At 45.1% G+C, this 1,153,433-nt stretch overlaps 1 protein-coding gene across 7 annotated transcripts; it reads left to right on the top strand.

The window, feature by feature from the left end:
• Nucleotides 1-54,288: 54,288 nt before the first annotated feature.
• LOC147747711 (coagulation factor XIII B chain-like) lies at nt 54,289-879,661 on the top strand. Of its 7 annotated transcripts, none has more exons than XM_086955018.1 (17): nt 54,289-54,390; nt 236,512-236,715; nt 251,157-251,333; nt 290,010-290,189; nt 319,205-319,366; nt 322,323-322,382; nt 325,627-325,806; nt 385,602-385,784; nt 389,718-389,888; nt 393,850-394,026; nt 468,467-468,649; nt 472,389-472,592; nt 538,131-538,316; nt 640,150-640,332; nt 751,972-752,172; nt 802,469-802,665; nt 879,323-879,661. In XM_086955018.1, the coding sequence occupies exons 1-17, from the start codon at nt 54,333-54,335 to the stop codon at nt 879,332-879,334; spliced, it is 2,718 nt and encodes a 905-aa protein (XP_086811144.1). In that variant the 5' UTR covers nt 54,289-54,332; the 3' UTR covers nt 879,335-879,661. The 7 variants fall into 7 exon arrangements, with proteins under 7 accessions (XP_086811144.1, XP_086811136.1, XP_086811169.1 ...); XM_086955010.1 differs by lacking the exon at nt 54,289-54,390 and adding an exon at nt 96,719-96,815; XM_086955043.1 differs by lacking the exons at nt 54,289-54,390; nt 751,972-752,172 and adding an exon at nt 96,719-96,815.
• The last annotated feature ends 273,772 nt before the right edge of the window (nt 879,662-1,153,433 follow it).

Genomic DNA, 1,153,433 nt, shown 5'->3' on the forward strand with positions numbered 1-1,153,433 from the left:
AATTAGCCTTGACCCTTCTCATGAAAACAGTTCAGCCCAAACTGCAAAGTCAGGTCCTCCCTGAGCCAGAATGCAAACAACCAAAGACCAATTTTTCCCTCATTATAGGCTCATCAGCCAGGTATAGCATGATTCTAATGGCACAGTGAGCACAGGACTCAGGCCTGAACATAACCGTCACACTTAGGGCATCAAAAAACAAAGTGATGGATGGAATGTTTGAATTAATATCATCCACTGGCAATTACTCAGGCTGCATTCCAATCCATAATTTTTCACCCAACATCCCACTTCAGTTTGGACTCACTCATATGCAAATCAGCCTTGACTCTGCTCCTCAATGGAGCAGTCCAGCCCGACTGCTAGGCCAGGTTACCCCTGAACCAAAATGCAAGCAACATGGACCAGGTTTATCCTTATAATGGGCTCATTAGCCAGTGTTATGTTTCTGAGTTAGGCCCATGTATCAAAGCTGCACATTTTCTTACATTGTCCTCTTTTCTGCAGTATAACATTATTGTTGTGACCTTTTGCACATAATTGCGTGTGTGACAATGTTGGATTAGTTTCTCTGAAACAATATTTATTTACACATCCGGCTTAGCAGAACATTATCACAATGCCTCGAACATCAAGCACAAGGCCTTTACGCACGATGTACAAATGATGTTCCATCTTCATCCACGGGGCGATAGGGCTATATGCAGATCCATAACATTGCTAATCTATACGTACATTGCCAGGATGCTTTTTCTTAAAAAATAAATAAGCATCTCAGGGGATTAGCAGAGGAGGCACTTCAGCTGAAAATGGGGGTCCCTGCATGCTGAGACTTCACCACGCATCAGTCTGACATCTCCATGAGGGGTGTCTAATTCATGACCTGTACATGGACCTACATTCTTTCCTGCCAGGTAATGGGGTTGGTTCATCCCTTGGGGGGATTCTTGGCTCTACACCTACACACACTCTAGGTACTCATAGAGTAGGGATTGCAGAGCAGGAGTGCGTCTTATTTCTACCTTGAATTATGTGCCTGCATATATACACTATCTTAGCATCATGGTGGACCTGTATCTGCCATTAACTCTTTTGGTGCTTTTAATCACTGTCATCTACATCTATCCACTAATTATCGCAGCACATGTATTCTATGAAAGAATAACTTTGGTTCAATAAATATATTGAAAAACGAACAAGAGTGCACAAGTGACTTGGTGAAAGTGTTCTAAGTCTGTTACTATGATCCCTAGGGGATCAGGGTTGTCATGTTCAGTGGTTGCCAGAAACACTTTGCTCCCTGTGCAGGGAGGGGGACTAATGGGGGCACTGTGAACTAGCTGATCTCTAGGCCAAAATATTCAGAGGGGGTGTCCGGAATCAGTCTAGGCCCCTCACTCAAAGCTTATGCTGTCCAACAAACATGCGGAACCTACGGAATAGTGGAAACTACACGACATGGCACCGCCAACGTTGGTCGGGTTCTTATTTTACGGTCTACCTGAGTAGTTCAATCGTGCTTTCTCAGAGACTCCTACTTAACTCCAAACGGGAGACGTCCGAGGTAGTAGGGATTTCTGCCACAGCTGAGTAGGTGTACCCTATGTATTGGCTGTTGGTTATTCAAGCTTGTAGGATGAAAAATTCCCACATTGTGCGAACCCTACACTATCTCCATAAATTAATATACTAATTTCCTTTTCTTCAAACAATGTCAGAAAACAGAGAGAACGTTGAGAAAGGAGCTTTAATAATAGTAGAGAATTGTAGACATGCAGTTACTTTGAAATTATTACATTAAGGTCTCCCAGCTACGGGTGGAGACGTTACCTTCATGGCTTAGGCACACAAAGCATTCAGAACAGAGGTATTCTATTCCTGGGTTAAATTCCCAGTTGCATATGCTCGTACACAATTGCTTCACACCTGTATTGAAAATGAACCACCCGATGAATACACTCCATATGTGAAACTAAAAATGACTCTCTCTTCCTGAAAGCATATAAATGAGTTTGAAGGTGCCCTCTCACACACTACAGAAAATGTGAGAATAGGGCCGCTCAGTAAAGAAGGAGCGACTTGGCCGGTCTTAGCATCATATGAAGCACATCCAAACACTGCAAATGAAACTGCAGCAGACATGCGTACACTATACAGAGATTTAGTAAACATCTACAGAATCTTACAGAGTTCATTATGCAAACACTCACATTTAAACAGATTGCTAAGCCTGCACAACCACAATTGGCTACTATGGGTATCAACCCACAAACACTGAATCCCATAATGGGAAAGATTCCTACCAGTTGGGAGCAAATTCCATTCTGAATAGCACAAACAATTAGCCTGCTTGAAGCAGTTTTTTCCCCATACGGGCATGCAGGAGAAACACAGAATATTGACTATTTGCTTGAACATGGGAATGGCTCCCCCGGTGGAAGACTGTGTCACTTGGGGTACAGTCTCCGCTGCAGTTTACACTAGCACACATGGTACCTCTTCTCTGGCTGTGTTACCTGAGGTATTGAAAAGAGCTACAGAATGAGTACGGCGCAGCACCTGCCCAGGACTTGAGAATGAAACTGATGGGCAATTTTGCAGCAGTATCAGCCATTATGTTAAGTAACATAAAGGGGAGGCAGCAGCATTGGCTATACACCAACGCCTGAGGAAGTTAACTCCTGCACAGCAGGAGCGGGAATTTCCTAAAATTGTCAAAGAAACCTATGCTACGCTAGGTAAGGATAATTTGGGAGCCAGAACTGGAAAATCACAAGTTAAGAGTAATTCTGAAAAGGATAACTCTAAGCAAGCACTTGATTTGTTAAAAATTAAAACAAGACACAATCCCTTGGTGGGTCTCCTTAATAGGAAACCACTGAGAAGTAATATAATTTTAGAAACCATGATTACATTAGCAAGACCGACAGGTATTAGGATACTGATACACGTTCCTCTCAGGAGTCAACCGATACACATTCAGAGAGAGGTGGACGGTCAGAGCGCAGACCAGATGAATACGTGAAATTGAAGAAGGAATCACAATGCTCATCAGATTAAAAAAGAAGAAAAACAAAAGACTAATAAACCTCAATTCAAAAAGAAGAAGTTAGCTGGGATTAAAATAAGGCATGCCCAGGTTACAGAGGACCGTGCTTCTGAAAAGGGAATAGGCAGTGACAATGCTGAACAGGGCAGTAGATGTCTTGATAGCTCACTGGAATCTGTTGGACTATCTGGTGGCAGTAGCGCCTAATGAACATATCACCGTGAAAACACCTGATACAAGGGTAAGTGTCCCCCATCGTTTATACGAAATACCGCTCCAGTGTGATGGGGACATACCTAGGAACATCAAGGCTCTCTTTTGGGAGAACAAGACATATGGTTATGATATTCTTTTGACGGAAAAGAATTAGCCACCTGAATTTATAATGAAGTGCCCAAACGGGGAAACAGTAATTTTACCAGCGTTTTCGAGCCTCGTTCCATAATCAGTAAAAAATTATTAAGCCAAGGACTGCAACTTAGATCTAGCTCATGCACTATTCAGCAATCATTTTGGATGGGATGAGGAGTCACCTCATCATGATATCCCATTAAAGTCAACTCCTCAACCCCGAAGACAGTACCCAATAAAACATGACGTTAAAACACAAGTTAGGATAATTCTAGAACAACTTGAATAACAGGGTGTAATAGAAAATTGCACCTCATCAATGAATAACCCTTTGTTTCCTGTAATGTAATCTGACAATTCATACCGTCTAATATTAGACTACAGACATTTAAACACATCTACTCACAGTACAAAATGAACACAGTGACGCACTAATAAACAACATTTTGTGGAAAAAATACAAAACACAACTAGATATCTCAAATTGATTTTTCTGCCAAAATATAGCTCCTGAAAGTATATATTTGACTTCATTTTCAGTGCTAGGTACACAGAAGGAGTGTTGTAAAGGAATAGCTGTGGGCTGTTTTCATCCAGAGTGATGGTTACTTCACACTTTTGATGAGGAGGCGTTATCCTATGTATATGATATATACCTGACGGGTGATGAATCAATGGACTGAGTAGACCAGTGTTTCCCAAACTGTGGTCCGCGGACCCCCAGGGGTCCCTGACACATTCCCAGGGGGTCCGCAGGCAGCAATTTTAAAAGCTCTGCAAAGTATCTTGTATAATTAGCAGTTTTCAAAGAGCAATAAAAGTGTCAAGATGACGCCAGTGATTAATGTCCCTGCTGGAGAGAGATGAGAGTTTTGTCCAGTGGCAGCTTTGACTTATCTAAGTAGCACAGAAGGTTAGTATGCCCACTGCAAAAAACGTGTACCATGCATTAAAAAAAATAATATTTTATATGCATAGGTCAGTGGGTTACTGCTTTCGTCACAAAGATTCTTTTGTTACTGTGCAGTTTTTAAGTGACAAATGTAATCAAGCACAGGGACCTATAAACTGTCATTAAACAGCTACGTGCAAACTGCAAGGTACAGGTTAGTCACATGTTTTTTTCCTATCTTTCATTATCCTGATGCTGCTAAAAAGGTTTATTTGGCTGGAAATACATTGTTATTGTTAAAGTCAATGTTAACCACTGTGTTATGTTCTGAATCCTGAGTTTGTGCTTCTCCAGACCAAGCACTCTTTAAAAATGCCTACCAGTATGAATGACATGTGAATTCTACACCTTGTGGTCCCCTTTGCCTTATGTAACATTTTCTATACACTGACTTACAGGTATGATTCACTGTCTCTATATGTGTGTGATGTAAAGTGCTCTGACATACTACAATGGTATGAGAGATGCTATAAAAATGAAATACATGTGACAGAGGGGCAATGGAGAGATGAGAAGCACTCTTGGAGAGTGATAGTGGGGGAATCATTGAAGAACCCCCAGAAAGATTGTTGTATTCTGGTGCATAGTCAGGTCTTCATTTACTATTCTTTAAAAGCTAATACAATTCAATATATAATGATAAATGTGTTGTAGAATGCACCATTGTTTGATAAATTTTTTTGGGGTGGAGAGCCTCCCAATGTCCCCTTTGTAGTGGTCAGGCTCACTCACTGCACTTGAGGTGCACCTTCTGGGGACTGGTCTGAAATTATTTGCCAGGGCTGCTTTCGATTTCCTGCCAGGAGTAGGAGCCTCGTACTGTGAAATAAAACCAACCATTGAAAAGTTAGTCACGGAGATGCAGCACCAACCTTCCCATTAACTTTTTTCGTTTTCTTGCAAATTCTTTCAATATAAAAATACAACAAAAGTGGCGGAGAGTGTCGTTAGTCTCCTTGGCTTAACAACACACTCCGCCACTTCAGAAACGCAGCGATGCACCATATTTACAAGAATATGGTGCAGCCCTGTGTTTCCACTGCGTTGGCTCTACACTTAACAGGGGAAAATTGTTTATCTACACAGGAAGGCCCCCCTTCCTGCATATAAACAATCTTGAAATGTCGTTTTTGTCACTTCCATGTGTGCTGCTTGATGCAGCACACATGGAAGTTACAGAATGTGTTTTTTTTTTTAATATTGTTGATGTGCAGGAAGGGTCACCTTCCTGACCATAAGCAATCCAAGGCGTTTTGCAAAAACGAGGTGAAATAAAGCATTTCTACTTGTTTTACCTGGCCTTAATTTTTGCGCTGCCTCCCATTTATGCTGCCCTTGTAAATAGGGGGCAGCATCAAAATCAATGGATGGTGCAGAGAAAACGCCCACCGCAACACCCACTGCCCACCCCTTTCACGCTAAGCATTGGGTGAATGGGGGTCTTATTTACAAGACACCGTTAAGCCACGTTAAGTGGCTTAATCATGCCTTGTAAATAAGGCGAAGACCCTATCACCACAGGAACATCGCAAAAAGTAACATTCCCATGGTGATAGGGACTTGTAAAAATGCCCCTAAAATCCTTAGTAATTTGAGCATTTGTTTTGTGTGCACACGTGTGTTCATTTTTTTCGAATTTCTGTTTTAATGTTTGAAATTTAAATCTTTCAAATTGCTTGGGGGTCCCCAGCTTCCAGTAGTGACTTAATGGGGGTCCTCAAGAGTCAAAAGTTTTGGAACCACTGGAGTAGACCGTATAATTCTGGGGTTTGCTCACCTAGGCTACAAATCTAATTTAAAAAATCAAAAATTGCCCTTCTCAATGTCCTGTTTTTAGGATGTGAGCTGTAAAGTGAAGGCAAAAAGCCTAAGAGACACATTTTTTTAAAAGAATTGTGCATTACTCCAACCTCCAAAGACTCTGAAAAAACTACAGTCCATTTTTGGATTTTAAATTTTGGCACAACATACATTTTGGAATACTTAGAACGTGTAAAACCATTCTACGATTTGATTACACCTAACTTCAATAACACATTGTACACAGGAACATACAAACATTTTACGTTCAGTACAAGCTGACGTGATAACTTGTAAACATTTACACACATGTGTAAATAAAACCAACCTGGTGATCCAGTTAGGTGCTGGACCAACCAGGTACACATACATCACATCCAACTAAGGTGATACGGTGGGGGGCGTGGCCAAGCAACATGGCCGACAGGACGTGAGCTCCACCAGCTCCGTCCCAAAGACCCGCTAATCCTGCTCAAATATCCTGCCTGGGCTGTCCAAGTCTGTGAATTCAATACCGGAACCCCTCCTGACTCGATTGAGACCCCTGGGCTGGAGGAGCGGATCGGAGATCTGCCGTGAGCAGAGGCGACAGCGCTGTCGGCGTTTGCGGCGCCGCCTTAGACTACGAGAGACCCGGTCTGGGCCTGTGACGAAGGGTCGGCTGCGGGCGACCCGCCCAGAAGTGATGCGCGAAAGGTCCTGAGATGGACGACTTCTGAGCGGACCCCTACGACCTGCACTGCACCACTGGGGTGTTTCTAGAGCTGGCGGTCGGCGCCCGCGGGGTCCCGAAGGTGCCCACTGACCGGAGCATGGAGATTGAAGTGCCCCCACAGCAGAGTTCCAGGCAAGAGCTAACCCTCCCGGTGAGCGGCGGACTGACCCCGGGACACTGGGGGTCCTGCAAGACCCACACACAACTGTGAGTGCTCGGGCCCTGATCCCTCCTGAAGCCACATACTGAGTGCGGCGCCTCCTGCACTATTGGGGCACCCAGCCTCCTTTCTTCCTTGGCCGAGACATGTGGGGCCTGCAGCCTTGCTCTCCCCCCGCCCGCACTGAAGTTTGACTTGTATCCCCCCCGCTGGGCGTTACCGGTGATCCAGCTCCCGGGTGGGGACGTGAGGCAGGGCGCCTTGAGAGTGGCGACGCCATTGACGTCCGGCCAGCGACCGTCCGCCATCTTTACCTGCATATTTGGACGCTTCCTGAGTGGTGCTCTCGATCTCTACGAGAGGGGGGATCTCTGATACAGCCTGTGCTGCGGCTGGGTGCTCGTCTGAGGAGCTGCCCCTGGGGTCCTGGTGACCAGACTATTGCCAGCTGGAGGTGGGGGTCTCCTTGGAGTGGCGTAATGAGAGGGTCGGCCGACACTTCCTTGCACTGTTAACAGGCGCCGGACTTTGGCCACTGCTGGGCTTTCCCCGTTGCATAGGGGTGGGGAATCCACTGCCGCCATACCGACCTTGCTGTGGGGTCGCCTGACTCGCCCTGGGCGCTGCCCATAAACTGACTGTTGTGAACCTTATCCTTACCTTGTCACTACCTGCTCTTGGACTAGGCCTCTCCGCTCTTGCCTTCTTGGACCGGCAGGGCCTTGAGGGGGCCCTTTGGCAGGCACTGGTTTAGTGCATTATCTGCCTTACATGATGGCGGCTCGAGGCGGTCGGTCCTCGAAGGGCTCCCATCCCAATACTATTACGCAATATACTACCCCACGCCTGCCGTCACAGAGGATCACGCGTCAGATGGGGCCCGAAGCCCGGCGGAGCCATCTAGGGCCGAACTCTTGAAAGCTATTCAGGGTTCCCACTCTGCCCTGGAGCGACAGATAGAGACTGTTTCCACAGACGTGAACCCCCCCAGAACCGATCTCCGCAAAGTGGCAGACAAAGTCTCGGATGCGGAGGGCAATATTACGCAGTTGCAGGGTGAGGTGGCCTCCTTACAAAAATCAGTTGCACAACTCACGTCTACTACCCGCGCATTGGAGAGACTGGTCGAGGACGCAGAGGGGAGGGCCCGTCGGAGCAACATAAGGGTCCTGGGAGTGCCGGAACAATTGGAGGCGGGAAACCCTGGTGCTTCCTTGAAACTTGGATCCGCACACACCTGTGCCCATCTGGTTTGTCCAATGTGTTCGTTGTGGAACTGGCGCATAGAGCCCTTGTGCCCCCTTCGCGGCCAGGTGAAGCTCCTAGAGCCCTCATCGCAAAGACCCTGAACTATAAAGACCGTGACTGTATTTTAAGGGCTGCGAGGGAGTCGGGGTCCCTTATGATTGAAAACAGCTGTGTGTCAATATACCCTGACTACACCCAACAAGTGCAGGAACAGAGGAAATCCTACTTGGGAGTCAAACAAAAACTCTGTGCAATGAAACTTCAATATATGCTTTTATATCCGGCCAAACTTAAGGTGCTCTCCCAGGGCCATGCCCACTTCTTTGAGACACCAGCGGAGGTGTGGGAGTGGCTTGAGATCAGAGGAGATGACCTCCCCCGGGGAAGCGGGGTGGCCCGCGTGAAACTTGGAGGACCAGACCACAGAAGAAACACCGAGGTAGGAGAATGCACCGTTCTAGATCTCGTGGATCTCCTGAACCTCGACCTACAGTGGGGGCGGATGGAGCTATCCATATGGAAACATCACCGGTGAGAGCGGGACCGAGTTCGACTGAAGCCCCTGCCCCTGGTGAAATCCTGGTGCTGGACACTTTGCAGGAAACACCTCTAGATACGGACTGCTACAGCCCCGGTGGTCCCGGAGACGGCCCTCACTGAGACAAGGTTGGAATGAACTATTGACTTGTGTTGATTATCTCTGTTTGTGTGGATACTCTCCGTGTGGGGGACCTCATATTGACGCGCTGCTGGGTTACCCTGGCTCTTTCCTGCCATTGAGGGTTTTGGATAATGGAGCATAATAGAACACTTGTGCCCTTGTGGCCTAGGGTGCGGGGGAGGAGGGTGGGGCTGACTTTTGTCTTGAGTAACTTCTTGCCGGAACTGCTAATGGGGGGGAGAAGACATGCCCAGGTGCTGTCCTAAAATTGCTGGGTCTTTTCGGGGAGCTGGGAGGGAGGGTGGGTGGGGTTGACTTGTTGTGTGTGAGTGAGTGTTGAATGAGTTGTATGGGGTGGCTGTGTACGTCCTGGCAGGGGAAGGGCGGGGTGGCGTTTTTCTTTGTTGCTATCCTCTTGCTCGTGGGTGGGGGGGGGAACCTGTTTTTGCGAAAGTTCCGTGTTTTGGGGTTGTTGGGGGGTGGGTTGGAGTTTATGGAGAAGGTATTTCTGGCATCATATGTACATTGAAACCGATTTGTGGGCGGCTTACTGACGGAGCTACCCTAACAGATTCAACTACTGTGTGTGCCGAGAAGCGGCGGGTCATGTTGTATCTATGCTATGGCCCGACTGGGCGTAATCATTGGTCATGGGTTTTACATTTTTAACGTGGAATGTGCGTGGTTTGGGTACTTGCACCAAGAGAGACAGAGTCCTCACCTTCCTTAAACGACATGGGGTCTTGATCGCTTGCCTGCAAGAGACCCATCTAGATGATGACGGCGAGCAGCGGCTGTCCAGGAAGTGGAGGGGCCAGATTTTTAATTCCTCCTTCTCCACATATGCTAGGGGGGTCCTCATCTGGGTGGCCCCAGGGATTCCTTGCGCGGTTCAGTATATTGAAGCGGATGTGGACAGAAGGTACCTGTTGGTGTGACTTAGATTAGATGACAAGGAGCTCATGCTCCTTAATACCTATGCCCCAAACACTGATGAGCCGGCTTTTTTCTCTCGAGTCCAAGATCTTGTGGCTTCGGGTTTGGATGCACCCCTCCTTTGGTTTGGGGATTTCAATTGCGTACTGCACCCTGAATTGGATCGTCATCCACCCAGATCGGGCACTAAGCCCTGTATGACGGCCCATCTACGGGAAGTGATGCACAATCTTGGGGCTATGAAGCTTTACACATGTTACACCCCAACACATGGTACCCATAGCAGATTAGACCGCGTTCTTGCGGCTAACCTCACCCCGTCTCTGACCTTGACGGTTACTCATCAAGCCCGATACCTATCAGACCATGCCACAGTGACATGCATGGTGCAGTGGCCTGATCGAGCTGCGCGTCCGCGCATGTGGAGAATGCCCGCTGACCTCCTCCAGGATCGGGTGGGCAGAGACCGCGTAGCGGAGTCACTGTCGGACTATTTGGAACTCAACTGGGGGGGAAATTAGCTACCCTACTCTACTAAATGGGACGCCTTGAAGGCAGTTGTGCATGGCGTGTGCAGGGTCCTCACGTATGGGATCCGGAAACAGTTGTTGTCTGAATTACAGGATGCAGAAGCTGCGCTTCAACGCACCCAATCTTGTTCTGATCCAGACACAGCAGATCAGCGAACGGAGAATGATGCCTTAGTGTCGATTCATGACATACTTACCCGACTTGACAAGTTTACGTTGGGCCAATATAGGCAACGTCTTCACCGCAAAGGGGATAAATCTGGCCGCTTATTGGCCTGGATTCTTCGCCGAGAGTTCGCACCTGAAAGGATAGTTGCCTTACGCGACTCAAGTGGAACTGTGGTCCACTTGGAATCCGATATCCTCGAGGTTCTCCGGTGCCATCTGCAAGCCGTATATGAAGCTGACCCATCCATTACGGAAGATGCCTATCACTCGTACCTTGAAGACCTAGACCTCCAGACTCTATCGGAGGCGGCGGTGAAAGAACTGGATGCGCAACTCACACTGGGTGAGATTAATGCAGCGATAGCCGCCCTCCCCCTTGCGAAGACCCCTGTTGGGGACGGATACCCAGCCGAATTCTATTATTGCTTCGGGCACGTTCTGGCTCCCCTCCTGTTGCAGGTTTACAATGAGGCTCTGCATACTGGCGCCCTTCCGCCCACCATGAACCAAGGAGAGGTGTGCATGATTTTTAAGCCGGGAGGTGATGGTATCGATCTCGCGGCGTACCCCCCATCACCTTGATTAATACGGATGCCAAAATCCTTACTAAGGTCTTGGCCACTCGCCTTGCCCCACACATGACTCGACTGATCCACTCCGACCAGTGCGGATTTATCCCGGGTCGTAACACGGCGATGAATTTGCGCCGCCTGAATCATGTCCTGCATGAAGTTCATGGTAGAGAGGTTCCCCAGGTGTTGGTCTCAGTTGATTTGGCTAAAGCCTTTGACATGGTGCATTGGGGATATTTAATGCAGGTGCTTCAAAAAATGGGGTTCGGGCCGGGATTTTGCAATTGGATCCGGGTGCTCTACGGGGTGCCCCGAGCCAGGGTGCGATTGAGATCAGCCCACTCAGAGGAGTGGACATTGGAGAGAGGCACCCGTCAGGGTTGTCCTCTGTCCCCTCTCCTGTTTGCCCTTGCGATTGAGCCCCTAGCCATCGCCGCCCGCATGGAGCTACAGCAATGGGGGATAGTGGTGGGTGCAACTACCAATGTAGTCTCCCTCTACGCAGATGATGCGCTTTTCTATCTGACCTCCCCCTCTGAGGCCCTCCCCGTCTTATTGCGGCTCCTAGACCACTTTGGTGCAGCCTCTGGGTTGCGTGTTAATCTCACCAAATCTCTGGTTTTCCCGCTGACGGGCTGTGCTCCGGACCCAGGCACAGACATGCCCTATTCGGGCTTCCGTTGTGAGCGATTAATGTTCAGATACCTTGGCATCCAGGTGGCTACATCTGACGAGACTCTGCTGACCCACAATGTCGACAGAATACTCACAGCCCTCCACAAAGCTGTTACCTTTTGGAACACGCTTCCTCTTTCCCTCATGGGGCGATTGGCGATTGCCAAAATGGTGATGCTCCCTAGGATCCTATATATCTTGCAGAACACCCTATGTCCTATGCCACCCCGAGTGTTTCGGACGTTGAACCGCTCCTCACCTCCCTACTTTGGGCAGGTGGACGCAGCAGAGTAGCTTTACGCACGGTGACGCGGAGTTGGGATGAAGGTGGCCTCGAGGCCCCGAGATTTGACCTGTATTATTACGCAGCACAGCTTCTCCCAGCCGCTAGGTGGTTCGCTGACGATGAGAATTGGGAACTGGCACTGCTGGCTGGTACAACTAATGAAAAGGCCCTACAGGAGGCCCTGATGCAGGGTTGCGGCACCGATCACGCTCTACCGTATGTGGTGCGCCACACAGCCGAAATCTGGCAGCGGTTCGTCGAAAGGGTGTTGAAGCGCGCACCGTTCATAGGGAGCTCCCACTTTGGATCTTGGCCCCGATACTTCGGTTGGAGGAGAATATGTCCTACAGGGAGTGGCGCTCTGGCGGGTGCGAGACTCTTGCGGACCTCTACCCGGACGACTCCTTCGTGTCCTTTGAACGCGCCTTGGAGTCCTTTGACCTAAACGAAGGACAGTACCTCCACTACGGAGCCCTCCAAGACGTGGCCAGAACAACGTGGCCCCAATACCCAGAGGCACCTCCACTTACCAACACCCTAGACATCATTTTATCCTGTGGGAGAGGCAGGCGCTTGATCTCCCTTCTCTACTCGGCCATGCGCCGGGACTCGACCCCCCCATTGGCACCGGCTTGGGCGGCGTGGGAGGCAGATTTAAGGGTGGAGCTGGAACCGGACCAAGGAAACGGATCGGGCTTTTGACCCGTAAGGTCTCCTGCAACGCACGTTTTAAACTTATACATTTTAATTTTGTCCACCGAACTTATATGACACCTGTCTCCCTGCATCGCATATCGCCGGACAGACGACATAATTTCCCTAGATGTGGGGCGCAGAGGGCGGGTTTCCTACACTTGGCGTGGGACTGCCCCCTGGTATAGGACTTTTGGCGGAAAGTGGTGGCCCATGTTGCTCGGGCCACGCAAATTAAGCTTCTTTTAGAGCCACTCCACTGTCTCCTAGCGCTGGTGCCGAAGCCCAGAAAGAAGAAGTTGTCTTATAAATTCCTGCAACTCTTGCTAGTTCTGGCACGGAGACGCGTGGCTATTACGTGGATGGGTCAAAGGGCGCCTGAGATTTCCCTGTGGCTGAAAGATGCAAGAGAATGGACCTTAGCGGATGAGACACACATGCCACGCACTTGCAGGGATAGGAAGCTACAGAATGATTTGCTGGCTTGGAGGGTGCTGTGCATGGAGGGGCTAGCAGAGGATGATTCGGATGCCACAAGTGCTGAATTGTTCTCCCCTGCTGATTCGGAGTCTGACTATGCTGGGGGGGGGTGGATGCGGGGGATTCGGGTCCGGTGTAGAGACCCTACGTAGCCACACTGCTATTCCTTGATATATATATCTATATATAGCTGTGACTCCCATAAGCCTATACAGCAATATAATGCCTGTGCCTCAATTGACCCTCACATAAATGTCCTACTATGTTCGGATCTGTGCTACTGATGCCATTTATGGGGTAATTGGTTGTTGTTAAACTGTTATGTGAAATGTGAATACAACATAATGATACTAGCGAATACAGTTTTAATTTCATATCTTTAGCGCACAAAGGCAAATTTTCCTTATCTTTTTTTCTTAAATGCTCCGCTCCTACGCCGCCCAGCCTCCGGGATGTGGGCTATATTTGGCTGTGTATGTTCCCTGAAACATCATGTTACCACCTTTTACATATAAGCGGTCCTGATGATTATGTACTTTGTGCCTCTTTTATATTTTTGCAATAAAAACATATTAAAAAAAAAAGGTGATACGGTACCCATTGTATACAAATCACATTTGTACACAAACACTGAAATGCTTTAAGCACCTACTGAAAAAAGCTCACGGCAGTACAGACTGCTGTAGTGAGAGAGAGAAAGAGAGAGAGAGAGAGAGAGAGCACTAGCTTTGCGAAAATGCATAATTGTGGTTACCCTTGTACCGGCCTTATAATCTGTTAAAAAAGTGGGCTTTTTAAATGCTAAAGCATTACAACCACAATGGATGAAATGGGCTAACTCTCTCTCAGCAACAGACGTAGACTACAGATTTGATTCTACATTACAAACACAAGCATTTCTGCAATATGAAAAAGAACATCCTCGGCCACATGAAATATTGCCTCTAAACAAATATGATGACATCATCTACACTGATGAGACTGCTCAGCCTGCCAAAGAGACAAGACACCAATGTTCTGCAGCATGCACAATTGTAAAGCGGGGTATGCATGTTAGAGAATTCCATCCAGGAAAAGACTTGCATGCAGTCCCTTGGGGACTGCAGAGCGCAGCTGGCCTAACTCAAAGCCTTGATACTGGCTCTACAACATAAGGATCATTGATTCCCCACACTTATAGTGTGTGATTTCTATTATTGTGTCCAGTCATATAATAAATACCTTCACTATTGGGGCCAGAATAGATTTCGAGATTCCAAGGGTTGCACAATCAAGCACAAGTTGCTTTGGAAACAGGTGGCAAAGCTGAAAGAATGCTTGCTATGGGCACATGTAATTCACACATTGAGTCATCAATGTGCTGGCTTTTATGTTGAAGGGAATTCCATGGCTGATGAAGCCGCTAAGGCAACAGTTTGCACTGCTGCCACTGCTGCAATCACTCGTTCTTGCATGAGAATAGACAGAGAAATTATGGTAACTGTCAATGCTGCGCGCAAAGACACTCACCTGCTGAAAGGTTTTCCACTCAAGTACTCCTACAAGTTGGATGCACAAAATATACTGTATGCTCAGATTCCAGAAGTGGGGGATGGAGTTAACCAAACACTGATCGCAAATTGGGGTTAATACTAACAGCACATGAGGGGAAGAGTTTCAGCACATGCAGGGATTACTGCTACAGTTTTGTTACTAAAGCAGTGCTATGTGGCCAGATTTTACTAAACAGACCAAGGACTTTGTCCTCAAATGTGACATCTGCCAGCATATGAAGGGCTCCACCGTAGCACATCCCCCACATACACCCTATAGCTTGTGTCTATTTAGATCATTGAGGCCCCTCACAATCAGATGGGGCATACAATTACATCTTAGTTACAGTAGATTCATGCTCCAGATTCCTGTGGGTATGGCCAAAGCTGTCGGTTGACACCCGAACTGTTCTCAAGGATTAGCAAGTCTTTATCTGGACATACGCAATTGACATGCTACATTACGGCCAGGGTCGGTGTTTAGCTCTTGGGCTTACAAAGAAGGCATGGGAAGTTTGGGTGTGACCGTGTGGTACACCTCCCGCAACCATCCTGAGGGTAATCTGGTAGTTGAGAGGAAAAACCATGCTTTAAAGCAATCCTTAACAGCAAGGTTACTAAGTTCAGGTCACAGTTGTGTCCATCCTCTACATGGGGTCCAGCGAGCACTCAACAACATGCCAAGAAAATCCGTGGGTGGTCGTACTCCATATGAAATCTTATTTGGGGTGAGAATGTGCATCACAGACCTCGATAATGTCAGCACAGTGGCAGCAGACACACCGTTTGACATCAATGAACGTTAGTCTGTTTTACAGGAACTCAATGAATGCCTGGACACACAAGGTAATGTCCAAGTAAAATGCACTGCCACTGGAGAAGTGAAGGTTGTTCCGGCAAGACTCGCTTGGGGCCTGAAGACTGGGAATCTGGTCAGGGAGAAAATTGTAGACGAAAAATAATATGGGCCTTCTTGTAAATGTCCTGGCTGTTGAAGGTACCAGAACTGTACCCCTTCCACCCCTTGTCTCTAATGATCTGATTGAACCATACTATGTGGACGTTTCTCAACAGTAGGTCACATGGACTCCTGAGTAGCCACTGCACTCCTCTCGCTACCCTTCAGTAAGTTCAGATGGAAGGTTTAATAACTAAAGAAGATTCCCCTCTCCAACAAGAAGCAGTAAACAACAATGAAGTACTTCTTCTTCCTGTTGTAACAGCTACAAATGTACAGTCAACTAGTACAGAAACACAAATTTCAATTTGAAATATTTACGGCATCTACGTGAATATGCCAAAGAGTGAATCATCTCCCAGCTCTTCAAAACCTGCAGAGCTGGCAAAAATAGACCGCGTTAGGCTATTTCATGGACTGTGACGACTTCTCATCGAATTCAACGGAACCTGAAATACCATTCTGACGCCTCTTCCTTTCAAGCTACAAGTGTGTGCTCTCTTTCTTTCAAGCTACAAGTGCATGCTCTCTATCCTTAGCTGAAAAAGAAATACTTTGTTACTCCCTTGTTATATTTCTGGATTACAGTCGGACTACTATTTCTAGTCCTCTGGATTGTTTTGGTGACTGTTTTTTTCCTGCTTCTGTAAGGAACTGCATTTTGGAAAACTATCCACTGTATCTTTGAAATGTCTGATAGAAAGGGAATAGTGCACCTTTATTTTAATATATTGGCTCTGGAATGGTTAGCACCTTTCAGACCATTTTCTGAGTTATACTATCTTTCAAACACTCCGTGTTCAGAAGCGTTATTGGAGGTCTCCTGCTTGTCCTGCTACTTGTGGTGGGAAGTTTGACTTTAATTTTTCCACTCCCCAATGGATGTCCCAGTTCCAACCGGGATGGAGACAGCACTGCTTGTGCTGCAATTCTGGGAGCCTATGATACACTCCTTCAGCACGCCTTGGCTTCGAGAACTGAATGAGCACCGTTTCTTATCGTTCAGGCCTGTGTGGCTTCACTGCGTACAACTTGTATTTTGCTGCCTGCTGTGCAGTCATAAATGCTCAATGGATTTCTGTTTTGGATCGTAATTAGTTGCGACATTGGACATCTAAATATTAATGTTCCCCTCAGAGGTCCATGGGCATAGATGTCCCCAGCATATTCCATTGCTGATAAATGCATTCTTCGAGCCACCCTGGGATGCTTTAGCTCCTAGTGAATTGGATACCAGCTCTGTGGAACCCTTAAAGGAAATAGTCCCTCTAACTGCGGCTGCTGTGGGAATTGTACAGAACCACCTTTGCTCCCTAAACCTGCTTCGAGGTATGCCTCTGTGAACGTTGTCTGTGGTTGCCAGCAACAGCAATGTTGCGACTACCTCTTGGAACACATAAACAATTGGCTTTTCTGTTTGGTTGGAAATATTCGGCCTGTTTTGTAACAAGACAAACCAACATATTATTTTCTGATTTTTATTTTAGGGACCATGGCTTTCTGAGTGCTTGTGTTGCAAACAGTATAATGACTTTTAAATTGCTTCTTAAGAGTACTTTAAAGGGGAAGCTTGCTTTTCGGTGATTTTAAAAGTGGTTTTGGAACTTTTTATAATTTGATTTTTATATAGCCTGCTGCTTTTTTAAGATAGCTATTTAGGTCGACCCTTTAGTATGACGATTGGGTGTTATGTGCCAGAGTTAGGCTCATGTAACAAAGTTGCACATTTTCTTACATTGTCCTCTTTTGTGCACAATGACATTATTTATGTGACCTTTTGCACATATTCACTTACGTGACAATGTTGGATTCGTTTTTCTACTTTTGTTTACACATCTGGCTTTGCACAACATTATCACAATGCCTCGTACAAGGCCCTCACGCACAATGCACAAATGTTGTTTTATCTTCATCCACGGGGCGGCAGGGATATCTGCATATCCATAACATTGCAAATCTATTCATACATTGTAAGGATGCGTTTTATTATTAAAAATAATCATTTTAGGGGATTAGCTGAGGAGGCACTTCAGCTGACCATGAGGGTCCCTGCATTCTGAGACTTCACCACGCAGCGGTCTGACATCTCCGTGAGAGGTGTCCGATTCGTGACCAGGATTGGGTCCTACATTATTTCCTGCCAGGTAATGGGGTTGGATCATCCCTTGGGGAGATTCTTGGCTCTACACCTACACACACTCTAGGTACACATATAATAGGGATTGCATAATAGCAGTACGCCTGATTACTACCTTATATGATATGCCTGCATAAATACACTGTCTAAGCACCATGGTGGAACTGTTTCTGCTATTTACTCTTTTGGTGCTTGTAATCACTTTCATTTGCTTCTGTCTACCGAGAAGTAGACAGGGACATTAACATTCACTAGCTACAATGCCCCAGAATCGGGACTTGAGCTCACAAAGTACCTCAAACACTAATATCGATCCACTAGCGGGAAGAGTTAGTGTGATGGAAACCCCTCAGACGGAGCAAGCTCAAGTCAGCAAAAACGGAGCACTGGGGAAACTCAAGGAGAAGAGAGGAAACATCCCTAAGCATAACAGAATATGCGGTGATCTCACTGGGATAACCAATACAAATCTTACTAGAGAGACACCCTCGGCACAACCCACCAACACCCCTGATAGTTCAAACTCTGTTAGGATCAGAACACATCAAACCAATAGTGATCTCTTAAATTTCAGTGCGCAATCTCATAAAACTTACAAAGCCATGCTTGACGCCATTAAAGATATGAAAAACCTACTGTGTCTGTCTGAAAAATGGATGGCAAAAATGGAGGTGTTTCAATCTTCCACCCCCGAAACACATGTTATGAACCCATGCCTACCATTCAAAATAAACTAGAAGAAAACAATAATATTCAAACTATCGTAACGAAAACCTGTAGAAACTCTCAAGCTAATACTAGAGAGATCAATGCCAACAATCTCAGGAAAGTGGCGTTAACGCCCGAAAAATCTCTCCCACCCTTGAGCACGGAGCAGAAGCATTTTCGCTGTTCTCTACTTAACTGTCGATCGGCAAATAAACATGCGGCAGACATAGCTGATCTCATTATTAACCATACAATTGACATAATCATTCTAACGGAAACATGGCTTTCTGACTCTTCATCGCCCTACCTAGACCTACTTGTCCCCCCTAACTACCAGATTTTGAGGCAGGACAGAATCATCAGAAAGGGTGGTGGTATAGCGTGCATACATAAATCTGACATTTCCATCACAAAAATACAGGCTGAGCATTTAGAGTCTTGTGAATATCTAGGTATGTCTTTAAGAGCAGCAAATAACCAGAACTATAAAATACATGCATTATACCACCCCCCGGGTACTAAGGCCAAATTCATAGACCAGTTGATAGAAATTATTACTTCTAACTCTAATCTGCAGACGAGCGATATATTCTTAGGAGACTTCAACATACATTGGGAAGATCTCGATGACATTCAATTAACCCTGTTAAAATCCTTCCTGGACAGCCAATCCTTAGTCTAAAGTTGCCATCTCCCCACCCACAATAAAGGATCTATTCTAGATTGGATCTTAGCTAAAGAGAAATCTATTGAAAACATTTCAATCACACCCTGCGACTGGTCGGACCACCACATAATTACCTTTGAAATTCCGCTCAGAAAATCTAAATCATCTACACAAGCTATTAAACCCAAAAAGTGGTATAGGGACACCAGAGGAATTAATATGGAAAATTTAGCGGCACGATGCAATACTGATCTGCAGCCACCCATGAGCACGACGTCAGCGACCTCACGCTACACTACAACGAAACAATGTCCAGCATCATTGAGGACATAGCCCAGCTAACCTTACTGAGACAATCCAGGAAAGCGTATAATAAAAGCATTATTAAATCTAAAAAAGAATTCTTCAGGAAAGAACTGGATAATGCAATAAATAGACCAAGGAAACTCTTCGATCTACTTAAAGATCAATCAAACAAGGTGGCCAGTCACTGCCAAAACTAACTTAAACAGCGAAGACTTCTCGATCTTCTTTACAAACAAAGCCAACTCATTGGAGTGGGAACTCAAAAAAGCGGCGGAAGACATTGAAGTGGAGAAGGACGGGGAGATAAGGTGATGGATGAACTAAATTCAGCCGATCCTAAAAACAATGCCAGATGGTCATATTTTACACAGGTCAGCGAATTAGACATTTCAAAGATCATGGCGACATCGAAACCTAACAATCATTACAACGATCCCCTTCCGGCGAAATGCTGGTCATCAATAAATCACGTGCTTATCCCGGCTTGGTCTAAGATCATCAATGCCTCGTTATCTCAAGGTCAAATACCGGCCTGCTTAAAAACAGGACAAGTCATCCCACTCCTAAAAAAAACGACTGAGAACCCCTTAGATGCGAACAATTTTAGACCGGTAACTAATATTCCAATGTTGGCTAAAATTCTGGAAAAATGTGTCCAACATGAATTGAGCCTACACATCTCAGAATTCAAGCGCCTAAACGACTGCCATTGCGGTTTCCGCCCAAATCACAGAACAGAAACTGCGATTTTGTACATAGTAGATGACGCTTTACTGGCCCTGGACCAGAATGAAACATGCCTCCTAATCTTATTGGACCTGTCATCAGCTTTTGGCACGGTGAACCATGCTTATATACTTGATCGACTGAAAAACAGGATGGGATTTGAGGGTACAGTGCTATCCTGGTTCAGCTCCTTTCAGGAGAATAGATCGCAAAAAGTAATGGTCAACCAAACCCTCTCAAACGCAACTGACAATACTATAGGAGTTCCTCAAGGATCCACGCTGTCTCCATCACTCTTCAATCTATACGTAGAACCTCTTACGGAAATACTTCAAAAAGCTAACATTGCTTATCATATGTATGCTGATGACACTCAGCTGTACATTAAGGTGGCGTCGACTGATGATTTAAAGACAATGAATCTTGCTCTAACAAGAACCACCTAAAACTAAATCCTCAAAAAACTGAATTCCTCCTGATTACTCCAAAAAAAAGCAAAACATTGATTGCTGAATGGTCCAACCTCATCACTGCACTAAAGTGCACTCCAAAGATTGTGGAATCAACTAAATCTCTGGGTATAACTCTGGACAAAAACCTTAATATGTCTGTACATATCAACACAATGGCAAAAAACGCCAGGTTCCACTTAAGCTACTTACGAAAACTAAAACCTTTCCTAAACAAAGCAGACCTCAAAACAGCAGTTCAGGCACTGGTCATCTCAAGGATTGAATACGGTTGCACAACCCTAGCCGGGCTGCCAAAGATCTCAACAGCATCATTGAAAGCATGTCTTAATGCAGCCACAAGACTCAGGACACAAGACTGGGCGCGCGCCAAGCCCGCGCCCAGCGCCAGACCCCCTGGCCCCCGTACCACCCGCCCCACCCGCATTACATACGCCGCCTCCACCCTCCTAGCCCTAAACCCCGGCAGACAGCCCAACTGCCCCCAAGCCGCTCCTGGACAAACCCATGGACCCTTTACATGCAACTCCTGCAAGTATGACGGCACCAAAACCAACTCCTCATCCACCAACACCAAACAGAGACCTGACACCAACCACCTAAAATGCATCCTGCTCAACACCCGCTCGGTCCACAGACACGCCATTGACCTTTGGAATCTACTAGACACTATCTCTCCGGACGTCGCCTTCCTAACAGAAACATGGATGAACGCCTCCTCAGCCCCAGACATCACCATTGCCATCCCGGAAGGCTACAAAATCATCCAAAAAGACCGCACCTACCAAACAGGAGGAGGCATCGCCATCGTCCATAAGAATTCCATTCGCATCTCAATCAGCTCAGACCACACTCAGAGGCACACTCCTCTACAGGCCACCAGGACCCCGGGCACAATTCAGTGAAGACATCACTGACTTTATCACCCCACACGCCCTCCCCTCTGAGGAATACATTCTATTGGGAGACCTCAATTTTCACCTGGAAAAGAGCAACAACAGCAACGCCACAACCCTTCTGGACAATCTCGCCAACCTCGGACTCAAACAACCTGTCAATACCCCCACTCACCACGCAGGTCACACACTCGACCCTATCTTCACCTCCAGCAAACATATCTCCTTCAGTCACACCTCATTTCTCCATTGGACGGATCACAGCTGCGTTCACTTGTCTACAAAAAGACCACAGCCCACAACCATCCTCAACCTACTCTGCGAAGAAACTGGAACAAATCACCATCGACCAGATCTCCTCATCGCTTCTTCAAAACCCCCCTGCCCACTCCTCGAACCCCAACCAAGCAGCCATTAACCTCACCCATTGGCTAACCAACAGCGCCGACAACCTAGCACCTTTGAAGAAACGTCAAATCAAACTAGGCAGCAAAAACGCCCCCTGGTTCAACGATGATCTTAAGAATTCCAAGAAACTCTGTCGCTCCCTTGAGAAGGCCTGGAAAAAAGACCCAAACACCAGCACCAGGGACGCCTTCAAAAACGCCACCCGCATACACCACCAACTGATCCGGACTGCCAAGAAAGCCACACTCAAAGACCGACTAGACAACAACGCCCACAACAGCAAAGAATTATTCAACATCGTCAAAGAGTTTACCAACCCCGCTGCCAACTCCAACGACATCACCCCATCTCAAACCCTTTGCGACTCCCTAGCTTCGTTCTTCCACAACAAAATCGCAGACAAAATTGCAGACATCCACAACAGCTTCGACAACCAACCCGGAGACTAACCAACACAAACTTCTGCTGCACCTTCACCCCCCTTGTACATCCTTAACGACTGGAACCCAATCTCCACTGAGGACACCATCCGCCTGATGAACTCCATCCACTCTGGATCACCTACCGACCCATGCCCTCACCACATCTTCAACAAAGCGGACTCCATCATAGCACCACACCTCCGAGACGTCATCAACTGCTCCCTCAACTCCGCCACCTTCCCGGAAAGCTGGAAACACGCCGAACTCAGCGCCCTTCTGAAAAAACCCACAGCTGACCCCACCGAACTCAAAAACTACTGCCCCATCTCGCTCCTTCCATTCCCGGCCAAAGTCATCGAGAAAGCTGTCAACAACCAGCTCGCCGCCTTCCTCGAAACCAACAAATCCCTCGACTCCTCACAGTCCGGCTTCCGAGCCAAACACAGCACGAGACCGCCCTCATCGCAGCAACAGACGACATTCGAACTCTACTGGACAATGGTGACACAGTCGCCCTCATCCTCTTCGACCTCTCCGCAGCCGTCGACACAGTCTGTCACAGCACCCTGTTACAACACCTCAGAAACATCAGAATACAAGGAAAAGCACTGGAATGGATCACCTCGTTCCTTACTAGCAGAACTCAGAGAGTCCGCCTCCCACCATTCAAGTCAGAGGCCACTGAAGTCATTTGTGTCGTACCACAAGGATCTTCACTCAGCCCCACCCTCTTCAACGTATACATGAGCCCCCTCATGGCCATCGCACGCCAACACAACCTCAACATCATCTCCTACGCTGATGACACTCAACTGATCCTCTCACTCACCAAAGACCGCAACACCGCCAAAACCAACCTTCATGAAGGGATGAAAGAAGTAGCTGAGTGGATGAAGCATAGCCGTCTGAAACTGAACTCAGACAAAACAGAAGTCCTTATCTTAGGCACCTCCCCCTCCGCCTGGGACAACTCTTGGTGGCCAGAGGCCCTTGGAAAAGCACCCATCCCGACGGACCACGCACGTAACCTGGGCGTCATCCTGGACTCTTCACTCTCGATGACCAGACAAGTCAACGCCGTTTCATCCTCTTGTTTCAACATTCTTTGAATGCTCAAAAAAACATTTCGCTGGATCCCCACCGAAACTAGAAAAACGGTCGCCCACGCATTGGTTACAAGCCGCCTGGACTACGGAAACACCCTATACGCTGGAACCACCGCAAAACTCCAGAAAAAACTCCAACGCATCCAGAATGCATCAGCCAGACTCATACTAGACATCCCGCGTAAAGACCACATTTCTGATCACCTGAAAAACCTCCACTGGCTTCCCATCAATAAGAGGATAACATTCCGCCTCCTAACTCACGCACACAAAGCACTCTACGAACTTGGACCCGAATGCCTCAACACACGACTTTCCTTCTACACCCCCTCCCACCAGCTACGCTCTTCCAACCAAGCCCTTGCTGCTGTCCCTCGCATCAACAAATCCACCATGGGAGGAAGATCCTTCTCATACCTGGCGGCTAAAACCTGGAACTCACTTCCCATTCACCTTCGCCTCACTCAGAACCACCTAGCATTCAGAAAGCAACTTAAAACCTGGATATTCGACAAGTAATTCATCACCCTTCCTCAAGCGCCTTGAGACCCTCTGGGTATGTAGCGCGCTATATAAATTACCGACTTGACTTGACTTGATAGCGGGATCCAAAAAAGTTGACCATATCTCTCCACACTTGAAAGCTCTCAACTGGCTTCTGTTTGAAGCATGTATCCAGTTCAAGCTGGCATGCATCACCCACAAAGCAATACATATCAAATCTCCAGTATACCTCGCCAAGAAACTCACGCTGTCGGGAGGGCCACGTTCCTCTAGGAGCAATGCGGAGCTACTACTGAAACCGGCGCGCTTCCGTAAGAAAAGAACGTATGACCGAGCATTCTCAGGGGCTGCACCGAGAATTTGGAACACCCTCCCCCCGAACTTGAGAAGAATTCCAACCATCGCAAAATTTAAAAAGGAAGCAAAATTTTTTTATATAAGGAAATTTCTCCCTTAAATCCTTAAAACTGTACTTCAAGTATTTCATTCTGCAGGGCTGGCAGAATTTTCACACAAGCAGCCATTGTACTAAGTTTGGAATGTTATACTAGTTTTTATCTCCTTTAAGTTCTAAAGACTTTATGGAAATCTATCTGTGAACTTTCGGATGGTGATATCTTTCTGTGAATTTTTAATGGTTCTGCCATTTCGGAATTGCTTATATCACAATCACCAATGGCTAGTAATATGTAAAAATGTTGTTTTATATGCTACTGTAAAGCGCTCTGATACCCTGTGCAGAGTCATGTTCGCACTATAGAAAACAATAAGAATAAATAAATAAATTATTGCAGCACATTTATTCTATGCAAGAATAACACTGGTTCAATTGATATACTGAAAAACGTACAATTATTTATTTTCTCTGAGTAGAAGAGTGCACGAGTGACTGAGCAAAAGGGTTGTAGATCTGTTTACATGACCCCTGGAGGATCAGGGTTGTCAGGCTTAATGTTTACAGGAAATCAATTGCACACTGTTTGGGTAGGGGGGTTATGGTGGCCCTGTGAGCTAGCTGGTCTCCAGGCCAACATATACTGCTAGGTTGCCCGGAATCAGCCTAGGAACCTCACCCAAATTTTATGTTGTCCAAAAAACACGCACACTCTACAGATTAGTAGCCAGGTATAGCTGTTGTAAATGAAATTCTGCCCAGTCCTAATTGTATCCCAATGTTTCCCTATGGAACAGCTAACGCTGCTACAGTGAAAATAGTCTTTTGAATCTTTTCACTGTAAAGTTGTTTAATATTAAACCTTTAATTGTCCTACTTTTAAATACCCTGCCTAGTGGGCAGGTAAGATGAATGTAGACATAACTTATTAATATTTAAATGGAGGAGTTAGGCCTACTTAAAAGGGGTTATTTTAATAGGTTACATTTGCAGTTAACACCTATACAACCAGGCTACGGGTTGCAGGCTTGTAGTCAAGTTTACATTGTCACTGTAGTACAAGACCTAATGAGTCCACTTGTGACATTTAACTTACAGGCCCACTGTAAACTAATGTACCATATACAATGGTCTTGGATGTATGACTGTACAACGCATCACGTTACAACGCGTTCCTTTACGACGCAGTTTTAACAACGCAAGACGTTACAACGACTTGCGTTGGGGGGGCGCTGGTAGTGAATAGTTTAATTTACTATTCAAACTCCAGTCCCCATGGATAGTAGGGAAGGAGTTGGATATTAAATAAAACTATTTACTATCCTGGAGCACCCCCCAGCGCAATTCGTTGTTACAACTTGCGTTGTAAAAGTTGCGTCGTAAGGGAACTGCGGTGTAACATCCGCGTTGTAAAGGATGTTTCCCTTCTAATGCGGTACTGCTTGTTTCAAAGGCTATTACATTACCAACATATTAAATTTGGTGATTATACCATGGCACATGACACCGCCCTCAACCCTCTGAAGTAACAGCCATTACATTCCTTCAAAACAAAATCAGTTGGAATCACACCTTTTGGTTTTGGATTGACCTAAGACTCTGTACGACACGAGGAAGTGCGTACAACAAGTTAATTAGCTCCAGTGTCTAGTCGATAAGACACGCCGGCAGACACATTCAGCCCGGCTAGGCGTCGACAAAGCCAAGACCGGGCATCCCCGATTCATTTACAACGTCTATCTGAACATTTGGACAATACCACAACACCCCTCCCATGAGACACCATTTACAGGATTGAAAAGAAGTCTTTTGGTCCTGAGGAGAACACCACAATAGGGGGTTCGAAACGTGTCGACCTCTTATGGCCTATTGTCACTATTAAAGAGTTGAAGGACTGTGTTAGGAAATTACAGGAGTGATTCCAACTGATTTTGTTTTTATTATATACATTTTATGAATAAGTAAGTAGGGTTCACAAATGTGTATAATGAAGCACTTTTGTTGACAAAGGGCCATACCTCAGAGGTATAGCTTGTATGGATGTGAATGTGAGTTGAATGCTTGGAGTGAGTAAGGGATGTGGTGTGAATTTGTATAGATATTGTTAGAACTGGCTATTTCTGGTAGGCTAAGGCTGACGCCAAATCCAGGCAGAAACCACCATTCTAGGCAGGGCAAGGAAGTCACACGCCAAGATAACCCCTGCTCACCCCCTTGGTAGCTTGGCACAAGCAGTAAGGCTAAACTCGGAGGCAATGTGTAAAGCATTTGCGCCAGCACACAACAGCAACAACATACTAGGCACACCACAAAAGGAACTCCACACAAGGTTATATAAAAATAACTTCTGTATTGTCAAAACATATCATATAGAATCACACATGTACATTGTGCCAACTGGCACGGGCAATATTCACAAGGGATTATTTACAAGACAGGGCCACATGGGCCACTGTCAGATTCAGATATAGCACTTTTAGAATAAGGAATAATAAACATAAAATGGTAATCAAAAAAGATCACAACCAGTATCCACTGGTAACAGGAACCAGGACCTTACTAGGACCACCTGTACTAAAAATAACCACCTAAGAATAAAATACATTTAGGGGTAAACACAAAAACGCATTACCCATGATGCATGAAACACATTCAGAGGAGTAATAAAGAGAAACACATGATGCCCAAAACATTCAGAGGTGTTAAGAATAAAGCACATGATGCAATAAAACATTCAGCGGTGCCAGAGCAACACAATAGCGCAAAAATCACATGATGTCTAAAAACATTCAGAGGTGCAGGAATAACACATGATGCAAGAAATCACATTCAGAGGTGCAATAACCATACAATTGTGCAAAAACTCCCATAAGCCACCACCAGTGGCAGTCCCTAGGCCAACTGGCCTTGTTGGGGCTAAGACGCCCTGAGTCTCAATGTCAGGGTGCGCTGCCATGCAGCGCCAGTCTCAAGCACAAGCCTAAACGTGGCAGGTGCCCACTACTTGCTGGGCACCTGGAATCATCCCAAAACCTAAACGGTGCAGCTGCCCACTAATTGCTGGGCAGCTGGGGAACTTAAAAACTGCGCCAGGGCCCTCACTGGCCCGTAGGCGCAAACTGCGCCAAGCTGGAGCCACACAGGCTCTGGACACCATACATGGCCTAATCGTTGGAGCCACAGAGGCTCTAAAACACTGGTCAAACGTTGGAGCCACACAGGCTCTAAAAACAACTGTGCCCCCTTTATCCTCGGGGCTCTACACAAAGAACTGCCCCCTCAGAGCCTTCTCAAGGCTCTACAACGTTGGGGCGACCCACTGCCAATCGGGGCCGCCCTGACTGTGCCTTTTAACACAAAATAGCCCTCGAGCCTCGCTGGGCTCGTAAATCGAAAATAGCCCCCTAGAGCCTCTCTGGGCTCACACACGTTGGGGCGACCCACTGCCAACTGGGGCCGCCCTTGAAGCCCTCATGGCTTTGCACTGGCAATAGGCGCGGGCTCGCGCCACTGGGGGGGGGCGGACACCGACAATGTGTCCCGGCGCCCCTCCCTTCTCCTCTGCCCCACTCTGCCCGGCCCCAGCCCAGACTCACCGGGATTCCGATGCGGGATGCCAGCCTTCACTCTCTCTCCGGGGCCCCCTCGGCACACGGGAGCCCCAGCAGCAGGCGACGCTTTCTCCCCTCTGCACCGGAGCGGCGGGGCGGGACTTCCGGTCTTTGCCGTGCGGTGGGGGCGGGCACCGGCAATGTGCCCCGCGCCCCCTCCGCCATTCTTCAACTCCTCCGGGGCCCCCTCCAGCACACGGGAGCCCGGACGACCAGGCCGCCATGCTCCTTTGCCTCTTCACACACGGCGCAGCAGCTCCTCATCAGTGGGCCATTCTGGTCGCGGCTCGGGCGGCAAGTCTCCACACTCGTCACGCAGCTTCCAGGAGTCAGCCAACCACAGCGCGGCTCCTGGACCAGGCCCCCTTCTAAGGAACAATCAGAGCACGGCTCTCCTCGGGGCTCGGCCAATCAGGTCGCGGCCCCTTCGTAGTTCTCCCCACGGCTTCTGGTCACCTTCAGGCCCCCGGGCCGCAGCGGTGACAACACGGGCAATGCCGGGTGGACACCGGCCTAAGAACAATCACTAAATCGAGGTGGGCAGTCGTAAATAATTAAATAAATACGGGCAAGAAACCTCAGTGCGTCCAGCGCTACAAACGGAAATAATGCGCTCCTAAGCGCTAGAAAGTCCAGATAAAAGCGCTCTCAAGCGTTTGGGGGAAAATAACGCGCTCCAAAGCGCTAGAAACCAGGCAGAGCGTTCCCAGGTGCTCAGGGGGAAGCACAGCGCTTCCTGCAGGAAAATGTAGCTTCTCCATGCTGAAAAAAGGCCCAAAGATTCCCAGGGGTATACCCAAGTCCCCCCCATCAGCCCAAGCAAGGCAGAGGGGTCCACCAGGAGTCCAGGAAAGTCCATCAGAGGTCCAGGGGCTGGACAGGGCCCAGGGATTCCCCTGAGCCCCAGCAGCAGCATGCCCCTGGCAGATTCAAGTTAGAAACAAGAACATTTTGGAAGGGGACACAGCCCCTTCTTATACAGTGAAAAGTCTTTGAAGTCTTTGAAGTCTCAGTGTGAGAACCAGCTAGACTGGTTTAGAGGGAAGTCCCTTCAGTATCAGGGACAGAGGTGACAGTCGCCCAGCGGGGGGGGGGGGGGGGGTGGAGCCAGCATTGTGGTTTGGCAGGCACAGCCCTTTACTATCAGATGCCATCTCCTCCCACTTTCCTGGCAGCAAATGCTGCCTTTCATCCATGGGCTGACTCAGACAACCTCCTGGGCTCTCCAGCCCCTGCCACCCTCAAACCAGACAGTCAATCCACAAGCAGGCCCAGGCACTTCTGGACCAGGCTCACCAGCCAATCACACGCCAGACACAAATTACACAAATATACCAACTTCAAAAAGTGGCACTTCTAGACTAGACACAGTCGTGCCCCATATACCATTTCGCAGCATTCAGTCTCACGAGTTCTCTCATACCAAACTCGCCCCTGCACTCCCCACACATCAGGAACTACCATGGGCATACATATTCCCCATTCATTCCTATGGGAGGGCAGGTCACTCACCACACATACACAGAGAGCTCAAGCACTTTACACTGTACCACAGTGAAAAAGTGCGCAGAGGCCTAAAACCACCAACACCAGGTCACAGAAACAGGCTAGGAAAAAGCAAAAAGTCTAGGGGTGAACCTGCCTAAAGGGCCGGGTCCAACAGATATTGTGTGTCATTGTAAAAATTGTATTGATTTGTATATATTTTGTATATGCACAAAAAAATCTTTTTGAGAAATAATGAAAAATAATCGGACTAGTGACTTTAAATGACTAAAATAAACTAGTGACGTAAGTTAAAACGGACTGGTATGTTTTATTCTTAGCAGCTCTTTGTATAAAAGGAACTAATTAGAGTCCAGCACTGGAAGTTGTGTTGTTGATTACACACTTACATCTGGGCATTTTTAATCTACATGATTAACACACCGTAACCTCTGCCGACCCCCAATATCGGCATTGCACTACACGGCGCACACCAAAACCGCACGAGTGCATGTTTCCAAAACCGCCTCCTTATTCGACACTGCAGTTGTTAGTTTTACTCCAATGTCGTTCTCATTTAAACTGCACTGCACTATAGCATAGTCGAATTCTCAACCACATTACCGCCGGGTACTACGTTCAGCCACCAGAGTGTATTTATTTTAAAGGCTTTATATAGTGCTGGCTAGACCCGGAGGTATCAGAGAGCTTTACATGAGCATCAGATCATAGTTACAGGTTACATCATTACAAAGGTTACACAGTTATTGGAGCATGGCAACATAGTTACATGAAAGGTCGAGATAAACAATAAGCACAAATACGAAGGGAAAAAGCAGGCAGGGGGAAAGATTCAGGGAAAGGGGAAGGAGCTTGGGAAGTAGACAGGTAATAAAGGCAGGAAAGAGAAGGGTAGGGTGAAGGACACCGCATGGAAAGAGGAGGGGAAGGGTGGCAGGGACACAAACCGGTAGATGAGTCAAAGCAACGTCCAAAGTCCAGTAAGCAGTGATCTCAGGGAAAGTGGTATCACTTCCCTATCTCAGTTGCGGGAGGCTCCCTTTACGTAGTGGACTCTCTCTGAGTGGTCTCTGAGACTCCAAGGCCTACATACTGGATCCTTCCCCAAAAAGGGGATAGGGAGTGCTTTGGCAAGGGGTGCCATACGCCATACCATACCTCAGCTGTGAGTGGCTCCCTTAGCACAGCGAACTCTCTCAGCGGGTTCGCTGAGACTCCAGAGTATAAATATTGGATCTTTCCCCAACAAGGGGAGAAGGAGTGCTTAGTCAAATGGCACGAAAGACAGGGGGCTAGGCAGACTAGCAAGTAAGATGAGAGATTCAGGGGAGAGAGGATAGGAGCTAGGGAGGTAGACAAAGAGAGAAAGAGTACCAAAGGGGAACAAATATAATTAATTAGTTAATTATATAGCGCTTGCTAGACCCAAAGGAATCAGAGCGCCTTACACGAGGAATAATAATGTTGCAATTTACATCAGTAAAAAATATACATAAGTATCAAGAAAAGTATTTAAAGAACATAGCGGACAAGGTTAATGGAGCAAGAAAGGGTAAGGGGATAGGGTAAAGGGGTAGGAGGAAGATAGGACGTAGAGACGAGGGGAAACTCTGCCCAAGGTCTGGCTGGGCAGGTGACATCAGGGGGGCAGTCCACAACCCATCTCCTCTTTAGCTATATGGTAGCTCCTCCGGGCATCCGCCAAATCGCTAGGTCTCCACAGTCTGGGGTAAGTTCCGCCGGTTCCAAGTCCTGATGTATAGGCAGGTTAGGGGATAGGTTCAAGGTCTGGTCAATGACCAATTGATGTCCCCGGGAAGTAAAACAAAGTGTGGGAGGCCATTATGGGAGCTATCTTGGGGACAGGCAGGGGACTGTACTGTACACTGGTACACTGGTGGCCATCCTAAGGTCAGGCAACTGGCAGTTAAAGTCAATATCCAGGACAGGGGCCACCAGAGAATAACAAATACAGCGTGCACACACCATCACATGCACAGACATGCCCAAGCACACACAAATGTGAGCAAACACTCTCTTATGCGCACTGACGCACACACCCAAGCACATAAACAGAAAACATCCAAGAACACAAGCACACATAAAATCCCATGCTCTAATACAAAAACACCCAAATACATGCACACGCAAACATCATCACATGCCCAAGCACACACAAATGCACTCACACCATCATACACGCTGACACGCACACACAAAGCACACATACAGAAACTATCAAAATTACATGCTCCAGAACAAAAATACCCAAGGACGTACACACAAATACATGCAGACACACACACACACCATCACACGAACGGAAATGCACAAGCACACACAAAAGTGCGCACACAATCTCATACGCGAACAGACGGCGCATACAAGTACGCATACAGAAACATCCACACGCACGAGCACACATACAATCCCATGCTCTAATACAAATACACTCAAATACATACACACACCATCACTTGCACAGACATAAGCACACATACAGAAACATCTGCTCGCACAAACACAAGCACACATAGAATCACATGCTCTAATACAAAAAACACCTAAATACATGTCCACACCATCACACGCACAGACATGCACAAGCACACAGAAATGTGAACATAGTCTTTCATACACGCACAGTCGCACACACACATGTGCGTATGTCAGTGTGCGTGTCAGCCCTACACTTATTACTTCCTGTCCCTGCATTCAAGCTTGCCCAGTAGTATTATTTAACCTATGTTATACGTTAAACCAATGTCGTTCTCATTTAAGCTTCTATGAACTATAACATTTATGCATGGTACTACGTTCTACCGGGTGGGTGTGCATGTCAGCTCCTCCACTTATCACTTCCTGAAACGGCATTCAAGCTTGCCCCAGTAACATCATTTAAACAATGTTACACGTTAAACCAACCCTCAGCACTTGCAATTGTATATTACTGTATGGCTTACTGACAGTTGACAAAAGGTCCTAAAACATACAACTTTGTACTCCTTAGAAATCCACAGCCCGGGTCCACCATAATTCTACCGCCTGGTGCCATTCGAAGCTCACATAGCCAGGATTCAGTCTGGTCTACCTTGGGTGAGTTTCCCACTCCTCTCTCCTATGCGTTTTTCTTTTTAACTTAGCAACCAACACGCCTAGCACCCGTCTTTAATTCACATGCTGTCATTCCCCCCCGGGCCCCCGTCCTGTCCTGATGAAGATTCTACGCGTCCACCCAATGGAGCACACTATGGGTTGAAACGTCAACGACTACACAAGGCCCAGATTGACTAAGGCTCTGCATATCAAAAGAAGCACTATTAGCTAACAGAGCAAATGGTTCTACATAATTGTCTGGCCTATATAAAAAAAATCCCCCCAATGTACATACGTTTTGCCCACTCAGTATACATTACACACCTGTTGAGCACTGAGCACATGTCACAAGATCACTATTTATGTGTAAATATTTCACCCAATGTTGACAGCCTTGATCTACTATGTATGTAAATGTATATGAATGATTTAATACTGACAAAACATAAATAGTAGACACTGATATTAACCTCATCGCTGCTAATGGAATTCCCTTCCTGTGCTGCCCCTCATTGAAATGGGTGTGGTTGTGACGGAACCATTCCGTCATCAGCATAGCCCAACCGTGACTGATGACGGAATGGTTCCGTCACAAGCATCGAAGGGGTTAAGTTATGTTTTCATTATTTGTAAAAATCTTTTATGCTGGCAGTTGAGATACTGATTTGAGAAATCAAAATTAGATTACGCATGTGACATTAAGTGCGCTGAAAAGTAACCAACTTGAACCTGACAGAACAACCTTTGTTTACTATGATGGGAAAAAAGCAGAAGTAAAATGTGAAACCTTTTCTTTGAGTCCTGAGGCACTCTAGTGCTTAATTTGATCCGGTGGTTGCACGCAAGGGCCACTCACACTCCTTTTTGGGCCCAGGGCTCATTAGGCATCATTTAATTTTGACCTAGAACCAGTAGCAGCTGCTACTGTGCAGTAGTGGTGAGAGGGAGGAGTAAGAATAAAAAGAAAAGGAGTAAAGAAAAAAAATAATACCTTCCCTGTGGGCGCTTTCCTCTGTCCTTATCCTCTTCAGCCAGGGAATGGGATGCTGAGCATGTTCTCCTTCGGGCTGTACAACACAGCCCAGTGGAGAACATGCCAAGTGCGCATGACGGGTTGACCGGCCTGAGATGGCCTGCCAAACCCTCATGTGCACTAAGCAGAGTGCCAACACTCCTTCCCCTGCTCTGAGGGAAGCACTGCCCAGCCCTGCCCCTCCTGCACTGGCTTTACATAGCCAATAATTGAACGTAAAATGTTAATAACAATGTTATTATCATTTTATTTTTCTTGTGAGGCAACGCTCCTCCGTCTTAGCGGAGCAGCCGCCATTGCCCAGAGAAAGATAGAGAAAGGTAGGACAGGAGGAAAGAAGGTGGAAGAGAAAGATGGAAAAATAGTGGCAAAGGGAAAAAGGGATGATAAAGAACCTGCAAGACTGGGATAAATGAGCAGGGGGTGTCTCGTGGTAGGTAAAAGAAGAATGAGGTGGAATCTTGAGTAGGCAGCCATGCTCGTTGGCAACCCTGAAGTTCAGCAGCACCAGTGGTGGTTGTAGGAGAAAACCTTTTTTGCACCCACACTAATCCTTATATGAACTATATGAGGCCGCGGGTGGGCACTCAGCAGTATCTATCATGGATAAATATATTTACCATTGGAGTTTCAGGTCTTAAGTCCATTTCACTATATTTAGTCTCTCTAAAGGTGGCAATACCAGCTTCCAATGCTTACTATAGGAGGTAGTAAAAGAGTATAAAAGAGTTTAAAATTGTATACGGTATGACACAGTAATAAGACTACATATGTTCCATTTGCAGTCGAATGACATAAAAAAAAGCATGAGTTAGAGAAATGATTATGGAATAAAACCCCCAAAAATGTACCATGTGACTCATAATCCCCCCTGGATCCTATCAAACATCCTCAGATGTGGATTTGCACACAAATTGTTTCCAAATGTGCAAAGTATTCCTGCACATGTAAAATGTCTCAGTTTGTGCATGGGGTCTCTGCTTGTGCAACTTTGCCAGTGAAGGTGGAAAGTTTGCCACCCATTCTATTATATCCTCCATCTAACTATTTGCACTCTCTTCTTGTCCACCTCGTCTCACCCTCCATTAGATTCTCTAACTTCTCTTGCTTTTATGCTCCCTGCTTTTAGCTCTCCCTTTCTCTCACTTTCTTCCTGTCCCTCAGTTGCCTCCTTGCTATGACTGTATGCCTATGTTTTTAAGTCTTGGGTAGTTTTTCTAATGAGCTCAGTGAGTGTTTTTTCTCATAAATGGGAGTAAGAAGTTCAGGGGGTGAGGAGGGTCTAATGTAATAAAAGTGAAATTAAAAGAAATCAATTTATGGCAAATCAAAGTTTATTTTAGATAAGTGTGGCCATGTCACATAAAGCAAGCACTAGGAGTGTTAAGTTAAGATGGGTGTGTAAGTAGTTGCAGGACTGGAGCAGTACTACAGTATCACCTTAGACAGCAGTAACTGATTGCTTTTCAGAGAACTTTGAAGGCATGTGCTGCTTTTGGCTGGAAGTGTCAAAACCAACAATAGATGGATGGAATGCAGAACTATTTCATACATTCACCCCAGTACAGAGATCTGGGCCTAAATCCATAATTGTTTTGCTCGCCATGCCATTCCAGTTTGAACCCAGCCATATGCAAATCATTCTTGACCCTGTGCCTCATGGGAACAGTCCAGCCCAATTGCCAAGCCAGGTCCTCCCTGGACTGGACACAAGCATCCTAGGACCGGTTTCGGGGTTTCACCCCTCTTCAGCCTGGATAGCTTGATTCCAGTGGCATGGAGAGCACAGGACCTGGGACCCACGTCTGTGCAAAGTCTGGTTTCGGGGTTTCACCTCTCTTCAGCCATGATTGCTTGATTCCAGTGGCATGGAGAGAAAGGGACCTGGGAACCATGTCTGGGCATACTCTGGCAGCAAAAACAACAATTGATGTACAGAATGCAGAACAATGTCATACATTCACCCCAATACAGAGATCTGGGCCTAAATCCATTGTTGTTTTGCTCACCATGCCATAATAGTTTTAACCCAGCCATATGCAAATCAGTCTTGACCCTGTGCCTCATGGGAACAGTCCAGCTCGAACTCCCAAGCCAGGTCTTCCCTGGACTGAAAACAAGCTTCCTAGGACCAGTTTTTGGGTTTCACCCCTCTTCAGCCAGGATAGCTTGATTCCAGTGTCATGGAGAGCACGGGACCTACGTCTGGGCATACCCGTCCCACTCGGGGTGACAAATGCAAAAACAACAGTTGATGTACAGAATGCAGAACAATGTCATACATTCACCCCAATACAGAGATCTGGGCCTAGATCCATTGTTGTTTTGCTCCCCATGCCATAACAGTTTTAACCCAGCCATATGCAAATCAGTCTTGACCCTGTGCCTCATGGGAACAGTCCAGCCCGAACTGCCAAGCCAGGTCTTCCCTGGACTGAAAAAAGCATCCTAGGACCAGTTTCTGGGTTTCACTCCTCTTCAGACAGGTTAGCTTGACTCCAGTGGTGTGGAGAGCACGGGACTCATGTCTGGGCATACCCATCCCACTAGGGGTGACAAATGCAACAAGCACTGGCGTTGCCAATAGGTCTCGCAGTAGGAAAGTTGGAGCTATTGGTTTTGTAAATGAAAAAGCCCTTTATGTTTTTAAAATGAAAAAGAAATAAAAGGCATTGTTATTTGCAATTGTAATGGCTCCAACTTTCCTACTGCGAGACCTATTGGCAACGTGAGTGGTGTTGCGTGTGTGAGTGGCGTTGCGTGAGTGAGTGGCGTTGCGTGTGTGAGTGGCGTTGCGTGTGTGAGTGGCATTGCGTGTGTGAGTGGCGTTGCATGTGTGAGTGGCGTTGCGTGTGTGAGTGGCGTTGCGTTTGTGAGTGGCGTTGCGTGTGTGAGTGGCGTTGCGTGTGTGAGTGACGTAGCGTGTGTGAGTGGCGTAGCGTGTGTGAGTGGCGTAGCGTGTGTGAGTGGCGTTGCGTGGGTGAGTGGCGTTGCGTGGGTGAGTGGCGTTGCGTGTGTGAGTGGTGTTGCGTGGGTGAGTGGGGTTGCGTGGATGAGTGGGGTTGCGTGGATGAGTGGGGTTGCGTGGATGAGTGGGGTTGCGTGGATGAGTGGGGTTGCTTGGGTGAGTGGCGTTGCGTGGGTGAGTGTGGTGTTGCGTGGGTGATAGTGGGCTTGCGTGGGTGATTTCCCTTTTAATTAATATTTATTTTTTTAATCATGGTGAGCTGGCCACAGACATGTAGCCCCTAAGCACCGACCATACCCTTGTATATAACCCCCAGCAATTAAGGTTGTTGCAGGGTTAGAAACAACTCATGCAGCATAAACACAGGCAGGGCAAAACAGTCGTTTCACAGCAGAATCGGCAGCCTGACAACCGTAGCAAGGCACAGGGTTTGGGGGACTGGCAAGCAATGAAGAGACAGGAAACAAATGAAATGGGGGAGGGGGGGCAGGAACGATTGGAAAGCTCGCAGAGGAGGAGAGATAAAAGCTGCAAATGCAGTAATAGAGTGATAGATAGCAAATACAACTTTGCTCAGGGTACTTTATCAATATGCGAGGAACATCTTTATTGTTGTAAAAATAAACCAGTATCTTAAGTCAATGTTGGGTATGTGAGACAATGGAAACAAATTCAGCTGGCACACCGAATGGTAAATTGATTTTTTTTTTTATGTGGAAAATGCACAAAATAATTTAGGCAGTAGTTTGGGACGGAAAGGTAACAAACCGGTAGTGAAGTGAATATTACAGTACATTTACTTGTGATTAAATTGTCGTATGAAAATGGATTAAAAAAGGGAGATAAACGGAGACAATACTTTACATGCAACTAGCCTTTGGAGTGAAAGAAGGTCGTTTCAGCGGTACAACACAGAGAAGAAGGGCAATAAAAATGGCAATTTTAGTTTTTAATTAAAAAAAAATCACTTCATATCATAAGCAACTAAAGTTCGAACATTTTTAATTAAAAGAATAGAAAAAAAGCCATAGGGAATTCAAAATATCAGTGAGGTGATTTTAACTTTTCCAACAACTGTAGTCCGTGAACATGTGAATGTAGGTAACAAAAAAAGACAGGAGGAAAATAAAACGAAGCAAATTTACATTAACAAAGCCAATATATGTGGCTTTTGTGTAGTGCACACACATAGGGGCACATATGCTGATACAAACGTACAGAGAGCATGCACACAGGCCAACTAAACACAAGTAAGCCCTTGCATGTATGCCAGCATATTATTACCACACATGCGTCAAGCACGAGGAGTGAAAGAAAAAGATAACCAAGAGCAGCACGAGGCACACAAGGCTATGGAGCGGCAGACAACAAGATGGCGTGCACCAAGGGATGCGTGGTGAAGAGCATAATAAAATGTCCATGGGGAGTACGGGGCGATGCGTGTCAGGAGTGCACTGGATTCTGCGCTACTACATGTGTGGCGGATACGGGGTGTAATTTATCACTTGAGCAAGCGAGTGAAACACATATCTGTCGTAAGCTGCAGACGAAAGGTCAGATAAAGAATGGCAGGATATTTTGCCCCTTTCAGTCCTCCACTGACCCGGACCCCACTGCCCATTAAGCAGTTTAATTATTTTCACACTTCGACTGCTGCCGTTTCAGGGAAAGAAAAGATCTTCTATTGATGCTCTTTTCAGTGCGCTGCTGCGTGTGTGAACGTTTTTATTTCGCGCAATGGGGCCAGGATTTCATACCAACTGTTAAGGCAACCATAGTCAAACCGATGTCAAGCAGGATTACTCTGATGAGCTAAACGTGATCGCAAATCTGCACGAAACAGAGATGCTTCTTGTTCAATCCCAAATTCAACTCACTGATTTCCCGAGCAATTTAAAAAAAAAACGCGGTCTTCCTGGCGCCACAACCTCTGGCAGAACAAGCAAAAGCCGGATGGGGGCGGGAGAGCCTGGTGGGGAGATGCGCGGAGGGAAGACGGATGGGGGTGGGAGAGCCTGGTGGGGGGGCGGGACATCTCATGACAGCTTTGTTAATTAATGTTCTGTTGTTACTGTGAGAGCTAGACGTTCTAGTCCGATCAGTTGGCCGTGATCTGGCGAGGAGAAAGGTCACGCTCGACTATGAAGCACAATAAAGTTATCTACTTAAAAATCCATGAGTTTCAGGATAGCAATCAGGACAAAAAAGTAAAGACGAAGAGTGGCGAGAGACGGCTGACAACCACGTAAGATTTAGGAGAGTCTGTCTGCGCCTTCGTGGTATATCAAACAAAGTGCAGAGCAGTGGATAATTTAAGCTCAAAGTAATGCGAGTAATACAGCATGAGGAAGGTGAAAGGCAGCGACGCGACAAGCAAAAGCCGGAATGGGGGCGGGAATGCTAGCGAGGGGAGGCAGGCAGATTAGGAGGGAAGCCGGATGGTGGCGGGAGAGCCTGGGAATGCGAGAGGCTGGGCTTGCAAGAGGCTGGGCTGCAATCAGGACAAAAAAGTAAAGACGAAGAGTGGCGAGAGACGGCTGACAACCACGTAAGATTTAGGAGGGAGGCAACGACGAGAAAGGAGGCATGGTTTAGACAGGGCGGAACTGAAGTGCTGGCGGGCAGAAAGGACGGCCATGCGAGGTGGGAGGAGATTGAGGCGTCCGCAGCTCTAGTGTGGCAGGCAGATGGCGGAGGGAAGCTGGATGGGGGCGGGAGAGCCTGGGGCGGGAATGCGAGCGAGGGGAGGCAGATTAGGAGGGAAGCCGGATGGGGGCGGGAGACTGGTGGGGGGGCGTGCCTGTGGGAGGGTGATTGAGAAATGTTGCGGCGGATTAGGAGGAAAGCCTGATGGGGGCGGGAGAGCCTGGTGGGGGGGGCGTGCCTGTGGGAGGGTGATTGAGAAATGTTGCGGCGGATTAGGAGGGAAGCCTGATGGGGGCAGGAGAGCCTGGTGGAGGGGCGTGCCTGTGGGAGGGTGATTGAGAAATGTTGCCGATGCGCGTGCATGTTTAATCACGTGGTTCACGTGAACTGCATGAAAACCGCGGGGCTGAAAGCCCTTTGGTTTCATGATGTTTTCGCCACTTGAATTCTCGCTCCGCTCGATGCGCTTGCGCACCGCACATCTATAGGTCGCGAGACCTAAACAACAGTTGATGGACAGAATGCAGAACATTGTAGAAGCATTTTTAAACATATCTAAAGAGGATAATAGAACATAAGCCAATAACATACACAAAGCAACATAAAAAAATTAAAATGTAACCTGGTGCATCGCAACAAAGAGTCTAAATAAAATACAATTACAGCTTTACACAACACAACCTCATTGCAATAATGCAGCACAAGAACACAGCAATACAAAATAGAACGACTCAGTGGCACAACAAAATATCAAACAACAGACGTGCACAATTGTTCAGCCTACATTACCATATCCGGAATACTATTTCATACCACAGTGCTAAGATGGTGTTTGGAACAAGTGCTGCTTTAAAAATACCACAAAGGACAAGAAATGGCGACAGTGAGAAATGTGTTGTGCTCCGGCTCACGGTATTTGTTTACTTCTTCAAACTCAGACGCTGCTGACTAGATTTGGTGGACAATGGGTCTTTATTCATTGACTACTCGATTGGCCTTGAATAGGCGGAGGGGCGGCACAACGCAGGAATGCGGGGTCCAGCTGCTCGGGCCGCCCACTAAGTAAAGTTTGCATGACCTCTGCCCGCGGATGTTGCAACTGCGGGGAATGAGATTTTGATACCTTTTCTGATCACCTAGATACCTATCTCATTCACTCAATTTGGATCGATTATTATCTGTCATTGAGTAAAAGGCAAACCCCACATAGGTTAAATCAACCCCATAGACTGACGCAACTCTGAAGAACCACTTACGACTGATAAAGTTTAAAAAGTTTAATATAAAATCAAAATCAACTGCATATACAATCCTCTCAGGATAAGATTCAACAAATATACAGGAACTAAAAGGAACAATGGGGCTGATTCACAGAACTAACTTAAGACAAAATCCTAAACTTACTACTTTTGGTATTCACAGAAGTTAGGATTTTGTCTTAAGACAGACTTAAGACAGACTTAAGACAGAATCCTAACTTAAGTCTGTCTTAAGTCTGTCTTAAGACAAAATCCTAACTTCTGTGAATACCAAAAGTAGTAAGTTTAGGATTTTGTCTTAAGTTAGTTCTGTGAATCGGGCCCATAAATTCCCTAAAGAATCTGAGTCTACAAAAGAATACAATCAAAATCAATTCTAGAATCAGCAAATTGAAAAGCATAGACACGAAGTGGCTCTGTTGCGTCATCTACAAAAAGAGAATAAACAAGTTAAATCTGTCCCTACTCTATGCTAGGTGACATCCCTACTAGCAAGTCCTTTTACCCTAAAAAGGTGTCAGCAGTTTGTCTTCCAAAGAAGTTCAAACTCTCTTAGCCTCTAATGGTAACCTATGTCGAGAAGCAGTACCCTCTCTGCCTACCCATCCGCTCTCTAAGGGTCCTCGGCCTACTGCTCTCTTGCGCTCTGCTCTCTTGCTTTGTCTTCAGGCCATCTGCTCTGAGCTCTTGCGCTGCTCTTCTCCCCAGGGTGCTGTCCCTAAATACACAATCACAGTATAGGTGGAACGCCCCTTTGACGCCCACCACGTACACATTCACATGATCTCATTCTAGTTCTTTCCATAGCTTCGTCTCTTCGCGTCGTCTGTTAAGTTGACCTTGCTTCTCAGGCGCCATCTTCATCTTCGTGCTGGTGACTTCATTGACATTCCAGTTGACACTTTCAGAGCAAAGTCTATCACCTCAACAGAACTCTATTCATTACAGTTGTGATTATAACCTCCTTTGGTCCTGCGAACGGTCACTTAAAACAAGACTCCAAATTCCAAGCGTCTCTTATCTCAATAGGCCATAAACTTCGTCCAGCATTGTCACTCTAAATTTAACAAGACCTTTGACTCCTGGCTCGCAAGTACAGATCAAAGCTATTCCTATTCCTGTGAGCCCACTAAATTACATGCAGTGAACTACACTCCTGCGAACCCTTGGTCAGTTAGGTTAAAATCACATATGACCACACTATGCTAACATTCCTACAAACTCTTCTACACAGTATGACTTTTAACACACATATATATTTGAATTAACAAATCATTTGATTATACTTGAATCCATGTTACATAAAATACAACGTTATACTCTCGTTCTTATGCAGTGCTATATAGTCTGCACATTTCTTCACTTTACATTTCATCTCTTTCTCCGTTTTATAATTATATACGTACATCTATTCAGCACGTTCTACTGTTCTTTAAGCATTTCTACACATTTTCTATATTAGCCCAACCTATATGTATACGGGCCTTCTAAGTCTAAAGCATTTCTAGTGTAAATACAAATACATTTCCTATTACATTGGTTACATCGGCTAACTTTACACTACAAGTGCTACTTCACGTTACAAGTTCTACATTTATGCGATATGCTTGTAAATATGGTACAGATATACTTTTCATTCAAATTGCGCTCTCTCAGTTCCCCCCTTTGATGACCTCTAGGGGTCATCACTAACACCTCAATTTGAATGACACCTTACACAGAACTAGTTACAAGATTCCCTCTTTTTATCGTCTCGAGAGCTCTCAAACTTTTATACTGTTGATCTTGTAAAGCAGCTAATCTCCTCTCTTGCTCTCTCATGGACCTTTGTAACCGGTTCGTCCTATACCATTTGTACAGTTTCACTAACCCCAACAATGTGATTATGCAAATCAATATTATTAAGACAGGTTTCAATATATACCACACAACGCTTTTACCTAGATTGGCAAACCAATCTCCAACTTTTCCCATTCCATGACCTACTTTTTCTTCGATTTCTTGATGTATCTCTGTAATGTTCTGTATGACTTTGTCAAGTGGTTTTGAATTGTCTGGAATGTAAGTACAACATTCTTGGACCTTCAAAGCCTTGCAGACTCCGCCCTCTTTTGCTAGCAGAACATCTAAAGCAAGACGGTTCTGAAGAACCATTGCTCTAATCGACTGCATCTCTCCTTCTACTAGCATCAATGACCTTGCAGTACTTGCAGACAATCTATCCACCACTGTAGCTAGTCTCCTGATCTTAACATCATTAAGTATTAAACCTAAAAGAGGAAACATTGCTCCAAATATGTCTCCAACTACTTCAGCATCTCCTACTTCCCTTTTCGCTCTTATCGAAGCCTTTCCTTCTATAATTTCTAAATCCTTTGCATGATATATTTTGGGGAAGACAATTGCCAAGTAACACGAACCATACCAATTGTCAGGCAGTTTTACATAGGCATTTCTTCCACATACAAAATATACATTAGGAATCGCTTGCATCTCTTTCATAAAATCTTTCGTATAATACTCTAACCTAAAAGCATGTTCACAATTTACTTCACCTACAAATACACTCTCATAATATGTCTTGCTTCGAGTTAAACATAACTTTCCTTTCTGCGTTCTATCCAAAGCTATTGGACCATTGCTACCCTTCTTCTTGTGTGCTTTTTCTTCTTCGGTCCAATCAGTTTTCCACTGTCCTGACATTTTTAGAATCTTCTGCCTCCTGTATCTGTCATCTACTTGTCCAATGAATTTCTTCTCTACCTCTGACACCTTGCAAGTCAGATTATTTCTGCGTGCATATGAAGTATCTAATGTATCCCAAGGAAGAAAGAATTTTGCCAATCTATCTTCCTTTTTATAGTAGTCCCACTTATTCATTTGTTTATAATTCGGGACTTCAGGCAGTACCGAATCATAATTTGAAAAGTAGTACTCGAACCCTTCTCTACCATAAAATATACTGAGCAATAAACTACATGTTATCCCATAAGTCAGTGGGAGATGATGATATCTGATACCTTCATCTACGGAAGCCGGCAATTGCATACAAACATAACAATCCTTGGCTTCCATGGCATCGATATACTCATACAATAGTTTGGCATATGCGTTTGACCTAAAATTTCCCTGCGACTCGTCTATGTGTAACCTACGAGCTTCTTTTGCCAATAACGCCTTTTCACGGCTTACATTGCTCTCCTCCTTCTTTCCAACGAGAGCAGGTTTCAAAGTCGTTACAGGCTTTACATCTGTTGTCTCCTTCACGCTTGTATGTCCTACTATGTATGATATGGTAACTACTGTAATGATAAGAAAAATTACTACTGCTATTAGTGTACCTATTATGCATTTGGCTTTTCGGTTTGGGTTGCCATTCTCCATGTTATCAAACAATGTAGCTCTTTCTTTCTCGTGTAAAAGTTTTCTTTTTCAAGTCTTTATTTGCTTTGTTTGATTTCTCAGTCTATGAAGCGCTCTTAATCAACAAAAAGTCTCTTTTTTTCACAACAATGTCTTTTTATCTTTAGCAACAGACAACCCTAACCCTTCTCCTTCCTCTAAATGTAATCCCTAATTTTATTCTTCTTTCCACTCGGCGCTAGGTTATCTTCTTCTTTATAGCTTAAACACAAAAGTCTTTAGGCATCTACAATGATTCTCGTACTTGCAGCTCTAATAACATATTCCAATAGTTCCAAACGAATGACTTTCTCTTCTTGTGCTGGTATTTGATGACCAAAAATCGGAAACTCTAATCGATTTAGCACTAGGTCTTTGATCCGACTTAGGTAAAGGGGAATGGGAAGTGTGAAAGTCAGTAACCCCTCAGTCTCGATTCTAGGCGTCAACATCCATATCTCCACCGCCACAATCGGATCGAGATTGATCACCTGCACTTCTCTCACTCTCCCAGATCTCTGTCCCCAAAACATCTGCTAGATAAGTCCACTCTGGGGTGGCGTATCTTCTGCAGGGCACACGTACCCTCCTTGATCTTCTCGGACTCTCAGAGCCTGAGTCCGTAGCTTCTTCGTCTTGATCTGAATCTTCAGAGATCGGGACAAGGGTGCTCTCTGGATTTGCTCTCAAGGTTGACCTTCTCCTTCTTTCCGGCCAACTAGCTTCTCCATTCCTTGTCCTCCTGCTCCTTGTTCTTGGACTCGTCTCTTGATCACTTATAGCTTGTTCGATGTCTGACTCGAACTCCCAGCTACTTTCCTCTTCTGAGACAGCTTCGGTCTCACTGGTGTCTTGACCGTCATCAGCCTGCTCCGACACAGGTTCAGCCTCTTCAATCACCTCTACAGCTTGACTTTCCCTCTCTGTGGCTTCTCCGCTTTCTGCTGGATTTTCATCCGAGAGAGGAGCTGTTTCTTCCAGAGGTGTTGGAACTCTTCGGGTGTGTGAGGCGTGTATCCAGTTGGGCAAGCCTCCACACTTTACTGCAGTGTTCGTAACTAGTATGACTTAGAATGGTCCACGCCAGCGCACGTCTAGACAGTTCTTCCTGACATGCTTCTTCACCAGGACCCAGTCCCCAGGACACAGGTCATGGCACAGGTCTTGTGCTGATGGAACCTCTGCAGCCTGGACCTGGAGGGACACAGAATGAATGGCATCAGATAGTCCCTTGCAGTAGTCCAAGATCAAATCGTCTGTGATGTTCAACAATGCTGCAGTCGGAACCGATGGCAGTCTCATAGCTCTCCCCATTAGCACCTCGTGTGGAGAGAGACCTGTTCTTCTATCTGGTGTGCTACGTATGCTCATAAGAACCAATGGAAGTGCATCAGGCCAACTCAGGGATGTCGATGAACAAACTTTGGCAAGTCTGGACTTTATTGTGCTGTTGATTTGTTCTACAATCCCCGAAGCTTCTGGTCGATAACTACAATGGAGCTTCTGGTCTATGCTCAAGGCTGAACATAGCATCTTCACTATTTCGCTGTTGAAATGAGTTCCTCTGTCTGATTCCAAAGAGGCTGGCACCCCAAACCTCGGTATCAACTCTCTAAGTAACAATTTTGCTACTGTAAGTGTATCGCACCTACGTGTAGGATAAGCTTCAACCCATCTGGAAAATATACAGACAATCACTAAGACGTATCTGAGTCGATTGCACTTAGGCATTTCAATAAAATCCAGCTGCATCCTATTCAAAGGCCCCCCAGACCTCCCTATGTGACTCAATGTGACTGGTGTTCTTTTCCCTACGTTTAGTTGCTGACAGATCGCACAACGCTGACATACTGCTTCTGCCGCTACTCTAAACTTCGGATTATACCACGTTTGTCTGAATACTCTCACCATAGCATCTCTACCTATGTGTGCTGGTCCATGCAATCTCCTTGCCATTGGACTAACAAGTTCGTTTGGTAAAACTGCTCTCCCATCTGCAGAAATCCAAAAATTCATCTCACTTTTGGTACAACCTGCTGTTTCCCATGCTTTTTTCTCAAAATCAGGCGCATTCTCCTGGACACACTTCAGTTCATCCCACGTGTCTACAGTGTCTAACAACATAGTCAAATCAGTTCTTTCCTGTATTCCCCCCACTTCTACATTGGTGTGAGAATACCCCTGTTCTGCACAATAACGTGCTACCTCATCTGCGTATCTGTTACCTTGCGACACAAAATCTGTATTCTTTGTGTGCGCGGCGCATTTGACAACTGCAATAGCTGTTGGTCCTTGTAATGCTTTTAACAATAATCTCATGAATTCTCCATTCCTAATAGGAGAACCCGAGGAGGTCATGTAACCTCTTTGAGACCACAACTGCCCATAGTCGTGAACTACCCCGAAACCATACTGGCTATCGGTGTATATGGTGACTCGAATTTTGTTGCCTGCCAGACAGGCACGGGTCAAAGCAATGATTTCAGCTACCTGAGCGGAATGCACTCCTTCCAGGCAGGCGGCTTCCACTACTCCGGTAATTGTACAAACTGCATATGCTGCTCTCAGCTGACCGACATCGTCTCTTACGCATGAACCATCAACAAAGAAAATTTCATCGGGGTCAGTCAATGGCTCATCTACGATATCTGGTCTCGGTTTGGTGCATAGTTCAGTCACATCAAGGCAGTCATGATCTGTACAAATTTCATCATCAATATCATTTGGAAGTGGCATCAAAGTAGCAGGATTCAAAACAGAGCATCTCTTTAGGGTCACATTCTCAGCAGCCAATATGACTTGCTCATAGCGTGTGAGCCTGCTATTCGTCAGATGCTGAGTCTTGGTCCTGGTCATTAACAATTCCACAGAATGCGGTACGTACACCACTAACTGATGTCCCATAACCACATTTTCACACCTTTCAATGCTGACACCCGTTGCAGCAACGGATTTGAGACATCCGGGCAACGCTGCGGCTACTGGATCTAATGTAGCCAAAAAATACGCAACTGGCCTACGCGCATTTCCGTGTATCTGGGCCAAAACTGCTAAAGCGCAACCTTCCCTTTCGCAGCAGTAAAGCAAAAATGGTTTCTCGTAGTCAGGCATTCCCAAAGCCGGGGCACGACACAAGTCCTCCCTCAGCTGTAAAAATGCCATCAAACAATCTTTGTCCCATGGTACCGGATCACTCACCCCCTTGTGCGTCAGTTTTAGTAAAGGTTTTGCCTTCAGTGAAAAGTTGGCTATCCACTGTCGACAATAACCAACCATGCCTAGAAACATCCTGACTTCTCTTTGTGTTTTAGGCGCATTCATTTTCATGATCGCCTCTATTCTGTCTGGAGACACCTTCCGTTTTCCCTTTTCAATCCTGTGGCCCAAGTATTGCACTTCGGTCAGACAATACTGCAATTTACTTGGAGACACCTTGTGTCCGTTCTCGGCCAAGTGATTTAATAAGGTGATGGTGTCTGTTTTGCAAGCTTCCTCAGTTTCTGATGCCTCAAGTAGGTCGTCTATGTACTGGACCAGAACCGAGTTCATGGGCAGTACTAGACTTTCAAGATTTTTCTTCAGCAGCTGGTTAAAAATCGATGGGCTTTCTGTATACCCCTGGGGGATACGACACCATGTTAAAACGCGATTTTCCAGCTTAAAAGCGAACAGATACTGGCTCTCCTCATCTAAAGGAATCGAAAAGAAAGCCTGGCACAAATCTATCACTGTGAACCATTCAGCTTGGAACGGTATCTGGAACAATATCACTGATGGATTCGGTACCACTGGACAACATGAAACAACGATATTATTAATCTTTCGAAGGTCCTGCACTATTCTGTATTTCCCACTAGGCTTCTGCAAACCCATAATCGGGGAGTTACATGGACTTCCCACGATCTCCCTCAGTATTCCCTGTTTAATCATGGATTCGATCACAGGCTTTATTCCTGCAATCGTCTCCGGTGTCAACTTATATTGTGGTGTTCTTGGATACTCGGCATTGGGCTTTACCATGATCTTTACCGGTTCTACCCCTTTGATCAGTCCTATTTCTTCTCCAGTAAAATCCCACACCTCAGCTGACACAGTCTCCTTCAAATCCTGTGGAAGCTCCTCCACCGTTAGGGTAGGGTATAGCTCTACACATCCCTGCGAGTTTACAACCTTAAAATCGGCATCATCATCGTTAGTCTGCACTTCTACTCCTTCAGGTGTGCAATATATGGTGCAGTTTAGTTTGCACAACAGATCTCTTCCTAGCAGACACACAGGGCTAGAATCACAGATCACAAACTGATGTTCATCACTGTAATTCCCTATCTTCACTGACACTGGTTCTGTCAGAGGATTCGTCATTCTCCTATTTGCGACTCCTACCACCTGGATCGTTTCTCCTGACATTGGCAGACCTGGGACTACCGCCGATCTCAAAGTGGATCGAGTGGCCCCCGTATCCACCAAAAAGGTCGTAGGACATCCAGCTACTTCAGCTTCTACGTATGGTCCTCTCTGATCTACCTCCAGGGCTGCTCCTAGAGTACAATCTTCTTCCCTATTCACTCGTTGTCCCGTAAGAGGATCAACGTAGTAGCATTCTTCTCTACCTATGAACAGTGGCAGTTGTCTATAGGTTTTCCCTCCATTAGCAATTCGAGGCGGTTGAGGGAACTGAGCTCGAGGAGTCTGAGTCCCCCCTTTGATAAACTTTCCCTTCGGGACCGCTGTTCCCTTTACCATGCTGGTTTGAACCTCATCCTCCTCCTGTTCTAATTCCCCCGTCTCGACATTATAGGGACACGCGCGTCTCCAGTGTCCTACCTCGTTACACTGATGGCACCTCGTTGTCTTTTTCAGTGTCCCGATATCTATCCTCGGTCTCGGTCTTTCCTCCTCATCTCTGCTCTGATTATTCTGTTTCTTTCCTAGGGTTCCTGTTCCCTGTTGCCGCTGTCCACCCTTTCCAGCTGATTGCATCTGCACCAGCATCAGCTTCTCTTTAAGTTTCTTTGCTTTCGAATCTATCTCATCGCTACAGTACCTCGCATACCTCAGAATCTCATCTAAAGGTTTGTTTTGCCAACAGATCAAATGCTGTTGAATCATTAAGCTTATGTCTGGTCGCAATCCTAGGACAAACTTTGACACAAACTGTCCTATGTCTTTGGGATCCATCACGTCCAATCCACTATACTGTTTGAATGCTTTCAGCAATCTCTCATAGAACTCGTGAACGGTCTCTTTAGGTTCCTGAGTGGTTCGATCTATCTTAACCCAGTCTATGTCCTGCAACGGCACCTTCTCTTTTAACCATGCAATTACCCTCTCGTACTTTTCCATGACTCTCTCTGATGGACCATTCGTCCTGGCATCCCTATCGGGTTCACAAATGGGCCATTCGACACTAAGTTTGCATGCCGTCCACAAATCTCCGGGTACTACAATATCAAACAGGGTGTTCAAGTCGACCCACAGCACCTTAGAGATCTTCACGAACCTCTCTACCTGTTTGTACCACTCGACGGGATTCTCCCTTAGCTTTGGAAAGGAATTGGTAAATGCCGCTAAATCCCCCCTACTCCAGGGCACATGCACGTAGCTTCCGTTCGCGATTTCTCGCAAAGGGAAAGCTTCCATTCGCATTAGCTCTCCATCCGGGGACCTCGTAAGTGTACTCCTTCTGACGGATCCCCTCTTGGACCATCTTTCCTCCCATTTATCCAAATTCCTCCACAATCTAATACTCAGGATCAGTTCCTTGATGTGGATTTTCAGCCCAATCGTCCTACGCTCATCTAGATCCTGATCCGTGCAATTTAGCCTATGGTTACCCTGTAAAGCTTTAGTTTGTGAAAGGTCTATCATATACCTGTTTGCCAACTCAGATAATTTTTCATGAACTGACCTCGCTTTCCGAGTAACGTCCTTAGACATAAACAGTATTTCATCCTGTTCATACAGCTCTATCCTTTCCATTGGCAATGTGCCGTCTATTATTTCCTCCAAGTCTGATTTTAAACTCATTACGTCGAGCCGTTTCGCTTTTATCTCAGCTCTCAGTACCTCACTCCTAGGCGGTTCTTTTACATCCCTCTCACCCCCACTACGAGTCCTACGTCTGGGCACAGGTGAGTTATGAGGCATCCTTCTTGCTTCTCTTTGTTCCCACCTCTCTAGATCCCAAGCTTTCCCATCTTCCCTTGGGGTATGGTGGAACAATGATCTATTCCCCATCACTGCATCCTGTCTTTTCGGTTCTGTCTCTTTAGAGGCGAGATAGGATCCTCCGTTCTGTTCTATATCACTGCAACTCCCTTGCTGTCTGGTGTCGCTCAATAAACGATAAGATCCTTCACGGTCCTCCATGTTCCCGCGATCTCGTCCGTGATCACCGGATGTATGGCGAGACCCTTCGCGACTCCCTATATTCTCGTGATTCCAATGTCGCACATTTTCGCCCGGGCATGGTGAGTGCACCTGAAACTATCTCAGTACTCCTGTGTCTTTCGTTCCCCCTCACTAAGGATGAGGCGAGGCACTCCCCCACACCCTGTACTCTTGTCTTCACACATTTGTCTACTGCCACTGATGATATGGCAAGTATCTCCTTTACTTCCTTGACTCCCTCCCTCCCACTCCGGACTGCTTTCGCCAGCTCCGCAGTGAGAGAGGATCCTGTTATCCTGATCTCTCCATTCTGTTTCTGTTTCTATTCTTTTATTCTGAGTTTCTACGGCAGCATCCCATTCTTTCAAGTACTCCCTTAATTCCTTAAAGGATTTCGGTTTCGGTCCCCTCAAATCCATCTGTCCTCTCTGACCCCCCTGTTCTATCCAGGGACCCGTTGCTGAATCCAATGGGGTACTCCGACTCTTTGGTGCTAGCAACTGCCTTTGGGAATTGATCGTATTATTCCTACTTTCCATCTCTGCCCTTTCCCTGTCCCACCGTGCCTGTTCCTCCTGCTGAGCTCCCTCTGGGTTGTAGATTGACACTATAGGACCTATGGTAACCGGTACTTGTTGAGCATCCGGCAATTGGTACGACCTTGCATGCTCCGTTTCTGGCACCTTCTGGACCACAAACCTTCCTACTACTCTCTGTACGGGACTAGATTGAGGTACTTCCTCACCTTTCTTGGGGTCCCACTCTGATGTGGGGAGCGGTTTATATTCCCCCCACCTAGCCCCGTCCCCTTGCTGTAGTTCGGGACTTTCGGCTTCTCTGTTGTACGGAGGTGGTCTATCTAACAATAGCCTCTCTATCAGATCCTCATCCGACTCGCTATCCTCATCTTCTTCTAGAGGTTTCTTTTCTCCCGTAGCCTCAAGCATTGGGTACAGTTTGTCTGCTTCTATCTTTTGCACCCTCCACTTTTTAGCTTCATCGTCCCATTTAGCATCCTGCACTGCTCTTACTGATCGTCTCACTCTTTCTTGGCGTCTATTCAAGCTCTTATCATGTGCCGCTCTAAACCATGCATTGAGGGCTTCGAACTGTGTTGGCCTCGGTAGAGGTCTCGTTGCGAGCATTACCGCTTTCAGTTGGTTCAATACTTCTACCCTAAACGTCCCGTATCTCGGGAACGTCAGTTCCTCATTTCCTTCTGTTAGCTTACTCCACTCGGAGATCCATAGTATTGAGTGTAAGCCTACATTCACAGCCATATAATAAGCTGGTGTGCCTTCTGGTGGGGCTTCTTCCCCTGCATACGAGTTTCCTCTATCTCTCTTAAAGATCGCCCTTAAACGTTTAAAACACTTCATTTTCAAGAATCTACGATTTTCCTTAATTACTCTTCCTTATTTACTTCCCGATGACAACCACCAATCCCTGCGCGGCTCTCGCTGACCAGCCTATCCCAGCGCGGTTCTACACCAACCGGCCAATCCCAGCGCGGCTCTACGCTGACGTCACTCGTCCCCTCTGCAGCAGTTCCCCTCCTTTCTCAGCTTGTCTCGCGGTCTTGCATGCGTCTCATTCATACACCGAAAAATGACTACTTCCGTCCAAGCGATCACTTTTCTTGACTGTACGTCCACAGTCTAACTGTAATTGTCACCTCAACTGACGAAACGTCTTCCTCTCACTTCGGACGCTCGCCTTAACTGATAGGTTACTTACACACAGTAAACGTACGACCAGCGTCCGTTACCCATACACTCACTCTTACACTCCCCCTATCATCGGTCCTGCGGGCGATCAATGGTACCTCATGACCCCCTTTACAATGGTAGACAATTACTCTGGGTGTTCGATACACCCGAACCACTTAAGCCCTTCTCTGGACATAAGATTTTATCCGGTTGCGCGCGCTCACAACCTTCCCTCAATCACACTACAGGCATTCAACTCCGCTTGACATTACAACACAGGTACAACATAAAACACCGCAATCTGGCAACGCATGACCCTTATACTCACTCTCGACCGACTCTGCTGCTTTTCTCTCGCACCGTCAGCACCTTCTTCGGCAGGGATTCTTCTTCTGGTCGTCGATGACTAGGGACCTTGGGGTAATCTAGACCTGACCTAGGTTGCCTTCCTCAAGAAGAAAACCATCTTTCTCTGCTACCAACTGCGGGGAATGAGATTTTGATACCTTTTCTGATCACCTAGATACCTATCTCATTCACTCAATTTGGATCGATTATTATCTGTCATTGAGTAAAAGGCAAACCCCACATAGGTTAATAAATCAACCCCATAGACTGACGCAACTCTGAAGAACCACTTACGACTGATAAAGTTTAAAAAGTTTAATATAAAATCAAAATCAACTGCATATACAATCCTCTCAGGATAAGATTCAACAAATATACAGGAACTAAAAGGAACATAAATTCCCTAAAGAATCTGAGTCTACAAAAGAATACAATCAAAATCAATTCTAGAATCAGCAAATTGAAAAGCATAGACACGAAGTGGCTCTGTTGCGTCATCTACAAAAAGAGAATAAACAAGTTAAATCTGTCCCTACTCTATGCTAGGTGACATCCCTACTAGCAAGTCCTTTTACCCTAAAAAGGTGTCAGCAGTTTGACTTCCAAAGAAGTTCAAACTCTCTTAGCCTCTAATGGTAACCTATGTAGAGAAGCAGTACCCTCTCTGCCTACCCATCCGCTCTCTAAGGGTCCTCGGCCTACTGCTCTCTTGCGCTCTGCTCTCTTGCTTTGTCTTCAGGCCATCTGCTCTGAGCTCTTGCGCTGCTCTTCTCCCCAGGGTGCTGTCCCTAAATACACAATCACAGTATAGGTGGAACGCCCCTTTGACGCCCACCACGTACACATTCACATGATCTCATTCTAGTTCTTTCCATAGCTTCGTCTCTTCGCGTCGTCTGTTAAGTTGACCTTGCTTCTCAGGCGCCATCTTCATCTTCGTGCGGGTGACTTCATTGACATTCCAGTTGACACTTTCAGAGCAAAGTCTATCACCTCAACAGAACTCTATTCATTACAGTTGTGATTATAACCTCCTTTGGTCCTGCGAACGGTCACTTAAAACAAGACTCCAAATTCCAAGCGTCTCTTATCTCAATAGGCCATAAACTTCGTCCAGTATTGTCACTCTAAATTTAACAAGACCTTTGACTCTTGGCTCGCAAGTACAGATCAAAGCTATTCCTATTCCTGTGAGCCCACTAAATTACATGCAGTGAACTACACTCCTGCGAACCCTTGGTCAGTTAGGTTAAAATCACATATGACCACACTATGCTAACATTCCTACAAACTCTTCTACACAGTATGACTTTTAACACACATATATATTTGAATTAACAAATCATTTGATTATACTTGAATCCATGTTACATAAAATACAACGTTATACTCTCGTTCTTATGCAGTGCTATATAGTCTGCACATTTCTTCACTTTACATTTCATCTCTTTCTCCGTTTTATAATTATATACGTACATCTATTCAGCACGTTCTACTGTTCTTTAAGCATTTCTACACATTTTCTATATTAGCCCAACCTATATGTATACGGGCCTTCTAAGTCTAAAGCATTTCTAGTGTAAATACAAATACATTTCCTATTACATTGGTTACATCGGCTAACTTTACACTACAAGTGCTACTTCACGTTACAAGTTCTACATTTATGCGAAATGCTTGTAAATATGGTACAGATATACTTTTCATTCAAATTGCGCTCTCTCACAACTGAATTTCCCTGAACTGCAGCACGTTGCACCGCTGAATAAAACCAATACCAGGCGGTATTTAAACCCACTTTCGACAAAGCGCAGAGGAAGCTGGAAGGACCGGGCGAGTCTGATCGGCTGCAGCATGAAGGCGCTGGGGTGCTCCGTCCTGCTGGTACTGTGGGCCTGCTGCGGGGCTGAAGGTAAGATGCTGCCGGACTGGGCAGAGTATGGGCGGGAGTGCTGCACACAGGGCCGGGCATCTTCGAACATATGGCCGAGATACCCGCCACCCCCTCTCAACACAATCCCCAAAGGAGGGAAACCGGAAACAGTTCTTGAGTTTTTTGGAAGTGGGATGGAGTGACCATCCCGGCCGTATTTATTAAAACAAAAAATTAAAACATTAAACGTTTCATGTTATGTACAATTTCATTACCATATTGCGATGTTTGGCTAACCTTAACAGATTCTCTAATACAGAGGTTCTCCTAGCCGAACTAGCATCCTACAAAACATTTCTTGACATATTGAAATTGTACAACCTAACGTTTAAGGGCCAACGGCAAGGTCATAACCGGTGTCAAGATCCCTAACCAGACTTACCCCTCCCACTTGGGCTGGGCGACAGCACGGAGGCGTACCTCAAGTGCAACTATTACCAATTTCCCTTGACTTGACGGGGGCACCTAAAGACTCGACGCCAGTTAAAGGTCGTTCGAATACTCGTGTGAGGTATCTAGAAGGTACCGTAGACCTTATCCCAACCCCACACAACTTACCGCATCTGCCGCCGCAGATGTCACTGGCCCCGGGAAATTCCCCAGGAGGGGGCTGTAACCCCTCCTACAAAGGAAGGGGCCTTGACCGCCTTTCCTTTACTTCCGGCGACCCATCCTTAGAAGGGACCGCCTCCCCATTGAGGGGCCAATGGCCACCTCTCCCGAGCGCTCCCATCCGTGTTGGGTGACGCCCACTCATAGGGATCTACTAATTAGTGCTCACCGATCATGACCTTACCGCCTACCAAATAAATACGACAGTGCTAACTAAAACTCAGAATACATTGGCCACTATGACCGAAAGGGCATGCATAAAATTCAACACTAAATCTGAATCTCTTTAATGGTGAAACGTACTCAAACAGACCATTCTTTATTAACTCAATATCAACATGATACTCCAACCTGGAAACGAGAACACAAGCAAAATTAATCAACTTTATTACAAACAACTGGCTGTCTTCAGGGGCTGGTGGGTGGGTCAAAATTGGCTCTTCGTTCTGTCCCGAGCTCACGTGCAGCGAGGAGGTGCAGCTTCAGAGCACAAGAACAAGAGGATGTCTTCTGGTCTTGCGTCCCTTTTATCCGTCTTCAGGGCGGGCGTATACCCGCCCCTGCCTGCCCCGAGGGCGTGGCTGGCTGCGTCAGTGTCTAGGCCAGCCCACTCTAGGGCGGGAACAGGCGCGCCCCGGCTACGCCGCTTCGGGCATACCAGCCGAGACGCGCCTCCCGCCCAAAAATGGCTTCCCGGGGGGATCGAGGCACTCAGCCATACGTTCGGGGGGACCAAGTTGGTCGCCCCTTTCCATATGGCCGAGATACCCGCCACCCCCTCTCAACACAATCCCCAAAGGAGGGAAACCGGAAACAGTTCTTGAGTTTTTTGGAAGTGGGATGGAGTGACCATCCCGGCCGTATTTATTAAAACAAAAAATTAAAACATTAAACGTTTCATGTTATGTACAATTTCATTACCATATTGCGATGTTTGGCTAACCTTAACAGATTCTCTAATACAGAGGTTCTCCTAGCCGAACTAGCATCCTACAAAACATTTCTTGACATATTGAAATTGTACAACCTAACGTTTAAGGGCCAACGGCAAGGTCATAACCGGTGTCAAGATCCCTAACCAGACTTACCCCTCCCACTTGGGCTGGGCGACAGCACGGAGGCGTACCTCAAGTGCAACTATTACCAATTTCCCTTGACTTGACGGGGGCACCTAAAGACTCGACGCCAGTTAAAGGTCGTTCGAATACTCGTGTGAGGTATCTAGAAGGTACCGTAGACCTTATCCCAACCCCACACAACTTACCGCATCTGCCGCCGCAGATGTCACTGGCCCCGGGAAATTCCCCAGGAGGGGGCTGTAACCCCTCCTACAAAGGAAGGGGCCTTGACCGCCTTTCCTTTACTTCCGGCGACCCATCCTTAGAAGGGACCGCCTCCCCATTGAGGGGCCAATGGCCACCTCTCCCGAGCGCTCCCATCCGTGTTGGGTGACGCCCACTCATAGGGATCTACTAATTAGTGCTCACCGATCATGACCTTACCGCCACAGGCCCGGATAGTTGACCGGCTATCCGGGCCCCCCACAAAACTCCTAGCTAAAGGTCATGTTTCAACGTTTTGAACCATGCTAAGAAGTCTCCTATGAGTAACTCATTTCCCACCCGAGACAAATGCACGCCATCCCCTAGATACATACTGTCATCATTAATACAACCGTGCGAGATAGAATGCAATGTCCTGGAACGAAACAACCTACTCACTTTGTTATTAAGTTTTCTAACAGAATGGTTCAAAGCAGGGATCGAAACAGCCCCCCGCCACACTTTTCGTGGGATCATATGAGACCACGCAATCATGCACCCCGGAACTTTCCTCGCCAACCAACTTACAGTGGAAAGCATTGCCTCCAGGAGAAGTCGTCTACCGGTGGTGACCAAATCATTGCCCCCTAAATGTACTATGACTATAGACGGCGGTGACCTCGTCCGCCCTAACAAACCCTCAAAGAATGCCTGAAACTGGTCAATACAGAGACCGCCCCTTCCGTAGAAGGACATTCTGTACCCGTATTCCCCAGCTGCGTGAATCATGTCACCTGCTTCGAATACGTCTGCGGCACGCCTCACGTATGAGTGGCCCACGACCCACACCTCCTTTCTCACAGCCGGTGATGTCTGACCGCTGGCCTGGTGTTGGGTCGACTGCATAGTCCGCCCCGCCTCGAAGGCTTGCGTAACTGAAAACCAAACAAAAGACAAGAAGCGTGAGTACATTATTACAGCTTCACAACATGTGCAACCGCACATACCTCTTATAACAATTGGAGGACCAACGCCCCACTCGTTTTACTTGTTCCACATTAAGACCCCTGGCTGTAGCTTCAGTGGCAGCCCCTATCCGAAAGGAATGGGTCCCAAACTCACCCGGGTCCAAGCCCGCTGCGGTAATTGACATCGCGAGCACCCGCTGAAACTGAAACTTCGTCAGTGGGGTGGCGTCCGCGTGTCTCAACAATGACCCTCCCCATGATGCCACCCTTCGTGCTAGGTAATCTTCTAAACACTTCACCGGACACATGGAGGACCCTGGAATCCTGCGAATGACTATGCAGTCTCCCACCCCACCTTGATCGGTTTTTGACTTGACAAAGGATACAGTCATCGTCTCACCCCAGATCTGAACGTGTTCCCGGCACAAACCCCCCACCACATCCTGTTTGTTCCTTGCCACCAGCTCACTTATCCTCATCGCCCCGTGAAATGCAAGCGTAAAAGCAGCTCGGAACAAACAGGCCTCGAACTGAGACGAGCATGTGGCGTGGAGTGTGGCCAGCAACTGGGCCAACCTATCCAGACCTATCGGGCGCCTCTCATCTACTCTGCGACCCTCAAGGCGTTGCCACCCACGTAGCGCTTTCTGTACCACGAAAGACGCTGTCGGGTCCCGGATATTATGGGCCCTGGCAACAAAGGAAATGGCAGCACGATGCCTCTGGGCTGTAGCCACCGACTTCCCAGCCCTACGCAAGGACATCAGAAAATGTACTACCCAATCCTCGTGCCCCCAAAGCCCCCCTCTCTCAGTCCCCAAAAAGGCTAAATAGGCCCGAAACGCCCCTTCGTATGCCTTCCTCGTTCTTGGTGCTAGACTCTCTCCCACGAGGTAACGAAGTTCGGGGCACCGAGAGACCAGAGAGCTTCGGGAAAGGGTGCCGGCTCTGGGTCCGCCGAGGGAAGGAAACCCGAGAAAGCCTGTATTTGAAAACGAGACAGTGCATCAGCCGCCTGATTCATCACCCCTGGGACATGTTTCGCTCTGAATACCACGTTCAGTTGCATACATAGTAAGACAATTTCTTTAAGCAGCCTTAAAATCATTTTACAACGTGCTGCCTGACTATTGATGCATTCTACAACGGTCATATTGTCAGACCAAGATATGACAGAGTGATTTTTGAATCCATCGGGCCAGGTTCTGAGGGCCACCAAAATGGGAAACAGTTCAAGGAAAGCAATATTACTCGTCAGCCCCTCTTCATGCCACCATGTTGGCCACCTTTGTGCCGACCATTTTGTGCCGAAGATGACGCCAAAGCCCATGCTTCCCGCTGAATCTGCCATAGACCAAGCTCTTTAGAGGACAAGGCTGGTTTGTTCCAGACGACTCGACCATTGAAATCCGCCAAAAATGCTAACCAAATACGCATATCTTGGCGGACCTCAGCCGATAGTCTTGTGCGATGATGACCCTCCTTTAGGCCGACCATCGCCTGGGCAATCGAACGGGAAAAGGGGCGGGCCATTGGGATCACCCTTAGGGCAAAATTCAACTTCCCCACCAATTGCTGCAATTGATGCAGCGTAACTTTAGATGCAGTAATACACATTTGCAGGGCTGCCCTGAATTTCGACACTTTGGCAGCTGGTAAACGAAAACAACCCTCACTAGAGTCCAACTCGATCCCGAGAAACTCGAGGCAAGTCGTGGGACCCACAGTTTTACCTGGTGCCAATGGCACGCCAAATTGATTCATTAAAACACAAAATTCAGTCAAGGCCCGGGCACATTCATCATCCCCAGCGGCCCCAAGGAACAGAAAGTCATCGAGGTAATGCATCACATTTCGAAAACCCGTTTTCTTCGTGTAAACCCATTGTAGAAAACTACTGAATTTCTCGAAATATGCACAAGATATAGAGCACCCCATCGGCATACACCTATCCATGTAATACGAACCTTGAAACATGAATCCCAAAAGACGTTGGTCCTCCGGGTATACCGGGAGCAAACGGAACGCTGACTCGATATCTGATTTCGCCATCAGCGTCCCGGGCCCCAGGCGATTCAAAATGGCTACGGCCTCATCGAATGATGCGTACCGCACCGAACATATCTCTGGATCAATTGCGTCGTTTACAGAAAGGCCATGAGGAGCTGATAAATTGTGAATCAATCGAAACTCACCTGGGTCCTTCTTGGGGACCACCCCTAAAGGAGAACAAACAAAATTCTGTACCGGGGGAACACTAAACGGGCCGGCAACCCGACCTCGGGTAACCTCTTTCCGGATCTTATCCTGTACTACAGTCGTATGCTGCAAGACGGAAAGCTGGTTTTTGCACGTCCCGACACCCTGAAAGTCCCCCACCGGGATGCGGAAACCATATGAAAAACCGTTTCGTAGCACCCCAGCAGAAGTACGATCTGGGTATTCGCTGAGCCAGGGAATCATCGCCAGGGTATCAATCGGGGTTGGTAAAGGCGCCCCTCGGACTATATTAGACCTGTTTGGCGCCTCCTCTACCCCCATTTTCACCCGATTTGGCTCTGCACGAGGACTCAGGATGGGGTGCCCCACAACCACTACATTCGTGTTTGAATTTACAAGATCCCGGGGGCCTAGTACATTTACTTTTGTTGAAATTGAAACAGAAACCCCTCTTCCCTGTATTGCTGGCGGGTCTCGGATAATCGTCTGTACCCGTACCCGACCGAAAGGGCATCCCCCCGTTTTGGCGGGAGGACTCACCAACAGTACTCCCCACCAACGGCACTTTCAACATCCCCGACTCTTTCATTTTATTCCATGTCAAAGAATCGTAACAGTCCCAGGTTAAACTTTTGTTATGCTCCATCGCTTTCCTGAAAAGGTTGTCATAACAGAACCATTGGTTACCTTGGTGCGATGTCGAGTACCCCATAATTCGTGACTGATATACTGGAAATTCAGGGAGCAATTCAGGCCTACGTTCCCCCAAAATTGACGTAAAAACTCCCCAAGCATTACCCCAGTTGCCAATATTCTCATTCACTTTAAAGGCGGCCATTTTTGCGCGCCAAACACTCGGATGCATCAGATCCTTTTGACCCTTAACAGTTTCGACCTCATAATGATCAACGAGCAGGGAGAAAATGTTTACGTATTCCCCCGCCCAAATCTTTTCCTTTATTGCCAAAGGAACATGTTGCCCCAATTTTTCTCTACGAGAGGGTGTTGACTCATCCCTTGCGATCGGCAATGGCCGCTTACCTGCACCGGACGCTACTTCCGCCCCTCGTGGCTTGTCTATCACCGCATCCGGCGCGGGCACCTTGGCTGTATCACGTTTCTCGCGCAACTGTTTCATGAGTGCTTGCGCTTCGGCAGCCGTGGCGCCCTCGCTACTGTCCCCCAACCACGCTGCTAACTGTGCCGCCAACTCGGGAGGCATATCCTCAGCGGATGTCGGGGTGACTACGACCGGAATCGGATTCCCTTCCTGCGGTACCGGGGCCGGTACCGGGGCTGGCGGCTCGAGCGGGGAACAGGGAACCGGGACGTCTCCCCCGACCGGCCCCCTTCTCGGCCTCTTAGGTCTCCCTCCGGCCGGTGGACGCCCTGATCCCTCCCCACCGTCTCGCCCCGCCAACTGCTTTTTTATCTCGGACATTTCCTTCATGAGAACCCGAACCATCTGGTCAGTCGACATTCTCTTCGCGCCTTTCTTGGGCATTTTTCAAACGAAGTATCTAGAAGACAAAAAGAAAGATTAAAACGCTCAAAATTGGCTCTTCGTTCTGTCCCGAGCTCACGTGCAGCGAGGAGGTGCAGCTTCAGAGCACAAGAACAAGAGGATGTCTTCTGGTCTTGCGTCCCTTTTATCCGTCTTCAGGGCGGGCGTATACCCGCCCCTGCCTGCCCCGAGGGCGTGGCTGGCTGCGTCAGTGTCTAGGCCAGCCCACTCTAGGGCGGGAACAGGCGCGCCCCGGCTACGCCGCTTCGGGCATACCAGCCGAGACGCGCCTCCCGCCCAAAAATGGCTTCCCGGGGGGATCGAGGCACTCAGCCATACGTTCGGGGGGACCAAGTTGGTCGCCCCTTTCCATAAGACGAGGCACATCTGTAAGACAGAGTGTAAAGACAGAGCCGGGGACTGGGCAGAGTCTACTGTAGAAGGCAGGGAGACGGGAGAAGATGAACCCGCGGGTCTCGTTTCTCGTGGTCTTCGTTCTTTAGCTACAAATAAAGCTGACTTCACTCTGTCCAAACAGGGAGGCGCCCTTGTGATCCTCGACAGGCCTGTCGGAATGCCGTCCAAGGATCCAGGGTCTAATCTAATGTATGAAGTGGATTTCATTCACCAATGAACATATATTTATCATTCTTTATAAGAAACATTGGCAGAGATTTTAGCTTCAAATAAATAATGTGATTTTGCTATCGGTGCCAAATAAGTCCATTGTTTGCTACTTGCGAAAGTAGCGTTGGCCTGAATGTGCTGAATTGCATCACACATTACGTTTTCAACAAGTAAGGGGCACACAGGGATCAAAATCTACTCGTGACGATTTGACTGAAATGCTCCGGGTGCGGTAAACGGAGTGAATTCGCTGCCTGATCTCACCGGCGCTTAGTTTGCAATAAATAAATATTAAGCGCCGGGACCCCAAAGTAACTCTGCAACTACCACAACTAGCGCCTCGGTATGTATTCAAGTCATACGCAAGTGGTAGAAACTGACCCTTAAAGATGGTGACCTCCAGACAAAGCCTCCATCCATCCATACCGGGACACTACTGTGGACAGAGGCACCTCCCTTGATAAACTTTCATCAGTCAATATTTAAATTCAGTTGGGCATCCTTCAAGCAAGGAATAACTGGTAGGTAAAAATAAATGAAGCTATCTACTGCCCAGAAGCAAGAGCAGTTTCACATTATAAACATATTACAAATTGGTGAAAAGAAAGAACAACCAGTTTGAAAGACAAGAGTTTCGAATTACTAACAAATTGTGTTGAGGTATCTGGAATCTTTCCAACATCTACACCATGTATGCCTCCGTTCAGTTAGGTGGGGTCAGTAACTGGAGTCAAGACTATGAAACCTTGACGAGAATTCACGTCCAGCTCATCTATTGTGATAAAATGCAGCACTTACTGTATTTGCAGAGGGGTCCAGGCTGCATGCTGGGATCCTTCCCATTTGACCCAAAGTGACACCAGGAAGCAAGATAAAAAAAACAAGAGTGCATGAACGGAACTAATCCTATCCAGATGGCATTAAAGATTCGTTGTCGACTGCCTCTATCAGTGACTATTAATTCTATGCTCTACGTACAAGCTGTCCACTTCCCTGCCCAATGGTTGATGAGATAAAACCAGTTTTTGCATCATACTGTTTGTTATCCAAGCCATTCTGAATCCGTTGGTATTTAGAGAACGGATTAGCTTCCTGATTTTATTACAGCTCTCCAACTCCTTCCCACACAAGCCCTATTGTTTGATACTTACATGGGAGAGTCACCATTCCACTGTTTCCCTCCTCGTGGCAATGCAGAGCATTTAATCATGTTTCAGTTTTAAAGGCCCTGGATCTGCAGAATTTACTAGACAAATCAATTTTTTCACAATTTTGTCGTGCTTTTCAATGTTTTGCATTTCAAAACGCCATTTCCAGAGGATACCAGCTCAGCCCACTACAAAAGTGCAAGCACTTTCAGGAGAGGGTATAGTAAGTGCATAAAATAAAGGGCAGTAATCTATAAACACCAAAAGAATGTGTGGTCACTCTTAGATGGGTATCACTAAAGGGGCTCCGCTTTCCCCTCACAGAGTATACATAGCCTTTTCTGTTAACGTGTTTTTTTCTCTTCTTTTTAATAAACTGTGAATCATTCAGTTCAGTTCAGTTAATCTTTATTTCGGTTTGACAAACCATAAAAGAGACACATTAACAAATTACATATCACAATAAAAACATTTCATAAAGTAATCCTTCAAAAAAGTACGCTAGACCTGTGCATACATTTTAGAATTATGTTTCTAATCAAAGACCTTTGTTAATCTTAAAAAATAAATAATATAAAAACTATTTTTAAAAGTTTTAAAATCATAAGGATATTAAGCATTTAGCACTGAGGAGGTACACCAAATTCCATTAAAAAAATACAGTCGACCTGTCGCAGGGATCCTGCTTTCACACAGAACTGTGCATAGAGACTTGGAACCTCAGTGAATTAGGGAGTGCCAAAACTCACCTTAGTACCCAAAATACCCTACCAGACTAGCAATCAGTGTCTCATTATTTCTTACAAACTCCCAATGTTTAGACAACCCAGAACATGGACTTAGAACACCTCAGTTAACGGGGAACACATGAACACTCTTTCGTTATACTATCATACCAGTTCAAAACGAGGAGTGAATGAAGACACGTGCAGGTTTGAAATGTTTATTTCTAATGCAGTGTTCTCAAGTGCAGTATCTTAGGTAATACAAGCAAACATATTATAAGAAACAAAGTAATCAGCATAGTTACTAGTCCATAAAATACAAAGGGAGAAAGCATGTTAAAATGCTAGAAGAAAGAAGGCCAAATGGCACCTAAGTCTTACCCTCCCTTGCTATTATATTATATTATATCTAATGAAGGTCTCTTTGGGTTTTAGAAGGGCGGCCCCATACTAAGGATCCTAGTGGAAAGGGATCACATCATCTTCCACCAGCTCTCTGCATGCGAAGAATTATCAAGTGTGTGAGCATGCTCTGTGCAGTGCAATATTAAACGCGCCTAAAGCCAGAGTTGGCCGCATATATGTTATGTCTAGAACGTGCGAAGATCAGACCTCACAACAACCACTGTGTTGAAATAACCTTGAAGGCCTCGGCACTCACTGTACAGACATAGCTTACCAAGCAAAGCTGATACAATAGCGAAACATATTATTCTCGTGTGAGGCAAAATATTCTACTAGGCTCAAAGCTCTAATAACAATATGTACCCCTACAATCCCTCTCTTGTTAGATACAGGCACACGTCCAATCTGTGAACAAGCAAAATTGCGTCCCTTGCTTCTCTGGTCTCGGATATGGAATGTCCCTGAACTCTGTAGCTATGCTGATGCCCTAAGAGATCTTCTGTCGCTTCCAGGTTGTAATAAGGTACCCTGGTTGAGGGAAGTCAAACTCCTGCTCTACGAGCTGGGTCTGGGAGATGCCGGGGTCAACAAAACTGCACCTCCCAAACAGCTACTTAAGAAGGTGTATTGGCTCTGGGTAGATAATAAGCGAATGTCCAACCCCAACCACTGTAAATCTGTTGTCCAGTTCTTGCTAGTTAAGGAGTTACCTTATAGGGAACCCTTTCTGGACCAAATTCATAAGTCTGGAGACAGATCGCTGTATTTTAAGTTTAGGGTGGGTGTGCTCCCTTTAGGATTGTTCACTTCCTCTTGGAACCCCCCGCTCCAAACGCTCCCTTATTGCCCGTTCTGTGTCACAAAGGTTGAATCTGTCGCCCACTTTCTGTTTGAGTGTAAAACTTATGCAGCGCCAAGATCGAAATGGCTAAAGCCCCTGTGTAAGACTTTGGGAACAAGGTCACATGTTGAAGCCCTACGTATATTGCGCTCAGATGCACGCCCGTTTTTTGCATGTTGCATGGCGAAATTCTTAGGTTGGGCTTGGCGCTTAAGAACCTCAAGGTTGTTGCTGCTCCAGTAAAGTGTCCCTTGGTAAAACTGAATTTCAAGTTGGTGTATATATGGAAAAAGTTTATTTGCACACTTGTTTTATTGCTTTTATTCTTCGAATCTTAAAGTATTATATTGTATATTCTGTACTGTTTTTATTGATGTTGTACTACTTTTTATGATACGCACTGTATCGAAATAAAGTTATATACCAATAACAATATGTGCCCTGGTCAGAAGCAGCAGAAAGTTAAAATGGCGTTTAAACTCCTAATAAGATCATGCTAACTTAACACAGTGTGAAGGCAAAGCATATCTATATGAAAGACCAAGCTTACTTCCTGTTCTTAAAATTGCTATTGGTGCAAAACAATATATATATGCCCTATACAATGTTCTAAATGCTTTTCCTTTTAATACCAAATGGCAAATATAATAAAGCTAATTATGTTCTTCATGTACGGAGTAAAGTGCAAGTGCAGAGAACCAGTGTGGTTTTGGGATAGGAAGTTAAAATTTCAAGCCTTCTTTTCTTCTTAATAAACTCACTACAAACAGGTACCTACTAACACTAAAAACCACAGTTTGAGATGTGTCTGTATTTAATATTCTTTCTGCCTTATAACAGGAACTCCTACCCAACAATCAGCAAATGGGTTGGGTCCACTTATTACTATATTTCTTATAGGCTGGGCAGAAAAACAATATATGTACATCGTTTTCTTTAGCACGCGCATGGCATAATACACAGCACTCTAAACCTTCATCCCCTTGTTTCTGGACCCATTTTGATGTATTTGACTCTGTCTGTAATATACCGTATCGGAATTTCAAATATAAAGATTTTTCTGCACCTCTTCCAAAAGGGGCTCAAATCCCCAGGTTGACCTCATCGAGAGGAACTGTATTGTTGAAGTACCAGTGGCTGAATTATCATAATTGTCTAGAATGTAGGCCCAAAAAGTTATCTTAAGTACTGTCTTTGAAGCCATAGACAGTCCAGTAAGTTCCCCCCAAAAATACTTAAGGCCTAATTTATTAAACCAGTCATGGACGTGCTTCAGCCATGGCAACCGTCCCCCATTTTTTAACCTTAGAATCTCCTCCAGCCCTTCCTTATAGTGGACGAGCTCTACAGTTCATCACAGTCGCACCCAGAACATTAGCGGTCGTAAAATTGCCTGGCAATCTATGACGCGCATATTTAGGTCCAGTACAAGAGGTATGAGCGGTGTACGCACTGGAAGGCATAACAGTTTTCTAAAAAACGTATTTTCTCCCACCACAAACGTATTACTGCTTGTAGGTCCCCATAATTCTGCCCCATATGGGGATGCCAATTGTGCATTATACTTGTATACCCCAAGGGCAGGGTGCTTTAGAGAAATTGCTCTCATGTTTCTTTACTATTGGTAGAGCATTTTAGAGTAAGATAGATTGACTTTTTTCCAATTGCGGTTTCGAAGTCATTTTGGTATTCAAAGTAATACCTAAATAATTAAAACTCTGCACATACTCTATTTTCTGATTCTTAACAGTTAAACTCCTTTTAAAAGTCTTGTGTGGATTAATTTCAATGTATCTTATTTGTTAGACAGACCCTCCGGCTTATCGCGATTTCGCGATTGGCGAAAAAAAATCCCGAAATCGGCCGATCCGTGCAAATGCCGCGATATTTACAAAAACGGCCGCGAAATCCGCCGTTTTTGTAGCCAGTCAGCAGCAACGTCTCCTTTCCATCTCGCATCTGAAGACCTCGGGCTACAGTTACCTGGTCCAACCCCGGTTTAGCGGTTGTCCAGAGTGCATTTATCTTTAGAACGTGTAGCCTTTGATTGTTTAGCCCTTTCGATGCTGATGACGAGCTGGGCTCGTCATGGTGCACGGTGGTCGTGTGCTGATGACGAGCCCAGCTCGTCATGAGCCCCACCCTCGGGGGAAGCGCTGGCGCTCCCCCCGAGGTTCTCTGATCTTCGTTGTTTTGCTCGGGGCGGCAGCGGAAGAGCTTCCGCTGCCGCCCCCGCCCCCCCCCCCTGGGAATCCCTGATGACGTCAGCGCGCACAGCGCGCGCTGACATCATCAGGGATTCCCTGCGCTCGGGAAGCCATTTGCTTCCTGCGCGCCAAGGAGAAAGGTGAGTTTCTCGTGTCCGGCGGGGGTTTGGGGCCGCAAAGAGGCATCAGGGGAGAGGAAAGAGATTTTCCTTTCCCCTGAAGTCTCTTTGCAGGGCATTTCTGCCTCACGATCGCGCACAGCGTCGCGATCGTGCGGCGGAAATGCCCCCACTAGCACCAGGGATTGTAAATTTAGCTTTTCGGAAGCGACCCCTTGGGCAAGGGTCACTTCCAGGTGGGCAGACATTTTCTCGACGATTTTCTGCCCCCCCTGGGGGCAAATCGGCCCGTTATTTCGGCCGTTTTGCCCCCAGGGGGGGCAGAAATAAACCACTGGCACCAGGGATTATTTGTTTTGGCAATGTTTGTTTTTGGAAGCGACCCCTTGGGTAAGGGTCGCTTCCTGGGGGCCATTATTTTGTCGTTTATTTTCTGTCCCCCCTGGGGGCAAATCGGCCCGTTTTTTTTGCCGTTTTGCCCCCAGGGGGGTCCGAAAATGCCCACTAGCACCAGGGATCGTGAAATTAGCTTTTAGGAAGCGACCCCTTGGGCAAGGGTCGCTTCCAGGTGGGCAGCCATTTTATTTTCGATTTTCTGCTGACCCTGGGGGCAAATCGGGCCGTTATTTCGGCCGTTTTGCCCCCGGGGGGGGCAGAAATAAACCACTGGCACCAGGGATTTTTTATTAGTGCATGTTTGTTTTGGGAAGCGACCCCTTGGGTAAGGGTCGCCTCCAGGGGGCCTTGATTTTGTTGTTTATTTTCTGTCCCCCCCCCCTTGGGACAAATAGGGCCTTTTTTTGCGGTTTTGCCCCCGGGGGGGGGGGGGGCAGAAAATGCCCACTAGCACCAGGGATCTTGAAATTAGCTTTTAGGAAGCGACCCCTTGGGCAAGGGTCGCTTCCAGGTGGGCTGTGATAATATTTTTGTTTTTCTGCCCCCCCGGGGGGCAAATCAGCCCATTTTTTTAGTTGCTTTGCCCCCAGGTGGGGGCAGAAATTCCCCACTGGCACCAGGGAACTGTTTTGAGGCAATGTATATGTTTTGGAGGCGACCCCTTGGGCAAGGGTCTCTTCCTGGTGGCAAGTAATTGTTTTTGAATTTCTGCCCCCCCTTGGGGCAAATCGGAGTGGTGTTTGCCTGGCGGTGTGTGTAGTGGTGCTTGGCTGGATGGTGTGCGTGGAGTGGTACTTGGCTGTATGTGCACGGAGTGCTGCTTGGCTGGCGGTGTGTGTGGAGTGGCGCATGGCTGGATGGTGTGCGTGGAGCGGTACTTGGCTGTCTGTGCACGGAGTGGTGCTTTGCTTGCGGTGTGCGTGGAGTGGCGCTTTGCTTGCGGTGTGCGTGGAGTGGTGCTTGGCTGGCGGTGTGCGTGGAGTGGCGCTTGCGGTGTGCGTGGAGTGGTGCTTGGCTGGTGGTGTGCGTGGAGTGGTACTTGGCTGTCTGTGCGTGGAGTGGTGCTTGGCTGGCGGTGTGTGTGGACTGGTGCTTGGCTGGCGGTGTGCGTGGAGTGGTGCTTGGCTTGCGGTGTGGTGCTTGGCTGGCGGTGTGTGTGGAGTGGCGCTTGGCTGGATGGTGTGCGTGGAGTGGCGCTTGGCTGGATGGTGTGCGTGGAGTGGCGCTTGGCTGGATGGTGTGCGTGGAGTGGTGCTTGGCTTGCGGTGTGCGTGGAGTGGTGCTTGGCTTGCGGTGTGCGTGGAGTGGCGCTTGGCTTGCGGTGTGCGTGGAGTGGCGCTTGGCTTGCGGTGTGCGTGGAGTGGCGCTTGGCTTGCGGTGTGCGTGGAGTGGCGCTTGGCTGGCGGTGTGGTGCTTGGCTGGCGGTGTGGTGCTTGGCTGGCGGTGTGTGTGGAGTGGCGCATGGCTGGATGGTGTGCGTGGAGTAGTACTTGGCTGTCTGTGCACGGAGTGGTGCTTGGCTGGTTGTGTGTGTGGAGTGGACCTTGGCTGGATGGTGTGCGTGGAGTGGCGCTTGGCTGGATGGTGTGCGTGGAGTGGCGCTTGGCTGGATGGTGTGCGTGGAGTGGTGCTTGGCTTGCGGTGTGCGTGGAGTGGTGCTTGGCTTGCGGTGTGCGTGGAGTGGCGCTTGGCTTGCGGTGTGCGTGGAGTGGCGCTTGGCTTGCGGTGTGCGTGGAGTGGCGCTTGGCTGGCGGTGTGGTGCTTAGCTGGTGGTGTGCTGCTTGGCTGGCGGTGTGTGTGGAGTGGCGCATGGCTGGATGGTGTGCGTGGAGTAGTACTTGGCTGTCTGTGCACGGAGTGGTGCTTGGCTGGTGGTGTGTGTGGAGTGGCGCTTGGCTGGATGGTGTGCGTGGAGTGGCGCTTGGCTGGATGGTGTGCGTGGAGTGGCGCTTGGCTGGATGGTGTGCGTGGAGTGGTGCTTGGCTTGCGGTGTGCGTGGAGTGGCGCTGTGCTTGCGGTGTGCGTGGAGTGGTGCTTGGCTTGCGGTGTGCGTGGAGTGGTGCTTGGCTTGCGGTTTGCATGGAGTGGCGCTTGGCTTGCGGTGTGCGTGGAGTGGTGCTTGGTTAGCGGTGTGGTGCTTGGCTGGCGGTGTGTGTGGAGTGGCGCATGGCTGGATGGTGTGCGTGGAGTAGTACTTGGCTGTCTGTGCACGGAGTGGTGCTTGGCTGGTGGTGTGTGTGGAGTGGCGCTTGGCTGGATGGTGTGCGTGGAGTGGCGCTTGGCTGGATGGTGTGCGTGGAGTGGCGCTTGGCTGGATGGTGTGCGTGGAGTGGTGCTTGGCTTGCGGTGTGCGTGGAGTGGCGCTTGGCTTGCGGTGTGCGTGGAGTGGCGCTGTGCTTGCGGTGTGCGTGGAGTGGTGCTTGGCTTGCGGTGTGCGTGGAGTGGTGCTTGGCTTGCGGTGTGCATGGAGTGGCGCTTGGCTTGCGGTGTGCGTGGAGTGGCGCTTGGCTAGCGGTGTGGTGCTTGGCTGGCGGTGTGTGTGGAGTGGCGCATGGCTGGATGGTGTGCGTGGAGTAGTACTTGGCTGTCTGTGCACGGAGTGGTGCTTGGCTGGCAGTGTGTGTGCAGTGGCGCTTGGCTGGATGGTGTGCGTGGAGTGGTACTTGGCTGTCTGTGCATGGAGTGGTACTTGGCTGTCTGTGCATGGAGTGGTGTTTGGCTGGCGGTGTGCGTGGAGTGGCGCTTGGCTGGATGGTGTGCGTGGAGTGGTTCGTGGCTGTCTGTGCACGGAGTGCTGCTTGTCTGGCGGTGTGTGTGGAGTGGTGCTTGGCTGGCGGTATGCGTGGAGTGGCGCTTGGCTTGCGGTGTGGTGCTTGGCTGGCGGTGTGTGTGGAGTGGCGCATGGCTGGATGGTGTGCGTGGAGTAGTACTTGGCTGTCTGTGCACGGAGTGGTGCTTGGCTGGTGGTGTGTGTGGAGTGGCGCTTGGCTGGATGGTGTGCGTGGAGTGGTGCTTGGCTTGCGGTGTGCGTGGAGTGGCGCTTGGCTTGCGGTGTGCGTGGAGTGGCGCTTGGCTTGCGGTGTGCGTGGAGTGGTGCTTGGCTTGCGTTGTGCATGGAGTGGCGCTTGGCTTGCGGTGTGGTGCTTGGCTGGCGGTGTGTGTGGAGTGGCGCATGGCTGGATGGTGTGCGTGGAGTAGTACTTGGCTGTCTGTGCACGGAGTGGTGCTTGGCTGGATGGTGTGCGTGGAGTGGCGCTTGGCTGGATTGTGTGCGTGGAGTGGCGCTTGGCTGGATGGTGTGCGTGGAGTGGCGCTTGGCTTGCGGTGTGCGTGGAGTGGCGCTTTGCTTGCGGTGTGCGTGGAGTGGTGCTTGGCTTGCGGTGTTCGTGGAGTGGTGTTTGGCTGGCAGTGTGCATGGTCTGTCGCTTGGATGGTGGTGTGGGTGGACTGGCGCTCGGCTGGCGGTGTGTGAGTACCTACTTTCTGTTGGTCACTACACACACTGCTAGTTGAGTGACACTCTACTCAGTCATCATTTTGTGTAGTTGCTGTGGCAGATATTTGGGTGTGTGAAAGTGATGGGCCCTTGAATGGCGCTGTCTGCTGGTGTGAGTGTTGTAATGTGATGGGTCTGCGGCTGGTGGTGTGAATGTTTTGTATGTGTCACACGTACGAAAGGTGTATGAATGTCCTTACTGCCCCCGTGTGATGGGGGTACTGGTAGGAGCAGAAGACCGACTGGCACCAAAGGGGTTAGGCAGTAAAATAAATTCAAAAAATTAACCAGTGTCTTGATGTTAAACCTCATCTAATCCCAATTGGTCTTTGCCCTATTTGATGGCCCCTCTGTGCAAATGTAAATTTGGGGGGCAAATTTGTGTGTGGTTTTTTCAATTGTTATATTGTTTGTGAAATGTGGTAGTAATTTTTTTATCTTCTCCATTTTTGCCTTGTTCCAGGCTTTTGCTGTTTGGATTGTTGTAGGTTGCGGGTCCGTTACTGTTGGTTTTGCAGCTTGTGTAGTTGCTTGTGCTTGGTAAGTGAATGTATTTTGTACTACTTTCCCTTGTTTTTTGTCTTTTTGAAAAAGGTTGTACTTATATCACTTTGTGTGGCTCTGTTTCTTTTTTTCTTCAGCATTAGTGTTTTATGTGCACTTTGATTTCTAATTTGTTTTTTTTCTTTTCTTTCTAGTGGGATATCATTTCTTTTTGCTGTGTCTCAGCAGAATAGGTGCTGGTGAGTGTAGCTGTATTTGGTAAGAGTGAAATTGTTTTGGATTGTATTGATCTTTGTGTGAAAGCCTTACCTTGTTTACTTCTTACTTTGCACAGTGTAGGTTGTTGTTCACTTGTGTGTGCTGTCTTTCTTTGTAAGGATAATGGCTAGTCGCAGGATTACTGCTCAGCAGGTTCTTAGTTTGCTTTTTGAGTCTTCCTCTGACCATGGTTCAGAGACTGACTCTGATTCGGATTTGGAGGTTGGTGGAGAAGATTCAGGCAGTGAGTTTTCTCTTTGCCTGCATTCATCATCATCGGATGAAGAATCTTCTTCTAGTGCTGATGAAGTGTCTATGGTAGCGGAGGACATTGTTGCGCCGGTAGTGGACCAAGAGGCAGCTGTGCTACTTCCTAGGGCTGCAAGGTATCCTTTCTTTTTACGTCGGCATGAGGCAGGTGGGCTACAGCCTGCGCCCAAAAGGCTTCACATTGCTGTGGTGCGCCAAGCGGCATCTGGTGCTGTTAGGCCTCCTATTGTTGTAGAGCGGCAAGGTGCATCAGGGTCTGATTTGTTTTCCGGTGGTGTAGTGCAGCAAGAAGCTTCTCAGGCTGCTGGGCTTCCCGTTGGTGAAGTGCTGCAAGAGGCATCTGGGGCTGGTAGGCTTCCCATTGTTGTAGAGCAGCAAGATGCATCTGGACCTGCTTTGTTTCCCGGTGGTGAGGTGCAGCAAGAGTCTTCTGGGGATGCTATGTTTTCTGTTGGTGATGTGCAGCCAGAAGTATCTGTGGATGTTAGGCTTCCCGTACGTGTACAGCAACAAGTGGCTTCTGGTCTGCAGGCTGAGGTGGCTGCTCCCCCCGTTCATGGGGATGGCCTCTGGGTTCCCACTGGCATGGTGCAGCCGGCATTGCCAGAGTTCACTGGTGTTCCTGGGTGTAGAGTGAATACTGAGAATTTTCAGCCAATAAATTTTTTTCAGTTGTTTATGGACGATGTGTTTTTGCAAAATATTGTTGACCAAACCAATTTGTATGCAGAACAGTTTTTGAGGGACAATAGTGCCAGGCTTAAGCCCCATTCTAGAGCTACTCTGTGGACTCCCACAAATGTTGAAGAGATGAAGAAGTTTTTGGGTTTAACTTTTTTGATGGGCTTGCTAAGGAAGCCATCAATGTCTTCATAGTGGTCCACTAGTCCCTTGATGACAACAGCTATATATCCAGCAGTCATAAGTCGTCATCGGTTTTTGCTTCTTCTTCGGATGATGCATTTTGTTGATAATGGTTTAGCCTTGGCACGCGATCACCCTGATTGTGACCGTCTGTTTAAAATTCGGCCTGTCCTTGATCACTTTGTTGATCGTTTTTCTGAGATCTTTGCTCCTGGAAAAGAAATTGCAGTGGATGAGTCTTTGCTATTGTTCAAGGGCCGCTTGGTTTTTAGGCAGTACATTCCTAGTAAGAGGGCACGCTATGGAATCAAACTGTATATGTTGTGTGACAGTGAGACTGGATATGTCTACAATTTCAGGGTGTACACTGGTAAGGAGTCCAGCATTAACCCTCCTGGTTGTCCTTCCACTTTTGGAGTGACTGAGAAGATTGTATGGGAACTAGGTAGAGGATTATTTCACAAAGGCCACCATTTGTATGTAGATAACTTCTACACTGGTGTGCGGTTGTTCAAGGAGTTGGCCAAAGTGGGCACTGTTGCTTGTGGCACAATGCGCAGTAACCGGAAAGGTTTCCCAAAGGAACTTGTTTGCAAAAGGCTTGTGAGGGGACAGTCTACTGCATTGCGATGTGGGGAGCTTCTGGCTGTGAAGTTTTCAGACAAGAGAGATGTGTACATGCTGACTACTATCCATGACGAAAGTACTGTACCTCTGCCTGTTTGGGGTCAGGTTGCTGAAGTGCGCAAACCTGTGTGCATTCTAGATTACAATAAGTACATGGGTGGTGTTGACCGAGTAGATCAGAGGTTGGAACCTTATGATGCTATTCGAAAGGCTTACGTTTGGTACAAGAAATTGGCTATTCATCTTTTCCATTTGGCATCCTTCAATGCTTTTGTTGTGTTCCAGAAGTCTTGTCCTGAGTCGAAGATGCCTTTTGTTAAGTTTCAGGAGTCTGTAATAGCCAGCCTTGTACTAGTGGAGCAGGCAAGTGTTCCTAGATTTGGAGTGGTGGAGGAGGTGGCTAGATTGAAAGATCGCCACTTTGCTGAATTCATTCCTCCCACTACCGCAAAAGACTTTCCGACTAGAAGATGCAGAGTCTGTTGGCGTAGAGGCGTGCGGAAGGAGTCTCGTATGTACTGCCCTGACTGTCCTTCTAAGCCTGGATTGTGTCTGTCAGCTTGTTTTAAATCATACCACACGAAAAAGAAGTATTGGGAGTTTTAATGAGCTGTGAATTGAATTGCCTGGTCTGTATTCTGTAAAAAAATTTGGTTTGTTTCAAGGTTTGGCTTTAGTGCAATGTGTTTGGTTTTAGAATTTGTGTAAGTTGATTTGTAGGTATTTCCATTTGTTTAGTGTTTTTTTGAAAAGAATAATTCTAAATGTGATTGTGGTGTGTGCAGGCTGGCGCTTGGATGGCGGTGTGCGTGGACTGGCGCTTGGCTGGAGGTGTGTGTGGATTGGTGCCTCCCTGGCAGAGTGCATGGTTTGGTGTTTTGCGGGTGGTGTGTGTGGATTTTTGTTTGGCAGGCGGAGTGCATGGTTAGGTGCTTGGCTGGCAGTGTGAGTGTATGGTGCTTGGCTGGTGGAGTGCAAGGAATGGTGTTTGGTTGGCGGTGTGTGTGGAGTGGCGCTTGGCTGGATGGTGTGCGTGGAGTGGCGCTTGGCTGGATGGTGTGTGTGGAGTGGTGCTTGGCTTGCGGTGTGCGCGGAGTGGTGCTTGGCTTGCGGTGTGGTGCTTGGCTGGCGGTGTGTGTGGAGTGGCGCATAGCTGGATGGTGTGCATGGAGTGGTACTTGGCTGTCTGTGCATGGAGTACTGCTTGGCTGGCGGTGTGTGTCGAGTGGTGTTTGGCTGGCGGTGTGTGTGGAGTGGCGCTTGGCTGGATGGTGAGCGTGGAGTGGTACTTGGCTGTCTGTGCACGGAGTGGTGCTTGGCTGGCGGTGTGCGTGGAGTGGCGCTTTGCTTGCGGTGTGCTTGGAGTGGTTCTTGGCTGGTGGTGTGCGTGGAGTGGTACTTGGCTGGCGGTGTGCGTGGTGTGGTACTTGGCTGTCTGTGTGCGCTGAGTGATGTTTGGCTGGCTGTGTGCATGGTTTGGTGCTTGGATGGTGGTGTGGGTGGTCTGGCGCTCGGCTGGCGGTGTGTGAGTACTAACTTTCTGTTGGTCACTACATACACTGCTAGTTGAGTGACACTCTACGCAGTCCATCATTTTGTGTAGTTGCTGTGGCAGATATATGGGCGTGTGAAAGTGATGGGCCCTTGAATGGCGCTGTCTGCTGGTGTGAGTGTTGTAATGTGATGGGTCCGCGGCTGGCGGCGTGAATGTTTTGTATGTGTCACACGTACGAAAGGTGTATGAATGGCCTGTAAAGAGGTTGGTGCCTTGACGTGGCTTTACAGCTCACGAGCTGTGAGTCAGTGGTTCAGTTTATCATACTTTCAATTATACGCAGTGTATTTCATTTTTGTGAAATTACTTGCAAATAAAATTGTATGTACTGAATCATCACTCATCCTCGTGCCAAATCCAACCAGTATGTGTGTGTGTTTGCGGTTTAGATGGCTGTCCAGTAATATTTGTTTTTGTTTTCCCTTTTAGAAGTAGGGTGTACCTTGTCCCTTTTTGTGAATGTTGTAATGTGTTGCTTTTCCTTCCGGATGGTGTCAATGGTCTGGTGTGTAACAGGTATGAAAGGTGCGTGAATGGCCTGTAAAACGGTTGGTGCCTTGTCGTGGCTTTACAGCTCACGAGTTGGGAGTCACTGGTTTGGTTTTTATGCATTTATTTATTGACAGAGCATTTCATTTTTTGAAATATCTTGTTAATAAAATTTTATGTACTGAACCATCACTCGCCCTCGTGCCAAATCCAACCTGTATGTGTGTGTCTTTGAGGAATAGTTAGCCGTGCTTGAATGTTTGACTTTTGAGTAACTCTGTTACGGTGTACATTATAGCTATAAATAACTTACTAAATTTAGATTTTATTGTTAAACCATGGAAGTATATGGTCATGTCTTTCTGGTGAATTTTATTGATTTTTTTCCACAATCTCCTGCAAACTTGAAATTGTCGGTCAAAATTTCCTTGAATCACACGCTCTCAAATTGAAAACTTAATTCACCACCGTACAATTTGGACCGTTTCCTTTTGCAGCCACTATGCCTACCCACGCAAGTGAGGTACCATTTTTATCGGGAGACCTGGGGGAAGGCTGGGTGGGAGGAACTTTGTGTGAGCCCAGTGACGCCACGCTTTCCCACGCAAAAAAAGTATGTAAACACTGATTTTTCCAGCAAAAATTGAGGTTTGCAAGGGATTCTGGGTAAAGGAATGTTGGAGGAGCCACGCAAGCCATACCTCCTTGGAAGCCCCTGGGTGTCTACTTTTCAGAAATGTGTGGGTTTAGTAGGTTTCCCTACATGGCCGTCTCACACGGGGCCAAAAACCCAGGTAACCTCTCTTTCAAAAGCTGGTGGTATTCAATGTCAATACCACCAGCTTTTGCAAGAGGGGTTACCTGGGTTTTTGGCCCCGTGCGAGGCGGCCATGTAGGGAAACCTACCAAACCCACACATTTCTGACAAGTAGACACCCGGGGGCTTCCAAGGAGGTATGGCTTGCGTGGATCCTCCAACGTTCCTATACCCAGAATCCCTTGCAAACCTCAATTTTTGCTGGAAAAATCATTTTTTACACACTTTTTTTGCGTGGGAAAGCGTGGCGTCACTGGGCTCACACAAATTTCCTCCCACCCTGCGTTCCCCCAGGTCTCCCGATAAAAATGGTACCTCACTTGCGTGGGTAGGCATAGTGGCGGCAACAGGAAAAGGTCCAAATCGTACGGTGGAGACATTACAATAACCAATAGCAAGATTACCTTCTTTTTTTAGGGGGGGGGGACTGAGTTATTGGACCGGGGCTCGGCGGGCATCTTTGGTAACTACCAAACCCAAACATTTCTGAAAACTAGACACCCGGGGGAGTCTGGGGAGGTATGGCATGCGTGGGTCCCCCAATGTTTTCCTACCCAGAAATCCCTGCAAACCATAAATTTAGGTTAAAAAAACAGTTTTCCATACATTTTTAGCGTGGGATCGCCGTGTCGGCACAAATGTCCTACCACCCTGCGTTCCCCTTGTTCTCCCGAGTAAAATGATACCTCACTTGTGTGGGTGGGCCAAAGGCCTGTGACTAAGGCAGGGGGGCTTAATTTGCAACACTGAAATACTACTTTTTTCAACATTCATTTTTGGCCTGTTCTGCTTTGGGGCACCCACACAAGTGAGGTATCCTTTTACTCGGGAGAACAGGGGGAGCGCTGGGTGGTAGGACATTTTTGCCGGCACGGTGATCCCGCGCAAAAAAGTTTGGAAAAGTGATTATTTTACCTAATTTTAAGGTTTGCAAGGTGGTCTGGGTAGGAAAACGTTCGGGGACCCACGCATGCCATACCTCCCTGGACTCCCCCGGGGGTCTACTTTTCAGATCTGTTTGGGTTTGGTACTTTCCAAAGAATACCACCGAGCCCCGGGCCAAAAACTCAGGTGCCCCCCCCCAAAAATGAAGGTTGTTTAGCAATTTGGTATTGTAAATTCACCACCGTACAATTTGAACCATTTCCTTTCGCAGCCACTATGCCTACCCACGCAAGTGAGGTACCATTTTTATCGGGAGACCTGGGGGAACGCTGGGTGGGAGGAAATTTGTGTGAGCCCAGTGACGTCACGCTTTCCCACGCAAAAAAAGTGTGTAAAAACTGATTTTTCCAGCAAAAATTGTGGTTTGCAAGGGATTCTGGGTAAAGGAACGTTGGAGGATCCACGCAAGCCATACCTCCTTAGAAGCCCCTGGGTGTCTACTTTTCAGAAATGTGTGGGTTTAGTAGGTTTCCCTACATGGCCGTCTCGCACAGGGCCAAAAACCCAGGTAACCTCTCTTTCAAAAGCTGGTGGTATTCAATGTCAATACCACCAGCTTTTGCAAGAGGGGTTACCTGGGTTTTTGGCCCCGTGCGAGGCGGCCATGTAGGGAAACCTACCAAACCCACACATTTCTGACAAGTAGACACCCGGGGGCTTCCAAGGAGGTATGGCTTGCGTGGATCCTCCAACGTTCCTTTACCCAGAATCCCTTGCAAACCTCAATTTTTGCTGGAAAAATCATTTTTTACACACTTTTTTTGCGTGGGAAAGCGTGGCGTCACTGGGCTCACACAAATTTCCTCCCACCCTGCGTTCCCCCAGGTCTCCCGATAACAATGGTACCTCACTTGCGTGGGTAGGCATAGTGGCGGCAACAGGAAAAGGTCCAAATCGTACAGTGGAGACATTACAATAACCAATAGCAAGATTACCTTCTTTTTTTAGGGGGGGGGGGACTGAGTTATTGGACCGGGGCTCGGCGGGCATCTTTGGTAACTACCAAACCCAAACATTTCTGAAAACTAGACACCCGGGGGAGTCTGGGGAGGTATGGCATGCATGGGTCCCCCAATGTTTTCCTACCCAGAAATCCCTGCAAACCATAAATTTAGGTTAAAAAAACAGTTTTCCATACATTTTTGCGTGGGATCGCCGTGTCGGCACAAATGTCCTACCACCCTGCGTTCCCCTTGTTCTCCCGAGTAAAAAGATACCTCACTTGTGTGGGTGGGCCAAAGGCCTGTGACTAAGGCAGGGGGGCTTAATTTGCAACACTGAAATACTACTTTTTTCAACATTCATTTTTGGCCTGTTCTGCTTTGGGGCACCCACACAAGTGAGGTATCCTTTTACTCGGGAGAACAGGGGGAGCGCTGGGTGGTAGGACATTTTTGCCGGCACGGTGATCCCACGCAAAAAAGTTTGGAAAAGTGATTATTTTACCTAATTTTAAGGTTTGCAAGGTGGTCTGGGTAGGAAAACGTTCGGGGACCCACGCATGCCATACCTCCCTGGACTCCCCCGGGGGTCTACTTTTCAGATCTGTTTGGGTTTGGTACTTTCCAAAGAATACCACCGAGCCCCGGGCCAAAAACTCAGGTCCCCCCCCCAAAAATGAAGGTTGTTTAGCAATTTGGTATTGTAAATTCACCACCGTACAATTTGAACCATTTCCTTTCGCAGCCACTATGCCTACCCACGCAAGTGAGGTACCATTTTTATCGGGAGACCTGGGGGAACGCTGGGTGGGAGGAAATTTGTGTGAGCCCAGTGACGCCACGCTTTCCCACGCAAAAAAAGTGTGTAAAAAATGATTTTTCCAGCAAAAATTGTGGTTTGCAAGGGATTCTGGGTAAAGGAACGTTGGAGGATCCACGCAAGCCATACCTCCTTGGAAGCCCCTGGGTGTCTACTTTTCAGAAATGTGTGGGTTTAGTAGGTTTCCCTACATGGCCGTCTCGCACGGGGCCAAAAACCCAGGTAACCTCTTTTTCAAAAGCTGGTGGTATTCAATGTCAATACCACCAGCTTTTGCAAGAGGGGTTACCTGGGTTTTTGGCCCCGTGCGAGGCGGCCATGTAGGGAAACCTACCAAACCCACACATTTCTGACAAGTAGACACCCGGGGGCTTCCAAGGAGGTATGGCTTGCGTGGATCCTCCAACGTTCCTTTACCCAGAATCCCTTGCAAACCTCAATTTTTGCTGGAAAAATCATTTTTTACACACTTTTTTTGCGTGGGAAAGCGTGGCGTCACTGGGCTCACACAAATTTCCTCCCACCCTCCGTTCCCCCAGGTCTCCCGATAAAAATGGTACCTCACTTGCGTGGGTAGGCATAGTGGCGGCAACAGGAAAAGGTCCAAATCGTACGGTGGAGACATTACAATAACCAATAGCAAGATTACCTTCTTTTTTTAGGGGGGGGGGACTGAGTTATTGGACCGGGGCTCGGCGGGCATCTTTGGTAACTACCAAACCCAAACATTTCTGAAAACTAGACACCCGGGGGAGTCTGGGGAGGTATGGCATGCGTGGGTCCCCCAATGTTTTCCTACCCAGAAATCCCTGCAAACCATAAATTTAGGTTAAAAAAACAGTTTTCCATACATTTTTGCGTGGGATCGCCGTGTCGGCACAAATGTCCTACCACCCTGCGTTCCCCTTGTTCTCCCGAGTAAAATGATACCTCACTTGTGTGGGTGGGCCAAAGGCCTGTGACTAAGGCAGGGGGGCTTAATTTGCAACACTGAAATACTACTTTTTTCATCATTCATTTTTGGCCTGTTCTGCTTTGGGGCACCCACACAAGTGAGGTATCCTTTTACTCGGGAGAACAGGGGGAGCGCTGGGTGGTAGGACATTTTTGCCGGCACGGTGATCCCACGCAAAAAAGTTTGGAAAAGTGATTATTTTACCTAATTTTAAGGTTTGCAAGGTGGTCTGGGTAGGAAAACGTTTGGGGACCCACGCATGCCATACCTCCCTGGACTCCCCCCGGGGTCTACTTTTCAGATCTGTTTGGGTTTGGTACTTTCCAAAGAATACCACCGAGCCCCGGGCCAAAAACTCAGGTGCCCCCCCCCAAAAATGAAGGTTGTTTAGCAATTTGGTATTGTAAATTCACCACCGTACAATTTGAACCATTTCCTTTCGCAGCCACTATGCCTACCCACGCAAGTGAGGTACCATTTTTATCGGGAGACCTGGGGGAACGCTGGGTGGGAGGAAATTTGTGTGAGCCCAGTGACGCCACGCTTTCCCACGCAAAATAATTGTGTAAAAACTGATTTTTCCAGCAAAAATTGTGGTTTGCAAGGGATTCTGGGTAAAGGAACGTTGGAGGATCCACGCAAGCCATACCTCCTTGGAAGCCCCTGGGTGTCTACTTTTCAGAAATGTGTGGGTTTAGTAGGTTTCCCTACATGGCCGTCTCGCACGGGGCCAAAAACCCAGGTAACCTCTCTTTCAAAAGCTGGTGGTATTCAATGTCAATACCACCAGCTTTTGCAAGAGGGGTTACCTGGGTTTTTGGCCCCGTGCGAGGCGGCCATGTAGGGAAACCTACCAAACCCACACATTTCTGACAAGTAGACACCCGGGGGCTTCCAAGGAGGTATGGCTTGCGTGGATCCTCCAACGTTCCTTTACCCAGAATCCCTTGCAAACCTCAATTTTTGCTGGAAAAATCATTTTTTACACACTTTTTTTGCGTGGGAAAGCGTGGCGTCACTGGGCTCACACAAATTTCCTCCCACCCTGCGTTCCCCCAGGTCTCCCGATAAAAATGGTACCTCACTTGCGTGGGTAGGCATAGTGGCGGCAACAGGAAAAGGTCCAAATCGTACGGTGGAGACATTACAATAACCAATAGCAAGATTACCTTCTTTTTTTAGGGGGGGGGGGACTGAGTTATTGGACCGGGGCTCAGCGGGCATCTTTGGTAACTACCAAACCCAAACATTTCTGAAAACTAGACACCCGGGGGAGTCTGGGGAGGTATGGCATGCGTGGGTCCCCCAATGTTTTCCTACCCAGAAATCCCTGCAAACCATAAATTTAGGTTAAAAAAACAGTTTTCCATACATTTTTGCTTGGGATCGCTGTGTCGGCACAAATGTCCTACCACCCTGCGTTCCCCTTGTTCTCCCGAGTAAAATGATACCTCACTTGTGTGGGTGGGCCAAAGGCCTGTGACTAAGGCAGGGGGGCTTAATTTGCAACACTGAAATACTACTTTTTTCAACATTCATTTTTGGCCTGTTCTGCTTTGGGGCACCCACACAAGTGAGGTATCCTTTTACTCGGGAGAACAGGGGGAGCGCTGGGTGGTAGGACATTTTTGCCGGCACGGTGATCCCACGCAAAAAAGTTTGGAAAAGTGATTATTTTACCTAATTTTAAGGTTTGCAAGGTGGTCTGGGTAGGAAAACGTTCGGGGACCCACGCATGCCATACCTCCCTGGACTCCCCCGGGGGTCTACTTTTCAGATCTGTTTGGGTTTGGTACTTTCCAAAGAATACCACCGAGCCCCGGGCCAAAAACTCAGGTGCCCCCCCCCCAAAAATGAAGGTTGTTTAGCAATTTGGTATTGTAAATTCACCACCGTACAATTTGAACCATTTCCTTTCACAGCCACTATGCCTACCCACGCAAGTGAGGTACCATTTTTCTCGGGAGACCTGGGGGAACGCTGGGTGGGTGGAAATTTGTTGATCCACGCAGATTCCGGAACTTTCCACCACAGAAATGTGAGGAAAATGTGTTTTTTTTCCAATTTCTTAGCTTTGCAAGGGATTCTGGGTAAGAGAACCTGGGGGTAGGCAGTCGAGTCACCCCTTCCTGAATTCCCCTGGGTGTCTACTTTTCAAAAATATATAGGTTTGCTAGGTTTCCCTAGGTGCCGGCAGAGCTAGGGTTAAAAAAAAAAAGGTAGTCTCTTTGCCCAAAAAGGCCACAATTTCACAGAAAAATTGAGTTGTGACCACGTTGCGTTTTGCGCTGTTTCCTGTCGCAGCCACTATGCCTACCCACGCAAGTGAGATACCATTTTTCTCGGGAGACCTGGGGGAACGCTGGGTGGGTGGAAATTTGTTGATCCACGGAGATTCCTGAACTTTCCACCACAGAAATGTGAGGAAAATGTGTTTGTTTTTCCAATTTCTTAGCTTTGCAAGGGATTCTGGGTAAGAGAACCTGGGGGTAGGCAGTCGAGTCACCCCATCCTGAATTCCCCTGGGTGTCTACTTTTCAAAAATATATAGGTTTGCTAGGTTTCCCTGGGTGCCGGCAGAGCTAGGGTTCAAAAACAAAAGGTAGTCTCTTTGCCCAAAAAGGCCACAATTTCACAGAAAAATTGAGTTGTGACCACGTTGCGTTTTGCGCTGTTTCCTGTCGCAGCCACTATGCCTACCCACGCAAGTGAGATACTATTTTTCTCGGGAGACCTGGGGGAACGCTGGGTGGGTGGAAATTTGTTGATCCACGCAGATTCCGGAACTTTCCACCACAGAAATGTGAGGAAAATGTGTTTTTTTTCCAATTTCTTAGCTTTGCAAGGGATTCTGGGTAAGAGAACCTGGGGGTAGGCAGTCGAGTCACCCCATCCTGAATTCCCCTGGGTGTCTACTTTTCAAAAATATATAGGTTTGCTAGGTTTCCCTGGGTGCCGGCAGAGCTAGGGTTCAAAAACAAAAGGTAGTCTCTTTGCCCAAAAAGGCCACAATTTCACAGAAAAATTGAGTTGTGACCACGTTGCGTTTTGCGCTGTTTCCTGTCGCAGCCACTATGCCTACCCACGCAAGTGAGATACCATTTTTCTCGGGAGACCTGGGGAAACGCTGGGTGGGTGGAAATTTGTTGATCCACGCAGATTCCGGAACTTTCCACCACAGAAATGTGAGGAAAATGTGTTTTTTTTCCAATTTCTTAGCTTTGCAAGGGATTCTGGGTAAGAGAACCTGGGGGTAGGCAGTCGAGTCACCCCATCCTGAATTCCCCTGGGTGTCTACTTTTCAAAAATATATAGGTTTGCTAGGTTTCCCTAGGTGCCGGCAGAGCTAGGGTTCAAAAACAAAAGGTAGTCTCTTTGCCCAAAAAGGCCACAATTTCACAGAAAAATTGAGTTGTGACCATGTTGCGTTTTGCGCTGTTTCCTGTCGCAGCCACTATGCCTACCCACGCAAGTGAGATACCATTTTTCTCGGGAGACCTGGGGGAACGCTGGGTGGGTGGAAATTTGTTGATCCACGAGGATTCCGGAACTTTCCACCACAGAAATGTGAGGAAAATGCGTTTTTTTTTCCAATTTCTTAGCTTTGCAAGGGATTCTGGGTAAGAGAACCTGGGGGTAGGCAGTCGAGGCACCCCATCCTAAATTCCCCTGGGTGTCTACTTTTCAGAAATATATAGGTTTGCTAGGTTTCCCTGGGTGCCGGCAGAGCTAGGGTTCAAAAACAAAAGGTAGTCTCTTTGCCCAAAAAGGCCACAATTTCACAGAAAAATTGAGTTGTGACCACGTTGCGTTTTGCGCTGTTTCCTGTCGCAGCCACTATGCCTACCCACGCAAGTGAGATACCATTTTTCTCGGGGGACCTGGGGGAACGCTGGGTGGGTGGAAATTTGTTGATCCACGCAGATTCCGGAACTTTCCACCACAGAAATGTGAGGAAAATGTGTTTTTTTTTCCGATTTCTTAGCTTTGCAAGGGATTCTGGGTAAGAGAACCTGGGGGTAGGCAGTCGAGTCACCCCATCCTGAATTCCCCTGGTTGTCTACTTTTCAAAAATCTATAAGTTTGCTAGGTTTCCCTGGGTGCCGGCAGAGCTAGGGTTCAAAAACAAAAGGTAGTCTCTTTGCCCAAAAAGGCCACAATTTCACAGAAAAATTGAGTTGTGACCACGTTGCGTTTTGCGCTGTTTCCTGTCGCAGCCACTATGCCTACCCACGCAAGTGAGATACCATTTTTCTCGGGAGACCTGGGGGAACGCTGGGTGGGGGGAAATTTGTTGATCCACGCAGATTCCGGAACTTTCCACCACAGAAATGTGAGGAAAATGTGTTTTTTTTCCAATTTCTTAGCTTTGCAAGGGATTCTGGGTAAAAGAACCTGGGGGTAGGCAGTCGAGTCACCCCATCCTGAATTCCCCTGGGTGTCTACTTTTCAAAAATATATAGGTTTGCTAGGTTTCCCTGGGTGCCGGCAGAGCTAGGGTTCAAAAACAAAAGGTAGTCTCTTTGCCCAAAAAGGCCACAATTTCACAGAAAAATTGAGTTGTGACCACGTTGCGTTTTGCGCTGTTTCCTGTCGCAGCCACTATGCCTACCCACGCAAGTGAGATACCATTTTTCTCGGGAGACCTGGGGGAACGCTGGGTGGGTGGAAATCTGGTGATCCACGCAGATTCCAGAACTTTCCACCACAGAAATGTGAGGAAAATGTGGTTTTTTTTCCAATTTCTTAGCTTTGCAAGGGATTCTGGGTAAGAGAACCTGGGGGTAGGCAGTCGAGTCACCCCATCCTGAATTCCCCTGGGTGTCTACTTTTCAAAAATATATAGGTTTGCTAGGTTTCCCTCGGTGCCGGCAGAGCTAGGGTTCAAAAACAAAAGATAGTCTCTTTGCCCAAAAAGGCCACAATTTCACAGAAAAATTGAGTTGTGACCACGTTGCGTTTTGCGCTGTTTCCTGTCGCAGCCACTATGCCTACCCACGCAAGTGAGATACCATTTTTCTCGGGAGACCTGGGGGAACGCTGGGTGGGTGGAAATTTGTTGATCCACGCAGATTCCGGAACTTTCCACCACAGAAATGTGAGGAAAATGTGTTTTTTTTCCAATTTCTTAGCTTTGCAAGGGATTCTGGGTAAGAGAACCTGGGGGTAGGCAATCGAGTCACCCCATCCTGAATTCCCCTGGGTGTCTACTTTTCAAAAATATATAGGTTTGCTAGGTTTCCCTGGGTGCCGGCAGAGCTAGGGTTCAAAAACAAAAGATAGTCTCTTTGCCCAAAAAGGCCACAATTTCACAGAAAAATTGAGTTGTGACCACGTTGCGTTTTGCGCTGTTTCCTGTCGCAGCCACTATGCCTACCCACGCAAGTGAGATACCATTTTTCTCGGGAGACCTGGGGGAACGCTGGGTGGGTGGAAATTTGTTGATCCACGCAGATTCCGGAACTTTCCACCACAGAAATGTGAGGAAAATGTGTTTTTTTTTCCAATTTCTTAGCTTTGCAAGGGATTCTGGGTAAGAGAACCTGGGGGTAGGCAGTCGAGTCACCCCATCCTGAATTCCCCTGGGTGTCTACTTTTTAAAAATATATAGGTTTGCTAGGTTTCCCTGGGTGCCGGCAGAGCTAGGGTTCAAAAACAAAAGGTAGTCTCTTTGCCCAAAAAGGCCACAATTTCACAGAAAAATTGAGTTGTGACCACGTTGCGTTTTGCGCTGTTTCCTGTCGCAGCCACTATGCCTACCCACGCAAGTGAGATACCATTTTTCTCAGGAGACCTGGGGGAACGCTGGGTGGGTGGAAATTTGTTGATCCACGCAGATTCCGGAACTTTCCACCTCAGAAATGTGAGGAAAATGTGTTTATTTTCCAATTTCTTAGCTTTGCAAGGGATTCTGGGTAAGAGAACCTGGGGGTAGGCAGTCGAGTCACCCCATCCTGAATTCCCCTGGGTGTCTACTTTTCAAAAATATATAGGTTTGCTAGGTTTCCCTGGGTGCCGGCAGAGCTAGGGTTCAAAAACAAAAGGTAGTCTCTTTGCCCAAAAAGGCCACAATTTCACGGAAAAATTGAGTTGTGACCACGTTGCGTTTTGCGCTGTTTCCTGTCGCAGCCACTATGCCTACCCACGCAAGTGAGATACCATTTTTCTCGGGAGATCTGGGGGAACGCTGGGTGGGAGGAAATCTGGTGATCCACGCAGATTCCAGAACTTTCCACCACAGAAATGTGAGGAAAATGTGTTTTTTTTTCCAATTTCTTAGCTTTGCAAGGGATTCTGGGTAAGAGAACCTGGGGGTAGGCAGTCGAGTCACCCCATCCTGAATTCCCCTGGGTGTCTAGTTTTCAAAAATGTATAGGTTTGCTAGGTTTCCCTATGTGCTGGCAGAGCTAGGACTCAAAAACAAAAGGTAGTCTCTTTGTCCAAATAGCACAAGATTTCACTGGGAAATTGAGGTGCAACCGCGTTGCGTTTTGCGCTGTTTCGTGTTGCAGCCACTATGCCTACCCACGCAAGTGAGGTATCATTTTTCTCAGGAGACCTGGGGGAAGGCTGGGTTGGTGGAAATTTGTTAATCCACGCAGATTCCAGAACTTTCCACCACAGAAATGTGAGGAAAATGTGTTTTTTTTGTCATAATTTTAGCTTTGCAAGGGATTCTGGGTAACAAAACCTGGGGGTAGGCAGACGAGTCACCCCATCCTGAATTCCCCTGGGTGTCTAGTTTTCAAAAATGTATAGGTTTGCTAGGTTTCCCTATGTGCTGGCAGAGCTAGGATTCAAAAACAAAAGGTAGTCTCTTTGTCCAAATAGCACAAGATTTCACTGGGAAATTGAAGTGCAACCACGTTGCATTTTGAGCTGTTTCGTGTCGCAGCCACTATGCCTACCCACGCAAGTGAGGTACCATTTTTCTCGGGAGACCTGGGGGAACGCTGGGTGGGTAGAAGTTTGTTGATCCACGCAGATTCCAGAACTTTACACTACAGAAATGTGAGGAAAATGTGTTTTTTTTGTCAAATTCTAAACTGTGCAAGGGATTCTGGGTAACAAAGCCTGGTGGTAGGCAGTCGAGTCACCCCATCCTGAATTCCCCAGGGTGTCTACTTTCCAAAAATGTATAGGTTTGCTAGGTTTCCCTAGGTGCCGGCAGAGCTAGGGTGCAAAAACTACAGGTAGGCACTTTGCCATAAAAGGGTCAATTTGTAACTGCAAAATTGAGGTGTGACCACGTTGCATTTTGCGCCGTTTCCTATCGCAGGCACAAGGCCGACCCACACAAGTGAGGTACCGTTTTTATCGGGAGACTTCGGGTAATTCAGATTTGTAAATCAACTGTTATTACCAAATGAGCTTTCTAGCATTTCTCCCTTTCAATGACAGACATTGTGTAAAATAAAATGTTTTTGAAAAATGACCAATAATTCTCAAGCTAGTATGGGTATTCCCAATTTTGAAAATGTGCAATTATATACTGTTTCTGAACTCTATATTTTGTACCCAAATCAGAAATACATAGGTGTCTTTCATACAGATTTTTCCATGTATACATTTTCTAAGACAAAGTGCTCTATACCCAGTAAAAGAAAAAAAACCATTGCAAGTTGCTGCTCAGTTTTTGGATCTGGGTTCGTTGGGTTCTTGGTGAAACTACAAGTCCTATATATCCCCACAACCAGGAAGGTCTAACGGATGTAACAGTATATTGCTTTCCAAGAGCTGTCAAGATTAGAAAAAGTTATAGGTGAAAACGTTGAGACAAAAGGCTGTTTTTTTCAACAAATTTTCTATTATTCCAAGATTTAACTGTTACTTTCGATAAAGAATCCTTCATGGATTTAGACAAATGACCCCTTTCTGAATTCAGAATTTTGTTTACTTTCCGAAAATGTACAGCTTTCTAGGATCCATTATTGCTTTCAAACTCTTTTCTACCATTAATTGGAAGGAGGTGGAAAGCTCTAAAAATAGCAAAAATAGGCTATGTCCCAGAAAAATGCCAAAACTGTGTGAAAAATGTTGGTTCCCTGACAAAAGACTGTCATTCCCTGAAAGCTGAGAAAACGGAGATTGCAGCCCCACAAACCCTTTTTTGATACCATTTTCAGGGAAAAACCCAGAGGCTTTCATTTGCAGCCCGTTTTTCCCATTTTTCTGAAAAAAACAAAAAAAATCACTATATTTTGGTTAATTTCTGGGACCCCTCCAAGGGAATCCACAAACCCTGGGCGCCTTTGGAATCCACATGATGTTGGAAGAAAAGGACGCAAATTTGGCGTGGATAGCTTATGTGGTCAAAAAGTTAGAGGGGCCTAAGCGCGCACTACCCCAAATAGCCAAAAAAGGGCTCAGCACAGGAGGGGAAAAGGCCCAGCAGCGAAGGGGTTAACGCATCCTTGGGCACTCCATACAAACCGGATGCATGAAATGGGCGTTTGATGTGTTGGATCCGGTGAGGTTTTTTTCCAGTTTAGGCCCCGCGCACTCTACGGCTATCATCAGGGTGAGGTCACAGGAGGAGAGGCCCTCGGCCTGAAAACTCGAGGGCCCCGCTAATCCCCTCATTACGGCTCCCGTAATCCACCGTGACAATGAAATGTTGATGGCCCTTTTCTGGGAGGGGCTACGGGGCTCTCTCGGCAGGAGGCGAACCTCGCCGTGGCAGGAATCTGTCCTCGCGGACTAGAGACTGCTCCAGCCCGGTGACTGCTGGAAGATGGAGGAAGGAGCGTCTGAAGGGGGAGACGGAGAGAGAGGGGGGTGCTAGAGGAGTAACAGAGAGAATAGAAACTTGAGGAAGGAACATCTGAAGGGGGGAACGGAGAGAGAGAAAAGAAAGAAAGAGAGGGAGGGAGGAAGAGAGACAGGGAGAGGGCGAGAGGGAGGAAGAGAGAGAGAGAGGGAGAACGGGGGGAGGGAGGGCTACAGGAGGACAGAAAGGGAGTGTGGAGAGGAGCTGGAGGAGTAACAGAGAGAATAGAAACTAGAGGAAGGAACATCTGAAGGGGGAACGGAGAGAGAGAGAAGAGAAAGAAAGACAGACAGGGAGGGACGAAGAGACAGGGCGAGAGGGAGGAGGGGGAAGAGAGAGAATAGAAACTAGAGGAAGGAACATCTGAATGGGGAACGGAGAGAGAAAGAGAAGAGAAAGAAAGAGAGACAGGGAGGAAGGAAGAGAGACAGGGAGAGGGAGAGAGAGAGAGAGAGGGAGGAGGGAGGAAGAGAGAGGGAGAGTGAGAGAGTGAAAGGGGGAGGGGGGTCTGCAGGAGGAAAGAAAGGGAGAGGAGCTGGAGGAATAACCAAGTGCACGTTAACACCACAATAATTTTTTCAGATCAAGTTAATCGATATTAGAAACCATTAAGATATTGTTTTCTCTGCAAACAGCTCTACAAATTCTTCTTCAGCTTTCATTTTCGAACGCTAAGCTGCCAGCTGTCTCTTCTGCCCTGTGAGTTGTCACTTTAGACCTACTTCACTCTACAGCAGCACTCAGTCACTTGCCACACCTTACACCTGAGAGATTGCGCAGCTTCATGCTGGTATTTCTTAAGTCCACTAACCATTGCTTTTTCATGCACTTTACAGCTTTGATACCCAGGCTTTGAGAGGTCTACTCCTACACAGGAACCTAGACTTGTGACCACTGATAGTGTAAGATAGTGTCAGTTTTTTTTGTCGGTTACCCATGCCGTTTTCTCCAACGGCAGTGTAAAGTGTTATAGAAGTCAAAACTTTCTTTAACGTTATCAGTGTCTTTCCCAAGCTACGCCAGGGAGGAGCACTGTCCTTGCTTGCTACCAAAAATGGACCAGCGGCTTGAGACTATTTATGATCCCTTTTCTGCAGTTGCGGGGGGGGCGGGGGCTGCTCCCAACCGTGAGTACGTTTGTTAGCCAGACCCTCCAGCTTATCGCGATTTCGCGATTTGCTGAAAAAGCGCAAAATCGGCCGATCCGTGCAAATGCCGTGCAAACGCCTGCAAGGAACACGGCACAACTCACAGCAAGAAGGGAGAGAATGCTTTTCGAGGGAAACAAAGTGTCTACATTGTAATTAAACCAAATATGCATAGCTTCATGTTGTTAAACAACTAAAAAAGCTAAGATATCTGTGTTGTAGGAAAAATGGACAAATAAAAAGCCGCAAAATTGACGCTAAATTTCCATATTTGTGCCGCTAAATTTCCATTTTTGTGCCGCTAAATTTGCGAATCCATGCCGCTATAACCTGGGGGGTCTGGTTAGAGCTTATTTCCAGACCCTTAGATTCACAGTATGCCCCAAAGGTGTTTATTAAACATTGTTGACCTTTGGGCATTTGGAAAATTAAAATAGTATTGTCCGCAAATAAGAGCGCAGGGACTGGCACCCCCCCTAACTTGGGAGAATCATGTTCGCAGCGCAATAAGTATTCAGGAATTTCATTTACATATAGTGAAAAAAGGGTGGGTGCCAGCACACATCCCTGCCTTACGCTCCTGTTCACCTGAATTTGTTCAGTAAGTTCTCCCCTTGGACCCCATCTAACCCTTGCAAAATTATGTTCATGAAGTAGTATTATTTGCAAGAGTATTTCTCCCGGTACCACTTGATTTTTTAGAGATTGCCAAAGGAGATTTCTAGGGATGAGGTTGAAGGCAGCCTTCAGGTCCACGAAGGCAACATGCAGATGTCCCTTTTTAAATATTGTTTATTTCCAACTCATGCAGAGGAATCTAAAGACCTGGTCAAATGTGCTGGTTTTGGCTCTAAAGCCCGCCTGAAACTTTGATAAAATGTTGTTCTCCTCAATCCAATCATTTAATTTATTTAAAATTTGCCAACCATATATTTTCTGTAAAACATCTATTAAGCTAATCGTCCAAAAATGCGTAGGGTCTTGGCGATTACCTTTTTTAAAAATAGTTGTAATTTCAGCCCATTTCCATGATTCTGGAATAGATGCCTCTGCAGCGCCTGAATTACATAAAAGATTGATATAAGGGTCCCAAACTTCTTTGTCATGTTTCCATAGATCTCCTGGTATCTTATTTGGTCCCGGTGCCTTCCCCTGTTTTACCGCATCTATTGCAGCCAATGTTTCATCCAAGCTAAAGTGTAGAGGTGCTATGGGCGAGCCTGTTACATAATCTTGTGGGTTGAATTCTGCCTCGCTCTTGGATGCTGCATATAGGCTAGAAAATTGGCTTACCCATGTTTTAGCATCTAGAAAGATGCCCTTGCTACATCTCCCTGTTTTGTTACTTTTAGATATCAGTCGCCAAAAGCCCGACTGATCTTTGGCCTTGGCTGCCCTAATTAGTTCAGTCCAGATATTGTCCTCCCAGTATTTTTTTAGTTTGGGCTAGTAGCTTCTTGTACTTACTTCTTTTCTCCCTTAAAACCTCTACATTGTTTGCTTTTGTAGCCAGGATAAGTTATTTTTTTGCCTCCCTACAGTGTTTATTATACCAGGGGTTATCCGGATTAGTCTCATCTGTTGTTCCCTTGTTACAGTCTTTGGGAATCCTACTATATATGGGTATCAGAGCTTCTACCAGTATGTGATGCATTTATATAATTGGGATCTCTGAGGCCAATAGATTAGCATAGGTGGTGGTAATCTCCACAAAAATATCGTAAATCTGCTTCATAGCCACCTCATCTCTCCCTATAGAGGGCCATTTTAGCACTCTGCGGTTATTATTAATTAGAGGCTTAATGATACTACCATTGATATCTCTACTTTTCAAAGATAATGGATGGAAGAAATGTGCCACAAGTGTCAGACATAGGGTAAAATGGTCGTTCCCAGATCTATCATTGATTGTCAAATAATCTACAATTGGCCACAGGCCAGTAGATACAAATATGTAGTCTATATATCTCTTAGAGTTACTCCTAATAAACGTGGCAGCATTCGGGGTATCAGAGGGCAGTCGACCATTACAATCCCGAAGTACATGTCCCGAAACAAGTCTTTGCAATTGTGTAACAGCACATGTGCAAGGTACGGTCGATCTACTTTCCAACATGGGAATATTGTTGGCCATGTCTTCTTCCTTGAAAATATTCTCAAGTCCTGCCGCTGGTTCAAATTTGCAGTTAAAATCACCCCCCACAATTACCATTGCCCAATTGAGCATACAAGTTGGTCTTACTGTTCAATAACCACAGATTCATTACTCACTGGGCTGGGTCTGTTATAGATATTTATAATGTACAATTCATTTTTATCTGGTGTTATGATCTTTACTCCTGCTATATCCTGAGTTAGAAAATATACCTGGCTTATATCAATGCCTAAAGTAACTTTTACCCAAATAACGAGACCACCTGAGGGCCTCCCTCTAACCGAAGGAGTAGCAGCTACACTATATGTTTTAAATCTCACTTTATGAGGTGAGCCCATGTTTCTTGTAATAAAATAATCTTGCTTTGCCTGATGTATTCCTGCCACACTGCATCCCCTTGGTTTCTTTTCAGCCCTGCAATGTTCCAGGAATTGTGTCTTATCTCTGTTTGATTTTCCTCCATACTTTGCTTATTAGATACTCCTTCCATTTTATTTGTAGCTCCTTTGGCTTCCTGAGAGTCACCAACAGGATTAAAATTATAGCTAAAGTTGAAAATATCTCTTCCATTGTTCTAGAGTGGATAAGTAGTCTAAGGTATTACCTCATCCTCATCAGAAATGAGTGCTAGTGGCACGTCTAAAAAAATCACTTACTGTAGCTTTCTCCCATTTACTTTCTAAGCAAGTTACATCCTGATGGCTGGCCCTCCTATAAATTCTTCCTGCATCCTCATTTAAGGTACCTCAGTCAATGCCTACGTTGGCATCCTCTACAGCAGAATTAACAGTTTCGCCATCATCAAGAACAATAGGTACCAGAACTTGTACACTATCCACAGGAACCATTTCTTGTTGTAGTGTGGGTAGTTGTCAGCCCTCGGCATCTAGATCTGATAGTCACAAACCTATTGAATATGGAAATTGGGGTTGGTTTGCTCACAAAAGGCCTAGTTGGAGGTTTATAGAAGTATCCCAAGGGGAGTGCACTGATGCTAGTATATAAGCTACAGGATGGCTCACAGTGATTTAGTAGAGAGCGAACCATCTGTGGCCTACGGAAGTTTATTACAATGCAATCGCCATTTATATCCTTAAATGATTGTCCCACCCATCCCACTCTACGAACCATTAAAGTCTCTTTTATTTCCGAAGGGTGAAACCTTTTGTGTTTTATTAACCAGGCTGTAACTTTATTACGCAAATCAACCCACGTCTCTCTTTGCTCCTCCCTAAGGACAGGACACAAGCCAAGATTAAGACATAAGGGCATGAGGCAGGGGGTAAGCGCAACACATCTACATTAGGTCTCAAGCGGTTGCTAGTTAGATCGACTCTTTTATAATTATTTGAGGTACTTGAGGTACTTGGTACAGTTCCTAAAGTTAGACGTTTAGTATTATTTTGTGTACCCACACATTTCAGGCCTTTGTGTACATTTTGCATTATTCCTTCTGTACCAATATGAGTGGAATTAAACATATGGTTTTCTTTGGTTTTTCCATCTGGATCTACAGGGAGATTCCTATCCACTGTTACTCTCAGCTCTTTCCTTTCTACTTCATTCAACTGATTGCCTAATATTTCACTACTTAGGTTTTTCATAGCAATATCCACTTGATCCAATTTTTTCCCATATAAGGACCAAGTGACACCAGGAAGCAAGATAAAAAAACAAGAGTGCATGAACGGAGCTAATCCTATCCAGATGGCATTAAAGATTTGTTGTCCACTCCCTCTATCAGTGACTGATAATTCTTTGCTCTACGTTCAAGCTGTCCATACTTCCCTGCCCAAGGTTTGATGAGATAAAACCATTGTTTGCATCATACTGTCTGTTATCAAAGCCATTCTGAATCCGTTGGTATTTAGAGAACGGATTAGCTTCCTGATTTTATTACAGCTCTCCAACTCCTTCCCACACAAGCGCTATTGTTTAATACTTAGATGGGAGAGTCACCATTCCACTGTTTCCCTCCTCGCGGCAATGCAGAGCATTTATCACGTGGCAGTTTCAAAGGCCCTGGATCTTGCAACATTTAATAGACAAATCATTATTTCACATTTTGCCTGCTTTTCAATGTTTTGCATCTCAAAACGCCATCTCCAGAGGATACCAGCTCAGCCCACTACACAAGCGCAAGCACTTGCACGAGAGGGTATAAGTAAGTGCATAAAATAAAGGGCAGTAATCTATAAACACTAAAATAATGTGTGCTCACTCTAAGTTGGGTATCGCTAACGGGGCTCCTGCTTTCCCCTCACAGAGTATACATAGCCTTTTCTGTTGACATGTTTTCTTTTCTTCTTTTTAATAAACTGTGAATCATTCAGTACTATTTGCCTTCCTGTGTGTTTACTGGGTCTATTTCATTTTATTGATCAGTCAGTCTCTAATTTTGAATGAAATATATCTTGTGATGTGCCTGATAACTGATTTACACATTTATAACCTGTGAATATAATATCATTCAAAACAACCCCAAGGATAATATTGGAAGTAACCGCCACATGAATGCTATGTCAGGACCCAGAGGCGAGGTTGAGGCTCCTCCCTCCTCCCCCAACTCTCTCTAGCAACCCCACAACAATAAGCCCACCAAACACAAACCACAACTCCTATAAGACCCCGGGAAAAAAAGACAAAAATGGACTCTCCAATCACAACTCCCCAAATCAACACAAAAACCGGCACAGGCATTCCATCCCCCTCCCTCTTCGCTGCTCCACCAGCATGGAGGTGAGTGCCTTTCATTCTTCATTCTTTATAATCGTTGACCGTATTTTTCTTGTGTGAGTGGGAACGATCAAACCCGCTGAATAGCATCGATAAGCGTGTGCTTTACTGTCTTGATTTATCCTGAGTGTGTTTGTCACAAAGTTTTTCGTTCCCATGAAGTCATAGCGAGCAGCCCGGTTTCTCATATGCGTTGGGGTCAGCTGACCGCAAGGGGGCCGCATATTTCCTGTTTAGCATGCAGCACACCTCGACCCCCTGGAGGCCAGGGCTCGTCAGTTTCTCTCTTTGAGTGAGTTGAAGTGTTTCCGCCACAGTGTTAATTACGGACAAAGACTATAAAATAAACAATATGGCAGCATTTAGTTTTAGTTTTTTCAACTAAGAGATCCACCACCTGGCGAGTGACACCTTCCCAAGCGGGTAAGAACAGCCTCCTCGATGCATAATATATTGGGTAAAGTCCCAGGCTGCTTTTTGGGCCCAAATAAACATGGGAGCCTGTCCCACAAGACTCTAATTAATACACTTTCTGAAAGTGAGTCATTTGTTGGGTTTTACATGGCCAATATTGACTCCTTATACCACACTGTCCTTATGGAAGAGTGTGAGGACACAGAGGAGTATATGGAGGAGGAGGGTGTCACTTACCTCCCCATTGATGAACAATTTTGCCAGGTAATGAATGAGTCAATATTCCAGGTGGTCTTGCAGGTGGTAGCCCCTTGGAGAAGAAGATTATGCAGCTGCAGGTGCAGTGCTGAAGACCCCTCCAACAGAGGGAAGATATTTTGGGGCCCCAAGCCCCGTACTTCCAGGTGAGTTGGCTGTGCCCACAGCAGATAAACGAAAGTGTGCAGACGATCAGGGGGTAGATCTCCACACCTTAAAAAGGGGTCCATGGACTCCCAACCCTTGCAACCTGACCCTCAGGCCCCTGATATGTGATGGGGTGACCTCTTCCCGCCCCACCCACAGATCTGGGAGATTGAAATCCCAATACTTCTGATGGGGTTGGGGACCTTAGCAGACCCTGGCAGCCGTCCTCCAACCCTGGTCTGGGCAATGACTCATTGTGAGATAATAAAGGCCTCCCTGACTCAAACCAGCTCGATCCTGATGACCTCTTACATTCGCCCTCAGCAGAATGATATCTAAGGTGACATCCAAGGTAGCTGCCTACATGGAGGGCGGGCTGAGAAAGCCCATAGACAAGGAGGTGAGGAGCTGCTTGCAGGCAGAGTGCCCCATGCCAACCGTGGAAGGCAAGGTAGCCCTCACACTCGAAATTGACCCAGACAACTTACACAAAGCAGCATAACAACGCAATTAGAAAATAACCAGGTGCATCGCAACAAATAGTCTAAATAAAGCACAACAACTGCAGCTGCACAAAAAACACTTTGAAATAAATATAAAGCAGCACAAGAACACAGCAACACAAACAAAGTATGCGTTACTTCCTCAACAAAATACCACAGGGCAAATATGCAGAATTGTTTGTCATCCATTAGCATCTCCAGAATATTGTTTTCATACTACAGTGTTAAAGGGTGTTTGGAGCAAGTGCTGCTTTAAAAATACCACAAATACCAGAAAGGACATGAAATGGCGCCAGTCAGAAATGTTTTGTGCTCCGGCTCACAGTATTTGTTTAATCCTTCAAGCACAGAGGGCTGACTAGATTCGGTGGAGCAGGCATCTTTAATGATTGAATAATCGATTGGCCTTGAATAGGCGGAGGGGCGGCACACCGCAGGAATGCGGGGTCCAGCTGTTCGAGCCGCCTACTCAGTAAAGTTTGCATGACCTCTGCCCGCGGATGTTGCAACTGAATTCCCCTGAACTGCAGCACCTTGGCTTGCATTGCGGATTAAAACCAATGCCAGGCGGTATTTAAAACCACTTTTGACAAAGCGCCGAGGAAGCTGGAAGGACCGGGCGAGTCTGATCGGCTGCAGCATGAAGGCGCTGGGGTGCTCCGTCCTGCTGGTACTGTGGGCCTGCTGCAGTGCTCAAGGTAAGATGCTGCCGTACTGGGCAGACTCAGATTATGGGCGGGAGTGCTGCACACAGGGCCTGGCATCTTCGAACAAAAGCCGAGGCACATCTGTGTAAGACACTTTGTAAAGACAGAGCCGGGGATTGGGCAGCGTCTACTGTAGAAGGCAGGGAGATGGGAGAAGATGAACCTGCGGTTCTCGTTTCTCGTGGTCTTCGTTCTTTAGCTACAAAAAAGCTGATTTCACCCTGTCTAAACAGAGCGGCTCCCTCTGATCCTCGCCAGCGCTGTCGGAATGCAGTCTAAACATCCAGGGTCTAAAGTATGAAGCAGATTTTTCATCGGTGAACACAGATAATTATGTACAAGAAACGTCGGCTGAGATTTAATCTTCAAATAAAATAAGTTATTTTGCTATGGGTGCTGATAGAGCGCGGACTCACCTGCTCAACATACTCACCAGGGCCCATATATCTATATATACATTAAACAGGTAAACCTACACACAATCAATTGGGGTTTTTACCATTTGGATTTTAAAACATTTTTCTTACCAATCCAAGTCACTGATACCTATAGTCCTAAAGGATCAAGGGAGTTAAAGAGAAAATAGGTAGCAATAATAACATTTAGCATTTCATAAATAACCACAAACTCGGGAAAAGTTTAAAATCTTTATCTAAGTAAAATGTTTATAAAAGGTATAAACATGAACTCAAATTAACTTCTTCTTCTATTTCAGAATAATGCAGATTTAAAAAAAAATAAACATTGCAAAATGAACTGGAGAGAAAATGTCATTAAGCATTTAAAACAGAGGGTGGGTAAGAAAAGGGAAAACAGTACAATGACAAACCCACACTTATAGCTACCTAGAACGGTGTGATGACCAACCCCGGCCACGTGCTGAGTTAAGAATAAGAATCCCAAAGTACAGGTGCCAGCAGGAAAGAACAGGTGCAAGCCAGAATCAGGACAGGTTACGGACTAAATTGGATCAGGACAGGACCATCACAGGCTAAGACTTGCACCACAGTTAAAGTTCAAAACTTCATCGTTGTAAACCCTCTCTGCAGCTAACAGTCGAACCTCGATCTCCTTCCCAAAACCCGGATTGGGTTATCGAATCTCCTTCCCAAAACCCTGATTGGGTTATCGAATCTTCTGACAGAGTGCTTCACCAGCAACTCTGCTCCCGATCACCTATTGAGTGCGTTGGGTCAGTGACAGGTCAGCTATTTGGACAAGTCGGACAATCTAACTAGCTAAGCCTACCCTAGTTATACTTTTTTTCAGGTCAGTGTACCACCCCCAAATGTTGCAAATGTGTGAATCTCACAATTCTTTTGGACAAGAACGAGGAGTAGCCATCTCACCATATTTTTCTTGAAGCAACTTGTCAATCATGTATTCAAGTTGTTCCCTCCCATAACTTTATCTACCCATGTACTTTTATTCCACCTGGTAGTGAAATGTAACAATAAACATAATTAAAACTTTGTTCAATATAGCTTCCTCTAGCAAGGCGAGGAATTCAGTCTTCTCCGCCATCCATGTCTGATTTGGCTTGAGTTCAAGGCTACATCTTCAGTGGCTTCAGGACTTTTGTCGCACAGGCACTGTTTCTCCAAAGATGGAGTGCAGCAAAGCATTTAGGCCAGGGGTCTCCAACCGGTCGATCGCGAGCTACCGGTAGCTCGTCAACAACCGACCAGTAGCTCGCATCCTGATGCCCGCTTTTGTACTCTATCATTGTTATTATGTTTATTTTTAGGCTTTTTTGGCCTCTTTTTCGTGCTAGTAAAGTGGGTGACGTCAGCCCGTCAGCCCGGCGTGATTAAATCAAGCTGAGATTCTCTGCCCTGCTTCCGCCTCAAAGGTACCACGTGGCCTGACACAGCGTGCATCATTGCAATAACTAAACAAGCTCCAATCCTGAGTGACCATCACCCGGCAGGGCCCACATGAGATTCAGAGGGGCGGCCTTTCCGTTTATTTCTGACAAGGCATGCCTACCTTTCATGACCACACAGGGTGCGTACGTAGACACTGGTGGCAGCAGCTTAAGTTTGTTGTTCCGGGTGCCAGCAGCTGCTAGGGTTAAATGTCACCTTTCAGCCACGTGGGACAGAGTAAGCTGTGCTCTTTGGTGCTGCATAGATTAGGCGTCGGAAGAGGATTTAGTCCTCCTGGGGCCACCCTGGCAGACAGTAGTTTCAGCCTGGTGGAAATAGGCGGGAAAAAAGACCTTAACCCTCATTAAAAGACTCCGCTACAGCCACCGTAAACCAGCACTGCAGGCAGCATACAATCTGCGCACTCCCCTGAGCCCCAGGCCATGTCAAGAGAAACGTCTCTGCAGTTTCTGCCTAGCGTGAAGCCATCGGCAGACTACCAGCATTGACTACTGCCACAGAGGGATGACTGATACCTGCAGTTAGCAGTGTCCTGGAATGATTTCACTCGACTTGCACATGCCCCCTTCTGAGAGAGAGCCTCTGCCCCTGCCGTAAACGCAAGCAAGCAGAGCAGCACAGCAAGCACCGGGAGTAAGACAAAGTTACTTGTAAGCCTACAAACAATCATCTGGGTGCACTTTGTGGGGAACTAAATGGGGATGTGAGATGTTTAGTTCATGTAATGACAAGTCTTGGGACAGGTCGTTTGAAATACCTTGACCGTAAGTGCAGCCTACATGTGTAATCCTTTCTGAGTTAGGCTTGACCTGCGGACAAATATAGAATTGTCTACTATTGCACAGAGAGGCATATTGATCTATAAAACGTCGTATAATTAGGATCAGCTAGCACACAGATAAAACAAATCATCTGTCAAATATGGCAAGCCTTCTCTTGAAACGTATTAGACAAAATAGTTGTGTTTAATAACAGGACTAAAGAGAGTTTCTCCACCTTCATTTGTCCTATATATATATATATTTTTTTTTTAAAGAAAATAATAGAACATGCCCTTCTACTAATGTTTACAGGACAATGCTTTTTGTGCGGTTAGTTTGTCTGACCATGACCAAACTACTTTACTGTGACAATAAATAAAAAATATACTTTCCTCTTTCAAGGCCGAGCAAATAATTGAAGTTATTTGACATGCAGGTAGGTCATGTTTGCACGATTTTTCGAGGCCTGCTCTGTTCTAAGGTCAGACACTGGCTCGGGACCTTCCATTTCAGGGGTTTTACATCAGTTAAGGTTTTTGCCTGAACGTTTCCTGTCTCAGAAGTGGGTAATGTGTGATAAATATTTGTTTGCCTGGATATTACTCCTTAGTTTTAACCATAATAGTGTAATTCACAGTCACTCATTGGAAATTAAATGTCACACATACACATACGAAAAACATAGAAATGTCACACATAAGCAACCTGAAAACTTGGCAGCTGTGGCCACAAACATAATTTTACATTTTTTTTCATTACATTTTAGTGAAATGATGAGAGAAATGCAAAATAACTTCCTGGCTTTGTTTTGTGCCTAGGGACAACATGCAAGGCGTACCTTAGTAAATAAAAAAATCACTGTAAAACGCTGCTTTAATTTAATGAAATAATGGGAGGAATTTCAAATGAAGTGTTCATTTGATGGCATAATGAACATAAGGCTCTTAAGTCTTAACACATCACTTTAAAATTCATCCCATTTGCAAACAGTACCTACCCCCTGTAGTGGCTATATTTTCTGCAGCCAATGACCAGTGAAAGTTGAGACATGAGCCATGCTTAGGCGTATGACCCCTTCCTTGCACAGATTTTAAACGTTTGTAAATAATTACACAAAGTCATACAGAAATGGAATCTTTAAAAAAATACCTACTTGTATTTCTCCAACAAGGAGCAACATTTCATCAGACCATCAAATCATATCACAGCATTGAGAGGCATTTTTAGGAGTGATAGTTTTTAAACATGAAACAGTCATGGACTCCCACCGTCACTTATGACAATGCTATATTAATGAACTAAGAGGGAAGTCATGTGTACCATATATGTGCCAGAGCTTATTACTGCATGGAGCTCCTTTATAGTCTGTCAGGGGAGAGTTTTGTGCAGTGCACACCCTGAACTCAAGCATTTCAAGGTGCCGTCATGTGTAATTATAAAGAAAAACAAGACCTGATGTAATAATTGTCGGGCACTGAAGTACTTACCTACATAGTCAGAAAGCTACGTCATGTAGGGTGTGTAGTTGGAATGGTGTTGTAATTCTTTTGTGGGACGTATTTCCTGTCAGGGGTGATGACCACCGATGTGCATTTACCGTGTTATGGGATGGAACCGTTTGTTGGATGACAAGGCATGAGAGACAGATGTGCAATTTATTGTTTTTTAGTATTCTGGTAGCTTTACACAGCTCCGCAGGACCCTATACTTTCTTATGACTGTAGTCTACTTATCTGGTGACTGCAGATGCCAGGATCACACAGTTTGTTGAAGAGAAAAGCCTGGATTATTGTTATGTTTTCTGGTTTCATGTCGTGCATTGCATACAGTACACTAAATGGATAGTTCTATCTCTGTAGTGGCCCTTTAGTCAAATAGGCTGGGCGTGGGGGAACTTTGGCAACAATTCGCGAGTTGCTCTGCCTTTAGTAGCTCACAATTATTTTCACTGTTTAGAAGTAGCTCTCACTACGGAAAAGGTTGGAGACCCCTGATTTAGGCCCATTATTTCGTTACATGTAAAAATAGAAAAGAAACAGCTTTAGAGTCACAGAATAAATGAATGCACGGTATACCACTTCTTTCTACTCTATTCCTATTATTTTATTTAAACTATTGCGTTAAAAGTTAGGCAAAAACAAACAGCTTAGCAAAGCAGCGATGCAAGCTTCTTGCACGTTAGGACACATAACAGCCATCTTAGTTCTATTGTGCAGAAGCAAAAGTTTTCCCACCAAGCATGTCACGTGAGCATGACAGACGCATGCTCTGTAGAAAATCCTGCGTAGCAGCAGCCATTTTAGTGCAAGCATATTATAGTTAGTAAAACACATTGGCAAGCTTCCCCTAGATGCCTAATCTGTTGTGTAATGCAATATTAATAAGACAAAACATGTTAGTTAGTACATTAATATTATTTTCGAGAAGGCTGAGTACAAGCAAGTCACTTTACGTGTGAAACCTTGCTCCATCAATCCCCTCTTTGATGATATTTTATATATCATCACTAATTATTGAAACAGATGCCAACTTTTACACTTCACCCAACTCAATTTCCTCAAACTTTCTGTTAATATTCTTCTGATTTTTCATGTGAAGATCTTTCACTTTTTTGTACAAATGTCCATTATACTCTTCTAATTCAATTTTGTTAATATTTCTTTTCTTTCCTCTCTTATTCTCTGTATATGTATTTTTCTGCTTACGACATTTGCAACAAGTTATTATCCCTAAAATCGTTAGGGCTATTCCCACCATGGGAATCAGTATTTTACCTACAAAACTTTTCCCTACGTTAGAAACCAACTTGTAGAAATTGAAGAAATTGATGTACATGAACAGCACTCATTTCCCTTCTTCTCCCACTCCTCTCCCTGTGAGCACCATGAATACCATAAACTATTGGCCGTATCACTCTGCCAGTAAGAGCCCATACCTATATGCATATGCACAGCCATACTAGGCACCATGGCCTTTTTTCCCATTGGAATCCCCGGCTTCCCTCCTGCGCGTATCTTACACCCCCTCTCTCATGCATAGACCATGAACCCCTCTCCCTCTGCGCGACCCTGCTACGAAAGGCAACCCTCCTGCTTGACCCACACAAAACCCCCCATTCCCTCTTGAGGAGGCATCCTTCGCCTTAGCTGACATATCCCTCCCCAGCTGCACCTGACTGCCCCCGCTCTCTCATGTACGGGTCATAAGATCTCTCTCTCTCTCTCTATGTGACTCTGTCCCTGTGTCCACCCTGGCTACCCCTCCCTTCTCCTCACATGGGCAAGTCGTAAACCTTCTTCTTCTGCAAGGCCCTGTCCTTGAGAGTCACGGCCGCGCCTGACCAACACCTCCTTTCCTTCCATGAATACCCCTCTGTTGACGAGCCTTCCCTCCGCGCTCGATTGTCCACGCGGCATGAATACCACTCCTTTGATGACCCCTTCCCCCGAGTCCGGCTGACCACACATGTCCGAGGCCATCGCCTGAGCCAGGAGATACCATTTACTGCCCTTATTGTATGAAGTCACCCCCCCTTCAAGGGATCCACTATTGATCCTGGCCACCCCACCCCCCTGGCTATGATTAGGCGCGCACATCCTAAACTGTTGATGAGACACTCAGCTGCGTGATTGCCCTCCCCTCTTATCAGCAGGTCAAGGGTCCCTATTGTGAACACATGTGGGGTGGGATTGACACGAGGATTATAGGGTTATCTTTCCTTCGTTTCACAATGCTGTGACTGTAATGCCAAGTGTTTTGTAAGGTATAAAAGGTTGAGTCTCAGCTCACTTGTTAGAGCACCTCCCGATGACACCTTGTTTCGTGTCTGAAATGACTGGCTCTCCTCATGAGAATTAAACTCTGTTCTTGATTCCTGCATCCAGCGCCCGTCTCTTTATTTGATAACTATTCAGAATGGGAACTAAGAGGCGTCTTGCGCCAGCAGCCTGGGCATCGATAGCAATGCGGGCTCGTTTTCTACAATTGGCGTCCCAACGCGGGGTCCATCAGTGACATAAGGTTCGGTAAGAGAGATCCAGACGAAGAAGCGAACATCTAAAATAATCGGAGTATACCTGCCTTGAGAGGGCCCTAGCCCGGCTGCCGATCAAAAGAACTTCGCCAATTCTGAACGGACCTCTCTTGAGTGACCTACTGTCCTGACTGGAATCCCACAGGACTGCTGCGGTAAAATCATGGAGTAAGAGAACGATCGGGCGCTGGAGGGAGGAAGGCGAAGAACTGCCCACACGGTCCGGTCCGGGTAAGGTCGCGTAAATGCGACAAATTGTGAAATAATTGTTTTGGATAATACTAGTATTACGCTTTGTTGAAACCCTCTGGAGATTCGCTGTCTGCAAACGGAGAAAACAACAGGCTCTCTCTTTGCAAGCAGTGAAGGATAGGTAACGCAGACTTTTGTCCCCATTGTAATCCGTCGTGCCTATCTTCCTCCCCCACTGTTTCCCGAACTGTCGTTCGTGGATTATTGTCTGGAGATTCTTTGTCTGCAAACAGGGAAGAACAAGGTCTCGCTTTGCAGGTAGAGAAAGAGTGGGCAACGATAACTTTTCGTGCCCACTTATTCTCCCCACTGGATTTTTTGATTGGCCGATTATTCGGTATTGGTTCGTTTGAGGTATTCACCGCCGCCAAACAACGGAGAATAGAAATATTCTGCCTAGTCTTTGCCCGCCGTGATAAGATAGGTAATGCAGACTTTTGTCCCCGTTGTAATCCGTCATGCCTATCTTCTCCCCATTGGTTGGTAGCCTGTTTAGCCCGGACCGCTTATTAGAGTCGAACCATCCAGCTCCACTGGAGGGCACATCTAATAAGGACCTGTTCATTAAAGTGTGGACTAGTCGCTATAGCTTATAATAGGTTATGGCATAAAAATAAAAAGAAAAGGAGTTGAGCGAAATCAGTAGGCCACTGAGGAGTTATCAACTTCGCTAAAAATAAAATAAGAAACGTTAGAAATAACCCGTAATAAGAAACATAAAAATGGCGAGGGAAGACAAGCTTGACACCAAGGCAAGCCACGAGGTAACTAGGTTCCGTTGCCTATTCCTGCCCTAAACATGTCTGCCTCATTGCCCACCACGCCCAAATAACGGTCACACGAAATAGAAACAAATTCAATAGGTACCTACCCCCATTTCCGGAAGCTCCCGAAATGCCGCAGGTCCGCGGATACGCCCATCCGGTAGGCGAGGCCTCGAGGCATGCGGGGCTCGCCTGGACGCAGTCGGAAGGGGAGGCTGTGGGGCGGACGGCCCAGAAAACGGTGATGGCCTCTCCTTCTCTCCTCTTCTGCTGCCCTGCGGGCCACAGGGGGGTGGGAGCTGTCTTGCTTCAGCCACCGACCACCCCCCCCCTCCTCTGTCTCTCGCCTGGACCGGCCCACGAAGAAGGCCGAAGCCACAAACAAGAGCGGCGGCGCTTGCAAGTAGTCCCGCCACATGTCAAACGCCTGGATAGTTACAGGTAGTCCCGCCACATTTCAAATTCCTGGAGAGTTGAAGGTAGTCCCACCACATGTCCACGCCTGGAAGTTACAGGTAGTCCCGCCACATGTCAAGAGAGGGGGGGGGGCTGTCTTGCTTCAGCCACCGACCACCCCCCCCCCCCATCTTCAATAGCCGGCACAGCCAATATCGAAACGGCGGAGCCGAGGATCGGCGAGGGGTCGCTGGAAGGGGGAGGTGGCGCGAACGAGCCTCCCCCACCTCCCTCCAGGTGGAGGCTTCCAGCGACACCCCAACGCTCTTACTTAAAGAGGGTCCACATCAAAAAGCGGTCTTTTGCCCGGGGCGGGCACACGCTCCATACCGTCTCTCCTCGACCTTGAAGATTCTATAAGAGCCGGGGGGCCCCCGACCCCTCTGCATGGGTGCCCCCGTCCCCCCCTCATTGGGACCCGCGACATCGACACTCCTGCTGGCGCCAGCCTCGGATTGGAAATGGCTAAAATGCAGCCACGGCACAGATTTGTTCAGTTCCGGAGGAACACCAGAATGACCCGGTAGGAAAATTGTTGCCGCCCTCCCCACTCTTTGACTAATGGTCCATATTTGTTAGACTGTTAACCACATAGCACAAAACTTTTTGAACTGCCAACGGAAGGTTCTGGGCCAACCATGCGAGACTAGAGACATTCTGACTGTGCTGGAACTCGCCTGACCCCACCCAAAATGGCGCCGACACAAAATGAGACGTTTTGAATAAACTTTGTTGCACCCTGATTGCGCAAGCTTTTTGCCCCGAGATATATATAACGTTTTGGATAATGAAAGTAGATATGAAGGATATTGAGTATGTGCTTGGACAATGAATTGACTTAGGGTGGGTACTGATTATGAGTTGGAAAATGAATTGGTGTAATTTAGGTAATGAATGAACATTGGATAATGAATTTATGAATTTATTAAAGATGAATTACTGACATGCATCATGTTTGCTCTGTAGGGGAGTTTGATACGATTTTATTGCACTGCCGCACTTTATGCAATGAACTGCCATCAACTTCTTTCTTCCTATGTACAGTTCCAATCTGCTCCGTGGCTGGTCCACGGGATTGTAGGCCTGTATTTGCACCTCGACACTTTTTATTAAAAGTATTTTGAAAAAGAAAGCATGGTTGTAGCAGTTGCATTAATGAGTTTTGGATGTCTTACTACTGTGAGCGAAGAATAAGTATGATGAAAGATGTAGATCAAAAGGATCAGATATTTAGCAGCTACATTATGTATCACAGGCAACCAGAAAAGTGTTTTAAGACACCCTTAAAACGACACCACAGAAATGCCACCTGACCGTCACCCCCGTACCCGACAAAGAGGGTTACGACCGAGTAACTCATGTAGATAGGCAGATCGTCAATGATTATCTATCTGACATTACTGGTCCCTCTGGGCTTAAACGCCGTGATGGTAAAGAAATGCACTACGTGGAGATAGGTCGAGTATGTGGTAGGTAAAAACCTTTCCGGATTACTGCATGCTGATGAGGTTTGAATATTGCCCCCCACCCCTTCTTTCTCCTCCCTTCTGCAGGTCACGTCGGAACCTTGGCTGATGTATGGAAGGACGATGACCGAACCGCCAATGAGAAGGGGAAGAAGGGAATATGAGCATGGTCCTTATGACAAATAAAAGTTTTTAAAAGACGTAGACTTAAACATGACTGTTCCTCCTTAGAACATAGCAACTGGGAGGATGGACTGACATAGACACTGGACAGGTACTGAATGACGAAAAATTGACTAGAAATGACGCGTTAAATATTGTAACTGGACGTTTGACTAGGTAGGGAAAGGACAAAGAAAAATATACGGGTAAGGGTTACCACGGCACCACCCGTCTGGGAAGTTAGAAATGTTGCTGATGTTCAAAATGCACTGCCCCCCTTTCTCACACTCTTATAGGTGTAGCCAAGCTGTCCGACTGTTCTCCCGATCAATACTTGCCGTTGCCTCAGCCTGGAGAACTTCCCACCAAAGGAAGGAACTGAAAAATGGTTTAAAATCCAACCATGGGTAAATAGCGCGGCCAGGTTAATTTCTGACCGACCAACTGAGGTGTAAGTATTGGCAATTGGGAACGCTCGCGGACATAACAAGCGAGAAGGAAAAGGAGGGAAGGGTAGAAGGAGCTAAGCACATAGATAAATAGGATAGTAAAAGATACGTAGGATATAATATGGATTTTGTTGGCCACCTGTTGTTTCCCGTCTTGTCGTAAATGTCTTATATATGTGTAATGCATGTGCCGTCTTCCCTGTCTGAGTTTGTGTGTGTGTAATGTACGGATTTATGTCTTCCCTCCGTCTGTATTTGCGTGTTACCTGACCTTTGCTGTTCTGTGTTGTGAGCGCACTAAATGACCTATTTTCGTACACGTCTCTCTCTCTCTCTCCCTCTCTCTCTCTCTCTCACCACCCCCTTTATCTCTCTCTCTCTCTCTACATGTCATACGTGTACCGAATGGCTCGTTTAGATTGCGGGCGACTCTCACTCTCTATGAGAGTCTCCCTATTTTCTCTCCCTCTTTTTGATAAAATTGTGCCCCACCGGCACCAGTCTGATTTGATACATATTGAACGCGAAGGTGTTCAGCGAAATTGACCGAAACTAAAATGATTGTATCTCGCCATATTACTGCCTCTCCTTTCTGCAAAATGAATGAACTTGAATTGGCTGAGAAGGAAAGGACAGGTAAGACGACTAAAGTCCCCCAAATCTGGCCATTTATAGGAGAACTGTATGTCAATGGCACCTTATGTCTGTTCTTCAGAGACGAACGCCAACGTCTAGATTGACCCCCAATGCCCAGATTGCCCCACCCCCTTTTTGCACCCAAGCGCGAGCGCCCGAAGCATCCCCGCCCCATTTGATAGACCCCAGCTGCTGTCCCGGATATAAACATGATGACCATGAGTAGCTGTTGACCCTCGAGAAAACCTTGTTTTGCCTGACTCTCGATGATGGCACCCCCGCCCTGTTTGAAAAGGTTAGCCAGTCCTGAAGGGAAATGCTCCGTAATGTTGAATATGATGTAATGCACAGTTGATGGGAATCTCATTTATCCTCACTTGAGTTATAAATAGAACGATGGATAGACCTGCCATAAACTCAGTAGGAATGCTGACACAGGCACTGCTTGGTAATGGACCTCTGACTGTGACCAGTGAGCGTATCTCCCAAATGCGTAGAATTGAGGGAGGAATTCACATGCGTAGATATCTTCTTCTGCCATTTCTCTAAAACCTTGTCTTGTACCTATTCAAAGATTCACGATCACCGAAGGAGATGGGTCAGATGTGACGTACAGCCTGACTGCAGATCTTGGGACACGTATGACCTTGACCAAAAGTGGAGCTGCAGAGCAACAAGATACGGGACGAGACCGCAATTTCAACGTGGAAAATGAAAAATGACGGGCCGCCTTGAAGCCCTCCGACTGCTAACCCACGTGTGCCTGGAGTCTCCGTCCCCCTTCTTTGGGCCCGATTGATGGGCCTGCCTGCTTGTTATCCTTTGCTCCCTTGGTCCCTTTTGTGCGTCTCAGGAACTCTGACCCAACTCCGCTCTCTCTCTCTCCTATCGACTATTTGAACCACCCTCACCCTCTTCTCCACGTGACTTTTTGCCAAAGGAAAGAACTGCATTCATATGGGAATAGGGTGTTGCCACGGAAAATATAGGTGCCGAGCATAAGGCGCCGCCAAACGGATTGTTTAGGGAACAGGACTGTGGTCTAACAGCCGAGGACTGACCGCACCCTGCAACGCGTAAGGATAGAACAGAGCTGGACCTATAGCTCCACCGCCGGTGCTCAACAGCGCCAACGAAAGTACTCGGACTAGAGCCTACCAGTGATGGCTCGCTGATAAAAAGACACTGTGACGAAGAAATCTTGTATATTGAACTGAATTCCGCTCTCAACTACCTGGTCAAAAACTGTTCATTGGTCACATTTTAAGTTAGAAAGATTTATGCTATGTAGTGCGTTTAATTGTCAGGAACACAACGAAATGCAATTTCCTATGTGCTGTATTCTGCCCATCACCTCAACTGTCTGTGATTGTACGCCAAATGCTAGTATCGACAAAATGCTAATTCATCAACGATGCTTGTCTGCCTGTAACCCCATCAATTACAAAAATGACTGCTGTAATGTAAAAGGGGCGACTGTAGAAATTGAAGAAATTGATGTACATGAACAGCACTCATTTCCCTTCTTCTCCCACTCCTCTCCCTGTGAGCACCATGAATACCATAAACTATTGGCCGTATCACTCTGCCAGTAAGAGCCCATACCTATATGCATATGCACAGCCATACTAGGCACCATGGCCTTTTTTCCCATTGGAATCCCCGGCTTCCCTCCTGCGCGTATCTTACACCCCCTCTCTCATGCATAGACCATGAACCCCTCTCCCTCTGCGCGACCCTGCTACGAAAGGCAACCCTCCTGCTTGACCCACACAAAACCCCCCATTCCCTCTTGAGGAGGCATCCTTCGCCTTAGCTGACATATCCCTCCCCAGCTGCACCTGACTGCCCCCGCTCTCTCATGTACGGGTCATAAGATCTCTCTCTCTCTCTCTATGTGACTCTGTCCCTGTGTCCACCCTGGCTACCCCTCCCTTCTCCTCACATGGGCAAGTCGTAAACCTTCTTCTTCTGCAAGGCCCTGTCCTTGAGAGTCACGGCCGCGCCTGACCAACACCTCCTTTCCTTCCATGAATACCCCTCTGTTGACGAGCCTTCCCTCCGCGCTCGATTGTCCACGCGGCATGAATACCACTCCTTTGATGACCCCTTCCCCCGAGTCCGGCTGACCACACATGTCCGAGGCCATCGCCTGAGCCAGGAGATACCATTTACTGCCCTTATTGTATGAAGTCACCCCCCCTTCAAGGGATCCACTATTGATCCTGGCCACCCCACCCCCCTGGCTATGATTAGGCGCGCACATCCTAAACTGTTGATGAGACACTCAGCTGCGTGATTGCCCTCCCCTCTTATCAGCAGGTCAAGGGTCCCTATTGTGAACACATGTGGGGTGGGATTGACACGAGGATTATAGGGTTATCTTTCCTTCGTTTCACAATGCTGTGACTGTAATGCCAAGTGTTTTGTAAGGTATAAAAGGTTGAGTCTCAGCTCACTTGTTAGAGCACCTCCCGATGACACCTTGTTTCGTGTCTGAAATGACTGGCTCTCCTCATGAGAATTAAACTCTGTTCTTGATTCCTGCATCCAGCGCCCGTCTCTTTATTTGATAACTATTCAGAATGGGAACTAAGAGGCGTCTTGCGCCAGCAGCCTGGGCATCGATAGCAATGCGGGCTCGTTTTCTACAAACTACCTATAGAGAAGAGACCATCCGTTAGTCTCTTCCATGCACTATCAACCTCCAGTGATTTGAGTTCCTTTTCTAAATATGTAATATTCCTTATATACCCTTTAAGTTCTACACTTTTGTCAGGCCTGTAAGTACAACAATGTTGCGCCCTTAACATTCTGCAGACTCCGCCCTCTTTTGCCAAAAATGTATCAAGAGCAAGTCGATTTTGTAAAACCATTGATCTTACCGCAACGAATTCAGTATTGATCATTAAAAATCCACCATTAGTGTCAGTCGATAAGCGATCCACCACTGTTGACAATTTGCAAATTCTTTGAGTATTTAAAACCACTCCCACTGAAAGTATCAATGCACTAAATATATCATCTACAATTTCTGCTAAACTAGCTCTTTTACTACGTATTAGTCAATTAGTGTCTTCATTGCTTCCAATAATTCTATTTACATGATGTACCTTTGGGAATACTATTCCAAAATAGCAACTCCCATACCAATGATCAGGTAATTTGTAATATGCTTTGTTCCCACAGATCTAATAAATTCCAGGAAACACCGGTTCAGTTCCATCTTTGAAACCCCAACCCCCAATTACTTTATAATTGTGTTCGCATTCACTAGAACCAATGAATATATTGTTATAATAACTTGTTCTCTCCCTGTGGAGACAGAGTTTCCCTTTCTTTTCAAATTCCAGCAACAAAGCAGCATGAGTTTTGCCATTCAAGGTGTATTCTTTATTTTCTGCACATTTAGGTATCTTTTGTTTCTGTTCTGTAGCTTTTCTTAGGAAATCCTCTCTCCTTTTCTCAACTAAATTAAAAAATTTCTTCTCTTCTTCATGTAAAATGCATGTTAAATTATTCTTGTGTGCTTCAGCTATATCTATTGTACCTATTGTTAGAAAATATTCTCCCCTATAACAAGCTATGTTACCTTTACTATGTACAGGATTTAGGTTACTATGAATAGGAAGTTCAGAGAAAATCACATTTAAATTAGAATAATAATATTGTAAAGGTCCTTTTTTTAAAATAAACTAGCTAAAATACTGCATGACATACCATAAGTCAGGGGCAAATGATGATAAGTGATGCCTTTTGCTACAGACAATGGTAGATTCATACATACGTAGCAATCGCTTATTTCCATTGCCTCTACATAATGTACTAACAAAGTTACGAATACATTCAAATGTGTTCTATTTCTAATTTTATCATAATGTAATCCTTCCTCATCTGATGCTTCTAATTCTACTCTTTGCTGCCTAAAATGCTCTATTCTTCCATGTATATCTAACTTTTCAGGTACATCTACTTTCTCATGAATGTTAGTTGCATTCTTCTCACCTTTACTCATTAGATAAGGAATAGCTACTGTCAGTCCTAACCATACCATGCGTACTATTACTACACTACATGTGCATATTCTACAGCATGTTTTTAAGCAATTTCTTTTCGGTTTATCATTAACAGTATGATCAGCCATTTTTTGATTAAGGAGACTTAGCCCTCTTTGAGACTATTTCACAGAATTTCAACCTGTGAAAATGTTCAAGTTGGTCTTACTTCTTCGTCTGTTGGTTCATCAATTAATTACATCAATTAATTTGTCATCATCTTTATCACTCAGTTCTAATTTGTCAAGATCTTCAAGAATGACATAAGTCCATTCAGGGCCTCTGAACTTATTATTCAGTCTTTTCAAACACAGACTTTTTCTTTTCGGTTGTTCTGTGGAAAGCCCAGTTTGACTTGATATTTTGTTTACTTGCTCTGGTTCTTCATTTATTGATTTAAGACAAAATTTTAGTTTCTTGACAAAACCAGGCCAATTATCTTCCTTTCTGAGTCTTTTAGCTGGCAATGTGCTTTGTTTTTCTTCAATTGCTCTTTTATTTTCGTTCAGTTATGGCACAGTTTGTATATCTTCGTCATCTGTATCCCTCTCTATCTGACTTGGCCCAGGTCTTGCTTCTGTTTCCTCTGCCTGGATGCTAATCTGACCTTGTTCAGGTGTGTGCTGCAATTGACTTTGATTTATTTTGTTTTCTTTTTCCTGAACACGTTTATCTACATCTATCTGGTCCTGCTCAGGTATCTCGATCTCTTGCTCTTCTTCTTCCTGAGCCTTCACCCTTTTACATATTTGTCCCTCCTCAGACTCTGGAACTGTGACAGGTATCTGGAATGTCTGAGCATATTGATCTTTCCTCATCTGTTCCTCCTCAGAATACTTTTGGCTTTGATTTCTGTAATCTGAGTACGTTCTTCTATTCCTGACTCATCCTCACTATCACTCTGTCTATCTAAGTAGGTTTGGCTTCTGGTTCTCACTGCAGAAATGTCAATTACTGGAATCGATTCATCCTGACTGGTGCTCGGTTGTTTATCATCAACTACTTCGGAATCACTTTCTCGAAACCCCTCAGCTGTACAACCTTCAGCTTCAGTTTCATCAGGTTCAGCCACTTTTTTAGTATGGCTCGCATGGATCCAATTCGGAATTCCTTTGCATTTTACTGCTGTAGTGGTGACCAATATCACTTGTTTTGGCCTTCCCCACCTTGGAGCTAGGCAAGATTCTCATGTATGTTCTTTTATTACAACCCAGTCCCCTGGAATCAGATCGTGTGCTGGAGTTGTTTACCTGGTGAAAGCCTCTTCTCCAACCTGGTGAGAGATAAAACGCACTTGGTCAGCCAGTTCTTTGCAGTACTCTAGTACTAAGTCATCAGATATATTTATCAACTTATGTCCTGGCACCCATGCCTGCCTCATTGTTCTTCCCATGAATAATTCATGAGGACTCAAGCCTGTTTTTCTGTCTGGAATGCTTCTGAGTCCCATCAGAACAAGAGGTGAAGCATCTGGCCATTCTAATAGAGTTGATTCATAAATCTTTCCCAATCTTGATTTGATTGTGCCATTCAGTTGTTCTACCACTCCAGAAGCCTCTGGGCGGTATGCACAGTGCAGCTTTTGCTCAATTTTAAATGCTTCACAGATTAGACCAATTATTTCATTATTAAAATGTCTTCCTCGGTCTGATTCAATCTTTACTGGAAAAACCAAAATGAGGTATAAGCTCTCTAACTAGTAGTTTTGCTACTGTGATGCTATTATTCCTACGTGTAGGGTAAGCTTCCACCCATTTTGAAAATAGGCAGACAATGACAAGAACGTACTTCATTACTCTGCAAGGGGGTAACTGAATTAAATCAATCTAAAGTTGAATACAAGGACCTTCTGACTTTCCAATCTTTCCTCACAACACTACAGTTCTTTTCCCAGGATTCATTTGTTGGCAGACCAAACACCTATGGCCAGTGATTTAAATGGGAAAAAATAAGTGCAGGTACTCATTAAAATGAGTGGGAGGTGTGGCAAATGGGCGGGGCTAAGGGCGGGGCCAAGGGCAAGATACGATGATACATAATGATTTCTGTACCAGTTGCAGCAGATATCAAAAAGCATGAGAAATGCGTTTATGTAGACAAACCAGGTTAACTCATTACACAAAATTAAAACCAAACAGGATGATATGTTAACATTCCCTTGTTTTGTAATATTTGCTGCTTCTTAATGCCATATGTTATTTGATGTTGTTTGCCACAATGCTGTATATACTCAAGTGTGCGCACACACAGAGAGCAATTCAAGCAGACATGTACACAAAAGCAATCCACCCATGCCCCTTAAAATATCTCCTGAGAGTGTCCTGATTTTCTCCCTCTTTCTCTCACAGAAAAAGAGGCATACATAGGCCGGCAAGCACACAGACATATCAATGTCATGTCATGTCATGTCAGAAGTTCTTATATAGCGCAACTTATCACCGTAAGGTCTCAAGGCGCTTACAGCACAAAAACGATTGATCACATGTGATGCTAGAGAATGGGGAGGGAACTATTTGGGAAAAAGCCAGGTTTTTAGGGTTTTGCGTAAAAGTTTGTGTTCAGTGATGGATGAAAGATGGGGGGTAGCTTGTTCCAGAACAGAGGGGCAAGATAGGAGAAGGAGCGCTGACCGTATCTGGAGGTCCGGGCATGAGGTTGAATCAAGAATGATTTGCTGCTAGATCTTAAAGTTCTTTTAGGGGCATACCAGTTGAGTTTTCTTTTAAGGTATTTAGGCCCATTATTGTGCAGAGTATTATGTGTTATGCTCAAGATCTTGAAATGGCTTCTCTGGCGAATGGGGAGCCAATGGAGCTTTTTCAAACAGGGTGCAGAGGATGTTCTGGGAGGCAGATCGAGGACTAATCTGGCCGCTGCATTCTGGAGGGTCTGCAGTTTTCCAGTCTGTGAAAAATCCCTGGGTATACACTATCGAAGAAGTTCACTCTATTTTCATACCTTATCCGTCTAGGTGTTCATACACTCTTGCTCCCACCAACACAACCCAATCAATCACGGTGATGGTAAATGGTCAATTTCCACACTAAAATTGAACGTTCACAGTCTCTTTAATAAAAAAACATAAAACGATCTATACACATAAACAAATTAAAATTTCAAAGAATAATCTTTGAACATATACATTAAAAAAACAGATATTCAAAACAATTCAATATAGACATTGGACAAGCACAACTTCATTTATCTAAATTAATATATCAAAGTTATAAACATGTTAAAAACAAATATAGCAAACAGAGATACTGTACAATCACAAGAAAAAACCCCTACACAATGTGGCCTTTAAGTTCCTTCGCCACTCTAATTTCTAGATCCAATGGTCTTTACTTGATTCGCACGTGGTATAGTCAATAGTACCCTAAATGTGTTAGTATCTATTGCTTCCCAGACCTTACTTGGATTCTACACACAAAAAAAGCAATGCGTCGACGCGTTTCGGTGCTGTGGACACTTGATACTGTAGCACCTTCTTCAGGACTGCCGTTTCTTTGGGGTCACCGGCTTCAAGGATTACTACTTAACACCCTCTCTGTAAATACATAGGGAGAAAAGCAAGGTATCACTACTGTAGAATAATTCGTGACACAATTATTAATCTAACAAATCTTATTACTTTTACTTGATGGGTTGGTATCATGATCTAGTCTCAAATACCCTTATATCAGGTTGTTTCCATCAACTTTTTCCAAATCTTTAACCGTCCCCTCTTTCAAATGACTTCTCCTGGGTCATCAGTATAATACACATATGGGATCTTATAGGACATGGGGACCCTCCTTCCCCCATGTACACATGGTTACAATCTCGTTATCCTCTGTTTGATTAAAGGATCACTTATACATCCGTACTAAAGATTGTTTCACACATTGTTCGATTGTTATCCCTCCGTTTCTTTTTTAGTGTGGAAATAGAAAAAACTTTGGGGACCTCACTCAAACACAGTCTTATAACCTTAGGTCATACCCCGCATGCATGTCTCTTTCTTCCCCCACAAACGTATTCTTACCCTGTGGGTATAGGTGGATATCCCCTGCAGGTGTTTATCTGGTCTACCACTCCAATTCGTGGCTTCTCGTGTGAGGTGAAATCCTTCCTAATGTAGGGACACAAGGCACTATCAGTCCCTGCATACGATTTAACCAAAATATTCTAGGGACTACAGTAGGGAAGTCAATTACCTCTTCACTGGTATATGGCTGAAGTAAAAGGGACCTCTCCACTTCTTTGTAGATCTATAGAGACCCTTCCACTCTTCTTATTGGACTGTATATGTCCCTATTCAAGAAAAAGAAATCACTGTTAAAGTATTCCAGATAATCGTGCCCTTTCCATATATCCGGACGGTTGTATTCTATTTAATCTCTTACCTTAAAAAGTCAGTAAAATTATTTCTGGACGGGCATATGTCCGCATAGTTCCGTTGATCAGCTTGATATATTCTGTCGGAACAAACATATATATACATATATGTATTTGTATACTTTTTAATAGGGCAAATACCTATCTCTCTCTATTTGTTTTAAGCCCCCTTTATCTCTTTCCATCAGTATGGGTTTGTCTATCTTTTTATATTTTTTTTTTTTAAAAATTTCCCTCACTGTCCGTTCTTTGTGTAGTTGTATCTGTTTCTTGTTGTTTTACACCCCTCTTCCCCTATGTATTGGTTGGTCTTTAATACATGGGTCCCCATTTTGGGCCACTTCATATCTCCTTACTTAGGGGTGGCGTGGCTAATACTAGTTAGTATATTTCTCCCACTTCCTGGCTCTATGGTAATGCTAGATCTAGGTATTGGTCACTAGATTATCTGAATAAACATACAGTGTTTACTTTTAAGGGGTTACTATTTATTAAAGTCTTCCTTCCCCTATCTCCCGAGATTCTCCCCCCCCTAGCTCTATGATGGTGCTGGATCTGGGCATTGGTCACTAGATTATCTGGGTAACCATATCGTATTTGTTTACAAGTGGGTACTATTTGTTACATTCTTCTTCCCCCTATCTTCGGAGGTTCTCCCCCCCTGGAGGCTCAAATTTCTACAAAGTATTTCTACTGCTTCAAAGGACGTCTTATTCCTGTGCATGACAAACTGGGTAGCCCGATTCCCTATTTAAGGATTTAGTTCCCCTGTTCTCACCTCGTGTATTCGGCGTTCGCGTTTCAGCCTCGTCCTCCTTCCGTCAGCGTCGTACGGTGGAACGCGCTGTATTTAAGCCTGATTTGATTAATGCAATTGCTTACAGCTGAGGCGCGCGCCTGCGCATTATCATTATGGGCCTAACACCTTTCGGCGCGCCATCTTTGAATGGAATTGTTTGTGATGGACGCTATGGCTTCATGCATTCATCGTTGCCCCAGCTCCGTTTTTAGTTATTCAGTGCATTCCGTATTACTCATAAATTACCTGTCTCTTCCCTATCGGTGGTCTGTTATAATTTAGGACTACTAGGTCCCTACGCCCGTTTTCGCAATATTTCGTTCTCTAATCTTATTGGGTTATTTTTCTTAACTATTCACGAGCGGAATATTAAGGATGAGTTTGGGACATTCTCGCTTTTCTTTATAGTCCCCATTCACCTATCAGTGTTTCTTCTTCGAACAACTCCCACCATGTTTATATGTTGAAGTAGGTATTTCAGAATGACTAATCTAGGCACGTGTGGTTGTTTTAATCATAGGGTTATATTTTTCATCGGTCTTCTCTATGTTAACTCTATGTTGTCTGAGTCAAGCATTTTCCCACATTTTCTACATCTCGGATATCATCCTAAACATATATTATAAAAGTTCCTACACAATGTTTCTTGTTACTGATCTCCCTTCACTTTACGCTTTCCTTACCTTACTTATATAAGGGTTTCCCACTCTTCCCTAGAGTTCAGACCGCATCTAATAGTGTCAAATTTAATCATGAACCATTGTTCTTGTTGTTTCGTCCTTTTTCTGATGTCTCCTAGTCTGGTTTGTTCCCTAATTCTCTCTAAAATGACCCATCTCAGATCCTTTTCTTTATGTCCATGTTCTTTCCAGTGAGCCACTAGTGGCGCATTTTCCTTGTTGTTCTTAATTGCTGATTTATGTTCTCCTATTCTTAACCTGAGCTCTCTACCTGTCTCTCCTATGTATCCCTGGTTACAAGGACATAGGATCAGGTATATTACATTCTTAGTTCTGCAATTATTCAGAGTAGTAATATCTTGTATGGCTCCATTGTGTTCCACCTTCTTGGTGACTATGCATAGTTCACATATGCAGCAGTTGCCGCATTTGTGATTTCCCACCGCTTTGGTTCCTGTTAGGGTGGTTTGGCTTTCTATTATGTCATCCCTGTAGGTGTGTACTAGGCTGGACCTCAGGTTTTTATTCTTCCTGTATGCATATAGGGGACGTTCTATTTTAATTTCAGCTCCATCATTCAAGATCTTCCAATATGATTTATTATGTTTTTTATCTGGTTGGCCACCGCTGAGTATTAGATCACCATCACTATTTTCTCATGAGTCTCCTTCTTATTCTTTTTGGTTAGCAGGCAGTCCCTATCATATTAACGGGCTCTCTTTAGGGAATGGTCAATCAATTTTTTTGGGTAACCTCTCTCTTGAAATTTGTGCTTCATTTCTTTGGCATGTTTATAGAAGTCATCTATTGTAGTACAATTTCTCCTCAGACGGAGAAATTCCCCGAAAGGTATTGAGTACTTTTGGCTCCTGGGGTGGTAACTTCTATAATGCAACACTGTGTTGCGGTCTGACTCCTTTTTATATAGTTCCACCTTTAGTTGTTTGTCCACTCTGACTATGCTGATGCCTAAGAAATTTACTCTGTTCCTGCTGTATGCTGCCGTAAATCTTAGGTTCACGTCCCCTAAGTTCAACCATGTAAGGAAATCATTTAGGAGCTCCGCCGTCCCAGACCATATAAAAAAGATGTCATCTATGAAGCGAGCCCAACTTCGGATGTTCTCATAGTATGGGCTGACTTCATTGTAAATGTGTTTGTTTTCAAACACACTTACATAGATACAGGCCAGGCTCGGCGCACAGGTCGCGCCCATGCTAGTCCCTTTACGTTGGATATAGAGATCCTTTTTGAACAGAAAAATATTATTAAGGAGCACCATGGAGACACATTATACTATAAACTCCTTGTTGCCTCCCACAGTTTCATTCTCCTCCAACAGGGTTTTTATCACCTCAATGGTGTCTTGTTGAGGTATGTTGGTATAGAGTGACTCTACATCGAGGGTCACCATGATTTCATTTGCTTCATCAAATTCCATTCCTTCTATCTTAGCTATCATATCAGAGGTATCCCTGATATATGATTTTTGCTTCTCCACTAAAGGTTTCAAGAACCTTTCAGCGTATTTGCTCAGTGGTTCTAATAGGGAGTCGATGGACGCCACTATGGGTCTTAGTGGGGGATTATCTAGGCTTTTATGGACTTTTGGAAGTCCATAAAACGCCAGAGTCTTTGGGTTCATGTTGTTGAGGAACTTCCATTCCTCTTCAGTTATGTTCCCATTGGTCCATGTTTGCTGTAACAATGTTTCCACATCTCTCTTTAATATGTTAAGTCTAGTCTGGGGCACTCTTGTATAGTGTAGTTCATTGGATAAAAGAGCCATCACTTTTTGGTCATAATCATCTGTGTCGAAGACTACCACCCCTCCACCCTTATCCGCGGGTTTAATTGTTATACGCGTATCTTTGGAGAGGGAGTCAATTGCATCTCTTTGGGCTTTGGTGATATTATGTTCCTAGAAATGTTTTTTATTCAGCAGAATTCCTACTTCTAGTTTCACCATAGATTCAAAAATCTCGAGATTTGTGTCCACCATTCCCAAACTTGGGGTGAATGTGGACTTTGTCCTTAAGCCAGAGTCTTGGGGTACTTCCCTAACTGGTCTATTCTCGAAGAAACGACGAAGGCGAATCTTTCGAAAAAATGCTCTCAGGTCTTTCTCTAATTGGAATTTGTTAATACCAGCTGTGGGCACAAAATTAAAACCCATCCCTAGGACTTGTTGTTCAGTATTTGTCAAGGTTCTATGGGACAGGTTTATGATAGGTGTTCTTTCTACCGCCAGTACACCTTGTTCCTGGTTCGCTTGTATTCTTGAGGGGCCTGGTTCTGTTGGTATTCCTGATTCTGCTCTCTTGGGGCTGGTCTCCTCGTATATTGGCCTCTCCCTCTGCCTTGGAAGCCTCCCCGAGCTCTCTGAGGGCGCTGATCTAAAAAATCTTTCTCATACTCCCTATTAGGGCCTGTGTAGTCTTCATCCTCTCTGGTATCGGCTTCCTCTTCCCCACTGCTTTCTGATGTGCCAGAAAAATTTAAATGGCTTGGTCTCCTTGACTGAAACCTAACTCTAGGACCTACACTCCTGTTTTGTTGTGGTCTCTCAGTATAATAGTCTTTTTTGAGAAAAGGGTATACTACTTCCTGATTAAATTTATTTATGTCTTTCCTGAGATTCTGTGTCTTGCGGTTTGTTAAATATTCACAGTACCCATTCATGTCTTGGTTGATCTCTTCTATTTTCTTTTTTGCCTCTTCGACCACATTGCTCTCTAATAGACTTTTTTCTAATTCTTCCATCTCTTGCATCTCTATCAGGATGGTGCTCTGTGCTGTTTCAATTATCAAGAGCATTAGGTCTCTACTACACCTATTACAAATAAAGGTCCAGGTTTCCAAAAATTTGGGATTGTCGATAAAAAGCCGTGGTTCATTACGTATCTGGAGCCCAACAGGTATTGTCCCCGCTCTCACGTATTGTGTCATGAACTCTGCATGTAGTTCGGTTCTAATAATTTTCTTTTTAAGGTTGACTAACTGATTCCATTTTTCACCACCATTGGGGACTACTGTTATGTTGCTACCCCTTTTGTTGGAACTGAGTATTTTATTCAATTGTGCAGTTTTGCCAGCAGATCCTCATTGAGTGCAGCGTACAGGGCATTGCCATAATCAAGATGGCTAATGATCAACCCTGTACCAGAGGTTTCCTAGTTTCTATAGGGAGCCACCTGAAGATCCTCCTGAGGCTGCGCATGATTCCATAGCAGGTACTTGTCACTTTGGTAATGTGATTCTTCATGGACAAGGCACAGTCGATTATGATGCCCAAATTCCGTACTGCAGATTTAGGGGAGGGACATACTCTCAATTCCGATGGCCCCACTCTTGTGTCCAGCATTTCTCTGCTTTGCCGAACAAGATGATTTCGGTTTTATTTGCGTTCAATTGGAGTTTGTTTTTACACATCCAGCTGCTTATCTCAATCATGCATTTCTTAAAATGGGAACGGATGTCAGCGTGATCTGTACCGCATGTGATAAGCAGCTGGGTGTCGTCAGCGTACGACACGGTTTCAAAGCCGTATGAGGTAATGATTTTCGCCAGTGGTGTTAAATACAAGTTACACAGCAGGGGGCTAAGAATAGACCCCTGGGGTATCCCCACTGTTACCGGACGGCTACTAGAGACCAAAGTGTCGACTCGGACGGTGGTGTGGCGGTCTGTCAGATAATTTTCAATCCAATCGAGGGCCCTTCCTCTGGTACCTATCTCCCACAAACGATGTTTCAAAATGTTGTGGGAGATGGTATCAAATGCCGCGGATAGATCCAAGAGGATAAGGATGGCTGATTCGCCTTTATCCACTGCTAGCCTGATGTTATCCACAATTTCAATGACCGCAGTCTCCATGCTGTGTCCAGCACGGAAACCGGATTGAGAGGGATCCAAGACCCAATGCAACTGTGTAAAGGCAGCGAGCCGTTTATTGACTAGATGCTCCAACACTTTCCCCAAAAAAGGGCAGTAAGGAGATAGCCCGGTAATGGGCTTGCAGCATAGGATCATTAGAGATTTTCTTTAAGATCGGCTTTACTTGTGCATGTTTCCACTCAGATGGCACAATGGCCTGCTCAAGTGAATTGTTAAAGATAACAGTCAGGGAACTGGCCAGAAGTGGCGTGATTTTAGTGCAGCGGCGTGGAGGGAAAGGGTCCATAGGGGAGCCGGATTTTATTTTGCTTAAACCCTCCAAGGTTTCAGTGACTGTTATCGGATCAAATTCCGTCAGACAGGTAATGTCATTAGATTCGGCCAAGGGGGGAGGTAATGTAAAACTATTATTTTGCTGAGGATGGTCTAGGTCAGTGTTAGAAAAGGAGGAGTAGATTACTTTGATTTTATTATCAAAGAACTCAGACATAGACTCTACCCAGTCTTGAGTGGGGCTAAAAGAGGACTGTTCGGCCCGAAGAGAAGTAAATTCTTTTACTATTTGATATAGTTCTTTGCTGGAATTGGCCGAATTGTTTATACGCGAGGTTAAATACACTTTCTTAGCCATTTTGATGTGTTTTATATAGCATGAATACAGTAATGTATATTTTACTCTGTCCTCTTCCGTTTTTGTTCTACGCTAATTACGTCAGCTACTCGGCTTGCTTGCTTATCTGTTTTTAGGGTAATTGTAAACCACGGGTATATATCTACACTACTATTATAAAGAAAGAACTTTGAACCTTTGAGGCGGGTAAACTCGGGAACCACAGCGCCAATCCACACACCCGATACATCGTTGTAATCGTCAGGGTGTGCAGATGGACATAGGCTATATAAACGTAATAAATATACGTTATTTAAAAAATGTACCGAAAAAAAAGTAGTCCCTTGAAAGAAGCGCCGGCCGCGACTTGCGTGCCCGACGTGAGGAGCGCGGGGTAGAGCGGCGTCCAGGAGCGCGAGGAGGACCGGCGGACATGGCGCGGGGAGGAGCGGTGAGGAGCGGCGGACAGGCGGGGAGGAGCGGTGAGCGGCGGATGAGGTAGGTTATTTATTTATTTATTTAGAAGCGGTGAGCGGCGAGAAAAATGAAGCAAAAATAAAAATCGTGAGCAAGAGGAAGCAAACGGAGCATTACAAAAGTGAGCCAAACGGTGCATTACAGGAGGAAAAAGTTACGTGTGCAGGTTACAAAAGCGTACATCGTGAGAAAGAGGAAGCAAACGGAGCATTACAAAAGTGAGCCAAACGGTGCATTACAGGATGAAAAAGTTATGTGTGCAGGTTACAAAAGCATAGAAAGTAAACATAGAGGTATAGGAGGAAAAAGTGACGTGTGCAGGTAGCAAGAGGAAGCAAACGGAGTATTAAAAAAGTGAGCCAAACGGTGCATTACAGGAGGAAAAAGTTACGTGTGCAAGTTACAAAAGCGTAGAAAGTAAACATAGAGGTATAGGAGGAAAAAGTGACGTGTGCAGGTAGCAAGAGGAGGCAAACGGAGCATTAAAAAAGTGAGCCAAACGGTGCATTACAGGAGGGAAAAGTTACGTGTGCAGGTTACAAATACGTACAAAGTAAACATAGAGGTATAATACTGCAATATATGGAGGAAGGCTCCGGGGGACCCACGGACAACGTCGGGGCGGGCGGGGGCCCTGAAGCCTAATTGCTCCCGAACAACGTCGGGACGGGCTGCTAGTGTATGTATAAACTAATATTAAAGTTAAATAAGAAAGGCACAGGATTTTTGAATGTACACAAATTTGTGTTGAAATACTATTTCAAAGGCCATTCATGGTTTCAGAACTCAACAAATATCTGGCATTTTTATGTGAAAAAAGTGGTAATCCTAACTTCACCTGTCACCTCACTTCTATACATTCATCCCTCCACCTTCCTTCTATGTTCATCTTAACTTACCCTCAACCAAATCCATTTGCCAGTTGTCATGGAGCTCATTCCTGGACTGGACTGCTGCAGCGCTCCCTGCTGTACATTTCTCTATGGGAAGGGCCAGTACTTAATTTGTAAAAAAAAAAAAAAAAGTGCCAGGGCTCAAAGTTTTTTCTCAGAACCTCGTTTCCGGTGCTGCCGAATGCGAGGTTCACATTTGTTTTATCTACCACCAGAAATTCTCCCTCTTTATCTCCGTTTTGCAGGTACCTTTCCCGCCTACTTTTTCCCTTTGTCTCTATTTTCCAGTTGTTACCTTCTTGCACCTTTACCCATTTTTACCTTTCTCTCTCGTTCTGACCCAATCCCTCAAAATAAGTGCTACTGAGCATCAGTTTCAAACACCAGCTCAAATTAAGCTCAGATAATTTTTAAAAGAGGACTGCAGTTTTGCTGTATCCTCCTAAATCATCTTCCCAGCTGCTTTGACTTTTACCCTTTTCGTCCAAAGGCCTGCACCCTGCCCGAGCCTCTAATTGGGGAAAGTTATTGCTAGGGGCTGGCTAGTGACTCGGCTGGGGCAAGGCAAGCTTGGAAACAGCAAGCCCAGGATGAGGAAGGAACGCAACAAACAAACGAAAATGTGTACATTATGCTAGCCTGTGTGCTTAGCGCCTAGCAATAAAATATTGCACAGAGGCATAGGGCTGTGTCTGCCCAGCTTAGCCGGGAGTAAGGCGGGCCCCACAGTTCTTCTCACCCCTCAGACCCTGCCTGTGTCACGACAGAAATGTGCATAGTGCGTGAGGGTAGGTAGGCAAATAAATATCATTGTGCCTTCTTTTTTTCAATTATAAATAGTGACTTAACTTTGGACCTCTTGTTTCCTTCGCCGTCTTGTACAGTGGTGACCTGCCATTGCATATATCTAATTCCTGGGACAGCCTCGTGGGCACTTTGTTGCCGGAGCTGGGCTGGGTGGTACTGCAGGGATGCACTTCACTGTGAATCTGCCAGTGAATGCCTATTTCTGCCTCCTCCTGTACCGGGCCTTGTTGAACATGCTCGGCTACACAGAAAGAGAGAAGCTGTAACTAATTATTGTCAACTTAGCTGCGGTGACAAATACGCGCATGTTTTTTTTTACATTTCAAAATCAAGACACGCCCAGAGAGACAGCGTTCTAGGCCTACTACCACCACAAATCCTATCTCTTTACATCCATGGAGCCAGTACCCAGGTCAGTCATGTTGTTATGCAAAGGCAGGGAATTGTTATGGAGGGGGACACAAAGGAAAGCACCCTCTGTGCTGAACAAAATGATGAAAAAAAACCGGCTTTGGGGAAGGTAGAGGATTGCGTGTCGCTGCAGCTCACCTTAGTACGGCCGGTGCATTTCCCAAAATGGGACAGGATTACTAAATGGCAGCCCCAGCTCATTTCACACGCTTAACGGAGGAAGGGGTTGGGGGGTCATTAACACTTTAAGCTTATAGTCTTTGCGCACCTGATCAACAGTGCAAGGTCTGTCTAGACACTGTCCTGCAGATCACAGCATGACACAAGGCAAGCCCTCTCAGACACCTGCAGTCTGGGGCCATTCAAGTGAACGACTTTGCAAAATGCCACTGAGGGGCTCACTGTCTTGCAAGCTCCTCTGAAGAAGAGGGGCATCTGCCTTGAGCTGGAGGACGTACCTAACCGGAGCCTGCTGTGCTCTCAATGAGGGTACTCTCCCTGACCTAAGAAAAGTGCCGGTACTGAGGGCCAGAAAATTCGGAAGTGCCGGTACTCAATACCGGTGAGTACCAGCCCATTTAAAGCACTGCCTATGGCAAAGACTCTCTGCAATGTTTCTGAACTTCGCATTGAACCGAGTTTGTCTAAATAGCCTTATCATAGCGTCTCGCCCTAGATGAGAATCACCATGATACATCCTAGCCAAAGGAGCAAGCATACAGTTTGGCAGCACAGGCCTTCCATCAAGGTAAACAATGACACCATCTCCAGCCCTTCTCTGACATCCTATTTTTGCCCATTCTTCCTTTTCTTCCTGCTCTGCATCATTTCTTCCCACGTTTTCACTTTCCCAAGCAACATAAGTTGGCAGCTTTTTCTTTTTGGTTCAATCTTCGTGTTTATTGCCATTTTATTTTTGGCACAATATTGAACTAGTTGGTCAGCATATCGGTTACCTGCTGTCACTTTGTCGTTGCCAGATTAATGAGCAGCACACTTGACCACAGCTACAGTTTCTGGTAATTGAATTGCTTTTAGCAAATCTTTAACAAAAGTTCAATTTTTAATAGGAGTACCTATTGAAGTTAGAAACTCTCTCTCTGCATCCAGAGTTGGCCAAAATCATGCACAATCCCATAGCAATATTGGCTATCAGTATAAATAGTCACTTTCAGACATTTCCCAAATTTACAAGCTTTTGTCAATGCAATTAATTCAGCTACTTGTGCAGATTTTATTCTAGGTAAATATGATGCTTCAATTGGACCCCATAGAGTGCAAACTGCATAAGCAGCACTCAAACCTCCTTCCTCATGTCGCATACATGAACCATCTACAAATAGCTCATGTTCTGAATTTATTAGTGGCTCTTCTCTTATGTCTGGGCGTGGTTTAGTACAGTATTCTGTAAGATCAATGCAATTATGTTCAATTTCATTTTTGACTTTTGCAAAGTGTGATTCAGGCAACAATGTTGCTGGGTTCAGAATATTACATCTAGCAATTGTCAAATTTCTGCACCTATAAGAATTCATTCATACTAAGTCAGCCGACTAGGTGTTAGGTACTGAGTTTTAGTCCTGGTCAGTAAAATCACAACTGCATGTGGGACGTACACTGTTACTTGATGTCCCATGATAATGGACTCACTTTGCTCAAGACTCGCGCAAGTTGCTGCCACTGCTTTCAGACATCCTGGCAACGCTGCTGCCACTGGATCCAGAGTAGAAGAAAAATATGCAGCAGGTCGTCTCATCAGACCATGAGTCTGAGTTAGAACTGAAAGTGCACAATTGTCTTGTGTATCACAAAACAATGCAAAATCTTTTGAATAGTCAGGCATCCCTAATGCTGGAGCTGAACACAGACAGTCTCGTAATTTTAGGAAAGATGACATGCTTTCATCATCCCATTCTACTGGGTCTTTTGCTCTTTCCCTTGTCATTTGTATCAATGGTTTTGCTAGGACTGCAAATCCTATAATCCTTTGCCTGCAATAACCTACAACTCCAAGAAACATTCTGATTTCTTTCTGCGTTTGAGGTGAATTCATGTTTTGAATTTTCCTGATTCTTTCAGAAGTAACCCTTCCGACACCTCTCTCTATCTAGTGCCCCAGATATGTCACTGATGTGGTACAATACTGCAATTTCTCAGGTGATACTTTGTGTCCTCCTTTACCTAAACGATTCAATAGAGCAATTGTATCAGTAACACAGTCTTTTCAATTCTTAGATGCCACCAACAGGTCATCTATATATTGCACCAGGACTGATTGTCCGGGCAATATCAGAGATTCAAGAAATTTTTTCAAGATCTGATTAAAGATCGATGGACTTTCTGTGTACCCCTGAGGGACGCCATTCCAAACGTAGATATCGTCGTCAAATTCGAACGAAAAAAGATACTTACTATCTGGGTGTAATGGTATGGAGAAAAATGCATGGCAAAGGTCAATTACAGTGAACCAGCCTGCTGTCCATGATATTTGATACAGAATCACCGCAGGGTTTGGCACAACTGGACAACATGGAACGACAATTTTATTAATTTTGCGGAGGTCCTGTAAGACCCTGTATTTTCCGCTTAGTTTCTTGATGCCAATTATGGTTGAATTTCATGGACTGCTCATTTTTCCTGCAAAATTCCTGCTTCCACCAAACGTTTTATTTGTAATGCAACTCCTGTTTTTATTTCTGGGCTCATTCTGTACTGTCGAATATTTGGATAAACTGCACTTTCTTTTACTGTCACTTTTACTGGGTCAACATTTGCGATTAATCCTACATCTTTTCCTGTGAAATCCCACACTTTAGGATCTACCGTATGTTGAAATTCTTTTGGCAAGTCTTCTATGGTAAACTTTTGTTTTTCAGTTTCTTGTTTTGCTAACATAATTTTATGAATTCCATCTTCATCTGGGGTTTGAATTTCAACACCATTTGGTGTACAAAAGATGTTACAATTCATTTTGCACAACTAATCCTTAACTAATAGATTTACAGGACTGGAGTCACATAAAACAAATTTGTGCATTTCTTTAAAATTGCCTATTTTGACTTTGATTGGTTCTGTAACTCGGGTTCTAATTTGTTTATTAGAAACTCCTACTACTTGGATTGCTTCTCCCGAGAGGGGTAGGTTTGGAACGTCTGCTGTTCTCACAGTAGAACGGGTAGTCAGGTCCATACATTGAAGGAAAGGTTGAAGGAAATGTATGAGAGGTAACATCATTTCCTTCAACTTTTCCTTCAATGTATGGACCTGAATGATCTACCTGCAAGGATGCGCCAAGTACGGACTCCTCGTCCTCCCCCCTCAGGCACCATCAGAAAATGTCTTCATCAAAGTATGAATCACTCAAAAGAAATTGGGGTGTCTCTGTGTCCCTTTTACCACTTCCTTCCCAACTTGTGGTATCTACACTGTATGCTGGTTGACTCCCAGGGTTTGGCATAGCCGCCAAAGGTAACTGATTTTGTATTACCTGTTGTTGCTGCTTTTTCGATACCTCATTCTGCGTCTGTGATTCCAAATTGTTAGTTTGTACATTGCTATTTATTACAGCCTTATACTCGTTCTTCCAATGCCCCAACTTTCCGCACCCATGACAAGGATATTTCTTTTTAGCTTCCTCTCGATTATATTTTCCTCTAGGTTTATTACCATTTCCATCTCCTTGGATCTGAATATTTTACAATTGTAGTTCTAGTTGCTCTGCTAATTTTACCTGTCCCACATTACTTTTTCTTCTAAATTCTTTTGTTTATTGTCCAATTCATCTTCACTATATGTTGCATATTTCAGTATTTCATCTACAGGTTTGGCCTGCCAGCAGATTTTATGATCTTTAATCCATTGCGAAATTTCTGGTTTTCGTCCAGACACAAACTGATAGATAAAATGCGTCATATCTTTGGTGTCAATGTTTTTTAGACCACAATACTGTTTAAAAACTTGTGAAAGGCGTTCATAATATGCATGCACAGATTCAGCTTTATTCTGAGTAGTTCTGTCTATTCTAGACCAAGCTGTCTCTTTTGGAGGTACTTTCCCTTTTAAGTACAGTATTACCTGATTATATTTCCTCATCACCTCATCTGATGGTGCTCCTGTTTTTGGGTCTCAGGGATATTCATAATTTGGCCAGTTTACTGCAATTTTGCATTCTGTCCATAAATCAACAGGAACAACAATGTCGAATAACCCATCTAGATCTTTAATAACACCTTTTAGACTTTCACAAATCTTTCGACCTGCCTATACCATTCTACAGGTTTCTCTCTGAGTTTTGGGAATTCATTTGTAAATGACAAAATATCTTGTCGGGACCATGGGATGTGTACATAACCTCCACCTGGTACTTTTCTCATTGGACACAACCTTTCCACTTTTTTTGTTTCTTTTAGCATATATTCTGATACAGTGTTTTTCCCTTGAGCTTCTTCCTTTTTCTTCAACCATCTAGCTTTCCATCTGTCTATATCACCCCATTTTTGCAACAATGATAACAATTCTTTAACCCCTTGGATGCGTCGGACGGCCGTCCGTCCGACGTTACGGTGGGTCCACCTTTTATTTCGCCCGCACCGCGGAGGAATTTCCGCCGCGGTTAAAGGGTTACTCTGTAATTTACGACCTGACACATTCATATTTTCTAAATCTCTGTCAGAAAATTCAGCTGGATATCGTTTCTGTAACACTTTTGATTTACCAATGTCAATCCCCATTTCACTTGCCAAACTCGTTAATTTTTCATGAAATGTTTTTGTATTTCGGGTGATACTTCGACATATAAACAACAATTCATCTTCATTTAATGCATTCAATCGATCTAATCCCACATTCACAGCAATCATTTCTTCTAATTCAACTCTTAATTTAAAAATATCCAATGTTTTTGACTGTGATTTTGGTTTCTCTATTTCTCTGGACCATCTTTCAATTTCCTCTGGAGTAACTACAGTTGCACTTCTCGTACCTGAAGAGGTTTCTCTTTGCACTTCTCTGGTATTTACAGGTGTAGTTTTCCTAGCTGAGCTACTTACTGGTTCTCTTGTAGGCAAATCTATCAAAGAAATTTCTGATCCACATTCACTTGCGTGGTCATCCACTATTAATGTTTCTTTCCTTGGCTGCACTACAGGTGTAGTTAAAACAGGAGGTCTGGGACTGGTCTGTTTAACTCCATATAAAGGAACAACTGGACCTATAGTCACTGGAATTGTTAAGGCTTCAGGACTGATATTTAACTTTGTAATTTTCTGAATTACCTCATTCCTTTGCTTAATTATTGCTTCTCATTCCTTTTCCTGTAATACTTTTCTAATGATGCCTTATGTAACACTTGTTGGACTGAAGGTGGCTTTAAGAACGGAGTATTAGGATTTGTCTGATTATGCTCTTCATTATAAGGTGGCGGATTTTTCATTAATAAATACCCCAAGTAATCATCTTCTGGATCAGCACTTGTCATTACATTTTTAGTTTTCTCTGTACTTTTGTTTGTTCTTCTAATGCTCGGATAGGATATAACTCTTCCACTAGCATAGACTGTCTCCATTGTTTCATCTGCTTATCTCTCGTCTCTTTAGGAAATTTAGGACAAAATGTACTTGTACTTTTATCAATTCTGAATCTGTCTCGCTCAAAAGCCTCTGTTTCCCATTCCTACAATGCCTCATATTGGGTTAACCTAGGTCTTGGATCTTATTCATTCATGCGTGCTCTTAAATTGTACAAAACTCTACCATTAAAGGTACCATTTTCTGGAAATGCCAAAATTCCATCATCTTTTGTGTATTCTATCCAGTTTTCTAACCATATACAAGTATGGTAGCCCCTTTCAACCATCATGTGTGAGGCAGGCGTATTCGGTGGTGGAATAATAATCCCATCTCTGGTTTTTATAGGCTTATCTTTTTTAAAGAAATGTTTAACATTCTTGACAAATTACATTTTTCTTTTATCTCCGTTCATGATATTAGGTCTCCCTCTTATCATCTGTTCTTTAGCAAAACCTAGATATTTTCTAACTGGTCTATTTCCTATGAATCCTGGATCTAAATGCCACATATATTTTATGCCGCTTTACTTCGTAATGACACTGTTTGTTTACGAAAAACCTTCAATACCAAAGCATTTCTTATTTTCAATAACCAATCAATGATTTAATTTCAAATATATTCAACCAATGGTTGCGCGGCTTTTCTCGTGAGACGAGTTCTCACCCCTGCTTTACCTCAGCTACACACCCGCTGTATCAACCAATACCAGCGCGGCTATGAGTGACGTCAGCGCAGCTCCGCGACTGACTCCCTCATTTGCAAGGTAATACGAGAGTTTACTTCGATTCACTTTTAAATGTTCATTTTATTAATCTACAATGTAAAAACATTCGCCACTGTGTTCGAGTAACTAATTCAAAAGAAAAGAATGATTTAAATTCACTGAGAGTAACTCCCTTCCGTTTACTCTTCATTCACTACAAGTAGATCCCTTCCGCCTACCTTTCACGCAAGCATCGGTGAACCTGTTACTCCCTTGAGCTTACCCTTTCTAGGTTATGCAAGGCCAAAGTTTCATCAACGAACCCCTTTGCTGTCAATCAAGCTCAGAAGAACCTGCTACTCCTTCAGTGTGACCCTTTCAAGTAATATCACACCAAAGTTTTACTAGCAAACTCTTTGCTATCAATTATTCACACATTTATACAGAAAAGTCCCTAAAACAGTGCTTCCGGTTTTACCTAACCATGCACTTACTTCCTCAGACAAGTGACCTCACTACAGAATGGCTTCCATTTACCACCTGTCTTTTTTGCCCCCGGCGGTTAATGCATAACGCCAATAATTCAATAACTAATAATCAATATATTACTAACTACCTATCTGCACTAACCCCTAACCTTGCCTCTGCTACCAAAATAACTGATAGAGCGCGGGCTCACCTGCTCAACATACTCACCTGGGCCTATATATCTATATATACTTTAAACAGGTAAACCTAAACACAATCAATTGGGGTTTTTACCATTTGCATTTTATACCATTTATCTTACCAATCCAAGTCACTGATACCTATAGTCCTAAAGGATCAGGGGAGTTAAAGAGAAAATAGGTAGCAATAATAACATTTAGCATTTCAGAAATAACCACAAACTCGGGAAAAGTTTAAAATCTTTATCTAAGTAAAATTTTTACAAAAGTTATAAACATGAACTCAAATTAACTTCTTATTCTATTTTAGAATAATGCAGATTTAAAAAAAATAAACATTGCAAAATGAACTGGAGAGAAAATGTCGTTAAGCATTTAAAACAGAGGGTGGGTAAGAAAAGGGAAAACAGTACAATGACAAACCCACACTTATAGTTACCTAGAACGGTGTGATGACCAACCCTGGCCACGAGCTGAGTCAAGAATAAGAATCCCAAGGTACAGGTGTTAGCAGGAAAGAACAGGTGCAAGCCAGAATCAGGACAGGTTACAGACCAAATTGGATGAGGACAAGACCACCACAGGCTAAGACTTGCACCACAGTTAAAGTTCAAAACGCCAGCGTTGTAAACCCTCTCTGCAGCTGACAGTCAAAGCCCGATTGGGTAATTGATCTCCTTCCCAAAACCCCGATTGGGTTATCGAATCTCCTTCCCAAAACCCAGATTGGGTTATCGGATCTTCTGGCAGAGTGCTTCACCAGCAACTCTGCTCCCGATCATCTAATGAGTGCGTTAGGTCAGTGACAGGTCAGCTATTCGGACATGTGGGACAATCTAACTAGCTAAGCCTACCCTAGTTATACTATTTTTCAGGTCAGTGTACCACCACCAAATGTTGCAAATGTGTGAATAAAGAAAAACCAAAGGTGGTGATGGACGGAGCGTTGACAATACAAACACTCACCCCCAGTCAACTGATCTGGGTTTAATCCATCACTGTTCTTTAGCTCACTCCGCCACCCCAGTTCAGACATGGCCATATGCAAATCAGTCTGACCCTGTGCCTCATGGGAACAGTCAAGCCAGAACTGCCAAGCCATGTCTTCCCTGGACCGGAATCAAGCTTCCCAGGACCGGTTTCTGGCATTGCAGCCGTCTTCAGCCGGGCTTGCTTGACTTTGACTCCAGTGGCAAAGTGAGCAAGGGACTCACGTCTGAGCATACCCTGCCAGCTTAGGGCGAACAAAAAAAAACAAAGGTGGTGATGGACGGAGCGTTGACAATACAAACACTCACCCCCAGTCAACTGATCTGGGTTTAATCCATCAAAAAAGGAATCCCACAATTTTATTGGACAAGAACGAGGAGTAGCCATCACACCATATTTTTCTTGAAGCAACTTGTCAATCATGTATTCAAGTTGTTTCCTCCCATAACTTTATCCACTCATGTACTTTTATTCCGCCCGGTAGTGAAATGTAACAATAAACATATTTAACATTTTGTTCAATTCAGCTTTCTCTAGCAAGGCAAGGAGTTTACTCTTCTCCACCATCCATGTCTGATTTGGCTTGTGTTCAAGGCTACAGCTTCAGTGGCTTCAGGACTTCTGTCGCACAGGCGCAGTTTCTCCAAAGATGGAGTTCAGCAAAGCATTTAGGCCCATTATTTCGTTACATGTAAAAATAGAAAAGAAACAGTTTTAGAGTCACAGAATAAATGAATGCACTGTATACCACTTCTTTCTCCTCTATTCCCATTATTTTATTTAAACTATTGCATTAAATGTTAAGCAAAAACAAACAGCTTAGCAAAGCAGCGATGCAAGCTTCTTGCACGTTAGGACACCTAACAGCCATCTTAGTTCTATTGCGCAGAGATAAAAGTTTTCCCACCAAGCATGTCACGTGAGCATGACAGACGCATGCGCAGTAGAAAATCCGGCGTAGCAGTAGCCATTTTAGTGCAAGCGGGTTTAGTTAGTAAAAACACATTGGCAAGCTTCCTCTAGATGCCTAATATGTCATGTAATGCAATATTAATAAGAGAAAACATGTTAGTTAGTACATTAATATTATTTTCAAGAGGGTTGAGTACAAGCAAGTCACTTTACGTGTGAAACCATGTTCCATCAGTGCCAAATAAGTAATTCATTTGCTACTTGTGAAAGTAGCGTTGGCCTGAATGTTGTGAATTCCATCAAATATTACGTTTTCTACAAGTAACTGGCACACAGGGATCAGAATCGCCTCGTGACAGTCTGGCTTAAATGACTGTGGTGATCTGAGGGTACTCGGTGCCTGGTCTCACCCGCGCTGAGCTTGCAATAAATAAATAAATATTAAGCGCTGAGGCCCTCAAATATTTCTGAGGAGCTTGCCAATCTCCACATGAGCTGCCGAGCACCAAGACTGCATAGTTTTGACTCCACCTCATGGGTCTGACGCCCTATAATCAGGGCACAAGTCCTAAAAAAAAGAACTGGGGGGACTGACTGACCTATTTTGACAGTATGCAAGTGACATCACGGTGCGCGACAGCACAGCGCACAACATCACGGCACAAAACATCACGGCACACAACATCGCACATGGCATCACAGGTATTGACGTCATAGAAAGTGGCATTACAAGCCACAACTTTACAGGAAGTGACATCACAAGAAGTGACATCAGATCTAAAGCCCTCACATATATGTTTAACAGGTCTATCATGTGTACGTTTGAGCACATTGTGAGGATAATAGCAGAGAGGTATGGAAGATGACATGTGACTTCTACACCTTGCAATCCCCCAGTTTTATGTAACACATCCTGTATATAATTTACAAACGTATATAATGTATTGTACATGTGATATCAAAAAACAAACAAAAAAGGGAGGAGAGAGGTTTCTAAAGGATAGAATCTACCTCCTGTTAGACTATTTATAAACAATGGGATTCTATCTTCTATATCGTAGTTTTTCTTAATTTTTTATTGTTTTGTTGATAAGTGAAAAAAACAGGCTCTTTTCTAAAGATGTTCAGAGATAAGCACTATGTGTTTTTAAAATACCCCTCACACACCATGAATCCCATAGTGTCATGCTTCATCATAGAGGTCTTCCCGTCCCTCTACGGGGCGGGGCGTGCTGCGACCTACGACTATGTGGGAGCACTTTTTTGTTATGAAAAGACAAACCCCCAGATGCATGAAGAACCCATTTTGCTATTCCTTAATAGCGAAAAATAACGATTCGCTATTAAGGAATAGTAAAATGCAATGCATGAAGAAATCACAAAAAAAATAGCGATTTCTTAAAATTCCTTAATTGCTAGTCGCAATTAAGGAATACCTCTCCATTCATTCCTATGGGCCTATAGGCCCATAGGAATGAATGGAAAGACATTCTCAATTTGCGAATCGCAATTAGCGAATCGCAAATTGAGAATGCATTTTCAAGGGTGCAGCGGTGTCCAAGGGACACCCTGTTGCACCCCTGAAACTGATCTGTGCACATATGTTGAGCACACACATGCCCTTAGGGCATGTGTGTGCGCAACATGAAACTTTGAAAAATATACTTTAGTGCATTTTTCAAAGTTTTTGCAAATTACCATGAAGTTCAACTTCATGGTAATTTGCGAGCCCTATTAGCGAAATCGCTATTTTTTAAACTTCAATGCATTGCATTTAAAGAATCTCAATTTGAGATTCCTTAAATGCAAGTAATCGCAATTTTGCGATTTCTTAATTTGCGATTTTTGCATTTGGGATGATGCATCCCAAATGCAAAAATACCGGTCGCAAAGGGGCAGATTCTGAGAATCTGCCCCTTTGCGAGCGGATTTGACCTTGATGCATCTATGCCTATGTGTGTGGTGAATTTTGTGAGAGTGATAGGGAAAGTGAGGATGCTAAAAAAGTTTAAAATGTCCTGGCTAGTAGAAAAAAATACACTGTATTCAGTTCCCTAGCTGGAAACCTTAAAAAGGGGAAAGAGATAAGTGGGGGTAATTCTTACTCCCTACTTCGTCGACATGTTGCGAACGCAGTCTCCACTGCGTTTCTCATCAGGACCTTAATACAATACCTACTACACTCTACACGATTGAGGTGGATATATAGTATGCCTAATATCGCACAGAAACTGACCGCAAAAATAGGCTGGCCAGTACTAACCGCAAAATTGTTCTGGCCAGTATTTAGTAACTGGGGTTAAATAGCCCCTCAAAAAATAACAAAATGGTACCTGTGGAGAAAGAAAGGAAAGAGACAAAAAAACACATAAATATACAAGCAAATGGTTGTGTTCTGTTTAGCACATCATCATAGTATGGATACTTTCCGCAACATCCTAATCAAAAGCAATTTTCTTAGTGATATATTTTCTTAGTGATATATTTTTCTTTGTCTTGGCCGTCAATACCACCATTTTATAGTTAAGGAGCACTCTCCTTATTTGAACAGACTGTAACACGAACATCAAACACTTGAGAGCAGGCCGACATGCATTCACACTCGCACTCACAATTTTATGGTACTTCTTGTGTCATATAGAATCCTAAAGTACAAGATTTGGGTTTAAAATTAAAATTAAATTGGATACATACACTTTTTCTCTAGTTGTTATGCCACATGAGCGAGCAGCAGGGAAAAAAGGGGGTTCCTTTTACGAATTAATATTTTTCATTCTAGAATGAAAATAGAAATAAAACATGGCATGTGAAGTTGTTTTTAAAAGGACTTATTTACTGTGGGCATTCTGCCGGGGCCTTAGAGACTTCGGCAAGAGTCTGACTTATGTGATAGCAGGCAAACCCTCGCCTGCACCATACCTCTGTGCTGCTCCGTGGGTGATTTTTGGCATACTGAGGATCCGCTATTTATCCCCCATTTAATTGACTTTGCCGCCTCATTAGTTACTTGAAATGCAAAGCACCTGTGTACTGCCTCACCCGGAAGTGTATTCCCTTCAGGAAACTAGTCGCAAGTAGGAGAGATGGGCGTTCCCTACTCCTTGATTGACTGGTCTTCTAGGTCTTTGCCTGCAGTTAACAATCTCAGCCTATCAACTAGACCGGAAACAAAAATGGCCGCTCCCGATGGAATCATTGTTTGTGCCTATCTAACTCACTTCCTGTCGTTATACAAAGAAATCCAAAAGCGATTTGTTTTGCATGTTTTTTATAAAAAAGAAAGAAGAAGAAGATTGTTATCATTGCACAAAAAACCTCGTGCAGCGTTTCACCACAGCTGCACGTTTTTGCGCAGCTCTTCGATGTTTTTTGAACTTTGACACATGCAATTGTTAACGCAGCAGAGGACCTCGTCCTATATGTCTATATTGCTGCTTTTCTTACACTGTCGCTCTTTTACTCTTTTGTACACACCTCTCTGATGGTTCGAAATTGAGCGCTTACCTTCTCCACACAAAACCGATAGCGTTTATATATTTTTGGTTTAAAAAGGCAGAAGTTATTTTGTGTAAGTAAGAGGTCTTTTGCACATTTACAAAGTCTTTTCTATGCTGCTTTTTCCGTTGTGAAGGGCTCCCTAGCATGGATTTTTTTGGCAGATTTGTGCTCATGATCAGTTTGTGGGTGCAACCATGCATATGATGATCTTTATTCTTGGAGTCATAGTAGTTTTTTAGTATTCTTTCAACTTATTCCAAAGGTTACTGCACTTATTAAAAAATAGGTCTTGCACAACATTTGATTTTCTGGCAAACTTTATTTCTTCTGTGGTTATTGCTTGTTGGCGTACCTGTAAATGCGTTTAGGCCATAAGATCTTTCTTTGTCATCCGATCATTATGTGTATTCATTTGATAAGAACGCAGGCAGACAAAGATGTGAACATTTCCGGCACATGGATTGGTCCTGAGTTGGTGAAGACCAGATGTTCGTTTCAGTTGTTGAGGTATAGAACTTGACGATTGTATATGCAAAGCTTGGACATTGCCCCGCATACTTACAGCTGACTCCATGGAATCCCGTCATTGAGACCCTTCTCATTTGTCCTGAGTCGGTGTACCCATCGTTGTTCCTTTTCAAAAAGGTTCTTTTCGTTGGCCACTTGCTCTATCACTGTCCAAAAAATATCACTGGGATTGTGTCCTTTTTCCAGGAAGTGTGCCAACATTTTGGTTGTACTTCTTTTACATTTTATGTTACTTTTGTGCTGGCCTATTCTCAATTTGACTGCTCGGGTGGTCATGCCAATATACTCCCAAAGACACGGGCATCTGATTAAATATACCACACTGGTGGAGTTACATGTGGTAAGCTTCCTCTGCTCCCATGAACTTCCATTTTGGAATTTGATTTCTTTACTCTTGGCTGGCAGGGGGCAGACCTTGCATTTCCCGCAGGGATGATGGCCTTGCACATTGTTCATCGCAGTAGATAGATTGTGTGTTGTGGTCTTTCTTGGTCTCGTGTGCACCACCGGGTCTCTAATACTTTTGCCTTTACAGTGGGAAAATATAGGTTTTGGCAGTTGCAGTCCACCACTGTTAAGAATTTTCCAATGTTTGTTTACAATCTTGATTACTTCATTTAGATCCGGTGTTATAGGTTGTTATGCAAAACGGACGCTTTTTTTCCTGTTTTGGGATAGTTGGTTCTAGCAGACTCTCCCTGCAGTTGTTACGTGCTCTTTTGTATGCTTTTTCCACTATTGTTGTGGGGTACTGTCGCATCTGAAGTTTTTCTTTCAGTTGATGGGACTGTGTTTTGAAATCTGCTATTTCTGTGCAGTTTCTTCAGAGGCGCAAACATTGTCCGTAGGGAAGGTTATCCCTAAAATGTTTAGGGTGGAAACTCTGGTGCATGAGGAGACAATTTTTTGATGTGCTTTTGAAATGTGTTTGATGTTCGTGTTACAGTCTGTTCAACTACGGAGAGTGCTCCTTAAATATAAAATGGCGGTATTTACGGCCAAGACAAAGAAAAATATATCACTAAGAAAATATATCACTAAGAAAATTGCTTTTTGATTAAGATGTTGCGGAAAGTATCCACACTATGATGATGTGCTAAACAGAACACAACCATTTGGTTGTATATTTATGTGTTTTTCTGTCTCTTTCCTTTCTTCCTCCACAGGTACCAATTTGGTATTTTTTGAGGGGCTATTTAACCCCAGTTACTAAATACTGGCCAGCACAATTTTTCGGTCAGTACTGGCCAGCCTATTTTTGGGGTCAGTTTCCGTGCGATATTAGGTATACTATATATCCACCTCAATCGTGTAGAGTGTAGTAGGGATCGTATTAAGGTCCTGATGAGAAACGCAGTGGGGACTGCGTTCGAAACATGTCGACCAAGTAGGGAGTAAGAATTCCCCCCACTTATCTCTTTCCCCTTTTTAAAGTTTCCAGCTAGGGAACTGAATAAAGTGTATTTTTTCTACTAGCCAGGAAATGTTTAACTTTTTTAGCATCCTTACTTTTCCTATCCCTCTCACAAAATTCACCACACACATAGTCTTTTCATAACAAAAAAGTGCTCCCACGTAGTCTTAGGTCGCAGCACGCCCGCCCCGTAGAGGGATGGGAAGACCCCTATGATGAAGCATGACACTATGGGATTCATAGTGTGTGAGGGGTATTTTAAAAACACGTAGTGCTTCTCTCTGAACATCTTTAGAGAAGAGCCTGTTTTTTTCACTTATCAACAAAACAAGTAAAAATTAAGAAAAACAACGATATAGAAGATAGAATCCCATTGTTTATAAATTATATATATGATATCCATGTGTGGATGTAAAGCGCTCTGACACCCTGTATTGGTATGAGTAGGGTGTAATGTTGGCGGGTACGGCCTACCTCGTGTGCTTAAATTATCAGTTTCAGTTTCATTGATCTTTATTCGGATATGCACTATCCATAAAAGCACAAACATTTCTCACATAATTAATCATAAGAGCATTTTCATTGATCCATAATATAAATTTAAAAAGTTTAAAACACAGAACCAAATATAAGACAATTCAGTGAAACATTGCAAAATTGTCACACATATGTTCAATAGCAGCTTCATATGTTAAAGTGCAAGGTGCAAATGTTTCAGAAAATAGCAGCAGGAATGGAATGGACAATTATTAAGTCTCATTAAAAAACCTTCCGCTTCTATTAAAACATACGTAAAAAATTAAACCGTATAAAACGGCTTAATAAATCATCACATGGTTATTACCAATATTACAAATAGCAGCATCGTGCGAGAAAGTGCCAATGTGCAAAGTGCAAACAGGACTTAGAAAATAGCAGCAAGAGAAGACAAACTTATCAAGTTCCATGCATAATACTCTATGCGTTCGGATATCACTCGTAACACATATTTCCCTATTTAAATATAAAATCAGGAAGTGCACATAGTGCATCCTAGCCCAACATTCAAGAATTCATGGAAGAACGTGAGCGGATATCCATTTTTAGAAAAGAGCAAACTGGAAATGTTAAATCCTCACCATTGAGCTGAAGAATAGTTTTATATGCAACCTTAAAATCCGTTATTCCATTAGCCCTGAAAAATGGGATCAATAGCTGCATACTGTACTTTTGATAAAAAGTGCAGAAGAACAGGTTGCAAAAGGGCAAACCAATTCCTCAATGTTAGGTTGATTACCTATGGGGAAGCACAACAAGTATTTTATTGAGCCAGATCTAAGGCGAAAAAGCAGACTTCGCTACCAACGAGTGATATCTCTTAAGAGATAACTAGCTGGCAGACAAGAGGAGGATCCACCGTCTTCTGTCATTAATATGTAATGTGCCACGGATACTTTAGTCTGCTGCTGTGCATATCTTATGTCCCCATAATATTTATATAAGGCTACACGGACAGTCTTTTTTATCAATTGCATCTAATTGGTCTGGTTTATGGACGATATGACCAAGATTAACTCTCATTAGATTTGCCTGTACTTCTGCGAGCCACGGTATGTCTCCTCCCTTATCGCATTTTGAACAATCGACTATGATCTCCCTTATTAACGAGGCTGCCGGGTTTTGCCAAACCTTCAGCCAAAACATGGCAGGGCGGGACCTAATATAATCCTCTAAGTAAGATAATTTTAACTCATTATGGCAGGCAAAAGTAGATGATGAGATTGGTAACCCCAAAATTCTCCTGCAAAATCTATTTTCTTCGACTTGGGCGCTTTTCAACTTTATAAACCCCAAATTACAGCCCTGTAAGTCATGATTGGTACACATTGTGTCCTATAAATTTTAAGTAGGGACAGTACTACCTCAATTATTTTTGGTTGAGGAAGATTTAAAATCGAATTACCTGCTTTTAAAAATTTGGTCCGACCATATTCCAAATGGGATACCCAGGATCCATTATCTGAGAATTGTAAACCCAAGTACGGAAAAGTGTGAGTGCGTAACAGAGTATCTGAGCCCAAAGTAACGACATTAATACGGCATTTTTTAGGGCCACAGCACATTAAAAAAGATTTCTTAAAATTCGTGCAAAGATTCAGGCCGTTCATAAAAACAACGAAACCCCCAACTAGTGTACGCAGAGCGTTGGGTGTGCGTCCCATTAAAACAGCATCGTCTGCATATAATGGGGCAGGCAGTTTGTTACCGTTTATTATTGGGACATCTGTGGCTAGGCCAGACAACACATTATGTAACTCATTAACATATAAAATGAACAAAAGTGGGGCTAAAACGCAACCTTGTCTGACCCCTCTTACGACAACTATCTCCCCTGAAACTGCCCCGTCCGCACTTATTCTCACCCGAGCCCTTAAATCCCTCTGTAAATATGCTAAAAAATGCACGATGTCCATCCAGCCCGTAGTCTAAAAGGCATTGCCAGAGCCAAGATCTGTTAACAAAATCGAATGCGGAGGTGAGATCCATAAATGCTAGGTAAAGGGGACAGTGTCGTGCAATGGTATATTTTTCTATCATTAAATTAAGATTGAGACACTGTTCCACCGTCCCAAGATGACTTCGGAAACCCAGCTGACATCTATTTAATATGTTTTCCTCCTCAGCCCAAGTTCTGATTTTTTTAGATAAGACCCTCCCCAATATCTTGAGTGTGTTGTCAATTAGAGAGATTGGTCTTTAACAACTTGGGTTGGATCTATCTCCCTTTTTGAAAATGGGAACAATTACAGATGTAGACCATGTATTGGGGATTTTAGTTGTTGTCAAATTATTAAAAACATTGAGTAGCAAATGGGCCCAAGATTTTGGCCTAGATTTTATAAGGTCCATTGGAAGCCCGTCCGGACCCGGGGCTTTATTGCTCAGACTTTGGTTAATTGCATCCTTAACTTCCAATAAAGATATTTGGATTCGAGCAGCAGCGAGGTTATCAGGGGTATCTTCGCACTGAGGTGTAACAGCATATATTTTTGAAAAGTGGGCTAACCACACTTCACTCGTTATATTGCAGCTTAACGGGGTGAGTGTATTGCCCAACAATCTCAGTGACTTGGCTGCTGTCCAAAAACCATTTGTATTATTAATCTTTGCAGCACAGGTCAGATTACTCCAGTGCTCTTTTAAAATCTCATCTTGCCTCTGCTTTACTGTTCTTTTATAAATATACCTTAGTGATCTAATATGGTTGGAGTCCCTGTGGGAGGCTGATAGGGCAGCTCTGAGTTCTCTGTTTGCCCTAGAGCAGGTGCTATTAAACCACCTAGGGTCGGCATTAAATGCAACTACAGCTCTCGAAATCAGTTTTTAATGCCTGCACATAGTAGGACAAAAGCAGAAAATACCTCTGGGTTAGGATTATCCAGTGTGAGACTAGTCTCACAAAGTGATGGATAAGTTTTTACCATCTTTTGGAACACCCTGAGGCAGTCCATGCCTTTCCATTTAATTCTTTAGTTATCTGTGGAAGATTCTAGGTTGTCGGCCCCTGGCTCTTTTCTAGGGTCTGGTCTAAGGGCAGCCCTGAATGAGACTAAGATTGAATTGTGGTCCCCAAAGGTGGATGACTTAGCCTCGGCTGCAACTAAATGGTCTTCTAATATTGAGGATATAAAAATGTAGTCTATAGTTGAGGCACGACCGAGACCTCTATAAGTGGGTATTAGACTATCCTCATTATTTATAGCTGCAATGTCCATGACATTTAAAAGACTGCTGTTTGATAGATGATCTATTAATTTATACTCACTTTTGCACGGGTTGACTGAAATGTATTGGGTGGGGGTCAGAGTATTTCCCCCTGCAATCTTCGCGTTAAAATCGCCCCTCAAACATATCCCTACCAGTCTTTGTTTCCCCAAATAATTAAACATATTTGAGATAAAGTTAAAAAGGTTAACAAAATTCAGATTAGCCATGGATAAAAAATCATTGTTATAAAAATGAATAAAGCAAATCGAAACCCCCGTGTATATATCAAAGCTTGAAAGTTGGCATTATTGGTGGGAATTGGTTTTATACTGCCACCCGATGCGATGCTGACCCATATTGATAGACCACCTGAGGGTCTGCCTTGCTTAGGGTGGGGTGAAATAATATTAAAACATTCATATCCTTCAAGGTATAACTGTTTGGTTGCTCAAGTCTCCTGGAACATAAGAATGTTGTGTTTATTTACCATATTGACCCATTCATCGATATTTACTTAGAAGCCAATCCGGCCACATTCCAGCTCAACACATGTAATAGTGAGTCAGTCATGTAGCTTTGAACGGTTGTTTGCAGGGATAGTTTCAACCTCAAGACTGTTATTTACTGGGATAATCTCCATAGGTGCCAGAGGGGCTAGTTCAATCGATTGAGATTTAAATGAAGGTCAATCAAGGGTATTGAGATCGGAAAGGGCAGAGAACCTATTTACAAACGGGTATACGGGGCTGAATAGTGGTTGCTACTCAGGTGGTGGTCTATAAAAGAAGCCAAGGGGTAAAGCCCATATGTTTGTGGGTAGGGGGCAGTTAATCTTCCTTGTGGCCAATATTGGTCTAACAAAGATTGGTTGATGGAAATTAATAACGATACAATCGCCCGGATATTTTTTTCCGCCGATCCAACCTAACCAACCCTTTGTACCATTAACATATCATTTATGTCATACCTCCTGTACCCTTTGTGTTTAGCCAACCAATCCACACTTTTGTTTCGAAATTCATCCCAGGACTCAGATTTACTCTTCTCTAATGGGGAAACCCGCGTGAGAATCAGGACATACGGACAAGCCGCCGGGGGTAGACTTAAAACATCCTTTTTCAACTCGGCATACCCACTAATATTAATGCCAACAGCGCGGGTGCAAGTGTGGAGACTGCGTGGACACCAGTTTGAGTAATATGATATGATAAAACTGTAGGAGTTCTATTTTGGGTGTTAACGGAATCAAGGCGTGGTTTTGGGAGGGTAGGATCTCTGGTTTTACTATTAGTATCACAAAAGGCAGGGGGCTGCTTAGAAGTTATGGACAATTGTTGCTAACTCTGAGCTGATTTTTTGTGGAGACTACCCTGTTGGGATGGCTGTTTGGATTCCTTGCTGGGTTAGTTTACCCTGGTGGTTAAGGACAGTCTAAGCGCTTCCATAGGTTTGCAAAATTTTTATCAACGAGCATTTTACCTCGGTCATACAATGTGTCTATAATAATGTCAATAGCAGTGTCCCTCCAGTGTAAAGTTAGAAAAGGGAATCTGGTTAGATTCCGTCTGAGTATGTGCAGAATTATTTAAAATTTCCAATGAAACTGAGTCAGTCGGGTTGCTGCTGGGTGTTAAGTACGCTGGGGCTTTGGGGCCCTGAATCCATGTATTTAGCGGGGTGCGTTGGGAGTTCAAGCGTGGACGTTGTTTCTGTTTGTAGCAACCCGGTTTGGCTGTCTTCCTTTTCCTTTTTGCTCCACAGACTTCTGGATTCAGGGATATGTCTGTAATTGCTGATACTAAAATGTCAATTGGGCAGCCCCCGGATACAGGGTCTACTGTTGCCCCTATGTGTCCAGTTTCCTCAGCCCTCTCAGCGTCCAGTGTGTTTTCTCCAATTAATGGCTGTGGGCCATGATCAGCCTCACTATGTATCACTAGTTGGGGATCACTTACATCGGTGCTCTCATTTTGTAAGGCAGAATGAGGTTTTGTTAAGCCCGGGGACAGGCGCCTTTCAGTTAATTAAATCTCAGTGCTGACTATGCTCATCGCCCTCTCCAGGGTGGTATCAATAGACGTGGTATTACGCAATGCAGGAGTGGGGTTTCGTTTGCCCATGATGTTATTTTCCCCGGACATAAGATGAGTATAAAGCCCCACTCACCACTGCAGGAACCAGCTGATTAATGATGACATCAGAGGGGTGGCCCAGCCCAGCCTCTGACGGTCCCGGACGGGCACAGATGTGCATATACGGGCAGAGATGGGCACAGAGAGGCCCGCCCTTGGCTCGGGCTTTGCACGGCGCTGCCCGCGCACATCGCGCAACTTGGAAGCTCTGTATGCCTTATAAGCGCCTCCTGGCGCATGCTGGACGCGGAGGCGGCGTGCGCGCTGTGCGCGCTGCTGGTGCTGCTGGGTATTGTGGTCCAGGGAATGGCGGCAGTGGCTGCAAGATGCCGAAAGACTCAGTGGTGGTTGCTGGCAGGTAAGTGTCCCCAATTTCAAACTGGGCGCTTAAATTATCACACAGAGTCGTTATTGAAGTGGTGGTCAGCCAACTGAGACCACGCTTGGAGCCCCGGGCTTTCATTATCACTTGCACATTCTTCTGGCGTATGCCTGACAATACCACTTGCACTATGCACATGGGGGTCCCGGCAACTCCTCACAATGCAATAAGAGGTGGTGGTCTCACCCAAAGCTTTGGCAATACTACGTAGAACTATACAAGAAAAATAGTGGCGCTTAAATTATTTCAACGCCTCTTCAGGTGTAGTAAGCTCTATGTAAATACAATTTGCTGTGTTTACTGGGAAAGACCAACACAACATGCTTACAGTGCATGCATATCCCCTGAACAGGTACTGGATAAAGTGAAAACAAAGTGAAAAACTGCCTCTCTTAAGTAGGTGTGGAGTGCTAACCTTTGTTTTCCCTCCGCTTTATTTGCATCAGGTGTGAGGCTCCTGACTGCTCCCAGCCAAGAGACTCATTAAAGGAGGCCTGGTGACCCCTCAGAACTGGCCTTTGTTATGGGCTCAGCAGGAGTCTAAAATAAGAAAGCCCTGTTCCAGCCTGCATGGTGTTGCTTGTTGCAGATAGATAGCAGACAATGTGGACGAATTCAGCATATTATTCAGTGGGGCACAACTTCTTGGCAGGGTTGATGGCGTTCACCCTGTGAAAATAGTGGGTGGACGTCGTCCACCCACGTGCATCCCCGTCTCGAGACCTGCCTATAATGTATCTTTGTCCCAGCTTTTCAGGTTCCTTTTTTCATCCAAGCTTTTCCGAGTGTCATTGTTTTCTTATCTTACTCTTCCTCAGTTTCTCTCTATTCTGCCTCTCTCTCTTTGCAGCTTTGGATCAAAGTCTGATGTTAAAAGAAAGTGATGGTGCCCAGGCCTGTAACCCCCTGGAATAAATTAAGGACCAGTTATAAGGAAATGCAGAATGTCTTTCCAATACATCTCCACTGTGGCGGGTCACCATTGTTTTTAGGTCGAGCCTATAGCGGCAGCGCGCATGCTCTGCTCGCTTTGCGAGGCATGCAGTATTCAGTATGAAGTGAAAGCTCCGGCCCCTCTCCCCCCATCTTTTGCGTTGGCTTGTGCCTTTATCCTTCCTAAATTCTGCCTTTTGATACATTATGAGGCTTGTTAGTCCCTCCTTAGTACGGTCATTTCGTCATTCAATTTTTCCCATGGCTACTGGCCCCTTTATTTGGTTGTAACACCGGACCAGTTCTATTTTCTTTATTAAGTTTCTTCTATCTCAAGCACAATGACGTGCTTTGTTTACATTGAGCGGCCATTCCCGCTTTCACTTTCGAGGCAGCAGGGACAATCGTGGCCGCTCGTTTGCAATGCCTATAGCATTGCAAATATTTTTGTCTGTGCGTTTTCTTTTTCTGCTAATGAAAGCTGAGCAGTGTGGTCAGATCCAGCGGACCAGATACATTGGAGTGAGCGAGGGGGAGCATGCCCTGGTGCGTGTAGCAAAACATGGATCCCCAATAAATGCAGGCTGCAGCAGCAGGCTTTGATGGTAATACTTCCAGGTTGAGGAGCGTTGTGAGGCTCAGGCCATTGATTGGTGCAAGGGCTGATCGCACCAGTTGTGCTGCAGATGTATGTGCTTTCACCGGTATTCCTGCCTATACCCAAACCCCTAGACACGCATGGCTACAGGACACAGCAGGGAATCCGCACATGAAAGATAGTTTCTTTTTATTTCTACTGCCAAATTAGCATGTAGGTTTAGCATTCCCGCATTCTAATATCAGGCAGAAAATCACAACATTTGAAGGGCTAGAGGGTGTGTGCTCTGTCACTACACTCAGCAGATGTATGCTTGGCTGACTTTTTACATTTATGAATTTCACCTTATGTTTACCGAAATAGGTCCATTAAAGGTACAGATGAAGGGAGCGTGGCTTGATAGCCAATGATGGCGGACGCGTGAGCTGAGAGCTCCACGCCAGCCGTGCCGTTTCTTCTTTTTATTGTGGTGTCCGCCAGCCCGGGGGCATGCTGCTGTGTGCCTGACTGGCTGAAGTTAACTGGACCCTGGTTGCACTGCCGGGAGAGCCGAGAGTGGAGGAGGATCAGACAGGGCTGTGTGCGCAGCTGATGAGGCCGTGGCAAAATGGCGGCTTACCGGCCTGAGGCAGTTCGATCTGGACTGTTCACATGGGGCACAGGGTCAAGACTGATTTGCATATGGCTGGGTCAAAACTGGGGTGGCATAGTGGGCAAAAGAACGATGGGTTTAACCCAGATCTTTTGATTGGATGAGAATGTTTGCATTGTCAGCAATCCATCCATCATTTGTTTGCTGTAACACTTTTCGCCCTAAGTGGGCTGGGTATGCCCAGATGTGGGTCCCTTGCTCACTGTGCCACTGGATTCAAGCTAGCCTGGCTGAAGAAGAGTGACATGCCCTGAAACCGGTCCCAGGATGCTTGTTTCCGGTCCAGGGAGGACCTGGCCAGTCAATTCGGTCTGGACTGTTCCCATGGGGCACAGGGTCAAGAATGATTTGCATATGGCTGGGTCCACGCTGGGGTGGCATAATGGGCAAAAGAACAATGGATTTACCCAGATCTTTTGACTGGGGGAGAATGCTTGTATTGTCAGCATCCCGTCCATCATTTGTTTGCTGTAATGCCTGAGACACCCTTGCAGTCGCAACAAAGGAGTGGACCTGTGGTTGGAGCCTAGAGCTCTGACTGGCGGTCCCCGGGGAAAGGAGTGGCACCAGTGTCTTGTGGCCCTGCTGGGGGCTGGCACTGAGCGGCAGCGCAGACGTGGGATTGCCCCGACCGGGTTCTCGGAGTGGTGTGCCGCATCGTTAATGTCTGGTGGAAGCGAGGCCCTGCAGGCGTTGGGCTGCTGTTGTAGCCAAGCGGAGCGGTGGAGAGTGCTCACTTGAAATGCGGGGCTGTGGCTAGACTCCCCCCCCCAGGTATTGCACAACTGGGGGTGTGGAGCGGGGCATCGTTTGAGAGGCAGGTCCGGTAGCAGTGCCCTGGAGGTGAGCAGCAACCTGGAGGCTCTCTGCCTGCGATGGGCGTTGGCAGACCTGGATGGGGTGCAACTGTGGGTGCGCCCTGCAGGTGATGGACTGAGGACTGTGGTGTGCTGTTGGTGGCCTGAAACTCAGGGTGCAGCCGCGAAGCGCATTGGCACTCTGCTTGCTGGGCTGTAGAGGGCTGCGCCACCGCAGGGCCTGGGACTGAACCCGAGAGTGCTTGGCTGTAACCGGAGGCCCCCTGCAGTGTTTGGCTCCTCGTAGTGGAGTGTGTCTGCAACAGCATTGGCCCGGTTTGGGAATCTGGTGAGGGCTGAGTGATTGTTGATGGCCCTGGAATCTGAGAGGCCCACAGCCGATAGCCGATTGGCGCACATGTTGTTTGAGTTGCAGGAAGAGTGCTCTCCGCCCGGTGGGGAACTGTGTCTGGGCTGGGGAGTGCGAAGTAATCCGAGTTTTTGTAACTGGGTGTGGTGCCTGGCTATTTCTCTGGATTGTGACCCTGGTGGGGTGTCGCGGCAGAGGCGCAGTAGCACTGTGGGGCCTCGTTGTCTCTGGCACTGTATTGAAACAAACCTTGTGGGACCGGGTCCTGTGGGCTTGTTCTGGATAATACGAGGGAAGACAAAGGAATAAGTCATGAGAGCAGTGAGCTAGTAGTTTTGGGGGCACTCTACATGGGGTGAGGTGCTTCAGCGCGGTTCAGGGACAAGGCAGCCACGCTGTAGGAACTTTGTGTCTTTGCACTGAGGTGGTGGGTGGCTGGCATTCTGGCAGCTGCCCCCAACCGCCTACAGAGGGGCGCACCAGATCCTTCTTTGAATATTCCACCCTGCTGCCGATGGGGAAGCCTAGAGGAAAACAGACTGTGCCTCCCCCAGACTAGGAGGATATGACACCGGACCAGGTGCACAAGGAGTCGGAAGGTGAGCCCTCTGATACTAAGGCAACGCTGCACCAAGACTGTCAGTGGGTTTTGGTCTATTGAGGGCGGAGCATGCAAAGCTGGCGGACTGGGTCAAGCAGACCGAATCCTCCCTGGCGGTCAGTACCCAGGCACACCAGGCCTTGTCTAATCAGATGGGGGAATTGTCTAACTGGGTTGCTGTTCTGGAGCGACAACATGAGGATGCAGAAGGGTTGAACCAAAGGAATAATGTAAAAATCCTGGGTTTGCCAGAAGGGGTGGAAGGTATCGACATAATCCAGTAACCTGGAGGGATGGCTCCCCGAGGTGGTTACGCCGGAGGGCCTGTCATGGTTCTAGACCTTGGAGAGGGCGCACCGTGTTCCGGCCAGGCCGCCGGCCCCTGGGAGGCCCCCACACCCTGTGGTGGCTAGACTGCTCCATTTCAAAGACTGCTATTGCAGAAAGCGTATATGGAGGGACCATATGTGGTAAACAAGAGCAGTGTGTCCTTGTTCCCTGACTACACATTGGAGGTTCAGAGATGCCGCACCTCCTTCCTTGAGGTCAAAAGGGCATTGCGCGACAAAAGAGATCCAGTACTCCTTGATGTTCCCGGCCCGACTGTGAATGGTACTGGACGGAAAGACCCACTTTTATGAGGACCCTAAGGCCACTTGCGAGTGGCTGTAAGCCTAGAAGACGGAAGGTCGCCCCAGGACACTTTCGAAGGTGGCTCAGCCTGCGGCCAGGGAGTCTGGAAAGAGGTTGCGGAAACATCAGCGGTGAGGGAGCTTGAACAAACCGAGACAATCACAGACTGAAAAAGAAAAAGCGGAGGCATTACATGCCGTGGCAGTTATGATGCAAGGTCGGTGCTCGTTGTCGTACGGAGGCACGGGTTCGAAGAAAGGGACTGATGAATCAGACTCTGATGCATCCCGCAGTGACAGTGTTAAGTTACCGGTTGTGACTCCGAGCACAGCTGATGATATTATCTAAACAGTGTGAAGCTGTTTCAGGCCACCATGTGGCTTCTCTTGCACCTTTCTCCTTTCTTGTATTGCCTCTTCCCCCCTCTCCCTCTGTTTATGCTCCTGTACCTGCTTCCTTTGCTTGGGGCTTTGAAGTGGATGGTGAAAGAGGTCAGGTGCGCTCCTGGATGTGGGCTGGACCGGCCTATCACGGCTGACACATCATGGGTGAATATTGATGTGCATGTTGGGCGCCCGTGGTGACTGCCATGCTCCCCTTAGGTCCTAGCTTAGCATTTTTCAGCTTTGGGCCTCCTCTTGTTCTAGACTGTCCTGAGGTCGGGGAGTTGTCCCGTTCAAGACATTTGTTTATGTTCTCTGCTTGCAGGGGGGTAGTGCAAAGACTGGAGTGCTGACAATTAGTGGTGCGATGGGGGTGGGTGTGGGGATGCGAGACCATTCTAACCATTGCATACTCCATTCAAATTCATTACCTGAAACATACTGGAAACTCATTTAACAGGGGGTGAGGTGGCTAACCTGTGCAGGAGATAGAGGTGTTTAATTTTTGCCACCACTTACTCTGCCTTTGCTAGGGGCGTATTGATATGGGTGAGGCCTGGGGTCCCCTTAGAACACACTTGCACTAAGGTAGACAGTGAAGGCAGGTATATTCTGGTGACAGGGAGGTTGGCTGAGAAGGAGGTGATGATTGGGAGTGCATATGCGCCAAATGTAGAACAGCTGGTGTTCCACGCCTCGCGTTCCACTCAGTTGGCTGATTACGTAGGGTGACTCACTGTCATTGGTGGTGATTTTAACTGTGTGGCGGATACTGGGGTGGACAGATCCCACCCACCACTACTGGGGTCTCCGACACACAGGGTTGCAGCGGGGTGCCGGAACTGTATTAGTCACTGGGGCCTGGAGGATGTTGGGAGGCTACAACATGCAGCGGACAAGGAATACTCATACTTCTCCCCCATGCATCAAGTCCACACTCGATTCGACACCTTCTTATGCACGCCAAGCTTCAGTGCCTCGGTCACACACACAGAGTACCAGGGTAGGACCTTATCAGATCATAGTCCCCTGTTGCTGATGTATCAGCCCATTGGGAGGCGGCCTCCGATTCCGTTATGGAGACTGAACCCGCTGGTGTTGGAGGACGCGCCCTTACAGGACTCTTTGAAGTCCCTGTTGGGACGTAATACTCGTTTAATGCTGGGTCCGCATCCTCTGTTTTGGTGGAATAGGAGGTATTTAAGGTGGTGGTGCATGGCCACTGCCTCTGGCAATCAATCAGTGCGCAGCGGGAAATTAAGCAAGAATTGTTAGATATGGAATTGAAAAATTTGATGACTGGACAATGATCAGGGATTGGAGACCACTGCTGCTGAGCACCTGCGGGAGGCTTACGCCAGCTACAACGAGGTGTTAGGAAGATTGCGGTGCCATAGATACCGTGAGTATCTTGACAGGGTGCAGAGGGAGGAGGGCAAGGCCAGATTACTCATAGCGTGGTTAATTAGATTACACAGGTTCAGACAGACGCTGGTGTGTTGATTCACGACCAAGATGCTGGTAACACCCAGTTTAGCATCTTTTACGAGACATTATATTCCAGTCCCTGGCCACTCCCTCGCTCAGACATTCTGGAATTTCTGTAGGCACCGCCATTGAAGTCCCTGGATGAGCAGGAGGACCTGGGGAGCCCAGTGACTTTACATGAGGTTAGTGCAGCTATCGCAGCCATGGCAAAGGGGAAGACACCGGTTCCGGATGGACTTCCGGTAGAGTTTTATGTGGCCTACATTGATCAATTGGCCCACAGATTGGTGACCCTATATGCGGATACCCACAGTGCGTTGGTGATACCTCTCCCCAAGTCTAAGGAGGCTAACACTCCAGTGACAGAGTCCAGATCACTCTCAATGCTTAATCTCGATTTCAGGGTCCTCAGCAAAATACTGGCGGTCCGGTTGCTCCTGCATATGCATTCCATTATCCATACAGATCAGAACAGCTTTATCCCCTCCCGTAACACCTTCTATAATTTGCGCAGGCTGCATTATGTTCTGTTTCATGAAGGGTTAAGATCCCTGCCCTCGGTGGCGATGCTGTCAATAGACCTGGAGAAGACCTTTGACACAGTTGATTGGGAGTATCTCTTTGAGACTATGATGCGCCTGGGCCTTGGAGAGAGGTGGGTGAAACAGAATCAACTGTTATATGCTTCACCAACTGCAAGGGTCAAGATCGGGAAAACGGTATCCTCTCAGTATCGCATACAGCGGGGGACTCGAGAGGGGTGCCCTCTTAACCCCTGTTGTTTGCACTGGCGATTGAGCCCCTTGCAGAGTCGATTCGTCAAGGTGGTACAGGGCTAGACATAACATTAGATGAGCGGATACATACGATTTTGTTGTATGCATTGCTGATGATTTGTTAGTATACATGCAGGTGGCGGGGCCTGGTACAGCAACAGCGCCTACACTTCTGGAGCGCTTTGAGGTGCTGTCAAGCTTGAAGGTTAAAAAGAGAAAGACTTACTTGTTTCCTTTGGGAGGCCCGACACCGCAGCCAGCTTGTCTCCTGGCTGACATCAATGTGGCATCCCCCACATTAAAATATCTGGGGATTCATATCTTTTATTCTCTAGAAGACCTGAGAAGTGGGAACTTGGATAGGGCACTGCAGTATCTTAGGGCTTGCGTGCAATTCTGGCGCTCCTTGCAGTTACCTGTCATGGCAAGAGTCTCTTTACTAAAGATGGTCATGCTGCCGAGGTTGCTGTACTTTTTTGTTAATTTGCCGACCCTAATGCCTCGGGGATGGTTCATTCCTCTGAATGCTCTGGTGAGGGACCTGATCTGGAGAGATGACAGATGCCGGGTTTCACTGCAGACTTAACAACATCCGATGGAGCAAGGAGACTTGGGGTGCCAGATTTCGAATGCTGGCTACCCAGCTGGAATGGCTAGCGCTGTGGATGGAGGGTGTAAATGCGGAGGGGACGTGGCTAATGGAACCAGATGGTGATCCTGCTTTTTTGTTGGCCAAATTGTTGTGGCCCGCAACTAGTGTCCCTTACAAGTCAGTGTTGCAGCTCACAGCCATACACACATGGAAACGCTGCATGAGTAAGCTGGGTGGGGCCCGATGGTATGCTTCCCCACTTCCCTTGGTCACGATACCCCATGAAGACCCACTGATGGTGTTCACAGCGGACAGCTGCTGGTGTGAACCGAGGCAGGTTTAGACTCAGTGGGTGATTGTTACCAGGATGGCTCTCTGTTCCCTTTTGCAGACCTCATGGATGGCTATGACCTCTCCCTCTCCCGCGACCGGTTCCTGCAATATGAATTGTAGGTTCATACTTTTGGACAGTTATGGGATGGAGAGCGGGATGAGCCTGCGACTCACCCGGTGCTGCACATATTGAATACATTGGGTATGACAGGGCACCAAGTGCCATGGCACCATGAAGCATTGGTTACCGCATTGGTTACCGCAGCCACAGGCCCAAAGACGGGTCTTAGGAGTAAATGGGAAAAAGCGATTGAAAGGGAATTTACGAATGGTGAATAGGGTAAGGTATTGATAACACTGACTCAATTATACGCAATCAACTATATACACATGGTATATATGACGCCTCAGGTGCACTTATGTGGATGCTGGCTTCATCCATATGACATGGAGTTGTGGTGTAGTGTGTCTGCACTCGGAGGGAGTCCTGGCCAAGATTAGGGATGCATTTGGGAGGGACCTGGGTCTGTCCATAGAGGCCTGTCTGTGGGGGCTCTTCCAACGTCCTCCAAAGGGGAAATAAGAGAATCGGTTTATAGACCTGGTCTTGGGCCTGGCTAAGAGGAGGATTGCACTGGTGTGGAAATCTGCTATGGGACCGCAGGTGACTAGCTGGAACAGTGAGGTTATTAGCTGGGCAGAAGCAGAGGCTAGAGCCTTGGGCTGGGAGGAGGTGAGGGGCATCAGGAGACAGCCGATGGCAGATTCATGTAAAGAAGTGCTGGTGAACTGGGAGTACCCGGCACAGGTACGCAGTACCGAGGGGGAGGCAGTGAGTGATAGCGAATGATTCAGGCATGTTTGTACGGGTGGGCTAAGCTGGAGTGGCTTTGATGGCGCATGGCCCCGCCATCCAGTGAGAATGGATGGATGACACATGAGGTTGAGTGGCCGTGGGCGGTGGGTTTGGGCCCAGAGCCGGTGGAGTGGGGGTTACCCCCTCCCTCCATCCCGCTCCCCCCCCCCCACGAGCCACACAAGTGAGGAACGGCATACATGGCATAACTATTAATGTCATGACTCCCCCAACAAACATAATTGCACTCTTGTCCCCTCTTAGCATGCAGAGTTTCTTTGGTTCCTTATTACATGTTTGTTTTTTTGGGTAATTTTTCATGCTATTGGATTATGTGTTTAAGTTCGTAAAGTTCAAGTTCGGAAATTTGTATAGCGCACTACTCACCCAGAGGGTCTCAAGGCGCTTGTGGGAGGGGGGGGTACATTACTTGTCGAATATCCAACTTTTGAGTTGCTTTCTGAAGGAGAGGTGGTTCTGTGTAAGGCAGAGGTGGTTGGGGAGAGAATTCCAGGTTTAGGCCTCATTGGTTGTGTGTACAATCGCTGGAGACACTGCTCGATCCAGATACGGAACTGGGGTTTCCCCCTGAGGCAGGGCGAGGAAATAGAGTTAAGCAAAGGCCCAGCTAGTCATTTACTGGGGCGGCGAGGTTGTGGCGCTCGAGGATGAGTAGTCACCAGGTTCCAATATGGGTTCAATGCTGATGCGCCCTACCCAGGATTATAATTGAAGTGTATATTACCCTGCCTATTGTACTGATTGAGTCATATACTGAAACTGTGATGGTGCAAATGTTTTACAGTATTATTGTGGAAACAAAAAATATAAAATGTTAATAAAGATATGTTTAAAAAATAGGTACAGATGAAGATTCTTGAACAGGCAGTGGTCAACTGTTTTTGTACTGTTATTAACTATTTATTGCCAGATTGTGTTGATTGTTTTGTGTTGCCAGTGAAAGGGATGACAGTAGAAAGAATCCCCCACACCCTACATTTATCAACTTTCAGGTAGGCTTCAAAGTGAAGCGTGGAGTGTTTGGTACAAGTATCTGCATTTACATCCATAGCATACAGAAATTCCTTGTTTTTTAACACTTTTAATCCGATGTATAAAAAGATGAAAATCATGTTTATAATAATTCTGTTCTGTATATGTGGACTTGTGTTCCTATATTGGTGTTTGTGTTATACTGCCAATTCCCTGAAAGAGTATGAATTTTTTTATGCATTCTGTGTGGTGCCACGCATCTCGTGTGGGAGCTCACGTTGTAGCTGTCACAAAGCTTCACAGACTGTATGACATCAACATGTATTTGCAAAATAGAATGTATATTGCCCGCCCACAACAAATGTTGTATGCTCTTTGCCTCTGCTAGTTTATGGCTATTGCTCTGTCTGTGATTACTGCTCTTTGTGACAGCCAGTTGCCCACTGAAATGACACCCTGCGGCCAACATATGAAATGAGAATGGCCTGCTGTTAAGAATAGAAAAGGGAGACAATCTTGACCAGAGGCCTTCTGGGAATGGAGGCCATCGTCCAGGGACGTGTCGAGCCGGCTTCATGCTGATTGCCTCTTAAAACATGACTGAGTTGGGGGTTTTGAACGATATCTGCAAGGTCTAATATACCATCTTTTTTTTAGCGGCCACAGCACTGTCAGGGTGGTCTTATACACATTGCATAATGATGGATGAAGATGCTTCAGTTAATCTTACAGACTGGAACATCATATGGCTAGCAATCCCTTCCACTGTATTTGGCAGCTGTGTCATTACAGAAGATAGCCAACCACATGCAAAATCTTTGTCCCACCATGAGGTTACTGGTGCTCCCTTTCAGTTGGGGTACGGGTTGCAATTGAAACTGGACAGGTTCTTTTGGCTAGGGCCCACAACTCATTTGTATGTATTTGATCTATTTCTGAAATGGTGTATCCAAGCTAAAATGATTGAATAGAATACTATTCAAAACTGTTCCCCAAGTTTATGAGTGAATTTTCATAATTGTGAAATTAACCCCTTCGGTGCTCATGAGCACCAGTGCTCCTGTGCTCATGACGGAACAATTCCATCATGAGGACAGAGGGACGAAATCACTCAGCTGTAAACAGCAGAGGGATTTCCATTTTTTGGGGGGCCTGAGGAGGTGGGGAAGAGCTTCCTCTACCTCCTGAGGCCCTTTCCTGGTTTTCAATGTAATGACGATCTCACGCATGGCGCCCTATCTTCTTTACATTGAAAACTAAACTGAAACTTAGTTTCAGTTTTAGTGTTTCAGTGCTCGTGGGGTTATCTCAGCCCCCCAAGCACCGAAACACTTGGGAGAGGTATCATTAGAAAGGGGAGAATCTCCCCTTCCCTAGTGGATCCCTGGTTGGGTATCACCCCAGGAGGGCGATCCCCAATCAGGGATCCACCCTCTAGCACCAGGGAGGGGCAAGGGCCTTTGCTCCCTTCATTTTGTTTTGGGCACAACAGTCTTTCTGCCCCCCCCCTGGTGGGAAGATGGAGGCAGTAGCCCCCAAACTGCCCCCGGGGGCAGAAAGCTCACTAGACACCATTGATTTTTTTATTGACTTTGGGGTGAGGGCTGCCCAAAAATGGCATGACAATGCCCCCCCCCCCCCCCCAGAGAAATGTCAGTCTTTCTGCCCCACCAGGGGGACAGAAAGCCCACTAGAAACCAGGGATTTCTTTTTATTGATGTTGGGGTGGGGGCTGCCCCAAATAGGCATGAGAATGCCCCAACCCCCAGTGAAATTCCAATCTTTCTGCACCCCTGGGGGGCAGAAAGCCCATTAGAAACCAGGGATTTTTTTTATTGATGTTGGGGTGGGGGCTGCCCAAGATGGGCAGGCCAATGCCCCCACCCCCCCCAAAAAATGCAACAGTCTTTCTGCTCCCCCGGGGCAGATGGGGGCAAAAGCCCCTGATCTGCCTCCGGTGACAGGGCAGTATGCCCACTAGGCACCGGGGATTTTTTCTTAATAATGTAGGGGTGGTGTCTGTACAGAATGGGCATGATAATGCCCCCACCCCAAAAACAATTACCACAGTCTTTCTGCCCCTCCCCGGAGGCATATTGGGGCACAGGTCCCTTATATACCCTCCGGGGGCACAGAAACCCCACTAGGCTTCAGGATTTATTTTAAATTCAGGGGTGAGGTCAACCCAGAATGGGCATGCCAATGCCCACATCTCCCTAAAAAAATGCCAGTCTTTCTGCCCCCCTTGGGGGCATATCAGGGCAACCCCTCCACCCCCCGATTTCCCCCACGGGCAAGCTCACTAGGCACAGACTTGTTTTTAGAAATGTGCCTACCTGTGGATTTTGGGCCCTAGGCCAGCCGGCACATAGGGAAACCTAGCAAACCTGTACATTTTTTAATTTAGACACCAAAGGGAATCCTGGATGGGGTTACTTGTGTGCCTGTTACCCGGTTCTGTTACCTAGAATCCCTTGCAAACCTCAAACCTAGTTAAAAAAACACATTTTCCTCACATTTCTGTGATAAAAAGTTTTGGGATCTGTGTTGATCCACAAAATTCCACCCACCCGCATTGGCCAAAGTCTACTGAGAAAAATGGTACCTCACTGGTGTGGGTAGGCCTTGTGCCCACGACAGGAAACGGTCCAAAACGCAACATGGACACACCACATTTTCTCTGTGAAAACGGACTCTTTTTTTGCAAAGTGCCTAGCTGCAGATTTTTAACCCTAGCTCTGCCAGCACCTAGGGAAAACTAGCAATCATATACATTTATTAAAACTAGACACCCAGGGGAATCCAGGATGGGGTGACTTGTTTGTCTCTAACCAGGTTCTGTTACCCAGAATCGCTTTCAAACCTCAAACTTTGTAAAAAACAAACAAACATTTTTCTCAGATTTTTGTGGTGAAAAGTTCTGGAATCTGCATGGCTCCACAAAATTTCACGCGCCCTGCATTCCCCAAAGTCTTTAGGGAAAAATGGTACCTCACTTGTGTGCGTAGGCTTAGTGCCCATGACAGGAAACTGCACAAACGCAACGTGGACACACCACATTTTCATAGTGAATACTTACCCTTTTTTTGCAAAGTGCCTAGCTGCTGATTTTGAACCCTAGCTCTGCCGACATCTAGGGAAACCAAGCAAACCTATACATTTTTTAAAACTAGACACCCAGGGAAATCCAGGATTGAATTGACTGGCTCTCACCAGGTTCTATTACCCAGAATCCCTTGCAAACCTCAAAATGGTAAAAAAAGAAATCCTCACATTTCTGTGGTGGAAAGTTCTGGAATCTGTGTGGATTCACAAAATTCCACCCACTCCGCATTCCCCAAAGTCTTCCAAGAAAAATGGTACCTCACATGTGTGGGTAGGCCTAGTGCTCGCAACAGGAAACAGACAAAAACGCAACGTGGACACACCACATTTTACGGTGAAAACTGACACTATTCTAGCTGTAGATTTTGAAATCATAGCTCTGCCGACACCTAAGGAAACATAGCAAATCTAAACATTTTTGCAAACTAGACACCCAGAAGAATCCAGGATGGGGTGACTTGTCTGGCTCTCACCAGGGGGCATATTATCAAGGGATTTATCTCCGCTTTTTTGGCTTTAAAAGCCAAGAAAGCGGAGATAAAATTATCTCCCTATCAGCAACAGGGTGCTAACACGCAAATTCGCATGTTAGCACCCTTTTTCTCTACGATTCCCCTTGCATCTCTAATGAGATGCAAAGGGGGCGTTCCAGAGAAAAATAATAGGAGAAATATTGTTAAGTGACATTTCTCCTATTATCAAAGATTTCGCTAACCCTGTTAGTGGTAAAAAAAAGCAGCGCTAACCGCGGTTAGCACAGCTTTTTTTACACCTGGTATTTTCCTGACTTAGCCATGATATCCTGTGGAAGGTGGATATCATGGCTAAGTTTGTGAGCCCCTATCATCAAGCTAGCGCCAAACTTCGAGAGATTATCGCTGGTTTTCCAGCGATAATCTCTCAATTGGCAGTTAGTGTGAGGATTTTTATCACTTCTGAGATAAACCTTGATAATAGCAAGTTATCTCTGCGATACTTTCCGGCGATGCTTAGCGTTAAAAAATTTGTTGCTAAGCATCGTTAGCGATAAATATCGCTAAACGTTGGTAATATGCCCCCAGGTTCTGTTACCCAGAATCCCTGGCAAACCTCAAACTTTGTAAAAAAAAAACACATTTTCCTCACATTTCTGTGGTGGAAAGTTCTGCAATCTGCGTTGATCCACAAAATTCCCCCCGCACCGCATTCCCCAACGTCTTCTGAGAAAAATGGTACCTCACTTGTGTGGGTAAGCCTAGTGTCGGCGAAAAAAAACGCCCAAAAACGCAACGTAGACACACCACATTTTACACTGAAAACTGACACTATTCTTGCTGTAGATTTTGAATCCTAGCTCTGCCGGCATCTAGGGAAACCTAGCAAACCCATACATTTTTGAAAAATAAACACCCAGGGGAATCCAGAATGGAGTGACTTGTCTGGATCTCACCAGGTCCTGTTACCCAGAATCCCTGACAAACCTCAACATTTGTAAAAAAATAAAGCACATTTTCCTCACATTTCCGTGGTGGAAAGTTCTGGAATCTGCGCGGATCCACAAATTTCCTTCTACACAGCATTTCCCCAAGGCTCCCGATAAAAATGGTACCTCACTCGCGTGGGTGGGCCAGGGTCCCTGCAACAGGCAAGGGCACACAACCTATTGAATCGTCATCAAAATTACCTATTGCAAAACAACCTGGTTTTGCAAGGGGGTCCCATGAGATTTTGGCCCCGGGCTCGGCGGCCATCTAGGGAAACCTAGGGCCACCTAGGGAAACCTATCAAACCCACACATTTCTGAAAACTAGATACTAGATACCCGAGGGAGATCTCTGTGTAACTTCTTTAACTTCTTTAAATCTTGAATGACCAACTCATTAGGAACATCTATTGCATCCTTGGGGACCATGGTCAGAAATACAGAGTGGGTGGGCTTGTTGTATACATTAAAACCCTGTTCTCTCAGTAAAACATCATCCAACCCCTCATACTCTCCACCCCTTTCCAAACTGACCATGTCCCTTAGAATTTCAAAATCGGAAATCTGTAATGTTGTTGGAACATTCAAGTTTCTCACATCTCGCTGTTCACCAGGCCTGTCTGTTGCATAATATTTGGCCAATCTTAGTTTACGTACACATTCAAAACAATCTATACAGGTTTGTACATAGTCGATGTCCTTAGGGGCACAGTAAGAAAGACCTCAGGAAAATGTTTTTAATTCTTCAGCATTTAATGTTAGATCAGAAAGATTGATGATACTAATATTGCTGTCCATTATCTGTTCTTCTTGCTGGTGACTTTCTTTGCCGTCTGTTCTACATGTTCTCCGTGACCTGCAGGCTTTCCTCTTTCTCTTCCTCCCCCTCGGAATGGATTTTTTGTCCACATATAGGCCTCAAATTTGTACTTCTGTCCCACCGCAAAAAACGCAACTCATCTTCTACAGTGGGAATGCTACTGGGCTGCCATGTCTCATCGTTTTCGATTTCTTACTCTGAACTGAGATCTGATTTCGACTCCACAATCTGCTGATTCACATTACTTTTGGGGCCTGTGGCCATCTTCTGTTGCCTGATATTTTCAAATCGTTTGGAGAAAGTAAAAGTCTTGCCACTCTGGTAGTCCAGCTTGTCCCTTCTGAACTTTGTTGCTTCACGATCTGTAATAATCTATTCACATTTTTTAATCCTCTCTTGCATTTTGCCCTGTAATTTCTTGATGTTCACTTGATCTGGCAATATGTTTCTTTGAGAATGGCCTCCCTCTCTATGTCGGCATATTTATTTAAAATAGCCTACATGCACTTAGAGGAATCAGCATTATTCAGGGCCCACTCTCGCAGCATATCTGGGTTGGGATGCTAATACCTAGGTGCAATTAATATGCTAAGGCTCCTCGGGTCTCTTCCCACTATATATATATATATATATAAGTTCAAAGGAGTCCGCCTGTTACACCGTCAACCTGCCAATGACTCGTTGGTGGCAGCCGTGGCGGAAGAAGCCACGAATATCAATGAAATTCCAAATCCCAATCAGGAAGGAGGCGGCACGCCAATTCAAGCAACGGTATGTTTATTGGAACAGTAACAACGCGTTTTAGCTGGAACGACCTTTGTAGAGTTACTAAACAAACACTTGTATTGGACGCCATTAAATGCCGCTTACGTGGTAATGGAAATGAAAAAAATCCTGCATTGCATTGGAGGCTTATAGTCATAAAACATGAAATAATATATCCATATCAACCTTAAAATAACTGTGCAACTGTATATAGGATTAGCATCAAACTAGTAGCACGAACAACATGTTGGTTAAATGAAAATTAACAGCGTAGTATTGGCACTTACAGGAGCTGTACATAAACATAAAGAAAAGACCATACCCAATGGTTTCCAGTCGCATTAAGATACAGTTGCATAGAAATATACTGCAGAAATTTGCCAAAAAATGAGACACCCTGTAATTGCAAATACTGTGTGCATACATGGAAAATCAATTGATCATTGATCAACATATTGAACTTAATTCATTTCTTTTTTAAAAAAAGTTTTTTAATTAAATGTTTTTATTGATTTTTCACAAAAGCAGCATCTTAGCAAAGCAGCAAAAGAAAGAGAATTCAAGACCCCCCCACCCTCCCCCCACCCCTCACAGCCAATAAAAGCCAGTGGCACAGGTACAAAGAAACATAAACAAAAGACCAAAATAGAGAATACAGTAACAGAAGAATATACCTAAAAGAGGTATTGTAGGTTTCTAGTGACCCTACTATGTCTCTTGGTCCCCTTGCCCTTGTTGATCAATCCATTTGGAGAATGCCCCCCAAACTTCAAGCCCAGTCCTCCTTTTCCTTCGTCCTTTCTTGGCGTATACAGATTTTTCTAGATGGTATGTAGCAACTAATCTAGCCAACCATTGTGCGAAGGAGGGAGACTCAGAATCTAGCCATCCGGAGGAAACACATATCCTCCAAACTGCCATTGCAATAAAAATCAACCCTTCCTCATTTACTCTTGAAGAGTCAGATTGTGTTCCCAAAAGAATGGTCGTAGGATTTAGGAGGATTGGTTGATTTGTTATTTCACCCAGTAAGTTCTGTATTCTGAGTAGGGTGGAGTGAATAGTTGGGCATGTTGCAAATATATGTATAGAATCCGCCCCTACCTCAGAGCAACGTGGGCATAATGTTCCTCTCCCAGATCCCCACTTGATGATTTTACTAGGTGTCACATAAAGAAAAAATATAGTTTTAAAATGTTGTGCCTGTAATTTGGCAAAAATTAGGATTTGTTTTGATAACCGCAAAGAATTGTAAAAAACACTTTGAGAGGAATCAAGTTTGGTATGCCATTTGGTAGCAATAGATTCTAAGTCGTCTGGGGTTTCCTTGTTTAATATTTGATAAATACTTCCAATGCGAGCAGTGGTGATATTCCGGAGAGCATTCATAAGCTCAACCTCAGCAAATCCGTTGGCTCCTCCCACTTTCCTAGAGAGGTAGTCATAAATGGCCATGTATTTAAATTGATCTTGACTTTTTAGTTTGAATCTAGTCTGTAAAGTCGAAAAGGATTCGATCCCCCTGGCTGTTATAAGATCCCCTAATTTTATTATCCCTGCTCTGTACCATTCAGACAGGTAGGATGAACTAAATATAGCAGGTAAATTGTTGTTGTTAGTTATAGGGGAGTAAAAGTTAAATCTACTGATTCCAAAGATTCTCCGGACATGGCGAAAAACTTTATAAGAGTTCATTAGCGTCTTAAATTTAACGCGATTGTAGTATACATAGGTTGTTTCACGGATTAAGCAGCTCCAGTGTTGTTCCCCTAACAAGGACCAAAAGGGTGAGGGTAAAGACGGTTCAGCTCCAAAAGTGGATTCTCTTATTAGAACTGAGCTATATTGTAGGACTGCTGCCCAATAGTATAAGGTGATGTTAGGAAAAGCCCATCCCCCTCTGTCTTTCGGTAACGTGAGATGTTTTAGTGCACGTCTGGGCTGAGCGTATGCCCAAATAAATTGGGTAAAGATTTGTTGAAATTTGAGTAGATCTTTTTTACTGAACTCAAGGGGAATACAGCGAAAAAAATAAAGTAGCTTAGGGAAATAAGTCATTTTGATGACGTTGCACCTGCCGACCAGCATTAGATGTAAATTATCAATTTGTTTTAATGCCTTCTTTGTCTGGACAGCAAGGGGTGCCAGATTGACTGTGACTATTTCCTCCAGCCTAGATGAAACCAGTACGCCCAGCTATTTGGCCTTTGGCACCACTCTGTCGTCAGTCCAGGTGATTTTGTTGTTTACTAGTATCTGCGTTTTGTTCTTGTTTAGGGCATACCCAGATAATCTCCCAAACTTGTAGGCCTCGCTTTCTAGCGCCCGTGTGGAATTGGCGGGGAGTGGAGTAGTAATGGCGAGATCATCAGCGTAAGCCAAGATTTTACAGCTGTTTTGGAAATATATTACTGGAGAGATGTTATGATTTTTCTCTATTTGCTTGATAAGGGGGTCTAGGTAGAGAGCGAACAGTAACAGGGAGCAGGGGCAGCCCTGCCTGGTGCCTCGTGAGATTTTAAAGGGCTCCGTCAGTTGTCCGCTTATGGTGACACTAGCAGTTGGATTGTGATAAAGTGCTTGTGTCGCCTGAATGAACCTGCCCCCAAACCCCATACTGTCCATTACCCTCCAAAGGAATCGCCATGAGACCCGGTCAAAGGCCTTTTCGGGATCGAGTAATATAAGTGACATCGGGTCTCCGGCTTCTTGGGCAGCATCAAACAGAGTAATAGCTCTCCTGACATGACTTGGGTATGAAACCATGTTGCCATTCTGAGACAAGGGATTCCACTACTCGGGATATTCTAGAGGCTAATACCTTGGAAAATATTTTGAAATCGCAGTTGATAAGAGTTATTGGTCTATAAGAACTCATGTCTAGTAGAGATTTATCCTTTTTTGGAAAAATTGAGATTCTAGCACTGGACCAGGAGGCTGGGGGAGAGACTCCGCTGAAGATGGATGTAATTACCTCTGTAAATATGACCTTGATTTGATTGGCAAAGATTGTAAAAAATTCAACGGGAATGCCGTCAGGGCCAGAAGCCTTCCCATCAGGGAGACTGTTGAGGGCATCCAAGATTTCTTCCCATGTAGGGGTAAGGTCCAAAAGTTGGCTATCTTCTAAGCTAAGCTGGCTTAGTTCGATCTCGCTGAGATATTCAAGGATCTCTCTATCTAGGGCATCGGCCATGAAGCAGCTTTCTTCCTTATATAGCTTAGCAAAAAACTCCTGGAACTCATGCCGAATAAAACTAGGATCAGTAACCTCTGTACCTGAAGAAAGTCTGATTTTATGGATTTCACTGGAGGTAGTTTGTTGTCTCATCCTAACAGCTAAATGATGCCCAATGCTGTCACTACACTCATATGTCTTCCCCCTTGCCGCTGCCCACATAGCCGCAATTTTTCCATAAACACCGCCCCAATTTCCGCCCTGGCCAGAACTGCTTCTTGCTGGACTGGCTGACAATCTAACCCTGCATGGATTGCTTGGGTTAGCTTTATTTCTATTTTTCTTAATTTTTCTTGGAGATCCTTGACCTGATTTTTTTCCGCTCTATTTTTTTGGACGGAGAACCTGAGGGTCTCGCCTCTGATCCCTGCCTTTAAGGTGTCCCAGACTGTCATTTGGGAAGCGGAACCAATATTTATCTCCAGGAACTCCTGAATCCATCCTTGCATGTGATTAACATAACTAGAGTTGTACAGTAGAGCTTTCTCAAAGCTCATCTGGAAGCCTCTCTAGATTTCCCAAGTTCCCTTATGGTGAGAATAAGAGGATTATGATCGGACATAAAACGGGGTGCAATATCTATAGTAAAGCTGGTGGCCAATGATGCAGAAACAAAAAAATAGTCCAGTCTAACCAGTACTTGATGCGGGCCGAGTAAAAAGTGTACCCAGGTAGTGAAGGGTTTTTACTCGCCCAGCTATCTATCAGTCCATGAGTCTGTACAAGGTTAGTTAGGGCTTGAAAGACTTGGGGCTTTCTTCCTTTGTATCTCCAGGTTGTATTGGTATCCCAATTGCCAGGTAGGTGTATATTAAAGTCCCCACATAGCACTATCGGGGTGGGCCAGTGTGCTAATTCACTGGAGACTTGATTCATGACCCCAGGATCGTCAGCATTACTCCCATATAATGAGCAGAGGGTGAAAGAAATATTATTAGGGATTTGAATCTGAGTGATGGCCCACCTCCCTAGTGAATCTGATTTGGAACGTGGATTACTGATAGCAAATCTTCTGTCAGTTAAAATTCCTACTCCCTTTGTTTTGGCTCCTTGTGTGGTAGCACCCACTACTTTAAACCCTAATGTGTTTAGTAGGTGTATTTGGGACTGTTCTACATGGGTTTCCTGTAAACATATGATGTTTCCCCCAAGTGTTCGCAAACCCATGGCCACCTTTTGTCTCTTTGACGCATCATTCAAGCCACAAACGTTGACTGAGACAATTCGTAATGGTTCTAACCTAGCCATCTAAAGGGTATACCAATGCCCGTCTGGATTCCATGAGAAAAAAAAGAAACACAACTAACCAAAAAGTTTCATGTGTATGTGTGTGTGTAGTTAGTACCTGTGTGTGCCTCCTGTAACCCTGCCCACCCCTCCCCCGAACCCCCCCCCCCACCCCCTCCTTGTGTGAGCAATCAGGCAAAGCCTGAGTGATGGTGGTCAATCATAAGCCACAGCCACTGGCCACGCCAGCCGCCTAAAAAATAAGAGTGCTTGACAGTAGTCATGTGATCGGCCATTGGACCTGCCTTTCATGCTCTCCGTGCCCTTGTATCTTCCGTGTTTTAATCAAGTGTTTAACTTAAATGAGTAGGTGCATAATTTATTTCGAGTTACAATCTTCCCCCTGTTCCTTTCACCCCCCTTTTCCCCACCAGAGGAATCAAAGTTCTAAGAGGAAGTAAAAAGAAAAAAAAGAGAAAAAAGGAAGGGGAAGTCAAGAGATAGTGTACCCAAAGGGTATATGCATAAACAGTAGAGACTATGTCTATCAGTGATTTTTCTTCCCCTCTAAAAAAAAAAAGAAAAAAAAGAGATAACATCAGATTAGCAGCAGAGGAGCCAATCAAATCATTTTGTCTCTTTATGTCCTTTCTTGAGTTTAATCTCTTCCAAATACTCTTTGGCTTTAATTTCGGATGTAAAGACCTTGGTAATACCATGCAGGATAACCTTCAGCCTAGCCGGCTTCATGAGATACACCTCCGCACCTAGTTGTCGTAAGGGAGAAATCAGCTGCCGCAGATGCCATCTGCGCTCGACAGTCTGGTGGCAAAAGTCCGGTTTGGAGAAAAAGGTAATTCCATGAGCCCCTTTTTTTTAATTGCGACGAGCCTTGTCATACACCAGTTGCCTCAGGAGAAAGTTGCCAAAGTATACAAGGAAGACCCGAGGCTGACCTTCAGTTACATTGCCATTATTGTATTGCCTTTTAAAAAAAAAGGGAAACCTGTGAGCTCGCTGCACTTCGCGATCCCAATCCCATTCAGAATGTTCTGGGAAAGAGTCTTGCAGTAACTTGACAATGAACTGTCTGGGGTCTTCCCCGTCCTTTCCTTCTGGAATCCCCAGCAGGCGCAGGTTATTCTGGCATTGCCGGTTTTCATTTTCTTCCATTTTCACCATAAGATCCATAAGGCAAGCAGAGTTGGAGTCAGTGGCCTGTTTGGTTGCCACTGCTTCGGTTTCCAGATGTTCAGTCCTAGCCTCGACCATGCCCACTCACTTGCTGATATCTGTACAAGTCTTATTCAGCCGTCTGATACCACCCTGTAATTTTTTTGCTGCATTTTTAGCTGCCCGATTTTCACCTCTCACCTCCTCCTGGAAGTCTTTAATTGAGGTTAGTATGGCGGTAAGTGAGGGCTCCATTGTCTCATTAACTTTGGTTTGTAGCCTTCCTGGGCTGCGCCTCTGTGATTGTGATTGTGATTGGGTCGGTTCATCTTCTTCTAGATGATAGGACATCTGCAAGTCGAATAGTCCCATTTAAGCTGGCTCCTCCGTTTGGTCTTATTCCTTAATTTTTTAGGGCGGACGACCGTGCCAGTGTTATCACGGGAGGCCTCACTTTCCTCTTCGCTAGCGCTGTTAGTGATGTCTTCGTCTTCTTCTTTCGTCTCCCCTTCCCCTGATGAACTCGGGGTACTGTCTGAAACCGAGTAAAAGGCCTCCTGACCAATTTCTGGAGTCCAAGGGGCAGTGGTACCAGGAGGAACTTCCAAGTTTTGGATGGCTGCTTCCGTCTTTGTGGGGAGATCCCTGGTATTGAGGTTCTCAATAGGTGTACATAGAGTATTACCAATATTTCCTTCATCTGATTCTAGGTGTTCACCCTCGATGGGAAGTGGGGTTAGGAGAGGGTTGGGGGCTTAGAGGAGTTAAGTGTATGGTCATATTCTTGAGTTGGGATATGTAGTAAGAGAGAAGGTTCCGCTAAGCTGTGCTGGTTGACTGACAGGCTGGGGAGGGCATCTAGGCTAGGGGGGCTTTACTGGCATCCAGACTGTCAGCAGGGGTTTTACTGATGTTGCCATTAGCACTGTCCTGCTGAGAAGAGTCATCAGCTATATTGAGACATTGTGTGTTCTTTGTGCATCTTTTTGCAATGGCAGCCTGGTTTTTAGCCACTAAAAAGATTTTAGCTGGAAGAGGGTGTGTTAAGCTAGCATCTTTACTGTCTTTGATGTCTTTGTTAAAAGCCCCTGCCCCTGTCTGACCAGTGGTTTTTTTTTGCCCTGCTAGCCCCACTGACCTGTTTAGGCTTGGTCTTGCCGGTGTCGTCTCCCGCTGAGTGATCCTTCCCTGCGATGAGTGGCTTTGCCTTTAGACCTTTCTTGTTTCCATGGTAGCTCATTCTTTTTGCTCTGCTGCCCTCGTCAAATCTGGGTCTATCCAATGTACTGCGCAGCCCCCAGAGTCCGTACAACATTATCAGCACCGTGTTCACCAGTGGCAGAAAACTGAGACCTTGAAGGTGCACTGCCTGCAATTCAACACGGCGCCTCTCCGTCCGTTTTGCAAAACGCTCACTGGGTGTCTGTCCCTCGCGTCAATCGCGTCCGCTTCACATAGAAACCACGTGCAGTGAAAGTACTTTTAAATTGACCGCCGAGAAAAACAGGAAGTCCGCGGGGCAATCCTCTTTTCTAAAACATCTCTCCACTGCCCTGAAAAGTGCCCCGAGCGTCATTGTAGCTCCGAGCACGTCCCGCTGCGTCCTCCGCTGCCTCGAAACTCTATGCGCCTGGGATCCCAGCATCACTGATGCATGCGCAGGACAGGTAGCTGATCACCTCAGGGTCCGGTGGCTGGCGTGGCGGCCGCGAGCACAGGCTCACACTGACTCCATCTTGCCGAACTTAATTCATTTCAGTGTATATGCTGCGATATACGACTGCTGAAATCATTGGCTGGGATGTACAAATAATACAATATGGCTTTCAGACCACCCAACCGAAAACACTTTATGATAAGCATACATCTGATTTTTACACATAAATATAGACGGAAAACTATTTTTCCTTTGTCTGTATTTATATTTAGAAACCGCAATATACTAGTAAATTCTGCCGCGCTGCCGTGCTTCATTCCAGAGTTGCCACGCCCCTGTTCCTTTCCTTGCTGCTCCAGTCCTTCTTTTGAAATTGTCATCTCCAGGGCGCCGCCGCTTGAGTGAGCTTAGCTCCAGCCTGTCGCCATGTCGCAAGGTAAGTGTACGTCTGTGGCCTCAGGTGACAGATTAATGGCGGCCTCACAGCGACCCAGGACACTACCCCTCAAATGCCACTCTTGACACTGTCTGTTGCGCTGCTGCCTCGGGCTCTGGCTCCGGCCCCCCACCCCGTCATGTATTTGTTTGTTTAGAACAGCAATGAACGTTCATTGATGTGATGGATTAGGATAACTGCAACTCAGGGATTGGGCATTATAAAAGGTGTGCTTTCTAATAGTTAAGATGATACATTTAATAGTTGTGTTCATCTGGTCCTTAAAATGATGCTCAGTCCACAATCTGCCTGATTTGTTCACCGTTACTACCAGATTATTAACGTGCATGGCTATTAATGCATCCTCAGGCACTGGGCGTCCAGAGTTCGGGAATTGCACAGCGCCGTGTTGCCATGGAAATACCAGATAGCAGGATTAAGAAAAGAGAATTCCATGACCATTAATTCACCAGGGTGAACAAATGATCAGATGTTTCCGAGGGGAGGTGCTGGTTGATATTTGTAGAGCTTTTGTTCTGTTCGTTAAAAGTCCAAAGGCCTTGTTTGTTGGTATATTGGTTGTGCAACACACCTGTGAACCGACACTTCATGTGGGATATTGTCCCACCAAAAAGGGGCTTAAAAGCTCGAAATTACATCAGTGAATAGTAAGCACCATTGAACGCTGGTTGCTACCGGCAGTACTATTGTCTTTTTTAATGTCAGACAATTTGCCCACAGAAGAAAGGAATGCATGGTCACAACCAATACAAGGTTTTCGAAAGGCAAAGGGTAGCCATAGCCAGATAGTTGCAGTGCAAGCTTCAGTAACACAGACAAAACAAATACAGCAGCGCTTTTACCCTCAAACCCCCCCAAAACTTCCCTCTTTCATTTAATCACATGGCAATTATATTCACTGTTTGAAGCCATGTCTGAAGTGTGGTATAAATGAATGAATAGTTGGATGGTCAGTCGATCCATGGTGAATACACAGTTGAGAAACGGTCAGCTCTTGTGTCTGTGTACAAGCAGTTGCACGTGTGTTTTTTGGGACTGAAATAAATGTGAAAAAATACTAGCTGTAGCGTCGGTCTTTTGTTTGTGGCAAAAATAAATGCGGATGAATACAGAAAAAATGCCCCAAAAATAAATATGGATCAATACAGATGGATGTGGCAAAAAAATATATGCCATAAAACCGGGAGCCCTAATAATAAAGCATGATTTGTGGACAGCAGATTCTGCGATAATTAATTGAATACCACAGTATATCCCCACCGAGGATGAATTTATCGCATATTGCCACAATATAAGATGGACATATTGCACCATAATAACACATGCCACTACATGATGTTCTGTACCAATTCATGAAATATGAACAGTGGAATTTAGATAAAACATAACATGCCATTGCTTTTCTACAGCAGAGTGCTGCAATCAATATTTAACATGTGCATCAAGTAAGCATATGTAAGCCGTTCAAACACCGTGTGTTTGGGATGATCGTATAAGTGTGACCTAAGTGACACTGTAAATAGATGATAAAAAGGTTGTCAATATATTTTAACCATAACGGTATATGGCTAGTAAAGTCAGCATTGGCATCTGTCTAGACCACCTGCTCCTTCAATCAGCCTAGGAACAAGTTTACCAGGCTGGGGGGCGATGCAGGTGCCCATGGCAGTACTAGTTTTCTGGCGCTATACCACCTTGTCAAACAAATTTTTTTTTTCTCGATTAGGCAGATATTTCATCATCAGTTACAACATTTCGGTATGGTCATAAAAGTCAATTGGCCTTCAATCCAAATAGTATACGCATGCTTCTACTTCTTGATCCTGGTGGATACACATATACAATGAACAAACGTCCAATGTTATTAGTGAGCAACCCTTCTGCCATTCAATATCATGGATACTCTTGAGGAAATCGGTGCTGTCTTGACAGCATGACCTGAGATCCTTGACATATGGTGCCAAGTGGAAACATCCTTTACAACGCAACTTTTACCACGCAGTGCCTTTACGACGCAACTTTTACAACGCAAACCATTACAACGCATTGCGCTGGGGGGCGCTCTAGGATAGCGAATAGGTTTAATTTACTATCCAACACCTTCCCTACTATCCACGGGGACAGGAGTTGGAATAGTAAATTAAACTATTCACTATCCAGCGCCCCAAAGCACTATGCGTTGTAAAGGCATGCGTTGTAAAAACCGCGTTGTAAAGGCATGCGTGGTAAAAGCATGCGTTGTAACGTCATACATCCGGTGCCAAGAGGTAATCCAACAAAATAGAAGAATTTTCAAGAAGGTTCCCCATTCAAGGAGAAAATTGGTCTCCCGGTGGTTTAGTTGCGTGTTTGTGCACCTTGGGTAGAAGGTATAGACAAGGAACACAAGGATTGTTATTCTTGAGAAATCTGAGTTCATCATCATCCAAAAGATCTGCATTCCACCAGTTATTGAGCATCTCATGGTATCTAGTGATGGTATTTTCATATCTTTGCCATCTAATACTTTCATAGCAACTTTCTCATTGCTTCAGTTTCATAGTCCATTGTGTCCATTAAGAAGACGTCCTCACCCTTATCAGAGGGTTTTAGAACTATGGAGGAATCCATAAGCAATTCATGCAAAGCAGTTTGTTGATTCCTGGTTAAATTGTCTCTTATATTGTAATTCTGATGTCCTCTTAGACATACCAGTTCATGGATCATAACTGAGTGGAATGCCTCAATTTTGTCCAGTGTTATCAAAATGGGGGTGGGGTTACATCCAACTAGAGGGCCTGTTAGGACGTGGTAAACTTACAAAAGGACAGAATTACCAGGCCATCAGTTTCTGAGCTGCTATTTATTTCAGCAGACTAGGAGGCAACGCAACTTGTCACTGTCCCCGGCTGTACACTTTAGCATTATTCACTGACATTTCTATATAATACTTTTACACTTTGAGATATGCCATACAAAAAGATACACTGCTCATAAAACAGTGCAATTTTACCAAAAATCAAAATCGTGATCATTAGAATTGAAAAAACAAAACATGAAATTCCATTATTCATCAATGAAAGCAATTCCTGCAGTATATAACATTTTTTGCAATTACACCAGTCTATAACATTTTTCTAAAGTTGTCTCACTATGCCCTAAATGTGGCTTCTTAAAGACCAGCTGCCCTTGGGGAAAAGAAAATCCTATACATCTCTGTGGGGATATATCTGTATGTGCACTACCCTCTACAGAGTTGAACTGTAATGAATGTCCCTCATGGGTGTTAAAAGGAAGGGTCAACGCGTTTCCAATCCCCTGTCTGCTCTGGGGATTTTCGTCAGGGCTTTGAACCACGGTGTAATCTGTGAAAATTAGGAAAGTAAAGGTGTTTTATATATTTGAGTCCCTATTCCTCTTGCTCTAAATTTGTATTTGCATGATATGTTTCTAATGTACCTGTATGTCCAAGGAGTTAGAATCTGTGGATTGTTTGGCGTGGGCTGTGTCATCTTGGCGTTATGACCTAAGTCGTAGCATATGCAAAACATAACATTTCTAATTTGTCGCTTTATTTTACTTTAGGAGAGTGTCCCATTTTTATGTTTGGAAGGTCTGACGTGGGTCCGCTTGTATTCAGATTATTATTTTGTCAGCGCAGGCTGCTAGACGATCAATGTTGTCATGTGGCATATTTGGATTATACTGTGATTTTATTTTCAGGCCACTTCTACATGTTGAATTCACCACAAGTCCTAGGTCAGTAAGTATATTACCCACATCATTGATCTCCTGTATATTGTTCTCCAATTCATCGATACTTATGATAGAATGTGCATCTTCCACTGAGAACATTACCATGGGATTTGTAGCTTGTTGGCTACAGAGTGGTATGCAGTTCCTAAAAAGGGGACAAGAGAATGGGTAGGTCTTTCTTCTTGATGCCCTCACACACCCCGAATAATGTCATGCTTCATCATTGGGCTCGGCTCCTCGTCGATCTGGCGCTGCAATGCCCGACAGGCTCCCATAAATTAGGCACTTTGGCGGAGATCTTTTGAAGAAGCTGTGGGGTGCTTGCGGGTAAGAGGGCAAGGACAGTGAAGGGAGCCCAGTGACGACGGGCACTGGGTGTATTATATAGCTGAACACCCTCGGCCTTTATTACCGCTACAATGGTGGTGTGAGACCTGCAACGGCTCCTGCAGCGGGAGAGTGGCCTCCAAGTCAGGACCCCCACCAGATTGAGGGGTCCTGCTGGAGAACTGTAGCCCTCAGGGCCCGGCACTGGACAGAGCACCAGGTACGGAGGAAGGTGGAGGGGCACCCCAACACGAGTGGGGACACTGGGAGCACTTACAAGCAGCCTGGTGCCTGACCTTAAAATGGCGGAGGTCAGGTGCCATTTCACAGCCACTTGAAGAGCCCTGGCCTGTGGCCCTGTAGCCCGCATGCTGCCTCTGCCTCAGAAGCCCTCTTAATGTGAACAAGGGGTTCTTGGGCCCACCACCATCCAATAAGCAAGCTCTCCTAAGGCAAGGCTCCGGTGGCAGGGAGCTCTTTGCACCGGAGCGGAAGGAGTGTGGATCCCGGAGCGGGAGAACCCCCTGGGGCCCTGGGTTGCATTGAGGCCCAGGCGAAAACACCCCCTCAGGCATTACTTGACAGCAGAGTTGAGAGAAGAAGCACACAGAAAGGAGCTGTTTTCATGCGATGAGGGGCTACCAGACTGATCGGATGGGATCCCTGGCCCTGTGAGGTGGGTTTCTGGTGTAGAGCAACCGTGGTGGCAGCTGGCGACCCCCAGGCAGTGATCCCCCAGCTGACGGACCCGAGCAATTCTCTGCTCCTCCAAAAAGGTGTTCTCTGGACCCGTTGGAGGCTCGCGCCTACGTTGTTCACACATCTTCCTCCCCAGGAAGGTCTCTCATCCTAAGAAGGGGCCGCGGGGCTGGGGTGATGGGGCGAGTCCAGGTTCCCCCCGGAGTGTTTTTTTTTTCTCTTTCCTGATGAGGAGATACCCCGACCATGCGGAGGGCGTTGGTCCCTATGCCACCCAAAAAAAATCAACCAACAAAGTTCTCCAGCTTCTTAAAAGGCCTGTGTTTTCCACATTGATGATATTTCGCTGCCCTAGGAACTCCTGTATATAGCACGGGCCCCCTTTCTTCACACTACGTTTATAAAGAAAACATGAAATACGTTATACATCAGCCCTATTTCTGGAAGTAAATTACCACCCAGTAAACCGATTAGCAAGGATCTACACAATTGACCTGTACTGCTAAGGGTCTGGGCCTAATCACAAAGAATGTTAAACACCAAGTATAAACTAGTAAACCCCATCCTGAATTACAGAATAAGAATAGTTGGAATGTTACATTCATTAGTTCCACTCATGCTTGTAAAAAATCTGCTATGACAGACTGATGGAATTCAGAAACTTTGGGCAGTATTATAGATTTTTCAGGAAGAGACTCCCATAAAGGTAGTGGAACACCCACACTTTTGTGTGTAATCACTTGCCTCTTAACAGTTAGTGGAAATACACAAATATGCTCCTGTCAAGTGCAGGAGTAAGAGGTTTTCCGAGGTGAGAAATTGTTGTGAACATTATAGTGTTAAATGTGGGTACAAGAGAATCTAATTTCCACTGCTCGAAGCACTTTCCCAAATGGGAAAATCAATACTAAAATGTGCTAACGCTATACTTTAGATTGATAAAGTGGAAGTATAATCTTGAGCAGTACTTTGAGGTTGCTGAGCTGATCACAAATAATCCTTGTAAAGATGGAAATCTGGAACATATTTCCAACTAATTACCTTGGTTGGAGTTGGTCCATTGAGAAGGAGGTCATTAGTTTATAACTATGATTCATCCATTCATTCACCTGGCTTCACTCTCTCTAATACAAGATGTGTTATAGTTTTTTGGGTTGGCAGAGGTATGCACACTGTCCAGGAACCACACACCTTGTCAGGGAAAGTCACAACACGCATTAAATTATCCTGTGCTCATCGTCTAGTAAAAGTCAAGATATGATTGGAAAAATGTCAAAATAGCACTTTGAAGCAATAATCGCTTAAATGGGTTATCTGGTCGCACTACACCAGGGGAAAGTCAAACGTTCAGATCGACTGATATGGAGCATAGGCCAGATACAGGGACCCACTTGGGCCCAGCGAACCAAAGTACCTTGAGGACATGCATCGTTGTTTAGCCACGCATTAGATGAGATGGGCCAATTTTCTCAATGCAACCACAGTAATTCAGTGGTTCTGAGTGCGCGCACTGGTTCCAGATGTGATGCACAGCTGGCACTCCCGCAGGAGAAAATGATTGTTCCCAGTGCTATGCGCTGGAAACCCTCCCTGCAATGACGAGGATGCACTGGTTCCGACTCATGCAAAGGTGAAGATGCAAAGGTTCCGATGAGGATGCGTGGGTTCTGGATGAAGAAGCAGCTTAGGCCTCACTTCCAAGGGCGCAGGACTGGGGTGGCACCACTTAGCAAGGCAGACTCACAGCTTGCAGAGTTCAGGTGCTGATGCAGGTCGTTCAAGCCTAATATCCCTGAGATTTGGAACAGGGGGCAAGAAAGAAAGCCTTTGAAGTCACTCTGGGTTCAAGTAATGCAAGTCCAGCCCTTCTCACCCAGGCAGGAGAACAGCAGGGCAGCTCAGCAGGGCAAAAGCATGAAAAGGCAGAGTCCAGCAAAGCAGCAGAGTGGCAGTCCTTTCAGTAGCACTGCAGTTCTTCTTCCTGACAGAGCATTCAAAGGTCCAGAAATGTGCTGATTTGGTTGTGCCAGAGGATGAGTACTTATACGCGGTGCCTTTGAAATGGGGGGGACTTCAAAGAATGCTTTGAAGTATAAAGAGGCATCCCCTTCGTGCCCTGGCTCCAGACACAATACAAGGTGGTAATCATCATTCATTTAGTCTTTATTTCGATCAGTATAGATCATAAAAGTATACAACAATTTGGCACAGTTAAAAGAGATGTACAGTATAAGGGAATATAAAAACAATACAGTTAATCTATTGCAAAACAGTTAAAATACAATAAATGTTAAAATCATCCAAAGCAGTTCATTATCCTATGACTGGCTGAATGTAGCGTTTGCGGGTGTGCCACATTGCTGTTAAAAATGTTGCCACTGCAAACACAATTGGTGGAGATAGTTCTACCTTTAGTATTCTATAGGCTGGGAGATAATGCCTGAAGCCAAGGTTTTTGAGGAGTGGGACAAGCCGGTATTTCCTAGATCTATGATAGGCTCTACAGAATAATATGATATGCAGGTCATTTTCTCGGGGATAGGAGCATGCTGGGCACTGTGTTGTGGACTGGGGTTTTGCCCAGTGGTCCGTGAATGCCCCAAGAGGGAGTGTTCCATATCACCACTGCATAAATAATTTCCTAGTAAGGACAGGGCTAATTCCATCGAGAACAAGCTCTAGGTGGTAAGAGTCTTTGGTTTTAATAAACAAATCGGTTAAAGACCCCTCACGTGTACTCTCAGTTGAGACAGATAATTTGTGCTCATAGAAAACCCTGGAAAGACTTTTACGTGGGATCCTACAGCATGCCTCTCCAGGATCGGACCACAATTCCGGTGTACCCAATGTCTCACAAGTTTGTCTGATATATCTCAACCATGGAATTTGTGCAGCATTGGGTAGACATAAGATCTCTTCAAGCTCATCCCTATAATTAGATAGTTCTGGCTGGGTCCAGATTTTACGCCAAAACATTAAAGGTTTGAGACCCAGCTCTTCTGTGATAGGTCTGAGACCCAGGTCTAATCTCAGCGGGAGTAGTGGAGTACTAGATGGTAGGGATACCAATTGCCTGATAAAGTTGTTCTCGCCAGTCTGCAAATTCAGGACGGTAGTATGACCCCATAATTCTCCACCGTAGGTGACTGCCCCTTTTGCCTGCATTTTATAGATTTGGAGGAGGGGGCCAAGGGGCTTGTAGGTCGACCCTCGTGCCATCCTGCAGATACCACCCGTTAGCTGGACCAGTTTCATGTTCGCCTTAGTTCTGTGCGAGTCCCATGTCATGTTCTGGTTGATGGTTACCCCCAGGTATTCAAAGGTGAAGACCCTCTCGAGTCTTTGGGGCCCTATGGTGGGATTCGGGCGAGTTGAGGGTGGAGGGTTGAGAATCATGTATTTGGTTTTTAGGGCATTGATCTCCAACCCGCGTTCAACACAAAAGGTCGAGAACCCGTCCAGGACCCGTTGAATACCCATAGGAGACTTGGACAGCAGCAGGGTATCATCCGCAAACATGATAGTGGGCACCCGATTGCCATTGAGCTTAGGAGCATCAATGTCATTGATCTTATTCAGGTGGTCGATTACCCCGTTGACAAAGAGGCAGAACAGGGTCGGCGCAAGCACACAACCCTGTCTTACCCCTCTGCCAACGGGGAATCCTCCCGAGAGTGCCCCCCCCTCTGCCGCACCTGACCCTGGCAAAGTTCCCCTGGTGTAATCTTATCAAAATTGACAAAATGTCAACCGGGATCCCTAGCTCCGCTAAGACGGACCATAGTTTGTCTCTTGGGACTAGATCGAAGGCTGCTCGCAAGTCCACGAAAACCGTGTACAAGCTGCCGCCCTCTCACAGTCTTCCAGAATAGCATATTCAAACGGAAGATCTGATCCGTGGTTGAAACCCCCTTTCTGAAAACAGCCTGATAGTGACTCAGGATGGCAAATTCCTCAATTCAATTTTGGAGGCGATCGAGTATCAGTCTGCCGAATAACTTCTGAGAGACATCGATAAGACTGATAGGTCTGTAGTTGGCTGGGAGCAGAGGCGATCCCTTCTTGTATATTGGGACAATCTCTGCGCCCAGCCAAGTACTTGGCACCTCCATGCCCCTCAGGATTGCGTTAAATATCGTCATTAAATATGGTGCCCATACATCAGGTTCCTGCTTGAATAAGTCGCCTGGTAGACCATCCAGGCCGGGTGCCTTGCCTGATGCCAGCCCTGCAATCGCTACTCTTACATCCAAATCTGTAAAGGGATGCACTTCAGAAAAAATGCTGGGAATCGAAGGGGAATTAAATGCGGCCCGTCAACTGCCCTATACAGGGACTGGAAGTGGTCTTGCCAAACCTTAGGAGCGATCTTGGGTTCTATTGCCGGGGCTAACTCCTCAGACCCTGTGTTCACAATTCGCCAGAATTTGCGGGAATCCCTGGCAGATAAGGAAGTTGTGAGGTTTTCCCATTTTTCCAACTCCCATTCCCTCTTGGCATGGGCAATCAGACACTTGTAAGCCTTTCTCCTAGCCCGATCTCCTCTCTATCCTTGATTTCCTTGATCGAGATTAACAAATCAGATTTTGCCTTGCGGCATGCTGCGTTATACCAGGAGAGGCGAATGGGACGACCATTACCACTTTTAACAGTCGAGAAAAGAACTTCGGAGACAGACTTAATTAGGTCCTCATGCAACAGCCGCAGCTTAGTATTTGCACCCTGAATGCTGGGTTGTTCCGTAATTGCACAAGCCTTTTCAAGTACAGGAACAACCCGGGCATATAGCTCTCCTAACTTCTCTGGGCTGCTAGCCAGTTTCTCCCACCTTACTCTATGTCTATTGTTGCTTAATACAAGCCCTTGCGCAGGGGCCTCTGCCTCTGCCCCCTAATATCTAGGCCAGGGTGGGAGTATTCCAGTTCCAGTGCATTATGGTCGCTATCCTCCCTAGCGGTCACCCGGAAGTCAGTAATGGGCGACCACAGAGCAAGTGGAACTAGGATATAATCGAGTCTTGACTCCCTACCCACCCTATTATACGTGCATTTGGGGGGAATGTCAGAATTTGTGCGTCCATTGCAGGCCCCCACACCGTATTTCAGGGTTAAGGATGTAATCTGGACAGCCAGGGGGGTCCATGCTCTAGGGGCGGGCGCTGCCGATGGAGGTACTAGCCATAGTGCATCCTCCTCCTGAGACAGTCCATCCAATAAACCTGAAAGCGGTTCAAAGTGACAATTCAGGTCCCCTCCTATCAGGAAGGGAGTACCTTCCGGAATTTCATTTAGGGCTACCGAGAGCTCCTCAATGGTGTGTGACTCTTGTGTTATGCCCACCGGCCTAGAATAAACATTTACCAACAAGAGTCTGCTCGAGTTCACTCCACTCCAGCAAGACTCCCAGGATGTCCTCTGTGGGTAGGGGAAATGAGGTTGCCCTGCAGCCCAAGTCAGTGGCCACCCATGTTGCTAGTCCGCCCGAGGGGTGCCCCCTGCCCCCCCACTTAGGTGGTTTAGAAAATGCTGCAAATCCTATGTGGGAGACATCCTCTCTCGCCCATGAATCTTGAAACATGCATATGTCTTTACCCTCAACAAATAAACTCCAGTCCGGACAGTTCAATTTATTCCCCAGACCTGCCACATTCCAAGATATAATCTTTAGGAAGGGACGGTTTGGGCTCAGGATTAGAGAAGGAGAAAAGTCAATATTGGATTGGGTCATCACTGGTGTGTTGTTATCGGGAATTTTCCTCTGGGCAACTATGGCACCGTTCGCAGTGGGTGGACTCCCGACAAGGGTTTTATAAGCTTCTCCACTGATATGTGGCTCCTTATGATGGGCCTTCCCCCTGGAGTTAGGGATGCATTGTGTGGGAGGAGAGACCCTATGTTCACCTGTGACCTCCCCCCTCCCATACCCACTCTGTCAATCTACCATGTCCAGGGTGCTGAACCTGTTATAAGTTGGAAAATAAACAGGTTGCTGAGGTCTAGGAAGGAAAAGGTCTCCTCTTTGTCTTTCACCCCACCTTCCCTCCCTCCTATGAACTGTTTCCCATCCCTCCTCTACTTGCACGTGTCCTGTTGGTGGGTAGAAGAATGATAGGGGTAGGGACTGGATGGAAGTCCCTTGGTCGGGATACGACCAACCACATATATGTGAGACTGTCATAGGGTCCCTAAAATTAATTAGGACACAATCTCCATTGATTGATTTCCTGGTGTTGCCTAACCATGGGACTCTCCTTACCATGAGGACCTCACTAGATATTCCTTGCGGGAGAGGTCTATTACTTGAAAGCCAGTTCACCAACTTATTTTTTAGGGCTGCGACAGGTTCTTTGATAAATGATTTTAGCTCAGGGACGCCAGCCAAAATGACTGTATATGGGCTCGCCTCCGGCGGTAGATTCACTGGCCTGTGTATTTTGGTATTACCCTGCATGCCCTGTGCAACTACAGCTGTCTTCTCAGGAGGACTGGCATTTGCAGCACGATTAATCTCTTGTGGGTTTTGAGTGAGAGATATTGGCTGTTGGGTTTGTGTAGGCTTAGTGGCTGGACCAGCTTCCTTTGCTAGAGGCGCTGGTGTAGCCTTCTTATTTCTAATCTCCGCCCCACCTTTAGGAGCTTTAATGTCTTTTTTAAGGGTGTCAGCTAAAAGCACCGTTGCTTTTTCGATGATCGCTAAACTAGCTTCAATCTTAGATTGGCGTAGTTCAAGTGGGTTTAACATTGACCTCAGAAGAACGCCTATGTCAGAGAGTGTAATGTCCTCATCCCCTACAGTGAGACTGTGGCGGGGGGGGTCTGTTCAAGCGTATGAGTAGGTAATAACATGTTTATGTGCGTGATGGTGGGTCCCTTGCTAGTTAATCCTGGTTTATTACCCTCCGCCATTGGATTATGCTTCGCAGCCTTAGCCTTTCGCCCCCCAGTGTTGTGTGCACCTCTTTTTCTTTTTGGAATAGCTCCTTCCCTTTCCCCCTGGGTTGGATGGCTAGTTCCATCAGAAGTGCCATCTGTGTGGGCCATAGTGGCTATAGCAGTAGTTGATGGTAGGGAGGGCTGCAGTAGGGGTAAGAGGCTTAGCTCTTCTGGGGCACTAATATCAATATTGATGTTGTGAACAGTAGAGTTTTAGATCAGGTAAGTCAAGCATGCCACATGCCCCCTGACTCCCATTGTCTGTCAATTCACAATCCAGTCTCTTTTCTGGGGTGATGACGTGCACTAAGGGACCCATAGAGGATCTCCTTACCCAATCTATTTCTTGTGATATGCGCCTCTCGAGGATGGTAATTTCATCGATAAGAGAGCCCGCTTTTGCAAAGTAAGTATCAAGAGTACCTTTTGCCGCACCTGTGGCTAGCGTGGTCTTGCTCCTTGTTTCTCTTGCAGCCATCGTCAGAGGGTCAGGAGACATGAGAGATGGAAATAGTGTAAAATCCTAATGCAAACTCCAAGGGGGGTAGCCCAGTCCCGGTCTCTGCCGGTCTCGAGCGGCCTCAAACGGCCCGCCCTTTGCCCGGGCTTCGCCCCGTGCTCCGTCCCACGAGCGTCCCGCGTCGGTGAATAAGTGGCCTAGTATTAATCCTCCAAGGCAAGAGGGCGTAGCCGCTGCGGGAAGAGGCTGCAGGTGTGTCCAGTCCTTGCCTCGCAGTCCCGCAGCGGTGTGGGTGGGATCAGCGGCACGCCCGTGGAGCGGGGGCCGCGATTGCCGAAGTCCGCTGAAAATGCCACAGCAGCGATGACAGACAGCCCAAGAGGTCCCGGTCCGGTCGCGGTGAGTAAGCAGGCAATGAGTGGCTTTGTGTGGGGTAGGACGCAGCCCTTTCAGATGTGTCAGCTCCTCCCTCCCATCCGACTCAAGATAGCCCATCTGTATGCATATGAGCACTAAGGCCCGCCTACCCTTCCTTTGCGTGTGGCTGTATAAAGGGAATTCAGCAAGCCAGCTGTCGCCACCCCATACATGCATTCCAGAGACAGGTATAAGGCACCAAATGGCTAAAGTACGTAAATGCCAACTTTCTAAAAGTGCGAAAAGAACAATTGATGGACAGAATGCAGAACAATGTCATACATTCCCCCCAGTTCAGAGGTATGGACCTACATGTTTTATGCGCACCATACCATTCCAGTTTGAACCCAGCCATATGCAAATCAATCTTGACCCTGCACCCAATGGGAACAGTCCAGCCCGAACTGCCAAGCCAGGTACTCCCTGGGCTGGAAGCAAGCATCCTAGGACTGGTTTCGGGGTTTCACCCTTCATCATTCAGGATAGATTGACTCCAGTGGCATGGAGAGCATGGGAACTATGTCTGGGCATACCCGTCCCACTTGGGGTGACAAATGCAAAACGAACAATTGATGGACAGAATGCAGAACAATCTCATACATTCACCCCAGTGCAGAGATCTGGGCCTTAAACCATTGATTTTTTGCTCACCGTGCCAGTTCAGTTTGAACCTAGTCAAATGTAAATCATTCTTGACCCTGCGCCCAATGGGAAAGGATTGATTTGTTCTGCATTCCGTCCATCAATTGTGTGTCTTTTGCTTTATCACCCTAAGTGCACTGGGTCTGCCCAGACTTGGGTCCCGGGTTCACTGTGCCACTGGATTCAAGCTATCCTGGCTGATGGGGGTCGAAACCACGAAACAGGTCCTAGGATGCTTGTTTCCAGGCCAAGGAGGACCTGACTTGGCAGTCTGGACTGGACTGTTCCCATGAGGGACAGGGTTAAGACTGATTTACATATGGCCTGGTCTATACTGGGGTGGCATAGTGAGCAAACGAATGATGGATTTAAACCAGATCTCTTAACTAGGGGTGAATGTTTTGGTTTGTTCTACATTCCGTCCATCAATTATGTGTCTTTTGCTTTCTCACCCTAAGTGCACCGGGTATGCCTAGACACAGGTCCCGGGCTCACTGTGCCACTGCATTCAAGCTATCCTGGCTGATGTGGGGTGAAACCCCGAAACCAGTCCTAGGATGCTTGTTTCCGGTCCAGGGAGGACCTGGCTTGGCAGATCGGCCTGGACTGTTCCCATAAGCACGGGGTTAACACAGATTTACATATGGCCAGGTCTAAACTTGGGTGGCATGGTGAGCAAAAGAATGATGGATTTCACCCAGATCTCTTGACTGGGGTGAATGTTTTGATTTGTTCTGCATTCCGTTCATTAATTGTGTGTCTTTAACTTTCTAAAAACGGTATTTGCTAAACTGTAATTTAAAATCCAACTTCACCATAAGTTAAGATTTTAAATTGTGAAGTCAGTGACACTAAACTTGAAAAGTCCATCTCTTTACAATTGGGAATTACACTGAAAAGATGTAATAAGTTCCTCCCAATGTTATCCTATGGGAGGGATAGACCTGTAAAACGAAATTGGGGGTTTTCACTACCAGGAGATGTAAAACTTAAATGTACATGACCTGCCGTTTAAACACATGGCACCCTGCCCTGCGGGTAGATAGTGCCTACTTCAAAAGTGACTTATATGTATTAAAAGGGAAGGCTTAGGACTCGCAAGAGGGTTACTTTTCCAGATTGAAGTAGCAATTTAAAACTGCACATACAGGCTCTGCAGTGGGAGGATTGAGCCATGGTTAGAGGCATACTTGGATCACTGATAGAATATCAGTGCTAAAAACACAGATGTAAAAAATATAGAGAAAAAATATAGAATGCAAAACTATCGACTCCCTATACTTAAACAGGTAAGTACAACAATACAGAATAAAAAATATCGAAGTTCAAAATATGATTGTAAAAAATATTTGTTTAAAAATATAAATAAAATTAAATAATGTGTATTAAATATATAAAATATTAATATTATCTTTAACACAATTAATTAAATTGAATATACATTTTGACTAACTATAACAAATAAACTTAATTAAAAAATATAGACATGCAAACATAATAATTCATACATGTACACATATTTACTTAAAATAATATATTAACTGTTATCTTTATTTAATTTATAAACTTTTACATTATGTAAAAATAAAACATATACGTATATCAATAATTTAAAATAAAAAAAATGTATAATTAATTAAAACATGAAACTATTAAAAAAAATTAAACATACATTTCGCAATACAACAGTAGGGAAAATGGTGGATAGCGAAATAATTACATTTGCTATTCCAACTCCAGTGAGTGCAACACTAGGAAAAGTGTAGGATTGCGGTGGGGTAAAAATTACTATTCCCACTCCAAAGAGTGCAACATTAGGGAAAGTGTTGGATCGCGGAGGGGTAAAATGTACTATTCCCACTCTAGTGAGTGCAACAGTGGGAAAAATGTTGGATAGCGGAGGGGTAAAAATTACTATTTCCACTCCAGTGAGTGCAACAGTAGGGGAAGTGTTGGTTAGCAGAGAGCACCAATTACTATTCCCTCTCCAAAGAGTGCAACAGTAGGGAAAGTGTTAGATAGCGGAGGGGTAAACATTACTATTACCACTCCAGTGATTGCAACAGTAAGGAAAGTGGTGGGTAGTGAAGGGGTAACAATTACTATTCCCACTAGAAAGAGTGCAACAGTAGGGAAAGTGTTGGATAGGGGAGGGGCCAAAATTACTATTCTCACTCCAGTGAGCGTAACAGTAGGGAAAGTGCTAGATTGCAGAGGGGTAAAATAACTATTCCCACTCTAGTGAGTGCAACAGTAGGGAAAGTGTTGGATAGCAGACAAACAAAAATTGGTAATAAACAATTGATTTTTTTTTTATTAATCTTAAAAATAAATAAACAATATTTTTAAAATATACAATTAAATGTATTAAACATAAAAATAACACATATTATAAAGTTAATTACATATAACAAAAGGTACAAATATTATATGATACATTAATAAATACATTTAAAAACTTTATTTATTCAAAAGGAGCAAATATTAACAAATAAACAAATTATTTAAAACATAAATGTATTTATTTTATTTCCTAAACTATAAAGCCATATCAATAAAAAAAGAATTCAACAGTTTTATTTAAATATATTGCCATAATTAACATATTTAATAATACATTTAAAAATATTATTAATAAAAAAGATATTAAACAATCAATCAGTACACATTCTTTAAAACTATAATATCCACAACACATACTTAAAATTAATTACACAATTACCATAATTAATTACTAAATAATTAATTTAAATGAATTAACACTAATTAATACTTCATTAAAAAAATGACTTCCCACCCTTCCCACCATTAACAGCTATAAACACCAGGGCCAGACTGGCCATAGCGGGCACCGGGCGTTTCCCCAGTAGGCCGCTAGTGTGGGGGCGGGTTTTGGGCACCTGGGGGGCATTTTTGTTTCCGTTTTGTTAAACAAATATTAATAAATAAAGATTATTCAATACATTTTATAATACTTCCCATCCTATTCCCCTATAAACCCACAACCCGCTACGGAACTTGGAAAGCAAATTTAAATACAAAAAGTGTAATTACTACTAAAAATAATCAATACGTTTTATATAAATAAATTACTTTCCACCTTATTCCCCTATAAGCCCACAACTCACTATGGAACTAAAAACGCAAAATTCAAATAAAAAAAAATGATTAACTTCTAAAATCTTAACACATATAATAAAATTTCTTATACAAAAAAACAAACATCACACACATATAAAATATATACTAAAATACAAAACATTAATAAAAAATCAATCTTTTTAACGACTATATTTTTGCAAATGATATTAAACACTTCGTTATTACTTATGTAAAATCAATATTCTTGACAAGGAAAATGTGTCTGTCGATATTCCTGACCCATGATATTCTCTGCATCAGGCTACTTAAGTAGGTGCCACAATCGATGCTTCAGGCCCACTAGCAGCATTTCATTTAAAGGCCTCGGGCACATGTGGTGCATTTTACTAGGGTCTTATAAGCAAATTAAATGTGCCAATTGGGAGTAGGCCAATGTGTCATGTTTTAGTGGGTAGAACACAAACACTTTAGCACTGGTGAGCAGTGGTAAATGTGCAGAGTCCTAAAACCAGCAACAATAAGGTCAGAAAAAGAGGAGAAGGAAGGCAAACGTTTTGGGATGACCATTCAGAAAGGGTCATTTTACAACAAGGTGTATTATCTGTTACCTGGGCCAGTACTTTCAGGGTATGGCTGAAGTGGTTCTAAATAAAACCAGACCTACAATAATAGAGTGGGTCCATTACAATATCAGAGCAGAAGGAGAATTTAGGGATGTATAGGAGAGGAACGGCTGGATGAAAGAATTTTGGTTGGAGCATGTTACTCCTGTTAATACATGACCCTTTGTATTGGTGCTGTAGATCACCAGTCAAGACCAATGCTTAGCTAAATATTTGGTTATTTATTTCAACACTGCACATAGTGTTTTTAAATATGGGCAAATTAAGAAGGCTTGTGGGGTAAATTGGAATGCAACACACTCAAGATCTCCCTGTTCACTGTCCTTGTCTAAATTCCTTTGTTAAACAGCCCAATTTGATTCCTCTGCAAAGTCTAATCCAGATAATTAAAACCCAGTCATAGTTCCCTTATTCACAGACCTCCTGTTTTCACAACTACATCACAACCTCTTTCATGCCCTTCCTACTGGTCTTCTTTTTGTCCCTGGACCTTCTATGCCTCCCGGTCTTGGTCCTCCTTTTTCATAGGTTGCTCTAGTCTTCCTAGCTGTTCCGAATCATTCTGATTTTCCTCTATCCTTTAACTCCCTGGTCCTCCCTCCCTGCTCCTTCCTGTTACTTTCACATCTATCACAGATGAGGTTTGCAGAAGGTTCTGGAGCACTCTACAGGACTACACTTGAAAGTTGTCATGAACTTATTTATGTTACTTTCTCATCATGGCCTTTCATTGTATCGGTCCTTCCTGGTCCTACTGATCCTGGTTCCTTTTGACCTGATGGTCCTGCTCCAACTTGCGCTGTTGTAAATGAATCTAGGACTCTATTTAAATATTCCCGATTTATGCCCTGATGTGGTTATGTCAAACCATATCCTTATAAAGGCATAAGAATCATACCCATATTAAGTCATAGCCAATGCAGTCCAAATACGGAAAGGCTACTCCCATAGACTCCTAGAACGCACAACGTGTTCTTAAACAAACCAAGCCTCCAGCAGCCCAGGAATTCCCCCTGCTTCTGTATTGATTTGTCCTAGAACTCCTGGAGTCCTAAAAGAACTGCGAGTTCTTAGTGACGTCTTATGTCCAACCTTACGTCAAACTCGGCACCTTTCAGGTATAAATATACCAGCATTTGCCCTAGCAAAACACACGGTGGTTTGGAGCAGATCGGCTATCTACTTGCCCGACGCCCTGCTGTAGCGAGTGCCGAAGGAAGCCGACCCTCCCATTGACGCACTGATACAGACGCTGTCTTTTCTCCAGCAGAGAAATCCAGCTCCAGTGTTTCCCGGTCACCCTTGCGGGTTTCTGGGAGATCGAGTCCTGAGAGAGAGATACAAGACCTCCTTCATTCTATAACCAAGGTACGGAGCTGATTAGACCCTTAGAGAATTCTTGATTCAGATTCTTGGCAGAAACTATCTTACCTTAAACTGCAGCTCACTTACTCCTTCCCACGTACTAGGCTTAGGTTAGGTACACCGGGGTAGGCGTATCTTAGAAGCACCAGTTGAGTATGTTTAGTCATGATTTTATCTATGTATGTATTTTATCTATTTTAAACACTGCATGGCTTAGAAACCATACCATGCTTTTACAGTATTATTTCATAATACTCCTTTTACTTTACACACTTTACTTAATAACACGTATTGCAATTGTGGCAACTCACTTCTCTTGCATGAGAAAGAAGACTGTTCATTAAATAACCTCTTTTATTGAAAACGCCTGTCTCTCTATTTCTCTGCGCTTCTAGTGAAACTAAGCATGCACGATTGACTGAGTAAAATAGTTATCTCTGGAGGTATACTCCTTATTCTGGAGGGAGCAAAGTTGTCATGTTTACGCTGTTGTCAGAAACTAATCCCTTCTTGTGCACTCGAGAAAGTTTCTAGTGACCTCTGAGCTAGCTGGCATTCATAATTAAGTCTAACATATTCAATAGAGACCTAGTCGACCTAAGTCCTACGTCTAAACTATTGTTTATTTTATTCCAATGCGCAGAGCCTATTGGGAATATAGGAACTACACTACATGGTGCCCAACGTTTGGTAAGGCAATAATTTAACGCTAGATACTAGAGTAACTCAGTCGTGCTTTTCACACAGACTCCTTTTTCCCGTTAAAAACTCGAATAGACGTCTGGAGTGGGTGAAAGGTTAATATCCGCTAAAAACTTAGTAGGAAGAGATTCCTATGTATTAGTTTTTGGTTTAGTCAACATTGAAGGATACAGTGTTCCAAAATATTGTGCACCTAATCTTTGTCTCCTTGAAACTTGCTCTGCAAAAACCTTTCAGTCATGAATATGACGGAAAGTGATGACGAAAGGGAGAGAGCTAGAATAGCAGCTCAACTTCTAGCAGAGGACACAAGTCTCCAACAAGATGACCCGGATGCTATAATCATCCCGGTAAATGTAAGGAAAACCATAACTATAAAACTTATAGAAAATGGAGTATCACCAAGAGGTGGTACAGTCATATTTGTGGTAGAGGCCCATGAATATCGGCAGACAGAGGTCTTCTATTCATGGATAAATATTCCAGCAGCAAATGCAGTGACACACGAGTTACACTACTACAAAATAGAGGAACCTCCAACGGAATACGTTCCTTTCGAGGACGTTGAAATTCCACTAACATACCAAGAGCATCAGCTCTGGTTTAATGGTGCCCTAAAACATCAAAATCACATTACCAGGGTCGGTCCACTAGGTAGACCAGGAGCCACATGGCCGGTTCTAGCCGGCTATACACCACATCCTGACATTGAAAAAATGTTAAGCGGAGAACTTTTAGTTCAGCTAAAACAACTAATTAAGATACATAGGCAATTGGTCCAATATGTCATGTGGACTCTAACAGTTCAACCAGCAATAAGAATTGTACAGCACACCCCTCCCCAGGGGAACACAAATAAAATTACACCACAGACTATACAATCAGTCATTGGCAAATTACCCGCAAAACGGGAACAAATTACGTTCTGGTTAGATCAAAAAATTACTCAGATAGAGGCAGTATTTCCTGATACAACACCTAATGAAAAACACAGAATTCTGACAATCTGCCTACAGATGGGGATCGCACCACATGTGGAGGACTGTGACACTTGGGAACAGTCTTTGCTTCAATATACACAAAAACACATGGTGTTCCGTCTATGATGGTTATACCAGACATATTAAGACAGATTCAAAATGAATACGGTCCAGAGCCTGCTTTAAATCTAGGTATGAAATTACTAAAAGACTTTAAGCAAGTCTCGGCTATACTATTAGCCAACATAAAAGGAGAAGCAGCATCTGTGGCGATCCGCCAAAAATTGAAAGAAACACATATAGCAGAACAACCTTTTGAACTTGCCAGAATAATTGAAAAATCCTATGAAGAATTTGGTGGAGATAGTTTGGGTGGGAAACCACTAAAACCACAACTAACTGAAGATCCTGAAATATGGCTGAGATACCCGCCACCCCCTCTCAACACAATCCCCAAGAATTGGGAAACCGGAAACAGTTCTTGAACTTTTGGAAGGCGGGAAGGGAGTGACCCTTCCCGGCCGTATTTATTAAAAATATGAAACAAAATTAAAACATTAAAATAACAGTTTCATATTATGTACAATTTCATTTCCACATTACGATGTTTGGCTAACCTTAACAGATCTCTAATACAAAGGTTCTCCTAGCCGAACTAACATCCTACAAAACATTTGACTTGAAATTGTACATCCTAACGTTAAGGGCCAACGGCAAGGTCGTAACCGGTGTCAGATCCCTAAACCAGAAATACCCCCCTCACTTGTGAGAGGAACGACCGCACAGAGGCGTACCTCAAGTGCATCTACCAATTTCCCTTTGTACTTGACGGGGGCCCCAATAAACTCGACGCCATTTAACGGTCGTTCGAGGACTCGTGTGAGGTGTCTAAAAGGTAGCGTAAACCCCCTCCCGCACCCCACACAACTTACCCATCTGCCGTCGCAGATGTCCTGGCCCCGGGAAATTCCCCAGGAGGGGCAGTAGCCCCTCCTATCCAGGAAGGGGCCTTGACCACCTTTCCTTTCCTTCCGGCGGCCTCTCCTTAGACAGGACCGCCTCCCCGTTGAGGGGCCAATTGGCCACCTCCCCCGAGCGCTCCCATTCGTAATGGGTGACGCCCCCTCATAGGGATCTTCGAATTACTGCTCACCGATCATGACCTTACCGCCCGACCAAAATAAATACGACAATTCTACCTAAGTTACTAAGATTACAAAGCAAACATCATTTATTACCAAGCGTAACTACTGATCAATCCTTGTTCCAAATTACTTTATTTGCAAAACATACTGAAAATAACCAATCTTTATTGCATCGTAAGAAATTTCACGACAATCATCACAACCTGTAAGAAAACAGAGAAAACAAAAAGATACTATATCAACTGTATTCACAATGAATCGCTGTCCTCAGGGGCTGGTGGGTGGGTCAAAATTGCTCTTCGTTCCGTCTCGAGCTCACGTGCAGCGGGGAGGTGCAGCTTCAGAGCACAGGAACAAGAGGATGCTTTCTTGGCTTCCGCTCCTTTTATCCGTCTTCAGGGTGGGCGAAAACCCGCCCCCGCCTGCCTCCGAGGGCGTGGCCGGCCGCGTCGGTGTCTAGGCCAGCCCACTCTAGGGCGGGAAAAAGGCGCGCCCCGGCTACGCCGCTTCGGATATACCAGCCAAGACTCGCCTCCCGCCCAAGATGGCTTCCCGGGGGGATCGTGGTACTCCACCATACGTTCGGGGGGACCGAATGGTCGCCCCTTTCCATATGGCTGAGATACCCGCCACCCCCTCTCAACACAATCCCCAAGAATTGGGAAACCGGAAACAGTTCTTGAACTTTTGGAAGGCGGGAAGGGAGTGACCCTTCCCGGCCGTATTTATTAAAAATATGAAACAAAATTAAAACATTAAAATAACAATTTCATATTATGTACAATTTCATTTCCACATTACGATGTTTGGCTAACCTTAACAGATCTCTAATACAAAGGTTCTCCTAGCCGAACTAACATCCTACAAAACATTTGACTTGAAATTGTACCTCCTAATGTTAAGGGCCAACGGCAAGGTCGTAACCGGTGTCAGATCCCTAAACCAGAAATACCCCCCTCACTTGTGAGAGGAGCGACCGCACAGAGGCGTACCTCAAGTGCATCTACCAATTTCCCTTTGTACTTGACGGGGGCCCCAATAAACTCGACGCCATTTGCCGGTCGTTCGAGGACTCGTGTGAGGTGTCTAAAAGGTAGCGTAAACCCCCTCCCGCACCCCACACAACTTACCCATCTGCCGTCGCAGATGTCCTGGCCCCGGGAAATTCCCCAGGAGGGGCAGTAGCCCCTCCTATCCAGGAAGGGGCCTTGACCACCTTTCCTTTCCTTCCGGCGGCCTCTCCTTAGACAGGACCGCCTCCCCGTTGAGGGGCCAATCGGCCACCTCCCCCGAGCGCTCCCATCCGTAATGGGTGACGCCCCCTCATAGGGATCTTCAAATTACTGCTCACCGATCATGACCTTACCGCCACAGGCCGGATAGTTGACCGGCTATCCGGACCCCCCACAAAATACTCCTACCTAAAGGTCATGCTGTAAACCCCTCAACCAGGCTATGAAGTCTCCTATGAGTAACTCGTTCCCCACCCGGGACAAATGAACACCGTCCCCCAAATACATACTGTCCCCTTTGATACAGCCATGCGAAACAGAATGCAGTGTATTTGAACGAAACAATCTACTCACTTTGTTATTTATCTTTCTTACTGAATGATTCAATGCAGTAACCGAAATAGCCCCCCGCCACACTTTCCGTGGGATCATATGGGACCATGCAATCGTGCACCCTGGAACTCTTATTGCCAACCAACTTACTGTGGAAAGCATTGCCTCGAGAAGAAGTCGTCTACCAGTGGCCACCAGATCGTTACCCCCAAGATGGACTATGATTATAGACGGCGGTGACCTCGTCCGCTCTAACAAACCCTCAAAAAAGATTTGAAACTGGTCAATACAGAGCCCGCCCTTTCCGTAGAAGGACACCCTGTACCCGTATTCCCCAGCCATGTGACTCATATCACCTGCTTTGAATACGTCCGCGGCACGCCTCACATATGAGTGGCCCACGACCCACACCTCCTTATTCGCAGACGGTGATTTCTGACCGCTGGTCCCCAGGAGTCGGGTCGACTGTACAGTCCGCCCCGCTTCGTAAGCTTGCGTAACTGAAAATCAAACAGAGACAAGAAGCGTGAGTATATCATTACAGCTTCACAACATGTGCAACCGCACATACCTTTTATAACAATTAGAGGACCAACGCCCCACACGTTTCACTTGCTCCACACTCAGACCCCTGGCTGTAGCCTCAGTAGCAGCCCCTATCCGAAAGGAATGGGTCCCGAACTCACCGGGGTTCAAGCCCGCGGCCGAAACCGACATCGCAAGCACCCTCCGGAACTGAAACCTCGTCAGTGGGGTGGCGTCAGCGTGTCTCAACAAGGTCCCCCCCCATGCTGCCACCCTCTGCGCTAAATATTCCTCTACGCACGCAACAGGGCACATGGAAGACCCGGGGATCCTCTGAATGATTACGCAGTCCCCGATTGCACCCTGATCGGATTTGGACCTAACAAACGAGACCGTCATCGTCTCCTCCCTGACCTGAATGTGTTCCCGGCACAGTCCCCCCATCGTATCTCGCTTGTTCTTTGCCACTAATTCGCTTACCCGCATAGCCCCATGGAATGCTAGTGCAAATGCGGCTCGGAACAACACTGCTTCGTACTGGGATGAACACGTTGCCGGAAGTACGGACAATAACAGGGTCAACCTATCCAGACCTATCGGGTGCCTATCGTCTACTCTGCGACCCTCAAGGCGTTGCCACCTACGTAGCGCTTTCTGCACAACGAAAGACGCTGTCGGGTCCTGGATCCCATGAGCCTTTGCCATAAAGGAAATGGCGGCCCGATGCCTCTGGGCCGTAGCTACTGACTTGCCTGCCTGATGTAAAGAGAGCAGGAATCTCACTACAAACTCTTCCTGACCCCAAAGCTCCCCCCCGGCAGTACCCAAAAAGGCCCAATAGGAACGGAACGCCCCTTCATATGCCTTCCTCGTCCTGGGTGCTAAACTCTCTCCCACGAGGTTTTGTAGTTCGGGGCACCGAGAGACCAGAGAGCTTCGGGAAAGGGTGCCGCCACCGGGTCCGCTGTGGGCAGAAAACCCCAGAAGGCCTGCATACGGAAACGAGAAAGCGCATCAGCCGCTTGGTTCATCACCCCCGGCACGTGTCGCGCCCTAAACAGTACATTCAGTTGCATGCATAACAACACAATTTCCTTGAGCAGTCTCAGAATCAATTTGCATCGTGCTGCCTGACTATTGATACACTCAACCACGGTCATGTTATCAGACCAGAACACCACAGAGTGATCCCTAAACCCTTCAGGCCATGTTTTCAAAGCCACCAGAATAGGGAACAGTTCGAGAAAAGCAATGTTACTCGTCAACCCGCACTCATGCCACCATGACGGCCATTTTTGAGCCGACCATTGTGTACCCAATATGGCGCCAAAACCCACACTCCCCGCCGAATCTATCCAAAGCCCCAACTCCTCGGAAGACACCGCTGGTTTGTTCCAGACAATTCGACCATTGAAATCCACCAGGAATGCAATCCAAATGCGCATGTCCTGGCGAACCTCTGCCGAGAGTCTCGTGCGATGATGTCCTTCCTTCAAGCCGACCATGGATTGTGCAATCGAGCGGGAAAAGGGGCGCGCCATCGGCATCACTCTTAGGGCAAAATTCAACTGACCCACCACCTGTTGCAATTGATGCAGGTTTACTTTCGTTGCACGAATACACGTCTCAAGGGATAACCTGAATTTTAACACTTTTTCCTTGGGTAATCGAAAACAACCTTCCACCGAGTCGAGCTCGATCCCCAGAAACCCGATCAAGGTCGAGGGACCCAAAGTCTTACCTGGCGCCAATGGCACACCGAATTGATTCATTAGGACACAAAATTCATGTAAAGCCTGTCCACACTCAGAATCCCCGGCTGCCCCCAAAAACAGAAAGTCATCGAGATAGTGCATAACATGTTGAAAACCTGTCTTCCTTGTGAATACCCACTGCAGAAAACAACTGAACTTCTCGAAATAGGCACATGAAATCGAGCATCCCATTGGCATACATCTATCCATGTAATAGCGACCCTGAAACTGAAAACCAAGGAGACGCTGATCGTCTGGGTGTACCGGGAGCAACCGGAACGCTGACTCGATGTCCTATTTTGCCATCAGCGTCCCGGGCCCCAGGCGATTCAACATGGCAACGGCCTCATCGAAAGATGCGTACCGCACCGAACACACTTCCGGGTCTATCGCGTCATTCACGGAAAGACCACGTGGGGCTGACAAATTATGTATCAGCCGAAACTCACCCGGGTCCTTCTTGGGGACCACCCCTAGAGGAGAACAAACAAAGTTAGCAACCGGTGGCAAATCGAATGGACCGGCGACACGACCTCGAGTCACCTCTTTCTCAATCTTTACCTGCACCACCGCCGTGTGCTGTAAGACCGACATTTGATTCTTACAATTTGGTACCCCCTGAAAATCCCCCACTGGGATGCGGAAACCATATGAAAAGCCGTTTCGTAACACCCCAGCGGAAGCATGATCCGGGTATTCGCTGAGCCAAGGAATCATTGCCATGGTATCAATCGGGGTCGGTAAAGGCGCCCCTCGGACTATATTAGACCTGTTTGGCGCCTCCCTTACCACCGTTATCACCCGTTTTGGCTCTGCACATGGACTCAGGATGGGATGGCTGCCCGCACCCCCCACACTCATGTCTGAATTTGCATGACCCCTGGGGCCTAGTACATTTTCTTCTGTTAAAATTCCAACAGATCCCCCTTTTACCTGTGTTGCCACTCGGCTTCGAGTGGTACTCGTTACCTGCACCCGTCCGAAAGGGTGTCCCAGAGTTTTGGCGGGAAGATTCCCCCCCGTTACTCCCTACCAATGGCACCTTCAACATCCCTGTACTCTCCATTTTTTGCCATGACACGGAGTCGTAACAATCCCAAGTCAACAATGGGTTGTGTTCTTTAGCTTTTCTAAACAGATTGTCATAGCAGAACCACTGATTGCCCCCATATGCCACAGAATACTCCATAATACGCGACTGACAAATGGGTAACTCGGTCAACAACTCGGGCCTGCGCTCACCCATGATGGAAGTAAAAATGCCCCACGCTCTGCCCCAAGTACCAATGGTTTCGTCGACCTTAAAGGCGGCCATTTTTGCGCGCCAAACACTCGGATGCATGAGCTCCTTTTGACTCTTCACATGCTCAATCTCGTAATGGTCGGTAAGCAATGAAAACATGTTTACATATTTATCCGCCCAAATCAATTCCTTAATTTCTTGTGGGACGTGCTGGGCAATCTTCTCCCTTCGAGAAGGTACAGACCCCTCCCCCGCAATCGGCAAGGGCCGCTTACCTGAAGTAGACCCCGCGCTTGTCGCCGAACTTGGGCCTGCTGTACTTCCAGCCGCCGGAACCTGCGGGGGAACAGAAGATGTTGCCTTCGCAGCCTCCCTAGATTCCCGTAATTGCCTCATTACTGCCCGGGCGTCGTCAGCCGTGGCGCCCTCGCTATCGTTTCCCAACCACGCTGCCAATTGTGCCGCTAACTCGGGGGGCATATCCTCCCTGTTCACGGGGGTGACCACCACAGGGATTGGATTCCCCTCTTTCGGCACCGGGATTGGCTCCTCTCGTGGGGTTTCGGGAACCGGGGTCTCTCCCCCAAGTGCTCCCCTTCTGGGCCTCTTGCTTTTTCCACCGGGGATTGTTCCCTGCAAAGGCCGTTTCGGTCCTCCCTCCCCGTCCTTAGCCTCCACCTTTTTCTTCAGATCGGCTATCTCCTTCATGAGCATGCGGAGCATCTCCTCGGTACCGACCCGCTTTCCGACTCTCTTGGGCATTCTCAGACGGGATATCTGTAAGACAAAAGAAAGATTACAACGCTCAAAATTGCTCTTCGTTCCGTCTCGAGCTCACGTGCAGCGGGGAGGTGCAGCTTCAGAGCACAGGAACAAGAGGATGCTTTCTTGGCTTCCGCTCCTTTTATCCGTCTTCAGGGTGGGCGAAAACCCGCCCCCGCCTGCCTCCGAGGGCGTGGCCGGCCGCGTCGGTGTCTAGGCCAGCCCACTCTAGGGCGGGAAAAAGGCGCGCCCCGGCTACGCCGTTCCGGGCATACCAGCCGAGACTCGCCTCCCGCCCAAGATGGCTTCCCGGGGGGATCGTGGTACTCCACCATACGTTCGGGGGGACCGAATGGTCGCCCCTTTCCAAGAGCTTTATTAAGAATAATCTCATTACTCCAAAAAGAAGTGGGAGGGTAATAAACAAACCACTCCCAGAGAAAAACAGTTTCAGTCCAGAGGAAGGTCTCCCCAATGGAGAAATAAATCTCCTGGACGAGGGGACAGGTCTCCACAACGGGAGCCCTCTGAAAAAAGATACAACCTTAGAAATAGGGATAATTTAAGAAAACCTGACAGATATCAAGATAATGATACACGTCCCTCTCGATCTTTTCAGACTTCCGCACAGAAATCGGAAAGAAGAGGACGGTCAGAACATAAAGAAGAGCCCGTCAAGTCCAAAGACAAGGAACCTGCTCATCAAAGTAAAAAATTACAATTTCCCAAAAAGAAGGTAGCCAGTATTAAAATAAAACATGCCAAGGATTCTGAGGTCACACCTCAAGAACGGAGAATGGGCCCAGACAATACTAGACAGCGCAGCAGAAGTGACCATAGCTCGCAAGATCCTGATGAATCTTCTGGAGACAGTGGACACGAATGTATACATTCAGGTGGAAACTGTAGCCACCAGAGTTAGTCTACCCCATAAATTATATGAAATAACATTACGTATAGAAGGGGACAAAACTAGGAAAATAAGAGGTCTCTTTTGGGAGAATCTATCTAAAGGCTATGATATCCTGCTAGCAGAGAAAGACTGGCCACCAGAATGTGTCAGGGAGTGCCCACATGGCGAAGAAATGATTATGCCTGCCTTCTCAAATCACATTCCAATTCATAAAAAATACATGTGTGCAAGAAAATGGGCAGAGGCCCAAGCCCCTGCATTATATAAAAATCATGTAGGATGGGATGAGAATTCTCCTCACCATAAAATTCAGTTAAAAAATCAACCTACTGCTCAGAGACAGTATCCTGTTAAGCAAGAAGCTAAAAAACAAGTCAGGGAGATCTTAGATCAACTTGAATACCAGGGGGTGATTGAAACATGGACCTCACAAATGAACAACCCTTTGTTTCCTGTCTCCAAACCGGACAATTCATATCATCTAGTTTTGGACTACAGACACCTAAACTCTTGTTGCAAAACATTGCAGTACAAAACTCACACAGTGCAGCACTAATGAATAACATTGTGCGCAAAAAATATAAAACAACATTAGATATTTCAAATGGTTTCTTCTGTCAAAACATTGCACCAGAAAGCAGGTACTTGACCGCTTTCTCCAGTAGGGGGGGCCCAAGGGCAATTCTGTCGTCTCCCCCAGGGATTCAAGAACAGCCCAGGATTATTTTCAGCCAGGGTAACAGAATTACTACAAATGTATGATGATGAGGCATTATCTTATGTCAATGACATCTATCTTACAGACGATGACCTGGAGACACACTTGAAAAGAGTGAACACCATTATACTTGGGTTCGCATCTGAAGGGTACTAATTCAACTTTAAAAAGTCACTAATTGTCTACCTCACTGTCCTATTTTTAGGATATGAGTTATCAAGTGAAGGCAAAAGCCTAGCAGACAACTTCTTAGAGAGGTGTGCAGTACTCCAAGCTCCAAAAATGCTGAAAAGCTTACAATCAATTCTAGGTTTCCTGAATTTTGGAAGAACTTATATTCTAAACTACGCAGAGAGGGTTAAACCCCTCTACGAATTATTAAAACCTGATTTCAAAACAATTAATTGGACTCAGAAACACACAAAAATTTTACGATTAATACAAACAGACATGTTAACTAAAACAAAACTGCAAACACGCGCAAACGAACGCAACCTTGTAATCCGAGTCAAACCAGGAAGATGCGGATTTACGTACCTGACCTCTAATGAGGGAGAAACAGTACCAATAGCTTATAAATCACACTTGTACACACAAGCTGAAATAAAATTCAGTTTTACTGAAAAAATTCTGTCTGCAGTCCAAACTGCTGTAGCTAAAGAAAGCCCTCGCACAAGGTAAACTTATAATAATCGTTACACCGGTATCTGCCCTAGAGGCAGTAACAAAAGCCAGCATTCTGAAAGCTAAAGCTTTACATCCGAGATGGATACAATGGGTTAATTCTCTTGCTGCATCAGACGTAGTATACGAATTTGATCCTAACTTAAAAACGCAAGAATTTCTCCAATACGAATATGAATGTCCTCTGCCGACTGAAATTTTGCCTCTTGAACACTACGGCTGTATAATATATACAGACGGTTCAGCACAACCCACAGTTGGGGGTAAACAATCTTATAGTGCTGCGTGCGCGATTGTTAAAGGTCGCTGGCACGAAGGTAAATTCAGACCTATGGTCACTAAAACACAATCACTCGGGGACTGTACAGCTCAGCGAGCTGAACTGCAGGCTTTCAAGATGGCGCTTGAAAATAATGATCGCGAATTCCCCACACTAATAGTGTGCGATTCGTATTACTGCGTCCAGTCTTACAATCAATACTTGCAGAACTGGGTTCAAAACGGTTTCAAAGATGCAAAAGGTGGCACAATCAAGCATAAAAAACTATGGGAACAAGTAGTTCTTTTACAGAAAAAACTACGAAAGACTCACGTGATACACACGCAGAGTCTTCGACGTGATGGCGTTCACGTTGCAGGGAATTCATTGGCTAACAGAGCCAGAACTACAGCTGTTCAACCGGCTTCCATAGCTACAAAAAGCGTTCTAAAAAACAAATAGATGGAGAAACGATGCTGGCAGTAAAAGCCTCATTAAAAGGCGACTATGCAGCCTTACCTCTCAACTATCCACTCAACAATACATACATAATTGATGCGAACTCCGTTCCTTTTGCTCGAATCCCTGGAGTGGGGGACAGAGTAATTCCAAACACAAACCGGAGGGCTTACTTGATTCAAGAAGCACACATGGGAATGGGTCTGAGGCACTAAGAGATCTTGAAATCTCTAATAAATTTACAATCACAATACTGGTGGACGGGGATGAGCTTGCAAATTTATAACTTTGCAAATGTATTGTCAGGACCACAATAGAGATCGCAGTTGTGAACCGGACCATATACCAGCCCAGACACCTCTATTAGACAGCATTAGGCTATCTACACGCAGACATTCACACGGAAAAATGCGATCCCATAAATATTAAGACGAGATTCATTTGGATGTGGCCCCAGCGCTCGGCTGACGCCAGAACTGTTATAAAAGATTTGCGAGTCTTTATCGGCACATACGCAATTGGCATGCTACATTCTGTCCAGGGTCCTGCGTTTAACTCTAGAGCTTACAAGGAGGCCATGGCCATCTTGGGCATTGCATTGCGGTACTCTAGTCCATTCCATCCCGAGGGAAATGCGGTAGTGGAAAGAAAAAAACGTGACGTAAAGCAATCTATAACAGCGAGGGTATTAGGTTCGGGTGATGGGTGGGTCAAACATCTAATAAGTGTCCAACGTAATTTTAATAATCTGCCAAGACATTCTCTGGGTGGAGTTACTCCGTATGAACTTTTGTGTGGTACTAGAATGATAATCGAAGACCTCGATAGTCATACTTCAGTGGTGGAACAAAAAACCTTTGATATCAAGGATCGTTTGGCTGTTTTACAGGACTTAAATGAAACAGGAAGAAGTCTAGGTAACACAAAGCTAAAGCCAATGGCCACTGAAGAAAAACCACCTGTCCCAGCAATACCTGTCTGGATTCCAAAGATTGGGGATCTGGTCAGAGAAAAGATCGCGGTGAAGAAGGAATTTGGGCCTTCTTACAGAAAAGCAGTACCTGTCTTAGCTATCAGCGGAACAAGATCAGTAGTACTACCGCCCCTTGCTGGTAAAAAGGAGAACAGAGTTGTATCAATCGACCTGGTAAAACCACAATCATGTGGCCAATAATAAGTAGTAGGCCCAGTGGACTCCCAAGAAGTAGCAAAAGACCAAACCTTGCTACAATTAAAGAGGTTTAAACTGAGAGACTAATCACATTTGATAAACCTGCAGTGAATAATAAAGGACTATGCAACAAAGCCATGGAACTTGTGCCTCTTGAAACCCAAATTGCAACAGTTCGTCAAGAAAAACCAAATTACAATGATGTAGCCTCTGACTATACAAATCCAAAGATTAATGAAAATCCGGAAGCAATCCCAACAATTGACAGAACTGCATCTGGCTACTTCATCAATTTCGATGACTTTTCTGAAGATCCAAGTGAACATGAAGAAAAGCCAGCAAATAAAACTTTCAAAGAAAAAATAACTGAACTCTTTCATCAACTTGAAGAAACATATCTGATTTCACCATGGATTGAATTGTGGATTGTGTTAGGTGTACTTTTCCTCCTACTCTGGCTCATTTTGATTTTAAGCTTGGGAAGAATGATTGATGGAAAATACAGTACAATGGATACAGCAAGTCAGAACATCAACTTGGTTCTAAAGCCTCACAGATCTTCTCACATTGAAAAACGAGAACTATCATCAGTAAACATCACAACCGTTCCTGTAACTGTTGGTGTAGCATGGGACGCTACTGAATACGACATCTATGGCCCGGTTGAACTATTGAAATATCTACATCAGTTCAAGGTTTCATTAAGTGACTTTGTATCACCTAGTACTTTCTCTGATGATTGGGACTTTGAAAATATTAATAATATGATGTCAGATTTAGAAATGTCAGCAAAATTTACAGAACATGATTATTTAGAAGGTTCATCAGATTATGAAGAAATGTATTGCTTTAATCATTATGGGCATCACTATTTGCATAAGGATCACTGAAATAATATCGAGGGACAAAATATCGACTTGCCAAAATATCGTGGACAAAACATCGACAGTCAAAATATCGAGTTTGTATCTACAAACAGGTAAGTACAAAAATATCGAGTACAAAATATCGTTAACAATAATATAGATGTAAAAAATATTGACTTTATTAAAAACAGTGTTAAATTAAATTAATATTAAATTTTAATTACTAAAATATACTGAAAAATACTTAAATTAAATTATAATAATTAAATAATAAATGAAAATAATAAAAATATTTTTTTACAATCTTATTTGTTGACCCTGAACCCTAAAATATACCCCTTTACCCAAAAACCCCAAACTGACCCTGAACCCTAAAAATACCCCTTTACCCAAAAACTAAAAACTGACCCTGAACCCTAAAAATGCCCCTTTACCCAAAAACTGAAAACTGACCCTGAACCCTAAAAATACTCCTTTACCCAAAATGTATCAATATTATTTAATTACCAAATAATTATTAATTAACAATAACAATAAAGTAAATATATTAGCACATTAGCTGTAATTATTTTAATAATTAATATTATTTTTTCCCAATTAATTACTTAACAATAACACAAAATTATATATATTAAAATGTACTCTAATTAATGTAATTAACTAATTACAATTAATTAATTACCAATTAATTACTAATACAAAAAATGTACAAAATTATATTAATTAATTAACTAATTATTATTAATTAATTATCAATTAATTATTAATTATAAATATTTACAAACATATATTAATTAATTAATTATTATTAAATTACTTCCCACCCTATTCCCCTATAAACCCACAACCCGCTACAGAATTACATTACGCAATTATTAAAAAAACTAAATTCATTTAATAAAATATTTTATAACATTAATACACACTTTTCACACATATTATTACATAAAAATACACTATAAAATATTATATATTATTAGAAATTCGATATTTTTGCTATCTATATTTTATACAGTCGATATTACTTCACTTACCTGAAAAACGATATTTTTGTAGTCGATATTATGTCCAGTCGATATTTTGTCCAGTCTATATTTAAAACTCGATATTATGTACAGTCAATATTTTGGAGTCGATATTTTGTCTGTGCACCATTTGCATAAATCTGCTAATCCTAGAAATGTTTTTGCTTATAATCAATGGGAACATTGACCATCACCGCCAAAAGGCAGCTCGAAAACATTTTAGGAGAAATTCCCATACTTCTCAGGGTTTAATATTACTGATCCAGAAACGTTTTATTTTAAAATTATGAAGAAGACAGGAATGAAAAACATGTTGACAAATACTAAATTAATATATTCTACAGAATGTTATGAAAAAATGTCTACATTTGGTTTTGAATTTTGGAAAAACAACATTAAGACAAAAACTGTCTGGGGTACAAAAGACTGGCAGGTACAAGGTTTAGAATCATTATTCAGAGCCTGCATGATCCCAGAACAGATAATGTTCCTGAATGACACCATTCAACAAACAACCTGTCTTGGCCTAGCCATGATAAAGGACTTAAACAAACCGTCTATACCAAAGCCCATGCCTGATAGTAATAGCACTACAGATGTGGAGATAGACTTATCCCATATTTTACACCAAAAAAGAACTAATCCTGATTGGAGAAAATGGTGATCTGGTCCACAGACACTAATAACTGTCAAGATAGATTCCTGAACAACAAACAGGGGTTCAAACAGAACAGGCCAGACCCAAGATATTCCCAGAGACAACATCCAGGGATAATACCAACATACAGTGTAGGAAAACTATGCCTCGAATGGGTACAGATATCCACACTACCTGAAATTAAGCAACACTTGACGTTACCTAAAGAAGGTGCTGACTTGCGAGATTTCTTAATGGGACCTCACAAACAGCGTCAAAAACGTTTCATATACGCCGACATATACGATGCTTACAACGAAGCTTGGAAAGTAACGCAAATTGAAACTGCTGAAAAAATTCGAGAAATTGATTGTATTCATTTAGAAAAATCACTGTCTGTAGTGGACAATGGGTTAATGACTCTGTCCTCCAGAATGTATTCACTGGACAGCATTGTATCATCTGCTATTGATATAATAGAACAGGATATGCTAATGTTACAACATGGCCAGTCCCAATTACGTTCCATTGTACAGTTAGGCTGGACGTTACAAAACCTCCGTTCAGGCTACGTGCCATGGTGTCTAATCAACACAACGTCATTATTTTCTATCTTTAACCTTACTGATAAACAAATTTCTTTGGCACAAAAAGGAGCAGACTATACGGTGCTGAGCATTGAAAAACTAGAACGATTGCCATTGACAGTCTCTGAAAGACTTGTCATTGAATGGATAATACATGGCACAATTACAATTCTGATAACAACTTTTCAGTTTCAATATTGCCAAAAGCACATACCAGGGGCCTGTATGAAAGGTTGGGTAAAGGATACATCAAGTCAACCTGGAAATTACCTTACACACATAGATGTTGGAGTGGGGGGGGGGGAAAGAAGTATATCTTAGTGGTAACAACTGTAAAAATTCACTGAGCGGTACACTTCTGTGTCAAGGAATTAACTTGCATGGAGCCTGCGAAGGTTCATCAAAAAACTTTTCATGTCACCTGCACGGCACCCCTGCTACACAAATAGAGCTTTTTTTCAGACAACTTTCCAACGGCAGTTACGTTATAATAAGTGACCGCAGCTGTTGTGGCATGGTGCCAGGAAGGGCATATCTCGTCAGTGTAACTTCCAGGGTCACTTGCTGTATGCAAGTATTGTATCCAAACAGCAAACCAGACAAGGAGGCAACGATATGGCCTTCTCTGAACATCTCTTATATTTGAATTGATACTTTAAGCAGAATGAAATCCATTCTTTTACAAACAACTGTGCCTTTAACCTCGTCTAGAGAAATGTATGATCTACAAGTTGCAAGGACAGCAGTAGAGATACATACATTATTATCGACAAATTTCCCCGTGCATTAAACATGTCTGATACCAGTGGCATCGCACATGTATTTAAGACAGTTTTTTCGGGACTATTAGCACCCTTTGAAGCAGTTCTGAGCATCTTCCCGAATATCATGCACTCTGTGTTCGGCGGCCTACCTCTCATCTTGGGACTCGTAGCAGGAATCTTATTTTTGTTCCTTCTGCTCCGATATGGCAAGTTCAGTCACAAACAAATGGAAGAAACGCTCCTAGCGATTAGATACCGAGACCGGATAACTAAAGTACTCGGCTTGGCTCGGCTAAGAGATCTGAATACTACTTGGTCTCTTACATTCAGACCAATCTGGCAAGATTGCATCCTACCTGTTCTATGATGCCTGCTCTGCGGAGAAGAATGTGTGTTGGACATCTGTCTCACACTACCATCATTAGTACCTATGGATATCGATACTTTGCTTGGTTCGGTAACGGCTCATGCAACATGTTGTCCCCAGCGGCTACCTATTCTGATGACGGCATTCGTTGAGACCTAACCATTACGATTAGGTGGCGGTGAGGTATGAGATGAAAGCGGCACACAGGTACAACCTTCTGTGACCATTGCTGATCTAAACACCGATGACGGCAATGCTTCTCATATATGCACTATTTCTGACATGGTCCAACTTTCACCTACTGTTGTAGACGAATTCTTTGCTAGCCTATCTGAGTTAATGTTTTCTCCTAACAACGAGAATAACTTTTGAAAACACGAGCACACAGCGTTCCCTGAACTCTGAATTCGGCCTTTAGTTTTGATAAACAGAACTTCAAAAAAACTATTGGAACTATTTTTCGCGGAAAGCGAAATTCTTTTCCCGTTACCAAAATATTTACAATTTTTTTGGCACATGATACTCTGCTTAAAGTAGAACTGTTCTTAGAGAAGAAGATTTTTATTTTTGAAAGCTCTAGAGACAATATTTTGACTTAGCCCCTAGCACATGTACAGTCTTGTATAAATATGTGATGAAATGGTCTCGACCTTCTCTTCTGTATTAAGAGCCATTTCATAAATGTAAATTTCGTGATTCATTCAGTCGCCATTTCAATGTCCAATATATGCATTATCTGAATGATACCACTGCTTGAAAACGTACAGTATAATACTCATTTTTCGTGTATATACCATTTCGAATGCATTTTTATGTATTTTGGGGTGGGATGGAAAACACATGCATAGTTATGTTTAAAATTGCTTAGTATTTAGTAAATATGGACATTATACGTGGAGTGGGTGTTGTAAACAAATGTAGAACCCTATTTAAATATTCCCGATTTATGCCCTTATGTGGTTGTATCAAATCATATCCTTATAAAGGCATAAGAATCATACCCATATTAAGTCATAGCCAATGCAGTCCAAATACGGCAAGGCTACTCCCATAGACTACTAGAAAGCACAACGTGTTCTTAAACAAACCAAGCCTCCAGCAGCCCGGGAATTCCCCCTGCTTCTGTATTGATTTGTCCAAGAACTCCTGGAGTCCTGAAAGAACTGCGAGTTCTTAGTGACGTCTTATGTCCAACCTTACGTCAAACTCGGCACCTTCCAGGTATAAATATACCAGCATCTGCCCTAGCAAAACACACAGTGGTTTTTTAGCAGATCGACTATCTACTTGCCCGACGCCCTGCTGTAGCGAGTGCCGAAGGAAGCAGACCCTCCCATTGACGCACTGAGAGAGACGCTGTCTTTTCTCCTGCCGAGAAATCCAGCTCCAGTGTTTCCCGGTCACCCTTGCGGGTTTCTGGGAGATCGAGTCCTGAGAGAGAGATACAAGACCTCCTTCATTCTATAACCAAGGTACGGAGCTGATTAGACCCTTAGAGAATTCTTGATTCAGATTCTTGGCAGAAACTATCCTAACTTAAACTGCTGCTCACTTACTCCCTCCCACATACTAGGCTTAGGTTAGGTACACCGGGGTAGGCGTATCTTAGAAGCACCAGTTAAGTACGTTTAGTCATGATTTTATCTATGTATATATATCTATTTTAAACACCATATGGCTTAGAAACCATACCATGCTTTTACAGTATTATTTCATAATACTCCTTTTACTGTACGCACTTTACTTTATAACAAGTATTGCAATTGTGGCAACTCACTTCTCTTGCATGAGAAAGAAGACTGTTCAATAAATAACCTCTTTTATTGAAAACGCCAGTCTCTCTATTTCTCTGCGCTTCTGGTGAAACTAAGCATGCACAATTGACTGAGTAAAATAGTTATCTATTGTTTCCGCGACTCTGGAGGTATACTCCTTATTCTGGAGGGAGCAAAGTTGTCATGTTTATGCGGTTGTCAGAAACTAATCCCTTCTTGTGTACTTGAGAAAGTTTCTAGAGACCTCTGAGCTAGCTGGCATTCATAATTAAGTCCAACATATTCAATAGAGACCTAGTCGACCTAAGTCCTACGTCTAAACTATCGTTTATGCTATTCCAATGCGTAGAGCCTATTGGGAATATAGGAACTACACTACAGCGCTTCTTGTCCTAGTCCTCTTGAGTTTCTTACTCCTAGTCCTACTTGTTTGGGTCATCCTGATCATCCTTGCCATTTTCTTTGTCCTCTTAGTCCACATGGTACTGCATCTACTGATCCTGGTCTTCGCTATTGGGTCCTCTTGGGCACGGTCATCTTAGCCCTGGTCTAGTTCCCTTGATCCTCTTGGCCCTTTTTATCCTGGTCCTCTTAATCTTCGTCGCCCTGGTCCTACTACTGCAGGTCATGGTCCTCCTGCTCTTTCTGGTACTGCTCATCTTGATCCCCTTAGTTCTTGTCTCCATGGGCCTCCTAGTTCATGTGTCTGGTATCACTTATACTTCTAGGACCTAATCTCCTAGACCACTTAATCTAGTCATTCTAGATCTTCTTTCCCACCTAATCTAGTTAATCAAATCCTGATCATTCAAGCTCATCTAATCTAGTTCACTGGATCCTCTTCATTATGGTTCCTGGTCCTAATGTTCTGACTGCACCTGCTCTTGATCTCACTATTTTTCCGTAATCTAGTCATGATGCTATTGGCCCGTTCCTTTAAGTCCTCCTGCTCCTGTTCAGGTTCTGCTCTAACTTCTTCTCTTAGTTCTTAGTCCTGATTTTCCTTGTTCTGGTCATCCCATTCCACCCGTTCCTCCAGTTCCTCCTCATCACCAATCTGGTCCTAGCCACCCAGCTTGGTTGTCCTGACTCCTTTAATCCTCCACAATTCCACTTGCTTGGGTCCTCCTTTATTTTCCTGATCCTCCCAGTTCTTTTCCTCTTTCTGATTTTGTGTCCTCTAGTTGTGAACCTCTTCATTATGGTCCCCCTTGTTCAGGTCCTATTTGACTAGACCATCTTGACCCTTCCAGACCCACTTCTCCTGGTCCTTCTGTTCTGGCCATCCTGATTCTCTTCACCATGTTCATATGATGACTGATATCCAGTTCTGAAGTATACACAAAAGTGATGGGGGAATACTTGGGAGAATACTTGAATTAATCTCTTGTAATTACTTGAGGCCACATTCTAGTCCATCATTATTTGCACAATATGTGATGCCACCTCAATTTGGACATATGCAAATCATTTTGGACCCTGCTCCATTGGGAACAGTGCAGCGCAAAATGCCAGGTCAGATCCTTCCTGACCCAGAACACAAGTAACCCAGCACAGGTTTCACCCTATATATGGTTCATCAGCCAGGTATAGCTTGGTTCTAGTGGCACAGTGTGCATGGGACCCATGGCTGGGCATACCCATTTCACTTAAGGAGATGTACTAAAGTATATAATAAATGATGGGTGGAATGTTTGAATTAATCTCCTTGATCTGAATTCTATGGGTTTTGTCCTAGAGACCCTGTTTCTCCATTCCCATTTTCTCCTGGTACTGTTCATCTTGGATCTGCTCCACCTGGATCTGCTACTTCTGGCCCTGACCGCTTAGTCCCCAGGGCCCTGGTTAGTGCTCTCAGGCTCTCATAGCTCTCCTTCCACTGTTCCAAGGCACCCTGGTCTTCATGCCACTGGTCCTTTTAATCCTTTTGGCCTAGAACCTCTGGGTCACTGTTTCAAAATCATACCCTTGTCCTGGTACTGCAAGCCCTGTTTCTCCTTTTCCAGTCCCTCATTGATATTGTTTTGTTGCTGAGACAAAGCTATCAAGGTACGAAATGAGGCCCCAGTACAGCCAGGGTACAGCCCATTCAAACAAGCATTGGCATAGCCAATAGGTCTCGCCTTTGGGACCTTATAAGTGTTTAGTTATCCAGCACAATATCCTTGGTGCAGCAACATCAACTGTTGCATGAATAAACACTTATAAGGTCCCGAAGGCGAGACCTATTGGCTATGCCAATGCTTGTTTTTAATCTCTTCACTATGCAGAAGTCAAATGAATTACATATCTCTCTCTCTCTCTCTCTCTCTCACTGAAGTGTATGTGATGAGGAAAATCAGTAAGATGTACAATTTCCCCTGCAACATCATACAAAATATTCAAAGCAATATATTTACAGGTAGGTTTGTTTTCAAATGTGTGACAACTGGCAAATTTCCTGTAAATGGATAGCGATCCCCTTTTGTTTTCAGTCTCCAAGGGAGAGAACGACATTGGAGAGATTGAGCCAACTGAAACTAATTGAGGTTAAACATTTTATGGAGGTGTGGAGGGTTTTCGGACTGGGCGATACCACTGAAGTCTATGTGAGGTATTTCCCTTTTCTGAAGGGTTAAGCGGAGACCAAGGACAGTGACACTCTGAAAATGTGAGCTGATAGGCAGCTTTAAGCACGTCACGTTTACGTACCTATCTGTTTGCATACATTGGGAGTATTGCCATAAAAACTTGGGAGAGTGTGTACGTTTCTCCCCTCAGTTAAAATAAGCGAAGGACATCTATGAAGAGCAGGGGCTGAGCTTAAATGTGTGCTTGTGTCTTTAACTCTCTTAACGTGGCTGATGATCTGCCCGCTGGTCAATGTAAACGGAAACAGCAGCTTGATGTGAGCAACATGGAGAGAGGCACATTCCTATTGGGAAATTAGTTCGCGTTTCCCTTTTTGTTTCAAATGGGAAATGTTCCTCTTCTCTCCCTTCCACTAAAATTACTGACATGTGAGAAATGTGCAGGCATGTTGGTCTGCAGCTCCTTGAAACTAAAACAGCAACGAATGGCATAGCACATACTTGCAAAGGCCCCTCCGCACTTTCTCCCTCTTATTAGATATCAATCAATCAATCAATCAATCACTAGATTTGAAAAGCGCGCTACTTACCCACAAGGGTTTCAAGGCGCTGGAGAGGGGGGGGTGATGCTGCTACTGGTCGAAAAGCCAGGTCTTGGGGTGTCTCCTGCAGGTCAGTAGGTGTTCGGTTTGTCATAGGTAGAGGGGGAGGGTGTTCCATGTCTTGGTGGCGCAGTGGGAGAAGGATCAGCCTCCGGAGGTGGTTGTGCAGATGCGCTTTACCGTTGCCAGGGCGTGGTCAGCGGAGCGGAGTATCCTGTTGGGTACGTAGAATGAGAGTCTGCTGTTGAGGTAGGCTGGGCCGGTTTTGTGGAGTGCCTTGTGTGCGTGGATCAGGAGTTTGAAGGAGATCTTTCTGTCGACGGGGAGCCAGTGTAGGTTCCTCAGGTGGGGGTGATGTGGTCGCGGCGTGGGATGTCGAGGATCAGGCGTGTAGAGGCGTTCTGGATTCTTTGTTGTCTGTTGATGAGCTTGGACGAGGCTCCGGCGTAGAGGGTGTTTCCGTAGTCGAGTCTGCTACTGACGAGGGCCTGGGTGACTGTTTTCCTCGTGTTTGTCGGGATCCATCTGTAGATCTTACAGAGCATGTGGGGGGTGTTGAAGCAGGTGGAGGAGACTGCGTTGATTTGTTTGGTCATGGTGAGTTTCGAGTCGAGGATGATTCCCAGGTTGCGTGCGTGGTCAGTAGTGGCCGGGGGGGTCCCCAGTGATGCTGGCCACCAGGAGTCGTCCCATGCTGAGGGGTTGGGCCCGAGAATGAGGATCTCCATCTTGTCTGGGTTCAGCTTAAGTCGGTTTTCCTTCATCCAGTCGGCGACGGCCTTCATTCCCTGGTGGAGGTGGGATTTGGCAGTGAGTGGGTCCTTGGTTAGGGAGAGGATCAGCTGCTTGTCGTCGGCGTAGGAGATTATGTTGAGGTTGTGCTGTCGGGCGACGCATGCTAGTGGTGCCATGATATTGTTTTAATCAGCTAAGTGAATCCTAAATACTGGCATCATAATAAAAATTATCAAAAAAATGGAAAACAGTCATAGGACTAAGCTCAATTCAGGGACACCCTCCACTTTGGGAGACAGATGCAGTAACATAAAGCATTTGGGCAACAGAAAGCAAGGGCTGGAGAGGGTTTGAATACTCCCTGCCATTGGAGACATAGTTCCTAATGCAAGGAAGAAGGGAAACAAGCGCGGCAGGCTGCTGGCAGCAGGGGGAGGCGCGCTCAGCAGCAGGGGGGAAGAGTGGGGGCCTGCGCGATTTACTTGCAGGAGCAATATTTGCTACCATATGGCGGCACTCGCTCCCGCAAGTGAATCTCCACATTTGCACGTGTTGCCATTGAAGGCAATGGAACACATGCACGTCTTTGACTGAAAAGCCATGGCAGTAGGAAAAGGTATTTTTGCCTATGCAGCGCATGGGTGCTGCATAGGCGAGACCTAAAAACTGCTTGGCATGTCAATTGTGAAACTAAAATTCCCTATATATATAGAATGGGTGAATAAAATGCCAGTGTGACAGAACAAGCCACTCATGACAAGGTGCTACTAGGTATCTATACCAGAAACACACTCTGCTAGGTGAATACTGTGAACAGGTATTTTTTATATAAGAATAGACACATCCCAAGCGAGTTACCCCGATTTATACTTACCTGTCACCTGCTTTCACATCCTCTATCCTACAGAGCCTCCATTACTGTGTCTCCACAAAATTTACCTCCTATAAGTGCTCTAAAGTACCCTGCCCCCTTGAAGCAATTGCCTTATGTAGGTGTCTCCTTCCTTCTTGGCCCAGACACCACCTGCCTACATTTCCTGTTTAGGACTGCACCTTGGTTGCTGCTTTGTTGCCAGTTCTGATATATTAAGAAAAAACAGCCGCCCTTAAAAATAAGACAAACACAAAGCACAGAGTATTTTATAATAAGTCTAGCCCTCAAAAATCATCAAAAAGAAAAACATGAAGATTAAGTTTATATAACATGTATTAAAACATTCTCATTACTCTTTTCAAACTTAACTTTATAGGGTAATATACAGCCAGCCAAATGTTTCAAGGCTGCAACACAAAACATGAGTGCCATAACCTGCAGGAGAAGTTTGATTTATATTTGTATTTTATTTTTGTAGTTTTATATTGCGCAAACTTGGCCCAAGGGTATCAGATCACTTTACAGAGTTTGCACAACCGTTTACAATGAATGAGCAAGAGAGTAGGCATACAGGGTAATGAGGGTTGTTGTCCGTAGGTTCTTTCCGCCAGCCTAGTTGTTGTCTCCTTCTGTTGAGGTCTTTATTGAACCAGGATCTGGAAGGGATACTTCCTGCTTTCTTGAGTTTGATATTTTTTTTCATCTGTTTTCCGGACGAGTTCTTGACCGTTATGCTGGTGGGACCAGTAGAAGCCAAGAGGGGTAATTAGGTGAGCCCATCACCTGTGATCTTCTATACCAGCCAGGTTGTTTAATTCTTCACTAATTACATCTACTAGTAGTTTTGGACCCGTGGAGAACAGCTCTTTTAGTCTTGTCTCCTTCAATAACTTTTAAAGTCCTCTGTTCCACTTTATCATCTTTGGCCCCATGAATTGTCATAATTCAATGAGACTTTTTAATACAGAACAGTTCAGTTTGTTTCCGTACGGAGTTCTGGCTCTTCATAGAATTTGATACAAACCAATTGGGATGTGGCTCCGCACTCAATGATTTTTAAGACCAATGTTTAGAGTTTGTATTGCTGTTAACAATGTGGTAGGACAAACTACAAAGACACCATTTGTTATCTTCGAAAACAAAAACAGAAGAGCAAAAAACTGTATTTGTTTCAAAATTATCCACAAGGAGCTATAACATCAAAAAAGCAATAATCAAACACTGGCCACTGCTGGCATTGGAAGAAGATTTTAAAGGCACTTTTTCAAAACCACCTATATTTGCATATGAGAGAACCAAAAACATTAAGGAACTCATCAAAAATCCTAAGAAGGAAGACAAAGGGAAGTTCAAAGGTACACTGCCTTGTCACAACTGCGGGAACTGTTCAGCTTTCATCAAAGGTAGTATTATCAATCACCCTACTAAAGGAACACCAGTTAAACTAAAAGTGTCAGGAACCTGTGACAGCACCAATGTGATATATATGTTGAGATGTCCTTGTGGATTATCCTACATGGGTAAAACCCAAAGAAAAATAAAAACCAGACTTGTTGAACACAAGAGTAACATTAGGTTGAAAAACCTCAAATCAACAGTGGCAACACATTTCAATGAATCCAATCTCAATCCGTCGCAATTAAAATTTTGCATACTGGAGATAGTAACCACCCAACCAGGGAGAGACAACAATAACTATTTGTTGAGAAGGGAGACATTTTGGATACATTTTTTATGCACCCTTCATCCTAAGGGACAAAATGAACGGATGGAATTTAGTTGCTATCTATGAATTTATCATAAGCATACAATTCTGTGAATTATCCTTGGTTTGTGATGATGTTTGATGACATGTATAGCATTGAGTTAATTTTGTAAAGTTCACTTTCACATCCCCTAGACTAATCAGAAATGTACACTTAGCCATAGAGGTTTAAAGTGTTGACATTTGTTTGATTGATCTGACTAACGTGATTTTTCATGTTTACACACGCACACGGTAATTGACATTGCGGGCGAAATTGCAGGCAGCCTAGTACACTGCTTATAGAAGTACACGGCGAGTAGAATAAATTAAGCAAACTGAGTCCGTTTTTAGTGTTTACTCGTTTACACACCTTGTGATCAGACCTAGAAGGGTATAGAGAGTTACGGAGATAGAGCGACGCACGCCGTAATCCATTGAGCGAAAGGACTTTGTAGCGGTTGTTTTGAACACACACACGGTAAGACAGTGCTACATTTAGTTAGAACGTCCTATCGAGCTTGAAAACCTCATGTAGGTTTAAGTTGATAATTACACGGAGATTGTGTTTATTGTTTATTATTTACAGTAACGAGTAAAAGAAACCGAAGGAATTATCCTAGAACGCCTTATCGAGCTTTAAAACCTAATGCAGGCTCAAGTTGGTAATCACACGGCGAGTGTGTGCACTGGTTACAATAACCAGAGACATCCCCACAGTTATCCAACAGGAGAATTACACCCAACAGGATGGACTCCACATTGCAAAGGTAAACCAGGGCATCATCTGGATACAGCATGATGATATCAAGTAAGAGTAGCTCCCCTGAATCCCCCATTTCAAAGTTAGCAGGCCAACAGCTCCCTTGCTCGGGCAATGTTTAGTGAGGAGAGCGGGACCCTGGTCTAATGCCTCTCTGGGCCACAAAGCTGTCTTAGATCAGTTGACCGGTCCTTACCTTCATTCCTATTTTCAGATTACAGATAGCCTAGATAGCCTAGATCGAACCCCAGGTGTTCTAAGGTACGGAATAGGAAGTCCCAGCTTAGGGTGTCAAACCTTTTTGATGTCAAATGACAGCCACCTGGCCAAAGGCCTTGGCGGAAGTGCCGTGTAGAAGGTACAATAGGTGACAGATGTTCATGAAAGAACTGCATCTCGGTATCAATCAAGCCTGGTTGACATGTACAAGAGTACTAATGACAGGGAGCAGGTTCACTAGTACTCTGCCTGGTATCTTACAGTTGAGGTTCAGTAGTGAGAGAGGGCAGTAGAAGCGAACGTCTAGTGGGTCTTTGCCAGGTTTAGTCAGGACTACTATGGGTGCTTCTCAGAGTGAGTCAGGGGGGCACCTTGTTGTTGTAGCCTCATTGAACATTTCCAGCAGTTATTGAGTAGTTTGAGTGGAAATACTAAAATAATACTCAATCAGTAGCCCATCTGTTCCTGGTGTTTTATTCGGTGCAATTTGGGAATTAACTGCAGATGTCTTCTCCAACTGCAGGGATTGATCCACCTTGGCCCACTGCAGATGGCTCAGATTGAACAGTGCGAAACAAAAGGGGATGATGGACGGAGCATTTGAGCAAATCAAACACTCACTCCCAGTCAACTGATCTGGGTTTAATCCATCACCATTCTTTAGCTCACTCAGCCACCCCAGTTCAGATATGGCCATATGCAAATCGGTCTGACCCTGTTCCTCATGGGAACAGTCCAGCCCGAACTGCCAAGCCATGTCTTCCCTGGACCGGAAACAAGCATCCTGGGACCGGTTTCGGATTCATAATCCTCATCAGCCAGGCTATCTTGAATCCAGTGGCCAAGAGAGCAAGGGACTCACGTCTGTGCATACCCTGCCAACTTAGGGCGAACAAAGAGAAACAAAAGCTAGTGTGTACATAGTCAGTATTCAAGGATACTCTCATCAATCTACATCATTTTGGCAATATCCTGTTGTAGCATAATCGCCACATTGGTGTCATCGACTGATTGGTTGGGGATGAGAACTTTGACACAATGTGCACAACAAGCTGGGAGGCAGTGTATACAGGGGAATATCCTTTGTGTCAACAAACCATTTGGTTCGGGCAGGAACGTACATCTGTGTTGCGGCTGAACAATTTTATGATACGTAGACGGTGCAACATATACAGGGGGAGGAAGGAAAGAAAGGTAACATCTGCCTGGCCATCCCCTCAGAAGCCAAACATGAGCTTGTGACCCACAGACAAAGTAAACAGTATGAGGCAGGACTAGAGGCAGACTATTAGTTGTATTCAGCCACTTGGTAAAATGTCATGTACTCTCGCCCACCTTGATCTTCCCGGCCCGTAGACACAAAAACTAGCTGCTGTATTAACCGCTGTTACAGAAATCAGCTTAATTCAGTAATATTTCGAATTCGGAAGGCTTGAAAGTATTCAGAGGTGTTAAACCATTAGAAGTCAGCCACTTCCATCAAAAACCAAACATTGTTCCTCACTCTTCGGTATGTGTTCAAACAAGACTTTGAGGATAGTGCGCCTGTCCTGCTGGTCCTATGGGAGTAAACCCTTGGTAGAAACGTACATATTCATGTGCCATGCAAGAATCAGTAGATGTCATATCTAAAGCAGAAAGATGGAATTGAAGATGTACCAGTCAAAACAATTGAAACCAACCCTTGCAGCTGCCAATATATGACAATGGCAAGTACAACAAATTGTCACTCCTATGATTAACTGAAGGGAGTGACCCACAAACCCAACAATTAGTTGTATTGGAGACATTATGAGTTTGGCGCAACATTTGTACGCATACTTTATCTGCATATGAAAATCTATGCTCTTTGCGTAGAGCTAAAGTAAAAAGGATGTGCTCAGGAGCAGTGGGTGTGGCACCAACCAAGGAATGTACAGGATACTTTTCCTCCAGAAACCTGGGGGCATATCTCGAGGACGGCGATATATAAACGCAAAGCACGCTTAGTGCTTTGTTATTTATCACCGTCTATCTCTGGAATTTCCTGCCCTGGTAGCGCGTTATTAAGAACGCGTTACTCCAGGGTGATAAAAAATTCCAGGGCTAGCGGGAAATCGCCGTTTTGCAGGGAACATCGCTGGTTTTCCAGCGATGTTCCCTGCAAAACAGCAATAACCTTGCTGATACGACCCACAGGGTCGTATCAGCATAATCCACCCCAATGTCAGGGATAGGTAAGTCTGCATTTTAGCAGACGTTAGTTTATGGAGAAAATAGCGTTTTTTCCCCAAAACTAACGTGTGCTAAAATCCTGTGGTCTGCCTTGTAAATATCGCGATGTGAATATCAGCAATATTTGCAAGGTAGTCCATCCAGGGTACGCCCAGTGATACCCTCTTTGCATCTCATTAGAGATGCAAAGGGAGGCGTTGGGAAAAAGGGTGCTAACATGCGATTAGGCATGTTAGCACCCTCTTGTAAATAGGGCAATAGGTTTATCTCCACTTTTTTGGCTTAAAAAGCCAAAAAAGCGGAGATAAAGCCCTTGTAAATATGCCCCCAAGATATTCAAAGTACAGTTATTAATGCAATCATAACTATTTATGCGAAAACTATTTTACTCTTTGTGGAACAACCCAGCGCTACACGCAGTGTTGGAAATGGCTGCTCCACCTCATTAATAGGCCAACCAAATGGATGTATTATGAAGCAAGAAAAGGAATGCTATTAAACTGATAGCAAAGGCAAGTGTTCCCATTGCCCGTCTGAGCCTCACTGGTAGGCTCCTATTGTTCATCAACGTTGGCATTCTTGTGCACTGGCGGTGGAGCTTGCTCAGTCCTACCTCTCGATGAATCCTACTTTGCTCAGAATAATGTACCTCCCCCGTGGGAGCATGTTCGATCTATCCTGTCCAATGTCAGAACAGTGCACCAATCTCACCTCACCCTAAACTAGCAACACTGGTACTATAGCAAAGTACAGCTTAACTTGCACAGTCCATCCCTGAATAGTCTGACTTCTCCTTTGGTGCACTATTCTCCAGCCGAGGGTGCAAATTGTACCTGGTGACTCCAGGCAAAGAGGGTTCTGCAAACAGAGACACTTTGAAGACTCGAATTGCTTGATGGGCCACTGCATTTAGTAGAACATTCTCCACAGCGGTTTGCATCCGTATTCTCCAGGCCGAATGCTGTGTCCGCGTCCCTCTGGTGTAACGGCAGGGACTTGCGGACCTGTTGGTGAATAGAACACACATTTTCAGTTAACTGGCAAAAGTAATCAAAAACAAATACCCTTAGCATGAATATGGGCTGAGCCATGGTCCACCATGACTACAGAGTGAACATATGCATCAGGCGACATTTTCTGCTTCCCTGACTTAACAATCCAACATCCCTCATCAATCAATTGTGCTGTACTGTCTTGTCACATTGCTACCTCTACTGCGGCCTCACTCTTTGTTTCCTCATAAATGAGCACATCTTCAAACATAGTGACTGCAGGGACCCATTCAGAGGGGCCAGCTACAATCATTATTTTAATTTTCGTAATGGCTTTTTCTTAGCTTTCGGATCTGCAAAAACATTTCCTCTACTCACATCATCAGTAACTTTCCAATAGATGCTGCATTGTACTATTACCAATATCGAAGGGCGTGTCAAAGCAGAAAAAAGCCTCCATCTAAGGTGCTTGCAACTCTAAAGCCGTATGGAGCTCACGTTAAGGGAACGAGCTCTGCAGCTCAGGCCGATGGATAGGGAACTTGTGATGTTTCAACTACTGTAGACAGCATAGTAATAGCATGCACAGCAGTTGTAGTGCCATCTGGTAATTTAAAGCAAGAGCCATCAACATATAGTTCCCCTTGGGGGTCAGATAAGGGAACATCAATCTGGTCTACCTGTCCTTTCGTCACTTATTTTATCTGGAAGCTCATTATTCAGAGAAGGGAGGGGTAGTAACGTTGGTGGGTTCAGAGTGGCACAGCATTTAATCGTAGAGCATATGAAGGGGGGTGGGAGGACCCTTTCTCTCGTCACAGCGCAGTTTTGACCCCTTTGCATCCTGGTAAATGCATGCAGTTCATTCGCACTTTCATATCGTTGTTGTTTCTCACCATCGTTGGTTCTGGTAGTGCAGATATCTCTAGACACTAGTGTTTCTGGGTAACGCCCGTAGTCAGTAGAGAGCATGTTGTAATTTAGAAGCATGGAAAAGTCTTGGGGGGTTGCTGTGAAGGTGCCCAAGTCGTCGCAGGTTCATGTACCTCTCCAAGGCACACAGGTGCTACACCGGAGAGCTCGTCAGCTCGAAGCAATAAGCATATGAAGGGGGGTGGGAGCACCCTGTCTCTCGTCACAGCGCAGTTTTGACCCCTTTCCATCCTGGTAAATGCAGTTCATTCACACTTTCATATCGTTGTTGTTTCTCACCATTGTTGGTTCTGGTAGTGCAGATATCTCTAGACACTAGTGTTTCTGGGTAACGCCCGTCGTCAGTAGAGAGCATGTTGTAATTTAGAAGCATGGAAAAGTCTTTGGGGGTTGCTGTGAAGGTGCCCAGGTCGTCGCAGGTTCATGTACCTCTCCAAGGCACACAGGTGCTACACCGGAGAGCTCGTCAGCTCGAAGCAATAAGCATATGAAGGGGGGTGGGAGCACCCTGTCTCTCGTCACAGCGCAGTTTTGACCCCTTTGCATCCTGGTAAATGCAGTTCATTCGCACTTTCATATCGTTGTTGTTTCTCACCATTGTTGGTTCTGGTAGTGCAGATATCTCTAGACACTAGTGTTTCTGGGTAACGCCCGTCGTCAGTAGAGAGCATGTTGTAATTTAGAAGCATGGAAAAGTCTTTGGGGGTTGCTGTGAAGGTGCCCAAGTCGTCGCAGGTTCATGTACCTCTCCAAGGCACACAGGTGCTACACCGGAGAGCTCGTCAGCTCGAAGCAATAAGCATATGAAGGGGGGTTGGAGCACCCTGTCTCTCGTCACAGCGCAGTTTTGACCCCTTTGCATCCTGGTAAATGCAGTTCATTCACACTTTCATATCGTTGTTGTTTCTCACCATTGTTGGTTCTGGTAGTGCAGATATCTCTAGACACTAGTGTTTCTGGGTAACGCCCATCGTCAGTAGGGAGCATGTTGTAATTTAGAAGCATGGAAAAGTCTTTGGGGGTTGCTGTGAAGGTGCCCAAGTCGTCGCAGGTTCATGTACCTCTCCAAGGCACACAGGTGCTACACCGGAGAGCTCGTTAGCTCGAAGCAATAAGCATATGAAGGGGGGTGGGAGCACCCTGTCTCTCGTCACAGCGCAGTTTTGACCCCTTTGCATCCTGGTAAATGCAGTTCATTCGCACTTTCATATCGTTGTTGTTTCTCATCATTGTTGGTTCTGGTAGTGCAGATATCTCTAGACACTAGTGTTTCTGGGTAACGCCCGTCGTCAGTAGAGAGCATGTTGTAATTTAGAAGCATGGAAAAGTCTTTGGGGGTTGCTGTGAAGGTGCCCAAGTCGTCGCAGGTTCGTGTACCTCTCCAAGGCACACAGGTGCTACACCGGAGAGCTCGTCAGCTCGAAGCAATAAGCATACGAAGGGGGGTGGGAGCACCCTGTCTCTCGTCACAGCGCAGTTTTGACCCCTTTGCATCCTGGTAAATGCAGTTCATTCGCACTTTCATATCGTTGTTGTTTCTCACCATTGTTGGTTCTGGTAGTGCAGATATCTCTAGACACTAGTGTTTCTGGGTAACGCCCGTCGTCAGTAGAGAGCATGTTGTAATTTAGAAGCATGGAAAAGTCTTTGGGGGTTGCTGTGAAGGTGCCCAAGTCGTCGCAGGTTCATGTACCTCTCCAAGGCACACAGGTGCTACACCGGAGAGCTCGTCAGCTCGAAGCAATAAGCATACGAAGGGGGGTGGGAGCACCCTGTCTCTCGTCACAGCGCAGTTTTGACCCCTTTGCATCCTGGTAAATGCAGTTCATTCGCCTTTTCATATCGTTGTTGTTTCTCACCATTGTTGGTTCTGGTAGTGCAGATATCTCTAGACACTAGTGTTTCTGGGTAACGCCCGTCGTCAGTAGAGAGCATGTTGTAATTTAGAAGCATGGAAAAGTCTTTGGGGGTTGCTGTGAAGGTGCCCAAGTCGTCGCAGTTTCATGTACCTCTCCAAGGCACACAGGTGCTACACCGGAGAGCTCGTCAGCTCGAAGCAATAAGCATATGAAGGGGGTGGGAGCACCCTGTCTCTCGTCACAGCGCAGTTTTGACCCCTTTGCATCCTGGTAAATGCAGTTCATTCGCACTTTCATATCGTTGTTTTTTCTCACCATTGTTGGTTTTGGTAGTGCAGATATCTCTAGACACTAGTGTTTCTGGGTAACGCCCGTCGTCAGTAGAGAGCATGTTGTAATTTAGAAGCATGGAAAAGTCTTTGGGGGTTGCTGTGAAGGTGCCCAAGTCGTCGCAGGTTCATGTATCTCACCAAGGCACACAGGTGCTACACCGGAGAGCTCGTCAGCTCGAAGTAATAAGCATATGAAGGGGGGTGGGAGCACCCTGTCTCTCGTCACAGCGCAGTTTTGACCCCTTTGCATCCTGGTAAATGCAGTTCATTCGCACTTTCATATCGTTGTTGTTTCTCACGATTGTTGGTTCTGGTGGTGCAGATTCCTCTAGACACTAGTGTTTCTGGGTAACGCCCATCGTCAGTAGAGAGCATGTTGTAATTTAGAAGCATGGAAAAGTCTTTGGGGGTTGCTGTGAAGGTGCCCAAGTCGTCGCAGGTTCATGTACCTCTCCAAGGCACACAGGTGCTACACCGGAGAGCTCGTCAGCTCGAAGCAATAAGCATATGAAGGGGGGTGGGAGCACAATGCCTCTCGTCACAGCGCAGTTTTGACCCCTTTGCATCCTGGTAAATGCAGTTCATTCGCACTTTCATATCGTTGTTGTTTCTCACCATTGTTGGTTCTGGTAGTGCAGATATCTCTAGACACTAGTGTTTCTGGGTAACGCCCGTCGTCAGTAGAGAGCATGTTGTAATTTAGAATCATGGAAAAGTCTTTGGGGGTTGCTGTGAAGGTGCCCAAGCCGTCGCAGGTTCATGTACCTCTCCAAGGCACACAGGTGCTACACCGGAGAGCTCGTCAGCTCGAAGCAATAAGCATATGAAGGGGGGTGGGAGCACCCTGTCTCTCGTCACAGCGCAGTTTTGACCCCTTTGCATCCTGGTAAATGCAGTTCATTCGCACTTTCATATCGTTGTTGTTTCTCACCATTGTTGGTTCTGGTAGTGCAGATATCTCTAGACACTAGTGTTTCTGGGTAACGCCCGTCGTCAGTAGAGAGCATGTTGTAATTTAGAAGCATGGAAAAGTCTTTGGGGGTTGCTGTGAAGGTGCCCAAGTCGTCGCAGGTTCATGTACCTCTCCAAGGCACACAGGTGCTACACCGGAGAGCTCGTCAGCTCGAAGCAATAAGCATATGAAGGGGGGTGGGAGCACCCTGTCTCTCGTCACAGCGCAGTTTTGACCCCTTTGCATCCTGGTAAATGCAGTTCATTCGCACTTTCATATCGTTGTTGTTTCTCACCATTGTTGGTTCTGGTAGTGCAGATATCTCTAGACACTAGTGTTTCTGGGTAACGCCCGTCGTCAGTAGAGAGCATGTTGTAATTTAGAAGCATGGAAAAGTCTTTGGGGGTTGCTGTGAAGGTGCCCAAGTCGTCGCAGGTTCATGTACCTCTCCAAGGCACACAGGTGCTACACCGGAGAGCTCGTCAGCTCGAAGCAATAAGCATATGAAGGGGGGTGGGAGCACCCTGTCTCTCGTCACAGCGCAGTTTTGACCCCTTTGCATCCTGGTAAATGCAGTTCATTCGCACTTTCATATCGTTGTTGTTTCTCACCATTGTTGGTTCTGGTAGTGCAGATATCTCTAGACACTAGTGTTTCTGGGTAACGCCTGTCGTCAGTAGAGAGCATGTTGGAATTTAGAAGCATGGAAAAGTCTTTGGGGGTTGCTGTGAAGGTGCCCAAGTCGTCGCAGGTTCATGTACCTCTCCAAGGCACACAGGTGCTACACCGGAGAGCTTGTCAGCTCGAAGAAATAAGCATATGAAGGGGGGTGGGAGCACCCTGTCTCTCGTCACAGCGCAGTTTTGACCCCTTTGCATCCTGGTAAATGCAGTTCATTCGCACTTTCATATTGTTGTTGTTTCTCACCATTGTTGGTTCTGGTAGTGCAGATATCTCTAGACACTAGTGTTTCTGGGTAACGCCCGTCGTCAGTAGAGAGCATGTTGTAATTTAGAAGCATGGAAAAGTCTTTGGGGGTTGCTGTGAAGGTGCCAAAGTCGTCGCAGGTTCATGTACCTCTCCAAGGCACACAGGTGCTACACCGGAGAGCTCGTCAGCTCGATGCAATAAGCATATGAAGGGGGGTGGGAGCACCCTGTCTCTCGTCACAGCGCAGTTTTGACCCCTTTGCATCCTGGTAAATGCAGTTCATTCGCACTTTCATATCGTTGTTGTTTCTCACCATTGTTGGTTCTGGTAGTGCAGATATCTCTAGACACTAGTGTTTCTGGGTAACGCCCATCGTCAGTAGAGAGCATGTTGTAATTTAGAAGCATGGAAAAGTCTTTGGGGGTTGCTGTGAAGGTGCCCAAGTCGTCGCAGGTTCATGTACCTCTCCAAGGCACACAGGTGCTACACCGGAGAGCTCGTCAGCTCGAAGCAATAAGCATATGAAGGGGGTGGGAGCACCCTGTCTCTCGTCACAGCGCAGTTTTGACCCCTTTGCATCCTGGTAAATGCAGTTCATTCGCACTTTCATATCGTTGTTTTTTCTCACCATTGTTGGTTTTGGTAGTGCAGATATCTCTAGACACTAGTGTTTCTGGGTAACGCCCGTCGTCAGTAGAGAGCATGTTGTAATTTAGAAGCATGGAAAAGTCTTTGGGGGTTGCTGTGAAGGTGCCCAAGTCGTCGCAGGTTCATGTATCTCTCCAAGGCACACAGGTGCTACACCGGAGAGCTCGTCAGCTCGAAGTAATAAGCATATGAAGGGGGGTGGGAGCACCCTGTCTCTCGTCACAGCGCAGTTTTGACCCCTTTGCATCCTGGTAAATGCAGTTCATTCGCACTTTCATATCGTTGTTTTTTCTCACCATTGTTGGTTCTGGTAGTGCAGATATCTCTAGACACTAGTGTTTCTGGGTAACGCCCGTCGTCAGTAGAGAGCATGTTGTAATTTAGAAGCATGGAAAAGTCTTTGGGGGTTGCTGTGAAGGTGCCCAAGTCGTCGCAGGTTCATGTACCTCTCCAAAGCACACAGGTGCTACACCGGAGAGCTCGTGAGCTCGAAGCAATAAGCATATGAAGGGGGATGGGAGCACCCTGTCTCTCGTCACAGCGCAGTTTTGACCCCTTTGCATCCTGGTAAATGCAGTTCATTCGCACTTCCATATCGTTGTTGTTTCTCACTATTGTTGGTTCTGGTGGTGCAGATTCCTCTAGACACTAGTGTTTCTGGGTAACGCCCATCGTCAGTAGAGAGCATGTTGTAATTTAGAAGCATGGAAAAGTCTTTGGGGGTTGCTGTGAAGGTGCCCAAGTCGTCGCAGGTTCATGTACCTCTCCAAGGCACACAGGTGCTACACCGGAGAGCTCGTCAGCTCGAAGCAATAAGCATATGAAGGGGGGTGGGAGCACCCTGTCTCTCGTCACAGCGCAGTTTTGACCCCTTTGCATCCTGGTAAATGCAGTTCATTCGCACTTTCATATCGTTGTTGTTTCTCACCATTGTTGGTTCTGGTAGTGCAGATATCTCTAGACACTAGTGTTTCTGGGTAACGCCCGTCGTCAGTAGAGAGCATGTTGTAATTTAGAATCATGGAAAAGTCTTTGGGGGTTGCTGTGAAGGTGCCCAAGTCGTCGCAGGTTCATGTACCTCTCCAAGGCACACAGGTGCTACACCGGAGAGCTCGTCAGCTCGAAGCAATAAGCATATGAAGGGGGGTGGGAGCACCCTGTCTCTCGTCACAGCGCAGTTTTGACCCCTTTGCATCCTGGTAAATGCAGTTCATTCGCACTTTCATATCGTTGTTGTTTCTCACCATTGTTGGTTCTGGTAGTGCAGATATCTCTAGACACTAGTGTTTCTGGGTAACGCCCGTCGTCAGTAGAGAGCATGTTGTAATTTAGAAGCATGGAAAAGTCTTTGGGGGTTGCTGTGAAGGTGCCCAAGTCGTCGCAGGTTCATGTACCTCTCCAAGGCACACAGGTGCTACACCGGAGAGCTCGTCAGCTCGAAGCAATAAGCATATGAAGGGGGGTGGGAGCACCCTGTCTCTCGTCACAGCGCAGTTTTGACCCCTTTGCATCCTGGTAAATGCAGTTCATTCGCACTTTCATATCGTTGTTGTTTCTCACCATTGTTGGTTCTGGTAGTGCAGATATCTCTAGACACTAGTGTTTCTGGGTAACGCCCGTCGTCAGTAGAGAGCATGTTGTAATTTAGAAGCATGGAAAAGTCTTTGGGGGTTGCTGTGAAGGTGCCCAAGTCGTCGCAGGTTCATGTACCTCTCCAAGGCACACAGGTGCTACACCGGAGAGCTCGTCAGCTCGAAGCAATAAGCATATGAAGGGGGGTGGGAGCACCCTGTCTCTCGTCACAGCGCAGTTTTGACCCCTTTGCATCCTGGTAAATGCAGTTCATTCGCACTTTCATATCGTTGTTGTTTCTCACCATTGTTGGTTCTGGTAGTGCAGATATCTCTAGACACTAGTGTTTCTGGGTAACGCCTGTCGTCAGTAGAGAGCATGTTGGAATTTAGAAGCATGGAAATGTCTTTGGGGGTTGCTGTGAAGGTGCCCAAGTCGTCGCAGGTTCATGTACCTCTCCAAGGCACACAGGTGCTACACCGGAGAGCTTGTCAGCTCGAAGAAATAAGCATATGAAGGGGGGTGGGAGCACCCTGTCTCTCGTCACAGCGCAGTTTTGACCCCTTTGCATCCTGGTAAATGCAGTTCATTCGCACTTTCATATTGTTGTTGTTTCTCACCATTGTTGGTTCTGGTAGTGCAGATATCTCTAGACACTAGTGTTTCTGGGTAACGCCCGTCGTCAGTAGAGAGCATGTTGTAATTTAGAAGCATGGAAAAGTCTTTGGGGGTTGCTGTGAAGGTGCCAAAGTCGTCGCAGGTTCATGTACCTCTCCAAGGCACACAGGTGCTACACCGGAGAGCTCGTCAGCTCGATGCAATAAGCATATGAAGGGGGGTGGGAGCACCCTGTCTCTCGTCACAGCGCAGTTTTGACCCCTTTGCATCCTGGTAAATGCAGTTCATTCGCACTTTCATATCGTTGTTGTTTCTCACCATTGTTGGTTCTGGTAGTGCAGATATCTCTAGACACTAGTGTTTCTGGGTAACGCCCATCGTCAGTAGAGAGCATGTTGTAATTTAGAAGCATGGAAAAGTCTTTGGGGGTTGCTGTGAAGGTGCCCAAGTCGTCGCATGTTCATGTACCTCTCCAAGGCACACAGGTGCTACACCGGAGAGCTCGTCAGCTCGAAGCAATAAGCATATGAAGGGGGGTGGGAGCACCCTGTCTCTCGTCACAGCGCAGTTTTGACCCCTTTGCATCCTGGTAAATGCAGTTCATTCGCACTTTCATATCGTTGTTGTTTCTCACCATTGTTGGTTCTGGTAGTTAGCGTTAGCGTTAGCTCATAACCTGTCGGATGTGCACTGGTAAGGCGCTGCGTCTTTATCTTATTCAAAAGTGTATCCACAGCATGGAGTACCGTGACTGTGAAGTCAGTATCAAGTACGAGTCCAGCCGATAGTCTTATCGAGACAGCCACTGGTGTGACCACTCTTAAACAGCTTGGGAGGGCTCACACTGAAGTGTTTAGCATAGCCTAGAAATAAGCATACAGTTGTTGCTTATCTCCATATTTTTATCTTAAAACTGAAAGCTCGCAAACACCCATCTCATGTGCATACAATACAAAGCTTTTAGCATACCAAGCACTAAAGCTAAGCAAAGCGCAGTTTTAATTCCTCATAAGGCTGCTGAGGGGGAGTGGCCAAGATGGTGAGTGGGTAAGACATGTTTCTCTGGTCTCCACGCTCCCGGTTGCCCAATCCAGCCCAAACCAGCATGGTAAGCCCCCAGAGGGGTGTATTTATGGGGGGAGGCAAGCGCTTCGATACCGACTTCGCATGAGATGAACTGGATGCCCGGTGCTAGAGCCTGCTACTAGGAGCGCCTGGGCCCTGGGACAACGAGAGGCCGGAGAGAGAAAATGGCGGGCAGGCTTGGCAGAGACCCCTCAGGCCAACCACTGAGACGGAACTCCCCGGTGGTTGACAGTAACTCCAGTAAATCAAAACGGGAGCACCTCTTGGAGCAGCAGGAGGAAAGCAACAGGTATGCAGCGGAGGAAAGAGCATGGGCAGGGCTGGATTCCTAGGCACATACGAGAGCAAGAGAGGCTGGCGATATCAAGCGAGGCTGGTGCAAAGAAAAGGAGGCTGGGCCCCATGGCACCCAGCATGGCTGATTCCTGGAGTGGTGCGCCTCAGCAGAGAGAAGGGACATCGGTGAGATGAAGCGCTGCCGCACCGGTCCGCAGAGCCTCACCCAACATGTTCTGTTGGCGTGGAGAGGGGTGGCTGGGCCGGAGAGAAGGAAGGCCGGGTCCCCGGGGATGGAATGCAGGAGGAGGGAGGCGAACTGAAGTGGACTCCTGCCTACAGCACGTGTCGTGGCAAATGTTCATACCTGCTAATGTAGGGGCATCTGTAGGATGGTTAGAAAAATACTGCGCAACCCTTTTTATAAAAAACAAGGTAGTTGCCAGAACACACCCTTGTCGTACACCCTTGGAGATGGGGATCCTGTCCGTAACATTCCCCTGTGTACCCCAGCAAACCTGTGCATATTTAGAATTGTGTTATGTAACTAAAATAGCCAGTAATTCCAGTGGCATCCCCATATTCACTTTTCAGGCTGGAGGAAATAGTTGGCACGGACTCTAAGTGTGCAGGGGGAGTCTAGCTAGATTGAGAGATTGGCTCATCAGTAGGATATGTAGGGAGAGAGATGACAATGCAATACTGCTATGAGATGGTTGTGGTTCTAGTGATAACCTGTGTTCAGTAAGTTGAATCTGGTGAATTAACGCTGATTCGGCCCTAGTGAGAAAAACTCTGAGTGTACCCACAACCCCAGAGTCCACTCCCACCTTACGTTTACTCATTTTACAAAGCCTCAACGACTGTTAGAATAACAAAAAAAGGGTCAACAGGCACTGACAGCTTACAGGTCAAATGTTAGTGGGGTGGCCCAGCCCAGACTCCTCCAGTCTCTGATGGGCTCAGACGGCCCCGCCCTTGTTCTGGGCTTTCCCAGGCGCGACCCTCACGTGTCCCGTGCCGCGGGGGTCGAGGCAGCGCTTTCTGGCGCGATGATGACGATGACGACTCCCCCTGCAGCAGCTGCTGGTAATCTGGGCAGTTAGGGCATGTGGCACCCTGGGACTCCGAGTCCCACCAGGGTGATGCGGGGAGTAGTTCAGCCTCCAGTGACCAGTGAAGCAGCGAGATGCCCCAGCACACACATGAACTCTCACTCAGGAAAACAAGAAAATGAAAGCAAGCAGAAAGCGTGTCCTACGGGGGTCGAGGCAGCGCTTTATAGCGCGATGATGATGACGCCTCTCCCTGCGGCAGCTGCTGGTAATCTCTGCAGTTAGGGCAAGTTGCACAGTGGGACTCTGAGTCCCACCAGGGCGATGCGGCGAGTAGTTCAGCCTCCAGTGACCAGTGAAGCAGCGAGAAGCCCCAGGACACACACGAACTCTGGCTCAGGAGAACAAGAAAGGTAAAGCAAGCTGAAAGCGGGTCCTCAAGACAATCCAATTACTTGGGGTGGCATCCCATTATAGAAGGGTCAAGAATGATTTGCAATTGCTGGGTCTAAACTAAAATGGCATGGTGTGCATAATATCAATTGACTGGGAAGCAGCCCCAAGCAATTACCAGTCACTGAACATATTTGAAGCTTCCATCCATCACTGTTTTATAGTTTCCAGTGCTAATGGCACTTGCTTTCCCTCTTCCTCTGGGGGACAGTTAAATGTGGAATTTTTAGGGGTCTTGAAGAAGAGAGTTCCCTTGCACTTTGGTAGACCAGTACTGACTGCAGCTGCCCTAAGAAGGTCTGCGCCATGCTGCCCATCAGACAGGTGTACTGCCTGTGACTAGTAGGCCGTAGGATCTGGGAAGTACAGTTAGGTGGTGTAGTCTGCCTTGAAGGCTCTAGGGTGCTGCTGCTAAAAGCCACCAGGCCAGGCTACCAGGAGACAGGGGAAAGGTGACAGGTTCCTCTTCTCTTTCTCATTGGAGCAAGAGAAACCTAAATTAGAAAAAGAAAATGAAACATTTTAGATGCCGGGAGGAATAAAATTAATACTCTTTGTGGCTGAAACTCACCAACACAAGGTGTAGAACAAACCAAACCCCATTTGAATTGGGCCAAATGGTCAGAGAAATATGTTTTCGATTCTACCGCTTGCCAGGCTCTATCTAGGCTGCCAGGCCAAAGTCAGGTTTACCACATTTTGCAATTTATTTAAAATTCACTCAAGAATAAATCTGAGACCAATTTAGAAAAAAAGTTGTATTTTCATATACATTTTGATACCAAGAACTTCATTATCAAGTAAGTAAGTAAGTACTTTTTTAAAATATCTGTTTTGTCAGGTGAGTAAAATGTTCACTTAAATGCGTCTTCATGCAGCAATGCTTTCCTATGGGAGAAAAGGCATATCTTGCAGATAGTAATCCATGTTTATTTTCTGGCATTCTCCTTTGGGACTTAGGGTTGTACAGGGCCAAGATCCTGCTGTGGGGCTTCCTGGTGCAGAGGTGCTGGTCGGGTTGGTAGCTGTATGTGCTATGCCAGTAAAGAAATGGGGGCACCTGGAAACAGACTGCAATGGGGGACTTGGGCATAGGTCAGAGAGCTTCCAACGAGGGGCGCAGGTCAAAAGGGTCTTGGGGACAAAGCAGAACAGCCGCTTTGCCGGTAGTCGGGCTGGGGCACTCAGGTGCAGAGTAGAAAGGTTTGCTGGGCTCTGTGTATCCTAGAGACTTCCAGTCGCGGTCTCTCCAGTTGAGGGGGAACATAACAGGACTGCTAGGCCACTCTGGAAGTGGGTCTCAATAGTGCGGATTTCCCTCAATGGCTGCTTTGACTCGGAGTCATTGGAGTCCTGACTGGACTCTCATGGTCTTACCTTGTTCCAAGGGGTCTAGTACCCCGGTGTTGGTCCTGTGCCCATCCTGTTGGTCTTGGTGTCCTCTCATTTGGTGGGGGACAGAGCTGACCTTCAGAAGCACAGGAACCTCAAGGGGGGCTGCTGCTTCAGGCAGGCCATGTAGTGGCATCTTGGTAGAACAGACTTTGCGTTTTGATGCCTGCGGACTGCATGAGATTTGCTGGCAATTTATGAAGTGCTAGCAGCCCACTAGAGTTCTTTGCAGGAATTCAGCTACAGGACAAGTCACTGGGCTGCTATTATCAAGACTTAGGGCCTGATTTAGATTTCAGTCAACAGGTTACTCCATCGCAACAGTGACGGATAGCCCGTCCACTGAAATATAAATTACATTGGTTATAATGGGATTTATATTTTGGTGGAAGGGATATTTGTCACCATTGCGAGAAAGTTACTTGTCTCTCAAAATCTAAGTCAGGCCCTTAGTGCAGCAGGTAGAGTTTGGCTCCAAAAGTCCAGAGCAGTCTTCAGTGCTCACCTTTTCTTTTTCTCTTCTTCCTGATTCATCGAAACCTAAATTACTGGCATCAGGGGTGCCCCTAAATACTCAATTTAGGTGCCTTAAGTGGAGTGATATGTAGTAGCCAATAGGCTATTTACCTTTAGGGTGACTACACTCTCTCTATGACCACTTCCTTACCCAGGGAGCCTAATGCCACCAAAAATCAAGATGGTGTCATTCTAATGTTGGTGTTCACATCAGGCAGCATACCTTATGGGTGGAACTGATCTGACGCCTCCTGGTGCCAAATGGGCCCAGGGCAGGAGATTGGCATTTCCCCTGTCTTGGGAAGCCAGGGTCACATATCAAAGGTGGCAGAGGCCTTTGGAGTTTCCTGCCTTGATATGATGATTACTTACCCATCCTGTTCTGGAGGAGGGGACAACACCTGCACCCAGAGCAAGCATTGTTTCTGCCATCAGAAAGCGCAGGCTCTCACCTGACCGAAACCTGGCTGTGGTGGCAGGTTGGACTACATCAGTCGGCCAGAGCACCAGTAGTCTGTAGTTTTCAGGGGGCACCTCTAAGGTGCCCGCTGGCTGCATGTATTTATATATCTATCTTTGGAATCAGTGTGGGCTTATTAATCCGAGATGTTTGATACCAAGTACCTCTAGTTTCTGTGAAGCCATCATGTGGCTGGGGAAGTCGTTTTCACCAGTGTCCAGCACATGTATTTAAAATAGCTTCCCTGTTCACTTGCAACACCTAATAATCAACTTAGAAATCACAGAGGCAAATCTGTTCACGCAGCTATGTCCACACACGTAGTATAGTGCACCCTGCCTTAGGGTTGTAAGGCCTGCTGTAGGGGTGACTTACATATACTGCATGCAGTGTGTGCAAGCATGACACACAGGAAGTGTGGCATGTCGTATTTTAATTATTATGCTTATTACCATCATTTATATTATTATTAGTATTAACAAAAATAATAATAATAATTGTATTATTTTCATTAGCGTTGTTATAATAATTGTTCTTGTTGTTATTCACGTTTTTGTTAGGATACAAATTCAAAGCCAGACCCCATATCAAGCAATTTTTAATGTTTTATAAGTGTAGGTAGGCAGTTTAAAGACTAGCCTTTATTGAATTACATGACAGCATTGGCATGGCTCACAAGTTGCCCATTGGCTGTATAAGGGCACTGCACAGGTTCTGCACTTTCTCCTGATGACCAAGAGAATTTATATTCTTTGCTAATTGTAGAATATAAGAACATTCAAGTATTACACCAAGACACGCAGCTTGCAAGGCAGTCCGCTTGTGTTGCGTGAGGGGTCTGTTAGGGTGGAACAATACACGCTGTAGCCCTTGGGGACCTTCTTTAGTGCCTCATGCCCTAGGAACCTGGGTATCACTTCCTAGGGACTTACAGGTGGTGCTAAAGGTATTGCCTATTGGGGCAAACATTTGTGCAGTTTAGGGAATGAGATCTGGCAGAAACCCAGTGCACTTTCTGTCAAAATTTCATCAAATACAAGCCAAAAGGTGAGGGTTACCATATCAAAAAGGTCCAAAAACAGTGGGTGTGAATGGACAGCACCATTATGGAGCTAAGTGGTTATATTGATTCCCACTGTAGCAAAGCAAGAAATAAATTAGCAGGAATAAAACAACACTGTGGAGAAAGAGACGATCTAATTGGACATTGCAGTGTGAGGCCAATTCTGCAGGAAAACTCAAGGAAGAGAAGGGCACTTGTTGGGATTACGGGATGCACCTCGGAGGGAGGCCTACACAAGTGCTAGGAGTGAAGGGATGCTGTTGGAGGAAGTAGCAATCAATCAATCAATCAATCAATCAATCAGAGTACTTGTAAAGCGTGCTACTTACCAGTGAGGTTCTGAAGGCGCTATAGGGAGGGGGGGGGGGGGGCTGCTATTGCTCGAAGAGCCAGGTCTTGAGGAGTCTTCTGAAGGCGAGTTGGTCTTGGGTCTGCCGTATGTGGGTAGGGAGGGTGTTCCAGGTCTTGGTGACAAGGTAGGAGAAGGATCTGCCGCCAGAGGTCATTCATTGGATGCGGGGGACAGCGGCGAGGGCAAGGCTGGCAGAGCGGAGCGGAGCTGGCGGGTGGGGGTGTAGAAGCTGAGTTTGCTGTTCAGGTAGGCTGGTCCGGCGTTGTGGAGTGCTTTGTGTGCGTGAGAGAGGAGTTTGAAGGTGATCCTCTTGTCGTCGGGGAGCCAGTGTAGGTCTCTGTGGCTGCGGCGGGGGACGTTGACGATCAGTCGGGCGGAGGCGTTTTGGATGCGTTGTAGTCGTCGTAGGTGTTTGGCTGGGATTCCTGCATAGAGTGCGTTGCCGTAGTCCAGTCTTGTGCTGACGAGGGCCTGTGTCACCGTTCTTCTTGTTTAGGTCGGGATCCACTTGTAGATCCTGCGGAGCATGGGGAGGGTGTTGTAGCAGGTGGAGGAGACGGCGTTGACATGCTTAGACATGGAGAGGGAGGAGTTGAGGATGAATCCTAGGTTGCGTGCATGGTCAGTGGGTGTCAGTGCTGTTCCCAGTGTGGTCGGCCACCAGGAGTCATCCAAGGCTGAGGGGGTGGGTCCGAGGATGAGGACATCTGTCTTGCCCGAGTTCAGCTTCAGACGGCTGCTCCTCATCCAGTCGGCAAATGCCTTCATTCCCTCGTGGAGGTTGGTTTTGGCGGTGTGTGGATCCTTGGTGAGAGAGAGGATGAGCTGGGTGTCGTCGGCGTAGGAGGTGATGTTGAGGTTGTGATGGCGGGCCACTTGTGTGAGGGGGGCCTTGTAGACGTTGAACAGCATCGGGCTAAAAGATGAGCCCTGGGGGGATGCCGCAGATGATGTCGGTGGCTTCGGATCAAAAGGGTGGGAGGCGGAAGCTCTGGGTTCTGCCGGAGAGGAAGGATGTGGTCCAGTCAAGGGCCTTCTCTTGGATTCCGGCTTCTAGGAGGCGTGTCTTTAGAGTGCGATGGCACACTGTGTCGAAGGCGGCTGACATGTTCAGGAGGATTAGAGCTGATGTTTCGCCGTTGTCTAGTTGGCGCCTGATGTCGTCTGTGGCGGCGATGAGGGCTGTCTCGGTGCTGTGGTTTCGTCTGAATCCGGACTGGGACAGGCTCAAGATGTTGTTGTCTTCCAGGTGGCGGGCCAATTGCATGTTGACGATTTTCTCGATGACCTTTGCCGGGAACGGGAGCAGGGAGATGGGCTGGAAGTTCTTGAGGTTCTTGGGGTCCGCCTTGGGCTTCTTGAGGAGGACGTTGATTTCGGCGTGCTTCCAGCTTTCTGGGAATGTCCCTGTTTCGAAGGAGATGTTGATGACCTTCCGTAGTTGGGGTGCGATGGCTGCATCTGCTTTGTTGAATACGTGGTGTGGGCATGGGTCTGACAGAGATCCTAAGTGGATGGAGTTCATGACCTTGCGTTTTTCGTTGTCGTTGATGTTGGACCAGGAGGTCAGGCGGTTGGCGCTGGTAGTGTTCACAAGGAAGGTGGAGTCTGGCGTAGTCAGGGTGGTCGTGGTGTTGAAGCTGTCGTGGATGTCAGCGATCTTGCGGTGGAAGAAGATGGCTAGTGAGTCGCACAGTTCTTGTGAGGGTGGGATGTTGTTGGCGTTGGTGCTGGGGTTGGAGAGTTCCTTTACGATGCTGAAGAGCTCCTTGCTGTCATGTGCGTTGTTATCCAAGCGGTCTTTGAAGGAGGATCTCTTGGCTAATCTGATGAGGTGGTGATGTCTGCGGGTGGCGTCCTTGTGGGCTGCGTGGTTGTCCGGTGTGGGTTAATGGAGCCATATCTTCTCCAGTTTCCGGCATGCACGTTTGGAGGTCTGGAGCTCGTCAGTGAACCAGGTGGCTCTCTTGCTGGCGTGGCTGTTGGAGGGTTTCTTGAGTGGGGCGAGGGTGTTGGCGCAGTCGTCGATCCACTGTCTGAGGTTGCAGGCTGTGGCATCTGGGTTGGTGGGGTCGGCGGGTGGGTTCTGGGCAAGGGTGGTGATCAGCTGGTCTGCAGTGACTTTGCTCCAGCAGCGGCGAGGCAGCTGTTGGGTGCGGTGGTTCGTGGTTGGTTTCTTGAATGTGAAATGGATGCAGCGGTGGTCGGTCCAGTGGAGTTCGGTGGTGTGGTCGATGGCGACGTGGGTGCCTGTGGAGAAGACGGGGTCCAGCGTGCGGGCAGCGGCGTGGGTGGGTGCGGTAACGAGTTGTCTGAGGCCAAGGTTGGCGAGGTTGTCGGTCAGGGTGGCGAAATTTGGCGTCGTTGTTGTTCTCGAGGTGGAAGTTCAGGTCCCCGAGGAGGATGTAGTCCATAGAGGGGAGTGCGTGGGTGCTGGCGAGGTCGGCGATGGAGTCGCTGAACTGAGCCCAGGGTCCGGGGGGTCTGTAGATGAGTGTTCCTCTGAGGGTGGTGTTGGGGTCGGTGTGGATCCGGAAGTGGAGGTGTTCGACAGTATTTAGGGTGTCATCTGCGTTTGTGGCGACCTTGAGGGTGGACTTGTGGACGATGGCTATTCCTCCTCCGATTCCGTTGGCGCGATCCCTGCGGATGATCTTGTAGCCGTCCGGGATGGCTATGGCGATGTTGGGCACTGAGGAGTCGTTCCACCAGGTCTCAGTCAGGAAGGCCACGTCTGGGGCGAAGGTGTTGAGCAGATCCCAGAGCTCGAAGGTGTGTTTTCCGGCTGAGCGGGTGTTAAGGAGTATGCAGCGGAGGTGGTTGGGTCCAGTCCTTGGAGGTTTGGTGGCTCTGTCGCAGGTGAAGCTGCAGGTGCGGCAGGAGAAGGGTCCATGGGTCCGTTTCGGGGCGGACTGGAAGCAGGTGTGGTTTCAGCCGGCGTTGAGTGTGTGGAGGGTGCTGGCATCATAGTGGAGTCTGGTGTCGTGGTGTTTGCGGGGTCCAGGGGTTCTGGCGCAGGGCGCGGTCCATGCGCGGACGGGCGCAAATGGGCTTGCCTTAGGCGTGCCAGCGGCACACCCGCTGCGCTCGTCCACTGTGCGACTGTGCAGCGTCCGGCATATATGGGGAGGTGGGAGGGAGGAGGAGCTGGGAGGCGGGAGCAGTGAGTGGGCAGGGGGCAGGGCCGCAGGGGGCACTGCGGCAGAGAAACAGTGGTGCAGAAAGCAAAATGGGGCACAAGGGGGGGAAACGAGTAGCACAGAGCAGAAAACGAGGCACGAAGAGGGGGAAACAGTGGTACAGAAGGCAAAATGAGGCACAAGGGGGGGAAACGAGTGGCGCAGAGCAGAAAATGAGGCACAAAGAGGGGGAAACAGTGGTACAGAAGGCAAAATGGGGCACAAGGGGGGGAACGAGTGGCACAGAGCAGAAAACGAGGCGCAAGAGGGGGAGACAGTGGCACAGAAAGCTAAAAGGACAGAGGGCACTTACCAGCGGCAGTGGCAGCAGCAGCAGGGGCACACAGTCGGAGCTGCGTGGAGGGGGAGCGACCTACCAGGAGGGTCAGGGGTCCAGGGCCACAGTATAAAAGAAGTAAATACAAGAGGCTGCAGAGGAAGCAGAGCTAATGAATCACTGCAGGAAGAGTACCATGCAGAAGTGACAACAGAGAAATTGAATGAGGTACCAGAAAAAAGAACGGAAAAGGGATCAGGACTGTCGATGCGCAGTAGGGAGGCAGGAGTAATGAAGGAAATGTTGGTATTTTATGTATTTCCCTATACTGGTAGTGTCCTAAATGCTCCTCTACTCCCTTGATATTTACTTGACGTAGTAATGTTCTGTGGGATTGTATATTCTGTCACTGTCAGTTTGTTAATTTCTCTCAGTACTGAGCGGGGAAACCTCTCTACTCTAAGGGGCGGGGAGTATATTTATTTACTTATGTCATGAGAAAAGAAGGATAGTTTTGTGCAAGCAAACCTGTACAATACAATGCAGAACAGTGCAGGGGCAGCGGTGAGAGGAAGCCGAGCATATGAGAAACTTAAGGGAGGGTGCAGGGCTAATGAAAATGTGATTTCAATGCACCATGAAGTTAGCATGCACCAGTGCAGACTCACGCGTTTGATCCCTGAAATGCTTTTAAATGGAAGAACAGCCATGCTCACGGGATTATGAAGAATATATGACAACACTGATGCAATAGTTTACCCCATCTGACGGTACGCACACAAACAAAGCAAAACAAAAAGAAATATATCACAAGAGAAGTAGGTCAGGTCTTTCATTGAAGCTGGAGACGGTGAATGATGTCTTCAATGGAGCTATGGATCTCCTAGACAAAGCTGACAACAAGGAATAAACTGTACTGTGCCCTACACTGCATTGACGTATGAACCTTTGATATATGGTATCCTCTGGAATTTCCACGTCATATGGCACACACAACTTGGATATAATGTCTAACTGAGCTTCTCATTGCAATGGCATTTTGAATTTGGCATGACTGAGTGACCCTCAGTATCTTTACAGTGGTGGTCATTTCTTGCCATTTTACCCATCGCATCCATTTGAGTTGCGGATTCTTATTTGCACTGTGGGTTGGGCCACTGATCCTGAAAATAATGATGCAACCATTACATATATATTTTAGAGATGCCTTCTTCAATAAGATTTTGAATGAATTCCCATTAACTTCATACTTCTTGTAGGATCCCTCGTTCTGACACCAAAATCTGGTGAATTGTTGCCAGTGGCGCAATCAGAACATAGAGTTTTGGTCAAAAATACTTCTTCAGTGAAATGGTTAAAATCGAAGAGAAGAGTCACGTGGTAATTAATTATCTTGCACACTTCTCGTAAACATTCCAAGGTGGAGGCATTAATGATGAAGTTATATTTTAATATCAGGAACCAGGCTTAAATAATATGCTTTTTTTCTAGGTAAAGCTTGTGATAATCCAGAAATAGAAAACGGACAACTAAGCTCCTGGTATTATAGGAACTTTCCAAATCGGTATTTTCCGATGACAAAAGGAAGGCAAATAGATTATGAGTGCGATGGAGGCTATGCAACTGAATCAGGATATGGATCTGGAAGAATCACATGTTCTGACGAAGGATGGACCCCTGCACCAAGATGCCGCCGTGAGTAATTTATAAACTCTAAAGGCCAACTCAGAGCTAATGACGATTATTATTATTATTATTATTATTATTACTATTATTATTATCATCATTTTTTGTTGTTTTTGTTATTCACAGTTTTCTCAGGATACAAATTCAAAGCCAGACCCCACATCAGGCTACTTTTAAATTATATGACCGCATTGGCATGGCTCACGAGTTAACCATTGGCTCTATAAGGGCACTGCACAGGTTCTGTACTTTCTAATGAGGACCAAGAGAAGTTCTACCCTTTCCTAATTGTAGAATATAAGAACACTCCAGTATTAAACAGCAGCAGCAACTGGCACTGGAATAGAGCAGTACACTGGAAGCCTAAAATCATCACATCAACAAGGTATCTGATAACCCATATATACACAAATATAAGAGGAAGTAAATGCAGGTTAGGAGCTTTTGGTAGGGCTAGCTGCCTGTGATGGGTTTGGGTTCATGACCTGGCCAGAGGCCCGGCCCTGAGGACAACTCCCGGCTCAGTCTGGGTTTAAACGGCTGAAGCGGGGGCTTGGCCACAGGACCTGGATTGGTGTGTTTAGTGGACATTTCCCCCTGTGGTGGCGTTGGGTGTAGGGTCTGGTGTTCAATCCCAGTAGTCAACACACAAAGCACACGGCCGAAGGCCTTGTGCAGTAGGGGTTGTCTGCATATGAAGTGTTGGCTGCAGGGCCTGACCTTCTGCTTCCTCAAAGCTGAATTTTCTCTGCTCTTTTCTGACATTGCATACTTGCTACACTCATACAAAGTGTGTAAGTACAGTTTGTATTTGAAGGGTTCGTTCCCAATAAAAAACATATGCAACGGAAAAGACAAACACCCTTACATTATGGTGAGAACCTGTCTCCATTTGTGCATGGAAACTAAATGTTCATCAGCTTTTGGGGGGAACAATGCAATTTCTTACTAGATACAGCACTTTTTAGTGGCAATAGATCACAACAAATAGAATTGTTTTGCTGTATTGCTCTTACTAATAACATTATGAAAACCTAGTGACATACATGACAAACAACATAACGACTAGCTTCTATTTTTAACCAGTAAATGTAGTTCTAAACAGAACCTTGGCCTTTTGTGGTTAAAAAAAAATATTTGTATATATTTTTCTTATCCTGAGAAAGAACAAAAACAAGTTCTTACCTTGGATTTAAAAAAAAAAACTTTTTACATGTATCCTGATGGGCGAGCACCATGTTTTATCTTAGTAACGCTTTGTTCACCTACACAAAGAATTTCTCCACACACTGCACAGTCCCTTCCTATGGTGGCAATTATGGGGCAGGTGTGGGCCTGTAATAATTCTGTGGGCAGACATCTAAAGGGGCGAAAAGGTGTCACTGACAAACCCCCTCAGACATCTCCATGCAAGTGGATGCAGACACTCACTTTGCCTGCCTGCACAGAGAAAGAAGGCTGCTCCATATTTCACTGATACACCATGGCAGAAACAGAAACCCGTACTAAGGCAGTTTTTCAAAACTTTGAGCTGGCCAAAAAATAAAAGTGCCCAGGAGGGTATGTCCACTATGTGTGACTAGGTGCTCCATAGACGAAAATGTGGACAATATTTCATAGGAACCAGTGGCACGTGAAAGCACTTGAAGGCCATTCATCTCAAAACCATAACTTGTGCTGAGATGCACAAGAGTTGAGCAGCTAAAAGACAACAGACTGCTCCATAGGAAGTGCTCTTTCTACAATAGGAGGAAAGTGATGAGAAAATGTAGCATTTTCCAAAGTACATCAGGCACAGCCTCAAAGTAGAAGCCTCTGGGGAAACTAATGCAAGAATATTTCCAAGTGCATGGAAAGTCATCTGCACACAGAATACAAACACCTGTAGAACACACAAAAGACATAAAAAATAAGGTTTTAAAAGTTTTGAGATAATTTCCAACTGTAATAAATACAAAGAAAAAAACAAAAAGTTTGAAAAACATACCAAACTATACAACAAAACTAAATCAAAGCATTCATTCAATCGCTTCTGCACACAAAGAAAGATTGTGCTGATCAGGATGGTTGATTTCTCAGAGTTTGGCACGGTGTCTAGTCAAAGACCAGGTCTTCTTCCCAATCCTGTATTGCATATTGCCATGTGCCATTTGCAGAGGTTCTCCCCATCGGAAGAATGAGTTACCCATTCTGAATGTAGAATATGATTTTAAAAAACGCAGCAATTTCCTAACAAAACAAAGGTTAAAGTGATGTTCTAGATCAGGGTTTTCCAAACCGGCCCTGGAGGGCCGGATCCATGGCAGATTTTTAAAATAACTACATTTATCTAAATGGGGATATGCACAAAATCTGGCATGGATCCGAGCCTCCAGGACCGGTTTGAAGAACCCTGTTCTAGGTGCTCTTCCCCTGGCCGCAATGCTCATGCCCGTCTGCAGGGCAGTTGCTGCTGAGCGCAGCTGCATCGGCCCGTACGCTTCTTGAATTAAAGTGAGGCAGCGCTGAAGCAGCTGAGAGAGGAGGGGGGTGGGGGGTCTGAGCGCCACGGAATGGTCCCCGAGTGCTGTGGTCCTTTTTGTAGCTGTCTATTTCTCCCCCTGAAGACCGCAGGTCACTGTCCTGCCTTTGTACCGCCGTCACTGCATTCAGCTTACATGGAGAGCCTGGTGAGTTAGAGGCGTGCGGCAGGACAGCGACTGGTGAGTCAGTGGCTGTGTTGGATGGAGGGTGATTTGCTGGGCCTCCCCTCAGGCAAAGAGAGGCCTGAAAGAGCACATCTCTCTTTTCATGCCACCCTCCCTCTCTCCGACTCCCAGAGATGGAGTCAGTGGTGCTAAACACGTTTCATGGCATGCAGAGGTCACTTCGGAAGACTCCTGAAGACTTCGCTGTTACCATAGTTGTTGGTGACTGGTAGAAAATCTTGGAATTAGCCCCATGCTCTTTGCTCCTTGCTGGGCAGGCCTGTGGTTCTGGTCTGCAGCCTGTGGGTGGTGGTTGTGTCTTCCTGCTTTTGCCAAGGGATGGATGTAAGTGACAAAATCCTTCCCGCTGATGCAAACACAGCTTCCCCAAGCCTCTAGCAATCCAGCTAGCTACAACTAGTGCCAAGAGCCACCGGACATTGACATGACATTGATATGTTGATTTTTCATCATTGAACTCCTTGAATTTCAGTTTTTGAGGTTGCTACCTGGTGGGTTCTGAATCGCCTTGAGATCATCCAGAGCTGCCAGGACTTGCGGTCACCGAAGGGGCCTGTGGTCTGTGTGCCCGAGGTCTCTAACCATCACAACCTCCTTAGCCCTTCCCTCCTTTAATAACCCAAAAAGCTCTCTACCAGCCCAACCCTTCTTACCAGAGCCAACCCAGAGTCATCATCATCATAAAACTTTATTCGGTTTTACAGAGTGAAAACCATAAAAGTCACAGTAAATATACACATCTCATAAAAGAAGTACATCAAAAAGTTTACAATTCATAGCCATAAAACAAGACAAGTTGCAGATAAAATATGGCGGGTACAATTTTTTTTATTTCTAAGCTAAAAGTAGAGAACACACACAAGGGACATACCTTAAGACTATGGGTGCCTCCTCCCACTAAAATAGCTGCTATTCCAGAGAGGGCCTGGTTCTCACCAAAGATTTCAGATAGCCTATAATAAAACATATGCAGTCTGATTTCAACAGCTGCAGATACAAAAGTGCTGGGCGGACCTGATAAAAATTGAGCCTCTTTAAAAGGTGGAGTAAAAAAATGTCTCTGCGGTACTTCATAGAATTTGCAGAGGAACATAAAGTGTAGCAGGTCCTGTGGAGACAAGTTGTCGCAGCCACAGGGTGCTTACACCTGTCCTCTGTTACACCCTTTCGGAACAGCAATTAAAAGATGGAAAAAGTTAAAACAAAACCTGGACAATAAAAAACGCTCGTAGGTGCTCAGTGTTCCCAAAAGGTAAAGCTCAGTCAGTGGATGGGTTTTTAGGGTCAGAAATTTATGGACACTTGGTTTACATGATTCCTGTTCATCTCTTTCTAGCTTTCTGGTACAGATAAATGCTTTTTTGACCAGTTCCACATTACTTTTTTGTTATAGTTGAAGGTTTTAGAAAGAGTTCAGGGCGACCTATCTCTGTAAAGCGACCTCTGACATACTTCCGCCATGGAATTCTGGACATGTGTTCCAGGGTCATGCAATCTGCTATGATCTGCTGGGTAAGCTTTATCTCCTTGTTTGGCCAACACTTGAGACAAAACACCAAGGGATGCAAGGCAAGAGTATCGCATAAAAAAGGAGCCCCTAGTTCTTCGTGGGCTATCAGGTTCGATAAACTGATTGGCATTCCCAGCAGGTGCTTTAAAAAGTTGTTCTCAGCCACCTGCAGCGCATCTGCTGTGGTCTACCCCCAAACTTTGCTACCTTAAAATGCAGTTGACAGACCCTTTGCCTCATAAATTTTCAGCATGGCTGCAATTGGGTGCTTGCCCATCTTTGCAGCAAAGCTGAAAATAACGGCAGTTATTCGATTGAGCTCCCCCTTTTTCTTTTGAATGAGCGGCTCCAACTTCAAACGATCATCCAACAGTACCCCCAGATATGAGAAAACTGGTGTTATGGGGACCTTTGCAGGACCTACGGAGAAGGAGTACTTTTTCCTGGGACGAGCCCCTACCGGCGAGACATAAGATTTTGCATTATTGATTGTTAGATCACTGGATCCCATGAAGTTCGGGAATGCATCTAATAGAGATTGGAGCCTTCTGGCAGTTCTCGCTATCAGGACAGCGTCATCTGCAAATAGGAGGACGGGAAGACCACGGCGACCGACATGCGGAAATTCGGCCCCGTGGCTACCAGGGCTCCTTCAAGATCGTTAATATATAGGTTAAACAGGAAGGGTGCCAAAATGCAACCCTGCCTCACCTCTCTTACAATATTAAATTCCTTGGAAACCTGAAGATCCTGCGCGTATCTAATGTTTGCCCTGGTGTCCCTATGCAGATCCATTAGAAAGTCCAGGATAGGGGCCTCCACCCCCATGGCCCTCATGGACTGCCACAATCTGACCCGATTTACACGGTCAAACACCGAGGATAGGTCCATGTCGGCCATGTAGATCGTACCTGGGCGGGCCATCGTGTACTTGCCAAGGATCAAATAAAGATTTAAACATTGGGCCACCATAAACCTCCCTGCACGAAACCCGTATTGAGTGTCAGCGATGATATTGTGCTCCTCTGCCCATGATGATAATCTTTGCAATAGTACCCCTCCCACCACCTTAACTACAGAGTCAATGAGAGAAATGGGTCGGTAGCAGTGCGTGCTACTTCGGTCCCCCTTTTTGAAAACTGGCACGATGGTAGAGATAGCCCAGGTTTCAGGGCTACCATCCCTGGCCGCTGCATTCAATACAGCCACCAGGATCGCCGCCCAGAAGAATGGATCCGATTTGTAAAGATCCGGCACAATTCCATCCTGGCCGGGAGCCTTATTACTAGTTAGGCCCGCAATGCCCAACTCTACCTCTGTTACCTCAAAGACCAGATGGTCGGTGTTAATGGCCCGGGGTGACTGATCGTGGGGACCCGGGGAACCCTTAAACTTGGATTGAAAGTGGGCCACCCATTCCTCTTCCGTAATGTGGGAGCCTAGGGTGTTGCTTGGATCATCAGAGAACAGGGGTCTGTTGACAATGCCCCAAAACCGTGTACCAGACCTTAATGTACTAGGCTCGAGCAACTCCTTCCATGGCTCCTCCTGCAGAGCTCTCTTGCGGGTAGCTAGGGCCTGCTTGTATCCCTTGCGACATACCCCTATATATATGGCGGGTTTCTCGGAACAACTTGCAAGGCCTAAGTTAACTTGTGTGCTGCCTGGGAGCAGGAGGAATCAAACCATCTTGGGTGCGAATTAGATGCCTTGTATGCCAGAGCCCTCAAAAGTTCCCCTGCTATGCGTGAGATGGTGCTTAAAGCACTAAGAACATCCCTTGGTGAACTCTCCGGTTGGACACAAAGGGCAAGTTCAACTACACATGAGCCTTACACCTCCCTAAAGAAGTCATCAGGGTCAATCTGGGACCATTTAAGACGGCACCCACCGTCTGTAGGTCTCGTAGTTCTGGTACCCTTTCCCTAGATTTACTGGGTAGAAAAACACCACAGAAGTGTACACAAAGGGGATTCTGATAGCTAACACCACTATCCTGGATGGTAAACCTCTGAAAAAGGGATTGAGAGGAGGTAGAGATTAAGATGTGATCTATAAAAGACCCGGTACCTCTTCCTTTAAAAGTGGGGATCCGGGTTTTACAATTTGAAGCAAAAAGGGACGTTAGTGACAGTAGGTCAAATTTGTTTACTAAGTTATTTAGGTCCTCCCCCTGAGTTGAGTGCTCAAAGCGAAACTCCCTCATTCTGTGACATCCCATGTCGGACATATTAGTAATCTTAGGGTCGCCATAGGGGTGGGTATTAAAATCTCCCAGCACCATCAAGGGGTGTGAGCTAAGGTCACTTAGCTTCCTTAGATAGTGGCTCAGCTGTATGATGTTACCTTCTCCCTTTCTGCTATTAGATGTGTTGTAAAAATTGATAAGGGTCATTATGTTATTCCCCTTCTTGAGTGTGATGGCCTGTAGGCCCTGGCCAGAAAATGGACGAGTCTGTACCTGGCATTCAACAGTCAAGGAGATATAGATGGCGAAACCTCCCTTAGCTCTACCACTTGTTGACGGAGAGGCAGGGACAAAATAAGTTTTAAAACCCTCCAGGAACAAGTTACAGTCCACTAACCAGATCTCTTGAAGGCAAACTACTAAGAATTGCCTAACAAACTGTTGCCATAAGGGGTCATGGAACTTGTCTGCCAAGCCTGCTATATTCTATGATAGAACATTATTGTCCACGTCAGTGGATGTCACTGCTGTTTGAGATGAAGAAAGGTGAACCATTTGTCATGTCTCTATCTCAATTGTCGGAGTTAAGAGGGCCCCTCAACTAGAGGCTAAGAGGGCCCTCAACTACAGGCTCATCAAGGTTAATTAGCCAATCGCAATCCTCCAACACCGATAGCATAAAAAATCTATTGGCTAATTCTAGGGTAGGAGCCGCGACAGAGACAGAGCGAGGCCCCCATTGGCGACTTGTACTGTACAATAATTGTGGGTACCCATGGTTGTTGCCTACAGGGTTTTCATAACGCTGTCTAGGTTTTGAGAGTTCCCTATCCTTATTCCCTGATATGTGCCCATGAGATTCAGCTCTGTAAAAAAAACAATGGAAGTGTCAGTATTATGGACCCATGAAATGACTGACCAGCACAAATAATACCTGACAGGATTCTTTCGGCTACAGAGGCCCTATTAAAGTTAACTATAACGCACACACCCCTCCTGTCTTTTTAGAGCTGCCTATCCATTCCACTGGATGTACCATGATAATACTACGTTCCACACCAGGACCAGCGGGGGTATTAGTTGTTAACCAGTGGAGTACCTTGTTCTTTAGATTGTTATAAACCTCGTGTATACCTGGGCGAAGAGGTGGGACATTCCCCAAGACCACTACATAAGGTGTGGATTCTGGGGGGAGATGAATAGTGATAGGACGTTGGCAGGCCTTCCCTGGTGGCGCAACAGGGCCGACGACTGACTTACAGTTGTTTGAGGGTCCCACCTATGCAAAGGAACCACCAGTGGTATGCTGAGAGTCTGACCACCCCATTGGCCGTTTGTTTCCCCATGAGCTGACTGCACCACATGTCTCTGTATATGCTGCTGGTCTTCATATGTTTTGGTAGGGTTTTTAGGCATGCCCGAGCTAAAATTGGCTGCTGATTCTGGTTCAAGGATCTCACTTGTAGCCCTACTATGTATACGAATGTCAGTTTGAGCCCCCCTGGCAAGACTTTTCTCAATTACTGTCAACCTCTCCAACATAGGACTACATTTTGTGTCCAACAAGGTAGTCATTATGTCTTGGAAGACCTTGGTAGTCAGCGTGTCTAAATTTGTAGTTTTCGATTTGGGCACCAAAGGTTTATTGGAGGGCTTAGTGGCCGGTGTCAGCTTTGATCTTTTTGCTTTACCCCCAGTGGTTTGAATTTTCCGTTTTATGCTCCCCTGATTGTTAAACCCCCTCTGAACAGTAGGTTGACTATACTGGAAGAGCGAGTGGGTTGTCATAGGATGCAAAGTGTTAGTACTGACCGTCCCTTGAGATGGAACAATACTTCCTCTTCTTTCAATTATGACAACTGGGGACAGAGACCTGTGCGGGGTCGAGGAGGGAGCTGGGGGGAGCTTCATTTGCAGATGGTAACCCTTCTGGGATAAAGGAGACTGCGGACGACCCCTGACAGATGTCAGAGCAGGTGGGAGGGGATTCAACCAGGGGCACACTAGATCTAAGTGTTGGTAGGTGCAGACGGTTGGAGGGTGACCTAGAAAGGCGCGCTGTTCACAAGTTTGATCTCTTTGTCAATAACCACAGCACCTCTCTGCAGGAAGGAGTCCATTGTGGTAACAGTGGTAGATGAGCTAACCGCCAGTTTAACCCCAGCAGTCCCCGTCTGAACCTTTCGCCTCCCCATAACTTTTAAGTGTCTTCAGTAATACCACTACTAAGTTAAACCAGACACAAGCAGTAATAAATGAGTGATAGAATTAAACAGCGTGTATACAACTGCAGAACAGGGAAATATCCATTGTTCTTATTGTGTCGTGTTATAGGTCCAGCGCTTAGTCCAGGGCAACTTCCTTCCTGTCAAGAAATTTGAATACCAGTGCCTATATTAAGCATCTGGGCAGTGACAATAAGGTGGTTGGTGGTACAAGGTACAGGGATTTAATGGCCAGCTGTCCAGATATTGACCAATGAATTAAAAGACAGCAGCCAAGGGAGAGGCCCGGCCTCTGTCGGTCTCGGACGGGCTCAAATGGACCCACCCTTTGTCCGGGCTGCGTCCCGTGTGTGCCGAGCCGCGGTGGGAGAGGCTGCACTATAAGTGCGTTAGCCATGCCCCCCCCCACTTGCAGCAGCTGCAGGAAGGAACGGTGCACTCTGGGGATTGCAATCCACCCCAGAGTGTGTCTGGCAGGTGCGGGTAGCGCTGAGGAAGCGGCGTGGCAGGCAGCAAGATCACTTTGAATATCAATTATAGGGTGTAGAAAGAAACTGGTGCCAGGTGCATTGAAGGTGGAGGTGAGACCCAACCAAACAGAAGCCACTTCAAAAAATGAACAAAAGTAAAATTAATGAGTCCGCTCTTCAACTTGCAGAGCATTGGATGCTCCTCAATAGTATAGTCAGAGACATACATCTGCCTTCTGGTGAGTTTGATATGGTACGTTCCCAAGAGCCAACAGATAAGTAGTACTATCCCAACTCGAGCGTTAGTAATTGTTAGTCCTGTAACAGATTGCTCCCAATAAAGTTTTCAATACAAAAAATAACAAAAATAGTAAAACAATTAAGTCCACAAAATTCCAGTGTCCAGTGTAAGTAAACACTAGGAAGAAAGTTTCTTGAGCTGCCGACTCTTATCCAAGCTCAATAAGCAAAATTAACAACAAGGGTGGGCATTTCTGATGTAAACACGGACTCCCACTGAGAGGCAGCCTGAGCAATCCTTGGAGACCGCGCGTCTCAAAGCAGAGACAGGAGTCCGGCTTGCGGCTTGGAGGTGGCGGGAGCTACCGTGCAATCAGCGCGTCCTCACTCGTGCCTCAAACAGTCAACACAGCTCCTACATGCCCTCGGAGGGTTTTCCATGTCGGCAGGGGGCTCCGTCCTGTCCGTTGCTGGGAGAATTCCCAACCCAGAGTCAAGCCTGAGCCAAAACCATGATTTCCCTACCTACATTGCTGTACTTGATACTTGATGTACTTCCTGCTGTACTTCGTGCTCTTACGCCCTTCGCTAACCCTGCTACATCTTGCTGTGCCCTCCAGCATCTACAGTATTTCTTTGTATCTTCAGTATCTCCATGTTACAGGAGGGGGCCTGGTCTAACTTAACGATTCCCTGCCACACGTGTCTGCGTGGGGAAGTGAAAAGCTCTGAACAGTGAGGAAGCAGGCCACAGACTTCTATCATGGATTGGTTTCTACAGAGAGCAGTGGGTCTAATTAGTAAGGAAATCGACCTGGTGGAGTTCTGGTTATCCTTTTTGTCCCCTCTATCATTACCAACCTTTGGATCCCAGGCCACCCCCAGCAATATCGCTGGGGAACTTTGTGGTTTCCCCAACATCAAGGTCACACCTAACCACCGGGACTTGGCCAACTATGTGGGAGACAAAAGTGCCACCAGAGGACCAAAATGGTCTCCCAGCGTGGTCAGGTGACTTCCCTTTACACTGTCTGAGCCCTGTGCTAGTTAATAGAGCTGCATGCAAAAGGAAGAGGGTAGCTAATCACTCCAAGGCAAAGAGACTGTGTCCTCTGGCCCACATGGTGGAGAGTGTAGCCAAAGACAAGGCTCCAGCCAAGACATCTGAAGGGCTCAAGGACTTGTTTGATAGATTTTCAGTACTACTGTCAGAAAAGCTAGAGCCCATCTGCGAGCGGCTGGAGGTGATTGAGTCAGAAATCAGTAACCTGAAGAAGGCAGTGTTTCTGACACCCTCAATACCCGAACCAGACACATTGCCCCCCACTACTATGGTTGATTATTTCCTCTTGTCCCCCAATGGTGGTATAGAGGAGGTGCTTCCTGCAGCCGTTGCAGCTTCTGATGCCAGGGCTACCAGGGATAGCTGTCCCATTAGCAAACCAATAGGAAGAGAGTTTTCCCAAATGGAGACCACGTCTGAGCTAAAGAGAGGGTGTGGGGGAGCGAGAGGGGAGCCACGCACAAATTGTGACTCAGGTCAAGGCCACAAGTTTAACTCATTGAATCTGCCCCCAGATGCATACCCATACTGATCAATGTACGTAGCATAGTTAAGGGGACTGAGGAACCCTTTTCCCAATTAAAAAATAAAGCACTTCACTGGCTGTGATCTCATGCGGGCTTCTCTCCTTTAGATGCCTAGCAAATATTGATGATTAATGGAGTGGACTGGGTCTGGCCCCTGCTGAAATCCTATAGAGGTGATTGCATTGGTGTTAGCTTCAGGGTCCCTTCCATTGTCTGCAATCTCCTTAATAGCTGCAAACACCAAAAGTGGGCTGTTTCAAAGATCTCCCTCCTGCCACTGGGTTTCTTTTATTGCCATCTGAAGGGTAAATCTGGGTTTGCCCCGAGGCGTGCCTTAGCTGGCCATCAAAGTTGTTAACAGTGGGGGGGAGACTGGGGCCATAGAAAAGATCCTGTCACAATAGAATGTCCATCCTCTCTAGCAGAGATTGATAGATGCCACATCAGACAGGGCATATTAGTGTTGGAATAACGGGACAAGAATGCACTAGCAACAGTTCTAGAACCCCGTGCTCCCTGACCCGGAGCATGATTCTTTGAATGACGTCTTAAGGAATAATCCAGGTACAGGTAACATGCCATCAATTTCTAGCACAAAAAATGACCCTTGTGAGGCACTATTGACACCACTTTGCAGCACTCTTCCCCTCCACCTCCGCAGTCCCTACTACTAAGCTGGAACATTGCACGAATCTAAGGTATACTAGGGGACCCTGATGGGGCACTTTTTTGATGGCCATGACATATGTCTATTTAAGGAGAAATGGGCATTCACCAAGTGAACAGCTGTGGTTACAATGGTTATAGCGTCCCAGTTAATAAGTCTAATGCTAGGCGCCCTTGTGATGGATTACTAGTATTGGTTGTCTCCACCATAGACTATGCTGTCACACCCCTTCATGTGGACTCCCCTGATGTCCACAGGATAATCCTTTCCCGCCCCAACTCCCAGGCCCTGATGACAATTAACATCTGTGATTGGATTAGTAGTTGTAAGCAGGAATTGAAAATCTCCAACAATTGGATAGTTTTCTATGTGACCATTATAACACCCACCATTTGATCAAAACAGGGGACTTCAACCTCACATTTGAGCCAAACAATCTGGCAAGTGAACTGTCTAGAGATGAAAACACTATTTGTGGTATTTCGTACCTTGTGTACTCCGCTGGAAGACACCTTTCCAGAGCTGCACTCCAGGTCGTGGATCTCACCCTGTCACATGGAATTCGGTCATGCAATGGGTGGTCTCCTTCCGACAAACTGATTGCACCTACATTTAGAGCAGGCCCATACACTAGCGGAGTCAACTACATTTTCTTGGATGTAAGGCATTGAAGCAAGTTAGATTACATGATGGTGGTGGAGGTAGAGGAGAGCAACCACAATCCCTTGGTATTAAGATCAAAAGAAGCTATGACCCTACCCTGCCCTGTAGCCACTGAGCAAGCTCCAATGCAGCGCACAGCCACTAACAACAGGAGAAATGTGATACAGGAAAGAGTGGGACTCTCACCCGAGGGAGTCAGGGCAATCTAAGCACCCATATGGATTACATTTATACCAACTGGGGGGGAATTGAGGTGATATTAGCGGAGCACAATATGGTATTTGACAAGTTGAGGAACCTCCTCACCAAGGAGGCTATGGGGGTTGCCTAAACACAATGCAGACTAAGGATAATTCAATGGCCAGTGTAAAAAACTAAAGGCAAACCTGCTCAAATCTTTAAAAGAGGGGGATATGCAGGCTATATGAGCAAACAGGGCCATTTATCGTGCCACCCTCAAAGTTGCAAAAGGAGCTTAAGAAGATGGCATTTGGTCTGACCTACTGGACGCCGCCATAGCGAATGACCAGAGGAAATTCTGGGCACTGGTCAGTAAGAGCGTGGGAGGACAGGCAGCCCCGTTGAAACATCTATTCTACCCTGTGACTAGAGTTGCCCATTTTGTGAGTTTGCACTCCCCTACCCGCTTCCCTGAGCCTGGGCCTGCATGTATGGGCTTCCACAATGTTATGCCACAATCCATTCCCCCAGTAAGTTTTACCATGGAGCAACCCATGCAACCTTCAAGCCAGAGAAAGCTCCACTGACATCTTCAAAGCAGACCTATATTAACATGGTATCCAACGCCATCGCGATGGACGGATGCTCCCTCAATTGTGGAAATAGGAAGAGATTGAGTTTATCTTTAAAAAAGGGGATCCCAGTCTGCCTTCCAACTACCGCCCTATCAGCCTGATTGACAATTTGCTAAACATTTTTGCAAACAGGTGCTAAGGCAGTTGTATTGGTGTGAGGAAAACCACATTGTCTCAGGACTACAAACAGGCTTCAGGTATAAGATCAGTGCAGTTGACCAGTCCTTTGGCTTTCTCCGGGTAAAGTGGAAAACGGTGGACCTGGCTGCAGTGTGATCGATGGGGCAGATTCACAAAACTAACTTATGAAAAAATCCTAAACTTACTACTTTTGGTATTCAAAGAAGGCATTTAGTAGTAGTAAAGTCAGGATTTTGTCTTAAGATTGACTTAAGACAAACTTAAGACAAACTTAAGACAAACTTAAGACAGAATTAAGACACACTTAAGACAGACTTTAGACAAACTTAAGACAGACTTAAGACAAACTAAAGATAGACTTAAGACAGACTTAAGACAACATTCTAACTTAAGTCTGTATTAAGTCTGTCTTAAGTTTGGATCAAGTCTGTCTTAAGTCTGTCTTAGGTCTATCTTAAGTTTGTCTTAAGTCAAACTTAAGACAAAATCCTAACTTTACTACTACTAAATGCCTTCTGTGAATACCAAAAGTAGTAAGTTTAGGATTTTGTCTTAGGTTAGTTCTGTGAATCGGGCCTTCTATGTGACAATTTTAGTAGAAACACTTCACATTTATTCTGCTAGAAGGGCAAGGGTCATACCATTACTGCAAAGTGTGTTTTACAAAGAAACTTGAATGAATGTTTTCTATAGACTGGGAATCGGTAAAGACTTTAAGATGGAGCAGAAGTCGCACAACAGAGCTCTGCTTCTCTTGAAGGCAGCACAGGATGCAGTCAGGTGCCCCTAACTACCTGTTTGGTGTATTCAAACTCTATATATCAACAGCACAACAGTTGCAAGCAAGTGAACACAGTGCAAAGGAAGATACTTCTAAAGAGTCACTGAGGATTTGACTTCCAAGTCAGACTATGGTAGGAAGATGTTGGCGAATTTATCTGCAACTTTTGCCACATTCCTCGTAGGTAAAGGTTGTTTTCCTATTGGTGTAGCCACTATGAGGAGGGCTGGTAAGAGAACCCGTCCTGCAGATTATGGCGGTATTCATTTTAGTATTGTTGATACTGATCCGTTTCTGTCAGAACCAATATCCTCCTGCAAGTAGCCATGGTCCAACCCATTAATGTTAGAAGCGTTGAAGTTCATACAGTGAAACATTATATTTATTCAAAACATATGTTTATTCAACATTAATATTAGCAATAATAGACATGGCTTAACATCTTTTTTTAGGTGTGTGTGAGCGGCCCTACTTTAACAATATGGATGTGTATTTTAATAAACAACATTATACAGAGGGACAAACTGTATACTTCCGCTGCTACCCTGGTTTTTTCACTCAGGAAGGACAAGAGGATGGAACAGTGGAGTGTCTTTCAAATGGACGGTTTTCTCAAGCGACGTGCATTCGTGAGTAATGTATATTTCATTAATTGCTTTTGAGTGGTGGAAATGGTAATTGGATTCCTAGATATCAGCACAAACTCCCTCTTTGCGTGCTTCTAACATGGTTAAGATTTGAATGAGGGCCCATAAGTGCATTCTTCAACCTTCACCTTTAATATCATCTGGGACCACCTACGAAGGGCCCTACTGGATTACCCAACAGAAGTTCTTAAGTCCATTAGAAAGCTTCCCCTTGGAAAAGCCACGGGTTACCAGGTGACCTATTTGGGTCAGAACCAGAAATATGGGGTCCTTATTTATGGGTAATATTCAATGCCATTATGAGAGGCATGGTGATACAGGAAACTTGGCCTGCAGAAATATTCCCAGTATTTAACAAGCATTTACAATGCAATAGGTCTCGCAGCATTAAAGTTTCAGTTACTGGCATTGTAAATGACAATGCTTTGCATTAATTTTTTTGTTTAATTTGCTATTGGTATATAAACATTGTTTGTGAATGGTTAGCTGATGCTTATGCTAAGCAAAGTTGGAAGTAATATAGAGTGCTTGTCTTGCTTGTTATAAGCATGCTGATTTAAAGCGCTCTGATACCTACGGGTAAAGTTTGCGCTTTATAAAAGTGAAAAATAATAAATAAATTTAAAAAAGCCTACCTGTACCAGGTCCATTCGATGCCACATATCTTTGGGTCCCTGTACTTATTAACTGCACCCGGTTTGTGGGAAACCTCCATGGCAGGAACAACGTGTTGCGGGGTAGACACGGGCAATGTAGCCACTGTCCTGTGGCTGCACCGCGGGGTAACAGTGTAGGGGCAGGAAGGCAGGCAGTTGGTAGTGCTGTGCCATAGCAGTGTAGTTCTCTGTGTATGCTGGGCATGGGGGTTGCTATTGGCTGACAAGAAGTGGTGAGGAGGTGCTGGTTCGGTGTGCCTGCTTCCTGATCTTGGGCAGGCGACAGGTAAAAACAAGCAAGGGCAGTGCTGTGTTGTTGCTGAGTGATGATGTGGTTGGGCTGAGTGATGTGGTGGTGTATTCGAGTGAAGTGGTGGTGTATTAGAGCGATGTGGTGGTGTCCCAGAGTGATGTGGTGGTTTCCCAGAGTGATGTGGTGGGGTCCCAGAGTGATGTGGTGGGGTCCCAGAGTGATGTGGAGGTGTCCCAGAGTGATGTGGTGGTGTCCCCGAGTGATGTGGCATGTGTCCCCGAGTGATGTGGCGGTGTCCCCCGAGTGATGTGGTGGTGCCCCCGAGTGATGTGGTGGTGCCCCCGAGTGATGTGGTGGTGCCCCCGAGTGATGTGGTGTTGCCCCCGAGTGATGTGGTGGTGCCCCCGAGTGATGTGTTGGTGTCCCTGAGTTATGTGGTGGCGTCCCCGAGTGATGTGGTGGTGTCCCCGAGTGATGTGGTGGTGTCCCAGATTGATGTGGTAGTGTCCCAGAGTGATGTGGTGGTGTCCCAGAGTGATGTGGTGTTGTCCCCGAGTGATGTGGTGGTGTCCCTGAGAGATGCGGTGGTGTCCGAGTGATATGATGGTGTTCCTGAGTGATACAGTGGTGTCCCTGAGTGATACAGTGGTGTCCCTGAGTGATGTGGTGGTACCCCTGAGTGGTGTCTCTGAGTGATGTGGTGGTGTGCCTGAGTGATGCGGTGGTGTTCCTGAGTGATGTGGTGGGTGAGGGTGTGAAGGTGAGTGAGGGTGAGAGGGTTGTGAGGGTGAGGGGTGTGAGGCTGTAAGGGCGAGTGAGGGTGTGTGAGGGTGAGTGAGCGTGTGTGAGGGTGAGGGAGGGTGAGGGTGATGGGGTGAGGGTGTGTGAGGGTGAGGGGTGTGAGGGTGAGGGGGTGTGAGGGTGAGGAGGTGTGGGTGAGGGTGAGTGATAGAGGGTGAGGGTGTGTGAGGGTGAGGGTGTATGAGGGTGAGGAGGTGTTAGTGAGGGTGAGTGAGGGTGGGTGAGGGTGGGTGAGGGTGTGACGGTGAGTGAGGGTGTGAGGGTGAGTGGGGGTGTGTGAGGGTGAGAGGGTGTGTGAGGGTGAGGAGGTGTGAGGGTCCGAAGTAAATGGTGGCAGGGCAGACATCAAAAGATAGAGAGAAGAGACTGCGTGGTGACTGCGTTAGTCAGTTTCAGAATCAGGAGGGGCAGAGCCAGCACAGTCTACGAGGGATCCGGGGAATTGGGTCAGGAGAAGAGGTGCGGCGTCGACAAAGTGCGAGGTGAGGTGGGGGAGGGGGTGGGCTGTAGTATAGTGGGTATAGGAGAGAACGGGTGGGCGAAGGGCACGGGGCAGCAGGTGGGGTGGCTGGGGCTGGGGTGCGAAAAAGGAGGCAGAATGAGAGGGGGTAGTTGGACAATGCAAGTAAATGTTAAGAGTGGGTGGGATAGCAAGCATCGATGGCGGAAGAGAGAGGACAGTTGTTAGTCACTACTCCCCACAATATCAGCCGACCATTGACACTGCAGGGGCGGCGAAGGATGGGGGGAGCGGCTGGGGTCTTTGGTTTTCTGGCTTTCAGGCTCGAGACTGGTGGGGGTTAGGCATGGGCTAGTGTGGGGTTGTTTTCTGGGTGGCCTAAGGGTCAAGGTGAGGAGGGAAGCATGCGGGCAAATGCAAGGCTCTTTGCGGCTGGAATGGCGGTGCTGTCTGAGGGGCTGGAGGTGTTGTGCCGCACACAGGCAAGTACATCGTGGAGTTTGCTAGTGATTGTGACAAAGGTATAGGATACAGGGGAGGACAAGGCGGCGTCTTGCTGGACAGTGTCGTGCGTCAGAATGGGGATAGACGGGCACTCGGGAGGACTTGGCCACAGGAATGGGCATTTGGGAAAGGGTGGCAGGGTGTAAATTGTGGGGGCTTAGGAGAGTCTTGTGGATGCGTGGTGGGGGTCGGGAGCATATGGGGCTTGGCATGACATAGGGGAGGGGTGTTCAGTGGGGTTTGCAAGTGGGAGTGTATACAGAACTGCCGACGCGAGGGTGATGGGTGCGGGTGCGCCGGTTGCCCTCAACAATAAGGGTATGAAAATATTTAAAGCGACACTGAGAGTCCGAGGTCAGGGTGACCAGGAGTAGGGAGGGGTGTGCTCTGTCACGGGTTGGGTTGCGCCTGGTGCGGGGGCTCAAGGAAATAAGGGAGTGGATGGTGATGCGGGCCAGGTCGTGCAAGCTGGCAATGCAGGTTGGGCACGCTGGACACGGGGGGAGTCAAGTTTGCTGGAGATGCGTGGAGAGGTGAGCATCCGTCGGCGGGGGCGGCTTTCGAATTGGTGGGGGCTCTGTTTTCGGAGGGAAGGCTCGGCAGGTGACAAAAGGTGGATGGGTGTAGGGCGGGCGCCGATGCAGCGGCAAAAGTGCGGTTTCAATGGATTGAGAAGGTTATGGGCAGAGGGCAATTCCACCACTTAAATAGGATCAACGTGTTAGTGCCGATTAAGATAGGGAACGAGGTCAATGCACAGGGTAACAGTTTCATGCATAATTCTAGGAGGTCGATGGACGAAGAAAGGTAGCTTTCTTGGTCAGTACGGTGGAGTGACTATGGGAGGCGCGAGAACGTCCCTCAGCGAGCGAAACTGAAAGCGTGTTGAGAGCGCACGAGACGACGTGAGCATGCACATCGGCTGTCCCGGCGCAAGCTGAGGATCGCCGGAGAAGTTACCTGCTCTGAGGCTCCGAGGCTGAATTGGAGGTTGAACTGTCCTTGAGCCTGGCCTGCTCCTAAGGCAGCACGGACAGCGTGACGGTGGCCGCCTGGGCTGAGAAGTACACCGAGCACCCTGTGAGCTCTGGGGACACACTGCAGGGCATCACGCTGTTGCATGGCGGAACTACGGTAAGGAATGCGGGGAGAGAGTAGCTGTTGGCAGATGGCGCATGGTTGTCTGACACTGGAGGGAGTGCAAGGAGAGCTGGGGATTCAGGAGTTGAGTGTGTGTGTGTATGTGTGCTTGTGTGTGTGCGTGTGTGTGTCTCTCTGTGTGTGTGTGCAGGTGCGTGTGTCTCTCTGTGTGTGCTTTCAAGAGAGACAGGAGATGGTGAACGCACGCGCGACCTGATCCGATCCCGGCGTGCTGCGCGTGACCATCTCTTGTCTCCTTGGAAGCAGAGTGGACGGCTATAGGTCTCGCGGCTAGAGCGCGCTTCGCGCGCTTCGCGCGCTTCTCGCGCATCGCGTGCTTTTCGCCAGGGCGAGACCTAAGAAGGGTTCACCCCTCTTGCCTACCAATTACAGGCCGATCATTTTGATCAATGTTACCCAGAAACTATTTGCTAGGATTCTCCTCGACCCCATGCTTGTGTGGATGGAGGAGTTTGAAATTCTGAGTCCATTTCAAGCAGGTTTCAGAAACAACATCTCTACCATCGACCAAATCTTCAGACTCTAAGTTCTATATTGGAAAACAGTGCTATTCGAGGGTGATCTAATTTTTGTAGATCCGAAGATGGCCTTTGAGTTGGTCCCTAGAGAAAAACTGTTAGCTGTTCTTAAAGATCTGGGAATTACTGCCTACCTCTTGAGCCTGCTAATGAGAGTGCACAAGGGTAATTTCGCCCAAGTAAGATTTGGGAAGTTTGGTGAGCTAACCCCCACTTCCCTGTAAATAGAAGAGTAAGACAGGGGTGCATGCTTGCACCTACCCTGTTTTGTCTTTTTATTAATGCTCTGGTTGCCCACCTTAACGAGGTCGAGAACAACAATGCCCCAAAGCTGGCATGTACCAAGGTACCAGCAATTATGTTTGCGGACGACACATTGTTACTCTCTAAGTTGCCCATTGGCATCCAGTGGGTTCTTGACAGTTTTGCCATCTTCTGCAAAAACAGGGGGCTGGAAATAGATACCCTAAAGCTAAATTTATAGTCTTCAACCCAGCCATAACATACCACCCAAATTCCTCCTTAAACTGCACTTTGCTTGAGTGTGTGTCAGTTTTTGATTACCTAAGTGTCACACTGTCAGAAACATTTGAATGTGGCCCGGAGATTGCCAAAGCAAGCCTGAATTTAGCCCAGATTGTGGTGGGAATCGCAATAGTATATAGAAACTCCTCTTAGAAACCAGTTGGCCCAATAGTGGAGAAATAAAAGGTCCAAGCAAGGGGTGCTGCATTGCATGGGGCTGAATTATGGGGTCATCGTCCCTCTGATAGACTGACCAAAACAGAGAATAACTTTATTAGGCAAATGCTAGGTCTCCCTAATAGTACCCCTGTCTTTCCTTTATGCATGGACTTAGAAATTAGACCAATAGCGGATGAGACTGGACTTAGGCCACTAACATTCTCGCATAGACTGTGGGTGACACCGGAATTAGCAGCCTACCAAAAACAATTAAAGGAGTTACTGAATTTCCAGGGTCTGGACAAAATACCTTGGCTCATGTATATTAAGGACCTATGTTGCAGATTCAGTAAATCTAGCTTATGGAGTAAAATTGAAGAATCGTGCCCCACAACATCACGTCTAGAACATGTCAAAGCCTACAGGTTGTCCAAGCGAGCAGATGTCCAGGGGATGCGGTCTTAGGACATTTGACAGCTGACTTCCTAAGGATTCAAGATGATTATTAGACTGAGCCATTTCTGGATGATATCCAGCCCTTCTCTGCAAAGAAGCTATACATCCAGTTCAGACTGGGGTCTTTGCCGCTTCGTGCTTTTACTCATAAATGGACAAAAACAACTCCCCTTGAGTGCCCAGCTTGTAGTTGTGGGGTTGAGTCAGAGCTCCATGTCTTCTTTTTCTGTCCTGGCTATAAGCCAACCAGATAGCATTGGCTCATCACACTCTGCCGGAACCTAGGGTTCAAGCACTGTGCGGAGGCGTTTAGAGTCCTGAAACATGACCCCCACCCACCCATTGTCTTTGCCGTGTTCCGTTTTCTTAATTCAATGTAGCATACCCGTAGGAGTTTGATTAACTTGGCTCCTCAGTGTTAAAAAAAGCTTATGGTGTATGTAGCCTCTCTCTTTTTTAACTTTTCAAACTTTTTAAAAATGTTTTTCCATGTTTTAACAATCAAGAATAGCGATGAATTTTAAATATGTATTGATAACACTCTATATATAGTGTTTATAGCCCTAATGGCTCTTTACAGGGTAACTGATAGGGTTGCTGGATGAGGTTGGGTTGAAGGGCTGGACCCCATGTTTCTCCCATCCTGTGTCCATTTTGAAGTATTTTAATGTTGCTAAGTTTGCAAAACTCATCTGTATGTTTTTCTTGTATTTCTTTTATTTTATGTGTTTTTATCTGTGCAAACCATATTTTACTTTGTACTTTTATATGGTCTACATCGACCGAAATAAAGTTTGCTGGAATGGCATGGAATTTTTAACCTCAGTGTGATGCTGAATGGTTGTGCTCTCTATGGAAAAATCATTTGCTGGGTGTTATCTCCTGCACTCCGTTTGTTATATGCCCAGGTTAGGCCCAAGTAAAAAGCTGCTCATTTTCTTAGATTGTTCTAAAAACAGTTACATTTCTGCTGCGACCGTTCGCACACTTTTGCATGTGTGACAATGTTGGATTTGTTTCTCTGAAACTACTTCTGTTTATACATCCAGCTTTGTACAACATTATCACGATGCTTCCAACACCATGTACAAGGCCCTTTGATGCAGTATCTACAAATGTCGTTCTATCTTCACCCACAGGGCTACAGAGCTATCCACATATCCTTAACATTGCTAAGCTACACGCACATCGGCAGGCAGCTTTCTATTATAAATAATGAGCATCCCAAAAGATTAGCAGAAGAGGCATTTCAGCTGACACCAAGGGTCCCTGAATGCTGAGACTTCAACGCACAGCAGTCTGACATCTTCGTAAAGGGTATCCAGTTTGTGACCTACTGAGTCCTTCATTCTCTCCTGCCAGGGAATGGGGTTGGAGAGTCCCTTGGAGGACTCCTTATGAACTCCTGTTTGGTATGAAAATGTGGGCACCAGTCCTTGATAATGTCAGCGCAGTGGCAGCAGAAACACCATTTGGCATCAATGAACATTTGGATGTTTTACAGAAACTCAATGAATTCCTGGGCACTCAAAGCAACATCCAAGTATAACGCACTGCCGCTGGAGAAGTGAAGGTTGTACCAGCAAGAAATGCCTTGGTCCCGAAGATTGGGGACCTGGCCAGAGAAAGAATTTTGGACAAAAACGAATTTGGGCCATCTTACAGAGTGCCTGTACCTGTCCTGGCTGTCGAAGTACCAGAACTATCCTTTTTCCACCCATTGTCGGTCACAGATACAAAAGGTTTGTCTCCATTGATCTGATCAAACCATATTATGTGGCCGATTGTCAACAGTAGGCCGCGTGGGCTCCTGGGTAGCTGCTGAACTCCTTTTGCTACCGTCCAGGAAGTTCAGATTTAATAACGACAGAAGATTCCACTCTCCAAAGAGAAACTGTTCACAACAATGAGATATTACTCTGTACAACTGTACAGATGACAAGTACAGAACTGTCAATTTGAAAAATTTAAGACATCTATGTGAATATGCCACAAATCGAGTCATCTTGCAATTTTACAAAACCTGCTGAGCTGCCAAAAATAGACCAGACGGCATCTGGCTATTTCTTGCATTATGACGACTTCTTATTGGATTCAAGTGAACTTGAGCCGCCAGCACCACCAACTCTCCCTTTCAAACTACAAGTGTATGCAATCTATCTTTGACTGAAAAAGACATACTTTGTTGCTCCTTGGTTACATCTCTGGATTACAATTTGATTACTTTCCTGGTCCTCTGGATTGGTTTGGTAACTGTCTTTTTCCTACTTCTGATTGGACACTATCTACCAGAATGCTATCCAGTTCAACTTGTAAACTTGGTTCTGAAACTACATGCATCATCGCACCGTGAACTAAGGAACCTGTCCCTGGTCAACACAGCATATCCAGTTCTGGGAGGAATAGTGTGGGATAGGGTATCGCATGATGTGTATGGTTCTACTAAACTTTTACAAATACCATATTTGTTTAAGATTTCCTTAAATTATATCATTGTTACATCATAGGGTCTCTAGTTGGCAATGGTATTCACCTCTGACCAAATAGGGACCCTTACTTCTAAGTCAGGATAAGGGGATTACACTCCTAGATAACCCCTGCTCACCCCCTTGGTAGCTTGGCACGAGCAGACAGGCTTATCTCAGAGGCAGTGTGTTAAGCATTTGTGAATATACACAGTAATGCAGTGAAAACAGTACAGATGGACACAACACATGTTTTATAAAAATAAGTATTCTTTATATAGACTTCACACAAGACCACAAATGACAAAAATCCACAATACTGTACTTGAAGTTGACTTAAAGATGATTAAAGTTGCTTAGTTCAAGTTGATGATAAATGCTTCAAAGTTCTCAACAAAGTACCTGGATGCGTAACGCAAAATGAACAAGAGGCTAGCCAAAGGGGAGATGCGTTGGTTCCGTGATCTGGGGAAAGGATGCATCGTGCCTCGATGCTTGCGCAGAGTAGGGGATGCGATTCAGAAAAGGGGGTGGTGATGAACAGAGTGTCTGAATTAAGCAGACCACTCTTACCCAGTCCAAAGATCAGGGCTTGATCCATCACAGTTATTTATCTCACTGCACCATCCCAGCTCAGAACCTGGCTATATGCAAATCAGTCTGTCCCTGGCCCAGTGCATCATGGGAACAGGGCAGACTAAACTACCAAGCCAATTCTTCACCAGAAAGGAGACAAGCTACCGGGGACCGGTTTCTGGCATTTCAGCCGTCTTCGGCCAGGCTTCCTTGAATCCTGATGGTGCAGCGAGAAAGGGACTCATGTCTGAGCATTTCAGCCGCCTTCGGCCCGGCTTGCTTGAATCCTGATGGTGCAGTGAGAAAGGGACTCATGTCTGAGTATACCCTGCCACACCTATAGTGGCCAAAAACGATTCAGAAAAGGGGGTGGTGATGAACAGAGTGTCTGAATTAAGCAGACCACTCTTACCCAGTCCAAAGATCAGGGCTTGATCCATCACCGTTATTTATCTCACTGCACCATCCCAGCTCAGAACCTGGCTATATGCAAATCAGTCTGTCCCTGGCCCAGTGCATCATGGGAACAGGGCAGACTAAACTACCAAGCCAATTCTTCACCAGAAAGGAGACAAGCTACCGGGGACCGGTTTCTGGCATTTCAGCCGTCTTCGGCCCGGCTTGCTTGAATCCTGATGGTGCAGTGAGAAAGGGACTCATGTCTGAGTATACCCTGCCACACCTATAGTGGCCAAAAACGATTCAGAAAAGGGGGTGGTGATGAACAGAGTGTCTGAATTAAGCAGACCACTCTTACCCAGTCCAAAGATCAGGGCTTGATCCATCATTGTTATTTATCTCACTGCACCATCCCAGCTCAGAAAATGGCTATATGCAAATCAGTCTGTCCTTGGCCCAGTGCATCATGGGAACAGGGCAGACTAAACTACCAAGCCAATTCTTCACCAGAAAGGAGACAAGCTACCGGGGACCGGTTTCTGGCATTTCAGCCGTCTTCGGCCCGGCTTGCTTGAATCCTGATGGTGCAGTGAGAAAGTGACTCATGTCTGAGTATACCCTGCCACACCTATAGTGGCCAAAAACGATTCAGAAAAGGGGGTGGTGATGAACAGAGTGTCTGAATTAAGCAGACCACTCTTACCCAGTCCAAAGATCAGGGCTTGATCCATCACCGTTATTTATCTCACTGCACCATCCCAGCTCAGAACCTGGCTATATGTAAATCAGTCTGTCCCTGGTCCAGTGCATCATGGGAACAGGGCAGACTAAACTACCAAGCCAATTCTTCACCAGAAAGGAGACAAGCTACCGGGGACCGGTTTTTGGCATTTCAGCCGTCTTCGGCCCGGCTTGCTTGAATCCTGATGGTGCAGTGAGAAAGGGACTCATGTCTGAGTATACCCTGCCACACCTATAGTGGCCAAAAACGATTCAGAAAAGGGGGTGGTGATGAACAGAGTGTCTGAATTAAGCAGACCGCTCTTACCCAGTCCAAAGATCAGGGCTTGATCCATCACCGTTATTTATCTCACTGCACCATCCCAGCTCAGAACCTGGCTATATGCAAATCAGTCTGTCCCTGGCCCAGTGCATCATGGGAACAGGGCAGACTAAACTACCAAGCCAATTCTTCACCAGAAAGGAGACAAGCTACCGGGGACCGGTTTCTGGCATTTCAGCCGTCTTCGGTCCGGCTTGCTTGAATCCTGATGGTGCAGTGAGTAAGGGACTCATGTCTGAGTATACCCTGCCACACCTATAGTGGCCAAAAACGATTCAGAAAAGGGGTGGTGATGAACAGAGTGTCTGAATTAAGCAGACCACTCTTTCCCAGTCCAAAGATAAGGGCTTGATCCATCACCGTTATTTATCTCACTGCACCATCCCAGCTCAGAACCTGGCTATATGCAAATCAGTCTGTCCCTGGCCCAGTGCATCATGGGAACAGGGCAGACTAAACTACCAAGCCAATTCTTCACCAGAAAGGAGACAAGCTACCGGGGACCGGTTTCTGGCAATTCAGCCGTCTTCGGCCCGGCTTGCTTGAATCCTGATGGTGCAGTGAGTAGGGGATGCGTTGTGATCCTTACCGGTGCGGGGATGATGCGTGGGTTCTCGGCTTGCGGTGCGGCTGCGATGCGTAAGATGGCGCCTCGATGCGATGCGACAATCCTGGTGCGATGCGGTAGGATGGTGCCCTTGATGCGATGATGCAAGGATGATGCGAAGACGCCCTGGCAGCCTTGCGACGACTCTGTACTTTAGAGCCGCGACAGGCCCTGCGACACGCTTCTCCGGCGATGCGATGGTGACTCTCTCGATGGCGTCACGCTTTTCCGGTGATGCGACAGCAGGCAGCTTCGATGGAGACACGCTTTCTGGGAGATGCGGCGGCGGCACTCTTCTCCGGCGATTCGACGATCTCAGCTGCGGCGGTGACACGCTTCTTCTCGTTGCGTCGCACTTCCAGCTCCCAGCGAACCGCAGGCTTCTGCAGTTAGAATTCCCAGCAAGGAAATTCAGGGGGAAGCTGGAGATGAAGTCTTTTGTCCCTGAGACTTTAGCAGGAGGCAAGAACAAGTACAAGCCGTTGGAGAATATTCTGAAGATGATGAAAGTCCTTAAAAAGTTCCTTTCCTTGCCAATAAAGAAACCACTGCAGGCCAACCCAGCAAACAGCACACTGGCAGAGGGGCAGTCCAAACTCCTGCAGCTTCCTTGGTTCTTCTCCTTGGCAAAGGTTTGTTTAGTTCCCAGAAGTGATCTAAAGTTCTTGGGTCCGAGTCCCAATATTTATACCCTAAAATCCTTTGTTCTCTGAGGAAGAGAGAACTCTGCCTAGTCCAAACCAGTTGCTGAGCACTTTGTTTACAGGACTCCTTCTTTCCTTTCACAGTGCATGCCAGAAACATCAGATGCCCCACAGGAGGTGGCACCAGCATTCTGGAGGGAAAGCGCAGTCCTGGAGCATTTTGTTGACGTGATTCCTTATCTTCTTTCGCAGGGCAGAGACATTAGCCGCACCCCAGGAGGTGGAGCCAGCATTGTGGAGGGAAGGCCCAGCCCTATTCAGGTCCCAGGTGCAACTCCTCTCTCCCATCTAGATGCAGATCTCCCTATTCACCACTGGGCTGACTCATCCTGTCTCTTGAAATCCCCCAGCCCTGTCACTCAAACTCCAGACAAGGAATACACAACCTAGCAGAGGCAGGCTTTGGATAGTTAGGCAAGAAAATACCTACTTTCTAAAAGTGGTATTTTCAAACAAAGAATGTTAAAATCCAACTTAAATAAAAGATGCATTTTATTGTTCTGAGTTCAGGCATAGTAAATTCGAATTTCTACCATGTTCCCTGAGTCAGTTAGGATTATAAGATGTAATAATCTAACTGCCCATTCTGGCCTATGGAGAACAGGTAGCCTGACAATAGTGGAAAACGAAAATGGCTGTAATTCACTATTAGGACATGCTACACACACCAGGGCATGTCCTACCTTATACTTACAATGCACCCTGCCCTTGGGCCTACCATAGGGGTGTCTGATATGAAGCTAAGGGATGGTTTAGAGACTGGCAATTGGGTGCACTGGCCAGGTCGACATGGCAGTCACAGACTGCACACAGGCCTTGCAATGGCAAGCCTGAGACACACTTTACAAGCTGCTTCTGTGGGTGGCACAACCAGTGCTGCAAGCCCACCAGCAGCATTTTATTTACAAGCCCTGGGCACACATGGTGCACTGTACTAGGGTCTGACAAGTAAATCAAGTGACCCAATCATGGAATCACTAATCAATACATCAATTTAACATAGGGAGCACTTGCACTGTGGCACTGAATGGCAGTGGCACAGTGCCCAAAGCATATAACCAGCAAAAACATATCAAAAACAGAGGAGGCAATCCGCCAAAATGGAAGGGAGACTCACTCCAATGATGCCAGGTCTAACACGTGTCCCCTCCAGCTGAAATGTGGGAAGAACTACCCTTCCCCTTGGGAGATCTCTTCACTAAGGACAAAAAATCTGGACATACCATCAGCGTTGGCGTGTTCTGTACTAGGGCAGTGTTCCACCGTAAAGTCCATACCCTGTAGGGAAATGGACCACCTCAACAACATTGGGTTCTCACCCCTCATCTGCATTAACCATCTGAGGGGCCTGTGGTCAGTCTGAACCAGGAAGTGAGTCCCAAACAAATATGGTCTCAACTTCTTCAGTGCCCAGACCACAGCAAATGCCTCACGCTCAATTGCACTCCATTTCTGTTCCCGTGGAAGTAACCTCCTACTGATGAAGGCTACAGGTTGGTCTAGGCCCTCTTCATTAATCTGTGATAGAACAGCCCCCACACCATGCTCTGAAGCGTCTCTCTGAACAATGAATTATTTTGAGAAGTTGGGTGCCTGACGCACGGGTGCTGTGCAGATGGCAGTCTTCAGGGCGTCAAAAGCCTTCTGACCTGACAGGTGTCAGTCCAGTTCACCTTCTTGGGCTGCTTCCTGGAAGTCATCTCAGTCAAGGGTGCAACAATGTTGCCATACCCCTTGACAAACCTCCTGTAGTACCCCGTTGAGACCTAAAAAGGCTCTCACCTGTGTCTGAGCCTTTGGGGGTTTCCATGCCAGGATGTTATCAATCTTGGGTTGCAGTGGCGCTACCTGTCCGCTCCCTACTTGGTGACCTAAGTACACCACGGAACCCTGCCCAATCTGGCACTTACTTGCCTTGATTGCGAGGCCTGCCTTGTGCAGTGCCATCAACACTTCCCAGGGGTGGTGCAGATGTTCTTCCCAACTGGCGCTGAACACTGCAATTTCATCCAGGTAGGCGGCACTGAAATCCTCCAGTCCAGCCAACACCTGGTTGACCAACCTCTGAAAGGTGGCAGGGGCATTGTTCATCCCAAAAGGCATCGCCCAGAATTGGTAGTGCCCATCTGGTGTGGAGAACGCTGACCTCTCATTGGCCACATCAGTCAAGGCGATCTGCCAGTATCCAGACGTTAAATCAAACGTGCTGAGGTTCCGTGCAACCCTTAACCGATCAATGAGCTCATCAGCTCTGGGGATGAGGTGTGCGTCAGTCCTGGTGACTGCATTGAGTCCTCGGTAGTCCACACAGAACCGGAGTTCAGGTGTGGCACCAGGCACGGCAGCCTTTGGGTCCAAAACCACTAGGCTGACCCACGGAATGTTGGAGGACTTAATCACCCCTAAAGCAAACATCTTGGAGTCTTCCTCCTTGATGTAAGCTCTGACCTTGTCAGTCACTCTGTAAGCCTTGTGCTTCACAGGAGGACTGTCCCCGGTGTCCACATCATGGACACACCACTCAGTGATACCAGGAATCAAGGAAAATAGATCAGAGAACTGCCCCAACAGTTGGCGACAATCTTGCTGCTGATCAGGGGTCAGGGTGGCAAAGAGGCTGACTCCATCCACTGACCCATCTTGCTCTGTTGAAGACAGGAGGTCCGGAGGAGGCTCGGTCTCCTCTTCCATTCCATCATTTGTCGCTAAGCGCATGCCCACTTCGGACCTTTCTAAATGGGCCTGCAGGCGGTTAACATGTAGGACCCGCAAAGGGTTCCTTGGAGACCGCAAGTTCACCTAGTAGGTGACATCACCCTTGCGCTTCACCTCCTCAAATGGACCGGTCCACCTGTCCTGGAGCGTACAAGGCTCTACAGGGGCCATGCCCCAAACTTTCTGTCCAGGCTGAAGCTCAATCAGAGTGGCATTCTGATCGTACCACTGCTTCATGTCCTCCTGGCTGGCTCCAGATGCGCCTGAGCGAGATCTCTGAATCGCTGAGTCTGGTTCCTGTAGGCCAGCATGTAACTGTATACATCCTGGGGAGGTTTCCTGGGAAATTTCTCCCAGCCTTCCTTGACCAGACTCAAAGGTCCTCTTACTGGGTGTCCATACAACAGTTCAAAGGGACTGAATCCTAGGGATTTTTGTGGCACCTCACGGTAAGCAAACAGAAGGCATGGCAAGAGGACGTCCCACTTACGCCTCATTAGTTCTTCAATACTCATGATCATGCCTTTAAAGTTCCGGTTGAATCTTTCAACCAGCCCATTACCTTGTGGGTGGTAAGGAGTGGTGAACTTGTAGGTAACACCACACTCCTTCCACAGAGACTTCATATACGTGGAAATGAAGATTGTACCTCGGTCAGACACCACCTCTCAGGGGAACCCCATACATGAGAAAATCCCCATCAGTGCACGTCCCACCACGGGGGCCATCACTGTCCTGAGCGGAATGGCTTCCGGGTACCGGGTAGCATGGTCTACCAAGACCAGGATAAACCTGGTGCCCATGGCTGTCTTGGGGTCCAGTTGCCCCACAATGTCAATGCCTACCCGTTCAAAGGGGGTACTTACTACAGGGAAAGGTTGGAGAGGAGCCTTGTGCTTCCTTCCACTTTTCCCACTTGCCTGGCAAGTTTGACAAGTCCTACAATGAGTATCTGAACTCTTCCGCATCTGGGGCCAATAAAAGTTTGAGACAAGCCTTTCAAAGGTTTTGGTCTGCCCCAGATGACCAGCTAAAGGAACATCATGAGCCAACCCCAGTAGGAAGGCTCAGAAGCGCTGGGGTACCACCAGCACACGGGCTGACCCAGGCTCAGCAACCTTAGGCTCGCTGTACAGGAGGTCATTCTCCCAGTAGATCCAATGTGATCCAGACTGATCACTTGATGCCTGGTTTGTGGCCTGCTGTCTCAAACCCACAAGAAAAGGGCACTTCTTCTGCTCTGCACAAAATTCCTCCCTGGGGGGTCCTCCTTCTTGCTGCCAATGGGTCAGCTCAGGTAGGTCCCCCATTTCAGCAATTTGCTCCTCTGTAGTTTCCAGGGCATCCCCCTCAAGGTCTGCCTCCTCCTGGACCATGGGAACAATGGGGGCTGGTTTCCCGCGCCCCCTACCTCTTCTCTTTAAGGCAGGTTCCTGGGCCATATTTTCAGGTTCCAGGATCTCTTGGTAGGAAAGGTAGTTGAGAGTAAAAATTATATACAACATAATATTTCAAAAAACCAAAGAGAGGCACTTAACTCCTTAGCTCAAGACACCCTTATCACTATAAAGCCAGCAGATAAGGGAGGGGGGTAGTGGTGTTTAACACCAGTGATTATGAGCAGAGAGCTCTATCCCTCTTATCTAATGCTGAACATTATACAAGGGTACCCAATTGCAGACTAGCAGCTCTAAAAAGAGAAGTAACTTCCTTTCTAATTAATGCCAGAAATGAGGGCACAATCAGTGAAGAAGAGTTTAAATTTTTAAAAAATGACAACCCGAAAACACCTGCATTCTACGGACTCCCTAAAGTCCATAAGAGCATGGAGGATCCACCTTTAAGACCTATAGTGGCCTCCATTGATTCTCTTCTTGAGCCTCTAAGTATATATGCGGACAAATTTTTAAAACCGTTAGTTCAGGTGCAAAAATCTTACATTAAAGACACAACTGATATGATAACAAAAGTAGAGGGACTTAGTTTCAACAAAGATGCAGAATATATGGTAACTTTAGATGTAGAGTCCCTCTACACAAATATACCACAACAAGCTACAATAAATGTCATTAGAACACTGCTGGAAGAGAACGAAATAGTAGGAGCAGACAAGGACTTCATAGTCCAATGTGTGTCAATGGTACTATTAAATAACATCTTTCTCTTCAAAAAAGACCTTTACATTCAACGCAAAGGGACCAGCATGGGCGCAACTTGCGCACCGAGCTTAGCATGCATTTATGTGAGTATCTTCGAGGAAAGACACATATATAATGAGATATGTCCTTTCTACGAAAATATCAAAAACTGGGTAAGATTTATCGATGATATTTTTTTCATTTGGTCTGGACCTGAACAAGTTTTAAAAGAGTTTTTATGTTGGCTTAATTTAGGAGATGAAAATTTAAAGTTCACAGCATCATACAGCAACAGTAAGGTAGATTTTTTAGACATTAGTATTAAGGTAGACAATAATCAGTTGGCGGTAGAACTGTATAAAAAGAAAACAGACCGTAATACGGTCTTACATTATAACAGCTACCACCCGAAAAGCCAGAAGGATAATATCCCCTTTGGTGAGTTTCTCCGCCTCAGGAGGAACTGTACCTCTGTTGAGGACTTTTACAAACATGCTGAAATGACCAAACGAAAGTTCTTGGATAGGGGATATCCTAAGAAACTTGTTAACCATTCACTAAAAAGAGCAAGATATTACAACAGAGAAAGTCTACTAGACAAAAAAGAAAAAAACAAAACGATGGACAAAATAGTTATGGTGAGTCAATTTTCCGGAATTGCAAACCAAATAAAAAATATAATTAACCATAACTGGAAAATTTTAAATGAAGGAATGGAAACCAAACTTCCGAGACCCCTTTACGCCTATAGAAAGAATAAAAATTTACGGTCCACTCTAGTACACACCTACAGAGAGGACATAACTGGAGGACAAAAAACCTTGACAGGAAAAAAGGCCATTGGAAACCACAAATGTGGCTCCTGCAGTGTATGCGACTCCTGTGTAGTGACAAAAGAAATATCCTTAAATGGAGTCACACACAGGATAAACACACTCAACAACTGCAGAAGTAAAAATCTGATATACCTAATCCTATGCCCATGTGTTCTGGGCTACATAGGAGAGACAGGTAGAGAGCTGAGGACCCGAATAGGAGAACACAAATCAGCGATCAGACTTAGCAAAGAAAATGCCCCTTTGGTGCACCACTGGAAGGAAAAAGGGCACACTGAGACAGAGTTAAAATGGATAATTCTAGAGAAAATAAAAGAACAAACAAGACTAGGTAACAGCACAAAAAAACGAAAACACCAAGAACAGTGGCACATGATGAAGTTTGACACTGTAAAGAGGGGGTTAAACACCAGAGAGGATTGGGATAGCCTTATTTAAGAAACACATCGGGAAGGGAAATCGTTGTGAACATTAACAATGGTCACCGCATTATTTTGGAGTTCATAAAAAATGTAACAATGTATAAAGCCCTAAATATAAATAGACACAAGAGATATCAGATAGGGGAAACTTAAGATATATAATACTTCATATTAGTAACATCAACATGCCCTCCAAGCGTCCCTAGAAAACTAACACTGAACAGAAGGTTGAATCTGAGGGGATGACTGTATTTTTAAAGAAAGGGCACTCCTTCGCTGCCTTTCGATTAATATATCCAGTTTTGTCGGATAGTATTTACACCCTTTAACAATGGCGCCGGTTTACGAGAGATAAATACATAAATACACGCATGCGCGACAATTCCTGCATTCTGAGGTGAATATAATCGTCTATTTACACCTCTTAATAATGGCGCCCAGGTCCGCCAGGAAACTACATGTTTCTACGCATGCGCGTCGAATCACGAGGGGAAGGGAAAAAAAACAGCTGTAAACAATTATTCGTAATGGCGTTTTTTTTCCACATATATACAGCTACGCCATAGCCTCACTTTAGCAGAGAGGCATTAGAGTACTGGACGTACCCGTGGCTGCGTGTCCCAGCACAAAACCAAAGGTAAGCGGAAAGAACTGACGCTGTTTGTTTTGCCGGTCTGTTTTGCCGTTTTCGTTCGCATGGCGTTCAAGACAGGTCCCTTTGCCCTGTATACTTTTTTCACGAGGCGCGTAATAAAGCGTCTGTTTAGTCGTAAAGGGGCATTCGTCTGTAAAATAGGAGGACGGTCTGTTAACAGGAGATACGAGGGTTATTATTAATTGAAACCCCTAAACGAACGTTAGTACAAATATACTGAAGAGCTTTAATAAAATAACGGTAGATGCGCCACCGCTGATATCAAGGGGTATTTCTCAAGACTTAACCCTTTGAAAATACCAGGCACTCCACATAGCCTAACCCACTTAAAATACGTGGAGTACAACACGAGCAAATGCCAGAAAAATGAGTGAGTAATAGAATGTCACTAGTAGATAGAATTAAATAGTGAAACTTACCCAGAATACCGGCTGTCTAATAAGGGGGCAATAGGTATTAATGGTTGGTATATTCCACACATAGTCTAAATTACTTAAAAAAATAAATACAATAAATTAGAACTAAAACCTAAAAACTAATCAAGGGTAACATTTAAACATTTGGGTTACAAATTGCAATTTGCTCCCCATGCAGATTAAACTAACGCTACAACATATCCCGTTACCATTATCCAGAGTGGAATGGGAGTGAAATAAAGGAAAGTAAACCACGGGAAGGAGGAAATCCCTGACTTTTGAAGGTATGTATACACCTATGGGGTGTCCATGGGGCAGAAATAACTATAGGGCATATTTACTCTAAAGTAAATGTCGTTATTATCATATATAGGGGCTCCAGTGGACTAAGCAGTACAAGGAATACCTGCTAGTCCTATGATCCAGAAGGCCTCAACCAGCGCCAACATTTTAGATAACGTTTCATCGAGAAGCAAGGCTAAGCCTAATTCCTTAAGGTAATAGGAAGACTGTATCCCTTTAGCCAGAAATGTTTCCATATTATGAGGGATTTATTCAAAGGAACACATAGAATCCCCGTAGTGATAACACTATCCCATGTGTATTTTCCATCAGATTTTACTCCACAAAGAGAAGATCAAGCATAATATCCAACACTTCGTGGATACGACTCTCATATTAGTCATATGAGCCTTACTAGACAAGGTCAGTAATTATGGTGTGAATGGTGAGATTTAGTTCATCTATGAAAAACTGGTCACAAACTAGGTTATAACGGAGGTTGTAACACAAAAGCTAGAAACCAACCTTATAGGCAAGTCTTGCTTTACGGGAAGGGTTGAAAATAAATGGAAGGTAATGGTAGATTTTTATAGACTTAAAGTGTCTGTTAGAATGGTGTAGATACGGTAGGAATAGAACTCTAGATGCTATAAATGTACTCAAATGAGACAATACCAATGTACTGATTAATCCTTTTCTACACACAGGAAGGATACCATATTTTAAACCCCTAGCCATCTTGAATTGTCCTGAAGAAGGTGTACCAATATCCAAGGGCAATACACCGAAACGCGTCGACGCATTTCTTGTTCTATAGAATTCAAGCCCAGGAAATTCCTAATATCAGACGTACTGTCACATAGGATATGTATGAATATGTAAACAGGGCTTTATGAATCTTATGATCAGTAACAGACATATGTACTCTGCTTACATTAGGGGTTTCAATTTCTGTTTTGGTTCATAGGAAACATCTCTTGTCTTAGGTTAATATATTGTTTCCACTTATGTCTGAATATGTTGACACTTTGGCATTTGTAAAAAATTGTTTCTTTCCCTGCCTCATCTGTATATGTTTATGAATATTTTTTAATGTTGCTTTTTATTGTGTGCACAAATTGATTTTATTTATGAATTGTATTGTGTAATGAATTTTTTCTATATGTATGTTTTTAATAAAAGTCTGTGAACGGTATAAAATAGTTTCTGACCAGTCACTTAGAACAGGGAGTGTGAGTGAATGTAAGAGTTTTCCAGGGATTATCTTTAGACTTTTCAGTGTCCAGGATCTCTTGAACACCCTTAGCTGCCATAGACCAAGTGGTCACACACGCCCACTCAGGCAGATTCAACATCTCTAAATGAGCCTTCTTCTCCACCTTAGCCCAAGGGGAGCTTTCCAAATCATTGCCTAACAAAAAATCAACAGGCATGGCTGGTACAGCGACTTGAAGAGTACCAGAGATCCCCCCCCCCACTCAAAGGGAACTTGAGCCACTTTGCAATCGCTCTCTGTGTTGTCAGCGACAACAACTGGGAAGAATGCATTGAAGACCACCTGCTCTTCAGACACCAAGTGACACTTGACAGCTGTCACACTGGCTCCGGTGTCTCTAGGAGCCTCCGCTCTATGGCCATTAATGGTCACCCACTGCCTGTACTTTTTAGTGTTATCAGGCAGCTGAGTTTTTGGGACCATCTCAAAGTCTTCTAATGAGACAAGGGACATTTCTGTGGGACCCCACCCACCTTGGGCACCATTCTCCTCCCCACCTAGGGCTACACTGGCCATCTGACGGGGGGTGCATGGGTTGGCACATACTGACCCTTTTGGGGACACTGTGGATCATACCAACGGTGTCCCACCTGCTTACACTGAAAGCAGGTAACAGGCCCCCTATGAACAGGTTTACCTGTTGGGGGTTCTGCTTTCTTCTCAGGGGGAGGCTGGGAACCCTTACCTTGGTTCTCTTGGGAATTACTTTAGGGCCCTTTCTGGAACTCCCTCTGTTTACCCTTGTCCCCCACTCTTCTGCTGGGGATCCTGCCCACCTTTGGCGGAGTCTCCCACAAGACCCTTGTGAAGCCTGGTATTGACCCAGCGGTCCGCTTCCTCAGCATGCTTCCTAGGGTTAGTCAACTTGCTATCAATAAAGTGCTGGTGTAGCTCTGGAAAACAATTAACAGACAAGTGCTCCCTTGGAGTCAAATCATAGAGCGCTTGAAAACTATCCACTTGGCTACCCCTCACCCAACCATCCATAGCTCTGCAAAAGTAAGATACATATTCTACCCAAGTGGTTCCCTCCAGCTTCTTGCAATTCCTGAACCTCTGTTTATAGAGTTCTGGGGTCAAACCATATCTTCTCATCAGGGCTTCCTTCATGTGGACATAAGACATCCTATTCTCACTGGGTAGGTCTAACAAAGTATCCCTCCCCTCACTCACAAAGCGGCCCCACAACCCCGCTCCCCAATCCTTCTCAGGGACCCGGTGGGCCAACATTGCTATTTCATAGGCTGCAAACTACTGCCCAATATCTTCTTGCTTATGGAAATATTTGATGACATCCTTGGGAATATATACCCTGCCTTCTGAAGGCACAGATGGTGCGCTGCCACCAGAGGGATTGATCTCTAAGCCCTTTGCCTTGATCTCTAACTCCCTCAACATCCTCTCATGTTCCATTCTCATACTCTCTCTCTCCAAGGACAATCTTTTATTCTCTGCTTCCCTCTGACTCTCCATCTTCAGCTAAGCCATCTCCAGCTTGTGTGCCCTATTTCGCTCCCTGTCTTCCTGCTCTCTGTGGGACATGTCTTAGGGAGAGATGCTGCTGCAAGGTGGGGACTGTACCCCTCCCCTGGCTAGAAACACTGGCCTATCCATTTGCCCATCTGCATCCCCAACTGGCTCCACCACAACATCAGGGGCATTTCTTTCTTCTACCCAGGCCCTCAGCACCTTTTGGTAGTCATCCTTTTTAGAAATGCCAGGTGTAGCAACTTTCAATTTCTTGCAGAGATGCTTGAGCTGTTTCAAAGTGTAGGTTTCCAACTGCTCTTCCTCATAGTCAAGATCCATAGATGCAACAGATGCTGGTCTACTCATGGTGCAAAAACAACAGTTGATGGACCGAATGCAGAACAATGTCATACATTCACCCCAGTACAGAGATCTGGGCCTAAATCCATCGTTTTTTTTGCACTCCACACCACCCCAGTTCAGACATGGCCATATGCAAATCAGCTTTGACCCTGTGCCTCATGGGAACAGTCCAGCCTGAACTCCAAGCCATGTCTTTCCTGGACCGGAATCAAGCATCCTAGGACCGGTTTCTGGCTATCAGCCGTCTTCAGCCAGGATAGCTTGACTCCAGTGGTGTGGAGAGCATGGGACTCACGTCTGAGCATACCCATCCCACTCGGGGTGACAAATACAAAAACAACAGTTGATGGACAGAATGCAGAACAATGTCATACATTCACCCCAGTACAGAGATCTGGGCCTAAATCCATCGTTTTTTGCCCTCCACACCACCCCAGTTCAGACATGGCCATATGCAAATCAGCCTTAACCCTGTGCCTCATGGGAACAGTCCAGCCTTAACTGCCAAGCCATGTCTTTCCTGGACTGGAATCACGCATCCTAGGACCTGTCTACTCATGGTAATAAGAATTGGGAGTTTTCAGGAAAAAATAACAGTCCAAGGAAAAGATTCTACCCCAAAAAAAGTATGTGGTTGCGTTTGGTCTGCACTCACTAGTAGTGTACACCAATTACTGTATATGAATCACAAATGCTGGTCCAAATCCTCACCACTGACCACCAGTGTTAGATCTGGGGGTCTCTAGTTGGCAATGGTATTCACCGCTGAGCAAATAGGGACCCTTACTTCTAAGTCAGGATAAGGGGATTAAACTCTTTGATAACCCCTGCTCACCCCCTTGGTAGCTTGGCACGAGCAGACAGGCTTATCTCAGATGTAGTGTGTTAAGCATTTGTGAATATACATAGTAATATAGTGAAAACATAACATGTGTATTTGTAAAGCGCACGTTCACCCTTGGGTATCTTGGCGCGGAATAACAGATGTTTATTGTTACCCAACTCAATGGCACTCATTTTATCGACCTCAGTTGGATGAAAGGCTGAGTGGACGTGCCGGGATTTGAACTTGTGACCATGAGGTCGAACACAGGCCCCTGCAGTGGACGCATTAGTCCACTGAGCCACCAGACCCAGCTAAAACACTACAGATGGACACAACACAGGTTTTATAAAAATAAGTATTCTTTATATAGACTTAACACGAGACCACAAACAACAAAAATCCACAATACTGTACTTAAAGTTGACTTAAAGATGATTTAATTTGCTTAGTTCAAGTTGATGATAAATCGGACAAAGTTTTCAACAAAGTACCTGGATACGTAACGCAAAATGAACAAAAGGCTCGCAGAAGGGGAGATGCGTCGGGTCCGTGATCCGGGGTAAAGGATGCGTTTTGCCTCAATGCATGCGCAGAGTAGAGGATGCGCCGTGATCCTTACCGGTGCGGGGATGATGCGTAGATTCTCGGCTTGCGGTCCGGTTGCGATGCGCAAGATGGTTCCTCGATGCGATGCAACAATCCTGGTGCGATGTGTGAAGATGGCGCCCTTGATGCGATGATGCGACGATGATGCGAAGACACCCTGGCAGCCTTGCGACGACTCTGTACTTTGGAACCGCGACAGGCCCTTGGACACGCTTCTCCGGTGATGCGATGGCGACTCTCTCGATGACGTCACGCTTCTCCGGTGATGCGATGGCAGGCAGCTTCGATGGAGACACAATTTCTGGGAGATGCAGCAGCGGCACGCTTTTCCGGCGATGCGACGATCTCAGATGTGGCGGCGACATGCTTCTTCTCGGTGCGTCACGCTCCCAGCGTCCCGCAGGCTTCTGCAGTTAGAATTCCTAGCAAGGAAATTAAGGGGAGAGCTGGAGATTAAGTCTTTTGTCCCTGAGACTTCAGCAGGAGGCAAGCACAAGTTCAAGCCCTTGGAGAATATTCTGAAGATGATGAAAGTCCTCAAAAAGTTCCTTCTCCTTTCCTTGGTAATAAAGAAACCATTGCAGGCCAACCCAGCAAACAGCACACTGGCAGAGGGGCAGTCCAAACTCCTGCAGCTTCCTTGGTTCTTCTCCTTGGCAAAGGTTTGTTTAGTTCCCAGAAGTGATCCAAAGTTCTTATGTCCGAGTCCCAAAATTTATACCCTTAAACCCTTTGTTCTCTGAAGGCAGAGAGGCCTCTGCCTAGTCCAAACCAGTTCATGAGCACTTTGTTTACAGGATCCTTCTTTCCTTTCACAGTGCAGGGCAGAAACATCAGACGCCCCACAGGAGGTGGAGCCAGCATTGTGGAGGAAAAAAACTGCCCTGGAGCACTTTGTTGACATGATTCCTTCTCTTCTTTCACAGTGCAGGGCAGAGACATCAGCCGCACCCCAGGAGGTGGAGCCAGCATTGTGGAGGGAAGGCCCAGCCCTATTCAGGTCCCAGGTGCAACTCCTCCCTCCCATCTAGATGCAGATCTCCCTATTCACCACTGGGCTGACTCATCCTGTCTCTTGGAATCCCCCAGCCCGGTCACTCAAACTCCAGACAAGGAATACACAACCTAGCAGAGGCAGGCTTTGGATAGTTAGGCAAGAAAATACCTACTTTCTAACTGTGGTATTTTCAAACACAGAATGTTAAAACCAACTTTACTAATAGATGTATTTTATCATTCTGAGTTAAGGCATACTAAATTCGAATTTCTACCATGTTCCCTGAGTCAGTTCGGATTATAAAATGGAATAACTGCCCATTCTGGCCTATGGAGAACAAGTAGACTTGCATTAGTTGAAAACGAGAATGGCAGTAGTTCACTATTAGGACATGCTACACACACCAGGGCATGCCCTACCTTATACTTACAATGCACCATGCCCTTGGGCCTACCAAAGGGGTGTCTGATATGAAGCAAAGGGAAGGTTTAGAGACTGGCAAGTGGGTGCACTGGCCAAGTCGACATGGCAGTCACAGACTGCACACAGGCCTTGCAATTGCAAGCCTGAGACACACTTTAAAAGCTGCATCTATGGGCGGCACAACCAGTGCTGCAAGTCCACTAGCAGCATTTGATTTACAAGCCCTGGGCACACATGGTGCACTGCACTAGTATCTGACAAGTAAATCAAAACACCCAATCATGGAATCACTAATCAATACATCAATTTAACATAGGGAGCACTTGCACTGTGGCACTGAATAGCAGTGGCACAGTGCCCAAAGCATATAACCAGCAAAACATATCAAAAACAGAGGAGGCAATCCGTCAAAATGGAAGGAAGACTCACGCCAATGATGCCAGGTCTAACAATCATCATCTCTAGTACTTTCTTTGACGATTGGGGCATTGAAACTGTGCACAATTTGCTTGTAGATCTAGAGCAATCTGCTGCATTTTCTAATGATTCATTGTTTGATGGTACATCTAATTTTGGTGATATGTTATGCTATCAAAATAGTGGTCACCATTTGTTACACAAAAATAGTGTTCTGCATTCTGTTTATGATTACACTCAATGGGAATATTGACCAACACCACCAACGTAGCTCAAACATTTGCACAAAAGTTTTCCTATGTTTCTGGGTTTGACATATCAGACCCAGCCTCTTAGTCAAGTCAAGTCAAGTCAGGTAATTTATATAGCGCACTACATACCCAGAGGGTCTCAAGGCGCTTAGGAAGGGGAGGAGGATTACTTGTCGAATATCCACGTTTTAAGTTGCTTTCTGAATGCTAGGTGGTTCTGGGTAAGGCGAAGGTCAGCGGGGAGTGAGTTCCATGTTTTGGCAGCCAGGTATGAGAAGGATCTGCCTCCCATGGTGGTCTTGTTGATGCGAAGTACAGTGGCGAGGGCTTGGCTGTAAGAACGTAGTTGGCGGGGGGGGTGTAGAAGGACAGTCGTGAGTTGAGGCATTCTGGTCCGATGTCGTAGAGTGATTTGTGTGCGTGGGTTAGCAGTCGGAAAGTGATTCTCTTATTGACGGGTAGCCAGTGGAGGTCTTTGAGGTGACCAGAGATATGTTCGTTGCGCGGGATGTCTAATATGATCCTGGCTGAGGCGTTTTGGATTCGTTGGAGTTTCTTCTGGAGTTTAACGGTAGTACCTGCGTAGAGGGTGTTTCCGTAGTCCAGTCGGCTCGTGACCAGAGCATGGGTGACTGTTTTTCTGGTTTCGGTGGGGATCCAGCGAAATGTTTTTTTGAGCATGTGAAGAACGTTGAAGCAGGATGAGGAGACGGCGCTGACTTGTCTGTTCATTGAGAGTGAAGAATCCAGGATGACGCCTAGGTTCCGTGCGTGGTCTGTCGGGATGGGTGCTTTTCCAAGGGCTTCCGGCCACCAAGAGTCGTCCCATGCAGAGGGGGATGTACCTAAGATGAGGACTTCTGTTTTGTCTGAGTTCAGTTTCAGACGGCTTTGTTTCATCCATTCGGCAACTTCTTTCATTCCTTCGTGTAGGTTAGTTTTGGCGGTGCTGGGGTCATTGGTGAGAGAAAGGATTAGTTGAGTGTCATCCGCGTAAGAGATGATGTTGAGGTTGTGTTGGCGGGCGATGGCCGCGAGGGGGCTCATGTATACGTTGAAGAGGGTGGGGCTGAGTGAGGATCCTTGTGGTACTCCACAGATGACTTCAGTGGCCTCGGACTTGAATGGTGGAAGGCGGACTCTCTGGGTTCTTCCGGTGAGGAACGAGGTGATCCATTCAAGTGCTTTTCCTTGTATTCCGATGTTATTGAGGCGTTGTAAAAGGGTGCTGTGGCAGACTGTGTCGAATGCTGCAGAGAGGTCGAGGAGGATGAGGGCGACTGTGTCTCCATTGTCCAGTTGAGTTCGAATGTCGTCTGTTGCTGCGATGAGGGCGGTCTCAGTGCTGTGTTTTGCTCGGAAGCCAGATTGTGAGGAGTCGAGGGATTTGTTGGCTTCGAGGAAAGTGGCGAGCTGGTTGTTGACAGCTTTCTCGATGACTTTGGCCGGGAATGGAAGGAGCGAAATGGGGCGGTAATTTTTGAGTTCGGTGGGGTCCGCTGTGGGTTTTTTCAGAAGGGCGGTGAGTTCGGCGTGTTTCCAGTCTTCCGGAAAGGTGGCGGAGTTGAAGGAGCAGTTGATGACGTCTCGGAGGTGCGGTGCTATGACGGAGTCTGCTTTGTTGAAGATGTGGTGAGGACATGGGTCTGTGGGGGATCCTGAGTGGATGGAATTCATCAGGCGGATTGTGTCCTCAGTGGAGATTGGGTTCCAGTCGTTGAGGGTGTTCACGGGGGGAGAATGTTCAGCAAATGGTTGAGTGGGTTGGTCTCCGGGTTGGTTGTCGAAGCTGTTGTGGATGTCTGCAATCTTGTTGAGGAAGAATGAGGCTAGGGAGTCGCAGAGGGCTTGAGAGGGGGTGATGTCGTTGGAGTTGGCCGAGGGATTTGAAAATTCCTTGACGATGTTGAAAAGTTCCTTGCTGTTGTGGGCGTTGTTGTCGAGTCGATCCTTGAATGCTGCTTTCTTGGCGTTACGGATTAGTTGGTGGTGAGTGCGGGAGGCGTTTTTGAAGACGTCCTTGGTGCTAGTGGTTGGGTCTTTTTTCCAGGCCTTTTCAAGGGAGCGGCAGAGTTTCTTGGACTTCTTAAGATCATCGTTGAACCATGAGGCCTTCTTGCTGCCAGGTTTGCTTTGACGTTTTTTCAGTGGTGCTAAGGTCTCGGCGGTGTTGGATAACCATAGGGTGAGGTTGGCGGCGGCTTGGTTTGGGTTAGAAGACTGGGCTGGGGTGTTGAGAAGGAGCGATGCGGAGATCTGGTCGGTGGTGATTTTGTTCCAGTTTCTTTGCAGAGTTGGTTGGCGGTGGTTGGTGGGTTTTGGCTTGTTGTAGGTGAAGTGAACGCAGCTGTGGTCAGTCCAGAGGAGATCCGTAGTGTGGCTGAAGGAGACATGATTGCTGGAGGTGAAGATGGGGTCGAGTGTGTGACCTGCGATGTGGGTGGGGGAAGTGACTAGTTGTTTAAGTCCGAGGTTGGCGAGGTTGTCCAAGAGGGTGGTGGTGTTGCGGTCGTTGATCTTTTCAAGGTGAAAGTTGAGGTCTCCCAGAAGGATGTAGTCTTTGGAGGGGAGCGCGTGTGGAGTGATGAAGTCCGTGATGTCTTCACTGAATTTTGCGCGGGGACCTGGTGGTCTGTAGAGGAGGGTGCCTCTGAGTGTGGTCTTGGGGTCAATGTGGATTTGGAAGTGAAGGTGTTCGGAGTTGGCGAGGTTGGCGTCAGAGCTGGTTGAGATGCGGATTGATTTCTTATGGACGATAGCGATTCCTCCTCCTGTGTGGCCGGAACGGTCCTTGCGTGTGATCTTATAGCCTTCCGGGATGGCAATGGTGATGTCTGGGGCGGAGGAAGCGTTCATCCATGTTTCTGTTAGGAAGGCGACGTCTGGGGAGATGGTGTCTAGTAGGTTCCATAGGTCAATGGCGTGTCTGTGGACCGATAGGGTGTTGAGAAGGATGCATTGTAGGTGGTTGGGGTCGGGAGTCTGTGGAGTGGTCGTAGCGAAGTAGTTGTCGGTGCCGCTGAATTTGCAGGAGTAGCAGGAGAAAGGTCCATGGGTGTGTCCAGGAGCTGCTTGGACGCAGTTTGGGGCGCGACCGGAGTTAAGGGCTAGGAGGGTTGCGGCATCGTAGGTAATGCGGGAGGGCTGGGAGGGACGGGGGCCAGGGGGTATGGCGCTGGGCGCGGTCCAGGCGCGGACGGGCGTAGACGGGCTTACCTTTGGCGCACCTTCGGCGTGGCCGTAGCGCGTGGACGCTGCGCGTGGGGACATTGGCCATAAATGGTGAGAGGAGGGGGCGGAGCGTGGGAGGGTCAGCAGGGAGGCGGGGTCTGGGAGGAGACACGGGTGAAAACAACCAACAAGTTGAAATGGCCGCCTAGAGTGAAATCGAAAGTGGGGCACAGCCGAAGCTTCACTTAAACAATCTAGTTACTAAGTAACAAAGGAGACGCTTCGCCTACAAACACAATCGCCGCTTTAGACAATAGATTAAATATCTAATGTAGCAATGCGCGCTCTAACGCTAACAAGCGCTCAAACTTGGTGAAATAATTTCGGAAATGAAATGCGGGCAAAAACGATACCAGGCGCAGAGACACGATGCATGCGCTGTAGCAGGACGACAGTCAGCTGGAATTCTGGCAGGCAAGGCAGGCAGCTAGCACAGGGCTTCTGTGGAGCGAGAGGACCTACTACCATAGGGTTGCACCTATACTTGCAAAGAAAAATATACTAACAAACACCAAGCTGATATACTCTGCTTCCTTTATCTCCCAACTGTTGGTACAGGATTTCGACTTCTGGAAAGACACCATAGACACAAAATCTGTCTGGGGACGAAAGCATGGACGGTTCAGGGAATTGAGGCCTTATTCAGAGCATGCCTCATACCACCTTAGATAATTTTCCTGAATAAAACAGAGAAACAGACTTCCTATCTTGGAATAGCCAAGATGAAGTATTTAAACACAACTTAGATTCCCTCTTTTATACACTTTTAGGGTCGGCAACAACTAACATGATACAGTGAGGATGCACTTGATACGGAATGGTTCTTACAATTCATCAGACCCAATTGGGGTAATGGGGTTGGATCATCCTTTCCGGGGATTCTTGGCTCTACATCTACACACACTGTAGGTCCACATAGACTTGGGTTCTGCATAGTAGGAGTGCATGTGATTACTGCCTAGTTAATATGCCTGCATATATACACTGTTTTAGCACCATGGCAGTAGTATATCTACTGTTTACGCTTTTGGTGCTTGTAATCCCTTTCATCTGCTACTGTTAACTGATTATCGCAGCACATTTTTCTAAACAAGAATAATGTTGGTTCAATAAATATATTGAAAATGTCCCACTGTGTATTCTGTGTATATTTCTCTGAGAGCAAAGAGCACGAGTGACTAAGCAAAAGGTCTTGATCTGTTTCCACGATCCCTGAGCGGTCAAGGTTATCATGTTCCATAGTAGCTAGAACCCATTCGCTCTATGGAAAGGTTAGGGTGCTAGTGATGGCAGTGTAAGCTAGCTAGTCTCAAGGCCAACATATCATGCTGGGGTGCCGGAAATCAGTCTATGCACTTCACCCAAATGCTTATGTTGTCCAACAAACACACACATCCTAAAGATTAGTATGAACTGCTCAACACTTTGTTGTGTAAGCATGAAAGACAGCCTGGCATACTCACTGACAAAATGTGGTTACTAGTACCAGAATTGCACACTGTGGATCAGTAGATGGGAGGCATTTTAAGCTATCATTCACTACAGTGTGCACAATCGTGGGGCATAGAATTTTAAACTTCAGTGTAATGCGGAATGCTTGTGCTCTTGCTGTGGTAAAGTTTTTGTTCTAATCTTTGTCTCTTGTACACTTTTTATGTGTATGTGCCAAAAGGAAAGTCTGGCATGCTCACAGTTGGAAAGTGGGTTATTAGTAGTGGCAAATGTGCATCCACCACTGACAATAAGGCCATTAACATGTTCTAAGGCTCAGTACATGTCTCAAAAAATATTCCCATGCTCAACCCTTGGTAGCTTGGCTGCGAGCAGGCAGGCTTAACTTAGGAGACAAGTATGTTCAGCATTTAAAAACACATATTCAGTAAATATTTAAGACACAACACTCAATAAAAATCCCACATCAATGTATAAAAATAGGAAATACTTTTATCTTTAAAATGACACCAAAATGACAAAAAAATCAATGTAGGGAACCAGAGATATGTGTTTTTCCAGGTTTAGCACTATGTAGCACTAAGAAACTAATAGCTCCATTCTGGGACATCTGACCGCGCTTGACCGGAACAAAGACAAGGTTTCAGGCTGACCGCAAGGGAGCCCTGTCCAGAAACCCCTTGCTGTAGGTCTCGGTTGAGATTTTACCTTTGGACTTAAAAACGTTTCTGAAACTTTTTCTGCCGGGTCTCTTGATGTTTTTCGCCAGTCCGGGTATGGTGAGGGTTCGCCGGCTTGCTTCTCAGGGAGCTCTCTATCAAACACTGGGAGTCAGACCTCTAGAACCTTTCAGCGGTATGAACCAGCAGGGCTCGCTGTTGAAGGTTGCCGTCTTGGCTCTCACGGTTAAGCTGGTTCCCTTATGGGCTTTTTTCCAAAGTTCCTCCAAACTTCTGGAACTTCTTCCTGAAGTTCCACTTGAGGGTCCAAAGTGTCCAAAACACAATCCAAGGGTCTTGAAGCTCCAAGATTCTTCTTGAAAGGTTGGGACCACAATTCCCACAATGCACCTGGACATCAGGACGGGAGTGATTAGGTGTCTCAGTGAATGTATGGGTGAGTGACTGGTTATGTGAATGTCTGTATCTGTCAGTTGGTGTTTAAGTGGCTGTATGGGTGTGTGAGTGGGTACATGAGTTTCTGCATGGGTGAGTGAATAGTTGTCTGAGTACCTATGGGTGTCTGAGTGTCTGTGTGGATGGGTGATGAGTGAGTGGGTTATCAGTGGCTGTATGGGTTGGTGAGTACATGTGTGTGGGGCTGTATGCATGAGTGAGTGTGTGTATGACTGTGTCAGCGAGTGAGTGCATGTGTCAGTGGTATATGGGTGAGCAACTGCATATGTAAAAGGCAGTATAGGTGAGTGATGGGGTATATGCATGACTGTATGTGTGAGTGAGTGAATGTGAGAGTGGCTGAATGGGTGAGTGTGTGCTTGTGTAAGTGACACTTTAGTATCCGTATGAGTAAGTGAGTGAGTGTGTGCTTAACTGTATGGGTGAGTAAGTGGCTGTGTGATTGACTGTATGGGTTAGTGAGTAGCTCTATGGGTGACTGACTCAGTGTGTGAGTGGCTGTATGGGTATATGAGTGGATATGTCAGTGGCTATATTAGTGAGTTTATGAGTGGCTGTATTGGTGAGTGAGTGGATGTGTTTGTTGATCTAGGAATCAGTAAGTGGCTGTGTAAGTACCGGTATGGGTGTGTGAATGGCAGTGTGGTAGCTTGAGTGGAAGTATGAAAGGTTATATGGGGTGTGAGTGGGTGCAGCAGAGATTATGTGGATGATGTCTTCATTGATGTCATCAGTGATGTCATAAGTGATATCACCGACCATGTCATGAGTGATGTAATATGTGAAGTTATAAGCAGTGCATTACAGGGACGTGAGTTATAGTCAGCTCACTACCTATAACAGCTGAATTTCACAGTTTTTTTTATGAGTGAAATCTGAGCCTAAGTATAACGTGAGTATAATGAGACGTGGCCGCCGAAGACCTCTTACCAATCATGCTTTGTGGGACTTATTTGAGATAACAGGAGGGGTAGCTGGTCCCCAATGACTTCCTTGGGGGCCAACTACCCCTCCTGTTATGGCTAGTAAGTCCCACCCAGCAGAATTGCTGAGACCTGGTAGGAGGCCACACCCACTTTTCCACCACTCAGCAAATGCGCCTTCTGGCACACTACTAGTTGGGGAAGAAGTTCCCTTTGGCTCTTGAGGGTCCTTGGGGGCCAACTATCCCTCTTGTTGCCTCCAGTAGGACCCACACAGCTATATTGCTGAGAGGTTGTCAGAGGCCACGCCCCTTTCTCCTCCACTCTGCAAACATGTCTCCTGGTGCATTGCTGCTAGGGGGAAGAAGTACACTTTAGTTCTGAGGCTCTCAGGAGCTAAGGGACCTCATCCCCCTACCAGCAGTGCACCAAGAGGCACATTTGCAGAGTGGTGGAGAAAAGGGCTTGGCTTCCGACCAGCTCCTAGCAATCCCACTATGTGGGGCATACTGGAGGTAACAGGAGGCCTTGTTGGCCACTAAGGACCCTCAGTAGCCAATGGGTCTTCATACCCAACCAGCAGGTGCAAGAATGCGCGTTTGTTGAGTGGTGGAGAAAGGGGTCGGGGTCTCCGGCAAGTTGCAGCTTTTTCTCCTTACATTTTATGAAGCGGGCCATGTGGCCTCCTTTCCCTAGTCCCATTAAAAAAATAATAATAAAAAAACAAAGAGAGGTGGGAACGCGCCCCCTCTCCTGGCAAATTTTGGCCCCAGCGACCCCATTCCCCGGGGCTCAGCCTGTAGTGTGGGTGCCCTTGTCCCTCCCAGGGCACCCGCATTTTCAATGTTGGGGACCGTGGAAGACTGTGAAGGCCCCCACGGTACTTGCATGCTCCTGGCCTCCTTCGGGAGCCAGCATTACTTTGAGATCCAGAGAACTGCTAACTTGACAGCTTGACAACCTGCAGGGAAAAAGACACATGCTTCACTTTCAGCAAGCAAGAGCCTTTTCTGCTCCCGCTTGCTGAAACCGGAGCAGGTTTGCGCTCCCAACAAGCCATAGCAAACAGCAATTTCCCAGGCGTGGGCACCGCGGGACATTGCTGGAACCAGCTATAATTATGTTTGGCTCCATGCATGCCTCCAAGCTAGACACTCTAATCCGAAAAGATGATTTTATATACAGTTGAAGGGTTATCAGCCCATTCCTTTTTTCAGGCTGTACATTAAAAAAGATGGGGGAGGGAAAATCTTGTGCATATAACCCGACAATGTAAAGTACATCATGAGATAACCAATCATAATCTTGTAAACCATACAACATGTCCCATAGACTGTGCTTGTCCCATTATAATAAACAAATAACACATCCTAAAAGGGATAACATAATCATACTGGTATACAAATGTAACCAAAACCATTATGGAATTGTTTCCTGAACATAATTATACATTATGATAAGGCCAAGCGGTGTGGCCATGGGACCTTGGCGTTGGTTATTGAGTCGAGTCACACCAGGCCAGTAGCGGCCACTCGTATTGGGAACTGATGGGCCGGGAGGAGGGGGTACACAACAACAAAATTATAAATAAACAAAATTGGCCTTACCTGCACCTGTCGGCCACCGTCTTGATCCCCATCCTCACATCCTTGTCAGGAGCCTGCTGCACACTGCGCAGGCTCCCAGCTCCCAATCCCAGCGCTGCTCACATGCTGGGAATGCTATTCCCAGCTTGTGAGCAGCACTGGGATTGCTGCACTTTAGATTCAGAAACGCAGTGTCACTTCTGAAGTGAGTCTCTCCTGTTTCCTAGTGCCAGAGATGACCTGGCTCCTTAAACAGATTTAAGTTCCCAGACTTTAAGTGCCGGCTCCCTATTTCCAAAAATTGAGTTGGGGGAGATATTTTTGAATATTTAATGCTAACAGTGGCGCTGCTTTCCTGTGCATCACCAGTGTTTTGCAGCGTTGCTGCATCTTTCCTTTTACACGTACTTCTGTCCTTACCCATAGGCAACACAGAAACAACGGACCACCAGGCAGTGTGGAATTCAGCAGGTAGATTTATTATCCCTTTTTAAATCAGCATGACGCGTTTCGGGTAGCAAGTACCCTTGATCACATGACGAGTCAGCAGTACAAACCAAATATATATAGTCAATCATCCATGGCGTGGGTTTGTCTCTGCGATGTTGAAATGTTATCAATATGCAGATGTGTATCTTGGTCCTTCATCCTTCATTCAAGAGACCAAAACCTTGCCTTATTAGCTGTCTGTTGAGCTCCTGGTTCTGACACGCCCATGACGCCATGAGCGTGCAACGTTGAGTCATGTGACTTACTATAATAAAGAGGGGCCCCGCACGCACGTACGCAGTCAGACGCGCAGACGGAGAGCCAAGAAGTTATTCCCAGTGTCCGTCTCAGTTATTTCTAGGGCCACGTGTTAGGCCTAGTAGAACCTAGATACCCCGGAGTGTAGGCCCCAAGTTGAGACCCCTAAGGCTGCCACTACCCACATCAACAACACAACACTGTCCACCAATGACATCATTTCCAACTTATCTCGGTACCTGAACAATAGAAAGACAGTGTATTATGAACGTAGACATATACATATATAGTGCTTACAGAAATTGTACAAATTATCCTTTCCAACTATATACTTTTTTCACAATGACTGCTTTGTGCAGACAGATATATGTTGATGTAATGTGTTCTATGTGTTCTCTTTCATACGTCATACTAGTTTGAAAGGATCATGTTTAGGACTGTGCAGCACCACCATGACTGATCACATTCTGCAGGGGGGACGGTACATCAATGTGTGTGCTTATATATATACAAGGTTCTAAATAGAACTAAATAATTCCTATGCTAACCTCAACGATAACAATCACTTTTCAATGATGAAAAAATGGAAAGTCTCATATTCCACAAATCCAGCACATGTAATACTTCTCTTTCAAGCCAGTAGTGCGCACCCAAATTGATGTTTTATCTTTTTAGGAAGGCGAGGTTCTCCACACCTTGCTTGTGTATACCCACAATTGGGTGTGTTGATGTCACATTTTTTCTGAGTTCCATTATTGACATAAATCTGCGTTCTAACTATAATAGTGGCTGGCTCAATCAGTAAAGCTGTGTACAGAACTTTGAGTGTCTTCTCAACATAAGTTCGAAAACATTTCATGTCACTCTAACACTTTGCTGTCATGTTGTGTCACTTCTTTGTACAGTACCCTTTTAATTTTAGAAAAACTTTATCGGCCATTAGGAATGTGAAGAAAATCAGCTAATCTAGGAATACTTAACATTAGTTGGGTAAATCAGCCCAAAGATGAAAGACTGGATTGCAACAGCCACCGAGACTTGTATAGTGCATTGGTTGAGCAAAGGTCTTGTTGAGGGTTTGTGCATGCACAGGCTGTTTTACAAAAAAAGCTGCTAGTTTGGCATTTCCCTATTTGTGTGCAATGCATAGTGTTTAGAGAAATATCAGTTTCAGAGCTGGGATTCAATTTAAATATTATAGGACTGAAAAGATATGAACCCATAGGAAGTACTAGACAACAATCACCGTTATATTTCAGGTAGCTTTAGAAACTTTGGGGTCGGCCCCTGCTGGTCCTGATCGAACCCTCTGTTAAAGAGCACACATTCCTTAGAGTTACCCTGTTCCCCTTCCCATGGGTACTCAGTCAGCCTACGTTTTCAATGCATTTGAGCACGTTCAGTTCTGATTTTATAATTGGATAAAGATAACTACAAGGTATTGAGTGCAGTGACAAAACAAGCATTGACATAGGCAATAGGTCTCGTCTTTGGGACCTTATAAGTGTTTATCCATGCAACAGTTGATGTTGTTGCACCAAGGATATTGTGCTGCATAACTAAATACTCATAAGGTCCCAAAGGCGAGACCTATTGGTAATGCCAATGCTTGTTGACTTTGATGCAGCAATGCCTAGAAAAAACGTCTCCAGGTTAGTCACCTTTGTTTTACGTTTGTCTTTATGAACTGATAGATTAGGTAAATATTTAGAATAAAATAGCAATTTTGCAGTCAGTGTCCAGTTTGGCTTTGGTGAAACAATACCTTTAAAAGTTTAATTGATGCATTCTACATGATTCAAAATGATGGAATCACATTGGGCGAGTCGTCCCACCAGAGGATGCAAATACAAAGTTGCCCTCCTTGCAAGCTCCTTACATATTAATTCTGCTAGAACTCCTCTTTTTACATGTTTGTGGTGAATGCTAGGCTCTAGAGGGTTATATGGGCTCCCCCTCTCTTTTTATGAATAACGCATTGAAATCATCCCTGACCCCTAAATTAGAATAATAAATTAGCAACTGTACCACTGCATCTGCTGATCTACCAGCGGGTGATGAAAAATGATATAGGGTTAAAAAATATTAGCCTGAGTAGATCTTTAAGCTTGTCCATAGGATTATGCTTGTCATGTTGCCAATTGGATGGAAGTATTTCAAACATTTTTGCACGGTTTTCTGTATATTATTTAAAGAGGATAAAAAGAAAGAGTCAGGGCGATCAGTACAAAAAAGAATCCACGAAATAGTGAAGATTCTCTGTCTGCACACCCAGTAAGCTAACTTTGCTAAAGATATTCCTCTTATCATATCTCCTTGATCCCTAAGCCCCATCTGATTCCACTATTATTCAATATAAATTGCGTAACTTCAACCACTGTTCGTTCTGTAAGTAGAGTGAAATACACTGTCTTGTATTTACCCCCACATATGCCTTATCTCATCATCTTCCCAAGTTTCTGTAGCTATCATGCAGCTGACTTGCCGTGGGCACTCCACTCAGCTCCCGACACCATGTTTGGGAGAGTTACAGCCTGATTCATCATGCTGAATTGCGCTCGCAAAGGTCCAGAATCTGAGAATCTGGCCCTTTGCGAGTGCGATTTTTGCATTTGGGATTCATCATCCCAAATGCAAAAATCGGTAATAGCGATTTCGCTATTTTGCGAGGAATTACATTTAAGGAATCTCTATTTGAGATTCCTTAAATGCAATTCATCATCCATTAGAAAATTGCGAATTTGCAATTTTGGCCCGCTATTTACCGCGAGGTCAAACCTTGTGGTAAATAGCGAAAACTTAGAAAAATTCTTTTAAAAGCATTTTTCTAAGTTGCATGTTGCACACGCACATGTCCTTTGGACATGTGTGTGCGCGACACCTGTTTAAATTTGCATTTAAGGGGTGCTACAGGGTGTCCTTCGGACACCCCTGGCACCCTTTAAATCGCTATCTTATTTGCGATTAGCTAATTGCTAATCGCAAATAAGGAATACTCCCCATTCATTCCTATGGGCCTTTTGGCCCATAGGAATGAATGGGGAGTTATTCCTTATTTGCGATTAGCAATTTGCTAATCGCAAATAAGGAATTTGTAGGAATTGCATTTTTTTTTGCGATTCTTACATGAATCCCGTTTTGCGAGCCTGTAATAGCGATTCCTTATGAATCGCTATTAAAGACTCGCAAAACGGGTCTTTCATGAATCAGGCTGATTGTTACATGACTTGCAGGTAAAGGCAAGTGTAGTGTCTATAAAATGTTCACCAGCATGTTCTGAAAAATACTACATGGGAACTGACTGCATCGGAATTTTGAGGGCCAAAAACTGCCAAAATTTGATAGACAAATTTCCATCAGCATTGAAGGATGTCGGTGAATTTTGCATCAATATGTTTCTACATCCCAGTGGTTCCATCTATTGCAGAACTGCAGTTGCGCAGTTAGACAACGCATACATGTGGTTGATTTCAATCCACTGCCTTGGTGGAGTGTAAAGGTAAGTCAAAACGCAAATGTTGTGACATCTGGATGAAGGATATTGGAAGGGGATGTTTGAGTTGTAATTTGGGGTATTTTGCAATTATCACTCTCAGCCATAATGCTCAATTGCACTTTCTTAGGGTCAAAGACACTAGGATGAAGGTAACCGAGATAATTGGAGTGTTTATTTACCTGTGTTATGTGGAATTAGTAGATGGCTGTTAATAGCCTTATTGCCACCTTCTATTGGACATTAACAACTGTAAAAGGCCCTTCCCCTCGTGCTCCTGCATATGTTTGTGGGTTCGTCAATCAACAGTAACTAAAACCCTCTGCAGTTATATTTGCCATTCAGTGTCCTCAGCAGAGAACAGTACTACGTAATTCACTATTCCACATGCTATATTTTTTATCAACATATGGAATGTTAAACCTCTATTTATCCAAATACCAATAATACATAACAACTCTATACTTAAGAAGATTTTTTACCATTGTGGTGTAAGGGATGAGAAAATATGAATTTCTTTTGATTAACTATGTTTATTTAGTCGTTAAGTATTACTTAGATTTGATGAAGATAAATAATTCAGTTGGTTTATAAATGTCTGTACATGAATGACATAGTGTAAAGATAGCAGCGTATTTTTATAATTCTCATGATAAAATGATAACCATTTCAATATGCTTATTACTACAGGAATGTGCAAATTAACGCTGACTGGCGCTATTAAGAGCCACAAGCCCAAAAAGCAGTTTTTCAATGTCGAAGATACAGTTCAATATGAATGTAATGATGGATATCACAGCTACCAAAGCAACATTGTGGACACAGCGGAATGTACAACAAAAGGATGGCAATTTATGCCACAGTGCAAAGGTATGTTGCCTTGCTTACATCGCTGAACTTCAGATCACTTAATTTCCATGGGCCAAGGGAGTCCACCTCTGGTCCATTAAGGTCAAAGCTCTGCCAAACATTGTGTTAATCCATGTGGAATTCATTTAGAATCCATGCTTCCTATTCACAAAGGCAGTTCTAATGCAAAATGTATTTACACACTCTTTCATGGCTTTATGAATTGTCCTCAAAATATCTGAAATGGGAATAAATTGTGAATAATCGTGATCTAATTATTCAAATTAGTAGAAATAGAGAGGACTGTGCCTCCCTTGCACTCTTACTGAGCAGGAGTTGGACGTTTTGGGGATGATACATAAGACCTTAAGTGTACATAAGAGTACCTCTACAGTGCGACTTCCCATACTCCTGAATGATTTTGTGAGATTAATCTTACTGTAACTATTGATGGTCAACATGCCAATCTTCTCTATTGACTACCTAATGCTTATGATTGTTATATTGTAGCAGCCAATAAAGCAGCTTCTGTAAGCCTAGAGTAATTAATTCAGTGAGTAATTTATTATGTTAGATTGATCAAAACCCTTGCATATACATAACACATATAAATAACTTAATTTACAAGATTAAAATTTGATAAAAGTCCTTGTGCAATCCATCTTAGAAGTTGGTGCGGTTTAAAAAAACCCACAGGAGAGTGTCTCCGGTTCCAGGTTTTCCTTTCTTCGTACAGTGGTGTCATTTGATTTCAAGGGGGACCTTCAATGGTGCCAGAATTATTTATTCTATTATTTATTTGTGCAAATTACCACTGTGCAAGATAGGCCCTCTTTCCTTACGTTTTGTTGTCCTGCTCGGCTGCCTTGGCTCTGCTGTGTATTTGTGTGTGCATTCTCTTCTCTACTATGTTGAGAAACTTTTGTGAAGTGACAGATCTAATGCATGGAATCAGATTTGAAGCAGGCCGGCACCTTCTCTGCAGATGTGAATCCCAGCTTGGTTGTAGATGGGTCGAAGAAGTAAACGTTGTTCTTTTGTTAGACTTGTGCTAATGCAGATTATGTGTACAAGAACTTCCGGTCCATGAAAGCATAGTCATCAGGTGTTGTCTCCAGGCTTCCTCTTCCAGGGTGGAAGGTGAGGTAGGATTAGCATTATACCCAGCTGATATTTAAAGTATTTTTTTTCAGTGCGATGTTGAATCCTGCAATCAGGTACGATTGTGGTTTGGCTGCAACATAGTCGTTCAGTACGAGCTAGCCATGTGCCCTTTTTGTAAGGGTGGTCTTATTTTCTGCAGTTAACATGAATCTGATGGTGTTAGAGACCACTTTCTTAAAGCTAGTATGGGTCGGTGAGGATTCCCATGCAATTTCTAACCCTAATTGGTTTAGGGAGTCTCTGAGGTATATTCCGGCTGGTGAGGACCCTTTTTGTGACAATTCAGCCCAGAGATGACAATTTAATGTGTTTTGCTCTGCTCCTCTGATCTTATGCCAGCATTTTATAAAAGCGCCCCCTCTAGCTGTTTCTGGAGCCCAATAGCCTTATTTGCTCAGGCTAGGCATTGTTTGGAATGTGAAAGATCGTTCTGTATGACCTGGTGATTATTTTTTCCACGGTGATTGCATCTCTTCCTCGCATTACCTCACTCCTGTATGTCATCGTCAGAATGAGTTTCGTTTGGATGACCCCAAGTAGGGGTATCAGTGAAGGTCCGGCATGTGCTTTTTTAGAGTCTTCATGAAAAAAGTTAGTGTTGCCTTTCCATCTTAGTGCTTTTTTTTAGGGTTGAAGGAACCTTTGTTGTCTTGCAGAACTCATAGGTATTTTTTATTCCTAGTTCTATTCGTTGTTTATCCAGGAACCATATAGGTCATGTCTTCTTGGAAAGATTTATTGCCATTGTTTTTGTTTTCTTATATTGATCTTAAGTGCATTCTCCTGTGAATATTCCTGTGTTGCATTGAGTAGTGTTGTAGACCAATTGGTATTTGGCTTACTAACACTTGGTTGTCGGCATAAAGAAGGTTGGAGATAGTCGTCTTACTGAGCTTGGGGGCATGTGAATTGTACTTGTCCAGCTGAATAGCATGGGAGCAGGGACGCACCCTTGTTTTAGCCCTTTGGTGGTGGTGATGCGCCTTGATAGGTGTGACCCCATCCCCAGTTTGAATTTTACCCATGACTCTGTGGTAGGAATATGAGTTGCTATAGAAGGGCTGGTGGTATGCCCCAATTTTACAGGTTCCGTCACAGTCCTACTTGATCGATGTTGTCAAAGGCCAAGCTGTAGTTGATGAAGCACAGGAATAACGGTTGCCTGGCTTGTTTTGTAGTGTCAATCAAGTGGGTTAGGCCATGATGTTGGTAACTGTTCCCATGTTTTTGCAGAAGACAGTCTGGTTTAATGGTATAATGGATGAGGCGGAGACCCAAGATTTCAGTTCTCCCAGGATTAATCCTGCGTAATATTTGGCATCATTGTTCAGTAGTTTTTCACATTGGCCTTGTCATTCTGCTTGTAAATTGGTGACATTATTGATCCTTTCTATGATTCTGAAATTATTCAGCTCACCATGATCTGGTGTATTTTGGTTCCATTTGTAGCTGCTTGTTAAGAAATGTCTACCAGAGTTGTATATATCAATTATTTGTGCTAATAAATGTAATGTACTTAAATGGCAAATGTAATAAATCTGTGTTTGAAGGTCTTAGGTCAGAGAGGTTGTATTTTGTCCCAGCTATATCACATGGGATCTTTCACTGCTAGTGTTCTGAAGCACAAGTAATGGAGGCATCTCAAATGGGAACTAAATGTTGTATTTTGAACTTGACTCTCAGGGTAATGCGGCAAAACATTCCAAGTCTTACTCTGCTGTCTAGCCATTATTTCTTTTGTAAAAAGTAAAATACTCCATTACATCCACTACTAAAGGCTAAACACTATTTAAAAAAATACATCTACCCAATAGTAGGTTGAAATGCCAATGGTGACACCTTTTACAGGGTCTCAACCAATCAAGGACACACACTTATTAAAGGCCTCACAGGTCGGGTAATCCCTAAGTGTACTGAATACCCATGCACTGATGATACCTTTAGCAGTTTGCACACAATATCCTCTGTGAGCATACTCTTACAGAAGAGAGGCGTTGCTCAAAATTCAGGTCTTGCTTTTGTATCGCAAAACACACAAAATGATGGACGGAAGGTTGCACAATGGCAAAACATTCACCCCCAGTCACAGATCTGGGTTTAATCCATCGTTATTTTGCTCACCAAGCCACCCCAGTTCAGACATGGCCATATGCAAATCAGTCTTGATCCTGTGCCTCATGGAAACAGTCCAGCCCGAACTGACAAGCCATGTCTTTCATGGACCGGAATCAAGCATCCTAGGACCGGTTTCTGGCTATCAGCCGTCTTCAGCAAGGATAGCTTGACTCCAGTGGCCTAGTGAGCAAGGGACCCACGTCTGGTCATACCCTTCCCACATAGGGTGAACAGCAAAACACACAAGATGATGGACGGAATGTTGCACAATGGCAAAATATTCACCCCCAGTCACAGATCTGGGTTTAATCCCTCATTATTTTGCTCACCAAGCCACCCCAGTTCAATCAATCAATCAATCAATCAACAGAATTTGTAGAGCGCACTATTCACCCGTGAGGATCTCAAAGCGCTGAGGGGGGGGGGGGTGTGTTTCTACTGCTCGAACAGCCAGGTCTTGAGTTGTTTCCTGAAGTGAGAGATGGTCCAGGGTCAGCCGTAGGTGAGTGGGGAGGGAGTTCCATGTCTTGGCTGCCAGGTAGGATAAGGAACGTCCTCCGACAGTGGACTTCCGAACTCGTGGGACGGAGGCGAGGGCGAGGTTGGCGGAACGGAGCTGGCGGGTGGGTGTGTAGAATGTGAGGCGGCTGTTGAGGTACTTCGGGCCCGAGTCATGGAGAGCCTAGTGTGCGTGGGTGAGGAGTCTGAACGTGATCCTCTTGTTGACGGGAAGCCAGTGCAGGTCTTTCAGGTGGGCAGAGATGTGGCTGCGGCAAGGGATGTCGAGGATGAGTCGTGCTGAGGCGTTCTGAATGCGCTGGAGTCTTTTCTGGAGTTTGGCTGTGGTTCCAGGGTAGAGGGTGTTCCCGTAGTCCAGACGGCTGGTGACGAGGGCCTGGGTGACAGTCTTCCTGGTTTCGGTGGGGATCCATCGGAAGATCTTTCGGAGCATGCGCAGGGTGTTGAAGCAGGATGACGAGACGGTGTTCACTTGCTTGGTCATCGTGAGGGAGGAGTCCAGGATGAAGCCCAGGTTGCGTGTGTGGTCCGTTGGTTTGGGTGCGATGACCAGGGCAGGGGGCCACCAGGAGTCGTCCCAGGCCGAGGGAGATGGTCTGAGGATGAGGACTTCCGTCTTGTCGGAGTTCAGTTTTAGACGGCTGATCTTCATCCATTCTGCGACGTCTTTCATTCCTTCCTGGAGGTTGGCTTTGGCGGTGGCGGGGTCGTTGGTGAGGGAGAGGATCAGCTGGGTGTCGTCGGCGTAGGAGATGATGTTGAGGTTGTGTTGGTGAGCGATGGCTGCGAGAGGGCTCATGTAGACGTTGAAGAGGGTGGGGCTGAGTGAGGATCCTTGCGGGATGCCACAGATTACTTCGGTGGCCGCGGATCGGAACGGGGGAGGCGGACTCTCTGGTTTCTTCCGGCGAGGAACGAGATGATCCACTCCAGTGCCGCTCCTTGGACCCCGGTGCTGCTGAGGCGCTGTATCAGCGTGCAGTAGCATACGGTGTCGAAGGCTGCTGAGAGGTCTAGGAGGATGAGGGCAGCGGTTTCCCCGTTGTCGAGCAGGGACCTGATGTCGTCGGTAGCTGCGATGAGAGCGGTCTCGGTGCTGTGGTTTGCTCGGAAGCCGGACTGTGAGGGGTCGAGGGATCCGTTGGTCTCGAGGAAGGCGGAGAGTTGTCTGTTGACGGTCCTCTTGATGACTTTGGCTGGAAAGGGGAGGAGCGAGATGGGGCGGAAGTTCTTGAGGTCCGTGGGGTCCGCAGTGGGTTTTTTCAGGAGGGCGCTCAGCTCGGCATGTTTCCAGCTTTCCGGGAAGGTGGCAGTTGCGAAGGAGCTGTTGATGATGTTCTGGAGTTGAGGTGCGATGATGGAGTCGGCTTTGTTGAAGATGTGATGTGGGCAGGGGTCGGTAGGGGAGCCGGAGTGGATGGTGTTCATCAGGCGGGTGGTGTCTTCGGCGCTGACAGCAGTCCAGGACCGGAGGGTGGTGGTGGGGGGCGCTGGTTCATTCGTAGGGTGCGTGGTCTGTGCGCCGAAGCTGTTTTGTATGTCGGCGATCTTGCGGTGAAAGAACGAGGCGAGTGAGTCGCAGAGATCTTGCGAGGGTGTGATGTCGTTGTTGCAGGCGCTGGGATTGGAGAGCTCTTTAACGATGCTGAAGAGTTCCTTGCTGTTGTGGGTGTTGTTGTCCAGACGTTCTTTGAATGTTGTCCTCTTGGTGGTGCGGATCAACTGGTGGTGTTTGCGGGTGGCGTTCTTGAGGGCTGTCATGTTTTCTGCTGTCTGGTCGTGGCGCCAGGCTTTCTCGAGGGTTCGGCAGGTTTTCTTGGAGTTGTTGAGGTCGTTGGTGAACCACAAGGCTTTCCTGCTGCCGGGTCTGCTGGGAATAGTCATCAGTGGTGCGAGGTTGTCGGCGCAGTTGGTGAGCCACTGTGTGCCACTGTGTGAGGTTCCAGTGGCCAGTTCAGACATGGCCATATGCAAATCAGTCTTGACCCTGTGCCTCATGGGAACAGTCTAGCCCGAACTGCCAAGCCATGTCTTTCCTGGACCGGAATCAAGCATCCTAGAACCGGTTTCTGGCTATCAGCCATCTTTAGCAAGGATAGCTTGACTCTAGTGGCCTAGTGAGCAAGGGACACACGTCTGGGCATACCCTTCCCACATAGGGTGAACAGCAAAAAACAAAAGATGATGGACGGAATGTTGCACAATGGCAAAACATTCACCCCCAGTCACAGACTTGCCTTTGTATCACCACAATCGTTAAATGCAAATTATAGAGACAAACAAAATACACATCAAACTTTCAAGGTACTATTTATTTATTTATTCACCAAATGGTATCCTGGCACTGGCCATAATGGTTAAAGGTGGTACATGAGAAAAAGAGGGAAGGACCATGAGAAAAGACAGATCAGAGCTCCAAGGACAGGGACGACTCAGTACCAGTTACTTTGGAAAAGGCCAGGTCTTGAGTGCCTTTCTAAACTTTAACAAGTCAGTTGTAGTTCTTAGGAAAAGAGGAAGTGAATTCTAGAGCTTAGTGGCCCAGACGATAAAAGTCCTGGCTCTTAGCCTGCATTTGCTAAACTTGGACTCACAAAACAGATTACAGATGTGGACAAAGATATCTGTTAGGGATATATCTTCTTATTCTCTTTTGCGAGGAGACAGGGCCCATCTCATAAAAGGCTTTATAGGCCAGGCAAAGAGATTTAAACTGGATTATTTGCTTAAGTGGCAGCCAGTGTAGCTTCTTTAAGGCAAAGGATGCAGAGGCTCTCCGAGGTCTGTTTAAAGCAAGTTTAGCGGCTGCATTTTGCACCCTTGCCAGACGATGCAGTAGGTAATCAGGTGCATCCAAAAGAAAAGCATTGCAGTAGTCTAAACAACTAAAAACAATGCTTCGGACATCCACATGTCTAGAACAAGATGGAAGCAACAGGAGGATCTTCCAAAAGGTTTTCAAGAGCGCAAAGCAAGTTGCAGCCATTTTATTTACATGACTTTCCACACAGTTTGTCGTCAAAGGTGACTCCCAGATTCCGAAATTTGTTAACAGGAGCAACAGGCCCCTTAAGTGTTCCAGGTCAGAAATTTGGGGATAAAACCTCTGGGATTGTACAGGCAATGCAGAAGGGTATCTCTGTCCTATCCTCATTAACTTTCAATGAGTTTAGCATGAGCTGCTGAATAATGTCGGTCATGCACTCATTACAGGCCAAAGAAACAATAAGCTGAGTGTCATCAACGTAGTTAATCAAAGCCACTTTATGAGACTTAATAAGTCTAATTATTGGGCCATGTAGATGTCAAATACAACTGGGCTGATGGCAGAGCCCTGTGGTACACCCTGATTAGTGGCCCTGATCTGGGAACAATAATTAGGTAGAGCGACTACTTGACTTCCATTCTGAAGGAACGAGCACAACCATTGCAAAGCAGTTCCACACACTCCAAATGACTCCAACCAAGCTAGAAGGGTGACATGACACACAGTGTCGAATGTGGCCGAGATGTCCAATAAGATCAGTGTCGCGGACTGCCCTTCATCAGCTCGCATCCGTAGCTCGTCCATTGCAGTAATCCAAGCTGATTCAGTGCCATGGCCAGGCCTAAATCTGAATTTTTCTTTCTTCCAGTAGCTGGTATTTTCTATATATTGGACTAAGAACCTGCTAACATCACGTTCTACAATTTTCACCGGAAATGGAAAAAGAGAAATTGGTCTGTAGTTATTCATGACAGCTGGATCAAGAGATGGCTTTTTCAAGATAAGTGTGACTATGGCATTTTTCCATGCAAGTGGCAATGTGCCCGAATGCAGAGATTAACAGGGGACAAAAAGTTTGTGCATATTCCTTCCAGATTTCAACTGGGAGGACATCCACGGGTGAGCCTGACGAAATAGTCCTGGCTATAGAATTAAAGCCTTTCACGGACAAAGGGTTAAAGCCATCTAATTTGCCCATTGCTGATTGGACACCACGTTAGGTGGCAGTACATATGAACTGTTCCTCTGTTCTACTGTTCTTCTATCACCTGTCAATAACAGAAAGAATATACGCAGTGATTTGCTAGCAGCAGTGTATGCATCAATAAAGTTTTTTATTACGAACATTATCTGATGATGGGGTGTTCCAAAACCTGGTAACAAAGATGCATGCACCACAGAGCCTTTAACTACAAAAGTAAACTCAAGCACATTGTTTGCGCCTAACTTATAGAGAGACAATGGATTTACCCTATTATCACTGCTGAAACATCTATCCAACTGGCAAAAGTGCACAGAAAAAATCTCTAATGATTCTCTCTCTTACGCTAATGATTAGTTTTATTAAAGATAAGTTGGTGCAGAACATTCTAAAAGTCAATGCTCTGTGGAAATCCCCACCACCCATATCATCAGCTCTCATGCAAAAATTTGAATCACTGGTAATCAAAATCGTTCATGTGGCGTTTCAACCAGATTTAAGTATATTATTGAATTGGTTCTGATCTATATAATGCATCAGGGGGTTTTACCCTGGAAGATTCAGACCTTCTCATAGCAGGGTTCTTCTGGCTGCCTGCTGTGCCAGACAGAGATGGGGATCTGCACTACAGGAGGACCGGACAGGCCATTCTGCCATTTCCTCAGTTGGATGAAGGTAGAGAGGCTGCTTTGAGACACGAAGGTCTGTCACAATGAAACCATGCCTAATGGTCCCTTTCTAGTTACAGACTCTTGCAGTGTGGCCCAGTTTGAACATTCTTGCAAAGGCTAAGTAATGTTGGTTTCTGCCCCGCCTTGCACAGGTGCGGGAACGTGCTATCTCATTGATTGAATGTAGTGTTTTATTCACACTGAGTTAAAAAAAAGATATATAAATAAAGAATTTATGTGGGTCATGATCCGAGAGAGCAGACACATATTCAATAGAGGCATTCAGTTGGGCTTCTGGCTTCACCGTTCTGTATCATTTCAGTCTTTAAAGCAAGAACAAATCCATCCCTCTTTACCAGTTCACCAGTAGTCAAATTTATCAAGGAACCAATTCTGTGGGGTTATGACGATGTAAGGTTGTGAATTTCAAAAGTCACAAATTTAAACAAGCATTGAAAATGCAATAGGTCCCGCCTTTGATTAAGTTAAAGCCATTTCCTTGGCTAATGGTATTGTATAGCACAGCAAATGGCGTTCACTTAATGAAAGGTGAGACCTATTGCATTTTTTTATGCCAACCTTTTATCCTGAATTTTGACTTCTTGTCCAGTATTTTTGTCCTGAATTTTGACCCTTTGTCCTGAATTTTACACTCACCGTCCTGAATCTGCACCCATGCCAGTTGGTCACCCAACAGGAGGAATGGCTGCTTTAAGAATGGCTGATCCTCTTCTACAATGGCACAGATGAGCAAAAGAATGATGGCGTGAAATACTACACTGAAGCTACCAGTGATTCAGTATAATTCGAGCATTCTCTCCCTCTCAGTGAGCCAGCCTGGGCCATGTGCCAGGAAGTGGGCACCGTAGCTCGCTTTGCTATGAGAACTCAAGCTGTCTTCATTGGTGAGGTCCAAGAAAGCCAAAACACGCTCAGGGTCTTGTTCCCCCTATGAAGAGGTACGGGCCAGGCTGCTCCTCTCGGAGGTAGGCCATGATGGTCAATTGGTCGGTCCTTTACTGGAGTGCCAGCCACAACAGGCGCACATGCTCAGATTCGTGTCCATTTTATATTACTGTGAGAAGTTGGCCTGGTATATAATGCTCACTAGTTCTAGTGATCACTTTGTACCATGCCAAGCAACCCTTATGATGATGGTTGTAATTCAACCTTGTAGACCAGTTATCCTAGTGGTAACGTGGACAAAGCAGTCTTAGGCTAAACTCTGAAAGGCATGTGAAGCCAGCTGTTATACCATACACAACCCCCTTGAATACCAAATGAAAGGGACACCACACAGATATATATTGAAAATATATATTGATTTATTAACTATAAAATCCCCTGGACTCTTTATGAGCACAGAAGCACAAGCGTTAAATCACAAGACAGTTTAAAATACACAAAAGTTGCACAATATGGATGAGCCCTAGGGGCCACCTAAACCATATACTAAATAAGTGGTATAAGGGATACCAGGAGGATAGTGAAGAGGCCTAGGGCCTTGGGAATCGCTGGAGCTATTTGAGACTGGAGTTGACTAAGTCGGGAAAGGCCCACGGGACTCGGGTGCAGTGTTCAAAGTGCACGCACTTCTCAATACAAAGTCTATGGTGCGTAAAAAGCACAAAGTTAGAAAGTTAGGAACCTTCCGAGTGACCTACGGAGCTGAAACTTAAAACACAGGCCCTTGGGATGTGTACCAGTGCAGGAGCACCGGCGGAGCTGAGTTACCTCACCCACAGGAAGCGGGTGCACAGGGTCGAAGATGTGTCGGGTTTCGTCACGCTGGTCGATGGTGCTTGGAGCAGGAGATGCTGCAGGCGGCTCGATGAGAAGAGTTCCGGTGGATCCAAGGGTGGATCTGTAGATGTGAAGACCTGAAAGCAGAGGGGACAGTGTTCAAAGTCACTAGCCAGTGACTGCCGTGGAACCAGAGTGGAACCAGGTGATGTCGGGTGCGAACAGGCGTTGTCGGGTAGCTTCTTTCTGCAGCCACGTGGATACCCGGGGTCGAGGACGTCCAGGAGTCGGTCACGAGCTGTCCCACGTAGGCTTCTCGCTGTTGGCGGTGTCGGCGACCTGATCGGAGCAAACAGGCCTTGGCAAATGCAAGCCACGCAGAAGTTGAAAGATGCTGTTCACTCGGACCAGCAAGGTCAGAGCGGGTGCTCCTTTTCACAGGAGCTTGGGTAGGTCTGGAGCAACCAGACCTGCTGTTTAAATCTTCGGGTTCGTCGCCAAGATGGCCGCTGGCCGCGTGGCTAGTGGCCGGGATGGCGCGTCGAGTGGCACAATGCAAAAGGGCCCCACGCAGATCGTGGAGATGCTGGAGGGCTGATCTTCGGTGCAAGGGCTGCTCGGTGGTGGGGGTTCTCAATCCCCAAAGCACAACGTCGAGGATGCCTCAGAAGCTGCGCAGTCAGCTTTTCGGGTGTCTTTCAAGAGGTCCGGTCCCACGTCACTCGGTGCCTCCACGGGTCCCTTCTTTGCAGGGACTGTGGATCGGGCTCTGAGAGGTCTGGGAGTCTGGTTCTTGTCGGGCTCTGGGCTCGGTCTCCGGCGGGAGGCGGCGGCAAAGCAGACGTCGAGTTGCTGGTTGGTGCCTGTGTTCACAGGGTGGTCACTCCTTGGCCACAAGGGAGATTCTTCTTCAGTCTTCTGTGCAGCAGAATGTCGAAGTCCAGTCTTCTTCTTAGTTTTAAGTTGATTTCGGGATGATCTGCTGTGCAATGGCACTGCTCCCCCTCTTATTCCAATCTAGGGGGTGGATCACCTACTAGGTCCCTCCTCTGGGAGGAACCAGGAAGGGGGGCGGTTACACCCCCTTTCCTTTGTCCAGCTCCGCGCCAGGACTGGGGCTGGAAGGCCCCAGAACCGGTTTGGGCTGGCCTATGCACGGGGACACCTTGTGTGCCCCGGGCATGTCTGATTCTATTCAGCCCTGTCCTACCCAATACACAAAATCCTGTCTGGGGTGGTGCTCGCACCTCCCAAGGCAGGAAACCCTTTGTCCAGGCCACCATCTGCCGAGTTTCGGTCAGCAGCAGGAGGCCAGACTTGTGTCTGTGGTGGCAGCGTCCATTTTGTGAAGCTGAGGCTCTGTTTAACTTTAACCGGGGTTAAGGCTACACACATGTCGTGTCCCTCTAGAAGGGTGGAATGCTATCCCCGTCGCCAGAATTGGCGAGGGGATAGTATTCCAATTCGTATGACACCTTACTCGACATGTTTTGATAAAGCCAAACCAAAGATAGCATTTAACCGCTAGGATTATAATGCACTTAAGAGTATATGGTATGGCAATATCCCGGAACAGCTTAGGGAGTTGTTCCCGACAGCTGCAGACAGGCTCAGCTCATGCTAGAGCACCATCTCACATATTTCCAAGCACTCTGCCTCCAGGATTGATGAGGCCTTCCATAGGAGTGGCTGATAGGAACATATGTGTCCAGTTTAGGGTTAGGCACAGACATACTGTACCTAAGTAAGAGGTGGTTACACCGACTTACCCCAGCTGAGTGATCAGCCAGTTGTGTCAATTATGGAGGCCAGGCCAGGGGTGGCATAATACATGCTGCAGCCCCTGGTAGGCCTTGGATACACCTATGCCCTGGGCACCTAGGGTGCACTTATACAGGGGCTCATAAGGTGAACCAGTTCCAATTCGTAATGCACCTAGAGTGCATTGGCAGTAATTTAGAGAGAGAACAGCAGGCTGTGGGTCTGATTAGCAGGCCCACAGCCACATTAAGTCAGAAACCAGTGAAGCAAAAAGCAAAAATTTGGGGTGACCATAGGATAGCAGACCCTACTCTCCTACATAACCCCCCCCCAAACGCAGGGACATTAGACTAACCTTGACCAGTTGTGTCTTCATGTTCTAAGTGGAAGTACCTGGAGAGACCATCTGCGTTGCCATGGTCAGTCCCTGGGCGGTGCTCCACTGTAAAGTCCATCCCCTGTAGGGAAATGGACCACCTGAGTAGTTTGGGGTTTTCACCCTTCATCTGATTAAGCCATAGGAGGGGCTTATGGTCGGTCTGAATCTTGAAGTGAGTACCAAATAAGTATGGCCTCAACTTCTTCAGGGCCCACACCACAGCAAAGGCCTCCCTCTCTATAGCTGACCAACGTTTCTCTCTGGGGGTCAGCCTTCTGCTAATGAAAGCAATGGGCTGGTCCTGGCCATCTACATTAAGCTGTGAAAGCACTGCTCCCACTCCCAACTCAGAAGCATCTGTTTGGACAATGAACTCTCTTGAGTAGTCAGGACTCTTCAGGATAGGTGCAGAGCACATGGCCTTCTTCAGGTCATCAAATGCCTTTTGACAGATTTCTGTCCACTGAACCTTTTTGGGCATCTTCTTGGATGTCAGATCATTAAGAGGAGTCACAATGGACCCATAGTTCTTAACAAACTTCCTGTAGTACCCAGTCAGGCCCAAGAAAGCTCTGACCTGAGTCTGGGTAGTTGGAGGGGACCAGTCCTTGATGGTCTGGATCTTACTCTCCAGTGGTTGAACTTGGCCTCCACCTACAAGGTGGCCCAGGTATACAACCTTGCTCTGCCCTATCTGGCACTTTGTTGCCTTGATAGTGAGGCCTGCCTTCTGCAGAGCCTCAAGCACTTCCTTCAGGTGGATCAGGTGATCCTCCCAGGTGGAGCTAAAGACAGCAATATCGTCCAGATAAGCTGCACAAAAGTCATCCAACCCAGTGAGGACTTGGTTCACCAACCTTTGGAAGGTGGCAGGTGCATTTTTCAAACCAAAGGGCATCACCACAAACTGATAATGCCCACTAGGGGTAGAAAATGCTGTTTTGGCTTTAGACTCCTCAGCTAACCTGATTTGCCAGTAGCCAGCTGTCAAGTCAAATGTGCTCAAATATTTGGCAGAAGCCAACTTGTCAATGAGCTCATCTGCCCTTGGAATAGGGTGTGCATCTGTCCTGGTGACAGCATTGAGTCCTCTGTAATCCACACAGAACCTCATCTCTCTCTTGCCATCTTTGGTGTGAGGTTTGGGGACCAGAACCACTGGGCTAGCCCAGGGGCTCTCTGAAGGCTCAATGACACCTAATTCCAGCATCTTTTGCACCTCAGTCTTTATACAGTCCCTGACGTGGTCAGGTTGCCTGTAAATCTTGCTCTTTACAGGAAGACTGTCACCAGTGTCCACCACATGTGTACACCAGTTAGTCTGACTGGGTGTCAAGGAGAACATATGCCTGTATGCCTGTAGAACTTGTCTGCAGTCATGTTGCTGATGTTCAGTGAGGCTGCCACCTAAGGCCACACCATCAACTGAGCCATCCTCAGGGTTCTGAGTGAGCAGGTCTGGGAGAGGGTCACTCTCTTCCTCCTGTCCCTCATCTGTAGCCATGAGCAAGCCCATGTCTGCCCTGCTGACATATGCCTTCAATCTGTTCACATGGAGCACCCTGTGGGGGCTCCTGGGAGTTCCTAGGTCCACCAAGTAGGTAACCTCTCCCTTCTTTTCCAGAATTGTATGGGGTCCAGACCATTTGTCTTGGAGTGCTGCTGGGGCCACTGGCTCCAACACCCATACCTTCTGTCCAGGCTGAAATTCAACAAGGACAGCCTTTTGGTCATGCCAAGCTTTTTGTAATTCTTGGCTAGCCTCAAGGTTTTTAGATGCCTTTTCCATGTACTCTGCCATCCTGGAGCGGAGACCAAGTACATAGTCCACTATGTCCTGTTTAGGCTTTTTGAGAGGTAACTCCCATCCTTCCTTTACAAGACACAGGGGTCCTCTTACAGGGTGCCCAAACAACAATTCAAAGGGGCTGAAGCCAACCCCCTTTTGAGGGACCTCTCTGTAAGCGAACAAAAGGCAGGGCAGAAGGATGTCCCATCTTCGCCTGAGCTTTTCAGGTAATCCTTTAATCATGCCCTTTAGGGTCTTGTTAAATCTCTCAACAAGCCCATTGCATTGTGGGTGATAAGGAGTGGTGAACTTGTAGTTTACACCACATTCCTTCCACATAGCTGTCAAATATCCAGACATGAAGTTGGTACCTCTATCTGATATTACCTCCTTAGGAAACCCCACTCTGGAGAAAACTCCAAGTAGGGCCCTGGCCACAACAGGAGCTGTTGTGGTCCTAAGGGGAATTGCCTCTGGGTACCTGGTGGCATGATCCACTACCACCAGTATGAATCTGTGCCCAGATGCTGTAGGGGGATCCATTGGACCAACAATATCAATCCCCACTCTCTCAAAGGGAACCCCCACCACAGGTAGTGGTATCAGGGGGGCCTTTGTTGTTCCACCTGCTTTACCACTGGCTTGGCAGGTTTCACAGGAGCGACAAAACTCCTTGGTGTCTTCAGACATGTGAGGCCAGTGAAAGTGAGGGACAAGCCTGTCCCAAGTCTTGTTCTGGCCTAGGTGTCCTGCTAAAGGAATATCATGGGCCAAGGTGAGTAGGAAGCCCCTAAATTGCAGAGGTATAACCAACCTCCTGGTAGCACCAGGCTTGGGGTCTCTAGCCTCTGAATAAAGGAGTCCATCGTCCCAATATACTTTATGGGCACCTTGAGCATTCCCAGCAGCCTCAGCAGCAGCCTGCTGTCTGAGGGGTTCAAGAGAAGGACAGGTTAACTGAGCCTGCCCCAAGTCTGCCCTAGAAGGTCCCCCTGTCCCCAGAAACTCAACCTGATCAGGTTCAAGTTCTTCAGGGACAGTTCCTTCAGGGGTCTCAAGGTCAGTTTCCTGTGAAGTCTGATCCTCACTTGTAGGCAGTTGGGAAGGCACAGCCTTAACCCTCCTGTTCTTCTTCTTGGGAGGTACTTGGTCCATTGTTCCAGGATCCAAGACCTGAGGTTCAGAGAGGCACTTTTTGGCCTGTGACCTGGTCACAGCAAGGACATGTGATGATATCCCTAACATCTCTGCATGAGTCCTGTACTCAACTTCTGACCATAGAGAGTTCTCCAGGTCATTGCCCAACAAACATTCTACTGGGAGATCAGCACTAACCACAACTTTCTTTAGGCCAGTTACCCCTCCCCAGGAAAAGTTAACAAGTGCCACACTATGTGTAGTAGTGACATTGCTGGCATTGGTCACCAGGTAATCATCGCCTGGCATGTATTGTCCAGGGTCCACAAAGTTAGGTGTCACCATAGTGACACTGGCACATGTGTCCCTGTAAGCTTGAGCCACTTTGTTGTTAATCAAAGGCGTCTGTCTGTATTTGCCCAGATTACTGGGACTTATGTCAGGGACCAAATCCAGGTCCCCTTCACAAACCAAAACAGCCTGTGTAAGAGTTCTGACTAGGTCAGAATCTCCTCCAGTTCCCAAAGTGATTCCCACTAAACCCTTGGCTTGAGGACCAGCACTGCTAACTGTACTAGTGGGTGCAGGTGCCTTAGGGGCTGCAGTGCTGGGGGCTCCACCCTTTTTACACTCACTTGTCCAGTGAGAGGTGTTCTTACAAGTTTTACACCAGGGTTTCTTCTGACCTTCTTTCTTCTTCTTCTTGGAAGTTTGGGACCCACCCTCTGTCTCAGTTTGGGGCCCTGTTGAAGACTTCTGGTCTTTAGTTTTCTGCTCCCCACCCTTCTGGTCTGTTTTCTTCTGGTCACCACCCTGGTTCTGGTTCTGGTTCTTTTGCTTAACTCTGGTTCTTACCCATTTATCTGCCCTCTTTCCCAATTCTTGGGGAGAGGTCAAATCTGAGTCAACCAAATGTTGATGCAACTGCTGGTTCTGACAATTATTTAAAATTTGTTCTCTCATCAGCAAATTATACAATCCTTCATAGTCTGTAACCTTGCTTCCCAGCAACCATCCCTCCAGAGCCTTAGTGGCACACTCAACAAATTCAGACCAGTCCTGAGTCTGTGTCTTCTGGGTATCTCTGAACATTAACCTGTACTGTTCAGTGGTTAAGCCTAACCCATCAATCAGAGCACTCTTCAGGACCAGGTAGTTTCTAGAATCCCCATCACTAACTGTGAGGAGTCTGTCTCGGCCTCTACCTTCAAAGGAGAGCCACAAGATTGCTGCCCACTGCTCCTGAGGGATCTGCTGTACTCTGCAGGCTCTCTCCATTGCAGTAATCCATTTATGGATGTCATCCCCAGCTTTGTAGGGGGGCACAATCTTACTCAGGTTTCTATTATCAAAAGACCTGTCTTTATCCTTGTGGATATTGCTGCCACCAGTGGGTTCTATTACCCCACTCTCTCTAGGCTGTCTTGCTCTAGCAAGTTTCTCCTTAGCCAGGGCAACCTCTAACTCTTGCCTCTGGATCCTAAGCTCAGCCTCTCTCATCTTGGCCTCATGTTCCCTTCTCTGAGGGCTAGTCATCTCCTTTCTGGAGTGACCATGAGAGCCTCTAGAGACATGGGAGGTATTGGATTCACCTGAGTGATGCCTCCTCCTCCTATGGCTCTGGTTAAGTCCACCTGAGGGTCTGAATGGGTTGTTACCTGATTCATTCCCAAGTTGACTTAAGTTAGCCTGGTTCAGTCTACTGACCAGCACCTGACTATCTCTGTCATCATCTGACTCACTGCTTTCTACCTCCTCCTCCTCTTCTTCTTCCTCTTCCTCTACATCTACTTGAGGAGCTCCAGTGGTGGAGGCTTCCTCATCTACTAGGATGATAGGGGCAGGGGTGTCTACAGTGTCATCCTCTGAAGGATGGCCTCCTTCAGCATCCCCTGTGGGGTTTGCCTTAGAGGGCTTTAGAGTCTCAGACTGGTCTAAGAGCTCTCTTAGGTGGTCTGTAGTAGGGGAAGGCCCTGTCTTCAGACCCCTTAAGACACAAAGCTGTCTTAATTCCTTAAAGGAAAAAATAGCAAATTTGGATGGTGCCCTTGGAGGGTCACTCTCAACAGGAGTAAGTCCACTGGACCCCTCTGCTCCAGACATTGCTCTAGTGTGGGTGGATGTGTTGCAATCTACCTACACTGGTGTTTACCTACTAAACCTATCTAGTAGTTGTAGCTAGGGTGTGCTACTCCCTTTGCTCTACAACAACTAAGTTCAGTAGAACTTAAGTATACTAGTCTTGTTTTATATGTACCTAGCAGGTACCTGTATGATCTTTCAAATGATAATCTCAAAGATTGTAATGGTAAAACAACAGCAAGCTCAGATCCCAATCCGCTGCTCACCAATGTGAGAAGTTGGCCTGGTATATAATGCTCACTAGTTCTAGTGATCACTTTGTACCATGCCAAGCAACCCTTATGATGATGGTTGTAATTCAACCTTGTAGACCAGTTATCCTAGTGGTAACGTGGACAAAGCAGTCTTAGGCTAAACTCTGAAAGGCATGTGAAGCCAGCTGTTATACCATACACAACCCCCTTGAATACCAAATGAAAGGGACACCACACAGATATATATTGAAAATATATATTGATTTATTAACTATAAAATCCCCTGGACTCTTTATGAGCACAGAAGCACAAGCGTTAAATCACAAGACAGTTTAAAATACACAAAAGTTGCACAATATGGATGAGCCCTAGGGGCCACCTAAACCATATACTAAATAAGTGGTATAAGGGATACCAGGAGGATAGTGAAGAGGCCTAGGGCCTTGGGAATCGCTGGAGCTATTCGAGACTGGAGTTGACTAAGTCGGGAAAGGCCCACGGGACTCGGGTGCAGTGTTCAAAGTGCACGCACTTCTCAATACAAAGTCTATGGTGCGTAAAAAGCACAAAGTTAGAAAGTTAGGAACCTTCCGAGTGACCTACGGAGCTGAAACTTAAAACACAGGCCCTTGGGATGTGTACCAGTGCAGGAGCACCGGCGGAGCTGAGTTACCTCACCCACAGGAAGCGGGTGCACAGGGTCGAAGATGTGTCGGGTTTCGTCACGCTGGTCGATGGTGCTTGGAGCAGGAGATGCTGCAGGCGGCTCGATGAGAAGAGTTCCGGTGGATCCAAGGGTGGATCTGTAGATGTGAAGACCTGAAAGCAGAGGGGACAGTGTTCAAAGTCACTAGCCAGTGACTGCCGTGGAACCAGAGTGGAACCAGGTGATGTCGGGTGCGAACAGGCGTTGTCGGGTAGCTTCTTTCTGCAGCCACGTGGATACCCGGGGTCGAGGACGTCCAGGAGTCGGTCACGAGCTGTCCCACGTAGGCTTCTCGCTGTTGGCGGTGTCGGCGACCTGATCGGAGCAAACAGGCCTTGGCAAATGCAAGCCACGCAGAAGTTGAAAGATGCTGTTCACTCGGACCAGCAAGGTCAGAGCGGGTGCTCCTTTTCACAGGAGCTTGGGTAGGTCTGGAGCAACCAGACCTGCTGTTTAAATCTTCGGGTTCGTCGCCAAGATGGCCGCTGGCCGCGTGGCTAGTGGCCGGGATGGCGCGTCGAGTGGCACAATGCAAAAGGGCCCCACGCAGATCGTGGAGATGCTGGAGGGCTGATCTTCGGTGCAAGGGCTGCTCGGTGGTGGGGGTTCTCAATCCCCAAAGCACAACGTCGAGGATGCCTCAGAAGCTGCGCAGTCAGCTTTTCGGGTGTCTTTCAAGAGGTCCGGTCCCACGTCACTCGGTGCCTCCACGGGTCCCTTCTTTGCAGGGACTGTGGATCGGGCTCTGAGAGGTCTGGGAGTCTGGTTCTTGTCGGGCTCTGGGCTCGGTCTCCGGCGGGAGGCGGCGGCAAAGCAGACGTCGAGTTGCTGGTTGGTGCCTGTGTTCACAGGGTGGTCACTCCTTGGCCACAAGGGAGATTCTTCTTCAGTCTTCTGTGCAGCAGAATGTCGAAGTCCAGTCTTCTTCTTAGTTTTAAGTTGATTTCGGGATGATCTGCTGTGCAATGGCACTGCTCCCCCTCTTATTCCAATCTAGGGGGTGGATCACCTACTAGGTCCCTCCTCTGGGAGGAACCAGGAAGGGGGGCGGTTACACCCCCTTTCCTTTGTCCAGCTCCGCGCCAGGACTGGGGCTGGAAGGCCCCAGAACCGGTTTGGGCTGGCCTATGCACGGGGACACCTTGTGTGCCCCGGGCATGTCTGATTCTATTCAGCCCTGTCCTACCCAATGCACAAAATCCTGTCTGGGGTGGTGCTCGCACCTCCCAAGGCAGGAAACCCTTTGTCCAGGCCACCATCTGCCGAGTTTCGGTCAGCAGCAGGAGGCCAGACTTGTGTCTGTGGTGGCAGCGTCCATTTTGTGAAGCTGAGGCTCTGTTTAACTTTAACCGGGGTTAAGGCTACACACATGTCGTGTCCCTCTAGAAGGGTGGAATGCTATCCCCGTCGCCAGAATTGGCGAGGGGATAGTATTCCAATTCGTATGACACCTTACTCGACATGTTTTGATAAAGCCAAACCAAAGATAGCATTTAACCGCGAGGATTATAATGCACTTAAGAGTATATGGTATGGCAATATCCCGGAACAGCTTAGGGAGTTGTTCCCGACAGCTGCAGACAGGCTCAGCTCATGCTAGAGCACCATCTCACATATTTCCAAGCACTCTGCCTCCAGGATTGATGAGGCCTTCCATAGGAGTGGCTGATAGGAACATATGTGTCCAGTTTAGGGTTAGGCACAGACATACTGTACCTAAGTAAGAGGTGGTTACACCGACTTACCCCAGCTGAGTGATCAGCCAGTTGTGTCAATTATGGAGGCCAGGCCAGGGGTGGCATAATACATGCTGCAGCCCCTGGTAGGCCTTGGATACACCTATGCCCTGGGCACCTAGGGTGCACTTATACAGGGGCTCATAAGGTGAACCAGTTCCAATTCGTAATGCACCTAGAGTGCATTGGCAGTAATTTAGAGAGAGAACAGCAGGCTGTGGGTCTGATTAGCAGGCCCACAGCCACATTAAGTCAGAAACCAGTGAAGCAAAAAGCAAAAATTTGGGGTGACCATAGGATAGCAGACCCTACTCTCCTACAATTACCTACAACAAAGTCAGGGCTATTGGCTTAGTCAATAGGTGTTAGTTGCATAAGATAAATAAGCAGCAACTACGGCTTGTATATAATATTGAAAAAGCTTCCCCTTAAAGCCCTGGTGACGCCACAATGATGCTGCTCACGAGTTTCAAAAAGAGAAGGAAAATCCAGTTAGAAAATTATTCTCCTTAAAGGATTTCCCTTCCGCTGCAACTCACCTGGCATGACGTCATGCCGTAACTTCTCCACTAGTGAGAAGTTAGCAGTGTGAGCACACGCACATCGGAGTGCCTGCTGTCACCGCAGTCCGGGAAATAAGGGACCGCCTGTGCCAGGGCACAAAAAAGAGCCCGATAGAGACCCGTTTTGAGGGCCCCTTTAAAAAACTCCTGGTGCTCAGCACCAGTGAGACCCGGCCCATTTAAAGCTCTAGCTAGGCCTATGCATCTTCATTCTGTACTATGGTCAGTCATACATTGATTTCATTCTAGTCTCGCACACTATAAAAAGAAATGTCAGTAGTATGGCCATAGATATAAGTATCTTTAGCGATCATAATCCTCTGACACTCACACTAAAGGGGTTGGTTTTTAAAAATGCAGCAGTTAGAACTGACATTATAGAAAGGGCAACGGACCAGGGAAGGAGGATTAAGTGGGCTAAGATTGACGGAAATCAATTTTATAGAAAGTTAATAGCAGAGGGACTAAATGCCATCAACATCTGTCTTGACCCTCATGTAACTGGAGACTCAGTGGTAAGTGCATTTGAGGAAATTGCACGCCACATGGACAATCTATTAAAATCTTCCAAGGCCAGCAAAACATGTAACATCCAGCGTTGGTTTGATCAAGCTTGCTCGAGGGCGCACAAAAACCTCAAACTTTCTCTCCAATCGAAGCCAAGGGATAAAGCCAAAATAGCACAGCTCAGGATTGAATACAAAAAGGCAGTGAAGTGTCGAAAAAAAACCCTACAAATCCAAGCCTAGGAAGATTTAAGGGAGGCAGCAGAAAGGCGAGACAGCTCGGGTTTCTGGAAGGTAATCAACACCCCATGCTTCCAGGACCCAGGAGCACAGAAAATATTAAATACCATCTTACCCCAACAATGGCAGACTCACTTTCAGAGCCTCTATAACTACACTGGACCACTTACCCAGCGCGAAGGATCAAGGCAAAGACCCAACACAAAACTGGACTTTTGTCTGGAAGAGGTAAAATCGGCAATAATTGGTCTTAGCAAGAACAAAGCTCCAGGTCCCGATGGCATACCCCCTGATCTGTATCTGAGCAACATCGATCTCTGGGCCCCACTGCTCACAAGGGTACTGAACGAGGCCGTGGTGGCAGGGCTGCCTCGTTCCTGGTCAACAGCAACCATAGTCCCAATTTACAAGAAAGGGAATCGAGATGACCCACAGTGTTATCGACCAATATCCCTCATAGATGTAACGGCAAAGGTTCTGGGCCGTGTCATCTTACATCGCTTGCAGGAATGGGCAGAGGAGCACCAGATTTTGACAGACATTCAATATGGCTTCAGGGAGGGCAGATCCACCACAGACCAATGCTTGAACCTGTACCTCCTGACAGCAAAATATACCATTGCTAGCAGGGGGTCAATATATATGGGGTTCATGGACCTTTCTGCGGCCTTTGACCGGGTGAATAGAGAAAAACTTTGGGCCCTGTTAACAAATCTAGGAGTGGATCAATCCCTGGTAGACGTCCTAAAAAACTTACATTGGAATACATCTGCAAGTGTAAAATACAACCAAGAAGGAAGTAGGACTGATTCTTTTCTATGTACAAGTGGAGTTAGGCAGGGTTGTATTTTAGCACCCTTCCTATTTTCCATATACATTAATCTCCTGGACAAAGAACTCTTGAAACTACAAGTAGATTCACCCCAAATTGGCCATCGAGCGGTGCCAGTATTACTCTATGCCGACGACGCGGTACTGTTAGCCAGAACTCCATTGGGCCTACAAAAATTGATTGATGGCTTTGTCAACTTTATGGCCAACCTTGATCTGTCAACAAACCTGGAAAAATCTTATATCATGTCCACAGGAGTAAAGGGAAAAGGGACTTTTACTTATAAGATTGGTTCACATAAAATCGACCAGGTCAAGATCTTCTCATATCTTGGTGTATTATTTGACGATCAATGGACCTTTAATAATCTGGCACAGAAACATGCAACGAAGCTGGCGTCATCGGCAGGGGCCATCATGGCCTACGGGATAAGGCTGGGCAGATGGTCACCAGAGCAAATCCTTAATTAGTACAGGTCAATATGTTGTGCTAAGGTCACCTATGGAGCAGAAGTATGGGGTTTCATGGATAAGAAATTGCTTCAGATCCAGGTAGAAGAAAATAAATTCTTTAGAAGAATTCTGAAACTGCCGCAAAGCACCCCGGCCTACATCATCCATAAGGAATTGGGAGAACCTTTTATTGAGGACCGGATAAAAATCAAACCCCTCCTGGCTTGGGTTAAAATTTGGGTCAACCCAGAAGCGGGTTTGACTAGATTGATTATAAAAGATTGCCTACAACGTGACAAAGGGGACCTGATACCATGGCTGAAGTATATAAAAGACTCCATGGCGGCAATTGGATGCATAAACTTTTTTACCGACCCAGATTCCTTGACTGCAAAGGACAAGACAATCCTAAAGAAACTTTATTCAGAGTGGTCTCTTACCACTAGGGCTGAGAAGGAAAGATGTAAGCCCACTATTGCAACTTATTGCCAATTGACTGAAAAGCAAGGAATGGAACCGTACTTGAGAGTCATGTATAATGTCCAGGACCGTTATTACATGACGCGTTTTAGATTGAATATGCTTCATCACTTACTAGCCGTCCCCTCTGGTTTCACTCTTACAGTTGGGGAGAAGGGTACCTGCGGCTGCGACACTAGGTCTCCGCAGGATACCCTTCACTTCGTTTTGTTATGCCCCTTTTATTCGGTCCCAAGACGTAAATTTTTAGTAAAGCTTTAAAAAGAAACTAAACTCAGACGAGCAAAATTGGCCCTTAAATTCTTGCAGGAAGCCGCAGATGCTTATACATTATTGTGTACTGTAAGTTTTATTCGATTGGCATTGAGGCTAAGAAATACTAGAGAGATAATGGACTGCAATACTACATAACCAAGCACTTTAATAACCCCCTTTCCACGCTTTATGAACTGTGTATTTTTTTTAACTACATTTTTTAACTTACGTGTATTTAAATTGTGTTTTTATGTACCTTTTAAAATGTGTGCTTTTATGGTGTCTTTTTAAGTACCGAATAAAGTCTTTGAAATACTGAAAAACTGGTGATTTATATGCCAATAAAAATGTTTAACATAAAAAAAAACAATTAAAAATCAGGGCCATCCTGCAGGAGGAAAGGTCATGGGGTCTTTCATGATTGGGTAATGGCCGCCCACCCAACAGTGAAACCAGAAACCAGCAGCCCACCAAGGAAAGGAGGAAGTGGCAGAATGGCGCGTCTGACCCTGAATGCTGCAATCATAAAAACAAAAAACGTTGAATATTCAAATACCACCTGCTCAAATATTAGTGCGCTCAAATAGCGCTGCGACAAGACAAATACGGCTGCAGGCGTGAGCGGGTCAGCAGTCTAGTCAGCTGCACCTGTGTGCAACCACACCCTTGGCATCGGGTCTGCCTAATTGGGTCTGGCTGGGAGAACAGGCACGTGTTGGGTAGCGCTGACTCAGAAATACCCAACAAACAATATATAATCTAATGTGGCCAGTGCACCAGACCTGAAAAACACAAACAACTTTTGGGGTGTGCGGTGTAGGCAGGAAGAAATGTACGATTGTGTGTTGTTAGTAATGCAAACATTTACCCTTCCCACTGGACACATCCCTGTGTGTATCGCTTCTTAACATGCAGACGTTGCAAAGTGTTTTAAAGCAGTTTATAACCACGATGGTGCAGCCACTGGAGGTGCCTCTCCACTCACAAAACACCAGGCGGGTGACCCTCAACAACAAAAGGAGCACTCATCTCGTACTCAGGGCTCTAATGCACCAGGACAAAGCAGCCATGTCAGACAGATGTTACCTCGTGGAATGTAACGTGCAGGTGCTGTAAGGCATCCCTGTCAAGAAGTGCTGAACAGCAGACCTGTTGAGAAGTGCTGGTACTGTTCCATTAAAAGTGCGGTAGCCTCAAGCATGGTCTCATAAAAATAAAATAGAAGCCCTACTGAGAAGTGCTAATACTGTTCCAGTGAAAGTGCTGTAGACCCTCCCCCCAACCACCCTCCCCCCACCCACATACTACTAATATCTCTCATTCCAAGGACAGAAGTAGTGCTGAGAAATACTGGTACTGTCCACTTAAAAATATGAAAGCCCTGCTGAGAAGTGCTGGTACTGTCCCATTCAATTCATAAACAATATGATTCTACCCTGTATAATAAATTATTTTCTGTTTTTTGTTTTTTCATGACCCAGAAACAAGTGTGTGTTGCTGATCCTTGAAATGTCCAGGAAAAATGTTTTTAAAATACCCCTCACACACTATGAATCCCATAGTGTCATGCTTCAACATAGGGGTCTTCCCATCCCTCTACGGAGTGGGGCGTGCTACGACCTACGAATACACGGGAGCACTTGGTTTGTGAAAACTGGCTATGTGTCGTGTGGGAGTGAGAGTGGTAGGGTCCGTGAAAGATACGAAGTAGGGGTTAAAAATTCCCTGGCTAGTGGAAAAAACAAAGTCCCCACTGCTTTACTCATCAGGACCTAATATGATCCCTACTACACTCAAAATATAATGATTATATATGTAATATGCATATCTTTCAAAAATCAGACTGCAAAAATAGGCAAGTCTGAAAAAAGGGGTAGAATAGCCCCTGGTAGTAGAAATTACCAAATTGGTATACTACTTGAAATGATAGTCAGGCCTCATGAGCTTGCACCGAAGGGGAGGTTTCCTCAAATGAGTCAATAAAACAGGATATGCCCGCTCCTCTAAATACCTCCGTGCCGCTCCATGGGATCATCCCACAGAGCGGCACGGAGGTATTTAGAGGAGAGGGCATATCCTTTTTCATTGACTTTTGTTATTTTTTTACACTGTCCCATTCAAACCAGGGCAGACCTGCTGAGACACTCTAGACGGTCCCATTAAATTTATAGCATGGGCACTATACATTTATGGGACAAAGCCTGACCGGATGAGCAGTGTTGGTTCTGTCACATAAATTAATAATACACATGCTGGCCGTGCTAGCTTTGTTACATTATACGTACAGCAGCCCTGCCGAGAAGAGACACTACTGTCCCATCAAACATGTAGCAGCCCTGCGGGAAGCAACACTGAAATCCCAATAAAGGACAGCAGCTCTGCCAGTAGCAGCTGCTACTGTCCCACTGAAAGTATAGCAACCGTTCCACTACTAGCCATTAAATGTACAGCAGCCCTGCCGGGAAAAGACACTACTGTCCCATTAAAAGCACAGCAGCCTTACCTAGAACAGATTCTACTGTCCCAATAGTAGTACAGCAGCTCTGCTTGGAAGCACATGTACTGCTTATTTTGAGGCATACAAACTCTGTGCACAAGTGTGGGCACTGCCCCGTTCACAGTGTGTATGCTACTGTGGCTGAGAAGTGCCAAGACTCTCACATAAAAGTGCAACAGGCCTGCTGAGTAGTGCGTATACTGTCTCCTCACGAGTATAACAGCCCTGCCGGCAGGACCTGACCCGTGGTGGGGTAGGACCCGGCCCTTGCTATTCGGAGCACAGCTGGCTTGCTGCCCAATGCCAGCACTTCACTCTTAAAGTGCAGCAATAGCTGTCCTGCTCAGACACAAGAGCAAACTTCCGTACGGCAGCCCTGCTGTGAAATGTTGAAAACCGCCACATTAAAAGCCCAGCAGCAGTAAATGCAGTTACAGTGATATTTCAATTTATTTATTTGCGGTTTTTGTAAAGCGCGAAACTCATCCCTTGGGATATCACGGGGCTGTATACCAGGGGAGCTGCTGAGGTGTATGCTGAGAGATTTAGGGATTAGGGAAGAGATGCGCTTTTAGTTTCCTTCGGAATTGGAGATAGTTGGTAGTGTGTCTCAGGTCAGAAGGGAGCTCATTCCACCTTTTTGCTGCAAGGTAGGAAAAGGAGCGGCCGCCTGTTCTAACCTTGTAGATGCAATCAAGCAGTGTAACGTATAGGATATGATGATCTGGGTTCCGTGACATCCCTGTCCTCCGCGGCACAAGGCGGCTGATCCTGGCGCCACTGCAACTGCCTGTTGTGCATTTGATAGCACCAGCCCTGCAAAGATCTGTGACAGAATATTAAGAAGGGACGCATTTTATTTGCATTTATAAACGGCGCTGACACACTGGATAGACTAAGGCTAGTTCTCTCTCCCTGCCACCCGCCCGAAAGTGACGTACCTCGCATGTAGGCACACTTGCTCTCGTCCAGCTGGCTAGATGATGATCCGCCCATGGTGCCTTCGGGATGGGGTGCTCGCGTGTGCCCAGGTTAGAGCTGTCAATGGCCGGCGTTGGCTGTTCAGAGAGGGACTCCGCGCGGATGCTGCTCCCAGCTCCTCTGTGAGCTCCTGTGCTCGTCTTCAGTAAAAGTGAAAAAGTCCTGCCAGAGACATAAAAAGTGTTTGAAACGCACGGTCCCGAAAGCGAAAGAGGACCACGCTGCAGCCGAATCTCTTGTCTTTATGGGGCCATGTGTTTGAAACACATGTCCCCATAAAGATAAGAAAACGTTTACGACAACGGAAAGCAGGCAAGCCCTTCCAAGTGGGACGGCAGGAAAAGCCTAAAGTTCACGTCAGAAAAAGCTCTTTTCCAATGGCTGGCCATGACTCCGGCCAATGAAAAAGGGGGTCGGGGCTTAAAGCCCTTTACTGAAGCTACTGAGAAACATAAAATCTCGCCGAGTGAGCTGCGCATGTACGCAGCCACGCTAGCTGAGACCTAAAAAACTTCTTGATGTGAAGTCTCTTGAAGAAACACTGTATAGTCAATCAATCAATCAATCAATCAGGGGTTTGTAAAGCGCAGCTAATTCCCTGTGAGGGTCTAAACACACTGGGGGGTGGGGACGGGGCTGATGATCTGTCTGGGTGTGGAGGTTCAGTCGAAGAGCCAGGTCTTGAGGTCCTTCCTGAACTGGGTCAACATCGTGGAGTGCCTGAGGTGGAGGGGCAGGGTGTTCTAGATCTTGGCGGCGAGGTAGGAGAAGAAGCTTCCTCCAGTTCTGGTCTTGTGGAACCGCAGGACTGAGGCCATGGCAAGTTGGGTGGAGCAGAGTTGTCTGGTGGTTGTGAGGAAAGCGAGGCATTGATTCAGATATTCTGGTCCTAAATCATGGAGAGCCTTGTAGGCATGTGTGAGGAGATTGAAGGTGATTCTCTTGTTTGCAGGGAGCCAGTACAGTTGTCAAAGGTGTTGTGTCATGTGGCTGTGGCGGGGGATGTCAAGGACCAGTCTGGCTGCGGCGTTTTGGACAATCTGTAGTTTCCCGAGCTGTTTCTGGGTGATGACGGTGTATAGTGTGTTGCCGCAGTCAAATCAACTAGTGATGAGTGCGTGGGTGACTGTCCTTCTGGATTTTGTGGGGAGCCATTTGAATGTCTTTCAAAGCAGGTAGAGCGTGTGGAAACAGGATGAGGATATTTCGTTGATTTGGCTGTCTTTGAGAGCAAAGAGTCCAGTATGATACCAAGGTTGCGTGCAAGGGCCGCAGGGATAGTAGGGATTCCTAGTGCAACAGGCCACCAGGAGTCATCCCAGGCTGAGGGGGTGGGTCCCAGGATGAGTACCTCGGTCTTGTATGAGTTGAGTTTGAAGCAGTTGTCTTGCATCCTGGTAGGAACCGCCTTTGTTCCGTTGTAAAAGTTGATTCTCTCTGCTGTGAGATCATTGGTGAGGGAGATGATCAGCTGGGTGTCGTCGCTTAGGAGACTATGCTGAGTCCACGGCTTCTGATGATGGCTGCGAGGGGAGCCATGTAGATGTTGATGAGGGTGGGGCTCAGGGAGGAGCCCTGGGGCACTCCACAGCTGACCTCTGTAGGTTCTGAGAGGAATGGTGGTAGTCTGACTCACTGCGTTCGGCCTGTCAGGAAGGAGTGGATCCAGTCCAGTGCCTTGTTGCAGATATGGCATTGTGGAGTCTTGTGATTAGGATGCAATGGGAGAGGGTGTCAAAAGCATTGTATGTACCCAAGAACAACTATATGACATCCAGATTAGTAGTGAACCATAAAACCCCAACTTTGTTAAATGAGATTTAAATACAGAGGACATTGTGGGGCTTTTCTGGATTTTAAAGGCCCGCTGCAGACTGCATTCTCCATCATCCACAAGTGAAATATGGTTATTTAGGACCCTATAGGATGACCATAATTATTTGTTAACAACAGAGGTGTTTACCCAGCCATAAACAGCAGTTCCATCTTGTTCAACATATCTCAGTGTAGGGCCAGTGGTGTTAATCCTATAATGAACTTTCACATTTGCTTTGTTTGAAAAGCACTATACAGATTTTCTTGCCAACTGTACCCTTAATAGTACTTTTCTTCCTATACATAAAGCTACCATTTGGTTGTACTGTCATTTCCATGTCGGAGTCTAGTTTCTCGCCTACAAAGAAATTCTTTCTTTGTTGCTTTTCAGAAATTACATGCTCACTAAATGTTGGTTCCAGAGGACGCACAAGGAGCTTTAAAAATGGTGATGTTGCAAAACTTAAATGTCAAGAAGGATTAAAATTGGATGGAGCTGAGAAAGTCCAGTGCTATTACTTTGGATGGTATCCAAAGCTTCCTTCTTGCAAAGGTAAATATTTGAACACACTTATAAACTATTAAACATTGTGAACGAAAATGTGTCACGGCTGCCTGGAACTCTGACCCCCAGCCCTGCTAACCATATTGAGGAGACATTTAGGGAGTCTTCCTGTGTCACACTTTGAATGTGCCTCCTAAAGGCATGTTTGCAACTGTGTGCATGTCGGTAATGCAATGCGGGCGCAGAGGCAATGTGATTCCCTCATTTGCATGGGGCAACGCCCGCATGCGAATAAGGGAACTCTCTCTCATGATAGCACTGACGCTACATGTGCATCAGCGCTATCAGGATTACAGAAGGGGACGCACAAGTGCCTGCAGCCACTTCAGTAGTACTTTTGTGCCCTATGCGTGCACAAAGCAGGTACACTCACCAGTTGCACTCCCAGGGCAAAATGTATAATATGGCACTTTGGGTTTAAAAGCGCACAATAAAGATTAAGCACCTAACTGGTGGACCCATTTGTCATTTTACAGACACTCTTACTGAACACAGCTTTGGCAGAAATGCATTTGGGAGCTTGGTTGCACATTAAAAAGAGATATTTATGCCAAATGTTTTAAAGGTCTGGATGCAGTAGGAGGGAGCATATTGTAAATAGCATAGGTAGTCTGCGCTTACCTCTGATTTAACCTCAACAGTCTCTGGGCCTGGTCTAGGTGTGGACAGGAGCAAAGTGGCTTGCCTTTTACATGCCATTAACGCACCAGCTGCATGCATCTGTGCCTATGTCACTTACTAGACCGCAACGGAGATGGATACAAAGCACGTGGGAGGAACATCTCCCAAGATGTAAAGTACCTGGATCCAAAGTACCTATTAACCTCCTGGCCAGGCTCGGGAAAGGGAACGTTCTGACTAACCTTGTAGATTAAAGGGATGCCAGATCTTTAGCAAGAGTTTACTTGACTAGGTCTGCACCAAATCTTTGAAGGATGTAATGTGCGCACCAATGCTATACCTGATGACAGCTAATTCAAAATATAAGTATGAATGAACTTTCTCTTACGTGATTGCTAAGCTTACTGAATCATTTTAACCAGCCATGAAGCTAGTGGTGAGTAGCTTTTTAGAGAACACAATGAAAAAACACAGTATGCATAGGTAAGCAAAAGTTGAGAGTCATGGAGAGCATGCCGAGTGGCAGTAGGGCTGCCATTTACTCTTGAGTTCGGCCTTTTCAGAAGAATAAGCTACACTACCATTATCTGTGGAATGCAGCAGCATCCCTACTCTAGCCACTATTAGTCACAAAAGTTATGATAAGAAGCACCTTCCAAGACTTAGCAGACTCCATTTAGACTGAGGGGACAAGTTCCCTAGTGGAACTGTGAGCCTAGTGATCTGTGCTCACGTTCACACTTTACCCTGAGATACCTCATTTGCTACAACCTGGTATGGGGAACAGGGTCTTAAGCACTATTTTATTGAGGACTCATGACTTTGGGTGCACATAAGGACCGAATATTGATACTAAATATTTTTGTTGAGGATTTCAGCAATTCAAATAAACCTTAACATCATAATGTCGCTTTTGTCTTAGTGCACGTGCCGGCACTTGATCCCACGAAGCCTGATGGTGAGCAAATACCCCTAGGCATAGAAGATGGTTGGTATTGTTTTCCTTTCTTCATTTATCTTTTTACATGTCATCAGGCAAAGAAGAACACATACAATTACTGTGTATCATTTGATTCGGAATACATCGTCCTTCATAAAATGTAAGTGATACTGTGAATCCATTGTACAATGATAGGATAGCAGCACAGTTTCAGGATTCACAGATGCATAAGGACCTTGGTTTCTGAAAATCGTGTTTTTTTTAAAATAAATTCCTTTACCCACGAGAACCTGTCTCTCTTCTGGTTGTCTGGTTTCACCCACACTAAAAATCCCCGTTAGCCATTTATTCCCCCTCCTACTACCCCATTCTTCTTCTGCTCATCACTTTTGGTTGTCTCAGAGGCCAGCCCGTGGACGCCATTCACAAGTGCTCCATGGCACTCATGTGAGGCACAGACCCTCTGGATCTGGATCACATTGTATGCATCTTGAGCTACCTCTAAAGTCATAGAATTCACATACACACATATTTATGTTGACTGTATGTATGCTTTTACATTAGCATGCAAGTGCTCATTCTTGAGTCATTTGTAAACTTTTTTCGTAAGGATTAGGGGCCATATTATCAAGAAAGGGCAATACATTATCGCTGCTTTTATTGTCAGGAAACTGCCGCTAAAGCGGCGATAATGGACTTGATAATATGGCCTTGTGAATTCCCATAGAAGCCCAGGTTAACACCAGAACCTGGGCTTCTATGGGAATTCACAAGGCCATATTATCAAGTCCATTATCGCCCCTTTAGCGGCAGTTTCCTGCCGATAAAAGTGGTGATAATGTATCGCCCTTTTTTTGATAATATGGCCTTTGGTTTCCCAGTAACCAAAAAGATGTAAGATACAGCAACATCAGGCATTTCAATAATAAAAAGGAGAGTGGTTGCTGACATGAGAGATGGTTCTCACCTATTCTTGTGCTAAAGGAAAGAATGAGAAGGAAGGTTGGAGTGAGTCTACAGACTCTAAGCTTGTACATTGTAAATAATGAAGGCACGTTAAGGGCACCCTTATAAAGTACAGAGTTATATTGCCATGTTAGAGTTTGAGTACAGTGTAAGGCTAAGGCAAAATGTGCAGCAAACAATCAATTAAAACAATGTCCCTCAGAAGCAAGAGAGAGAGCACACAGATAAGACCAGGAACAACCATGCATATTGGAGGGCTGACAAGTACAGCAGAGTTTCATGCGGAAGAGCGAGGAATAGAATCCGCCCTTAAATTGCATTTCTTTTCTCATGGTGAGATTACCTTTATTACAGAATGACTTGTCGTTGGCATATAGGCGGCTGTTTTTCTAATTTCTGAAATGTTGAATTTTTCAGATACATATGGAGATGGTTACCCTGAGTATCTTGTAGTCGATGATTCAGAGCCAGCAGTCGGTAAGTTACAACAAGATTTTTATTTTATTTTTGTAAAATGGAGCCACCGTTAATTACAGTCAAAGAAGTTAGGGCCTGATGCAGAGTTTGGCAGAGCGGGAGGTTGGCCGCAAACCAGAGAATTACAGGCACTGTGGTTGTCGTACCACCTTATTGAGGGAGGGACAACTGTCACTCGTTCCTCCTGTCCATCTCTGACATCCAAGGCTCCTGCTCCCTGTAAGTTGGTCCACTTACTTTTTGTTCATAGAGAACAAATATCTGCTCTGGCACTTTTTTCTCTAAACAAAACAAAGGTTTGCTGAGTTCGCACTTTAAACATGGTGCTTGGTCAGTAACCTTCACTGCTGTGAAGGGAACAGCTGCTCCCTTCACAGTATAGATATCTCCACCTGCCATCTCTAAATATTGCAGACAGTTCTTCCTCAGTGTGGTGGAGATCATGACCTCTACCCTCCCCTGGTAGTGGCAGCAATCTGCCTAGCTGGGCATAATAAGGTCCCTTTCCCTGTTTTTGTTTTTGATCAAAGTATTTTTTTCAGTTTATTAAAAAGACACACAATCAGATACCATTGCGATACAAGTAGAAGGTGGTCATTCGATAGAATAATGTCAAACAACTGATTAACGAATATCATGGAGAATATTGTTGGACATCTTCAACTCAAAGCTGTACTGCTCCTGAAAAAAGTGTATTCTGCACATGTAGGAAAGAGCAATAATATATGACGGATAGCTATGAAACCACTGTGAATCCTGACCCATTTGTAAGATCAGCCTGTAGAGAGTATCTAACAACATGCATAGAGGCGTGGGTACAGACGTGGTAAGGCTTGTACATTTCGTAGCTGTGGAGTGTGTAGTGTGGGTTATATATATCATAACAATGTCTCGCCTTGATGCCAGGAAGAACAGGAAAAAGAGAACTGGGTGGTGAGGTGGGGAGGGTGCCGTGTGGGCGGAGGGTTGAGTGAGGTATCCGGAGTCCGGAAGCGATTTTGTTCAGGCTCAGGAGTTTGGCAGAGGGTGAGCTATCCCCTTGATTGTATTCTTTTCTATGTACTTGTCTAGGGAGAGCCATAAAGCACTGGTAATAGGGGGGGGGGGGGGTGCATTTTAGACTGTAGTGTATGGTGTACCCTTTGAGGTATGAGACCCATGCCCACCAGGTGTGATGAGAGAGAAGATGAAATGATTTCCATTCGGAGAGGATAACTTTCACTGCAATGGTTAAAAGAAGGTCCTAGCAGAGCCATATCATTGGCTTTGAGTCATAGCAGTCACTGAAGCGCAGGGACCAAGAGCTACCATAGGAAAGCTTAGTGTCATGGGTATCTGAAATATATCTGATAGCTTGTTCTGTATCGGACGCCAATATGGTTCCAGGAGTCCGCACTCAAGGAACATTTGTCAGTGTGAACCAGACTCTTGGTTGCAGTTCCAACATTTATCATTCTCGCGCGGGTTTGGCTTTTGTGGCCCGATGGGGTCCAGAATAGCAGGTTCATTATAAAGAATTTGGATTGTATGAGAGAGGGGACAATTTTGTTACACAACACGAGTTTTGCTATTGATAGTCAGTGATGTGGTTAAATATTTCAGCATTGAAATGCGTAGCCCATTTTGGATGCAGTACCGATGATTGTGTTGAGTATGGGTCAGATAAAAATGTGTAAATCTTGTAGGCACTATGCCCTGAGAGTTGCCATAGGGATGAATGTTTGGTAAAAGTAAGCTTTGACAGTTTTACTTTCATCTTTAAGAAACTGTAGACATCTAGGTTCGAGAGGGCATATATGCCGGCTAAAGCCTAAAAAGGGAGTGGACCGTTGTTATTATCATATAGATCCTTGATTAGCTTAATGCCTTTTAAGGCCCGAACGTCTGCAACCTAAGCATCAACTTCTATTTTAGGGCTGTGCCATAGTGACACCCATCTGGAGTTATGGATAGGCTAAGGCAGACTTCTGTCCAGCACTTTAAGAGCTTTTATTATTGTATTAATTCTTTAAGAAACATGTTCAAACTCCTGCCTAGTAGATAAGCTTGTGTTGTTTTAAATTATCATCTGCTTTGAAGAACTAAAATGTAGATGCCAGAAAGCCAAATAAAAATTCTCAATACTTTCAAGCCATTTTTGAGGCCCTAGGACACGAGATATTGCCAACGTTTTAAAATGTGTTAAAGAGAATGTATGCCACCCACTGGTAACCCGCTTTTGGTTAAAACATTTTACTGATGTTAACGTTCATTTAGACCCTGATTACGAGCAGGGTGGAGTGGTATCTCTGAGTGAGATACTGTTCTGCCTATTGCAACTTGTTGTGTATCATCACCAATCCCTGACATCAACGCAACATAATCAAAAAATATGGAGAATTACTAGGGTACAACTCTTATTCCTAAACTTGAGTACGTTAAGTGTTTGTAAGTCGTTTTTCTGTCCTTCGCTTTGAAAAGTATATGTACAGGTGCTGGTGGCATGTTTTTTTTTTCGGGAGCCACGCAACACCATTTCAATCTCTTGATTGGCTTCCAGGAGAGTCCCTGTAGCCCGTGACACAAGATATTGGAAAAATTTTGACCCCTGACACTTCTGGGATCTCGTGGAAGTAGAACTGTACCCCAATCTATCTCTTTTTTCATCATGTTTTGTTACTCTCGCCGACTTGTGAAGGCATAAAAGCTCTCTATGCAATTGATGTTATTTTTTGTGAATTTTTTTTAAATTCTCAAACGTGTAATCATGTATATGAACTTCATTTCAAGGATATCCAATTATATTATAACACATGACTTGCCTGAAATATTATATTGTACAACTTTGTGATGATCAGTGATTCCTTGTCTTTGTTGTGCAATTTGAGATTAATGAGTATCACGTGAGGTAATGTTCATGGTTTCCTGTATGGATTGTGGCAGTGAATTCAGGGCTTGGAGAATACATTTTTATTAGTCGGACCAGGGGCGTAGGTACTATTGGTTTTATAGGTGCAGTGGCACCAAGGCCCAGAGCCCTTTAGGGCCTCTTGAGCCCTGTACATTTCAGCTGCAGTCAAAGGGTCATTATCCTTATTTGCACCAAAACCCAAGACATCTTTGCTACGCTACTGAGTTGGAAACATTAGTGAGGTACTGATGATGCTCTTGGCGTAAGACAACTGGCCATAATATTAATGATGTGGATTTTAATATGTTAACAATCCAATTTCGAATGTGTCTCAATATGCATTCTCTTTCAAAGGAACAGGAATGTACTGTCTCGAACCACCTAAATTGCCAAACACGAATATTCAAAATATGAAATCTGCATATGAACATGGTGAAACTGTTGTGTACAGTTGTACAAACAACGGCATACTTTATGGCTCAGAAACCATAACATGTGAAAATGGAAGATGGACATCCCCTCCTCAATGTACTGGTCAGTATATAATTATGTTAAATGTTACTTAAAGTTTGTTAAATGTATTTTTACTTAAGACAATCAGACACATGTACGTTTTTTTTTCTCAACCTCGAAAGACAAAAGTGATGAGACAAATTGAAACGGTTACCCATTTAAAGAGACTTAAGCCAAATCTTTGATAATTACTCATTATTAACAGTTCAGAATCGAAAGCCTTTTATTTAGTACTTTCAGGATCAAAAGACATCCACCCAGATTCATCATTATTTAGTGCAAGGCAGTGCACCTCCAACGTTTGCTGCTCTGCCTTGCTTCAAAGGGAGAAAGACAAAATGTGCCATATCTACTAAGATATGGTATGTTTTTCTCTCCACCAGCTCTGTGCATTTGTAAAGAATGGCTTTTGTGCTGGAACAAGCCATTCTCATGTGAAAATATTCATGCAGCCTAACTTACAACAACAGCTATATGCAGTGTTGTGTGCAAAAGCAGCTAAAAGGTAAAATTACGTTTAAACATCTAATATGCCTATGCTAACATAGCAATGTGCGCAAGCAGGGTCCTGGCTTCACTACACCATATGCAAATCAGTCTTGATCCTGCGCTCAATGGGAACAGTCCACCCCGAACTGCCAGGCCAGGTCCTCCCTGGACTGGAAATAAGCATCCTAGGACCGGTTTTGGGCTTTCACCCCTAATCAGCCAGGACAGCATGACTCCAGTGGCACGGAGAGCACTGGACCCACGTCTGAGCATAGCCGTCCCACTCGAGTGACAAATGCAAAAAGAACAATTGATGGACAGAATGCAGAATATTGTCATACATTCACCCCAGTACTGAGATCTGGCCTTAAATCCATTGTTTTTTGCTCACCATGCCATTCCAGTTTGTACCCAGCCATATGCAAATCAGTCTTGACCCTGCGCCCAAAGGGAACAGTCCAGCCCAATCTGCCAGGCCAGGTCCTCCCTGGACAGGGAAGTTTGCATCCTAGGACCGGTTTCAGACTTTCAGCCCTCATCAGCCATGATAGCTTGACTCCAGTGGCAAGGAGAGCATGGAATCCACGTCTTGGCATACCCGTTCCACTCAGGGTGACAAATAAAAAAAGAACAAATATGGCACTTTACAAAGCACGTGTTACAACACATTTTTTACATTGCAAAATCCATTACAACTCAATTTGTTACAACGCATGTCATTACAACGCATAATCCATTACAACGCAATTACTATTCTAACTCTGCTGGGGTGTTACTTTGGGGAATGTGTTGTAATGGAATATGCGATGTAATGTTATGCGTTGTAATGGATTTCATGTTGTAAAACATTTGTTGTAATGACACACATTTTAACACGTGCATTGTAAACGATGTTTCCCAAAAATAACATTTGATGGACAGAATCCAGAATGTCATACTTTCACCCCAGTATAGAGATCTGGGCCTAAATTCATTGTTTTGGCTGATGATGGGTGATGCTCTGAAACCAGTCCCAAGATGCTTGTTTCCAGTCCAGGGAGGACCTGGCTTGGCAGTTCGGGCTGGACTGTTCCCACGAGGAACTGGGTCAAGCAGCAAATGTGAGGGACTCCAATACGGTGACCAACAATACGAGATAAGGAGACATATAACACATAAAAAGATGCCAGGCTCCATCTCTCTGGTTCTCATTCTAAGCAATGTGAGTGCTCTCATGCCTTTGCCTGACCTGACCCAAAAGCGAAAGTCTCTGGTGTTCTTTATATGTGTACCTCTGCTAGAAAGAGTTGAGCTTTGATATTATTCAACCTCTCAATTCCTCTTTTCCCGGGGTCTTCTAAATGGTGAGGGGTGTGGGCAGATTTACCTGAAGGTGGTGATGGAGCAGTGAGTTGACAGTAATGGTAAATGAGATGTAAGAGTAGACACCACATGGATGTGGTGACCCAGTCCAACACACAGGTGCCATTCACAAGGCAGTGTGAAGAAGGACAGTCCAAACAGTCAATGAAGTGGGGAGAGGGTTGCCATCAGGGCCAGCTCCGTGACTGGCGTTTGGCTGGTGCTTTGCCTCCAGAGATACCCAGGCTCATTTTTGGATGCCCCCTTGGTTGCTTGGCCAGGGGGACCCTGCTGCATGGCCAGCGGCATCTGAGGACTCACCACTCTCTGTGGCCGCAGGGGAGGATGGTGCACTGTCATCCTGCAGCACAACAGAGGTGGGCAGAGGTGTTGTTTGGGACCCAGGCCTGTCCCTCAGTAACGCCACTTGCTGGCCCATGAGGTCCACCATTTGTCCAAAGCGGGTGTCGATGGACCTCATCAGCAGGATGAGCTCCAGTAATAGTTCGTCAGACTGGCCACTTTGTCCCTGGAACTATTCGTATGTCCCGATGACTCTGGTGAAGTGGTCCAGGGATGGTGTCCCAACCTCCTGAGGACTGGGGATGACACTGGCCCTCCCACCTGCCCTGCTGCCACAGACCTGTTGCCTTGCCACTGTGGGTCCACGCACACTCTCCCTGCCGTCCACAGTTGTTGGTGTGGGCTGGTCATCCCCTGGGACAAAGAGGGTGCTGCAGGTGGCACTGGTGGTGGTGGCGGTGGTGGCGGTGGCGGCGGTGGGGGCACAGGCCATAACTGCAGGAGTCTGCTGTGGGCAGTTGCTGTTGCAGCAGACGTGGTGGTGAGGATGGGAGCCTGGGCCTGGGCCCAGTTGCTCCCTGGGACACCAGATGGGCCGGCATGGAGCTCACCATCCATAGAGTCCTGGGAGTCTACATCAGAGAGTCCATGTACCAGGAGTGGGTACTGGCTCTGCTGGTCGTTAGTGTTGTCCTCAGCAGTGAGTTCTTCATCACCTGTGGATTAGATGGGGAATGGTCAGTGTTATGCACTGTGCAAGAATTCTGTTGGCTGTGTGTCAGCCACTGTCTGTACACTACACAATAGACTGATCATCAATATTTTTGGTAAGTGCAATACTGTGCCTCATTACATGATGCAGAGGTACATAAATTACTCCTACATGTCAGGTATCGATGCATTGCATACAATTGGTGCTGTGTGTAGTGATGCAGGTTTCCCACCCACAAACAGCCAGCCCACGGAAAATGGCTACCTACCTGTAAGTTTGTTTGGTGAACAATGCAATGGCTTCCAGGTGCTCCTGGGTGGGAGGGAGTGCTCCATGCTGCTGGGGTGTGGGATAGGGGACATGGTGGGAGTAGTAGTGCAGGCCTCCCCAGCAAGATGGCTACCTACCTGTAAGTTTGTTTGGTGAACTATGCAATGGCTTCCAGGTGCTCCTGGGTGGTGTGGAGGGAGGACTCCATGCTGCTGAGGTGTGGGACAAGGGGCATCGTTGGAGTTTACTAGTGCAGGCCTCCCTCCCACATACAGGCCTCACAAGCAAGATGGCTACCTATCTGTATGTTTGTTTGGTGGACAATGCAATGGCTTCCAGGTGCTGGAACAAGCCATTCTCATGTGAAAATATTCATAATTGAGCGGGAATGCGCGCGGGCAGTGCTCAAGGAGCCAATGGTCTCATGGTAGGTTGCTATAAAACATTTCAGGATAAACTTCTCCCGCACCTCTCTATGCTGCTGGATGACATCTGCGTTGAAGGCAGCATGCCGCAGACAATGAGAGAGGCTCTCCTTGTAACAATACTGAAGTTGGGCAAGGCACAGGACGAATGCAGTTCATACAGACCACTCTCACTGCTCAATCTTGACACTAAAATATTTGCTAAGGTATTAGCTAACCGCCTGGCACTTTAAGCGCCTCAGCTGGTGGCACTGGAACAAGCGGGTTTCATTCCCAGCAGGAATCTAACATATAACATCCGCACAGTCCTGGGCACCATGCAGCATGTCAAGAAAGATCGGAAGGCACTTGCAGTGTTTTTGGACATGGAGAAGGCCTTCGACTCTGTGGAGTGGTCATGTATGCGTCTGGTGCTGCGGAGGATGGGCCTGGGGATTCCGTTCCTTGAAATGGTAGGGGCTCTGTACCATAACCCACGAGCCAGGGTCTGCCTTGGTGACCTGGTCACCGACTCCTTCCCGATAAGCAGAGGGACACGACAGGGCTGCCTGCTTTTGCCGCTGTTATATGCCCTGGTGGCTGAGGGATTGGCATGCGTGCTACGAGAGTACCACGGCAACGAGGGCATTGGGTTCCCCACATACAGAATACTGGTCTTGATGTATGCGGACGATACGTTGCTATATGTCCGAGACCCGGAAACCAATTTATACTCGGTGTTGAGAGAGGTGGTACATTTTGGCGCTCTCTCGGGCCTAAAGGGAAACTGGACGAAGTCCTTGGCCTTCCCACTCTCCCCGGTAACTCGGAACATGGACATGGAATACCCACTGCAGTAGACCACGGACTCGGTTCGATATTTAGGTTTGTGACTTCATACTGACTCAGAGATCTTGTTCAGGGAAAATTATGGCATTGCTTATAGCAAATTAAGGACGATGTGGAGTCCTGGTGCAGTCTTCCACTCACGCTCCTCGGAAGAATCTCAATTATGAAAATGGTTGTGCTGCCTAGACTGTTGTTCCTATTTGTAACCATCCCGATAGTGCTGCCCAAAAGCTTTTTTCAGAGACTGACACAACTCATGATCAAATTGGCATGGGCCGGTAAGCAGCCCGAGCTAAGTGGTCGCTCCTCATGCTCCCTTATAGTATGGGCGGACTAGGTGCCCCAGACTTAGAACTTTATTATAGAGTTGCCCAAGCGTCTCATTTACACACCTGGCTGCATGGTGATAGCCGCATCCCTCATGTCCTCATTGATAAATTATTTGCTAGTCCACTTTCGCTCCCGGCTACTATTTTCACACCGGTGGATCGCAGAACTGGGTTCCTGGATTCCATCGCAGCGACTAACCATGCATTGCACATTCTTTTACAACTGCAGGGAGGAGCATTACTCTACTCGCCGATAATGCTGGTTGAGTGGACCCAATGGGCATCCCCTATCAAAGATAGGGGAGTGGTACTTGCACTACACAAGCTCAACATCAAATCGGCAGGTGACCTATTCCAGGATGGTACGGTGAAAACCTGGGAACAGATACATGAAAGCGTTGGGAACGCCCCTCTGCTGCCTAGATTTCAATTGCACAGAGTGCGCAGTGCCCTCGTGGAGCTGTTAGCAGACACCTTGGCGGAACCGCCGGAAGTTCCGGAACTCACCTATGTAATAAAGACTGACACCCCCCGGAACTTATTGTCTACCCTATATAAGCTATACCTGGCGCATAGAGAACACCAGTACACGAAGGCCCGCTTGGCAAGGCAGAGAGATTTGCAGATGGTAATCGATGATGACATTTGGCGGTACTGCTGCAGTAATACTGGAAGGATATCTCTGAATGGTAGGCACAGATTGGTGCACTTCAAGTTCCTTAATAGAGTGTACTACACCCCAGAAAGGCTCCACTGGTATGGCCTTCGTGACTCTGCAGACTGCGAGAGGTGTCACGCTCCAGACGCAAGCTTCCTACATCTGGAATAGCAATGCCCAGGAGTGCAGGCTTTTTGGGAGAGGATCTTCACTGACATCAGTAACATTGTAGAGATTGAGCTAACACTGCAGCCTATGCTGGCCCTGCTAGGACACTACAGGAGGCTGCCTTGTGCAGTCCGTCTACTGGTAGACATGGGGATGCTAATGGCGAGGCGAGTGGTTGCATATTGCTGGATGAGGGGTCCGCGCCTACACCTAAACGCTGGGCGCACGACATGCTTTACTGCTGCACGCAGTCTGAAAATTACAGTGAGTTACTGCCCCCCACCAGTCGCCCTAAGAACTTTTGGGGATTCTACCACACTTACCTCAGCGGCAGAAACAAAGCTGACACCCCAGAGGAGGGCTAGAGACAGGGGGGAGACTCCAAGATTAACACACCAGGGGGGCTGCACAGCGGTTCGAATGTTGGAAATCGAGCACCACATTACGGGGAGGGGGTGCCACAGTCAAGGAGTTGATTGCTCTTTAGAAGTACGGTTGTGCTGGTATGTGTAGATCCGCCGCCTGCCCTATAATGGGTTCTTGGCTGAATGGCTGTGTACAGGCTAATGATTAGGATCTTTCCTTGTTGACCTGAAACGATTCATCACATGTACCTGATTGATGGGAGGGAGGGGTAATTGATTGTAATGTTCTTGTCTCCAAACTCAATAAAAAGCTTTAATAAAAAAAACTACAGTGTCTCGGGGGTGGGCACCCCGGGACACTGCAGGACCCGGCCATGGGGGGTGGCGGTCCCCAGGGCCACCACAAGGCTCCAGGAGGGAGGGGTCGCGTGGCCCCCCTCCCAACATTTAAAAGCCCTGCGGGGTGGTGGTTCCCGGGACTGGGGGGTCTTGAGCCCCCCACACAGTTTTTTCAATTTTATTTAACAAAAAAAGAAGCCCCCGGGGTGGCGGTCCCTGGGGCTGCGGGGGGGGCCATGAGCCCACTGGCATATATAATGTGAAAGACCCAGGAGTGGAGGTCCTTGGGACTGGGGGCCCCTCTGGGCCACCCCATTATTATAAAAAAAGAAGCCCCGGGGCTGGGGGGTCTTGAGGCTCCCACACAGTTTTTTTTATTTTATTTAACAAAAAAAGAAGCCCCGGGGGGTGGAGGTCCCCGGGGCTGCGGGGGGCCATGAGTCTCCCCGCATACGTATCGTTAAAGCCCAGGTGGGTGGCGGTCTCTGGGGCTGGGGGGTCCCTATGGGCCCCCCATTATAATTAAGTACATTGCCCCCGTGATTTGGCCCCCCTGGGGGCTAATTACAAATGAAGCAGGCTTCAGGTTCTTTTTTCACGGAATACGCGTATCCTACGCGCATCCCATGATTTAAAAAAATAAATAAATTTGGGGGCCTTTGGGGTCCTTTTAGGACCCCCTGAGCAGGCCTAGGGGTCAGGGTTTTTCTACCCTGCCCCTTTTGCGTCTTTTGCGCACTTGTTTCTTCAGTTTTCTTGTGCCTCGGTTCTACCTTCTCAGAGGATGTGCGTACCCTACTTCGCCAATAGATATAGATATATCTTTAATTTTACTTTTGATTTTCTCAGGAACTACTGCACGGATTTATACCATTTAACAAAAAGCGTGATCTGTGAACCAAACTCTACCTTTTTGCCAAATTTGGTGTAATGCCGTTCAGCAGTTCGGGCTGTAGCCGTGTCTAAAGGTCCCTATGGAAAATTGCATGGGGAAAACATGTTTTGGGACCCCCTTTTTTCTCGGCCCCCACGTATTGAATCACCCGAAACTTTCAGGATAGGAACTGAGCGGACCACCACATCTACTTGGAATTTCGCAAAGATTCGTCGACTGGCGCCAAGGTTATTTCAAATAGAATGTTGCGGATTTCCTATGGAAACTACGTCCTAATTATAACTACCTACTGGCAACCGCCTGAAGGTAATATTTATTGTGATACCGGAAAATCATCGTGCCATTTCCTGCTAAGTCCGGAGCCATTGAGGAAGTGCTTGGTGCACGAAACGCGTCAGGCAGGACTTGTACTTTGCTGCATGCTGTGTCTCCCCCATGCTGCCTCCCTTCTTGAATAAACGTGGCGGATTCCTAATCTTCTTGTGCGGCTTCCCTCTGTCACAGGCAACTTTTGTGGAATGTTTGGAGGCATGCCTGAGCCGCGCTGTGAAGCCCCGGGGCTGTTTACAGCCCTCCAGTAGAGACGCAAATCGGCGCCTCTACTTATGGGAGGAGATGCCGATTTTAGGTGGACAATTGAAACAGCATGGATGTGAGCACCGCTGCACATCCCACTTGGGTGTGATTTACATTATTGGGACTTGTCACGATAGCGCACTTGTGAAAAGACTGGCATTACAAGTACCATCGGGCCACAGGGCTGGCCACGCTGATAATGGCGGAATTTTTCATTGTAATACCAGAAAATCATCGTGCCATTTCCTGCTAAGTCCGGAGCCTTTGAGGAAGTGCTTGGTGCACGAAACGCATCAGGCAGGACTTGTTTTTTGCTGCATGCTGTGTCTCCCCCATGCTGCCTCCCTCCTTGAATAAACGTGGCGGATTCTTAATCTTCTTGTGCAGCTTCCCTCCATCACAGGCAACTTTTGTGGAATGTTTGGCGGCATGCCTGAGCCGCGCTGTGAAGCCCCGGGGCTGTTTACAGCCCTCCAGTAGAGACGCAAATCGGCGCCTCTACTTATGGGAGAAGATGACGATTTTAGGTGGACAATTGAAACAGCATGGATGTAAGCACCACTGCACATCCCACTTGGGTGTGATTTACATTATTGGGACTTGTCACGATAGCGCACTTGTGAAAAGACTGGCACCACAAGTACCATCGTGCCACGGGGCTGGCCACGCCCATAAGGGCGGAATTTTTCATTGTGATACCGGAACATCATCGTGAGATTTCCTGCTAAGTCCGGAGCCTTTGAGGAAGTGCTTGGTGCACAAAACGCGTCAGGCAGGACTTGTACTTTGCTGCATGCTGTGTCTCCCCCATGCTGCCTCCCTCCTTGAATAAACATGGCGGATTCTTAATCTTCTTGTGCGGCTTCCCTCTGTCACAGACAACTTTTGTGGAATATATATATATATATATGCCACTGCACTCGTCCAGCAAGAACCAGCACTTCCCAATATCCCGGGGTACCGCCGATCCGAACAAACGAAAGCTGACCCAGTCTTGAGGTGAAGGGAATATTTTATATTTAATTTTGTTGCATCGCCACCAGCATAACGTTTCGGCCTGCTCAGAGGCCTTGGTCACTGGTATATATATATATATATATATATATATATTCAATGAAAAAACCATAGGTTATAGACCATATATAGTTAGGAATTCGCATTTACAAAACCTTATTTTATTTGCACAAAACCATTGAAATTCCATATATAGTTAGTTGCACTAACTATATATCGCGCACCCGCAATCCACTGCTGATGATGTCACATATTACATCATTCATGACATGGTCAGTGACATCACTGATGACATCACTGATGACATCTCAAATGACATCACTGATGACATCTCAAATGACATCACTGATGACATCTCAAATGACATCACTGATGACATCACTGATGACATCTCATTTGACATTACTGATCACATCACTGATGATATCATTCATGTGATAATACGATGAACCTCTTCAGACTCTAATATAACCTTAGATACAATCAGTGTAAACAGACACTCACAGACTGTCACTCATCCATGGAGTTACTCACACACCTAGTCAGTCATGCAAAGAATCAATCACACCTCCATTTCCTCAACTATACAGTTATACAAACTTTACTTATTCAAACATATACTAACACATATTTACTCTCTTATACAATCCCTGATACAAGTTCACAATGATCCATACAGCCACTCACACATTCACTGGCTCTTATGCACAGTTATTTATATATGTCAACTCTCACATGTACTGTGTTTTACATATGTACTTACTTTGACATGTAGCACTGAGATATCCATTCACTCACCAATACACTCATGCACACAGTCAACCGCCCATACAGCTGTTTCCACATGCACTTTTGAAACCAAACATCTAGTGAATCAACTGCTCACACATCTATGCACAGAGTCATACACCTCCCAGCCACCCACACACACACTCAGTCTCCCATACAAATACTTGGGCAACCAATCAATAACCCATATAGTTACTCATATAGCTACTTATCAACACATGCAACAGTTTACAGAACAACAGACATAATGATGCACAAATTAAGACAGTTTAGTCACTAACCCATGCACTCAGTGAGACACATTTAATCACTCACTCATTCAGTCAGTCATGCACCTACTAAATCCTTCATCCAGACACTTATACATCCACTCATTCTTCAATATGTAAGACATATTTTAACTTTACAGAAACATACAGTCACTGGATGTTGTCATCAGTGATGTCATCAGTGATGTCATTTGAGATGTCATCAGTGATGTCATCAGTGATGTCACTGACCATGTCATGAATGATGTAATATGTGACATCATCAGCAGTGGATTGCGGGTGCGCGATATATAGTTAGTGCAACTAACTATATATGGAATTTCAATGGTTTTGTGCAAATAAAATAAGGTTTTGTAAATGCGAATTCCTAACTATATATGGTCTATAACCTATGGTTTTTTCATTGAATTTCATTGGTTTTTTAAAAGCTAACATCTGTAGCTGTAAAATGTATTATTCTTTAAATCCCAAAATATATATAGATATTTATTGATGATTTTTTTTTAATATTTTTTTCTTCGCTTCTAGTTCGCGAACCGGGAAGCTTTCCGTTAGCTCATCTTGATGCCGCGATCTAGTCCGCGAACCGGTCAACGTTACGTTAGCGGAACAGTGACGCGTCGCGGAAGCGCGACATATCACGTTATCGCGTAATGCGTCTAATGACGCGTCGCGTTAGCGCTCCCGGAAGTGCTCCGGACCGCGAACCAGAAGCGATCTGGGACGCAGCGCGCGCCGCGTAACGTAAGCGGAACAGGTCATGTGACTTGTTTATCAAACTTCTCATTGGTTCATTTCACTTTTGGTTTCCAAATGATGTATGACTAGGTCATGTGACCTAAAAGTAACACTTTTCATTGGCTCAGAACTTTTGTTTTCCCCAAATCATGTAAACCCCTCCTTATTTCCTCACTCTGACTTTCATCTTGGTGAGAGAAAGACCATTTATCTGAAGATCCACAATGGCTTCCATTCTTGCTGCAGCTGGTGCACCCCCACCACCACCTCCACCTCCTCATAAGAAGAGAGGACCACCTAGTCAAATTATGACTAACAGAGAGGAGGAAGATGAGGAAGAAGAAGAAGAGGAGAGAGAGGAACAACAATTTGTTGATGAGTTGCCCCGGGTTTCTAAACGAAAATCCAGTTTCATCTGGCAGTTTTTCACCATCCCTCCTGGAACAAAGAAAGTGAATGCAAAATATGCCACCTGCCTCATCTGTGACTACAGATTGTCGAGAGGCACAGAAAAGAAGTACAGTATGGGGAACTATACAATGCATCGTCACATGAGCAGGTGGCATCCCTTGAACTACAGCCGGGCTGAGTTAAGGGATCTTGTAGACAATCCGACGGCAACTCCTGTGGCAAGATCTACATCTACATTGTCTTTGACGGGAAGAGAGGCACAAGAGACTGTGCCAAACATCCAACCTAACTTCCAGCACATAAAGTTATCTTGTGTTTACTGTGGTGATATGCTGTCATATGGCAACATGAGTGTCAACCTCATGAACATTGCATATGAAAATCATAAATGCCCTAATGCACCCAAAAAGTAATTTTCTTTTTTTTGCTCCAGTTGAGCCGTTTTGAAAGCCTGTTTTTTGTTGTCTTCCCTCCATAAAAAAAACAAAAAAAACATAAAACAGTTCTAAAAATACAAAAAAATCAAAAAATGTTCAAAAAATAAAAAAAATATATAAAACAACAAAAACAAAAAAAAACAGTTCTTTTCAGAACTACCTCCCCTTTCAAACAAAATTGCTAGAATGTTTATCACTCTGGCAAGCTCTATTTCTTTTGGTTCGCTTCAAGTTCGCTGACCGGTTCGCGAAATTTAAGCGAACTAAAAAAATATTTTTTTTAAAAAAAGAAGAGTTAGTATAAGGGAAGTAATCAGAGAATAATGTAAAAAGAAAGACAGCTAGAGAGAGTAAATGAGAGATAGTGTCAATGACATCATCAGCAGTGCATTGCGGGTAAAAAGAGTGGAAAACATTTACCTTATAATTCTTGTTACCTTTTTTAAATATTTTTTCATACTTTCAATCTGTAAAACAAAGAACAAACATTTCAAAAAATATTAAAACATGTATTTAAAAATTAGAAAAGACAAGGGAAAAGGTTCAAAAACAAACAGTTTTTCAACAACTTTGACATTTACAGAAGTCTCTGCTTCTCTACGTCCCCTACACAATCCTAAAGATATATATTCGAAAGAAACTGTATCTTGATGTTGCTGAACTGAGGCCTATTTTGGAACATGATGTTTTTCTTGCACTGCTAATGTCTCACAATAGTGATGCAATAGCAGCGCAAAAAAGATGTAAAGCCATAATAAAATTGTGTCTAACATTGTAAATGATTGTTTTATGATGCAAATAAGATGTGTGCTTTCAAGAGCTTTCTTTGAGGTGAGGCCTCTTTTTTTTATAAAAAAAAAAACACTACCCAGAAGTACAGCACTCTAAGCATTAAAATTGATATTTACAGAACTCAGCTTACCCATATGTACCACACATTTCTAAATGTATATCATAAGGACAAAAAGCATAACATTAATTATACATGTTAAATGGTTTATTTTTGCTGTTCTCAGAATGTATCAAATTTCACTTAAATCAGTGACTTGAAGGTATTCATCATGTAACAGCGGGGAAAAAAAAACACAATCAAAATGACTGTGTTTAAAAAACCCATACAACCTAAGAAATCTGATTTCAAAACTTCTTAAAATTAACTTACTTTCAATGACGTCAAACGATCTCCTATAAACAGCATCCACTCTGTTGTGCTTTAAATATTTTCAGCCCGCCACTTTCTGAAAGAAAACCTCCATCGATACGTGAAATATGTTACATAGAAAAAAAACTTCTCTCATTATATCACATGTTTCCACTAGGCCAAATCATGTTGCCGTGATTCGCAAGTCTTGTAATTCTTCCAATCAAATCCCGACATTTTCTATTTTCGCAACTTTCAAAAATAAAATATTTGAGATTATTTTCACAATCCTGGACTACTAATATCTTAGTCTTCTTTGTCACTCATGTTCTCCTTTTCCTATGACACTGATACTGCTTACTATGAAGCAGACTTACTTGCATCAGGTTTATATAGTTGGATTTTTAATCGAGACAGCATTGCAGACTTACATTCCCTCTACTTAAAATTTTGGTTTTAAAAACACCAGGTAAGAATTTTTAAGGTCAAACGGCAATTTTTTTTTGAAAGTTACAACAGAATCATTACAGAATGACCAGCCGTTTCCAGACTTTAAGTAAGCTGTATAATGTCCTGATGTTGTTGATGGACCATCGTGATAGATAATTGCTACAGTAACAAAAGTCCTCCCTGATATTGACAGCTGAGAAGCCACAAAATTTTTTATTAAAGTTGACAATTTTGATCCATCAGGCCTACATCGTTGAATCATTAAAATGACATACTGGCCATATCTACGTATAAATAATGTTGACATCATATCACATTTACATTGGCTACACTCCATGTTGTGATCCGCTGCATTTACTAGCTTATTAAAGGACACTGATTTACTGTCTGGCAAAGTTAAATATATAAATCTTTCTGAGTCTACACTAGTAGTACTTGATACCATACAGTTCTCGCAGTCATGCTGCCATTGATAAGAAAGCCCAAACAGTTGATCTACATCTACACCCTCAACTTGCAATATATCAAGCATATACATTAAAAACTCCTGACAATCTTGCTGATTATTTTCAGAGAAGTCTGTTTGACCTGAACATTCATCTAAAAGATAACGAACTTCAGACACACTTTCTACTTTTGTTCGATCACTGCTACATTTCTCGAAAACAGAATTCAACAAACAGCATAAAATTTGTTCTGAATTCAACAGAATCTGTTCTTTTAAACTCTCTAGTGAAAAGAGAACATTAACCACTACATTTGCATAGCAGTTGACACCAGAACTGTTTTCAAATTGAAAACCAACAACATCTTCAACAGAATCCACTTTCTTTCTGCTAACAATTTTCGGTTCATTGACTTTTGGTCTTTTTGCAACAACCTCCCTACTATTAATGCTATTTCTACGTTTCCGGCATACCACACGTTTCTCAAACAAAGGATATTGAGGCAAATGTGGCGCATACTCTCTTCTTAACCTATTGTATTCCTTAACACAATCTAGATCTGCACAAATGTTTGTGACATCACAGTCAATCAAGTACAATCCCGATAAAGTTCTAACTCGTGACAATGCCACATATGCCATACCCTCCTTGAACACAGAACTGCCAATATTCACCAATGCACAGTCTACACTTAAACCTTGCGATTTATGGATTGTCACCGCATATGCCAAGCAAACAGGAAACTGTTTACGGCGAACATATAAATCTTTAACAAGCAAAAACCTAGCAGAACAACGACCAATTTGCTGTACTTCCTCAATGCCATCAAATTTAATTCTTAAAAATTCTATTCCATCTCTATTTCTGTATTTTTCAAAATCAACAACATTACCCATTGATCCATTTACCAGACCTCTTTCTACATGTAAATTCCGTCTCAAAATGATTCGGCAATTTAAACACACATTCAGAGTCTTTTCAAAACCCGCTGTCTTAGATATAGTCTTCTCTAATGAATCCAATTTTGATTTCAAATTATCTGACAAAATAATTGTTGATCCCATATGCTCTAATTTGTCGATAGCTTCCAGTTTCACAATGTCTTGCTTTTCTAAATTCAACATTTTGTTGTTGAAGATGGCACATTCTGCAAGAGTTGGCATGAGACATATCCCGGATTTCTTCTCAGTAATTTTCTGAAAAATATTCTCAGGCACAATCTCTTGTTTGGGATACAAATTTGACAGTAACCGTGCATTTAAAGCTTCTTTCCCATGCTCGGTCACTTTTCCAATTCTGATATCTTGTAGAATATTCTTGTAATCTTCATCCTTTGCCTGACGCATATTTTGATGCAGTTCTGCATAATTGAAGTTTAACCATATATTGACGTTGCCAATGCTCCCTAGGCACTTCCTGGTATCTTCATGCGTGAGTATTTTGAACACAGGTTGACCTTTTACTGGTGTCAGCTGTAGAAGATCTCCGAAAACAATAATGTGTTTCCCACCAAATAAGACATCATATTCAGTTTTAAGTACTTCTTGCATTCTCAAATGCACAAAGGCAAGCATGACATTGGAAACCATGCTTACTTCGTCAATGATAAGTAGTTTCATTTTCCTCAAAACTCTTGAAACTTCACAGCAAGCATCTCCAGATAACTTGTTGTATTCTAATTTGTTGTCATGCTCCACCGGCAGCATCAATAGACGATGCAAAGTAATACCTTTAATATTATGTGCTGCCAGTCCAGTAGGAGCGGTGACAACACAAGACAGCGATGACTCAGTCCTTTCCTGCAAATAACAAGAGATTGCTTTAATGAGGAAACTTTTTCCAGTTCCCGCTTCTCCACTCACGTACAGTCGGACAGGCTTCAACGACGTACACGAGCACTCTTTCTTCTCATGACTTAATCCGTGCTCAATTTCCTTGGTAACTTCATCATATATTTTCCTCTGCTCAACGTTGAGTTGTTTTTCCAAGTCTTGTAAGTTAACTGAATCCTCCTGAGCATGTGCCATGGCTCTTTCTACTTCATTCATAGCAGTGGCAGCTTCATTTTCGATAATAGGTCCTCCAAGTGGATCTTGACTCAATGAAACAGAACTCTGACTGTCCTGAGAACTGTCTCTGGCAATCTCGGCTGCAATCGTTGCTTCCTGCTCAATTTCCAAAGTTAGCATTTCTTGATATTTAGAAAAAGCAGGACATTCTATGGACTCCTTGGCTGCATTGAAAGAGTCTTCGTAACAGAGGAAATCTCCAAGCAGTTCCTCTTCTGCACGCCAAGGCTTGAAAAGTTGCAAAAGTGCTAAATAGAAAAACTCCTTTTTTTCTGGAGATTCGCCACTTAATTTTCGATGGTTTACTAATTGGCATTTTCTTTGCTTGACCAGGCATCCCTCACTTCCAATTACAGCATACACTCCTTTCTCAATATCTTCTTTGATGTTCCTCTTGAATATATAATTTTGGAGAACCTCATATAGACAAACATTCTCAAGGTGACTGCTTCGATTTGGATAATATGTATCCAACATGTTGGTCTTCAAAATGTCGGTACTGTTTGGTTCCTTTTCTGCCAAATACTCAATTTCCCGAACAGGTTTTAGAACTCGATTTCGCGTTGCAGCAAGACCAAGACTCGCCCAAACGAGACTCCTGGATTTGGCATAGAGACTTGCTGAAGACAATCGATCAGAACATTCGTAAGCTCCGATTTCTCGATGCGACAACATCTTCAGACTGAAACTGTACAACTTCTTGCTGAGGCTCTTTTCATGGGAAATGTCCTCCCACATATCCTTCAGTTCGGTCTTTTCTTTTTTGGTGATGTAAGATGTCACATACCGAGCCACAGCCATACAGTTGTCAGCCACAAACTGTATATCCATGTTGGCATTCCACATGGACAAAATCACTGGGTTGTAGTCATTGATGTACTTGGACTCTTCGTTCCTTTTCAAATTGTATGTATTCTTGGGTGATTTCCTCGTCACATTATGTCGCAGCGAAGACATCAAACTGTTCACTCTTCCTTTAGAAATCACCGGTCGTGGAAAGTTGAAACGACATTTGGTGTAGAACTTGTCCTTGTTTCTGAATTTACGACGACAGTACTTTCCACAACGATGGCTTTGGAAACGTAGAACTTGTTCTCTTAGACTTTTCTTCTCCGTTGCGTTTGGAACAGCACACGTAGAATACTGTTCGATGAAATTCATCACTAAGTCATCCGGATCTGTTCCAAATTTAGGTGCATCCTTGATCCACAGCAACATATGTATATAAGGGGCACCTCTTGCTTGATACTCCTTTCTCCAGAAGAAATCCAACACCTCTCCAAGAGGTGGATTCTTTTTATTTGTGATGAAAGACATCATTGCTTCAAATCTATGATTGAAGTACCTGCATACATTCACAGGATCCAAAGAACACAGTTCTCCAGGTGTCTTGAATTCAATGTTTTCAATATTTCCATTTGCCTCTCGTAGAAATTCAAGTAAGTCTTCCCAGCCATACTCGGCACAGCTCAGAGTGAGGAACCATGTCGGAGTTCCTAAGTTCCTCAGCATACATTTTAAATCACCATGACGACGGTACCAGTACTCATTAGTACCACGCTGACACGCCATGAGATTAATTAAGTGAGAATCCAAAATACTGTCTTGGACATTGACTTTATGCATGAAGTCCCTTGCTGAGATATTTCGCATCTGTATACCACTTTTTAAGATGTGGTTCACTGCATATGAAAGTCCAGACAGATCACTTTCAAACAGGAGATGAAACAAATAGGGAATGCATTGCCGAAACCTAGAATCTTCTGCATACAATCGTAAAGTCCGGTATTCAGACGCAGGAATTTCACGAGGTCGCTCATCATATCTTCCTCCTTGACCTGTGGGAAATAGCTGTGGGAAACACCGAGCTTCCAAACTTTCCTCCCAAACACTAATGGGACTCCCTTTGGCTTGTTTCATTTGAAACAACTCAATAGCATTCCCCATGACTTCCTTGGAATGCAAAGGATGAACACTATATTGTTCATATATTTCTTCACTTTTAGAGGCCTCTACTTTCTCAATTTGGCCAGCACACAAATCGCTATCCTCTTCATCACTTACTTCCTCTTCTGCAACATATACATTCTTATAGTACTTATTATTTTTCTTCAAATACACTGTTGCCTTTTTGACTTTCCTAACATCCACTAAATCTTGCCATATTTTCTTATTCTTTGTCGGAACCCCATTAACCAAGATAACCAGAGGTTCCTCTTCCACTTTTTCTATTCCAATTGTGTTAATGTTTTTCTTCAAATCTAGAGGCAAATAAACAACTCTTCCCTTTAATCCTCTCTGTAAATCTGCTGGAGGCAACTTCCCTGTCTTTGGCTCCATTCTTACAATAGCCTGAAAGGGATGGATACTTTGAATCAAAATAGATTCATAAGTATTTAAATCCTTCAATTCAGAAGGAATCTCAACCAATTCCAGATTATTATGAACTGCCCTAGCAGGCATCTGGTTTTGGTTTAATTTATTACAACAATAAGTACACACACGTTGATCCGATCCCAAATCAAAATAATTTTCTACCATCAAGTATGTGGCAAAATCCTTCCATTCACTATTATTTACCCTTTCACTTTTTGCATATAAATCCACTACCTTAGTCTGATTCTTATAATAAGTGCGTCGACAACATACACAAGTGAAATTAGGCCTCTCACTTGATTTCATCTGAAACGTGGCAATTTCCTTCTGAAAATTATCTGTACTGGAAACCTGTACATTATCTTCCACATTACCCTCTACTTCAGGGTCAATTTGAACATTCTCATCTTTACTACCAAAGTAACAAAACTCAATTTCTTCACAAAGATTCTTCACATCTATTTCAGAACCATGCAAAAGAGCAGCACATAACTGTTTAAGCATAATTGCTGGACTCTTAGCATAATACAACATTCTCACTAATTTTCTCACTTTATTATGATGCACTGCTAGCATCCTGAAATGATGAAAAACACTCTGGCATACTCTCCTGGAAAGACAAGCCAGTGAATGACCACGCAAACCTGTCATTTGTCTCACTCTGCAAGGATCTAAATCTTGCAACAACTTCATTTTCTGCTTCAAACTTTTCTTATTAAATGTCCGTATAAAATCACAAAGCAAATTGATGGAAACCTGTCGCACACTGCAAATAGAACTACACTTCCAAATGTACACAGGACCCTTAGGACGTCTTCCTAAAACCTCATCATTTAGCGCCTCTTCTGTCTCTGTTGTCACAAGTTGTTCTTTTTCAACTGGACAACCATCCTTCACTTCATAAGCTCGACCACTGATGTCAACTGCATGCACCAAATCATTATCCTGAAAATAAGTCTCCTCATTAAAAAATGCCTCAGAACTTGAACTATGCATCCATTCTCCAGAAAAAACTTCACAAAAGTTAGTACGATTTACTACTCTCTTCCATCTACTTTTTGTTTTGAAATCAGAAATTACCTTGCTTAGTTTCCTAATTCTATTGATTACCAAAATAAACAACTTTCGCTTGATTTCAAAAGCATGATCAATAATTTTCTCTACATTTTTCTTCTTCCTATAAAATGCCGCTTTCTGTTGGCCTTTCTTTTTAATATTTTTCAATAAATTAACTAATATCCTATTACGGAACATTCGTTGTCGAATGTCCCTAAACTGTTGTTTCCTTCTACTATCATGCACAGAGTTATCTCTTCCTCTACCAGTAACATTTGTGATGTGTCTCTCCTTTCCATTTAAATTACTTTTCTTTTTGTGAACAGACACATTTTTTTGAGCAAAATTTTTTTTACTACAAATATTTCTTAAGAATGATTTCGTGCTCTTACCCGGACCTTTCTTGGTGTTTTGACAAGTATTTGGGGAAGAGGACTGCTGCAATAAAACATCATCCTGCTGTCTTTGACGTTTTCTAGCCTTTCGTATTCGACTTCTGGAAGGCATTTTCCAAACTATGAAAGAATCTGCAGTTGAATCTGTGAAAAAATATAATATAAAATGTTATTAACCACTATTACCAAACAGTAAATAAATAACAGTCATCTAAAACTTAATGCCGTACTAATTATTTAACATAGCAAATATTTTCCACCAGCACTGCATCACAAAAATGACACTCAATGGTACAAAACAGGCATACAACACTCATAAATCACTCCCTAATATTTAAAATCATTAATTCAGGATGACGATAAGATGTAGCCTATCTAAAGGTTTGTTTAGGCCCAGATCTTTGGACTGGGGTGAATGTGTGTCATTGATCCACATTCATTCCATCACCTGTTTTGTTTATTTGAGGTGAGGCCAACACATGGTTGCAGATAAGATTATCACTGAAAAAAACCAAGGTCAAAAAACATGTGAAGGCCTACCAATGAAGTAAATCATTAAATGAAAACTAATACATTTCTGGAAATATGCACTACTAGTGCTTCATAAGATGTTTTGGGTCATATTTATAAGGCATTTGAGTGTCTAGTATGCTATTTTACGTTGTTCATGGTGCAAATTTATTGTAAATACGCTCCCACCTGCGGTTGGCAAATTTAGATTTTGATTATGGGAGTTAGATAGGCATGTTAATAATTTCCCAAAAATGGTGTATAACCCCAAACAACCTTTGAAGCAAATGCTCTTAGCCATGTTATCCACCTCCCATTGGATAACATGGCTAAGAAGTGCTTGCAAATGTGATAATAAAAGGCCTGCAATGCATGAATATCGCAGAAAAATCAGCGATATTCATGCATTTTCCAACAAATGCTCTTAGCCATGTTATCCACTTCCTATTAAATAACATGGCTAAGAACTGCTCAGGGCCCCATGAGGAACGCTTTCCATTTAAAAAGGGAAAAATAACATCAAAGACACTAAAATGCCTTCTAAATATGAACCCAAACAACCTATGAAGCAATGTGAAAAAAACGGCCGCAATGCATGAATATAGCAGAAAAATCAGCGATATTCATGCATTTTCCAGCAAATGCTCTTAGCCATGTTATCCACTTCCTATTAAATAACATGGCTAAGAACTGCTCAGGGCCCCATGAGGAACGCTTTCCATTTAAAAAGGGAAAAATAACATCAAAGACACTAAAATGCCTTCTAAATATGAACCCAAACAACCTATGAAGCAATGTGAAAAAAACGGCCGCAATGCATGAATATAGCAGAAAAATCAGCGATATTCATGCATTTTCCAGCAAATGCTCTTAGCCATGTTATCCACTTCCTATTAAATAACATGGCTAAGAACTGCTCAGGGCCCCATGAGGAACGCTTTCCATTTAAAAAGGGAAAAATAACATCAAAGACACTAAAATGCCTTCTAAATATGAACCCAAACAACCTATGAAGCAATGTGAAAAAAAACGGCCACAATGCATGAATATAGCAGAAAAATCAGCGATATTCATGCATTTTCCAGCAAATGCTCTTAGCCATGTTATCCACTTCCTATTAAATAACATGGCTAAGAACTGCTCAGGGCCCCATGAGGAACGCTTTCCATTTAAAAAGGGAAAAATAACTTCAAAGACACTAAAATGCCTTCTAAATATGACCCCAAACAACCTATGAAGCTCTAACAGTACATATCCTGAAATTTAATTCATTTCAAAATTCGTTTTTAAACACAGCATATAAATCAATTGTATACCTGCATTCATGAAGAAATAACTAAAAATGTCCTTGAGACACATGAAAGTGTTTTCTGGAATGCCCTAGCACCATTTTTGGGACACTATTAACATGGCTAGGTAACTCCCATAATCAAAATCTAAATTTGCCAAGCACAAGTGGGACCGTATTTACAAGACACTTGCCCCATGAGGAACACTTTACATTTTAAAAGGCGAACACAACATCTTAGACACTCAAATACCTTATAAATATGGCCCAAAACAACCTATGAAGCTCTAGCAGTACATATCCAGAAATGTAATTGATTTCTTAAATCGTTTTTAAAAGCAACATATCTGTTTCAGCTTACATAACAGACCATGAAATGGCCTCCATGTATTACAATATCTTGTGTTACTGCATGCCAGAATGTTACACCAAATATGCAATTATAATTTCTCTATGAAACTAATTCTATTAGTATATCACTAGAGACAAAACCACATTTTAAAAACACAGCTTTCTTCATCATTTTCTCCTTAAATCATACTATTCTCTATCTAAATTAAATAAATCTTTTCTCACCTTAGCAAATATTTTTTGAGTTTTGAAAACAGTCTCAGAAATACACCAAATTGTCTTCAGCAGAAGAAAAAGGATGCACTCCAAAGGCTGCAGCTATTGAAAGCACAGAAATACAGATATTCTTTTCACATATCTCTCATATTAGCCAATCATACCTCTTCCCTCACTTTTTTCAAATCAAAACCCTTCCCCCCTCTGCCCTGTCTGCCTTGTTTCCATAGCAACCACCTCCTGGAAGACCTCTCATGTTTGCAAATTCACACAACAATGTTTCAATTGAACTCTGAACTCTCAGTGCACCTGCGTATCCAGTGCAATCTTTCATTAATTGTTTCTTCCTTGACCATTCAAATTACATTTTTCAAAGAACACATCCATGCACCCTAACTTTCTGTTTTCAGAAATGGAAATGCACCAATCACTGCTAATGAATCATTAGCATAGTAAAACCACAGTTTTTTTTCTTTAGAAACTCCTACTGTTTCAACTGCCCTTTCATTACCACACTTCATCTGACTGCAGAACAACCTTCTGCAACCATGTTTAACGTCTGGATTGTTGGACATAGTTACATCCACTGGGCTCAAAGGTATGCTGAGAGCAGAAATTTACACAACCTCAATTTACAAGATGTGGAAATTAACTGGTTGGGCCAAAGAGGATTAAAATGTCACCAATTGATTCCATTGGTGAAAACCTTTATGCATTTGCCAAAACCTGACCTGTTAATAGTGCACTGTGGAGGTAATGATTTGGGCACTTTGACAGGGGTAGGTCTGGAAATGCTTTTAAAGGACACCTTGGAGCAATTAATGGCACTTTTTCCTCAAGCTGCCTTGGTATATTCCAATATATGCCAAAGACAGAAATGGAGGTGGTCCAACCAATTTTGTCCACAAATTGAGAAAGCGAGGAAGCATGTAAACAAATCTGTTTCAGCTTACATGAGAGACCATGGAATGGGCTCTCTGTACAACAATAACTTGCGTTACTACATGCAAGATATCTACAGAGGAGATGGAGTTCACTTCTCAGATGAGGGCAACAGAATTTTCATTCTGAATTTAAGACTGTGCATTGGTACCTACTTATAAGTACCTAAATGTACCATAAACCCAAAAGCTCTTCTCAGAGCTACCCTACATCTGATCACTCACAATTATTATTTTTCTCTAACTTTTTTCACTAATTTTCCACAAAATTCGCTCCCCGGAGCGCTACCCGGTTCGCTAACCGAAAGCTAACCTCGCGGAATTTTTTTAAAAAAAGGTTTTTTTTCCGCACATATAAGCCTCCTCAGCCACGCTCAGAAAACCTAGGGGGTCAAGATAAGTCTACCATGACCCCTTCTACCCATTCTAAACATTATTTGCCCTCCATCTTGTATCTTAATGCGAACGAAACACAAAATGGTGGACTCCCGTGACGCTTAAGGTTCGCTAACCGGGCACCTTCCCGGAAAGCGGTCCTAAAAAAAGGCGGGAAAGTAATTTACAGAAAAACGACTAGAAACACTCTCACCAAATATAGATTAGCTCATACTACATAACAATCCCTTCCATTCTCACAAATTTCATTGAAATTCCATTTAGCCATTTAGCCTGTAGACCTCTCCAAGTACCGTGAGTTAATTACTTCACAAAACACATCTGAATTGTTGGAATTGACAACCAATGAAAATGTTACTTTCATTTTCTACTTTTATTACCTGACATTTGATTGGTTATATACCTGTATATATATAAAGGGAGAGAAGGAAACACAGCCATTTTGACTACTACTTCTTGTTGTACCTCCTATTTCAAAAGCTTCAAAAAACTTCAACTTCTTTGTGAAGGTAAGTTATAATTTAATATATTGTGCACTATGACTTAATATAGTAGACTTTTTCTGCTAGATATACACTATCCCTCTGTAGTAGTAATGTATTTAGATAGACTTCTCTGTTATAGTTATCAATGGAGTAAGGCTTGTCTTGGTTAAATCACATACACTTTTTTATAGTCCTATTTCCACTCTCATACTATACACTACCAAAAGATAAATTCACTGATAAAAACTGCCTATCTAAAATTAATCCCAACAGTGCCCTATCTCTACTAATATATATTTTCTTATTCAAAATTTCAGGCAAAATGGAAGGCGAACAACAAGTTTCATTTTCGATTGAACTGAAGGAGAGCAGCCAAGACAAACTTGATGACTTTATGGATGACAGTAGAGACCACGAACTTCTACAATGTGTTGAAGCAGTAGACAACTTGCTTCAAAATGAAAAACAATTACACCCTATAATAAATTATGACATTTCTGACAATGAAATGTTAGAAAATTTAATAAAGTATGAAACACAATCATAATAAAAAAAAAAAATAAACAAAGAAAACAAAAAAAAACAAGAAAAACAACAAACAATTAACATACAGTATTAGAAAAGTCTTTCATTCTTTTATCCATAAAGTTCGCTGCCCAGAAAGCTATCCGGTTCGCGAACTTGGCGCTTACCACGCAAAAAAAAAATTTTTTTTTTGGACCCTCCTAGGCCCTTTTAAAACCTCCACATAAAACCTAGGGGGTCAACGAGGATCTACTATGCCCCCTTATGGTAATTTCCCCCTTTGTTTTGGCCTCCTATTGTCTCTCGATCCTACCGAGAGACAAGATGGCGGCCGCTCCGGACTGTTTAGAATGTTGACAGACACCGGAGGGCCAATCAGCTTCTCATCGCAAAGTTCCGTTACGCGAAAGGTTCGCTAACCGGATAGCTGCCCGGAGCGCTGTTACAGATATATATCTTGATTTAAACGTTAATTTCTCAAAATCCACTGAAGCACATATATTGAGACCTAGCAAAGGCACATCGGGCTAACAGTCCCTACAATTTTGCCAAGTTTCGTGAAAATCCATTCAGCCGTTCGGGCTAAAAGTGAGTCCAACCGCCCTATGGAAAATAACATGGGAAAAACGCGTTTTGGGACCCCCCTTTTTTCTCGGCCCCCCCTTGACGAACCCCCCCCAAATTTCCGGGAGCTGCTCAGAAACAAAATGTGCCATTTTCCTGAAAATTTCAGCCAATTCCGTCCACAAACGCCAAAGTTATTAGGCATAGAATTTTCAAAAGTCCCATAGAGAAAAAATCCTAACTATATATACCTACTGGCGACCGCCAGTAGGTAATATATATATATATATATATATATATATATATATATATATATATATATATATATATATATATGCATGCGCTCCAAGTATCCCAGGAAGATCACTCCAAAAAGGAAAGTAGCACACGCAGGGGAGGTTTCCACAGATATTTAATGGAAAAACCAACAGCAACGACGCGTTTTGCCTTAGGGCTTCGTCAAGTTGTGCAGAAAGCCGAGGCGTGCGTCGAGTATAAAAGGACACCATGCGAACTCATAGAAATCAAGGTAGGACTACGCAGTGCTATTATGGTCGCCATATTGGAATGGTGTAAAACACAATGCTATACTGGCGATTCAAATGCATTTCAACATAAATACAAATGAGGAAATAAAAGCCTTTCTGGAAATCAACAATTGCAAATACAATAACCATAAATTACGTTAATCGAAGTGCATAGTCACAACCTTTGGAAACAAATATTGCCCTGGATGGGCACGAGGTTAAACTCCACGAACCTTAACGCGCTAAATAGCAATTATACAAAAAGGAGAGTTACTGGCGCGGCAGAATGTCAGCAGATCACATTCGCCTTGCTCCTCAATAATGGAGTGGATAACTGAACTGTATGTGTAATATCAGTTGTTAATGTGGAGTTACACCTCACTGTTATCACGCCCTGAATGGGCATACATATAAATGTATAGAGTTAAAGCATGGATACCAAATAATATACAAATATGTAAATATAAAACCATTAAAAGAATATGCAAATTCATCATAATACACATATCCTAATAAGGAAAGGCACAGTCAGGAAAAATATGAGGAAAAGTTGCAAAATAAGCTGGTAATACAGAAAATCAGTACCCATCCAGTTAACCTAAATGGACTGATAATTCCTCATGCATGTTGAGGCCATACGGGTGCTTGCTCTGTAAATCTATGATGTACCTAGATTCGAGTCGTCTAAGTTTAAGCAAGCAATCCCCGCCTCTGATACTCAATGGCACACTATCAATACATATAAATGCTAACAGGTCCCTGTTGCTTTTATGCATTTTGGCAAAATGCCTGGCCACCGGGTAGGTGTCATCCTTCTTAGCAATCGCACGCATATGTTCTAATATACGTAGTTTTACTGCCTTAGTCGTGCTGCCAATGTAATTTAGGCCGCATGGGCATGTTAAGCAGTAAATGGCATAAGGCGTGGAACAGGTTAAAAATGTGCTAATTATATATATACATATACATATATTCACTGAAAGAAACATAGGTTTCAGGTACGTTATAGTTAGAAATTAGCATTTCAAAAACCTTAGAAAATCACTGAAAAAACCATAGGTTTCAGGGTCATTATAGTTATCTGGACATTTCACTATTACAAAACCATAGAAATTCCACTGTTATAGGTAATTCAGCTAACTATTACTCGTGCACCCGCAATGCACTGCTCATGACGTCACATATTACATCATTCATGACATGGTCAGTGACATCACTAATGACATCATCTACGTTAAAATCTGATGCACCTCCTCATACTCTAATATAACCTTTGATACACCCACTGAAAAATGGTAGTCTGTAAAATACAGACTACCATTTTCTAAATCATTGACACGCCAATACCAGTTACTACATATGCACTCACTGATTCCTAGGTCTATACACACATCTACTCATTCACCCATACAATCACTCATACATGCAGTCACTCATTAACACAACACTATCATATGCACTCATACACCTATACAGACACTCACACACCGCCACTCATCCATACAGTTACTCACACACCTAGTCAGTCATGCTAAGAATTAATCACACTCCCATTTACTCACCTATACAATTATACACACACCACCTCACGTATTCATACAGATACTAACACATAAATACTCTCTTATATAATCAGTACACACTCATTCATACAGCCAGTCTCACAATCACTGACTATCATGTAGAGTCATTTATATACTTCAACTCTCACATACACTGCCTTTTACATATGTAGTTACTTGGACATGTACCACTGAGACATCCATTCACTCGCCAACACACCCATACACGCACTCACGCACCCATACAGCTGTTTCCACTTGCACTCTTGAGCCCATACACCCAGTGAATCAACAACTCACACATCTATGTACAGAGTCACACACCTCCCTCCCACCCACACACACACTCAATATCCCCAAAAAATACTCAGATAACCAATCAATAACCTATATAGACACCCATGTAGCTACTGACCAATTCATGCAGCAGCTTGCACAACAACAGACTGATACAGACATTCACACAGTTTAGTCACTAACCCATGCATTCAGTAAGACACATTTAATCTCTCACTTATACAGTCATTCGCACACCTACTACATCCTCCATCCAAAGACTTATACACTCACTCATTCTTCAATACACCTTGGAATATATATAAAACATATTTAAACTTTACAGAAACACACAATCACTGGATGATGTCATCAGTGATGTCATTAGTGATGTTATCAGTGATGCCACTGACCATGTCATGAATGATGTATTATGTGACGTCATGAGCAGTGCATTGCGGGTGTATGAGTTATGGTTAGCTGAACTAACTATAACGGTGGAATTTCTATGGTTTTGTGAAATGAGTGAAATGTCCAGCAACTATAACGACCCTAAAACCTATGTTTTTTTCAGTGAATATACATATATGACACTCCGCTGCCTATTAAAACAGCAAGGACCAGCACTCTCGTTGATTTTAAATCCAATTCTGGATTTATTTGTGCACAGAAAATAAACTACAGCCTCAGCTTTCGTCAGTGTCAACGGGAGCCATAGAAACGGAAGTACACTGGATGTCCTAGATGTCCCTCACTAGTCAAATTCAAAAGCTTCATGAAAGGGTTTCAATGCTTTTGCATTTGACTCGTGAGGGACATCTTGTTCTGACTAGTGGAACTGCACCTTGATGTAATAATAATTTCAATGCTTCTGCATTTCACTCGTGAGGGACATCTAGTAACAACTAGTTGAACTGCAGCTTTTTGTAGAATTATTTTGATATTGGACACTATAATATTCGCTGCCCACTGCTAATCTCCTCCCATAATGCTTTGCAGGGCCTTTGGTTGGGATTGTATTTTTGCCCATAACTGTGCTTGGGGTGGTCCTAGGAGGAAGGGACCGCCACTGAATTGTTAACCAGCATGATATGCTCTTTGTGTTAAAGGCATCTGCTTGGTCCTCCCCCTAGGTTAGGGGACCCCAAAATCATCACCTTGCTCATTGCCTAATATTTTCATTCACCGTTCATTTTTGTGAATTGGTTATATGCTTTTTAGCATGTAAAATTGCTTTATCAAAGCATTTGTGGGTATTGTTGATATTGCGGCTATGCTACGTGCATCTTGCGTAGTAGTGCAAACTACTCATTCTCCATGAGCCAAGCCTAGTACTACGCCCAGGGTTAGTATTGGTGTGTCAATAGTTTGGAAAATGGTTTTGTGTATTTTACAGTGGGTGAATCAAAAGTTATACTAAAGTGTGAGAATGTGCATCAGCTTTTCATGTGGATGATGTCATCAGTGATGTTATTTGAGATGTCATCAGTGATGTCACTGAGCATGAAATGAATGATGTAATATGTGACGTCATCAGCAGTGCATTGCAGTGGCACCACAGGGCGCATTTGCACACTTGTCACATCAGTCCACGCCCCCTCCCTAAACCAATGAGAAAACGCACCCCCTAAAGTGTTTTACATTGGGGGATTAACTTCCCTTGAGTCCCAGTGGTCCAACTAGCCCACCAGCTACCTCGAATAATCACCACAGAGCTGCGTTGCAGAGTGGTGTAAAAAAAGGGGCGTGACCTTGGTCCACCTATCTGCAACGCAGCTCTGTGGTGCTTACTGGAGGTAGCTGGTAGGCTAGTTGGTCCCGAGGGACCCTCAGGATTCAAGGGGACTTAATCCCTCAACTTAAAACACGCCACAGGGTGCATTTCCACACTTCTCACATCAGTCCACGCCCCCTCCCTGCACCACTGTGCAAACGCGCCCCCTGAAGCATTGTAAATTGGGGGATTAAATCCCCTTGAGTCCTGAGGGTCCCTGGAGGCTAACTAGCCCATCAGCTACCTCCAGTAAGCACCACAGAGCTGCGTTGCACAGAGGTGGAACAGGGGCGTGGCCACTGAACACCTCTCTGCAATACACCTCCCTGGCGCATACTGGAGGACCCTGGTGGCGTAGTTCACCCCCAGGGACCCTCAGGATTAAAGGGAACTTAATCCACCAATTTACAATTTGCCAGGGGGTGCATTGCAAACTTGCTATGTCAGGCCCCATCCTCTCCCTGCACCACTGTGCAAACGCACCCCCCCTGACATGTTGTAAATTGAGGGATTAATTCCCCTTGAGTCATGACGGTCTCTGAGGGCCAACTAGCCCACCAGGTACCTCCAGTAAGCGCCACAGAGTTGCAGAGAGGTGTAAAAAGGGGCGGGCCTCTGAACACCTCTCTGCAACAAAGCTCCCTGGTGCATACTGGAGGTACCTGGTGGGCTAGTTGGCCCCCAGGGACCCTAAGTATTCAAGGGGGATTAATTCCTCAACTTACAACGCTTTTTGCTGAGTGCTGCAGGGTGGGGGCGGGGCCTAGCCGCGATGCTGGCTTTAAAAATTAAAAATTATTAAGAATTTTGTGCCCCCCTTCTCTTTCCTTTTTTTGGGCACTGGAGGCACCATCACCCAGGACCTGACCCCTTTCAAAAAATGTATATATTAACGGGAGGGGGGCATGGGCCTGGAACCCCATCCCCCGGGGCATGGCCATAATTTTTTATTTTTTTAGATGTTGGAGGGTTCTATTGGGCCTGGGGCTGTGCCTCTTTTTTATTTTTTTATAATTGAGGGAGGTGGGCCGCATGGCCCCCTCCTAGGTCACTCATGGCCCCAGGGACCCCATCCCCTGGGGCCTGGCATTTCTGTTGGGGACCGTGGGGGGACCCCCATTGCGGCCACTGTCCCGCTGGCTCCCTGCCTCTTGCAGGAGCCGGTATTGCTTTTCCACAAGGGGAGCTGCTAACATGCACCCTCTTTTGGGACCCCCTTATTTTCTCAGCCCCCGCTTGACGAATCACCCCAAATAGGATAGGAGCTGACCTAGATAGACTTTTTTGGGGGATAATTTCACGTCGATTCGTCAAACGATGCCAATGTTGTTAGCAAATTAAAAAATGCTAGGTTCTAACTATAACTACCTACTGGCGACCGCCAATAGGTATTATATATGTAAGGAAAGTAGTAAAATGAGAAAAAAGAAATGAAAATATATACAGAAATATACGGAAAATAACCATTGAGAAGTAATGATTAACAATATTAATTTAAACATAAAACAGCACATATTAACTCTCTATATTAACTGGTAAGGGATGATAAAAAAGGAAGGTAGGAGTATTAAAATGAGAAAGTAAATTAGTATAGTAGGATGAAATAGGAGATCTGCAAAATATGCAGGGAAGGAGAAAGAAGAGAAAAGGTAGGAACAGGATAGGGACAGAAAACACAAAACATAAAATAACAAAGTGAACATCCCTAAGAAACACATAAAGAGTTGAGGGTGGTGACACCACGTAAGAGAGATGGCACAACAGGAACCTCGACGCAGCTGACAAGAGGCAATACAGACCACAAAAAAAACCCAATATTGACGCAGTCCTGGGGATGCACAACAAACAATATCTTGAATGAAGTAATAAAAATAAAAGGCTAACTAGAAAACAGGTTACATGAGGAAAGATGCACACAAATAGATTAAATAAATGATAACATCTAACTTGAGTAATATTAGAGTTACCTCAAAGCAGTCTCAATGCATAACTGAACACAGGTTGAAGAAATATTTGAGGTATCCTTCTCTTCTACTATGCATTGATCAATAACACATTGCAATAACACAGGATCCTCCCCTCATACGTCACAGTTTTGTTTTTATATGTTACTTTAAACAAACTGGGATGAAAAAGTCAAAATCTTGAGTTCAAAGCAAGAAGAGATGGACTCATATCCAGGAATGCTTTCCTCCTGTCTGCCTTGGCTTTTGCAAAATCCTGTGTAAAGAATACCGCAAACCAGACCAAGAATTTCTACCTTTGGCCTTAGCTGCTTTAATAACTTTTTTTTTTTTTTTTTTAAACCTTTATTCGCAACAAGTAGTGGAAGACAAGCATGAGATCATCAATGACGTACATACAAAGCATACAAAGATTCAGGTGTAGTGTAGTGCAGCGGTATACATAAAGTGTCCAGGTGTCATATCCAGAAGGGGGAAGTACAGAGGACAGAAATGAAGTCATGGCAACAGCATCGGCTTGTGACGTACCACATCAATATAGAGCATATAAACATATCAATAATACGAATAACAAGCATATAGCTTCCCAAAGAGGAGAGTAGCGGCAGGGCCGCGAGTAAATATTACAGTGCAGTAGTCTCTGAGGTAAGGCAGTATAAGCAGCACCACAAGAGAGAGGGCCGTAAAGCCCTACTCCCCCGCCGATGATCATAGTATACTCCCTTTATCGGAAGAAACAGAAGTGCAAATAGAGGGACTCTCGCATCGTGTAGATTGGACATGTGGCAGAGAAGCGTGTCATTCCCACAAATGAAGCCCTATTAACCCACCCCAACCCGATCAGCACTGTCCGAGTCAGAATCCTGCACAGCCCTGGTGAGGAGGTACACCTGCAATGGGCTCCAAAAGTCTCTGGGCCTACAGCGCACAGGCATCATCTCCGCGTAAACATTATATTGGTCCTGACAATAAACGACATCCTTCAACCAGTCCTCGAACTGCGGTATCCTGCCCCTTCCCCAGCAACAGGCCACACGCCTCTTTGCCAGCAGCAGAGCTACATCCACAAACCTACGATACAACGCCGGCACTGCCTTGGTACAACCCAACAACAGGACCATGGGGTCAAGGGGCACTCCATTGTCGGTCATAATCTGGAGAGCATCATGGACTAGCCCCCAGTACTTCGAGACCACCCCACACTCCCACGCCAAATGAAGAAAATCGGCACCTGGCATATGACAACGAGCACAACTATCATCCTCCGCTAGCCGGAACCTGAGCTTCCTAGCCGGGGTGTAGTAAAAACGCTGTATGAACTTGTAGTGTATGATCTTTAGACGGCAGCTAGAGGAGATGTGTGCTGTCACACCACAAAAATACTTCCATTGGTCATCAGAAATGGAAATGCCAAGCTCAGCATTCCACTGGGCCCGCGCCCGTCCAGGCGGGACAGCACGTTGTTTCCTGATGGCACCATACAATCTAGACACCAAGTGACGCCCATCAGAAAGTAGCAGCACATGAAGCGGTAGGGTCACACCCGGCTCCACAGGGAATTCAGGTAACAGCGATCTCAGGCCCTGTCGCAGCCGGACATAATAAAACATTTCAAGCGGGGAGTACGCCCCATTCCCGAAGAACTGTTCCAGGGTACGGAAGACGCCCTCAAGAAACAGGTCACCCCAGGTATGTACCGCAAGACGACTGCACAGGCGTTGGAACCCAGTTTCCTGCAGAAGAGACAGATCAGGGTGATATATCAAAGGTAACGCAGGCGAGTAGAGAAACGCAACATCCAGCACCTTTGCGATACGCTTCCATGCATCAACAGTGCAGGTAACCGTGGTTTGGTGTGTGTCAATGTCCCCAACATTACCCAGGACCATGCCCTCCAGTGGGAGAGGATGGGCAACCCACTGTTCAGCGGCCACCTGAGGCATAAACGGCGTGGGGCGCATCCAATGGTGGGCATAGTGCGCTTGAGCGCTGACATAATACAATTCAAACTCAGGGACATCGAAGCCCCCGTCGACATACGGCAGCGTCAGTGTAGCCCACGCCACTCGTGGCTGTTTGCCCCCCCAGAACAGCCGAAGCAACTCCGAGCGGAGACATGTGAAAAAATAAGCCCCAGGATAATACGGAATGTTTTGAAACAAATATAAGAAGCGAGGTAACACCACCATTTTAATGAGAGATGCTCTACCCGCCATAGACAATGGTAAAGACATCCACCTCGTGACGCTATCTGCCAACTTAGTCATAGCCACACCGTAATTAAGCCGTAGCGTCTCCTCCCTGAGCAACGACACAACAATACCCAGATATCGCAGTTCCGAGTCACACCACTCCAGGGGGTAGTCAAGTGGGAAACGATGAACCGCGGCAGTGAGTGGAAAGAATTGGGATTTTTGCCAATTAATATGAACTCCAGATGTACCGCCAAAGACAACAAACTCGCGTAGCAACGCATTAAGATTCGACTGCGGGTCCTTCACATAAAGGGTAACATCATCAGCATACAGGGATATGCCAATCTGTCACTGAAGACAATTAAACGCGCTCTGTTGATGCAATTGCCGAATTCTACATGCAAGAGGTTCTATAGCAATGGCGAACAATAGGGGAGAGAGTGGACACCCCTGCCTGGTCCCTCTCGTGATCGGGAAAGGGGGGGAAAACACACCATTCACAACCACCCTGGCCATAGGGTCAGTGTAGAGTAATTTAACCCAGGAGATAAATATTCTGGGAAAGCCCATCCTGCACAGAACGTCTACCAAATAACCCCATTCCACCGAGTCAAACGCTTTTGTCCCGTCAAGAAAAACAGCAGCCACCGGGAGCTCAGGGGAGATGGTAGGAATCAAGGAGAATAAAGTACGGAGATTATGGGACGTCGCCCGTCCAGGCACAAACCCTGACTGGTCAGGCAGCACTATAACGGGCATAAGTTCATAGAGACGCATCGCCAACACCTTGGCCAGAATTTTAACATCGCAGTTGAGCAATGAAAGAGGCCTATAGGAACCCACGTCAAGGGGATCCTTTCCGGGTTTGAGCAAAGAGGTGATAGCAACTTCCCTCATAGACCCTGGCAGGCGCCCCACCTCAAGGGATTCTTCAAATACCTCCCGTAACACCGGAGCCATAATATCTACGTAACATTTATAAAATTCGGAAGGGAGACCATCAAGGCCCGTAGCCTTGCCATTATTAAGAGACATGATGGCATTCCTGACCTCATCGACCTCCAGGGGCCTACCCAGAAAAGCCCTATGATCGTCAGAGAGCCAGCAAAGCGACAACTCATCAAAAAAAAAAACATATCTCACATCTCCTGAGTGCTGGGAAGTGTATAAGTGTGTGTAGTGTTGCAGAAACGTGTCCTGGATAGCCGTAGTGTCCGTACAGCGCGTGCCATCAGCCAAGACCAGTTCCAAGACATCCGAGCTATGCCTCTGGTGCCTCGTAAGAGCGGCCAGTACCTTCCCCGGTCTCTCACCTTCACAATACCGTCTAGCCATCCAGTATTTTCCCCTATGTTTCGCTTCCCTGGCCGCTTCTTCCTCGTACTCCGAAAGTTTACCTCTAAACTGGTGCATGAGATCAGGGTCAGAGCCAGCAAGCAGTTCACGCTCCAGGCGTCGCAGGTCGGCTTCTAAGCCAGCAAGTGTACGAACAATAGTCCTGAGTACCCCACAACTCTTGGAGATTGTGACCCCCCGGATCGTAACTTTGAATGCCTCCCATATCACCTCCACACTGTCCACAGACAGACAGACATTCCTTGGAAACAAAGCCTCTATTTCCTCGCCCAGCTCTGCCTTAAAGATGGGGTCCAGAAGGGCCGATGGGAAGAGCCTCCAGGGTGGGCGCGGTCGGTGCAATCCAGGCACCGATACTACAACCCGAACCGGACAGTGGTCAGAGTATGTCCTGGGGAGGTGTGTCACCCCATGCAATCCAGCCACCAGCCCTCTGGAAAGGAAGATATAATCCAGCCTTGCCCAGGTACGGGCCTGAGTCGTGAAATGCGTGCCCTCCTTAACAGTGGGGTGTACATAACGCCAGCTGTCTACCAGCCCCGCCTCTTCCACAATGCCCCGCATGACATCCCTGGCCTGTATGTTGTACTGAAGGCTCCCTTCCGATCTGTCCTCTAGAGCCCCCATTGCCAGATTAAAATACCCCCCCCACACAATATGGGAAGCATCCACAGCAAGTACATGACCCCACAGTGCAAGAAAAAAATCAGGAGTATCAACATTCGGTGCATAACAATTCACAAAAAGCACAGTGATTAGCCCAATCCTCCCCCACAACAGTACATATCTCCCGTCAGAGTCTAAGTGTGACCCCAGCTCCTGGAAGGCAAGTGTTTTTTTAATCAATATGGCAACCCCCCTTGCATAAGAGGAGTACGATGAGAATTTCCTCACAGTGGCCCACCTCCCTCCAAATGCATGTGCCGGAGACCGGCGCAGATGTGTTTCCTGTAGAAGCGCCACCTGTATGGCATGTCGGTCCAGATACTGCAACACATTCCGACATTTTCTGGCATCATTGAGCCCCCGCACATTCCAAGAAAGAATCGATATCCTATCCAACACTTCGACCGACATTACTCATAAGGAATACGTGCCAAGGAACCCCGTAACCCCGCAACAGGTACACCACACGAGCCAGAACAGTAGGCCGTAGCCGCCACCCATTCACTCCACCTAGGTACACGAAAATCACAACCATCCACGCCGTCTTCCAAACCCAGAACCAACCCCCCCCACCCAGAACCAAACAGAGCACAACCGTGCAACAGGCACACAGCGCCACACGAGAACATTCCGACCGCAGCACAGCCAGCAAGGGAATGTAAAAGTACCAAAGTGTCCCCACCTCTCACCACCCACCTGACCAACCCCAACCAGTCAGGACCCCCTACCACCCCCCCTCCCCACACCCCAGGCATCCATCCATCCATCCAGAAAAGCATTCGCACAACAAGGTAAAGTGTAAACATAGAAGGGGAATTCCCGTGGGGGGTGCCCACCAGAGGTGCACCTCACCACCCTCTCACACTCTGCCGCCCTTCCAGCCGATTAGGCAAAGACACGAGGCAGGCACAGTGCTGGGGTGGGTGCCCGGAGCAAAGAATAGAAAAAACGAGACCATCGCCATCCCAATAGATACAGCACACAACCCCTCGGAGAGGTCCGGAGGCCCCCCTATCCGCCCACAATAACACACGTCTGTGGAAAGACAGCCGTCAGCGGCAGTTGTAGCAGTATCAATGGGAAGTGTTCAATACAGTCATCATGCCAACAAAAACCTGATCAGGAGTTCTCCTCCTCTCCCGCCGATTGGCGATCATCCTGTCCCAGTCCATCCTGGCAGCCAGCAGCAGCTCGCTCCCTCTTCAGCCGCTTCACAAAGTCTTCCGCCTGCTGCGGATTGGTGAAAAAAGTCTGCTTCGCCTGATGAGTGATCCTTAGTTTCGCAGGGTAGAGCAAGGCGTAGTCCACCTGGAGGTCCCTAAGCTTCTTCTTAACCGCCAAAAACTTACGCCGTTGGTCCTGCACCATCGGAGTGAAGTCCGGGTATATGGTGAAGTTGACCCCCTCAAAGGAGAGTGAGCGGGAAGTGCGAGCTGCACGAAGAGCCGCATCACGATCCCGATAATTCAGGAGGCGAGCAATGATAGGGCGCGGGGGTGCACCGGTGGCCGGACGCGGTCCGAGCGAACGGTGTGCCCGTTCCACAATAAACTGGGTAGAAAAGGCTTCTGCTCCAACTGCCCCAACCAAGAGCCTCTCCACATAAGTTTCCATCTTTCCAACATTCGTCGTCTCCGGCACACCCACTACGCGAATGTTGTTGCGCCGACTTCTCGCCTCCAACTCCTCATTCTTGGCGGCTATCACACGTAGGATATTGTCCATCCTCGCCAGTTGAGTGGTATGAGTGGCCGCAGTGTCATCGTGATCCGATATGCGCTGTTCCGCCGTGGTCAGGCGTTCCTCATGGACATCAAGTTTTTGCACCACTGCGTCCATGCGCGAGGATAGTTTGTCCACTTTGTCCACAATGGTAGCAAACCCTTGTCGCATCTCTAGCATCAGTTGCTGAAAATCCGGGGCAGCGGGCTGTGGAGTGGCATCAGCAGTGGGCGGGGGGGGGAGCGGGAGCTCCCAGCCTCCTGTGCCAAGCGGACGCCTCTCCTAGAGGCCGCAGAGTCAAATGAGAGTTTAGGCTGCTTATTGTCCGGCTTGCCCATGGTCACTCACACACCGTCAGTCTCGGTCACCACTGTAAGAGCAGGCGTGGGGATCCCTGGGTACTAGTCCCCGTACAACAGTCAATGGGGCAGGGAGCAGAACACGATCAGGAGTAGAGCGCAGTAGTAGTGCGGATACGCAGTCTCACCAGCAGATTCCAATGGTCACCCCACAGTGCTGCGTCCAGGAAGGCAGGGGGCAATGACAGTAATATCAAGCAAAGGGGGGGCGGAGAGGAGACAGCTGCGGTCTGCCACAGTGCAGCAGAGTCAAGTGAAGGTAGCGCTGCTTACCGGGTGTAACAGGATCAATGCGTAGGCCTCAGCAGCTATGCCGGTCACCCAGGAGCAGTGTTGTACAATCCGAGACAAACCGGCCCAGAAGAAGCACCACAGGGGGTACTGGTGAGTAGAGCAGGTAGATGGGACCGGCACCACGACAGTCTGCACAGTGCTCCGCCGCAGACCCTCGCACAACAGGCTCCGCCACACAGCAGCCCCCGCGTCGGCTATGGCGCCAAATGAGGGAAAATGAGGGCCCCCCAGGAACGCGGTCAACAGAACCTCCACCAGATCGTACCTTCAGCCCCGGTCCGCCTCCTGTCGCAGCACGCAGTGCCAATGTGTCCAGGGAAGTACCACCGACGGGGGCACGAGCAGGCAGACAAGCCCCGCCACTCCCTTCGGTGTAGCTGCAAAGTCCCAACCTCGGGGGCGAGATCGGCGCCCCCGTCACAGCTCTGCACAGGGTGGCCCCAGTATCGACGCTGTGCCCACTCCGCCAAAACCGAGCACCGGCCACCGGTACCGCAGACGAGCAGGTCCGCAGGATCTCAGAGGGGGGAGGGGATCAGGCCTCCACCCACGTGTGCGGCAGCGGTCCACAGTAAGCAGAGTCGCCGGGCCGCGGAGCGCCCGTCCTCCAGATCGCCCGCCGGTGAACACTCCGGACCTCCTAACTCCGGCCAGGAACCACCGATCGGTTCAGGATTTGGACCGCTTGTGGCGTGCAGCACTCCAACGAAGATTCCAGGGTCAGATAAGGGATCGGCGATGGTCAAGAAGGATAAATGACCGGATGAGAGCTCCGGGCTGCAGGAGCCTCACGGCAGTGCGGCCATGCTGCAGTGCGCCCTCTAGCGCCCCCCCAGCTGCTTTAATAACTTAAAGAAATTCAGCATATTCTAGGAAGTAGATGATGCCTCCTCTGGTTTTTTTCTGATGATGAAGGGTGAGGGGTTGAGTGGCCCAGTCGATACGCTCGCTGTATATTTAATAATGGTGAGGTGGAAAGATCTACAATCTTAGAGAGAAATGTTTGAAAAAATGATACAGAATCATTACCTTCCACCCTCTCTGCCAAACCATAAATATGAAGTTTGTTTCGACTGATCCTTAGCATGTCTTTTTAAATGAAATATCTCAGATTGTACATTTGTAAGAGTCTGTATAGCATCTTCAATGCCACTAAATCTTACTCCACATGTGGGACCAATTATCATTTAAAATCTTCAGCCTATTGTTATTTTCTTCGATATAGGTCTTAAGAGCTCAGATTTCTTATAGCAGAAGTTCTATTGAGATAAATGTGGATGTTTTTGTACTTAAAAATCTTGTGGGAGATGGAGGGTCTTTCAAATTCCTTTAGTAGCTTGAGGGGCAAATAAGCTGTATTTAGAAGCCATTTTAAGGCAAGTTGTGCCATTTCCATTACAAGACACATTGGCTGTCGATGTAGACTCTTGAATACTGCCCTCCATATTTTACGCCAGTACATGGAATTATTTGGCAAAGCGAACTCAGTCGTTATATGAGGATTTGCTTTATTGGTCATGAGAGGCCTCAATCCTTTGGTTCGTCCCAGAAGATAACTGAGGAAAATGTATCAAACAGTACTGAAGGAGAAAATGTAGGCAGTGTCTGTAATACATGCACCCAAAGCAGCGAGGAGAAATGAATGTTAAACAACATACAGGAAAATTCTTACTTTATGTTGGTAATATATTGTGGACTATTTGCAAAAATGAAGAACAGTGCATGATAGAAAAGTAGGCATTGCTGAGGTAATGTGAATGAGCGTTTTACAAAAAGGCTGGCGTTGCATTTCTGTCAGCGTGCCTGCTTCTTTTGAGCAGGGAAAGACAAGTATGTAGGTGAAAAAACGAACCTGCTGGGGCAGAAGAGGCTCTGATTCGATATCCAGCCAGGAGGTTGTGCTTCGGAGCAGTTGGGGAAAATTTGGGCCAATTCATTCCTGTGACTGCTGCAGAGCTTCTCACACTAAGGCAGAGGTCTTCAAACTTTTGGATGCCGGGACCCCCCTGTCAACATTTTGAGGCCTAAGGACCCCCTCCTGACAAAAATTTCTAAACCTGTGTGCAGGGCTGCTGGAATTATGAGGCGGTGAGGACTAAATTATGCAACAGGCTTGACTAAATGGTGTGGGAAGAAAATGTAAAAGATGTTATGTGATGCCACGTATTTTAGGATAGCATTGCTTCATTATTTTGACGGGTGCATGACCCTAGCACGCGTAGTGAGTCCTCTGCACTGGTGTATCAAGGCTGGTCTGTGCCCTCCCTGGGCTGTTGTTTTATTTCCAGTGCTAACACTCTTGGCTCACTTCCCTGGCCTTGGCTCACCTGCTCCGCCGTATGTGTAAAAAACTCATCTACACTTTATTTAGAGAAGTAGTTTCTTGCTCTCCCTCCACTCACCCGGAAGTGAAGGTTAATAAGGCTTACCTGCACTTCTTAGTATTCTCCGGTGCAGGCCCTTCATCTCACTGGGGCATTTCTGTGAGAGTATATTTATAGCTATTTTACCGACCTGATCTCCAACCGAACATGATGCAATGCCACAAGTCAAGTGAGACGGAAGCTATCCGTATTTCTGTTTATCATGCTGCTGGAGAAATAACCCCTTCACCAAATAAAGCAACATCGCAAACCCTTTTATTTCTCATAGCCAAGTCAGTACCCTTGGAATTTCCAATGCCTTCCCCCACCCCTTGGCCTGTTTTGGATCGCAATTGGGCCACTATGTAAAAAACCCAGGTTTCTTAACCAAACCCTTCCCCCCTCACCCCGTCCCCCAACTTTTTTACACTGTTAAAATGTTTATGGATATAATAATTAATATGCCTAATCTCAGTCTGAATCTCTTAAATATTGTTATATATTTTCAGCGGCTTTAGGGACGGTGGTACGGTGGGGTGTCCTGTTCAGCCTGAGGAGGTCGGGGGTCAAGTGCCATATTTTTTAATTTCAGATGCTCATGTATGGGCTTAGCGGTAGCAATCGTACCACTGTTTGTATTTATCATAATTGCAACCCTGTGTAGTCCCTGTGGTGTTGCTCTGCCATCTTGTAATGAGAGCCAAAGTATGGTTAAACAATACTGTCCGAGCCAGGCTACTGGCTTTTTGCTCCACCCCTCTCTTGACATTTTTCAACTACTGAGAGCAGGTGCAAATGTCAGTGTAGCAGTCCCCCAAATTAGGAAAAACATACAGGTTTTTTATCTGGGACTCATTGGTCCGCATAGTTACTCCCCATGCCAGGAACAAACACATTTAGTTGCTGGAATGCCAGCTGAAAACAAGATTCCACACACTCAGCATACTCACAACTAAAACCTGCTAACTTGTAATAAGGGCCTTGGTGATGTTTGGGTCACCATTTTAGATGCTTGTACAATGCTATTGGAATGTAAACCGGTCAAGTGATAAGCTGGGCAAAGCCATGCATTAGAAACACTCACAAGAATGTGTGAAATTAATATTGAGTTGGTAGAAGGTGTATTAAGAGTCCTGTAACAATGCCATTCCTGTAGCCCCGATTTCAAACTAGGTGATATTTTCTTCTTGAACAGGAATTGTATGTCTTTTTAAGTGATGAACCTTTTGTTATTTCTTCTGCTACTCCCCAAAACACCACCTTTTCACTAAAAAGCATAAGCACTAATTCTCGTTAATTTAAAGAACATCATTTATGACTTTTTAGCAAATTAACTGCCCTTTTGCTGGAAAAACATCTGTCTCAGCCCCTGGCTACATTAGTTGTTTTAAAAAAGTTTAAAAAAAGAATGATATGTGCATTTTGTTTGCTGGCTGTTGAAACTCCAAAAAATCTGTATTTCCCTGCAAACCGTTGTTTTTACAAACATCACGTTTTACATACGCATGCCATCTTCATTAGTTGTTAAGAAAATCACTGCTATGTACCAACCTCAATTTTCTGTACTTAGCTTGATAAGAATCAATATTCTGTAATTCCTGTTTCCTGGTTTTATCATTTACTTTGTCCTCCCAGACACAGTCCAATGGCTCATTCTCTTCCCAAATGATTAAATGCAAAGTCACCGGTATTTATTTTTTGTTTCGGTTACTGCATGTTCCTCTTTGTAATACTGGTAGGGGCGTTGAGTATTAAAAGAATCCTGATTTGACTTGTTGCATGGAATACAGCTTTAGGGACAGTGCGGTGCCCTGTTCAGCCTGAGGAGGTCGAGGGGGTCAAGTGCCGCATTTGTTTGTCAGGGTGGAGAAGCAGAACATGCAGACTTGCACCTCGCCCGTTCATCAATCATTAGCCCCTACCCGAGGCACCCGGCATTAGCATGAGAATGCAGCCTTGAGTTTCTGATGGCCGGGCATTCACCGGGAGCTGCGGGGGGGCCTGTGTTACACCTCTGGCTAAGCCCCCTGTAGTGAAACAGCCCGGGCTTAGATAAGGGACGGGGGAAGAGGGGGGCTGAAGCCCTTGGGCGTTGGCAGAAGTGTTACTGTGAAGGCGCGACCCCCTTTGCATCGCTCCACGGCCCCCCTGGGGGTCGCGCCCCACAGTTTGAAGACCCCTGCACTAAGGCAATATAGTAGCAGCACCAAGCCATGCCCTTTATTCATGTATACTAAGGAATAAATATGCTGTGCTGTACTTAAAAATGATATTACAACTCAAAGCTTTAGTTATTAGAGAATTAAGAATTAAGAATTTTTTAAGAATATTTAGAATTAAGTTAGCCTTCTGACTGGCACTTCTGTTCTTGGAATGTGCAGTAAATATTGACAACATGTTTCACATAACTCTTTATACTGGGGTTTTTTCCTTTTGTGAGCACAGTAAGATTTGTGACGTTAGTGTTATTAGTGAAATAGTAATCATTTTACAGACCTTGGAAAGATAAGAGGCTAAGATGCTTTGTGCAGTATTCTAATGTGTCACCTGCAGATCAAAGTGAATGTTAAGCTGATCTATCTTGCCAGCATTATCCTGATGACATTAATTTGAAGGCATGTAACCCCATATGCAATTTCAGTTTGATCTATTATGGACTGCTTTATATTTGTAGAATGTATTGCCCACTTGAGTATGTTCCAAGGTAAAAATGCCTCAACCAAATGAGTTAGAATCTCTTTTTAAGTTTGGAGATAAATAGAGATTTCTGTTGGTCCCTTTTCCGGCTCCCTCGGTTCTGTCCGGAAAGCAGAGAGCAGAAACCGAAGCGAGGAGAGAAGCCACTCGTGAGTTGTGTGAGGCAGCGTAGATAGGACCTCGTCTTACCTTGCTACTGAAGCCCATTGGCGTGCTTTGGCGCAGGCAGCGGGGCTCAGGAGCCCTGTCAGTGGAGAGCTGGACGTTCTCCCCCTCGTGAGCCCGGTGATTTCTCGGGGGGGGGGGGGGGGGGGGGGTTATTCTGTCGGCCCAGATATCACTCTCGGTGTGGCAGGTGCCTCCCTTTGGCGCGGTTGAATCCGCTGGAGCCGCAAACGTTTGTTTAAATGCGGCGGGAGCCAGGAGCCGTCCCTCCAACGCCCCTCCAACGCAGCCGGAACCGCAATGGGGATTTGGGGGGGCAGACGACCACCGGGAGGCTTGACCCACCCGGGGAAATTTGGGGAAGCAGGGGGGGGTGGGGGGATAGGAGAGCACTGTGGGCTTCCGTAGTTTGGCAGGTTGGGCTCCCTTTGGGCTTCCCTTGGGCTCCTTTTGGGCTTGTCGGATTTAAAACCGGACATTTTGTGTAACTGACCCCCATTTGAGGTGCAGTGACACTGCAGCCGGGGTTTGCCACTAGAGAATTTTGTCGTTAGGCCTGAGGCATGCAAGGAGGGGCGTGGACAGCTGGTGTCAGGCGGAGTGGTCGGCGTTCGTTACAGGGTGCAGTGCGGCTATCTTCCAGTGTGCAGTGCGGCAGTGTCGGTCGGTATGGCGGCTCTTCAGAACCCCAGAGTGGCCGGAGCATTGCGGCTATTAGGGGAGGCGGGCCGCATGGACATTGTCCGGCCCGACTTACAGGTGAGGCCGCCGTGGCGCGCTGCCAAAGGCACCGCGGCAGCTGTGTGGGCGTGTGAGCCGCCGCGGTCATGACCGCGGCCGGCTCAGAGAGGCGGGAGGGGGCTGCGGAGGCACGAAGGGCGGTGAGCAGCGCGAGGAGGCGGCGCCGCGGAAGGCAGCGAAGAGAGGAGCTGCGAGGGCCGGTCGGCGGGGGAGAAAGAAGGCGCTGGCGTTCGTGGAGGGGAGGGGAGGGGAGGAAGGAGTGAGGTGTCGGAGGGGGTGGGGGGTGGGAGGGCGGCCCCGGCTCCTGATGCGGTGGTGGGAGGGCGGGGGGGGCGGACCCTGAGGAGCAGGTCGTGTTGATGGATGTGGAGGCAGGGAGTGGGGCAGGATGGCAGGGGGCGGAGGGTGGCTCCGGGGTGTCCGGGGGGGGCGAGACCCGGGGGGGGGAGGGAGGCTGGGGTACTGGGAGAGGTGCAGGGGGGCCACAGGCAGGGCTGAGTGAGGATGCGGGGGGCGGGCTCCCCTTTGTTGAATGAGGAGACGGAGCTGGAGGAGATGGGAGGGGGGGCGGACACGGAGCTGGATTGGGGCTCTTCGTCGTCGGAGGAGGGTGGGGGCATGGTGGGCCCGAGCAGGGTTTCTTCACCGGGACGGGGGCCGCGGGGGAGGGGGGTGTAGAGGGCATGGGGAGAGGGGGTGGCGTGGCGGGAGGGAGTGGCGGAGTAGGGGGGGTAGCGGAGGATCAGCGGTGGGGTCGGGTGGAGACGGGAGAGTGGCGGGACAGGGGGAGTGGCGGTGTGGGAGGTGGGTTTAGGGCGGCGGGGGTCTGGGAGGGTGGATGCGGGGGGGTGCAGGGCCCAGTTGGGGGGCGGGCGGGTGGGGTTGGGTGGCTCGGGGGCTGGGACTGGGAGGGTGGTTGGGGCATGGGGGCGGAGGGGTTCCCTCGCGGCACGGCAGCCACTCGGCAGTGAGGGGGCGGGGTGTGACGCTGGGATGGGGGAGTGGGGGGTTGGGGGGGTGCGTGGGGGTGGAAGGCAGGTTTTTTGACCCCAGTATGCTGGACTCCACCTTCTTTCCCTTGCAGGAGCTGTTTGCGAGGCGCTCGGGTGAGCAGCATGCGGCTCCACACCACCAAGAGGATGGGCCGGCTCTGTCTGGTGCGGGTGGCTGAGCTCCAGGAAGGGACCTGGCTAATGAGCACGGCAACTGGAGTCATCTCCGCCGGCCCCTCCCCGAAGGGTTGTCACGGCCACCGGGGGCAGGGGAGTGAGGATGGATGCACATAATTCTGATTTTGATGCGTGTGTAGCGGAAAGGCATGCCACGACGCACGCCACGACCGAACCACCGCCCCCCACCACCACCCTCCGCGCCTGGACTCCGATCAGCACCGAAGACACCGTCCGCATGATGAACTCCATCCACTCCGGATCTCCAACCGACCCCTGCCCTCACCACGTCTTCAACAAGGCCGACGCTGTCATCGCAGCCCACCTGCGGGACATCATCAACACCTCCTTCGACACCGCCACCTTCCCGGAGAGCTGGAAGCACGCCGAACTCAGCGCCCTACTCAAGAAACCTACAGCGGACCCCACCGAACTCAAGAATTGCCGCCCCATCTCGCTCCACCCGTTTCCAGCCAAAGTCATCGAGAAGACCGTCAACAAACAGCTGGCCGCCTTCCTCGAGACGAATGGATCCCTCGACCGCTCACAGTCTGGCTTCCGAGCCAACCACAGCACCGAGACCGCCCTCAACGCTGCCACCGATGACATCCAAGCCCTGATGGACAACGGAGAAACAGCGGCCCTCATCCTCCTAGACCTCTCCGCGGCATTCGACACTGTCTGCCACCGCACCCTAGTGCAGCGCCTCAGCAATGTCGGAATCCAGGAGAAGGCACTGGAATGGATCATCTCCTTCCTCGACGGAAGAACACAGAGAGTCCGTCTACCACCGTACAAGTCAGAGGCCTCGCTGAGCCCCACCCTCTTCAACGTCTACATGAGCCCCCTCGCGGCCATCGCACGCCAACACAACCTCAACATCATCTCCTACGCTGACGACACCCAGCTGATCCTCTCCCTGACCAACGACCCCGCCGCCGCCAGAGCCGACCTTCACGAAGGGATGAAAAACGTAGCCGAGTGGATGTCGACCAGCCGCCTGAAACTGAACTCAGACAAGACGGAAGTCCTCATCCTGGGCTCCTCGCCCTCCTCCTGGGACGACTCCTGGTGGCCCCCCGCCCTGGGCACCGCACCCAAACCGACAGACCACGCACGCAACCTAGGCTTCATCCTGGACTCCTCCCTCTCCATGACCAGACAAGTCAACGCCGTCTCCTCGTCGTGCTTCAACATCCTGCGCATGCTACGGAAGATCTTCCGGTGGATCCCCACTGAGACCAGGAAGACGGTCACCCAGGCCCTCGTCACCAGCCGACTGGACTACGGCAACGCCCTCTACGCCGGAACCACCGCCAAGCTCCAGAAGAGACTCCAGCGGATCCAGAACACCTCAGCCAGACTCATCCTCGACATCCCACGACACAGCCACATCTCCGGACATCTGAGAAACCTGCATTGGCTCCCCGTCAACAAAAGAATCACCTTCCGTCTCCTCACCCACGCACACAAAGCCCTACATGATCAAGGCCCGAGCTACCTCAACAACCGCATCAACTTCTATGCTCCCAAACGCCATCTCCGATCAGCCAGTCACGCCCTCGCCGCCGTCCCCCGCATCCGAAGAACGACAACAGGAGGAAGGTCCTTCTCCTACCTGGACGCCAAGACCTGGAGCTCCCTCCCGACCGACCTGCGCCTGACCCATGACCACCTCTCCTTCAGGAGGAAGCTCAAGACCTGGCTGTTCGAGCAGTAGCAGCACCCCCCCCCCCCCGCCCCCCAAGCGCCTTGAGACCCTCCGGGTACGTAGTGCTCTCTACAAATGTCTTGATTGATTGATTGAAAGGCGTGGGAGTGCGGATTTGGGTGACTTGATGCGGGTTTGTCGGGAGAGGGCGGGTTTTAGCCGGCTGGACTCCCCGGGGGGGGCCGGGAGTGTGTGGAGGCGGCGGATGGAGAGTCCGCGGAGGAAGGGAAGATTCAGGAGGAAGGGGGGCGAGTAATGTTGTTGGCAGTATATTACAAGGACCAGCGAGGCGAGAAGTGCCCAGAGTGACGGCCCCCTCAGCTCCACTGGTTAGGCGGCTTGATCCGGCAAGGACGCCGACCTTGACGCCAGGTAAGGCGGGAGACGGAGCGGGGAGTGGCAAACGGCGCTGTGTGCAGGTCTCAGTAGGGACTGGGGGCGAGGGGGAAGACGGCTGGCGGCTGGTGCGGGGACGGTACGTGCAGGACGCGGGAGTGGGCACGTACGGCGCGGCGGAAGGTGAGGCAGGCGCGCAGGGCGGGTCGCCGGTGGTCGCCGGAAAGGACACAGCCGGTGGGGGGAAGGAGAGTTGCATGGTGCTGGTGCGTAAGTTGCCGTACATGGGGCTGACAAAGCCGCTGGGGGCGCACCTGTCATTGGCAACCAAAGAAAAGATATGGAAGGGGGAGTACATTGACATATTGAAGCTTCTCCACAGGGAGTTGACGTCAAAGGAAGGGTCAAAGGAGGAAGAGCAGGAGTTGGCCAGGTGCCCGAAGGTGCCGCTGACGCTGGACAATTGGTCGGCGGCTTTCCTCATATACGTGAGTGTGTATTGCGAGCAGTCCGTGGCGCTTTTCAAATACAAGGATGTGGTGCGGAGAGCGCAGGTGACATACGACGGGTTCGCGTGGTCCCACTATGACGAGGAGTTCCGGGCGCGCATGGCGGCTGACCCGGAGGCGCTATGGGGGGAGCTGGATGCGGACTTGTACCAGCAGACGATGGGCGGGGCCAAGTTCGTCCGCACCATTTACACGGCCAGCGGTTTGCCGCTCGAGCCGTCCCCCTTTGCCGCGCGCCCCACCGGGGGGAGGGTGGGGCAGGGGGAGTCCAGCGGCCAGGCCACGGTCGGGCCTGTTGGGACTTCAATAGAGGAGCGTGTGGGCGGGCGGCATGCCGTTTTAGGCATGAGTGCTCGAAATGCGGTAGGCGTCACCCAGTGCTGCGGTGCTGGGGGCTCGGGGGCCCACCGGGTCAACAGCCCGTGCAAGGAGGTCCCCAAATCGGGGGGGGGGCAGGGTGGAGGGAGGGGAGGGGTCAGAGAGGGGGCAGCCGGAGCTTTGGGCAAAGGCTCGTACGCCGGTTAGGATAGAGCAGATGGAGCCCTGGTTGGCGGCGTATCTGCGGGCGGAGGATGCTGCGGTGCTGCGTCAAGGTTTTCGGGAGGGGTTTCGGCTGGGCAATGAGGGCCCCGGATTGCTCGCTGGGTGGACAATCTGAAGTCGGTGAACGCGCACAAGGGTATTGTGCGGGAGAAGTTGTACAAGGAGGTCAGAGAAGGGAGAATGGCGGGCCCGTTCACGGAGCCGCCGATGCCTGGCTTGATCATCTCCCCCATTGGGGTGGTTCCCAAGAATGAGGAAGGGCAGTTCCGGCTGATACAACATCTGTCGTGGCCAGAGGGGGAGTCGGTTAATGCCTACATCTTGGCGGATCTCGCGTTGGTGACCTACTCGTCGGTGGACGTGGCGCAGAGGCTCGTTATGGCGGCGGGGAGGGGCACACTGATGGCAAAATGCGATGTCAAGTCGGCTTTCTGGCACCTTCCGGTCCATCCGGCAGATCACCAGTTGCTGGGGATTCAGTTTGAGGGACTCATTTTTGTGGACAAGGCGCTGCCCATGGGGTGTTCCATTTCGTGCTCGCTATTTGAGCGTTTCAGTTCCTTCCTGCAGTGGGTCTTTTCCAGGCGCAAAGGCTCGGAGTCAGTGACGCACTACCTGGATGACTTTTTCCTGGTGGGGAGGCCCGGTGCGGCGGACTTCCAGCGGCAGCTGGACGGTTTGGCCGGGTTGATGGGGGATTTTGGTTTTCCCCTGGCGCCAGAGAAGACGTACGGTCCCAGTACGGTGTTGTCCTTTCTCGGTATTGCGCTCGACTCGGTCGCCATGGAAGCACGCCTACCGGACGACAAGAAGTCGGTGATGCTGGTGCTGGTGGATGGAATGCTGGCGAAAAGGAAGGTGACGGTGCGGGAGGTGCAGGTGCTGTTGGGGCATTTGAACTTTGCTTGTCTCGTGGTGCGGGCAGGTCGAACTTTCTGCCGGCGTTTAGGGTTGGCGTTGTCCGGGTTGTCATTGCCTCACCACCATGTGCGATTGTCGGTGGGGATGAAGGAGGATCTGTGCATGTGGCGGGCGTTCTTGGAACGGTTTAACAGAGTGCCTATGGTGCCGGCGGAGGATTGGGAGTGGGACGTCACCATGTACTCTGATGCGGCGGGCGGCGGTGGTTTCGGTCTGTACTGGGATGGACGGTGGTGCGCGGAGCAGTGGCCGGTGCAATGGCAGACAGGGGGGCGGAGCATTGCGTTTTTGGAATTGTTCCCGTTGGTGGTGGCGGTCACGGTTTGGGCCAGGCAGCTGGCACACAAGCGCTTGTTCTTTCGGGTGGACAACATGGCGGTCGTGCAGGTGGTAAATAGGCAGTCGGCCAGGGACCCGCAGGTGTTGAAGTTGATGAGGGTTTTGGTGTTGTGCTGCTTAGAGAATGACATCCTGTTTCAGGCGCGCCACGTTCCAGGAGTGGACAATGACATTGCGGATGCTTTGTCTCGTTCACAGTGGGAGAGGTTCCATGGGCTAGCCACGGCAGCGGAGGAAGTCAGGACGCCGGTTCTGGGAGAGATGTGGTCGGTGGGCGAGCCCAGGTCCTTCAGCTGGTGAAGACGTCCGTAGCGGTGTCCACGTGGAAGTCGTACGAGCAAGCCTGGGAGGAATTCTTGCTGTCTGGCGCGGTAAGGCGAGGAGACCGATGGCAGCGCGAGGAGCTGGTGGTGCGGTTTATGTTGGCGCTCATGGACAAGGGGTTGTCGCGGATCACGATTGCGGGCAAGATGTCGGCGGTGGCGTTCATGGGGAAGTTGTGGTGGGGTTACTCCCCGTCGGCGGGGGAACTTGGATCCCGGCTGCTGGAGGGGTGGGCGAGGGTGAGGGGCGCAACGGTGCGTTTGCGGCGTCCCATCACGGTGGACTTGTTGGAAGGAATCATTGGCGTGCTGCCAGCGGTGTGCAGGGATGGGGCGAGGCGGTGCGGTTTTCTACCCTGATGTCTTGGCTGTTTTTTGGAGCGTTTCGAGTGTCGGAGTTGTTGGGCACGAGGGGGGTGCGGGGGTGGTGTGGGAGGATGTGGAGTTGCGAGCACGGGAGGTGGCGGTGCGGCTGCGTCGCTCAAAAACGGACTCAGAGGGGGGTCGGAACTTGGGTGGTGCTGGACCCAGGTGGACGGGAGGAGGTGTGTCCCGCGGCATGGGGTAGAAGGCTGATGGCAAGCCGGTGCGAGGAGGAGGGGGAGGTGTTAGGGCGGGGTGGGGGTGACGGAGTGAGGGCAGCGTAGGCGTTGTGGGTTCTGCGGCACGCCCTGCGGTGCATGGGTGACGACCCCCTAGCTTTCGGGACGCATTCCTTCCGAATCGGGGCGTCGACGGAGGCAGCGCGTAGAGGTTGGGGGAAGGAGGAGATACAGAGGCTGGGAAGGTGGAAGTCGGATTGTTACCGAACGTACGTGAGGCTGCGGGAGGTGGATCGGGTGTCGTTACTTTGATTCCGACTTTTGATATGTGTCTCTTTGCAGGTGCTGTGGCGGGGCCAGAGGTGGCGGTGTTGAATGTGTATATGGTGGGACACTCATTTGTCAAGCAGGAAGAACAGGCGGAGTGAGAAAGGCATCATGCACTCAATTTGGGATTGGATACAGGACTGTATCGTTGTCACTGGAGGGGCAAAGGGGGTATGCGTTGGCATGAGTTGTTGCCTTTGTTGAATACGGTATTCAGGGGGGGGGGTGCCCGGATGTAGTGGTGATTCACCTGGGTGAAAACGACTTGGTGCAGTGCAAGGGGCTGGCATTGGTCAAACAAATGAAGAGGGACCTGAGGGAAATCAAACGGCAATGGGCGGGCTGTCATGTGATCTGGTCTGAGTTTATCCCCAGGCGGGTGTGGAGGGGAGCTGAGCGCCCAGGAGCTATAGACAGGGCTTGGAGGAAGATTAATCGGGAGATGAGGGATTTCTGTGCCAAAGAAGGGGTGGGGAGAATGAAAGATCCGGAGTTGTGCTATGGAGCGGTGTATTTTTTCAGGGACGATGGGGTCCACCTCTCCAGGTATGGAATGGAACTGTACATAGTGCAGTTGAAGGAGGCGCTAGATGGAGCTTTGGGGGTGCTCAGGTATCCCAAGAGGCAGGAGTCCTAAGGGGGGGTCGAAGGTCGTAAACGACTTCCGACTGGCGTTTTTCCTAAGAGAAAGGGGGGGTATTCGCAGGAGGCCTGGGGCTGTATGGGCAGATGGTGGTGGAGGTCTGTAAGGTCACTGAGGTCATTGCAGTCGGGGGGTCGGGGGGTAGGTTGCTGAGCGGATGTGGATATTTTGTTGCATTGTTGGGGATACGTTTAGGGGTGGGGGGGGCGGTTAGGCAGTTGTTATTTAGCGAGCATTAGTTTTGTTCGGCACAGGCCAGGTGGGTGTTGTTTAGGTGCATCTGATTCCAATAAAGCGGCCTTTATCACACTAATTTAGTGTCTGTGTCAGTGCTTCCCCCCCCCTACCTACTGGTGTGCCCCAATGGGGATTTGGGGGGGCAGGTGACCAGCGGGAGGCTTGACCCACCCGGGGAAATTTGGGGCAGCAGGGGGGGGGATAGGTGAGCACTGTGTGCTTCCGTAGTTGGGCTGGTTGGGCTCCCTTTGGGCTTCCCTTGGGCTCCTTTTGGGCTTGTCTGGTTTAAAACCAGACATTTTGTGTAACTGACCACCATTTGAGGTGCAGTGACACGGCAGCCGGGGCGAATTTTGTCCCGCCCTCCCTCCCTGTGTCTCCGGTGGGGTGGGGGGGGTTTGTTGTGTTCAGTTACAGGTCCAGGTGGGGTCTTGGGTTTTCGAGAGGGGCATTGTTGGCTGATGGTGCACCAGGATGTTAGGGCGTCAAGAGTTGTGTTGTCGCTGGAACAGGTGCTGTGATGGGTGGCGTTTTTCCTAAGAGAAAGGGGGTGCATTGGCAGGAGGCCTGGGGCTGTATGGGCAGATGGGGGCGGAGGTCAGTAAGGTCACTGAGGTCATTGCAGTCGGGGGTAGAGGGGTAGGTTGCTGAGCAGATGTGGATATTTTGTTGCATTGTTGGGGATACGTTTAGGGGTGGGGGTGGGGGGCGGTTAGGCATATGTTATTTAGCGAGCATTAGTTTTGTTCGGCACAGGCCAGGTGGGTGTTTTTGAGGTGCACCTGATTCCAATAAAGCGGCCTTTATCACACTAATTTGGTGTCTGTGTCAGTGCTTCCCCCCCTCCCCCCCCCCACCTACTGGTGTGCCCCAAACCCTCTTTTCAGCACCGGAGCCGCAAGTCATTTCTCCAGCACGGCGGAGGCCGTTAATGTTGCTACAATGCTGCTGGAGCCGCGAATTACACCCCTCCAACGCAGCTGGAGCCGCAAACCCTGTTTCAGCGCGGCGGGATCCGTAAGTCACTTTTCCAGTGCGACAGAGGCTGTTAACATTGCTACAACGTGGCTGTAGCCGCGAATTATGGCATTAGCATGGTTAAAGCGACAAACATTGCTTGAAACGGCAGGAGCCACGAGGCATTTCTTCAATGCGCCTGAAGCCGCAAATACTATTTGAGTGCAGCAGGAGCTGCACGGCAGCATTCAAACGTGGCCGCAAGTCATTTCTCCAGCACGGCGGAGGCCGTTAATGTTGCTACAATGCTGCTGGAGCCGCGAATTACACCCCTCCAACGCAGCTGGAGCCGCAAACCCTGTTTCAGCGCGGCGGGATCCGTAAGTCACTTTTCCAGTGCGACAGAGGCTGTTAACATTGCTACAACGTGGCTGTAGCCGCGAATTATGGCATTAGCATGGTTAAAGCGACAAACATTGCTTGAAACGGCAGGAGCCACGAGGCATTTCTTCAATGCGCCTGAAGCCGCAAATACTATTTGAGTGCAGCAGGAGCTGCACGGCAGCATTCAAACGTGGCCGAAGCGGCAATTAATCATTGTTCAACGCAGTAAGGTCAGTTAAAATTCCCCAAAAGCATCAAGTTCTGCACCTATATCATGGCCCTGTGGGAGTCTTATATCAGCAAAAAGTTATCTTACTAAAGTTGTAGGTTCGGAGCCTGAATCCACGCAGACACAGCCACTAGATATCAGGGGGACCCAGCGCAATAACTTGGGAACTAAGCAAGTGGTAACAAAACTGTAGTCTTTTTATCTCAAGGGCTACTCTTCTTTTTAAAAGCCACTCAGAAGTACTACAGCAGCTTCAACAACATTTCTATTATCTACTATCTATTATCTCTTCCATCTCTGAGAGCTAGAGACACAGATAGACAACTAGTGCAGCCAGAAAGCCCGATAGCCCGGCAGCCTCTCAACTCAATCGTCCAACTACCACTTCAACAGCTCAATAGCTTAATAGCTAATAGATTTGTAGCTTTAATAGTATAATAATTTAATAAGGAGGCCTCAATCTAACTCCCCTTAATGATATCAATTTTCCTTCACGCAAACTCAGTGTAACCACAATTATGAGGACAAGAAACTCAAACCTGGTCCAACATCAAGTGAAGCCTCGCCCCCACAAATCAGCAATGTGGCAAACATTAAAGCTGCTCTACCCTCTAAGAAGAGGGAGTTCCAAACCAGGGTCAAACCCCAAGGAGGCCCCCCCGGAGGATCAGCAAACAGGAGACTCAATATCAGTAACAGCACCTGCAACTCCATCGGGAAGGGCTTTTACTCCATACAAGCCCACGGCTAACAGGAACAGTCTCAGCACCACAAAGAGAACGACCAGCACAGATGGTAACAGAGACATAAGAGTTCCTGCACAATACAACCCCTGACGATAAACTTGGTGAATCTGGTGGAGTAGTGTGCTCACCATGTTCAGGAAAAACCACCAGAATTGTCAGAACACCAACAGATGCCAACGGCAGAACTTTAGGACCCCACTCACCCAGTCACCTAGCCATTCCACTTTCACCGGAAATAATCATTGTTCGGGGGACAGAATATCAGAAACAAACACGGCACTAGGCATGTCTAGCCATAACAGTCCACATAACTCAGCACCTCAAAGATTAGGGGACACGGAAACGGACCCCGTGGCTAATGGAGTTAATGGAGCCACTGGAGCCAACGCTCACATAAGTGAAACAGCAGAAAAATCAGAAACCAATCCCTCAAACCTCAGTGGTCCCGTACAAGATAAAGATGCATGGATCATCAGTCCTCCTAGAGTGGGAGCGGAAAAAGAGCAGAAGCCCCCCCATAATAGAAAATCAATTAGCACGAACCATTGAAACCTTGAACTCAATGGCAAACTCTGCAATGATGCCTGCAGACAAACTGGACGCTCAAATAAACATACTAAAAACAGTTGCTGATCTGATTTCAGGGATAGACTCCAAACTGGAACATTTGAATTCACTAATACACAGAGCCCAGGCCAATACAACATCAATAGTCAAACAAGAGGGCTGTGGCTGCAGCCCTATACTGCACAACCTAGAAAAGCTTCCAGAGATAATGAATACACTAATCGAGGTCTCAAGGAAGAAGTTAGCAGTCAATGGAACATCTCACACTCCCAGCAAAACACAAAGGAGTTCACAACCACAAAAGATTCACAAACTAATGACAAAGAATCCTCGCAAGATACGACAAGGGCAGTGGCTGAGCATTTACGTTGGGCTGAAGAAACTGCAACAAAAACCAGTCCCAATCCTGATAACGACCACGGAACCCAAATTAATCCAAAGCCGACAAGCCCAGACACTCACCATCTTTCCCGAAAAAACAAGAAAAAATTAAAAAACCTGATTAAAACAAATCCAACAACAATGGCTCCATTTGGCAGTGGTTGCTGCCTGAAAACCAGGTGACCGAGGCTCACACTGATGATCAACATGAGACCAATATTCCATCCCACACTCAAAACCTAAACAAAAATATTGCATGCTCATTATTCCAGGTAAAACTAATTTCTAAACTAACTCTGATGATATTGTGGATCACCCCATGGACCATCAGTTAAATCCTATGGATATGTGGGTACAAAAACAAAGCTGGCGCTCTAACTACTTGCAAGGACAACAAGCTGGGGACGGAAACCATGACTTACAGAGAGATCGGAAACCTAATTTAAAGAGCCCCCCGTTGACTAACCTTGCGGACAATAGTACGAGCAGTATGAACCAAGAAACACAAAAAATAAATAAACAAATTACCATGCCAGCATCAGGTCATAGGGCATCTCAAGGAAAAATTGAGTCTACAAATAACAGAGAGATGAAACCTAGGCCAACTAGACCACTGAACGAAATGAAAGTTCAGCAGATGGAGGCCACCTCAAACCGGGTCGAGGCTGATTTGGACACCCTGTCACAGACAACCACAAACTCTACAAAGGCCCATGACCCGCAGGAGGTAATCATGCAACAAAATCTGCCATCTATAAATCACGATGACCTGAAAATATTGCTGTACCCTGAATATGACTCACAGGGCAAGTGGGATATTCTTATCCGCAGCAGCCTCCTAAAACTCTGTGCAAATATTCCAGGTCTAGAAAAGATAAAAACAACTGATATTGAGAGTGTTTCCTTCCTCACCCCAGGACCAAGTGAGACCAATGAGACCACAGAGCTAATCTTTACCAATGTGGCCATGGTTGAGGCCTTGAAAAGAAACTATAGGCAATTGGAAAACTGGGGCATGAAAATCATGACCCAGCCTGTGCTAAAATATTCAATGATGTTGAAAAACAGCGACTCGAAGGATCCATCAGTCTCTCAGGAACAGAATATTCAAAAAAAGCCATTCACGAACAATTTTCCCTACTCGGTGTCACTAGCCGAGTCCATCCTTCATGGGACTAAAGGTGGCTCAAAAATAAATCTCACTAATGACAGCTTATTTAAAATAACAACAAGTCTGGGACAGGGCATCGGCTCTTGCTCAATTAAGGGGAATATCAGCAAAGACTGGTCTTGGTTGCCACGGGCCTTAAATCCCAGCCCCTAATACTCGTCCCTCTGCAAACAAGGAGATCAATCTGCACCTGCTGAAAAATGGCTCAGCCAAGTACAGCAATTCGACGGTCAGCATTCGAAGATTAAACATAGTGACCTGGAACGTCGCAGGGATTACAAAGCTAGTGCAAAACCCAGCGACGTTGGCATTTCTTGAAGGAGCCGACCTAATCTGCACCCAAGAAACATGGGCAACTAAATCAATATCAATAAGAGGCTACATGGAATATTGCAAAACCAGCTATTAAAGACAACATATTTGGAAGACCTCAGGAGGGATTTCTATATACATTAAGCACTCTCTGAAAATACATTTCACAGAAATAAAAACAACATCAAGTATGCTTCTGGCGGGCACCTTGAAAGGTCTCTCCACGATTAACGGCCAACTCCCAATACTCTTAATTAACGTTTATTACAACTCCCATGGGCCGGGCGCCAAGAACAAGCTGACCCAGCTGATAAGTCAGGTAGAAACTCTGCTCTTACAGTTCGCACCTATGGAATCCATCATCCTTGGGGACTTCAACACACATAACATAGGGCACACTGCAACACAAAGCAACCAGTCTGGGGCTACAGACACTTTCAACCCCCTAATGCAGTCTTATAATCTGTTAACAGCACACTCTCTGTTTTTAAGGAACAAATCAGGAGCATTCTTTGCTCACACATATAATAATCAAACGACAATAGATTATATCTTATTAAGTGAAAGAATGCAAAATCTCATGGCAAACTATACAATGCATCCGCGAAACGAAAGCGATCATGCCGCCTTAATGACTACGTTAAAGCTCACAGCAGACACACGCCACACTTTACGCTGCATTGGGGTATCTAAAGGGGAAGAACTGCACAAGTTATTAGGAAGAATCACATGGGGGCCAACGCCAATTAACACGTTTGATAAATGGAAAAAAACATGGGCAGGCTGGCAACTTAGAACAAACAACAGGGGTACTATAGACAAATGGGACCGGTCCGCCAGCAAATTAGCCTCTCTGCTTCGAGGGGATAAAATAAGCAGAACCCCCCACACCCATCACATACTTTTGGACTCGTCCCAGCAATTAAAGAGAGTGCCAAACAATTAAATTCCAAACGTAGGGCTTATCGGAAAACCGGTTTAGCATCTGCCAAAAGGCTACTTAAAGAAGCCGCAAAAAGCCACTCGAAGGAAGTCTGGGCCGCAAAACGCAAATGCATTGAGGCAAAATGGCTGAAGATCTTTGACTTGCTGAGACCTTGCAAATCCCAAGAGATCTGGCGATACCTAAATACTCTAACCCAAGGAGACACCCATAGAGAGAACTCACTCGATGCAGGCACCTGGGTCGCTCATGTAAAAACATTGTACAAAGAAGATCGAAGTAGAACTTCCTTAAACAAAGGCCTTAATGCAAGTGAAGAACCAGACATCACTGCACATACATCGAAAACGTTGGATGACCAAGCTCCTCCAGGCAAAACTTTAGTTAGCATAATCTTAAAAAAGATCAGACACAATGGGGCACCAGGTCATAACGGCCTGCCTGGCTCCCTCTTCAGGGCCGACACAGATTTCTGGACGGACAATCTGACCCAGTTATATGCTGAATGCCGGTTCTTGGGAGATGTTCCAGACTCCTGGAGAGGGTCGCTTCTGCACCCAATACATAAGAAAGGGCCAAAATCCGATTTAAAAAACTACTGTATGATTGCCCTGTTGGATATCGAGGGCAAGGCTTATGAAAACACCCTTCTGGCGAACTAACAAATTGGGCCAGCTCTGAAGGCCTTCTGCCCTTCTTCCAAACAGGGTTTAGACCTGGGGCATCAACGGTGGATAACATAATTTGCTCTCATATCTAGCACAACAAGCCAAAGTCTGCCGTTCTTTGCTTGTTTTATTGACTACTCAGCAGCTTTTGACGGCGTAGATCGTTCCATCCTCTGGCAGAAGTTGGCACGCTGGTATATCAACCCATATTTATTACAAGCAGTTTAATCATTGAATTCAAGAACTTGGGTAAGAATCAAACTCTCAAGCAAATTTGCTACAGAGAAAATCGACACGGATCGCGGCCTAATGCAAGGGTGCATCTTAGCTCCGATGCTCTTTAATTTATACGCTGCAGACATGGGCCAAGCCTTGACTGGAGCCACATTAGCAACACCTAGGATTGGGCGCACTAAGATCCAACTAATGCAATACGCCGATTACCTGGTACTCCTAGACCATACCAAAATAGGCTTACAAAAAGCACTTACGGCTCTGGCAACTTACAATGTCAAAAATAAGTCGGTTGTCAACCCATCAAAATCCAAAACAGTAATTTTCAGGCAATACCCTAAACAAAACTAGCAAAATGGAGGCGAGGCTAGCTGATTCTGGACTGTATGCAACATTACAACTACTTGGGGGTTTGGTTTAGTGAAACCGGCCGCCCAGGAGTCCATCTCCATAAAATGCAGATGAAAGGGAAAAGCATAATTTACGCCCTCTGCAAGCTATACGCCACTCTACATAGCCCCACAACAACAGCTATCCAAAGAGTCCTGCTAATACCATCTCTTAATTACGCACAACAGGCATTCCCAGGAAAACTAACAAAAGACCTAGAAAAAATCCACTGCACAGCCTATAAAATGTTATTCCACCTACCGCCTGCACCAGGAACAATCTAGTGTGGTTAGAATTCAACCTGAACCAACAAAAACTGGAAGAGATGGCCTCTCTGAGCAGATACTTCTATCTCACAATGGCGGCACCAGATAACACAATGAAGGCTGCTATAAAAAGTATCTTTCTGGAACCCGGTAATCCCTGGTCAGCCACTCTTGCCGCTGCCAAATACCTTTTGAAACTTGCAATAGAGAACTGGGACCCCAAGACAATCAAATACATTGCCATCAAAAAAGCGCAATAAAAAAACAAGTTTGTCTTTGCTCTCGCACCTTGGACATGGAATCGCTGGTAACAAGAGGCTTACATGAGTCCCAAAGCCTCCCACACGTAGAGTATAACCCCAAACTTCATCTTATGCAGGCCGTGGGGAGACAAGCCTTACACAGGATCTTAGCGTTCAGACTACACCCTCTACCCCTTAAAGAATTATACCCCACCGGGCCGACTCTGCAAATACAAACGTGAGTCTTTGGCCCACATCATACTTTGCTGCCCGGCCCTGCGCTTAGCTCGCAGACTTTACTTAGGCCCATCCTGCTACAACTGGGCACGCGAACTGTAAAGGAGGTAGTCCATCAACTGTATACACTGGGCAAAGTGAAGCATATGGCTACGTTTGGCAAATTTGTACAACAGACTCGTACGAAGCTGATGGACACTCCCTGTTAAGTGATCAGGCAAGCACTTGCGCCGAGGTTACATATCATCTTGTACTAACTGATTCGTTCCATTTGAGCATGTACAACTGTTGGCCAAGTTCAAAAAGCTATCTTGGTTTTAAAGATCATTGAACTTTAGACCCTTAGATTTTAATCACCCTGACTATCTTTTGAAATGTTTATCTTTTAAAAATGTAGCGCTCTTTTGTACTTTGTTTTATTGTAAGGTGAAAAGAAGTGGGATCCACACGACAGGTAGGAGAAGGGCTTTATTTTACATCCAGCCACAGCAACTCCCCGGCAACAACTGCAGTGAACAGAATCATTTCATGTGTTCCACGCAGGGAACATTCTGTATAGAATGTGAAGACAGAGAAGAGAAATCCCAACACACCTCCCACGCAGGGAACATTCTGTATAGAATGTGAAGACAGAGAAGAGAAATCCCAACATAATGGTTTTGAGTAACCACGTAAATAAATTTATTCATTCATTCCTTTTCCGTCTCTTAACATTGGCAGGATCCACAGCCATGGCGTTTCCTGTCAATGTTGTGGAAGTTTGATGGAAGGCTCTATCAAACAAGATAGCTGCTGCTCAAACTGTTACACAGTTTTTCATTTTACAAAAGCAAACTTCCAAAGTGGGTGTATGTTTTTGAAAAAGGAGAAACTAGTTACCCACACAATGGAAGTTTCCACCAGGGTGTGGGAAAATGTGTAATTTTTTTATTATCCCCCATCGCCAGCAAAGAAAAAGCTATCCAATCGATGAATCTAAAATAGACGGGCAGGAAGTGGGATGGCACACCTTTGTTGTTCCCTGTTGCATTAGGCGTCATTGGAGGATGTGAGCAGCAGTGCTGAAGTAGGTTCTGTTGTAGACTTAAGGTCCACTCACCTATAAATTGGGCAGATAGACCATGAATTTGGCAAAGACAGTACACCATTGATGTTGCTCTTAAAATTGTTCATGAAAGCATTGGCATATTCAAGTTTCCACTCTCGAGAAACACCTATTATTGTTTATCTTGACAAAGAACTGTGATTTTTCTTTTTATACAGAAAGAAGAAGCTGTGGAATGCCACCTACAATAATCAATGGAAAAAGTGAGATGACTACCAACAAGAACAATTTCTACAGTGAAGATGCAGTGACCTACCTCTGTGATCCTGGCTATTATGTAACTGGATCGAATGAAAGTACTTGCATTAAGGGGAGGTGGACAGCTGCCCCTACATGTAGTGGTACGTATATATCATTTTTAACTTAGATTGTTTGTACCCTCTCAGGAAAAGTAAAGCATGCATTTAAATACAAAGCTTTTGGCCAAGCTTTTATTCCAAACACATTGGGGCTCATTACGATGTCGGGTGGAAACTTCCTGCCCGACATCGATTCGGAATGGGGTCCGACCGACTCGCATTTGGTGGTTCCACCCACCCAATTATGATGTGACCGAACACTATTCTGTCAGATTCCCTTTGTTTCCTATGGGAGCTTGTGTTCTACCCGACAACTGGCAGGAACACAGGCTCCTATGGGGAAATGGTGTGTGTGTGTAAAACCCTGCACCTTGTTGCGGGTACCCCATTGTGCATGTCACACAGTGCAGGGTTTTACTGGGGGGTCCCTTAGGTATGCCATCAGCCCTCATCCGGAGGCGGCTCTGCCAGGGTCCCCTAAAGTCACTTTCCAACAGCCTTTTTGTGTCGGAAAGGCCGACGCACCGAGGCTGTTGGAAATTGACATCATAATACAGAGGTCGAAAACGCTGTCCAAAGGGTGTACGACTGAAATGAAAACTCTGAGAGTCGGTCTGAACCGCTTCCAAATAACCAAGGGGTTTATCTTCTGACCATGAACATCGTAATCGGTCAGACAGATTGTAAAGCGACCGAGTTGGTCGAAAGGGCTCTGACGCGGTCGAGTAGATTTCAACTGTCGGGAGGAGGCTTTCCGTCTGACAACGTAATCGGTCCCATTGTGTCTGTAAGTACTGACTATGCGGAGCTTCTGAGCAAAAACATCGTCTGGTAACAGCCAGGCACTGATTCATGAATTCATTTGTGAGCACGTGACATAGCACTCCAGGGAGGGGTTGATTCACACTTGTATTTATGAGTAGGGGGAAGTAAATCTAGAGGAGTACTGCTACACATATTCAGAACTGAGTTCGGAATTGGCACATCTTCTTTTTTAGTAATCATAGATGTTTTAGAAAAAGTGTAATGAGGGCACAGTCCTTTCAATTTGTACTAATTGTATGTGAATGTTACCTGAATAATCTTGTTTTTTCTGTTTTGATGCTTTGGCCGAATTTGTGAAACATATTGAAGGTTATTCTACAGAATACTTAATATAATACTACTTCATTAATGCTGTTGTTATTGACCCCTCAGTTTGTAATTATTTCCCCTAAACATTTTCATAAATTATATCTGCAAAACATGCCTAATTCAGTGTACATAACTTAATCCTGTAAAAGTTATCAAGTGGAGAGAATAGGAATTCATCAAAATATTCACTTATTCTTGGTTTCCATTTTTATTTACTGGAAAGAGGACACAGGCACATGTGAGAGCAACCGAAACTTTACGGATGGGCGCTGATGAGGGGAACACTATGGCACTCATCATGCTAGACCTCAGCGCTGCTTTCGACACCGTGGCACACTCCACCTTGCTACGGTGTCTGAGCAGAGCTGGGGTTACAAAGGCAGCTTGGGGATGGCTCAAGGACTTTCTCTCTGACCGTAGTTTTCAGGTTCAGAGAGGTATGTTCCTCTCCGACAGTGTGGCCTTAGAACAGGGGGTGCCTCAGGGCTCTGCCCTGAGTCCCACCCTGTTCAACCTGTATATGGCTCCATTGGCAGCGGTTGTTCAGTCATACGGCATAGATCTTGTATCTTATGCCGATGACACGCAGCTGCTCATCTCCCTGTCACAGTCCCCGAAGCTAGCAGCAGCCAATTTTAAATCTTGCATGCAGGAGCTTGCTGGCTGGATGAATCAACACTGCCTTAAGCTCAATGGGGCTAAAACGGAGGTGCTAGTGATAGGGGGAGATGGGGCGAGCTGGACTCAGGAATGGTGGCCGCCATGCCTTGGCTCTCTGCCCATCCCATGCAGTGAGGCCAAGAACCTGGGGGTCTGGGTAGATCCTAAACTCTCGTTTGAGAGTCATGTGGACAAAGTGGTGGGGAAATGCTTTGGGGTTATGAAGACCCTAAACCGCACTCTGGACCTATTGCCACTGGAGGCCAGACGTATTATGATCCAAGCTCTGGTCACTTCTCGCATGGACTATGCGAATGTGCTGCTATTAGGGACCACGGAGAAGAATCTGAGGAGACTGCAAGTGCTGCAAAATACGGCGGCCCGGTTAGCCCTCAGACTCCCTAAAAGAACAGCATCCAAGCCTACTTTGGCTGCCCTTCATTGGCTGCCTGTGAAGAAAAGAATTCTTTTTAAAGCTCTCCTTTTTTGCTACAGGATAGCCTCTGCAGAAGCGCCAGGGTATTTGAAGGATCTTGCCATCCCCTATCTTCCCCTAAGAGCACTTCGCTCGGCAGGTATGGGTCTCCTGACAGTTCCTCGTGTTAGAAAGGCTAGGATGGGAGGCCGCTCCTTTCGGGTGCTGGCTACCACCCAGTGGAACTGCCTTCCACTTGGAATCAGACTAGCCAACAATGAAACCACGTTTCGGAAACTCTTGAAAACACATCTGTTTGCCCTAGAGTGATAGTTGCTTCTCCTCCTTTCTGACTCTTACTCCACAGCGCGGGGACACGCCGTGATGGCGTCACCAGGCGCTTTAGAAATCCCTTTATTATTATTATTATGGTTGGAAAATTAGAGAAATTCCATTTTCTTTCTATTTTCTCAGGTGTAATGAATTCTTCCTAATACGTCTCTCCTTACTCTTCACCCCATTTAAAAACTTGATTATTTGATGGATCCTCAAAACTCTTCAACAACAATCTTTATTGAATCGTTATGGTGTTGCATTAATCTGCCAAATAATACCTAAAATGCATTTACAAAGGTTTGTGGGCCATCACAGAGGGTGTTCACTACATTTGCCTAACATGTTCCTGACCACTCTTCTGACAAGTTCTGACAACATAAAACAATGTCAAAAACTGGAAGTCGATAGACTACAAATGTTTCCTTATTTTGACTAGTAAAATCATCATTATATGCTTACATGTGTTATATTATAAAATGTGTAGGAGAATGCATTATCAAAAATTTCAAGACACGAAAAACTGGGAAAAATTGGGCCAGTTCAATAAGAAACTGCATTATTTTGAAACTGATAGGCACTCATTATCTTTGTTGGAAATACCATTCCACCTGAGTCCAAGATTTAATCTGAAGGGCCTCTGTAAAATCCATTGCATTACTTTTAATATTTGTCATTTGTTGGAAACAGGTGGGAGATGTGCATGTAAAAGAGCCAGAATCAGGGAACCAGACGCTCAAGTGGATCTGGTAATTCCAAGACCCATATATATCCTAATTGCAGGCCTGCAAACTTGTGATACTTTTTAACTGAGGTGGGGCAGGGGGAATATTAAAACTAATGGAATCATTAACTAAGCCACGAACACTCCTCTCCCCCCATAGTTACTGGGCTTTTTGTAATGAAGCCCATAGTTTTCATGACATTCAGATCAATGTAGGCTGCATTGGGGTAGGGTCTGGTTCATATCTTATGGTGAGTGGCAGGGAAACCACAGATGCATCTCAAGCTAAAGTGCAGGAGTTTTCCTTTGAGTAAACAACAGAGCTGGGGAGAAAATATAAACAGGCAGAAAAAGCTGATTTTAATCTGAGAGTTGCACATCTATCATAATTGAAGTTGTTAACCACATGGAGCTAATGAAATGAGTTTTTGTGCATTTACTATTTTTATTTATTCTATCGTACTGAAACACTCAAATGTACAACGGGCTGTGTGTTTGAACTGCCCTTTGACCCAAATATCAATATTGCCTTAATAGCAGGATATTTGGCTCTTTAGGATTATTTGTGATGTATTATGTGCAAATTAATAAATTGTTGTACCAAATCAGCTTATCATGTTTACATAAATACAGTTAATACATAATAAATTGGAAGGTGAACTCGTCAATCGCGTTTTTTTTATATTAACAATATTTCCTTTTTTTGTAGAAAGCCCGTGCAACGTGCCATCCATCGACAATGGCTCAGTAGTAGAATTGAGGACAAATTATGTCTCAGGAGCCACAGTACATTTTATATGTGACTCTGGATATAAACTGATTTCAGAAACACAAACACAGTGTTTAAAGGGAAAGTGGCGTTTTCTTCCGAAGTGCGTTTGTAAGTATTTGTTCTGATATGGAGAAGGTTTGATAAATATTGACATTTTATAGAGTATTCATACAGATATTGTGTGTGGTTCTTTCATAGCTCATTAAACATTAATCTGACTGCTAAACCCACAACAATTGTAGTTTTCTGTCAACAATGAAGGCAATATGGAGATTTTTCCTATTACGATTGTGACCAAATTCTACAACAATTATGAGTATTGTGACTATTTTTTGAAAGTTTTTTTTTTTACCAACAGCAAATTTAGCTGGTAGAACTTATAGAAGATACTATTCCCTAACACCCTGGGAAAAATGATTGTCCATGAAGCAAAAACATTCTCACAAGCATCTCTAACATCTGTCAATTCCTCCTTGTCCTCTAAATCTTTCGCAACGCTTTAACTGAAATTTCTGACAAAAGCAGCTGTCATACATCGACAGGCTTCTGCAACATATCTTAACATCTCTCGTCAAGGACACCATGTTTTCCAAAATGCTCACTTTATCTTTACTTCCAAATGGAGGGAAACAGCCAATTCATTGCTTTAACTACTGAAATTGATCCAAACTGATTTTTTTTCCAATAGCATAAAGGTGGCCCATTACTTGCCCTATGTCTTTAATGCAATATGTCTCAAAGAGTGATCTTAAAGAAATTCCTGATTCTGTCTCAAGACACATCAATGAGCATTATGCGTATTTCAAGTTCACAATCAACTATCAAGTCACCTGATTGATTGAACAGAGTCCCTTAAATGTCGAATTTCCAAGACCGGTCAGCACCTTCCAAACATCCTGATTTAGCTATTTAAATAAACCTATGGTCTTTGCTGCATTTAACCATACATATCAACTCTATAAACCACCATAATAGGCTCCAAAGCAGGATGCACACATCAATAAGACCACAGTCTCAAGTTTGTGCTAACTCATTATTACACCTCTCCCCACAGTTTTTTATATGACTTTGACTCTCTTAACAGGCTAGGGAATCCCCATTGAGACCTAACACCTTGCAGGTCACCAGAATCAGAATATCATAATGTAATTTAAAGGATGCAAAGGACACTTCAAATGCTAAAACAGATCATGTAAATGGGAAAAACGAAATAGAGAATTCAAAGGAAATAGCAGTGGAAATGTTAAACTTGCTTCATTGCTTCATAGAGCCATGACCAAAATCAATTTCAATATCGGTACATCAAAACCCATGGAATAACGTAAATTAGAGGGAATATATAAATCGAACTCTGAACTCAATGCTGTACCAAAAAGGTGTGCTTTTAGATCTTTTTTCCAACCGAAAATCTAAGTAATTTAGGTGGAACCAGATTATCAATATGCAAATATATTTGGGACCAGTATAATTTATTCTGCTTCGCTTGAAATACTCTTTACTAGGCAATAATGTCAAAAATGATTGTCAATTGAGCCAGTAACCTCCGCCTGGTCCCCTTCATGTGAATACCATAACAGATCTCTTGAAATATTGCTTTTTCTTAGAAGGATGCAGCTGTGTAACCCGTCTGTAACCATATTTGAGACAACAGAGGCACCAGACCAAAATCTCAAAATACTTCATGTGGAGTCCCGGTTGCCAGCACGATCACTTGCCAAGCATTAAACTCTTAATACATCAACATCCTTTGGCTGTTTTCCAAGATATGGCTAGGTCAAGAGTCATACTGAGTATGGCTTGTCTGATCAATGCTTTTAAAAATAAATTAGTTAAACTCTTCGGGTCCGATTCACAAAAGTAATCTGATACAAAATCCTAACTGTACGACTTTGGGTATTCACAGAAGGCATTTAGGAGTACTAAAGTTAGGATTTTTTTCTCAGTTAATCTTAAATTTTGGTCTTAAATTAAACGTAAGACAAACTTAAGTTTAACTGAGACAAAATCCTAACTTTATGACTAGGCTTTAGTCTCAGTTAAACTTAAGTTCGTCTTAAGTTTAACGTAGGACCAAAACATAAGTTTAACTTAGACAAAATCCTAACTTTAGTACTCGTAAATGCCTTCTGTGAATACCGGAAGTCGTAAAGTTATGATTTTGTCTCCGATTACTTTTGTTAATCGGGCCCTTCAATTCTGTTACTTTTTCCATGGTAAGGCTCTGTTTTCCTTTATTTTGCAAAAGTCATGCTATATATGTATGAAAGACTCTTAGCTTTCTAATTCAGAATGCAAGTACATATGGTTTCAATAGATGATGCATGTAAACTCACAATCCTGGCTACCCAGAGAGGACAAACAAATTCTTTGATCAAAGCAAATATTTTTGTCTACTAATTCAACTTTTTAAACCATTTTTACTAAGCTATTCAGCTTGAATCTAAAGTACATCAGACAAAAATATGGATAGTATACAACTCTAGTACCCCGTCCAGCTTGTTAATCTATGTGGTAGCATGCGTCGAGCAGTCAAAGGATCCTCAGAGGGAGCCATATGTTAAGCATACAGAGGATTTATCCCAACATACGAACAGTAACAGGAAGACGTTGTTTATCAGGTCAAATACTAGCTTTTATGGAAAAAGCATACTTAATGTAAACACACAAGGCATTTTTGACACAATAAATATTCCTCACAGACCCTTTACTGAAAGCATGTTAGAGCTATATTGGGCGAAATTTCTAAGCCCTTCTATCCTTTATGGTAGAGGTGTTTGTTTCCCATTCAAATTATAGGGGCTACTTCCACTTGCGCCCCATGCTAGACCAATGCACCCCAAAGTGTTGTACTTTGCATTAGGAGCTCACCAGCACCTCAGCACTAAGTTTGTGCAAGTCCTCTGTGGCCCGCATGGCTCAGGACAGTCCAGAAGCAGCCAGAGATACCTGAAGAAGCAAGGTGGTCCTTTGTGAGCGCCGAACTTCCTTTCCTGAGAGTCCACAACATCTTGCAGACTTTTTCCAGGAATACATTGGGTCTGCTCAGTCCTGATACAGTCTGCGTCAGTTTGCAACGGCTTCTTGCCCCTCCAGCAGTAATCAGTAAGGGTGCTTTACAGCATGCTTATCAAGCTGACTAAGAGCAATAGCCTTCTCTCCACAGTGCCTCCCTACAGGCTCTCGAGGGTCAGCAACTTCAGCTCCTTTATAGGCAAGAGTCTTGTCTTCATCCTCCTCCAGGCACATCATGTTGCTGAACTCTGGGCTCCAATGGATATCAGCCTGCTTTTATTAGTGGCCCCCCTCCTGGCATACCAGGCATACCGGGTCATCTAACACAGTGCTCACAAGGGTGACATCCCGCTCTTCATAGATAGACCCCTCCTATCACATAGGTGTAATAGCCCACTCTTCAAAAGGTGGCTCTCTCCTTCAAATCGGGGATCATCACTCACAACACTCTCCCGGGAGATGGTCTGCACTTCACAGATTGGGGTAGAGGATCCGCACTCCTGCTACATTTACAGCCTGAAAACGTTTTCTACATATAGTATAAGAAAGCAGGGTAAAGACAGCCTGGCCCCGGCACTTGTTAGGGGACTGGGAGAGAACTAATTGCGCTGGAGGGCGCTCTAGCATAGGGAATAGTTACATTACTATCCAACACCTTCCCTACTATCCACGGGGACTGGAGTTGGAATAGTAAATTAAACTATTCACTATCCAGCGCCCCCAACGCAAGTCATTGTAACGACTTGCGTTGTAAAAGTTGCGTCAAAATGGCATGCGTTGTAACAACATACATCCAAGCTGTCTGAGTAGGTTGCTTGTTTTCCTTTTTTTCCGTTTTGGACTAGGATACTTCATATGTGCTGTAGTGCATGGCAGCTTTTTGGTGAACTTCATCCCACTGTGACTTGTATCCATAAAAGTGTACATATGGCTCATCTAGATTTTGTTGTTAAATGCAAAACACCCCTTCATGTGATTCAAGCATGTTTGTATATCATGAGACTAGCTGTTGATTGTTAACCTAATGTGTGAAACACATGTACATTTTATTTTCCAGTTACTTCATGCGGTGCTGCACCACCCATTAGAGATGGAGAATTTGTAGACAGACCAAAGCAAAGTTATCAGTCTGGTGAAAGAGTCACATACAGATGCAAACAAGAATTTGTTTTCCAAAAGCTATCCTATGTAACATGTGAAGAGAGTCGATGGACGGAACCACCTGTATGCCTAAGTATGTTGATATGTTTTATATGATTAAATGTATACTGCTAGATTTGTTGCAAAGCCCATATGCTGCGAGACAGGCTATTACAAATGTGAACTCTGCTTTAAGAAATGCCCCAGGAATGGAGAGAAATTCAATATCCATTCTGAGCAGGTTATAGCTTTGTCTGTTCTAGTGTGGGGGACTTATCTCTGAATCTATGCAACAGGTGCATTACATATTCCCCTTTCATAGAAGACGGGGGAGAAACACAAATAACATCACCAAGCAGAGTATCAGAGCACTATCCACTGCCTGTTCTAAAGGACCAGCTTACTCATGTGTACATCATAGTTCTGAGCTTTGACAAAATTAGTGTTACTTCACAATTGCCTACAGGAACTTCACTTCCAGTGGCACCATAAAATATGTAAGTTACACCTGTGTTCCATGATGAAGGTAAGTGTGTTTGTTGTATATAAGCTTAAGGACTACGGAATCTCTAAGACGACATTATGGGTCTAGCCTTTGTGAAGAGTAAACGGCACAGTCATTTTGATACGTACGGTAAATACAAGAAATATACACTTGCACCAGGGCACAACTTTTAGGCCCCTGATGTATAATGAGCATTGGCATAGCCTATAGGTCTCGCCTTTGGGACCTTATCAGTGTTTAGCCATGCAACAATTGATGTTGTTGCACTAAGGATATTGTGCTGCCTAACTAAATACTTATAAGGTCCCAAAAGCGTGACCTATTGGCTATGCCAATGCTTGTTTTGTTTTCCTTAGAAGGATGATGGGTTGAGTCACCGTATTCTACAGCAGATGCATTAACTGTCTGATATATTGTTCGTCTGAGTTACGTACCCAGTTCTATCGTGGTTTGCCAACTAGAGAACTTTCCAGGGAAACAAACATTGATTTAAAAGTGTATCTAAACACAAACTGCATACAAGCAATCTTAGGTTTGAGACAGTAAAAAAGGATCCACAAATTCTTGGTGATGCCTGCAAGTAACACTTTTGGCTAAAATTGGTTAAGCAAGCCGTGGAAACAGACGTGCTTCAGACAGGACTGCGAAGGGCAAGAGATCCGGTATGTGCGCAGCACCTACTGTGACATAGAGACGCGTGTTGAATGTGAATGAATAGCGCCTTGTGAACTTGGAGCGCTTGAAGTCGCAATGCAGTTTGAATCAACATTCGCAACAGGAGCTTGTCAATTATAAGCGAGCAAAAAAATTGCAGGTTAAGTAGCACTGTTCACTGCGAAGGGACATGCTTTTCTTTAAGAAGCATTTCAACCAAAGTGCTTTGTAAATATTAACAATTTAAGATAAAGCTCTGTTTGAACTTCGTTGTGGCTAAAGTGTTCACAGCTTCGCTGAAAGGGATTACATTTTGGATGTTAGTTTTTCTGGCACATTAGTTAGTTTTGAGGTATTAAATATGCCATAGGTTCCCAACTATAACCATCCCTCTGTTCTGCCCCTGCGATGGTACACCCCTGCAGGAAAGACATTCTTTCACATTTGTGTGCAGAAAAGACGTGTTTATAGGTATGGGGTCCTCTCCTGGTTTAACCATTCTTGTTTTCTGCAGAGTTCTACCTACTTTTTCCTGTTAGTGCCCGACCTCCCAAGATCTTCATACCTGTAGTCCGAAGGCACTGCCGTCTGCTTTCCTACTGTTATAGGAGATCTAGGTGCAGCGGCCATATCAGTCCCTCTGACTGAAAAAAAAACGCTCTCGGGGCAGCAGGAGGGAGGGATTCACTTATGGAGCTATAATAGCGACCATATGGGCCGCTCGCTCCTGCGAGTGAATCTCCCAAGTGCACGCGTTGCCATTGAAGGCAATGGAACATGTGCACATGCTTGGCTGAAAAGCCTAAGCCCTGGGAAAAGGTCCTTTTCCTTTGCAGCGCATGCCCTGCGAAGGCTCGACTTAAAAAGGAAAACACGAGAGCTCAACTGTGGCTTAGAATTTTGCTCTTTAGTGTACTCAATATGTCATCATTATCATATCTTGTAGTATTCAAGGTTGCTTAGCCCTTTGACTGGGAAATCTGGCCATATTGTTTAAACTATGGGTAGAAAAAAAAGAGAGACAACATCAATATCACTTTGTGGAGGTGCAAACAATACTTGCCTTTCAGAAAACTGGCAGTGCTCACAACCACCCCATCCCTCTCATGTTTTGAGTGCCCTTCCCACTCTGTACAACTCTTTGCACACCGCTGCCAGCATTCAAAATGGTGTTCTTTAGTTGGCAGAGGTAGATACCTTTGTTCAAATAAGGACTCTTGCTTCTAGTCAGGGCAAGGGGGATACACACTTTAGATAACCCCTGCTTACCACCTGGGTAGCTTGGCACGAGCAGACAAGCTTATCCCAAAGGCAACGTATAAAGTGTTTGTACTCAAAACACACAGTAATACAGTGATAACACCACAAATGGACACCACACCAGTTTATTAAAATAAAAATCTTTATCTAAACTCAACAAGACCAAAACGACAAAAATCCAACATACATGTAATAAATGTTTCAGGCAACTAGGTTCATTGAAAACTATGGATGCTTGATTTCTCACAAAGTACCTGTGGATTCGACAAAATTCACAAGGCCAAACAGCCAAAGAGATGTGTCAGTTCCTGAGACCATGGTGGCGGGCGATGCAACAATTCTGCTGCACGCAGGAGAAGGGATGCGTCGTATCCAGTCTGAGGGGGAAGTGATGCAGCGTCTCTCCGTTCACTGGCGGGGCTTCGAAGCAGATGCTGGTGAAGGATTCCTAGAGGTGCCCTCTGGACTGCGAGTAAGAGGATCCTGCCAAATTTCCTTCCCTGCTGTACTCGCCCTGAATCCATCAGCAGCGGCCGCTCCACACGCAGCTCCCTGACCCACAAGAAGCCTGGTATTGTAGCGCTAGAGTATTGCCTGCCTCCTCGTCTCTGCTATCATCGCAGCGCTAGAGTGCCTGACTTTCTGTCTGCCCACGATCTGTGCTGCACATTGCTTTTGCTTCGTGAATCCATTGTAATTATACTGCATACCACAATTAGACCTCGGGCTAGATTGCCATAGAGCGCTTGTTTAAGATTAGAGAAATTTGATGTGCTACCTGTAGAAACATTTTGTGCTTGAATGTACATGTGCCACTGCCATTGACATCGCGTTGTCTGTGTACCATTAAGGTTTCGTTTTCGGCCTGCGGCCATTTTGTTATTATTGTGGTGCCTCCCTTGCCCGGATCTCCGCCCCGCTACCGCCTCCCAGCTGATCCTCCTTCGCCCCTCCCCTCCCACTATCCACATATGACAGATGCCTCTGCGCGTAGCGTTCACGCGCAGCGGTCACGCCCCATGCACGCCGAAGGTGCGCCAAAGGTAAGACCGTCTACGCCCGTCCACACCTGGACCACGCCCAGCGCCAGACCCCCTGGTCCCCGCAAACCGCACTCCTCCCGCATAACGTATGACGCCGCCACCCTCTTAGCCCTTAACCCCGGACGCACACCACAATGCTACGAAGCTGCCCCAGGACGTTCCCACGGTCCCTTCGCCTGCCACTCCTGCAAGTTCCCCTGCATCAAGACCCACACCAAATGCACGAACTCCAAACACAGCTCCGACTCTATCCACCTGAAGTGCATCCTGTTGAACACCCGCTCGGTCCACAGACACGCCACTGAACTCTGGGACCTACTCGACACTGCGTCACCGGACATCGCCTTCCTTACAGAAACCTGGATGAACGCATCATCAGCACCCGACATCGCCATAGCCATCCTGGACGCTTACAAGATCATCCGAAAAGATTGCACCAACCAAACAGGAGGAGGCATCGCCATCGTCCATAAGAACACCATCAGAATCACGACCAGCTTCGACGATAACCTTGTAACCGCCGAACACCTTCACTTCCAGATCCACACCGACCCCAGGACCACACTTAGAGGCACCCTCATCTACAGACCACCAGGAACCCGTAAACAATTCAGCGAAGACATCACTGATTTCATCAGCCCACATGCCCTCCCCTCCGAGAACTACATTCTAGTGGGAGACTTCAACTTCCACCTAGAAAAGAAAAACAACAACAACACCACCACCCTTCTGGACAACCTGGCCAATCTCGGACTCAAACAACTCATTGACACCCCCACCCATGTAGCCGGACATACGCTTGACTCTATCTTCACCTCCTGCAAACACATCTCCTTCGATCACACCACAGCTCTCCATTGGACGGACCACAGCTGTGTTCACTTCAACTACAAAACTACCACGATCCACAACCCCCCACAACCTATTCCTCGAAGAAACTGGAACAAAATCACCACCGACCAACTCCTCACATCGCTCAACCAAAACCCTCCCGCCCTCTCATCGGACCCAAACGAAGCTGCCACCAAACTTAAACAATGGATCACTCACAGCGTTGACGAATTAGCACCCTTGAAAAACCACCACACCAAACAGGGTAGCAAAAAGGCCCCCTGGTTCAACGATGACCTTATGAAATCCAAGAAACTATGCCGTACTCTCGAGAAAACATGGAGAAAAAACCCAACCACTGACAACCTGACCACCTTCAAGGCAACCACCCGCAAACACCACCAATTGATCCGATCCACCAAGAAATCAGCATTCAAGGATCGACTCGACAACAACACCCATAACAGCAAGGAACTTTTCAACATAGTCAAAGAATTTACCAACCCCACCACAGCCTCAAACGACATTACTCCCTCCCAAGACCTCTGCGATCCTCATTCTTCTACAACAAAATCGCCGACATACATAACAGCTTTAAGAACATTTCCAAAGAACAGTCCACCTCACCCACCTCCGAACCTAAACCGCTCTCTAACAACCTTAGCGCCTGGAACCCAATCACCACTGAAGACACCATCCGCCTAATGAACTCCATCCATTCAGGTTCACCAACCGACCCCTGTCCCCACCACATCTTCAACAAAGCAGACTCCATCATCGCACACGACACGGGAGACAGTCCCTATTCGGTTACAAGGAAATCTCCAAACAGTACTCTAAAATTCAGCCAAGGTCTATTCAGCTCAAATCTGAGTCATCCAGGAAGGGCCAGGCATACCTAAAACCCCCCAGTGGCTGTCTACAGTGAATGCAGATACTCACCCCCTGTCACTCCATAACCAGACAGTCAACAGGGAGAGGCAAACGGAATGGTTAGGCAAGAAAATGCCTACTTTCTAAAAGTGGCATTTTCAAACAAACAATTTTAAAAACATATTTACTAAAAGATGTGTTGTTAAATTCTGAGTTCAGAGATCCTAAACTTTATTTGTCTATCTTGTCCCACTTTTTTTGTGTTGTAATTTTTTTATTGAGACTTTTGCATAAAGATTACATCATAAAACATCGACTTAAGTCACATCTAACAATAAATAAGCAAATAGATTAATAAAAGTAGATGTGACTTAAGCCTCTTAATCGTTGAAAAAGATACATAAATATATAAATATAAAAGAAGTAAATAGGTTCTGAGCTCTAGAAAGTATAAGCTAGCCTAAAGGAAAAAGGAAGGGAAAGGACCAGGCCTCATTGGGAAGAAAAATGAAGTATATTAAATCATTTACTATGACATTATCACCTATTTTCCAAGAAAGGTATAAGATAGCAAAAATATTAAATAATAAATATTACGGTTACGGTCCCATTGGTATTGTTGCGTAATCGGGGGGAGAAGGGGAATAAGAAAGAATAGTAGGAAAGGACGCTCATATAGAAATAGATCAAATTTATATAGAAAGTACTGTATAGATCACAGGTACTCAAAGTACGGCCCGTGGGCCGACAGCGGCCCGGCAAGCCTTCCTTGCAGACATTGTACCTGTGTTTTATTTTTTTTATTTTTAAAGAGTGTCAGCAAACACCGCTGCAGCAGCGCGGACTCCGAGAGACTCTGCTCCATGGGGGCCGGGCGATTCCAGCGATAGTCAGAGAGGAGATGTAGGGGCGCTAAGAGGTGAATAACAACAAAAAAAGCCTCATTAACATGTAAATAATCTTTTAAAGACCTGTGAAGTACTCGGTTGAGGCTGTGTGTGCCTGGGAAGCTGGGGGAGTGACAGAGGGTGACAGACAGAGGGAGACAGAGGGAAAGTGACAGAGGGAGGGAATGAGAGGGAGGCAAACAGAGGAGGGAGACAGGGAGGGGGACAGAGGGAGGGGGACAAATGGAGGGAGACAGATGCAGACATAGGGAGACAGAGAGAGAGAGGGAGACAGAGACGGAGACAGACAGAGGGAGACAGAGGGAGAGAGAGATGGAGGGAGTTAGAGGGACGGAGACAGACGGAGACAGAGGGAGACAGACAGAGACAGAGGGAGACAGACAGAGGGAGGAGGGCGACAGAGGGAGAGAGACAGAGGGAGAGAGACAGAGGGAGGGAGACATGGAGGGAGACAGAGGGGGGGAGAGCGAGGGAGGGAAACAGATGGAGACAGAGAGAGAGAGGGAGACAGAGAGAGAAAGAGGGAGACAGAGAGGGAGCGAGACAGAGGGAGGGACACAGAGGGAGGGAGAGCGAGGGAGGGAAACAGATGGAGACAGAGAGAGGGAGGGAGACAGAGAGGGAGGGAGACAGAGAGGGAGGGAGACTGAGAGAGAGGGAGACCGAGTGAGAGGGAGACCGAGAAGGAGGGAGACTGAGAGGGAGGGAGACAGAGGGAGGGGTCAAAGGGAGGGGGACAGAGGGCGGGAAACTGAGGCCGACAGAGAGAGAGAGAGAGAGGGAGACAGAGAGATAGAGAGGGAGACAGAGAGGGAGGGAGGCAGATGGAGGGAGACAGAGGGAGACAGAGGGAAGGAGACAGAGGGAGGGAGACAAAGGGAGGGAGAGTGAGGGACGGAGACAGAGGGAGGGAGACAGAGGGATGGAGACAGAGAGGGAAACAGACGGGGGAGACAAATAGTGGGAGACAGAGGGAGGGAGACAGACAGAGACATACAGAGACAGACAGAGGGAGGGAGACTCAGAGAGAAGGATACAGAGGCAGGGAGACAGACCGAGGGAGACAGGGAGGGGGGCAGAGGGAGGGAGACAGGGTGGGGAGCATAGGGAGTGAGACAGAATCAAACAGAGGGAGACAGAGAGAGAGAAGGAGAGAGAAACAGAGCAAGAGAAGGAGAGAGAGAAACGGAGAGAGGGAGACAGAGAGTGGGAGACAGAGGGAGTCAGACAGAGGGAGACAGAGAGAGAGACAGAGGGACAGAGATAGAGGGCAACAGACAGTGGGCGACAGAGGGGGGGAGACAGAGGGAGGGAGGCAGACAGAGGGAGACAGAGAGAGGGTGAAAGACAGAGGGAGACAGGCAGAGGGATGAGGGCAACAGAGGAAGGAGGGCAACAGAGGGAGGAGGGCCACAGAGGGAGGATGGCGACTGAGGGAGGGTGACAAAGGGAGGGAGACAGACAGAGAGAGACCGAAGGAGGGAGACCAAGAGAGAGAGACAAAGGGAGACAAACAGATAGAGGGAGGGAGACAGACAGGGGGAGGGAGACAGGCAGAGGTAGACAGAGGAAGGGAGACAGATAGAGGGAGACAGAGGGAGGGAGAAAGACAGAGGGAGGCAGATGGAGACAGACAGAGGGAGGGAGACCAAGAGAGAGGGAGACAGAGAGATGGAGTCAGAGGGAGGGAGAAAGAGGGATGGAGACAGAGGGAAGCAGACAGAGGGAGACAGAGAGAGGGAGATAGAGGGCGACAAACAGAGGGAGATAGACAGAGAGAGGGAGAAAGACAGAAGGAGACAGAGGGAGAGAGACAGATGGAGGAGGGCGACAGAGGGAGAGAGACAAAGGAAGCGAGACAGATAGAGGGAGACAGAGGGAGGTAGACAGACAGAGGGAGACAGAGGGAGGGAGAGGGAGGGAGAAAGAGGGAAGGAGACAGAGAGAGAGAGACAGAGTGAGTGAGACGGAGGGAGACAGAGAGAGAGAGGGAGAGAGAGAGGGAGAGAGTGAGAGAGAGACAGAGAGAGGGAGGGAGACAGAGAGAGGGAGGGAGAGATAGAGGTATGGCCATAGCTGTGCTGATAATAACCTCCCTTCTTTGTCCCCCTGTTCATAATGTCTCCCTTTCATTCTTTGCAGAGCATACTCTGCTTTAGAGGTAAAAAGATTGTTTAGGGCCACACAAGCTTTTTCCAAAGATTTACAATCAGTAAGGATTATTTGTGTATAAACGAGTATAGGACGCTATATCTGGTTCCAATTCTTTCTGTCTGGCAGCATTTTGTCTATAAGCTTGTGCAGCATCTCTCATGAGCTGGCCGCGCATAGTAGCTTTTGCTGCTGCCCATAAGGTTCTACTCAAATTAACGGATCCCTGGTTGATGCACATGTGCTCTTGGGGATAAGATTGTAATAGAAATTTTCCCCTTAGGAGGTCAATAGCGATGTATATTTGTACACCAGGGCTTGCGTCCCGGTCTGGCTAATCCGATTTCCAGTGAAAGAAGGACTGGAGAGTAATCAGAAAGTGCTGCCTCTGAAATATGAGATTTCTCTGTCAAATGCACCACATTTTGAGAGACAACACAATAATCAAGACGAGAAAGTGTACCATGAGTGGGCAAAATGAAGGTATATTCTGTATCTGCAGGATGAGTTAGGCGCTGGTGATCTAACAAACCGTTTTCTGCCAATATTTTGTTCATCAAAGCTCTATCTGCCGCATTAGCATTGTCTAAAGGACCTGTTTTGTCCAGAACTGGATCTCGCACTAAATTCCTGTCTCCACCAATAAGGAATTGTGAAGTTCCTATCTCAGTTAGAAGGCGGTTCAACTGAAGAAGGAATGACTTTTGCCCTCCAGTCGGAGTGTAAAATAAACCAATGCAAATGTGAGTTTCACCAATTCTTAATTTGGTAAAGACATACCGACCCTCCGAATCTGTTCAGGTTTTTAACAGTGTCACCAGAAGAAATTTATGAATAAGAATCGGAACTTCACATTTATGAGGAGGTTGTGCTTCAGGATCATCTCCTCCTCTTATAGTGCTATGGATCCCCTTTCCCACCCAATCTCTGCGTAGTTTTTTGAGATTTTTTAGTGTTGAGATGAGTTTCCTGAAGAAAAATTATATCCACATGTTTTGATTGTAAATAAGATAGTACTTTTTTCCGTTTGATATAATGTGTTAATCCATGAACATTCCAAGATACTACTAGAAGGGGATGTGAGATAACCATATCAAACAAAGAAAGGAAAATAATCAGTGGTAAGTGGTTAATATAAATGTCAAAATATGTCAAAATATATCAAAACATTAGTGAGGATTTTGTTAAAAGATTTGAAAATAAAAGAAGAGAAGAGGAAAGAAAATAAAAAGAGAAGAGAAATTAGGAAAGTGGGAGGGGTGGGGGAGTGAGTGAAAGGTAGGAGGGGAATTCCTGATCCATAACAGTAACTATATGATCAATGGATTGACCAAAAATTTAAATGATAAGTGTTAATCAAGAAGGGCCTAGATGCTTAAAGCTGAGTTTACGTAATGTAAGTTGTTGAAGGGAAAGATGAGAGTAAAAGAAAAGAAAAAAGAAAAGGAAGGGTAATAGGAATAGGAAAGAGGGAATGCCAAGTATTAAATGGCACAAGAGATCGAACTTTAAACCATTGCTATAAGGAGGGGGCCATCAAGAGGACAGGACAATGATTAATAGATATAAAACCAAAAGGCAATTACAATGTATAGATCAGAGAGTGCAGTATTATTAAAAAAATTATCATTATGTTGTAATATCACAGCATATTAATAAACCACTGAGTTAAAAGAACTCGTATATATGTAAGTAATACAATCAGGATGAGAAGAAATTGAATTGTCAACAATAACACAATATTAATTACTCCATATAGATCTGTAGCAAAGACAATCATAAAATTCACATTGGGGTAGATGGTTGGAGTATAGTGTAGGTCATAGGATTCTCTGGTTAAAGATGTCAAAATAATTAGGCAGGGCTACCATTTTTTCGGTGCCTGATGAGTGCTCACAAATACTGATCACAACCAGGTCAAAATATCTCACTCTTCATTGTGTCTTTATTTTGTATATTTCATCTTGGAACCAGCACTATTTCTACTGGCTATAATATCCATCACTTAGCAAAAAGGCTATGTCAGAGCTACATCAGAAAATTATATTTGGAACAGGATCAACCCAGATCACTTTTGAAACCTTAGTAGTGGATCCATTTCCCCTCTCTGGAACATGAGTATTAAAGTGTAACCGTGAAATGGTCAGTCCGTCGGTCACAAGAATGAAGGTAACAAAATGGCTCCGTTTATTTAGTGTTTTAATTCTTAAAATAGTTGTAATAAAATCAATGAAACAAAATCTCTGTGACTTCATTTTCTTTTGCACCTTTGATGCCTATATGTCTATCTGTGTTACTGAACACATTAATTCCTATTCCAATGACATTCAGTTAAATTAACTATAGTCTGACTATAGGGTGACCCTTGACCCTGCTCGCAGGGCCGGTCGCTCCACACACCACACGGCTCCCCGTGGGTGACCAGGACTCCGGCCCTTCACCGCTGCTGCTGCGAGTTCGGCGCTACACCCGTATTTTTGAGTATTGCTGTTGACTGCACCCAGTGTTTTACTTGCATTGTGCCCTGTTTATTGCCTGTTGCCAGTATATTTTGTGTTTCTCCATGACTGTTTTTCCCGCTTCTGTGCCCCCGCGCTCCCCGCTTCCCGCCTCTACTCCCCTGTGGCCCGCCCCTTTTTTCTTCTGTGCCACGCTCTCTCTGTCACCTATTGGCCACCCCGCTCCCAGCAGCTCCTTTCTCCCACTTCGCCATTTATGGAGGACGCCGCGCAGAAGCGCAGCGGGCGCGCCATTTGTGCGCCGAAGGCGCACCAAAGACAAGCACGTCTACGCCCGTCCATGCCTGGACTGCGGCCAGCACCAGAACCCCTGGCCCCCACCAACACCAGGACACCCGACTAAGATACGACACCGCCACCCTCATCACACTCAACACTGGATGTCCAACCGCCTGCTACCAAGCCACGCCCTAAGCGCACCCATGGACCCTTCACCTGTCTAGCCTGCAAATTCACCTGCCTTCAACCCCGCCCACCAAACCAAACACCAACAACAACCACCTGAAGTGCATCCCCCTCAACACTCACTCTGTTCACGAGCATGCCATCGAACTCTGGGACCTCCTCGACACATCAGCACCAGGTGTCGCCTTCCTCACGGAAACCTGGATGAACGCCTCCTCAGCCCCCGACATCGCCATAGCCATCCCAGACGGCTACAAAATCACCCGGAAGGTCCGCACCAACAAAACGGGAGGAGGAGTCGCCATCATCTACAGGAACATCATCAACATCATGTCCAACGCCGAAGACATCGTCCCCACTGCCGAACACCTACACTTCCAAATCCACACCGACCCCCAGACCACCCTCAGAGGAACGCTCATCTACAGACCCCCACACGATTCAGCGAAACCATCGCAGACGTCATCAGCCTGCACGCCCTAGCCTCACCAGAATACATCCTCCTAGGTGACCTGAACTTTCACCTCGAGAAAAACAACGACAACGCTACCTCCACCCTGCTCGACAACCTCGGACTCAAGCAACTGGTGGACACCCCGACCCACCTCGCCGGCCACATGCTCAACGCCATCTTCTCCGCCAGTAACCACATCGCCTTCAACCACTCCACCGGACTACACTGGACAGACCACAGCTGCGTACACTTCAACTTCAAGAAGACTACATCTCATCACCTCGTGCATCGGATCCCCCACAGATGCTGGAGCAAAATCACCAAAGACCAGCTAACCACGTCGCTGAGCCAGAACCTACCGGCCGACACCAATCTACCCAACACCAACAACGCAGCCCAAAACCTCGCTCAGTAGATCACCAACTGCGCCAACGACCTCGCTCCACTGAAGAACCCCCAAGGCAACAGAAAACCCCCATGGTTCACAGACGTCCTCAAAGCGGCAAAGAAATCTTGGCGAACACTCGAAAAGACCTGGCGCCACGAACCAACAACAGAAAACATGACAACCCTCAAAAACACCACCCGCGAATTCCACCAGCAGATCCGGGCCACCAATAGGACATCATTCAAAGAGCGGCTGGACAACAACACCCACAACAGCAAGGATCTCTTCAGCATCGTCAAAGAGCTCTCCAACCCCAACGCCAGCAACAACGACATCACCCCGTCACAAGACCTCTGCAACGCCCTCACCCCATTCTTCTACCGCAAGATTGCAGATATACACGACAGCTTTGGACCCCAATCTCCACCTCCGGACACCAAACCAGTGACCCCCACCACCACCCTCAGCATATGGACCACCATTAGCAGTGAAGACACCATCCACGTTATGAACTCCATCCACCCTGGCTCTCCCTCTGACCCATGCCCCCATCACATCTTCAACAAAGCCGACACCATTATCGCACCCCACCTTCGGAACTTCATACACAGCTCATTAGCATCAGCCACCTTCCTTGAGAGCTGGAAACATGCAGAAATCAACGCCCTTCTGAAGACACCCACATCGGACCCCAAAGACCTCAAAAGCTTCTGCCCCATCTCTCTTCTCCCCTTCCAGGCTAAAGTCATGGCGAGAAGACCGTCAACAAACAGCTGACCGCATTCCTCGAGGCCAACAACTCGCTCGACCCTTCGCTCGACTCTTCCCAGTCTGGAATCCGAGCCAACCACAGGACCGAGACCGCCCTCATCGCAGCCACAGACGACATCAGAACCCTGATGAACAACGGAGAAACAGCCGCTCTCATCCTCCTAAACCTCTCAGCAGCCTTCGACACCGTCTGCCACCGCACCCTAATAGACCGCCTTGACAACACTGGAATCCAAGGAAAGGCCCTGGAATGGATCACCTCGTTCCTCTCCGGCAGAACCAAGTGAGTCCGCCTTCCCCCTTCCACTCCAAGGCCACCGAGATCATCTGCGGCGTACCCCAAGGATCATCATTCAGCCCAACAATCTTCAATATCAACATGAGCCCCCTCGCCACCATCGCACGCAAACACAACATCAACATCATGTCCTACGCCGACGACACCCAACTGATACTCTCCCTCACCAAAGACCCAGCCATCGCCAAAACCAACCTTCAGGAAGGTATGAAAGAGGTAGCAGACTGGATGAAGCATAGCTGTCTGAAACTCAACTCAGACAAGATAGAGGTCCTCATCCTCGGACAATCCCCATCAGCCTGGGACGACTCCTCGTGGCCCAAGGCGCTGGGCACCGCACCGACACCCAGAAACCATGCTCGCAACCTGGGATTCATCCTGGACTCTTCCCTCACGATGACCAAGCAAGTCAACAACGTTTCATCCTCATACTTCAACACCCTGCGCATGCTCCAGAAGATCTTCCGATGGATCCCCACCGAAACCAGAAGAACAGTCACCCAGGCCCTTGTCACCAGCCAACTGGACTACGGGGACGCCCTCTACGCAGGAACCATGGCCAAACTTCAGAATCGTCTCCAGTGCATACAGAACGCCTCCGCACGACTCATCCTCAACATCCCTTGCCACAGCCACATATCCTCCCACCTGAGAGACCTCCACTGGCTCCCCATCGACAAAAGGATCATGTTCAGGCTGCTCACCCACGCACACAAGGCGCTCCACAACACGGGCCCCGAATACCTCAACAGCCGCCTCTCGTTCTACACCCCCACCCGCCAGCTTCGCTCCACCAGCCTCGCCCTCGCCAACGTCCCACGGATTCGCAGAAACACCACTGGAGGAAGATCATTCTCCTACCTGGCAGCGAAGACTTGGAACTCCCTCCCCAAACACCTACGACTGACCCAGGACCATTTCACCTTCAGGAAACACCTCAAGATCTGGCTCTTCCCCCCCTCAGCGCCTTGAGACCCTCACGGGTGAGTAGCACACTTTATAAATGTCTTGATTGATTGATTGATAGTCTGATTCCTTTGTTTGTGGCTCCCTGATGGAAACATTCACTAATGGTTGAACAGAGTAGGGGCTAGCGAATAACAAACTGGATACTGTCTACCCTATTTAGAGTAAAACCTGTCTGTAAAGGAAAGAAAATAAGTAATGACCCTGTCACCCTGGGAGACAACTAGCAGTGTGTGGGACAGTTAATATTTTTGCTTTTCAAATGCAAACTCTCGATTTGGGAGTTTGTTTTGAAAAACTAAAAATGTTTGAAAAGGTTGCTGGCTGGTCATCATGCCTGGTGGTACTGTGCTTCAAATGTTTTGTACATTCCTGAAAATGTAGAGAGTTGTCATCAGGACCAGCGGTATTGTTCTCTGCCATCTTGACAAAGTTAACTCCGTCCTCAAAACTATAAATCAGGCCCATAGTATTTCCTGCTTCTCTCATGAGATTGGAATGAAGCCTCCTAATTATGCTTTGTTGGTCAGGGTCCCATGAATTTGTTTCTATTTTGATAAAATCATCCTAAATAATAGATGGTTCTTTGTAATTGGAATTCAGTATTTCCAGTTAAGGTCTTGATTTTAAAAATCATTGTTATAGGGTGTTTTATTCTGATTTGTTTATTTGAACTGAACCAGAAATAATCATTCAAGAATGCACTGACTTGCTTCAGAAAAAGAGGTGTTCTGATAATATGGACCTTTTAGGTAACCTTATATCTGGCCCTGGTACATTCCCATGGCTGTGTGAGTAAGGGTGAGTATATAGCTTTAGAAGATTAGAGAGCTTTAACTTGTCTTGCAAAGGTTCTATTCATATTTATCATTAGTCATCTCTGCAGGTAAACGTAAAGGAGTGAGAGTATTTGTTCAGTAAGAGACATCTCCATATATGCCCTCCAAAGTTGCTATGTCTTGGTTTATAGTGTAACGGAGTGGCATTCTGTACCATGTCTGTCAAAATAACTTGGAAACATTCAAACATTTCTGACCTTTAGACCTGCAACTTAGTGTCTGCATCTAAACCAGTTTTAACACTGAGGGCACTCATGTCGCAAAATCACAGAGTGTGTGACAATAAACTTGCTTAACATTGTGTGCAAACCCTGTTTATGAGTTGGGAAATTATTTTGACTAGTAAAAGGACGTTTGCAATTGTTTTTTTATTACAAATAGGAGGGTTCAAGAATTTTCAAACACTTTTTTTGATAGTTTGTGACTGCAATTGCTGTTGTGAACTATTGAGGTGCTAATGGCTCTCAAGTTGGGTGTTGTAACTAATTTTCAAATGGAAAGGGGTCCACTTTGGACTCCATTCTCTTTGCGAATCATCGTGGCTGCCTCAGGGGAGAAAATATTCAGCCAAACTGTACATATGTCAGTTTGCAGAACATACTATTCCATTCGCAAAATGTATGTGTGTAATCTGCAACAACGTTTTGTAAATTAAATCATTCAGCAGGACCCTATCTTTTACAAGGGGACAAATGGCATTTGTTTTCACTTTTTATTTGCACTTCTACCTGGTATGAGTAAATAGTGAGGTTTTTTCGCTATTGGTATGGCTGCCAAATGAACATTTCAGAATCTCTACAACTTAGCATTGTTCAGGTACATAGTGACATTTTTCTGTTATTTGCATGGCCTCCGGCCGAACAGTGCAGATTCTCTTCTCTTTACCCAGTGGGCGGGCAGGCAAAAACCTGCTACCTCTATTTATTACAGTGCAGGAAGGATTAATGTGTGCAACAAGGTTGTACCAAAGAAGTCCCAAAGCTGATTAACCAAACCTGAAGCAGTATATTTTAGTAAGAGTCATGCTAATCCCCCCCCATTTATTTGTTTGTTATTCACTAATGACCTCTATACCTATTCTTAATGCAATAAACTTACATTTAGGAATCCATGAAGCCTCTGCGCTGCTGCTTGGTACCAGCAGCGGCTTCTTTTATGTAGGGCGGAGGGTGAAAAGCCATGTGGATGGTAAATGCAAAAAAGCACTTACCATCCACATATTTTTGGGGCACCTGCCTATGTGATGTGATGCTCGCAGCTCACTACCATGGACATGAGGCAGGGCAGACAGTTTTCCTAAGGGACATGCACTACTGGGCATGTGCCAGAAATGTAACTGTCAGTGTGATCTTGAAGTAGCCTATGGGCTGAGATGACTTCAGCCCTGGCCTACAATACTTGGGGGTCCTCAGAGACTGCCCACTGATGACGGGAAGTAGCGTCATATTTTGAAGCACCCCGGGGCTTGTTTAACATCAGCCCTGTAAATGCACAGTCATGCTTGTCTCCTCACGTTCTCCACCCATCGGTTCAATCTCTCCTAGCACATGTGATGCTGAAAGACCGGAAGTGAAAGCAGCACTGCAAAAGTGAAAGAGAAACTGTGGAGACTGCATACTTCTGGAGAAGAGACAGTCCCCTCCTAACACTGTGGCAGACATGACACACACATTGGCATACAAATGAAGACACAACAAATTTGGAAACAAGTGAAAATGTGGAAACTTTATTAAAAAAAGTGTGTGTCAGTACGGCCAAGATTAGTGCCATGATATGCAGCTGCATGCCTGAATATGGAACGTAGGAACACACTCATGTTCACCTCGGGGTAGTCCATCACCAACAAGTGTCAAGCAGCGTTGGTTGTCTGCACCTCGGACATGAGTCGACACCAACGCAGCCATGTCCACTGTCGTCTTGGGACGTGTGACCAGATGCACAATGTACAATGATGCAGCGGGACAAGTGCAATGTGGCACATTGAGTCATGGTTGCAGGTACCTTGTCACTTGTCCATGAACGCGAGAGCAGCTGCGTAAGCCACTAGCTCTAATAAGTGATGTTTGCCACAATATTTGACATGTCATCGACGTAATCCATCGACTGACCAGGACAGATGTGCTGATTCCAACCACTGTGCCCATTGTGCACCAAAGCAGAATCAGGGAGTGGGTCAATGTGCTCACTGCATACTATGACATGTGCAATGTCCCAGGCCCAGTTCCCAACATGCCTGCCAAACATCCATGCATGCCATAAACGGGCATCACCATGACACTCCTGGTCGTGGGCCAACAGGGGGCGCACACACCCGTCTTAATCCATGTCAGCTACCCACACGTTGGAGATGCACACGTTCATGCACCACTCGGATAGGCACGTGCGACATTGCAACACAGGGTGAGCTCAGGTGACGTCCGCAATGCGGAAGCTCAGCCGATAAGTGATCTGCAGGACTACCAAAGGCATTGCACCCATGACATGCAGCATACGTGCAAGATATAGGTGGACATGAATGGAGTCGACCATGTGTTCATGATTCCCTGCCATTGGGTCAGTGGCTCTGCTTGTAGCTGCACTTGCTTGCTTTTTGCTAGTATTGTGGAGGAAATGGCATAGCTTGGAGCAATGAGCCGGGTCTGTGTGCAATGGGTGTAGGGCAGGCGTGTGGTGGGAGTACGTGTGAAGGCCATTTCACGCACGCTATGGGGTAGTGTGGAGTGTGAGAAACGGATGCAAATATTATCGTATCTGTCAGGGGGGTCTGGCCACTTGCAAGTTCCTTCTCGGAGCAGTAGATGTGCTAACGCAGATAGCTCAGCCAAAAAACCTTTCATCCCTACAGTAACTTCTCCAGCTGCATTCATACAGGATGTGTACAGAGGCCGGTCGTGGCTGCTGTGGGATGTCTACGACCCTGGTCATCATGGAATGGATGCCCATCACGTGGCACATAGGCGGGTTCACTATGTGTTATGTTGCAAAACAGCTGCTCTTCCCTCCCATGAGCCCCCACACTTTTGTGTGCAGCGCTGTTTTATCCTGTGCACTCCTACGGCACACCATTGTAATGCCTATTTGCACATGTCCTGATGGGATGTATAACGGTACCACGCGTACTTTTACAACGCGTACCATTACAATACTACTTTTACCCCGCAAGTCGTTACAACGACTTGCGTGGAGGGGCGCTGGATAGTAAATTTTTTAATTTACTATTCCAACTCCAGTCCCCGTGGACTCTAGGGAAGAAGTTGGATAGTAAATTAAACTATTTACTATCCTGGAGGGCCCTCCAGCGCAAGTCGTTGTAACGACTTGCGTTGTAAAAGTAGCGTGGTAACAGCACCGCGTTGTAAAAAATGCGTGCTAACCGTTGTATACCGTCCTGCGCCATTCCAACGACACCGTGACACTGCCCGGTGGAGGTGGTGCATGCCAATTTACAACATCAACTGCTGCGGCCCTTGTGGCGGCCACACCAGAACACAGAGACGCACTTACCACACTTCCTGCACATGGACATGTCCGAGACACCCCATTCCCCTTATGCCGGACCAGCTGCTTGTGCATGCAGGAGGATGCATGCGTAGCTACATGTCACTGCCAACGTTGAGGTGACATGGTAACGTCTGCTGAAGACAGCTCACTGTGATGTTGCAGGGCCTATGCCCATCACGCTAACACAATGACCACACGAACACACTTGCTCAGATGCGGGTTCGGGGGTGTTGGCAGTCCTGGGGTTGTTGCGATGAGTGTTGTGGCCCTCATGGCTATTTGTGTATCCTGCTAATTGACTCTATGGCACCTGTGGGTGTTCCGGTGTGGCTCTTGGCTGTGTTCCCTTTCATGCTGCAGGTAGTCATCCTGCTTAACATCAGCAGAAAGCAGATGTAAAATCCCTGATGCTAACATGACTTATTGATGGAATTTGTTTTGCATCACAGTTTTTAACTTTCGTTGTGAAAGTTGTGATGTGGTTTTCTCGTGTACAGAAAAATAAACAAACTGGACAGTGTACCCCGTCAAGATCCAGCACCTGACCCACTATTCCCAATCAATATAAATACAATGTGATTTCTTCATTGATTTTGTGTGTACACTGTAAATGCACCCACTAGCACAGTGCAATTCAATACAGGATTTTAGTATTTATAATAGATCGCAAAGGTGCACCTCGTGTGTTTTTGCATGGGAACGCCTACTCTGCATCTCATTGTCAGCACTTTAATGTAACTAAAGTTGTGATGAATCTAACACACTATTCAGAAGCTGGTGCAAACTGCAGACATCAGCAGTATTCCCGTGATAACTGCGCCAAAATTTAACACCATGGTGGACACCACCAAATAAAAGTAATAAGAACGAGAAAGAGTCACACAGCGCTTAAGTAACAACCAAAAACTTTATTGAAATGTAACAAACTCAACATAAAACAACAAGGCGGAAGACTCCTGTCGGGTCCATCAATGACGACGACACAGCCTGAAAAATAAAGCACAAAATAAGGATGTGTGTAATGCGCATATCAAAGGAGTGAGACACAGAGAAAGAGAGAAGGAAAAAAAGCCAGAGAGAAAAAGAGAGGAAATGAAAGAAAAAGAGTGAGAAAGGGAGAAGGGAGAGAGAGTGAGAGAGATTGAAGGAAAGAGAGGAAGAAAGTAAGAGAGAGAGAGAGAGACACCCCGCCCCTGCGCATCCATGACCAAATAATTACCTGCTGCCACCAGAGTGTCTACCAGTGGGCACTCCACGTGCCCGTGAAAGCTCCAGGGTCCGGTCCCGCCACCACGGCTTGGTGCACATTATATGGACGCGCTCTGCGGCTAAGCAGATCCCACACATGTTGCTGAGTCCTGAGTTTTCAATGGCGGTGACCACATCAGCTTTTGGTGCCGCTAGCCCTGAGCGGTACAAAAGGGGGTGGTGATGGACGTAGCATCTGAACCAATCAAACACTCACACCCAGTCAACAGATCTGGGTTTAATCCATCACCGTTCTTCAGCCCACTCTGCCAGCCCAGTTCAGACATGACCATAGGCAAAACAGTCTCAACCTGTGCCTCATGGGAACAGTCCAGCCCGAAATGCCAAGCCATGCCTTCCCTGGACCACAAACAAGCTTCCTAGGACCGGTTTCTGGCATTTCAGCCGTCTTCAGCCTGGCTTGCTTGAATCCAGTGGCAAAGTGAGCAAGGGACTCACGTCTGAGCATACCCTGCCAACTTATGGCTAACAAAGCGGTACAAAAGAGGGTGGTGATGGACGGAGCATCTGAAACAAGCTTCCTAGGAACTGTTTCTGGCTTGGCAGTTCGGGCTGGACTGTTCCGCACTGATACATCAGTGGACAGTGATGGACTGTCTTCCGCACTGTGTGTCATTGACACTTCAGGGGGTGCAGTGGATAAGACTGCCGCACTGTCAGGCACTAACGCACCAGGGGGCAGAGAATCTGAAGGGCATGGTAGATCCCAGCTACATTTTATGTTCAGCGGTGGATGCCATCCTTTACACCTCCATCCACAGCATGTCCTCCGTGAGCCTCTGTATGTGCGGTAGGTCACGGCATTTAAAAAAACGTTTAAATTCACTGAAAAAAACATAGGTTTCAGACACATTATAGTTAGAAATTAGCATTTAAATAACCTTAGAAATTCACTGAAAAAAATATAGGTTTCAGACACGTTATAGTTAGAAATTAGCATTTAAAAAACCTTAGAAATTCACTGAAAAAACCATAGGTTTCAGACATGTTATAGTTAGTTGGACATTTCACTCGTACAAAACCATAGAAATTCCCCTGTTATATAGCTAGTTTAGATAACTATAACTTGCGCACCAACAATGCACTGCTGATGACGACACATATTACATCATTCATGACATGGTCAGTGACATCACTGATGACATCTCAAATGACATCACTGATGAAATCATCCACGTGAAAGTCTGATGCACCTCCTCACACTCTAATATTACCTTTAATACATCCACTCGAAAATATAGAGTATCATTTTCAAAACCATCGGCACATCAATACCAGTTACTACATACAAACTCACTGATTCCTAGGTCTAGGCACACACCCACTCATTCACCCATACAGTCCCTCACACATGCAGTTACTCATATTTACAGCACTATGATATATACTCATACATCTATACAGACACTCCGATATCTCTCACCCGCTGATGTGGATTTTCCCTTTACAATTTGATTTTCTGTTGTTCTGACACGGCTGCTGGCCGCCGGCACAGAGCACATAGCAACTGACTCGAATTGAGCAAGAGTGGCAGCCTCGAGCCTTCTGGAGCCCCCAGCAGCTGCACTCAGACAGACAAAGAGGCACAGAACAACCACGAGATTGCCCCAGGTCCCTGCAACTCCATGACCATCATCAGAGTTCAACAGTTAGCGGTCAGTGGGGGAAGGACCCGGAAGGACCGGGAAGCATAGAGGTGCAGCGATACAGCCTTAGTACCCCATTGCGGGAGGCAGAGGCAGGCAGAGGTGGAGCGCAAGTAAGCGAACAGCCGTCTGTAGCGACGGGGTACTTGCCTGACTTCCAGCACGCCTTTGTGTGGCCTCTCTTCTTCGCGGGAGGGTATGTTTGCTATGAGGGGCAGCGAGTGGAGCGCATGTGGAGTGCATTTGAAAACTCAGCATTCCTTCATCACTCCCTGGTTAGGGGGGTGGGCAACGTGGCTGTGCCCACCAGCGGTAGCTCTGTGCCTGGCCGTTATTCTTGCTGCATCTGTGAGAGCCCCGGTTTTAGTCCTGAAGACTGCACAGCGAGTGTGGAAAAACATCAGTGAATAGAACTGAGTTGAAAACAGATCAAACTGATAAAAACAGCATTCAAATTAAGACAGTAAAATTAAATTTAAACCAACTCAAACAGGGCTCAAACAGGACTGTCAATCGTCAGAGAAACCCCAACCACGCAGGGACTGTGCTAAAATATTAGAAATTAGAAGTCGGAAGTTAGAAGTTTTAAATTATAAATAACACAGACTATCAATCAAGCAACCCTATTCAGCGTGTTTACTCGCAAAAATAAAACACAATAACACTACAACTTAGAATCTTACAGATAAACAGACAAATAGACATAAGGTCGTGTAAAGAAAGGGCATTACAACTGTTATCAATAATCAGAAAAAGAAAAACAAGATCCTTAAAGTACCCACCAGTGTATCTACCAGCGCCCATGAAAAAACGACCACAACAGATGCGATGGCCAATGTGGAGTATGAAGTACTAGTGAAATTAGACAGGGAAACAGAAACAGAGGGACCAGTGACGTCGCTCGCTCATGAAAGCACCAAACATGTTCTATCAACCAAAAATCTATTCCAAATTTTCCTTTGTAAAAGATGCGGGTGCAGTGTTAAATTTTACTAATGACACACAAAAGGGACTTCCCTTCCCTTCATGTGGAGTCAAAAATGGGGGAAGATCAAGAACATGAGGGATATGGGAAGCAATTCAAATGCAACAAGGACATCAAAGAAGTGCCTCCCGCAAAGAGGAACAAGAAAGGCGATGAGGAAGGAAACAAGGAAGCCAAGCAAACCTTAGGAAACTTGCATATTGCCTGTTTCCCGGAGCCCCGAGAATTCCCCTGGAACCAAATATCAAAATTCCACCCCGTCAACATGGGACAATTGCAACAGAAGACGTAGCGGTATTAACCTCAAATGTAACAGCCCCATTTCCATCCCCGATAACCACCTAGAAAGGCAAGACAGTCATTCTGACACTGTTGAACTGCCAAAAAAAACAGGAGAAGAACTGACCCTACAAAAAAGTATAGATAAATTGTTCTTAGACCAAACTAGGTCCGATCCGAGACCACATCCTTGCCAGGACCAGGGACGGGATTCAACGATCATAGTCCCTATCATCCGAGTCTCTGAAGAACACCGATCAGCTTCCATGCCTGCAATCTCAGACAAAGGAATTGAGAACAAGAAGAGACCCCCAGTATTGCCGAAAGTAACACATCCTTCCTCACAACGGAAGAATGTGAAAAAATGGTTTCCACATACTCCCAGGAGAAGGGCGACACAACACAGCAGGACATAGGAACAGTAACGAAGGAAGAGATTGAGGATTTAGCAACAGAAGAGAACAAACTATGGGGTCTCTACTAAATACCATGCAACTTTCAACAAAGGCTATGGAATACCACCATGACCAGATGTACATTCAATTAACTCTCCTAAACAGGACTACGCATGCGCAGGCTCCTGTGCATGCGCAGTTTACAAAAATGAAGCCGGGATCGAGAAGATGTGGCGCAATAAAGTAAGTTTGCTTTAAAGTTTTATTTAGCCTTATAATTTAATTTAATAATGCGGCGGGAGGTGGGAGGCGGGCGGCAGGCGGGAGGCATACAGGCGGGTGGGTGGCCAACTTCTGTTCTACTGTGGAATGGGCCGAAATTTGCACAATTTTTCCACCTTCTTTGTGGAAGGCAGAAAGTGCAAATTTCCACCCATTCCATTCCATGGGCAGAATGGAAATGTCCGCCCACCCCTAGAGAAGGATCACCCATCGGTGGTTGTTCTTCAGATGCGCGGGACGGTGGCGAGTGAGAGGTCAGCGAAGCGTAGCTAGCGGTTGGGGATGTAGAAAGAGAGCCGTCTGTTGAGGTAGGCTGGGCCAGTCTTGTGGAGTGCCTTGTGTGCGTGCCGAGGCGTTCTGGATGCATTGTAGTCGTTTGATGAGCTTGGTCGGGGCTCCCGCAAAGAGGGCGTTTCCGTAGTCGAGTCTGCTGCTGATGAGGTACTGGTGACTGTCTTTCTTGTATCTGTCGGGATCCATCTGTAGAACTTGCGGAGCATGCGAAAGGTCTTGAAGCAGGAGGAGGAGACGGTGTTGACTTACTTGGTCATTGAGAGCGTTGAGTTGAGGATGATTCCCGTGCGTGGTCTGTGGGTGTCGGGGCTGCCCCCAGTGCCATCGGCCACCAGGAGTCGTCCCAAGCTGAAGGGTTGGAGCCGAGGATGAGGACCTCCGTCTTGTCCGAGTACAGCTTCATACGGCTGGTCTTCATCCAGTCGGTGACTGCCTTCATTCCTTCATGGAGGTTGGCTTTGGCGGTGATCGGGTCCTTGGTGAGGGAGAGGATCAGCTGAGTGTCGTCTGCATAGGAGATTATGTTGAGGTTGTGCTTTCGGCCTACGTGTGCGAGCGGTGCCATGTCAATGTTGAACAGTGTCGGGCTGAGGGAGGATCCCTGGAGTACGCCGCAGATGATCTTGGAGGCTTTGGAATGGAATAGGGGGAGGCGGACGCTCTGGGTTCTGCCAGAGAGGAAGGAGGTGGTCCAATCCAGAGCCTTGTCTTGGATCCCTGCAGCGTGGAGGCGTGCGTGTACTGCACGGTGGCAGACGGTGTTGAAGGCGGCAGAGAGGTCTAGGAGGATGAGTGCTCGCCGTTGTCCAGTAGGGTCCCGATGTCGTCGGTGACGGCAATGAGGGCAGTTTCGGTGCTGGGGTTGCTGCGGAACCCTGACTGAGAAGGGTCCAGGATTCTGTTTTCTTTGAGGTATCGGGTTAGCTGTCTGTGGACGGTTTTCTCGATGACCTTGGCCGGGAAGGGAAGCAGAGAGATGGACCGGAAGTTCTTGAGGTCTCTTGGGTCTGCCTTAGGTTTTTCGAGAAGGGTGTTGATCTCAGCGTGTTTTCAGATCTCTGGGAAGGTCGCGGTCTCGAGGGAGAGATTGATGGCGTTGGGCAGGTGGGGTGAGATGCAGATGCTTGCTCAGTTGAAAACGTGGTGTGGGAATGGGTCTGACGGAGATCCGGAGTGGATTGTGTGCATGGTCTTGATGGTGTCATCGATGCTTACGCAGGTCCAGGCAAGCAGGGGTTTGTGGTCGATGGTGTATGGAGGGTCTGTTGTGTTGCTGTCTGCTGGGGCTGTCTGGGTGTTGAAGCTGTCGTGGATGTCTGCTATCTTGCGGTGGAAGAAGGTGCAGGGGAGTCGCACAAGGCTTGCGACAGCAGGATGTCGTTGATGTTGGAGCTGGGGTTGGAGAGTTCCTTCACGATGTTGAAGTGCTCCTTTCTATTGTGGACATTGTTGTCAAGGCGGTCTTTGAAACCCTGATGAGTTGGTGGTGGTTGCAGATGGCATCCTTGTGTGTTGCGTAGCTGTCCGGAGTTTGTTCACTGTGCCATTTCTTCTCTAGTTTCCGGCAGGCTTGCTTGGAGGCTAGGAGTTCTGGGGTGAACCAGCAGGCCATCTTGCTGGTGTCTTTGTGGGGGGGTTTTCTTCAGCGGGCGAGGGTGTTGGTGCAGTCCGCGATCCAGCGTCTGAGACTTTGGGCAGTGTTGTAGGGTTCGGTGGGTGGGCTGAGAGCGAGGTTTGCGTGTAGTTGGCCTTCAGTCATTTTGCTCCAGCAGCGGCGGGGAATCTGTTGGATGTGGTGGGTGAGTTTCTGCAAGTCGAAGTGGATGCAGCGGTGGTCGGTCCAGAGGAGTTCGGTGGTGTGGCTGATGGAGACATATGGGCTTGAGGAGAAGATGGTGTCGAGCTTGTGGCCGGTGGAGTGGGTCGGCTTTGTGACGAGTTGCTTCAGTCCGAGGTTGACGAGGTTATCGATCAGGGTTGTGGAGTTGTTGTCGTTCTCAAGGTGAAAGTTCAAGTCTCCGAGGAGGATGTAGTCGGTTGAGGTCAGGGCGTGCATGCTTATCTGGTCGGCGATGGAGTCGCTGAACTGGGGATGGGGTCCGGGGGGTCCGTAGACGAGGGTGCCTCTGAGGGTGGAATTAGGGTTCTGTGTGGATATGGAAATGCATGTGTTCGGCGGTGCTGAGCGCGTCGTCGGTGCTAGTCGAGACCCTGGTTCTGTTCTTGTGGATGATGGCGATTCCTCCTCCGACTCCATTGGTGCGGTCTCTGCATGTGATCTTGTAGCCATCTGGGATGGCTATGGCGATGTCGGGTGCAGAGGAGTCATTAAACCAGGTCTTTGTCAGGAAGGCGACGTCCGGGATGTTGTGTCGAGCAGATCCTAGAGCTCGCCGGCATGCTTGCGTGCGGAGCAGTTGTTTAGTGGTATACATCGGAGATGGTTGGGATCTTTCTTGGCGGGTGGTTTGTCGGCTCTGAGGCTGGTGTAGCTGCAGTTCCAGGAGGTGAAGGGGCCGTGTGTGCATTTCGGGCAGCCTTGCAGCAGGTGTGGCTCCGTCCGGAAGCATAGGGGATCCGTATAAAACCCTATGACAAAGTTGGTTACCCAGAGCTATTACTTCGACACTTCCAAGAACATAACGACAACACACAAAGAAGAGATTGGACCGCAGTGCCCACAAAATCTGTGTTAATAGGAGCCCGTGGAGTTTCAGTTGAACTTAAGGCTAGAGACACCCCGATTCTCTGGGACAAAGGTGAGAAGGATATAGGGAAAGACTGGACCTCGGTAGCAAAAGCCATCAACACCAGAGCTGTAGATCCATGACAGATTAAAGAACAAGACAGGAATTTACCACCGTTAAAACTATGTTCTTGGAACATAAATGGCCTAGGATAGAAAACCATGAACAAAAGATCTACTGATGTACTTCCAGCAGTTTCATTTAATTCTACTCCAAGAAACCTGGTTAAAAGAGCCGCTCCACTTTCAAGGTTATAAAACATACCACCTTTCTGCCAGCAGAAATTCAAAGTTTGCTCACCATGTATGCCTCAATAAAAACAATAAATACTGTTAAATAACTGCTGAATAAGAACATATCAAACAACGGAATCAGCGCAATTGTGCACAAAAGTCTGACAATCTAGGCCCATCCTACCTAGCTGACAAATTTGTCCATCATCGCCCCTCGCGGAACCTGCGCTCCAGTAACCAGCTGTTACTGCAGGTTCCCCGAATCAGCAAGACCAGACATAGGGAGGACGTGCCCTTTCTGTGATGGGTCCACGACTGTGGAACAACCTCCCCCTTTCCCTTAGGCAGTGTACCAGCCACTCAATCTTCAGGAAGAGTCTTAAGACCACGCTGTTTCAGTACTAGTGCCCCCCCTCTCCTAGCACCCTTTCCGACAGCACTGCGCGGAGATACACCTCCGGGTGTGATTCCGGCGCGTTATAAACCCATAAATAAATAAATAAATAAATACAGATGGAGATAGTAGGTCCCGGGAAAATCAAACAACAGCTAATTCTGGTAAACACCCAGACAGGAAAAAAATTGGCGCAAAATCCCTAGTGTCAGAACTGACAAAACTTATCACTGAAGTGGAAACATCAAATAATATTGTATCAGGAGACTTTAATAAGTTCATCTCAAGGAGCCCCGGAAAAGATCAGCCTGCAGGCGATCAATTGCTTGAAATGGGGATCCTACCCCAGGAAGAGTGCATGTGGAAAAAACAAACTAAGCTATCCAAAGACCTACTAATGGATTTAACAAGTCTGGGCTTGATAACATTAGATGGGCGAACACCTGGCGACCGCCCCTAAGCATCAACTTACCACAATTCCATGGTTAGTACTGTGATAGACTATACTTTCTTATCCTACTCACTTTTCAAATTAGTAAGCGATTTTAAGATTGGAATGTCAGATTGTAGCGACCACCAGCCACAAGAGCTGACCCTGACGGCACAGGGAACAGCATGTACCTTCCCAATTAAAGCCCAAAATGTAACAGTCTCTTCAAACTGCAAAAGAATCAGAAGCAGAGGCTAAAACTTGTTGGGAAGAAATTAAACTTATTTTTTTACTTTTGCCTTCCCTATTTGGGTGATGTGTCTGATGTGGTGTGCCTATAGTTTTGCTTCTACTTATGATTTGCTTTCTTAGGTTTCTTGTAGACCGGATTGACTCCACCGTCCCCTCCCTTGCCATCCCAGACCAGCCCCCCTGATGCCCCCCCCACCTGTTGAGACGTCCTGGGTCATGGTGCACCCAGGTGTGGGCGTCAAGTAAGACAGAGCGTTTCAGCATGCCCCGTGGCCTGATCATGAGTAGGTACATCTAGGGTAGATATGATAAAGACAGAGATAAACTATTTCTATTTGATTTCGAGCCATCCCAGATAATAAGATATACTTTCCCCCTCTGTAGACCCCTTCTCGTTGTATACCCAAGACCTAGACCACTGGTGGAATTGATCCTTTTTGTATTTTTGTCCCTTTATCCCTTTTTTTATTCAATTCAAGGTTTTGTCATTTTCCGGTGTTTAGGTTGGCTGTCGCCGAGATTTCTTTCAGATAGGACTCAGTCTGGATTTCGCATATAAAGCTTTTGGTTATTCCTTTGTAGATTACTTTCAGGTGTGCTGGATTTTGTAAGAACACAGTTGCTCCGATTTGCTCAAAGGGGTTATCAATTGCTTCATTCTCCACCTCCGTTCAAATGGGGCATGGGAAAAGCCTTTGAATTCTCTTTTATTTGTGGGTCTGGCGAGGTCGTAGATAGCCTCTCTTAACAAAAAATTCCTGAAGTTGACCAGTATGGCTCTTGGGTCACTTTTTTGACGGCTCCTTGAAGTTTTTGTATGGCCGCATGGTTCCTGTTGCTGTCCATCTTGACATCTTTATGGAAATGCTTGATGAAGTGTAGTACTTCGCTCAGTGACGGCTCCATTGACTTTCCAGTTCCAGTTCCACCGCCATCTTCATTTATCTGTGGGGTGTTTTCTTCTTCAGGATCCCCCATACAGTGCCTGTATGATTTTGGTTCTTTTGGAGTTTTTAGGGTTCAGCCATTTCGTGCGTGATTAGATCTTTCTTTAGCTTGATCCATGTTGCTCCCGGGGTTTGTGGTTTCATCATAGGATGTTTTACAGTGCCTTCTGTGCTTTGTTCTTTTTTTCTCCTGCCTTTTCTTTGGAGTGATATTTTGAGAGGCCGCCCCTGATTTCCCTAGAACTGTGATGTCAAATACCTCCGACGTTGTTATTGCTGGTTTTTGGCTTGTGTTTGAATCACTTGCCTCACCTGCCGCTCCCGCCTCACCTGACTCACTTGTCACGCTAGAGATGGAGACTCCTGTCTCATATATGTCTGAGTCAGACTCCTCGAGGATATTTCGGTCTCTGGAGGTGGTTTGCCTTCCGGGGAGGATATTTGTGCCAAGGTTGAAGAGTGTTCGGGTCTTGGGAGTTCAGTCGGAAATGTAGACAAGAGTTTGCTTTCAACGGGTGTGATTGTGGTTGAGCTTACGCTCTCTTTCTCTTTTCCCTCGGTAATATCTATGCACAGAGACTGGTTTTCTAGAGCGGAGTCTGAAGCAGCTTTCAGACCCACAGTGGGTCGCCTTGCTTCTTCGAGTTGATCATTATGTCCATTTTCGTCATCCAGTATGGGCCGTTGCTGTTTCTATTTTTTTGCTGGTTTGCTCTGTCCTTCCTTGAGCATTGGGCTGAATATGTTCGATATCCGTGGCTGAGAGTCTGCCAGTTGACCCGTGATTTTTGCAGCAGCTTTCAGATTTTTTATGGTCTGTAGTCTTTTTGCTTTTTTGGCCAATAGCTCGATATTGTCATTGTCGTTATTGTATTCCTCCTTCGCCTTGTCCTTCTCATTTGCCTTCTCTTTGCCTTTTATTTTGCCTTTATCTTTGTCCGCCACTTTTTCCGGCTTCTGGTCTGAGTTTTTGTCTGTATTTTTCTCAATGTTTTTATTCTTATTTTTATCCTTGCCTTGAGGTTTGTCGTTACTGCTACCGTTGTTTCTCTCCTCATTGTTTTCTTTTGCCTTGGACCCTCTGGTTTCAGGTCGTCGCTGTACATCTTTTACTTTCTGCTCTGCATATTGCTCGACTTTTGTTTTCCTGAGGCTTCCTCTGGAGATTCTTGGTATGCTTGGTATGCTTGGTGTGCTTCCTGGTCCGTTATATGTATGGCTGTCTTATTTATTTGTTCGCTTATTTGCTCAAATAATTGCCCCACAACCCCACTGTGACCAGCCATTTCGTATTTCTGAACTTGTAGCTGAACCTGAACCAAAACCTACACTTGTACTAGTGCATGCTTCTGTATCTGTATCTGTGTACTGGCAGCTGAGGGTGTTACTATAGCTGTAACTGTGGCTGTTGTGGCTGTGAGGGGAAGATGAGAGAGTTTAGAGAGAGCACTAGGAGAGAGGAATATACTGTCGCAGGTAAACTGGTAGTGCCATCAGCCAACTAAGTCGGTGTTGACACACAGTATAATCGCACCCCTCCGAGAAGTGCCACATGATGTTGAAGGGCAATGTTGTTGCAGTTCAATACCCATTTCAAGGGGGGGAGCCATAGTGTTGGGTATGTCGAGGAAATGAGCAGACCAAGCAGCTTAATCACAGGACAGTGGGGGGGGGGAAAAAAACCCCGGTCAAATACCAACTAACCCCAATTCAAAAGGAGCCAAAAGTTGCGTTTATCAGGATTGCCAGATCTCGCTAGGTCGACTTTGGAGGTTTGCAGGACTGAGATACGCCAGTCTAACAGTCTAGGAGGTACTTGGTCCTTCCATTTCCTACAGATTTTTCTTCTGGCCAACAATATACAATAAAAAAGAAGGTTTTTGGCGGGCCTCGAATCTCTGATGATGTTCCAAAAATTGCAAGCATTGTATTAATCGAGAACTGAAAGCCCAGAGATGTGGTCAACAGTGCACTAATTGAATCCCAATAGGGGAGCAGCAATGGACATTCGAAGAACATATGTATGTCGGGGGCTGCTACCAACCCACACTTGGGACACGCCACAAGAGAGTCTGTTGAGAATTTCGCCACTGTGGTGAGTAGTACGCCGATGTAGGGTAAAAAGATGGTTCCTGCGGAGCCAAGCCGGCTTCACAATGTCCCACATGATCTTAAAGGAGGAATACCACATATTCTCGAGGTCATGACCAATAAAAGAAGAGCTCCACAGCGTCTCTGGTAGTATGAATTCGCTGTCGACCTCTTCTAATAATAGATTATACCAAACTGATATCTCCTTACTCACAGGAGGTTTGTCCTGCATCAAGGCCACTAAGCTACTATCTCCTCCCAGTTGGTATCTACCCCTGACAGAATTCTGCAAGTGGGCCCAGCTCGCAATCTGTAGGTATTTAAATCTAAAGAGACCCGGCCCTATTCTAACTAACAAAGAGTCCCAGGGGAGCAAAGAGCCTTCTATAAAGACGTCCCCCCAGACCAGCCTCTCTCAACTGTGTTGTGAGGCTATCAAGAAGCCATCCCGGACTTCCCGGGGAATCCCACAATGGCGACCTGCCTGCAAAATAACCAACTTTTATGGCACCTCTAAGTTTAACCCACGTTTTATCATTCCCAGAAAGATCTTCAGCTTCACCTTTTTAAAGAACTTAGGGTCCCCAAATTTAAACAAAAAACCCTGCTGGCCTACCCCCTCTCCTCTAAGTAGTGCGGAAAACATACTACCAATTCCCAGATTCGAAGGTATTTTAAGCAGCATCCTGGCATGGGAAAATTGAAAAGCCCACGCATATAGTTGTAAGTCGGGAGCTGCAAGACCCCCCTTTTCCCTCCGGCGCCTGATTTTTTTTCCATGTTATCCGAGGTATGCGTTCATTCCAAATAAAAGAACTAATGTCCCCTTGAAGTTTAGCTATAGTGGAGGGCTCAAAATAAAACAGAACAGTATTAAACAGAAAAGAGATTTTGGGTAACATAGACATTTTAACTAGGTTTACTTTACCCAGAATAGGAAGAGGTAGTGAAGACCAAGATCGCATAAGTCTTCTACAATCTCTCGCCACCATAGTAAAATTCAACATTGCGATTTTATCTATATCTTTAACAATGATAAGACCAAGATAACGCATAGAGTGACTGAACTGGGCCCCTGCCACTGGCTCATGATCACTCCACAGCATCATCTCAGTCTTAGATGCATTGATTTTATATCCTGATATCTCACCATAGTCATGAGTCAAAGCAATCACCGAATGGAGAGCAGTACGCAGGTCTGAAGAAAAGATGAGAATATCGTCCGCGTACAGGGCTACTTTCCTCTCCCATCCCCTATAGATAAAAGGCTTGATATTACAACCGTCCCTCAGCCGATGGGAGCAGGGTTCAATATATAAATCAAATAGGAGAGGGGAGAGGGGGCAGCCCTGCCGGGTACCCCGAGTGATGTTGAATGGGTCTGACAATTCTCCATTAACCAGTAGAGTCTGTGGGATTCTGATAGAGTAGACTCACGGCTCTTCAAAACCCCTCCCCGATGTTGAATTTGCCCAAGACTCCCGACAGGAATGTCCAGTTCACCCTGTCAAAGGCCTTGGTGGCATCCAATGTGATAATAGCAAGGGGAAGGGAGTCCATAGTCGCCATATCAATAGCTCCCACAAGATCATAGGTTAGTTCAAAGAGCTGGCGACCCCTCACAAAACCCTGCGGTCCTGATGCAGGATACACGGTGCCATGCCATGTGTGACACTGGCTCATTGCAGTCAGCCTGGTGGCGGGCTATGGTGGTCTTATAATCAAGAGCGCACAGTCGTCCTCCCTCCTCCTGATATTGACAATGAAGGGCAGAAAGTCGGGGGTGTACGGCATGTGCATCTCTCAGTTGTTCGAGAAGCATCTCCATGTCCAGCACAGTATGTGTGAGTATCATCAGAAGCCCCAATGTCATATTGATACAGTGTCCCCGCATAACCACCTTGAAGGCATCCCGTTTCAACCCTTGGCAGTCCACAGATCCTGCATTATTGGCGAAGCACTGAGCAAAGAGTGTCACAATGGTGTCCGTGTACACTGTGTCTTGTTGGGCTTCTGTGCAGAGCCACCAAGTTGGAATAGTAGCCCTGGCCCTTCCCTACTGGAACATGATGTGAGGGTCCAACAGTTGGTGTGACAAAAGAAGTAATTCAGACTAGTGTGGACCTGGTGCCCCGTTGCATAGTTAGAGTACTCAGTCTCCCCAGGGTGGCCCGAGTGCCAGACACCAAACACCTTAATAGCACAAGTCCAGTGCTGAAAATGTTTAGTTGCCTGTAAACCATGTGGACCCAGTAGTGGGGGGATGGAGCAGTCCAAATCTGTATCACAAATGCAATTAAAGTCACCACCGCAAAGCCCCGGAGCCTGTGGGTCAAGTAACATAGTTGATGAGAAGGAGTCTAGAAACTTTCCATGTGAGGTGTTGGGTGCATAAAGGATACTACAAAGAACAGGGGTCTGTCCAGGTTTCCCACTAGGGTCATATACCGGCCCTCTTTATCAATCAGGAGCCTATGTTTCCCATAAGAAATATCTGGGGCAACCCAAACCAGGACCCCTTGGATGTATGCAGAGAATCCCGTGCCATAGATCTGACCACTCCATCGTTTACTAACTTTGTCAAGTTCCCCTGCGGTCATGTGTGTCTCCTAGAGATATACAAAGTAGACCTGCTGGTATTTAAGATAGGCATATATTCTGATTCTTCTAGCAGTGGTCCCATACCTCAGATATTCCAACTCAGGGCGCTAAAGGTAACAGAGATAATGGCATACCGTGCAATCCAAGAGCCTCAAAAACAGTGACACTCCCCGCCATCCCTCCACACCGGCCCCAGCCACCCCCCACCCTCCTCACAAGCCAAAGGTTAAAAAAGAGAATAGAAAACACTGTCAAACAAGGAAAATAAACAACTCCCTTATCCCAGGCCTGAACGTTTTCTTGCCTCATGACACAACACCACAAACAGTGCAGCTGACCTAAAATATTTGCCTGCACCAAGAAAATGTCGATGCAGACAACTCGATCGGAGGGGGAACAAGTAGAGCCCTTATCTGGGTGCCATAGCCCTTGCAACTTGCATCAGGCCCAGCCATGTTGCTTACCATTACAATGTCTCTATTCTGAAGTCATTGTCTCATCTAGGACTCCAAAGAGAAATAAGCAGGCAGCGCAGGACCCCACTACATTCGAGAAAAGCGACAGTGACTTACTACCAGTGGCACCTCAGGAATCCAATTGGTCTTGTCGGGGGGAACCCACCGGTGTCCGCAGTGACCCCTGCTTGTAGGTGCCGAAGTCAAAAAGTCCCAAGCTTCTAGTCTAGGTCAGTGTCCGATGCAAGCTCTCAGTACCTGTTTGTGCCATGGGTAGAGATCTCTGCCACCTCCCATGCCCGCTCCAGGGTAGCTTGTTCTTCAGAGGGGTGAGACTGTGGCCTGAGCGGGTGTTGGAGAAGCGGCTGGACTTGCCCTAGGACTAGCCCAGCTGATCACCCTTGCGGGGCTCCGGCTGTTCAGGCACCCCTTCAGCACAAAGCCATTGCCAGGCCTCTTCTATCGATGCAAAGAAGTGTGTGCTACCTTCATCCACCATACGCAGGCAGGCCCGAAATAGTAAGGCATATGGAAAATTCAGGGCATGGAGTTGGGCTTTAACTGCTGCAAAGGTACTATGCTGCCAAGGGCCTTCTGCTCTGAATAACTGAAGAAGTAGATTTCTGTCTTGAAAATTAAGTAAACATGCTATAATCGGGGTATGTGGAGGCTCCCGGCACCAGGGGGCAGCCAGGGACCCTTTGCGCCCTCTCAACTGAAAAGAATGTTGGGACCTTATTATTCAGGACCGTGTTCATCAGCCAGTCTTCAAGGAACAGCTCAGTGTTCGGGCCCTCCGTTTTTTTCAGGAAACCTAACAAGCAGATAATATTACGGCAAGAGCATCCCTCTGCATCCTCAGCTTTCACCTGGAGTGTCCGCACCTCAACCTGAAGAGCTTTTAGCTGTTCCTGGATGTTTCTCATGAAAGGCATGAGGGAGGCCAGTGAGGATTCCTCCTGATCCACTTGTTCCAGAAGCTTGGCATGGTCTGCCCACATCAGGCCAGTCTTAACCTATATGACTGCCAGCTGAGCTTCCATTGCTGTCTTGGAGTCCTTTATTGCCTGCAGGATTTTGTCAAACATGCTGGTATGCTTCTATAGTGGGGCACTCCAGTTGTTTAATCGGATCTGCATGGCTTGGTGTGGCCCCCAGCATGGCCATGATGGACTTCTGAGGTGGGGGCCTGGTTACCTTAGGACATACCATGCCCTGCTAGTCGCAACCTGCCACAGTCAAAAAGGCGTGCTCACCCACTCCTCATGGAGACACCCTCAATAAGCACAATATCTCCACAAGGCTAGCAGTAGTGAGTTTCCGATCCCCAGGTAGCCCTGACCTCCAGAACCCGGGCGAGGAGCACTGGAGGATTTCCACCTAGGTGACGCTTCAGTAGAGTCCAGCATCACAATAATGTGTACTACCTAAGTCTGATGGAACAATAGTACACCGGCCCAGCACAGCCATGTCACACCAGGAGGGGGCTGTCCCACAGACGAGCTCACTGGACACACACCATGCCCCCCGCAGCCACAAGTCTTATTTTATTATTAATATTATGTATATGGCGCACGAATCATCCCCAAGGGGATCTCTCGGCACCCGGGACGCAAGCGACATAAACAGAATTCCTCTTTAAAATAGCCAGCTTTTTAGATGTTTCTTAAAAACAATGAAGGTGAGACATGCCCGCATATCTTCTGGCAGCGCATTCCAATATTTGGGGGCCAAGTAGGAAAAAGCACGTCCACCCATCTTGACCTTATTAATTCTCTGAGTTTGAAGGAGCTTTTGACCACTGAATCTTAGCTGCCGGGCCGAGATATATCATTTTAATTTCTTCATTAGGTATCTGGGTCCCTGTTCAGACAGTGGTTTAAAGACCAGGCACAAGAGTTTGAAAGCTGCTCTTTTACTAATGGGGAGCCAATTCTCTCAATAACGGTAAAGATGGGTGCATGCTGGCTTGTTCAATGCTAAGCGTGCCGCCGTGTTTTGGACGACTTGCAGCCTTGAGAACAAGTCCTCCCTCATCCTCACCAGTAGAGTGTTTCCATATTCGAGTCTACTGACTAAAAGTGCCTGTATAAGAACCCTTCTGCTGAAAAGAGGAATCCAGGGAAAAATTCCTTTTAGGGTACGCATTAGACCAAATCACTTGCCAAATAGGGTCTTAACATGCTCCTCCATAGACAGATTATTATCCATTAAGACGCCCAGGTTTTTTGTCCAGTGACTCTCCAAGATAATGCAAATAACTCTGAGCGAGAGGGGTTTCAGCAGAAGTCATCTGGCTATCACTGTTTGTCTCCAGGCTTGCCCCCTGCTATACGTTAGAGGGAAATCTATTTAACAAACATCAAGAACAGCAATTTGACAATACAATATGGGTGTATTACAATACTGTAATGAGAATCAGTCACCACAGGAGAGATCAGTTCGCCTCAAAGGAGATACAACTTGATGTCTCTTGTTTTATCTCAGAATCAGCTCTATTTATTCTTCCAAACCACAGAGGAAAATTACACAAGTTGACCATTGACGTAAGTAATGTCCACATAGAACATACAAAATGGCATCAGTAGATGTACCAATTTCTCGGAAACCAAAGCGCATGTAGGTGGACCTAGCCTCACATGATGAGCATTGAAACCCCCCTGTGGGTTTCAATTCTCGTAATCTATGTGGAACAAATATAAATGTATCTAACTACACGGCACATGGTTATGTCCTGCTCAAAGCCTATTGGCCAAGCTTATCTGAACCATTGTATGTGGTTTCTTCCATTAAGCCATCTAGCCAGTTAGGTGTGTAGCTGTGGTTTCTGCAGAAGCGAGTTACCAGTTATCTGACTTGAAGGTGTGATCTTGACATGTGCATCCGCATGTACTAAGGCCGGATGTGCACCTGGTATTTCTTCCCATGTACGAGTTCAAGCTTAAAGGTGTAAGAAACCACAGCGCTTCTGAGGAAGCAGGCTCTTATGTGATTGATGCATTTTGTCCTGTCTCTCTACCAGATGGAACTTTTGGTAACCTATTTTTGCAGTTTCTACACCTAAAGCGCTACTGGTGTCCTGAGTCTTAAGAAAGATATGATCCATGCTACATGCAGAAGCTCAATTTGCTAACCGTAAGCTATTTCCTGACCATGCAGGCTACTTCCTGACATTTCAACAAACTGTGTGACATGATTAATTCAGATAAACAATTTTTTGGCATGGTAATTTTTAACTATTTCTCACGAAAGCCTTTGTTCTTACTGAGGCCTAAAACTGCTTTTAATTTCAAACCTTTGAATGGAGGTTACAGGCCTGAACTCTGTGTGTGTTTGGATATAACGTATCCTATTTTTCCCTACATCACATATTTTTCCAGCATTTCCACTTCTGGGGGTGGGGGCCTCTTCACGGCACACAGGACACCTCAGGTGCCCCTTCCAACTCTCAGGGGGGTCTTTCATAGACCAGAACAGCAGCAGCAACCCTGTGCCGGGGCACCAACATGGCTTATAGACCTCGCCCCACTCGGTGGGGTGGCAGTAAGAATGGACTAAAAGGAGTGTTAGCGACATGTCCTCCCTCAGTCTTCCATGTTGCCTCACCTCCACCATTAGGAACAATAGCCCCATTCAGACACACCAGGGATCCGCCTCCCGAGTCACCACCAAGGCTCAAGCAGTTGTCAGAGTGCCCAGGAGCCCCAGATGCCACCCCCATTGCGGGTTTCCAGTCAGCGCCGCCGGCCACAGCACTGGCCCAGCAGATTGTCTCTAGTCAGCAAAGGGAAAAAAACCCCAGTAGAGCATCACCTCAACCCCCCAGTCACCCTGTTCCTGCTGACGCCAGGGACAGAGAACGCACGGCCCTCAGAGAATATCAAGGCCTTGAGCTGCTGCACTCGTCCATCGTGCAGTCGCCGCTGTAAGTCGCGGGCCACCTCAAGCCCTCACTGCATCCATGGTGGGGTATCCAATGGGAGCCCCCCACCAACCCCCCCCCCCCCAGCAGATAGGCACACCAGGGCCGTCTTGGGACACTCCATTTGCAGGATGGACACAGGATAAATTACACTGGGTTTAACGAGTAGTGGATCTCTGGCTCTAAGCGTCCGACCACGGTGCTATCTTGGCAACACCCCCCTTGACATAAGTATATAGAGTGAGATACAGACAGCCAACTACTCCAAGACTGCAGAACTAAATGGTTGTGTGCCATAACCATAAGCAGAAGTTTGATTCCTATATTTGTTTTTTTATCTTTAAACAACCTAGCTTAATTCATGTACTTACTTTTGTACATACTTTTGTGCATTTATATATACACCAGCCCTGCTAAATTTCCCGGGTCCATGCAAGGTGTGTTTCTCCAGTGCAGGTTTTTCTTTGAATTCTGGGACTTGTACTGTTGTTTATTCTATTATAAAACAGGACTACAAGTCTCGAAATATAAAGAAAAAAATCTGGACTGGTGTAGCAGATCACACATGACCTGGAAACCTGGCAGCTATTTGCACTTACTTTCAAATACTTCACACACTTTTCTACATGATGGCAATCATCGTGCCATTACCTGGAGTTCCATTTTTGTTCATGTCTAGCATAAATAAAGACCACCTGCATACTATGTATCCAGTCCCTGGTGAAATAGTACATGATCCCTGCTATTTAGCCTACAGCCAGAAAATTAATGAAGTTTCAGATAGTTAGAAGGCTGTTGGCTAAATAGAAGGGAATGTGTACTATTTGGCTAGTGGCCTGATAAATAGCCTCTCCCCTTTTTATTTACACTGGGTTTTGCTTTTTACATTTTTAGGATTTATTATATTTCCTTCTTTTATAAATAACTTTAAAAAAAGCTTGATTGAGTGTCACATCTCCCTGACTTGGACTCGCCCCTTTCCGAAGTATACAACTATTGACAAATAAATTCACAAGTTAAGTGAGATATAAGTTTGTTATATTTTGTTTAAAGTAGTTCAATATTGTTCTAGTTTTTCTCATAGTTTATTACTGTTTCATTAAATTGTGTTTCACAAAGAGTATATAAAAAAGAACGAAAAGTATTTTTTTAGAAAAATGCAAACCCACATTCAATCTTTTGACCTGCAGTTGGGAAAGTGGTTAAATAAGCGCCCTTTGGTTAATCACCCTCTCTCCACATTCTCATGCCAGCTAGTGGACAAACAACAGATAGGATACTTTGTTCTCATCTGCCACATAAGGTTGTCTCTATTGTTGCTCTCATAAAATAGATCAGAAACTTGGGTACTAATAACCCTATGCATGATACAAAAGTACATATCACCAGTATTCCCAGGACATCTATGCAAGACAGTTATTTGGTCTGGGTGTTCTTGATATCATGCTCTTTAGTAGAGACTACTATTTTGCATGTAGTGTAATTCCTATATCCCTGATAGGCTCTGCGCATTGGAATAACATACACTATAGATTTGACATAGGACTGAGGTCAGTATGTCTCTATTGAGTATATTAAACTTAATTGTGTGTGTGTGCCAGCTAACTCAGAGGTCACTAGAAACTTCTCAAATAAACAAAAAGGGATTAGTCTCTGACAACCGCATAAACAGGATAACTTTGTTTCCCCTAGAACCGGAACAATATCTTCTGAGTCGTGGAAACAATAGATTACAGTTTCACTCAGTCAGTCGTGCATGCTTCGTTTCTACAGAGCTGCACAGAAATAGTGAGACGGTCGTTTCAATAAAAGGATTTATTGAACAGGCATATTTCTCATGCAAGAGATATGAACTGCTACAATTGTAAGACCGAATGCAAAGTAGAATATGTACAGTGTTAGCAGTAGTATAAAATAATATTGTAATAGCATGGTTTTGTGGGTATTACATATTCATTAAAATACATACATAAATAACACAGGCTCAAATACTCAACTGGTGCTTTTAAAATAATCCTACCCCAGTGTACCTAACCTAAGAGTAGTATGAGGGAAGAAGTAGGTGCTGCTTAGCTACAGTCTAGTTTAGTTGTGCCAAGAGTTTTAGTTTTGCCAAGAGTTGCCAAAAGTTTCTCTAAGTTCTAATCAGCTCCATACCTTTAGAATGAGAGAGGTTGGTATCTCTTTACCGGGACTCGATCTCTAACACCCCGCAAGGGTGGTCAGAAACACTGGAGCTGGAATGTCGGCGAGGAGGATGGCAGCGTCTGGTCAGTGTGTCAGTTGGGGACTTGACTTCCTTCAGGACTTGCTGTGGCGAGCCGAGTTGTGCAAGTAAGTAGTCGAACCGCACCGTGCCATCCCATAGCAAGTGAAGGTATATTTATGGAACGGACAAAAAAATGGTGGATTTGCTATTTTGATTTGCACATCAACCTTAGTTTTCAATAGTCAAAGGACAAAGTACAATATCCACACTGTTCAATACGGAGTGCTACTTGGCGTTGGATGCACATCCACCTCGGGCATCAACCTATGACCCCCTTCCAAAGTACATTTGGAATGGAAGTCCTTACAATATGAGAAAACACACCCGTGCACCTCCAAGAAAGTCTCTTTGATCCCTTTGCTTATTTAGCGTTTCATATGGAATTCATATCCTTGGTCAAAAAGTCAGTTTCATCACACCAGACGTTGTATCGGATTCAAGTCTTTATTTTTCCAAACTTAATCGTCCACAGCCGACGCACGTTTTGCCCCCTATGGGCTTTTTCAAGGCTGTCAATCATTCATGTAACAAGAAAAGAAAGGTACAAATGCTAAGATCTATGTATAAGCGTACGCTCATAAACACTGAATATACCATCTTTTGTATCTTATTCATGTAACATGCTTGACGTAATGACCATCTTAAGACTTCACCCTGTGAGTTTGTTGTATATTTATCAGTAGCCCCATAGTATGGAACCACTGAATAAATTACATCAATTGTGCTATTTTGAAGAAAAGAAAGGAGCCATGCAATCCAAAGAGTACAACCAAGTTTTACTTAATCTTGTGCTCGCCGAAGTGCATAATTGTGCACCCACAGGAAAGGAATCACTCATGAACTATATATTTATTCAACTACGCCGATGATACTCAGCTGCTGCTGAGTATCGAAAACACAACATTGGCTCAGTCCATGGCCCAAAAGATATTGCGGTTCACAGTAAACTGGATGACATCCAACCTATTAAAAATCAATCCAGATAAAACGGAGGTCCTTGTAGTCTCAACCTCTGCTCTCCCTGGAATGATCTGTTCTGGCCCCAAGAACTCGGACCCACCCCAAAGCCATGCCCCAGTGTAAAGAGTCTCGGTATTAAAATCGATCAGGAGCTCTCGATGACCAACCAAGTATCCGCTGTGGTTGGATCATGTACCAACCTGATTAGGCAGCTGCGAAAGCTTGTTCCTCTGCTTTCGACGAACATGCTTCGAACCATAGTTTCAGCTACAATAGTTTCCAGAATCGATTACGGGAACGCATTATACCTAGGTCTTCCAAAAAACTCAATCAATCGTCTACAAGTCATCCTGAACGACGCAGCACGGCTAATTTTCGGATTACCTAGACGGACCCATGCCTCCCCTCTACTCTATAGGTTACACTGGCTCCCTATAAAGCAAAGGGTTGAATTCAAGAGCCTGTGCTTTGCCCATAAAGCAATTTATGGGCAGGCGGCGGCCTATATAAAGGAGAGGCTTGAAGTGTATACACCCAAGCTAGTTCTACGATCCTCCAACTCCCTCCTGCTATCTTGTCCACGTTTTAAAATGGCGACTAAAGGAGACAGATCCTTTTCAGTCCAAGCCCCCACCATTTGGAATAAGCCACCGGAGGTGCTTCGTAGAGAATCTAATCTTCTCCGCTTTAGGAAATCCCTGAAGACTTTTCTCTTCAGGGACGCGTTTACATCCCTGTAAGATAGGCTGGCAATCCGCATCCCAATCACCCTTCTTCTTGTTGCTGTACTTGGTCAGAAGCGCCTTGAGACCTGCCGGTGATTTGGCGCGATATAAAACCCAGATACAAATACAAATACAAATAATATCACCTTAGTGAAAACATGCCCGTTCCGTGTTCGGCTAAAAAGTGAATTTTAAAACTTCCATCTCTGTGCCAGAAATGCTCCCCATATAATTAAATCGAACCTACGCAATTCTGCTCACCTTTGTAGCATAACTATAACCTGAACAGAGAAAAATATTCACAATTGGGAGAATAAATAGTACCCTGCATCAGCATTCATGATTGCTTTTAAGGTAGGAAATCAGTTTTTTCAACTAAACAAGTATATGAAGTAGAATTGAGGTGTGTTGTATCAAACTGGCTTTTAATAGATTGAGCTAGACTATTTTATATATATATATTTTATATTATAGATTGTTTGAACATATATGAATTGCATCCTCAAAACTTAAAATCACTTATCGGAATTGAAAGTCTTTTCTACAATTTACAAAGGTGAGCAGAATTGCGTAGGTTCGATTTAATTATATGGGGAGCATTTCTGGCACAGAGATGGCAGTTGTTAAGTTCACTTTTTAGCCGAACACGGAACGGGCATGTTTTCACTAAGGTGATATTATATAGTTCATAAACTGAGTGATTCCTTTCCTGTGGGTGCACAATTATGCACTTCGGCGAGCACAAGATTAAGTAAAACTTGGTTGGACTCTTTGGATTGCGTGGCTCCTTTCTTTTCTTCAAAATAGCACAATTGATGTAATTTATTCAGTGGTTCCATACTATGGAGCTACTGATAAATATACAACAAACTCATAGGGTGAATTCTTAAGATGGTCATTACGTCAAGCATGTTACATGAATAAGATACATATATCCTAGCATTTGTACCTTTCTTTTCTTGTTACATGTATGATTGACAGCCTTGAAAAGGCCCATACGGGGCGAAACGCGCGTCGGCTGTGGACGATTAAGTTTGGAAAAATAAAGACTTGAATCCGATACAACGTCTGGTGTGATGAAACTGACTTTTTGACCAAGGATATGAATTCCAAATGAAACGCTAAATAAGCAAAGGGATCAAAGAGACTTTCTTGGAGGTGCACGGGTGTGTTTTCTCATGAAGGTATATTTATACCTTGAAGGTGTTTAGGAAAGCCAGTATTGACAAACAAGTCGGGCATATGAACGTCATGAATGAACCCCTAAGCAATAGATGTTCATGCATAATAAATGAGTTCTTGGAGCAATCAATATCCAGGCAAGGGGAAGTCCTAAAGGCTTATGTGTCTGGTTTTTCAAGAACTCGTTGTGATGAAGAGGAACAACGTTGTTGACCATGCCTGTATTTGGTTAGCATGAGCAATGCCTAAATAAGGGCTGGATTTGTATGCCTAAATAAGGGCAATGTGAATTGTACCTATATAAGGTCATGAATCGGGAAATCTATATACGGTATCCAAATCGACACACAACACCCACTCAACTTTCGTATGAACAACATAACTAAATCCTAAACATGATAAGATATCTAAAATATATCTACACACGAAGTGCTACACATATGTCTAAAATACATTTCTAAGGAATGCATTAAACTGTTGCAATGCATAAATGCAATGGTGATGTACATATGTAAGGCAATGTTTCATATATTTGACATTTGAATGCTAACTGAATGAATCACGAAAATATACATTTATGAAATGACTTGTAATTACAGAAGAAAAAGGGCCGAAACCATTTCATGTAGATTACATAAAACTGTTAGTTTGCGAACAAGGTCACATACTGTCTTTGGAAATTTTCAAAGAATTCTAGTTCTCTATGAATAGTTCTACTATAATTAGATCACTTATGCCAAAAAATGAAAAATCCAAATTGGAAAAAAAAATTAATCATAGGAAAAAGTTCCAAAGTTAAAACCTTGTTTTGAAAAATGAAGGTCGAAATTAGAGTCTCTCAGTACAGTGTGTTAAAATCAAAAGTCAATGTTTGGGCTTGGAGGGAACATAAAATCTTTCTGTAGATAAAAGGTCATCTACCATTGTAGGTGAAAGTTGGAGTATCTCGTTTAGAAGATTAACCGCATATAGATGTGAACTATCGCCTTCAGCATTGGTCGCAGTTGCAATGTTCGTATCGGATGTTACCTGCATGCCTATTCTTTCTTCTCATGCCTCAGCAGTAGCATTTTGCATCTGTGAGATCTCAATGAATGCCATCATCAAGATTGGTAGCCACTGGGGACAACACAAGACATGGGCCGTTACAGGGTCCAGCAGAGTATCGACGTCCCTAGGCATGACTGATGGGAGTGTTAGACAGATGACTAGCACGCATGCTTCACCACATAGCAGGCAGTGTAGAACAGGTAAGATGCAATCTTGCCAAATTGTTCTGCATGACAGAAACCATGTGGTTTTTAATTCTCGTAGATGAGGTAAACCCAAAATTTGAACGATGCGCTCACAACACTTCATCTCCAGCAGAGCTCTCTCGACGGTGAACTCGGTGTCGCTGGTGATTTGGCTTGCCGTAGCAGTAGGAACAAAAATAATATCCCTGCAACGAGACCCGAAAGTAAGGGCATTCCGCAAAGCTCAGAGTGCACAAAGTTTGGAATGATACGAGGGCTTGAAAAGGTGCTAACAGTCCGGATAACCCGGTCTTAAATACATGTACAATACCGCTCGTATCAGACATGTTTAAGATATTACCTAACATTTCTGAGAAATGTATGGGGCAGTTTGTATTCAAAAGGGCATGTATCTCGGCAGAAGTCCTTGCTATTTGTAGATCGTAGGTTTCTTTGGCCAAGGTCAGTGGCACAGTTTTTTGCAAAAGAATGGCTTTCATTCTGCTTAGAGTATCAATTCGTATAAAAGAGATGTTCAGTGAAGGCCATAAAGGTGACTCCCTGGCTGTCTTGGTTTGTGGAAACAATACTTGCATACAGCAAGTGACCCTAAATGAAACAGTCCCTAGATATGGTATACCTGGCAACATGCCACAGCAGCTATGATCCTTCAACATGAGGTAACTTCCATTTGAAAGTTGTTCAAAAATTGGATCAATCACTGCAGCTTGTGAGCCTTGCAGGGGACAAGATAAGTTGTTAGTTGAACCATCGCAGGCTCCGTGTAAATTAATACCCTGACAAAGGAGAGAAACGCTTAGTGCATTTTCACTGTTTGTACTGCAAAGAAACACTTCACGCCCCCCACTCCAACATTTGTGTGTACATGATAAACTCCAGGATGTCTTGATGGATTCTTTACCCAATTTTTCATATTTGCCTGCTGGTATGTTTTTTAGGCAATACTGAAAATGGAAAATTGTAACAGGAAGAGTGATTTTACCATGTATTATCCATTCAGTAGCTGGTTTTTGTGCCACTGTGAATGTTAATCTTTCCAGTTTTTCAATGCTCAGCACCATGTAGTCTGCTCCCCATTGTGCCAGTTTGATCTGTTTATCAGTGAGGTTGAATTCTGTAAACAGTGACGTAGTGTTAATTAAACGCCAAGGCACGTAGCCTGCATGCAAGTTTGTAGCATCCAGCCCAATAGCATGATAGAACGTAACTGAGACTGACCATGTTGCAACATGACCAAATCTTGTTCCATGATGTCTATGGCAAAAGACACAATGCTTTCCAATGAATATATCCTGTACAACCGAGTTGTTAACCGATTGTCTACTACAAAGAGAGATTTCTCTGAATTATTACACTCAATTTCTTGTATTCGTTCAGCAGTCTCTGCTTGGGTAATCTTCCATACTTCGTTATATTCAGCAAGTATACCGACATATATAAAATGTTTTTGACGTGGTTTTGTTGATCCTAGCAAGAATTCCCTAAGGTCTCCGCCATCTTTAAGTAAAGATAAGTGTTGCTAAAGTGTAAATTTCTGTTGCCAATCAAGGCAGAGTTTCCCTACACTGTATGTTGTTACTATCCCTGGATGTTGTCTTTGAACATATATTGGGTCTGGCCTATTGATTGTAAAACCTTGTGTTTTGTTTAGAAATCGATCTTGAGAGTTGTTTGTGTCTGTGGGCCAGATCAACCATTGGTTCCAATCTGGATCTGTTCTGTTGTGATGCAAAATATTATGTACGTCGACCTCCCCCTCTAAAGTGTTATCACTCTCAGGTGTAGGTGTAGGTATGGACGGATTGTTCATGTCTTTGATCTTGGCTAACCCAAAGCTAAACGGATGTTGGACAGTGTCATTCAAAAACATAATTTGCTAAAGTATGATACAGGCTACAAACATAGCTTCTACCCCCTGCACTTGCCAACCTTTTGTACCCCAGACAGTTTTTGTCTCTATGCTGTCTTTCCAAACATTTAAACCTTGTCTAGACAGTTGGGCAATAAAGGCTGCAGAATAAATCTGTTTTGTATTGGTTAACGTACTTTTCATTCCTGTTTTGTTCACATTTTCAAAGTAAAATGATTCTGCATTTGATACATTGAACCCTGAAAAATATGGAAACTTCATAGCAAAAGTTTTTGAACTACCCTTTAGAGGTGTAGGACAATGTTCTTATTGGTTATACATAAATACATTTCTAGGCATTGCAGAATTGTGCAAGGAATTATGACCATAATAGTTATAACAATACATTTGGTCATAGTCTGATGAACCCTCTCCATTTTCATGATTAGTAAATATCGCAGACATTTCTAGATCTGACATCATATTATTAACAGTCTCGAAGTCCCAATCATCAGAAAAGGTACTTGAGGAAACAAAGTCACTTAATGAAATATTGAATAAGTGTGGAATCTTCAACAGCTCCGACGGGCCAAAAATGTCATATTCTGTTTTGTCCCAAACTATACCATCTTGCATAGGAACGGCTGTGATGTTGACTGCTGACAAGTCTCTTCGTTCACGATGGGATTATTTGTGTGGCTGGAGAAGTGAGTTCACTTGGTTACTTGCTGTGTCCATTTTAACATATCTTCCATTTATCAGCATACCCAGAGTTATTACCAGAGCTAACCAAAGTAGAAGAAAAAATATTCCCATCACAATCCATATTTCAATCCATGGTGAAACCAGATAAGTCTTTTCCAGGTGATAAAAAAGGTCTGTTGCTTGTTCTTTAAAAGTTCTTTTAGCTGGCTTTGTTTCATGTTCGCTTGGATTCTCAGAAAATGTATCAAAGTTAATGAAATAGTCAGAAATCACTGGAACCACTTGATCACTTGTTACTTCGTTGTAGACAGGTGCTTCAGGACCAACTGTTATTTGGGTCTCAAGAGGTACGAGTTCCATAGCTTTGTTGCTTAGTCCTTCTTTTCTCACTGTTGAAACTTCAAAGGTGATGAGTCTTTCAGTTTGAACCTCCTGGATTGTAGCTAGAGAAGTGTGCCTGCTACATTGGCGGAGTCCAATTGGCCTACTACATAGTATCAGCCATTTAGTGTGGTTTGACCAGGTTGATAGACCCAAATCGTCACTCTTTTTTACCAGCAAGGGGCGGCACTGTTCTTGATCCGTGGATTGCTAAGAGAGGTACTGGTTGTCTATAAGAAGGCCCAAATTCCTTCCTGTCCGCGATCTTTTCTCTGACTAGATCACTAAGCTTTGGGATCCAGACAGGCCTTGCTGGGATGGTTTCTTTTTCCCCAGTGGTGGTTGGCTTCAGGAACATGTTCCTTTGTTTCGCTCTTAGTTCATTTAAGTCCTGTAAAACAGCCAAACGATCTTTGATATCAAATCTCTTATTTTCCACCACTGTTCCATGACAATCAAGGTCCGGAACAAACATTCATGTCCCAAATAGGACTTCATATGGAGTGATACCCCCTAGAGAACTTCTTGGCAAGTTGTTAAGTGCTTGTTGAACCCCCATTAGATGTTTGACCCAACCATCACCTGAACCTAATACCCTAACTGTTATAGACTGCTTTATGTCACGGTTTTTTCTTTCCACAACAGAATTTCCCTCAGGATGGAATGGAGAAAATTAAAGCAATTCAACGCCCAAACTGGCCATGGCTTCTTTGTAAGCTTGAGAGCTAAACGCAGGGCCCTAGTCAGAATGTAGTGTACCTATTGCGTATGTGCCCATAAAGACTCACAAATCTTTTATAACAGTTTGAGCATCAGCCGAGCGGTGAGGCCACATCCAAAGGAACCCAGAACGCAAATCCACTGTGACCATGATATATTTATAGTTACCATCCCTTTGTAAGGGACAGCAGTGGTCCAGGTAAATGCAAGCTAATGATCAGTGGTCCAGGTAAATGCAAGCTAATGGTTTATCTGAAATTAAAAGGGGCATCTGCACCGGATGTTTCACAGTAGAGACTTTCATCATTTGACATATTTCACAGTCCAAAACATAGTTTCTGGTCTGTTTCCTCATGCCTGGCCCCCAGTATCTTTGTTTTAATAATGATACTGTGGCGGAAACACCTGCAAGAGCAGAGGAGAGCCCTTAATGTGCTTCCAGGATAAGTCCTAATCTATGTTCCATGTTTGTAATTACCCTATCCCCCACTCCAGAGATTCGAGCAAACAGAACATTGTTTGTATCGGTGATATATGAGTATTTGAGTGGAAACCCTTTAGGTAATGCTGCACCTCTGCCTTTGCTTGAAGCATTGACAGCCAGTACTGTTTTACAACTGAACTACTAGTTCCCAAAGTGTTTTATGCTTGATTGTGTCACCTTTTGCATCTTTGAACCCATTTTGAAGCCAATTCTGTAAATATTCATTATAGGATTAAACACAGTAAAAGGAATCACCCACTTTGAATGTGGGGAATTCATGATCCGTATTTACAAGTGCCACTTTGAATGATTGTAGTTCAGCTCGCTGAGCTGTACAATCTCCTAGAGATTGTGTTTTTGTGACCGTAGATATGAACTTGCCATCACGCATATGACCTTTAGCGATTGAGCATGCTCCACTATAAGCTTGTTTAACCCCAAAGCGGGTTGTGCAGCTCTGTCAGTATAAATTATACATTTATACTGGTCAAGATGCAGAATTTCAGTAGGAAGAGGATATTCTTGTTTGTATTGCAGGAATGCTTGTGTTTTTAAATAAGGATCACAAATGTATTCAACATCAGTTGCAGCGACAGTTAACCCATTGCATCCATCTTGGATGTAAAGCTTTTGCATTAAGAATGCTCGCTTTTGTCGCTGCCTCTAAGGCTGGTACAGGTGTCACAACCATAATGCATTTTCTCTGCACTAGGGCTCTCTCTTTTGCTACAGCAGTTTGAACAGCTGTCAGAATGTTTTCTGTTGAAGTGAATTTCATTTCTGCTTGTGTGTACAAATGCGATTTGTAAGCAATTGGTACCTTTTCACCTTCATTAAAAGTTAAGTAGGTGCATCCACATTGACCCGGATCACTAAGTTGCATACGTTTACGAGTGTTTGTAAATGTTTAGTAACTAACAAGTCTGTTTAAAGTGAACATAACATTTCTGTGTGTTTTTGTGTCCAATGAATGATTTTGAAATCAGGTTTAATTAATTCGTGAAGAGGGTTACCCCTTTCTGCATAATTTAGAATATAAGTTCTTCTGAAATTTAGGAAACCTAGAATCGCCTGTAAGTTTATCAGCGTTTTTGGAGGTTGGAGCAGCACACACTTTTCTAAAACAAAATTGCCTTCCCGGCTTTTGCCTTCACTTGATAACTCATATCCTAGAAAAAGGACGTTGAGATGGTAATTCCTGATTTCTTAAAATTATATTTATAACCCTCAGAAGCTAATCCCAATATAATGGTGTTCACCCTGTCCAAGTGCCTGTCCAGGTCATCGTCTGTTAGATAAATGTCATGGACATATGACAATGCCTCATCATCGTAAGTTTGTGGTAACTGTGTTACTCTTGCTGAGAATAAACCCGGACTATTCTTGAATCCTTGAGGAAGACGACAGAAGTGATGCTGTGTCACCATTATTGAAAAAGCTGTCAAATACATGCTTTCAGGTGCAATGTTTAGACAAAAGAAATCATTTGAAATGTCTAATGTGGTTTTGTATTTTTTGCACACAATGTTATTCATTAATGCTGTACTGTGTGCATTTTGCACTGCAAATGTTTTGCAACAAGAGTTTAGATGTCTGTAATCCAAAACTAGCCGATATGTCTTATCTGGTTTGGAGACAGGAAACAAAGGATTGTTCATTGATGAGGTGCATGTTTCAATAACCCCTTGATATTCAAGTTGATCTAAGATCACCCTGACCTGTTTTTAGCTACTTGCTTAACCGGATACTGCCTTTGTGCAGTTGGTTGATTTTTTAACTGGATTTTATGGTGAGGTGAATCCTCATCCCATCCTACAAGATTTTTATATAATGCTGGAGCTTTGGCAACTGCCCATTTTCTCGCATAAGTGCATTTTTAAATGTACTGGAACATGATTCGAGAAGGCTGACATAATGATGTCTTCGCCAAGTGGGAACTTCCCTGACAAATTCTGGTGGCCAGTCTTTTTCTGCTAGAAGTATGTCATAACCCCTCGAAAGTCGTTCCCAAAATAGTGCTTTCACTTTTCTTGGTATGTCTCCCTCCATCCGGAGTGTTATTTCATATAACCTTTGTGAAGAGCTTACCCTAGTGTCTGCTGTTTCAACTTGAATGTTTTCCTCCAAGTCCACTGTCTCCAGAAGTCCCTTCAGGTTCTGGTGAGCTATTGTTACTTCTGCTGCGCTGTCCAACATTGTCTGACCCCATTCTCCATTCTTGAGTTATGTCCTCAAGATCGTCGGCATGTCTGATTTTTATACCTGCTACCTTCTTTTTGGTGAATTGAGTTTTTTTATTTTCCTGAACGTGGTGGTCGTTTTTGGACTTCACGCGTTCTTCCTTGTTTTCTGATCGTCCTCTTCTTTCGGATGTCTGTGACGATATCTGAAAGATACGAGAAGACAGTGTATCAGTATCTTGATACCTATCAGGTTTTTTCAAAATATCCCCATTCCTGAGGTTGTACCTCCTTTCAGTGGGCTCCTTTTGGGGAGACCTGCCTCGGGATTTAGAATACTTCTCTTTGGAAGGCTGTTTGCTATTTTCCCATTTATTATTAGAAGATGTAGGAGTTTTTTTAGTAAAGAAATTTTCAGGACTTTCAGACAGTTGGGGTTTAACAGGGGTCCCACCCAAACTGTCTCTGCTGAATTCTTCATAGGATTTTTCAATTATTCTGGCTAGTTCTTGTGGTTGTTTTGTTATATCAAATTCCCTTAATTTCTGGCGTATAGCAACTGATGCTGCTTCTTTTTTAATATTAGCTAATATTATTGTTGAGACCTGTTTGAAATCTTTTAGTAGTTTCATACCTAAATTCAAAGAAGGCTCTGCCCCGTATTCGTTTTGAATCTGTTTCAGGACATCAGGTATTACTAGAAAACCAAAGGTTGAGGAGGGTCAAGGGGACTATCTTTATAGACCTACCAAACTCAATACCCCTAATCAAACTACAACAAACATAAAGAGTCGGAAGGTCTGTTAAACAACGTAGCTGAGTCTATGAGGTCCTAAGAAAGTGATCCTTTTGGATTGCACTGAACCAGGCCAAATGGTCACAAGACACAGATATGTGTAAGATATCCTATCAGCCCACCCATTTGGCGGAGCCTCGTCATTTAGGACACCTAACCAGGGTGGTGAGTCTAAGCCCAGTAAATTGGCCAGACATCACACACTACTGGTCCATCATGAAAAAGTGTCCGTGCCACTAAGTGGTGCTGAAAAAGTGCAGTGCAAAACAGGGAAAAAAGAAAGAATAAGTGATCTAAAATGGCGGTCGAGGTAAAGAAAATATTTTTTAATGAAGATATTTACCAAGACGTCAGATTAAAAAGAAGTGTATAACAGTGTGAAAAAAATCACTGTAATGCTTAGCTGTGTTATAAATTAGGCCAACATGTTTCTGCCGAAGGTGAAACTACACCGGCATTCTTCAGGGCCAGCTAAAATAAGATGTTGCTACTGCAAAGATACACTCATACATTTTAGGCAAAAGTGAAACAAAAAAAGGGGACAGACCAAATTGTATGTTAAAGACCTGTCCAAAATATTGGTGTGGTCATATAGACCATCCTACCATATCCTCCAGATCAGAAGTTGATAGAGGAATTACAAACAAGTATGAAAGGACTTACCCAACAGTATGTGGGAGTCAAGCCTCACCTCACCCGGCAACGGCTCGGAGATTGAGGCCCCGCTCTGTGCACAGAACATAAAAATATACCATGTCATCCTGAGTTGACTCAGAGGTCTGTAGTCAATGTCAGGTTGTACAACTGTGCATATGAAAAACTGAATGTATGACTGTCCTAACCGAACACTGTCCCATGGAGGACAAGGAAAAAGACTGACTAATAGACAAAACTAGTGACTAGTGACTAGCTAGCACAGTCACACTTGTCTACTTGTTTGTAATTAATGTTCAGTAATGACTGTTGGGTTACTTTAATATGATACCTGTATAACATGCGGCTGTCCTATTTGGGACTTGCCTAGCTGAGTCTATTTGTTGGTTCTGATTTCGTGAATAGTCTATTATGATTGTAGACCGGACAACAATCTTGTTTTTTTTTGTTCCCAATCTCTAGGAGCACTTCCTCTATCAACTTCTGATCTGGAGGATATGGTAGGATGGTCTATATGACCACACCAATATTTTGGACAGGTCTTTAACATACAATTTGGTCTGTCCCCTTTTTTTGTTTCACTTTTGCCTAAAATGTATGAGTGTATCTTTGCAGTAGCAACATCTTATTTTAGCTGGCCCTGAAGAATGCCGGTGTAGTTTCACCTTCGGCAGAAACATGTTGGCCTAATTTATAACACAGCTAAGCATTACAGTGATTTTTTTCACACTGTTATACACTTCTTTTTAATCTGACGTCTTGGTAAATATCTTCATTAAAAAATATTTTCTTTACCTCGACCGCCATTTTAGATCACTTATTCTTTCTTTTTTCCCTGTTTTGCACTGCACTTTTTCAGCACCACTTAGTGGCACGGACACTTTTTCATGATGGACCAGTAGTGTGTGATGTCTGGCCAATTTACTGGGCTTAGACTCACCACCCTGGTTAGGTGTCCTAAATGACGAGGCTCCGCCAAATGGGTGGGCTGATAGGATATCTTACACATATCTGTGTCTTGTGACCATTTGGCCTGGTTCAGTGCAATCCAAAAGGATCACTTTCTTAGGACCTCATAGACTCAGCTACGTTGTTTAACAGACCTTCCGACTCTTTATGTTTGTTGTCATCAGGTATTACTGCCATAGACGGAACACCATGTGTTTTAGTATAGATCGCAGCAAATACTGTGCCCCAAGTAATGCTATCATCCAGATGTGGTGTTATCCCCATTGGTAAACACAGAGTTAGAATTCTGTGTTTGTCATATGGACTGGGATTCGGAAATACCGCTTCGATTTGAGTAATTTTTTAGCTATCCAGAATGGAATTTGTTCATGTTTTGCGGGTAATTTACCCATGACTGAGACTAAATTCTGTGGTGTGATTTTTAGTGTATTCCTCTGGTAGGATGTTTGTTGTGGAATAACTAATGGTGGTTGGACTGTGAGAGTCCGCATGACATATTGAACCAATTGTCTATAAATTCTGACTAACTCTTTGAGGTGAGTGAGTAATGATATGTCTGACATGTCATCAATGTCCAGATGAGGTGTATAGCAGGCTAAAACCGGCCAAGTTGCTCCTGATCTACCAAGTGGACCTATCCTGTAGTGTAGTTCCTATATTCCCAATAGGCTCTGCGCATTGGAATAATATAAACAGCAGTGTAGACGTAGGACTGAGGTCATCTAGGTCTCTACTGACTATATTAGACTTCATTAGTTTTGCCAGCTAGCTCAGAGGTCATTAGAAACTTTCTCGAATGTTCAGGAAAGGGTTACCCGTCCTGATTTAGACAAGAATGGATTAGCTTCTGACAACCATATAACATGACAACTTTGCTCCCTCAGAATAAAGAGTGTATCTCTAGAGTCGTGTGAAAACAATAGACAACTATTTCACTCAGTCAATCGTGCATGCTTAGTTCCACCAGAGTGCAGAGAAATAGAGAGACGGGCGTTTTCAATAAAAGGTGTTATTTTATTGAGCAGTCTTCTTTCTCATGCAAGAGAAATGAATTGCCACAATTGCAATACTTAATATAAAGTAAAGTGCGTACAGTAAAAGTAGTATTATGAAATAATACTGTAAAAGCATTGGTATGGTTTCTTAGCCATACGATACTTTAAAATGGATAAAATATATACATACATAAAAACATTGACTAACGAACTCAACTGGTGCTTCTAAGATACGCCTACCCCAGTGTACCTGACCTAAGCCTAATACCTGGGAAGGAGTAAGTAAGTTGCAGTTTTAAGTTAAGTTAAGTTTTTGGCAAGTATTGGAATCAAGAATTCTCTCTAAGGTTTTAATCAGCTCCGTACCTTGGTTATAGAATGAAGGAGGTCTTGTATCTCGCTTCTCAGGACTCGATCTCCCAGCAACCCGTGAGGGTGACTTGGGAACACCGGAGCTGGATTTTCTCGGCTGGAGAAAGAGACAGCGTCTCTCTCAGTGCGTCAAAGGGAGGGACGGTTTCCTTTGGCTCTCCGCAACAGCTGGGCTCTCAGGCAAGTAGAACGTCGCTCTGCTCCCAACCACCGTGTGTTTGCTTAAGGCAACATTGGTATATTTATACCTGAAAGGTGCCGGGTTTGACGTACGGTTGGACATAAGACGTCACCAAGAACTAACAGTTCTTTCTGGACTCCAGGAGTTCTTGTGCAAATCAAAACAAGAGCAGGGGGTTTTCCCGGGCTGCTGGTGGCTTGGTTTGCTTAAAGAACGCTTTGTGCTTTCTAGGAGTCTATGGGAGTAGCCTTGACGTATTTGGACTGCATGGGCTATTACTAAATATGGATGTGATTCCTATGCCTTTATAAGGATATTATTTGTTATAACCACATGAGGGCATGAATCGGGAATGTTGAATTAGGGTCCTAGATAGAAATACAACAAGCCTGGTAATGTGATTTAAAAATTTTAGGGCGCCTTTAAACCAGAGCTCATGCTCCTGGTATGTGAGTGGAATTTCAATATCCTCGAAAGGAATATATTCCTCTGGTGGATCATCTTCTTAGTAGAATTGAAACATATGTGTTACTGGATTTGATTCTGGGAATACTGTCCATGAATAGAATACCTCGGTCTGGTGATATTCATGTGCTTCTATCATAAAAACTGCCCTACCAACTCTTGATGTTAGGCCATTTTTTATAAGTTTTAGAGTGATGGCTCTCCTTAGATTTAGAGGAATTATTAATAGCATGCTCATCGGTTTCTTGAAAACCTGTTAAGTTAAAAGCTGGTATGGAGTTTTTGCCTGTAGCTCCACTGGTCTCTGTGTTATCCTCGTCGGCCATTTGTTTAATGAAAGTTGCAGAGCAAGTTTCAAGGGAACAAAGATAAGGTGCACAATATTTTTGGTACACTGTATCCTTTAATGTTGACCAAACCAAAAAAGCTAATAAATAGGATTTTTCGTCCTACTCAGCTATGGCGGATATTATGCTTTACCCACTCCTGACGTCTTATAGAGTATTATGTGCATGGGTTCTCTGAGAAAAGTACAACTGAGTTACTTCAGTATCTAGCGTTAAATTAGTGCCTTACCAAACCGTTGGGCGCCATGTAGTGTAGTTCCTATATCCCTGATAGGCTCTGTGCATTGGAATAACATACACTATAGATTTGACATAGGACTGAGGTCAGTATGGCTCTATCGAGTATATTAAACTTAATTGTGTGTGTGTTTGCCAGTTAACTCATAGGTCACTAGAGACTTCTTGAATAAACAAGAAGGTATTAGTCTCTGACAACGGCATAAACATGACAACTTTGTTTCCCCTAGAAACGGAACAATATCTTCAGAGTCGTGGAAACAATAGATTACAGTTTCACTCAGTCAATCGTGCATGCTGCGTTTTTACAGAGTTGCACAGAAATAGTGAGACAGGCGTTTCAAAAAAGGGTTTATTGAACAGTCTTATTTCTCATGCAAGAGATATGAACTGCTACAATTGTAAGACAGAATGCAAAGTAGAATATGTACAGCGTTAACAGTCATTTAAAATAATATTGTAATAGCATGGTTTTGTGGCTATTACATATTCATTAAAATACATACATGAATAACATAGGCTAAAATACTCAACTGGTGCTTCTAAAATATTCCTACCCCAGTGTACCTAACCTAAGTGTAGTACGAGGAAAAAAGTAAGTGCTGCTTAGCTACAGTCTAGTTTGGTTGTACCAAGAGTTTTAGTTTTGCCAAGAGTTGCCAAAAGTTTCTCTAATTTCTAATCAGCTCCATACCTTTAGAATGAGAGAGGTTGGTATCTCTTTCCCAGGACTTGATCTTTTAACACCCCACAAGGGGAGCCAGAAACATTGGAGCTGGATTCTCGGCCAGGAGGGTGGCAGCGTCTGGTCAGTGCGTCAGTTGGGGACTCGACTTCCTTCGGGACTTGCGTTGTGCAAGTAGGTAGTCGAACCGCACCGTGCCTTGCCATAGCAAGTGTAGGTATATTAATACCTTGACGGTGTTTAGGAATGCCAGTATTGACATACAAGTCGGGCATATGAACGTCATGAATGAACCCCTAAGGAATAGATGTTCATGCATAATAAATGAGTTCTTGGAGAAATCAATATCCAGGCATGGGGAAGTCCTACAGGCTTAAGAGTCTGGTTTTCCAAGAACTCGTTGTGACGAAGAGGTTTGGATGTAGTTGAACATGCCTGTATTTGGTTAGCACGAGCAATGCCTAAACAAGGGCTGGATTTCTATGCCTAAATAAGGGCAATTTGAATTGTACCTATATAAGGACATGAATTTTGAAATCTATATACTGTATCTAAGTCGACACACAATGTACATCTGTGGAAGTCACCTGCTGGTCTTCCTATTGACACAGGTTTCAGAAATGCAGATCGGGACTAGAGTTTATTACCTTCATACACACATTCATTTATTGGGTCAGGTGCTGCACGCAGTTTTCCAAGTTTTCTAGTTTATGGATTGAGGAATAATGGGTTCACCATGTTTTACTCTATTATCGTCTATCTCGACCATCATTGTAGGATCTATTTTGCTTGGAACTCTGATCACTTCACACAAGTTCAGAGTCCAGCGCCAATGCGACCAGCATTGTTTTATTTCCCACATTCATTTCAGTAATTCTGGTGTCTATGATTTTTCTGTTGTTACTCTAAGCAAGCTCCTGTGACAGACACTTTCATAATGGCACCACCTACTGAATTTCATTATCAGCAGATATCATGCAATTTCTAGTCTTGTTTCTCGTCAATGGATTTTGAAGCTTTAATGAGACCCGCCCATGGTTTAATAGGGCAACACCAGTGGGTTGTGAATAGGTGACAGACAATGGACAAGCTGTGCAGTTGGTTTGAGCTGCTATGTAGTGTCACTCAGCATTGAATTGAAAACGCACAATACCCTCTGAAATGGCTGCTATAGGTTCCTTGGGCTCAACTTGTTCATGGGCCATGGTTTGCCTCTCTCGTTTGTGTTGTAGCCACATTTTCAGGCAAAGGCTGTTTGGTGGCCAGACAAAGACACGTTTAATAAAATCGATGGCCTTCAGCTGGTAGGTCCCAGGAGCCTGAGATGTTCAGGCTGTGCTATAATGCACGTTCATGCAAGAAACATGGCTGACACAGGGCATTAAAGTCTGTAGAGCTCGTAATGGGATCACCCTCTGTTTCTCGATATACTTCAACTCGAGTACTCCTGTAATACTCAGCTGTGCTGATCACCATTGCACAATTGCTCATTAACACGGCATACCTCATGGCAGGACATTGATTTGTGGGGCCTTTTTTGTGGGCCTTAGGGAAGTGAGTTGTTACTAGATGTTATTATTTTTTACAACTCATGTTGTAGTCTCTCAGGTTCGATTGAACTCCATTTTGATAACCACATTTTTTTGTTAACTCTTCACCCTCCAAGTGCAGCAAGGGTGGGCAATCAAGAAATAATCGAGGAGTTGGTTGTTGGTTTTGAACCCATATATTTTATGACACACAAAACACAAGTAAATAATACACAATAAACTCATTGTGTGGAGATGGTTTTTGTACCGTATGGTTTTATGAGTTATTCCTAATTTTAATTGCCTCACATTTCTAGAAGTAAATAAAACTAACCCTTTATAAAAGAAATTTCTCTGACTGAATATTGATTGCGCTTAATTGTGTTGCCATAGAGTAGCAGAATTCCTAACTCCTGTCTCCAGCTATAAGTCATAAATTTGGGTACACCTGGCTAGCATTGTATACAAAAGGATTAACTTGGTTAGGGCATCTCACTGACAAAAAACAAAAAAGGTTTAGATCAAATGCTTGAAAAATGAAGAAAGAGTGATCTAAGTTGGACATCCCGTTGAGACCCAAGCAAAATCGGGTTTTATTTAGTTGACTCCCTTCCTGTCTGTTGTGCTACAGTGAACAAAACACTATGCATTTGAACGAGGCCCAAAAAATGTACTGTTGCGAGAATTAATTTCCAACCATCAAGAGGGGACACTTGGAATTATTTGTAGCAATATGGTGGAGTAAATGAACAGTTGATAAATCATGGCAAAACCTTTTCATTCAACCTTGAAAAAATTTGATCCCAGCCTCTTTCACGATGCATCACAAGAGTGCTTGCAGAGCTTTCCCGATGAGGTCTGAGTCAGCTCTCATCCAAGTTGATGCTGTGTACACTTCGGTACCATCATGAAGCTTAACGCTGCTCCCTAGAATTGCACACACCAAGTTAATGCACACCATCGACTGTGTCATAACCAGATGTACTCAAACAAGGCACAGGTGTACACCTTTTTGATGCAATTGCACACACTTAGAATTTTTATGACGTATTGCAGGAGCTAAAGTCTACATATCTTCTATACAGAGAGATGCAATCACTGCTCATTTTTTCCGAGATGCACATTCTGCATCCTGTGTACCAACTTGGAGAAATTGTCAGTTAAATGTATGTGCTTTAGACAGTGCAGTCGTATTAAAACAGTCGAAGAGCTGAGCGAGTGTGAGCGCACTTGTGACCCTTCCATGGTGCTGTTCACAGCGGAGTGCAGATTCAAATGCGATCTGTGTGCTTCTTGTTCTCAAAATTGACCTGTCTAAAGTGCATGTATTACCTCCTAAATTCTCAGTTAGGGCAATATTTATGAGGCTAGTTGCATAGCACTTGCACCACGCAACGTGGTGCATGCGCAACACACCTCAAAAATTTGATTTAGGAAGCCACGCAAGGCCGCTTTATGTGACACTGAGTGGCTTCATAAATCTGGAGTAATGCAATACCGCACAAATCACTTCGTGGATTTTGACGCTTTGCCAGATTTTCCAGAACTGGGAAACCTGGGAATGCGCCAACATGCTACACCTTCTAAGGAGAGGTATAACAACAAGAAATATCTTCATTTCTCCTCATTACTTACTCTTTGTATGTGTGCTGCATTCTACAACACACATAGAGTAATATACCTCTCAGTAGTGTCTTTGTGCAGGAAGGTGAGGTAAGATGCACCTTCCTGCACAAAAACAATCCTGCATGCAAGACAGGCACCCTTGCAAAATGGTGCAGGTGTGCCTGTATTGGCACTAGGCAACCAAAATGGCATCAGAGCAGGAACAAAGGCAGGAATGCACCGAATTCTTTTAAATACGATGTATTACTGGCCTTTCTCTGTTACGCAGCATAGCGACTTGCTGCACTGCACTGGTTGTGTTACTTTACAAAAATATGGGCCTTTGTGTATGGGCTGAAATCCAGAGCACTAATTGCCGCTCCATTTATCTGATCTAAGCTGTCTATAAGTCATGCATTAACTCTGCGATTTCATGAGTTAATATGCACATGTATAAACTAAAATAATCCTGTATTTAGTGTGTTAGACACATCAGTTTTGAACAAAACAAATGCAAGGGCACAATCTGTGTCTGTGCTCTGTAATGGATGGCATCATGCCCAGCTCCTGTGGCTCTATCTTAAATGTGTTTATTCATTAGGTTGTATGATAGAGGCATGCATAGCTAAACAACCATACTTCTTCCACACCCCGAACCACGAATGTGTCTTAACAATACATTCCTTTACCACGCATGCCTTTACCATGCAATTTCGTGTTAAAGGCATGAATGGTAACGGGGTAGGCTTGACTAAGGTCGTAACCCCCCTCCCCCTGCCCTGAGCAACAAACCCCTACCTGCCCCCACCATGAAGTCAAAATACCCTGATCCCTTTCCACCCCACACGATAGCCCTAACCCTTAATATACACTACTGACCTCCTTCCTCCCTGTTCTGTCTCTAAAACTACTCCAACCCCTTTCACTGCCCTTCGGCCTGAGCCCCTTACCCCTATTTTAAAAAACTTACCTGAGCCCTATCCCCCTGTGGCCTATAAAAACTGCCCGCCCTCCCTCAAGCCCTAAAAACAAATGATTACCCATGCACCCCTTGCCTGAGGCCTAAAACTCTGTCCCTTAACATACACTGGCCGCAATTCCTCCCACTCTGCGCTGTCCCTAAAACACCTCAACACCTTCCACTGCCCTTAGGCCTAATATCCTAACCCATAATTAAAAAAACGACCCCAGCCCTGAAAACTACCCCTGACTGCCCAGCCCTGAAAACTAACCCTGGCCCCTCTCCCCAGCCCTTAAAATGACCCACGAACCCCAAGCCCTGGAAATGATCCTGTCCCCTGGCCCTGAAAACGACCACCCCAGCCCTGAAAACAGCCGACTCCCCAGCCCTGAAAACGACCCTTACATCACCAACCCAAACCCCCCAACCCATACAAACTAGCCCCCAAACTCGGCAGGGCCCGGACTGGTAAGTCCAGGCACCGGGCAATCTCCTGGTAGGCTGGATGGGGTAGGGGCCAGTTTTGGGACGGGGGGTAGTTCTGTTTTCGGTGCTGCCAGCTGCCCCCCTTCCTCTTCCTATTATTCCCTCTATTTCAGTCTTGCTACTCACTTACTGAAAACCGTGACTTGAAGAAACGGTTCACAACCTCTATTTCCTTGTTTCACTTAGTTGCTTCCCTGGGAAATGGATGCAAAAAAAAAACACTTGTGGGAAATGCCCTTTTTCTGACATTTTTCTATTCCAAAGTGCAGATGGATGAAGAGAAAAAAAAGGTTTTAAATATGAAAAATAAATAAATAACTAAATAAAGCAAGACAGAGTGGTTGCAAGAGCCAGATTGGTTTTATTCACATCCAAACACATTAGCGTCACTTTACAGACTTTGCAGTGAAGGGCTACTTTTGTGTTCTCATCTTTCTTTGAACAACATTGTTGTCCCCAGATGGGGAAGTGCACCATTCCTGGATGTATTGCAATACCTGGTTGATGGGTGGATTGGAAAACAAAATGTGTACCATGGCTCTATGTTTATGGATGTGGTCTTTTTAAAACAGACTGCTTACGTTTTGTAAGGATATAAGCAATGGACATTGAAACGGTTCCCTTCAGGGCCCTGCAGTCATGTCCTTAACTTTTCAGGTAAAACCACTCACTGATTTCTGAATAGTGAGTGAGATATCGATAAGGTAACCATGTTGTTTCTGCTTACATTTCACATGCTTTACCTAATCGTTCTTTCCCTATGAGTGTGTGCTTTTACTTTTTTCTTTTAGGCAGCATATTACTCCTATCAAGTGCATAATTTGAATTGAGCCTCATTTAAGTGTTTATAGCGCGGCACAATTAGGTTGTAGCTGAAGGCAGTGCGAATTTCTCTCAGTGGGGCAGTATGGTGTTCAGTGGGGGAGAGGATGGCACTATGGCCAGAGCTGTCAAATTTGGAACTGGGGAACCGGGTTCAGGCTTCATGACCAGTCTACCAGACCACTCTACTGAGGGATCATATTCCCATGCTGGACCTTAGAAGGCCCAACTAGACCGTAGAAGGCCTGATGTGTTAGCACAAGGAGATGTACCCTAGTGGTGTCAATTGTGGGTTAACCTTCAAGGCCTGTCCACCACAATCCATACTGAAGTTCATCTCCAGTCTTGTGGGCAGGCCTACGAAGCAGCATACCCTAGAGCAACAGTGATCCAGTCACTGTGACTCTGTCACTGAGGTCACATGAACCTTGAGCAGATTAGGGTGGTATGAATGGTGTGACCACACTGGGTACCTATTTCGGGTGGGTGTGTAGTGTTTGCAAGTATATTATGGTTTAACAATACTTGCTGTCTCCTTCATTGCCTCCAGCAATTTTCAGCAACAATAAAAATGTCATGATACCTTTGATGATTAATGTTCTTCCTAGAGAGAGATCAGAGTTTGGTCTAGTGGAATGGTTGACTCCTGGAAAGGTAGCACAGAGGGTTAATGTGCCTGCTGCATAGAACATGCTGTTCACAATGTGCACATAAGGTTAACTAGGTTAGTAGGTTACTGCTTCTGTCAAAGAGATCCATTTGTTACTTGCAGTTTATAAGTTAAAATCCTAACATAGAACAGTGAGCTATTACACTATACTGCCTACTAGTATGGTTGTCATGTGGCTTCTACACCTTGTAGTCCTTTGTCTTATGTAACATTTCCTATACAGTGATTTACACACATTTAAATGATTGTCTCTGTGTAGTGTGTGTGATGTAAAGTGCTCTGACACCGTACACTGGTATGAGTGACGCTGTAAATCAAATTAAATGAATCTGAGAGAGTGTGGTTATGGAGACTTGATGGGGAGTGTTAACCGGTGATAGTGAGGGAGTATGAGGTGTAGGTGATCATTGGGGGCACCAACAAACATTGTTGCACAGGGCGCCACCAGCACTAAAGCCGGGCCAGCCATCGAGGTCAGTCCACCTCACCCATTGCTACCTCCATTGGCCTTGTTTCAGCAGTAGTAACTGCAACTCACCAAAGTTTGGCCATGCAGGATTTGCATGCACACCAAACCTAGGGGCATATTACCAAGCAATAGCGATAATTATCGCTATTGCTTGGTTAGAGACAAACATTTACCGCAGCGCTGCTGCTATTTTTACCGCAAATAAACCTTGGTATTACCAAGGTTTAACGCAAATGCGGTAAAAATCGCCGCAAAGCATGAATATCGCTGAAAAGTCTGCGATATTCATGCATTAGCGAGCTAATGCTCTTAGCCATGTTATCCACCTCCCATTGGATAACATGACTAAGAACTGCTCAGGGCAGGTGTTAGCTTTTGGAGATATTCCCGCTTAGTGCGAATATCTCCAAAAGTTGGTAATAGGAGATAGCGATGTTAGCGACTGTTTTCAGTCTCTAACATCTTGGCACGCCCGCTTTGCATCTCATTAGTGATAAATATCACTGACATGCAAAGTGGGGCCCAAGATGGTCGCTATCTCCTACTATCTGTCGCTAACTGGTGTTAGCGGCAGCTAGGTAATAGGGAGATAATTTTATCTCTGCTTTCTTGGCTTTTAAAGCCATAAAAACGGAGATAAACCCCCTTGATAATATGCCCCTAAGTTTGCAAACTTCACAGTCTCTCTGCTTCATGCACAAGCACTTTTAACATGTGCTACCTGCTCTGGAGCCACTGAATTTATTCAGCAATGGGGGACAAAATTATGCTGCAGTGTTAATTAAATTATGCAACCAAAAAAAGGCTGCAGCCTAATGCAATATATTTTCTTATACTTTATTATTTAGACATTTTACACATGTTAAGTTTCGGCAAAGATTCTGCCTCATTAGTATCTGTATAACATACAAATTCAGCAATGAGAAAGGTGATCAGTCAACCTTTGTAAAGGGCTGTCCACTTTGCAGCAACTCAGGTCACATTTTTTGTGACCTTTTATCCATTTGAGCTACAAAAATTATTAGTTAAAACTGTAAGATTATGCAGTGGATGATGTATTATGTAGCAAATATGGCAGAGCCATAATTATGTAGAAAACAATTGCAAACTAGGATATTTTGCCATTCATGTTTGAACTGCACTTGTGGAAGAAGGGAGGGGAAGTGCTAATGAGAGAAACCGCATGGCTTGGAGACAAATGGCGTATTATTCTACTTTTAAGTGTATTTGGGATGTTGTGTGATTGGAAATATATACCTCTAATGCCAATAACTCCTATCAAACCTCAAATAATCAAGTGTATCCATTGGTTGAATTAAATAACACAATAAGCTGTAACTGGTCGGTGAAATGCCAAACAAATACAAAAAGTTGGGATGTTTGGCACATTCTGCCCAGACCTCTGACTCGCCCACTGATCCAATCCTTGGGTTATCCCTGCCCTTTGGAGTCTCCGCCCATAGTTCCCCTACTTTTTTCCCCCCACTTCGACCACTGATTAAAAACCACCTGACCTGACTATGATGACGTTGGTATAGTCGTAGACGTGCACAGGGTGCAGATGCCTCCGCGTCTGCGTGCCAGGGTTATACAGTTAGTTTTACCTTAGGGTGGGGTCTGTGCTTCCTGGTGACACTCATCATGACATGCGCATTTGGGCTCGCACATTAAAAAGTGTGCGTGACTCTGAGGCAGGCATCTCACAGGCCAGAGACATGACTGGGAAAGAGAGGCCAGCAGGTGAGTCTATTTAATTGTGACTGGACACCAGCCACTTAAATTGCATGCAATGCAAATGCAATCCTGTATAGCGTTTATGCCACCCCAAGCCATGCTGGAGACGATGAGACCGGCACAGGCATCCGGTTGAGACAAACAGCGTCATTGTTGTAGCTTGCCGTGTTTTTTGTTATGTTGGCTTTCTAACAGGTCAGCATGGCCCTACCTTCAGAGCATAATAAAAGAACTGCTTGGCAAAGAGGTGATCAGTTATAAAGGGATGTGCGTCACATCAATATATTCAAAGAATGCAAAATGTCACGCATATTAATGAATTGGAAAAAAGCTTTTGTATATGTTTTCATTTATTTTGATGATTTGCATAGCGCTGGCATGACGCCTTTATGTCTCTCTGCAGCCAGGGGCCAAGTGCAGACCCTTACAGTGGTGTTGTTCCACCTTTAATAGCCCCCAGTTCAGCCTCCATACTGATAATGTGTGTGAGGTATGAGAGTTTCAGTGCCCCCCTAGCTCATTTTGCTGGGGGAGGGGTTTTGCGTCACACAATTATCTGCAGCTAGGTCTGTGTGATGAGTATATATAGCACTACCAATAATCACCTGATGCCTCCTAGGTGCTTGGCTTGTGAGGAGCTTAGGTCCTGGGGTATGAGGGAGTGATGAGTGAGTGAGATAGCATCCCTCCTTTTTTAGCAGGTCAGTGTGTGACTAGAGATTTACGATTTACCACCTTAGTTGTTTTTACAACAACTTATCTTGCCCTGTTTCACAGTTTGTGTGCTGATACTTGTAGCCTGCGTTCATAGGAGGACAATCTAAACTACACAAGCAGCTTGTGTTCTTCTTGTCTATTCGATATCGCATTCTGATTGCTGCAGTCCTGCATTTGTAAAAAGAAAATCAAAATAACAGTGTGCATTGTTTTATATCATGCCTGTACATTGAATATTGCATTCTGGTACTTGGAGTCCTGCATTTGTAAAATGAAAATAACATGTACAGTGTGTTTTATGCTATAATTGACATAGGATGCCTTTTGATATTTGTAGTCCTTCATTTGTAAAAGGAAAACCAACAGAACATGTACTCAGTGTGTACTATATAATACATGTAGGAGGAAAATTGCATTCTGGTTCTTGTACTCCTGCATTTATAAAATTGAAATCAAAGCAACATGCACAGTTTGTATTTTTGTAGCATATCTGTGCTTGATAGATTTCACTCTGGTACTTACAGAACCAGAATGAAACTCAAAATTACATGAATTTTTTATATCATACCTTCTCATGGGATATTGCTTTATGGAACTTGAATTCCTGCGTTTATAAAATGAAAATCAAAACTAGATGTACAGTGAGCATTGTTCTATATAGGACTTCTGCAAGGCAGAGTGCATTCTGGTACTTGCCGTCCTGTATTTATTTTTGTATTGGAGTTCTGTTATGGTATTTTAAAGCGAAGCAATTATAATGAGAATTCAAACCACAGATGACGCTTGTATTGTGTCCTCCCACATCTGTGTGTGGAAAGCTGTATTCCTTCCTATGTTTAGCACAGACAGGGTGCTGGCCATGATTGACTTGTATATACTCTGTGCAGATTAGGTGCTGGGGGTCATGTGTGTCTCAGTGGTTTAACATACCAGGCACCCTGCATGCTACATGCCCCATGATGAAGAGAAGGAAGCATTGGGTTTGTGTGCACACACTGCCAGGCCAGCACACCTTGTGACCGAAGATGCTTGGAGTGGGTGCTGCAAGAGGTATACTCACATGTTAAGGGGTTCTCACACATGCAAGGGCAGTCTGTTGTGTGTACCACCATGGGATGATAGCTGGTTCAGGGGCACACCGCTGCTGGAGGGGGATGGGAAAGAAAGTTGGTGGCACCAGGAAAAGCCACTTGGTAACTGGCATCATGTCAGCAGTACCCTCTGGACCCAAATATGTGGGCATACACACATACAGAGACTAGGTGTAGTGAGTGGTAGCTAATGAGGAGGCCAAAACACTGTGTCAAAAACATTTGTTATCTTCATTTTTCTCACCATTTTAATGTGAGACTGTAAAATGACTCCTGACCAGCGTGTGATGCTTTCACCCCAAAGTAACCTTTTAGACTCAGCACTTTGCATGAAAATCTAGACCCAGGCCCATAACTGGAAAAACAAAACTACATGTCCCAGAATGCAAGGTAATGTCTGGGAATTAAGAGTAGCGCCTGTTGTCATGGCATGTGGCCTTCTGGCAGCACTGCACCCCTGCAGCGACCACAAGCACCCAGCCCAGGAGAGACCATGGGACAAAGATGACATCTTTATTAGTCTCTGGCTCAAGGGCATTGTGATGGAATCATCCATCATACCTATGAACTGGCTCAGTTGTACATGGATGACATGATCTATTATTGGAATTGTCTCATTCGTTGCAGACATGGTGATGTCATCAGTGCGGTTTAGGAGAGAAAATGTGTTGAAAAATGCTTTGTTTTGGCCTTTCTATCGCCAAACATTGGTTGGGGGACAACCCCCTCCAAACTCCCCCTAGTAGTGGTAGCTCACTGTGCTTGCTCGCTACACACCATGTGGGGGCTGGTCTCACTTTTAATTTGTTCTCTCTGATTCACTACTTGTCTATTTTTGGTGCTCTTTGAAAAAATGTCTATGGGTACACAAGACTGGGTGGGCAACCTGATGTTCTTTAGGTCATCATCTACTATTTACTGTGCTTTGAAAGTTGATACAATTGAAAATGTAATAGAAAATGTGCTGTGAAATTCACCATTTTGGTCTGTCTTTTTCCAAAATTTTCTTGGGGGGATAAGCCCCACAAAGCCTCCTAGTAGGGGTCTAGGTCGCTCGCTGCGCTCACTTGCTACGTGCCGGACAGGAGCTGGTCTGGGAAAATTTGCCAGGGCTGCTTTTAGTTCCCAGCCCGGCCCTGAAACCCAGCTCCTTACGTCACTGCATCCTCTATTCCTGGCATCTCCATACTGCCGCTGAGCTGCAACCAGCAGGTAGACTACCCACTGCCTTAAACACACATATGCGTGGTTAAGGCATATATATGATTAAGGCAAGCATGGTAGCGCTTGCGTAGTTGGAACTGTAGCTTTGCCTACTGTATTCTGACTGTTTCCCTCATTCAGGTGCATTTGTGCAGCTGTTTTCATGCAAATTAACTTTCTGAAGCACACACATTTAACTTAGAATGTTTTCGAGTTCGCGCTTGAGCTATAGTAAACACAGCTCTGAAACAGTGAGCAGTGATTGCATCTCTCTGTTGATGAGCTTTTGTGTTTGAACACAGGACCCAAGCTATAAAACTCAGAGTTAACTGGACACAATTTAGAAAGTGCAATTGCTTAAAATAAGGTGAACAGCTGTGATATTACTGCGAGGTATTTCCGACCTTTTTTGCCAGCAAAACATACACTAACTCAGAGAGATTTCCAGTTAATGTATGTGCCGAAGACACCAAAACAAAGCGCATAGACTTCTTCTGCACTGCTGCAGTGCAGAGAACTGCATCATGATACAGCATCTGAGACATTACCAGTGGCAGCCGCCATGAAAAGAAAGTGGAAGAGAGGGTGAGCGAGAGAAGGTGGGGGGGGTGGTGAGGGACAGGGAAGACTCAGGGAAAATAATAACTTTAAAAAAACATACCTTTCCTTTTCCTACACCTGGATCTGATAATGTTTTGGTGAGTCGAGAGACAAAATATCGAAATAAAAATATCGATTTACAATAATATCGATGTTTTAATATCGATGGTATAGAATATCGAGGTGCAATAATATCCATAGACAGAATATCGATATTAAGGTATGTATGTTACTAATATCGAAATTTTGTTTAGTGTTATGTATTTTATGATGTTTTTATATGTTTTTTAAATTTTTCCATATTACATGGAAAATATATACAGGCTAAGAACGGAAAATGGTTTGCAGTTTTTGTAGACCTTACCGCGGCCTTTGACAGCGTAATCCATGAACAACTATGGCAGATTTTTTCAGATTTAAAGGTAGATCAGACATTAATTTGTTTTCTTAGACAATTGTACGCGGGCTCAACAGCTAAGGTGAGATTCGGCACAAAAGGAGAGTGTACCAAGCTCTTTTACGTAAAAATGGGAGTAAGACAAGGCTGCATCCTAGCCCCCTTCCTTTTCACTTTATATACTAATGATCTGGAAGGGGAACTGGTCGCCAGTGTATGAGACTCACCACAGACTAAAAATAAACAGATAGTTTCACTATTATACGCCGATGACACCGTGTTAATGGCGAGAACCCAACTCGGCTTACAGACAGCACTTGATACTTACCTAAATTTTATGAATAAAAAGGGCCTGAAACTTAATGTGAAAAAAACATTTGTTATGTCCTATGGATGAGGAAAAAGAGACCCTGTCCCTTGTTTGCTGGGAGTGAGAAAATCGTATCTACTAAAATATTCTCATACCTAGGGATTGTCTTAGAGGAGTCAGGATCCTGGGGACCAGCGATAAACAATAGGACACTGCTGTTCAGAAGAGCAACAGCAGCACTAATGCTATTCGCTAAAAAGATGGGCAAAAGGCCACCGGAAATCCTATTGAAAATGTATAAGGCTAAGTGCATCAGTGTTGCTGTATATGGAGCAGGCGTATGGGGAGTCTGTGATACACCACCTATTCAAAGGGTAGAAAATGCATTTTAAGGTGTATTTTAGCCACTCCTCAAAGCATACCTGTTTTTAACCTTCATTCCGAGCTGGGGGCATGATATGGAGCAGGCGTATGGGGAGTCTGTGATACATCGCCTATTCAAAGGGTAGAAAATGCATTTTTAAGGTGTATTTTAGCCACTCCTCAAAGCATACCTGTTTTTAACCTTCATTCCGAGCTGGGGGCATGACACATAAGTGATTTAATTAGTATGCAACCCTTACTGCTATGGCCAGGGCCGTTTCTACCATTAGGCAACACTAGGCGGTCGCCTAGGGTGGCAAAATGGCTAGGGTGGCAAAAGGGTGAAAAATGTACTTATTAAGCGGTTACTTTCTTTGCACTGAAGCTGCACCTGTGCGTGCACCCGTTCTTAGCGCAGGTCCTCTGCTCACAGGCCCTTGAGCTTGTGTACCCGACTTTTGTACTACATTATGCTTATAGAAACCTGTTCCAATGGTAGGATCACCGTGTAACCCAACGGACTTGGGGTACGGCTTGTTTTGTTGCTGCCTCCGAGGGCCTACTCATACCAGTGTCCTGCCCAGCAGGACACTCCTCTTCACAAATCTGGCCGCAAGCGCACCAGAGGCCCCCGGCGTCCAGCGGCCCTCGGCCTCCCTTTGCACTGGGTACCCAGCAGCTGCTCTCAGTGACGACGCTTCCTGCATCATTTGCTTGGAGCACTTCACAGATCCGGTGACCATAGAGTGCGTACACACCTCTGCCTCGCATGCCACACCCATTATATGAAGTAGAAGGATTTAACCATCTCGTGCCAGAGATGCAGACCTTGGCAAGGCCGCGGATGAGTTTTTGTAAAGGCCACTGTAAAATAAATAAGACAAGTGTGTGTCCGGTGTGCTGGAACCCCAAATCATAAATGTTACACTGGGGGATGTGAAGAGGAAGGCGGCAAAGAATACAAGGTACAGTAAAGTATGTCATCAATTAGTCAACACGTGTTGAAGTAATCAATGCAAGCAAGATAATAGTACATGTACACGGTCTTGGGTTGTGGATTTCTTCCCTATAGACCTAGGTAATGAGGGGCCTTCTGCCACCATGCCCCCGTAGAGCCCTCTGCATACGCCATCCATGTGCCTCAACCCACTAACTGTGCCCTGAAGCTGCCCCTGTGCGCGCGCTCGTGCCTAGGGCTCTCTGTCACCAGGCCCCTGGAGAGCCCTCGTCGTGAAATGCGCCGTTTTACCTCCCAGATGGAGACTTCTGTAAAGCACACATTATTAAACAACAATCCCCGGGAGAAAGATTGTAATGAAAAATATAGCGCTCTCATCAAAGCGACGGATAATTCTGCTTTCTGTGACCCCGACCCTGCTGTGTTGGTGGTGGGGAGTGGGCAGGTAAAGGGACTGCGCGGCACAGAATTTTAAGAGCAGTAAAAACGCTTGTTTCCTTTTACACACAAAGAAAATCAGCACCTCTGTTTGAAGTACTTAAAAATTGCATATTCAGTAATACATGTGAGCCCACACGTGCATCACGTGCAGTGAAGCATAGCAATGATGATGTCATTTTAAAGCCCCTACAAACAAGGACCTGTTGCTTAGAAGTGCACTGGCTCATAGGTTTTTATTTTAATTACCACAGCTACGTGTTACATAAGTTAGCTGCCCAGAATGGCTTATAGTCTGAATAGGCCCTAAATGATCCATTGTTAGTACATTCTAAATACTCAAGCGCCCTAGCAGCAGGTGTTGAACCCACTGGACTATCCTTAGCTGGTGGGTTGTTAGAAGGCTAGAACTATCAAGGTTCTCTTATTTTGTCGTTTTTAACGCATAACAAACAATTTGTAATTTGGCAACTGTTACTTTGTGCTTGAGTCCACACTAATGGAACAATATGCATTATGGAAATGACTTCTAGCCTAAATAAATGGGAGGCGGGGAATCCTTTTATATTTGCCCTCTCAACTAAACAAGCATTTTCAAAGCCAATAGATTTAACCTGCGTGAGATCTATTGGCTTTGCCAGTGTCTTTTAGCCAGGATGTGCAGCAGCGTGGAATGGAGAGGAGGGGCATAGAGTGGTTTGGTGTGGAGTTGGATAGAGTGGAATGACATGGAGTAGAGTGGTGTAGAATGGCGTGGCATAGAGTAAAGTTGAGTGGTATGTGGTAGACTAGAGTGGCGTGGAGTGGGGCAGAATATAGTGAGAGGAGTGGCGTGGCGTAGAGTACAGTGGAGTGTCAATGAGTACAGTGGTGTAGAGTAGGGTGTTGTAGTGTGGTGCAGAGTAAACTAGAGTGGCACTGACGCAAAGTGCAGTGGTGTGGCACAGAGTGCAATGGCCTTAGAAAACACCATTGAAGTTAGAAGAGCGAAATTTAGAAATGAAATAAAATATCATGAACAGTGCTTATTTAAATATTTAATGTTTGATGTGTTTTATTGTTGAATGCAAGTTCTTTTATATCTAATGCATTAATTCTTCTGCCCTGGTACAGTTGGAGAGAGTGATGGTAGTAAAAGGGAGGGGGCGGCATTTTTCAATTCTCACCTAGGGCGGCAAAACACCTAGAAACAGCCCTGGCTATGGCACAGAGTATGGACCACAACAGATCTAATTCTAAACAGGAAAATTATCGGAGACTCGTTGGGCTTAGACCAGGCCACAAAGATCCCTTGGTTGAAGTATATTTGCAACCTAACCAACGATCTGGGGAGACCCGAGTTCTACGATAACCCTGCCTCCCTATTCAATATATCCAGGAGGGATCTAAAAGCTCTTTGCTGGTACCACTTCGAATCCTTAAGACTAGGAGTGGAGATCAACAAGAAAAGGGTAATACAACACCAACTTACCTTGACCTCACCTTTAATTCAACCATACCTTGTCTGGTGCCAAGAGGGTTTTGATAGGTTCATCCTGACCAGATTTAGATTTGATTATTTTTTTCGTTTAATCACATTTCCTAAAACCAATGACTGGTCCTGAATCCTCTGTAAATGCCTGTGTGATGAGCTGTCTGACCAATCTACATTGCACGTGTTATTTTTTTGTAAATTTTATTTGGTGGAAAGGGCTAGATGGATTAAACCTTTTTTAAATCAGGGTACATGGCGTCACTGCCGTCCTGCCCTACTGTTTTTACAACTTCTTAGCGATATGTACTGTTTCTGTATATTAATTGTTTCTTTAAAAAGTACCTTGAGGAGAAGGAAAAGTTTAATAAGTTCTTAAATATTTTTATGGCTTAGCACTGATATGAATTGTCATTTTTGAACTGTATTATCCTGTGAATGAAATGTTGCTTTTCTGATTTTATAAACTTGTGAAATCAAATAAAGCTTTTCTACTACTACTACTGTATGTTTGTTAAACATGTTTTTTAATGTGTGTTTAGAAATTAGTGCTTTTGTTATCATTTTTCGTTGTAGTATCAGAGCGGGTTGTGGGTTTATAGGAGAATAGGGTGGGAAGTAATTTAATGATAATTAATTAATTGATATTTGTTTAATATTTTTGATTAATAAATACTTATTAAATACTTATTAATTAATAACTAATTGATAATTAATTATGAGTAATTAGTTAATTAAATTAATTAGAGTTAATGTAAGAATATTTATTATTTTTTGTTATTGTTAATTAATTATTAATTGGTAATTAATTATTAATTGGTAATTAATATGTGTTAATTAGTTAATTTCTAATTACATCAATTGAATAATATTAATTGTTATCAATTGATTAATTGATATTTATATTAATTTCGTTTTTTTGTATGTGTAGTGTGTTTTCTGTTAAAAGGGGAGTAGTGTGGGAAGTAATTTTTACCCCCATGCTATCCAACGCTTTCCCTACTGTTGCACCCTCTGGAGTGGGAATATTAATTTTTACCCCTACCCTATCCAACGCTTTCCCTACTGTTGCACCCTCTGGAGTGGGAATAGTAATTTTTACCCCTACGCTATCCAATGCTTTCCCTACTGTTGCACCATATGGAGTGGGAATAGTAATTTTTCCCCCTACGCTATTCAACGCTTTCCCTACTGTTGCACCCTCTGGAGTGGGAATAGTAATTTTTACCCCTATGCTATCCAACGCTTTCCCTACTGTTGCACCCTCTGGAGTGGGAATAGTAATTTTTACCCCTACGCTATCCAACGCTTTCCCTACTGTTGCACCCTTTGGAGTGGGAATAGTAATTTTTACCCCTACGCTATCCAACGCTTTCCCTACTGTTGCACCCTCTGGAGTGGAGATCACTAATTTTTACCCCTACGCTATCCAACGCTTTCCCTACTGTTGCACCCTCTGGAGTGGGAATAGTAATTTTTACCCCTATGCTATCCAACGCTTTTCCTACTGTGTCACCCTCTGGAATGGGAATAGTAATTTTTACCCCTACGCTATTCAACGCTTTCCCTACTGTTGCACCCTTTGGAGTGGGAATAGTAATTTTTAACCCTACGCTATCCAACGCTTTCCCTACTGTTGCACCCTCTGGAGTGGGAATAGTCATTTTTACCCCTACGCTATCCAACGCTTTCCCTACTGTTGCACCCTTTGGAGTGGGAATGGTAATTTTTACCCCTACGCTATCCAACTCTTTTCCTACTGTTGCAATATGTGGAGTAAGTATATATATTAATTTATATGTAGAGTTTTTAATTTATTTTAAATGTATATGTATTAGTTATTATTTTTTAAATATGTTTTAATATTTATATTTATAATTCGTTAAATTATATGTATTTTTAAATTATTTTCACATTAAAAAACGATATTTTTAACTTCGATTTTTTTGTAGTACGATATTTTTTTGCAATATTTTTATACTTGACTTTATGTAGATAGAACTCCGATATTTTTGATGTCAATATTTTTGTGGTGATATTTGTGTTTGTCTATATTCTGTCTGTCGATATTATGTCATAGATTCGTCTTGTTGCTCTCTTCAGCAGTCTCTGGGAAAGCTTTCTCCCTACCCAATCTAGACACTGCTGTCGTGCTATGAGAGCAGCGTCAGGATTGGTCTGAGCAGCCTGGTCTGTTGCTCAAACAGTTCCTGGGAGCCTGCGGCTTTTCTCCAACCCTGCTGTGACCACAGCTGGGTTGGAGAAATAGAAATCTGCATGTCTGTTTGGCCGTACAAAGATGGGCAGCCAAACTTACATGCGCACTACTAAGTGTACACCACTCCTGCCCTACACACATGCCTAAACCAGCCACAGAAAAAAAAATTATGTTGTTTAACTATGATTTTATTTTTCTGTCTCTGTCTCTGGCAAGTGGGACGATGCTCCTCCACTATTACGGGAGAGCCACCCCTTGCTGCTACTTGTGTGTTCAAATTCTGGTTAAGTGGATACGGTTTGATGAACGAGCCTTGCAGAGACAAGGTCTACACTACAGCCAAGGGACTCTTGTGCAGTTCCAACACTGCTAAAGACAAGGAACTTTTTTCTGACTTCAAAAACAAAAGTTAGTTTGTTTAACTTCCACTTTCGATGTTGATTTGACATGTTTGAGTGACATTTGTATGATAAGGAATTTGTTTCATTTTAGAGGAAGGCAGCGAGTGTGGTCCGGTGCCATTCGTTCACAATGGAGATATTACTGACTTCCCACAGCTCTCCTATCCTTCAGGATCCACGGTGGAATATAAGTGTCAAAGTTACTATAGGATAAGTGGAAACAACAAAGTCAACTGCATGCATGGAGCTTGGTCTGCGCCACCAGAATGTCTAGGTATTTACAAGAATTATTCCTATGTCCACAATTTTGGGAAACGTATCATGTACAACTTGAGTCACAACCAAGAGAAACCATGATTTGAGTAAATTGAAAAATAATTCAATTGCTTGAAATTAAGTGCTTAGCCTATTTTAGGCCAAAATTGCCGAAATATTTGTTTGAAAAATGTAGTTTCCAGAAAATAAATGATCGTTCATTCGCATTGTTGGCTGAAAATGTTTCAAAGAGCAAAGCTTCTTTATAAGTATATTGGTGTGATGACAATTTTCAGTCGTTGCACAGTGTATGTTTCTAAAGAATGTGAATTTAATCTGGGCCTAGAATTATAGAAGTTTAAATAGTTGGTGCCATTTGTCCATAAGTTTAAGAAATCACAACCCATCAGGATTACTTTAATTTTTGTAGGGAAGTATGGAAGTACTTTAGTAGCTAGTGGTAAAGATCCCATAGCAACATTTATAATATGGGATCATATGAAAGTTATCAAAAAGCTCACTGGACTTTCAACCATGCCATAATCCTCCGTAGCATCAGATAATCCTTTTGTAAATCCCTGGTCCACAGAGTTCCAACTATGGTGTCAATCCATTTCCTATCTTTGTATTGAAGTCACCCTTATTGATTAGGGAAAATGATTCCTTTCCTGCTGGACTAAATACAAGTCAGATAACTTTACCAAATACAGAAGAGGGCCCATACCAAAATGGTGGCTTTACTGTTTAATTAGAGAACCTGAGATCCATTAAAAACAACAGCAAAGCCAAAAATTGGAGGGATCATTAGACAGGCATCTAATCAGAGAAGAAACAAACAACAAAAATCTATAAGAAGACCACCAGGTGGCATAAAACTGGAACTCTAGATGTAGCGGTGCATTAGCTACTTGGTGCACCATAATGTGAAAATTGCGATCAAAAGTTACCCACGCTAGACCATGAAACTGTGAAGCAAATCCTGCAAAGTTCCATGACAGAATACATATATTTTTTTCAATCCACCATTATTTCTTTTTGCACTAAACTTCTTATCCCCTAAATCACAGTAACCATTCTCATGAAGGATGTGATCAAAGTTTCCCTGCATCAATCAAACATTTAGATTCATCAGTGAAAGAGGCTCAAACCTGCTCCATAAGAGAATAACCGTCTTATTACAGGAATGTTTGATCTTATTCGGAGCTGGGGGAGGGAGGGGACAACATTCCGAGACATGGTATATTCTGGAGGAAATGTTGTGTTTAACTTGCATGCTAAAAGTTACCTCTGACCGAGGCACCACTCTACAGTGAGAGATAACTTCCACTTCCCCAGAACACATTCTGGCAACCTGCGTGGGGCATTGTCCTTTAAAAAAACACAGCTTAGGGTTAAATACCTATGCTATTTGAGCAATTTAGAGGAAATGTGTTCTGTGAATCCAGCAGGATATGACGTGTTATGATAATTCATTTGCCTGCTAGACATTTCCAGTAGCAGCCAGTCCAAGGGACCTGTAAGGCCATCAGTACGTCAACATGAGACAGCTCATGTATTCTTTGTGACCCAGTACACAGTCATAGTGCACCGGAAGAAGAGGGATATTGAGAAGAAAATCTAAAAGAGATCAGAGCTAGGGGTGCGGGGGGGGGGTTAAGGCCTTTATTAGGTCCAATATTTCTTCTTTGAAGAAACAGCTTGTTATTTTGGGACAGGGGCCCAGAATGCTTCTCAGCACCACTTACATATAATTGCAGTTGGTGACAAGGAGAGTAGGCCAGAGACCATTAAAATTAATAATAGGCTTAAGGACAAAAGGAAGAAAATTGCTTCATCACAATATATGTAAGAACAACTTTCAGACTTTCAGTGCAAGTTATCCAAGTGAGGATGAAGTAATTGTGTGATGGAACAATAGTGAGCAGAAGTCTAATATGACTCAACATCATTAAATTGAGAGAGACAGGCATAACCATAAGGAAGATGATGCTCAGAGATTATAATTCTGGTATATTGGGAAGTGCGGAATGTGGTCATCGGGTTGCAAATTGCAGACACTCATGGACTTTAGGGATAACCCAACCCAGATTCATGAGAAGCATCTGCTGAAAAGAAAGGGACCCAAAAGGAAGTGAGCTGGTTGAGGTAAATGCGGGAATGTGGTTAGCACAAGGAGGCATTAGAAAGGGATCAGCAGTATAAGTCTCTGTAGCACAACTGAAAATGAGTGTTTGAGATAAGAATTGGAAATAATGTCTGGGGAGTTTGAGAAATAGGAGAAGAAAGGGGTGGGAGGAAGCATGCCACAACAGAGAAAATTATGAGCATTGTCCAGCAAAGCAAACACAAGGAGATGATGGACGGAGCGCTAAAACTTTTCAGACACTCACCCAGGTCAAAGATCTGGGTTGAATCCATCATCATTCTGTAGCTCACTTTGCCACCTCAGGTCAGCAAGTCCAGGAAGGAGAAATGAAGCAGTATAGACAAGGCAATAGACTCCATTTTAATAGTAGTAGTATTAGTAGTAGTAGTGGTCTAGAAATATGAAGATTTTCAAGTAGATGAATGGACACTGAAGGATTCACCACTAGTAACCTGTGAGTAGCCAATGTTGCATTCAAAAGGTGATCCATAAAGCTGATGACTAGTCCATGGTTCTAAATACTCAGTGTGTAGATCGACATAACCTCTGAGGGGATTGCAATACGCATACATGACAAATGGATGAGTACTCTGTGTCCACAAGCTTTCATGCAAGACCTGTGGAGTACCCTAGAGGACCCAAGAAAGAGCATCACAGCAGCGTGCCAGTGAGTGAGACGGAACACCAGGAAGAAGAAAAAGAGCTTCCCTACCAAAGGCCTTGGATGTCAATTCTCTATAATGCTAGCGGCATTTGTACTGACGTTAATCACCCTTTAATCCCCCATGACATTCCAGGATTGACCTCATTCCCCGCATTAGCCTCCACAAATTTTGACATTTGATGATGGTGAAAAGACAAAGGGCTTATTATGAGTTTGGCAGTTTGGGAGCGGGATTGCCTGCAGCGCCAAACCTATGTATAAACTTCTCACCAGATTAGAAATTTCTCCTGTATGGCAGTCCATGCTGTGCAGGTACTGGTGTGCATGCTCACAGGGGGGCACATGTTGTGCCTGTTTGCATCCACATGACGTGAGGCACCAGGGGGCCCTGTAGGGAACTGCCACACTTTTCATGGCGGTCGCACCACCATGAAAAGTGTGGCGACGTGGAAACTCGTAATATGCTTGGCTGGGCTGCTGAGGCTCTGCCAAGCATATTGCAGCCTCAGGACCACTGCACAACCGCCAGGGAATGGCAGTGGTTGCAGTGGTCCAGGGCAGCCAGACAACCCTAGTAGCAATAAGGTGGACGGGAGACTGCCACCGTGCGACTAGTGCTCCATGGCCTGTCAGACTCATAATAAGGCTCAAAGTGTGAATATTCCAAATGGTAAATGGGCTTGTGGAGCACTGTTTACCTTCATGTCCCAACCAGTGGCTTAATTATTCAGGATGTACAGGATTGCCAAAGAGCAAGCTAGGAGAAGCAACTGCTATCCCCGACCAGCCATATGTTTCAAAATGGAATGCGGTGTAACATTAGGGAGCACATACTCGACCTCAGATTTCACTTCATATTGTCACTGTTGCAGGAAACAATTGAATACCATAGAATATTTTTTTTTATGAGACCCATAAATAACAATCCACATTGTGTGTATTTGACAGAACCGTGCACGCCAGGCACAGAAGAAATGGCCGAAAACAACATAAGATTTCGATGGTCCGAGGAAGTGAAATTGTATCTTGAGCATGATCACACAATTGAATTTATTTGCCAATCAAATGACTACATTCAACATGAAGAATCACCACCATTCAGATTAAAGTGCATCCGAGGAAAAATCCTCTATCCCAGATGTATCAGGAAAGGTGAGTATAATCTGTGACAATTAAAATCACGATTTTTAACTGTAGTTCACTTTACCAATAGAATGTAGTGAAAATGAATGCTTAATTTGCAACATTTCAGTAGATTGTTATTTGTATTCTAATAGTTCAGTTATGTTTAGCTGAGCTTCACCGAAGAATAGAAAAGGAATCATATACTGAACCTAAAATTAAATTCATTTTAAAGTTTATGTAGTACTTGGCTCCTTTGATGCGGTTGTGTACAAATTCCAAGCAAACAAACATTTTTTTTTAAACACATTGCTGCGTCCAGGGCAAACTACAGTAACGTAGATGTCATCCTTGCAGCAAGTGTAGTGGCACCGGGGTCCAGAGGTGTGAAGAACACTCCGCACAACCCAAGTCTACTTCGCCATTTTTCTTTTCTTTTTACTATTATTTTTGGGCCCATTTTCATTGCTCGCATTAGAGCCAACAGCATTTTTGACACGCCACCGGCAAGCTAGTCAGTGGTAGTGCAAGGAGAATCATGTGTATATCATTCAATTCCTCACGTCTTGCCTCGCGTTAAAATAATCAGTCTCTGACTCTAATCGAGTTTTGCTAAATTGTTGAATGGATTAGCCCACTAATGTCTCTGGCTGCGACACTCATTGCTTATTCCTTACTGTTGCGCATTCTAGATGAAAACTAGTGGTTATGGCCACAGATACTAGCGGGTAGCTGGTCAGAATGCAAGTTTATTTTCTGCTGCACGTTGCAGTGGATGGATTGTTCGTAGGTATTATAGACCATGAAAATGACTTTGATTGGGTCCAATCAAAAATATCTGAGGACTGATTTAGACAAAGGTGGTAACGCATATCTCTCTGAAAAGCAGGGCTAATTAATGCAATGGTGGAGTTTTAGTTACAAATATAAAATTAGCAAATTCCCACATTTTGTGTTCCATAACATTTTGAAATTTTGCATGCCACAATGCGTAATGTACACTAAAGTTAGACGGTGGGGGTGGAAAATGTCTCGCTGAGATACATTTTCCGCTCTAACCATTCTGTTGCCAGTACCTCTTTTGACTGTTTACATGCGGCTGCCCTTGTGTGAAAACGTCACGCAGACCGCAAACCACATTCCCACTAATTCTATTGATATAACGCAAGCAATTTTGCGCACCTCCGGTGCTTCTGTGTCTTTTTTCTGTAAGTTACATTTTCAGTCTAGGATTCTCTGCTGGGGGACTAGATGTCCCTATCTAACTAGATAGATGAGAGAGGAAATAGCAAATGCAAGAAAAATAGTTTATGTGGTCTAAAGAAGAGCAATTAAATTAAGTGGCCACTAAAAGTTTATCAGATGATAGAATTGTTCAAAAATTATTTTAAGGCTTTAATTACAAGTTACATAGTACCTGGGTGATTTAACTTTACCAGTATCAAGATGTAACATCTTCCATGTACTGTGCACTTCCAAGTAAAACCCCATTAAATGGGGAATTACAGTGTGGGGCTCATTTTGCTGGCTGTAAAGCCACATAGGTGTCACCATTCCATGTTGTTTTGCACATTCAGTTGCCTCCAGCTCTGAGCAGGTAGTAAATGTATGCAGGGGGCTGTGCTTGCATTGAGGGACAGAGGAGGAGATGGAGAAAGTAGGTGAGGAAAGGGGAAATTTGTGTTTCGCTCCATTAGATACAAATAAAAACTGGAATTACACTTGGCAGCTGCAGCCAATGTTTAATACGATTTTTGAGAATGTTTTTGCAGACAGATGAATCATGTTGAGTTCTCTCACACTGTAGAATCGGGCGAGGAACGCCAGCAGTTTGCACTCAGGTGGTGCATAGCTGCCAAGGTTTCAGTTTGCTATGTGTGACATTTTCATAATTTCATTACAATTATTAGTGACGTTATACGAGTATGCGTGACACTGTATCGTGAGCAAAATCAAATAATGAAGAAGAGGGAAACATATAAATATGAGAAATAACACACATTTGAGCAACAAGAAACTCTAAGAAGATCTTAAAACTGCTGCAAATCACCAGCAACGGAAAGGCCCTCAGCAGCTCCCACTCACACACAAATGTAGCATATGGTTAAGTTTGAAGGTATTAGGCATGTTTTAAGAACTCAACCTTATAAGCAATGGCTTTTAACTTTACCTGACTGGGATGTGACCAGCAGGGGTGGCTCTAGGCTCACGACGGCTCTGGGCAGGGAGCCTAGGTAGGGGGCCAAGGAAGGGGAGGTCCGGGTGGGGCGGAGGCCAGTGAAGATTGGGGGGTCAGGGTGTTTGGAAGTGGAACAGAGCCAGAGGCCGCCAAATCCCTGCCAGGGGCCGCCACGTAAATATGTATCCTTCCTCAGAGGATTATTATATTAAGGATATATATTGGCCTGGTGGCCCCTGGTGTTTGGTGGCCCAGTGCTGGTGTACAGCTTGCACATGCCTAAGGCCGCCCCTGTGACCAGCTGCATGGAAAAAGTGTACTTTTAAATTCAACTTCAGACTCAAAATTATGAAGTTGCATGCGTGACTGGAAAATACATGTCTACGCACCAACAGCTGAAAGTATTTCTTCGAACCTCTGCAACCTGTACTGCTGCCCAGCTGTGCTACGGGCACGTTTCTCAGACAGGGCTCGCTTCCTGAAAAGTAATAATTAAATCGCTGTAGTACTCATTATATTAAAAATATCTTCACCACACATTACTAGCCTTTAGTTACTTGTGCTTTGCATGTTACTCTAAGTGGCCCTGTTCCCATGGCAGTGGTGCTTAGTGAAGCGAACTCTCATAGCGACCGCATTGTACTGGTGGCGGTACTTAACAATGCAACACATCTGATTTATTAATATAGTTTTTGAATGCTTTCAGGAGTAAGATCCTGGCACCCTTCAACAGACACACACTGATGGGTAGACCTGCCAAGGCCCAATGGGCTGCGACGTCCAGGCTCCTCTCTCTGAGAAGCAGGTTGTGGTTGTGATCACAGACAAAGTGATGAAAGGGAACTAACTGTCTTTCAATGACCGCAGGCAGCAAGGTTCGAACCTTGCTGCCAAGCCGGTGCTGTGTAATATTTGGTATACCCAAACACCGGGTACTTGCGGGTGTCAAGGCATGGACCACCTCACTGTGCTATCGACCCTCGGCCGCCGGGGGCATCAGAGTTAGGTACAGGTGAGTGGCCGCTCTGTGGCCTTGGGAGATCATAGTTGAACACTTCCCCCAGGTTGAGGCTGAGGGCTCTCTCAGCATTAAAGTACTGTATTACAAGTGGCAAGTGTTTCTTTATTAGGACAAATTTCGCAGCTCAGCTCACTCTGGCACATACTTATCATGCAGGCACCGCGGCCCAGTGGAGTGAAATCGAGTCAGGTGAGGCTAACTGACGCAAACGCACACACAGCCAGCCCAGCCACAGGCTGTATTATTTCAAAAGTCACTGGCACGTTACCGGCAGGGCACAAGCCCTAAAAAAGAGAAGTGGGGGGAAGCTGACGTCACAACAGGAAGTGACGTCACAAAACGTGGCTTGCACCTTCAGACTCATTGCCTCTCCTCGCTCACCCCTTAGATGCGATTGAATCAGAGAAGCCAGCGCATGAGCAGCGTTCCTAATGAGCTCCGATCTCGCCCCAGAGAGGCTAAAGAGTGAATGTGTGGCTCCATTTGCTCCAGTTATCGAGCTCCCGGTAAGATAAGTGGAGGGACACGTCCACCCGTGTGGTACCCCGACTCAAGCCCTGGTTACCGGCCGGTGCGGGCAACACAGGACTCACTGGTCTGCGTCACAGCTGTGCTGACTGACCATGAGTGACTGTCAGCAGGTGAGGTCGATCATGCTGTGCCAGCGTCCTGCCGGTCCAACAACATGGCTGGGCTGTGTTTTCATATAAATTGTTGCCCCTCCTGTTCAGGCAGCAGCGCACTCGACTCAGACAGTCTCAGATGTAAGACTGACTGAGGGATGCCGAGCGGATCAGACAACACAGCTGCAATTCCTCTAGACAAGTCCTCATCCCGCAGCTTCTTGTCACCGACTTCACTTCCTGTTCCAGGAGGATGTGAGGCCGAAATTCCAGGCACAAATAGAATATATGATGGACAGAATGCAGAACAATGTCATACATTCACCCCAGTATGGAGATATGGACCTAAATCCATTGTTTTGTTTCTCACCATGCCATTCCAGTTTGGACCCAGCCATATGCAAATCAGTCTTGACCCTGCGCCCAATGGAAACAGTAAAGTAAAGCAAAATGTTTTCCCTATGGGAGATATTATTTCCTGCTCCTAAACCAGGACTCAAAACGGCAAACTCAGTCCACAACATTCATTCGTCTTGCATTTTGTTGGCTAGGAAAACACTCACCAGAAGGGAACAAAAACAGTCTGTTTATAAAAATATACAATTTATTTTAAATAAAAAACATATGAATTCCTATGTATAGCAGGTTAAAAACATGAAATACACAAATAAAACCACCTAATGTGGGTATGGAGATTTTTTTTTCGAAAAAGACACTGCTATCTGTCTTAGTTATGTCATTTCGGGCCCTCGTTTGACAACAGTGGGGGAATAATATTCCTTTAAACTAGGTTATTTATTGACAACACCGAATATGACGTGATGTAAGTGCGTCGACGTGTTTCGGAAGCTAAGGTTGATAATGGCTTCCTTCTTCAGGACAGTCTCTATATGTTTTCTCCAGAAAATTGTATCACACCAATGCAGTTATGTTGCAAAAAGAAATCTACGTGGTTCGTAGTATTCTTGTAGTGGTCGCCTTCTAATGTTCGCGGACTACCATTGTCCTCAATATATAAGAGAACTTCAATTCCAATTCTGTTTTTTTTTTTGATCAAATATGTTTTATTGAGTTCCACAAAGCAACAACATACAGCAGGAGGAGACAAAAAAAAAGGCAGTGCTGGTAAGACTACAATGCAAGTGCTACAAAATTAGGCATGACCCCGTAAAGTCCAGCCAGTGCATAAACTGTTTGTCCATGTGAAATCGTAGGACAAGAAACAAGCCCAGCGCCCAGTGCAAGAACTCTTTTCTACCCACGCCCCCAGAACTGAGCCCCCCCCACCCGGATCCCCAACCAACTCCCGACCCCCAACAGAACCCTTCCCCCGCCCCGGTGTGTTCCTAAGCAAGTCCGGTGGAGGCCGAGCGAGGGCCAGATTAAACCTTATGTTCCGCTCTAAATGTCTCACCACGGAAGTCTTCCGCCAGCTTCAGGACCCTAAGGTACTTCGGGCATGTGAGCTCCGTGAATTCCTGAGACAGTAAAGAGAGAAGTGGTTGCCAGGTCTCGCGGAAAGCGTCTGAGGCCTGCGTGAGCGAGGCCGGATCCTTTCCACCCCCATGATATACCATAACCTGTGTGGCCACCCTGTATGTGTGAGTTTCCTCGGTGTGCCCCATAGTGATAAGATGTGGTGAGTTGCCGCCCCCATCGCCAGCCCCATCTGCCGTCCCCGCAGTGACTTGAGAGGGAACATGAGTTTATTGGGAAGCCCCAGGATCGCATACGCCGGGAAGCGTGGGATGTCAGTGTCAAAATAAGTGTCAATGTCCCTCAGCACCACCTCCCAGTACTCTTTAACTGCATTGCATTCCCACAATATGTGTAGCATGGTCCCAGTGTGTCCGCACCCCCTCCAGCAAGTGGGGTCTTTGCTTGGGTTTCCCTGGTGTAGGCGCTCGGGGGTCAGGTGCCAGTAGTAGGCGATTTTCACCGCCGCCTCCCTGCTGGCCGTGTTCCTCGCAGTGTGGTGGGCCCTGTAAAATATATCCCGCCATTCTTTATCCGACAGTGTGCGCCCCAACTCCCTCTCCCAGCGTTTCTGGCCTGCAGATCTCTCCTCAGGAGGGGGTGTGGGCAGCAAGAGGTACAGTTCGGTAATGGACCCAGAGTCAGACTTTTTGGTCATGAGCCATCTCTCATACGGGGTCAGCGGGCGGCTGACCAGCGGAGCCACCTCAGGATGTGTCCGCCAGTGGCGGAGTTGGAAATACTGGAAGCGGTGAGGCTTGTCGAGAGCATAGTCAGCCACCACCACGTCCCATGGAAGGAAGCCTTCTGTGTCAAACAAGTAGCCTGCCGAACGGCACTCGGATGGCCGCCATTGGGGAAATGAGCCCGGCGGTAACCCCGGGGGGAAGGCCGGGTTATCCAGCAAAGGTGTCATGGGTGATGGGAAAGTCGTGAGGCCCCTCGGGACAGCGGTGGCATTCCAGACCTGCATAAGGGTCCTGGCGATAGGGGATTTCTTCAGATATGCCGGCCTGTCCGGGCGCTAGGAAAGGGACCTTCCACAGTGACATGCCTGCCATGGCCCTGTCCTGGAACAACCAGTGCTTTTCGGAGGTGGGCCTGGACCACTCCAGCAGATACCGAAGTTGTGCCGCCTGGAAATAACGCCGCAGGTCCGGAACTCCCAGGCCCCCCTCAGCTGTCACCCGCATAGCGAGGTCATGACGAAGTCGGGGTCGCTTGCCCGCCCACACATAGTGGTTCAGGGCGTCCTGAAGTTTCTTGATCATCCCCAATGGGGGGGTGACCGGGAGAGTTTGGAAGAGGTAGAGGATCTTGGGGAGAAGTGTCATTTTAACGGCCGCCACGCGACCCAACCAGGATAGCGGCTTTTGCCTCCACCTAGCGATGTCCCCCTGCACCCGCGAGAGGAGTGTAGCGTAATTAAGGTCAATCGTCTGAGCAGTTGCGGGAGTCAAATCTATCACCAGGTATGGTAAAGCAGTGCTGACCTCTAGCCCACCTATGCGAAGCGAGTGTCTGTTAGCCGGCTTGGTGTTGCGCCCCAGTGGGAGAACCACTGATTTCTGTACATTCATTTTAAAGCCCGACACTGCGGCAAAGGCCTCCATTTCGGACAGGAAGGCAGGCAAGGAAATCGTAGGGTTGTCCACCGCGACCAGGATGTCGTCCGCGTACAGGCTCATCGTCTGTTCCACCCCGCCGAACTTGACACCGGTGATCGTCCTATTGTCACGGACACGTTGAGCAAAGGGCTCGATGTAGAGGGCGAATAAGAGCGGCGAGAGCGGGCAGCCCTGCCGCGTGCCACGCCGGATATCAAACGGCTTCGAGCTAAGCCCATTCACCTTGATTGACGCCCTGGGTGTCGCATAGCATCCCGCTATCCAAGAGCGAAAACGAGGGCCAACCCCAAATTTCGCCAGTGTGTGGTCGAGAAATCGCCAATCCACTCTATCAAACGCCTTCTCGGCGTCCACTGAGAGCAGTACGGCGTCCGAGGCATTGAAGTGGGCTTTGTCTATGACATGTAGTATGCGTTTGGTATTATCTGCACATTGGCGGGTGGGGACAAAGCCGGCCTGGTCAGGTTCAATAATGCCCGGGAGGCACGGGCCGAGGTGCGAAGCCAAGATGCCCGTGAAGAGCTTCAGGTCGATATTGAGCAGTGATATCGGCCTGTATGCTGCACACTTCTTGGGGTCTTTACCCGGCTTCGGCAGGACCACGACATCCGCCTCCAGCAGCTCCGCTGGGATCGAACCCGGGCCCCCAAAAGAGTTAAAGAGCCTCGTGAGAACCAGCGCCAGGAGGTGGCAGAAGGTCTTGTAGAAACCTGCGGAAAAACCGTCGGGCCTGGGGCCTTCAGGGGTTTAAGTTTGGCAATGGCCGACACAACCTCTTCCAGACGGATGGGGCTGTCCAAGGCGCTAGCGTTGGTCTCATTTAGAGCGGTGACGTCCACGGTCTCGAGGTAGGCCTGTCCAGCCTCACCCTCGATGGCCGGGTCTGCGGCGTAGAGTTGGGCATAGAAGGCTCGGAAAGCTTCCGCTATGCTAGTATCGTCCCGGAGTTCCTCGCCGCTATCCCCGTGTATAACGGGAACCCTAGAGCGGACTGTTTTAGCTTTAAGTGTGCTAGCTAGAAGGCGACCCATTTTGTCGCCCCCCACATAATATGTGTGGCGGAGGCGAAGCGCCTAAGCATGAGCGGATTTTGCGGATTGGCAATCCGCGAATTTGCGGATTTGCAAACTCGCAATCCGCAAAATCCGCGAATTCCCGCGAATTTGCGGATTTTTTTTTTTTTTTGTGTTCGCCCGTGTTTCTGCCAGTTCGCGAGGGTTTTTACAATTTCGCAATTTGCGAACTTACCTGTCGGGTCGCAAGTTTTGCGAACTTGTTGTTTCTACGTGTCCAACCTGTTTGGGACACTCTTCTTCATCACTGCCACTCTCTGTCACCACTGCCACTCTCTGACTACTCATGCCACCCTCTGGCCCACCCATGCCACCCTCTGTTTCATCACCACACCCTCTGGTTGTCCAGTGTACATTATTTTTGGCAAAGCAAAGCACACCTTCCCTGCCTCAAGTGACCTGAATTAATTTGGGGCTGATTAATGTGTCACAGAATATTTTTTTAGCTGGCACCTGCTTCCTTAGTGCGCCCTGATTAGTGATCTTTTGCACTTGCTAAGTGCTTTCATTGTTGCAAAATTAGTTACAACACCTGCCCTGCCCCAACTGACAATAATGAATTAGGGGCTGATTAATGGATTTTAACTTCCAGCCTGGCTCCTGCTTGTCTCCCTTAGCTGTAATTCAGGACCTTTGTGGCATATGTGTAACTATTCTGAGGTTCAGAGCAGGGTCACATAATAGTTGCAACTGGCAACTGAACTCTGGAGGGGCCCCTCAGGAAGCACTACAGGAAATGGCTACTAATGATGAGCCTGAACTTTTGAACCTGGTAAGTAGTTACTTTCAGTTTTGCTAAAATCGTATTTCTGCAATTTCGCACTTATTCGCGGGGCGCGAACTCACGCGAACAGTGCGAGCAGTGCGAGCAAAATCCGCTGCTCGCGGATTTGCGGATTTTTCAGGAAATTCGCAAATCTCGCGGATTGCGGATTTCCCGAAAATCCGCAAAATCCGCGAGCGGAACGGATTTTCCGCCCATGCCTAGAAGCGCCGCGTATTCCGCCCTGTCGAGATCCAAGCTCGCCAGTTGGGCTCTGGCCGTCTTGAGTTTGCGCCAAATGCGAGGGGAGCCCGTGCGGCAGTGGGCCCTCTCCAGCTCCATTACCTGCTCCTCCAAGTCCCTCCGCCAGTTCCTGCGCTCCTTGTTGTCTGCCGCCGCAATTGCTATAATATCGCCCCTGACCACCGCCTTGAGTGCCCCCCATAGCGTCGCGTGGGCCACCTCCCCCGTGTCGTTCGCCCCTAGATAATCAGTGATGGTCTGGGAAAGCCGCTGGACCGCCCCCTGCCGAGACAGTAAGCTTTCCCTAAGCCACCATCTACCTTAGTGTGGGGGTGTGTGAGGGACGGTCAGCTGAAGGATCACTGCCTTGTGGTCCGACAATGCCGCCGGTGTAGTGTCAATGTCTCTAAGTATAGGGACAAGGTCAGCGGAGCACAGGAAGTGGTCTATTCTGGCGTAGGTGCGGTGTACTGCGGAATAAAAAGTGTACCCCGGGCAGTGTGATGAAGTTCCCGCCAGGCATCAACCAATCCCCTGTCCACCAGCCATTGCTTCCCCGCTGCCGAAAGCGCCCCCGAGTCCCCATATCTCTTTCCGGATCTGTCCATTTCATTGTCCATGACAAGATTCAGGTCCCCCCCAATCAAGACATGCCTCAGGTCGCCCGATAGCGCTTCCGACAGGGCCCCCCGAAGGAAGGCTTCCTGGCGGGCGTTAGGCGCGTAGATCGAGCCAAGCGTGAAGGAGAGTGTGCCTATGTGGACAGTGTGTGCCAGGAGTCTACCCTTGATTTCGGCCACCATGCTACCCACCCGCCCCTTAAAATGCCTAGCTACCAGCAGAGCCACCCCCGCTTTCTTCTCAGAGGTCGCCGAGAAAAATTGATGTGGGAAGGCCCTAGCTTTCATGCGGTGCCAATCCTTTGCCAGCAAATGTGTCTCCTGCAGCAAGCAGAGCTCAGCCCCAGAATGTTCTAGCAAGGAAAGAACTGCCCTCCGCTTGATCGGGTTGTTAAGGCCCTTCACGTTAAGGGCTAAAACACGGATACCATCAGCGGCCATGGGAAAGCGTGGAAGTGAACCACTGGGGGCCTGGCCCCGTCCCGCCCCCCCACATCTGGCAATCATTAACCCATACTGAACACACCGAGTACCCAGCCCCGACCCCAAACACCCCCCCCCCAACCCTGAGCCCCAACCAACAATCCCCAACAAGAAAACATTGTCCGGGGCCTATCCGGCAATTGTCCAGGCCCCTGGTGAAGTCTCTGGAAGCGGGAAAATGTGGCAATGGGGGACCCGGAGCCCCCCTTGTCCCACCCCCCGCACAACGTGCGGATCAGTAGTCTACCTCTGTGCACATGGCTCCTCAAGGCCCAGCCGCAGTGTCCGTGGAGACCTTCTGAATCGCTGCCGCATGTTCTGTCGCGACCTCCGTAGGGTCCGGCCTGAACCCTTTCTTAGGCGTGCGACGACTCCTCACAGTCTGCCAGCCGTCCGCCTGGGAGCGGGGAGACCGCGTCTGGGAAGGCTCGAGGTCCGCGGCGTCACCCCGGCCCTCCTCCTCCGTGGTGAGGCCCAGCACTGCACAAGTGTCTCGTAGGGACCGCAGCTGATGAAGTGTCCCATTCCACTTAAAGATCAGTCTAAAGGGGTGACCCCAGGAGTACGGGACACCTTTATCTCGAAGGAAAGTGGTCGCCACCTTGAATGTCCGCCGCTTTTGCAGAGTGATCGCGGACAAGTCTTGGAAAAGCTCGATGGCGTGATCCCTGAAGTGGAGAGGTTGTTTCTGGCGCGCCGCTTTCAGAATGCGTTCTTTGAGAGGGTAGTCCGGCAAGAAGGCCAAGATGTCGGGGGGGGGGCTGGCGCCCTGCGTGCTAGGCCCACCCGGTGGGCCCTGTCGATGCGGATGTCGAAGTCATCCCCCTCACCCAGGACCTCTCGGAACAAGTCCCGTAAATAGGCGGCAATGTCGCCTCCTTCTGCTTTAAGCGGCACGTTCCTCACCCTGATATTATTTCTCCTGGACCGGTTTTCCAGGTCTTCAGCATGGGCCTGGAGCTGTGTCTGTTGGTCGTGGAGCCGGAGGATTTCTTGCTGCAAATGGTCCACCTCCGCGCTCCTGGCCTGGTCAGAGGTCTCAACGGCCGCCACCCGTTCCCCGATATCGTCGACATCGCGGCGGAGTTCCTTGTATTCCCCCGCCATGTCTTGCCGGAGGGTCAAGATGTCCGCCTTAAGGGAGGAGAACAGCTCTTCCATGAAAGCCTTGGTGGCCGGGGCGTCTCCCTCGTCTCGCTCCTTGACTATAGGCGGAGGGACCGTCACCGGCTTATCTGGGCTCTTGTCCCCTTTGGAGGCCCCCTTCGCCAGCATATCGGGGATAGTGTGGCCCCGTCTGCGATTGTTAGAGGACATGTCCCGGCCGACCCGGGGGCGCACAGATCGCGTCTTCCACCGGGCCTCGTGGAAAATGGCCGCCCAACGGCCGACAAGTACCGTCCTCAGTCTCAGGGCCCAGGCTGTGGTGAGCGCAGGGCAGGGGGGGCTCGACCGTCCGCCCCCCGGGGATCGTCCCACGCCGGCTGCGCTCTGCTCCTCACCTCCTTGCCAAGTGATGGGGGGAAGGCCCAAGCCGGGGCCTCGCGTAGATTGTCAGGCCGCCGCTGCTCTCAGCTCCACCGGGCGCTCCACGGGGCCTACTCGGGGCCACCGACGCGGGTCACCACTTCCAGCGCTGCTCCTCCGATCAGACCTCCACACCCTCCGGCGCCCGGCACCGCTCCGGTGGGCCCGGCTCCGCAACTCCGCCCCTGGCTTCTCCGTCCTCTCCGGCGCCGTCGGGCCTAGGTCTGCTGCGCGCCAGCGACGGAGGGGTCTGTCCGGGGCTTCCGGGGCTGAATCAGCGGACAGACGGCAGCTCCCCCGAACCCCTGAGCGTGGGGTGTCGTGGTCACCAAAATTGGGGTAGGTGCTGTAGCGTGGCTATGTAATGGGGGGATCGGGATGAGGAGCTCCGCGAAAACGCGTCCTCTCAGACCGCTATCTTAGCCACGCCCCCCCAATTCTGTTTTTTTAAGGCTGATTCAGTTGTCATATTATCCTCAAATACCTTGCACCATTATCATGGGGCGTATATATTTTGATGCCTCCAAGCGAATGTCTGTTCTGTATTGGTACGATAATAAAAACGATATGTTTCGAAAAAGGGGTCCTTTCACGCAGCCGGGTAGTATTATGCACGTGGCTATTGGTTACACACGGCTGTCTTTCCCGGACTGCAAACGTGGCGTCTTTACGATCACCGCTCGTATAGTGGTTTGCCACTATACGAGCGGTGATCGTAAAGACGCCACGTTTGCAGTCCGGGAAAGACAGCCGTGTGTAACCAATAGCCACGTGCATAATACTACCCGGCTGCGTGAAAGGACCCCTTTTTCGAAACATATCGTTTTTATTATCGTACCAATACAGAACAGACATTCGCTTGGAGGCATCAAAATATATACGCCCCATGATAATGGTGCAAGGTATTTGAGGATAATATGACAACTGAATCAGCCTTAAAAAACCAGAATTGGAATTGAAGTTCTCTTATATATTGAGGACTATGGTAGTCCGCGAACATTAGAAGGCGACCACTACAAGAATACTACGAACCACGTAGATTTCTTCTTGCAACATAACTGCATTGGTGTGATACAATTTTGTGGAGAAAACATATAGAGACTGTCCTGAAGAAGGAAGCCATTATCAACCTTAGCTTCCGAAACGCGTCGACGCACTTACATCACGTCATATTGCCACTATACGAGCGGTGATCGTAAAGACGGCACGTTTGCAGTCCGGGAAAGACAGCCGTGTGTAACCAATAGCCACGTGCATAATACTACCCGGCTGCGTGAAAGGACCCCTTTTTCGAAACATATTGTTTTTATTATCGTACCAATACAGAACAGACATTCGCTTGGAGGCATCAAAATATATACGCCCCATGATAATTGTGCAAGGTATTTGAGGATAATATGACAACTGAATCAGCCTTAAAAAACCAGAATTGGAATTGAAGTTCTCTTATATATTGAGGACTATGGTAGTCCGCGAACATTAGAAGGCGACCACTACAAGAATACTACGAACCACGTAGATTTCTTCTTGCAACATAACTGCATTGGTGTGATACAATTTTGTGGAGAAAACATATAGAGACTGTCCTGAAGAAGGAAGCCATTATCAACCTTAGCTTCCGAAACGCGTCGACGCACATACATCACGTCATATTCGGTGTTGTCAACAAATAACCTGGTTTAAAGGAATATTATTCCCCCACTGTTGTCAAACGAGGGCCCGAAATGACATAACTAAGACAGATAGCAGTGTCTTTTTCGAAAAAAAATTCTCCATACCCACATTAGGTGGTTTTATTTGTGTATTTCATGTTTTTAACCTGCTATACATAGGAATTCATGTGTTTTTTATTTAAAATAAATTGTATATTTTTCTAAACAGACTGTTTTTGTTCCCTTCTGGTGAGTGTTTTCCTAGCCAACAAAATGCAAGACGAATGAATGTTGTGGACTGAGTTTGCCGTTTTGAGTCCTGGTTTAGGAGCAGGAAATAATATCTCCCATAGGGAAAACATTTTGCTTTACTTTACAGTACATTGGTGCTCTATTTCCCTACGGGTTATTACGAGCCCCTCTCTTTCATTTATACCCAATGGAAACAGTCCAGCCCGAACTGCCAGGCCAGGTCCTCCCTGGACTGGAAACAAGCATCCTCCGACCGGTTTCAGGCTTTCAGCCCTCATCAGCCAGGATAGTTGGGGGCGGGGCAGACGCTTGAGCCAGGAGCTCCGCACCGACCCTGCCGATTATCCTGTGCTCGGAGCCAGGGATTGCCAACCGAGGACCTGGGACCACTCTCACTGGCCCTGGGAGTTGCAAGTGGCGGTTCTGAAAAAAATCGAATCCATGCTGGCGGCTGGAAGCCAAGTGAAACGGAGAGCCCGGTCCACGCACTATCAAGATGGGGCTAACCGCGACAGATCAGCACCCGTAGAGCGGCTGGAAGAGGAAGCGGGACCGTGCCCAGGGTACCGAGGGGGCTCTGAGGAGGGTGATCAGCCACAACCACATTGTCTCCAGCGGGACCTCCGAAATGCTGGCTAAGAGGGGGCTGCAGACTTATGACTGCTGTGAAGGCTGGCTTGGCCGTCGAGATGCCCGAATATACAGCGGACTGCGGAGAAAAGGAGAGTGGGTGGAGGAGCGATACGCGGGGATCTGAGCGGGGCCTAGCGGTGCCTCTCTTTTTTGAGATCCGGCTTGTTGCCCTTGCTAGAGTTGCTGGGAGCGGACCTGGCCCCCATTTTGGTTGCTGTGACTGGAGACGCGTGGACGTGAATCTCCAGCGGCAACTTGGGTGGCATTTCAGAATCGTTGCAAAAGAAGGGACACCCATCGCTGGTGAGGTGCAGCTGCAAGGAGCGCTGTGTATCCCTTGTCACTCCAGGACATATATGGCAAGTGTTGTGTCATAAGGTGAGGGCCCTGGCTGAGAAAACTGCCGCCCGGCCGATGACCCGGCCGCCCTGACTAACTGGAGGCAGGAAAAGGACCTCTGAAGGGGGAGTAGCTGACTGAAGGTCCCCCATAGCTCGCCCACTTACCGAGGGTCCCTATGAACAGCCTGGATTATTGAGAAGAGGCATAGAGATATACTGATTGATACATGCTTGACGGGCGGCCCGCTACTAGTGCTGAATGGGACAGGCCTTGTGCATTGTGGGTACTCTTTGAAGCTCAAGACCTACTCTGACAGAGTGCAGGGATCCCCAGGAGATCGAGCGAGCTGGAGGTTGGGTGCAGTGATAGCCATGGGGAAACCATGGGGGACTAAGATTGAGGCTAGTGCACAGCTGAAAATATTTATCCAAAGTCTTGTGACTGTTACAGGTGCTCCATAGGTGGCGGCCACGTCCCTGGATGCCTAATTATAATCACAACATGTGTCTTTTATGTTTCTACTATACATAGGTTTCATTCCCTCTCACACTGAGATAGCACACCGGAGCCGTCACGGTACACTCTATACTTTTATACATTCAGACATGAGGGTTCGAACAACTCCGGATTTAACTTTGGCCGTTTTTTCAGTGTATTAATAGTCTTTTTCATATGATGAAGAGAGGTTTATTTATTAGAGGAACATTCAAAGTGTAGACCTTATTAAGGATATAATAACATGATAGTTTTGAAACGAAGTATTTCTTCTAGCTTGATAGATCACATGACCGGAATACCATACGGTATATTGAAGTTGTTGTTTGTCAAATGGAGTACCATCGGAACGTAGGATGTCAGAAGTTTGGCAGGAAGCATGGTGTAGAGACGTTATTATATCGAACAACAGGTTAGTTTTGGAACGGAGTTTCACCTGGTTTTATGTGTATTAAGGCTAGTGAGAAATTCAATAGTACCGATTTTTGAGTTTAATAGCTCGTACGTTTTTTCTTTAACAGTATTTTGAACACGAAGTTTGATCTTGTCAAAACGCGACACGTAAGTGACACAGGCGTGGTTGTACTTTGGCATGTTGCCACGGGTTTATAAGGTATAGATGGTGGTCTCGGTTGTAAACTCACAGGGCATGTTTTTTCCATTTTCATTGGTCACAAAACATCACTTTAGTTTAAATCACAGCACTTGTTATTAATAGATACACACAGTAAATTTGCCATTACATTTCTATTTTTTGTTTGCAGTGTTTATTCCCTGATGAAGGGCGTTGTGAGTCACGCCCGAAATGCATTGGAGTCAAAAGTAACTCTGTCGCTGGTATAAATATTGTTTGAAATGCTGAATGATTAAAATGTCAAAAATATCAAAAGAATATATACGTAAGAAGAATAAAAGAACCTTAAAAAGGAACTGAAGTTTGGAATCCTCATTTCATACTGAGGAAATAAAGTGTGCCCAAAGGGATGCCTTTAATGTTCCATTAAAGACACATGTTGTGAAACCATGGGGGATGCAGGAGGGAGTACCCCCGGACCCAGAAGATTTAGCGACAGATCACAGGAAACAGGATGCTGCGGAATCGCAACCTGAAGCTCTGATGCAGCAGCAAGTGGACCAAATACTGAAGGCCATTACTGACACAAGGGATGCCCTACAGCAGGACACTGCACATGTGGCACTAGGCATGGGCCTGCTTTGAATGGAACATGCTAAATTGACTGATCGGGTGAAGCAGACAGAAACGACGCTGGAGGTCCTAGAGCAGTCCCAGAAGACATTGGTGGCCCAGATGGGGGATGTCATGCATCAACTACATGTCCTGGAATGGAGAGCTGAGGACATGGAAGGCTGAAACCGCAGGAACAATATAAGGATGTTAGAAATGCCGGAAGGATTGGAAGGAGCCAACATGGTGGATAATTTGGAAGGCTTGCTGAGAACTGAGGTTGCGCTGGATGGCCTGTCTCCATTCTACACCCTAGAGAGAGCACATAGGGTACTGGCACGCCTGCTGGCACCTGGAATGCCCCCTAGGCTGGTGGCAGCACGACTACTCCATTATAAAGGCAGTGATCTGCTGCTGCACAAGGCTCGCTCATCAGGCCCCTACAATGTGGAAAAAAACAATGAGTCACTGTTTCCAGACAATACCCGTGAAGTACAGCGACGTCAGGCTTTGTTCTTGGTGGTCAATAAGGCATTGTGAGATGGAGGACTGCAATATTCGTTGATGTTCCCCGCGCGCCTGAGAATAATTTTGGATGATAAAGCGCACCTTAGTGATAGTCCTGAGGAGGCCTGGGCTTGGCTGGAGTCTTTTCTAACAGGTAAGGGAGAGGCAAAGCGCAATATGAGGCCCCCTATGGAAGGACCGGACCTTCGAAGATCGCAGCGCATCAGACGGCGACGTTCTGGCTAAAGGGGGCCCACGAGAACCCTAACGGAGATCGTGAGGTCAGCAGTGCTACAGGCCATGTCGGAAATTTCCCAAGAAAATCTAAACACATCGGTGATGGACATTTAATCAGAGAAGGGCTCTGTGGCATCTGATTCGGATGGGACTGAGACGGAAAGTGTTCCTCTGCCGCATGTCACACCTGGGACAACTGTCGAGATTGCTGATGCTTAATGTTGTAAGATATTGATTAGAACGCCTTTAAGCAGGCTATTTTTTGTTTGCTCCCCTCTTCACATTCGACTAGTCTTGCAATTGTATCACAGTGGTAATAGTGGCTGACAGGTTCTTGCGATATTTGAGAATTGTACTGTGACAGCTCTCTCTGAGTTGCGAGCCCCCTGAGAAATTGGGGCTTATCCATTAATGGGGGTACGGCGCCAGATAGTGGCGGAATTGTAGATCTGGTCTTATTGGCTCTTGGCCGCCTCCCCTGTCTTTTGGGTTTGTTATTCTTCGGTAGCCACTAGAGCAGTGGTCCCCAAACTTTTTTCGGCGGGGCTACATCAACTTTTCTTTCTGTGATGAGGGGCGGGGTCAGTCTTATAACAGGAAATGATATGGGCCAAAGTGACAACCAGTATGATTCACTTGCAAAGATTTCATTTCCGTGGGCTTCTTTGGGATAGACTTGGTCAAGTGATCACAAACTCACTCTTTCTGAATGGGAAGACCTCTCAACACTATCGCCACACACCTGTCGGACATGGATACAATTCACCACAGGCAGACAACTCCATGACCGCATTTCTAAAAAATCAAGTCGAGCAAAAAAGATAACATTTTATCCAAGCTATATTCAGAATACACATCCATGGTATCTGCCAACACCTTCCCCTCTCCCACATCCCCCTTCCTCCTTGACACTGCAGCAACCCTCCCCGCTCACTCCCTCCCTTTACTCCGCCTATCTTCTCAGACGATCGCAATTGTGGTAAACATAGTAAATGCAGGGAAATACAGTGATTTTATTCTAAAAATACTATCTCACATACTTCTAACAAATTGGGGGAAATGTGTGCCCATTGGGCTTCTGGTTTAACTGTCAGCGCAACACCCACAAGCAGAACCACCAAAGAAAAGATGAGGAAGTGTCTTTGTAGTATATCTTTATCTTTATTTTACTCATGTAAAACCCTAATTAATATGTATCTCAAAAAGAAAAAATAACAGCGCCCCAGGGCCTTTAACGTGCTGTACATACATTATAATTGAGACTCTGCACATATGTCACTTTTTCCTCCTGTAATGCACCGTTTGCTGCCTCTTTTGCCTCATGTAATGTAACCTTTGCTTTTGTAATTTGCTCACTTGTAATGTTCTCATGTATCAGTTCTCTTCCTATTGTGAAGCGCTCTGACACCCTTTGGGTAAAGTCTGTGCTATAGAAAAATGCATAAAATGAAAAGCCTCCATGGACCCCCCCCCAGCCTCCATGGACCTCTCATTCCACAATGTCCCTCTCCTCATCCGCGGACCCACTGCCGCCCGCTCCATCCACGGTCCCACTCACCGTCCCACAAGGCTCCCGCACCGTTCCTGGTCCCTGCGCCTGTCCTGGACACCGGTCTCTTTCCCGCGCACCCATTCCACCATGGCCCTCTCCTCATCCGCGGACCCACTGCCGCCTGCTCCATCCACGGTCCCACTCACCGGCCCACAAGGCTCCCGCGCTGCTCCTGGTCCCCGAGCCTGTCCCGGACACCGGTCTCTTTCCCGCGCACCCTCCACGCACAGACACGCGTGACATAAGACGTGCGCGGACGCCGTCCGGTGAAATCACAGACGGCGCAGGCTTCGGTCAGCGCATGTGTAAAACTGTGCATGTGTAAAACTGTCCGAGGCATCCATATCTAAATCAGGCACAACAGAGTGTACTGCTACATGGGAATAACTATAACTCTGTGCCTGACCACATTCCGGGAGCTGACGCTGTGGATGTGGACGCACCAGGAGGGTGACTCCATTTGATTAGGCGGGCCGAATATGGCCCGGGGGCCGTAGTTTGGGGACCCCTGCACTAGAGCAAGCAGTTTGTTTTCTAGTTTGGATGGTAACTAGAGTTTTAGGGCCTGTTCTTGGGTGGGGATGTTGGGAGGTTTTCCGGGGTTATTTTGGGGCAGTTGGGGCCACCGGTGTGTCCAGATGGGAGGTACAGTCAAGAGTAGGATTTCAATTACTACATGGGGGTGTTACTTGAAATAAAGTGCATGACATGGAATGCTAGGGGGTTACATACAATGCTGAGATGCCATAGGGTGCACGCTATGTGGCCGACCCGAGGTGGAGGGACCGTCCGCAAGGGCAGCGGCGTTCCCTCCATACCAATTGGAATGTGACCGCCACCCTGGTGGTCACATCCCATATCTTTAACATTGCGGCGGGTGCTGCTTCAAGCAGCACCCGCCGCAAGGTTAAAAAGTGCATGCTTTACATTTGCATGTACAAAGCGGCAGGCACAGCGCGGTGCCTGATGCTATGTGCATGCAAATGCAGGGGTTACCATAGGTACCCCCCATGTGCAACCCAACCCCCCTTCACCCTGGGGGCCTGCAAGGGGACCCCAGAAGCAAAGATCCACATGCTTTTCCACAGCGGAAAAGCCACCGCGAAAAAGCATGTTTGCACACACTTCCTAATTTGGCTGACGGTGTCTTACAGACACCGCCACCAAATAGCGGTCAACACCCCGCGGATCCGCGGCGGACGGACCTGCTGTCCGCCGCTGTTCCCACCGCCATCCTGATCTGGCGGTGGGTGTTTACTCTGACCGCGGTGGTGAATCGGCATCCTCCGGGCCGATGGTGGCTTCCACCGGCCCGAAGGATGCGGATTCACCGCAATCATAATCGACCCCTTATTTCGTGCAAAGGGGGGTTCAGATTGCTTTTCTCCAAGAAACACATATTAGCCGTGTAGAAGGGTTAGTTCTGCAACTCCGGTGGAGAGGCCACATTTTCTACACAACCTACTCTGGATTTGCATGGGGTGCACTGATATGGGTTAGAGCAAGGGTCCCTTTTCAGCCGATACAACATTTAGTGAACCCAGAAGAGAGATTTGTGGTAGTAGCAGGTCGCCTTAAAGATAAAGATGTGACACTATGTAGTGTGTATGCCTCTAACGTGGATCAGGCAGCCTTTTTTAATCACCTCTCAGGAAAGTTAGCACCATCTTTGACTGGCCAGGTAATTATAAGCAGTGATTTTAATTCTATAGTGGGCACAGTCATGGATAAGTCTCATCCCCCGTTGCCTGAGGCGCACATACATAGAATCGCCAAAGCTAGACGGGACAGGCAGACTAGATAGGGGCTGATAGATACATGGTGCGCACAACACCAAGACGAACAGTATTAATCCCTTTTCTCGGCGATGCACCAATTGCATGTGCACCTGGATGAGATGCTATGCACTCCAGACATACATGCTAAGTTGGGACATAGTGAATATCTTGCAAGAACACTTTCGGATCATATCCATTAATGTTGAGAATCCAGTGGGCGCAGGAGCGGCCTGTGGTTCCGACCTGGAGATTGTGCCAAGAGGTACTGGTAGACCAGGTCTTTCGTGAAGGGATCGGGCCAGGAATCTCTCAATATTTTACCGAAAATGAGGGAACGGCGTTGTCAACGGCTATTGAATGGGACACTTTTAAAGTGGTAGTGAGAGGACTGTGCATAACTAGAATGGTGGGTGTGCGGAAGACATTGTTGCAGGAAGTAGATGTGGCAGAACAGCGCTTGTGAGCTGCAGAAAGGTCCTGCCCGAGTGCCCAGAAGAGCAGGGAGAGGTTTCAGATGCCAGGGAGGCGGTGACAGTACAGGAAGAGAGGCTGCGCTGTTTCCACCATAAGAAATACTTGACGCGTGCATACGCGGAGCAAGATAAAGCGAGCACACTGCTGGCATGGTTGGCTGACCCGGCCCTCGAGGTTCGCCCATAGTAGAACTGGATTCCCTGACGGGATTAATGGGCTTTTTTTGGAATACTATGCAGAGTTTTATCAGAGCAAGCTGCAGGTTATTGGGGACTCCATAGGGGAATTCTTGACAGATATAGAACAGCAAAGAATCAAAAAAAGGGGAGGGAATGGACAGCTTGTGCCTGCGTTATCACGGTTTCACTTTAAAACCCTCACCACTTCCGGGGGTAGAGCCAGCACAAGGAGGCGAGATGCCAGCAGCGGCTCTGGAATAACTTTCCACTCAGCCCCGAGGAAGCCCACTCAGCAGGAAACACAGTGGCAACAAGAGAGTCCACTATTATAGCTGTACAAATCGTGTGAGTACAACTGTTCATGTCCTGATGAATGCCCCATAGACCCGGCTGGGCATAGTGAGGCAGAAACATGTCAACCAAATTGAATATACGGTATAGTGGATCCAGTCACACGTCCCAAGTATATACCTTACAGAGAATTTTAATAACTTCTCACATCCATGCCCTAATTAAAGTTCCCCTTTTTTTGGATGCGGGAATGTTTTTAAATTTATGATCTCTTTCTCACTTCATGTGTAAGTGAGATTGACCATCTATCACTGGACACTACTGCATTTTCTAGTGGTTGCCTCAGGCTTGAGGCTTGAGGCTTGCATACGACACAACTAAACCCTATGATAATGCAATGATGCATATATGAAGGTGGAGATCCAAGATATAATGCCATCGTTTCCATCAATGCGTGTATGAGGGTTTTAAAGTGAAACCGTGATAACGCAGGTACAAGCTGTCCATCCCCCCCCCCTTTTTTGATTCTTTGAAGTATTTGAACGAGGAAGTTGAATGGACACATAGTATTCCTCCTCCCCACTGGTTGATTCTGAGTTAGATATATAACTGCCACAGATAGAAAAGACACAGGCTGACCTACTAGGACAGGAGATTAGGCTGGGTGAAATTCGGAGTGTGGTTAAACATATGGCGCGTAACAAAACGCCGCAAATAGATGGGTTGCCAATAGAGTTTTACTCAAGTTATGTTGACCTATTGGCCCCTAAATTATTTGCAGTCTATAATGAGGCAAAAAAGGTTGGAGTACTGTCGACGTACTCGTGAGCTGTTAGTATCCCGTTGTTGAAACTCGGGAAGAGCCCCTCGGAAAAAACAGCTTATCGCCCCTTATCCATGCTCACATCTGATTATAAAATTCTGAGTAGAATTCTTGCCACTCGATTCTCCCATATATGGTGCCACTGTTACACCGAGACCAAGCAGGATTTATTCCGACTAGAAATACTACCACCTGTGTGCCGCACCTGCCCCGTTTATGGGGGGAGGACTCGTGTTCTACTGCCTCTGCTGCCATCCTGTCGGTAGATATTGAGAAACCATTTGATAGCTTGGAATGGCCATACTTGTTCAAGGTTATGTGCACGTTAGGCCTCTGTGATGCCTTCATGGGGTGGACAGAAATTCTATACAAATCGGCAATGGCTCGGGTTCAGACAGGGGCCTTGATTTCCTACTCTTGCTTGGTAGGGTGCGGGACACGACAGGGGTGTCTACTATCCCCCTTGTTATTTGCACTGGCCATAGAGCCGTTAGAGGCACACGCTACACTGGGAAGGTGATATACTGGCCAGGACTTGCGCAGGGTTGCACAGTATATCTCTTTATATGCCGATGATTCACTTATGTTTCTAGCTAATACAATGGAGGCATTGGATGGTGCGACCACTCTCCTTCACGAGTTTGGTAGGGTTTCTGGACTTGGGGTGAACTGGGGGAAGACTTGCCTGTTTCCGACTGCCCGTCGGATGCAGGTCTCTCTCACACCAATGGCATAAGGTGGAAATATCGGTGTTTGACTTATCTGGGCACCAACATCTACCATGCATCCACAGATTTGTTAGACGAAACATCGGCAGAGCTGTGCAAGGGTTCCGAGGTAGTTTAGCATTTTGGAGCACTTTGCCGCTTTCGGTGGCTGGGCGAGTGAAGATGGTAGCGCTACCCCACTTGTATTACTTTAGGACATTGCTAATTTGGAATCCATGATCAATTTTCCGCCAGCTCCGTTAAATGGTCGGGGGTTACTATGGGCGAATGGTAGAAGGCGGATGGCACTAGATACGATGATGCACCAAAGGGTTGATGGGGGATTAGCAGTGCCAGACTTCAAATTATATTCTATTACAGCCCAGCTGCAATGGCTTACTCAGGCAGTGGCACTGGAGTTTCGGGGCCCAGATGGCTCTGAGGGACGCTGGATCCCATGACACATACTGTCCTCTATTATCCTCCGCCAACAGCTATGCCTCGGGACGCTTCCTGGCATGGTGCGTACAATGAGGCTGTGCTGAAACCGGAGCCAGCACAGAGCTGACTTTACCAGCCCATATGCCCTGGAAATACCTTTGGCTATGTGTGCTGCTTTCCGCATGGGGGGGAATAGGCTGCGCTGCCCGAATGGGAGACACTGGGGATACAAGTAGCGGGGGACCTATATGAAGACGACGCCCTATTACCCTATCAGGCATTGCAGGATAGGTATGGCCTCCCTCGTGGGGATTATTCACTTAATTCAGCCCTAGTTGTGGCAATACAGTGACATTGGAGGGAGGGACTATCGGAACCTAGGACAGCTATGGCGTGTCAGCATGTAGTATTGGTAGCAGGGACCTTCAAAGCACATACATGCTTATACAGGCGCAGGGTAGGTGAGGGAATATAACTGCTGCAGGACCTGCAACGAAAGTGGGAGGGGGATCTGGGTAAGGAGATTCCAGAACAGACATGGGCTCAGCTAGTTAGGAGAGCATGGAAAAGCATCATAACTGCCAGATTCCAACTGGTTCATTTCTCTATATTACACAGGGTGTACCTCATTCCTGCCAGGATTAATAAGTATTTTAACGTAGACACAGTGAAGTGCCCGCTCTGTAACCTAAAGGGGGTGGAGTTTAATCTCATGATGTGGGATTGCCCACAATTTGTTACATATTGGGAAGAAGTGGTCAAGCTGCTCTGTGAGGTCACGGAACGACGAATAGAACCGGACATGGGTACCCGTTTACTTAATTTCTTTCCCCACACAACCAAAATGAAGGTAATGAGCACGTTTTTGGATTTGGGTTTGTTTTGAGCCAAAAGGGATATCACAGCACACTGGAAGACTGCACGAGGTCCGAACGTCAAGCGGTGGAAAGTGGAATTAACTAAATGGGCAACGAGTGAAAGAACAGTCCGGCTTTAAGTTGCCAAGCGGGCTAATGATGATAAGGCACTGGAGGCCGCAAGGGCCTGGGAGTCCCAAGTTGTATTGTTGCAAGCGCCTGAAGCAGGTTCAGATGTAAGTTCGAGTCTGAATGTACCAGCGGTATCGCCCTGAGCCAAAAGGACAATGTGAGACTACCTGTAAATATTCATGAATGATTATTGCAGTAGAACGATTAAGGCCTAACATGTACTGTACTAACATTTTCATGTCAAAAACTGCTGAGTAAAATGTGGCAATGTATCTAGGAGAAGGAAGGAATTAGATTTCATTATTAAACTGACTCAATATGCTACTAGATGCCCTGAAGAAGTTCTGGTTTCAGAACAAAACGCATTGGCTGTGAGGCTGTGACTGTTTAAATAAACAGAAGAATACACACCCTGAGTGAAGGAACTGCATTGATTGGATGAACTCTCTGTACTTTTTACACACTATTGAAATTATATTTTGAAGTGCTGCATCTTTAATACGAGTTTTTTCAACTGCAAAAGGCCCTGACCAGTGGGTAGTACGCTTTTGTTGAATTTACTGCTGTACAGCAAAATACCTGAGCAGATTTTCTCCAATTCCCCTCTTGATATAGAGCTCAGAATTGCATGCAGGGCTTTACAGAGACACCTATTTGAGCTACTGAATACACCATCGAACCAGGATGGTTGGTTTTCTTAACACCTTGACCGCGGCACAAATTCCACCACGGTGCTGGAATTCTAATCGGCGGGCGGGGTTCAGACGCCCCCCGGCCATCCTCTGCACACGCCCACCATCACGTGGGATGGCCGGGGGCCGTCCGCAGCATTGAAGGGGTTAAAAAAATCTTGGGTTTCATTCGGAGAGCCTTAATGCAAGGCCCAATTTTACAAAACCCTTATTATAGGCAAATATGTGATTGCTAAACAAAGTTCCATTTACTTAGCCTTTAAGGGCCTTTCCTGCACTTTTGATAGCATCACCAGATCAAAGCTCTGGGCCATTTTGGATTCAATGGGTGTGGAAAAGGGTTTGGTGGACTTTCTGTGCGCCATCCATTATGATCTTATGGCCTCAGTTAGATGCGATGAGGATGGAGAATTCTCAGAACCATTTGCTTTGGGTCAGGGGTTGTGGCTGGGCTGTGTTCTAGCCCCAATTATCTTTCTTTTATACATGAACAGGGTAGGCACAGCCCGGCCCGTTAAGGGCCGGAATATGCTAGTTAATAAGAACAAGCAAACCCGTGCCTTATAGTAAGCAGACAATGCTGTTACTCCTGTCTAGAATGTGAGAAGTTGGCCTGGCATATGTTGTCCACTAGTTATAGTGGGCATCTTGCACAAGTCTGGACAACCCCTTAGAGGTTAAAGAAAACCGCTATTGAAAGCTATCCTAGTGGTAGCTATGAAGAGCAGCCTTCAGGCTAAATTTTGAAGGAATGTAAAACAGTTTGTTTTACCAGACTATAATCTCGTGAATGACCAAATGAAAGGAGAACCACACAAGGACAATATATATAAAATATATGTTTTTATTCTAAACACACCCTACAAGTCTATAGGTCAAAACACATATGTTACACTTAATATTACACAGTAAATTAGCACAATATACGTTGAGCCCTAGGGGTGTTCCAAACCATATATTAAGAAAGTGTTATAAGAACCACGACTTGGCTAGCAATAAGGCCTAGAACCTGTAGAATTGCGGGACCCACAAGGAACCACCTAAGGTAGTGACACAGGGGACCCACGGGGACGTGTGCAGTGTGAGAACACAGCTGCGGGACGCAGGGGAATGTCGCGGTTGGAAATTTAAAGATAAAGGACACTTGGAGGAGGACTTTGAGCAAACCCCTTTAGACTTAAGGGGTTCCAGGGCCAACACCCACGGGAGCACTGGAGTACTCAAGTTACCTCACCCAGGGAAGCCGGGTGCTTAGCTGTCTTTTGGTGTTGGGAATTGTTGTTGATTTCAATGGCAATCTTCTGCAAAGTGCTGTTGTCGTCGAAGAGGAAAGTGTACGGTATGATCCAAGCCTGGATCAGAGATGTGAAGAACCTGAAAGCAGAGGGGACAGAGTCTGGGTCACTTGTCAGCAACGAGGGGCATTATAGTCGAATGCCCCCCTACGTCGGGTGATTTTAGGTGAATAAGGTGAAGCTTGACTCTTCAGCTATAAGGACCAGGAGGCGTTGACGATGACCAGGATCTGGGATCGAGCTGTCCCACAAAGGATGTCGAGTGCTGTGGTGTCGGTGCACGGATTGGACCCAACAAGCATTGGCAACAGCAACCCATGCAGGAAGTAAAGAAATGCTTTGGTCTAGACCAGTGGTCCCCAAACTTTTTTCGGCGGGGGCCACATCAACTTTCCTTTCTGTGATGAGGGGCCGGGGTCAGTCTTATAACAGGAAATGATATGGGCCAAAGTGACAACCAGAATTATTCACTTGCAAAGATTTCATTTCCGTGGGCTTCTTTGGGATAGACTTGTGTCAAGTGATCACAAACTCACTCTTTCTGAATGGAAAGACCCCTCTCCACACTATCGCCACACACCTGTCGGACATGGATACAAATCACCACAGGCAGACAACTCCATGACCGCATTTCTAAAAAATCAACTCGAGCAAAAAAGATAACATTTTGTCCAAGCTATATTCAGAATACACATCCATGGTATCTGCCAACACCTTCCCCTCTCCCACATCCCCCTTCCTCCTTGACACTGCAGCACCCCTCCCCGCTCACTCCCTCCCTCTCCTCCGCCTATCTTCTCAGACGATCGCAATTGTGGTAAACATAGTAAATGCAGGGAAATACAGTGATTTTATTTTAAAAATACTATCTCACATACTTCTAACAAATTGGGGGAAATGTGTACCCATTGAGCTTCTGGTTTAACTGTCAGCGCAACACCCACAAGCAGAACCATCAAAGAAAAGATGAGGAAGTGTCTTTGTGGTATATCTTTATCTTTATTTTACTCATGTAAAACCCTAATTAATATGTATCTCGAAAAGGAAAAAATTACAGCGCCCCAGGGCCTTTAACGTGCTGTACATACATTATAATTGAGACTCTGCACTTATGTCACTTTTTCCTCCTGTAATGCACCGTTTGCTGCCTCTTTTGCCTCATGTAATGTATTGTTTGCTTTTGTAATTTGCTCACTTGTAATGTTCTCATGTATCAGTTCTGTTCCTATTGTGAAGCGCTCTGACACCTTCGGGTAAAGTCCGCGCTATAGAAAAACGCATAAAATGAAAAGCCTCCATGGACCCCCCCAGCCTCCATGGACCTCTCATTCCACAATGGCCCTCGCCTCATCCGCGGACCCACTGCCACCCGCTCCATCCAGGGTCCCACTCACCGGCCCACAAGGCTCACGTGCCGCTCCTGGTCCCCGCGCCTGTCTCTTTCCCCCGCACCGGTCTCTTTCCCGCGCACCCATTCCACCATGGCCCTCTCCTCATCAGCGGACCCACTGCCGCCTGCTCCGTCTACGGTCCCACTCACCGGCCCACAAGGCTCCCGCGCCGCTCCTGATCCCCAAGCCTGTCCCGGACACCGGTCTCCTTCCCGCACACAGACACGCGTGACATAAGTCGCGCGCGGACGCCGTCCGGTGAAGTCACAGACGGCGCAGGCTTCGGTCTGCGCATGTGTAAAACTGCGCATGTGTAAAACTGTCCGAGGCATCCATATCTAAATCAGCAGAACAGATTGTACTGCTACATGGGAATAACTATAACTCTGTGCCTGACCACATTCCGGGAGCTGACGCTGTGGATGTGGACGCACCAGGAGGGCCACTCCATTTGATTAGGCGGGCTGGATTTGGCCCGGGGGCCGTAGTTTGGGGACCCCTGGTCTACACCAGCAAAGTCTGAGAGACTCACCACCAAGTGGGGAGTCAGGGTGCGTCTAGAGCAACCAGGGAAGCCCAAGGATAATCAGAGTTGCCTTCGTAGAGACCCACCAGTCGACGGACCAGTGATCACAAAGGGGCCTCGAGCCAAAATGCAAGAGGCGGGCACACAGAACAGTCGTGGACTCTAGGCCCACAATCTTCAGTGCTCGGGCTTGGGCTACATGTAACCCAAAGCACAGCCTCAAAGAACGTTGAGCAGTTGACGCACTTGCAAATGTGCACAGTGTCCAGGAGTTCTGGTTCCACATCACTCGTGAGTGCAGTGGTTGTCAGCTTTGCTGGGGACTGGGGTTATACTCCGAGAAGTCTGGAAATCTTCTTCCTGGGCTGCAGGTACTTCGGAGTCTGTCAGGAGCTTCGGAGATGCAGACTGGCAAATGCTATGTTGGTGCCTGCAAAGCCGGGGAGTAACTCTTTAACTCCAAGGGAGATTCTTCAGTCATCTAGTCGTGTAGATTGTCGAAGTTTGAGGATATCTGTTGCAGAGTTTCGTCCAGGTGTAATCTAAAGTCCTGTCGTCAGGGGTTCCTTTCTTATACCCAAGGAAAGGGTTGGACATACTCTGGGGACCCACCTATGGGAGGGTCTGGAAAGAGGGGTGGATACACCCATTTTCTTTGTCCAGTTTCACGCCAGAGAAGGGAATGGTAGCCCCTGCAATCGGTCTGAACTGGGCTATGCACAGGGACATCAAATGTGCCCCCAGTGCAGACTTTCAAAGCACTCATGGTGTGCACCCACCCAGCCCCAATACACTAAAGCCTGTCTGGGAGGTGGTTACACCTCCCTGTGACAGGAAACCTGTTGTCCAGGCCTCATCTGACAGAGTTTCGGTCAGCAGCAGGAGGCCAGACTCGTGTCTGTGGCTGAAGCATTGTCATTGTCTATAGAAACTGTGAAAACAACCTTGTGTGCAAAGGGCAATGGTGATGATTGGAGACGTACAAGTTCAAGTTACAGTGGATTCTGGATCCCCAATTACATTTTTTAACTGATGATTTGTATCACAAGGAGTGGCACTTCATTCAATTGGTACCACCTCATGCCGGCACTGTTCCATTCAGTGGGCATTACATTGACATGTTGGGCTTTTTTTCTGAGAATGTTTATTACAAAGACAGTTTGAGTTTTACTAAAGTGTATGTGGCAAAGAGGGGCTACAACATTTTAGGGTAAAATGATCAAGGTAAATTTGGAATGGTTTTGAGACAAGGTACGTCATGTCCAATTTCCATAATGGAGATTCCAGCACCAACGAGGCACTACAGCGGTTGATGACTAAGCATGAATCTATGTTTGAAGACAAGCTAGGTACGGTGCAAGGTTATGACCATAAAATCATATTAAAGCAGGATTCTGTGCCATCCATAAGGTGCGTAAATGTGCCCCTGAGCATTTGCGGCCAATTGAAGCAGCATTTGGAGAAACTGTGCATAGAAAAGGTCATTGAGACCATTGACTCTTCCCAATGGGTTTCAAACATTGTAGTGGCAAAAAAAACAGGAGACATTAGACTTTGTGTTAACTTGAGGTCACTCAAAAGAAAGATTTGAATTGACTGTTTCCCTTTACCTAAAATGCAAGATATGCTAGCTCAATTGGGTGGTACTAGGATTTTTTCATGCATTGATTTGAGAGCAGCATATCATCAGGTGGAGTTGGCAGAGGAGTCACGCTCTTTGACAGCATTTAATACACCTTTTGGGGCCTTCCGACTTTTTAGGATGCTGTTTGGTTTGGCCTCTGTAGCCTCTGTCTTTCATAAGTTGATGTTTAATTTGTTTGAAGAATGCAAAAATGTCCTGGCATACCAGGGTGTCATTCTTATTTTTTCTAATAATACTGAGGAACTTTTGGGTGTGTTGAATGAGGTGTTGTGTATTCTTGCGAAACATGGTTTCACAATTAGTTTTGGGTTGAAAGTTTAGACTATCTAGGGCACCACATTTCTGGACTAGGGATTTAACATAAGGCTGATCTTGTGGAGGCTATAAATAACAGCCCTATACCTAAGAATAATGATCAGTAAAGATCCTTCCTAGGACTCTGTGAGTATTATTCACAGGTAATTGATAATTTTGCACTCCAGACAGGGCCTCTAAGGACATTATTGTGAAAGGGTGAGCAATTTGTACGAGAGAATTCCAAAATAATTGCTTTTAAAAATGTGAAAGAACTCATTATGAAGGCACGTGCGTTGCATGTATTCGGGGATGATGTGCAATCTACCGTAACAGTAGATGCAAGCGGGGTGGGCCATGGAGCTGTCCTCACTCAAATAATAGAGGGCAGGGAACGTACTAGTGGTTTTGCTTCAAGGTTCATCTCCAACACTGAAGCATCTTAAGACATTTTTATGGGGCAGAAGGTGTGAGATTGTCACTGATCACAAGCTTCTGGTGTACTTGATGTCTGAGAATGCCACAATAAGGTCGGCTCGAGGTTAGTTAGATTGTTTTCTTCAACGTATCAGTTTAATTTTGTGGTCAAGCATATTATGGGAATTCACATGCAGATTTTCTACCCAGATGTCCTGTTGCTGTTTAGAGTGATCAAACAGACGAGGGAGTGGAATACGTGGTTGGGTTGTTTGACGGATTGGTGTTACTGAAGGAGCCATTCTGGAACATGAATGGAAGGAGTGTTCTGATCGTGATGAGTTGCATAAAAAAATGAAGGAGCTCATCATCAAAGGTTGGCCTGAGGAGAAAAATGTGTGTGATGGTTTGCACTCATTTATAAAACTAAAGATGAATTAACCATGAAGGATGTTGCCATTATGAGAGGTTGTTTACTGGTTCCTCCGCTGGAGCTAAAACGTTGATTGATTACTGTTGCCCATCAGGAACATCTTGGTATGACGGGTACTAAAAGGGTACTAAAAAGCATCTAAGCATGTGTTATTGGTTGTCAGGGATGGTTGCGAAAGTAGAGATGCATGTGGGTAGGTTTTTGAGTTGTCAAGAAGCAGATAAGGTGGTGTGCATGTGCAATACCCAACTTCGCCGTCAAATTTCCCAATTGCCCTTGGGAGAAGTTGGGGATGGATTTTATTGGCCCAATGTAAAACCTCAATCCTGATGTGAGATATGCATTGTTGCTAGTGGATTATTATTCAAAATGTGTCAAGTGCACGTTTTTGAGAGACTCAACCACTTTGGCGGTGGTAGAGCTATTGAAAGATTTGTTTCACACAGAAGGAGTTCCCCAGAATCTGGTTATGGACAATAGGGTCTAATTTATGTCACAGATGGTGCTATCATTTCTAAAGATGTTTGGTGTTAAACACCTGTTGCCCACGGGTTAATGGTATGGTGGAGACAGTGAATAGGTGCTTGAAGGATGCAATTCAGTTGACTGTCACAGTAGGTGTGGACATGTTTGAAGCTGCGCAATAGAGGTTATGGAGCTATCACGACACCCCTCACTCTCTCACAGGGTGTTTTCCTTTTGTGTTGCTTAAGAGCAGGTATGGATCTTGTAAATTGATTCCTAGTTGGGTGTTGGAACATACTAGGTGCATGGACAGATTGCTTGATCTTGTACATGTGCGCAACAAGGTGAAGGATGCTCAATTAAAAAACAAAAGGAGCTGTGACAAGGATAAAAAAGTGAGGCAGTTTCACTTTCAGGTGGGTGATGTGGTCAAAGTTAAAAGACCAGTTGGTGCCAAGAAGAGTACTTCTAAATTCTTTCCTAAAACACACATTATCAAAGTCTCTAAACATTCGTTTTTGATAGAGAACAGAAAGTGGTGGAGTAAGAGTAATGTAGTTTTCGTAGGATCAACTGTCATGTGAGAGTGGATGATGAAAAAGATGGCTCCCAAACAGAAGGTTTGTGGTTGGTTGAGCAGAATGAGCCTAGACAGGTAGGGCAGGTGCGGTAAAATAAGAGCTTGTCATCGGTCTGACTAGAGGTGACATGTCTGGAGAGGCTATATTCGGGATGCCACAGCCATCGTGGTGGTGGCATCCTAATTGCCAGTGCGGGACAGCCGCACCACTGGTGGCCGGTCCTAGCATTGCTAGGGTGTCGGACGGACTTAAGTCCGCCTGCCATCCTAATAAACCCCCTAATTTGCAAAAGAATAGGGGGCATACTTACGAGCTCCCCTGCGCTGTCGAAACGTGACTTTTTGTGATGCTCCCTGCAAAGCAGATTACAAAATCATATCTGTGAGGTCATGCAAAGCCACTATATGTGGCTTTGAATGGCCTCATAGGTATGGAGTAAGGAAAGGAAGCATAAATTGTTGTGTTGCCTTACTTTGCACTTAGGAGCGTTCCATGGGCATTATGGTGGTTTTCGCCCGCAACACCCATGGAATTTGACGCTGCCCCAGATTTACAAGAGCATGTAAACCTGGGGAAACACCATATCCTTACGTCTCCCAAGGTGAGGCGTAAAGAGGATAAATGTCTTTATTTCTCCTTATTACTTCCTCTTTCTATGTGTGCTGAAAACAGCAGCACACATAGAGATAGGACAACGGTTTTAAGGATTGTTTCTGTGCAGGAAGGTGCCCCTTCCTGCACAAAAACAATCCTGCCGACAACACAGGCACCCTTGCACCATGATGCAAGGGTCCCTGTGTGGACACTAGGCAGCTGAAACAGTGAGAAAGGACAGGAATGCACTGTATTGCATTAGTACAATGCATTCCTGCCCTTTCACTTTGACATAGGGCAGCGCAGCAAAGTGACTTGGTGCGCTTTCCCATGCCAAATCCCTGTAAATGAGGGCTGTAGAGTGGGGGCCCAAAGTTTTCTCTGAAATCCAGGACCAGGGCTATCAAAGGTCAGAACTTGAATATCAGTGCTGAGTAGTATTGATTCCCCCTTGTTCCTTTTTAATCCACAGTCAGACACTCTCTGCCTCTTTAGCTCTCTCGTGTTTCTTTTTAGGTCGAGCATTCAAGACCTCTTGTATATGCTTTAGTATATACTTCCTATATACTTTAATATATATTTTTTTGTGGGCTTACAACCCGCCCAAAGGGTTTCCATTTGCTGGCCCCGGCGTCACTCTCTTATTCTTTCTCCCCATTTGTGCATGGCATGCATTTTTCATGCCTCTTCCTGTGTTTAGCCGCCCTGACAGCAGGGACTAAGTACAATATAAATACACTAGTCACCATTTTAACATCTGTTCAGGAACTCCTTTTTTTCTTTCTTGAAAAGCAAATGACTAGATTGGCCCTGTTATCACCTGCTTGCTCCATTCTTGTAAACAGGCTTGTTGGTCGTGTCATCTAGTCACATTTGCTGTGCATTCACAGACCAATGTCAGATTCTGTTTTCCAGCGCTTATTTTCTTTCTCTGACTTTAAAGTTAGAGCATTGCCTGGTTTTTCTTGTACATCCCCAAACCCCTCCCTCTCCGTTGCTTGAGCTCTTCCGGTGTTGCTTGTTTGTCCTTTGTCTCTAATGATTTAGCCATGCCCCTTCAGAGCTCCACTCTTGCTGCTCTCTCCTTTCAGTTGGAGAGAACACGGTTTTCGACCTTTAACTTTCTCATTTTAGGACTTGTGCCCTGCTCGCTTGTATCTTTACAAATGTAGCTCTCCCTGCTCAGGCAAGACTGTCCTGTCACTGCCCATGTACATTAACGGGACACTTAGCAGTGAGAGGACGCATGTGCTTCACGTTCCGTCAGCCCTTTCTAGCAGGACATATGATCATGTTGGTGTATCTCACAAAGGGCAATTTTTCACGAACGAATAGGCAGTTTCAAAGTAAATTATGGCATCAAGCATCAGGAGCCCCTCTACTCCCGAGAATGACAGCTTTTGAACATTTCTGTAAACGCACCCTGAGGATTTCAGACACGCATGTTGAGTTTTTTGGACTCTTTCTTTTGAGATGTAGGAAAATCACTCCTTTCTCTTCCGTTGTGTGTTGTGAAACTTTTATTTTTAATGTGAACATATCAGCTCATTTTAATTCACATGCTTCTTGTCGATATTTTCATTTTCTCGAGAGCCTTAGACGGTAATTTAAGAAAAATATGTTTCTAATATTGTCTGGTACAGAAGCAGTGCAACGTTCAAAATGTGGATATTGCTTCTGTTTTGATGACTTTAAAAAAAAATTCACGCCAACATGAAACAAAATTTCTGAGTTTATGTGTGCAGGGACATGTGATTTAGATATGTATTCTAACCACCACCCAGTGGAGAATTATGCTCATCTTCATATTCTATAAAGTGAGGTGAATGTGCCCTTAATAATCGCTCTTGCTGAGCTTCGTTTAATATGCCTTTGAATTCTAATACTTTTTTAAAAATCAAAGTCACATTTATCAAGATGTGCATTCAACCGGTTCACATCTGGTATAACATCTTCCTAAGTATCAAGAGCCGTCTTTCTAAATGACATGACGTCCCCCAAAATAAGAATTTCCCTGCTGGGAATAAGGTCTTTACCTTTGGTGTTAGGCCCTACTTGATAAAATAGGAGACCTGTCAGTTGTAAGGAACCAGTATTTTATCACATTTGTTAGTTGGTGGACACTGGGGCTTCCCATTCCTGTTGTTTCATGCAGTCTTTGCTTTCAACTTTTACCCTTTACATCGTCCCCTCCCTTTTATCAAAATGAAGCCACTAGTAAGGGAGACGCGCAAGCGCGCGAACAAAGATGGCCGCCGCTTTCCTACAGTAGCGCGTTTTGCGCCGGTTTTTATATATAAAAACAACGATTCCTGTCACAATTCCTTTCAAAAGTGGATGAAGAGCTTTCTAATTGCCCACCTGCGATAACTTGTGTTTTCCAGCGACTTTGGAACAGTGAAAGTCCTTCTTTTGACAGCGTGGTTCCTGGTCCTAGCCCAGCTTCTGAGGTACTGCAGGGTTTCCTGTCAGAAGGGTTGAGTGCAGTTCTAGGAAAGGGCCTGGCTTAGGCCGAGCCACGCCCACAGCTCATTTTAGCTGCTGCACCAGTGATTTTTATTGCATTTACACAACTTTTGCAGATTTTTGGGCTCATTTCTAGTATTTCTACTGATTTCACCTTTTTTTTTTGTTGACAACATGGAGAATAAAGCTGTTGTTAATAATAAAAGGAGGCAGCAAATTTCCCCTCCTCCTAATAAATCTAAAGTTGTGGAATCTTCAGAGCCTTCCTTATCTTTAATATTGGAAGAAATTCAAGCTTTGAGAGTCAACACCGATTCCATTGCGTCAGAAATTAAAAATGTTTGAAAGGAGATGGCTAGTATATCCATGAAAAGTTCAGATAATTCAATTAAAATTCAGGATAATAAGGCTAGAATTGACTCTTTCGCTCCTTTGGTGACAAAAATTTCACCTTTGTGTTCTCAGGGGCTGGATTTGGAAAATCGCAATAGGCAATACAATCTTCGCATTTTTAACTTACCTGAAGATGTTGAAGGGGCTAACTGCAGATTATACTTGAAAAATGTGCTCCCTGGTCTTTTTCAAATCAAATTTCCTGAAAATGTTGAAATAGATAAGGCTCACAGAATTATTTCACATTGAAATCCTCACCACGCCAAACCACGACAATTGATCTTTAAGGTTCTTCGTCACCATCACTTGGTTTTAATTAGAAAGGCAGCTCGAGAAATTCCTTCGCTGATGGTTAATGTAAATAAGATCTTTATTCATCAGGATTTTTCCAAGGAAACTGTTGCAATTCGCAAGGAATTTTCTACTTTCCATCCTCATCTTCGACGTCTTGGTTTCAAGTATGGACTTTTTGACCCATCGACTATGCGTATTTGAAAGATAATTTTTCCAAATCTTTTCACCGTCCTGATGACTTGATACATTTTATTGATCAGCAGTCTCATCATTCAATGGATACTAATGATTCCAATACTTGAGTTATGACCGTTCTGCCTTTTCTGACAGGATACTGAGATTTTCTTCTGTAGGGCTCCAGCGGTTCTGTCCATTCTTGTAACCGTGTGTGCGTTTCACATTTCACATTTATGTCTCCCGTTTGTCGTTTTTTCCATGTTTCTTTCTCTCCTTCTATCCTTTGGTCTGTTTTGGAGCTACTTTTTTTCTTCTTTTTATTTTAGTACGATTTTTTCTTTTCTTTTCTTTCTCCTATGCCTGTCTTCTGGATCTAATTTGTTATCATTTTATACTATGGCTAAGTTAAATGTAGTGTCATTAAATGTTAAAGCATTGCGTCATCCAGTTAAGCGTACGGAAATATTAGATTATTTAGGAAGGTACAATGCTCATATTTGTTTTATTCAAAAGACTCTTATTGATGACAACATTTTAGATTATATGAAAAAAGAAATGGGTTGATAGCATTGTGTCCTCTCCTGCTTCTGGAGTGGTGATTCTGTTTGCAAAAAGATTACATTGTCAGATTTTAAGCAAACACTCTGATGCTGATGGTAGATATCTATTAGTAAAAATTAAAGTTCATGATACATTCTTATTTTTATTGAATGTATATGGTCCTACTGCTGACTATCCTACATTGTGGTCCACTCTTGCTACAGAGGTCTTAAAGGTCGGAAATGTTCTTTAATTGTTGGTGGGGATTTTAATATAATTTATGACCCCTTATTGGATAGAATTTCTCATACCAAATTCCACCCTTCTAAAGTGTATTTCGCATTCAAAGCTTTTCTTCAAACCACTTAATTAGTTGATATATGGAGATTACACTTTCCCTAGAATCCTCATAACTCCCATTCCCGAATTGATTGTTTATTTATTTCTAGACACTTAATTAATTCTGTTACAGATACTCGAATTGGTAAAATCGATGTCTCTGACCATGCCCTGGTTTCTTTTGTTTAAATTTACAGTCAACACCGACTAAACAATCTAGGTGGCAAATGAACACTGATATTGTATTGAATGAGAAACATAAACCAAAACTTTTAACAGCCATAAATGAGTATTTTTCATTTAATCGCGAAAGTTCTACCTCTTTAATTAACAGATGGGATGCATTTAAAGCTTATATTAGGGGGAATACAATGTAGTTAATGGCGCATGAAAACAAAACCTTGAATGCATCCATTATAGATTTACAATAATACATTGCGAAATATGAAAGACTCTTTATAACTTCTAATGATCCAAAAATTACGATATAAATTTAACTCCATTCTTAGTAAGAGAGCAGACATTTAAATTTCTAATGCTAAAGCCAGATTTAATTTTAATACCAATCACTCTGGCCGACTGTTAGCTAATTTATTACGCATTAAATAAGACAAATCTCAAATCAATTCTATTCAAAGCTCTCATGGTAAAATTGCTTTTTCTCAAAATGATATAGTCAAGGAATTTTTGAAGTTTTATTCTACATTATATAACAAACCTGATTTTCATGATGAATCTTTAATTGACTCTTTTTTATCTTCCTGTGATTTACCCAAGATTTCCCAATCTGATAAAATTGGTCTTGACTCACCCATTACTAAAGATGAAATTTTACTTGCCAATAAATCCCTTAAGAAAAATAAATCTCCTGGTCCAGATGGGTTACCAGCAGAATTTTATAAAGAATTTCAAATACAATTGCTACCCTTTTTATATCAACTTTTTACTTTTTTGGGATCCAATGGTATACAACCTCAGGTTCATTCACAGAAGCCTTAATAATTGTACTTCCAAAGCCAGATAAAGATCCCACTCTTGTTTCGAAATACCGCCCTATTTCTTTGATTAATCAAGAGTGGGATCTTTATCTGGCTTTGGAAGTACAAAAATGAAGGCTTCTGTGAATGAACCTAAAATATATGCAAAAATACTTGCGTCTAGATAAGCACCTATTTTGGATTCAGTTATCTCTCCCGACCAATCTGGTTTTATGAAGAATAGAGTTTCTGCTAATAACACTTGAACCCTACTTCACGTTATTGAACAAAGTTCTACTCTGTCATCCCCCTCAGGTATCTTAGCCTTAGATGCTGAGAAAGCTTTTGATAAGATTCATTGGCAATTCTTATTTCATACATTATCCTTTTTGAATTTTGGAGATTCTTTTATAAGTATGGTTTCTGCCTTATATTCTGCACCGACTGCTCGTTTATTCATAAATGGACACATTTGTCATCAGTTTTCTCTTTTTAGAGGTACGAGGCAAGGATGTCCGCTTTCTCCTCTTTTATTTTTAATTGGCATTGAGCCTTTTCTTTCTTCAATTAGATAATGTGATGAGATTAAAGGTATCAGTATTTAAGGTGTTCTTGTTAAAGCCCTTGCATATGCTGATGACGTGCTTTTATTTTTAAGTGATCCTGTGTCCTCTGTCCCACCTTTAATGCATATTATAACAAATTACTCTACAATTTCTGGTTATACTTTAAATACAAATGAAACAGAATTTTTCCTTTTGAATTTATATTGTACCCCTGATATGCTTCCCTTGAATGGTATAATTTGGCAAACAAATAAACTGAAATATCTTGGGATTTTATTTTCTACATCCATAAAGATGACCATTACGTTAAATTGTGATTTTCTTTTAACTTATATTAAAGACAAAATTTCCAAGTGGTCACCATTTCATCTTACATAGTGGGGCAGATTGGATCCTATAAAAATTAGTTTAGCGCCAAAAAATTGTTATAGACTTGCAATGCTTCCAATTCAATTTCCTCTGAACTTTTATAAAGAAGTTGATAAAGTTTTGTCTGAGTTCGTATGGAATAACAAGTCACCTCGTATTAGTTATAAATTACAAAAAATTCCCAAACGTAATGCCGGTTTTGGCATTCCTTATTTTTTTCTTTATCATAAAGCCTTTATTTTGAAACAAAGTTCTCTTTGGTTTAATCACTCTTCATTAATTACTCCGCCTGCTTGGTTGTCTATTGAGAAATCGTTAGTAAATACTCACCCACGTCTCTATTAACAATGTCTAATACCACAGCTTTTTTCTATAAATCAGCCATCATTAAATCTACTAAAATGATATTTAAAGATTTAGAACAAATTTTTCTTTCCCCCATGATTACTACTGGAGATATCTCCCTTTGGTATAGTAATGTTATCAAATTGAATAGGAATGTTACTTTTTGGTCCTCATGGATTAAATCAGGTATTTTTTATCTTAAAGATGTGTATACCAACAATAACTTCATTTTGTTTGAAATTTTACAATCTCAATTTGGTTTATCTCGATCTCATGTTATCAAATACCAATACTTATGTAATTCAATTTTAGATTATTTTCCAGATGCTATTCCCTCTAATATTGATGTTGATTTGGCACGCTACATTCCAACGGTTTCTTCTTCTTCTCATGGTGTTTCTATTTTATATCAAAAGTTATCGGACACTCTTGGTAACAATATAGATACGCTGTCAACTTTCTGGAATAATGAACTATCACTTTCTCTATCTAATGACAATTGGGGAGATATATGGTGTACTGGTCTCCCTGTTTCCCTCTTTCAAACTAACTCTTATATTTTACTTGATAGATTGTGGACCCCTTACAGTTTATTTTATGCTAAACTTCTCCCTTCTCCTGACTGTTGGCATTGTAAAGTAGAATCTGGTACATTGAAACATATGTTATTCGATTGTCCTTTCATTTTCAAGTTGTGATGTTTGGGTCGTTATAACTAAGATTTTAAATAGTCAAGCAGATATTTCTTATAAATTGTTGATTTGTAAATCGCATATCATATTACATGATTTAAATGTTTTAGAATGTAAACTTTTTAATTTTCTCATTTCATCAGCACTGAAATCTATCACTTATTGTTGGAAAGACTGTTCTTCTTTATCTGTGCATGCATGGTGGTCTTGGGTTATTTTTACAAGAAGAGGTGCTCAATTATCTCTGAAGGGGCTCGTTCATAATTCACTTTCTTTTCAAACATTCTGGTTACCTGTTGATTTATATTTAGATATTAAGTAATGTATGAATATTTGTCTTATCTTGGTGGCCTTCATGTTCCATTAATGTTTGTTCTCTCTTTATTTCAGTAGCTTCTTTCAATTTTTTCTTACCCTAATTATATATTTTCCCTTTCCCCTTTTTATTTCCTTTAAATAATGTTTTATCTTTACCTATTGAAATCTTGTAATGTATTGATAATTTTGATAATGTTTTAAAGGTATTTTCACCTTTTAGTAATATTTTTGGTATTGTCTTTATGTTTCACCTGCATATAGAATTTCGATAAAATATTTTAAAATCGAAAATGAAGCCACTAGTTAATTCTCTCATTATTTGTTTGGTAACTGTTGTGTACCTTGTTGATTACAGATGACAACAACACGTACTGATTGCTGAATTTTCCTTTAATCTTCTACATGACTTCTGATCACAATCTCCAACCCCTATATACTCTCCTTCCTTCCGCTTCTTCACTTCAGTTCCTCCCTCTCATACTCCCAGTCCTGGGTCCTAGTGTCCATGTATTTACCCATACCACGATACTCCACCTCCCCTCTCCTTACAGACTTAGAACTGATACCAACAAATAATAGTAAGTATTTAAAGAAAGAACAAGAACATAGTTACAGTCCTTGAATTAAACGTGTAGGTCTCCGATGAATACGCTGTGGCCGACTGGCACCACCTTGAACAGGTCTTTCACTTGCAGCCAGGAGCAAAGTAGACACCTGCCCGTTTTCTGTCACCTGATTATTGCTGCCCTCGCTGAAGCTTCTAATGATTCACTTGTACCTGACATGCACCTCTGAAAATGCGCAACATTTCTCGTTATCCTCGTGTCCCCTTAGGCGGCTGTGATCATGGTCCCTTTTTGTTTCGTTACCATTAGGGGATGAGCGTGATATCAACTGTCAGATTTTCTTTGTTGTTCTTGGTGAACAAGTACCCAGTCTCCTTCTTTGATGGATTACGGTTTGACTCTTCTATGACTGTTGTGTGTATTCTTTCACCTTGGCTTTTTTAGCACTATCTATTGCTGCTAAATCATCATTTTCTGGATGTTGACCCCTACAGAAAGGGGACACTTCCTAATTCGGTATTTTTGTGCACACTGTGTGACTTAGCATCAAAGTCGCTGGACATCTCCCTGTCGTTCTGCGAGGTGTGGTCCGATATGCTCTTAACACCTCGTTCAGTGCTGTTTGAATATCTCGTTTGAAGAGTCCAGCCTGCTATATGGCTTTCTTCAGAGTCGCCATGAATCTTTCAACCATACCGTTGGCCTGTGGGCACAGGGGGGTTATCTTCCAATGTGAAAAGCTGAGATGAATTGCAAAGTCGGCAAATTTCTGTCCATTAAATGTAGGGCCATTGTCTGTCTTGACTACTTTGGGGATTTCCCATGCTGCAAAGGCTTCATCTAGCACTGGTATGGTGGTGGCTGATCTGGTGGAGGATACGAGGTGAGCAATAGGGAAGCAGGAGTATTCATCCATTATGACAATTATGTATTTGCCAGATTGTATGGCCCCAAAGAAATCTACTGCAACATGTTGCCATTCACCCTTCAGTAGTTCAGACATTTGCAGAGGAGCAGGTGGTTCCTCTCTACTAACCAGCTGACACTGAGGGCAGTCTTTCAAGGTCAGTTTAACGATCTGATCAAGAGAAGGGAACCAGGCCTGCTCCCTCAGTGCTCTTTTGGTAGCAATGATGCCTAAGTGCCCTTTGTGTGCTAAATTGACCATGCCTTAGCGTAGTTGCTTCGGAATGACAATCCTTTTGTCTCTAAACAGGAGGCCATCATTGGCAAAGGACAGTTTGTCTTTTATATGTCAGAAAGAAGCGAGCTTATGGCCATCCACCTGATGTTTGCGTCCAGGCTCTTCTAGGTGTCTCCAACTGTTTGTCTGAGTGCTCTGTTTTACATCCTGCAACGTGGCATTGCCTGCTGTGACTTCACTGATGGCTTCAAGTAGAAACTGCAGGGGGTGTTGCTTGAGCCACAACAAAATATACATTTTCCTCTGCGGGTGAAGGATTTGAGCATGAGGACCTCTTGGGATGTCGCGACATGTAGTCTGCTGGATTGGCTGCTTTTCCAGGCTTGTGGATGATAGTGTATATATACTCTTGAAGACGAAGTCCCAAGCATTTTATTCTTGGTCGCATTTTGGCTCGAGGATTTCCGAATATATTACGAGAGCTTGGTGGTCCGTGTTGAGTGTGAAGTGCTTCCCATAGATGAAGATGTGAAAATGCTCACAGGCCTGGACTACAGCAAGACTTTCTTACTCCTGCTGGGAGTATGCTCAGTCAGGGTCTGTCAGACTTACGGCTGGAATAGGCCACAATGTGAAGCTGGTCGCTTTCCTTGTCATACTGAGCCAAGATGGCTCCTAGTCCTACTGGACTGGCATCCACTGTTATCTCCGTCTACCGACGAGGGTTAAAGTATGCCAGGTTTTTTGCCAATTCAACAGCTGTATTGATCAGATGGAAGGCTTGATTGCAGCTAGTGGACCATTGGAAAGTATGGCCTTCTTTGGTCAGTTTCCGCAGAGGATAGCTGATGGTGGAATAGTCTCTGATATGTTGTGCGCAGAAGCTAGCTATTCCTAGAAATGACCGAACATCTCCAGTACCTCGAGGGCGAGGAGTGTCATTCAGTGCTGCATTTTTGTCATGGTCTGGTCTCATTCCTGTGCCTAAGAAGATGTGTTCATAAAACTTCAAGGTGGATTTCTGGAATTCACATTTATCTTTGTTGAGAGTCAGATTTGCTTCCAAGAATGCGCGGCATAATCGATCTAGTGCTTTGTTGTGTTCCTGTACGGTTGCGCCAAACACGAGTATGTCGCCACTGTAGTTGAGAGTGTTGGGGATGTGATGGATAGTTCTTCTGATTGCCCCCTGGAAGATTTCAGCAGCAAAAGAGACCCCAAAATGGAGTCGTTTGTACCTGAAGAGACCTTGGTGAGTCGAAAATGGGATGATGTATCGTGACCTTTCATGCAATTCGAGCTGGTAAGAGCCCTTGTTAAGTTCCAATTTGGAGAATATTTGTGCGGTTGTGGATCCATTTGGTTGTACTCTGCCACTGAGATGTAATTGGGAGCCGCACCACTGTCTAGTATAAACGTGGCTGAGTGTTCACCCATTTAGAGATGGAGCCTGGAATATTTCCTGAGCCTTTCCGGGTCTGCGACCATGCAAACATATTCCCCTCTATCTTGCGAAAGCGGTGTGAGGGACCATGATTCTCGAGATGCTGAACTTCATGATCTGCGAGAGACATGAGAATAGAGACTCGAACGTGACAAGCTGGAACACGTATCTCTGTGATCTCGTACAGCTTTGGCGTGATGTTGAGAGCTATAGTATTTAGATTGCCTGTGAGTGTCCCTGTGAGTTGCCTGGCATACTGTTTTAAAGTCGCTTTCTTTCCCACATCACCAACACTTCTGATATAGTGCAGGACACGTCTCAGTGTGAGGAAAATCTTGACTGCAGCGATAACACTTGAGCTGTCACGACCATCTATTAGACCACTTTTTTACTAATCTTGAAAACATAGAGTGTGGTCAGCCCAGTTTTGTACCATGGTCAGACCATGCACTACTATCCTTTAGGTGGTCCCCAGTAACACAGATCCACAAGGCCGCCATTCTAAAGAAGGTCAGTCGAGTATGGTCTAGATTACCCGCTAAAAACTGGGAGGCAGCCCTGAAAAGCTGCCCGCCCGCCCCCCATGAGGATCCGGTTGTTGCCAATGAAGCCTTTGAGCATTGGATCAACTCCACACTAGACCCTATTCTGCCCAAAAAAGATCTATTGCACAGAGAGGGCCCCAACAAACAACCCTGGTACACCAAGGAACTTAAGGAACACAAACAACTGTGCAAACGTGCGGAAAGGAAGTGGAGAAAGAACTACGCAGTCGCCGCGAAAAACGAATACAGGTCATCCCTGAGATCATACAAAAACCTATTAAAAACAACACAGGCCGCCTACTACCAGAGCAAAATTGCGGAAGCAGCTAACGCCCCCAGGGAAATTTTTAAAATCTTTCAATCCCTAGCCAATACATCCAGGACTATTAGCCCTGTTTTGAACCCACAGAAACACTGTGAGGAGTTAGCTATCTTCTTCGCATCCAAGGTGTCGAATATCTACTCCGGCTTTGCACCAGTGATAGATTCCCCAGATAATTGGGAGAGCGGACAAAGGGGGGACCAGGAAGTAGACCCTAATCCAGTTGCAGATCTTAAAGTCCTCCCACCTCTGGATCTGGATGGAGTAGAAAGTCTCCTTGCCAATCTTAAATCAGGCTCCCCGGTAGATGCTGCACCTCCGGCAGTTCTGAAACAGGTAGCAGGGACAGTGTGCCCTGTGATAAGGCAGGTCATCAATGCATCTTTGGCCTCCGGTGTTGTGCCCCCCAATTGGAAGAAGGCTAAGGTCAGAGCCCTGCTAAAAAAACCTAGCTTGGATCCTGAAGACCTGGCCAATTACAGGCCCATTTCTCTTCTACCTACCATCAGTAAAATAGCTGAAAAACATGTCAACCAGGTTCTCTCGTCCTTTATTGAATCCACGGATGGATTACACTCCACCCAGACAGGGTTCAGAGCAAAACAAGGTACAGAGACAGCTCTAGTGGCGGTAGTGGAGGCAGTTAGGGGCATTGTTGATGCAGGAGGATGTGCTGCGGTGGTCCTGTTGGACCTCAGCGCAGCCTTCGATACTGTAAACCACTCTCTCTTGCTGCATCGGCTGCGTCTCACAGGGGTCTCCGGAGTGGCCATCAAATGGCTCCATTCTTTTCTATCAGAAAGAAGCTTTTCCGTCTTTGAGGGAGAGGTGTCATCCAGCCAGCTGCAACTGAATCATGGCGTTCCCCAGGGATCTTCCCTCAGCCCCACTCTATTTAATATCTATATGAGACCTTTGGCTGAGGTAGTTCTTCCCTGGGGAATCCAACTTGTTACCTACGCCGATGACACGCAGCTGGTTGTATCCTTGGTGAGGAACGATGCCCTAAATCAGGGGATCAATAATCTGACCCCGTGTCTCACCAAGGTTCTGGAATGGATGACCTCCTCCTGTCTGAAGCTAAATGGGACTAAAACTGACATTATGCTTCTGGGCTACAAAGCCCCAATTAATTTGGACCCTTGGTGGCCTCACTGCCTGGGACCCCCCCCAGCACCCAAGACTCACATAAAAAGCCTGGGGATCTGGCTAGATTCCTCCCTTGGTTTTCACTATCAGGCTAAAAAGGTAGCTGCAACCTGCTACGGGCTGTTGAGAGTCTTAAAAAAAGTTCTAGACCTCCTGCCATTCGAAGCCAGACGATTGCTGGTCCAGTCGCTGATCTTGTCGCGGCTGGATTATGCAAACGCCGTCCATATGGGAGCTCCAGTCGGCACCATAAAAGTTCTGCAATCTGTGCAGAACTGTGCCGCTCGGCTGCTCATGAAAGTCCCCAAAAGATGCTCAGCGAAAGCCGCACTTCAACATCTCCACTGGCTACCCATCAAGGGAAGGATTACTTTCAAAACATTGTGCTTGGCGCATAAGTCCATCTATGGCGCTGGACCGCCGATTCTGGATCCCCTCTTCTGTCGCCATCGATCAGTGAGATCTCTGAGATCCAACCAGCGGAACTTGTTGGTAGTTCCCAGGATAAAGCTGGCACGGATGGGTGGCCGCCGGCTCTCTGTGCATGCAGCTAAAGAATGGAACGCACTCCCAGATAACATCAGGCATGAGTCTAATCATCTCGCTTTCAGGAAGCGTTTAAAGACACACTTGTTTCAATAGTGTCTTCCTGCTCCCTTGGTCTTACAGCGCTGGGATGCTCAAGAGTAGCCATGCGCTATAGAAGAAGGTATTCATTCATTCATTCATTAGTCCGGTCCGGACTGCAACGATGACTTGGTCTTTATTAATATTCTTTGGACTTGGACAGTCTTCAACCTGCAGAGGAGCAGCGCTGTGTATGAGGAGAATGTATTCAGAAGGCTTGTTCCCGTTTGTCACCTTTACTAGCTTCCATTTGTTTTGCATGTTCCTCTGCTTGATCGTTTACTCTTGTCTTTTCTTCACTTCCATCCAATGAGTAGCTCTTCTTTAGAAGACGTCTGCGTAAGGATTCAGATTTACACCCTTCAATTATACGTAGGCGACGAGCATCTTCCGTCATAAAGGAATGAAACGCATAGTATCACGCCAGCCGCTTAAGGCGCGAATTGAATTCTTCCATCGTTTCATCCTTTTCTTGGGAAGAGAGATTGAAAGTGTAGCATTCGTAGTCAATGTTACATTTCTGAAGACATTTTCTGTTAAGTGCTTCACGCACACCTGGGTAGGAAGATTCAACATCAGCTGGAAACTCATTGATTATTTGGCCAACTTCTTTCCCAACAAGATTGCACAAAGTGATGAGTTGTTGACATGGATCTGATACTTATGAGCCTTTCATAAAGTCCTCAAAGTCTTCCATCCACTCCTGCCAGCGAAGACCCATACCTCCTCCAGGGATGAGAAGCAATAGCTCCGGGGGACGCAGAAAAGGAATTCCCACCATAGCAAGGATAGGTCTTGCCACTTGGGATGAAGACGTGGGAGACTGGAGCGCAGCTCCCCTGTCCCATGAATCTGAACGTTGGCTGGTAGTCAGTGAGAGAGGCATGGTTGGAGCCGACCTGGCAACTATGAGATTGAGGTGAAAACTTCTTGAGAAGGGCAAAGAAGACTGATCCAGCGTGAATGTGGTAATGTTCGTGGCAGAACTCATGGTGTGTGAATGAAGCAGGGAGCAAATGGCTCAGCTGAGCAGCAAGTAAGGTGGCAGCACACGTCGTGGCAATGGTCTCATCTGAACGTAATCTTGACAGGCAGGCTCAGAAAGAGCAGACAACACAACTGCCTGACTCCAAAATGGCCGCTCAGAGTACCTGGTAGCTGAGTGGATGGGCCTGCCTGACTTCAAGATCGCCGCTGGGCAGGACTAATAAGAGGCCAGGGTCACAGCAGGGTATGCAGCCGGTGAGACAGAGCTACACCCAGCCCAGCAAGCAGGAGAAAGACAGCACCAGGGAGCAGGGCCAAATCAGGGTTCCAACAAACAGGAACAGCAGATAAGTGTAGACAGGCAGGCCCACTAACATGCTCAGGGTGGGCTCCTGACAGGGTGTCATGGCAGCTCACGGATCGGGTACCTGGAGCATCCAGGCAGATGAACACGCGATCAAGGTAGGCACTTGGCAGTGCGACAGAGCAATCCGGAAATCCGGTGGGCTGGAGCTAGGAACAGGTGCATGGGGCTGACATATACGCACTCAGGGTGGGCTCCTGATAGCACGGTATGGTGCAAACATGTGCACTGGAGTAGCCAGCAGTGCGTGACTGGGGTAGGCTCCCAATGTCACAAATTGTACAGAAAACATCGGGTTGACAGCTGGAGGGCGCACCTGGAGCAGGCTCCGGAGGCCATGTCGGGAAGGCAACTGAAATGGCACTATGTATATGGGTGAGTACAGGACTGCACTCCGCCAAGAACCAGGGGTGCCAGCAGCAGGCGGGGTGTACCCTCGTCACCAGATGTCATGTCCCATGTTGATCACAGACGACAAGGACACGTAGTGATAGTTGAATTTGCCTTTAACCTTCTACACAACTTCTTTCCTCAAACTCCAAACCCTATCCACTCTCCTCCCTTCCGCTTCCTCACTTCTGCTCCTCCCTCTGATACTCCACGTCTCAGGTCCTAGTGTCTGTGTATTTACCCATACCACAACACTACAGTAACTATAGTTTTAAATTGGTGTGTCACTACGAAGGAACATTCCACACAGAGGTGACCGTAAAGGTGTTATGGACTTTATATGTCGCTTAGCGATTCAAATGGTCACAGGTTTCGATCCCGACAGGTCAACTCATCATCCTTCCCATGTTGATACTGAGTACTATAAACCTCTTATTCAGCTTCAGGAACCCAGATGTGAATGGGGACTTTCACAAATATACCTTAAGCATGTTAGTATTACCTCATTTTGCACTTTGCATATCAGTGATGTGAGGATTAATATTATTATTTTTTCTATGTGTAGCCGCATGTTAGAGAAACAGCCTCGTATGGCCAGAAGATACCCTATAATTTTACATTTGAACACAAGATAGAAGCACCCAGTAAACCCATGAAGATTAAGTTAATGATTCAAAATGTGGCTATGTCTGCCTAGTAAGATGTTTTTGCTTTTAGTTCAATAGCAAAACAAAGCAGATGTAATGTTCAGCTGTTTTCTTTCTTTAAGCAGCAATTTTACCAGATATTAAAAATTGGTAACTGAGATTCCAGAGGGGACGTGCTACTTACAGTGTACAAGAAGAACTTGTAAGCATCAATAAAACTTTAGACTGCTTGGGGCACAGCCATGCATTATGTTTTAGAGCATCATAAGCTTTTTTATGGATTAGTCTCCATGCTGTTGTGGCCCTTGCCACACCATTGTTTGAAAAGCCTGGTTGGGTGAGATTGTATGGAGGCAAGTCATAATGGGTGTAGGAGAGTAGGGTCTGCTATCCTATGGTCACCCCAAATTTTTGCTTTTTGCTTCACTGGTTTCTGACTTAATGTGGCTGTGGGCCTGCTAATCAGACCCACAGCCTGCTGTTCTCTCTCTAAATTACTGCCAATGCACTTTAGGTGCATTACGAATTGGAACTGGTTCACCTTATGAGCCCCTGTATTAGTGCACCCTAGGTGCCCAGGGCATAGGTGTATCCAAGGCCTACCAGGGGCTGCAGCATGTATTGTGCCACCCCTGGCCTGGCCTCCATATTTGACACAACTGGCTGATCACTCAGCTGGGGTAAGTCGGTGTAACCACCTCTTACTTAGGTACAGTATGTCTGTGCCTAACCCTAAACTGGACACATATGTTCCTATCAGCCACTCCTATGGAAGGCCTCATCAATCCTGGAGGCAGAGTGCTTGGAAATATGTGAGATGGTGCTCTGGCATGAGCTGAGCCTGTCTGCAGCTGTCGGGAACAACTCCCTAAGCTGTTCCGGGATATTGCCATACCATATACTCTTAAGTGCATTATAATCCTCGCGGTTAAATGCTATCTTTGGTTTGGCTTTATCAAAACATGTCGAGTAAGGTGTCATACGAATTGGAATACTATCCCCTCGCCAATTCTGGCGACGGGGATAGCATTCCACCCTTCTAGAGGGACACGACATGTGCGTAGCCTTAACCCCGGTTAAAGTTAAACAGAGCCTCAGCTTCACAAAATGGACGCTGCCACCACAGACACAAGTCTGGCCTCCTGCTGCTGACCGAAACTCGGCAGATGGTGGCCTGGACAAAGGGTTTCCTGCCTTGGGAGGTGCGAGCACCACCCCAGACAGGATTTTGTGTATTGGGTAGGACAGGGCTGAATAGAATCAGACATGCCCGGGGCACACAAGGTGTCCCCGTGCATAGGCCAGTCCAAACCGGTTCTGGGGCCTTCCAGCCCCAGTCCTGGCGCGGAGCTGGACAAAGGAAAGGGGGTGTAACCGCCCCCCTTCCTGGTTCCTCCCAGAGGAGGGACCTAGTAGGTGATCCACCCCCAGTTTGGGAATAAGAGGGGGAGCAGTGCCATTGCACAGCAGATCATCCCGAAATCAACTTTAAACAAGAAGAAGACTGGACTTCGACATTCTGCTGCACAGAAGACTGAAGAGAATCTCCCTTGTGGCCTAGGAGTGGCCACCCTGTGAACACAGGTACCAACCAGCAACTCGACGTCTGCTTTGCCGCCGCCTCCCGCCGGAGACCGAGCCCAGAGCCCGACAAGAACCAGACTCCCAGACCTCTCAGAGCCCGATCCACAGTCCCTGTGAAGAAGGGACCCGTGGAGGCACCGAGTGACGTGGGACCGGACCTCTTGAAAGACACCCGAAAAGCTGACTGCGCAGCTTCTGAGGCATCCTCGACGTTGTGCTTTGGGGATTGAGAACCCCCACCACCGAGCAGCCCTTGCACCGAAGATCAGCCCTCCAGCATCTCCACGATCTGCGTGGGGCCCTTTTGCATTGTGCCACTCGACGCGCCATCCCGGCCACTAGCCACGCGGCCAGCGGCCATCTTGGCGACGAACCCGAAGATTTAAACAGCAGGTCTGGTTGCTCCAGACCTACCCAAGCTCCTGTGAAAAGGAGCACCCGCTCTGACCTTGCTGGTCCGAGTGAACAGCATCTTTCAACTTCTGCGTGGCTTGCATTTGCCAAGGCCTGTTTGCTCCGATCAGGTCGCCAACACCGCCAACAGCGAGAAGCCTACGTGGGACAGCTCGTGACCGACTCCTGGACGTCCTCGACCCCGGGTATCCACGTGGCTGCAGAATGAAGCTACCCGACAACGCCTGTTTGCACCCGACATCGCCTGGTTCCAATCTGGTTCCACGGTAGTCACTGGCTAGTGACTTTGAACACTGTCCCCTCTGCTTTCAGGTCTTCACATCTTCAGATCCACCCTTGGATCCACCGGAACTCTTCTCATCGAGCCGCCTGCAGCATCTTCAGCTCCAAGCACCATCGACCAGCGTGACGAAACCCGACACATCTTCGACCCTGTGCACCCGCTTCCTGTGGGTGAGGTAACTCAGCTCCGCCGGTGCTCCTGCACTGGTACACATCCCAAGGGCCTGTGTTTTAAGTTTCAGCTCCGTAGGTCACTCGGAAGGTTCCTAACTTTCTAACTTTGTGCTTTTTACGCACCATAGACTTTGTATTGAGAAGTGCGTGCACTTTGAACACTGCACCCGAGTCCCGTGGGCCTTTCCCGACTTAGTTAACTCCAGTCTCGAATAGCTCCAGCGATTCCCAAGGCCCTAGGCCTCTTCACTTTCCTCCTGGTATCTCTTATACCACTTTCTTAGTATATGGTTTAGGTGGCCCCTAGGGCTCATCCATATTGTGCAACTTTTGTGTATTTTAAACTGTCTTGTGATTTAACGCTTGTGCTTCTGTGCTCATAAAGAGTCCAGGGGATTTTATAGTTAATAAATCAATATATATTTTCAATATATATCTGTGTGGTGTCCCTTTCATTTGGTATTCAAGGGGGTTGTGTATGGTATAACAGCTGGCTTCACATGCCTTTCAGAGTTTAGCCTAAGACTGCTTTGTCCACGTTACCACTAGGATAACTGGTCTACAAGGTTGAATTACAACCATCATCATAAGGGTTGCTTGAGCATTATATACCAGGCCAACTTCTCACAATGGGTAATCTAGATTTTACTATTCTTCAAAAGCAAGGCAGTAAGCAAAGGTCTTAAACATCATATTGTTACTTCGATTACTTTTGGAAAAGACCTTGGAGATTTGGGTTGTCATACAATTACAGGTCTGCAGTGCCACAAAACATCATGGCCTTCTACTAATTATTGTGCAAGCCTAAGTGTGGAAATAGTGGCTTTGTATCTTACTGGATAATGGCGATTGGGCGTGAGTCAGAAAGATTTTGCTGTGACTTATTTTTAGAGTTTTTTTTAAAAAAATTTTTTTTTTTTTTTTTAATAAACTTACTACGGAGGTGCGGGGAGACCGCGTCCGAACGGATTTTGTACAGTTCCACCGGTATACCGTTAGGCCCGGAGGCCTTCCCGGTCCTTAGGGAGCGGATCGCAAGGTCAATCTCTTCAGCGGTGATGTCTCTATCCAAGTCCTCTCTCTCCTCCTCGGAAAGACTGGGCAGGTCAATATCGGAGAGGAAGGCCGACAAGTCCGCCTCCGAAAAGTCAGAGGCAGACTCATAGACCCCCTGAAAGTAGCCAGCGAACGAGTCAACAATGGCGCTAGGGTCCGTAAGGACCACACCGTCGTCTCCGACGAGCTCGGGCACCACACGGCTGGCCATCTCCCTCCTGTCGAGCCAAGCCAACAACTTCCCGGCCTTATCGCCCACATCGTAAATACGGCCTCGCTGTTCCTTGGCCAGGATGAGAGCGGCGTTAGTGGCCAGGGCGTGGTACTCCGCTTGTTTCAGCGAGAGAGTATGGAGGACAGAGGGGTCCGGCTCGGGTCCCAATTGGGCCTCGAGGCGCAGTACTTCCTGCTCGATAGCCAGCATGTCAGAGTCTCTAGTTCGACGGGTCTCAGCGATGAGCGCCTGGGCCTCGCCACGGAGCACCGTCTTAAAGGCCTCCCAGAGTGTAACGGCCGACCCCACCGAGCCCACGTTCTCGGAGAAGTAAAGATCAATGGCTTTGGCCAGGAGGGAGCGGGTCTTGAAATCCCGGAAATACCATGGGTTGATCACTGCCGGACGTTCCGACAGAGTCACCCCAAAATCAAAGGAGACCCACAACGGGGAGTGATCGGAAATGCCCCGCACCAGAAAGCGGGCTTCGGAAACGGCGAGTGCGTCCGAAGCCAATGTGAGAACATAGTCGATGCGCGAAAGGCTCCCGTGTGCACCCGATAGGAAGGAAAATTGGCGGAGCGTGGGATGCAAAAGTCGCCACCCGTCCACCAGCCCAATAGACTCAAGGAAGGACGGCAGCCACAGCTGCGGGCCACGTAGGTCGCGGGGCGGTTGGCGATCAAGCAGACCGGAGCAAACGGAATTAAAGTCACCACCCACTATCAAACGACCAGCCGGCATAGACAAGATGGCACCACCAAGGTCCTGAAAAGTACTAGACTGAAGCCCTGGGGGGACATACACAGAAAACAATGTGAGGGAACGCCCTTCCCATCTACCAACCACACCGGCGTACCGCCCCCTATCGTCAATCAAGGTGGTATCTATCTCTAGGGGAAGGGACGCGCGCACAAGTATGCCCGCCCCCCGGGAGCCGGAAGAGAACCCCGAATGTGCCACCATTTTATAACCCTTACGATTCAGAGCTTTACAAGCGTTGCCCACCAAGTGTCTCCTGAAGAAGGACAATATCTGGCATATGCCGTTTAATCAGTTGTATCACCACCCCTCTCTTGATTCGATCACCCAACCCGTTAACATTCCAACTGAGAATTCTCAACATCCTACCCCTCATCCCTCCACTGCCCGCCCCACCCAGAGCCCAGTGACACCCGCATCAGAAACACTTCAGGAGCACCATTGTCCCATTGCCACACTAGAGAAAGAAAAAGGAAAACAACACAAACCATAAATATACCCAACAAACCCCCCACCCTGCACCCCTGCATTAGACTAAAAAGCCCCCCCAACCAGCAGTGTGCCTGTCGCCCCATTAACTACTCTACAAAAGACCCAGAGGAGTAAGGAATCCCCGTGAAATCGTCCCGCCACCCACCATGTAAATAAAGGAGAGAATAGTAAACAACAATAGCACCAATCCGGCGGTCATTCGAGGCAGGGGTAGCATCAGCTCCCAGTTCATTCTTGCCGCTCCGCTCCGCCCGAGGCGCCTCCAACATCATCTTCTTGCTCATCACGCGCAGGCGAAACAGTGTCCAGCCATTCGCTGACGTTCTCAGGATAGTCAAAGAAGAAGGCACGTCCCTTGTGTTCAACACGGAGCTTCGCAGGGAACTGCATGGAGTACTTGAGACCCATGTCTCTGAGGCGTCTTTTCACCCCCGCGTAGCTCAATCGCTGACGCTGTACCAGCCTGGTAAAGTCCGGGTAGAAGTGCACCTCCGCATTTTGGTAGTGGAGCGGCCCATGCGATCTGGATGCTTGGAGGATCGCATCTCGGTCTCTGAAATTGAGGAGGCGCGCCACGATCGGTCGTGGTGTCGCTCCCGTTTTAGGTGGGCCCCCTGGTACACGGTGGGCTCGTTCCACTGAAAAGAAATTACTCAGTCCAGAGGGCGCCAAATGAGTCTTGACCAAGTCCTCCACAAACAGGTCCGTTGCGCCATTCTCGGACCCTTCCGGTACCCCTACTATGCGGACGTTCTGCCGCCTGGCTCGCCCCTCAAAGTCCTCCAGCCGCTTTGAGAACAGATCAGTAGTCGACCGCAGGTTGCGGACCTCAATCTGCAGTTCGGAGACATCCGAGGTCAGACTGGCGGTCTTGATATCGAGAGTTTTCACACGCTCGTTGGTCTTGCCCAAGTCGGCCCTGATAAGGGTAATGTCAATAGCCATGGAGCTGCTGTACGTCGGCACGGAGGCTAGTAATGGCACCCATGATGTCCATGAGGGTAGGATCCGAGCCGTCCGGCGGGCTAGTCGATGGGGTCCCTTTAGAGACAGCCCCAGATGCAGGTGGTGACTTGAGGTTTACATATCGCTCCATGCGATTGTTCTGTGTTTGCGATTTGCCCCGACCACCTTTATTCGATGCCCTGTCCGGATCACCTCAGCCCGCCATGATGGGTACGGGAGAACAAAGGCAAAGCGGCAGCAGGTTCGGGTCCACAGCCGAGAGGCAGACGGATCAAGAAGTCTCGACCAGGCCGACGAGGGCAAGGCAGAAACGCAGTGTCTTCACCAAGGAGGCGGCAGGCGGGCACCACGTAGCCCGATCATGCGAAGTGGCGAAGTGACGAAGTCCGGAGGGATAATGGCACCGTCACGGAGCGGAGCTCAGCTCGACGTAACTTTGGTCAGGAGCCACCGATTTGGAAGCCGATTGCAGTCCCCGCCTCAGTAGGCCACCAGCATTACAGTTCCACCAACGTGGGTCAGGATTTCAAGCAGGATGATTGCGGTGGATCGGACGGTCCACGGAGCTCCGAGCTTACGCGGCCATCTTGGTCGCCCGCGAAGCTCCTCCCCCATTTTTAGACTTTTTATTGTTGACTACGCCAGGAGTATGGACTTGCTCCTGCAATTCAGGAGTAAAATAAGAGTACTTGCTACAAGGGCAAGTCCCACCAACTAAGCAATGGATCGAGTCCATTTAACAGATGAACGCTCAATAAAAAAGAGGTCTGGCCTAGTATTGTGTTCTTGATCAAATATTGTCTCTGAGTTATGTTGGTGGGTTCATAGTTGCAGGTGTGAGGAAGTGCCCTCTTCCTTGCATTGTATGCCCCTACTTTTTGCTGAATTGCTGATGTTCTTTGACTGAGTGTGCCCTGGGCTCTTGCTAATCAGGTGCCCATGGCCTATGTTCCTTCCCTAAAACTGCATTGAAGCCTAAAACCAATTGGCATCTCTCGCCCCATGTCAGCCCCTGGTAAATGGTACCACAGGTATCCAGGGCACTGTGACCAGAGAAGACCTCCAAGGGCTGCAGCACTTATTTTGCCACCCTTATAGGCCCTGTACCCTGACACTCACACACTGCCTTTGCAGATTGAGTGGCATGGTGCAGAACAAAGTGAAGAGACTACATGGCACACTATGCCCACAAACCACTGCCCTTGCTTACATCAGTCACCCATCTAGCTGGGTGCCCTATGCCAATGGTGAGGGTACAGGTGCACGAGCCCTGTACCCCTACAGTGCCCAAATCCATTCCTGGGCACTGTAAGTACAGTGCTGCCGTTAAGAGTATATGGTGCTGGGAGTTTGTCATTATGAAGTCCACAGCACCATAATGGCTAAACTGAAGACTGAGAAGTCTGGTATCAATCTTCTCAGCACATTAAACCCTCACTGACGCCAGTGTGGGATTTAATGTAAAAAGCACATCAGAGGGCATCTTAGAGATGCCCCCTGAAACTCAACCAACTTCTTGTGACCTGACTGTGTGGCTGCCTAGGCTGCCACCACCAGACATGTTTTTGGATCCCTGGGTAGAGAGCTGCTGCTCTCAGGGGCCTGAAACAATGCACATCCTGGGACGAGGTGCCAAGCCTGCTCTCCCACAATAGGCAGGGTTCACGAAGGACAAGCTGCAATGGCATGCCGCCTTTGTGAGCTTCTCCAGACCATTTGCTGCTTTCAGCAAATGGTCCCCACTGGTTCTAACCCCCACTTTGGGATGGAGAACCAGCGGGAAAAACAAGTGAGGAAGAGATGTGTGCCCACCTCTGCCAACTCCACCCCTCAGGTGGGAGAGGCGAGGTAAGCACAACCTTGAAACTCTGCCATCTTGAGGGTGGGGTACCTAGCCAACCAGAGACAGGCTCCTGCCCCCCCCTCCCACTGGAAAGTGACAGAATAGGGGGTGTACCCATGCCAGGGAAGGGACCTATAGGTCCTCTCCCTTTACCTACCTTTAATGGGAGAGGACATTTATACTCTCCTTCCTTCTGCTTCTTCACTTTAGCTCCTCCCTCTCATACTCCCAGTCCTGGGTCCTAGTGTCCATGTATTTACCCATACCACGATACTCCACCTCCCCTCTCCTTACACACTTAGAACTGATACCAACAAATAATATAATAAGTATTTAAAGAAAGAAAAAGAACATAGTTACAGTTCTTGAATTAAACGTGTAGGTCTCCGATGAATACGCTGTGGCCGACTGGCACCACCTTGAACAGGTCTTTCACTTGCAGCCAGGAGCAAAGTAGACACCTACCCACTTTCTATCACCTGATTATTGCTGCCCTCGCTGAAGCTTCTAATGATTCTATTGTACCTGACATGCACCTCTGAAAATGCGCAACATTTCTTGTTATCCTCTTGTCCCCTTAGGCGGCTGTGATCATGGTCCCTTTTTGTTTCGTTACCATTAGGGGATGAGCGTGATATCAACTGTCAGATTTTCTTTGTTGTTCTTGGCGAACAAGTACCCAGTCTGCTTCTTTGATGAATTACGGTTTGACTCTCCTATGACTGTCGTGTGTATTCATTCACCTTGGCTTTTTTAGCACTATCTATTGCTGCTAAATCATCATTTTCTGGATGTTGACCCCTACAGAAAGGGGACACTTCCTAATTCGGTATTTTTGTGCACACTGTGTGACCTTGCATCAAAGTCGCTGGACATCTGTCTGTCATGCTGTGAGGTGTGGTCCGATATGCTCTTAACACCTCGTTCAGTGCTGTTTGAATATCTCGTTTGAAGAGTCCAGCCTGCTATATGGCTTTCTTCAGAGTCGCCATGAATCTTTCGACCATACCGTTGGCCTGTGGGCACAGGGGGGTTATCTTCCGATGTGAAAAGCTGAGATGAATTGCAAAGTCGGCAAATTTCTGCCCATTAAATGTAGGGCCATTGTCTGTCTTGACTACTTTGGGTTTTCCCCATGCTGCAAAGGCTTCATCTAGCACTGGTATGATGGTGGCTGATCTGGTGGAGGATACGAGGAGAGCAATAGGGAAGCAGGTGTATTCATCCATTATGACAATGATGTATTTGCCAGATTGTATGGCCCGAAAGAAATCTACTGCAACATGTTTCCATTCACCCTTCAGTAGTTCAGACATTTGCAGAGGAGCAGGTGGTTCCTCTCTACTAACCAGCTGACACTGAGGGCAGTCTTTCAAGGTCAGTTCAACCATCTGATCAAGAGAAGGGAACCAGGCCTGCTCCCTCAGTGCTCTTTCGGTAGCAATGATGCCTCAGTGCCCTTCGTGTGCTAAATTGACCATGCCTTAGCGTAGTTGCTTCGGAATGACAATCCTTTTGTCTCTAAACAGGAGGCCATCGTTGGCAAAGGACAGTCTGTCTTTTATATGTCAGAAAGAAGCGAGCTTATGGCCCTCCACCTGATGTTTGCGTCCAGGCTCTTCCTGGTGTCTCCAACTGTTTTCTGAGTGCTCTGCTTTACATCCTGCAATGTGGCATTGCCTGCTGTGACGTCACTGATGGCTTCCAGTGGAACTGCAGGGGATGTTGATTGAGCCACAACAAAGTATACATATTCCTCTGCCGGTGAAGCATTTGAGCATGAATGTGAATGTAAATGTGTTTCGATTTATATAGCGCAACACTTTAACCCAGGGGTCTCAAGGCGCTTGCTTAGGGAACCCGTCCTGGTATTCCCCTGTGAGATACCCCGGCCGGGTGTCCACAAGGTGAAAGCCAGGCATCCCGCCGCGAGGGGCCGTAGTGGAGATTAAGCAAGCTATTGCCCAGAGTCGCAGAGTGTGACCCCGTGAGTCGAGTAGGCACCGGAGCGAGAATTGTCGACTCCTTGGAATTTTGAGCCCGAGACCCGCCGAGGCGGGGAATCGAACCCTGGTCCACGGCCGATCTCAGCTTCCGGGTCTGCCGCCTCTAACCCATGAGCCACACTTCTCCACATGAGGACCTCTTGGGATGTCGCGACATGTAGTCTGCTGGATTTGCTGCTTTTCCAGGCTTGTGGATGATAGTGTATATATACTCTTGAAGACGAAGTCCAGAGCATTTTATTCTTGGTCGCATTTTGGCTTGAGGATTTCCGAATATATTACGAGAGCTTGGTGGTCCGTGAGGAGTGTGAAGTGCTTTCCATAGATGAAGATGTGAAAATGCTCACAGGCCTGGACTACAGCAAGACTTTCTTACTCCTGCTGGGAGTATGCTCAGTCAGGGTCTGTCAGACTGCGGCTGGAATAGGCCACAATGTGAAGCTGGTCGCTTTCCTTGTCATACTGAGCCAAGATGGCTCCTAGTCCTACTGGACTGGCATCCACTGTTATCTCCGTCTTCCGACGAGGGTTAAAGTATGGCAGGTTTTTTGCTGATTCCACAGCTGTATTGTTCAGATGGAAGGCTTGATTGCAGCTAGTGGACCATTGGAAAGTATGGCCTTCTTTGGTCAGTTTCTGCAGAGTATAGCTGATGGTGGAATAGTCTTTGATATGTTGTGGGCAGTAGCTAGCTATTCCTAGAAATGACCGAACATCTCCAGTATCTCGAGGGCGAGGAGTGTCATTCAGTGCTGCATTTTTGTCATGGTCTGGTCTCATTCCTGTGCTTAAGAAGATGTGTTCATAAAACTTCAAGGTGGATTTGTGGAATTCACATTTATCTTTGTTGAGAGTCAGATTTGCTTCCAAGAATGCGCAGCATAATCGATCTAGTGCTTTGTTGTGTTCCTGTACTGTTGCGCCAAACACGAGTATGTCGCCACTGTAGTTGAGAGTGTTTGGGATGTGATGGATAACTCTTCTGATTGCCTCCTGGAAGATTTCAGCAGCAAAAGAGACCCCAAAATGGAGTCGTTTGTACCTGAAGAGACCTTGGTGAGTCAAAAATGGGATGATGTATCGTGACCTTTCATGCAATTCGAGCTGGTGAGAGCCCTTGTTAAGATCCAATTTGGAGAATATTTGTGCGGTTGTGGATCCATTTTGTTGTACTCTGCAACTGAGATGTAATTGGGAGCCGCACCACTGTCTAGTATAAACGTGGCTGAGTGTTCACCCATTTGGAGATGGAGTCTGGAATATTTCCTGAGCCTTTCCGGGTCTGCGACCATGCAAACATATTCCCCTCTATCTTGCGAGAGCGGTGTGAGGGACCATGATTCTTGAGATGCTGAACTTCGTTATCTGCGAGAAACCTGAGAATAGAGACTCGAACGTGACAAGCTGAAACACGTATCTCTGTGATCTTGTACAGCTTTGGCGTGATGTTGAGAGCTGTAGTATTTAGATTGCCTGTGAGTGTCCCTGTGAGTTGCCTGACATACTGTTTTAAAGTCGCTTTCTTTCCCACATCACCAACACTTCTGATCTAGTGCAGGACACGTCTCAGTGTGAGGAAAATCTTGATCGCAGCGATAACACTTGAGCTGTCGCTCCCGACCCTTGTTAGCCCGGTCCGGACTGCAACGATGACTTGGTCTTTATGAATATTCTTTGGACTTGGACAGTCTTCAACCTGCAGAGGAGCAGCACTGTGTGTGAGGAGACTGTATTTGGAAGGCTAATTCCCGTTTGTCACCTTTACCAGCTTCCATTTGTTTTGCATGTTCCTCTGCTTGATCGTTTACTCTTGTGATTTCCTCACTTTCATCCAATGAGTAGCTCTTCTTTAGAAGACGTCTGCGTAAGGATTCAGATTTACACCCTTCAATTATACGTAGGCGACGAGCATCTCCTGTCATAAAGGAATGAAACGCATAGTATCGCGCCAGCCGCTTAAGGCGCGAATTTAATTCTTCCATCGTTTCATCCTTTTCTTGGGAAGAGAGATTGAAAGTGTAGCATTCGTCGTCAATGTTACATTTCTGAAGACATTTTCTGTTAAGTGCTTCACGCAGACCTGGGTAGGAAGATTCAACATCAGCTGGAAACTCATTGATTATTTGGCCAACTTCTTTCCCAACAAGATTGCACAAAGTGATGAGTTGTTGACCAGGATCTGATACTTATGAGCCTTTCATAAAGTCCTCAAAGTCTTCCCTCCACTCCTGCCAGCGAAGACCCATACCTCCTCCAGGGATGAGAAGCAATAGCTCCGGGGGACGCAGAAAAGGAATTCCCACCATAGCAAAGATAAGTCTTGCCACTTGGGATGAAGACGTGGGAGACTGGAACGCAGCTCCCCTGTCCCATGAATCTGAGCGTTGGCTGGTAGTCAGTGAGAGAGGCATGGTTGGAGCCGACCTGGCAACTATGAGATTGAGGTGAAAACATCTTGAGAAGGGCAAAGAAGACTGATCCAGCGTGAATGTGGTAATGTTCGTGGCAGAACTCATGGTGTGTGAATGAAGCAGGGAGCAAATGGCTCAGCAGAGTAGCAAGTAAGGTGGCAGCACACGTCGTGGCAATGGTCTCATCTGAACGTAATCCTGACAGGCAGTCTCAGAAAGAGCAGACAACACAACTGCCTGACTCCAAAATGGCCGCTCAGAGTACCTGGTAGCTGAGTGGATGGGCCTGCCTGACTTCAAGATGGCCACTGGGCAGGGCTAATAAGAGGCCAGGGTCACAGCAGGGTATGCAGCCGGTGAGACAGAGCTACACCCAGCCCAGCAAGCAGGAGAAAGACAGCACCAGGGAGCAGGGCCAAATCGGGGTTCCAACAAGCAGGAACAGCAGATAAGTGTAGACAGGCAGGCTTACTAACATGCTCAGGGTGGGCTCCTGACAGGGTGTCCTGGCAGCTCACGGATCGGGAGCCAGGAGCTTCCAGGCTGATGAACACGCGGTCAAGGTAGGCACATGGCAGTGCGACACAGCAATCCGGACGTCCGATGGGCTGGAGCTAGGAACAGGTGCATGGGGCTGACATATACGCACTCAGGGTGGGCTCCTGATAGCACGGTATGGTGCAAACATGTGCACTGGAGCAGCCAGCAGTGCGTGACTGGGGTAGGCTCCCAATGTCACAAATTGTACAGAAAACATCGGGTTGACAGCAGGAGGGCGCACCCGGAGCAGGCTCTGGAGGCCATGTCGGGAAGGCAACTGAAATGGCACTATGTATATGGGTGAGTATAGGACTGCACTCCGCCAAGAACCAGGGGTGCCAGCAGCAGGCGGGTTGTACCCTCGTCACCAGATGTCATGTCCCATGTTGATCACAGACGACAAGGACAAGAAGTGACAGTTGAATTTGCCTTGAATCTTCTACACAACTTCTTCCCTCAAACTCCAAACCCTATCCACTCTCCTCCCTTCCGCTTCCTCACTTCTGCTCATCCCTCTCATACTCCGCGTCTCAGGTCCTAGTGTCTGTGTATTTACCCATACCACAGCACTACAGTAACTATAGTTTTGAATTGGTGTGTCACTATGAAGGAACATCCACACAGAGGTGACCGTAAAGGTGTTATGGACTTTATATGTCGCTTAGCCATTCAAACGGTTACAGGTTTCGATCCCGAAAGGTCAACTCACATCCTTCCCAGGTTGATACTGAGTACTATAAACCTCTTATTCAGCTTCAGGAACCCAGAAGTGAATGGGGACTTTCACAAATATACCTTAAGTATGTTAGTATTACCTCATTTTGCACTTTGCATATCAGTGATGTGAGGATTAATATTATTATTTTTTATATGTGTAGCCGCATGTTAGAGAAACAGCCTCTTATGGCCAGAAGATACCCTATAATTTTACATTTGAACACAAGATAGAAGCACCCAGTAAACCCATGAAGATTAAGTTTATGATTCAAAATGTGGCTATGTCTGCCTAGTAAGATGTTTTTGCTTTTAGTTCAATAGCAAAACAAAGCAGATGTAATGTTCAGCGGTTTTCTTTCTTTAAGCAGCAATTTTACAAGATATTAAAAATTGGTAACTGAGATTCCAGAGGGGACGTGCTACTTACAGTGTACAAGAAGAACTTGTAAGCATCAATAAAACTTTAGACTGCTTGGGGCACAGCCATGCATTATACTTTAGAGCATCATAAGCTTTTCTATGGATTAGTCTCCATGCTGTTGTGGCCCTTGCCACACAATTGTTTGCAAAGCCTGGTTGGGTGAGATTTTATGGAGGCAAGTCATAATGGGTAATCTTGATTTTACTATTCTTCAAAGCAAGGCAGTAAGCAAAGGTCTTAAACATCATATTGTTACTTCGATTACTTTTGGAAAAGACCTTGGAGATTTGCGTTGTCAAACAATTACAGGTCTGCAGTGCCACGAAACATCATGGCCTTCTACTAATTATTGTGCAAGCCTAAGTGTGGAAATAGTGGCTTTGTATCTTACTGGATAATGGCGATTGGGCGTGAGTCAGAAAGATTTTGCTGTGACTTATTTTTAGAGTTCTTATTGTCGACTACGCCAGGAGTATTGACTTGTCCTGCAATTCAGGAGTAAATTAAGAGTACTTGCTACAAGGGCAAGTCACACCCACTAAGCAATGAATCGCGTCCATTTAACAGATGAACGCTCAATAAAAAAGAGGTCTGGCCTATTATTGTGTTCTTGATCAAATGTTGTCTCTGAGTTATGTTGGTGGGTTCATAGTTGCAGGTGTGAGGAAGTGCCCTCTTTCTTGCATTGTATGCCCCCACATTTTGCTGAATTGCTGATGTTCTTTGACAGAGTGTGCCCTGGGCTCCTGCTAATCAGGTACCCATGGCCTATGTTCCTTCCCTAAAACTGCATTGAAGCCTAAAACCAATTGGCATCTCTGGCCCCATGTCAGCCCCTGGTAAATGGTACCACAGGTATCCAGGGCACTGTGACCAGAGATGACCTCCAAAGGCTGCAGCACTTATTGTGCCACCCTTATAGGCCCTGTACCCTGACACTCACACACTGCCTTTGCAGATTGAGTGGCATGGTGCAGAACAAAGTTAAGAGACTACATGGCACACTATGCCCACAAACCACTGCCCTGGCTTACATCAGTCACCCATCTAGCTGGGTGCCCTATGCCAGTGGTGAGGGTACAGGTGCACGAGCCCTGTACCCCTACAGTGCCCAAATCCATTCCTGGGCACTGTAAGTACAGTGCTGCCATTAAGAGTATATGGTGCTGGGAGTTTGTCATTATGAAGTCCACAGCACCATAATGGCTAAACTGAAGACTGAGAAGTCTGGTATCAATCTTCTCAGCACATTAAACCCTCACTGACGCCAGTGTGGGATTTAATGTAAAAAGCACATCAGTGGGCATCTTAGAGAGATGCCCCCTGAAACTCAACCAATTTCTTGTGACCTGACTGTGTGGCTGCCTAGGCTGCCACCACCAGACATGTTTCTGGACCCCTGGGTAGAGAGCTGCTGCTCTCAGGGGCCTGAAACAATGCACATCCTCGGACGAGGTGCCAAGCCTGCTTTCCCACGATGGGCAGGGTTCACGAAGGACAAGCTGAAAAGGCATGCCGCCTTTGTGAGCTTCTCCAGACCATTTGCTGCTTTTAGCAATTGGTCCCCACTGGTTCTAACCCCCACTTTGAGCAGGAGAACCAGCGGGAAAAACAAGTGAGAAAGAGATGTGTGCCCACCTCTGCCAACTCCACCCCTCGGTGGGAGAGGCGAGGTGAAGCACAACCTTGAAACTCTGCCATCTTGAGGGTGGGGGGACCTAGCCAACCAGAGACAGGCTCCTACCCCCCCTCCCACTGGAAAGTGGCAGAATAGGGGGTGTACCCACCCCAGGGAAGGGACCTTTATGTCCTCTCCCTTTACCAACCTGTAACGCCCCTACATTTAGTATTTGGAGGCACTCTAAACCTTCCTTCCTCAGATCCAGAAATGACAAGTAAAGAAGATAAGAAGAAGGACGAGGAGCCATGCAGAGCTAACACAAGGACAACACCCACTGACTAGGCCACAGCCCTAGGGGCCTGTCACCCCTCAAACCTGCTCCTGCGAAATCCCGGTGTGTCCTGCAGCCAGCAACCTCAAAAACCCCGGAGGACCTGCCTGCCTTCACTTCAAAGACTGAATCTCCTGTGAACACCGGACTTGTTCAAACTGCAGCTTCTAGTGCCAGCGAGAGACCGAGAATCCAGCCCACTCTGTACCTGCTGAATCCGGCCCGAATGGAAAAACACCACGAGGAGGTCACCCCGGTGATCCAGACCCCCCCCCACAGCCTTGTGTGCCCAAACAGACGGTGCCTAGCCAACCCTTAACTTCCCAACTTACCTCTTCAAGTGGTGGTTGCACCCAGAAGTCCTTTGTTTCCCTGCCTGCAGTGCTTTTGCAAACCAGAGGTTCTTCATAGAAACAAATAGGGCGCCCTACGTCGAAACAGCACTCTGCACCCGGCCACCTCAGTGATGCTGAGGGTACACGTTTTGTGCTACTTTGTTTCCCCATTTTCCCTGACCTTAACCCGAGGAGTTTAGCTCCCACAACCCACTGTCCTGCTTGCCAGCAGCCACCAACCGGAGGCCCCCTAACCCCTGTTGGATAACATTGGGCCTCAACACTCTGCACCTGGCTGCCCTAGTGCCGCTGAGGGTACAATAACAGTGCATCACTGACCCTGGGAGACCCCTGAGTCTAACCCCAGAACCTTGAATCCCACAGTCGATTACTTACCTGTGAAACGTGAACCTGTTTTCCTCCCATAGGATAACATTGACACTTTTTGTCCAAAAAGTTTCAGTGTGGGGATTTGAAACCTAAAATTATTCTTTAAGAATAGCACAAATAACCAAAACATGTTTATTTACCTGTTTGCAGGAAATGTCCCAGTGCTGAATCTAGGTATCCAGCACTGAGTGAGAAAAGTAATGTGAAAAGTAACTTACCTGCAATTTACTGAAAAAGCCTATTCATTCCAATGTACTGTATTTGCCAAGTGTTGCATACTACTGCTTCCCTGTAAATCAAACAAAGTACAATTTCTACTGTATTTTCAAACTGTTCTATATCCTGTAACTTATTATTGAAAAGTATTTAATGCTTACCTGTACCGGGCTTGCTGGTTCTAAAAAATAACAACAGTATATTTTTCTATAAACACAATTGGCCTAGAGTTTAGTTCTTGAGTGTGTGAATTCATTTGCTGACTGAGTGTGTACATCAAATGCTTAACACTGTCCTCTGATACTGCCTTACTGCTCAACCAAGCTACCACTATCAGAGAATAAGGTTCTATCTAACTGTAACCTCTGCCTACCTCGGGGGACACTTGGACTCTATACACCTTATACCTCACTTTAGTGTAGTATATATAGAGCCAGTTTCTTACATTGGTGGATCAGCAATTCGTCACTGAGATCTAAAAAGTGACTTCTCACATTTCGGATTGACGCTCAGATTTGAATCTTGATGCATATCTATGTTAATGAGCTGAAGTTATGACGGAATGACGTATTGAAAGTTATAAAAAATGAAAATATTTAAATTCATATCATGCTTTGGTTTGCAGGATCATGCGCACCATTATCCAAAGAAATGGATCCAAAGAACATAATCCTTATAGACGAAAATAAAGAAATTAAAGACGGAAACACAGTGGAGTTTACATGTAAACCAGGTTTCTACAAGAAACCAAATCAAGTAATGAGAGTAAAGTGCGTGCAAGGGAAGTTGGATTATCCAGAGTGTGACAGTAGTGAGTATTGCTGCCTAAAATGTGATTTAAGTTGCCTAGGCCAAGTAAAATATTGATGAAACGGAAGTAAATCCTCAATTGATTGTTTTTTAAACACATTGCCATTCGGTGATGTGTTTAAATCTCTATGCAGGTTCCAGAGCTGTTTTTATAAAATATTGATAACGCTACCGTATCTCAATTCACCTATTTGTGTTTTTTTCTTTTGTTTTGAAATGAGGGTCCCTGTTCTTCTAATCTAATACACTAAATAAATCTTGAAAGTGTCCACTTGCCCTTTATTTAAGACATCATAAGGCTTCACCATAGTAATTCTGCCTTTGTAAATAAAAACACGCATTTTAATGTGACATTTGAAATTGCTATATAAATGCCAAGTTAAATGTTAATATCGATGTGGGACGTGTAATCGTTGCCCGCACTACCTACAGACATATTCAATCGGTGTGTTACTATTTGCTTCACTCATGAGCCTGAATGCACACAATGCGAGAGAGGGTAAATATTTTAGATCTGACTACTAAAAGCTCGAACTGTGTGCCATACCCACTGTTAACATAAACCAAAGTGGTTTTACTTAAAGTTCAACAGTTTGAAACCTTATTCATATAGAAAAGTTTTCGCAGATCGTTTAGTTCATAGCAATTGTATTTATTGGTAAAACATTTCCTTAGAAATTGACATCAACTGTTGAACTTTAAGTAAAACCACTTTGGTTTATGTTGAAAGAGCGTGCCCTTTGTGATCAAGCGACCACACTCCACAACCATATTATTAAGGCACTGACAGACACAGTGTTACAAGGACTGCGCCAACACGAGGAGATTATCACCCAATCATAATAATAGGAGCGCACGGAGATATAAGCTAATTATACCCACTGTTAACACCACCAAATGAATGTACATAAAAATGGTTTTTGGATCAGTAACCTGTACACATTGGCCACTTTGTTTCAGCCCCTTTCAGCCGTTGCTTCTTTCAAGCACCTTTAATATTTGAATTAGTCCACTGGAACACAGCATATCTGATATCTGCACCTCACTCGGGGTCTCCTGCATCCAACTCACTCACCGGGTCTGGGTCCTGCTAGTGTATCTACTGTAGCACTATTGCTGTGTGAGCTAATCTCTGGCTGAAGGAACGTCATTAGTGTAAGAGTCACAATCTTCAGGGCCAAACTCCGTTATTTCTCCGGATCCTGACTCCAACATATTTCAATCACTGGCACCACCACCTATGCAGATGTCTGCAGTCTCGTCCCCCTCAGGAGAAACCAACCAAAATGCCCCGAGAAATTAAAAGGTGCAAAGTGTATTCAGCCCGGATTTGTTACAAGAGGTTCACTCCAGGGGGGCACGCCACTCACTATGCCATTAACTATGTAATGGACGGCAAGTCCATGCTTAATCTTATCATGGAGGAAGTAAGGGATCTTAAAGCCTGACAAACCGCAGAGATCACAGCTCTACACGTTAGTCCCTCGAAGATTGAGGAGACCATGGCCCAAATCCCGGAGAGGCTAAAAGAGCAGAGGCTCGGATCTTGCAGCTAGAGCAGTGGTTCCCAAACTTTTGACTCCTGAGGACCTCCATTGAGTTACCACTGGAAGCCGGGGACCCCCAAGCAATTTGTATGAGGTAAATTTCAAACAGTAAAACAGTTATTCGAAAAAATTACACACGTGTGCACACAAAACAAATACTCAAAGTACTAAGGATTTTGGGCCCAGATGTACGACCATTTCATTTAGCGCCTCGCAATTGGCGACACATTGCGAGAGGCAAATTGCGAGTCGCTAAATGAAATGTACAACAGTGTGTTTAACACTGTTTGGGATTCCCAATGGGGTCGCAAATTGCGAGGTCCATTAATATTAATGAGCCTCTTGCAATTTGCAAGCCCATTGGGAATGCCAGCCCTCCCAGCGATGGTGGCCTGCTGGGCTGTGCAGGCCACCATGTCTCGGACTGCTTTTAAGTAAAGCAGTTTAAAAAAAAAATGCAGCCTGTTTACCATGCATTTAAAAAAAAAAGAAAATGAAATGTTTTGTTTTCATTTTCTAAGGGCAGGTAGAGGTCCCTGGGACCACTGCCTGCCCTTAAAAAATAATTTTGCATGCATTTGCAAAGGGGAAGGGGTACCCTGGGGACCCCTTCCCATTAGCGAATGCATTTCCATCTACTTGAAGTAGGTGGTAATTGTGACTGTTTTGCCACCGCAAACATTTGTACATGGTTTTGAAACTCGCTATTTGGAAGGGAATGCCCTTTCCAAATAGCAAGTTGCAAAACCTATTTAGAGAGTCGCAAACAAATTGCGACTCGCGAAATGGGCTATGTACATGGCCCAATAGGTTTTTGCATGAGCAAACGGGGTCGCGAACCTGTTCGCGCATATAAAAACAGATCGTACATCTGGCCCTTAGTATTTTATATTGAAGTAATAACCCCTCTGTCACATGTATTGTATTTGTTTTATAGCATCTCTCATACCATTGTAGGATGTCAGAGCACTTTACATAACACACATATAGAGAAATTGAATCATACATGTAAATCAGTGTGTATATAAAATGTTTAAAGAGTGCTTGGTCTGAAAAAGCACAAACTCAGGATTCAGAACATAACTCAATTGCTAGCATTGACTTTAACATTAAAAATGTATTTCCACCCAAATATATCTTTTTAGCAGCATCAGAATAATTAATAACTGGGGCAAAATATAAGTTACTAACTGGTACCATGCAGTTTGCAAGCAGCTCTTTGACAGTTTATAGGTCCCTCTGCTAGATTACGATTGTCACTTATAAAGTGCACAGTAACAAAATAATCTCTGTGACTAAAGCAGTAACCACGAACCTAGGCACATAAAATACTGCTTTTTAAGATGCATGTTACACATTCTTTGCAGTAGGCACATTAACCCTCTATGCTACATTAGTTACATCAAAGCTGCCACTGAACAAAACTCTCTTCACTCTCCAGCAGGTACATTAATCACTGGCATTTTCTTGACACTTTTATTGTTGCTGGAAAGCTGCTAATTATACAAGAAACGTTTCTGTGCTTTTAAAACTGTTGCCCTGGGAATGTGTTATGGACCCCTGGGGGTCCGCGGACCCCAGTTTGGGAAACGATTAAGTTACTATAATGCAAGAAAAGGCACCATATTTCAAAAACAAAAGTCCTCATTGGAGTCTAAGCTGGAGGAATTGACAAATCACTCCTGACACTCCAATCGTGTTGTAGGGGTTCCAGAGGGACCAGAGGGACAGTAAACGCTTCAGTGGGTTGATGCCTTTATTAAAACACATGTTCTTCCAGAGAACTCCAGATACCATACTCTGAAAAGAGCTTGTCATGTCCCAGAGCATCAGTCTCCAAATCAGAAGTATCCCGGCACAATCCTTGTTAAATTTGGAGACTATGGGATGAAAGAACAAGTATCAACCAAAGCCATTAAGCAGAGACAGTTAAGTGCCTCTTTGTCATATATTTCGCGATATGTGAGCATTAGCCACTAAGAGTTTGTAAAAGTTCTCTACTTGTTCAAAGCGCAGGGTGCCCATCCAAGGATTGTGCAGCAATCCAAAATGATGGTGTGGGTGAAAAGGGCAATTTCATTTATTTTGTGATGTGTCTGAGATGCAGGAACTTTTAAAACAGATTTCCAATAAGTCCTAATTAGCAGTGTATAACCGCAAGTTTGCATCCACACTATTTAGATCTTTGAAATTGTGATTATGTCACTACTCTGATTTGTATTTCATTCATTTCTGAAACCCTTTCCCTACATTTTGTGAATAGGCTTTGCATCTCTTTATCTCTGAATGTCCTGATGGGGACAGGTTTGGAGGAGGAAGGCAGAGAGATCTTGGCACAAAGTCACTGTGCCAGCCTTAATAAGGGGGGGCATGTCAGGTGGCAGTGGGAGGGTGAATCACTCGCTGCTGCTTAAGGGGGGAAGGTCAGGGGTGGGGGTAAGGGAGGCTTGTTGGGGCGGTGAACGGGTTAGTAAAAAGAGATTCGAATTTGCGATTACTATTACATGCACAAATGGTAAAGATACAAAATGTTAATCTTTTCTGAAAGGGGTCATTACCACAGTATCAATTTTATCCACTAGCCCTCAAAGTGTTGACGATGAGTTTAGAATGTGCACTAGAGGTGTAGAGCAGGTACATGCTTTAATTAATTCAGATATGATTCTTCATAAGGATATCACTAATGGTCTAGCAGTATTTATCTTTGGTTTTAATCTTAGAATTGTAACGATGAGATGATAATGAATAATATCTTGAAGGTAGTCTCTTTCAATGTTAATGGCCTCAATAACAAAAAGAAACTGAGGGTATTGAAACTTGGATTAAAACCGAAAACCCATTGGTGATATTAAGCCAGAAAAATCATATTCTGGCTGGAAAATTGGCAGAATTCTCTATGTTTAAACCCTGGGCTGCATTGAGGGGCTTCTTTCCTCCCAAGCGGCACACTGGGGCACCACGATTATTGTGGGGAAATGTCTGAGTGCTGAAGTGGTTAATTTTTCCAGCGATAAAAATGTAAGGTGGTGCTTGGAGAGATGCACAGTAGGGTTAAGATGTCTTATGTTTGTTAGTGCCTATGCCCCAGATTAGGATAATGCCATGCCATATTCCAATCTTTATTACAAATTGCTTGTGAAGTAATCAGTGGGGGGGGACTCCAACTTTTTTCAAAACCCGAAAATTAATTCTTCAGCTGAATTAAAAAGGAAGTTAACCAAAACTTTTAAAGTTATTCGAAACTATTGTAAAACTTTGGGATTAATTGATCTCTAGGGGAAGGCCTTTCCTACGAAAATTGCTGATACCTGTTGTTCTGGAAGATTCTGCACCTCTTCCCAGATAGATTTATGTTTTACTCTCTAAGGCTTTGGGCCCTTATTTATGAGGCCTTGTGTCAGTTTTGCGCCGCCGGTGCGTCACTTTTTGTGACGCACCAGCGGCGTAAAAAATGCGCCTTGTTGAGCCATATTTAAAAAGTGACGCATCTAGGTAGATGCGTCACTTTTCAAACCCCTGCGCCACATTATATCTGCGTCAGGTATAATGTATGCAGAGGGGGCGCTCCCCCGCAAAAAGCCTCGTAATAGTGACGCAGTGAAATCTATGAGATTTCACTGCGTCACTTTTAGGATGTTATTGCGTCAAAATCTTGCGCCTGCCTCACAGCAGGCGTAAGACCAACGCAAGCCCTTTCACATGGGGCTTTCCCCTTGTGAAAGGACGCATTGCTGGAGTTGCGCCACTTTTGTGGCACACTCCAGCAATGCGTTTCTTTTGCGCTTACAGATACGTCAGAAATACTGACGTATCTGTAAGTCCTTGCGACATGATGTGTCATACATTAAATATGACGCATCATTGGTGTCGCAAGGAGTGCGCAGTGAAAAGTGACGCATCGCTGTTTTCACGCAGCGATGCGTCACTTTTCATAAATGAGGCCCTTCGTATTTAACACCCAATGAATTTTATCAAATGGTGTTTCAGACCACGCAATGATTATTCTCAAGTTTGATACAGGGAAAGCCCTAACACACCCTAGGCGCTGGATTTTTAAAACGCAGTTCTTATAGGTGGATGGTAATTACAAATGCAAACCCTAGAAAAAAATGTGCAGCAACGTTATGAAAGTTTCTTAAGAAAGCCATCTGTGTGTAATAAAAGAATACTCAATAACATTAAGCAGGAACTAAGGGCCAGATGTAGGTAAATTAGATTTACCGATTTTTCATTACCGAATTTTACCGATTCGGTAATTAAAAATCGGTAAATCTAAAGTGTGGATATGTAGGTATATCCAGATGTTGAAATACCGAATCTTTAACAATCGGTATTTACCGATTCTGTAAATACAGAATCGGTAATGCCCATTCATTCCTATGGGCTTCAAAGCCCATAGGAATGAATGGGCATTACCGATTCTGTATTTACCGAATCGGTAAATACCGATTCACACAAGGGTGCAGGGGGTGTCACTTTGACACCCTCTGGCACCCCCAAAACAGGCACGGGTTCCATGTGGCAGGCATACCTGCCCTAAGGGCAGGTCTGCCTGTCACATGGCATAGGCATGCACACCTGAAGCGGTATTTTACCATCAAATTGGATTTGATGGTAAAATACCGATTCGTTAAGGCTCCTGGGACTCTGAAGAGTCCCACCTACATCGGAGAATTACCGAATCGGTAAAAATACCGATTCGGTATTTTACAGAATCGTTAAATTTACCGAATCGGTAAATTTACCGATTCTGTAAAATTGAGCCCCTACAATTACTATATTTCAGGTATACCGGTCGGTAACGGCCGAAAATACTGATTTTCGGCCGTTACCGACCAACCTACATCAGGCCCTAAGTGAGGCATATTATGTAAAATGTGAAACATTAAATCGTGGCTACACGTAAAAAGTATATGAGGAAAGTAACTTTACAGGAATCTCCCAAATAGCAAAGCCTGTGGGCCAGATGGTTTCCCAGAGGAATTTCTTTAAGCTTTTTTAGAAGTTTTAGTTGAATATTTTGTACTAGCTGCCAATACAATGCTAGAGGGAGGACCTATACCTGCGTCATTTCTTAAGGGGAATGTTGTAAGCTTCTTAAAAAGGTAGATGCGTCACTTTTCAAACCCCTGCCCCACATTATATCTGCGTCAGGTATAATGTATGCAGAGGGGGCGCTCCCCCGCAAAAAGCCTCGTAATAGTGACGCAGTGAAATCTATGAGATTTCACTGCGTCACTTTTAGGATGTTATTGCGTCAAAATCTTGCGCCTGCCTCACAGCAGGCGTAAGACCAACGCAAGCCCTTTCACATGGGGCTTTCCCCTTGTGAAAGGACGCATTGCTGGAGTTGCGCCACTTTTGTGGCACACTCCAGCAATGCGTTTCTTTTGCGCTTACAGATACGTCAGAAATACTGACGTATCTGTAAGTCCTTGCGACATGATGTGTCATACATTAAATATGACGCATCATTGGTGTCGCAAGGAGTGCGCAGTGAAAAGTGACGCATCGCTGTTTTCACGCAGCGATGCGTCACTTTTCATAAATGAGGCCCTTCGTATTTAACACCCAATGAATTTTATCAAATGGTGTTTCAGACCACGCAATGATTATTCTCAAGTTTGATACAGGGAAAGCCCTAACACACCCTAGGCGCTGGATTTTTAAAACGCAGTTCTTATAGGTGGATGGTAATTACAAATGCAAACCCTAGAAAAAAATGTGCAGCAACGTTATGAAAGTTTCTTAAGAAAGCCATCTGTGTGTAATAAAAGAATACTCAATAACATTAAGCAGGAACTAAGGGCCAGATGTAGGTAAATTAGATTTACCGATTTTTCATTACCGAATTTTACCGATTCGGTAATTAAAAATCGGTAAATCTAAAGTGTGGATATGTAGGTATATCCAGATGTTGAAATACCGAATCTTTAACAATCGGTATTTACCGATTCTGTAAATACAGAATCGGTAATGCCCATTCATTCCTATGGGCTTCAAAGCCCATAGGAATGAATGGGCATTACCGATTCTGTATTTACCGAATCGGTAAATACCGATTCACACAAGGGTGCAGGGGGTGTCACTTTGACACCCTATGGCACCCCCAAAACAGGCACGGGTTCCATGTGGCAGGCATACCTGCCCTAAGGGCAGGTCTGCCTGTCACATGGCATAGGTGTGCATGCACACATGTGCATGCACACCTGAAGCGGTATTTTACCATCAAATTGGATTTGATGGTAAAATACCGATTCGTTAAGGCTCCTGGGACTCTGAAGAGTCCCACCTACATCGGAGAATTACCGAATCGGTAAAAATACCGATTCGGTATTTTACAGAATCGTTAAATTTACCGAATCGGTAAATTTACCGATTCTGTAAAATTGAGCCCCTACAATTACTATATTTCAGGTATACCGGTCGGTAACGGCCGAAAATACTGATTTTCGGCCGTTACCGACCAACCTACATCAGGCCCTAAGTGAGGCATATTATGTAAAATGTGAAACATTAAATCGTGGCTACACGTAAAAAGTATATGAGGAAAGTAACTTTACAGGAAGGTTCCTAGCTTGCAGGCCCGCGAGCAAGCTGCCAATAATCGGATTGATGTTTTGAAATGCCTCATTACTAGCATTAGGAGTAAGGATTCGGCCAGGGTGGAGGAAATTATGTTAGAACATAACATCTATCTAGATCTCAATCATAGATCTATACACAAAATTAATAATTATAAATAGATTGATAAAGAATATCTTGAAAAGTTTCTATTGGACCAGAATATCCTGGTGCTATCGAAAAAAAAGAGGTGAATATTATGCAACCTTTTTCTAAAGAAGAACTGGTTGAGTTTATTAGGAATCTCCCAAATAGCAAAGCCTGTGGGCCAGATGGTTTCCCAGAGGAATTTCTTTAAGCTTTTTTAGAAGTTTTAGTTGAATATTTTGTACTAGCTGCCAATACAATGCTAGAGGGAGGACCTATACCTGCGTCATTTCTTAAGGGGAATGTTGTAAGCTTCTTAAAAAGGGGAAGGATGGTGAGGATCCGAATTTGTACCACCTAATCACACTATTAAACATGGATTTAAAATTATCACAGCACTTTTAGCTAATAGATTTTACTTAATAGCATCAAAGTGAATCCATTTAGACCAGAATGGTTTTATTGCTGGGTGGCAGTTGGGGACAAACACACAGTATTTGTCCGAAGCATTAGAGTACTTTGCAGCTAATAATACACCTGCATTAATGCTTCTGCTAGATGCAGAGAAAACAGTCCACCTCGTAGTCTGGGAAGCATTATTTCGTATTGTGTCTAGATTTGGTATACCATCCCAGATCACAGGTTTGATACAAAGGATGTACCGCAACGCAGAAGCTAGTATAATTGTCAACACAATAGAGGTGGGGAAAGTAAAGGTTTTGAACAGAGCCCGACAGGGCTGGCGGCTATTCTCTATTTTATTTGCCTTCTTTATCAAGCCACTAGCAATAGCGATCAGAGAAAACTCTGATATCCATCCCCCTTCTGGCACTGAAGGGGAAGATAAAACTATATGCCGATGACATTATGTTAATCCTCAACAGCAGTAAGGGTGCCCAGGAGAAGGCATTTGAGTCTTTTGCACATTTCAAGAGGTTGGGAGGGTATAAAATTAATAAAAAGATAACTGGAAAAATATATGTTGGTGTAAATCAGATGTTCTAATTCAGATATCATCTAGTGTGTGAATTAGCGCCCAAAATGATATCTGGGAATTAACAGCCTGATTCATCAAAGACCCATTTTGCGAGTCTATAATAGCAATTCATAAGGAATCGCTATTACAGACTCGCAAAACGGGATTCATGTAGGAATCGCAAAAAGAATTGCGATTCCAACACATTCCTTATTTGCGATTAGAAAATTGCTAATCGCAAATAAGGAATAACTCCCCATTCATTCCTATGGGCTAAAAGGCCCATAGGAATAAATGGGGAGTGTTCCTTATTTGCGATTAGCAATTAGCTAATCGCAAATAAGATAGCGATTTAAAGGGTGCCAGGGGTGTCCAAAGGACACCCTGTAGCACCCCTTAAATGGAAATTGAAACAGGTGTTGCGCACACACATGTCCAAAGGACATGTGTGTGTGCAATATGGCTGAGATACCCGCCACCCCCTCTCAACACAATCCCCAAAGGAGGGAAACAGGAAACAGTTCTTGAAGTTTTTGGAAGAGGGAGGGAGTGACCCTCCCGGCCGTATTTATTAAAACAAAATTAAACATTAAATCAACAGTTTCATATTAATGTACAATTTCATTACCACATTGCGATGTTTGGCTAACCTTAACAGATTCTCTAATACAGAGGTTCTCCTAGCCGAACTAACATCCTACAAACATTTACTTGAAATTATGAAATTGTACATCCTAACGTTTAAGGGCCAACGGCAAGGTCGTAACCGGTGTCAAGATCCCTAACCAGAAATACCCCCCCCACTTGTGAGGGGCGACAGCACTGAGGCGTACCTCAAGTGCAACTACCAATTTCCCTTGACTTGACGGGGGCACCAATAAAACTCGACGCCACTTAAAGGTCGTTCGAGGACTCGTGTGAGGTATCTAGAAGGTAGCGTAGACCCCCCCCCCAAACCCCGCACAACTTACCACATCTGCCGTCGCAGACGTCACTGGCCCCGGGAAATTCCCCAGGAGGGGGCTGTAACCCCTCCTACACAGGAAGGGGCCTTGACCGCCTTTCCTTTTCTTTCGGCGACCCATCCTTAGAAGGGACCGCCTCCCCGTTGAGGGGCCAATGGCCACCTCTCCCGAGCGCTCCCATCCGTGTTGGGTGACGCCCACTCATAGGGATCTTCCAATTAGTGCTCACCGATCATGACCTTACCGCCCGACCAAAATAAATACGACAATGCTAACAAACCTACTAAACTAAAATACATCGGCTACTATGACCGTATTAAAAGCATGCTTATAAATGAACACTAAAGCCGAATTTCTTTAATCACAAAACATAAATGAAATAGACCATTCTTTATTACACACTCAAAATCAACATGATAATACCACAACCTGTAAACGAAATTAGAATTATCCATCAACTTTTATTCAAAACAACTAGCTGTCTTCAGGGGCTGGTGGGTGGGTCAAAATTGGCTCTTCGTTCCGTCTCGAGCTCACGTGCAGCGAGGAGGTGCAGCTTCAGAGCACAGGAACAAGAGGATGCCTTCTGGTCTTGCGTCCCCTTTTATCCGTCTTCAGGGCGGGCGTAAACCCGCCCCTGCCTGCCCGGAGGGCGTGGCCAGCCGCGTCAGTGTCTAGGCCAGCCCACTCAAGGGCGGGAAAAAGCGCGCCCCGGCTACGCCGCTTCGGGCATACCAGCCGAGACTCGCTTCCCGCCCAAGATGGCTTCCCGGGGGGATCGTGGTACTCTGCCATACGTGCGGGGGGACCGAGTGGTCGCCCCTTTCCATATGGCTGAGATACCCGCCACCCCCTCTCAACACAATCCCCAAAGGAGGGAAACAGGAAACAGTTCTTGAAGTTTTTGGAAGAGGGAGGGAGTGACCCTCCCGGGGGTATTTATTAAAACAAAATTAAACATTAAATCAACAGTTTCATATTAATGTACAATTTCATTACCACATTGCGATGTTTGGCTAACCTTAACAGATTCTCTAATACAGAGGTTCTCCTAGCCGAACTAACATCCTACAAACATTTACTTGAAATTATGAAATTGTACATCCTAACGTTTAAGGGCCAACGGCAAGGTCGTAACCGGTGTCAAGATCCCTAACCAGAAATACCCCCCCCACTTGTGAGGGGCGACAGCACTGAGGCGTACCTCAAGTGCAACTACCAATTTCCCTTGACTTGACCGGGGCACCAATAAAACTCGACGCCACTTAAAGGTCGTTCGAGGACTCGTGTGAGGTATCTAGAAGGTAGCGTAGACCCCCCCCCAAACCCCGCACAACTTACCACATCTGCCGTCGCAGACGTCACTGGCCCCGGGAAATTCCCCAGGAGGGGGCTGTAACCCCTCCTACACAGGAAGGGGCCTTGACCGCCTTTCCTTTTCTTTCGGCGACCCATCCTTAGAAGGGACCGCCTCCCCGTTGAGGGGCCAATGGCCACCTCTCCCGAGCGCTCCCATCCGTGTTGGGTGACGCCCACTCATAGGGATCTTCCAATTAGTGCTCACCGATCATGACCTTACCGCCACAGGCCGGATAGTTGACCGGCTATCCGGACCCCCCACAAAGCTCCTACCTAAAGGTCATGTTTTAACGTTTTTAACCATGCTAAGAAGTCTCCTATGAGTAACTCATTCCCCACCCGAGACAAATGCACACCATCCCCCAAATACATACTGTCCTCATTAATACAGCCATGCGAAATAGAATGCAATGTCCTGGAACGGAACAACCTACTCACTTTGTTATTAAGCTTTCTCACAGAGTGATTCAAAGCAGGAACAGAAAGAGCCCCTCGCCACACCTTTCGTGGGATCATATGGGACCACGCAATTGTGCACCCCGGAACTCTCCTCGCCAACCAACTTACAGTGGAAAGCATTGCCTCCAGTAGAAGTCGTCTACCGGTGGTGACCAAATCATTGCCCCCTAGATGTACTATGACTATAGATGGCGGTGACCTCGTCCGCCCTAACAAACCCTCGAAAAATGCTTGAAACTGGTCAATACAGAGACCGCCTCTTCCGTAGAAGGACACACTGTACCCGTATTCCCCAGCTACGTGAATCATGTCACCTGCTTTGAATACGTCCGCGGCACGCCTCACGTATGAGTGGCCCACGACCCACACCTCCTTTTTCACAGACGGTGATGTCTGACCGCTGGCCCGGTGTTGGGTCGACTGCATAGTCCGCCCCGCCTCGTAGGCTTGCGCAACTGAAAACGAAACAAAAACAAGAAGCGTGAGTACATCGTTACAGCTTCACAACATGTGCAACCGCACATACCTCTTATAACACTTGGAGGACCAACGCCCCACTCGTTTCACTTGTTCAACATTAAGACCCCTGGCTGTAGCTTCCGTAGCAGCCCCTATCCGAAAGGAATGGGTCCCAAACTCGCCCGGGTTCAAGCCCGCAGCGGCAATTGACATCGCAAGCACCCGCTGAAACTGAAATTTCGTCAGTGGGTTGGCATCCGCGTGTCTCAACAAGGTCCCCCCCCATGATGCCACCCTTCGTGCTAGGTAGTCTTCTAAACACTGTACCGGACACATGGAGGACCCGGGAATCCTGCGTATGATTATGCAGTCCCCCATCCCACCTTGATCGGTCTTGGACCTGACAAAGGAGACAGTCATTGTCTCTCCTCTGATCCGAACGTGTTCCTGGCACAAACCCCCTGTCACATCCTGTTTGTTCCTTGCCACCAGTTCGCTCACCCGCATGGCTCCGTGAAATGCCAGCGTAAAAGCGGCTCGGAACAACACCGTCTCAAACTGAGATGAACATGTGGCAGGGAGTGTGGCCAACAACTGGGCCAACCTATCCAAACCTATCGGGCGCCTCTCGTCTACTCTGCGACCCTCAAGGCGTTGCCACCCACGCAGCGCTTTCTGTACAACGAAAGACGCTGTCGGGTCCTGGATACTATGAGCCCTGGCAACAAAGGAAATGGCAGCACGATGCCTCTGGGCCGTAGCCACCGATTTCCCAGCCCTACGTAAGGACATCAGAAAATTCACTACCCATTCCTCGTGGCCCCAAAGCCCCTCTCTATCAGTCCCCAAAAAGGCTAAATAGGACCGAAACGCCCCTTCATATGCCTTCCTCGTCCTTGGTGCTAGGCTCTCTCCCACGAGGTGACGAAGTTCGGGGCACCGAGAGACCAGAGAGCTTCGGGAAAGGGTGCCGGCTCTGGGTCCGCTGTGGGAAGGAAACCCGAGAAAGCCTGCATATGAAAACGAGACAGTGCATCAGCCGCCTGATTCATTACCCCCGGGACATGTTTTGCTCTGAATAGCACATTCAGTTGCATACACAGTAAAACAATTTCTTTGAGCAGTCTTAAAATCAGTTTACATCGTGCTGCCTGGCTATTGATGCACTCGACCACGGTCATATTGTCAGACCAAAATACCACAGAGTGATCTTTTAACCCTTCGGAATATTACTTGTCAGTCCATTGTCATGCCACCATGCCGGCCACCTTTGTGCCGACCATTTTGTGCCGAAGATGGCACCAAAACCTATGCTACCTGCCGAATCTGTCCATAGCCCCAGTTCTTCAGAGGACACGGCCGGTTTGTTCCAGATGACTCGACCATTAAAATCCGCCAGAAATGCTAACCAAATCCGCATGTCCTGGCGGACCTCAGCCGATAGTCTCGTGCGATGATGACCCTCCTTTAGGCCGACCATAGCTTGGGCAATTGAACGGGAAAAAGGGCGGGCCATCGGTATAACCCTCAGGGCAAAATTCAACTGTCCCACCAACTGCTGTAATTGATGCAGCGTAACTTTAGATTGATTTATACACATTTGCAGGGCTGCCCTGAACTTCCACACTTTGTCAGCTGGTAAACGAAAACAACCCTCATTGGAGTCTAACTCGATCCCCAGAAACTCGAGGCAAGTCGCAGGACCCACCGTCTTACCTGGTGCCAATGGCACACCAAACTGCTTCATTAACACACAAAATTCGGCCAAGGCCTGGCCACATTCGAGATCCCCGGCTGCCCCAAGGAACAGAAAATCATCAAGGTAATGCATTACATGTTGGAAACCCGTCCTCTTTGTGAAGACCCATTGTAGAAAACTACTGAATTTCTCGAAATAGGCACAAGATATCGAGCACCCCATCGGCATACACCTATCCATGTAATAATGACCCTGAAACATGAAACCCAGGAGACGCTGGTCGTCTGGGTGTACCGGGAGCAATCGGAACGCTGACTCGATATCTGACTTCGCCATCAGCGCCCCGGGCCCCAGGCGATTCAAAATGGCTACGGCCTCATCGAAGGATGCGTACCGCACCGAACACACTTCTGGGTCTATTGCATCGTTTACAGAAAGACCACGTGGAGCTGATAAATTATGAATCAGTCGGAACTCACCCGGGTCCTTCTTGGGGACCACCCCTAAAGGAGAACAAACAAAACTCTGCACCGGGGGTACACTAAACGGGCCGGCAACCCGACCTCGAGTAACCTCTTTCCGGATCTTGTCCTGTACCACGGTGTATGCTGCAGGACCGACAGTTGATTTTTACACTTCTCCACACCCTGAAAGTCCCCTACCGGGATGCGGAAACCATACGAAAACCCGTTCCGCAGCACCCCAGCAGAAGTACGATCCGGGTATTCACTGAGCCAGGGAATCATCGCCAAGGTATCAATCGGGGTAGGTAAAGGCGCCCCTCGGACTATGTTAGACCTGTTTGGCGCCTCCTCTACCCCCGTTATCACCCGTTTTGGCTCTGCACGTGGACTCAGGATGGGACGACCCGCACCCACTACATTCGTGTTTAAATTTACACGATCCCTGGGGCCTAGTACATTTACCTCTGTTGAAATTCCAGCAGAACCCCCTTTTCCCTGTATTGCCGGCAGGTCTCGAGGAATCGTCGGTACCCGTACCTGATCGAAAGGGCGTCCCCGCATATTGGCGGGAGGATTCGCCAACATTACTCCCTACCAATGGTATCTTCAACATTCCTGTCTCCTTCATTTTATCCCATGTCAAAGAATCATAACAATCCCAGGTCAAGCTTTTATTATGCTCTTTAGCCTTTCTAAAAAGATTATCGTAGCAGAACCAATGGTTACCCTGGTGTGACGTCGAGTACCCCATGATTCGCGACTGATAGGTCGGTAACTCGGAAAGCAACTCGGGCCTACGTTCCCCCAAGATCGACGTAAAAATCCCCCATGCTTTGCCCCAATTGCCAATATTCTCATTCACTTTAAAGGCGGCCATTTTTGCGCGCCAAACACTCGGATGCATGAGGTCTTTCTGGCCCTTAACATGCTCCACCTCATAATGATCAACAAGCAACGAGAAGATGTTCACATATTCCCCCGCCCAAATCTTCTCTTTAATTGCCAAAGGCACATGTTGACCCAACCTTTCTCTACGAGAGGGTGCTGAATCGTCCCTCGCAATCGGCAATGGCCGCTTACCTGCACCGGACGCTGCCTCTGCGGTCGTAATCGTCCCTTGTGGCTTGTCAACTACTGCAGCCGGCGCGGATACCTTGGCTGCATCCCGTTTCTCGCGCAGTTGCTTCATCAGCGCCTGCACGTCGACAGCCTTGGCGCCCTCACTACTTTCGCCCAACCACGCTGCAAGCTGCGCTGCCAGCTCGGGCGGCATATCTTCATTGGACACCGGGGTGACCACCACGGGAATCGGATTCCCCTCCACGGGTACTGGGGTTGGCGCTTCGAGCGGGGTACAGGGAACCGGGACGTCTCCCCCAGCTGGTCCCCTCCTTGGCCTCTTGGCTCTCCCTCCTGGGGCTGCTCCAGCCGAAGGACGTTCCGGCCCCCCTTCCCCCTCTCTCTCCGCCACCTGCTTCTTCAGCTCGGTCATCTCCTTCATGAGGACCCGAAGCATCTGTTCAGTCGTCATTCTCTTTCCGCCTTTCTTGGGCATTTCTCCGACAGAGTATCTGTAAGACAAAAGAAAGATTACAACGCTCAAAATTGGCTCTTCGTTCCGTCTCGAGCTCACGTGCAGCGAGGAGGTGCAGCTTCAGAGCACAGGAACAAGAGGATGCCTTCTGGTCTTGCGTCCCCTTTTATCCGTCTTCAGGGCGGGCGTAAACTCGCCCCTGCCTGCCCGGAGGGCGTGGCCAGCCGCGTCAGTGTCTAGGCCAGCCCACTCAAGGGCGGGAAAAAGCGCGCCCTGGCTACGCCGCTTCGGGCATACCAGCCGAGACTCGCTTCCCGCCCAAGATGGCTTCCCGGGGGGATCGTGGTACTCTGCCATACATGCGGGGGGACCGAGTGGTCGCCCCTTTCCACATGCAACTTAGAAAAATGCTTTTAAAAGCATTTTTCTACGTTTTCGCTATTTACCACGAGGTTTGACCTCGCGGTAAATAGCGGGCCGAAATTGCGAATTCGCAATTTTTAAATGGATGATGAATTGCATTTAAGGAATCTCAAATAGAGATTCCTTAAATGTAATTCCTCGCAAAATAGCGAAATCGCTATTACCGATTTTTGCATTTGGGATGATGAATCCCAAATGCAAAAATAGCGCTCGCAAAGGGCCAGATTCTCAGAATCTGGCCCTTTGCGAGCCGATTTCAGCTTGATGAATCAGGCTGTAAGTTCTCATCACAGATTGTGGATCTGTATATTCTCAATATCTCTCTGCTGTTTTTAAAAATACAAGATCTATTTCTATGCGGGAATGCTCTCACTTTGACCATTTTGCGGAGGTTCTCCCTGATTAAGATGTTTATTCTTCCGCTGTTTAACTTTTTTTTTCGGCTATCCCATGTGTCTTAACTACATCCTTTTTTTTAAAAGGTTGAGACTTTGGGGTCTATTAGAATAGCGGGTGGATCGCCACTACCCGTATGGCGGTCGTGATCTGCCCGCCATTTCTCACCACCCGCCCACCATTTCCCCCGCCATATTACGATGGTGGGGGCACCCCGGCAGATGTAAAGACCGTCCGCCGGTTTTCCGCCCATTGACGAGTCAACCGGGCGGAAAAGGGGCTCAATATGGTGGTGGTGTCTGCAGGCGGAGATGTGCCTTCCATGGCGGAAAGCATGCAGATTCTGATTCTGCATGTTGGGGCCCTTTGCGGGCCCCCGGACTATTGTGGGGATGGGGGGTGCACAAGGGAGGTACCTATGGTACCCCCCCTAATTTGGCATGGGCAAGGTGGCAGGCACAGCACAGTGCCTGTCACCTTGTGCATGCCAATGCTCAAGGTGCATCCACAGCATTGTAGCGGGTGGGCACCGCCCGCCACAATGTTGTGGATTGGGGATGCCACCGCCACCGTGGCAGTGGCATCCTAATTGCCAGTGCAGGGCTGCGGCACCACAGGCGACCGGTCACAGCAATGCTAGGGTGGCGGGCGGACTTTAGCCATCCTAATAGACCCCTATGTTTATGTTTTTTACTTGGCTACATAAAATTGCCTGAATTGCACTAAGCACTTTATTCGAGGAACTGGAGAAAGGGGGGTTGGCGCTCCCCAATCTTAGCGATTAATAATGTACCTATTTTGCACAGTACATGTCCAGGTTTAAAGCAAAGCACCACAAGGGAATATTTTTTCATAATTTTTTTCAGCTGATTGGTACAGAACATCAGATAGTTAATGTGGTAAAAATGGTGAAATAACCTAAAAAAGTCCAATGTAAGAGTATGCAGCGGTTTCTTTAGAAACGCAGGGATTGTTTAGAAGCTATGCTGTTCCCTATTTTAATGCTGTAACACCCCTGTCAGAACTCATTATGGGATCAGGGCCTAGATTGCCATCGGAAATAGTAAAAAGTGGGCAAAAGCAGGTTTTAGGAAAATATCAGACTTTTTTTTAGCGGTAATTTGGCCTACTATTTCAGAAATACATGAGTTTAATCAAAATTATTTTCTCCTCCTTGGCTCATATAGAATGTTGTATAAAGTTTTGAGCAATTTGGAATTAGAGTAACAATATGTTATTCACATTACTCGAAGCTGACAAAGATAAAAATCCTGGGCAATGGACGAGACTGACGGCTTCTATAAAAAGTTTGGATCTTACCCAGAAAGCAATTGAAAAATGAGGAAAATATGGAGGGCTGGAATTAACAGCTAAGATGTGCGATGAAGTTAACACACTTAACTTCAGCTGTTAAGAGGAGGAAATTGACGCTGGGCGTTATTTTTTAGTAAATGGCTGTTACACAGAACCCCACAACTTTTGTCACAAGTTATTCCTAACCTGCAGAGTCACTGTTTTCTTTATCTAGCTGGGCCTACAGCTAACTGGCTTCATATAATTGACCAGTGACCTTTTATCCAGGGGTTCAGGAATGAAATATTTCCGTATTAGGAGACTGAATGGCAAATCAGACTAGTATCTAGTACCTGGCTGAAAGTCTTGGGATACGATCTATCCTTCGGCTTAATTATCAAATAGGCAAAATTAGTTTATGACGCAATGGCAGTGGCCAGATCCCCCTGCTCATAAATGCTGAACACGACAGGTTCCAACAATAGCGGATTGGGTGTGGAAAATTAAGCAAGTCAGAAACAGCGAACTCTATATGCAATGCGTAATGGGGGGATTAATAAATTTGCTAAACTATAGGGGTGGTTTTTTGAGTAACAATAAGGGGTAGACTAGATGCCTTAATTGCCATATTGCTATTTTGCAACTTTTTAGCTCTGGATGCAATTTATGCACTCAACATTGTTTATCCTAGGAGGTTGCTAGAATTATTTGCCTTATGTTTTGTTCCTATGTGTTTTTTTAGTTAGTCCCATTTCTCTTTTCTAATCTGGTTTGCATTTTTGATTATTTATGGTGTATTTATTGATGACCGGTGCATGAAAAATAATTATAAATAGATTTGAATTGATGTATCGGTAACTATATTTAGGATCTCAATATGAAAAAAGTCTAAGAGGGGAATCCCCACTGCTAAAATGGCTGATACTTCAAAAAATTGACATATGTGGCAGCCATCTTGCATGAGGAAATCCTAAACCCAATATGTTGTGCACAGTTCAAGAAACTTAGGTTTCTTTCATAAATGTTTTATTATTCAGATGTTACTATATGAATTGCTACATGGTAGGTACACATTGAAAAATCATTAATAGCCACAGACCAGAAGGGCCTGACAGATGTAATAGTTTATCAGTTTTGTCAATCAGTAAATAATTACAGATGAAACCTATGCCAGCAATTGTTCCTATTTTATTACATTACGTTTTGGTTTACTTGGTTTGGGAAAACCATGTGCGATCTACACAAATGAGCCCTGCTGAATTTCTTGTGTATTTTTCTGAAATGTATACTTTTCTGGATCCACCTATGGGTTGCAAACATGTTTCCAAAACTGCAAGTAGGTTGAAATCACAAAAAAAAGATAATTTACTACCAAATATTTGACACCAAAACGACAAAATTCAATAAATAAAACCAGAGATATTGACTTTTAAAGTATTGAATAAAAATACAGCCAAAAAGCACTGAGTGCCAACAAAGGCTATCTGGTCGTGCTGGTCTTTACTTGAAGAGCTCCACGAGGTGGTGGTTCAGAAGACGGAGCGGAGTATCTGAGCCACACAAACCAGCGATGCATCGATTCTGGTCTACGCAACAGGGGGGGATGTGCCAGTTCTGATCACGCAATATCAAAGATGCATCTGTGCTGGCCATGTAATGATGGGAATGCACTGGTTCTGTCTCTGCAGTGGTTATGATGCATTGGTTCTGTGGATAAAGCACCTTATGTCCACTTTCGGGATTCCAGGAGTGGGGTGGCACCACTTAGCAGGGTAGACTCAGAGATGGCAGAGTAGTTGGAAGTCTGTTCTGTAGGAGTGGGTGGAACTCATGGAGTTGTACTCCCAGGAATTCCGTGGAGTTGCACAAAAACTCAGTGAAATTTCACAGAGTTCCGCTGTCCACCTGTAGTTTTGCTAATGTCATGCAGCATTCATCCACTGAAGACATTGTGCTTATCTGCGCTGGAAATGTCACTTTGCATCACGAGAAACTGAAATGCAAATTGGCCCAAGTGGTAGGATAGATAGCAAGTAGGACTGCTGAATGCCATAGCAAGCATGAGGTCTCAGGAGAAACTTTGCAGTTACTCATTTCATCCAAAAAGGCTCACACAGATGTCAACGTGGCCGTTCGTCTCCTAATCACTTTTCTTCCACCAAGCAATTCTCATTTTAGACAGCCTATGGTGAAAGAGCTCAGCACCTGAACCTCTTTAATGTCTGGCCCCCTGCAAGATCATTTACTCTTTTTGCAGCCTGCCCCTGCTACATTTGCAAAAGATGTATTGAATTAGAGCTTCCATTTGGGTTATGTTTAGTTCCGGGCAGAGCGTGCAGAGTTTCACTTCACGGAATTCTGCTGTGTCACAGTAAAACTTTGCAGAATGCCGGGTAACGCATGCAGGCGGAGTATTGCTCAGCCAGTGTGGTCACTCCTAATTGACAGTGCTTAGATGTGTATGAAGTGTAGCAAGTGAACACAGGGAGATAGTACCCGCCTCATCCCCTTGCAGCACCCATTGATATTTGGGTACCACTGGCTGCAGTGCTCACATGCATGCGGACATACCCCTTTTCCTTACCTTAAGTCCAGCACAGTGACAGTCTAAATATCAAGTTTTTTATTTCGACCTACAGCAATATCGAGTTGTAAATATCATAGGGACCGAATATCGAAATCAAGAATATTGACGACCAGAATATCGACCTGAAGGTAAGAAATATAGTTTTTGTTAATATCGAAGTTAGTAATATCGATAGCTAAAATATCGATGTTACTAATATCGATATTTATATTAGTGTTATGTATTTTGAATATGTATTTTAGATGTTTGAATTTAATTATGGTACTGATTTTAGAATATATGTATAAAATATTTGGAATTTAGTAATTTTTTTAAAGTATATTATACATTTTAGTACAGTAGCGGGTTGTGGGTTTATAGTTGAATATGGTGGGAAGTAATTTAATTCTAGTAAATTAATTTAAAAAATGTAGGAATTATTAATTATTTGTAAGTACATTTTGCGTTTTAGTTCTGTAGTGGGTTGTGGATTTATAGCGGAATAGGGTGGGAAGTAATTTAATTGTAATTAAGTAATTATTTATTTTTATTTATTGGTATTGATAATTAATGTTATGTTTATTAATTGGTAAATAATATTTTTAATTGGTAATTAAGTTTTATTAATTGGGAAATAATTTATATTAATTGATTAATTGGTAATTATATTTAGTGTATTAATTTATCATTGAAATGTGTTGTGAGTTTGTAGGGGAATAGGGTGGGAAGTAATTTGATTCTAATTAAGTAATTACTTATTTTATTGTTGGGTATTAATAATTAATTTATTGTTAATTGATTATTGATTGAAAATACATGTTTAATAATTAATACATGTTTGTTTTGAACATTAATTTATTGTTAATTAATTATTTATTGGTAATTAATTGCTATTACTTATTATGTATTGGAATTTACCAATAATTGATCGTTAATTAATAATTATTGTTTTTGGGTATTGGAAATTAATTATTTGTTATTTAATAATTATGTGTTAATTACTTTTTTATAATTTTTATTTATTGATGTTTATCATTAATGTGTTTGTTAATTAATTATTAATTGGTAATTATTTTTATTATTATCTATTGGTATTGTTAATTTAATAATTACATCATTATTTTTAATATTATTTCAGTTATTTGTAAGTTATTTTTACCCGTACGCTATCCAACACTTTCCCTACTGTTGCACTCTCTGGAGTGGGAATAGTAATTTTTACCACTATGCTATCCAATACTTTCCCTACTGTTGCACTCTCTGGAGTGGAAATAGTCATTTTTACCCCTACCCTATCCAACACTTTCCCTACTTTTGCACACTCAGGAGTGGGAATAGTAATTTTTACCACAACGCTATCTAATGCTTACTGTTTAGTTAATGTAGTGTATACTTTATAAAGAATTTTTTTTCATTTGGTATATATATTTTTTAGATTTTCATTCATATTATTGTTGTATGTGTATGTATGTATTCATAATTTATAAAATGTTTTATAGCAATTTATAAGTTATTACAATCATTATTTGTAAATATTATTAAGTAAGTATATATATTATGTTTTATATGTATGTTTGTTTATTTTTACATTATATTTGCTACTTATAATTTTAAACATACTTTTAACTATGTTTATTTTAATGAGACAAATTACTTACTTTATTTTACATTATTTTTTAATATTTTTGACGATATTTTTTCCTTCGATATTTTTGTACTTACCATAATGTAGATAGGACTTCGCTATTGTTGAAATTGATATTTCGCCTCCGATATTTTTGACGTCGATATTTTTGTAGTCGATATTCTGTCAGTGATTTGTCCAGCATGCCCCGTATGTGGGAGAACATGGCTGCTTGCAGAAGGTACACGGCACTTTGCGCTTCAGGCAGTGCTGTAAACTGTTCCCTTCCCTTCCTCCAACAGCGGCCACCAGGAAAGGCAGATAATTGCTTCTGGGACATGGAGGAGGAGAACGAGCTGCAATGCAGAGCCTCCTGTCACCCATGTATGCCTGAAAAACTGGAATCAATGCCTGGTGTGTGATCTGTCACAGGCTGCCCAGATAGAACTCATCCTTTTGACTGCTGCGTATCAGCTGCGGCTGATTTGCCTCATGCAGCAGCATCCTACTTAATATGGCTCATGGACTGAGTGCTCTCCATCCAGTGCTCCTATCAGTCACTCACACTGTTTCTGCCCGTCATCACATGGGTGCATGTGATGTTCAAATAGGGTCCATCTAAGGCAGGGATAATGCAGGGGATGACTGGAACATTGCAGGACCTACAGCATTGTAATATAAATCTACTTCAGGTCATGAAGTGTGCAGCTTTGGCTGAAGTTGCATGGAGTTTATACTTTAAGGGGTTATTCAGTGTACAGTTAGTTGTGCAGTTTAGGAGTGAGTGGTGGGAGGTGATTTAAACTCTGCTCTGCCACCAGTATGCAGAGTTTTTTTGCCAAACTGTGCTCCAAGCAGAGTGTGGAGTGACAAAAACCCCATCGCATCTTAAACGTAATATAAGTTTATCTCTTACCAACAAGGCGTTGAGCTGTGCTCAGCTGCAGCCCACTCACATCCCAGTGTTTCCTTTAAGTTCTGTCTGATCTCTTCCTGCTGAAATCTTGGCTCGCCGAGGCAGTGTATCTGCCCTGACTGTTTCCTGGCACATCTGCAGCTGATGAGGCCACATTGTACTTGAGAATGCTCTTCTATGGTGCCCCAGTTGGACATATGGCCTCTGCTTTGCATCCTGATGAGTTTTTTAGGTCTTGGTTCTAGACGTCGTGCATGGTCTGTCTCAAACTAACACCTCCATTATCTACATCATGTGCTTACAGCCTGCCCATAATCTTCCCATTTGCTGGCACCATCGTTGCTACATTTTGTGTTCTCCCCATCTGTGAAGGGCATGCATACATCATACATCTTCCTGTGTTTAGTCGTCCACGAGCTCACCGCCCAACTACTACTTTTATAACTACATTGCAGATATGGATATTGATTGGTTCAGGACTGCTTTTTTATTTAGTTCTTTAAGAGCACTTTCATGGGAGCTACTGTTTTTACATAATATATTTATATATTCACTGAAAAAAACAAAGGTTACAGGGACATTATAGTTAGGGCCAGATTTCATTCATACAAAACCAGAGAGATTCAGCTGTTATAATTAGCTGAGCTTACTATAAGTCATGCCTCCGCTTTGCACTGCTTATGACCTCACATATTACAACACTTATGGCGTGCTCAGTGAGATCTCTGATGACAGCTCAAATGACATCACTTAATTATATCAAACAGTAGAGAATACAAACCAATATTTGTTATTTCGGGTACACTCAGAGTGCAGCCCAGTCTTCCCAGTCGCTTAGGAGTGCTGCAGAGGGAATGACATCAGCAAGCATAAAGATACAGTATGTATATTTCAGAACCAATGAAGGCACATCCACCTTGAAATTTTCCAAGCAGATGCAGCAAAACAGTGAAGTACAGAAAATAAGTTTCAATTCTAAAGTCGGGCACACACTATCCACTTCTCAAGGTCACTCTGCCCGTGCCCACCACTAGACAATTGGGAGAAGGCCTATATCTAGGGGGAAAGGTATGCGCTAATAAAGACAGTGTGTTCATTAGTGAAACAAAACTTAGCCTTGGAGAAACACAGCTCGACAGAGGCCTTTTCTCGGAAATAGCAAAGAATACGTTTTGATTATAACTCAAAATGGCACCTACATTGAAAATGGCACCACAAATGCTAATTTATATAATGATACGCAATGAACATGGATTTTCTATTCTAACAGACCCTCCTTTAGCATGGGTTAAACATTTTCTACTAATAACAAAGAGAATGAACTCAATAAAACAAAAAGTCATAGATAAACTTCTTAGGAGCACTCCATGTTGTCAACATCAGGAAGAGAGACACTAAAAATGCCCTCATTAGTCTCCATAGGGTAATTTATCTCCTTTTGTACCATAATTGCAGCATTGGTGTCATAAATCGATATTTTCCTCCTAGAAGTGAGACGAGTGGTGCAAGAACAACAACAGAAGGGAAGACATGGTGGTCAAGCAGGCCAAGATGGTGGCAGCATTCCTGTAACGCTCTGCTCCACGGCTCGCGATGTTGTTATGCTGCAATGACATCGCTACCTATATGAAACAGCTGCCAAGCTTCAGCAGACATTGGGGAGATTCTGCAAACCCGAGGACACAGCCGCGGGGGTACATGCGACAGTGCTGGCAGCTCCGCTGGGGCTGTGGACGTGTCAGCAAAATGGCAGCGACCGGTGGGCACTGAGCGTTCCGGCGACTGAGCCAGAGCTGCAGAGGGAGTCTGCGGGGTCCCGCATCGCTACCCGCGGAAAGCAGCCGCCAAGCCCCAGATGCCAGTGGGGAGCATCAGAGAAGCCCGAGGGCACAGCTGCAAAGGTTCATGCGACGGCGCTGGGGGTTCCACCGGGGCTGCAGCCATGATAACGGAATGGCGCCGCCCGGCGGGCTCTGAGCGATCCCGTGTTTGAGCCGGGGCCACTGGGTGAGTCTGCGGGGTGATACCGCCTGGGCCTCTTGTGGAGTTCCTGCCTCGGGATCTGGTGACGACCACAGGAAGCTCGCAGACAAAGTAAAGCAAGGTGAACAAGTGCTACACACTATGGAACTACAAATACAAAAACAGCAAGACACCCTAAAAGCCCTGCAGACCAGAGCAGATGATTTGGAGGGACGGTCGTGGAGGAGCAATATCCGCGTCATCAATCGTCTGGAAGGAGTAGAAGGGACCGACCCTATTAGCTACATAGCAACATGGATCACGAAGTTCACTCCGGCTAGAGAATTGACCGCATTTTCACTATTGGAAGGGCGCACCCGGTGCCGGCTCGTAGGCCACCTCCAGGGTCGCCACCCTGACCATTCCTCCTAAAACTGCTCCACTTTCAAAATAGAGATGCCATCCTTCGAGCAGCAATATGCAAAGGAGTAATCCGAGTGGAGGACAAGCAGGTTATGCTACTCCCAGACTACTTGCGGGCGGTCCAGGGTCAGCTATCTACTTTCTTGGTGGTCAAACGCACTCTGTGCCAGAAGAATGTCCAATACGCTCTTCTGTTTAGGGCTCACCTCAAGATCATACATGACGGGACCACACACTTTTTCTCATACCCTGCTGAAGCTAGCAATTGGATTGAACTGCATCTGTCAGGCATGAACAATCCCAAGAAGGCGCAAACCTCAGGGTCGGCAGCCGCAGTCGCCAGAAAAAAGTCACACTTACTAAGCTCAGCTCGCGATTGGACTCCTCTAATAATACTCTCCTGACCTTACGCAAATCATCGCGGAACGCGGAGGGCGCTTCAGGTGGTAGCGGAGATGGGACCCATGGGAGACAGCTTGGATGGTGAGAGGGGCCCATACTTCTTCACTTCGGTAGAGGAGGGTAGTGACATGAACAGTCTGGTAGACGGCTCAATGACACCACCGATAGTGACTCCTCAGACGGCAGACACTTTGATTTGACACTCCCAAGCTGAAACAGCATACACACAAGGGGGGTGCTTTCAGGGCCCACATGCCTCCCGGAACAGAGGATATCGACTTGATGCTCAAAGGGTACCCCCGACGACTAATTCTGAACTTGGTGGGCCCGAGTGCCAGACTGGCTACTAGAGTGCTGCAGAAGGCAGCGACTACCCGGAAAACAATTGAGACCTATTACTATGCAGACAATGAGCGGGTCGCGGTGGCGACGGCAGCAGATGGCGGATGGCATCCTCCTCTCCCCTACGGAATGGACTAGAGTTAGCACATGATATGCAGTGTGGATGTATCGCCTCGAGTGATATGTCCTGTTAGTTGGGAAGGTTTCCCGTTTATTCTAGTTATGCCCCCATTACATTGTTACTTAACTTCCCCGGGGGAGCGCATGCGCAGCATGCATAAAATAAGGTTAGTTAGCAGAAATAGGCATTTGGGCGGGAGAGTGGAGCGTGGGACACTAGGGGCATCACAACAAGAGAACCAGCGTCCCAATATTGGGAGTAATGGAGCTAGCTCCCCTAACTCAGACCTGAAAGTAGTCACACTCAATGTCAGAGGCATGCACACAGGACGCAAACGGTACACCATTTACGCCTATATGAAGCTGCAACAGTCCTCCTCCAAGAGATGCACCTAACGGTAGAGTAGAGGTAGATCGCCTACGCAGAAAATAGCGGGGGATTATTTGTGCCACAACATACTCCGCATTTGCCAGGGGAACCCTAATTTGGATCAGGCCCGGGATCCTCTTTAGAGAACAAACCAGACTAGTAGATAAGGAGGGCAGATACTCCCTATTGGTGGGTCACCTTGAGGGTATAGAAAAATTGATCGGAAGCCTGTATGCCCCCAATATAGAACAAGAGCAATATTGGTACTGCCTCAATGGAGCGATAGCACAGTACACGGCTATTCCGTGGCTGTTGGGAGGGGACTATAATTGTGTCCTAAATATAGAGCTGGATAGATCACATCCCCCACCAGCACAATCACCTGCATTGAAACAGGCAGAACACTTCAAACACTTGGTGACCCACTGGGCACTGGTTGATGTATGGCGGGAAAATAACCCGAACACCAAGGTATACTCTTTCTTCTCTGCCCGCACAATCTAAGAGTGAGTCTGGACAGATTCCTCTGCCCGGCAATGATGCTCCCTCAGATACAGCATACTGAATATATAGGTAGAGTCCTGTCAGATCACGACATGCACACGGTACTCCTCAGATGAAGGCACCACACCCCAGGTACTTATGTGGAAATTGCCCCCAGAATGCCTCACAGATCACAGCATCAACACAATTGGTGTAATGGGATGCGTTCAAGGTAGTGGCAAGGGGACACTGCATTCAACATATAGTAGGAGTGAGGAAAGTGTTAGAACAGGCATTACAAGCTGCAGCAATGCGCCTAGCAGACCTAACGAAGAGCATGGATCGAGAGGATGCGACCCCTGAACAGGTGGCGGCAGCGAAAACGGCATATGTGGAAATGGAGAGAGACCTTCGCAAGTATAATTTCAGAACATATGCTGCCCGGCTAAATCAGGAAGGAAACAGGGCGGGTACACTTTTAGCCTGGCTCACGAAACAAGACACGGATATGCAACCTGTCACAGCACTAATAGATATGACACTTGCCCTTAAGCAGTCACAAACTTATGTCCTGGGTATCTTTCACAACTAATATGTGGGAATCTATCGTGCTCCGCTGTCGGTCTCACAACTAGTGTAAGATCAGTATTTTCACTTCCGCCGGAGGAAGGAAAGCCGTTGGAAGCAAAGATAAAATCCCCAGATGTCACTCACGCGATCCGGCCCTGGCATGATGCAAGGCGCTGGGGATGGATTTTTCCCCTTGAATACTATACCACTTTCTCGGGACAATTGATCCCCCGACTTGTCGCCATGTATGAGGATGCGCTACAGAGAGGGGAGCTCCCTGGATCACTCAGGGAATCTACCCTGGTAACCTTTCTGAAGCCACACAGGGATCCCACTCTCCCAGCCTCATACAGGCCCATAATGCCACGTGTAAAATCCTGGGGAAAATACTGGCAGATCGATATACCGAGGTTCTACCTCTACTGATTCACCCATACCCAGAATGGTTTTCTCCCTAGGCGAAGTGTGTTGCAAAATATACGTAAACTCTTTCTCATACAGGATAGAGCATGGGAACACTTCCCACGATCTGCTGGACCTCAAAAAGGCTCTCTTTGCGGTTCTCCGTAAAGTGCGCGCTGGCCTGAACCTACTGGCATACACGCAACTCCACTACAGGGGCCTTACCTCCAGGATGAGAGTGGGGAAGTACTTCTCAAATCTGTTTTGTGTGAAGCGTGGGATGAGACAGGGCTGCCCCCTGTCCTCCCTCCTCTTTGCCCTGGCAGTGGAACCCTTGGCCATTAGGTTTAGGCAGGGGGTGGAGTCATGGAGCATTCCAATTGCTGACAGAGTACACAGCGTATCGTTATATGCTGATGATCTCCTGATATATGTGAAGGATATCACAAGTGATCTAACGGCGATCAGGGCAATATTGCAAAGCTTTGCAGAAGTCTTAGGACTTCAAGTCAACTGGGGAAAATTGATGGTCTTTCCCCTTAGCCCACACCTAGCCCAATTAGAAATAATGATAGGACCCCAAACCATCGGATGGAGCACAGCGGTGCATTGATATCTAGGGGTGAGATTATACCATTTACACGAGAACCTGTATGAGGGAAACCACCGCAAGATGTTTGCTGGGTTCCAAGCGGCAGTTTCCTTTCGGAAGACCTTACCCTTGGCCCCCATAGGACGTGTTGCCCTAGCAAAGATGATTATGGTCCCCAGACTATTGTATTCCTTTGCTAATCTTCCAGTGATATTGCCTCGCTCATTCTTTCGCAAAATAAAAACACTACTTGCCACTTTGTTATGGGGTGTCGGCAGGCACAGAGTAGCCCTCCAAACCCCCTACTTACCCACCACGCAAGGGGGCTTAGGGGCCCCCTCCTTTGAGGCCTATGTCCTGGCAGCACAGCTTCAATAGTTGTCTCATTGGACAGGCACGAGGAGGAAACATACACTAATGAGGGTCGAGTACCGCTCCCGGCTATTCAGAAATTGTTGATGCCGGGTACTAAGCCTGTGCATGCACACCCCCTATAGGTATCATTCGCCCACAAATGCATGATGCGCAAACACCATATGTCAAAGGGGCAACCTCTCTCTTCTCTGCTGCTCCCATTAGTCGGTTTCCCGCTCCAGGAGCACTATTATACCGCAGGAGCCCTCCAAATGTGGACAAAGTGCGAGGTGACAGAGATAGAATACCTGTTTGAAGATGGGCAACTGAAAACATTTGTCCAATTGATGGAAAATTACGATCTCCCTCTGGGTCAATTCCTGGTACATAGGAGATTAGTAGACAGTGCCTGTCAATGTTGGGAACTCACAGAGGGAGAACCACCGACACACCCAGTTTTACATACAATCTTGCACATGGCGGTGGGCAGACACTTGGTCATGTGGCATTACAGGGCGATAAGGGAAATGATCACGACCCCATTACACACTCTGCGTCAGAAATGGGAAGAAGAGATAGGACGAGTACTTAATGACAAGGAATGGGAAAAGGCTTTAGAATATCCCCAAAAATTTCCAGAAATGCACGCATCAAAAACATTCAATTCAATATCCTCGATCGTGCATACCTAACGCCGCATTGGCTTCACCGATTTTTCCTGGATACACATTTCTCCTGCCCCAGATGTCACACTCCCGAGGTGAACTTCAAACACATGTTTTGGGACTGTTCCATAATTCAATCTTTTTGTGGTAAGGTCCATGAGGTGCTGGAGGCGACGGTGCGCCCCACGAATATTGACACATCGGAGCCATGTGCCCTGGGGATTTTCCCCAGGCGGAAGACGGAAAAGGTGCAGTGTAGATTTGCGTCCCTGGTCATACTTCTGGTGAAACGGGGCATAGCCATGCAGTGGAGGGCCTCCGGAAGCTGCCTGAACCAGCGCCGTTAAAAAATTGGGGACGGCGGAAGAAGAAGCGATAAGGGATAAGGAAGTGAACATCCCATCTCCATGGAATGGGCACAACTCATGTTCCAATTCACGCAGGAAACTACGCAAGAGGTCTTCCTCGGAGCTACTCAGTCTCAATCCCTAACCCCACCCCTGTCCCCATTGGCACAACACAATGCCAAGACTTTCTAGCTGGAGTGGGAGGAGGGCAGACCTCATACTATGATCCCCCAAGGTTGGGACCCTGACTGAGCATGGAGGAGATAGTGTCCTTGGGACGTCGCACGCCCTGATCAACCGATGTCAGTTACCCCACATATGAAATGCAACCAACTAAGCGATAGACGATAACCACAACATAGATCGCAGAACCCCGACCCCTCTTCCATCCCCTTTCTTTGCCCTAGTTAATTGTTCTACGTTTACTCCCCTGTCACCTCAGGTTGAGACTCGTAAGTATTGGGAACTCATGTAGGGGCATATAATGCAGAAATGTGCAGGGATAGAGTGGGGGACTATTGCTTCTTTTGCTTCCTTGCCGAAACCCACACATACAAACACTGGACACTGGTCAGCCCATCCTCACACACAGTAGTTCACTGGAGATGCAGTATCCATGAAATTATGCTATCTTGTGCTAGAGGTCCATGTTATAAGGTGGGATGGATATGTTGCAAAATAATGATATGGGCTGACAATCAGTTTACTCCTGTTTACATGCACTAACGCACAATGTATGCCAATGTAGCATGAAAGTAAAAATTCCCAAAAAAAGAAATTTAAACAAAAAACAGAAGGGAAGACATTGAATGACACAGCTAGAAACTAAAATCACAATGAAATAAACTACCTTCTTAAGAATCCAACCCCAGCTGCCAAGAAGAGACCAAATCCAGTTCCCACTCACCATTTCTTTAACATTTTCTAGGATGTCTAAAATTTGTTGGGTTATGTTTTTTTTCCATATTTGTGATCCCGACTACATACTGGTCTCCTACTACCATGCACACACCACCACTCTTAGCTAGGATTACATTGAATGCATTTCTAGTCTGCTCAGAATATATTCGCATACTTTCCTTTTGGGTGGTGATGTCACACAAAGCTGCCACAGTAGAGTTAGACAATATTTGCGGCTTACATGCAAAATATTCTCTAGCTTTCTCACCCCTGGCCATAGCAGTACCACCAAATGTAATTATGGAGGAAAGAATGTATACAAAAGTAATACCATTAGTATGAATATTGACTTTGAGATCTGTCGTTCCTTCACAGAATTCTTTGCTCAATTCCTTTTAACTTATCTTACTTTAGGCTTCGCATGTTTGCAAGGTACACCCAAACGCAGTACCATTCCAAGTGCCACATCATTCATATCATTATGAATATTAGAATACATCCCATTAGACAGCAAGAAAAACCCCAGGTGTTTGTAAATTGGTCTATCATAATCAAGAGAAGAATATCGGCAAAACCACCCTAAGGTGCTCGGGTCCTTTGGACTTACCAAAGAGTATGTTCCCTTACGTAATACTATCCCGAACAATTAAGACACTGTATAGTGTCAGTGAAATTGATAATTGGACAACAAGCAGGGTAATAACCAGCTTCTCTGGGAACTGTCAACTCCTCATTCTGGTAACCCACCAGAGTTACAGTCTGTTTTGCCATATGTAATTTCTCACAATAAGTGTTGTTGTTGTACCCCGGATAACCCATAACTTGTGGCTTTCAATGATGTAGACAAGGACCTGGATAGCCCAAACTAAATACTCTGTTCACTTCAGTGAAGTGAAGGGGCTGAGTATAAGTATATTTGACAATTGACAATGGATATGCTGTCCATAGGCCAGTGACAGAGTCAGTGGGGTAACAAGCAGTCCCTTCTCCCAAAAACTATTTACGTTTATCTAGAAATGCATTGTTTGGGGCTGTCCTTCTGTGTCTAGTTAGGGATATAACTTTACCCTCACTACACAAAGATAGACTTCGATAATTTTCTAAAACCCATGATACACCAGCAAAATCACAAGAGCAAAACATATTAACCTTTGTTTACGGGTCCACACCTTATTGTACTGGGCAACAGGAATCACCGGCTGCTCTTCCTCAACAATAATTCTACCAAAGGGATGCATATGATGAAATGGGGACAAAATACAAAGAAATATATAATTTCCCAGTGTCCGTCAGAGCCTCACTGGCACAGGCTCCTATTCTCCATCAATATGTTGACTCTCTTGAGCACTGGTGGTGGAGCTTGCGCTATCCTAAGCTCGTATCCCACATCGATCAGAATGGTATCCCCCAAGGTATACTTCGGTTTATCCTGTCCAATGTTCGAACAGTATACAAAACTCTCATCACCCTAAACTTACTTAGTTGGTGCTATTAGCAAAGTACGTCCTGACTTATCTTTCTTTTCTTTTGGTGCACTGTCCCCCAGCCGAGGGCGCAAATTGTACCTAGTGGCTCCAGGCACAGAGGGATCAACAAAAAGGGGCTCCCGGCTATCTCGTATCTTCAGAGGAACAGCTTCATTCAGCACATCATCATTTTCCTTGTCTGTTTGCATCCAGGTCAATTCAGCATCACTCAAGGGGACAAACTGAGGCACCGTCTCTCACTCAATCTCTTACTCCATCCTTCACCCACTGGTCGTAGGGCAAAGACAAAGGGAACCTGTGACAATGAGTCTTGTGGATGTAAATTGTAAATGTAAATTGATACTTGTATAGCGCACTACTCACCCGCAAGGGTCTCAAGGCGCTTGTACGAATACCGCTGTGGAACCCATCCTGGCTTTCCCTGTGAGGCATCCACTCCTGGGCACCCCCAAGGTGGATGCCAGGCATCCTTAGCGTTGTGGCAGCCATTGTGGAAATTAAGCAAGCTATTGCCCAGAGTTGCAGAGTGGGACTCCATGATTGGAATAGGCACGGAGGCGAGAATTATCAGGTCCATGGAATTTTTTAGCCCAAGACCCGCCGAGGCGGGTAATTGCACCCTGGTCCCGGGCTAGACCTCTGCATCAGGGTCTGCCGCTCTAACCATTGTGCCACACTTCTCCAGTTCTTATGGCCAGCAAACCTTCACTGTGGTACGTGTTGCTAACAGGACCAGTTCCAGTCTCTTCCACCGTGGTGCAAACCTTTTCTTCCACTGAAAGTTTTTGATCAGTAAATAATCACCAGGCTGAAGGTTGTACCGGGCCCCTCTGGTGTAGCTGGGAAGGAGTTGGTGAATAAGTTAACTGGCCAAGATAATCTACAATGGATACTCAATATCAGAAAAACGCCAAGTTTGCAGGACACCCAGACATTTGCCGGGCATCCAAACACAACCTCATAGGGTGACAATCTTGTTCTAGAATGTGCTGTCATCCTTGTTGACAAAAGAGCTAACGGTAAAGCATCTGGCCACTTTAACACTGTGGACCCCTGAATTTTTGCCAGTTTGAGCTTGAGAGTACCATTGTACTTCTCAACCAAACCTTCTGAATGTGGATGATTGGCAGCATGGAACTTTTGCTTTATGTGTAAACCATCACATATTAACGGAATCACTTTTGCATTAAAATGACTTCCGTTATCACTTCAAATCAATCGTGGCAAGCTGGATTGTGGAAATAACTCCTTCAGAAGTACCTTTGCAGCAGTATCTAGCACAAATCCAGCCGAATGCCTGATCGAAATGGCCACAGCCGCGACCATTCTCAGACAACTCAGGAGGGCTCTGGCAACAGTGTCAAGCACTGCTGAGAAAAAAGAACATGGTTGTTGCTCATCTCCCAATTTTTGTGTTAAAACAGAAGGTGCACAACCAGCCATTTCATGGACGTACAACTCAAATGGTTTGCTGTAATTTGACGTGCTGAGCACTGGAGCCGAGCAAAGCGCACTTTTTAACTGCTCAACAGACTGCTGACATTCGGGCGTCCAGGGAAAAGGCTCATGCACTTCTTTCTTTGTTAAAGTAAGCAATGGTTTGATTAGTAAGGAGTAGTTAGGTATCCACTGGCGAATCAGGATGTGATACCTGAAAAAGCACACACATCTTTCTGAGTCTGTGGGATAGGGATTTTAACAATGGTACTAATGTGCTCAGGGGTCAACCTCCTACCTTCCTTCGACAGTAGGTGACCTCCTGTCGACAATCCTGACATTTTGAAAGGGAAACTTTATGTCCATGATAAGCCAAATGCAAATATAATTTAACTGTGCTATCTTCACAACCCTGCTCCATATCGAGGCAGAATGGAGGTCTCCAACATATTGTACAAATACATTAACTGCAGGAAGCAAAAGGGAATCAAACTGACTCTTTAATTTAAATACTTGGATTCTCGGTATAGCACTGAGGAGCTCAACAAAATCTAAAGATTCTACCAGCTAATGTAAACCCAAACAAGTATCTACTTTCGGGATAAATAGGAATACTAAAGAATGCATTTTTCAAATCAATCATAGAAAATAATTTGGCCGTGGAAGGAATCATCGTCAAAAGTGTAGTAATATCTGGGATCACTGGAAACTGGGGAACCACTATTTTGTTAACTTCGTGCAAATCAATCGCAAAATGATACAGCTTCATGATGATCAGGAGAACCCAAAGGTGCCCTTTTGATAATTGGAAGAATGGTACTATTAAAACATTGGCAGACGTCTCTTTGACAACTCCTTTCTTGATCAAATCCTGAATAATTTGTAACAGGGCTTATTCTCCTGACTGTGGTATTTTGTACTGAGGAATACTGGGCAGAATAGCATTGTCTTTAACCCGTATCAAGGCCAGGGGTATATGCAACAACCCTACATCTGTATCACCTGTTGCCCACAAAGTGGTTGGCTCATCAGCAAATGCAACAGGAAGAGGACAAACACTGTTTGACACCTACAGCAATTGGGCCCATTGTCATATAAACACCTGCCAGAGAGCAATAGATAACGGCATGCAATTTCTTCATCAAATCCAAACCCATCAAGTTCTCACTACAATTAAATGTAAAAAAAATGGAGAATCCACAGTAAAAGGATCAATAGTCAATGCAAGGGATTGCCTCCTTCGGCAAAAGCACGGGACACTCACTACGCCAATGGCCCTCCTCCTTACAATATGCACAGTGATTTGGTCCCAAAGGTGTTGTAGTCGGCTGCCTACTAGTATGTGGGAGCTGTCTGGCAGGACCACAACATTCCGTATCATTCCCTCTGAATGCCTGTTTCAACAGTACCTTTGTCTTTTAATCCTTAAGGTTTTTCTCTGTCCTCTCTTTCTCCTCTTGGTCCCAATGTTCATAATATTGAGCCATATTCAAAATAACAGGAGGGGAGGAGGGGGACCGGGTACTTTCAGACGCCTGAAAATGAGTCACAATTTCAGGAAGTAAATTAGAAACAAACCTGTTGCCAAACCACCAAACACTTCCCTCAATAGACAGATCCAAAAATGTATCCTCAAACTTAGTGAAGAAATCAGACACACTCCCATCTTTCTTTTGTCGACAAGAGGTCAATTTGTCCCAGTCTACTTTCCTCAATGGAATAAGTGAATGCATATATGTAATAATGCGGCCTGGCAAAACAAGTATCGCTGCTCGGGGCTTATCACCTGGCTTTCTTTCCTGATCCCATGCTTTTATCTGATCCAATGTACCACCCAGCTCCGCAATATGATCTTGAGTATGAACCTGCCTACAAATATCAACCGGAACAAGAAGACCATTGAAGAGGCAATTCTTTATAATAGCAGCGGATTCTTCCTAGGTTCGGGTAAATGAGTCTTAAGTGATAAAACCTCACTTCTTTACCACAGAGTATAAACCTATTGTTCTTGGAAACGGCCCATTACACCCGCTTGTGTAACATTACCATGCTGATCTGTTAACTCCGGTATCTCTGGATGATATATGGGATGAACCTCTTGCATCAGAAACTGTGCTACTGTGGTAGGACTATTCTCATACAACCTGCTCCTATAGGCAACCAATGTGGTGATGTTCCCAAAAACTTGACCTGGATTTAGACCACTAGCATACACATGATCTCTAAGATGGAATAAAATTTGCGGCACATCATTCCCAAAATGTTGCTGCCATAGGCCAATCAATGTAGAAGACATATGCTTAAGAGCATGCTGCTGTATAAAGGGCTCATAATATTTCATAGCACCCCAAACATCCTCCACTATATAAATGGGATTACGACCCGACTGCACAGCCTGATAAGCTACTACCATCTTCTCCTTATCCCCCACCACAGATCGCACTAAAGAGCCCATATGCTTGTTAAATCTTGCCAGATCTCTATCCTCAAATCCCCGTATTGAAATCTCAACACTCAATAATGCTGGGGAATGAACTACCAAATATGGAGAAGCAACAGAAACACCAGAAAGGATCATCGCAGGTGGGTGCATTGCAGGAGAGCGAGCAGAAGACAAGGATGCCAAAACAATAGGCATGATAGGTGTGCTAACAGTCACAGTTGCCACAGACAGCCAAGGCAAAGAATGAGGAGCAGGAGCTGAAGCCACAGCCATCAAAACCACAGCAGTTGATGCAGGGACAGTGGAAACAACGGTGACAGGCAGCTGTGATGGCACAGGGACAGTGGGACATATCCTTTGTGGGTACCCTCACGCCGCTTTGCTCACTAGGCTTCCTGCGCGTTGCGCTCTATCAGGCGCCCTGCTGATATTTTAACTCACCAGTTTTTTATTTGTGTTGGACTTAGTTTCTTTCCCTTGTTTTTAACTGGGCTATAATCTCCCCCTCACTTGCAGCATAATTGTCTGTGCACCGCTGCTTAGCGGGTCCGGTTCTTGGGGTGGTGAACTACAGGCGCCATCTTAGGGTGGTAGGGACACTTTGTGGGCGCCTTTATTGAGCGGTCTAGCGCTCCGGCAGCCTCGCGGGACGCTTATTTAAGGCGACCATTTCTGAGGGCAGCCTGGACGAGGTACCCTCACGCCGCTTTGCTCACTAGGCGGGACGCCTATTTAAATCTCCCCTCAAAGCGCAGCGGTTTCGCGCAGCGGGGGCGCCTTCCCTGCGGCTGAGTCATGCCAGAGTCCTGCCCGTCTGCGCCCGTCAGTGCTTAGAAGGCGTGGGTCGCGACAGGACTCTAAGCTCAAGCCTCATCACCATGACGTCGCCTACAATTATATATCAAAGGGAGGAACTGCTGGCCATCAGAGGTCGGGTTATTAACTGTGGCCATAGCCTTGTTGGCCCGCTATGTGGTCCTTATCTGTATACATGCGGAGGCTGGTCCTTAGACACTCCTGTCCCTATTCGAGTGGGGGAGATGCCACTTTCGCACAAGAGCACGACAGGATCGCGTGAACTCAGTATCTGGAATCTAAATGTTAGATCGCTGGTTAAACATCATCAGGAGATATACGACCTCACCAAGGATGAGTCTCCTGATTTATTTTTCTTGACAGAAACCTGGTTGCAGGATACGGATACTTCCATCCTCAACCTGGCCTTCCCCCCGGAATATTCCATCTTAATGCTTAATCGTACTACCAGGGGTGGAGGTATTGCGATGGCCATCAAGTCGTGTTATCCGTGCGAGTGGAAAGTCTTAAAACTCCCAGGATGTGAGAGCGCTCTCTTCAAAGTTTCGATTAGTCATCACTTCACCTTTTCTGGCATCTTGATTTATCGCCCCCCTGGCTGTGATTCTGCTTTTAGGGCAGCTCTCCCTGATTTAATTAGCACCTTGGCACTAGGATGTGCTAATTTCAGTATTCTCAGAGACCTCAATCTTCATTTTGACTGCCCACCCTCCCCTACTATCAGTAGTATTCTGGCCGACTTAGAGGCCTTGCAACTTACCCAGCTGGTCACATCTCCTACGCACATTGGAGGGCATATCCTTGACCCTTTTTTCACTAACCTAGCGGGGGCTAGGGCTTTATGCCCAACTCAGATCGCCTGGACAGACCATATGTTGGTGAAAATGCTATGCCCCACTCATGAGCATCCTTTTAAACCTCAGGACAGAACAGTACTCAGGCGACACTGGAACAAACTGAGATTGGAGGATCTCTACCATCTGCTGGAAGAGGCTCCGTTGGGCCCCATAATCCATCCGGAACACGGATATGATCTCTTCTGTGAGTGGATTACCCACGCCCTTGATTCATTGATCCCCATGGTTTGGTCTAAGTGTCGCACAAAAGAACCCAGCCCTTGGTATGATAGTTCTCTAGCGCTTCTTAAAAAAGCCTGTAGACAGGCTGAGAGGGAGTGGCGGAAATCGTTTGACCCTAGAAAAAAGGCATGCTACTTCGCCAAAATAAAAATCTACCATAGGGCGGTGTGTAGAACACGAGCAGCCTTTTCTGCCCAAGAATTCCAAAATAGCTCCAATCAGTCAAAACTCATTTTTAAGGTGCTAAATGACCTGATGGCTAAAAGGGCAATGGCGGCGGAAATCTGTTCGGATTCCCACTGCGAGGACCTGGCTTCCTTTGTTCTCGAGAAAGTTCAAGCCATTTATCGAACCTTCCCGAATGGTACTCACATCTCCAAGCCGGTCAGCTGTAGTCTGGGTGGATGTGAGCTTCTTACTACCCTGCCCTTTCTATCAACTGAGGCCTTCAACACTTTGAGCCTTAAAATCAAATCAGGATCCCCTGCAGATCCGCTGAAATCGGCTCAGTTCAGGATTATGTCCCCGTTATGCCGTACTCCGGTGTTTTCTTTGATCAATTTGTCTTTATCTTCAGATGTAGTTCCCATTAGGTGGAAACCGGCCGCAGTCACACCTATTCTAAAGAAGGCTACCCTTGACCCCCTCAAACCCGAGAACTACCGCCCTATTTCCCATCTTCCTTGGGCTGCGAAAGTAGCCGAGGCCCATGTGAACGGAATTCTTTCTGAGCATCTTATAAGGGCTAACATCCTCGACCCCACCCAGAACGGTTTCCGTGCGGGTCACAGCATGGAGACGGCCCTACTCTCTATGGTGGAACATCTGCGTTCTGTGCTTGATGCGGGTCGGACGGCGGCACTATTGCTATTAGATCTTAGTGCCGCGTTCGACACGATCTCGCACAGGATTTTGCTCCAGCGCCTGGAAGAAGTAGGTGTCACGGGCTCTGCCCTCCGCTGGTTTCGTTCCTTTCTTGCCGAACGGTCTTTCAAGGTTGCGATCCCGCCCAGCCAGTCTAAATCATATCCGTTGGAACTGGGTGTCCCGCAGGGTTCTTCGTTAAGCCCCACTCTATTCAACCTTTACGTGAGGCCGCAGGCTGCGGTCGTCAAGCAGTGGGGCCTGACGATGCTCTCATACGCAGAGGACACGCAGCTGGCGGTCACGTTGAGTGGGGACTCTGACATGGAGGCTCCCAGGTTCCGTGACGGACTACGGGCAGTGGCCAACTGGATGAATACCAACTGTCTCAAGTTAAACGCCAAAAAGACCAAGGTCATGGTGGTCGGCAAGCTAGGCGGAGCTATGGGGTGACTTGCGGTGGCCTCCTGAACTGGGTGTGACCCCTACCCCAGCATCGGAGATAAAAAATCTAGGGGTTAGGCTGGATCCGACCCTTAGTTTCATCTGCCACACTAAGAAGGTGGCGGCTACTTGCTACGGCATTATCCGAGGTCTAAGACCTATCCTGAAATTTTTCGACGCGCCCACCAGGCAGCTAGTGGTTCAGTCGTCAGTGTTGTCCCGGCTGGATTATGCTAGTTCGCTTTTGGTGGGGATCAATCAGTTGGAAGTCATCCGGCTGCAGCGAGTTCAAAATGCTGCAGCCAGAGTGGTGATTGGTCTGCCAAGGCAGTGCTCTGTTTTAAACACGCTGCGCTCTCTCCACTGGCTTCCTGTGAACCAGAGGATAAAATTCAAGGTACTATGCCTTGCTTATAAAATCCTCAAGGGTTCATCTCCTCAAATACTTGAGAATCTGGTGGTGCCATACGTACCCTCGCGAACCCTCAGATCCCTAGGCCAAAATCTGGCAGTTGTTCCGCGCTTTAGGCTGAGCAGAGTCGGTGGTTGCTCTTTTTGGGTGTTGGCGGCGAAGTTGTGGAACTCTCTCCCCCTTCACACCCGGGCCCTTGAAGACCTCTTGCTGTTCAGACACGCCATCAAGACTATTCTATTCGTTTAGCCTATAATATTCGGCTTCACTGTTGTTTCATTTTCTGGCCTTTTAACTGAGTTGTGTTTTGTGTACCTTGCAAAGCGCCGGGACGCCCCTTTGCTGGGGCAGCTGTGCGAGGTATAAGTGCAGATAACATAACATAACATAACATAACATAACATAACATAACATAACATAACATGACATAACATAACATAACATAACATAACATAACATAACATATGGGGGTGGGGGCGGGTATCTAACAATTAAACCTCCTATCTTCACATTCAACTCCCTTTTCTTGATTTTCTTTATCATATGCTACAGCTTTCTGAGTCAGCGTTTGCATCTTCCCTTTCTGTGCCTCTTTTTCCTCCTTCAATCGTCTCTGCATAGCTGCTTTCTGCCATGTTCTAAGAGAATCAAACATAGACAGTCTACTTATTTTCTTGAACAATTGTTCATGTAAATACCCAATCTTTTGTTCATCAAAAATGCCCGTCAACGGCCACTGCAACTTAGCATTGTCCCTCGTATATTTGGGCCATAATGTTCTAAACATATTAGGACCAAGACATGTTTCACATACATATCAAAGTTTTTTTTTTGATAATCAACTTCATTGGTTTTTGAATAACAGTGAAATTAATTGGTAGCAGAATCAGCGTTGTAACAAAACAGCACATCCCATACACTCGACAAGACAGTAGTTCGCCCAGTTGGACCGGGCGTGGAGTTCCCAAACCATTGCAGGTGTACAAAAGCCTTTAGACCCTCATGGTGGAAGCATATTAAACCATTTACCCCACACTTTGCCAAATAGTTCTGGGCAACCGCGGGCCTCGAAGAGAGATTCTTCCTGTGCTCCGCACCAGTCCATTCCCCTCTTCCAGTTTTGCATAGTCGTTGCCTTTGCCTGAGACCAACGCGCGGCTGTGTCTCTTTTGGCCACTGCCACGGCAGTTCCCAGGAAACGCTTGTCAGCCCTGGAGCCGTCGAGGCCGCCGAGGACCCCAAATAGCAAGCGCATTAGTTCATGGGGAACCTCCCACCCTAAGGCCTGTGTAACTTCAAGTTCCACTCCTCTCCAGAACTTCGCCAGGGCAGAACATAGCCATACCATGTGATAGAAATCCACTGGAGCAGGAGTCGCAGCGCGCGCATGCTGGGGAGGATCTCATCTGGGCCCGGAAAAGGCGCGCTGGAGTGAGGTAAGCTGCATGGAGGTAGTAAAGTTGGACCAGGCATAACTTAGAGGATGTTGTCAAAGTTTTAGGGGCCATAAGGATGTCCCGCCAAACTGCTTCCTCCAGGGAACCCAGCCACCCCTCCCAGCGAGCCTGGAGTCGGTCTAGGGATGCAGGACCATTGTTCAGCAGTGACAGGGAGATTCTGGGCACTCCCCCCTCCCCAGCTTTCCCATAATCACCTGAACCTCCCGGGGCCTGAATTCTGGGAGAGAGGTGGGGGATGGAATGTGGGTGTGGAGGGCATGTCTAGGTTATAGATATTTATAGAATTGGGAGGGAAGGAGGGCGTGGCGTTGCTATAGGTCAGCTAAGGATCGGATGTGGTCTCCAAGCAGCAAGATCCCAATGAGGTCCCAATGGTGGAATTCCTGCAGGGACGAGACCTCCCGCAACCAGGCCCCAGAACACAGTGGCGTCTGTCTGGTGAGCCTCCAATCCCATTGCACGTGGCAAAGTGCTGTACGCCAGGCCGTGAGCACTGTCCTAGTGACAGGGGGTAGAGCTTGCGGCACCGGGCAACCATAGAGAAATGCCTGGATCTGTGGGAGGTCCAGTGTTCTAAGTTGCACTCGGTACGCTGAGTCGGACCAGCCGCCCGCAAACCAGTCGTGGATCACAATAAGTCTCGTGGCCAGGTAGTAAAGGTGGAGATTGGGATATGACAGTGCACCAGGGACATGCGCGGCCTCTCTCCTCCCCATAAGAACCGGGTGAGAACGCCATCTAGTTCCCAGGAGGTGGACGGTGATGTTTTACAAAGTGTAAAGGAAACGGGGAAGGATCATCATTTTAAAAAGTGCACTCCTGCCCAGGGGGATAAGGGGAAGGGTCTGCCATTTCTTGAGGTCTGCTTTCATTCTAGTGACTAAGGGTGTAACATTCAGGGCCCAATTAAGCTCTGGTAGCAGGGCAACCCATATGCCCAGTTATTTGACTGACTGCCTTTGCAGGGGGATGGTCCTGTGCCAGGTAAAACATGCCCGAGAAGGGTGCAGGGGGACCATGTTTGATTTTGCCGGAATGAGTTGAAGCCCAGAAACCCGCTTGAAAGCAAAGAGGACCTCCAGGCACCTTGGGCCGGAGCGGTCCGGGTCTGCCAGGTAGAGCAGGACGTCGTCCGCGTAGAGACCTACCTTGTCCACCTGACTCCGATCCCAGGCCCAACCCCGGATGAGAGGGTTTTGGAGAATGACCGCCGCCAGGAGTTCCATTGCTGACAACTAATAAGAGTGGTGAGAGCGGGCACCCCTGGCGGGTGCCCCTTTGGATTGTGAAGGTATCAGACAGCTCACCATTAATGAGGACACGGGCCGTGGGGTTACTGTAAAGGACCTTAAGCATGCGGCGGAAGGGAAGGCCAAATCCCATCTGCTCCAGCACCCCCTCGAGGTAAATCCAATCCACCGAATCGAAGGCTTTTTCAAAATCAATGAAGAGCAGTCGCAGATACGGGGTCAGGTGGTGCCGGGGGGCCATAGCCAAGTGGAGGCAGTGAATGCAGTGGCAGGTACCCCTGGCCGGCATGAACCCACACTGGTCAGGATGAACCAAGTCCTGTAGGAGGGGGCGAAGTCGCTGGGCTATCGCAGTGGCAAAAATCTTAACCTCTGTGTTAATCAACAAAATTCAAAGTTAGGAGTATCGACTGAGCTTCTTCCAATCGAACATCTGCAGAAAAACAGCAACAGCACAAAGAAAACAGTTTACAAAGACTCAGCATTTTCAAAAGAAAACAAGTTCACTAGTTATACCTGGCAAAGCAATTGCAAATGCTTTTATTCCAAATTCAAATGAAAAATGGCACCGTATCCACAAAGAAACCATAACAAACTCAACTGATATACACAGGTCAAACAAACTAATTCTCCACTGCCGACTTTTCAGGCCAAAAAGTCAGGTCCAATGTTTCGCCATTTATGACTCCAGTCAGGATGACCGCTGGCCAAGGCACCGAAGGAGTCCTTGTTTGGGCGCCAACTGAAGGAAGTGACCCGATTAGGGTCACCCGGGTCACACAAGACCACCTCTCAGCCTTCCATACCAAATGAAGAGTCGGTCAAAGAGAAGTGAATAAAAAAACAATATTGGTTTATTCACATACACTCAGAATGGAGAGCAGTCTGCCCAGTCGCTTAGGATTGCTGCAGAGGGGCTGACATCAGCAAGCATAAAGATACATGGATGAAGCCGCCAAATGGTTTAACAAAGATTTTAAAATCATTAAACTCCAAGTAAGCCAAGCCAAGTGGAAGTGGAGGTAAACCTACAAAGCTCAAGATAAACTTGATTATACCACCAATCTTCACAGGTATAAGGCGGCTATACTGGAGGCTAAGAGAGCATTCTTTACGAATAGGGTACTCGATTCCGATAATGGTCCGAAAGAAATCTTCAAGTTAGTAAAAGAACTCTCTAACCTAAGCTGTGTAACCCCATCCTCTGTGCAGAGTCAGGTACTTTGCAATAACTTGAATTCCTTTTTCTTAGATAAAAGAAAATTCACAATTCCTTTGCCCCCACCAACTGTGGCTCCTGAAACAACAGGGATATTCCCAATCCTTGTGTTCTCAACTCCCTCCCCTTGATGGATAAGAAATGTGTCTTGGACCTCGTAGTTAAGATCAAATCACGCTCACCTAAGAAGGACTGTCACATTTACATCTCAAAAGCAATCTATCGGTCCTTCCCTGATATCCTTCTCAAATTTCTGAACCACTCTCTGTCCCTTCGCATTGTAACACTTGCTTTTAAAAAGAAGTGGTTGTTCCACTTCTAAAAAGGCAAGGCATAGATCCCAATAAATTAGAGAACTACAGACCCATTTCTCTTCTCCCATTCCAGGCGAAAGTGTTGGAGACCCATGTGGCCACTTGCCTTAGCACTTTTCTGGAAACTGCTAAATTCCTGGACAACCATCAGGCAGATTTCCGTTCTGCACATTCCACTGAAGCAGTGATTCTATCAGTATTGGATGACCTCATGTGACAGGCCGACATGGATCACACTCAGGCCCTGATCCTCCTTGACCTATCTGCGACATTTGACACTGTGAACCACAACATTTTGTTGGAGCACGTTGCCGCAGCAGGTCTCAGGGACTCTGCACTAGCCTGGTACGGCTCATTTTTGGAGGCCCTTAAACAATCAGTGTGGCTATCACCCTTCAAATCTAGACCTGTGGTGTTCCTCGGGGCTCCTCCCTTTCGCCAATTCTGTTTAATATCTATATACGCCCCCTGATCTCAAGTATACAACAGACGGGTGTAAAAATCTTCAACTACGCAGATGACATGCAGCTTATTTTCACCCATGACAACTGTACAGAATCTAAGGACTTCGTCAAGAGATTTATGCTGTATATCAAAACGTGAATGAATGAAAATCAACTAAAGTTGAATTCAGAAAAAAACGAGATCATTGTTCCCCACAGTAAACCTGACTACTGGACTCCCTCCTATTGGTCCCCTGATCTAGGTGTGGCACCCACCCCTAAATCTGCTATAAAAAGTCTTGGTATTCATATTGATGCTGACCTCTCCATGACCACCCAAATTGGCTCGATGACATCGGCATGCTTTGTCCAAATGTGCAAACTGCAGAAGATCAGAATTTTTTTTAGTAAAGAGGCCATACCCCAAATCGCTATAGCCCTATCCTTTCCAAAATCGATTATGGGAATGTCTTCTACAATGGACTCCCACAATTCCAGAGACATCGCTTGCATATGATTCAAAATCAAGCGGCAAGGATCATCTATCTTAAGGACAGGCAATGCCATACCCCCCCCCCCCCCCCCCCCTGCTTAGAGACCTCCACTGGCTCCCAGTGGAGCAACAAGACTTGTTCAAAGCTGGCTGTATACTCTTCAAAGCTATCCAGGACACCAGCCCAAGATTCATTGTCTCTCCGATTAATAAACATCTACCCAAGCGAACTTTGAGAGCCTCGCACCAGAAACTTCTGACGGTGCCCAGAATCCGTCTCAAACGCTTTGGCGGGACTAGGTTTTCTTTCTTGGGTCCTATGACCTGGAATGCTTTCCCTACTTCCCGCAGGCTTGAGGGAGACTATCTGCGGTGCAGAAAATAGCTCTTCACCGTGGCCTACAATTAGTTGTCTCTGGCTTAAAGCTGCATTCATCTATCACTTCCGCAGCGCCAAGAAACCTGTTGGTGTAAGTGCGCTATACAAATTCACATGTAACATAACATAACATTATGTACATTTCAGAATCAATAAAGGCACACCGACCATGGAATTTTCCAAGCAGATGCAGCAAAACAATGAAGTACAGAAAATAAGTTTAGATTTTAAGGCCAGGCATACACTATCTCCTACTCAAGGTTGCTGTGCCTGTGCCCGCCACTAGCAAAGTGGGAGAAGGCCTCTATCAAGGAAGAAAGGTATGCACTAATAAAGACAGTGTGTTCATTAGTGAAACAAAACTTAGCCTTGGCGAAACACTACTCGACAGAGGCATTTTCTCGGAAATAGCAAAGAATACATTTTGATTATAACTCAAAATGGCGCTTACATGTAAAATGGTGCCACAAATGCGAACAGCTGCTGTTTGAGGCGCACTGCGACTTGCGGAACTATGTAGGAGAACTTATTGTGACAATATGTGTAGTGCAGTGTGAGTGGAGTGGGGGAATTTTCTTTCAATATTCTTGCTCCTGGTTGGTATGGTTGAAAAGGGGGGTTAAATAGTAGGGAAAAGTGTAACTCTATTGACTTAGTAATCCCTAGTATACAGTTAATTCTAGGTATTTTCAAACATCACTTCCACCGCTCCACTCACACTGCACTACACATATTGTCATAATAAGTGCTCCTACGTAGTTCCACAAGTCGCAGCACGCCCCAAACAGCAGCTGTTTGGGACGGCCCCAATGGTGAAGTATGTCTCCTAGGGTTAACCCTTGGTGAGTGAGGGGAATCAAGAAAAGGAATTTTCCTTCTCTCCAAACAGGGACTTTTGTTTTCGCACAAATAGTGAACCTCCCACCCCATTCCCTTTTAGGTTTGGTTCTTGAATCTGTTACACACAGATTGTGGGGAATGAAGATTTTAAACAATAACCAACATACAAAAATTATAGGGGAAGGAGCCTAAAAGCGGGCACATATGCGTTTACGTCTTAACGATACCGGTTTTGGATCTCTCATCTCTCTAGAAAAGGAAACTCCTATTTGCCATTAAATTTCAAGAATGCTTATAAAGTGAGTTTGCAGCAAATGTCTCTTCGAGCTCTTGGGATCAGATTTCTTGGTTTTTCTCCCACTTTTACAGTTCACAAGCTTCAAAGTTTGTCATAATCTGGTGTGTCTTCAGTTATTCATAGGCCTTACAAGATACTCTTTTATTACAACAGTCTCTCAAGGTGGTTTTTGTGAGTTTAAATCCTTGAAGCAAAAAGCTTGATACGCTTTCTCCCAGTCATTTGCTGCACCTAGATAGGTCCACTCAGGTGCAGCACATCTGCGACTTGGTACTTTAGCTCTATTTGATATTCTCACTATTGGTCCATCATCATCTGTATCACATTGTTCACTGTTCATGCCACTGCTGGCCCTGCGGCCCGCCCCCTGAGCCCATTCGCTAAACCCTGCCACCCGCCTCCCACCTCCCAGCTTCTCTTCCCTCCCAGCTCTCCTTAAAATGGCGGCAGCTGTGTGTCCCCGCTGCTGGCGTGCCGAAGGCAAGCCTGTTTGCGCTCGTCCGCCCCTGGACCGCGTCCAGCACCAGAACCCCTGGAAGCCCGCGAACGCTACGATACCAGACTCCACTACGACACCAGCAACCTCAACGCCAGCCGAAACTACACCTGCTTCCAGACCACCCCAAAACGAACCCACACACCCTTCTCCTCCCGCACCTGCAGCTTCACCTGCGACAGAACCACCAAACCTGCAAGGACTGGACCCAACCACCTCCGCTGCATACTCAACACCCTCTCCGCACGCAAACATGCCATCGAGCTCTGGGATCTGCTTGACATCTCTGCCCCAAACGTGGCCTTCCTGACCGAGACCTGGTGGAACGACTCCTCGGCGCCCGACATTGCCATAGACATCCCGGACGGCTACAAGATCATCCCCAGAGAGCGCACCAACAGAACCAGAGGAGGAATAGCCATTGTGCACAAGTCCACCCTCAAGGTCCCAACCCATGCAACGACACCCTCAACACCGCCGAACACCTGCACTTCCGGATCTACACCGACCCCAACACCACCCTCAGAGGAACACTCATCTACAGACCCCCTTGACCCACGGCTCAGTTCAGCGACTCCATTGCCGACCTCTCCAGCACCCACGCACTCGCCTCCACAGACTACATCCTCCTCGGGGACCTGAACTTCCACCTCGAGAACAACAACAACGCCAACTCCACCACCCTGATCGACAACCTCGCCAACTTCGGCCACAAACAACTCGTCACCGCACCCACCCATGCCGCCGGCCATATGCTGGACCCCGTCTTCTCCACAGGCACCCACGTCGCCTTCAACCACACCACCGAACTCCACTGGACAGACCACAGCTGCATTCATTTCACCATCAAGAAACCAACCACGCACCACCGCACCCAACAGCTGCCTCGCCGCTGCTGGAGCAAAGTCACCGAAGACCAGCTGATCACCACCCTCCAACAACATCTCGCCCTCACAAGAACTGTGAGACTCACTAGCCATCTTCTTCCACTGCAAGATGGCTGACATCCATGACATCCACGACAGCTTCAACACCACGACCGGCCCACCTACGCCAGTCTCCACATTCCCTGTGAACACCACCAGCGTCATCTGCCTGACCTCCTGGTCCAACATCAATGACGACGAGACAGGCAGGGTCATGAACTCCATCCACTCAGGATCTCCGTCAGACCCGTGCCCACACCACGTATTCAACATAGCAGACACGGCCATTGCACCCTAACTGGGGAAGGCCATCAACATCTCCTTCAAAACAACATTCCTGGAAAGCTGGAAGCACGCCAAAATCAACGCCCTCCTCAAGAAGCCCAAGCCGGACCCTAAGGACCTCAAGAACTTCCAGCCCATCTCCCTGCTCCCATTCCCGGCAAAGGTCATCAAAAAAATCGTCAATAGGCAATTGGCCCACCACCTGGAAGACAACAACATCTTGGACCTGTCCCTGTCCCGATTCAGACAAAACCACAGCACCGAGACAGCCCTCATCGCCGCCACAGAAGACATCAGGCGCCAACTAGACAACGGAGAAACATCAGCCCTCATCCTCCTAGACCTGTCGGCCGCCTTCGACACGGTCTGCCATCGCACTCTAAAGACACGCCTCCTAGAAGCAGGAATCCAAGAGAAGGCCCTTGACTGGACCACCTCCTTCCTCTCCGGCAGAACCCAGAGCATCCGCCTCCCACCCTTCCGATCCGAAGCCACCAACATCATCTGCGGCGTCCCCCAGGGCTCATCCCTCAGCCCGACGCTGTTCAACATCTACATGGTCACCCTCGCACAATTGGCCCGCCATCACGAGCTCAACATCATCTCCTATGCCGACGACACCCAGCTCATCCTCTACCTCACCAAGGACCCATTCACCGCCAAAACCAACCTCCACGAGAGAATGAAGGCCATCGCCAACTGGATGAGGAGCAGCCGTCTGAAGCTGAACTCGGTAAAGATGTAGGTTCTCATCCTCGGACCCACCCCTCAGACTGGGATGACTCCTGGTGGCTGACCATGCTGGGAACAGCACCAACACCCACCGAGCATGCACGCAACCTAGGATTCATCCGCGACTCCTCCCTCTCCATGTCTGAGCAGGTCAACGCCGTCTCCTCCTGCTACAACACCCTCTGCATGCTCTGCAGGATCGGCAAGTGGATCCTGACTGAAACAAGAAGAACTGTGACACAGGCCCTTGTCAGCAGCAGACTGGACAACTGCAACTTACTCTACGCAGGAATCCCAGCCAAACACCTACAACGACTACAACGCATCCAAAACGACTCCGCCCAACTGATCGTCAGCATCCCCCGCCGCAGACACATCACCCCCCACCTGAGAGACCTACACTGGCTCCCCGTCGACAAGAGGATCACCTTCAAGCTCCTCACCCACAAACACAAAGCTCTCCACAACACCGGGCAAGCCTACCTTAACAGCAGACTCAGCTTCTATACCCCCACCCGCCAGCTCTGCTCCGCCAGCCTCGCCCTCGAAGCTGTCCCCCACAACCAACAAACAACCTCCGGCGACAGATCCTTCTCCTACCTCGCCGCCAAGACCTGGAACACCCTCCCTACCCACATACGGCAGACCCAAGACCTACTTGCCTTCAGAAGACTCCTCAAGACCTGGCTCTTCGAGCAGTAGCAGCACCCCCCCTCCCCTCAGCGCCTTGAGACCCTCACGGGTAAGTAGCGCACTCTACAAGTACTCTGATTGATTGATTGATTGATTCAGATTGACTTGAAACTTTTATTACAGTTGGAGGTACTCTACCTTCCAGCAATATTTGCTTCTTTCTGTTAGTTATACTGGGCCAACTGTCTCCACTATTCACTCGCATTTCACTTGCACTGTTGACAACAGTTGGACCAACACTTCCCCTGGTCAGGCCCCTCTCCACATAACCCTTGTTACCTACAGAGACTGACTCTCTCGGACACTCATTTAAACCAATGTCTCTAGACCCAGTAGCTGGCATCTCCTCTACTCTGTGACTGACTTGAGTTGGATGTCTCACTGTGACCACCAGCACATCCCCTACAGGTACCGCATTTTCAAGAGGACATGGGACTCAGCGAGTGTGGATGGTGTGTATTCAGTTAGGCAGACCACCCCATTTAACAGCAGTCGTGGTAACAAGGACTACTTAGTATGGCCCACACCAACAATGCTCTAAACATGATTGGCGTACGTGTTTTTTCACTAGGACCCTGTCACTGTCACACAGGTCATAGCACTGCTCTGGTGAGATGGCAGCTTCCTCAACCTGCTGACACACAGAATGGACCACATCAGCCAATCATTTACCGTAATCGAGTATCAAATCATCAGTTATATCCACTAGCTGGTTGGGTGGGACTGTAGGCTGTCTCATAGCCCTCCTCATTATGATTTTGTGTGGGGACAGTCCAGTTCTTCTGTCTGGGGACTTCCCAAACTCATCAATACCAAGGGTAAAGCATCATCCATTTAAGAGACGTGGACGCACACACCTTTGCCAAACGGGACTTTAGAGTTCCATTCACTTTTACGACCACTCCAGACAATTTTGTTTGCTATGCATAGTGTAACATCTGCTCAATTTGTAATGCTACACAAAGCATTCTCATCACCTCATTATTAAAATGTGCCCCTCTATCTGATCCCAAAGAGGTCGGAAGTCACAACCCTGGTATACGCTCTCTAAGGAGTAATTTTCTACAGTTAGACTGTCATTTCGCCTGGTTAGGTAGGCTTCCACCCAATGAGAAAACAGGCACACAATCACTAGAACGTATTTTAGTTCATTGCAAGGGGGCATCTCGATAAAATTGAGCTGTATCCTATTAATGGGTTCTCCACATCTCCCTACATGACTCATGGTGACTAGTTTCTTCTTTCCCGCATTTTGTTGTTGACACATTACACAGCTCTGCCACAACACTTCTGCCACAGCTCGAAATTGGGGGTTGAACCATGTCTGTCAGTAAAGACGCATCATAGCATCTCTTCCAACTTGTGCAGGACCATGATAGTTTCTTGCTATTGGTGACAACAAATTATCAGGTACAACTGGACTTCCGGCAGTGTACACCCACACCTCATCTTCTTGCCGTTGTGTGCAACCTACTTTGACACATCCTTGTCTTTCTGTTTCTGACACTTCATCTTGTAATGCTTCTATTACCTCTCATGTTTCCACAACTGAAACTGAAAATATCTGCCTGCATTCTGTAACAACAGGTTGTTCCTTTAATGGTTCCCCATTGATGATATGAGAATTTAGTGCGCAATAGTATGCAGTCTCATTGCAAGCGATTGCCGACTGTCACATAATCTTTCTCCTCTTGATGGACAAGGCATTTTACCACTGCAATATGGGCTGGCAATTGTAATGACAGCAGTAGATTTTTCATGCTCCCTCCATTTTGGATGGATGAACCCTAAGATGTCTTGAACCCACGCTGAGACCACAACACCTCAAAATCATGGAAAACCCAAAATTCATATTGGCTATCCATGAAAATGGTGACTCTCGATTGTTCAGTAATACTGCAAGCCCTGGTTAGTGTGATTAACTCAGCTACCTAGGCTGAGTATACTCGTTGCAACCATAAAGTTTCCACCACTCCCACAACAGTACAGATGGCATATGCAGCTTTTACGTTTCTTCCTGTATCACAAACAACACATGATCTGACTCAGGCAATAGATTATCCAGGACAAATCAGTCGTGGCTTTGTGCATAACTTAGTCATGTCCAAACAGTCATGATCTGCTTCATCAATCACAACTTTGTTTCCTAGTAAGGCCAACAATCAATGTTGCTGGATTCAGACTCCACATATCACCAATGACACTTTCTTGGCACCCAAAATGACCAGTTCATACTTAGTCATCTGGCTACTTGTGAGATGTTGCGTTTGAGTACGAGTAAGCAATATCTCAACAGAATGTTGTACATGCACTTTCAGCGGGTGACCCATCATGATGCTCTCAAACTTTTCCAAACTCACACATGTGGCAGAAACTGCCTTTAGATATCCAGGCAATGCCACAGATACAGGATCTAATGAAAAATGCTGCAGCCCCAAAAACTCGAGCTGTCTGGGGCAGACCACCTCCTCCCCCTTGCTACGCCACTGGGTTGTATGCAGTCATTTGAAAATGTTTTGTTGCTATAGGGCTTTTCAGAAGTCATCTCTGCAGGTTATTTGTGACTTTCCCTAAAGTTCATTGTATGAAGGTAAGTGCATTAAGAACTAAATCCTGTGCTTTTTTATGTCCCTTTGTTGTAATTAAACAGAGACTCTCTGATAGTACATATGTATAATGTGTTTATTGCAAAACAGGCCAGCAGGCATCAAACCAAACCAATCAGACCAAAGTTTCACCCACGAACATGTAACGCTAAAACTCATACATATTCCTGCAACATTCAAACACTTTTTTTCAATACGAGTAGTTAGAAATTGGTTGATGGGGGTATGAGCCCTGGCCAAGCAGTAACCACAGCCCTAGTCTGAGTAATTAGTTTAAGTCAAGGGGTGCTACAAGGGACTTATTTGAAACAGATTTAAATTCATTAATGAGTTGTACATATGTAACGCACTCTTATGTATCCACAGGATAACCGTCTTATATCAACTGTAACAAATATATTGGTGGAAGGCAAAAGGAACATATAGAGCAAGAATCGTATTCAGTGTTCAAAAAATTCTTTATACTGCAACAAAAGTAGGGAGACAAATACAAATGAAGTAAAGCAAAAAGGTCATGAACAGAGATCAATCAAATTTTCACTACAGTTCATAACTAGGAACATCAACTCCAGATATTTAAAGACACAACCAAAATTAATTAATAAAAAAAGGTTGCGAATTGGTGACAGAGCAACGTAACAGGAGATGATGGAGTGTCGACGTTTCGGTCTAGGTAGCAGTCGTCAGATAGACCATCATCAGGACGGTGTTTTTCTATGCAGGAAAAACTCCCTATGCGAAATAATAAATGCAACATAATCAACAAATGTCTTTGAAATTAGAAATACATTAATAGAGAAATACATGCTCTATGCGTCAAATAAAACTTAAATATCCATTTTTTCTCAGAGGTCACTCCTTCCTAGTAACCACTGAGAAATAGTTTCTAAAATAAACCTGAGGCAGTATAGCTCAAATAGTAAATCTGCGTGTCTTTCACATGATAAAACTAAGACGTTAAAACAATAATGAAAACGTGTACAGTTATTCATTAATAAAAAGAGGAACAAATGTTCATTAAAAAGCTTGCCAACGATTTCATTTGAATTCGGCAAAAATATTTACAGACATTTCTAAATTGCCAAACACTTGGAATTGCCATTCAAATTCTGCATTGGTTCCAATGGCACATTACATCGTGCATTAGTCAATATGGTTGGACTGTTACCTCAAATTACCAAATCAACACACTGGCTAAGGATGAAACAGTGAGCGAGGACATATTTAAAAGGAAAAACAAAACATTGGTGCATTAATCAGAACATCAATCAAAAGAGGTTAGTTTGGTTTGTCACCTTGAATCCTCAAGTGGATCTTTTATGGGCACGGAAACAGCAGTGGCATATGGCAAGAATGTCCCATATGAGTGCGGGAACCGCAATGGCGTGTGGCAAAGATGTCCGACACGGAGCTTCAACTAGAAAATAAGTAAAATGTCTGAGTAAGGCACCAACAGACACTATATTAACCTGCTCCCATCCTCTGGTAGCTTGGCAGATAGCAATCAAGCTTAACTTGGTGGGCAATGTGTTAACAGTAGACACAGTCAAAACACCTCACAAAAGGATCGCACACCAAGAATGAAACAAAAACCTTAATTTATTAAATAAAACAAGACCAAAACTGCAAAAATTCAATCACTTGAACTGGAAATATTGAATTTTAAAGTTTTCAGTACAAATAGCATCAACAAGCACACATCGATATTGGGGATATCTGGTCGCACCTCACCGGGACAAAGTCACAAGTTCAGGCTGACCACAATAGAGTGTGGGCCGGCTACAGGGACCCAGTTAGCAGGGCTGGACTGGGAACTGAAACCGGCCCTGGAAAACTGCTCATCCGGCCCCCTGAGGGGAAAGGGGGGGATGAGGGAGGAGTGCAGCCGGCTGTTTGTTAGAGACAGTTTCGGATGATTTTTTAACAGCGCGCCGATATTGTTGCCCCCGGTAACAAAACCGGCCCCCACCATGGTGGCCCACCGGGGAAACACCCGTTGCCTGCTACGGCCAGTCCGGTCCAGCCAGTTAGGCCCACTGACACCTTAAATCCTGGTTGCAGAACATTGTATGGATCCACGTCGAAGATGCGTCGCAGAGCTAAGGCGATGCAATGGTTCTGAGTCGCGCTGAGGCTGTGTAAGACATGCATTGCGCTGTCAAGGCCAAGTGTAGGTTCCGAAGAGCAGAGAAGCTGTAATATGGAGCTGTTGGTGTCAAGACTGCCGTCGATTATAGATGCCAGGAACATCTCCAGAGAAGCGTTCCATAGGTGATATATTGAACCCAAGATGTGGGATGCGGCGGCAATGTTTTATGATATGTTCAATCCATGCAGCAACAGCGATGCAGCAGTTCTACTTAAGGTTGTGCCACTCTGCTGAGGAACTGCATTGGTTCTGCTTGGGGAAATGCAGAGAGGATGTGTTGGTTCCACTGATAAGCACATGTGGCCCATTTCCAAAGGTCCAGGACTAGGGTAAAACCTCTTGGCAGGGTAGACTCACAGATAGCATAGTCCGGGTGCAGAGGCAATGTGGTTGGAAGTCTTTATTTCCCTGAGATTTCAGATCAGAAGGCCAGCCAACAAGCCATTGGAGTCACTCTGGGTTCAAGTGATGCAAGTTCAGACCTTCACATTCAGAGAGAGGGCAGCAGGCAGCAGGTCAGCAGAGCAAAGTAGAGATCCAGGAGAATGCAGTACAGCACAAAGGCAGTCCTTGAGCAGCACAGCAGTCCTTCTTCCTGGTAGAGTATCCACAGGTCCAGAAGTTTACTGAAGTGGGTGATAGTGTCTGAGGTCCAATACATATACCAAGTGATGCCTTTGAAGTGGGGGGGGATACAAAAGCCTTGCCTTTGAATTACACAGAGGGCCTCCCACGCTGCTATAGCTCCAGATTCACTAAAACGTGGTAAGCAGCCCTTTGTGTGGGGACAGGACACAGCCTACTGACGTGCAAGTGAGATGGGGTACAGCCCTTGCCTCCAATCCTGCCCTGGACGGCCACAAGTCACACATAATCTTTCATTGTGTGTGGCTATTTAGCTGGAGGAATGCGCATAGCCAGACTGCCAACCAACCCAGACAAGTGATCAGAGACAAGCTGCAGGCACCAAATAGCTGAAGCTAGAAAATCTAAAATTTATAAAAGCGGCATTTCCAGAATTTCACTTTAAAATCCGACTTCACCATAAGTTTGGATTTTAAATTGTGATTCTAGAGACAGCAAACTTAAAGGGTTTCATTGTGTGTGGCTATTTAGCTGGAGGAATGCGCATAGCCAGACTGCCAACCAACCCAGACAAGTGATCAGAGACAAGCTGCAGGCACCAAATAGCTGAAGCTAGAAAATCTAAAATTTATAAAAGCGGCATTTCCAGAATTGCACTTTAAAATCCGACTTCACCATAAGTTTGGATTTTAAATTGTGATTCTAGAGACAGCAAACTTAAAGGGTTCATCTCTTCCGAATTGGCATTGACACTTACAAAATGTAATAAGGTAATCCTGATGTTATCCTATGGGAGAGATGAGCCTTGCATTAGTGAAAAGGGAATTTGGTAGTTTTTCACTAACAGGACATGTAAAACTTAAAAGTACATGTCCTACCTTTTAAATACATTGCACCCTGCCTTCTGGGTTGTCCAGGGCCTACCTTAAGCGTGACATACATGTATAAAAAGAGAAAGTTTGGGCCTGGCAAAAGTGTTATTTTGCTCTATATTAACCGATGACTAAATGAATCACCAGTCACTAGGAGCACCACTATTTGCAGGAACGTGGGCCATTATAGCTCTGACAACCATTTTAATCATCATCAATTTTAATCAAGTTGTAAACAAAAATGAAACATTGTTTTTTGGATTTTCCGTATTTCTTCAAAATCATGAGATTTCGATGTACGAAATCCATGATCAACTACTGGTTGAAGGTTATTTCCTCTAGATGTAATGATTCAATTCAATTCAATAAACTTTATTCGGAAACATGTAAATCATGTCCATAAAAGTACATACATACAAAACATGTTAAAAAGAGATATTCATGACAATCGCAATCCACCAGATGAATACAGTATGGTACATATAACAAATCAAGTAACACACTTAAAAAGATATAGAATAAATAAGATATTATAAAAAAATTTAATTTTTTTTTTTTTTTTTAAATCATGCCTTTCCTATAGCTGATGGCCTTAAGTAGATAACTAGCCGTATAAAAACAGATGTCAGGATGATGCAAATTAAAAAGTAATTTCATAGCCGCTTTAACAGTTCTAGTTCCAAATTTAATAAATAAAGGTTTTAAAAGGAATTTACGACATTCGCTATACAGGTTACACATAAGTAGAAAGTGCTCTGTGCTTTGTTCTGAAATGTTGTCGCACCGGCATGGACCTGAGGGGCGCTTTTTAATCTCAGGGAATGCAACCAATAGGTGGGCCGTACCCATCCTCATCCTTGTGAGAACAAACCGGTGTTGCCCTTTAGTTACCTGGAGGAGGTAAGGATGTAGGCCCACAAATTCGTTCAAAAGGTTATAACGCACACAGGAGGAAAGTTTAAGATCATCCGTGGCTCGTCTTTCTGCGCAATGATTTAGAAAAATTGATTTCATACTCTCTTTGGAGAGATCCGAAGCAGAACAGTGATCTAAAGTAACGTTAAACCCGAACACATTTGAAAAGGATGCAATTATATATTTAATCCATGGGATTTTAAGAAAATAGTCTAGACGTAGACAATCCTCAATGATGGCCCTATTAAATGAGGTTTCGTCTTTCATCCAGACCGAACGCCACAACATCAGAGGTCTCAGTGATAATAGATCGTTTAGATGACATAGTCCTAGTTCTTTATGGAGCAAACTATTAGCAGTAGAGGTCGGGAGACATAATAATTTTTTCAGAAATATATTCTCTTCTACCTGTAGAGATTCTGCCCTGGAAACCCCCCATACCCCTGCTCCGTAGAGGGCCGCAGAGAGACACCTAGCTTCAAAAATTTTGAGCATTGCTTTAGGTCTTCTACTACCTAATTTACTTGCAAAAGCAAATATTCCATTGGCACTCCTGACCATTTTGTCGCGCACCACCTTGTGCTCGACGTCCCAGCGGCCATTTTTGGAAAAGTTGACCCCCAGGTAGCAAAAATTATCCACACATTGTACCACTTGTCCATCGATGAGATATCTGTAGGGCTTTTTAGTTTTGACTTTACTAGCTCCACACTCCATCACATATGTCTTACTCTTATTAATGACCAGCTTTCTACTTTCAATAAAGGCCACAAATTTATCCATCAAGAGCTGAAGACCTCGAAGGGTCCTAGAGAGCAACACAGCGTCGTCCGCATAGAGTAACACGGGGATGGTATTTGTGTTTACTCTAGGGGCGTCAGCTGGTGCCTTCTTTAAGATCGAGTCTATTTCATTAATAAACAGAGTGAAAAGCAAGGGTGCCAAAACACACCCTTGTCTAATACCTCTCCTGACCCTAAATTTATCTGTGCATTCGCCCGACGGCCCGTAACGGACACTCGAGCTAAGCCTCTCGTATAAACGGGCCAGAAAATATATGATTTCCCTAGGTGCTCCCATTTCTAGCAGGGTAGTCCATAGTATGGCGTGGTCCACCAGGTCAAAAGCGCTGCTCAAATCAGCGAAACAGAGGTAGAGTGAGCCATTTTTAGCTCGGGTGTATTTCCCTATCAGGAGTTCCAGATTTAAGCATTGTTCAATGCAACCTCTACCTTTCCTGAATCCGTATTGGCAGTCTGTCATTATCTGATTAGACTCTGCCCATTCTTCTAATCGGACGAGGAGTACACGGCTCATAATCTTGACCGATGAATCCAGCAATGAGATTGGCCGGTAATTTTTAACGTTTCCTCGGTCCCCTTTCTTGTGAATCGGAACTATTATGGATTCAGACCAGGTACACGGAAAAGTATAGCGAACAGCGGCGTTAAAAACTTTGACTAGTACTGGCCCCCAAGTCTCAGGTGCAAATTTGTACAAATCAACTGGGACACCGTCGGGTCCCTGGGCCTTACCACCCTTACTAGCCCTGATACTACTTAGGACCTCCTGTAAGGTGATATCTAGGTTAAGTACTGGCCAAGAGCAACTTATCGGCAACGTTACCATATCAGAATTAAAAATACCAGAGAAGTGTTGTACCCATGAATCCTTACCCACGTTTGAGGTTAACACGGGAAGTTTATCATCTTTTAAAAGGGGGCTATTTACTACTGCCCAAAAAAGGGTACAATTGTTCGATACGGCCGCTAGATCCAATCGCTCCCAAGCTTCCTCACGTAATTCAGCTTTCCTTTGCTTAAGAGCTAAATTATAGTCGGATCTAAGCTTGGCTACAACTGTTTTGTCTCTAGGTTTAATGGATAATGCATTTTTTAGTGTCTTCAGTGCCACAGTGCATGCATTGTTAAACCATCCCCTTGCTTTGTTATTAAAATGTCCAGCCAACCTAGTAAACTTACCACTAATAAAAACATTGATTTTCGTAAAGTGAAGGATACAAGCCTCCAGGTTTGGTTTCTCATCAATTATTGATGTGATCTCATTTGAGCAGCATGAGACAATGCAATTAGAGGTTACTTCTGCTTTATCCCCTGCCCACCTTATTCTGAAACCATTCGGTCTATGTACCTCAATGTTTGTAATAGGTCTACTATCTGGAATTGTACAAGCTTTCCAAAACCTAGTTTCAATAACAAGACAGTTGTGGTCACTGACCAAGTAATCAACAATCTTGACATCAGAGCTAAAATGAGCTAGTTCGGAAGACATACAAATAAAATCAATTACAGTGTTTGCCCCTCTCCCCACAAAGGTTGGCAAACTATCACCCTTCCCGTCCTGCTCAATCTCTAAGATCTCCAAGTCATAATCTACTAGGAAGGAGTTCAGAGTTTCTCCATATGTATTGTGCTGGAAATGTGTAGCTGGCTCTCCAACACGGTTCAAAATGCCACACAACTTATGGTTAGAGAGAGGGCAAACAGAAATGTTAAAATCTCCAGCACATATGTATTCAAAAACTGTATTAAAAGTTTTCATCAATTGTTTGATTGCGATGACTAATTCTAAAATAACCGTGTATCTGCTAGCATCAAAAACATTATTATACATGTTAATCAACAGAATGTTTTTGTCCGCCTCATCAACTAGCCACAGCAGTTGGGAATTGTTGCCCACAGTGATATGCTCCTTCACCCTAATTTGCATTTTCACAGAGATCAGGATTAGCAAACCACCTTTGGCCCTCCCTGAGGTAGTTGCCGTTGCTGGTAACTCATATGCTACAAAACCATCAAGGCCCTTAAAATTTAGGCACCAGGTCTCTTGTAAACATAAGATATCAAATGTTCTAATAAGTTCTAACCACCCTAGTACTTCTAATTTTGAAACTAGTCCTGCGATATTCCAGCTAGCAATAGTACAAGTTGTTGGTAACCCCTCTGAGGTATTGCAAGATGAACCCTCATAGTTAATCTGTATACTACCAGTAGTGTTTGGGGACTGATGTAGAATTAATCCCACACCCACTTCAGCAAGCTCATGTCTGACCTCTTGTCAATCGCAGTTATTAAGACCAGACAAGGCATCAAATCTATTGTGTAATAGCATGCTTGGTACTAGGGGGGATGCCCAGCGATTATGCATATTCAAGTTGTTATCCCAACCTAGTGCTGGCGTTTTTGGTAGAGTAACATTTTGCTGTTCCCCATAAAAGAATTTTAGTGTTAGGGGTACTACCGTTCCTCTTCTACGCTGAGGTGGGAGGATATGTGTTAGGACATTAGGAAGTACATCGGGGTGGGCAAATGTTACCGCCACACAGTCCCCTTTAAATCTTTTGGGGCGATTCCCTATCCAGGGGACACGTTTAGCTGCTTTGATATCTTGAGCCAATTGCTGTGACCCACCAGGCGCTAACCTCATATTACCAGAGAGCCAGTGAAGGGCCTTACTACACAGAGAGCTGGATGACTCGGTTATACCATCATCCAGCAGGGGTACATTGGCTAACACCAGAACGACAGGTGAGGCTTCCTCTATAAACTGCAGTGGGTCTGTTCCGTGGACTAGTGCTTGGGGTAGATTTTCTGTCAACGGACGCCCTTCTGTAGTTACTATGTTGTGATTAACTTTCGGGGCCGGCATAAGGACTAAATTAGTCGGCACTCCAGATGACCCTTCCCCGGCCTGGTTAACCCTTTCGGAAGTATCTCTTGTTGTTAGTAAAGTGTTAAGGCTACTTATTTCGTCCGTCAACTTTGTTTGCACACCTCCAAGTCTTTTCACTTCCGCCTGTAATTTATCTAATTTAGAAATCAGAGGTTTTACAATGTCAAAAAGTTTACCCTCTACAACCTCAAGCAGTTTAGTGAGCATATCATCATCTCCTCTATTTTTTAAAATCCCTTCCCCTGCAGTCCTTTGTGGAGCTCTAGAGGAACCTGGGGATAATGTTCTTTTCCTTTTCACTCTTGGCCTTTGACCGCCTTGTTTACGCTGGTTCTTCACACAGGCGCGCACAGGCCGTGGTGTATGCTCAATCAGTGGCAGATCATCGTCCACAGGACCAGATACTGTTTCTGGGTCTGAGTCATTAACATTATCAGAGTCTACATCCAGAGTAACAGGAGATGCTAGCGTAATCAGTGGCTGGTTATCGGTCTCAATCATAAGTGATGTATTTGGTGAGACCCTATTTTCCACCAACACAAAGGGGCTATCCTCAGCTGACAGAGGTAAAGTGGGGCTTAACCTGCGCAAATCTGGTGACTGGCTTAGCCCAAGTGATTCCCTCCTTTGGTCATTTATTTTTTTAACAGTTTGCACAACGTAGTTGTCCATGGTATTTGCGGGCAGAGCAGCAGGTTTCTTTTTAGTCGCCATTTATATATCACACGGTTCACAGACAGAACACAGCAACAGATTCTTACTTGTAAACGAGTCTCTGTTGGGCCAGGGGGTGGGGCCCTGCCGCTGCCTCCTCCTGCCGATGAGGGCTTCGCCCCGGGCGTCCCGCTCACGTCCCGCGACGCGGGGGTTGTCCTGGCTTTAAGCTGTGTTTTCGCGCTCTCAATGCGTGTCCCGCGTCACTCTGCACGCGCCGCCGCAAAGCCTGCCGGGATTTGTGGTCTCCCGGAGCGGCGGCGCGGAGTCCGGTACCCTTGGACTCTTGGCGGTGGCGGCGGTGGCGGCGGTGGTTCCTGGCGTTGTTTCTGCGTCGTTTCTGCGGCCGTGTGACTCCTGGCAGTGTCGGCAATCAGGTGAGCGTCTCCCCCGCTCTGCCGGGGTTGTCCTGGCTTTAAGCTGTGTTTTCGCGCTCTCAATGCGCGTCCCGCGTCACTCTGCACGCGCCGCCGCAAAGCCTGCCGGGATTTGTGGTCTCCCGGAGCGGCGGCGCGGAGTCCGGTACCCTTGGACTCTTGGCGGTGGCGGCGGTGGTTCCTGGCGTTGTTTCTGCGTCGTTTCTGCGGCCGTGTGACTCCTGGCAGTGTCGGCAATCAGGTGAGCGTCTCCCCCGCTCTGCCGGGGTTGTCCTGGCTTTAAGCTGTGTTTTCGCGCTCTCAATGCGCGTCCCGCGTCACTCTGCACGTGCCGCCGCAAAGCCTGCCGGGATTTGTGGTCTCCCGGAGCGGCGGCGCGGAGTCCGGTACCCTTGGACTCTTGGCGGTGGCGGCGGTGGTTCCTGGCGTTGTTTCTGCGTCGTTTCTGCGGCCGTGTGACTCCTGGCAGTGTCGGCAATCAGGTGATTGCATCAATCATTACATAAATCTAATGCACTTCGGGATGGATTCCCTTATTCAGGGATTAACATTTAAAAAGAAATTCTATCAGAATAAACAGTAGGTTAAAACATTTCCAACTGATAAAGACTACTCAATGACACAATAATAACCAATTACCATCTATATACATAACATACTCCTGTCAACTGTAAACAACTGTGATTCAAACACCATACACTGCTGTATACTGGGATAAACTGTGATGCATAATATTCAACTCTACCCCATGAATATTTAGTTAAGAAAAACCCACATTCAATCAGCTTCCCAGACCTACTATTACAGCCTTTTAGAAATGTGACCATGCATACCAAAAACAAAACTATGACTAAGTCAGCAACTTACAGTAAATATATTATGGGAATAAATGCCTTCAAAGGCTATGTCAACATGGCAGGGTAACACAGAACAAACAGGCTCAGCAATGGCAGGCCTGAGCCATGGTGAAAGGGCCAAAGAAGAGGGTAGCAACAACACAAAATAAAATGATGGATGGAGTGTTGGAACTTTTCAAACACTCACCCCCAGTCACGGATTTGTGTTTAATCCATTGTTATTTTGCCTACCACGTCACCCCAGTTTGGACCCAGCCATATTCAAATCAGTCTTGGATTTGCTCCCCATGGGAACAGTCCAGCCCACATTGCGAAGCCAGGTCTTCCTCTAACCAGAAACAAGCAACGTAGGACCGATTTCATAGTATAACCCCTCATCAGACAGGATTGCTTAAATTCAGGGGCGCAGTGAGCAAGGAACCCACGTCTAGGCATACTCTAAGCCACTTTGGGCACAGATCTAGGTTTAATCCATCATTATTTTGCCCCATAAGTGGGTGGAACAATCAGTGCTGCAGGCCCGCTAGTAGCATCTAATTTACAGTCCCTGGGTACTTGAAGTACCACACTACTGGGGACTTATAAGTAAATTAAATATGCCAATTGGGGATGAACCAATATTACCATGGTAGGGGAGAGAGCACAAGCACGTTCTCACTGGTTGGTGATGCTAAAGTACACAGAGTCCTAATACCAGCAAATACGAGGTGAGAAAAATGTTGGAGGAAGGCAAAAATTGTGAGAGAAAATCACCCTAAGGCTGTCATGTTTAACATGTGGCCCTCCAGCTGAAAGTGGGGAGAGCCCAACCCCTTGGGAGTTCTCTTCTCTGACCTGGAAGAATCTGCAGAGACCATCAGCACTGGCGTGGTCTGACCCCAGACGGTGCCCCACCATAAAGTCCATTCCCTCTGGAATGTTTGAATTCTTTGGAGAAGTCTGGAGCCTTGAATATGGGTGCTGTACACATGGCCTCCTTTAATGTATGAAAGGCTTTCTGATATACCTCTGTCCAGATCACCAATCTGGGTTGCTTCTGCATAGTCAGCTCTGTTAAGGGGGCAACAATTGTGCCATATCCCTTAACAAACACCCTTCATAATCCTGTGAGGCCTAAAAGGGCTCTCAACTCTGTCTGGGTTTTAGGTGGTGGCCAGGACATGATAGTTTCAATCTTGGCCTGGAGGGGCTGCACCTTGCCTCCACCTACCAAGTGGCCCAGCTAAACCTATCTGATACCTTCTGGCCTTGATAGTCAGGCATGCCTGCTGCAGGGCCTGAAGCACCTCCTAAAGGTGGTACAGGTGTTCCTCCAAGCTGGAGCTGTAGACAGTGATGTTGTCCAGGTAGGTGGCACAAAAGTCCTATTTCCCAGCTAGGACCCTGTTAACCAACTTCTGAAAGATGGCAGGGGCATACCTCAAGGCAAAGGGCATCACTGGAAATTTGAAGTGGCCCTCTTTTGCCCACTCAGTGACAGCGATCTGCCAGTATTGTGATGTCAAATCAAAGGTACAGAGGAATCTGGGAGCACCCAGCTAATCAATAAGCTCATCAGCTTGGGGGATGGGATGTGCACCAGTCCTGGTGATAGAATTGAGGCCCCAGTAGTCCACACATAACCAGAGTTTTGGAGTGGTGCCCAGCGAGGCAGCCTTTGAAATCAGCACCACAGGGCTGGATCAAAGACTATTGGAGGGCTCAGTCACTCCTAACACCAGCATCTTGTTGACCTCCTCCTTGATACTGGTCCTCACCTTGTCTGGCAACCTGTAAATCTTGTTCTTCACTGGTAAACGGTGTCAAGTGTCAATGACATGGACACACAAGTGTGTGAGTCCAGGGGTGAAGGAGAACAGAGAGGCAAACTGTCCCAGTGACTGGTAACAGTTGCCCTGCTGCTGTGGGGTCAGGGTAGAAGAGAGGCTGACAACCTCCACTGACCCATCATGTTCCTCAGCAGATAGGAGGTCAGGGAGAGGTTCGCTCTCCTCTTCCATTCCCTCATCTGTCACCAGGGCATGCTCACTTCGGATCTCTTGGAGTGAGGCTTGAGGTGGTTCACGTGTAACTCCATTAAGGGGATTTCTAAGGGTCTGTAGAACCATTAAGCAAGTGGACACCCCCTTTAGCAAGTTCACCTTTTATGGACCCATCCAGCAATCCTGGAGTGCCCTGGGCTCCACAGGTGCAATGGCCGATACTTTCGGGCAGGCTAAACCTCCACCAGAGTGACCTTCTGGTCATACCAGCGCTCACTGACCTGCTCATCTGTTTTGACCCGAGGAACTGCTCCTTTGTCCACGTCTCAAATCGCATTCCCTGTGGCAGAGGTCGGCTGGTGGGAGCATTACTGCAATCGGCAGTTTTCCACCTCGCTCTCAGCGCGACCCGCCCAGGTTGTAGTGCATTGCTGTGTCCTGGAAAAGCCTACCGGGGGACTGCGAGGCCCAGAAACCACCGCTCTTTGCAGCCGGCGCCTCTTCCCCCGGCGGCCACGCCCACTGATCTGAACGCTTCCATATAACCTTTCACGCCACCCGCTGCACGGGTGCCGCTCACTGACCTGCTCATCTGTTTTGACCCGAGGAACTGCTCCTTTGTCCACGTCTCAAATCGCATTCCCTGTGGCAGAGGTCGGCTGGTGGGAGCGTTACTGCAATCGGCAGTTTTCCACCTCGCTCTCAGCGCGACCCGCCCAGGTTGTAGTGCATTGCTGTGTCCTGGAAAAGCCTACCGGGGGACTGCGAGGCCCAGAAACCACCGCTCTTTGCAGCCGGCGCCTCTTCCCCCGGCGGCCACGCCCACTGATCTGAACGCTTCCATATAACCTTTCGCGCCACCCGCTGCGCGGGTGCCGCTCACTGACCTGCTCATCTGTTTTGACCCGAGGAACTGCTCCTTTGTCCACGTCTCAAATCGCATTCCCTGTGGCAGAGGTCGGCTGGTGGGAGCGTTACTGCAATCGGCAGTTTTCCACCTCGCTCTCAGCGCGACCCGCCCAGGTTGTAGTGCATTGCTGTGTCCTGGAAAAGCCTACCGGGGGACTGCGAGGCCCAGAAACCACCGCTCTTTGCAGCCGGCGGCTCTTCCCCCGGCGGCCACGCCCTCATTACTTCCCCTACATCTAGCCAGTCACTAACGCGCCGCGGGTCGCGCGCGGGTCGCAGCCCGGGGCGAAGACCGGGCAAAGACCGGGCCGTTTTAGGCCGTTAGAGGCCGGTAGAGACTGGACTGGGCCGCCCCCCTGACATCTATATCTGGCCCTCTCCTATTGTCCCATTCCACGAACCTCCTCAGACCCACAACCCAACAAGAACAATAATGGTTCTTACGAGGGGATCTAAAACCAAAACCAAAGCCCCCAGCTCTGTGGGTAAATTGCTTGGCCCTATGGATGACTTCTTAGCGAAGGCTAACACACTCATAGATGAAAGCATTTCAATGATGGAAGAAAGGGTCTCCCTAGATCTGGCATTCGCCAAAAGATCCTCATTAGGCATCCTGGCGGAAGCCAGATCCCCAGCATTAGGAGCCCCAAACGCTGAGATAGTGCCAACTAGAGAGAGACGCAGTCTACCAAACACAGTAGACCTGTCAGTATCCCAGCTAGCGGACTCTCAACTTAGCTTCGATTTAGAAAAAACCCCAGAACTGCTTCCAATAACACCTTTACAAATCTCCTCTACAGATAAAAGAATAGAAAGGGGTAGGAGGGAGGGAGCAATTAGCAAGAAAAGGGCGCCCAGAAACCCCATCACACCAGAAAATCTGGCAATACCACCAACCATCCCACAAAACCAAGATGATAGGGTGGCACAAATTGAGATTTTAGCGTCAGTCCACCAGGTAGAGAAGGAACCATCTCCCCCGAAAGCCTTGGACCCTCATCCCACCAAACAAGCCCAAGTGGACTTGAATGTTATGGAGGCCCAGGAACTAACTCTCTCTAGCATAGCCAGCGTAGTTAAACAGGCATTACAACCCTTAGAACACCGGTTAGCAACTCCAGAGTCACAAATTTCCAAACTTCTAAAAAATCAACAGCTAACTCTCCCATCATGCCCTCAAAAACCAGGAGGAAATAATATCAAAAAACCAACTAATACTAATGCACCTAACGCTAATCCATCTTTGCCCAACCCACAACAAAAGACTCTCCGGATAACCACTCCAAATGTGCCCGTTAACAAAAATACCTCAAATTCGACCAAAACAACAAAAACCGTAGCAGCCCCAAGCACCACCAACAATTCACAACAGATAATTACTTTGACCTCCCCAGGTGCGGCACCTACAACCGCCGCGACCCCGACGGCACCCAGTAGCTCCACCAATAAAACCCCAGGCAAAAATGCGAATAAAACAACAACGAAAACCTTACCCCCTCCACCCGTACCACCAAAAACACCTGCGGATAGGCCCAAGAGAAATACTGCGAGGAATCCTGGCCCTCCAAGACTCCCAGCAGATTTCCCTCCTGAGGCCTCACCCTACGTGGTGGTCATGGCTGGAGTTCCCGAATTAACAGATCTCACCCCAGAACCGGTCTGGTCCTTAAAAAATAAGGCCCAGCATTGGCTCCAGACCAACCGCCCGATTCCATCTTCCTGGCGTGGAAGAATCAGATCTGTAGCTAGGGTACCGTGGGTGGGCAGTACTAGAAAAACCATTCCTGGGGACTGCATAACAATCACATTTGAGGACCCACGAATAGCGGACTATGTCTGCGCATGGGAAGATATCACCCCAAATGGAGGAATTAAGATCAAGTCACTCTCCTTCTTCTATCCCTTTAGGCAAGTGGACGGCTACATACAGGAGCAGGAGCCTCCTTGGTCCGTTCCATTCCCCAGGCAGGACGACCTATTAAATTCCAGATATCACGGTCCCCCTAACTTATATGAGCCAGATTACTCCTGGCACACAGTAAGACAACGTCACCAGGGTGGAAGGTGGGACGACAGAAGACCTTACACACAATGGCCCCCACACAGAGATCAACCCCGATGGGACCCATGGCATAACATCCCGCTAAACAATAGGTATAGTGGCCTAGAAATGGTCGACTGACCATTAACAGAAATCTCTCCAATTGACCTTCAACTATCCTCCCCTTCACAGCTCCTCACTACCTACCCAGTTATCTGCAACAAGGAACTCATAATCTCAAAAGAAGAATCTGGTGATGACTCTTCATCTATCACAGCCTCTTATTGGAACATCGCGGGCCTCCGAAATAAAATCGAGGATGGATCTGCGCAGAAGTTCCTAACCCCATATCAAATAATTTGTCTCCAGGAGACATGGTCTGTAGAAGAACTACACCTACAAGGCTATAAAACCTATTCTGTTCCAGCACTAACCAGCACAATGGGTAGACCAAAAGGTGGGCTAACAATTTACATTTCAAATTCCCTACCTCTCAACAAAGTGGTTACACTCTCCCAGGACGCTAATCATCAAATCCTCTCACTCACCCTGCCTAATAAAGAAACAATCATTTTGACCAATATATGTAATAACCTATCGGAAGAAAACTTCACAATTCTTCTCACTACCTTAACTGACAAACTGAAACAAATTCACCACTGGAGATCCGCAAACAAGGCAACCCACTTAATTTGGGGAGGTGACTTCAATCTCCACCCCTGCACAGCTCCCAACATATTGTGCTGTGGGATAGTGGACGAATTCAACGTCCCACTAGCGCACCTTGCTCACACTAAACTGGGAAATATTATTAACACCGTCCTATCAGACCTGGATCTCCACATTGTTAACCATCTAAAAGCAGACCCAAACAAATTTATTCCGACCTATGTGGGCAGAGGTCATCAAACCACAGTAGACTTCATATTCCTTTCCCAAAGTCTTATGAACAAACTCAAAGATTTTGAGGTCATTGTCACTCCCCTCAGCGATCACTCAGCCTTAATAATAAAACTATCTATGCCATCCAATTCCTCCTACATATTGGAGATGGCGACTACCCTCACACAGAACAAGATCCAGGTTGGTAAACGTAACGGACTCACAATCAAATGGGCTAGAATTAACCCATCTGACATAACGAAAAAACTAATAACTCGGTCCTACCCAAACATTGTGAAATGCCTGGATCTCGCAACTAGTCACAAGGAAGTCCTGAGAAATTTTAACTTAATATTAGATACCATAAAGGACCTACTCACCTCAAAACCCAAATTAAACCGCTCCACAAAACCAAAGTGGTTTAATCATAATTGCACAGCGGCTCTATCAAAATTAAAATCCACACTCAAAAACAACCCACGAGATGCAGCCCAGATCCAACTCCTAAGGCGCCAATACATAGGGGAAAGAAAGCTGAGAACTGCCCAACTTAAGCAAAAACTATGGGATGATCTCCACCAAGGTGCAGTCTCAAAAAACAGCGAGCTTTTCTGGCGCACAGTCAGAACCCCATATCTCACCGAAAAGGATACCCCGAAAATAGAAGTCGCTATCGACGAAAATACATGGGTTTCCCACTTAGAGGAGATTTTCAAAAACACTTCACCAACAGAATCCCCTCCTTCTAAGGCCAACTATCCCATTTTGGTTCCTTTTGATATCCCAGACCTCATAGACGCTCTGCAGAGTAGCAAACCAGGCAAGGCACCAGGACCTGATGGGGTCCCAGTGGAATTCTTTAAAAGAAACCAAGACCTTTGGGCCCCCATTTTAACTAGAGTCTGTACAGCGGCAGCGAGCGAGAGAATCCTAACCTCCTGGACAAAATCAATAATGGTTCCCATCTTCAAAAAGGGGGACCGGCAAGACGTAAAATGTTACCGGCCCATATCACTGCTGGATTCGCTCGGGAAAGTAGTGGGGAGAGTGATCCTAGAGCGTCTTCAGCAGTGGAGTGAGGACCGGGGCATAATTTCTGATATCCAATTTGGCTTCCGAGAGGGCTTTGGTACACTAGAGCAGGTCCTCAATCTTACCCTAATAATGGGGAAATACACACAGGCCATCCCTACTAAGATATATATGGTCTTTGTCGACCTTTCCGCAGCTTTTGACCGCGTCTCGCACACAAAGCTGTGGAAGGTCTTAGCTCAATTGGGAGTAGATCTACCCCTTTTAGATTTTCTAAGAGAGCTCTATACCGGGGCAACAGCCAGAGTGCGCTTTGGCGTAAATGGAGAGCTGACGTCACCGTTTAGCGTAGGGCGTGGGGTCAGGCAGGGATGTGTCCTGGCCCCCTTCCTCTTCTCACTCTACACCAACGGCTTGGAGGAGGAGATGTTGAGGGGGGCTCAGGACCTCCCACGCATAAATCGCCGCCTGATCCCAGCCCTGCTCTACGCGGATGACGCTGTTATCCTAGCACGAACCCCCCGAGAACTCCAGAAAGCAGTGAGCAGGTACACGTCCTTCATGGGCAATCTAGACTTAAAGGTGAACGTGAAAAAAACGTTCGTAATGACAGTTGGTAGAGGCCAAAAAAGAATAAATCCCACACTGCTCAACAATCAAAAGCTTGAAGCTACCCCCCACTATCCCTATTTGGGGGTCATGATAGACGACCAACTCAGCTGGAAGCAAGCAGTGAACACAAGGGCACTCTTATTCAGGAGGTCAATTGCCGCTCTAATAACTTTCTCTCAGAGATTAGGCAAAAGACCACCAGTAGAGCTCCTCAAGATCTACAACGCCAAATGTCAGGCAATCGCAACATATGGCGCGGGAGTCTGGGGGTACACTGACATCAGTCCCATCCAGTAGGCAGAAAACACCTTTTTAAGATTCTTGTTAGCCACCCCCAAAGGCACCTCAACTTACGCAATGCACCTAGAATTAGCTATACCCTACTTAGAGGACCTAATTAAAATAGAACCTCTGATGTTGTGGCGCCGCATTTGGAAGTCAAATAAAAATGCTCTGACACAAGCCATTATTGCAGACTCAATGAATATGGACAATTCTGCAAAAATAAAGTGGCTCCTATATGTTAGGAACTTTTTTAACGATCTAGGCTTTGAGAACTACTATTCGGACCCGACATCTATAACGGACATCTCAAAAAAAAATCTTAAACAGAAAGCACTAAGTCATCTGGAATCTTTAAGACTTGCATCCAATTCCTCAAAAACGGCAGTGATCCATGCAAACATGATCCAAGTAGCCTTTGACATTCACCCGTATCTGGCACTCCAAACATCAACCTACGAGAGAATGCTAATCACAAGATTCAGGCTAAATACCTTCTTCAGAATGGTCACCTTTCCGTCACAAAACTGTTGGAATGCCATACTCCCGCCCTGTCCATGTGATGGTCTATCAACGCAGTCGAACCTGCATGTGATCCTGCTCTGTAAATACCATCAAGCCCATAGAAAGATCTGGCTTTTACCGATATTAAGATCTTGGGGGTTGAGACAGTGCAGACCCGCTCTCTTAAGATTGCAAATGCTGGAAACGGTAAATGTCTGTTATTTTGTTAGTAGTTTCTTAAAGTGTATCATGAAACATAGAAAGAATCTCTAAAAACCTCGTCAGATCTACTTTAAGCGGCTCCTTGTACATTTTGATTAACTCTTTTTTAACTATGAAATGAATTTTATATGAAACATTATGTAACATATGTATTTTTACATTGTATGATATTTTCTGCTCTTTTATGGTTTTTCCATTGTGAATAAGCCGAATAAAGATTTTATATATATATACATACCAGAGCTTCATGACATCTTGTCTAGCCTCTAGATTGCTTTTTGCCTTTTTCCAGAAGGGGTGCATCTGGCTGCAGAGGGCCCGAATGTAGATGACCAAATATGGGGGGGGGGGGTGAGGGGGGTTTACTGGGAGCTTGCTCTGACCCCTCCCTGTCGCGGCTTAGAGGTCCCCCAACAAGGTGCAATAGAGGAATTCGAAGCAGCTAAATCCTACTCCTGTCTCTGAACTTCACTGTAAGCAAAGAGAAGACTTAGAAGGAGGATGTCTTACTTATGCTTCATGGGCTCAGCAACGTCTATTATCATTCCTTTTGAGGTCTTATAGAATCTAACCGCAAGACCATTTGTTTTAGGGTGATAGTGTAGTGATTTCACTTCTGGTCCCACTTTGGTCCTCCTTTAGGTTAGCTTTTTTTTGCCTTTGCTCTGCATAGTCACATATAATACATTTTTTTCACTACATTGTTCTGGAAATGTGCTGTAACTACTGTTTGTTATTTTGGCTCTCTTCCTGGGATTTAGTCTGCACATATTGTTCAAGGTTGTTCCAAATACATAACAACATAGTGTACTGTTTTCCTCTGCTCGTTCAACAGCAGCTCCTACCGTTAGACACAATACTATCACACAGTTGCATTTGTCCAACACAGTAGTTTTATCATATAAACTGTGCCCTGTTCCCTTGGGGGCTAAAGAGGAGGATTTTGGCAGACAGTACTGCTTTGGACCGGACACAGTGCCTGCCATACAGCCCTATAAAAACTTAGTTTACACTCATGATGCGGACCACCTAACTACATACACCAGGTATGAGATCCTAAGCCAATTCCAGAGATTACAAATATATCCCTGTGCTTAGACAGCAAGAGTAGGTTTAGCCAGATAGATAATGTACCATGGTTGGGACATTTATTCTGTATTCACTGTTAATAATACTAATTACATTGTTTAGTTGAATCTGCCTGGTGATCACACCGCATTTGCTTCATATTAGACTACAATAAGTTTCAATAAGTGTGTTGTAAACTTTCTTCATGTCTGTCTTATATATCCCACAAGCATGCAGTAGTGAGTGAGTAATGAAAGAGGAGGATCTCTTTCCATGGTTCTTTTGGTACTAAAGGGTCATGCTCGTGGTTGCCAAAATCATGTGCTACTCTGGGAAGGTTATGGAGTTCAGTGAGGCACAGTGAGCTAGCCAGGATTTGGGCAAAGGGACTGACTTCATAGAGAGGCTCAGTCCCTACATTCTAACATCCTGTCATCCTAACACACAGTTTTGCTTTTCAAGCAGAATCTGTGCAACATAACACTACTAACATTGGTCAGGTTCTCAGTTAACAGTTCACCTGAGTAGTACTTGTGTGTGCCTGTGGTGCCTATACAACTTTACCAGAGATGTCCTTGGTATTGGGATAAATCCTCCACTGTATTTTCACGAAATACCTACATTTTTTCTGTCGGTTGTTTAAGCTTGAACCTTTAAAGTACACCCATATTACATGATTAGACTAAAAGCGGTAGAATGTGGCCTTAATGTGGATCATGAATATGAGTTCTATCTTGGTAACTGAGAGATATTCCTATCACTAGAGAACAAACTGCGAATGACAATGCAGGCGCTTATATTTCTGTTCTATGTTTAAGTAATTACTATTTTCCCTCTAACATGTACACTCTGCAGAAGAAGAAAGGATCATTAGATAACAATTCTTTGAATGAATATAATGAATATAATGCTCAACTATAAGATAAGTATAAGTCTTTTGAGAATTATAATGTTGAACCTATAGCCTTTTCGTTATGTCTTATGCAATGAATGAGTAAGCTAATCAGACCATAACAGATTGAAGAAATAGAGAAAAGGGGAAAAGATTGTGGTTGACCTGAGGACCCCAGTGGTTCATAGGACGAGAGGATAACTATATAACGCATCAACCCATAAAGGGTGGGATTATTTTGTTTATATAAGTTGGATATTTCTTAATTTCTAATAAGAGTAACTAAAACTAACATTAAGCAATGAGCTGTGGCAATATCTTGAATTTGCATACTAACGATCGCCTTAATAATTGAGCGCATTCATACTACTAATTTCTATGCTATAAGAGGTTGACCCCTCATTTAAGTATACTTTTGAATAGCCATTACAATATGGCACCTGTGCGAAAACGTCGTGTGGACATATAAACATATCTTAAGAAAATAAATTATGAAAATAGGGAACGGCGGATCGAAAATACTGTGCCATTACAAGATGGCACCAGCGCGAAAACATCGTGTTGACATATCAGCATAGAGTAAGAAAACGAATCATGGAAATAGATGATGTCCGCATGGGAATGGCGGATCGAAAATCTTATGTTATAATTTAGATGCCATATCAGGCAATGTGCGAACATACAGAGAATATACTTCAATTCGGACGAGCCCATGATTACTCGAATATAGCACCAACGCGTGTTAATACGCGTGGACACTACAAGATGGCGCCCACTCATTGCATTATAAATTGCCATTACAAGATGGCGCTCGTGCTGAACGCCGGATTGTGAAGACTACACAACAGAAATACCGGTAAGGTGCATAGAGGAAACATAGGGGCACTGCTAATTCTTTAGAATACACACTGGGATAACAAGACCCTTATAAGTGTTTTTCTCCCCCTTTTAGACACATACTCGTGTCGCTCTCATTTAAAATACGGAGGACAACTGAAGATATAATTAGCGTCCATACAGACACTGAAAATAAGGTGAGGTGCGCGCAAATACAATGGGTATTAGTTTGAAGTACTTGCAGGGACCGTTAATGATACTAACATTAACGCACCTTAGGAACGGATTGAAATACCATTGAGAATTGGATTTCAAGGGACATCTTGTGACAAGAATACGTTGGTGGAAAATAGATATACTTTTTCTATACAGATACTGGATTATAAGGTGAGGTACACAAATATATTAATATGTATTGGGAGTAAAATACTTGTTGGGAGAACTACTGACGCTAATATTAAATTACTTTAGGAATACTTTGAAATGGACCATAAGTATTAACTTGGATAGCAACACGTGGTTGGATAAAGAGATATAATAATCCCATAACTATATGGTGAGTGCATATATCAAACAACAGCCTAGCATTAAATAATAACTTGTCCAGATGACTATATATAAGACAATTATTGATTAGAAAGTAGGCAGATAAGACATTTGCTTATATCTTTACATTAAGTTGGTTGGGATGACTTCAGGGTATACTATAGCCATGAGCTAGGTGAATTAATTGGAATATGACCTGTTAATCATTGATGTTTTTGGGAACCACAGTCTTAAACCCATTACTTCTTATATACAAGATTTGTATGAGAATAGATGATTTGGAATAATGTTGTTTTAAATGAGTATTGAATTTATGTTTTTGGTGAAGATACTCCTTCTTTTAAACCTAGTAGGTCAACGTATCAATTGTACTCTAGACCGGAACTAAGGTTATAGAAATATTTGTTTTTGTACATAGGTACGGCAATATGCAAATGATGTTTGAATCTTTGTGTATTACTTCTGGATGTGAAAGAATGATACTGATTGTAAACCTTTGGGTTGCAGCCCTGAGGAAGTCAAATTGTCCTATACGGACTTGACGAAACGTGCGTTGGCTGCATACAATCGTTGATGAAAATTGGAATTTGGAATTTGGAAGTTGATTTGGATGAAGATTGGAAAATAAAAGGACACACAAACTTTATAAAGACTTTTTCTTTAATAATATTGAGTGCTCGGAAGATAAAAACAATTGTTTGGACCCAGGTTTGCCTTGGAGGCTGTGGTAACCAGTCTCCCACCTCTTCCTGAGCACCATTGAGATATTGCATTGAGAGTTACATTCACCTTAACGTTTGCTGTGCGCTCTTGTTGACCGTTACCATTTTTGCTAATAATTTATGGTGTAAGAGCAGCCGCTGTGAGGTGTGATAATGAATAGAGACAAAGAGGCAGAGACATTGTTTGGGAATTTGGCTGCGGGAGGTACAATCAAGAAAGCGATTGGTCCCCCAGCGAGTACTAAGAAAGAGGGTTTAAGAGCCAAATTCGTAAAATTGGAATTACTGAAACGTACTGAGTTAAACAAATGGTGGGATGCTGCTACCCTAAAACAGTACTTAATATTGAACAGGATCCCTCGTGGTCTAAGATCACACATAATACCAACATATGAGGACTTGGAACCAGATTTGTATGATAGGTGGGAAAAAGAACTAAACGATAGCTCACGCAACCTTATACAGATCCTTATTGATAATGCTGAAATGAAGATAGTAAAATTACTTGTAGATATTGGTAAGGTTGAAGATGAGATAAAAGAGATGAACCTGCCTGAGCTCACGGTCAAGAACTATCTGGTTCTTGATGAGAAACTTAATGAACTGCAGATGGAGATTAAGAAAAGGAAAGCACATAAACTTAAAAGAGACGAAAGAGATTACAGTACAGGACGGGTTTATACCTTTGCTAGGAGATTTGATTACCTTGTTAAAAAGGTTCCCTCAAACACAAGGAGTGGTGGCACCCCTGTTGTAAGTGATACCGATGCATCTTCAGTGCTATCGAGTAGTGAGAATGGAGATGCACCGGAGGTAGTCCCGAATACAGAGAACACTACTTTTTTTTTGGGGAGGTACAGAGATTAAGAAAGGGGAATCGGGACCTAGAGATGAGAAATCGAGATACACAGGCAAAAAGACAAGGAGAGGCAGTAGGGGGGGTAGGAGATCCAGGAGCAAGAATAAGGAGCCTGAGATCTTGGAAGGAATGACAGTAAATGATAAACCGGATATATGTGATTTAGAAGTGATCAACTTATCTTCTTGTGAATTATCTGAGAACATGATAACTGTGTTACAAAAAGGTTTGGGTTTTTGTCCGGCTACTAATTTAGACTGGTGCATGACCAAAATAGATCTTTTTAAATTTGTCAGGAATCTTAAAATTAAGAAACACTTTGCCAATGCACCTGTAAGAGATAAGCGACCTTCTAATAAAACTTTGAGTGAAATCACTATTCAGGAATTGAAGGATACTCAACTTCTTTTATCACTAACTGAAAGGGAAGATGATCCTGTTACGATGCAAACACTGATTGAGGATCTTGAGATATCGAGATATGAGAGGGAAGAGAGTGGATTGAGAGAGAAATCCAAATGGACCCCACAACTGAGTCCGGGGAACACGATTGACACCTTTTTTAAGATGGTCTGCACAGATATAGATAAAGTGATTGACACATCTAAACATAGGGACACTAGAGTATCTCGTGATAATCTCACACTTGGAGAAAGAGAAGCCTTACGTGAGCTTATGAACAACAAAGCTATCACAATACGAAATGCAGATAAAGGTGGTAATATAGTTGTTCAAAATACTACTGACTATAATGACGAGATCTACTCTCAGCTTAATAACACTATGTTTTATGAGAAGTTGACCACCAATCCTATTCCTGATATCACTGTTAGGATTAACAGTGAAATAAAGACATGGTATGACCTAACACTATTAGATCATGACGAATACCTTTACCTCAAACTGAGCACACCTAGATCACCGTGCTTATACACTCTCCCAAAAGTCCATAAATGCCGGGACAAGCCGCCAGGGCGGCCTATTGTCTCTGGCATTGGTGGACCAACGGAGAGGTTATCAGAATTTATTGACTGTTTCCTGAGACAACATGTGTATAACCTACCATCTTTCATAGAAGATACTAAGCATGTATTAAACCTATTGGAAGATATAAATTGGGAAGATGGGATGGTATTGGTTACACTTGATGTGGTATCCTTGTATACCATTATAGATCATGATTTGGGCATACATGCTCTTGATCATTTTCTCAGTGTAAGACCAGCTGAAATGTTTGATCACACTCAGATGCTATTAAGAATGACTAAGATGGTACTAGAAAATAATGTGTTTCTATTTGATGGCCAGTGGTACAGACAACGACTTGGGACAGCAATGGGTTCTAGATTTGCTCCGTCTTTTGCCAATCTGTTTATGGGTTGGTTCGAGGCGGAGCGAATCTGGGGCCCTGAGGGATCAGAATGGACACCATACATTCATTACTGGGGTCGTTTCATTGATGACTGTTTGATGATATGGACAGGGACAGTAGAAAAACTTAAGGGTTTTTTTGATTACCTAAATGACAATGTATACAACTTGAGATTCACGACCTCCTATGACAGGCAGAAGATCATTTTTTTGGATGTAGAGTTGCATGTGGAAGGAACAAAGATCCATAGTCGAATGTATCGTAAACCTACAAGCTGTAACTCAATTTTACATGCAGAGAGCTGTCATCCGAATTATCAAAAAAGAGCCATACCATACGGAGAGTTCATCAGAGCTCGACGTAATTGCTCAACTGATAGAGAGTTTGAGCACAATATAATGGACATGACATCTAGATTCACCAATCGAGGATACAAACAAAATGTGATAACTAAAGCTGTATCTAAAGTGAAAAAGGTGAAAAGAGAAAATACATTGATTAGAGGTAATAAAGATGGTAGAACAATGGATCAGAAAGTGCGAGTGATAACAAATTATGGACTAGACAGCTCCAAGCTATTTACTATTTTGAACAGACATTGGCACCTGCTTTGTATAGATGATGATTTGAAACCATATATCCATGACAGGCCAAGTGTGGCATTTAGAAGGGGAATAACTCTTAAGAACATGTTAAGCCCCAGCTACCCAACTAAACAAAATAAAACTGACTGGTTGAACAGTTTTAAGGGGTTTTACAAATGTGGTAGATGTTTATCCTGTAGATGGGCAATGAAGAAGGTGTTGTGTTTTGAATATAATAATTCAGGCAAATACACTATTGGTATGTTCATCAATTGTGACACAACATATGTGATTTACGTGATCGCTTGTACATGTGGTAAAATTTACGTGGGGAGTACCAAGAGGAGGCTCAGAGACAGAATTGCTGAACATTACAGAGCATTGAAGAATGGTGACATACGGTATCCGATTGCATCACATGCAATACAGAACTTTGAAACTAGGGAGCAACATGTGTTTTCTTACCATGGAATAGACCACATAAAACCGGACCCGCGAGGAGGTAATAGAGTACTAACACTAAGAAAGAGAGAAGTACTCTGGCTGATTAGACTAAAAGCGGTAGAATGTGGCCTTAATGTGGATCATGAATATGAGTTCTATCTTGGTAACTGAGAGATATTCCTATCACTAGAGAACAAACTGCGAATGACAATGCAGGCGCTTATATTTCTGTTCTATGTTTAAGTAATTACTATTTTCCCTCTAACATGTACACTCTGCAGAAGAAGAAAGGATCATTAGATAACAATTCTTTGAATGAATATATGAATATAATGCTCAACTATAAGATAAGTATAAGTCTTTTGAGAATTATAATGTTGAACCTATAGCCTTTTCGTTATGTCTTATGCAATGAATGAGTAAGCTAATCAGACCATAACAGATTGAAGAAATAGAGAAAAGGGGAAAAGATTGTGGTTGACCTGAGGACCCCAGTGGTTCATAGGACGAGAGGATAACTATATAACGCATCAACCCATAAAGGGTGGGATTATTTTGTTTATATAAGTTGGATATTTCTTAATTTCTAATAAGAGTAACTAAAACTAACATTAAGCAATGAGCTGTGGCAATATCTTGAATTTGCATACTAACGATCGCCTTAATAATTGAGCGCATTCATACTACTAATTTCTATGCTATAAGAGGTTGACCCCTCATTTAAGTATACTTTTGAATAGCCATTACAATATGGCACCTGTGCGAAAACGTCGTGTGGACATATAAACATATCTTAAGAAAATAAATTATGAAAATAGGGAACGGCGGATCGAAAATACTGTGCCATTACAAGATGGCACCAGCGCGAAAACATCGTGTTGACATATCAGCATAGAGTAAGAAAACGAATCATGGAAATAGATGATGTCCGCATGGGAATGGCGGATCGAAAATCTTATGTTATAATTTAGATGCCATATCAGGCAATGTGCGAACATACAGAGAATATACTTCAATTCGGACGAGCCCATGATTACTCGAATATAGCACCAACGCGTGTTAATACGCGTGGACACTACAAGATGGCGCCCACTCATTGCATTATAAATTGCCATTACAAGATGGCGCTCGTGCTGAACGCCGGATTGTGAAGACTACACAACAGAAATACCGGTAAGGTGCATAGAGGAAACATAGGGGCACTGCTAATTCTTTAGAATACACACTGGGATAACAAGACCCTTATAAGTGTTTTTCTCCCCCTTTTAGACACATACTCGTGTCGCTCTCATTTAAAATACGGAGGACAACTGAAGATATAATTAGCGTCCATACAGACACTGAAAATAAGGTGAGGTGCGCGCAAATACAATGGGTATTAGTTTGAAGTACTTGCAGGGACCGTTAATGATACTAACATTAACGCACCTTAGGAACGGATTGAAATACCATTGAGAATTGGATTTCAAGGGACATCTTGTGACAAGAATACGTTGGTGGAAAATAGATATACTTTTTCTATACAGATACTGGATTATAAGGTGAGGTACACAAATATATTAATATGTATTGGGAGTAAAATACTTGTTGGGAGAACTACTGACGCTAATATTAAATTACTTTAGGAATACTTTGAAATGGACCATAAGTATTAACTTGGATAGCAACACGTGGTTGGATAAAGAGATATAATAATCCCATAACTATATGGTGAGTGCATATATCAAACAACAGCCTAGCATTAAATAATAACTTGTCCAGATGACTATATATAAGACAATTATTGATTAGAAAGTAGGCAGATAAGACATTTGCTTATATCTTTACATTAAGTTGGTTGGGATGACTTCAGGGTATACTATAGCCATGAGCTAGGTGAATTAATTGGAATATGACCTGTTAATCATTGATGTTTTTGGGAACCACAGTCTTAAACCCATTACTTCTTATATACAAGATTTGTATGAGAATAGATGATTTGGAATAATGTTGTTTTAAATGAGTATTGAATTTATGTTTTTGGTGAAGATACTCCTTCTTTTAAACCTAGTAGGTCAACGTATCAATTGTACTCTAGACCGGAACTAAGGTTATAGAAATATTTGTTTTTGTACATAGGTACGGCAATATGCAAATGATGTTTGAATCTTTGTGTATTACTTCTGGATGTGAAAGAATGATACTGATTGTAAACCTTTGGGTTGCAGCCCTGAGGAAGTCAAATTGTCCTATACGGACTTGACGAAACGTGCGTTGGCTGCATACAATCGTTGATGAAAATTGGAATTTGGAATTTGGAAGTTGATTTGGATGAAGATTGGAAAATAAAAGGACACACAAACTTTATAAAGACTTTTTCTTTAATAATATTGAGTGCTCGGAAGATAAAAACAATTACACCCATATTAGTGTTTCCGCTCTGTTTCCTTTAATTGGTTATTGATGGCGGCACCACCTATAACTATAGCTGCTAATTGCAGTCCTCCAGTCCACACACTTTACATGGACTTGGCAATGTAGGTGGTGATGTAACCTTCACTGTTGAAGCACACAATGCATATCGTTTGGAGTTTTTTTTCTCCTAAGTCAATTTTCCAGCCATGGATGCTAATACACATACATTTCCTACATACACTGATGTTGTACCCCATTCCAATACAGAGCATATCAGCAGACAGAAATTCCACTATCTGTTTGGGGCCATCAAAATTGGGTCTGAGGAACCCTAATACACATACTAGAAACTGTACACACAGGCCCACTTAGTAACGAAGGGGTCACGTCGTCAGTAGGCCTGGGCAGTGAACTTCGCTCAGTTCATTGAGTTTGCAGAGTTTTTTGGACTCCGCGGAGCTCGCGGAGTACAGAAAACCTGCTTCGCGATGTGCAGTGGAGTTTTTTCCCCCGCTCGCAATCGTGACTGGTAAGTTTGCAATCGCAAACAGTAAGTTCACGAGCGCGAGCAGCCGTGCGGGTAGAATTTCCACCCGAGCAGCAGGAATACCAGCACAAACTGCAGTCTGCGCTGCACTCTGCCACTCGCGGAAATTCGTGGAGTTTTTCCGGAATTTCGTGGGGTTCTGCGTAGCAATGCTCATCGAACTACACCCAGTCCTAGTCGTCAGCAATAGCTAGTTACATACCATTCCCTAATACACAAAATCTCAATGCTCATGAGTACGGGAATCATACAATGGTCTGGTGAGACTACACAGACACCTACCTCAGTATGTTTCGCACATCCTGATGGCTGTCCCCGCATGGGCAGTGCAAGCAGGGCAGCTGCAGTTGCCTGCTGTACCTACAATTTATTCAGTTATTATTAAATCAATTATGGATAAAATCCCCTCAAATCGTGATAAAATTCCTTTTTAAATAGCTCAACAGATTTTTCAGCTTGAAGCTGTGTTTCCCCTTTTGGGACCTAACTACAAACATAGAATGTTAACTTAGTGCTTACCCTTTGGGCTGATCCCCACATAGGTGACTGCGCCACTTGGGGCACAGACTCACCTGCAGTCTTTACCATAATACATGGTACTTCATGTATGGCAGTCTTGCTGGAGGTGTTGACACAAATGAACATGGGGCAACTTCTTCCCTAGATTTGGTGATGGAATTAATGGGTAATTTGGCAAGGCAGCAGCTTTGCCTATATGCCAATGGCTCATGCAGGTTGCACCAGTCGACTAGGAACGTGAGCTATAAATAATTGTTTCTGAGGTATATACCTCTATAGCGTGTGAATATTTGGGGCCAGACCAAATAAACCACAACTTGACAAGCCTAGTTCCAACAAGGACAATTCCAAGCAGAGCCCATGGGTTGCTAAAATACCCTGGGACAAATCCAAGCCTAAAGAAAAAGCTAGCTCTGAAGGTAGTTTTCCACAACCGAAGCCTTCTGACAGATGCTATAGTTTGTTTGATCACACACAGATGAAGTAATCTGATCGGTAGCAGTATTCTGACACTCTACCTTTTTGTTCCTTTCAGGACTCATCAGATAAACAATACAAGAAAGGAGGACATTCTAAATGCAGACACGATGAGTATGTGAAACATAAAAGAACTCACAATGCTCATCTGACATGAAGAATAAAGAAGCAATTAAAACGTCTGCCACCTAATCCCCAATTTCAGAAAAATACAGTTGCGGGTATTACCACAATGTATGCCTCAAACACTGAGAACTCTCCTCCTGAACAGGAAACGGGTGGCGATTCTCTTCAGCAGTGTGGCAGAGATCACTATAGTGTGCCAGAATCGCTAGGTGTTTCTCGAGGTGAAAGCAACTGATAAATACATTCAAGTTGAAACCGCAGACTGGAGCATCGGCCCTCCAAATAAATTGAGGGTGATATACAGTGCACCATTCGGGGAACATTCTGAGAAAGTTTAACATTATCATATGACATTCTTTTGGTGGAGGTCGACTGGACCCCAGTGTTTGCAAGAACATCCCCACAAAGTGAGGATGCGATATTACCATCATTGTCTGCGCTTGTCCCTGATGAAGTCAAACATACATGTACTACAGAATTGGCTCTTACTAGGGGCGGAGCTCACAGAGTTTCGCTCTGCAGAGTTCCGGGGAGTTACTGAAAAACTCCACAAAATTCCCCGGAGTTCCATGAGCAGGAAGAGTATATTTATTATCAATTTCATGTCGCCGTGAAGAAATTCACAATCTTCTATTCTATCTGTATTTCATAACATTGGACACTAGATGTCTCTGTTGCATCAAATACATATGATTTCAGCTACAGGTTTTATTTTAGTGCCCATGAGACGTGTAATCTACACGCACATGAATTCATTATTAAAGTAAAATTACCTCCTGCATAGTCTGCCAATAGCCAGAGGTAGAGCCAAAACTGTCGGTGGCCTGTTTGCAAACCACTCATTTACTTGTGCTGTGATCAGTCAAAGTCAGCAGGACAAATAAACGTCACGTCTGAATTTGGGTACATTTATTTATTAAAGGTCCAGCTGCTCTAGTCTTTTTTCCCCTCAATACATTTAATTCAGCAGACAAACAATATTTCAGTTCACAAAAGTAGTCGACAAACTGCACATTATTGATGAGCTGGACTGCTCGCAAGAACACTCCATCCTCTTGCGCTCCCCAGCACTATCGTCCTCTGGAAGTCTGTGAAGCACATATCTGAGCTGATGTTTCCCCTAAGTATGGAGCATACAGTGAGATAAATATGTCTCTCCAATGTCCATCATTTTCTTTGTAGGGAAACAGTAGATCACGGAGAGCCGAACAGGTCCCAAAGTAGCGAGAGCTCTTCAGTGTAAGGCAGTGTTAATAAATGTGCCTATAACATCAGCTATATGTTAGGCAATTAATCCCAGATGGAACAGTAATAAGCAAATAGGGATACAGGTATATAGGCAGGGACACAGATGGGCTTTTGCTTAGTAGATTTATTTTAAACAATATCGTAAAGTATTTTGTAGTAATATAGTTCAAGTGCTCACAGGAAAGTGAAAACAAGTGTGAAGTGAGGAGTGAAGGTGACATTTAAAATATACACATCGCATTGACAACATAGACAGAAGCTCCTGATTGAAATTCAAACAGTAAAAGGAGTTTTGTTGTATAGAGGGTGACTGTGTTTCGATCTCAATGATTTGAGATCATCATCAGAACAAAAGAAATATTTTTGGAGGCAGTCACCGCAAAGTCGGTGCTGACGTCTTCAACTTGATGAGGGAGGCCGCATGTGTTGGTCGGTTTGTTTGGAGGACTGGCAGCCGCTCCGTCTCTATTCACTCACTTGAGGAATCAAGACTTTGCGGTGACTGCCTCCCACTATACAGTATGTAAACCGTGCCGCAGCCATTTGTTCTCAAAACATGCCCGCCCCTCCAATCACACTCGGGACCCCTTAATTTACAATCGAACCTCCTGTGGGTCCGCATTCAGTGCGATTTACCTTCCATGGTTAATTAACGCCCTAATTACACTGTATTCTTTCTACTCTTCGGCTTCCCTCTGGTTGGCCAATTCTTCATGCTAACAAAAATATAAAAATACACTCAAGAGCTCTTGCTACTTTGGGACCTGTTCGGCCCTCCATGAACTATTGTTTCCCTACAAAACCATTTGACCACCCCAGGTTCAAATAATGGGGTTCCCTTGTTTTCACAATACATTGTCCATCAAGCAGCTGACTCACCCCTCAAAAAACAACTAGCAGCCTGGGAGCACCAGCCCAGACTATCAGATAGGTGAGTGAAAGGGCAATTTGAAGAATGATTGCATTTTTACCTGTACAGTACACATGGAAGGAAATCATTATGGATCATTAAAGTCTTCGCCTGAATACATCAAGCAAAGAAAAACATGTGAGGATGTTTGCTTTTGACAAGCAGAGCACCTGGTGCAATCACCCCAGAAACTAGGAGTTAAGTGCACCACAGGCGATAGATAGTCAGATCTGTTCAGCTTCAAGCAGACCCCAACCAATGAAAGTACAGTCTGAAGAGAGTTGTGCATGGTTCATACACTACTGGTTCAGCTCCGCTCTGTTGTGCGCATTGCAGTTTACTCGTGCTCCATGGTCCCGTGGACACGCCCTCACGCAAAGATGCTGATGTGACGCAGTGCTGCTGGTGAGCCGTCGGAGATTGGATTTGAACGGGGAAACGAGGCAAACGTGTAAACGCTGAAAATCGGCGTGAAACTCGTTTGAGAATGATGACTGCGGAGTCTTTTTAAAAAGCCTTTATAAAAGCGGACAAGTGACGAAATTGAGCCGCACCGGCGTATGAGGAAATATCCAGAATTAAGAAGGCAAAGGGTATCATGTATGGTGTATCGTGTGAGGAAGGCGAGCATGTGTAATTAGCCTCGACGGAAGTGAACTGTCAGCACAGGAACTCGGCTGGAAGCACAACAGAGGTAAGTGTGAAAGTTGTAGACCGGTTGGACTGTTTTTAAGGTCTGATATCAAAACAGGGGGTCAGTAACAGGGGGGCTACCGAATTTGGACCCTGAGAGGTTGCTTCATTTGGCAAAGGCACTAGTTATGGCCCCCAGGAAGAATGAAAGTACCCTGGAAGAAAAGCAGATGCAAAGAGATCTCTCAGTGGATCAGAGAATCTCTGGAGAAATTATGAGGAGTCCAGGGACAAGAGTAAAGAAGGAACAAAGAAAAAAGGAAATGAAATAAGGAGGCAACGTTAAGTGGAAGAAGGGGCGGTTTAGCCTCAAATTCGTTAAAAGATTTTGTAGGGAAACATTTTAAAAAGGTATTCTCACCAGCAAAGCCACCAGATAAAGAGGACGTAGAGGCCGAACAGCGGAATGGGAATACCTCATTAATTCTTGATGAGCATACAATGGAGTCTGTAATTTTGGCAATTCAATCCCTTCAGTCTTTATCATGCCAAAGGGGTCTAATAATGTCTCCACGGCTGTTCTCATTCCTGAGGGAGGTTTTCTCTCAGGGCTTGGTCCAGGACTTTCTGGAATTTAACAGTGAGGACTTAAACACTGAAGGGGAGGATGTATTGGGCACAGGAATAAAGCCGAAAGGAAATGAAAGCCAAGATCAGTATGGCAACCAGAGTTCGGCGTTAAAAGAAAATGATGGACGTAATCAAACTCTGAGCTGAACCTAAAAATCTCTGCAAAGCCAGCCTACTCAATGTTGGAACCAATGTTAATGCTACAAAAAACTCTTCAAGGGCTACTAGAAGTCACAATGCTAAATAATGATATCTTAAAAACACAAAAAACACACCTATCCAAGATAGAGGGGAAGTTACAAGGTATCAGGGGCCAAATGCCATCTATGTTGAGTTCTGTGCCAGATCCCCACCCCCCAGCCCCTGTCGAGGTGGAGGCTGCGCTGTAGAACCACCAAAGGCCATTCATGAGGTTTACATCTCGAAATGGCCAATGATGGTAAAAAGATTGGTGATTATTCTAGATATAGGTTACTTAACCCTGTAAGACAAGAAGTAAGAAGGGTACAGCAAAAAAAGGGCAAAGGCAGGCTAGTGAAAAGAAGTAGGATCACTGAGGCAAGTTTAAGAATAGCCAATCAAGAGCCAATACCAGTGACCATTAAGTCCCCACGAGAAGTAAAGAGGAAAGAGTTAAAAAAAGTTCCAAAGAAGCAAGTAAAAATGGTGCAACCTATTAGAAAGCTAACTCTGAAGGAGAAGCAAGCAAGGTATTTAGTACCTTCCGAGGCTAAAAACTCTGGTAACCTCTCTTATCAGGGAGTGAGGACACAACTTTGTAAGAAAATCGAAACAGGAACCAGCATGTATAGCCACCAGCCACATATGGCTCCTACCGCGGTAAAAAAGGAGTGCGCAGGGAATAAGTGGCTATTTTTTTAATTGATACAAATGGGAAAGGGACGGAAAAAAAGGAGAAAAGAGTTCATCCCTAGATAGGTCACAACTTCTACAATCATTTGCCCAGTGCCCAAACCTGAAAGGTATTGGGTCAAAAGATTTGCGGCAAATGGGTTTTAAACTAAATAATGAAAGGAAGGAGATTACCAGGGTATTAGCTTATTTAGACCAGGTAAAAATTGCAATAGAGAAGACGGAGAGACCGGTACTAAAGGAAGGTATACGGATAGTACCTGAAGAAGAAGTAGATGTAGAAGGTAATGAGCTGCAAGGAAAAGACTTCTTAAGGTTTCACGCAGGGTTAGGGAAGAGACAGGTGAGGTTAATAGAGAAAGAAGCAGGAGCAGGAATGAGAAATCTTAATATAGTCGCGAATAACTCAGACATTGAGAAATTGGGGGAGAACTCGAGTCATAGAACTAGCCCGCACGCCCCCCCCTGAGGTATATTGAGGAGTCTGGTGAAGAAGGTTACCTTGATGATGTGGAATAGGTAAAGGGGATGCCGCATGGCATAAAGATTGTTTTATAGAATATAAATGATCTAGGAGATCAGACAAAACATGAAAATGTAAAGAAGTTAGCATAAAGTACCGAGATCTTTTATATTCATGAAACCTGGCTATGCGGCAAGACCCCAATATTTGATGGCTTTCGCCAACTCCATCGTCCGGCAAAGAAACAAAGGTTCGGGCGCCCCGCGGGTGGTATCATGACATTGTTATTAACCAGAATAGTGAAAAATGTGATCCAACTTATTATAAAATGTAAATGGTTGCTTGCATGCAGTATATCCCTAATGGTTGCTGATAAAAAGTATGAATGTTTGAAGCTTTTAAAAGTATATGTGCAATGGGGAAGCCAGGAGGAATATGGTGTAGAAATGTGACATTTTAAAGATGATATGGACTTAATATGTGAAAAGTATGGCACGGATAACATTTTATTGATGGGGGATTTTAACCACAAATTAAACCCAAAGAAATTAGATTGTTGGTATACAGAAATATTGGAGGCTTATGATATAAATCAAGCGACTTTCCCAGAGTGTACGTCTACAACTCATGATACAAATTTGGGAAATTATTTGGCGTCTAAAAGCCTCTTCTGTTTAAACGGTAGGACAGGTTTAGACTGCCCTGTGCAGAAAACGTTTGAATTGGGCATACATAATTGCCCAATATATTACGTTTTCATGCTGAATGGAATTTTGAATTAGCTAAGGGATTTAGGATCTGCAATAGAGAAGGGAGTGACCATAACCTCATGGAGCTAGAGCTCTCAGATCTTAACCTGAATCCCAGCGATAAAGTACTTGAACAACAGGTGGATTACCCCTGGCATATCACAACAAAGTTAACAGAAGAATATATAGTAAGGTTGGCAAGGCTGCATCAGAAGATTGAACTGGGAAGCACAAGAGGGCTGAGTTTGGATTGGTATGTAGAAAAAATTGAACAAGTTGTCCAAAGCCTTCGTGTAGAACTTAGAAATGATGCAAAGAATGCAAAGAGTCAACAAAATGTACCGGCTAGACATGGAAAGTGGTTCTCTAAGGATTGTTTAAAAAAGAAGAGGGAGATAAGGAGAGAAGCACGCAGACACAATGTAAAATATGAACAGAATAGGGCTGATAAACTCGTTAAGCTAAAGAGAGAATATAATATGCTAATTTGTTGCACGAAAAGGGCCTACAAAGAAAATTGCTGGAGATAATTGAAACAAAGAATACACGTCCATTCTGGAAGCTGATACAATCAGCAGCAGAACTTCCGGTGGCCTCAATGAACTGTGTGGTGGAAGAGGCTGCATGGGAGGAATATCTGCTGGAATTGTATAGCCCAGGCAGGGAAATTGAAGAGGGGGAGCCACAGGAGTGGAGTGGTCTAGTAGAAGATCTTAAACCAGACTTGAAGCTAACTAGAGCAGCAGGACCAGATAATCTCCCAGGCCTGATAATAAAATCACATCTGAACTAGTGGGCATAATTCTTCTCGCATATGTTTCTAGTCAATTTAGAAACTGGGAAGATACCCAAAAATTGGAAGCGAGCAATAATTAGGCTGGTGATTTAGAAACGTGATATGCACACCCCAAAGAACTACACACAAATTAATTTGTTCGATATTGGATAAAAGATCTTTGCAAAAATAATATTAGGAAAGATAAAAGATTGGGTGGAGCAGGGGTCAATTGTACCGGTAGAACAGGGGGATTTAAAAGAAGAACATTCCGCCATAGATCACTGTTTCACCCTCTGGGCACTGGCCCGGAAGTGGATAGAGCAAAAGGGGAAAATGTACTGCTTTTTTGTCGACTTTCGGGCAGCCTTTGATTCAGTAGATCGCAAACGTGTATGGGAGGCCTTGACAAAGTATGGTATACCGGAGGGTATATTGGCTATGTTAAAGGAATTACACAGAGGAAATTGGGCCCAGGTAATTAGAGACATGCAAGGGTCACTGAATAAGAAAATAGCAGTAGGGAATGGTCTTAGACAGGGGTGATTATTGGCTCCTCTGCTCATTGCCATATTCCTAACTGACCTACCCGCAGTACTAGAAGTGGAAGGAAGTGGAGGTCTCAGAAGGAGTGGTAATAAAGTGTAATGCCTTCCATATGCAGACGACCTAGTGATACTTGATCAAACGGATCTGGGGCTCCAAAGGAAATGAAACGCTTTTAAGGACTATTGTGAGGCAACATTTTTAGTAGTAAATATGGAAACAACAAAGATTTTATGTTTTGGGTAAAGAGATAAGAATTTTATCTGGTTTTTAGGATAAAAGACATTGGAGATAGAAAAGGAATACAGATACTTGGGTCTCTGCTTTGACAGTGCTCCAAAGTGGTATACCCACCTAGAAGGCCAAAAAGCAAAAGCCTTCTCATCAATCTGCGGGCTGAAAAATGTAATAAAGAATACGGAGACATGTCCAATAGACCTATGTTAAAGGCATATGAAGCAATGCTACCTCCGCAAGTATTGTATGGGGCAGACGTTCTTTACCTAAGTGGTAAATGCGGGTGGACATAGAAGAAGGAAAGATTTTAAAAATGTTACTGTCACTACTGCGCTCCACAATGATTCAGGCTATTATAATGGAGTTAGGAACAATGACATGGAGCATTCAGATCCAAATGTCTTTGTTAAGATTTTGGAAACGCCAGGACCCAGGTGGACTGCAGAAGGTCTCACAATGGTGCGGAGAGGAGATTCAATTCAGTAGCCTAAAATGGGCTAAGGAAGTTAGAAGAAAACTCTTGATAATAAGCGAGCGCTTAAAGGTGAGACTATCACAGCATCTAATGGAAGTAGACTTTACTAAGAGTATTCTCACACTCCTAGGTCAGGAACATTCAAGGAAGATGGATTTGGAATATCTGAATTTGAAGAAATGGGTACAATGTATAAGAAACTCATGGGTAAACGAAGCTTGATACCCATACTTGGACACCCTGCCTAATCAAGTCCTAAGGTGTGAAATTCTAAGAGTACGAATCAGTATCAATCCCTGGCTGATGGAGGAAAAAATAAAAGTAGAAATGATAAAGCCAGATGGAATCTGTAAATGTGGGTTGGGAAATAGAACTGATATTTTGCACATATTGGCTGATTGCATCTCGGGTTATGCCTTGCGGAAATTGTTCTTATGTCCAATTTCTTTAAAATACGAAATAAAGTCACACGCCTTGCAGTATTTTTTCTCACAGAAATGCCAAATCTTGATGTTGCCATTGCTCTGGGAAAATATATGAAAGCCATAACAAGCTTTGGAAGGGAGAAACTGAAGGAGGGGTAGTGAATTAAAATTTTGGTTTTAGTCTTCCTTTTTCCCTCTTATATAAAAAAAATGTTTATATTTATACATTTTAAAAAGATTGTATTGATCCATGATTGTATGTTGGTGTTATTGTGGATAGGTTGCAGGTGTTGCATCTTTTATCAAGTGTATTATTGGTAATGTATGTGTGAAAGAACTATATCATCATTATTATTGTGGGTTCCCATTGTGTTTAAAGACCACCGTCTAAATAAACAGAGGTTCTCTCTCTCTCTCTTACTGGAAATAACAGAGTTTAAAAAAACAGCAGTAGTGTTTACTTTTCCATATTTGACCGTTCAAATACTTTGATAGAGCACTAAAATCTTGAATTTTATCCAAGTAATGTCTGAAGCATTCTAACTAAATCCGGGCGAACTCTGACAAGTAGCCATGCGCAAAACAGACGTTGCATATGGCATCTGCTGACTGCTGCTATGCTATGTACAGACAGAGACCAGCTGCTGTCACTTCCTGTGATGTCAAACCTGCATTTGTGGGGTCTGGAGCTTATTTTCTAACATTAGGCCTTGACCCAGAGCAAGGGAGAGAAAGACAAAAAAGGGAGAAGCAAGGAGGAAGAGAAATACGGGAAAACACTGGGAAAGGAGGAATGAAAAGAAACATGTATGCAAGAGTTACAGAGACAGCAAGTGCATGTCGCTGTCATAAGGTGGAATCAAGATTAGGCACCCTTGTTATTCAGCAAACTCGAAAATAGCAATGCCTGCAGCAGGCTCAAAAGCAAAACTATTAGCTCCTGCACTTTTATGCACATTAAGTCCTGCACAGATATACACAACTCATACGGGGCATGGTATCATAGTGAATAGAGCATCTTTCCTTGTGGGGTAATTATGCTGCTAGCACCTCTTCCACCTTCTGCCTCCTATGTCTTATGTTACAAGTGGCTGCAGTATTACCCCTAATCACCCCTTACTTTGCTTATTTTTGAGGACAGCAGCACACAGCGTTAGGACAGTCCCAAAGCGAATGAAAGGCCACACACACCTACACACCCATATCTGTCAGAAAAGGATATTTTACATAGCATTGCAGAATATAAAGAAATAAAGGCAAAATAAAGCAGTTCTGAGCTTGAGTTTTGGAGGGGGGGGGGGTAGAGAAAGGTAAGGGAAACTTAACTCCACTCACTCACTTTTAAACAACGGGGTTTGGAAATGCCAAGACCCACAGCTTATAACAGGGCACTGGTCAGATTCTATCCGTATGTAGAAGTCAAGTGGTTCACAGAGCATACATTCTTCATTTCTTAACAGGTCACTCATCAGAGGTGCCTAGAGATGCACTACAGATTTGGTAGAAGGTTCAACATCCCATCCAGCAGTGCGAGAGAAGGTGGCCTAGAAGACTGATTTTTTAGCAGCCCTGCAGTGGGGAATGAAGGGTGCAGGGCGGGCCGCTGAATCCCAGTTGCATTACAGGCAGCAGATGATAGTAAAGGAGAAGCAAAACAGTGTTGGGGCTATAGCACTGCAGCGCTACTCGAAGGGGCTAGTGGGAAGCACTAATGCTGTGTGGAGCAGAGCAGACACAGCCTCTCTGAGGCTGATGGAGGCTGCTGTAATGTTCCACAGCTCACTTAATGTAAATAGATCAAAGTAGTCACCACTCGCTACCAGTCGTTGAAAAGATCCACTAGGCGTAGGCATTGCTTTGCTACTGTGGCACTGACTAACTCCTGCGATGCACGACTGGAACCCAAGCTGTTTAGGAATTCACTCTTTCAAAACGAGGACTGAAACACCCAGACAAGCAACGTTGAAGCTTATCTTAAAAGAGATTTGAGAAATAGGATCCAAATAATAAACATGACAGGATTCAGAACGAGGCTGCACATCAAGCCTCGTTCTGAATGCTGACATGTTTATCATTTGAATCCGGCTTCTCAAGCTGCTTTTTGATAACTTGTGCATCGCTTGTCTGGGTGGTGTGTATAGGGCCTGGGCTGGCCCAGTGCTAAACTCCGCTACGCAGTAGCTTGCAGAGTTTTTGCAGAACTAGTGCCCAAAACACTGCCAGTGGAGCAGAGTTTGCCACCCAGCCCTATCTTGCACAAGCCCTTGCATTATACTGCAATTATTTCCACTGGGCTAAGGATTATCCTTGTCATAGCATACGATTCAGCCTACAAGGACAACCACAATACCCAATTAAATGGAATGCAAAGGCACCTGTTCGAGAATTACTTACACAATTAGAATACCAGGAAGTAATTAATCCCTGTGTTTCCCAAATGAATAATCTTTTTTTCCACTTCTCATACTGTGTAAACTTACACTATAGACATTTGAACAGTCATACATGCACATTTGCAAGACAAAATACACATAGTACGGCACTTATTAATAATATAGCCCGTAAAGAATATACATAACTTTGGGTTTTTCCAATTTTCTTTTCTGCCAGAATATAGCACCTAAAAGTAGGAATTGGATTGCTTTCTCTGTGCTAGGCTCTCAAGGTTGCTTTTGCCAGCTCCCGATGGGGTTTAAGAACAGTCATGGATTGTTTGCTGCACGCATTGTGTCAATTCTACAAGATATTGAACCAGAGGCAGTGTCCTACGTAGATGATATTTACCTTATGGACAATGGCTAAAACAAACACACATTTAGCCAGGGTATATCACATCATTTTGAGATTTGCTGAGCATGGCTATAAGTTCAACCTTAAGAAATCAAATATAGGAATTCTCAGTGTCAGTTTCTTGGATATAAACTTACCCATGAGGGAAAACGACTTGCACCACACTTCCATGAGAAGGGTGCTCTACTACAACCACCAAATAAATATATTGTTTATACTAAGGGTTTAGCCCAGGCTGCTATAAGCACCAAGCACCAATATTTAGCGGCATGCGCTTCCATTCATGTTATGATGTTGGATGGTGAATTCCAGTCACAAATAACTTGCACATAGTGCTTAGGTGACTGCACTGCACAATTGGCTGAACTAAAAGCATTAATTCTTGCACTTGAAAAAACAGATCCTGAATTCCCCACCCTTGTAGTGTGTGACTCGTATTATTGTGTACAGTCCTTTAATGACAGTTCACTTTACTGGCACCTGAATTGATTCAGAGATTCTAAAGGAAGCACTCTAAAGCATAAACTGCTTTCAACTAAGGTAGTGGAAGAAAGGTTGCCCCTGGCTCATGTTACTCATACATTGAGCCATCAGTGTGTTGGAACACACATTGTAGGACATTCCTTGGGAGATGAAGCTGCCAAATCTGCAGTTTCAATATACTTTGTGCTGTTAATGTTACATGCAACAACACCCCTTTGCCTAGGGGCTTTCCAGCAAAATAATCTTACCATTTAAGCTAACAAAACGTTCCCTTGGTTACAATTCCAGGGGTTGGTGATTGTGTGATTCCCAACCAAGACTGCAGACTAACCTGCACATGAAGGTGTTATTTCTGCACATGCTGGCATGGTGGCTACAATATCCTTATTACAACAACGTTATTGGTGGCATGGCCCATACAAACAGGCCAAGAAATATGTCCTTTATTGTGACATTTGTGAACAAATTAAGGGGTCGATTATGATGGCGGACAGAAGGACGACCGCCGGCCTGGAGTAGGCGGAAAATGCCTTATTGCAGTCCGTCAGCCGCGGACAGTCCGTCCACCATATTAGGATGGGAAGCACTGTCAAATTTCCGTACGCCGCGGAAGAACTAGCATCGCCGCGTAAATACACCCGACCCCGCAGCGGACTTAACCAACCAGAGACACCGCCGTACGGACTGACGTCTCCGACCGTCCACGTAATCACAATGGCGGATAAGACACAGCAAATCGCTGCGGAAAAACCACCTGCCTGAACACGGCGGATTCTCCACAACGGAGAGGCAAAACATTGCAGAGAGATACCCACCACAGGCAGATCGCCGTAATGGACCCAGCTCTGCACGCATTTCCGATCGTCTTCGTGCTCGACCACCAGCAAGTCATGGACCGTCGCCGCCGACGATGCAGGTAGGAAAACACACCAAAAGCTGGCTGAAGGAGAGTACTTGCCGGGGCTGTGACATGGGGAGTGGGAGGTGCATGTAGGGGAAACAGCATTTACGATTGCGCCAATATATCAACAATGCAAGGAGACAAACAGGAATGACACTGAGAAACCACTACACACGAATAACTGTCTTTATTGCACAGATTAGTAAATGAGTGCTAGAGTAGGCAGGAGCATGGGCACTGGATACACCAGAAAAGGTACATCTGAGGTAGCACAAGAGAGGGCACAATGCAGTATCATAACAGCAACATGGCAGTGTTCCCAACAGAGCAGGTACATCAGAGGCAGCACATGAGAGGGCACAATGCAGTATCATAACAGCAACAGGGCAGTGTTCCCAACAGAACAGGTACATCAGAGGCAGCACATGAGAGGGGCTAAGTGCATCAACAGTCCCTGGCAAAGAGCAGGTACATCTGAGGCAGCACATGAGAGGGGCTAAGTGCATCAACAGTCCATGGCATAGAACAGGTACATCTGAGGCAGCACATGAGAGGGGCTAAGTGCATCAACAGTCCATAGCAAGGCACAGAGCAGGTACATCTGAGGCAGCACGTGAGAGGGCACAATGCAGTATCTTAACAGCAACAGGGCAGTGTTCCCAACAGAGCAGGTACATTAGAGGCAGCACATGGGAGGGCAAAATACAGTATCATAATAGCAACAGGGCAGTGTTCCCAACAGAACAGGTTCATCAGAGGCAGCACATGAGAGGGCACAATGCAGTATCATAACAGCAACAGGGCAGTGTTCCCAACAGAACAGGTACATCTGAGGCAGCACATGAGAGGGGCTAAGTGCATCAACAGTCCATGGCAAAGAACAGGTACATCTGAGGCAGCACATGAGAGGGGCTAAGTGCATCAACAGTCCATGGCAAGGCACAGAGCATGTACATCAGAGGCAGCACATGAGAGGGCACAATGCAGTATCATAACAGCAACAGGGCAGTGTTCCCAACAGAGCAGGTACATCAGAGGCAGCACATGAGAGGGGCTACGTGCATCAACAGTCCATGGCAAAGAGCAGGTACATCTGAGGCATCACATGAGAAGGGCTAAGTGCATCAACAGTCCATGGCAAAGGCACAGAGCATGTACATCAGAGGCAGCACATGAGAGGGCACAATGCAGTATCATAACAGCAACAGGGCAGTGTTCCCAACAGAGCAGGTACATCAGAGGCAGCACATGAGAGGGGCTACGTGCATCAACAGTCCATGGCAAAGAACAGGTACATCTGAGGCAGCACATAAGAGGGGCTAAGTGCATCAACAGTCCATGGCAAGGCACAGAGCAAGTACATCTGAGGCAGCACATGAGAGGGCACAATGCAGTATCATACCAGCAAAAGGGCAGTGTTCCCAACAGAGCAGGTACATCAGAGGCAGCATGTGAGAGGGAACAATGCAGTATCATAACAGCAACAGGGCAGTGTTCCCAATAGAGCAGGTACATCAGAGGCAGCACACGAGAGGGCACAATGCAGTATCATAACAGCAACAGGGCAGTGTTCCCAACAGAGCAGGTACATCAGAGGCAGCACATGAGAGGGGCTACGTGCATCAACAGTCCATGGCAAAGAGCAGGTACATCTGAGGCATCACATGAGAGGGGCTAAGTGCATCAACAGTCCATGGCAAGGCACAGAGCATGTACCTCAGAGGCAGCACATGAGAGGGCACAATGCAGTATCATAACAGCAACAGGGCAGTGTTCCCAATAGAGCAGGTACACCAGAGGCAGCACATGAGAGGGCACAATGCAGTATCATAACAGCAACAGGGCAGTGTTCCCAACAGAACAGGTTCATCTGAGGCAGCACATGAGAGGGGCTAAGTGCATCAACAGTCCATGGCTAGGCACTGAGCAGGTACATCAGAGGCAGCACATGAGAGGGCACAATGCAGTATCATAACAGCAACAGGGCAGTGTTCCCAATAGAGCAGGTACATCAGAGGCAGCACATGAGAGGGCACAATGCAGTATCATAACAGCAACAGGGCAGTGTTCCCAACAGAACAGGTACATCTGAGGCAGCACATGAGAGGGGCTAAGTGCATCAACAGTCCATGGCAAAGAACAGGTACATCCGAGGCAGCACATGAGAGGGGCTAAGTGCATCACAGTCCATGGCAAGGCACAGAGCATGTACATCAGAGGCAGCACATGAGAGGGCACAATGCAGTATTATAACAGCAACAGGGCAGTGTTCCCAACAGAGCAGGTACATCAGAGGCAGCACATGAGAGGGGCTACGTGCATCAACAGTCCATGGCAAAGAGCAGGTACATCTGAGGCAGCACATGAGAGGGGCTAAGTGCATCAACAGTCCATGGTAAGGCACAGAGCAGGTACATCAGAGGCAGCACATGAGAGGGCACAATGCAGTATCATAACAGCAACAGGACAGAGTTCCTAACAGAGCAGGTACATCAGGGGCAGCACATGAAAGGGCACAATGCAGTATCATAAAAGCAACAGGGCAGTGTTCCCAACAGAACAGGTACATCTGAGGCAGCACATGAGAGGGGCTAAGTGCATCAACAGTCCATCGCAAGGCACGGAGCAGGTACATCAGAGGCAGCACATGAGAGGGCACAATGCAGTATCATAACAGCAACAGGGCAGTGTTCCCAACAGAACATGTACATCTGAGGCAGCACATGAGAGGGACTAAGTGCATCAACAGTCCGTGGCAAAGAGCAGGTAAATCTGAGGCAGCACAAGGACGTGTGTCAAGCACCCCGTCCCATGGACATTACATATGCAAGGGTGTTTACAAAGGACTATCTACACACCAAGTACAATGCCATGTGAGTGATGGAAAATACAACTCACAGCACAGAATCTGGTGGACTGCTCGACCTAGTAGCCCCGGACACAGTGGCAGGATCTGATGCCGGAATGGGAGATACAGCCATAGCTCTAGTGACTGACACATGAGCAATAGACCCAGACACACTACCATCACCTGAAACAAGAGTGTGAGACACAGCCACAGCTCTAGTGACTGACACATGAGCCATAGACCTAGACACACTGCCAGCACCTGAAACAGGAATGTGAGACACAGCCACAGCTCTAGTGACTGACACATGAGCCATAGACCCAGACACACTGCCAGCACCAGAAACATGAGTGTGAGACACAGCCACAGCTGTAGAGACTGACACATGAGCCATAGACCCAGGCACACTGCCAGCACCAGAAACAGGAGTGTGAGACACAGCCACAGCTCTAGTGACTGACACATGAGCCATAGACTCAGACACACTGCCAGCACCAGAAACAGGAGTGTGAGACACAGCCACAGCTGTAGTGACTGACACATGAGCCATAGACCCAGACACACTGCCAGCACCAGAAACAGGATTGTGAGACACAGCCACAGCTCTAGTGACTGACACATGAGCCATAGACCCAGACACACTGCCAGGACATGTCCCTGTACAGGGACCAACAAATACCATGCCAGCATCTGAGACATGAGAGTGGCAGACACACACATTGGCAGTACCTGAAACAGGAGAGGGCACACCTGACACAGTGCTATTACATGAGGCATGGCAGCCAACTACAGACACAGTGCCACTATCTGACACATGAGAGTGAACTGCAGCTGACCCACTAGGACCACTGAAATGATGAGCCACAGGGCTGTATGATCCTGGAGGCAGGGTGGCTCTGGGAGCGGGGGACAGCTGTATTGGAGCGACATTGGTGTGGGCTGGTGACACTGGTGTGTGTCTCCATTTCTTTGGGATATGGAAGGGCACCCTGGACATGACTGGACTGGTAAGTTGAGTGGCCTCATCAGAAACATCTCCCATCAAAGGTGGATCATGTGCTGGTGTGGGTCTGCTCTCTAGGGACGTGCTGGACCCTGCTTGACGTTTGCTGTGGCCCTGCCTTCTGCCCTCTGCTTCATGTGTAATGGGGGATGTACTCCTTCCTCTGCTTCAGCGGGGTGTGGATGGTAGTAGAGGTATGAGGGGACTCCACCGCTGACACATGTGTTTTACGTTCCTTCGCCAACATCAGCCTCAGTGCAGACAGGGGTGATGTATGCCTGTCCTTGATGGAGCTCCTGTCCATGGGAGAACCCTTGGCCCTGGGAGGTGCCTTGGCCGTAGGAGGTGTCCTGTCTCTGGAATGTGCCTGACCCGTGGGCGGTGCCCTGTCCCTGGGAGTTGGCGTGTCCTTTGTAGTGTCCCTTTCCTTTGCAGTGTCCTTGTCCTTGGGAGTGTCCCTGCCCTTGGGAGGTGCCCTTTCCTTTGCAGTTTCCTTGTCCTTGGGAGTGTCCCTGGCCTTGGGAGGTGCCCTTTCCTTTGCAGTGTCCTTGTCCTTGGGAGTGTCCCTGGGCTTGGGAGGTGCCCTTTGCTTTGCAGTGTCCTTGTCCTTGGGAGTGTCCCTGGCCTTAGGAGGTGCCCTTTCCTTTGCAGTGTCCTTGTCCTTGGGAGTGTCCCTGGCCTTGGGAGGTGCCCTCTCCTTTGCAAGTCCTTGTCCTTGGGAGTGTCCCTGGCCTTGGGAGGTGCCCTCTTCTTTGCAATGTCCTTGTCCTTGGGAGTGTCCCTGGCCTTGGGAGGTGCCTACTGCCCTTTCCTTTGCAGTGTCCTTGTCCTTGGGAGTGTCCCTGGCCTTGGGAGGTGCCCTCTCCTTTGCAGTGTCCTTGTCCTTGGGAGTGTCCCTGGCCTTGGGAGGTGCCCTCTCCTTTGCAGTGTTCTTGTCCCTGGGAGTGTCCCTGGCCTTGGGAGGTGCCCTCTCCTTTGCAATGTCCTTGTCCTTGGGAGTGTCCCTGGCCTTGGGAGGTGCCCTTTCCTTTGCAGTGTCCTTGTCCTTGGGAGTGTCCCTGGCCTTGGGAGGTGCCCTTGCCTTGGGTGTACCATTTGAGGGGGATGCCTGTGTTACATCTGAATTCCTGTCCCCCAACACCCCTTGAGGATCCTGTGTGTCAACACCAGATTCACCCTTACTATTTTTAATTTTGTGGAATATTAAGCAGGTAACTACTGTTATATGCAGATTCCAATATGATCCTTCAGTAACAATCCAAGAGATTTCACAGGCTTCTCTTTTTCGTGCAAGGTATTTTGAGCATTTATTAATACAACTGCTTCCGCATAAGCTCCTGATAATGGCTTTTTAACCAGACCAAACTTTACAAATGTCTTTGCTCCAAAAAATTATTGTCCTTGTCAAGGTGCAGAACTTCTGGAATTTTTAGACAATTAATTATATGTGGCCCTGGTTACCTGTTCTATAGTAACCAACGGCTGAAAGGGAATGTATCCAAAACGTACTTTCTGCATATGTATCTGAATGTAAGTGTATATTGCATATTTTATTATATGTATTTTGTAATGACAATAGCTGTAACCTGTCAGTGGAAGCTGTCTGTAGGCTAGACCTAAATGAGCAAGGACTCAGTGATCACAAATTAAGTAAGCACTTTCGCAGTAGTATTTATTTTATATCGACTGAAGGCAGGAAAAGCAATAGTTTGACGCGGACAGGAGGAGGTGGCATAGTCAAAAAAAGTGATGAGGGATAGGTATTGTCTGGTGAGTAGGGGGACAATAACCTTTTTAGGTAAATAAACAAAATAAAAAATACTGTACTACAAAGCAGGACGACGTTTGTGTGAAGTAAGGGAGAGAGGAAAATGAAGTAGGTGATGTAAACACAATTAGAAGCAATGGTGCTTTGCATAATGAAGGAGCATTTTCAAAGCCAGTAGGCCAGGCCATGGCAGGCTGGTGCAAATATTATTATCATTATTTTCAAAATATATGCCACAAAAATAAAAAGAAGGAAAGCAACTCCTCAATGTTGCCCTGCCTGGAGAAAAACATAATTATGGGTATTTGTGTAGTTGTTTAACGTTGTGTTGCTTGGATGGACATCTTATAATTGTGGGAATATGTTCAGTGCCCCTATACTGCTGTTGCTTTCCTGGGAATTGCCTGCTATGTCTAGACTTCGCTCCATTCATGTTTACCTTAGATATGATCATCAACGAATGCTCCTTTTCTCCGTGCCTGTCCTATTTCTCTTTTGTCTCACCACTAATTTTTCTGTCCTTTACTTCTTTCCTTTCTTTCACTCTCAAAATAAAACAGTAAGGTTAGCTATATAAACACCAATATATAAACGACTACTATTCATTCTTGGCTAACCCTCTGTACGACCAAAAGGTGATTGTATACTTTATAAAAATAATAATAATAAAAAAAAAATATATATATATAAATATATTCCAGAAGACTGACGAAGTTCATGCCTGCGCCTCTTAGTCAATGGCGGGCCTCGACGGGGTTTCGCCTTGCCCCGTTAAATCCAAAAATTACCGTCATTAGTCGTTCATGTGACAGAGAGTCGAGGCCCCGTTCAGCTTTGTTTAAGTGATTTTATTCGGCAACAACACCCGACGCGTTTCGCAGCCTTCGCCGCTTTCTCACGAGTGAGAAAGCGGCGAAGGCTGCGAAACGCGTTGGGTGTTGTTGCCGAATAAAATCACTTGAACAAAGCTGAACGGGGCCTCGACTCTCTGTCACATGAACGACTAATGACGGTAATTTTTGGATATATAAATATATATATATATATATTTGAGATACTGTGGAAATGTACAATCTTGTTCCAGTCACATCCATATCCCACAAGATGTTTTACAGTCACTACAGGAGATTCTCCGCGATTTGGTGAGTTTCAGTACATTATGTCTGCTCATTTCGCCTGCCAGGAGATAGGCTCTTATAACTTACATAAAGATGGATTTGGTTTTGCCAGAACTATATTGTAGTTATTGTTGTTTGCCTCAAACATTCCTGTATAAATCCTGATGCATGCTAATGTGCTATACTTTTCTTTATTTTCATTCAGCTCCTCCTGTCTGCTCTCGACCACCATCGATTCCCCATGGAAAAGTTGTTGGTGATGTGAAAAATGAATATAGTTTTAACTCAGCTATTGAGTATATATGCGATGAGGGTTATGTTTTGAAAGGGACGAGAATGCTGACTTGCATTGATGGGGAATGGTCAAGAGATGTGCCACAATGCATACGTAAGTACAGAAATACCTCATAATGATGAACATAAAGGGCAGGATTCACAAGTGTTTTGCAGAGACTTACCCTTGTAATACTCTTGTCTTGCTCCTGAATTCATGAAGTGAGCCAGGTTTAAGCCAGGAGGATTCCTGACTAACTGTTAGTATTAGCACCACCAGAGTGAAATCCACCTACTCGTAGCTAAATCTTTGTGAACAGGCTAAACATTTCGAATCATTTTGTTTCAATAATTGGGCACCATGAATCTCTATAGTTTTCTCGTGATGGCGAAACAGCAATACAACAGCATCTGTGAAAAATATGTGGAATTCAAAAGTAAATGTATATCAGTTTTAGCCACACGGAACTGTACTTTGCATGCGATGTTGTCAAACAATTATGTGGCATCTTAATAAGCACCCATTTGTGTCTTTTTCTAGCACTCAGTGAGACTTGAGTTCTTCGCACTGACCTGATGTAAGCGCACTAATCACCAACTGCAGGCAATAATCCTGTACAATGGCAACTGTAATCACTTCCAGCATCATTGGCCTTGGCCTGGATTGCTCCAGGACATACCTGACACGTTCTCCTGTTTCGCGGGCTTTACACTCTTCTTGTGGAGTCATGGCCCTTGGATGCTAGGGCAGGTAATCAGCAGGATTGTGGAAAGCTAGCTTTTACTATACCTTAAAGGAGTATTCCTGGAGCTGGAGCACCTGTTTCTCAATCCGAAGTGGGGGCTTGGACACCCAAACTTGAAACAGTAATATTAAGGGTTTGTGTTCTGTATGAACTGCAAACAGATTGCCGTAGACATAGTTGTGAAAGGGACTGCACCCCCCACCCCCCCAGTGGAATATAATGGTTTCATGCTTCATTTGCAAACAGCGATGCTCGGTTGAGGTCAGAGCTCTACTAGTGTATGCCACTGGGACCCACTCTCTACACTCCTGTTCTTGGGCAGGGACAGCTCCCAGGCCAGTGGGGCTGGCATCAACTGAGCTTGTGGGTGTATGGGATTAACAGACGCTCATATAGTGATAAACAGTATTATCCTTTTATAGATAGATCATCTGGTGCATCCAAAGTTGGGAAGAGAACACCCCACTTCCCTAAACTCAATCAAAGATTGAAAAATTACAAAACAATGGGTTTTTGGAGCACACAAATACAAATAAAGTCTATGTTATGTAAAAATCACAAGATAAACAAAGTGAATTCCCTCGAAAATAAACAGTGGGGCTCTTGTAGTTCTTGTCTTTATTTTCATCACATTCCAATCCCTGTGCCAACGCGTTTCGCCGTGGTTGGGTTAACCTGTGGCTTCGTCAGGGCTTAGACTTCTCAACAGTTTTGGTGCCTCGCAGGAGTTTCTCCCGCTAGTTATTTCCGTCCTTTATGATAAGACAGCCACATTTTCAGAGTCTATTTAAAAGTTTCCACTTGGCAATCAGAAATATGTATCGAATAAAGTCTTAATTAAATATCATAGAAACTCCTCTATTCCACAATTTGTTATCAGGCCACAAAGTATCAATCAGGCCGGTATTATGGACTGTAAAGTCCCGTATAAAGCAGATGAGCCGTGAGGGAATGTCCTCTTTAACCTCGTATCAGGAAAATGAGTCTTTCAGTCGCGTCCCGCCCGTGTGCAGGCGAACAGACAGTCAGTGGCATTTTTTGGATCAAAATACCTAGTTTTGTGTCTACTTATAGGGCATCTGTTCTGAAGCCCCTTAATGCTATTTGTGAGGTTGTTGATTAACTGCCCAAAGTATTTCACCGTACCAAGAAAACTTTGGACCTCAGACACACATGAAGGAGCAGGCACCACCCTGCACTTTATCTGCATCAGGGTAACTCTTTCGGCTGAGAAGAGGTACCCCAAATGAACTGAAGCTGTTGCTAAGGAACTCACATTTTTCTCCGTGCAGTATCAACCCGCTGTCTTCTAGCCTCTACAGCACATTCCTCAACCTTTCTTTGTGCTCATCTTTGGAGGTGGTGTACACAAGTACATCATCACCTACGGGATGACCCATGGAAGCCTTGTGAGTACTTCCTTATTTGTGTTCTGAAAAACATCAGAAAAAGCGGCTATGTATCAAGAGGCAGGGTGGAGCGGCAATTTGTGATAGCCAGATTGAAGGTCTACTTTAAAAACCCATGTTGTTCCACTTATCTCCCTTGTGATGATATTGACTCTGGACATGAGGTGCTGCTCTCTCTTTATGGCCACGTTTGGTAGCCTCATGTCTTCACATACGCAGACATCACCCGGTAGTTGGGGTTTTCTCTCTATCATTATCGGTGACACCCATTGCATATGACCCTCCACCCTTTCGATTATGTCTGCAGCTTCCAGTTTTCTCAGTTTGGGTTCTACTTTTCAATCGGATGCCACTCTTTGGTGGTACTATTATAAAACAAAATGATGCCTAGGACTCTATTAGCATATTGTTATTTTCAGAATGGGACCACTTAATTGTCGCATTCTATACCCAATACGTTGTATTTGGATGAATCGAATTGTTATATTTCATTTTCTCAGGTAACCCAACCCTATATAAAGAATAGCAAATGCTTTTCTTATGTGTTTGATTTTCAATTTAATTGAATTAGACTTCTTATTCTTTTGAGTCTATTTTTGACACATTTAGACAAAGAAATATATATATACACGTCACTTTTTACATATATACATATACAATACATACAAACAATAATAAACTGGTATTGCGGTATATTTTGATAGCCCAATTTTTTACACAGGATGTTGGCTCAAAATACAGCCTCAGCATTCCTTAGGTAGTAAGCTCCTCCAGTCCTATTTACAAAGAGTGTACCAGATCGTTTTTAATTTTTGGATCTGTTCAATGTCCTTTTTACTCCTTGTGAAACCAATTGTTTTCAATATTTTGGCTGGGGTCTTCTCTCAAACAAAGGTGTCGACGCGTTTCAGCCCACTAACTTAGGGCCTCATCAGGACTTGGGCTTATGCAATAGTCCGTCTACATAATCATACAAAAAAATACAAAAAAAATCACCAATTACTGTATGTATTCATTATAATGGGAATTCTACATCAGGGTTTTCTGTACACTATATACAACTATATACATCTTTCAGTTATTTTCTAAAGCCTAGGAGTGGTCAGGCTACATTAGGTATATCACCCCTCTTTCAATTTCTGGCAAAACCATATGCGTCTATGTAAACAGGAGGCAAGACCTATCTGTCCAGTTCAATCGCACAAGCCTCTAACTGCACCCGGTACTAAAAAACCAGAGAAAACAGAGAAAACACCCTGTGTGTTATCCAGGCGTACACCAATCAAATTCACCTTATTCCCAATGGTGCTATATAGACCCAACGCGATATACCTGTGCATCTCTTAGTGAAAGTACTTACACTCTACAGGTACCATAGGGCTTCCCTACAGGTGATCATGTGGGTAGTAGCCCTTTCAAAACGTATCTGGGGTCTCAACGTTTCAAGTGTCCTACAGGGATAATGAGGTAGCGAGAAAAAACCATCAACTCACGCTGTACAATATAACATACTAACTCTCATTCAATGATCTATTATATCACCTCTATACACTTACTTTTCGAGGCTCTTCTACTATGCTGACACACTTCTCACAGCACTGGGCGGCTTTCCCTGCTTCTCTTGCCTTCCCGTAGCTTTTCTGACAAACCGGATCCTGGTATTGCGCCGGTCATGTGGGTGGTAACCCTCTCAAACGTATCCAGCGTCTTAACGTCTCTATTGACCTACAGGGATAATGGGGTAGCGTGTGAAACCAATCGATTCACGCTGTATACTATAACGTACTCCCTCTCATTCAGTGGTCTATCCTATCGCCTCCATACACTTACTTTCCGTGATTCTCCTGCTGTGTTGATTCTCTTCTCAAAGCACGGGGCGGCTTTCTCTGCCTCTCTTTCCTTCCCGTAGCTGTTCTAACAGACCGGATCTTGATTTAAAGCCGGTCACGTGATGCAGCCACCACGTAGGTCCCAAACACTAAAAAAGGACTAGAGGACCCGTTTCTATCGTTGCGATGGAAGAAATCGACGGGGAAAGGATATATGTATATATATATACTGCCTACTTTACTTGTCACTAGAGTTCTCTAGGTCTGAATGGAAAAAATGGCGATATTCTAAAACCAAGAGAGACATAATAGCTAAGGTTACTCATATAGTTCAAAAAGCGGGGTATAATACTTAAATTTAAGTTCTATGTCAAACCAACTGATTAAGGGTGGAGGTGATATCTCCCGTAGTACACCGTGGTGGTACAGCGCACCTGGTTTGACTATGCAGTCGATGGGTAGGGACACCATTTTGTCCGTGAGGCACTCAATCCCAACTTATATAGTCTTGAACTCCACTCGTCTAGTTGACTGGTGTGTACTTGAAGGGCAACAAGGAACAGGTGAAGTTTTTCTGCAATACAGCAGCTCAGGAGCGCGCCTTTTTGTTCTTGGGTGACATATATGTTGGTTGAGATCAATTTCTGTGAACCAGTCCTTTGTTTCCTTTGAGGAATAACAGTGCCACAAAACCGGTCCTCTCATCCGTTTACAAATAGAGCACAAAGTAAGTTTTTGACCATATTGACATGACATTTCATGCTCTTTTAGCACAACAGACTTATACTGTTCCCTTTCCTTCTTCTTCTCCTGCAGTGCTGTTGATTACTTTCAATGTATTTCCAAATGTGGAATAACTAGGAGATTCTTGACTAAGGCAGATATAAGCTAATCTCTGACAAGCTAAACAACTAGTGGAGGTTTCTAAGGAGTGCATCTGGAACATTTGATGTTGCAAGAGATAACACAAGCACTATCTTTCCTCTTTTCTCTTTTTGCTCTGTTTCGGTTCCAGGTCCTGAGGAGAACCCCCCTGAATGAATGAAGGGGTTTGAAACGTGTAGACCTTTTACCCTGCACAAACAATTTTTTATTCAAGCTGTTCTTGCATTTAACCTTTTTTGTGCATACAAGTTTTGGTACACTAAAACCAACCTATTGATTGAATCGGTTGGGTTAAACTAAAGATTACACTGCTTGGTATTTACCCATATGTGAGTTGGGAGTTGTACTAAAGGTATAAGGCAATTTTTGAAAAACATGCCTCTCAACTACATTGGGAATGTTTTTTATGTGTATTTGTTGAATGATCATTTTTTTCTGTGTCATTAAGATTATTCTTTTTTATGTGCGGAACCGCAACTTTTAAACGAGTTCTGTATCTAACTAGATTTATGTCAGAATCATATATGTATAGCGTCCATGAAAATTTGAGTATGGCATTATAATTGATTGTGGTCTATTAAATAATTTAATAGATGTGCACGATTCACACAATTGTATTTGTAGAGTTCACATTGTTCAAGGATGACAGCACGCATATAATATAAAGTAATTTGCTTTATTCTTTACAGCAAGTAGTTAACACTACATCTATTAAGCCTGGGCCAAACCGTCCAGCTTGGATTCTAGAACACGGCCTGTTTTCTAGATTCCAAGTGAACAGGAAGCCACCACACATTCCCCTTCGTGAACAGAGAAATAACACAACAATATAATAGCGAAATATGAAAACTACAATAAGAAACAGATATAATAAAACAATAAATAGATACAAACATATTATATCTTGTATAGAAAATGCATGAAAACTGGATTAATCCAAATGATAATCTTTACACCAAACAGAACGTTCATGTTGCCTTTGTACTGGATATCTAACTGGAATATCAGACTGTTGAGGAACAAATTTGCGCCAATTTGTTCCATTGTGAGAAATTTTAGGAGATATGGCAATTGATGAATCAGCAGTATTATCAACAGGCCACAACCACTGAGGAATTTTCACCACTTTGGACAGACTCCAAACATTCCCATCAGAAAGTTCAACCACTTGACGACCAACTCTGACCACCTTCAAAGGCGAAGAAAACCGGGATTCACCAGACCTCACGATTCTACCTTTCTTAACACGAACCAAATCATTAATCTTCACAGAAGAAACCACATCCCTACTTTCCTGATCTTGATTAGATCAACCATTATATAATAGATCTCTCATCCATGCTTGACTCATGTTATATACAGACTTTCTTCCCCTCATTTTTTCAAAAGGTGATGAATCTCCAATAGATCTAGGAGTATTTCTATAACTCCAAAGATCCTCTTTGATGGCTTGATTGCAATTTTTCCCATTAGAAACTGGTAATTGTAAGTCGTCTTTGAACACTTTGATCCACCTTTCAACAATTCCATTACTCTGAGGGTAGTAAACAAATTACCGTTTATGAACTATACCATGATTGTCCAGAAAAAGTTTCATTTCGGTGGATGTCAATTGTACCCCATTGTTGGTATGAAGTGATTCGGGAAAACCATCTCTTTCAAAAATATCATTCAAAAATCGGATTACAATATTTGTTGTAACGTGAGGAACAAAGTTAATCTCAGGCCATTGAGATAACTGATCAATAAAAATTATGGCAAAGACAGGATTGTGGCCCAAAGAAATCTGACCAACTATATCAAGAGAAACATATTGCCATACACGTGACGGTCTGGAAGCAGGCAGGTGTTCATAACATAGAGTTTTTGGGGATTTATCACTAATGGAACACTCTAAACAATCTCTGAGTTTACGTTCTACACATTTATCCATTTCTGGCCACCAAAATCCGCTTTTAATTCTCCTTTTCATACTAGTCATACCAGATTGCCCTTCACATCAAGAATGGTTTGTTGCAATTCAATCATTACCACCAGTTGTAAACCTCTCATTAAAACATCATTATGTACAGATAATTCATGGGCAACATGAAAGAAAGGAAGAAGGGGGTATATTACCAACAACTAGCGATAATTTTGTCTCTAACTTGTTTAGAGACAAAAATTATCGCCGCACATCGGCGATTTTTATCGCAGATAAACCTTGCTATTAGCAAGGTTTATTGCAAATGCGATAAAAAACGGCCGCAATGCATGAATATCGCTGAAAAGTCAGCGATATTCATGCATTATCGAGCAAATGCTCTTAGCCATGTTATCCACCTCCCATTGGATAACATGGCTAAGAACTGCTTAGGGCAGGTGTTAGCTTTTGGAGATATTCGCGCTTAGCGCAAATATCTCCAAAAGTTGGTAATAGGAGATAGCGATGTTAGGGACTGTTTCCAGTCGCTAACATCTTGGCACGCCCACTTTGCATGTCATTAGTGATAAATATCACTGACATGCAAAGCGGGGCCCAAGATGGTTGCTATCTCCTATTAGCTGTCACTAACTGGTGTTAGCGACAGCTTGGTAATAGGGAGATGATTTTATCTCCGCTTTCTTGGCTTTTAAAGCCAAAAAAGCGGAGATAAACCCCCTTGATAATATGCCCCAATATTTTCTGAAATATCAACCTTTCAAGGCCATGCCGAATGAATGTAGCCAATAACCTCTTTCATGACAATATCATTGTCAGATGCAACTCTCCACTGACTCTCTTTTATGCATCCCTTAGACACCTTGCAAATAGAAACAACTTTTTCCAAATCATCATCTTCCTCAAAACCATTGTCATCAGCAACAGGCAGTCTCGACAAGCAATCAGCAAGAATGTTTTTTACTCCTGGAATGTATTCAACTCTGAAATGAAATTCTTGTATTGCCATCTCGCCACTCTAGAAGTGGCTCTACTACAACCTTTTGTTGTAAACAAATCAACAAGAGGACGGTCATTTGTCCTTACCATGAAAACAGTGCCATAAACATATTTACGGAAATATTCAATACACCACCAACACGCTAGTGTTTCTTTTTCTAGAGTTGAGTATTTACATTCAGCACCTCTTAACGGTCTTGAAGCAAAGGCAATTGTCACTAAATGACCATTTTGATTCTGCATTAGTACAGCACCAATTCCAACGGTGCTAACATCAGAAACAGTTACAGAGTCATGAGCCGTGTTAAATGTGGCTAAAGCAGGTGCAGAAGAAATACAGAAGAAATACATAATTTCAAATATTTAAATACATTGGCACAGTTGTCAACCCACAAAAATAATTGGTTCTTTTTCATTAAGGATCTCATGTGTACAGTTTTGTCTGAAAAAACAGGTATGAACTTTGCGTAATATTCCGCAAGACCAAGAAAAGACCTAAGTTGAGCTTGTTTGATAGCTCTGACAAGATTTGGTTTAGGAGAAATACAATTTTTGTTTATAGAGTGACCTAAATAATCAACATAAGACTTTCTAAACTTACACTTTTCTTTTGTCAATGTCAAACCATTATCTTGTAAATGGTTTGACATTTCGTGAAGCAGGAGAAGCAGGAGAAGTGCTCGCTGTGTCGCCTACGCTACTGGAGTAGCTTGTATTCTGAGTCGCTGCTGTTGCTGCTGATACCTATTTCCCCAAAGACCTTGTTGCTTCTGTGGCCGCAGAGGAGAGAGAGGCGCCGGCCCCGGGACTGCGAGGACCAGCATTCACCACCTACAGCTGGTCCTCTTCCCGTGAGTGCCGCGCCCCCTCCCAGTGCCACGCCCTGCTGAATTTGAATAACTACTCGCGGCCCCCGCTTCGCGGGTGCCGCTCGTGAAGCAGGAGAAGTGCTCGCTGTGTCGCCTACGCTACTGGAGTAGCTTGTATTCTGAGTCGCTGCTGTTGCTGCTGATACCTATTTCCCCAAAGACCTTGTTGCTTCTGTGGCCGCAGAGGAGAGAGAGGCGCCGGCCCCGGGACTGCGAGGACCAGCATTCACCACCTACAGCTGGTCCTCTTCCCGTGAGTGCCGCGCCCCCTCCCAGTGCCACGCCCTGCTGAATTTGAATAACTACTCGCGGCCCCCGCTTCGCGGGGGCCGCTCGTGATGCAGGAGAAGTGCTCGCTGTGTCGCCTACGCTACTGGAGTAGCTTGTATTCTGAGTCGCTGCTGTTGCTGCTGATACCTATTTCCCCAAAGACCTTGTTGCTTCTGTGGCCGCAGAGGAGAGAGAGGCGCCGGCCCCAGGACTGCGAGGACCAGCATTCACCACCTACAGCTGGTCCTCTTCCCGTGAGTGCTGCGCCCCCTCCCAGTGCCACGCCCTGCTGAATTTGAATAACTACTCGCGGCCCCCGCTTTGCGGGTGCCGCTCGTGAAGCAGGAGAAGTGCTCGCTGTGTCGCCTACGCTACTGGAGTAGCTTGTATTCTGAGTCGCTGCTGTTGCTGCTGATACCTATTTCCCCAAAGACCTTGTTGCTTCTGTGGCCGCAGAGGAGAGAGAGGCGCCGGCCCCGGGACTGCGAGGACCAGCATTCACCACCTACAGCTGGTCCTCTTCCCGTGAGTGCCGCGCCCCCTCCCAGTGCCACGCCCTGCTGAATTTGAATAACTACTCGCGGCCCCCGCTTTGCGGGTGCCGCTCGTGAAGCAGGAGAAGTGCTCGCTGTGTCGCCTACGCTACTGGAGTAGCTTGTATTCTGAGTCGCTGCTGTTGCTGCTGATACCTATTTCCCCAAAGACCTTGTTGCTTCTGTGGCCGCAGAGGAGAGAGAGGCGCCGGCCCCGGGACTGCGAGGACCAGCATTCACCACCTACAGCTGGTCCTCTTCCCGTGAGTGCCGCGCCCCCTCCCAGTGCCACGCCCTCTCTTCCCGTGAAACTATATAACTCCCATCCATCACGCGCATCGCGGGACGCGCGCGGGTCGGAGCACGGGGCGAAGCCCGGGCAAAGGGCGGGCCGTCTGTGGCCGTCCGTGGACGACTGAGGACGGGACGGGCCCCCCTACTTAGGTTCACCATATCAGGATCCTGGTATTTACTTAGCCTTTACCGAAAACGATATTATTAGTGGTAAATATTCTTATCTGTCTCTTGTGAGTCTACTGGGGATAACTAAGATTCATCTACAACAGTAAAATCCTCAACGATATCAGAGACGCTATAAGAGATTCATAATCTCTGACGACAACCGGAGCACAAATGGGCTTTAAGAAACTGAGATCTCGGACAGTATATATGAAAAGAATGGGAACTGAAAATGCAGTACGAAATACCACTGATAAAGCTATAAAACAAGGTCGTTTAACCCATACACCAGCCATTAGTGCTTATTTCTCTGCACTCTTGCCCAAAGAGAACCAAGATATACAATCGCTAAGTAAAGATATTAATCTCAACGTAACTGACTTTGCTGGGGAGATTGAAAATCCTTCAACAAAACCTACTCCAACGAAACTTAGCTCACAACTCAAAGAGGAATGTTTGGAATTAGACCTAAGCAACAAATTATCAAGTACCCCGAAAGACTTTCTTCCTTCATATCATGAAGCGATCAATCTGAAAATTGTAACACCTATAAAAAGCAGAGGGAGCGTAACTTTATTCGATGATACAAATAACAGCAAATAAAATATTGCGATAGAGAAAAAGGATCTAGGAACAAACAACAGTATCCAGTCAAAAACCTCTTCACCTATCGCTTTGTTTGATCCCTCCATGGACTCCTACAACCTTAAAAATAACAATAACACTGCTGATAACGCTCCTCCAATGTCTAAAGCTCTATTCTCCCTACAAGAGATATTGGAATCTGTTCTATCATTTCTTGGAAATATTCTTGAAAACTCTGACCAAACATTGGACGTCCAAATAGGCATCTTAAAGTATTTGGTAGAAGAAAAAAAGAAAAAAGATTCCCACGAAGTAGATAAAATCAATATGTTACATAAAACCAATCTTGAGCAACATAGTATATCAAAAGATCACAAAAAAATTCAGGAGAAAAAAACGCGTGACCTTGGTACTCAAACTGTAGACATTCAAATACAAGAAAACCATAAAATTGATAATTCGAATGATTCAGTGATATATTCTTTGAAAAAATTATTTAAAGAAAAACATCAACAGAAAATAAAACACTTTCCAATATTTACAAAAACTCATGGAACGAACGAGTCTACTAATACAAACGTTCCTGAAACACAGGAAACAAGAATAAATATCAGTAACGTATCGAGTGAAGGAAATGAAGAAACGCTCACCAACAAGAATCAGGAAAAGAACATTGTAGTTGGGAAAAAAAGGAGAAGAAAGCCGGAGAGAAGGATCCAAAAGCGGAAAAATCGTAAACTAAAATTCCAAAAACCTGTCATTTCTCATAAATCTGAAGAAAAACAATGTGACACCAAAATAGAGTCTCAAAACGTTGAAAAATGTGTAACCAGTAAAAACTATGAAAATATGGTGCCTCAACTGGATCCGACAGTAAAAGAGTATATTCCTACCAGATACCCCAAGCAATCAGATCAAAGTAATAACATCTTTATAGAAGAAAACAATAGCTACTATAAAAAGGGGGAAGGGCCTTCTTCCAAAACTCTTCAAATCGAGGAACTCTTTCCTATCGATTCGGCACCACTCAATAGAGGAAGGATTATAAATTTATTACGACGTATAAGGCCCTTACATACGATGACTAGTAATGAAATCGATCTTGTGTCCTTTCCCAAAAAAGAGAATAATAAATTGTCAATGGTAACCTTTTGGTCAACAGTCCTTCCAGGCATAATACTAAATGAGAAAGAGACACTACACAAACACGGATATGATGTAATGGAAATAGTAGAATTAAAGGATTATAATACCCCCAATGGGTATAATGCCCAAATACAGGCTATCACCAACTCTCAAGTCAATAAATACCAGCGAAATAATGGCATGACTGAAGATCGAGACATCACAAATCCAGTAACCCATTCTAGAGGGAATGAAAATCTAAAAATTCTGGTGAATAAAGGTCATAGGGCAGTTTGGTACAAAGCTGACAAGGAACCTGAAGAGCATACTACTACCGAGTCCTGGGCTTGGGTCTCTGAGACTTTGAATAGCAACAAAATCTCTAACATCAGACAACATTCTGTTTAGCACGGGACTAAGGATTACATCTTGGAACATCGCTGGCAGAACTAAAAACAAACTGTCCATGGTTATGAGAAATCTCCCAGACATATTGCTTCTACAAGAAACATGGGATACCGTATCTTTCACTCTTAAAGGGTACTATGTATATGAAAATTTAGCACTATCCACTAATCGAGGTCATGCCAAAGGAGGGTTAGCCATTTTGCTAAGGGAGGATCACCTGTGGGAACAGGAAATAATAGATACAAAATCTAACAACTTGCAGTGCATTCAAATCTTTGCAAAAAAACGCAGCACTGCTTCACCACAGGCAATCTTACTTTTTAATGTCTACGCTCCCCCTGGGAAAGAAAATGACATTACATTCTTGGATATAATAGAAAAGATTACGCACATAACGGAAAACTATGCATATTCATCCTTCTTAATTGTGGGCGATTTTAATAGTAAAATCTCCAACTCTGAAATTAATAGGTGGGCAAATCTATTTGCAGAAGAAGGTCAGGAAATTATAACCCCACAATTCCCTGAGGGTATATTAACCGACAAAAGAGGCAGATTGTTATTATCATCAATAACTAATCTTAATGGACTAACATTGAATGGGGCTGTTGAGGGTGATATTCCAGCAAAGTACACCAGGCGAGGCAATGGGACTCTATCCATTATAGATTACATCATAAGCAGTATGGATCTGCTTGATACTGCTTTGTTTTTATCTAATCATTTTTGTCAGGAGAGTGACCATGCGATTATGCAACTAACAGCAGATTGGATACCTAAACCTTCCCAACCTAGCCACATCATTTACATCGAAAGTACTGTACTGATAAAAAGTGAACGGAGACGCATCTTCTGGAATTCCTCGACCCTTGATAAAATCATGACAAAGATTGATCATTCTAAGCTTCTGGAGCAGAGATTCTCCAAAAATCCTATAGAAAACTTTGAATTCATAATTAAGGATTTTAAAAAACTTATCCTAAGTATGATATCATCGGGTGCAAAAGGCAACATTAAAAAGAAGGGAGGAAAAAATGTATGTACCTACAAGAATTCAGAAGTAAAGAAAAAATTAAATAAACTTATACGCGCCCAATACATGAACTTTTCAGCAAGTGTAAAGAAGGAAATAAACAGATTGAAGAACCAACTGAGGCGCGAGAATCAAAAGGAAAAAAGAGCTATAGAAGATCGAAACTGGGTCGATATTCAGATTGCTGCAAGTAAATACAATCAACGTAAATATTGGTCCTTAATCGCAAAAATAACTGGTACAAAGAAAAAACTACAAACCATCCCGGTCCCCCCGAATGACTGGGAACTATACCTCTCAGACCTTTATAAAGTAAATTCTATAAAACCAAAAGTAAGCAGTAAAGATATGAAACATGAAAAAGATAAGAGTTCTCTAACACAAACTACAGCCATCTCGGTTGAACTCAACATACGCAAAGCAAGAACTACAGGAGCCTCTGGACCAGATCAAATTCCTATTAAGGCGTTACAAGTCGCACCGAAAGAATGGAGCAAGTTGTTATGCCCTCTCTTTAATCATATCTTTGAGAGTGGACATGTTCCAAAATCTTGGCAGGGGAGCATAATTATCCCTATCCATAAGAAGGGAAGCAAAATCCAAGCTGGAAATTACCGACAGATCGCACTCATGGATGCAGTAGGCAAAGTGTTCGCGGCAGAGGTACTAGATCGCCTGAAAGAATGGGCCTTTTCGTCAGGTCTGATACCCATGTGTCAAGCAGGCTTTAGGCCTAAGCACTCGGTAACAGATAACATAGCAGTTATTCAGGTTATCTTCGACAAATACATTACTCAAAAAGCCCAGGTAGTTTATGCCGCATTCATCGATTATTCAACGGCATTCGATCGGGTTGATCGACCAACCTTATGGAAAAAACTAAGGAGGCTTGGAATCCAAGAACAATTGCTACAAGTAATAATAAGCCTCCACACCAATACCTGGTGCCAAGTCCAGATGGGGGGAGAAAAAGGACTCACAAAAAGAATCCAAACAGAGAATGGACTAAAACAAGGGTGCCTTTTAGCCCCGCTCCTTTTTTCCCTCTACTTAAGTGACTTGCCTCACCAATTGCAAATTGGTTCTAATTTACCGCCGAAGATCGCCCAGCAAAGTATAATTTCATTACTCTACGCTGACGACATAGTATTATTAGATCTAACCCCTTTTGGACTGCAGGCATCATTGGACATTCTGTATCAATATTCGAAGGAAAATTATCTAGTACCAAATATACAGAAAACTAAAGTGATAGCTTTTTCGGGAAGAAAACAAAGCGCCAAGTATACCTGGAAGATTGGTGAAGAAAAAATAGAAGAGGTAGACAATTATCCTTATCTCGGAAGGATTCTCTCCAAAAATTTGACAAACTCAACACAGGTATCAAACTTACAAAGGAAAGCTGATATACATGCCTCTGTTCTCTTGAAACTTTACAGTGCAACAGGGAATAGACACTTCTCTGCACTGTTAGGCACATACAGAGTAAAAATACCACCCGTATTATCTTATGCGACGGAATATATCCCCATAAAGCAATGGGTTTTCATGGATCAAAAAGAGGGGAAAATCTTAAGAAGGATCATGAAAGTTTCTGATGCTGTACCTGTTCAGGCACTGAGACTAGAACTATCAATTATAAGCTCTTATGCCATAGCTATTGCCAATGTAATAAGGTGGGCCTACAACCTGATACACGCGAAGGAGAACACTCTAAGGTCAGCGTTGAAAAAAGAGTCTTTTGGGGTAGAGCCTAAAAAGCAAATCTTTTTGGAAAATTTGGCTGTAGCATATCAGATGGCACAAATTAATATAGAAATGTTGAGTACTTGGTCTCCAGCACAATTAAAATTGTTCTTAAAAACTTTTACCCCTAAATTGAGCTACGAATTGGACTGTTTACACTGCAATAAATTAACCATCTACAAGCCGTTTGTGGAAATACTTGAATACAAGCAAACTCGGCCTTATATTGGGTTTACCCTGACACATGGTGTAAGGAGAGCGATCACTATGTACCGGTTGGGCATCTTACCACTATTAGCATATACCTCCAGATGGCTTCCAGGAGGATCTCTTCTGTGTACTTTGTGTGCAGGGGGTGACCAAACTATAGAGCATTTATTACTCGTGTGTCCTAATCACAAAGTAACCTTAGCTCGTACAAGATACCTCAATCCTATATTCCGCTCCTGCAGAATTACTAAGGGGAGAGAACTCTTAGTTATGTGTGGTCAACCTTTGAATGAATTCGTTTGCTACAATTTGTACAAATTCTTAAAACAATTTTTATCCTTGTATTAATACTGTTGCATTTTTATACATGTAAAATGTAAATAATTTCTTTTGTGGTCCTCTGTTGAGTACCAATACAAATAAAATTTTTGACTTTGACTTTTTGACTTTGTAAAATATACAAAACTTGGTGAAGTATATTGGTATGTTCTTGTGAATTAGATGCAAAGACAAGAATGTCGTCTTGAAAATATAATATATTGTCATTAAATAGTTTATGCATTAATCTCTGGAATACAGATGATGCAGATATTAGCCCCAAGGGCATTCGTCTGTACCTGAAAGCTCCTTCTGATGTAATAAACAAAGTAAGATGTTTGCTATACTCATGGAGAGCTATCTGGTGATAGGCATTCGATAGATCAAGTGTCGAGAAAACTAAGGCACCTTTAAGTTTAGCAAACATTTCATTTATATTGGCCAGTGGATGTCCTAATTTAGAAGATGAAACTACACTAGGAAAGCATTTTTCCCACTCAGATGCAGGATCTATATCAACGTGTAATACTTAATCCGAATAACCAAGAACTTGATCAGGATGGTTAGGATCAAGTGTGATCATAAGATCTCTCTGCTAAGGCCAACCTAAGAGACATGAAACCTCTCTTGCAACATATACTTTTGAAGAAATAGTCTTTCCCTAAAAAGTTATGGTAGCTATGAAAAAAATCCCAAAACATCTATGGGTTTTCTACCATACCCTACTAACTTGATGTCAGGAGGAGATACACTTATATTTGGAAATTCTTTCAACCATTCATCTCCAATTAAGGTATGTCTAGCCCCAGAGTCTGCCATAACTCTTATGTTTTTATCTCCAATTAAAATAGTGCAATAAGGAGCATCTTTTGTACTGTTAACTTCATATACTGCTAAGAGACATTTATCATCTTCAATATCACAATCAACTTCTTTAACTTGTTCAGGATGTTGATTTTTAAAATCAACACTACTGTTCTTGGATTTACTCTTGTTCCTACATATCCTAGTGTAATGCCCCTTCATTTTACAATATCTACATATTTGACCATTGGCAGGACATTTTTTATCATTTGCTAAATGACCAGGGATACCACACTTGAAACAAACATATGCTTTCCTGTCTTGTTTGAATGAGATTTAAACTTGGATTTTCTTAGAAATCCCCTCATCAACATTAGTCTTTTTAACCAACTGAACTTCAGTGACTTTTTGCTCTGCAAGTTCTTTTAAACCAAGTTTCATGTCCTCAAAACGATGAGCTATATCTATAGCTTTATTTAATGTAAGGTCTTCAGCAGCAAATAGTTTTTCCTGTAGTTTGACACCCGCAACCTTATGTACCAGTTGGTCATGCACCATCTGGTCATGAAATGTAGAATAATTACATTTGGATGCCAAAATTCTTAAGTCGTTGACAAACCCATCAATGGATTCATTTACCAATTGACCTCTGCTGAGAAGTTTATGATGTGCTAAAACCTCTTTTTTTTTTATATAACGCTTGTCACGTTGTTTAATAGCTTCATCAAAAACATCTATGTCGTCATCCGAAGACGATGCGTGGTGTACAGTGCTAGGAGGTAAGTGACTTAAGATGCGTCTGCCTTCAGCACCAAGACAATGCTTTAATATCGCTAGCTTCCTCTAGTCTGTAAAGTCGTCACCACCAATTGCTTCAATATAAGCTTCTAAAACCTTCTTTCTATTGTTTCCTCTCCAAAATGGGCTCACCAGGAGTGGGTAAAAGTGATGCAGGTGCATTAAAACCCTCCAAGAAAATATAACAATAATATTAATGACACAAAAGAATTACGAAAATAATATGAATTGCCAGGGAGGTGTGCAAATGACCGTGCAAATGTTATCAGAAAAAAAAAACTTAATAACAGAAGATGTAATCTGCACTTGAGGTGTGCAAATCACCGTGAGCAGTTGAACTTAGTTTAATAAAATCTTTGGAGAAATTTAACGTATAAAAACAATTTTTCATAAGGTGTGCAGATCACCGTGAAAATAGTTGAAATGGTAACTGCAAACAGGATATAATCAGCACCAGAAGTGTGCAAATCACCGTTCGCTGTTGAATTTTATTCAATGAAAATCTGTGATGACCTTCGAAATATGTGATTTGTAATAAGGTGTGCAGATCACTGTGAAATTAGTTGAAGCAGTGACTGCAACAGCATAAATACACCAGTTTTAAGAAGTAACTCCACACGACTTCATAGCAGGTTAGCATACCAGTCTTTCTTGGGAATTACTGCACATGCGCGAATCACAGAGACGGGTGTTGTGAACTCCCACGCAGGCAGAGATTAGATATACAATGATCAGCGCGCTACTTTCAGGTTCGGAGATCAGTGCATAGATCGTACAACTCACATCAACTGTGACTATGGGGTGAGCTGAATCGCGTGAGCCATGTAACTATGAGTGCGCTCTACATTCAATGAAGTGATTGTTCCATGTGCGAGAGACAGCGCGTGGGGAAATTCGTTGAGTGACTCAAAAACGGAGAAATGAGTAAAAATTCACTGAATTTCAACAGCACATTTCATGAGGATGCGTTTTTGACGAACACGATACTCTGTTTCCCCAGTATTTATCGGCCATATTCAGGAGCCTTCTTATCGCTTCTGTAGTGAACCGGACACATTATCTGCTACTTGCAGGGCTACAGGCTTAGGGTCCATTGTCCGCTTGTCGCCAATGTAGAGTTCACATTGTTCAAGGATGACAGCACGCAGATATTATAAAGTAAGTTGCTTTATTCTTTAGAGCAACTAGTTAACACTAGATCTATTTAGCCTAGGCCAAACCGTCCGCCTTGGAATCTAGAACATGGCCTGTATTCTAGATTCCAAGTGAACAGGAAGACACCACAGTATTCTTTTCAAATAAAATTAATAATCTTCTTCTTTGAACCAAAAAAATGAAATCATCCTTTTTCAATCACAACGAGTGTAACGTGTGGTTGGAGTAAGTACATTGTTTATTCTCTTTTCAGTATTGGCATGCTGGTTGATAACAGACTATAGATTGGTCCTGCCTTTCTGATTATGGGCTAGAACCCTCAATGGTTGATCGAGAAATAAATATAGTCATGATTCAATATCCTGAAGAATCTAGGCAGTGCTTGTTTTCATGTAATGTATGTCTTCATATCAAAAGTATTCACCACAAAATAAGCAACAATATAAATATTGACAAAGTAACACGGTCAGCAACCAATGCCAGAACTATTGGCTTTGCTAATGCCTGTTTAGACTCTGAATCTTTCCGTTCTGTCAGAAATTTACTATTTAGTTAAACCAATGGCTGAAGCGGAATAACCCTGTGGCTTTCTTAAAACCCATCTGCCCTGATTTCATTTTTTATTTTGTGCTGCCAGTTTTTGGATCTCAGCAATGAGTGACACACCACCGTGTAGTAGCCTACACTTTAAGCTTCTATCAAAATGTTTAGAGTACCAGCAATCTGACTCTCCCTGGTGGCAGTCGAAGAGGGACTTGCTGGGAAAACTCAATCATTCAATCAATCAGGGGTTTGTAAAGCGTGGCTTCTCACCTGTGAGGGTCTCAAGGTGCTGAAGGGGAGGAAGTGGGGATCTGCTGAGCTGTCTAGGCCCTGGGGTTCAGCCAAAGAGCCAGGCCTTGAGATTCTTCCTGAATTGGGGAGGCGTTCCGGGTCTTAGAGGTGAGGTAGGAGAAGGATCTTCCTCCGGCTTTGGTCTTGTGGATCCATGGGATGGTGGCCAGGGCCAGTTGGGCAGAGTGAAGTTTTCTGTTGGGTATGTGGCATGAGAGGTGGTGGTTCACATATGCTGGTCCTGTGTTGTGGAAGGCTTTGTTGGCACGTGTAAGGAGAGGGTTTCCAAGGACTCATGTGGCCCACCCTGTGGTTGTCTCCCCTGATGCCTAGTATACACACACATGTACCTTGTATAAGGCAAGGAGACTGTGGGGCTTGGGGACTGCATAAGGCAGTGTAGCCTAATTTGAGGGCCAGAGGAAGCTGCTGCTGAGAGTAAAACTAGGGGCTAAAAGTAGTTCCTTGAAGCTCTTCCTCAATGGACAAGAGCAAGTTAAAATGTGCTCCATCTGACAACAGCAAATATGTAGTGTCAAAGAACCCTGAACTGGTACACTTGGCGGCATGTGCATGGCAGCAGGAGCGCCACAATGAAAACAACATTTCACAAAGACGAATAGGGTAGAGAAAATCCACTCTTCCTTTGTCACTAGACGCAGCTAGTACAGAGGGTACCCAGGGCCAAGAACAATCCTTACTACATCTCATAGTTTACTCAAGGAGGCCAGCTGGAAGGAGAGTTTGTGAGGCTCTGTCGAGTCTGTTTTCAAAGACATTTTAATTTGGCAGTTATATGTTTTTTAATGTAAAATGTAGTGCTGTTAAAATTAAGCACTTGATTAAACAGTGATTTAATAAGTATTGTTTTTTATATTGCGGAGTTCTGACTTTCTAGTCCACCTCCACTGAATAAGTCTTGGATTTCTCTGCCTCTTTAACCCTGAAAGTCATGAGCTAAAAAGTATTGATTCTATCATAGCCTCGGGATCTGCAGGACAGGATGCTGGGAGACTAGTGGAGAAAGTATCCAGTTGTTACCTTCTGACTGGTATGGGACCCTCTGTTCCAGATTTCTCATGGGCACCAAGTGAGATTTAGGCCAGAACAGAGCTTCTGCAAAGTAAAAACTATAGGATAAAACAAGGGATTCAACAACACCATCATGTGATGGCAATGCATGAAAACACATTAACAACAACACCATAACAGGCCACCTTGTAAGCAAGCCCTCAGAATATTGTTTTAAACTGTTTTAAACTGACAAAAATGTAAACCAGTCCTTCAACACAGAGCTTACCACCCAGAGGCAAGACTGATGCTTCACAAACAATTTTCTTTATGGAGGGCGTTTCACACTAGCTATGAAATTACCCCATTTCTGAGCAATCAGTGTTCCCCGATCCAGACAGGCAGCACCGACCACCAGAAGCAGCTGCATCATAAGAAACAGCACATTCACCACACCAACATCTACACACACAGATGAGGGCAATGGGCAATCATAAGAGGCACAAGTTTAAAGACGTATGGAATACATAATAGAGTCTGAGAATGAAGATTTACTGGAGCAGTGCCCTAATAAACTTTCTCCTCCACGTAAAACAATAAGGCATCTTCCCAAAATGTGGTCATTGAGGTTGTAGCAAGAGAAGAATAATTTCCTTCTTGAATTGTTTCCAGAATTGTAAGCAGAGTAAAATATTGGTTAATGACAAGACAGTTTAAAAGAATTGGTGAAAGGTTCACACGCTGTATTAGACCCAACGTTAAATTTCAAAATAAAGCTGCACTAACATTACAGACATGTATTACATCAAAGGTATGGAGGCCTCCAATACCACCTTCTTTCGCAAATTGCACAAAATATGTGGCACTGGGCTCTCAAACACCACATCCGCCTGTAGGCAGAGAACAAACCAGGAACATACCATGACGTTGCATACCTTCTCAGTAAGGTCACTCAGAGCAGGAGGAACTCAACCACTAAATTCTCAAACCAGACCTAGAAAACTGCCACACACAAGGCGGAGATCTGTTTGCCTCCATTCAAAACAAAAATGGCACAACATCACATCTAGGTTAGCACACTCATTATCCCAATGGAATGTTCTGTGGATAAACCGGTCAGAAATAAAGGCATACACTGTTTTGCCTCTTCCACTGATCATGCCAGTTGTATAAAAACTTTACAAGCACACTTTGGTCATGATTCTAGTCACACCAATAGTGGCCAGACAGGTGTGTTGCTCTCAATTACTAGAGATACGGAAATTTGAAATCTGGATTTTGAAGTCTTTGGGGACGATTACGATGGCGGGCGGGCGGTCCGCCACCGCCGGGGGGACGGCGGTGAGGACCGATGGTGGCAGCACCCTGAATATTCCCACCACCAAATTAGGATGCCGGTGGGAATAGGAAAGGTACCGCGGCGGACGGAAAGAGCGTCCACCGTGGTCCCGCAAGGCAGTCCTTTTCCGCCCGCCTTGCGGGACACGGTACAATGGGGCTATGGCGGCAGTGCAGGCACCGCCATGGGCATTAGGATGCCTGTCTTTTTGCGGAGATCCCGCCAAAAAAAGACAGGTGGTGAATGCCTTTGGGGGCCCATTCCGGGCCCCTGGGGGGGGGGTGGGGTGCTGCACGTGGGGGGTACCTATGGTACACCCCCTGCATTTGCATGTGCAAGGTGGCAGGCACCACACCGTGCCTGTCATGTTGTACATACATATGCAAAACATGTCTTTTTACATTGTGGCAGGTGCTGCTGCCCGCCTCAATGTAAAAATACGGGATGTGCCCGCCAGTGTGGCGGGCGCATCGTAATTTGTATTGTGGGACCGCCGCACCTATGGCGGGTGGTCCCTTTTGCCTATGTGATCCGCCCGCCATCGTAATTGGCACTTTAGATTTCAGATCCCTTAACTTAAGTTGGGAAGACATGAGTATTCTTAAAGAGGCATGTTGTCCCATAACATGGGCATATTATATAGCAAAGTGGAAACACTTTGTTTGTTACAGTCAGTGTTTCTCTGTAGATCCACAACTCTGTTGCAGGCAGGGCAAAATATTAATTTTCTCAAGGAGACAAGCCTTGCCTATACTTCTTTCCAGGTGTACTTCTCATCTGTAGCTGCTGATTTCCAAAAATGGCGTTGCATTTATACTTGAAAAATCTCCACTGCTAAAGAGTTCAGCAAAGGTCTAAGAAACGTTATCTCCCCTAGAGCCCCAATGTGCCCATATAGGATCTCAACATTGTCCATTCCAGACTTTTGAGCCCAGCCATTCAAACTACTACATTCTAGTTCGCTACATGTATTAAGTTGAAAAGTTGTGTTTGGGTTGCCATTGATTCCTTATGTACAATTAGTGAACTCTAAGTACTATGCATGGATGATACTCATCTTGAAGTCCTCATAGAAAAGTGGTATTTTGGATCTATCTACAATACTTTCAAAAGTAGCATCACCTTTTCAATCTAATCGTTGAATTGCTCTTTCTCCTCCCAAAACGCCCAAAGGATGGAGGGATGATGTTACATTAATTTGCTGTGAAACAACTCACGTACACACAAGTAGGCCTGTACACAAAATAAAAGAGTTGTTTGTCTAGTTTGTCCTGAAGAATGGTCTACCAATTCCTAAAAGATGCATAGCCAGAAGGCATGTGCTGTACAATCAGATGTGTTATTAATGTACAAACAGTTAATTTGTTTTGACATGGAAATCCTACATGGGTCCACAAAAAGACATGCACAGATTAACCAAGAAATACTTAACGTACAATACATAATTCTTCCTTTGTACATGCCTTTCTCCTAAAAAAGACTTTCATCAACCATACTGTGTGGTGTGCAAGAAAGATAAATAGATAAGTAAATCAAAACAGAGGAGAAATATTAAAACATGTATGCAATCAAATATCCACATACAAAATAGAGTTAAAAATTACCGAATAAATAGCTAAAAAAGGTTACAGACATGTATATATCCTAAAACAGACCATTTCATTTGGTGGGGACAAAACAAATAAACGGGCCTCAAGGGCAGAATGAACATTACATTTATAAATAATAGTCTTAAAAACATGTGCCTGACCCTTTGTAACTCGGTGCACACAAATAGCACATGGTTAAAATCTTGGATTTGTAAATAACACATTTCACAAATTCTCTCCTCTCTCAGCATTTTATCCCAAATGCCGGCAACTTCTCCTAGGGGCAACAAGTGGATTCTCAATAAGAGTTTCAACCATCTAATCCCGTGAGGTAGGTTCCAAATTAAGTAGGGCTGTGGTTTGTTTCCCAGAACCCTCCCACAGACTACCTCATTACAACACTTGGGCTGACTTAAAACGATATCTCTGACCAGACTGATAGATGTTGCAGACTTCTTTATAAACAACTTCTATGCAGACTTTGGCATGGGGAAGGCAGTGTTCAAGCTAACCCCAAATGAATCATTTTCTCGTGCAAAGGACCTGAAGAATGTTGATTGTTCTTTCAGTTTATCAAAGATTTCAATTCTCAAGGCAGCCCTAAGAGTACCCTAATCTCCCAGCAGAGGGAATTATCCCACCTCAGAACCTCTGCCAGGGATAAAGTATATGAGGATAATAAGCCACGTTTGAGAGGTAAAACATGAGTGGCAGCCAGAGAGTTTAAATTACAAATTTGGCTCAGGAAATGACCTTCAGCCTTATCAAAGGAAAGCCAATGGTTCATATCCAGTACCTCAGCAGCATAATTTATTGAAGGGGAGATTTTAACCTTGAAAACTGACAGAACATGGCCAAAATGGCATCTCCCACAAGTATGTTTAATGCACTAGACTGGGAAACAGCCCTACTTACACAAAGTTTGATATGCTCTCTGTCTCACCGTGTTTTTGAAAAAACCTTTCCCAGATATAAATAAGCGGCAACCAATTGCAATTTTTCAGACCCAAACATCCACTTAGAACATCTCTTTATTCTGAGACCTTTCTTATGGAAGACCTAGATCTTACTTTTGGCAATGTTAATTTTCAAGAAGTGGGCTTCTGTATATTTAATCAGGGCATCCAGGTGACATTGCAAACCAATAAGCGTTAAATCAAAAATGGCCACGTCATTCGCATATAATGGAGAATCAACGGACATTGTACCGATTCTGGGGACATCCCCACTCACTGAGTTCACGACGCCGGGGAGATCGGATATATAAAGAGAAAACAAAAGAGGGGCCAGAAGACAGTCTTGCTTAAGCCCATTTTATGTTATTACATGATAACCCCAGTGAACCTCCCATCAATTCTTTTCTGGGATCAGAATAGGCAGAGCCCTCTCTCACAATATTCCACAATCAAGTGCGAATACTTTCTAGAATCTTTAGCCCTTGCAGCTTCCCTCAACCCAACCCACTTAGAGTCGTACTCCCTTCTCTTTTCAGTAAGTTTACAGCAGCTTCTTACTCGTTTAAGGTAATTGATTTCTTGCTGTCGATTAATTTCTTGATTTAATATTTTCAATGAAAACATACCCTGTTTAGTCAAGCGAGGGGCAACAGATTTAGAGCTTAAATGATGTATCTCTTCCATTTGGGCCCCAAAATAATGAATAATATAAGCGTGAGCATAACCCTGCTGTTCTACATAAGCCCTTTTCACTATCGAACTAATGTTATGTTATAAACTTATACAGTGCATGATTACCAATGGTGTCTTGGAGCTAGCAAACCGAGATTCAGGCCAAGAGATTAATCAGTGACCAGCCAAGTTTTAATGGTTTTCCTGAACAGAGTCAGAGAGGAAAGATTTCTGATGTTAAATTGGAGGGAGTTCCGGAGCGTGGTGGCTCCCACCATAAATCTTCTACCACCCCAGCATGATTTAAAAATTCTCTGAGAAAGTATCACTTTTGCTCCTTGTGATCTCAGACATCTGTTTGGGGAGTACCAGTGCAATGAATGTCTCAGAGACTGAGGGCCGGCCCCATGAAGTGCCTTGTATGCAATACACAGGGTTTTAAACAGTTTTTTTATTGGCAGCCAGTGCAGACTTTGGAGATGGATTCCCACTGACTGGAATTTGGGAATTCCCAGAAGTCTAACAGCCGCATTTTGGATCATTTGGAGCTTTTGAAGACTTTTTATCGGTATGCCGAGACATAGCCCATTACAGTAATCTAGTCTGGAAAGGAATAGGGATGTGACTACTGTTATCCTGCTTTCTATAGTAATCAGAAGTCGGATTTTAGTAATGGCTTTTAGCATGAAGAAGCTAGATGATGAAACTGACTTAACTTGTGCTTCGAATTCCAGTCTCTGATCTATAATCACACCCAGGTTTTTTACTTTGGCAACCGGGATAGGCACTGTTCCCAAATCATTTGACCACTAAATCTGGGACAATGAAGGGTAGAATTTGCCTAAAAGAATCACCTCAGTTTTCCCAGAATTTAATTTAGGACAGTGCAAGCTCATCCATGAGCTGACTGCTGTCATGCAGCCTCTAAACCTGTTTACTGGCGTTGATGTATTTTTGGTAATGGTTACCACAATTTGGGTATCATCTGCGTACTATGGTAATGCCATCCCAAAAGATCTGATAAGGGATGCCAGATCTGAAACATAAACATTAAAAAGAGTGGGAATTAAGGAAGAACCCTGTGGAACTCCACAGGGAAGTGCGAAGGATGGAGAAGTAAAATCCCCAAAGGCCACCAATTGTGTTGTATCCTCAAGAAAGGAGGATATCAATGCCAATGCCTTTCCCGAGATGCCAAGAGAATTAAAACATTTTAGCAGGGTTTTTTGACGAAGAACGTCGACAAGTCAAGCAACACAAGGGCTGCAACGTCTCCTGTGTCCAAGCCTGTTCTCATTTCGTCAGTGGTCTTTATCAGCCCTGTTTCTGTGCTGTGCTCTGCTCTGAATCCAAATTGAACCTCATCCTGAAGGTCATGCTTTTGTAGATATGTAATCTGCTGGTTATTCATACCCTTTTCAGCCAGTTTGTCTGGAACTGGAAGGTGAGAGATGGGCCTAAAGTTGCCTCGATCCAGTGCATCAGGTTTACTTTTTTTTAAAAGAGGTAATATTGAGGCTCTCTTCCATACAGAAGGAAAAACACCTTCTGTAAACATGGAGTTAGAAATGGAAGTTAATCTTGATCCAAGTACCTCTGGGGCTTTTTTGAATATCATAGAGATAAGAATCATTATCTCAACAACAGTTTCTTCTCTAAATTCTGCAAGAATGGGGCCATTGGGATGTAGTACCCTTGAAGTGTTATTAATCCTCAAATTCAAATATGAATGTGCCCCAATATCAAAGGTGGTAAAAATTTGCTCTACTTTATTTTGAAAGTGCTGGGCCAGGTTGTTGCAAAAATTCCTGAGAATGGTTGCTTCCCTTTCTAACGGGAGAAGTAGAGAGTTTAGCCACCACCCGAAAGAGCTCTTTGGAGGAGTTTTCTGCCTCCTTAATTTCCTTAGAGAAGTAGGTATCTTTTTCTGACATTATCAGTTTTTATAGTCAGCTAGTAGGAGTTTTATATTTCCCCAATTCCTGTTCATTATAATTACTTCTCCAACATATTTTTGGTCTTTTACACTCCTGTTTTTTATGTCTAAACATGTCAGTGAACCAGGAGGCGGGGGGGTAGTCCTATTGCTCGTGGACTTTTTAATGGGGGCTATCATGTTGGCCGTTTCTGTGAGCCCTTCATTAAAATGAGTGGACGTTTTTCAGGTTCTTGTGGACCTTTTGTAAGTGTTTGGGTAAGCGGGAGGTTGAGATGGTTACTGTCAACCTGCTTCCAGTTCCGATATGATCCTGTTGACTGATTAAATCAGCTTGATTGGCCCCTGACCAGGTTCTCGAGCTCAAATATATTAGCACTGTGATCGGTCCAGCACTGTGGTTGGATTTGATTAATCCCAAGGGTGTTATGGTTGGTAAAGATACCATCCAGGGTGTGTGGGCCTTTGACCCTGTGGTTTAGCCCAGCAAGTGTCCTGGTATCAATTAGTGTGATAGTATTTGCATCTGTTCCTGCCTCAAGATGAAAGTTAAAATCACCAAGTATAGTGAAGTTGTTTTCCTGCACACATGTTTCAAGTAATGTGTTAAAAAAGGCAAGGAACATTTTTTACTTTTCCCCTGGATGACGCTATACTAACATTCCTTTGAGAGAGAAACAATTGGCAATTTTGAAACTAAAGGATAGTAGCTCACAGTCCAATGAGGGCATAGTCTCAAAAGCCGCTGAGTAGGTGTGTTGATATATAATAGTAAGACCACGCTTTTTATGCTTCCTGTCATGCCTAAAGACTGAATAGCCTGAAGGCACCGTCTTGCAGATGTCCGGACCTGATGCCTGGTCGGCCCATGTTTCAGTCATAAAGAGCGAAGTAGTGTGGCTCACTGGTTAGAGGCGGCAGACCCGAGAGCAGAGGACGGCCTGGGACCAGGGTTCGATTCCCGGCGCGGCAGGTTTCCGGACCAGGGTCAGCGGACTCGATAATTCTCTCGCCTCGGTGCCCACTCTGATCAGCGATCACACTCGGCAACTCTGGGCATTAGCTTGCCTCATCTTCACTAACGGCCCAACCAGACCGCCGGGGATGCCTGGTCTCACCCTGGAGATACCCATTAAGGGACCATCTCTCAAGGAAGCCAGGAAGGGTTTCGCAGCGGTCGAAGCGCCTTGGGACCCTACGGGTAAGTAGTGCGCTATATAAATGCTAATACTTTTACATTTACATAATACAAGCTCTGAGCATCAAGCTCAGCAATGTCTAATTAGTGTTTATGCAACGATCTGACGTTTATAAGTGTGCCCGAGGTGCTCGTTTGCACTTGGCATTATATCTCCTACATGGCCCATTATTCCAGTGCAAATTGTATATAGATAGGCTAGGGTTTAGTCCAAAACCACAGTTAATGCATTTCAGTGGCCTGTTTGTGTCTAGATTTTCTAGGAGAAAGTGTGTGCAACTTCCACCACAATTAGTTGAAGATTGATTTAACCTCCTTAAGTCACAACTTGAGTATGTAAGGCAGCGGCCAGCATCTCTGGTACTCGGCGCGACTCAGCGTGGACGGCCACTGCACGCGTCCGTTGCTCTTCCGGTGTAGCTTGCAGATTAAATAGTGGCAGAATAAGCACTAGACCGAGAACCTCCCAGCCGGAAGTGAGTATGGCCCTTAGGGGAAGAGTTGCGTCTCTCTGCTCAAATGGCACAAATAGTCACGGCTGACCGGAGACGCAACCCAAAATGAATCGTGGTCACAAGCAAAGATAAAAAGGTACAACAATTAAAAGCATAAAAGATTTAAGTTTAAATTTAAGCTTTGGTACATTCAGTAAGTTAAAGCAGCTAGTAGCTCATACAGATACTGCACCATACAATGTGAACCCGCTAACCCTCACCTCCCAAATGCAGGCTTTAGGTATGCTGCGCGACCGGCATAGCATGCTCATTAAATAGTGGCAGAATAAGCACTAGACTGAGACCCTCCTAGCCGGAAGTGAGTACGGCCCTTAGGGGTGGAGTTGCGTCTCTCCGCTCAAACAGCACGAATAGCCGCGGCGGACCGGAAACGCAACCCCAAATGAATCATGGTCACAAGCAAAGATAAAAAGGTCCGGTGATTAAAAGCATAAAAGATTTAAGTCGAACTAACTTCAGAGTTATTTTTTAACGTTCAAAAGGAACGTCCATTTGCATTATTGAAGACGGCTATACCCGGGCCAGAGTTCTCCGGATCCAGTACAGGTAAATCAAAAGCCACTGTCATACCCACTATACTATGGCCACTCCATACCGACCGGAGGACAAATAGATTTTCACATGCCCCGAATATTTGATAAGAAACAACCATATAGTCTAAAAGACTCTGAGTATGATGAGAGAAAAACGTAAATTGTGCTGCTTTTTCAACAGGCACTTTCCCTTTTAGAATGATAAGATCTATACTTATAATGCTATCAAGCAGGGAGAACAACCGTTTATCCGTTTTAATTTTTTCCGGATATAAAATCTCGGGTATACATCAAATTTCCTCCTAATCAGTGTTTGCATAAATCTCCAAGGCAGAGTAGGAGATGTTGGCATTTAAGTCTCCCATGATTATCACCAGGGGGCATTCTTCCCTGGTAGCTATATCATGAACGAATGAAAAAAGTACACTCAACAAAGGGTCAAAATTTCTCCCAGGAGGATTATACAGATTTGCCATGAGGAAGAAAGTAGACCTGCAGTATTATCTCAAATGTGTCAACTTCAAACATATACAAAGATTTGAGGGATGAGAAAATAACTTCTGATTCCAGTTAATAGAGTTCTTAAGCAGGAATGAGACCTCCCCACTAGCGTGTCCCTTGTCTGAGCGCTTGGCATAACAGGAAAACACAAAATAGCCATCGCAATCAAACTCTTGCAAGACCAAGTTTCTTGTAAGCACATAATTAAAGGGCTCATAGTTAAAAAAAAAATCATCTCATTATGACCCAAACCAGACATATTCCAAGACAATAGTAAACCCCCCAGGCTACCTCAAAGGATTGCTCCTTTCTGCTACCGGGTAGATGTATTCATAGCTCTTGCGACCGAGCTCCACTTGGCCGATTCATCTTCCATGTCTAAAGCCTGGGGATCAGCTTATAAACCCGTCACCAGATTTATTGAACGCCCCCTCTTGTCCAAGGAAACCATAATATTTTTGGGATTACCAAGTGAATACTCAGAATCGGGACCCATCGCATCTAGCACCACAGATTTAACCACACTTGGGGCTTTCGAGCACTGAGTAATGGGACACATAGTAGAATATTCCTCGTATTCTAAAGCAGATGTAATGTCAATCCCTCATTTCCGAAAATCCTCACAATTCTACATAACCAAATTGGCAACAATCAAGGAGCCAAAAGTGACTTTAGAGTAGGGAAAAGTGTCAAATGAGGTAATCTTTACACTTAAAATAGCCCTACTTGATTTCAACTTTAGTGCCTCTGTTTACCGGAATGGATTAATTGTCGAATAACCACGTGAAATCCACAATTGAAGATGGAGTATTCTGCACCACACTTGTTTTCTTTGTGGCATCCCTCAAGGGGATCCATAGAGGGACCCTATTGCTATGACTAACAACTTTTACACCGATGTGAGATGGTGGAGGTGATTGGAGCCTCTAAGTTTCTATTAAACAAGGATGTGGTCCCTGTGAAAATCCTGTTGGACCTAACCTGAATGACACTCAGTGTTTGGCACCCCCTCCACTAGGTTTCCATCCACCCTAACCTCAGAGACCCCACACCCTGTCTGGGGTGTAGAAACCCCAAATCCCATTCACATTTCCCCTCCCCGGGGGTCAACCAACTTGCTAATCAAATGAGTATGAGATTCGTGGGGAGACTGTGACATCAGGGTTGATGGAGATACTACTGTTGCAAAATCCCCTAATCTCCCAACTGATATCATATGCACTGTGGGGGTCACCATTGGAACTTCAAACGGGGATTTGAGACCTCCCTCCTCCATTATTGTATGTGTATCACTCTGTCGTTCAGAGATCAGTGAAAAATGCTACTTTGGCACTTTTCGTTTAGGAAATTGTCTGGTCTTTTTACGTTTATTTTTCATATTTTCCACCTTATGATTTATTAAGGGGCTTCCCCTCTTCCCTGCCTTTGACCCACCCTTTCATGACAGATTAGGGAAATGAGTGTGAGAGGTAGAGGGAGTTGGGCCCTTCCCCTCCCCTCCTCCTCTACCCACCTGATTGACATGTCCCCTGATTTTCTCAACTACTCCGGTGCCCCCTTTTTTTTTACCATTATTAAACAAAGGGAAGCTTTTCAATCTAGGCTTTCCCAGAAGGGGTCCCAATTCAGCCTCTCCAAATAATGTGCTTAGACAAAGCTCTTGCTTTTCAAGATTACACGCAAGTTCTACGGGGGACAACAAATAAAAGGGAATTCCTGCTTGAACAGAGACATCTCTCGACTCTCCCAGAGGAACAGATGATAATGGACTGTCATTTACCAGTTCACCCATATGGGAGTGTGTTGTAGGTATAGGTTCATGATGTCAGACTTATTTTCCTTCTGCACTTCAAACAACATTACACACATCATTTCCAAAACATGATAGGAACTTAATACAGATTTCTCCAATATAGACAAAATATAATATAACATTTTTTCAATACAAAAAAGATTTTCTGAAGGCTTTCCATTCCTCTCGTTTCCATATCTTGGTTGTGTACAAGGCAGGAATACATCATGGGCAGAGTACAAAGAAGTACCAATCAAATGACTTGTGATACCATATAAAAGAGGCAAAGAAAGACGCCTACGAGAAGAGCTTACAATTGGGATGTTCTTTCCCCTGGGTCTACTCATTAAGTGATCATCCTTATGGGTGTGATCATGAGGGTCTCCCCAGCCCCTTATTTGGGTTTCTATATTGATATCTGGGAGTGTAAAGTCTTCCCCTGACTTTGAGTTTTTACATGTCTTCGCCCTCTCGACCACAGTAGAAACATCTCCCAGAGGATCATCCGGACAACCATCCTGACTTATTCCCTTGCAAATGTACCCCAGAACAGGAGAAAGAACAGGTGTAAAAACAGTCATACAGTCTGTCTTGGACCTGCTCTAGCAAATATGTGGCTGATTCTGTTGGGTGACAAGAGTATCTAAAACCAACTTTGCAGATAGTAAAGCATCAGAAGGTTGCCCACTTAAACCATCCTCAACATCTTCATTTATCTGAGCCCAGTCCCCTTCACATAACTGAGTCTGACCCCCAGCAGGAGTGCAATAATCTCTCTGCGGTTCCACTTAAGATAAAGAAGAAGGCGTTGCTGAATTGGAGTTGAAGATCAGTCCTGCTGAGACCATTGCTGCTGCCTCAGGTACAATCCAGGGCATCTTTCGGAAGAACCGGTGATGACTGTTTTGGATTTAAAGCGAAGTTGTCTAGTGCCGCTATGCGCTCTTCTTACATTATGAGATTGACTTGATAACGAGGAGATCACACGCCAAGCTTCATTTTCTAGAGGTCATCTCACTCAAGCTTACTTGCCTGCCTGCTGATTCACACCTCCACTCACTTTTTCAGTACAAAGAGATTTTGCTTTCCGGCCATGTCGCGCCCCCCTTCAAAAATTCTGTGCCGTCTAATTAGATTTCTGTTACTAGACATGGCCACAGCCACTCGGGAATACAGAGCTCAGCACAGACTAACGGCTCAACGACTTCAACCTCCCCTTACTTCCGTCACTTTCATGCCTTCTGTGATAGGTAGCAGTGATTGATGGCTACCGACTGATTACTCTCAACTAATGTGCTTAGTATCACACTGCGCTTGCTCACTCCAACCACCATTGATGCTTGTTGTCCAGTGGAACCCTCACTCACTGTCTTCTGACTGCCTGCTACTCCTCCACTCCTCGACTTTACCACCCTCCTATGCCCAATAGCCTCAGCACCGGTACCGATAACCTCCATGGTGCCCCGCATCCTTGCCAATCTGCTCCTGAGGAGTTCTGCTGTGTCTGATCTTTGCCTGATCTCTCCACTGTTCTGCTGCACGCCCTGCCCTTTGCCATGGAGTACTTGCGCCGAGGCAGTGATGGCAGCATTAATGATGTAATACAATGCGGACGGGGATCAGCTACCGGCCCAGCTACCCCTCCGTCCTGCTCGCTTTGTCCCCACTTCTCCGCAACTCCGGAGCTCCCGAGGTCCGATCCCAGCTAGATGAAGACACAGGTGAGGACACAGATCGGTGCCGCAAACAAAACCAGGAGCTGCGACCATCAACGACGGCACCGCTCTGCACTGAACCGCATCAGCCGTCTCCTCGAAACTGCTGAGCCCACCCGCTGGTTCCTAGACCTCTCTTAACCCTGTCCTAAGTTGAGCAGAGGGGCTGGGGCAGCGGTTCAACTGGTTTCTCATGGACACCCTGCTTGCCCCCAGCTCTCAGCATAGCTGCTAGTTTCCTGCAGCATCAACACGGCACAGACACAAGCATGGGTTCGAGCAATAACCACTCCACGCATCAGTTTGCATAAAAGGCCATTTATTAGGACAGGCATGACAGACCATAATCAACAATAACTTCTTTAACAGTTAACAATCCCCCCAAACATCCTGCCTTTCAACAATCATTCACACACGTATTCCACTGGGCACTCCCAATTCACACCACGTCCTCTCCAAGTATACCATTCCCATTCCCTTTCACTTCCAAACTCTTCCCGCATCTCCATCCATCGCACTCCCATCTACCACACCCCCATCCTGTACCTGTAACCCCCTCCCCGGAAGAGTGATTCTGCCCGTCATGGACGCCACCCAGGGAACCCCAGGAGGGCTGTTACCTGCCCCACCACACGTGCACCTTTCGCTCTCATTCACGCCTACACCAGATCCTCTCATTCCAAAGAAAACTGAGCAGATCCCGCAGCTCCATAAGGTAATATGCGTTTCCCATGTGCGAAAGGTGCACGCCATCGTCTCGAAAGAGAAGCGGCTCCTCCAGCCTGAGCCCGCCATCAGCCAGCACTTTCAGTACATGATCCGCACAAAATAGTCTCATCGCCCTGTTCAACTTCCTGCGGGCCCGTTCGATGGCCGCAGGCTTAAGGGCCCCCCTCCATATCCGTTGTGGTATGAACTATGTCCACACAATACAGGCGCCAGCCAGATTGCGCCTCATCACTTCCAAATCCCGCTGCATCAGATGTAACAAGGACACCCCCGATTGCCTCACCAAGTCATTTTCCCCCAAATGTATCACAAGCAAGTCCGGGCAGCCCAGCAGGGCATTTTTCTTCGTAAGCCATGGTAGTAATTCTCCCCAACGCATTCCACTCTTACCCCACCATTGAACTTCATGATTACTACTCTGTAGGACAAGGCTACAACCGTACACCTGCCTATACGCATATTTTGAGGCCCAATGGACGAAAGAATGGCCCACAATCCAGGTAACCGTCTTGGCTCCAGGCCCCCGGACACAACCTACGACGAGAAAGAGGTTAGTACCACAGCCATAACAAAATGAACACCACAGCCGCAGCCGCCAAGGCTAGCCCACGCCCCACGCTTCACTTGCGCACATAGCGTTCACAGCAACGGGACCGCCAATGACCGATCCGCCGAATCTCCTCCCATGACCAACCTAACCCCGCCACTGCAGTAGCTGCCCCGATCCTAAATTAATGCGTGCCAAAATGCGCCGGATCCATGCCAGCCCTTCTCAAAGTCATGCACAGCACTGCCAGCAGCTGGAAAGCCGTCAATCGCCTTGATGAAACATGCACAAAAACCTCACCCTCCGACCTTCGCACTCGGCCACAAAAAGCCACCCACTCACTCACCGGACACGCCACCCCACAACCGCTCTCCGACAGCCACACCCACTTACCCCGACCAACCAGATCAGTCTTAGAACGACCCAGCCAAATACCCAGACGCGACCCATCCAATCGTACATCAGCAAACGTCCTACCCGGCGCTCCCCTGGCACCCAGCAACTCAGACACCCTGAACGCCCCCAAAAACATCCACACCATGCGGAGACGAAACAACACCACCTCATCGGAGTCCGAACAGCAAAAAGGTAATTCCCCCAACAGTCTCACCAACAAATCAAAAGTAATCGCCTCCCGAGGTGCCTCCCCCCTCCGCTTGCCAACCTCAACCGACCCCAACCTTTCAACATGCGACTCAGCAGATCCGCCCTAGCCGGATCAAAACCCAGGTAAACCATGCTGTAGAAAGAAATGCCTGCCAACTTGCCCGCAATCGTCGTCTGAGACAGGCCCTTATCTATGCAGTCCAGCACAAAACGTACCACCCCCCGTTCACAGTCCTCCTTGGGCATCCGCCATGCACCCCTTCCCCAACCCAAAAAGGCCCCAAACTCAGACCAAGCCAACCTGTACGCCTTCCTCGGGGACTCGGCAATCGAGCTCTCAACCAACCCCACCACTCTCACTCCCCCCAGATACCCTCCGGCACCTTGGTCTTGCAAGCCTCCGCTCCCGGCGCCAGCCTCCTGAAGCGCTGCCACTGCGAACGAGATAACGCATCCGCAATTTCGTTACTCACGCCAGGCACATGTTGCGCGCGTAACAGCACATTGAGTCGCAAACACAGCAGCATGAAACTTCGCAGCAAGCGCAGCACACGCAGGACTTTGGCCTTCTGATTATTCACCAGCTCAACCACAGTCATGTTGTCCACGGGGAACAGCACCGACCTGTTCCGGAATTCCGGGCCCCAAACCAACAATGCAACCAACAGGGGGAAGAACTCCAGAAAAGCGATACTCCTGCCTTGACGCAACCAGTGATCCGGTCACTGCTCCGCGCACCAACGACCATTCCAGAAAACACCGAAACCTGCCGCCCCCGCCGCATCAGAGTAGAGCTGCACCTGCCACACCATCTTGTCGCGAGCAAAGTCCAGTGAAACGCCATTGAAGTCCTCAAGGAATACCAGCCAGATCCGCAGGTCAGCTCGCACCCCCAGCGTGACCCTGACCCTGTGGTGAGGGAGAACTGCCCCAGACATGGCCATGCCGAGGCGCCGACAAAACGTCCTCCCAGCCCTCACCACCCTGCAGGCAAAGTTCAACAAACCCAGCAAACACTGCACCATCCACAACTCAATCTTCCGGGCACCAAGGACCTCCCTCAACACCTCCTGTATCTCATCCACCTTCCGCGCTGGCAAGCGCGCCTGCCAGGCCACCGAGTCCAGCTCGATCCCCAAGAACGGCAAACAACAACTGGGCCCCTCTGTCTTCTCCGGTGCCAGCGGCACCCCAAAATCCTGAGCCAATGACTGAAACTGGGCCAAAGCCGCGCCACACACACCTGACTGACCCGCTCCAACAAACAGAAAATCATCCAGATAGTGAGTCACTAGCCGGTGCCCACTGCGGTCCACAAAAGCCCACTGCAAAAAGGAACTGAAGGTCTCGAAGAGTGCACAAGAAATCGCACAACCCATCGGCAACACCATGTCCACGAAGATGGACCCACCAAACTGCATCCCCAGCAAGTCAAAATCTGCCGGATGAATGGGTAAGAGGCGAAAGGCTGATTTGATATCACAGTTGGACAACTCAGCCCCCTTCCCACACTCCCGCACCAGACCCACAGCATCATCCACCGACGCATACAGGACCCTGGAGTCCTCCTCCGCGATGAAGTCATTCACAGAACCCCCTTCCGGCCAAGACAGGTGATGTATCAATCTGAACTCGCCCGGCTCCTTCTTGGGCACCACCCCCAGTGGCGAGACAATAAGAGCCGGCAAGGGCCATTCAGCAAAAGGACCAGCGATCCTGCCCTCCGAAACCTCCTTTTCCAGCTTACGCGCCACCACCTCCGGCAGTTCCTTTGCCGACTGCAAGTTCTCAGTCCAACACCTTGCCCGTAGACCCTGATAGCCAATCCGAAAACCCTCCACAAAGCCCCAGTACAACCTCGACGCGGCCTCTCTATCAGGGTACCGGGAGAGCCATGGACCCATGGCCTCCACCTTAACCGGAGTACTGGCCCTTCGGCCCAGCCTGTCCTCTGCCTCGAGCAAATTTCCACTGTTCCGAGGGCGTGGCCAAGGTGAGACACTGCAAGACCGCATGACGACCCCCGCACTTCGAGCAATCATGTTTAAACTTACAGGCTGGTCGATTGCAGAAACCTTTGTTGAAACTCCAACATGCCCCCGAGGGAGCGGGCTTGTACTGCTGTCCCGCCGCTCCAGACCACACCGTCTGTGTCATTTGCCCTGCGGCACCTCAATGGTCACCTGCCCCAGACTGGGCGGGACGCGGCTGAAAAGACCGATAGGTCACCGGAAGACCACTCGCCGTATGCGTCGACGCCGCCGCCTGCGTCGAAGACATCCACTGAACCCAGAGCTCCTGGTCCACATCCCCCCACGGCTTGTCCAGGTTAACACTAATCCGCGCACGAAACTCCTCGTCGTAACTCAACTAAGCAAAACCCCCAAAATGCAACTGCGCTTTCCGGATCACATCCATGTATTTGAACAATGCAATCGCCCGATCCGCGTGTTTTTTGCAATAGATGCTCGCATAAATCAAAAAGGCCGACGTCCAATTCTCCATTGTGACCGGGACCCGCGGCCGCCGGGTCAACTCCCACTCCTCCTCCTTCGACCCTTCCTTCACCTGAATTTCCCTGTGCAGGAGTTTAAACACATCCACGTACTCATGCCGCCAAATCCTTGCCCTCGTCTTCTCAGACAAATGCGACCCGAGAGGCATCGCCAAGCCTATGTACGGCAATTTCTTCCGCAACTTTTCGACACTGTCCTCACTTCCCCCTTGCCCATCAGTCTTATCAATCTGCGCGCTCGCCGCCACCACCTATTTCTTACCATCCAGAGGAACAGGCCCCACCTCACCCGGTGTCCCGGCCTCCCTCACAGACCCATCCCCCACGCCCACTGACCTGCAGGCCTTCTTCCTGCCCCCCTTCGCCCCATCCCCCCAAGCATTCCACCAAGCGCCCTCACCTGTTAAAGTTGCCGAGGCGTCCCGCTCCGTCCCCGCGTCTCCCCCTGCTGCTTCGTCCCGGCGTTTGGAGGCTGTCTTGCGCCCCGCCGGCCCACCCCGGCCTCTACCAGCTGTGCCTGCTGGCTTGCACCCAACCCCCGAGCCGTATGCGCCCGGGAGGGCCCCAATGCCACCAGGTCTCTGCGCCGTCAAGGCAGTCCCTGACCCCTCTACCCAGACCCGTTCTCCCAGGGGTGCTGGGGCTCCCATTCCTCCGGAACTAACTGCACCTCTGCCGCGTGCAGGCACCTGGGCCCCTTTGCCCTTAGGCACCCCACCCGCCTTCGCCTCCCTGGCCGCACACAAACGCAGCCAGTCCCTTTCTGACTCCTCAGTAATGCGCCGCTGGTCGCAGGCCCTTTCGTCCTCCGTCATGCGCTCCCACCTGACGTAGCACGCACTCCATCCCTCCCGGTCACCCGATTCCTCCTGCTCAGGCGTGGGTGCCGATGAGCTCCCCGCCACCTGCCCCGTCTTCGCCTGCTATAGGGGCTTCAAGGGGCCTTTGTCCTTGGACCCGTGTGCCTTGACCAACCCCTTCTTGCACCCAGACAGGTCCATCGGCTGTTCGATCGTCGGGGCCTCCTCCTCCACCCCGGACTCCCCTCCAGACAGTGTGAGAGCGAATTCCTCCCCCACGGAAACCTCCCACTCATCCAGGTCCTCCCCTGTGCTGGCTGCGCTATCATCACTATCCCCATAGGTCACCATTCACCAAGACATCGTCGCCACTCGGCCCGAAACCGGCCGGGTAGGGGCAACCGGGCCCCGCTCAGCCGCCCCGCCACGCTGTTGCAGAGGCCCAGAATCCTCCCCTCCAGCCCCCTGGCCGCCCAGCAACTCGACCCCCCCTTCCAGGCCTGCAGAGAGACTCCGCGGCCTCCCTCCACGCTTGGGAGGCTGCTGCTGCTTCTGGCCCCTCCCCTGCCCAGACATACCTATGTGGCCCTTTGTAGGCTCGTCAATGCATGTGGCGACGACTGCCGCCACTCCCGCCGAAGCAGACCGAGGCGGTCGGGTCATCTCGACCCATGCCTGGTCCAGGACACCGGGCCGGAGGAGGTCGTCCCTCCCGGCCCGGCCGAGAACCAACAAGGCCGCCCGCACCGCCTCCGCGTCGGGCTTACTCATCGTCACTCTGCTGTGGCAACGTCAGTCCGTAAAGGGGAAACCAAATGCTACGTTCCCTGCGTAGTCACACACCGGGGCACCAGTGGCAACCACTACGTGAACTCCGACTACGCTCCACTAACCAGCCGAGGCCCGCACTCTACGCTAAACCCATGCACAAAACTAAACCTATTCCCTGAGGCACTGGGGACAGGAAGAGGAAGTCCTCCCTCTTCTGTCCCCTTAAGTTGTCTCCTAACCCCCACCCCTTAACCCCACCCTTTAACCTAACCCTCTGCCTGCCCTCCTCTCGCGCGAACACCTCGGGGAAAAGAGTTGGTCTGTCGACCTGCTTTCCCCGGGGGCCGCATTTTACAGGTTCCCACGGCATGGGCTCGAGAGTTCTCAGCATACGACCGTCCCTGGCTGCTCGCGTTGCTTTGTATCACATGGTGCGCGATCCAATAATGTACAAACAGACAAGTCGCAGCCACTCTGCAGACATGTTCAAAGCACAACAAAGTTGCTACTGTGGCAGGCCTTAGCAATGTGCCACTTGCAGATATTTGAAAGACAGCAGCATGGTCATCTGTTTATACTTTCACCAAACTTTAGGGTGCTGACATTCAGGCAAAGAAAAAATAACAATTGAGCCAAATAGTTAAGGTAACGTCATTTAATATACCTAACAATACTTTCTCTCTACCTCAGGCTTAAGCAGAGTTGGCAGTGCTTTTAAGTCTGTGCACAGAAAAGTGATCTTCAATAACACCTGCTGCAAACTAAAAATTTTACTTATCTCTAACCACCTATTTGTGCTTGTTGATTTGTGCCGCCACCTCCCATGTAGAGGTACACTAGATGGTTGCTACTTTGCTTCAATGCACATTTCATTATTTACTACACATGAACGTGCAGGCAAACCTATTGCAATGGGAGAAAAATGAAAATCTAAGGCGGAATCTGCATGCTGATGCACTGTGGTTTCTGGGTAAGTGATCATGAGTCATTCTCGAAATTTCAACTTAAACGTATGATGGAAACACGTTATAATATTTCAAACCCAACACTGGAGAGCCGGAGAGTGCACTGCAATATATCTAGAACACAACAAGCTCAAACATATAGTTAAAGGTAAGCAATATTCTCCATCCACAATAGTCTAGATTTGAAAAGACGTGCCCCGTCTACAAATAAAGCATCAGGGAGCAAATGTGGACAAACACTGTTTATTTTAGTTTTTCCCAATTTAAGTATTGTGATGGACTGTAATAAGTAAGGTGAATACAGTGTGTACTGGTTTTGCCCTATCAGTCCCATACCATGTATTTTTGCTGCCCCCTTCCACCGAATTGTCCTTTTTGTTCTCTGCAGTTCGCTTTTAAGATCCACGGTCAATGTGAAATTTTATTTAAAGTTCGAAGGTTTGTGGTTAAGAAGCAGGTCAGGTTGGCTCGCCCGTAGACTGAATTATATATCTTGGAGTGTCTGAAGTAAAAAAAAAATTGCGCTTGCTAAATATAACGCAAGAGTGAGCTAACCGAAACGAAATTTAATTATTCTAGCTTTTAGCAACTAAGGTATTTTGGTGGACTGTTTTAGTGTGACTAATATGGAGAGGGCTTGTTTTACCATAGCAGCTCCATAACTGTACATTTTGGTCCTCTGTTCTGAAATTTGTTTTCTTTGTAGGTTTCCAGTTCACAAGTAAAGTGTGTTTAGGCTTCAGAACCAAACAGATAATTAGCCATTAGCCCCGTTTGGGTCTTAGACACGTTGACTAATAACTATTAAGTAGTATCTCCCTAATTGCCATATAGCACAAGCATCCAGGGAAATGGCTAAGATGTTAAAGGGATCTTCCTTTGAAATCTTCGTCTTTGGACCTGGAAAAGTCTTTGCAATATAGGGGCATAGTTACCGAAATGGTGGCTCAGGGCAATGCATCTAATTACTGTAGGAAAGTGCCCCTTTTGCATTGTTACCCCCTACTTTTTACCTAATATCTGATGCACTTTGACTGGGTGTGCACTGGGACACTGCCAATCAGGTTCCAAGGGCCTGTGTTCTTTCCAAAAACTGTACCTTTGTTTCTGGCCCACATGTAAGTCCCTAGTAAAAGTTACCCCTGGTACCAAGGGCTTTGTGACCAGAGCGACTTCTAAGGTATGCATCATGTATAGTGCCACCCACAGAGACTCATCACCTAACACATACATCCTGCCATTCCAGACTGTGTGTTTTGGTGCAGACACAAAACGTAAGAGTCGACATGTGTGCCATGCCCACAAACCACTGCCTACGGCATTGGTAAGTCATCCCTATAGCAATCCCGGGTGCACTATACCACAAGTTAGGGCATAGCTGCATGAGCAATTTGCCCCTTTAGTGTCTGTGCCCATTCACAGATCTTGTAAGTGCAGTGGTGCCATATTGTGTACATGGGCTGGGAGTCTGTAACGACAAACTCTATAGCTCCATGATGGCTTTACAAAATGCTAAGAAGTTTGGTACCAAGCTCCTCAGCATAATAAACCCGCACTAATGCCAGTGTTGGTTTTATTACAAAATGCAACTCAAGGGGCATCTTAGAGATTCCCCACCTGAAAAATGACCACCTCTCTATTGTGAAGCTGACTGGTCTGCACCAGCCTGCCACACACAGACATGTTTCTGATCCCCTGAGGTGGGAGCCCTTGTGCTCTCATGGGTCAGAAACAAAGCCTTCTTGGGTGGAGATGCTTCTCTCCGACCCCCAAGCAGGAACAGCATTCATGGTGGTGAGCCTCAAATGCTTTCTGCCCTTTGTTATGCTGACCAGGGTCTCTCCAACTAGTGGAGGTGCCTGCTCCCCTAACCAAGCCCCACTTTTGGTGTCAACTCTCTGCCAAAACCACCCATAAGGTTCCCCGGACCTAGGTGAACCCTCCTTAGAAAATCCTCAAACTTGAATAAAAGGACTCTACCCAATCTGGACAGTGGTATGCCTCCTCCGCGAAGTGAGGGGACATCCAAAGGGTGTAGTCATCCTAAAGGCAAGTAGCCCATTGGCTACTATCTGCCAGTACCTGTAGCACCCCTAAATTCAGTATTTTGGGGCACCTTCTGATCCTGAGATTCCTACACCCTATGAAGAAGAAGGATAAAGAAGACGCCATCCAGCAAAGCTTGAAGATGCCGACTGCCTTGGCCCCAGCTTCCATCCTATCTCCAGCTTGAAGAGCCTGTGAAGAAGACCATGCCTATCCTATAGCCAGCAAAATCCAAGAACCCCAGGAAGACGGCCACTCTTCAACAAACACCATATCTTCCGAGGACAGTGACCCAGTCCAGAAAACTCCAACTTCAAGGGCTTCGGATACAGGTGGGTCTGCAACCCCTGCCTACTTTGCACCCAACGCCCATGGTCCAAGTATGAGTGGCTCACCTGTCCAGTGAAGTCTCCCAAGTGACTCAGACCTCAACTCCATCGGTGGCTCACCTCTCCTGGACCCCATGAAGTTGCCTGCAGCCTTTACAAGAAGAGTCCCCTGACTGTGACGGCTCCTGTAAAGAATATCCCACACCAAAAGGCACCCCTGCATCCTCAGCCCCCGGAACTTGGAGAGCCCATTCAACTGTGCCCAGAGCTTGGTCACCATTATCCAGCCTTTTGGTCCGAATCTGCAGCCTCTTTGTGCGGCCAAGATTCCCCCTTGAAAAGCATTGGGTGAACTACGCTGATTTGCACCCGGCCATCCCTGTGCTGCTGGTGTTGTGGCTCTCGTGCTGCCTTGTGGACCCCTCATGTTTGCCTTAAACCCTGGAGCCTGTGCCCTGAAAATGCGTGTACCTTCCTGCAAACTGCACCTCTTGTCGGTACCCCAATCTCTACTGACTAACATTTGGCCCAGTGACCTCTGCACCTGGCCGCCCCAGTGCCTCTGGTGGTGCAGTACCTACCTTAAATTGAACCTTGCCCAGAGTTGGTTTAAGGTACACTGATATAAACCTCCCATAGGATTCCATTGCATTTCTCATATTGCATTCAAATATCTATCATTTGCACTGTTTCTGATTTGACAATACAAAAATATTTTCTAGTACTGTGAAGTATTCCTATTGCCTTGCAGCTAATTTACACTGTACTTTGAAAAGTATTACTATTTTTGAAACTGTAACTTACCTGCAATTGAGTTCCTCTTGGGTTTAAAAAAAAAGAAATAAAGTAATAACTTTTTGTATACAAAACAATTAGTTTTGGATTCAGTTTTTGAATGTGTGTAATCATTCTTGACTGAGTGTGTACAACAAATGCTTAACACAAATGTCTGACATAATATCGACATTGAATATATCAACGTAAAAAATATTGATGGCGGAATATCAACGTCAAGAATATCGAATTCCATTCTACATTAATGTAAGTACAAAAATATCGGAAAAAAATATTGTTGTAAAAAATATCGTAAAAAATATAATTTTTTTAATGTTTAAAAATAATATAAAAATATATAAATAACACATATAATTAAAATAAACAGTTAGAAATATATTTAAAAGTATAAGTAATAAATATTATGTAAAAAAATTAAACATATACCTATAACATATAATACAAATACTTACTTAATATTATTTACAATTAAATACTCTAATAACTTATTAATTGTTAAAATACATTATATAAAATATAAATACATTTATACACGTACAACAATAATAAAATAAAAATATCAAAACTATATATTACAAATTAAAAACATTTTTTAAAATAAATTATACACTACATTAACTAAAACAGTAAATATTGGATAGCGTAGGGGTAAAAATTACTATTCCAACTCCAGAGAATGCCACAGTAGAGAAAGTGTTAGATAGCGTAGGGGTTAAAATTACCATTCCAACTCCAGGGGGTGCAACAGTCGAGAAAGTGTTGGATAGCATAGAGGTTAAAATTACTATATTTAAATTACTTACCACCCTAATCCCCTATAAACCCACAAACCGCTAGTGTACTAAAACACATAATTTACTTAAAAAAAGAATTACTAACTTCTAAAAATATATTACATATATTTTTAAACTAGTACAATAATTAACAAAAATTATGAACACAAACTTATAAAATACATAAAAAATACATAACACTAATATTAATATCGATATTAGTAACATCGATATTTTTTCTATCGCTATTACTAATTTCGATATTAACAAAAACAATATTTCTTACCTTCAGGTCGGTATTCTGGTCGTCGATATTCTTGATTTTGATATTCTGTCCCTCCGATATTTCAAACACAATATTCTTGTATGTTGAAAAAAAAAAGTTGATATTTAGTCTGTTTACCGCTTAACACAGCCCTTCTGTGATGCCTGATTGCTCAACCACACTACCACAACCGCTTTTAGTGTTATCTAATTAATCCTCTGTAAGCCTCTGGGGATCCACTGGACTCTGTGCACAGTATTTCTTAATTTGGTATAGATTATACAGAGCCAGCTTCCTACAGTTATCTTGCTGTGCTGCCCTCCACCACTGGCAAAGGGCAAAAAGCCTTGTATTTGTCCAATACTGTGCATCCTGACCTTTTCCCCTGTGCTGGCGCTGTTTCAGTAGCCTAGCGCCAAAGCAGATACCCTTGAATCATGAAGCAAGGGTGCCTGCTTTATAAGCAGTATTGTTTTTGTGCACCATCCTGCACAAAAACAATCCATAGAGGCGTTTTCCAATTTTTATGTGTGCTGCAGAATTTCTCTTCCTTACGCCTCACCTGCAGCGGCATACGATTTTTACAGATTGCCAGGTTTAAAAGTCTTTGAAAATAGGGGAATGCCTCAAAAACCATGGGAGTTGCATGGAAAATGCATGCAACACCCATGAAATGTCTCCCTTGGCAGAGTAAGGCAGCACAAAGAGTTGCGCCGCATTGCATGACTCCATATTTGTGAAGCCATTCAAAGCCATGCAAAGTGGTATTTGAGTGACTTCATAAATACGACTTGGGGCTTTGCTTCTTGCATGTACCACAATGTATAGAGCACGCATGATGCAAGGTCCTTGTAAATATGCCCCATAATGCTCTGCATACCAGTCAACCCGACTGAAGCCAGATCTACAGAGCGAAGAGATAAAAATGCCTTGTGGCACAAACGTACAGTTACTGCCCTGGTTCTAATTTTCCTCTGTCCAGGTGGTTAGTGTGCATCCCTTACTTTGCGCCTTCTCTGAGTAGGTCCTAGGGACTTAACTAATATAGGGGCATATTATCAAGGAACGGCGTGAAAATTATCGCCGCTTTAGCGGCAGGAAACTGCCGCTAAAACGGCGATAATGGGCTTGAAAATATGCTGTAGAGAGAACATGGGTTTCAATTGGAATTCTCAAGGGCATATTATCAAGCCCATTATCGCTGCTTAAGATGCAGTTTCCTGCCGCTAAAGCGGCGATAATGTTATCACCGTTCCTTGGTAATATGGCCCTTAGTTGTCAAGACCGTCTACACAGTGTAATCATAACTCTAATTCTGGACAGAACTAAGAGAAGTACTTTTGTAGTTAAGGTTTCTCGCTATGTTGCACTAACTGCGTACTTCGTAGGTGTCTCGGAACCACACGTTCTGTCTTTCTAGGTATCCTTCTTGATTACCCTAATTTAGAATTACTATTGAAGTTTTATGTCCCTCACTAGCCCTCTCACCTTCGGAGGATCCTACAGTCATTTGGATCACTGTGTATATTGGATTGTTCATTTACTTCTCCTCCAACTGTTACTGTTATACCTCCAGAATAAATCACCAAGCATCCTCAGTGTAATAGCCAAAGCATTACCTGTTTTTAAGACACAATGGTAAAACCTTCACTTTCGAAAAAGAACTAGCAACATTTCCACTGCCTCTCTCCCACTTACCCTCTACTGCTTTCCTAATCCAACTCCCTATTTATTTTCCCTCCTGTTATATACAATCACTCTAACGCTGACTCCCTCTTACCCTCCATGTCTACTCATCACTGCATGCAATTTGTTAATCTTGCTCTCTTTTTTTTCTCTATCTCCATCACATTATAAACACTTTCACTGAGGCAATATGTTACTCGCAATCTTATTCTCATCTCTTCCTCTACAGACTCTCAGCAATTCAACAAAACATAAACACTGACCCAGCATGTTGGCCCTGCTTCTTTAATTCCTTCAAAGCCACACACTCCTCTTTGATCCCCACCCTCCTCTTACAGGGATTTACTGCCTGACTTCCAGTGTCTATCTCTCTGTATAAATCTCAAAAGCCCAAGAGGCGTTTCTTTTTTCTCGCACGAGTAAGTGTGATCCCTTAAAGTTTTCCTTTTTATTAGTTCTGGAGGTGTTTTTTACGTATTTAATTATTAATTCCTAACGGGCACTGATTTAATCTTGATATCTGAAATCCCTCTTGGCCTACTAATCGGAATAGATAGTTTACGCCAAAGGAGGTTGATATCCTGTAGAGCACTGTGTGGCTAATAACGCTGCGAAGTTGATATGGTGTACTTTGACACTTTTGACGTATACAAATGTCACGCTGTCTTAATGAATTTAACTACCTTACTAGTGTGTTTGAAGCATAAATTAAGTGAAGTCACTGTTTCACACTGGGTAAGTGTGTTTTTTTTAAAAATGTGTGCACTTATATAGTAATCTACATTGTAATTTATGCATAGTTAAATTGGGAAATGTTTCTCAGTGTGATTTTTCCTTGTGTTTTGTGTATTGTAGATACTGCATCGTTCACAAAGTGCAGGGAATACATGAAGAAGTTCCTATGCACTGATTAAATACAAATTTGTAATTAATGTGTTTTTCCCGCCTTATTTGCCAGTGACGCCTTAGTGTGCGTCATCGATGAGGTGACTTTTATCTTGGTCCTGATGAATGCTGAGCTGAATTCTGGCTCTATATAGCAGAAACATGTCGACCTTTTTTGTATGTTTATTTGTATACGACATTCTGGTTCAAACTAATTTAACCTCTTTTATGTCCGTCTATCACTATTGTTTTTAATTGAGTCAGAGCTAGCCCTTTATTACAAGGGTTTGGGGAGTAGGCTGCGCTCCTTTTAACTCACTTCCCATCACTATTGGAGAGAATTTTTCCATACAAGAACCCAAAGAAGACAACTGGCAACCGACTTTCAGTTGGTGCCTGAGGGTTCTTTTTCTACACTGTGCATGCCTAACCCACTGTAGTTATGTCCTTTTGGGTCTAATACTCTGGCCTAGTTGGTAGTAATCTCGTCATTTTATGTTTTTACTGCCCTTTCTTTGTTCCCTTTTCTATTTTTGGCTTATTCAGTCACTCTTCTGTTGATTTGTATAAATCTCAAAAGCACCTATTTAATTACTACTCTGGCACATGCCCAATCATGTAACTATCATAAAACAGGAGCACCAACAGAATCCTCTAGAGCTGTAAAAGTGGTCAACCCATCTCTCACCTTCACCCCTGGTTACCCTTGAGGCCTCCAGTCTCACTGTCCAATTCCAGTATGGGACACACCCTTATCGACTCTCTCGAAAGCTGGGAGCTCAGCGCCCATCTTGGGCGCATTTGAGCTTTAACAGACACCCTTTCTGCTGGCAACCACTTTGCTTTTAGACTCTCTAGGAGAGAGTGTCACATCCTGGCCTAGTGAACCGCTGCTCAGAAAAAGGAGATGCAATTCTGCACAACTGACTCTCTCCACGACTCCTGTTGTCCCTGGCTTCTCATGGACTTCTTGTTCGAGGCTATTGGTGGAGAAAACAAGGAAGAGTCAATTGTTTAAGTGCATTGCATGGTAAGGGTTGTTATTACTGCATGCATGTGCACATGGGTCAATCGCCCCGAGGCCTCGGAAAAGGTCAACAGTGAGTGAAAACAAGAAGCATTGATAAAGAATCATTCTTTTTAAGTAGATGATAGTGAGCATCCAGAAAAAAGGGAGGCAAAACACAATCATGAGCACAGAACTCTGATATCAAGGTGTTCTGGAAGGGTCTTATGTCTTGGGACATGGTAAAGAGGCATAAGTAAGAGATGTGTTGATGGGTGATTGGATGTTTAACTAACTTCCTATTTTCTAGGTGACACAAGAACACACTCGCATCTCATACTAGGACGTTGATAGGAAGTGGGTTCCTCTAGAAGCAGATTGAAAAGCGTGGGAGGTTTAAACCTGATCTTCTTACCATCATTGCAAACTAGCTTGCAAAAATGTGGGTCCCATGCGTCACAAAGAAATACCCAACATATATATATTCCCTTTAGAAACTAACCCATAATAAAACTGATGAAGGACAGTGTGATGAGCCGTCTAAGATAGCCGCTGTGTTTCTTTCAGGCTCCAACACAGAGCCCCACTTATCCTGAATGATCCTGCCTTAATGGAACTCTGAATACTGACCCAATGTTGGTTGTGCATGTGGGGAAGACAATCTGCTGGCTGGCGGACTCCTTGAGAACTGAAGTCTGGACCACAAGGAGGCTGGAGAGTTTGCCCCCAGCTGGAGATCCCCATTAAGTGCTACTGGCCAAGGCTGCTTGTGCCCCTCCCAACCACGTGGTGTTGAAAAGGGCCAGGTAAAGAAGAAACTGACCATTAGTATAACTGAGCAGTTGGGTGGTGAGCAGTGGGCCTTGGTGGGGACAGGCCCAGGTGGCAGTTGAAAGGAGCTACGCTTGCTTGGCTTACTGGAGGAGAAATTGAGCTCATCTGGGGAGGGGAATCAGGGGACACAGTGGGGTTGCAGTGGTGACCCTGCTGGAGGCTGCCTGGGAGAGGATGAGGAAGCACCAACTCCTGCAACATGGAGTAAGTCTCCTGCCACCCCCCCCCCACCTCCCTCCTTGTCAATTTTTGTAGGCCTAGCAGGAGCTCTCAGTCATGAGGGGCTGGTTATGGGCCCGCAGTTCAGGAGGACTTGAATATGCAGCATGGGACCCGGTCAGCAGTACTTGTTGATGTCTGTGGAGTCCAGAGAGAGGCCTCTTGCCTGTACTGCCCTTAGTTGACCTCAGAGATGCTGCTGGGACCCGAAGCAAGGGAGTGACCAATTGTGTTGATACTGCCCAGACTGAAGTGACTTGGCAACTGAGAGCTGCTTTTCCCATCCCATCCCTCATCCCTCCCAGCCCTCAACTCATTTATTTGCCTGATTTGGCCTAAGCTTTGGAGCCCTGAGAAGTGAGTTGAGGCTTTACACTCAGTAGGCAGTGTACCATGCAAGCTATCCATAATGGTGAAGGGTAGAGTGGTGTTGAAGCCCTCTCAGGGGATGATTGACAAAATGAGCAAGACAGGGTATCAATGGGAAATCCGTGACAGAGGGAGCTACCGGAGACAAGTTCCAGAGGACTGGGGACCTGGCACCTTCAGCGGCCATTCTACAGCCCATACGCGAGTTAAGAGAAGCCCTAGCGGGAAGAAAAGATGCAGTAGATATGGAGGTCTCCTCTTACATCAAGACCTCTAGATAATGGAAAGTGAAAAGTGACTGACTGCATTACAGAATCCTGAATCTCCTCGGTGGAGGGCGAAATGCATTTTGTGAGAGTTGATTTAAAGAAACCTTGAGAATCGTGCTTCAACTTTAAAATGATCAGAGAGGGCAGAGGGCGGACACAGGTGCAACAATGTGTGCCTGATAGGAATTCCAGAACAGTTCTTCAGTAAGTTGCTTTTATACTGTGTCCCAGCAAACAAACTCTTTTCCTGTTTTGTCATACAGAGGGCCCACAGGTCCTTTGCTCGTCAGCCATCTCCTTGGGCCTCTCCAAGATCTGTCATCCATAGATTGCTCAACTACATGGATAGGCACGCTATCCTTAGGATAGTCTGCTTCCAGCAACACTGTCTGCTGGCTCATTCATGGTGATGAATTTCCTGGACTATACGGTGAAAGTCCAACAACAGAGATGAGCATTTGCTGATGTGAAAAGAAAACTATGAGCAATGCAGATTAAATATATGCTTCTCTATTAGCCAAGACTCAAGATAACTTATCAAGGGAAACCCCACTTTTTCAAAGGCGCCAAGCCAACTTGGAGGTGGATGGGGGAGGGACCCTCATTGTAAACATCAGTTGGTGACCAACTGGCCCGGAGATTGAACCCTGGAATGTGGTTCATCTGCTTAGGCCCAAATGCTGCTAGCATTGTGGATGAGCCATATCGGTGCCTGACAGATCTGGTGTGGGCAAGAACAGGGACTCATCTGTGTCTGAAGATGCACACTCACCCGGCCGAGGCCCTGCCTGAATTGACTGGTACCCACCCAAACCATAACCCTATCAAGAGCCCATATGCTGAAACTGATCTGGGGCCCTGTGGACTTGTGGTAACAAAGGGACTGCCAGTGGGAGGATGGGTCAGAAGCAGGAGGCCTGACTTATAGTGCTTATAGTGATTTAGCAAAATCTTAAGTTTACAGATTGGGTTGGGTGGTGGCCAGCTACCGTTCTGTTTTGAGATATGTTTAGGGCAGTTGAGTTATGGGGTGAAAGATGTTTCTTGGAACTGTAAGGTGGTCGAAGCTAAAATGTGGTCCATGGGTTTCACTAAACATCGGTCTGTGAAGAATCCTCTGACAGACATAACTTTGACAATATTGTTTCCATGGTCAGTGGCAAATCCAGTGCAGAGATGTCTGTGTTGAATTCATTATTAGACTTTGACATTACATTCTTCCAAGATGTTAGAAGCTGTGTGTAATTTCTCTATGAAGACTTTTCCAACTGTTGTGTGCTGTCAAATGCCCTGAAAAGCAACCTCTTCGAGTGAGACCAGCACCTAGCCTTTGCTTAACCTCCTTGAAGGAGACTGAATGTGTAGTGTGGTATCTAGTCTGTTGCTTGACATCTGGTCCACATGTTTGTCATGAGATGGAATGACTGAACTATGCTCTTCTTCATTGAGTCGCCAACCAATTACAGCAAATGATGGTGTTGGCACAGCAACAGTGGTAAAATAGTTTTGACTTTGAACCTTCCAATGTAGATAGAGGATCTCTACAAATTCCATAAAGTACTCTCCCTCTACCAAGGACAAAGGCATAAGGTCAATTGCTAACATGTTGGTCAGCTTCCCAATTTAACAATAAACATGTTCCTAGTTTCAGTGGTACGGTGACTGCTTGCTGAAAATAAACTTGATAGTGGGCTACGGTGTTTATTTTTTTTTAGGATATCTCTATAAGTGATCTACCGGTAGCAGTTCAAATCCTTGGATGCTTTGGAGTGACTGTACCTCTTTTTTCCTTGTTCCATGATAATGTTGATGCAAGTGACTGCACATTATGAGTGACAATCATAAAGCTGCTTCTCTTGATGACATCCTCTTCATCATCACCAGCAACCTCTGCTCTCTCTCCCAGTGGTAAACTTCCTGAGGTTCTCTTCCCACACTGCATGCTGATTTTTCAGAGGGATCATTTGGCCCCCAGTACTGTAATGTCCACCTAGCTGTGCCATGATGCATACATTTGCATGTAAACGTCAGCCAAAAAAGCCTTGGCAAATCCAGTAATTTGTCCTTTCATAACTGATACATATTTGCTTTGTCATTGCAGGTTATGCTTATCTTTGACAAATTCAACAGTAATAGACAATAGGAACAAGCAGTCCATCTTGATCAGCACAGTTTCATCTGAGGGCCAGAGTAGCACCCTGTCTGCAGAAGGGTATTTTTAGTCTGAACCAAGGGATTTAGCCCAAGGTGAGGTAATTGGCATTCACAGGGCCTGAAAAGTTAAGTTAGTACAGAATGTCTGCTTTTTTCATCCCTGCAACATTAAGCAACATAAAACTGCTCTCCTTATTTCAGTTTCAAAACATCTAGGTTTAAATAAAATATTTGCTTTTACGTACAGTGCTTACTGTCATGGAATTATGTACTTCATAGATCATAACATGACAAATATTGGCATTACTCAGCTTCATATAAACCCCTCCATCCTTCTTGGATGTATGCTTCCAAGTTCCATGCTTGGGTAGTTTAATATTCCATGAGACTCCAGGAAAAGTGAAGCTCTTCCCAATTACCTTGAGGGTTGCAGATATTTATTTGCAGCTGTTTACCTTTTGCAAATTTCTGAGAGAATAGACTTTGTTTTATGGCTTTATTATGCCAGCCGTTCTTTAGATATTTGTGTGAGGGGTGACCTATCATGTTAATTTTGTATTTTGTTGTTAGTTCTTTCCATTTATTTATATACCACAACACAATAGAGTCTTGCTATTTGTGATATCGACTTGTATGAGTAAGCAGTGTTGTCTGAGTGAATATACAGATGGGGGTCGATTCCGATTCCGGAAAAAAAACGTCCGTACGATTTGTATCCGGTGCCCTCTCCGTACGAATCGTACCCGTCCATCCGAGTCACGTGGTACGGTCCGTATTCCGTGAATTCGTCCGAATCGTCACGATGTACCGGTGCGCACACCCAGCGTACATGGGGTACGGTGAGTACACCCAGCGTACATGGGGTACGGTGCGTACACCCCATGATCGCAGGGGTACACACCGTACCCCTGCGATCATGGGGTACGGTGCTTACCCCTGCGATCATGGGGGGTACGCACCGTACCCGGGGGGGCCGTTCCGTACCTGTTTCCGCGCAAACTCTGCTTTTACGGCTGTTTTCAGCTTCCGTAGAAAAAGGGTTGTACGGTGCGTACCCAACACCTATTGTACTTGCTGGGTCGTAAAAACCAGCCGCGAAGCGTACAGATGTCGCATACAGCGGGTTCCGAGGGAGATTCGGACGGGGATTTGATTTGTACGGTCTCTGTACGACTCGTACGGAGTACGGCTACTGGTACAAATCGTACTTCGGCGTACGTACGGGTGACGTTGCAGGGTACGATTCGTACGCGAAAAACGCTCCGGACGGCTATTCGGAGCGGTTTTTCCCAAATCGGAATCGGCCCCATGGTGTTTGGACAGAATATAGAAAAAATATTGTGTCAAGAATATTGGGACATCAAAAATATCATCAACAGAAATATCTAAGGTGAAAATATTGTTTTTAATGTTGTTTTCAATATTGCTGTAAAAAATATTGAAGTAGACAATATTGTTGCCTGTTCTTTCATTTGCAAGCGTCAATAGGTATGTAATTGAATGTATTGTGTTTTTGTATCTGTTGTTTATTTTTCCAGATTAGTGTTTTTAGTAAGCAACAGTTTTAATTATGACATTTTTGAAATTTGTATATTTTGTTCCATTAATACCTATAAATAATTGTTAATACATGTTTAGCAGTGGGATATTGGGTTTTAGGGGATTAGAGTGGGGACATTTTATAAATTATATATATTTAACCCCTTCACTGCCAGGCCTCACCATGCCACGCCTTTTTTGGCTATTTGGGGTAGTTCTCGTTTAGACCCTTTTGTCCACATAAGGAATCCACTGCAAATTTGCATACCGCAAATGTGATTTTTGAGCTAAATTTTAGATTCACAGAGGATTTTGGGTAAGGAAAATGTTGAGGAATCCACGCAAGCCACACATCCCTGCACTCCCCTTGATGTCTAGTTTTCAGAAATATCTGGGTTTGGTGGGGGTTCCCTTGCACAACCAGGGCAGTTTGTGACCAATCATTTTTGATGCCTTCATAATATGTTGTGTGGCCTTCCCTGTCACGGGCACTTGGCCCACAAACACAAGTGAGTTAACATTTTAATATTGAGACCTGGGGGAACACTGAGTGGTAGGAAATTTGTGTGGATGCAAAAATACAGCAGAGGGGCCCTGAAACCCTAAGACCATAGGCACGGGGAGCAACCCACCAGGGGTGAAGTACTTAAATGAACATGAAAGGAGCTTCCCCAAGGAATGTCAAATCAAATAAATGAAAATCTACTAAAAACACCCACAGAACAGCTAAGTTATTTAAGAAAAATTTATTTTCAGTTGATCAATTTTGATAAAATCATTTAGTTCAGCATTGAGAAAGGTCAGTTTCTAATTTGAAAGAACATTGGATTATGGAATCATAAGGAAACATCAGCCCAAGAGCAAATGTGACAATAAAAACATGACACACCGTTCATTAATTCAATCAATCCTGCACACTCTCTCTATCAAGCAAACCAAGTATTCACATGCAATAAAGCATCAAAAACAGCATACAGTGGGAGAAAAAGCGCCGACGCGCGTTTCGGAAACTGAAGGTTGTTCAAGAGAATCCTTCATCAGGGCGCATATATTTAATCCATAGATCTGTGCGATCAGGAACGATCCAAATTTAATAGCACACCGTAAGAATTAAATCAATTCACAATTTCAATGTTGGGCTGACAGAGCATATCTCTGGGTCCATGGGAACTGACCAAAATGTAGGAGTTGCTACTGGTGAGAAAATTGTTCTGGAGAGTATGTACAGGTGATGGCAGGCTGTCGACAAAGTTGCTAAAAACTATGCGGAATATCGTTGGGAGACCCCAGTACTGTCCCAGTGTTCTCCAGTACTGTCCCAGTGTTCTCCTGATCAGAGAAATGGATGTAATGAACTGAGAAAGTACCAGTGTTCTGTTCCTGTCGTAAATGAAGATGTGGATTAAAGGGAATCTGGTCCAACCGTTAGATAAGTGTAGCCAGTAGGGGGAGCCGTCTGGCAACGTAAATGCAATAGCCTCCTGACCGCGTAAGACTGGGAACACGTGATAGGTAAAAATAATGTTTCGTCCACGGTTCCTCAATGCCGGTTATGTACTGTCCTTGTCTGTAAGCGAGCTTTGTGTGGACCTGGTGATCCCAAAACTTTCCCACACAGAAATATGAGTAAAACATGAATATTTTAGCTAATTTTGAGGTTTACAGTGTATTCTGGGTAAGGAAACTTTGAGGGATCCATGCAAGCCACACCTCCCTAGACTCTCCCATGTGTCTAGTTTTCAGAAATGTCTGGGTTTGGTAAGTTTCCCTAGATGGCCAGCGAGCCCAGGACCAAAAATGCAGGTGACCCCCTTGCAAAATCAGGTAATTTTTTGATCAATGATTTTTGATGCCTCCACAATGTGTTTTGAGCCCTTCCCTATCGTGGGCACTTGGCCCACCCACATAAGTGTAAGCATTTTTATATGGGAGACCTGAGGAAACACTGGGTGGTAGGAGATTTGTGCAGGCCTGGTGATCCTACAACTTTCCCACACAGAAATATGTGGAAACCATGTTTTTTCTAGTTAAATTTGAGATTTGCAGGGGATTATCAGTAACAAAACATTAGGGGATCCATGCAAGCCACACCTCCCTGGACTTCCCCGGGTGTCTAGTTTTCAGAAAGGCCTGGGTTTGGTAGGTTGCCTGCAGAACTCGGAACCAAAAATGCTGATTAACCCCTTGCAAATCCAGGTTGCTTTGTGATAGATGGGGGCCTTGGTGTTTTTATCCCGGGCTCGGCGACCATCTAGGGAAAACTACCAAACCCGGACATTTATGAAAACTAGACACCTGGGTGAGTCTAAGGAGGTGTGGCTTTTGTGAGGAAAATGTGAGGAAAGTATCACTTTTGAGTGGGCGGGATTTTGATCACTATCTTATCACTCTAGATCTAAACCCCGTTCTGGTCGACTGAATCTTTATTGCCTGTCATTGAGGGAAGAAAGTGCATCTCTTACCAGGTTAGTTCAATCAATAATGGACTCGGCTTGGAAAAACCACAAACTACTTCTAGCTTTTAAAGATTTATTACAGAGTCAAAGTTAACTGCAAGTACAGGCATCTCAAAATGAGATTCAAAAGATATACGGGCACCACAACATACATGTGCTCTCTAAAAGCCCTCAGGCGAGCAAAGAATACTACAAGTACTAATTCTAAAATCAAAAGGGCTGCAAGCATAGACACGAATTGTGATCTCTCCGTCATTTACAGCAGGAGTGAAAGGTTCAGGTTAGGCTGTCCCTACCCTGCTCTGGATGGTATCCCTACTTAACAGAATCCCAACCTATCAAAAGGTGTCAGTTGTGAATGACTTCCTAGGAGGATCACTCACTCTTAGTCTATAGGTGAAAACCTATGATCTCCAGTCTTGACCCCTCTCTGCCTACCCATCCGCTCTCTAAAGGGTCCTCAGGCATCTGCTCTAACTCCACCCAGGGGTGCTGTCCCTAATACAAAACCCCAATTACAGTTGAAACGCCCCTCTTGAGACGCCCCTCACGTGGTGTCTCTTCTGGCTTTTTCCATGATGATCTTCCTTTGGGCCTCGTGCGTTAGAGTTGACCTTGCTTCTCAGACTCTTCTCCGGCCCGCCGATACCCCTCAAACATTCCTGAACCCTCCTCCATGTCTGTACCAGTCTCCTGAACAGAACTCTATTCATTCAATGCTTAATTGGATCCCCCCTCGCACCCGCAGACAGACATCCGCAGTTAGAATCCCAATTCTCATAAACTTCTAACAGAAGTTTGCAACTTATTTCTCGGCACAGCTTGGCTTGTACCAATACGTGTAATCAAAAGTCTTTGAACACTTCGGCCTACAACATTTCTCGCAAAGCTAAACTAAAATATCATGTTAGCATCTTATTCTTATTTAATGAGAAAACACATCTATGCAATATAAATCTAACTGATAAACAAAATCATTATAACATTAGTGCAATCCATATTGATGCAAATGAACCCCTTTCCCAAACCCTTTCAGCTCTGGCCATGAGGCCTATTCCGTTCGGGGCTTTGCAGCCTGACATTCTTCCATTAGCAGCTACATAACATGGATCAGGATTAATCACGTTTACTAAGGTTATACATTTTCATATATCTCTGCATTAGTTCCACTTCTATATGAAATCTCTAGGTTAACCACACAATTCTAAGCATAGGTGAATATATTTTCGGCACTTATAGCATCTCTCTTATGATTTGTGCGTACTACTTGTAATTTTGGTGCACTCATACATTTTTTTCAGTTTGCGCTCTCTCACTTTTTAGCTAGATGTGGGGTTTGCAAGTAAATGTGGGAAATAAAATGATGAAGGATTCACACAAGCCACACTGCCAGCCAAGCGAAACCCATGCTCACCACCAGCCAAGCACCATCCATGCACATCGCCAGCCAAGCGACGGTCCACCCACACCAGCTGCCAAGTGACAGTCCACGCACACTGCTAGCCAAGCACCATCCATGCAGACTGCTAGCCATGTGACAGTCCAAGCACACTGCTGGCTAAGCACAAGTCCACACACACTACCAGCAAAATGCCAGTACACACACAGCCAGCCAAACACCAGTACATGCAGACCATCAGTCGAACTCCAGTTCACACACACAGATATTTTCCCTAGTGTTTAGTGATATTCTGACCACCCCCTGTTGGGAGAAAATACGCCTAAAAATATCACTGATCCCTGTGTAAAAATTGGCAAAATGTGTACATCCCAAAAAAAGAGGAGCAACCCTTGCCTAAGGGGCTGCTCACTGGCATGCTAATAAACATAACCCTGGTGCCTAGCGGGCTTTCTGCCCCTCTGGGGTGGCAGAAAGACTATGGCTACATTTTTAGGTGGGTGGTGGCATTGGCATGCCCGTTCCGGGAAGCCCTCATCCGCAACATACAAGCAAAATAGTCCCTGGTGCCTAGAGACTTTGTGCCCTCCCCGGGTGCAAATCGGGGGCTATTGCCCCACATGCCACTGGAGCTCAAGAAAAACTGTGCCTATTTAATTTTGAATGGCATGGAGGCACTGGCAGGCTCATTCTGGGCAGCCCCCTCCTTTGCTTAGTGGCCTTTCTGCCCAGGGGGGAAGATTTGGGGCTATTGCACACATCTGCCACCCAGCGGGGGCAGAAAGACTATGGCTATGTTTTGAGAGTGTGGGGGCATTGGCATGTCCATTCTGGGCAACCCCCTCCCCTGAACTACTAAAAATATAGTCCCTTGTTTCCTTGTGGGCGTTTTGCCCCCCCAGGGGACAGATAAACTGTGGCCATATTTTGGGGGGTACAAATAAAAAAAAATCTCTGGTGTCTAGTGGGCTTTCTGCCCCGGGGCACAGATGGGATAATTGCCTCATCTGCCCTACCCAAAAGGGGAAGAAAAACTGTTTTTGTTGGGAGGGGCATGGCCATGCTCATTCTGGGCAGCCCCCACCCTGAAAAAGTAACAAAATAAATAAAGAGTAATCCCTGGTGTCTAGTGGTTAAAATAGGCCCAATCTGCCCCGGGGGCAGAAAATGACCAAAATAATGCCTCCATAATGGGAAGTGACCCTTGCCCAGGGGGCCAATCCCAGCAGATATATTATGAACATCCCTATGTGTATAGTGGTATTCTTCCCCCATCGGGGTATATTCACCTAAAAATCAGGCCAATCTGCCAAATTCTGTTGCCCATTATGTGGAGCGGACCTTGACTAAGGGGCCGCTCCATCCCACAAAAATAAATCCCTGGTGTCTAGTGGGGTGGATTCCTGCTTGTTCTACTTGGGTGGTCTCCAAGCAGGGATCCACTTGGGAAAGGTGCCATTGGAAAGCGGAGATTCTCCCCTCTCAAATGATACCTCTCCCATGTGTTTTGGTGCTGAGGGCTGAGATAGCCCCACAACACCGAAGCAGTGAAAGTGAAATTAGCTGATCGGCTTATTTCACTTTAACTTTCAATGTAATGACGTAAGCGCCTCATGTGCGTAATCATCATTTTATTGAAAAACACAATGCCTCAGAAGGCTGGGAAAGGTCTTCCCTAGCTTCTGAGGCTGAAAAGCAAAAAATTTAATTCCTCTGCTGTAAACAGCAGAGGGATTTCCGAGTCATGGGCCATGGATGTAATGCTTACGTCCTTGGCACTGCAGCGCCACAGCCAGGGACATAGGCAAATTTATAAAAAAAAAAAATGTTATTGTAGCAAAAATATTTTTGTTATGACTATATCTGAATGGTGTAAGAGAATATATTTTTAAATATTATTACAAAATGTAACATAAACATAATATTTAGCATTTTTAAATAAACATGTATAATTCTACACTTTTTTAAATTGTATTCAAAATTGTACAAACTTGCTAGTTTTTGGGGGTAATAGTTTAAAATTATGTATTAAATTGATAAAAAAATAACATTTAAATAATTTTTGATTTTGTGATTGTTAATTTGAAATCATAGTTGATTTGTTATTATATCTTTTATATTTTTGGAAAGGTTGAAAAAGTACTTAATACAAATTGTAATGATTAATATAATTAACATTTTTTTTCAGTTTTAAAAATGTTGTTTCCCTAAATTGGTTTGTAGTTTTGGTTAATCTGTCTTTAGATAAAATGTATAATATAGTAAATAAATGTGTATGAGTATGGAGTATTGACTGTTGCTTGAAATTTTATAATTTGTATTTCTTTCTGTAAACACTTTTATATGTAAATGGATATTGTACATTTCACACCTTTAGCATCAAACACCTCTTACAAATATCCTTATATTGTAGTGAGAACAGTTTCCAACTAACCTTCCCCAAAGTGGTTTAAATTGGAGTGCGAAAAGTAAATTTCACACTTTAAGTGTCTAACAACTTCCGCCTACATGGTTCCATTGGAAGGGGAATGCCATCCCTCAGCATGGGCGGAAAATCCGTTCCGCTTGCGGATTTTTCGGATTTTCGGTAAATTCGCAATCCGCGAACTCTCGCGAATTTTCGGAAACTCCGCAAATTCGCACGCAGCAGATTTTTTTTCTTGGTGATACAATATTGCGGCGTTCGCCGTTCACTTACCGTCATTCAGCGTTTGCCGAGTTGTTTTTCTCAATATTTTGCGAGTGCTGCGCCATTTTGGATCTTGCTGCGGGATCCCGCAGGAGTTTGGCGGCGCATTGCGAGAGTTCGCAATTGCGAACATGTAGGTGCGGCGGGCAGCAACAATCTCGCACTCGCGAAATTACAAAATTTGCATTTCTGCACAAGAAATCCACTAGCAAGCAGCATAGACCTTCTGAAAATGATGATTTTTATCAGAATAACTCCTCAGGTTGACATTTGCCTGCACTTTTTTGGATTTGAGGCCTTTTGACTTTCTTTGGATCACTTTTGGATTAGAAATCAACTTTCACAAGTAAGTTTGTTTGGGGCATTGCAGTTGCTGTTCTGCAGAAAAACGAGTTTTGCAAAACTGAAAGCACTCAGCAGGTGCAAAAGTTCACTCATCATTAGTAACCATTCCCTGTAGTACTTCCTGACTGGGGCCCCTCCAGTGTTCAGTTGCTAGTTGCAACAATTCTATGACCCTGCTCTGACCCTCACAGCAGGCTCATAGAATAGCTACAAGTAGGCCACAAAGGTCCTGGAAAAAAAATTGCACTGCAACAGAAAGCAAATTACAGATAAGGAAGCAGGTGCCAGACTGGAATTTTAAAACAGTGACACATTAATAAATCAACCCCAAATTAATTCATGTCAGTTGAAGCAGGGCAGGTGTGCTTGTTCCCCCCCCCCCATAATCTACAGTGATGAATAAGAGGGTGGCATTGATGTACCAGAGGGTGGCATGGGTGAAACAGGGTGGCAGTGGTGAAACAGAGGGTGCTGTGAACCTGTGATGAATGAACCAGACGTAGAAACAACATAGTATGTTTGCAATTGCGAACTGGTACAAAACCCTCGCGAACTGGCAGAAACCCTTGCGAACACAAAAAAAAAAATCCGCAAATTCGCGAGAATTCGCAGATTTTGCGGATTGCGAGTTCGCAAATACGCAAATTCGCGAACGCCAGATTCGCAAAATTTGCCCATGCTTAGTTATCCCTTTAGTGATCTATACCTTCCTCGTATTGGTTTAGATGGGAGTGGGAATAGTAAGTGTCTCTCCTTTAGTGTCAGTCTAATTATAACATGCCTGAAACCTATGTTTTTTAGTGAATTTCAAAGGTTTTTTAAATGTTAGTTTCTAACTATGCCTACAGTGGTAGGACATGTGAAGAAAGAAGAAAACACACACAGAAAGAAGCAAAAGAAGTCCACAAAGACAAAGAAAAGTGCAGGAAGAAGCAAGACATGTGCAGAAAGAACCAACAGAGGAGCAGAAAGAGGCCTTGTTGAAAAATCATCCTGTGCCCACAACTTTTTCAGACAGGTTATTAGTGGTAGGACATGTGAAGAAAGAAGAAAACACACACAGAAAGAAGCAAAAGAAGTCCACAAAGACAAAGAAAAGTGCAGGAAGAAGCAAGACATGTGCAGAAAGAACCAACAGAGGAGCAGAAAGAGGCCTTGTTGAAAAATCATCCTGTGCCCACAACTTTTTCAGACAGGTTATTAGTGGTAACTGACTCTCAATAACCAGGCCTAGAGCCAGTGCTATGCTAAAAGACACTCGGAATACAGTGAAAACACCTACATACACTAAGAAACATTACGCGTTGGGGTACCCCTGTGATTAGCATGACCTACCCGTAAGGCCGTAGTACATAATAGGGCAGGAGGATTAAAACTACCTCTATGTCAGAGGTGCAGAAATAAGCTACTTTAACTAGTAGTCACATTTGCAGAGTGGTGGAGAAAGGGTGCTGGTGCGTTGTAAGTTAGAGGATTAAGTCCCCTTGAATTCTGAGGTTCCCTCAGGTCCAACTAGCCCACCAGGTACCTCCAGTAAGTGCCACAGAGCTGCGTTGCAGAGAGGTGTAACAAGGGGCATGGACCGTCCCACCTCTCTGCAATTCAGCATAGTGGCACTTACTGGAGGTACCTGATGGGGTAATTGGCACCCAGGGACCCTCAGGATTAAAGAGGAATTAATTCTCCAACTTAAAATGCACCACAGGGCATGTTTGCACACACGTCACCTCAAGCCTGCCCCCTCCATTCACAGCTGTGCAAACGTGCCCCATGGCGTGTTTTTAAGTTAGGGGATTAAGTCCCCTTGAATCCTGAGGGTCTCTGGGGTGCAAGTAACCCACCAGGTACCTCCAGTAAGTGCCACAGAGCTGCGATGCAGAGAGGTGTAAAAGGGGCATGGCACGACCACCTCTCTGCAACGCAGCGCAGTGGCACTTACTGGAAGCACCAGGTGGGCTAGTTGGCCCCCATGGGCCCTCAGGATTGAAAGTAAATTAATTTCCCAACTTTAAACGTGCCACAGGGCAAGTTTGCACACATGTCATCTCAGGCCCACCCCCTCCCTTCAACACTGTGCAAATGCGCCCTGTGGCATGTTTTAAGTTGGGGGATTAAGTCTCCTTGAATCCTGAGGGTACCTGGGGTCCAACTAACCCACCAGGTACCTCCATTAAGCGCCAAAGAGCTGCATTGCAGAGTGGTGTAAAAAGGGGCGTGGCCTGGACCACCTCTCGGCAACGCAGCGCAGTGTCGCTTACTGGAAGCACCTGGTGGGATAGTTGGCCCCCAGGGGCCCTCAGGATTGAACGGGAATTCATTTCCCAACTTTAAACACGCCACGGGGCGTGTTTGCACACATGTTACTTCAGGCCCCGCCCCCTCCCTTCACTACTGTGCAAACGCGCCTGTGGTGCATTTTAAGTAGGGGTATAAAGTCCCCTTGAATCTTGAGGGTCCAACTAGCCCATCAGGTACCTCCAGTAAGTGCCATAGAGCTGTGTTTTAGAGAGGTGTAAAAAGGTGCGTGTCCTGGACCACCTCTCTGCAACGCAGGCCTGCTGCACTTACTGGAGATACCTGGTGGGCTAGTTGGGCCCTAGGGATTCATAGGATTGAAGGGGAATTAATTCCCCAACTTAAAACGCACCACCGGGCGTATTTGCACACGTCACCTCAGGGCCCGCCCCCTCCCTTCACCACTGTACAAACGTGCCCCGTGGTGCATTTTAAGTTGGGGGAAAAGTCCCCTAGTTGGAGTCCAACTAGCCCACCAGGTACCTCTAGTAAGCGCCACTGAGAGCGCGTTTGCAGAGTGTTGCTTGGAGGGGGGCCTCCGGCACGAACGCGTGTATTTTCTTTTTTCTTTTTTTTGGAAGGGGGCTGTGTTCTCTCCCCCTTCTTTTTACTTTTTTGGGGTCCTGGGGACCCCATCCCCCAGGGCCTGACTATCATTAAAAAATAAAAACATAAATGTTAAAGGAAAGGGGGCCGCGTGGGCACCCTTCCCATGGCCAATTCTGCCCCAGTGACCCCATCCCCCTGGACTTGGCCAAATACTTTGTTTTTATTATAGAGGGGGGCTGTGTGGCCCCCCTCCTAAGGGATCTATTGGCCCCGGGGACCCAATCCCCCAGGGCCAGCCTTTTTTTTAAATTTATTTATTCTTTGGGAGGAGGGGCCATGTGGTCCCCTTCCTGGGCCACTTCTGGCCCCGGGGACCCATCCCCCATGGCCTGGCCATTGCTTTCATTTTTTTCGTAGGGGGGCCGCATCCCCAGCGGCCGGCCTGCCTTATACTTTTGATGGGGAAGGGGCTGTGTGCCCCCCTCCCAGGCCTCTTCTGGCCCTGGGTACCCCATCCCCCGTTGGGAACTGTGGGGGTACCCAATCCCCCCACGCAGTGGCGGCTGGTGACATTTGAAAGTGGTGAGCCAGCAAATTATTGCCGGCCTGCATGGCGGCAAGTGAGCGTAGCCATTGAGCCCGTACAACCTCCAGGGCCCAGGGGACCGGGGAATTAGAATAAAGATGCACGATGCTGCGCATGGAAGATTCGTACTCGTGATGGCAAGAGGCGCGTAGAACAGCGTTCATGCTCTACATGGAGCCAGACTCACTTTGCTCATTGGGATAAAACTCCGACGCTGCCTGTCAGAGCATGACTTGGAGTCTACAGGCTTGGGATGTGATGTGTGGCATGGAGAGCAGTTGTGTATGTGGTTCACATGTTGAACGTGCTTGAACCCAGAGCCCATGGCACACTAGGATATAACACCATGCCTTTGTTCCGATAAGCACCTTGTGCATTGCTTTCTTCAAAGGGGCACTTTGCAGCTGTGTTGCATTCTGTGTTTGAGAATCACAGTTGCCCTTGTTTGTCAGGAGGTGGTCTGTACTGGGTAGGGTGCCAACGCCGTGACCTCTTGGCGCCAGTGCAGTTCAAAGGGTAACTTTTAATGGCGCTGATTTCATATTGCAACCTGATGGGCATGAGATGGTGTGTAAAAGCAGGCGGTGCCAGGGAGCGCGCGCCGAGCAGATAATCTGTTGAGTGTACTCAAGCCTAGATGCTGCTCTGGAGGATTGATAACGCCTTACTGGATAATTGGATTAGTCATCTCTGTGTGTAAGTTGTTGTACAACAACAGGAAGATAGTGGGTGCAAGACACACAATGAGTCCAGTCCAAACTAGGAAAAAGACCACAGATGAACATACCAATGATAAAAGTACAACTGGGATTACTAAACTCGACATACATGTTCAAAATGTTATCATACAAAACAGCCCCTTCTAAACACGACATTCGAATTGATTGGGAGATTTGAACCCATTCAACTTCAGGCTATCACAGTGTGATGCCCTATAATCCATTAAAAATCTGGGTGTCATGCAACCCATCTGACATCAACACGTTCTACAGCAGGTAACCGCCCAGCAATCCAATCAGCATAAGACATTGTGGGACACAAACATTCAATAACCTGAATTGGAATTCATTTCTGAGCACATTCGGGACACTGAAAGTATGAAATAATGCACACGAAGCTTGTAATGTAAAGCACCAGAATGCTGATATAATTCAACACACAGCAATTCAGCACAACTATTACCCGGTAAAATTTAGCACACAACACCTTCAACCCACAGCAAAACATGAAAACCATGATCAGCTAAATGTAACCGCAAAATCTCACTCCTGTTGAGGCCCTTCAATAATAAACCAAGCCATCGACGGTACCCCACTGTGCTACTCCTCGATCGCTGAAATTAAATTAACCCCATAAACCACCACAAAGAGCTCAGTCTCAGTGCATAAAATTCTGGCCATTTACAGTGTACCAACAGTGCCAGAAGGAGGTAGAACAATTTAATTCTGGCTTTCGCTTTTTCACTTCATGTGCTTTCTGGAGGTCGCATAGCAATAACTGTCTCCCTTTAACAATAAGAGTAAATAAACACCTTGGCTGCTGGGGGGTTTCCCCCCCCCACCACCCCCCGGTGCTGCATTCAATGATTTCCCATTTTTGTGACAAGGTCAACTCGTCATAAGCACAGGGCAGGTAAAACCCATGACGAGTTGACCTTGTCATGATCACTCAAGGAGTTAATGACTTCTGTATCGTGACATAACTCGCCCCGGCTCTTGTCAGTATATCTCTTAATGCCAGACTATGCAGTTTGCAGGGGTATGCATGCCTCACAAATGAAATTTAACAAAAAAAACGTGTTTGCATAAGTGTGGGAATTTTCAATATTCATTTTGGGGGAGGAATTACACCACCTTAATAATAAATATCTTTCCAGACTGAAACACAATTCACTGATAAATTCTCTTGATAAATATGTATGTTAGATGATGTAGGCAGTACCAAAATAAGCATGAAAGTTACGAAACAAAACATTTATAAGGCACAATAGCTGGTTATTGGGGATGGATAACCGGACACCAAGAGCCCTATGAGTGAATGAGAGAGTCATTAAAGAGTATCCATCAAGGCATTGGCTGTAATTAAATGATTTGCTGCTGTTCATAAGCACCCTGCAGGTGTTTCTTCGTTTCTCCTTACTACTTCCTGGGGCTTCCCTGATGCGCTGCGCTTGGATCGTATTGTTAGCACTATGCAGATTAACAAGCAAGCCGCCATGTTACCTTGTTCATTTCAAATGTCTTCATGCTGATACTGACGAGGATTCGAGCCTGGTTCTGCAGTTTGGGTTTTTGCGGTTTTATAATAGCGCAAACTCGACTCGAAGGTATTGAAGCACTTACATCAGTTACGTTACACAAGGACACATTAATTATTTTTTTGGGTTGGCAGGGGGAAATTAAGTGTTGTGCCCAGCGTCAAAGGAGAAAATGCCGAGGCTCGAACATGGTTCGCCAGCTCCATGGGGTCGTCAGCTTTGGCCGTTAGGCCACATCCTCTCCCCCAAGTCCCCAGCTCTAGCCCCTAACCCCCACCTCTATAAAAGATGCCAGCATACTTGAAAATGAAATGTACAGCAGTCAAATGTGGGGCCTGGAGCAGTACTTCTTCAGGTAGCGCGGGAGAGCGGCAATGAACGCGTGTTCCCTCTCCTCGGTGTGAAGTGTATTTTAGTGCAGCTATGACCCCAACTCCCAGTGCACCAAGAAAGCATATCATCAACTTGGTGTCCTGCAGCACCTTGATCTCCTGGGCCAGAGTGGCGAAGAGCAACTGCAGCACGGGTCCCGGATACCATGTTTAGAGCAAATAAAGGCACGAGCGAGCAATGAGTTTACCGCTGCTGTAGTTCTAATTGACAGCGATGTAAGACAAATATGGCTGTCGCTACTCAACTGGCTTGGTGAACCTTGACCCCTGCTGCTATGATAGTGGAAGCCGGGCTAGACTGCCCGTGCCTTTCCTTAAGTTAAGCAACCTTATAAATCTGGTTCTGCCAACAATCCTGCCACTGTACTCCGGTCAGTGACTACCACTGAGAGAAAGAGAGAGGGAGGGAAAATGGCAAGAGTTCAGGATGGGAAAAGGAGAATGGATTGATGGAAAGAGAAAGGTAGTTCGAGGAAAGGAAAGATCCAGGGCTGATTTAAATATTTTTCCCAATGCCGCTGCTGGTTTCCAAATCGGTCCGGGTCCGTTACTCAAAGTGGTTAACTGTTCACACTATGCAGGGGCAATACTGACTGAACGACCCCTTAACCTGGGCCTGTCAACTGCCTTGCTACCTCACTTATGTAGCTCTGGGTTGTTTGGAAAAGCCCGCTGCATTTCTTCACAGCAGAGAATTAAAAAGGGTATTTTAATTTACCTGACCGCCGTCCGCCAGCGCTGCATCCTGGGACATTGGCGCCTTCACTGGAGCGGAAACCCCGCCCTCCGTCCTCAGCCAATCCTGGAGCTGGAGCAACACCAGGATTGACACAGGGCATGGTTGCTTTCTGCCTGCCTGCCCATTAGGAGAGTGAGGTTTCGCTCTTCTAATGGGCCTGCGCAGGCACAAGTGCACATGCGTGGACAAGGCTGAAAAATGTGCATCTGACCTCACTCAAGCGCACCTGTGTGCTGCTGCCTGCCCCAGACAATGCCTTATGCCTGTCAGTCAACATGGCACAGGACCGCCCACCCCCTTCAGACGCTGAAGGGGGTGGGCGGTCCTACATCATGCTGACTGACAGGCATTGTCCCTCAGCGTTTTGAACTTAAGTAAACTGAGAGTTTACTTCAGTTCAGAGTACGCCGAGGGAGCTGCGGGTGGGGGCGGGGGGGCAACGCCCCAATGCCCCCAATGGACCAGCCGCCACTGCCCCTATGGTCCCGCCGGCTCCCCGCATCCAGCGGGTGCCAGCATTGCTTTTCCACAAGGGGAGCTGCTGATATGCAGCTCCCCTTGTGGAAAAGCAATTCTGCTTTGCTTCATTAAAGCAGAGTTTGCAAATACAGGGCGGGAGCCGCGCGGCTCCTGCCCTGTCTTTTCAAACAGCTGGCTCCTGCAGTGTCCTGGGGTGCCCACCCCGGGACACTGCAGGAGCTGCCCCTGGGAGGTGGTGGTCCCCAGGGCCATAAAGGGCTCCAGGAGGGGGGGCGTGCGGCCCCCCCTCCCTATCTGATAAAAGCCCAGTGGAGGTGGTGGTCCCTGGGGCTGGGGGTCCACATTTAATCATTAGTGCCCGGGGAGGTGGCGGTGCCTGGGGCGTATGGAGGGGGCTCGAGCCCCTCCCCCCCCCCCCCCCCCCCCCCACACACAGGTCTTTTTTTTTTTTTTAAAGTCCAGAGTGGGGTGGTCCCTGGGGCAGCAGGGGGCCGTGTGCCCCCGCTAAGTAACTAATAAAAGCCAAGGGGTGGTGGTCCCTGGGGCTTGGGGGCCTCCAAACCCCTCCATACATTGTAAAGAAGCAAAGCCCTGGGGGGTGGCGGCCCCTGGGGCTCCGGGTGGCCGTGAGCCCCCGCAAATATTTAATAAAAGCCCCAGGGGTGGCAGTCCCCGGGGCTGCCTGGGCCCCTGCAAGTTATATTTTTCACTGCCCCCGAGACTTGGCCCACCTGGGGGCTAATTAATGACAAAGAGCGGGAGCCAGCAATTTGTTTTTTTTATTTTCACGGGTGGATACTCCGCAGATTTTGCTGTTTGAGAAAAAGTAATATGCTTTTTTTGGCCCTGGGTGACCTTGTACCTGGCACCCCCTGAGCAGGCTTAGGGGGTCAGGGTGTTTCTACCCTGCCCCCTTTTCCTGTTTTACGTACACCTCTAACTTTCTTGGCAAGTAAGATGCAGAAATGGACCCCTGAACTCAGCAATGTAAAATAGCCCACTAGAGGGAAACCAATACAAAATACAACCACAGCAAAAGACTCTGACCAGAATGCTGATTCAAAACCCAAAACCTGGGAATAGCTACAAGTGACACGACATAACTCATCCAATGGGCTCATTGGAGAGATAAAATGAACACAACAAACTCACCAAAGAGTTAATTAATTTGTCTACACAAGAACACATGCCCTCCCCTCCCTTTTTCTTTCTGTTAATAACTGTACAAGGGCACAGAATGGAGCAAACTGGTGACGAAAATGTATTGGATACTACATTAACTAGCATGCATCCATTAATCTCACAGGAAGTCACATGACTCTGTGTTTAAAAGGAGGACTTAGAAACCTGCTCAACATCCCGTGAGCAAGCTTTGTAAGAAGCGAAACGCGTTGGGTACTGGTTGCTGAAATAAACCGCTGTAACTAAAAACTGTGACGAGAGAGTGCGTTTTCATTTCCCTGCTGGGAACCCTGAGCGATATATTTATATATATATATATATATATATATATATATATTACCTACTGGCGGTCGCCAGTAGGTATATATAGTTAGGATTTTTTCTCTATGGGATTTTTGAAAATTCTATGTCTAATAACTTTGGCGTTTGTGGACGGAGCAGCCCCTGACAATTTGGGGGGGTTTCATCAAGGGGGGGCCGAGAAAAAAGGGGGGTCCCAAAACGCGTTTTTCCCATGTTAATTTCCATAGGGCGGTTGGCCTCACTTTTAGCTCGAACGGCTGAATGGATTTGCACGAAACTTGGCAAAATTGTAGAGACTGTTAGCCCGATGTGCCTTTGCTAGGTCTCAATATATGTGCTCCAGTGGATTTTGAGTAATTTAGGTTCAAAAAAAGATATATATCGGGCGGAGCCTAACCACACATCTGATCTGATTGGCTGTCAGCACTTCATCCAAGAAGTGTTGGCAGCCATTTTGGGACCAATATACATGATAGCTTCCATTAAAAAGCATTGTAGTTAATAGAGGGTTTTAGGACTTTAGTTACATTATAAATCATTTGTTGATGGTACCATACTCGTTTTAGGAATTGTGGTGGGTTCTAAGGTGATTTTACCATGTGAAAAAACCTTCTGCTGTGATATCATGAATATTGTTTGAAAGAAAACTAATATCTCATGATTTTCCCACAGTCGTTTGGAAGGGGATCTATAAGCTAAACTGAAAGCATATTTTCTGTAAATTCACATTATCTTTCTCAGTCATGTGAAAATGAAGTCTGACATTCTCAGTAAAACATGTACATCCAACAAGGACAAAGACTGTCAGTTGATTCCTTTGTGTTCTACTGCAGCCTCCTAGAGTGTTCTAAAGAACAACTAGAGCGCTAACAGTCCTACTTATTACAAAGGTATGGCACACCTGAAGCCATCTTGATTGGAATAAAGTGGTAACTCTTAAAACATTTAATTTAAAAAGGAACAACATGAGGGGGTATATTTTGCCATAGAAAGTATGATTAGTGCTGCAGAATGAAAAATTAGGGCACATTTTGAGTGACTTCTCAAATCCTTTTCTATTTCATTAAAACATTCTGACATGCAGTCTCCCAAAATGGCCACCAGAGACAAAAGAGCCCAAATGTAGCCCAAATATCACCCAGATGTAGCCCAAGTATAGCCCAATGACAGAATGTCCCAGAGTGTTCTAAAGAACAACTAGAGCGCTAACAGTCCTACTTATTACAAAGGTATGGCACACCTGAAGCCATCTTGATTGGAATAAAGTGGTAACTCTTAAAACATTTAATTTAAAAAGAAACAACATGAGGGGGTATATTTTGCCATAGAAAGTATGATTAGTGCTGCAGAATGAAAAATTAGGGCACATTTTGAGTGACTTCTCAAATCCTTTTCTATTTCATTAAAACATTCTGACATGCAGTCTCCCAAAATGGCCACCAGAGACAAAAGAGTCCAAATGTAGCCCAAATATCACCCAGATGTAGCCCAAGTATAGCCCAATGACAGAATGTCCCAGAGTGTTCTAAAGAACAACTAGAGCGCTAACAGTCCTACTTATTACAAAGGTATAGCACACCTGGAGCCATCGTGATGGGAATAAAGTGGTAACTCTTAAAACATTTAATTTAAAAAGGAACAAAATGAGGGGTATATTATGCAATAGAAGGTATTATTAGTGGTGCAGAAAGAAAAATTAGGGCACATTTTGAGTGACTTTTCAAATCCTCTTCTATTTCATTAAAAAATTCTGACATGCAGTCTCCCAAAATGGCCACCAGAGACAAAAGAGCCCAAATGTAGCCCAAATATCACCCAGATGTAGCCCAAGTATAGCCCAATGACAGAATGTCCCAGAGTGTTCTAAAGAACAACTAGAGCGCTAACAGTCCTACTTATTACAAAGGTATGGCACACCTGAAGCCATCTTGATTGGAATAAAGTGGTAACTCTTAAAACATTTAATTTAAAAAGGAACAAAATGAGGGGGTATATTTTGCCATATGAATTATGATTAGTGCTGCAGAAAGAAAAATTAGGGCACATTTTGAGTGACTTCTCAAACCCTCTTCAATTTCATTAAAAAATTCTGACATACAGTCTCCCAAGATGGCCACCAGAGACAAAAGAGCCTAAATGTAGCCCAAATATCACCCAGATGTACCCCAAGTATAGCCCAATGACAGAATGTCCCAGAGTGTTCTAAAGAACAACTAGAGCGCTAACAGTCTTACTTATGACAAAAGTATGGCACACCAGAAGCCATCTTGATTGGAATGAAGTGGTAAGTCTGAAAACACTCAATTTAAAAAGGAACAACATGAGGGGGTTAATTTTGCCATAGAAAGTATGATTAGTGCTTCAGAAAGAAAAATTAGGGATCATTTTGAGTGACTTCTCAAATCCTCTTCTATTTCATTAAAAAAATTCTGACATGCAGACTGAAACATGCACTTTGAATACCAGCAGCAGACGTCCCTGGTGAGCAGTAGCTTTACTACAGTGATCTAATGTGCAACTAGAGTGCTAACATTCAGAATTTATGGCAAATGTGTGACACATCTGAATGCCTTCTTGATGGAACCAAAGTAAACAAGCATTGAAAATGCAATAGATCTCGCCCTCGTTTAAGTTAAAGCCATTCTGTTTGTAATGAGGTGGCTTTTTAGCTTTGCTTTTATTAGTGTTTTTTCAACTTTCATGTAAATAACATGCATCTGTATGCATATAAGTATATGTATGCATGGATTTATGTTTGTATTTATATAGATATACAGATGATATATGTTTATATATGTATGTATATATATATATTCACTGAAAAAACCATAGGCTATAGACCATATATAGTTAGGAGCTAAAAGTGAGGCCAAACGCCCTATGGAAAAATGAATGCGAAAAACGCGTTTTGGGACCCCCCTTTTTTCTCGGCCCCCCTTGACGAAACCCCCCCAGATTTTCAGGGGCTGCTCAGAAACACAATGTGCCAGTTTCCTGAAAATTTCAGCCGATTCCGTCCACAAACGCCAAAGTTATTAGACATAGAATTTTCAAAAGTCCCATAGAGAAAAAATCCTAACTATATATACCTACTGGCGACCGCCAGTAGGTTATATATATATATTCCACAGTATTCTCCTTCGTAGGAAGTAGAAGAGGCGGCACAAAGGTACGTTTGAATTCCATTTATTCAACACATTTGCATGACGCGTTTCGGTTACTACCTTCTTCTGATGCTTTGTGTCGACATAGTTCCACTGGTGCCATTAGCTTCTGTCTCTAACTCAACCACTGAAGTAGTGTTGACGGTGTCTGCAAAACATGGCACGGATTGCACCAGAGTTCCTTTTCATAGAACTACGTTACCCAGCAGGCATTGTTCCACACTTACTGGTCGGTGGTCCGTTTACTCGCTTGCACTAATTGTCCCAACGTGCAGCCGAGTAGCAATGTTCGCTGACTTGATTTGAAGCCATGGCACTGAAAATTATCCTCGGAAACAGAGTTCATTTCCCTCGCTCTCATGCCTCACATTGTCAACGGCTCACAGGCTCGGGGACCTCGATGAAGTAAGGAGACCCCTCCATGAAGTATGAACTGCGCTTGACAGCGTCGTCATGTGGCCATTGATATGTGCCGGCGGTCCGGGTCACTCCCATTATCACCCTTCCTTTAAGCATTCACTGCCTTAAGACGCTCGCTGAGAGGTGCCATCCCCGCGTGTAATGGGTTTCACGCATTGTATTCCACAGCATTCTCCTTCGTAGGAAGTAGAAGAGGCGGCACAAAGGTACGTTTGAATTCCATTTATTCAACACATTTGCATGACGCGTTTCGGTTACTACCTTCTTCTGATGCTTTGTGTCGACATAGTTCCACTGGTGCCATTAGCTTCTGTCTCTAACTCAACCACTGAAGTAGTGTTGACGGTGTCTGCAAAACATGGCACGGATTGCACCAGAGTTCCTTTTCATAGAACTACGTTACCCAGCAGGCATTGTTCCACACTTACTGGTCGGTGGTCCGTTTACTCGCTTGCACTAATTGTCCCAACGTGCAGCCGAGTAGCAATGTTCGCTGACTTGATTTGAAGCCATGGCACTGAAAATTATCCTCGGAAACAGAGTTCATTTCCCTCGCTCTCATGCCTCACATTGTCAACGGCTCACAGGCTCGGGGACCTCGATGAAGTAAGGAGACCCCTCCATGAAGTATGAACTGCGCTTGACAGCGTCGTCATGTGGCCATTGATATGTGCCGGCGGTCCGGGTCACTCCCATTATCACCCTTCCTTTAAGCATTCACTGCCTTAAGACGCTCGCTGAGAGGTGCCATCCCCGCGTGTAATGGGTTTCACGCATTGTATTCCACAGCATTCTCCTTCGTAGGAAGTAGTAGAGGCGGCACAAAGGTACGTTTGAATTCCATTTATTCAACACATTTGCATGACGCGTTTCGGTTACTACCTTCTTCTGATGCTTTGTGTCGACATAGTTCCACTGGTGCCATTAGCTTCTGTCTCTAACTCAACCACTGAAGTAGTGTTGACGGTGTCTGCAAAACATGGCACGGATTGCACCAGAGTTCCTTTTCATAGAACTACGTTACCCAGCAGGCATTGTTCCACACTTACTGGTCGGTGGTCCGTTTACTCGCTTGCACTAATTGTCCCAACGTGCAGCCGAGTAGCAATGTTCGCTGACTTGATTTGAAGCCATGGCACTGAAAATTATCCTCGGAAACAGAGTTCATTTCCCTCGCTCTCATGCCTCACATTGTCAACGGCTCACAGGCTCGGGGACCTCGATGAAGTAAGGAGACCCCTCCATGAAGTATGAACTGCGCTTGACAGCGTCGTCATGTGGCCATTGATATGTGCCGGCGGTCCGGGTCACTCCCATTATCACCCTTCCTTTAAGCATTCACTGCCTTAAGACGCTCGCTGAGAGGTGCCATCCCCGCGTGTAATGGGTTTCACGCATTGTATTCCACAGCATTCTCCTTCGTAGGAAGTAGAAGAGGCGGCACAAAGGTACGTTTGAATTCCATTTATTCAACACATTTGCATGACGCGTTTCGGTTACTACCTTCTTCTGATGCTTTGTGTCGACATAGTTCCACTGGTGCCATTAGCTTCTGTCTCTAACTCAACCACTGAAGTAGTGTTGACGGTGTCTGCAAAACATGGCACGGATTGCACCAGAGTTCCTTTTCATAGAACTACGTTACCCAGCAGGCATTGTTCCACACTTACTGGTCGGTGGTCCGTTTACTCGCTTGCACTAATTGTCCCAACGTGCAGCCGAGTAGCAATGTTCGCTGACTTGATTTGAAGCCATGGCACTGAAAATTATCCTCGGAAACAGAGTTCATTTCCCTCGCTCTCATGCCTCACATTGTCAACGGCTCACAGGCTCGGGGACCTCGATGAAGTAAGAAGACCCCTCCATGAAGTATGAACTGCGCTTGACAGCGTCGTCATGTGGCCATTGATATGTGCCGGCGGTCCGGGTCACTCCCATTATCACCCTTCCTTTAAGCATTCACTGCCTTAAGATGCTCGCTGAGAGGTGCCATCCCCGCGTGTAATGGGTTTCACGCATTGTATTCCACAGCATTCTCCTTCGTAGGAAGTAGAAGAGGCGGCACAAAGGTACGTTTGAATTCCATTTATTCAACACATTTGCATGACGCGTTTCGGTTACTACCTTCTTCTGATGCTTTGTGTCGACATAGTTCCACTGGTGCCATTAGCTTCTGTCTCTAACTCAACCACTGAAGTAGTGTTGACGGTGTCTGCAAAACATGGCACGGATTGCACCAGAGTTCCTTTTCATAGAACTACGTTACCCAGCAGGCATTGTTCCACACTTACTGGTCGGTGGTCCGTTTACTCGCTTGCACTAATTGTCCCAACGTGCAGCCGAGTAGCAATGTTCGCTGACTTGATTTGAAGCCATGGCACTGAAAATTATCCTCGGAAACAGAGTTCATTTCCCTCGCTCTCATGCCTCACATTGTCAACGGCTCACAGGCTCGGGGACCTCGATGAAGTAAGAAGACCCCTCCATGAAGTATGAACTGCGCTTGACAGCGTCGTCATGTGGCCATTGATATGTGCCGGTGGTCCGGGTCACTCCCATTATCACCCTTCCTTTAAGCATTCACTGCCTTAAGATGCTCGCTGAGAGGTGCCATCCCCGCGTGTAATGGGTTTCACGCATTGTATTCCACAGCATTCTCCTTCGTAGGAAGTAGAAGAGGCGGCACAAAGGTACGTTTGAATTCCATTTATTCAACACATTTGCATGACGCGTTTCGGTTACTACCTTCTTCTGATGCTTTGTGTCGACATAGTTCCACTGGTGCCATTAGCTTCTGTCTCTAACTCAACCACTGAAGTAGTGTTGACGGTGTCTGCAAAACATGGCACGGATTGCACCAGAGTTCCTTTTCATAGAACTACGTTACCCAGCAGGCATTGTTCCACACTTACTGGTCGGTGGTCCGTTTACTCGCTTGCACTAATTGTCCCAACGTGCAGCCGAGTAGCAATGTTCGCTGACTTGATTTGAAGCCATGGCACTGAAAATTATCCTCGGAAACAGAGTTCATTTCCCTCGCTCTCATGCCTCACATTGTCAACGGCTCACAGGCTCGGGGACCTCGATGAAGTAAGGAGACCCCTCCATGAAGTATGAACTGCGCTTGACAGCGTCGTCATGTGGCCATTGATATGTGCCACATGACGAACCGGGTAGCGAACCGGGTCGCGAAACGGGAATTCGCCATTTTGTGTTTCGTTTTAATTAAATTACAAGATGGAGGAAAAACAATGTGAGAAATGGGTATAAGGGGGTACGGGAGACATATCCTGACCCCCTATGTTTTCTGAGGGTGGCTGAGGATGCTCATATATGTTGATACATGTCTTCCAGCGGCTGCGCGTGAGCGTTTTTTTTTTTGTTGCTGCGTGACGTCTGTTAACGTTCGATTCGAAGGAAATCAGGAAGTGTTGACCGCCATTTTGACACTGCGAGTAAATATATTGTTAAAAATAATTGTTATAAATTAATCCGTATTGATAAACATTGTCTGCGCCATCTTGCTTTTTTTCCAATGCGGCACTTTTGTCGTGCACGGCAGCCATTTTAGATGCCTTGACCAGACCCACTCTCTGCACGCCGCCGATCCTCAGCATGGCTCCCCACCCTCGCAAGCATCTCCCCCACGCACTGGTCACCCCCGCTCTCTGTCTTATGCATGGGCTATAAACCTCCCCCCATCTGCACTGCTCTTCCCTGAGAATCACACCCTGTGCCCGCCCGACACCTCCCTTTCACCCTATTCACTACTGCACCCTCTGACACTCCTCTTCCTTTGTGTCTGATTGTCCAGGCCGGTCCCAGGCTATCACCTAGCCCTGCGGATGTAGTTTATGGCCTCAACTGTAAAGAATCTCCCCTCTTCAAAGCAGTTAAAGTAGATCAATGCCCCCATTTCATGAGATCCGTCACAGCACACGCGTTCCTACTATCTGATAACGATCCTGTATTGTGATTGGGGAGGGGATTCTCACTGTGAGGGTGTGTGGGACCGAGCCTGAAGCGGAAGATTCCAGGGATGCCTTTTTGTACATCAAAGTCTTCACAATTATGTGTCACATTAAAAATATATAGCACTCCAACAAAGTAGTAGGATTATAACACTTTAATAACTTATAAATATATACAACGCTCCAACAAAGTAAACACGTTCAAAAATTTTTTTTTAAACAAAGCAACAATGGGCTGCTGTGAGGTGGCGTCAATAGCGGTCCGTTGTGCGAATAGGCCGAAGGCAGCACAACGCGCTGAGATCCGGACGGCACCCAGGTGATGTCCAGTAAGTTGCCGCACTGGTCTTGGCATCCTACAATGCTGCACTGAAAAACGGCGTGGGGCGCCCCGGGAAGGGGGGTGGGTGGGGGAGGCGCGCGAACGGGCCTCCCCAGGTGGAGGCTCCTCCACCGTTTCAGTTGCCATTCAGCGGTTTACCGCCCGCTTTTGCTGCACTGTGCCTCATCCGCCATTCAGCTGTTTACTGCCCGCTCTTGCGGCTACAGCGTCTCGCCCACCATCCAGTTGAGTTGCGGACGCTCTTGCAGCTACAGCGTCTCGCCCACCATCCAGTTGAATTGCACCCACTCTTGCGGTGCAGCGATAGGCGGCTGCCACAGGACTCTTAAAATGGCGGCCGGCTCTTCGGATTTGGGCCTGGTCCACTAAAATGGCCCTGGGACACATTTGAACTCGGACATTTGCCTGCTAGGGCTTGGGCCCCATTCTCGAAAGCGTCCCCTCAGCCTTGAAGATTCTACAAAAGTCATCGGGGGCCCGACTCCCGCAGGCTTTCGGTGGGGAGCGGCTGCCATGATTGCTTGCGGAATGGCCACGACGGAGCTACGAGATGGTGGTGCTCTCATGCTGACGCCAGCTTCAGTCTGAAACATCCAGAAACACTGTAGACTATCAATTCGATGACTTCTGGTGGAGCCCCAACATGACCCGGTAGGGAAGAACTTGCCCTCTCCTCTTTTGACTGATGGTTCTTGTTGCCTGTCCCCTCTGTTGTCATCTAACGGAACCTTTTTGGATTGCCGAGTGAGAAAAAAAAAGGTGGGGCTTTCATCGTTTGGGAAAAAAAAATCTTTCAATCCAATGAAAAGTGTTATTTTTAGGTCATATGATCAAGCATTTCATCATTAGGAAACCAAAAGTAAAATGAACCAATGAAAAGTTTTATAAACAAGTCACATGACCTGTTATGCGGCTTTGGGCTATAAAAAGCCTACAAAATCCGTTGGCCTGTGAGGCGGCGTCAGTAGCGGACCGATGTGCGAATAGGCCGAAGGCAGCACAACGCGCCGAGATCCGGATGGCACCGAGGTGGTGTCCAGCAAGTTGCCGCACTGGTGTGGCCATCCTACAATGCTGCGCCGAAAGACGGCGTGGGGTGCCCGGGGGGGGGGGGGGGAGGGGGCGGCGCGAACTGGCCTCTCCCGCCTCCCCAGGTGGAGGCACCTCATCTGCAGTGCGGCGCCCCTTACCGTTTCACTCGCCATCCAGCAGAGTTGCGCCCGCACTTGCTGCTACAGTAGGCCGAAGGCAGCACAACGCGCCGAGATCCGGATGGCACTGAGGTGGTGTCCAGCAAGTTTCACTGGTGTAGCCATCCTACAATGCTGCGCCGAAAGACGGCGTGGGGTGCCCGGGGGGGGGGGAGGCGGCGCAAACGGGCCTCTCCCGCCTCCCCAGGTGGAGGCACCTCATCTGCAGTGGGGCGCCCCTTAGCGTTTCCCTCGCCGTCCAGCAGAGTTCCGCCCGCTCTTGCGGCACAGTGCCTCACCCCCCATCCAGCTGAGTTCCGCCTGCTCTTGCGGTACAGCGTCTCGCCCGCCATCCAGCTCAGTTCCGCCCGCTCTTGCGGTACAGTGACTCACCCGCCATCCAGCTGAATTGCGCCCACTCTTGCGGTGCAGCGATAGCCGGCTGCAACAGGACTCTCAAAATGGTGGCCGGCTCTTTGGATTTGGGCCTGGTCCACTAAAATGGCCCTGGGACACCTTGGAACTCGGACGCTTGCCTGCTAGGGCATGGGCCCCATTCACGAAAGCGTCCCCTCTTTTGACTGATTGTTCTTGTTGCCTATCTCTTCTGTTGTCATTTAACGGAACCTTTTTGGACTGCCAAAAGGGGTTCTGGTCCGACCGCTGGTTGGTGGAGACATTTTGACTATATCCTGGACCTGCCCGGCCTTGCCCAAAATGGCGCCGGTATAAATGGGACTCGTAACTCCTTGTTGTGTACTGGTTGCCCAACCTTGATATCACGATATATGTATGCAGTTTTGAAGCACATGGCGGGCGGGGACGAGTACTGATTGAACATTTGGACATCCCTATTGATATTAAGTTCTGATGTGTTATTGATTACTGTACTATTGAAAGTTCGAATTAACGTCACCCATGGTACTTGCCCGCAAATGTATATCTAGATAATTTTATTGTAACTGGCCCTGTCGTACTTTAATTATAAAATGTACGTCCACCGATTCCGCAACTGTTAGACACCTTAGTTCTTGCAACCTAATGGGTCACCCGTTACGTTCTTCTACAGTGTAAATGTCCCCTCATCATATACGATTCCAGTTTGCTCCGTGGCCGGCCCACGTGGTTATAGGCCCGTATTTGTATACTGACATTTTCACAATAAAGGTTTTTAAAACAAAACATGGTAGTAGTACCTAGATTGGTAAAGTTTTGAATAATAGCCACTGTTTTTGAATCAGTAAAAGGCAAGTGAAATAAAGCAGCCCGATTACATGACGGTTAAAAGGTATATTACGCAGGAACGCAGTAAAGATAAATGGCCAAGGGCTGTTGGGTTTTCCACTCCTGCAACATAAAGTGATCGATAAGAATCCGATATTCATGCCTATCAGCGACTAAAACAGCAGGCCGAGCCTCTTTTGTTCAATGGCTCCCTCATGGGACGAAGAAAAGCCCTTTTTCTCGAAATAGGAATATTTTACTTGCAGGACAGTTGTAAATTTCCCGGGAAAATACATTAGCCTGGAACATTGTTAGTGATAAACTGTAAATGCATCTGGGTCCTTTGCTTTACAAGTCAGAGTGAGAAAAAAAAAGGTGGGGCTTTCATCATTTGGGAAAAAAAATGTTCGAAAGCAATGAAAAGGGTTATTTTTAGGTCATATGACCAAGCCTTTCATCATTAGAATAACAAAAGTAAAATGAACCAATGAAAAGTTTTATTAACAAGTCACATGACCTGTTATGCTTACGTTACGCGCTGTGCAATGCGCTCTGGATCGTTTCCGGGAAGCTGCGCCTCGCGCACCGGAGCACTTCCGGGTGCGCTAACGCGGCGCGTCATATGACGCATTACGCGACAACGCAGGTCCAGAATATAGTCAAAATGTCCCCACCAACCAGCGGTCGGAACACAACCCCTTTCAGCAGTCCAAAAAGTTCTGTTAAATGACAAGAGAAGGGACAGGCAACAAGAACCATCAGTCAAAGAGGGGAGGGCAAGTTCTTCTCTACCGGGTCACGTTGGGGCTCCACCGGAACTGATCGAATTGGTAGTCTGCAGTGTTTCTGGATGTTTCAGACTGAAGCTGGCGTCAGCATGAGAGCACCACCATCTCGTGGCTACGTCGAGCAATCATGGCAGTCGCTCCCCACCAGAAGTCTACGGGAGTCGGGGGTCCCGGTGACTGTTGTAGAATCTTCAAGGCTGAGGGGACTCTTTTGGGAATGGGGCCCATGCCCTAGCAGTCAAGCGTCCGAGTTCCACGGTTGCCCAGAGCCATCTTTGCAGGCTAGGCCCAAGTCTGTGGAGCCGACCGCCATTTCGTGAGCTCCGTAGCAGCCGCCTGTCACTGTACCGCAAGATTGGGTGCAATTCCGTTGGATGGCGGGTGAGACGTTGTAATAGCAAGAGCAGGCGCAATTCAGCTGGTCGAGCGAGGCACTGTGTCGCAAGAGCGGGCGCAAGTCAGCTGGTCGATTGAAGCGCTGGGGTGTAGCTGAGAAACCTCCACCTGGGGAGGTGGGGGAGGCTCGTTCGCGCTGCCTCTCCCTTCTACTGCACCCCACGCCGTCTCCTGGCGCAGGTATATGTGATGGTCGGACCAGGGCACCGCAGGACGTGTCTTCAGGTCAAACGGATTGTGGGACAAGGTGTGGAGCAGGCCCAATTATCTCGGAGGCCTCCGTCAAGTGGTTCAGGGAGGCACCGCATCACATTGTTTTCCAATGCAGTCAGGTCCACAAACAGCCCCCATTTACTTTGAGAATAGTAAAGCTGCAGCAGGTACAAATAAGCTTCAGACAGTGTTACACTCAACTATGGCACCCAACATCCAGGACTTATGCCATTTGTGCAAGGCAGTGACATCGAAGCATCTCAGGGACCAAGCAACATACCATATCCAGAGTCCTTCCCACAACCTCTGCCTTCCTTCTTACCTAGTTATTGTTCTTTCACTCCCACTCCAGGCTTTTAGTCTGTGGATGGAAAACCATGAACCTACACTCACCTATGAAAATCTTACTATTGATGGTTGATTTTGAGCTCCAAATACAAAGGCTTGTTTGGATCGATGTTGCAGCAGGCTGCCATGTAAATAGATATTTAATAAAACGTTTTACCTTGTTACTTGTTGATTTTGAGTCCCAAATAAAAAGGCTTGTTTGGATCGATGTTGCAGAAAGGCTGCCATGTAAATAGTTATTTAATAAAACGTTTTACCCTGTTACTTTGCTGGTGTGTTGTATATATTTATAATATTTGCATAGGGTTTGTCGTTATTTTGGGTGGGGTGGGTGGGGGAGCCGAGCTGTCTTGCAGCCATCATGGTGTCGAGCTCAGTTCCTCTCACTAGTTTCGTATTTCTCATGAGGGGTTGTTCATAATGTTTCTATTTTAGCGAGGTCAAAAAGAGATCCCATTAGTGGCCTACTGATTTTGCTTGATTCCTTTTGTTTTTTTAACGATTTTTCACTATCTGCAAAGACTAAACAAAGTATTGCGACTCTGTGCTTGTTTGTAAATAGAGAATGAACCAAAGAGAACCAATTCCAAAACAATAAATGCTAGGATAACAATCAATCAAATGGAGAGGGAAGCAGGCACGACGGATTTCAACGGGGGCAAAGGCCTGTGTTACCTACCCTTCACTATCTGCAAAGAGAGAATACTCCTAAAAGAAAAGAGGGGGGGCAGCGTTCAAAGCACATCAGCGTGCATAAACACGAAAATGTTTTTACCTACCACGTACTTGACATTTTACAGCTTTTGATATTTGCTATTAAAAAACCATTGAAATTCACTGAAAAAACCATAGGTTATAGACCATATATAGTTAGGAATTAGCATTTACAAAACCTTGAAAATTCACTGAAAAAACCATGGGTTATAGAACATATATAGTTAGGAATTAGCATTTACAAAACCTTATTTTACTCACATAAAACCATTGAAATTTCATATATAGTTAGTTGCACTAACTATATATCGCGCACCCGCAATCCACTGCTGATCATGTCACATATTACATCATTCATGACATGATCAGTGACATCACTGATGACATCACTGATGCCATCACTAATGACATCTCAAATGACATCACTGATGACATCACTGATGACATATCATTTGACATTACTGATCACATCACTGATGACATCATTAATGTGATAATACGGTGAAACTCTTCAGACTCTAATATAATCTTAAATACACTCAGAGTAAATAGATACTCACAGACTGTCACTCATCCATGGAGTTACTCACACACCTAGTCAGTCATGCAAAGAATCAATCACACTTCCATTTCCTCAACTATACAGTTATACACACCTTAATTATTCAAACATATACTAACACATATTTACTCTCTTATACAATCCCTGATACAAGTTCACAATGATCCATACAGCCACTCACAAATTCACTGGCTCTTATGCACAGTTATTTATATATGTTAACTCTCACATGTACTGTGTTTTACATATGTACTTACTTTGACATGTAGCACTGAGATATCCATTCACTCACCAATACACTCATGCACACAGTCAACCGCCCATACAGCTGTTTCCACATGCACTTTTGAACCCATACATCTAGTGAATCAACTGCTCACACATCTATGCACAGAGTCATACACTTCCCAGCCACCCACACACACACTCAGTCTCCCATACAAATACTTGGGCAACCAATCAATAACCCATATACTTAATCATAAAGCTACTGATCAACACATGCAGCAGTTTACAGTACAACAGACATAATGATGCACAAATTAAGACAGTTTAGTTACTAACCCATGCACTCAGTGAGACACATTTAATCACTCACTCATACAGTCAGTCATGCACCTACTAAATCCTTCATCCAGACACTTATACATCCAGTCATTCTTCAATATGTAAGACATATTTTGACTTTACAGAAACACACAGTCACTGGATGATGTCATCAGTGATGTCATCAGTGATGTCATTTGAGATGTCATCAGTGATGTCATCAGTGATGTCACTGATCATGTCATGAATGATGTAATATGTGACATGATCAGCAGTGGATTGCGGGTGCGCGATATATAGTTAGTGCAACTAACTATATATGAAATTTCAATGGTTTTGTGTGAGTAAAATAAGGTTTTGTAAATGCTAATTCCTAACTATATATGTTCTATAACCCATGGTTTTTTCAGTGAATATATATATATATATTACCTACTGGCGGTCGCCAGTAGTTAGTTATAGTTAGGATTGTTTTCCACAGGAAATCCTCAACATTCTATTTGGAATAACTTTGGCTCTGGTTGAAGAATCTTAGCGAATTTCTCAAAGAAGATGGCTCGGTCCGCTGCGCTCCTTCCCTGGAAGTTGGGGGGGGATTGGTCAAGTGGGGGCTGAGATATAAGGAGGGTCCCAAAACGTGTTTTCTGCATGTTATTTTCCATAGGACCTTTAGACTCGGCTACAGGTCGAACGGCTGAATGGATTTATAAGAAATTTGGCAAAACTGTAGAGTCCGGCTCGCAGATTACGCTTTTTTTGGAATGGTGTAAATCTGTTCAGTAGTTGTTGAGAAAGTTAAAGTCAATTATATATCAATAGGCGCTCACGCGTGCGCGCACTCAAGCGGCTGCGCGTGAGCGGAATTTTTTTTTGCTGCGTGACGTCTGTTAACGTTCGATTCGAAGGAAATCAGGAAGTTTTGTCCGCCATTTTGTCACTGCGAGTAAATATATTGTTCATTTCAAAGCGTTGAAACATGGAAAGGGGAGAAGGTAGAGATTGTCTTGCTGCGTAGGTTTTCTCGGGGTGTGCAGTAAGGCCCTTAAACGCGAAAAGATATAATTTTTTCCCGAAAAAAAATACGGAGTGCGCACACCCGGTCGCGCACACCTATTTACAAGAGTGTGAAAATGGAGATAAATCAGAAGTTTGAGTGCTTAGATATTAGGTGGCTCTGAAAAGAGCCATTGTGTTAATTGAGTGTTTTCTGCATTTATAAGTAAGTACCGATGCAGAGCCTGATGTTGCAGAGGAAGATTCTGTTTCCCTCATTCGTGAAATGAACACCGTCTCTCCTATAGACGTCTTGCATGTGGTATCGCAAGTTGTTGTGGTAAATAGAACCCATGCTATAATCTCTGAGGAACGCAGAAACAGATTTATTTACATGTCTCCTTGCTTTCTCAAATTGTGCACAATGTTGATTGGACCAATTCCATTTCTGTCTTTGGCATAGATTGGAATATACCAAGGCAGATCGAGGAAAAAGTGTCATCAATTGTCGAAAGGTGTCTTTTAGAAGCATTTCCAGACCTACCCCAGTGATTGTGCCTAGATCGTTCCCACCACAGTGCACAATTATAAGGTCTGGTTCTGGGAGATGCATAAAAGTTTTCACCAATGGAATCAATTGGTGACATTTCAATCCTCTTTTGGCAATCCATGTTATGTGTACATTTGGTAAGCCGAGGTTGCAAATTCGTCTGCTTACTGCATATTTTTCACTCCAGTGAATATAACTGTGTCCTATTAGCCAGACCTTCATTTTCAAGGGATTTGTAGTCGTCCTCCGATCGGTTCTGGAAGTGGAATGGTAGTTAGAAGTTGAAATTCTAAATAATGAAAAAGGAAGAGGCTGGGTGTGGTTAAAAAATAAAAATGATTGGTTGATTGTAATAAGTGGAGATTGAAGAGTACGTTGCATGTTAATGTTTATGTTAAACAAAAAGTACTATTGGGTGTGAAAAAAAAAGACATGCAACAGAGCTGTGGATTGGCAGGTGTTTCTGGAGGGAAAACAGTCTTCTTAGTTTGCTGTAGAACGTTGAGACATGAACTTTTGACCTGTGCCTTCAGCAAGGTGCAGAATGAGGTGTAACCATGGAAACAGCCGGAGATGGCAGTTGGTGATGGGTTCACTCTTTGGTGCCTCTGCCTCTGACTCTGTTCTGTGGTGGCAGGCGGAGAACTGTTTGTTATTGTGGAGATGAAAGGGTGATAAGGAGAGAAATACGACATAGCGTCTGGCCTGTAGAAGCGTGGGAGCAGTGATTAACTCTGAGTGAAGCGGAACTGTGGCGCTGCTTGGTAACAGTAAAAAAAATGTTTTAACAGTGGTATAACTGTCTGTACGGTGCGCGACCTACTAAGAAAGAGTTCACGGGCCGTAATTGGCTTGCAGGTTCTAGTATCAGTAAGTGAGGTCGAGAAAAGAAAACATTCAGGACTTTATTTATGAAGGCCTTGCGCCACCAGTGCGTCACTTTTTCTCATTTTAAAAAATGAGGCACCGGCGGCGGAAGGTCTTCATAAATAAGGTCCTCAGTGACTACAGTTAAGGTTATGTGGAACCCATGAATAGTTTTTCAATATGAAATCATTTCAGTTGAGATTATGGATTAAAAGAGAAACCGTGAATATTTGAAATGTTTATTTAGAAATGTACTGTTTTAAAGGCAAATCATTATGTAATATGAGTACAGAAATTGCAAAAAACACAGTAATTGGTATTGTCAGTAGTACATGGAATACAAACGCTATAGTTGAAGAAAAATGAATATAGTTGGAAAAAAACATTGTACACTCTTATAAGGAAGTATATCATATTTTAATAAATGGAGGAAGGTCTCTGGCCTTTCAGTTAGGGAACGATATATGAAAATGCAAGTGGTTATACATCATTACTTTATCAATCAGGTGTTTACATGCGAAGCACTATCAAGTTTGTGTTATGTCAGTGTGTGAGGGGAAAAAAAGGCGCCAAAAGCGATAAAATGGTGAGAGGTGCATGTATGTAATCTGTTGGATGCTGCGCAAATCACTATTGAGGAGAACTACTGTATTGAGATATCTTTTGAAGGTTGCAGTATTGCATTTGAAATACAGCACAAATAATAATGGAAATATTGTTGAAAGAACGTAAAGTATTTTAAAAACATAATTTTATAGGAAATTAAAGGAGTAGAGGCGTGTGAGGCGGAAATAAGCAGTTGAGATGCGAAATGGCGTTTACAGTTATAAAAAACTCGTTTAAAATTTACACATTAATTAGGGCACATGTAGCATATATTAGCGAGTTTTGCATCGAGTACGTTTGAAATAACCTTAGATAAGATATGCAATAGAATTGTTGAGATTAGACTGTAAAAAAATAAAGTTGAAAATCGAGTAGCTGAAGAAACAAATGTAGTCCACATAAAAGACCAAAATTTAACCAGCACGAAATCATAATGTCCACTGTTAGTAAAGCCAATAGGTCTGTTCTTCAAAAGAAAATATGGAAAAGAACTTGAAGAATATAGGGAGGCAAAAGGAAATGAGGACGTCAATGGCTTGTATAAGAGTTATTGAAGCATTGTTTAGGCAAAATAGGTAGCTTCTGCTTCTAACAGGAAATCACTTTTATCATTTGAAAGTATGTCAGCTATCCAATGGAAAAGAGTAAAGCAGTACTCATGATCTGTTGAAATCGGAGCCTCTTTCATTATCAGAGGGCAGCTCGGTGGGTTTTCGATGTAGTTCTCTATTAGGAAAGAGTTAACCGTCCATTGTGTAGGCAAAGTAGGCAGCAAGTGCTTCTAACAGGAAATCACTGTTATCATCTGAAAACATGTCAGCCATCCAATTGAGAAGATGAAAGGAGCATTCATGATCTGTCATTATTGGAGCGTCTTTTACCATCAGAGGGCAGCTCGGTGGGTTTTCGATGTAGCTCTCTGTTAGGAAATCTTGCGCCGCTGCGAATATATTCCAAAGACCCAGAACTCCTTGTATCGCTGCAAAGGCCATAAACCCTCCGTTGTAACAAAGCTGTTCATGATCAAGTAACGGATTCATGAGGTGATTGTAATTCGCTTCAGGAGGTACCAAATTGCAGAGACATAAATCCAGGGCCCACGTGAAATCACAGCTCAGGCAATGAAATACAGGCTGCACACAGGTGAAATACGAATATTGAAATGATAATCGATATGAAGTATTCAAAGTTGAGAGTGCTAAGGTGCTGTAGTACAGAAGCATTCTCTGTCGAAATAGTTCTAAGTGGTCCGGCTCGTTTGCGAAGGCAGGAGGGACATCCATTTTGAATTTCCCAAGATGGTAAAGGAAACGGCGCAGCACTGCCGGTTGTATAGCAACTCCACAGAATTAGGTCGCCGGCTACGCAGTGGAGAGGAGCAGAATGACTTGATAAATTTTCTAGGAGTCTAGTCACTTAAATATTGCTTAGTAGTTATCAAAAAAGTAGCTTTTCTTGAAGTGGAGGATGCGTTAAAAAATAAGGGAGTCATTTTAGCAAGTTGTAAAGCAAGGTCAATTTTTTTTTACATCAATGCTGTTTTCTGTGAATGTTAGCTAAGTGAAAGATATGTGTGTGAGCAGATGCTACGTTCAGTTTTAAATGTGACAATGGAGCTCTTGTTCATCTCTTCCGATTCAAGGTCGGTATTCGCTGCCAAATGCAAATATCAAGAAACGCATGCGTGGGGTAGATAATCTGCATTCTTAAAGGAAAGCAAATGGAGGGTTATTTTTACCGCGTTAGCATTGTCGTTTAAAAAGTTACAGTGATTTTCATTATATGTTAAGAAAGTGTCACTGATGAAGACTGAAAATAAATCCTTATAAATAACAGGGACTGGTGTATTTTAGAAAAGGTGTGTAACATTACATGAATTGTAAAAAAAAATAATGTAATTGAAAGTGTATGGTTTGAAAATGAAATGTAGAGGTTTATAGTTCACGTTTTGAAAGCGGTTCTAGAGGGTCAGATGCATGATAGATTTATAAAAAATAGAACATGTTTTTCAATAGTATTATGGAAAAAATATGTGCCTTTATGTACTATTTAGATTATCTGCCTGTTGCCTATTCTTTGAGTTTTAGTAATCCTGTGTCTTATAAGTTTTCCAGGGGCGGTTTGAGGTTCATGGTGGGCTTGGGCAGGGAGGGTAGGTTGGGGGTTTGTAATAGGGGGTCCGGGTGGGGTGGAGTGTGGAGTTTAGTGAAGAGTGAGGGGGGCGGGGGGCTAGGGTGTTTGGTAATGGAGCAGAGTCAGAGGACGCCAAATTTCTGTTATGGGGTGCCACGGAAATATGTATCCATTCTCAGAGGTTTATTATATTAAGGATATATATTAACATGGTGGCTCTTGTGGTTTTGTGGTTCTGTGCATGTGTATAATGCTGGCCCTGTAGTTTTTGTCTATGGACCTCATTACGACACAGGGGAGCCACGTTGCACAGTTGGAGATCAGAGACTTAGGAAATAAAACTTTATGATAGCAAGGGCTCTAAGCGATACAAATCGCCCGTTCTCGGTGTCAAAAATATCACCGCTATTGGTGGTATTTTCTACGGTGTTAGTGCTCGAAGGAGAATAGTAACATATATGTGAAAGAAAATTCTGTAACAGGCTCAGCATTTCACATTATCGCGTGAAAACAAAAGTTGTTCTCACATAGCAATAAGTCTCTTATAATTAAGGGACAGAGTGTATATAGTGCTATTTACTACACTGCTATGTGAACGATGTGGAATGTTTCATAAGAGGAGGCTTTAAAAGTTTTTCGATAAACTGGTTTACCAGGGAACTGGGTTGAGTGTTCCGTGTAAATTGCAGAATAGAAACTAGTAAGAATCAATTGGAAGTGTTGATCTAAAGTCATATGACTTCACATGCGTGTGTCGCTGCCTCTATGCGATTGGTGGGTGCGCGCACTAAAAGAAAGCGGCGAAAAAATATCAGCTAATATGCTCTTGGAGCTCGTTTTGGTACAAAGAGTTAGTTCTGAAAAGAACTTTTTTTTTTTTTTTTTTTTGGAAACAAGTGTTATGATGCTTTTGATTTCTTAAAGTTGCTACGACATTTTTCAGTATGTCATACTATCCAAATAAAGTGAAGAAATTTAACTTTTCTTGGAGCATTTATGACTCTCAATTTTGTGTTTAATTAGAATAAAGCTTTGCTCTCCGTATACAAGAAGTTTTCCACAGTTCTTGCATTTCATGTGCACGTTCACCAGATATGGTTTCAAGTCCATCTCAGCACTCGATGGAGATACAGGTCGTTCTGCAGAAGATGTGCTGGTCACTTCTGATGGTAATAGCGTGGCCTCCGTTTTTCTAGTCAAAGGTGGTCCCTCATTTCCTTCAGATTCGGAAGATGAATGCGGAACGGTAGCCATTGCAGCAAAGTTTTCGGGAAGATGTTCGGCGTTGTTCTCTATTGAGAGTAGAAAAGAAAGTGATGGAAGTGGATGGAGTGCTGTGTGTAAATTCCAGAATAGAAACTACCAACAACCAATTGCAAGTGTTGTTTTCAAGTCACATGACTTTACATGCGCTTTTCAGGACGTGTAGGCGGTGACACTATCTAGTTACGAACGTGATTTGGAAGTAGCGATGTTCTTTAGTGAAGTTTAAAAACGTGAAAAGAAGTGAATTCAAACACATACGGATTTCACATATTTTTAGAGCTCGATTTAAGTATACAATTATTAAATTATAAAACCTTTTATATATTTTTTTTAAAATATTAAGGTGTGTACAATCAGTCACGCACGAACGATTAAAAAAAATTCGGCTCCATTTAATTAAAAGGTTTGTATGACAAAAAAAAAGCCTAGGTTCAGTGTCTTAACGTACTATAAGTTCTTTCATTGGTCTATGAAGAAATTCATTAGGTTTAAATTGGAAAGCTTTCATGAAATAAATAGGTGGGTGCGTGCACTCAGTTGTGCACGTAAGATTGGTATGTCGATATTTATTTCAGGTATATCTTTCATACTTAGGAACTAGCATTCAAAAAACCTATGAAATTCACTGAAAAAACCATAGGTTTTACACACGTTATAGTTAGGAAATAGCATTTGAAAAACCTATGAAATTCACTGAAAAAACCCTAGGTTTTACACACGTTATAGTTAGGAAGTAGCATTTAAAAAACCTATGAAATTCACTGAAAAAAACATAGGTTTGACACATGTTATAGTTAGCTGGATATTTTGCTCATATAAAACCAATGATATTCCCCGTTATAGTTACTTCAGCTAACTATAACTCGCGCGCCCGCAATGCACTGCTGATGACTTCACATATTACATCACTCATGACATGGTCAGTAACATCACTCATGACATCACTAATGACATCTCAAATGACATCACTGATGACATCATCCTTGTGGAAGAGTGGCAGACCTTCACTCACCCTAATATAACCTTTATTACAGACACTCAAAAAGTAGAAAATAACAATTTCAATACGATAGCCATACCAATGCCACTTAAAACACACCTATTTAGTAATTCGAAGATCTATATACACAACCACTTATTCATCAACAGATATATACAGTCAATCATATATTATATACAGTCACTCATATATGTATTCAGTCATCATATGTTCTTATACACTGATACATCCTGATCATCCTGTTACACACCGACACTCAACCATAGAGTTATTCACACATAAGTTATATGTACTAGTTTAAAACATATGTACTTACTCAGAAATACACTATTAAAACAGTTATTCATTCACTTAGACAGTCATATATACACTCATACAGAAAGAAAACAAATAATAGCCTATATGCCTTTCACCACACAAACTCACTCACCCATACAGTCTAGCATATATGCTGCCTACAACACATACAAACAGTAAGTCACTCATTCATGCATCTATGCACTACATAAGATCTCTCAACGAAGCATATTGACACTTAGACACTCAGACACTCCAACTAATAATCAAACAAATAATAACCTATATAGACATTATGTATCACTCATATAGCTACTCACCAACACATGCAGCCACTTACATAGAAACTGAGAGACAGATACAGATATGTATATATTTAAACATTACTCATTAGCCCATGTACTCGTCAAGATATACTTAATCAGTCAGTAATACAATCTATTTTTCACCTAAAAAGCAGCTATTTATACACTTATATGCTAAATTCTTCCACAAGGACGATGTCATCAGTGATGTCATTTGAGATGTCATTAGTGATGTCATGAGTGATGTCACTGACCATGTCATGAATGATGTAATATGTGAAGTCATCAGCAGTGCATTGCGGGCGCGCGAGTTATAGTTAGCTGAAGTAACTATAACGGGGAATTTCATTGGTTTTATATGAGCAAAATGTCCAGCTGACTATAACATGTGTCAAACCTATGGTTTTTTCAGTGAATTTCATAGGTTTTTTAAATGCTACTTCCTAACTATAACGTGTGTAAAACCTAGGGTTTTTTCAGTGAATTTCATAGGTTTTTCAAATGCTAATTCCTAACTATAACGTGTGTAAAACCTAAGGTTTTTACCGTGAATATATATATATATATATATATATATATATATATATATATATATATATATATATATATATATATATATATATATATATATATATATATGGACACACACATGCACACACATTCATATATATATATTTATTGATGTGGTTTTCAATACCAATTCCTCTAACTGCCCTCATCCATTGATGGATGATAGACCATTAAAGCGAGTCAGCATCTTTGATTATCTGGGACTATCTCTAACCGACAAGATGAGTTGGGGCTCCCAAACTGAGAAAGCCAATTTGAAGCTCACCCAGGCAAAAGGGGGGCTAATGAAAGTCCACAAGACCTGTGTGGCGAGAACACTTAGCCCGCCGCTTGAGATTTATAAAGTACAGGCTAGGTCTGCCGTTCTATACGGGGCAGAGCTGTGGGGTCATTGTCCCTCCAATGCCCTATTACGTACTGAAAACAAGCTAATTAGAAACATTCTGGCTTTGCCAGTAAGCATGCTCCTAGTTCCGTTACGGATGGATCTGCATACATCTCGACACAACCGCTGCTTTATTGGTGGTGGTTGTGGAGCACACCCGAGTTGAGACACTACAGGGAAGAATGGAAAGCGGTACTGGCCTTATTGGGGGCTGCTGGCAGTATACCTTGGCTGTCGTTTGTTAGGGACTCCTTTCGGACCATGGGGAGGGAGGACTTATGGACTAGCCCTGAGGAAGCATGCGCAGCTATTTCCAAAAAACAATTAGCTAAAGCTGTGAAAGACTATAAACTGACTTGCCTAATACAGGCAGTAAAAACTACCAGCTTAACTCATGGGTTCCTTGATTTTAAATCACAATATCAATTTGAACAGGCACTAGACCTAATTCAGCTGCCTTTAGCAAGGAAACTGTACCTCCAATTCAGATATGGGTCACTCCCGATCCATGCAGTAACTAATAAGTGAGCGTGGGTCACTAAGTTTTTATGCCCGGAATGCATGGTGGAGGAGGAAACAGTGACCCATGTAATGATTATTCTGTCCTGCATATAAACTGTCAAGGACAAAATGGATCATCCAACTGTGCAGAAACCTGTGCATTAGAAATTATCGAGAATTTTTTAGGATCCTATCTGATACAGCAGCTGTATACGTAGTGGCGTGTGCAAAATTCCTTTACGCCATGTGGCTTAAAAGAACACATTTGGTAAAGAATGTAACCTAGCTATTGGTGGCTGTCTTTGGCTAAAATTGAATGCCTTACTGAAAACGGATTCTAGTTTCATTGTGATTTTAAAGGATAGTTTTAAATTGTCTTAATTCTAACTTTTATTTTAAAATTTTAGCTTTTAATGGATAAAGTCATTCGCATGTATGAATTCTCTGATACTTGTGTAACCTGTGTATGTTAATAATCTGTACTCCCTAGTGCTGCTATTGATTATATTCCAGTGTATTGTAAAAAATTATAGGTGCTTTTATGGCTGAAATAGCTGCAATAAAGTGTTTTGATGATGATGATGATATTTAAGTTTAAGTTGTAGTTTAAATGTTTTTAGTTTATGCTTTTTTGGGGCTAGAAGCTAAATGTAATATATTTTTGTTTTACTTAAGTATGTGTATATAACCTTTTAGTTTTATTTTAAGAAATTGTTTTGCGTTAATTGAGTGGTTTTCAAAAAAAGCGTTACTAGTGATTGTTCAAATATTTTGGTGATATCATTGTTATCTATATTGTGTGTTATATTTTTGAAGTAATATATTTTTATTTAAAGGTCAGAATATTTTTGTATTTGATATTTTGGTTTTTGATATGTTAAAAATCTATATTTTTCACGATAATTTTGGTCTCAATATTTGTGCATTTACTAATTAATTATAGCAAGTCGATATTTTTGTGATTGATATTTCATTTCTGAAATTTTTGGTGTTTCGATATGGTATGGATGGTTTTTAATTGGATACATATCAATTAGAAGTTTTTTATTCATATTTTATTCATATTTTATATCATTTATTTACACAAAATTGATGTCTGAGCAGTTGAAAAACTAAGTGTCTTGTTCACATTGGACGAAATATTACCAAGGCATTTGCACTTTATTTGGCCAGCCATAATAGCACTTTCAAGTATGACAACATATCTTGAGAACTTTTGCTAGTACTGTATTTTGCATCAGCACTTTTAATACAGCCAGTTTTCATAGTATGTATACATTAGCAGTATTGTTGAGATTTGTTGTCACTTGCCGAAAAGCATATGATGATTAAACTATTCATAGTTTTTAGCAATGCTTTTAATTATGTTATATTTATATCTCTTTATCTATATATGTATTTATTTATATATATCAATTATTTTATTTATATAAAACACTGTGGTTAGCAATGTCATGGCTGAATCTTTACAGCATTATTTTGCCTGTCATCCATGGAAAGGGTATTTAAACCTGGACGTCTAACCAATCTTTTTATGCCACAGTTCAAAATTTCTAGATGGCACTCAAGAAAATAACAAAACTTTCTGTATATATTCATGCGTTATTTTGCACAACTTTTGCTCAGGCATTTGTCACTTAAACACAAAAAAATGTAATGAAGCGAAAAAAGAGAGAAAAACAGGAAATGTTGCACTGGGGTATTTAAACCGACCATGTGCTGTGTTTCGTGTCATGTGATCAAGGCCCTCCGGGGTCGAAACGCGTCATGCTGATGGTGATATTGGTGATGAAAATAAACTAATGAATCTGCGGGACATTTCACTCATACAAAACCATTGAAATTCCTCCGTTATAGTTAGTTGTACTAACTGTAACTCTCACGCCCGCAATCCACTGGTGATGATGTCACATATTACATCATTCATGACATGGTCAGTAACAACTCTGATGACATCACTGATGACATCTCAAATGACATCACTGATGACACCATCCAGTGAATGTGGTTTAGTTCGTTATTTAAATATGTATTATATATATAGCAATCTGCATCTAAGAATCAGTGAATATATACCTATCTTGAGGGAGGATTTAGTAGCAGTGTGATTGACTGTTTACTTGAATAATTTATAGTATCTCACTAAATATATTGGATAGTGACTAAACTGTGTGAATATCTGTATTATTTTGTCAGTCGTTGTGTAAACAGCTGCACCAGTTGGTTACTAGCTACGTGAAAGTGTATATTAGTTATTGATTAGTTAACTGATTATTTGTATGGGAGAGAAATTTGTTTGTGGTTCGGTGGGGGATCTGTGACTGCCCAAAGATATGTGAATAGTTAATTCAGTACGTATATGAGGTTAAGACTATGTGTTATAATAGTTGTTTGGGTGAGTGAATATCTTCATGAGTGTGGTGATCAGCAAATATATTTCTCAATGGTACATGTCCAACAAAGTAGAAAAAATAAAAGGCAGGGTATGTGACAGTTGTATAAAAATAAGTATACATAAGACTCATTGATTGCATGAGTGACTGTATAGATAACTGTATACTTGTAATAGTGATTTGATAACACACTAAGTATGAGTTACTATCTATATGAATAAATCAAGTGCTATTTGTATAAGTGTGTAGCTGAGTAAATGAAAATATGATACAGTGTTTGCAAAAGTGAGTAGGATGACTGCATAACTGAATAGGATGTGTGCTGTTGTGTAATGTCAATGTAAGTGTTTAAGTATATTTGATAGTGTTCTATTGATCATTGACAACATGTATGAGTGAATCTATAGGTAGTTGATTAGATGTGTGTGTAGATTTAGGAGTGAGTTTTTAGATACTTGTACTGCTGTGTGTATATGGATTCAAATATGGTACTCTGTATTTTACAGTGAGTGATGAAAGGTTATACTAATGTATGATGAGGTGTATCTGATTGTCACGTGGAAGATGTCATCAGTGATGTCATCAGTGATGTAATTTGAGATGTCATCAGTAATGTCATCAGTGATGTCACTGACAATGTCATGAATGATGTAATATGTGACATCATCACCAGTGGATTGCAGGCGTGAAAGTTACAGTTAGTACAACTAACTATAACGGAGGAATTTCAATGGTTTGGTGAAATGTCCAGCTAACTATAACACCCCTGAAACCTATGTTTTTTTCAAAGAATTTCTAAGGTTTTTTTAAATGATAATTCCTAACTATAACCTGCCTGAAACCTAGGTTTTTTTCAGTGTCTTTCAACGTTTTTTAAAGGATAATTTCTAACTATAACCTGCCTGAAACCTATGGTTTTTTCAGTGAATTTCAAAGATATTTTAAAAGCTAATTTCTAATTATAATGGTCATTGAGCATATCTGTTTTTTTCTATCTTTTTTAATTATCATCCCATTCTCAGCGTAGTAAAAACTGCAAATATTACCACTCTTCAATTTATTCCTTCCTCCAAGAAAATTGCCTGAAACCAGAATCACAACTAACGTTAATGATATACAAACTAAACGTTCCCGTTGAAAAAAAGCAAAAAAACACCACTTACCCATATTTTCAACAACAAGCCAGATCTGCAATGCTACCTAAAAAAAATGTGATAGTTTCACTTACTACTAACAAATTAATATCAACATTTAACTAGTGTAAGGACGTGGACTATGTACTGCGTCAATTACATCCAACTCACAACCATATCTATAGACAAATATGTAATGAAGGTACTAATTATCTAATTATGCACTTCCAACATCCAACAAAATCACAACACCTAGCGCCATCACCACTACAACTACCCCTCTTGACCCCTCTCCCTCTACTACCTCAGAGACAGCGCAAAACAGGACAACGGACCTTCCCAAAATAATATATCCCCTCAACAGCACACTAGCTCAATGTTCAGAGATGTGCCAATATACTATGTATAAGGGAAGGAACTCGCACATCAACAATAATGTAAACAATGCTAACACTACCAGTGATATTCTGTCATGCACGCTCCTTCTTGTCTCGGAAGTGTCCTGGAGTCACGATGCTATGCACCCATCCTCCCCCGTCACCCTCCGGGAGCCAGGAATAAACACTGACATCCAAAAATGAACAAGGGGGAAAACAGGGGAACAAAACAAGGGTAGGAAGGGGAAGAACAATAACACTCCACAGTCGTCTTTATGTCAGAGGATGGTTTATCTTCTGGGACTGGTTCTGTAGCAAAATAAAATAACAAAGAGTGAAAACAATCCCCGCCCTTAGTGTTCCCAATGTATGAAATGTAATGTAATGTAATTGTACCTTCTAGACAGTGGAGGGAGATGATAAAGAAATAAAGTAGAAAAATCTGGAACTCCAATATCAGTCTTGATATGGTTTATCCAATGCAACATATATCTAAATACAAGAGAACACTATGAGTAAAGTCCAGGCAATACTGTAACTAAGGAATCTCTCCTGTCTCGGAAACTCACCACTGGTAGTGTATCAGAACGCTGTACCGAAGTATTCAAAGTTCACCACGAACGGTAAAGCAACAATCAAATAAACACCACTCCAAACTAAGTGGTAAGAAATGTGGCATTCAAATCAGGCAAGCAATTTACCTACGAGTTTGCAAAGCCGCTATAAAGTCAAAGCGGAATAAACAAATGGAATAATAAACAAAAATAGAGCGACAGCCCAGAAGCAAGCCGCGTCCTCGGACTTATGATATCTAGAACAGGATTTCAAGAACTCGGGAAGAGACGAACCCCAACCCCAATGGCCCGCTAGCTCCTCGGACGCCTTCACCGTGACCCGGAACGAAACTGGATACAGCTGGCTAACGCGAAGCACTTCCTGAGTGTTTGGGGCGGGTTTAAGTCTTGCATCGCGTCACTTCTGCGCATGCGCGAACACTGCGCATGCGCCACAGACCCTTTATAACATTTGCCAACCATTGCCAACCACATTCTCTCTAGCAGTCGGCCGATATACCTCTCTGGGTTTAAAAGAGCTCCATCGTGCATTACGGTCTTCCGCACACACGACAGGCATGACATATGCTATACACAACTCACTATACAAACCAAAAACTTTTCCGTGTATATATATACTAATGATACGTGTAGTGTACTGCAGAGTGGACCAAACTATATTATCTCAGACACTGAGGAATATCTCAGTCATGTTGCTGTGTTGTCTCCCCCCCTAGAAGCAGAAGCGGAGTGGGCTGGTCCAACGTACCTACTCCAGCGTAAGAGTATAAATAATTAGCCTACATCTTGGGCGTGGTTCAATTCTGCAAAGAGAAAAGACTCTGCCACATCAAAGGTCTTCACCCTGCCATGTGGCTGCCGCCATGACCAAGTGCCTCCTCGATACAGGCCGATTGCGAACTGAGAACCACAGCAACGCAGACTTACGTCTGTATCGACTACTGTCTTCGATCTACACTGCAGACAACAGGGTTCACAACTTTAATTCAGCTTTGGATCTACACTACGGATGTTAGGGTTTTGCGGCTTGGGCTGCACAGAAGACCTTGACATGTGTTTAACCCTGGTCTCCCCTATGTCCTTTATACACGCTCCCTAACGCTCACTGAACTTCCCCACACGATAGTGTTCTTTTGAGACGCTCCCTTATTCACGTAAAGGGACGCGTCTGAATGTAAGCCATTGCTTGGCTTACTGTTCCGGTATCACGCCCCATCCTTGCTTCCTGGTTTCGAGGCGCGCCTTCCCTCAGCATCTCTGCTTTGCTCCTGCTTCTTCCTAATTCCTGGAGGAAACCTTCTAAGAGCCTTTATGCGATATACCATTCCTTACTCTCTGACATTCAACCTTAGTCGGAAAACGCCCTAACATCCCGACAATCACCCAGCGCGGAGATTCCTTTTTAAATCTCCAACCCGCCAGAGTTCCAACCAAAAGCTTGCGAGGAGGTTTCTCTGAGATCTCTGTGCACACCTGAAACCATTTTTTCCCGCCCTCAGAGTTTGGAGTTCATCTGAGGTCTTTGTCTCCGACCTTTTGACACGGGCTGGTCATTTTCCCTGCTTATGGGCATCTGTTTGACCGGACGGTCATTTCTGCATAATATTTATTTCTTTATGCCCTGATAAGAGACTGCTCGCTCCGCTTGGTAATATTTTCCCAGGCCGGGCAGCAATCCTCTTGAGTCTGTAGCTGCTTCGCTCTTTTTCCCCCTGGAAAGCCGGCCAGTGCACCTCAACTCCATTTCCCATTTCTTTAGTGTATGTTTGGTGTATGTGTGCGTCCTTTCCTGAGTCCTGCTCTATTTGGCCAGGTGTCATAATTCCCAGGCAATTCTTTTTTGCACGGACACCATTCATCAAAGCCGCCATTGAACTTAATTGGGGGAAGTGAACCTCTGTAGTAAGCACATGTCAATGTAAAAGAATTGGTTGCACTTTGCATATTGTTTAGTAGTATTACTACCTGCCCTGTGTTCTTACAGCACTGACTACACCAGACAGACCAGCATCATCCCTGTTGTTTAACCCCTTGTATGGGGAGAGTGGTGGACACTCCTTGGGGTTTTCCCCCATACTTTTAGAGAACAGCTATCTGGAGTGTGTCTACTATTGCATTCTTGGTACTGTTTTTTGGAGGTTAGGGGATTTATCTTTGCTCCCATGGAATCCGGCTTGTATCCTTTAAAGTCTGACAATGGACAGCATTGAAGTTAGCCTTGATTTATGTAAGGCAGAGACAATTTTGTTAAAGGATGCGACAAAATGCATTCCTCAATGTCTGTACAGACTTCCGTCTTCAAATCTACACTGCGATCAACAGAGTTTACTACTTGATACCAGTTTCGCATCAGCACTACAGACAACATTGAATTCAGTCTCGATTAATTTAAGGCAGAGACAATTGTTCTGTGTCCTCAGATTTTTTTAAAGTATGTGACAAAAAAGCATTCCTCGATATCTGTGTCGAATACTGCCTTCGATCTACACTGCAGACAGCAGGGTTCACAACTTAAATTTAGCTTTGCATCTGCACTATGGACAGTAGGAAATTCAGCTTTGATTTATTTAAGGCACAGACAATTGTGCTGTATGTGCTCAGATTTTGTTAAAATAAGTGACAAAAATCATTTGACGATATCTGTGCTGACTACTGCTTTCGATCTACAGTGCGGACAGCAGGGTTCACAACTTGAATTCAGCTTTGGATGTACACTACGGACAGCATGAAATTCAGCCGTGATTTATTTAAAGCAGAGATAATTGTACTCTATGTCCTCAGATTTTGTAAGAGGATACAATAAAAATAATTTCTTGATGTCTGTGCTTACTACTGCCTTCGATCAACAGTGAGGACAGCAGGGTTCACAACTTGAATTCAGCTTTGGATCTACACTACGGACTAAATTGAATTTAGCCTTCATTTATTTAAGACAGAGACAATTGTACTCAGATTTTGTTAAAGAATGCAACAAAAAACATTCCTCAATGTTTGTGCTGACTACTGCCTTCGATCTACATTGTGAGGGCTCACGATTGAGGTGGAATGGCGGTTGCACATGACGCATTCCAGTAGGCAAGAGACATTGTACCAATGCGACCCGCCTGAATCACGAATCATTGCAGGGTACACACAAGCTCAGTGCCAAAGGTACTACTAACTCAGTGCACCATAATTCATTGCCACGTGGCCGTATTCAGGCAGAATTCAACAGACAAAAGACATTGGTCCAAATACGGCCCCCTGGACCACGTATTATCGCAGGGTACGTACAAGCTCGGGACCAAAGATACTACTAACTCAGTGCACCATAAATCATCGCAAAGAAGAGTGAACAGTTTTATGTCAGCAATGAGCATACTATCACTTTTAAATGGATTCATGCAGAATTCAATCGACAAAAGCCATTACTACAATTATTGTGCCTCCCCCGACCATGCATCATCGCTGGGTACATACACGCTAGGCGCAAAAGACACTACTAACTCAGTGCACCAAAAATCATTGTCACGTGGCATTACTAAGGCAGAATTCACAAGACAAAAAAAATTACTATCAGTACGGCCTGCCCGGACCAAGCATCATCGCAGGCTCTACAGAACCTTGTTGTTTCAGGTGCCACTAACTCAGTGCACCACTTATCATCGCTGGCTGCACCGTCGCTAAATTAACAATACTGTACATCTCTACTCAACACCACATGGCCTTGGGCTCTTGCTAACCGCTGTCTCCTACCTACAATGCAGTCATCAGAGCTCACAATTAAATAGACTGTTGATTCATTATTTGCAGAGTACAATACCAAACTAAGTATAACACCTCTCAAACCTATACAATATCCATTTAGTATGCTTCCTTCAAAAACTTCTTTTATATCAGTTATATATTTAGTTTAATAATAAAATTCATGCTGCAAGTGCAAAGGCACACTCAATAGCAGTCCACACTGCAGACAGCACAGGTCACAATTTGAACTATAATGTCCCTGAAACATATTTTAGCAATGTATTCCATACATGTTTCATCTTTTATTTCAATCGTGATTACACATGATGCAATACAGCCTAAGATCTACACTGCGGACAGCAGGGTTTACAACTTGAATTCAGTTTACACTACAGACAATAAGGAATTCAGCTCTGATTTATTTAAGGCAGAGACAAAAAATACTTCTGTGGCACTGCTAGTATACGCAAGCACCTTCAATCCCTGCATCCTGTGAACTATGCTTACGGAGTATGTAGAAAACTGTGCCAAAATGTATCTCCAACACCGGCAAAACCAAGTACCTCTGGGGCATCACACTCAACATCGCAGACATACGTCCCCATTTTGAGAAAGTTAGAATGCACTGCGTGAAGTGCAATCGTTTAATTTGTTATGGGGAGCAATCAGTAGACCTAGTTTGTAGAGCAATTGATAACCATCGATGGAATTTTTTTCCCTCAAAGTTCATGCAGTCCAGTATGCAACAGTCAATGCTTTGAGTGCAGCCGGTTCAGACCACCCATCGCAGGGTGAGCACACGCTAAACACCAGACGTACCTCTGACTCAGTACACCATAAATAATCGCCACATGGCTTTATTAAGGCAAAATACAGTAGTCAAAAAACATTACCCTCAGTGCGACCTGTCCGGACCATACATCAACGCAGGTTACATACCCGCTCAGTGCCAAAGGTACTACTAACTCAGTGCACCATAATTCAGTAGTCAAAACACATTCTTACCAGTGCGGTCTGCCTGGACCACGCATCATCGCAGGCTCCACACAAACCGACCCTACCTTAGTGCACCACAACTGATGAACCCTTTACGATAGAATCTTCTGTGCACTATTTTACATATAGTGCTCCTACCTTTGTACAGCAGAAGTCATAAACCGTTTACGATTGAATATCTGTGTATGATATCAAGATTACTATTCTACTTGTTACCATCAGCAACGTAACAAAATGGAGTCGAGCACACGTGCCCATACCCACTTCAACTATTTATCTGTGTCTGTGTATTTATTATGTTTGTTAAATGCTGCCCCTGGGCCCTACCACATTATATTGTGCTGTAAACAGCGTATGCAACCATCTTACCTCTGCCAGTAACAAAAACTTCGATTATATAACTTTCTCTCGCTCATTCTACAAATACGAACGTACAAACTGGATCATTACAATACTGCAAAGAAATTGTATAGTAAATTTATAAGTGTGTGTTAATGCTCAATTTATTTTTTTAGCATATTTATATAGCGCAAAGTCGACCCAAAACTATATCAGCAATTTACATGAGCACCGTATTTAGGATACATTTTCAGGCATGCCTAGATTACATCATTTCTCTACAATAAATGGATGTGGACGTGCCTCGAACACTGATTTCCAGCACCAAGTTCAACAGTATACCTGAATGACCACATACCTATATATATTAGCTGCTCTTCATGTGCCAAAAACTGCAATCTAAAGCTTTCATAGCCCTGTATTACTACAGCTATAACACTCCACTGAATGTAAAACAAACAATAATATTCGCAGAAATGCGTCATGTCCACCATCTTTTATGTGTGCAACTATGGATGAGCTCAGTGATACCCCGTACCTTCCATGTTGGCCATGTTGTGGGACTTTACAGACATAATGACACATTTGCGTTTAAGACCCGTGTCGGCAGCACTACAACATGGACACCCGAATAAGTTGATTTCTCATATAGCTCACGACTGAACCACGCCCATAGCTCTGGAGTCATCGTTCACAGCCTCGCGCAGCACTGGCATACGTCAGTTCAGCCCACTCCGCTTACCCTACCAAGACAACAACAAGGCTAGAAGGCCCAGATTTCCATTGTAGTGATTTCTTAGTTCCAGGTCTAGTTGTCAGAACGGCACACACACTCCCTCATGGCTGGTAAACACCCATTCAGCACATGCGTCACAACACACATGACCCTACCAATAAAAAAGACGCGGCGCACGTGCTCTACGCCATTTTAGAGTTGCTCCCATCGCAAGCACTGTGATGGCCCGTCCTGGTGGTTTGGACGCCGCACGTAGGCCCAAACTACCGAACAGGGGGCCCACCATCACCACGTGCATGGCCTCTTTGGTCACTGAGTTAGTGGTACCGCAAGGACTGAGCGGGTGAGGAACCTGCGATGATGATGGGTGTACGAGTATGTCCTTTGCCATAACGATATCAAGACTCCGCACCAAATATGAGACTTCTTGGTGGCAGAGCGGGACTGCAAGATGTAGAACATACCCTGTCGGCGAAAAGGTGAGCAGTGAGGCCTGGGTGCGCCCCGGAGGGAGTAGATGGGGTGCAGCAGATTGGATACAAAAAGGCAGCGCAGCAATTTAGGCGTACGCAGTAGTATATACCATATCTTACTGCATTTGTAATTTTTTCCCATAGCGGGAAAGTTTTTATAGTCGGTCAAAAGTCCGTCGTTTGTGGTGATTGCAACCACGTGTATCACTGCGCATCACTTGTTTTCACACCCAGATGGAAAACATAACTGTATTTACAACTAAGAATGGGTAGCTTGCCATTAAGGTCACTGACATGCAAATGGGATGTGAACAAATGTACAGAGTGCCTGGCGTGTGAATATCCACTAAAAAATGAAAGCCAAGTATGTTTCCTTTGTCCAGCTTATGTGCTGTCTCGAAAGAGGTGGATTAAACCCATTTGTAGGAATCTGGGTTTTCGTGAATGTGAATACGCGCTCAGAGTACTTAAATATGATACTCACCCACCGATTGTTTTTGCTTGTCCCGCTTTTTAAATAGTATGTGGATCAAGTGCAGAACTTTTATAACAACTTAATTCTAGAACCTAGTTTTTTTAACAGTTACAGTTGAATCACTTGATAACTATTCAGTCAGTTTAATTCTTACCTTTTGATCATGACCATTTTTATTGTAAATTATGTGTATATATATGAAATGTGTTCTTAACCTATTTACTAAAAGCATTTTATTGTTTACTCTGTACTATGGTATGTACTTTTATGACCCACTGTGGTTGAAATAAAGTTATCAATAATGATGAAAACATAACTACTCTGCTAACTCTTCATAAATCGAAGCCCATTAAACAAGTTGGAACTGTACAAATAGTTGTATTTTTAATGCGGGAGGGAAGGTGTGTGAAAGGGCGATGTTATTCTACTCAACATTAGGATAGTGACAATTACCAATCATAACATCTTGGGTTTACTATCTTGTAAGATGTAGAGCTTCAGGGTGCACTATATCCCGGCACGTGGTAGAAGACACACCAGTGACAGAAAGGTGAGCTGCAAATATTATTTTTGGTCACTCTCTCACTTCCTCTCTCCTTTGAAAAAAATGGCTCACAATCTTATCTTCCTTTTTATCTAACAGGTTGTGTTTCACAAATTGGCGTCCCCCCAACACCTCCAATTCTCAACGTTTGAGGATTCTGCGATGATGCGTGGCCATCGTAACAACGCATAAGAAGGTTGCTTTGACACGTGGTTCTTTCCAAAGCAACGAGAAGTCACCTGTGGGCGAAGAGAGTGGATAGTATGCAGCATCTTGACTGCAGCGAATGTACAATTGCCTCCGGGCAGTGGGAGTCAATGAGGTGCAACAGTCTGGGTACGCAGTAATGAGAACTCACCGCTGTGCAGTGGGAGTGCATGGGGTATGGTACTCTGGGAGAAAAAGAGCGCACAGACACCTCCTTGCAGTGGAAGTTGATGTAATACAGTATCCTGAGTGTCCAAAGGCATAACACAGAAATATACTTGTGCAGTTGTATGTACCTCGCTATTACTAACTCTATACTATCTTTCAGATCACTAAACTTGAGGGTGCACTATGAACTGGTACATGCTTAGACACACACCGGCGGCAAAAAGGTGAGCTACGAAGATTTTCTCCAGTACCAACACTACCTCTCCTGCTCCATCTATTACTTTCTCTCTCTCACACTTTCAATGTCGTTTTTCTCTCTTTCTCTCTCTCCCTCTCTCTCACATTGTTTCTCTTTCTCATTTCAAGTTATGGACGCTGCTGTCCACTCTGCAGATAAATAAATCAAGGCTGAATTTAATACAGTCTGCAGTGTAGAACCAAAGCAGAACTCAAGTTGTGAGCTCTGTTGAACACAGTACACAGTGTGTACAAAAAGTAAGCAGAGCGGCCTAGATACACAATGCCTCCAATTAAACGTGTTGCAAAATAAACTATATTGTCCTGCATAATGACATGATCTCTTACCTATTTCTGTCTCATCACTGAATCATTTTAAAGACCTGCTTGACCATACTGTAGATCTGACCCAGCAGGCTCTTCCCTACAGACACCTCTTCTACGCGGGCCTATGAGAGCGGTGGGATGTATCAGGCACACTGCACACTGCACACGTGCGAATAAGCAATATTGTCAAGTGTTATGTTAATTTGTGATCTTTGACCTCATTCAGTCACATCGATCTAATTTTAAAGACTTATTTTCATTTTTGTTTTGCAGGTTACCCAGCCTCCTACCATTGGAGTCCATCTCACATTTTGTTTATTATACTGTTATGTTAAAGTTACGTGTCTATTTTTTTTTTTGTTCTAATAAAAGTTAATTAAAAAATGAGTATTTATGTCTTCTTTTTCTGACAACTTTTTACTATTATTTAGTGTGATAATCATATGCTTAGAGAAGATTTAACAATTAAAGTAGAATTGATGTTTATAACTAGAAGTATAATACTGAGGCTAAGTCTTTACCAGCTCTTTACCAGAGTCTGTAGCTGCGATTAACGGTTCCTATGGAAAATTTTAAAAAGTCCAGCACAGTTACTGTTTGGATTAGCAACATTTTGTGGTGAACTTGTGACCTGTGTGCTCACTTAAGTGTTCCATGAACTGTTACTATGGTAACAGGCAGTAAGAAGTTTGGGAGTAGGGTTGAAAGGTACTGGCTGTACAGAAGCTGTTACATTTACCGAAGATCCTCTACATGACAGAGGGGAAAGTAAACTGAGACAATAGAACACTATGTACATTACGAGCAAAAGAAGTACACCTCGCTTTGGATTAACCTCGAGAGAAGACTCGAGGAATAACCACTGATGTTACAAAACCCCATGTACCTACTCTGTACACAACAATGGTCAATTCTTTATCGATCACAATTAGACAGTGTTGCTTCACGATTCACAGTGTGCACTTCACTAAATACTTTGTGCCTATTGAAATGGGAGATGGGATTGTCGACATTACAAAACTTAGGGGCATATTTACAAGGACGGTGTTAAAATGATCGCTGTTTTAACGACAGCAAACTACAGCTAAAATGGCGATAATGGACTTCAAAATCCATTGTTGTCTTACCGGAAGATTTTTTTAACACTGCTGTTTGCTATGGCAGGGTGAGAGCCGAGGCTCCCGCCCTGCCATAGCAAACTTGGTTTGCATTTTGAAAGAGAGAACACGAAAACCTCCTCTCTATTTTAAAAAGTGAAGCAGAATGCTTTTCCCAATGAGGAGCTGTATATTAGCAGGTCCACGTGTGGAAAAGTAATGGTGGCTTCTGAAGGAGGCAGGGAGCTGACTGGCACCGTAGGGACATTGGGCCTCCACCCACAGTCCCCAACGTTGAATATACACCATGGGATGGGATCCCAAGGAAGAATACAAATTAGTAGTAGGTGATATATTTTTTTCGGTAAAATTCGTGTTCGCAAGTGAAAAGCTTGTTAATATAAGACTGTGTACTTAACACATCAATCCTTCTCGCATATTAAACATGCTTAAGTCTACTTCAGAACAGATGTTAGGATCTGACATAAACCGCAATTACCAAGAGTTTTGCTATCGATCCTCAAAAGCCAGGGCCGCCTTGTAAATACAACGCTGTTGTCATATCTCCCTCTTCCCTCTTCCATGTTATATTGTCATAGGAACACCTACCTTGCCACTTGGAATGCCTACATTGCAACTCATTGAAGATACGAGGCGAGCCGTTAGCAAACCAGCTGCTAACAAGCGTTAATTCATCTTAGCGTCACCTAGTAAATAGGGCAACATCATTTTCACCGTATTTTTGGCTTTTTAAAAAAAATTGCAGCGAAATGGCACTTGTTAATATGCCCTCCAGTTTGCTATGACAGAGCAGGAACATCGGCTCCCGCCCTCCCATAGCAAACAGTAGTGTCCCAGGGGTAGACACCCCAAGACACAGCAAGAGCTCATGGGGGGTGGTGTTCCCAAAGGTTTCGACCCCTCCCAAAATATAAAAAGCCCCGGAGGATGGTAATCCGCACGGCTTAGATGGACCTTTGAGCTCCCTCACCCATTTATTTTGTAGCACTGAGGAATGGCGGTCCCCAGGCTACAGGTCCCCTCTGAACCCCCATCAAATGTAATATTTAAGTCCCCGGGATTTGTCCCTCCCTGGTAGCTCATTTTTAAATAAGCACAGGAGCCTGCACTTCATTTTTATTTTTTTTACGGCGGATCCACACAACTAGCGCACATTTCTCTGTTTGAAATAAAAACAATTTGGGGCCCTAGGGGTACTTGTGGGACCACTTAAGCAGGTCTAGAGGGTCAAAATATTTCTTACCTGCCCCCTTTATACGTTTTGAACACTTGTTCAACTAATTTGTAAATTCTCGCTTCTACCGAGGCTCAAAATGGCTGCCAGCACTTCCTGGTTTCGAATGTTGACAAACACTTGACAGCCAAATAGCATACAGTGCGTTATCGGGACGGTGCGCTTAGAGTGCGCGCAAGATACGCAGATCCACAAAGGCCATAGATATATATGTACTTTAATTGTAATTTTCTCAGGAACTACTTAATGATTCACACCATTTAAGCAAAAGGTACGAGGACTACCTCTTAGCCAATTTGCTGTCATTCCGTTCAGCCATTCAGGCTGTAGCAGCGATGAAAGGTTCCTATGGAAAATTGCATGGGGAAAACACGTTTTGGGACCCCCTTTTTTCTCAGCCCCCACTTCATGAATCACCCAAAGACTTTCAGGATAGGAGCGGACCGGAGAGCCCCACGGGTTTAGAAAATTTCACGAAGATTTGTCAACCGGCACCAAAGTTATTCCAAATAGAATGTTGCAGATTTTCTATGGAAAATAGGTCCTAACTATAACTACCTACTGGCGACCGCCAGTGGGTAGTATATATATTTATATATGTAAATGTATATATATATATACTAGCAGCCCGTCCCGATGTTGTCCGGGAGCAATCATGGCTCAGGGCCCCCGCCCGCCCTGACGTTGTGCAGTATTATGCCTCTATGTTTACTTTGTACGCTTTTGTAACCTGCCCACGTCACTGCCCATGTCACTTTTTCCTCCTGTAATGCCCCGCTTGGTACCTTCTTCCGATTGTCATTTTAGCTTTAAGCTGACCGCTCCACTTTTTACGCTTTTGTAACCTGCACACATTTCTTTTTCCTCCTGTAATGCCCCGTTTGGTACCTGCCCACGTCACTGCCCATGTCACTTTTTCTTCCTGTAATGCCCCGTTTGCTACCTTCTCCCGATTGTCATTTTAGCTTTCAGCTGACCGCTCCACTCTGTACGCTTTTGTAACCTGCACACTTTTCTTTTTCCGTTTGGTACCTGTGGCTCGCTCACCGCTCCTCTCCGCTGCCGCTCCTCCCTCACGTTTGCTTTGCTCACTGCTTACTTGGCGCCCTACCTCATCCGCCGCTCAGCGCTCCTCCCCGCCGCGGCTCCTCACTGCCTGCCCGCCAATCCTCACCGCCTGTCCTCCGCTCATGTCCGCTGCTCCTCCGCTCGTCACTGCTCCTCCCCGCACTGATCACCGCCGCTCCTCGTCACTGCTCCTCCCCATGCTGATCTCCGCCGCTCCTCCCAGCGCTTACATCCGAAGCTCCTTGCGCTCGAGTATGCCGCTCCTGATGTAAGCACGCACGTCGCGGCCGGCGCTACTTTGAAGGGACTACTTTTTTTTTTTAACTAACGTATTTATTTTTAATTTATATAGCCTATGTCCATCTGCACACCCTGAGGATTACAATGATGTATCGGGTGTGTGGATTGGCGTTGTAGTTCCGGAGTTTACCCGCCTCAAAGCCTCAAAGTTCTTCCTTTATAATAGTAGTATAGATATATATATATATCCATGGACACAAAACATAAGCAAGTCACGTCGATGCACTCCAATCCGAGATCAATTACCACAGTAAATCAAATGTGGTCCAAGGGTTCTTTATTCAGTTCACAAACAGCATGGAATCAGGCATCTGGAACCGTAGTCCCTACGCGTTTCGGCGATACACCCGTGAACTAGGCAAGTGTTGTTTGTGAACTGAATAAAGAACCCTTGGACCACATTTGATTTACTGTGGTAATTGATCTCAGATTGGAGTGCATCAACGTGACTTGGTTACGTTTTGTGTCCATGGATAATAAAGAACAGAGAGACCTCTGACCCTGTGGTGCACCGCAGCGTACGTGTCCCGGTATTCTTTGGAGTATGGGAAAATTGGATATATATATACATTGCTATTATGCGTGTGTTTTCAATTTTCAATATTGCTCTCGATGTTTGATAATGGTAAACATATATGGAGTTATATAATATGTATATTTGTATGCATTTATTTAAATGGTTGAGTATAAGAATAAATTCCATGTGACATACACAGGTGTAGTAAAACATCATAGCTATATTCATAGCGCACGTCCACTAGAGTACTATACCAAAACTATGAGAGTTTCCCAGTTTAGTCCACTTGGAGAAGAGGGACAAGCGCCTACGGTACTTAGAAATGGCCAAGCACTATAAGCGTGCGATACATATAGTTAGGCTATTTCACCACACACGGGTAGTAACCTGGGGCCTCCGCAATATATGGGCCTGATAATTTAGCACAGGAACCACCTTAGAAATATGTCCACCTAACCCACTCAACATTTCTTGAATTTACCACACGACTAGATAGTGTTCCACACATAGAGAACACTCACTAAACATAACGGGACAATAGCGCGAACTAATTGCGCGTAACTCGAGAACCCAGTACATTTGTAAACACACACGTAAATACTCACAGCTAGAATACCTCCGCATACAGGGACCGCCGAACCACACTAGCCAAGCGCGTTGGAAGGAATGAGGGAATCACTAGGCTGTCAGTGCGGGGAGGTTTCTATAGGAACGGCACAACGTGCAAGCAATGATGATGCTATGTAGGAATGTGCATGCCTCAAGAACTTTTCTATGTCTGTCAAATTCAAGCGTTGCTAGCATTGTCATGGCAACAGGGCAGTCAAAATGTAAAACAAGCTGTAATAACCATGGAAAACCGAGTCAAACATTCATGATGTAATGTAATGTCACAGGGGTATAAATTGAGTCACAGAATGCAGAGATGTAGTGAACAAGGCGGGAGCTAACTGCCGAAACGCGTCAAAGCAGCCGAAAAGTGGAATAAAACTTATTTGGAATTTGAAATTTCACGGAATCAGTGCCTTTCTTATACTGTACTGTGAAGATTGGAGTGTTCCATATATATATATATATTCACTAAAAAAACATAGGTTTTAGGCCTTATATAGTTAGGAATTAACATTTAAAAAACCATTGAAATTCCTCCTATATAGTTAGCTGGACATTTTATTGATATAAAACCAATGAAATTCGACATATAGTTAGTTGCACTAACTATATATTTCGCGCATCTGCAATCCAATGCTGATGATGTCACATATTACATCATTCATGACATGGTCAGGGAGCTATATATATATATCCCACACAATTCCTCCGGCTGGAGAAACAAACGGGTCGCACTCCACAGGTCGTTTTTGCAATTTTTCTTTTATTTTCTTACATTCTCTTAAGTTCTCAGCAAGGGCAGATTTTAAGAAAATTGTATATATATATATATATATATATATATATATATATATATATATAGATAGATAGATAGATAGATAGATAGATAGATAGATAGATAGATAGATAGATAGATAGATAGATAGATAGATAGATAGATATAGATAGATAGATAGATAGATAGATAGATATAGATAGATATATATATAGATAGATAGATTATATATATATAGATAGATATATATAGATATATATACACACACACACACACATTCTTTATTGATATTTAAGTTGTAGTTTAAATGTTTTTAGTTTATGCTTTTTTGGGGAAGGAAACTAGAGGCCCCATTAGGATGGCGGGCGGATCGCCCCCACCGGGCAGGCGGTAGCCATCGCCATCCTTGCTGCAAAGAACCCCCGCCATATTACCATGGCTGGGGGGTCCGCGGCGGACAGAAAGACCGTCCGCCACTGTCTTGTCGACCATGCGGAAAAGGGATCAATATGGTGGTGTGTCTGTTAGACACCGCCCGCCATATAAGGATGAGGGCTGTGACATGCCTTTCCATGGTGGCATTGCCGCCACAGAAAGGCATGTGGGGATTTCTTGCAGGGGCCCGTTGCCTCTGGGGGGTCCAAATGGGGGTACCTATGGTACCCCCCTGCATTTCAATGTACAACGTACAAAGTCTGCATGCCATACTAATGTGTCCCTAAATGTAATATATTTTTTAATTTAAGTATGTGTATATAACCTTTTAGTCTTACTTTAAGAAATTGTTTTACATTAATTGAGTGGTTATAAAAACATCATTATTAGTGATTGTTCAATTATTTTGGTGATATCATTGTTGTCTATATTGTGTGTATCAATATTTTTGACGTATTATATTTTTATTTAACCCCTTTGCTGCGTCGAACGTTCAGCACCCAGTGCTGAACTGTTCGAATAACGAGCGCTGGCCCGTCGGCCAACGGTCGTGCGCAGCACTGGCAAGGTAGTGCTCGCGACGACCGTTGGCCGACGGCAGCGCTTAAGGGGTTAAAGGTCACAATATTTTTGTATCTGCTATTTTGGTTTACTAATTAATTATAGCAAGTCGATATTTTTGTGATTGACATTTCAGATTTGATATGTTTGTGTTTCGATATGGTATGGATTGATATTAGGTTAATGATCCCATAGTATATATGCCAGAGCGCATGTTTCCAGTTGGTGCCTTTCAAGCTGAAATGCATGCCTATTAGTATTTTTGTCACAACTTGAGCCTGTTCTAGGCCATACATAGAATTTGCTATGGAAGATGAACTTAACATAAGATAACATAAAATAGTGTTGTCTGTCTGTACATGTCACGTAATATTCTGTCTGATTGGTGTTGTCAATTCCATAAAAAATGAAGATTAAAATCTATTCCTGAAAAAGGTATAAAGCAACATACTTGTTTTTAGAGTATCAATTTCCAACTTTTAAAAAATATATCTGAAGTTATTGTTACTTATTTTATTGCTTGTTTGCTTGTTCTTATTTAATAGTGAGGCATGCCCTATTTTAATTTCTGATTTAATTTCAATGAGCTAATTTAAAAATTTTCTACAGGTTTGTGTCAGGTAACCGAAGACAAACTTAAAGAACATTTTGTAGAATTGAGCTTGAAGCAGAGGGATAAAATGGCTTTCTTCGAGGGCGACGAAATCACTTTTACATGTATATCCGGGTTTCAAGTACTCGCACCACCAGGGATCCTAGTTGCAAATTGTTCTAAAGCTGGATTTATCTACCCCACATGCTTCAACCCAAGTAAGTGTAATGTGCTTGTATGAAAGATTTGCTATGTAATGGTAGGCAGAGTGGTTCAAGAAGCAAATCTACTCTTTTTTGTCAGATGTTTATTGTGAAGAAGGGTTTCTAAGTCCACATGGGACAGAAAATTAAATGTATAAACACTGTCAACTTTGACCGATAAGTAATGTCTCAGCCTACTTACCTTTGAACTGAATATAGGTGGAGTCAGGAATAATACATTTATAATTATCATGCAATATAGTTGTAGGTAAATATTGTGGTTGCAATCTTATTGTATATAAATATTGTTGACTTCAAAATAGTGATCGACAACCCTCAGTATGAAAGGAGGGTCTCAGATCAGACAGTGCTGTTATGTCAGAGTTAGTCAAGCCAGGGAGAATAAGAAGCAAATATACCCATAATAGCCACTAATATCAGGCATATCAGACGTTAAGACATGACTTGTTAAGGGGCTGGAAAGATGGTATCCAGCCAATTGTATTTCTTATAGTCTTTCCAACAGCCCTTTTTATTTACCATAGCCAGTTTTCAGCTGACTGTGGCAATTTTTATATCATTAGGCCCATAAACCCACCAAACTCTTTCTAAGACCAAATTATCCTCTAAAAAGGGAATCCTCCATGAGCCCTTCTAGTGAAAAATGGGTGAAGGGGTGTGTTTTTAACACATAGCCAACCAACCATTCTTTATATTTTCACAGAGTCTCCCAGTACCACCAACTGTAAAACAGTGCCTGACCTCACTTTTACTTATTGCATAATTGTCATTTTTCAATTGACATTAAAAAATAAAATAATAAAAATATATTCATGAAAATAAGCAATGTTATACACTCAGGGCATGATTATGAGTTTGACAGTGCGGTGCCTGGTCAGCCTGGCCGCTGCACCGCCAAACCTGTGGTCTGGCCGCCCACCAGATTGCAGGGGTTTCTTGTGTCTGGCAGGCTCTTTTTTGACGTTCCAATGAAAATGGACACTGCAATGGAAACACCAAAAAACAGTTCCTGCACAGCATGGACTATAAGGTCAATGCCCTGCAGGAACTGGGGTGCATGCACACGGGGGGGCACATCCTGTGCCCCCCTGCATGCCCCCCATGGCACAGAAGCACAAGGGGCTCTTGTAAGCCTCTTTTGTTTCCTCTCCGTTGCAATTTTCATTGTGGACAAACCCCCATGAATACCATGGCAGAAAGGAAACTCTGAATATGCTTGGTGGAAACACGGCGGACCCTCCAAGCATATTGCTGCCTACTGACAGTCGCAACAACGCCATAGAACGGATAATGGAAGTCTGGGCAAGGGCGGTCCAACCACCCTGATTGTAATAGGGTGGTCAGGAGACGGCTTACACTGCACCCCCACGAGTCTGGCAGTCTGTGGACCGCCAGACTCGTAATCAGGCACTATATGTTATGGACAATGTTGTTGAATGTCTAGGTCATAATTCGCCATTAAAAACTATAACTGGAAGGCACATACATAATTAATCTCCTATTGGAAACTAGATGAAACAACAATCTTTAATATAAGGTTATCCTTTTTTGCCTTACCCTTCTATTTTACTGTATGATGCCTAGATAGGTTTTCAATAGCAATCCCACTTACCCCTCAACAACCCTCAATGTTCTGCAGATAGTGTGCACCCTGAATATGGACCCTCGTATATCAACAGGACACAATATTGAGAGCAAAATCTCAAAGAGAATTATCAACATGTTAGTCTATATATTCTGTACCTAACTCCACATAGCAGGACCTATGCAAAAAATACATCATCAAGGTACGCCAATCTGGAGTTAAGAACTTCCCCCTTTTTTTATTATTTTATTTTTATTGATTACCTGGTAAAAACCATTGAAAATAAAATACGATTACAATAAGACCACTATACATGTATCATCAAAAACAAGACAGATATAAATAGGTTCATAAACCACAAAATACATATACATACGCAATACAACAGTTCGTCTAAGTCAGAAGTAAAAACTATAAGATCGGGTAAGACATCCGAGAATTCCTATTCATATTAAAAGCAAGATTCTCTCCAAATTTTTAACAGGGCCCATAGGTTTTGCCCTAGCTCTCTCATTCTCCTAACTCTTACCCTATATAGGGCTGTCTCAATATTATGGACCTCTAGCAGGCGGGAGATCCACATCTGAAAGGAGGGAGCCGCGATATCCTTCCAGTCTGCAGCCTGCATAATCAGAAGGATCGCCACAGACATAAACACAAACGCTTCTCCCGCCTTATTCAGACTTAGTTTACTGTCATGCCCTAGGATCATTAGTGTTGGGGATAGGATGATCTTAATACCTAGCAGCCCCTCTCAGAATTTCTGGATATTAATAAAAATCTCTGATAGTTTCTTACAGTAGTAAAACATATGGGCAAGATCAGCTAGCCCCTCAGAGCATCTAGGATACTTATCGTCTTCCCTCTTACCCCACCCAAATAACTTAGCCGGGGTAAAATATAGGTTAAATACCGTCTTATAATGCGGGGTTCTCAAATTCGTAGAGCAGAACCATTTTCCAGCTAATTCGAGAGCCTTATCTAGATCAAGATCCGGATCCCCTAATTTCACCATCCAGGCTGTTTCCATTTTATTCACATCATCTTGGAGGGTTGAAATTAGAACTTTGTAGATCGGGTTAATTTCGACACCCCCACACAATACATAATCCACCACCTTGTTTTTACCCCCTGGGGTGATGGGTAGTCTAATCCTTAATCCTTAATAGCGTTTGATGTATTTGCAAGAATTTAAAACCTTGCGAAGCAGGAATTCGATATTTTCTCTGAATCTCATTAAAGCTCAACATCATGTTACCACCAAACAAATCTTCCAATCTTCTGATTCCTTGTCCCTCCCACAATCTCCAAAGTCTATCCATACTAAGATAAGGAAACAGGCTAGGGATTCCCAGATGCTTCTGGATGGATTTCTGAACCTTCCAAGTGCTTTCCAATATCTTGTATCATTTTTTATTATAATAACGGTTGTCCGTTTTACGCAGCAAGACACCAGTAGTTTCTTTACCTAGCAAGAGCTTAAAAAGTTTAACCCTAAAGAAAAGTCAGACCCATTTAATATGCCATCTAGTAAGATTACCATCTGACTAAAAAGACAGCTCAACATATAAAATCTTATATTAGGAGCCGCTAACCCCCCCCCCTTGTCCAATGGGAGTGAGAGATACTTCATAGACCATCTAATTTTACAGTATTGCCAGGTAAAATTTGTAAAGGCTACCTCTATAGATTTTAGCACTTCCTTCCTGACCACCAATGGGATAGTACGAAAAAGGTACAGTATCTTGGGGAACATGGTCATTTTAATAACATTAACTCTGCCTATTGTAGACAGATGTATACAATCAATTCTTTTTAACTCTGCCATAATTGTCTTAAGTACTGGCACGAAATTTTCCTCAACTATTGAGTCTACCTTGGAGTTGATCCTAACCCCCAAATATTCTGCTGATTCCAGATATCTATCATCCCTCTTTAGAATATTATTTGAGCAAATTATCTGGGTTTTTGATTCATTGAGATGGTATCCTGAATATTGTCCAAATTCCGAAGTAATCCCTATAAGGGCCGCCATAGCCTGCTCTGGGTCTGGCATTGTTATAGCCAGGTCGTCTGCATATGCCAATAATTTGGTTTCATACCCATTGCACAACCGGGTTGATATTCTCACAGTCTAAGATCTTTCTGACCACAGGATCTATGTATAGATCAAATAGAATTGGCTAGCAGGGGCACCCCTGTCGGGTCCCTCACAATATGTTGGTTTCCTTAGATCTATCACCCATTAGTTGGACTTTTGCTACTAGCTCAACATACATGGCTTTTATAGCCCTCAAGACATTAGGGCCAAAGCCCCTCTGCTCCAATATCCCCCACAAATAGCTCCAGGTGACACAGCTTTTTCCGCATCCAGAAGGATCATGGCGATCCGACCCCCCACTGCAGCCTGGGCATCAAATAATGTGATCGCCCGCCTGATGTTATCCGCGATGTCACAACCCGGTACAAACCCGTGCTGCCATGGTGAGACTAGACCGCCAATGATCCCTCCCAGCCTCTTGGCCAAGACCTTCGCATAAATTTTGAAGTTAAGAACTTCCCTATATGCATTTATCTTTCAATATTTTGTCCCTTCGGAATTTATACTCAATATTCTTTTACCACAGTATTCTGGAGATCGATATTCAGTAGTACTTTCCCCGCAGACTACCTAGTCACAAGGTTGGCTGTGGTAGTGTGATGGAAGGAGAGAACATCTGTGCAATAAATGTTAATATGATGTGATATCCTGGTGACGGTACATCCGGAAGCTGGAAATCCTCATTATGGCTACAGCTTTACTTTGCAAATGTTGACATTTTCAGATGTCTATAACACTTAAAATAAGCTTTCCCTGCCTTAGCCCAGCATGTAATGATCTGCATTGATTCCCCTGGTTTTCCTAACGCATATGTCATTTGGAGTAGCAGCAGCAATAAAAATTCAGTCTTTTTTTGAAGAACAGAAACAGCCTCATGTTCCCTGTGACCTTCTGATAAATAAACGTAAAGTGCATGCATAGAGTTCCTTAATGTGCCTAGTTTGAGCATGTGTGAAGGAATCTCATGTAATATGCAATAGGGCAACTTCTGGATGTGAATGGCCTTCTTGCGAATTGTGAGACAGAGAGGCAGCCTAGACTGTTATAAATTCATAATATCTAGACATAAACATAACATGTGTATTTGTGAAGCGCACTTTCACCCAGAAGGGTATTTTGGCACTGAATGAAAGATATTTATTATACCCCAACTCAATGTTACTTATTTTATCGAACTCTGAAGAATGAAAGGCTAAGTGGACCTACTGGGGGTTTAGCCTGTGACCATGAGGATGAACATAGGCCCCCATAGTAGACGCATTAATCCATTGAGCCATCAGACCCGGCCGACATCCTACAGAGTTTCTTTCTCAAAGAGTTCTCTTCCAAAATTGTTTCCTAGAACACATAATAGAACACTGTTCTGTGTTTGAAGACCAATAGCAAAGAAGATAGTACCTGAAATAATGTGTAGCTTCATGTAAAGGACAGGTTAGCAAGTAAAAAACCATGTGTCACTCTCCTTATCCTATCAAAGGACTCTGCTTAATAAAGGAATTGATCTCTTCAAGTGGTTACAAGATGAAAACATCAGTGCCTTCTGGTTAATACCGGGATTCCGTGCCTATCATCACAGGGAGTACTTATTCTTTTTAGTGGACTAGTCAAGTCAAGTCAAGTCAAAATATTTTTATTCAATATTTGGGTAAAAATAATGAAAGATCAAAAAACAATTCAGCACAAAAATACAATAAAATACATCACAAAAGACAGTGTTAAAAAAGCAGTGATAACATGTACAAAAAACTTAACTGCAACATAGATTGCTCAGCTGACCCATTGCGAGAACATGCAGGTAAACTACTCTCCCAAGTCTTCACTCCATCAGAGAAACACAAAAAACTCCACACAGTACCTGCCCTAAATCTAAAACGAACAGACCTCTCCAACCAAGAGAGCTCCAAAGAAAGATAAAATACCAGTTCTCCAGTTGCTAGTAAAATAATTATGAATGGAGTGCTTACTAAAAACCTCCTCCGTTCTTTGTGAAAAACTAAATTCATTGTGATGAGACCTTACCCGCCTCTTATCATGTTTAGTTGTAGAGTCTGAGGCGCTAAACATTTCAGGGAAACCAATATCAGTGAAAGACCTACATACGTAATTCTACCAGGGATTGAAAGACCATTGTCTAAACATAGGCAGTATAAAATAACTTCTCTATTAAAATTAGCTTCACTATTAGCCAACAAGCTCACCCAAAGGAGGAACTGGGCCACTTTAACTCTATCTGTGGCCTATCCGTGCTGCGAGATGGATGCTTGTTAAGCGAACTCTGCACAGGCAGTGGCAGTCCTATCATCTGGAGGGGCATTACTGAGAAATAGGCACCTATGGGCAATACTGACGAGGCGGTGTCACGACTGTCCTGCATCCCGGAGCTGTAACAGGCAGATTGACTGACTTTAAGGCATCCGAAAGGAGAATCCTGCCCACTGTACCAAACGTCCTGTATCTGACAAGCAGGATGTTCTGGGATCCTCTGGCGTCACCCGGGTTGGTGTCGGGCCTGGGCGCTTTGGGCCGAATTTAAGGGCAAACGGCACCACCTGGAGTGTCGATTCAAGCAGTGAATCCACCGCCTCAGGCAGACTGCGACGGGCCTCTGGATGAAGCTAAAGTGAGCCGCCATCTTGGAGTCAGGCGCGGCCTGTTCTGAGTGTGCGAGGGATGCAGGGGAGGCTCGAGGCCTGGTAGAACTATCCAGGTGAGCAGCCGTTCTCTTTGCTGGTGCCTTCCTCGTGTGAGCTGCAGGGCGAACAATGGGACGATCCCTGAGTGGGGGGCTGCTAAGTCCCTTCAGAGCTGCCCTTGGCAGGAGGTGCGCGCGCCTGGAGCTCGTTGTCCGCCGCGTATCTGCCTCGGTGGGGGACGGGCTCAGTGGCTGTGGTGGCCTCGTTGGGGCGGGCAATGCTGGGGAGCGGCCAACCCTTTTACATATGCACTGGTGCCGTGAATAAGCAGGAGGGGCTCTGAGGTTGGTGGACACTGGTTGCAACAGAAGTACACCGGCCATAGGCGATGTGCTTGCTGGTTGAGTAACCGATTGGCTCATTGGTGTCTCAACTGTGTGCAAAGTAGTGTTGATCTAGTCCAAGCAGGCTCTCAGTGACTGGCTCTCAGGACGTAGAATCTCCTGGAACTGCAACACTTAAGTCCAGCATAGGTGTTGACTATATGCATCACTTGGCACTATGGGCAAACAAGATGCAAAACAGCTCACATTCAACAATAAAAGGCACACAAGGCTAACAGGGGCTGAGGGGGTGGTAGATGTTGATCGCAAACCTATGCCTCAATCAGAGGAACAAGGAGATAACCTACGCACGTTACTTTTAGACATTAGGTTTAGTCTAAAAACAATAGACACCAAGCTTGATGTCCTCACATGCCAACTTGATGCTGTGAAAAAACAAGTGGACACACATGAAACCCGGCTAGACATGCTAGAGAACCACAGCTCCAAAAATCATGAGTTTCAAGTGGAAACCAGAGAGCAATTGCTGCAGATGGACAAGGTTCTTGTGATGTTAGGACGTTTCAACAAGACTATTAGGGAGGGCATCCAACTAGCGAAGGCCAGTGGGTTGTGTTGGAAAGATGAGGTCTTGAAGCGTCTAGAAGCCTGCAGACTTACATCACACCAAACCACTAGCGTGACACCTTTTGAGTTGCTTAAAGCAAGAAAACCCAACTCAAGATTAGTTCCAGGGTGGATGAAGTGGTATAAAGGGTGGACAAGTCACAATAAGGAATCACAATGGCAGGACAGAGAACGCAAGGCCATGTTAGAGAGGATCCCAACAGGAACCCCCAAATACTGATACAAGAAGTGGGCAGAACACTAGAAGGGATAGAGAAAGAATTCAAAGACGTATTTACAGACAAACTAGGATGCCTAAATCAATAAGCCCACAGAATAAAACTCAGAGAGAATTGCAAGCCTGCCTCAGCCAAGGTCAGGAATCTTCCTATTGCCATACAAGAAGCAGTGAGAAATGAACTTGAGAAATTATGTGCGATGGGGGTGATCGAACCTGTGGTGACCACTGAGTGGTTAGCCTCCATAGTTGTAGCCAAGAAGGGGGATGGTTCTGTACGCCTATGTATTGATTTGAGGGCTCTAAACAAAGAAGTCATAGTTGACAAGTACCCTATACCGAACATTACACAGAGGATAAGCAGGTTAGCGGGGGCAAATGTTTTCTCTACTTGACCTAACATCTGCCTACTACCAGTTCTGGCTCCACTCTGATTCACAAGAACTTACAGCATTTATCATGCCCATGGGGGCCTTTAAATTCAAGAGAATGCAGTTTGGTCTAGTATGCGCTGCCGCAGTTTTCCAGAGGATTATGAGCAACCTCCTAAATGGCATCCCTGGGGTTATGTGTTATCAGGATAATGTGCTGTTTTTTGGGGAAGATGCGACACAGCATGAACTAATACTCAGACAAGTCCTGAAAAGGTTCCTAGAACAGAGGCTCACCGTGAAGCGAGAAAAGTGCAAGATTGGGTGTGCAGAGTTGGAATTCCTGGGTCACAAAGTGACGACGGACGGCATCTGCCCCAAGACAGATCTGCAAAACACCATCATCAAACTCGCAGCACCAAAAAGTAAAGATGAAATTAAATGCTTTTGGGCATGGTAGAGTTTTACAACAAGTTTGTGCTGAACTTTGCACACGTATGCCATCTGCAACCTACTAATAAAAAAGGAATGACCTTTGAGTGGAGTTCAGACTGTCAAAAAGAGTTCAAAGACACCAAGAAGGCGTTATCTGAAGCACCCAACCTCAAATCCTTAGTTCCGGGCAGAAAGACCATGCTGACCACCTATGCCAGTGCCAAAGGCCATGGGGCAGTCCTGACGCAAATAGCAGAAGGCGGGGAGGAGACAATAGCGTTCGCATCACGCTCACTACGCAAGGCAGAGTCAAACTACTTGGTGATCGAGAGAGAGGCTTTGGCGGCACATTGGGCGATCAATAAATTCAGAGACTTTTTATGGGGGTGAAATTTCACCTGAGGACAGACCATAAACCCTTAGTCGAAGTCTTCAGCAAGAAGGGCCTCGGTGCCATATCAAGCAGGATCAGACGGTGGGTAATAGGTCTGCAGGAATACACTTTTGACGTGGAATACGTACCTGGGGTGAGGAACTTCGCAGCTGACTGCCTCTCTCACCTGGTGAGTGAAGATCACAATGAGGCTCACGAAGTAGAGGGTGACAATGTGTCAGAAAAGAAAATGCAGTCAGAGAATGTGTGAGTCATTGCCCAGGTTGCCATTGAAGAAGAACGGTGGAAGGAAGCTTTGAGTGCCGATGCACTCCTGCAGAGAGTTTGTGAGAAAACCAAGAGCGGTTGGGTAGACCAAGACAAGAAGGAAGAAACTCTAAAGCCATACTGGATGGTCAGGGATGAACTATCCTTTGCCGACAATTGTCTGTTCAGAGGCACGAGGCTAGTCCCCCCCGAAGTGTTGAGAGAGAGCCTGGTGAACCTAGCCCATGAGGGACATATGGGAGACACTAAAACTAAACAAAGGCTGCGGATGGACTACTGGTGGCCAGGGATAGACTTGGAATTTGAGAGGAGAGTAAGAGATTGTGTGCCATGCTCTACCATCGACAAGGTCCTAAAACAACACACACCTCCCATGCACTGTAGACCTCTGCCTGTGGGTTCATGGGTGGACGTGGCTTTGGACATCGTAGGTCCTCTGAAAGGGGAACATCGCACACCCTATATATTGGTGCTGATAGATCTCGACTCCAGGTGGCCTGAATTGAAGTTTGTGTCAGACATCACGACCACTGTGGTCATAGACTTCTTGTTAGAAGTGTTCATCAGGGAAGGATTGCCAAGCAGTTTGTTGACAGACAATAGAGTGCAGATCTGCTCAGGGAAATGAGAGAATTTCTAGAATGTAATGGCATTGTACATAAGAGGTGTGCACTATACCACCCAGAGACTAATGGGATGGTCGAACATTTCAACAAGACTATTAATGAGGGCATCCAACAAGCAAAGGCCAGTGGGTTGTGTTGGAAAGATGAGGTCTTGAAGCGTCTAGAAACCTACAGACTAACACCACACCAAACCACTAGCATGACACCTTTTGAGTTGCTTAAAGCAAGAAATCTCAACTCAAGGCTAGTTCCAGGGTGGATGAAGTGGTATAAAGGGTGGACAAGTCACAATAAGGAATCACAATGGCAGGACAGAGAATGCAAGGCCATGTTAGAGAGGAAAATAGAGTTTGACAGACAGCATGCGGTGAAGGAGATGGAATTCTGATGGGAGACATAGTCAAGATCAAAGCACCCACGGGCAGAGCACACTGGTCCAAGTACACTGAACCCACCAAGATTGTAAAATTGTTTAAGAATGCTGTTAAGACACAAGAAGGGAAAATATGGAACCTGGGGAGGGTAGTTAAATACACTGCTCCCACTATAGACACCTACCATGCCTCTATGACTGAGAACAGTACCCTGGGCATTGACAAGGGCCCTAAGCAGGGATGTTCCAGACTGGTAAACCCTCTTCCCAGGGCGAGTGGCAGGAAGGTTTGCCTCCCCAAGTATTTGAAACTTTATGTTGACAAATAGTCCGTAACTTTGTTCCTTACCTTATCTGCATTGTACTTCAAATGTGTAGGGAGGGGGATGTGTGGTGCCCTCCGCCCCGGGGGGATCCTTTCCTGTGCCACCCACCCTTTATCCTATGTGTGGTTGGGTGTGCCGCTGTGACAGTCATTAGAATGTCACAGTGGCCAACATTGTAAGGTGAGCGCCCTGCGCGGGGCACACCCCGGAGCAGTTTGCGATAACAGCTGTGGCTGGGGTCCTCTGTTTGTATTTCTCTCAATAAACCATCTTGGTTCATCTTTACCGAGTCTCTTCGTATTCCTGCGGATAGTGTGACTCCCCCACCTTTCTACAGTTCTCAATCTTATTAGGGCAAAGAACGAGGATTTGGAGGCCAGATCTTTACGTAACAACTTCCATATACCCAGGATCTCTGAGACGACTGCCATTGTCAAAATGGAGACCTATGTTGCCGAACTGCTGCACAATCTCTTTGGCCCTGGCCTGTCTGTGGTATTCGCGGTCGAGAGGGCACACCAGGCACTGGGCCCTAGGCCGCCAATCGGAGCAAAGCTAGGCCAATCTTAGCTATGTTGTTGAACTATCAAGACCGCAACTCGATACTAGCAAGGGGACAGTGTACCATTGACTAGAAGGGAAATTCCATTTCCTTCTACCTAGACTATACACCAGTGGTGCAAGTGCCCGCTGGGAATTCATACCCGGAAAGCGTATTCTGATGCAGGCGAAGATCCCCTATGCCCTACACTACCATGCAAAACTCAAGATGACACCCAAAAGGTCTGTTCACATGTTTGTAGATGAAAAATCGGCATTGAAGTTCGTTAAACAAGTGGGAGGAAAGAAAAAAAAGAACCGGTCACCTTTTAAAACACAAACATTCTGCCAGAAGAAAAGCCTTTGAAGGGTGCTGCATCACCTCCTAGTTCCATCGCCACTGTCTGGCAGTCGACAACAGAGGAATAAATTGTCCCCATTGCATCCCCCTTGGGCTTGTGTGTAGCATATAAGCTGTTCACCATATGGTTGGAATCATAAATGTTCATAAAAAAAAAAAAATCTCCTTTATTACTGAGGCCTCCATCTGTGAAACTGTGCATCTAAAGACACATCAGATAGTTGTGGAATTTTCTTGCATACTTGAATAGCTTTTATAAGAATTACATTTTCCAAAGCATTGAATTTGTACCCAAAGAGGAACTCCCAATGACCATTTGCTCAAACTAAAAAGAAATATCTGTAAAATGACTAAAATAATCAAATTGCCCCCGTATGAGATTTCTAAAAACAGACAGAAATTATCAACTATTCTAGTTAGAACTTAGAAGTCATCTACCTTACTTTCCCATTACTTTTATGTGTCCCACCTGCGGACACTGCAGGGTCATATTGGCCAATAGGGCAATCAGGCAGTGCTGGATGGACTGGTCTGACAGATCAGTTTGTGGGCTGTTTCTGTTAGCAGATTGCTGGCCTGTTTTATGGCCAGGTGCGCCAGTTTTTATTGTTGAGTTCCCTGATATTAACACTAACATTACCTCCAGAAAATACAAGTGCATGCAATCTCCCATAATTTGCAAAATACCAAAACAGCATGTCTTCACAAGTGTAAAACTGACCAGATTTGCAAATGTAGGCCACTTTTTTAGCTAACTGGTTTGCTAAAGGGGACCACTTTTATTTTGTTGACTGGGCCTATTTTTGTCCCAGTCCGACTGTGGCCTGAAATATTAGTGATTAAGGCACCTGAGCCAGCTCCCACTTCCAGCAATGAAGTTCACATTTAGGATGAAATAGAAACTCGTGCATACATTTTAGTCCCAATTAGCTTGCAAAATCTTAAATATTTGTTGTTTAATTTGCCTCCAATAAAATATATTGTGTTTTGGAAACTTAATAAAATAGATTGTTTTGCACCATATTTTCAGTGCTGTTCAATCACTTCCATGCTCTGAGCTGTTACTTATTAAATGTACCACGCATAGCTCTTACTCATGATCAAAGCTCTATGAATTAAAATACATTTCTTCAATCCCAAAACCCCTTCAGACTAAATATCTCTTACAAATTTTAATTTTTGCCATAAATAAATACTATGGGGTCTATTACCATTGCATCGGGAAATAGGACTGCCCGCTATGTGTGTGGCGGTCCCGCATATATAATTAGGGTGCACCCACCACACTGGCGGGCGCATCCCGCATTTTTTACATTGCGGTGGGCGGTGCTGTCAGCAGCACCCGCTGCAATGCAAAAAAGACATTTGTGCATTTGCATGCACAACGTGGCAGGCACCGCGCAGTGCCTGCCATAATGTACATGCAAATGTGTACTCCCAATGTGCAACCCCCAACACCCTGGGGGCCCTCAACGGGCCCGCACATGCAGACTCCACATGCCTTTCCATGGCCGCAACACCACCATGGAAAGGCACATCACCGCCTGCATCTTGATATGGATGGCGGTGCCTTGCAGACACCGCCACCATATCAAGCCCCTTTTCCGCATGGTCACCTGTTTGACAGGCGGAAAACCGGCGGACAGTCTTTCCATCCGCCAAAGTCCCCCCCACCATCCTAATATGGTGGGGGGGAAATGGGAGGCGGGCGGTGTATAATGGAGGGCGGATTGCCAACAGCATACGGGTGGTGGCGATCCGCCCACCATTATAATAGACCCCTTTGTTCGCACTCCATTTAATCTTTTATTGCTTATATTGCTCCTACTAATCGATGTCCGGTAGAAAACTAAAATGCACTGATCCATGACAATTTAACTTCCCCCATTTTAATCATCTTAGATAGACTAAAGAAGAGCCATCCTTTCCATTGTTACAATACACATTTATATCCTTTAATCTATTTTGTGTTACATATTACTGAATTCAGAATACCAGAACTAGCCATTTGTTAGAAGTAAGTTTGAACAATTCATTGATTCTATCCAGGGTAGAAGCATGTGGAAGCGTTTATTCAAATCTATAATTTTGTGCAATGAGTAATAATGAATAGAAATCATTTTTATGTTTGATCCAGTATGCATATGATGAGCTAATACAATCATACTTGAAGCAAGTTAAAAATTGATGTCAAGAAGCGTGTTTAGTAATATCATTTAGTTGTGCTACACCTTTGTGAAAGCACCATCTTGGATAAACACAGATGCTATTATCACTCCTCCTGTCCTGCGTGGTAATTGTCAGCATTGTTATGTCATATACCCCTGGATGGGAGTTTACTTAGTGTGAATTTTGATTTTGAACAGAACCATGAAAGTTGCTGTTTGTATTTTCACGATATATGTGAGATTTGATTTGTTTAACTTAACTTGTCAACTTTTATCTTATTTTGGTTAAGCAGACAATGGCGTATTTCATTTAATATTGATTTAGAAAGGTTGTGCCATTGTTTTCCTTAGTCACAGAGAATTGGCGCTATGACTGATTAGTCAGCCAGGGAGATGCTCTGAGATTGGTGAAAAGTCAGCCCAAAACCTATCAGCCTTAATGTGGTCTTCCCCCTAACCCCTTTTCCTACTTACCTTCCTTTTCTTGGATTTTAACTTTTGTGGCCTTTGGATTCTCGGCACTTTATCACTGCTAACCGGTACTAAAGGGCTCATGCTCTCTCCTCTAAGCATGGTTTCGATGGGCATATACCTAACTGGCATATTTAATTTATCTATAAGTCCCTTGTAGAATGGTATGCCGTATACCTAAGACCTGTAAATTAAATACTACCAGTGGGCCTGTAGCACTTATTGTGCCACATACTTAAGTAGCACAATAAAACATGTCCTAGTCCTGCCGTTGCAGCCTGAATGCAGTTTTAAACTGCCATGGCAGCTTGGCATTGAAATCCCCTTGCCAAGCCTCAAACGTACCTTTTATTACATATAAGTCCTACTTTAGGTAGGACCTAGGTAGCACATAGGGTAGGGTGCTTTCAAGTTTTACATGTTCTAGTAGTGAAAAGCTTCTAAAATGTGTTTTTCACTACTGTGAGCGCCACCCTTCCCCATAGGATAACATTTGTAATTCCTTAAACCATTTAAAATGTGGTTCCTGACTAAGAGGAGGTAGGTATATCATGTTTGGTATCTATATACTTGTAATGAATAACCCTCTTTAATGGTAAAGCCCGCCTTTTCATCAAGATTTTAAAAATTAAACTTTTAGAAAGTTGGCCTTTTCCTGCCCTTTTGTGCCTGTAGCCTGGCCTGGTTCACATGACTGGGTGTAACTGACAGTTAGACTTTGTGAATTCCTCCCAGACAGTCACAACATAGAGAGATTTGGTGTACGATCTGCTGTTATGATGGGGGTGGGGCTGGGCACAGCCCCACGTATCCCTCAATAGGCTTAGGACCCTGTAATGTCACTGTAGCTAGCTTGGAACCAGGACAGGGTAGTCAGGTAATTCCATGCACCTCAAAGAACCTTTCAATAAGCTTCTCCCACCTTCTAGCACAAGGGCACGAGGATATAAAAATAGGGCCTCCAGACCTTATCTTCAGGACACTTCTGTACCTATGGATACTCAGCCAGGAAGAAGGACTGCTGTGCTGCTGAACGGACTGTCATTCTGTTGGACTGCTACTCTGAAGAATCTGCTGTATTGCTGACCTGCTGCCTGCTGCCTCTTGCCTTGGGTAGATGACCTGAACCTGTAACTTCATCCTGAACCCAGGACCCCAGAGTGATTCAAAGGGCTAATCTGCTGGGCTCCTGATCTGAGTCTCAGGGACATAAAAGGCTCCCCAATAGGTCCTGGACCTGACTTCAGTGAGTCCCTGATTCCCAAGAAGTCCCTTCTCAGGTCATGGACTGTTGGTGTGGTTCTTGATCTCTTGAATTCATCAATAGAGCTCTTCCTGAATGCTAACAGGCCCATTTGTACCAGAACTGTGGGACCTGCACCAAAAACCAGTGCAAGCTGCAGCAAGTCAGTCTCTTCGCCCAGCAGCATTGTTAGCCCACGGGGGACCACCAGCATTAAGCATCAGCCTGCCCATCCACAGCGTCCTGCCGGCTCTTCAAACCACGCCGACTGCAACTCGTGACGCTCTCCTTGTTCCTGGCGACCTTGACTTGCGCCCGTCCCGGCTAACTAGAAAGCCACTGTTGGAGTTTTCCCCTTTGATGCGCCTTGAGACCTCACGGTGAAAAGTGCGCTCTATAAGAACTTCTGGCTTGACTTGACTATACTGCAGTTTCTTGTTAAAAATTCATAACTCTAGTTCTACTTATTGGATTGTTGTTTTTTTGGTCTTGTTCGATTTATTAAGGTATGCTGTATTTTTCTAACTTGGTGTGGGATTATTTTTCTGTGGTACTTTCAGTGTTATACGTTTGAAGTACTGCACAAGTACTTTCTAATTACCACTAGGTTAAGCCTAACTGCTCTGTGTCAAGCTACCAGGGGTTCTGGGCACATGCTAGTTTGGAGTTTATTTGTGCCCTACCCTGACTAGTGTTGTGGTTGCTACTAGACCGGGGCTCACAGGCCAGTCAACCAGTAACCCAGTTTCTAACTCACGCTGACATTTGTTGGTTGCTGACAGAGCCGTACAGGGATTTGTTGCTGTTCGCTAGTTCGGTTGCTGTGATTTTGAGATCATTTTAAGTGAGAATAATGGGTAATGTAATGAAAAATCAATACAAACCACATATCTCAAAAATACACCAATAACAAAAAACAAGAAGAAATAATATCAGAGAATTCAATAGGTTAGCAATAAAAGACAGTATTATTCGCATACAACTAGGTTCTTCCAATTAAGGAGTTGTAGGGCGGGATGACAATTCAGAGAAACATGCCCACATACACATGTTAAAGTAGACACAATACAGTGGAGTTGATAGTCCAATAGGAGGAAACTTCCTGGACTAGAGTGGAACTTGGTGGGGATGGAGACCTGTCCACAAAGATCAGCACATGTAATGGGTTGAGACAGTGGTGTATATTGGCTCCACGCCTGTTCTCTATATAGCGGATGCTTTAGAGGGCTTAAGGCAGATCAAAGCCTTTCCCGCTAGGTTGGGAATGGAACCCATAGTAGCATTGTTGCATACGACAATTGGACGCCTTTTCTAATTACTATAAGGGGAATGCTTTAAAGATTTATTCAGCTAAAATGAAGGTAATTATTTTTTTCTAAATGTATGAGGCTGCCACCGAGGTTTGATTGCTGAGTGGTGTCCAAATAGAGGTGGTTAAGGAGTTCAATTACCTTGGTGTGTTGTTTAGCCATAGACTCAACTTCCTGGGTCATGTCACGTTGCAGAAATCAATGGCCAAGGCCATTTATCGCTCACTCCAGAGACCGGATTCAGCTTTGGGACATGAGTCAGTAGAAGTGCTGAGGGAGGCATAAAATGCAAAATAGTCTTCCTGTTACTCTACAGGTGTGAGGTTTCTAACATATTCATGTATAGTTTGTAGGCCTGGGCGGTGAACTTCGCTCTGTTCGCGGAGTTTGCAGAGTTTTCTGCACTCCGCACGCCGCGGAGCTCGCAGAGTGCAGAAAACCCCGCTTCGGGATGTGCAGCGGAGTTCTTTCCCCGCTCGCAGTAATTTCACAAGTGCGAGCTGAATACCAGCACAGACTGCAGTTCGCACTGCACTCTGCCACTTGAGGAACTTTGTGGAGTTTTTTTGTAACTTTGCGGAGTTCCGGGTAGCAAAACTCCGTGAACTACGCCCAGGCCTGATAGTTTGACTTATTGAACAACCTGCTTTGTGAAGTCACTATTTTTTCTGCTGCTATCATTTTCCAGTATAAAATATATGTAGTTTTTCTATGTTTGGGGCTGGGGTTGGTTGTGCTGCATAAGTTGCTGGATACCTGAATTAGAGTCGAAGATTGGTATTGTGTCCATTGTAGCATGTTTTATGTTTTATGGGTATTTATATTGTATCTATTTTAACATGTGTATGTGTGCTTTTAAGAGTCAGTAATTACCTGCTGAGGAAACGCCCGCATATTACCTGATGATGGACATTAGGTTCTATAATTGTAATTGGAAATCGGAATGGAATGGAGCATACTGCATCTGATAGAGACCTACTGTTTCCTTATAGGGTACATTTAATATTAGAATACTGGATTGAGTTCTTGCTATGAATGATAGAAAGCCCGTACCCAGACCTACCACTTTGAGGCACTAATTAAATATACCTGAATGGCTACAAAGAAGGAGCCGAAGAAAATGTCAAAACAAGTGAAGGGTTCATTTATACACTGGGTAGACAGCAAGTGGGATTGATAAGAAACATTTTAGAGGAAGGGGTAAAAGCCTACCCCGCCATAGTTAAAGAAACAAAATGAGAAAAACAAGGCAAATGAAGAAACAAAGCAGGGTAGTGACTAAAACAGAAGATAATTTTCTTAATGATTGAAATCTAAACCTCCTTCCTATACAGCTAGGGCAACAAGGATAAGTGCTTCTGGTTCCGGACCTGAATTGGGTGCAGGAGAAGGTAGCACTGTAGGGCATGTTCCTACAGCTGTGGTGGCAACGGCATCAACTGAGACTGCAAGGACAGCATTGCCTAGTAACAGTAGAGATGCCCAATCTGTTACTCGGGTTCAAGTCAATCTCACTGGTTGAACAGACTCCTAAAATTATTAACAATGGTATTTTGAAAATCAGATTTGGTGACATTACAAGGAAACATTCATTTAAAAAGGCTGTTGACATATGATGTTGATGAATTTAGGGGCATATTATTAAGCACAGCGTTAAAATTATCATTGCTTTAGCGGCAGAAAACTGCTGCTAAAGCGGCGATAATGCTCTTGATAGTTTGCCATAGAGAATTCCCACAGAAGCCCATGTTCACACCAGAACATGGGCTTCTATGGGAATTCACAAGGGCATATTATCAAGCCCATTGTAGTCGCTTTAGTGGCAGTTTTTTGCCACTAAAGCGGCGATAATTTGAACGCAGTTTCTTGATAATATGCACCTTAGATATTTCATTAAAGAAGCATCAGATATGCAAAATAAGCACATGGCAAACTGAAGGAGTGTGCTGATGAATGTGTTGTGAAAATCAGTAGAATGAAAAATGTGTAGCAAAATTATAAAATGGATTTGCTTGTGACAAATTTAATGAAATAGACTTAATCACTCTGAGAGTGCATATTAAAGATTTAATTGCAAATACAAGAGAATAGAATGATTAAGTAAGTACAGGGAAAGGTGTAGGAGATGGACAGTTGGTAAAAAGAAAGGAAAGGGAACTGAAGGTAGGACAAGGGATAAAGTATGTTATTTGGAACCTGGGACCAGAATACTTTTAGAGTTTCCTTTAAGGGAAGTGCATGAAGGGAACCTTGTGCATGTGCCGATGACAAGGGCTGACCTTTATGCTTTTTTACCACAAACTTTCAAAAATTGCGGGAAGAGTTGGAGAAGTGGTTTAAAGAGGTGCACAGGTTGACAAATATCTCAATGGTGCTGTGGACTGATTTGAATTCATTATTCAAAACTGTTATTCCTAGTGATTTGTGGGTAGTGTATAAGCCGATATTTGCCTAGCCAACTGAAGAACCTGCTAGAGTTGCTCCTAACAATGTCCATTCTGATGAAGTAGTTAATAAATACAGACAGTTATTCGGGCATATGAACAAAACAATGGCAGAAATATATACACCAGAGTGAATTGTCTTGGCAGACAAAGAGCATGGATGAGATCTTGAAGCTGGCGAAACACATTAGTGATTACTTTGGTGCAAAACAGAAAAAAATCAAAGAAAAGTTTATTATTGCTCAGACAAAACAATTTGAGAGAGGATACAGGAAATAATGTGTTCAAATATGAATTATGTTCAGCATGGAATGAATGGGTTGAATCAAATGCAAATTGTGTTGAAGGGAAATGGGTCGATGCAAATACTAAGGGGCCCATTAGGATGGCGGTGGTAAAACCACCCAAGCCGCCATGGTAGCAGAAATCAACCGCCCGCCTGTACCATGGAAAAACTGGTGGTACCATTAGGCTCAACCGCCATAAAGATTCGACTGCGGCGGGCTGAGGCAATGAAAAAATGCCCGTAGCAGGTGGAGAAGGCTAAAATCCGTCAACGGCTGTTGGATTCGCAGCAGAAAATCAACAAACTGCCGCCATACCAGCGCAGACACCGCATGGAAAATTAGGATATCGCCGATGTGACCACTGTAAGTTCTGCTGTTTCCGACCGCGGCAGTTGCAAACAGTGATGAATGGGAGAGCCGGCGGAAGAGCTGTAGCATAGCCACCTCTGCGGACACCCCATGACAAATATGGCGGTTGACAGAAAAAACTCACAACAAGGCCACAAAGTGCACACTGCAAACTAGCCATGCACCCAAAAACACAACCCAATAACACAACCACATTGCAACTACACAAATACAAATCCCAGGACAAACCACACAACACACCTGGCAGCAATAACCCATTTAGACTCACCCACATAGATGAGCATAAAACCAGCCCCTTCCCTGACCACAATCCTTTGCAAAAACTCCAGCACTGAAGGGCGCAACACCAGAGCAAAAAGGAGAGGCAAACAACACACCATCACTATTCACACCACACACAGCACCACCACCACCTCAACGCCTGCACCTCCAACCCCTCAACACCTCACACACCTTACACATCCCCCTTCACACACCTGCACCTCTAACCCCTTTGCACATCACACACCATGGCACCACAGAAAATGCCCAAAATCACAGAGATTGAGTTGACAGTCATGATAGATGAGATAATCAGAGTAGAATCACAACTGTTTGGTAACCTGGTCCAGCAGACACCATTGCCACAAGAAATCAAATGTAGGGGGTTAGGATAGTCGACAAGGTCAATGCAGTAGGGACCACCCCATGCAACAGACATGAAATCATGAAGCGGTGGCATGACCTGAAGAGTGTTGTCAAAAAGAAGAGGAGTAAAAACTGTGAGCTGGCTCAGGGGACTGGTGGTGGCCTTCCCATTCCACCAAGAACATTTGCTGCATTGGAGGAGAAGGTGCTTGCCATACTTCATCCGGAGAGTCTCACAGGAATAGCTGAGGGAGTGGAGGCTGGTAAGTACACACAAATGTAGACCATTGCACTGCTATGTACTGTCCAGCAAAACTACAAAGCTACTGGAAATATCCTTTACCCCTCAGGCGTTACTCTGCATGTCATTACCCCACATTTTTTTCTCTGCCAAATCTTTTACAATGCAGGGTTTTACACCGCAAACTATAACAACACATTCCCCAAAGTAATGCCTAGTGGAGTTTGAATAGTAAATTGCATTGTAATGGAGAATGAGTTGTAATGGATTGTTTTGTAAAACCCTGCTTTGTAAAAGACTTTCTGGTGTAAAAAGTGTGGGGTAAAAGTGTGTGGGGTAAAAGTGCGCAGGGTAAAGTGTCCTATTCTAAAGCTACATCTCAGAGGCACAAGTATATCCAACTGCACCACTAAGTCCAACACATGTCCCACAGATGTAACATACACTACATCTGAATCACCCCAAAGGTAGCGCACATTTACAGGGTGGTATGTGTTCTGGCAAACCGCACTACAACTTCCACCATGCCCACTGTCCCACCTCTGAGCAGGATGGATCTCACTCCCCCACCCAGAAGCATGTGGCAGCCATTGTAGTACAACAACCAAACTCACAGGTAGGTAGCCATCTTCACAGGGAGGGGCGTTTGTGGGTGGGAGGCCTGCAACACTACTCCTAGCATGCCCCTTTGTACCACAAATCATCCAGATGATGCACTCCCTTCAAACAAGATGCATATGTCAGACATTGCACTGTCCACTTTAAAATAACAGGTAGCTAGACATATTATGCTCTCTTGTCCCATCCCTGAGCTGGATGGAAGCCTCCAGCACACATACACACAGAGAAGTGTCACTAATCCAACAGAAATGTAAAAACAGAACAGGTAAGTAGCCAGTACATGCACCCAGCCATTACTCTAAAAAAGCATGGTGCAATATGATAGCACTAGCCCTCTCATCGCACAAGAATACACACAGATCCTATTTCCACCCACAGTGTGCAGACAGCTAAACCAATGTAACTGTCACAGCAACCAAAATATGACACACCAATTCACATGTTGAAGAATGTCTGTGCACAATCATGCACAGCACTGAATGCCATGTGAAAGTGCCATGGGGCCAGAGCAGCAAGGACCACATGATAACAAAGAAAGCATGGTTGCTGGTACAAAAACATATATGCACATGACATGACAAAGGTATGCATGAGATGACAATGGACACTTCATGCTCAGATGTAACGTCTGCCAGGGCAAAATAATCAACAAAGAGGCCTCACCGAAATGATTTGTTGTGCTAGTTATTAGATGACAACATTTCCCTGTAATTGCAAAATATGCACGTGGCGTATGGTATGTATTGATACCTCACACCATGGACTAGTAATTAATGTTCCTCAACATCATGTCAGTAGGCACAGTAGTGCACATACAAAGAATGTGATGATTAGTCAACTGTGTGGTGTACAAACAGTGAATAATACACAGGAAACACAAAGCTTGCGGGGTGCACTACAATATCCATATCCCATCTGACCCACATGTGACCAAGAACGGACTGCGGAGGACAACACCAGCAACCTGCAGAGCCAGCCACCTCCCCCCTGGAACATTGACTCTCAGATATTGACTCCCGGGATTCTTTGTACTAGGAGCTTGAAGACAGCCCATCTGGTGTGCCGGGGTGCAACAGGTTCCAGGACGCCATCATCCCCACCACCACGCCTGCTGCAACAACAACCTCTCTGCAGACCCCTGTTGTTACGGCCTATGCATCCTCCACCACCACCATCACCACCACCAGTGCTGCTTGCACCACTCTTCCTCTCACAGAGGATGACCACCTCACCCCAACAACTGAGGAGGGCAGGGAGAGGATGCAGGGGCACACAGTGGTCAGGCAACAGGTCCATGGCAGCAGGGCAGGTGGGGGGCAGAGTCAGTCAGAGACAGCCAGAGCCAGGGACCGAAGCACTGGACAACATAACCAGAGTCCTTGGGCCTGTGAACAGGCCCAGTGATGAACTGGCCGGTCAGAAGAAGATTCCTGCTAGCTTCTCCTGCTGATGAGGTCCATGGCGGTACTGAGGGACAGGCCTGCGCCACAAACAACACCTCCTCCTCCCACTGGTGGTACGCAGGATGATAGTTCAACATCCTCCTCTGCGGCCACAGAGAGGGGAGCGTCCTCAGACCCCACTGGCCCTACAGCAGAGGCCTTCCCTGCCAAGCAACGAAGGGGCCGTCCAAAGAAATCCCTGGGAGTAACCTGCAGCAAAGCACCTGCCAAACATCAGTCATGGAGCCAGCCATGATGACAACACTCTTCACTGCTGCATTGACTCTTTTGGACTGTCCTTACCACACTGCCTTGTGAATGACATCTGTCTGTTGGACTGTGTCACCACGCCAATGCGGTGACTACTCGATTCTCTCATTTACCATAAATGCTTCATAAACCACCTCAGTGTTAATGATCCCCCCTCACATGTCACCATTGTAAATAAATAAATAATCCTTACACACATGCTGTTGTTTCTGATACATATTTATTCCAGGATGTGCAGCCTCCACCATGATTCCAATGTACAAGGAGCATTGGATGTATATAGGCAAGGAGAGGCTGAAGGGACCTAGGAAAACACAACAGAACAATACTCACTAGTCTGGGTGTGGCATCCATCACAGACATCACTCAACACTAACCATCAATCCAATCAATCATGCACACATCACAATGAGCAACAGTGTCAACATACACAACCTGTAGATGTACCAAACTACCCTGTTCAAGAAACATTGTCAGCCACCACTGGCTAAACAACTGGCTGCAGTCACGAAGCTCACATACACCCTGACAACACAGCAACATCATCATACAATGGGTCTGTTGTACATCCTCACTCACCTTCAAGTGAAGTAGTGGGTGATGAGCTGTTTACACAGGTCAGCACCTTCCTCCTCTTCACTATCCTCATCACTGGACATGGGTTGGTTTGCAGGCGGGAGGCCTTGGCTGCTCATCAGCATCCAGGATGCTTGTTTCCGGTCCAGGGAAGACATGGCTTGGCGGTTCGGGCTGGACTGTTCCCATGAGGCACAGGGTCAGACTGATTTGCATATGGCCATGTCTGAACTGGGGTGGCTGAGTGAGCTAAAGAATGGTGATGGATTAAACCCAGATCAGTTGACTGGGGGTGAGTGTTTGATTTGCTCAAATGCTCCGTTCGTCATCCCCTTTTGTATCGCTTTGTTCACCCTAAGTTGGCAGGGTATGCTCAGACGTGAGTCCCTTGATCAGTTGGACACTGGATTCAAGATAGCTTGGCTGAAGAAGATTAGGAATCCGAAACCGGTCCCAGGATGCTTGTTTCCGGTCTAGGGAAGACATGGCTTGGCGGTTCGGGCTGGACTGTTCTAATGAGGCGCAGGGTCAGACTGATTTGCATATGGCCATGTCTGAACTGGGGTGGCTGAGTGAGCTAAAGAATGGTGATGGATTAAACCCAGATCAGTTGACTGGGGGTGAGTGTTTGATTTGTTTAAACGCTCCGTCCATCATCCCCTTTGGTATCGCTTTGTTCACCCTAAGTTGGCAGGGTATGCCCAGAAGTGGGTCCCTTGCTCACTTTACCACTGGATTCAAGCAAGCCTGGCTGATGACGGCTGATTAGCCAGACCGGTCCCAGGATGCTTGTTTCTGGTCCAGGGAAGACATGGCTTGGCAGTTTGGGCTGGATGGTTCCCATGAGGCACAAGGTCAGACTGATTTGCATATGGCCATGTCTGAACTGGGGTGGTTAAGTGAGCTAAAGAATGATGATATATTAAACCCAGATCAGTTGACTGAGGGTGAATGTTTGATTTGCTCAGAAGCTCCATCCATCATCCCCTTTGGTATCGCTTTGTTCACCCTAAGTTGGCAGGGTATGCCCAGAAGTGGGTCCCTTGCTCACTTTACCACTGTATTCAAGCTAGCCTGGCTGATGATGGCTGATTAGACAGAAACCGGTCCCAGGATGCTTGTTTCCGACCCAGGGAAGACGTGGCTTGGCAGCACGGGCTGGACTGTTCCCATGAGGCACAGGATCAGACTGATTTGCATTTGGCCATGTCTGAACTGGGGTGGTGGAGTGAGCTAAAGAATTATGATGGATTAAACCCAGATCAGTTGACTGGGCGTGATTGTTTGATTTGCTCAAACGCTCTGTCCATCATCCTCTTTGGTATCGCTTTGTTCGCCCTAAGTTGGCAGGGTATGCCCAGACGTGGGTCCCTTGCTCACTTTACCACTGGATTCAAGCTAGCCTGGCTGATGACGGCTGATTAGCCAGAAACTGGTCCCAGGATGCTTGTTTCCGGCCCAGGGAAGACATGGCTAGGCAGTTCAGGCTGGACTGTTCCCGTGAGGCACAGGGTTACACTGATTTGCATATGGCCATGTCTGAGCGGGGTGGTAGAGTGAGCTAAAAAATGATGATGGATTAAACCCAGATCAGTTGACTGGGGATGAATGTTTGATTTGCTCAAACACTCCTTCCATCATCCCCTTTGGTATCGCTTTGTTCACCCTAAGTTGGCAGGGTATGCCCAGACGTTGGTCCCTTGCTCACTTTACCACTGGATTCAAGCTAGCCTGGCTGATGATGGCTGATTAGCCAGAAACGTGTCCCAGGATGCTTGTTTCCGGTCTAGGGAAGACATGGCTTGTGACTTGACAGTTCAGGCTAGACTGTTCCCATGAGGCACAGGGTCAGACTGATTTGCATATGCCCATCTGAACTGGGGTGGTGGAGTGAGCTAAGGAATGATGATGGATTAAACCCAGATCAGTTGATTGGGAGTGAGTGTTTGATTTGCTCAAATTCTCCGTCCATCATCCCCTTTGGTATCGCTTTTTTGGCCCTAAGTTGGCACTGTATGCCCAGACGTGGTCCCTTGATCACTTTATCCCCTGGATTCAAGTTAGCCTGGCTGATGACGGCTGATTAGCCAGAAACTGGTCCCAAGATGCTTGTTTCCGGTCCAGGGAAGACATGGCTTGGCAGTTGAGGCTGGATTGTTCCCATTAGGCACTGGGTCAGACTGATTTGCATATGGCCATGTCTGAACCAGGGTGGGGAGTGGTCTAAAGAATGATGATTGATTAAACCAAGATCAGTTGAATGGGGTTGAGTGTTTGATTTGCTCAAACGCTCCGTCCATCATCCCCTTTGGTATAACACTGAAGAAAGCGCCACTGGAAACTGAAAAATTGTATACGTTCTAACAGTGAGGTCTGTGTGGTCAATACCAATACGTGAAGGTATGATCTAAGCCTTTTAATAGCTACTCTTTATAGATCATGATGATTGCTCACAAAATGTTAAATTTAATAAAAATATGTTTTAAAAAAATGACAATATACATATTTAAATATGTAAGAGCAGGCATGTCAGTCCAGACTACATTGATTTGTATTTCCGCTATGCGATTGATACGTAATTGTTTCCTACAGCATGTCTTATAATGTCATAGAGATCAAAAAAATCACCCCAAATGTGTTGAAATGTCTGGTTATCATCTTGCATTTTGAACAGGGTTGAAAGACTTCCTCACAACTTCCCTTCTCTGAACTCCTACAGAAAGGACCAGGGATGCTTTAACTGCATCAATGGATAAGGCTTAAGATTGTTAATAACTACCCAGTGCGAATTGAGACCATCAACGAGCAGGGGAACATTACCATCATAGGTGAATGATTAAAAGAACAGATAAATAGGCTTATATGTCTGGAACGCTTGATCCTAATCATCGGTGCCGTCAACACCTCTCCATGCCTCCTTTCTTAATCTCCTTTATGAACTATTAATACAAGATGCAGTCAACACGAGTAACTTCATTTATGATACTTTTAATTTAGTCTTCCATTCACTGACTTGCTGCGTACCACAAAGCTCATTTCTATAATGAAAATAGCATAATGTTTATCTAATTCCATTACCAAAAAGCATTAAAAAAACGTGTTCTACACTGTTATGCCTATACTGATGGAACACAAAGGCCCTCACTCTATCTTGTGATGAAGTAACGGGATTGGGTGCAAACATCATTTGCACGCCAATCATTGTTTTCTAGGATGTGGTGCAATGTCATTGAGAGATATTGGGCTGTTAGCTGACTGGGGTGTGAGCCCTGGTCAAGCAACAGCCACAATCCCTGGCAGGGCGAGCCACAAAAAGCCTCTAAATTAATCTGTGCTTAGCCTGGGAAGGTTGGCACAAAAGCCACCCAGGCTTACCTTAGAGGCAATGTGTAACGTTTTTTTGCAGCACACAAACAGAAATAAAGTGAAACCACAACACAAGAGAAATATAACATTTATTTTCTAAAACAGACTACATTTTGATAAAAATATTGACATCCAAACAACAAAAATCCAATCAGTAGAGCAGGAGGTATGATTTATGTGAAAATAGAACCAAACAACACAAAGCAGCACTTGTACATATCTGGTTGTGAGAGACCAAGTCAAAGTCAAAAGTTCAAGCCAACCGTGATGGTGTACGGGACCAGGTTAGTCCTGCTGACAGAGTTGCCTTTACAATCCAGGACAAAGAGTTCAGTTTGTGCTGGTAGGGACGGTGATGAGCAGGGACAGTATTGTGGATGCCTGTCCAAGTAGGAAGAAGTTGTGAAGCAGTGAAGGTTTTGGATCCTACGTCTGCCCAGCCCGGATCTCAACAACAAAGTAAACAGAACAAGGTGGCTGGACAGGAAAAATTCATATCACAACTAACAGAAACACAGTCAATATGTACTACGTGACCGCGGGATTTATGTACCAAAACACATTTATTTTCTTTTTTATCTAGTTTATCAAAATTTCAAAAACACAAGGACAAACCAAAGACTATCACGACAGTGAATTCATGAGTACAATATCTACAAATATACAAGTTTACAAATATACAAAACTTACAAGGTGAATGAAGCAAAACAAATAAGAACAAATAGGAATGACACACCAATAAACAATGAAATAATTCAGTATTCAAAAATCAATTGCATTTATATACAGTGCAAAATACGTGCAAAAAGCAAAGGTACAACCAGTCCATGGGACTATGAAACCAAGCGACAGGCGGGGGCAGATGGAATGGGACGCCTGCCTGCCTAACAGAACCTGTGGTTCAATGTTTGTATTGGGTTGCACAGCTAGGATCCAAAGTAGTGGAAAAATTATTTTCCTAGATGCACCCTTTTGAGTAACCACAGGGTGGAGGTGTTGACGCGTTTCGAACCAGAGTATTAGAGGTTCTCTTCAGGAAGGGGACTGGGAACAGTGAGTCTGCACGAGGCAAGGAGTATGCCGTGGTGTTGGTAATTCGCAAGGGATGATTGTTTCTGTAGTTCGCAAAGTGTTAATGTCGTAGATGTGTTGCCCGCCACGCGGTGCACACTCGGAAGAGGGAACGGCTCACATTTTGACTGTATGTCTTTTGAAGGCTTAGTGCGCGGCTTTAGCAGATTGGGGCGTCTGGTCACAGAGGCCAATTTTGAGCCGGCGGGCGGTTTCTGATTGAACCGGGACTTGTATTGGAGGAGTCAATCTCTCGCTTCCGAGGGAACAAACAGTCTATCGGTCCGACTGATAGACTGTTTGTTCCCTCGGAAGCGATCAGAAACCGCCAGCCGGCTCAAAATTGGCCTCTGTGACCAGACGCCCCAATCTGCTAAAGCCGCGCACTAAGCCTTCAAAAGACATACAGTCAAAATGTGAGCCGTTCCCTCTTCCGAGTGTGCACCGCGTGGCGGGCAACACATCTACGACATTAACACTTTGCGAACTACAGAAACAATCATCCCTTGCGAATTACCGACACCACGGCATACTCCTTGCCTCGTGCAGACTCACTGTTCCCAGTCCCCGTCCTGAAGAGAACCTCTAATACTCTGGTTCGAAACGCGTCGACACCTCCACCCTGTGGTTACTCAAAAGGGTGCATCTAGGAAAATAATTTTTCCACTACTTTGGATCCTAGCTGTGCAACCCAATACAAACATTGAACCACAGGTTCTGTTAGGCAGGCAGGCGTCCCATTCCATCTGCCCCCGCCTGTCGCTTGGTTTCATAGTCCCATGGACTGGTTGTACCTTTGCTTTTTGCACGTATTTTGCACTGTATATAAATGCAATTGATTTTTGAATACTGAATTATTTCATTGTTTATTGGTGTGTCATTCCTATTTGTTCTTATTTGTTTTGCTTCATTCACCTTGTAAGTTTTGTATATTTGTAAACTTGTATATTTGTAGATATTGTACTCATGAATTCACTGTCGTGATAGTCTTTGGTTTGTCCTTGTGTTTTTGAAATTTTGATAAACTAGATAAAAAAGAAAATAAATTTGTTTTGGTACATAAATCCTGCGGTCACGTAGTACATATTGACTGCGTTTCTGTTAGTTGTGATATGAATTTTTCCTGTCCAGCCAAGTAGGAAGAAGAGCAGGCCTGGCATCACAGATGGTTTTCACTGTAGCATGAAATCCTATTGGGCATCGCTGGCGGTCATTGCTAGATCGTCGCGTTGGCATTTACATGAGGAGTCGAAGCTGTAGCTCGAAGAGTCAATTGCCAGAGCTTCGCATTGGCGTGTGGGTGGCCTGCACAGCGAGATCTGGGCGCCACAGGGCTGTTTGTGAAGGGCCTCAAGGGAGCTCAACTGAGGCCAAACCAAGGGTCCTGGACTTAAGTTACACCACTTGGGGATCAGGAAATCACACCATCGAGGTTCAGGTGTGGGTTCAAGATGGCGAGAGCCTGTTATGTACCTGTGGCTCTGAACAGAAGGCCAGCAAACTAGCACTTGGAGTCACTCTGGTGGTCCTGGGTTCATGTAAAGAAGCAGGGCTCAGCATCAGGGCAGGCCTCCGAGGGTTCGAGGCAGCAAAGCAGTACTACAAGGTGCAACAAAAAATTTCTTGTGGAGTACACAGCATGCCTCACCACCAGGCAGCCCTTTGAGATTGTTTCCACAAGGCCAGAAAGTAAACTGAGTGTGTCTGGTGGTCCTATTTTTATACCTGGTACCTTCTTTGAAGTAAGGAGAAGTTTTCCATGAAGTGCTTGGAATTTTCTGACTGACCTTTCCTGGCCTCTAGCTGGCTGCAGGAACAATGCAGGGGTAATAAGTTGTTTGTGTAAAGGCACAGCCCCAGCGTATTCATGTGTAAGTGGGGCTGTGCCCAGCTCCACCTCCCCAATCGACCCCCCATAATGCATGCAGATGGTCCATTCAGACACCCAGTCATGTGACCCAAGACAGGCTGCACACACTAAAAGGCTATGGGCAGACACAATACCAACTTTCTAAAAGCAGAATTCCCAAAATTGTAATTTGCAATACAGCTTTACCATCAAACAGTATTTTTTTATTTCTATTTCATAGATACCAAGCATGAAATGCCCATCTGTCCCCCATCAAATGTTAGTACCTATTACATATAATAAGCAACCCAATGTTATCCTATGGGACAGGTAAATCCCACAGTAGTGGAAAACAAATGTAGGAGTCCATTATTGTAATTACAATGCATCCTGCCCCAGGGTCTACCAACGGCCTACCTTAGGGTTGACATATGCAATAAATAAGGAGTTTAAGGCTTGACACATGAGTTATATTTCCAAGTCGAATTGGCACATTAAAGCTTCCTTCAAGCTGCATTGGCTGGCCTGGAACATGTTTTATGGGCTGCTTAAGTTGGTGGTACAATAAGTGCTGCAGGCCCACTAGTAGCATTGCATTTACTGGTCCTTGGTATATGGAATGCCACTCTACAAGGGACCTTAACATATATTCAATATACTAATCAGGTGCAAGCCAATTATATTGTGTTTAGGGGAATGAGAACTAGCGCTTTAGCACTGGTCAGCAGTACTAAAGTGTACAGAGTCTTAAGGCCAACAAAAACTAATTTCAGCAAAAAATGGAGGGAAACAGGCAAATTGTTTCGGGAAAATGACCCTAAAGCTGACAGGTCCAACAGCCATACTTTCATACTAGATTTTACCCACATGCAGTTTGCATGGTAACACTTTGGTAAATGTTCACAAAGTAAAAATAGGCTGGAAAATTGGAAGCTGTGGGCAACCAGCACCAGTGATTTCACCTGTTTGCCTCATTTATTCCACAAGCTAAAACTTAGAACTAGTTAATCAAATTATCAATTCATAATATTCATTTCACACAAAACATTTAGGGGTCAATTATGATGTTGTTCAGAAAGCATTCTGACTGAATTGGTTTCAGGATGCTTTCCGACGGAATCGGAATCGCGGAGTCCGACCGACCGATTACGATGGTTAACCCTGGGCATAAAACTAAGCTCCGCTCGCAAGTTTGCAGATTTGTGGCAACTCTGCATTTCGCACAGAATGCTGAGTCACCAAAAACTCCAGGCTCCGCAGCGAAGCAGAGTTTTTTTGAGTTTGCACGCTCAAAATGCATTTTGCCATGCTAGGTAACAACTTACCAGGATGCCTTCGATCGCCAAACAGATTTGAGGACTTTTGGATTTGAGATTTCACAAGTAAGTTGGAAAAGTGGTGTTGTTTGTTGTTTGATTGGGGCATTTTACCTATAATCTTTTTTTGTACTTTTCATCGTTTTTAAAAAATATATTTTGGTGGGTGGCCTGTAGTTTCAGTAAGGGCCTAGTTGTTTCTTTGTATGTAATTGTTCTTCTAGTTTTCTTTTATAAAGGAAACATGTTGCAAAGTACCCTACATTTTCTCCAACTTTTGCAAACAATTTGCAATATTTATTTAATTCACTAGCCCAGTAGTCTGCAATAGGCCTTTCATTCAGGAGGCCCAGAGCTAGTCATGGGTGCATAAAACAACTGTTTCTGTGGTGTCTATGGAGTTTCAACATCATTTAGGGCATGGACGGCATTGGATTGAAATGCAAAATGTGTTTTTTGGTTTTTTTTCCACTTTTTTCATGTGGGTTAAATAAATGCCTTTGTTGGATGTGTGTGGTTGTAGTGTAACTTGCAAATCTTTTTTTAGCCCTGTTTATTTTCATTTTTGGCATTGTTATATTAAGGCTGTGTTGTTCAGCATGCCTCCTTTGCCTGGCCAGTGTGTGAGTGTGTTTGTTTGTAATAGTGGGCCGGCATTTGCCTTGGCTGAGCCTCTCCGTGTGGCCCGAGGCGATTTTGTAAATCTGTGTCCACATAAATGACCTGCTTGGGTTCAATGTGCTTTTGCAATAGACCTGCATGTCTTCTTTCCTTTGTTCATCTATACTTATTGCTTCTTGTTGTAGCCTGCCTGGCGATGTGGCTGGTGGCCATTTTGTGAAGGCAGCCAGTGTGCACTGCTATTTCCATAAGCCTAGATTGCCTGTCTTCTCTTTTTTGTTGTTGTGGCCTGCCTGGACATGTAGCTGGCGGTCATTTGTAAAGGTAGCCAGTGTGCTTCTGCATTAGGCCTGCATGTCTTTCTCTTTCCTTTCTTCCTCTTGGCTTATTGCTTCTAACCATTGTCAGCTGCACCTCCCTGTATGCTGAATCCCACATGATGCACAATGCCAAACAAGGTCCGTTACATTTGTATTTTTGTTGTTTTTCTTCTTGTTTCCTATCCTTCCTCAATGTACTATTGACTAGAACATCAACCATGAAAGTGCTTGTTTTTATCAGTCTCACAAATGTCTACACTGTATTGTTATAACTGTGGTAATACATTTAATAATAATATTAGTAAGTGTTACCACACACAAAGTTATATATTAGATGTGTTTGTTTGAACTAGTCATAATTGAACCACAACAATGAATACCACATTTCTCTGATGTTCTTCTTGCTTCTTTGCTCAAAAGAGAAGGAACCGTCATCACCCATTTTACTGCCAGACAGAAGTCCTGCTGCGCATGACGTCACGTGATGTGTGATCACAGACATCTCTTCAACTTGTGCCACTGCATGCTGCTGACATCCGAAGAAGATAGCCCCAAAGAAAGGTACCAGGTCTTCCAGAACCAACAAAGTTGCCTGTGAGAAGAAGGAACTGCCACTTACCAAGAATGGTGTGGCGTCCAAGCTCTTTTTTGGGAAAATAAAAATTGAGCCTGCAGCAGCGGTGTCCAGGGAGCAAGCTGCGAGCAGTACTCCGCATCAGTGGACCCACCCCACCAACCTAGGCCCAAGCCCATGTCTGTCTCAGAGGAAGCTAGTTTCATCATGACAACACCGACGAGCAGTGATGTTGAAATTTACTTATCATTATCGCAAAGTAGTACCCAATCAATGCAGGGAACTGAGATAAGTGGGCAACAACGGCCGCAACTGCCTCCAATAGTTGTTGTTCCTTCTGAAGTAGGGGCATTTCAGGAGATAGAACTTCCTGCAGAGGAAGAAGAGCAAGCCACTCTTTCAGAAGATCCATTGTCTTCCAGATCCCAAGCAAGGAAAAGGAGGGATAGTCCATCAACTTCTTCTGCAGCCACCCTTCTGATGATCTAGACGCCACTTAGATCCCACCACCTCCGTCTGAGAGTGAGACACGCTACGAGACAAGGCTAGGGAAAAGGAAGGTTCCAGATAGCCTTAAAGTTATGGAGGAATATGTAGAAGAGGAGGATGATGCCGAGCCAATCAACATCATGGACATTAGTCCCGCGCTTGTGGAGACCCACATTACTCCATCCCAATTTGCTGTGAGGGATGTGCACAGATACCACCAACACAGATCATACCATCAACACCACCTTCCATATTTCACCGGCAGCCACGTACATCCACCACAAGTACCACCTCAGTAGAAGTAGGTTCTGCAGAGAGTCAAACTTCACGCCCACCTACCAGTTTATCCGGCATTGCAAGTGGCAGCAGCAGCAGTGCCAGAAAGTTGACCTCCCCAGTTAGGGACTTCTTTTTGGTTAGCATGAAGGAGGTGAACATTGCTATATGCTTCATTTGTGAACAAGGTGTTAGTTGGGGTATGCTTGGTACATACTATGGTACCAGAGGCCAAACAACCCATCTGAAAAACACCACATGATCCAGTGGGAGACGCACCTCAGCTGGCAAAAAAACGGCACCCATTGCTGTTGGTGGGGATGAAGTAGTAGAAGATACGATAGCGGTGGAAGGTGAACAAGAGGGATACATTTCCTTTGGTACGCAAAGTAGCCCTGCCCCCCACAGTGCAGTGGTACCGCCCACATCCTCATCAGCAACATCGCAGTGGCACAAGAGCAAGAGTCAGGCTGAGACACCAAGGGGTCCTAGACAAGAGAGTACCGCAATGAAAAAACATGCGTTGAGCCTAACAACATTTGGCGTCAAGAAGTCACCTACATCAGTGGCACCAGAAAAGAAAAAAATCCAGCCAACCATTCTCAGCATGTTGAGGTCAGAGGGGCAGGACGAACGCAGCCACCCAATGGCAAGTTTGTACAATGCGAAGCTGGCTAAAATGTTAGCTCCGGACCTCCTCCCTTTTTTATTTGTGGAAGGGGTGTGTGTTCTTGAATTTGTGACAGCCATCTGCCCAAAATGGAAGGTTCCCAGTCAGTCCTATTTCCCTATAGTTGCTGTTCCAGCACTACCTCATGATGTGCTGGAATTGCTTGGACAAGCTTTGCAGCAGAGTGCTGTTTACACTATCCACCTGACAACAGACATGTGGACCAGTTGTTAAACCACTGATTACATGTTAATCACTGCACACTGGATCTCTTTTGTGAGGGTTCGAGAAAAGATATCTGCAGCAGGTGTTGTTGACACTGCTGAGAGTTTTAATGCCACTCAGAATCATGCAACTGTAGCCATGTTCGCCATGGAGAAATCGCATACTGCTGCAAAATTTTTGGAAGGCTTTGCCAGCAAGGTCTTTGAATGGCTGCGCCCAAGAGGGCTTAACATTGGTTTTGTTGCCACCGACAATAGCAGTAATACAATTAAGGCCATGTTTGATGGTGACTATTTCAGGGTCCTGTGTTTGGCGCACTGCATTAACATCATTGTTCAAGACTTTCTAAAAAAAGAAGACTGAGTCAGCAACTTTCTGAGCAGCTGCAGAAGATTCTGCACACATTTCAGCCATTCTTTTAAGCCAGGAAGCAGTTGAGGATCATGCAATGTGAGCATAGCATGCCAGTTAAAGAACTAATCCAGGAGGTGCCACCACAGTGGAACTCATCTTATTACATGCTTGAATGTTTGTTTGAGCAGTACAGACCAATCAATGAATATGTCATGCAAAGAGGGGATGCAACTGTGAAAGGCATGATCATTGAGATGGACCAAAAGGGCCTAGTTAAATGCCTGTCAGAGATGCTACTTCGTTTGAAGCCCTTCAAAGGTGAAGTCAGCAAGGAGGACTGTAGTATGGGCCAAGTTATCCCATTGTTGAACATGCTACAGGAACAGCTGAAGGGGGTGTCTGCAATGTACACAGGTGTGGAGGAAAAAAAAGAAGCATATAAGTTGGTAGAGAGCTTAATCCTTCACTTATCTGAAAATACAAGTGTGCAAGGAGGCATTGTGTTATCCAACCATTACATTTGAGCCACAATTCTGGATCGACGATACAAACACGTACTGAATACATTGATTTTTTTTCGAAGAGGATGTTGCCAAGTACAAAACTTGGATAGCTGTGGGAGCCAGCCTCTTACAAAAAGACCGACTGAGAATTAGAGGCCTGCTACTCCAAGCCACAGCAAGTACTGCAGGGCAGCCGCCATCAAGTTCAACTTCAGAGCTTCAGGGCAGTGCGGTTGGGTCACACCAGTCAAAACCACCAACAACACCAAGAACAGCATCAAGAAGAACAGGAGCATCAGCCCCACCAAAATCAGCACAGGGATGGCTTCTGCACCAAGGGCATGTTAGGTTCAGTGCTGAGGCAAAGGCTAAAGAGGCAGAGCAAAGGGGAGTACCCCAGAGCATTGAGCGGATTATCTAGGCCTATCTGGATGACCCAACAAAGGTCTTCATTGCTCAGAACCCATTGCTGTATTGGTATGGAAAAAGGCACCAATGGCCAGTGCTCGGCAGGCTGGTGTAAAGCTATCTGGCTTGCCCTGTCACAAGTGTCTCTTCTGAGCGTATTTTCAGTGCTGCTGGTGCCATTTTCACAGTGAGAAGGATGAGTCTCTCGCCCCAAAGTGTGGTTAATCATGATCAAAAAGAATCAGCACTGTATACTACCAGATTACACCATACCTGAAGCAGCACATCAGGAAGATGATGACGGCAACTTAGGTCATGGAAGTAGGGATTCGATGACCTACTTCTGGGTGAACCACCAGAGTTTGAGGACAAGCTCTACTTCCCTGACAACTAGGCTCTTAAAATATCCATTTACTTTCTTTCTTTCTTTGACATCCCTAAACCCCCCAAAAAAGGATATAGCTAAGTAACATTATTTACTTTATTATTTGTTGTGTCACTGTATTTCTTGTTCACAAATAGATCCCCACCTTCCTACTCTTTATATTGCCGGATCAGAGTTGCAACTGTGTGCAGTCAGTGAAGAAGTAAGTCCACTTCTCTTAGTCCTGCTCCAGTCCTGACTTGCCCTAAATCCATTTCCCTCAAGCCAGACATTGAATGGAGAATAGTACAAGAAAATTGAAATGTGTTGTGTGCCTGCCTCGCTGAATCCCTCCAAAGAACTTGAATATAGCTATCCTCCTTTCCGAGCCTAGAGGTACTGCCCCGCAAGAACAGGTAAATGATGGCTTAAAAGTGACTCAAGTTAATGTTTCCCTTCTTGTTGTTCAATAACAACATTGTACTACTGCAGGCCGATCCATTGCATTTTTGATTCTGGAGACTCACTCGGTACACTACAGAGTTGGACACCATGATGTTGACCATACCATATTCGCAGTCAGTCAGTAGGATCGGAGATGATTGATGGAATAACTCGGGGTGTTTCATGAAGTGGCCTAAAAGGTAAAAAACAGTCAACAACAACAACACCTGTCTTACATGTCTATGTAGTGGTGGAGGCGAGTGTAGTTGTATGACAGGGGTGCATTAATTTAGTTACTTCATTTGGAAAATGATATGTTGTTGTGTATTTGTGTGTGCTCAGTCCAGTCTGGCTCAAAATCTAAGCTAAGTGGAGGTTGGGTGGGTGCCGCGAGCCTGCTCCTGTTGGTGTTGTAGATGCTGCATTATGAAAATATCAAGGACCCCCTGAACCAATTATAGGTAGATTTCTAGGACAGGGAACAAATCATCAATGCTTTATCATTCCTAGGCAATGATAAATGCAGCACGGTGTACCAATCAAATGTAGAGTCAGACAACACAATTAAACATTTCCTATATATGGTGACCAATAAACATGTAATTACTACTGTCAATGAATAAAAAAAGATTGAAAAAGTCAAAGTTAGTCGTTTTTATTTATGTGAAAAGTTAAAAAATCCTCACGAAAGGATTCACATACTATCATACATAAATTGTTTTCATAATCAATTGTATTCTTCATCAAATTAACAGAAGATTACAATCAGAAATAACACAATACTGTAAAAAAAATTATATAAAATGTGGCAAAAATTAAATCTTTCAAAGATTTAAAGATTTGCTCCATGGACTCAGGGGGGGGCAGTGTCTCCCTATATATGATGAAGTATTGTAATTGCCTGCTGTACCTGTGGAAAAATGGGCACTTACTTCATTTGAAGGGGCGCCGCGTCGTAGCACCAACTCTCATCCCCGCCGGACCGCATATTAACGTGTCTCCGGCGGGGCTTGGTAAAGTAGTTTCCGGGTCTCTACCGCGTGGTCTAGGGAACTAGACTGCGCGGGATTGTAAGTGCAATGGCCGCCACCGGTGGAAAGGCTGGCGGCCATGTTAGGTGAACGTGCGGGTGGGCTCCGCAGCATTCTACTGGTTTTTACTTGCAATTATCGTATTGTGGTGTTTAAGAAATCATTTAGAGAATAGTAGATTACATTGGGATAATTATGGGAACGTAAAACAATGTCCCAATATTTTTACAAAGGAAAAGCTATCAGTCATGTTTTTGTATTATTTTACAGGCATTACTTTGCTGGTGTCAGAGAAGTTGATTAAGAGCATAGTAATTTACGTCTAGATAGTGGAAACGTAAAAACAAAGCCCCAAAGTTGTTAGGTAGAAAGGGTGTCTGTATTATATGGTAGTTATTATGTGAACCATACTTTTGGACCAGTTTCACATTGTACCTTCATGTAGATAGAATACAATAAATCTCCATATGTGGGGATTGCACAATGATATCCCAGTGCATGCTGGGAGCAGGGTGGGACAAGACCATTACTGTCTGCTGGTCTATATGGGTCCTCCCATGCATATTAGATTACACTGATTACCAGGATGTAATTCGGCACTTGGTCCCAGTGTCATGATTGTTTAGTGATTCAACTGAATGCACCCCAGTGTATATCGTCAATCAGGCCCTCGGTATCTGTTCGAAGTTTGAACACCCAGCGCTGTTCTCTCTCGTGCAGCCTTTTCTCTAGGTTGTCTCTATTGTTGATGTGTTCTAACACCACCCACCTTAAATTGTTGGGTGTGTGTTGATTCTCAACAAAATGTGTAGTCATTCTAGTGGTTGTACGCTTGCACCTTATGTTGCTCCTGTGTTCCACTATGCGGGTACTCACTTTTCTAGTGGTCATACCTACATAGTGGAGATTGCATGGACATGAAATAAGGTCAACTACTCCAGGTGTGTTGCAGTTGGAGAACTGGCGTAGTTCCCAAGTGGAGTTGTTGTTAAAAGTGACCATTTTGGTTGCTGTGGTCAAGTGGCAGACACTACAGTTACTGCAGGGGTAATGCCCTGTTGGGAGTGGGTGCAGTCTTCATACGCTGCCTTCATTTGCATTAGTTGTGCTTGGACATACATACACAATATATATGCTGTGCTTGCAAACTACTGTGAGTCAAGGGAGTATTCTGAAATACAAGCATGAAAAAAAACAGTCTTGGTTTCTCTTACCCATGATTTTTCCATTTATCTTTACGTTGCTCTTCTAGCATTTGATTTTTTCATTCGAATCTCTTATTCTATTCTCCTTGGCTTTGCTACTCGGCCACAGTTTATTATTTTTCTTATACATTGTCTTCATCCAGTGGCAGTCTCCACCTATGCAATGATGATTGTAACATCCAGGCATCCATCCATTTAAAGTAAACATGGCTATCATTTTTCTTAAATAATCTCTCAACAAACCTTTCACCAGCAACATACATTTGCAATGTTTTTTTAACCACCAACCATGCGTCCTTCCTTGCATGCATTTGTGTTTGACTCATGAAACCCCCCGGAGGATTTTTCCTATCATCCATAGTATTTCACCCACCCAGGAAGGCATCCTTTCTTTCACCTTCCACCCATCCTTCAACCACTCATGCATCCAATTCCTATCAGCCACCTACACATCCCACGCATCAATCAATCAATAAATCAATCAATCATTTCTAAAGCGCACTACATACCCGCGAGGGTCTCAAGGTGCTGGGGGGGGGGCGCTACTGATCGAACAGCCAGGTCTTGAGTATCCTCCTGAAGGTCAGCAGGTCTTCGGTCTGTCGTTGGCTCAGTGGGAGGGTGTTCCATGTCTTGGCGGCGAGGTGGGAGAAGGATCTCCCACCGGTGGTTGTTCTTCGGATGCATGGGACGGTGGTGAGTGAGAGGTCGGCGGAGCGTAGCTGGCAGTTGGGGATGTAGAAGGAGAGCCGTCTGTTGAGGTAGGCTGGGCTGGTCTTGTGGAGTGCCTTGTGTGCATGGGTGAGGATCTTGAAGGCTATCCTCTTGTTGACGGGGAACCAGTGCAAGTTTCTCAGGTGGGGGGTGATGTGGCATGGTACATCGAGGCATTTTGGAAGCGTTGTAGTCGTTTGATGAGCTTGGTCGGGGCACCCGCGTAGAGGGCGTTTCCGTAGTCGAGTCTGCTGCTGACGGGGGCCTGGGTGACTGTCTTTCTTGTATCTGTCGGGATCCATCTGTAGATCTTGCGGAGCATGCAGAGGGTGTTGAAGCAGGAGGAGGGGCCGGCATTGACTTGCTTGGTCATTGAGAGCGTTGAGTTGAGGATGATTCCCAGGTTGCGTGCGTGGTCGGTGGGTGTCGGGGCTACCCCCAGTGCAGTCAGCAACCAGGAGTTGTCCCAGGCTGAAGGGTCGGAGCTGAGGATAAGGACCCCCATCTTGTCCAAGTTCAGCTTCAGATGGCTGTTCTTCATCCAGTCGGCGATGGCCTTCATTTCTTCATGGAGATTGGCTTTGCCGGTGATGGGGTCCTTGGTGAGGGAGAGGATCAGCTGAGTGTCGTCGGCATAGGAGAATATGTTGAGGTCGTGCTGTCAGGCTACGTGTGTGAATGGGGCCATGTAAATGTTGAACAGCGCCGGGCTGAAGGAGTATTCCTGGGGTACGCCACAGATGATCTTGGAAGCTTTGGAACGGAAAGGGGGAGGCAGACGCTCTGTGCTCTGCCAGAGAGGAAGGGGGTGGTCCAATCCAGAGCCTTGTCTCGGATCCCTGCAGCGTGGAGGCGTGCGCGTAGTGTGCGGTGGCAGATGGTGTCGAAGGCGGCAGAGAATCTAGGAGGATGAGTGCTGCGGTTTCGCCGTTGTCCAGCAGGGTCCTGATGTCTTCAGTGGCAGCGATGGGGGCAGTCTTTGTGCTGTGGTTACTGCGGAACGCTGCCTGGGAAGGGTCCAGGATTCTGTTTTCAAGGTATCGGGTTAGCTGTCTGTTGACGGTTTTCTCGATGACCTAGGCGGGGAAGGGGAGCAGAGAGATGGGTCAGAAGGTCTTGAGGTCTCTTGGCTCTGCCTTAGGTTTTTTGAGTAGGGCGTTGATCTCGGCGTGTTTCCAGATCTCTGGGAAGGTCCCAGTCTCGAGGGAGAGATTGATGATATTGCGCAGTTGGGGTGCGAAGGAGCTGCTTGCTCTGTTGAAGGCGTGGTGCGGGAATGGGTCTGATGGAGAGCCGGAGTGGATTGTGTGCATGGTCTTGATGGTGTCATCGATGCTCACGCTGGCCCAGGATAGAACGGGGTCATGGTCGATGGTGTGCAGAGGGTCTGTTGTGTTGGTGCTTGTGGGGGTGTCTGGGTGTTGAAGCTGTCATGGATGTTTTCTATCTTGCAGTGGAAGAAGCTGGCGAGGGAGTCGCACAGGGCTTGTGACGGCGATATGTTGTTGTTGTTGGAGCTGGGGTTGGAGAGTTCCTTCATGATGTTGAAGAGCTCCTTGCTATTGTGTGCATTGTTGTTGAGATGGTCTTTGAAGGAGGTCCTCTTGGTCACCCTGATGAGGTGGTGGTGGTTGCGGATGGCGTCCTTGTGTGCTGCGTGGCTGTCCGGAGTTTGTTCACTGTGCCATTTCTTCTCTGGTTTCCGGCAGGCTTACTTGGAGGCTAGGAGTTCTGGGGTGAACCAGCTGGACCTCTTGCTGGTGTCTCTGTGGTGGGGTTTCTTCAGCGGGCGAGGGTGTTGATGCAGTCCTCGATCCAGCATCTGAGGATGTGGGCAGCGTCGTCGGTGTTGGAGGTTCAGTGAGTGGGCCTAGACAGAGATTTAAGTGTAGTTGGTCTTCGGTGATTTTGCTCCAGCAGAGGCAGGGGATCTGTAGGGTGCGGATGTGTGTGGTGGGTTTCTGGAAGGCAAAGTGGAGGCAGCGGTGATCGGTCCAGAGGAGCTCAGTGGTGTGGCTGACTGAGACATGCAGGCTTAAGGAGAAGACGGGGTCGAGCGTGTGGCCAGCGGAGTGGGTGGGCGTTGTGACGAGTTGCTTCAGTCCGCGGTTGGCGAGGTTGTCGAGCAGGGTTGTGGAGTTGTTGTCATTTTTGTTCTCAAGGTGAAAGTTCAGGTCTTCGAGGAGGATGTAGTTGTTGGAGGTCAGGGCATGGGTCCTGATCAAGTCGGCAATGGAGTCGCTGAACTGGGGGCCGGGTCCGGGGGGTCGGGAGACGAGGGTGCCTCTGAGGGTGGAGTTAGGGTCTGTGTGTATCTGGAAATGCATGTGTTCGGCGGTGCTCAGTGCGTTGTCGGTGCTAGTCGAGACCCTGATGCTGTTCTTGTGGATGATGGCGATTCACCTCCGACTCCGTTGGTGCGGTCTCTGCGGGTGATCTTGTAGCCGTCTCGGATGGCTATGGCGATGTCGGGTGCGGAGGAGTCATTAAACCAGGACTCTGTCAGGAAGGGAATGTCCGGGGATGTTGTGTCGAGCAGGTCCCAGAGCTCAATGGCATGCTTGCTTGTGGAGTGGGTGTTCAGTAGTATGCATCTGAGATGGTTGGGGGTCTTTCTTGGCGGGTGGTCAGCTCTGAGGTTGGTGTAGCTGCATTTCTGGCAGGTGAAGGGGCCTTGTGTGCGTTTCAGGGCGGCCTTCAAGCAGGTGTGGCTCCGTCCGGAGTTGAGAGCGTGCAGAGTTCTGGTGTCGTAGTGGCGGCGGTCGTCGTGGCGGGTGCGGGGACCAGGGGTTCTGGCACCGGGCGCGGTCCAGGCGTGGATGGGCGCAGATAGGCTTGCCTTTGGCCGGTATATATGGGGAGGTGGGAGGGAGGAGCAGCAGGGAGGCGGGGGCAGCAAATGGGCAGTGGGCAGTCAGGGGGGCGGGGCAGCAGGGGACGCAGCGGCGAGGGCGGTGAGGGACAGAGGTAACAGAAGGAAAAAGGGGCACAGAAGCGAGGGAAAAACGAGTGGAACAGAGGACAGAAGGGCACAAAAAATGAGCGAAACAGAAGGCAAAAGGGGCATAAAAAAATGAGGGCAAACGAGTGGCACAGGGCAGAAGGGCACAAAAAATGAGTGGAACAGAGGGCAGAAGGGCACAAAAAACGAGTGGAACAGAATGCAAAAGGGGCACAAAAACAAGGGAAAAACAAGTGGCACAGAGAGCAGAAGGGCACAAAAAATTAGAGGCACTGAGGGCAGAAGGGCACAAAAACTAGTGGAACAGAAGCCAGAACGGCACAAAAAAACGAGCGAAGTACGAGTGGCACAGAGGGCAAAAGGGCACAAAAAACAAGTAGAACAGAGGGCAGAAGGGCACAAAAAACGAGTGGGACAGAAGGCAAAAGAGGCACAAAAACGAGGGAAAAACGAGTGGCACAGAAAGCAGACGGGCACAAAAAACGAGTGGAACAGAAGGCAAAAGGGGCACAAAAACGAGGGAAAAACGAGTGGCACAGAAGGTAAAAAGGGCACAGAAATACCGGAAAAACAAGTGGCACAGAGGCAAAATACAGAATACATAAATACAGGGGCAGCTAAGAACAGAAGGCAGAACGGGCAGAGAGGCATAGGACAGCGAGAGGAACAGAAGGGAAAACTGGGCAGGGACACGGAGCAGCGAGGGGTACAGAAGAAAAGACCGGGCAGAGAGAGCATAGGGACAACGAGGGGAACAGAGGGAAGAAAAAGGGGCACGGACCACGTACAGGCAGCGGGGGAAGACAATAAAAGCAATAAAGCGGAGGATGACAAACCTACCTAAGGACTACAACTGGCCAAGAGGGATGAGGCGCAGGTGGTTGCCTGCGGATGGTGGAGGGCCTCAAACTTCCTCAGCAGCGGCAGTGGCAGATGGTCAGGGAAACACAGGCGGTGATGTGCGGAGGGGGAGCAACCTACCTGGCATTCTTCTCTGCCCGTCATATATGTATTACATGTCGCCCGTTGTTCCTCTTTCTTTCTCATTTCGTTCGACCCATCCATCAAGGTCGTATGACTCTTAGTCTTCTTCGTACAACTTTCCTAGCTGAGTTGGAGTCAGATAGAAGAGGCCATTAGTTACTCAACTACCGTTGCTAATGCTATTGCTAATGCTAAATAAAGGGTGTCTTCTTCAACCGTTGTTCACAACAACTTAGTCTCTCTCAACAGTAAAGTGCAGTATACCCTTGCAGCGACTGTGTAACTACTGTCAATAAGTAAGGAATATAAGTACAACTTATCACTGACCACCACTGCTACTGGCTCACCCACCCCTGTATTGGCTTCCGCATCTGCTCCCTCCGGCTGGCGTCACCTGCCCCGCCGCTGGCCCCGGCACTGGTGGTCGATATGCCTAGAAAAAACATCACGCATTTTTTGAATGCCATATACGCCTCCCCTTATTTTGCTTTCACTAGCAAGATTGAGAAAATATAATAAATACATACATACATCACTGGTACAAATTGGGTACTAGAGTAGAGTAGACAGTAGTAAGTCGTAGCCTATCAAAAATAGTAAAATATCTGGTTGGGAATTTTGTTGGTGGCAATTGCCGAAAATACTCTCAAGATTAGGAAGAGGACAACCCAAAGGACTGTACTCGGTGGCTAGAGCTATTGGTGAATCTGAGTTTTAAAACTTAAAAAAAAAAAATAGTGGCCAACTTGGCAAGCTACAGACAGACTAATAGTAGTACAGAGTCAGAGGCAGTTAGATTGATGTAAAAAAACGACGCTGGAAAAAATATAACTAAGTAGGTAGGTAATGCAGGGATAACAAGAATTTAGAAACAGTTTGTGTTCCGGCCGACTACACAGGCTCCCATTGAAGAAAGGGGTGCTTTCTGAAAATCATGCACCCTGTGGCAGGCACCCCATCGTGCCTGCCACACTGTGCATGCATTTAAAGGGGGGACCCTTGGGTTCCCCCAGGGGCCTCATTCGGATACCTCGGGTGAAGGAGAGCCTGCTCCGGGCCCCCAAATGCAGGTTCCAACAGCCAATCTGTGTCGGAACAACTGATTCAGAAAGGCTGTCCAAAGACATCCTAATCGCTCAGTCGGAAATGCAGTCCATAGACCACTACGATTCGGCTCCGACCGACTAGTTTACACCAATAGCCGTTCGGAAACCGAATCGGAAAATCCAAACAGTTTCCAACCATCATAACAAGTCTTTCAGAAAAGTGTCCAAGTTGATCGGAAAGGCGGGTTCTGAATCGGATTCGTACTAACCAAATGCCATTTGGATACTTTACAAACAACATCGTGATCTGTCCCTTGTCATATTTCAATAATTAGCCTACATGGACCACAGCCCATAACTTTTCTCATAATATTCCTTTCAAGGCTCATACATAAAGTTTATCTGCATGCACAATTGTATTCATAGATTTTAACTTCATCAGTGAAATGTTCTGATATTCCACACTATCTTGGACATTTCCTACAATTTGATAACAGATTTTCCACTTCCTAATGCACTGCTAACTCAATTAAACCAACCATCCTTCCTATATCTTATTGTATTATTGGCAAAATCTCAGCTTACTTTTTTCATTATCCTTAATTAGGATTTTATCATCCCATCATGCTCTTTTATTTTGCTACGAGGATGGTGAATACACATTGAGTGGCAGTTCCCCATTTATCTATTCAGAAACACATGTGTAGCTTTTACTATGTGTTCACTCTAGACAAACCCTGGCTCAGTCTACTTCTGCATCCTGTTCATAGCATTGTCCTGACTTCTCACCGGCTGGAACCTGCTTGACTCTACCTTAGCCTGTGATTGACAAGCAAGGACAGTGTGAGATCATGGGCTAAGGTGAATGCTGCCTCTATTTTGAAGGGTAACTGTGACATCCAAATCAACATATATTTCAATGGCACTTAAGTCCTTGCCGTTCAACCTCTCTTCTACAGCTGTCTGGAGCATGTGTAATGGGATAAGAAAGAATGCACCACAGGCATATTTACCAATCTTTCATTCAATGCGAGGCAGCAAGCAAAGTAGCTGTGTTGCACTGCATAAAAGGGAGGGACTAGAAATGCTACATATTTACAAAGCTATGCAACATTTCTGCGATCTCCTTCCGTTGGAACACTGTGTGCTGCCCACCCCCAATGCAGGCATCCTTGCACCACAGTGCAACTTAGCTCAATTTCCCCCCCTCGTTGAGGCTACCATCAGACTCATAAATCAGCTCTTCAAGTGTACACAGCTTCTACAAGACTGGACTTTGTTTCCTGCCAGACAATAGAGCAGCTAATTAGATAAAGATGCAATTATTTCATTGTGAAATCCTAACAAGAGGTCTTCATGAATCCTTGCGTTTCTCAACAAGCACTTTATACAAAATAATCAATCAAACCTCAGAGCCCTCAACCCTTCACCATCTTTCCTTTGGCATCCTCCACCTTCACCTTTTTACAAATGCGGTAACTGTGGCATGTGTAGATGTGCCAAAGATAAAACTAAGAGCTTTCGAATCAATGATGGAAAAGTGTATGATATAAGAATGAATATTACATGTAGCACAAAATATGTTATTTATATCATTGAGTGCAAATGCTTATGAATTTATGTGGGTAGCACGATCCGCATGCTGAAGGAAAGAATGAGCGAGCATCTACGAGCAATAAAAAACAACGATGTAAGGTACCCAATAGCGGAGCATATTCACAATTGCAACATGCAAGATCAAAGTGAGAGTTTCACATTTTATGGAATTGATCATGTGAACATAGACCCATGGGTGGAAATAGAGAACTGAAACTAAGGAGGCAGGAGGCAAGATGGATCATGCGTTTACGGGCCGTAGAGGACGGCCTGAATTTTGATCAGGAGCTTCAATATTTTCTTGGTGATTAACTGTATAGATAACTTTTTAAATGATACTGTAAGCTCAGTCATACATTTTTGTCACAAAGTTCGAGAGGGATCACGGTATATCGTCAGAAATAGAAGATAGTGCTACATTATAGCATCGAATACTAGAGTTTAAGGGTAGAAGTAATCAACCATAGCACTTGACAATAATGACCTATGTAGGAGAAATAGCATCAGGAGTGTAAGTGATAAGTGAAAGGGAACTCGGTGTTAGAATAAGGACTGACATGGGGAATGAGGTAACTAAAGCGCCTGAAATTGATAAAATTTAAGAATTATGAAGGATGGAACTTAGCGCTGTAGTTGGGAACTTAGCACAGTAATTTGACATTTAAGTATAACAGTATAACTGGTTATTAATTATGACAATTGTAGCGCTTGCTATTAAAGGAATTGTTTGTGAGGATTAAGATATCCACAAACGCTACTAGTGCAGCTTAATAGTGGGATTCTGTAGACATAACTGAAGAAAATTGGTCCATTTAAAGATGGCGGTCGTGTTTGTTGGCCGGTAGTCTGTTTTCTCTTCCAAATTGAATTTACTTAAGGGAATCAGGAAGTTGATCGATGTCGCCTGCACTCGGGTGGTACACAACGTGAAAGTACACGGTTAAGACTAAGGACTGGGGGAGCGGTTCGGTATATAGGCACTGAGTAGTAATAGCACGTTGTACATTTGACTTTTGACAGGGAGAAACGTGAATGAGCAGGCGGCAGCAAGATATGAAGTTCGGATTTTGATTGATGAGATTGAGGTATGTCACTTGGCTTAGACTGCTAGCTCAGAAAAAGACCAAGTTAGTGTTGACAAATATGCAAGTGAAATGCTGTATTTTACACATTACAGATGAGGCGGTTGTAGCCTAATTTGGGATTGGAAGGTATAGCTTCGGTTTACAGCTATTTAACTGCACGCCCTGCTTTGAAAGCGCAGGTAAGACCGGCCACTAGATGGCGGTGGTTACTTTAAGTCAGAGGTCTTCAAACTTTTGTAGGTTGAGCCCCCCCAGCTGAATTTTTTTTAGATGTTGGGCCCCCCACCACCTGACAGAAATTTCTGGACTCGACCACCACGCGCACATTCCGGGCATATTCAGCTAATAACATTCAATACAATAAGAGTGTTTAGTAAACTGCAGGTTTGTGAGTGAGTGGGTGTGGTGAAATGACAGAGGCTTATTACACAGCTCAAACATCACTTTCCAAGATAAGATGTGTGCAAATCTATTCTAGGTAGCAGTGCACACACTCATATGCTCTAGGTAGAAGCAGAGACACTCATCTACTCTAGGCAGAGGTGGACACACCCATTTACTCTAGTTAGAAGTGGGCATACTCATCTACTCTAGTTAGAAGTGGACATACTAATCTACTCTAGGTAGAGGTGGAAACTCACATCTTTTCTAGGTAGCAGTAGGCACACTTACCTAATCTAGGTAGCAGTGGCCACACTTATCTACTCTAGGTAGCAGTAGCCACACTTATCTACATCTTCCCTAGGTAACAGTGGTTCTACCCACCTACTCTAGGGAACAGTGAACATACCCATCTACTCTAGGTAAAGGTGGAAACACTGATCAACTCTATGTAGCAATGGACATACTCATCTACTCTAGATAGAAGTGGACATTCTCATCTTCTCTAAGTAGAGGTGGACACACCCATCTACTCAATGTAGAAGTGGGCATACTCATCTACTCTATGTAGCAGTGGGCACATTTACCTACTATAGGTAGCAGTGGTCACACTCATCTACTCTTGGTAGCAGTGAATGGTTTCTCCTCCATGAAACATGGACCAAAGGAAATAATGAGAGAGGCAGTAACTTGTAACAAGCCACGTTGCTTAACTAGAGGGCTATCTCTTATAGACATTGTCATAGATGCCTCAGAAGGAAAGTACCTTGACAATAACGTAGGCCTTTAACAGACATAGTATGTAGTACCTTAGATGTTTTTCAAAGACAGAAAATATTCTATAGGCACCCCATTACACAAAACACATAAATGTACGGATTGAGGAATTACATATACAATTTGTCTAGATTGCTGCATTTTTGCCGAAGCATAAAATCCTAATGCACACAGAATCCTACAAAAATCAAAATTCCAGGTTCCACGCCTAGTCCTCCTCTGGGTGCATTTTAGTTGACCCCCTGCAATCATGAGCAAGCATGGTGGAAATTAATTTTATTTATGTAGAAAAATTTCCATAGCAGAAACGCAATCCTGATGTGCACATTACACATGGGAAACTAATGGCGGCACTTCATGTGTTGCCATCTGGGTCTTTTCAGAGTATTTATGGCCAGATAGCAGGAATCGCACCAGTGCTTTGCTTTCATTTTTGTAAACCGTCCTGGATGCCTTCGTCAAACTAACACCTCAATTTCCGCACTTCCCAAATCTAGCAAGAACTAAAGTTTAATTTTTTTAATGATATTGCTGCGTTCCCTCATGTGTTCTTTTGTTAAGCATGGGGAGATATTAGTGATTTGCCCACAATCACAGGATGTTCAGCTTCTTTGCTGAGACTCGAACTCTGGAAACTGTGTCGTTCTGGGAAGAGCTTACTCTCCCAGGAGGGGGTTAATTCATGGAGCTGAAATGCTTCAGCTGCAGTGGGAGGCGAGGGGTCTCCTCTGCTAAAACCGAAAGTGTGTCTGTTTGTTTGCTTTCAGTTTTAGCAGAGGAGATTCTCGCCTACTACTGCAGCTGAAGCATTTCAGCTCGGTGAATTAACCCCCTCCTGGGAGAGTTAATAAGACAAAAGAACGGGCACATCGTGCCCCATCGATCCCCCTCCCTCCCCCTTCCACATACCAAAATCCTTCAGGAAGACTTGCAGGGACGGAGGGACACAGGGAACCAAGATGAGATTGAAGTGGAGTGCGCGCCCCCCCTGGAAAGGTGTTGCGCCCCCCCAGGGGGGCGCGCCCCACAGATTGAAGAACACTGCTTTAAGTGGATAATCAAAAGAGAATAATCCATGAGAAACGTTCTAAGGCTAGTGTATGCCTTTATTCATTCATTTCAGAACGAATGCGGATGCATTTATAGATTTTATGAACTCTTAATGAAGCAAGGACACTGGAAAAGGAGTTGTTTCCACACAGGAGGTAGGGAATAGTCCGGTTAATATTCAAATTACTGAATAAACACGCAATTATACATGTTTGCCTTTTTTGCCATTACTATAATGGGTGCTAAATCGATCCTGTCTTTATGTTAGGTACTGAAGTGACACATATTCAAGGTATTTACAATTTGTTGTTTGCAAACACATGGGCTATGAATTAATTACAACACAAATGGTCTCAGCTAAAACGAATCACTTTCACACTAGGCAACTTATCTGGTAAATGAAGTATAACACATTTTTTCGATATGTAACCTTTTATTCAATGTATTCTGTGAATTGTTATCATTGGTGATTGGTTTTTTTATGCAGGCTATATCACAAGGTGTACAGTAATAATTTTTCGAATCTGGTGCATGTTTTTTACGGTTTTATAAGAAATGGAGAGCACAAAGTTGTCTTGGCCATATGGGGCTCTGAATTTTAATGTATTGCATTTGGAATTGTTATTGTAAAAGCATTTTTTGTATCATTTCCAGCCTTGAGAAAGCCGATGGGTTGTGTTTAACGGCGAAATGCGTTGGCATGGGACTGGAGTTGGAAATCATTAAAAAAGAAGAAAACTTCAAGAGCCTTGGATTGTTTAATGCTTTTTTAGAGAGAAAATAAAAAAATAGTATTTGTGATAAGGGGTGTGCTGCAATTAGTGTGGTTATCAAGTGTGCCTAATCTTTTGATTACGCAGAGAGAAGTGGGGTGTTCTCTTCTCCCATTGTTATTGCAAGCACCCACTTGAATTGTACCTAAATAACAAGATATTCAAGTGTATTTCTACATGAGCGCTACAAATCTCTTTTAACACCCAACGTTTAATGTCGCAACTAATGTGTTTGTATTTACATCATCCATCCTTAAATGGATTTTTTGAAAGATGAAAACATTAATTGAAAGGTGACTGCTGAGTGTCTATGTACGGATTCCTTCTCTTGAGGATAAAAACATGCAGTGGCACAGACAATAGGTTTCACAGAGGTTATATTCAGGGACATATGTTCAACTTTAACATCTGGAGGACTCATTTTTATGGGAAGTAAGCAAACTTAAAAATGAAAAATTAGAAATGTACAAAAGTAATTTGTGGAAAATCAGCTGTATTATGTCCTTGTATATAATTACACTGTGATGTCTTTTCACAGATTTACGATATGGTTTCTCAATTTTTCAGGTTCATGCATATTGGAACAGAAAGAACTTGACCAGAAGAACATAAAGCTTCTTCCAGGCTTTGCAAACCTACAATATGCCACTCATGGTCAAGTTATTGAATTTTCTTGTAAAGAAGGATACATAAAACACACACGCTCAAGTGACTTATCTCAAATATGTGAAGAGGGGTTCATTGCATACCCCATCTGTATCAGAGTAAGTATAGACTGTAAAGGAATGACAACTGCATTCACAAAATTCTAATAACCTCTTCGTGGTGTGAGAGCAAACAAAGTCATGACATTGGCCATCACACATAATTGAATGAGTGCACTTTTAAACAATGTCATATGAATAGAGTCTCTCAATTGTCTGAATGGCTACTTCCACGTTAGAAGCATGAATTGCAATGTCCTGTATTGAGCAGTAATGTTGACTTAACAACCTAAGCATCTAAATGGTATAATTGCCTGTGTCACTGTCCTCATGATAAATCCATCCAGATATCCCGTAATATAAGAGACAACGGTGATCCATGAAGTGCAGATGTTGAAGCCAGGAGTTTTGGTTAAATATAAGTTTACAAGAAAGCAATGTCACCTGTTTAGAGTCTAAAAACCTTCTATTTGTTTGGCAGATCTTTGACGTTGAATGAGATTTATCAGGACCTGTACCACATAAATGTCTTTAAAATCGCAATGTTATCTCAGCCAATGACGAGAGTTAGTCATGAGATAAAAACATGTTTAATGCATCATTTAGTATACAATCCTTTTTTTAATCAGCAGTTTAAGATCATCATATTAATTCATCAAAATAATCAAATACATTAAGCTTGTTCCATAAAGGAATGAATCCCTATTCTAATAATGGGAGGAAAGCATTAATCCGAACCCCTGATGAGTTCTTTGTCAGAATGATAGAGTGAGAACATAAGCACACAGCTTCTATATAAATTGAATATCAAAAACAGAAGTACTCATTAAGAGAAGTTCAAGCAACTCAGTAGAATTATAGACCAAAGTTTTGTACAGTAGCAGGGAAAGCAAAGATATTGTCTACAATATGGCAAAATCTCCTCTGAGCCTAATCTAGGAACACGTAGTAATATAAACAACGCAGAAATCTCAATGCTGCATTTCATGATGCCAGCCAATCATCTTTTTAGTCTCTTCATGGGAACTCCTTGTCTTCTCACTGGGCACACAATACAAATTTGTTAGAAACTTATCAGGTAGCAATGTCCAGTGTAATGATCTTGGCAGTTATTCCCGAAGACAAACTATTTTCCCATCAGGAATCTTCATCTTTATCATTCGAAATCATATTTAATTAAAACATGTAACAACAATCATGGTGTAAGTAGAAACATTAATTGAATTACATGACCATCCTAAGAAAATTTTTATTTGTGGAAGTAATACATGTCTGCGGGATGGTCAGCAAAAATAAAATTTCTATTGTGCACTTTTTGCACCTACGTTGGGGTAATGGGTCAGTGGGAAAATATTACTGAATCAGCTGTTTAGACCAAATGTAGTCAAGTATGAATGTGTATTACATTTTTCACATTTTAAGCACACTTTTTTAATTCTCGTGTAATTCTTTTGAATTCTGCGTGTTACTATATGTACGCTATTTTCTTGATATTGGTATAAGCTCCTCCAACCCCCCCCTGCTGTTTTTTAAACCATCACATATTTTTCACAAATGAATCACTCAGATATTACTTTCCTCCTCCTTTGTTTATTCAGTTCTCTTTCTTTTCAGCTCAGATATTTCTTTATTCTGTTGTATTTTTATTGATTAAATCATTTAACTCTTAATCTTTTTCATTCGCTTGTTCCTTTCTTTAGCCTTTCTCCTGTTCAAATAATATGTATAGCTTTTAAATAAATCAACTAATGTTGATATGCCAAACCTTACTGTTAGTAGTGGTACCACAACAGTTTTTATGACTTCTCCTCCAACAGTACAACCCAATTGCTAATGGCAGAAAATCCTGTTTTTACACCTCATAATACACTGGTTGTCCAAATGGCTATAATTCAGGTTTTAGATCTGAAATATTTTTGATGAATTTTAATATTTTCTTACATTCATCAGAGACAGGACCAAAGGAGCAACAATGCTGATCTTTCAGTAGCTTGCAAACTCTGCCTTTTTCAGCAAGTACATTGTATGTAGTATGTAGTTGAGCTTATATAGCGCACAGCTACCCGCAGTGGGTGTCCCGGCGCTTGCTTAGGGAACCCGTCCTGATATTCCCCTGTGTGATAGCCCCAGCGGGTATCCACAAGGTGAAAGTCAGGCATCCCGCCGCGAGGGGCCATTGTGGAGATTAAGCAAGCTATTGCCCAGAGTCGCAGAGTGTGAACCCGTGAGTCAAGAAGGCACCGGAGCGAGAATTATCGAGTCCGTGGAATTTTTAGCCCAAGACCCGCCGAGGCGGGCAATTGAACCCTGGTCCAGGACCGATCTCAGCTTCCAGGTCTGCCGCCTCTAACCCCTGAGCCACACTTCTCCACATCTATTGTCTAATGCTAAGCGATTCTGTGAAACAATGGACCTAATAGCTACTAATTCATTATTTACAACTGGTAGAGTAACAGAGGTGCTGGTTGCTAATTTGTCAATCCCCGTTGAAAGCAGTCTGATCTTCTCATCCTTTAGGTTTACCACTGCTGATGGAATGATTGCTCCAAAGAGGTCTCCCACTAGTTGGGATCCTTCTCTTACACTATGTGTATGTCTGTTTGAAAGTGTCATTAGTAAATCACAAACACTATATACATGATACATTTTTGGGAACAACAAAACTAAATAGCAAGTACCTTTTCAATCAGCTGGCAACTAGAAATAGACATCCTGTTCAAAAATAAAATAGACTGGTATGACTGATTCTTCTCCTTGCAATATTTGACATATGCCTCCTGCAATTTCAAATGTGTGTTCAATTAACCCCTACTGACCCTTTTCTTAACTGATTTCTTCTTTTGAAAACAAATACTTCACCCCTTTGTTTCTATTTAATTTCAACTTTGGATAAGTCATTTTATTTTTATATCCATCTTTTTCTTTCTTGCAGACATTTTAAAAACATCTTCCCCCCTCTGTTTACTGCAAGTATAATTTGATTTGATCCCAGGAGGCAGAATTGGTGCAGCTGTCTGTTATTTTTCACTCCTTTCTTCTCTTTGCTTTTGTGCTCCTTGTGGTACCACTCTTGGTACTTGTACAACTTGAGCAGATCGGACTACTAGTGCCATCAGTTCTGGTTCAAAGAACACTGGGCCATATTATCAAGAAAGGGTGATACATTATTGCTGCTTTTATCAGCAGGAAACTTCCGCTAAAGCAGTGATAATGGACTTGATAATATGCCCTTGTGAATTCGCATAGAAGCTCAGGTTCTGGTGTTAACCTGGGCTTCTATGGGAATTCACAAGGGCATATTATCAAGCCCATTTTCGCCACTTTAGCGGCAGTTTCCTGCCGATAAAAGCGGCGATAATGTATCGCCCTTTCTTGATAATATGGCCCACTATTTCTTCATTAGGTTCACTCACTCTCTGAGTATGCAATGCATGAACCCAGTATGGTACTCCAGCACACTTAATAGCAGTATTCATGGCAAGGATCACTTGGAAGGGGGCTTTCGAAAATAATTCCAGGCAGGTCTTTTGGGCATGCTTTTTAAACAGCATCCAGCTTCTGGGACTGATTGTGTCACTGTTCTTGATTCAAATTCAGGGTAATAGCTGCAACCTGTTGAAAAATAGGGGTAGGTGCAGAATTCTGCCCCGCCTGCAGAGTTTGCAGGCTATTGCCCTCTCCACATTCCAAGCACAATGTAGAGTTTCTGAAAACTCTGTGAAGTGACGCATAGCAAAGTTTTTTATCTGGAGAGGCTCGCCAATGGTAAGTTGGCGAGCACTTGCAAGAAAATCTGAACCTCCTCACTAACTCTTGTGAGAACAGTTTATGTATGGTGAGTGTGTCCTTCCTCCGAGCTGGGTAGGCTGGCACCCATCTGGAGATAATGCACACTATAACCTGTTACCGCTATCCTTGCGACACCTTCGCCCTCGCAAGCAGCCCTGCTACCTTTCGGAGGAGGAAATTCTAGCCCTCCTCCTTTCATTTTATTCTGTCCCTGTAACCCCAAGTCCACCAGACCTCACAGGAAATTCTAGCCATTCTCCTTACCTACAATTCTGCCCCAGTAATCCCTAGTCTACTAGATGTGAATGACAAACATGCTATCCGCACAGTGGCAATCAACCCCAACAGATCAGCTACCCTCTTCAACAGAAGTGTGTTTGATAGCAACCTAGAGCTAGCACCCTTTCCTGTCCCAACTCACGACACTCTCTTCGTCCCCCCTCTGTCTGGCCTCCTAATTAACTGCTGCTCAGCAGTTAAGCATGCCGCTGATATCCCCTAACTCATCCTGAGCCAAAAACTTGACTTAGTAATCCTGACCGAATCGTGGCTCAACGGATCCTCATCTCCCTGCCTAGACCTCTTAGTCCCCCCCAACTATAACATTGCCAGCTGGACAGGCAATCTAAAATAAAGGGGGAGGTACTGCCTACATCTACCGCTCTAACCTCCTTGTCACTGAACTTCTGGCAGATTCCACAGACTCCTGCGAATACCTTGCACTTTCCATATGAAGCAACGCGACTCAACTGTGTAGTCTGCACATCTTTTACCACCTTAATGACCACCTCATAGAAATCATCACAGCCAGGGTTTCCTCCAGCTCAAAAGACATTTTCCTTGATGACTTTAATCTGCACTGGAACAACCTCAAGGACCCTCAGGTCAACCCCATCAAAGACTTCCTGGCTGGCCAAGCCCTCACCCAAGCCTGCTCACTCCCAACACACTCAAAAGGCGCCACTCTAGACTGGGTCATCGCTAAGGAGTCAGCTGTCAAGATTTCTCTATAGACCCATTTGACTGGTCTGACCACCACGCTATCACCTTCCTATTATCTGGCACCCACAAGACAAGTTCACCGCAACCTGTGATTCCAAAACGTTGGATTAGAAATACCAAGAACTTTGATCACGGGAAACTGGCTGCACCCTGCAAGTCCGACCTGCCCCCAATATCACAACAGTCAATGACCTCAATGAACATTACTCCACGACTATATCTAACATTCTTGATGATCTTGCTCCGCTGAAACTAAAAAGAACCCAAATCAAAGACAGAAACTCCTGGTTCAGTGGGTCCCTCAACGAGGAGATCCCTCCGGCAGACATAAAGAAACTGGAGACAGCACCCTTCAGCTGCACATTTAAAACTTCTCCGCCAGACCAGAAATTCTCAATCTATCATTCCTAGTTGGACTGCAATAATCAACGCCTCCCTTCTACAGGGGTCGATACCTGACTCTCTGAAAGCCGGCCAAGTCCTCCCCATCTTAAAAAAACCTGCACTATATCCTGCTTCACCTGACAACTTTAGACATGTATCCAATATCCCACTCCTAACTAACGTCCTTGAGAAATGTGTGCACCAGCAGTTGAGCCAACACATCACCAATGTCCACCTACTAGATGACTTCCAATTCGGATTCAGGCCTGGGCACAGCACTAAAACCACCCTTCTCTACATCGTGGATGAGGCCCTCCAAGCCCCTGATCAAGGCAAAACCTGTCTCCTAATCCTCCTAGATCTATCCTTGGCTTTCGATACGGTAAACCAAGAAAAACTACGTGAACGCCTCAAACTCAGGATGGGACTGGATGACCCTGTTCTTGAATGGTTTAGGTCCTTCCTCCAGAACCGCTCACAGAGATTCCTAATAAGTGGTAACTTGTCCACTCCCTCTCCGATCACGAATGGAGTCCCCTAAGGATCAACCCTGTCTCCTACCCTCTTAAACCTTTACCTCGAACTGCTAGCTGAAGTGCTATGCACCGCAAATATCTCCTACCACATGTATGCCGACGACACCCAGATCTACATCAAAATCTCTTCTCCTGAGGAGAATCTTTCCCTGAATGAGGCCTTGAAATTGACTGTCCAATGGCTCACCTCTAACCAGCTGAAACTCAACGCAAAAACACAGAATTTCTCCTAATCTCCCCACCCAAAACCAACCCTGACATTGAGGAATGGATTAAGGCGATCACAGCTTTAAACTGCCCACCAACCATAGTGGACTCTGCCAAATCCCTTGGAATAACCCCAGACTGTAACTTAAACATGTGTGACCACATCAACTCAATGGCCAAATCAGCCAGATTTCACCTGAGCTACCTAAGAAAACTGAAACCTTTCCTCAACACTCCGACCTAAAAATGGCAGTCCAGGCGCTAGTCATCTCTAGACTGAAACATGGATGCTCTACCCTCTCGGGTCTACCCAAGATCTCCCTGGCCCCAGACTACTAACAGGTTCAAGGAAATTCAACCACATCTCACCACACCTGAAAGCTCTGACCTGGCTTCCTCTTGAGGCCAGAATCCAACTTAAACTGGCATTTATCACGCACAAGGCTCTATACTCAAACTCCCCTGCATTTCTCTCCCGGAAACTCGTGGTATCCGGAGGAATCAGAAACTCCTGGTCTGCCAGAGACCTCCTGCTCCAACCAGCATGCTTGTGAAAAAAAAACTTACAATCTGGCTTTCTCTGGGGCCGCACCAAGAATATGGAACTCACTTCCGCCCGCCCGCCATTAGAAGAATCCATCTCTGGCACGCTTTAAAAAGGAGGCCAAAACTTTCCTAATGGGCAAATTCCTCTCCTAAATCCTCAGCGACCTTGTTCTATTTCTGATTACTGCCACACTTGGATTATCTGGATGCTATCCATTCGGCACCTCCAGGCACCCCACCCTGGGATCTGGGACCTCTTGTTCTCATACAATGTATTTACCTGTTGTTATCCCAAATGTTTCTACCCCCTTCTAAGTCTCCTGTATCCAACTTGTTAAACCTGTAAAGCACTCTGATACCTTAACGGGTCAAGTTTGCGCTCTATAAAACACAAATAAATCAATAAAATAAAAAAAATAACCAGGACATATCTCAACCGGTTAAAACAGGCATCTTGAAAAAATCTATCTGCTTTCTCTTGAAAGGACCTCCTGATCTTCCTACATGGCTCAGTGTAACTGGTGGTTTTTCCCCAACATTCCTTTGTTGATTTCTCACATATTTGACTATACAAATGCCTCTGCAAGCATCCTGAATTGGGGGTTCAACTAATTCTGTCTTAACAATCTCATCATTGCATCTCTTCCTAAATGTATTGGGCCATGAAATTATCATGTCATGGGAAACAATAAACTATCTGGCAGTAGTGGTCTTCCACCTGCTGAAAACCAAATATTGTTTTCATTTTTCCCACATCATGCACAGATCCAACCCTATTGTTCCTCCTATGAAACATCTTCCTGTACTTCCCATATTTCAGCTATTGACACCAACATGGAAAAAGCAGTGTCCTCTTCAGATTCATTTGTGTAAGCCCTGCTAAATGTGCCGGTCACAAGTTTACAATAACGTGCAACTTCATCAGCAAATTTGTTTCCAGTGGTGACATATCTATTTTCACTCACGTAAGTTGCACATTTAACAACCTGGGACTTTTTTGGGCAACTGTATTGCTTTCAACCGGTTTCTCACATGTTCTCTTTTTGGAATCAGAGTTCCAGGTGAGGTTATGAAACCTCTTTGTGACCTTAACTGTCCAAAGTCATGGAACAAAACAAAGCCTTGTTGATTATCTGTAAATATAGTCACTCTCAGTTGGGCTGTTAGGCTGCAGGCTCTTGTAAGTGTAATCAATTCTGCAAACAGTGCTGGGGTAATACCTCGAAGCCATGAAGCTTCTACAAACTCTTGAATTGTGCAGACAGCATAAACTACTCTCAGGGTTCCCTCATTATTTATTAAGCATGAGCCAGCCAAAAACATTACATATTCAGGCTCGATCAATGGTTCATCTTGATGCCTGGCCTTGGCTTGGTGTATAAAACCGGGACATTCAGACAATGATATTTAACTTAATCATCATTACAATTGTCATTTGTTGGAAGTACTGAAAACCTGGTAGCGCCTTAATGTAATGGTTTCTGCCGCCAAAATGTGTTGCTCATATTTAGTGAGACGGCTATTGGTCATGTAATATTTTTTGGTTCAGGTGAGCAAAAGCTCTACAAAATGAGGGACCATATCAGTTAAAGGATGCCCCATCCTTATGTTCTCACATCTCTCTGGCTGCTTTCACAGATTTCAGACACCCAGGAAGCCCTGCGGCTACGGGATAGAGTGTAATGGAGAAGTAAGCCACAGGTCTTTTTGCATCACCATGCATGTGAGTAAGCATTGAGAGAGTTCAGCAATCTCTCTTACTGCAAAACAAAGTAAACATCTTACTGGAACCAGGCACAACATAAACTTTCTCTGAGCTCTAAGAGAGCGTTTAAGCATTCATTGTACCATGGAAGCAGATCAGGCACATCTTTGTGTGTCCGCCTCACTAAAGGCTAAGCCACGAAGGAAACATGTGGTATCCATTGCCTACAGTAGCCAACCATCACCAGGAACATTATGACTTCTTTCTCAGGTGGATTAATTCCAAGAATGGTCTCAAATTCCTTTGGGACCCCTTTCTGGTACCTTTCTCCATGATATGCCAAAGATGTTGGCCATCTTTTTGGCAATGTTGCAATTTATTTGGAGAAACTTTGTTAATTTTTAGCTAGATGGATAAGCAAAGCAAATGTATCCTGTTTACAAGCTTCTGGTGTTTTTGATGCCCCATGTTGGTCATCAATGTACTGCACAAGAACTGATTTGTAAGGCATCTGCGGAGATCCAAGATTTTTCTTTAGAATTTGATTAAAAATAGACTGTCTCTCTGTATATCCTTGTGGAACTTGACACCATGCCAAAACTCTCTGTCGAAACACAAAAGTGAACAGAAATTCACTGTCTCATACAATGGAATAGAAAAAAAGAATTGGCATGGATCCATAACGGTAAACCATTCTGCAGTGCACGTAATTTGGAAATGGATAATGGCTGGATTCGGTACCATGGAACAACATTGAATAACAATGCTGTTAATCTTTCGGAGATCTTGAACAATCTAATATTTGCCATTAGGCATCTGCAAGCTCTGGATCGGAGAGTTACAAGGGCTCCCAACAATTTCTCTGGGAAGCCCTCTGTTCAAAATGTCTGCAATTACTGGTGTTATTCCTGCTATTGTTTCTGGGATCAAATTATATAGTGGTGTTCTTGGGTATGAAGCATTGGGCTTCACCATGATTCAGACTGGTTCAACACCTTTTATTAATCCGATATCCTTTCCTATGAAGTCCCATATTTCCGGATTAACAATTTTTTTTAAGTCAGGGGTAAATTATTTCCTGTCCTTACTGTATACAATCCTACAGCTGATTCTCGTTCAGTCAATTTAAAAGTAACATCCTTTTTATGGGTCTAAAATTTAAAACCATTCGGTGTACAGTAAATAGTGCAATTTAACTTGCACAGGAGGCCTCTCCGTTATAGGACTAGAATTGCAAGTAACAAATTGATGATTGTTGTTGAATGAACAAATCTTAATTGGGACTTTCGCTGAAGTGGCATTTGTCATTTGTGTAGTTGTAGCTCCCACAATTTGAATCTTCTTCCCCAAGAGGGTTAGGGCTGGAACTTCTACTATTCTAACAATGGACGGGTAGCACCTGTGTCAATCAGAAATGACACTGGATGGCCATTAACTTCTCCTTCTACAAATGGTCCACTCTGGTACACCTCTAAGACTGTGCCACATACCCAATTTCCTCCCCCATCAGGTACCATTATTGGTAAATATTAGAGCTAAAACTGTCACTGTCTTATATGCGGTACTGTTGAAAGGAAGTTGGATTCTGGTTCTGGATTAAGTTTGGATTTGATCTGGACATCTGTTTCATGTTAGTTCCCATATTTTGTTGAACAATTGGAATTTGTTGGACCAGCATTATTGGTACCTGTGTCTGCACTGGCATTTGCATTTGCTGAACGGGTACGGTCTCCATTTACATCTGCTTTCCTCCATGCCTTTGAACATTTCCAGTCACTCTATTGGGATTAAGTCTACTCTCCCTCTTTCAGTACCCAATTTTGTTACAAAAATGACAAGGGGTCGATTTCTTCAACATTGCAACATCAATGCCGGAATGTGGATCAATTGGAACATCTCTACCTCTTCCCTGAGAAGCTCTTTGATTACCTTGACCCTGAAAACCATATTTTGCATTCCACTTTGATTCCCTGAAAATGTCTGGTTCTGAAAGCTTTTCTGTGCTAATATCATTTGTGCCAACAGAAACTTCTCTTTAATTCTCTTCTGCTTTATTTCCAATTCATCACTGCAATACTTCACATATCTTAGTATCTCATCCAGCAGTTTTGTTTGCCAGCAAAGCACACTCTCTTGTATAAGTATACTGATCTCTGGTCTCATACCAATAACAAACTGAGACACAAAAAATCCCATCACACCAGGTTCTGGATATTCCCTATTCACTCTGTTGCTGAAACACTTGCTTGAATCAAACTTTTGTAATAGTCATACATTGATTCTTTCTGCTCCTGTGAAATTCTCTTAATCTTTACCTCACCAATATATTTTGGTGGAACCTTGCCTTTCAGGAATGTAATCACTGCATCATATTTTTCTGTGACAACAGGAGAAGGTGTAAAAGTGTGTTCATCTCTATTTGGCTCTTCATGCTGCCACTGTACAGCAACTTTGCATTCTGCCCACAAATCATTCTGCAGTACAATATTGAAAAGTGTATTCAATTTGGTTCCCAATGCCTTCGAACCCTTAACAATTCTGTGCAATGTGTGTACCATCTCAATTTTAGAAAATTATTCATAAATGCTGCAAGATCACCTCTTTTCCAGTGCAGATGTACATACCCTCCATGTAGAACCTCTCTCAATGGATAAACTGCAGTCTCATGTGAGAGTAACAACCTAGGCAATTCACTATTTGCTTGTCAAATATGATAGTGGAGAGGCAAATAAAATAATGACATATGAAAGTTATTGCTTTTTATATAATGGGTTTTTATGCATAAATTCTTTATTGAACTAATCAAAAGCAATAACTTTCATATGTCATTATTTTATTTGCCTCTCCGCTATCATATTTGACAAGCCTAGGTTGTTACTCTCACATGTTTTGTCCCTGACCTAAGAATTTCTTGCAATTGGTCAAACAGGGGGTCCTTGTTATTTTCACTTATTTTTAAACTGCAGTCTCTCCTTTATCTAGTGAATCAGGCGGTGGTTTAATATTTGTTTAAGCCACCTTTGACTGTTTCTTTTTTTCATGTTTCTTTACCTATTTGCTTCCTAATTTCTCAAAATCACTCCATCTTCATATGCATTTTACTAAATCAATAACATGTAATCACATCCCTGAAGAACACATTGTTTCAAGAGCTCATTAACTAGCTAATTCAGTTAATTTATCATGTGTAACTGCTGCACGGCTAGTAATTTATTTTACACAAATACATATGTTATTTTTCGTGGTATTGATTCACATGCTCAATATCAAAACATCCTCTTATCATTTCTTCTAATTCAACCTTTAGTCTTGGAACATTGATTGGCCTCCCTTTTTCTGTCTGCTGTGCAGCAGGGGCCTGTTTTTTTTCCTTTTAATTTTCTGGCATTTCTCCAAACCACAGGGGAAAAATCCCACCCTCAAACATGTTAGTCTTACCCTGGGTTGTTTGTGTCATAAAGACAATCCTTCTTTCTTCTCTCTATGATTGACTAGTTTGTGGTGGTGTCCAGGCACTAATCTGTGAATTCTGAATAAACTCTCTCACATCTCCTTGAAATACAGCATTCGGAACAAGATTAGTCGGTGCAGTTGTTGGGCAGCTCCCTACTGAGTGTGCTGCTATTGCCCTTGTAATAGGTGCAGGTCCAGTTATAATAGAAGCAGTAACACATGAAAGTATCACAGTCTCAACTCATGCATGTACAACATCAGTTATAACAAGTTTGTAGGAAAGTGTTTTATTAGTATGGATAAGTAGGGACTTACCACACGTAATAAGGCCACAATCACAATAAAAGGTTCAGTCAAAGTTTTAATACATGATTTCCTTGCTCAATCCTTGGTAGCTGGCAACAAGCAGGCAAGCGTAGCATAGGAGACAGGTTTGTAAAGCATTTAAAAACACCAATACATCAAAAAAGTAAGGCACAACACAAAATCCAAATCCAACACCAATTCAAATATTAATTGTTTATCTTTAAAAATGACAAAAATCTAACGTAGGGAATGGAGATATGAATTTATAAAGAATAAACACTTTCTAGTGCGTACAAGCCAAAGCACTAGTTGTACTTGACCGGGACAAAGTCAGAGTTTATGGCCGACCGTACTGGACCGCAGGTTAGATACACTAATCGAAGGCCTCATTTTAAATTTTACCTTCACACTAAGGAGCTCATTTGAATGTTGGTCAAAACGCCTCAGATCACCACCTAATTACTAACCCTGGGCAGAGAATGTCTAGTAGCACTCCGTGAAATTTAACAGATTTACTAGAAAACTCTGTGAAATTCCACAGAGTTCCTTGGCTGGTTGAGTCACTCATTGCCCCTGTGCCCCCTGCACCCTCCCTGCTAAACCCCCACCCCGGCCCCCTTCCCTCCCTTCTGCAAACCCCCTGCTCCCTCTCCTGCTAAACCACCCGCACCCCCTCCTTCCTGCGTAGTAAGGCCTGCAGGCCAGCACTCGGGAGGCTTACCTTCTCCTCCACTCCTAAATCGGTGTCCTGCCTACTGCTGCTGCTGTGGTTCCACTCGCCTTCCGCTGCTCCAGCTGCTCCAGCTGCTCCAGGTGCTACGGTCCAAGTAATTAACAACAGGAAGAACTGCAGTGCGCATGGCGTACTGCGGGAAGGCATGCCTGACCCCAGGACCAGGCATGCCTTCACGCAGTACGCCATGTGCACTGCGTGAAGGCAGTAAGGGGGGCAGTAAGGGGGTGATAATGGCAAAACGGACGACTTGCTCACAAGATTGTACAACAGGCTGGGTCACCTGTAATGTTTTTTCAATTTGAACACTGTCACATTTGATGTCGAACTACTCTCAGTATTTGATACAAATGCAACATGAAGTGTTGGACGCTTAGCCAATAATGCATCTAAAGTTCATCCCCCGAATCACTCTTGGTGTAAGAAATTTTTCCATTTTTTTAATCTTCATTTGCCTTTGCTTTGCTCTTTTTACAATTTCTCAGGTTTCTTAGTAGCAATGGCTGGATATGATCTAGTTCCCTCAAACATGGCTTTCCTCCATCTATGTTGTTCCTTATCCCATCGAGCATCTGTATAATTACGCACTGCTTTCCTAGCTTTTGTTTGGTATTTGTCTTTCTCTCTAGCATGTGCTATTTACTCCCAAAGATATAATGCCTCATATTGTTTAGGCCTAAGTCCACTAATGCTATGATTACGTACGGTAATCCCCATTACTCTTAGTCCCTCGTCCTCGACCCAGTCATACTTATGAGGTATTCCACAGACAGGAAACAAAACAGGAAACGCTTTTAGGCTCCACCCCCCCTCCTGTCAGGTGCTATATCAGACCCAACCACCAGAAGCACATCCTTACACACCAAGCAACAAAGACCTGGACAGGGAGGGAGGGTGGGAAGTAAGACTGGGTCGAGGACGAGTAGGACTAAGAGTAATGGGGATTACCTACGTAATCCTAGCATTACCTCTACGTCCCTCGTCCTCGACCCAGTCATCACTCATGAGGCTTACCAAAGCAACGCCCAGACAGGCCTTTGGCAACACACACACAACAAAACACCGACCAGACACAAAGGAGTGCAGCAAGATAAAGTTGCAAGAAAACAAACAGAATCAGAGCGGAGGGGAAAAACCCCCACAGCCAGCAACACCCCACGACCAAAAACTGGTCCGGTCAGCAAAGGCACAACCCAACCAGCAGTGCTGCACTAAAGTGGACTCGGAGGCCCAGGACCCAGCCCGACAAACTCACCAAGAGACACACCCAGGTAAGCAGGCCAGGAGGCAGACACGCCCCGAGCGGAACGCGCCGGGACACCCGCCGGACAGGGCAAACCAGCACCAAGATAGGCAAGAGTAAAGACAGCCATAAACCAGCGACCCAAAGAGAGCCCGGAAGCAGCCGTATCCAAACCAGCCAAGCCAAAGGACACGGAGAGAGAGTCAGAAGAGCGAAACACCCCAGAACGAGCCACAGAAATGGACAAGGCACGTATGAGGTCAAAAGAAAGAACAGAAAAGCCACCAGGCATGACAGAAATTCAAGGTCCACAGACTCCAAAGGGTCAAAAGGGGAAGACTGCAAAACCCCCAACACCAAGGAGAGACCCCAAAGGGGGCACCAAAGAGCGAACAGAAGGAGAAGAGAGAAACTCCGAAAAGGCGAGAAAACCAACAAGCCATCAGAAGGAAGAAAGGAATCCGGGACCCGGAAGACACGGACAGCAGCCGAACGGCCTAGCAAGGTAACCAGAGAAGGAACACCCCCTCGAAAAAGTAGACCAGTGCACCGAATAGGAAGACAAGGTAGACTACCTACGAGAAGCCTGCAGCATCGAAAACAAGTGGTCGGGCAGACCACGGGCCCCAAGAGACACCCGTATAACCTCAAACCGCCAAGGAGAGGAGGAACCAGAAAGAGGGACGGAGACCGCAGAGGAGAAGGGTGGCGGGCGGAAGCCAAGGAGTCCCCAACGCCAGGCCCAGCAGCAGAGGAAACCAGGACCTCCTCGGCCAGAGAGGCAGCACTGCCACCACCTGAGCCCCCACCCGCTGAACTTTCAGCAGAAATGCAGGAATCAAAGGAAAGGGAGGAAAGGCATAGAGAAGCCAAGGAGGCCAAAGGAGAGACATGGCATCCACCCCCCATGCGCCCACCCCTGGAGCCCCGGAGCAGAACAGGGGCACCAGGGCATCGGACTCCGAGGCAAACAAGTCCAGAGCCGGAGTCCCGAACCTCAGGTAAAGCAACCGAAAGATCCCGGGAGCCAGACACAGGGACAGAGATGAGGCAAACCACCGACTCAGGGAGTCCGCCACCACATTGACCACACCCCGAAAGTGTTGAGCAGACAGGGCCAGAAGATGAAGATCAGCCCAAGCCGAGATGGAACAGGCCACCAGATTCAGGGACGAACTGCGGGTCCCCCCTGGTGATTAAGATACGCCACAGTCACTGGGTAGTCCGATCGCACCAGGACATGGCAACCCTCCAGACGAAGATGGAAATATCGAAGGGCCCCTCCACTGCAGACAACTCCCTCCAGTTGGACGACCTGCGAGACTCCGACGGGAGCCAATGCTCCTGCACCACCCAACGGGCCAGAGTCGCGCCCCAGCCCGAGGCGCCGGCATCCGTGGTCACAACCAGAGGAGGAGGGAGACAAAACAACAACCCCACGGAAAGGTGGGAGGGGTCCAGCCACCACAGGAGAGCAGACACAACATCCAGAGACACAGGAATAGGAACCGCAAAATCCAGGACAGGAAATGTAACCATAACCACCTTTTTGGGAGTCCCGCCAGCTTGCTGTTTCTCATGCAAAGCATGTTTCTGCTCCTCCTTTAGCTTTGCAAGCTCCAGCTTGAGCTTTCTTTTCTCCCTCCTGCGTGCCAGCTCCTCTGGGGACAGGTTCTTTGAGGATACACTGTTCCCTGCTCTGGGAACCACTTGTGCTTCAAGCACATTGTTGTCCCCTCCACAGGCAGTCCCAGATCCACATCAGACTCCAGGGTCAGCTCATCCTCTTCTTCCTCAATTTCTTGATCCTCTCCCTCCTCTGGGTCCTCAGCCTCTTCATTAGAGGCGCCAAGACTCTCAAAGCCTTCTGAAGCCCCACCTTCCAGGTGAAGCCTTTCATAGATGTAAATACTCTAAACCTCTTGCAAAAATCTTTAAGCTGAGCCACAGTGTAGGATTCTAACTTGGCCAGCTCAAAATTAAATACTGCAGATGTTGTTTCTCTAAGGAGATACATGGTTTGGAAAAAAACAAAAAATCAATTAGGGAGAATTGAAAAGGGTTTAAACTGGTCTTAATATAGAGTTGTAATGAACAATGAGTTACTATATGGTATTGCACAAACTTAAGTCCTATCCTCACCGCTGATCACCAGTTTAGACATAGGATCTCTAGTTGGCAGAGGTATGCACCGTGTCCCAGTAGAGAACAGCACTATTGTCAGGGTAAGCTAGATACCCACTATAAGATAACCTGTGCTCGGCCCCTGGTAGCTTGGCACAGAGCAGTCAGGCTTATCTAAATAGGCAATCTGTAAAGTATTTGTGCAACACACACACACACACACACACACATGGTAACAAAATGAAAACAACACAAAAAGCCTTCACAATGGTTTAGAAGGATAGACAATACATTTATAAATGAATCAAGATCAAAATGATTAAAAAATCCAACACATAGAAGTTGAGCTATGATTTTTTAAACAATAAAAATAGTTTGATCGCTTAGAAGCAATAATAGCCAATGGGGATTATCTGGTCATGCTGGACCGGGACAAAATCAACAGTTCGAGCCTACCGTGATGGAGGGCCGGCTGGAGACAAAATTCAAGCAGGCCCAGTGAACAGAGTACCATGAATCTGGTCACAACAGCGAGATGGGGGTGCAGACAACCGATGGGCCAAAGCCGAACTGGCAGTTGAAGTGATGCATAAATCTTCTCCACGCAATGATGGTGATGTGTTGGTTCCATAGGTGAAGTGCCGAGAAGCATTGGTTCTGAAGTGCAATGCATCGGGTTACTCTACACAGCTGAGGCAATGCATCGATCTCTTCATACTGCTGCAGTGGCAATGCGGGGTTCCGATGCATCTGGCTCTCGTGGTGATGCACTGGCTCCAAGAGGGATGCGTCAATTCTCCTCCTGCAACAGGGTCGATGCACCTATTCTGCATCATGCAGGCTAGAGATGCGTTGATTTCTCTGATGCAAGTATCTGGGTCCACTTTCAGTGAAATAGGCCCAGGAACAGGTGCAGAGACTTTGATATCCCTGAATCTCAAGCAAAAGGAGGCAATCCAACAAGCCCTTGAAGATCACTATATTTGCCAGGCAAAATCCAGCTCTCCCTCAAAAGGGTCAGAGAGCAGCAGGGCAGCACAGCAGAAAAGAAGGTCTTCCAGATCAGCTGTACAGCAGAGTATCAGTCCTTGATGCTGCACAGCAGTTCTTTTGACAGAGTTCAGTAAGAAGTCCAGAAGTTTCTGATTAGGTGCGGGGTCAGAGATCCAGTACTTATACCCAGTTGTGCCTTTGAAGTGGGGGTGATTTAAAAGAGGGATCTTTGAGGTGCACAGAAGCACTTTCTTCCCACCCTGGTTCTAGACTATAAGTAGGCAGTAATCAGCCCTGTGTTTGGGGCTAGGGCATTGCCTATTGTATTGTATGCGGTCGTACAATGGCGCGGCCATCTTGTTTTCAGTGTTCGCGTTGCGTATTTCCATTTCCGGGTGCTAGTTGCATGCTCGTGTTGGGCTTTTCCTGCGTGCGGGGCGCAATTACGTGTTCGGCTCCGTTTTTGCGAGCTCGCAGGGGAAATATCGTGCAAACTTACCCACGTGGTCACAATGGGTGCGGCCATCTCGTTTTTCATTCATTGCTATGGTTCTGGGCATGCTTTTTCTATCCTGCTTTAATCTTTGCAATCCTTTGTTTGTTTGAACTTTTTTTTATCTTTTTTACTCATTATTTATCTCTCTGTTTTTCTACATCTATATTTTGTGTTTTTTTCAACATTTTGTTACTTTAATAACTACTTTTTTTGTTTAGCTCTCTCTTCTCTTTTATTAACTTTTTTCCCCTATTCTTTCCTTCTTTCACCCAGGACCATGGCAAAGGGAGCCGGCAAGTCTAAGGGGAAGGGTCCCGCACCCCGTAGCCAGCTCCCTTGCGGGCGCTTAAGGGGGGAGGCAGTAACTGCCTGGTAGATCTTCAGCGCGGTGGAGGTGGCCGCACTGGTTTTATTTGTCCAGCGCCACCTCCCCAAGGCCATCGCGGCAGGCCCGGTACCAGGTACGGGCTCCGGGAGAGTCGCCAGCTATGGGGGAAGGTGTGCCAGGCCATGTATCGGGAGTCTGGGGTTCGACGCACCGGTGGTCCAACATCCTGGACCGGGAACAAGACCTGCCCGACCTGCTTGGCGTTGAGATCCCTGGCCTTGGTGAGTAGTAGTAGCTATTTAATCACTTCTTTGTTTTCTCCTGCTCTATGTTATGATATTGCAAATATTTGCTTTTTTCCGAAGAGCTAGAATGCTGCCGATTACATTGCAGGTAAATTATATTTCAAAAGCTTCTGTGATTGCAGGTGCTCGCCTGCTCACTGGCGGTGCTACTATGCCTACTTGTTTTCAATTTTATGCTCATTGGGCCTGGGTGATTATGTATGAGTGTACTCTACAGAAGTGCGTAATGCTAGACACTAGAGATTACATTGCAGGCTTGTTTTCAATTTTGTGCTCAATTGGCCTGAGTGATTATGTATGAGTGTTCTTAACAGAACTGCATAATGCTAGACACTAGAGACTCAAGTCCAGTCCTTCCTTTGTACTCCTGCCACTAAGAAGAGATAGTGGTGGTGGATTGATAGGTTGAGTATATTATGACTGGTTATTTACTATTTAGTAGGAAACTTTTTAGTGGTCCGCAATCATGATGGACTGTGTCTGTCGCTTCGCGAGCTGCGGAGTGCTGCCTGCCAGTCCTAGTAGGACGTTTTTGTAGTTGGTTTATTGAGTAACATAACTTTCCAACTAGACGGTCCACGTTTGATTTGGTTGACAACAATCATCCATGTTTGTGTCTTTATTTCATGTTGTACATCAGCTCCCCCCAGGGGCAAGAGGACAGAGGAGGAGGTAGAGGCGCCGGTGGAGCAGGAACAGGAAGGCCAGATAGGTCCACCGAGGGCTCCTCTGCTGGCCCCAGTATGTTTTCCTGTTAATATTATTTATTATACTTCCCTATCTTTTACAGCACCTATTTATTCCAAACATTCCTCATAATTCTATGTTTTCCTAAATCGTCTTTGATCTTCATGTAGACTGTTTCTAAATTCTTATCCTGCCTCTACTATGACTCTCTGTGCTACTACTAGATAGTCTGTCTGTGTAGCTAGCTAAGCTTGCACAGTTCGCAAAAGGTGTTAAAGAAAACTCCTATTCAGCAGTAGCTCTAGGCACAGAGTGCAGTCCTCTGGGTTGTCCATAATGTCTATTGAAGTCTTCTAAATGGTTATGCTTTGACAATTCCCAACAATAAAATGTCAATGGCCACCAATAATAGGATACTAGTTTACTTTTTGATTGGATAGGAGGACATAGTACTACTGTTGCAGGGACTATTCTGCACATACAGAACTATGGACAAGAAATAGGGCATTGGTGATAATAGGCACAGTTAGACTTTCCACATACCTCAGCCATAACAGAAGTTGAACCCCCAATCTCCTTACTGACTAGCTAGTGTGTCAGAGTCATTATTTAGCTCCCGAATGCAGCGATGATCCCCAATGTTTATACAACCCAGAACATAACATTAAGGAGTCAGAGTCCCGACCTCTCAGAGTCACGGACTAATGCTTGCAAATTGCAAACCCTTTCGCTCACTCACTCATGACCAAAAACCACAGAGCCTATGTAAGTTTTAAAGCTTTATTAAAAGTAAAACAACTAGCTCTGTGTGTACTTTGTAAAAATTTAAATTGTGCATTATATAAAAACATTTATCAAAATCAACTTTATTTAAGATAAACGGTGAATGACTGAAAAGTGGCTGATTTCACACATTAATTGTGGGAAAGCCCTCACCTGGATGGAACGTAAAGTCTTGGTGGGGATGAATCGTTGACGACTCCGACTAACATTCATGATCTTGCTCTTGTTCATAGAAGGGAAGCTTCTGTCTGTAATGAGAAAAATGGCACGTGTTAAAAAGCAAGCATTCATCAGTTGTGCCAAAAAGTGTAACATCACATGTTATGGCTAAGCATAAATAAAAAACACCCTTCCCAGAAGAAAGGGAAATTTGTAGTTTAGACTAGAGAGTCACACATTATTAAATTTGTTTATGTAGTACTAGTCTAAACTAATAGGAGCCTTAGGATGAATGTTGGGGTTTAAACCGGTCGCCCCCCACTCTATACCCTTTTAAACACCAAAGGACCTGCCCCTAAATACTGTGGAAACAATGATTTCCCATGTAATTTTGTTATAGGCTAAGTTAGGATAACATTCAACAGTAGATATATCTAGATCTAGATAGAGTAGACGGTCACAGGATGAAGAGTGTTACTTTGAAGAGCTTGTAACACCGCAAGTCCGTGACTGAGTAGCAAAGCCAAGGAAAGTAGAAGTTGCAATTTTTTAGAATACTACCATGACCAGTAACAGTAAGCACAGCAAGCACAGCATATATCCGGCGATTACGGGGACCACTCACTACCTCTGTTAATTTTTTTCCATCTCTGTCATTCATGTGTGGCCTGTCGGTGTTCACTCAATCAAAAACAAAGCACCTAAAGTCATCCCATATGTAAGCAAATATCCTGTGAAAGGATAGATGATCATGTTATTTATCTTCTTCATTTTCCTTTTATAGTAGTCATGGGCAGGGCAGGGTGAAAGTTAAATTAATTAAGCAGCAGCCCTTGTAACAGAGTATGGCCAGTGCCACCCATAATAGAAAAGTAAGAGCTTCACCACCTGCATGTACTGGACTGGTAACCGTAATGCAAGTCTATGTCATCATGGCTTGCGTCTGTTTTTCTCTGGTGCAGGTCAACTGCACTGGCATTATGCCGTCTTCCACAAGTTTACGTACCAATTTCGTTAAACAAGAGAGAAGAAGAAGACTGGTGTAGTGTCTGAGTCTAATGTAGTGAGTCCATATAGTGCTAGTAGAATTCCTGAAACTCTCACTAATGTTAGAGCAGAGGCCGACGAAGTGGGAGGTTAGATAGATACATGCCACAAATGTTATGTACTTTGCTAGCAAGTTGCTTGTGCTACTGTGACACAACTTTCTGCTGAATTATTTTGTGTTAATCTTAAAGAGCATTGGTTACAGTAGGTTTTTCTTTCTTCATATAGATACTCCTTCTAAACTAACAAGGAAGGAGTTGGCTAGACGGGCCCGGCAACGGAAGCTGGAGGCAATTGTCACCGAATATCGGCGGCTGGTGGCCCAGGAGGAGGAGGATGACACGCAGTCACAGTCAACAATATCCACGACAGCTGCATCCTCCTCCGCTGCCCCTGGGTCATACAGTCAGCGCAAACCTCCAGCGGTACGGAGCCGCGGTCCGGCAGCCACCCGCCACCACCGAGCAGCAAAAACAACAGCTGACCCCCTCAGTACCTGCAAGTGCAAGGGCCGTGTGCACCGCTTGACCCTGAGAGTGTCCAACCTTGAGCAGGAGGTGGTGAGGCTAAAAGCCCTGCTCAAGGACCTCCGGAGAGAGCAGAAAGACCACCTGGACAAAGTACACTGCCAGCGGAAATAGAGAGACTGTCCCTTGCCCTTTTTTAAAGACTTTTGGGGGGGTGGGAATTGGGCATTGGGGTTTTGTGGACTGAGTTCATGGGCATTGGTTGGGCTAGGGAGGGGCGTGGGTCGGGTCTTCTTGTGGGATAGTTTATTTTTGTTAGGGCTCCAATAATTATTTATTTATTTCAACTTAAACATAGCATACGCGTTTTTTTACTGTTTTGTGGGGGGGGGGGGGGTAACTGTACGTTTGTTTTCCTGAAACTTAACTGGCTGGTTGATTCAAATTGTCTAATTGCCCAAATTTCTACAAAAGTGCCACTGACAGAGTTAGTGAATTCAATTGTCCTACTACTTTACTAGTACTACCGTCAGTCTCTCCTTTCCTCCTATTCCATTATTCTTCCTCCCCCAAAATGCTTATCTTACCTGTGATTCATGTTTGAGAATAGGGCTAGGCATAGGGCTGGCTGCATGTCAAATGGCGATTAAGGTTGGCGATGGAATCCTGGACGGATGAAATGTCATTGTTGTGGTGGTAGTAGTAGTGGTACACACTGGCAGTAGCAGCATATGAAAAAAAAGTAAATGAAAGATTGAGTGGCCTGAGCGGAACATTAGAACACTACGATAGATAGTACAGTACACAAGAACAGTGCCATAAATTGTAGCCTAAGAAATGCTAAAGTATTCAAAATATAACTACTAGTTGCGTGGAGTATGGCTTCTACAAGAGATAGTACTGAAGTTGAAGGACACATCAGCGTAAGCATTCGTGATGTGTAGGATGAGAATGTTGTTGATGATCAATCCACTTGATGGCGCACATGAAATTCTTATTTGATTTGCAAATACTCATGGGTGTGTGTCAAGCAGAATAAGAATAAGAATATATACTCGGATTCCTTCACCAGCCTTGAAATTGATTTTCTGTTGCTTTGACCTTATCCTCCCCAGCAAGTGTGTGGAATTATTGTTGTCATTTAGTCACACCTCAATGAAAACCACACAGCCCGGGGGAAGAGGGTTATGGTTTGAAAATTGGATGGGAGTGGGGTTTTTTGGGAAAGTTTTGTGGAGAGAGGAAAAAAGAAACACAGCATGAACAAAAAACAAATGAAGAAAAACTAATCTTTGGATACGAAGATATCCATAAATCTTTTAAGGGACATAAAGTAGGTGCACTGCATGCATGAAGTTGTTTGCTAAATGGATGGTTAGGTTACTGAAAAGTAGTACTTACTTACTACAACTTACTAACTATGAATAAACAATTTGACAGTACAGGGCTGCAGTAATTACGCAATTTCACTTGCCTATCTGCCCTCAGAGAGAATAAACACTTTTTAGTACATTAAATTAGTTTTAAAAATAGCAAAGAAACTTATCAAATAGCTGTAGGGATGAATTTGAAGCAGAGAGCAAACACACAGAGTCACACTCATAGAAGTTCACAACAATAACATTATTTAAAAGATAAGGAGAAGTGAAGAGGATACTGTAACTGCATGTTGTAGATGTCCTGTTCAATTTGCATGCATCCAGCCATTCCTCTTATTCGCGGTGATCCTCCATTCTATCTGATGCTCCATCGATGAATCTTGGTGACCAGACACACTGTCCACTGCCTGCCTGGCGGATGCGGAATTGCGGATTGGTAATGGTAGGCCTGAGTTAATGTTTTTCCCATCGCACGGGGTAAAAGCCGGCCTGTAATTGTTCATGGAAAAACAGGAAGTGATATCAAAACACCACAGAGAAAAAATATAAGGTACGGTGTGTAGTGGAAAAATAACACTTTCAGTTTCAGAGGCAACAGTATTACAAACAACAAGCATAATTTCAAAAGTGCGTACTCTGAGTCTCCTTTTCAAGGATAGTAATTAGCAGCACACAGCAGGCCAGGGACATGGAGACGGTCAAGGCAGGCACCACTGAGTGAACCAACCTGATGTAGCATACCTCTTTGACACAGACAGACAAAGCATATCAAATTGTATGCAGCAAGCCACATAGCTGCAATTTTACATGAACTGCTGTCTCTGGACTCTGGCATAACAACACTACACTGGCTCGACCACTCCATATCACGACTAGACAGACATGTAGTTCTGCTGTGGTTGTTGTTGACTTGTTTACCTGTTTGCCACTCACAAAATGGCCATAGTTCTTCCGTAAACTGACGATGATGATCCATCCATCCCAGTGAGTGACTGTAAAGAATAAAGATATTATGTAACTTTGATCATCAAGACTCATCATCATCATGGTATATTGGCAAGCTCAATGTTCTTCATGCAGTCACAGTCTACACACAGTGAGTCCAAAGACATTTTCCATATTAAAAAATGCAACTTAGTGGCCCCTGCAGTAGAAGTACAATTTGAATTAAACAAGGTAAAAACAGAGTAGACTTGAGTTACATTTAGTGTGTAAAAGATTAAATTATAACAAAACACATATGATTCATTTCATGCAAAACAAACAAACTGCAATTGCTTTCAACAGAGCCAGACAGCCAGTGTTGTCCATTGCATGCCATCTCATTATTCATTACCTGTTCCACTTTTTGTCCGCATCTTGTTCTTAAAGTTAAGGCCCACAGGGCAGCCTCTTGTGTCCATTTCAGAAGTAACAGTCAGCAATCAGCATATAGTCGGTAATTCCAGTCCCACTTCTTTTGAGGGGACTAGTCTACGAAGCAACAGTTTCTTAATTCTGCATAATCCAGCCATATGCCTTGAGGGAAATGGATAGGGGCAGTCTGGAGGAGGATAGAGGAGCATGACTGAGTTATGAACTTGTGAACTTCAGGAATGCAGACAGTGGCACCTTCAATAAGGAAATAAGACGAAGACAGTGCTGGTGATGGATTTGTTGGGAATAAAGTTTTCTTGTGGTAAAAGTTGCAAAACAAAGAAAGACACACAGGAATAAAAGTGAATAAGGATGAAAAAAAAGGAAGTCAGTATTTCAGGCCTAGGTGTCAGGGAAATAAAGCTCGTCCTCAAACTCTGTGACTTGCAACAGGAGTAGGTCAGCTAACAGAGAAGAACTTCCGTCACCTAAGTCAGTGTTCTCTTCTTCCTGTGTGGATTCACGTATTTTGTAGTCTGGTGGTATGAAGTGCTGATTCATCTTGATAATTGTTAACCTCTCCACATTTTTGGGCGGGAGGCGGGTCCTTTTTGAAGTTACAATGGCACCAGCAGCACTGAAAACACATTCAGAAGACATACTTGCGAGTGGGCAAGACAAATAATTTAGAGCCAGCTTGGTGATCAGTGGCCATTGACCCCTTTTCCCAAACCAATACATTAATGGGTTGTGATCAATGAAGACCTCTGTTGGGTCATCCAGATAGGCCTGCACCTTCCACTCAAGGTCATCCAAGGGTGCTCCACTTTGCGTACCATCTGTGGCCTTTGCATCAGCACTGGAACGAGCAAACCCTTGATGAGTTATCCAATCCGCTTCCGACAATATTATAGCTGTGCCTGGTGCAGGTGAGGATGATGATGATACGGTTGCTGGTGTCGGTAACGGCTTTGAGGGAAAGTGACTGCCTTCGGCCCCAGAAGTGGACCTTGACGCCGGATGGCCTGCTGATTCAGTAGTACTTTTGCCGGTTCCTTCAATTTCCTGCCGCTCTTTTTCGAACCGAGTGGCTGACAGAGCTAGCCAATGTTTTTACTTTGAAACATCTGCTTCAGTAAAAGGAATGAATGTATTGCTGGCCAGTGCTTTTTTGTACCGTGGATCCAGAATAGTGGCACAAACGTAATGTTGTTCGCAATGTATTCCTTTAAGCCTTGCATTGTCAAGTAGGCGGGTTAATAAGCTCTCCGCCAACTGATATGCATCTTGCTTGTCAGTATCATCTTTGAACATTGAAGACACCGCCTTCAGTTGGTGCTCTAGCATGCGCAACAATGGGATAGCATTGCCCAAAGTACAGTCCTCCCTGCTGACTTCACGCGTGAAGACCTTAAAAGGACGAAGCATGTCTGTCAGGCTTTTAACTATTTCCCATTCCTCCACCTCTAGCCTCATGTCTTTCATGGAAGAACCCTGTGCATTAAAGACATACTCATTGATTACCAAGTACTGCTCAAACAGACGCTCAAGCATGTAGGAGGTTGAGTTCCAACGTGTTGCCACCTCCTGGAGGAGTCCTCTGACTGGCACTCTACGGACGTGTTGAATGGTCCTCAGCTGCTTCCAGGCCTTAAAATAATTGCTGAAATGTGTGCAGATTCTTCGGCAGGTGGCCAGTAACTTGCTGACTTTGTTTTCTTTTTTCAAGAAATCTTGAACAACAATGTTAATACTGTGCGCCAAACACGGCACTCTGAAATAGCCACCATCATTCATGGCCCTAACTATATTACTGCCATTATCCGTGGAAACATAACCAATCATGCGCTTTCTTGGATGCAGCCATTTAAAGACCTTACTGTTAAACTCCTCCAAAATGTTTACTGCAGTATGAGATTTCTCCATGGCAAACATGGCTACTGTTGCATATTTCCGAGAAGCTTGAAAGATTGTGACACTGTGACCACCTGCAGCTATATTGTCTCTAACCCCCACAAAAGAGACCCAGTGTGCAGTGATGCACATGTAATCAACGGCTTGGCAACTTGTCCACATGTCTGTTGTCAGGTGGATAGTGTGAACAGAACTCTTCTGCAAAGCTGCCCCAATCACCTCCAGCACATCTTGATGTAGTGCTGGAACCGCAACTCTGGCAAAATAGGACCGGCTAGGAACCTTCCATTTAGGGCAGACTGTTGCCACAAATTCTAGAAAAGCCACCCCTTTCACAAAAAAAAGGGAGAAGGTCCAGCGCTAACATTTTAGCCAGCATTGCATTATAAAGACGTGCCGTTGGGTGGTTGCGTTCAAATGGCGCTTCCGACCAAAACATGCTTTTAATGGAGGTCTGGACCGTTTTCATATGTGATGAGGAGGATCCAGACCTCTTCAACCCAGTTAGGCTCATTGATGTACTTTTTCGCATTGGTGTCTCTACCAGACTACTGTGCCTCCTTGATGTTGCTGGGGTAGAGGAGGGTGTGGGCGCTACCACTGCAGTGCTGCTGCCTGGGGTACTGTGTGTACCAGAAAAAAGTCTCCCGGTTGTTCACCTCCCCCCTGCACGATCAGTTCCTCCTCGTCATCAGATGCAATATCAATGTCTACATTTGATTTGTACTTTTGGCTTTCCGGATGTTACTTAGATGTGCCTCCCACTGGATAATGTGGTGTTTTTTTAGATGACCTCTCTGGCCTCCGGTCCCATAGTTGGTACCAAGCTTACCCCGAATAACTACTTGTTTACAAATCGAACCAATTACTAGGTTTTCAGCCTTTTTGCTAATACTAAAGAAGTCCCAAACTGGGGATTGGAGATTTCTGGTGGTGGTGGAAGTGCTACTTTCAATGCCAGATGAAGTGGAGGATGGGCGTGGCTGAATTTGACTCTGTTGTGCACTTACAGCATCACTACTTGAGGTAATGGAGGTCAAGCTGGATGAAGGTCCCTGCCGGCCCTTCTGACGAGAAAATATGGAAGCTCTAGGTCGTGTTGGTGTAGTAGTTACCTGTGTTAGTGGTGGTACCAGTGCCACGCCGCCCACATCCTGCACAGCAGCATTTCGGGATAGGGTAAAAATGTCAGTCTGCTGCATACCCGCTGGGGCTGAAATGACAACTGTGATGACTGGGTCGTTATCGTCAGACTGTTCATCAGCAGCAGAATACACCACTTCTACTTCTTGTTCGTCGTCACCCATAAGTGAAAGCCTTGCGGGAACCTTCCTTTTAGCTGCCTTTGTCGGCTCATGGCGTGCCTCCCTCTCAGACTGCATTGGTGGGTTCCAATCAAGATCTAGACCATCAGAAGGAAGGGGGCTTGAGGAAGAACTTGAACTAGCCTTCCTTGACCTTTTTCTTGCTGGGGATCTGGAAGACAATAGATCATCAGGAGGAGTAGCTTGCTCGGATGATACCTCCGATTAAATCTCGATTTCCTGATGTGCCCCTACTTCTGGAGGAACAAGCATTGTGGGCAGTTGTGCCTCTCCATGCGCCTCCCCATGCACCTCTACTTGCGCCTATACTTGCACCTCTACTTGCGTCTCTACTTGTGCCACTCCTTGCGCCACTCCTTGCGCCCCTCCTTGCGCCCCTCCTTGCGCCCTTCCTTGCGCCACTCCTTGCACCACTCCTTGTGCCACTCCTTGTTGCACCTGTGATTATCGTTGCGGCTGTGGTTGAACACTCGTCAGATGAGTTACACCCTGCGTTGATTGGATGCTACTTTGCGATGAGTCAACACCAAAATCACTGGTCGATGGGGAAAGAGCAATTAAAGAAGCTGCCTCTGCGGCACTCATGGACTTGGGCCTAACTTGGCGTGGTGGCACTGAGACCAATGAAGCGGAGGTGCTGCTCCCAGCTAGGTCCCCGGCGGACACCGCTGCTGCAGGCGTAGGTTTTTTTTCCCAAAAAAGTGTCTGTCGGCACACCAGTCTCCTTGGTAAGTGGCGCCACCTGCTTCTTCTGCTCCTTCTTACTGGCAGTGGCACTGGCAACTTTCTTGGTAGAGGAGCTACAGCCACCTTTCTGTGGGCCCATCTTCTTCACATGTCAGAACAGCAGGACACAGTCGCACAAGTTGCAGAGTTTTCTGTGTTCACCACACATGACGTTGTGCTCACACCGCAGCAGAACTTCTTCCTGGCACTACAACAAGTGTTGATGATGAGGATGATTCCTGGTTCTCTGTCTTTGTGCACCTAAAGCAAAGGAAGCCAGTGGACCATCAGTTAAATAAATGTTGCATATGTTGTGCTTCAATTAATATTTGCATCTAGGCATTTATTATTATTAACACAACACACCCAAAAACGGAAAGACCCAAAATAAAAATTGCAATTTTATTCTAATCCAAGATGGATGTTTAAGTTAATTGAAGAGAGATCACACAGAGAGTGTTGTTTCATGCACCACTGACTACCCCAGGGCATATAATGGATGAAAGCAAGGCAGACTGGGTACAGGCCTATGGCACAAAGCACACTGCCTGGCTTCAAAATGGCCCCTAGACCCCCACCCACATGGACAGGCCCTGGACCAGGCCTCAAAATGGCCCCCACCCACATGGCCAGGCCCTGGACCAGGCTCCAACAACACCCAAAAAATTGAAATACATACACAAATCGCTTAATCCAATGGCATCCATGCCCTAAATGATGTTTAAAATCAAGAGAATACACAGAAAGACTTGGACCATGCACCACTGACTGCCCCTGGGCATAATGGATGAAAGCAAGGCAGACTGGGTGCAGGCCTATGGCGCAAAGCACCCTGCCTGGCTTCAAAACGGCCCCTAGACCCCCACCCACATGGCCAGGCCCTGGACCAGGCCTCAAAATGGCCCCCACCCACATGGCCAGGCCCTGGACCAGGCCCCAACAACAACCAAAAAATCAAAATACACACACAAATCACCCAATCCAATGGCATCCATGCCCTAAATGATGTTTAAAATCAAGAAAACACACAGAAAGACTTGGCCCATGCACCACTGACTACCCCTGGGCATAATGGATGAAAGCAAGGCAGACTGGGTGCAGGCCTATGGCACAAAGCACGCTGCCTGGCTTCAAAATGCTCCCTAGACCCCCACCCACATGGCCAGGCCCTGGGCCAGGCCTCAAAATGGCCCCCACTCACATGGCCAGGCCCTGGACCAGGCCCCAACAACATCCAAAAAATCGAAATACACACACAAATCACCCCAATCCAATGGCATCCATGCCTTAAATGATGTTTAAAATCAAGCGAACACACAGAAAGACTTGGTATTTTTGAAGCACGACCAAGCAAAAAAAATACGCCAACTCGCGAATTCTTTGACGAATTTCCGCGATTTGCGGACCGCGAAATTGCCAAAAATTCGCTAATTCCGTGAGCGGAACGGATTTTCAGCCCATGCTTAAAAATGTGAGTCCCTCCCTCCCTCCCTTCCTGACCAGGAAGAGCCACAAGAATACAAATGAGTACTTAGACACACCTAACCTTCCTGTGTTCGGGGCTATCTACAGGGATGCACAAAGTGTAGCTATCAACCAACCCAGATATGTATTGGAGACAGGCTGCAGGCACACAGAGCTGTAAGAGCAGAGAAATTCCACTTTCTAAAAGTGGCATTTCAAAAACAGTAATGTTAAATCTAACTTTATCCAGTAAAGAGTATTTATCATTACCATTCCAAACATAAAAAGCTTGATACAGCCACAACTTTCTAATTAAGAATTGCAGCTTAAAAGTGTATTAAGGAATACCCAATGTTAACCTATTAGCGGAGAGGCATCACAGTAGTTAAAACAAATTTAGGGGGTTTTCACTACCAGGGCATGCAAAACATAAAAGTTTATGTCCTAACTTTTAGTTACACAGAAGCCTGCCCTATGGGCTACCTGTGGCCCACCTTAGCAGTGGCTTATGTGTAATAAAAAGGGAGTTTAAGGCTGGGCAAAGGGTTTCAAATGCCAAGTCAAAGTGGCAGTAAACCTGCACACACAACCTCGGCAGGGGCAGGCCTGTGACATGTTTACAGCACAATCAGGGCTACATTTACAGGCCCTGGCTAAATGGTACACGGGACTTACAAGTACACTAAATGTGCCACTTGTGTATACACCAATGTTACCATGTTTAGGGTAGAAGCTCATGCACTTTAGCACTAATCAGCAGTGGTAAAGTACTCAAAGTCCTAAGGCCAACAAAAAGATTAAGCAAAAAGATAAGGAAAGCAGGCAAAATGTTTGGAGGAAAACCACCTTAAGGATGACAGGCCTAACACCTTGTATAATTGGGAGGAGAATCAGTAGAAAACCTCACTAATCTCCTCTGATACAGAGACTGTCATTTATAAAAGCTCCAATGTTTTGCTGAGTATCTTGTTTTTAGAGCAGGGTACTTACTTCCTGGTGTTTCACCATTCTCAAAACTAAGAATCTTTTGTCCCAGTACTGCTCAAGGTATAGATGCTAAATACAATGCTTTAACTTGACCACCTACTCAAAAAACAACAAAGTGGTGGATGCAATGTTTAATTATTCTCAGCCACTGCCAATATCTCTGATTGCATTCCAGACCATTGTTTTTAGCCACTGTGCCATTCTGGAGAAAGACCCACCTCATGTAAATCAGTCTTGTTCCTGTTCCTATGGGAACAGTCTAGCTCTAACTGCCAGTCTAGGACCCCTCCAGATAGGACCACACAGAACTCCAGACTTGTTTCAATCTACTCCGGTCTCATCAGAGAAGTATAGCTCAAGTCTTGAGGCAAAGTGAGCATACCAATTTATATTTATTGCATTTACGGCATCTACTGCAAAAACAATAAGGTTACAGCAAGCAGGACCGCATGAATTAATTTCAGCCACTGGCCATTTCTTGGGGCCACATTCCATACCATCATTTTCATTCAATGTGCTATTCTAGGCAGATTTTTAAAAAAGAATCAGTCTTGATCCTGGTCCAATAGGAACAGTCCAGCCCACACTGGCATGACAGGTCCGATCCAAATGTGAACACAAGCCACCCCGGGCCATTTTCAATCTACTGAGATCTCAACAGTGAGGTTTAGCTTGAGTCCTATGGCATAGTGAGTATGAACCCTTGTGTTCAAAATATCCATCACACCTAGGACATCTACTGCAAAAGCAAAAAGGTGTTAGTTGAATGGAATGCTTGAATGAATATCAGTCACTGACCATCTTTAAGGCCACACTCCAGTCTATTGTTGATTGCCCACTGCACCATCCTAAGCAGAGACCTGCCTGATACCAATCCGTCTTGGTCATCCAATTGGAGCAGTCCAGTCTAAACTGCCAGGTCAGGTCATTTCCAGATGAGGACACAAAAAAACAAAATCTGGTTGCAACTTACTTAGGTCTCATCAGTGAGGTCCAGCTTGAGATCTATGAACAGTCAGCACAGGATCACACCTGGGCATACCTTTCGCATTGTCACTACATTACTGGAACTATGATGCACCCTACTGAAGAGGCCCAAATAGACTGAAATCAGTCTTGATGTCTTGTGTTCCGGTTCAGAGAGAGAGCTTAGTTCGGCAATTCTGTCTGAACTGTTCCTATTAGAGCAGAACCAAGGTTGTTGTACATATGGTTGGGGTAAAATAGGGTGGAATGATGGGCAAAACAAAATAATGGACTAAGACGTGGCCCTGAGTAATTACCGGTGGATGAGATTAATTCAAGCATTTCAGCTATAATTCTTTTGAATACTTCATTCTGACACCCTAAGTGTGTCACTGGAACCAAGGTATACCCGACTAAAGAGCCTAAATAAGGGTGAAACTGATCTTAAGTGCTTGTGTTCCGGTTCACGGAAGACCTTGCCTGGCAGTTTGGGTTTGACTGTCCCATTGGAGAAGGGTCAAAACTCATTTGCATTTGCCTGGGTCCAAACTGTGGTGGCATGGTGTGCAAATTAATGATGAACTGAGATGTGATCCAATTAATAACAGTGACTAAATTATTTCAAGCATGCATTCTTTCACTTCTTTGTATAGTTCAGTGTGATACCTTGAGTGTGACCGGTATGCTCAGATTTGGGTCCTGCGCACACTATGCCACTGGAACCAGGATAAATCTGAGTGATGAGCCCTAATATGAGCAAAACTGCTCTTTGCTTGCTTGTGTTCTGGTTCAGAAAGGACCTCACAAAGCAGTTCAGGCTGGATTTGATTTGCACTAGTGGCACCTATATGGGGTTCTTCCCGTCACTTTCGGAGCGCAACAACATCAGCATGGAGTCACACAACACTATCTACTGACGTGCAGGGGTACTGATTTAAAAATCTCCAGATCCAGTCTGATGCTTCGGGAATATTAAAATGGTCAGGAATCTGCAGGTAGAAGTTTCTATTAAAAAGAAGAGTACATAGTGGACTAGATTAGGTGAACTAGAAGCACTAGTTTAGGTGGACTATAAGGATAAGTCTGTCTGGGATCAGAGCTAGCGGGCTATCGAGGCAAATCTGTTAAAATAGAAAATGATTGTTTTTCTTATTGTCTGCTAAATGTCTGCCATGTTATTGAAAGAAATTCATTTATTTGAGATGTAAAATGTTTCAATTTTCTATCTTTGACTGCCAAGCTTACTTGAGCTTTCAGCTAAGCTCATACTATTTCATAAGATGTCGATCCTTTGATTAGTGCTATGAATTCTTTGGCTGTGTCTTTATGATAGAGAATATATTCTTCTCTCACCAATATTTAAGCAAGTCATCCCATTTTTGAGGTTGGTTGTATGCATTGGTTAACTCCACTGGCATAGATGTGTAGCCCCAATGAACTGGCAGTAGGATATTAGTTGTGTATTACATAGAAGTATGTAAATAAGCTAAAATTGAGTATATCCACAACTATTACTTGTGCAAACTAGAAAAGAAGGAACAGGGCCTATTTTTTGCTCCTTACTTCAAATATCTGTTAGCCCGAATTTGGTCATTATCTCACTGATGCTAGCTCTTGATTCTTTCATCCTACACAAATGAGTTATATTGTAATAAGTATAAAACTGAAGACTCTGCACAGAAGTGGAGATTTCCATTAGATTAGCTAGTTCAACTGTAAGAGTCCTTAAAACAAACTTGGGTCATCTGTATTAAAAGCATACAAGCAATAAATAGTATTTAAAATATTTCCCAGCAGTACGTCTTCCTTCTGTTTTTGCCTTATGTTTGGTCATCCCTTATTTTTTATTAGTGCTATAACTACTCCCTGAATAGCTGTTCCACTGTTTGAGCAAGTTGTTTAATCACTACCTGTTGATATTAGCATTGTGTATGTTTCAGCTTTGTTAATTAGTTGTTCTGTAAGCATAATATATCTAGGTAGAATCATTTTATTTCTTCAAACACATGATACCAATTTCTTCACTTATTTAAACTTTTAGAATTTAAGTTAATAAATGTAATCACCAACTTCTGATGCAGATGGGTCTGATAGCATTTCTAAGGTAATTAAAGTCAGACTTTTCGTGACCCAACCTAGTCAAGCTCAAGTTCAATGAATCTTTATTCTGTTTATTTGTAAACAATAAGAGATAATGCAATAAAATACATTAAAGACGTAATGTTAAAATGAACACATGAAGTTTAAAATATTACAGGTAGCCCAAAAAATATAATAATCTATATTCTATACAGCCACAAAAGGCAAACATTTCCCAATTCTAGCAGCTCTTTGTACAAAAATCAGTACTGCTACACAAACTGACAATGTATCTAATGACTGGAGGTCTACACTGAGTGAAATTTAATAATAAAAAGTTTTAAAAAACAGACCCTGGGAATTTGATAAAATTCAAAGATAAATATAAAGCGTTATGTCTTTTAAGAAAAAGACTTGCCCTTCAAATCCCTGGGTTAGCACAAATTCCTCCAGTAACTGACTTAGGGTCCGATTACGATGTAGTCCGGAGGGGTTAGGATGGGATTTGGTATTTCAGAATTTGATTCAGAACCCTTGATTCTGAACAAATCGTACAAGTTTCCCAACGACAGATGATGATGCCCGGAAACCATTTGTGCAGTCCAAATCGATCCCGAAAAGGCATTCTGACAGCAGAGTCTTTTGGAACTGAATCGTAGAGCTCTATAGATCGGTTTCCGAACAAGCAAGTACGATGACCAAACCAGACAGCTGTTAGGATTCAGTCTGCTCAACACAAAACAGCTGTTGGAATCTGTCTTTGGGGGCCCGTTGTGGGCCCCCCTTGACCCGGAGCCATTCTATTGGGCCTGTGGGCATACCCAAGGGACCTCTCTTCTCAACCATGAGCAATGTGGTAGGCACCATGGTGTGCCCGCCACAGGGTTCAAGGTTTTCCCCAACCTCCCCTTTTTTCAATGGGAGCCTGTGTACTCATTCGGAACACAGACTCCCATTGAAGTAAATGTGAGTCCGACCAAACGATGTTGGTAAGCATCGTGAATGGTCGTTTGGACTCGCACAACCCAATTCATTCAGAAAATACTCTGGAACCGATTCAGTTGAACTGCTTTCCGGACAACATCGTAATCAGGCCCTTCATTTGTAGCCCTGTAACCTGCCAGACCTGAGCTTACATGCCAGTAGCAGTAAGCATATGCAAAGTCTGTTGTGTTGTCAGAATTGCATCTTTTAGACTTATCAATACTACCAGAAGACCTTAGCTATTGCTAAAACATAAGTTGTAGAGAAGATATAGGAAGAATTTTATTTTTAAAGAATGATGAATCATTCTTGCTGGGACAACTCTTACCTTTATTTCCTTTTACCTCTTTCTTAGCTGCTTCAGTCATGGTTGCAGACTGATCCGTTTGTACCTCGCTGAGGGGTTCTGATAATTCTACGATTGAGTTTATAGGGTTAGTTTTGGTTTAAGGTAATCTTACTGCTTTAGTGTAAACACTATTTTGCCACTGTTCATTCTGTGGGGTTTCTGTCTTTGAGATGGCAGCAGGCCCTACATGTATACCAGTTCTACTCTCTATGTTGCTTTCTCTTTGTTGGTTTTTCCAACCCCTTCATTTTTCCTACCCTGGTAATATTGATCTCTCTGCGGTAAGATTATTATTATATAAATGTCTTAACCATATTACATGACATTTATCCTGTGTATTCCATCATGAATATTTGCATTTTGCAACGCAAATTAGTAGTTGAATCCAATCTATATTAGAAAACACAAGCACAGGTGCACCTGTAAGTTGTCAACAAGAACCAAATTATAAAGTCCAAATTCAGTCAAGATGTTCTTCAGTTTTTTTCTCTTTTTATTCTATTATCAGTAGATAAAAAGTGGAGTCAAACTTACATGACTACACACAGTACAGCAGACGCGTTTTGTCCCGGTACAGGACTTCTTCAGGGCTGTTAAGTACAAACAAACAAATAGATATACTTATAAAATTCCATATAAAAAGAGGCACAGAGGAATTCCCACAGCCCGCACACACATGCTTGAACCTACATGTTCCCTGCGGTCTGTTACAGTTGCCTCGATTGAAGCCCCAACAGACCCCACGCTTGCCGCCATTCCCGCCGGTCTTAGGCTGGTAATCCCCACCGGTGCCCGCTCGAAAGGGCACCGCGGGCTTTTGGCGGACGACTCCTGACCCACTCCCGCCTGGCGAGGACGTACCTGCCGCCCCTGGCAGGAGCTGCTTGTGCCATGACACCGAGTCCAGGCAATCCCAAGTCAAAGTAGCATCATGTTCTTTCGCTTTCCGGAATTTCATGTCATAACCTTTCCATTCCTCCCCCTCATACATTGAATAAAAATCCATAATGCGATTTTGATAGCAAGTCAACTCAGTCATCATCTCGGGTTTACGTTCCCCCATAACTGCAGTAAATATAGAAAAGGCCTTAACCCAGTTCGTTACTGTCTCATCCACCCTGAATTCCGCCATCTTGGCGCGCCAGACGCTCGGGTGCCACAAATCCTTCAGGGTTTTAGCATATTCCATCTCGCGATGGTCAGTTAATAATGAAAACATGTTAACATATTTGTCTCCCCATATTAACTCTTTTGTGGCCATAGGGATGTGCTGTGCCACCTTCTCCCGCCTCGAGGGTATTGAACCCTCCCCCGCCATCGGCAATGCGAGCTTATCCGGTTCGGCCGCTGTTCCTGACGTCTTCTCGTGACCAACTGCAGGTCCTACCGGTGCCACCTGTGGGGGAACAAGAGGAACATTCGCCTTTGCGACATCTCTCGACTGCCGCAATTGCTCGATTAGTATTCTGGCCTCTTCGGCCGGGTCTCCAGGGGCCACTGCGCCCCCTGCCGTTTTCTTGAGCCATGCTGCCAACTGGGTGGCTAATTCAGGAGGCATTTCCTCCTCATTAGCGGGAGTAATCACAACCGGGATCAGCTGACCTATATCTGGGTTTGGTGCCGGGTTGTCTGCCGGCCGAGGGGGGCGACTGGGGGTACCTCTGGAACCGGGACCTCCCCCGAAACCACCCTCTTCTTGACCCGTTTCCCTCTACCCCCGGGGATGACTCCCGGCAAGGCCGGGCCTATTACCTTCTTAGGATGACCCGGGTTGCTCAGTGCAGCCAGCTGTTTTTTGACCTCCGCCAAACCTCTACCGATCGATTGGACTTGTCCGAGTTTTCGGTCCATGCAAGCCATCCGGTTCGACAATAGGCGTAACACCTTATCCTTCTCGGAACCCTTTCCTGCTTTCTTGCCAGCCATGGTTTCAAGTATTCTGCTCTTAGTCGACGACGAGGTCCTGGACTCTTCGAACTCCAAATAACTGAAAGAGAAACAACAAGATTACAAGTTCTCAAAATTGCTGCTTGTTCCGTCGAGGGCTCACGAGCAACGAGTGGGTGCAGCCTTCAGAGCACAGGAACAAGAGGACGCATCTTCGGATTCCCGCTCTATTTATTCTTCTGCGGGAGGGCGTGTACCCTCCTCCGGTACGCCTACTGGGCGTGGTCTTCGGTGTAGGTGTCTAGGACAACCCCTCTTGGGCGGGACAAGGCGCGCCCCAGCTACGCCGCTTCGGGCATACCAGCTGAGCCACGCCCCCTGCCCAAAATGGCTTCCCGGGGCGATCGGGGCACCCAACCATACATTCGGGGGGACCCCTTTCCAGTCAAGATGTTCTTCAGTTTTTTTCTCTTTTTATTCCATTATCAGTAGATAAAAAGTGGAGTCAAACTTACATGACTACACACAGTACAGCAGACGCATTTTGTCCCGGTACAGGACTTCTTCAGGGCTGTTAAGTACAAACAAACAAATAGATATACTTATAAAATTTCATATAAAAAGAGGCACAAACTTACAACACCTATAGAACATATTTTATATAATTAAGAATGGGCTGGCTTATCCAACCCATAACAGCATCAAGCTAGATTTACAAATATACACATTGTCAACAACAAGACAGACCGACATTCTTCTCGTAAACATTTATGAATTATTCCATTCCAAATTAATAGACAAAACATGAAAATTCAATATTGGCCATAATAATAATGTTTTTGAGACATGCCAAAGACATGTCTCACAAACAACATCCAAAGAAGTCCTACAAGCTCTGCCATGTGCAGGCATACAGAAAACTACTTCCGGTTTGAGGAACTACTATTCCGACAACAACATGGTCCAATATGTGTAGTACTCTCGCACCGAGAGTGGCGGGTCTGTACGTCCATCACCTAGAAGAACAGAAGATTCTTTCAGACCAAAACCCACATTGCCCAAAAATTTTGGAATGGAAGAGATACATTGATGACATTCTGGTGATATGGGACGGTGAGGAAATGGAAGCCAACACATTCATCGAATGGCTAAACCTACATGATCACAAAAACACACTACTTAGGGGAGGGTCTAAGGGCTGTTTTATGACTCTACACTGGATACATGCCTCACTCGTAAAGTTACAATAACAAAAGGTATCCAGGAGTCACGATTTAGTGTTTTAACTCGAGACTTACCACTATGTGACTTAGAACAGTAGACTGTGTGTTTATTCAAGTGTAAACAAACATTGAGTATGCAACTAGGGCAGGAATTTTTCCCATCAGTTGCCGCTCTGTACCACCATTATCACATCATTTGGGTCCTCCATACCCAGGAGTTAGTACACAGAATCGGTCACACTGTGAATAGTGTGAGGACTATGTGAGTAAGGAGACCGATGTCATATGTGTTTGTTGGATGGTATCTTGAAAGTGATGTCGACAAGGTTACACCTGAGGGAAGCAGTGCAGTGAGGATAAAGTGAAGGTGAGTAAAATTAGGTGGACCTGAGTAGAAAAAGTGATTTATTGGTTTCTCTCAGACCCCTAAGACTAAAAACAAGTGAAAAAAGTAGATTTAACAAAATATCTACAGGCAAGTGGTCAACATGTAGGACCAAGATATTGCTACTGCTTGCTTACATAAGTGAATACAAAATAAAAGAAAAAATTTCACCTGAATATCAGGTGTAGAATCTCCGCCACAGTCTAAAGCAAGTCACATAAGAGGAAAAGAGAAGAGAAAAACAACTTGTAATTATGGAATGCACTACAGACATTGCGCTATTCCTGTGTTCACGTATACTCATTTTAACACGAACATGATAACACTCACCCAATACTTGTGGGGAAGGCGACTCACCTCACCTGGCAGGAGCTCAGGTAAAATAGGAGCACCGCTCTGTTAGCAAAGAAACAATCACAGGGACACTCAACCAATTCGGTAGGACAAAGCAAGAAGAAAACTTGGTTGTTAAAAGTATACCCGGTATTAGACCGAGATTAAGGATTTTACGTATAACAATAAAAGCCACGAGATCGTAGCGAGATATTACAATTTACGCTGCCCGTATTGCTGTTCGTAAAGGACTACCACACGCACTCACCTCTCCGTCGGTGTCTCCGGACGTCCCTCTGGGCTCTTCTGGGGAGGCACCGAGCAAGGGAAATGGGCGGGTATATCAGTGGAAATTTTTGGGCGAGTGCGATGTATGATGGGAATTGTAGTTCCTAGATAAACGAAAAACTGTGGTATTGGTTCTTTGAGGAAGACTATATTGTGTTATAGTGACATCCATGGTATAGGTTCGTTAAGACCATCTTTGTCACTATTCAATTTGTACACCCATTTTTGTTCAATTCTGAATAGGAATTTGCCGACATCTGGACAGTGATCGGGTATCGTGGGCTGTTCTAGTATAGTCCATTGGAATTCACTCGGCCCATGTCCTTTTTCCAAGAAGTGTGCTGTTAGGCGAGTCGCTTGTTTTCGACAGCGGACTGTGCTTTTATGTTCACCAATTCTTATTTTGGTTTTACGGGTTGTCATCCCAACGTACCTCTTTGAGCATGGGCACGTGATCATATAGATCGTATTCTCGCTGTTACAATTGGTGAACTTGCGCTGTTGCCATGGGCGCATGGTTCCCATGTCAACACTGGTGGATCTCGTGGTTTGAGGGCATGCCGAACAATTGCCACAAGGGTGGTGTCCCTGTACGGGTGGCAGGTCCCACAAGGTACCGATCTGTCTTGGTGTTTTATTTCTCGGTCTAGTATGGACCAGGTGGTCTCTTATATTGGGTCCTCTTTTGAAGGCAAAAAGGGGCGGCGGTAAAGTATCTCCGCTGGTATTTAGAATAGACCAATGTTTGGTTATAATCTTCCGAACTTCATTCGATCTTGTATGTAAAGTATTTACAAAAGTCATTCTCTTAGTCTTTTCTTTTTGAATGGCAACCTCCAGCAGGGCTTCTCTATTATTGTTAGAGGCCCTTTTCTTGGAGTGGCGAATAATCTTTGCCGGATATTTCTTTTCTCGCAGATACTTAGAGAGTGTCTCTGAGTGTTTTTCAAAGGATTCCTTGGTTGAGCAGTTCCTTTTTAGCCTAAGAAATTGCCCAAATGGCAGATTTTCTCTTAGTGCTCTCGGGTGGCAACTTTCAAAATTGAGCAGTGCGTTACGTGCCATTGGTTTTCTATATAATTCCGTGTTTAGCCCATCTTCTGTGACCACTATGAGAATGTCTAGGAAGGGCAATTCTTTTTTGCTGCATTCCAAGGTGAATTTCAGAAACTCATTACAATTGTTCAACCAGCTGTGGAATTCCAAAAGACTGGTCTCTGAGCCTCTCCATACAACAAGGATATCGTCTATGTATCGCTTTCAAAGACGGAGCGATACATAGTGAGGGTTATCTTGATGTAGTATTTTAGTTTGTTCCAGTGCATGGACATATAAATTCGCCAAGCTCGGCACGAAAACGCTGCCCATGCTGGTGCCAGACGTCTGGAGGTAGATGGTATCCTCGAATCTGAAGTAATTCTCCCTCATTGCCAGCTCTGCCAATTCCATAATGAAAGAAACCGGAGTGATCGTTTGTAGGTCCCTTTCTTGGAGGATGTTGCCCACCACTTCCAAGGTCTCTGTTTGTGGGATAGATGTATACAGGGACTCTACATCAAAGGATACTAGTAGGTCCATAGTGGGGTCAAAGTCTACAGTTGGAAGAAGTCGCAGCACGTCTTTTGTATCCTTAAGGTAAGTTGGCATTTCCTTAACAATAGGATTGAGAAAAAAATCAACAAATGTTGAAAGTGGCTCCAGAATAGATCCGATACCAGAGATGATTGGTCTCCCAGGGGGTGGTCTCTGTGGCTTGTGCACCTTTGGTAGGCACTAGAAATAGGGGATCGTTGGATGGGAAGTGCACAGGAATTGTCCCTCTTGAGGAGTTATCCATCCTTGTGATGTGGCCTCTTCGACCAGATGGTTGATTTTGTTTTTTAATCTCTCTGTTGGGTCGTCTTTCAGTGGTCGATAAGATCTGTGATCTTGTAACTGTCTGAGGCATTCCTGTCTGTATGTGTCTCTGTCCAAGATGACGATTCCTCCGCCCTTGTCTGCAGGCTTGATTATAATCGATTCATTAGTAGTGAGGGCCTGCAGAGCTAGTTTCTCTTTGTTGGGTAAGTTTACGTAAGATCTTGGTTTCTTCGTTTTAAAGAGTAAGTCAATGTCAGTTTCCACGGCTTCCTCAAAGGTTTGGACCCTTGTTGGTAGTCCAATTGTCGTGGGATTGAAGGTAGAGGGTCTTTTTAGACCAGTGTTGGCAACAGATTCAATGTTATCTCCAGGATTTTGTTTGGCAAAAAAGTAGTGGAGTCTCACTTTCCTAAATAGTTTGGAGACCTCCGCTTGAGTGTTGAATTGGTCGCCTTCGTAGGTAGCCACAAAACCTAGCCCACGATTAAGGAGATTCTCTTCCTCATTAGAAAGTACATGGGAACACAAATTGATCACGAGGCTGGTTGGTCGGTTGTCCCGCTCGTTCCAGCTCCCTCTTGTGGTATCCTCTTGCCACTCCTCAAGTCCATGGTCGGTTGTTGTACCGGAGTTGTCCAATGGACTTGGGGTCCTTGACCTTGTCTTCTTCTCCCTCTGTTGGTCCTCTGCCCATACCCTAAAAAAGGCTGTTGTCCTTGGATTTGTTGCATTTGTGGTGGGAAAAAAGGATGTCCCATTTGAGGGAAATTAGGGCCATACATCCACGGGCCTGGTTGGCAGAACTGTTGGAAGTTGTTCTGACCAAAGTTGTTGCCTCTGCGGCCTCTTCTGTTACCACGTCCTTTGAAAGGACCTCCACTTCCTCACTGGGATGTGTCGGAATCGCTGGAGTTGTCATCAGAGCTAGACCTTGTTGACCACTTGCCTGTAGATATTTTGTTAAATCTACTTTTTTCACTTGTTTTTAGTCTTAGGGGTCTGAGAGAAACCAATAAATCACTTTTTCTACTCAGGTCCACCTAATTTTACTCACCTTCACTTTATCCTCACTGCACTGCTTCCCTCAGGTGTAACCTTGTCGACATCACTTTCAAGATACCATCCAACAAACACATATGACATCGGTCTCCTTACTCACATAGTCCTCACACTATTCGCAGTGTGACCGATTCTGTGTACTAACTCCTGGGTATGGAGGACCCAAATGATGTGATAATGGTGGTACAGAGCGGCAACTGATGGGAAAAATTCCTGCCCTAGTTGCATACTGAATGTTGGTTTACACTTGAATAAACACACAGTCTACTATTCTAAGTCACATAGTGGTAAGTCTCGAGTTAAAACACTAAGTCGTGACTCCTGGATACCTTTTGTTGTTGTAAACCTACATGATCCCTTCCTGAAGTTCACCCACACAATGAGCAGATCTGAGCTAGTTTTTCTAGACCTAAACATCTTCGCTGCAGGAGGCACATTAAAAACCACAACACATTTCAAACCAACTGCAAAAAACTGCCTCCTATAGTATGACAGTTTCCATCCATGTCCTCTCAAAGAAAACCTCCCCTTTGGACAGTTCGTCAGGTTGAGAAAAAACTGCACAGAAACATCGGATTACGACAAACAAGCAAAGGAGCTTGCTGAGAAACTAAAAGTACGGAAATACCCTCCCCAGACCATTGCAAAGGCATAGAAAAGAGCAAGAAACAATCACAGGGATGATTTTTCAGAAACCTATGAGAAGAGTTAGACAGAAAAAGCCAAAAGACCGATATGCATAACAGCATTCAGCATAGTATCAGACCAAGTCTCAAAACTGGTGAAGAAACATTGGTGGAATATTAACAGTGGTACGTTAAACATACCAACACCAATGTTCTTACACAGAAGGCCAAAAAATCTAAAAGACATACTGGTACACACCCACCCTAAACCCCAAAACAAAAATACCCAACAGGTAATTAGCACATTACCCACAGCCCACCATCCGTGTGGCAACTGCAGTGTATGCCATCTCACTACTACTACTACCAAAAAGGTTGTTTTTAATACAGGATTTGCTGAGAGTTGATAAAATTCACTACCTGTAACACTATGGGAGTTGTATACCTCATCACGTGCGCATGTGACCTACACTATGTAGGGATGACCGCAAGAAAAATAAGCACAAGAATCTGCGAGCATAGAAGCAAAATCCAGTGCCACAGGATAACACTAAGATGACAGCGCATTCCAATGAAAAACAACACACCCCAAATGACATGAGATGGGTAGTCCTGGAACACATCAAACCGTGTGAAAACTTATAACAGGCCCTTCTAGAGAAGGAACAAAGATGGGTGTTCAAACGTTGCACGGACACCGTGGGGCTGGACGATAACATACCATGGGGACAGTTCCTGAGATAACCCACCCCAGTTGCACAGAGGAGATCGTGTTGCAATCAACCCCTCTTGTCAGGCAGCCATAAGCATGCCTCTCCCTGACCATCATGTTAGACCACAAATACCGTGTGGGCTTGTAACTAACAAAAAGGGATGTTGGAAAAACTGCAGGGATTTGGTATATTTGCCAAATCTAAATCTATGTTTATGTGTTTAAGTGTTATGTATGTCTATTTGTGACGTTTCCAGTATCCACCCAGAATAACCACCTGTCACATGATACATAGGAATGCCATTGTTTATAACATCTTGAAAATAGCTCTCATTCTGTTTTTTCCCTGTTTTTTTCACCGTTTGAGTGAAACACGGGCTAAACATAATATAACCAATGCCCAATCCAAAATGGCCGCTAAAATACCATCCGGACAAGGGTTCGATACCCGCCTGTTCCATGAATACCAAAACAATCTTACACATATTACAATTCATTCCAAAAAAAGGCAAAATATGATTAAGTATCCTAAAATGTTTTTCTTAAACTTTAAAACCACAATTCAGGTCACGGACATTAGTAAAATGGCACCCATATCATGCCATAAGAAATGGTTTGGTAATGATACTCGCTAGTCTTAAATAAACAGGAGACCATGACTTGACTGTTTCTCACTAAACTACAAAAAAAGCACCCAGGCACAGACATGCTAAGATGCCGTCGAGCCTGGGACTTACAGGTCATACTGACGGAGGGCAGCTGAGCACAGTAAGTACGCTTTCCCCTTGCTTTTAAATAGGAACCTGAATTTGGTTTTTTCCCGCATTTCGGACCTCCGGAGTTTGAGTGATGCAACTCTACTCCTTTGTATATTATTATATATATATTTCCTATTTTGACCCCACAGGGTTCTACAGGCCCCTCCACTCAGACAGACCATTGGGCATATTACTGCTACTAAATAAGTACGTTTTTGCTCAAATTGGTGCAATTTTATATGTTATGTGTGTCAAAAGCTATGTTCAGTAAAGAGAGTGTATTAACGATGTGTATTTAAAGTGTTTTTAATAAGTTCAGTTTCCTCTTAATAGGTACAACACATGTGATTTCAACACAAGATCTGAGCACTAACCACAGTTTATTTATAGGAGCACCAGAAGCACTATTTATTGTCTAATTTTAGAGTCACCGACAACATTGAATAGGCGTTGCGTAAAACCATAAACCTGCTCACTGGGGCAAGCAGCATGTATTAACTTGCAATCTATTATTTCTTCCCCAAAACAGATACTACGAGTTCAGAGTTAACCGTATGTATGACAACAGTGCGTACACAATAGGTATGCATTTCATATTCTTTTTTCACCTTAATCTAGGTTTTACACGGAGTGGTAAACATGGGCCTGGACCCCATGCTGGCCTGAAGAAGAGGTTTAGGGGACACCTCGAAATATGTCAAAATACTAGGGATCATAACCACATAACAGTTATTCTTTCCTTTTATTTACCCCTTTTTATCTTTACCAACTAGGAGCAGGAATAAATCACTAGCTCACTAGTTAGATATTTTTAAATAGCACAAACACCACTCCCCCTACACTGCACTACACATATATTCACACAGCTAGTGCTCCTACATAATTTTCACAAGTCACAGCACGCCCCAAGCAGTAGATGCTTGGGATGGCCCCAATGATGAAGCATGTCACCTAGGGGCAACCCTGGGTGACTGAGGGGACTCAAGAAAAGACTTTGAACATACAGGAGGGAGAACCTAACCCGATCCTCCTTCTCCCTCTTATTTTTTGATTGATAATGTAAACAGAAAGGCACTCATTATCAGGATCATACACAAGTGTAAGTGCCATGTTCAGGGGCACATACACCTCAACACTTCTGACAATGACTGCCCAATCACACTGTATGACTACTCAAGTGCACACATTCAAATGTACCCATGTGACTATGAACCCAGGCCTACACAAGATGAGTACACATCTACACTGCTGTTCACACACCAAGATAGATCCCACACATATGACGGACCCTGTCCACCGCACAAGTTTTCCTGTGGCTACAAATCACGTCTGTTGTGGTACAGCATCCGAATATGACATGTGTACAAAATTGGAGACCTGACAACAGAATAATTAGGATAAGAGGACATAATCACAGACAACCATCATTGTACCCTCAATCCTCTGAGTCAAGGTGCACAAAAGTGCCTGTAACCTCCGACAACCTCTGAAAAAGAAAATCAAGTAATTGCCAATGCGAATGTGGCATTCAGAGCATGTATCACATGAACATATACACATACATTGCATTTTTTCATTAGCAAGGGCAGCGACAAATCACACAACATGAGTAACAGTCTGTATTACATAATCTCTGTATAGGCCTTATAAAGTGCAAAAGATCAAGGCCATTAGCCAGTCCAAAACTCAGCTTTGGGACAAGGGTGCCTGGTGGGAGTTGTAGTGCTCTCTGCCTATCCACAAAACCCATCCCAGTTAAGATGGATCCCTAGCTGTGCGTTTGAGGAGAACAATGAAATGTCTGCCACATGGTTCTGGGTGGGAAGAGGGCTACATCTTGCTCAGCTGTGGGACAAGGGTGCCTTGTGGGAGTTGTAGTGCTGCCTGCCTGTACACATGCCGTCATGAAAATATTGCTAGATACCTTTGAGGTGATTCCGAGGAAGAATATGTTAGATATGTGAGACAAGTGTTGGAAAGAGTGTGTTGTATGTATGTATATTTAGGTCTAGGAAGTGTAGCTTTCTAGTTGTTCAAGACAGTACATAGCAGTGTAATGGGAGACATTTGGTGGTACTTACCAGCCTCCAATCCCCTGGGTATTCCTGTGAGACTCTCTGGATGCAGTATGGCAAGCACCTTCTTCTCCCATTCAGTGAATATTAGTGGTGGAATGGGAGGGCCACTGCCAGTTCTCTGAGTCAGCTCATGGTTCTTGTTGGCACGCTCTTTCACCCTGCTCTTGAAGTTATACCACTTATTCTTGATGTCACGCAGGGTGGTCCCTAGTGCATTGACTTTGTTGACTATCCTTTCCCACATTTGATTTTTTCCATATACTGGTGTCTGTTGGACCCTGCTTCCAAACAAATGTGGTTCTACTCTGATTATCTCATCTACAATGACTAACAACTCCTTGTCTGTGAATGTTTGCATTTATTTCAGTGCCATGGTGTGTGATGTGCAAATGTGTGACAAGTGCAGGTGGGAAGGTGGTGGTGGAGACGTGTGAGGTGTGTGTTGGTGTGGGTGGTTGGAGTGGTGTGATGTGTGATGATTTGCCTCTCCTTTGTGCTGTGGTGTTTGGCCCTTCACTGCTGGAGTTGTGCAAAGGATGCTGGCTGGGAAGGGGTTGGTTTTATGATATGTGGATGTGTTCAAATTGAGTATTCATGTCAGGTGGGTTATCTGGGTTTACCTGGGATTTGTATTTTCTTTTGCCATGGGGATGTGTCATTGGGGTGTGTCAAATGTTTTTGGAGGCAGCGCAAAACAATCAGCAACACTATGTAGCCTTGTTGCATGGTTGCTTTCGGCCGCCATTCCTCCTTCCGATTGACTGCAGCGATCTGAATGCAGTGAGCCTTCCGCCAGCATTGCTGTTCATCTTTTTCCACAACCACTACGGTCGGAAAAAAACTGAAATGTCTGCTGGCTCTGCCATCTTATCATAATTTCATTTGCGGCCATTCCGCTGGTTGATCGGCCTTATTACTTATTTGTGCAGCGTTACTGTCTGCTGTAGTCGGATTTACTGATTTTCCGGACAGTCCCGGCGGAGTTTTGTGGAATTTGATCACCCAGGTTGGATTTTACGCACAGTGCATCCTAATTTGACCGCCGCTTTTACCGCGGTAGAGGCAGATTTTTTTTTTTTCCCTCAACCACGACGGTCGGAGTGCTTTCCGACCGCCATCGGTCCCATAGTGTTTATAAATTACCTATACTTTACAACGTTTAATATCACGTACATTGGAGTATGGAACAGAAAATAGGATGGTAATAAATGAAACAAAATCCAAAGTTCAGGTCATCACAAACAATTTAAGACGGAAATATAATTCCAAATGGTTTTTGGGAAAGCAGAACTTGGAACAAGTTGAAACCTATAGATATCTGGGAGTCATATTCAATGACAATGGCAATTTTACCCCTCAGAAACTCGATATCAATAGGAAAGCAAATGCTTTAACAGCTGTATTTAGGACCATCCAAAAATCAACGAGTGACCTAAATTATCGACCTTTCCTTAAGGTGATATCTGCCAAATTATTACCCTCTCTAATGTACGGCAGTGAGGCCTTAAACGGAAAAGATAGTTATCATCAACAATGCTATCTCAAAAACTTTTAGATCTCTTTTCCACCTTCCTAATAACGCATCGCAAGCTCCGGTTAGGCTGGAATTCGGTTTGAACAATCAGCTGTACGCACGAAAGGGTCATGCAATCAAAGTATGGAATAGAGTGAAAAATGATGAGGAGAATTTAATGTCGCAGTTACTGTGGAAAGAAATTCAAGGAAATAATAAATCATCTGCCTGGAAATATAGTACTGGCACCCTGCATGCGTGGGGCTAAATATAGACATTTTTAGCTGTGAAACGCCTTGGGAAATAGCAGCATTTGTGCAGTCAGCGACGGCAGGGGAAGATACTCCCATGCCGCTGACCTGCAGAAGGAGGGCTGGAAAACGGGAAACATTAGCTGGCCTGAATGCGCTTAATAAAAGAAGGTTGGGCTTCCACGAACCGCAATACTGCATGATAAATGAAGGCTTTTACCTGAGGGCCCTGTCTAGTACCAGCGCAACAGCAATACAACGTACATCTGAGGGGGGGCCGCAGATCCTGTGAGGGCACAGGCCGGAGGACCTCCATTGCTACGTGCGCTGCAGAGCGCTGCCTGAACTCCAGGGTGGGACGCAGTGTATCGGCCATCTGTGGACTCCTAACATTGAATGCCTGATGCGCCTGGGCCTATACCCCCAGAGCTTATGCTGAGGCTAGGGGGTAACTGATACCCCACACGACTGCAAACAGGGTCCTATGTGCGGAATGACAAGCAACTTAGGGACACCGGGCAGTGGATTGCGTTACTGGATATGAACGGAGGGCCTGATTGCGACTTCTGATGATCCCAGCGTGACGGGCAGATGACGACAAGATAACGTGAGGTCAGGTGGTGCTGTGAGCATTCTAAAACCGGGCTGAGAAACTGGATACAGGACGTGGAGGGATTCCTTTTCTGGGTTCCCCCCGGGAGGCACTGCGCATCTGCTTCAATCTAATGGACAATTCTGGGAGAAGCATAAACTGCTGAGTGACAAGGTCATTTGAAGTGCCCCATAGCTCGACAAACGGGCTATGCACCAGGAGACATAGCGGCAGCGGGGACATACTACTGGGCGCTTGGACTTTACCGACGGAGTACACTGCGGAGAACTGCTGACGTCGAGGCGTCATGGGCCGCTTAGATTCCCGCCAACCACGCCTCACGTTTGAGGCCAAGCACACTCCGAAGAAGACACAAGCGACAGAAAGGCCAACCCAGGAGGAGATACTGCCTGAGAAAAATCCGAGCGCTACTAGTGACCTACAGGCCATACTCATGGAAATGAGGCAGGGTTTTACAACCATAGCGACAAAGATGGACATGCTTACAACCCACATAGAAGGCATCACTCACAAACTGAACAGCCATGAAACTAGGATCAAGGAGGCAGAGCAGCGAATAGCGGACTCAGGAGACGTCACAGAGCAACTCAAGGGGGTGGTGACTCAAATGGACAAACTCATGCGCGTAATAGATGCCAAGAATGAGGATATTGAAGCCAGAAGTCGTCGCAATAATATTCGTATTTTAGGCATACCCGAAAGCACAAACACAGGGCGGCTTGAGCAATATGTTGAAAAACTGCTCATGGCAATCACAGAGGAGGGTGCGCTATCTGCTCAGTTCATTGTAGAGAGGGGGCACAGATCGCTGGGACCCCGTCCACCCCCTGGGGCGAATCCTCGTCCCATCGTAGCCCGTCTACTTAATTACCGGGATCGTGATGTTGTCCTAAAAGTAGCGAGAGATAAGAGGCAACTTAACTTCTCTGGAGTGTCCTTCACCATCTTCCTGGATTTTACAGCTCGGGTGCAGGAGGAACGCAAAAAATTCAATGGGGTAAAGCAGAAGTTACGCCAAGAACAAGTGGATTACGCACTTCTATATCCAGCGCGGCTACGGATCACTCATCAGGGCAGGCAAAGCTTCCACATGACACCGCAGTCGGCGGAAAAGTTCCTTAAGGAGATGAAAAAGCGGAAAGTAGACCCTGCAGGCCAAGATGAAGATGATCAGCTACCGCTGTCTGATGCGGAATGGTCTGACATTACTTTGCAGAGACAGCTGAACGGCTGCAATGCTGCTGGCGGACGGAAGCACGATGGCCACGTATGGCTTTGAACTGCAGACCACTGTAACGTAAAATGTTGAATATTGTGCTGGGTTTGTTCAATGTCTTACTGCTCGCAGGTCTGTAAAGTTTTGAAGGGAGTAGAACGTATCACAATGAATATGTGTACCGGACACCCTTGCTGGTCCTGGGAATTGTTGAGAATCAATGATCCCTTGATCTATAGCAAGGTTTTGGTGCACCACTTACGGACCGCACCCCATGGGAGATCCCCTACTATTTCATGGGTTGGGTATGTTGTTGGGTGGGTGGGAGGGGGGGCAGAGGATGACTGGCATGATTGGGATGCTTCAGTGGGAGGGGGATAGGGTGAGGGGGAGAGTTTGGGAAGGAACGGAGAGGGTGGGCAGGGGAGGGGACCAGGGGCTCGATTGAGGGGCCCCGGAGGGTGGTGGGTGGTGGAGGGAAAGATTCCAACTACTGCATTGATTGTGGCAACTCGGGAGGAAATATTGGACAATATTGACTTATAAGGAACAGCAGACTTGGTGTGAACATTATGGTGGTATGTCGGATGTGTCACGGTTAGACCTGATGGGTGATACTAATACAAATAGGTGCAAAGTACTATCCTGGAATGTACGAGGCCTTAAAGATGCTCGCAAATGCAGACAAATGTTAGCCTATTTCGATAAACATAAGGTAAATGTGGTGATGTTGCAGGAGACACATATCCCCCCACACACCGATCCTACCTTCGCTAGCAGATGGGCGGGAGTCAGGGTATTCTCTAATTATTCATCATATTCTAGGGGCACGGCTACTCTGATACATCGTACGACTCCCTTCACACTTCTTGGTCAGCTGGTAGACAAAGCCGGAAGATATGTGATATTGTGGGGAAGGTTAGGTAGTGACACTGTCACAATTGCCAATTGTTATGCTCCGAATGTAGACACTCCAGAATTTTTTACATTACTATGGGGACTGATTTGGGACATAGGCTCCAGACACATCATCTGGGGTGGGGACTTTAATGTGGCTGTGACACCAAGATTGGATAGGGCAGATGGACAGGCCCAATACCATCCCAGGTCGAGGGAGACACTGCGGGACATTGTAGAGGAGGGTGGATTAATAGACAGCTGGCGACATTTGCGCCTAGTGCTTCAGGAGGGTACTCATTTCACCTCTTATACAGGGACATTGGCGAGAATAGACTACAGTTTTTTATCCAGAGATTTGGCCCCTAGGGTAACTGATGCCAGACACCTGGCCAGAACTCTGTCTGATCATTGTCCGGTGTTGATTACATTGGCTATGCTGGGCTACGATTGTCCCCGGCGTCCCTGGCGGCTACAGCCGACTGCCTTGTTGGATACTGTCTTTTGTGAAGAACTGAGGGAAGATATAGAGGAATTTTTTCCCCGCAATAAAGACACTGTGGACAGTGTGGAAACAGTATGGGAGGCCTTTAAGGTCACAGTTGGGGGGGGTGTATTGCCAAGGGCTTCGGGGTACTACGAGACATTCAGCGCACAATACGAAAACTAGAGGGGAACTGACGGGACTGGAGAGACAGATGCTACGGGAAGACACAGGACAACTGCACCAACAGTTTCGAACCAAACTTTCGGAGTATGAAGAGGAGACACTGCGGGAAGGGAACTTTGGGGACAAATATTTGAAGGCTCGTAGATATGGTGAGGGAGAGAGACCGGGGTGGGCACTCTCAATGGCGGTGCGGGGCACACGGGGCACTAACACCATTTTAGAACTTGAGGATGCAGAGGGGGAGATCTGTGGGGATAACAATAGTTTTTTAGCTGCTTTACAAACACATTATACGCACTTATATACTACCCAATCCACGGGGGAAATTGATTTGGAAGGTTTTTTGGGGGAGCTGGCATTATGCTGGCTGAGTGACACACATAGGACATTCCTCAGCGCCCCATTTGCATTGGATGAGATCCGAGATGCCATAATGTCTCTCAGTAACAGGAAAGCACCCGGCTTAGATGGGCTCCCAGCTGAGTTCTACAAATGTTATATTGATATAACGGCACCAGTGTTAAAAGAAGTGTTTGGGGATTCCTTGGAGGTGGGGATTCTTCCCCGTTCTATGAGAGAGGTGGTGATCACGTCTCTTCTGAAACCAGGCAAAAATCCTACGCAATGCAACTCCTACCGGCCTTTATCCTTACTTAATTGTGACGCTAAGATTTTGGCAAAAGTTCTAGCAACGAGACTATCCCTCCTAATGACCAGAATTATCCTCCCCGACCAGTCGGGCTTCGTCCAGACGAGGGCAACTTCCCATAACCTGCGAATGATCTTTTCACTCATACACACGGTAGCCCCGGAACTCCCGCTAGCCGCGATATTCTTGGACGCCTCTAAAGCGTTCGATTGCATGGAATGGCGCTACTTGTTTACCGTATTACGGAAAATGGGTTTCCCCGTACTTTTCGTGGAGTGGGTACAATTATTGTACACTGAGCCCACTGCCAAAATACTGGTGAATGGTCGTCTCTCGGAATCCTTCAGAATAACAAGGGGCACCCGGAAGGGATGCCTGCTGTCTCCCCTTTTGTTCGCCATCGCGATAGAACCGTTGGCGTGTCGCATACGACAGCTACATAGAGACAGTTCCTTCTGCTGCTTCCAGCGACAGCTCTCCATCCCATTGTATGCTGACGATGTCTCACTCTATGTCAGGGACCCACAAAATACCCTGAATGCCCTACTGAGGGAGTTTGTAGTCTTTGGTAGACTATCTGGTGTGACGATCAATTGGGGGAAGTCACAGTTTTTCCCGTTAACTGCTGCTGTATCTGAATTCCCCTTGGATTTCCCCCTGGAATGGTGTCATTTTGATTTGCGTTACTTAGGTATTCAAATATCCAGGGATAAGGGTGAGTCGTTACGACTCAACTATGGTACAGCCATTACCAAACTGACGGACTCAATCACGCGATGGATTGGTCTTCCTTTGTCAATGGCGGGCAGAGTCTCTCTTATTAAAATGATTATATTGCCTCGTTTTTTATATTATTTCCTTAACATCCCTTATCATCCAGGGTCCTTTTTTTCAAGACTTTGAAGTCTGAATTGATTAGACTAGTATGGGGGGGAGGGCAAGCGTGACTCAAATGGGCTGTTATGGCACAACCATATAACATGGGGGGCTTTGATATACCAGACTATGAGGCATACTACCTAAGTGCGCAGGCACACTATTTGTATCATTGGGTTAAACCCACTAGCTTCATGCCGCAAATAGCGGTTGAGGACAGGATTGCTCATCCCCTACCTTTGAGTGGCATTGTCTATGGCCCCCCTAGTGCCTTGGACACCCCGCCGACCACTGTGACATGTACAATCGATGCCTGGCAGAGAATAGCACATCGATTGTAGGAGCCATTGCTCTATGCGTCCCGAATTCCTCTCACATATTATTCCTGGGTGGCGTTACTGCAAGAAGTTGGCTTTCAGAAAATGCGACTTCGGCTCAATATAGTCACATGGGGGACCTGTTTCTTGGAGGTGAGTTTCGATCTCGGGAACAGTTCTTTGGCGCACACCCCCTAGCCCACTTGAGGTTTTTTATTATATTCGACTGAGAGAAAGCATGAAGGCCCTGCTCCCAGAATACCCGAAGGAACCACCTTGCACTGCTCCTTTGAATGTGGTTCTACACAGCACTAATGGTGCGCATTTGGTCTCCGGCATTTATGGTAGTCTTTGTAGTCATACTCCGGAAGTGGTAGGCACAGCTAGGGTACACTGGAATACTGACCTTGACCGGAGGTGACTGATGAGCAGTGGGAATATTGTTGTGGACTTACAGGGAATATAACGTCCAGCTGTTGTTTCAAAATCATTCATTACAAGTTTTTACACAGACTTTATTATACCCCTGCCTGTAAATACAGGTTCCATCTAGCTGACTCGGATTGCTGCGAACGTTGTGGGCAATCCGGTGCTGGCTTCTTACACCTGGCGTGGGAGTGTCTACAAGTGGGGCAGTACTGGGAACAGGTCCATGAGGGACTGGAACTAATGGTCGATACCACTATTGACATAGACCCTCTTATGTTCTTATTAGGACACACAGCACAAATACAAGTCAAGTCAAGTCAGAGAATTTATATAGCGCACTACATACCCAGAGGGTCCCAAGGCGCTTAGAGAGGGGAGGAAGATTACTTGTCAAATATCCACGTTTTAAGTTGCTTTCAGAGGGGCAGCAGGAAATTCTTAGAGGTAGCACTACTCCTGGCCAAAAGGCGGCTTGTGTGCAGATGGGGAAGAGGACGCGCCCCTAAATTCAAGGAATGGGTACAAGATATGGTACACTGTCAAGAGCAACACAGAATATATGAGGAAACTCAACCAGTGGCTTATAAGCCGACTGATATATGGGGTCCACTGCAAACATACCTTCTCAAGTTGGAGGCGCCAACAGATGAAGTCATCACTCCTGAGCCAGAAGGGGAAGAGGGCCCTATTTAGATTACATTATCCTACTGACAGATGCTGCTTATGTTTTACAGCGTGATAAAGGGGATGTGTCTGCCTGTCTCACATGGGGCTGTAACTGGCTGCTGTGGGAGGCTGAGCTGCGTATGTATTAGCTATGATGGGGGTGGAACTGGGTGATATTGCTGTCTGTTCTGCCCTGCACGGTGCACTTCCACGAATATGTAGTACACGTGTAAATCAACTGTTGATGCTGCCTGAACCACAACAATTCATGCTTTATGTATTCCATGACCGTCTCGAGTTGCCTGCACTGTACATTTGTACGGAATTTTGCAAAAATTTAAAATAAAGTTTAAAAAAATAAATAAATGTTCTTTGAAATAATGTTATATACACATGTTACATATTTTATTATTACCTAAAATATTAATAATAAAAATCCATTCTGAAAATACTTATAGTTAATTCCCACACCACCATTTATCCTTACAAATAAAACAACGCACACCAAATATATACATTTAAAAATGATTATTTTTAACCTTTTCATATTTAAATCTTAATTAAACATCTATTATTAACAATTACATAATTATAATTTGGTAATATTTAATTAACTTCCCACCATTTACTCTTACAACTTCAACAACTCGCACCTAATCTATATATATAAAAACGAATGTATGTCTGTCTGTTTGTCTTTTATGCATTACTACACCATTCATCCGATCGCCATGAAACTTTGGGAAGTTGTTGAGTACACTCCTGCGAAGGTTTCTGGCATAACATTTCTTTAAAGATCGGCCCCCCAGGGCACTCATAATCTTTCGAATACTGAATTTGCAACCGCAACTTTGCAACGGTACAAGACTTTCGGTGAAAAAGATGATGAACAATGTCATCGAAGCTACAATTTTGAATGTGAAATTCAAGGGGGAAGATGTACTCTTGCCACGTATTCCAATGATCCCAACAGATATGCCATTTGAATTCAAACGCTTACAGCTTCCGGTACGACACGCTTTTGCAATGACCATCAACAAAGCACAATGACAATCACTGCAAGTGTGTGGACTAGATTTGGAGAATCCGTACTTCTCACATGGACAACTGTATGTGGCCAGCTCACGCGTCGGGAAATCTTCAGATTTATTCGTGTACGCACCAGCCAGAAAAACAAAAAATATTGTGTATCCACAAGCACTCGAATAAATAAATAGAATTAAAACGACACTTTGAAATGTTTCAATAAAAATGACACAATGTAAATTGGATGTTATAACGAGTTTACATGAATTTCCTTTCTTCTGAGAGCGCAGCAACGCGCAACGGGTAAGCTAGTATTTAATATAAAAGATATTTTATGTACATATTTATATTAATTATTTTATGATTCTATAAATATTTTAAATTAACTTTATTTAATATTTAGTCAAAAAAATTCACATACACCCTTTAAGCATACAAAAACTACAGCACACACAAAAAACATTGAATATATATCACAATATTATTTTTCATTTAAATAAAAATATTTTAAAATGATTTAACAAACATATTTTTTTAATACATCTAATGTAGTTACTTCACATCCTATACTCATACAAAACTCACAACCCACACCTAAAAGCTAACTTAAAAAAATTATTTATACTATTACCATAAATATTTATCAATTAATTAATTATCATTAATTAAAAATTAATGATTACTTAATTATAGTTCATTTACTTCCCACAATACACCCCTAGAAAACACACATCATGCTCCTAAAATTTAACTTAACAAAAATGCAATTAACACAATTAATTATCAATTTAATAATTAATATCAATTAAAACTTAATTATTACTTAATTAAGATGAATTTAATGCCTACCCTATACCTCTGCAAAATCCAGAACCCACACCTAAAATGTAAATAAAATAAAATTATTTGCACAATTAACATAATTATCAATTAAATAATTAATATAAATTTACAACTAAATATTAATTACTTATAATTCATGTACATCCAACTCTGTATCCTTATAAACCCAACAACCCACACTTAAAAAACAACAAATAAATGAATAACACAATTAACATAATTAATTATCAATTAAATAATGAATATTGATTAACAACTAAATATTACCTAATTATAATTAATGTACTTTCTGCCTTGTACTCCTATAAACCCCCAACCCACACCTAAAATGCAAATAAAATAAAAATAATGCACAATCAACATAATGAATTATAAATTAAATAATTAATATTTATTAAACATGGATTATTAATTATGGCCAATTAAATTTGTTTTTACCCTGTGCCCCTACAAACCCACAACCCGCTATGGTACTAATTACTTTCAATAACTACAAAAAGTGTAACAACTATATTAAAAGCATAAACAATAATTATACAGAACTGTACAACACATGCTTTTAAAATATATACTAAAGTATATAATAATAGAAAAACAATATAATTAACGCCTATTTTTTTGTAAACTATATTAATGATCTCGATATTTTTAACATTGATATTACTTACCTTGTAATCGATATTCCTAACAACGATATTGCTTGCAGGCGATATTTCCACATCACAATATTTTGTACATGATATTTTGGTAGGACAATGTTTTAGTTCAATATTTTGTCTCAATACCTCGTCCTTTGAGTGATTGCTTTATTTATTCTAAGTAGATTGCTCTACGTGCTATTTTCACTTTTCCCCAACATGTCTAGAATTTCCCTAAGGCAGGGCATATTCTTGGAGGCTTCAGAAAAAACTGTCTGCTTTGTTAAAGGTTTGTGATGGCTGTGGCATCACTTAACAATATTTGCTCCTGTGCTTTAGTCCTACAGCATTAAAGTTGTGTATTTATTTGAAGATGATTTTATATAGTGCCTAATCTCTGGACAGATGTTAAGGTACTTTACATAGAACCAAACAGTTTAAAGGATAAAAAAACTCACCAAGAACAAAAGGAGGGGAGACAGCCGGGTGGGATGGATGGTAAAATGTACCAAGGTGAGGTCAACAACATTAAGCAACTGAATAGCTTCCACGAATATGTAGTACACGTGTAAATCAACTGTTGATGCTGCCTGAACCACAACAATTCATGCTTTATGTATTCCATGACCGTCTCGAGTTGCCTGCACTGTACATTTGTACGGAATTTTGCAAAAATTTAAAATAAAGTTTAAAAAAAAAAAAATGTTCTTTGAAATAATGTTATATACACATGTTACATATTTTATTATTACCTAAAATATTAATAATAAAAATCCATTCTGAAAATACTTATAGTTAATTCCCACACCACCATTTATCCTTACAAATAAAACAACGCACACCAAATATATACATTTAAAAATTATTATTTTTAAAATTTTCATATTTAAATCTTAATTAAACATCTATTATTAACAATTACATAATTATAATTTGGTAATATTTAATTAACTTCCCACCATTTACTCTTACAACTTCAACAACTCGCACCTAATCTATATATATATAAACGAATGTATGTCTGTCTGTCTGTCTGTTTGTCTTTTATGCATTACTACACCATTCATCCGATCGCCATGAAACTTTGGGAAGTTGTTGAGTACACTCCTGCGAAGGTTTCTGGCATAACATTTTTTTAAAGATCGGCCCCCCAGGGCACTCATATTCTTTTGAATACTGAATTTGCAACCGCAACTTTGCAACGGTACAAGACTTTCGGTGAAAAAGATGATGAACAATGTCATCGAAGCTACAATTTTGAATGTGAAATTCAAGGGGGAAGATGTACTCTTGCCACGTATTCCAATGATCCCAACAGATATGCCATTTGAATTCAAACGTTTACAGCTTCCGGTACGACACGCTTTTGCAATGACCATCAACAAAGCACAATGACAATCACTGCAAGTGTGTGGACTAGATTTGGAGAATCCGTACTTCTCACATGGACAACTGTATGTGGCCAGCTCACGCGTCGGGAAATCTTCAGATTTATTCGTGTACGCACCAGCCGGAAAAACAAAAAATATTGTGTATCCACAAGCACTCGAATAAATAAATAGAATTAAAACAACACTTTGAAATGTTTCAATAAAAATGACACAATGTAAATTGGATGTTATAACGAGTTTACATGAATTTCCTTTCTTCTGAGATCGCAGCAACGCGCGACGGGTAAGCTAGTATTTAATATAAAAGATATTTTATGTACATATTTATATTAATTATTTTATGATTCTATAATTATTTTAAATTAACTTTATTTAATATTTTGTCAAAAAAATTCACATACACCCTTTAAGCATACAAAAACTACAGCACACACAAAAAACATTGAATATATATTACAATATTATTTTTCATTTAAATAAAAATATTTTTAAATGATTTAACAAACATATTTTTTTAATACATCTAATGTAGTTACTTCACATCCTATACTCATACAAAACTCACAACCCACACCTAAAAGCTAACTTAAAAAAATTATTTATACTATTACCATAAATATTTATCAATTAATTAATTATCATTAATTAAAAATTAATGATTACTTAATTATAGTTCATTTACTTCCCACAATACACCCCTAGAAAACACACATCATGCTCCTAAAATTTAACTTAACAAAAATGCAATTAACACAATTAATTATCAATTTAATAATTAATATCAATTAAAACTTAATTATTACTTAATTAAAATGAATTTAATGCCTACCCTATACCTCTGCAAAATCCAGAACCCACACCTAAAATGTAAATAAAATAAAATTATTTGCACAATTAACATAATTATCAATTAAATAATTAATATAAATTTACAACTAAATATTAATTACTTATACTTCATGTACGTCCAACTCTGTATCCTTATAAACCCAACAGCCCACACTTAAAAAACAACAAATAAATGAATAACACAATTAACATAATTAATTATCAATTAAATAATTAATATTGATTAACAACTAATTATTACCTAATTATAATTAATGTACTTTCTGCCTTGTACTCCTATAAACCCCCAACCTAAAATGCAAATAAAATAAAAATAATGCACAATCAACATAATGAATTATAAATTAATTAATTAATATTTATTAAACATGGATTATTAATTATTGCCAATTACATTTGTTTTTACCCTGTGCCCCTACAAACCCACAACCCGCTATGGTACTAATTACTTTCAATCACTACAAAAAGTGTAACAACTATATTAAAAGCATAAACAATAATTATACAGAACTGTACAACACATGCTTTTAAAATATATACTAAAGTATATAATAATAGAAAAACAATATAATTAACGCCTATTTTTTTGTAAACCATATTAATGATCTCGATATTTTTAACATTGATATTACTTACCTTGTAATCGATATTCCTAACAACGATATTGCTTGCAGGCGATATTTCCACATCACAATATTTTGTACATGATATTTTGGTAGGACAATGTTTTAGTTCAATATTTTGTCTCAATACCTCGTCCTTTGAGTGATTGCTTTCTTTTTTTATTCTAAGTAGATTGCTCTACGTGCTATTTTCACTTTTCCCCAACATGTCTAGAATTTCCCTAAGGCAGGGCATATTCTTGGAGGCTTCAGAAAAAACTGTCTGCTTTGTTAAAGGTTTGTGATGACTGTGGCATCACTTAACAATATTTGCTCCTGTGCTTTAGTCCTACAGCATTAAAGTTGTGTATTTATTTGAAGATGATTTTATATAGTGCCTAATCTCTGGACAGATATTATGGTACTTTACATAGAACCAAACAGTTTAAAGGATAAAAAAACTCACCAAGAACAAAAGGAGGGGAGACAGCCGGGTGGGATGGATGGTAAAATGTACCAAGGTGAGGTCAACAACATTAAGCAACTGAATAGCCTTTTCAGATGTTATAGTAGGAAAACACATGAGGGTGGTGTTGAAGATGATTTCTGAGTGAGCAGCATGGATGCTATTTTAATCACTGCAGAGGTAAATATTGAATAGGTAAATCTTGAGGCTTTTCCTGAAATATAGCATGTCATGGCAGCATCTTAGTTCAAGAGGTAGGGAGTTTGAAAAAGTGGTGTCGCTTCAAAAAGAATTTCTTTAGTGCTAAAGCAGACTTGAATTTAGGTGTTTCTAAAGTTAGGGGGTCTTGCTTCTAGATAGTCTTATTCCTTCCAACAGTGAGGGGAGGCCGGGTAAGTATGTGGGTCTGTTATAGTTGAAGACTTGGAAGGTGATGCATGTTAACTTGACTTTTATTCAAATCTGAGTGGTAGCCAATGGGGGTCTCTCAGAATCAGGGCACAGATTGGAGAGGTGCAATGCAGCAAGACATCTTTCTGCACTGCGTCAAATATGATTAATTTTGTAGTAATTACGCCGGATAAAGAATGAAATTAGCTGTGGATTTATTAAGGCTACATGAAACAAGGTAGACACATCCTCTCACATCAACCGCTTTCCTTGCAAAGATCATTCAACATGTTGCTAGGTTACAGGAGATTCCATAAGAAGAATCATTTCAGAACTCTACACAATAACTAAACATGAACAGAATATAACACATTCCTGCTCTTTCCCTGTGCTGGGGCACTGTGTGATGCCTAGTGCCAAAGCAGGCACCCTTGCACCATGGTACCAGGGTGAAAGGATGCCTGTGTTGCAGTCAGGATTGTTTTTGCGCATGAAAAGACACATTCCTGCACAAAAACAATACTTGGAAGCGTTTTCCTCTTTGTAAGTATTCTGCAGAATGCAGCACACTTAGAAAAGTCCCACCAGGAGACGCATTTGCAGGGTGGTGGAGAAAGAGGGCGGGCCTCCTGGGAATTGTGTTTTTTTTCTTTTTAGGAAGGGGGGCTGCATAGCCCCCTTCCCTGGTCCATTTTGGGCCCTTAGGACCCCATCCCCGGAGCCTGATCCTTCAAAAAAAAATATTTAAAAAACGGGAGGGGGCCCCCCTTCCGGACTAATTTTGGACCCCATCTACCGGGGCAGGCCTTCAACATTTTGTTTTATAATGGGGAGAGGGGCCGATATTGCCCCGGGGACCCCATCCCCCAGGACATGGTCACCTTATTGGGGACTGCGGGGGAGTAGCCGGCATTGCTGTTGGACAGAGGGAGCTGCTAACATGCAGCTCCCTCTGTCCAAAAGCAATTCTGCTCCCCTTCGTGGAAGTAAGATCATTTTAATGCTCTTGCTTCCATGAAGAAGACAAGAGTTTGCTATGGTTTGGCGGAAGCGGTGCTCCCTCCAAGCCATAGCAAACTGTTATGTCCCGGGTTTGGGCACTCCGGGACATTGCTGGAGCTGGCCCTTCTCATCTTGCATATAGCCCTGGGGAAGTGCTGTTGGTTCACAGGAGCAGGGAGTCCAAAACAGACCCACTTCATTAGTGTATGTTTACTCCGGGCAGGTGGTGGTCCCCAGGGCAGGGGGTTTCACAGGCCTCCCCATATAATGTAAATTAGCCCCAAGGAGGTGGTGGTCCCCAGGGTAGGGGGGAGTGCGCAAGGACCCCCCCCCCCCACTAAATAGAAAATAAACCCAGGGAGTTAGTGGTCTGCAAGGTCACCCATATTGTTTCAATGGCTCCAGGGATATGGCGATCACCTGTGCTTTATTAAGCCCTAGGAGGGGGGCACCATGCACACCCCTCCTATTTTAGTTATATGCCCCTGGGACCTGGCTCACCTGGGGGTTATTTTAAAGCAAGCAAGCAGGTCACACTAGCTTTTCTTTTGTATTTAAATTCAGCGAATTAGCAATTTAAAAAAAATCCCAAAGCTTTTATGCTCTGGAAGAGTCCCAGGGGGACCCCAAGACCACGTGGCCCCCTCTCATCTTGCAAATACACCTGTGAGGTGGTGGTGGACCCCTGAGGCAGGAGGTCCATAACAGACTCCCCTTCATTAGTGTATGTTTGCTCCAGGGAGATGGCAGTCCCTGGGTCAGGGGGTTCCACAGGCCTCCCCATATCATCTAAATTAGCCCTGAGTAGGTGGTGGTCCCCAGGGAAGGGGGGGAGACCGCAAGGTCCCCCCCACTTAATAGAAACTAGACCCAGGGAGTTGGTGGTCTGCAAGGCCACCCATATTGTTTCAATAGCTCCAGGGAGGTAGCGATCACCTGTGCTTTATTAAGCCCTAGGAGGGAGGCCCCATGCACACCCCTCCTATGTTAGTTATATGCGCCTGGTACCTGACCCACCCGGGGGTTATTTTAAAGCAAGCAAGCAGGCCACCCTAAGAGACCTATTACGATGGCCCACGGACTTTGTCCCCTCATCACTGTATCGGTAAATGGGACAGACCGCCAGAGGTGGGGCGGTCCCGCTATGGCAATTAGGATGGGACCGACTGGTGGTCACATCCTGCATATTCAACATTGAGGCGGGCGGTGCTGTCAGCAGCACCTGCCACAATGTTGAATATGCATGTTGTACATTGGCATGCACAACGTGGCAGGCACTGCGCTGTGCCTGCCACCTTGTGTATGCCAATGCAGTGGGGTACCATAGGTACCCGTCCAAGTGTAGCCCCCCACCACCCCGGGGTCCCGCAACGGGCCCCCAAAGTGAACCCTGCATGCCTTTCCATGGTGGAGTCTCTACCATGGAAAGGCATTCTCCCAAACGCAATGTAATATGGATGGCCGTGCCTTGTCATATTATTGGCCTTTTCCGCCCAGCAAGCAATCGTGATGATTGCCTGCGGGCGGAAAAGCGGTGGATGGACTTTCCGCCTGCAGTGGTATCCCCCGCCATGCTAATGTGGTGGGGGGTAAATGGCCGTCCAGTGGTGCAATTTGGCCGGCAGATCATCTCTGCTGGTCGGGTGGTGGCGATCCACCCGCCATGCTAATAGGCCCCTTACTTTTTTTTTTTTATTGCCACAAATTCCCTTAAAAAAGAATGCTTTTATGCTGTGGCAGAGTCTCAGGGGGACCCCAAGAGCATGGCTTGGGGGGTCAGGGTATTCCTACACTGCCTCCTTTTCTATATGTTCAAATTTTTGGGGGGACTCAGTGAACCGGAGTTCCAAGATGGCTGCCAATACTTCCTGGTTGAAGTGTTGAAGCCAATCAGAGCAGTGCATTTTCCCACCTGAGCTCGTCCTTGTTCGAGAAGACATCCCAACCAGAGATATCACTACAATTTTAAACTTACATTTCCCAAAATCTAGTGAACTGATTTATACCAAATAAGCAAGAGGAACTTCCTTGAACTAATCCCACCCTGCCAAATGTAGTGTAAGTTTGTTCAGCGGTTTTGGGCTGTAGGTGTGGCTAAAGATTCCTATGGTAATTAACATGACAAACGCACCCTTATTGTGTACCCCGAATTATCAGTCCCCACTGTATGGATCACCTCCAAACTTTCCATGACAACCTGAACCTATCTTGATGCTATTTTTAGGGAAAAATTCATGAAGATTGCTCAAACGACGCCAAAGTTATAGGCAAGTAAAAAAAAAATGTTCCTACAGAAACTAGGTCCTAACTACAACTACCTACTGGAGACAGCTAATAGGAGATATATATATATATATATATATATATATAATGTATATCCAACACAACCGTCGTCGTAAAATATCCAAAGACTACAAGCTGAGGCCCAAGTGCATTCAAGATGAGAATTTTAATGGCGGTAACACCCAATGCGTTTCGCAGCCGCTTGTTCATATATATGCAGAAATCCTTCATTTCACGTTGGAACAATTCACGTATACAGCATGCAGGAACGGACACGTTATATAAACATATAAATAAAATTTATAGAGATAGCCAGTAGATGGTCATAGTTAGGACCTAGTTTCCATAGGAAAAGTGCTTTTTGACTTGCCTGTATCTTTGGTACCAGTTGACGAATCTTCAGGACTTTCAAGGTGAGCTGTCAAGCAGGGGCAGTGTGCTTTCCATGTGAATTCCCATAGGAGTTTTAGACAGGACTACAACCCGAACTGCTGAACGAAATTACACCAAATTTGGCAGAAAAGTAGGTATTAGTCCAGCGAAGTGGCTTTTTCTTTTATTGGTGTAAATCCAATCAGTAGTTTTGGAAATATTAAGGGAAATCCAAATTTGTATAAATAGGGATGCGGATCCTCCTCGGATTCGCAAATCCACGCTTCAGAGTCAATGCAGTGATGGGCTGGCCACAGCCTGAGAGTAAAGTTGTGGTCACCCTTTTGTTCATCAGGAGTCAGTTCCCTGCTTGAAAAAGAAAGTTTAAAAGTGATGGAAGGGGTCAGGGTAGAGGTACCCTGACCCCATGGAACTAATGGAGGGGTCAGTGAGGGGCCTGTCTTGGGTAAGAAACTGGTAAAAAAACATGTTTTATTTACCAGGCCTCACCGATCCTCCCTGGATCCTTCCTGGATCCTCACTGATTCAGGTTGATTCTGGGTGGATCCTTGGATCCAGACCCTAATTTAAACAAGCATTTGCAATGCAATAGGTCTCGCATTAGGAAAGTTTGAGCTATTGGTATTGTAAATGACAAATTTTTTATTTATGTTTTGTTTTTGAAAATAGGGAAATTAATAGCTTTGCCATTTAGAATGCCAATAGTTATAACTTTCGCAAATGTGACACCTATAGCATTTGTAATGCAATATGTGTTGTATCTACGTGACTTACATGTACTGATATTACAAATAACAATGGCTTTTAATTTGTTCTCAATAATTAATACTTAAATACCAGTTATTGTAATTTATGATGGCAATAGCTTAAAGTTTTGTAAATAACTTTTGTGAAGATTATGTTCAGTGTATTTTATTGTGACGAAAATCCAAGAACAGAAGTGAAATATTAACATATTTTTATTACATTTGTAATAAAGCTTGAAACATTGAGAGAACATATTTGAACCAGGTATTGTTGAATGGTTGCACAGATTGATGTGGTGGCGCATAGTGATGTTGTGATGGCGAACGAGTGATGCTGTGCCGTTCAGTGATGCTGTGGTAGTGCATAGTGATGTTGTGGTGCCCCTGAGTGATGCTTTAGTGATGCGGAGTGATGCTGTATGCTATGCTATGTTTTGTTTTGCTATCCTATGCTTTGATTTGTTACGCTATGCTATGCTGTGTCTTGTTATGCTATGCTATGTTTTGTTATGCTATGCTATGTTTTGCTATGCTATGCTTTGTTATTCTATGCTATGTTTTGTTATGCTATGCTATGTTTTGTTGTGTTTTATTATGCTATGCTTTGTTTTGCTAGGCTATGTTTTGTTATGCTATGCTATGTTTTGTTGTGTTTGGTATGCTATGTTTTGTTGTGTTTGGTATGCTATGTTTTGCTATGCTATTATATGTTTTGTTTTGCTATGCTATGTTTTGTTGTGTTTTATTAAGCTATGCTATGTTTTGTTGTGCTGTGTTTTGTTATGCTGTGTGTTGTGTTTTGTTATGCTATGTTTTGTTATGTTATGCTATATTTTGTTATGCTATGCTATGTTTTGTTTTGCTATTCTATGCTTTATTTTGTTATGCTATGCTATGTTTTGTTATGCTATGTTTGTTATGCTATGTTTTGCTATGCTATGCTATGTTTTGTTTTGCTATCCTATGCTATGATTTGTTACGCTATGCTATGCTGTGTCTTGTTATGCTATGTTTTGTTATGCTATGCTATGTTTTGCTATGCTATGCTTTGTTATTCTATGCTATGTTTTGTTATGCTATGCTATGTTTTGTTGTGTTTTATTATGCTATGCTTTGTTTTGCTAGGCTATGTTTTGTTATGCTATGCTATGTTTTGTTGTGTTTGGTATGCTATGTTTTGTTGTGTTTGGTATGCTATGTTTTGCTATGCTATTATATGTTTTGTTTTGCTATGCTATGTTTTGTTGTGTTTTGTTAAGCTATGCTATGTTTTGTTGTGCTGTGTTTTGTTATGCTGTGTGTTGTGTTTTGTTATGCTATCTTTTGTTATGTTATGCTATATTTTGTTATGCTATGCTATGTTTTGTTTTGCTATTCTATGCTTTATTTTGTTATGCTATGCTATGTTTTGTTATGCTATGTTTTGTTATGCTATGTTTGTTATGCTATGTTTTGCTATGCTATGCTTTGTTATGCTATGCTAAGCTTTGTTTTGTTATGATATGCTATGTTTTGTTTTGCTATTCTATGCTATGTTTTGTTATGCTTTGCAATGCTATGTTTTGTTATGTATGCTATGTTTTGTTGTGTTTTGTTAAGATATGCTATGTTTTGTTGTGGTTTGCTATGTTTTGTTATGCTATGCTTTGTTTTATGTTATGTTATGCTACGTTTTGTTCTGCTATGTTTTGTTGTGTTTTGTTATGCTATGCTATGTTTTGTTATACTATGCTATGTTTTGTTTTGCTCTGCTTTGTTATGTTATGCTATGCTATGTTTTGTTATGCTATGTTTTGTTATGCTATGCTTTGTTGTGTTTTACTATGCTTTGTTTGGTTTTGCTATCCTATGCTTTGTTTTGTTATGCTATGCTTTGTTTTGCTAGGCTATGTTTTGTTATGCTATGCTATGTTTTGTTGTGTTTGGTATGCTATGTTTTGTTGTGTTTGGTATGCTATGTTTTGCTATGCTATTATATGTTTTGTTTTGCTATGCTATGTTTTGTTGTGTTTTGTTAAGCTATGCTATGTTTTGTTGTGCTGTGTTTTGTTATGCTGTGTGTTGTGTTTTGTTATGCTATCTTTTGTTATGTTATGCTATATTTTGTTATGCTATGCTATGTTTTGTTTTGCTATTCTATGCTTTATTTTGTTATGCTATGCTATGTTTTGTTATGCTATGTTTTGTTATGCTATGTTTGTTATGCTATGTTTTGCTATGCTATGCTATGCTTTGTTATGCTATGCTAAACTTTGTTTTGTTATGATATGCTATGTTTTGTTTTGCTATTCTATGCTATGTTTTGTTATGCTTTGCAATGCTATGTTTTGTTATGTATGCTATGTTTTGTTGTGTTTTGTTAAGATATGCTATGTTTTGTTGTGGTTTGCTATGTTTTGTTATGCTATGCTTTGTTTTATGTTATGTTATGCTACGTTTTGTTCTGCTATGTTTTGTTGTGTTTTGTTATGCTATGCTATGTTTTGTTATACTATGCTATGTTTTGTTTTGCTCTGCTTTGTTATGTTATGCTATGCTATGTTTTGTTATGCTATGTTTTGTTATGCTATGCTTTGTTGTGTTTTACTATGCTTTGTTTGGTTTTGCTATCCTATGCTTTGTTTTGTTATGCTATGCTTTGTTTTGTTATGCTATGCTATGTTTTGCTATGCTATGCTATGCTATGTTCTGTTATGCTATGCTGGTGAGGGTGTGTGAGTGTGCGTGAGGGGGTGAGGGTGGGAGGGTGAGTGAGGGGGTGTGAGGGTGAGGGGGTCTGAGGGGGTGTGAGGGTGAGGGTGTGAGGGTTAGTGAAGGTGTGTGAGGGGGTGAGGGTGTGTGAGGGAAGGTGAGTGTGCATGAGGGTGAGGGGTGTGAGGGTGAGGGGATGTGAGAAGGAGGGGGTGTGGATGTGATAGGGTGTGAGGGTGAGGGGGTGTGAGGGTGTGAGGGGGTGTAAGGGTGAGGGTGAAGGGGTATGTGAGGGGTACGAGGGTGTGCGGGTGAGGGGGTGTGAGGGTGAAGGGGTGTGATGGTGTGTGATGGTGTGGGGTTGTGAGGGTGAGGGTGTGGGGTTGTGAAGGTGAGGGGGTGTGAGTGTGAGGGTGTGAGGGTGAGGGTGAGAGGGTGTGAGGGGGTGTGACGGTGAGGGAGGGGGAGGGTGATGGGGTGAGGGTGATGTGGGTGAGGGTGAGGGGGTGTGAGGGTGAGGGGGTGTGAGGGTGAGTGTGTGAGGGGGTGTGTGAGGGTGAGAGTCTGAGGGTGAGGGGGGGTGAGGGTATGAGGGTGAGAGGGTGTGTGAGGGTGAGGGGGTGAGAGGGTGAGAGGGTGTGTGAGGGTGAGAGGGTGTGTGAGGGTGAGATGGTGTGTGAGGGTTCGAGGGGGTGAGAGGGTGTGTGAGGGTGTGTGAGGGTGAGGGTGTGTGAGGGTGAGGGTGTGTGAGGGTAAGGGTGAGGGAGTATGAGTGTGAGGGGGTGTGAGGGGGTGTGAGAGTGAGGGAGTGTGAGGGGGTGTGTGAGGGTGAGGGTGAGGGGGTGTGGGGGTGTGAGGGTGAGGGGGTGTGAAGGTGGGGGGGTGAGGGTGAGGGGTTGTTTGAGGGTGAGGGGATGTGAGGGTGAGGGGTGTGAAGGTGAGAGGGTGTAAGGGTGAGGGGGTGAGAGGGTGTGTGAGGGTGATTGAGGGTGAGGGTGTGTGAGGGTGAGGGTGTGTGAGGGTGAGGGTGAGGGGGTGTGATGGTAAGGGTGAGGGAGTATGATTGTGAGGGGGTGTGAGAGTGAGGGATTGTGAGGGGGGCCGAGGGTGAGGGGGTGTGAGGTGAGGGGGTGTGGGGGTGTGAGGTTGAGGGGGTGTGCAGGTGGGGGGGTGAGGGTGAGGGGTTGTTTGCGGGTGAGGGGATGTGAGGGTGAGGGGTGTGAAGGTGAGGGGGTGTAAGGGTGAGGGGGTGTGAGGGTGAGAGGGTGGGTGAGGGTGAGAGGGTGGGTGAGGGTGGGTGAGAGGGTGAGTGAGGGTGAGGGGTGTGTGAGGGTGAGGGGATGTGAGGGTGAGGGAGTGTGAGGGTGAGGGGCTGTGAGGGTGAGGGTATGAGGGAGGGTGAGGGGATGTGAGGGTGAGGGGGTGTGAGGGTGAGGGGATGTGGGGTGAGGGTGAGTGAGGGTGAGGGTGTGTGAGGGTGTGTGAGGGTGAGGATGAGGGGGTGTGAGGGTGAGGGGGTGTGAGAGTGAGGGGGTGTGAGGGTGAGGAGGTGTGAGAGTGAGGGGGTGTGAGGGTGAGAGGGTGTGTGAGGGTGAGTGAGGGTGTGTGAGGGTGTGAGGGTGAGTGAGGTTGAGTGAGGGTGTGTGAGGGTGAGTGGGTGTGCAGGTGAGGGGGTGTGAGGGTGAGGGTCCGAATTAAATGGTGGCAGGGCAGACATCATTAGACAGAGAGAAGAGACTGCGTAGTGACTGCATTGGTCAGTTTCAGAATCAGGAGGGGCAGAGTCAGCACAGTCTAAGAGGGGGCAACGTGTCTAGAGGCAAGCATAGCAGATGTAGCATTGCAGCTAGCAAGTCAAGTGTTTTCAAGCTGAGTGTCCCTAGAGAGATGGCAACACAGAAACAGCATTTGAGGAGCAATGCTACTGTAAACAAGCACAGTAGGTTTTAATTTTCGTCCAGAAAAAAAATGAGAAAGGTGCAGAGAACGGCAAACAAAACACAGCTTCCTCGTAAAATAGATGCAAAAAAACCAAGCTCTCAGCATTGCTGTGGGGAGGGGGGAGCGGAGCGCACTCCTTTAAAGTCTGATGGGGGAGCGGCTTGGGAGCGGATTCCTTTGAAGTCCGATGCCGAAGCTGATGGTGTTTGATGTGCACGCACCTGCCTAACACGCCTGCCTCACATGAACTGTACGCGATCCGCAGGCTAGGTAGACTTTTTGGACTGCTTACTATAATCTCACCTATTCAATCACGGGATAGAATAGTCGAGACCTAAAAACATACACTCACACACAGATCCACACACCTACTCACACACTCACTCACACACCTCCACATCCACCCTCACACCCACACACACACACACCCATACAACCACTCACACACCCACTTACACAGTCAAACAACCTCTCACACACCCATACAGTAACTCACATACCTGCCCACAGACCCTCTAAACCACTAACACACCCACTCACAGCCCCAAACAGCTACCACACAATCACTTATACACCTACAGAACCACTCACACACCTACTCCCACAACCATTAGCAAATCACATACCCACTCACAGACCCACACAGCTTTCACATACCCACTTCACACTCACCAACCCACTCACACAGCCACCCATACAACCACTCACAGACACACAAAAGCACTCATATACCCACACACTCACTCATACACCTACTCACACACACCTACACGGCCAGTCCCACACCCCCAGTCACACGCATATTCACATACCCACCACACACATACCCATACACTCAAACATCCACTCACACACCCTTGTTGCAGGAATGTTATAGTTACGAACTAGCATTAAAAAAAATAGAAAATTACTGAAAAAATCAAAGGTTACAGGGACGCTATAGATTGGAAATAAAATGTATAACAACCTTGGAAATTCACTGGGAAAAAGAAAGGTTACACGCCATTATAGTTAGGTTCAGATTTCCCTCGTACAAACCCATTGAAATAGGACAGTTATAGTTAGAGTTATCTCAATTAATTGGACGTAGGGAGCCAGCTGGCAGAGCGGGGCTTTGGTGCGGCCTACTCCAAGGATATGCTGGGCATCCTGGGTCGACACCAGGATACCGACCTTTAGTTGGCGGAGCACTGGGGGATGGGGTCTCTGGGGCAATATGGGCCTAGGGAGAAGGGCTACATGCTCCCTTCAATCATTGCCCATGCCTCGGGGATGAATTCCTCAGGCTTGAAACCAGTTCAGGGAGGGGGGCCCCTTGTCCCCCCATTAGTAATTGGCCATGCTCCAGAAGATGGGGTCCCCTGGGCCAACATCAGCCCCATTCCTCCTTCCCATTTCCAAAAGTTTCTAGGCCTTGGGTGTACGGTCCCCACAGCCGAAATCAGCCCAAAAAGGGGGGCTGCATGCCCCCTCCTCATTTAGAATAGGGTCGGGCCAGGGAGATGGGGTCCTTGAGGCCAAAATCAGTCCAGTGAGGGGGCCATGTACCTCCCATAATTACAGTGGTGGGCCCTGGGGGACGGGAATCCTAGGGTTCAAACATGTCCCATGGGAGGGTCAGGTACCCCCTCCCCCACAAAATGTGCCAGGCACCGGGGGTTGGGGTCCCCGGGGATAAAATTGGTTCAGGGAGTGCAACTGTGTGCCCCCCTCCCAGGTTGGGTGCCTTTGAGGGGTTGGCAACAGGGCCTGTCAGCATGCCAGGCCTTCTGGCAAATCCTCCCGCTGGGTCCTTGCCATTCACTGCTAATTACCCCACATAGTTGAGCTTCTGTGCCGGCTCAACATCCTGTGATTCTGGGCAAATTACCTAATCTCTCTGTGCCTACCAAAAATGTATGTGCCCTTGTGTAACGTGATGAGTGCTCATGTAAAGCACTCCAATACCTTTGCGTCAAGTTTGCCCTATATAAAACCTCAAAAAATATATATATTACATCACTCATGACATCTTCTATGACATAATTGATAATATCACTGAAACATTTGCTGTGAAATTATTGATGAGAACACTGGTGGTGACACGAGTTATAGCTACCTTACGGCAGGAGTTATATTTACTTGCGAAAACTGTTATATAGCTCATACAGTAGAGTAGAGTGCTGAGTTGTACAGTGTTAGAAACTGTTGTAGAGTGCTGTACAATAGAGTGCATGGGAATAGAGGTTAGTGCAGGTTTAGACAATGGTATGTATGGGAATAGAGTGGAGTAGAGTCAAGCAGAAAAACACAGAGTGTAATAGAGTTTTGTGGAGTGGAGTTATGTAGAGTGGAGGAGAATAGGGGTGGGCGGACATTGCCATGCGCAGTTTCAAGAAAAAGGCGCGATAGCTCAGGAAGATGACCCCGCGATAAGGTAAGTGTTAATAAATGTTATTTTAGATTTTAATTAATGTTTATTATTGCGGGAGGCGGGCAGGAGGTGGGCAGGCGGCGGGAGGCAGGCGGGCAGGTGTCACGTAACAGAAATTTGTGGAGGGGCACAGAGATTGCTTCAATCTCCGCGGCTCTCCGCGAAAGTCCCTTCCGCAACTTCCGCCCACCCCTAGAGGAGAGTACACTAGAATGGCATACAGTGGAGTAGCATATAATGAAGTGGCATAGAGTGGAATAGCATATAGTGGAGTAGCGTACAGTGGAGTGATGTACAATGGAGTAGCGTAGGCAGGAGCAGCATACAATGGAGTGGCATAGAATGGAATGTTGTACAATGAAGTGGGGTACATTGCAATAGTGTACAGTGGAGTGACATCCAATGGAACAGTCTAGAATGGAGTGGCAGACAGTGGAGTGGGGTAGAGTGGAATACCATACAGTAGAGTGGCGAAGACTGAAGTTGCATACAGTGTAATAGCGTTGAGTGGAGTGGCATGTAGTAGAATAGCATAGAGTACAGTACTAAGCAGTGGTGTAGAGTGGAATAGCATACAGTGGAGTGGCATAGACTGGAGTGACATACAGTTGAGTGGGGTAGTATGAAATAACACTCTACAGAATTACATATGTTAAAAATTGTAAATACCCTGTACTACACTATATGTGTGAACTATAGAGTATTACAGGGTTTTTACAACTTTTTAAGATATTTACTTTAAAAAAAATGTAGGTACTGCTGTAATTTCTAGGTAGTACCGCAGTACTACATAACATGTTTTTAAAATATATAGAAAGTGGTAATATGTAGGGCAAGTCATAATACTGGCAAATCGGCGTCATAACAACATGGCTACCTTAATCTTTTGCAAAGTGCTACAGCTACAAATGGTGGACGGAATTTTAAGTAAATTAAACATTTACCCCCATTCAAGAGAGCTGGGTTGAATCCATTTTTCTTTTGCTCACTATGCTGCCCCAGTTTGGACACATCCATATGCAAATCAGTCTTGACTCTGCTCCTCATGGGACCGTCCAGCCCGAACTGCCAAGCCGGGTCCTCACAGGACCAGAAACAAGCAACCTAGGACCGTTTTCAGAGTTTCACCCCTCATTAGCCAGGCTAGCTTGAATCCAGTGGCACAGCGAGCAAGAAACCCACGTCTGGCATACCCATCCCTCTTAGGGCGAAAAGTACTACAGAACAAAATTATGGATGGAATGCTGAATAAATTAAACATGCACCCCCATTCAAGAAATCTGGGTTAAATCCATTGTTCTTTTGCTCACTAAGCCACCCCAGTTTGGACCCAGCCATATGAAAATCAGCCAGCAGTTCCAGCTGGACTGTTCCCATAGGGAGCAGGGTCAAACCGTAATTGCTTATGGCTGAGTTCTGTAATGGCATGGGGAGCAAAAAAACTATGGATTTAGGCACAGGTCTCTGTATTGGGGTGAATGTTTGACATTGTCTACCATTCTGTCCAAAAATTGTTCTTCTTGCATTTGTCACCCCTAGTCGGACAGGTATGCACAGGCATAGGTCACAAGTTCTCCATGCCACTGGAGTCATGCTAGCCTGGCTGATGAGGGGTGAAACCCCAAACCAGTCCTAAGATGCTTGTTTCCAGTCCAGGGAAGACCTGGCCTGGCAGTTCGGACTGGACTGTTCCCATGGGGAGCAGGTTTAAGACAGATTTACATACGGCTGGGATTAAACTGGAATACCATTGGGAGCAAAAAACACAATGGATTTAGGCCTAGATCTCTGTATTGGGGTGAATGTTTGATATTGTTCAACATTCTGTCTATCATTTTTTCTTTTTGCATTAAACTTTTGTAAAGGCAGTCTTTAGCCAATTAGATAATAACCTGTCATCACCATGTAATGCGGTACCTTCACAAAATATTGAGAAATTCTATAATAGTTCCACAGTCACAGACGTACCTACGTTTAAATGCCTTTTAGCTTATAAAACACTTACCCTAATTACCAGCAGTACCAAAAAAGGATCCTCTCCACACCATAATATATCATTCTGCTAAATGTAATGTAAATCCGTTCCTCTGTTTTTGCGCTACATCAAATGCAATATTCTATGGAATATTCATTGGTGGATAATGTTGTTTTGGGGCTCCCTTTAATCTTTGAGACCCCTTAACAATTCATTTAAAAAAATATACAGCATCACAAAATGTAGAACAATGCTATAGGAAACTATGGGGCGATTCAACAATTGAGTAAAAAATTATTAGGTAGCAAAAATCTGTGGAATTCCAATCTCTGGGAATCCTAACTATCACAAAAGAGAGTGGCAATGAGATTTAGGGCCTGATTACGATATTGGAGGACAAGGTTACTCCTTCACAAATATGATGGATATCCTGTCCTCTGAATTACAATTCCATTATTGCCTTAGGAAATTGTAATATATCGGACGGCATATCCGTCACATTTGTAACTGGATATCCAATCCCCCATGATGGTATTCAGGTTCTTAATGTGATTTCTTAATTTTCCTCTTTTGTATTTGTTGTGTATTTGTTTCTTGGTTTACATACTCATGTGACTATAAATGTGTCTTTTAGTTGTTCATGTATTAAACATATGCGGTCTATGTTTTTTCTTTTGGGGTTCCTTGCTACTTTTAGTAGTATTGTGCTACACATCTATCAACAGGATCATCTACATAGTCAAATTTACATTGCTGTGAAATTTCATTACAATCCATTTGGCCGTTTTACTGCTACATCAAATAAAAAAAGTCTATGTAAAATGCATTGGTAACAAAACCTGTTTTGGGACCACCCTTTTTTTGTATACATTGACTAAACACCACAAAAGTATCCATCCTCCACCAATGTAAAGGGTGCAATAGGTCGAGAAAGTTTCACTGAGATTCGTCAAATGTGTGCAAAGTTGTTAAGGCACTTCCTCATGTCATTTTGATATGGGTCCTCTCGCAAGTTCCCTATGGGGCCTCTATCTGCCTTTGAGTAAAGCTCAATTTTTCTGATGAGATCTGTAGTATAGATCCGACCCAATGACTTGGTTGAATCTAGGGTTTTGTCACATGGGGCCAGAGGTAGGTGGCCCAATACCGGTCGGTAACGGCCGAAATTTCCGAATTTTGGCCGTTACCGACCGGTATTGGGCATTTGGGATGTAGGTGGCCTAAATTGCAAATTCGGTAATTTACCGATTCGGTATTTTAAGGAATCTGTAGATTACCGATTCCTTAAAATACCGAATCAGTAAATTACCGAATTTGCAATGTAGGGAACACTCAAATGAGGGCTTTTCCCATTTTAGGATTGATTATTTACCACCAACAATGCAAATCAGTGCATTTTCAACTGTGCCATGTGGCAGACATACATGCCCTTAGGGCATGTATGTCTGCCACATCTGCACACAAGCACGATTCAGGGGTGCACAGGGTGTCAAAGTGATACCCTGGCACCCTTGTATGTGTCCCCCATTTTACCGAATCTGTATTTACCAATTCGGTAATTGCCATTCATTCCTATGGGCCTCCAGGCCCATTGGAATGAATGGCAATTAACAAATCAGTTCAGTAAATACTGAATCTTACCGATTCGGTAATTTTTACCGATTTTTATTGCTACATAGCATTACCCGATTCTAAAATATTGAATCGGTAAAATTTAGTATTTTAGAATCGGTAAATGTACTTTGCCTACATCTGGTCCATGGTTTCCACAGTGCAGGTCTCAGCTCCATTTGGTTGCCAAGCTGAAAGAGTTTTGTCTGGCTCTCTAGGTCTCCATTTAATAGCTTTCTCGGAGCGCAAGTGTTCCTAAACTAGTAGGTAAACTTGGCAGGAGCAAATCATTCAGAGAGGAAATTCGAATTGTTGAGTTACAGGGTAGATCTTCCTCATGTTTGCAGTTTTATGTGGCATCCCAATTTATCCAGTAAGAAGTTGTCACTCTGCAAATGCCTGTAACGTGTTGTCGAGAAGAAGTTTGGGTCAGATGATACTGCAAGACATACCTCCTCCAAAGAACACCATCTGCAGATCTTGTGGATCAATGGCAAAAGAAAGGATGCAGGACTCAGTGGTATTCCTTCAGTAACCCTTAATACTTTGAGGACCAGCCTAGACTGCTATAAATCTGCCAGATGATAGAAAGTTGATCAAGGAAAGGGACTCCGGGGTACAGGGAATACTGCTAGCCACCTAGTGCTGGCTTTCCCCTGGTGTCTCCTTGTGAAGCCAACCAGCTCCTACAAGTCCCTGCTGCGTCCCTGCCTATGGGATAAACCTTAAGTTCACATCAGTGTGTCACATGGCGTGAAACTTTTCGGGCTCAACCATGTCTTTATGGCATGGCGTCTATTGAGTGACCCCCCACTAGACAGTAGGGTCGCCTCTATCTCTGCAGGCACCCCCCAGGAGCCATCTTAGGATAGTCTCAAGCATTCTGCCTAAGCTAAAACCCGTCAGTTCCAGCCCTACATGCCAGTGGCTTCCATCTTGTCAGTGCCTCGCAGTCTATACCCGAGGATACGCTTAGGGAACAACCCAGTCTCCTCCAGCAGCTCCACCCTCAGGCTGCAGATCGGATTTCACTAATGCATCACTGCTCCCAGTCAGATGGGTCCTTCCTGGTGCTTATTAGTGGAGGACTCGGGACTCGAGCGGGGATTCAGGACTTGAGTGGGGAGAAGCGGATTTAGGCTTCTGCCATCTTTGGCTCTAGGGCATTCTTCCTTCTCACGCTTTCAAATGCTTCCATTTGTAAGTAACACCATTGTGCATGCTAGAGTGCCATATGTTCTTTTGCGAAAAATATGTTATGATAAAGCTGTGATTGTATTCGTTTGTTGATAAAGTAAACTACTTATTAATCGTTTTTTTGTGTTTCAGGCCAGAACTTAAAAATAGCCTAATGAAGAAAATGAGAATCCTGTACCATTCTGAAGAAAAAAGCAAACCTTTCATCACACCGCTTTCATACGAGCGCTTCCTGTGACCTACAGCCAAGTTCAACAGTCTAGTGCTTAATTGTTGCCTCTACAGCCTCCAAATACGCCAGTGTGTTGCTCTTTAAACCACATTCACGTTTTCTATAAGAAGAAAGCATTAAAATATAAACTTGTAAATTAGTTGATAGTTACATTTGGGCATTTTCTCTTGAATTATATGTTAAACTTTTAATCGTACGTTTTATTTGTCTGTGTCACCAAATAAACATAAATCATTCAAGTAGTGATTATTTTTCCGACATGGGGTGCACACTGACATGTACTAAATAGACCTATTAGGGTCCCTCTCCCAGGTGAGTAAGAGTGCATACTGTGTCAGGTCAAAGGTGAGAGTCTGTATTAGGAGGGTGAAAGTGCTATGTACAGAACCTGGAGGGTGTGAGCCAGCTGTAGGCGTCTAAGGGCAGCAGGAGGATGCAGGGTAGACTAGGAAGGTGTTACAGTTAACGTGCACTATGTGTGAGTTGGAATGTCAAGGAAACTGAGGTGGGAATGCTGAGGTGTGTCAGGGGGACAGCGTTTCTTAATGTATGAGGCAATCCTTTGAGGATGGTTCCAGCTAAGAGTATCTAATGCTATGGTATTGTCTCTCAATATAATATCCCAGGACAGAGTCATGCCAAGCGGGTTCCAGAGGTTCAATGGCTCCCAGTAGTTGCAAAGACGAGTACTAGTTTATTTGAGCCAGTGGGAGTTCCTGCCTCCCACCACTGCAGAAGCACCGAGGAGTGCATGTTGTGGAGAGTGGCACAGACCAATAGATTTGGGAAGAGGGTCATTAGGTTGCCAACATGTTCGGCCACCTAGTAGGTCTGCTGCCAGTACAGTTCCTTTAGAGGACATACAGAGACTTTGCCAAAATGAAAGTTTGCCATTTGGATGTTCCTTCTCCCCTAGCATCATGCCTCCCACGTTACTCCACAGAGCCATGCACTATTTTTCATAAAGATTTACTCCTATATTATTGTTGATCCAGTTTGGTAAGACTTAGATCATTCACAAGCTTTTGGATCCAGAGTGTAGGGGACCGTAATGTGGCTCACTAATGAACAGGGAAAGTTTATAGGCGAGCTTCCCCAGGCATCCGATTTTTCTGAATTCCCCCGATGAGGTCACAAACGTCAAAGGTGAATGAGAGGCCAGAGTAATCCTCTGTGTGAATGTCTCTGTGGTATGCTTCAAGACTAATGGCATGGGTGCAGATTTACAATAACTGGCGCATCCATGCATATCAGCAGGGATGCGACAGTTATTGTGTGTCACGGCAGACACCTCTTGCGCCACCATGGATGCACCGCATTTACAATGTGGCGCACCATGGGGCAAGAATAAACAGATGTGTGATGCATCTGCTGCCGTAAAGGTGACGCATTGCTGGAGTCCTGTCGCAAGCGCTACACAGCTCCAGCAAGGCTTGGGATGCCCCTATGCCTAACATGCTGCGTCAATCCTTACACCTGCTTTAAGCAGGCGCAGGGTTTTGACGCTGCATGGCCTTAAAAGTGACTGAGTTAAATCTTGTAGATTTCACTCAGCCACTTATAGGAGGCATTCCTGCGCTGGAACGCCCACATGTGGCACAGGGCTTTACAACGTGACGCTTCTCCCATATGCATCACGTTGTAAATACCCCGCAGCATGGCGCTGGCTTTGTGTGCCGCTGCATCACAAAGTGACGTAACGGCGGTGCAAATGTGGCGTACAGGGCTTGTACATCTGCCCCGTGGTATCTTTGTGGAAGGGCTTCCCTTCGTATGGTTGCCAATCCTATACATTATATAAAAAGCTCTGTGATATGGAGAGGTGGCACTCTTAGAGGGTCATTCTCCACTTTCTTTGAAAATTGAAGATTCTTTGTTAATAATTAAAAAAAATGGGAGCATTGTATATTCTGTACGTTTTCTCCTGTCAGCAGAGACATAGTACGCAATGTAAGTGAGACACTAGCAGACTAAGTAAACACAGCACCGTGCTAATGTTCACATCAGAGGCGCTTATGAGCCTTTCCCCTTTACACACATGTTGCACCCATTACAATTCTTTCTTCAGAGATGGTAAAAAAGTAAGACTTTGCAATATCACTAAGCTCGATTTGGGAGCTGCTATCAAGGTTAGTACAGCCGTCTGTACAATCACAACTTACATTCACTTGTCAATACACCAGAACTTCCACTTATTCATGATAGTTATTAGGGTCCATGCACCTCCACCCACGGGCCTACCAACTGATCTGACAAGCAACCTGCCTCATGTTACATCAACTGCCACTCAATTATATTGGCCTTTGTGATTCTAGCCCATTAAATCAATGGGGTGTCACCCATAGAATCAAAGGACCTGGGTATGAATCAGTTTAAGAAAAAACAGTGGTCCTTGACTATCAATCAGGAAACAAACTTTACATGAAAAACATTTTTGATTCTGAGGATGCAAATTAAATCAGCATACTTTGACTCAAGCTGGATAAGGGAGATATACGTCTTATCTGAATTTGCTCTATATACATTAAATGAAAATGAAATAGTACCCTAGCGTATCAACAAAATCAATAAATTGTCACCACACTCTGAAAATGTACTTCTGGAGAATTTACATATTTATTTACAGTTTTTATAAAACAATAGTAATCAAAAAACGGCGCAAGGATTATTAAGTATAGTCAGTGAGAAAGTAAAGGGTGCTCAAGTGTTTAGAAGAAGAAAGGAAAGAAATTTAGTATACAGTTCTGGTATTTACAATAGAACAAAGCGGGCAACCTTCCGCTGTTGGTGTGTGCCTGTCCGCACAAATTGTTATAGGGGGTAAGAAGAGGATGGGGACGATATGGGTACAGGCACATTGGTAATAAAAGCGTCGACGTTTCGACCCTGATGCTCATGGGATGTTTGGGGCCTCGGCGGCGGGTCTTCCTCAGGACGGGGGAGGGAAGTGGGGAGGGGTAGAGCACTGGCTTGGCCGTAGTCCAATGAATGGTCTGGATCGGGCACCTAAAGTGTAAAAGGGGAGGTTGCTATTAGGATGATCATTAAGTACATGCTGAAGGGTACATTACCAATAAAGCTGGTCAACTGGGAATTCAGTTCAAGCTTCCAGGGTATGAATCACCTGTAGAGTATAGAAGATATTGGAACATTATCAGTTCCCATCTCCCAAGGGCAACTGACATCCAGTATCATGTCTATGGAGGAGCAAGATGCTAGACTCACCTACTGTCTTGGGGAATGGTTCACTGAGTAGGTCAATCTGTTCTTTATTATAATGCCTGTGGGGGAGGAGCACATGTTCAGACCCCAACCTTTACTATGCACTGTTAAACAATCGAGATGCATAGTGAGACTTACCAAGGGATGGGTGTGATAGGGCAGTCCTACCGGTGCCCCCAAGGGCAATCCGGTGGCTTAGAAGGAATGTCGCCTCTGTTTCTGGCTGGGAATATTTATGTCACCTGGTATGTGAGAAATGATAGAGAAGTGTATTACAACCTTCATCTATCCAGCGTTTTTCTAATTAGGCGCCAATTAGCGTTCTCGCTAGTGTGCACCCGGTTCGTGGGCTGACCGGAGGTGCACCCCCCCTTGGTGCTATAGATAACCTGCTTACCTCGATGTAAGTATTCCGTGCCCCGGTGACCGTGAGCAGCGTCTAGCGTGAACAGCGTCTAGCGCGAGGAGCAGTAGCTTTGAACGGCGGAAAACAGCGGTCAGACTCGGCTGTTGCTTCCGCGTTAGTGACTCGTGTCACATGTACTCGTTCCAACCAATCAGAACGGGTTGGGCATAGAGAAAGGACCATAGGCTTTTAGGTCCGGTCTAAAGGTAAACAAAGGACTGGTGATTTATTCTGTCTCCGTGAAGAGCGCTTGGGTCGATTATTAACCGGTGATCATTAGTAGAAAGGCTCAAAACGGGAGATGTTTAACCAGATGCAAATCCAACAATAAAATGGCACAGAATCCATTAAATCAAAACAGAATCATTCCACAAAATGCATTGGTACAACAATGTTGGATGCTTCCATCTTAATCGGAGTTATTTTGCTTAGTAAGAATGCCACAATGTGTACAATAATTCAGTGGTGTAATACATAAAACACAGATTATACAGTATAGTAATCTTTACAGAAAGTACACAAAACATGTAATAGTGGATATTTGGAAAATATCCTGAGAGACAGCATGGTACATAACTATGGGGATTAGCTCTCAAGCAAGCATTCAGCCATTTCTGATTGACACCATTTGTCTCAGCACTTCTTCACGGTCATTCAGACCACGGTTGACAGTATCGAAGATGTGCATCCAAAGACATTTGCGAGTACTCAATAGTTTGGCATAATTACCACCTCGGGGGTTCTTATTGACCTTCTCTATTATCCACCATGTGAAACTTTCTGGATGATGGTTAAACCTTAGAAAGTGATCCACTAGTGGGGCCCCTTGTACCTTGCAGCGTATTTTGCTGCAATGCTGCAGGATGCGAGTCTTTGTTTTCTGGGTGGTCTGACCTATGTACATGAAGCCGCATGGGCACATTATAGCGTAGATGACTCCCATGGTGTTGCAGTTGGTGTGATGTTGCATTGTGTAAGTGTGATTATTGTACGTACAAGTTTTTAATTCAGATGCCATTTTACAGGCTTTACAACTGCCACATTTAAAATGTCCCAAGACAGGGGGTATATTCCACAATGATGTTTGACTTTCTGTCCTTTTCTGTTTAAACATGGAGTGTACTACAAAATCTTTGACACTTCTACCTTTACGGAATGCATGCATCGGGGGTTCAGTTATACCTATTTCTTCCGCTACAAGGTGCCAATGTGCATTGATGGTATGTTTTATTTCTGTACTCCGTGTGTTAAAGGTAGTAACACAAATGAGTCTTTCTTCCTTGGATTCAGATCTCTGTTTTGGTTCTAGTAGAGACTCCCTATTGCTGAACCATGCTCTTTTTCGCGCTTTCTTAGCCAAACTTCTAGGGTACCCTCGTTCGATCAATCTGTTGATCAGAATGTCAGATTCCTTGAAATAGTCTGATTTCTTAGTACAATTACGTCGCAACCTCAGGAATTGGCCATAGGGTAGGTTATCCCTGAGGTTGCGAGGGTGGTGGCTGGAGTATCTAAGGAGTGTATTCTTTTCCGTAGGTTTTCGGAAGAGTGTGGTATAGAGGACACCATTTTCCTCTTTGATCGTCAAATCAAGGAAATTTATAGAACTGTTACTATTCTCTATCGAGAATTGTATATTTTGTCACTTTCATTTAGCCAGGTGTAGAAGGTCTTCAGCTCCTCCTCCGTGCCCCTCCATACGAGGAGCACGTTGTTGATGTATCGACGCCATTCTTTAATTTTTGTTCGGTGTGGGTTGGTCTCATGTAGAACCCATTTATATTCAAAAGAGTCCATGAAGATGATGACAAGGTTAGGGGCAAAACTTGCCCCCATGGCTACTCCACTAGTTTGCTCGTAAAACTGCCCATCAAAGATAAAGTAATTTCTTTTCATTGCTATTTCTAACAGTGATAAGATAAAATCAGTCGGTACCCTATGGGGACGTGTTCTATTGTCTAGGGAATTCTCAATGGTAATCATTGCTGACTGTTGTGGGATGCTGGTGTATAGGGACGAAATGTCCATGGTTACTAGCAGTTCATTTGTAGGGTCAAAGGTGGTACCATCCATCAGTTGGATTACCTGCATGGTATCACGTATGTAACAATTGGTAGATTCTGCAACTGGTTTTAAGAAGATATCAATAAACTTACACAGAATCGAACCACAGCCTGAAATGATCGGCCTCCCTGGTGGTAAAGCTAGTCCCTTGTGTATCTTGGGTACAGTGTATATCGTCGGGACTCTGGGATGTGCACAGTTTAAATATTCATATTCTGATTTGCAGATTATGCTTTCTTGGTATGCTGCATCAGTGAGTGCTCTAATTGATTTGGCTATGTCATTTGTGGGGTCTGTAGATAGTTTTCTATAGTTACCTTCTTGGACAGTTGTGAGAGGATCTCAGCTTTGTATGCCTCCCTGCCCTGAATAACTATTGCCCCCCCCCCTTGTCTGCAGGCTTTATCACTATCTCTTGGTTCATATTGAGACTATGTAGTGCCTGTCTTTCGGTTTTGGAGATGTTATATTTGACATATTTTTTGTCCTTGAGCAATTTGGTAATGTCACCCATCACCATTTGTTCATAAGCCAGTATCTTAGGTGGCATCATGTGTGTCGGGGGGGTGAAAGTAGATTCTAGCGCATCCAAAAAGTACCAAAGATAATGTAAAATGTAAAAAATAACAAAAATGATACATCAAGTTGTCCTTGTACTTCTGTGGAAGTAAATGTCAGAAAATAAGTGACAGAAAATAGGTGACAGTCTGAGGATAAATGATAGAAAGTTTTCATTTCTGGTCTCCATTTTAGAAATGTCCTGGCTTTTTCGTGACAACAGAGAGTATTTTAGATTTTTTAGGTTATATCTCCATTAAGTACTCTACGGAACTCAAAAAGCCTTCCCAAGAAACACCTAAGTCTATTCAAATAAGTAGATTCGCACCACCCACACTTACTGTAAAAAACTCATATTGAATGCCTTGGTCCAAAAGTGCTAATGGCGCATCAATGTTTAATTATGTAAAGCTTCTGGAGTTATTGCACAGACCAGCATATTATACAAGCACCCGAATTGCATGATCAATGCACACGGTGTGTTCAAAGTATATCTGAACTCCTAGTGCAATCCAGAGTAGATAGCCAAGAAATAGAATAGATAATCTAAAGACGCTAACATTAAGGTGCCACTAATGCACTGGTTAAAGCCTTACACCATGCGGCATATCAGCAACGAACTGCGATAAATATCGCACAGCGCGCTTAGCGCGCTTTTGTTTAACTTCAGCTAACACCGGATTAGATCGCCGAGATATCACGTTATTTACAACGCTTATCTCCACAGCGATGTAAAATTCGGCGATAGCAACGAAATGCAGGATTACCGCTGGGAATCTAGGAATAATCGCTATGGGTGTCCTGGGTGGGCTTGTAAATACTGCGAAGGACAGATAGCGATATTTTTAATGTAGTTTAGTTAGGGAACGCCTACCTTGCATCTCAATAGCAATGTATATCGCTAAGAAGCGTAACTTTAGAAATTTGTCTGCTTACATCCACTGATGAATGTTAGCGCCACCTTGTTAAAAGGGCGAAAAGATTATCGCCGCTTTAGTGGCAAACAGTGTAGCTAAAGGGCGAAACTACTAAACACCTGCAGCAAGGTGGAAGTGATGTAATTCACAGTGTTAATGATTAGGTAAAACATCATGTACCTAGTGACATCATTTATATCATTTGCGAAGCCATCAGTCATCCAGGGTGAGGTCTTGAGAACTCTATTTGGTGTGTGACTTTTGGCTAGCATGGCATGCAGGTGAGCTGTGGTTTTCAGAGCTAACCGTAAGTGAAGAGTTTCAAGGAATTTTGTCAGTTTGGGTGGGTCAGAGTTTGAACTGAAACTCCTTTTTTGTTTTCCTAATAACTTTGTCAAGTTTAAATATCAACACAAACCATTCCTCTAAAAAAGTTCCTCTGAGCATGGTATGTTTTGTGTACATCTCTCAGGGGAAGAGAGAGTGGAGAAGTGAAAAAGTGACCTATCTCATTTTAATTCCTATCAAATTCTTTGCTGTCTTCCCCCCCAAAAAAATGACTACATTGAATGACATCAAACTTGGTGTTAAAGTAGATGTTTAGGTAAGTGTAGTGAAGGAACTCACACTTAAGATGAATTAAAGTATTTATTCTTAAAAAACTTAACCGGATAGCATAACATGTGGCTCCGCCACAAAGCAAAGATTCACAATGACTGTTAGGTAACGTTTACAATTTGAAGCAAACTGTAACTACAAGTAATTTGCCAAGCGCTAGGTATACAAAGCACGCGCAATCGCAATTCTAAATAATAACACACCTGGGGCCAGATGTAGGAGCCCTAATACCGGTCGGTAATGGCCGAATTCGGCCGTTACCGACCAGTATTAGGGTTTTCAGATGTAGGGGGCCTACGGAATCAGTAATTTTACCGATTCGGTAATTTTACCGATTCTGGGCCATATGTAGGTAAAAGGCATTTACCGAATCGTAAATACCGAATTTTACCGATTCGGTATTTACAATTCGGTAAATGCCATGTAGGTAATTATTCTGTAAATATTACCGAATCGGTAATATGCGGTAATTACCGAATCGGTATTTACCGATTCGGTAATTGCCATTGATTCCTATGGGCCCAATGGCAATTACCGAATCGGTAAATACCGATTCGGTAATTTTACCGATTTGTCAAGGGGGACAGGGTGTCACTTTGACACCCTGTTGCACCCCTGATTTTGGCTTGTGTGCAATGTGACACACATACATGCCCTTAGGGCATGTATGTGTGCCACATGGCACAGGTGTACATGCACAGATGTGCATGTACACAGAAATTCGTTATTTACCATGCCATTGTATTTCATGGTAAATAACGAATTTCTAAGGGCCTGTGGCACTGTTTCCAGTGCCACCTACATCCCAAATTACCGATTCTGTACATTTACCGAATCGGTACTTTACCGATTCGGTAAAATTACCGATTCGGTAAATATACAGAATCGGTAATTTTCAGGCCCCCTACATCTGGAATTACGAATACCAGTCGGTAACGGCCGAAATCGGCCGTTACCGACCGGTATTTGGCCACCTACATATGGCCCAATGTAAAATACCGAATCAGTATATTTACCGAATCGGTAAATCCATATGTAGCTGACACTCCTAAGAGTGCCACAGGTCGTTAAGAGTCTGTATTTTACCACACAATCCTATTGTGTGGTAAAATACCGAATTCAGGTTTGCATGCACATCTGTGCATGCACACCTGTGCCATGTGACACACAGACATGCCCTTAGGGCATGTATGTGTGCCACATGTCACACAAGCCTGTACTTGGGGTGCTAGAGGGTGTCAAAGTGACACCCCCTGCACCCTTGCAGGATTCGGTATTTACTGATTCGGTAAATACCGAATCGGTATTTCCCATTGATTCCTATGGGCTTCAAGGCCCATAGGAATCAATGGGCAATACCGATTCGGTATTTACCGAATCGGTAAATACCGAATCTTACAGATTCGGTAATCCTAAATTCGGAATTACCTAAATCTGCCCCCTTCCCATTTACAAACTCTTAAATACAGATTCATTAAAATTCGGTATTTAAGAGTCTGTAAATGGGAATTACCTACATCTAGCCCTCAGGTCTCTGCTTGTCCACGCGCTCCACCCGACGGTCGAGTCACGAGGACAAGCAGACACTACAGTAAGGAAGTGCCTTTGGTTGGTTTCATTCCTTTCAATTGTTGCGAAAATAGTGTTAAAAATGTGTTGGGTAGGGTTTGAAGCCACGGGACTTCGGGATTCTTGGTCTTGATCATGGTCAAATGAACAACATGACTTCCTGGGAACAAACCTTATAAACATTACTGCCCATGATTATGGTCTGTCTACTGGAGGACGCCTGAGTGTCCCAATCCGAGATCTAGCAGTTTTGCCAGCGATGATAGTTCTTTTGAAAATGATATTTAGTGAGATGAAAATGTCTCATAGAGCATTCCATTCCCTGATTTTTCACTGTGATCTTTACCCCTTTGCCACTCTCTCTCTCTCTGATTTTTGCTTCAAGCAGGTTGGATCTGTTGTAATCTACAATTGATCATATTTGATATTTACATTGTTTTTGTCCCATTTGTGCACACTTTCCCTTGTCCTTAGTTCCCCCGTGTTTACCCTGATTTAGTACATGCCAACATTCCATGGTCGTTGTAATAACAGTTTGGAACCTGGTAGATTCCTAACTTAAACCAGGTGATGTGGCTGAAGGAGGCTGCCACGGAATAAAGGCTGCAGTTCTTCCACATGGTTTGAGTCCAGGGTTGGATTGGCAAAGCGAGCAGTCGAGCACTGGGCGATGGGCAGGTCTCTCATGGCCTTCTGTGGGCTGTGTTTATTCTTCTGCTTTCCACAGAGTGCCCTGGAGGAGAGGGGTAAAGCAGCCTCGCTGGGGGGCCAGGTGATGTTTTCGCCATTGGGCCATCAGCAGCTGTGACCGTTCCCCACCCCCCTCTGCTGTTATGCCATCGCCCTGTGGCTATGGGGGGCTGGGGAGGGGCTGAGTAAGAGAAGAGGGCTTGCTGAGAGCGCCTGATGTTGCTATGGCTGCTGGACCATTGTCACCTTTTCCCAGTGTTTCCTCCCACCCCTTCCCCGACGACCCCCTCCTACATTCAGGCCTTGAGTGAGAGAGGGTGTGTGCATAAGCGACATGAAAAGTGACATGAAGGTCAGAGCTGCCAAGGAGATGGGGAATCAGACTCTAGTCCCGGCGTCGGCTCAACATCCTGTGATTGTGGGCAAATCACTTCATCTTCCAGGACCAAAAACAAAAATTAATCTGATCTTGGGTAATGTAACTGGTGCTTACGAATACGGATCCAATACCGTTGGGTCTAGTTCACACTACACAGAACTGTAAAACAAAAAAACAAAAAAATAACCATCTTTTTGAGTCTTCAAAGGGCGGAGAATGATACTTAAAGAGAATTATTTTTGTAAAACATCTATTTTTTAACACAGCTTTTCTGTCTTTGTTTTGTTTAACTATTAGCAGAGCCATTGGAATTATGAGGCAGAGGAGGCCCAAATTATGTGACAGGTTTGAGTTAATTATGCAGCAGAAAAAGGCAAACTATGTGGCATAATGCAGCACATTTTGTGATAGTATCACTTCAGTATATTATCATTTTTGAACTTGTTAATACTGTCTGGCCATTGGGTACACCTCATTAGGACCCATTTAACACTCAAATATATCAATAAGAAACAGAAAAGTAGCCAGTAAACCTTTCCAAAGGTCCTTCCACAGCGAATCAACATGTGTTGTAGCGTTTTCAGTAAATTTCGGACCTTTTGATCTAGAAACCAAAACGTTTTTTGTTAAATTCTGCAAAATATGCAGCAGATGATAGATTGTGTGGCAAATAGGGCAAATTCACAATTATGAATAAATTGCCATACAACTGCATAATTTCAGTAGCCCTGACTATCAGTTACGGATCACGAAGGCATCTTCAGAACACATTTTAAAGTGCTCTCCCTTATGTTTGCTGTTCAAAGCATGTACTGATAAGGCAAATTAGACTGGATTTGGGTGATTTTGTTTATTTTTGTACCAGCCAGGACATAAAGATATTGGCTATGCCAGTAATACACCGTAAAGTTATATAACTTAGCTAGATCATGTTTTGTGGCCATTTCATTTCACCCGCCTGGCCAAAATGTAATGAATGTCCCATTTTTAGGTCTCGCCTATGCAGCACGCATGCGCAGCATAGGAAAGTGACCTCTTGAGATCGCTTCACCTTTCCAGGCAAAAACGTGCATGCGTTGCATTGCTTTCAATGCAACGCATACATGTTTTGGCGATTTCCTTCCGGGAGCGTGTAGTGCCATATGGTGGGGCCATATGGTCGCACGCTCCCGCAAGAGAAGCGCTGCCTGCTCTCGGCGATCCGGCCCACACCCTCCCCCATGTCCTCCACTCTAACAGGAGAGCGGTCCACACTTTGCTGTTTGTTTGTTTAGCTGAGCTGTTTCCCATCTAGGATGAAACATACTCAATGAAAAGAAGACTCAACACGGTCTTAACAGACCTCACAGAGGAAAGATATTGCCAGAATGCAATGCCTTCGGTACTACTGCTCTTCGATGATTTCAACTCGTGACCAGCTTCCACCTTCCGAGGGTATTATAAAGTGGGAATATTTTTATTGGTAAACAAACAGATGTGGCACAACGTGTTCCGGGTAAAGCCTTTGCAACCCTCCTCAGATATCTCAACAAAGTTCTAGTTCAGGGTTTCTTTTTTCACGTTTTATTTTGTGTTAGTTTCCGATGTGAGTAGAGCTCAATTAATGAGCAGCACCTGGCCGACCTCCGGCAATTGCCCCAGCCCGATGTGTACCCTGAAAGCCCGCCCTCCTCCCCCCGGGCACCAGGTACCACGTGGGCCCGGAGACAACACACTAGCCACGCAGGGCGAGGCGCCCAGCTCCATTGTGAGCCAAACTGCACCCGGCCGACCTCTGCCAATTGCCCCAGCCCGATGCACCCTTCCCCCGGCACCCGACACCGCATGGGCCGGTGAGGCAACACACTAGCCCCGCAAGGCGAGGCAAAGCGCCCAGCTCCATTGTGAGCCCAACTGCACCCGGCAGAGCGGGCCAGCCTCCTGGGCAGCACGTCAGCTGCCTGCTTGCACAGCCCGTCCCCCAGCACGAAGGGGGCAGGAGTGATGCCGCAGTACCACCAACCGGGATGGTTATGGCAGCGGGGAGCTGAAGGCAGCTGACGCTCTTCAACCCAGACCCCAGGACACATAGCAGAGGCACGCTCAGCCCATAACCCAGCCTTTGAAGGCTGAACATAGCAGTGTATTCTTTTATTCCCCTTAAAATGTCTTCATTTTTAGGTTTAGTGTTTGACAGCACAATCTTCTCTATTTGATCCTACTGGCTCCCTTTCTAGTGTCTTTCCACTGTGCAAACGTGCATGTGTTAACCTGTTATTCCCTGACCTATTGACTTTGCCAATTTTTTTTTTATCTGAGACAGCAAGAGGTAGCTTTTTATTGCATGGCCTCACGGGTTAAACATTACCTTCTCATCCACTTTCTTATCCTAATGAACATGAGGTGTGGCAGCTCCTATCTAGTTTTGTAATAGGATCAGCAGAACAACAAATGGCAGAATGCAAAGAAAAACAAGATATTGTGCTGGATAACTAAACACGTATAAGGTCCCAAAGGCGAGACCTATTATCTATGCCAATGCTTGTTCAAATAGGGACAAGTTAAGTATTCCATTGAACACTGATCCAAGCGTTCCACTTAATTCTCCTTAGTGCCTCACTGTCTGTGTGTTCTATGTTGCAGAGGCTGCACTCTGACACTTAAGCCATTATGCGCCCTTTGTTGGATGCACAATTCTGCTTCTATGTTCTTTGTGTGCTTTTTGTTATTCACTGAGAACCTAGGCTTGTTCTAAGATAACAACATTTTGTTATGTTCATATTTGCAAGTGGCTCCCTCTTAGCCTGCAATGAGGACCTTGTAGGCTGATGTTTGTAGCTTTCCTTTCCCTCCCCAGCAGAAAGGAATATTCAGAGTTCCTGCGTCACCACTATATGGCCACATCCTTCCCTCACTCTACATACCCGCGAGGGTCTCAAGGCACTGGGGAGGCGGGGGGGGCAGGAGGGGCGTTCTTGCTACTGATCAAACAGCCAGGTCTTGAGTAGCCTCCTGAAGGTCAGCAGGTCTTGGGTCTGTCGTAGGCTCAGTGGGATGGTGTTTCATGTCTTGGCGGAGAGGTGGGAGAAGGATCTCCAACCATGGTTGTTCTTCGGATGCACGGGACGGTGGCGAGTAAAAGGTTGGCGAAGCGTCGCTGGCTTTTGGGGATGTCGAAGGAGAGCCATCTGTTGAGGTAGGCTGGGCTGGTCTTGTGGAGTGCCTTGTGTGCGTGGTTGAGGAGCTTGAAGGATATCCTCTTGTTGATGAGGATCCAGTGCAGGTCCCTCAGGTGGGAGGCGATGTGGCCGTGGCGTGATACGTCGAGGATCAGTCGTGCGGAGGCGTTTTGGATGCGTTGTAGTAGTTTGATGAGCTTGGTCGGGGCTCCCGCGTAGAGGGCGTTTCCGTAGTCGAGTCTGCTGCTGACGAGGCCCTGGGTGACTGTCTTTCTTGTATCTGTCGTGATCCATCTGTAGATCTTGCGGAGCATGCGGAGGGTGTTGAAGCAGGAGGAGGAGACGGCGTTGATTTGCTTGGTCATTGAAAGAGTTGAGTCGAGGATGATTGCCAGGTTGCGTGCGTGGTCGGTGGGTGTCGGGGCTGCCCCCAGTGCCGTCAGCCACCAGGAGTCATCCCAGGCTGAAGGGTTGGAGGATGAGGACCTTCGTCTTGTCCGAGTTCAGCTTCAGGCGCTGGTCTTCATTCAGTCGGCGACGGCCTTCATTCCTTCTTGGAGGTTGGCTTTGGTGGTGATGGGGTCCTTGTTGAGGGAGAGGATCAGCTGAGTGACGTCGGCATAGGAGATTATGGGCCCGATGTAGGTCGGTCGGTAACGGCCGAAAATCAGTATTTTCGTCCGTTACCAATCGGTAAATAGGCGATAGGCATGTAGGGGGCATTATTTTACCGAATCGGTAAAATTACCGATTCAGTAATTTTACCGATTCGGTAAGACTAAAAATCGGTAAATTTACCGAATCTGAGCCACCCATATGTAGGTGGGACTCTTCAGAGTCACAGGAGCCTTACAGAATTGGTATTTTACCATCAAATCCAATTTTTTTTGGTAAAATACCGATTCCGGTGTGCATGCACATGTGTGCATGCACACCTATGCCATGTGACAGACAGACCTGCCTTTAGGGCATGTATGCCTGCCACATGGCACCCGAGCCTGTTTTGGGGGTGCCAGAGGGTGTCAAAGTGACACCCCCTGCACCCTTGTGAAAATCGGTATTTACCGATTCGGTAAATACCGAATCGGTAATGCCCACGAATTGGTAAATACCGAAATCATCCGATTCGGTATTTCAGCACATTTGGAATACCTACATGTCGACCACATAGATTTACCGATTTTTAATTACCGAATCGGTAAAATTCGGTAATTTAAAATCGGTAAATCTATTTCACCTACATCTGGCCCTATGTTGTGGGGAAAACAGCGGGGCTTTGGGGTTCTGCCTCGCAGCTCTGACCACAGTCCCATTATCACTCAGCCAGTAATGGCACTTTTTGGATTGAAGTGGGGGTTAGACTTTATAGTTTTCCTTCCCACCTCCTGATTGCCATTCCCAAGTCAGCCAGGTGATGGACATAAAAGCCGCTGGCCAGCAGCTTGCATCAGAAATCTTCAAATTGGACTCTACTGCTACCACCACCAGGATGATCTTATCCAGAAGTTGTAGCAGGAGGTCAAAACAAAGACCTGGCCAGCTCAGCTCTCAGGCACACAGAAAACATGCTGCAACACATTTCTGTTTCAGCCTACTTCTGCTTCTCTTTAGGTCACAATATGTTCTTGCCTTTCCCAGGAGGAAGGAATCCATTCTTAGGCCTTCAGTGACCCAGACACCTCCTGAGGCTTAGGCAGAAGGCTAGCCCAACCTTCCCATACAGAACGACAGAGTGTTCACCTAGCCTATTCAGTCAGTTACTCTCCTAAGCAAGAAGCACCACAGGCCAAACTCCAACTTTGCATGGTAAAACGAAAACTTACTCTCTAAATTACTTTTTTTGTTGCAGGTTCTGTTACCCAAAGCCCCTTCACTGTGAATTTGCTAGAGAAAAACCCACAAGAGTTTAAGAACTGTTATTTCTTGGTCATTTTAGGGTCTGTTTCCACCGATCTCTGTCCCTGACTCTTTAGCGCTAATGGGCAATCTTAAATCGGGTTCGCCCCTCGACCCATGCCCTGCTAAATTTTTAGCGAAAGTTGCTGAAGTGATCAATCCTCTGGCAAACCCGCTGCTGAATCTTTCGCTGAGACAGGGAGTGGTCCCGCAAGCCTGGAAGCAGGCGATGGTAATTCCATTGCTTAAAAAATCAGGCTTAGATCCGAAGGCCCCGATTAATTACAGGCCCATCTCCCTGCTGCCGGCTCTCACGCGAAGATTATGGAAAAGCACGTACAGGCGGTGCTTTCCAATTTCCTTGAGACCAACGAGATCCTGAATGCCACCCAGTCAGGTTTTCGTCCCCATCTTAGCACAGAGACTGCGCTCCTTGAGGTCTCAGAAACCATTAAAGGTGTTCTGGACTCTGGGGGCAAAGCCATGCTAGTGATGTTGGATTTGTCGGCGGCATTCAACACCGTCCCCCATGATGGTCTTCTTGCAAGACTCTTTGAGATCGGTCTACGGGGGACGGTGTTCGACTGGTTTACTTCCTTTCTATCAGGCCGCCGGCAAACGGTCTGGGCGCCGCCAGATTCCGCCGTGATGCCGCCTCTGGGAGTCGGGGTCCCACAGGGCTCTATTTTGAGCCCGACCCTATTCAACATCTTTATGACCCCATTGGCGGCGTTGGCGGAGTCGTATGGCGCCCAGATCGTATCCTACGCGGACGACACCCAGCTCCTCTTCTCTTGTAAGAGAGGAGGAGACTTTGATGAGGAGAGTATCCGGGATTGCCTTGGGGCTGTTTTTCAATGGTTCCAACTGAACAGCCTCAAGTGCAATTCCGATAAGTCCGAGGTACTCTTCTTCGGGTGTGACATAGAGCCAGACTGGCAGGCCTGGTGGCCGATTAATATGTTTCCCCCGTCTTGTTCTTCCCAAGTCGCCAAGAATTTGGGGGTCAAGATGGATAAGGGGCTAACATTGAAATCTCAGATCCTTGGGGTGGCGGGCACCTGCTTCGGCATCCTTAGGATGTTGCGGAGGTTCCTTCCCTTGTTGTCCGAGGAGCACAGGAAACTGACAGTGCAGGCTTTGATTGGGTCCAGGTTGGATTATGCCAACATTCTCTACCTGGGCCTACCAGAGTACTTGCTGCAGCAGCTCCAAGTGGTGCAGAACGCTGCTGCGAGAGCAATCTTTGGATTAAACAGACGGGCCAGTGCATCGGGCCTGTTGAAATCCTTGCACTGGCTTCCTATCCGGAAACGGATCGCTTTCAAGGCTCTGACTCTGGCCTATAAAGCTCTCCACGTGGTGGGAGCAAAATACCTTCAAAAGAGACTGGCCTTCTATCAACCGACCAGGTCTTTGAGGTCGGAATCTCTGTTTTTGGCGGTTGTCCCGCGCGTGAAGAGAGCGCGTTTGGGTGGCCGCTCTTTTGGATTGCTGGCGCCACAGTTGTGGAACTCTTTGCCGCTTGCTCTGCGGGGAGCTACTAGCCTACTTGCCTTTAGAAAAGGCCTTAAAACCTGGTTGTTTAGCCAGTAGCCTGTTTTTCCTGTATGTACTTGTTTGGTATTCTTCCTTTCTTTTATCGGTGTTATGTTATTGTGCTGCAGCCTTCCTTTTCCAATAAAGCGCCGGGACACTCTTTTTGAGTAGCCGTGCGCTATACAAAAGAATAAATAACATAACATCCTGATCTAACCCATTCCCTCTTGACTTTAGGAACCATCTGGTTGGTTTAAGGGTCAATGTCTAGCTCAAAGTTGGTTAGGAATGGGTATCTTTCCAACTTATGCAAAATATTTAGTTTTAAGTAAGTAAACAAATGTATTAATTTTTCAGCTCCAGCCATGAAGGTGTCCCAGAGAATACTTTGGTCAAAATCTACACAAATTCAGGTTAAAGCCAGACTTGTGAGGGTGCTAGATGTTATTAATTTAGGAAAATATTTTTATGGCTGATATGCAAAATATATTTCTTTACTGTTCGTCAGTAGAGGTTCTATTCTCAAAGGAAGCATTTCAGAGCTGCTCTTTCTCTTGTTTTTATCATTACAAGTTCTGTTCCTAGTGATTCCAGACTAATCTTAGCCCCTTAACTTTGTACGAGATTTCTGTTTTATGTGAGGATCAGTCACAGACAAAAAGTTGGTTGGGAGAGGGCAACTATCTACATTGTGCAGGGTGTTAAGACTGCAAGTAATTATACAGTTTTCAGAACTGCAGTGCTTGTACTCTTCTCTAATGTTACTAGCTCTATAAGGTTTAAAATGCTTAATTTACTAAACATTTCTCCCTCTGAGACTAACCAAATGGTGTTTCCTGAAAAGGCATGCATGATGAATATGGGCCACTTTTTTGTGGCAGTGCCCGGGCCTAATTGTGATCTCAATCCAACCCTGTATTAGTCTGATTTATTCTGTACAATAGGATCATTTTTCTTTAGGAAAATATGAGGTTACCATAAGAGGTTTCTGTCCTTTATATGGGTTTGTCTTCCTAACAGAGACACTCCTAAAGAGAAACCTGGCACATTTCAGTATTATTATTCTGTGCACAGGGGTCCATGGTTATTGGGATGAGTCACCTTTTCTTCATGCAATTGAGAAGGGTACTTAACAGGCCTTCTCAGTGCCCAGTCCATGAAAAGCCACTTTGGCTACAACATGGAAGTCATGAATGATTTCACTGGTGAGGTTATATGTGATCTTATCAGGGATACCATCAATTAGGTAATCTGAGAAACCATGTGTGCAGTAGTGATCAGTGCATGATGACTGGCATATAACTAGCCCATCTGGGGAGCTTTAGGTTTAGTTTATTACCCAATGCTTCACTTTAATTGTGTTTTTATCTGTGAATTTTGAGCGTTTCTCAAGCATACATTAATATTTCATGAGGAAAAAACCACAACTTACCCTTTCAGTGATTGTTATAATATACTGCAGCCATGTGCACAGTAGGAGTTAGTTGCAAAAATAGCTTTGAAACAACTGCTTGCTTCGCCAACACCCACTGCACATAGCCATCAGCTGTGCTCATCTGCGGTTAGCTGCATGTTTCAGGCTGCGGTTAGATCTGCGCAAAAACAGAGCCAACTGAGCCTTGTCTTTAGTCAGGTTGTTCCTAATGTACCATGTTGTCAAATGCCACTGCACAAATTCTTCCACTGAGCACAGCATTTTTTTTGCACAGGGTCTGGCCTCAAACAAGGCCAAATGCCTAAACCCCACAGTCCAAAGTGAGGAGCTCGCCATGCAGGAGGTAGGACACAGGGACTGTCCAGGGACAAGGCCTTTCAGTCTACTACCACTGTGCCATGCTGAGGGTCATACATTTGGGAGTTGGCGACCTGGCTAAGTTGTGCATAGGGACCGGCTACAGGTTTGGCTCTGTGCCCAACTCCAGCTGAGACCAGGAAAAGAACCTACACAGCAGGTCATGGACACACGGTAAGTTGAGTACAGGGCTTGACCTTCAGCCAGGTCCTCCAGTTAAACTATTCTCTGCAAAGCTATGGCTGAGTGTATAAGAGGGTTGGCCACAATCGAGGTTGGTCGTAGAGTTTGGCTGCTACCAAGGCCCTGGAGCTAACCCTCAGTTTCCGGGGTATGGTAGCCATGTTGGAAGCAGTGTGCAGGACTGGAGATATTGCACAGCTGGAGTGGCTGCAGAGAGTTGCATTGGTTGCCAGGGAAAAGGTGGGGCTCTGCATAGAACCTCAAACTCTGGGAGAGACTAACAACTAATACATACAATCATTCACCTAATAAATATTAAAATAACAGACAATACGCTCTTGGACAATTTATGTTAGTGTTTATTGAAAGTGAAGAAAAACATGAAAGAAGAGCAAAAAGAAATAGCTGTATGGCTTACCCTGAAGTGTTAGTTTAAAAAAGTAATTTTCTTAAGCTGGTTTTGACTTTGTATACTCTTTAACCTTTCTCCATCATTTTCTCTTTTTTTGTTGGGAAAAGACAACTTTTTATGTGGAATAACAGTAAATGTAGAGAAAGAATACAGTTTTAACAAAATAGGTCAAAGAAACTTCTTTTTGTGTTCATTTACCAACTGAGGGTATCATCTATGGGGAACTGGCGTAGAGCAGAGCCACAAGTACTCTTGCTGTGCTGGCCTATGCCAATGTGAAAGGGCAGGATTGCACCATATTAATGAAATACGGTGCATACCTGTCATTTCCCCATGCGCTGGTGCACAATTTGCTGCCTAGCTCCAACACAGGCAGCCTTCCACAGTAGTTCATGGGTGTCTGCATTGCATGCAGGGTTGTTTTTGTACAGGAATGGGCATCTTCCTGCACAAAAGCAACCTAGAGAGCCGTTTTCCTCTTTCCATGTGTGCTGCGGAATGCAGGACACAAGGAAAGAGGAAAAAAGGAGGAGAAATACAAATTATTTGTACTCATTACACCTGCTCTGGGGAGACATAAGGTGTTGGTGCTGCCCCGTGTTTACGTAATTAAGTGAATCTGGGGCAGCGTCCGAATCCGTGGGTATTGAAAACCCACTGCAACGCCCATTGAACGCCTCCTTCGCGCTGCTTTGTTTTACACCATATCTATGAGGCTCTTCAAAGCCATGCAAAGTGGTTTTGCACTACCTCATTGATGTGATTCAGAGTGTTACACCACAGAAGCGTCAAGAAAAGTGTCTCTGGTGGCGCAAGCCTCTAACAGAGGCTCTCCCTACCTAAGTGTCGATGTGGCTGGGAGCCGGGGGCCAGTGGGACGGATGGGGCATGGCTGCCCCATACTACCGGCAAGGGATGGCACAGATTGGCTGAGTGCCCACTGTCCAGGGTAGCGTGAGTTAATCCTGCCCCTACTTAAGCGGCCACACAAGAGCAAGCGGGTCTCTTGTATCCTGTTTGTGGCAAGACACAGTTGCCTCTTTTGGACATAACCATCCCCCCCCACACAGAAGCCACGTGCTGTAGAAGGTTGTGGGCTCTCTTCACGGCATTTGCTGTACTGGGAGCTGGGGGGATTCGAATTTTCCCGCCTGACCCAGGAGTTAGGACTTTCTTTTTGGCAGCTCTGCAGGGTGAGAGGGGGCCACACAGGTAAAGAGGGCTGAGGCGGTGGTTGTGTTTCGTACAGCGTGTGGGTTGTTTGTTGGGCTTCCTCTGTGGGGCGTTTTCTTGCACTTTTACCCGGGGGTGAGTTTGACAAAGAGGGGCTGACTCACAGTATCAATCCTCAGAGAGGGCATTTATAGGGATTTTAGGCTAGATTTGTGTGGGCATTTATCGTTATAGGGTGGAGACTGGTGTTAGTAGGGACATTAGCTCACTGTGGAAGGGCAGTTAGCTCAAGGTAAGAGTTTATGTTGTTAATAAGAGGTGTATTTATTTATTTTCTGTGTCTTGTTTGGTGAGTTGTTGCCCCCCCCCACATATTTTTGCTTCCTGTTTGCAGAGATAAGCCACAGCTAAGGAGTTGCATTTAAGTGGAGAGGTGCTTCTCAAAACGTTTGTTTTACAGGCATCCCTGGGGGACCAAAGAAGGGTGCCAAGAGGGCAACCCCCGGTAGTAGGATGGAAGAGATGATGCATGGATGAGAGGTTGGCATTGCTACAGACTCTCAAGGAGGGCAGCCAGTGGGGCCAGTAGTAGCGGGCAGACCCTGTAGGCCTGGGTGGTACCCCAGGCAGCATTTCCTCTAGTGAGGAGGCATGGGAGGGAGGAGGGGGAGGACGGCAAAATGAGTCGGGGTTCTCAGGCCCCCCCTGAGGTGGTGCTGGTTGGCAGTATAAATGGACTGCGCAGTCCTCCCACAGAGGTGGTGCTGGTGGGCACAACCAGTGGTAGGGGAGGCAGGTCAGTTCCCCTACAGTGGTGGTGTCCCAAGCGAACGGCAGCAGCATACAAACTGCAAATCATAGTTCAACAACTCCTGTGGGCTTGGTTGGTCAGCCAGATTTTCTGGCAAGTTTGGCCAGGGTGTTAGCTTGACTTTCAAGGGCAGGTTTGTGGTCTGCTCCATTGTTCGGGAGTGTATTGGTAGGGGTGGTGGACACTGACCATGTTAAAAGGGCTAAGATGTTGGTGGTGCAAGTGGATGGCATTGCTATGCTGCCAGGTGTACAAATGCAAAAAGAACAATTGATGAACAGAATGCAGAACAATGTCATACATTCACCCCAGTACAGAGATCTGGGCCTAAATTCATAGTTTTGTTGCTCCCCATGCAATTCCAGTTCGAGCCCAGCCATATGAAAATCAGTCGACCCTGTACCCAATGGGAACAGTCCAGCCCAAACTGCCAAGCCGGGTCCTCCCTGGTCTGGAAACAAGCATCCTAGGACCGGTTTCGGGGTTTCACCCCTCATCAGCCAGGATAGCTTGATTCCAGTGGCATGAAGAGCACGGGATCCACGTCTGGCATACCCGTCACACTTGGGCCGACAAATGCAAAAAGAACAATTGATGGAGAGAATGCAGAACAATGTCATACATTCACCCCAGTAGAGAGACCTGGGCCTAAATCCATAATTTTTTTGCTCCTCATGCCATTCCAGTTTGAATCCAGCTACATGCAATCAGTCTTGACCCTGTGCCCAATGGGAAAAGTCCACCCCGAACTGCCAAGCCAGGTCCTCCCTGGACTAGAAACAAGCATCCTAGGATCCGTTTTAGGGTTTCACCCCTCGTCAGCCGGGATAGCTTGACTCCAGTGGCATAAAGAGCCCTATGTGCGCCGGGTATGTCCAGATGTGGGTACCGGGCTCACTGTGCCACTGGATTCAAGCTATACTGGCTGATGAGAGGTGAAACCAGTCCTAGGTTGCTTGTTTCCAGTCCAGGGAGGACCTGTCTTGGCAGTTTGGTCTGGACTGTTCCCATGAGGCACAGGGTCAAGACTGATTCGCATATGGCCAGGTCAAAACTGGGGTGGCATGGTGAGCAAAAGAATGATGGATTTACCCCACTTCTCATGACTGGGGGTGAATGTTTTGATTTGTTCTGCATTTCATCCATTAATTGTGTGTCTTTTGCCTGTTGTACAAAGGCAGGAAGGGATAGCAGATGAGTCAGCTGTGCAGGAACCAGTGGTGGCTGGGACTTGCAAGCATGTAGTGGCCTTCAGACAGTGCCGGTAGCAGCCAGGCCCTTACCTCCCCTCAAGGAAGGTATGCCGTCAGGTATGTTAAAGCCATTGCCGAGCATGGGTCTGGGGAGGCGTGCGTTCATAGCCTGATCTGTTGGGCAGGCACATGTACCCGGACGTTAAAGAGAAGATTTGGAAAGGTGCGTTTGTGGATATCTGTGAGTTAATTTTAGATAGCCTAACAATGAGTGCTCCAATCCAGTAAGTGTGGTCATTGGCCATACTAGAAGAGGGTGGACCATCATGTGTTGCTTCAGAGTTTGCACAGTTTTCATGCAATCATGGCAGAGACGTTCCCAAAATTGGAGGGGCAGTTAGCGTACTACCAAAATAGGATAGCTTGTGCGCATGACAAGTTTGGAAGCATGGTTGGAACGAACATGACAAGGAATTTACTAGACCCACTTTGGGATGGAATCAGAAAGATGTGAACGCATGACTGCGTTACATGTATCCACAAATGGCCGGCCCAAGTCAGCCCATTTGGCTGGGCACTGGGGCAGACAGTAATCCAGGGGATGTGGCAAGGAAGGGGGCATACTGTGACTTCAATAGAAAAACTTGCTCCAGAGCCCCAGGAAAGTGCAAGCACTGTTGTTCTTTCTGTGGTCTACCTTCACACCCAGAGTCCAAGTGTTTCAAGTAGACAAAAGACAGGGGCCCCAAAAAGCATGAATGAACTCCGTTCAATGTCCAAGGCCCCTCTCCAGTTGACTGGCAAGTAATGGTAATTTAATCATGTGAGGGAGGAAGAAGATCTGATCCATTCAGCTTCCTGTGCTTAATGTATCTATTAATCAGGTGGGGAAGGATCACTGGTCCTGCATAACCAGGGTATGCAGGTCGTAGATTGATGTGTCCCAAATAAAAAACCCTCATGCACGTGTTGAAAGGATCGAGGTAGCGGTATATCTTGATTCTCCGCTATTCATACACGTGTGTGCATAATCATTGGGTCAGTTTGTTATGCAGCCTCCACCAGAGGTTCTTACCTATGGTTAAAATCAGTAGTGATCAGTGATGTGGTCAGTGCTCTGTGAAGTTAAAATACCCGGACAAGGTAGAGGGCAACTGTCTAAAGAAGGTCTCCCAATGTTTTTGGAAAATTTGCTGGCCTGGCCTGGCCTGGCTAGGCTAGCGTGCATCATTTGTCGGGAGAGGGGCAGATATTCGGTGAACTATACTGGCCTGTGGCGGGTGAGGTCAAGATTGGGGGGATATTTCGGGCCCTTTATGGCATCCTGTTTTACCAAATTTAATATCTGCATCCAGGTACCCTCCAAGTGGTGGTGGCACCAGGTCAAAGAAGGTGGCAGGGGAGCAGGGGGTTAAAGGCCGTCGCTGACATGCTGTCCTTACCTATCAACCACCTGCACAGGCGCATTTGGGCACAACCTAGCACTGACCCTTGGGGGATGACAAACCTGGGTATAGGGGGTGCATGCAGAAGGTATCCTAAGGGCAGTGGGCCCACTGTACAAGAATTTCAGAGGTTGGAGACCTCCCCGTAGGTAGGGGAGAGGGAAGCTAGGCCCATCCTATAAGGAGGGCACCCGTCTTTTGGGATGGAGGAAGGAATAAAAGGGGCAGAGTCAGTCTTGATCTCACTTGGAATGGTTATGGAATATTTTTTGTTTTGTTGTTTACACAGGAACATATTAGTTATAGTTAGGTGATTCTCATATATTAGAGTCTCTGTTAAGGCTAGGTCACAATTGTAAGCTGAAATGTAAATAATGTGGTTACTATGTAAAAAGGTTATACAATTTGTTTTTATTGTATGAGAAATTATATTAAATTCGGCCGGGGTTCTCACGACCCCTATCCCAAAGAAATAAGAAATGGACTTATTGAATTGTTGTGTCATGGGGTGTTTGGGTAGTGGTAAGTATTCATATTCATGGGACATCGGCAACACCTTGGCCATATCATAAAAAGCCCCAGAGTGTGTAATCATTTGCACTGAATTTCGTGCAAATACATTTCTTTTAATAAGAAAGTGATTTGTGTCAGATTAAAAGACAAACTGGTTAAAAAACAAACAGAAATCAAGATATTTTAGTTGTATTTATCCATAAAGGTAACATTATTTGTAGCTGACTGAAAGAAATGATAGAGTAATACATACATCTTTTCAATAAGAAAATGACTGGCTAAATATGGCGGGGCTGGGCCCAAAGACAAAGTAGTAATTTAACTGGGAAACTTCTTAACTTGTTTAGCAGGGCCACTATCACTATATCAATCAACCTTATCTCCGTTTCAACATTAGGGGGTCGATTCCGATTTGGTAAATTCCCCTACGAATAGCCGTACAGAGCTTTTTTTCCATACGAATTGTATGCAGAACCGTTCTCGTACGTATGATGTAGTATGATGTGTACCCAAAGTAGTTCTCCGTACGAATCGTACCGAAGACCGTACAACTCACTAATCCGTTCGAATCGCATTCAGAACGGGCAGTACGCGATGTCCGTACGGATCGAAGCTGCATTTTCCGACCCAGCAAGTATGAAGCGTATCGACAACACTCTGTACGACTCTTTTTCTACGGGAGCTTATAACATCCATAAAAGCAGATTTCGCCTCGAAATGCGTACGAAAAGGAACCCCCGAGTATGGTGCTTACACCGCATGACTGCAGGGGTACGGTGAATCGGGGTACGTTGTGTACACCCCTTGATTTCAGGGGTAAGGTGTGTATGTCCTCGTGCGTACACCCCATGATCGTAGGTGTATGGACCGTAGGGGAACGGTTCGTACACCCCAAGGTCGTAGGTATACGGTGCATACACCCTGTGCGTACAACCCTTGATTTTAGGGGTACGGTGCTTATGTGATAGTGTTGCCCTCCATACGAATTGCTCATATGCAATGTTTACCGTACGAATCGCGTACTAATTCCTCGGTCCGGATAGTACTTGGCGGGTCGTATGGCATTTTGACGAATCGTACTGTTCACTGTGCGGGTCGATGTCGTACGGATTTACCCTTCATTTTCGTACGGTTCGCAATGATTCGGATGTATTTTCTCGCAACGGATCGTACTACACAATTCGGACGGATTCGTACATTTCGTACGGAAACGGCTAAGAATCGGAATCGTCGTACGGATTTGTTTCCCGAATCGGAATCGACCCCTAAATGTTTTAGGGAATTTCTTTTTGTATTTTTTACCATTTTATTATGACTACATGTTTTATGTGAGTTTAGAAGTTTTTTAAACATTGTGTACTTTTTACGTGTCAATGTTTTACATTTTACTCACCTAACTTTGGTATGATCATCTAAAAAATGCAACAAAAAAAATTTTGGGAATATCAATATAAATAGCTTTTTTATACTGTTCATTCTTACTCTTTACTGTTGACTATAATGGGATCTATTTATAATGGCAATCTGGAGTATCTAAAGTAGTACTCTTTAAAATGCTTTTATTGGCATTTGTACATTGGCAACAACCACCTAAAGTTAAAATGGAAGCATTCAGGGGATAATCATATATAATTAGTACAAGTAGAAAGAGTATTTCTGGAGTATTACTTTCTGTATTCATAAATACTTTTGTGAATTGTGCCCCGTATATTTATGTAGGTGTAATCGGGGGCCATATTTAGGAACCTCAGATGTTAAAGAAATCATTTTTAAAATAGCTATGCAGTAGGTAGTTAAATACTGTACTTTGTACAATCTGAATACAGTGAAGCTCATAAGTTTTATATAGTTGATATCATGTTGCTTCAGGGTATACAAATGTATTAAAGTCTTAGGGTGTTTTCTTTTTCTTTTTAATCTCTCTAGGAACGTATGTGCTTGTAGGAGAATATACCCTTTTTCCTTTTAATATCCACAGTTTATTTAATAAACATTTTTATTCAAATAAATGTTACATGTGTATGCCTTTGTTCAAAATTAATGCACTTTTTGGTATAAATATATTGTTTGATCCCTGTATATAGTGGAGTGGTGTGGCTCACTGGTTAGAGGCGGCAGACCCAGAAGCAGAGGTCGGCCCGGGACCAGGGTTCGATTCCTGACACGGCAGGGTCTTAGGCCATGGTCTGCGGACCCGATAATTCTCGCCTCGGTGCCTACTCTAACCAGGGATCACACTCAGCAACTCTGGGCAATAGCTTGCTTAATCTCTACTAACGGCCCCATCAGCGCCGGGGATGCTTGTCTTCACCTTGGAGATGCCCAGGAGGGACCATCTCACAGGGAAAGCCAGGATGGGTTCCCCAGCGGTATACAGCGCCGGGACGCCCCTTTGCTGGGGCAGCTGTGCGCTTTACAAGTATACGACATTTAACATTTATATATAAGCATAGTGGAGAGTTACTGTTGTACACTGTTTATAGTAGCAGATAACCATTTTCCAGTTTCTATGGTAATCTATGCTTGCTAGTGTTGACACTGTCATTTACTTCCTACAGTGGTCTTCCGTTATGTGGAGTGCAACGTCTACAATTTGCATTCTTTCAAGGATCATATGTGATTACTTTGGTTGAGGTTTTTTTCTTCCCTACAGAAACCAGTCCACATTTAAAATGTGTTAATGTACTGTGTATTATTTTTCTCTCCATAGTATATCTTACTAAAATTAATATTACGTATTCTTTTAGATTAGTGAACTTTTAAAGAAATAATATATTGTAATGCTTCATTCATTATTTTTTAAAGGAATTGACAATCAGTTGGTGAATGTGCACAGTACAGGCCTAGTGTGCAGAAGGCATTGTGACGCAAATGGGTTAACTAGGTTCGGTAGTGAAGACCAGTGTACTGTGCTTAGTTTATGATGCTTTGTTTCGGCATTCCATAGATGCAATTATCTACTGAGATGTTCTTTTACAGTTCAGTTAACCATGGCAATTGTGGGAGAGACATACCGTTAAGGTTGTACTGACCCTCAAAAGGTTTGGGGTAGTTTGAAGGTCCTGGGAGGATGCTTGATATGTAGCAGTAAGAGCAAAGGGAGGGGGATTATCACTGCCTCAAAGAAGCTCACAGACGGAGTCGTATAGATCTGCCATCACCCACAGACTTTACCTTGCCTTCCCAAAGAGAGAGACAGAGGTAGATTTGAGTGGGCTTCCCGGCGTTTGAAGAGAGTTAAGTCCCAGTGCGGTGAAAGGCCTGATCTTACTGCTTTATCTTGATTTACCAGATTATTATTATTGCACCTTTGATGAACTGCGTTACAATGTATTCAAGACTGCTTGTTTCACAATCACACATATATATATATATGGGTATATATATGTGTATATTACCTACTGGCGGTCGCCAGTAGGTAGGTATAGTTAGGACCAAGTTTCCGTAGGAAGAGTATTTTTTGCTTTGCTTATAACTTTGACTTCGTTTGATAAATCTTCATGAAATTTTCAAAACGAATTCTTTGTTCATATCAGCTCCTATGTTGAAAGTTTGGGGGTGATTCGTCAAGGGGGGGCTGAAAAAAGAGGGGGGTCCCAAACATGTTTTCTCCATGCAATTTCCATAGGAAACTTTAGACAAGGCTACAGGTCGAACGGATAAACGGAATTACCCCAAATTCGGCAGGGGGGAGGGTCTTGGGCTAGAAAGCACACTTTTGTTTATTTGGTGTAAATCTGTATGTTAGTTTTGGGGAAAGATCGAAATTTACAGATATTGATATTTGGGAATTCTGGTATCTGATTGGCTGGGGCGTTACGAGCACGAGCTTGCTGCTTATTGGTTGCGAGCGCTGCAAGCGTTTGCAACTGGGAAGTATTGACTGCCATTTTGTAATTTCATTGAAATGAGTAAGGGGAAAAAAGGGCAAAAAGAGGAAGATAGGAGCACTGTAACCTCTGTGGGGGAGTGCAAAGCGAAGTAGACACTCCTACTGGTCTGAAAGTGTGGTGTTTCTCTGAGTGAAATGGTGATGAGATGCTGCTACACTCAGGTATGAAACCGAGAGCCTAAACTGTGAGCTCATTGCTGTAAAGTGATGTGCTCTGGTCTTTGTATCATACATGTGCAAGTAGTGTTAGAAGGCATTGATACCATACAGGGAGTGGGAAGCGAACTACTGACCACTACAGTGCGTTTATACTATACCAGAAGTGAAGTACTCATGCCTACCGGTGTGAAGACTCAGGGATGAAACCGAGCTGATTGCTGTGAAGTGATGGGCTCTGGGCGCTATAGCATACTGGCCGCTGTAGTAAAACTGTGTAAGTAGTGTTAGTAAGCCTTTATACTATACAGGGAGGGTGGATAAAACCATGAGCTCATTGCTGTAAAGTCATGTGCTCTGTGTAGTATTCTAATGTAAGTCATAGTAGAATGTTAGTATGTAATGCTAGTAGAATGTAAGTATGTAATGTTAGAATGTAGGGCTGTCATGAGAGGAACCTTGGGGAGTTTGTACATGGTGCTGGAGAAGACGGTTGCCTTGCTGTCTGCTCCTGTTGGTGGCTGTTTAGGCTGTCTTGTTTTCCTGCAATAAATCTAGTTATAGGATCCACTGCTGTCTGCCTCTTCAGTACATAAAGTTATAGACGAGTGGGAGTAGGTAAAAAGAAGGCAGCACTCACCAATATTTTGAGTTTGCTCGCTTTGTGCTGAAGAGCCATTTTCTTCGTGAAGCTGTTTCTACTCATCCCAGGGTCGTCGGCTCATTGAACTATGTCATCCGAGCTCTGGTAGGATTTATATTTTTAGATTGTGGGCTTCCTCTGCCTTTTCAGTAGACTCTGGTTGCTGTACTACATGTTTGCAAGTAGTGTTAGTATGCATTTATACTAATTTTGTAGTTATGCAGTAACCAATGTATCATGGTCCTAGGGAGCGCCACCTCCCAGGCGCAGCTCATACTATGTCCTGGGGCGTGCATCCGCAGGACATTTATGTTTGCTATTACAGGGCGGGTGCATGGTTTCCACCCTGTGTTAGCAAATCCTTGTTTACCTCGTTGAAGCGAGAGGAGGAAACCTCGTATCCCTTCAATAGAGGGGATCCGGATGGTAAAAATGTGGGAAAAAAATGAAGCAGGTCACCTGTTCATTTAAATGAGCCCCCTGGTGGGTAATATTCCGGGGCCAATCCTATTATTATATTGCGGGGTCTCTGCAGCACTGGGGACCTTAATCCCACATGTAAATTAGGCGCGGGAGGGCACAGAGATATTTCGCAGCTTAGGGGATCTCCACGTCCCCGGGTATTGTTTACTGATTGTTCTGGGGGCTTCGAGGCCAACTGAAGTCCAGGGATCTCCACCTTCCGGGGCTTTACTTAAAAATGCAGGGTGGGCCTCGCCAGTCCCTGAAGCCTCGGTGGTCCTAGGCAGTGTCTTATTGGTTCTGTAATCACACGGGCAGTACTCATGATGTTATAAAGTGATATACGCATAGAACCCTTGCAGTTGTAGAATTACGCAGGTTACATTTATGTAATAGTCTGTTGGTTTATATTTGGTAGGTGCACCGCAAAATTACAAATATTTTCTCTCATAACCTCCTATAAACAGTCGATTTTCACAATAAGCTACAGACAAGTGTTGTCAGAAAAAGAAGAACTATACGCTCACTTATTTATTGGTAAAAAAAGAACCTTTATTAAAACAACACAAATCAATGGAAACACAAGTTTATTAGAAGAAACAGTATAACATGAAATGAGTGGGTGGGACTCCTCCGGAAGCAGCGCACAAAACCTGCAAGACAAAAAAGAAACATGAATATGTGTGCCATGTCTAAGAGAAAAAGATAGGTAGTGATAATGAAATGAAGACACTGAGAATGGGACAGAGAGGGAGTGGGTGGAAGGGAGAAGGGGAGGGAGAGTCAAAAGAACAGAGGGGGGAGGAGATAGAGCGTCGGCCTACTGCACCCAGCCCTCACTGTTTACCTCCCGTCACTAGTGTGTCTAGGACACTGGGGTCCGTGAGAAAGAGTGCAGTGCAGCAAGTCATTAAAATGAAACAGATATGAATGAGGCCAGAGATTACATTATTATCCACGGCAACATCGCCTGCCTGCACCTGTGCACCCAGGCTGCTGCCCCCAGCCCCTTCCCTCTCACTGTGCTCAATTGCAGCTGCTGCGCACCGAGGCTTCACTGCTCATCCTGCCACCACCGGTGTGTCCAACAACTTGCCGGTGCATGCACTGACTCTGGGGTGCCTCTCTAGGGTGGCACAGCAGGTCTCCAGTCGGGGACAGTCTCTTGATACCACAATGGAAGGCGTCAGAATGCCCATGGCATCATCAAGGGGTGAGCACCCGCTCCGCCCATTTGGGCGCAACCAATTCAGTGTCTGAAAAGGGAGAAATAATATAATGGTGGAAACGTCTGGAGGTAAATGAAGGTTTATTTCAAGCTCAATAGAGAACACCAGTTGAGTGCATCCTTCTTTCTTGAATTACGATCTACCAACTGTTAGTGGTAATCGTGGTTTAAAGAGGAGTTCGAGTGCACAAGAATACACAAGGTTAAATAATCATATGTTATGCCAATGTTCACAAACAAAGGAACCGAGCGCAAGCGAGAAGCATAATGTGCACGTGTAATCCAGTGGCACAAGCCTGTGTGCATGTACACTTAGTAATCAGCTCACTGCAGTGCCCCAAAAGCCAACGCCATGTGTCTGTAGGGCAGCGCTGCCCGCTGGCTCAGGCCTACAACACGGTCCAGCAGGGCCTTAAAATGTGACAGTGATGTGACTGAATGAGGTCAGAGATCACATCATTACGCAGGGCAATATCGCTTGTAAGCACCTGCACACCCAGGCTGATGCACCCTACCCCACCCCTCCCGCAGCACCGCGCTCAATTCCAGCCCCTGTGCACCTAGCCCCACTCCTCACCTGCTGTCATTGTTGTGTGTCCAAACACAATGGGCAGCAGTGTTCACAATTCATGTGCAGTGTTGATTGCAGGATGGTGTACACCTCATGGATCCCTTTCGAAACACGACATACAGTAGGGTTCACAATTCATGTCCAGTGTTGATTGCCAGGATGGTGTACACCTCATGGATCCCTTTTTTTATTGCGCATTGTGATATGCGAGGTGGATGCGGCCATATCACCTGAGGCAGTGTGGAAGAACTGGGACATGTGGCGTCGTCCTTATCCTACTTATAAGTACCTAAAGTGGGCTGGGCTTGCGTACACCAGGCCAGCGTAGGAGTGCGAATAATTGTCCCGGGGACCTGGGCGTTGTTCAGTTCTTGCCTGGCCAGGAAGTGTAGTTATGTGTGTTTCTGTTACAGTTTTGACGTCGCAAAATGCACAATTTACATTAATGTAGCATGTACCGGGAGGGCGGCAACTATCGCTAATGAGATGCTGTTCGAAAACATTGAATGGAAAACATCACATGTTGTTGTCAAGCTTGTGGATATGCGCAGACACACATGTATATGGTGTGCGGTATTATTGAAAGTGTTGCTATCGCGAGGCGCACATGTGAATGTGCTCGAATGGAGGGAGGATCAGCAGTGAGGCTACATCATATATAGTGATAACGCCCATTACAATCAAGCAATGCATGTCAAACATGAATCTGAAAGTCTCACATATGACACACTTCTATACTGGTAAACATTACAAGAGAGCATACAGCAACACAAATGTACACATTACTCTTTGTCACATGTGATCTAGGATATGCACTCTTCCCGTAGCTGATGATACCCCTTCGAGCCACTAATAACCAGGCCGAAAGGCAGCACAATAATGTGCACACACACACACACACCAGGGGCATCGTGTAACACACATTTATTCTTTGATGTAATTTTTCGGATGCATGGCCATCACACATGGAAGGCTAATGTACAGACCATGAATATTTATCAGGATGATCGTTTCATGTTGTGTGAAGTATTAGATATGTTTGCACAGCAAAAAAACTTTTCAAAAAAGCTCTCTAAGCAGAAGGGGTGTGTATCATCAAACGCTGTAGAGAGAATGACCAAAATGGGTGGGGTCCTCCAACTGTTACAATGGGAAATGTTATGAAGTAATCAAATGCTTTTTTTAAGGTCACATGGCAACCGCGCATCGAGTGCGGAAGAAGGCCACACTCGACGCAATTTTGAGCAAATATTTTTATCATAATATAATTTTACTACAGTTAAAAATATATACATGTTCAAAATATTTTAGATTATTGCTTGCTCCCATATATACCTATTTAGATATAGTTTTGAGACATTAAAAAACAAATGAGGGAATGGCGTACCCGGCGCGATACCACAAGTCTATAACATAACACAGGCCTGGCAGCATGCACTCGTCGCATACGCAACGGGCAGCGGGCGCGACCCCATACGTACATGACGTAATGTGTGGCTTGGGGCTGAGTACCCATTGGATACCAAAGTAGCAGCTGGTGCGACCTCATATGTATATGATGTTACGCGGGACGCAGGGCCACAAATCTGTTGGATACGAAATGCGCATCATTTATGAGTTTAGCAATATGGCGGCTAGGATTCGCATGGTGATGGAGCTTGGTACACTACCAGTATGGAACTGCGGTTTTCTTAAAAAAAAAAAATATACATATTTTTGGGGAAAGATATAAAACATTACATAATTTTTAAAGTTAAAAAAATAAGGATAATAGAGTTCCAAAATAGAAAAAAAAAGAAAAAAATAGGTTTTATAAGCATTAAAATATGAAATTAACATAAAAAAATATTGAAATTCACTGAAAAAAAACATTGGTTTTACCCACGTTATAGTTAGGAATTAGCATTTAAAAAACCTTTGACATTCACAAAAAAAAAAACATAAGTTTCAGGGACGTTATAGTTAGTTGGACATTTGACTCATATAAAACCAGAGAAATTCGCCTGTTATAGTTAGTTGAGCTAACTATAACCCGTGCGCCCGCAATGCACTGCTGATGATGTCACATATTACATCAATTATGACATGGTCAGTGACTTCACTGATGACTTCACTGATGACATCTCAAATGACATCACTCATGACATCACTCATGACCTCATCCATGTGATAATAAGATGCACATACTGATGCCCTCATATAAACTTTGATACACCCATTCTAAAATGCAGTCTACTCTTTTTGAAACCATACACTCAAGAATGCCATTTACTACATACCACTCACTATTTCCTAGGTCTACACACACATCCAGTCATACATGTAGTTGCGAACCCATGGTGATTTTGAACTGAGTCACGAACTGCATGGGAGGTAGTGCCTCGAGTGTTCATGCACAACCAAGCAGCACTTTTGACTTAAGACTGTTGTTTTTACCCACTTGGGTTTTACTAATGTTGAAATATGCAAAGACTGGGCAACCTCGCACGAGGAACACACTCAATGCAAGTACATGGACCAGAAAGCCCCGAGAAGGGCCACGCCCACTGGGGGCAGGTCCATATCCACAAATCAGCTGAACAGTTTGCCTCAAGCTTGCTGAAACTGACACGCCACTGAAGAAGGGAGAAACCTGAAACGCGTATGGCGTATGATGATTAAAACCAGTTCTTTGACAAATGTTGACTGCTGCATCTTCATTCATTTTAACGGGGGCAACACGTACCTACCTGGAGGCTCTTCCTAAGGGCAACCTCTACGTTTGGATATTTTGCGGCTTGCTCAGCCGCGGGGTAGCCACGCTGCAATTGCGGACCCATGGTGATTTCGAACTGAGTCACGAACTGCACGGGAGGTAGTGCCTCAAGTGTTCATGCACAACCAAGCAGCACTTTTGACTTAAGACTGTTGTTTTTACCCACTTGGGTTTTACTAATGTTGAAATATGCAAAGATTGGCAACCTCACACGAGGAACACACTCAATACAACTACATGGACCATAAAGCCCGAGAAGGGCCAAGCTCAGTGGGGGCAGGTCCATATCTACAAATCAGCGGAACAGTTTGCCTCAATCTTGCTGAAACTGACACGCAACTGAAGAAGGGAGAAACCTGAAACGCGTATGGCGTATGATTATTAAAACCAGTTCTTTGACAAAAGTTGACTGCTGCATCTTCATTCATTATAACGGGGGCAACACGTAACTACCTGGAGTCTCTTCTTAAGGGCAAACTCTACGCTTGGATATTTTGCAGCTTGCTCAGCCGCGGGGGAGCCACGCTGCAATTGCGGACCCATGGTGATTTCGAACTGAGTCACGAACTGCACGGGAGGTAGTGCCTTGAGTGTTCATGCACAACCAAGCAGCACTTTTGACTTGTTTTTACCCACTTGGGTTTTACTAATGTTGAAATATGCAAAGACTGGGCAACCTCACACGAGTAACACACTCAATGCAACTACATGGACCATAAAGCCCCGAGAAGGGCCACGCTCACTGGGGCAGGTCCATATCTACATATCAGCGGAACAGTTTGCCTCAATCTTGCTGAAACTGACACGTCACTGAAGAAGGGAGAAACCTGAAACACGTATGGCGCATGATGATTAAAACCAGTTCTTTGACAAATGTTGACTGCTGCATCTTCATTCATTATAACGGGGGCAACACGTACCTACCTGGAGGCTCTTCCTAAGGGCAACCTCTACATTTTGCCACTGTTAGTTAAAAGGCTATATTCTCCTGTGCTTTAAAATTACTTTTGAGCTTTTAATTTACTGCAGTCTAACTGATTATTACCAGTTTACATGAAGCTATTCTGCTAATGTATAATCATCATTGCTGAGATACATGTTTGTGCTAATATTTTAAAGACCACGAGTGAGCACGTCTACTCCTGTCATCACCCAGAAGAGGCTGAACTGGGCCATCCCCTTCGTTTTACGTTAGAAAATTGCACCAATTGGAGTTGTGACACGTTTCAACCGACATTTGCATGTATTTTTGGGCAATCCAAACCCTTCCTATATTTCGTGTGTGACTGGTCTAACTTTACTACTACACGTTTTGTGTAGTTATAAAAAGCCCAACTTCTTACTAGAAAATCTGTCTTGAAGAGATTAAATCTAGTGGTTGGGAACGGTGAAGTTTAATCAGGTGAACACAAGTAATAAAGCTGGTAATGGGTAAAAGGAAGTTACCAAAAGGCCCTATTGGTAAAATACAGAAGAAGACTAGTAATGCAATTACTAATTACCCTAACAATCACAGTGGGTCTAATTGAAAGCAAAATATGTAATGTGGAAGAAAGGCTTGCTGCAACAAAACTAGTTGCAAATGAGGTTCTCTGCAATGCTGCTGTGGAATCGGTAGAGGAAATTATTCCAATAGAGCAAATGGAAGTATCAATACCCTTGACAAGTTATTTAATGCAGAAGCACTCCCCATACATTTTCAGTAAATCACTGGAATTAGTTGAGCTTTCACCTTTACATGAATTAAAAACGCCCCCAGCCAAGAAAAGTAAGTAGCCAGGGAATTTGAGGACAGTAGTCCATACTAATATAATAAAGAGAGAGCCCAAACCTTTGAGGCGGGTAAACTCAGGAACCACAGCAGCAATCACAACACCCAATACAGCGTTGGAAAGGGCAGTTGCAGCAGAAGGACATAGGCTATGCAGACGCCCACCATATACATTTAAAAGGTAAAAGAACAGTGCCAGAAAAGTAGTCCCTTGTGGGCGTGTCTGCGTTAAGCTGTGGGCGTGTGCTGGGGGCGTGACAAACGCTGGGGGCGTGTGGTACGTTCCGCCCTTCATACCATGTCTCATATCGTGTGCTGTAGGCGTGTGCTGGGGGCGTGGGCGTGTGCGGGGCACGGGGTTACGGAAAAAAAATAAGCGAGCGTTGTGCCCAATATTTTTTTTTTTTCCCTGGTTCTGTACATTCCAGCTCCGGTTGTCCACCGTGCTCCCTTTAAATACCCCTGCACTTAATAATCATAACCCACCCTTACTCCTTAAAATACCCCAACACCCTTAAACACTAACCCATCTTAACCCTATAAATATACCCTGTACCACAAAACCCAAACCTATCCCAAAACCCTAAAAATACCCCTGTACCCCAAAACCCAAACCTAGCCCTGAACCCTATAAATACCCCTGTACCTCAAAACCCAAACCTACCCCTGAACCCTAAAAATACCCCTGTACCCCAAAACCCAAACCTAGCCCTGAACCCTAAAAAAAACCCTGTACCCCAAACCTACCCCAAACCCTAAAATACCCATGTACCCCAAAACCTAAACCTAGCCCTGAACCCTTAAAATACCCCTGTACCCCAAAACCCAAACCTACCCCTGAACCCTAAAAATAGCACTGTACGCCAAACCCAAACCTAGCCCTGAACCATAAAAATAACCCTGTACCCCAAAACCCAAACCTACCCCTGAACCCTAAAATACCCCTGTACCCCAAAATCCAAACCTAGCCCTGAACCCTAAAAATACCCCTGTACCCCAAAACCCAAACCTAGCCCTGAACCCTTAAAAAACCCCTGTACCCCAAAACCCAAAACTATATCTGATCCCTTAAAATACCCAAACACCCCAAAACATATACCTCAGTACCCCAAAACATATACCCCTATACCCATACTTACCTTATCCAAACCTGGTGGAAGCATATAAAATGTAATGCCATGCGTTATAATGGCATTGCGGAGTAATGGTACTTTCGTAATGAAAGTATGCGGAGTGATGGTATGCGGAATGAAAGTTGCGGAATAATGGGTGTTTACCCTCCCCCGGTTAGTACATTGGTGGCATGGCGGCCCACATCTCCAGCAACATACTCATATTTTTTCACCACCGATTTGAAAAATGCACAGGTCTCTCTCATTGATGGCCAGCACAGACATACACTTTTAGACACACCTCCTGCCACAAGTTCTAGAATTGCGAACTTTAGAGCTGGGGAGCTACGTTCAAATTTCGGCATAAGCTCAACATCCTGTGATTCCAGGCAAATCGCTTTGTCTCCCCGTGCCTACCACAAATTAATGTGTTCTTCTGTAATGTAAATTGTGCTCATGCCATGTTGTCGAGTTCGCGCTATATAATATTTCAAGGAAAAATAAAGTAGGGAAACTCGAGTTCACAAACTACTGAACGCGCACTCTTAAGTGCATCAGCAGTGCACTGTGAATCGGAGTGTTTCACAGGCCTGTCACAGATAAGAAATGCTATCAAAACGAAATCCTATAAAACAATATACTAATGGCCGGCAGCAATTCATACCCGGACAACGTCGGGACGGGCTGCTAGTCCCGAATAAACAGGAAAGAATAATGTTGTGTCCTTAGTGGAGAGACACCAGAGCCAGATAGTATGTTCAAGACTTGTTTATTCAGTCTTCAAATTAGGTCACATATTAGATGACTCCAGCCAGCCTAGTGTGGTACCAGCCCCACCAGGAGCAGCCTCCCTAGCTGCTCAGCCCATCTCCAACTGCCACATTCACCCACTCAGTCACCCAGGCATTCCACGCATCACAGGCACACCAACATTCTAACACCAAGACACACTCTGGCTGAGCAGCTAGAGGCAGCAGGGCAGGAATACATGTTATATAATTATGTAGGATATAACATTACCTCTTTTTCTTGAAACAAAAGAAAACTATTACATCACATTACAATTACATTGCAAATCTCAAAGATGGAATCATAGAAGTAATAAAAATCAACAATTGCACAAATTTCAAATCTGTAGGATGCAATAAAAGAAAGCATCAATGAAGATGGATTCATTAAAGAACAAAATTTCAAATCTCAAGTATACAGCGATGAAAATACATCACAAGAGAATCATATACTGTAAAGGAAGGACGGTTAAGATAAAAACAATTTAATTGCAAAATCCCCCATCCTCCTTCATGAGAAGATTATAACAAATATAAGAACATTGAATTAAGTTCCATAAATACTGTGACATGAAGCACTATGACCAAAAGGGTCGAAAGAACACACAACCCAAATGCCCAAAAGCATAACCAAAAATAGTGCTAACGGTACAATTACCTATGACTCAAACCCAAGAGTAGGGAAAACAAAATAAATGGGTCGTCACCCATATTACCAACCATAGAGGTAAGTACAAAAAAGTACAGTGCACAACTGAAACAGGGATTATATCCCACATCCAACCCCGCGTAGGAGTTAACCTAGGTACATGCTAACGGGAACTAACTCATGTCCCAACCCCCTCATGGAAGTTACATACCCCAATGTAGGAGTGACACACAGTTCCATAGAACTAATAAACCTGGATCCAACAATGGGAATTGACTCGAGAACCAATGTACGAACTAACACATAAACCAAACCCCTTGAAGAGGTTACACACTCATATGTAGGAGTAACTGTACCTACAACCATCCCTCATGTAAGGGAACTGTGAATACGACCCTTAGAAACTAAACTAAGAGAATCCATCAAAGGACTGACATAAACCTGTGGCATCACGACAAACAGAAAAAGAGACAGCACTATGTTAGTAAGCGCAGGAGTGACACACCGGTGAGCGAACTCTCACCCGAGTAGTGGTTTGTTGACACATCCCCTGTTGAAGAGAAAGCAAAACAGCACAAACCACATAGCCTAGCATAATATAACCACAACAAATTTCAACACACAATGAATCCCAAAGAAATACCTAGACCATTATACTAGTACAGGCATGGCACGAGTTACCAAGTGCGCGTTACCATATGCATTTTCTATGCTTTCAAACCTGTGTGGCAAATGTCACTCGCAGTCCTTGGGTCATGTGGTCTCCAACATACTAGACACAGAGTGCTACGCCGAAAATGATCCCACAACAAAAATACCCCAAGTGGTAAATCAGTGTCACACGCAACTGGAAGAAAACAAACTGTAATGGGCGCATGACGTGCACCAAACTCAAGTGTAGCAAAGTTCACAGGTAAAACGAATCGCTAGAAACAAAGAATTAAACAGAAAGAAAATCGCAGCATGTTGGCAAAGACGTCTTGAGTGCACCATACTGTTGCTGGCCCTTATGTCAATATTCCAGAAACTTTATTCAACAAACAACGTGGTTGGCAAAAGGAAAATTGAGGACTGCACTTCTCTTCCAAACTGGATCCCAAATAGAAGAAATCCAAGAGCGGCAACCAACCACAAAATGGCGGCACGCTATGGACGCTACTACCGAGTGGCTCACGGCGCGTCCTTGCGCCAAACGTCCACAAGAGCCCAAGGAACAAAGTTGAGGTTGAGAATCTTGCCAGAGAACTGCACGCGACCAGAAGCTCGTGCAGGTAAGCGCGATGATACTCTTTTGAATTTGAAGCTTGCGGTTTAACTGCCAGCTGTACAGCGGGGCTACCTACAACCATTTACTATGTGTAATAAATATGATTTGTTACTCGTAAATGGCAAACATCCCAAAGCGTTTCCCAGGCTGAACGTTAAGTGAAACTTCTGTACTTGCAGTGCATGTAAAAAAATTAAAGTGGCCCGCAAAGCTCCGCTGTGGTCCTCGCACAGAAACCGTGCTTTTACCATCCTGAGATTGAGGAAGAAAAGACAGCTTCCTTCGTTGCTTCAAACATGCTGCTACTAGACAGGCATAAAACATAGTCCATCAGTGCTGCCACTGGATGAAGAACATTGCAACACAAAGCCTTTTCCATGTAATTCACTTTCACTGTAACCTTGAAAGAACTTTATATCATCTCTGCTGCTATGGATTAATAACTGAAATTCTCCTTCAATGCAGCAACAGTGCACTGCCTGCACGTTTAGTAACTACACATCCAAGAATGTGCCTTGACTATAAAGACGCAGTAAGCTCTGTAGAGCGCTCTGACTGTGACACTAACAACTGGTCCTTTTTGACTGGACATCTCAAAAATTGTGCCTTGAACTCTTTTCAGTCACTTTAATAAAAAGGCACTCTTCACACTTTAGTGTGATGTACACCTACACCTGATTGTAGAGACGCTACCCATCCAACTCACAGTCATTCCTGTACATTACCAAGTGGCTGGAACTCCAGATGAGGCTGTAGTTGAACTACTCAACCAACTCACTATTCACCGCTGTGGCTGGACCACCCAAAATCGGTAGTAGTTGCGCTACTCCACCAGCTCATAGTTGCAGATGTATTTCCAGGCTGAAGTGTCAGTTGATGGTGACACTGCTTGTTAGGGCTGTCCATTGGAAGGACACTGGTGGGGCTGGCGCTGGCTTACCTGGAAATACCTTCTCTTTTTTCTTGAAATTGCTTGTTGGATCTCTTGGTTACTCTTTTTGTTTCTCAGTTTCATAGTTACTTATTTGCTTAACTGTACCAAGAGTCAATGGGGTTCAAGACTGTCCTCGTCGCCAAAATAATGTTGTGTCCTTAGTGGAAAGACACCAGGAGCCAGATAGTATGTTCAAGACTTGTTTATTCAGTCTTCAAATTAGGTTACATATTAGAAGACTTCACCCAGCCTAGTTTGGTACCAGCTCCACCAGGAGCAGCCTCCCTAGCTGCTCATCCCATCTCCAACTGCCACATTCACCAACTCAGTCACCCAGGCATTCCACGCATCACAGGCACACCAACATTCTAACACCAAGACACAGTCTGGCCGAGCAGCTAGAGGCAGCAGGGCTAGAATACATGGTTTATAATTATGTAGGATATAACAAATAACACCTCTAAGGGGGTATTATAACACAAGATTCAAATGAAATTGGGAATCTGGAGGCCCCTAAAAGAAGATTACATGCCAAATTTGACAATGTAGAGCGCAAGGTTATGGCAGAGCTTAAAGAAATTAAAGAGAGAGTGCTAGCACTTGAGGATGGATCGAGGAGCCCAGTGAAAATATCACAAAAGGAAGAACCCAATAGCATTACCCATCTCAATGCTCAAATTTCAGACAAAGTAAACAACCCTATTAGACCTGAACAACCGATGAAAATAAAAATGCCTCAGACCCGTTGTTCTCTAGCAAAGCAGAGCTCTAGTAAAAATGAAAATGGTATTTCAGAAGAACTACTGCTAGTGCCAATGCAGGGAAGGATAGCGTCATCTTGTCATCATAGAACAATAAAATCTGGGGCATGGTATTCTACCCCAGAATATTACGTCTACTCCCTGAGGCTGTTCCTTACATTATTCAACTGAAAGAAGTTCCCAAATTAGAACCACATTCCAAAGAATACTGGATAGAATCAAGAAATATAGTGGCACACTAGATGACGAGCTTTGGCCAAAATAGTAATCTTGTTTTCTAGGAAATCATCAGGGTTAGATGAGTGATATGGGTGGGGCCCACTAAAAAATTAGGCAATAGCAACAGTCTCGTTATCAACCCTCTCTTATTAAGATCCAGACGAAACAACAATATATGATTAGCCACGAGGAAAGAGTTATCGCCTGTACCACTAGGTGCCTTTTATAAACCATCAATCGAAAATGTAAGATCATTTGAGAGCCTGTGGTATCATCACAAGATAATCTAAACCAGTGTTCTTTAGTGACCTGTTCAAACCATTTTGCCCCCACTTTCAAGTTTGAGTGAACCGGATTGACTTGAGGGGCAGGGTGACAAAGGAGCTACAACTAGAGAAATGAGTAACATAAAAAATGAGAATAATAACCCTGGTCATGACAAGAGGGGAATCTGTGTGAGCAGTTTATTAAAAATGAGCTCTTGGAATATGGCAGGGATTAAACATAAAATTGAAGATAAAGATTGACTAAGCTACATTAAGCCAGTGCAACTGTTGTACCTTCAGGAAACATAGCATACACAACCTTTTTATATTGATGGTTTGTTACTATATCCACCCCAGCTATACCAACACCACATGGGCGGGCAAAAGGAGACCTTGCAGTATTGATATCCATAACAGCCCCTGTTATATTAAAGATGGTTTATATAGCAAGTCCCCCTTTCTTCAAATTGTCCCTCCTGGAAGTGTGTAACAAGCAATTGTTTATAGAAATACATTTTTATAATATTATTTTTAACGCCTCTCGATATACTGTTGTAGTGGAGCTTGGTAAAAAGCTTGCTGACTTTTCAAAGAGACAAGATCCTGAGTGTACTTGGATGGGTGATTTTAACACTTGGAACTGTGGTTACTCAGAGATGAGTGTATGTAATTTTATTGACAGTTTAGGGAATTACCAATCCCATTTCCCTCATGATAGATATGGGGAATCAATAAATGAGGTCTGTTGGAAATACTGGCATCAAATGCTGAGGAAGTATTTACACCAATAACTACTTTTCAGGTAAATTGAATGTTATCCTGTATTGACCATATTATAATGTAATTGAATAGTATGAGTTTTTTTTGGTCACTTTTTATAGAATTTACAAATTTTAGTAGCGATGCCTCTCTAACGTTAACTTTAAGTGTTAAAATAAGGGAAGGTGAAAACATACTATTTCACCAAATATTGCTGTAGCAGGGAAAAAAGGAATACATATTAAATGGACTGGGATTGATGAAAAATCCCGTTTGGAAAAGGTAGTGAAAGCTAATACAGAAAGTTTTATCGTTTGTACCGATGCTGAATCTACCCCAGAAATGGGTGTGGCAGCATATGGAAAAATCACAACAGCTATAGCCTCTAACCTAAAAAGGGTTAATAAGGACCTTAAGAAGCAGAACAATGCATGGTTTGACCATGAATGTACACAGGCAAATCAAAATTTAAAATAAGCTCTACATTTCATCCCAAGAGATAGAGCGGAGATTAAATGGCTTTGACTATTATATGAACAAGTCTTAATATGAAGAAAGAAAGATATGTAAGAGCAGGTATGCCAACCTGAATCAGGCGGCGGTTGATAGGGATCCCTTACAATTTTGGAAGGTGATAATTCACCGTTCCTGAAAGAAGATCTAGATCCAAGGGTAGAAACACTAATAGCTCCAAGTGAGTTGTGAATACATGTTGAAAATATTTTAACGCTGGAAGTAAAAATGTAGGTCAATCAAACCTAAATTCCGTCATTCCTTTGCAGCAGGTTGACTTAGAGAAAGTTTCACTTGCAATTATTAAAAGCACATCTGGTAATGCTCCAGGACCTGATGGGGTTCCTGCCAATGCCTATAAAGAATATATGATGCTATGGCCTCCAATTTTAACTCAGGTCTGTAATGCAGCCGCCAAATGATGTGTCCCATGCACATGTAAGTACAGTATATTTGTCCCTATCTTCATAAAAGGTGATAAAGGGGATGTTAAACACTACCGCCCTATATCCTTCCTTGACTCATCCATTAAGATAATTGGGAGAATCGTATTAGAGAGGCTGGAGACCTGGGCAGTGGATAATAATGTTTTAACAGATTTCCAAAACAGATTTTGAAGGGATATAGGAATGGTGGAACAGTGTATCAACCTAAACCTTGTAATTGGTCAATATACACTAGCTAAGAGGGAACACATCCATCTCTGCTTCCCAGATTTAAGTTGTGCCTTCAATTGTGTCAGTCATGCTAAACCATGGGGTACTACGATTGAAATGGGTGCCCCACGCGATATAATATCTCATTTGTCGCAATTGTATTAATATCTGACTGATAAGGGATTGAAGGGTATTGTACCTCAAATTTTTAGGTTTCTAGGGGCATCAGACAAGGCTGTGTCCTTGCACCCTATCTATTTTATTGTGTATTAATAGGTCAAGCAAAATATTACAGGAGACCACTGATGTCCCAAGAATTTGTTCCTGCCCAAACCCTCTGCTTCTGTATGCCGATGACGCTGTATTAATATCTAGAACTGAAACGTGAAAAGAAGAGCCTTCTGAGGTTTCTTAGTTGTGGTTTATTGTAGATGGCATCTCCAGCACAGAGCAACATCCATAGTCTTCAAGTGCTCTCTAACTGACTTTAATAGAACTCTAACAAAAGAACTCCAGTAGTAGAACCCTTACACATTCTATGACATCTCCACAAAACCGTCTACAGCAGCTGATCAATCCTTTTGTCACGTACATGAAGCAGAGGGATTTAAAACTAAACTTGACTAAAGCTTTTGAGATGGTCTGTAGGGTATACAATGTTTAGCATGCATTTTTTACCACGCACTACCCTTACAACGCAGGCATTACCACGCATACCATTACAACGCATTGCGCTGGGGGCGCTCTAGGATAGGGAATACGTTTAATTTTATATCCAACACCTTTCCTAGTGTCCACGGGGACTGGAGTTAGAATATAAAATTATACTTACCACTATCCAGCACCTCCAAGCGCTATGCGTTGTAACGGTATTCGTTGTAAATACCGCGTTGTAAAGGTATGCGTGGTAATAGTATGCGTGCTAACGTCATACATCCGGTCTGTAGGTGTGGGAAAGGAAAGAAAAAGCATCATTTTGTGAGGGACTTTAAGTTGGTTGAAGTCCAAAGATTTACATACTTGGGCGCACTTATTTCTTATAATGACAGTTGGGCTCCCACATAAAATTGACAAAACTTAAACTTATTAGATCAGTGGAGGCTATATTCCGATCTTCTAGGAAGACAGGAAATAAACCCATATGTGGTAAGCTAAGTGTATTTTGGCCGTGTCTTATGCAGAAACAGTGTGGGGCATGGCAGATGTCTCTTCATTACAAGCTTGTGAAAATTAATTTCTTCGCAGACTGTTAGCCATCCCTTGGTCCACATCATATACATTACACACAGAGAAACTAATGTAACTTTCCTTGTAGACATAATACATATTAGGGCAGTCATCTCCTGGCATAACATTAGGAGTAAGACGGGAACAAATTTCACCAGAGATATAATTGAGGACTGTTTAGCCCTGAAGTATTATGAAAAAATTCCCTGGCTATCATACACTAGCAGCCCGTCCCGACGTTGTCCGGGTATGAATTGCTGCCGGCCAGTAGTATATTGTTTTGTAGGATTTCGTTTTGATAGCATTGCTTATCTGTGACAGGCCTGTGAAACACTCTGATTCACAGTGCACTGCTCATGCACTTAAGAGTGCGCGTTCAGTAGTTTGTGAACTCGAGTTTCCATACTTTATTTTTCCTTGAAATATTATATAGCGCGAACTCGACAACATGGCATGAGCACAATTTACATTACAGAAGAACACATTAATTTGTGGTAGGCACGGGGAGACAAAGCGATTTGCCTGGAATCACAGGATGTTGAGCTGATGCCGAAATTTGAACGTAGCTCCCCAGCTCTAAAGTTCGCAATTCTAGAACTTGTGGCAGGAGGTGTGTCTAAAAGTGTATGTCTGTGCTGGCCATCAATGAGAGAGACCTGTGCATTTTTCAAATCGGTGGTGAAAAAATATGAGTATGTTGCTGGAGATGTGGGCCGCCATGCCACCAATGTACTTACCGGGGGAGGGTAAACACCCATTATTCCGCAACTTTCTTTCCGCATACCATCACTCCGCATACTTTCATTACGAAAGTACCATTACTCCGCAATGCCATTATAACGCATGGCATTACATTTTATATGCTTCCACCAGGTTTGGATAAGGTAAGTATGGGTATAGGGGTATATGTTTTGGGGTACTGAGGTATATGTTTTGGGGTGTTTGGGTATTTTAAGGGATCAGATATAGTTTTGGGTTTTAGGGTACAGGGGTATTTTAAGGGTTCAGGGCTAGGTTTGGGTTTTGGGGTACAGGGGTATTTTTAGGGTTCAGGGCTAGGTTTGGATTTTGGGGTACAGGGGTATTTTAGGGTTCAGGGGTAGGTTTGGGTTTTGGGGTACAGGGTTATTTTTATGGTTCAGGGCTAGGTTTGGGTTTGGCGTACAGGGGTATTTTTAGGGTTCAGGGGTAGGTTTGGGTTTTGGGGTACAGGGGTATTTTAAGGGTTCAGGGCTAGGTTTAGGTTTTGGGGTACATGGGTATTTTAGGGTTTGGGGTAGGTTTGGGTTTTGGGGTACAGGGGTATTTTTAGGGTTCAGGGCTAGGTTTGGGTTTTGGGGTACAGGGGTATTTTTAGGGTTCAGGGGTAGGTTTGGGTTTTGAGGTACAGGGGTATTTATAGGGTTCAGGGCTAGGTTTGGGTTTTGGGGTACAGGGGTATTTTTAGGGTTTTGGGATAGGTTTGGGTTTTGTGGTACAGGGTATATTTATAGGGTTAAGATGGGTTAGTGTTTAAGGGTGTTGGGGTATTTTAAGGAGTAAGGGTGGGTTATGATTATGAAGTGCAGGGGTATTTAAAGGGAGCACGGTGGACAACCGGAGCTGGAATGTACAGAACCAGGGAAGAAAAAACAATAAAATATTGGGCACGCTCGCTTATTTTTTTTCCGTAACCCCGTGCCCCGCACACGCCCACGCCCCCAGCACACGCCTACAGCACACGATATGAGACATGGTATGAAGGGCGGAACGTACCACACGCCCCCAGCGTTTGTCACGCCCCCAGCACACGCCCACAGCTTAACGCAGACACGCCCACAAGGGACTACTTTGCTGGCACTGTTCTTTTACCTTTTAAATGTATATGGTGGGCGTCTGCATAGCCTATGTCCTTCTGCTGCAACTGCCCTTTCCAACGCTGTATTGGGTGTTGTGATTGCTGCTGTGGTTCCTGAGTTTACCCGCCTCAAAGGTTTGGGCTCTCTCTTTATTATATTAGTATGGATGGACAAGTTACTCAGAGACTTTGATGAAGATTCATCAGTTAAGATTCCTGTTAGTATATTACAGTATGGAAAAACAGAATTGAAAATGTTATTTTTAGAGAAACAAGGCTATGCAAGAGAAAGCAGAGAAGGTAAAATGACATGATATATGACTGGACCAATCCAACCAGATTTGCAAGATTACGAGGTAGAATATATTTGAAAATTAGGAAGCTGTCGCCAAAGACTGGACACTTCTATTATTATCTGATCTTTATGGCTATGGTTTTTAGCTATTATCTTAATACTAAAACGTTTAAGATGCAAAGTACAAAACAATTTTAAAAGTTTGTATGATAAAATGTGTTTTACCATGGACTTTTATGGATTTATAAAAAAATTATATTTTGATTTAAACCCAAGATGCTGATATATCAATGGCGATTTACAAAAGGGGGTGGTGATGAGCAGTCTTTCAAGAGAGACAACTCATTATGAGACAGACTGTGGAAAGTGCAGTGGCCTGAGGTGGTCAAATGGAGGCAAGGTGCACCACATTAGCAGTGCGAGTAGCTCAGCAAAAGAGCAAGCCCAAACCCAGGGCACTCTCGGCGCTGCAGGTGAGGGTGTTTGTTTGCAAAGAGGATTGGAATCCCAGTGCCTGGAATGGGTCAATCTCTGACAGTGATGAGTTGGCCTGGGATGATGAAGTAGAGGTGCATGTGGCAGAATTGGGAGAGGATGTAGGTGAAAGGGGGAAAGGTTTGGAGGCTTGCCCCTTGCACAAAAAAAGTCAAAAGGAATGGGTGGGAGGCAAGTGCAAAATACCCATTTGGTGAGGGATTATACACAAAGTGAATTGTTATAATTGACAAACATGTTTAGATAGAAGCCAGGGGAGCCTCTCTTTAATTGGCTAGTGTGGCTGTGGGATACGGGGTTAGATGAAACATGTTTATCACCTGATGAACTTTTAAAATGGGACTTGTTACAACACATGCCATGTCAGGACAGCTATTGCGAGGTGCTATGGGCAGTAGGTATTTTCCTTGATAGGCTAGTTGATAGAGGGATTGAAGCAGATGTACCCAACTGCCATAGATGTAGAGGAAAATTGGGGACCTTGGTATACTATCCCAGAGGCAAATGAGCAAATGAGGGAGATGGGGATGCAAACTGGTATATATTCTCAACAATTTGCGGGGCCAGATGTTGAGCAGCTGACCGCATGGATTAGAGCACACCTGAAGAGAAATGCACCTCCACACATGAAGGGAGCTTTGCGAGCCCTTTTAGGACCTGCTCAGGGACAACCTGTGGGAGAAGTGGTGTTATTGATGCTGTAGTTGGAAGGATTGGACAGGCTGAAATCAGCCAGAGCAGTGGGCCAGGATACTAAAGACAAGAGGGGAGAGCCCTCAATAAGATTGACTAAGCTACAAATGTGGATAGATTAATTAAATGCTAGAGTGAAGAAGGGAAAGATAGATGTGAAACCAATTATTTATTTGCTCATTAAATGGAGGTGACTACAGCTTAGAAGTAAGGAGAACAATTATCCTAGTGGGGAGGAATTCTTATTGCCTCCTGCAGAGGAGGTGGAGGAGAAGAAAATTGGGTGAGACAATAAAGGAAGTTAATTGCCAATTTCAACGTTGTACCCTGACTTGTCCAGCAATGGTTTTGAAGTTCCAGAAGCATTATGGTGGTCAAGCCAAGCACCGCGGGTCAGAGCAGTGTGAGAGATAAGCCCCAGGGACAGGAGGCCATATGTAACTCTCACCATTTATTGCCAAAAAGTAGTACAACATGTGATGGCACTGCTCAATACAGGTGTAGTGATAACCTTGATAAACAGAACCCCCCAAAGGTTGCCTGGGAAGAGTTTAACTATCAGTGGTTATGAGGGTGCTGAGATAGAGGCTGAATCTGCTAGAATCAAGCTATCAATCGGTAGAGGACCACCATTTACCGCTCAGGTATTGTTGGCCGAGGTACGCGAGAATATTATGGGTATAGACTTGCTATTTGGAAAACTGTAGAGACAGATCGGTCGAAGTTCACTTTTGGTGTGAAGAACAGTCACATATTGAAACCTGGGAAGATCTTGGTTGGGCATGCAAAATGGAGCCCCTTGCATGCGAGCCAGTGTGTATTAAACATTTCCGTATACCAGGTGGGCACAAATATACTTCTGAGAATATTTAGGGGTTGCTTGAGGTGGGCGTCCTTAGACCAGCTGTGAGTCCTTTCAATTCCCCCATTTTACCTTTTGTAGGAGACTGGCTCTCTATATAGTATACTGAAATGAAGTACCTGCGCAGAGAGTCCAGTGAATCCCCAAAAGGTTTATAGAGGTAAAAGCAGATAATTCTAATGCTCTTTTTGTGATAGTGTCTGTGAGCAGTTAGGCTTATCAGAGGGTAGTGCTAAGCATTTGTTGTACTCACAGAGGCAATAAGTGAGACACACACTCAAGAATACATCTGAGACTAATTTATAAACATAATGTCGAGTTTTATGTAATTTTTAGGGCCAAGAACACAGAGTTACTATTTTTTAAAGTTGGGAAAATACATCAATTTTGTGCGCAATACGCACCATTGGGAACAATGGGGAGAAAGCAGAAAAATGCATTAAAAAATCATGGTACGGTGTTTGAGAGAGAGACCTGTAACTGGGAATCTAGTTAACAGTGGTCCAGTGCACTGACAGTTTTAAATCTCCTCAGCAATCAGGTAAAAAGTGGGTGCCAACCATGCAAAAAGAGGCACTTTCCCAAACCTTTATAGAAACCTGATGGTACATACAGAATGACTGTTGATTTCCAACAGTTGAAAAAGGTATCACAACTGCTGATGACAAATTGCTGTGAGTTGGTGAGATAGACAGTACACAGAAAATTGTCAATGGCGTATGTACATAGTCCCACATTATGTCATGGATTGATTGCCAGGGACCTGGCCAACGTCTTGGCAGGGGACATTCAACTTGCACGCTATATCGATGCTGTCATGATTACCGGGGGCATGAAAGAACAGGTCTCCAAGACACTGGAGAGAATAATTGAATGCCTACATCAGAAAGGGTGGACTATCAACCCTAAGATGGTGCAGGGTCCCACTCAAGAAGTCAAATTCTTGGGTACTATCTGGTCAGAACTGGTGAAAAGTACACCACAGAAAGTGATCGACATGGTATAGCGGTTGAAGGTCCCCAGAACAAAGGGAGAAGCACAGCGGTTCAATTGGGTTATGGGGTTTTGAAGACAGCACATTCCTTACTTAGAATTAATACTGAAACCACTGTACCAAGCAACTAGGAAATATCTTACTTTCCAGTGGGGGCCTGAGCAGCAATAAACCTTTGAGGGAGCAAAAGATGCATTACACAATAGCTTAGCCCTCTGCTCTATCATGGAGGGGGACCCATTTGAGTTAGAAGTGGCAATACAAGATGATGTGGCAGAGAGGAGCTTGTGGCACAGGCAGGGGAGGAAGAAAATTCTGAAGGGATTCTGGCACAGGAAAGTGACACCGTCAATCAGTAAACAGACCCCTCTATAGAAGGAATTAGCTGGAGCGTATTGGGCACTAATAGAGACTGAACTTATCACTGAAGACCGACCAGTCACTCTAAGAACAGGAGTTCGCCTGCTGGGTTGGGTGAGAAAAGGAGGAATAGGTCCTAGATTAGATAGGGCACACAATTGTAAAGTGGAAATGGTATTTGCAGCAGAGAACAAAGCCGGGACCTACAGGAGTGTCTAAGCTACAAGCAAATATGCCAGGGGCAGTGGACTTGCAGACAATAGCCAGACCTACAGGAGTATCTAAGCTACAAGAGGATATGCTTAGGGTAGTTGACATATAGACAATAGCCCCCTCCACTGGAATAAACTGAGATGGAGTCTTCTCCTCTCAAAACTGCCCCAACCATTGAGCAGCTCATCACGGTACAAACATAGCAAAAGGCAATGGCAGGCAGATGCATTCCAACCCACTACAGAGACACTGCTGCTGAGAGGAGGAAACAATGATTCTAGCCAGTTGCAAAAGGTGGCTGAGGTAATTGAACATGCCCCTGCTGGAGACAGAACATTTGAATACACTTACAGTTGGGTCACTTATCAAGACGGGTGAACTGAGCACCAACCTGGCACAAAGAAGGATGGAAAATCAAAGGCACCCCTATCTGGGGTGGTGAGCAGTTGTGATAAGAGATGTAGAAGAAAGGGCAGGAGTGTCAAGTCTATCTGGGTCATGTAGATGCCCACTGTTCATCGAATACTTCCCCTGCATCTCTGTTCAACAATCAGGTGAATCAAATGGGCAAATCACGATCAGTGATCATTAATGAAGAGGCTGAAGTGGCATTAGCAAACTGGGCTCACACAACTTTAGGGTATCTAGGAGAGAATGGCACATATGCATAGGACAACAACGGCAAATCCCAGTCACCAAGGAACAAGTGCAACAACCCGTGAAGGATTCCCCTATGTGTAACCGGCTTAGACAGATGCCAGTCCACAAAAGACTAAGAGGACTTGTGGCTGCCACAATGTGACAAATGGACCATATTGGACCACTGATATAGGGGTGGGCAAGTTCTACTTGCTAACTATTGTAGACACTTAGTCTGCTCATGCTGGGCATGCCTTGGAAGTCTGTGGATAAAAAATTCACTTTACGAGGGTTAGATTACCTGGTTAGCCACTATGTGGTGCCTGAAGAAATCCAGACAGTCAGTGGCACACATTTATCAGGGAAAATGGGCTCAGGAGCAAGTGGTTCAATGGGTGTTACACCTTAGCTATTACCCTCAAGCAGCTTCAATGATTGAGAGATATAATGGGTTGCTGAAAGAACAGTTGAAGAAGTTATCAGCACATCAGAACTTAAAACTCTGGATCACCAATCTTAATAGAGAATTGATTGAGTTAAACAATAGACCAGTAGGAAAACAGACTCAGGACAGGGCACTGAACCTGCACCCACTATGATTATTTAAAAAGAAAAAAAGAACCTGAGCCAGTCTTCCATTACAGGCCACTCTTGGCTTTTTTGAACTAGGTCTGTTTGTGTAGGGGTGAGAGAAATTCAAAAAGGGCAGACCAAGGTGATACCCTTGGGAGTAGGAGTGACAGTACCAGCAGGAACATATGATAAGATTGCCTAATGATCTAGTCTACCTATTAAAGGAATCAAGGCCAGACTGGCTGTAGTAGGAACCAGCGGGTTTCCCGGTAGGCTGTAGGGGAGTGGGGGCCTGTTTTTTTCAAGGAGCCGGTTTTGCAGCAATGCTACAATGTAGCCCCCAGTAACAAAAGCAGCAGCAGTGGTGCTAAAGCAGCTGGCAGCAGTGCTAAAGCGGCAGCACTTCTTTCAACTAGCACTCTCAGGGGGCCAGTCCAGCTGAATTGTCAGAGCTGGTTTGTGTTCCCAGTCTAGCCCCGAAAGGAATATCAGTGCTGGGAGGAGATATTGGTTCCCGATTACAGGGGGGAATTCAAAGTGGTGCTACTAAATCAGGGGGCTACTGCTGTATCATATTAAACAGATGACATAAGTGCACAGTTGGTCTGTGAGAAAGCTCAAATCTCATTTCACATGTGGAGGAAAGACCTTGGCCCCCAGATACTACCCGTAGAGGAGAGGTAGCATTTGTAAGTACGGGAAGAAAAGTGTGGGTACATCATCCAGGATAGATATCTGAAGTGAGAGATATATTAAGTCGGGGAGTAGGAAGTACATACGTTGTGGTTTTGAAAAAGTCTAATGTGCCTGTATTTATATCTTCAGTGAGGCTTACTCCGCAATCATGAATGCTGAGAACTATGCCAACGATATGGTTCCTTTTCGCTCTGACGATTATAGCAGTGGGAGCTATATGGGTATAACTAGACATGTACGAGAATGTCACCGATGACCTCCGTGTTGATTATGGACCTTAAACAGCCAACATTATTGACAACGAAGAGGTGATTTCACTCTGTAACTGTGAGAGGTGGATCAATGGCCACAAAAATGGTGACTTGGAAGGTGACAGGACTAATTGATCTGACATGTTGATAGACTAACTAAGTTGCAAGGAACACTCTCAAGGGTGCAAGCACTGAACTCTATCCTAAACATGACATGCGGGTATAGTAGTGTGATTGTACCTTCATGCTAGCATTAAGGTATCCATGCAAGCATTATGAATGATCCAAAGAGCATATAATTTTTTCATGGCACTTGGTGATAGTCACTATGCATAATGGTACTAGAGGGGTTTGAAACTCCAAACCTCCTGCATTTATGTACTATATAGCCGAGAAGCATATGGATAGTAATTTAAGCAACTACTCTGTAGTTAGATATAAAATAGGATGTACACAGGCCTTGCATGTAAGTGTCATTAATCAAGTCATATTACAGATCAATGTCACTAAAGGAACTGTTACACGCTATAGTCCTCTGCATGCAGAGTGGACACCACTGTTGTGACCCTTGCAAAAATTGCAAATTAGAAGAGATTTAGGATCTCTAATAGCCAGAGCAACCAGAATAGGAGTTGGAGCCCTTAACTCACTGGACATCAAAGCCATTAGAAATAAGTTATCATCCACAGGATATTGTACAGGTGAAGCTATCAAAGTTATATCTCAGTGGGACCCCATCCAGTCACAAGGGGTATGGAAAGTACAATGGGAACTATAACAAGATATGGGGTGGCACAATGTTACATATGAGAAATGTGGTAGTTTTTTTTAGAAATACACCTATGTTGTTCAAAGGCATCCAATGCATATTATGGCAGAATGTTGAGAATCAGCTATTTATAGAGTTCAAAACTTAATAGGTACAACTACAGGGAGAATACTGGAGACAACACTTACAATTACCCAAAGACATATGGGTCAAACAAATAAACTTTCAGTGCAAAGAAGAAATGTGTTACGTCCACTTTGATATAGTAAAAAGTAATCATCCTCCAGAAATATGGTGTCCCTTTGAGTTAATTCCAATTGTAATATGAAAGGAATAGTAGGTACCACATACAAACAAGGCATAGATTGATCAAACCAATACACCTTTAGACTTTACAAAATGTGCCAACTAGTCAAAATGGTGGATGTGTGCTCACACAGGGAGAGCCTTAGATGCATGTCTACAGACAATTCCAGGAGAATATAAGTGGTTACCCTGTTCCATGAACGGCACAGACCTATACCAAGTAGGAACAGACACCATTTGTTATTTGTTATGTTACCAATCACCCATTACTTAGTAATGGATCCATGTAAATTACAGGAGAATAAGTGATATGTATCCATAATGTGAGCAGCATAATTTATATAAGCACCCAGATACTGTACTTTACTCAACTAGGTTGGGTGTGCAGGTTCAAGGTTTACTTGAATGGAAAGTTCCACTAACTATTAAGTTACATGGACCAGAGGCAATTAGACAGTGTGCATATGTTGCTTTTGCTAAATTTGACACTATGGTTAAGTACACCAAAGACACAGCTATACACATGACTATAAATGCCAAGCAACTCGGGCACACGGCTGAGCATCTTCAATAGTTAAAGAGCATCGTTGGTATGGCATACGTTTTGTCTGGGCACCAGGAGCTACAAAAAATTGAAATCTGGCGTTGCACCCCTTAATTTGATTATTAATTTATTTTGCTATATTAGCTATTATAATGAGCAGATTGTATGTACGCACTAAACAGCTTTATGTCAAAATAAAGACACCTAGGGCCAGATGTAGGTGTTCATTTACTGACCGGTAAATGGTCATTTGAGATGTAGGGGCCCTTTTTTACCGATTCAGTAAATTTACTGAATCGGTAAATTTACTGAATCGGTGAAATACCGAATTGGTATTTTTACCGATTCGGTAATTTTGAAATGTAGGTGGGACTCTTCTGAGTCCCACAGGCCTTACCGAATCAGTATTTTACCACCCAATCCAATTGGGTGGTAAAATACCGATTCCAGGTGTGCATGCACATGTGTACATGCACACCTATTGCATGTGACAGATGGACATGCCCTTAGGGCATGTCTGTGTGCCACATGTCACACATGCCTTAAATCGGGGTGCTAGAGGGTGTCAAAGTGACACCCCCTGCACCCTTGCAAAAATCGGTATTTACCGAATCGGTAAATACCGATTCGGTAATGCCCATTGATTCCTATGGGCTTTGAAGCCCATAGGGATCAATGGGCATTACCGAATCGGTATTTACCGATTCAGTAAATACCAATTACCGATTCTTTCTACATCTCCCCCCTCCTATTTTACCGATTCATAAATACCGAATCGGTAAAATTCGGTATTTATGAATCGGTAAAATTAACTTACCTACATCTGGCCCCTAATACAATGTTTCCTGGGCTCTATAGCAATCTACCCATGAATGTAATTGAATATTTCTTTTTCTCATTTATTTGCGCTCTGCAAAAGGGGTGGAGTGTACAGTATAGGCCTAGTGTGTGGAAGAAATTGTGAAGCAAAAGGATTAACTAGCTTAGGTTGTGTTGATGAGTGAAAATGCATGCAGAAAACATGTATATTGCACTGAGCTTGTGATGCTTCATTTTGACATTCCATAGATGAAACTATTTGCTGAGTGATGTAATCAAAATGATGTCGGTACTTCAAAATAGATTATTCAAGTTACTTTATTAAGTTAAGTTGTTAAGTTAAAAGATAGAAACGATAACCCCATCAGGAGCAGCTGTCCTGCTGCTCAGCCCTCACCCAACTGACATTCACAAACCACTAGCATTCCACCCATCCAACATTCCACAACACAGACATTCTAGCTGAGCAGCAGGAAAACTCAAGATACAACATATCTCCCTTTGTTAGGGGAACAACTAAATTGTGCAATAAAATGGATGAAACCAGCAAAATAAATTTTATCTCATCTTGCGCACTACAGTCTATAAATGTTATCTCATCTCGCGCACTACAGTCTGAACATGCATCACATTACTTCCTGAAATAAACAACAATCCTACATCCTACATCCATATGCCACAAATTATAACAGTTGGCCAGACCAGTACAACAAGAAAGACACACAGAAACAAACCTTAACACCATATATATACATCAGGAAATAACGTGCACACCTCAGACCAAGAACAAGCACTCACATAACTCATTCATGCACCGAGAAACAACATGCACACCTCAGACCAAGAACAAGCACTCACATAACTCATTCATGCGCTGGGAAACAACGTGCACACCTCAGACCAAGAACAAGCACTCACATAACTCATTCATTCGCCGGGAAACAACGTGCACACCTCAGACCAAGAACAAGCACTCCATAACTCATTCATTCACCGGGAAACAACGTGCACACCTCAGACCAAGAACAAGCACTCACATAACTCATTCAATGGCCCGGAAACAATGTGCACACCTCAGACCAAGAACAAGCACTCACATAACTCATTCATGCGCCGGGAAACAACGTGCACACTTGTGTCAATAACACCACACAATACCTAATTGAGACTGACCATATACAGCATAGTCATCTCATATACAGGGTGACCACATACAACATAGCCCCCTCATACAGAAACTAATGAGTTGCCTAATAACTTGACGCAACTCACACACAACACTTGTTGTGCAACAGCTCTGGGTGACCTAAACACCTACAACCAAACAACACTAACAAGGAGTGACCACATTCACATAGCCTCCTCAAACACAAGCTAATGAGTTGCCTAACATCCTGACACAACTCACACCCAACACTTGTTGTGGAACAGCTCTTGGTGACCTAAACACCTACAACCATACAACACTACCGAGGGGTGACAACATACAACAAAGCCCCCTCAAACACAAGCTAATGAGTTGCCTAACATCCAGACACAACTCACACACAACCCTTAAGTGAACTAACAAAATGACACCACTCAAGAAAATGAGCGGGAAAAAAAACGCAACACCTAGGGATGGTACACCCCATAGTGCTCAAGTTCTGGGAACTCATTTCCGATGTTGGCCTTTCCTCCACGTCTTCATGCTTATTAGCCTTCCTTGACTCTGGACATTGCTCAGTTCGTCGCCTCAATTCCTGTGACGAATGACCCTTCTCAGACACATCTTGGCTCCCAGGCTGTGACATTTGACCTTTGGCAGCTTCATCTGTTCACACTGACTAGCTTCCATTACTGGGACCTTTGAGCAAATCTTGTTACTGTCGGGCTCTAAAAACAGTTACCATGACTGATGCCACTATATTCACTGTGCCCACAGAACGGCTTCCAAAACGACAAGCTTTTCGATTTTAATTTTCTTCCGAGCAGCTTGCCGTTTTAATTTCTCCCATGGACTCTATTTCCGGAACGTACACTTAAACTCTGAACCCACTTATAAATCCTCTGTGCAACCAACCATCAAAGTTTTCTGCTTTTCTTCCGTGAGCCAAAACTTCTTGATAAATACGTCATAACATCACTTTTATTCCCGTTAGAAACACATGCTGTAATGCAAGGATGACAGTACCTGGTTCTCTGTACACCTCAGCGAGATTCAAAGTAAACGACATTCCGATAACATCCTCTGCAATATCTTAACCTTACGATGGATGCATTCGCAAAATGGAGGCACGCACATCGACATAGGGTTGAGTGATTCACAGCACACACATGCACCAAAATACAACGTTTGAAGAGTCGTCACAGGCGATGACGCAAAAGACCACCTAGAAGGTAAACCTGTCTCGTGCAAATTTTAAAAGGAAACAGAAGCCGTTGATAAAATGATCATATATTATGTACAAAATGATCGTATTTTATGTATTCCTCCTTTCTTTTAAGGACTGTCTCCAACACGTAAACACAGATCTCCTTGCTCCTCAAACACGTTTTTTTTTATTCATTTCTTAAATTCCGATTTCCCATCAGATCTCAATGACCGGTAGTATTTTAGTCAATTACCACAACGTAAGCTCAGTTCTCCATGCTCTTCAAACACACTTTTATCCATCACTAAATTTCCGATTATTTTTTTTCGTCTAGTCACTGTCCACCAATCCTCGTTTTTTGTACAATCCGATGTTTTCAAACCATGTGACAGCTCATCCTTGCTTAAGCTCCCAATAAACACAGGATAACTGCCATAACGTAAATTACACCGAGGCTCGATCTTTTGCCTCCGAACAATAAACAAATTACATGCTGCTGGATCTGGCAAACCTGGGTTTCAGGGCGATCGATGTCCGGGTCACTGATGGGGTCAATTGCCAGCCAACGTTCATTCTCAAGTTCACAAACAACGTTCATTCTCAAGTTCACAAACAATCATTTACCTCCATACTTCTTTTCTTCTTTTTTTTGTAACTTCTCTGCTTCAAGTCTCACCGCTTGGACTTCTTTACTTAGTTTCAGTCAATTTCACCTTGGCTGATCAGCTTCTTTAGAGTTGCACGCATGGATTCTTCTTCAAAACATCGCCAAATGATGTAATCAGATTCCACACATCAAACATTCCACAACACAGACATTCTAGCTGAGCAGCAGGAAGACTCAAGATACAACACTGAGATGTTCTGTTTATGTTTCAGGTAGCTATGGGAATCGTGGGAGAGACATAACATTGAGGCTCTACTGTTTCTGAAAGGGCTTGGGAGTAGTTTGGAGGTCCTTGGAGGATGATTGATGAGTATCAGTAAGAGAAAATTTATAAACACTGATAACAGAGCCAGAACTCGCAAGTAGGTAACAGAATGCAGTGTAAACCAATTTTTTAATATAGTAATGGGGCGGGGGAGGGGTTACTGCTGCCTCACGGAAGCTCACAGACAGAGTTTTATAGATCTGCCATCGCTCAAAGTTGGTGCTTCCGGTCCCACCTTTCCAAGAGAGAGAGAAGGGGAGATTAAAGATGGCTTCCCGGCATTTAAGGAGAGTTAAGTTCCAGGGGGGTGAAAGGCCTGATCCTACTTCTCTAACTTGATTTACCTGATTATCATTATTGCATGTTTAATTAACTGCATTACAATTTATTCAAGACTGTGTGTTTCACCATCACTGTGCAGGCATTGGACGGCACGAACATGTATATAGAAGTTTGACTATTTTGCCACTATTAGTTGAAAGGCTATATTTTCCTGTGCCACAGAATTACTTTTGTGCTTTTGATGTACTGCATTGTGACTGATTTTGATCGGTTTACATGTAACTATTCTCTTAATGTTTAATCATCATTTCTGATAAGTGTGTGTGCTAATACTTTATTAAAGCTAAGTTGTAACCACTATTAGTTTGCTGCTCCTTACTGAGTGTCCTTATTGATTTGTGCCTGATTGACAGCTCGTGGGTTGGTTACCAGGGTATTTCTGAAGTAAATGTTTGCTGTCATCAACGGCATTTGTGCTTACAGTTGTTATTTCATGTAATTATTTTGCTAATAGGTGTCTTTTCTTCTTATAAAAATCAAAATACAAACTTTAAAAATTCACAAACATTTCTCTTGTGTTGTATTTGTAAATCTTACCTGATTTCTTTTTTCTTTGACTATCCAATTCAAATACCAGCGAAAGAGAGTCAAAAATAGTTGTTCAAGCCCTTTTAAAAAAGCCATATATATATATATATATATGAAACCAAGGCTCCTCCTCAGCACGCTCTGCGCTCGCAGACACCGCTTCCACGCCAGCAAGAATGAGGAACGGACCAACAGAGTCAGCAAGATGTTTGTTTATTTTCCAGCAGAACCAGCGACGCGTTTCGAGCAAAAGAGCCCTTGTTCACGCATATATATATATATATAAATATATATATCCCAGCAATTCGATCCGTTAATGCACGAGAACGCTCGACAGTGTGTGCTCAACCCAAGGGCAGGATCACAGCCCCAATTTCAATTTTGTACAAAAAGGGCGGCACAACCGGGTACTTTATGGAAGTTACTTTATTTCACCAACACTCCACCGACGCGTTTCAGCCTCACGGCTTTTCTGACTATTTATATATATATATTGATGTCATCAGTGATGTTACTGATCATGTCATGAGTGATGTAATATGTGATGTCATAAGTATTGCATTGCGGGGGCGTTAGTTATAGTGAGCTCAGGTAACTATGAATGCCGAATTTCTATGGTTTTGTACATGTGAAATCTGAACCTAACTATAATGTCCTTGTAACCTTTGTTATTGACAGTGAATTTCCAATTTGTTTTAAATTTTGTTAACTATAACATCGCTGTAATCTTTGTTTTTTCAGTGAATTTCCACGTTTAAAAAACAAATTATTTCTAAAGTATTATGTCCCTCTAATATTTAGTTTATTAAGTTAATATGTAGGGTCTACTTTGAATGCTATGTGTATTACAAATTATTTGTATTCTTAATTGTATTAGTTCTGTTGACTTTCTTTTTTTAATAAATATAATTTATATATGTTAAAAAAATCTTACTATAAAGTATAGAAAGTTTTGTAAATGTAACTGAACACATTTTATTTTTCTATAATCTTTGGCAGTATCACAGGTCTGTAAACATAGGTGAACTACTACTCTCTGGCTTTAAATCCCAATCACATGTTCAGAATGAATCCGCAAGTCTGAATCTCCAGATTCGCTGAAAATGTTAAAAGTTACACCAAATATGTACACCTCTCCATTGTCATTAATGCCATAAGTGTGAACATATTTACAAGTACATATAAAGCACCTTGAATCTGTTTTTCAAAAAAGGTACCTTTTTTATGTGTTTCACGAATTCCCGGGTTTACGTTTGGATCCGATATTTAGCTCCAAAACACACCAAACCTTGTCTTTTCATTATATATATCAGGAGCCCATCATGCAATTGGAAACCACGTCCAAAACCACTTACTACTGCAGTGAAGTCTCTAGAAGTAGGATTGAGAACCATTGGTGCTCTGCTTTTACAGAATGTCTAAAGCTACATCTGTCCAAGATGAGCATCTGCAACTTGTGTAGGATGAGCAGGAAGACACACCACCTTGCAGAAAAGAAAGTGATGTGTGGAAACCTTACTATACCTTTTGGGGAAAAGAAGGTAACAGCAAAAATGTGCAGTGCAATATTTGGGGCAATCAGTTACCCAGCGGCACTGCAAAGAGGTATTCACGTGGGACACGTGCCATGTGGAAGTACCTAACACAAAATCATGAAAGGGTCAATGCCCGGATGATGTGAGGAAGAGCATGCGCTTCAGGACAGTCGACCTTTACAGCAACCTTAGGAGAACCATCATCAGCTGCAGTCATTACAATACCAGCTGCCTGCGAAGAATTGAGTGACATGGTTAGTCACTGGGCGAAATGCCACATGCTTGTCACTGTAGAAAAGCCTTGTGTGGGTGCATTCTTGGATACAGTGAAAATGCATAGCTGTCAGGTTTATTCAGTTTTTGCTTCCAGTGACCACATAACAATACTGAAGCCAGTTGCTGCTTTGCATTTTCCCACCCTTACCCTTTTTCCTCTTGTGTTCACTTTTTGCTCAAAAAAATAAAAAGAAACACAAATTAAAAGCTGTTAAAGACCCTCCTAGAAATCATCATGTCAAACTGTATCGGTGTGAGAGTGGTTATGTCAATGTGTCCATCGATGTATGCTGGGTGTGTTACTGGATACATTAGTGTTTGACTGTGGGTGCCAGAGTCTGCTTTGGTATATGACTGGTGTTTCAGTGTCTGTATTGGTATGTCCCTGGGTGTGCCAGTGTATACATCACCATGTGCCTGGGTGTGTTATTGCATGCATTAGTACATGGCTTGGTGTGTCAGTTTCTGCTTTGTTATATGCCTGGGTATGTCGGTATCTGCATCAGTGTATGAGTCAGTGTATGCATTAGCGAGTGCCTGGCTGTGTTATTGGAAGCATGAATGTTTGACTGGGGTATCAGTGTCTGCATTGGTGTATGCCTGGGTATGTCGGAGTATGTATGAGTGTGTGCCTGGGTGTGTTAGTATATGCATTAGCACATGCTTGGCTGTGTCAGAGTATGCATCAGTGTTTTCCTGCGTATGTGAGCATATGCATTAGAGTGTGACTGAGTGTGTTAGCATATTGATGGGAGTGTGTTTCGCTGTCTTGGTGCATGCAGTAGTGTGTGCCTGGATGTATTATTGGATACATACATTTTTGGCTGTGTGTGTCAGTGTCTGCTTTGATGTATGCCTAGCTGTATCAGTGGTAAACAGTCAAAATATCGATTTTTTAATTTCGACTTACACTTATATCGAGTTGCTAATATCGATGGGACAGAATATCGATGTCCAGAATATCGATGGCCAGAACATCGACCCTAAGGTAAGTAATATCGAAATTACTTATATCGATAGCATATATATCAATGTAAGTAATTTCGATTTACTAATATGTGTTAGAAATTTTAGTTAAGTATTTAAATTAATTGTTATAATATGTGTTTAATATGTTTTTATAAATAAAAAATAGATAAAAGTAAATAATATGTTTTACTACCAGAGCGGGTTGTGGGTTTTTAGGGGAATAGGTTGGGAAGTAATTTATTTGTAATTAAGTAATTATTTTTTAATGATTAATTTATTTTGCAATCAAATATTAATTGGCAAGGAATTATTTTAATTGATTAATTGATTAATGAATTGATAATTTATGTATATTTTTAAGTAAATTATATGTTTTACTACTGGAGCGGGTTGTGGGTTTGTAGGGGAATAGGGTGGGAAGTAATTTATTTGCAATTAAATAATTATTTTTCAATGATTAATTTATTTTTCAATTCAATAATGCAATGAATTATTTTAATTGATTAATTGATTAATTAATTGATAATTTATGTATTTTTTTAAATTAAATTAAATTATATGTTTTACTACTGGAGCGGGTTGTGGGTTTATAGGGGAATAGGGTGGGAAGTAATTTATTTGTAATTAAATAATTATTTTTTTAATGATTTATTTATTTTGCTATTAAATATTAATTGGCAATGAATTATTTTAATTGATTAATAGAATAATTAATTGATAATTTATGTTTATTTTTAACTAAATTATATGTTTTACTACTGGAGCGGGTTGTGGGATTATAGGGGAATAGGGTGGGAAGTAATTTAATTGTAATATTAATTAATTTTGGGTAAAGGAGTATTTTTAGTGTTCAGGGTCAGTTTTGGGTTTTTGGGTAAAGGGGTGTTTTTAGTGTTCTGGGTCAGTTTTGGTTTTTGGGGTAAAGGGGTATTTTTAGGATTTAGGGTCAGTTTTCAGTTTTTGGGTAAAGGGGTATTTTTAGGGTTCAGGGTCAGTTTTCAGTTTTTGGGTAAAGGGGTATTTTTAGGGTTCAGGGTCAGTTTTCAGTTTTTGGGTAAAGGGGTATTTTTAGGGTTCAGGGTCAGTTTTCAGTTTTTGGGTAAAGGGGTATTTTTTGGATTCAGGGTCAGTTTTCAGTTTTTGGGTAAAGGGGTATTTTTAGGGTTTAGGGTCAGTTTTTAGTTTTTGGGTAAAGGGGTATTTTTAGGGTTTAGGGTCAGTTTTTAGTTTTTGGGTAAAGGGGTATTTTTAGGGTTCAGGGTCAGTTTTCAGTTTTTGGGTAAAGGGGTTTTTTTTGGGTTCAGGGTCAGTTTTAGGTTTTTGGGTAAAGGGGTATTTTTACGGTTCAGGGTCAGTTTTCCCTACTGTTGCACCCACTGGAGTGGGAATAGTAATTATAAGTATATATTATATATGATTTTTAATTAATATTTTTTAAATTAAATATGTATTATTAATTTTTTTACCATTATTACATATATTTAAATATGTTTAAGTAATTAATAAGTATTATTTACAGTATTTTTTATGTTATTTTAAATTAAAAAAAAAACGATATATTTAACAACGATATTTTTAACATCGATATTATTTTTTCGATATTTTGGTACTTACCATGTTGTACATAGGGCGTCGATATTTTTGCTATCGATATAATTACGCCGATATTTGTGTAGGTCGAAATTCTGTCTGTCGAAATTCTGTCATAGATCCGTATCAGTGTCTACAATAGTGTATGCTTGGGTGTGTCAGTGTATGCATCAGTAAATGCCTAGGTGTATTATTAGATGCATAAGTCTTTGGCTGGCAGTGATTGTATCTGTATTAGTGTGTGGTTGTGTGTGTAACTGGCAGTTTCAGTACGTATATGCTTGTTTCAGATGCTGTATCAGTTTTGGATATATACATATGTGACTGGGAGTTTCATTTCCTGAATGAGCATGTGCCTGGGTGTGTCAGTTTCTCAACCAGAATGTGGCTGGTTGTATCAGTAGTTGTATCAGTGTGTTTAGGGGTATGTATGTGGCTGTATTGGTGAGTGCCTGGTGTGTCAGTGGTTGCATTGGTCTGTGCATGAATGTGTCAGTTTCTGTGTAGTTTTATTTGTGTATGACTGTGTATGAAAGTAGCTGTATTGGTGTATATGTTCAGGTGTTTGAGTGGGTGTATTGGTGTATAACTTGGTGAATGAGTAGCTGTATCAGTGCATGGCTTGGTGTGTGAGCAACTGTATAAGTGTGTGTGAGTAGGTGTGTAAATGGCTATATGGGTATATGAGTCATTCTAAGTAGCAGAGTCCATGTGTAACTCGGTATGTGACTGACGGTATGGGATTTTTAGTGGCTGCATGAGTGTATGTGTGGGTGTGCCAGTACCTGTGTAAATTACTTTAAAGTTGTGCAAGTTCATGTATGAGTATCTGTATGGATGTGCTTGTGATCTTTCACTAAAAGTACTGACATACATTTTTATAATTTCACAAAAACATTTTATTAGCACATTACAAAACAATTTTAAACAAACAATTACAAAATAAACATAACAACTTATTTAACTATATACAAATACACTTTTCTGCACAAGTACTTCAGGCAGCACAAAACAAAGTGTTGTTTTGAAGCATCTTACAATGCCACTAATATAAAAACGGTTACAGATACATATTTGTAGTGCAATATTTGCAGCAAGCAATTTTCTAGGGGCACTGTAAAAGGTTATTTACATGAGACAACTTCCATGTGGAAGCATTTGAAAACGATTCCAGAAAGGGGCCTCAACTGAATGATTCAGGACAAACATGCACAGCAGGAAAGTCCACATGTACAGCACCCTCTGGAGAACCACCATCAGCTGCAGTCAGTTTAATCCCACCTACATTCAGAAATATAAGTGGGATGCATTCTCACTGCGTATAATGCCACATGCTTGACACCAGAACCATATTCTCTGTGGGTTAATTTTCCCTTTTTTTACTGTTCTCATGTTCTATATTCATACACCAAAAGTGATGGACTGTTTTATGAATCATCAATAAACAGTGAGGAAAAAACAATCATAAAGATTGTACAAAAAAGCCCCAAAAACTTGGAGGCATATTTAAAATATTTTGGTGTAGGGCAGTCCGTAGCCTTCCTGTGCTGCCCGACATCCAAAGAAAAGTGTGGGAATGCATCATATCTATAAGATATGGTGCATCCCTACCTTTTATGCCAGCATCGGCGTAAAAATTAGAACCCAGCGACAATGCAGGCAACCTTGCACTATGTTGTAAGGATGTCTGTGTGGTTGGCATGATTATTTTTGTGCAGGAAATGATACCTTCTGCACAAAAGCAATCAAAGGAGGCATTTTCCTCATTCTATGTATGCAGCAGAATGCAGCACATGTGGAAATAGGAAGAAACGAGGAGAAATGCAAAGATTTCTCCTTATTACGCCTGCTTTGGGAAGGCTTAGGGGTTATTTACAAGCCGGTGCACCGCAGGTACATAAAATGTTATCCCATAAAAAGTGGTGAACCGGTAGTACAAGGGGCTTTGTAAATAAGCTCCTTTGTTTTAACACAGCCCCAGATGTATGCTATGTTGTAAATCTAGGGCAGTGTCAAAAACCATGGGTGCTGCTTGGGAACACCCACAGCACCACCAATGGAATGCTCCTTCCACGCAGAGTAAGCCTTATTCCATATTTACAAGGCCATGAAAAGTCATGCAGGGTGGCTTTGCAAATATGGGCCAGCACACTGCACCTTCGGAGTGCCACAAAAGTGCTGCAGGGGCATTGTAAATATGCCACTTGGTTTCTAACTCTGAGCTGTGCAGAATATCCGTGAGATGACTTGCATTACTTTTTGACAGAAACAAACTATAACAATATAAAGGCAATAAATTCAAGACACCAGGAAAACTTTGCTCTTTAGACCCAGCAAATTTTTCTGGGCTCTTTAAGCACAGATTTTAGACTATGCTGTCCTTCATTTGCAACAAAAAACATACAATTACAGTTTTTTTTGTTGCAAAAAGAGTACTAAGGAAGAGGGGCTCCTCATATTCATTTACTGTTGTTGGTAAACGATGCACCTAAATTTGGAACAGACTCAGATCAGTCATAGAATAGTATATTGCATTTCCGAAATACACTGAGGAAAAAAGCATAAAGAAGCAAGTACTGTGTTTCCATTCCTATACATGTCCAAAGTACTGTCAGCAGAAATATTTAATTATTTTCTATGCTCCCCATTGAACCTTCATGTTTTTTAGTCTGAAGCAAGTTCCTTCTTCCCAGTTCTCTTTGAAAAATAAATAAAAAGTGTGAAACCGTCTGGAAAAGTTTCTTAAAAAACATCCTCTTTTTTGAAAGCATTTAAAAAGTACCCAGGAAATTGTCCCAGGACTGCTGACACACTTTATGACTGTCCCTATATTTCAACCTGTACTCCTCTGGGGTGAATTCATACTTACTGACAAGGGCCTCCTCCATGATGGGATAACTCAACACCTCCCACTTCTCTAGAACCACAACGGAGTCCCTTCCATCACCAGGAATATGAATCCAAAAGCCAACTCCCCAATCCTCCTCTGAGATCCTCTGTACCTCTAGAGCTACTTCATAAGCCTGAAACCACCTGTCGCTATCACACCCTCCTTACAATCAGACACCAACTCTCTGGGTATATAGACTCTTTCTACTTCACTGGACACAGACATTGTGGTCCCACAATTTCTGCTAGACTGCTAGATTCTAACAGCTATTTAGTAAACATTGGGGAAATTTGCGTTCGCAAAAAAAATCTGCGAATTTTCCTGCGATTGTTTTGCGATTTGCTCTGGAGTACTTTCTACTGGCTAATCCAGTAGGTGCTCCCTCATTGGGTAAATGTATAGTGCTTTTACTACACTGCAGCTGCGTAAAGGGCCAGAAGATGTGTCTCCAGTGACCATGTGTGCCTGAAACACAGGCACAGGCACACATGGTCACTGGAGACACATCTTCTGGCCCTTTATGCAGCTACAGTGTAGTAAAAGCACTATGGGGCAGATTTACAAGCCGCTTGCGCCTCTTTTGCGCCGCACGGCAGCACAACAGATGCGCCATGGTGCTGGGTATTAACAACGTGACGCATCAGAGAGATGCGTCACGTTGTAAAGTCCTGTGCCATCAGGAGGCGTTCCGGCGCAGGGGAGGGCGTTCCTGCGCAGGAACGCCTCCTAAAAGTAGCTGAGCGAAATCTACACGATTTCACTCAGTCACTTTTAGGCCAATGCTGCTTTAAAACCCTGCACCTGCTTGAAGCAGGCACAAGGCTTGACGCAGCATTGGGGAGATAGGGCCCCCAGAGCATTGCTGGAGCTGCGTCGCGCTTGCAAATGCTTTGTAAATGCTTTGTAAATGCGGCGCACCATGGGTGGCGGAGCTGCTGCGCTCAATAACTGGCCCATCCCTGGGGATGCGCCAGTTATTGTAAATCTGCCCCTATACATTTAGCCAACGAGGGAGCACTTACTGATTAGACAGTAGAAAGTACTCCAGTTGAGTAGAGGTATTGCACAAAAAGGTGGCATCTTCGTGGACAAACACGCAGGGCGGGATTCATTCTGCCCTCTGTTAGACTCGTTTTTCCCTTGTTTTTCTGCTATTCTGCCCTCTGTTAGACCCGTTTTTCCCTTGTTTTTCTGCCCTCCATTAGACTCGTTTTTCCCTTCCTTTTCTGCCCTGCTGCCCCCTGTTAGACTCGTTTTTTGTGAGCTTCTGCCCTCTGTTAGACTCATTTTTCCCTTGTTTTTCTGCCCTCTGTTAGACTCGTTTTTTGTGCCCTTCTGCCCTCTGTTATTCCCTTGTTTTTGTGCCCTTCTGCCCTCTGTTAGATTCGTTTTTGTGCCTTTCTGCCCCCTGTTAGACTCGTTTTTTGTGCTCTTCTGCCCTCTGTTAGACTAGTTTTTCCCTTGTTTTTCTGCCCTTCTGTCCTCTGTTAGACTGGTTTTTTGTGCCCTTCTGCCCTCTGTTACACTCATTTTTCCCTTGTTTTTCTGCCCTTCTGCCCTTTGTTAGACTGCTTTTTGTGCCTTTCTGCCCTCTGCATCACCACATCATCACTCAGCGCTACCCCAGCATCACTCAGCGCCACCACATTATCACTCAGCACCACCACATTATCACTCAGCACCACCTCAGCGTCACTCAGCACCACCACAGCATCACTCAGCACCACCACAGCACCGCTCAGAACCACCACAGCACCACTCAGTGCCACCACAGCATCACTCCTCAGCACAACCACAGCATCACTCAGCACCACCACATTATCACTCAGCACCACCACAGCACCACTCAGCACCACCACAGCATCACTCAGCACCACCACAGCATCACTCAGCACCACCACAGCCCCACTCAGCACCATCACAGCATCACTCAGCACCACCACAGCGCCACTCAGCACCACCACAGCACCACTCAGCGCCACCACAGCATCACTCAGCGCCAGCACAGCATCACTCAGCGCCACCACAACATCACTCAGCGCCACCACATTATCACTCAGCACCACCACAGCACCACTCAGCACTACCACAGCATCACTCAGCATCACTCAGCACCACAACAGCACCACCACAGCACCAATCAGCACCACCACAGCACCACTCAGCGCCACCACAGCATCACTCAGCACCACCACAGCATCACTCAGCACCAGCACATTATCACTCAGCACCACCACAGCACCACTCAGCACCACCACAGCATCACTCAGAACCACCACAGCATCACTCAGCACCACTACAGCACCACTCAGCACCACCCAGGCATCACTCAGCACCATCCCAGTATCACTCAGCACCACCACAGCACCACTCAGCACCACCCAGGCATCACTCAGCGCCATCCCAGTATCAATCAGCACCACCACAGCACCACTCAGCATCACCACAGCACCACTCAGCACCACCACAGCACCACTCAGCGCCACCCCAGCATCAATCTGCGCAACCATTCAACAACAACTGGTTCAAATATGTTCTCTCAATGTTTCAAGCTTTATTTCAAATGTCACAAAAAGATGTTAATATTTCACTTCTGTTCTTGGATTTTCGTCACAATAAAATACACTGAACATAATCTTCACAAAAGTTATTTACAAAAGTTTAAGCTATTGCCATTATAAATTAAAATCACTTTTATTTAAGTATGAATTATTTAAAAAAATTAAAAGCCATTGTAATTTGTAATATCAATATAGCTAAGTCACGTAAATAAAAAACATGTTGTATTACAAATGCTATAGGTGTCACATTTGCAAAAGTTATAACTATTGGCATTGTAAATGACAAAGCTAATAATTTAGGTATTTTCAAAACCAACACATAAATAAAAAAAATTGTCATTTAGACCAATAGCTCAAACTTTCCTAATGCGAGACCTATTGCATTGCAAATGCTTGTTTTTATATCTGTCAGTGCTTCCTGTTGAGGTTTAATTTTGGTGACAGGCGCCTCATTGCCTACTTGTAACTATTCTCTGACCCTGCTTCAAGGGTCAGAGAATAGTTGCAAGTAGGCAACGAGGCGCCAGGAAGCACTTACAGGCTTACAGCAGCAGGTGCCCAAGTTGAAGTTAATTTCTTTGTAACCCTTTTGTAAAAGGTTACAAAAAATTAGCTTCAACTTTTGCACCTGCTGCTGTAACCCTGTAAGTGCTTGGCTGAAAATTCGTCCCCGCTGATTCGCGGATTTTACCGCGATTTCGCGAGATTCGCGGATGGCGAAATCGCGGAAAATCCTCAAATTCCGCGAGCGGAACGAATTTTCAGCCCATGCTTATTTACTATTAAAAAAAAAATGTCTAAACTGGGGTGGTGTGGAGTGCAAAAAAACGATGGATTTAGGCCCAGATCTCTGTACTGGGTTGAATGTATGACATTGTTCTGCATTCTGTCCATCAACTGTGGTTTTTGCGTTTGTCACCCCGAGTGGGATGGGTATCCTCAGACATGGGTCCCATGCTCTCCACACCACTGGATTCAAGCAAGCCGGGCTGAAGACGGCTGGAATGCCAGAAACCGGTCCTCGGAAGCTTGTTTCCGGCCCAGGGAAGGCATGGCTTTCCAGTTCGGGCTGGACTGTTCCCATGAGGCACAGGGTCAGACTCATTTGCATATGGCCATGTCTGAACTAGGGTGGTGTGGAGTGCAAAAAAACGATGGATTTAGGCCCAGATCTCTGTCCTGGGTTGAATGTATGACATTGTTCTGCATTCTGTCCATCAACTGTGGTTTTTGTATTTACTATTTAGCCTTCAAGTCCACCTTCTTGGAAGCCAACAATATTTTTTTCTCCTCAGAGGCTCTCTCAACATCAGCTTTTCTCTCCTCTGCAGCCACATAGGCCTGCTGCACCTCAGGGCTATCTCAGCCTATCTGTCCGTGACATCTTCAGGAGACTGGGTTTGGGAGGAGACACTGCTTCCTGCATCACATCCATGAGAAAAGTCTCTATCTGTGAAGGATGCCCTCCGGAACCTTTGCTCAATCATTTCTTTACTCCCTTCCCTCCTTCTTAGAGCCAGTACCATTAGGGGTCCTGTTTATATGGTCAACTGCAATCAGGGCCACCCTTCTTAAGAGTGCTAAAGTAATCCTCTCAAAACTATTCCTGTAGTGCAGATTGCATTCCTCGAATGTCCTCCAAGACTGTAAGGGAAATCTAGTACTTAAACTTGGACATTCAGGAAGGTAAATGGGTGTGTGAATGGTCTTATGGGTGAGTGAGTGAGTGAGTGAGTGAGTGTGGAATTCACTGTCTGGCTATGTGAGTGATGGGTACATAAGTGCTTTTGTAGTTGTGTAACTGGGACTGTAAGTGCCTGCCTAGCTATATGAATGAATGCAAATTATAGACTAATAAATGACATACTGTAAGGAAACACCCACATCTAAATTCAAACAAATTAATTTATACTGGCATAATAAAATTAATATTAATTCGGTAAACCAACTCCCCTTTCTCCTTTCCTGCTCACTGTATTTTTTGTTAATGTTCTCATCTTAGCACTCAGCTTACACACACTCACTATTTTTATAAATCATTTTTTATTCTACAACCTAATTAACAAAGCTGCAAAAACTCTCAGTTGTATTTCTATGTCTAATAACATCTGTTTTCATTTGAAATCTCAAGTCAGAACTACAGTAAACCACCTACTCTCTCACTAAAAAAGTAGGTAACATGGCTACCCCTAACCATGTGCTGCTACTTAAGCTGCTCTAGTTAACAAATCAAAGCCCTTCTGTCATCATTCTTTCTTGTTGTACCACTTTCTTTAACGATTTGCATGTTTCCTGTGAAGAAGCCCAATTTGGTTGTTTTTTCCATGAATCTGTGACACTCAGCGTGCCCCTGTAACTTCGCAGTGGATTCTGTAGTGTTACTGGTGACTATTGGATGAGCACTTTTGGTTTGTGGGTAGGCAACAGATCCATGGATCTGCATGAAATTTAAGAAATTAGAATTGAAAATAAAACAAACAACTGTCTTTAGTTAAAGGTATGGTTCTGGAAAGAGCCTTTGTGTTTTTGATGTGTAGGTGGTTATTATTCATAATACAGAATGCAGTCTTTAAAGTTCTTGGGAAACCATCCTATTGCTTTTCTCTGTTGAGTGAAAACTATAATTTCTATATGTACCTTCCATGTCAAACCATAAAGTAGCTTCATCTGAAAACATGTATTGTGCTAAAAAGAAAGGCTCCAGAGGCATTGTGCACATATCTTTGTTTGTTAGGTACAACAATATTTAAAGTGTAAATGAAATAGAAATAGCAATCAGTCTGGGGGCCTCTTTTTTCTCTTTGGTTTACCTTATCTCTTCTAAAGTGCATGTGCTCTCTGCCAGGAGTAAGGTGTGTGGGAAAAATAAATGAACCCGGTCTCTGTAGAGTTATGCATTGGCCACGTATTAACCCACCCAACCATATCTACCAAAGTCCACAGTTTGAGGTAGAGGGTTCCACCAACTCACCCGTTTGATACCACCTGTCCACAGTTGAGGACATCACATCATTCCAATCCCCACCAATCACTGCCAGTCCTTCTGGCAGGATACTCCAAATCTCCACCAAGTGATCTATGAAATTCTAGCCAAAGGGGCGGGGCATATATAATACCAAGCACTATGTGTTCGCCAGCCACCGTCCCATGCACCGTCCCATGCCTGTGGATATCAATCCATTTTTGTATCAAAGTGAATGCAACCCAATGGTGAATCAGGATGGCCACCCATCCAGAACCACTCATGATCCCCGAGTGGAAGGTGTGTGCAAAGCCATAGCAAGCAAGATAGAGGGCCTTTGTGCCAAGCATGTGCCTTTTTTGAAGAAGACGAATATCAGCTCCTGTGTTCTTGGCCTGAAAGAGAGCCACATCTTGTTTAATCTTATCAAGCAGCCCTTGTGAAATCCAGCTCACTGCCTGTAGCCATCCTGGGCAATGTGTTACGGGATCCACCGCCATTGTAGCATAAGAGAGCAATATGTGAAAGCAGAGGATCGAGAAGACGGTGAGCGTAGGAACAATTAAGCTACACAGAAAAAAACCAGAATCAATCAAACCAAAACTCATACAACAACCCAACCACCACCCAGCCCACCTCAAAACAGCTGAAGTATCTGTTGCAGGAAGCTTGGCATCCCACCTCCAATAGGGAGGTGGGATGCCAACTCCCTAATTAATCCCCAGGGTGTCTAAAGCGTCCCGAATCCTACCCGGGGGGACTGGAGCAACCCATACATGTGGCCCCTATTCTTCCTGCTCATCAGTTAGTATATAAGAAAAACTTCTACACAACCCAAGCCAGGGAGCAAAAGTCTACCATGAGCATTGTTATTCCTTTGTGGACTGCAAACTGTCCAGTCCTACTTTTTATTTTTGGATCGCCAAGTGGATCTGGATCTATGGTGTCTTTTGTCTGTGGGTTTTGTTTGTGTCCTGGTCTTGTCTCCCGTTGAGGAATCAGCCCATGTGAAAACCTCCTCCGGGGTGTTGAGGCAGGCCGGGTACAAGAGCATGTACGAGATCGTAAGGTCACTGTGGCGCGCCTTGGCCACCATAGAGGATCCGTTGGGACTCGTATACCAGACCCATCTCAAGCCTAGCCTGTTGCATGATGATGTCCCGATCTCTGAAGTTTAAGATTCGTGTGATCAGCTAACGAGGTCGGAGGGTGGAGGCCTCTGCTACAGGGCCCAATGTGCACGTTCAATGATGAAGCAAGACGAGAGAGCGGTGTCTGGGATCCAGGAAGTGAGCCATGGCGTAAGGAATTGCCCCACATCATTCCCCTCAAAATTTTCTGGAAACCCTACAAAACTGAGGTTATTTCTCCTTGCTCGTCCTTCTGCGTCCTCTACCCGTAGGGCGAGACCCAGGTCAACTGCTCTAGAGAGGTGACTTTGTGTTGCAGTGTGTTTACCATGTCCTCAACTCCCAAGACTCTTGTCTCAGTTTCAGTTATACAGTCAACAGCAATGCAGAGGTCCTGACGCAGGAGTGCGACCTCTGTCCCCACAGCACTGATCTGAGCTTCGAGTGCCTGTCTGGACTGGGTATTGGCCTCCAGAAGCGCAGCATTGTCTGGCAGGCCTGAATTGGTCTCCCCTTTCTCAACAGAGGGCGACACTGCAGCTGTAAATTGGTCCAAAGTGCTCTGTTTAGGCCCGGGCCTGAGGTGCTATCCCTGGACATGCTGTGTGAGGATTGATGACTGAACTGCACGCTATAACATGCGCCCACTCAGATCTGGGAATGCTGTGTACCAAGACCCAGCGGCGGGACCCAACTGCCCAGTGCCAGAACCCAGGAGGTGAAAAACAGGACCCAATGACACCCCCTGCCAGTCCGTCACTAAGGTATATGCTAGAAGCGGCCACTGCCAATCCAGAGGTGTGTGCACCACATGGACGCCAGCCACTTGTCTCCTCTCAGATGCAAATGAAAACTGGGGGCTCAGCCCAGAGTGAACCCAGTGTTAGGTTGGTGTTGTCTCTGAGCCAGTAACTTGTGGCGCCGTGCAATGACCCAGGACCGGGGGCAGCACTCGAAAACAAAGCCCCTGATGTTATGGCAGGAGGGAGGCGGAGAGAGGGCTCCTCCCAGCAACAAGCTACACCAGGAACTAATCCGGTTGCCTCTGCTGATGGCAGTATGCCCCCCTCCCCCCAATGGTCACCTCACCTCTTTGCCTGGAGCTGTCCCCTCCATAAGGCCTGGATGTCTTCAAAAGTGTGTTGCTTGGATCCATCAGGGCCCAGGCATGACAGCAGAGCCTCACTCTTGAAGGAGCACACAGCTGACTGTGTCCTCCAATACACCGATCAGCTTCCGTTCAGCTACCAGCAGCGCAAGGGCTGCAGACCCGGACCAAGCCCAGCCCCCAAAAGCACCAGCAGATCCAGACCCTGGCTGGGCTCCCTGTAGCTGGTGCCTCCGGGCACCGCACACAGCTTCGCAAGGTCAGCATTCCATATCCGGGCACACCCAGGCGTGCAGCACAGCGGCCTCCGCCAAAGCTACAAAGTGCCCGCGGCTGCTTGCGGGCTGGCCCCAATCACTGCACACGACTCCGCAGGGCCAATTCTCTAGGCCGAGTGTCCTCTAATGTGTAGGCAAAACTCACATCTGCACTCTAAACGAGACACCGAGTGCCCAGCGATGTGCCAAGCACAGCTCCGTGGCAGCCCCGGGCCGACACCGCTGGAAAGGCATACCGGCCATGTCGGAGCGGGCCGAAAGCAATGTGACAGCAGATGCTGAGCCCAGCAGAAGGGCTGCATGTCTCCCCTATGTCTAGCTAACCGGGGGGGGTTGTTGTAGCAGCAAGGACGTCTGATGGCAGGCAGTATTAGGCAGGATTAATAACGGGCCTTACAAGCTCGCTTAGAGCACGTCCGCCATGATGGACTTCTTGGATCCACCCCCAAATGTGGGCCTTTAATGTCTCTATGCTAGGAGTAAACAAACGGGGAGATTGGGGCATCCCTACCTCGTGTCAGCTTGAAAGAGAGAGAGATCTGTCCAGTAAGGGTTTTTCTGACCCTGTGTTTTGTGCAATTGGACATTATCATAGAAGTAAAATGGGGTCCCATACCCGGTGAATGGCCTTTCCTGTGTCCAGTGTGACCAGGAGGGATGGGATATGCAGGAAAGTTCCTTTTTTATATGGTCATCTTGCTCCCCCACACACTTTTTTCTCTAATGCTGATGGATATGACTCCAAAAGTGCACTGGTGCCTGCTGCCAGGGCCCCAGTGCCATCTCCCTAAAAACTGTTCTGTTTAAAGTTGCAACCCCAATTGCCCTTGACTTCACCCCCCTTAGAAGTTCCTCCTATATGGTACCAGTGATACCCAGGGCATGGGTGGAACAGGGGTCCCCAGGGTGTGCAGCATGGTTTGTGCCTCCCTGAGTGACCAAATTAAACTACTTACTGCAGGTATGCCATTGCAGATTGCAGCAGCATTGCAAACTGCTCGACCTTGACTTTGCCCGCCCTATGTGTGTCAAAATCGATGCACTATTTTTAAAATATGCCAGTCACTTCTAAGGAAGGCCTCATAAAGCCCAGGAGGCAGGCTTCATAATTTAAAGGTGTGGAAATGTAAGTGCAAGCTTTTGTGTCCCTATAGTGGCCTTTACCATTAAAGAACACTATAAGTGATAGATAGTCCATAGGATAACATGTGCTGGCAACTAGGTAAACCTGAGGTTGGCAGCTCCGTTAAGGTACTGCCTAAATTTGTCATATGTGGTACCAAACAATGTGCCTCATCACCCCAGGCAGGTATCTCATGTCGAGGTCAATGTGGCATGCCCTCAGCTGGATGCCTCTGTGGTTGCCCATCTGGCGCCAGCTTGTCGGTGTTCTGGCTGGCAGCCCACTTTTGCTGCCGCCCAGACAGGATTCTGAGCTCCTGCCAGGTAATGTGAACACTTCCAGGAGTAAGGAACAAAGGGCTGAGCAGGAAGAAGGTCACAACTCCTCCCTCTCAGGATGGCTAATGAAGTGGCATATTAAGGCGGAGAGCTTGAATGCCTATACAGCCTCTAATATGCATCAGGGCTGCCTCCCAAAGGAAGAAACAGCCCTGTCCTTATCCCAGGCACATTAGCTCCCAGACAAGCAGGAAATTAGATATGCAGGAGGTGAACACCATCAGAAGGCAAGCCACATACCTAGGGTGGACTGCAAAGCCTGCACAGCTAAGAAGACTTAGTGAGTTCTAGGTAGAAAAGGTGACCTGCAACCCGGATGTATTCACCTCAGGGTTGGTCCTGCAGCAGGGACTAGCAGCCCATTGGCTACCTGTTCCACAAACCCAACACCCCTAAATCTAGAATTTAAGGGACCCCCTGACACCAGAGTCTCGGTTCTGAATTAACTTGCATTCATGAGGACGAAGAGCAGACCTGTGTCTACAACAACAGGAATTGCACAAAGCAAAATAGGGATATTCCTGTACATGAGGTCCCGCTCTTGGAAGTGCCTGATGGATACATGTCCTAGGCTAAACCTCAGACAGAGGGATTCCTGTTAGAGTCTGAGACACTCTCTGACTCCCCTGGACTGGTTGCACAGCCCACAGCAAACTGCAGGTAAAACAATGCTCCAGATCTGAAGAATCTCTGGCCATCAGGCCCTCAGAGGGATGGCCTAAATGTCCTAGTGCATTGTGGGAACTGAAGTCCTACCTTCCACAAAGTTTCAGGCAGCTACCTTGTTCCCCAGGACTGCCGGATGTCGAAGTAACCATCTGCTATACTTACTGCTGCCAACGCTTGTTAGTCACCAGGCAGCAACTGACCTCTACACTCGACGGCTACACATTGAGGGAACTCAATCTGACCTTTGTCCAATGTCAGCAGTGGCCCCATTGTTGTGCTTTGCACCTTGTTCTCTGCAGTACTGTGTATCCGGTAAAAACCAGCTTTCGCATGGCTCCCATTCAGCACCATAGACAAACAGGATAGCTCTGAACTTGGGCCAGATTAAATCGAACTGACTGTTGTGGCTTGGTCCTGGGACCCACATCACCTTTACCCGCATTGGGTACCATGAAACTCATCCTGCAAGTCACTTATTGTCACTGTCACTTTTTCCCAATAACCACTATGCAAAAGTTCTGCAGTATTGAATTGCTGTGATTTATGTTTTCTTCTAAAATCCATAACTCTCGTTAGATGTATCTGATCACATTTTCTTCAGTCTCTAAATTAAGATGTAAATACACTATGTTTTTGTAAATTGGTGTTGGATTTCTATTTAGCTGTTTCAATTACTTATCCTCCAAGTTGGTACTCTGAAACACTTAACACATGTTCCTTTGGTAAAGCCTGACTGTTCTTTGCAACACTACCAGGACTGAGCTAATGATTTTTTATTGTGAATCCAAGAACCAACTTTGGAGTCTGTGAGAGTATTGCATGGTGAAGCCTAACCAGCATCACCACTTAATACTACACCTTCCTACGTTCTGTAGGACAGATCAATATTCAGAAATTATCAGGGGTTTGTCTACTTTTGACAAGACCTGATTGGACTGGGTGTATAATGCTGGGGAGTAAATCATTTAAAATAATGGCTAGGATTTTGATGTACAGTTTATTATCTACGTTGCGTAAGTTGATCAGCCAACAGGAACTGCAATTTCTGGAGTCCTTACCAGGTTTTAGGATAATGGATATTACTTCTTCCATCATGGAAGGTGTTAAGGAGCCCCTGGTTGCAAAAGTGTTAAACAGAGTTCATTTGGAGGATTAGTTTGTCTAGGAAGGCTTTGCAAAAGGTACTAATATAATCATCTGGGCCCAGTGCTTTCCCTGTTTTCAATTGCTAGAATTGGGGCCTCAATTGGTTTATGTATAAAGTCAATACTTTACCAAGGTGAGCTAGGTTTATATAGTCATGTTTGGTTGTGAGAGAGCATTGCTCAGCTGTGTAAAGGTGCCATAGAAGCTCTCAAATTCCAACAAACTGTCATATTCTGTTTGTAGGAGGGTCCCATCCGTGTACAGTATTTCTTTAATATAGGAATTCTCTATTTTTTCTCTGAGGAGTTAAGTGAGGTGGGGTCCTACCTTATTGTGAGCCTCATAGGAGTATTGTTTCAAGTGAAGGAAGGTGTGTTCTGCCTTGATGGTTATGATAATTCTTAGTTGACCTATCCATGATGTCAGTTCTCCTGAGTGAAAGCATAAAGGTAAGTTCTTATTGCTGTACTGTCAAGTGTGTCTCGGATCCCAATGCATTAGTTAGAGCTAAACGTAATTTTTTAAATGTTGGACATAATGGAGATGAGTTTCTCCTACAAAGTGGCCTTAAAGGTGCCCCATGAAGTCATTGGGGAAAACTCTACATTGTCGTTGGTAGCGAAGTAATCATCAATGGATTCCAGTCTGACGAGTGGATCATGCAACATAGAGGGATGCCGGTGCCATCTCCTGGTGAATTGGATCTTAGGGCCTATGTGTATATTTCATAAAAGTTACTAAACATCATAAAATGTGGTGATTGGCCATCGCAGCCACAGGACAGCTGCAAGATTTGGCCCTTGGTACAGCCCCTAGGGTGAGCGAGAAGGAAGTGGAAAAAGTTGAGCCGGAACCTCGTGAGCAGGAATCTGTCATGCAAATTTACAAGACCAAGTTAGTGAGGCTCCACTGTATTAGTGGTTTTTAGCATAATAAAACAGCGTACACTAGGCGTTTGGAGCTCTCTCTCTCCCCTTGCCATGCCCCTCTGTTCCTTAACGCTCACCTTTATGGGATTCAAATCTCTCTTTGTTATCTGATCCGGGTTGATAAAAAGATCACATCCCCGTTAGAGACTCTTCAATATATTTCAGCCTTGATATTCGAGTTGCATGATCAAGTGGCAGACAATAATTTAAAATTAATTTGTTTAGTGTTGTTCTCTTTTCTGCCCAGATTTTTAGCCATAAGGTGACAGGGCATATTGCTATCATGTCAATGATATATTTCCTACCAAGCTCCTCGTGTATTGTGAAGGAGGGAGTACCTCGAGGAACCGAAAGAAGCCTTCTCAGGAACTTATTTTCCACAATTTGGAGAGCCTCCATATTAGTATAACCCCAAATTTCACAGCTGTATAATACCTTGGAGAGGCACTTAGCGCTATATTGGTTTAATAAAGCTCCCACAGGTCTTTTGCCCAATCTGGTTGTAAAGTTAAATATGGCTGCGATCTCTCTGAAAAAAGTGTTTCTCTTAAATGTGAGTTGTGGCACCCATTTCACTTTCTCTTCCAACAAGACTACTAAGTAAGAGAAAGCGCTCGTTCTTGGAATGGTATTTGACCCTACCTTTAAGGTATATGTCCTAATAGGGCGGGCCCCTATTTGCATAGTAAAGGACTTAGAGTTGTTAATCATGAGGTCCTGCTCCCCCATAAACTGGACAAAGGAGTTAATTAACATTTGTAACCCCTGTTCCGTCCTGGCCATCAGGACGGTGTCATCTGCGGACAGCAGGAAAGGAAGACCATGCTGTCCTGCCAGCAGGAAATCCACCTAAGTCTCTAGGAGGGTCTACTCTAGGCCATTGATTTATATATTGACTAAGAAAGGGCCAGTATGCAACCCTGTCTTACCCCTCTCCCGATAGGAAACAAGCGTGAAGCCTTCATACTTCCAGAATAACTCACAGCCACTGTGGTGTCTTGATGTAAGTTGTGTAGAAAAATGACTATTTTCTAGTCCGCCCCCAAAGAGAACATGGTTTGCCACAACCTGCTTCTATTCATGCAATCGAATGCGGAAAGAGGTCCATGAAGGCCAAGAAGACAGTACCTGTATGGGCGACCGTGTACTTGTTCACTATCAGGAAGAGGTTCAGACATTCCTCTATGGTTGTTTAGTTTAACAATAGTCCTTTAGCTTGAAAAAATTGAACAGGAATAAGCACAGGCTAAAATTGAAGACTGTGTGTTTTCTTCAGTGTCCAGCCGGACAAGGAAGCATTTTTTTTAGAAGAATTAGAAAATTAGAACATTTGAGGTGAAACAAGTCACACAAAAATAATAACTGGGCACAAGCCTGTACCAAGTCAAGAAAGGACAATACATGGGGGAAAGTAACAGGCAAACAAACAGGAGAAATGGCGGCTTACAATGCAATAAAATTATAAGTAAGCTCTATCCCACAGTAACTGCAACATAAATCATAAATCGAAAAAGCAGCAGAACTATGTTAAACAGTCGACGAACGTTTCGATCCCTATCTCCATGGGTTATACTGGGATCATCATCAGGACTAAATTAAATTGAGCTTTGCCTGATTAGTTGTATTTAATGGGCCTAGAAGGCCATGCTCATGGGCGGCGGTAGGGTCCCGATAACCTTCTGAGCAGGAGGCAGGATCGCATATCATTAGTTCCGTTTGGAATTCCGCATATAAGCGTGGGATTTTGAAGTTGAAGCCGCTAAAATTAGCGTCCAGGGACAGCCAATAGGTCCTGTGAGGTTCAGATCCAGCCATCACGCTGAAGTGAGTGGGCACGACCTGGGATTGGAGAGGGTGGATTGGGTAGCGCTCCTACATTGAGAGTTACTAAATGAGCCCACTGGACCAGCCTCCCCCGATACTGCCTTCAAGATAGATTGACCCTGAGCCATGTTTACACCACGGCCTGGGAGGGCTATTTGTGCATCGCAGCCTATGTTAGTTACCCTGTTGATCTTTAGAGACCAAGAAGAGTGTTCCCTCTCAATTGTAGTGAGACGTTGCTTAATGGGTTCCAATTTTGTATCTAGTGTTCTGAAAGAGTCTTTCGATGGGGCTGCTGTTCCCAGGTGGTTTAAAATTGAGGGATCCGCCTTGAGGCGTTTTGCCTTGGCCCCCACCGTTGAGCATTTACGTTTAACCCCAGCCCCCAGTACTCTGATGGCACCCTCCTCCTGAACGTCCTTTCGGTGAACAGCTGTTGGTGCTTCAGGGTTGGTAAATAACTGCCTGTGTCCTGGCAGAAGGACAGGCGCTGGGTGTGCCTTGTTGAATCCCCTCCCCTCCTCCTGGGTTTCAGAGATTTTACTTTGACCAGGGGAAGATGGCAAAGATACAGTCAGCTCTTCCTGATCCTCGGTACTTGCCACAGGGGCCTGACCAGTTGCCATGATGCTGGAGCGGGTACATAGTTGGTGCACTGGGGAGTGAGGGAGGCTCCTGGCTACCAGCTCAATTTCTTTGCCACTGCTCTCTTCAAGAAGCAGTCAATGGTTGAGATTGCAGGGGCTAATTGGGCTGTTGTGGTGGTTGTCTGCTTCCCCATAAGGCCAGACTGCATAAAGAGCTAGTATTTTTAGGCGGGCGAACAAAGTCTTCAAAACCAAGATTAACAGGGGCAGCTACGATGGGCTGGATCAATGAATAAACAAGGGCATTCCCTGATGATTAGAGGTTAGTGCAATAGGGGACTAGGTAGAACCAGGAATCAAATGTGACAGTGCCAATGCCTGAACACAAACTGCCCTCTTCCTCATTGGCTCCACACGGTCCACAACAGGCAAGCGCCCCCCAGCGCTTACCTTTGTGTCATGGTTCTGATGTCCTGGATTCAAAGCCTCACCGGAATCCGGTGTGTGTTCCAGCCACTATCCCCCACTGCTGCTGCCACGGAACCAAGAGAGGTGGCCCAGTCAGCCTTCTCCGGGCTTTGACGGGTGCAGACTGGCCTGCCCTTGGCCCGGGCACACACGCGTGTGTCCCGTGCTACAGGAGGCTCATATTCTGTTTATGCGCCTACTGGTGCATACAATCAGCTAAGTTGGTGGCTCACAGTCACATGGAATGCCGGGTGTTGCAATCTCCCCGGGTCCCAGTATCGTGGATTACTCTCACACACTGCGGGAGGCTCAGAGTCTGTTTATGCACTTCCTGGCGCAGACAATCAGCTGCATTGGCGCCTAAGAATAGCAAAGATTGCCATACTTGTGTGAATTCCTTATTCAGGAAAAGACAGAGAATATATTTATGCTGTGGGGGTGGCAATTTTAGGGCAAATAAAAATGACAAGTAAGGTGCCCAGTGCAGTAGCTAAATCTCATGAGCAGCTTAGCATCTCTGAGGGTCTATGCCATCCTGCTAACAATTGAGGGAACAAATTCAAGTAAATAAAAGACAATAAGAGTCTGTGCAAAACTGGTATATTTAAAGTCAAATGCAATTCTGTTTTACTCATAGATTTAACCATAAACTAATGAGTCACAACATTTTGGGATAGCATGCAGGTATCTCTTATTTAATTAATCTGAGCTCGTAAGGCCTCCTTGGCCCGACAAGATCCGACCTAGTAATTTGCTCTGGGTTAGAGTAAAGATTAGATTTACCCAGATCACACAAAGTGCTTTTTACTTAGTGCAACCAATGAATATGGTGATTATATTCAAGGGTCATGTAATCTTTCAAGATCCTTCTATTTAAATCCAATTCATTTTCCAGCCAGTACATAATTTAGCCATGTAAATGGTATTATATAATCAATGATAATTTAGAAAACAATATTTTTACAACAATGTTAAAAACAACATTTTGAATAATATTCTTATCACTGATATTTCTGTCCGCAATATTCTTGACACAATAATTTTGTTTTCTGATATTTTTAATTCAGAATGCTGTCCAAACAGTTGGAGGCAAGATGGCGTCCGACTGACAGCACCGCTGTGATGCTCCGCTGAGCATCCCCGTGTGAGCGGAAAATACAGGACTATGTTGAGGTTCTGATGTGGTTGTGAAGCCGGATAACTTGTGGAGGATAAGGAATGCTCCAGGCGATCCCCCTAGCACCCAGCACACTTCACCTACCAGCATACTGAGGCTCGAACTGCAGTGGCTCCGCCACTGCGAGGACGCCTACACATCTCTGACATCCCGGATTGCTGCTGCCCTGCATGCGCCCTGCCTGACATCGTTGGACTCATCGGTGCCGCGGAGCTGGAGAGATGCAGGGGGAGGCGGTGGCTTTCTCCTATCCCGCAGAGGAAAGCAGCAGACTCGTGCAAGCAGGTCCGGTAAAAGGGAACCTGGACCTGGATAATCCGGTACCCTCATCGCCCTTCTATTCTACAGCACCAGACAAAGCAGTATGACCGGTAAGGGGGCGCGCGGGGTCAAAGTAAAGAGTGCCCTTACGTCCTCCCAGGGTAGCGCTGTTCCTACTTTGACACAGCAAAACAAAAAATCAGATGCCCTGGGAGCTAAACCCAAATGCGGGGGGGGGAAAGGACGAGAGAACGGAATGCACAGACCAAAAAAGTACTGAAAGCGAGATGGCAAAACCGGCAGTTATTAGGAAAAATACCACACGCCTCACCGAAGACACTGGCTGCTTACAACCTCTAATCACTTAGAGCTTTGACTCCACAATCAAGGCAGTGAATGGCACAACATCAATGGGAAGTGGTGCTGGGAAGTCTGAGGTGATACTGGCTCAAGGCAAAAAAAAGGACAGTTTGAAATGAGGCAGCCTATGTCACAAGAGATTATAAATGTTCTACAACCCCTTGATAATGCAATATCTACGGTTGTCATTGCTCCTTCCAACCAGTCAGCGGGGGGTTGACAGAGAACACAGACAGCCCCAATAGAGCTACCAGCAAGACAACCCACAGCCCAACCTCCCAAATGGTGCCCTTGAATTCTTCGAGTAGAGCGCAACCCAGCGGACAGTATCCACAAGGCATTGGGTTTAAAACGCCTGACAATCAGGATAAATTCTACTCCCTTAACGAGGAATCTGAATTCTCCGACATCAGCATCTCAGTTTCAAGCGGGGAGGAGGGAGCTAAGTGGGACAGTACCTCAAACACTGACCCTCTGAAACACAGGCAATTCTCCAAAAAGGCACAAAAAAAGAGCAGGGAGCAACGTAAAAAAGACTACGATTCTTCTGATAAAGAAGATAACATTGAGCTAAAGTGGGACTATGAAGAAACGGCTCTCACGCTATTCTCCAACCTCGAATCAACTGTGAGCAACAATCAGACTATCATGGAAAGCCCCAAAAAGAGTGAGAATTAGGAACATCACGAATACAGCAAGGAACCTGCTCTAACTGACATCTTACAAACTATCAAGAGCTTCCAAGCTGAAGCCAAAGTAGATAGCCAGAGATCTCGTCTTGCAGCAAAGAAACTTCAGGGGGCAGTCAGGAAAGTAAGAAAGACCTGTGCAGAAATCGCTGACCGCATGGCCTCAGTTGAAGTAAGAACCGAGCAACTCAAAGAGGATGTCACTAAGCCAAAAAAACAAAATGATGAACATGAGGGAATTGTTAAAAACATGTTGTGGAAGGTAGAGGAGCAAGAACACCGGCAGAGACTAAACAATCTGCGATTCCTGGGGATTCCAGAGGGAGTAGAAAAGGATGAACATAGGAAGTTTAAGATTTCACTCCTTAAAGGGGCATTCCCAGAGCTGCAGGGTTTTTTTTCTCTGTTTTTTTCCGTCACTGAATTCTCTCTTACCCCACTGTGTGCACTATCAGATGGCTGGTTTCTTGAAATTGATCAGATTAGACATGGGGTGTTTCTCTATTGAAATGTTTTTTAAAAAATACTTTATATATATTCTGGATCGCACTTAGCCACTACTACTACAAACTCTTTAAACGGTTTAGCGGGCTCACGGAGGGATAGGATGACCGACGTCAAACCCCTGGCCTTGCGGCGGCCAGGTAACCTCCAAGATTGGTGGCTGGTGGGGGGGACCGGGGAGGGGGGAAAGCGGATGGGGCAGATAAGATACCAAAACAAACAAGAGTAAGTGGTTTAGGAAGTACAGTAGGACACAGGGAAGTGGGCAGGAAGAGACAACATCAGCTCTGCAAACTAGACACTCGTGTTGATATCTCTAGGACATCTACCCCAAAAATATGGGGGGGGCTAAAAATGTTATCCCTAAATATCTGTGGTTTAAACGATATTAAAAAAAGGCAAATGGTAGCAATAGGATTCCGAACCTGGGGCACGAATATCGTATGACTTCAAGAAACGCACATTGAGGAATCTCAAAGCCATATTTTAAACACACTAGGATACAGGTTGGTGTACGTCAGTTCACAAGGGGCACGGGTACGGGGCGTTGCAATCTTGCAAAAGGCAGCGGGTATGTTTTTAACTACTCTAAATCAGACAAATTTGTCCGATGGGCTATTACGGAATGCCAATACAGAAAGGGCCAAAAGCTGACTCTATGCGCTATATATGGGAGCAATACTGATGACCTAGCGGTCTTTGGCGAAATCTCCAACGAGCTCCCGCATTGGCCTCTTCCAGTAATGGTCTGCGGGGACTTCAACATCAACCTCCCATCAGATTTGTCTCTGAAAAATGACTGGTTGTACAAGGGCTGTAAACCAAAGGTATGGAGTTCTGGACTTTTTGGTTCCGTCCAGAGGTGTCAGGGAACAACACCCGAAGACCCCGGAGTTCCACCTGTCTTGGTGCACAAATAAACAGAAACACGGGCTTCTCGATGGTGGCGTCAAAGACCAAAGGTTTATTACTGCAGGGACACAGAAGTCACAGAAACTACACACGGGCAGATTCTAGGAGCCTGTTCAATTTGTACAAAGAGGGTTGCTCCTTATATACTAAAAATTGGGCTTCAGGCAAATTCTTCACATGTTAGTACATTCCCAAACCTTTGTGTCCTAAACAATAAATATTTGGCGTTGCACAGGAATCGTCGACAATATCTGATGTCAAAACATTACGAACGAGGGGTTCCCACTTTTCCATCATAATCTCATGTCAACTTTTCATTCAAGACCCGGACCGCCTCATCGTAAATTTTGTTACCTCCCCCTAATAAAGGCCCAGAAGGAAAGGAGCAGAGCCAGGTGCAGAAGATAGAAAAGCAGGATAAGGGATGTTTGTGGGTTGTAAATGGGCAAGGCTACCGGCTTCAGCCGCCTAATCATGATCAGGCCAACGACCACAAGAACCAGTATAGCAGGACTGGCCTCGGGCAGAGGAGGCAGCCTTTGTCGAGTCATGCAGCTAAAGCGTGTTCTGTTCCAAGGTGCACGTGTCACTGGAAAGGTGAATCGCTGGCTAAGGCTACGTGTCCTTAATCGAAATGAAGTAATCAAAGGTTATTGCGTATGTGAGGGCAAGAAACACAAAATGGCTGCCATGATCTAAGATGGATGCCATGGGTAGATCGGAAATGTGTTCGTAACAGGAGTACTCTTGCTCGTAGCGTAGCGAAAACACCAGGATATGCTAAATGGATCATTTGCGGTTCACTGATACCAATATTATGTATTTCCGACAATATTGAAAACACGGGTTCAAATCGTCACGGAACCTCAGACCCTCCTTTTGCCCTTACATAGGCAATGACTCAGTCTATATCAGAGTCTAATTCTATGCTCATCAGGTCAGTGACATGTTGTTGTATCATCATCCTTTCTCGCGCCTTTTCTCCAAACGCAGGTGGTTTCCTAAAACAGGTTGCAGCACAAAGACTACACAGAGCAGGACCACACTGGATAATCAGGCAGCATGAGAACAGGAATACTAAGATGACACCAATGACCATCAGAACCTTCCATCCCCACGCTGATATCAGAGTCCAAAACCACTCCATGAAGGACCAGTTTCCCTTGTCTATGTGTATAGAGTCGGAAATCTTGTGTAGCTTAGAGATCGCCTCATAGACTGTTGGAGCATTATTGGGAATAAAGACACAGCAGCTCGATTGGATCATTCTGCATACCCCACCTCGATCTGCAAGTATTACGTCTAGAACCATACGGTTCTGCAACGTCATCAGTCTATCCGCCTGAAGCTCAGCTGTCAGATTGCTAAGGGCACCAGCAGTTTCGGTAATAGTAGATTCAACTACCCGTGTTAGCTGACGTATGTTTCTACTATTGGCCATAGGCCCCCAGAACGGAAGGAAACCTTTGAAGAAGTCTCCAGCTTCCTGACCAGCGGTGTCTTCCTTGCTGAAAACACCTCTTGCTACTCTGGTCCTGTGGTAGTCAGAAGAAGCAGTGTACGTTGGAGGCAACAATCGAGCAATATAACATGACCCTGAAAAGTCAGCAGGCAACCATGTATACGCTCTGTCTTGACAGATGAAGTAGGTACCCCTAGCAGTAAGAAAAGCAGGGGAAGAGTTAGACGGAAACACGTAAGTCTCTACGCACTCACTCCTCCCTAGCTGAGCTCTCGGATTTCTCCCGTTTCCTTGCAAACAGACCTGACCTCGGTGAGGTACGACCCAGATTGGAGTTGAGCTTTTACGCTTGCTTTCTCCCAAACTAAGGCGATACTCTGAAGAATTCCAACTCAAATATACTCGTAATTCGTCTCTAGGGTAAGATGGAGTATTATTGACGTCCTTGATCATGTCAATAATTCCCTGGACTAAGGCTTTGTTGGCAGAGTTATATTTAGTGGAACGTGGTGGACGCGGAGGATAGGTTTCAAGGGCATAAGCAAAGATGGTTTGAAAGGCCTGAAATGATCCATTATAGCTAAAAGGCAAAACCAGATAGGGAATGCCTTTATCCATAGTGTGGGGTATCAAGCCACACACCCAGCAGTCTGTAGTGTTAACTACCAGTTGGTGTTGGTGCAAGAGCTGTACAAAAGTGTTATTGATAAATTCTGAGCGTCGAGCTTGCTCATGTTCAGGAAACGAGTGAAAAGAGTGTATGGAAGAAACAGTAGAAGTAGCAGGATCAAGGGGAGGTACTGTAGTTACTGGCACAAAGATTAAATTTATACCAAAAACGATTCCACCCACCAACGTTATTAAAACAATTAAAAATGTAATAGCACATTGCATCAGAAAACATTTACTATGAAGGACTCTGTAAAGTCTGCTTCTGCGAACATAAATCACATTTTCTCGTTGCAGCGCAGGAAGCTCCATCTTCTACAATCCGCTCGCGACCACTGATGATGTGTACGTAGATGAAAATGCCTCTATCAGCCCTGGGAGTTCCCAGAACCAACAGAAAGATCGACCTTGTGTCTGACCCCCGCAGATTCAACTAGGCACACAGCCACGACCCTACGGCTACCCAGACGGCAAGGCAATTTTTAAAAACAATAAAACAATAGCAAACTTCCTGGCTGAAGGCAAAAGTTCAAAATTCCAAATATCACAATAGGCAGTTTCCTGCTTTATTTGTCCATATTACGAGATCGTAAGTTGTATCTTAGTTTTGCAGGAATCGTTTGATCAGGAAACAGTGTGTTGTCAGTAGAGTTTGCAATGTTCAAGTTCGCAGATGGCAAAGTTTCTTCTGATGCAGAGGGCAAGTGTTCAGGAGTCAAAGAAGTAGTTTCAGGAGGAGAGTCAGAGTTTGGAGTGTCAGTTATCAATTCGGCATCGCTGAAAGGGATAAACTTGGGTGTTTGCTCGAATTCAGAGGCACCAATTCCCTTCTTCACCCAGTTGTCGTAAGGAAGTGGTAGGGGCACACGTTTGACATGTGTTGCATGTATCCAGTGCTTGCGACCAGCCACACGAACAGCAGTTCTCGTCGCCAATAACACCCGGAAGGGGCCAACAAATCTGAGCTGAAGGTTCTTCGTCCTCGTAAAGTTTCGTACCACAACGTGGTCACCTGGTTTCAGCTGATGACCTGGACTCTCCGGAGGCTTTGGCAATGCATCGAAAACCTGTTGGTGAATAAGACTCAATTTAGCAGTCAAGTCGTAAATGTAATCAATCAACATTGGGTATTCTAGAGAACAAAATTCCTTTGGCCTTGGCACTCCCCAAATATTAGCAGGACGGCCAAAGACAATTTCGTATGGACTAAGCCCTACTCTAGAATGCACAGTCGCTCTCGTGGATAACAAAGCCAAGGGTAGTGCGTCTGGCCAGGATAAACCCGTGGATGCCTGTATTTTAGCAAGTTTTAGTTTGAGGGTGCCATTGTAACCCTCAACTAAACCAGCAGACTGGGGATGGTTTGCACTGTGAAATTTTTGCTTAATACCTAAACCGGCACACACACTCTGCATAACTTTCCCTATAAACTCACTTCCGTTATCCGACCATACAATCCGTGGCATTCCATATCTAGGGAAATATTCTTTGAGAAGAATTTTGGCAGTTGATAGGGCAGTATTGTCCTTTAGTGGATATGCTTCGATCCATCTGGAGAAAGCACAAACTACCACCTGGACGTATTTTAAGTTATTGCACCGATCCATGTGAATGAAGTCTAACTGAATCACTTCAAAGGGGCAAGAAGGTGGAGCGAAGTGACCAGCAGGAGTAGGAGTTCCCTTGCCAGGATTATGCATCAGGCATACCATACAATTTTTCACCACTCTCTCTGCACATTTACTAATCCCGTCATTCTTCCAAACTGGGGCCAACATTTTACATATTCCTTTAGAACTTATGTGCGCTACTCCATGTGCCATTGTCACCACTGCAAGCACATAAGCATCAGGCAACATCCAACGCTGTTGTTCCGACAAGTCAATCCAACACCCACTCGAATCCAACTTGCCCGTACTTTCTTTCCATGCACGTTTTTCCTCCTCAGTTGCCTCTTTCTGAATCTCTTTCACACTTTCCACTGTATCCTCACACATTCCAGACTCGGAAATCCATCTTGCAGACGTTGCAACATACATTCTACTCATCATATTTCTAGCTGTCTGTTTAGCAGTCTCATCAGCAAAAGCATTCCCACGACCAACATCATCCGTGATTGCTTTATGCGCACTGCATTTCACAATCGCAACTTCAGTCGGCAAGGTTAGAGATTCCAACAAGTCGTTAACTAACTGACCATGTTGAATCTTAGTCCCATGGGACGTAATGAAACCTCTTTCTTTCCACAAACGGCCAAAACTATGGGCCACGCCAAACGCGTACTGACTATCTGTAAACACATTCACTCTCTTTCCCTTAGCTAAAAGACACGCTTTTGTTAGGGCGATTAATTCTGCAGCTTGGGCAGAATTCTGACTCACTTTTGCAGTCTCCACAATCGTCCTCAAAGTCGTCACTGCATAGGCAGCAGTCACATCACCATTCTCCAATTTAAAACATGACCCATCAACATACAACGTGCCATCTGGATCTGACAATGGGGTGTCTTTTAAATCAATTCGTCCTTTTGTCTCCTCCTTGGTTCTGAAACAACAATCATGAGGTTCGGAATCACTCGACTCTTGATTAGCCGGCAACAGTGTTGCTGGATTCAATACATTGCATCTTTTGATCTGAATATGACTCGCTAGCAATGTCAGCTCGTAGCCAGATAATCTCGCACTGGTAAGGTGTTGTGTCTTGGTTCTGTTCATGAGTGTATCCACAGCATGAGGAACCATGACCACTAGCATGTTATTCATTACCAAACCAGCAGATTGTCGAATGGAAGCCGCAGCTGCCGCTGTAGCTCTCAAACAACTAGGTAACGCTCTAGCTACCGGATCTAATGTTGATGAAAAATACGCACAAGGGCGTTGTTTATCACCAAATTTCTGTGTCAGAACACTCAACGCGCAACCTTCTCTCTCGTGAACATAGAGCGTGAATGGCTTGCTGTAATCGGGTGTGCCCAATACAGGAGCTGAACAAAGTGCATTTCGTAACTCAGAAAAACTCTCCTGACATTCAGCAGACCATGGCACCGGACTCTGAACATTTTTCCCAGTCAAAGCTACCAACGGTTTTGCTAAAAGAGAAAAATTTGGGATCCACTGCCTACAGTAAGAGGTAATACCTAAAAAGGCACGCACTTCTCTCTGTGTGCGAGGAACACTCATCTGCGTAATTGCTTTTATTCTCTCTGGGGTCAACTTCCTTCCCTCCTTTGACAAGAGATGACCTAGGTAGGTCACTTCTTGGCAGCAGTATTGCATTTTCGAAGGTGACACCTTGTGATTTAAATTAGACAAATGATGCAATAACGAAATTGTAGCTGCTTTGCAAGTTTCCTTGTCATCGGCAGCCACTAGAAGGTCATCTACATACTGTACTAGAGCAGAACCTGGAGGAAGTACAAAGGAATCTAACTGACTTTTTAATGCCTGACTGTAAATGGATGGGCTCTCACAATAGCCTTGTGGAGCGCGTTTAAATCTGAAGCTTCGACCTCCTAGACAGAAGCCGAAAATATCTCTGCTTTCCTCGGCTATTGGAATGCTGAAAAAGGCGTTTTTCAAGTCGATGACTGAAAACCATGTAGCTGTTGCAGGAATCAACGTTAACAAGGCAGTAATGTCTGGAACCACAGGAAACTGCGGAACCACAATCTTATTAACCTCTCTGAGATCAATAACAAACCTATATACTGGAGGCTTTGAAGGATCAGTTCGTTTCAAAATCGGTAATACAGGACTATTACAGACATTTCCTCTAGTTTCTTCAACCACACCTTTCTTAATCAAATCTTGCACAATCAGTAAAAGTGCACGTTCACCTTCAGTAGAGATCTTGTATTGAGGAATTCGTGGAAATTTTACATTTGCTTTCAAAGTGACTACATATGGTGGTATTTCTAAAAGGCCTACATCATTAGGACCAGTCGCCCAAAGAGTATCAGGGAGTGAACGCAGCTCTGGCGGGAGTGCATCCATTGACAAGTACATCGGAGAGGTGATTCTTTTACCCAACATAAGCTGTACTCCTTTCGGAGAACAGTACAATGTCGCATATAGGCGTTTTAACAAGTCTAAACCAAGCAGATTTTCATTACAACCTGTCGTCAAAATCAGGGGTGCTTTCAATTGACACGGTCCAACAGAAATAGACAAAGGACCAGATACGGGGTTGTAAACAGGGGCGCCTGAAAAACCTACAGAAACATTTGTTAAGCCGGATAAAGGTGCGCCAGGGAGTTTCGCATGCATGATCGAACTTTTTGCGGCACCAGTATCCAACAGAAACGGTTCGACTACACCTGATGTTGCTACTGCGACATAAGGCCCACTCTGATCCACTGGAACTGATACTACTCCCTCTCTCTGTCCATGGCTGTCCTAGTACTCATTTTGTTGAAATCCCTCATCATTTTCACAATAGTCTTCAACATGATACTGTTGAGATCTATTTTGTTGGGCAGACTGTCCATTTCGTTGATCAAAGTGATTGGAAGGGCGATCATTTGTCTGTGGAGGCATAGCACCTCGTCCTCGACCTCTAGAATTCTGCACAAAACCACCACGACCTCTCTGAGCTGCGGCTGCGTTATTTTGTGCTAAGACTGGACACTCATTTTTATAATGACCCTCTTTCTTACAATACGCACACTGATTCCACTGATATTGTGGTCTCTGAGAACCATAATCTGTCCTTTGATACGATCCTTGTTGCATATTAGTCTGATTCATGCGAGGTGGATATGCCTGTTGCAAAAGAACTTTAGTCTTTAAGTCTTTCGTTTTCTTATCTGATTTCTCTTTGTCCTCTTTATCCCTGTTTTCATAATACTGTGCAGTTGCAAGTATTTGCGCAGTTGTAGAGACAGCCCACGCACTCTCAGAATCTTTTAATTTATTGCATAGCTCAGGTAACAAATTGTGTACAAATTTATCGACAAACAATCTCTGTCCTCCTTCTGTGCTCATATCCTGACCACTATGATCTACAAAAGTCTCTTCGAACCTCGTGAAAAAGTCGGAGACACTTTCGTCTTTCTTTTGCCTGCATGCGGACAACTTGTCCCAATTAACACGTAATGCTGGCATCAGAGTCTTCATTAAGTCTATTATTCTACCTGGAAGATTAGCAATTAGAGGTTCGGGTTTGGAACCACCTATTTGCTGACCATCCGCTGCAATGATAGCTGCCCAATCACCACCTAGAGCAACGGGATGATTTCTCTTTACGGATTTTAGCCCAAATTGGTTGCGGAACTACATTCCCAAATAACATGTCAATGTCCGCCAGATTCATTACACAGGCCTCAACTGTTTGTGCTAATTCTTTATAGTACCCAGCAGGATTCTTACGCGGGTCTGGCAAGGCCTGTTTCACTGCTAACACTTCGGCTCGCTTCCACGGAATGTGTATCCACACTCTTTGGAATTGCGCTGGAGCGGCAGCAATACCATTGACCGCATCAGCTTGTACAGCATCGCGCCAAATTGGAGGAACCTCCCTCATTGGATATTGGCGATTCAGCTTCGTACTACTTTTCTCTAAGTCTCTCGGTGAACGAAGTGATGGATCATTCCTATAACTTAAAATCAGTTCCATCTCTTCTTTTATATTTTGACCTACTACCATTCCTGCAGCAAACTCTTTCTGAACCTTAATTAAGTCTTCTAAATTCAATTCAGAGTCATCTTCTTCTAGTTCCTCACGTAAAAGAGAGCACATCTCGTCAAAGACATATCGTTGCGTTGGTTCATTCCACTGCATAAATGTATCTAGTACATCTCTCGTACTATATCTCCTACTTTTCGAAATCCATCTGAGAGCCGTGGAATCTAATATTCCCCGTTCCTCAGTACTTGGGAGCTGACTACGTCTTTGTACAGAGTCAGAAGTAGGAGTCTTAATTAAAGATTTATAGAAAGTAGACAGAATGTTAGAAACAGAATCAGTGATTCTTCGACGAACAGAAAGCGGAGTCAACATACTGGCAGATGCAGAGAACACAGTAGCAGTTGGAACAGATAGCGGGACAGTAGGAGTATCGAGGAAGATAGCTTGTGAAACAGTAGGTGTAAGCGATACAGGTATAGGTAGAGAAGTCGGCAACCCAGGGAGAGGAGGTGCCGTAGGAACATTTATATTAACCATAGGAGGTACAGGAACTTGATTCTGAGGGGCAGGAGCAGGAATACCAGGTTGTCCAGCAACCGGCAATTGAACATTTGGTACAGGTGGAGCCGTAGTACCCTGTGCATACGGTGGTGGTGACCGTAACAAGTAAGACAACAGAGGATCGTTTTCAGGATCCTCTACTATCTTAGTCGTACTCGATGGCAAGGCAGGATAGCACTTATCTATCACTAAGTTACGCTCTCTAGTGGCTATCTCCATTGCCTTCTCAGACTCGTTATCTTGCAGCTGCTTAGCCGCTTGTTCTAAAGTTAACTCTTGCTCTTTCTGTTCTTTTTTCAACCTTTTAATCTCTCTCTGTTTAGATTCTTTTCGCCAATAACGGAAAGAATCAAACATTGCCGGCCGGGCTTTCTTCTTAAACAATTTCACTTCTAAATTGTCAAGGATTTCGGGTTCAAAACTACCATGCAGTGGCCAACTAAGGACACCGTCCTTTTCAGTGTATCGGACCCACATCTCATTATACGATATAGGACCCACTCCATGCTTACAGTAAAGATCATATAGAGGAGTCCCAATCGGAGGAACCAGACATGAGTCCTCCAATCATGAATCACTGTTGCAACCAAAACACGACAACATACAATTTTTCCGACTTACCATTTTGTAATCCGGAACACAGAACAAACAACACAAACAGGGATGTGCACTCGAACCAAGAACTTAGGCCTACCAAAAGCGAACAAATGTATCGATACCCAAACCAAACCAAATAGATTATCGTAACCAGAACAACCAGTGATAATCTTACGAAACCAAACCAAACCAAGAACCAAAAAAGGATTTTAACAACCCTCACGAAATAACCAGCTAGCAACCACTAAATACTTAACTGAGGCACTGAAGACGTCACCAAGGAGAAACCCGTCACGTTTCGCCGTACTAAGGACTGCACCTCGGGTCCAAGACAGGGCGACGGTCAAGGCAACGGCCCACTGCAGCCGTCCTGAACGGGAACCCTCGTGGAAGAGAACGTTGGGCCACTTTTGCGATATGCCGGGATCGATGAAGTGGGGCGCCTCCCTCAGGAATCTTCACACAAAGCTTCTCGAACTGTTCAGGCTTTCGGACCGGTAACGAATGACGTCGCTCCACGTTGGGCGCCAATTGGAGTTCTGGACTTTTTGGTTCCGTCCAGAGGTGTCAGGGAACAACACCCGAAGACCCCGGAGTTCCACCTGTCTTGGTGCACAAATAAACAGAAACACGGGCTTCTCGATGGTGGCGTCAAAGACCAAAGGTTTATTACTGCAGGGACACGGAAGTCACAGAAACTACACACGGGCAGATTCTAGGAGCCTGTTCAATTTGTACAAAGAGGGTTGCTCCTTATATACAAAAAATTGGGCTTCAGGCAAATTCTTCACATGTTAGTACATTCCCAAACCTTTGTGTCCTAAACAATAAATATTTGGCGTTGCACAGGAATCGTCGACAATATCTGATGTCAAAACATTACGAACGAGGGGTTCCCACTTTTCCATCATAATCTCATGTCAACTTTTCATTCAAGACCCGGACCGCCTCATCGTAAATTTTGTTACCTTCCCCTAATAAAGGCCCAGAAGGAAAGGAGCAGAGCCAGGTGCAGAAGATAGAAAAGCAGGATAAGGGATGTTTGTGGGTTGTAAATGGGCAAGGCTACCAGCTTCGGCCGCCTAATCATGATCAGGCCAACGACCACAAGAACCAGTATAGCAGGACTGGCCTCGGGCAGAGGAGGCAGCCTTTGTTGAGTCATGCAGCTACAGCGTGTTCTGTTCCAAGGTGCACGTGTCACTGGAAAGGTGAATCGCCGGCTAAGGCTACGTGTCCTTAATCGAAATGAAGTAATCAAAGGTTATTGCGTATGCGAGGGCAAGAAACACAAAATGGCTGCCATGATCTAAGATGGATGCCATGGGTAGATCGGAAATGTGTTCGTAACAGGAGTACTCTTGCTCGTAGCGTAGCGAAAACACCAGGATATGCTAAATGGATCATTTGCGGTTCACTGATACCAATATTATGTATTTCCGAAAATATTGAAAACACGGGTTCAAATCGTCACGGAACCTCAGGTATTTAGGTATCTGAAAAATATGTGCCTAGTACACGGCCTAGTGGACGGTTGGCAAATATCTAACGTTAATGACCCAGGGCACACTTTTTATTCTATCCACACTCTACACACATAAGAATTGACTATGTTTTAATGTCAAGTTCACTCAAAAGTAATTGTCGAACCGAGAAATTGCCTCGGATATTATCAGACCACAATCCCCTAATCTGCACCCTGGCCATTGCATCCGTTAAATCAGAATCTTCACCTTGGACTTTTGAAAAAGCCCTACTGATTACCCTAAATACTGCACTCATATGAGAGATTGGATCCCCAAATTTCTAGCTAATAACAAAGGCAGCACCTCAATCAACATAGTATGGGATACCTTGAAGGCAGGGATACGTGCAGAAACAATGCTGTACTCTTTAGGGGCAAACAAGCTAGAGAGGGAAACCATGAAGAGCCTACAGGACAATCTTAGGCTGGCAGAAGAAAAATTGGTCAGAGCAACAAGTGGGGGAAGCACGGCCAAAGAACTCTCTAGATCCCTAAGTCAGGTAGCAATTACTAGGGCAGCTATCAATAATATCTTTATTGATAAGTCAGTCAGTCAGTCAGTCAAAGATCTTTATTTCGATTAATTAAAATCATAAAAGAAGAAACAGTAAATACATCCACCAAGTATTAAAATAATTAAAAAGATAAATAAGCATTCGTTTGTTAATGTTCATGTATATACACTATTTACAATACAAAGATCAAACATTAAATGTATCATAAGGCGATTGCTTAAAATGCCCTTTATCCAATACCGAAAAAAATCAAGGTACAGGTAATTGATAAGTCAATCAGGAAAGCAACCTCTCGAAGAGAACTGGTGTATGAAATCAACGAACAAATGGGCCACCAGTTAGCGGCGAGGATGCAACAATAAACAACCTCCAGTCTGATCAGGGAAATCAGTGATCCCATTGAGGGTCAATTAAAAGATCCAGAACACATCAGAGAAGCATTTTGGCAAATCTACAGAGATCTGTACACTGAAGAAGGTAGGGGGGACCTAGCTGAGATAGAAAGCTATTTTGATGATGGCGAGGTTGAGAGATTTGAGGAAGAAGATCAGATCATATTGGAAGAACCCCCTCGCTTAGAGGAAATCCTAATCACCGCCAAAAACCTTACGAAAGGGAAAGCCTCCGGATTGGATAGCATTACTTCTGAGTTTTATTCAACGTTTCTGGAGCAAATCAAAAACATTTTAGCAGAATGAAATATACACATATTTAACGGTGGTCATCCTCCTAACTCCTGGTCTAGAGCTAAAATAGTTATCTTCCCCCCAAAAAATAAACCTCCAGAACAGCTAGGATCATACAGCCCCATAACTCTCATTAACCCCTTTGATGCTCATGACGAGCTGAGCTCGTCATGACCACACCCGTTTTTATTATGGCCCATCACAGGAGAAGGATATGGTCAGCAGGGATGCGGTTAATGCTGACTCGAAAATATATTCAAAGATTCTGGCCAGCAGGGTCGTCCCTATGATACACAAAGTGATCGCCAAGAACCAACATGGCTTTGTGCCAAGGAGATCAACCATTAACCACATTTAGAGAGTGATCATGCTATATGACGGTACGGAGACTGCGGGAGACCCTATGCATTGATCCTTCTCGATGCTGAGAAGGCTTTTGATAGGTTCTCCTGGCAGTTTCTTTGGCACTCTGTGTCGAGGGTTGGATTCAAAACAGGCTTCATTCCGACTGTGCAAAAACTGTATGTTAACCCAAAAGCAGTAGTATTGGTCAATCGAAGTTTGACTAAGGAAATCACAATATCTTGAGGGACCCGCCAGGGCTGCCCATACTCACCATTGCTCTTCGCAATATATATCAACCCTTTCATTCGCCGGCTAGAAAGGAATAGAGAAATTACCCCCATTATGTTACAGGACACTCACCAAAAACACTCGTGTACGCAGACGACATAGTGGTCGTCTCCTCCGATCCTACAACAGCCATGCCCGCCATAGAGTGAGAAGGTAGCAAGTTTGGTTTAGTCTCGGGTTACGCGCTTAATCAAGGGAAGACACCGATTGTTTTGAACAAAAAAAGCAGGATCGCTGGCAGAAGAAAAATTGGTCAGAGCTACAAGTGGGGGAAGCACGGCCAAAGAACTCTTTAGATCCCTAAGTCAGGTAGCAATTACTAGGGCAGCTATCAATAATATCTTTATTGATAAGTCAGTCAGTCAGTCAGTCAAAGATCTTTATTTCGATTAATTAAAATCATAAAAGAAGAAACAGTACATACATCCACCAAGTATTAAAATAATTAAAAAGATAAATAAGCATTTGTTTGTTAATGTTCATGTATATACACTATTTACAATACAAAGATCAAACATTAAATGTATCATAAGGCGATTGCTTAAAATGCCCTTTATCCAATACCGAAAAAATCAAGGTACAGGTAATTGATAAGTCAATCAGGAAAGCAACCGCTCGAAGAGAACTGGTGTATGAAATCAACGAACAAGTGGGCCACCAGTTAGCGGCGAGGATGCAACAATAAACAACCTCCAGTCTGATCAGGGAAATCAGTGATCCCATTGAGGGTCAATTAAAAGATCCAGAACACATCAGAGAAGCATTTTGGCAAATCTACAGAGATCTGTACAATGAAGAAGGTAGGGGGACCTAGCTGAGATAGAAAGCTATTTTGATGATGGCGAGGTTGAGAGATTTGAGGAAGAAGATCAGATCACATTGGAAGAACCCCCTCGCTTAGAGGAAATCCTAATCACCGCCAAAAACCTTACGAAAGGGAAAGCCTCCGGATTGGATAGCATTACTTCTGAGTTTTATTCAACGTTTCTGGAGCAAATCAAAAACATTTTAGCAGAATGAAATATACACATATTTAACGGTGGTCATCCTCCTAACTCCTGGTCTAAAGCTAAAATTGTTATCTTCCCCCCAAAAAATAAACCTCCAGAACAGCTAGGATCATACAGCCCCATAACTCTCATTAACCCCTTTGATGCTCATGACGAGCTGAGCTCGTCATGACCACACCCGTTTTTATTATGGCCCATCACAGGAGAAGGATATGGTCAGCAGGGATGCGGTTAATGCTGACTCAAAAATATATTCAAAGATTCTGGCCAGCAGGGTCGTCCCTATGATACACAAAGGGATCGCCAAGAGCCAACATGGCTTTGTGCCAGGGAGATCAACCATTAACCACATTTAGAGAGTGATCATGCTATATGACGGTATGGAGACTGCGGGAGACCCTATGCATTGATCCTTCTCGATGCTGAGAAGGCTTTTGATAGGTTCTCCTGGCAGTTTCTTTGGCACTCTGTGTCGAGGGTTGGATTCAAAACAGGCTTCATTCGGACTGTGCAAAAACTGTATGTTAACCCAAAAGCAGTAGTATTGGTCAATCGAAGTTTGACTAAGGAAATCACAATATCTTGAGGGACACGCCAGGGCTGCCCATACTCACCATTGCTCTTCGCAATATATATCAACCCTTTAATTCGCCGGCTAGAAAGGAATAGAGAAATTACCCCCATTATGTTACAGGACACTCACCAAAAACACTCGTGTACGCAGACGACATAGTGGTCGTCTCCTCCGATCCTACAACAGCCATGCCCGCCATAGAGTGAGAAGGTAGCAAGTTTGGTTTAGTCTCGGGTTACGCGCTTAATCAAAGGAAGACACAGATTGTTTTGAACAAAAAAAGCAGGATCGCTGGCAGAAGAAAAATTGGTCAGAGCTACAAGTGGGGGAAGCACGGCCAAAGAACTCTCTAGATCCCTAAGTCAGGTAGCAATTACTAGGGCAGCTATCAATAATATCTTTATTGATAAGTCAGTCAGTCAGTCAGTCAAAGATCTTTATTTCGATTAATTAAAATCATAAAAGAAGAAACAGTACATACATCCACCAAGTATTAAAATAATTAAAAAGATAAATAAGCATTCGTTTGTTAATGTTCATGTATATACACTATTTACAATACAAAGATCAAACATTAAATGTATCATAAGGCGATTGCTTAAAATGCCCTTTATCCAATACCGAAAAAATCAAGGTACAGGTAATTGATAAGTCAATCAGGAAAGCAACCGCTCGAAGAGAACTGGTGTATGAAATCAACGAACAAGTGGGCCACCAGTTAGCGGCGAGGATGCAACAATAAACAACCTCCAGTCTGATCAGGGAAATCAGTGATCCCATTGAGGGTCAATTAAAAGATCCAGAACACATCAGAGAAGCATTTTGGCAAATCTACAGAGTTCTGTACACTGAAGAAGGTAGGGGGGACCTATCTGTACACTGAAGAAGGTAGGGGGGACCTAGCTGGGATAGAAAGCTATTTTGATGATGGCGAGGTTGAGAGATTTGAGGAAGAAGATCAGATCATATTGGAAGAACCCCCTCGCTTAGAGGAAATCCTAATCACCGCCAAAAACCTTATGAAAGGAAAAGCCTCCGGATTGGATAGCATTACTTCTGAGTTTTATTCAACGTTTCTGGAGCAAATCAAAAACATTTTAGCAGAATGAAATATACACATATTTAACGGTGGTCATCCTCCTATCTCCTGGTCTAGAGCTAAAATAGTTATCTTCCCCCCAAAAAATAAACCTCCAGAACAGCTAGGATCATACAGCCCCATAACTCTCATTAACCCCTTTGATGCTCATGACGAGCTGAGCTCGTCATGAGCACACCCGTTTTTATTATGGCCCATCACAGGAGAAGGATATGGTCAGCAGGGATGCGGTTAATGCTGACTCGAAAATATATTCAAAGATTCTGGCCAGCAGGGTCGTCCCTATGATACACAAAGTGATCTCCAAGAGCCAACATGGCTTTGTGCCAGGGAGATCAACCATTAACCACATTTAGAGAGTGATCATGCTATATGACGGTACGGAGACTGCGGGAGACCCTATGCATTGATCCTTCTCGATGCTGAGAAGGCTTTTGATAGGTTCTCCTGGCAGTTTCTTTGGCACTCTGTGTCGAGGGTTGGATTCAAAACAGGCTTCATTCGGACTGTGCAAAAACTGTATGTTAAACCAAAAGCAGTAGTATTGGTCAATCGAAGTTTGACTAAGGAAATCACAATATCTTGAGGGACACGCCAGGGCTGCCCATACTCACCATTGCTCTTCGCAATATATATCAACCCTTTCATTCGCCGGCTAGAAAGGAATAGAGAAATTACCCCCATTATGTTACAGGACACTCACCAAAAACACTCGCGTACGCAGACGACATAGTGGTCGTCTCCTCCGATCCTACAACAGCCATGCCCGCCATAGAGTGAGAAGGTAGCAAGTTTGGTTTAGTCTCGGGTTACGCGCTTAATCAAGGGAAGACACAGATTGTTTTGAACAAAAAAAGCAGGATCGACGACTGTCGAGTGGCGGACAACGCTACGTACCTGGTAGTTGCCAACTCTCTGATCGCGAGAATTTGATAGACATTAACCTTAAACCAATGTTGTGCTCAATACAGATGGATCTACGTCATTTAGACAACCTCTATTTATCTCCATTTATCTATTATTGGAAGAGCAAACGCAGTTAAAATGTTTTTTTCCCTAAAATGTTATATTTGTTCAGAGCAATCTGTCTCGAATTCACAAGCCAATGGTTTAAATCAATTGAATGCACATTTTCTAAATGTATATGGGCATACTCACAACCCCGGCTGGCCTATAAACTTCTCACCCTCCCCAAGGACAGAGGCGGGCTTGCTCTTCCCAATCTAAAAACGTATTATTGGGCATCTGTGCTACTCTATAGCAGGGAACTACTACAAAATATGGCGACGGAGGAAACGGACGGGGTTGACGATACACCATCTATATTCCAACTCCTTCTGGGTAGTAAAAGCAGAGGGTATCTGGGAGACATATACATGATAGCTATCACAAAATAGTTAGGTTTAAAACACTCTACAGTGGGTTTAAGGTTTGGAAGATGATAAGGAAAATGTTAGGCCTAGGACAAATCTCACACTATACCCCCTTAATGGATAACCCAATTCTCCCGGCAACCACCTTTAGTGATAATTGTATCAGCAAATGGCAGGAATAACCCAGCTAGGATGCCTTTTTACCCCACATGGGGTTAAATCTTTTGAAGATCTGAAAAATGAATATCAGTTGGATTGGCGGGACTTTTTTAATTATCTCCAAATCATGGATTTTCTGCTACGCAAGCCAGGGGGGAGGACACTAGGTGATAAAACAACTTTAGTGGAGCCAATCATTTACACTAGGAACCACACAATAGGCGAAGTCTACACCTCCCTAACAACAATGCTCCCTGATGATTTAGAGAAAACTTCACAGAAGTGGCAGGGGAAATTAGATATATCAACCATGGGATGCTTGTATTCTTACCAATTAGCTCAAACTATTCTAATTTCTAGTAAGCTCCAGGCACAATTTTACAAAACCGGATTCTTTTTATACTACAGGCCAGATAAAATCGCCAAATGGCGGAGCGGTAAGGGGACCTGGTGCCCACGATGTAGCCTGGCTAAAGCTGACTGTATTCATATATTTGTCACCTGCACAATTCTGAAACAAGAAATAGAGAGATTTTTGCCGTCTGTTCTCCATGGAGAGATTGCTCTATGAAGTGAGATAATTTTACTAGGGGCCGATGACCCGGATAACCTCGAAAGTGATCACGAGCTTCTCTTTGCTGCAATGGCTGTATTGAGATTAAGCATTGCCTCGGCAGGGCTAGATCCTATAGCACCCTCTCTCCAACAGTGGCTTGCTAGACTACTAGCTATGTATAACATTGAGGTAGCCATCTACAAAAGGAAAGGTAAATAGGGGCTCAAAAGGGGGCTTAGGATCTGGACTCCTATTACGCAAAGGCGCGCCGCACAAAAATAATGGGAGTGTATTGTATTTTCCTTTTTTTTCTGCTTGTCTGTTTTTTTTTGGGGGGGGTTACCATCTTCCCTTTTTCCAAGGGAGATACTTGCTCTTGAAAAATTAATCAAATGTATGTCGAAGCAGATTCCTTGGCAAAGTTACATGTAATGCTCATGAGTTAATGTGTATTATGGAATCAATGGTATTATTGTCCGTCTCCATGGTGGGGTTGTTAAGAAATGGAAACATTCTGAATAAAGATATTTAAAGATAAGATAAAAAAAAAAGAATGCTGCCCAAACACAACATTAATTCAAAATGCAACTATTCTCCATGGTTGGGGATATCTTCTGGCCATTAAGGAAGATTTTATAAAAAATATGCTGAAGAAAGCTTACCAAAAGGCCTCATTAGGCATTATACATCGTCCGCTGACGCTCCAATATTTTTCAACCTAAAATCCAATGGAGAGCTGAGACTTTGTGTGGACTATTCAGAACTAAATGACATTACAGTGGAGATTTTGTACCATTCGCCATTCATTTTAGTTTTACTGTAGCAAGTCTGGACTGCCAACTTTTTGTCAAAAGTTGATTTTAGGGGAGTTTGTAATCTTGTCAGGATTAAGGCAGATGATAAATACAAAACTGACTTTAATACTATATATGATCATGACCAAATACCTGAACGGTATTTGGTCATGCTGTTTGATTTTTGCATTGCTCCTGCTTTTTACACCAATTAGTGAACATCTTCAGAGTTATTTTCGACACTTCTGTTATCTGCTTGGATGACATTCTAATTTTCTCTCAAGATCTGACAATAGATGAACAAAATGTACAAGAAGTAATAAACCTAGATGAGCTCATTAACTATATGTCAAACTAGATAAATGCATCTTCAAAGTTCAATCAGTAAATTTCTTGAAGTCTATCAAAGTGCATGCATTGGTATAATAGCCTGAATTCCACACAGTGGAGAAGATACAGAGGTATTTAGAGCTTGCTAACTTTTGTAGATACTTAATAGAATCCTTCCCTAGATTGGCATCCCCTACTGTACAAGTGACCAGAAGAGGACTTCCATTTCAGTGGGGGCTACTTCACAACATTTGGCAAATTGAAATCCCTCTTCACTACAGCTCCTGTCTTAGGGCATGCTGATAATGACCTACCATTTGTCATGGAAATGGATGCCTCTTTCTTTGTCTTGGGAACCATCCTGTCACATAGAGATTGGATAATGGAAGCTGTGCATCATGTTACTTTTTTGTATATAACCTTACAAATGGCAAAGCAGAATTATACAATCTATGATTAGAGAATATAGGCAATCATGGAAGCTTTTGATCAGTTGCGGAACCACGTTGAAGTGGCTTTAAACAAGGGGTTGTATCATCAAGTTCTTGAAGTCCATGAAATTTACCATCTCGTTGGATATCATTCTTCATTAGCTTACTAAAGAGAGCCTGAGGAGATTTAGAGACCTGCAGGGACCACTTCCCCGAAACTAGAAGAGAAACTCAGCAGGTCCCTTGGGTCTAAGCAAAAAATAGAAAGTAAATAGAATGAAAGAGTGCTGGAGTATTCCTTTTATAGGACGGATCCCCTCAAACACCCATAGGTGGCATGCTTCAGCATTAGGAAACCTCCTCGCATTGCAAACCTAGTCACAATGGGGGCTAGAACTCTGTCCCTGAGAGAGAGGATCTCAGGGATGTTTTCAATGTAACAGAACAGGTCTCCTAAAACTAATAGGAAAGCAGGGTGGGGTGAGGGAAATAAAGTTAATTGAGTGATGTGTGTGAGATAAACCTACTATAATAATAATAAGGGAAATTTATAAAGCGCCTGGTTACGTGTACCGGCGTGTCCCCGCGCTATAGTAAGTGGTGGTGTCAGGGTTGCCCCAGCCAGTGGTGGTCGCTTCCTACCGGGTGTACAGATATGTTTTGAGTTTTTTCCTGAATCTCGGCTCAGAGAGCTCCAGGCGCAGTTCCTTTGGTAGAGCATTCCAGCTCTTGGCAGCCAAGTACCTGAAGGACCTACCCCCCACATGCGCTATACGGTACATCAAACAGTTTTAGTGGGGCGTCCGTGGGTTAGGTTAAAAATACGTGCTATGAGATTAGGAAATTCAACCTTTCATAGATCAGTTGTGGTCAACATGTTTCTGCCTTGACCCTTCCATAGAGGTTTGGCGGCATTCATCAGGACCAAAAAGGAAAAATAGTGAGGAAAAACATGACTTGATTATTATGTGTGGGTCGCATTCAACTTAATCAACCTTAAAATTGGATTACTAAACGAATGGTTGGAGTGATTTTCACTCAGACATACGTCCAATGGTAGTGATGTTTTACCTGGAAAAAGATAAGAAGGCAGGAGACATACATCACTGGGGACAATCATGCACTCAAACAAAACATAAAGAAAAACAGATACGATTGATAATCAGTTTGTGGATTTCAAAGCTGATCAATATCATCTAAATAGCCAGAAAATTCATTACACTAGTCGTGTAAAGAGCTTATGTATTGATAGCTTACCCGCACAATCAGGTAAACATGGCCAACTCTATCTTGCCCCAAACTTGAGGGAGCATATATGTCCTATAAATGAAACATAGCATATGAGCAGTCAGTTGTGAGCTCAATATCACAGTGAACAAACAAACAGACAGAGCAACAAGGTGTGAAACAGATGACTACTAAGATAGTAAATACATTTAAGTTGTGCTTGTATAAATGTAATCTATGTTGTGTAAAGTGAATGTGAGATAAGTATATAAACGCCCAAACAAAATACAAGAGGTTCTTGTCCACTGGAAGCCGATATCAATATGTGCATGAAATAAGGAAATGGGGCAGATTGTAAATATCCCAGGGTAATGGCTCCAATGTTGCAATGCGAATAATATTAAAAATAAGGAAAGCTAGAAAAAGCAATAAACCTTAACGGAGGTATACAGAATCATGGATTCAGGAAGCAGCTTCTGTATTCTGTTTCTACAACCTGAGTTAGAAAGTGCTGTCTAAACAAATATTGTCCACAGTCACCCATTCCAATAAGTAAAAAACAGAAAGAAAAAAAGAGCAAAAGAAAAAGAAACGATTTAAACGTACCTTTGTCGTTCGTTTGCACTTTGGGAAGACAAGGATGGGGTTCATATGCCGGTGTTGTGTAATATGTGGTATCCCCACGATATCCTGTATCCCCTGCTCTTCGGCTCTTTTCGGAAATGAAACTCAGCCCGGGCAGGTTCAGACAGAAGTAGCTGATCACTGCTCGGGCTGAGTGCAGGGATACACGATTCAACAGGAAGCCAAACTCGGCTCTGGCATTAAATCACCAGAAACGTTTACACGAAGAGAGACAGACAGAAATAAATAGAATGAACCGTAATGGAAATGGCCATTAATTTAATAAACGTGAAAGCAAAGAAACTATTGCTGAAGCACATCGAATCGCAACGAAATAACATGAGGGGAAGAGAATACAAACTGGCAGAGGTTCAAATAAGGGGAAAAATAATATCAAAACGAGCGAAAGATTAAAGGGTAAAGTTTAAAAAAAGGCAATAAAAAAAGCAAAGTATTACAATACGGAAAGAAAGTGTTTTGATTTTCATACAATGAATATGTCAGAAGGTGTTAATGACAAACATATAACGTGCACAATAAGTTAAGTAACAGTGCATGTTTAGTTTGACACATACAGCATACTTGGCATTTTACCAGCTGCTCTATCTTTTTGTGTCCATGCTAATTAAACAAGCATTGGCAACACAATCGGTCTCATACTTTTGTGGAGGTTAGAGCTAATGGCATTGTAAATGGCAATGTTTTTTCTTATTTTTTAGGATGATCCTGGGCAGAGCATGCGCTTCTCTGTGACATGATGTATTGGAGCATGGAATAGAAGCCCCGCCCACTCTCCTCTCATATTTGCCATTAGCTTGTGTCATTGTCCTTCGTATTGGCTTGTGTCATTGTCCTTCGTAAATGGTGGCTTCTGATTCGTTATTAGGTTTGTAAGTGCCTCCTTAGTACCGCCTTGTCTTCATTTGTAACCTCCCATGAGGACTGGCCTTTTTACTTCAGTTGTTACACGCTACGTCTTTTTTAGTCTATAAGCTCTATTTTATTTAATGAGTTTCTCCTACGTCAGGCACAACACGCTTTCCTGCTACATTCAGTGCGCCATGCATGTTTTCACTTTCCGAGCAGCCAGGGATAATGGCGACCGCTGATTTTCTAACCCAGATACTTTCGTACGCTCGTGTCTCAGGCTGCACAGCACACATTTTGGGACTAGTTCCCCTACTGTCTTTGTTCGTACACATATCCTGGTGCATGCTGGTGGCTCACAGCATACATTCTCGTGCCAGCGACCTACATGGCAGGTTTTTGTTCAGGAATTCTGGTTCACGCTCATGTCACTCACTGCACAGCACATTCTAATGCTGGTTTTCCACATAGCACGGCAGGTTTTCCGACACAAATCCATGTGCACGCTTGTGTTGCATGCTGCACAGCACACACTAATGCTGGTTTTCCACAGGGGTATTTTTCATGCACTTATTATGGTCCACGCTCGTGTCTCATGTAGCACTGCACACATTTTGATGCTGGTTTTCATACATGGATCCTGGTGCACGCTTGTGTCTCACGCATCACAGCACATTCTAATGCAGGTTTCTCACAGGGCTGGCTGTCGCGCACAGATCCTGGTGCGCACTCGTATCTCACGTTGCACAGCACACACTAATGCTGGTTTTTCACAGGGCTGGTTTTAATGCAAGGTTCCTGGTAAACGCTCATGTCTCGTGCTGCACAGCAAACTCTAATAATAGTTTCCCACATGGCTGGGTTACCCATACGGAGACTGGTGCATGCTCATGCCTCACGCTGCACAGCACACTCTAATGCTGGTTTCCCACACAGCTGGTTTTCGTGCACAGATCCTGGTGCACGCTCATGCCTCACGCTGCACAGCACACTCTAATGCTAGTTTCCCACATGGTTGGTTTTCGCACATGGATCCTTGTGCACTCGCATGCCTCACGCTACAAAGCACACACTAATGATAGTTTTCATACATGGACCCTGGTGCACGCTCGTGTCTCATGCGGCACAGCACACTTTAATGTTGGTTTTCCATAATGCTGTTTTCAAGGCACAGGTCCTTGTGCACACTTGTGTCTTACGCTGCACAGCACACCTTAATAATGGTTTCCCACATGGCTGTTTTTCACGCACGGAACCTGGTGCGCGCTTGTGCCTCATGCTGGAGAAGTGTGGCTCACGGTGTAGAGCAGGCAGACCCGGAAGCTGAGGTCAGACCCGGGACCAGGGTTCAATTCCCGACGCGGCAGGGTCTTGAGCTCAAATGTCCACGGACTCGATAATTCTCGCTTCGGTGCCTGCTCTAATCATGGGTTCTCACTCTGCAACTCTGGGCATTAAGCTTGCTTAATCTCCACAACGGCCCCCTGCGGCGGGATGCCTGGCTTTCACCTTGGGTATGCCCTGTAGGGGTTATCTCACAGGGAAAAGCCAGGATGGGTTCCCAAGGCAAGCGCCGGGAAACCTCCGGGTAGCTGTGCGCTCAATAAATGCAATAATAATAATAATAATAATAATGCTGCACAGCACAATCTATTTTTTTTTTTAAAATATCTTTATTCAACAGTTTTTCCCCCCCCCACTTTTTTCTTTTACATCCGGTGTATTTACATCGTTACAGATTCTTTTACAACAAATACAGATTTGTAATAAAAAAGTAAAATTAAAAAAAAGCAAAAAAGCAGATTTAAAACAAAAAAAGCCACTAAACATAAGGATAGTACATCCTACATCCTCTCCATTAATCTTGTGAAGCTAACGAATTTCTCAATTACTACCACAGACAGTTTTCCTACATTTCCATTGCTCAATGGGAAACCATATCTTGCCCCCCAGAGCTTTTGCCTTCCTTCCTTTTCTATCATATATGGCCCTCTCTAGGTTGTATGTAGATAGTAGTCTTGCTACCCACGTCTGAAACGACGGTGCTGATTTCTCCTTCCACGCTTTAGCGACAATTATCCTGTATACTGCTGTAACCATGAATAGGAATTCTGGATAAGTTGTATTTTCCTCTAAGCTTACCCCCAGAATTATCAGCTCCTCAGTTAATTTAGTTTTTATTCCCAGTGATTTCTCCAGAAACTCTTCTATTGCCAGTTTTAAGGTATACAATTGCGGACAGTTTGCAAACATATGTGTTATATTAGCCTGTGTAGAATTGCACCTTGGACACGTTATTCCAGTGGAGCCTCCCCAGCTGGCTATTCTGGCCGGCGTGAAATATAATGAATAAACTGTTTTGTAGTGTTGGGTTTGGAGTGTAGCTGAGCATAAAATAGTTCGACCAAAATCTAAGGAAGTTTGTAGGTCTTCTGGTCGTGCCTTTACCTGTTCTCTCCATTTATTACTGTATTTCTCTCTGTCATCTATTTTATAAACTTGAAGCTCTGCATACAACTGTCTTATTGAGCATAAGAGGCTACTTCCCAGGTAATCCATTATCCTACAGCTCTCCATCCCTCCTGCACCCCCTGTTTTTGTATGGAAGTAGCTCCTCACTTGTAGATATTTGAAGAAGCTGTTCCCAGTTATATTATACCTATGCTGTATGTTTTGGAATGTTAAGATTGCTCCCCCTGCGTCCATTAAATCCCCCAATTTCTTGATCCCTTTCTCATCCCATTCCTTCATAACTGTATCACAGTAAATTTCCATGGGGAGATCATTATTCATATAGAGCCTTAAGTACCTATTGTACCTTCCCAGTCCCAGTTTTTTCTTTATTGCTTTCCAAACTTTATAAATCGCACTCAGGGTCTTGAATCTTGTATGTTTAAAGTATGCGAAGTCCACAGTTGTTACTAAAGCGTTTTCAGCCGCTTTACCTAAGAGGGCTTCATATACATTCACCGGACACTTTCTCCCCTCCTCCTCCTGAGCACTTCCACCTAATAATCCTTTGGAGTATTGTAGAGCTGTTGCCCAATAATAGAATCTAAAATCAGGTGCTCCCCAACCTCCCCTCTCTCGTGAAAGAGTTAAAAACCGGTACGCCCTACGTGTCTTCCCCTGTGCCCAAATTAATTTATTTATTACTGATTCTATTTTATTGAACCATATACCTTCAATAAAGAGTGGAATTGCCCTAAACAAATATAAAAATTTCGGAAAAGTAACCATTTCGATAAAATTGATTCTGCCCATGAGAGTCAAGTGTAAGTTATTGACCCTCTCCAAGTTGCTTTTGACCTTGGCTATTAATGGTTCCATATTTATCTCCACTAATTTTTCTAAATCTGCCGTTACCTTAACACCCAAATATTTTGTGTCTGAGACAACTCTTGCATCTACAAATGTAGTATGTCTATTCTGGACTACTTGTGTTTTCCCCCTATTTATTAAATACCCAGACACCTCTCCAAATTTTCTTGCCTCCTGTTCTATTTCGACCAGTGACCCCTCTGGTGTCGGTGTTATAACAGCCACATCGTCTGCATAGGCAAATATTTTATACTCTTTTCCATGTAATAGGACTGGCTTAATCCACCTATTTTTTGTAAGCCTTCTCAAGTAGGGATCTAGATAAATTGCGAATAGTAAAGGTGAAGCTGGACATCCCTGCCTAGTCCCCCGTCTGATCTGTACTGCGTTGGAATATGATCTGTTAATGCGTATCCTAGCACTAGGATGTTTATATAGTGCCTGGACTGCGGTTATATATCCACGACCAATACCAGCCCACTCCATAGCCTTCCATAGGTACACCCAAGAGACCCTGTCGAAAGCCTTCTCGGCATCCAAAAAGATAGCCGCGACGGGGTCACCTAAGGCTGCTTCAGCATCCAATATGGTAATCAACTGTCTAGTGTGTTCAGTAGTTCCTTTGCCTGGTATAAATCCATGTTGTGTAGGGGACACCACCCTCTCTATCACCTTACTCAGTCTGTTGGCCAATGCCTTAGAGAATATCTTTGCATCAGCATTAAGCAGTGTGATGGGTCTATAAGAGCCCGGCTCAGTGGGGGGTTTATCTTTTTTCAGGATGACAATTATATCAGCGCCCGCCCAAGATTGAGGAACTATTCTGCCTCCCTGTGCCAAGCAGCAGATTGACCAAATATCTTTAGCTAGTACCTCCCAAAAAGTTTTGTAGAATTCCACCGGGATCTGATCCTGTCCCGTTGCTTTGCCAGATGGTAAGCTGAATATTGCATCCCTTATCTCCTGTACTGTTAGCTGCATATCTAATTTGTCCCTTTCTTCTATACTCAACCCCTCTTGCAAGCCTTGCCTTAGGTATTCCAGGCTTTTCGTCTCTGTCTCTTCATCATTTTTATCTTGCTCATATAACCTCTCATAACATCTTCTGAACACCTCCTGCACCTCTTCCACTTTATTAACGATTATCCCATTGCAGTCCTTAATTTCTTTAATCTCGCCTGCAGCTAGCTTTTGTCTAGTTCTAATTGCGAGCAAAAGCCCCACCCTCTCGTTACATTCATAGCATTTTTCTTTATTTGCTAGGTATCTTCTTGCTGTTTTTTGTGCCAAGGTAGTCCCTGTTTCCGCCTTCTGCGCCTCTATAGCCACTAAAATCTGTTCAATGGGATCTTGTCTTCCTATCGCATCCAATAGCATTTTTTCTAGCACAATCAAATTTCTAATCTCCTCTTCCACCTTATCCTTTTCTTTTTTACTTCTTCCCAGGTTATAGCTTAATGTCTCTCCCCTTATTCCTGCTTTAAAACTGTCCCACACCATATCTGCCGAGGCTGAGTATCTATTTATGTCCCAAAATTGGGTCATCCATTCTTGCATCCTTATAATATAGTCCTCCTCCTTCAACAAGCCTCTCTCAAACGTCCATGTCGAATTTGCTTTTTCTGCTTTTTGTGACATTGCTAGACTTAACACCAGCGGATTATGGTCCGACATTATTCTTGGGAGACATTCTATTTTAGCCCTGCTGACTAATGAGCTAGAGATAAAGAAATAATCTAGTCGGGCTACTGTTTGATGTGGTGCTGAATAAAAAGTGCTACCTACGCCTAGGGGATTAAATTCCAGCCATATATCCACCAAAGCGTTATGTCTAGCAAGGTTTTGTACTGCTTTATGAACCTTTTTTTTCCTTCCCTGATATATGCCTCCGCTTGCATCTATTACTCCATTCAATCCATTGATATTAAAATCCCCACAACAGATCACCGGCTCTGGCCACAGGGCTAACTCCCTATCAATAAAATCTAATAATTCCGGTTCATCATCGTTTGGACCATATAGTGAGGCCAAAGTACATCTTCCCGCAGCTGTTTCTATGTCTAACATCACCCATCTCCCTTCAGAATCCTCTTTTTTCTTTTTAATTTTTACAGCCCCTTTTCTGGCCATAACTGCCACCCCCTTATTTCTTCCCTCTTGACCTGTACTAGCAAGGACCTCAAATCCCATCTGGCCAAGCAGGAATTTATCTTCAGCTGCTACGTGTGTTTCCTGCAGACAAGTTATATCGATTTTCCAGAATCGCAGCAGTGAAGAGAGCTTCTGCCTTTTCTCCATGTTATTTAGCCCACAGATATTGATCGTCATTATCCTAACTGCCATAATTCTAGTTTAGCATTTGCCAGCCCCACAACTACTTTTTTGTCTTTTTCTGTGCATTCTTTATCTGCTTCACTCCAAACTTTACAAATCTGTATTATTTTACACCACCACCTTTCACCCGTGACTTCTTCCCTTCCTTCTCCCCCCCCCTTTGAGACCCCCACCCCGATTGCTCCCCCCCTGTGACAGGCAAATAGGTCATCCCTGACCTATGCGTGTCCGCTTAGCGTTGTAGAGTCGCTCCCCCTCTCCTCCCCTCTTGTCATCTACCGCTTTAGCCTGTCAGGCTTAATAAGGTATCCTTGATTATTTCCTTCGAGTTCCCCCTTGCTCTTTTAATTCTGTCAGAAATTCCCCCGCTTTAATTTCAGAAAAAAACATTCTAGTGCGACCTGCTACTATAACCTTCAATTTTGCTGGAAACATTAGATATGCCTCTGCTCCTTGGGACTGAAACGCATTAATCAACTGTCTTAGTCTCCAGCGCCTCTCCACTGTTATGTGACAAAAGTCAGGCCTCGCAAAAAAAGTTACCCCTTCCACCGTTTTTTTGGCATCAGGTCTGGCTCTCTCCATTAGTTCTTGTCTTGCCAGGAAGTTTCCGAAAAAAACTAACATAGCCCTGGGTAGCGTTCCTGAGCCTTCCTTATGGTTTTTTCTTACAAAGAGTGGGTATCTATGGGATCTCTGCACTTCTTGTTCCCAGTTCCATGGTACCTCTGGGAATGCTCCCTTTAACAACTTGACGACAAAGCCTCTGGGATCTTGGCCTTCAATTCCTTCCTCTATTCCCAGGAGTCTAGCATTATTGCGCCTCTGGCGATTCTCCAAATCCTCCACCTTCCACTGTAGATCTTCCATGGTCTTAGTCTGTCCCTCTCTAGATGATTGCCACTCAGTTACTTCGTCTTCTAAGCGGCCAGTTCTTTCTTCAACTTCAATGATTCTTTCCTCTACCTCTTCAAACTTTTTATTTATCTTCCTAATTGAGGCTTGGATTTTTTTCGTGTCATGCCTGGCCCTTCGACTTGCAACCCTTGCCTCCATTTGTATCTGTTTCAGTGTGGCAAACATTAAGTCCAGCTTCCCTCCATCATTTTGTGTCTCTTTTTCATCTTCTTTGTATATACTAGAGGTAGCGGAATAGTCCCATACTAGCCTTTTAGTTGTTCCCTTATGCATGTTCTGGGGAGAGCCTGCTCTTCTGGCTGTTATTTTGCGCTTTTTTTGCGTGCCTCTCCCTCTAGAACTGTCGCTAGCTTCAGAACTCGAGAGTGAACCTGATAAATCTCTCCCTTCCTCGCTGCTTGCCAATGTTGATTCTGATTCTGATTCTGTTTCCTCCGGGATAGAAAAGAACCCGTCTCCATCGGCCCCTTCAGCCCCTTCTGCGCAAGCCATCTCTGCCATGATATCATTATGCGTCCCTAGCACAACATTCTCTTTGTCTTTGGCTTGTAGCTGCTCTTCCCGTATTTCCTCTTCCACCTCTTTAAGGGCCTCAAGCATTTGCCCTGTATTCGACATCGCACCCCCACCGTTGGCCTCTCTCACCTCTTTAGCCGGGTCTTGGTTTCCATCCTGTAACTCCTGCGTCTGTTCGTGTTCCAGTGCGCCGCCGTCTGCCTGTGTCTGAGCCGCTGCCTGACACTCCGCTGGAGGCTCCGCGGGAAGCGTGAGCTCCGTAGTCTCTGGTTGCTTAGCAACGCTTCGGCTTGCGTCCTCGAGAACGTCCTCAGAATGCACAGCACAATCTAATGCTGGTTTTCAAATGAGTTTCTCCTACCGCAGACAGAACAGGCTTTCCTGCAACATTCAGCGCGCCATAGGTGCTTTCACTTTCCAAGCAGCCTGGGACGATGGCGGCTGCTTCTTTGCAAGGGAATAGGGCTCGTATTTGCAAGAGTTTTAGCTATTAGCATTGTAAATTACAATATTTTTTATTTATGTGTTAATTACAAAACAGATAGATAAAAGGCATTGTCAATTACAATGCTGATAGCTTAAACTCTGGCAAATGCGAGACCTATTGCATTGCAAATGCTTGTTTTTGTTTGCAGTGGAGTGATCACTTAGAAAAAGAGAGTTAGAGCTATTGGCATTGTAAATGTAAATATTTATGTGTTATAGAGTAAAGTCGTTGTATGTGGTTTGTAGTGAAATTACGTAGCTACCATCCAGGTAATGTGAGCATTTACGAAGCAGAGGTGCAGTTAGGATGGATGGATTGGTGGAATGATGGCTATTTGTATGAATGCTTGGATGGATGGACAGCTGTATGAGTACATGCATGCATGTCTGGGTGATCAGTTGAATAAAAAGATGGTAGGTGATGCATGGGTAGGAAAGTTACAACTGGTTGGTATGGAAAGAAAAAGATGGATACATATAGAAAATATTTCTACAAAGGAACGTTTTGTACATTATTGGACCTTTGGTCAAGACTGTATGATATATCAGGCTACATGGTGGCCACGATCTCATTAAATATAAAATCCCATTTACAATTCAGAAGTTGGTGGTGGTTTGGTGCTGTGACCACGAAACTATGCTTCATTGTCAGCTACTTGGATGCCTGCTTAATCTGCAATCTTCCAACACAGTATTACATTTGGACGCTGGTTTTACCCATTCAAATCTTAAATGCTGTGTTCCATCAAACCTTACAAGAGACAGTTACTATTTATGACTGCTGAAGGAAAAGTCTGATGACTCGTCCCATTGATAGAGCTTGCATGTGGTGTTCTGCAAGTTGCAAGGACACGTTTACAATGCCCTGTTGATGAACACAATTATGCCACTCTGTGGCATTGGGACTGCCAAATATAGGCCTATATGTAAACTCTCTGGTGCATGCCATACACACAAAAGGCATGCTACATGTTTCCGGAGCCTTGCAACTTGTTCCCGTGTGAGGCCAAAGAAGGGATGGCAAGACAGGCACAGCAAGGGCAGCATTGCAGTCTTTTTGTTCTGAGGACTGCAACATTTCCGAGTGAGCCTTCACAGCAGCAGCTTCCCAGTATCTCTGTTGCTTACTAGATTGGAAGACCAAACAAAAGATCTCATATTCCGGGGCTGTATTACAGACGACTGCCCCAGCGCTAATTGTCACTGTGCGCCAGATTATGCTCCCAACGGCCTTACAGAGGATCAGTCTGTGGGGGGGTGTGGCTGGACACCGATGGAGCAGGGAGCCTGAACCGGAGCTCCTGCGGGTGATCCCCCATCACAGCCCATCCTGCCCAATATAGAGGGGCCCTTCACCTAACAAAGTCATCCCCGGACAGGTGAAGGTCGGGGGAGCAGGCAGGAATTGAAAATCGGGGCGCAACAGCTCACCTTCACTGTGAAATGAGCTGAAGGGAGGTGACGCGGGCTAGCCCAGTTGGCGCTCGCTCTTTGAGCTACGACTCTAAGGGAGCAACTGGTGACTGTCTCCCGCACAATGTGGATTCGAGGGGCGATCTGAGCTGGCGGAGCACTGGAAGAGCAGGACTTTGCGGCCTCCGGAACGAAGAGGCGGGACCTGGGCTTAGGCGGAGAGGGAGACGCGGCCGGAGAAAATGACACCGAGGACCTGGGGGCGACCTCCGTTGCGAAGCCCAGGTACCGAACGGATAACCGGCGCCAGTTTGGAGCGGGAGCTGGTACTAATGCACGCGCTGCGGGCTCCAGACAGTGAAGAAGCGATGAGGGGAGGCAGAGGTGACCTGAGCCATTGAGGGTCCGTGTGTGGAGTACTGTGGGGCAGCCGACTGTGAGCGGGGGCTCGCCTACCAGGGTCGCAGTGCCCGGGCTACTCAGTGGAGCCGGTGGAACTGGCTGCATATCTGGGAGGCTCCGGGAGGAGCCGGCAGTGTCGCTAGTGGAGGGAGCACACCTCCTAAGCCTGGGACTGAGAGGCGGGTCGGACCACCTCAGCTACAATCACAACCCCCACCATTCATGTGACTTGACAGATGGAGAGCAGGGGGCTGCTGCCCATGGAGCGGTGAGGAGAGGTGGCAGCGGGAGGTCTAGAGGATATTGGAGTGGCGAGGAGGGCCGGGACACTGTGACTTTGAACTTCTGTTGGAGGTGCTCTCCGACTGCAGCAGGTGACGAGCTGACACCCACACCGATGCGGGCTGAGCGATGGGAGTAGGCCCAAGAGAGACAGGGACCGGGGTTGGGGGCTTTGCCCGTACTGACATATTGAGCAGCCACATGACCTCAGGCCACATTGATCGAATCCTACTTGCGAGGAGAGTGGGGAACAGGTGCCGGGTTAGGTTGCTCCCTTTTCGGCACTCCTTGCGGCATCGCTTCTGCGCTGCCCCCGTGCATCACATTTGGGCTCCACACCCCATGTGCTTGGACTCGACTGCCCTTGCCGCAGGAGAGGACTATACAAACCCAAAGTGTGTACCCGCTGGTGCCTTTACTGATCGGCCTGCTCCTACACCATTCCAGGTATGGGGAGAGTCAACAAAAGACGTACTTGAGGCGGAGCATTGGGAATCGGCAGGCGAAGACAATTGGGAGTCGTGCCCGCTCTGACCTGATTAGCTTTTATACATTCCACCATGCTTATCTCCGTTAAATCGGGCTCCATCACCTACCCTTGTCCTCCAGCTGTACTTTTACCAGACATTGAACAGGTTGCACCTGTTCTATCTAGCATCTGTAATGCTATGTTTATTTCAGGTATATAGCCCGCAACCTGGAAGAAATTCATTATAAACCTGTTGCTAAAAAAACCAAACCTAGATCGATCTGACACTAAGAATTACAGGCCAATAGCCAGCCTGCCCCTCCCAGTCAAATCACTAAGGCTGACACTTTTTAACATATATGTGTCGGACTTAGCCAGAGTCATCAAGGCACACGGGATGGGCCTAACATCGTATGCTAATGATACACAACTGGTGCTGTCTATATACAATGATGGTGGTAAGGTAAGGTAGCAACCAACTTTCAACAGGGCATGCTGGCCATTAGCAGTTGGATGTCCAGCAATTGCCTTAGGTTGAACTCTGATAAAAACAGAGGTTATGACTTTTGGCAAGTTGTTCCCCATCTGGTCCTTTGCCTGGTGGCCGTCCTCACAGGATCCCCCTCCTCTTTCAGTCACCAAGGTCAGGAATCTGGGCGTCATACCTGATGACAGGCTGACATTTGCTCCTCATGCTAATTCGGTGGTCTCAGCCTCATTCCATAAACTGCGAATGATCAAAAAGATTCTACAATTTCTTCCCTTTACCGAGGGTAAACCTTTGGTCAGTACACTTGTTATGTCCACCATCGATTACTGTAATGGGCTTCTTGTGAATGCCCAAAACAAGGTAATTCACAAACTACAATCAGTCCAGAACGCAGCGGCCAGAATGCTCTCAGGATCCCCCAAATATTAGCCCATCTCCCATGTCATTCAGAAGTATCATTGGCTCCCTGTGAAAAATCTCATAAAGTTCAAGGCCTTGTGCATTGCGTACAAAGCTTCGTGTAACATTGGACCTCAGTTTTTAATTGAAAAGCTAGCTACTTATATTCCTACTAGGGCCCTTTGCTCCTCTAATGCATTTCTGCTTAGGGTGCCACGTACCAAAACCGCCTCATGGGGCGACAAGCGCTTCATCTTCGCCACTGCAAAACTTCCTACCATTAAATATCAGATCCTGACAGTCTTTACTAGCATTCAGGAAAATGACAAAAACCTGGCTGTTTAATCGATAATCCCCTCGGCTTTGGTAGATGCTGCTGTCCTCAGCACCGAGACACACACGGATATTTGCGCGCTTTATAAGTCTCATAAGTAAATAACTAGATACATATCTAACCCCAGAATGTATTAACAGATATTTTTAAAGGGAGGACGTCCGATGCCCGAGATGTACTACAGTGCGAGCGACGTACATCCACATGATGTGGAGTTGTACTTCTTTAACACATTATTGGCAGGAAGTGACACAGGATATGGCTAGGATCATGAAGAGGGTAATCCCATGCACACATACACATGTACTGCTGAGATGTTTTTCACACACAGCCAAAACTAGGACCACAGACAGGTTCATAGACCTCGCCTTTGTCCTGGCACAGGGGGAAATCACTTGTAACTGGAAAGACCCGAGAGGCCCCAGTGTGCAATGGTGGAAACGGGAGCTAGTAACGTGGGCATGATGCGAGAGCAGGGTCCTCTTGAGAAATGTGAGGCAAGGGATAGGCAAGGAGGAGAGAGCCAGGGCTTGGGAGACGATGATGGACGACATGCAGTGAGACGGACGGGAGTCTGACGCTTCTACTCCTGAGAGACCACCTCAATAGGAGCATCCCTAGTGACCAAGGCAGAGGGCACAGGGGGATCCCGGACAGGGAGGGATATATAATTTACCATCACAGGGGAGGGTACATACAGAACAGGGGGCACCCGCGAAGGGCTTCCACAGACGGTCAGACACGAGAGAGGTAACCTTCAGAGCTCTAGGGATACAATGGGGAGACAGCAGTGCGGGGCATCTAGTTAACTGTTTTGGATTGGTTGGGTGTGGGGGGAACACGAGGCCACCGCACCATTATTCCCTCAGAAAATGAGAGTAGACAAAGACATATCCATTACAAACTGCAGAGGAATGAAGGATGGGTTGGGGGATATATTGCCAACAGCTATGGCCATAATATTTTTGTATCAGGATATGTGGATGAACAGACTGATAATAAATGCCAATGAAGTGTGTTTAAAAAAACAAAAAAACAGAGGATCAGTCTATAATGCATCATGATGTTGTTGAAGACTTTGAACTCTGTGGTTATAAGTGTTTGCGTCTGTGCGCATATTGTATTAGCGCACAGACGCAAATGCACAGACATACTCTGGTGCACAGCGACAATTAGCGCTGGCGCACTCATCTGTAGTACAGTCCCAGAATGTTTAACCCCTTCGCTGCGGCGGCTATTCCGCCGCAGCGCTAAAGGGGCGGGGCGGCCGCATGCTGGTGACGGAGCCGCTCCGTCACCAGCCGCGGTTGAGCTATGCTGGTGACGGAGCGGTTCCGTCATGACCCGCCCCGCTCATTAGAACGCCCGCGCAGGCGCGAAATCAGCGCTGCGCAGGCGTGGCGGCTGGGCCATGACGGAACCGCTCTGTCATCAGCACAGCGCACCCGCAGCTGATGACGGAGCGGTTCCGTCATCAGCATGCAAAGGGTTAATGTACTGCTTTTGTTGATGGGATAGGTGAAAGTCCTTATTCTCTCACCAAAAGCCTGACCCATACATTCACTGAAGCACTACGAAGAAGAAATAAGGCTGCGCTGCACTCTGAAAAAACAATAGTCTAGCCTCTCAAATCAGAAGTATAACTATACCCAAAGTACGCTCCAGAAACATTTTGTATGCCTTGCAAAGATGCAGATAACAGTTTCAGGTATTCAGCATGTATTGTATTACAAAACACTCCTGCCAAACTTGTGATGCTGTAACTGCCCAGACACGTTATACAGAAGGGGGGTTTACCCAAAAAGTCACTGGGACCTGGGTGCTATATTATACAAAAAGAGGGGTCCCAGTGGGATGTATCTAAAAGTACACAAAGTATATATCACAAAATACAACAAAATCCATGAGTTTCCTTATACACACTGTTATTTAATCACAATGCATATTTATGCTGTAAACATTCTTTAGAACTCAATCTATTATAAAAAGGTGCCCCAGGGAAAGAGGGAGTAAGAATGAGTGTAAATGTGAGGAAAAGGGATGTGCAGAATCGATCATAGTGCAAAGCAGCGAACAATACACAATAATGATGACAATATATACAAAAAATCTCGATCCGGCTTCAAACCACTGAGCCAGTATTCACAATTGGAGCAACCAATGCCCTAAAATTTATAAACCACCATGCTAACGCTAATGTTCAGTAATTTGCATTGTTGGTTGCGTCGGCTGGTGTATAATTGTAGTCGTCGACGTTTCAACCCCTGGACTAACAGGTAGGTAAACGTTAACCTTAAAGTAGGGTCTTCATCAGGACAAAGGGGATCCGGGGGCAAGGAATCTGTGGAATGAGGTGAAATAATTATTACTGATTGCTAAAAAACAGGAGTGTCAAAAAGGTTAAAAATCAAGGATCAATTACCATGGGTAGTTGGGCCGTCCGGCTCTCAACATGGGACAGGAAAACGTCAGAAAAAAGAACCTGGAAAGCAGGGTGAAAGGTTCGCTTTAATTCAGTTTGCGTGATACTCCGCATACAAAAGACCAGGATCTCAGGAGAAACTCACTTGTTAATTAGAGTCTTTAAAATCCTCGTAGAGAATTGATGCCAGCATGGTCATCTCAAAACTGCAGAGGAAAAGCAAAAAGGCATATGATTCGTACCTACCAATTGCACGAGTCAAAGGGGTTTGATCAACATGAATCGCCGATTCACTCACATGTAACTGAAGTTTTTCAGATGGTGATTTATTCCAAAGAGAACGAGTGGAACCATTCCATCAAGGCGTTGGGTTACTGTAGAGGGGTGAGTGCATAGGCATATGGTGATATAGATATATATAAATGACTAGACAAGACACGAGTGAACACTCTGGATAGTTGGTCGGACCGGAAGTCCTGTGCGACTTCCGACCATTTATTTATAGCCTTCTGGCCACGCCTGGCCAGAAGGTGATACAATTTGTGTACGTAGTTCCGGCCGAGGCCGAAGCTACCAACAAATAGAACGCTACATCCCTTCCCAAATTAGTCCTTTGAGACAAATTAGATTAGCACATAAAGTCAGCAAGTCTTTGACTGGGCCTGGGATTTGGTCGGAGGGCAGGCTCTCGCGGATGGCGTCAGTGGTTCAGTGATCCCAGTGGACGGGGTGGATGGCGAATTGCTCAAAGTAACACCTGTTGGTTCACTACTGGTGTCTTGCCTTTCCGGTGTACCTGTCTGACGCTCCGTGTTGGCAGGCGTCGCTGGGATTCGCTTGAACCACAACACGTTTCTTGTTACCTCTTCGCCTTCGCGTGGAGCTGTCACTGCCGTGCCTCTGCTTGTCTTGACAATCCATGGCTCGACCTCATGTGGTGTTCTGAATTTCCCTCCAGGCCTCCGAGCTCGAATGAGCACACGATCTCCGGGGACCAGCAATCTGTCTTGAGCCCCTATCTTCTTACTTGCCTTGTCGTTAGTTCTTCTCCTCCGGGTTTGGGTGCACTCTGGATGATATGGTTCAGGCCTCCATTCTTCTGCCATGGGTAGCAAGTCACGCCTGGGGCCTGAGAACATTAGAGCCCATGGTGATCTTTGTGTAGTGCTGTGTGGAGTGCTCCTGTATTCTCGTGGAAAGCTTTGAAGAGCATCTTCAGGATTGGTTCCTTCTACTGCAGATATTCTTAACACCTTATTAATTGTCCTCATGAATCTTTCTACTTCGCCATTAGCTTGAGGCCACTGTGGCGTTATGCGGTGATGATGAATTCCTAGTTTTTGCATAAATTCTTTGAACTCACTTCCCTGGAAGGGGGGTCCATTGTCCGTTTTCAGTTGTTGAGGAATCCCAAACAATGCAAAAGTCTTGCTCAGTATAGTTTGAATGTTCGTGAAACTTGTAGGCTGGGCTACCTCCACAATTGGGTACTTCGTATAGCTGTCCACTAGAACCACAGTGACCCTTCCGTCCGGAAAACTGCCAAAGTCTAGGCTAACCCAGGACCACGGTGCTGGTGCGTGTTCCTCGGTGATGATTGGTGCAGGGGCTTCAGTTGTTCCTGTTAGCTGACACGCCAGACAGTTCTTCACTATGGTGTCAACTGCGTCCTCCAAGTTCGGGAACCAGACCTTTTCCCGCATACGGGCCTTCATTCTCCTGGTGCCTTGGTGGACTTCGTGTGCTAACACTGTCGCTTGTTCCTGCAGGGTCGTCGGAATTATCACTCTTGAGCCTCTTAAGATAAGGCCATTCTCAGCGATGCTGATCTCGTTATGTATCTTCCAGAACTGATTGAGTCGTGCGCGGTCAGCCTCGCTCCAGCCATGTACATCTCGCAGGATGCCTTCCCAGGACCCTGTGTGCACCGCATTCTCTACTCTCTTCAGGACAGTGTCATTGCCATATTGTTCCATGATTTTGTCTGCTGACATTGCTTGGGGGCATGCTCCCTGTGATATAATTTTCACAAACTCTTCGGTCTGTCTTTCGGGCTCTTCTTCTTGTGCTTCTTCCTTAGCGGGATGTCGAGATAAGAAGTCTGCCGGGTTCTTAGCTCCTGGCCTGTACACGAGATACATTTGGTACTGTTGGATTTGGACCGCCCATCTTTCAATTCGTGGTGGCGGATGAGGCGCTGTGCCTTTGAACAGTGGAATCAGTGGTTGGTGATCAGTATCCATTCTGAAGGGGTGTCCGGTTATGTAGAGATGGAAATGGTTGTATGCCCACTTTACTGCTAACGCTTCTCTCTCGATTTGAGAGTATCTTGCCTCAGTGGCGGTGAGGGCCTTGCTCGCGAACACTAGTGGCGCCCATACTCCTGGTTCCGTTTCCTGGGTGAGGAGTGCTCCCAGTCCAACGGGGCTGGCATCGACCAGTATTTCGGTGGGTCTGGTCGTGTTGAAATAAGCCATGGTCGTTCCATCTAGGAGGGCGTTCTTGATTTTATTGAATGCTTCTACCTCAACTTCTGTCCATTTTCACGGGCTCTCTTTTTTCGTTAGATGGCGGAGTGGTTCGGCGATGGTTGCTAAGTTCGGTATGAACCTGGTACAGTATTGGGCCATGCCCAGGAAGCTTCTCACTTCTGAGGCTGTGGTCGGCGCTGAGGCATACTTTATGGCTTGTGACTTCCTGGGATCAACTTGAACTCCATCAGAATTGAATACTTAGCCGAAGAATTCTATCGATTTCTGAAAGAATTTGCATTTCTCCTTATGCAGTGTTACTCCATGTTCAGCTGGTCTCTTGAGTGTGGATCTCAGACGCTGGTGATGTTCCTCAATGGTCTTGGAGTGTATCAGGATATTGTCGCTTACATTTAACACTCCTTGTAGGCCAGATAGTATTTCTCGAATTGTATTTTGAAAGATTTCTGCCGCTGAGGATATCTGGAAATTTAGGCACTTATATCTTCTAAGACCGAGGTGAGTCGAGAACGTCGTTATGTACCTGCTCTCTTCGGCTAGTCGGAGTTGGTGGTATCCAGCGTTGAGGTCCAACTTAGAGAACCATTGGGCTCCGTTCAGATCTGTGAGTATGTCATCTACGGTGGGTGTTATATGTCTTTCTCTCTTTATTGCCTTGTTGGGCATCCGCATGTCTATGCAAATTCGGATCATCCCTGGTTGACGGGGGAGTGCTCCTGTATTCTCGTAGAAAGCTTTGAAGAGCATCTTCAGGATTGGTTCCTTCTACTGCAGATATTCTTAACACCTTATTAATTGTCCTCATAAATCTTTCTACTTCGCCATTAGCTTGAGGCCACTGTGGCGTTATGCGGCGATGATGAATTCCTAGTTTTTGCATAAATTCTTTGAACTCACTTCCCTGGAAGGGGGGTCCATTGTCCGTTTTCAGTTGTTGAGGAATCCCAAACAATGCAAAAGTCTTGCTCAGTATAGTTTGAATGTTTGTGAAACTTGTAGGCTGGGCTACCTCCACAATTGGGTACTTCGTATAGCTGTCCACTAGAACCACAGTGACCCTTCCGTCATCCATGCTATCACCATGGGCGACACCCACGGCGTTGGTCCAGTGACTTTTTCTATGACTCCTTGTTTTTCAAGTTGTGTCAGTTCTTGTTCGACTGCTGCTCGTAGGTGAAACAGAATCCTCCGGTGTTTCAGAGCAATTGGCTGGATGGCTTTATCAATGTGTAATTTTATTGGCTGTCGTTTAATTGTGCCCAAACCTTTGAACAGTGACGGGAACAGCTGTAATATGTCTTCCGTTTGGAGTGTCTTGACTGCGTTGGCGAACGTGACTAGGTTGAGGTCCTCTGCTGTGTGGCTCCCTACTAGCAGATCTGCTTCTTTGTCGATTACGTGAAATGTGGTTGTTACTTCACGGTCTTCCGCTTTAACTTGTACTTGCATTTTCACACACAGAGGGAGTGGAGTCTGGCTGCCGTATGTCATTATCTTGATTTTATAAGGCGTCAACTGCGGTCTCGGGTTAAGGCTTTTGTAGTGCTGTATACCCATCACATTCACTGTTGCACCGGTATCTATGACCCCTGTGACTTCTAACCCATCAATTTGAATTTGGCACTTTGGTTGGGGTCTTCGCTTTCTTTTCAGGTCTTTCGTGAATGATACGAAGTAGCACTCTCCTTCATCGTCAGTGGAGGAGTCATCTAATCGTGCATGGCGATGTTGTCTTGCTGTCATGCATCTTGATTCTTGAGTTTCTTCCAGACTTAATTGCCTGACTGCTCCTGTTACGGTCCGTCTCCCCGCTGTGTTTCTTCCGCCGAATCCTCCTCTGCACACGCTGGCAAAGTGGTTTGGTGCCCCACATTTCGAACATGTCTTCCCTCTTGCAGGGCACCCATCTTGACTATGCTCATCACGCCCATAGTATCCACAGGATGTTCGTCTCGGGGTTCTGGTCGGCCATCTTCCCCGTCCACCTCTACCTGATGTGCGGACGGCGTCAACTCGTTCTGTCTTTACAACGGCACTTGCTTCCGCTTGAGTGGTCATGGCGGCCTCCATTGCTGTCGACTGGACATCAGATAACTCATGTGACCGTGCGAGCATGAGAATCTCGTCGAGCATGATGTTGGGCTTGGCGCAGTATTAGTGTTCTTAGAGTCTTGTTCCGGCACCCTTGAATGATCTGTGCTGTAACTTCTTTAGTGTGATCATCTTCCGCGCATGTGCTCACCAGTTCCCTTAGTCGGGCATGGAAGGCGTCCATCGTCTCACCTTCTCTTTGTTTAGATTGTCTGAACTTAAACCGCTCATAGTGCGGGTTGAGCTGGGGGTCAAAGTGTGCATTCAGTGCTCGCACGGCGTCGTCGTAGTCATTAGCGTTGCCGGTATCTGGAAGGTGGGAGAACAGTTTGTAGATTTCAGTGCCCCCAAAGTGCAGTAATAGGGAGCGTTTGACTGTGTTATCGGTTTCACGAGTGGCTATGACGTAGTTGTTCAGTTGTCCTATCCATACTGCCCACCTCGGTGCTGCTGTGGAAGGTTCAATTAGCTCGCTGAACGGCGGGAGTGCCTGAATCTGCGAGTGAGCTGATGGATGTATTTGTTGAGCTGGAGCTACTGCTTGCTGTTGCATACTTGTTGCGGCGCTGCCTGCTGTTGTGGCGCTGCCTGCTGTTGGGGCGCTGCTTGCTGTTGTGGCGCTGCTTGCTGTTGTGGCGCTGCTTGCTGGTTCTGGTTGCCTGGTGGGTTTGACATTGCCTCTTTGTTGTTTGTCCGCCCCTAGGAAAGTGTTTTCCTCTTATAAAACTTTTTTATTCACTTTGGATGTACCAATGCTGTTGGTTCGATGAGTCTCTCGTCTGTTTGTATATTTTTTTTTCTTTTCCTCTCTGGGGAGACCGATGCAGTCTCAGCGCTTGTGTCGCGCTTTACTGGGTACGTGTGCGTCACTCTGGGGCACCTCGTGGCTCTGCGCGGCCTTTGCGCTCCCAGCGCCTCTGTCAGGCGTCTCTGCTGGGCCTTTCCCTTGTGGGCATGCGCGCCTAATGCGCTCGGGCCTGTTCGCACGCGTGCAGACGCTGCTTCGAGCCTTCTCCTGCTTGTCTCTCCGCACCACCGGTGTCCCCACGCAGCACGGGATTGTCGCTGCTCACTGTTGTGGTCGCGGACGTCGTCGGGCTGCTGGGCACTGCTCGATGCCTGTGGAGGGCAAACCGCTCGGCACTGGACCGTCCTGCTTGCCTGTGCGCCGCTCTGTCACTCTTGGTGCCTCTTTGGACGGCGATTCGGCAGGCGATGTTGCTGAATGCGTCCCCCACTCGTCGCCAGTGTAGAGGGGTGGGTGCATAGGCATATGGTGATATAGATATATATATAAATGACAAGACAAGACACGAGTGAACACTCTGGATAGTTGGTCGGACCGGAAGTCCCGTGCGACTTCCGACCATTTATTTATAGCCTTCTGGCCACGCCTGGCCAGAAGGTGATACAATTTGTGTACGTAGTTCCGGCCGAGGCCGGAGCTACCAACAACTAGAACACTACAGGTTACTACAAGCAAAATAAGGGAGCAATAGATGAAACAGACTGGTATTGCCGATTACCCAGTAAATTACTACACATTTAGATCCACTTACATGCATAGGCAAGAGGATCTGAGTTTCACAGAAATGGGTCAGCGGTCACCATCTTGTACTGTAATACAGAAGGATCGCACGGAGACGTTAGTAAATGATTTAGGAGGGTGTCGCCAGATCAATGGATAGGGAACTGCGAAGAGTCTTACCTTCGTCGAAGCAACAAGTAGCCGCGACCTGTTTGTGGGGCTCTGCTGTCTCACAAGGAGACGAGCTCACGTTGGTAGTATATAGCGGCAGAGGCGTGCACGTGCACTCTGACGGTACGCCGCAAGAGGGCAATCGAAGACAGACTGCGGGGATTGCAGTCGCGGAAAACTTTATTAACTAAAGGCTATGGACATCACTAAAGCCTCGGAGTATTAGTATGGAAAATGCCTAGGCACGTTGTAATAATGAGTCTTAAAAGTTATGTAGGTAGATGAAAAAAACAAAATTAATACATATAGGCGTCATATTGGTGCTGATGGCTAACGCATATATATTTACACAAGGAAGAGTATTCCATTAAAACCACAGACACATAGATTAAATCGTGCACCTCTCATCCAAGAGGGTGAAGGCGACTCATACACATGTTCAGCATCATTATCTGTCGGACATTGCGTACCTCTCACACAGGAGGGTAAAGCAAGGTAAAAAGCCCCAATTCGATTAGTTAGCATGTGATTTGAAATGTTGAAAAGAGAAAAATTAGAAAAATTCAGCGACCCAACCTAGCTAGCTGAGCATAACTACTGTCTGCCTCATTAAGGCCATTATTAATCGAGTCCAGAATTGCCATCCATTTGGACTCACGTGTATTCAGGAGTAGCGAAATATCCCCTCCCCCGGGACCTAATGTGACTTTCTCTAGGACTATCCATTTCATGACATTGGGCGTGTGTCCCTGCCTTTGACAATGATCTACCATGGGAGCACCAAGTACATTACACCGGATGCGGCTCCCATGTTGTAAGATTCTTGCCTTGACTCTTTGCTGTGTCTGTCCAATATATACCTTGTCACATGGACATTTAATCACGTAAATCACGTTCATCGTGTTACAATTGGTGTATGATTTCAATGCGAAAGTACGTTCTTGGTACACAAACTCCTTTGTTTGGATGGTGGTTGCGCATGCTGCGCAAGTCTCACATCTGAGGTGTCCTAGTATAGGAGGGAGGTTCCAGAGCGATAAGGTGGTGGGGGGTTTTGTGGTGTCCAAAAAGGAATTGACAACCAAGTCTCTGATGTTCTTTGCTCTCTTAAAGGAGTGTAATGGCAAGCTACTCTGCTTGATGTCATCATCTGATATCAGGGCCCAATGTTTATTAATGATTTTCTTGATATCATTACTCTAGTGGAGAAGGTGGTCACACAGATCATAACTGCCCAGACAGCCCACCACCCCTACTCTACCTGAACAAATGGAGCTCCAAGGCCATGCGCGTTGCCTGCTCCAGCTTCGCCAGGCCCAGTTTCACCTGCTGCTGCTGCAGCAGCGTGGACCCCATGGGCTCATTGCTGCCTTCAGGGGACTTCAGCAGCTCAGCCAGCACCGGAGGCAGAAGGAAGGCAAAATGGCTTATTTTGACCAGCGCAGCACCCGAACATTGTCCCCCTAAGGGCGCCATTTTAGTTAAGGTACTATCAAAGCTGAAGATAATCAGGTTAGGATGCAGCATCTTTGTTAAGAGATCACAAACTGCGTAATTATGGTTGAGGGGTTGCAAATCTAATGCAGCGGCAGCAACACAAAACAAGTACTAGCGAAAGAAGCGAGACAGCTCTTAGCGGAGGCACTTTCACAAGGAGGGCAGACTTCATGCATTTAAGTTCAAAGCATCCAGGTGAGCCTCCACTATTTTATTCTCACCACTGACTGTTGAGAGAAATGGGGGGTTATGGGCTGGGAATGAGAGAAATGCAGGGGTGGGCGGCTGTACATACGAGCTGGGCTTTACATTTGTTGCACAGTGATAAAACATGGTGTGCCGCGCTGCAAGAATGAGAAAGAATAGTTCTCCCCAACAACAGATGAAGAATGCAAGCAGAAAGAAACTGTATTTAGGAGGTGTATTTCTACTGTTCTACTTTCGTAGACCATGCACACTGCCTTGTGGGCTATATATGGCCTACACAGGAGTGACTTTTTGATATTTAAACAAAATGATTTTACCTAACAAAAAACGTTTTGTTGAATGAATGCACAGTAGATTTTAACAGTGAAGCAGTCAGGAATACACAGGGTAGGCCTTAAGCCATGTGTGTAGTTGATGGCACCATAGGCACTGCAGTCCTCTAATGGCATTACATTTCTGGATCCTGTGTTCACTTTCTACATCATATAGTAGGGACAGCCAATGAGGAATAAGCCAAATTAACCATTTCTAAGAGGGAGCACAGGCACTCTACTAGCAGGGGTAAATTCCACAGAGTTGTAAAGCCAGCAAAAGAAGATATAGGAAACATCTGGAGGGACGCCACACAAAATATGGTCATTTTCTACAATGATTATTAAAAGGAAGCGTAATTGTTACAAATGAATATAGGGCATTTTACACAAATACCTTTTCATGTGCAAACACTGTTTCGGAATAGTAAACATAACCAAATGATATTTGTTTCAGGTGCAGCCCCAGTGTCAAGTCTCTCTTTATTATGAGAGATGTACATTTTCTCTTTTTAATCTACATAGACATTCTGGGACTTTTAGTTTCTCTTTTAAGATTGAAAGTATGGCTGAAAAATTGCAGCATACAAAGTGCTCTTATAATTTAAAAGAGAAGACTGACTGGCTTGGGAACACTAAAAGTGCTGTGTGACAATGAATAGTGTTATGGTCAACAACCCAAAGAGAATCCAGACGTTCAAATACCTGCAGCGCAAGCTTCACTTTAACACATAAAAGTTACAGTCAGAGTTTATAGGTGTGTTGCTTCAGGTGCAAAGTAAAGGGCATGCCAATTTTAAGGGTAAATATTGCAAATTACAAAAAAAACTGAAAGCTATAAAATATCCTTAGCCTTAATATGTCATTTGGTTTTAGGTGGTGGATACTCCCTCTACTTAGTCTGGTTAGTGACTAGCAGACAATCTTGGGTGCTACTGGTTACAGCACACTCTCCCTTTGCTCTATAGCATTTTGTATTTCACATTTAGAAAACATTTGAAATGGATAAGTAACTAGACATGTCCATATCGGTTATGTGAACACAATATTTTTTCTAACAATGCGTACCAAACTTTGTGTTTTCCAATATCGTTTTGTATGGGGGTAGCAAACAAAATTGCTCATGCATTAGTATATCTTTGTCCCCACTTTTCAAAGGTTTCCTTTTAGACACTGACCAGTGACCTTTTATTTGTTAGATGCCTACAGTCTTGATATAATTTCACAGCTTTCACATCTGGTTCATTTGGATTATACCAAATATAATGGCCTGTACAGCCTAAAATATTTGGTAGCCCCTATTTTTATGAAGATTGAACTTTCCAGGGTACAATTTTACATGGCCTAATGTAGGCTCCACGAATACATTACTTTTTCTACCAGATAGAATCTTTGCTTGAGTTTTCCAATATCTTTTCCGGAAGTGATACCACATATTACAGCTCATGCATTTCTGTAAAATTAATTTCCCCTACTTTTCAGCTCAAGTTGCCTTTTATTTGATAGCAGACTGCAGTACCTTTTCATAATTTGTGATTTCATTCCTCAAGCTTTCACACCAGGGTCCTTCTGAGGATATTAAATATAATGCTTTACAAGGGCTGTAATATTTGGTGTTAACTCTGTTTCTCGGGTTAGAGCTTACCAGGACTCAATTTGACATGGCATACTTTGGGCTAGAAGAACACAGTATATTCCTGCCAAATAACACCCTTTACTGTGTTTTCCAACATCTTTTACTGTGTGGATATCACATATTACCGCTCCTGCATTGCTGTAATTTCTGATATCCCCTACTTTTGAAAAGGTTAGCTTTTAGCCCACTGACCACTTCAAGTTACATTTTATATGATAGTAGATTACGCTAATTCTTTGCATTTTTCATTTGATTCCACAAGCTTTCACATCTGGTTCCTTTCGGGAATACCAAATATAATGCCTTGTTTGGGCTATAATATTTGGTATCCCTTATATTTCTTGGGGAAGAGCTTACCAGGATTCAATTTGACATGGCATTCTGTGGACAAAGTATTTTTCTGCCAAATAGCACCCTTCCCTGTGTTTTCCATAATATTTTACTGTGGGGATACCGCATATTACACCTTCTGCAGTGCTGTAATATCTAGAATCCCCAACTTTTCAACCATTACCTGTTAGCCACATATTAACTTAAGGTGCTCTTTATTTGCTAGCAGACTGCTACATCTTTTCACAGTTTTGCTTTCATTGTGCAAGCTTTCACATATGGTTCCTTTGCAGGATACCAAATATAATGTCTCATAAGGGCTATAATATTTGGTATCCCCTATGTTTCTCGGGATAGACTTTACCAGAATTCAATTGGACATGACATTCTGTTGTCTGGGTGAACAAAGTATTTTCCTGCCAAATGCCATCCTTCCCTCCGTGTTCCACATAATTCTACTATGGGGATGCCACATATTACAGCTTTAATCCAGAAAGGGGTCAGGCCCTAATGACAGGAACCAGGTAGGGCCAATAATCAATATGCAAAATGGGTGGAATACCTGGGATCCAGCTTCTTGATTTACAAATAACCACACTATATGCCTTTTGTGGTTAGGGTTATTTATTTACCCTCTTTTTTCTTTAACCCCTTCCGTGCTTCGAACGTCCAACGGTCGTCGCATGCACTACCTCGCTGGTGCTGCGCACGACCGTTGAACGTCCGAATCCCGTTAGCGCGATCGAACATCCGCACTGGGGCGGAATGTTCGACGCGCTAAACGGGTTAATTGTTTTGGAAGACTTCATAAGGGAAACTCTCTTATTTCCAGAAGATCATAAAAGTTATACCACAATCAACATTATTAAATCAACAAATAAACATGACATTGGACAAAACTCAATTGTTGTTAAATGACAAACATACGACCAAAATTGCACAATATGTTAAAACCACACAAATAACTAAATTTCCTGTTGTCGAAGCAGGCTTTTTCGACAACAGGAAATTAATTTAAATACATCCGGGTAGCCAAGGCTGTGCGCGACAACCCGACGGTGTTGCTTAGCAGTGGCGGATGAAAGTTACAGTGATCTCTGGACCAAAGAAGAGTTTTACCGGTAAAGAGTATTCGAATGTAGAAAAAGACGGTATAGAAAAAGTGGGTCGCCTTCAGAATTTCCGAAGGATCAGAACAAGATAAGCACGCTCAGTAGATAAACCGCAGTTTGGTCGCCACTTGAAAATTGGAGTCACAAAAGCTCTTTTCGCAAAAACCACCAATAAGATTGCTTCAATATGCTCATAATAAGAAGCCCTGATGAAAGCCTGCAAAGGAATTAAAACGTGGCTAGAAATGCGTCGGCATATTCTTTAATGACATCAATTATTGAAGTGTCAAATCAGGCCATTCGCATTGAATGAGTTGGCGTTATCTGCTTCTTTATTTTGTGATAAATAGCAACATTTTTTCTTTGAATTGAAAAAGAATTTGATTACACATGCATGAGTTATCCTTGTGGTTTTAACATATTGTGCCATTTTGATCGTATGCTTGTCATTTAACAACAATTGAGTTTTGTCCAATGTCATGTTTATTTGTTCATTTAATTAATGTTGATTGTGGTATAACTTTTATGATCTTCTGGAAATAAGACAGTTTCCCTTATGAAGTCTTCCAAAACAATTAAAGAAAAAAGAGGGTAAATAAACAACGCTAACCACAAAAGGCATATAGTGTGGTTGTTTGTAAATCAAGAAGTTGGATCCCAGGTATTCCACCCGTTTTGCATACATATTACAGCTTTGGCATTGCTGTAATATCTGGTACCCTATATAATGGACTCTACCGCCTATAAAATTTGGTATCCCTTGTGTTTCTCGGGTAAGAACTTACAAAGATTCAATTTGATGTGGTCTAATATTGGATGGCTTAGCACAGTATTCGTTTGCCAATAAGCACTCTTCCTTTTTCTGCACAACATCATATATTTCATATACATATACATCATACCAAATATTTGGGCTCAAGCCATGCTGTAATGTCTCGCATCCCCTACGTTCCATGGGTTACCCTTTAGCCATTGACCACTTGAAGTTGCCTTTTATTAGATAGCAGATTACAGTATCTTTTCCCATTGGGTACATCATTCCATAGGAATTGACATCCAGTACTCTTAGGGGATACCAAATATAATAGCCTATGCGGCCTATAATATTTGGTATCCCCAGTGTTTTCCGGGTTAGAATTTACAAGGATTCCGTTGGACATTGCCTTATGTTGGCTGGGAGAGCACAGCATTTCTACACCAAATACCATCCTTCCATTTGCTTTCCAAAATCATTTATTAAGGGGATAACAAATAATATGGCTCATGCATTATCATAATATCTTGTATCCCCTATGTTTCATGGGTAACCCTTTAGCCATTGACCAATTGATTGTGCCCTTTATTTGATAGCAGAGTAAAGTATCTTTTCATGTTTTGTACATCATTCCACAAGATTTTACCTCTGGTGCCCTTAGGGGATACCACTTATATTAGCCTATACAGCCTATAATATTTGGTATCCCCAGCGTTTCTTGGGTTAGAAGTTACCAGGATTCAATTTCACATCACCTTATCTTGAGTAGTGTAGCACAGTATTTCTATACCAAATGGCAGCCTTCCTTTTGCTTTCCAACATCGTTTACTAAGGGGATACCAAATATTATGGGTCACACATTGCCATAATATCTTGTATCCCCTATGTGTCATGGGTTACCCTTAAGCCATTGACCAATTGAATTTGCCTTTTATTTGATAGCAGACTACAGTATCTTTTCACATTTTGTACATCATTTTACAAGATTTAGCATCCGTGCCCTTAGGGGATACCAACTATAATAGCCTATACGACCTATAATATTTGGTATCCCCAGTGTTTCTCAGGTTAGAAGTTACCAGGATTCAATTTGATCTCGCCTTATGTTGGCTGGAGGAGCACAGTATTTCTATACCTAATAGCACCCTTCCTTATGCTTTCCAACATAATTTACTAGAGGGATACCAAATATTATGGCTCATTCTTTGTTGTAATATCTCGTATCCCCGATGATTCATGTGTTACCTTTTGAGCCATTGAATATTTGAAAATACTTTTTGTTTGATAGCAGACTACAGTATGTTTTCACATTTTGTACATCATTCCACAAGATTTTGCATCCGTACCCTTAGGGGATACCAACTATAATAGCTTATACGACTTATAATATTTGGTATCCCCATCGTTTCTCTGGTTAGAAGTTACCAGGATTCAATTTGATCTCGCCTTATGTTGGATGGAGGAGCACGGTATTTTCATACCAAATAGCACTTTTCCTTTTGCTTTCCAAAATCATTTTCTATGGGGATACCAAATATTATGGCTCACCCATTGTGTAATATATTGTATCCCATATGTTTCATGGGTTACCCCTTAGCCATTGACCAATTGAATTAGCCTTTTATTTGATAGCATACTACAGTATCTTTTCATATTTGTACATAATTCAACAAGATTTTACACCTGCACCTTTAGGTGATACCAAATTTAATAGCATATACAGCCTATAATATTTGGTATCCCCAGTGTTTCTCAGGTTGGAAGTTACCAGGATTCAAATTGACTTCGCCTTTTGTTGGATGGGAGAGCACAGTGTACTGATACCAAGGAGCACCCTTCCTTTTGCTTTCCAACACCATTTACTACGGGGATACCAAATATTACGGCCAACGCATTGCTGTAATATCTAGTATCCCATTTATTGCATGGGTTACACTTGAGTCAATGAATAGTTGAAAGTGTCTTTTGTTTGATAGCAGACTACAGTATCTTTTCAAATTTTGTACATCACTCCACAATATTTCGCATCCGATACCCTTAGTGGATACAAAATATAATAGCCTAAATGGCCTATAATATTTGGTATCCCCAGCATTTCTCTGGTTAGAAGTTACCAGGATTCAATTTGACATTGACTTATGTTGGCTGGAGGAGCACAGTTTTTCTATACCTAATAGCACCCTTCCTTATGCTTTCCAACATCATTTACTATAGGGATACCATATATTATGGCTCACGCATTGCTGTAATATCTAGTATCCCATTTGTTTCATGGGTTACACTTGAGCCATTGACCAATTGAATTTGCCTTTTATTTGATAGCATACTACAGTATCTTTTCATATTTGTACATCATTCCACAAGATTTTACATCCGTACCTTTAGGTGATACCAAATTTAATAGCATATACAGCCTATAATATTTGGTATCCCAAGTGTTTCTCGGGTTGGAAGTTACCAGGATTCAAATTGACTTCGCCTTTTGTTGGATGGGGGAGCACAGTGTACTGATACCAAGGAGCAGCCTTCCTTTTGCTTTCCAACACCATTTACTATGGGGATACCAAATATTACGGCCAAAGCATTGCTGTAATATCTAGTATCCCATTTATTGCATGGGTTACACTTGAGCCATTGAATAGTTGAAAGTGTCTTTTGTTTGATAGCAGACTACAGTATCTTTTCAAATTTTGTACATCACTCCACAATATTTCGCATCCGATACCCTTAGTGGATACAAAATATAATAGCCTAAATGGCCTATAATATTTGGTATCCCCAGCGTTTCTCTGGTTAGAAGTTACCAGGATTCAATTTGACATTGACTTATGTTGGCTGGAGGAGCACAGTTTTTCTATACCTAATAGCACCCTTCCTTATGCTTCCAACACCATTTACTACAGGGATACCACATATTATGGCTCACGCATTGCTGTAAAATCTAGTATCCCATTTGTTTCATCGGTTACACTTGAGCCATTGAATAGTTGAAAGTGTCTTTTGTTTGATAGCAGACTACAGTATCTTTTCAAATTTTGTACGTCACTCCACAATATTTCGCATCCGATACCCTTAGGGGATACAAAATATAATAGCCTAAATGGCCTATAATATTTGGTATCCCCAGCGTTTCTCTGGTTAGACGTTACCAGGATTCAATTTGACATTGACTTATGTTGGCTGGAGGAGCACAGTATTTCCATGCCTAATAACACCCTTCCTTATGCTTTCCAACATCCTTTACTATAGGGATACCAAATATTATGGCTCATTCTTTGTTGTAATATCTCGTATCCCTGATGTTTCATGTGTTACCTTTTGAGCCATTGAATATTTGAAATTACATTTTGTTTGATATCAGACTACAGTATATTTTCACATTTTGTACATCATTCCACAAGATTGTGCATCCGTACCCTTAGTGGATACCAACTATAATAGCTTATACGACTTATAATATTTGGTATCCACAGCGTTTCTCTGGTTAGAAGTTACCAGGATTCAATTTGATCTCGCCTTATGTTGGATGGAGGAGCACGGTATTTTCATACCAAATAGCACCCTTCCTTTTGCTTTCCAAAATCATTTTCTATGGGGATACCAAATATTATGTCTTACCCATTGTGTAATATATTGTATCCCATATGTTTCATGGGTTACCCTTTAGCCATTGACAAATTGAATTAGCCTTTTATTTGATAGCAGACTACAGTAACTTTTCATATTTGTACATCATTCCACAAGATTTTGCATCCGTACCTTTAGGTGATACCAAATTTAATAGCATATACAACCTATAATATTTGGTATCCCCAGTGTTTCTCGGGTTGGAAGTTACCAGGATGCAATTTGACTTCGCCTTTTGTTGGATGGGGGAGCACAGTGTACTGATAGCAAGGAGCACCCTTCCTTTTGCTTTCCAACACCATTTACTATGGGGATACCAACTATTATGGCTCCAGCATTGTTGTAATATCTAGTATCCCATTTGTTTCATGGGTTATCCTTGAGCCATTGAATAGTTGAAAGTGCCTTTCGTTTGATAGAAGACTAGAGAATGTTTTCACATTTGGTACATCATTCCACAAGATTTTGCATCCGTACCATTGGGGGAAACCAACTACAATAGCCTATACAGCCTATAATATTTGGTATCCCCAGCGTTTCTTGGGTTAGAAGTTACCAGGATTCGATTTCACTTTGCCTTATGTTGGGTGGAGGAGCACAGTATTTCTATACCAAATGGCACCCTTCCTTTTGCTTTCCAACATCGTTTACTATGAGGATACCAAATATTATGGCTCACGCATTGCTTTAATATCTAGTATCCCATTTGTTTCATGGGTTATCCTTGAGCCATTGAATAGTTGAAAGTGCCTTTTGTTTGATAGCATACTACAAAATGTTTTCACATTTTGTACATCATTCTACAAGATTTTACATTCGTACCCTTAGGGAATACCAACTATAATAGCCTATACGACCTATAATATTTGGTATCCCCAGCAATTCTCGGGTTAGAAGTTACCAGGATTCAATTTGACCTCGCCTTATGTTAGATGGAGGAGCACAGTATTTTCATACCAAATAGCACCCTTCCTTTTGCTTTCCAAAATCATTTTCTATGGGGATACCAAATATTATATCTCACCCATTTTGTAATATATTGTATCCCATATGTTTCATTGGTTACCCTTTAGCCATTGACCAATTGAATGAGCCTTTTATTTGATAGCAGACTACAGTATCTTTTCACATTTTGTACATCATTCCACAATATTTTGCATCTGATACCCTTAAGGGATACCAAATATAATAGCCTATAGGGCCTTTAATATTTGGTATCCCCAGCGTTTCTCATGTTAGAAGTTACCAGGATTCAATTTGACATTGACTTATGTTGGCTGGAGGAGCATAGTATTGTTTTACCTAATAGCACCCTATCTTTTGCTTTCCAACATCATTTACTATAGGGATACCAAATATTATGGCTCATTCATTTTTGTAATATCTCGTATCCCCGATGTTTCATGTGTTACCTTTTGAGCCATTGAATAGTTGAAATTACCTTTTGTTTGATAGCAGACTACAGTATGTTTTCATATTTTGTACATCAATCCACAAGATTTTGCATCTGTACCCTTAGGAGATACCAACTATAATAGCCTACACGGCCTATAATATTTGGTATCCCCAGTGTTTCACGGGTTAGAACTTACCAGGATTAAATTTGACTTCGTCTTATGTTGAATGCGGGAGCAAGGTATTTATATGCCAAACAGCACCCTTCCTTAAGCTTTGCAACATCATTTACTATGGGGATACCATATATTATGGCTCATGCATTGCTGTAATATCTCTTATCTCCTATGCTTAATGGCTGACCCTTGAGCAATTGAACAGTTGAAATTGCCTTTTGTTTGATAGCAGACTATAGTATCTTTTCATATTTTGTATTTAATTCCACAAGATTTTGCCATCAGTACCCTCAGGGGATACCAACTATAATCGCCTATATGGCCTATAATGTTAGGTATCCACAGTGTTTCTCAGGTTAGTAGTTTCCCGGTTTCAATTTGACTTTGCCTTATGTTGGGCGGGAGCACAGTATTTCTACAGCAAATAGCACCCTTCCTTTTGCTTTCCAACATGATTTACTAAGGGGATACCAAATATTATGGCTCACGCATTGCCATAATATCTCGTATCCCCTATATTTCATGGGTTACACTTTAGCCATTGACCAATTGAATTTGCCTTTTATTTGATAGCAGACTACAGTATCTTTTTACATTTTGTACATCATTCCACAAGATTTTGCATCCGTCCCCTTAGGTTATACCAAATAAAGTAGCCTATATGGCCTATAATATTTTGTATCCCCAGTCTTTCTCGATTTAGAAGTTACCAGGGTTCAATTTGACTTTGCATTATGTTGGATGGGGCAGCACAGTAGTCCTATACTAAAGACCACCCTTCATTTTGCCTTCCAATATCATTTCATAAGGGGATACCAAAAATTATGGCTCACGCATTGCTGTAATATCTGGTATCTGCTATGTTTCATGAGTTAACCAGGAGCCATTGAATAGTTGAAATTGCCTTTTGTTTGGTAGCAGACTACAGTATCTTTTCAAATTTTGTACATCATTCCACAAAATTTTCCATCCGTACACTTAGGGGATACCAACTATAATAGCCTATATGGCTTAAAATATTTTGTATCGCCAGTGTTTCTCTGGTTAGAAGTTACCAGGATTCAATTTGACTTTGCCTTATGTTATATGCAGTAGCACAGTATTTCTAAACTAAATAGCACACTTAATTTTGCTTTCCAACATCATTTACTATGGGGATACCAAATATTATGGCTCATGTATTGCTGTAATATCTCGTATCCCCTATGTTTCATTTGTTACCCTTTACCTATTGACCAGTTGAAATTGCCTTTTGTTTGATAGCAGACTACAGTATCTTTTCATATTTTGTACATCATTCCACAAGATTTTTCTTCCGTACTCTTAGGGGAAATCAACTATAATAGCGTATACGGCCCATAATATTCGGTATCACCAGTATTTAAGCGGTTGGAAGTTACCAGGATTCAATTTGACTTCACCTTATGTTGGATGCAGGAACACAGTATTTCATTTCCAAATTGCACCATTCCTTTCGCTTTCAAAAGTCATTTACATTGGGGATACCAAATATTGGGTCTCACACATTGCCGTAATATCTTGTATCCCCTATGTTTCATGGATCACCCTTTAGCCATTGACCATAATTTAGTAGCAAACTACAGTATATTTTCACATTTTGTACATCTTTCCACAAGATTTTGCCTGCGGTACCCTTAGGGGATACCAAATATAATAGCCAATACAGCCTATAATATTTGATATCCTCAGCGTTTCTCAGGTTAGAAGTTACCAGGATTCAATTTTATATCGCCTTATGTTGGATGGGTGAGCACAGTATATCTATACAAAATAGCACCATTCCTTTTGCTTTCCAACATCGTTTTCTATGGGCATACCAAATGTTATGGCTCACGCATCATGTGCACTGTCACAAATAACAGATACAGAAAGGTGTCGGTTTTCAGTTGGGGGGCCAGAGCTCATCATGGTCTGGCCGGGCCCCGCTCATAATCCCATCCGTAGGTACGACTATGAAACGTCATTTTGGATCCTGCACATCCAGGCAAAACTGGCGCTGCCTGCACTGAAGCCATGGACAATGCACACCGAGCCCACAACGCAATGACCTTGACCTTGCCTTTCAACAAAGCCCCGACTTTGCCGCAGCACCTCCGAAGAACTGCTTTTGCGTGAGTCTCAGACACCACATCACCGACATCTGTGGTGCACCATCCCAGCTCCTATGAATTACTGGCTCTGTGTGGCTGTCGACCGGTGCATCGCCCTCAGCCCAGTGGTTCAACTACAACATCACAAATTCGACTCACTGCACTCTTAACATTGACACATCACTGGCACTGAACTGTCTTTGCTAACCAAAGCCTTGAACCCGCAACTGGGGCATCACCTACTTTGCACAGTGCATCACTCCAGAGTGCCAACGCCTCAGTGACCTTGCACTTCCTGCAGAACCGACACATCACCTGCACCTGAAATGCATCCTCTCCATTGAGCATTGCATTGTCCCAAGCATCGACGTATCTGAGGTACTGTCCGAGGGTCTGCATGACTACTGTCTCTGGCCCGTTCTCCATCACGTTCGGACTGAACTTTTGGGTTTGCCCCAGTCAAGCACTACTAGATGGCCCCAGTTGGAGTTCTTGCCCCGGTTACTTACTGGTAGTCTTCATTACTCGGCCTATCGTCTTCCTCACCACGTGGGTTACGCAGTGAGCTTCAGCTTCACAATAGAACCCTCCAAGCAATTTTACGCTCTAGTCCTCCCATCCCTCCACAACATGGCCAACAATCTTCACCCTTTCCCCAGTATCAGAGGAGGCATGACCAACCCCACTTCCTGTACAACTACCAATGCAGCAAGCAACCACATGAAACCGATAGTCAAACAGGGAGGGAGGGATGGGAACTCATGTGGCGAGGAAGACTATACTCAGAGTAGTAAAGATTACTGGTAAGTAACTGGGGCATTACCTCCTTGTAAGTTTTCCTCACTGCCTGAGTCACACAGTGAGCATATCCCAAAGCCAAGCAGCTTCATAGTCACCAACAAGAAAGTATATGCCAAAGGCTGAGGCAAATACCACAATTTAATCCAAACAGCAAAACAGAGAAAAAAAACAGACACCCAACAGAAGGAGCGGCAGTCAAGTGCAGGCAGGGCTAGCATGTAGAACAGCCTCAGCAAAACCCCGAGAAGCAGGACCACCGAACACCACACAATAGTGGTACATGAACATGTGTGGAGAGGCCCACGTAGAGGCCCTACAGATATTCACAATAAATACCTCCTAAAAGAGGCCCAGGAGGCAGAAATACCCCAGGTAGACCGACCCTGTATCCAGGCCGGCACCTCCGACCACTGAGAACCATAGGCCAGAAGGATTATCTGCTTAATCCATCTACTCAGGGTAGAAAGAGAAGGCTTATGACCCGATCTAACTGGGCCAAAAGTGACAGACTATCCCACTTGCAAAAAGCCAAAGTCCTCTCCAGATAAACCAACACTGCCGGCCGGACTTCCAGAAGGGAGAGATCAGCTTCCACCTCCAAACTCAGGGACCGGGGAGAAAGTCAGCAGAATGACCTCCCTGGAATGGTTGGCAACTGAGGGGACCTTGGGCAAGAACTTAGGGTCGGGCAAAGGACCGGACAATCCGGCAAGACACGCAAGAAAGGAGGAGACCGCAAAAATGACCCCAACTCTCCAATCTGAGCAGCTGACACAATGGCCATCAGAATCACCACCTTCATGGTCAAGAATTTAATGTCCACAGAACCCACTGGCTTAAAAGGAGCCACCTGAAGGGCCTGTAACACCAACGGGAGATCCCAGGCTGGGGCAGGACAAATCACTCTAGGACGTTGAAGAAAACAACTTCGTAACAACCGGGCCACCAATGGATCCAGCCAATCCAAATGAGTACTGCAGAACGCCCGCAAAGTCGTCAACTGAGCCCGAAATATAGAAAGAGCTAGGCCCAACGTAAAGCTATCCAACAGAAAATCCAGCACCCAGGACGGGTCCACTGAACCAGACTCTAGGCCTTTAGAAACACACCACCTAGAAAAGGACCCCCAATGTCGGGAATAAGATTGAAGAGTCGCCAGATGTCTGGAACCCTGAAGAAAATCAACCATTTCCTCATCTAGCCACGGAACAAGAGTCTCCCCCTCTCAAGATCAAGGCCTGAAGATGGAGCCAACCCACAACCCCCGCAGGAAGACACAAACCCCTCAGCGTATAAGGAAGATTAGGATTCACCCAACACTCCTGAATGGCCAGCTCCCTCAGAAGATTATACAACGAGCAGTGAGCTCAGCCCAGCACAATCAGGAGAACAAATACCTTGCACAGAACCTGGGCAATCAAATGGGTCAGCGGAAATGCGTAAAGCAGGATGTCTGGCAACTTAAATGACATCACATCCACCCGTCATGCGTCTGGACAGGGAATAATCATGCAGAAGTGGGGCAGCTGAGCATTGCCCTTGGCCGCAAGCAAGTCCACTGTCGGACACCCAAACTGCGTTTGCAATACATGGAACACCTCCCCAGACAGTGACATCGAAGACATAGGGGGAAAACCCTGCTCAGGTTATCTGCCACACAATTTTCTCTCCCTGGGAGATAAACTGCCAGCAGAGACAACACAGTGATTTCTGCCCAGGTGAGAATTTCCTGAACCCGGATCCACAGGGACTGAACCCTGCAGCCCCCCTGGTGATTGAGGTAACCCATCACCACCTGACTGTCCATCCGGACCAGAACATGATGCCCCTGAACGGCTGATGTAAACTCCAGATAAACCATCTGAACTGCCTTCAGCTCTTCCTTGAAGTTGGGTTAGCAACCAGCATGCAGGCGATCCCAGAGACTCTGAACAGACCAGGAATCCAACGTTAACCCCCAGCCCAACTGGCTATCATCTGTCATCACCTCCCAGGAGGAAGACACCTAAAAAGGAAGACCTCTGGTCAGATTGGATTCCACCACCCACCAACCCAGGGCGATCTGAGGGGACACTGCCACTGGTTGATCGCAAGCAGCATAACAAGGGGACCAATGGGACAGGAGATGGTTTACCAACAGGTACAAATGCAAATGAGCCCACAGCAGTACACTTATTGCTGCTGACATCAAACCCTGCTACCTCAACCACTCATGCACCGGGGCAGAATCCAAGGCAAGCAGACAACCCAGGTCCCTCCTCAAGGTTGCCCTCCTCACGGCCGGCAAAAACACCAGCCCCTTGACCATGTTCAGGTGATCCCTAATAAACACTACCTTCTGGGTGGGAACCAGATGCAACTCTTTGTGGTTGATCAGAAAGCCGTGCCTTTCCATAATCTCACAGACACTCTGGACTTGAAGAGTCCAATTGGAAAAAGAAGAGGCAGATATCAGCCAGTCATCATGGTACGGGAATACCCACATTCCCTCCCTATGGATTAGCCTAACCAAGGGTGCCAGGACTTTAATGAAGACCATCAGGGCAGAAGACAAACCAAATGGTAGTGCCTGCAATCGGAAATGCTCTGGCACCACACAAAACCTGAGGTACTGCTGGAATGCACTTGGAGGTAGGCATCAAGCAGATCCAAAGAAGATAACATGTTGTGTATTGATTTAGATTCAGTATCAATTTCCCGATTCATACCCTTATATAGGTAAATTTCACATTGCCCTTATATAGGCATAGAAATCCAGTCAATATTTAGGCATAGTCCATGCTACCCAAATACAGGCATGGCTACTTACATCCGTTCATCTACGTCACAACAATTTCTTGGAAAACCAGACTCTTAAGCTTTAGGGACTTTCCCTTGCCTGGATATTGATTTCTCCAAGAACTCAGTTATTATGCATGAACATCTATTCTTTAGGGGTTCATTCATGATGTTCATATGCCCGACTTATACGTCAATACCAGCATTACTAAACACCTTCAAGGTATAAATATACCTTCCCTTCCTATGGCAAAGCACGGTGTGGTTCGGTGCAGTTCGACTACCTACTAGCACGACGAAGTTTGCAAAAGCAAGTTTCGAAGGAAGCCAACTCCCCAGCTGACTAGACTGACTAGACGCTGTCATCCTCCTGCTAAGAATCCAGCTCCAGTGTTTCTGACTCTCCTTGCGGGGTGTTGGGAAATCGAGTCCCGGGAAAGAGATACCAACCTCTCTCATTCTAAGGTATGGAGCTAATTAGAACCTTGATGAAACCTTTGGCAATTCTTGGCAAAACTAAACCTACGATAAACCAGCACCTACTTCTTCCCCCTTACTAGACCTAGGTTAGGTACACTGTTGTAGGCGTATTTTAGAAGCACCAGTTGAGTATTTTAGCCTGTGTTATTTATGTATGTATTTTTATATATATCATAGCAACAGACAGTGCTATTGCAGTATTATTTTATATTACTGTTTATGCTGTACGCATTATACTTCACACATTGTCTAACAATTGTAGCAGTTCATATCTCTTGCATGAGAAATAAGACTGTTCAATAAACCCCTTTTATTGAAACGCCCGTCTCTCTATTTCTATGCAACTCTTTATAAACGAAGCATGCACGATTGACTTAGTGAAATAGTTTTTTTTAAATTATAACAGACCTTTATTGAAATCAAAGCCATTGACACCAGCAAATGTTCACATATACAAGGAGTACCATGTGGCACATCATAACAATCGCCTTAGATCGAAGTAGCAATTCTGTACACAGCCTGTATGCCGGCATCCCGGGGGCCCGGCGGCGTGGTAATGTATCAATAGAGTACGCAAACCAGATTTCAATGTCCCGTCTACAAGCTGCATTCTGCGGTAGTGTGTCAACCGGCTGTTTCCTATTGCAATCTCGGCTAGAAGGTCCAGCAACGAAGGAAGGTCCTCAAAACTGCCCCAACTAAACTCCCACCCCTCCCCCCGAGTGTGTCTGTGTAAGTGCTATCCTTGTCCGAACATGTGTGATCACCCTTGTGCATGCGCCCTGTCCTGCGACCCCTCCCTCTAAGGGATCCCCCCTCTCCAGAAGATCCCGTAGCGTCCCTCCATGTTAGAACCTAATAGCAGCCCTCTCCAAATTCAATGTCAGCTGTGGTCCCCTCCCCTCTTAGTGCATATGCGTGTCGTCCTGCCCCTGCTCCTCCACCCGGTCCTGCAGCTCAACCGTTCTGAAGTGTCGGATGCGCCATCCTCCCCCTTCTGCTGGTAGTCTTTATAAAGTTCCCAGAAGCTTTTGGGCCTACTCCTAGGGGGCAACAGGTCACTATACAGTTCCGTTTGTGTGCAGCAGTACTGTAGGTCCCTCATCCACCTTTTCTTGTCCAGCAGGGGCCCTCGCATCCAGCAGCTCGCCACCACCCTCCTAGCTAGGAGCAATGCCATATCTACCAGCCGGCGCAGCGAAGGAGTCAGGGGCTTAGAATAACCAAGGAGCGCAAGCGCTGGGGTACGGGGCAATGTCTCTCCCAGAATCAGGTCAAGTTCTGCAAAGACCTCCCCCAGAACGATTGTATCCCAGGGCAAAGCCACGCCAAGTGGTAGAAGTCCGCCACCAGTGTTCTGCAGCGCTCGCATTCCGCGTTGGGACGGAGGCCATAACGGTGCAGTCGTTCGGGGGTATAATACACCCGCTGCAAGTATTTAAAATGCACCAACCTATGTCTGCCATTCAGGGAGATCTTGCTGGCGCAGCAGTATCGCCACATATAGTCGTCTATGGGGGACTGCAGATCGGCTTGCCAGGCCTCTCTAGCCCTGGAAGGTTGAAGGCGCTGATGGCGTATTCCTAGTTTATTAACCTGCGAGACTAATTTCGTGGACGAAGTAGTTTTGATCATGTAGGACAGTTCCGGAATCTCCTCCGGCTCCTCCATGTCAGGACCCAGTATTTCCCGGAACGCCGAGCGGAGTCTATGGTATTGGAATTTCTGCAACAGGGTAGAACCCTCCACCGCGGTGGAGAGTTGGTCCCAAGTTTTCAGTATACCATTCAAGAACAGGTCCTCCATCTTCACTATGCAGAGGGCCTGTAGTGCTTTAACCACCCCCTTTTCACCCAGCGGGACCAGCCATAGTGCCCATTCTACTGGCATCTGTGGGGAGTACAGTAGTGCGCAGCCACGGGAGCCCCTCAGGGAGTTCCAGGCATGATTGGTCGCTTTGAGCGAGTCCACCTTTCCAACCGTACGATCCGTGGGCAGGCAGACAGTGGCAGGCAAAGGTAGCGGGTCAGCAAACAGCCGCTCCAGGATAAGGTGCGGGGTTCGTGCGTCCCCGTGTATCCACGAATGCAGGTGCGACGCTTGCGCAACCCGGTAGTAGCGTTCCAAGTCCGGTGCCCCCAGTCCCCCCATCTCGCAGGGGAGTGTCAGGGTAGACCATCGGATTCTGGGCTGCTTGCCACCCCAAGCCAGTCTGACCATGACCCGGTTAACTTGTTTAAAGAATGTCTTAGACAGGACCACCGGCAGATTGAGGAAAAGGAACAGGAATCGGGGAAGCACTATCATTTTCATGAGTGCGATCCTGCCCAGAAGGGAGAGCGGGAGTCTGATCCAGCTGTCGACATCGTCGACCAATTTATTGTACGCCACTCCGTAATTGTCCCGTATTAAGATTTCAGGGTCCGTGTGTAGGCGAATGCCCAAGTAGCGGACCGAGTCAGAGGACCATTGCAAAGGATATTCAATAGTGAACGGTTGAGTCACCGGAGTGAGAGGGAAGGCGATGGACTTATCCCAGTTCACTTTCAGGCCCGATAGCGCACCGAAGCGGACCACCTCGCGAAGAACCGCAGACAAATTCGTCTCCGGGTTTCTGATGTACAGCAGCGTATCGTCTGCATATGTCGATATCCCAATTTTGTAGGTAGGGAAACTGATGCCCCTCGTGCTATGGTATTCTCGTATGGCACACGCAAGGGGCTCCGCCACCAAAGCATAAAGTAACGGCGACAAAGGGCAACCCTGCCGCGTGCCCCTACCAATGTGAATCGGTTCCGACACCCTATCGCCCAGCCGTAGTCTGGCAGAGGGCCGATGATACAATGCGCCAATCCTCTGCAAGAATGGTTCCACTAGGCCCAACTTACGTAGAACCCGTACCATGAACGGCCACTCCACCGAGTCGAACGCCTTCTCCATATCAAGGAAGATTGCCAGCGCGCTGTTCTCCTGCTTGACATGTTGCATTGTGCCTAGGACAGTTCGTATATTGTAAGTTAGATTCCTGCACGGGACAAACCCAGACTGTTCCGGGGCCACTAGCTCCGGGACCAGCAAGGCCAAACGGTTTGCAAGGACCTTTGCGTAGATTTTCGCATCTATGTTCAACAGGCTTAGCGGTCTGTACGAGCCACAAAGGTTCGGCGCCTTCCCTGGTTTAGGTATCGTGATGAGCAAAGCTTCGCGCATGGTGGGTGGCATATCGCCATTCTCACAGATGGCGTCGAAGAGGGCGACCAAGCGCGGGAGCAGCAAATCTTTAAAGGCTTTATAAAATCGGACCGTGAGGCCGTCCGAACCCGGAGCGCTGCCCGATCTCATGCCCGCTAGGGCTTCCAATATTTCATCTTGGTGAAATGGGGCCATCAAGAATTCCCTATCCGAGCTCTTTAGGTACGGCATTGCAATGTGAGCGAGGTACTCTTCCATTTCGCCCTCCACACCCTGCGTTTTAGACTGGTATAGTTCTGCGTAATATCTCCTAAAGGTCTCTAGTATCTGTTCCTCGCCCGAGACCGTGTCTCCCTCCAGAGTCGTCAGCTCCTCAACCACCAGGGGTCGTCTTGAGCCTCGGACCATTCGCGCCAGTAGTGCTCCAGGCCCCCTTCATATGCCTTGGCGGTGGCATACTTGCCCATATATAGGATTTCCCTGTCCGCTAACTCCTGAAATTCGGACAGAAGGTTAGTAAGTGCCGTGTCCTCTATGGCACCCCGCGCCGATCGCTGCCTAGCTTCCTGCTCCGCTATTCTAGTTTCCATTACCGCAAGATCCCGCCTGATGGAGCGCAATACACTGGAATGTTTGGACATAGCCATTCCCCTAATATACACCTTAAAGGCTTCCCAAACTACATAGAAGTCATCCACCGAGCCTGTGTTAGTTGCAAAGTATTGTTCTATATCGTCCGCAAGCTCTCCCCGGAAGGCGTCGTCTAGCAACGCAAAGGGCGGGAACCTCCAAGTGAATGCTGGGATTCCTTTCCTGGCAGTTGAAAGCTGTAGAAGTATGGGGGAGTGGTCCGAGAGTGTGCGCGGGAGTATCTCGCATGCGCTGACGCTACTCCGTACCAGGGGGGAAGCCAACCAGTAATCTATCCTAGTATGTACATTGTGGTAGGCCGAGTAATGTGTGTAACCCCCATCCGTGGGATGCCTGTCCCTCCAGATATCCACCAAATCCAGTTTTGTCATCTCGGCCTTCATGTGCAAGGCTGATGCCACCGGGCGCCGAACTGGGCCCGCTGAACGATCCTTTAACGGATCGAACACAAAATTGAAGTCCCCCCCCACAGCGTCCAGGGCTGAGCGTGTGACCTACAGAGGGCAGCCAGAGTCGTGTAAAAAGTCGGGTGATCATAATTGGGGCCATAGACATTCACCACCAAAAGGTCGAGTCCCCTACCCACACATCTCGCTAGTACATATCTGCCCTCCGAGTCAGCCAGTACTGGAATCAACTTCAGGTGCGATGCGGGGTTAGCCCAGATTAACACCCCTCGGGCGTGTGTAGTGTATCCTGCAGCAACTGTGTTCCCCGCTAGGCCCCTGCTTTGTAACATCCTGCTAGTACATGGTAAATGCGTCTCCTGCAACAGTGCCAAGTCAACCTGGTGCCTATGGAGATAGCTAATGACCTTCCTCAGTTTGCGAAAGTCATTCAAACCCCGCACATTCCACGTCATCAGCTTCAGAGTATTCCGGACAGCCATTGGTAGAGTCTGTGCTGCATTAGCCATTACAAGGGCTTATGTACATATCGGTAGCAAGCGTAGGCATAACAGGCCTCTTCAATACGCTGGGCTGCATAGCCGCTAATCGGCATCCCCAGCCAGATACAGCACCACACTTCAGTACACACTCCACATTAACAGATCCCTCAAACAGCACAAAACAAACCCCCCCCCCAACTGGCCCGAACCCCGATCCCACCCATTGCTCTTCCGCCCTCCCACAGCCGACCACCCCCAACCTGGTCAGACAGGTCCCTACTATCCCCCCCCTCAACCCTCCAGTAGTCCTGTACATACCAGCGCTATACCAACCCCGTAAAGAGTCACACAACCAAAAGCACTGGGGCAGAGCGCGCCCAGATAAAACAACCCCACAATCTGTGCCAGAGAAGTAATCCAACCAGCATCCTCTGCTCGCCCCATCAGTAAGTCTGTGCCCTTCAGGTAGCGATTATATCAACCCCCCCACATCCCAACCGTTCCCCCCAGCAATGCAAAAGTGTCCATCCTTTCTCTCTCCCACAATCACAACCTCCTCACCAGCTGTCGTAGGTCCAATATTCGAGCAGCATGTTCTCAGATTCTGCAAAGTTACTACCTGTGCTCCAGTAGGGACAGTAGCCCCCCTTTTCCAGACGCCTCAGTGAGCTAGGCCGAGGAGTCCCTCACATAGTAAATAGCACCAAGGCACTCCGGTAGACCCTCTAGTCCTGTTCTTCCAGAGTTGACATCGAGCCGGCTCCGTCTTCCTGCCCGCGTCGAGCTTCCTTCCGCTCTCGAGATCATGTCTTTAGGGACTTTTGAAGATCCTTGGGGTCCGTAAAGAAATACGATCGTCCTCCTGTGTTGACGCGTAGCTTGGCAGGGTAGAGCATCGCGTAGTCCAAGCCCAGAGTGCGAAGTTGTTTCTTGTACGGAGCAAACTGACGCCTTTCTTCCTGTACTCTGGCCGTGAAGTCAGGGTAGAGGGAGACGTCCATACCCTCATGTTGTAACTTGCCCTTCTCCCTCGCCAGTCTCAACGCTGTGTCTCTGTCGCGGTGATTAAGGAGCTTCGCAATAATGGGGCCGGGAGGTGCTCCAGGTTGCAGTTGGGGGCCCAAAGTGCGGTGAGCCCGTTCCACAATGAACATGGGAGAGAAGGCTTCCTCCCCCAATAGCGACTTCAGCAGTTTTTCTACAAAGAGCTCCATCTTTCCTGTCTGCGTGGTCTCCGCCACGCCTGTGATGCGGATGTTGGATCTGCGTGAGCGCGCTTCCAAATCCTCAGTTTTATCGCGGATCACCGTCAGGAGTCGGTCAAACTGCTTTCTGTCCTTATCCCACTCCGTTTGGGCCTCCTCCGCTTCGGTGAGGCGGCGTTCCGCCATATCTAGGCGCTCCGCGTGTTTATCCACGCGCTCCGCCATCCTATCCATTCGGTATGTCAGAGCGTCTATCTTGGAGCCAACCGCTGCAATACTATCTTGGATGCCCCTCTCCATTGCGGCCAACATGTCCCGGAGCTCCGTGGGTGCCGGGGCTGCCGCTGAGGCCCCCTTTGGCGATGACTCCGGGGCCGCCTCTTCCGGAACTTTCAGTCGGCTTTTTGTGAAGGAAAGCTTCCCCTGAGCTGCGTCGTGTTTCCCCATCTCCGTGCCTGTTACCAAGGAGCCCTGGACCGGGGAGGCGTCTCAACCGTGGTCGGCCGCAGGCGCAGTGCAAGGATCCAGCTGGCCCGGCCTGGGGTCTGATGGCCGCCAAAATGGCGCTTGCTTTGTGGGGCGAGACTCTATTTCGCACCCCAGCAGTCCTCTAGCTCGTAATGCCCGGAGCTCAGACGGGTGCTCAACACAGGGATCAGTTAGCAACACACCCCAATGTCCGATGTCCCTTGGAGCAGTGGTTCGCCCCAGCGGGGGCTCCGACCGGGAATCGCACCTCCGCACCGGTCGCTGTACCTTTATCTTCCCCGGAGTTCTGTGTCCTCCGTGCCGTCGGGTCCCCCTCCTGCGTCAGCGGGGGGCAATCTCAGCTGCTGTGAGTGATTTATTCCCCAGCCAGGGGTAGATCCAAGTGGCGGTGTGTGCAGGACGCTGCCCGACCCTCCTCAGCGCGGTGGCCGCACGTCCGACGACGTCGCTCGACTCCCTCGTTAGGATAGGGCGCGGCTTCAGGCCTGGTCCGTCCCAGCCGTGTCGCGTGAGGGCATTGCTCCGGAAGACTCGGAAAGGCACGTCAGCAGTCTGCCCAATAGGGCCTCAAGTCCACACCTGGGATACCGGCCGGGGTGCGAGAGCCTTCTGTGGTATTTCTGGCACAATTTAGGATAGATTTGCAGGATTAATTTGGGGCTACACGAGGAGCTGAAGGCTCACGCGTCCGCCATCGACGCTGGCTAGCTCCGCCCCGACTTAGTGAAATAGTTATCTATTGTTTCCACGACTCTGAAGATATTGTTCCGGCTCTAAGGGGAAACAAAGTTGTCATGTTTATGCGGTTGTCAGAGACTAATCTCTTCTTGTTCATTCGAGAAAGTTTCTAATGACCTCTGAGTTAGCTGGCACACACAATTAAGTTGAATGTACTCGATAGAGACACACTGACCTCAGTCCTATCTCGAATCTCTAGTGTATATTATTCCAATGTGCAGAGCCTATTAGGGATATAGGAACTACACTACAACCACATCCCCCTGTACCAGTAAGGGAAGGATCTCCTGCATAGACAGCATCTTAAACTTAACATGAAGGACAAATAAGTTCACCCTTTTCAAATCCAGCACAGGACGGAAGTCCCCGGAAACCTTCCTTACCAGAAAAAGAATGGAGTAGACCCCTTGACCCCTTTTACAGGCCGGAGCAGAACGAATAGCCCCTTTCTCAAACAGATCCCCAAAACCAACCAAAAGTGTCTCCCGCTTTGGCGGAGGTGATGGTGAGAGAGTGTGGACAAAGAATCCTGGGGGTGGAGAGTTGAAGACAATCGAGTAACCCTTCCTGACAATACGCAAGATCCAGTGGTTGGAGACAGACCTTTCCCAAGTCTCCACGAAGTCAACAATCCTTCGGATAGTCTGGACTTTTCTATGAAAAAAAGGGGCGGGTTTTGGGGCAGTGCCACAACCAACGGCCGTGATGCATTGCCCACACACCCCAGAATTAGCCCGCTGTAGCAGTGCTTCCAACCTCCACGATGAGCTTGCTCTGCCGAGCCTTCACCGAAATGCCTAGTAGAATAAGGTAAAAAAAAGGGGGGTACAACAAGAGCCCACTTCGCAAGGCCTCCACCCTGGGCGTTAGGGCCAGCTAAGGCATAACCTCACCCTATTTGCCTGAAAATCGTGCTCAGAGAGTCTCCAGGTCAGAAAAAAAACAGGAAGTGGGGTGGGTTGTGCTTCCTCTTGTACTGGGTCATGGGTAAACGTGGCCGGCCATGTTGAGGAGGAATGGGAGGACTGGTGCGTACAATTACTTTGAGGGTTCTGTTGCGGAGCTGAAGATCATTGTGTAACTCAGGTGGCGAGGAAGAATTACGAGGAGGTAATGGCTTCTAAGCACTGCATTTTGAGTTAATCTTGAAAACCCTTACCCTGACTGGGACTGTGGTTCATGCTTGGACAGGGTGCGTGGCAAACCGGAAACCCCATTTCTAACAGTGTTGAGGGAGCATATTGGCTTCAAGCTGTAATGAAGAACATATTTTAGAGTAAGAATGTGAACAGGTCATCGCCCTGCTTCTCTAGAAGCAGAGTAGAATGTCTGTTTAAAATACTGAGTTACAATACTGTAAGAAATAGGGTTATTGTTTGAGGTGGATGAAATGCTACTCAAGCAACAACCAGAATCATTGCCAGCATGAACCACAAAGGCTACTGAATTAACCTGTGCTTAGCCATCTGGTAGCTTGGTGCAAAAGCTTTAAAACTTAGAGTCACTGTGTAAAGTTTTTATGAAGCAAACAGTTATAAAGTGAAAACACAACACAAGAAAAATCCCTAACCAATTTTGAAAAATAAGATACATTTTAATAAATACAATTACACCAAAACAAAATTAAATCCTATTGGGGCATGGCTTGGCAGGCCAGCATGGCGGATGTGATCTGAGTGCGCTCTGTCCACACTTACATTGATCTTTACTATAATATTGCCTCTTCGGCTTTCAACCCGTTCCCTGGGCTGCCCTGCTAACATCTCCCGCTGAGGACTAGCCTAGAGCTGATTTTTGGAGCCGCCGGATGTTCTCAGGCGGAGGTTTGGTAATCGGCGGCAGCCTGCGTGCGACGCAGCAGTATCCTCAGCCGCGGCATCGCTCGCATTAACTTGCCGCATTGCCCGGCCGCAGTCGCGGCCACAGTGGGGGTGCAGGGCTTGCGATGCGTGGCTCGCCCTGCGACATTGCTGTTCCTTCAGTTCCCAGCCGGGGGAGCGGATTCTGTTGGCGGCCTGCTCCGGTCGCAGTGCTGAGTGGTGGAGAAATTGGGAGTGCGGGATGCAGACGGCTGACTGCCATCTTGGTGCCTCAGCTTCGGCCTGGGCAGCTCCTGGTAGAGAGGGGCCCTCCTGGGACAGCCGGGGTTTCTACTAATCAGGCACCCAGCACATGAGTACCGCCGCACTGCCTGGGAGGGCGGCCCGGCAGCGGCGGCCGCTACTCGCTCCTTCATCTCCCCCCTCCTCTCATTCCCCACCATATGTGATCTCTTCGGGGGTAGTACCACCAGGGGTTAGGGGGATGGCGTGCCTCTACCTAGACGACACCGGGAGTGGGACCCCCACCTCCATCGGAATGGCTACATAGTCACCTCCTGGAGGTTTTCTGGCCAGGGTCGGTGGCAGTGATAGGGCACTATGACCAGAGACAAGCCCGGCGGTGGCTCTACTAAAAAGAGTACCATAGATAAATGCACGGGCTAGGGGGTCCGGCGGCGCTGCCTGGAAGGTCTCAAAATGCTATACCAGATACTGCAGCCCTCATGGCCGCCATTGTGCAATCCAGAGACGCATTGGAAGCCAAGATCGGGGTGGTGGGCTCCGATGTAAGGCTCCTATGCCAGGACCTGAGGAATGCGGTAGCCCGCATTTCAGAGACAGAGACAAGAATCTCGGGTATGGAAGATGTGGTCGCCACTCTAAAGCAGCAAGTATTGTCACTGGAGACTACCCAATGGGGCCTAGCACTGAGAGTGGAAGACGTGGAGGGGAGGGCGCAACTCAACAACCTGCGCTTTGCTGGTTTTCCGCAGGACTGCGAAAAGGGGAATATGGAGCGGTTTCTTATGGACTGGCTCGTGGGCTGGCTCCCTTCTGGGGAACTCTCGACTTTGTGGTGGAACGTGCACACAGGACTCTGATGCAGAAGCTCCCAGTCCGGTTGCACGCGGCCTGTCATCACCATGCTCCTCAATTACCACGACAGGGACACCATCCTGAAACAGGCCCGGGCTAAGGAGCTATTGCTGCTCAATAACTCACGCATCTTAATTTTTCCGGACTATACTAAGTTGGTGCAGCAGCTGCAGCAGTCGTTCCTAGCCACCAAGGCCCACATCCATGAACTCAAGCTCCCTTATGCTCTACTTTATCCGGCCAGGCTGTGTGTAGTATACCGCTCCCGCACCCACTTCTTTGACACACCGGAGGAGGTATTTCACTGGACAGATGACACTGTGTAGGAGCGTCCTCACTCTCCCTTGGGAAGAGAATCGGACTCCTCTTAAGGTGGGCCTGCCCAGAATTAGCAGGGGCCAAGGGAAAGAAGGGGCCGCTCACAGTCTGAAGGTCCCACGGCCCAGGAGTGGTCCGTTTATTGGCCTCTTGTCTCATTGGACTGATACCAGGATGACCATGCTACCTTCCAAATTCGAGTATTGTTTATAGTCCGAAGGGGCATGTAGGTTGTCCAGTCTCTCCGTGGGGCTCCACAGAAGGAGAGGAGGCCACTAGACAATGGGCTGTGATGTGGGGATCAGTTGGTGGGTGAGGGGTGGGACCTCCTGTTGGGGTCAGGCTGCTCTGCCTGCCGCGACAGGTACTTAATTGTTTTGTTAGTTTCCCTGAGCACTCAAAATATACAAGTCAAATATCCAAATTAAAGTTCGGCTAAATTAATCTGATGCAGTCACAGGTTGGTAATCCAAGTGAAATCATCAACATAAGTCCATCAAATCACGGATAGTATTTTATTCTCTTTTCTGGATTCAAGCTCTCCAAATTCCATATACAGAAGTCATTGGATTAATCAGCCAACACGTGTTTCGTCATGTTAATTATTTACACATCGACTTCGTCAGGGCTAAAATCACAATACAAATAAATAAATATCAGTGTAGTTCATTTGACATAACATATAAATCAATATACTCTAATGATTTGAGAAATCCTGTGATAAGTAGAAAAGAAATGAAACCGGCAGACCCAAGAGAGCATACACCCGAGTTAGTGTGCACGTCTCCATTAAGCCATCACCAAGTAATATGCTTAAGTTTCAAGCATACAATCCAAAGTAACTCTAATATTATTTATAAACACAGAACACTCATCCTTGTGTTACAGAGATTTAACGGGTTTGGAGTACCCCAAAAAGAGCCCCACATGGGATTTACTATCTCCTATCACTATATTTTAGGTGGTTGGCCCCATCCTGAGTGTAACCACACTTTAATCTATTAGTCACGTATTACACCATTATACGATTTTATAAGTATACCAAGTTATCGTAGACACTCAGTCTCCATCCAAAAAAAAGAAATCAACTTGGGTATTTTGAAAAGGATCATTTTAAAATATTTACCGTAATCCACATATAGACATAAATTCACTTTTGCGAAATTCGTTTACTTTGTACTTCCAATTATGAAGTCAAGTGACCCTGTAATTTAAGCAACCCAAAAAAACTTATATTAGTTAAGTACCTTAGAGTTATTAATGTGGCAACTATATCACCATTCGTTATCCACAAGAGACTTACCACACTTTCAAAGTGTTATCTGAACAGCTGATCTTTGTTTATACTAGAGACTGTGTGTTAGGAATCCTTTGGTGTTTTTATGAAACTAAGAAAAGTGAGAATTTGAGGATGTAACTATATATTTCACCTTAACTCCCATTTGTCATTCTTATCTTCTACTCTGCTGTTGAGTGAATGAGACCCTATTACTTTCGCATCCCAAGATAATAATTATACATTTATGTGGATTGACTCATAGGATAATATAATATGGTGCTTTGGAACTGGTCAACAATGAGGACATATAAATACAATATAGTGCAGGCTGCTTTTTGGCAGGATAACTAAGAAGAAATGAATAATACTGTGCAAATAACAAATAATATAAAAAAATACTCTTTATTTTACACGTCCTTTACAGATTATGTGATACTGTACTATTACGATGATACTACAGTGAAGGCGGATACTCTTCCTTTTGAATTATAAACTTAATAATAAATGTCCGATTTTGTCGACTATAGAATGCTATGAGTAAATAGTGTGAGCTCACACTAATTAGATCGAATAGATAACGTCGCGTTGAAAGATCAGTATTTAAGTATATATAATATACTAATAAACCCACTACGATATGGCGTTTAAAGATAAAATATATTAACAAGAGTCCAATATAACCCACTATGATATGGTGAATCTAATAGGGCGCCCGGATGTGACGCCGATTAGAGAGTGCATTCGTGCACCAACTTACAAAGCCACTACAAGATGGCGCGTGGTTTTGGGAGAGTATAAATTGGAACTTCAATATGGCGCCGGTGTAGAACGCCGAACAGAGTGCGCGTTCGTGGATAGACGAACACAAATCTAGATATAGGTATGTACGAGTACTTCGATGAAGTGAGAGTTATTTAATTGATTAGTTACAATAACGTACCTAGAGAGATACTGAATTATAACTTGAACTCGATCATTATTACAGATCGAGAGTGTGACAACCTCAATGGATAATATATGGGGACTCCTGTTCAGATAACACTTTGAAAGTGGGGTAAGTCTCTTGTGGATAACGAATGGTGATATAGTTGCCACATTAATAACTCTAAGGTACTTATCTAATATAAGTTTTTTTTGGGTTGCTTAAATTACAGGGTCACTTGACTTCATAATTGGAAGTACAAAGTAAACGAATTTCGCAAAAGTGAATTTATCACTATATGTGGATTACGGTAAATATTTTAAAATGATCCTTTTCAAAATACCCAAGTTTATTTCTTTTTTTTGGATGGAGACTGAGGGCCCGATGTAGGTAGGGCTTTACCGATCGGTATCGGCCGAAAATACCGATTTTTGGCCCTTACCGATCGGTAAACAGCCATCGAGATGTAGGGGACCAAAAACAGAACGAATCGGATAGAAAACCGATTCGGAATGTGTACCGAATGTGAAAGAATCCGATACGTACATACCGAAAATCGGATATGTAACGAATCGGAAAAACACCGATTCGGTTACAAAGACCGAATCGGTCCATGTACCGAATCGTTAGTGACACCGAATCGGAAAATCACCGATTCGGTCCCACTACCGATTCGTTAGCGACACCGAATCGGAAAATCACCGATTCGGTCCCACTACCGATTCGTTAGCGACACCGAATCGGAAAATCACCGATTCGGTCCCACTACCGAATCGTTAGTGACACCGAATCGGAAAATCACCGATTCGGTCCATGTACCGAATCGGAAAAAATACCGATTCGGACATGATCCGATTCGGAAAACATGCCGATTCGTATAAATCTCCGATCGGGAAATTCCCCGATTCCGACAGTTGGGGAGATGTAGGGAGGCACAGAAACACCGAAATCGGCTCAAAATCGGTAGAATTCACTCGGTATTTACCATGGATTGCAATCAGGTGGTAACCAACTCCAACCCATATAAACAGTCCCAAAATGCATTGCAACTTGCAGGATGGCAGCTTTCTATGTCATTGCGAGGCGGCTACGGCTACAGCAGGAAGGACTGAGGGAATGGCTAAGAAATGAACAGGTCTACAGACAGAGGATAACCCTGTTCATGCTCACTGAGGCTGAGATCCTACAGAGATACAGGCTGGACTCTGACACCATACTTGAGCTCATCAGGGACCTTAAGCCATACTTGGACCACCACACCCCAAGGGCACACGCCATCCCTGCGCACGTCCAGGTGCTATGCAGCCTACACCTGGTAGCGTCTGGCAGCTATCAAAGTGGAGTAGCAGCAGCAGGAGGGGTGAGCCAGAGCAGCCTGTCAAGGTTCTTCCACATATTCCTTGACGCCATGATAGACAGGATGGACCAATACATCTCATTCCCTGCAACCCACGCAGAACTGCTACAAACCAAAGCGGACTTCTACCAGATGGCACACTTTCCCCAAGTCATCGGTTGCATAGATGGCACGCATATTCCGATTTGCCCACCAGCGGACACCGAATACATATACCGCAATCGGAAATCGACACACACCATCAACGTGCAGGTGATCTGCAATGCCAAGTGCACCATCACAGACCTGGTAGCAAAATTTCCAGGGAGTACCCATGACTCCTATATATTCCAACAGAGCGGCATATATGCACGGCTGATGGCTGGCGATTTTGGAGAAGGATACCTCCTAGGTGAGCCACATCATCAGACCCCCATAACACATAGTAGGTAGGTGTAATACATGTATGCATGTGTCTAATGTGACCCCTTTCTCTTCCAGGCGACAGTGCATATGCCCTCCGCTCATTCATACTCACCCCCTACCTCAACCCCTCCACACCCAGCCAAAGGAGGTATAACCGGGCCCACATACGCACAAGGAATGTTGTTGAACGGACCTTTGGCATCTGGAAAAGTAGATTCAGATGCCTGCACAAGAGTGGAGGTGCAAGGCAGTATACCCCCATCACCTGCTGCAAGATCATAGCTGTATGTGCAATGTTACACAACCTTGCGGTCAAGAAGGGCACTGAGGTGGAGTTGTCTGACTACGAGGACTATGACGACGACGAAGCTGTGCCACTGACACAGCCAGCTGGGGTGTGTACGCCATGTGATGGCAGATACAGACGTGAGGAGATCACTGAGAACTATTTCTGACTGAGTACAGATGCAAAGACAGCTAAATGTTGCTTGGAAAATAAACTTTTTAATAGTGATGCACCACAGTTACATCACTGAAGTGCATAAAAAAATGGAGTCTGTCAAAACAAATAAAGTCCAGGGTTCTGGTATGATCATCCCCCCTTGCCAGCCTATTTTTTGGCCCGCTTTCCAGACCCACTGGGGTGTCCCTCGGCCCCCTCCGAATGGCCAGCAGCATCAGCGGAGCGCCTGGTGCTCCTCCTTGGCTCTGATGCAGCGCTGGCCGGGCTGCTGCGGCTGCTGCTGTCACCAGCATCACCCAGGTCCAGGGCAGGATTGGAGGCGGCGTTTGATATTAACATGGCCTCCATGGCCGTGGTGATCCTGGCCATCCCCCTGGTCAGCTCAGCAGTATGCTGACTCTGCACCGACTCCTGATTTGCGCTACGATGGCACAGCTGTGCAGTCGCCGCTGCAAGGCGGGCCATGGCCCGGTTGAGCACCCGGGCATCCCTCCTGCGCGCAACCTCATGCTCCTCCTGCCTGGCAGAGGAGTGGGTGATGGCAGTGGTCAGCCTGCCCAACCCTGCTGCCACCTCCTTGTTGCTGTCCACAACAGCCTGGAACCCCTTCACCAACTCCCCCATCTGCAGGTTGTGCTGCAGGAGCTGGCGTTGGCAGGCCATGGTGGATCTGGCCTGTTGGCGCTGGATTTTGACCATCTGGCCCTCCAGGCCCAGGAACACACTGCCCTCCCGTGCTGGTGCAGCAGTGGTGGTGGTGGTGGTGGTGGTGGTGGCACGGCGTCTGGCACTGCTGCCTCCGGCCTGCTGAGTGGGCTGGGGTGCCACTGGTGGTGGTGTGGTGCTGGCCGGTCCCGGAGCCCCTGCTCCCAGGACAGGTAGGACGGGTGGCAAGGCCACGGTTGTGGCAGGAGCTGTTGTCGGCGGAATGGTCTGCCTTGTTGGGGAGTTGTATGGGGAAAATTGCAAGGGGGGTGAGCTGGGCAGTACTGGGGAGTGCACTGCCTGGAAATCAATCACCAGGACTCCCTCCATTCCAAGCCCTGGGGTGTCTCCTTCCTCATCCTCTTCCTCCTCCTCCTGGCCAGGCTGGCTGGTGCTCGGCCCTGCCACTGCAGTATGTGATGTCGAAGCTCCCTCTGCTGCCACAGTGGTGCCGCCTGATGGTGCCCCTAGGTACAAAGAAGCATTTGTAAACTGAGTGCCGATGTATTACAGTCAGTACAATTATGGCATTCCACATGTCCTTGCATCTCCTTACACCGTGTCACACTGTTTCCTGTCTTGTGATTCTGCACTGACATATTTGGCTAACTCCTGCTGACTACATGTACCATGATGCTTGTCTCTTGTATGTTGGTGACAGTACAGTGCTGGTGTTTGCCTATGCATTGTGTCTAATGGGGAGGTGTCTGGTAGGGTGTGTCATGATGCGCATGCTTCTTACCTGTAGCTGTGGCCATCGCAGTGCTGTCCAGGGTCCCGATCCCTACAATGCTCTCCCTCTCGATGGTGCTGGAGACAATTTCCTCCAGCTCGGTGAGGGGTGGCGCCGGGTTCTTGCCTCCTCCGGTGAGTCCAGCCTGCCTTTGGAGGTCGGCCAGCTTCCTCTTGGTGAGGCTGCGGAGGTCATAGAACCTTTTCTTAAGTTCCTCAATGGACCTGGGGGTGACTCCAGCAGCATTGACCTTCTGGGCGATGTCTGCCCACAATCGCCTCTTGGTGCTGTCTGGCACGTTGAGGGACAGCTTGCCAAAGAGCTGGCGGTGCACCCTCACCACCTCCTCAACCAGCACCTGTAGTTCTGTGGTGGTGAATTTGGGCTTCCTCTTTTGGGAGGACTTCTGGCTTCCTGCCTGATCTGCCATATTCTCTTGCTCCTGCTCAGTCTGCAACCTCCTTCTCCCACTGCTGCTAACTGTGTGTTGGGCTCAGGCAGGCTTTCCAGAAACTTCTAGAAACTTCTTAATTGGCTGCACCTGCCAGGGTTGCCACTCCCTGTTTGGGTGGGGGAGGGGGAGCCACCTCATTGGCTGAATCGCCTATTGCCGAGTCTGCTTTTACCGATTCGGTAAAATCCGATTCGGTAAAATCCGATTCGGTATTATCCGATTCGGTAAAAGCCGAATCGGGTCATGCAATGCATTCCTATGGGCTTTTTCGCCATGGGTCTATGATTGCCGAATCGGTTTTTACCGAATCGGCTTTTACCGATTCGGTATTCGCCGAATCGGAAATATCCGATTCGGTGGTAGCCGATTCGGTATTTTCCGATTCGTTGTTGGCCGATTCGGTAATTTCCGATTCGGACCGAGCTGAATCGGAACGTACCGAATCTCATTACCGATGCCGACCGAATCGGTCTTCAGTCGGTATTTTTTTCCTACATCTCGTTTTCCGATTTCAGAATACCGATTCGGCCCGCCTCGGTATTTTGAAATCGGAAAATCCCGTTTACCTACATCGGGCCCTGAGTGTCTACGATAACTCGGTATACTTATAAAATCGTATAATGGTGTAATAGGTGACTAATAGATGGTTACACTCACAATGGGGCCAACCATCTAAAATATAGTGATAGGAGATAGTAAATCCCATGTGGGGCTCTTTTTGGGGTACTCCAAACCCGTTAAATCTCTGTAACACAAGGATGAGTGTTCTGTGTTTATAAATAATATTAGAGTTACTTTGGATTGTATGCTTGAAACTTAAGCATATTACTTGGTGATGGCTTAATGGAGACGTGCACACTAACTCGGGTGTATGCTCTCTTGGGTCTGCCGGTTTCATTTCTTTTCTACTTATCACGGGATTCCTCAAATCATTAGAGTATATTGATTTATATGCTATGTCAAATGAACTACACTGATATTTATTTATTTGTATTGTGATTTCAGCCCTGACGAAGTCGATGTGTAAATAATTAACATGACGAAACACGTGTTGGCTAATTAATCCAATGACTTCTGTATATGGAATTTGGAGAGCTTGAATCCAGAAAAGAGAATAAAATACTATCCGTGATTTGATGGACTTATGTTGATGATTTCACTTGGATTACCAACCTGTGACTGCATCCGATTAATTTAGCCGAACTTTAATTTGGATATTTGACTTGTATATCTTGAGTGCTCAGGGAAACTAACTTGTTTGGAAACCTACTGGGTAGGTTGTAAAGGGTGTTGGTGACCACACCTTTCCTTAGAAGCACCAATAAGATAATCTGTGAACTTGCACTATACCCTTACTTGCAGAGCGCCATTTTTACCTGGGTTACCATTTGGTTGTTACTTAATTGTTTTGGAGGTACAGGGTGGGGGGATTTGTGGGGTGTGTTGTTGGGGGGGTTTGTGGGGTTGCTGCACTGTCTATTTGTGTTCTGGACTCTGTTACGTCTTGTGAAAGATTCTTGTTGCTGCCATGGACTGTATAGGATCTGCACAGAATAGGAATGTCTATTAGTATACAGGAGACCCCTAGTCTTCATCAGGTTCTTAGCTGGAATGTTAGAGGGGCACCAGACAAGATCAAATGGGGGCTATTCTGAAGTCTGCCAAGCGAGCCTACGCAGATATATTATTGTTGCAGGAGACCCAACTCATGGGAACCAAGGCAGTATGCTTTCAACGCTTCGGATTTACACAAGTCTTTCATTCCAGGTTTGTGAGGAGTTCGAGAGGGGTTGCTATTTTAACACATCGTAGAACTGCATACACACATGTTAAGACTTGGGGTGATCTGCAGGGCAGATACTTGTTTGTACAGGGCATGTTAGGGGGTGAGATTTTGGTACTGGGGAGCTTTTATGCCCCCACCTCTTTCCTGGGGGTTTGCGGAAAAGGTTCTGACCCTGTGAACAGATATACCGAGGGCCTTGCGGTGGTGGGAGGGGAATGGAATGGTGTGATGGATGTGGCCAGAGATAGATGGTGGTTGATGTTTATCTGAGGCCCCCCATCTTACTGAACAGTACTCCTTAGTGATGAGTCTTGATTGGGTCGATCCCTGGTGCAGGATGCATGGTAATACGCAGGGCTTTATATATCTTTCGGCCGTCCATGGTCCCTTTTCCCGCCTAGATTATCTGTTCATTCCATGGGTCTTTGACAGCAGAGTGGCGATGGCGGACATTCTGCCACGGGGACTTCCTGACCACTCTCCAGCGGCACTTACTATACGAGCCGGGGGAGCCTGTGAGCCATTCCGATGGCACCTATCAGTCTGGAAACTTCAGAAGGAGGACTACATGGAACGAATGGAAGATGCCCTTGATCAATATATAGCCATTAACTTGGGCTCGGTCTTGGGGGCTCTGACTCTTTGGGAGGCCTTGAAACCCAAAATTCGGTGGGTAGATATCTCATTTTGTGCTGCGGCCCAAAGACAGCATAAAGAGGCCCTGGTTCGAGCAGGAGCTACTGTTCTTGAGTTTGAGGTGCACGGCAGGGAGGAGGGTGGGCGGCTGGCTCGACATTGGTTACTGCTAGCGCAGCAGGAATATTCTCATATTCGCTTATATGAGGCTCGACAGGCCTGGCTTACTACCCATAGTAGGATCTGCCAATGGGGTAACAAATCAAGTAAAATGCTGCACCAATTGTGTCAGGGTTCGATTCACCCCCAGGCCGTTCCGGGTGTCGTGGGGTCGGATGGGCTACCAGTGTCAGGCACGTCGGCTATTGCATGCAGTTTTGCGGAGTATTATGCTCAGTTATATGCCCCTACGAAATGCCTCCCAGCGGAAGTCATTGAGCGTTTCTTGGATGATCTCCCACCGAAGTCACTCTCTGATGCAGTTAGGGAAAAATTGGAAGGCCCGCTTACTGAAGAACAACTGGGACGGCCTTGGGTGAACTTAATTTTGGCAAGGCCACAGGCCCTAAAGGCTTTCCCTGTGAATTAAAAAAATATATATTTTTTGCAGCTGGGACCACACTACCGGAGGGTGGTGGAGGAGGCCATGGACTGGGGGTGTCTGCCCAGCGACTGGAAATATGCAGACATAGTAGTTTTTCATAAGCCTGGTAGTCTGCCGGAGCACCACGCCTCGTATCGCCCATTCTCCCTCCTGAACGTGGATGCTAAGATATTAGCTAAACCTTTGGCAAACCACCTCTGCCTACACATAGCCTTACTGGTACACCCGGACCAAGCTGGGTTTATGAGGAACACGCCATAATATCAGGCAGGCTCATGTGGCAGTCTCGACGATCCAGGGATTGGGGGAACGGGCTGCGCTTCTATTGGCGGATATGGACCGGGCGTTTGACATCTTGAGTTCGGTCTATTTATTTGCGTTACTGCGGTGGCTGCATTTCGGATCGCGTTTTTTGTCCTACCTCACCCTCTTGTATACTGACTTAACAGCCTCGGTGCGAGTGCCAGGCTTAGTTTCTCCTGCATTCTCTATTGGTCGGGGCACCAGGCAGGTGTGTCCATTGGCCCCAGATCTTTTCGCTTTAGCAATGGAACCCTTGGCTGCTTGGGTTCGGATGGACGTTCAGGTGTCCGCGTTTGAATGGGCGCATGGACTGTCTGATCGCCTTTTATGCTGACGATGTTTTGTTCTTTCTTACCAACCTGGAACGAACGGGCCCTCGGCTGTTGCGTATTATGCAGATCTTCGGGGAAACATCTGGTTTATATATGTACCCTCGGAATTCCACCCTGTGGGTGTTGGGAGGTCAGGCAAGCTTGGTTCTTGGGCGTCGTCTTTACAGGTGGTACAAGGAGGCATGAAATATTTGGTGGTGTATTTGTCAGAATCTCCCACCACGGCCTGGGAACATAATCTTGCACCTGTATGGAAGCGGGTGCGTGAGGACATTAAGACCCGGTCCCCCATACCCCTGTCCATCTACGGCCAGTCAGCCATCTTTAAGATGGTGTCACTCCCGCGAGTACTGTATCAATTACAAAATCATCCCTAGCTGATTCCCCCACGGTGGTTCCGCCATGTGAATTCAGTTCTGGGACTGTTCCATTGGGGGGTGGGTCAGTGAGGGTGGCAGTCCCGACGTGTTTCCTATCTACATATAGCGGGGGACTCGTAACCTCCGAAATTTGGTCCAATAAATGTTGCATTGCATCTACTTGTCTTAAACGAGTGGTGGTATGGAGACAGGGCAGACCAAGCATACACCGTGGAGCGGCGATGCATGGGGGACCAGTCCCTACAAGCTATTCTTTACTCTGCTCCATTGAAGTGTCTCCTTCTGCCTGTCACGTCGATTGTTTTTCAGATCTGGAGGCAGGCATTGCGGAAGATGGGCTGGTGGAATAGATTGACTAGGGAGACCCCATTATGGCACAACAGCCGTCTCACCGGGTTTCGCGATTGGGATAACATCGAGATATCTACTCTGGGGGATGTTATTGAAGGTATGGTGTTGAAATCCTTTCAAGACATCCAGACGGCTTTCAGTTCTTTAAATATTTACAATTTTGGCATGCTTTTGCTCCCAGCTTGGAGGGTCTCGACTTGCTGCTGGAGTTTAGCCCGGCTAAGGTTTTTATGGGGGACCTCCTAGACCATAAGATCTCTAAAATCTAACAGTCCCTGGTTACGCGCAGTTCCCCCTCTTTGCAGCGTCTGTGGGAGGCCCGGGAGGGTGATGTGGGCCAGATGGAAGAAGAGGACTGGACAGAAGCTTTGGCTTCCCCTGTGTGGGGTGCCTATTGCAGTGCGCCTGCGGCTTATCCAATTTAAATACCTCCACAGGTTTACTTTAACAGAATTAGGCTCTGGAGGGCAGGCTTGGTGGCTTCCTCAGTGTGTCTTCGCTGCGGGCATGAAGAGTGGACCTTGATACATACTATATGTCACTGCACAGCGCAAGCACGATTCTGGAGGTGGGTACTGGCCTGCCTCTCTGAAGTTCTGTGGTGGAGCTGCCTGACTCACCGAAGCTTGTTCTCCTTCATGTGATGGAAGGGATCGGGGGCAACATCTAAAAGTGACATCTCGTGCTCCTGGGCTTTACCTTAGCAAAGAGAGATATAGCTAGAGGAAGGCGGATGTTGCCCCCTCAGTCTCGATTTGAAAAAATGGTCTAGACTTTTGTGTGGGCCTTGAGCTCCCCATTTTTTAGGCTAGAGGGTGCCCTAAGAAGCACTATAAGATCTGGAGGAGCTGGGCAGATTATCGAGGGATGGAGCTGGAGCCGCCACGGGGGGGCCAGAGTCGAGACCATTGGCCTCTCCTGTTCCTTGCACTCCCTTATGTGTGGCTCGCAATTCCTCAGTAGAAAATGGTATTGTGATTGTTGAGCTCTTGTGTAAATTGATGGCAGCCTAGGTCAGTAATATTTTGTTCCGGCATAGCGAGACGGTGCGCTGGGGGGTGGGGAAGTTGGTTGTTTGCATGAATTGATTTTATTTGTATTTCATGTCCTTAAATATGCAAAAAGGTCAAAGTAAATTTTTTTGTATTTTACATGTGGCAGCTGTCTCTGGGATTCAGAGGTCTGCATTACCTGTACCTGCATTACCTGTGCAATTTTGACAAATAAAATATGTTTAAAATAAAAAAAACCCTATCAATACAACCAGATTCTTTTTAAGATTTCAGTGAAATCTAGCACCTAAAAGACCAACATGCCAACCACGCGTTTCTTGTTGTGTGAGACCGGGACAAAGTCAAATGTTAAGGTTGACCACAATGGAGCACAAGTCAGATACTCAAGGTGGATTAGGCCTGGGTTCGGCTGAACTTCAGACTGAGATTACATTTTGAAGAAAAAGTCCAGGAGAAGGTAGAGTTCACCAGGACAAGGCAGCAAGTTGCATCCAAAGAGGAGATGTCAACACCAGAGAGCACTGGACAAAGTCTCGATAAAGCCATTGACAATGGCAGGAAAAAGCTCTGAGCAGAAGAAGCAAAATGTTTGTCGTAGGAAAGTGCCCTCGTTTTGCATGGTTGCCCCCCTCCCCCCTTTATGCCAATTTTGATGTGCTTTGACCGAGTGCGCTCTGGGTTCCTGCCACCTGATTATTATTATTATTATACTCATTTGTAGGGCGCAGGGAATCATCCCCAGGGGGATCTCTCGGCACCAGAGAAGAGAACACTAATGAGCAGAATAATCCTAAAACATCAATTTCTTGAGCATTTTCTTAAATCGAGACAGATCGGAACAGGCCCGGATCTCCTCAGGGAGACTGTTCCAGTGGCTGGGGGCTAGATGAGAAAAAGCTTGACCACCCACTTTAACCTTGTTTATTCTCCGCATGCAAAGCAGATTGCGATTACTGGATCTTAACTGACGCACGGGTCGATACAGGGCCAGTTTCTTTTCAAATAGGCTGGGCAATTCCCCTGCAGAGGCTTGAAGACCATACATAGCAGCTTGAAAATGGTTCATTTCCGAATAGGAAGCCAATGTAGTTGGCGTAGGAGAGGTAAAGAAGGGGTGCACGCCGGTTTGTTGAGGGCGAGGCGGGCTGCTGTGTTTTGCACCACCTGTAGTTTTGATAATAATTCTTCCCTTATTCCAACCAGCAAAGAGTTGCAATAATCCAGTCGACTAACCAAGAGCGACTGAAAGAGGGTTTTTCTTGCCGAAAGTGGAATTCAAGGGAAGTGCTTTCTAAGCATCTGCATTGTTCCGAAACAGGTGCCTGACTACGTCTTCACCTGTTCCTCCATTGATAACTTATACAGATACCCAGGGCCTATGTTCTTTCTTTAAAATATAATGTCACCAAACCCAAATGACAGCTCTCTGGCCACATGTGGGTCCCTTGTAAAAGGCACTCAAGGTACCAAGGGCACTGTGATCAGGGAAAGCCTCTAAGGGCTGCAGCACTTATTGTGCCATATTTAGAGGCCCTGTGCCTTTACACTCTGACACTGCCATTGCAAGCTGCATGTTTTGGTGCAGAGCAAAAGTGAAAAGTTGGCATGGCCCACATCCCTGTGAGCCATGCCTACAAACCACGGCCCAGGCAAGCCACCCCTCTAGCTGGGTGCACTGTGCCAGTGGTAAGGGTACGTGTTCATGAGCCCTGTACCCCTACAGTGTCCAAGTCCATTCTTGGGCATTGTAAGTGCAGTAATGCCATTAAGTGTATATGGTATGGGAGGTAGTCATTACAAACTCCAAAGCACCATAAAGGCCCTACCGAAAATTGGAAGTTGGCTATCAAACTTCTCAGCACATTAAACCCATACTGATGCCAGTGTAGGATTTAATGAGAAATGCACTCAGAAGGCATCTTAGAGGTGGCCCCTAAAAACAACCTAACTCTAGTGTCCTGGCTGAGTGACTGTTTGCCAGCTGCCACCACCAGACATGTTTCTGGACCCCTGGTTCTAGAGCCTACAACTCTCTGGGTCCTGAAACAAAGCCATCCTGGAAAAAGGTACCAAGCCTCCTACCACAAAGAACGGCTAGGTCCATGAAGGGGAATCTTCAAAGGCCTGCCGCCTTTGGTAGGCTACCCCAGCCATTTGCAGCTTTCAGCAAATGGCCCCCATCGGTTCTGACCCCCACTCGGGGGTTAGTAGGAAAACCAAGACAGGAACAGAGGCGTGACCACCTTTGCCAATGCCACCCCTCGGGGGGAGGCGAGGTGAAGCACAACTTTAAGTCCCCGCCATCTTGTAGATGGGGGGGACCCCACCAACCAGAAAGAGGCCTGGGTCCCAGCTCACTGGAGGGTAGCACAATAGAGGTTTTACCCACCCCAAGGAATGGGCCCATTGGCCCGACCTGTCCCTACCAGTAACACCCCAAAATTTAGAAGTTAGGGGCAACCCCAAACTTTGCCTCCTCAGACCAGAGCCAAATAGGAGAAAAGAAGAAGAAGGACCGAAAAGCCATGCAACTAGGAGGACAACTACTGACTTGGCCCCAGCCCTACCGGCCTTTCCCAACCTCAGACTCCTCCAAAAGAACTTTGGTGTGTCCTGCAGCCGGCAGTCCTCAAAAACCCAGAGAACTCACCCTGCCTACAAATCCTAAAAGGACCTTTGTCAACTGTGAGCATCGGACTTGCTCAAGCCAAGCCAACATTGACTCTGACAGACTCCGTGGGTCACCGTCACTCTGTACCTGATAACCCGAGCCCGAGCAGGAGTGAATGAAACTCTCAAGGAGGTCCTACCAGTGATCCAAGCCTGGATCATAGTGACACCCGACAATCAAGCTCCTAAAACCAACATGCAGTCGTCAACTGAAGATCTCCCCTCAACTGAAGGCAAAGCAGTCCAGAGGAACCAGCCACAACTGTCCGACTGATTCCGTCATCAAACGAAGCAGGCCCAAAAGCAGCAACTCTTGAGATCTCATTCGCCTACAGCCACTGACCGATTCAGAGGAATCCTTGACCGATGTCTGCAACCACAGCCGGGACTGCATCCTACACTAAGCCGCCTCTGTGCCACTGGTGGTGTAGATCTTGTGTGGGCCATTTTGCTTCCGTGTTGTCCCTAACCCTAGGAGTCCTCGTTTATCCAACTTGGTGGCCTGCTTGCCGCAGTCCACCACTCCCACAGCCATGCTAGCCCATTGGCTAACATATGGACCGGGCACTCCGCACCTGTCGCCTCGGTGCCACTGGTGGTGCAACTTGCTGCCACACTGTGAACCTACTCTTACCCATGGACCCGTAAACCCCAGTTCTGCTATCAGAGAACTAAATATTTGCTCATATTATAAAACTGACACAAATTTGCAGAACCATTAACCATGTTCTTCCTTCCTACAGGAAATTTACCAGCCTGGTATCTTGCGATACCTGACTGAGCAGGAAAAGTAATTACAAAGTAATCCAACTGTATATTGATTCACTGCATTTGAACTGTCATTTGATTGCATAGATTTCTACAAAGTATTGCTATACATACCGGTACCTGGCCTGGCTTGGTTCTAGAAAAATAAACCACAACTGAATAATATTTTTATACAAACAAATTGGTCTGAGTTCAGTCCTTGAGTGTGTAAAATCACTCCTTGCCTGAGTGTGTACAATAAATGCTTAACACTACTCTCTGATAAGGCCTTACTGCTCGACAACACAACCACAAATAGAGAGTAAGGTACTATCTACTTTTACCTCTGCCTACCTTTGGGGATCCACTGGACTCTGTGCATACTATACCTCACTTTGGTGTAATATATACAGAGCCAGCTTCCTACAGTCATCATCAATTGGGAGCTGGTCACCATCGAGCCCAGTGAAAATGTTTACCTTCAGACTTATACACAACAAACAATGAGAGGAGGGTCTAAGGGCAGGTTTAACGACCAACCAGGTACATACCCCAAACACAATATCATAACACTAAATTATACCTGGGGGTCAAAGAAGGTTAGTCATTCAACATGGATCACAAAACCAATATCATGCAGATAACACCAGTGAGAGAACACCATGCACACTAGTTTATGCTGGCCAAGTCAAGGCTCAAGAGCATATGGAGAAAAGTATTCCCATCAGAAGCCACACTATACCGCCCTCTTTTTAATCATTTGGGTTCTCCTTACCCAGGAGACAAAACGGCCGGTCTGATGTTAACGTGACCGATAGATGTGACAGGTGGGTGGTATACGTTGTTACAAAGAATGGCTACTGAAAAAAAGCAGTGTATAGTGATAGGAGTGAAATAGTGAAGGGTTGTACTAAAATTAGGTGAATCGGGTAGAAAAGCAAATTTTATTAATATCTCCCAATCCCTAAGGTTAAAAAACAAGTGTAAGTGCGGGTTTGAAATAATAACCGTACTTAATAATGGTCAACATGTTTCTGCATCTTTAGAAAAAAGTTTCAAGTGTATTCTTCAGGACCTTATGGTGTTAAAACTACTGCTTTATGTGAAAGAATAAAATGATATCACCTGAAAACTCCAGGTAATGTGTTCAACCATATACCATAAGTAGTGGTTGAGAGGCTTCACCCCACCTGGCTGCGGCTCAGGTATGTGGAGCACCGCTCTGGCCGTCGGTGTCTCCTGACAGTCGTCTGAGCAGACAGCTTCAACCCTTGAACTATTTCACTCCTATCACTATACACTGCTTTTTTTCAGTAGCCATTCTTTGTAACAACGTATACCACCCACCTGTCACATCTATCGGTCACGGTAACATCAGACCGGCCGTTTTGTCTCCTGGGTAAGGAGAACCCAAATGATGAAAAAGAGGGCGGTATAGTGTGGCTTCTGATGGGAATACTTTTCTCCATATGCTCTTGAGCCTTGACTTGGCCAGCATAAACTAGTGTGCATGGTGTTCTCTCACTGGTGTTATCTGCATGATATTGGTTTTGTGATCCATGTTGAATGACTAACCTTCTTTGACCCCCAGGTATAATTTAGTGTTATGATACCTTCAGACTTAGACAACATTTTGGAAGACCAAAACATCCAGCGTGACAGAGCTACAATCTGTAGCAGAAGAGGGCTCCATGAGGCCAGACACTATCACTGAGAGGTCCTTGTGAGCAGGATTTGCTGCTGCATAGAATAACGAAGCAGGAGCTACTGCACAGTCAGACCAACTGGCAATTTGCCTTGGGTGGATTCACTGTCAGGTAGCACCTAGTCTTCTATCAGTTCTTCGAGAACTTTCAGTGAAACGTCTTAGAAGTCCCACGTTTAGGGCTAGGCAGGAGCAGGACCTCTAATACCACTTCCAAGAGTGCAAGACCTGGAAGACACCATTTGGTGGGGTGGGGATTAACACTCAGTCCAGCAGAGATGAGGTATAGATTTCAAGGTCTCTGGAGATTGTTATGCACCTGTAGCTCACACAGAAGGCTAGCCAACTATCCCTTGCACTCATGTTTGGTGGTCCTGTGTTCATGGAGATGGTCCAGTTCTTCTTCAAGCATCAAGGTAGGCCTCTAGCAGCAGGGAAGTCCTCTGGGAAGCAAGGTCCTCATGAAGCAGAGCTGTCCTCGAGTAGCAGCAGTGCAGACCTCCGGAACCAAGGCAGGCCTATAGCAACAGGGTGGCCAACTAGGTGTCCAGGAAGTCCTTCTGAAGTCTTCCACAAGGTCAGAAATGTCCTGAAGAGCTATTCTGGGGGTTCAATATGTATACTTAGTGCCAGCCTTTGAAGCGGGGGAATTTCCCAAGCTACCCCCACATCTGGTTCTGGAAAGTTCTTCGCTTAACCTACCAAGGCTCCCAGAAGTCTGTGGTGAAAAAAGGCCATTACCAGGTTCCTTCGAGTGTGTGTGCTGGAGACAGCCCTTTGAACTGTAGGTGGGCAGGGGACAGCTCTGCCCCAGCCATCCTGGCAGGCTGGCCAAGTCTGCCAACACCTAATCCCCTTTTTTCTTACTGAGAGGAATACACAAAGACCAACAGCAAGTAAATCACAGTAATGTGACCAGCCCAGCCAAGTACTACTCATAATGCAGTAGATTAAAGCATTTCAGTGTGGTGGTCCACATCTCCGCACTAAAATGCATTGTCATGCATTTATAGCGCCTCCTTATGTTATGTTATGTTAAATGGGTACTTATAAGCGCACAGCTACTCAATAGAGTGTCACAGCTCTGAGGCATAAACAGTTTGCTATGTAGTGTGAGAACCATGGTTATTGCTGGAATAGCCAGGTTTTCAGAGATTTCCTTAACGCTAGGAGATCTTGTGTCAGACTTAATTCCACCGGTAGATTGTGCCACAGTTGCACCGCCTGAACCTGGAAGGAGCGCTCCCCCCCCCTATCCGCGCTCGGTGGTATTTAGGGCCATGTGCCAACTGAAGTGTTGAGGACCTTAATGTACGGCAAGGGGAGTAGAACTGGACTCTCTTCATGATGTACCCGGCACCTATGCCGTGGAGAGCCTTAAAATCCATGGCCTTAAAATGGATCCTCTTGCGGACTGCGAGCCAATACATTGATTGCAAACAAGTGGACGTCAGTGCTCTTGGGCCCAGCATGAGTATTGCTCTGGCTGCCACATTCTGGGCCACTTGAAGCCTTAACAATAGATACTCCGGCAACCCTAGGTACAGTATGTTCACGTAGTCCATCCTATAGACTATGATATCTTGGACTACTGTTTTTCTATGAATGATAGGCAGGAGAGGCAGGAACTGCTTTAGCATCTTCAACATGGCAAAGCAAGACCCAACCGCTGCCTGAATCTGGGCCTGCATAGAGAGATTCTCGTCCAGCGTCACCCCTAGATTTTTCACTGTTATGACGGAAGTGGAAGGGTAGACATATCAGCTGGCCCCCAAATACGCCATACACTGCTGGGGGGTGGCCGAAGAAAATGATCTCCGACTTTTCGGGATTACATTTAAGCTGATTAGCATGTAGCCAGGAGAACACTTCAGTAAGACAGAAGTTAATCCTATCTCATATAAAATCTGAGTCTTTATCGCAGGTGAAGAGAAGCTGTGTGCCATCCGCATACAACACAATTTTTGCTCCATGAGCCTCGGCCAAAGATGCTTGTGGTGCCATCTATATATTAAAAAGGGTGGGGTTCAACATTGAGCCCTGAGGAACTCCTGCCACCAAAGGGCGGGGTCCAAACTATTTGATTGCGGTCTTTTAGAAAGGAATCAAACCAGTTGAGTACTGTACCCCCAAAACCGCATTCCTTTAAGTCTCGCCAGGAGTTGGTCATGGGGGACGGTATCAAAGGCCGCAGATAAGTGCAATAATATCAATGCAGCCTTGCCGCCTTTATCCAAAACTTTCTTTATGGCTTCCGACACTACCAGCAGTGCTGTTTCAGTGCTGAAGTTCACCCTGAAACCAGACTGACTCTGGTGGAGAATTGAATTTGTTTCAACAAAAGTGGTAGTGACCTGGTTCTCGACTTTTTCTAAGGCCTTAGAAGAGAAAAGAAGCAAATGTATTTGCCTGTAATTAGAGGCCACTTCTGGGTCCAAAGTTGTTTTTTTTAACAGGGGAATAATTTTTGCCTTTACCACCTATCGGGGACCAGGCCCGACTGCAAAGACAGGTTAAGGATCCGGTTAACCGCAGGATTGATAATCTCCACTATTGATGCTATAATGCTGGCCGGGCATGGGTCAGAGGGAGAGCTGGATTTAAGGCCTTTCATGATTTCTAATGATTTCTCCAAGGGAACCAATAGAAACTGATTCAAACATGGTTCTCTCTCATGAGTTAAGGAGAAGTCTGACTCTACACTGTCGCTCAGCGGGAAGGTCTCCTAAATATTTTTAGTCTTGTCATGGAAATAAATGGCCAAACTGTCAGTCCATGCCTCAGTAGGGATGAATGACTTGGCCACCGCTATAGGAGAGGAGAATTCACTGACAATTCTGAAAATGTCTTTATTTTTGTTCTTTGCTAGGTCTTTTTTGAGGAGAAAAACAGTTTATTCTCCTCAAGGACTTGTTTATAGTGGCTCTCCAGCGCTGGAGCTGAGCGCTGCTAAATAAACCACACTGACAGAGTAAAGCCTGTTAGCTGGCAGCAGCATGTCTGCACTGCTTTTGGCAGGCTTGGGGTCTGAGTCAACAACTTGCTCAGCTGCCTACAAAGTATAACATGATTTTCAACTGACACTCCGGCGCAGCACTTCCGATTAACTCAGGATGTCATGAGCGCCATTGCACAATCGCTACTGCTGAGAAAGCCTTGCAGGGTACACTTTGTGATACCCAGACTTGTAAGCCGCAGTTGCAGCATAGTTTAACTTTGGAAGCCTGACAGCGCAACTGGGAGCCTGCTGCCAGTGCTGTAACTCCTACCGCATTGTATCTCTTGGGCAGTACGAGACCCAGCAGCGTAATGATCACCCAGATTGCCTCCCAGCGTACTTGCGGCCGCTGCTGGAGTGGTGGTCTGGTGCCTTATCACTGCAACCTCACCCCCGGGTTTGTGATTTTCACAGCTTCAGAGCCTGGCAGCTTTCTGTAATGTCATTCCTTTTATAATTCATATCTCTTCCTTTGACATCAAGGTACAAGGTCCTGTATCTTTCATAAACTACCAATTCCTTTGGGGAATGCTCCCTGATGTAATTGTGTTCACTATATTGATACAATACACTGCGGAGGCCTCGGGGTGAGCCCAGAAGAAGAAGGAGCCAGTGACAGGAGATCCTTGGGAGGGGGAGCAATGCGTTCGACCTCTAATTCTGAATCCACGGTGTAATGTAGCACCTCCTCATTCTGTTGAAGTAGGTATTGCGGGGGCAGAGTGCATTATCCTGCAGCCTAGTCTGGTGCCATTGGATGGTCTAGAGAAACACTTGCTCTGCTCTGAGGGGTGAGAACCGCCACTGTGGAGCAATCGATCCCCCGCGGCTGGCTCCACCTGGCCGAAGCTGTCAGCAGAACTCTGGGCCAGTCCGTACGCATGTGTATGCCCCCAACAACAGGATCCCTCTGCAACCCCCAGAAAGGTGAGAGATGCCACAGATGTAGCAAGGGTTGCAAGCAGTTGCACCTATATATAAGGGCAGTGACCTGTCTGTGATGTTATATGTGCAGGAAGGGAGAACGGCGTACTCCAATAACTGGGAGACCTAGTGGGAGATAATTAGGTAATAAGGGGCCATGCACAGGTAATAAGAACATGCTGAGTTAATTCCTTCTCAGAATAAAGAATATGAATGCTTTAAAGAACCAAAGATGTGTCCTCAAAGCTGTGGTGTCAGCAACATGTACAACTGTGCTCTCTCATGAGTACACAATATGCGCAGCATCATGTTTCAATAACGGAATACATTCCATGTCTTCTTGTCTTTAAAACAAATTGTATTTATCATTGCATAATCTGTCGTATCAAACATATTCAGGAAGGTCTGGCTTTTTAGTCAACAGTACAAAGAAAAGTTATACTACATGTCCCAGAATGCAATTTTATATTGGATAAGAAATGTCATAAATGGCTGAAAATGAAACACATTATAAGGCTACTTTTGCAAAGCAGTTCACCTGCCTTGGCACAACTTAATGTTGCTCTATAGCCATCAGCTCAGGTCTAACTCCCTGACCTTCACATGTGTGCATCAAGCTCCCGAAGGTAATCGAAATCAGCAATGCAACTTTTATTTGTACTTTATGCATTAGTTCATTTTTGCATTTTCCAGAAATTATTTGATCCTACTGATCTGTTCACATCACCAATCCTGCAGTCTGTTAATATCATGATTACACATTTGTTTACCTACAATCAAGTTGCATGGTCACTAACACTCCTCCATTTCTGGTGCCTTCCAGCAGTTTACATATCTTTTTAGAGTTTCTTGTTGCTCAAATGGGTATCATTTCTTTTTTTTTTCTTTTTTTCTTTTCAAAACCTTTATTGACAAGTTCAATGCAGTCAAAATTCAGTTTGCATCAGATCGGAACGACAAACACAGCACATTTTGAGTCGAATAATGAAAATGTAAAGACATTCCCAACATTCAAGAGACAAATTCCATGAGGCACTGCCATGGTACCAAAATTAACATGATAATTCCCACCCTAAAGGAGGCGTGGCACAGCCGCAGTGATGGTGACCAGTGCAGCGAACAGGGGAGACAGAGGGATAGAGGAAGGCAGTTACTGACCAGCACTGCCGGCCGCTGCGGGCGGGGTGCCGGCAGGGAGCACAGGAGAGGCAGCACGGCTCAAAGGATTTCGGGAATGAAGGTATTTCACCAAAGGTTCCCATATGTCAATTGGGCAAGACCTCGCAGGGTGTAAGTCCCAGAATTCCGATAGCAAGGTCTGGCATCTTGAGGCGTCCTCAAGCCAGTGAGCGAACCTGGGCGCTTGTCTGTGGCCCCAGCACATGGCCACCCTACGCCTAGCCTAGACAAGCAGCATTGCAATCAGGCGGTGAGAAGCATCCGGGCAGAATTTTACAAAGCCCAGCAGACACAACGTAGTGTCAGGCTGCACAGGCACAGAGCTAATCTCAGAGATAATGGTGTATACCACCTGCCAGAACTCCGACACCTTGGGGCACAGCCATGCTAGATTAGCAAAGTCTGCAGCTGGGGCAGCACAGTGCAGGCAACTATCACTGGGTATGAGTCCTAATTTGTGAAGCTGGGCAGGAGTGCGATATAACCTTTGTAAATACTTGAAATGAATGAGATGAAGCCGGTAGCTGGGTGATGGTTTCTTTGTCTGATTGCAGCAGTAGAGCCAGTCAGCCTGGGCGATGTCCATGCCCAAGTCCTCGCCCCACGCCACGCGCGCCCATTCTGTGGAGATGGAAGTGGACGACTACATGAAGGCATATCATTTAGTGACTGTTTTGTGAGGAGTCGGGGATGTGTACATGAAATCAAGGGCAGGCATTGTGGGTGGAGGCTGGGGAAACGTAGGATGTAACTCCCAGCATATAGCAAGCAAATGATAGAACAATAGAGTGTCCAGCGGACCAGCAGCGGCGGGAAGAGAATAGAAGGTGTCTCCGAGATATAGATCTGCCAAAGTTGACAGGTCGACAAGTGTGATGCATGTTTAGACATGTCAGATGGCTAAAAAGGGGGAAAGGCAGGATGACGCACGATTGGCATGACATTAGCAGATAGTAACGGGAAGTTGGAGAGTCGGCATAGTCCGGACCAGGCCCAACACAATGTCTCAATGTGTCTACTTCCGCTTGCGAGCGACTCGCCAGGAAAAATAAGGCCGTGGGGGACGGCGAGGGGGATGCAATGTCAGTCTCCACAGCCACGTGCGGTTGATAAGGAGAGGGATGGATCCAGAAATGCAGAAAACTGACCTGACCGCATAGGGCGTATAGCTTAAAATTAGGAGCACCCATACCCCCTACGGACATAGGAAGAGTGAGAATATCATACAAGACTCTAGGTTGTTTACCGGCCCAGACGAGAGAGATGATCAAAGGACTTAGTTTGCGAAAGAAATTAGCAGTGAGGAGGATAGGGATATTCAAAAAAAGGTAAAGGAATTTCGGCAGAACGACTATCTTAGCAATGGCTATGCAACCAGCAAGAGACAATGGAAGCCGACTCCAATGCGGAATTTTGGATTCCAACCAGTCCACTGCACACCCGAAGTTAGACCTCCAAAGGTCGTCCAAGTCCCTACTCAGTCAGATACCCAGGTAGTGGGTGGGGTCAGAGGCCCAAATAAAGAGAAAGTCTGGCATTAATGGTCTGGTGGCATCCGTAAGGGAAAACAGCACAGACTTGCTCCAATTCACCTGTATGCCAGACAATCCACCAAAGAGTATTATTTCACATACAAAAGGGCTAAGATTGTCTTGGGGTGGTGAACATACAGAGTTATGTAGTCCTCATACATAGAGACCAGGAGGGAGCGGGCCGAGAAACCTATGCCCCTCTGAGTGTGATGCTGCCGGAGTCTGGCCACCAGAGGCTCCATTACGATGGCGAAGAGATTAGGTGATAGAGGACACCCCTGCCGGGTGCCGCGTTCAATGCAAATGGGATCCGATATCTGCCCATTAATTCAGAGACGAGCTGAGGGGCAAGTATAAAGAAGAGATATCTTTCATATAAACATATTGCTACAAGCGATGCGAGGTAGGAGAAAAAATAAAAAGGGCCATTCAAGCGTGTTAAACGCCTTAGTGGCATCTAGAAGAGCGGCAACTGCAGGGAAACTAGGATTGATCTGGTGAAGCACCGATAAAATGGTCCGTAGGTTGTGCGAGGTGGCCCTGCCAGGAATTAAGCCAAACTGGTCAGGGAGAGCAATGAGAGACATAAGTAGTAGAAGGCGTGAGGCAATTAATTTAGAGAAAATGTTATAGTCAGTATTATTAAGAGAGAGGGGGCAATAGAAGTCGCGACAGTCGGCTGGCTTGTCTGGCTTGAGTAACAGCGTTATCATGACCTCAAGTAGGGACTAAGGAAAGAGTCCATTATCAAAAGAATCCCTGTACATAGATGCCAAATGTGGTTCGAAAAACGATGCATAAGTTTTATAAAAAGAAACTGGAAGACCATCCAGACCCGGAGCCTTGCCGCCAGGCAAGCTATTTATGGCATCATGTATCTCCTCCTTAGTGAAAGGCTCATCTAAGAATTTCCGATGATAATCCTCCAGCCATACGAGCGCGATAGTCTCAAAATATTGTTTGAAGGCCTCGCATGACGGGGGTGGGGCCAGCAATATAGAGCTGCGAGTAAAAATCCTTGAAACAAGCCTTAATTTCTTCAGGAGAGGTGGTTCTAGTGGGACCCCCATCACTAAGAGCCGTAATATATGACGCAGCACGGGAAGGGCGTAAGAGGTTGGCTAAGGTCTTTCCAGGCCGATCACCCTCCCCAAAGCAATGGGTTCGGGCCTCTCTGCACAGGAAGGAAAGCTCTCTATCAGCCTCTTCCTTTAATTCAGTGTGTTTTTGTCTTAGAAGTGCGAGGGTCTCAGGCCTGGGGTGTGCAGCCTGACCGGCATCCAGAGTCCTAATTTCAGTTTCCAACTTTGCCAGAGTGGTACGGATTGAACGGAGGACACCGGCCTGTTTAGAAATACACTTGCCTGGTATTACTGTTTTGAAGCCTTCTAAAGAACGGAAGGATAGTCTACCGAACCCACATTTAGATTGAAATAATTGGTGATGGCTGTTTGGATCTCATCGCAGAAGACTGTGTCGCGGAGCGCTTTCGGAGGGAGTCACCATGTGAATGCTCGCTGTGGGGAGTGAGGGAGACGAAGACCGATTTGAACTGGTGCATGATTCAAGAAGGTACGCGCAATATGAGTGGCAGAGTTAAGCCAGGTAAGGACATCCGGGGAGGCGAGCCAAAAATCAATGCGTGACCAGCATCCCCGAACCCCCGAGACGCAGGTTCCCTAGCGGGTGTTGGGCCACATATGACGCCAAGCATCATAAAGCGAGTTGTCAGTAAGTATGGACTGAAGTAAAGTGGTAGCACACGGATGGGATGAATGGGGATCAGAACAGTCCATTTCCACTGAAAGAGTAACATTCAAATCCCCCCCCCCCCCCCCCCCCCCAGAGTATAACCGCCGGGCCAAAGGAAGAGATAAGATGCCAAATGTGAGTAAAGAAATCGGGATTGTCTGAGTTAGGGCTGTACACAGCAGCGATCGTCATGGGTTGAGTTAACAAGGAGCCATGCAGAATTACGTATCTACCATCAGGGTCCGTATTTGCCTGAGTAGTTTGCCAGGGGAGACCCCTGCATACCAAAATGGAGACCCCCCCTTGCGTATGAAGAATAAAACAAGGAATGTGATTCTCCCCAGTAACGCGACCGGAGTCTGGAGGCAGATTCAGGCAAGAGGTGCGTCTCCTGTAGGAAACATATGTCTACCCTGTGTTGCTCCAAGTGAGAGTGAATGAGCCTGGCTTTTCGTTGATCGTTCAGACCGCGGACGTTCCAGGTCCAAAACATGGTGTCAGTAATGTCATACTATATCTGAATGAAAAGCGGCGCAGTGCAAGTAGGACAGACATTGTACAGAACTAAATAGTGTGCAGCCGCGTGGGATCACCCACGGACAAGGGAGCAAGGAAGGCGCCCACAGCAAGAGGCAAGGTAAATCGGATACAGTACAGTGAAGCGATCCGACCACACAGACCAATAAATATTAAATGAAAGGTAACATACCAAAACCCCCCACCCATCTAATCCTCCCATGATAGCAACTCAAAAAACAATCCCAGATGCTTTTCAAATGTCTCAACCACCACCCTGCAATCCCACCCTAACAGACCAAACAGCAGCATCAAAAGGAACCCAAGCCCCACACCCACTCCTGCCCCCAAATCAGACCCCAGAAGACCCTCCACCCCCACACCCACTCCAACCTCCCAATCAGGCTGAGGTACCACCCCTTCCCACCCCAGCAACCCACAACTTGGTAGAGCGGAAACCATAAGGAGAAAGGTAATTATCCTGTGAGGGCATGGCAGAGCTCGGCATACACCCCTGCACTTAAGCAGGGTGGCCAAGCTACTAGAGCATCAGACAACAATCAGTGAACCTAGAAAGTACAACCAGTCAGTCATTGTTGCTAAGGCGATCATCCCCAGCAGCTGGGAGCTGGATGGAGAGGGGCCTGTTGATTTGTCAAGTTTCTTTGCAAAGGCAAGGGCATCTCTGGGATCCGGGAAAATAAGCGCTTTTGCGCCCTGACGAACTCTCAACTTTGCTGGGTATGCCAATGAGTAGGAGACCTCGTGATTTTGCTAAATCCGCTTTGCATGAAGGAATTCACATCTGGCAGCCTGAACAGTGAGAGTATAGTCTTGAAAGAAAGAGAGCGTATTGCCTTGATGATTTATTTTGCCCATGTCCCGCACCGCATGGAGAATGGCATCACAGTCTCGGAAATTTAGTATTTTTTCGATGATAGGGTGAGGAGATAGTCCAGGACCAGGGCATGGACCAAGGGAGCAGTGTGCGCATTCAACAATAAAAACTGAGGAGAGCACATCACTGAAGAGTTCCTTGATTAGTTGCTCCACGAAGTCCTCCATAGGGGCTATGTTGGTGGACTCTGGAAAGCCAGTTATGCGGAATTTACTCCGACCGGAGCGGGCCTTCAAGTCCTCGTTTTTCTACTGGATAACAGCAAGAATTTTGTCCATCTGTAGCAGCTTCTAATGATACTGCGTGGCTGCATACTCAGCGTCCGAGACTCTGGATTCGACATGGAGGAGACTATTGTCGTGGGAGTCAACACGGGCCTTCACGGAGTCCAGCCGGGCAGAAAGCTGGTCCCGTTGAGTCACTATTCCTGTGACTGTCGATTTGACATCCAACATGATAGCTTTTAGGTCATCATCGCGGGAGGGGGGCGAGTCCATAGTTGCTGCGGGGTCACCACCGTCCAAGCCAGCGCCGTCCTGGCGGGTCGACCTGTGATTTTCGAATGCAATTTGGGCTGTTTGGGGTCGACCTCCCCCATGGTGGAGGAGTCTCACAGCAGGCGCCACCAAGAGATGAGGGAGCAACAGAGCACCCAAGATGAGCAGAGTTGGCGCAAGGAGGACCCCTAACCCAACTCCGAGCACACACAGTGACTGGAACAGAGGGCACCTGGGCAGAGGAGAACGGCCTGCAGGGTGGACCTCAGGGTGGCAGCCCAGCCGGGAAGGGCTCCACCGTCGCGACTCTTCAGCGAACAAAAGCCTTGGAGAAAGACAAATGGGCAGGCAGAGAGCAGATGGAAGATTTGAAGGATCCATAGGTCCCCAAGAAGGAAGCACAGTCACCCAGCTCGACAGGGGCCCAGAGATCAAGACGTGCACCACACTGCGCCCAGGCCCTACAGATGAAGTCTCCGCCGAGATGGGCCCAAGAGGAAAGAGGCCATCTTAATGCCAGGAGTTCAAATGCGGCAACTCAGCAGGGGTGTGATGGACCAGTCTCAAGAGGCACCAGAAAGCAGCTCTGCAGCGGTACTGTGGCGATACAAGACCCAGCTAAAAGGCAGGCCCCCAGCAGCAGCTTAGGCGCGGGGCCTAGCACGGCCAATGGCGGGAGCAACACCAATCGCCCGGGACAGAGGCCTAGGGGAGCGGGCACACCCCGCCTCCAATATCAGCAGCAGCAGATGTGGTGGAGTGGGCAGGCCCAGCCACAGGATGTACCCGTCCGGCACAGATCCAGCATGCAGTGTCAGGTCACAGGTTGGGCGTGGGGAGACAGAATAGGCCTCTGTGAGGCTAGGCCCCTGATGTCGTGTGTGGTGGTCGGCGGCATCACAATCCGCCGAGAGAGGCCGCAGAGGTGAGAGTGGGACCAGAGATCCCCGCACAGCACTGCAGCAGTGGGGCGAGGACCGCGCACAACCCGGGGCAAACACGAATGGGAGGTGCGGGGGGCACACCACTCGCGTTACCAGGCCCGGGCACTGAGAGCGAGCAGGGGTGGCACCAAGCAGGAGTGAGGGTGGAATATGGCGCTGGAGCACCCTAGGCCCGGGCAAGGCACTTCAGCGCGTGCGCCTCCAGCCCCGCCACAGAGAGCCCCCGGTCGCGGCAACACTCACCGGATGGCAGCGAAAACCCACCATCGACCCTCTGGCTGCACGGAGTCCCAGGCAGCCCCGATGACAGCAAAAGCGAAGTGGTAGGGCCCCCGCAGGCCCATGAGGCGTAATCCCAGCGCCTCAGATGGGCGGCAGCTCCCAGTTCGTGAACGATCTCGGGAGGTGAAAAGAGCTCCAAGCGATGCCGCAGGTGAGGAGAGGATCTAACAGGGTGCACCAATTGCAACTATTGAGAAGGCCGTCGTCTGCAGGATTTTAACGGATCTTGGGCTTGGTCTGCAGAGCCCACTTAGAGTGTGACCATCTTGCAGCCGACCAAGCCACGCCCTCATTGGTGTCTTTCCTGATATTTATATATGTTTCCCTCATTTTCATTGCTTGATTTTGTTTGTGAGAAAGTGTCACTCATGGTCGTTGAATGTCACTCATAATTACACTGAAATTATGATAATGTCACACATACGCAATCTGAAACCTTGGCGGCTATGCTTGACCCAGGGCACAGGCAGCAGGCCCCAAATGCTCTACCCTTCTGCTCATCTTTGCTCTACCCTGACATTTACTGCCAGAGCTGTCGGCATTGGAACTGAGTAACCAGGTTCAAGTCTCAACATCTGCTTCTAGGCAAATCACTTAACCTGCCCATGTCAAAAGAAACGTGACCATGTTAAATGTAAATATTGCTGTTATAAAGCTCTCCAGTATCTTAGGGGTTGAGTTTGCGTTATGTAAAAATTGCAGAAAATTGTACAAAGAGGTCAAAACAAAGCCTTAACATAATAAGGGGACAAAATTATACCCATTTAGTGACTGATTTTCACAAAGTGAAACCAGAAACCCTGGATAAATCACGGCTTCCCTGCTTACATTTTGTGATCCTTGGCATAGCACTTTCAAATATATGATTTCAGAATACCAGCTGCACAAAAGCCTACTGTGATTGATTTAATAGACCATAATGCTACTTGATAGTGATCTAGGACACAGACAGGGTTCAAATAAAAACTACCCTGCCTCTTATTTTACTAATGGTACTGGCACCAGTTTAAGGGCGGAGAGAAATGGTTCTAAATCTATGTTGAAGGAACAGGGGGCAGATTTACAATAACTGGCGCATCCCTGCATATCAACAGGGATGCGCCAGTTATTGTGCGCCACGGCTCCGCAGCCATGGATGCACTGCATATGTGCCGTAAAGGCTGCGCATTGCTGGAGTTGAGTCGCAGCTACAGCAATTCTCTGGGGGTCCCTATCTTTACAATGCTGCATCAAGCCTTACGCCTGCTTCAAGCAGGCGCAGGGTTTTGACGCAGCATGGGCTCAAAAGAGACTGAGTGAAATCTTTTAGATTTCACTCAGCCACTTTTGGAAGGCGTTCTTGCGCTGGAACCCCTACTTCTGGCACAAGGCTTTACAACGTGACGCATCTCCCAGCATCTCCCAGGTGCATCACATTGTAAATACCCTGCAGCATGGTGCATCTTTTGCGCTGTCGCTGCATCACAAAAGTGACGCAACGGCGACGTAAAAGAGGCACACGGGGCTTGTAAATCTCCCCCTATCACTTTTAAGAAGTACCTCTCAGTGCAGCACTGAAATGTGACCTATTAATGTCAAAGCATACAAATGTTAATTCAAATATTTTCAGGGTACAGCTCATGCACAGGCTCTTCTTTCCATATATTATCTTTAAGGTTTTGAGTATGTTTTTTATTTAAAAGCCAAAATGTTTTTTTCTCCATTTTTCTGTCATGCATTCTCTCTGTTCTTTTCCAATCTTGAAATTATTCCTTGTTCCCTGTTTAATATTTGTATTATTTCCGTGATTTCCCATTACTGTGAAACTGTCATCTCCCTTTTAATTACGTTTAACTCATACTGATTTCATTCAATTTCCTTAAAGTAATGTTTTCGTTTCGTTTTGCACTCGAGCTATCCTGTTATTTTTCACGAGGGTGTCCGTTCAAATAGTCAGACAGAGGTCACGGCAGAGTAAAGAAACGAAAGAGTTATGTTATATATTTACACCCTTTTCGAGTGCCCCAGTAAGCCTGAAAGCTGATAAATATGCATATTACTGACAGCTGCTCGGCTCGGTGCGCAGCTGCTTCTGCCTGCTAGAGCCGAGGCTGCCTTCTCCTGAGGCGGACGGGGCTGCTTGGGGGCTCGTCCAAAGTGTCCAATAGGCAGGACCTACGGAGTCTGCCGAACCAAGGGGATACACGATCCCGAGGGGATACCACATATTACACAACACCGGTATTATAACTTTCGGAGTCATGGCAATGACCTGACACACCCCCTTCACTCAGCCAATGATGTTGTAGAGAATGAAAGAACTACAACGGTCGATGGACCTTGTAGTTTGTGCGTTTCAATGCCGACAACATAATTATGTCAGTACGTGTCAGGACGTATCTCTGTGAAATCAATCCAGAGAACGCAGACAGCGAAACAAGAGACACAACCCTCAGTGATCAAGGGGCAGTAAGATTAGTGTAATCGTACTGCTGTATATCTAGGACAAAATAGTGATAACGTGACATACTTAAGGGACTATGTCAAGTTTTAAATCTTAGACAGATAATTAACACATTATAAACTCACATTTGTAACATGCTTATGCTATGTCTTGTAACACGTATCCTCGTGTAAATTTAATGAATTGATTTACATGTGATGTTTCAAAGCATTCTGGCCCAATTAACAAGGAGGATTCTCTAAAAGTGCCGAAGGCAAATATGAACATTCCACACCACATCGTTACCAAAGAACTATAATGTTGTCACTTTGTCCCCACATGCAGCACACAGAGCCAGGGTATGTTGAACTGGTTTAATGCTGAAAGAACAATTATCGCTAAGACATAGAGCGCCGAGCGTCTGGGTTACAAGCGCTCCGGTCGCCAACTGCCGCTTTTCCCTTTCGCGCTCTTCTCCCCGTCTCGCTGCGCATGCGCGCCTGTTCCGCTCTCGTCTGTGACGCGGCGCGTCATCGCGTATGCGTCCACAGACTAGAGCGCAACACCACATATCTCCCCCTTTTTTACCAATAAACAGAAATGGCAATTATAGTCCAATGTCTATTTTCCACTCATTTCAAAGTCTTTATATCTTGCTGGCAATGTGACTCTTCTACCAGAGCGGGTACTTCTTACCAGTGTGCCTCCTCCAGCTTCTCTCTCACCACTCATCTCTTCATCGTCTTTAGTTTCCTCTCTCTGTCCACTTCTGGCAGGGGCACCTTGACCCCTCTCTACATCTGCAGTTTGAGTCTCACTTACTCCACTTCCTCCTCCGTCTTCATTGGCGCTAATCGTGCTTTCCTCAGGTGTGGGTACTTCTCCTCCATCACCAATGGGTATTTCTTCCTCCTCCGGTTTGGGCCACCTCACAATCCTGTTTACTCTCGCCATGCGGTCTTGGGACCACACCTTGCCGTCGCTTAGAAGGGCCGCTCTTCCTCTCACTTCTTTGACAAGTAACGGCCTGCTATACTTGCTCTCTCCCTTCTTTTGCAGTGTTGGGAGCTTGACTCGGACCCATTCTCCTTCTTCCAGTTCGGTCTCCTTGGTGTTGCGTAGCCTGTCGTACTGGGCGGCATATATCCTTTGGGCCTTCTCTAAGTTGTGCAAGACCACTGCTGGGGACCATTTGCTGGTTATGGTCTTTTCCCTCCACACCACGTTGTCTCTGGTGAACGGGTATCGGCCTCTCAACACTTGGAAGGGGCTGTATCCTACCACCGTGGGGGTGATCCTATACGCCCACAGCATGCTCTGTATTTCAAGTTCCCAGTCCTTGCCTTGCGTGATGGCTGCCTGGATGGACCCCATCAAGACGCGGTTAAACCGCTCGACTTGGCCGTTGCATGCCGGGTGGTAGATAGCCGTGTGTTTCGACTCTATTCCGTTCCTTTTCATGAAACGCGACCATTTTTCTGAAACGAACTGCGGTCCGTTATCGCTCAGTATAGTTTTGGGTATTCCTTCTCTTAGAAACAAGGAAGTCAAGAACCTCAGTACAGTTTCGGTGTCCATGGACTCTTGTATATCGACTTCCGGCCATTTGGAATACTTGTCGATGACCACACATAAGAATTTGTTTACTCCTCTGTTGTCCAGTACTGGCCCCAGGATGTCTATGGCAAGGTTCTCCCACGGGTTGAGCGGGTTCTCGAATTTTCCTAGAGCTGGTCTGAGAGGTCGGAGTATTTTGTCCGCCCCTTGGCATTGCTCACACTCTCTCACTTGTCTTTCAATTTGGGCATCCATGCCAGGCCACCAATACATAAGCTTCACTCGCGCTTTGGTCTTCACTATGCCCAGGTGCCCCTCGTGCAGTAGTTTTAGTAACGTGGGTACCAGGGTTTCGGGGGGAACCACCCTCTCTCCCCTCTATAGGAAGACCCCTGAGTCGCTCAAGGATAGTTCTTCTCTCATCTCGTAGAACCTCCGTACGCCCGCAGTGAGCCTCCTTTTGTCTGGCCAACCTGAGGTAAGGTATCGCTTAACTTCTGTTTTCTCTGCATCCAGGTCATATGCGGCAGCCCACTCTTGCCTGCTAATGGTCATCTCAACGTCCTCTAGGTTCGCTACCATTTCCTCCGCTTCCGGAGAGCTTTCCGGAGCCTCCTTCATGGCTGAGGCCCTGCTGAGGTAGTCTGCCACCTTGTTTTGAGTGCCTGGCAAATATTCAACGTCATACGTGTAGTCCAACAATTTGAGCGTCATTTTTGCTATGCGTGGGGTTGCTGTGTTGTGCCCAGACGACCTTAGGACTTTAACCAAGGGTTTGTGATCCGTCTGGAGCTTGAACCTGGTGCCCCAGATGAACTGTCGGAACTTGCCCATAGCCCAGGTGACCGCCAGCATTTCCTTTTCTATGACGCTGTATCTTTGTTCCGTCGGGGTGAGAGCACGTGAGGCAAAGCTGATGGTTTCTTTGGACCCGTCTTCTCTCTCCTGTGCCAACACAGCTCCTAACCCCTTGTCGCTAGCATCTGTCGTCAAGATGGATTTGCCCGAGGGGACATACCCTTGCAAGGGAATGGCTTCACTGATACAGTTCTTCACTGTCTCAAATTCACTCTGCGCTTCATGGTCCCACTCGAACTTCGACTTGTCTCTGATGAGTTGACGCATCCTATATGTTTTGGTGGCAAAGTGTCTCACAAACTTGCTATAGTACTCGGCCATTCCGAGGAATGACCGTACTTCTTCCTTGGTCGTCGGGGCCTTGGCTTCCTTGATGGCTCTCACGTTCTGTTCCTTGGGGGATATGCCATGCGTACCTATCTCATGTCCCAGGTACGTGACAGATTTCCTTCCTATTTTGCATTTGCTCCATTCTGCGGTGAGGCCTTTATCATGTAATATTTCCAGGACTCTGGTTAGCTTTATGTCGTGATCTTCTTTGGTGGATCCCATTATCAGTATGTTGTCTTGGAAATACTGTACTCCCTGTACCTCCTTGAACAACCGATGCATCAACTTTTGAAATACCGCTGCCGCTGAGGCTAGCCCGAAGGGCATGCGGCGGAATTGATAGCACCCAAATGGTGTGATGAAGGCGGTGTATTTTCTACTCGAAGGATGCAAGTCTATTTGGTGGTATGCAGACGTGAGATCGATGGTTGAGAAATGGCTAATACCTTTAGTCCTCGCTAGCATCTCCTCTATCCTGGGAAGGGGGAACTTCTCTATGATGAGGCATTTGTTGAGTTCGCGGAGGTCCACGCAGAGACGGACCTTCCCATTTGGTTTCTTGGCAACCACAAGGGGAGACAACCATTCCGCGCTGTCCACTGGTTCTATGATGCCCTGTTTTTCCAGTTTCTGAAGTTCTTGTTGCACGGCTTCGCTGGTGGATATGGGAATGTTCCTGACCTTGTGGGTCACCGGTATCGCCCCCTCCTTGAGTACAATCTTGTGGACAAACTTGTCAGGTTTCCCTACTGTTCCACCGAATACTTTGGGGTAGTTGGCTTTCCAGTCTTCACCTTTGGGAATGGGCCATTCTTCCGTCAGAAGAATTTGTTCTTTGCCCCCAGGGTTGAGCACGATTCCCAAGTCGCCAACATCTCTCCAACCTAGGACAGACGGACCCTTTTCAGCTACGTACAATGTGCAGGTGGCAGATCTCCCTCTGAACTCGAATTTGAAGTTTCGGCAGCCCACCAAGGGAATGGCGTTCTCCGTGTACGAAACAGCTCGGATGTCCGGCGGCCACAGTTCATGCCCCACCACGGGAGCGAAATCCTCCTCCCATATGGATTTTTGTACTATTGTCCAGGGGGAACCCGAGTCCACGGCTACGTGTACCTTCACACCCCCAATGAGCATATCCGTGCAGGGTTTGTCCCTGCGTTTTCCTGCTACGTCCAGGACTTGGTCTTCAATGCACAGCACCATCTCGCCATCCTCTTGATCCTCTTCTTCACTGAGTTCAGCCATCGCAGATTCTACGCACTTGACTGTGGACTTGTTACCTTTCTTGCGGCACACTTTCTCAAAATGGCCGACCAGGCCGCAGAACGCGCATCTGGCGCGAAATGCCGGACAACGTTTATCCTGAGCTGAGTGCGCAGTGCTGCCACACCTATAACACGAGAATTTTCTGTCCCCAGTCGTGCGAACAGGTTGTTTCCCTGACCACTTGGCTTCACGTTTCTGGTCTCCATACGAACTTTTTTGTTTGATGGTAGCAGGGGCTTCGTCAATTTTGTTGACCATTTGCTTTGGAGTGCTTTCACGTTTGGCTGCATCCGCACACCGTTTCGACATCTCCGCCTTTTTCACCATGGCTATTACGTCTTTGAGCGATGTTTCGTTCTGTGCCCACAGTTTGTCTTGAACTGATCTGTTGGTGGTATGCATGACTATCTGGTCCTTTATATACTCGTCTTGCAGTGTTCCGTATTGGCACGTGATGGCTAGACGACGCAGTGCAGCCACATAGTCATCTATGGTTTCTCCAGTTTCTTGCTTCCTTTGCTGGAAATTGTAACGGTCTATGGAAACACATACTGCTGGGCGGAAATGGTTGTTCAGGTCATCTAGTGCGTTTTTAAATACATCGGTTTCTGTCGCTTCTCGTTCTTTGGGTACGATATTTTTGAACACCCGCACCCCTTCAGGACCTAGGTTGTGGAGCAACAGTCTTTTTTTTCTTGCAGGCGTGTACTCTTCTCCATTTTCATCTTCTAGCGCTTCTATGTAGTTACCAAAATACTCCCTCCAATCCTCCCATTTCATTTGGGGTTCCCCTGGCCTGGGTAGGAACGGAATGGGGGCCATCAGCGCTGAGGCTTGGTTTGCCATCTTGGCTTCACCTCTGGGAGCTTCTGTTTGGGCTCTGAGGTTGCGGGATACACTGGGGGTCTCTGCTCCTACTGCAGTGTCTCCTTGGCTTCTGGGACTGCCAGGGGTGTTGTCCACTATCCCTTGCGTAGGGTCAGTAGTTTGTGCCCCCTCCTCTGGCTTATGGCTGTCGCTTTTAGCTGCCAGCTTGCTGGGTTAATGGCTTCTTGCCCCTGGGGTTGCACTGACCTGCGTCACGCTAGTGTTGTGTCCCTTGTCGCGTGTTAAGGGTACGCTGCTGCCACGCTCTATGCCTCTGCGTTCTGGCTGCTTGGTTGTCTGGTTCTTCGAGCCCGGAGCGGAGGTGGTTTCAGGATCAGCGTTCTCTGTGGCTGTTCTTGGACGGTGGGTGGATCCCAGCCTCGTCGCCAATATAATGTTGTCACTTTGTCCCCACATGCAGCACACAGAGCCAGGGTATGTTGAACTGGTTTAATGCTGAAAGAACAATTATCGCTAAGACATAGAGCGCCGAGCGTCTGGGTTACAAGCGCTCCGGTCGCCAACTGCCGCTTTTCCCTTTCGCGCTCTTCTCCCCGTCTCGCTGCGCATGCGCGCCTGTTCCGCTCTCGTCTGTGACGCGGCGCGTCATCGCGTATGCGTCCACAGACTAGAGCGCAACACCACAAGAACGAGTAATAAATATGTCTCCTGAGTCATGAAAAGATGTACAAAGTTGTTATCACCTATTAGAGAGACCTATGATAGCGTGAGACTAAACCAGGGAATATCAACATTGAGACCTATTGGCACTTTGTGATCTGAAAACCCAACGTTTTTCTCTCTTAAAGAGATATTGAGTTAGGTTCACGGATTGCGGGATTGCTGGTTTGTCTATAACGACCCAATGTATTTCTTCCGCGGTATGCCCCTTTTCCAGAAAATGTGCAGTTATTTTAGTCACTTCTTTCCTACAGTGAATTGTACTCTTGTATAACATAATCCGAGTTTTCATTTTTCGAGTTGTCATGCCAAAATATTTCAAATCACACTGGCATGTGATCAGATAGATAGATAAGACAATATGAATTTCAGTTCATGTGGTGTCTTCATTTCCATGGTGTCACTGTGCCAATGTCGACATGAGAGGACTGAGATGTTTGGGGGCACAAATTGGATGAACCACATGGGAAGTGGCGCTTGATGGGTGGACCCCAGAGAGTGTCCTGTTTGTTCTTGTGTCTGGAACATGGTCTAGTGTGTAGCAGTTTGTCACAGAGATTTGTACTAAGTTTGAAGGCAAAAATTGTTTTTATAAAGTCAACAAACCTTTGTTCAGAATATCCCTGTTTTTGTTGATGCATTTCTGAATGAGGTATGACTTATTGCAGAAGGTATTCACGCAAGCCAATCTGTTGTTGGGTTCTCTGGATGGTGTGACTTCTAAGAGGGCCTCTCGTTGATTGTTTCTGGGTCTCTTAGCTGCTCTCCAGACCAGAGAATGGGGATACTGGCAGTTCAACAGTTGTTTTTACAATTCAGATGCATGGCTATGATATTTCTTGATATCAGAACAATTTCGCTGCAGCCTCAAAAATTGTCTGGATATCATTATTCTGCAGATTCCAATATCAAATCACCTATGGACTATTGAAAAGACATACATGTTTAGGGAACCAAGAAGCGAAACAAAACAACAAAGGTGAGGACCACAATAACAATGAATGAACTGTAGCAGAAGTGAAGAGCCAATATAACATGGTAAGATGTCAGTCACCTTTCTAGGGAAAGTGAACTGCTTATAAAACCCTGCTATTACTCATGACCTGTAAGTCCCCCCCCTTGACTTCCACCTATGATCTTGATACCACAGCCTCCATAGACTTTATGTCATATTAACCAGAACCTGAAAAACCTCAGATGAATGACTCTCATCGATTGGCTTTACAAAATGTTAACATACTATGATTATGATTTGGTATTACTTTCTGGCCAGTTGCTTGAACTCTGACATGCCCTCTTGAATTACGATTTGGTTGTGTTTGCTTAATAGTTGCCTTAGCTCTGACTTGCCTCTGTTTTACATTTCAGTATTGTTTGTTCTGCTTCTCCTCCTTTCTCCCTTCATTTTAGACCTTAGGTTATACTTTTGAAATTACCGGCTTCCTTTGATTGTGGTTTATGTTTCCTGCGGCCTGCCATTATGAAACAGAATAGCATAATCACCGATACCTTCTCTTATAAGATCAATTCAGTGTTATGGAACATAGTAAAACTTTGTTAATTTTTTATACCACTAGTATATGTTTGGCATGCATCGTTGAAAATAGTATCCTGAATCCTTTAAAGTGTGATAGAAGTGAGGTTGATGAGATTGCACCATTCAGCTGTCTGTTCAATCTCTCAGTTCTAGTTCCTCCCCCTGATAAATTCTGCTATTTATGCACACTCACTCACAGATGGCGCTTCATAGGGCCGATTGTCTTCAAACTCTGTTGAATAAGGCCCACAAATTGCTAGTTCATACCATTTTCAAAACTAGCTGCATCATTTACAAAGTCATCAGAACCCGCACCCTGCTTATCTAGCAATTAATTTCACCACTTCTCGGCACACCTACAGCCAGGATACCATCAGACTGCAGACTAAGAAGTGTAAAAAGAAAAAAAAGGTAAGGCAGCAGGACTTTTCCATCTATACACACCGGATCGGTAATAAGCTCCTTTTACCCATCAGGACAACCACAAACAGCTACCTCTCATACGACTTATTGACTTTTTGCTTATATTAAGTCCTGTGTAGGCTTCTAGATAGGCTTGCACTATAGAAATACCACATACATACATACAAAAGGCCCAGATTTATTTACATTTTATGTTGTGGTTGTGCCACATTTTTGGCATAGCCCGACGCAAAATGTTAGTTGAGATTAAGAAACTCACGCAAGGATTGCCTTGCTCGGCTTTTTAACCCCTTCCAGGCTCATGACGAGCTGGGCTCGTCATGGTGTAGCCTCCTCGCACGCTGATGACGAGCCCAGCTCGTCATGGAGCATGGGTTTTTTAAAATCTCAGCATAGAAGGAGAATTCAACTAGCACGGATGTGGTTAAGAAAATGCCTGACACTGCGTTGGTCGGTGTTACATGAGTGGAGCATGGGCATTCACATGCATCCACCCATGCACTTTAATTCAAACCTAGATTTAGCACAATGGTGTGCCTACGCAAGAGAGGAGTAACAAGGAGAAATATGTTCATTTCTCCTTGTTGCTTCCTCTATTCATGTGTGCTGCATTCTCTTGGTTTGTGAAAAGAATTTTTCAGCACTTTAGCGGCACTAATATAGTACTATTAAACATACTTCAAAAAGCAGTTTGTGAATTGGCTCTGCGAGGTAGGAGCCCCGGTATGGCTGCACTACACCACTTGTCACACAAAACAATCGGGAATGTTAGATGATTTGGTGAAATACTGTAATTGGCCTCCTTATGGACGATGCTGAGAATGTTGATGGTTGCACTATGTTGCGGCTGAATCCTTTCAAACCTTATGTGCTGCCCCAAAACAGCTTTCAAACCTGCACCCTATTTTGGAGTTTTGACATGAAGACTTGGGTTTGGTTGAGGACCCCTAAAATGGTGGGCACGTATAGAGTGCCTCATAGAATATACCTAGCTCACATAAATACATCAAAAAATGCCTCCTGACTAATTTAAAGGCATCTTAAGGTATTTCTGTGGACAACAGCACCTGGAGATATTACTAAACAGAAATATTGTGGCCATGTATGTGAATACCAGCAATCCCTGAAGTTCACTATCTCCTGCATAGCGTTAGACAGTCATAATGTAGGATCTGGGCCACATACATTATATAATTGTTTAATTTCTTTACAAATTCACATTACATTGCAAAAACAGTCAAACTCACTAAATAATAAAGCACCAGTGTTTCAGAATTAGTCTGCACATGCACAGTGAAGCAACTCGATTCAAAACAACTTTCTTCAGCGATTCACCATCAAAGTTCATAAAATATCACGTAACAATTGTTTAAAAGAAAATATCTAAATAATAATAAATATAATATAGATAAAAGTGAGTAAAAACCAAACACAAAACAAATAGCAGAATATTTGTTTAAAAACTAATAGCATTAAAAAAGAGACAGAAGCCTGGAATCTAGTGATGGCAGCAATAGGCTCTATTTTGTCCAGAAAGTGTTCTAACTCAAATCCATCCTTCAGTATTAGGAAGGTTAACTCAAGAAAACCCATGCTAGACTGTTTTTGCAATAAACCCAATGTATATTGCCAGTAGGCCCTCTTGATTTCTTCTTTAGAGATCGCACAGGCCTCAAAAGGAGTATCCAACAGTCGCTCAAGCCCAATCTTTGTAAGGATTAGCCTCACAGGCTTGAGCCACGGGAGGACACTGGAACCTGGCATGGACAGTACCTCGGATAGGCCCGACTGATAAGAACTCAAGTCGGTTGTAGCCCAGATCCTCCTCCAGTACAGAATAGGCCTTACAATGGCTCTGTCTGAAAAAATGTTTAGCCCCATGTCTAACCTTAAGGGGAGCAGCAGAATGCTAATGGGGAGGCCGTCAGTTGACACATAAATGATTTTCAACTGCAACTAAGGTGAATACCTCTCTATCTCTCCACAGCTTGACACCATACAGGGCTGATCTTAATACCTGATATTTGTAGACTTGGAGAACTGGTGAGATGGGGTGAAATTGGGACATTTTGTTCATCTTCACTATTCCCCCCGAAGTTTGCTCTAATTTGAGTCTATACTTTGCAATATGGGTTTGCCACTTACAGGGTTCTGTTAACGTAACACCCAGATAATGAAAAGTTTGGACTCTCTCCAGAGGGAACTTTTCAGGATGGCCTAAATGCGAGTGGAGTGGCAAGGATTAAAAACCATGTACTTGGTTTTGGTGATATTGATGTCTGTACCCCTTAACTTGCAAAAACAGTCAAATTTATCATGGATTCTTTGAAGACTTATGGAAGATTTTGAGAGGAGCAACATATCATCAGCAAATGTCAGGGCCAGTCCCTGACATTTGCAAGACGTGATGCTGTTACTGTTAATATATATTTTTATTTGGCCAGTTTTGCCATTAGAAAAAGAAAAATGCCACACTACAACATACAATTAAAAAGCCAATTATACAAACAGCACAACCATAGAAACTGTATAAAATTAAATCAAATCCTGATAAAAGGACCGTGGCAGCTGTGCCACTCTATAAAATAATTCCAAATTCACCACCAAGTAATAAAAGGGTCACATATGCATATATATACATTTCTACATCCATAGGGACTTCCAGGGTTCCAAAATATGCTCAAGTCATATATTAAAATCATTTTCCTACCCCATACCCATTACAAGTTTTATTATCACTTCATTCATCGACTTCAGTATTGCGATTAAATATCTTCCTACTGCGCATAATACATTTAAAATCTCATATTTATTAATAGAGTAAGTGCTTGTTCCCTACTTTCAGTTTAATAGACAATGGAAAGAGGTTTCAAAAATTCTTTCCGTTCTTCTAAGAACCATAAACAATCCATCAAAATATGTGGGCCACTGCATTTTACTTGTAATCCACATGTGCACAGACCCTGTTCGTTCGTCATTCCAGATGTTATCTTCCGATCAATGTTAAATGGATTCAGGCCAACTCTAAATTTCAATAGTGTATTTCTAAGCTTCAGGTTAGGCATGAACTTGATATAGGAGAACATATGATCATTAGTCCACCCGTTTACCAAGAACTAGATGGACTGTTTGCTCCCCAGGTAACATAGGTCTTCTTCTCGGACCTTAGTGTAGCTAATAGGCCGTCACACCTGCTTGGAAATTTGCTGCCCTGATTTTCATTGAATTTAGCACATAAATTATCTAACTTATGTCTAGCTTTGGACACCCAATCCAGTTTGCTTTCCTCTAGTTCTCTTGTACAAATATTTGATATTTGATGGGGGGGTCGTCTCTATTCATTCTCTGCCAGACGTTCTGTCAAGCTTGTAATCCCCAAAAATTCCATGCTGTAAGTTGACATTCTACTCTCACAGCCTGTATCATAGTTGACAGAGGGAGACCAAGAAGCTGCTTTACGCATTTACCTTCTTCTAAATTCCAATCCTCTTTGCCACCTATGTATAAGACCTCTGCACCGTATTGGAATTGTGGGTGGACCACTGCATTAAAAGCTTATAGGATTGCCCCCACGGAAGGGCCTCCATACATCTGCCTTTATTGTTTAAGGCCCCATACTGAAGAAAGAGCCTTTGCTTTTATTGACTGTCTGTGATTCCTCCAATTTAACTTTGTGTTGAACCACATACCCAAATATTTATATTTGTCCACTTTTTCGATTCTGACCTTACCCAGGTTCCAATACAAGAGCTCTTTCTTTTACCCAGCACCATTATTTTAGTCTTTTCTAAATTAACCATGAGGCATTTTTTTAGGCAATAGTCATAAAAAGTGTCCAGTTTTTTTTGCAGGCCGAAATCTGTCATGTATGTTATCACTAAATCATCTGCGTATAGTAGACAAGTGAAGTAGTGTGGCTCACTGGTTAGAGGCGGCAGACCCGAGAGCAGAGGACGGCCCGGGACCAGGGTTCGATTCCCGGCGCGGCAGGTTTCTGGACCAGGGTCAGCGGACTCGATAATTCTCTCGCCTCGGTGCCCACTCTGATCAGCGATCACACTCGGCAACTCTGGGCATTAGCTTGCCTCATCTTCACTAACGGCCCCACCAGACCGCCGGGGATGCCTGGTCTCACCCTGGAGATACCCATTAAGGGACCATCTCTCAGGGAAGCCAGGAAGGGTTTCGCAGCGGTCGAAGCGCCTTGGGACCCTACGGGTAAGTAGTGCGCTATATAAATGCCAATACATTTACATTTAGACATGATATATGGGTCCCCCCATCTTGTGGCTTAGTCCACCAGCCTTATTCTGTATATTTGGTAAATCAGGGCGGAACAAAGAGAATAACATAGGGCTAAAACACAGCCCTGCCGTAATCCATTCTTCATCTGAATTTTCTTTGATAAGGTTCGGAGGGTATGCAGAATCACCCTGGCCCAATTCTGTGAATGCATTTCCTGAATTAATGAAAGTTCTGTTTTGTTGATTCCGAACTTTGCCAGCATAGACCACAGCAGATTGTGATCTACTGAGTCGAAGGTGGCTCAAAAATCAACAAAACAGTAGAACAGATTGCCTCGCACTTCCATTGCCCATAAATTAAGTCAATGGTCTATGGTTGAGTGGCTCTCCTTGAACCCACCTTGCTCTATTGGTATCAAATAGTACTGTTCTGCCCAGGAGTTCAACATGCCTAACAATATCTTAGAGAATACTTTCTCGCCCACATCCAACAGGTTTATAAGACGATAATTCTTAGGCAGTGTGGCATCCTCATTTTAATAAATTGGTCTGACAATGGCCCCCTTCCAACTATCTGGGAAGATCCCAGAGGTTAAAATATTTTGGAAGGTCACATTCAGAAAGCTTGCCCACCAGTCAGTATTATTTTTTAATATAATTGCTGGTAGGTTATCTGGCCCTGCGGCTTTCATTCATTTTAAAGATCAGATGTTTTCTTTTATATTTTGAAAAGATAATTAAGGCTTTAGTTGTTCTCTATCCTTAGATCTTATGTCCAAGGCCTTCTTTATCCTGTTACCATTATATATCTTAGTTATATGGTTAACTCAATTATCTTCTCCCACTCAACACCGCATTTCCCCTTGTACATTTCCCTCCTTTACCAATTGCCAAAACGACTTTATATCATTAGTGTTTATCATTTCTAACATTGTTAGCCAATTTGTCGACATATATTCTGTTTTCCTTTCTCTCAGCTTATTTTTATACACAAGTTTTGCCACTCAGAGGCTCTCCATTGTTTCCCTGTCCTGTCTTTTTCTTAGCTGTCTTTCCCATTTTTGTACCTTCAACTTTAGCTTTCTAAACTCACTATTAAACCAACCATTTGTTCTCTCCTTTTCCACTCTTTTCCCTGTGTGTGGGCCCTGATTTCACTCGTATCCTTAGACAATTTACAACCTGCTCAATTGTCTGATCATACCATGTTAGAGTAGCATCTCTTTGCCCCAAATTGCCAACCACCGTATAATCAATTATCAAGTTATTAACCAACTTCAGACTGTCCTCAGGTATTCCAGTTATACAAGTGGTTTTGCGTCTATGGTGTTCTATCAGGAAAGCGACCCCTCTTTATCTTTCTGATTCTTGTTCCATCTTCATTAATAGTTGTAGAGGCCAGTGGTCACTGCCTTTGCTCTGCAATGCCTCAAATCATTCTACTTCCTTAGAATAACAAGCATTTATAAAAGCATATTCAATTGGGCAATTCTGATTCCCTAAGCGAAAGGTCTTTCCTGCAGGGCGGTCAGTGTTCACCGCTCCATTGGCACAAAATAGCACTATGGATCCGAGAAACTTTGCTAGGTATTTATCTCGTGCAGAACTACCTGCTCCAGCAAATGATGCTGGGGGTACCTGTGCCGTGGTTGATAGGTCTTTAAACAGTTTATCGCTTATGGAAGGGTCCAGTTTGTGATTCAAATCTCCTAGGGTCATTATCAGATATGATGTTTTTGTTATACAAATGAACTCCAAATCTTCCTCTAGCCATCCCATTTGCTCTTCGTAGTCTGGTATAGCTCCAGGCTGGATGTATATATTGATCTATATTATTTGTCTTTTTGCTCACGTACCACTATAGAGCTCTACCTGACTAGCTAATAGCCACCTGCATTTCATTTTTAACTTAGATACTCTATTGGCAATTTTTGATGATACCAACCTAATAAGCCCCCTGAAGGACGCCCTAAGTTCATTCATACTGCCTCTTTGGTAAGCATAAAGAAACATCTATTGGTTCAGGTACTTCGCCCAATCAGGACTCCTGGAGACATAATATTTTATAACTGCCCAGCATTTCTCTAAAGGGGTCTTGGCCTTTGGGATAACTGTCTCTTATATCTCCCTATATCCCATGACTATATCTGTAGGCTGTGCAAGGACTCCAATTCCTAATCCAACTCACTCAACCCTTCAATCATACAGACATTCAAATTTCTTGAGGATTCAAATAGTGGTTCAGGAGATAGCCCTGAGAGAGGAGAGAGGGCGCTGTCGAGCAAACTATCGCTCGAGTGAGGAACGAGAAGAGACGAGACGAGGAAGACGCCGACTGCAGCACCCGGCTCCCGGCGTGGAAAAGCGTGGAAAAGCCTGCAAAGTGCCTGAATAATAAGGCAAACAGGAAAAAATGTGGATTGAGCCCACCCTGCTGCAGGGGCATAATCAGGAGGCCGAAAGCACTCCGGTCGCGGAAGGAGCAGCGGAAGGAGCCGCGAGCTGTGTCCTGGGTGCAGCCAGAGCCGCGAGAACTCCCCGGACGCGGCAGTAGCCGCGTGAATCCCCCAGACGCGGCAGCAACCGTGAATGGTGTTCCGGCTGCCGCAAAGCCACGAGGTCAGCGAGCGGTGACTCGGGTGCGGCCGGTGCAGCGAGAGCCCCTTGATCGCGGCAGTAGACGCGAGTGGTGTTCCGGGTGCGGCTAAGCCGCGAGGGCTCCCCGGACGCAGCAGGAGCTGTGAGGAGCTGTGTCCTGTAGTTCGGGTCCGGCCAGGCGCGGCCATAGCTGAAAAGGTTCCCAGAACGCGGCAGGACTCACTACTGGTGCCAGGTACGTGGCTGAATCTGCAAGGATCTTGCTTGTGGAGCTGCAATTCTCTTTTGACTGCAGCAGACCAAGGACTTTGTCAACGTACTGCAAGGAGCATAATCTCCTCTAACTTATCACTCGCACTTACTATACAATCTCATCTAAGTGGACACCTGTATTCACCATATAGTTCACTAAGGCTTGGGTTGTGCACTAAAAACCTTAATTGGGAAGCAGACCTTAAGTTAATAGGATTTCCTCGCAGCAGGAGTAACGAGCAGTACTATAATTACAATAACCAAGTAACGAATGACTAGTAACTAATCTCTGATGTGCTTGAAAACATTTTAATTACTTAAGAAACTGAGTCAAAGAGCGGGAACTGGGTGCTAGTTTTGGTGTTGCATGAGCGGTGCACAGGTTTACTGGCACTTTGGATCTCTACCTCTCCGGCTGGATCGTCTGGAGCTGGGAAAGAATATTTTCTCTAAAGTTGGATCAATAGTAGGGGGCAGCAAAGGACAGAATACTGAGTATACGGCTGTTCAAGACCCCCAGGGAACAACTCTTTGCTATAGACAGGACAACTAAAATTATAACTAAAACAATATTAAGCGACTCACTATATTGTAATGGCTTACAAAAAACTAAGATCAAGAACCATCTTTATGAAGAGGATGGGAACGGAAGAGGCAATTAGAAGGAGTACTAGCAAGACGGTAAGAGCAGGAAAGTCTGTGGTAACTCCCGGGATTAAAAAATACTTCGCAAAACTAAATCCAGATGATATGGGGCAAGTACCAAAAGACCAGATAATTAAGGGAAAAAAAGGGAATAAAGAGGAAAGAAAGGATGGATTACATCAAACTGAAATTCAAAATCAAAGAACATCTGAGGCCCCTCAAAAAAGTATCTTAATCGCCCTGGAGGACTCAATTTTGAACTACAATGTGTCAGGATCAATAACACCGGAATTACTCAAAACACAACAATCTCAAGAATATAATATCACCTGTCCAGATATCAATATCAAGGACCTAATATTTCACAAGGGACCCCAAAAGGAGACCCAGAATATTCAGAATAGTACTCCGCAAAAGCCTTCAGATCTAGAGGGATACTTAGAAAAATCACCAGATCTCTCTCTTCTCAAAAATACAGGCCTCTCTAACAGCTACACCCCAGTATCCAAATCTTTGTTTACCCTGCAAAATATCCTGGAAACAGTTCTCATTCATCTATGGAACATACTGGAAAATTCTGATCAAACGCTTGATACCCAACTAGGAATATTAAAATTTCTAGTTGAGGAAAAAAAGAAGAAAGAGCAAATAAGATCAACAATAATAACAGGAGTCTGTGGTAAATGTAAAGAGGAAAACTCTTATAACTCTAAAGTTGAATTAATAAAAACACTTCTCCCTTTAAAAAAAAGAAACTGCAACTCAAACCGGAAGGAAACTTACTATGAAACCTAAGGTTAATCAGGATAATAACCAGATTTATTCTCTCAGAAACCTCTTTAAGGAGGAAACCAAATCAACGTCACATTATCAGCCTAAAGCCTACTTCTCAATTTTCACAAAAAGCAAACCTAAATCCACTCTGAACAGTCCTGTAATATCTCTTCTTAACCCCTTCCATGCTCATGACGGAACGGTTCCGTCATGAGCGTCCGTTGAGCTGTGCTCATGACGGAACCGTTCCGTCATGAGCCGATAGGCTCATTAGAACCTTCAGCACAGCACGAAAATTCGCGCCGCGCTGAAGGGGTTAAAACAACTGCTGAGATTGAGCTACCTAACGATGATACACAGGGCCTAGAAAGTACAAATGGCAAAAGAAAACAAAAGAGGACCAAGTTGAAAAGGAGAAAGGAGCTAAGAAGAATAGAGAAAAAGAAAGCCCGTAAAATAAGATATCAGAATAATCCCAATTTACCAATCGGATTATCAGATAAGGAGGAAAGAGTAGAACTGCCCCAGATCACGAAGATAAAGTAGCAGAAGTCGCCGGCGGAAACCCAAAGTGACCACTTTAACCAACCGAGTAAACTAAACCCAAAGGCAAAAGATTTTTTTCTAGCAGGACGTGGTCCTACAAGTCCGGTATTAAGAGAGATCCCAAAAAGAACTTTCTCTACTCAGAAAAAGGATCCACAAGCAGAGGAAATCAGGCCTAATCATCTGGAAATCACAGAATTATTCCCTGCAGACGAAGCTCCATTTAATTGTGACCGAATTATTAGTCTGCTTCAAAAGATCCAACCATTACAATCTCTTGCGCGAAACGAAATAAAATTAGTCATGTTCCCGGAAAAAACAATAACGACAGCAATTGTAGAATTTTGGTCTCCAGTAATACCAGGAATTATACTGAAGGAGAGCGAGACTCTCCACAAATATGGTTACGATCTGACCCAAGTATTAACCCCTTCGCTGCAGCTGCTATTCCGCCGCAGCGCTAAAGGGGCAGGGCGGCCGCGCGGCGGCCGCATGCTGGTGACGGAGCGGTTCCGTCATGACCCGCCACACTCATTAGAACGCCCGCGCAGGCGCAAAATCAGCGCCGTGCAGGCGCGGCAGCTGGGCCATGACGCAACCGCTCCGTCATCAGCACAGCTCAAATGTAGCTGATGACGGAGCAGTTCCGTCATCAGCAGATGTGGGGTTAAAGCACGAAGTTAAAAAAAAACATATAACAGAAGAATCTCTCAAAACACAGCAATCGAAGCAAACCTTTAACACCATGATCAATCCCCCAGACCATGTTGTAGAAAATATATTTGTTTCCATAAAGAATGGCGAAAGAGAAATCTGGAGTAAAACTATCCCCAGTGAGGAAACAGCAAAGAGGGATTATTCATGGGCCTGGATCTCGGAGACCCTGAACAGTAATAGGGACCATTAAGGACAATACATTTTCTGTTTAGCACAGGCTTGACGATCGCCTCTAGGAACATAGCGGGAAAAACTAAAGAAAAAATGGCTGAAATAATAAAAAACTGTCCAGCTATAGTGGCCCTCCAAGAAACGTGGTCTACACAAAATTTCAATCAAGAGAAATATTTTGTATATGATACCCTTGCAGAGCAGGTTGAACGGGGACATGCGAAAGGAGGGATAGCGATTTTATTAAATGAAGATTACAAATAGGCCCACGAAATAATTCTAACTAACTCAAATAACCACCAATGTATCAAGATCAAGTATGGGACAAATCCTCTAGAAACTCTAAAAGATCTACTAATGTATGACATCCATATCCCCCTGGAGTAAAAATGGACATACTCGCTATAGAAATTTTAAAAGACATCGAACAAACAATAAAAAATCAAGGTTATCCATCGTTCTTCATTATGGGTGACTTTAATGGGAAAATATCTAATGAGGTATTACAAAAATGGGCAAAGAAGAGGCCCTGGGAATCTCTATTCCACTACTTCCTAAAGAAAACAAGGCGGATAAAAGAGGAAAAATCCTAATAGCATCACTCTGCTACATTTAATAAGAGAATCAACACAATCGATTCAACGCAACTCCTGCAAGTCATCCATTCTACAAACCCGATAATAAATTTTGAAATTGTCATCAAAAAGCTAACACAAAAACTACAGGAAAAATTGATGCAACCAAGAACAACAAAGAATCAAAATAAAAAGCCAAACCTAACGACCAATACGAAACTTCTAAATAAATTGATAAGAGCACAGTTTCTAGAAAATTCACCATCCAAACAGTTAGAAATTAACAAATTAAAAAATCAACGTAGGAGAGAAAAAGAAAAAAATAAGAGGCTAACTGAAGATAAAAACTGGGTAGACCTGCAGATAGCAGTGAAGCAAAATAACCAACGTGCCTATTGGAGTATAATCGCCAAAGAAATGGGTACGAAAAAAGCACTACAAGCTATCCCGGTCCCTCCAAAAGAATGGGAACTGTACCTTGCCAATTTATATAAACTAAATACCAATTCAGAAATGAGCCATAATTTTGCTATGAATACAGAAATAAAACCTCTAAATAGCGGAGTATCTAGTCCATTTTCAATTGAGCTACACATAAGAAAGGCGAGAACGACATGAGCAACAGGTCCTGACCAAATATCGATTAAGGTCCTCCAGTGCAACCCCAAAGAATGGAGTAAAATGTTATCTCCCCTTTTCAACTATATTTTCACTACTGGGGAAATCCCCAAATCTAGGAAGGGGAGCATAGTAATACCCATACATAAAAAGGGTACAAGGCTGCACCCTGGCAATTATAGGCAGATAGCCCTCTTGGATGCAACAGGAAAAATCTTTACAGCAACAGTATTAGATCATCTTAAGGACTGGGCTTTTTCATCTGGACTAATTCCGCTATACCAGGCTGGATTTAGACCAAAGCATTCAGTCACCGACAATATTGCTGTATTGCAAACCATCCTAGATAAATACGTGACAATTAAATCCCAGGTCGTATATGCTGCTTTTATTGATATTTTCACCGCATTCGATAGAGTGGATAAAGGATTACTCTGGAGAAAACTTAACAAAATGGGTATCCCGGACAAACTACTACATATACAAATATCACTACATACAAAAATGGGAAGGGAAAAGGGTCTTACTAGTTCTATCCCGACTCCAAACGGCCTTAGGCAAGGATGCCTTCTTGCTCCCCTACTGTTTTCCCTTTATCTTAGTGATATGCCTCAACATTTTCAGCAGATACGCAACTTTCCACCAAAAATTGCCTTCCACAAAATACATACTATGTTATATGCAGGCGATGTAATTATATTAGACCTAACCCCATTTGCTTGCAAAGGAGCCTCCAGGTACTCCACAAATATACAGAGGAAAATTATCTAATACCGAACATCGCGAAAACAAAAGTAGTTCCATTCTCAGGAAGGAAAAAGAGCACCAAATTCAATTGGTCCCTAGGGGAAAAAAGGGTGGAAGTGGTAAACGAATATACCTACTTAGGTCGAATCTTCACTAAGTCTCTACAGAATAGGCCCCATACTCTGAATTTGACCCGGAAATCTGACGTGCATGTGGGAGCACTTTCACGGTTATACGCTGCATCTGGACAAAGACTTTTTTTCCATGCTTAAGGTATACAGCGCTAAGATTCCACCAGTATTGTCATATGCTCTTGAATATATACCAATAACCCAATGGAGCTTTTTAGTTCTTAAAGAAGGAAAGATCCTACGGAAACTAACAAAGCTGTCCCAGGTGGTACCAGTACAAGCTCTCCGCCTTGAGTATTCATTAACTAGTTCTTATGCCCGAGGAATTGCCAATATCATCAGGTGGGCGTACAATATCCTCCACGCGGAAGAAGGAACGCTCCGATCCTTGCTCTAAATAGAAACATTAGAACGTGAATCGTCGAAACATGTATTCTCAAGAAATGTTTTAACCGCTTTCAAGCTATCAGAGATTAACATTAATCTGTTACTATCCTGGACACCTGCCCAGCTGAAACTCTTCTTAAAGCACTTTACTCCAAGACTTAGTTTTGATCTTGACTCTCAGTATTGTTTCAAATTGCCTTTATACAAAAATGTCGCAGAATCGATTGTTTTTAAGAAACCTCAACAGTATATTAAATTTAATCTAAGCCATGGGGCCTGGAGATCGATTGCCCTGCTCAGATTTGGAATACTTCCTGTAAAAATAGTTACATCTAGGTGGCACTTAAAAGAAAGCAATATTTGTAATCTGTGTAATGGTGGAGAGCAGGACCTGGAGCATTTACTGTTTACCTGCCCAAATACGACAGTGGTAAAGGCAAGAAAAAGGGTTTTACAACCAGTTTATACTAAATGTAGAATTAATTCAGTACAGGAAATGATTATTTTATGTAAAGCTCCGCCAAACGAATTTGTATGCTATAATTTTTACACATTTTTAAAACCATTTTTAACTTTGTATTGGAATGAAAACTTTTAACAAAACGGTTTAAAATTGAATATGGTGTATTAAATATTTGTGGTCCTCAGTAGAGAACCAAATCAAATAAAATAAACTTGAAAAATAGTGGCTCAAATCGGTTACTCAACACTGGCCCCTTTACGGCATTTGCTATTGTTACTGTTATCCCTCCCTGATATTTTTCTGTCAAAATTCTTCTATGCTGGGCACCTGGTATATCATACTGTATTTGCTCTAGACGTAGTCCTGTGTAGTAGGTGAGGGTCCCAGGGTTCCTAGAGTAACTCCCTTCTATAACTACTTTGCTATCATGCACGAGTATTATCTCCCTCTGCCCTTACCACCATCTGCTTCACAAATTTCAAATAGAATAGGAACTTTGTTACCTCCTTTCCTTCCAAATTGATTACAAAACCTATTTGCCTTACATCATCAGATGTAACTTCAACCAATGTGGGACATTTAACCAGTATTTGTAGTAGGTTTGAGTGATTCAGGGGTTTTATTTTCCTTTGCCACTTTCTCCCTAACTTTCGCCCCCATGGTCCAATAAACACCCATAGGCCATCTCTGTTATTGTACTTCCTGTTACTCCTCCTGGCTATAGTTACGATCTCCGGCTTTGGGCAGACTGTTATCCCGGGTTGATCTAAAAAGGGCTCTGCCCTTATTCTTTGCCGGGCGGCTCACTACCTGCCCTGCTCTCCCTTCTGTCATTGAAATTTTATACTTCCACACAAGGTATTCCTTCTCTTCACGGTTCTTATATCTTTTCCATTTAAATTCCCCCTTGATACCTTTTCACTTCGGGCTCCATCTATAGCTCGCCTCTCTTGATCTGGCATCACCACTCTCTGCCCTTTGCTCCGACTTGGTTGTAAACCCCTTATTTCTTTCAACATTTTCTGCGGGTTCCTTCTAATCTTATGCTCGGGTATATACCTCTTAAATTTCCCATAGGCCCTCCTCTTTATTACCAACATTGGGCACTTTGAGATATATACCGTTGGGGGCTTTTCAATCTGTATAGACTCGCCCTCCTCAATGCATGATGACACATATACCTCCTGATCTCTCTTCTCTATCACTGGTCGTACTATAGTAGGCATACCAGGTCAACCCGCAAACCGTGCCCAAACCTAGCTGGGCCATCTCCGCAGGGGGCCTAGGAAGTACTCCACAGAGGGACACTACGTCCTCCTCACTCAGCCTCCCGCTTTCATCACAGGCTAGACAGGGAGATAAAAAACAGCACTGAAGGCAGTGGCCCTCACAAAGGTAACACTTCAGAATCAGACTACGGCTCCTCTGTCTTGCCTGGATGTACAGGTCAAAAAGCAAATTCAATACAGATGGGGGGCTCCACTGCACTGCCCTCCCACTCTCAAACGAGTCTCCTCCCCTCTGCCTGTTTTGTAGGTACTGGTGCAAATACAATTATTGATGTTCAAGCTTGATAAAGTGGGGCTGGGGCTAGAGCGTGGGCAAAAGTTCACAGTTCAGTTCAGGTTCTGTTAGGGAACGGCAGTCTGCTATTCCTCCGGTCGCTCCCTCCCCTCCTCTGAGGGTTAGGAATCCAAGATCTCACCCATCTCCCTACCTCACCTGTAGCAGTACTGTTGCAGTATGGAGTGGTGTAGTATGGTGCGGGCGGCCCTGGGCTCTATTCAGGTGCTGGTCGAACTGGCAATTCCTCCACGACTCCAGTAGCATCCCCGGCTTGTGATTTCAGCCCGGACAACATCTGGACAGATAACGGGCACTGCCTGAAAAACGTCGCTGAGAAACGCAGCTCGTGGCTCACAGATCACGTCGCGAGTCCGCGGTCGATGCTCCACCTCTGACCATCTCTTCCGACTACCTTAGTCCAGCCAGTAATCGCTATAACATAGCCGTGCTTGCCTAGGATGTCATGTGTATAAACGCAACCTCGATCCTCCTGTGTCTGTGTTCTGTTATTGAAGGCGTGATGCGTCAGACTCGCAATGGTTCACAAAGGCTACAAGATTGTTATTGAATAGTGTAAACAATGTGGGTGCGAGGACGCATGCCTGCCTAACCCCTCTATCTACTGAGAATGTAATTTCCCCTATCAGCAGACATCTGACTTGTGCAAAGTTATTGACATTAAGTGTCATGATGATGTTCGGTAAATATTGTGGGACCCCTATGGCGGCTTCGATCCGCCACAACTTAGAAAGAGAAATGAGGACAAGCGATGACTTAAGGGCAACAAACACCACATAAAGGTGCCCGACCCTTAGATGGACGAGGTTCCAGTACAACAGCTGGTGACGAAGCACCTGATGTATTGATCTGGTACATTCTCTAAAACAAGCTTGTCATATGCATCTCCATGCATATGAAAAGAGGTCATGTCCGTACAGTTACGGCGGATCCGCAAGAATTCGCCAAACGGGATGGATTCCCGTTGGCAATTCGGATGGTAACTATTGAAATCTAGGATCGTATTCTTAGCCGTACTCTTCCTAAATAGACTAACCTTTAAGTGTCCACTAGTGCCATCGATCTTAATGTCCAGGAAATCCACCTGAGCATGGCTGTAGTTTGCCGTAAACTTCAAATTTGGGTCACTGGCATTGAGCCAGAGAATAAATGATTGCAACAACTCAACAGAACCACTCCAAATAAAAAAAATGTCATCTATAAAGCGTTTCCAAATAGATACATTTTCAAAAAATGGCGCCATTTCATTGTAAATGTTCTGTATTTCCCACTCTCCCATGAATGTATTAGCCACGCTTGGGGCACAAGATGCCCCCATTGAGGTACCCTTGATTTGTTTAAAAAGGGGCCCATTGTATTCAAAAAAGTTATTCATCAATACCGTCTCAAGGCACTGATCTGCTGGTCGCATTTATCGGGATGTCTCATTGTTGTTTTCAATGATGTGAAATATACACTTTTTCTTTTTGGTGACAATGTTATTATTTATATATTGTAGACCCCCGGGATATCTGGGTTTCTTTATTGGAAGTGGTCCTGAAGAAGGTGGCCTTGAGCCGCCGAAACGCGTCGACCAAGTGCGGGGTCTCACATTGACCTTGGAGACCTGTACTCATGATTTTTCTTCCGTGTTTCATATGTTGTGAGAATGTGTGAAGTTTGAGTGAGAATGTGGAGATTGTTATGAATGTGTTTGGATGTTGGTACCTTTTCTTTTTTTCCAGGGGCTGTTTCAAATATGTACTAGTTTTCAGTTATTTGACTTGTTATAAATGTCTGATTCATTTACACTTTGTGATATTTTTCTGTGTTCTCTTTTTCTGTATTTATAAAAATATTTTGTCTTTATAAAAATTGTAAATCTTACTATATTTGATGAATTCATGAAACAATGTTATTTGAAGCAAATTTGTGGAGCATATATTTATAAACATGAAATAAATAATATATATTTTGTTGTAATATTGCAAGTCATGGTCTAGTCTTTGTCAACTATATCTGAGTAGTTGCATTTTCCAATTATGTGGTAGTTAAGGGAAAATTGTTCTTTCTTGTCCTACCAATACACATATCACTGGGAACCTGCTCAAGATCTTCAATCTGCTCCACAGAGGAAAACAAGTTGGAAAAATAAGCAACCCAATCTGACATCATTATATGGTTTTTAATGGGACAGAACTCTACAATGGTGCCAGTAGAAACAATGTTCCCAAAAGTGTGAAAATCGCCTATTCCTACTAACAGACCCTCCTACTTCCTGAGTTCCCACTCTCTTTGCTCTCTGTATGGCTTTTTTGCAAGCCCCTCTTGTCACTTGAGTCAGTGGTCTATCATGTGATTTAATAGCACCTGTTAATTTCCCTCTTGCATTACTACATCGGTCATTATACCATGTAGGGGCTATACGTCTTCTACCTGGACCAAAAAATACTGTCTCCGTTTTTTAAACAGTTGAGTAGGAATGTTATTGTGGTTGTTTGAAACCTCTCTATTCTTCAGTGACAGGTCTAATTATGGCATCAACTCCCCTATTCCATCAGCAACCAATTTATACACCTCTGCGACTGATTCCTTGGATTGAGACAGCATGCTCCACTTGACCCAGCATCTGTTTGTGGTCAAAGTTAGCCTTCTATTAAACAGCTCATCGCAATTTGCATGTGCTGCAGTAAATAGCAAACTCAAATCTAGGACTAATGCATTATGGTTGCTGTCTTGGTGTGGTATGACAACCATATCAATTAAGTTGGACCATAGCCGAACATTGAGCAGAATATAATCTCCTAGACTTGTGCTCTGCAGCCAATTAAACGTGTGATTGCCATCTTTATCAGGGTTTGTCCTGCCATTGCAGGCCCGTAGACTCTGGTTCAAAGTAAGGGCATAGAGTTGTAATGCCAGAGGGGACCATTTTTTTATGGGAGGGAGTGCTTGCTCCGGTTTAGTCCAGAGATGGTCGTCCTCAGTTAAATGTAACCTAAAATGGGCATTGAGTGGTTTTAATCTTAACGGTTTCCACTGGAAAGGTAGCCAAATGTGCAGACAGAAGTTAAACAACTCTTGACTCGAATTTGTTTCCCGTGACCTACAATAAACATTGGATGTGTAAACAGTTACATCACTGTGCAAGGTCAGGCTAATGTATAACAAATCATGCAAACCGAATTTAAATTCCCTAATATTGCATATTACAGTTGTTTTATATGTAACCCAGATTGTAAGAACCCCTGTCTGCATGCCTCTTCCTGATGAAACAGCCTCCTTACTGTATTAAGTAAACCTATGAATAATGCAAAGAGCTAAGCAACCAAGTTTCTTGGAAAACGCACATAACATATGTATCAATAAAAGCAAACCATTCTGGGCAGGACAAATTGGTCAGGAACCCTGCTACATTCCAAGAAATCAATTTACAAGTAGAGGCATTGTGAACATTATCCAGGTACCCACTCTCACTATGATATCACGATGAGGGCCAGACCCATCAAGTCAGTCTATGTCCAACAGTACATCAAAAGATTTATGAGTTGGGATCCAGCTTAGAGTGGCACTGCATGTACTTGAAGCTGCTGCCATAGGAGCTCCTCTCTGCACTAAATTGCTTACCCATACAGGACGAGGGCTTGCTTTATAAAAAATACCCCAAAGGCAGTAATACAATGCTGCTGTTGTCTAACTGATTACTCATGTTCCCAAAGAGTAGGCTCTGTACCAAATAGGGTGATCTAAAGTTGACAATAATACAATCTCCTTGCCGGACCGCAGGCCCAGCATCTATCCCACCCACCCTCCTTGTCAGCAAGATATTATTTGCCATGAAAAGCTGCAAATTTCTATAGCGTCCCAGCTAATTCAAAGTCTTGCTAAACAACTCGTCCTGGGACTCCCTTTGATCCTTTCACAATGAGGGTACCCTGGAAAGGATTCCCAGGTAGGGACAGGATGCTGGGGGTAGATTTATCACTAGCTGCATCGTCAATTGCACATGACCATGAAGACCTGCAAATGTTGGATTCTTTATCGAATGTGCCTCTTGTTGGACTTGACTGTTTGAGTTAAGCGTGCAGCAGTTGCTTTTTTGCTTGAAACTCAAGGTGTAGAACCCAACCGTGGAGAATCAAGAACAAATCTTGGGATCGATGTCACCGCTGAGGGGAGGAGATGATTAAAATAATTATTTTTATGTAGGCCTTGACCCATCTTTTCATCAGAATTTGCAGCAGATGACGTACTGGGGCCCAAAACAAATAATTAAAGCAATTGTTTGAAATCCGCTAACATTGGCTCAAAAGCATGCAACCCTGTAAGAACTGGAGACAATTCTGCCCCCAAAAGATCCTTTACCTTTTATAGACAGGCCTGAATCAGGCTTCTTAACTCAAATCAGTCTAATAAGTCCCCCACTCTTTTCTCCGCTGATGGTGGGTTTGCCTGATCTGTGACTAGGGCTGCATTACAGCACTGCGAGGAAAAGTTAGTCTATGCAGCCATTTCCACTGATCAGAGCTTGATCGTCTGTTTTAGGCATGTTAATATTGTGAAAGTCAATGTAAATATGAATAACGATACATTGATGTACAAGAACAAAATCACATCTCTTTTGACAAATTTGCTCGTTGTGAACTTCACATCAACCCTGACTCAGAAATACGTGGTCAGGCAGGCGCTGAATCCCAAGCCCGAGGTCAATGATTGACAGATAACAGTTGGGGTGAAAAGGAGCTGACAGGCAAATGCGCAAACAGTAAATCCCAGATCTGTTTCACAGATAGGCGCAGCAACACCACAATGATCTAGGGAGATTTGCCCCAGTAAAGCACAGAAGGCCTGATGGGTGTTCCCAAAACACCATAAAGTCAAATGCCGCTTAAAGGTAGGAACACATAGCCAACTAGTACACGGCACACACAATGTACACAGTGATCACGCGCACCCAATGCTCGATATCTGGACATGTTACCCATTGGCCCCATTGTGTCCAAGCAAAGTTTGGATTCCTCATCGAAACATTTATTTATGGCTCCAAAGACAACGGCTTGCATTCCTTACCAAAAAAGATTTGCAGAAACTGTTGTTATGCTTTAAACAAAATTTATAAAATCCATGGCTGATCAATTGTAATTTCTGACAGTCCCTAGACCCTATGCCTGTAATTGTTCTCCCATCTTCACTGTTTAATTAAACAAGCTGTTTCTGATTTGCCAAACGCCTTTTGTCTCCTGATTTTTCAAGGTATTCCATGTTCAAGCATCAGGCACTTGACCACTGCAGTGGAGTGTAGACTGTCAGTGGAGCAAAACGCTGCACTGGAGTGTGCAGGGCCTGGGTTTAGCACAGGTGAAAGCAATGATGAGTGGCCTAACGTCCTCAAGAGAGGAGCTGATAGAGAAAATTGAGTGGGGGATTTGGTTTTTGGACCCATCATATTAGAAAAGCTAAGGGAAAGTCTTTGCTCTGTGAGATCAACCTCTTTGCTCACAACCCTCACAGCTTGTTGAATTATTCTATCAATTGAAGTAGATGTAGCTGGAGATGTAGATGTGCTTGGGGCTCCTCCTGCTTTTTTCTTCCCCATTTTATTTGTATTAATCATGAGCCTAGCATATACAATTATCTGCTAAAAGGTGAAATGGTATGTGATGACTAAAAGAGAGGACACATATCTCAAATGTAAAAACCCAAGGGAGGTGGCCCAGCCTCCTCTGGGCATGGATGGGAGATCAGGCTTTATAGCACTGCCAAAAGGATGCAGTTGTGCACACGGATCATGAGGCCTTCTCCTGGAGCCTCAGTCACTCTGGCAGATGAAGTCACAAACGCCCTCTCAGGATCACAAGGGAAAAAGTGTAACTGACCTCCTGATAGAAGATGATGAGAATGTGGATGATTACATTGTGTTGTGATTGAATTCTTTCAAACCTTATGTGCTACCCCAAAACAGCTTTTGAGCCTGCACCCTACTTTGGAGTTTTGACATGAAGACTTGGGTTTGGTTGAGGATCCTAAAAAGGACACTTGGCTAAATACATCCAAAGCTACTGTGGACCATAACCCCGAAAGATATTACAAACAGAAATATAGTGGCCATGTTTGTGAATACAAGCAAGTCCCTGCTGTTCACTCTCTCCTGCATTGTGTCAGATAGTCCTAAACATAGGACCTGGACCACATACATTATATGAATGTTTGATTTGTTTTTACATATTCACATTACATTGTTTTAACTCACTAAACAAGAAAGCACTGCTTTGTCAGAATTAGTATGAATGTGCACAGTGAAGCTTTAACATTGAGAATTTTAGAATAGTGCCTCAGTGAGTGCTAACAACATGGTTGAATATTCATTGAAAAATAATTTTATTTGTTAAATTAAAAAGCGTTGCCCTTCATAAAACTTTGAAAAATCATGCAATAGCATGAAAGAAATTATCTAAAAATGAATTTAACAATTGGTTAAAATATTCAAATCATTATGTACATGCATTTAGTTTAATATAAATACGATAAAAATCACAAAGCAGGAGAGTTTGTAACATCTATGTTTAAAAAATAACAGTGCATCCTAGTAAGCAGTGGCGATACAAGTACAAACATATGGTGGGGCACTACAGTGCCAAACTCATGATACAGTGTTCCCCCGGTGTGCACCTCTCTCCCAATCGGGGTCCACGAACAGGAAAGGGAAGAACTTCCTTCCTGCTCTGTGGACAACAATACAACCAATTCTGGAGCTGCTCTGAGGCCGAGAGCAGCTCCAGGATTGGTGGAAGCTGGCCAACCAAGCACTCATTTTGAGGCTGTGGGCCTATGTCAACAATCCCCTGGCTGTTTCACCACCAGGGGATTGCTGGGTGCGCACTGCACATATCGAGCTGGCCGTAGCAATAGAGCTAGCAACCCAACATGTGCACTCCAGGGGCAGCTGTAATACTGCAATTGCAGGATTCAGCCCTGCCCTCTCACTATGGAGTTTAAGGAAAATGGTATTGACATTCCATTTTACCTATTCGTCTGTGCCTGCTGCACTCGCAGCAGGCGGGTGATGCTCCTTCACTCAAACGGATGAGCCGCCCCTGCTTGTACTTTTGGATTCCTCTTTTAAACAAGGATTTGCAATGCAATAGATCTCATTATTTATGCAAGTTTAAGCTAGTGGCATTGTAAAAGCAATGCCTTTTATTTATGTTTTAAAAACGAAAACAAAAATAAAAGGCATTGTCATTTGAAATGTCAGTAGCTAAAACTGGCGTAAATGCAAGACCTATTGCATTGCAAATGCTTGTTTTATAGTGCTACATAGTTCATTCACACTCATTTTTGTGATCTGCATAGTACATGTTCTTTGCAACAGGCACATTAACCCTCTGCTCTCTAGACGGATGAGTCAAAACTGCTGAGTTCCTCAAGCAGGAATAGTAGTTACTAGAGTCGTCCTCACAGTTTTATTGTTTTCTGAAAACTGCTGAATACACAAGGATCTCGCATATGGTCTAGGACTACTGACTACCCCTTCCCTGCTCTGTGCACCACCACATCGACCCTTAAAGCAATTAGCCATGCGAGGAGTTTTCTTTGGAAGGCGGGGGATCTCGCGATCCCCGGCCATATTTAATAAAACATGAAAACAAATTAAAAATTGTTGAAATAAAACATTATTTACACAAGCATTAATATGCAAAGTTCTGACATTAGATTTACAGCAATGTAGACGGGTATGAAAGGGCTAACCTTAACAAATGTCTAATACAGCGTGTTTCGTAACCAAATCTAACATCCTATGTATGAATTTTGCATCCTAGCATTTATGGGCCTACGGCAAGTTCGCTAACCGGTGTCAGATCCTTATTATCCAGCTACGCCCTCACGTATGAGTGCGCATGCGCAACAGGGCCCGGTTACCGGGAGAGTACGTCCCTCTCCTGGTTACCCCGTATGCTCCGTGAACTCCATTAAACCAAAAGGAGGGCCCTTCGACTCTGCGCCGTTTGATGATGTCATAGTGTACGTGCGGGGTGGCTAACAGCCCAAAGAAAGCGTGACTCTCTCCCCCGCACCCTTCCGACCAAGCGGATATCCTGCCCCTGAAGTTCTAGGAGAGGCCATTGGCCCCTCCCCCTGGGCGACCCCATTTGAGAATGGTGACGCCCCCTAAGGACCTTAAATTGCTGCTCACAGATCATGACCTTACCGCCACAGGCCAGCATAGTTGACCGACAATCTGCCCCCCCCCCCAAAACTCCTACTCTGAAAGGTCATACCTGCCTCGCAAAACCCACTAACCATGCCAAAATATTCTTTGTTAGTAACTCATTACCTGCCTCAGTCAAGTGGACCCCATCCTGTAGGTAGAAATGGTCCCCCCAGATGCACCCATGTGGAATACTCTGCAATTGAGGTGTTTGAAATAATTTCTCTATCTTGTTGTTAATCCTCTTTACCGAGTGATTCAACACCCTAACAGAGTCCTCCCCTCCACTGCAGCCTAGGTATCAACTGAGACCACACTGTGGTGCAGCCTGGGCATGCCTTCGCCAGCCAACCAGCTGCCGAGATAATCTCTTCCATCAGGACCTTTCTGCCCAGTTTTACCAGATCGTTTCCCCACAGGTGTAGGATAACCACTGAGGGCGGCGGGGCGTGTATGTCGAGTAAATATGAAAATAACCCCCTAAGCTGGCTGAGGCAGAGCCCCCCTACCATGAAAGGAAACCTTGAAACCCCCCTGCTACCCTCCTACACTGAAAGGTCATGCCCTAACCCTAAATTCTCACACCTAGCCCTCATATGTTTAGTCCCACTATCGGGCCCTACCAACTCCTTGTAAGATCATATCTTGTCCCTATACTCCCTTTTGTAGGCAAGAAAAAATTATCTGCAATGGTTTCAACCCCAGACGTGTACAAACGGACGCCGTCTTTCAAGAAGCACGACTCCCCCCAGATGCACCCCTGGGCTATGGTCTGCAATTAGCAAGCCTCACTACTGCTGTTACTAGGTATTTGCTTCACACACACAATATGGCCTCACAGACTCGCTTCCCCACTTCGGGAGATCTGAAATGTCTGCGCCAGGGTGTACCCAGAGTATGGACATGTCGACCCCCTTCTACCCAGGCGTCCTGGTGTACCTGTTCATTCTGGCCCCCCAACCCCCAAAATGCATGCTAATTATGCTAGGGCTGACTGATCCAGGGAAATTAAACGTGCCACCATGGGCCACCAGAAGGGCTTAATTGAATAGTATTATGTTGCGCCCGATAGACACTGCGCTCCTGACGCTGCCACCCACTGACAGTGCAACTGAAAAGGATAACCGCCAGTGTACGTCTACCTCCTTACAATGGAAGTCCCCAAACGTGCTGTGTCTACTAAAATGGCAACTGGGAGCTCGGGCCCGCGTGAAGGCAGAGTCCAGCTTCCCGACAAGGGGTGCTGAGGTGTTGCATAGGCCTATTACTCCTGGGTTTGGCCAGGCTGGCCAGGCACACCCCTGTGCACTGCCACATTACTATCGTTGACCCTACCAATTGGTAACCTATGAATATACTATGATGACCACGGTGGCCCTCCGAGCACAGGCGCCGTTACTGTAGAAATACAGTTTCCTGATAAGGAACATACTGCCATCATATGTGAAGCAACATCCCGCTACATTACTATGGCCAGCCAAATCTAGGGTTAACACACCAATAAACAATCAACCCAGTGTTAGCACCATCACACTTGACGTCGTTGCTTGCCATTCGTGTACCTGACGTACACGTCCCTTTGGCTGTCCACCTGTTGCAGTTGTTGCGGTGTGGAGCACCTCCCAGATATCTGCCATGGACCGGGCCATGCATAAATGGAAAAGACAAACACAAACGATTAGTGTTTCTGGCTTCCTGACGAAAGCAGCAGTACACATGCCCGTATTACATTGCCGTCACATGCTAATCCTTAGCTAAGATTAGCACCAGACGCATTCCCCTAAAACTTGCAACTACAAGTGTTTAGCATAGCATCAGTCTGTGTCACATGCAGAGTATTTGAATGAGAGTTACAGATAGGGTGCCCGGTAGTATGACCCTTATTAAATAATAGACCTGGGGTCCACAGTGAATACAATAGCGCCTTCATACACTTCACAGGTACCCCCTGCGGGTGGCCCTACCGGTGATGCAAGCCCACTACCAGCATTCGGCCTACAGACCCCGGCACACCCCCTTATATCTCCAGAAAAACCGTAACCTATTTACTGTTACAATTTCCACCGAGGGCACCTGCCGTATCTTCAATAGCGCATTGACGGATACTTAAGGAAGGTATAGCGTATAAATTGGAGAACTTTCAGTCCCTTATGAAAGATCCCCCCCCCCCCACTAAGTCCGTACTATTTCCCTTACATGAGTAACTTCCCCATGAGAGCGCTTGCCATTAATGTAATAATGCATCAGCTCTTTTCAGGACTGGTTGACCTGAAGCTAAGGGACTCGGAGCTTTGTGAGTCCTGCGTAGTTGAATAAACAGGATGTTGAAAGCCCCTAACATCACTTCCAATTTCTGCTTTTCTATCCAAGTCTTTAGGCATAGGATATAAGATTGAAAGGGACAGTCTTTTTGCCATTTCAGCAGCAAAGTCTTTAAGAATAGGATTAGCACAGTGCTATCCATGCTGGGCTGTAAAATGGCCCAAGAGCCTTTCACCGCTCCCAGCACACCATTACCACTTTGGCTTTTGGTAAAATACCATCCAAGCCAACCTGACATGATCAAAAAGCAACCCCTGACATGTGTTTCACCCTCCTCAGAGAGGTATAGCTCTGTCCATACCCAAGTGCACACTCAGTTTAAGTCTAAACAAAACCTGTTCAGAAATACAGTGCTGCATAAATATGTAATAAAACAAAAGCTGAGGACTCTGGGCAGTTCTCAAGTTTAGGTGGAAAGCAGCTCCCATATAGAGCACTCTCAGCATCAGTAGCACATTGCGTTTTGAATTCCCCCATAATCAATGAGACAAGAGTCTTTTACACGCTACTGGTTTCCCAAATTGAATTTATTACTAGGCCCACCACGGTGTCATTTGCCTTCAAAACGAAATATTCAAGTCCCTTGTTTGGCTTTCTGCTTTGAGTTGGAAAGGAACGTGGTTAACGTCTGTGCCTAGCAATAGTGTGCTGCGCAACCTGGAAACTGGCTTTCACACCATCATCAAGACCTACACTTAAATGCATGTTACTCGCAAGGAGAACACCAAGAAAGAGGTCATTCGCATAGAGAAGTTTCCACGATTGTTTTAACGATCAATTCAGTTGATACAAATGATAGTAATTCTAAAGTGTTATACTTAAACTTATAATTGTGAAATAAAACATTCAACCCAGCAACCACTCAATGAGATTCTTGTGGCCCAAATACAATCCTCACATTTCATTGGTAATAAAAAAGGGGGGATGCCAAATGTTGTGAAGCAATTACTCAAGTGGGGAAATTATTCAGCAAGAATCCACGCAACCCAGAATCAATTACGTACACATATTTTCCATGTTACAGTTTTATGTAGCAATAGCTTGGTCTGGGGGCATCAAAGCGCTTTACCACTGGGACCAGATGTTACAGTTTTTTAAGGAAAATTGAGGGGGAAGGACAATCATGATTCCCCTACTAAGTCGCACTGTGCTTAGCATAGTGTGCCGCACATTTCGTAGCTTCTTTCTGTCATTACACCAAGACATACATTATAAGTATCATACCCATAATTCATGACTATTGGCTTTGTCAATGGCTGTTCCTTGTGTAGGATAAATAAGCTACAACCATGGCTTGTATGTAATATTGAAAAGGCTATCAAACTGACGCCCAGGGTACACCACGACAATATTGCTGCGGTTTTTACTCTATCCTTACACCAAGATATATATTCCCAGTATCATACCTATGCGTCATGATTATTGGCTTTGTCAATGGCTGTTCTATGCATAAGGAAATTAAACAGCAACCATGGTTTGTATCTAATATTGAAAAAGCTGTTGAGAGAGAAATACACACACTAACCCTGTCTGCCGTGATTCGAGTGTACCATATTGTCTTTTCCTTAACATTATCTATGCTAGTGTATAAAGTTTCCAGCTGCCTTACCACAAATATCTAATTTCAAACATAGACAAAATACATTGCACATTGGCCTCTATAAAGTGGGTGGCTCAGCCGAAAATGAACGAGGCTATCTTCATATTGAGTATCCCTTCAGCGTAGATAATTCTCTACATTCAAAGACATACGGCGAGTGAGTGCAATACAAATGTTAAAATACAATACTAGTATTTGTCATTCCTGGCCTTATAGAACCAGGTAGCGACAGTCCTGTACAGAAAGGAAGACTTGGGAAACACCAAAGCGAGTCATACTCATGCACCTGCCTCTGAGGTGATCTGGACCCCAGGCTCAAGTCTAAGTCTCCAAGTATTCTCCCATACAAGTTGCCATTAGAACATTGGGTCCCACAGGCACTAGTCAAGAGATGTTCCTGTACACAGTCTGTAACGGGTTACACTGTTCCTGTGTCTCATTTACCACTGTTGCCCATTGAGTATACAGTGCTGGTTACATCTTTGCAGAGGCTTGTCACGCACAAGCCACACTGTATAACACCTTGCTCAATACTCCAACTTTCCGTGCCTCTTCTAGAAGATGGTAATTTAACCGTTTTTTTTAATTATTTTTTTTTATCAACTGCAGGAAACACTCAATAGGATTGGTACCGAGAACCCCTAACAACGACAACGCGTTTCCCTATTTAGAAAGACAGATCACGTGCTGTGTTTAAGTGAGGCTTTAAAAAGGCACGTATTTGTCTCTGCATCGTAAAGGCATGTATTATATTATTAGATTTCCTTTCAGGTTCGCAGGGTTAAGATGAAAAAAGAATTTCCTTATCTGCAGCTGCTGAACCCCGTTTTTCTTATTAATACGGAAGTGCTGCACTTGAAGCTGTGCGGTAAACATGTCTGATTGTGCGTCAACAACATGTTCGATGTATGCTCCTTATTTAAAGATTGCGATGGCCATCCCTGCACGAGGTCACGAAGGGAGCTGGCAAGAGGCGATACAAACAGGGACATTGTCAGGCGTGCCACTGCCACGGCTCCATCTACCCTTGAACCACCATGGACATTTTTGCTATTAAATTCTATGGCAGGACGAAGGCTCCGATTATGCTTTCTCAATTTCTTTACTGAACAGCAGCCAATCAGCACAGTAAAGCAAAAACTCAGACTACATTACCCATAAGCCCTGGGCAACCATAGAGTACACATAACTATAAAAAAGGTGATAGAGGTTACAACTTCCTCTTTCTTTTCTGCTGCGCAACCAGTTAAGTGCTTTTACATTATCTTCTTTGTTTACAACATTTGGCTTACCGCTTTATTGCTTGCCTATTTGATATTTGCAGATCTTGTTGTTGCGCTGTGTGCGTTTTCTTTAGGTGCGCCTTGCCGCTTTATTTAATTTATTCCTTTGCCGGTTTACTGCGTGCGCGCTGTTCGGCGAGTCTTCCTTTCTGGTCCGGCTTTAGTGCCGGTGCTTTGGGAGCGTGTGCAGCACCTTCCGGCGGGGTTCTTTATTTACCCCGGACTTTCTGTGGAGCGGGAGCGGAGCTGGAAGGCCGCGCGTCTCTCGCGCACCTTCCTAGGCGGCAGCGGCTGGTTTGCGCATGCGCAGTGGTTTATTTACACGTCTCTTCGAGTGTGTAGTTCTTAGACGCCGCCTGTGCCTCAGCCTGTCAGAAAGCTTTTTTTAGCTCGCCCTACTGCTGCCGCTTGAGCTCCCTGACGCCCTCTGGAGACATAAGACTTGGAGGGTTGTATACATTTTACATAGGCTTTGCCTAGAGTGGGGGAAAATTATTATTTTACTTCTATTATTGTGCAAGTCTGCTCCCTCCACATTCAAATTGTTGCTTAATCTCAGGGTTTCCTGTTTCTTCAGACTTGCGCAAGGGGTACCACTCCCCCAATTACTTGGCTTTGCCTCTCTAATTTTTGACCTTCACTGGGCACTTCTTGGCAGACCTTGTCGCCATGGCAGACTACTGCGAGGAAGAAGGTTATGACTATTATGAGAAGGAGGAATCCTCTACTTCCTTTGATGACTTTATGGGCCAAGCACTTTGTCAGGCAACTGCGCCTCTGAAAAAACATCTGGCAGATTATGCTGCGCAACACGGCCTGGTGCCTCCTTCCTCTGGGCGTTCTAAAAAGTCGCCGAAAAATCCGCATTCCAGGCATTTTGAAAACCTTGCGCAAACCCTTTCTGCTCCTTCTAAGAAGAAGCACAAGGTGGCCTCTAGGTCAGACCCTCCTTCTGATACGGATGATGGTTCGTCCTCGTCTTCATCCTCCGAGCCTTCAAAGCCTCCTCCCTCCAAAAGGTTGAGGAAAGAACATTATGTTGATGCTCCTACTGCACCACAATTGTTGACCTTCAATCCCTCTGACATTATCCATCCACATTCTTCTTCTTGGATACCTTCCCCCGAGGTGGCTCTTTACATCCAACCCAACATCCGTCATTCCTTTGATAAGGATGTGAGAGCGCGTTTGCGCTCCGAATGCCCACGTCCTGACTTAGCAGACAAGCTGGCAGCCACTCCGGATGTTGATCCCACTATGATCACTTACATGAGAAAATATTCTAAGGACCCTACCAAAGGTTTGGATAGATCGTGGCGTTCGTGCCAAGACAAGCTTTTAGATCTCTTGGCCCCCTCACAAAAATTCTGGACTTGGGATACAAGGCTAAGGAATCTGGTTCCCTCATTGACCCCGATGAGCTGGTCGGCTGGGCTCAACGGGCTGTCTGTATGCTTGGCAACGCCAACTGTGCCTTGTCCACTGAACGTCGGCGTTCCATCTTAATGAAACTGGATCCAAGACTTATGGATTTGGCCTCCTTGGAATCGGGCCCTCTAGCCCAAGGTTTGCTTTTTGGTGCACCTTTTTTGAAGGAGCTGACGAACTTTGTTTACACCTTTAGCGGCCTTGACAAGGCCCAATCAAATTTGAAACGGGCATTCCATCCGGTTTTTGGCAGGGCCGGCCGCAGGGGGCGTTCGTCCGGCCGTGGTTCCGACAATGTCCCCCAGCGAGGGAACAAGTCCCAACGAGGCGGTCAACAACAACAGTACTCCTCAAACAAGTCTTCTTTCTACCGCTCTAAGAGAAATAGAGGGCAGCCTGGTAAAGGTAGATACTCCGGAGGACAAGGAGGACGTCAAGACTCTTCCCCAGCAGGTGAGCTTGATTCCAGCTTCTTCTGTAATCTTGGGGGGCAGGATTAAATTTTTTCTAGACAATTGGCGTTTGATCTCAAACGATGCTTGGATACTGGAGACGGTGCAAGGGTACAAAATAGAATTTTACTCTCACCCTCACCAAGATCTTTGGCCTCGCCCCCTTGTTTTTTCCCGACAAGATCAGGAGTTCATCTCCGCGGAAGTTTCCTCTCTTTTGACAAAGGGAGCCATCGTTCACACTTCTCCTCATCCCAAGGGTTTTGTCAGCAATGTTTTTCTCGTGGAGAAAAAAGGGGGAGGATCGCGTTTAGTCCTCAATTTGAAGGACTTCAACGGCGGAGTGGTTTACTTTATCGCCACTTCAAAATGGAGGGCATTCATCTTCTGCGAGACCTTCTTCAAGAAGGAGATTGGATGGTTCGTCTGGACCTAAAAGATGCTTATCTGTCGATTCCAATTTATGCTCCGCATCGCAGATATCTTCAGTTCCAATGGTTAGACAAGTGGTACGAGTACAAGGTTCTTCCTTTCGGCCTGTCCTCCACTCCGTGGTGCTTCACGAAGCTCCTTCGTCCTGTGATGGAGTCTTTGAGGTCACGCGGGGTACGTCTTATAGTCTATCTAGACGACATTCTCCTTTTGGCTCAATGCCCTTCTCTTCTTCAATCTCACTTACACTGGTCCATAGACCTTTTACAATCGTTGGGTTTTCTTATCGATCCACTGAAGTCTGACTTTTCTCCATCCCAGTCGATGTCCTTCCTGGGGTTTCAAATAGACTCTGTCTCTTGTCAGCTTCTTCTGCCAGGACAGAAGATAAGGTCCATCAAGAGGGACTTGAGGTCGTTTCTTGCACAACAGACTGTTTCGCTCAGGTCAGTAGCCAGGATTGTAGGTCTCTTATTGTCTTCCATACAGGCGATCTTTCCGGGCCCTCTGCATTATCGGGCTCTTCAGCGCCTCAAAATACGTCATTTGCAGAACGGTCTTCTGTATTCCGATCACATTCTCCTGTCGGAGGACGCCAGGACAGAAATGATGTGGTGGTTGGACCACATGGAATCCTGGAACGGCCGAGCTCTGTTTGGGAGGACTCCCGATGTTGTGATAGAGTCCGATGCCAGCCTTTGGGGCTGGGGAGCCCGTTGCGGCTCGGTTTCGACGGGGGGCCGTTGGTCCCCAGAGGAATTGACCCTGCAAATCAATTGCCTGGGTCGATGCATTGAAACCAAAATCTACGTGGCAGAACGAGGTAGAGATAGTGTAGGGTGGAGAGATCTTGCCAAACTTAAGATAATTCTCAAACCTGGATCCGAAGATCCCATTGTTTTAGATGAAGGTTTCATTTCTCTTATTTCTGTTCCCTCAGAGTCTAAAAGTGATATTCCCTCAGAGTCAATTAATGATTAATCTGCAATTTTGAGTAAGTACAAATCGTTATTTGAAGATCGAATAGGTTGTGTGAAGGGGTTTGTGCACAACATTGTCCTTAAAAAGGATGCGTCTCCGGTCAAACACAAGGTGAGACCTTTACCCTTGTCTGCTAAAGAGGAGTTGCGCATTCTTTTGGAAAAGCTGGTTAAGGAAAAAGTAATTGAACCTGCTGATTCAGAAGAATGGATTCAGGTATTGTTCTTATTAAGAAGAAAAATGGCGAGTACCGTTTGTGTGCCGATTTAAGATCATTGAATAAGAATATATTGGTTGATTGTTTTCCACTACCCAGAATTCAGGAAATATTAGCTAATACCTCTGGTTCCAAATATTTTTCTATAATAGATCTAAAATCGGCATACCACCAGGTTAAGCTGGATGAACAATCCAAATTGTTAACAGCCTTCATTACTCCCCTTGGAGCATTCAGGTATGTTCGTCTACCTTTTGGGTTGGCATCTTCTGCCAGTGTTTTTCAGAAGCTAATGGAGAACATGTTCAGTGGAATCAAAGGTGTGCAGAAGTTCCAAGATGACATATTGATTCACGCTGATTCTGAAAGTAAGCACAATGAAATTTTGGATATGGTGTTATGCAAGTTACAAGCGAGAGGTATGACAGTCTCAAGAGACAAATGTAATTTTTTGAAAACTGAAATTGAATATTTAGGCCACATACTTAGTGCAGATGGAATCAAACCCAAGTTAAATCTAATACAAGCAATAACCGATGCACCCAATCCCGACGGAAAGGACGCACTCAGGTCATTCTTGGGTCTAAGTGAATACTACTCAAGATTCATTAAGAATTATGGGAGAATGGTAGAACCGTTAAGGGTTCTATTACGCAAGGGACAGAGTTTTGTTTGGGAGGAGCAGCAAGATGTGGCTTTTAAAGAGGTAAAAGATGCTATTGTTAATTCACCCACTTTGAAACCTTTTGATTCTTGTGGTTCTAATATCATTACAGTTGACGCAAGTTCGGTGGGAATTGGTGCTGTTTTCACACAAAAAGTAGGTAAGCATACCCACACTGTAGCATTTATTTCCAGAAGATTGAATGATACTGAGAAGAATTAGAGCACCATAGAAAGGGAGGCGTAAGCATGTGTCTGGGCAGTGGAGAAACTGAAGATGTACGTATGGGGCAAGGAATTCGAACTAATCACCGACCATAAACCCCTTATTTATTTGTTTGATGGGTATGGCAGGGGTAATGGGAGAGCTTCTTCAAGATTGGTGAGATTGTTAGCCAAATTACAAGAATATAACTTTTCTGTGAAACATATTTCAGGCAAGTGCAATGTCAGAGCGGATTTCCTTTTCCGCTTACCTACGGGTAATATGGATAACCAAGTAGCTGAGGATACAGAATGTGTGGTGTCTAATATGGATATTATACAATAGCCTAAGGTGTCCTTTTCTGATGAAGAATGGGCAGAGGCTATGAGTAAGGATGCAGTTTTGTCTAAAGTCAAAAAGTACATGTTTTCTTCATGGCCCCCCATACGTAATCTTTTGTCTGACCTAAGAACATTTTTGCATGTGGCTAACGAATTAAATGTTTTTAAAGGATGTATCAGAAGAGGTGATTTGCTTGTTCCCCCCACCAGTGTTAGAAACAGGGTTATGGACATGGCGTATAAGACTCATTTGGGAGCCACCATGACAAAAAGACTTTTAAAAGAACACTACTGGTGGCCCGGCATGGACCTCGAAGTAAACTTATTTGTTGAAAGATGTGAGGTTTGCACCAAATCAGACAAACGATGGAAAATAAGAACACATGAAATGCAGTTGGTATCCATCCCGAACTCTGCTTGGTTTAAGATTGCGATTGATATGGCAGGACCGTTTCAACTGCTTAGTCAGGATTCCAGATTCATAATTGCAGTCAGTGACTACTATTCGAAGTGGATATACCATAGGTTTGTGAGCACCATTGATTCAGACACAGTCATCGAGTTTCTACGCACATCTTTTGACGTTGAGGGAAGTCCACGCATCATTGTATCAGACAATGGAAAACAACTGACTTCGAGCAAGATCACGGATTTCTTCAACTCACATGGTATCAGCCAGGAGAAGTCTCCATTGTACTCACCTAAGTCTAACGGACAAATTGAACGGGTCAGCAGGTTTCTCAAAGAAGGTATACAACTTGCTTTGGCCTCAAATATACCAGTCAAGAACTTCATAAGGGATAGAATTTTCACATATAATGTCACACACAATAGTGTCACGGGTTTTTTGCGATTCTTTTTGATGAGAGGAAGGAGATGTGTCAATGACATTGCTCCCAAGTTTTTGTTGTCAGGGAATGATTTGCCTTCTTCCATCGCCATTGATAATGACCAATTACTGGTTAGGAAAAGAATAACTGATTGTCAAATGAAATCCAAACTATATCACGAAAAAGTACATAGGGCTATCAACAAGGTGTTCTTTAAGGGAGATTGGGCATTAGCCACCAAGCCAGGTCATCAGGTTAAAGGCGAGTCTACATTTTTTCCCCCTGAAGAGATTGGTGAGGTCTCTGAAAGTGCTGTACGCCTCAAAGATTCCGAGTGGCGTAATAGAAGTGATGTAATTAGGATTAACAAACACCAGGCTGAAGTTTGGCAAAAAAGGTCAGCATAATGAAAGGGGCTCCACTGATGAGTACTCTTGGTTAAATACATACAAGTGTGATGAAGAGTATCCAACACCAAGTCAGACAGAGCCATGGCAGTTTGTGACTTCTGTAGTGAAGGTGAAAATGACATTAGTCGCAATTGCAATGATTATGGTAATCTTGTGAACGAATCTATTTGTAACAAAGAAAGTAATGTGCATGACAATGTCAGTGACAATGTGAACAAAAATGTAAATTCATCAGTAGCATCAGGATCGGCCAACGAGGTCCGGGTGCACGGAGGTTGGCAAGGTACATGTACCAGAACTGGTAGAATTGCTAAGTTGACCAGTAGGTTCAAAGAGTATGATGTGAGTTAACACTTCTTTTAGAAAGGGAGATGTTGTAGTTCTAGTCTTTGTTATTGTTGCCTTCACGTTATTGGCCGCATGGCACGCGCCAGCTGTAGAATGTTGTCAGTGTACTTAAATGACGTCAGCGCCCGAGACGGGACTGACAGTTTACCTCCGTTGACACTGTCGGTCACCTGTTACTCCCTGCAAGCTCTTTTCATATGTATAATAAATACTCCACTTGTCAAGTAAATATTTCTCTAGAGTATTAATTAATTCACTACACCCCCCTTTCCTGGATGTGCTTTTAAGTCATACGTGTTTTGTAGACACCGCCCCCACCCCCATGCCAGCGCCAGGTGCGGCTGCACCTGTGATATCCGGCCTAAAGCCAGCCTTGCTTACTGAGGTAAAATGTGTGATTTAGATATCACAATTGCTTCGAAAACAGCTGTATTCTGGGCACAGGGCTCATTGTACTGCTATGTGCTTCCATGTTGCTCTGTCAGGGCTACAGTGAATGTTTAGTGAGTTAGCATGGGCGCATGATTTCATTGGATGCCTGCTGCACAGAGAGATGCTGGCCGCCCAGCACGATGCGGGACTCTCACATGGTTACATAATCTACCTCTCATTTCGCCTGAATAAGCCTAGAAGCTGTGATCCCAGCTCTGCCACAGATTTGACCTTCATCACTTTGAGAACAGGGTCATTGCCCCAGCCGGCCTGGAAAAGCTCCAAACATTTCCGAAGAAATACAGAGCGAATGCCCTGAAGGCAATGCTTACATGAGCTTTGACCACAAATAAAACCGTGCTTTGCAGGCAGTATTTAGGGACACATTGTTTGGGAAACCCACACACTGTTCCTTTCCAAGAACTGACTCCCCCTTAACATTTACCTTAAATGATTGCAAAATCGTGTTTACCAAAGAAAATGAGGTCATTCATATGCCCTGGCCTGTCAGCTTCCTGTGGTGAGTGGAAAGGTGGGGAAGCAGTCACAGAGCACAGAACCAGCGTCAGAGGAGGATAGCCTTTCATATCTTCAACCATTGTAGTCGATTAACTGATGCCTTGCACCTGCCCAAAACCCAATGTTATTTAAAGCGGACCACACCATCATACATGACAGCACCAAAACAAAAGGGAAGGCAGCATTCATCTCCCGCTAAGCACCACTCAATATTTGTCCGTCACGGCAGCTGCTCAATGCCACACACATGTGCCATGTAAGCCAGCCTCAACAACACAAAACAAAACCCTAATATACAAGGCAGGCTCCACTGTAAGGCGCAGGCATGCCTGCCCATGCGACACATGTGTGTTTGTATGTGTGACCGCTGAATCTTTGTGTATGTGTCTTTGTGTTGCATTGTTTGTATGCACATGTGTGCATATTTCAGTGAATGTGTATGACTGTTGTAAAAGTGTTTATGTGAGCGTTTGACTGTCAGAGAGAGACGTGTGCAGATGTGTGCGCATTTCAATGTGTTTGTATTACTTCTGTAACAATGCTTATGAAGGATGCCCGAGGTCCCTGCAAGGGACCCCCATGGGAGGGCAAACCCCGTAGTAGGGCGCAGAGAACGAGGCCAGGCTGTGGGAGGGAGGGGGCGGGGAGGCGGGGTCACGCTAGGTCAGGCCACCCCCCCTTTTCCTGGGAGGTTATAGGTGAGCTCCTCCCTCCCGGCGTCCTCTTTGCTGCTGCCCCTCTACCTCTGCGGTCGCAAGGCTGTCCCTCGCCAGCCTTAGGCCCGTTAGCCCCCCCTAGGCCCTCTCCATCACCCCACGACTCCGGACGCGAGGCCCGCAACTTTCAGCTCCCCTCCCTACCGCTCACCCGCTGAAAGGGGGGAAGTGGTGAGGGGGGAATATTAATGTTGTATTTATGTTTTCTAGGTTGCAGGAGGTGTTACAAGGCGATCCCCCCAATGCAGGACAGGCGCAGGAACAGGACCTGAAGCCCCAGTGCAAATGCACAGCGCTGAGTCATATATAAGCCGAGGGGCCCTTCTCGGGGACTTGGTTCAACGGCACCCCGTTAGTCCTTAGGGCGGTTGTAAGCCTGAACAACCGGGGGTTTGCTAATAACGCCCCGCCTGGATGGGCAAGGTGTGAGTTGACTCTCCCTTGTCTGGAGGGTGGGGCAGGTGGACGATAGGTTCACCGGTGGGAGGCTGGTGCCTCCCAGGATCGACACCTGGCCAGGGCCATTGTGTCCGCGTCATTGGCTCAACTTCAGGCGCCCTGCAACAAGGGGTTGCGGGGCTTAGGGGGGTCGCCTGTCAGTTAACCCGCTCTGTTATTTGTATCACAAATAAACCTGCAACTTCTTATTCCCAACTTACTTGTCTGTGTATCATTTGGGTGGTGAAGGTTGTGGGGGGGGCGAGGTGTACCGATGCAACTACTATGTATGTGTGCACGTGTTTATGTGACTTTGTTACGTGTGTCTGACACCGTCCGTATGCGGACGTGTGCACAATTCAGTGTTTTTGTGTGACCGCAGTAAGAGCGCTTATGTGTGTGCGTTTGACTGTGTGTCTTTGATGCATGTGTGCACACAAGTGTGTTTTTATGCATTAAATTGTTCTTTGTCTCTACCGCGCTCACATTGCGAGCTTGCCCCATGCACTCAGTGCTATTTCCGTTTCCTGCTTTGAGTACATTTACTCTTCAGCTTCCCACTCCAGCCTCAAAGTGAGACCTGTTTTACCAAGAGTGTTCTTTCTGCTGCAAGATCATTGTTTCCGGTCCATGGATTGTCCTGTCCTACCTCCAGCAGCTCACAGATCTCCCTTAACCCCTTCGCTGCTAGGCCTTTCCCCCTTATGCTAAGCCTTTTTTTTGGCTATTTTGGGTAGTTCGCGCTAAGGCCCCTGTAACTTTCTGACCACATAAGGTATAAACACCAAATTTGTGTCCTTTTATTCCAACATCATGGGAATTCTAAATGTATCCAGGGTTTGTGGATTCCCCTATAGGGGACCCAGAAATTTGCCAAAATACAGCTAAATGTTGCTTTTTTTGGGGGGGGATATTAAAAAAGTACTGCAAATGAAAGCATCTGGTTTTGTCCCTGCAAATGGTATCAACAAATGTTTTTTGGGGCTGAAATCACCATTTTCCCAGCTTTTAGGGACTGACAGACATTTGTCAGAAAACCAACATGTTTCACACAGTTTTGGCATTTTACTGTGACATAGCCTATTTTTTCTATTTTCTGTGCTTTCAACCTTCTTCCAGTTATTGGTAGAAATGGGTAAGAAAGCAATAATGGATCTTAGAAAGCTAGACATTTTAGAAAAGTAGACAAAATTCTAAATTAAGCAAGTGGTCATTTGTGTAGATCCTTCAAGGTTCCTTTATGGAAACTAATAGTTGGGTATAGGAAAAATTGACAATTAGTTGAAAAAACATAGCCATTTGAGCCAACGTTTTCACATGTAACTTCTCCTAATTATGACAGATGCTTAAAAGCAATATACCGTTACATCTGCTGGACCTTTCTGGTTGTGGGGATATATAGGACTTGTAGGCTCACCAAGAACCCGACGAACCCAGAACCAATAACTGAGCAAAGTCTTGCAATGGTTTTTATGATGTACAGGGTATATAGCAATTAGTTTGAGAAAATATATACATGGAAAAATTGGTATGAAAGACACCTATGTATTTCTGAAATTGGAACAAAATATAGAGTTTAGAAACAGTAGATATTTGCGCATTCCCAAAATTGTGAGTGCCCATACTAGCATAAGAATTACAGGACATTTTTCAAAGTGACTTCTTTTTACACATTGTCTTTCATTTGGAAGGCAGAAATGCATTGAAAGTCAATAGATAATAACAGTTGCTCTACAAATCTGTTACCCAAACTCTTCCGATAAAAGTGGGTCCCCACTTCTGTGGGTAGGCATAGTGCCTGCGGTAGGAAACGGCTCAAAATGCAACATAGACACACTGTATTTTTACAGTGAAAACTGACCCTTTTTTTTGCAGAGTGCCTAGTTGTAGATTTTGAGCCCTACCTCTGCCGGGACCTAGGGAAATCTAGCAAACCTATACATTTTTTAAAACTAGACATGCAGGGCAATCTAGGATGGGGTGGCTTGTCTGGCTTTCACCAGGTTCTGCTACCCAGAATCCCTTCAAACCTCAAAATTTGTCCCCAAAAAAAATTTTCCTCACATTTCTGTGGTGGATAGTTCTGGAGTCTGTGTGGATCCACACAATTCCACCCACCCGGCATTCCCCAAAGTCTTCTGAGAAAAATGGTACCTCACTTGTGTGGAAAGGACTAGTGTCGGCAACAGGAAATGGCCCGAAACGGAACGTGGACACAACGTATTTTCACAGTGAAAACTGACACTTTTTTAGCAAAGTGCCTAGCTGTAGATTATGAAGCCTAGCTCTGCCGACACCTAGGGAAACGTAGCAAACCTATACATTTTTGAAAACTAAACACCCGGAGGAATCCAGAATTGGGTAACTTGTCTGGCTCTTCCTAGGTTCTGTTACCCAGAATCCCTTGCAAACCTCAAAATGTGTCAGAAAAACACATTTTCCTCAAAGTTCTGTGGTGGAAAGTTCTGGAATATGCGTGGATTCACAAAATTAAACCCACCATGCATCCGTAAAGTCTTCCGAGAAAAATTGTGTCTCAGTTGTGTGGGTAGACCTAGTGCCCATGACGGGAAACGGCCCAAAATGCAACGTGGACACACCACATTTTCACAGTGGAAAAACCCCTTTTTTTGCAAAGTGCCTAGCTGCAGATTTTGAACACTAGATCTGCCGACACCTAGGGAAACCTAGCAAACCTATACAGTTTTTTTACACTAGACACCCAGGGAAATACAGGATGGGGTGACTTGTCTGGCTCTCACCAGGTTTGGTTACCCAGAATCCCTTGCAAACCTCAACATTTGTTAAAAAAATATATTTCCTCCCCCTCTGCGGAGGCTTAGAAGTGACTCAGCTCATTGGCGACGGCTTCCAATCTCTTTGTTGGGGCAGGCAGCCCTCTTCAAGATGATGTCCCTGCCACGCTTCTTTTATGCCGTTCAAAATACTTTAGACGTAGTGCCCGAGAGTTATTTCCGCGAGGTAGAGGTACTCCAACGAAGTTTTTTATGGGAGGGGAGGCCCCGTATTGCCTTAGCCAAGCTGATGCTCCCGTGGTATGATGGTGGTATCGCCCTCCCAGATATCAAGCGTTATTATTGGGCCGCCCAGCTAGCTGCTATCAATCATGGAACATATGGGCCAATTGAAGACCCCGGATATGCCATGGATAATTGGCTACTCCCGGGTGGAAGTTATAATAGAGCACTGTATTCTAAACCGATGAGGCTCGATCTCTCGGGACCAACGAAACATGCAGTAAAAATCTGGCAAGATGCCACAAGTTTTTTGGGATGGAAAGATACATTAACGCTGGCAACCCCACTTTTTGCTTCGGAGAGATTAGGTAAGCTGTGGAATAATAAGGGATTTGATAAGTGGGAGCTGATAGGGATCTCTACTATTAAGGACATGTGGGGCAAGGGGCGAGTGAAATCATTCAAAGAAATGCAAGTGGAATTCGAGCTTTCAGACTCTGAATACTTCTGCTATTTTCAGGTTCGACACTCATTAACGGCTGCTCTGCATATAGAGGAGGAGCTACCGGAAGCCTCACCTCCTGAGGATAGAATCTTAGATGGGCACCTCCCTGACAAATGATCTCCCTGATCTATAAGAAACCTATCAATAATAGGGCGGACTTACTCAAGGAGCTGAAGGTAAGGTTGACACGAGATGGTTTGGAATTGGATGATGAAGATTGGCAATTAGCGGTGTCCTCTCCAAAAGTGGTCGCTATTCCTACAAGATTGTGACTGATACAGTTAAAAATATTGCATAGGGTCTATGTTACTGGTCTCCGCCTTGTACAGATGGGATTGTTGGAAGATGGATTGTGTAGACGTAAATGTGGATTGGTGGGAACTTTTTTACATATTTTTTGGGAGTGCAGCTATATGAACAAGTATTGGGGTAGGATTCATAATGTTATTCAAGAGGTTACTGGTGTCACTCTGTTGCCTGAGGCGCGAAGTTGCCTTCTCAATATATGGGAACCTACTGATCTTAATAATGCACAGACACAGTGGACCACACTGAGTTATATTATTGCAAAAAGAAATATCGCCCAACATTGGGGTGCTGAGCTCCACCCTACCCTTGAGAACTGGAGGAAAGATCTGGATTGAAGTATGTTCCGAGAAAAAACTGTGTATATTGCGAGAGGGCTTCCCCAGAAGTTGGCTTCAATTTGGAATCAATGGAATCAGTATAGAGGAGAGATTTGTACACCACCTAGAAATTCAGTATTTGATGTACCCCCATCCCCATGATACCCTTATTAAGTATATGTTTTGGTTCTGCTCCCCTCCCTTCTCATCAATGTACTGCAGATCATAATGTGATTCATCTGTACTGTGTCTTTTTCTGTTCGATGCCTTGATTTAATAAAAAGAATTAAAAAAAAAAACACATTTCCCTCAAATATCTGTGGTGGAAAGTTCTGGAATCTGCTGGATCCACAAAATTTAACCCACCCCTCATTCCCCAAAGTCTTCAGAGAAAAATGATACCTCACTTATGTGGGTAGGCCCAGTGCCTGCGACTGGAAACGGCCCAAAACGCAACGTGGACACACCACATTTTCACAGTGAAAACTGACACTGTTTTTTGCAAAGTGCCTAGCTGTAGATTTTGAACCCTAGCTCAGCTAACACATAGGGAATCCTAGCAAACCTATACATTTGTATTAATTAGACACCCAGGGGAATCCAGGATGGGGTGACGTGTCTGACTCTCACCAGTTTCTGCTACCCAGAATCCCTTGCAAACCTCAAACTTTGTAAAAATAGAAAAACACATTTTCCTCACATTTCTGTGGTGGAAGGTTCTGGAATCTGCATGGATCCACAAAATTCCACCCACCCCGCAATCCCCAAAGTCTTCCAAGAAAAATGGTAACTCACTTGTGTGGGTAGGCCTAGGACCTGCAACAGGAACCTTCCCAAAAAGCAACATGGACACACCACATTTTCGCATTGAAAACTGACTCTTTTTTTTGCAAAGTGCCTAGCTGTAGATTTTGAACCCTAGCTCTGCCGGCACCTAGGGAAACCTAGCAAACCTATACATTTCCGTGGGAATCCAGTATGGTGTGACTTGTCTGGCTCACAAGAATGGAGCGTATTTAACACTCCTTGATGGACGCACAGCGAGTTCCTTTAAACAAACGATGACTCTGTTTAATTCATTATAAATCTGTATGTTTATTTTTCTTTTAAATGCCTTTCCAACTTTACAAATAGCGCAGTTTGCCAAAAGGCCTTTTCTTCCTGCCGCACGGCGGACACATTTAAAAAAACATCCTTCATCCAATCCATTTCGGGCGCATTCTCCGCCCTTCGTCAGGGATTTAACTGCAAATATTAAAAGCAACATCATTACCTCGTGAAACACAATGTTGTAATTCTCAGTACATTCAAAAACGTTACTCATATCTATGTAGCCCCAGTCCTTATTAAACGGTTTCCCTCTACTTGCACAGTACATTGTGTGTCGTTTTAACCAAAAGGTTTTTCACCCCCACTAAGATGTTACTCCATCTATGACTTCTAACTAGTTGGTTCCCCACAGAAAGAGGGGAACCAACTAAAAGGTTTTTCACCCCCACTAAGATGTTACTCCATCTATGACTTCTAACTAGTTGGTTCCCCACAGAAAGAGGGGAACCAACTAGTTAGAAGTCATAGATGGAGTAACATCTTAGTGGGGGTGAAAAACCTTTTGGTTAAAACGACACACAATGTACTGTGCAAGTAGAGGAAAACCGTTTAATAAGGACTGGGGCTACATATATATGAGTAACGTTTTTGAATGTACTGAGAATTACAACATTGTGTTTCACGAGGTAATGATGTTGCTTTTAATATTTGCAGTTAAATCCCTGACGAAGGGCGGAGAATGCGCCCGAAATGCATTGGATGAAGGATGTTTTTTTAAATGTGTCCGCCGTGCGGCAGGAAGAAAAGGCCTTTTGGCAAACTGCAGCATTTGTAAAGTTGGAAAGGCATTTAAGTGTTGCATATGTGATTGTTAATTCACACTCAAAGCACTCTATATGTCGGAGGAATGAAGAAAAATAAACATACAGATTTATAATGAATTAAACAGAGTCATCGTTTGTTTAAAGGAACTCGCTGTGCGTCCGTCAAGGAGTGTTAAATACGCTCCATTCTTGTGAGCCAGACAGGTCACACCATACTGGATTCCCACGGAAATGTATAGGTTTGCTAGGTTTCCCTAGGTGCCGGCAGAGCTAGGGTTAAAAATCTACAGCTAGGCACTTTGCAAAAAAAAGAGTCAGTTTTCAATGCGAAAATGTGGTGTGTCCGTGTTGCTTTTTGGGAAGGTTCCTGTTGCAGGTCCTAGGCCTACCCACACAAGTGAGCTACCATTTTTCTTGGAAGACTTTGGGGATTGCGGGGTGGGTGGAATTTTGTGGATTTATGCAGATTCCAGAACCTTCCACCACAGAAATGTGAGGAAAATGTGTTTTTTTATTTTTACAAAGTTTGAGGTTTGCAAGGGATTCTGGGTAGCAGAAACTGGTGAGAGTCAGAAACGTCACCCCATCCTGGATTCCCCTCGGTGTCTAATTAATAAAAATGTATAGGTTTACTAGGATTCCCTATGTGCTAGCTGAGCTAGGGTTCAAAATCTACAGCTAGGCACTTTGCAAAAAACAGTGTCAGTTTTCACTATGAAAATGTGGTGTGTCCACGTTGCGTTTTGGGCCGTTTCCAGTCGCAGGCACTAGGCCTACCCACATAAGTGAGGTATCATTTTTCTTTGAAGACTTTGGGGAATGCGGGGTGGGTTAAATTTTGTGGATCCAGCAGATTCCAGAACTTTCCACCACAGATATTTGAGGGAAATGTGTTTTTTTTTTAAATTCTTTTTATTAAATCAAGGCATCGAACTTGATCCTGCTCATGTTCTTAGAAGTCAAGCTTCTGTCTGTTAGGAGAAAAAGTGGTGCGTGTTAAAAATAAAAAGCAAGCATTCATCAGTTGTGCCAAAAAGTGCAGCAAGACAACAGCCTTCCCTGGAAAAAGGGACATTTTTACTTTAGAGTAGACAGTCACAAATTATGAAATTGTATTCTGTTTTTTTCACATTTCTTCTTCCTCCTAGACCAAATATTATATAGTAGTGAGTGGTGTATTCTAACATTATTAAATGTACTTTGTAGGTGGAACATCTGGAGGCGGGGCCAGCGCGGATGTGGTGGTGGCATTGGACGAGGGGAACAACTCTGGGGAGGAGGCGGTGGAAGTGCCGGACAATTCTGTGAGGGATAACACGGTGGTGGCGGACAGAAGTAAGCTATATATTCCTTACTTATTGAGATTGAAGACTGCAGAGGTATGGCTTGCGTGGATCCCCCAATGTTTCCCTACCCAGAATCCCCTGCAAACCTCAAAAATATTCCATATTTTTTTGTGTGGAATCACCTTGCCGGCACAAATATCCTGCCCCACAGCGTGCTCCTTAGTGTCCTAAGTAAAATGATACCTCACTTGTGTTGGTGTCCAATGCAGAATTGGCTAAAACCCTGTTTTTTTAAAAAAAAATGTAGTGCTTTGAATTCTCGGTGCTTTAACCCATAAGCCCTATGTTTTGGGCTCTTCCCAGTCACAGTTCCTTGCCCCACCCACCCAAGTGAAGTATCATTTTACTCGGGACACTGAGTGGAACACTATGGGGTAGGACATTTGTGCCGGGACGGTGATTCCACCCAAAGATATGTGGAAAATGTATTTTTTCAGCTAAATTTGAGGTTTGCAGGGCATTCTGGGTAGGAAACCTTTGGGGGATCCACACAAGCCATACCTTGCTGGACTCCCCTGGGTGGATTTGGTAGTTCCCCAAGATGTCCGCTGAGCCCGGGCCCAAAAACCCAGGTGGCGCCCTTTGCAAAACCAGGTTGTTTTATGATAGGCAATTTTGATGTCTCCCAATAAGTTTTGGGCCCTTGCCTGTCGCGGGTACTTAACCCACCCACACGAGTGAGGTATCATTTTTATCAGGAGACCTGGGGGGAAGCTGGGTGGCAGGAAATTTGTGGATCCACGTAGAATCCAGAACTTTCCCACACATAAAATTGCAAAAAAAGTGATTTTTCCAGCTAAATTCGAGGTTGGAAGGGCATTCTGGGTAAAAGAACGTTAGGGGATCCATGCAAGCCCCACCTCGCTGGACTTCTCCGGATGTCTAGTTTTCAGAAATGAATGGGTTTGGTAGTTTACAAAGATGGCCGCCGGTTGTTTTGTGATAGGTAATTTTGATGTCTCCTCAATACATTTGGGCCCTTGCCTGTCGTGGGTACTTGACCCACCCACACGAGTGAAGTGTCATTTTTATCGGGAGACCTGGGGGAAAGCTGGGTGGTAGGAAATTTGTGGATTCACGTGGATTCCAGAACTTTCCCACACAGAAATTTGAGAAAAAAAGTGATTTTTCGCCATATGCACGATCGTCATTGCAAGCAAATCACTAAACAGGCCTTGGGAGGTTTGGGGAGTATCCCCACCTCCCCAGGCAAAAAAAAATGGGGAATCCCATTGCTCATGATGGAATGGTTCCGTCATAAGCACAGGAGCACTGGTGCTCATGACAGAACCATTCCGTCATGAGCACCCAACGGGTTAAAAGCCGAAAGCAGTGCGCGTTGTTTTCCTGGAAGTTCCAGTTACAGATTTCCATGAAATATGCTCAAATCAGGGGGCATGGCTTAGCCGGCTGCAAGATGGCCGCACCTTAAGTGGGCTCTGCCGGCCAAGCCTTCAATCCGCCAACATCCTGCAGACCCCACGCTAACTGCTGTCTGGAAACCTGTCTTTGCTGCTCACCTCATTCTGGGACAATTGTTTAGCCATTTCCCGAGGCCCTACGACCCGGCTGCTCTTGGCTGCAGTGCCCCCGAGGTCCCGGGCCCTGGGTCCCGCTTGGTCGGCTGGGCCTCACCTGCGCTGTCTGCTCTACACTACAGCAGGAAGGCTGGATGTCCGGCTCCTCATGCTGCGGACCTGATATTTTAGCCGATGAGTCAAGCGGCTGGGTGGACGACCCGCGGCGGGCCTGGGACCGTGCTCTTTGTACCGCATGGCCCGACAGATCCTTGTAAGGGTGCCCGGTGTGATTTTTGGCCCCTGTCTCATTGGGGCGGGTGAAGCAGGCAACGAGTTCCCTGCGTCCCCCTGCGGCGGACTGCTACTCCCCGTCAGCTTTTTCCGCACTCTCGGCTGGGCCCGCTAAATGCCGCCATGCTTCCAGCTGCCCCACCGTTACTCCTCCTGCCTGGGCGTCCTTCAGCTGTCCCCTGAGACCTGCTCCGGCAGCTCGCGATAGGAGGCTGCGCCATTTTACCTCTTCTGACCTACAGCTTGCCTCGTCACCAACTTGCCTTCTGTGCTGCTAGCGGCGGCGGCCGGTGTCTCCGGTTGATCCCCCGACAATGCTGCTGCTACTGTGTAGTGTAGTTCCTATTTTCCCTATAGGCCTTGCGCATTGGAATAACATAAACAGCAGTGTAGACGTAGGACTGAGGACATCTAGGTCTCTACTGACTATGTTAGACTTAATTTAGGTTTGCGCCAGCTAGCTCAGAGGTCACTGGAAACTTTCTTGACTGAATAGGAAGTGATCAGCTTCCCTGGCTCAGACAAGAAGGGATTCAGCTTCCGACAACCGCATAAACATGACAACTTTGCTCCCTTAGAATAAGAGTAAATCTCTAGAGTCGTGTGAAAACAATAGACAGTTATTTCACTCAGTCAGACGTGCGTTCTTAGTTTCACCAGAGTGCAGAGAAGAGAGAGACGGGCGTTTTCAATAAAAGGTATTATTTATTGAGCAGTCTTCCTTCTCATGCAAGAGAAATGAATTGCCACAATTGCAATACTTAATATAAAGTAAAGTACGTAGAGTAAAAGAAGTATTATAAAATAATACTGTAAAAGCATTGATATGGTTTCTAAGCCATAAGATACTTTAAAATGGATAAAATATATAAAATATATACATACATATATACATAGGCTAACATGCTCAACTGGTGCTTCTAAAATACGCCTACCCCGGTGTACCTGACCTAAGCCTAATACTGGGAAGGAGTAAGTAAGTAGCAGTTTAAGTTAAGTAGGTTTTTGCCAAGAATCTGATTCAAGAATTCTCTCTAAGGGTTTAGTCAGCACTGTACCTGGGAACAGAATGTAGGAGGTCTGGTATCTCTCTTCCAGGATTCGATATCCCAGTTACCCGCAAGGGTAGGCTGGACACCCCGGAGCTGGATTTTCTCGGCAGGAGAAAATACAGCGTCTTTCTCAGCACGTCAAAGGGGAGGGGCAGCGTCTGTGGGCTTCTCGCATCTGCTGGGCTCTCGGAAAGTGGACAGCTGCTCTGCTCCAGAATTCACCACCGTGTGTTTGCTTAAGGCAACATTGGTATATTTATACCTGAAAGGTGCCGAGTTTGACGTAAGGTTTGGACATAAGACGTCAATAAAGATGTCACTAAGAACTGGTCGTTCTTACAGTGTTTGCAGGAGTTCTATTACAAATCAATACAAAGCAAGTGGTGATTTCCCAGGTTGCTGGAGGTTTGGTGTGTCGAAAGAACTCGGTGTGCTTTCTAGGGATCCAAGGAAGTGGCTTTTGTCGTGCTTGGACTGCACAAGCATTTTACAGAAATATGGATCTGATTCTTATGCCATTTTAGGGATATTATTGATTATAGCCGTACAAGAGCATAAAGTCGCAATATTGATTTGGGTTCCTAGATAAAACACATCACCCACTCCACGATCTAATGTCCATCATTTACTTAAAACTAAGCAATATTAAACATGTAAAGGTGCATGTGTATTTCAACCCACCCCAAAATACATTTTGCATTCAAAATGGTGCATATGAAATACACGAGAAATGATAATAGGTACTGTACGTTTTCAAGCAGTAAGATCATTCAGAAAAATTGCTTATATATATCAACTGAACGATTTGCGAAAATTACACATGAAATGGCTCTTAATACATAAAAAAGGTCGAGACCATTTCATCACATATAAATGCAGTTGCTTTAAATGTGCTAGAGGCTGAGGTAATATATTGTCTCTAGATCTACTAAAAATAGAAGCTCCGTTCTTTATGAATAGTTCTACTGTAAGCAGAGTACATGTGCCAGAAAAAGGTAAATATTTTGGAATTTGGGAAAAAATAATGTCTTTTTCAGGGGAAAAAGAGTTCCAAATGTTTTTCAGTAGCTTTTGTTTATCAAAGCCGAAGGCCGAATTCAGAGTTCTGGGGAACGCTGTGTGCCGGATTGTTTTTCTTTTTAGTTGGAACGTTATTGTTTCTGTTCAGGGGAGAACATCATTTCAGCCAGACTTGCAAAAAACTGGTCTACATATTCAGGTGAGAGTTCGACCAAGTTTGATAATGCTGTAACTTGGCAGTCGTAAGAATGATTGCTATCATCGATTTCAGGATCAGCAATGCTCACAGAAGGTCGTACCTGGGTGATGTTGCTCTCATTTCTTGCTTCACTGCCACCACCTAATCGTAGTGGAGAAGTCTCAACGAATGCTGTCATCAGGATTGGTAACCGCTGGGGACAACACGATGCATGAGCCGTTACAGGACTTAGCAAAGTATCGATATCCATTGGTACTGCTGATTGTAGTGTAAGACAGGTGTTTAACACGCATTCTTCTCCGCATAGCATACATCGAAGCACAGGTAAGATGCAGTTCTGCCATATAGGTCTGAATGAAAGAAACCAGGTCATATTCAGATCTCTTAGCTGGGCTAATCCAAGGACTTTAGTTATGCGGTCCCGATAGCGTAATGCTAGGATCGTTTCTTCCATTGTTGCTGGAGTCATGTCTGCGTTTTGGCTTGCCATATCGGAGCAGAAGGGTCAAAAATAAAATTCCTGCCACGAGTCCCAAAAGTAGTGGTAGGCCGCCAAAGACTGAATGGACAAAATTGGGAAAGATGCCCAGGACTGCTTCGAAGGGTGTTAACAGTCCCGAAAAAATTGTCTTAAATACATGTGCGATACCACTGGCATCTGACATATTTAGGATTTGGCTTAGCATTTCTGCAAAATTCACGGGGCAATTGGTTGATAAAAGTGTATGTATCTCTGCAGTTGTCCTTGCAACTTGAAGATCATATGTCTCTTTTGATGACGTGATGGGCACTGTTGTCTGTAAAAGCACAGACTTCATTCTGCTTAAAGTATCAATTCGTATAGAAGAGATATTCAACGGAGGCCAAATCGTTGCCTCTGAGTCTCCAGGGCCGTTTGGATACAATGCTTGCATACAGCAAGTGACCATGGAACTAACGCTTACGAGATATGCTTTCCCTGGCACCATGCCACAACAGCTGTAGTCCGTTATTAGAACGTAACTCCTGTTAGAAAGTTGTCTAAAGAATGGCTCTATCTGTGTTGCAGGTGTGACGTGCTGGTGGCATGAAAAGTTGTTTGAAGTCCCTTCACAGGCCCCATGTAAATGAATACCCTGGCACAAAAGTATACCGCTTAGTGATTGTTTGCAATTATTACCACTAAGAAATACATTTTTGTCCTTGTCACAATAACATGTGTGTGTATAAGGTAATTTCGATGATGACTTAATGTACCCTTTACCCAACCTTTCATATTGGCCTGTTGGTATATACTCCTGGCATTTCTTAAATTGGAAAGCTGTTATCGGAATTGTGATTATTCCATGTATTATCTATTCAATGACAGGTCTTTCTGACATTGTCAATGGTAATCTCTCAAGTTTTTCAATGCTCAGAATTGTATAGTCTGCTCCTTTTTGTGCCAAACTGATTTGTTTATTCAGTATATCTATGGCGGAAACGCAGAGCAAGCAGGATAAGAAACACCACTCGGCTCGTAGATACTCGCACCGATAGCTAGAACGAGTGTAACCTTGAATGTATCAAGATTCAAGAACAAATACGACTTACATAATGGATTAGAATAATCACTTCGCGTGGTGACATTGGAAGAGGACAGGCTTGAAAATTGTTGGGGCCACAATTATCATATGAATGAGCAAAAAAATTATATTTATACATCCTCACCACAAGCGTCATCTTTCGTCAATATCTGTTGGGGGACTATAGCATTACCTACAAGAAGAGTGATTAAATAGCCTTGAAAAAGCCCTGTGGGCGAAACGCGCGTCGGCTGCTGTCTTTCCTCACATGAACTTTGGAAATAAAACACCAGATCTCAACTTAAGAAGATTTTTGTGGATATTCTTTTGAGAAGTTCTTTTTGGGCTTTAGAAAATCATTGGATGCTGAGACTCTATGGACTGTTCTTGAGATAAAACATTTACATCACTTAATGTGTCACAATAATATGGTGTGCTTGGGTGTGTTACATATATATGATTTGTTTATCAGTAAGGTTAAAGACAGAAAACCATGATGTTGTGTTGATTAAACGCCAATGCACATAGCCTGAACGCAGGTTTTGCAACGTCCAGCCTAGCTGTACAATAGAACATAATTGGAACTGACCATGTTGTAACATTAGCAAGTCCTGATCTATTATGTCAATAGCAGAGGATACAATACTGTCCAGTGAATATATTCTGGAGGACAGAGTCATTAACCCATTGTCCACAACAGAAAGTGATTTTTCCAAATTAATACGATCAATTTCTCATATTTTTTCTGCTGTTTCAATTTGCATTACTTTCCATGCTTCGTTGTATGCCGCATATATACTTGCCGCTATGAAACGTTTCTGACGCTGTTTGCGTGGTCCCATTATGAAATCGCGCAAGTCAGCACCATCTTTAAGTAAAGTCAAGCGTTGCTTAATTTCTGCCAGTGTGGATGTCTGTAGCCATTCAAGGCATAATTTCCCTACACTGTAAGTTGTTACTATCCCTGGATGTTGTCTCTGGGAGTATCTAGGGTCAGGTCTGGTCATTTTTAACCCCTGTATTTTATTCAGGAATCTATCTTGACAGTTATTTGTGTCTGTTGGCCAGATTAACCACTTTTTCCAATCAGGATGTGTTCTGTTTTGGTGTAAAATTTTGGATAAGTCTATTTCAATATCTGTGGTTGCATTATCAGGTATTGGCTTTGGAATAGACGGTTTGTTCAAGTCTTTTATCTTAGCTAGGTCAAGACAGGTAGTCTGTTGAATTGTGTCATTTAAGAATATTATTTGTTCTGGGATCATGCAGGCTCGAAATAATGCTTCTAGGCCTTGTACTGAAGGACTGGGTTCTTTAAGACCCAGCGGTGCCAGGGCACAACACCTGAAACCTTCGTGGGTAACCTGCTCCGGCGTACGAATCACAGAGACACGGGACACTTCCTTCGACGTCAAAGATTCAAGGTTTATTTGCTGCAGGGAACACAGAAGTCACGACAAGTACACCACGTGCAACTTGGGGAGACTGCTTCAAATTGGTTCTGTGAATCGCTCCTTTTATACAGTTTTTACCCATAGGATAACATGGCACACAAAAGTTTACAACCCGGTTCTCACAATTATCCCCGAGAGGGGTCGCTTTGGTCACTTTGAAACACATGAGGTCCGGAACATAAGTGCGGAAACATTTGGCGGTTCCCAACTGTAAAAACCCATCTTCCCACCATTAGCAAATTCCAATCAGCAGTAAAATAGATCGAAATAGGAACAAGGACAGGTGCAGAGGAAGACGGAGACAGTGGGGAGATCGGAAAGGGTGTAAAAGGGGAGGTATCGGGAAACACGAGATACAGGCATCAAAGGGACGTGCCTAATGAGATGCACGGCTGAGACAATAAGTCCGTGCGGCAAGATGAGCCTCGAGCGGCGCCATCTGCCTTACAGTAGCATCCCCCTCGTCATAAAGACACTCACAAAGAACATGTGTCTTCCGCAAATATCTTGGGAGTCCCAGGGTCGCGAAGCGGACAACGTCCGTTCGCTGGCTACTTGAGGGCAAGAGACAAAATGGATGCCGTATCTAAGATGGAACCCGTGGGTACAGACGAAAAACCCACATAACAAACGAACGGTTTAAGTTAGCACAGCGAAACTGCGCACACTTACTAAACTCGTCATTTGCGGTTCATAGATACTAAACTCGACCATATTCGTGTGAGTCGAAAACACCACTTACAATTGTCACGGAACCTCAGACGCTCCTTTTGCCCTCATGTAGGCAAGCACTAGTCGGAATCATATTCGATATTCATCAAACCATCGAGATGTTGCTGTAGCATAGCTCTGTCCAACCGAGTCCCCTTGGTAACAGGTGGTTGTCTTATACACGTTGTAGCACAGAGGCCACATAAGGCAGGACCACACTGCACACAAAGGCAACACGTGAACAGGAACACTACAACGACTCCGATGATCATCAGAATCTTCCAACCCCAAGTCGACATCAGGCCCCAAAACCACCCAAGTAGCGTCCAATCCCCTACATCCACGTGTATGGATTCGGAGATCTTATGCAACCTCGAGATGGCTTGATAGACAGTAGGAGCATTATCTGGAATGAAAATGCAGCAGCTCGAATGGATCACCTTACATACCCCACCTCGATCTGCTAAGATGACATCTAAAACCATACGGTTTTGTAACGTCATAAGTCTCTCCGCCTGAAGTTCTGTGGTGATATTACCAAGGGCACTGGCAGTAATATTAGCTGTCGATTCTACCACTCGAGTCAACTGTCTCAGGTTCCTACTATTAACCATAGGTCCCCAAAATGGGAGGAAACCCTTGAAAAAGTCTCCTGCCTCTTGACCGGCAGTATCCTCTTCGCTAATTACGCCTTGCACAACTCTAGTCTTATGATAATCGGCATCTACGGTAAACGTCGGAGGCAACAGATTTGCAATGAAACATGAGCCCATGAAGTCAGCGGGCAACCATGTGTATGCACGATCATAGCAGATAAAGTATGTACCCTTGGCAGCCAGAAACACAGGGGACGAGAACATCGGCAGAATGTAATTTTCAGTGCAAGCACTTGCTCCAAGTCGGGCTTGCGATCTTCGGCCACGACCCATAAGACAAAAATTACCAGTGTGGGGTACGACCCATATCGGAGGCGAGCTTTTAAGCTGCTTTTCGCTAGTGAACGCACTATATTCACCTCTACTTAGGACCCTATAGGCTTGTATCTCTTCTTCGGGAATAAGCGAGGGATCATAGATATCACTATCTAAATCCTCTATTGCTATCGACAAAGGTTTTTGATACGAGGTAGGACCAGAGTAGGGGGAACGTGGTTCTCGAATGGGGTGGAAACCCAGTGCGCTTCGAAACATTGTTTGAAATGCTCGAGCTGACCCTTGGGAACTATACGGTAACACCAGATATGGAATTCCCTTATCCGTAGTATGTGGCATCAACCCACACACCCAACAATTAGTAGTGTTAACCACTAACTGATGCTGATGAAGGAGCTGAATAAAGGAATTATTGCGGAATTCTACACGTCTAGCCTGCTCGTGTTCGGGTAACATATGAAAGGAATGAGGGGAAACAGTAGAGGTAAGTTTAGGATCAGGAGTAGGAGTAGGTGTAGCAGAAGGTAAGAAATAAGACATAGTGTAATACACCCCACCCGCCAATAATGCTGAAGCAGTCAAAAACAATACAAACAGTTGGAATATGAAACATTTGGTACGACTGAGTTGCTGCAGCTTGAATCTGTGAACTTGAGCTCCCTCCAAATCATTCAGCTTCGAGAATGCCATTCCCTACGACCGTCCGCAACGTTTCTTGACGCACTTCATTCTGTGTAGCAATAGTCAATCCCTGGGAGTTCCCAGGAACCGACGGCCTTTAACCTAGCGTCAAGACCTACTATCCAGAAGGAAGTACGCGCGCGGCCCTACGGCCTTCAATGCACAATATGTATGTATGCAAAAACAAAGTCTCTCAGCTGTGGAAGCAAAAAGTACAAGGAATGAAGCTCAATATATATACAAAATAATTACAGTAATATGAAAGTTCAAAACTGATCACGGAAAACGGGGTAATGCAATTGTCAATACAGCAAAGCAGGATCTTTTATTTGTCCTTAGTGCGAGATCGCAAAAAGTATCGGGTTTTCCCAGGACGTGTCTGCTCGTCAAACAAGGGATCCGTTGAAGAGACAGCGTCCTGCTGATCAGTTGAGTGTTCTGGTCTTGAGTCTTTTGATGCTAATTGTTCAACAGTGTCTTTCTGCTGCGCTGGGGATTCTCCAACAGGCTGTGCGTCGCTAAAAGGTACAAACGCCGGCAAGGTTTCTGTTTCAGATGATGCAATGCCTCTCCTTACCCACGGGTCTGCCGGCAAAGGAATAGGGACTTTTTTGGTGTGCGTGGCATGCACCCAATTCTTACGTCCCTCGAGACGAACGGCAGTCCTCGTGGCCAGGAGCACTTGATAGGGTCCGGTAAACCTCGGGTCCAGGTTATTCTTGCGTGAAAAAATTCTCGTCACCACCCAGTCTCCGGGCTGGAGCTGGTGGCCTGGACCCTCCGTCTGCGTCGGCAATGCGTCGTAAACCTGTTGGTGAATTAACCTCAGTTTAGCAGTCAAGTCATGTAGATAATCGATCAACATTGGGTACTCAAGATCAGAGAACATTCCTGGCCTAGGAACCCCCCACACATGCGCAGGACGGCCGAACACTATTTCATAGGGGCTAAGCCCTACTCGGGAGTGTACAGTCGCCCTAGTTGACAGTAGTGCTAAAGGTAAAGCGTCAGGCCACGAAAGACCAGTCGTAGCCTGAATCTTCGCTAGCTTTAGTTTAAGGGTGCCGTTGTACCCCTCAACCAATCCAGCTGACTGGGGATGATTGGCGCTGTGGAATTTCTGATTAATTCCAAGGCCCTTACACACACTCTTCATCACACTTCCAACAAACTCACTTCCGTTATCTGACCACACGACTCTAGGCATGCCATACCGAGGAAAATATTCCTTCAGTAGGATTTTCGCAGTAGACAAAGCAGTATTGTCTTTGAGGGGATAGGCCTCGATCCATCGGGAGAATGCGCAAACCACAACTAAAACGTATTTCAGGTTATTGCATCGCTCCATATGGATGAAGTCCAATTGAATCACCTCAAAGGGACATGAAGGGGGAGCAAAACTGCCAGGAGGAGTTGGGGTTCCTTTGCCAGGATCGTACATCATACACACCATACAATTCTTCACCAGACGTTCAGCACATTTCGTAATGCCATCATTCTTCCACACAGGAGCCAACAACTTGCAAATACCTTTCGCGCTGATATGTGCTAACCCATGTGCCATTGTCACAACGGCCAGCACATACGCATCAGGCAACAACCATCTTTTCTGATCCGACAAATCAATCCAACAACCATTCGCATCCAACTTTCCCGTGCTTTCTTTCCACTTCGTCTTTTCAGTCTCGGTGGCCTCATTCTGAATTTCTTTCACACTTTCGATAGTGTCCTCACACATACTCGATTCTGTAGGCCACCTAACCGAACTCGTCACATACATCCGAGTGCTAAGGTTCCGGGCAGTCTCCTTAGCAGTCTCATCCGCAAACGCGTTACCACGACCAACATCATCCGTCACCTTACGATGCGCACTACATTTAACAATCGCAACTTGCGTAGGCAACGTCAATGCATCCAAAAGATCATTCACAAGCTGGCCATGCTGAATCTTCGTACCATGCGACGTCAAGAAACCTCTCTCTCTCCACAATCGTCCAAAACTGTGAGCGACACCAAACGCATATTGGCTGTCGGTAAACACATTCACACGTTTCCCTTTCGCTAACACACATGCTCTAGTAAGAGCAATCAATTCTGCAGCTTGGGCAGAATTCTGATTCAACCTTGCAGTCTCAACAACAGTATTCAACGTTACAACAGCATAAGCAGTAGTCACATCGCCATTCGGCAACTTAAAACATGACCCATCCACGTACAAAGTACCATCCGGATCTTCCAATGGGGTGTTTTTAAGGTCCACTCGACCTTTAGTTTCCTCTTCAGTCCTCAAGTAGCAATCATGTTCTGCTACTTCATCTGACTCTGTGCTAATTGGTAACAAAGTTGCCGGGTTCAGAACGTTACAACGTTTTATCTGAATGTGGCTTGCCAAGAGCGTCAACTCGTACCCAGACAACCTCGCACTCGTCAAGTGCTGGGTTTTCGTTCGATTCAAAAGAGTATCGACTGCATGCGGAACCATCACCGTAAGCATATTATCCATGACCAATCCTGCTGATTGTCGGATGGAGACCGCAGCTGCCGCTGTTGCTCGTAAACAACTCGGCAATGCTCTAGCTACTGGGTCCAAGGTCGAGGAAAAATATGCACATGGACGCTGTTTACCACCAAATAGTTGCGTTAAGACACTCAAAGCACAACCTTCCCTCTCGTGAACATATAACGTAAACGGCTTACTGTAGTCAGGGGTACCTAACACAGGAGCCGAACACAATGAATCACGCAGTTCAGAAAAACTTTTCTGACATTCTTCCGTCCATGGTAAAGGAGTTGAAACATCCTTGCACGTAAGAGCCACCAATGGTTTCGCTAGCAATGAAAAATTAGGAATCCATTGCCTGCAGTACGACGTGATACCTAGAAAGGCACGCACATCTCTTTGGGTTTTTGGCACAGCCATTCGCGCAATTGCTGCAATTCTCTCTGGGGTCAACCTCCTTCCCTCCTTTGACAATAAGTGACCTAGATAGGTCACTTCTTGACAACAATATTGGAGTTTAGAAGGGGACACCTTATGATTCAGCTCACAGAGATGTTGCAGCAACGACACCGTAGCAATTTTGCAAATGTCCTGAGTATCAGCAGCCACCAATAAGTCATCGACGTATTGGATCAAGGCCGCACCGACCGGCAACCTAAACGCATCCAGTTGACCCTTCAAGGCTTGACTGTAAATAGATGGACTTTCACAGTAGCCCTGAGGAGCGCGTTTGAACCGGAAGCTACGTCCACCGAGAGAGAAACCGAAAAGGTCCCTGCTCTCTTCGGCAATCGGGATGCTGAAAAACGCATTTTTCAAGTCAATCACCGAAAACCACGATGCAGAAGCTGGAATCAGAGTCAGTAGAGCCGTGATGTCAGGCACAACAGGAAATTGAGGAACCACAATTTTATTCACCTCCCGTAAATCGATAACAAAACGATAAACAGGCGGTTTTGAAGGATCAGTACGTTTAAGAATGGGCAGCACAGGGCTGTTGCACACGTTTCCCCGAGTCTCTTCGATAACATCTTTCTCAATCAGATCATAGATGATCGCTAACAGTGCTCGTTCACCATCAAGGGAGATACGATATTGGGGAATACGTGGCAAACGCACATTAGATTTCAACTGAACAACATAAGGGGAGATATCAAGTAGGCCCACGTCATTTGGACCCGTTGCCCATAAAGACGCAGGAAGAGAACTCAATTCCGGTGGAAGCTTATCGAGAGACAAATACATAGGAGAGACAACCCTCTCTCCTAACGTAAGCTTTACACCCGCAGGAGAACAATACAAAGTTGCGTACAAACGTTTAAGCAAATCCAGGCCCAAAAGATTTTCACCACAACCCGTAGTCAAAATCAACGGAGCTTCTAGCTCACGTGGCCCAATTTTAAGGGGCAAAGGGCGCGAAACTGGATTGCTAACGGGGGCGCCAGAGAATCCAACGGAAACATTTGTTAAGCCAGACAAAGGTGCGCCAGGGAGTTTCGAATGCATGATAGAACTTTTCGCTGCACCAGTGTCCAACAGAAAAGGCTCAACGACGCCCGATGTAGCAACTGCGACGTAAGGCCCTCTCTGATCAACCGGAACTGATACCACTCCCTCTCCTTGCCTTTGGCTGTCCTAGTAATTACTGTCGTCAGTTCCCTGATCGACGTAATAATCGTCTACATTGTACTGCGCAGATCGTCCTTGCGATGATCCACGTTGATCGAAACAATTATTAGAATTGGATGAGTTATCTGAGCGATCGTTCTGAGCACCACGACCTCTACCACGTGATGCCTGCTGCGAACCACCGCGACCTCCTCTAGACGAGTTACCACTATTACGTTCATTCAAAACAGGGCAATTGAATTTAATGTGTCCCTCCTGTCTACAATAAGCACATTGATTGTACCCTAACGAGGATCTTTGAGAGGAGGAGTCATTACGCGGCTGCGATCGATTCGATTGCGACTGCGATCTATTCTGTGGGGACGCATTCTGATTTGAACGCGGAGGATACGCTTGTTGCAACAACACTTTAGTTTTGAGCTCTTTCGTCTTTTTATCAGCACGGTCATTCTCTTCTTTTTCTCTATTTTCATAGTATTGCGCCGTAGCCAATATCTGGGCCGAAGTAGAAACGGGCCATGCGCTTTCCGAATTCTTCAATTTGTTGCTCAAATCGGGCAATAAGTTTGAAACAAATTTATCCACGAACAATCTCTGACCACCCTCGGTACCCATATCCTGTCCACTATGGTCGATGAATGCTTCCTCGAACCTCGTAAAGAAGTCGGAAACACTCTCATCTTTCTTCTGCTTGCAAGCTGACAATTTGTCCCAGTTTACCCTCATAGCAGGCATAAGAGTTTTCATCAATGTTATTATTCTTTGAGGGAGAGCAGCAATCAGCTGTTCAGGCTTAGGACCACCAACTTGCAACCCATCCGCCGCTACAATGGCCGCCCAATCACCACCTAGTTCGTTTGCGTGATTTTCCTGACGAATCTTAGCCCATACCGGTTGCGGTACGACATTGCCAAACAACATATCGATATCGGCAAGATTCATTACCGTAGCATCTACGAGCTGCGATAATTCTTTGTAATACCCTGCAGGATTTTTGCGAGGGTCAGGCAAAGATTGCTTCACCTGTAACACTTCTGATCTTTTCCATGGGAGATGTATCCATACTCTCTGAAAATACGGCAGGATAGGTGGAACGTGAGCAGCATCACCTGGCATCAACACGGGTGGAACTTCACGCATGGGATATTGGCCAGACTCATCTGACTGTTTTTCAATATCTTCAACAAACAATGCATGAGGGATTGGAGCGGGACGAAAAATTATCAATCGTTCAACAGCACGTCGAACGTTAGTATCCACTATCAGTCCATTTGCGAACTGAAGCTGAAGATCGGACAAAGCGGTGAACAGCACGTCGAACGTTAGTATCCACTATCAGTCCATTTGCGAACTGAAGCTGAAGATCGGACAAAGCGGTGAGCGTTCAACAGCACGTCGAACGTTAGTATCCACTATCAGTCCATTTGCAAACTGAAGCTGAAGATCGGACAAAGCGGTGAGCACCTCGTCAGGCGCATCGGCCGCTATTTGATCCTGAAGGAACTTACACATTTCGTTGAACACATATCTCTGGGTTGGTATATTGAATTGACAAAATGTTTCGAGGACAACACGGGGTGGACTTCTAAGAGGATTTACCATCCAACCCATCGCCATATTATACAGCGCAACGCGTTCTCTGTTTCCAGGAAGCTGACTACGTCTCTGAGGACCATCAGAACCAGCGGACCCATGAACAGGTCCGAGCGAATGAAAGAAGCTAGCCGCAAGAGGAGTAGTACGAGAACGAGTAGAGGGAGAAGCATACGATACAGGACTAACAAGAGAAGGAGTAGAAACAGTAGCAACAGCAGGGGTTAACAAAACAGGAGCAGTAGCAGGAGCAGTAGCGGGAGCAGGAGTATGAGGAAGCGGAGGAGCAGTAGGGATAGAAACAGGCAAAGGAGCAGGAACAGTCGGAAGAGCGGGTGCAGATTGAGGAACAGGCGGAGGAAAAATAGGCGGAAGAATAGGAACGGCAGGGACCACAGGAGCTGCGGTACCCTGTACGTACGGAGGCGGCGACTTCATAAGATAAGACATTAAAGGATCCTCAACTGGCTCTTCCTTCTTTTCCGACTCCGTAGGCAAAGCAGGATAACATTTATCTACAGTCATACGCTGTAATCTATCGAACACTTCCTTATCCTTAACCTCCTTATCACGCTGAAATTGCTCTGCTTTCTTCACTATGGTAGCAACATTATCTCGCTGATTACGTTTAGTCTGTCTGATTTCTTTCTGTCGGGCTTCTTTGCCACACAACCGAAAGGCATCAAACATGGCCGGCCTTGACTTTCTTTCGAACAATTTAATCTCTAGATTATCTAAGATCGGGGCCTCGAAGCTACCATGAGGTGGCCAACGAAGGTCGCCGTCCTTCTTCGTATATTTAATCCAATAATCGTTAAAGGTAATTGGGCCTAGCCCATGTTTACTATAGAGCTCATAAGTGGGAGTTCCAACCGGAGGTATCGGACACGAGTCCTCCAGTCGGGAATCCGTACCACAAGGTCTGAAACAACTAAACAAAGTACTGCGACCAGGCATCTTGCACACTAGCCGAGTTTCACAAACTTCAAGGGTTACGGGATTTACCAAGTCCCAGCAAAGAACAAAACCCTCGGTTTTTGGCGGCTGCAGTCGTCAAACAACACAACAAAGTACGCTAGCAAAGTGTCACCGACAAAAACACTCACACAGCATTAACAACAAAAACACTCGCTAAAGTGTCAACAACCAAGAACTCTGGGAGCGACCCACAAATACTTAACTCAAAGATCGATGGCGTCACCAGGAAGGCCCGTCAATCGTCTCGCTATACCAAGGTCTACGCCAGGCGCCAAAACAGGTCTACAGTCAGGGCAGCAGTCCGTCGCAGCCGTCCGGAGGCGGGAATCTTCGCGGGAAAAGTCTTCGGGCCACTTATTTCGACAACAGGATCGATGAAGCGGAGTGCACCTTCCCTCGGAGATTTCACACGAAGTTCCTCACGATCGTCGGGCTTGGACCGGTACCACTGATGCAGCCCCACGTTGGGCGCCAACTGAAGGACTGGGTTCTTTAAGACCCAGAGGTGCCAGGGCACAACACCTGAAACCTTCGTGGGTAACCTGCTCCGGCGTACGAATCACAGAGACACGGGACACTTCCTTCGACGTCAAAGATTCAAGGTTTATTTGCTGCAGGGAACACAGAAGTCACGACAAGTACACCACGTGCAACTTGGGGAGACTGCTTCAAATTGGTTCTGTGAATCGCTCCTTTTATACAGTTTTTACCCATAGGATAACATGGCACACAAAAGTTTACAACCCGGTTCTCACCATTATCCCCGAGAGGGGTCGCTTTGGTCACTTTGAAACACATGAGGTCCGGAACATAAGTGCGGAAACATTTGGCGGTTCCCAACTGTAAAAACCCATCTTCCCACCATTAGCAAATTCCAATCAGCAGTAAAATAGATCGAAATAGGAACAAGGACAGGTGCAGAGGAAGACGGAGACAGTGGGGAGATCGGAAAGGGTGTAAAAGGGGAGGTATCGGGAAACACGAGATACAGGCATCAAAGGGACGTGCCTAATGAGATGCACGGCTGAGACAATAAGTCCGTGCGGCAAGATGAGCCTCGAGCGGCGCCATCTGCCTTACAGTAGCATCCCCCTCGTCATAAAGACACTCACAAAGAACATGTGTCTTCCGCAAATATCTTGGGAGTCCCAGGGTCGCGAAGCGGACAACGTCCGTTCGCTGGCTACTTGAGGGCAAGAGACAAAATGGATGCCGTATCTAAGATGGAACCCGTGGGTACAGACGAAAAACCCACATAACAAACGAACGGTTTAAGTTAGCACAGCGAAACTGCGCACACTTACTAAACTCGTCATTTGCGGTTCATAGATACTAAACTCGACCATATTTGTGTGAGTCGAAAACACCACTTACAATTGTCACGGAACCTCAGTACCTGCCATTCCTTTGTACCCCAGATGATTTTTGTTTCAATGTTATCTTTCCAGAAATCAAAACCAAATGTAATCATTTTTTCATAAAACTTTTCCGAATAAATCAGTTTAGTATTTGTCAGCATGTTTTTTGTCCCTGTTTTATCTAACAGTTTATAATAAAATGTTTCTGCATCACTTGTGTTAAACCCTGAGAAGTATGGAAATTTCTCATAAAATGTTTTAGAACTGCTTTTGGGTGGTGTTGCACAATGTTCCCATTGATTATATTTAAAAACATTTCTAGGCTGTGCAGATTTATGCAAATAGTGGTGTGCATAATGGTTGTAGCAATACATCTGTTCATAGTTCGATGAACCCTGTAAATAATCATGCTCTGTAAATTTTGCTGATAATACTAAATCTGACATCATATTATTTATACTTTCAAAGTCCCAATCATCAGAGAAAGTACTTGGTTTTACAAAGTCACTTAATGAAACCTTAAAATGGTGAGGATAGTTCAAGAGTTTGACCGGGCCATAGATTTCGTAATCTGTTTTGTCCCAAACTACCCCGCCGGGTATTGGAATGGCTGCGACATTCACTGATGATAGTTCTCTTTTCTCGATGTGAGATGACGTGTGTGGCTTCAGGACCAAGTTGATGTTCTGACTTGCTGTGTCCATTGTACTTTTATAAATTTTCCTAAAATTAGAATTAGGATTAGACAAAGAAGGAGTATAAGTATGCCTAGTACAATCCAAAATTCAATTAATGGGGCATCCAGATATGTTTCTTTGAGTTGATGACAGAGTTCTTTGGCTTTGCCTTTAACATTTTTTGTTGCTGACGTTTCTTCAGGTTCGCTTGGATCTTCAGAGAAGTTATCGAAATTGATGAAGTAGCCAGATGCAGTTCTGTCAATTGTTGGGATTGTTTTTCCAATTTTTCTTTCATCAGGACATTCTGAGGCTACATCGTTGTAGACTGGTGTTTCTTGACGAACTGTTTCAATTTGGGTTTCAAGAGGCACGAGTTCCATTGCATTGTTGCATAGTCCTTTTTTATTCACTGCAGGTTTATCAAATGTGATTAGTCTTTCAGTTTGCACCTCTTGTATTGTAGCAAATTTGGGTATTCTGCTATTTCTTGGGAGTCCACTGGGCCTACTACTTATTATTGGCCACATGATTGTGGTTTTACCAGGTCGATTGATACAACTCGGTTCTCCTTTTTACCAGCAAGCGGCGGTAGTAAAACTGATCTTGTTCCGTTGACAGCCAAGACAGGTACTGCTTTTCTGTAAGAAGGCCCGAATTCCTTCTTCACCGCGATCTTTTCTCTGACCAGATCCCCAATCTTTGGAATCCAGACAGGTCTTGCTGGGACAGGTGGTGTGTCTTCAGTGGTTGTTGGCTGCTGTTTTAATTTCACGTTGCTCAGGGCTTTTCTTGTTTCATTTAAGTCCTGTAAAACAGCCAAACGATCTTTGATGTCAAAGCATTTTTTCTTATCTTCTACCACTGATGCGTGACTATCTAAATCCTGAATGTGCATTCTAGTTCCGAACAATAGTTCGAACGGGCTGAAACCTTTTAGAGAATTTCTTGGCAGTTTATTAAGACCACGTTGGACACTTATTAAATGCTGGACCCACCCATCACCCGAGCCTAATACCTTTGCCGTTATAGATTGCTTTATGTCTCGGTTTTTTCTTTGCACAATCCCGTTTCCCTCAGGATGGAAGGGACAAGAGTACCGCAATTCAATACCCATGCTGGTCATGGCCTCCTTATAAGTTCGAGAGCTAAAAGCAGGACCCTGGTCAGAATGAAGCATGGCAATTGCGTATGTGCCGATAAAGACTCGCAAATCTTTTATAACAGTTCTGGCGTCAGCCGAGCGCTGGGGCCTTAATTTTTTTGTGTATCTAGTCTTAAAAAGGATTTTAATGGGACACTGGATTTGACATGTAGATAGCCTTATGCTAACTACTGGAATGGCCATGGCACTACTGCGGTCGGCTCACTGCTACGATCTCTGTCGCAGTTTGGACAGCTCTTTGCAAATTTGTAATGTTGCATGCGGATCACTGACATAATATCGAGCCCATTAATATTGAGTTACAAAAATATCGATGACAAAATATCGAGGGACAAAATATTGAGTTTCTATCTTCATACAGGTAAGTACAAAAATATCGACTCTAAAATATCGAGTGTAAATAATATAGACTGTCAAAATATTGTTTTTTTATATGTCTTAAAATTAAGTTAAAACTAATATAATAATAAATATATTTAATATAAACTTAGTTAAAATGATTAAATAAATGTAATATTAATAAATAATGAATGTAAATTACCAAAATATATAACAAAAATATTAAATATATATATATATAAATACATATTATTAACTAAACATATATATTATTTTTACCGTAGCATAGCAAAATAGTTAAAATTTATTGTAACAACTATAGTGATTTCAACAGTAGAAAAACGCTGAATAGCGTAGGGGTAAAAATTACTATTCCCACTCCTGTGGGTGCAACAGTAGGGAAAGCGATGGATAGCGTAGGGGTTAAAATTACTATTCCCACTCCAGTGGGTGCAACAGTAGGGAAAGCGTTGGATAGCGTAGGGGTAAAAATTACTATTCCCACTCCAGTGGGTGCAACAGTAAGGAAAGCGTTGGATAGCTTAGGGGTAAAAATTACTATTCCCACTCCAGTGAGTGTAACAGTAGGGAAAGCGCTGGATAGCGTAGAGGTAAAAATTACTATTCCCACTCCAAAGAGTGCAACAGTAGGGAAAACATTGGATAGCGGAGGGATTAAAATTACTATTCCCACTCCAGTGGGTGCAACGGTAGGGAAAGCGTTGGATAGCGTAGGGGTAAAAATTACTATTCCCACTCCAGTGGGTGCAACAGTAGGGAAAGCGTTGGATAGCGTAGGGGTTAAAATTACTATTCCCACTCCAGTGGGTGCAACAGTAGGGAAAGCGTTGGATAGCGTAGGGGTAAAAATTACTATTCCCACTCCAGTGGGTGCAACAATAGGGAAAGCGCTGGATAGCGTAGAGGTAAAAAATACTATTCCCACTCCAAAGAGTGTAACAGTAGGGAAAACTCTGGATAGCATAGGGGTAAAAATTACTATTCCCACTCCAAAGAGTGCAACAGTAGGGAAAACATTGGATAGCGTAAGGGTTAAAATTACTATTCCCACTCCAGTGGGTGCAACAGTAGGGAAAGCGTTGGATAGCGTAGGGGTAAAAATTACTATTCCAACTCCAGTGAGTGTAACAGTAGGGAAAGCGCTGGATAGCGTAGGGGTTAAAATGACTATTAATTAATTAACATTTAACAATTTTAATTAATTTACATAATTAATTAATTATTATTAAATTACTTCCCACCCTATCCCCTTATAAACTCACAACCCACTACAGAAAATAATTTACTAAATATTAATTATTTATCAAATAAGTATTTATAATTAATTACCAATATATTTTAATTCATTACCAATTAATAATTAATTAACAATTATTATTAATTTACATAATTAATTAATTATTATTAAATTACTTCCCACCCTATCCCCCTATAAACCCACAACCCGCTACAGAAAATAATTTACTAAATATGAATTATTTATCAATTAAATATTTATAATTTATTACCAAATATATTTTAATTATTACCAATTAATAATTAATTATCAATTAATATTAATTTGCATAATTAATTACTTATAATAAAATTACTTCCCACCCTATTCCCCTATAAACTCACAACCCACTACAGAAAATAATTTACTAAAAATGAATTATTAATCAATTATTATTTTTGACTAATTATATTTTAATTATTTACCAATTAATAATTAATTAACAATTATTATTAATTTACATAATTAATTAATTATAATTAAATTACTTCCCACCCTATTCCCCTATAAACCCACAACCCGCTACAGATTTATATAACACAATTATTAAAAAATATTAAAAACTACCTTATTTTCGATTTTTTTTTTTGTCTATATTCTATCTGGACACAGTTCCTGATTTTTAAACCTCATGCGCTGCTGATTGCGAGCAGCCGCAATTTTATTTGTAATCTTTTATTTTCTTCCTTAACCTACCTGTACTCAAAGTTAACAGGTCTGTTTAACTGCACTTACTTTTTAGGGGCTCTGGAGATCGCTGTGGGCTGTGTGGCGGGCTCCCGCGGTCGCGGGCGCCATCTTGGCTTGGGTTCCTAGCCAAGTTTACATCATAGCCACTCCCCCCATGCTACTCCCTACTTATACGGGCAGTATGTGTCAGCGCAGCGGGCGGGACGAAGGCACGCCGGAGTTGCGCCTGAGTTAAGCCCGTCTGCGCCCGTCCGCGGCTGGCCGGGGCCAGGGGCCCATCACTCTGCCCCTCTATCCATAAGGTACTCCCCGGCGGCCATGCACTCTCTCTGGCACTTGTGTCCCCCACCCCCCACATTGCTAGTGCGCATCGCTTCACTTGGATTATGTAACTTTCCCTCCGCACATTCACGTCCTGATGTGTTATTTAACCAGCTGTCTGATGCCCCACCACCCCTTGCTCACCTGTCACCTAGTCACGATTCCATCCCCCCTTGCACCTCCTGTAGCCCCCAGCCCACCACCACTGCGATCCTTCTTAACACCAGGTCTGCGGTCGGGCATCAGCTTGAGCTATTCCACCTGCTCGACTCCCGCCAACCCGACCTACTGTTTCTTACGTAAACATGGTTTAGGGAGGATTCCCTTCCGAGCCTCTTAGCCATGCTGCCTCCCACCTACTCGGCCATTAGAGTGGATCGCCCTGGGGGAAAGACAGGGGGAGGCGTCGCCCTGATTACCCGCACTGATTTTCACTTCCAGATACTACCATCCTCCCTTATTTCCGCTGTGGACTGTCTAGTAGTCCGTTCTACTTCATTCGGGGTTCCCCTGACTTGTGTACTCATTTATCGTCCCCCTCAGTCCACCCCCCAATTTCTTACCTCTATTGAGGACCTATTGGCCACCTTAGCAGTGAACAATTCGGCAGTCCTGGTTCTCGGGGACTTAAACTATTGGCCGAACGACCCTGCTGAGGATGCAAGATCTAAGGAGTTCACGGCCCTGCTTATTAGTCTCAACTTCCTTCCCCAGCTTGCTACGCCTACCCATATCCAAGGTCATCAACTTGACCAAATATGGACCCTTAATATCCCAACCAACTCCCCCACCATTTCGCCTTGTCCCTGGTCAGATCACTCCCTTATTTCTTTTGCACTGGACCTTGGACGGCCGCCCAAACCTCCCTTGCCCAAAAACACCTTGGTCAGAAAGTGGGACAAGGCCGACCTTCCCGGTGTCTGCTCTTCCCTTGCTGCATCTAGCCCTGAGCTTAGTGATCTATCCCCTCCTACTCAGCTCACAGCCATCAACAACTGGTTGCTAAAGGCGTGCAACAGCATTGTTCCCCTCAAGAGAGTGATCATTAAACGCGCCCACGCTGCCAACAGATGGTTCACTCCCTTCCTTAGGGACAAGAAGTTGGCGGCGCGCAGAGCAGAACGAGCGTGGCGGCGCACCTACTGCCCCCTCCTTAAAGCAAATTATTGCCTGGTACTCAATGAATACAAAAGGGACATATTAAAAGCAAAAACTGAGTATTTCTCTGGTAGAATCCTGGCAGCGGAAAATCAATCAAAGGAAATATTCGCTACAGTACACAAGCTCGCTGCTTCTGACAGGGTGATTTCTAAAATCCCCCCGTCTCAATCACTCTGTAACTCCCTTAACTCCTTCTTTATTGAGAAGGTAGCTCTCATTAAGGCCAACATCCCTCCTTCACTCCCGACATCGACCACTGTTCACCCGCTCCCCTCTGCTCCACTCCTCACTCAGCTTCCCCCCTTGACACGAGAAACCCTCCTCCCCTTACTGGCCCGGGTAAACTCGGGTTCACCTCAGGACATCGGCCCGGCATTTGCCCTGAAAGAGATCTTTTCTAGCTGCTACTCCCCTCCACTCACATTAATCAATCATTCCCTCAAAACTGGCATTGTCCCGAATGCCCACAAATCAGCAGTTATTATTCCGATCCTGAAAAAGGCAGGCGCCGATCCATCCCTGCCGGCTAACTACCGTCCCATTTCCCTTCTTCCTTACCTGGCGAAGGTCTCAGAGGCTCATGTTACCGGGACTCTGAGCTCCTTTGTGGAGTCCACTGGCCGCCTTTCCTCTCGTCAGGCGGGCTTTCGCGGCCCGCTGCACTCAACCGAGAAGGTGGTAGTTTCGGTGATAGACAAACTGAGGGAGGGCATTGACATCTGCCTCCCCCAGGCCCTGGTCCTGTTAGACCTGTCCGCCGTGTTCGACACGGTGGATCATGACATTCTGTTGACCCGTGTCGAGGCGGCGGGCATTGGGGGCACGGCCCATGCCTGGCTCCGGTCCTTTTTAACGGACAGGGAGCAGGCCGTCCATCTGGCCGACTTTGCTGCCCCTCCTCGGAGAGTGACTTGCGGCGTTCCCCAGGGCTCCTCCTTGTCTCTCCTGTTATTTAATTTATACATCTCACCCCTCATTTTTTCTTTACAGCAGATGGAGGTCTCGGTGTTCAATTACGCCGACGACCTCCAACTTATCTTCAACCTCTCCCACTCCCCCACTTCTGCCCAGAACTCCCAGAAGGTGATGCTTTTCATCCAAGATTGGATGAACTGCAACCACCTCAAACTGAACCCCGACAAATCCGAACTGGTTTTGACTGGGGGTGGTTGCAGTCCTTGGTCCCCTTCCTTCTGGCCCCACTCACTTGGTCCCCCTCCCCTCCCGGTTCCTAAGGTCAAAACCCTGGGCATCTTTATCAACTCCCAGCTTTCCCTTCACACGCAGGTTAACTCAGTGGTGTCTTCCTGTTTCTTTTCCCTCCGCACCATTCGTAAGGTTTCCCGTTTTTTTTCTGTTCCCGCCCTTAAGCTCATTCTCATGGCCATGGTGCTATCGCGCCTTGACTATGGGAATGTGGTCTATAATGGCGCCCCAGACTACCTGATCCGCCGGCTTCAACTGATACAAAATCAGGCTGCCCGCCTGATTTATGGTCTTCCCAAATTTCCCCATGCCACCCCTCTGTTGCAGTCTCTGCACTGGTTACCGGTGAAGGAGAGGGCTCTTTTGAAGTTGGGCTGCATCACTTATCAGGCTAGGTCGGGGACTGCCCCCGCTTTCCTTTGTGAAGCTATTTCATCTTATCTTCTGGCCAGAGAGCTCCACTCCTCTCACCAGGCTCTCTTGTCAGTCCCCCGCTTCAGGAAGCAGAAGTCCGGGGGGGCGAGATTTGCGGTTCTAGCTCCATCTTTTTGGAACTCGCTTCCTCTTGCCCTCAGAGCTTCAACCTCGTATTTGGAATTCCGTAAACACCTCAAGACCTTCCTGTTTTCCAGATCCCCAGCAGTCTAGCTTCCCTCTCTGCCTCTACTGGTTCACTGCCGTCTAGCGCCATGAAACCGTCCCGGTATAAGTGCGCTTAGTAAATATTTTAAAATTCAAAAATTCAAATTCAAATCTAGTCGATATTATGTCTAGTCTATATTTTTTACTCGATATTTTGTCCAAACGATATTTTGGAATCGATATTATGTCTGTTTACCATTGCATGCTCATCCCCGGCCACCAGTATTCTGATTGTAATTCTGTCAAAGATTCTTTGATCTGTTTGTGCCTTGGACCCAATCCCATGTGTGCATCCGCTATTAAGAAGACTCTCCTGTTCGTGTTTGGAATCACTCTATCCCCCACTCCAGGGATTCGAGCAAAAGGAACGGAGTTTGCGTCAATTATGTATGTATAATTGAGTGGCTAGTTCACGGGTAGTGCTGCACAGTTGCCTTTTGCAGACGTTTTTACCGCCAGCATCGTTTCCCCGTCTATGTATTTTTCTGAACGCTTTTTTGTGGCTACGGAAGCCTGTTTAGTTGCTTCCGCTGTGGCTGTATTAGCCAATGAATTCCCTGCAATGTGAACGCTATCACGTTGATGACTCAATGTGTGTATCACGTGAGTCTTCTGTAGTTCTTTTTGTAAAAGAACTACCTGTTCCCAAAGCATTTTATGCTTGATTGTGGCACCTGTGTCATCTTTGCGAATCGCACACTATTAGTGTCGGGAATTCACGATCCGCATTCTCAAGCACCATCTTTAAAGATCTGATTTCAGCTCGCTGAGCCAAACAGTTTCTCAATGATTCAGTTTTTGTTACTTTTGGTCTGAATTTACCACAAAGCCAGTGACCTTTAACAATCGCGCAGACTGCATTGTAGGTTTTATCATCTACATTGTAGTGTTGCACAAATTTGTCTGTATAGATTATACAAGAGTACTGTTGGAGAGGCAGAATTTCGAATGGCAGAGGAATTTCTTCTTCATATTTCAAATCATTCAGTTTTTTCATGTCCGGGACAAAATAGTATGTCACGTCTTCTGCTGCAAGAGAATTTTCCCACTGTATCCATTTAGGATCTAGTGCCACCGTTTTTAGATTAACTGGGCTGAATAGCGCCTCAAAGGCTGATTCTGCTGTAAAAACAGTTATCCTTTTGCCTTGGGCTAGGGCTCTTTCTTTTGCTATAGCAGTCTGTACCGCCTTCACAGTATTTTCTTTAAGACTGAATGTTTTTTCTGTTTGTGTGTATACATGTGATTTGTATGCTATTGGTACCGTTTCTCCCTCATTAGAGGTCAGGTACGTGAATCCGCATCTTCCTGTGATGACTCGGATTACAAGGTTGCGTGTATTGTCACGTGTTTCTAATTTTGTTTTAGCTAACATGTCTGTTTGCAATGATCTCAAAATTTCTGTGTGTTTCTGAGTCCAATTTATTGGTTTGAAATCAGGTTTTATTAATTCGTAGAGAGGTTTAACCCTCTCTGCATAGTTTAGAATGTAAGTTCTACCGAAATTCAGGAAGCCTAGTGTCGATTGTAAGTTCCTCAGCGTTTTTGGTGCTTGGAGTACAGCGCATTTCTCTAAGAAGTTGTCTGCTAGGCTTTTGCCTTCACTTGATAATTCGTATCCTAAAAACAGAACCGTTAGATGGGCAATTCGTGACTTTTTAAAGTTGAATTTGTAACCCTCTGCTGCGAACCCAAGTATTATGGTGTTCACTCTTTTCAAGTGAGTATCCAAGTCATCGTCTGTGAGATAGATGTCATCGACATAAGATAATGCCTCATCAGCATACATTTGTAGTAACTCTGTTACTCTGGCTGAGAATAATCCTGGGCTATACTTTAATCCCTGTGGGAGTCAACAGAAATTGTTCTGTGACCCCATTATTGAGAAAGCGGTCAAATACCTGCTTTCAGGTGCTATATTTTGACAAAAGAATCCATTAGAAATGTCTAATGTTGTTTTGTATTTTTTGCGAACTATGTTATTCATTAGTGCCGCACTGTGCAAATTTTGTACCACAAATGTTTTGTAACACGAGTTAAGATGTCTGTAGTCCAAGACTAGACAATATGAATCATCTGGTTTGGAGACAGGAAACAAAGGATTGTTCATTTGAGAGGTGCATGTTTCAATCACCCCTTGGTATTCAAGTTGATCTAAAATCTCCCTGACCGGTTGTTTAGCTTCTTGCTTAATTGGGTATTGCCTTTGTGCAGTTGGTTGGCATTTTAACTGGATTTTGTGAGGAGGAGAGTCCTCATCCCATCCTACATGATTCTTCTATAATGCAGGTGCTTGAGCTACTGCCCATTTTCTAGCATATATGTATTTTCTATGAATTGGAATATGATTTGAGAAGGCAGGCATAATCATTTCTTCGCCATGAGGGCACTCCCTGACAAACTCTGGTGGCCAATCCTTTTCTGCTAACAGGATGTCATTGCCTTTTGAGAGGTTATCCCAAAACAGACCCTTTATCTTCCTAGTCTTATCTCCCTCTATACGCAGTGTTATTTCGTATATTTTATGAGGTTCGCTAACTCTGGTATCTGCAGTTTCCACTTGAATGTATTCATTCGTGTCCACTGTCTCCAGATGATTCATCAGGATCTTGCGAGCTATGTTGATTTCTGCTGCACTGTCTAGCATTGTCTGTGCCCACTCTCCATTTTTCAGCTGTGTCCTCAGTATTCTCGGCATGTTCGATTACTTTAATACTGGCTACCTTCTTTTTTGGAAATTGTATTTTTTTACTTTGAGCAGGTTCCTTATCTTGGGACTTGGCGTGCTCTTCCCTGTGTTCTGACCGTCCTCTTCTTTCCGATTTCTGCGAAAAAGATCGAGAAGGACGTGTATCAGTACTTTGATATCCGTCAGGTTTTTTCAAATTATCCCTATTTCTAAGGTTGTATCTTTTCTCAGGGGACTCCCTTTGGGGAGATTCGTGTTCTCAGTCCAGAGTTCTTTCCCTCCGCCGAGGAGACCTTCCTCTGGATTGGAATCTTTTTTCTTTGGGAGTGGATTGTTTATTTCCATCCCAGCTCTTTTTTGGAGTATTTTGATTATTTTTAATAAATATCTTTTCAGGATTTTCAAGTAGTTGGGTTTTTACCGGTTTTCCTCCCAAACTATCTCTACCTAGTTCTTCATAGGATTTTTCTATGATTCTGGCAAGTTCAAATGGTTGTTCTGCTATATCTGTTTCCTTCAATTTCTGGCGGATCGCCACAGATGCTGCTTCTCATTTTATGTTGGCTAATAATATAGCCGAGACCTGCTTGAAGCCTTTTAGTAATTTCATACCAAGAGTTAAAGCAGGTTCTGGACCGAATTCATTTTGAATCTGTCTTAGTACGTCTGATATTACCGCTATAGACGGAACACCATGTGTTTTTGTGTAGATTGAAGCAAAGACTGTGCCCCAATTGTCACAGTCCTCCACATGTGGTGCGACCCCCATTGGAAGGCAGATAGTCAGAATTCTGTGTTTCTCACTAGGGGTAGTATTCAGGAATACTGCCTCTATTTGAGTAATCTTTTGTGCTAGCCAGAATGGAATTTGTTCCCGTTTTACGGGTGTTTTACCAAGACATGATTGTATGTTCTGTGGTGTAATTTTATTTGTGTTCCCCTGATGAGGGGCTAGCTGTGGGATGTTAATGGCTGGTTGGACTGTTGCAGTCCACATTACATATTGGACTAACTGTCTGTGAATTTTAATTAGTAATTTTAGCTGAGCTAAAAGTTCTTTGTCTGACATTTTTTCGATGTCTGGATGTGGTGTGTAGCTGGCTAGAACCGGCCACGTTGCTCCTGGTCTACCTAGTGGACCGAGCCTGGTGATGTGATCATTATGTTTTAGGGCGCCTTTAAACCAGAGCAGGTGCTCTTGGTAATTTAATGGGATTTCAATCTCCTCGAAAGGAGTGTATTCATCCGGAGGTTCCTCTATTTTGTAATAGTGGAACTCATGTGTTCTAGCGTTTGCCGCTGGAAAGTTTGTCCATGAATAGAATACCTCTGTCTGCCGATATTCGTGTGCCTCTATCACGAAAATGACTGTACCACCTCATGCTGTCAGTCCATTTTCTATAAGTTTTAAATTTATAGTTTTTCTTATGTTGACCGGAATGAGGATAGCATTTGGGTCATTCTGTAGGAGACTTGTGTCATCCTCTAGGAGTTGATTTGCTATTCTTAATGCCTCTCTATCATCATCACTGTCTGGCATTTTACTGTCAGAAAGGTTTCTTGTTGCAGATCAGGTTTCAAGGAAACCAAAGATTAGGTGCACAATATTTTTGAACACTGTATCCTTCAAGGTTGACTAAACCAGAAACTCTACATAGGAATCTCTTCCTACTAAGTTCCGGCGGTTTTTAACCTTTCACCCACTCCAGACGTCTATTGGAGTATTTACGGGACAAAGGGTCTGCGTGAAAAAGCACGACTGAGTTACTCTAACGTCTTGCGTTAGTTTTATCGGCTTACCAAACGTTGGGCGCCATGTAGTGTAGTTCCTATTTTTCCTATAGGCCCTGCGCATTGGAATAACATAAACAGCAGTGTAGACGTTGGACTGAGGTCATCTAGGTCTCTACTGACTATGTTAGACTTAATTTAGGTTTGCGCCAGCTAGCTCAGATGTCACTGGAAACTTTCTTGACTGAATAGGAAGTGATCAGCTTCCCTTGCTCAGACAAGAAGGGATTCAGCTTCCGACAACCGCATAAACATGACAACTTTGCTCCCTTAGAATAAGAGTAAATCTCTAGAGTCGCGTGAAAACAATAGACAGTTATTTCACTCAGTCAGACGTGCGTTCTTAGTTTCACCAGAGTGCAGAGAAGAGAGAGACGGTCGTTTTCAATAAAAGGTATTATTTATTGAGCAGTCTTCCTTCTCATGCAAGAGAAATGAATTGCCACGATTGCAATACTTAATATAAAGTAAAGTACGTACAGTAAAAGGAGTATTATAAAATAATACTGTAAAAGCATTGATATGGTTTCTTAGCCATAAGATACTTTAAAATGGATAAAATATATAAAATATATACATACATATATACATAGGCTAACGTGCTCAACTGGTGCTTTTAAAATACACCTACCCCGGTGTACCTGACCTAAACCTAATACTGGGAAGGAGTAAGTAAGTAGCAGTTTAAGTTAAGTAGGTTTTTGCCAAGAATCTGATTCAAGAATTCTCTCTAAGGGTTTAGTCAGCACTGTACCTGGGAACAGAATGTTGGAGGTCTGGTATCTCTCTTTCAGGACTCGATATCCCAGTCACCCGCAAGTGTAGGCTGTAAACGCCGGAGCTGGATTTTCTCGGCAGGAGAAAAGACAGCGTCTTTCTCAGCGCGTCAAAGAGGAGGGGCAGCGTCCGTGGGCTTCTCGCATCTGCTGGGCTCTCGGAAAGTGGACAGCTGCTCTGCTCCAGAATTCACCACCGTGTGTTTGCTTAAGGCAACGTTGGTATATTTATACCTGAAAGGTGCCGAGTTTGGACATAAGACGTCAATAAAGATGTCACTAAGAACTGGTCGTTCTTACAGTGCTTGCAGGAGTTTGTTTACAAATCAAAACAAAGCAAGTGGGGATTTCCCAGGTTGCTGGAGGTTTGGTGTGTCGAAAGAACTCGGTATGCTTTCTAGGGATCCAAGGAAGTGGCTTTTTTCGTGCTTGGACTGCACGAGCATTTTACAGAAATATGGATCTGATTCTTATGCCATTATAGGGATATTATTGATTATAGCCGTACAATGGCATAAAGTCGCAATAATGATTTGGGTTCCTAGATAAAACACGTCAACTGGAGCTCACTGTCTTGCACCGCTGTGGGCCACATCTCCTGCTGCAGTTCGTCTCTACCCCGTCTGCATGCTAGCTCTGCCTCCGCTACACCGAATCACTGTCCTCACTTTCCCCGCCCAAAGGGAGCTCCTCTCTGCTTTGGCTCACTGTTTTTTCTGCAAGCCTTGGCCTGCCGCGGCTCCCGCTTCCGTCTGCTGCAGCCTGCTCCTTCTATATACCAGCTGACACAAACGTTGGCTCTGAACTCATATCGCCTGGCCTCCATCTGCATCATGCACTGTGTCCGGAGCCCGGACCCTGCGTCGTGCGCCCTACCTGTGAGGCGCGGCTGTGGGCTTGCACGCCTCCTGCGAGGCTCTGTTCTGGGGCCTTCACTTCTGTACACACGGCCCAGTCTTTGTGCCTGTTGTAAATTGGCCTCTTGGGTTGGTGCTGTTCGCCCATCTTGCATCCCCGCTGCATTTGTCCTCTTGGGCCGCTCCTCACGCCCCGAGTGGAGTGAGGGACTTTGCTTCTGATCTCTTCTTCCAGCCCTTTCTCCTGTGGTGGCGATTACAGGACGGCTCCGCTTCTGCTCTCCTCGCGCTGGTCACTCCCTTGATGCTCCTTACTACCGGCTGGAGTCATGGGTAAGACTGACCCTAAACAGCTCGCCTCACTTTCGAACAATGGAGACAATCTCGCCAGGAGGGCGCTGCTGTTGATGGGGGCGACCATCCGCCACACACGATGATGACCTTAAAGCCATAATGTTAGAGGTTAAGTCGGCGGTGTCCGGGATTGCCACGCAGCTTGAACAGTTGACCTCCTGCCTGGATGTTGTTAAGACCAGGTTGGACTCACACGATAATCTCCTGCTCCACGTCGTGTCACGAGTGTCTGATGCAGAAGACTCTGCCACCCAAGAGCACCAAAAATTGCTCCAAATGGATAAAATCCTCAAGCTAATCCACTCCAAGAATGAAGATTTAGAGGCCCGCTCTCACAGGAGTAATCTCCGCATCACTGGGGTGCCTGAGTACACAAACATAGCGAAGATGGAGGACTACGTGGAGCAGCTGCTGAAAGAACTTTTCGGCGACGCGCTTTCCCATCTCTTCATCGTAGAGAGAGCACACTGCTCCCTCGGCCCTCGGCCTGCCCCTGGACTACCTGCTTGACCGATTATTGCAAAAATACTGAATTTCCGGGACCGTGACACAATCCTCAAGGCTGCCAGGGAGAGGGGCGAGATCTGCCATCAGGGTAACACTCTGTCTTTCTACCCCAACTATACCCTTGCTGTGCAGGCTGCCCACCTTGAATTTCTGCCCACAAAGCGCATCTTGCAAAAGCTTGAAGTGTCATACTCTTTGGCCTATCTGGCCAAGCTGAGGGTCAGGCAAGGTTCTAAAACTCTGGTTTTCCCGGACCCAAAAGGCGCCCTCACCTTTGCCAAGCAGCTGGATCGTTCCCATCGCACCACCCGGCTCATTCACAAGACCCTTTGCAGTTAACCTGAGCGATAATGATTGAAAATTTCTCGTTTCTTGCTCTTGGTTTTGGGACTTTCCTTGTATGACTGCATAACATGATGTTGAACTTGTACTTCTTGTTGCCTTTGCTCGATTGACTGATAACTACTCACAGCTGTATTTACGGATTGAGCTCTTTGACTATTCCTTTAATACATTGCGAAGTTCTCCTTTACTCTGCAGATAGTTTTGGCTTGGCCACCCTGCCTCCTCTGGCAGGAGTGTTTGCTGGGCGCTGCCATGCCTTGCGGGATGATTCCCACCTCTGCTATTGACTTTTCCCCTCCTAGTTGTGATTCCCTGGGGTGGGTGGTTGCTCGACCTGTTTGGGGGTTTGGCGTGGGTGGAGGGTGGGTTGGGTTTGGGTTGATGCGTCCTCCTCTTGAGGTGCTCTTGTGGTTGACTTTCATTCTTTCCTCTTACTTTACAACTGTCATGTTCCCACACTCCAGTTTTTTGGTTGTGGGGGTGAGGCGGATGGGATTTGGGGGTTTGTTTGGGAATTGCTGCCCACTTCTGGGGCTCGTGCACTGCATCTTGCATGGTGGGTTAGCGTGAGTTGGGGCGGGGGGTAGTTTAAGTATTTTTGTCCTTATGTTTTGTATCTCCTCAGTATGCATCACTATACTGATAAACTTGATCACTGTACTGTGTTTGTATAATGCACCTCACCCTTTCATAGGCTGGCATTCTTTGGATCGGTACCGACTGTCTCTCCCTTCTCTCCCCATTAGTGACTTTCCTCATAGCTTGGCCTTACACACTCGCAGGGACTGGTTGGCTCCATAGCATGTTTTTTGCTACTGTTCCGTCCATTGTTCCTCCAGGCATGCTCGCCCCGTTACACACACCAGTCTATAGCCGCGAACTGAACTCACTGCCCTGCAAACCATTTCACCCTGGTCTAGCGTAGTATGACTGACACCATATGCTGAACCTGGAACATCCGTGGTCTTAATGACCATCGCAGGGCCGGCTCGTTCATTCCTACTTACTCCTGCACAAAGTTGACATATGCCTATTACAGGAAACTCATCTGCCACCGGCGACTTCTATTAGACTTCAATCGCGTTACTGGGGGGAATCGCACTCCTCTTTTTATTCCTCCTATTCCCGGGGAGTGTCCATCTTGATAAGGAGGCTCCCATGGAATACGGCTTATGTTCTCACTGACCCTGAAGGACACTTCGTCATTTTGCATGGCTCCCTGTTGTCCCAACTTTTGATGATTGCTGCTGTGTACGGCCCTAACTCGGACGACCCTGACTTCTTTACTCACTTATGGCACCTAATTTCATCCTTGGGTCCCGCAGCACTTCTTTGGGGGGGGGGGGGTGACTTTAACGTCACACTTTCAGCAGTCTTGGACTGCTCTGGCCCCTACTTATCCCACCCTGGCTCCACCGCTCTCCTCCAGTCAATACTCACTGACAATTCGTTATATGATGCATGGCGTCACAAGTGGCCCGAGGCTAGAGAGGGCACTTGCGTCACCGGTGCCCGCGGCTGATGGTCTCGTATCGATCTTGGATCACCTTCCCTGATGTTCTCACTTGGCTAACCTTTGCTACACAATGTTGGGGTAGGTGTGGAGGAGGCAGCACCCGACTTAAGATCTTAGTAGATTGGGTGCGTCCATTGCCTGGTGTCAGCGGATGGTTTTCCTCAGTATAGCAAGGTACTGAACAGGAGCTGTTACAACATTCAGCTGTAGCCAGATGTTGGGTAAACAGGTTACTGCCCGCCCTGATCAATTATGAGGGTATTTTAAATTTGTCTTTCACGTGCACTTTACATTTTATAATTCTGGTCCTGACGAAGCGCCACCGACCCTTAAGGCGACGCAGGCGCGAAACAGGTTGACCTATGTCTTTCTGTACCCAGGCATAGTATGCCACTGGGGCTAGATTTTATTTAGCAGATAAGTCTGCTTAGGGTACACTATTAAAACGTTCGCTGCATGGTTACCCATTATGAATTTCACATTACACTTGCACGCACTATTTTACCCTTAATTGACCCACCACCCCGCACACCCGCATGCACCATCCGGCAGTCCTACAAAAGATCTCCGACAAAGAGACCCTTTGGGGGACCCGTAGGGAATTGCAGCGCCAGTCCTACGAGGAGCAACTGCCCGATGATGAAGCATGACACCTTTCGAGGTGTGTGAGGGCAACAGAGGACACAAAATGGTTTCCCTTTTTTCTGTGGGTCTCTTTACCTAGGGATTCTGTTTCTCTCTTTTTAATTCTTTTTTTCATATATGGGTGACTTTTTGCACCCTCATGCATTGGTGACATTTTCACCCTGCACTAGGAACAGTGTCCCTTCTTTGGAAAACAACATGGCACGTACTCTTTCTGATCTTGCGCCAGTCCAACTTTTTCTCCGCCTTCCCCACTTTCCTCAACGTGCCTTCAACTGGCGGCTTCCTCCGAACGCTCTTCGGGACTCCGTCTTCTGTGACAAGATCCAAACCGCAATCTCTAACTATTCTTACTTGAACCTAGATTCAGCATCCACTTTGTGGAAAGGCTTCAAGACTTTGATCCACGGCCAGTGTATCTCTAAACAATCTGGTGTCCTTCGCTCCATCCGCTCCACTTTCAATAAGCTTGAATCTGAGATTAAGGCTTTGGACGCCGCTCATGCAACCCACCCAAGCTGTGAGACTCTTGCTCGTCAGCGTGAAAAACATACGGAATTCACTGAGGAAGTTAACCGGGAACTCTCTTCCTTGGCAGGGAAGCCCGGGCTCTCCGTTTTGGTGAGGGAGATCAGCGTTGCAGGACCCTGGCCAACCTCCTTCATCCCCCCTGTGCCACGTCGTATATCATGGCCCTCCAGGATGGTGGCCCCACCAGAACCACCTCCCCTGAAGAAATTAAGACTCGATTTATGGAATGCTACTCGCAACTCTATTCTGCAGGCTCCACCCCCTCGCGTGAGGATTTTAATCAATATTTTGATACAATCGCAATGGTCTGGCTCGAGGACTACCATCGTAAATTCTTAGATGAGCCCTTCTTTACAGAAGAAATACTCACTGCTATAAATAGTTTACCCAGTGACAAGACCCCTTGTTCATATGGTCTTCCTGCCTCGTTCTATAAGACCTTTGCATCGCTTCTTGAGCCGCACCTGTCCGCCATGTATAATGACTCCATTCAATGGCCTCCTCCCGCAATCACTTAGTGAGGCAATGATAACGCTTTTACTTAAGCTGGACTAACCATCTGATTGCCGCGATTCACATCGTCCCCTCTCTTTCATTAATATTGACAACAAAATCTTCTCAAAGTTACTGGCCTCCCGACTCGTCCTCCTCATGTCCACCATCGCTCTTCCGGACCAGTCCGGTTTCATCCCGGGCCGCGCCACATCCCTCAATCTCCGGACAATTTTTTCGGTCCTTCATCAGATTAATCCTAGCCTTCCAGCAGTTGCTGCTTTACTCAATGCCACTAAGGCATTCCACACACTTGAGTGGCCTTTCTTATTCTTTCTTTTACCGCGCCTCGGCTTCAGCAACATCTTTATTCGCAAGATATCACTCCTCTACACCAGCCCTTCCGCCCGCCTTAGAATCAATGTTCAGATTTCCGATCCTATTTCGATTGGGGCCGCTACTCGGCAGGGGTGCCCGCTTTCCCCTATGCTCTTCACCATTGTGATGAGCCCCTTGCCGCCCAGCTCTGGCAACACCATACCCAGAGGGGTATTGGCTTCTCGGCCTGTGCCCTCCTGGTCTCTATGTATGCGGACGATATTACACTGTATGTCCTCCATTCCCAGGAAAACCTCAGCCCTCCAGTGCGCGAGTTAATACAGTTTGGTGGTCTCTCCGGCATACAGGTGAACTGGAGTAAGTCAGTTCTGTTCCCTCTCACGGATGCCACCAAGCCATTTTCTCCGGACTTTCCTTTCTTATGGGCTTCCGGACCCACTCGCTACCTGGGTATTTGGCTGAGCAGGGACTTGGATGACCTATGGCAGGCCAAATTCGGACGCACAGTGGATTGGCTTGAGTCTAAAACACCTCAATAGAATCGGTTCTCCCTGTCTCTGGCCGGTCGCATTGCAATCGCTAAGATGGTAGTCCTCCCAAAATTCCTTTAACTCTTTTTGAATATCCCAATACCACTAACTGCTCATTTTTTTCGTAAAATACGCTCTTTGATCATATCTCTCGTCTGGGCTGGCAAGCAACTCAGGTTTGCCTACGACATCCTTACTCTCCCCATGTCGGTTGGCGGCATGGGTGCTCCCGACTTCAAATGTTTTGCCTTATGCGCCCCGGCAAGCTTCTTGCACTTTTGGATTCACTCCACCCCTTATCAGCCGCATGTTGGGGTCAAGGCTGACTTCGCGGCCCCCTGGCCGTTGAATATCGCCCTGTTCGCCCCCGCTGTTCACCCGGGAGCTGAGGTGGACACAGTTGAGACACTGCACTGTGCCTGGCTGGGACTGCGTCACCTCTCCAATTTCCCCCTGCTATCAGCTAATACTATGCTGATTGTACGTCACCCTACCTTTCCTCCGCTCCAACCATCTGGCATGTCCAAGCATGCCGCTCGTCTGGGACTAGTGACACTGGCAGATCTATATCCTGGAAATACTTTCTATTCTCTTCCAGCCTCCTCTGGTCCTCTGGACACTTTGCTCTTTTATCAGTTGCGGGCGATCTGCAGGGAGTTACATCCCACGTTTCCCCAGCCTCCTCCGTCGATGCCCTCTCTCGACTTCATTTATTCCTCCCCCACCCCCAGAAGCTGGTGACCAAACTATATGCAATCACCCTGTCGACCACCTCCATTTCCACTGATCATGCCCGAGAGGCGTGGGGTGAGGATCTTGGTGAGGAC

This window comes from Lissotriton vulgaris, chromosome 1_1 (assembly GCF_964263255.1).
Source record: "Lissotriton vulgaris chromosome 1_1, aLisVul1.2, whole genome shotgun sequence".
Classification (NCBI taxonomy): Eukaryota; Metazoa; Chordata; class Amphibia; order Caudata; family Salamandridae; genus Lissotriton; species Lissotriton vulgaris.

Excerpts from the sequence above, each read along its gene's own strand:
- LOC147747711 (XM_086955018.1), top strand. The coding sequence starts at position 54,333 with ATGAAGGCGCTGGGGTGCTCCGTCCTGCTGGTACTGTGGGCCTGCTGC. Across the intron at positions 290,190-319,204 it reads ATTTATGCCACAGTGCAAAG|AAATTACATGCTCACTAAAT; the intron begins GTATGTTGCCTT and ends GTTGCTTTTCAG. Across the intron at positions 640,333-751,971 it reads AGATGTGCCACAATGCATAC|GTTTGTGTCAGGTAACCGAA; the intron begins GTAAGTACAGAA and ends AATTTTCTACAG.